At 41.7% G+C, this 1153433-nt stretch overlaps 10 protein-coding genes, 1 long non-coding RNA gene, 3 other non-coding genes and 2 pseudogenes across 50 annotated transcripts; 8 read left to right on the forward strand and 8 right to left on the reverse strand.

The window, feature by feature from the left end:
- Window positions 1-24609: 24609 nt before the first annotated feature.
- On the forward strand, window positions 24610-48287 carry Tspan3 (tetraspanin 3). Its single transcript, XM_020180996.2, has 8 exons — window positions 24610-24784; window positions 36426-36617; window positions 36807-36881; window positions 38305-38406; window positions 39662-39814; window positions 40094-40177; window positions 47492-47621; window positions 47729-48287. The coding sequence occupies exons 1-7, from the start codon at window positions 24722-24724 to the stop codon at window positions 47582-47584; spliced, it is 762 nt and encodes a 253-aa protein (XP_020036585.1). The 5' UTR covers window positions 24610-24721; the 3' UTR covers window positions 47585-47621; window positions 47729-48287.
- A 9018-nt stretch (window positions 48288-57305) lies between these two features.
- Pstpip1 (proline-serine-threonine phosphatase interacting protein 1) lies at window positions 57306-95643 on the reverse strand. Of its 11 annotated transcripts, none has more exons than XM_020180995.2 (16): window positions 95457-95591; window positions 73090-73179; window positions 72868-72968; window positions 72539-72608; window positions 66747-66781; window positions 66409-66515; window positions 64224-64286; window positions 63616-63714; window positions 62773-62818; window positions 61930-62009; window positions 61311-61409; window positions 60311-60407; window positions 59802-59892; window positions 58904-58959; window positions 58554-58687; window positions 57306-57611 (listed from the first exon to the last, which is right to left on the reverse strand). In XM_020180995.2, exons 3-16 carry the CDS (start codon window positions 72938-72940, stop codon window positions 57480-57482), a joined length of 1182 nt encoding a protein of 393 aa, XP_020036584.1. In that variant the 5' UTR covers window positions 72941-72968; window positions 73090-73179; window positions 95457-95591; the 3' UTR covers window positions 57306-57479. The 11 variants fall into 11 exon arrangements, with proteins under 11 accessions (XP_020036584.1, XP_073918119.1, XP_073918116.1 ...); XM_074062018.1 differs by having other exon boundaries at window positions 72534-72608; XM_074062015.1 differs by having other exon boundaries at window positions 73068-73179.
- Window positions 95644-136423: 40780 nt separating this feature from the next.
- Window positions 136424-154458, reverse strand: Rcn2 (reticulocalbin 2). 2 transcript variants are annotated; one of them, XM_074062109.1, is made up of 7 exons: window positions 154119-154458; window positions 153645-153750; window positions 150114-150310; window positions 143580-143681; window positions 140484-140580; window positions 139177-139319; window positions 136424-137268 (listed from the first exon to the last, which is right to left on the reverse strand). In XM_074062109.1, the coding sequence occupies exons 1-7, from the start codon at window positions 154269-154271 to the stop codon at window positions 137116-137118; spliced, it is 951 nt and encodes a 316-aa protein (XP_073918210.1). In that variant the 5' UTR covers window positions 154272-154458; the 3' UTR covers window positions 136424-137115. The 2 variants fall into 2 exon arrangements, with proteins under 2 accessions (XP_073918210.1, XP_073918209.1); XM_074062108.1 differs by having other exon boundaries at window positions 143580-143693; window positions 154119-154456.
- Window positions 154459-164639: 10181 nt separating this feature from the next.
- Window positions 164640-169056, forward strand: LOC109698842 (cytochrome c oxidase subunit 7C, mitochondrial pseudogene; annotated as a pseudogene).
- Window positions 169057-186265: 17209 nt separating this feature from the next.
- On the forward strand, window positions 186266-663910 carry Scaper (S-phase cyclin A associated protein in the ER). 6 transcript variants are annotated; one of them, XM_074061919.1, is made up of 32 exons: window positions 186266-186340; window positions 205834-205897; window positions 239788-239905; window positions 243626-243696; window positions 246698-246892; window positions 278192-278292; window positions 281577-281693; window positions 284200-284360; window positions 302865-303127; window positions 306497-306706; window positions 315506-315676; window positions 316495-316570; window positions 316784-316901; window positions 317164-317275; window positions 333433-333573; window positions 354408-354563; window positions 362198-362340; window positions 377547-377628; window positions 379282-379434; window positions 380302-380409; window positions 406395-406531; window positions 443996-444061; window positions 452892-453018; window positions 523838-523953; window positions 548473-548596; window positions 587865-588097; window positions 615566-615721; window positions 631585-631822; window positions 636544-636693; window positions 658549-658740; window positions 661188-661239; window positions 663481-663910. In XM_074061919.1, the coding sequence occupies exons 2-32, from the start codon at window positions 205892-205894 to the stop codon at window positions 663582-663584; spliced, it is 4197 nt and encodes a 1398-aa protein (XP_073918020.1). In that variant the 5' UTR covers window positions 186266-186340; window positions 205834-205891; the 3' UTR covers window positions 663585-663910. The 6 variants fall into 6 exon arrangements, with proteins under 6 accessions (XP_073918020.1, XP_073918021.1, XP_073918022.1 ...); XM_074061920.1 differs by having other exon boundaries at window positions 306497-306688; XM_074061921.1 differs by lacking the exons at window positions 186266-186340; window positions 205834-205897; window positions 239788-239905; ... (16 more) ...; window positions 380302-380409; window positions 406395-406531 and adding an exon at window positions 442793-443071.
- Window positions 317282-326750, forward strand: LOC141419261 (histone deacetylase complex subunit SAP18 pseudogene; annotated as a pseudogene).
- LOC141419360 (U1 spliceosomal RNA) lies at window positions 563063-563225 on the forward strand. The gene has a single exon (XR_012444138.1). It is a non-coding gene; the product is annotated as a U1 spliceosomal RNA (small nuclear RNA).
- A 5800-nt stretch (window positions 663911-669710) lies between the features above and the next one.
- Window positions 669711-674696, reverse strand: Isl2 (ISL LIM homeobox 2). Its single transcript, XM_020160399.2, has 6 exons — window positions 674639-674696; window positions 673571-673760; window positions 673004-673266; window positions 671015-671298; window positions 670236-670403; window positions 669711-669850 (listed from the first exon to the last, which is right to left on the reverse strand). The coding sequence occupies exons 1-6, from the start codon at window positions 674694-674696 to the stop codon at window positions 669734-669736; spliced, it is 1080 nt and encodes a 359-aa protein (XP_020015988.1). The 3' UTR covers window positions 669711-669733.
- A 14777-nt stretch (window positions 674697-689473) lies between these two features.
- LOC141419193 (uncharacterized) lies at window positions 689474-695861 on the reverse strand. The gene is made up of 3 exons (XR_012443849.1): window positions 695640-695861; window positions 691882-692522; window positions 689474-689784 (listed from the first exon to the last, which is right to left on the reverse strand). It is a non-coding gene; the product is annotated as an uncharacterized lncRNA (long non-coding RNA).
- A 101-nt stretch (window positions 695862-695962) lies between these two features.
- Window positions 695963-760396, forward strand: Etfa (electron transfer flavoprotein subunit alpha). Of its 3 annotated transcripts, XM_074061591.1 has the most exons (12): window positions 695963-696120; window positions 709003-709149; window positions 710776-710857; window positions 710961-711043; window positions 714623-714722; window positions 715938-716048; window positions 716706-716807; window positions 718012-718080; window positions 726102-726184; window positions 751414-751479; window positions 754276-754356; window positions 760130-760396. In XM_074061591.1, the coding sequence occupies exons 1-12, from the start codon at window positions 696082-696084 to the stop codon at window positions 760166-760168; spliced, it is 1002 nt and encodes a 333-aa protein (XP_073917692.1). In that variant the 5' UTR covers window positions 695963-696081; the 3' UTR covers window positions 760169-760396. The 3 variants fall into 3 exon arrangements, with proteins under 3 accessions (XP_073917692.1, XP_073917694.1, XP_073917693.1); XM_074061593.1 differs by lacking the exons at window positions 751414-751479; window positions 754276-754356; window positions 760130-760396 and adding exons at window positions 728734-728826; window positions 729994-743428; XM_074061592.1 differs by lacking the exons at window positions 751414-751479; window positions 754276-754356; window positions 760130-760396 and adding an exon at window positions 728734-743428.
- On the reverse strand, window positions 755704-755835 carry LOC141419337 (small nucleolar RNA SNORA51). Its single transcript, XR_012444121.1, has one exon. It is a non-coding gene; the product is annotated as a small nucleolar RNA SNORA51 (small nucleolar RNA).
- Window positions 760397-772016: 11620 nt separating the features above from the next.
- Window positions 772017-885821, reverse strand: Tmem266 (transmembrane protein 266). 2 transcript variants are annotated; one of them, XM_020161498.2, is made up of 11 exons: window positions 885726-885821; window positions 836320-836449; window positions 833156-833344; window positions 819496-819650; window positions 816778-816851; window positions 803154-803210; window positions 801947-802085; window positions 798128-798243; window positions 783135-783324; window positions 774716-774778; window positions 772017-773252 (listed from the first exon to the last, which is right to left on the reverse strand). In XM_020161498.2, the coding sequence occupies exons 2-11, from the start codon at window positions 836355-836357 to the stop codon at window positions 772660-772662; spliced, it is 1614 nt and encodes a 537-aa protein (XP_020017087.1). In that variant the 5' UTR covers window positions 836358-836449; window positions 885726-885821; the 3' UTR covers window positions 772017-772659. The 2 variants fall into 2 exon arrangements, with proteins under 2 accessions (XP_020017087.1, XP_073917691.1); XM_074061590.1 differs by lacking the exon at window positions 772017-773252 and adding an exon at window positions 773276-773921.
- Window positions 885822-886334: 513 nt separating this feature from the next.
- Nrg4 (neuregulin 4) lies at window positions 886335-1031470 on the forward strand. 8 transcript variants are annotated; one of them, XR_012443995.1, is made up of 11 exons: window positions 886353-888346; window positions 888611-888672; window positions 890293-890408; window positions 893494-893594; window positions 947797-947917; window positions 948607-948670; window positions 950740-950833; window positions 993354-993500; window positions 1010811-1010890; window positions 1016743-1016825; window positions 1030801-1031470. XR_012443995.1 is itself a non-coding variant. In XM_074061772.1 (10 exons), the coding sequence occupies exons 6-10, from the start codon at window positions 948661-948663 to the stop codon at window positions 1030812-1030814; spliced, it is 345 nt and encodes a 114-aa protein (XP_073917873.1). In that variant the 5' UTR covers window positions 886335-888346; window positions 888611-888672; window positions 890293-890408; window positions 893494-893594; window positions 947797-947917; window positions 948607-948660; the 3' UTR covers window positions 1030815-1031470. The 8 variants fall into 8 exon arrangements, 1 of the variants encoding a protein (XP_073917873.1); XM_074061772.1 differs by lacking the exon at window positions 1016743-1016825 and having other exon boundaries at window positions 886335-888346; XR_012443996.1 differs by lacking the exon at window positions 893494-893594.
- Window positions 1009415-1009517, forward strand: LOC141419368 (U6 spliceosomal RNA). Its single transcript, XR_012444143.1, has one exon. It is a non-coding gene; the product is annotated as a U6 spliceosomal RNA (small nuclear RNA).
- Fbxo22 (F-box protein 22) lies at window positions 1025490-1044674 on the reverse strand. 5 transcript variants are annotated; one of them, XM_020178035.2, is made up of 9 exons: window positions 1044456-1044669; window positions 1044124-1044265; window positions 1039812-1039899; window positions 1038239-1038334; window positions 1036473-1036637; window positions 1035562-1035602; window positions 1034425-1034497; window positions 1031101-1031266; window positions 1025490-1026458 (listed from the first exon to the last, which is right to left on the reverse strand). In XM_020178035.2, exons 1-9 carry the CDS (start codon window positions 1044599-1044601, stop codon window positions 1026041-1026043), a joined length of 1335 nt encoding a protein of 444 aa, XP_020033624.1. In that variant the 5' UTR covers window positions 1044602-1044669; the 3' UTR covers window positions 1025490-1026040. The 5 variants fall into 5 exon arrangements, with proteins under 5 accessions (XP_020033624.1, XP_073917870.1, XP_020033626.1 ...); XM_074061770.1 differs by lacking the exon at window positions 1025490-1026458 and adding an exon at window positions 1031502-1031572 and having other exon boundaries at window positions 1031111-1031266; window positions 1044456-1044674; XM_074061769.1 differs by lacking the exon at window positions 1035562-1035602 and having other exon boundaries at window positions 1036477-1036637; window positions 1044456-1044668.
- Window positions 1044675-1047694: 3020 nt separating this feature from the next.
- Ube2q2 (ubiquitin conjugating enzyme E2 Q2) lies at window positions 1047695-1099242 on the reverse strand. 7 transcript variants are annotated; one of them, XM_020178038.2, is made up of 13 exons: window positions 1098767-1099235; window positions 1088413-1088514; window positions 1082956-1083060; window positions 1074796-1074852; window positions 1070773-1070913; window positions 1068917-1069001; window positions 1067329-1067389; window positions 1066170-1066260; window positions 1060292-1060350; window positions 1054963-1055011; window positions 1054441-1054536; window positions 1051136-1051202; window positions 1047695-1049277 (listed from the first exon to the last, which is right to left on the reverse strand). In XM_020178038.2, exons 1-13 carry the CDS (start codon window positions 1098923-1098925, stop codon window positions 1049246-1049248), a joined length of 1104 nt encoding a protein of 367 aa, XP_020033627.1. In that variant the 5' UTR covers window positions 1098926-1099235; the 3' UTR covers window positions 1047695-1049245. The 7 variants fall into 7 exon arrangements, 5 of the variants coding, with proteins under 5 accessions (XP_020033627.1, XP_020033628.1, XP_073917872.1 ...); XM_020178039.2 differs by lacking the exon at window positions 1082956-1083060 and having other exon boundaries at window positions 1098767-1099238; XR_012443994.1 differs by lacking the exons at window positions 1054441-1054536; window positions 1054963-1055011.
- Between the last annotated feature and the right edge of the window lie 54191 nt (window positions 1099243-1153433).

A 1153433-nucleotide genomic window follows, 5' to 3' on the forward strand; every position in this document is an offset into this window, starting at 1 on the left:
GAAACATCTAGGAGGAAGAGTCACCAGTGTTGGCCTCCCAGAAGGCCAGGTGTCCTGAGGACTCCCCTGAGGAAGGGGGTGACTCTGGGCTGCTGGGCAGCTCGTCCCCCTGCAGGGCACTGCCGTGGGTCAGAAGAGCTGCAGTGGTGATGACAGCTCACGCTGGTTATTGACACCAGGTACCGTCATGGGGAGCTGCCTGTCCTGGCATTTGAGCTTCTATATAGCTCTGTGAAGTGAGTCCTCAGCCCCCTAGGTTGGGGACTGTTGCCTCTGTCTGGAAAGTTCTCCAGAACTTGCCCACACGGGAAATTTCTATTCATCCTTCAGAAAGCCAGCACAGGCACTCCTCCTCTCAGAAGCCTTCTCACTCTGCCCTTCCAAAGTAACAGCCCTCCCTCCATGTCTCTGCTGTGCATCGCTGCCACTTTTTTGCAATCTTCTTGGAGATCAGCCTTGGACCTACGCTACCCTCACAATAACCCCAAAAAAGCCTGGGCACCCAGGCTGCCGGTGACTCAAAGTCACTAAGTTTAAGAAATGGGAGGGTAGAAGTTGAGCCAGACACTCTCTGACTGGCCCCAAATAAATGGGTGCTTCACGTTCAGTGGGGCTCACCTGACTCTTTACCCTAATTATCTGCTGTTTTCCTTTGAAAAATAAAAGACCTCCCCAGCACCAAATATTCTACAGAGCATGGGCCCCAGACCTCGCCATCTCGTCCCCTGCCATCCATGCCAGGGCCACTCCTGCGTGGTGGGGGAGCAGGGAGTCCAGGTTTACCTACTCTGCTGAAGACCCACAGTACAGCAAGAAGGGCCTGCTTTGAACACACTCTCCCCCTGTGTGACCCTGGGCAAGCCCCTTCCTTCTCCAGGCCTCAGAACCTGTTGACATCTGCATCAGCCCCTCCCAGAGCCACCATGGGGGACTCCTGGCACACAGTAGTTGGTGGCTACTGCCATTATGGCTGCCTCACCATTGCTCCTGGTTATTTCTGAGCCAAGGGGATTTGGGGACACTATGACAACACAGAGCCACCTCAGAAAAATATCTTTATACTGAGCAGAGCCACTAGCCCAAAAAATTAATCTCAGTACCTGCCACTCAGGAATTGAGCTCATGTGGAATGACTTTCTTCAGTGGGTCCCCTCCCTGTTTGCCAGGACCCCAAGGCACATGCCTTCCTCACCCACATGGCCACCTGGTGGGACCCTGTCCAGCCACCTCTTCCCCAGCTCCTTCGGACTCCTCCAGCTCTCTGGGCACCTCCTGTGTTGTCTGCCCCCACTCTGTCCTCTGCCCCTCATTCTTGGGAGGAGTCCCCAGAGCCAGGTGACACCTCAGACCCCAAGCCTGCCAGAGTTCTTCCCTGGGCAGCTGCTGCTGAGAGCTGTGGATGGAAGACAGAGGAAGGAGGAGGAATTTGACCTCCTTGCTGCACACACGCACACACACGCACGCACGCATGCACGTGATCTGGCCCCTCTCCCTATCTTGTCACCAGAGCTGGCCTTCTGTCTGGCTCTGGGAACTCCCCTCCTCTGCCTTGCCCCTCACTGGGCGGTTCCAGATCCTAACCTACCCTTCTCACTGGGTCATGCCCTGGCTTCAGGGCAGAGAGTGACACTAGACAAGGTGCCATCACACAGCACTGTGGCCATCCTTGGAAAAAAAGAGCTGATGGCTGGCCATGAGCGGGCTCCACTTGACCCCTCCACAATCCAAGGAAGAAGCAGAGCCAGTCCTTCCAAGGACATGAGGAAAGGGCATGCTGAAGCTCTTCGCTCTCTCCTCACTTGCTGAAGAGCAGGGTCACTGGTTCCCAATTGATAGGCTTCCTGTCCCCCTCCTCTTCTCCTGCACAACAGACCAGCTGTTGGTGCCAGATTAATGGCCACGATTACAAGCAAAACGCCCTTGCTGCGGCCCACCGTCCTCCCACACCTGTGAGCTGGGAGGCTGAGCTCGAAGCCCTGGGAACGGGAGATTTGTAATGAAATCAGACAGGCCTCTTAGCCACTGATGGTATCGGGGCCCAGGGGAGATGCAGACTGACTTCCTAATCGACCGCGGAGCATCTGTCAGCCCTACACAGCAATGTCATTCCTGCAGGCCGCAAGGACCTTCCGTGGGGTGGCTTTCAACTGCCTGCCCCCCCACCCTGCCTCCCCAGCACCTCCTCCAGGTCCTTCTCCTTCCTGGGCTCAGGCTGCATGGGCAACTGTCTCTCTCTCTCGCTCGCTCTCTCTCTCTCATAAATCCCGTCATAAATTGCCTGCCCTATCTACCTCACTTGCATTGACAGAAGAAAGAGAAAAACAAGTGTCTCTTCAGCAGTGTCACTAAACAAAGGGACATCGCTGACATAGCAGTCCTTCTGAGGGATTCCTAGGAGCTGAGAAGGAGCAAAAGCAGAAACTCATTGGTGCCACACAGCCTGCCAGCCACCCGGGCAACACTGGCCACCGTTTCCAGCTGGAGCCCTCGTTGCTCCCCTGCTGGGCCGCAGAATTAGCGAAGGGGCTGGAGGAGGAGGTCTTAGGCACGTGCAGCCAGGCCTTGTCCCAGGCGTTACAGGGTTGGGACTGCGAGGGAGCCATGAGCTGCCTACACAGACAGAGGCGTGGGCCACACGGGGAAGCGGCTGCAGTCTCTACCATGCCAGAAACGTGGCCTACTGTCCTGGCTGTCACAGCCCAGCCCCTGCACAGCCACCCTGAGCCCATTAGCAGAGACTGCAGATGACATGCTACCCCCACCCCAGGTCTCTCAGAGCAGACACCTGAGACCCGAGCAAGGAGTCCTATGGCTCCTGTCCCCGTCATGGCCACTGCTCCAAGCTTACGCCCGTGGACGGGAACACTTCCCAACCATATCCATATTTGAGCCGACAAGGCCCGGATGAAGTCAGGGAACCCTGTGTGTTGCGGCCCCTTCTCCACATTGCTAACTGCTCCTAGCTCATTAAAGGCTCTCCGAACTTTCATTTGGCAGTTTTACCAGTAACTTTTGTTGTTTAAGTTCCAATTTCCATCCCACACAGTCACGGACCTCATTTCAGCTCAGTAAATGTTGACAGAAGATTACCCTGCTACAACTCAGATCTGCATCAAGACGGCAGACACTTCCATCACTCCAGAAAGTTCTCTCGTGTCTTTCTTCACCTCCCAGCTCTTCCCCCTCACCCCACCCCAGAGGCAACCACTTTGATTTCTGAACCAACAGATACTAGTTGCACCTGTTCTAAAACCTCAGCTAAATGGCTTCTCACACAACATGTGCTCTTTGTAGCTGGCTCTTTTTCATTCAGCATAAAATCTGGGAAACCCATCCTTGCTACAGGTGTCAGGAATTCATTACTTTTTATTGTTGAGCAGTATGCCACGGCAAGAATAGACTTCTTAGTTCATTTTCCTGCTGGGGCATACTTGAGTCTTCTCAGCTTTTGCCATGAACAAGGCTGTGCACTAGTCTTTTTGTGAACACGTTTCACGTTTCTCGCGGGCAGGAATCGAATTTGCAGGTGTGTGTGACTGTGAAATTGTTTTCCAAAATGGGAGTTTACACTTCCTCCAGCAATTTCCTTTGCTCCTCACCATTAGTTGGTGTTATTTCTACAGGAACTTAAAACAAATTGTCCTAACTTAGCATTTCACAAGAAATGCTAAGTACATGTGTGTGTGTACACGTGTGTATATTTTAACAGTCCACAGGGTCAGTGTGCTACAGAATTTATTTTGGGGAATGAGGAGAGACCAAAACATTAGCTACAGAGCCCCAACTACATTAGCTATTAGCTGTTAGAACCCTAGCTAATACGAAAGGGTGTTCGTTCCTGTGGCCACTGTAACAAATGACCACAGACTGTCAGCTTAAATAACAGAAATCACAAGACAAATGGGAAGAGGCGCAAGAGGACGGCAGTGGAGGAAGCAGAAGCCATGGTCCCCGGGACAAGGAGGGGACTAGCTTTGCAAATTCTGGTTAGCATTTTTGAGGAGGTACAGGAAGATGCTGTACAGCTAAAAGTAGAGGACTCTGGTGAAAGAGAGAAAGAACTTGGAAACTACCCAAAGAAAAACTTGAGAATCAATGGAGAAGCAACTGTGCTCCAAATTCATGATGTGTGGTTAGACACGGAGCTCTCCCTCCACTCGAGAACCAACCCCAAGCCTCAAGAAGAATGAGAGCCAGGAGAGGACGCCCTTTTCGGTGAGGCTAAGACACAACACCAAACTGCAGTGTGTGAACAAAGAAACACGCTGTGAAAATTGGAACCACACAGGAGGGGTTCTGAGCGACCCCACAGCTGCTTAGATGGCATCAGAACCTCTCTGAGTTCTGCCTGAGGGGACCTGGCCAGGCAGGAAGCACTGCACGGGATACACCCGGGCTGTCATCTTTGCAGGAAGCTGTGCTGGTGTGGCAGGAGAGTCCTGGCTACAGCTTCCAGTCTTGCTGAAAAGAAGAAAAGACCAAGCTACCGCACAGAAACAGGTGGGAGACCGACTGTGGGTGTCCTGCTAGTTTGGGGTAAAGTCACACTCCAGGAAGAGTGTGGATTAGAAAGGCCTGTGGTTAATATTGATTGAGAGCTTGACTAGCTTGAGAAACAGCCAAAAAATCGGTAAAGCCCACTTCTGGGAGTGTCTGAGGTGACTGCAGAGACAATTCCCATGAGTCAACAGCTGAGTAGGGAAGACCCACCCTGAATGTGGGTGTCATTGCCCAATAGACTGGGGCCCAATGGAGCCAAAAGTAGCAGAAGGTGGAATCATGGGCCCCCACAAGCTTAATTCTTCTTGAGTGCGTACATTGTCTCAGTGCTATTGTCACCTGTGGTCATCAGACTCCAGATTCTCCAGCCTTTTTTTTTCTTCAGTACTAGGGTTTGAACTCAGGACGTCGTGCTTGCTAGGCAGGTGCTCTACCATTTGAGCCATGCCCTCAGCCCAGATTTTTCAGCCTTTGAATGTGGACTCACAGCAGCTCCCCTCCAGGGGGCTTGGACTGGGGCTGCAGCATTGGTCCCCGTTTTCTGAGGCTTCCAATTTCTTGGACTGAGGAGCTACTGGGTTCCAGCTCTGCAGCCTGCAGATTGTCACTGTGAGACCCCCCCAGCCTCTGATGGTGTGAGCCAATCTAAAAAAGCCCCTCTTATAGTTCTATATACATTCTGTCCCTCAAAGAACCCTAACCAATACAAAAGCGTGTTAGTTCCTCTGGCCACTGTAACAAATTACCACAAATTGTCAGCTTACATAACAGAAATTTGGCTGAGGGTGGAACTCAGTGGTAGGCTGTGTGCTTAGCATGCAGGAGGCCCTGGGTTCGATCCCCAGCACAAAAACAAAATAAAGCGAATTTATTCCTTTATAGTTTGGGAGGCCAGAAATTCTAGATCAGTGTTATTGGGCCAAAATCAAGGTGCTCGTGGTGGGGTGGGGCTCCCTCCAGAACCTAGGGGAAGATCTATACCTGGCCTGTTCCAGCTGCAGGCACTGCCCTCATCCAGTCTCTGCCTCAGTGGTCCCACTGCCACATCTTCTTCTGTCTGTGTGTCAAAGCTCCCCCCCCCACACCTCCTTCTCATTGAAACACGACCACATTCAGGGCCCACCCAGCTGATCCACAGAATTTCTCTATTTCAAGGTCATTAATTTCACTCCAGAAAGACTTTGCCATTGAAGGTAGCACTCACAGGTTCCAGGGATTAGGGCCTGATATCTTTGGGGGCCGTTATCCAGTCTTCTATAGAAAGTGTTACAAAACATAGAAAAAAATGTAAGCTGCCTGCTACCTCAACTCACTTTTCTGGTTCCTCCTCCATGTTATTCTACAAAAATCTAGTTCAGTGCTGAAGCTTTAGCTCAGTGGTTGAGTGTTTCCCTAGCAATCTAGTTCAGAAAGACTACAAAAAGTTAGTCAAAAATAGGCAATAGCACGAGGCATGGTGGCACAAGCCTATAATCCAACCTATTAAGAAGGTAGTTCAAGGCCAGCCTGGGCAAAAAGTTCATGAGCCCCCATCTCAATGAAAAAGCTGAGTGTGGTGGTGCATGCCTGTCATCCTAGCTATGCAGGGAAGCACACAGAAAGATCCTGGTGTAAGCCAACCCTGTCAAAAAAAAACAGCACAAAGAAGGCTGGGGGCGTGGCTCAAGCAGCAAGTGCACCTGCCTAGCAAGCACGAGGTCCTGAGTTCAAACCCCAGTGCCACAAAAACAACATCAAAATTAACAAACTTCATTTGCAGTCTCAAAGAAAATCATTTCCTGTTCAAATGATGATGAAAACTGCCAGGCCACAAAAAGTAGGAATCATTTGGGCCACAGAACATGGTCACCTCCAGAAACTGGCGACAGAGATGACGTCTAGACACTTACACAATTTCCATATTCCTTTAAACAGCTCAAGTTAAATTCAAAAATAAAAATACAAACTGTCTGAAATTATTAACTGTGAGAATATTTCATACAAAACCTCAGGCATTCCCCAGAGCAGTGGTCAGTCTTCCACGCCCATGTGTGAAGTCCAGAACTCGTGTGTTGGTTCCACAGATGTTTCTGGGTGTCTACAACACATCAGCACTGCATTGGGTGCTAGGAATAAGCAGTAATCAAAAGAGAGAAAATTTCTCTTTGTAGTGCTTACATTCAAGGGGATAATTGTAAGAATTTTTGAAAAAACAGTCCTGAATATTCAACTCAAAAAGCTGGGAAAGTACAGTAAAATACAGAAAAAAAAAGAGAGAAATAAAGAAAATGGATAAATTGACAACAGAAAAATCAAGGAGAACTGATTAGATTAGGATGTGATTAGACTCTGATGAATCTAAGAAAAAGGAGAAACACAAAAATGTGTCATTAAAATTGACAAAGCAGGGCCCGGTGTGGTGGTGCATGCCTGCAATCCCAGCTAGGTAAGAGGTGGAGATAGGAGGATCTCAGTCCAAGGCCAGCCCTGGGCCAAAGAATGAAACCCTACCTGAAAAACTAAAGTGAAAAGGGTTGGGGGATGTGGTTCAGGTGGCTTGTGCAAGGCCCTGAGTTCAAACCTCAGTACCAGCAAAACAAAGCAAAACAGAACAGAAAGGAAATGAAAAGGTCATTGCATACCTGCAGAGACAGACAAGATTACATCTCATAAGCAAATAATGTGTATAGCACGATGTCAAAAACTTCCAGAAACAGGTATTCTGGATAAAATGAATGCTTTTCTAGAATTTCGTGAGTGACGACATTGACTCAAAAGGAGGTGGAAAGCCCGAGTGGCCCAGTAACTCCAGAAGAAATTGAGAAGGGTCTTCAGGATCCGCAGACATAAACACCTAGATGATTTAACCGCGAAACCTGACGAACTTTCCAGAGAGGCTCTGGCACGGCAGGGATGCCCACATGCGCTAACACAGAGCAAACAGGAGTTAAAACCACAGGCAGGAGGCTGGGCGCAGGGCCCTGGGGGAGGTGTTGCCCTTGGAGGTACTGCGTGTGTGTTCACTTGGGCACACGGTGGCCTGTCACTCAAACATAGCTGTGGGACATCTCACGTGCTGTGGTCCTGGCCTCCTCTCACACCCACTGCAATCCCCATCCGTGGCTTCCTGGCTGCTCAGTGCAGCCAGGTGCACAGCCAGTGCACAGGGGAGGGACAGACATGGGCAGGGTGCACACGGCTGGCCCACTGGAGGTGCTCTGCTCCCCAGAGGACGGGGGGAGGAGCCTCTCCTCAAGGGCAGAGCTTGGAGAGTGGCTGGCATGACAGTGACTGCCATTAGCAAGATGGCCCCAGGCATGTATCTGTGTTGGATCATGGGTAGTAGCTAGTGGTTTGGCTGATCAGGGGCTCCAGACCAAGACTGGAGAGTGGTGCCCAGGTGGCCTGGGGGTGCCCCTGGAGTGGGGTGGACCTCCCAGCACCAACCCAGAAGCAAACTATCTGTGTCCCGTGTGAGTGTTCTGATGAGCAAGTGACGATGACCCACCCAGTGGGTGAGTAGACGTCTGTTAGCGTCTTCCTGTAGCCACTTTGTGCCCCCACTCAGGAATAAAGTGGCTTTGGAGGTGCGACAGAGGCCACCTAGCCAAGGACAGATTCCTGAACCTGGGACTGAAGCAGCCACTGTCACTGTCAAGGCTCTAGCTTCCAGCAGCAGAGGTCACCTCTGCTAGCACAGGGACCCAGCCCGGTCGCTGATGGCTTCTTCTGGTGTGAAGGGGCTGTGGCTCGTCCTCACTGCGCTAAAGCTGACGCTGGAGTAGAACATAAGCTGTCTCTCAACCACGTGTCCGTCAGCGCCGTCGGTGGCTGAATAAACGTGTCACACCGCCACAGCACCCACACGTCACGTCACGTTCTGCTCACAACTTGCTTTACCGTCAAGGAAGGGCGGAGGCCGTGGGAGTCGCTGTCATGCCATACACGCAGGAGCAGTGGCCCACAGAAGAGGAGGGCGGCTGTGAAGAGTCACGCACAACGCCCTGGTAGTCACCATCTTGTGGGTTCGGGACACCTGTCCTCCAGGATGTGCTTCGCAAGCTCAACCGGAGCCGACTTAGAGCGATCGGCTTGCAGCACCGAGACGTGGGTGTGGGGATGGCCCCCTTCACTTTTTTCCTTTTTTTTTTTTTTTTTTACAGTACTGGGGTTCGAACTCAGGGCCTACACCTTAAGCCACTCCACCAGCCCTTTTCTGTGATGGGTTTTTTTGAGATGGGGGGTCTCACAAATTATTTGCCCTTGCTGGCTTCGAACCTCAATCCTCCTGATCTCTGCCTCCTGCGTAGCTAGGATTACAGGTGTGAGCCACTGGCACCCAGCCACTTTTTTTTTTCTTTAATTTAGTGGTACCGGGGTTTGAACTCAGGGCCTCATGCTTCCTAGAAAGGGACTCTACCACTGAGCCACTCTGCCACACCTTTTTTGTGATGGATATTTTCGAGGTAGGGTCTTAGGAACGGTTTGCCAGTTCTGACTTCGAACCTCAGTCCTCCTGATCTCTGCCTCCTGAGTAGCTAGGATTACAGGCGTGAGCCACCGGTGCCGGGCCACACTTTTTAATTTTTCTCATGCTGGGGATCAAACCCAGGGCCTTGTACATGCTGGGCAATCAGTGTACTTCTGCCCACACCCCAGCCCGTGCCCTTCCCAGTTAACCCAAGCAATGCCCTTTCCAAACATTGGCTTTCGCTTCCTGCAGCTCTGCAGCTGGTTTAGAGGGTTTGCTGTCCGAGGAAGAGAGCTTTCAAACTGAGGGCCTGAGGTTGTCCTGCCGCACAGAGCTTACTACTGCCGGTTGGCCATTCTGCACGTTCCATGCCGCTGGGTGACCAGGCCCAAAGGGAGGGCACGGCGCTGCAGAACCGCTGATTTAAACCCGTGCTGCCCAGCACTACAGCTAGCGTCTCTTGTGGCTATTTGATTAAATTAATTGAAGCAAAACCAAATTAGAAGTTTGGTCACTCAGTTACATTTTAAGCAACTTGTCAGTGTCCACCTGTGGCCTCTGGCTACCATAGCCAGCAGAGCAGACCACAGTGTCTACTTTCAGAGGGTGACAGGGAGGCTTGCCAATGAAGCGTGAAGAATGGCGTTGACCTCAGGGACCCTCTGCCCTGTCTGCTAGTCCAGCTATGCGTACGAACCAATGTGAAAGGAAGATACAGCCAACTGACTCAGGCCAGGCCTCCAGGCACAGCCAGACAAGACCCGCTGCCAGCTGAGGAGCCGGTCACAGGCAAAGCAGATGTGGACAAAAATGGCAGAGGAGGAAAACCACACTTCATAGCCAAGGCACCTGGCCCTGAATCTTCCGCAAGTGTTTTCTTCCTCACTGTGCTACGGACACATTTATGTATTTCAGTGTCTCTCTCTCCCCTTGAGCCCACTAGACAGGATTGGGACACATGTACAGAGGGAACAGGCCTGGCCCCCAAATCCTGGGCAGGAGGTAGAGAACTGAGGAAAGAGGGGAAGATGTTTTCAGTTTGTTAGGCTGCAACTGCTTGGTTTTGTTGGCACCAGGGGCCCAGGAAGCAGGAACCCAAAGCAGGAGGACTTTGTTGGTTGTTTTGGCTGCCAAGGTTGATTCTCCAAACAATCAGCAACTGCTGATTAAGTGGAGTTGGTTTCCCTTGTTTGCAAACAAGGTACACTTCTGGTACAGAAGTATAAATATTGAAAAGGACCAGGCCACAAGGCTATTTGTAGGTGACATGCCTATGCAGTTCTGGAAACCAGAAAATATGCAGCAACTGGCAGTGGTGACCAAATACAAAATTGCTTTCAGATTTATCAACTGGACTCTGAAAAGAAATGTTTTAAATCCCATCTTCAACGTGAAATAAAAACAGACTTGGAAAGGTCTCGAATGCAGGCCACCTGTCCGGAAGTGCTGAGCAGGGGACACATGGGGAAGGTGTGTGAACAGAGGCAGGAATAGGAAGCCTGTGTACAGGCCGGTGTGGGGCCTGGGGCTCCTGGGCAGACTCAGTCCACTGCGATTGCCTGCTGCTGCCACTCTGTGGCCATGTGGCTGCAGGGCTCTAGGGAGGGGTGCAGGGCCTCCCCCAAGTACGGGACAGAGCAGGAGAGATGGGATACCCCAGGGATCTCTTGTGGGGTATGAGTCAGAGCAGCCCCTGGCAACAGAATCTCCACGTGTGCACAATATGAGGCTTTCCTTAAGGAAAACCATAACAATAATAAAAAGTACAGAGTTACTGAGAATGAGAAAAGAAATCAAATAAGACAGGCTGATGTAGTCCCATATAACAAAATCCCCCAAGTCAATTGTATTTTATTAAGTACCTCACACCCCCTTCTAATACTGTCATTCCACCCAGTCCTGGTGATGTCCCCTTTAGTCACCTCTTTATAGGACAGGTCTTTCCTGTGTTGTTATTTCCTACAAAGGGAATAGAAAAATAATCCAGAGTCTTTTTTTTTTTTTTTTTGCAGTACTGGGATTTGAACTCAGGGTCTACACCTTGAGCCACTCCACCAGCCCTTTCTCTTGTTGGGTATTTTCAAGATATGGTCTCTTGAACTCTTTGCGGGGGCTGGCTTTGAACTGTGATCCTCCTGATCTCTGCCTCCTGAGTAGCTAGGATTACAGGCATGAGCCTCCAGCGTCCGACCCCACTTTTTGTTTATTAATGACAGTTTAAGAAAAGTTATAAAGTTTCAGCTTCATAACTTATTGGTAAAGTTGCATACTTTTTTTAGGATTGTCATCAAATTGGGATGACAATTTATCAAATTTCTTTTATAAATGAGCTGTGGGATCTCAGAGTGTTTTAAGTTTTCTTGGGTGAAGCACCAATCTTAAATACTCCAAATGGATGGAGCTCGACCAAAAGCAATTCAGATGCCTTCTTAAATTGCTAGTACATCGCTCAGAGCACATAGCTGTGTAATAAAATGACTCTTATGCTCCACACACCGTACTCATTGATGAGAGGTGGGGGGAGTCTTGTCACTAGAATACTTGTTTCTCCCCATGTCTTGCTGTGTTGGTGGCAATTTTGTGTGCCGTTTCATCCGGAACTACCAGACCTCATCAGGACAAGATGCATCGGCGACACCAAGATGTGGTTCATATATCGGGATGAATAAAACACCCAGCTTCCCCCCACGCACGCAGAAGCACTCGCTCTTTATAGGATCGCTGTAACTCTTGCACTGTAGACCCGGAATTCTGATGGATTTTATTTTGTATGAATCCCATGAAAGAGAATCAACACGAGTTTTGCATTTATGATGGTGTAGACTGCACCACTGCAGATGTGCTCGACAGCAGAGACCTTCCACTCTCACAGGGCATCTGTGAGAAATGAGTCCTGTGTTTGGATGCTGGAAGAATTTTCCACAGACTGGCTTCTGGCTCTGTATATTGAAAATCTTGTTTTTCCTCCACAAACTGCAACACTGGGCACTAATAAATTCCTGTTTCAGTATGGCCTCTGGTCTGCACGGTCACATCATGGTGGGCAGGAGACTTACTCCTGGAGCAGAACAACCAGCCTCTTGTCCTTACTCCCTCCTCACACCCAGGTAGCTTACACTTGGGTTCCTTGCTAAGGAATTAGCACAGGGCCCTCCTTTTCTTTTGCTTAGCAATCCTAGAGATCCTTCCATATCATGAAATGATGCATTTTGTTTATTTATTTGTTCATTCATTCATTCATTCATTCTGGCAGTACTGGGGTTTGAACTCCCGACCTCACGCTTGCTAGGCCGGCGCCCCACCACATGAGCCACTCCAGCAGCTTTGTTGTGTTGGACTTTTTTCAGGATAGGGTCTTTTCAACTATTTGCCACGATCCTCCTGGTCTCTGCCTCCTGAGCAGCTAGGATTACAGGCGTGAGCCACCAGCACCAGGCTGAACTAATGCATTTTAAATTCCACTTAAATTATGCTGTCTGGGCTTCCTGCAATGGAGCGGGTTTGGTTGGGAGATGTCAGTATTTCCTAAATTCCAGAAGCTTCCTTTTCCTCTCAGCTACAGTGCTCAGAGGCATGATGTCCAGCCTGTAGGGAGAGAGAGAGACAAGAGCGAGCCTGTGTCTGGACTAGGGAGAAAGCCAGGTGCACGCCTATAATCCCAGCACCCGGGAGGCTGAGGCAGGAGGATCACAAGTTCAAGGCCAGCCTGGGTTTCATAGTGAAGCCCTGTCCCCTCATCCCCCCAACCCCCCAAAAAAAACTCAGATGCACGAGTCTTACTCCCTCTTGGGGCTGAAACCCTGGGGAAAGAGCAGTGTACAAACCCCATGTAGAGTGGGGCTGGAGCAGACCCCAGGGAACCCTGGATAAAAGGCTCCCAGTCAACTTTCAGTCCACTGGCGGCCAGTGGACCCCAACAATGGGCTCTGTTGGCTGGAAGCGAGGAGGAGGTGACTTTCTGCCAGGCTCTTCAGGAGCCTGGAGCGTCTAACTGGGGCCCAGCCGCTTTGGGAGCGACACCAGCATTGTCACCTTACACAAGGCCTGCGGCCTCTGCCTGCTCCTCCTGTGGCACTGGGAAGTGGAGCCACCTCAAATGGCTCTGCAGATTTTGCTCTCTGCTCTTGCTCAGCCATTGTTCTCCCGCTGAGAGCCATCACCACCTGCCCTGTGCCTGTGTCCTGTTCCCAGGGGCCCTCACTGCCCCTGGCCTAGGCAGGGCAGTCCCCAGCTTGGCCTGGGGCTCCTCTTGGTTCCTGTGTTCTACTGCTTTTGTGACTCAGTTCCTGCTCCAAAACTCGCCTCTGAGAAGCTGCCTCCTGCCTTGCCAGCCAACGCCTCCTCTTTCGGGAACTCTGCAGTGTCTCTGTTCTCTCCCTCCCCGCTTTCTTGTCTTGACACGCTGCCCAGGCTATAGGGTCAGGATGTCTTCTCCAGGTCCGGCAGCTCTGCTGGCCTGGCATCCAGGGTGTCCCCGTGCCTGGGAGGACTGCTGACTTTGTATGAGGACACATGCCCTGTCTCCCACCAGATTCGCCTGGGTGACAGCCCCTTCTCCACTCGTTCCTCCCATCAGGAAACCCTCCCTGCAGCCTCCTGTCTGCGGAGCTGGGCTGGCACAGGACACTTGAAGGATAGGACACCACCTCTGTCCTCAGGAACTCTGAGGGGCTGGGGGGACAGAGCAGGGTCAAGGATCCTGGTTTTGAAACATCGGGTGTATTTCTTGTGAAACTTTATCCCCTTTACAATTGTCAGGCAGTTTTTAAACTTTTTTTTCCTCTTTTGGTGGGACTGGGCTTTGAACTCAGGTCTTCACGCTTGCAAAGCAGCGTGAAGCACTTTACCACTTGAGGCACATTTCCAGTTCATTTTGCTCTGGCTAGTTTTTGGAGATGGGGCCTCAGGACCTATTTGCCCAGCTGACTTCAAACCATGATCCTCCCGACCCCAGCCTCCCAGGTAGATGGGACCACAGGTGTGGAACACTGACACCTGGCAAGAATTTCATGCCATAGAATCAATTTGGGTTTTGAGGGGCAAAGCCAGGGTTTGGATTCAGGGCCTCGCGCTGGCTAAGCAGACATTGTACTACTTGAGCCACACTCCCAGCCCTTAGCCTTGTTTTTAACTGACACATAGACCACAAAATCACCCGTGTGACCGGGGTGCCATGGGAGGTTCTGGCACGTGCAAACCGCGTGCGACGTTCCAACCAGAGTTAACCTAGCTCCTCAAACGTTCAGCGTTTCTTCACGGCCAACGCTCTTGAGAGCCACTCGTCCTGCTCTTAAACGTGCAGCGTTATCTGCAGTCACCCAGCACTGCCTGCTCCTGACTCACTGTAACCTGGGGCCTGTTGATCAACTCCCCTGCCCCTCACAGCCTGACACCAATATTTCCTCTCAATTTGTCTAGATTCCACACGTGAGTAAGACTACACAGGGCCTGTCTTTCCGTGCCTGGCTTATTTCACTAAATGTAATGATCTCCACCCATGTTGTCACAAATGACAGGTCTTCACTCTTTTCATGGCTGAGTAGTATTCCATCGGGTGTGTGTACCTTATTTCCTCTATCCAATCATTAGCTGACAGACACTTGGGTGGTTTCCATTTCTTGGCTATTGCAGGCAGCGCTGCAGTGCACATGGGATGTTGAATCATTTTGTAAACATCTGGTTTGTGTGTGCCACACAATGTCCTGATACTTCTGTTGCCTCTTTTCATTCTCACACCTCCCTTGCAAATTACTTGCTGGTGACCTCATTTTACAGATGAGAAAATTGAGGCCCAGAGAGGTTGAGTAACTTGCTTAGGGTCACACAGTAGGTGCAGAGCCAGGATTCGATTCCAGGATAGGCTGACACCAAGGCCAGGATGCATCCACTGGTGAGCATGGACCTCCCTTGACTCTGAGAACAAAAAGGAGCCTTCACAGTGGCCCCACCATGATGCTCCCCACACACTGGGGGTTTGGGAAAGAGCTGGATCCAGAGGATGGGAGAGAGTAATTGACCTGTTCAAGGTGAGGAGCAGGGAGCAATGTCTGTTTGTCTGCACGTGCACATAAGGGGAAAGCTAGCAGGGGACAGCAGGTCTCATGGGAGTCCATGGGTTGTCCTTGCTTTCACCCATGTAAAGGCCTTAGCACCACTAAATTCATACCCAATAGGTGCTCCTAGCCAGGAAGGAATACAATATTCAATCAACAAACCATTGTGGAGACCCTCCTGTGAACTGGGCACAGCATAAAGCAATGCATGAGAAACTCCTCCAAAGCAGCTCACAGCACAGGCTGTCACACACCAATGTGGCAACTGGTTCAGTTGAGGGATGTATGGGGGCTGTGGGAACCCTGAGCAGAAGCTTTTACATCTGAGGAGGAAATCAGAAGGGCTTCCTGGAGGTGGTGCTGCAGCTGACCCTTGAAAGATTAGTCTTTCAAGGTAAAGGGGATGACAGATGACCTTCCAGGCCAAGGGTGTATGTCACCATGTTCAAGCACTGGAAAAGGAAATTTGTAATTTGTGTACCCTTGGTGGGAATGTAAATTAGTACAGCCATTAAACTAAAAATAGAATTACCATGTGACCCAGTAATTCCACTCCTAGGTATTTGTCCAAAAGATCAGTGCGTTAAAGACACCTGCACCTCCATGTTCACTGCAGCTTTATTTACAATAGCCAAGATTTAAAGTCAACCCAAGTGTCGATTAACAGATGAGCGGATAAAGAAAGGGCAGTCCACACACACAATGGAATACCAGTCAGCTGTAAAGAAGGAAGATATGCTGTCATTTGCAATGGCATGGGTGGAACGGAAGCACATTGTGCAAAGTGAAATAAACCAAACACAGAAAGACAGACTGCGTGTGTTCTCTCTCACACGTGGAACCTAAAACAACTGAGCCCTGGAGAGGGTAGAACAGTGTGGCCAGGGGCTGGGGGAAGGAGGACTGGAAAGCCAGAGTGCAGGGCCTCCGCTGGACACGGAGAACAAGCTGCATTGTTCCGCTTAGATCTGCTGCCCAGCCTGGTGAAAATAGCCAAGAATTGAGAATTACACAACTCAAAGCCATTAAGAATAAATTCCAAACATTCTCATCACAAAAAATATTAAATACTTGGCATGATGGGAAGGTTAAAATTAGCTTATTCAAAAATCGTAACATTTTGTATCCTATAGATACATACAACTATGATTTGCCAAAGTATATAATTTTTTGGCAGCATTAGGAGTTGAACTCGGAGTCTTGTCCTTCCTAGGTAGGACCGATTGAGCCACACCCCCAGCCTTTTGGCTTTGATTATTTTGGGGATAGGGCCTCACATTTATGCCTGAGCTGGCTGGACCAGGATCCTCCTATTTATGCTCCCTGTGTAGCTGGGATGACAGGCATGTGTCACCATACACAGCTTTTTATTGGTTGAGATGGAGTCTCGCTTACTGTTTGCCCAGGCTGGCCTTGAACCACTATCTTCCCAAGTAGCTAGGACTACAGGTATGAGCCGCCAGTACCCAGGTAAATGTGTGATTTTTTTTTTTTAAAGGATCATTTAGCCAAGCTGGAATTTTGGTCCCTATTTGGTAGACAAGAAGTTAGTACAGTCCTTTAAAGTGAGGGAGCGTCATAGTGACAGTTAGACTTTAGAAGGAACATTCCAGGAGGCGTCTTGTTCTAAATGATGTCCAGAGAGCAGCCTTTATCCCTACTTGCTTCTTACAAAGGGAGAAATACATATGCAAAAACACAAACAATTCTGAGAATCAAAATGGGCAATTACCAGAATCTCAAAGGCAAAACATTCACTGATGCAAATAGATAGACATTCCATTCTCCAGCCACCCACAGATCCCACATACCTAAGGACTGGAAAACTGCCCAGCTGCTCCTGTGCTGCGGACACCCGGCTTTGTGTGTTGCCAGAGCAGTGTCCTCTAATTCCTGTCCTGCTTTCATCTGCCTTTCTGCAGTTGAGGAAGGTTGCAACACCAAAGCAACAAGAGGAGAGAAAGCTTATTTCCAAAACCTGACAAGAACTGTACAAGGAAGGAGAATTGCAGGCTAATATTTCCCGTGAATGTAGATGCAAAATCCTGAAAGAAAATATTACTAAACCGAAGCACTGATTTATAAGAAGGATCATATGTCATTGATCATGTTGGATTTACTCAGGAATGAAAAGGTGGTTTAATATTGGAGAATCAATATAATTCCCTGAATTCACGTAATAAGGAGAGAAAGCGTATCACCTCAATAAATTCAGAAAAAGCATTTGATAAAATTCAATACTCATTCATGATCTAGAAACAAAAAATTCTTAGCAAACAAAGAATAGAAAAAAATAACAATGTGATAAAGAGTATCTACAAAACCCTATAGGAAGTACCACATTTGGTTTTGAAATACTGAAAGTTTTCCTCTCAGACTGAAAATAAATCAAGAAGGACTGTGATCACTACTTCACTCTTGTGGTGGGACTTAACCAGTGCAATAGGGCAGGAAAAGGAAATACAGGCATAAGTAGTAGAAAGAAACAAAACTATCATTATGCATAAGCAACATGACTACATGCATAAAAAACCCTCCTCTCCCCTCAAAAGAGCATAAGAACCTTTAGAGTCAACAGAATTTTGTGACATCACCAGAATACACTGTCTATATAAAAAAGAAAGAGTGGTTCTACTAACCAGCTACGATTAGGTAATAAAATTCCAAAACAGAGACCATTTATAATAACAACAAAAAAGCAACAGATTTATAGGAATAAATCTAATGACAGATGTATAAGACTACATGCTACATTACTGAGACATTAAAGAGGACTCAGATAAATGAAGGAGAGAAGGGTGTACCGTGTTTATGGATGGGAGACTCGAGCCTATGCATAGCAGCTCTACTCCAATTAGTCTGCAAACTGGCAACAATCCAAATGTCCCTCATTGTGATACTGTCATACAATTGAATATGAATATTCACGACATGGGGACATGAAGCAGCATGAACCTGCTGTGGAGTGAGAGAAGCTGAACACAGAAGAGTGTGATTCTGAACGACTCCTGGGTGACTTCTTTATAAAAAGCTCGATAACTGGCCTTTACTTTTAAGTAGTCAAGAGAATGGTTACTTTTGCTGGGGAGTAGTGACCAAGGGATCAGAAGGGAAGATTTGTGGGGTTTTGGCCATCCCTTCTTTGTTCATCTAGGTGGTAGTTTTACAACTGTATCACTGTAACAATCAAGCAAAGCACTTAGGATGTGTGCACTTTTTCTGAGTGCATGTTTTCATTTAGCAAAAACTTTAAGGACAAAAAAATTGGAAAGTGTACAACTCAGTGGTTTAGTTGAATTCTGTGTCCTGAGTGTCAACTGCTGCTCGGTAGCGCTGAGCACTTTGTATCTCTATTTATTTTAGTCCTGTCCAATTAATAATACCTTATGAAATAGGTGTTCTTATCATCACTCTCCCCCTTTTTTTAAGTGCTGGGAATTGAACTTGGGACCTCATGCATGATGTTATACCACTGAACTATATCCCCATCCCTTTTTAAAAATTTTATTGTGAGACATTCTTGCAAAATTTTCCAGCTATCCTTGAACTTTTGATCCTCCTGCCTCAGCCTCCTGAGTAGCTGGAATTACAGACCTGTATCACTATGCCTGGCTCTCGTCACTTTGAAGAAAATATTAATAAATGCTATTCCTCATTTTGCAGTTGAAAAACTGAGGTCCAACTTAAAATAACTTAGCCAAGGTCACAAAGCAATCATCTGTAGGGTAAGAACCCAGAGTCAAATCTCAAATGTGGGGGTCTCACATTTTTCACCAGCCCACTGAGTCAGCTTGTCAGCTGTTTCTTCTCTGTTCCACTCCTTTACCAGTTGCTGGAAAAGCGTTTCTCAAGCTACATAATTTATTCCATAGTTCATGTGGCATCTTTGCCGTGTTTGATGACACGAAAGACAATAATGACTTCTACTGTATTTCAGCACTTGCCAATAATGGACAAAAATTTTCAGAGCTTGGAAAACTGTGCCAAGAAAATAACTGAACAATGCCCGCTGTATTTCTGTCAGGCACAGAGCTGGGAAGGGCAGCACAAGGTGGACTTGGCTGCCAAGAAACGTTCACCGTGGTTTTTAGCATCTTTGGATCTTTCACAGCTTTGTAATTGGCAAAGAGTAATACACTGTGCAAGTGGTAGGTATCGCCCTTTCCCTAGTGCCTGTCCATATTGACTTTTTCTAGGAACCATTAGTTTCTCAGTTAAGTGTGCATAAAAGTATGGGATAATGAGCATATTCTCAACTGTGTAGAAATGAAATTTTTAGGATGTGTAACAAACACCAGTTATCTCTGGGTTGTTGCTTTTCTGTAGCCTCACATTTTCTAAAATGAATATATGCCACTGCTGGTGAAATCACTTAACAATTTTAATATCAGTTGAGAGTATATAAACTTTTAAATAACGATATTAAAATATGTATAAAAGAAAAGACAAGAAGAAATCATTAATAGTTCTTTTTTTCTGGATGTAGAGCAATGGATTTTTTTTCCTTCTTTCTGCTTTTTTGGAATTTTCCAAGTTTTCTGAATCAATCATCATGTGAATTGAGTTTTTTTGGTCAACTGGGATTTGAACTCAGGGCTTCGCGCTTGCAAAGCAGACGCTCTGCCACTTGAGCCACACCTCCAGTTCATTTTGCTCTGGTTATGTTTTTGCAGATGGGGTCCTTATGAACTGTTAGCCCAGGCTGGCCTCGAACCATGATCCTCCCAATTTTAGCATCCCAAGTAGCTAGGATTACAGGCATGAGCCACCGGTGCCCACCTTAACTGAGATTCTTGACTGCAAACGTGGAGATGGACTGAGGGTGTCTGGAGCAGAGCATTCACTAAGAACACTAGGTGCTGGTGGAGTGGCTCAAGTGGCAGAGCGTCTGCCCAGCAAATGTGAGGCCCTGAGTTCAAACCCCAGTGCTACAAAAAAAAAAAAAAAAAAAAAAGCACTAACAAGCTTTTTTATTAGCATACAATAGTTGTTCAGGGGGTACATTTGATATTTACATATGTGTTTACGATATATCTTGCTTAGATTTACCCCCTCCATCATGCTCCCTCTTCCCTCTGCCCCTTCTTAAAACAATTTCAACAAGTTTCATTCTTCTATTTTCATATATGAATACAAAACACATCCACCATATTCACCCTCATTCACCCCTTCCTTGTGACCCCCTCCAAGGATACCCACCCCCAGAAAACACTTGTTTTTTTATTCTCTTGTCTTTCATTTTATAAAAGTGTGTATTGATAGTCCAAGGGAGTTTTGCCTTGGCACTCGGCCTGTGTATATCATGCTCACTCTCTATAAACTACTGTCTCTCTGCTTCACCCTTCCTGCTTTTCCTCCTACCCTAAAAGTCTCCTTTGCCTCTCTCCATTCTCATCCCCTCCCCTCCCATGTTCCAGAGGAGGCCTCCATCCATCCATCATTCCCACACCTGCACCTCCATCCTGTCCTTTACCTGGCTTTTTCTTGGGTGGGTCTCAGAACTCCCTGGGTGCAACTCTCCAAGGGGAGATTAGATTCTCTCCAAGGGGAGAATGTAATAAGCCTTGGGGAGTTACTGGTGTTTAGAAGCACCCCAAGTGATTCCCACATGCTGTCAGGCTTGCAAAGCACTGTTCTGAGCTTATAGACATAGACACAGCTCTCCAACCTCTGACTTAACACTGGTTTGCACTCTCCTCTCCTCTCCCCTCCCTTCTCCCTTCCCCTCCCTTTCCTCTCCTTCACCTCTCCTCCCCTCTGCTCCCCTCTCCTCTCTTCTCCCCCTCTCCTCCGCTCCCCTCCCTTCAAGGGAGTTTTGCCTTGGCACTTTTGGTCTGTGTATATTATGCTTTAATTAGATTAATCCGAGCAGGCTTGGCAGGAGAGAGCCAGCCAGGAGAGACTACAGAGGTGGTGCTGCTGCCCAGGCAGGCCCAGCTGGAACTGCTGCTGCTGGGCTCTGGAGGTCCACACTGCCATCATGGACCTTCTCTGGCTGTCCCTTGTCTTTGTGTCACTCTTTCAAGGCTCAGATTTCTGGGTAGGATTACATGACAAACCAGCAGCCCTCACACTCTGGCTGCCTGGGTGCAGGGAGAAAGATCATCAGGGTCTTGTCCGGGTGCCCCCCAAATTCATACAGAGACGATCTTCCGGGCAGGTAAGGTGCTCAAATGTGGGAGCACTCAATAAAAGCAAATGTCCCCTCCAGGTAGGTGGGCTGTGTGTGCATGCGTGCCAGTGTGTGACGTATATTTTTAATGTCCTAAATCAGGCCCCAGACCAGGTCTCATAAAACCATTAACCACCACAGGCAGGCATTGCTTTTACAATGGGAAAAAAAAAAAAAGAGGACAATCCTTCACTTTTTTGGTAAAAGACACTTTGTGTCACACATGTGGATCAGAGTGAATTGTTCTTTACTCTCTGCGGATTCAAGGGCAAGTTATAGCCAAGGGTCAGTAAGAGAAGGCATGAGTGCCCCGGACAGGTGTGCCTCAGTCAGATGCAGACACACAGTGGGTCTGCATTTCTGTTGAGGGGCGCCATCCCCTCAGTTGTTCTCTTACAGGAGCAACTCAGCCAGTGGCACTAAAATCAGACCCTTAGACACCAGGCAGTAGGACATCAGCGTGCCAGGAGTCACCAGGAAGGCGTGTTCTCCAGGAAGGAGTCTCTCAGCCATAGAAGGGGTCAGTGAGAGAGAGCGCAGGTCTTGGCCTGGGTCAGAGGGGGTGGATCTCACTGTGCCAAGGAACAGAGGTAGAGGAGGGGCAGGGGGCAGGGTGGGGAAGTGATGAGTTCGGTTTGGGACACCCTGAGTCTGAGGCATACAAGTCACTCCCATGCAAGGTCATGACCTCTGCTCTCTCACAGCAACCTGTGTGGCTCCGATTGCAATTAAGTCAGTATTTGCACAATTAGCATGGAATCTCTGCTCTGGATCTCATGCTCCCAGAGGCTGTGGCTCAGGCCCAACCACCTCACTGCTATTTCCCCACCACCTGGCTTTGGGTCAGGCAGAGAAGGTAATCAACAAACGTGTGAGTGAGCACATGCACTCACTTGGAGAGATGCAGCAGGTAGACAGGAAAGGCCTATGTGCAGCTCCAGGGGCTGGAAAGTTCTGGAGAGTTTGTGCTTAGGAAACAGCTGACTGGAGAGCCCCAGGGAGAGGCCAAGAGAGTTGCAAATGTCAAGAGACATAAGCCTGGGCCCCAGGAACCTCCCCCAACATTAAGGGGTGCAAGGAAGAGGTGCAGCTACAGAGAGGCAGAAAATTTGGAAAGGACAGTGTTCTGGAAGCCAAGAAGGAGAATCAGAGATAGGGATGGAGAAGCCGGTGGAGTCAAATGGGGGCAGGTGTTGGCAGATGACAGGCACCACTGACTAGGAGCCTGGTGTACAGACGCTCCTTGGACAGCTGAGTGTTATTACTCACTTAGTTCTTCCAACAGCCCTGTGAGGTGGGTGCTCCGCCCCCAGATCAGTGCTCTCAACCGGGACACTTGGGGACACTTGTGTTGCTATACTTGGATACCTGACCTGGGTAATTTATGCAGGAAAGAGGTTTATTTTGACTCAGGTCTGGAAGGTGGGAGTCCAAGATCAAGTGGCTTTATTTAGTGAGGGCTTCATGCTGTTCCAACCCATGGCAGAAAGTGGAAAGGCATGTGAGCCTTTTAGAAGCAAAGCATGCCGGGGAGGCTCCCCTTATGACAACGGGCTCCTGCAAGGTGACCTTAACGACATATCACCTCCTCCAAAAGACCCTAACTCTCAATGCCACCACAGCTGCAATGTAATTCAAGATGGCCTTTGGAGGTGGCAAATCCGCTGCCTCAGAGAAGGCAATTCCCATGGCACCGTGGGGCAAAGCCAAGTTGCAGTGCATAAACTGGGTTGCAAGCACGAGGGTCAAGGTCAAGGCCCAGCCCCTTGCTACTAAGAGTGGTCCGGCTACATAGAAGTCACCTGGGAGTGGTTAGCTATGGAGGGCCTGAATCCTCAGGTGACCCCCTAAAACCCCGAGGCGGGATGATTCTTTCAGGAACTTTGGTGGGGAGGGGAGAAGAGAGGAGAGGTAAGGAGGAGGGGAAGGGGAAGGAAGAGGAGGTGGGAAGGGAAGGGAGAGGAGTGGGAAGGGGAGGAGAGGGCAGGAGAGGTAAAGAAGAGGAAAGGGAGAGGGAGGGAGAGTGGGAGAGGAATGGAGAGGAGGTGGGAGGGGAGGGAAGGTGGAGGGGAGGAGAGGAGAGGGCAAGAGAGGTGAAGGAGAGGAAAGGGAGGGGAGAGGAGAAGAGGGGGGGAGAGGAGAAGAGAGGGGAGGTGAGGAGAAGAGAGGGGAGGTGAGGAGAAGAGAAGGGAGGTGAGGAGGAAGGAGAGGGGAGGGGAAAGGAGAGGGGAGGGGAAAGGAGAGGAGGTGGGAGGGGGAGGAGAGGAGGAGGGGAAGGGAGGAGAGAAGAGGGAGGAGAGGTGAAGGAGAGGAAAAGGAGAGGGAGGGAGAGGGTGAGGAGGTGGGAAGGGGAGGGAAAGGAGGGGGGAGGAGAGCGAGGACACAAGGAGATAGACACTCAAAGGCATCACACCTGATTTTTCTTTTTTAAAAAATTTAGCTAGGACATGCATGGTACACCTAGTACAAGGGTGGTACTTTAAAACCTTACATCAGATGACGTCACTGATAGCTTCTCATCACATGTGACTGCCTAGGTCCTTGGTGACCCCGCCTTTCTGCTCTACACTGACTTTGAACATAGCAGGCTCTCTGGTGTTGCTTTTCTACAGCACAGCGATTATGTTCCTGCCTCAGGGTCTTTGCACTGGCCAATTCCATCTCTGGGCTGGTCTTCCTCCAAAACGTGAACCTCATCAAATGTCTTCTCCTCAAAGAGGCCTTCCCTCATCAGTCTCTAGTCCTTTCCTCCGAGTTGTTTTCTGTCACTACTCGGCCATCATGTCATTTGGTTTCTGCACCAGACCACCTATCTTCTGTGGGGCTCTGGGCAAGTTTCTTAACCTGTCTAAGCCTCAATTTTCCCCTCAGTAAAATGAGTAACTTCCATCTAAGGCTGATGATTCTGTAATTGTCAACTTGGTCCAATATGTATGACCCTGGAGTAGACTTCCTGGGTTATTTTGCCCCACCTCTGTCTTGCCAAACCTATCCCCAGCATTTTCTACTTTCTGATGACCCTTCTGAGAGCTAGCTGAGCACCTGGCACAGTAAATTGTCCATAAATCTGCGCGGATGTTCATTGCACTGTTCCCACACAGAGCTGCCTAGGTATGTGGGGTAGGAAAGAGTTGTGTCTCCGACCTTGCTCGGGGAGAAAGGACTGGGTGGAAAGACAGCGCTCTGTGGGCGCCGAATCATCTCCAAGGCTAGTAATAAAAGTAACTTAACAGGAGGTGAGTGGATCTGTCCATCAGAACTTCCCCCAAAGAGGAATCTGCGCACCAAGGGCGGCCAGAGGCCAAGAATAAGCGCTGAGCTCTTGGCTCCTTTAAGAGGAGAGGCCTCGCAGCCGCGTCCGCAGTAATAATTGGCTGGAGCGGCTGTCAAGCCGCGGGGGGCGGGCCTTGGTTGCTAAGGAACGGCACCTAGGCCTGCGGCGGCTGCGCAGAACGGCGAGGCGCTTGCTGGGGTCGACGGCGCGACGGCGTGGGGGTCCGCGGGGAGGGGCCGCCGCCATTGCCGCCTCGCTCAGTGGCCAGCGCCATGGGCCAGTGCGGCATCACGTCCTCCAAGACCGTGCTGGTCTTCCTGAACCTCATCTTCTGGGTGAGTGGGGCCGGTGGGCGCGGTGCGGGGGAGGCCGTGGCCCTGGGGGGGTCCCCGCGGCCGAGGTCCGGCCCGGAGGCCGTTTCCCGGGTCCGTCGCGGGCCAGCGAGGAGGGCGGCAGAGGGGCCCCGGGGCTGCGTACGGCCTCCGCGCTCGGCCGGACGCCAGACCTCGCTGGCTCGGGGCCGGGCTCGGCGTCCCGAAGCCTGCTGGGCCGGGAGCTCGCCTTGCAGACTGCTTCAACACCAGAGGCCCGGAATGGGGCTCCTCCCCCGCAACTGCTTTCTTTGCCAGCCCCCTCCCCCCAGAGCCAGTGAAGGGCCCGGGCGCACGGTGCAGATGTGCGGGGGGCCTTTTGTGTAAGGGGGGCCGATTGGCTGCCGCCCACCTCGCCAAAAAAAACAACAAAAAACCTGAGCCGTTTCAACTTGGGAAGACAAGAAAATGGGCGTGTTTGCTTTGGTCGCGGGGATGGGTCGCCTGTGGGTATAAACCTGAGTCAAATATGATTCAGATGTCTTCCGATCTTGAAATGATGAATTCACTTCCCTGGGGGTAGATGGCTTTGGACCCGCTCTCAGAGGAAGCAGTGTTTATAACTGTCCCATCTCAGCTCATGGCTGGCCTTACCTCCCCCAGGGACTTTGATAATAACCTGTTCCTATCAGGGTCTCCACCCTTCGCTTCTGGACCTTGCACCCAGATAGCTTTTTTTTTTTTTTTTTAAACCTGCCCTTCGTCTCATTGTTTTGTATTATTGAAAAACAACACAAAAGTGCTTTAGCAGTAGAATAAGAATCAGGCTACTTGAAGTAAAATGTTGCATCTGAAGTCGGATGGTTTGGGACCCAGGATGCCCTCAGTGTGGTCCCAAGTCACCTTTCCTCCTTCACAGCTTTGTCATAAGCAGTTGCTTGGCCTGGACAGTCTATGTCCAGTCCCCAAGACTTTCCTTGAACTTTCCCACTAGCTACACTTCTGTGTAACCATTTCCCCATCCTCACTTTCTCCATTCAGCTCCCGCCTCCCACAAATATGCACACATGTTCTGGAAAGAATCCTTTCCTTAACTCCTCTTGTCTCCTAACAAAGAATTCATTCAAATGAATATGAAGCCTTTCATATTGGGATGGCTGTAGCATGAAAGTGACTCATGCCTGTAATCCTAGCTACTGGGGAGGCAGAGATCAGGGAGATGGCCTTTCCAGGCCAGCCTGAGCAAAAAGCTCTCCAGACCCCATCTCAATGAATAGGTGGATGTGTGGTGGCTCATGCTTATCTTCCCAGCTACAAGGGGAAGCACACATAGTATCACAGTCCAGGCTGCCTGGCCATAAAGGGAGACCCTGTCTCAAAAACAGTCAATGCATAAAGGGCTGGCAGAGTGGCTCAAATGGTAGGGCACCTGTTTAGTAAGTGATAGACCCTGAGTTCAAACCCCAGTACCACCCAAGGGAAAAGAAAAGGAAAAATAATTTTCACTGCTCCCCAGGTGAGAAACACTTTGTTAGATGATAAGGTACTTATGAGATAGTAACTTGGCTTTGTACCCATCACAGTTCTTTGTGAATTTATGAGCATAACTGTTTGGTTTTGAAGACTGTATTAGGTGACTTCTAGGCACTTAAAGGTCAGATACTGGGTGTGTTGTTAATGTGACAAAACATTGGAAATTCAGGAACTATTTTCTTTAATCAAATTTTCCTTTACTCTAATAAACCTTCGGAAATTGTGTGAGTGTATGTCCTAACACCTGAAGAAGGTTATATTATTGAACTTCAGAGCTTCAGAGTGAGGTATTTCCAAGACTGGTCATACTGTTTAGTAAAAATATCCTTTATCTGAGTTAGTAGGATAGTAAAACTTTTGTGGGCTGTGATCAGGAAGTTCAGACATTCAGGGAAAAAAAATTGTGGCATAGAAGTGTTAGGTGTGTCTCCTGACAAATTGTTAGTTTATGGACAAATCAATGAAGTCTGATGGTGCTGGAGATAAATGTTAGCCCTTACTCAACACTAAGTCACTGCCAGAAGAGTTTTACATGGGGAGCAGTCTGGCAGGAGAGGTATCATGCTGTTTTACAGATAAAGGCATCAAGGTTGCCTGAGTTAAAGTAGCACACCCCAGGTTCAAACCCAGGCTCTACCACGAACTCTTGTCCTGTACTCCAGAGCCTATGGTGTTAGAGCAAGGAGTGAGTTCAAAAGATTTGGAGTCTACGGCCATGCCACCCAGATCTTGTCTGATCTCGGAAGCTAAGCAGTGTTGGGCCTGGTTACTACTTGGATGGGAGACTGCCAGGGAATACCGGGTGCTGTAGGGTTCAACAATAATTAAAAAAAAAAATATTTGGAAAGGGAGAGGAACTTGATTGTCTTGGGCACTAAAAACATACTGACTTAACATTGCTGAGAAACTGTACCAGCACTTAAACTGCACCAATCAACTCATCTGTTTAAAAATTAGGCCCTAAAAGAGGAAGTACATTTTTAAAAAATGTCACTTCTTTCTGGGAGTGCGTAATGCACTCCGCATGTCTAACAAGGGTATTCTATAGCGGCCCCTCCTCCTTTTACTGCCTAGAGATGGGTTAAGTGGAAGAGCAAACATCCCAACCTGGGAGCCTAGCAGCATAGCCAAAGTCTGCTATGGGCAGCTTCAGTTACTCCCATTTTACTGGCTCCTTACTACCAGTGCTAGTGACGGATTCTTGATAAAGTTTTAATTGTTTTGGCAAGATCCCTACTTAGACCTTCTAGGATCTTGATAGCCTGGTTCCTTTGGCAGTTTGTTTACTGAGCTGTGATATGGAAACAGATACATACCGGAAAGACTTGGGCTCTAAATAACCTGGCAGCCACAATTGTTAGGGTTGATTTGGTGGACTTTTGGACACCTAAGTGTTTAAGAGATACAGTCATTCCTAAAATTCTGAAAATTGTCTTAATGGTAGAGTTCTTCATCAAACGCTGGAATAGTAAGGCTGTTTCTTGAAAGATGTGCTGCACACATGGGAGGAGGTACAGGGTAGACCTGTTTGTTCTTACATGCAGTGTAGCTTCAAGTATATTAGTGCTAGACTCGTGATCATTTGTTACAGAAGGTTAGGAGTGTTGGAGGTAAGTGACTCAGTTTTGAAGGCTGTCAGCCTTCTCTACAGGCTGCCCTTTGTACGAGGTCAGACAGGAGTCTTAATTTGGTAGGCCATTTGATCTCACCCAGGAGGCCTCATCAGACTCAAGTTGAAATCAGTACTTCCTAAGATGTCTTTATGCTGATAAGTTAATTAGGTACGTGATCACATCCCATGGTTTACAGATCACCTTTACTTTCTCCACGCTATTAGAAAAACCCAGGTGGCCAATACTTACTTTGCATATTTATCTTAGGCAATAGAGCTTTTAGCGAAAACTGGGTTCATGGTTGTAGAGTTTATAATCCCACGTGTCTGTTCAGGCTGTTGTGTTTCATCTGTTATGAGAGGTGATATACCACTAAGACAGCTGTGAGTGGGGCAGTACCATCAGGGCAGTTTTGGAGTGTGAACCTTCACTAATCACACGTATGAGTGTGTACAAATTGGAGTTGGAAGCCATATAAAACTATTAAAGTTTATCCTGCCTTAAAAACTTGTCATATTTTCCTGTGTGAATGTATATCATAAGGAAAATTGTTTTGCTAAACAAATATAACATGAATGTTTGAGCGCCTACTTTTTTCCCAATTCTTGCAGAACTTTCAAGTGGAGCAAGACAGGCAATTAAAAATAAAGAAAAAGCTGGGCAGTATGGTACACATCTGTAATCCCAGCCACTCTGGAGGCTGAGGCTGGGAGATCAAGAGTTCAAGGCCAGCCTGGACAAAGTTAGTAGGGATTATCTCAAGAACAAACAAAGAAGGCTGGGGACATGGCTCAAGTAGTACAGCAAGAGGTTCAGTCTCCAGTACCACAAAAGAAGAAGAAAATAACCCCAAAAGAAACAACCCCAAAACAGGTAGTGATATGTTATGCAGAGAATTAAACCTAGGGGATGTGACAGTGATCTAGTGGCTCTTTAGCTAGCAGAGAAGACGTCTGTGAGGGGTGAAATTTAATGTGGAGTCAAAGAAGAATGCAGCTTGGGGGTGAGTTGTGAGGTGGGGGATGAGGACTGAAGGGACAGACTGTAGCCACTAAGGCAAGGATGTACTTGGTGTATTCACATCACCAAGAGCAAGCGTGTACCTGCATGCTTTTGTGTAAAAACTATCACGGTGAAATAACTTAGTGTTCTTAGCGCGCAAACCTGTCTGTGCATTGGTTGTGTTATCTAAAGCGCACGCTGCGTGTTCGAGTTGCTCGTCTGATGCTTTTCTGTCGTGGAAGTTGTTCTCTACTCGTCTTCTACTTCCTGGGACTGTTCTTATGGAGGCTGTGTCATTGGAACACACCTTCAGCTAACATTCTTCAACAAGTTTCCAGTTCACTACGAGAAAAGCTAACTTTGTCAGGAGGCAAATCACGGCATAAACTGGAAGTACATTTCTTAGTTGGTTTTTCCAGTCTCACTGCGTTCTTGGTCATCTGTCTGCTGACCCAGGGCTCGTGGCTCTGAGTAATCCTGCAGGCCCTGGAAGCATCATGAGGGAGCTCTTTGATGGCAGTTTATTAGCTTTCTGGGATGGTTCTCATTCTTTGAAATAGTTCAGTGAATCTTATGCCATAAAATCCAGTTCTGGTTAGGGGTATTTTTGGTGGTACTGGGGTTTGAACTCGGGGTCTCACACTTGCTAGGTAGGTGTTCTTCCACTTGAGCTACTCTGATCACTTTTTTGTGTTGTGTATTTTCACCTTGCCTGGCTGACCTCAAACTTTGATCCTCCTGATCTATGCCTCCCAAATAGCTAGGATTACAAGTGTGAGCCACAGCACCCTGCTCTGGTTAGGGATTTTTTTTTTTGCAGAGAATTTATTTCATAAAATTTGTACTTGTCACTAAGCAGGAGGTATTCCGTAAGAACCATTCCATCAGCAAATGGCTATACAGTATCTTCTCTGCCTGTTACTAAAAAATAGGTGTAAAAACACATTGTCCCTGCTGTTTGACAGCTAATGGAGGAGGAGCAGACTCATCATTTAATTTTTGGGTATACCACCATCATACTCACAAAGGATCTTAAATCTTCCTTAAGAAGACTTACCATTTCTTCTCTCTTTACCGCCTTCCTTCTGTTCAGTAGTTTGGCAGAGCCAGTAGATAAAAGTTACTTGTATTTGCATCCTGGTTTTAATCTGCTGGAAGGAGTCTGTAGTAAATGTTGACTCACATTGTTGCTGTTACTGATTAAACAACCCAAGCATGAACAGACGCTGATAGGCAAAACTGAAGCACTTCAGGCTCCTGGCTGTTTACTTATAGAAGAATGGGTCAACAGAGGGTCTTAAGAAAGTGCATGCTTAACTTCCATGCGTTTCTCCTGCAGCCCTCCACGTCTGGAAATAGCTGATTTCCATGCAGTTCCAATAATTTGGCTATGGCAATTGGTTGATCTCCAGTTTCCTTGCCACCTGAAATTTTGGGTCTTTCAACTATAAATTGGGTTAAATAGAACAACTTTGTTAAACTGGATAAACAATGGTTATAAAAAGTGAAAATGGAGCAAAACTGAACATCTTGACCTTTGGAATATCATCAAAGTAATAGCAGTTTAAAAGAATTAAAATGCGTCTTCCATAATGACAGTGATATTCATGGCAAAAGTGTTGTACTGTCAAAACTTCACACTTGAGTCTAAGCAGGATTTAAAAAATTTGTCTCTGTTGACATTTATGAAAAAAGACAATGTGTACTGAAAGAATGAGAATTGTGTTAGAGTCAGAATACATCTGAAGAAGGAGTCACAGACAGACCCAAGAAAAGTGACGCGAGGTGGACAGAGGCACCTCTGATTTGGGATGCAGAGATGCTTGTTTTATGGAGGTGCTTACGGACAGAGCTAGGAATTCATTTGTTTGAAAAAACAGTGAAGTCTTAATTTCAAACATTTTAAATATTTACTTTTCCAATTGCATAAGTTTTATATATATGTGCAATTTAGGAAAATATTAAAATGTGTTAAAAATAGCTGAAATCACTCATAATTCCACCTCCCAGAGACAACCACTAGTAACATTTTGTTTTTTGTTTTTTTGGTGTGTGGGGGGGCAGTGCTGTGGTTTGAATTGCTTTGTTCTTGTTAGGCAGGCACTGTATTGCTTGGGCCATGCCTCCAGCTCTTGGTTTGTTTTTAAAATGGCTTTGTGATACATGTGTGTTTTTCCCTTAACACACCACAAAGCATATCTTTAAGTTATATTTTAACAAAATATTTCAGGGCTATAATACAAGTGTACCTTTGTCTCAGACATTTTGTTTTTGCTATTATAATTTTGTTGCGCTGTGATGACCTGCCCTCTATACAACAAGTCTTTGTTTCCTTCTGAGGTTACTTCAGGATAGAGTCCTAGAAGTGGAATTAGTGGGTATAAAAGCATAAAAGCTGAGGCTGATGATACATGTTACCAACTCACTTTCCAATTTTGTACTAACTTATACTCCTTCCAGTCTGAGACCCTTCTGTCTATCCTCACGTGTCTCTGAATACTGCTTGGCTTTATAATTGACCAGTTTGTTAAGTAGAAAATGTTGTCATTATTTTAATGCCTTCAGAATTTTTTGGTAGAGTAGCCTTCGTTTCTGAAAGAGGATTAAAAGTCTTTGGAATAGTCCTTTTTTTCTGGAAAGCTGGTAAGAGTAAATGAAGTGCAGGCAGTGGACTTAGTGAAGAAGTGATTGTGGTTAGTGATCAGTTTTATCAGAGTAAGTCAGATTGAAACAGGGCCTCGGCAGTGTTAAAGTAGAATGCTCAAGGATAGAAGAGACCTGTAATGGCACAAGGGTGAAGTTTTGGGACGCTTTCAGAAATGCACCGTATATAATTACCAACAATTCCTTGTAGGGGAGAAGTAGAGGTGTATAAGGACTGTACAGGAAACTCAGAATGGAATGTTAAATGATGTGTTCACGTGGTAGACTTTTTTATTTCCCTCCTCTTGGAAAATATGCTTTTTATAAAGTCTAGGGTGCATGGCAGTTTTTCCCCAGTCTTTCTCTTTTCCACTATTCTTTCCTTTCCAAATTCATATCACTTCTGCTTTACCAATTGATTCGCTGAGGCAAAAGTCACTCCGAAGGAGTTGATGCAGGCAAGCAGGAGCTGCTCAGACACTGGGTCTTCAGGCAAATGAAGCCCGGGCGGCCCTAGGTCTTTAAGATGTCCTGATTCTGCCCAGTTCTAATCTCCTGTCCCTTTTGTTTTTCTTCCCTTCATCTTCACCCAAATGTCTGTGGGATCATTTCATCCCCCAGTTTGTAACAAGTCTGTTTGGGTTTTAATATTGCCACATTCCAGTTACTGTGTTTGATGAGAGTGAAGGAATTCAGTAGTTGTGGGGGGTTTAGCATTTCATCGGCTCTGTTTTCTTTCATAGAGATCTGATTTACCACCACTTCCCTCACACACACCAAACTAATTTATAAACATCAAAAAAAGCAGTCTTATGTAAGAAGAAAATTTCTTACTTTAAGAGTTTTCATGTTTGCATGTATGAAGAAAAAGGCTAAAATACTTTTGGAACTCATAAAAATAGTCTTATTTTTTAGAGCAACAGCGTGGGCTGGGAAAAATTCCGTGAGTTAATTTGAGCATGGGCGTATTAAAAGGTAAAGAGGAAGATAGTCTATCTGTAGTTTCAGACCTTAGCCCTTCCCCTAAACGCTTTGGTTTCTTTGTGAAAAGGAGGGATATTTTTAGAATACTGTCTTGGCACATATCCTCCTTACCCGCTCAGATTTTCTCAGCTGTTTCAAGTTCTGCATGTCATGCCCTCGCCCGCTGTCCCTCCCCCGCCCCCTTCTCTGCAGCTGCTTTGTTGGCAAAGCTCAGACCCTTTGATGGGTTCCAGTCCCATCATCGCCCTTCCAGCGGAGGGTTTAGCCAAGCTCACTTTCATGTAGCCGTTCTAATCATAGTCAAAGGCCTACATTACAAATCTGAGTGACTGCAAAGGAATTACTTACACCCTCCCCTCCACCGACCATACGAATAGCAGTTTCCCCTGTTCTTTTGGATGCCCTTCATGCTGATGGGCGGATGCTTGTAGCTGTTTTTAAGTCTTCCGCTATTGTTAGGATACCTCTGTATTTTCAAAGTAATGTGTCTACTTGTAAATATTATACAACTGAAGATACAAGCACGGATACAGATTTCACTAAAAAGAAAATCTTGAAGTAGTCTTCAATTTAGAAAATACCGACTCCGTTCACAAGTAATTTGATTTGTGTAGTCTCACATCAGCAATCAGTAGTTTCCGCTTTGGTGTGTTGTACAACTGCTTGTTGCTTCCAACTATATGGTGTCTAATTAGAGTACTGTTCTCTTTTCTGCTGTGTGAATGGAATGTTGACTGGTTTGCAGCCTGGGACAAGAAGCTGCTTAGGGTCTATTAGACGAGGACAGGCAGTTTTACAGGTGGCAGCTCCTGTCCACCTTCGTTTCATTTGTCCTAAGTCTGATTGGATCTGTGGGTCGTTTTCCTATCTTCTTGGCAGTTGTATTTCAGGGGAGTGCCTCAATCAGGGTGGAGGGGCAGCACAGGAAGCATTGCACTTGGCTCATTCCTAAGCAGCCCCAAGTGTGAGTTTATAGGAATCTCTTTAGACTGAAAGCTCATCATTTTACATCTAGAATGCAAGTAATTCTTCAGTGTCCTGTGCTTCAGATGAGTTGTGGAGTAAGCATGTCCTCCACTTTCATCTTACTCAGATTTATGGAGGCTAAAACTCATTTACTTGCTGGCCATTGGCACGTGTCTTTAGTTCCAGGAAAACTCGGGAGGCTGCAGCAGAAGAATCGCTTGAGCCCAGGATTTTGGGGCAGCATGGGCAGCAAGCAAGATCCCACCTCAAAAAACAAAGTACTGGGGATGTAGCTCCAGTGGAGAGCACTTGCCTACCAAGCCTAAAGTCCTGGGTTCAATCCCCAGTACTGCAAAAACAAAAAATGCCAAAATTAACTTCCTTTAGTAGAAGCCTCCAAAATGGAATTCATTTTAATTTAAGACTTTTAAAGAAATACTGCTTTTTGAGTAAGAAAAGAAGCTAATGACCTGAAGAATAGAAAGATGATTAGTGAAACAGACTGGGCACAATTTGACCCATTCTTATTTCATCTTGAGCACTGATTTACTTACTTTAGCAAAGGATGCTAATGTGCGTGAACATACAACACATTTGTAATCAAGAAAAAGCGGTATTTTAGTAAAAGGACTCTTACTGTAGAGGCCACATACTTCTGTAATAAACACACCCAGACTGTTAAACTGATGCTTCTCTTTTCCCTTCGTGTGTGTGTGTGTGTGTGTGTGTGTGTGTGTGCCAGCCCATAATACCACGCCCCCAATTCAAATGCATACGCGAACTCTGAGGACCTGGCAACAGGCAGGGTTGCCATAGTACAGCATTTATTTTTATGACAGAGCACCTCTTACAAGCTAATGCACTCCAGATGTGGTGGCCATCAGAATTCAGTAAATGGGATTAGTTGCCAAGTCATGTTTGTATAGATACGAATTGAAAACTATAAACCTTGAAATGAAGAGAAGGCAGATACAAAGTAAAGCCTGTAGGGATGGGAGGGTGGTTTCAGTACTCAGTAAATGTGGACTGACACCTGCTGTGTGACAAACACTGTTCTTGGTGATGAATGGTGATACAGGGTGAAGGGTAGAGGCCACAATCTGTGCCCAGCAGGCATGTTTATATGTAATATATATAAATCAGTGCTCAGAGTGTGCAGGGTGGATGTGAATGGATCAAGGGCACCCAGTCTGCTAAAATAGTCAAGAATGGCTTCCATGAGGAAGAGGTGACATTTAAGCTGCATCCTAAGGAGTGAGAGCATTCCAGAGAGGAGAGCAGAGGTAAAAAATGAGAGAATGTGGGCTGGAGGTGTAGCTCAGTGGGCAAGCCCTTGTCTTGTATTCTTTAGGCCCTGGGTTTAATCCCAAGCACCACAAACAAACAAGTGAGAGAATACGTGGTACATTTGGGTGTAACAGTCTTGAGTTGTTGAAGGTGGCTGAGGAGTAGTGGACCTGAGGCTGAAAAGCAGGGACAAACAAACTATTTGCTTCATACTCATTTTAAGCATTTCAGAGTCTGGTGAAGAGGACTGGGGTGTGGCTCAAGCTGTAAAACGCCTGCTTTATGAGTACCTGCCTGCTTTGCAAGCATGAATCCCTAAGTTCAAACCCCATTCCCACCAAAACCAAACAACAAAACAGGTCTGGTAAAGAAGAATCCATGAAGAGAATGAGGGAGTGAGCAGCTAGGGAGCTAGGGAAGTCAGAGAAAAACCGCAGTAGGGCCTCTTGGAAGCCAGAGGAGTGGAATTAAGTTTTTAAGGTTGCCTCCCTTGTTTTTCTCATTTTAAAATGCATGTGTGTGTGTGTGTGTGTGTGTGTGTGTGTGTGTGTGTGTGTGTGTTTGTGTTTGAAAACACTCCTTTTCATCCATGGCTGCCAGTGACTCTGATGGCCTACAACAAGAAAACGCCCTGCTCATGCCCACGCTTACCGAGCCCCACCCACAGGTTAAGCAAGCTGAGCTTTAGATTCACAGGAGCGATTGAGAGGTCCACTGTAACTGTGGAGGCTGTTTGTTATTTTGAAGATGATTTCTATGTTAAATTTAAAGGATGGGGAAATAATTGTATTCCTGCAAAAGTTCTACAAATAATAACTCATTAAGCCAAGTGTTTTAACACAGCCTGACAACTTATTTGCTCATTCCTGTATGAGCAAGTGGCATTGAGCTGTCAGCTCATCGCTGGCACCTGACGATGGCAAAACTGACAGTGACAGAGGAGAACGCATGTAAAACTGCACTTGGAGAGGGGGCCTGGAGCGGCAGCTGGAACAAGACTTTGCACTCCCTTTCTCTTAGGCGCTATACCACTTGGTTCCCAGTAGAGTCTCAGGCCCACACCAGGTCGGCTAGGCCAGAACCCTGGGCGATTCCTGTCCACACTGAGGCTTGAGGAGCGCCATGCTGAAGAACACAACCAGACCTACAAGGGCTTGTCGTGTTCTTCAGTGGCTGAGTCCCCTGGCTTTTCTAGACATTTCAAGTCTCTAGGGCAGCAACACTTTTTTGGAAATGGGCGTCATGCTTACTAGTTGTTATGTTATGCAGGGGAGTAGATTGATTAGAAGTGCACATTCTGGATGAGATTGTCTGGGTTCAAATCCTTAGTTAGCTCTGTCACTTTAACCTCAATTCCCCAATTGTAGGCTGCAGCTACAGTGAGCAAAAGTGTACTTAACGCCCCCACCCCTCGCTGATCTGTACTGGACGTGTAGTTGAAGTCTGCATAACCCTTTAGTGTGGCTGTGTGTGTATGCACATGTGTGTTTGCTATCAGTGTTGTCTGTTCGTGGTTTCTCGATCTTACCTGAACCATCAATTACTGAAAAGGAGGTGAAATTTGGAAAACTTTCCAACTTTACTGAAAGCCTACACTAAGCCTCCTGACAGCTGTTTCTCAACCTTGTTTTCTGCAGGGGGCAGCGGGCATCCTCTGTTATGTGGGGGCCTACGTCTTCATCACTTACGATGACTATGACCACTTCTTTGAAGATGTGTACACGCTCATCCCTGCCGTGGTGATCATAGCTGTGGGCGCCCTCCTTTTCATCATTGGGCTCATTGGCTGCTGTGCTACCATCAGGGAGAGTCGGTGTGGACTCGCCACGGTAGGTGCAGTGTGTCCAAATGTCCAGGAACAGTCATCTGTTGAGTTGGAGCGTGAATCTCCTCTGCCCTCAGACCTGGAACTTGCCGTAGACTTCCAGCCGTTGTCTTTGATGATGGCTTTATGTGAAGAGAGCATTTAGAGCTGTTTTTTCCTGCATACTTAATCTTTGACATTTGTTTCCGTACAGTTTGTCATCATCCTGCTCTTGGTTTTCGTCACAGAAGTCGTCGTGGTGGTTTTGGGGTATGTTTACAGAGCGAAGGTATGTTGTCTGCTAGGACTCACGTCACACTTTCAAAGGTGATTCACGCTTTTCGGTGAAGTAGTCGTTCAGTTTATTAGTCACCATTTTCTTTTGCCCATTTCAGTCAAGCTACTGCTTTAACTCCCATCATCTGTTATTTGCCTATTTAGACTTCTCTCATTTAATAGAGCAGAGGGTAAATTCTAATGTTCTTGACTCCAGGTATTTTATTTTCTTTAAATTATCTCAACAAACTTCGAATGGAGAGTTGATCAGCTAAGAAGCTTGCTCAAATTTCATTAGCCCATGGAGTCCCTGTATTATGAAGGGGGTAGAATTACAAATTTTCTGAGGATTTTACTTTCCATTGCTGCTTTAAAAGTACCTTGGTTCTGGGCATAGAAAAAGAAGTTTGGAGTTTAATCCTGCCTTCCTCGAAGAACAGATGCTCCTGCCTACTGAGAACATGAGGCAGCAGTCATGAGCACGTCCTTCCTGCCCTTTCCTCTTCCTTTCCCCTTTCTTTCTTTTCTATCTAGCTTGCTTTTATTTTCTGCAAAAGTATACTACCAGTTAAGGCTAAGCAGCCTCTTTAATTAATTAATTTTGGTATTATTTTAGAGCCCTGATAAAGATACAATAGAATCATTGCCATTGTAGTTTACAGTTATAATTAAGGTGTGATATGCCAAGTTCCATTGAAACAGAAGGAAGGCATGATGGGGAAGTGTACTATGCAACGTGTCCCAAAAAAGTGGGATGGATTGTGTCCCTCTCTACGGTCTGTTTCCAGTTTTACAGTCTTGTCCATCAGGGTGATAGTCACTGAATAGGTCTAATCAGTCTGGAGAGGGGTAGGAGAAGCTGGCCAGCAAACTTAGGGCTCACACGTCACGTTTGTAGTCGGCAGCAGGGAGTCATGGAGAGTGCTCCTGCCTTTCCTTTGACATCCATGGGGCAGCAGCTTTTCATAGAAGTGTCACTTCTAAGGAATAATTACTTCAGCGTATTTGCCAAGACTAAACATTGAGTAAGTAAAACAGAAGAGTGTTGGTCCTAAAAAATGTCTTAGTTGTTTTATTTTTATGTCTCTTATGGAAGGAGAGTCAGTAGGTCTTCTGCGAACACGTTGAAAACTTGAAAAATGAAGACGTCCACATGTAATTTTGGGCCTTTGGCCTGATGCTCACTTGCTCTCTCCCCCTTGAGTACACGCTCAGACTGCTCTCGCGCCCAGCTTCTCATTGAATGCAGTCATGTAATACAACATGACCACACTTTTGTCTGCCAGTCAGTCTGAATCTATGGAGGCAGGAAGGGAGAAAATTCCTGAAGAATTCTGGCAACTTGGAAACGTGCCATTTAGGTATTTTAGCTGGAACCTTGACAGTGTTACTTTTAACAGTATCTTTGAGGGACTAAACTCTTTGATTTAATTCAGGTGGAAAAAGAGGTTGACCGCAGCATTCAGAAAGTGTATAAGACCTACAATGGAACCAATCCTGATGCTGCCAGCCGAGCAATTGATTATGTACAGAGACAGGTGAGTTGGTTTTTTTTGTTTTTTTTTTTTTTTTTTTAGGTACTAGAATTTGAACGCAAGGCCTCTTGCTTTTTAGGCAGGCACTCTACCACTTGAGCCATACTCCTTTAGTCCTTTATTGCTTTAGTTATTTTTCAGTCAGGGTCTTACAAGGCTGGTTTGAACTGCAATCGATCTACCTGTACCTCCCATATAGCTGGGATTACAGAGGTGTACCACCACGCCCAGATTGTTGGTTGAGTTGGAGTCTTGCCAACTTTTTGCCTAGGCTAGTCTTGAACTGTGATCCTCCTGATCTGTGTCTCCTGAGTAGCTGGAGCTATAGTCATGAGTCATTGCACCTGACCCTAGGTAAGCTTTTGTGAGGCTACTCACTATTGGGTCAACATTAAACCAATTCCACTATTACTATGCATTTGGCTATATATCTCCACAGCTATGATTAACCACTTGAAGTGCCCAGACTTTTCCCCCCAGTCTTCAGTCTTGGAAAAGATATTCCACCAGAACCTAGTCAAAGCCAGTAAGAAGCATCTTAAACTCTTTGTTATCAAAAGAATTTAGCTAGAGAGGTGATAAAGGAAGAGAGGTGTGTGTCACAGGAAAGTAGAATTCCAGGTGGTCTCTGACAGTAGGTCTCCACGTGCTTTCAGAAGACAAGATCAGAAAAGACAACAGGCAAAACTGTAAAAGGAAAAAAATCATAAACGTACAGGCAATTTGAAATACACACTAAGGCAGATTTGATACCCATAATTGATTTTTATACCCATGACCCTGCCTCAAAATTTATCAGCATTTTATCTATCTTGTTTCATCTACTAGCTATACATAGTTTTCACTTTATTATCTTCATGCAAATCCCAGACATTTCAAATGAAACATTTTAAGCACTGTCACTGAAAATAATATTAACTCAGATGTTTAGTATGTAAGATACAAAGGTTTTCATTCATGAGAAACTTATCTCTGTGGCAATATGCTTTTCACGTAGAGGTTCTAGAGCCACTAGCCAGTGTGAGTGTTAAAATTAAAAATTCGTTCCTCAGCCACCTGGTAAATGTTCAGTTTGGCCTTGTGTGGCTAGTGCCTACAAGTTAAGGCCATGCAAACATAACATTTCCCTTACTGCAGAAAGTTCTGGACATCAGTAGTCTAGAGTATCTTATTTTAAGCTCTATATTGTGTGGAACTTTGAAGCTCTGCCTGGGTATATGTATTTTGTAAGGACTAATAGTTCTGTTCTCTTTTCTAGTTGCACTGTTGTGGAATCCATAACTACTCAGACTGGGAAAACACAGATTGGTTCAAAGAAACCAAAAACCAGAGTGTCCCTCTTAGCTGCTGCAGAGAGACTGCTAGCAGCTGTAATGGCAGCCTGGCCAACCCTTCTGACCTCTACGCTGAGGTGAGTCTCTTGGCCAAGGCTGGAGTCCAGCCCGATAAACTTTTTCCACTGTCTCATTGCTACCTGGAACTTCTTTACCCCCTTTGCTTGTCTTTAATGCTCTTTTGTTTTTAGTCTACGTCATTTTCTGAATGCATTGCCTTTTGCTCTAATTACATGTCTTTAAGTTGCTCTAATCATGTAATCTTTTTTCCCTCTTTTAGTTTCTTTCATTTTTGTGAGTCTGCAGCTCTTGCCTTTGAAAAGCCCTTGTAACAAAAATTACTGTGTGTGTTACAGGGGTGTGAGGCTCTGGTTGTGAAGAAACTACAGGAGATTATGATGCATGTTATCTGGGCAGCCCTGGCCTTCGCAGCTATTCAGGTGAGCACAGCAGCTGAGGAGCTGAGCTCAGAGGTAGCCACTGTTCTGATGTCAACTCTGAATGGTTTTAGTCACTGAGTGGACCTTTGTATATTCAGATACCATAGAAGCGATAAGTACTAGTCACCAGTGTCCAGCGTCTTCTCTCTAGACCTAGATCAGAATGGTGTAAAAACCCAGAGAACTGGATGGGGACTCTTTGCCTTATTTTCTTGCTTTGATTAGGGAGTGAATGTTCAAAATACAGACAAACTGTTGTTGTAGTGGGTTCTTGGGAGGGATTTTAATAGCACTTAACAGAAGTGTTAAAAACAAAAAGCCATACTACTATATTTCAGTTTGGAAGCAGAAAGCTTTACATTAGTCTTTTTATGTACCCTTTCTCCTTCTAGATCTTGAGTTCCTGTCCTTGAGGGTTTTATTTTTAATTTTTAAAATTTTTACTTTGTGTGGTGCTGAGGATTGAACTCAGGGCCTCATGCATGCCAGGCAAGCACTCTACCACTAAGCTATACCCTGCAGCCTCTTAAATTTTTTGCAGTTGGCCAGGCCGTCTGTCCCTGAACTCCTGGTCTCAAGTGATCCTCTGCCTCAGCCTCCGAGGTTCATGCCACGTATCTAAGTCAAGAACTGCTACTGTGACACTACTCTCTTATTCTAAGAAACAACTTTAAAATACCTCCCAGTAAAAACTAAAGCTCTAGCCTCTTCTGTATTTGTGGATTTCAGTTTTTTAGACTGACAATCATCCAGAAGTCATTGACATTACTTGGCACATATACAGGTGTGCTGTGCTTATGGTTGGTAGCTTAGAGGGCCTGATTTCCCAAGTTGTATAATGAGAGCAGTCTCTTTATTTTCCTAATAACAGCTTGTGCAAAGTAGCGGGTTATGGTTTCATCACCTCTCCCTTTATCTTCTCCCAGCCTCCCTTTCCCCAAAACTCACACACCCTTACCCTCACCCCCACATAAAGATAATTCAGACAGACACTTTCCCACCCAGCACAGCTCTCCACATTTCTTGTTTCTCAGGTGTACACAAAAATAAATGCCTTACGGATTCTGTTAGAGAATGTCATAGCGGAGTCTTATACCTGAGACTAGACAGTAGTTTGAAAATCTTCCTTCCCATCAGATCTAGTTCTCAGAATATGCTTTCAGTTCTTGAAATAGGCTTCGGGCCTAGAGAATGTGTTTTGGAGAAAGTGTAGGTATCTTTTAATTGTTAGATTAAAGCCATTGTAATTGTTAGTTTAAGTATGAGTTGTTTGGATTGACTGCTCTTTGTATATTTGAACAGAAGCTGGCATATTAATGGAAAGTGCCTTTAAAATGGCAAGCGGGTGATTGTTTACTTTGCTGGTATTCAAATAGCCCTGAAATGATTCATTAACGAGCCTAGCTCTGTATTTGCAAAGGTCTCTGGCCTTCTAAGCATTTACTTTGGCTCAACATAGCAGTAATCTGGTGATCAGCAGGGATGTATTTCATATTTTGATTGTCTATGCAAACACATCCATTTCGCTGAAGATAATGAATAGGAGGATGGTCTCCTTTCCCAAGTGGCATCCTGGTCTGTGCCTTCTCTGATTTTATGCTTGATAGTAAAGCTACACACACTAGCATGCAGCAAAACAACTTTGAAAGCACACGGTGCTTGTCTTCACGAAATGTACAGGCTGTGCATGAAAGCCTGATGAAGAGCTGTGCCCCTCGTCTGGTTTCATCACCTCTCCCTTTATCTTCTCCCAGCCTCCCTTTCCCCTAAAACTCACACACCCTTACCCTCACCCCCACATAAAGATAATTCAGACAGACACTTTCCCACCCAGCACAGCTCTCTACATTTCAGTAGGCAGCCAGGCATTTGTTGTTGAGTATCCTCATGGGGGGATAAATACTTTCACTAGTCTCTTAATTTAAGTGTGCACGTCATATATGTTCCAGGCTAACATCACCCTGATGGAGATAAGAAATGGTGAACATTGAATTTTTTTCAGTTGAAGAAAGCTTAGCTGGATTCATAGCTCTCATGAAGCTTCTGCTTGTCAAAACCTAGTGATTTTGAAAATGAAAAAATAGGTTTTTAAGGAAAAAAAATCCATTTGAAATAATAAAAGAATTTTCCCTAATGTTTTAGTTAAGTGTCCATAAATGTTCTAATCTTTGGGTATTCAAAATCTACTTTACGTACATTGGTGCCTTGGGTGTAGAAAACCAGAACAAAGACAAAAATAACTCAAATATCAGTGAGCTTTTGTGCTTGTACACCAGTCCTCATAAGGAAGAGTGCTAGAAGGAATGCTTGGAGATTGCCCAGTCCTTTGTTTCACCACAAAAATTAGGGGGAGAAAATGACTTAAGACTTTCACACAGATAGTGGCAAACTAAAGACTGAACTCTGGCTCCATTTGTGCTCTGACTCCTATTGTAAATCTAAGAACTGAAATTCTAAGATGAAATTTCTAAATTCTTTTATGAGCCCTGGCAGTTGATATCAGCTGGATAAAATACAGATGAACTGCAGGGTAGAGTGGTTACAACAGAGCCTGGCTTTGTCTGGGTTTGAAAGCCTAAAATCTTTACTACATGGTGCTTTAAGACAAGCTTTGCTGACTATAGCTCTAGGTCTGGGTAGAACCAAATGATTAAGAAAGAAAAACCTGAAACATACTAGTGACATTTATAACAGTTTTTGAACATAAGTGACATTTTTACAGTTTGCTACACCCTTGTTAACCTATTAATCAGCAAGATGCTTCGCTTCTTTGCAAGTAGCCATCTTAAATTAAGTGACCAGTTATGAATTTTATATTTGAAGTTTTAATAAGAGACAGTAGATTGTGATTTTTTGAGGTCTTAGGTGTCTACTGTGGACAAGGTTCTCTTCAAAGGCAATATGGGGTCAGTGGTATGGTCTGTCTATTTTGGCGTCTCACAAGTTGGTGTCCTCAAGGTTGGAGTGATAGAGAGCAAACAGGGACCATCCTAGACCTTGATGTTTTTCTCTGGTCTCTCTGCCAAATCTGAAAGGAAATTGTGGCTGCTCTTTCTTGGTCACCAGCTGTTTGTTAAAATGAGTTTAAATACATAAGTAAACAGCGCTTTAGGTCAGTCCCCGCTCCCTCTCAGATAGAGTGAAGATTTAGGTACTTTAATTCTAACACTTTCTTTTTTTTGCAGGGGTGCTCAAATTTGCTAAGCAGGCACTTTACCACTTAAGTCACTCTGCCAGCCCTTTTTATTTTTGTGATAGGGTCTGACTTCATGCCTGGGACATCCTGAACTGCATCTTCCTATTTGCTTCCCTGTGTACCTGGGATGACAGGCGCACAGTACTGCACCCAGCCATTGTTTAAGGTGGGGTCTCATTAACTTTTTGCCCAGGTTGGCCTCCAGCAGTGATCCCAAGATTACAGGCTTGAGCCACTGCATCTGGCCGAATTCTGACACTCTGTTAAAATTTTTAAAAATAGTAATGATAATAATAATCCTTAAAAACTTCAAGCGGAACATGAAAAACCGATTCTTGATTGGCTCTGATTTCTTTCTGTAATTTGAGAAAAGACAATTGTTTTTCTTTTTTTAAAAATCTTATTTCTAGTTGACACATAATTGTACACATTCTGATAATTCAGTGCTTGTGTACATTATATAATGATCAAATCAGAATAATTAGCATTTCTCTGTCCTTAAACATTGATCATTTCTTTGTGTTTGGAGCCTACAGACTCCTGTCTTGTAGTTCTTTACAGAACACAGTAAGTTGTTGTATGCTGCATTCACCCTCCTATGCTGGGAACATAGCACTTGTTCCACCTTGTCGTGTTTCAGCACCCACTGTTCAGCCCCTGTCCTCTTCCCGCATGTCTTTGCCCCTGGTAGCCACTACCATACACCTCCCTTCTGAGATCCATTGTACTTACACATTTACTATACAAGTGTGCTCACAAAGTACTTCTCTGCCTGGTCCTCCAGTTCCATCCATTTTGCCACAAATAACAGGATTTCATTCTCGACTATATATATAACACCAAGGTTAAGTAAGTTTTTGTTTTTTAACTTGAAAATACCATTTGGGTAAAATATTTTCCACATGATGTAAAATGATAAAATTTGGTTAAAGTAATCCTCTCAGCCTTGACCCCAGTTCTTGAGCCTTGCTCTGGAGGTTAGCACTGCTCTGGGTTTCCATGTATCCTTCCAGAAGTAGTCTGTGCTTACACAAACACACGTAGGTTTTTCTAAGCACGTAGCTTGTGGGATGCAGCTTTGTGCCTTGCTTTTGTTTTAATTGAAGTCTTGGTAGACACGTGGACTAGTAAAGTACTGCAGTGAGATTGCTTGGCCTCAGTGCTGTTTTGCATAACCACAGTACAAAACCACAGCCAGGATATCAGCTGGCTGACGTCAGGTTTCTCATTTTCTGTGTGCATGTATTCAGTTCTGCATAGTCTTATGACTGGTGTAGTTTCCAGTGTCTGTCCCCACAGCCGAGATACTTAGTCCCAACCCCACAGGGTAACGTTTGTGCCTGTACTGTCTTCCTTCCTCCGTGCAGCTGATAACTGGATCTCAGTTTGCAAATGTTACATAAATTGAACCATGTAGTTTATTCCTTGCTTTTCTTACCCTACAGTTCTGGGGATGGAGCCCAGGGCCTTGTGCCTGCTAAGCAAGCACTCTACAGCTGAGCTATATCCCCAGCTTGTTTTTTGAGATAGGGTCTCACTCACTATGTAGCCCAGGCTGGCCTTAAACTCATGATCTTCCTGCCTCCACCTCCAGAATGCTGGGATTGAAGGCACTACCATGCCTGGCTTTGTACTTTTCTTCTTAAAAAACAAATTGGTATCTTTTGGATAGAGATCTGCTTTGTTTGTTTTATGGCTGCATAGTATTCCATGTTACAGGCATACTTCAACAGGCACTTACATAAGTCTTGCTAATAGAAAAATGCAAGTAGTAAATATCCTCTGTTCTGTACATTCATAGTCTGTAGGAAAAATTAAAAGCCGTGAAGCTGAGGGGTTGCAATAAATACATGGATGAATCTTGATACACATTTCTAAACTGACCTCAGAAAAGGGTGTTTCCAGAGTGAAAGAATTCTTATTTTTGTATAAGAATACCTATTTTCCCATACCTATATAGCATACCATAGAACAGCTGAAGGTGGTGGGGCTCACCTATAATCCAAGCTACCCAGGAGGTGGAAATAAGATCAGTATGGTTCAAAGCCAGCTCAGGCAAATAATCACCAAGACCCTGTCTCACAAAACAAGCCGGCATGGGCTGCACCTGTAATCTCAGCTATGCGGGAGGCAGAGGGAGGAATATCAAGTCCAAGGCTAGCCTGAGCAAAAGCACAAGATCCTATCTGAAATAAATAACTAAACCAAAAAGGGCTGGGTATGGCTCAGGTAGTAGAGTGCTTGCTAGGAGGCCTTGAGTTCCAACCTCAGCACTGCCAAAAAAAAAAAAAACAATCCCAGAACATTTTGCTTTGGTAGTCAGTTCTTTGAATCCCTACTTTTCTCGTATTTGGTATTAGTTTGTGCAGTGTGTATAGTTGCTGCTGTTACATTTGGGCTTAAGTGAACATTAGTTCCCATGGCTAGAATATTGAAGAGCCCATTCTCATTGCAAGAAATAACATGGAAGCTAAAATATTCATGTGATATTTCCAAGTCATTGTTTCAGACTTTCAGTGATGAATGAAATTTCAGTGGAGGCCAGCCTTGGAAATGAAAACAAAAGTCACTGTGTAGCAGCTGCTGTTCTTAAACGACTGGCTCCCAAGCTCCAGTGGATTTTTATCATGCTTTGTGAAAGTTGTTTTTAAATCAATATAGGGTGACTTAATTGAAGTAAAAGAGTGAGGAAAGAAATGGAGCTTACGCCAGATCTATTTTGGGAATGCTGACTCCTCCAGGAGAAGCTAACTGGCTGAGAGGACTTGCGGCGGTGGCGGTGGGGGTGGGGGTGGGAGACTCTTCCCCTCTAGCAAGTCAGTGATTTCTTGAGTTTAGCGTTTTTATTGCTCAATTTAGCATTGTCTGGGAACGTAATTGTGTTTGACTTTATAGCTGCTGTAAGAATGTTTTGACGTACAGTGAACAGAAATGTATTTCTCTGGGAGTTAGATACTAAACATGTCTGGAATTAGCTTAATATACTTAGAAAATTTTCAACAATATCTACTTTTAAAGTGTCTTTAAGGTGCTTTGTGCTTAATCTGATGGAATGGCTGGATTGAACAGCAAGTTCATACCGTGAACGGGGTATAGGGCCTAATGTGAGGACCGTTGAATGTGCAGGGCGCTCATGCTGAGGGCACCTTTATCCTCAGCATGTGGGCCTCACTAATCTTCCTCTGCAGACTTGAGTCTGTCTGTGGACTGGGAGCATTTGCTGAAATTAGACAGAACCCCCTCTGTACAGAGCCCTCTCTTTTTAAATCAAATACCGTAGACCTCTTACTGTTGGTGAGGAGTTAGAACAGTAAATTAACTTATTTAGCCCTTTGGTTACTGTTTATATTTTCTGAGGAACTGGGTCAAAAATTCTGGAGTCATTTCTCTTTAATCCAGCTTAATCCACTTGCTTATTCATACTAACTCAACAGGCCTTTGTTACTATTCCCGTGTGCTCTCATGGGAGGATTAGGGCTTATTAAAAGAAATGATGAAGGAAGAGTGACCTTTAAAAAGTAACAGACATGTGATACACAGAACCAAACCTGGATTTTAGAAGCAGCAAAGGTGAAAGAAACGAAAACCTCCAAACTACATTTTTTGGCTGTGTGTTTGGTGTCACACTATCCATGTACTGAATTTTGTGGGTTAGTAATAAACTTTTCTCCCTAAATCTAGATGCCTGAGAAGACATTAAACATGCAGTCTTGATCACTCCACTCCTAGACTTACTGCCCAGAACCTGTGTTTTTAAATTATTTTAAGTGAAAATCACTCAGCTCCTTAGCTGCATTGCTGCGTTTCAAGTGTTCAGTGGCCATGTGTGGCTAGGGGCCGCCATATTTGCCAGTACAGACAGACAGTTCTGTGGGAACTGTGTAAAGTTCTCTGGGACAGCACTGGTCTAGATGGATGTGGGGCTGGCGGTAAGAAGAGCCGAGTGCAGCTCCACAGGTTCCTAGGTAAAAGTTTAGTACTCAGTTCCTTTAAAAATGAGAAATTCCTCCTTTGACCTTGTTAGTGCTTTTTGATAATTTGAGATGATTGAAATTTGAAATAGCTCCATTGCCAATCAAGAAAGACACAGTCCATTTTCCTGTTGCTTTGGTCTCCAGCTGCTGGGCATGCTGTGTGCGTGCATCGTGCTGTGCAGAAGGAGTCGAGACCCCGCGTACGAGCTCCTCATCACGGGCGGGACCTACGCGTAGCCGATGTGCCCACGCTCGCCGCTCTTCTCATTGGGAGGTGAGTTGGGCAGGGCAGGTATGCCCGCTACTCCCCCCACTTTCTCACTCTCGCTGACTCTTCACACCCCCGAGTTTTTAAGTTCAATGCCAACATTCTCGTTTCAGAACCATTTGCAAGTTGCATAGTGCGTAGAGATAAAGCAGGACATGGCCTGCTCCTGTTGCCTCCGGGAGGGACGGCAGTGCTGCTGTGGTGTCATCGGCTCCTTGCAGTCCTCACAATGGAGAACTCTTGGCCAAAGGTTCTGGGGGGAGGGGAGGAAGCCGGCTGTCTGGTTAAGGTTGACACCAGGTGGTGCCCCTCAGCAGTGTCCTTTAAAATATATATACTGTAGTCCGATAAGATAGCAGCTGTACAAAATGGCTAAAATAGATTTTAGAACCACACAGTGTGTATCTTTTCATCTTCAAAATCAGAGACTGATCTTTGAAATGAGTGGTTTTTAATCAAAGCTGGCTTTATAGGAGGAGTATAATGTATGCACTACTGTTTTGAAACAATTAGTGTGAGTGTGCGTGCCTTTGTATGATTGAATCCATTCATCAGAAGTCTAAAACTCGTTAGGGATAATGGACCCATGTAGACTAGCAAAAATAGTATGTAGATGTGACCTCAGTTGTAAATAGAAAAATCTAATTCAATAAACTCCATATCAGCCCTCAACGTGAAGTTTTTAATTATTTTGGGGACATTTCTACTCCAGAGTGGCAGTATACTGTTTCACATACTGGCAGTGTCTGCAGTTCACTGTGATTTGCATGTGTTTCATTCTGTCTGGTGCCAAATTCTAAAGATCTTGGTATTCAGAAAACCACAGATGCTTTACAGTCTAGTATATCCTACAAATAATGGGGCATCTGCTATGTGCAAGGCACAGGGGACATAGCGATGTGTCCTTGTCCTGAGGAGTTTAGAGTCCTGATATGGGAAGCAGATATTTTCCATATAGGTGCAGCGGTGGTCATAGTAAAAGAATGGGGGCTCAAAAGAGGTGCCTGGAGAGGTCAAGGGCAACTTTCTGGAGGAGATGCCCAAACCCAGGGCTGGATAGGCTTTGTTGGAGGGTACACAGGGTTTGAAAGGGACTTGAGTATGCAGAGAGCTGCAAGTAGCACCTGTGCCTGGGAAAAGAAGTCGAAGACAGCCCAGATCTCCAAGGTCTCACAGGACATCCTGTGCAGGTCAGACTTGACTTGCAGGCAGAGCAGCGATTAAAGACCCTGAACGTGGTGGCGATGCAGACAGACCTGTCCTAGATGGCCTGTGGCTGCAGTTTGGAGGATGGGTTGGAGGAGTGTGGCTAGGCTTCAGTTAGGTTGATGTGACACGGTTTGGGGGAGAACTTAAGAGCATGAAGTCAGGCACACTGTTGGTAGAGGTTGTGAGGAGTGGACTCAGGGACTATTGGAGGGGGAAGGGCACAGTTCACATTGACTGGGTGTGGCACAGAGAGGAGAGAGGAAGGGAGGAAACTAGGCTGAATTCTAGGTTTTGTCCCCATCACCTGGGGCAACAGTCTCAGAGATAGAGAGCAAGTAGGTGCCATATCCAGGGGCAGAAGCTTAGGTACAGTGTTGGGTCTTTCAATTTTGAGATACCCAATATTGTGCAAGCCTGTCACTCCCGAAGGTGGAGAAGGCATGCGAAGGAGAGGAGTAAAAACAAACTCCTGTTCACAAAGTGGAAGTTGCCAAAAACATTCTTGGTTCCAAAAAGCTACAGGGGATGATGATGCTATCGCCAAATGGTGGGCAAGGATGTTTGTGACTTTCCATGACCACCACTTCCGCCCAGTGCCACCTCAGCTTTTGATATGTGCCATTCTGTGACTCTGCTACCCTGTCACAGATTGGAGCTGAGGTAAGCAGTGTACAACTGTGGCATTGGTTGCCCTCTTTCTGCAGGACAGACAGGCCTCTAGAGCAGGAAATGGCTTTGGGACAATGTGTCAATTAGTGGCCCATTTCTTGCCCTTGCCTGAGAGGCCAGTCCTGCTCACCCTTCCTCTGCTCACTCCTCCCTGCCTGCCTGTAAGAGCAGCTTCCTCCCTGTGTTCCATCAGCTGGACCAGATTGGCATGTTAGCAGTGAAGCCAAAGAGACAGGGATAGGTGGGCAGCTCCAGGCCAGTGAGCTCATTCTCTTCTTGCCAGCTTCAAATGGCACAGTTGTCCTGGAAACTCCTTTTTCCCTTGCTTGGGAACCACTAGAAGGGGAAGCTGTCCATTTGGCCAGCACCATACAAACTCAGTTTCTACCTGCTTAGCCTTTGCAGTCTCTGCTGTGCCACCTGTGGCTGAGACCAGGAGTTCACATGACCATGCAACCTGGTTCTCCAGTGCTGCTTCGTGGGACAGAAGAGAAAGGGCTGCTCCTCATGTCTGAAGGGTAATAAATGAGCTCCTGAGGGCCTTAGCTCTGTCCTCATGTCAGAAGCACCTGGGATCCAGGTCCCAAGCTGCTGAAGAGCCATGGGGGCAGCCATGATTAAGACCACCGCTATATCCTATTACCTTTTTTGAAAACACTCTTTTTATTACTATTTTATTTGTGTATTTATTTATTTTGGTGGAACTGGAATTTGAACAAAAGGGCTTGTACTTGTAAGTATTCTTTCACTTGAGCCATGCCCTGGCCCTTCTTGGTTTTAATTATTTTTCAGATAAAGTCACACTTTTTGTTCTGGGCCAGCCTTGGGCTGTGATCCTCCTACCTATGCTTTCTGCATAGCTAGGATTACAGGTGTATACCACCAGGCCTGGTTTGTTAAGATGGGGATCTCACTAATCCTCCCCCTTCCCCTGCTCCCAGGCTAGTCTGAGATCTCTGCCTCCTGAGTAACTGGGATTACAAGTGATTACCACCACATCCAGCCCCAAATTTTTAATTTTATTTGGAAACTCGTAGAAAATTGTAAGAATAAAAGTTTTATGCATATAAAGCCCAAATATCATTGACCAGACATACCCATTGCTTATTTGGTCATTTGTGTTCTCAGTGGTGCTTTCTCACTTGTGGCCTGTTACCCTAGTACTTCAGTGGGTGTAGCCTAAGATAGGACAGTGCAGTTACCCAGTTCAGTACACTCAGCACTGATAATCTACCATTCAAAGTCATGTCCTTTGCTTGATTTTTCTTCCTACGCAGCTCTGGGGCCAGTCTAGGATCAGGTATTAATGTTTAGTTGTCGTATCTCTGGTCTCTAACCTGGGGCAGTCCCATAGCTTTCGCTTTGTGACTTCGATATTGTCTCTTTTTTAAAGGGTGCTGCTCATTTTGGGCTTATCTGGTGTTTCTTCTTTTTTTGATGGGACTGGACTTTGAACTCAGGACTCTCCTGCTTGAGCCACACCTCCAGTCCATTTTTCTCTGGTTATTTTGAAGATGGAGTCTTGTGGACTATTTGCCCAGACTGGCCTCAAACCAAGATCCTTCAGATCGCAGCCTCTCAAGAAGCTAGGTTTACAGATGTGAGCTCTGCTGGCTCCTGACTGATGTTTCCTCTTAAGTTAGGTGTGTGGAACACTTCCTGTGTCCTGTGTTCTACCAGGACATCACATGGGGAGGCCCGTGATGTCAGTCCGCTCCCTCCTCCCCTGTTGTGATGTTAATTCTGATCACCTGGTCTAGTGAGGCAAAAATGTGAACAGAAATTTTTTGTGTGTGTGGTCCTGGGGTTTGAACTCGGGTCTTTGCTTTGCTAGGCAGATGCTTTACCACTTGAGCTGTACCTCCAGCCTGAAATTTTTCATATAAATTGTTTACTATGTAAAAAGCAGTTAACTACTAAAAGGAACAAAAAGAGAGTTCTGACACAGCAGACAACAGCTGTGACAGAGGGAAGAAAAGGCCAGGAAGGAACTTAGAAGCTCAGATGGTCCCCCAAAGAGTGACCTTGAGAGAGTGGCTGTCACAGGGATACACTTCACTGCATGAAAGAAGAGACTCACTGGAAGTGCCCACCACTGAGCCACGGAGCAGAGGACCACCCCATGGAGAATACTGCCAGGATCCATGATGGACAGGTGATGGTAACAAGTCCTCACTCCTCCAGCCCCTTGGCCCCTCAGAGTCCCCATTAGCTAGCTACAGTGAAAGTGCAGAGTCCTCGCGTCAGTGTGACTGAAGTGAGTTTGGAGCTGAGAGGCAGTGAATTTACTACCTTTAGACCTGGTGGTCAAGGTGATGTCCATGTCCTCCAGGATATAGTTACTGTTCCCTTCTTCCAACTAGCAAGCAGTCTCTGGAGACATAACTAAGATGACACGGATATCCTGCTGCTTACACACTTCCCCAGATTCTGCAGACAGTGCAATTTCTGGCCTGACTTGGTCTTTATCATGTGATAGCCAAAGGGGGTTTTCCAGTCTAGTCCTGCACAGCCAGGGCAACCCACTCACCATTCTCCATTGCTTATTTTTGTAAATCAGCAGACCCACTGAGGACTGATGGGTTCTTGTACCATTCAAAATACATTTGTGGGGTACAGACATATGCATCGTTGTCCTTTTGGAGGGAGGGCGTCCTCAAATACTTCTAGACTTGGCCACAAGGAGCCCTTCAAGTTGTCCAACATCCTCTGAGCCCTTCTGTGATTTCTGAAATGAGGTGTTCCCAGCTGACCTAGTGTCCGTGTGGCTCAGTCCTGGGCTACTGCTTTCCCCAGCACTGAGGGTGCTTCGTGCTGGTGCTGGGGCCTCTGTGTTTCTCAGCCTTTCCATGGACAGAGCTTTTTGTCTTAAGTTTTTAACAAAAGTTATTAGTGCCTTAAAAAAAATGTAAACATAGGGCTTGAAGGTGTGGCTCAAGCAGTAGAGCACCTGCTTTGCAAGTACGAAACCCTGAGTTCAAATCCCAGTCCTACCAAGAAAAGTAAATAATATATCTGTAAAGAACAAAGTGCCCACAGGTCAGCAGGTTCAGAAAGGGTGTCTTTCCAGTCTCTTCTCTGTATACACAGACTTGGTAGTGGGTTTTGCTTTTGCTCTTGCCATTATGTGACTTCTATTCTACAGGGCATTCTTTTCCTCTTCACAGCATTGCATGCTACCCTTTCTAGACCAGATTGTAGGAGTGTGTCAGTGTGACAAAAGTGAGTTTGGTAGGGTTTGGCATTCCTTTTTGTTAGCTACATGGATAGATTACCACTGTGATTAAGCGGTGGGTGGGGGACAGATTTAAGGCCATCATGAATTACTTCACGACAGGAATATGTTCTGAGAAACAGTTATTTGAGTTTGTGGCACAGACAGTTTAGGTCATGCTCACAGATCAGTCACTCAGCGTAGCCCCTTGACTCAGGCACAAGATCCGTGGGCCAGGCTGCTGGTGTAACATGGCGTAGTGTTGCACAGTACACTTTTTTAAATAAGTGAGTAAGTAGTAGAACAGTAATGACCAAGTGTAGTATAGGAATACAGAAACAGTAGCATGGCCACTTTGTCAAGCACTGTATCATGTACGTCCCTCCTCTGTGCTTTTGTGTGACTGGCCGTACAGCAGGTTTGTGTGCACCAGCATCACCACATGGTGAATGTGGGAACACTGTGTCACATCAGAGGGCTGTAACTACTGTGACATCACTAGGCAATGGGGGTTTCAGCTCCATTGTGATCTTGTGGGACCTCTTTGTGCTTTGTGTGAGCTGTTGTTGATGGGAAAAGTCATTGGGTGGTCCAAGACTGTCCTGAGGGGCATTTGAGCTGACAGTCACATGGCATAAAATTAACCATCTTAAATAATCACGTGCTGTTCAGTGCACTCACGGTGTACAACCACTGCTTCTGTCCAGTTCCACAGCCTTTTCCCCACCCCGTGTCAGGTAATTTTGTGTGGGTTCCATCAGGATAGATTTTTAATCGGGAGTTTACCACTAGTCATTTGAATTTTTATAGATCTGTTCAGTTGCTCTCCAGAAAGTTCTGCAGTGCAAGAAAACCTGCCTTTCCCTCACACTGTGTTGACACTTGGGGTATTAGCAGCCTCCCTCTTTTCTTCCAGTCTGGTAGATGAAGACAGGTATTTAGTTGACTGTTAGCCAGGCCCAGGATGTCTTTGAAAGCACTTCTGCCATTTCTATCTCCTGAATTTTTTCAGTTGCTATCTTTTGCCAGTTTCATAGGCTATTGTCTTGTTTTTTCTTACAGGTCTTAACAGAATTTACATAGGAAACTTTTCTGTCAAACTTGAAGTCTTGTGCTGTTGTGAATGGGGTAGTTTCCCTGATACATTTCCTAGTCAGCTATTGTAGGAGGCCCTACTTTTTGAGTGTGTTGATTTTTTTATTGCAGCATCTTTGCGGTCTCTTGAGGGGGTTTTGTAGAAACCTACATTTTCCCATGAAGTCCCCTTTTCAGTAGTATTGGGGGCCTTGATAGTTGTAGGAAATTTGACTCATTCACAGGTCCTGAGTTTATGTGAGGAAGTTAAAAGGCGGTTATTGTAACATAGGGTAGAAAAGAGAATTGTTTATGTTTGCAACCCAGCTTCTGGCGCATAGAGGACACGTAGTCTGAAATAAAGTCACTGTGGTGCCATAGAATCTGGTTTTCAAGCTAAGCATGATGGTGTACACACCTGTAATCCTAGAGGGTGAGGCAGGAGGATCAAGAGTTTAAGGCCACCCTGGGTTACATAGCCAGACCCTGTCTCCAAAAAAAAATGGGTTCCACACTTTAAAATAAGTATTTTTTAGCTGAAGAACTCATTAGCCAGGAGACTCCGCAAATGGGAGTCACCAGGAGGAGGCTGGCGATACTTGCAAAAGCACAGCTTGTGGAGATCTAAATTCGTGTGAGGTGGGACCAAACATCGGCCTTAGTACAGGGCTTCGGAGATTCCGTTGAGCAGTCAGTGTGTAAACCCTGAATGGAGCTGGAAATGGGGAGGGGGCTCTGCTGAGCACACTTAGAAAAAGCCCTATCCCTGTGGTCCTGGTGGGGATGGGAGGGCCCTGTGAGGATGCTGAAGGCAGTGAGCCTGCTTGCCTTGTGGGGACCCTGTTAGTTGCTTGAGCTGCTGCTTCACACACCAGGATGAGGAAACAGGCAAATATCCGGTTCATCTGGACCAAGCGAACAGATAAACATCATTCTAAGGCAGCAGGTCTTGGAGGGTGGTCAGAATTAGGCACTGAACACTGGGGATGCCTGTACCGCCCAAACAGTGGCTTGCTTCTTGTCACCATCACTGCTGGGAAGGGCTCATTGACAACCACAGCTGCACCAGAGGGCATGCTGAGAGTGAGGCAAGTTGTGTGAGGCTCACGGCTGCTGTTGACGGTAGCAGAGGTGGTGGCCTTGCTGTTAACAGTGTCAGTGCCTTGGTTCTACTTAGCATTGAGCACTATCTAGTTGGAAGCACACAGAGTAGCAATTCGCCCTGGGACTTAACTGCACCTTAGTGCTGATGGAACTGAGGCCCAGAGAAACTGACTTGCTTGTATAAGTCTGCCCAGGGAAGGAAGGGCTGGCTTCATACTGTGGTGTCCTGCTGCAAAGCCACTCTGTCCCTCCCGCTCTGTGCTATCTCTGAGTGGCCTGTCATACGCCCTGACACACACACCCCAACCCTCTTTTCATGTCCCCTGCTGGAGGCTGTCCTCCATGCAGTCAGCTTCCAGCCCCTGAGATGGTGCCCTGGAGCACAGGAGAACACAGAGGGCTGCAGAGACAAAGGGTCTGACTTAGGTTCATTTGTGATGTAAATTGTGACCCCACATTTGCTTTAGGTTTTGTTCTCTGGCTGCCTGAATGAAGAGGCTCTGTTACCTAACACTCACTACCTGTCACCCACAGGCCCACAGCCGCTGCGGCACCTGTCAAAAATGATGATAAATGTCTAGGCCAAAGGTTTTTAAACACCCTTCGTGGTGGAATGGGATGCTCAATCAAGATGACAAGGTTTTTCCAAAGAAAAAATAAAGCTCAATACCTGGCACTGCACCCTTTCCCCTGTTTACTGCCCACAGAGGATCTAACCCCAGCGGTCAGTCCGTGTGGCTGCCCCGCCTCCCCTAGCCCCTTGCTCACGCTCTGCCCATGCTTTGCCCGTGCTCCATGTCTGCCTCACCTCGGGTAGACTTGCATGTGTGTAAGGCTTGGCTCTGAATTCAATCTTCATCTCCTCTTTGCACTCCTCCGCCTCCTATCTCACTTTCTGCAAGCCAACCAGTCCCATCCATCTACTTCCTACATCCTTCCAGAATTGTTCTGGAAGTTGTCCCCAGACAAGCCACCATCTACACTGTCTTGGACAGTCTGCTCTGAGGCTCCCAGTCCCCCGTACCCTCTCACTAGTTGTTTTGGACCCAAGGGGTCCCCTCTGGGCATCTGGGCTCTGGTTGGGTAATTCCTCCATCTTAGCAAGAACCTCCCCACCCCAGTTCTACCCAGGAGCCATCAGAGTATCTGGGTTGAGTTACGGGGGCTTTCTGGCAAGGCTGGAGGGGTGTCCTGGGCAGCTCTTGTGACCCTGGCAAGTTTTGTCACAGCCAAATCTTTGTGCACTGAGTGCTGTCTTCCAGAGGAGGAGGTGAGGCACTGACTACATTCTCTCCCAGCATCTCCATCTGCAAACTTCTGACATTGGGATGGATCGATGTGTTTGGTCAGCTCTTGAGGATGTGTTCCATGAGGAAAAATGACATTTGAGGAATTCCCATCTTGTTTGCCACATGCTCAGGCAAGAGGCAGTGATGGGTGACACCCTGCAACAACCAGCCTGGTCCTCAACTCCGGAGCCCTGCTTCCGGCACCTCCACACCTCTGCCTGGCCCCACACTGCAGCCTTCCCTGCACTGAGGCTGGTGAGGTGCCCACATACTCGCGACAGGAGGCCTTCATGCCCCAAAGATAAAAGGCCAGCCCCTTCCTCAGCAGGCACCTGCCTTTTTCTCAGGTGAAGACGAGGGTGTAAAAATGGACAACTGCGTTAAACATGAAACATCTCCACTCCCTCCCACCCCTCTTCCTCAGGCAGAGTGTGGTCTTTTGCCTAGGCACATGGGGTAGTGGTGGTGTGGGAGGCTGGCCAGGCAGAGCCAGAACTAGTGGGGAAGCCACAGGCCAACAGCTGGCTTCATTGGGAGTGATGCAGAGCCCACATGGACTCTGGAACCCTGCTTGGACAGAGTGCGCCATGTTTGTGAGGGAGTGCCATGAGCAGCGGTGGCTTCCAAGGCCCCGAGTGGGTGAGAGAGGCACATCCACAGGCCTCTGAGCCTATCTTCTGGATCCATGCTATCTCCAGACCCATCACCTGTTTCCTATCCCAGGTGGCTTGCTCTTCCCAGAATGTTCCCCAGGTGTGTCCACCTCATGTGTGTTCACCACTGTCCTGTCCACCTGAGGCCCTGCCCCAGCCCTCTGCTCCCAATCCAGCTCTGTGATCTCCCCATCCCAGCCCTCCGAAGGCTCCTCTCTTTCCCTTCCTTCCGTTTGTCCCTGGTGCACATATGTCACTCTGGCAGTCTGGGAGCTGCCAGCAACTGGGGCTAGGCCTTTTCTCTCTCCCCAGCAGAACTTGAGACTGTCCAGGGCTCTCAGTGACTATAACTGAAGGAAGATTTATCTGGAAGGGGCAGGGCGGGGTGGGGGAGGCTGTTCTCCCAGACTCCTCTTTTGCCTCTGAATGGAGCACTTTGACATTGGGGCGAGAGAAAGGGACCCCAGCAGACCAAGGAGAAAAGGACACACCCCTTTATTCCCTGTGGGAGAAACTCCTCGAGGAGTGGCCAGCAGCTGTCCCATCCCCAGGAGGGTCAAGCTCCATTCTGGCCCCACAAGACCTGGCATGGTGGGGTACTTCACTGACCCCATAGGCAGAGCAGGTCCGGGTGGTGACTGCCACCCTTTCCTCAGAGCTTCTCCAGGTAAGACCCAGGGACAAAGCCACGCTGTCCATTCCGTTCCACCGTCCACCAGCCATCCTCCCCTGCCAGGATGACTGCCAAGATGTCCCCTGCAGAAATGTCCAGCTCGTCGGAATTCTGGGCAAGAGATGCAAGTGTGTGAGCCTGCAGGAACCCTGTGGGGAGGACTCTGCTCTGACTCCCCACCCCCATCCCAGCAGTACTTGTCTTCCATGCCGGACAGCCAGCCAAGCTGTGTCCCTGACTCCTGGAGCAGCCCCTTTAGGGAGCTAGGATGCAGGGTACCCCAAGGAGCTTGGCCTCCTGGCCCCCTCCTGCTGTTATCAGAGGCAGCCCTACCCTGGGCTTCTCCCACTCTTCTTGCCACTAAAGCCCATTGGGTCAGGAGTGCCCCCCACACCCCACCAAGCTGAGGAGCACACTCTCCAAGATTGCCACACAGTGCTCTCTGCTGCTGAGCCAGAGCGTCCCCAGCCAGGCAGGTCATCCTGTCAACTCCCCTGGCCTAGTGCTCCAGTGAGGACTGGCCTTTGGAGTCCATCCCCGAGTGCAACCCCTCCGTCAGTGCAGCAGGCACCCAGCCCTCCTTGCCATGTGGGAACATTGGCCTCAGCCCAGGGGTGTCTGGCTTCAGCCCCACGCCCCTTTCCTTGATGTGGGGGTGCAGATTGCACCTGGGATTTCGGCACAGCTGTTCTCTGGCTGCCTTGACCTGTCATCTCTGAGGACTTCATTCTAGCATAGCCATAGGGCTCGTTTTGGCTGTGATGGTTCCCTGCACCGATGGCCACAGAGAACAAAGCCCTGGTCCGAGGCTCTGTCCATTGCACACACATGCACACACTGTCCTGTCTTGCATGCCTCGTGTATGCCAAGGTGTGCAGACACGGGCCCTCAGACCTGTTCGTCATATTCAGTGGGTGTACACTGAGCCCTCGTACATGTGGGGTGTTCTTCCAAGTGTTCATACCACCAGTATGTTCCCAGTGTGCGGCCTATTGTGTACACACACCCAGGCACACTACTCTCCTGAGCAGGAGAGCTGGGTGAGGGTCTCACCTGTGCTGTGTAGTCATAGAGAGCCCGGTAGTCCTGGGTTGGCAGGACAGGATTTCCCTGTGTCCTCTGCACATCGATGGCCGCATAGATCAACTCATTCCGTTCAGGGGTGGGAGCCAGGGTTTCTGTGGAGGCTGAGAGAAGGGTGAGGCCTGAACCCTGCCCTTTTCTAAGGACATTGGTCCCTGGAGGCCTGCTGAGGTGGACTTTCTCTGGGCTTGGCGCTGCCTGTCCTCTTCCCTCCCCCTTCTGTTAGAAGGTACGCCCTTTCCCTTTATGGGCCTCACGTAGGAATCTCCTCTTCCCCCTGAGGTCACAGTGCCTGGGGACCCCCACTTCATCCCAGTTACCAGCAGAAGCCTGCAAGGATGTGTTCTTGGGACTTCCATGGAGCAGCCCAGAAAACCTGGGGGCAGGGAGGAGAGAGAGTGTGTCCCCACCTGACACTCAAAGGCCCGCCGGAAGGGAAGTGACAAGGCTGGGGAACTCCCAGACTCAGACCTCTCTGCCAGGACTGGGGCCAGCTCTAGCCTCCAGACATGGATGTAGTTTAAGGGGTGCTCCTCAAAGGTATTCCTAGCGGCCCTTCCTTCCCCTGCAGCAGCTGTACACACGCTGTAGGTCAGTATGGTACCTGCTGTCTATAGGGCCCCTTTGGGGGTTCTAAGAAAACACTCAGGTCCCTGTTCCCACCAGGCCTCCCCCCAGTCGAGGAAGGAGCCGCCCTTCAAAGTTCAGCCCCAGCCGGAGCCATGATAGCCCTCCTGCCCTTGGTGCCACAGTGACTGGACCTAGGTCACACACAGACCTTGGCGCCTGACCCCAGTCAAGCCAGGGAAGTGACCCTGGAAAAGCCTGGAGGATCTCCAAGTATATAGGCTTTGGGGACTAGTTCTTGTGGCAGGGAGTCACCCCTGCAGCCTGGGGTCCAGGACACCAACCCAGTCTCACAACAAGGCCAAAGGGATAAGAAAGCTGGCTGGGGGCTGCCCAGGGCTCTGTGACAGCTGCTAGTGCGTAATGGGGTATGGTTAGTTGTCTAATGCTTGGGTCCCTGCAGTGCAAGGGCTCCGGAGGGTGGATTGAGCTGGTTCTGACTCCACAGTGCACAGCCCCTGAATAGAGCACCAGACACACAGGCATTCACTATGTGTGGAAGAGCCAGCGGCAGGAGAGGCTGGACACACTCCTGGCCACCACTCTGGTCCCAGCCTGTGTCCCAGCCAGCTGCTGCCATTGGTGCCTCACCTCTTTATCATGCCACAGGACGGTGGTACCCCAGGGCTGCCAGACGATGGGGTGGCCTCCCGGTCGTAGTAGTTCTGGTAGGGCACTGGAGCTGTGAACAGCAAGCCAGTGAGGCCCAGAGCAGTGACAGCAGGGTAGGCAGAGCCTGTGTCCCATGACACCTGCCCTGAGACTCAGGCTGAGGCCCTACTTTCCCATTCTAGCCCTGGATATCCTGGCACTCCCATGATAGACACCCCACACACTGTGGGTGCCCAAGAACAAATGGATGTTACAGACTTGGATTTATTGGGGTGGGGGCTGTGAGGCTGCCCACTCTAGCCCTGGCCTCCCCTCTTCCAGCTTAGCTCTGCACCTCTTTTGCCTCAGGGAAGCAGCAGGCCAAGGACCCACCCAGGACTGCACCATCCCTGGCCCAGCTCCCTGAGCCTGACCTGCCCCCTCCTCCCAGAGGGAGCCGTGGGTCACCCCCCGACCCCTCTTGGCACTGCCTTCTGGCCAGACCTTACCTGGGGGCTCAGTGCCTGTGCTCTTGGCCTGGATGAAGTTGTTGATGTCAGCGTCCACACTACAGCCTTCAAGCGTGAGCCGCACTTCTTCATAGAGCTGGAGGAGGGAGAGCAGAGGCTGGAGGCCAGACTTCACCCCATGCCCACCCTTGTGGAAGTCTGGCCTCTCTGTAGGTTTGAACCCCAACCAGGATCCCCACCATTCAGCTACCGAAATGAGATGCCATGGGGTGTGACTGCTCCAGGCCTGCCTGAGGGGTCAGAGCCCCGGCTGACAACTTTGTTTCCTGAACACCTGGCAGGCCCTATGTGAAGGACCTGACTCACCCCTGATCTTTGAGGCAGACACCGTCCTCCCTATTCTACAGATAAGGGAAGGGACGTGCCCAAAGTCACAAAACAGGAACACAGATCCCCTCCAGGGATCCGGAGCCTATTCGCCTTTCAGTACCACGGGGAGGCCACTGAGGGGCTCATGTCAGAGAGGTGGGGAAAGGCAGGCCTCAGGCTGCCCTGAGAGAGCTCATGGCTCAGGCCATGAGTGGCCAGGGCTCCTGGGAGGATGTAGCAGATCCTCTCTGACAGGGTGGGTACACCCTGTCCCAGCCAGCATGTTGAGCTGAGTAAGATGCAGGATGCCCTGGGGAGGGTTGGAGGAGGGGCTGGACCTGCCTCCTGCAAGCTCCAGGCCTGGGGCAGAGCCGGGTCCTCCAGCCCCTGCAAACCTCAAGGGCTATGTACATCTGCCTTCCCTACCCACAGAGGATGCGGGGACTTTGGCGGGACAGGGGCAGGAGGAGAAGGCAGACGCCAGGTTGACTACAAAAGCATGGCTTCCAGGCAGCAGCCAGGCCCTGGGCGGTACTGAGCTCCCTGTCCTTGGGAGGCTGGGAGATAACTCTGCCAGGATTGCAGAGGATGGGTGTCTGCTGACTGGCTCAGGTAGACGTGGGCCCACTGCCGTTCAGGCCACCCTCTCCTCTCCCACCTCAGTGCCTACCTCATCGTCCTTGACGCACTGCATGGAGAGCTGGTTGCAGTGCACCCACAGGGCATTACGGAGAATGGTCAGCCGGTCAAACTCCTGCAGCTGGAAGGCCTGGCAGAGAGGGCGGGGTGGAAATGAGGAGGGGGCTGCAGGCTGTGGGCCCCTCACAGCTCAGCAGAGGCTGCTGAGCTGTCTAAAGGGAAGTCAGCCCTGTGGTCTCCAGCCCCACCTCCGTGGCAGGGCTGGGGCTGTTGACAGCAGGCTGAGCTACTGAGGACTCCTCCCCAAAACCTCCTCCAGCCCTCCTACCCCACTGGGAGAACCCCTGGGGAGGCTGGCAAGAGGGCACCGGACCCTGATCCTGTCCATCAGCAGGACCCAGAGAAGCCATGGGTTTTGTTTTGAGTTTTTGTCAGTGCAAAAGGGTAAAGAATGCCTGCTCAAGACCGGAGGAGTGCCACAAGTGATAGAACGCGTGCCTAGGAAGCATGAAGTCCTGAGTTCAAACCCCAGTCCCACCAAAAAAAAAAAGAATGACGCCCTCAGCCAAGAGGCCCAGGGCCCAGCAGGGACAGGCCTCTCCCATGTGCAGGTGGGGTAGTTGAGGCTGTGCACTGGGCCCAGCACTCACCTCACAAGTGGTTCCGTGCTCCTGCTCCCACTCTGCCCGCACCTTCTCCAGCTGCTCGATGCTTTGCCTGTACACTCTCTCTGGAAATACAGGTGGCCCTCAGGCAGGCCAGGCAGCCTGATCCTCCCTACATGGCCTCAGCCCCTGTGACAGCCTCTCCTTTGCCCTTTTGTTCCTTTAGGGCCCCTCCTGTGTGGCTGCTCCCCTCAAATCCCAGGGATCCCTCTCCCCAGGGGGTCTGCCTTGCTGCTGTAAGTACTGCCCACCCCAGCACAGCCCATCTCAGGGTAACTCGCAGCTCTAACACCGTCCTCTGAGTCCCAGACACAAGTTCAGAGTCCAGGCCACCTGCCACCCCTCCACCACCCCCAGATGGGAAACAGGCTCAGAGAGGACAGCCATACACTAGAAGGAGAGGGGTGTCAGGAGATGTTGGGTTGGGAGCCCAGGAAGCTTAGGTCATGACCTCCACCCCCAGATCTCTGAGGTCACCTGTCCCCAGCCAAGCAGGGGAGCTGTGGTGCAGAGGGAAAGCAGAAGGGAGGCAGGAGAAGGACAGATGCTGGTGTCAGGTGAAGGACAGAGAGACAGGCCCAGTAGATGGCTAGTTCAAATGCAGTCACCACCGCTCATCGGCTGTGTGAACTTGGACAAGTTAAGCTTTCTGTGCCTCAGTTTCCTCATGTCATGCCCACCCCATAGGATGGATGAAGGTGAAACATGCAGGCAGCCTCTGCCTGGGAGGCACGGGTGTGGGCAGGAGTCAGGGAGAGGGATGAGGCAGTGGGGAGGTGGCTTGCCAGGCCACCACCTCAGCCTGAGGAGGCGCCTGGGACCACGTACCTGCCTCGGTAGCTGAGTCCTTGCACTGCTTGGCTTTGTTCTGGCTCTGAGGAGACAGGGAGAGCAGTGCTGAGCTTGACCCTGGGGACTGGGCCTCTGAATACTCAAAACAAACTGAGCAAATTCCACCACACACTAGCAACCTCACCCCACAAGAATCAGGGAATAACGGAATCCTGGGGCCGCTGAGATACGTCATGTAAAGCAGACGTCGAGACCAAATGGAAGACAGGCACCAGGCTCAGCCCGTGCGGCCTGTGCTCAACCCATTGGCTGGGACTCGGCTCTGGTCCCTGACTTGCTGACCCCAGCTTTCACAAAGGCCCCTACCTTCTCTGGGCTTCAGCTTTCCTGTCTGTGCAATGGGTGACAAGTGTCTGTTCATGGACCATGGTGGCTGACCTCCTCACCCTGCCCAGAGCGGTCAAGAATTTGGGCACTAGATAACCTGGGTTTCGCCTTTCTTGGCAGCTTCCTGGCTCTGAGACCTGGACGATCACTTAGTGTACTGGGCCTCACTTCTCTCTCTGTGACATGGGCCTGCCATGGGTCATGTGAGGGGCAGTATCTGCTCTCATTGCCCTGTGAACTTGGGACCTGCACCCACCCACACCCACAAGCCTGCTCTGAGGAATGGGTCCTTGGGTGCTGCAAGTGACCCCAAGTGTGCATTCCCTGAGATTTGAGGAAACCCATTGCAGACGTGGAGACTGAGCGTCAGAGAGAGGGAGCCGCTCGCGTGTCCCTGATGCAGACTGTGCCTGGGGCGTCTGCAGCCCCTTCCCTGCCTGCCCACCTGGCCCAGCCCTGGTGACATCACATGGCCCCAGTGCCCCCACACACCTTCTCTACTTGCTTCTGGTGGCCGTTGACACTAATGCGCTCGAAGGCTTGTTCAGCATCATCCGCATCCCGGCACCTCTGCTCATACGTTTTCTTAGACTGAGGGTGTGGAGGGAGGTGACTTGGAGGTCACAGTCCTACCCTGTGGCCTCCCAGAGTGAGGATCCCTGAGCCTAGCCTCCCTCCCTGCTATGAGGGAGGGAGGGCTGTGGGCACAGGAGGGCATCGCCAGCAGAAATGGGGACCTGGGGTCAGGAATGGAGACAGAAGTGGGGGCAGCTGGCAGTCTGGCAGGCTCCTTCCCACTGGGCAATGCGGGCCCGGCCTCGGGCTGTGGTCCTGAAGACACTCTGTGGCCTCACCAGGGCAAGCCTTTGCACTACTGTTCTCTTAGGGTCCCTTCCCCCTTCTTGCCCAGGGTCCTGGGACACTGCTCAGAGGTCCTTACCCTGTGGGCCACGTGTGGGACTGTCCCTCTGCCCTCCAGGAAGACCTGGACTGATCCACCCAGGCCAGTGTATTGCTGGATGGAGGTTGGAGGCAAGCCTGTCCCAAATCCCCAGCCCAGGGCTCACACAGAGCGGGTGCAACCCCAACTCTCCCCTCACCTCCATGGCCTTCTTGTAGAGCGACAGCTTGCTCTTCTGCACACGGTCCATGACAGCCTCATACTGCAGGGAATATGAGGCTTTGAGCTGGGGGCTGGGGGCTGAGGCCTCAGGATGCTCCAATAGGCCAAGATTGTGGGGTGCAGCACCCCCTGACAGGATCCCTCTCTCTCCCAGAGCTGCCTCCTCCACAGCTCGGCTCAGAGCAAAAGAGAAGTCCAGGCTGTGGTTATGTGTGGTACAGCGTCACGTACATGTGTGGACCCCAGCCAGGACTGTTTGTCAGCCATTGAATTTACACGCACACACCATAAGCCTCTGCACACATCACACTTGCTCACACCGTGTGCGCACTGTGGCACACACACACTCAGAACTCCACATGCACACAGAGTACACACAGCCCCCACACAGTGTACACCCCCAAGCCACCACACACTCCAGTGCTCACCCATCCACAACCGAAGGCCGGGCTGCACAGATAAGCACCTCTACTTATGGTCACATGGGCACAGAGGTCACCACACCCCACGCTTGCCTACAGGCTTCTTGTTCCAACAGAGATGGTGACATGGCCAGCAGCCAGGGTGGCTGTGCACTGGGAGGACAATTACAAGTGCCCTGGCTTTGGGACAAGAACCAGTTTGTACCTGGGGCCAACTGGGAGACCTTGGCTAGCCACAGGTGCGGGCACACACAGACACACTGCAACACACATGTGCACAAGGCCAGATGAGAACGCAGTGTGTTTCACTGTCCCACACACACGTGTACAGGGCCACACTCATCTGCTGCGAGGCCTGCCTTCTCTGTCCTAAGTAGCGTTTGTAGACATCACACAGCGCCTCTAGCCACAGAGAGCTTAGAATAGCTGGCCAGGCAGGGACTCTGCAAGGACCAGCTCAGAGGTCACCTGCTCAGCGCCTAAAGGCCAGGTGGCTCCTGGGGATAGCTTTGGGGACTTACTGTCTGCTCAAGAAGCCAAATTTAGACTCCTGAAAGCCTGAGATCCCAGCTGGCTGGCTGGGCGGACAGGATGAGTGGTCATCCTGAATTTCTGCCATCAGAACTGCCAATCTGAACCAGAGTGCCCATCTGTGAAGACTGAGAGGGCCTGGTTCCGGGCTGAGTTCCCAAAGCTTGGGAGGTGGACAACAGTGTCCCACGGCACAAGAAAGAAACTGAGGCATGGAGAGGGGAGGTTGTCTGTCCAGGACTCACAGCCCTTCACAGCTTAGCTCAGTCAGGTTATCCATTTTCTGTTCTTCAAACCTTTCTGACGGTCCTTCCTCTCCAAGCAACAAGCGTGGTGTGCTGGTCTCTTACCCTAACCAGGGCACCCCCATCCCTGAGGCCCTGGGAGCTGATCCCCTCCCCCACAGGCCCAGGCCTATCTGCCAGGCCAGACTGTGTCCTGCCAGCTCTCCCCATGGGCCAGGTGCTCAGTCATTCAGAGCCACAGACTTGTGACTCCCTGACAAGTATCCTCCAACCTCTGCTTGCACATGGTCCATGATAGGGGCCTCACTTCTGAGCCATGCAGCCACTCATCCAGGGCCAGCTAGGCCCTGGACATTGGTGAGAAGCACCTTTGGGTGTGGGCTGAGCCTAAAGCCCCACCTCCCACGTGTCTGCCTACTTGGTCTCGGGCAGGTGGACAGCAGAGTGACTGGCCCCCAAGTCTGCCTTTCTTCAGAACAGACAGCCCTGATCCATGGGCTTAGGACCACTTTCCAGGGACCACTCAACTCAGGTTGGCTCCTCTGGATGCCTCCAGTTGTCCCTGGCTCACTATAATCATATGTAGTCAAAAAAACTAGGGCCTGGTGTGATGGTGCACACCTACAATCTCAGCCACTCAGAAGGTAGAGGTGAGAAGAAGAGGTCTTAGGCTGGGCAAAAGTGTGAGACCCCATCTCGAAAACAAAGCAAAAGGACTGGAGGAGTGGCTCAAGTGGTAGAGTGCTTGCCTAGCATGCATGAGGTCCTGAGTTCAAATCCCAGTGCCACAAAAAAAAAAACCACTATCTTTTCTTCCAAGGCATAAAACAGCTTTAAGACAGGACCTCAGTGGGGCTTTCAGCCCAAGAATTGAGGCCTTTGCCACCCCTTCCCTCCCCCTACAAGTTACCCCCAGCCTGGGGTGCCACCTGCACAGAGGCTGATGCTGGCAGCACTGCCTCACCTTCTTCCTCTGCTCCTTCTGCCTCTCCCGGAACTCCTCCAGGCTCCGCAGCTCCTCCCGCAGGGCCAGGGCCAGCTGGATATGTGCACTGCCCACATTCTCTGTTTCTAGGGTCACAGTGTGGCCTCAGCCTGGAGCATCAAGTCAACCCCAAGACTTGCCGTCTCCGCCCCCAGATCCTCCACCAGCCTCACAGCCTGGTGCAAAGCTGGGCACAGCCTGAGCCCACCCCTCCTGGCAAAATCTGCCCCCCCACAATCTCTGCCTGCGAGGAATCTGGGTTTCCTAGGTGACCCCATAACCCTGAAGCCCCCGGGGTGGGGACAGCTTCAACTTACGCTGCTTTAGGGAGTCGAAGGAGGCCCTCAGGGAGCTACAAAAACAAAAAGACCTCAGTCAACAGGGAGACAGCACTGCACCAACCTGGAGTCCTGGCTGGCTGGGGACTTTTATTGTGGAGGGAGGGTTCCAGGTCACTCACATATAATCCTCTGGACCCAAAACACCCTCTAGCCAGATGATAACCATTCACGCACACCCCAAGCTGAGGTTTCTGGAAGGCAAAGCTTTCTTTGGCAATTATAAAGCAATCAACCCTTCCTGCTGTGACAGAAGAGGGAGTTTGGAGTCTGTTTTCAGCTGCTCCCTCCCTCCATCACCAAAACCTCTCCCCTTGCCCCCTGCAGGCACCCAGCGCTCCCAGAATGGTGGCCCTGGCCTCCAGCAGGTGCTCTGCAGGACATGTGGAAGAAGGTGGATGAGAGGCTGGAGCCACCAGGCGAGCAGGGGCACAGACAGGGATAACAGCAGTCACTGCTCCAGGATGGCCACCAGGGAGCAGGAAGGGAAGAAGTGGCCCTAGGCACAGCGGTAAGGCTGTCAGACTGAGCAAATGAAGGCACAGGGCCAGCTCACTGGCGCTCAGATAACCGAGCCCTTCCAGATTGCTGGGGCAATTTTGCCCTGTGTAGCAAAAGGAACATTCTGAAAATTCAGCAAACTGGGTGCCCTGGCAGCCCTCATGCGGGGGCCCCCCCGCCCCCAGAGCGAGGAGAGGAGCTGAGGTCTGAGCCAAGGTGCAGAGCCCCCAGCCCAGGACCCTGTCTTGTCTGCTGGTGGGAAGGGGTCCCAGCAGCCCTCAGCTCAGGACCCCGCAGGGGCGCTGCCTGCTCTGGGCGCCACACGAAGTGGAAGCAGACCCTGCCTTCCATCTAGCTTCTGTCACTTGCTCACTGTGTGACCCTGGACAAGTTACTTTCACCACTATGTGCCTCAGTTTCCTCGTCTGTAAACTGAGGGCAGTAGCACAAACAGGTAGAAGGGATGAAATGAGCTCTTCTGCGTAAAGCACCTCTATCAGGACCTGGTGTCACCCGGAGCTTCATAAAAGTCGTCACTGTTCTGAAACCCTTCCAGCACACATCTGGCAACCCGCCAGCCTGTCCTGGGAGGACCCCCCTGCCAGGCCCCTGCAGCCTGACCTGGGCTGCCCTCCAACCTGCTCCACCTCAGCGCTTTCCAGAGCCCGCTTATCAGAACCCCCACTGGACTTGACCTTGGGGAGGGGTCCCCTGCAGGTGCCCCATGGGCTGGCACAAGGAGCAGATTCATGTCGTGGGCACAAGTGTCCCCCGCCTGGGCCCACGGTGGGTGCAGCTTGGCCCCAAGGATGAAACTGTGTCTATGTCCCCTAACAAGTGCCATGGCTCCCTCACCAGGATGCCTGAGGAGCCAGGCAACAGAGGCAGATGGGGACACTGAGGCAGAATATAGCCAGGCTCACTGGGGTCACACAGAGGCAGCATGAGAAGTCCTGTGGCCACATCCCGCTGTGACCTTGGTGCCCAACGTGGGGGTCGTCTTCCCTGTATCTCTGCAGAGCAGCTCGCCTGCCCCCTGGTGGCCATGTGGCCACAGGGACACTCATCACAGACCTGCCAGGCATGCTCCCTCCTCTCATTGCACAGTTGGGGAAACTGATGCCGAAGGGGGCAGCAACCTGGCAGGACCGGGGGATGCAGGCCTGAGGAGGGCTATGGGGTCTGGGTACTATGGGACCCTTGCCCCGACCAGGCAGGTCCCAGACCAGCAGCAGTCACAGCCCTGGGAGCCTCCCTGACCTGCTAAGCCGAAACTCAGGGTGAGGCCCAGACCGCTGCAATTTCTCCCCTCAGGGGCACCAGTGAGGATGGCTGGCCCAAATGACTTAATCCTCCACTCCACACTGAGTATTAAATACTCAATTTATTATTAGGCTCACTTCACAGATGAGGAAAATGAGTCACAGAGCCAAAAACTGCCCCGTGGCACAAGGTCAAGGCCAGGCCTCTGCTTCCTTCCAGAGGAGAGAGAGGGGTAGTGATGTGGTGACACCGCCTTCCCCAGAAGACTCCTGTCCTGTGCCTGCACGCGGGCCTCTGCCTCCCGTCATCTACCACCAATGCCTTGTACATAATTTAGCCTATTGCTCTTTTTCACTTGGCTTTCTGGAAGCTCAGTCTGAAATTCTATACTTAAACACCACCTAGTTTCCCGCTATAAATGGCTTCTGTTTTCTCCCCACCACATGACCTGGCACCACCTCAAGTCCTGTCTCCTGTGCCCTATCTGCTGCCCACCTGCTGGCCAGGACAGTCATGCCCCCCAACTAGCAGAAGCAGGCCCTATCACCTCCCTGTGCAGGAGGCCCTGTCCACAGTGAGCTAGTATCAAGTGACAGGGCCACCAGCCTCCTCAATAGCATCTTATTCTCTCTGAACTCAGAGGAACAGATCATGAAAAAACAGAATCTCTTCTGACAGAAAAGCCACAGTGTTTTAGGTTTGAGAGGGGTGGAGGGGAGACAGGGAAGGGAGGCAGGGAGGTGGAGGCAGGGAGGTGGAGGCAGGGAGGGGAGGCAGGGAAGGGAGGCAGGGAGGTGGAGGCAGGGAGGTGGAGGCAGGGAGGGGAGGCAGGGAGGTGCAGGCAGGGAAGGGAGGCAGGGAGGTGGAGGCAGAGAGGGGAGGCAGGGAGGTGGAGGCAGGGAGGGGAGGCAGGGAGGTGGAGGCAGGGAGGGGAGGCAGGGAGGTGGAGGCAGGGAGGGGAGGCAGGGAGGTGGGGGCAGGGAGGGGAGGCAGGGAGGGGAGGCAGGGAGGGGAGGCAGGGAGGTGGAGGCAGGGAGGGGAGGCAGGGAGGTGGAGGCAGGGAGGTCGAGGCAGGGAGGGGAGGCAGGGAGGTGGAGACAGGGAGGGGAGGCAGGGAGGCGAGGCAGGGAGGGGAGGCAGGGAAGGGAGGCAGGGAGGTGGAGGCAGAGAGGGGAGGCAGGGAGGTGGAGGCAGGGAAGGGAGGCAGGGAGGTGGAGGCAGGGAGGGGAGGCAGGGAGGTGAGGCAGGGAGGGGAGGCAGGGAGGTGGAGGCAGGGAAGGGAGGCAGGGAGGTGGAGGCAGGGAGGGGAGGCAGGGAGGTGGAGGCAGGGAGGTGGAGGCAGGAGGGGAGGCAGGGAGGTGGAGACAGGGAGGGGAGGCAGGGAGGGGAGGCAGGGAGGGGAGGCAGGGAAGGGAGGCAGGGAGGTGGAGGCAGAGAGGGGAGGCAGGGAGGTGGAGGCAGGGAGGGGAGGCAGGGAGGGGAGGCAGGGAAGGGAGGCAGGCTCAAGCCTATGATTCTTGCTGTCCTTGCTCACCGGTAACCAGAGAGGGGCCCACAGGAAGTTGGCCCACCCACCACCTCCATTCCCCTGTGTCTCCCAAACCCACCCAGCCACCTGGGGCAGGAGAGCAGAGGCAGGAGAGCAGAGGCAGGAGAGCAGCCTGCCCTGTCTCAAAAAGAAAAAGAAAAAGTGACAATCTCCCTTTAACTCCCGAGCCTCGGGCCTGAGTGAGGCCAGCAGTGTGAGGTCAGACATGCTGCGTCCTCAGGGTTCGGGAGAGTTGGGGCCGGGGTTGTGGTGGCAGTGCAGCCTTCTCAGCACAGGTGGGCTACTTATGGGGTAGCTGAGCCCCTAGAGTTTGTCCTCCATGTCATCCCACTCTGCTCCTCACCCCTCCACCTGCCCTCCACAGACCTGGGGGTCACACAGAGGGGAGGGTGGAACACCAGCCTGGCCCCTTTCCTGAGGGCCAACACCTCCCAAATGTCCCTGGCAAGGAACAACACAGGTGGCGTGACCGCCCACTCTTCTCCCTACCAAGAGCTCGCAGGGTTGGTGTGCAAGGGGTGAACTGGCCTAAGGCCAGACCCCAACAGTGCAGCAAAGTGGGGTATCCAGGAGGGCTTCTGGAGGTGGTGCCCTGGAAGGAGACTCTGAGGCAAAGGACTGGAGAGCAGAATGAAGTCATCTCAGTATGCCTGGCTCTGGCTGCAAGATGGTGGGCCCTTTATCTGAGTCCAGGGCAAGGTACACAATAGGTGCTCCATAAAGGCTTACTGAGTGATGGGTGAATGACGGACACTTGGCCCACAGTTAAAGGAAGGGATGACTGAATGTGCCACGCCACACAACAGCAGCACTTACTGAGCACCCACTGAATGCCGTGAGCAGCCAGGAGCCCCAGGGAGCCCTAAGGGAGGCAGCAGGGGAGCTGGGATGGGGTCACTGTGCAACCGCTGAGCCTTCGTCCTTGCAGGTCCTCTGGGGCTGCCCCAGTCTACTGCATCCCACTCTGCCCTGCTCCTCTGGCCTGTCACCTCCCCGCTTCCCAGGCCACACGTGACTGCCACTCACATTGGATTCGGTTGGTGGCATCTCCACTCTGCCCTTGTCCCTGTGACTCACAATCCCCTGAGTGTGCCTCATGCCTGGCTCCCTTCGTGCCCTGCCTGCGTCCTCCCCCTGTGACGTGAGGACACTTCTCTTTCTGGGAAAGTTCTCAATGTCCAGCTGGCCTGGGAGGCCAGGCGGCAGGCAGAGACTGCCCCTGGGTCATGTGCCCCGGCCCCCCACAGCCACACCAACCTCCCTGGCCTTCTTGAAAAAATGGAGTGGGTTCCAAAAGACGTCCGATCGTCCCTTTGCATGTCCTCCCCCGTCTGCATCAGAGCCCACTGGAGTGGCAGATGAGAAAGAACTCAGAGAGGTTAAGCAACTTGCCCAGCTCTCAAAGGCCAAGGGGGGTCGGGAGCTTCTTGTTCCCAGGACCACTTGCACACGTTTCAGTCTAATCTGAGGACCTTCTGGCATTGGGCATTTATCTCCCTGGGCGCACACCACTGTTAAACCTTCCTCTGGCCCTTCCCACAGTTTTGTTTTTGTTGTTTTTCTCTCTGGCTCCCAGGGTGCCCTGTCGTTAGAAGAACAGGAACATGTCACACCTGCAGTTGTTACTCACTCTTGGCCAGAGCCACACACATCACGGACTTGACCCTAGGAAGAGGGGTCACTGTGGCACGGTAGGCTGAGGCCTTGGGGCACCTAGGTAGGTAGAGCCTTCGAGAACTTGGGGTCCAGCACCCTGTCTGACCCTCAGCTGGCCTCTGTTCCCACCCAGGGGACAACGCTGGCACCTTCCTAAGCAGCATCTCCACACCACAATTAAGAAACCCTCCTTTGGCTGCTCTGAGTCAGTTGTCCCCTCTCCTCCTCTCCTGTCCCCGAGCCATCTGCGTGCAGACATCTCCAGGCCTGATCGTGGTGACCCTCCTGATGGCTGTGCCTCTGAGCCTGAAAGGCTTCATCTGCTGAGAAAGTCTATATCTTATCTTGTCACTGTGAGAGGTGGAGACCATGCCAGTGACCAGCTAGAGATCCCACAGCTGGTGGGTGAGGAGCTGGCACTGGGACCTGTGTGTCCCCACCTGGCTTCATCTCCATCCTTAAAGCCCAGGCTGTGACCATGTTTCAGGAGCTGGGACAGGCAGGCAAGGGACCTGTCATTGGGTCCTCATGACCTGTATAGAGGCCACCCCGGCTGGTACAGGCAGGGCTCAAATGCCTGAGGACCAGTGGCTCCTGTGTCCCCTCCTCTGGCCCTTCCCACACATACTCCCCCACCTGGAATGTGACCTCAGCAGGATGCCCGCTCATAGTCACTAAGCCAGGTCCTGACCTTCCACCTGCCCCACCCCATCATCCCCAGCACACACACAGGAAGTGCAAGCCCAGCATAAGGTCCAGAAAGTGGCCCAGAGGTGGCAGGAGTGTCCAGAGCTTACTTGACCTCTGTCTGCCCGCCGGCCTTCCGCGCGATCTGCACCAGCTCCTTCCCGTACCGCTCCTCTGCCTGGGCCCTGTGAGGACAGAGTGGCACTGTGTCCCCTCCATGGCTGCCAGCTGGGGCCCCAAAGTGTCTGCAGGAGAACCTGAGGGGCCCCTCATCAGCTTTAGGGGCGATGGTTGCTTGAAGTTGAGGCCCAGACCTTCCTGGGAACAGCACATGGTTTGCCCCTCGGAGGAGCCCGGGGTCTAGGGAAGCAGGAGAGACGATTCCTGGCATTTGAAGGCCAAGGTCACTGCTGGCTGGGATGGGTGACTCTGGCGAGAGCTCACCTCTGCCGCAGCAGCTCTTCCATGTCCTTGCACATCTTCCGGCCGTCCAGCAGCCGCTGCAGCAGCACCTCATAGCCTGTGTGGGTCGTGAAGTCCCTGCACTGCAAAAGGGACAGACACACGCATGAGTGCCCCTGCTGAGCAGTGGGTTGGGAGCACCCTGTGACCACCGCCAAAAACAGCCTCACTTTAGCCTCTACCTCTCAGTTCAAAGTCAAGCACCTGGGATCCAGGCCTCGGCCTCACACAGGAGGTCCCCTCACATCTGTGGCAGTCACAGGGTCACAGCTGAGTAGGCAGGGATTACTGTGCCTGGCATCAGAAATCAAACCAATGTCAACATGGGACAGCAGAGGAGAGGGCCACCACCAAGGCCCTGTGATGACAGCCAGCCCCAAATCACATCCTCGTGGGGGGCCTGGTGCCGCTCACACCCCTGTTCCTCAAAACCTATTATCTCAGCTAAGGGGTGACCCAGCTTGAAATTGGTGGCCTGGCTGTCTGACTCAGTCATATTCTTCACCTCTGTGCTATGTGGCATCTGTGACAATCGTGGTGACTGTGAGTCCTTGAGCACCAGCTGTGTGCCCAGTGCTGTGCTGGGCTCTGTGTGGGCTCACGCCAACCTGCTGAGGTGGGCACTGAAGGTGGCTTCAGTGGGGACCAGCACAGCCCTAGTGCACCCTAGGTTACTTCCATTTTTTTTTTTTTTCATGCTGGGGACGGAACACAGGCATGCCAAGCATATGCTCTACCACTGAGCCACACTTTCAGCCCAGGGTCACCAGGAGTAAGGGACTCTCAGAGAATTCTGGGTAGCAGCTGCCCCTGCTGCCTGGCCCTTGCCCAGCAGTCCTGGTGCCCTGGCTTTTCCAGTGGATTCTGGGTGTCAGAGCTGCAGCTGCAGGGCTGGGGGACAGAGTACAAGAACTGAGAGGGGACAGGTATTGTAGGCAGTCTCCCCAGGCCTAGGGAGTGGGTCCCAGGGCCGTGCTGCCTACTCGCAGCTCTCTTGGGCTCCCTACCCACGCGGCTGACTCCAGGGAAGGAACTGGATCTGGTGGGAGGCAGGGGCTTCTCTCTCTCCTCTTACTGGGGTCTGACACTCGTTGAGCTCAGGGTCCTCCGCCAGGAATACTGGGCCTGCACATCAGGGTGGGCTCTGAGATTCAGCACCTAGTCTGCCTTCGTTTCTGTCCCCTTGAGCCCTTCCTGTGTCTCAGAGACTGGGGAAAGGAGCCCCTGACTTCCCTGACTACACATATCGTGTCCCCATCCCATGGAGCTCAGGGGTTAATGGGGTTCTCCCAAGGTCACACACACTTAACCTTTCTCCCAGTCAAAACCTGACTCCTTCCCCTGCCCGCACCTCCCCTTAAGTTGTGGGTGTGTGAGGAGAGCATGGGGTGGAGTCAAAGTAAAGGAGAGGTCTGAGAACATGGCTCAGTGGTGGAGGGCTTGCCTGTGTTCAAGGCCCCGGGTTCCATCCCCAATACTGAAAAAAAAAATCAAGACCAGCTTCACGCAGGAGGAGGCATTTGAGCTAAGCTGTGAGAAGACACCATGAGCTGCAAGAACTAAAGAGACATGGATGGGTAGAGATGCCCACGGCTGTCAACTTGGATGAGTCCATTTCTAGATCTGTAGGGATTTGAGACTCCGAGCTCACCCCCTCCTTCTGGAAGGAACTTCCCTCTAGAAATTCCTGCAGAAGGCCTGGCCTCAGCTCAGCTACGCACAGAGTGACAGGGGTTGGGGACTTAGCTCAATGGAAGAGCGCTTGCCTGGCAAGTGCAAGGCCCTGAGTTCGGTCCCCAGCACCTAAAAAAAAAAGGAAAAATAGGGAAAAAAAAAAAAAAAAAAAAACAAGGCAACTGCACCCACAGAGTGACAAATGGGTATCTGGACCTTGCCTGGCCACAAGGACCCCAGCAAGAGAAACTTTTCCCTCCATCCTGCTGAGGCCTGTGCTAGCACCCACATCTGGGGCCAAGCTAGTGTCTCAAGGCCAGGTTTCCGCTGTGTGACTTTCAAGGACAACCCCTCGCCCATTTAGCCACGGCTTCCCAGCCCTCAGCATCTATGCCGTGCCCCCCCACCCCAGAACCCACAGGTCAACAGACTGTGACAGTGGGACAAGACCATCAGCTGTACCCCTCCCTAGCAGGGGTCCTTCTGAGCTGAACGCCAGCGTTCAGGACAGGAAACCACAGAGCCCAGAACTGGGAAGCATCCTGCCCAGTGCCCCTCAGTCCTCGGGCAACTGAGGACTTGACTCAGAGTCAAGACACAAATCCAGACTCCCTCTGGGGGACACAGCCGGGGAGGTCACCAGGAGTCCCGCCCCACAGCAGGCCACTTTACAACTCCCTCCCCACCCAGGCCTAGTCCCGACTCTCTAGGGAGAGCCTTCTTTTGTCCTCTGGGTCCCCAGAGTGGAAAGAGAAGCCAAACCAAACCTACACTGGCCATTCTGAAGAAAGCAGAAAGCAGCAAGGGGCCCTGCAGGCCGGGTCCTCAGGAGCTCAAGTCCCCACAGCGCCAGCCCCTGCGAGGGGCCCGGGGATGGCAGCTGAGTGAGCCACAGTCACAAGTGACTAGACTGTTCTGAGGAAGTGCATGACCCCCTGAGGCTGCCCTCCTTCCTGTGCCTCCTCCTTTCCCCCCACCCCAGTCACCTTGTCAAGGCGATGGGCTCTGACTCATGGCCAGGACTGGAGAGTCAGGCTCAGTGCGCTGTGGAGGAAGGAACGAACCAGTAATGCTACCAAAAATCACGCAGACGGCAGGTCCACCATCTAGGGCCAGAAAAAGTACCTCAGAGGTTGTCCCCTGCTCCCTCACCACCCCTGTTGCCTCCTCCTGTCCACTCAGCCTGCACACGGAATCTTGCTCCTGGTGAAATTAAATTCAAGCTTCATGGGCGTAGACCCCTGCTGGGCGTTTAGCAAAGAAGGGTTTCTGTTCTAAATGCTTGTCTTCTGCAGCTCACAGGCCACCATGGCACCCGAGACCACTCATTCTCAGAAGTGTGACCATCAAAGCATCTGATGACTCCACCTGAGAACAGAACTCTGGCTTCGATCACTACCACCCAAGCCAGCTGATCCTTTACACTAACCAACTGCACTTGTCACTTTGCTGACTCTGAGCTCCCTGCCTCTCCCTCGGTAACTTGCTTTTAGATGGCTTTTAAGTCACTAATTATGGAAGTCGCAGAGCTAGGCTATATGTCAGTGGTCCTCCACTAACTTTGCTATATAGAGGAGACCTCTGAGCTGGGCACAGTGGTATTACTGTGGATTACACTCATAATCCCAGTTATTTCGGAGGCAGCGATCCAGAGGGTTGTGGTTGGAGGCAATCTGGGGCAAATAGTTTGCAAGACTCCACTTCAGCCAGGTGTGGGGGTGCACGCCTGTCATCCCAGCCACACAGGAAGCGTAAATAGGAGGACCACGGTCCAGGTTGGCCCAAGCATGCAAGATCCTATCAGAAAAAGTAACCAAAGTGAAATGAGCTGGTGGAGTGGCTCAAGTGGTAGAGTGCCTGCCTAGCAATCATGAGGCCATGAGTTCAAACCCCAGTACCACCAACAAAAAAAAAAAAAAAAAAAAAAGAAGAGTACCTCTGACATGTGGGTCCTGATAATTAGGGTGGCCCAGATCACTATTTAAATATCTGGAAGTCATTTTATCGAAACCACTGATTCTTCACTTGGGCCTGCTCAGGTGTCCTTTTGACATGGAGGCTGGGACTCCATCCTCGGAGTCATATTCTGAACACGTCCCATGAAGAGCCACAAAGTTTAACTACAGACATGCAGACCACGGAGCATTTCACCTCTGCTTACCTTTCCCCACACCCTAAATCACTGGCCTCTTCACCCCACAAATAGCCCCAGACTCTGTGGGGGGCCATGCTTAGCTGCCTGGGGACCAGGCCCCTTCTGTTTTGCAAAGCTGTCTCTGATTGGCAGACTAGGTGACAGGAAACTGGGCCTGGTGGGTGACAATATTTACATCTGTTGAGTCCATCTGCCACATAGTACACCAAGAACACCCCAAACCCAAGGGTGGCAACAAGGAGGACCAAAAGAGGGGAGGTGACTTCCCATGGCCACTCGACTGGTAAAGGGCAGAGTTTGGGATTTGAAGGCCAAATGGTTGGTCCCAAAGCCATATCCCTATGTCGGCCATTCAGTAGATAGCTCAGTGATGGTTTCCACTTTAAAATATGAAAAGCTAAGGGCTGGCGGAGTGGCTCAATCGATAAGGCACCTGCCTGGCAGGTGTGAGGCCCTGAGTTCAAAACCCAGTGCTACCAAGAAAAGAAAGGGTTTAAAATATGAAAAGCTGATTTTTAAAGACAGCTTTTGAGGTCAGGTGCAGTGGTACACACCTGTAATCCCAGCACTTGGGAGGCTGAGTCAGGAGGATCATGAGTTGGAGGCCAGCCTAGTCTATAGAGTGAGACCCTGTGTCAACAAAACAAAACAAAACAAAAAGCAGAAAAAGATAACTTTTGGAGACGATTTCTCAAATTCTCTCCACCTCAAAGCAAAGCAGTATTTCGGGCTGGAGTTCAGTTACTGAGGACTCACAGGACAGGTGGTGTGCCAGGCTTGTTAGAGCAGCACCGCCAGGAGAAAGGAGCACCCAGCCACATGGTTCTGTGGCCACTAAGCCTAGGTGCCAAGTGGTGAGCAGGCTCTGTTCCTTTCTCTGGGAGGCCTGTTTGAGCCTGCTGTGAAATCGGCCTTGTCTTGTGCGGTGTGTGGCCACTGAGGACTCCAGGAGGACAGGGACCTGCATAGAGAAGGTCTGGATACCCCATTCTGCGTGGCAGCTTCTGGCTCTTCTGGGTGGGCCGGGAGGTGCCTTGTTCAGTTTGCAAGCTGCAAGCTGGCAGGCCCCGCTGTGTCCCCCTGCTTGGGTAGAGAACGGCTTCCATACCCACCACTTCCTCCTTTTCCTCCGTTATCACACTTGGTGGCCACAGGGGCTGGCCACAGAGACTGGAGGCCTCAGCAGGCCACTTCCCCTCTTAGGTCTTGGTTTCTCCATGGGGGAGGTGGAGACAGGAGGCTGATCTGCCTCTCTAGGGCCCACCCCTTTGGGGTGCTCAAGGTCAGAGAGGGTGTCTAGCCCTGTTTGAGAGCCAGGAAGGAGTTCCACAGACCCAATGTGGTCACGCCCCCGCCCCTTGACCCTGGCCCTTCTCAGACTCTCTTCCTTCCCTGTGCAAATGGGTTTAATCACCCTTACCACATACAGTTGATCTCAGGGCACATGAAACAGAGTGGCCAAAGGAGACTAGGGAACAGATCAGAGCTTACCCGGAGCGGATACTGGGGGCAAAGAGCCAGAAGCCACACCCAGCCTCACCCGGACATGTGCCACAGAGGCATCCACCCATTGGAGCCTCTCAAGATCATGATGTCTATTTTCAGTGAGGAAAATGGGGCCCAGAGAGGTCCTGACCTGCCAGGGGTCGTGCACAACACAGCCTGGACTTGAACTCCGACTGCCCAGGACAAGACTTCATTTTTAAGCCCTATAACTTCCCCTGTCTGCAAAGTCCCAAGGTCAAGGTCAACCACTCAGCGGGCTGCTGGCAACCAGCATGTCACACCCTGTCCCCTGCCTGCCACCTCTTCATCAGACAGATTCTTCCCTCAGCCATGACCCCGCTGGGGAAAATGAGTCATCCTGACACCTTTCCCCACCCTGGAATTCATTTAAAGGGGGCCAGAAACTGGGCCCTGGTGCCTCACACCTGTAATTCTAGCCATTCAGGAGGCAGCGATCAGGAGGATCACAGTTCTTAGCAGCCAAAGGAAACAGTTTTCCAGACCCTACCTCAAAAATACCCAGTACAAAAAAGGGCTGTTGCCAAGTGGTGGCTCAAGTGGTAGAGCGCCTGCCTAGCGAGTGTGAGGCCCTGTGTTTAAACTCCAGAATTGCAAAAAAAAAAAAAAAAAACTTTTAAAATAAAGGGATCAGAGCCTCTGTCACATGCTCTCTTGCCTGGAATCCTTGAACCTTGAAGGGAGCGGCCTGGGTTTTGGTCCCAGTTCTCATTTGTCAGGAATAAGCTTGGTGGCTTTGGTCAAGTCACTTGCCCATCCTGGGCAAACTGCCAGGACACAAGACACAAGAAGTGACTTTCAGTTGCCCTTTCTCAGGGGGCTGGTGCATGTCTTCTGGGAGCCATGGGGACAGTGGTTGCATTTTTTACCTGGCAGGTCTGAAGTCAGCAGGAGCCACTGCAGCTGCTTATGGGAAGAGCAGGGCCTAGAGTGGGAGTGCTCGGTGTGTAAGAGTCAGCATTGCAAGGTTACCTGGGAACCAAGTGGAGTTGGGGAAGGCAGCCAGAAGGAGTTGCCTGTTGACTGCCTGGCAGGGACTGGGGAGCCCCAGATAGCAGCTGCATGAAGCAGACTGTTGGGGTGCACTGGGGGTGGGTGTCAGAAGTGCAGCTGCAGGGAATGGAGCAGTGGATGCTGGGGGGAGGTAGGAAAGGACCTGCCAAGGTGCTGAAAGAGCTAGCCTGTGGCATCTGCCACCAGGGGGCACTGCCACCAGATACAACTGCCCCAGAGAAATAGTACCTCTCCCCCTTCAGAGCTACTGCACCCCCTATCCGGTCCATGGGGCCACCAGAAGCCACTGACAGTGTAGCTTGGGGACCACATGGAAAGTGAAGAACAGTTCTCTTGTCATCCCCCATCAGAGGCCTCCATTGTGAATTTGGGGGACCAGAGACTTTAAGTTGAATGAGAGAGGGGGATTTTGGCCTTGTGTAGACTGGACCAGGTTAGACCTGAAAATTATGGGACACTCCCTAGCATGTCTTGGAAGTGGGGGTGGGAGGCCGGAGAAGGGGCGGTAAGAGCTGGAAGATAGTAAAAGGAACTGTTAAGTTTCCTGCTTGGACCATTTGGTAAAAGGTTAACAATTCTTGAAAACCTTACCCATGTCTGACATTCTTTTGAGCTCTTCTTCTTTTTAGGGGGGCAGCTAGGCCTCTGTCTCTCATCCTGAAAGCTGCAGCCAGCTCTCAAGGACACTGGTCCTCAAGGACAGCTGCCTGTGTCTGTCCTCCCTCAACCAGTTACATTAGCGACTCTTGCAGCCAGTGTGCCTGCCATGGCACCTGCCATCGCTCCTTCACTAGGGACTGTTTTCCTGTTGCTTGACTCCTGTAGCCTGAGAAACCAAACCATGAGGATTGTCAGGGAACCTGATGTAAAAGTGCCCTTCTCTGGAGAGGGGAGGCTCCAGGGAGGTGGAGGGTAAGCCTGTCTGACTTCCTGCAGGACCTAGTGCCCAACACTTGAGTACTGTAACACCCAGAAACACGTTGAATGCAGGCTGGACAAGCTCCCCAAGAGCCCGTCAAGAGGATGTGGCTTTGTGACTGCTGCTTCCTGAGGTGTGGCATGAAGGGACTGATCCAGTTGCTGTGGACTTAATGACTCATTATCCAGGACCTTAAAATAAACCAGCCAGATTTGTCCCCTCTACTTCTGACTGCAGTTCATCGTATACATAAGGAAACCGAGGCTCGGGGGGGGAAAGCCCACGGGGAACAGTGGGCTCTCTCTATGGTCCCACAGTTACCACACTGAACGGGACTCTTTCCCACTGCTATAGGCTGGAAAATTGAGGAAAGCTAAGGACCAAACATTTAGGTCTGACTTGGATGGATGGATGGGTGGGTGGATGTGTGGATGGATGGATGGATGGATGGGTAGGTGGATGGGTGGATGGATGGATGGATGGGTGGGTAGATGGGTGGGTGAATGGGTGGATGGATGGGTAGGTGGATGGGTGGATGGATGGATGGATGGGTGGGTAGATGGATGGGTGGGTAGATTGGTGGGTGAATGGGTGGATGGATGGGTAGGTGGATGGGTGGATGGATGGATGGATGGGTGAGTAGATGGGTGGGTGAATGGGTGGATGGATGGGTAGGTGGATGGGTGGATGGGTGGGTGAATGGGTGGATGGGTGGATGGATGGATAGACAGACAGATACATGCCTAGAAGGATGGATGCATGGATGACCAGAAACTTCAGTTAAGCATTTCAGTTGCTGGCCTGGAGTGTCTGGGAGGAGGGACAAGGAAGGAAAGGTCCCAAGCCAAAGCCCTGGTGGAGCACAGTCTCACCAACAGTGACAGTTTGCGAGTTGGGGAACCCAGCCCTTCATCTCTGTGGGGCCGTCAGGAGCACTGGTGGTTGGCTACAGTAGGGGCAGAGCACCTTGTCACTTGCAGTCTGCATGCAGGTCAGGGACTCAAGTCACAAATGACAGGCTGAACTAGGTGTCAAATGACCCAGGGATCAGAAGGGCACCTGCAGAAGCAGATAGACAAGGCTGCTTTTCAGCTTTTCTGACACGGTGCAGGCTTGGCAGAGAGACAGGGCCAGGAAGGAAAGACAGGCCTTTCTTTTTAGAAGACATAGCACATTAACGTGGGTGCACCAGCTACTCTGTCCAGCTGAGCCACTGGGGCTTGAGGTTAGAAAGGAGTTTCCAGAATGCCCCATCCCTGCTCCACCCAGGCAGATGGCCTCCCAGGGCCATGCAGGGCCCCTTCCCTGATCAGTCAGCAGCCCAGCCCCCAGTCCCCTGAGATTCTGGGCCTGTGCTGGCCTCCAACATGTGGGGGGATTGTAGGCCTGTGACTGACAGATCACCTTGAAGTCTCCAGGGCCTATCAGGAGGGCCCTGTGAGCTTTTGGGGGTCCCCAAGAATTCCACTGAGGGGAGCCCTGGAAGACGACCTACTGCGCAGAGCTTGGCTTCTTGTTGTCACACTAAGCACAGGTCACCTCCGTGTGTTCCGAGGGCTGAGGGAGGTAACGCTGTCATGTGGTACACCTACCCTTCCAAGGTCTGTCTGGTTGAACGTTTTTTTCTTTTAAATTGATCATTTCAGTAGTGAGGAAGGAAGGTGCTCGGCACCACACTCCTGGGACCCTGTTCTGTGACATCCTGCCCACGTGCCACCCACTGTCTCAAGTCACAGAGACCAGATCAACCCCTCTTTTTTTCTCCTGCTTTATGAAACCAAAAGGTTCAGAAAAGCTAGAGACAGGATGGTGAGGAAGGAGACAAGTGAACGAGCCCCTGGGGTGGGGGACACTGAGGTCTGACAGCCACTCTCAAGGCAGCAGGGAGCCAGGAGGGAGAGAAAGTAGGTGTCTGAAGAGGTGGCCTGAGGCCAGGCCAGCCAGGCAGAGTTGTGTCAGGCAAGGCAAGGCACAGGACTGCCCAGGTGCTGGTTCTGAGTCCAGGGGAAGGGAGCAGTGGGTGGGGGTGACTGGCAGGGTGCAGAGGCCAGAGCTCTTGCAGTGTCCCCTCTAGTCTCAGAGACTCCTTGCTGCAAAGTCAAGTGCATAGACGGGAGCTGAGGCTCAGCAAGATTAGTGACTCACAGTCCTCTATTGCCCTGGCCAGGCTGGTTTGGCCATGCAGGGCTGGGTCTAGCAGAGGGTGTGAGACCGACACCCGGCAGGAGGGCAGGTGAGGAAGGGAGGCGGTAGGACCCAGGGTGATCGATGCAGGGGACAAGCTGTCCCAGAAACACTGAGGCCTACAGCACGCCAGGAAAGCCCTTGGCTGTCTTCACAGGATGAACAGGCACTGTGTATGGCCTGTCCACAGCTGACCACACAGGACTCCTTCCTGCAGCCTGTGAGTGACCACGGAGGGACAGAAAGCAGGCCCCACTGGTGCACTGCCCTTTCACATCTGGTCCCCGTCCTTCCCACACCACCTAGGCCTGCCAGGAGAGTTCAGGTAGTGGGATGTGGGAAGAGCTCAAGCACTGAGTTCAAGTTCTGGTCGATTCTACCCTCACAGGCTGTGACCTTGGGCAAGTCACTTAACCTACTGAGCACAGATTCCCTCCTCTATGAAATAAGATGAACATACCACCCCCTTCCTGGGGGCTCTGAGGACTTGATGAAATGACTTACAGAGGAGCCAAGCAAAGGGCCTGACCCTGGATGGGCTCCTGAACAGTGACCATGGTGGTTACACACAGTCACTAATGTCAACCAAAAAGGAAAGAAAGGAGAACTGGGGTTGAACCCAACTGTGACACTGTCTGGAAAAGCTGCACCCAATCCCTGGGCCTCCGTTTTTCCATCTGTAAATTGGGTGCATCTTATGCCCTGGCAGGGCTGATGTGGAGCGTCTTGCTTTGTGGCTGTGAATTGCTGTGACTGGCAGTCTGCCCCAGGCTCGGGGGAGATGAAACAGGCCTCTGGAGTTGCAGGGGACTCCACATCTAACCTGTCCCCTTCCCTAGAGACCCTCGCAGCCTCTAAAAGAGGCCATTAAAAGAGGCCTCTAAAAGAGGCTTGTCCTTCCTGTGAAGACAACCAGGGACCCTCTTGGCTTGCTGTAGGTCCTGGACCTCAGAGCTGACCCTGGCTTTGGCTGAGATGCCCTTGGAGCCAGCTGGGCTCCCACACCTGCAGGGGGTGAGACAAGTGTTTCACATCTGTCTCACCACAGAGTCGGTGTAGCCTGTGATGTTCACAGACAAGGGACCAGAGGCTCCCGAAGTTGAGAGGCTCTGCAGGGCCACCTGTAAATGCCGTGAAACCAAAGGGTGGCATTCGTTGGCTTCTAAGGCCAGAGTGACAGACAAGATGGCGGCTTCCAAGCAAAGGACCCCGTGAGAGAGACGAGGAAATTGCTTCACCTCACCCAGCACAGGCAGTGGACACACTGCATACAGCTGCAGGGTGGGAAAATTTCTCCACGCACAGCAGGATGCTGCTCACTGGGCCCTGGGTGGCAGAGGGAGCCCTGTGTTCTCTGGGAATCATCCCCGCCATTTCCCTCACTGTCCACACATTGGGTGACCCAAACAGAACTGCTGGGCCCTGTGTGCGAGCTCCTTCCCTGTAGGGTGGGGACTGATCTGAAGACTGGGCTGAAGTGCCCTTGGGCTCACGGTCACTCCTGCCCTGCCCTGAGGTCCAGCCTCAGCTCCTGGTCTTCTCCTGACCCCCACACCTAGTTCTTTTTCCCAGGCTCAGCTTCCATCCTGTTGTGTCAAAGTGAGACACACTGCAGATGCCAACACAGCACCTGCTTCCTGGGCCACCTTGCACCCTACGCACCCAGGGACTCCAGTCCATGCTGATCCCTGCCCACCGCCACTGCCCTACTTGCCTCCTCCCTGCAGGGCCCACCATGACACATGGAAGAGTTAGTGGCCTGGGTTGCCAGTTGCCCCCCAGACTCTCCTTGAAGAAGGGCGAGAGCTGGTGGAGCCTCAAGGAAACCTGACCCCAGTACTGTCAAGAAAAAAAGAACAAAGTTTGAGGACGCACCCATTTTGTGTGTGTGATACTGGAATTTGAACTCAGGGCTTCATGTAAGCTAGGCAGGTGTTCTATCACTTGAGCAATGACTCCATTCTTTTTCTTTTTTTCTCTTTTTTGGCAGGATAAGGTCTTGTGTTTTTGCCTGGTCTGGCCTAGACCACTAGCCAACTTTTAAAATCCCTTGTAGCTGGGATTATCACAACACCATGCACAGCTTATTGGTTGAGAAGGGGGTCTTGCCTTCGCTCCTGCCTCCTTAGTAGCTGGGATGAGTCATGGGCCTCCACAGTACTGTAGTTTTGATCACAGTGCAGTACTGGCATAAAGGCAGACCTATAGGTCAGTGGAACAGAACAGAACAAAAAGCCCAGAAATAAACTCTCACGTCTATGGCCAATTGATTGACTATTCAATGCAGAAGGCCAGTCTTGTCAATAAATGGTGCTGGGAAAACTGGATGCCCACTTGCAAAGGAATGAAGTTAGACCACATACAAAAATCAACTGAAAATGAGTAACTTAAATACAAGAACTAAAAGCTCTAAAATGCTAAGAAAACATCAGCAGGAAGTTTTATAGCAGTGAATGATTTCTTGAGTATGACATTCAAAACAAAAAAATTTAGCTTGGATTCGAAAATGAGACATTTTGTACATCAAATGACAGGATAAAGAAAGCGAAAAGACAAGCTACGGAGTGGAAGAAAATATTTGCAACTCCTATGCTTAATAAAGGATGAATATCCAGCATATATAAAGAACTTGTGTAAGTGAAAAACAAAAAGACAAAAGGTTCAGTTCAAAAACAGGCTGAGGCCTTGAACAGAGTCTCTTCAAAGATGGCTGATAAAGCCATGATAAGATGCCAGAATTGTTAGTCACAGAGATGGAAAGCAAACCCACAGTGACAATCCACTTCGTGCCACCAGGATGGCTGTGATTTAAAAAGAAAGAAATTAACAGTGTTAAATACAAAGAAACTGAACCTTTTTGTCTTGCTGATGGGAACGTGAAATGAGGCAGCCATTAGGAAAAACAAATTTGGAAGTTATTCAAGAAGTTAAAAATGGGAGCCAGGCGTGGGGCTCATAGATTGCATCCCCAGCTACTTGAGAGGCAGAGATGGAAGGACTGTGGTTCAAGGCTAGCCTGGGCAAAAAGTTAGCAAGACCCCATCTCAACCAACAAGCCAGATGTGGTGGTGCATGCCTGTCATCCTAGCTACACAGGAGGCCGTGGGTGGGAGGATTGGGGTCTGAGGCTAGCCTGGGCAAAAACATGAATGCTTATGTGCAAAAATAAAGCAAAAAGGTCTGGAGGAAGGGGCTCAAGTAGTAGAGCGCCCACCTAGCAAGCATGAGGCCCCGAGTTCAAGCCTGAGTACTACCAAAAAAAAAAAAAAGTACACCACAATTCCACTCCTAGAGCTACACCCCCAAGAACTGAAATCAGATTCAGACAGACAATTGCCCACCAGTGGGCATGGCAGCAGTATTCACATATTCACAACAGCCGTGTTCATTGATGAATGAGTGATAGTCAAGGAATGTGGTGTATGTGTGTCTAGGATGGAATATTACTTTGCCGTAAAAGACAAGAAATTCCTGACGGATAATATAACATGAATGAGTCTTTTTTGGGGGAAGGGGTGACACCCAGGGCTTTGCACTCACGAAAGCAGGCGCTCTACTGCTTGAGCCACACCTCTAGTCCTTTTTGCTCTGATTATTTTGGAGATGGAGTCTCTCAAGCACTATTTCCTCTGGGCTAGCCTCAAACTGCGATCCTCCCGATCTCAGCCTCCCAAGTAGCTAGGATTATAGGTGTGAGCCTCTGGCATCCAGCTATGAATGAGTCTTAAAGATACAAATAAGCCAGACAGAAAAGAGTAAGTATCGTATGGTTGTATTATATGAGATACCCGACTAGGTCAGAGTCAGAGAGAAAGCAGAACAGAGGTCAAACGGGACAGGAAGGGAATGTGACAGTTTGGATCTTAAATGTCCCCTGAAGGTCCATTGTGTTAAAGGCTTGGTGGCCAGCCTGTGGCGCTATTGGAAAGTGATGGAACTGCAGGAGCGGGGGCTGAGGGGAAGAAGGTTGTGTCATTGTGGAAGGCTCCCTAGGAGGACACTGGGCCCAGCTCCTCCTCCTCTCTCTCTCCTGTCCTCTCTCTCTCTCTCTCTCTCTTCTCCATTGGTACCAGGAAGTGCTCTGACTCAACACAGGCCCAAAGCCATAGGGCCAAGGGACCATGGACTGAACTTGTCGAAAACATGAACCAAAATAAAACCGTTCCTCCTTATAAGCCGATTTTCTCAAGTGTTTTGTCACAGCGCTGGAACACTAACAGGGAGGTGAGGAATTATTGTTTGTTGGGGACAGTAACTGTTCAGTATGGTGACCGGTTCTGTACTTAATGCCACTGAATGTCCACTTCAAACTGGTTAAAATGGTCAACTCTATGTCACATGTATTTACTACCAAAAAACAAAACAGAACCACCCAGCCTCCAGTGTCTGCTGGCTCTCAGGTGAGTCAAATGAAGTCACGCCGACAGAAAAGCCAGGTGTGTGCCCACGCCAGCCATGGCGATTCATCCCAGTCACCTACACCAGTAGCTCTTGGGCTGGTCACACATTTAGGCATGGAAGAACTTGCCCTGTCAGCACGACTTAGATGTCAGAGCCTGACTCCAGCACTGGGGATTTTGAAAGCTCTAGCTGCACCTGTCTGGCGCCTGCTCCATCTCTGACCTCATCTCCTGCTGTCTCCTCCGTCCCATGCCTCATCCTCAGCTGCACGGGCCTCCTGCCAACCCTCAGACACATCAAGCACACTTCTGTCCCAGCCTGTCACCCTCTCTTCTTCCCCATCAGGGCTCAGTTTCCTGTTCCTGCCATATTCTGGAAGCCCTGAGTTTTATCTATAGGCCACTGCCTGCCACGCTGGTGGCTAGTTTCTGGGGCTACTTCCCATTGCCTAGTGGTGACTGGCTTGTCAACACCAACGGAAGAAGCTGTCACCACAACCTGCTTTGTCACCCATCATTCAGGGTGCCAGGCCTCAGCCTCCCAGTACCCCAAAGGGCTTCTGGGCCAGACCTGGGAAGAAGCAGCCAGGCCTCACCTGGCCCCAAGACCCATCTGTGCGGCATCCCCAGGTCACATCCCCAACCCCAGCCTCTTTTCTCTCTCTGTAAAGCAGGACTAAGAACACCAACCTCGTGACAGTAACAATACTGCACATTCCAGAAAATTGGAAAAAAAGGGATTTTGGAAGCTTCCACTGTAGAGAAAGGATAGAGGTTTGAGGAGATAGATGTGTTTGGCCTGATCTGAAGATTATACAAAGTATACATGCATTGAAGCATTAAATGCCACCCCATTGATATGTATCATTTTTATGTTTTTATGTATCAGTTGATGTTTGTTTATTTGAGACAGGATCTCACCACATAGCCCAGCTTGGCTTGGAACTCACTGTGTTGCCAATTCTGGCCTCGAACTCCCAATCTTCCTGCCTCAGATTCCTGAGTGCTGGAATTACAGGTGTGGGCCACCATACCCAGCTTAAAAAAATTATTTTTTTTTAAAGAAAACAAAGCTCACAGAACTAGTATTGGAATTAAGGAGGATGGCATAGATTATCTTGTTACTTGAAATTAAAGGGACGACTGTAATGGTAGAATGGAATAGGCAATCATGGAAAGTTAAGGGAGCATTCTAGAGAGATCCACATCTAAGGGCCACCTGTGAGCACACAGCCAATTATAACTCTGGGTCTCTTGAGGCCATTCCTGGTCCAGGTCACTGTGTTCTCTTGGCACTGCCCTGGGCTTCCCCATCCTCAAAGCCCTAGGTGAATAGAACTCAGGTGCCATACCCTATGGATGGGGAAGAGAGATGACTCCATCCAAGGGACCCAGCAAGTGAGGGTAGAGCCAAGGGTGCTTCAAGTCAGCCCGTTTCCTTAGGAACCTGGGGGACTGGGTGGCTGAGCCTGTGGGAGGACCTTAAGGAGTCAGTGCCTGAAGCAGGGCAGTTTCAGTTTCCACCCCAAGTTCCCTCCATCGTGTGGTTTGCAGCGTCAGCCAGGCTGGGTGAAGAGGGAGGGCATCCCAGCTATAGCCTGCAGCCTCCAGGCCCTTTTGCACGAGAGGAAGCAGTGACCGCAGGAGAGGGTAAGAAAGGCAGAAGAAAGTGTCTTTTAGGGCAGGGAACTTTCACAATCCAACCGAGGCCTTCCCTTCCTGTGGTCTCTTTACACGCTGCCTGCTGGGCTCACTCCCCTTCCACTCCCTTGCCCTGCTGGACTTTCCACCTGGAGCATCCTCTGCCTTCCTGCTACCTCCAAAATTCTCCCCCACCCTCTAACTCCCAGGCAAGACCTTCCCATCCCAGGAGCTACCGTTGCTCAGCGCAGGTGACAAGAAAGCCAGGGCACAAAACCAAAGGCACTGCAGCCAGTAAACCCCAGGGGTGGCCATCTGAGGCATCACCAAAGCAGAGCAAGCCTGGCTGCAAGTCCTGTACATTTCTAGCACTTTCAGGTGACTACGTCCATGGAACAGCCACACTGGTCCCCAAAGTGTTCACAGAGCCTGTGGGCCACAAACTTAGCCTGAGATACCATCTGGGCCTCGAAAGCAGGAATTGCTTGGTTTTGCTGCAAAATGTTCTCCTTTAGTGACACATGTAACCTGTATTTATGTGCAAAAAGTAGATATATTCTCTCCGACGGAGGTGGGGGGAAGAGAGAGAAAAATCAGCCCCTTCCAAATGCACAGAAACCAGTGTTAATGTGTGGGGCATCATTTCATCCTTGTTGTAAGCCGGCAACAAGCTGGTTGGCCTCCTTAGAATTTAAGGGCGGGGTCATGGAATCTGACATATCTGGGGCGGGGTCCCTTCTACATCCTGGCCCTTCACCTGCCTGTGCCTTGATTTCCACCGTGGAGACAGGAAGAGGCTGACAATCCTGTCTTGCAGGATGTGTTTGGGGACGTGGGGAGTGGATGTCACAGTTCCTGAAATATCATAAGCAAAACACACAGGCACTATTGCCATTCCTCTGGGGGTAATTTATGTAGTTGGGACTCAGAGAAAAAAAATTGAACTAAATGTTCTCTTTTTTCATTTCATTTAATTTTTGGATAAGTGTTATAGTTACATGATTCAAAAATCAAACAGTATGGTCAGGTGTCAGAGGCTCACACCTGTAATCCTAGCTACTCAGGAGGCAGAGATCAGGAGGATTGAGGTTCAAAGTCAGCCCAGGGCAAATAGTTTGAGAGACCCTATCTCAAAAAAAAAAAAAAAAAAAAAAACCCAACCCAAAACAGCGCTGGTGGAGTGGCTCAATGTGTAGGCCCTGAGTTCAAACCTCAGTACTGCCCCCTCAAAAAAAATCAAGCAGTATAAAAGTGTAAATCATGAAAATGTTCCCAGCCACCTAGCCCCGTTCCTCATCAATCATTTTTTCCTCTCTCTCCCGTTCGTCATTCCCTTGTAGCCATCCACAGCTTCTTGTTGTGTATGTAAGCCTATGCCAGTGTTACCACTTATCCCTGACTTATCACAACAGGTTGCATAGGACACCCAGACATTAGCTATCTGCTTCTTACACGAGACACTATGTCTTACAAACACGTTCAGAAATTGCTGTCATCATTCCTCCTGACAGTCACAGCCAGGGCAGTACAGAAGGCAGCTGGCTTTGTGACAAGGAACCACTGGCCTCCTCAGCCTTTGAGTCCTTGGGGACCTGCCCTGCTGTAAGTCCCCCTCAAAGCTGGTGCAGGCACCAGTTCCCAACCATCAGCCCAGTGCCTTCCAGGTCACTCTGGTGCCCTCGACCTCTGTAGAACAGGCTCCTGCCCAGCCAGAAGACCAAGTGACTTGTTCATGCCAAGAGCTAGAGAACCAGCCCCACCCTTTCACCCAGAAGTGCCTCCTCCCCTGGGAATCAATCCATGGAAGCAATTCTCAAGAGAGAAGCCTTTCTATTCAAAGATTTACCTGTCATCTCACTGCCAGGAATAATAAGTAACTAGCGATAATCTAAATATTATAAATAATAATTATAAATAATCTAAATAAATCTAATATAAACCACAGGGGATTAGATAAAGAAATCATAGCACATCCATCAACTCTAAAGGGTGGAGACTTGGGCAGACTTTACCAATGGTGTTCATGTTAAAAAAAAAAAATGGAGGTTGGCACACGGTGTAAATACACTTGACACTCCTGAGCCAGACATTTAACTGATGGCTAAAATGGTCAGTTTTATAGGTCAGTTGAACAGTTTATCTTTGCCCTGCCAGACAAATTCCCAGACACACACGGGGATTTTGGTATCATACATGCTACCCATCCTCCAGCTACTGGTTAACTGGACATTGTTGGTGCCCGTTCTGCCCAAACGTCACTGCCTATCTTGCAACGCATAGCTCAGCCTGGCTCCACCATTCACTCAGATTCCCAGGCTGCGCAATATTCAGCCTCTCCTTGGTTTCCAGCTCTCTTGGGTTAACTGTCAGTGATTCCAGCTTCTGCTTCATGTCACCTCCTTTTTTGGAGGGTTTTGTTCTTATATTCTTGAGACAGTCTCACTATGCAACTCAAACTCAAGATCCTCAAGATGCCTGAGCCTCCCGAGTGGTGGGATTATAGGCCACCATGCATGTCACTTCTTGGGAAACTACTAGAACGAATGTAGAGCAAAATGCAAAACCACAAGAGAAGTGTATGGTGACATTTCTGATTCATATTTGGCCAAATTCTGTGGTGGAAAGGATTTGGCAAAAAGGCCTTTTTTCAATTCCCTTTTACTGCACATAGAATAATTTCCTGTTAGCTAACCTGCTGCTTTGAATTTAGGTTTCAGTGGTTTTAGGGTAAATATCCAAGGACAAATTCTCCAACTGAATACATCTGAGAGACAAATGATTCAATTGATAACTTTTCTGTGTATTTTACCAGTTTAAAATAAAAATTTAAGTACTAGAAACAAAGGAAGAAAGAATGCAAAACTGTGCACAAAATGCTTGTACCTATCTATGTAGGACGATCTTAGGGAAATAATAAAAAATTCCCACTTGTCTCTGAGTGATGAGACAAGGGGTGTTTCCCCTCTTATTTTTTTTCCATTTTCTCATTTTTTTAGGGTCTTATATTAACTGATTTTGTTTATTTAGAAGGTGTATATATAACTTTAAGAGCCCAGGACAGAACAGGTGCCCAGCAAACATCAACCTTTCTTGATGCCTTGGAGCCATGGTAGACAGACAGGTCCTGGCAACAGGCAGCTTTAAGACAAGGCAGAGTGGGGCCCCTTAGTCCCCTTCTCCATAGCCTCCTAAATGAGGAACCTCAGAGTCTCAGGACTGGGGAAGGGAAGAGGCACCAATGGCTAAGGGGACCCAAAGGGAAGGGGTGGGCCCAGCCCAGCTCTGTCTCACTGTTTACCCATGGTGAGCCCCTCCCACCCAGCCATGGTGCCTCCACCTGCCTGGCAGGCCTAGAGAGGCACAGCTCCCCAGGGGCATGGAGATTTCCAAAGAAGCCAGAGCCCAGCCTTGAAGGGAAAGCGATGACCACGGGTCGGAGGGAAAAGCTCACACCTGTTCTCCCTTGGCCCCTGGTTAGTGCCCATCCCAATAGTGGGTAGAGGAACTCCCAGCAACAGATGTGGCTGGGCCACCTCCTGTCCTTACTTTTCCTTTTAACTAGCCCCAAATGGAGAGGACGTGGATCTCAATAAGACCTGGTCCAGAGCTAGATTTTCTCCCTTAAAAAGATGTCCAATTACACCTGAGCAAGGCCTTTGGCTATGCAGGGGGCAGAGTGTGGCGAAGGGCACTTCTCAGTACATGCCTTGCCTGGCTCAGTTTTTTGGGCCCTCCAGCTCTGGCACTAGGCTGTGGCACCCTTGAGAGCAAGATAACCATCGACTTGGACTTTGGGGGTGAAGCCCAGGCTTAGATCATTTCACAGAGAGCCCTACTCAGAAATCACTTGAAAAATCTAACTAAAATGAAAGGAAGGAGAAAGGGTTCAGGAAGGCAGGTGGACCATGGGGATATCCACCATCCATTCACCTAACCTATAAAGGTACTTGGCACTCACACTGGCCAACGCTGAACTACAGAGACCGCAGTTTGGCTGCAGAACCACTGGTCAGCTGAGGTGGGTGAGGCTGAACCCAGTCATCTCTGGGCTTGCTTGCACTTGTGACCCAGAGCTGGGCCGGGGTGTATGAGATGTGAGACCCTCTCAGCTGAGAAGCCTGGTGCTTGCAGCCTTGACCTCATCTCACTGATGGGTCCTGCTCTGAGGTTCAGCCACAAGCTTCCTGCAGAGCGGTGATGCTTTTTTACCATGTGTGCACAGCAGAAATCAAATTATCCCTTCCCTCCCACTGTGGCCAACCCACCCCACCTCACTCCCACAGCGACCTGCCCCTGAATGCTCTGCCCTAGAGAAAAGCAGACTATAAATAAATGCTGTGTGGCCACAGGACAGAATTGGAAACAGAGGCCTAGTGAGCAGCAGGACTGTGTCTGTTCTCACGCTAAATGTCCCTACCGTTTCTGAGCCGTTGTATCTGCTTTTCATACTTTTTCTGTCTCCTTAGCTACCAAGCTACCAGTAAGTGTGACAGTGCCTCTACCAGCTCACGTTCACCAATGTTTACCTATCCCCAACTGTGTACCAGACAGAGCCCAGGAAGACCTAATTACTACATCTATAGAACTCCATGAACACGCTTGTTCAAACTGTGAATAAAATTGGAGTTTATAGGCCCTGATTAAAAGCTCTGAGGAATCTCCAATGAGTAAAATAGATGCAGTTTAATGAGAACTCTTATAACACCATCTTCGATACCTCAGAAATCACCCTTGCTTTTCCCCTTTCTGTGAGCTCAAGATAGAAACGGGACTGGCCCCCACCTGTGCTCTGAATAGATCAGGTTGCCAGATAACTGAAGTGCTCTGCTATCCGGTTCTGGGATTTTCTTCCACTATTTAAGGCTAGGTTTTCAAACAGTGTGCTGCCAGGCTACAGGGTGTGGGGACAGTGCTGGAGTTAGGGAAGTTAGGAGGGAGTTAGGGAAGTTAGGGAAGTTAGGAGAGGGGCCAAGTGGCTGGGGCTCTGTTCCTCACACACACCCTGGCAGACAGAGCAATATTACAAATTGACCTTCAGAATACTATTCTATCCGTATCGTCCATCTTCGTTCCTTTTTGGGAGGGAAGACAGATTTTACCCTCTATTTTCCCAATGTGGTCCTAAGACCCAAAGATGCAATAATATGCCAGGTGGATAGAGAGAAAGATCAACCCAGGTCCTGAAGCCAGCCTGCCGGGGCTTGTGTACTCCCAGCTCTGTGACCTTAGGCAAGTCCCTTAAATTCTCTGTGACTTATTTCCCTCATCTGAATAATAAGAGTGACAACAGCACCTACTCCATGGATGTCCTAGGGGTTAAACAGTGAATATGCACATAGCCGTGAGGACAGTGCCTGGCACATCTTCTGTGCTCAGTAAAATTTCATATTCTGAGGCTGCTGAGTCCTGGAGAGAGGTGTTAGAACCTACAGCTCGGAGATAGGTAATGCTAAGCGACTGGAGGCATCGACCTGACTTAGGGTGACAGGCTCCCAGAGGCCACGCCCCTGTCTCTGCACTGGCCTTTCCTAGGGAAGCTGCTCCCTCACCCAGGCCCAGGGAGCCAGCCACAGAGGAGAGGAGTAACCTGGAGGCCATGAAGCCTGCAGCAGCACAGAGGCACTGCAAGTGCAGGGCTGTGGGCGGGATGTCACCCAGGAAGCTGCCAAGGGCAAGTGATTGCTGCTGCCACACCTGTCACCTTATCCACCATTCTTCTGCCCTGACCCTTCCCCTAGGGAAGGCCAAGCCCCTAGGGGTAGAATGGTTGGGGTCCCTGGCCAGCCCTGGACTGCAGAGTGGACTGTATTTCCTGGCCCTGCTCCTTTCTCCAACTTCGCATTCCAAGTCAGAGCAGCAGTGTGGTCCCCCTTCCTGGGACTCCGGGTGCCCGCCTGGGTCTTAAGTACCCTGGTCATCTGGATGGGCCAAGCCAGCTCTGCCTCTATCAGCTTCTCTGGGAAGGTCCTACTCCCTCTTTATAAAGATAGGGAAACTGAGGTCTAGAGAGGCCCCAGATGCCCTTCCCCGGTGAGGCCCATTGCCTTCCGTGCAGTGAGAATGGGGGAAGCAGGCCTCAGCACATACGCCAGTCATGGGCCCCAAGCAGAGCTGGCCCAGGAAGAAAGGAAGGCCTCACTTGTTAGCCCTCATCCTCCTGGCTGCAGCCCCAGGAAAGAGCCAGGCTAGGGCTGGGGCAGAGCGGAGGGCCACAGTCCTCAGCCAGGTTGAAAGTGGCACCCTCAGGACAGTCACATTCCCCAGCTCTAACCAGAAAGTTCTCAACTTGTCCCCAAGAGCCACGGGGGACAGTTAAGCTTGAGGAGCAGAGGGAAAGCTGAAGAACAAGTGGAAAAACCAGGGGGGGTGGCAAAAGAGCCCAGGCTGTGTGGCCCGGCCACACCACTGGCCAGATGCCTTTATTTTGTGGGCAAAAGGACTTGATTTCCATGTGTGATGAATTTGAGAAACCAAGGGAGGACCCCTGAGGTCTGTGGGGGGTCAGGGCGGAGGGCAGGGAGGCTTGAGGTTGAGCAAGGGAGAGAGAATTGCCCTGTGGTAAGGCTGCAAGGCTGGGCTACAGTGCATTTCCTTCCATTATCAAGATGGAGAAACTGAGGCTCAAGAAACACAAAGTGACCTCCTCAGCCTGTAAGTAACAAAGCCAAGACCAAAGTTGGTTTGTCCCCAAGATTCTGACCTCTCCCTTATCATGCCTCCTCATCGGTCCTCCTCATTAAACTCTCCTGACAAGCTCCAACCGTGGGGAGGGGTCTCCCAGGGGAGAATTAGCCCTGGGAGTGCAGAGGGGGTCCTTCACCCATGGGGGTAACATCTGCAAGGAGATCAATATCCCAGCCTGGCAACCTCCCTTTGTTTTTCAACTCAGAAGGAACCGTGGCCCAGTCTACCTCCCCGACAATTAAAACCAAAATTCAACCACAATTTTTATGAGAAAACTCCGGTGTGGTGCCCAAGCCTCATAACCAGCTGTCTTGGGACACTTGGAGCCCTGCTGGACCCGGTCCCCCTGCTCCCCACCCCCGGCCATCCCACTCACCCAGAAGGCATCTCGGAACTGCCGTTGAGGTAGCATCCTCGGGTGTCTGCTGTGGCAAAGCTCCCACTCCTGCCTCAGGCAGGGCTGAACATGGGCCAGGAGCCAGGAGCACCGTCCCAGTCCCAGTGGCTCAGCTGGCCTGAGCCGTCTGCAGTGCTCACAAAGCAGCCACAAGCCAGAGACAACTGCCGGAGGAAGAAGGGCCCAACCTGTTTTGTTTGGGACTAGAATCAGCAGTGAAATGAGGAAGGCGCCCTGGCCAGTGATGGGAGGGCCAGCCACTGTGTCCTGCCCGGCCCCTTGCCTGCCCCAGGAATGGACATAGGCTGGGACCCAGAGCAGGGAGTGGGATGCCAGGACAGGAGCCAGGGGAGAGGCAGACACAGGCAGCCTGAGGCCTGCACAGGAAGGTTTGTGCAACCTCCCCCAGGGGCAGGCCCAGGGCCCTGGCCCACAGGAAGTAGAGCTGCTTTGCTCTCCTGTGAGGCCCCGCCTGCCACCTGCCACCCTGCTGCCTGCCTCTGCCTGTCCCCTGCACATGTCCTGGCTCAGTTTATTCTTTGAGCCATTTAGGGAGCTGGTGGCCCAGGAACACCTGGGATAATCGCCCACCAGCCCAGGCCCCAAGAGGTTAGATTTTTGGGGTTCACTGAAGTCTACAGCTACCATTCATCCAACTCTGACTGCTCTGGCCCAGACAGGTCCTGCCATCACAGAGCTCACAGTCTAGGCAGACACGGCTGCCTTTCAGAGGCTGTGGGAGCCCAGAGGTGCTACAGTCTCCACCCACTGAAGATGGTGTCTTCAGACTTCATGAACTTGTTTGGACCTAGAGACAGGAGTTGGGAGATCCAGGCTGAGGCCCAGTTTCTGTTTAGTTTGGGCCTTACTGTTCAGGGGCTGATGGATCCTGAGTGACCTTCGAACTCCTTGAGCCTCAGCCTATTATCTGCCACTTTAAGTCTTTGGAAAAAAGACTGCGTCAAGAATACTTCTGGAATTTCCTGTTCGGTAAGACAGGTGCTGGGGAAGACAGGGGATTCCTACTCAGCAGGAGAGCCCAGGTGAGCTGGTGAAAGGATGAGTCAGGGATTGTTCACAAATCACCACTCTCAGAGATCTCTGCCTTAACAATTGACTGGGCCGATAAGACAGATGAGAAAAAATAGCTAAGCTCCAAAAGTGCCGGTTACGCATGCCAGGGTTGAAGGAGATGAAGCACACCCAGGTTTCTGCAAAAGCCACCCAAGAAAGAGCACATCAGAGAACTTCAGAGCAATGGGAGGGCTTCCGGGAGACCTCCAGGATCCTTGAACTTGAGCCATCTTTGGTATTACAGCACCAAAAGTCAGGCTTTCGTTACTTGTGCGGATGGCTAGTGTAAAGTCATCTGTCCCAAAGGCCACCTGCTGAGGTTGCACCTCTCCTCATGGCTCACCACTTCTAATAGCACTGATGACCTGACCTCCCCCAGTCTCCCCGAGCCCAGTTTCTCCATGAAATAGGGCGAGGACCTCTAGTTCTGTGGGAGACCAGAAACCCTGTTACTAGAAGCCTCCTTTCCATTGGCACGAAGCATCACAGTTTGGCTCCCTTCCCTGCCTCTCCAGCTGTGTTCTAGCTCCTCCCACTTGTGCCCTGTCCCCAGAGGCACCCTTCCCACTCCACTTCCCACACCTTTGCTTCTCTGTCCCCAGCCTCCTTTCTGGCATGTGTTCCTTGATCTTCCTTCCCTGGCAAATGGTCCCACCCTTCCAGCCACCCCCCCCACAGGAGGTCTGCCTTTGCCAATTGCACTGGTGCAGCCAGGGCAGCACCAGCCCACTGGCCATCCTGGTTTGTGGGCTGGAGCAATTGGGGAAGGAAGTAATGGGAGTAACATCTGAAGTTCTCTGCTAAAAAGTTGTCTTCCTCCTTTCTCTCCTCCCCCCCTTATCATTCGCAGCTTTTGGGCCTGGGCAATCAGAACAGCAAAATTGGCTTTGCAGCACTTACCAAGGTGTCTCATTAAGCTTCTTGCTTGACCATCTCACTTTGTCCTCCTCCATCTGGAGCTCATCTTTTATAGATGAGCAAAGTAGTGATTAGTGTATGCAAGCCACCCAAGGTCTCAGGGCTGGTCAACAGGGCTGGTGTGGTCCCAGGCCTCTCTGACGCCAGAACACGTGCTCATAACCTCCACCGTTACCTTTTGCCAACAGGGCTCTATTAGAAGGGTTTCATCCTTCCTTTCTCTGGTTTGGGCTCCAGAACTTCTCACACCAATGGATGGAAAAACTGAACCCTAGGAGGCTGTTGGGGCTGACTGTGCTATTGGCATGAGAGTCCAGCCTTGGCATATGCTCTTCCATATTCCCTGGGTCTGTGCTGAGGATGCCTTTGACTGCAAGGAACATACACCAGTATCCGCCAGGAGGCCGCATATCGTCAGTCACACACGGGGTCTGGAGGCAGTGCCTGCGTTCTCTAGGTGTGGTATGACAGGGCTCCAGTTTCATTTCCCTGAGTTTCTCCTGCACTGACCATCTTCCTCCTTGGAGCTGCAGCAGCCCAAGTCTAGGCCTCCAGATGCAGGAGAGGGCAGGAAAGGGACACCTGTCTCATTTTCTCCAAAGTCCTGCCCCTAAGCCTTGCTGGAGAACTCTCCTGGTGTCTCATTGGCCGTGTGTGGTCCCAGTGTTCACACAGCACCATCATTGCCATGGGAACGGGATCCTTTTGCAGGGCTGGTATGGACCGTGAGAGCCACCACAGTGACTACCACAAATTTCTCCTTAGGTCACAAATGCTGCTGACCCCAATCTCAGCAAAGCCTGGCAGGAATCAGGTCTGGGAGGCAGACCTGATTTCTTCTTCCAGGGGCCCAGAGACTAAAAGACATGTTCTAGAAAGAGCTCTCTGTATGAGGAGTGACTTAGAGGAGCTTGGAGACCAAACAGGGTGTTGTGATCATTCTGAGAGTTGGATGAGGCCTGGATGGGACAACTGAGGTGGATGGGTGGCTTAGTGGGACATCAGAGAGGTGGAGGAGTAAAGGAGGAGGACAGAGACATCCAAGAGCCCCTCAGAAAAAGGCACTGTATGCTACAAGGGCTCTTGTGATACTGGCCACAAGCAGGCCCAGCCCCTGGGGAGGAGAATCTGATTTTGAAAATTACAACATTTTAGTGACTGTTCTGCTACTTCAAACTACAATGTGCTTTGAGGTCCCGGCAGCTGCACCCCAGGCCAGGCTGTGGGGGAGAACCACACCCAGGCGAGCCCTGGCCTGTTTTGCATAGTATTTGAACGTACCTGCTTGAAGAATTCAAGAAGTAGTAGGTCCAGGGATTGAGAATAAATTGCAGAATCAGTGGTTACAGCACCCAGGCTCTTGATGCCATTTGGCCTGATTTTCTGAGCCATGGAAGCAACAAAAAATGAAACTGGCTACTGTTTGGGGAGTGGTAATACCCATGGTGTTTTTTATTTGCTCTTTAATGCCACACTTCCTTGGCCACAGGGACATTTGTGGAGCAAGTCCCATCCCCACCTCTATCAGCAGCTGGGTTTCTCTGCCAGGTATCAGTTTGGCCTGCGTTCTCCAGCTAAGGATGGGAAACTGAGCCAGGCACCCCCACTTCCAGTGGACCTGTCTCCCCCCCGCCCACGGCAGATGGGCCAGGTTGCCAGGGTGTTGCAAACACCATGCCAGGATGCACTGGGTACCAGGCCAAAAGTATACCTGCTGAATGCACCATGTGTTATCAGCCTAGGCTGGGGACAGCACGGCCACACCTCAGGCTAAGAGCTACGGGGACTGTCCTCAGCCCTGGCAGGTGTTGCCACACCTGCACCCAGACCCCTGCTGGAGACAGAAGGGAGCAGGGGTTGCAGGCAGGAGTGGGGAAGGGGAGGCTGAGAGCTAGTCCAGGGGAAGCAGTGGTAGGTGACCACATCGGAGCCAAGCCTTTGGAGCATGTGCATTGTCCCAGGACACTGCACTTAAAAATCACAAGGTCATATACAATGCCATTGGGAACTGTAAGACAGCAATGTCAGGCCGTTAAGTTCCAAGTCAGCTCCCTTTGGAGTGGCAGCAACCTGTCCTCGCTGTGCATCCAGGAGCCCTGGGCATCTACTGTCTGCTCTCCACATAGCATAGTGACATTTTCAAATCCAAATCTGTCGCTTTGTTCTGAGGACATGACCATTGTCTTTACATAGACTGCAGATCTGGCATGACCTGACTCTAGGCTACTCTTCAAAACTTCAACTCGTACTACTACTCTCGCAATTTCTTGTACTTCTTCCTACAGTTCTCCAACTTGTCTCTTTCTCTTCTACCCCAGGCCCCTCGCACATGCTCTGCCCTCTCTCTGCCTGGAGGGTTCTCCTATCCCACCTCACCTCTGTCTTGGCCCAGCTAACTGCTCTTCATCCCTCACCACTTACTCAGTGGCCCCTTCTTCACCTTGGACGATGGACTGATGAACAACATATAGACAAGACTGAAAGCAAACACACACCAATTTGAAGGAAGTTAGCCAAGCTCTCAGAGACTGAAAGAGAAGAGGTCAGGGTAACAACCCTCAGAGGTGGAGCAGATACTAGGCTGGAGAGCTGGGCTAGGGGTCCTGGGGTCCTCACTGAAATCCAAGAAGAATCTGAAGCAAGAGCTTGGAGCCTTTTGGACAAGGGAGGGGCCTGGAGAGGGAGGGGTGGGAGAGGAAGAGGAGGCTGGCAAGATAGAGCATCTGGCATACTGGGGTTTGAACTCAGGGCCTCATGATTGCTAAGCAGACGCTCTACCACTTGAGCCACTCTGCCAGCTTCTTGGTGACATCAGGGAGCAAGGACTTCATTTGGTAGCAGCACTGCCTCTGGCCCCCTTTCAGTGCTAACAACTGCCTTGATGATCTCTGCATCTCTTCAGCAGGCCAGGCCACACACACAGCAGGAGGGAGGCCTGTGTCCTGGGGGAGCAGCTGGACATGCTAGCAGGCTGTGGCCAGAGGGCATTTTTGAATCAGTGTTCAGACACCTGCCATGGCAGAATTAGATGTCCCAGTACCTGGCCAAGTGGTTCACTGCTCCCGAGGGAAATGTTTTGGGGTCTCTCCAGGTGGCCAGAGAGACACGTCCTCTGTGCTGAGCCACCCTCTTTCTGCCCCAGAACGGAGGAAGCCCCGCTGCAGGGAATCCACTAGCATTAACTGAGCCTTCCTGTCTGGGGACACGAGGGGTGGAGTTGTGTGTGACGGTATGCCCAGGACAGACAGGCGTCGCTGAGGAGCCAGGCGGAGTCTTCCTGCGGGAGGAGGCCTGGGTCTTCATTAATGAGAAGGCCTCTCACGGGTAACACCAGGCGGGGAGTAACAGCCTCCCTCAGCCTCACTTCATGAGGCCAGAGCCAAGCACTTCACATCCTCCCAACTCCAGAGGCTTCATGGCCCCATTGGACAGGCTGGAGACAGAGGCTCAGAGAGGTCAGAGGTTAGTTAACTTGTGGGCATCCCATCACCAAACATGGGCTTTGCTCTCAGAGAGTGTGCTGGTAGGTGAGTGGCCAGGCCCTGGTAGAATGAGATGGAAGGGGAAGGAAAGGAAGTTCCCAGATGGGGAGGAAGTGGGAGGTCACTCAGATGACCCAAGGGGCACTCAGATGGAGGTGCTGGTCCTCTAATGCCAGCGAACATCCTTGCCCCAGATTCCTCAGTGGGGCCGAGGGTGCACCCCTCAGTCCTCAGGATGTGATACTGCTTCTGGGTTTCAGTTTGCCCCCGGGAACAGCTGCAAAAACAAGGTTCCTTCCTGCTCACCTACTCTGTCAAACTTTCAGATTTACTCATTTGCAGCCGCCGAAAGCATCCTGGGTTCAGGATTCTTGTAAGACATGAAAGAGGGGCAGAGTGGTCTACTGGTAGCTGGCTGGGTTCTCAAAATAACAGACCAGGTTCCAACATAGGCCTGCTGACTGGGTGGGACCAGGGAGTTGCACAGTTTATAGGTTTCAGACATGCAGTCAATACAGTTAAGGATGAGGACACCAGCTCTTGTCTTACTGCCTCATTTCACAGATGGGGAAACTGAGACCTGGTTTTGAGACTGACTGGGGCCTGACTGGCAGGGAACAGGGCACAACTTCACCTCCCTTTTGCCTATTTCCTCTGTTTTTTTTTTTTTTGGCAACACTGGGATTCGAACTCAGGGCCTCACTCTTGCTAGGCAGGCACTCTTACCGCTTGAGCCACTCTGCCAGCCTGTTTTCTCCATTCCCTTGGCAGCAGTCTCTCAAAAGAGCTCCTGCACGATCACTCAGCATCCTCTTCCCCCCAGACAGTCTGATTTTATTTTAGTTGGAAAATGACTTCACAGTCTGGGGAAGCTTGAGTTCAGCTCAACTAGTGTCTAATTGTCAAGAGAATCTGGGATTCAGAGGGAGGAGACCTTGACTTCAGTTTTGGCCAGGCCAGAGAAATCAATAAGCCAAGACACAAGGAGGGGGCATGGGCGGAAAAGGACAAAGCATGTGGCCAGGTATGGAGCAGAATGTTCTCTCCCCACCAGGAGCTGGAGCTTAGGAGTGACAAGTGCTAGACAGAGCCACAGAGTTCCAGCTGCACCTGGCAGAGACCCAACATCCTCGTGTGGAAAACAGGGATGAGGCAGTCATATATTTAACAGAACTGCCCCAAAGCATACGTGAGAAGCGTCCTCACCAGTCCTGACAACATAAGGCACTGGCCCCAGGCCTGCCCCAGCAGGATAGCCACCCAGGGATGATGGCACCTTACATCTGACAATGGTCTACTGCCCCCACCCCACGTCACTCAGGCTCAGTGGCAAAAGCTCATCCCTAGGGCTGGGCACAGTAGGACCCAACTGGGCAGCGTCTCCCAGCCAGAGCAGCCCCGTGACACCCCAGCTTCTCAGGGTGGAGGTGCCAGTCTCCCTCGCTCCCTCCCAAGTCCGGCCCTCAGGGACCCTCTTGTAAGAGGTGCATTTTCTCAGGTTCTTTTTGTCTGTTCATTTTTATTTTGATGTAATTTTAAATTGAGAGAAAAAAGTACAAAGAGCTCCTATTCCCCCTTACCCAGATCCATTAGGTTGCTGTACGTGGTTTCTCTATTTTTATCTATGCTTATTCATTTTTCATATTGCTCAAGTTGGATCATTTACCCATAAATTCTTCCTGTGTTTCCAAAGACGAAGGACGTTCTCTTATATAACTATGGTAAAAGATTCAAAATTAAGAAATTTGACATTAGGTTAGAGGTGTAGCTCAGTAGTAGAGTGCTTGCCTAGCATGCATAAGGCCCTGGGTTCCAGCTCCAGTGTCTCACACACACACACACACACACACACACACACACACACACACACACACACACACAGAAATTTAAGTACAGTGCTATGTATAAATATTCACATTTATTTTGATCAATTTTAATAGCCTTTAAAGCTATTTTCTCACCTTCAATGTTTGAGACTTCTGTTTCTCTTTCCTTCCTTCCTTCCTTTCTTTCTTCCTTCCTTCCTCTCTCTCCTTTTTTCTCTCTCTTTCTTGTTTTTAGTGGTACTGGGGTTTGAACTCAGGATCTCATGCTTGCTAGGCAGGTGCTCTATCACTTGAGCCACGCTCCCCTAGAGAGCCCCCTCCCCAGAATTTCTTTGACTTTCCTGACCTCAACACTTTGGAATATTGAAGCCACGTATTTTTCAGAATTCCTCTCGATTCGAGTTTGTGTCCAGTCCTTTCCTGATGACTGGATTTATCTAACAGGGCTTGGGGGAGAATACCACATTCCACAATGCTGTGGCCTTCCCAGCACATCGGATCAGGAGGCACAGGAGGCCAGTGTGCCCCATCATGGGGACGTTAACTTTGATCACCTGGTTAAGGTGGTGTTCCCCAGTGTTCTTCCCTTGTGGTTAGTAAGCGTCTCTGGGAAGATCCTGGAAAGAGCAGTTCCTGCTCCTCATCCCTCACACCCTCTGCCACTGGTTTCAGCAGGCATTGATGCTCTTCTAACCGCACCATCCGTCCCCGTGTCACACGGTAAGGAAGAGCGCTTCCTTCTTCCCACTGATTTACTCAGTTTTTGTGTTAGTGCATACTTAGAAATTACTAGTTGGTTCAATGGGTTATAATCTTACAATTATTGTTATGGTGCACAAATTGTTCAGATTTGGCCAGCGTGAGTCCCTCAGGGTAGCTTCTGGTACCTTCTAGGTGGCCCCATTGCTTATTGTGCTTCCTTCCTCTCCAGCACACAGTGGATCAGGCTCACTTTGGGAGGTACCTGCCCAGCTCTGGCATTGACTCTCCTCCTGTCGTGGTGAGCCCAGAGCTTCTGCTCCTGGTGCAGTTCCTCTGGTCTCCCTGACCCTGTGGGGCGTGGACCTGGAGGAGGAGTCAGATAAGCCGAGAAGCTAGGTTCTTGCTGCTACTGAGCCCCTGTGAGCATCGGTGGCTAGCGGGAGTGCTGTTAGGGTTGTTGATAATAACGCATATTGGCATCCCCACTCTGTGTCCGGCTGGATTTGGACACGAAGTTGAGGGCACAAACAGGACCCTGAAGGTGTTGGAGCCAGAGCGTCCCCTCCCTTTTTAATTATTAAAGTTTAATCCTTTATTGATGGCAAAAAGTCACTTAACTACTAAATTCTGCGTTTCCAAATGACAGTGCAAATTTTAAATTAAAAAAAAATTATACTACCGTTGTACTGTGGGTGGGTACATTGTGGCATTTACAAAAGTTTTTGTAATTTATCACAGTCGAATTCACCCCCTCAGGTCCTGTCTCTTTTCAGGGCTGCCTCCCGACTGCTTGACTTCAAGGCCTCGTGGCCAAATCACACAGAAATAAGGAAAGAAGGGAAATTATGTTCTTCGCCTTAAAAAAACTGAAGAGTGATCTGCTGCTTAGACCCAGGAGCTAGCTCGGGGGATGGAGGGAGGAGTGGGACAATATGACAAACCAGACATTTCAAAACTGCCGGCCAGAAAATCAGGAACCAGAGAGAGGATCTGACGCTCCTGACCGGAAGTCCTTCAGTACACAGTGCTCTGTTATTTGATTTTCTTTTCCCTACCTACATTTTTTTTTCTTTTATTATTCATATGTGCATACAAGGCTTGTGCATACAAGGCTTGGGTCATTTCTCCCCCTTGCCCCCACCCCCTCCCTTACCACCCATCCGCCCCCTCCCTCTCTCCCCCAACCCCTCAATACCCAGCAGAAACTATTTTGCCCTTATCTCTAATTTTGTTGATGAAAGAATATAAGCAATAATAGGAAGGAACAAGGGTTTTTGCTGGTTGAGATAAGGATAGCTATACAGGGCATTGACTCACATTGATTTCCTGTGCGTGGGTGTTACCTTCTAGGTTAATTCTTTTTGATCTAACCTTTTCTCTAGTTCCTGGTCCCCTTTTCCTATTGGCCTCAGTTGCTTTTAAGGTATCTGCTTTAGTTTCTCTGCGTTGAAGGCAACAAATGCTAGCTAATTTTTTAGGTGTCTTACCTATCCTCACCCCTCCCTTGTGTGCTCTCGCTTTTATCATGTGATCAAAGTCCAATCCCCTTGTGTTTACCCTTGATCTAATGTCCGCATATGAGGGAGAACATACAATTTTTGGTCTTTTGGGCCAGGCTAACCTCACTCAGAATGATGTTCTCCAATTCCATCCATTTACCAGCGAATGATAACATTTCGTTCTTCTTCATGGCTGCATAAAATTCCATTGTGTATAGATAACACATTTTCTTAATCCATTTGTCTGTGCTGGGGCATCTTGGCTGTTTCCATAACTTGGCTATTGTGAATAGTGCCGCAATAAACATGGATGTGCAGGTGCCTCTGGAGTAACCTGTGTCACAGTCTTTTGGGTATATCCCAAGAGTCCTACCCACATTTTTTTAAAGCGCCTGGGCAAGACACAGTTCTGTACTCTCTAATGTTCCTCTCCCTCAGGGATGCCATGTACAGTTGAGCAGGTGGCTCACTGCTCAAGTTGTGACAGACATGGAGACGCCAGGTCCAGGTCCTCTCAGGAAGGGAGGTCAGCACACAGTCTCAGCTGTCAGTTCCTTCAGAGCCTGATGCCTGACTCAGCTGCAGAGAGCAGCCTCATCCTCGAGGCTGCATCGTTCCTGGGGCAGGCCACATCTGGTGACTGTGCAAGCAGAGGTATAAAGGTGTAGCCATTAAAGTCTCAATGACAGACAACTGCAAAGGGGACTTCTGGCTCCAGAGTGACCTGCTAATGGGTGAGACTTGGCGCCATCATGGAGGCTGTAGCATGGAGACTGCCTTCCCCCTGCTCAAGTCCCCTTCCTTTCACAGGTGGGAATCTCCAATCCCTGACATTGGAGTACAAATATCATGTACTCCAAACTCTGTGACAGCATCACAAAAGCATCCACCCAAGACAACAAGTGAGGCCTAAAACCTGGACTGTCCTCCTCCAGTCAAGTGGAAGGGACACGAGACTCCACTGGCCAAAGTTGGCGCCACTCTCTAGTCTTTACATAGTCTAGTCTAGCCATGGTGTGAGCCTCAGCCCACGACCCTCCTCACCCCTGCCATGGGGGCCTCTCCTGGCACTTCCCATCTCTGCCTTCTTCTGTCCACTCTGCGCTAGCTGTGGTCACTGTCTCTAAGCCAGCCCCTTCCCTCTGAATTTTATTCCAACAATCCCCCAAAAAAGGTTCCCTTGTTCCAAAAGACCCAGAGCAGACATTGTCTCATGTCTGTAGCAGAAGCTATTGGGTAGGTATTTAAACTTATTCAGAGGGCCAGAGAAGGGGTCATTTCTTTTTTTCAGGACGCTGCCAGGACAGAGGATTCTAGGATGGAAGTACAGGCAGCTTCTTCCATAGATGGGTAAACCAGTGCCCAGCAAGGGTGAGGTTCTTATCTAGAGTCACACAGTGAGCTGGTTGTAGAAGCAGTGCTGGGCAGCCTGTTGGAGTCCCCTAGTGCCTCTAGGTGGCCTTTCCTTTTGACTCCCCCAAAAGTTCTCTTCCCTGTCCTCCCCATTCTCCTTCTTTACTTCTCTCCCATGCAGACAACAATCATTTCCTCGTTCTGTTCTGCCCCCAGAGCCTTTTGTTCATGTTCTGTGACCTTGGCCTTCTAGCTCACTATCTGCAGGGCTCCTGTGGGTTTTGCCTGGGCCAATGGAGGCACACATGCTAAGGCCTCACCCTGAAGCATCAGCTTCTAGAAGGCATTAATTTATACCAGAGCCAGCCAGGGAGGTGTCATCCTATAGCACTAAACATTTATTGTGCTCCAACTGTGTGCCAGGCACTGCACTGTGTACTTTACATTCCCTGTCTTTGAGGATAAGACTGAGTGGGGACAGTGCCATTACCCATCACCCAGAGGAGGAAATGGGCCCTAGAGGGGAGGGCTGTTATGGTCACATCTGGGTGATATGGCCAAGGCTTGTGATTCAGCCCATTCCGCCATCTTCCTTCCCCAGTCCTCCACAAATACTTAGCGATGACAGTGCCATGCCGGACATAAGACCAGATGGTTATCTCAGAAAGTCACTTGGACAATAAGAACTGCTGGATTCTTGAGGGATTGTTACATGTTGACATACTGTGTCCAGGAATTCTAAGAGTAGAAATCTATCCCAAAGAAGTAACAAGAAAGATGGGAAATAAGGCAGCACAAAGATATTCACCATAGTAATATTTGTCATTGGGAAGAAACTGAAAATTACCTAAATGTCCAAGCTGAATTAAATTATGGCTTTGCTCTAAAACTACATCCCAGCTATTGAAAGGATTTATGGTTTTATAATAATGCTGTGCAAGTGTTTATGACATGTGGTCAAAGAAAAATAGCAGCTCATAAAATGATACATACAGGTTGGTCTCAGTCATAAAAACATACCCTGCTACTTAAAAAAAAAAGAAAAGAAAAGGAAGCCAGGTGTGATGGTGCATGTCTATAATCCCGGCCTTTGGGAGGCTGAGGCAGGAGGATTGAGAGTTAGAAGCTAGCCTGGACTACACAGTGAGACTTTGTCTTGAACATAAATCAATAAACCAATAAATCATTCAATAAAAAGGAAGTGGGTGTCCTTAGCGGCCACACCTTAAGGCTGCCTCTGTTGGATGCTCGCGGCTCCAGCTGCCATTTTCCCTCTGATGGCATCTTCTTGCTTTGTCTCTCATTGCACTGAACCCTGAGCTGTTAGGGTGGGTCCTCTCTGAGCACCATCCAGGCCAGAATGGGATGCCTCTGTGGTCGCCTTTGTGCAATGAATTAGCAAATGAATGAAGACAAGGAATAAGAAGGGTGGCCCAGTCCCCAGGCCACTCACTTCAGGAATCAGAGCTCCTGACTGGTAGGAACTGGGAGTTTGTCACCTCCTGCCACAGGTCCAGCACCTAGTGGTATCTTCTCCCTGATGGATCCCCATTCTCTCCTAAAGCCTGTCCCCAAACCACAGGAGGGCACTTCCTCTGAGCAGTCCCGCCACCTGGGAGAAGCACCCCGGGCACCCTGTGGTGGAGCACAGTGCTGGATGCCTGGATGGCCACTCAGTAACTGTCACCTCCCAGAATGATGACCTAGGATTTGATCTTCCATTAACATTTGGAAAAACTAAGGCCCTGGTGGTCATTCGCACAAGCTCTTACAGCTAGTTAAGTCACAGAGCTGGGATTCAAACCTCTCTGTCTCCAAAATCCGTGTTTTGTCTCAGAGACAAGACTGCAGAGATGACCTTGGGCAAGGCTCTTCTCCTGATGAGCCTTGGTTTCCCCTTTGGAAAAGAAAACTGCTGGTCCTCAGAGGAACCAGTGACCCCTTATCCATGATGAAAGCAGGATTCCAACTCATAACTCCTCCCATCTTCTTGACTCACTGGAGACAGTGGAGCCTAGGGGCAGGTAAGACTGCAAGCTGCCAAGTGAGGCCATGGTCACCCACCCCTGACAGGTGACCATGGGCTGGAACAGAGCTCCTGTCCCTCCTTGACACCAGCAGAAAGCCTGGGGCATAAGAGTGTCACTCACCCCTCACATACTCATGCCCAGGGTGGCAGGCCATCACCCCCCTCCCCACCCAGGCTGGCATCCAAAGGTTGTGAATGGGCCTTGCATTGGCTTTGCTCATTTCTTACTGCCAAGAGGCTCCAAGAAACGTGATCACCCTCCCTGGCCTGGTCACATCCTGCCTGTGGGACACAGTAACAGCCCACACCTGCAGACTCTCCCAGGTGCCTCAGCCCAGCAAGGTAGTCAGGAAAGGATGAGAATCCGCTTTACAGATGGGGGTCCTGAGGCCCAGAGAAAGACAGTGACATCCTACAACCCATCTCGTGGGTCAGTGGTAGAGCTGGGATGTGGTCCTCCCAAGACAGTGTCCAGCGCTCCCCTTCTAGAGCCTGCGTTTGTCTCATTCATGTGACACATTCATTGACCCTTGTCACAGGTAAGAGGACCCTCAGGCACCATGGGGCTGTGGGGTGGGCAGGATGCAGCCTCTGTCCTTGAAGGGTTAACAGGTCAGTGGAGAAGGGGACAAAGGATAAGTTCTAACACAGACCAGAGTTAAAGAGTTCTCAGTATAAGTGGATGAGGTGTCAGAGTGCTGCCTGAGAGTGGCCTAGAGTGACACCGGGGGGGTCTGCTGAATGGAAGGCTGACTGGAGGAGGGAGCTGTTTAGTAACAAGAGGAAGAGGTGGCACAGAAGTGGACATCAACCATGCTGTGGGGCAAAGATAATCCCCTTACCACCCTTCCTTCCCTGTGTCCACCTGAGACAGGGCCGTCCTGCCCTCTGCTAGGAAGGAGAGCACAGCAAGATGGGATGGTGCCCCGGGGCCAGGCAGGGTGTGGGCAGTGCTCAGTCTCTCTGGAGCTTCATTTGGAAGGGTCTGGAAAGGAAAAGGGACCCCTGAATCCAGAAGGGGAAAGATGGTGCTACTGGAGCAAGGTAGGAACTGGTCAAGCTGTACCCCAAGGAGTTGTCCAAGTTGGGGTTCTTCCTAGACCAGTTTCCCTTTGTTTTTCCAAGCCCTTATCTGACTGACCTTCACCATCCCAGCCAGGGCCAGCCCGAGATGCACCTGTAGCCTGGGAGCTGCCCTTGGTTCAGGCTCAGGCCCTTGGGCGTCAGAAGAACAGCGCCCCCTGCAGGCCAATGGGATAGATGGTAGAAATCACATATTTCCGGGCTTGAAGGGCAGGGTGCCAGAGCCAACTTGGGTGCTTCTGAACTTTATTTAGTGCAAGAAGCTGGAACGTCCTGTGGTGGCTTCAATCCAGCAGTTAGTGAAGCCCTGGGGGCAGAGGCAGGGACCAAGGGGGCGCCATCCAATCCCAGGGGACCCCAGCCCTCCTCAGCCTTGGGAAAAGAGGGTGTTACGCCCCACCCAGAGCTGTGCTGCTCGGCCAACGTGTGTTTGGAAATTTTAAGCAAATTCTTTGGACCCCATGGTGACTTCTCCCAGAGTAAAGCAGTGGGGTTGCTGCCCCTCGGTCCTAACCTTCTTACCCAAATCCAGTCATTTTGAGGGTTCAGCCTGGTGCCTTGGGAGAATGGAGACACTGTGGCTCTTCAGACTTCCAGAATGTACAACTCTTTCAAGCCCAGGGGAGGGTTGCCATGTGAGCAGGTTTCCAGATTAAGATCATATCAGTCTTATGACCCAGAAATCCTGTCCCTGTCTTATGGGAGAGATGAGAGGCAGCTGGGTCCATCAGCCCTAGATGACATGACAGACATGGATACACCCTAGCGAAGAAAGAAGACCGAATGACGTTCTGTAACAACACCGCTTCATACAATAAAAATGCGTGCATCAGCGCTCATTTATCTTTAGCCTAGTATCATTGCCTCTGGTGTTAATAAAATGAACATGTGACTTTGTAAGACTTAAAATATTTTGCTCATTTTTAGACAAGCAGGGGTTTTTGGCGGGGGGTGGGTGGGTAATTGGGGCTTGAACTCAGGGTCTCTATTATTTGAGCTCCATTACCAGCCCTTTTTGCTTTAGTTATTTTTGAGATAGGGTTCCACATTTTCACCTAGATGGACCTGGACATTTATGCTTCCAGAGTAGCTGGGGCGACAGGCACGAACCACCACGGCCAGCTATTGGTTGAGATGAGGTTTCACTAACTCTTTGACTGGGCTGGTCTCGAACCTTGCGATCCTTGCAATCTCTACGTCCTGAGTAGCTGGGATTGTAGAGTGAGTCACTGAGCCCAGACTTGATGAGAGTTTACAGAAGTGCTGATGTTTCTCTTTTCTTCCAAACTCCTGAACAAAGCAGGTCCACAGCATCACACCAAAAGACAAGATCATTAAGTAACCAGCCAATGTTCACATTCCTACCTGCTTTTTAAATGTCACACATTTTAACTTTTATTTTTGGATTGTTTGAATCTTGGTCTAAATAAGGTTCACACATTATAATCGTGGTATCTCTTTTAACACCAGTCCCCTTTATATGGCTCTCTTTTTTCTTTGCACTTTATTTACTTAATGAACTGATCATTTCCCTATAGAGCCCCGCCATGCAGATTTTCCTGGCATCATCCCCTCATTGTCCTTCAATATGCCTTTTGTCGCCTGTATTTCCTGTAAGTTGCCACTTGAATCTAGACTTAGGTTGCACTTCTTGGCGAGAATATCAGCCATTATCCATGAACTAGGGGTGGTCAAATGGTGCTATCCCAGCTCTGTCACTCCTTCCTTTGTGTGTGTGTGTGATTCTGGGGATGGAACCCAGGGTCTCCCAGTGCTACTCACACCTCCCATCACTGGGTCACTTCCCCAGCTTCTGTCACTCCTTGATTTATAGTCTGAATTACTTGCTGTCTCTACTAGTTGGCCATCCAGCAGTACAGTTCATGTAGGAAAGGAAAGGCAGGATAAATGCACAATTATTTCTCTTTATCTGTTTTCAAAACACTGAATACTCCAAAAGGTGACTCACTGGGTTTATGTCAGTATTCTTACAAACTCACGGAGTGAAATGTATTTGATATGTTTCAATTCACTGTGATTTCACTTTTATTGTTTCTTTAAAAAATAGTCCTGCTGGGCACTGGTGGTCACACCTATAATCCTAGCTACTTGGGAGACTGAGATCAGGAAGAACAAGATTCGAGACCAGCCAGGGCAAATAGTTCTGGAAACTATTAATCAAAGCAAAATGGACTGGAGGTGTGGCTCAAGTGGTACAGCACCTGCATTGTAAGCCCAAAGCCCTGAGTTCAAACCCCCTCATTCCACCAAAAAAAAAAAAAAGTCCCATCTTTGTCCAGAGGGAACCTCTTTGAGTTGACTCCGAGTCCTCTGGACACTGTCCCAGGGGTCTTGAAGATGTCCTTGCCATTGGGTGTGAGGGATGCTCCAAATCCCTCGTGTCCACTTTCTATCCCAGACCTGGAGTCAATCATTTTTTTCAAGGAGCTGCTCTTTTCCTGACAAATGGTATTTCAATTCCACAACCAGGGCTGCTCGTTGCTACTGGACTGGTCATCAGAGGTCAGAGCTAGGAAACATGTTTTTGGAAGTTTTAAAGATAAAACATATAATAAATTCATACTGACCTTTTAAATTCCGATTCAGGGCCACCGTAGGATTTTTGGGCAATGTCTCTCTCTCTCTCTCTTTTTTCCTACCTGTATCTCTTTTCTCTCATGTCAAAAATCTCATCTCTCAAAGACACTATGAATTCTAGGACTCGAATTCACATAATTTCACACATTCTTCCCACATCGCACACACAACAGTCTGAGTACACCAGCACCAGTTCTCCCACCAGCTAAACGATTGCTGGGGCTGGTTTAGGACTTTGTGTACTGCACGTTTCATTATTGTGGGAATACAGGGAAGTGACTGTGTTTGTGATAGTTCCTCTGTGTGTTTACACCACCAAGCAAGTGCATATTTTAGTTCATTTGTTTCCTTTTTGCCTTTTAGAGATTCCTTTTTCAATTGGTTTTGTTTTTTTACTTACATGAAATATTTACTTAGATCCAAAGTCAAATGTACAAAACAAGATATCTGACATAAGTCCTGCTTTCTTATCTCTTCTGTTCCCTCCCCTGCTTCTACTATAAAGGCTTCTTATTGGTTTATCCTGCCATTGCTTATCTTTTTTAATACAAGCGGATACAATTTTGTTTATGTATTTGTATCCATGCCTTTTCTTAAACATTACACACATAGTCCTTTTTTCTTTTTTTTGGTGGGACTGAGGTTTGAACTCAGGGCTTCTCAGTTGCAAAGCAGGTGCTCTACTGCTTGAGCCAAACCTCAGTCCATTTTGCTCTGGTTGTTTTGGAGATGGAGTCTCATGAAGTGTTTACATGGGCTCGCCTCGAACTACAACCCCCCCGATCTCAGCTTCCCAAGTAGCTAGGATTACAGACCTGAGCCTCCGGCATCTGGCTACATTTTTCTTTCTTTCTAACCTAACAACACACCATATATAAAAATGTTCTCATTCCTTTTTAGGGCTGCCTAGTATTTTCTTTTCATGGACACACTATGGTTTATCGGACCAGCCTTTTGACAGACATCTGGGTTGCTCCCCATTGCAAATAGTCCTGCAATGTTATTTCAGAGAGGAGTCTTAAGTGTAATGTGGTCTTGACCTCCCTGCTTAAAAGCCATCAAGGTGGCTCACACCTGTAATTCTAGCTACTTGGGAGGCAGAGAGCAGAAGGAAGGCCAGCCTGGGCAAAAGGTTCATGAGACCCCATCTCAACCAATGAAATGTGGGCATGGTGGTGTGTGCCTGCCACCCCAGCTATTTGGGAAAAGTAAATAGGAGGGTCACGGTATGTCAGTCTGTAGTCTGGACATAAGTGTGAGACCATATTTGAAAAATAACAAAAGCAAAAAGGACTGGGAGTGTGGCTCAGGTGGCAGAGCAAGCGAAAGACCCAGAGTTCAAACTCCAGTATTGCCAAAAAACAAACAAACCAAAAACTGCCCTCCTTACCACACCCCCCCCTCAAAAAAAAACCCCATCAGAGAGGTTTCTGGACACTCCTAAGATGAAGTCCAAAGTCACTGGCTCAGAGGCAGCGCCCTTCCTGGTCCACCTTCTGCACCTCTCCCTAGCACCTCCTGTCTTCTCTTCCAGCTCCACATTTCTTCTCCCCCACCCCCACCTCCCACTCTCGGCTGCCCTCTCATGCCTAGGAGACTTTTTTGTCCTTTTCTTCACCAGGTAAACCCACTGTCCTCAACGGAGGGACGTTGGACTGTGTTTTTCTTATGTCCATCTTCCCCTCATCTGCTGGTGCTTTCTGAGCTGTGGCCAGTTGAATATCTTCCATGCTCTATGTGCTGTGTTTGTTGAATGAATGAGTAACTGTCTTTCCTTTTCAGTATAGAAAAACAGCTCCAGGTCACAACTGTGAAGAGAAGCAGCTATGCTGTAAGGAAATCTCTCCTTGGTGTTATTTTTTTTGTTACCCTTCTGAAGGGAAAACATTTTCTGCCTGTTAGATATGTGCATGGGAAGAAAAAAAAAAAGGACTTACTAATTCAGCTGTACTTGTCTAAGGATTTTATGACAAAAACTCTGGTTCTACTGGAAAAAATATAGACTCAGAGCCAGCAAATGTTGGGTGTAGACTGAAGGGTCCTGGCTGGACACTTCTCACATTTGGCCCCTACAGAGTTGGGGTTCTCAGGGTTTGCTTCTAAGACCCCACTAGAACAGGTCAGGCAGCCTCTGGGCTACCATCAAGGTGGGCTTCCTTTGGCATGGCCAAACCAACTCTACTCATGTCTTTCTATTGGCTGGACTTCGGGCCTGCCTGTCTTTTGCCCCATCTGCACCAGAGCTGGCCAGAAGTGGGCACGTTCCAAAATCAAAGGCCTTGCTCTCTGCTGCCTACGATCCTTGACCTCACCACAGAAAGCCCTCACCGAGTTCCATTCCTGCAAGAGCACACAGTCGGGCTCTTCCTACCCACCCCCAAAACATTGCCATCTTGCTGACACAACATCCACAGAAGCTGATGGGGAGCTCAGGAGAAGCCTGGGGAGGAGGGAGAACAGAGGCTCTGATTTGAAAAGTCATCAAAGAACCGCAAGTCACTGAAGTTCACATTGGGAGGGACTGTGGTTCTGGAAGGGACTTGGACCTTGGAGAATCCAAAGAGGTGTTCTGAGGATAAGGGGGAGGCCAGGGTCCTTCCCAGGGTCACCAAGGAGGTTCCTCTAGGATCTCCTTTTGGAAGTTAGGCACTATGGTGTATTACCTCACTAGAAAGAATTCTGCTTAAAAACATTTTTTAAGGTCTGCAAGAGAATGCAGTGTCACACTCGAAGCAAGAAGTGCCTTCACTATGGTGTCCCTGTCACATGGTTATCCAGACTTACGTACTCCCAGTGCCAGGAGGCTCCCTAATCACCCCTGAGATGCCATCCCTTGCTGGGTATCTGTAATTACCACAGGCCTCTTCCGATGTTGGTTCTCTCTGTTGGTCCTGGTCCTGGTCTTCCCCATGACAGGGCTGTGGCCTGTTGAAGGCAGAGTACAGACCCTTCCCCTCTCCCACCTCATTAAATGTCCTCAGGGCCTCCCTCTGCTCTTTGATATTTAACACACCATTACCTGCTCTAAACAGATTCTCTTTGTCAGAAGTTAAGAACATTTTATGACTATCTCTTCAATTTGCTGTGCTATACCTTCAAAATAGTTTTCTCTTGAAAGGGTGTCACAACTGGTTTCTCCAGTTGTGAATTCTCACCCTCTTTAAAGGTGTGAAAATTCAAGGAGGCCCCAGCAGGTTTGAAATTTCCTCTTTAGGCTTCTGCAGCACTCTCCTCCAGTCTCACTGCCTGTCACAAAGCTGTCGCAGACAGGGTCACAGCGGCCTTACAAGGAGGTGACTTCCCAGGCACAGAATTGGGAAGCAAGGGCTAAAGACTGAACTCCAAGTAAGGCGATCTGGAGAACCACACCTATGGGAGGAGGTGTTTAGTGGATGGGTGTACCATGCGTGGGACCCACCTGGACCACTTGTTAAAGCAGAGTTCTGAACTCCCCAAGTCTTCCATTCAGGAGGTCCAGGATGGTGCCTGAGAATCTTCATGTCTACCCCATCCTAGGTGACGCTGACACTGATGCTACTGGTTCCAGGACTACACTTTGAGAACCGGTGGACTAAAAGACCACAAGCAGAGGTCACAGAACACAAGTATTTCAAGTGCCTGGTAGGAAAGGCTGCAGTTGTGAAACTGGCGTTTTAGACCCAAGGCCCAAACTTCTGAGATTCCATATGCCAGGTTCAGCCACCTGTCCCTGAACCCCAAATAAAGAGGCATGGTGAAGGGAGAGAAAGGAGGTTGCCAGGGGAAAAGACAGAGCAAGCACTCAGTTCATCTTCAGCCATCTTCAGGGTACAGACATGAGCTATAGGTTTAAATAAACAAAGAACTAGGGTCAGGAGATAAAAGGTATGCATAGTTAAACAGTCCCAGTCACAGGTGTGGTCTGGTTGACCATTGTCCCAGACCTTGCTCTGGGAGAGGCTCTGGAGTTATCTGGACACTTCCAAAGGAAGTCTACTGTTGGGTGTAGTTTCTGTCCCTTGTCATGAAGATGGTATCATCTGTCTTTCCTGTTTTCTTGATTCCAAGGTGGTTGTAAAGTGACTGCAGAGAGGATGGCTCAGAGTAAGGACAGACACAAAAATGGAGGACAGATGCCATGGTTTCCCCTTGCTATTAGTTAATTCATGGGTACAAGGAGCCAGTGCTTTTCAGCAAAAGCAGCTTGAGAACCTCTTACAGTTGGACCTCCATGCTTCACAACTGCCTGAGCCCACCTGGGCTGCTTCCAGGTACCTACCCACCCCCCACAAACACACTCAGCATGTCCCCAAATGGAGTCTCAGGATGGAAATGGCTCATGGGACACATCTAGCCTGACCCTGCTGACCGTTGCTTGCCAAAGAGCAAAGGAAACTTTTCCTCTGGACCTGATTTTCCTGTCAGAGGTGACAATAATCAGAGAATGAAGCAGTCATGCCTTTAAACACCCATGTGTGTGCTTCAGTGGCCTGCAGACCTGTCCTAGGGACCTTTAAAAGGGACATTACAACATTTAAAAAAATTTTTTTTGCAGTGCCTAGGCTCAAACCCAGAGCATCACACATGCCAGGCAAGTGCTGTACTGCTGAGCTGTATCCCCAGCCCTGTGAATTCAAGGAGCTATGATTCCCTGGAGAAATGGCTTCTAAGTGTTGAGAAAAACTTTAAAATGGCAGTAACAACCACCTGATTTGGCAATCCTGGAGCAGGCTAGTAAGGAAGAGAAGCCAGCAGGGTTCTCTGAGGAGGAGGAGGGAGCTGGGCTGTCATTAGGGCAAAGTGTCAGAATGGGGGGGGGTTCCTTGTTGGTTTTAATATGTTTATGCCCACCACCTGAGCATCAAAGACTGACAACCAGCTGTGAATTTCCTGGACCGGGAGGGAAAGCAATTTAGTTTAAGGGGTGGGAGCTGTCAATTGGTGGTCAATGCTGTAGGAAGGAGCCTTCATCTCTGGCTTCCCAACTCCAGCTGCTGAATCCATCTCGCCTGGCAGCCTTGTCAAAGGCGTGCCCTTTTGTCGCTTGGAAAGTCGCTTTATTGCCATCTGGAAATGCCAAGGTTTTCAAACCATCATCAGCCCCTATGAGAACTCAGATGGGCTCTAATGAGAACTGTGAATTTCCTGTTATAACCTTTAAGAGAAACAGCTATCGTATCTACTGAGGTTTGACGAGAACCATTGTATGTCAGCAGGTTCCAGGACTTTCCTTGGGTTGCATTTTGGCCATGCTTGCTTCATTTCTTTTCTTACCTAGCAAGGGAAGAATTTCCTCTATTTTTTTTTCTAGTCTAAACATTCTCCGATGAGAAAAACAGGCTGCTTCTCGATTGAGCAATAAGTCCCAAAAGCTTGTTAATAAAACTTAAAGTCTATTTAGAAATTAATGGGGTAAGAATCAATGTAATTCATAGGAATCATATTTTTGCTACCTGATAGAGCATAAAAAGTAGATTGCCTGAGCTTGCTTTGAAGGAGCTGATATGGGCTTTTTTTTTTTTTTAATGATATATGTCTGTATTAGTCCCATTGATGATGCTGCCGAAATGTCCCCACCATCTCTTCCTACCACAGTTGCCCAACCAAAAACTCACTACTCCTTTCCAGAAGAGTCCACATCCTCCTAACTGGTCCCCCCATCTCCTCTTCCACTTCTGACCTTGCTAATAATTCACTTCACACACTTCCCAAGAATAATGGACTGGAGGAGTGGCTCAAATGGTAGAGAGCCTGCTTTGCAAGCACAAAGCACTGAACTCAAAACCCAATCCTACCAAAAAACAAACAAACAAACAAAAACCAAGCAAACACACAAAACACTCCCCAAACACACCCAGTTAGGCTCCTGTATCTCATTGGGTCAACTTCAAACTTCTCCTCATGGGGGCATCACAGAGCTTTCACTCTCACCTGATCCCCTGTCCAGCTTCACCTGCCACCTGGCTGCTCTTCCTCCATGTCCCATCCTGCCTCCCAGCTTTTGTGTGTTGGTTAGCCAGGAGTTCACTCCCACCCAGCACCTACTAAGACCCCCCCCCCAACCCCCGCTCCATTCTGGCCCTGGTGATAGGCTAATAACAACAGCTAATATGTACTGAAGACTTTGTGTGTCAGGCACCATCTCCATGTAAGAACTCAATCCACACAGGATCCTAGTAGATAAACACAGTAACTCATCAGCCCCGCTTAACAGTAATAAAACAGAGACTGGAGAAGTTGAGTCACTTGCCCAGGGTCAGGCTTCACAGCTGATGAGAGAGACAGAAGATTCAGTGATGAAGTGCTGTGGTAGAGATGAGAAAATGCTGGGAGCCCAGGAGGCTTCAGCCATTTGTTCATTCATTCACTCATTCATTTGTTCATTTATTCGTTCGTTCATTCACTCATCCCACAAATATTTTTGGTACCCACAGCTCTGTGTGCTTAAAAAACAACTCTGCTCTCCTGGATCTTCTTAGAGGGCGATGGACAAGAGAACAGACATTGTAAGTAAATTATGTGGGGCATTTGAAGGCCATAGTACTATGGAAAAAGTGAGAGCAGGGCAAGTTGTATATTATCTGAGGTGGGCGAGGGTGGCTGCACTGTGAGGTGACCTTCACCTTGAAGGATGAAGAAGAGTTACTCTACCTATGGCTCTGTGGGGAACAGCATCCTGGGGAGAGGGAGCTACTGCCAAAGTCCTGAGTAGGAACACGCCTGGTGTATCTGAGGGACCATACAATGGTGTCCAAGGTGGAGAGAAAGAGGGACATTGTAGGTTTCGCCAGGACTTTGCCTTTTATGCTGAGTGAAAAGGTAAAGAGATGGGGGTGTTCCGTTCTCTAGGGCCCAGTGAAGAAGAGTGACTAGAGAAGGGGGAGGGGAGAGGAGAAGCTAGTACACTCAGGCAGGCAAGAGATGCCCCAGGCTGTAGCTGTGAGGGGATGGACTGGAAGTGGAGTGGAGAAAGAGGTGTCAAGGTGTAACAATACCTGAGACAAATTCACTTAAAAAGAGGAATGTTTTATTTTGGCTCACAGTTTTGGCGGTGTCAACCCATGACTGCTAGGCCCAGTTGCTTTGGGCCTGTACAGCATAGCACATTATGGTTGGAGTGCTTCTTGGTACTTGCTTCTTGGTAAGGGAAGGAAAAGAGAGAGGAGGGGCCAGGATCCTGACGTCCTCTCCAAGGGCACACTCCCATATGACCAGAAGAGCTCCAACTGGGCTCCACCTCTTGAATCTCCTACCACCTTCCAATAGCCCAGACCTGGGACCAAGTTTTTAACACCTGTGCCTTCACAGGACCTTTTTTCAAACCATAGCACAAGATTTTTGGTGGGAGAATAAGAAAAGCTTCACTGAGGTCAAAGTGACTCTCCCTAAGTCCTTCATCGGTAGTTTTATGCAGGTCAGTTCCTTTGATTCCATTGTTAGCTCTTACAGGGCAAGGCATCAGTCTCAGCCATTTTGGATCCCAGTGCAGGGCTGCCATTTGTACAATGGCAAGGCATTCCATTCACATCGCAGGCCATGAGCAATGTGGCTGCTTATGTGTCATAATGGTTCACTCATGAAGAGATCAATGAATGAAGAAGGAAGGAAAGGGAGGGAGAGAGGAAGTTCTTTGGAATACCAGATTCATTTGAATCCAAAGTGGAAATAGTTCATTTAACGCTAGCATTACACTTTTAAAAAAATCTAAGTTTTAAAATGCCTACAGATATTTTTTGTCCTTCAAAGGGAAAATGTTAAATCCATCATCTTCACTGAGGTTCACCTCATAAAAGGCAGCGTTTCCTCCTGTCTGTTTAACTCATATTCCACCCTAAAGTCGGTTATGTAACTTAGGAATGAAAACAATGTCATGCCTCCCTCTTAGCTTGTCCCCTGGGAGGCTGGGGATGGAGGACCATGCACAGGAAAGGTATGGGGGTGGGGGTGGAGAATCGCAAAGTCACAGCCATAGAGCAATCAAATTAATTTTTTCTTAATTAACTAGGAAATATAAATTCTTTTCAGTAACTGTATCAAGTACAAAACACACTTCAATTCTAGCCAGTTGCTAGGGACAGCAGGCAAAGACAAAATGTAAGAGCTGGAAGGAAAATGAAAGACGCTTAGCCCTCTGCTAGGGAGTCAGGTCCAAGAGAGGGCGAGAGGATTTCTATCAGCCCAGTGCTCTTCCCAGACAGTTCTACAGCTTCCTGTGACAGCAGATATAGAAAACAAAGGATTAACTTTTAAAACTAGATGCACAGAGCAACTTAAAGCAACTCAGAGCAACTAGCTAAAAAGATGCTAGGGGCTGGGGTGTAGCTCCATGGTTGTGTGTACGCTTATCATAAGCAAGGCCCTGGGTTCCATCCCCAGCATAAAAAATAAACAGGGCAGGATTTTGCCCCACAGAGGACATTTAGGCCATGTGTGGTGATTTTTTCTTTGTCTACCACAAAGCTGGGCACTGCTGACATCTTGTGATTAGAAGTCAGCAATGTTGCTAAGTGCCCTACTGTGCGCAGAATGGCCATCCTGGCTCCTGACAAAGAATTATTCAGCTCAAAATGTCAACAGTGCCCAAGCTGAGAATTCCTGAACATCAAACTTTCCCACCTAGCTGCATATCAGGTCCACTTGGGTCACCCCAAACCAACTGAATCAGAGTCTGCGGGGACAGGGAGGGGAGAGGCTCCAGTAAGTCTGAGAATCCCTGAGTAAAGCCTCACAAACTGGAAAGAAGCAAGAACCAAAGTTGACACTAAGCCCTACTCTATGCCTGACAGAAACTGAAGCAGACATGGAGATGTGCACATACACAATTCTTTTTTTTGTGCTACTGGGATTTGAACTCAGGGCCTTGTGCTTACTAGGCAGGCACTCTACTACTTGAGCCACTCCCCAGTCCTTTTTTGTTTAACTTATTTTTCAAACAGGTCTCCCTTTTATGCCCAGACCAACCTGGACTACGATCCTTTTATTTATATTTCTTTTGTGGATGGGATGACAGACCTGTGTCACTACGCCCAGCTTTTATTGGTTGAGATGGGGTCTTGCAAACTTTCTGCTCACACTGGCCTCAAACCTCTATCCTCCTGATCTCTGCCTCCCAAGTAGGTAGGATTATAGGCGTGAGCCACCATGCCCAGCTATATACACAATTTTTAAAGGCCAGTATGTACTGACTGCTTTCCCTCAGCATCAGTCCTTGGCCCTCCTGTGGCCTGCTCTGGGCTTAAAGCCTTACCCACACAGGTGGCAGGGACAGGACTCCTGGCTCTCAGCTTCCTGTTGCTTGAGGCCAGTGTCCTGGGAGGAGATGCAGAGGAGGAAAGAGATGAAGACATTTATCCCCATCCCCTGCTTCTCAGAGACACCTGCAGAACCAGCATATCACTATGGTAACAGCTCACGTGGTAGGGGATTTTGTCAACACCATGCCTGTCCCAGGTTCCATCCAGTCAAGGGGCAGTAAGGATTTTCTGCCATTATTTTCTGCTCCAGGGTGCATCACCATCCCCTGCCCGCTGTTTCCCTTCAATCTGCCCTCCTCTCAGCAAATTGTGTACCTCTGATACTTCCAGGGACTGACTAATGCACAGTGCAACCCTTTGACTGTAATAGGAAGGAAACGCCTGTGGAGACTGGATTATGAGAAGCCTATGAGAACTGGACATAAGCAAGGCGAGATGCAGCCTGTTTTGCCTAAGATGTTTCTGTAGGTCAAGATTGGCACAGCCCTCCCCAAGAACTGCTGCTCCACCCTGTTTACCACTGGATATAAAAGACTGGCTGAAGGAGGAGGTCGCAAGGCTTTTGCTTTGAGAATTTTGCTTTTTGGTGGGGAAGGCATTTGGCTTTTTGGATGTGGGAGGCTTTTGAAAGGGAAAAGAGTTGCTGAAGGGAAAAGACTGCTGAAGGGGGAAAAAGAATTGCTGAAGAATTGCTAAAGGGGAATTGCTAGCAAGCCTGAGGGCTGAGTAAAGAAAAGCTAAGAGAAAACATGGGACAGTGCTAGTCTAAGGAAAGAGGTTTTAAAGAACAGAAAAGAAGACTTTAAAAGCAAGGTTTTAAGGAAAGACTTGAGAAGCAAGGTTTAAAGAACTGTAAAGGAAGAAGGCCTTAAAGAATAAAGATAGAGAAAAGAAGCAGAGTAAAGAAAAGAGATTAATAGAGAAAGAAACAATGAGGGTTGTGCATCTCCACCTGAGCTCCCAACACACCTGATCCCATTTTCTGTCTGTCTATCCTGTGTCTTTCCTGCATCTCCAGTCGCCCCCAGTTCAGCCCCAGTTAGGTTCAGTAATAACCAGGAGTGAGAGAAAGCTCGCTCCAAGGGAGAGAGGAAAAGCTTGCTCCAGATGTCATCAAAGATTATTTCAGCATGTAAACACCTGGGCACGACTATAGCAGAAGACATGCTGAGGGAGGGTTCGCCCTGGGAATGAGCTAGGTACAAATGCAGAAGGTGCCACAGTGTCATCTGCAACCTGGTTTTTAATGAAGAACCTTAGGAAAAGCTCTGAACAGAAAGTGATGGTGCTTTCCTCACTTCCCTTTGATTTGACAGCAGCTGGGTTTCCAGAAATCCAGTGTATGTTAAACCTGTATAAAACCAGGTGAAGTGGCTAACACCTGTAATCTTAGCTACACAGGAGACAGAGATCAGGAGGATCTCTGTTCATACCAGGGGACAAAGTTTGCGAGACCCCCGCCATCTCAACTAGTGGCTGGGCATGGTAGTGCAGGCCTGCCATCCTTGCTACTCGGGTAAGCACAAATAAGAGGATTGTGGTCTAGGCCAGACCAGACATAAAGTGAGACCCTCTCTCAAAAACAATCAACATAGAAAGGGTCAGAGGTGTGGCTCAAGTGGTAGAACACCTGCCTAGCAAGCATGAGGTCCTGAGTTCAAACTCCAGTACCACAAAACAACAAAAACTGTGTAAAATATACTCCATTCAGAATAGGCTCAGATGACGATAAGCAGGTCTTCTGCTACATGAATGCCCACTGGAGCGTTCAAATACGCAGGACAAAGGACAATTATTTTTCGTGCAAGACTGTCCCACAGTGGCAGCACACCTAGGATTCCTGGCCCTGCTCATAAGTGCTTTCATTGAGCTCTACACCTCAGGGGGCTGGAGTTGGGGTGGAGTAGTTTGCTCTGCTGGTCATAGCTTTGAGGGGGGGAAATTGTTCTTGGCTCACACTGACAAATTAGTGAAGCCTTCTGTAGAGCAGCTCTCTGTTGGGGAACTCAGAAGTTGGGTTTTAAAAGTGGGTTTATTATGATATAACTCACATACCATAAAATTAGCCCCCTGATGGCACACGATTCATGGTTTTTAGTATATTCCAAGAGCTAGGTAACCATGACCACAATCTAATTTTAGAACACTGTCATCACCCCCTGAAAGAATCAGGTACTCATTCCCCACTCTCTTCACCCCGTCACCCCGAGCCCTCCCCCAGCCCTCAGCAACATCAATCTATTTTCTGTCCTTGTACATTTCACATAAATGGAATTACACACTTTGTATGCAGTCTGTGATCAGAAGATTTCCAAATTCTTTGTGTACCCCAGGGAAGAATGCATGGCAGGACACGGGGGTGTAAATGGAGTTTATTAAAAGTTAGGGAAGGGAAATACAAAAGGGGGCATGGTGGGACTAGGTGAAAGGTGGGAGCAGAGAGAGAGTCTTTTTCTTTTCCAGGTGCTTTTAAAACTTATGCTAACCTATGGGAAGGGAAGAACCTGGTGATTCCCAACCAATAATTGATGTGAGGAGAGGTGCGGGAGTCCTGGGTCAGGTGAGGGTGGATTGAGTTGTCTCTGAGCTAGGGTGTGCATAACCTACACACATTTGCAATTGAAAAGAAGGCTCAGAGAAAGAGGAAAGTTCAATCTGAAATACAATGTTAAGTCACACATTTTCTAAGAGTCCCGAACTTTCCCTAAATCTTTTCCTAAATCGAGCCTGCCTCAAGTGATCTTTAGAGATACAAGGCAAGAACAGACTAAGAAACATTAAAAAAAAAAAAATATATATATATATATATATACAGTCACTGAAATTAACTGTATGTCAGCTCTGTCTTACCCTGTAAGATTTCATTGATAAATTCATTCAACAACTACCTACTACTTGCTAATCACACGCTGGGCCAAGGAGATAAAATGGCGGAGACACAGCTGCAGTCCCCAGCTCACCTGCTGTTTCTTCTTTACCGCTAATGGAGGATGATACATTGACTTCTAGCTAAACTTCCATGTCTTTTCTTCTTGCCACGTGAAATTACATGTTTCTCACATTCTGAAGTTCAGTGAGAGTGGCTTTAATGTAAACCATTCCCATTTCCTTCCTCCCCTAAGCTCTAAGTAATTGCTGTTTTGCTTTGGTGGTTTTTGGGAGTTCAGGAGAGCTTTCCTTGCTGTTTGGAATTATAAAGTACAAGGCTAAAGGAGCAGAGATGAGAGACTAATTGCTACGTGACAATAAAGTAAAATAACTGTTAATAGCTTAGCTTCGCTTCCGTCCCTACTACCATGAAGGCAGAGTCCATAATTAACCTTGAGTTTTTTATTACAGGGTACTCTCACAAAATATTTCATTTGCATGACATCATTTGTTGTAGACAAAAAACAAAGGATGAATTCAGACCAGTAGTTGCACTAGAAAGACCTTAGTAAATGTTTTTAGTGTATTATTGGAATGGGACCATTTCATTACCTGTGTCACCAACCACTGCTAATGGCTCAATCACACAGCAAAACACTGATGCTTCTGCTCACTGGAACCTGATCTCAGAAAAGAAAAATATCTCTGTAGAAAACAGAACAAAAGATTTTTTTTTTTTTTTTTTTTGGTGATACTAGGATTTGAATGCATGGCCCTGGGCTTGGTAGGCAAGAGCTCTACCCCTTGAGTCACATCCCCCAGTCCTTTTTTTGCTTTTGTTCAAACAGAATCTCCTGTTTATGCCCGGGCATGCCTGGACCTCAGTCCTACTATTTATGACTTTTGTGTGGCTGGATGATAGGCAGGCACCATCATGTCCAGTTAGTGGTTGAGACAGGATCTTCTCAACCCCCCCCCCCACAAGCTATCCTTGAACTGCAATCCTCCCCATCACCACCTCACAGTGTGAGACCCTGCCCAGCTAGATTTTTTTTTTAAAAGCATGAAGAAGCAAGATTAAAAGCTATAAAGATTTTTAAAATTCCTTTCTATAGCTCATATACTACTGGTTAATCTGAAATAAGAATTAAGACAAAGTCTAGTTACTTTACAGTACTTGTTTCCCTTATACTTGGATTGGGTCCTTCTTTTTTTCCAAATGCTATACAGACTTCTTTTAGTAGCTGCTCTAAAGGCACAAGTTGAGCTACTCAGTGATACATTTGTTGTAAAAAAACAAAATATGTATACCAACCAGGAAATCTGACCAAATATTTATTCACCAAAAACTCAATGTTGAAATGAAGTAAATTAGCTGTTACATTTCTATAAAAGCCTTGACTCTAAGTGGCTTTTCTAAACTGTTCTTCCAAGTGAAAAAATAAACAAGTTTTTCACTTAAAAGGAGATACTGTCAAACAAAAACCTTCAACATTAACATAAATTTATCCTCACATTTAAAATTGTAAAGGAATGACATTTTGGAAAAGGCGAAACTATAGAGACAGAATCATTAGGGACATGTAAATCTATGAGCCACCACCTCACACCCGTTAGGATGGTGATTGTCAAAAACCCAGAAAATAACGTGTCAGAATATGGAAAAACCAGATCACTTGTGCCCTGTGGATAGGGAAGTAAATGGTGCAGCTGCTGTGGTCAGCAGTCCCCCTTCTGGGTATACACCCAAAAAAACTGGAAGCAGAGACTCAAAAAAGGTGCTTGTATATCCATGTTCATAGCAGCATCGTTCACAAGTTAAAAAGTGGAGTGGTGCATCTGCCTATAATCCCAGCTATTTGGGAGGTAGAAGCAGGACTGTGAGTTCGAGGCCAGCTGAGGCTAAATTGGCAAGACCCCATCTTACAGACAAAATATGAACAAAAGAGCTGGAGGTGTGGCTCAAACAGTACTGTGCTATGCATGACGCCCTTGTTTCAATCCCCCGTATGCAAAAAAGAAAAAACAAAACGCGGAAGCAACCCGAGTCCATCCGTAGAGAAATGGCTAAGCAAAATGTGGTACGTATATACAATGAGATGGTCAGCCTTAGAAAGGGAGAACATTGGGTCAGGCCGGAGAGGCTCTGGCGGGAGCGGGGCGCGCCCAGCAACCAGGAGCGGGGACGCTTGTGAGAGGAGGGAAGACCCACCTCCCATGTGAACTGTAAATAAACACGCAGGCCTGACAATGCGGGGCAGTGTCACCTTTCCCAGTGCTTGGAAAGGGGAAAGCCTGTGGCAGAGGCCCCCGCACAGGAGAACTCTGAGCAAACAAAGCCTGTGGGACCAGGTGAGCGCTAGCTCACCCCAGAGATCTGCATAAATAACGCCGCCAGCTACAGGCTGAGAGCAGCAGGCAGGCGAGCCACAGCCGCAGATACCACTCTCAGAACTGCCTCCAGACGCTTTTTTTTCTTTTTCTCCCTACCTTTGATGAGAGAACAACCGAATTACACCTGCAAGCCGAAAAACTTACTGAAACTGTATTGCATTTGAACTGGGGACACTTGGTGGGGCTGTGTGTGTGTGTGTGTGTGTGAGTGTGTAGTTTTGTTCTACTTTATGCATCCCCTTTGATGAGACAACTACAGAACAACATCTGAGGCACCAACTCCAGGACTGGAGATTGAGACGGACATCCAAATTATTAAGACTGAAATTGCATTGCATATAAACTTGGAAGTTTTTTGGTTTTTTTTTTTTAATTTTCTATTTTCCATTTTATTTTAATTCATTTTTATAAATAGATATTACTTTCATATACTTTTTATTTTTTTATCTTTGATTTTCAATCCTCTCTCTGTCTCTCTATTGTCTGTTCAGCTTACTGTCGATTAGTACACTAACACTCCCTGTTTATACCTTTGAAACTCTCTTGTCTGATACCTTGTTCTGCTTTCTCCCTCTTGTCTGTATATTTGTTTTCCCCTTTTCTTTAACTTCTTGCTTTCCATCTCAGCTCACTCTTCCATTCTCAATATTACCACTGTTATTATTACAAGCTAGAAAATACTTAATTACACACAGTACAGGGACAGTAACAACACCAAGGACAATGACAGGAAGACAGAAAAAACAAGGAAACCAGTTTCCCCACAGCAAAAAATTAGTACAGGAACCAGAGGGGAATGAAGAGAACAGAAACTCAGATCCAGACTCCAACAAAATGAAGATAAACTATGCCAAAGGACCCAATGAAGCCTACAAGAATAATTTAAAAGAAGACATACTACAAGTACTCAATGAGAATTTTATAGAGATGATACTGGATAGGGTCAACCAAAATGTACAGGAGACACTCAAGAAATTCCAAGACAATAAAAATAGAGAATTTGAAAAAGCAAAAGAAGAAATAAAGGAAACCATAGAAGCACTGTATAAACACCAAAGTGAAAGAGAGAACACAATGAATAAATGGATAAATGAACTCAGGACAAAAATAGACAACAATAAAGAAGAAAACAGCCAGGATATGGAAAACCTCAGAAAAAAGAACGAAACAGAACTGCAAAACAAAACAGAAGGCCAATCCAGCAGAACAGAACAAACAGAAGACAGAATCTCAGAACTTGAAGATGAAATGGTAATTAAAGGAAAAACTGAAGAACTATTAATTAAACAACTCAAGACCTGTGAAAAGAAAATGCAAGAACTCACTGACTCCATCAAAAGACCAAACTTGAGAATCATGGGCATCGAAGAAGGAGAAGAGGTGCAAGCGAAAGGAATGCGTAATATATTCAACAAAATAATAACAGAAAATTTCCCAAATCTAGAGAAAGATATTCCCATACAAATGCAAGAGGCCTCCAGGACACCAAACAGACCAGATCAAAATAGAACTACTCCACGACATATCGTCATTAAAACAACAAGTTCAGAAACTAAGGAAAGAATATTGAAGGCTGTAAGAGAGAAAAAACAAGTAACATACAAAGGTAAACCCATCAAAATCACAGCAGACTTCTCAACAGAAACATTAAAAGCAAGAAGAGCATGGGGTGAGATCTTCCGGGCACTGAATGAAAATAACTTCAACCCCAGATACTCTACCCAGCAAAGCTATCATTCAAAATAGATGGAGCAATAAAAGTCTTCCATGATAAGCAGAAACTAAAACAATATGTGACCACAAAGCCACCATTACAAAAGATTCTGCAAGGGATCCTGCACACAGAAAGTGACACCCAACTTAACCATGAAAAGGCAGGCAGCACCAAACCACAGGATAAGAAAAAGCAAGACAGTAGAGAGTAACATCAAGTTAGGTACACACAATCAAACCTCCAAACAACAACTAAGATAACTAAATGGCAGGAATCACCACATACCTATCAGTACTAACACTTAATGTTAATGGACTTAATTCACCCATCAAAAGACACCGTTTGACAAAATGGATTAAAAAAGAAGATCCAACAATTTGTTGCTTACAGGAGACTCATCTCACCGACAGAAATAAGCATATGCTTAGGATGAAAGGCTGGAAGAAGATTTACCAAGCCAATGGCCCCCGAAAACAAGCAGGAGTAGCAATACTTACCTCTGACAAAGTAGACTTCAAACCTACATTGATCAAACGAGATAAAGAAGGACATTCCATACTAATAAAAGGGGAAATAGACCAAAAGGAAATAATAATCATCAATCTGTACGCACCCAATGACAACGCTCCCAATTTCATCAAACATACCCTGAAAGACCTAAAAGCATATATAAACGCCAACACAGTGGTTGTGGGAGACTTTAGCACTCCATTATCATCAAATAGATAGGTCATCCAAACAAAAACTCAATAAAGAAATCCAAGATCTAAAATATGCAATAGATCAAGTGGACCTAGTAGATGTCTACAGAACATTTCATCCAACCTCTACACAATATACATTCTTCTCAGCAGCCCATGGAACCTTCTCCAAAATAGATCATATCCTAGGGCACAAAGCAAGCCTCAGCAAATATAAGAAAATAGAAATAATACCATGCATACTATCTGACCACAATGCAGTAAAAGTAGAACTCAACAACAAAAGTAAAGACAAAAAACATGCAAACAGCTGGAAACTAAATAACTCATTACTTAATGAAGAATGGATCATCGATGCAATAAAAGAGGAAATTAAAAAGTTCCTAGAAGTCAATGAAAATGAAAACACAACCTACCGGAACCTATGGGACACAGCTAAGGCAGTCTTGAGAGGAAAGTTTATAGCCATGAGTGCATATATTAAAAAGATTGAAAGATCCCAAATCAATGACCTAATGATACATCTCAAACTCCTAGAAAAACAAGAACAAGCAAATCCCAAAACAAATAGAAGGAGAGAAATAATAAAAATAAGAGCTGAAATCAACGAAATAGAAACCAAAAAAACCATACAAAGAATTAATGAAACAAAAAGTTGGTTCTTTGAAAAAATAAACAAGATCGATAGACCCCTGGCAAACCTGACTAAAATGAGGAGAGAAAAAACCCAAATTAGTAGAATTAGGAATGCAAAAGGGGAGATAACAACAAACACCATGGAAGTCCAGGAAATCATCAGAGACTACGTCGAGAACCTATATTCAAATAAATTTGAAAATCTAAAAGAAATGGACAGATTTCTAGATACATATGATCATCCAAAACTGAACCAAGAGGAAATTAATCACCTGAATAGACCTATAACACAAAATGAAATTGAAGCAGCAATCAAGAGTCTCCCCAAAAAGAAAAGTCCAGGACCTGATGGATTCTCTGCTGAATTCTATCAGACCTTTAAAGAAGAACTGATACCAACCCTCCTTAAACTGTTCCATGAAATAGAAAGGGAAGGAAAACTGCCAAACACATTTTATGAAGCCAGTATTACACTTATCCCAAAACCAGGCAAAGACACCTCCAAAAAGGAGAACTATAGGCCAATCTCCTTAATGAACATTGATGCAAAAATCCTCAACAAAATAATGGCAAATCGAATTCAGCAACACATCAAAAAGATTATTCACCACGACCAGGTAGGCTTCATCCCAGGGATGCAGGGGTGGTTCAACATACGAAAATCAATAAACGTAATAAACCACATTAACAGAAGCAAAGACAAAAACCACTTGATCATCTCAATAGATGCAGAAAAAGCCTTTGATAAGATCCAACATCATTTCATGATAAAAGCTCTAAGAAAACTAGGAATAGAAGGAAAGTACCTCAACATTATAAAAGCTATATATGACAAACCTACAGCCAGCATTATACTTAACGGAGAAAAATTAAAACCATTCCCTCTAAAATCAGGAACCAGACAAGGATGCCCACTATCTCCACTCCTATTCAACATAGTACTGGAATTCCTAGCCAGAGCAATTAGGCAAGAAGAAGGAATAAAAGGAATACAAATAGGTAAAGAAACTGTCAAAATATCCCTATTTGCAGACGACATGATCCTATACCTTAAAGACCCAAAAAACTCTACTCAGAAGCTTCTAGACATCATCAATAGCTATAGCAAGGTAGCAGGATATAAAATCAACATAGAAAAATCATTAGCATTTCTATACACTAACAATGAGCAAACGGAAAAAGAATGTATGAAAACAATTCCATTTACAATAGCCTCAAAAAAAATCAAATACCTAGGTGTAAACCTAACAAAAGATGTGAAAGACCTCTACAAGGAAAACTATACACTTCTGAAGAAAGAGATTGAGGAAGACTATAGAAAGTGGAGAAATCTCCCATGCTCATGGATTGGTAGAATCAACATAGTAAAAATGTCGATACTCCCCAAAGTAATCTACATGTTTAATGCAATTCCCATCAAAATTCCAATGACATTCATTAAAGAGATTGAAAAATCTACTGTGAAATTTATATGGAAACACAAGAGGCCACGAATAGCCAAGGCAATACTCAGTCAAAAGAACAATGCAGGAGGTATCACAATACCTGACTTCAAACTATATTACAAAGCAATAACAATAAAAACAGCATGGTACTGGCACAAAAACAGACATGAAGACCAGTGGAACAGAATAGAGGACCCAGATATGAAGCCACACAACTATAACCAACTTGTCTTTGACAAAGGAGCTAAAAATATACGATGGAGAAATAGCAGCCTCTTCAACAAAAACTGCTGGGAAAACTGGTTAGCAGTCTGCAAAAAACTGAAACTAGATCCATGTATATCACCCTATACCAAGATTAACTCAAAATGGATCAAGGATCTTAATATCAGACCCCAAACTCTTAAGTTGATACAAGAAAGAGTAGGAAATACTCTGGAGTTAGTAGGTATAGGTAAGAACTTTCTCAATGAAACCCCAGCAGCACAGCAACTAAGAGATAGCATAGATAAATGGGACCTCATAAAACTAAAAAGCTTCTGTTCATCAAAAGAAATGGTCTCTAAACTGAAGAGAACACCCACAGAGTGGGAGAAAATATTTGCCAACTATACATCAGACAAAGGACTGATAACCAGAATATACAGGGAACTTAAAAAACTAAATTCTCCCAAAACTAGTGAACCAAAAAAGAAATGGGCATGTGAACTAAACAGAACTTTCTCAAAAGAAGAAATTCAAATGGCCAGAAAACACATGAAAAAATGCTCACCATCTCTAGCAATAAAGGAAATGCAAATTAAAACCACACTAAGATTCCACCTCACCCCTGTTAGAATAGCCATCATCAGCAACACCACCAACAACAGGTGTTGGCGAGGATGTGGTGGGGAAAAAGGAACCCTCTTACACTGTTGGTGGGAATGTAGACTAGTACAACCACTCTGGAAACAAATTTGGAGGCTACTTAAAAAGCTGGACATCGATCTACCATTTGATCCAGCAATACCACTCTTGGGGATATACCCAAAAGACTGTGACACAGGTTACTCCAGAGGCACCTGCACACCCATGTTTACTGTGGCACTATTCACAATAGCCAAGTTATGGAAACAGCCAAGATGCCCCAGCACTGACGAATGGATTAAGAAAATGTGGTATCTATACACAATGGAATTTTATGCAGCCATGAAGAAAAACGAAATGTTATCATTCGCTGGTAAATGGATGGAATTGGAGAACATCATTCTGAGTGAGGTTAGCCTGGCCCAAAAGACCAAAAATCGTATGTTCTCCCTCATATGTGGACATTAGATCAAGGGCAAACACAACAAGGGGATTGGACTATGAGCACATGATAAAAGCGAGAGCACACAAGGGAGGGGTGAGGATAGGTAAGACACCTAAAAAACTAGCTAGCATTTGTTGCCCTTAATGCAGAGAAACTAAAGCAGATACCTTAAAGCAACTGAGGCCAATAGGAAAAGGGGACCAGGAACTAGAGAAAAGGTTAGTTCAAGAAGAATTAACCTAGAAGGTAACACCCACGCACAGGAAATCAATGTGAGTCAATGCCCTGTATAGCTATCCTTATCTCAACCAGCAAAACCCCTTGTTCCTTCCTATTATTGCTTATACTCTCTCTACAACAAAATTAGAGATAAGGGCAAAATAGTTTCTGCTGGGTATTGAGGGGGTGGGGGGAAGAGGGAGGGGGCAGAGTGGGTGGTAAGGGAGGGGGTGTGGGCAGGGGGGAGAAATGAACCAAGCCTTGTATGCACATATGAATAATAAAAGAAAAATGAAAAAAAAATAATATATAAAAGTTTCCCAGAACTGAAACATGGGAGTTTCCAGACCAGAAAGCATCCACGAATGCCCAGTATAATATGAACAGACTCTCATGACAGCATATCCTTTTGAAATTTCAGAAAATTGGGGACAAAAAGGACTTTCTACTAGCTTACAGTTACATATAAAGGATCATGAATCAGAATGGTTTTGGGCTTTTGACAACAATATTAGAGTAATGAGATAAGCAATGAAGTCTAAAGGAAAATAATTTCCAACTTAGAATCATCAAAGTGACAAAGTAGATCAGGATGGAATGAGATTCAGAAGTGGAAATTCAAAGCAGGTGTGGTAGCGCAAGCCTGTAACCCCAGCATTCTGGAGGCTGAGGCAGGAGGACTATGAGTTTGAGGCCAGTCTGAGCAACATATTTCAAGGCCAGCCTGAACTATATAGAGAGACTGTCTCTCAAAAGAAAGAAGGGAAGGATGGAAAAAAAAAAAAAGGGAGAACATTCTGCAACGTGCTACAACATGGGTGAACCTGGAGACAGATCTACGTGAAGAGGAATGAGCACTAAGTCAGTCACAAAAAACCCCAAGTACAGCTCCATTCTACTTAGAGGAGATGCCTAGAGTGGTCACATTCAGAGAGTAGCATGGTGGTTAGCTGGGTTGCAGGCAGAGGGATGAGATGGGGAGTTACTGCTTAATGTGTACACTGTCAGTTCTACAAAATGAAGCTACGAGATGGAGAGCAATAGTGGTTGCCTAACATCATGAATGTATTTTAATATCATTGAACTGAATACTTAAAAACGGCTACTATGACACATATGTGTATTTTACCATAATAAAATAAATTTTTTAATGGTTGGGGATGTAGCTCAGTGGTAGAGCCCTTGTTTGCCTAGCATGTGCAAGACCCTTGGGTTTGATCTCACAACAAATCACTAGAGAGAGTAAAAAGATCAATGGTTGCCAGGGACTCAAGTGAGAGGGATGAACAGGTATACAATTTTAGGGCAGTGTTAACTCTTCTCTATTCTACACCACAGTAGATATACATGTGGACATTACACACACCCAAACCCATAGAATGTACACCCCCTAAAGTGAATCTCAATGCAAACCTTGCTCTTTGGATGGCGTTAGTGTAGGCCTGCTGTCGCCAATGTGCCACTCTGGCATGTGTGGGGCAAAGGGTGTGTGGGAATGCTCTGTCCTTTCTGCTTAACTCTGCTGTGAACATAAAACTGCTGTTAAAAAAAAAAAACAACAACAAAACTGCAAAAGAACAAACTAAGGCAGTATGACATACAGGTTTTTACTCTGAATGTCCCGGCTTCCTTACAACACAAAGTAGACATTTTCCATTGTGTATATTTGCTCAATCAGAACTACCTAAGAACTGATTTGTGTAAATCTCATTTACTTTTCATTTTGTAGTGAAGTATGGCAGATGGCAGAAATTAAGTCAATAAGAACTGGCTGGGAATTCAGAAAGTCTTATACAATTTTCAGTCTCACGCACAAGGATAAATCCAAATTATTCTGGTTCTATTAAAATTAAAGTTGATTTTTAAAGACTTATTTAAAATTAAAACCCAAATAAAAAATAAAGAATCTTATTCTGTCTTAACAGAAGACACACAAACTCTATTCAAGCAGATTCTTTTCTCTTCATGCTTATAAAAATCAGTTGCTTAAAGCTAAATCTTTAGGCAGGATAGGATGGACTTTGCTATGGTTACAACATAAAACAAGCTGGGTGTGATGGCTCACACCAATATCCCAGCTAGTCAGGAGGTGGAGATCTTGGGAAGATCATGGTTTGGGCAAAAAGGTAGTGAGATTCCATCTGGATCAATAGTTGTGTGTGGTGGCATGGACCTGTCATTCCAGCTACATGGGAGGTCATAGGTAGGTAGATTGTGGTCCAGGCCAAGCCCCCAGGCAAACTCACCAGACCCCATGTAAAAAATAACTGTAGCAACAAGGACTGGGCTAGTGGCTCAAGTGGTAAAGTGCCTGCCTGGCAAGCATGAGGCCCTGAGTTCAAATTCTAGTACTGCCAAAGAAAAAAATAAACAACCCCCCCACCAAATCTCTGGCCTAGCATAATAAAAGTTTATATTTTGATCACATGAAGACCACTGTGGAGCCAGCTGCCCTTCGTGTGGTCACTGAACAATTGTGGCCATTTTGATCTTGTGGCCCCACTGTATTTCAACTGAGCCTCCTCCAGGACACTATGGTGGAGAAAAGGAGTTGTCACTGACCTTGTCCGAGAGTGACAACTACTTCCACCCACATTTAACTGGCCAGAACTAGCCACTAGCCCACCTATGAGTGCTGGGGAGTGCAGTTTCCTTTACACAAGGAAGGAGAGCAGTACAGATATTTGTAAACACTAATAACATCACCAAAAGTCTTGTATCTGCACCATATGTTGGCCAAATGTAGAATTCTAACTCTGAACTCAGCAAGTGCATATCTGCCAAGGATTGACACAAAATCTGTGTCCGATGTGCTAACATTTCTGGCATGGGCTTTGGGGAATCTGGCAAGAGGAACAGTTAACATACTAATCAAACTGGTTATTCCAAGTATCTCAGCTTTTGGAGAGCTGACAAATGACAGATGAATGGTAACAGTAGACTTTAATTCTTAAAACTTCTATAGTCAGGTAGGTGTTGTAGATTAAAATAAAAGCCATGTGCATTAGTTACCAGGGTAGCTAGCTATTGTTAAGGTGTGGTTTACATGGTGCATTCACATCTCCCATCAGCGAAGACGGTACAGTACAGTGTAGGTAGTCAATTCTGACAGGAAAGCACTTCAGACTCAGTCTGAAGAACTTGCTGTAGACTGGAAAACATTAACAAACGTACAGCTGACTTTTTCTCTGTCTTCGGTGGGACTGGGGTTTGAACTCAGGGTTTCACACTTACAAAGCAGGTGCTCTACCACTTGAGCTACACCTCCAGCCCCATATAGCTGACTTTTTAACCCACAAAAAGAACTTTTTCACCCACAAAAAGAACTTTTCTGGATCAGACGAGGAAATAATTAATTTCCCACCTGTGTTTCTCTACTTCCACCAAAGGCAAGCTGATGTCCTGAATGTGATTAAGTGTTTAATTGTACACAATCGCTTCTCAGCAAGCATGATTTTAACCAGTATAACTGAAAGTGAGGGAGGCTGATGGTGACTCCAACCCACGTAACGTTTTCATCATCTCCAGGACTTAGCGGTGTCTACGGACTTAGCGGTGTCTAGCATACACAAGGTCCTTAGATTTGAACCCCAGCATCACACACAAAATTAATAAATAAAAATAAAATTATTTCTAGCCCCCAAACAAAATCATACTTGTCACAAGAGCAAATGAACTATGTCAGGTGTACATTAAATTATAACATGATTCTTTTATTTTAAAAAAAGTAAAGTAAGAATATGCACCAAGAATAACTTAAGAGTTTTGAGATCATTCACTATCCTAATAAAGGAACAGATGAGGCAAAAAAATGTATAACACACAAAACCTGTGCTAAAAATCAAGGTTTATCAGGAAAGCAAAAAACCAAAACAACAATATAAAAGATAGGACAGTTCATTTTTAATCAGTCAAAAACGAAAAGGGTTCTGGACAATGTCAAATTCCACTCACCATAATGCTATAGTTATACATTAAATATAATTACTATCTATACATATGCAAAAATATAAAGTTCTATTTCTTACGACAAAACCTTTTATAGAAACCGTTTTAAAACTAAGAAGAACTTCTCAACATTTACATGTGAAGCTCAAATCCTTTTGAAGGTTCCTTTAAAGGTTTTAAAACAAAATGCTACCCCCAAAAACACTGTCCTTTCTTGGCAGCTCCCAAATTAAATCTACTAAGTACAAAACAAAGTTGATAGTTTCACCACACACTACTTAAATAATAATATAGTTCAGGCATGTCTAAAATCCTCCACTTTTTCAAGTATGGAAACAGAACTCAAATATTCTTCAAGATGCACTTACACAGATGGAGTATCAGGAAAGACTGTGCGGTATGGCACAATATTAATGTTTTATTTTTTCAACGTGTTTTGAAGTAAATATCAAATTTTTGTTTTGTTTTTCTTCTAGAGGCCAAAATTGTAACCTACAGTGAGATAATTGTGACTGTGGTTAAGACTGAAGAATGTAAAATGCAACATCAATACTTTATCACAAAAGTAAAGCCGGTAACAAATTATAAAAGGATCCTGTACGCTACCTATCAGACACTCCGGGAACTATAGCTCATCATGATAGAAATAGTCATCATGGAGCTGCCTGCCGTAATCCGTGGCTTCACTAGTAAGAAACAAGTCCTGATTTTCCAGAATCTCTTCTTCAGAGAGCTTTTTGTCACCATTCAAATCCATTTCATCAATGAGATGAAGAGCCTTTAAAACAAACCAAAACAGAAAGATGTCCAAGGTAGTATTTTCAGCAAGATGGTCACATTTTAGTGATTTGATTTGTCAAAATCATTTAGGTGTGCCAAGAATTTACTAATGTCTAATTATACCATACACTGTAATTGTGTCTATTACTTCTCTTAATTTCTTCTGGGTTCTGCATTTCTGCTCAAATCCAATTCAGGATATCTCAAGATTTTTTTTTTTTATTATTATTCATATGTGCATACAAGGCTTGGGTCATTTCTCCCCCCTGCCCCCACCCCCTCCCTCCCTCTCCCCCCTACCCCCTCAATACCCAGCAGAAACTATTTTGCCCTTATCTCTAATTTTGTTGTAGAGAGAGTATAAGCAATAATAGGAAGGAACAAGGGTTTTTGCTGGTTGAGATAAGGATAGCTATACAGGGAGTTGACTCACATTAATTTCCTGTGCGTGTGTGTTACCTTCTAGGTTAATTCTTTTTGATCTCACCTTTTCTCTAGTTCCTGGTCCCCTTTTCCTATTGGCCTCAGTTGCTTTTAAAGTATCTGCTTTAGTTTCTCTGCGTTAAGGGCAACAAATGCTAGCTAATTTTTTAGGTGTCTTACCTATCCTCACCCCTCCCTTGTGTGCTCTCGCTTTTATCATGTGCTCAAAGTCCAATCCCATTGTTGTGATTGCCCTTGATCTAATGTCCACATATGAGGGAGAACATACGATTTTTGGTCTTTTGGGCCAGGCTAACCTCACTCAGAATGATGTTCTCCAATTCCATCCATTTACCAGCAAATGATAACATTTCGTTCCTCTTCATGGCTGCATAAAATTCCATTGTGTATAGATACCACATTTTCTTAATCCATTCGTCAGTGGTGGGGCATCTTGGCTGTTTCCATAACTTGGCGATTGTGAATAGTGCCGCAATAAACATGGGTGTGCAGGTGCCTCTGGAGTAACCTGTGTCACAGTCTTTTGGGTATATCCCCAAGAGTGGTATTGCTGGATCAAATGGTAGGTTGATGTCTAGCTTTTTAAGTAGCCTCCAAATTTTTTTCCAGAGTGGTTGTACTAGTCTACATTCCCACCAGCAGTGTAAGAGGGTTCCTTTTTTCCCCGCATCCTCGCCAACACCTGTTGTTCGTGGTGTTGCTGATGATGGCTATTCTAACAGGGGTGAGGTGGAATCTTAGCGTGGTTTTAATTTGCATTTCCTTTATTGCTAGAGATGGTGAGCATTTTTTCATGTGTTTTTTGGCCACTTGAATTTCTTCTTTTGAGAAAGTTCTGTTTAGTTCACTTACCCATTTCTTTATTGGTTCATTAGTTTTGGGAGAATTTAGTTTTTTAAGTTTCCTATATATTCTGGTTATCAGTCCTTTGTCTGATGTGTAGCTGGCCAATATTTTCTCCCACTCTGTGGGTGTTCTCTTCAGTTTAGAGACCATTTCTTTTGATGAACAGAAGCTTTTTAGTTTTATGAGGTCCCATTTATCTATGCTATCTCTTAGTTGCTGTGCTGCTGGGGTTTTGTTGAGAAAGTTCTTACCTATACCTACTAACTCCAGAGTATTTCCTACTCTTTCCTGTATCAACTTTAGAGTTTGTGGTCTGATATTAAGATCCTTGATCCATTTTGAGTTAATCTTCTCAAGATTAATCAAAATAATTACAACCCTCTTCGAGTTCCTATAGGTAAATATAAACTATCATTCTACCATTGTACCCTCAAAATAATACATGATACAATCAACTTTCTTTTCTCCCTGATAGTACATGACAGTTTAACGATCTAAATTCAAAACTCGGCGATCTGTCAATAGTACACACTCCCATTACTCCTTTCTTTGGCTTAAAATTTTGAACTTCCTATCAATAACACCATGTGTGAATGACACACACTGCAACACTTACCTCCTCTTGTGCAATGCCCTGATTATTGGGCACTACCCACGATAATAGCTCTTGGGGATCAAGCCTACCATCATTATCTTTGTCATAATCATTCACGAATCTGTCTTTCTCAACAAGTATCCATTCTGGATCTTCACTTGCAGCTTAATATAAAAAAAAAAAAAGCCCATAAATATACATACCCAAGAATATCACATGAATCCAAGAAGATATACACCCCTAGTATAAGGAAGTGATTTTAAAATTTACTATAACAAATAAATAACAAACACAACAAGTTAACTGAAAAGTCCTGAAATAAGTACAAATATATAGTAACTTCCAAAAATGACACATAAGTCAAAACCATTCAGTTTTAAAACTGTTGCATAGTGTCAAGGTCGGCACTTTCATTAAGTGCTGCTACCTGTCCTGACACTTACTTTCCCCAGACTTGAGCTGGGGAATGTTTTTAATGCACATCACGTAACTATACAGCTTCCTGTATATTCTTACAAATTAATCCTTTGTCTAATGTGAAAGGGAAATTCTCAATAAGTAAAACTGGTGACCAATTTTAAATTGTATTTTTGATATTTTCAAGTTTTAAGCAACAACTTTAGGAAAAGACAGCAGCTTATGAAGGAAGTTTCCCAATTTCAGACACTTATGTGGTAAGTCTCTTTCTAATGTCTATGCTGTATGTAGTTTTGTTTCTCTCTTAAGATCTACAAGCAATGGTAAAGGTTTAAACAACCTCACTCTCTTCCACTTTTGAAACTGACAATGGCATTACACTTGCTAGAAAAGGAAGAAAGGTGCTTTAATCTTGATGTGGAAGTGAAAATGAGCAAAGCAGCATTTCAGGTAAGCAGTAAACCCATGCTACAACTTGTATTGAAGCTAGATTAACAGCTATAGCGCCTTGCTACATTTTCCTCTGCCAAAGAGCTCTCAAGCCAGGTGCTAGTGGCTCACACCTGTAATCCTAGCTACTTGGGAGATGGCGATTGCAGTTCAAGGCCAGCCAGGACAAAAAAAAGTTCATGACACTCCATCTCAAGGCAGAGGGGAGGTTCCCAGCTATAGCAGAAAGCCTAAAATAGGATAGTGGTCCAGTAGGCCTGACCCTATCTCTAATGTAACTAGAATAAAAAGGGCTGGAGGGTGACTGAAGCGGTGGAGTACCTGCCTAGCACTTGGTGCAAAGCCCTGAGTTTAGAGCCCAGAAGCAAAAGAGCTTTGAATAAGCAAGGCCATCTTTCAGTTGCTCTGTTCTTCAATCTCCTCTGTTTTTCTCTCCCTCCTCACTACCCCAGACAACTTACTTGGATCCCGCCTGTAATCACCAAGAAATTCTTCTAAGCTAACAAATCCATCACCATTTTTGTCATGCTCTTCTAAAGCCTCTTGAATGACGAATTCCTATTGTATGTTCATTGAAAGAAAAGAAAAATTAGTCAGAAAATGTTCAGTGCCACCACCATTTCAACCTTATTATAGAATATCTTTAGGAATAATCATTTTGATTGTCCACACTTTCGAGACCATCTTTCTAAAGACTAGAATTTAGAAGCAAGAATAAATCCCAAGAACTAAGTCACTTTAAACTCCAGCTCTTTCTGATGGTGACATCTCCTACACAACCTCTGCACTGAAGCCAGTTCCTGTTTTCTGCATTCTCCTCTCTCAAGTATACCATCTCTTACTTCCCTGTTTTCTTCAACTCCATCTGTCCTTTGGTCTAGTAACAGCCCTGAAATAACACTATCTTAGAGCTCTGCACAGAACTGTGTTCTTCCTCCAGATCTGACACATGCCACACTTCCTTCCCCAAACTCCAGCCTCCTTACATTCTCTTCTGAAGCTACCCACCTCACCCAAAATCTGCTCCTCCCTGTTATCAAGGCTTCTTACCAAACAAACACTCCTCCCTGACCAAAGTTTACCTACCTGCTCAATGGCCAGCTGCTTCAATACCTCCCTTGCGACCATCCCATCCCACCTCATGTATCAGACCCACATCCCTTTCTCTCTTCTTCCACAACCACAAAATCTGAGAAGATACAGAAATCTAAGCTTAGTCCTTACCAATGAATTTGTGCCATTTCAGGGGGCCCTACCTGAAGCCTGGAAGCCTGCCTCCGCTTCAGTTTCCTTCCCACCCCCTACAGCAGTTTTTGAAACCTCTACCTCTATTGTCGGTGAGCCCTACTGTAACCCTCCCCGAAATTCTCGTAGCAAGACTCTCCTACTTTTGCAAACATGGCATAAGCCTTCTGAAAGGCTTCTCGTTAACCAGCATTGGGTCCTTGCCTCTGGTCACTCTCCTCTTTGGTCACTTCCTCTCGGCCCTCTCTCCAGGGCAGACCCCCAGCTGTCTCCTTGGTCTCCTACTGCTTTTTCTCACTCTTGGCTCCTGCCTCTCCCAAACTTCTACTTCTTTTCTTCATAGCTTCTCCCTCTATGTCTTCTGTGACATTCAAATACCTGGGACTTTGCTGTACAATTTAATTACCATCCTTGGCTCTCTTCTTCCCGCCTAGTCTCTCACGGGTTACCTTAACTGTTGTTCTTTTTCTCACTACCCACTAGCTCCATAACATCTCCCAATTTCAATTCTAGCATCCCAATTGTAATGCAAATATACTCTCAAGTCTCTTAATTCTAGACAGATCCAGGACCTGAATTTACATCTAAATGAAGCAGCACTTAAATACAAATTCCTGGCTTAAATAAAATCTTACAGATTTTGTATACTGAAGTAGGGGTCTTAATTTAGGAACCCAAATATTAGTTTTAGAGGAAAGATCAGAGATTTCCCTAAAATTATAACCCAGTATCTTGGGTAATGAACATATACAATTTTTCTGAGACAATCAGTCCACAGTTTTTGTGTTTTTAAAGAAGTCTGTGATCCAATAAAAGAACGCTGATCAAAATGATTATTTCTTCATTCAAGTAACGCTCTTGGGAAACAAGCTTATTTCAATAATGCTGCCATGGTTAAAAGAACTTTTGGAGCTGGGAACAGTGGCTCATGCTTGTAATCTCACCTACTTGGGAGACAGAGATCAGGAGGATGGGGAGTTAGTGAGACCCCATCTCAACAATAAACTGGACATGGTAGCACACGCCTGAGATCCCAGTTACAAGGGAGGCATAGGTATAGGAGACTGTAGTCCAGGCCAGCCCATGCAAAAATACAAGACCCAACCTGAAAAATAACTAAAGCAAAGAAGGATGGAGATGTGGCTCAAGTAGCAGAGTACCTGTCTAGGAAGAGCAAGGCCCTGAGTTCAAACTCCAATGCTGCTAAAAGCAAAAAAAAAAAAAAAAAAAACTTCAGGGTCACCTCTGTCTCTTAATACTTATTTAGTAAGTCAACATTCGTGTTTGGGCTTTCTTCAAAAAGCTGACCAAATGTACGTCACCCCCCGTGGCAGGGCCATACCACCTAACACTGGTTACTTCATTGCTTTCACGGGTCCTTCCCCTTTCCAGTTACGTGTTCCTTATTCTGCAAGGAGTCCAAGCCAAGCATCCTCTGCTGCTGTTCTAGAACTCAAATAGCTTGGCCCAACTTGATTTTGGCATTTAAAAATTATGCCTATCACTGCTGTTAAACTAGGTCTTGTCTTTTGTGTCAAGAAGCTTCCCAACAGCTCGAGGAGCAGTACTAATGACAGCAGCTATCTCGCCACTGAGCTACAGAGAACAAGATAGCCTGCTGCTGCCTTGTTAGTCATCCTGACCTTGCTCCATTAAACAAAAGGCTGCATCTTCCCTCCACGAAACACCCAGGTGTCAGCCACAGAGCTGGAGCTAGCGCCATGTAGCACACCTCACGTGAGCTGAGCATTTGATGTTTTTTAAAAAGCTCTTGTTATGTTAGTTACTCCTCACTCCTGGATGGATGGTTTCTCCCCACGAAGCTCAATCGAGACCTGCTGAGCTGAAGCCAGCACTCATGGGATGGCGTGACAGTTGGTATTTGACCGCAATAGTCACTAGCAGCTGCACCCCCACCGTCATTTGCAAGGGATCCAGATGTCATACAGTTTTCCAGACTCAAAGCTTTCACAGTGGGGTTGTAAGCGTCCCAGAAGTTCTGCTGTTACTAACATCTAAATGCCAGAGAAAAACCTGAAAGTTGCAAAAGGATAAGGAAAGCCCTGTGGTAATGCGGTTATGATAGAGAGAAAGGCCAAAGGAAGACTGCTGTCATGTATAGTAAAGAGATGGAAAAAAAATCCCTCTCCTCCCCGGTACCTCACCACCACCAGAAACTCTTCCCACTACTTGTAATATCATGTGGGGAAAATTGTGGAATGTGTGGATCTTCCTGTCTCTTAAAATTCTGGCTGCCACACAATTCATTTTAATGCCTTAGTGAGCACTAATTCTCTCCAAGTTCTCCTTACCGTCATGTAGTCAACTTCTTCAGGGTGCTCAAAAGCAATGAACTCCTCCAGGCTCAGGCCGGGGCCAGAACCCTGGTCAGCCTTTTCAAAACGCTTCTTGTCCTTTAAATGAAGCTTCAAAAATTAAAAAATTGAATATATTTAAAGATTTCAGCTCTGTAACATTATTAAAAATATTTTGAAAAATACAAACTATATGATATTTAAAGTATTGCATTTATTTTCACAGATATGTTTTTATTAAAGACAACACAGACACAGAAACTCTACAGTCTAGATAAACCCAGCAATGGCACTTTGTAGCTGTGGTATTCAGAGGAAATTGCTCAACCTTTTGTTTTCCTCATCTATAAAATTGGGGCAAAAATCTCTACTGAGAAATTAGCATGACAATCTCTACCATGTCATTAGTAAACCTGAAACACTGGGTATTCGATAAATATTAGCTGGGCATGGTGGCACACACCTGTAATCCCAGCACTCAGGGGCTGAAGCAGGAGGATCACAAGTGTGAGTTCAGCTTGGGCTACAGAATGAGTTCCAGGTCAGCCTGGGAAACTTAGCAAGGACTCATCTCAAAAACACCAAAAAGTAATACAAAATAAATGCTATATATTACTATATTATTGCCAGTTCAAATACAGCTAGAGGATATTAAACTTGGATCCTCCTGTTCTTTCTACAGTACTATCTCCTTCAATAATTGATCTCAGTAATTTTGGAATGCCTTCAAAGGAGTTAAGACCATACGTTAATCATGGAATGGCTTTTAAAAATTGTTCCTGTTCTTCCAAATGATTTTTCAAAACTATGTTAACATGTTTCAGAAATGTTCCCTTATATTGAGTCTCGTGTTGTTAGCACAGGTATTTGGAAATGCTAACTGTGTGGTCTTCTCTCTTGGTTAAATAAACACAAGTACTTTTCTACCTTCCTCTCCCACCTTCCTTTTTCTCTTTTTAGAGTATGTGCAAGTAGAAAAACGGTTCCATAGCTATTAGGGGCAAGGCTGCTTTTGATCAGCTTTTCAAAGGTAATTCTATAGCCACCAGTCTTGGAAGCCAGTGGTGCTATATTGTTAATCCTGCCTAAATCATTTTGAGAATTTCTGGGAATACAGCTTCCCTTTCTAAAAGCCAGTAGTTTTAAAAAAAGTGTATTTCAAATATTTTAGAAGCTTTTAATTTATGCGTTTCACTGTTGAAAAGAAAGGCTCTTTCCAGTTTTTTAGAATAATAGGCTAGGCAGCAGTCATTTACCTAAATGCTAGTTCTTTTACAATCACTGACACCCAGGGGAGAAGCTCACCTCTCCCCCTACAGAATTTGTCTTTTTAAACATCTAAACTCCTAACAGTTAGCTGCACTCACTCAGTTATCACAGAAAAGAAAAATAGCTGCTTCCAGGTTTATGTTTCATAATTTTAAATAGTTTAGACTAAATAATTTGCATTTTATGTTGAGGTTTAGTGTGGAGAAAAGTAGACACACAAGGATTTGAGGTTCTCTCTGGAGTCAGTCAAGCTCTTTTTGAATAAGTCACTATTCAAAACAGCAAGGCCTTAGATTTCCTTATGAAAGCAGCCTTTTGGAGCTAAAGGCCCATGTTCAGCACAGCCAGCTACATTTGGCCGCATTGGGTATGGAAAGAAAGGATCTCCTTCAACAAGCTGAAACTTCTAAAAATGAGAAAAAAGAGAAAAGGAGGAGAAAGAAAGAGAAAAAGTAGGTTTTTTGGTTTACATTTTATGGCCATTTGAACATAATTTAAAAGTGCCCCATATTAAAGAAGCCAAAGAATGTTGTTTGAAAGTAACTAATTAAAACAAAAAAAAAAAAAGAAAAAGAAAAAGCTGATCAGTTTCATAAAACTTCAACACTCTTATTTCCTTTTGTATAAAACCCTTGTATTCTAGTACAGGATAAAATGCTACAAAGAAATAAAAAGGAAACTACCACAATCATTTACCTTTCCACTGTAAGAGAAATTTGTAAGGAACAAAACTGCCATCTTTTGGTAGACTAATGATTTTACATGAAGAAATGCATAATCTGTGATCCTAGAACAAAAGTCTAGGTCTAACCATTCAGATCAGCCACAGGCAGGGTAGATCTTACATGAAGAAATACTGCTCACATATGCACATTCACCAGCTGAGTTTCCAAGTATGAGCACTGCAGTTTTGCCAGGTAGGTTTGCACGCTTTAAAAGTGCTGACGTATAACTGTTCATCATATTATAAAGAAGTATTTTTTAGACATTTCATAGCCTGATAGGGTCACTATTCCAAGTTGTTTATATTCTGTACCTGGAAACTTATAAAAAATAAGGTTAGGTTGAGAAAAGTGGTTCACATCTGTAATCCCAGCTACTAAGGAGGCAGAGATTGGGAGGACTGTGGTTCTGAGGCCAGCCTGAGCAAAAAGTTTGTAAGACCCCATCTCAGCTAATAGCTGGGCATAGTAGTATATACCTGTCACCCCAGCTACTCCAGAAGCATGAATGGAGGACTGTGGTCCAGGCCAGCCCAGACATAAACACAAGATCCTAGCCCCAAAATAGCTAAAGCAAAAAGAGCTGGAGGAGTGACTCAACTGGTAGAGTGCCTGCATAGCAAGTACGAAGCCCTAAGTTCAAACTCCAGTACCACTAAAAATAAATAAATAAGGTAAATTTCAGGTAATAAGTTGGTTTTAAGTTTTTAGACTTCCATATAGAAAACATAATTTTATTTAGACATATTTACTTTTTTATGATTACTTTTATTTTTGGTAAAATGTTTAGTTTGTAATGCTGAGACTGATTTATTGTTCATCCTTTATTTTTCATTTTTTTTTGGTGGTACTGGAGTTTGAACTCAGGACCTGGCCCTAGCTAGGCAGAGGCTCTACATTTAAGCCACTCCGATAGCCCTGTTTTTTGTGTTGGGTACTTCTGAGATGGAATCTCATGAACAATTTGCTTGGACTGGCCTCAAACCTGGATCTTTCTGATCTCTGTCTCCCAAGTAGCTAGGACTGCAGGAATGACCCAGTGCCTGGGTCTTTCACTTTTTAATTTGAAGAATACTGCTTACTTGTCCCTGGATTCATTTTTACACTCCTCATAAATTTTTAGGAAGTTACACATTATCAAATTCTAAAAAAAGGTATGACTAGAACTTCAAGAAGATACAGACAAATTCCTAAGCTGCCAAATAATAACCAGCAGACTTTCTATTGGAAAGGATTCACTTGGGGAACACAGTCTCCTCTGGGATATGAAGAGTCATCTAACTCATTCTTAAAAGGTAGAGAGTCTTATAACCCACATCCACTGTGTACCTGGTGGGGAACACTGCATTAGAACCAGACAGCTAAAAGAATTGTTCATAAATTTCATAAAAAGTCTATAATATTAGTGAATAATATATTTTTTCAAAGTGAAAATTTTAACATCGACAATATCAGCTCTTAAATAATCCCCTTTCAAGAATACAGAAATGGAAATAGGACCGGAAGTACGGCTTAAGCAGTAGAGGGCCTGCTTTGCAAGCATCAAGCCCTGAGTTCAAATTCCAGTCCCAGCAAAAAAACAGAATACAGAAACACACACATATTTTGAAGTGACGAAAAAAAAGAAACCAAAAAAAAAAAAAAAAAAAAAAAGACAATTAGAGTGCAATTCTAGTAAGACTTTAAAAAACTGTACTAACTTTTCTGTTGTTCCCTAGTAGGGAGGTCATAAAATATCGTGGTAACTCTAATGATGCTTTTGTTTTGCTTTTTGGTTTTTTTGGTGGTACTGGGGTTTGAACTCAGGGCCTCACACTTGCGAGGCAGATGCTCTACCACTTGAGGCATTCCACCAGCTCTAATAATGCTTTTAAAGATAAGTCAGATTCTACAGTAAAGGAGAACCTTGGTAGACAGATGAATCCCAAATCTCATTAGCACCCTTTGTTTTCTCTTCGGCACTACCAAGCAGTGAAAAGGCTTAAAGAATTCATATTCTTTAGTCTGCTGGAAAAGACTTAAATAAGGAAAATAAAAGACCATTTTCCTCCTATAAATTAAATCCTAATTTACCTAAAGCTGATAGTTAACAAATACCTAAATAATTTTTGAAAGTTCACTGATTAATTATAAACTCATTTGAAATATCTTCCCTTCTTCCTTCCTTCTTTCCTTCCATGAGACAGTCTTATCTTGCAGCTCCCCTCTCCCTCTCTCCCTCTCTCTCTCCCTCTGTCTCTCCTCTTTCATGTAGCCCAGGCTGGCCTGGAACTCGAGATCCTTCTGCCTCCACCTCCCAAGGGCATGTTTCTTTAACAACAACACTCTTGTAAATGAAAATGTAACTACTTACCAGTCCAGCTACTGCTTCTCCTTACTGTCTCTCCTCAGCGTTATTTTCCTCAATTTAAATGGAGACTATCTCCATTTTTAGAAAGGAAGAAACTAAGGCATAAGGGAGGCTTAGTAACTTACTCCAAGCTTCACAACTGCTAACAAATATGAGTGGAAGGCTGGGGTCTTAACCTGCACACTGGTGGCATACACATAGTGTATGAGCAATCAGGAGCAGAAAACCAACTCAGAGGAGCTGGAGGTGTAGCTCAAGTGCCTAGCAAGCATGAAGTCCTGAGTTCAAGCCTCAGTACCGCCCCCCCAAAAAGAAAACCCAACTTAGTTAGTGGTGATCTATGCATTTCAAGTGGCCAAAACATTTTAAAATAAATAGCATGCACAATGACAAATTATGGACACAATAAAAATTAAAGGTATATACTAAAATGAGGTAAGAAACAGTCAGGTGGCTGTTATCCTGGCTACTTGTGAGTTGGAGGCTGGGAGGATCATACTTTGAGGCCTGCCCAGGCAAAAAGTTCAGGATACTTAATCTCAACTAACAAGTTGCGTATAGTGGCATACACTTGTCATTCCAGTTACACAGGCGGCCGTAACTTGTAGGATCAGGGTCCAATGCCAACGCCAGGAAAAAAAGCAAGTCCTTATCTGAAAAATAGCCTTTAGAAAAAAAGAGAAAGAAATAGAAAAGGAGCCATGTACGGAGGTGCACACCTGTAATCCCAGCACTCAGGAAGCTGAGGCAGGAGGATCACAAGCTTGAAGCCAGTCAGGACTACATGCTGAGATCCTGTCTTAAAAAACAAACAAAAGACAGAAGAGATTCAATGTTTCCCAAGCACCTTGGGACATACGCCTCACAATAAGGAGTTTGGCTTTATTTTTATTCTTTTCCATATTTAAAAAATTCTTTAAAATTACCTTTGCAATAGAAATTTCTCAAACTTGTAGTCACTTGTGTTGATATATTTTAGTTTAACAGACTTGTAGAAGTCCTGAAAAGTTCCTAATTCCTAAATAAAAATTGTCTTCCTGATTTCTGCTTGATTAAGAATCCTACATTATAACAAAACGTAAGACACAACAGTACTCAAAATGATACTGAGTCTTCAAAAATGAGTGATTTTTAAATAATGTAGGGTTATGGAAAACAGTATTGAGGTTCCTCAAAAATTAACAGAACTGAACCAATAACCCTGTTTCTGGGTTGGTATCCTAAAAGCGGGATCTAAAGGAGAAACATGCACTGCATTCACTGCAGCACTTTTCACAAGAGCTGAAAGGCTGAAACAGCCCAAGTGTGCAACAGTGAATGGATAAACAAAATAAAATACTATTTGGTCTTTTTAGAATTTTCCTTCTTAGGTAGGAAATTCTGACATGTTACAACATGGATGAACCTTAAGGATTTTCTATGAAGTGTAATAAGCCAGTCACAAAAAGAGTAACATTGTATGATTCTACTCTGATGAGGTACTTGAAGTTGTGGAATTCACAGACAGGGAGAAGAAGATGCTGCCAGGCCTGGGGGCGGGAAGGGGAGGGGGAGTATGATGTAATGGATATAATGGGTACAGAGTTCTGTTTTGCAAGATGAGGAGTTTGAGAGCTTGGTTGTACAATATGTGAACGTACTTAACACCACCGAATTGTGCTGTATCATTTTAACAATGAATAAAATGATAAATCTGCTATGCTTATTTTACCACAATTAAAAAACGTTTATAGCTAAGTTATTTTACATGAAACTTTCAAAAGTGGGAATGGGTCAATACAGCCTTCTTAGTAAATATAAAATTGATTGTTCAATAATATTAAAAATAAAATACTGAGATAAATACCTAAAACATTTTATTTTTTTGGTGGGACTGAGATTTGAACTTAGGACTTCATGCTTGCAAAGCAGGTGCTCTAGTCCTAAACCAGATTTTAAAAAACAACTATGGAGATGAGGACAATTTAGTGATGCAGCTGAGACAAACAGATGTGAGGATAATTTGGGTTCAGAGTAGGAGTCCTAAATCTGGCTAGAAAGGAAACCATCAAAAAGACCACTGAAGTGGAACTGGAGATTGTCGAGAGAACACGGCAATCCAGCCTAGACCTCAGGTCCTAGCGCTCACTCAAGCAGAGGGGCAAAGAGGACTGACGTGAGCTGAGGAACAGCTCGCACACATGCACTCACCTGCCTGAAGGATTCCTCCTCCGCATCATCCAGAGCAGTGTTCTCATCGAAGTCAATGACTCGGTCATACATCTGAATGTTGTACTCATCCCACGTCACAGTGCCGTCACTGTCTTTATCATATTCCACAAACTGCTGCTTCGCCTCTTGCATGGCATAATGCTTGAAGGACATCTGAATCCACTGACTGAGTTCACCTAGGAGAAATTCCCAGAATGTAACAAATGCTGAGAATTCCTCTGATCTGCAGAGTGAGAGCTTCTAAACCTTCTCAAGGAGATAAGATACCTTCAACCTTTGCAAATACTGAGTGAGAACTGGCCTAACAGTACTGAAAGAAATAGATGTAGGAGGGAGGAAGAGCTGTGTGGAGTGTAAGAATATTGTAGCACATGATCTAGACAGAACACGAGCTCCACAAGTGCAGTCTGGGTCTGGTTTTTCCCATGTGATGTAAACTAAATGTCTACACAGTGCCTGGCTGAGTAAGTTTTTTTTTTTTGAATGAATTACCAACTGGCCAAAATTGCACTTTACCAAAAAATTGCAGAGAACTTTTCTTAACTATACAGATCTCTTAGGAAGCACAAATATTTAAATGACCACATATTAATTTAATATGTAGTAGGCAAATTGCTTTTCATTCATGAAAGGAATAAAGTTTTCCTTTAGAATAAATATGTGAGTTGAATCTATCTATCTGTCTATCTAGCTAGCTATCCTTTTTCTTTGTTTGAGCTAAGGTCTCACTGTGTAGTCCAGGCTAACCTCAAATTCAAGATCATCCCTCCACCTCCCAAGACATGTGCCCAGGTAAATCAACACATATTAAGGAAATAATAAATAGAAAGTAGACATGGCCTAAATTGTGACAAGGTTTCAAGCGACTGAAGTTTGAGAAACACTGTTACAGTATATTCACATTAAACGTGTCACAAAACAACTAGGAGAAATTTTCACCAATTTGTAGGTAGCAATCATGACTTAAGCCCTTCTTATAATAGCCATTTGTCTTATCTTAGTACCTGAGGTAACACTGGGGAAAAAAAACTCCTGAGTCTCGAATGTCCTCTTTCAGATCAACTTTTAAAAATCTCTTCATAAAGATTTTTACTGTACTACATTACAAAAGGGGAAGGGGGAGACAGCACAAACTGCATAGAGCGTGAGCCCATGCCCCTTGGTTTAAGGTAATGTGTCAACTGGCCTAGAGACCAGAACTCCTTGGCTGGTTTGGGAGAGGTCAGGTGAACAGAAACACAGAGATAGCGTCTCTCTCCTGAAAGTCTAATCAGGGCAGATTATTAGTTCCCTATGTTGCCTCTGATTTTCAAAACAAAGCAATTATACTCATTCACAGATGAGGAAACAGGTTCGATCTGAGGCCTTGTAGCTAAAAAGGAGCCGAGTCCAGATTCAAATCAATTATTTGGCTTCGAAGCTTTGTTGTATCTTAACAAACCTTATTTCTTTTTTTTAAAGATCAGATCTTTCTCTACTTCCTAGGCTGGTCTCAAACTCCTGGATTCAAGTAATCCTCTTGGGTCAGCCTCCAGGGTAGCTGGGACTACAAGTATGTGTGTACCTATCTGGCTTAAGAACCTCTACTTCTTTCTGGGGGCAGTGGCTCACACCTGTAATCCTAGCTACTCAGAAAGTAAAGAGAGAGAGGATCTCAGTTCCAGACCAGCCTGGGCAAAAAATTCATAAAACCCTTTTGTCTCAACCAATTGAGCTGATGGCTCACGCCTGTAATCCTAGCTACTAGGGAGGCAGAGGTTAGGAGGATCAAGGTTTGAAGCCAGCCTAGGCTTCATGAGACCTTATCTCAAAAACAGCTAACATAAAAACAAGGCTGGTGGATTGGCTCAAGTGGTACAGGGCCTGCTTAGCAAACATGAGGCCCTGAGTTCAAATCCCAGCACTGGAAAAAAAAAAAAAAAGAGCTGGGCATGGCAATACACTGCTGCTATCCCAGCGATGTGGGGAGCATGAATAGGAGGCTCACCGTCCAAATCAGACCCTATTCAAAAAATGACTAAAAGAAAAGGGGCTGGGGGCGTGGCTCAAGTGGCAGAGTACCTGCTTAGCCACTTAGTATAAGGCCCTGTATTCAAATCCCAGTATCAAAACCAAAACAAAACAAAACTCTACTTAAGAACCTGAGACCTGCACTGGCCCTGAAAGTGCAAATGAGTAAAATTCTCTTTAAGGTCCTCAAATAGAAATAGATACTTGGGTCTCCTCAAGTATCCTGAGTCTTTCTCCTAGTTTATTTAAAATACTATCATGACATAGTAGAAAACAGAATGGAACAGGGATGGGAAACATAGATTCACACTTCAGCTTTGCTTTAAGAGGGCAGCTTACTTTCTCAAGTTTTTGTCATTTGTAAGGTGAAGATTTGGACTAAGTTCCTTTTTTACTTTTTTTTGGTGGTACTGGGGTTTGAACTCAGGGCTTCACACCTCACGCTACCACTTGAGCCTTGCCTCCAGCCCCTAAACTCCTTCTTACTATTAAATATTTGAATATATTTGACAGGTAATCTTCCAAATCAACTCATTCTGCCTATTCTAGTATAACCAAAGATGGACTGACTGATTCCTACACTGAATGACAGTTCAGAGGTTCCACTGTTGTTGAAGAAACAGAAGCAAAGCCTTAATATTCCTGAGGGCACCAATGTCAATATTTCATTTCACCAGTTTGTAATTCTCTCTACAGATATTTCATTCCTTGGATGCTACGAAACATTTAAATGAGAGTTGTAGCAAGATAGGTAATTTAAAGTCACAGTGATAATCTGAAATTTTTTTGAAGATCAACTTGGAATGACCGTGGAGTTCGTCACTTGAATTAAACCATGGAGAGAGACAATTGCACAGCAATTTATTTAGAACCTTCTTTTAATAATCTGTGCATTTCATTTCTGACTAGTGAACCCACTTAAGGTAACTTTTTTCTTCAACTGAGGACATTAAAACAGACTTACAGTAGGATACCTAGATTCTAGTCCAGGCTTTGTCATTTACTTGAAAAAAAGCTTGTTCTTGTGGATTTCAGTTTCTTCATCTGTACATAGAGAGGCCAAGATGATCCTATGACTCCTACCAGCTCCAACATTTTGCTATAATGTTAAACGTTATTCACATGCAACAGGTTCTACTTGCTTATAAACAGCAGCAAATTCTTAAAACAATAATGAAGTACATCTCAAAAGAGCAATACATCATTTAATGTCTTACGAAGGTTTTTTTTTGGCATATTTTTCTAAAATGAATCATCCTGTTGAGATTCACAAAGGTGATGGGAGGAAGACGGTGTCAGTGATTTTGATAATGTTACTGAGAAAGCCCTGAGTTTTACTGGTTCCCTGCCTTTCAGGTACAACACCTACTCTTAAGTCCCAGTACCCCTAACCTGTCGGAACACTAACCGTCTTCATTCAACACACACCCTTGCTAAAAACGTTCATTTATCTCCTACGAAGAGATTTTTCCATTGGTGGTGGTGTAGGGCAGTCCTTACTTTCGGTGAGAAAGCCATCCGAATCCGAATCGATTTTCCTTAGGATCGACTGCAGTCTTTTTTGCTGCTCTTCATGGTCAAGTTTAACAAACTCATCGACGTCTTCCTTTGGGGGGGGGGAGAAGGGAGGGCCAAGCATTACTACCGATGGGGCGTGACAGTGGAGGTTAACAGGGAACCTGCATGTCTCCCTTACTCAAGGGTTTCGGGGTGACCCTCACTTGCTCTCCAAGGTCCCCGTCCCCCCACCCCACCCCCCTCAGTGACCCTGCCCCGTGTCCAGATGGTGGAAGGGATCCAGCTGTGGAGCCGCGCTAGCTTTGCAGGCTTTACAGGCCCGGGGATCCCCCCGCAGAGAGCGAGCGGAACCGCGCCCGGCCCCCATTGTCAGGCCGCCCCTGCCAGGCCTCGCATGGCCGCCCCGCTTTGTCCCGGGACAAAAGCCCGCGGCGCTGCGAGGCCCGGCCGGCTCACCTGGACGCCCAGCAGCGCCTCGCGGTCGTAGTCGGCGCGGTGCTCGCCCTGCGGGTAGTGCAGGTCCTCGGCCTTGCCCGCGCCGGCCGCCGCGGCGCCCAGGAGCAGCAGCAGCAGCAGCGCCAGCGCCGCGGGCCTCGGATCCAGCCGCATCGCTCCGGCCCGCCGAGGACGCCGAGAGTCCCGAGGACAAGGCAGGCGGGGCCCAGGCTAAGTGGCGGCGGCGGCGCCCCGCGGGCGGTCGCAGAGAGGCGGCGCTGCGAGCGTAGAAAGCGGCGGGTGCCGCGGCCACGGCCACTACCCCTTCCGAAGGCCCGGACCGTACTGCGTTGCAGAGGCGCGCCAGGCCCCACCTTATATAACCGCGGCTAGGAGGGGCGGGGGGGCGGGAGGGTGGAGCGCCAAGCCGCGCCGCTGATTGGGTCCGCGCGGCGGCTGGGGGCGTGGCCTCTCGAGGCGGCGGTCTACAGCCGCCCACAACCGCCAGGAGGTCAGAGGGTCCATCCGTACTGGGGTCCATCCGCACTGGGGTCCATTCGCACTGGGGTCCATTCGCACCGGGGTCCTCCCTCTAGCGTTCTCCTTCCGCGTGGTGCCATCGAAACACCACGGTCCCCACTTCACACCACCGTCAGCCCCGTCCCCGCAGAAACTCCTTGTCCGCTCCATGTGTCCCTGCTGGCTTCCTTCCATCAGTAAGACAGGCTGGAGGTTTTTGTAAATACGATACAATATTGTATCTTCCAAAAATCTTGTCCCGATACACAGACCTAAGAGTATCCATTTCCCAGTCTTCAATGTATTTTATTTCTTTTACTGCAGCAAGGAAGTACAATCCCAGGAACTGCAGCCAGATGTTCAGTTTTGTGTTTTACAAATTATATGACCTGGCTGAATTATTTGGCCCCTGTTTGAGCATTTATAAGATGGGCATAGTGAAAAGACTTCCTTAAAGAGCTGTGAAGATGAAATTAAACAATGTTATGGCTGGTACATATGGGGAAGTGTTCAATAAATACAAGCTTTCATCCATGTGGACAGAAAAGCAAGAAGCTAGCAAAAGCTGGATGGATGGAATGCATGTACACGGGGCCTCTGTTCCATATCTACTCCCAGGTCGACGTAATTTCTCCACTTAGGCTCAGCCCAGAGATGTGTAGGCTGAAGCCTGAACCCTTTGTTTGCAGAATGCTCCACTTAGAGTCAGGTCTTTTCACAAGGAAGAAAAGGCTTTCTGGGTCTTTTTTTCACTTCTTGCAGTCTCTGGATTGGGAGCAAAAGAATCTTGTTCCAAAATGAAGAACTGAGTGGGCACAAATTACACAATTTTCCTGGGTCAGGTTGGAATTTTAATGTATTTGGTCAGAGACCATTGAAAGGCTTACAGAACTAAGAGTTGAGTTCAACTTTGTAAATTCATGTAGAACCAAGTTTTAAGCATCAGAGTACAAATACAGGCAATATTTCAAAGTTAATTTTCATTAAAACAGACAAACTAAAAAAGGGTAATCTTTATAATTTTGATTTTAACTTCAGTTTTGAGTTTTGGGGTAGTCTGAAAAAAAAAAAAGAGAGCGAGAGAGAGAGAGAGAATAATAACCCCCACTTAATGTAAGGAACTCGACTTCATACTGACTGCTCTCCAGTAAGTAAAAAGCTAAACCTTGACCAGCTTCTGATGTGGCTCCAATTACAAAGGGCAGGATATGAGGTATTGCAGAAGCTTTGTTTTAAACTCAAGGATTCCACAGATGGAGGTTTAGGGCCAGAGAAGCTACTGGTATTTAAGGAGGCTATGGAGTTATAAGCATGCATGATTGTCAGAAGGCCTGCATTCTGACCTCCTTCAGCACCTAACTACTCTGCTTTTCCTCCTGTGAAACCTGCTTAGCATCCCAACTCTCTCTTTTGCTCCCCAGAGGCAGGAACTGTGTGCTTTCTCCTAATGCCCTTACTAATAAGAGGAGTTCAATATATTTTCATGGAATGAATGAATTTAGTTGTTATTCTTCCAAAAGTATCTACAGGCAGGCACAATGGTGCCTGTCTGTAGTCCCAGCTACTCAGGAGGCCGAGGCAGGAGAATCACTTAAGCACTCAAGTTTGAGACCAACCTGGGCAACATAGCGTGACCTTTCTGCAGGGGCAAGGGGAGTATCTACAATCCTGACCTGTTTCATCACAGATATGTTTGCCCGTTTTTCATCTATATGGATGACATCATACGACATTTAAAGCTAGTGGAAGTGTCCTGCCTTGCAGGGATGCAGTACAACTCTAGAATCAAACACAGGAACCTCAGCTGCCTTACTTCTCCCACTACCTAACCTTCAACAAATGACTTCAACTTAAAAAGAAAAATGCTCTGTTAAACATGGGAGCTCACAGTTGTAATCCCAGCTATTCAGCAGAAGGCAGGAGGATCCTGAGTTCAAGGCTACCCTGGGCAAAGTTACGGAGGAGATATTATGTCAAAAACAAAAACAATAATAGCAACAACAGAAAAATAAAAACAAAAAGGCTGAGCATGGCAGCGCACATACCAACAAGTTTGGGGCCCTGGGTTCAGTATGGCAATAAATAAATGATAAGCTATTTTTATTTCTATTTTCATCTAAATGGCATGTGAGCTTCCTACTTCATTCAGAACTCAATATATACTTACGAGCTCAAGTCTCCACAGTAGTTATTGTGCCTTACCTAAATTTATCCCCTAGGATGTAATATATTTTACAAATGGTTTTACAATACAATCCCTTAGCTTGAACTAACCTCTGATAGTAAACAGAAACCGAAATCCTGAAATGTACAGTGTATCACTTTTTTAAGTTTAAATTTGGAAAAATAATTCGGGGTAACAGATATGAAAGACACTGGTGTTATACACAGAGACTTTCTTTTTTTTTTTCCCTCAGTCTTGAGAGTAATGGGTTATGGTCTTGGGTCATGGAAAGGTTTGCTTTATTTCTGCAGCAGATGCAGAAATATATAGCAGATGCTATAATAAAGTTTAGATAATTATAAAAATATTCTGGTAAAATGGAATAAAACCCATATGATAAGTTTGATGCACAGAATATATTAAATGCTCTTTGTAAGGTATCTGACCCATAGAAAGGAGCTAAAAAGGTTTTTCTTTCTTTTTTTCCCTAGAAAATTTCTATTCTACCTTCCAGACCCCATAAGTGTTTTCTGAAGGAGGCCTTTAACTCCCTGGCACCTAAGGGTTGATCGCTTGGGTCTCTTTGTTCTGTCTTTGTATTTATTTTATTAAATACTATGGCATTTAACATGTTTTACTGAACTGCTTGTTGGCATTATAAGGCCTGGGAACTTGAGGTAAGGAACTGTGTGGTTTCTCTTAGTGCCCTTACTAGCAAGAGGAGTTCAATAAATTTCTGTGGAATAAATAAATTCAGCTATCCTGACGGTCTTTTAGAAGTATGTACTATTAGATACTAGAGTCAGCTTCCAGACTTTTCAAAGAAGGAATTTGTAAATTTCTTACTTGAGTTTGGTTAGATGTATGTTACAAGGAACTGTGGCTTTTGAAAAACAATGCAATACTTAACACATATGGTGTGTACACTCATGTTTATAGACCTTTTCCACTGGAATGGAAGAAAAGGAAGTGGAAAACCCAACAAACACAGTGAGTTTGCAGCTTTGCACAGATGGAAAACACTGGGGGAACAGAGGTAGAGCAGGGAGTGGGCAAACACTGAGACTGAATGACCAGGCAATCAGGGGGATTTGTTGCTTGTTTTATCTTTTGTCAGTCTTTTGAGAGGAGATGTGAGAATCCCTGGGTTATGGCGGAGTCTTATAGGATGATCAAAAGTATGTAGGTGGGTATATATTTTCATCTTTAAGAAATATCCAAAAGTGTGTAAGTAGACATAAAATCTTAGTAAGCCACTAGAAGTTCTTCAATGCAACTGTTTTTCAATGAGTGAGATTTCCGTGAATTAAGCATGGATCTGTCCCAGTGATCAAATGCAATGTTAATTCCATCCTCAAATAGACACCATCCTCTACTTCCAGCAATTCACATTTATAGCCCCCTGCCAATTACACTGGCACATCTCTAGTCCTAAAGGCAGTCAGAGTGGGCAGACATTAGCCAGGGTGTCTTTCCTGACTTGCTCCCATACCCAGAGCGTGTCCTTACATCCTGGTTAACCTGACATTAATTATTAATTGGTTCCTTACACACTCAAATGTATCCCAGACGAAGGAAATAAATTATATGGTCACTTTTTGGGTTTCTCACACTCAAGCTCCTCCCTGGGCTCCTCCCCAAGCCCCAGGGTTTATTAAGCCTCATAACCCTTTCCCCCAGGTTTTGCCCCAGGAGTTCAACACTTAGGTCCTTGAAGTCTTAGTTGAACACAGTAGTAAAGCTGAAGAGCACAAAGAAGGTGAAACTTAGCTGCAGATAACAAAGAGAGAAGGAGAAAAATGAGGAGCAAGACTGTGGTTTAAGCAAGAGTTTCTTATGAATTACAACAAAATGAATTTACTTGTGGAGTTACTAAACCAGCTCTGAAGACAGTTTCCTGAGAAATGTGTTCATAGCACAGTGACTCTGAAAGACACTACTCCCTGGAGTTAAAAGTTCTGGAAGGTTCGTAGGAAGAAAACTCAGGCATTGCTTTAAGGCCATGCATTCAAGGCTTGTGTGATCACAGATCCAACTGCCAAAGAGAAAACGCAGTTACTCTGAATGCAACTCCATCACAGGGTGGTACTCAGGAGCCTGTAAATGACTCGGGCCTCAGTGGTTTGGGATTCAGGATTAAATTTAGGCCTTCTGAAGTTACGTTTCAGTTTTAAAATAATTCCAAAAAGATGTGCACTATAACATAGTGCAGAAAAAAAGATGTTACACAAGTAAATCCTGCTTCCATGTTTGCTTTAGGAAAATCAGAATATACAAAAAACAAAAAGAAAAAGAGTTCACGAGTTTCAGCCTCAAAAATAATTACTATTATAATTGATATGTAACTTTCCAGAGTGTTTCTGTATGTAGTAGAGATATATTTAAAGACAGGATCTTAGTCTATTGGAAATGCAGTGGCCAAATACTCAAGGCTGGATAATCCATAAAGAAAAGAGGTTTCTTTCCATTAGTTCTGAAGACTGGAAAGCCCAAAATCAAGGCACCAGCCGATTGCTATCTGGCAGGACTGCTGTCCTCCATGATGACACCTTGTTGCTACATCCTGCAGAGAGGAGGAATGCTGTTTGTTCACATGGTGGAAGGGATGGGAGGGCAAAAGGGGTGAACTCCCTCTGTCAGGCCCTTCTTCTACAAGGGCCCCTAATCCCATTCATGAAGGCTGAATCCCATAACTCAAAGACATCCTCAAGGCCACACCTCTTAAAAACTCAGTTGCATTGGGGTTTAAATTTCAACATAAATTTTGGGGATGGGAGGACAAAAACATTTAAGTAGTAGCAGGCAGATATGCCTTATGCAAAAAACAAAATACAAAGGAAGATATTAACATCAATGAAATAGCTGAAGAAAATAGAGAAACATAGTCCAGAATGAACTAGAAGGCCCAGGAATCCTCTAAAAATCCTCAGCAAATATCCACATTTCATCTCATGGGTGTCTCAGTAGCAATTTGCTTTTGCCCGACAGGTTTTTTCCTTATCTTCTACCTCCTTAGTTGTGTTTCTCTACCTTCCACCACCTGGCCATTGGACCTCTGGGAACACAGGATCTATTTTGGAACTGAGTATAACAAGCTAGACCTTCAGGTCCTCTCCAAAATACAACTCCTGGTCTCCACCCAGCTTATTCACCAAATCCAAAGTGAGAGGTAGAGCAGATACCCTGGCTAAACAAATCCCTACTCAGATCCCACAACCCCACTTAATATGAGAGTGAAATGAGAACATGACTGTACAGTATCTGTTATTTATTCTGCCAGAGAGGCCAGACCTCAGAATCCTGCTGCCCAGGCCTCTTCTTTGTTTTATTTCTTGAATTTCTCTATTTTTATTTTTTTAAAAAAGGGTTTTTTGGCCAAACCAGTGATTGATCTCAGAGCCTCTTGCCTGCAAGGCAGGTACTCTACTGCTTGAGCCATGCTTCGGTATTTCTTATTGTACACATTAATGAAATTTACTGTGATATCTCCATATATGCATGCATTCTTCTACCTTCACATCCCCCTCAGCCCTCTCCCAGTCCCTGCAAATCCTTCTTCTACTTTCAGGACAACTTTTAAATTTCTTTTTTTATTTTGCACATGTAAGAGAGAATGTTATATTTGTCTTTTCATTTCTGGCTTATTTAACTTAACATGATGTAAATGACGTGTGGCTGAATAATACTATGTATATGTACACACACACACACACACACACTCACACCCCACATTTTCTTTATCCATTCACCTGTCAACCGGCACCTAGGCTGATTCCAAAGCTTGGCTGTTGTGAGTACAGCTGCAAAAACACGGGCATGGAGGGGTGTCTTTTTGTATGCTGACATCATTTCCTTTGTATAGTTACCCACACCCAGGAATGGTATAGCTGGATCATATGTAACTCCTTCCTTCCTCCCTCCCTCCCTCCCTTCTTTCTTTCCTTCTTTACTTCCTTCTTCCTTTTCTTTCTTTCCTTCTCTCTCTACTCCCTCCTTCCTTCCTTCCTTCCCTCTCTCCCTCTTTCTTTCTTTCTTCTCTCTCTCTCCCCTTCCTCTTTCCTCCTTCCTTCCCTCCCTTCTTCCTTCCGTCCTTCCCTCTCTCCCTCTTTCTTTCTTTCTTTCTTCTTTCCTTCTCTCTCTCTCTCTCTCTCTTGCTCTCTCTCCTCCCTCTTTCCCTCCTTCCTTCCCTCCCTCCTTCCTTCCTTCCCTCCTTCCTTCCTACGTAGTGCTGGGGATTGAACCCAGGGCTTTGTGCATGCTAGGCAAGTGCTTTTTGAGTTATCATACATTAATAATATGAAGAGATTCATTGTGATAATTCCACACATGCATTTTTTGTTTTTGAGGAAGCTGCATGCCATGCTCCACAGTGGCTATACCAATTTATATTCCTACCAACAGTTCCTTTTTCTCCACATCCTCACTAGTATTTGCTATTTTTTGTTTTTTTGATAATAGTCATCGTGACTGGGTGAGATATCATCTCATTGTAGCTTCGATTTGCATTTCCCTGGTGGCTATTTATCATCGCCCTCTTCTTCCTCCTCCTCCTCCTTCTTCTTTCCTCTTCTTCTTGGCAGTACTGAGGTTTGAACTCAGGACCTCACGCTTGCTTAAGCACTTGAACCACTCCACCAGCCCTGTCTTTCTTCTTTTCAGAAATATTTATTCAGATTATTGGCCCATTTTTAAACTGAATTATTTGTTTTTTCATTGGTAAGTTTTCTGAGTTCTTCATATATTCTGGATCTAACCCTCTGTCAGATGAGTAGCTGGCAAATACTTCCTTCCGTTCTGTGGGCTGTCTCTTCACTCTGATGACTGCTGAGCAGAGCTTTTTCTTTTGATGTGATCACACATGTTTATTTTTGCTTTTGTCTCCTGTGCTTTTGGAATCCCATCTAGAAAATCACTGCTTGTCCCAATATCTTAAAGTTCTTCCCTTATGTCTGCCTCTGATAGTTTCAGAGTCAGATCTTGCATTTAAGGTCTTTGATGCATATTGAGTTGGGTGTTGCATCCATTGAGAGATAGGAGTCGAGTTTCAGTCTTCTGCCTGCTCATGCCTGTAATCCTGGCTACTCAGAAGGCAGAGATCAGGAGGATCGCCATTTGAAGACAACCACTGGCAAATAGGTCACAACCCCATCCCTAAAAAGGGCTGGTAGAGTGGCTCAAGGTGTAGGCCCTGAGTTCAAAAACTCCAGTACCAAAAAAAAAGGTTTCACTCTTCTGCATGTGGTTGCCTACCTTCCCCAGCAGCATTTGTTAGAAGCTGTCCTTTCTCCACTGAATGCTCCTGGTGCCTTTCTGGAGAAGTGGCACGTAGCTGTGTGGAATTGTGGATTCTCTGTTCTGCGCCTCTGGTCATATGTACCACGTTCCCATGATGCTTTTGTTCCTGGTGCTCTGAAGTCTGTCTTTAAATCAGGTATTGTGATGCCTCCTGCTTTGCTCTAGAGTGCTTTGGTTACTGAGGGTCTTTGGCACTCCCAAATGAATTGCAGGATTGCTTTTTGTTTGTTTCATTATGTTTTGTGGAACTTCGGAATTTAACCCAAGACCTTGTTCATAGACCAGCTGGCCATGTGCCCAGCCCTAGTGCTGTTTTTTCTAGATCTGTGAAGGATGTCATTGCTATTTTGATGGGATCGCATTGAATCTATAGGTCACTTTGGATAGTGTGGACATTTTAACAATATTAATTCTCTCTGGATTATTTTTTTTTTCTTCCCCCTCTACAGTACTGGGATTTGAACTCTGACTTCCTGCTTGCGAGGCAGGTGCTCTACAGCTTGAGCCATGCCTCTAGCTCTTTTTACTCTGGTTATTCTGGGGATAGGTTCTCACTTTTTGCAGGAGCTGGCCTGGACTGCAGTGGTCCTATTTTATGCTTCCTACTGTAACTGGGATTAACAGATGCATGACACCACATCCAGCTTTTCTTCTGTTGAGATGTGGTCTCACGAATACTTTTACCTGGGCTGACGTGAAAACGTGATTCTCTAGATCTCAGCCTCCCATGTAGCTTGGATGTCAGGTGTGAACCACTGTGCCTAACTATTGGTTGAGATGGGGTCTTGCAAACTTTTTGCCCAGGGTAACCTGTACTACAATCCTCCTTATTTCAGCCTCCCAAGTAGCTAGGATTACAGGTGTGAACCATAGCACCGGGCTTAGAGTGAACCTCTTATATCTATATTGATATTTTGTTTGCTTGCTGTTATCAGTTACTGAGACATATGTTTCATGATGTCCCACTATGGTTTTGTATTTCTCTACTTCTTTAGCTTTTATTAAATTTTGTCATGGTTGAAGCTATATTATAAGGACTTACAAATTTGTGACTTATATCTTCCTAGTGGGGTAATATTTTATCATTATGAAGTGTTTCCACCATCTTTTTTTAACCGATATGCAAAAACATAAAAGTTGTATGTATTAATCTGGTACCGTGCAGTGTCCAGGCCATGTGTACATTGTGCAATGTTTAAATCAGGTTGAACATGGTTAGCTTCTCAAACATGTATCCTGCATACATCATTTCTTTGTGGTAGAAACTTCTGAACTCCTTCGAGGCTTTTGAAATGCAAGTATACTATGCACTAGCACTCAGAGCTTCTTGTCTTACCTAACCATAACTTGGTATCCGCTGAGCAACCTCCTGCCTCACTTGAAACCAGCTCCGTTTTCTCTATGTTTAGTAGAGCATTTTATCATCAGGTAGGGTTTCTGATCTTAGAATAATTACATTAAGATTCTTTTGGCTATTGTGCAAGTATATCTTTTTCTATTCATTTACTTGAAATCTCACTATATTTATATTTCTATATTTATAGTTCTTGAAATCAAGATAAAAGTAGTTTTAAGTTCAGTATTAAACTTTTTCATTTTTGTTTTATAATTACCTTATTTATATGGGCTTCATGTTTTACATAGATCTCCAAAAAACTTTTTTTTCTTGTATTTTCTTTGATACAGCTTTTTTTTTTATTGTGCTAGGTGGGGGTACATTGTGGTGTTTACAGAGGTCCTTACAATAGATCAAATATATCATACTTGAATTCACCCCCTCCACAATTCTCCTTTATTGTTTGTTTGCTTGAGACAGGTCCTCATCGTGTAGCCAAGGCTGGGCTCCTGCCTCAGCCTCCCAAGTGCTGGCATTAACAGACACACAACACCACACCTAGCCAATCTTTGCCTTTTCCTGCTTTTCTCTTATTGTCTTTTTTTTTTTTTTCAGTACTGGGAATCGAACCCAGGGCCTTACACTTGCTAGGTAGGAGCTCTCCCACTTGAGCCACACCCCCATCTTCACCTCTTAATTGGAATATTTATTCCATTTATACTCAACATAGTCACTGGCAAATTTGGGTTACTACTATTTTGTTCTTTTCGAAATTGTTCTATGTTCCATTTTCTCTTTTTTTTTTTTATCATTTTGCCTTATTTTAATTAATTCATTTTCTTTTTATCATTCTGTTTTCCCTCTATTAGCTTGTCAGTTTTACATTCTTTTGCCATTCTTTTAATGTTACCCAAGAGCTTATAACATGCATTCTGAATTTGTGAAAATGCCTCTAATCTAAATTAGGACTTTTATCACCTCTTGAACAATGCAAGGACCCCAAACCATTTCATTATAGCTACCACCCACAGAGTCCTTCTAATTCTTCCCATAAGCAATTTTAATCCCCACAAGATACTGTCATTAGAATTACTGTATCATGATGTCAGTACTCATATGGAATTTTCCACAGAGGTACACTTTTCATTCTTCTTATTTTTTTTACTTGCATTGATGTCCTTTCACCTAGAATCTTTTCTTCTGCCTGAACAACTCCCATTAGTTGGGCATGGCAGTCATGCCTGCAATCCCAGCATTCAGGAGGCTGATGAGAGAGGAGGAGCACGAGTTCAAGGTCAGCCTGGGTTACATAGTAAGGCCCTGCCTCAAACAAAACAAAACAAAGTACACACAAGACTTGCCTTAGTATTTCCTTTAAAGTAGGCCCACTGCATATTAATTCTCTCCATTTTTGCTTGTTTGAATGTCTTTATACTAACTTCATTTCATAGTGGATTTTCACTGGATATCAAATTTCAGGTTGGAAGTTATTCTTCTCAGTGCTTTGTTTGCCCCAGTCTTGTTTTTTGAGACAGGGTCTTGCTGCATAGCACAGGCTGGTCTCAGACTTGTGATAATCTTTTCTCTACCTTGCAAGTGCTGGGATTGCAGATGTACACCACCACACCTGGACAGTCTCTGCAGTGCTTTTTATTTTTTTTTAGAAGAACTGGGGTTTGATCTTGGGACCTTGTGCTTGCTAGGCAGGCACTCTACCACTTGAGCCATGCACTGCACACCACAATCCCTTTTGCTTTACTTATTTTTCAGATAGACTCTTGCTCTTTTTTGTTCAAGGCCAGGTGCAGACAGTGTTCCTCCTAACTCTGCCTCCCATATAGCTGGGATTATAGGCACATACCACCATGCCTGGCTGATTAACTGAGATGGGTTCTGGCTAACTTTGCCCAGTCTGGTCTTGAACTGTGGTCCTTCTAATCTCTGGTGGTGTGGCTGAAGTGGTAGAACATCTGCCTAGCAAGCACAAGGCCCAATACAACTACTGCCAAGAAAAAAATCAAATATCTAACATGAAGTATAATGAGAGTTATATAAATTGTCTATACAGAAAATATTAAACAACGTGTTCTGGAAAACCCATCTCAGCCAATAAAAAGTTGGCTGTGGTGCATGTGTCTGTCATCCCAGCTATGGTGGGTCAAGGCTGACCAGGCGTAAAGTGAGACCCTCATCTCCAAAATAACCAGAGCAAAAAGGGCTGGAGGTATGGCTCAATGGTAGAATGTCTGTTTAGCAAGTGTGAGGCCATAAGTTCAAACCGCAGGACCACCAAAAGGAAGGAAGGGAGTGGGGGAAGGGAGGAAGGAAGGAAGGAACAAAGGAAGGAAGAAGATATATAAAAAAAAAAAAACCCAAGAATATGCCATTTTTAAGGATAATGAGTCAGTGTTGTAAGGATGTGAATTTTTCCCAACTTGATTTATATATTCAATGTCATTCCTTTCCCCATTCTAACAGCTTCGTTTTGTGGAACCATCAATTCATTCTAAAATACACATGAAGTGATACAGGCAACAAAAATAGCCCACTGAGTGTTAAAGAAGAAGAACAGTGTTCAAGGATGTAAACTGGAGTTATTGCAAAGCTACAGTGATTAAAACAGAGTGGTGCGGGCACAGAACAGTATCTTCAACACACCACACGCAAAGGCACACTTGATTTACACAAAGGTGGCACTCTCAAAGAGCATGACAAAGATAGTCTTTCCAATGGACATTACTGGGTCATTTAGATAACCACATGAGGAAAAATATTTTTGATCCTGCCTACACACAGATAAATTCCAGGGGGGTTGTAGAGCTAAATGTTGTAATATTACAACAATATCTAGAAGTCGTCATAGTACAATATCTGCATAGCCTTAGGTAGCCAAAAACAAGATACAAAAGTCACCAACCACACAGAGAAAGATTCACAAACCTGACGTGATTAAAATGTGTCATTAAGAGTATGAGAAGGGCCAGGTGTGGTGGCTCACGCCTGTAATCCTAGCTACTCATGAGGCACAGATCAGGAGGATCTTGGTTCAAAGCCAGCCCTGGACAAATAGTTCATGAGCCCCTATCTTGAAAATACTCAAAACAAAACAGGACTGGTGGAGTGGCTCAAGTGGTAGAGCACCGGCCTAGCAAGTGTGAGGCCCTGAGCTCAAATCCCAGCACGACCAAAAAAAAAGTGTGAGATGTAGTTAAGGAGTAGTAGACACTTGTCATATGTATAAGTGACAAGAGAGTCCATTAGCAGATATGTTTAACTGCCACAAACTGCTGAGAAAAGATAAAAACAATACCCTCTGAAAAAGAGGATACTGAAATGTCCAATAAATCTACAAAAAGTTTCTATACTAAAAAATAAGATTCTGTTACACACTCATAAGAATGGCCAAGCTTTAAAAGACTACAATATCAATGGATGTGAGCAGCTAGACCTCTCACACTGCTTTGGAAGGAGCAGCAGATAGGACAGTCACTCTGCAAGAATTCAAAGCCTCAGGACTGTCTGTCTGTCTGTGTGTATTGGAGTTTGAACTCTGTATGCGAGGCGGGTGCTCTATCACTTGAGTCATGCCCGCAGCCCCATAGGGTTTCATGTCTATGTTCTGACTGACCTGCACTGTAACTCTCTTCTCTAGGCCTCCTGCAAAGCTTGGGTGGCTGGTATACCCCCCATTTCTTTCTTTTTTTTTTAACAGTACTGGGGCTTGAACTCAGGGCCTAGCTTTTATTGGTTGAGATGGGGGGGTTTCAAGAATTTTTGCCCTGGCTGGCCTTGAACCTTGACCTTCCTCATCTCTACCTTCCAAGTAGCCAGGATTATAGGCTTGAGTTACTGTGCCCAGCTGTGCCTGGCTTATTGATTGAGATGGGTCTTGCTAACTTTTTCCTGGGACTGGGAAACCATGATCCTCCCAATTTCTGCCTCTGCATAGCTGGGATGACAGGTATAAGCCACCATACCCAGCCCCGTACACCCTCAATTTTCTACTCTAAATCCTCCTAAAAGCCAATGGATCTACAATAATCAAGGTAATATGGTAGCATAAGAACAGTCATAAAGATCAATAGACTAGAATTGGAGGGCAGAAAAAAATCCATACATTGATGGTCAATTGTTTTTTACAACATGCCAAGACCATTCAATGAAGAAAGAACAGTTTCTTAACAAATAGTGCTGTGACAACTAGATAGCCACACAAATCAATGTGCCCCAAAGAATGAACCTGGATCTGTAGTTCTTGCCATACACAAAAATTAACTTAAAATGTATCAAAAACCTAAATGTAAAAGCTAAGCATATAAAACTCCAAAAAGAAAACGGGTGAAGCCAGGCACTCTGTGGCTCACACATGTAATCCTAGCTACTCAGCAGGCAGAGATTAAGAGGATTGAAGTTTCAGGTCAACCAGGGCAAAAAGTTTTCAAGACCCCATCTCAACCGATAGCCGGGTGAGGTGGTATGTGCCTGTCATCCCAGCTATGGTGGGAAGCTTATAATAGGAGAATTGAGGTCAGGCTGGCTTGGGCAAAAAGCAAGACCCATCTCCAAAATAACCAGAGCAAAAAGGGCTAGAAGGGTGGCTCAAGTAGTAGAGCACCTGCCTTAAAGTATAAAGCCCTGAGTTCAAATTCAAGTATCAAAACAAACTAATAAATAAAAACAAAACAGGTGAAAACTTCTGTGGGCTGGGCAGCAATTTCTTAGATATGCCCCAAAACACAGACAACAAAAGAAAAAAGTAGATAAAACTGAATTTCATCAAAATTTAAAAACTTTGTGTATCAGAGAACACTGCCTAGAAAGCAAAAAAACAAAAAACAAAAAATCTCACAAAAACCTTCCATAGATCAGCAGAAAAGATTTGCAAATCATGTATTTGTTAAGGGATTAATATCAGAATATATAAAGAACTCTTACAACTCAACAAAAACAAACCCAAAGAAATCAAAACAACCCAATTTAAGATTGATTCAACTAAACATTTCTCTAAACAAAAACCACAATGGCCAAAAACACATGAAAAGATGATTACATCCCTACTAATAATTATGAAAATGCAAACCGAAACCACAGTGAAATATTAGCACATATTCAGTAGAATGGCTATTATAGAAAAAAAAAAATAGAGGTGGGCACTGGTGGCTCACACCTGTAATCTTACCTACTTGGGAGGCTGAGATCAGGAGGATGAAGATTCAAGGCCAGCCTGGGCAAAAATAGTTCAGGAGACCCCCATCTTCAAAATAACCAGAGCAAAGGGACTGGAGGTGTGCTCAAGTGGTAGAGTGCCTGCTTTGAAAAAAAAAAGAAAAATAGAGCCCTTTCGATCTTTGCCCTTGAGGGAGCAAGGTCATGAGGCAAGGAGGACTGGGCATAGTGTGGCCTTTTCTTCTGCCTGTTGTCTCTGTGCCTTTTGCCAGGCTCCCAGTAGTGCCATATCGGGGCAGAATATCCAAAGGTTCACCACCTCTGTGGTCAGTGGGAGCCACTGTGAGGAGGGCGCTGGGAAGGATATTCCATTTTCAGTGGCAAAACAAGTGGCCGTTACTGGTATGATGACCTTGTCCTTTGGATCTGGATTTGCTGCACTTTGCTTTATAGTAAGACACCAGCTGCTTAAGAAATAAGGGTGTCTGGGGCTGGCAGAGTGGCTCAAGTGGTAAAGCACCTGCCTCGCAAATGAGAGGCCCTGAATTCAAATCCTGGTACTGCCAAAAAAAAAAAAAAGTGTGTTGCAACACACTTTTAACAGATTTGAACAATGTTTCAAGAGGGGCAGTCTCTGGAAAATGGATCAAACTCTTGAATTCACAGCATACTAGATAGGTTAGTTCATAAACTCATGGCATAAAAAACAGAATAACAGCTGTAAGGATGAGGAGAAATGGGAATTTTGCTTTACTAATGGGTATGTAAAACCATGCTGTCATTGTAGCAAATCGGTGGCAGGATCTCAGAAAGTTAAACAGACCAAGCAATTCCACTTCTAGGTGTATGCCTGAAAAAACTGAAAGCAAGGGTCCAAACAGAAACCTCCCAATGTCCATCATGGATGCATGGATGCATCATGGATGCATAGGCAAATTGTGGAATACATACATTGTGGAATATTTTTCAGCTTTGAAAGGGAATGAGTTTCTGCCATGTGCTGCAATGTGGATGAGCTGTGAAGACATTGTACAAAGTGAAATGAGCCAGACACCCAACGCCCACCTTGTATGGCTCCACTTAGATGAGGTACCTGGAAAAGTCAAGTGCATAGAGAAGACAGGAGAATAAAGATAGAATAGGGAGAGGTGGAAGGGAGAAAGGTAGCTATTGGGTAATTGGCCCAGAGTTTCTGTTTGGAATGATGAAAAAAACTGGAATTTTTAAAATAAATTCTTTATTAGGATATATTTATTATACGAGGGGATTCATAGTGACAATTCCGTTTACGCTTACATGGTACATTATTTACATCACCCCCATTGTCTCTCCCCCTCAACCCCCTCCCCTGCCCCACTTAAAGCAATTGCAGGAGGTTTCTTAGTTCTGTTTCATACATGATACCATGTATCTTAATCTCCTTCCTTCACCCTCCCCCCACCACATTCACTGTATCTATTTTACAGTCCTGTTTTTTCTGTTTGTTTGTTTTTGCTTTCAGTGCTGGGATTTGAACTCAGGGCCTTCACCTGGAGCCACTCCTCCAGCCCCCCCCAAAAAGGATTTTTTGAGATAAGATCTCAAAAACTAGTTGCCTGGGTTGGCTTTGAACCCCAATCCTCCTGATCTCTGCCTCCGGAGTAGCTAGGATTATAGGTGTGAGCCGCTGGTGCCTGGGCACTGTCCTGTTTTTTGTTACTGATATTTAAATTGATGTTCAACGGGGTGTCTCAATGTCTGCCCACTGTGGGTGTTCTTTCCTTTGGTCCATTCACATTGCTCTCCCCTATCCCTTTACCTCCCCCCCTCCCCTGCCGTTTTTCAACAGCTTTCAATACACATCCTTATATCCTCTACCTTCACATCTTAGGATATGCGGTTTTACTGGCATTATATCATTCTCTTTTCCTTTCCCATTTTCCCCAAGTTAAAATTTGGAAACTGATGGTGGTGATGGGGCCCAGCAGTGTGAACATGTTGAATACCACTAAATTGTACACTTAAAATGGTAAATCATTATGTCTATTTTACCTCAAGAAAAATAAATTTAAAAAATTAAATTTTAAAATTTAAATCATTGAATCATTGGCTGGAGGCATGGCTCAAGTGGTAGAGCAGCTGCCTAGCAAACACAAAAGGCCCTGAGTTCAAACTCTAGTACCAAAAGAAAAAAATGGCGCATCTTATGTTACATGAACTATATCTCATCAAAAATTTTTCAAACCCCTGCGTATCATAGTGAATGGCAGGGGACTGCCATGGCGGCCAACCTGATCACGCAGCGGTCCCGATTGCAGACGGTTTGCTCTATGTGCCATGTTCACCAGAACACATCGATGTGGCATGAAGGTGGGAAGACAGGGAATGCCTTGTTTTAATTCCTCGTCTAGAATTAGCATCGCACAGGATGGAGGACAGTGCACATTCAGTCTTGTCCTAATCTCAAAGGCCCCGTGAATCATATGGTACTCCATCAAGAATCAGACCACTATAATTTTGATATCGTTTTAGCCAGACCTGATGGATGACAAGAAATAGAATCTCCTTTGGATAATGTGGTAGGACACGTGTGGTCCAGAGAGTGGGAGATAAATCCTAAAACAAATACAGAAGCCTGACACATTCCATGAAGTTTTTAGGAGTCTGGTGGCCAAGCTTGACTAAGTCCAAGACTTGTGCAACAGGAAGGAAGAGCATGGGATTTGTAGTCATCTGAGCCTTGAATTGAATCTAGATTCTGTTCTCACTAACCGAACACCGGAAGCAAGTTCCCTGGTCTCTCTGTATCATGCTTTCCTTGTCTCCAAATACACACACACATCTTGCTTTGCTCATGTCCAAATATATATATTATCTATCTATCTATCTATCTATCTATCTATCTATCTATCTATCTATCTATCTTGGTTTGCTTATCTCCAAAATACTTATAGAGCTATGAAGGTTAAGTTAGATAACACATGTAAAGTGCAGATATATAAAATGCATGAAGAAATATTAATTTCTTTATGAGTTTCCTATGGCTATTGTAAGAAATATGACAAATTTAGGTGGGAGGTGTGGCTCAAATGGTAGAGCACCTAGGAAGTGTGAGATCCTGAGATCAAGCCCCAGTACCACCAAAAAGAAAAACAGAAAGAAAAAAGTAACATGACAAATTTAGTGACTTAAAGCACACACTTTTGTGTGTGTGTGTGTGTGTGTGGCAGGTGTCAAGCCCAGGCCTCACACATGTTAGGCAAACACTCTACCATTAAGTTATAACTCCAGTCTCCCCCGTTTTCTTTATAGCTCCAGATGTCAGATGTCTGAATCAGTTTCATTGGGCCGGAATCAATGTTGGCAGAGCCACATTCCTTGCAGAAGCTTTAGGGAAGAATCTGTTTTTGTGCCTTTTCCAGCTTCTAGAACTTATATGTTTCATGCATTGGCTGGGGCTCCCTCCTCCTTATTTGAAGCGTGCAACACAGTTTGTTGCTTCTGCCCTCACACTGACTGTGTCAAATCTCTTTTTCTGCATCAAATTGCCCTCTGTCTCTGCTTATGATTTACAGTTAAGGCCACCTGGATAATCCAGGATAATGTCATCTCAAAATCCTAAATGTTATCACACTGCAAATGTTCCTGTGAAGTAACCTTCACAGGTTCCAGGGACCAGGATATCTTATGGGTCATTATTCAGCATACCAAAATTCCTTTCATCACCAGTGTTTACGACATTTTTAGGACATTTTGTATCTAAAGTAGTGCTGTTCAACAGAAATATAATGGGAACCACGTCTCTAATTTTAATTTTTCTAATAGATGCATTAAAAAAGTAAAAAGAAACAAGTGCAATCAATTTTATTGATAGTTTAGTCAAACCAGTGCATAAAATATCAACATACAATCAATATAAACTTGTTTCTGTGGACTAGGGGTGTGACTCAAGTGGTAGTGTCTGCCTAGCAAGTGTAAGGCCCTGAGTTCAACCCCCAGTGACACACACACACACACGTTATTGGGATATTTTAATTTTTCATATTCAGTTTTTGAAATCTGGTGTGTAATATAGTGAAAATATGAATTAAAACTAACCCACATTTCAATTTCCATACACATTCTAGTGGCACAGTGCAGGCTATAGGATTGTGAAATTAGAAGGGTTAAGGGTTTAGCCGTGTTCTCGCCTGCACCCCCTATTTTAGAGGCTGTATCTCTCACCTCTAGTACCTCATCCTGCCTAGATCCACCAATGAGATGCTCACTGTTGGCTCTGATCCTTCTGAGTGTGTGAAGGCTGCCCCAAGTGGGTTATGAAAACCCTATAGAGCTAGACTGGTTAGCTATCAGCTGAACTCATCAACATAATGTAGAGGGATTTTAATTCATCAACATAATGTAGAGGGATTTTAATTCAAGGTATTACTTCTGCAGTTGATGGAGGAGCTGAGAAGTCAAACAAGAGACAATGGAGACAAACAATTAGTGGCATTATACAGCTGTCACTGCTTCTGGTAAGAGAGGGACAACAAAAGGCAGTATTACCAGAGCCTGAAATCAGCACCACTCAGAAGCTAGGATCATGGCAGGGAATTTGGATCACGAAAAAAGGAACTGTACAGTAAGAACTAAAAACATGGAGGAAATCAGCCACTACTGGATATACTGCCCAAGGAGAGAGTGAGAGAAATACTCTGATGCTTCCTTCCTTCCACAGTCCAATGTCTGTCAGGGCCTCCCATTGGCTAAACTTACCTAGATGCTACTTGGCAAGGGATCTAGGAAGAAATGTAGTTCCTTGAGTTAAAACAGAATGGGAAAATCAGAGAATGGATTTAAGAACAAACAGGCAGCTGGGCACTGGTGGCTCACGCCTGAAACCCTAGCTACTCAGGAGGCAGAAGTCAGGAGGATTGTGGTTAAAAGCCAGCCCGGGGAAATAGTTCTCGAGACCCTGTCTCAAAAAAGCCTTCACAAAAGGGGCTGGTGGAGTGGCCCAAGGTGTAGGCCCTGAATTCAAACCCCAGTATTGCAAAAACAAAAAACAAACAGGCAATTAATTGCCACTAATTGTGATTCAAACTATTTATGTCCTATATTACAAAAACTTCATGCTTCTGTCTGACAGCATATAACTTATGCATCACACAAAGATGCCCATATGGTCTCAACATGGGTGACATTAGTTATCATTACCATCTTAAAGTCTAAGATGTCTAAGGAATTCACAGTCTTCCCCACCAAATCATGGGTTTTCAGGGTTTAGTGACATATTAACTAATTGGTTAAGTACCTTTGAGGTTTTTTTTTTTTTTTTTTTTTACAAAATAATATAAAAGGGGGGAAATGAAATAATTGATTAATAGTACTATAAAAATTACAATATGCAGAGCTATCAGAGTCATTTCTTCAACTGGTCTTCAGGGCATAGTTGATACTGGCTACTTCCTTCTGTCACTGACCATTTCTTGCTCCCATTGTCCTTAGTCAACACTTTGGCTAGTTGTATCACCTGAGTCATGACACAAACCTTTGTTCTTGAAGGATCTGAGTCCTCGGTGGTCTTGCTTTTATTGAATTTTGTGTTTATTGGGTTTTTCTTTTAACCATTTCTAGTTGGAGATAGAAGAACAAAATAGTGCCCTAGTAGTTCCCTGGGTCCTTGGTAAGGTCTTCCATGCCCTCAGTGGGTATCTACAATGCAAATTCCCTTTGTTAACTGGAACTGACCATTCCACCAAGTATGGTAACCCTATAACCCCTCCTCTGGATGTTGATTCTGTTATATGAGGACCCCAAAGTACTCAGGTGGCAGTTTCAATATCTCATTGATGGGACCATTATTAGGTACCTGGATGATAAAATCATACCTTCCTGGGACCTGCAGATGATGTAGATGCCTCTCTCCATGTTCCCTAAGTCTAGCAAGTTCACCTATAGCTGCATGAGAACTCCCTGGACAACAGCTCTCACCTTCTTTGTTCTTCTCTGGTGGACTTTCTCTGGAACTTTGCCAAAGGGAAGTGGGGGCCAGAAATAAAGCAAATGTCCTATGATCAGAGTTGGTGGGTATATGCCTTACCTTTCCATATTCCAAAAGACAACTTTAAAGTTGTCCACACTGTTTCTCAAGAAGTTCTTGGTGAGGTTGTTCTTCAGTTGCCAACAGTGGTCACCTGTTCATCATGATCTATTTTATCTCTGACTTGTTTCCTCTTTTTCTGCTTATACTCACTGGGATCACCTCCCAGACAAGCTACTCCTACCCACGACTTTTTCTTTGGAATTAAGAACTCAAAATAAGACCTCTAAACCTGGGGAATCTAAGAGTGTAAATAAAGGAAACTAAATTTTGATAGTGGACATAAATGTTTTCCAGAATCTGGGTGTTTAGGCAATAAGAGAAAGAGCACCATCTGTTGGTCACTGGTTTAAAGCACCTATTCCATTCTGTGGGACAGCACTTGATCTTGCAGGGCCTCTATACTGCCACTCTATTTAGAGCTTGCTTTGGCCATTCCACTAATTTACCAGGTCATGTGTTCTCAGATGATGGATGTATGATAAGATTAGTCAATTCCAAGAGCGTGAGCCTGTTTCTCTTGCTTCCAAATGAGATTCTTAGTGACAAGAAACCTTGCAAAGGACAAAATGATAACGAACCATAGGATCACGACATTCCATAGATACATAGATGGTGGCAATGCAAAACCACTTTGGATAGGGAAAGAAAAAATAGTGCTTATTCCATTGAGGATGAATGTCTTCCTTGCCATGATGGAGGAGGTCCAATGTAATTAACATGTCCCTAGTGTCCTGAGGGATGGTGTCATATCAGGAGCACAATGATGGCCTCTGCTGTTGGCGAGCTGGGTTTCCTGCCTTGGAGACAGAAGTCCATGTTGTTGATTTCATGACTAACCTTGTTCACAATGCCATGGCTAGTGATAGATGGGCCCACTGACAAGCACCAGTATGGCTGAATAAAGAAGCTAACCCGTGTTCACAGAATGGATCTTGCCTACCCGGTTATTGAGAGGTTCCTATTTAGTGGATGCTCTTTGGTAAGCATTCAAATAAAACATAAAAATTCACATGCTTTGATCATCAATTTAGACCTATCCACCATATAATTTCCCTGTTCCCAATATTTTAACATTATTCTTTCCAAATCTCTGAGCAACAGGTAAAACCATTAGCCACTACCTAGGAGCCAGACTAAATGTGTACCTCAGGCAATGTTTCCTTCCAGGAGGGTGAACGTCCAGATGTCCTGCCCAGAGTTTTCGCACTAAGAGGACTGGCTTCCACCATTTCCTTTCAGAGCCACTTCTGGATGGAATGGCAGTATTGCAGTGGTCCACTCCGGCTGATGTCAACATATGCGGACAGGGCTAAGTTTCTTTTCCTCCAACAAGTGTTACAAAGAATCCCTCAGGAGGGCCCAGAGTCTGAGCTACTTTCCCATGCGCCTCACTTGTGTCCTCCCGACCTGCTCAAGCCATTCTTTTACATTCTGCTTGTAACTGATGAAGGGTTATTGGTGTATGTATGTTCAGTCTTATGGCAGTTCATGAAGGGAGGCCCAGATTATGCCGACCCTGATGCTATTAAGATTCAGTCTCTTCCAGAGTCCTTCAGCTCCTTTGGCAGAGGAAAGGGTTACATCAGGCTTCAACTCTGGGATTCTGCGCTTAGGATCTCAGTTAGGGTTTGCCAGAGGGTCCGAAGAGCATCCTCACCTGCCACGGTGCCTTGGATCTCCTGAATCATTACACTTGAATAAGCAAGGCAGTGCGACTGGATCCTGACTTGCTGTGGAGCCTTTTCATTTTCTGAGAAATGGCTTCTTAGAAAATAGTTCGGTGGAATTCACCCAAATGTGGTATGTGTGCCTTTTGTTAATATCAGGATGTGCAAAATGCAGAGCTTGTTTTTCACTATTAGATTCTTGACTTCAGGCTTGATATTTTGAGCTTGGTAGTATTTGGTTGTGGGAGCCATTCCTGCGTGGCACAGGCTGCTTACACTAACCTTGGTCTTCATCCACTAGTTGCCAATAGTCACTAATCTGTCTACCTTTGGTTGTAACAACTAAAACAAGATTTCTGGACATTTTCAAATGGCCCCTAAGGGACAAAATCTCCTGCAGTTGAAAACCACTGCCATACAGAGATATAGCAGTACTTTCACTAAACATTTGTGTTCTGTACGTGCCATACTAAAGCATCTAGAATATCTGCTCTTTCCTGTTCCTGAAGTCAATCAGCATGATGCTATCATTGTATGGATGAAAGTGATGTCCTATGGATGTTCACATGACCAAGGTCCCTATGGGTTCTATTGTGACACAGTATAAGAGTTGACGTGACCCTGGATTAACCCTGTGACGTTTACTGTAAAGCTATTGCTGTTCCTAATAGGTTAATAAATGTGTTGCTTCTGAATTTCCTTGCTGAGAAGGAAAAATGATTTGCCAGATGAAAACCTGTATGCTAGGTGCCAGGACTAGGTTGATTTGCCCCAGCAAAGATGCTGTATCTATCAGGTGCTGCAAGTGGAGTCACCATCTAGATTTGCCACTAGTCAAAGACAGGAATTAAGTAGAGTTGTGACGAGAACTGTCACTCTTATATCTACCATATAGTGCCACCCTTGGTACTAATCTCTGCCGTGCTCAGGAAGATGAAGTCTTCCTTTTGAAGGGCAGTTCCTGGGGGATTCTACTTGGTTCTAAATGTAATAGTCCTCTCATCATGGATCTGGGAGTCAGTGCAGGATTTCCACACCAGCTGAGAATTATGTCCTGACCAAATTTAGGAGAAATAACCCCAGAATAGATCTACAGAACCCCCTGAGTTTGCTAGACTTGGATATAAATGTCAAATTCTTCAATCTATCCAGGGGTCCCCCAGGATTAGCATAAACTCACAGCAATGTATAACAGTCCCCTCAAAATTCTAGGTATGTTCTTTTTCTCAGTGCACACAAATCCTGCAAATATCCACAGGTCCTTTTGAGAAAAGCTTAGACAAATATTAATAGTGTATAGTTTTGACAATGTCGCAGTGTCCTTCCTTGAGAGGACCCTGTTTCTTCTCTATTCCCTGGGTATGTGAAGTAATTTAGGTCTAAATGAACTAAATGAGAGGCTTTGACTTCCTTTCATGGCAACTCAAGTTGGGTTTCTGCTCACTAGACCTGTAGTTTTCTCAGTTGTATATATCAAGTAGGCTTCCCACTGATTGCATTCCTAGGGACCCTGTCATCAGTTAGCACCCACACAGACCCCGAGGGTCAAAACATCCTGATTGCTACTCTGCTTCCACTGTCCATTATGGTAGTTGTGCCCCCTTGTCTTTGATGGATGAATGTTAACACATGGCTTCTGCTACTCTGCCAGCATTTCCACTGAAATAAGAAAATGCATTTCAACCCTCCATAGTCTAGTGAAGACAGCCAGCGCAGAAGTTTTGAGGATATCTATGCTTCTCTCACTAATGTTTTCTGAATGCCTTGGTGCACTCGGGGCCCTTCTGGGGAGCACAGTCAGGGAGGGAGTAAGTAGGTTACACACCATAAATCCATTCCAACATTCCCATGACCTTGATTGCTCCATATGTGATCCTGTCTCACTCTGTAGCCCAGGCTGGTCTTGAACTTAAGATCTTCTGCCTCAGTCTCCCAAATGCTGGAATCCCTTCTTCTTCTTCTTTCTCTTATTCTTTCTCTTCCTCTTCCTTCTCCTCCTCCTCCTCCTCCTCTTCTTGTTCTTTTTGCTGTTGTTGTTGGTACTGGGATTTGAACTCAGGGCCTAATGCTTGTCACACAGGTGCTCTACCACCTGAGTCACACCCCCAGCCCTTCTTGCTCTAGTTATTTTTTGGATAGGGTCTTGTGCTGGCCTCAAACCAAGATCCTCCTGAGTAGCTGGGATTACAAGTGGGATTACTAGCAAGCATGGTCCTGATCCTTTCTTTTTTTTTTCAAAATAAAATCCTTTGGGTGCTAGTGTCTTATGCCTGTAATCCTAGTGACTCGGGAGGCACAGATCAGAAGGATCAAGGTTCCAGGCAGGCCTGGGCAAATAATTCTCAAGACCCTATCTTGAAAATACCCAACACAAAGAATGGCTGGTGGAGTGGCTCAAGTGGTACAGCACTGCTTAGCAAGTGTGAGGCCCTGAGTTCAAACCCCAGTACCACCAAAAATGAAATAAAATTATTTTTCCACATTGTATGAGGGATGTTCTGACATCTTAGGTTCACTGAATACAAACTACCATTAAATCCTAGATTCAGCCAATAAACCAAGAAAACCATTAGACATGCTTTTAGCTGTTCAATTTAGCAAATTAAAATCAGAATGTCAGATAAAGACATCCATATTATAAATTTAACTTGGCCTGCTTTTTTTTCTTCTTATGGTTGTTTATTTTTAGCAGTAATGGGGGTTGAACTCAAGGCCTCATGCTTTCCAGGCAGGGCACTCTACCACTTGAGCCATGCCACCAGCTAGGCCTATCTTTTCTGATATAACATGCTTAGAATCTACTCCACAAATATCTTCTGGATTACTGCTGATGTAAATATACAGAGAATTCAACAGTTTATAAGTTTGGTGTATAAGTTTTTTATTTTCCCGGAATAGACTTACATTTCTCTCCTGGGTCACTAGATTTGGCTTTAGCAGTGGGTCTGAAGGAAATGAGGGAAATTATCGGTAGGGTTTTGGGGGGATTAGACATTTGTTTGGAAGATAACTCCTGTGTATAAGGTCATTACTGAATCTGTCAACAAGGGAAGGTCAGTTTCCTCAGATAGAATAGGAAGATGGGAAAAAATAGACTGAGGGATATTTAGAGAGCTAGTCTGAAGTCACCGCAAATGTCCACACCCTAAGACTCAAGGTCCCACTACTTTGCAATTGATGTCTTAACTTTAATACAAGGACTTGAAAAGGTCATGAGTTCAAATTTATTTTACTCCAGCCACTTGCACAGGTAAGTTTGGTTCTGATTCTTATTTGTGGTCTACCATTTGGTCATAAGAAATAAGAGATGCTTGGGCCATTGTAGTTTTCTGGTTCCCTGGCCATGCTTTCAGCTGACAGTGTAAAGCCTGTGACTCGCCATTTTCTTTAATCTGTCCAAAGCTTCCTAAGTTGTCAGGCTACTCCAAAGTCCTTGTAATTAACATTACTGGCACTTGGTAGAGTACAGAAGCTCCAAATTTCCAATTTCATTACCTTCATCTAGCTCTTCATTTGAAGCAGCCACAGTTATAGGACCACTGCATGCAATGGATTACTAGAATTCCATTCTCTACTTGCATTAATTTGAAACAGGTGAGCATACTCAGCCTCTAGCAAATAAGAGGTGGTGTTACCAGATCCTCAAAGCCAAGGTTGTCAGGTAGAAGTTAGAAACATGACAAGACCTTCCCAACATGAGATAGAACTATGGAGAAGATGCATTGCCCACTGAAGGTGGTGCCCATAGGAGAGAGGAGAAATTTCCTGAATTTTCCTCTCCTAGTTTCCTCCAGTCTTCTCAGCATCTTTCACTGGCCAAATCTCCCTAGAAGCCAAGTGGAAAAAGAACCTAGGAAATGTATCCCGAAATTCAGAACCAAAATTTAGGACAAGAAATCGATCTTAGAACAGTCAAGTGGCCAGTATAGGATAAACACCTCCTTCTACCCAAACGTCATGTGTTTATTTTTTGTCTCCCAATCACATCCTTTCTTCTCTTGCCTCTGAGTCTTTGTTCAACTTCTACTCATCCTAGACGGGTTTTCACTCTTTTCTTTGCATATCTAAAGCCAGATTTTCAAAATCCAATTGAAATCCCATATGTGCTATTATTTTTAAAAAAATCTATCCACACTAATATCCTCTTTCATCTCCAAACTCCTATAGCATGAATTGAAACAGTAAATGTTGAGCTTGTACTAGTGCCAGGTACTGTGCTTAACCCTGTAGACAGGCACCAGATGCTCTTCGCCCTGAGGTATCCAATAACAGAAAGAGGTGGTGGTGTGAGGAACATGTGTTTAGAACAATTAAAAGTCAGCACAATTATACCAAGCAGGCCAAGTTATGTAGTCAGCCTTGTCTATTACCTCCCATGGGCCGGGTTTCCATGTAGAGGCAGTCTTCTTGTGAGAGATCTTCAGGTGGTCCTCCTCAACCCCTACACATCCAGCCACAGCTCATTGGGCTAGGAGGTGGGCATCGGATCCAAGCCAATCAGTGAACTGGACTATTACCTACAATAAGACTTGGTTGAAAAGGAGAAGCAGGTTCCTTTTTTTGGGGGGGGATATGACAATGGGTATCTGCCTGCCAGTATAAATGTCTGTGGCTCCTTCTAATTCATAAAGTGAAACCCTAAATCCTAATGTGATGGTATTAGGAGGTGGGGCCTTTGGGGGGTTGATCAGGTCAAGAGTGTGGAGCCCTCACAGATGGGATTAGAGTCTTTATAAAAAAGATCAAGAGCTCCTTTATCCCTTTGTGTGAGGACACAACCAGATGACCACCACCTATGAACCAGGAAGTAGGTTCATACCTACTTTACCCCTAGAACTGTGAGAGATAAACCACCAGTGGCTCTTTGCTATAAGCAGAATGAAATAACACTAAGGTGGTAACTCTGGAGCAATGCTGTATAATGGGCCCTCCTGTAATGATGGAACAATTCTGTATCTGTATTGTCCCATACAGTAGGCATCAGCCACATGTACATATTATATGCTGTTGAGTACTTAATATTTAGCTGGTGTAACTGAGGATTTTATTTAACCGTAAATTTAAATAACTGCACAGGTTCAGTGGCTATCTTATTGGACAATGCCATTCTGGAGAAAGAGCCTGAACTGATGGAAAAAGGAAACTGGGGTGGCCGAGGTGTGCAAGGCTGGAAAGTAGATTTTGTTAGTGGGCAGAAGGAACTAGTGGCTGGGAGAGAACAGAGGGTACTCTGTTTCAAAAGCCAAGAGGTGGCATAAGACAGAACAGGCAATTATACAGTAGGCAATTATACTACCTCATATGTTTGTTGTGAGGTTAGATGATGAAATGAACATCATAGCTGGTACAATCTGAGCTCTTTCTAAATGCTAAGTTGTTCTGAGTGCTTTTTAGAATGATTTAATATTCACAAAACCCATTGCTTCATTTTACAGATGAGGACGATGTAGTTTAACTATTTCTAGCTCTTACTATACCATAATGATTCAAAGACTTCGATCCAGGGCCTTTGTTGATCTGTAAAATGGGATATGTTGCTTAATTCTCAGATAAAGTGAGAGCTTTGTCCATAGAAAATGCTTAGACAAAGTTATCTGTTAATATGATTCCAGTAATAAGGAATAATTTGGGCAAGGCCCAGGGTGCAGGGGGAGAGGAAGTGAATTGTAGAGTGTGAATGTATTGTATTTTGTCTGGAGCACCTAGTGAGGCTGTAGAGGTCCACAAACCAGATCTGCAGGGCCTCATAGGCTATGTCCAGGAGCCTGGGGCATAGTGGAGCCAGTCAGATAGTAATCATAGGACAGGCTAAGTGATACCGCAGTAACAAATGTCCCTCAAATACTTGCTACCTATCTATTGGGGATCAGCTGTGGCTCTGCTCCATGTCATCTTTACTCTGGAACCTAGGCTTAAACAGCTTTTCTCTGAAACATATTGCTTGTGGCCAACAGAAAAAGAGACATGGTGAGCCCAATAGCTGGCTCAGAAAGCTTTTGCTTGGAACTGACATTCTTGCTTTCATTTTATTAAGGAAATCACATGGTCAGGTTTGCCATCACTGGGGCCAAGGAAGAGGCACATTATGGAGGGGCACCAGAATATTTGGTCCAACAGTAATAGGAACAGATTTTATGGCAAAAGAAAATGAGTGGTAGCTGGGCACTGCTGACTCACACCTGTAATCTTAGCTTCTTGGAAAGTTGAGATCAGGAGGATAGCAATTTGAGAACAGCCTGGGAAAATAGTTTGTGAGACCCCCCCCTGCCCCGCTCCAACTCCAAAATAACCAGAGCAAAATGGACTGGAGTTGTGACTTAAGCAGTAAAGCACCTGTTTTGCAAAAGTGAAACCCTGAGTGCAAACCCCAGTCCTGCAAAAATAAAGAAAGGAAGAAAGAAAGAACAACAACAAAAACCAAAAACCAAAAAGAAAATATGTGATTACCCAGTGAAAAACTAAGCAAATGATTTGAATAGACATGTCCTCAAAGATGACACACATATGGAGAATAAGCACATGCAAAGATGTTCTCAAGAAAATGCAAATTAAAACTACAATGAGATACCACTTCCTACCCACTAGAATGGCTACAATAAAAAGATCAGACAATAACAAATGTGGAGAGGATGTGTAGTTGGTACAGCAAGCTGTTTGACTGTTCCTCAAAAAGTTAAACTTACAGCTACCATATACCCTAGCAAGCCCACTCCTAGGCATACACTCAAGAGAAATGAAAATATGTGTAGCCACAGAACTGGTACATGAATGTCTACAGAAGCATTATTCATAATAGCAAAAAAGTGCAAATAATTTAAATGGCCTTGAACTGATGAATGGATATATTAGGGCTTTCTAGAGGAAGAGAATTTTATATATGTATGTATATATATATATATATATGTTCTCTCCATATAATTAAATATACATAATTATAAAAATTTATACAAAATTTATATGTGTTATAGCTATACATCCATAATTATAAAAGGGGACTTAATTGATTGATTTACACCACTGGAACTTGGAGAGTCCAACAATTGGAGAGTCTACTAATGACTGTCCGGATGCTGGAGAGGCAGGGATCCTGGTATCTCAGTCCTAGAGGCTGCAAGGCTCAGGACAGGGGGACCAATGATGTGGTCTCTGAGGCTGAAGGTCTAGAAGCTCCCTGGAGAGTCACTGGTATGAGTCCATGTTGAAAGGCTAAAACTGGAGTCTGATGTCCATGGCAATGACAGCAGCAATAGGTCAACTTGCTCAGAAAGAAGGGCGCTTTCATGGCTTGGCTGGGTTTCTCTCTTTCCACTCTTAGTCTGGACCCCCAGCCTGTTGGATGGTGGCATCCACATTCAGGAAAGATCTTCCCTCCTTAGTTCTCTTTGGAAGCATTCACACAGGCACACCAATAGATGTGCTTTCTTAATGTAGATGCTTCTCAATCCAATCAGGTCAACAATCAAGGTCAACCATCACGAAAGGTGGCATGTATTCCACACAATGGGCTACTATTTAGTTGTAAAAAGGAATGAAATAGTCATACATGTTACAGAGCATGTACCTTCAAAATCCTTTCATTTACATTACGTGAAAAAAGCAAACCATATGACATTTCATAATTCCCTTCATAAATGTCTAGAACAGGCAGAAAATAGGCAAGTCTGTGTATACACAAAGAAGAGAAGTAGTTGCCTATGGCTGAGGGGGTTGAGAAGAAATGAGGGAGTAACTTAATGAGTACAGGGTTTCCTTTTGGGGTGATGAAAATTTTCTAAAATTGACTGTAGTGACAACTGCGTAAGTCTGTGAATATACTAAAAACATTGACTTTTATACTTTAATTTTTTGGAGGCACTGACATTTGAACTTAGGGCCTGCTAGGCAGGTGCTCTACCACTTGAGCCACTCCACCAGCCCAAGTTATATACTTTAAATGAATGAATTATATGGTATGTAAATTGTGGCTCAATAAAGCTGTTTTATGTAAGAAAGATGAGTGTTTTATTTTTAGCATATTGATTTTGAGAAGTTCAAGTGGAGATGAGTAGGTAGTTCACTTTGTGAACCTGGTTCTTCACACTGGGGAATCAAGACCACAAAGATGTTAGCAGAACATGACCATGTAGACAGTGTGTCCAGGGGCAAAGAGAGAAGACTTTTGTTTGTCACTGAGGGATGCTGTCAGGGATTGGATCTGAAGTGTCCACCCCCAAAAGGCTCATATATTGAAAGCATGGTTCCCAGCTGCTGGCACGATTTTTGGAGGTTCTGGAAACCTTAGGAGGTGTGGCCTAACAGGAAGAAGTCAGTTACTGGGGACATGTCGTTAGGTGATATGTCTTGCTCTGTTCCCTTCCTGCTTCCCTCTCTCTGCTTCCTGTCTGCTAGGAAGTCAGCAGCCTCCTTCTTCTTATGCTCCTCCTGCCATGATGTTGTGCCCAAATGCATAGGACCAAGAAATCACAGACCGAATCCTCTGAAACCGTGAGCTAAAATAAATCCTCTTCCATTGATTCTGTAAGGTGTTGCATCACAGCATCAAGAAAAGTAACTAATACAGATGCTAACATTTAAGGGATGAGAGAAATAAAGGGAGACTTTAAAAGAGATGGAGGAGTGGTTAGCAGTATAAATGTGAAAATCAAAATGGAAAGAGTGTTTTCAGAAGGAAGGAGTATGATGCAGAGAAATTATGTTAGGCTCTGTGTCAATGTGACAAGATACCTGAGATAATCATCTTACAGGGAGGAAAGGTTTATTTTGACTCACCATTTTGGAGTTTCAGCCCAAGGTTGCTTGGCCCCTGTTGGCTATGATGGGGCAGTAAATGATGGTGGGAGTGCATAGGGAGAAAGCTGTTTACTTCATAGAGGCTGGGAAGCAAAGGTGGGGTGTGGTGTTGGGGAAAAGGAGCCAGATTCCCAGTATTTTCTTCAAGGACACACCCCAATGACTAACATCCTTCTACTAGTCCTCACCTCCTTTGTTCCTCCCAGTAACACCATAACAAGGATTTAGAGGCCGCTTTTGCTAAAAGTACTGACTTCACTGCGGAGGGCTTATGGGTAACTAACAGGAGTTAAAAACCTGGCATCTCTAAGTCCATTTTTTATCTGTCTTCTTTGCTCTCCCCAGGCAACAGCAACAATCTTGTCATGGACAATGCCCTGCCTGATCAACCCTGAGATAATGACAAACCTGACTTCTTGTCACTTAACCTACACCAACACAGGGCCGAGGATGCTGGTCCCCTTGTCTTCTCAGTATAGTTATAATGATTAAAGTTCCTTTTCTGCTTTCACTATTATTTTCCATCTGTTCTTTGGGGCAAGTGACTGACCCTATTGTTGAGACCCCAAGAATCAGGCCTCTGGCCTAGGAGTTGGGACCAAGCCTTCAACACATAGGCCTTTTGGGGGACATTAAAAGATACACGTTGTGTATCTTTTAATATATATAGCACGTTGTGATGATAATGTCCGCAGGAACTACAGTAGGGAAATCTTCAGTGACTCTGGAAAGAATGGTTTCTGTGGAGTGATGGGGGCAGAAATCAAAGTAAAGGAAGTCCAGACACTTGCAGGGAGTCTCGGCCGGCAGTGCTGGGCGAGGTGCAGCGCAGGTCACAAACGCACCGATTTAGGGAGGCCACCTCCAGGTCCCTAATCTGCGGACTGACTGGTGATAAAGCCGGGGGAGGGAGAAGGCCGAATCCTACAGCGAAACCTGGGTAGCCAAAAGTAGCGGGGAGCGCATCCAGGGTGGGAACGTGCCTCGGAGAGGCTGTGACGCCTGAACCACCCCCAAGCCCACCCCCTCCGGTCCCCCGCCTCCCCGCCCCAACGGCGCGAACGTGCTGCGCATGCGCGCTGGCTGCCCCGGAGCGCCAGAACGGCGCGGCCCGGGCTGGAGTCACGTGGTGCGCCGGCCAGTCGCCCCGCCCCACCCTCCGAGCCCGCCCCGCCCCCGCCCCGCCCCTTTCCCGGCGGGACGCTCGGAGGCGCCGCGCACTGCGTAGGCCGGCGGTGGGTGAGTGTCCGCGAGGGGCGCGCGTCGCGCAGACCCGGGCGGGTCCCGGCGGGGGCGCGGGCCGGCTGGATGCGTCGCGGGGGCCAAGGGAACAAAATGGCGGCGGGGTACACCCTTCCTCCACCTCCCACACCTGGGAATGCTGGCGGAGGGCCCGGGATCGTTGCTGGGGGAGGGGAGCTATGGGGGTCGGCGGAGGAGGCCTGGGGGCGCGGCGGCCCGGGTCCGAGCCGGCCGTGCGGGGTGCAGAGGGGCATGGGGCCGTGCACCCCATTGTGGGCCGCGGCCGGGGGCTGTGCGGAGACAGGTCGCTACACGGAGGTCCCTCTGGCTTCTGTAATGTCCGAGCCCGGGGGGTCTCCGCCGCCCTGTCTTGGTTTGACAGCCACAGTCGCTGCCCATTCTCAGCGGGATGGCCACGCGGTCCCTGCACCCCGACACTGGTCCTGGCTGTGCCCCGGGGGAGGCAGGGCCGGAATGGTCTCTCCATCCTAGAAACGTGTGCATGGAGGCCTGGAGAGTGGAGCCCAGGCCTCTCACCTGGAAGAAAGAGGCGGCACCTGCCGCTGTCAAGGGGCTGCAGCTGAGGCCGCCCCGCCTTTCTGCGAGCGGCCAGCTTCCTGTGGCTGTTGGACGGTGGCTCTCGTTTGTGCCAAATTATTGTCCACAAAAATAGCTACTCACTATGGTCATTTTATCGAGTGCATAGTAGTCACTTTATAGATTGATTTTTATCAGCGTCAATCTTTTAATCTGGTCCAAGAATGGGATGGGGCTGTGCAGTTTGTGAATGGGGAAACTGAGTTTTTTTTTTTTCAGTGGATCTGGGGTTTGAACTCAGGGCTTCGTGCTTGCAAAGCCTTCGCTCTACCCCTTGAGCCACACCTCCAGTCCATTTTGCTCTGGTTATTTTGAAGATGTGGGTCTTGCAAACTGTTTCCCAGGGCTGGCTTCAAACCATGATCCTCCTAGTCTCAGCTTCCTAAATAGCTAGGATTACAGGCATGAGCCACCTCTGCTTAACTCAGTCTTACTTGCTCTGGCTCACCCGCTGTAAGCATGGATCTGACCTAAGTGGGTTCCCTAACCACTCTGGCCTTTATTGGCACTCTGCTCCTTGGTTTTTTTTTTTTTTTTTTGTTAACTATAACTTGCCTTAAAATGTGTTGGGTGTAGATTGACTTATACCACATATTGAAATCATTTGAAAAATATCCACTAAAAATATCTTTATTTTTTTATTTTTTATTTTATTGTTTTATTATTCATATGTGCATACAATGCTTGGGTCATTTCTCCCCCCTGCCCCCCACCCCCTCCCTTACCAACCACTCTGTCCCCCCCCCTCCCCCCCACCCCCTCAATACCCGGCAGAAACTATTTTGCCCTTATCTCTAATTTTGTTGAAGAGAGAGTATAAGCCATAATAGGAAGGAACAAGGGTTTTTGCTGGTTGAGATAAGGATAGCTATACAGGGACTTGACTCACATTAATTTCCTGTGCATGTGTGTTACCTTCTAGGTTAATTCTTTTAGATCTAACCTTTTCTCTAGTTCCTGGTCCCCTTTTCCTATTGGCCTCAGTTGCCTAAAACATATCTTAATTCAAGAATCAATTTTAAGCATTTTTCTTTCTTTCTTTGGCTGTGCTGGGGTTTGAACTCAGGGCTTCACACTTGCTAGGCAGGCACTCTACTACTTGAGCCATGCTGCCAGTCCTTGAGAACCAATTTTAATGTGACTTGGAAAATTATCTTTGTGGGAGAAAGTGTGATGCTGTGGCTTTGAAGGCAGATTGATTTGAGCTTGAATCCAAGTTTGCTCCACTTGCCCTTTGGCAATTTTTCTGAGCCTCGTTTTCCTCATCTGTAGAATAAGGATAGCATCCACCTCATAAATTTGGCCATAGCAATAAATGAAGTGTCTGTACAGCCTTTAAAACTGCTTCTTTCTGGTCCATGGTAAGCCCTCAGCAAATGCTTGCTCCTTTTTCCTCCACTCCCTTGAATTGCATTTAAAAAATTCTCGTGTGTTGTCCATTTGGGCTGCTTAATAAAATACATTATGCTTCGTGGCTTATAAACAACAGAAATTGATTTCTCACAGTTCTAGGTGCTGGGAAGTCCAAGGTGAAGATGCTGGCAGATTCCATGTTTGGTGATGGCTTGCTTTCTTCAGACCTGCATCTTCAGACTGTGTCCTCTTGGGATAGGAGGGGGAGAGGGTCTCCAGAGTCTTTTAAAAGGGCTTTAATCCTATTCATGAGCACCTGAGCTTCTTAATTATCTCCCAAATTTCTTACCTCCTAATAGCATTACTTTGGGAACTAGAATTTCAACATACAAATTTTGAGGGAACACAAACATTGAGACCATAGTGCTAGGTCAAATAACCATAGTAGCATAATGTGTTGCCATGCAAATGTGTTTATAAATAATTTTGGTGATTGGGATCACAAGGATATAGTGCTTTAAATAGACTTAAAAGGTGTTTTCCTAGCTACTCGGGAGGTAGAGATCAGGAGTTCGAAGCCAGCCTGGGCAAATAGTTCAAAAGACCCCTTGTTGAAAATACCCAGCACAAAACAGGGCTGGTAGAGTGGCTTAAGTGGTAGAGCGCCTGCGTAGCAAGCATGTGAAGTCCTGAGTTCAAGTTCTAAACCCCAGCACTCCCAAAAAATATAGTTTTCCTTTGTGTTTCATATGTATTTAAGACTCACTAAAGATTGATTTAATAGTAAGACTTTACTAATGCCTTTGTTTAACTGCTTTACAGGAATGTTTTAAAGGTAAAGGGACTCGATTGGTTTTTTCACTTTCATGTCTACTATAACCCAACCTAATTTTAAAGAAAAAGCAAAAATCCTTTGGGACTCACATAGGAGCATTATTAAATTACTAAAAAAGTGGTGGTGCTTTTTAATGGGAAGTTAAACAGACTCTCTCTAATGGTGCCATCTGATATCTTTAGTGGAATTGGCCTTTCTGAGGTTGAAGATGTAGATTTCTGAAAATTGCAAATGGCAATTGTATAACAATTAAAATTAAAGTTACTGATATAATTATGTTTGTAATTTTCTGCTGGATGGTAGCCTTTTCACAAGCATGTTTGGTTTTCACTGCTTGGCAATAAGACTTGTAGAATATAAACAGTGAAAAGATCTACAGTTCAGTAGGAGAGCCTGCCTTAAAAAAGTATTAGAAGGGGGCTGGAGGCATGGCTTATGCAGTAGAGCACTGCCTAGCAAGTGTAGGGTCCTGAGTTCAAACTTCAGTACTGCCAAAAAAAAAAAAAAAGTATTACAAGGAAATAATTTATGAAAAGGCTTTTTTCCTCTGTGACACAAAACACTTAACAATTTCATGAGGTTTTGCTATTTACTACTTTTTAATAATTGCTTAAAGTAGTAAGTTTATTATGTTTTGAAAACATCAGAAGTGAAGAGAACAGTAAAATAACCATCTATGTACCAATCTCTATTTCAACAGTACCTACACATGAACAGTCTTATTCCCAACAAACTGTTTTGCAGCAAATGTCAGATATCATGTTTTATTTGTAAAGATTTCAGGATGTGTTGACTGCTTTTGCTACGGTGTAGGAAAAGGGAGGTGGTTTTGGCATTTTCAGTGGGGCATGCTACATCCCTGGGAGAAATCTCTCTTGGCTGATATATTTGTGGTAATTCACATAGAAGTAATTAAAAACCTCATTGAACAGCATGGGTATATAAAATGTCCATATTCTTCTTCAAAAGACTCATTTTTGCCACAGTGTACTTACTTTCCACTTAGCAAAAATGGTAAAAATTACTGATAGTTTCTGAGTATACCTCAAGCAAGCAACATTATTTAAGTAAGTATCAGACTCCGGCAGATATGCAGGCTTTACTAAACTTCAGAGAAGGCAAACATAGATTATAGATTTTGTGAACATTGGATAAGAATTGTGATTGCAAGCCTCAGTTTTCCTACAGTTTATTGGCAACTATGTGGACAATTTGTAGATGTGCTATCCATGTGTTAGCTAAACGGCCCATAATTTTTTTTAAAGTGGTGCTGCTAGCAGGCTTCCTGTTATTTTGGGTCTGCCATTTCTTTATGGTCTTCTTAGAACCTGTGTACCCAAACTCAGAGGAACAAAAGAAGTATGCCTTCCCTGGCATGTTTCCACATGTAGGAGTTCAGGTGTCTCTGCAGACATTTTGAGACTGCAGGTGGGCTGAGACAGGTGAGACCTCAGATCATCACAGGTATCAATTTCTTCAGAAAATTGGGGCCCATTCAGTCCTAGTGTTTGTCCCTGCCTAATGATTTGCTTTATTTTTCACTTAATTTTGCTCCACTTTCTATTTGGTGGTTGTGCTACAACCTAGAGTTTCTCACATTGTATTCATTGGTGAGCCACTGTCAGTGTTTCCCCATATCCACATTTCTTTTACATTAACGATTCTACATGACAATGTTACAAATTTCCTCTTAAAATGTAAGTAAAATGTTAGGTTAAAGAGAAAAAGCTATGTAAATAATAGTACGGGTGGTATGTAGTTTGGTGAATATCACGAAGTAACTGATTGAAACTTTGGATTAGGACATAGCTTTCTTTTCTAGAAACAGCTTTATTGAGATGTATTTCACATACCATAAAATCTACTCATTTAATGTGCAAACTTTGGTGTATTTTAAAAACTTGAATGGTTTTTAAAGTGCTCATAGAGTTGTACATCCATCATCACAATCGATTTTAAAACATTTTCAATACTCCAATAGGAAACCCCATAAACCATTAGCAGTTACTCCCTATTCTGGCCCCCTTCCCCTTCCCCCACCCTGTGTCCTGCCCTAACCCACCACTAGTGTACTTTCTGTCTCTATGGATCTGCCCATTAGGATGTATCACATTAATGGAATCATACAGTGTCATGTCTGTTGTATCTGGCTGCTTTTGTGTGGCATGTTTTCAAGGTTTGTCCACACTGTAGCACAGTCAGTACTTCACCCCTCCCCGCCATTTTTTGATCAAATACCATACTATCATGTGGGTATACCACATTTTACTTATCCATCCATCAGTTGATAGATGCTTGGGTCATATCTAGTTTTGACTGTTAGGAACAATGCTGCTATGAACATTCTTGCGCTGGTTTTTGTGTAGACTTGTGTTTTCATATGAGTATATATGTGGGACTGGAATTGCTGGGCATTGGTGACCATATTCCATTGCCACTGCAGTGTGTGAGGAGGATTCATTTTTCTACATCTTCTCCGACACCTGTTGTTTCTGCCATTTTGACTGGACATCTTGGTGGACATGAAGTGGTGTTGCATTGTGGTTTTGATTTGTATTTCCCTAATGACTAGTGATTTCAGGATCTTTTCCTGTGCTTTTAGCTATTTGTATATCTCTTTTGGAGAATGAGGGCATGGCCTTTAATCTGACACAGATTCTTTTTTTTTTTGGCAGTGATGGTACTGGGGCTTAAACTCAGGGCCTCATGCTTGCTAGGCTTTGCTAGGCAGGTGCTCTATCACGTGAGCCTTTCCACCAACCCCATTTTTATATTGGGTTTTGTCAAGATAGGGTCTTGTGTACTGTTTGCCTCAGGCTGGCTTTGAACTGTGATCCTCCTGATCTCTGCCCCTCAAAAGCTAGGATTACAAGTGTGAGCCACCAGTACCTGGTTTCTATATTAGCTTTTGTTTATGTCATTAAGTGGATTGCTCCCCAGAAATCTTTTGTAACATTTCATTGTGTTCCTGTGATGCATGCATTCTCTAATTATGTTTATTAATATACACATTGTCCTATAGAACTGTCTTGAATTTTATGAAAAAGAAAATCATGCATTTTTCTTTTTTTTTTTTGGTGGGACTGGGTTTTGAACTCAGCTTTGTGCTTACGAAGCAGGTGCTCTACTGCTTGAGTCAGTTTTTTGCTCTGGTTATTTTTGGAGATGGAGGTCTTGCTATTTACCTAGCTAGCCTTGAACCATGATCCTCCTGATCTCAGCCTTTCAAGTATCTAGGATTACAGGTATGAGCCACTGGCACCTTTGCTTTATTTTCTGTTTTTTTTTTGAGACAGGATCTTGCTATGTATACCAGTCTGGGCCGTGAACTCACAGTCCTTCTGCCTTGGCATCATGACTGACTTTTAATTTAGAGGTAGAAATAAAAATCTGCAAAACACCTAATTGAACAGGAGTACACAAGACACAACAATAAGAAGATCTATAATAAATCAGTGTCTGTTAGGATTCAGGAGATAATGATTTCATTTTGAACCATTCTTTTAACGATAAAAAGATTTGGAGTAAATCAGTGTCTGTTAGGATTCAGGAGATAATAATTTCATTTTGAACCATTCTTTTAACGATAAAAAGATTTGGAATAAATCAGTGTCTGTTAGGATTTAGGAGATAATGATTTCATTTTGAATTATTTTTTCCTCTTAGGGAGAAACATGCTTGCTAACTAAAATTTGTCATCTTTGGGTTAAAAATTTTGAAGTCAAAGCTGAGTTTAATCTGTAATTTGAAAGTATATTTAAGCCTGATGTGGTGGTGCACACTTGTAATGCCAGCACTTGGGAGGCTGAGGTAGGAGGATTGAGAATTTGAGGCCATGCTGGGCTACATAGGGAGAGAACCTGTCTCAAGAAACAAAACGCCCCCTATTCCCTAAAAAACAAACAAACAACAAAAAGAAAGTATATTTATATTAAAATCATAATCTTTTAAGGTTGTAATTGCAGTGCAATTATATTTGAGAAAATCAGGAAAATAGCAAAAAATTACCCACAATCCCTATGCTATACAGTGATTAATTATTGAGTGCTGGGTCTTTGTCATCAAGTTCTTCACATATAATTTCTTTGATTTTGAAAATAACCCTACAAGGTAGATATTTTCACTCCCATTTTATAGCTGTGAACTCTGAGATTAAAAATGTTAAATAATTTGCCTAAGATTGTGCAATTTGTATGTGGCAGTCTTGGGACCTGCATTTTGCTCTGATTTCAGAGTTTAGGCTCTTTTTATTGTTCCCTGTATATTTCTGTTGTGTTTTCCAGTGTGTATGGCATTCTTCCCTCTTCCCTTATAGCTTTACTTGTATGGTCTGTAAAGTTTTATGTCTGCCTTCGAAGTTTTTGGTGTCTAGCTTACAGCTGCCTTTATTGGAAGGGCTAGTAGAGCATTCAGCTTCACTGATTGGCTCTGAAATGACCAAAAGGAGGGACTTCTGTTTAACCAATGAGCCATCCAGTGATTCTTCTCTCCTTTCCTTCAGAATCTTTGAGGACCTACCATTTGTAAGGGACTATCTCGAGTAGGAGGAAGAGGAGATCATTAAGATACTGATTCTGTCCTTCAGGTTCCTAAAATGTAGTTGAGAAGAACCCTCATGTACGGGAAATGGGGATAAGAGGGTAGCATTGTTAGGTTTGTATTATGTGCCTGGTTTCAGGTAATATTTCAGAAATTATTTGGATACCTATTATTTGTCAAACGTTATCTGGTAGAAATTTGCATGCTAGCATTCTGCCATTTAATTTTGTAAAAAAAAAAACCAAATGCTCTTAAAATATTATAGAAGAGAAAACTCAGGTTCTGAGGGAATAACTTGTCTAAAGTTATATAACTAGTAACTGTAATGAACAGTTAAATTAGGAGTTAGTCCATATTAACTTTTTCTCACCGTGTCTTTTTTCAGCATCTGTCTGTTTCATCTAATCCTCCTAATGATCTTGTAAATTAGGATTAGCCTTCATTGTTGTTTTTTCTAAGCAGTGTACCCTTTTCTTTGAATCAATTTTATTGAAGCATAATTTACATAGGAAAAGTATATCTACGTTAAGTGAACAGTTCCAATAGGTATAAATCATGGATAGCTCTGAACCACTACCACAATCTGTGTGGAGAACTTTTCCATCTCCCAGAAAGTTCCCTTGTGCCCCTTCCCAGCTCCTTCTTCTAACCAAGGCAACCTTCTTTGGGTATTTCTCAGCTAAGATTAGTTTTGTATGTTATACAACTTCATGTGAATGCAATCACTGAATATGTATATTTTATTCTTTTTCTGAGCATAATATCTGAGGTGTTTATCTGTTTTGTTATGTGTATTCATTTTTTTATTGGTGAGTAGAATTCTATTCTGAATATACTACAATTAGATTATGTATTCTGTTGATGGCTATATGGGTTAATACAGTTTTAGGATATTGTGAATAAAGTTGCTATAAAAATTTGTGTGTAGGTCTTTGTGTGAAAAATATGTTTTTATTTCTCTGGGTAAATACCTGTACTTCTTTTTTTTTTTTTGGTTTTGGTGATACTGGGATTTGAATTCAGCCCTTTTTGCTCTGGTGTGCTACCACGTCCCGCTTTTTTCCTTTGTGATAGGGTCTCACAAACTTTTTTGCCTGGGCTGGCCTGGAACCATGATCCTCCCGATCTCAGCCCCTCACATAGCTTAGGATGACAGGCTCACAGCATTGCACCCAGCTATTGGTTGAGATGGGGTCTTGCAGAATTTTTGTTCAGGCTGGCAGCCATCCTCCTGATCGCAGCCAAGCAGCTAGGGAGCCTGGCTACACCATTTTTATGGATGAGAGTACTGTTACTCAAAGAGGTCAGATGATGTGGCTGATTCAGTGACTCTTTAGACTGTGTCTACTACATCACATTTTCCCCAACATTTGAGCAAAGGAATACAGAGTAAGGGGTTTGGGTGTTCAGATGAAGATCTCTGCTAACCGAATATAAGCCCAGGCTTATGGGCTGGGGATATAGCTCAGTGGTAAAAGTGCTTGCTTAGCATGTGCAAGGTACTAGGTTCAGTCACCAGCAACACACACCCACCCATACCCACCCCGCCCCCGACACCCACGGTAGAGTTCATGGAGATGACTTTTGAGCTGGCCCTGAACAGTTGATAGGCTTTGAAGATATAAAAGGTGAAAGGAATAGAGCAGGTAAGTAGGGATTCTCTAGCACAGGCTGTATTCGTTAGTAAATAAATATAAATTCCTACTCAATGCCAGGCACTACAATGTGTTCTGGGGCTCTAGTGGTAGCACCACCAACAGACATCATTGAACTTACATTCTTGTGGAGGGATACAGTCAGTACGTCCAGTAAGTACGTAATACAAAGTGATAAGTGTCCTAAAGGGAAGGCCGGATGGGGAGTGGCTGTGCTAGGGAGGATGGACGGGTTGAAGTGTACAACTTGATGTTCCACCATATGTACACTGTGAAATGATTACATCAAGCTACTTAACGCATCAGTCACCTTACCTTACCTTGTTTTTTTGGTGAGAACATTTAAGACTCAATCTCTTAGCAGTTTTCAGGCATTCAGTATATTATCACTAACCATAGTCTTCATGCTGTACAATAGACCTGTAGAATTTATTAAGCCTGTGTAACTGAGACTTTGTGCCATTTAACCAACATCTGCCTATTTCTCCACCCCCATCCCTGCAACCACCATTCTATGTTCTGCTTCTGTGAGTTCTGTTTTATTTATTTCCATATTTAAATGAGATCATACAGTGTGTGTCTTTCTGTATCTCTGGCTCATTTCACTTAGCATTTTGTCTTCTAGATTCACCTATGTCATTGCAGATGACAAGATTTCCTTCTTTTTGATGTAGTATAGTATTCCACACTCCTATACAGAGTACATTTTCTTTATTCATTCATCCACTGATGGGCACTTGGGTTCATTCAAATTGGTGTCTTTGTTGAAAGTCAGTTGGCTGTGGATATGTGGACTTTTCTCTAGGTTATATTCTGTTCCATTGGGCTGTGTCTGCTTTTATGCCACTACCATGCTTTTTTTTTGGTTACCGTATCTTTGTAGTATGTTTCGATGCTAGGTATTTTGTTGCTTCTAGCTTTGTTCTCTTTGCTCAGGATAGCTTTGGATGTTTGGGGGCTTTTGTGGTTCCATACAAATTTTAAGAGTGCATTTCTAATTCTGTAAATTAGACATTGACATTTTAATGGAAATTACACTGAACCTGTAAGTTACTTTTTGGATATTTTAACAACACTGATTCCTCTTATCCATGAATTAATATGGGATGTCTTTCTTTCTTTCGTTCTTTTTTTTTTTTTTTTTTTTTTTTTTTTTAGGTAGCACTGTGGTTTGAACTCAGAGCCTTGAGCTCACTAGGCAAGCACTCTACCACTTGAGCCATGCCCCTCACCCTTTTTGCTTTAGTTTTTGGTTTTAGATAGGGTTTTGTGCCTTTGCCTGGGCTGGTCTCAGACTGTGATCCTCTATCTCTACCTCCTGAGTAACTGGAATTACAGATGTGTACCAGCACGCCCAGCTTGTTTTTGAGATAAAGTCTCACTGACTTTGCCTGTGCTGGCCTAGAATTGTGGTCCTCCTATTTCTGTCCTTCCCCCAATAGCTGAGATTACAGGTGTGTGCTTTCCATTTTTTTGTGTCCTTCAGTTTCTTTCATCAGCGTTTTGTAATTTTCATCATAGAGACCATTTCCTTTCTTGAATAAATTCATTCCTAGATATTTTATTTTCTGTAGTTATTGTAAATGGAATTTTTTCATTTCTTTCTTGGCAGTTTGTTCTCAGTGTATAAAAATTCTATTGATTTTTTGTATTGTGCAACTTTATGGAATTTAATAGTTCTAGCAGGTTTTTTGTGGAGTCTGTAGGTTTTTCTAAATATAAATTGTGTCATCTGCAAACAGAGATAATTTGATTTCTTCCTTTTCTATTTAGACACCTTTTCTTTCTATCTCCTGTCTGTTTGCTCTGCTAAGGACTTCCAGTATGGTGTTGAATAAGAGTATTGAAAGTAGACATCCTTGTCTTGTACCCAATCTTAGAGGAAATGATGTGGCTGTGAATTTGTCACATGTAGCCTTTATTGTGTTGAGGTACATTCCATCTATACCTAATTTATTGGAGTTTTTTTTTTTTTAAATCATGAAAGGATGTTGAATTTTTTTGAAAGTTTTTTCTATATTTAGATGATCATATGGTTTTTGTCCTTTATTCTGTTGATGTGATGTATTACGTTTATTGGTTTGTATATATTGAATAATCCTTGCACCCCTGGGATAAACCCCACTTCATTGTAAGTATAATCTTTTTGAAGTGCTGTTTTGTTGAGAATTTTTGCATCTATGTTCATTAGGGATATTGGCCTGTATTGTGGTATTAGGGTAATGCTGATCTTGGAATGAGTTTGGAAGGGTTCTGTCTCTTTCACTTTTTTGGAATAGTTTGAGAACTGGTATTAGTCTTTAAAAGTTTGGTAAAATTTGCAGTGAAGCCATCTGGTCCTGAGCTTTTCTTTGTTGGGATACTTTTGATTACTGATTCAGTCTCATTACTCCTTGTTAGTCTCTTCAGGCTTTCTGTGTCCTTGTGGTTCCATTTTGGTAGGTTCTTTGTGTCCAGGAATTTGTTTATTGCTTCTAGGTTTTCCAGGTTGTTCATATGGTTCATAATGATTCTTCATGTTTATTGTCATATCCATTGTAATGTCATGTTTGGTTTTATTTATTTGAGTCTTCTCTGTTCTTTTGTTGGTTAGTCTAGCTAAAGTTTTGTCAGTTTTTTTTAGCTCTACAAGAAAGCAACTCTTCATTTTATTGATCTTTTGTGTTTTTTACCTCTATTTTGTTTATTTCTGCTCTGATCTTTGGTTTGCTTTGTTTTTGCTTTTGTGGTTCCTTGATTGCATCTTTAGGTTACTTATTTGAAATTTTTTCTTTTTTGATGTAGGCATTGATTGCTAAAACGTCACTCATTATTGTTTTTGCTGTATCTCATATATATTGGTATGGTGTTTTAATTTTCATTTGTTCCAAGAAATTTTTTATTTTCCCCTTTTTTATTGACTCATTGATTTTTTATTTCCAAATTTTGTGTAATTTCTAAAGTTGCTCTTCCACTTTTTATTCCATTGTGGTTAGAGAAGCTGTGTGATATGATTTCAGCTTTTTGAATTTGTTAAGCCTTATTTTTTGGCCTAATATATTTTCTATACTGGTGAATGTTCTGTGTGCTGATGAGAGGATTGTGTATTATGCAGCATTTGGATGAAATGTTCTGTAAATGATTGTTAGGTCCATCTGCTAGATATTTCTTTGCTGTTTATTTTGTCTAGATGATCTGTCCAATGATGAAGGTGGGTGTTCAAGTCCCTAACCATAATTGTATTAGAGCTTACCTCTCCCTTTGTATCTAATACTGTTTGCTTTATTTAATCAGCATTCAGGGTTGGGTGCATATATATTTTCAATTGTTTTTTCCTGTTGTTGAATGGATTCCTTTGTAATTATTTATAGTGAACTTCCTTCCTCTTTTAAAAGGAGTTTTTGACTTAAAATCTGTTTTATCTGATACATGCTTAGCTATTCCTCACTTTTTAAAAACTTTTGGCAGCACTGGGGTTTGAATTCAGGGCCTCATGCTTGTTAGGCAGGTGCTCATACTGCTCAAGCGACTCCGCCAGCTCTGTTCCTCACTTTTCAATCTATGTTTGTCTTTCCTGGTAGAAGTGAGTTTCTTATAGGCAGCATCTCATTAGGTCTTCAAAAAAAAATCCATTCAACCAGTGTAAATCTTTTAAATGGGGAATTTGATTCACTTACATTCAAAGTTATTATTTGATAAGTAAAGATGCACTCTGGTCATTTAAAAATTTTTTCTAATTGTTTTGTATATGACTAATTTCTCTTGTTCGGTTGTTTTCTGAATTGGTAAGGTTTGATCTTTTCACTTTCTCTTTTGTGTGTCTTCACTTCTAGAGAATTGTACTTCTGCGTGTTTTTATGATGGCAGTTACCATAATTTGCTTCCCATAAGCATTTTTTAGGATGCCATTTGGTTAGTGATGATTTCCCCCAGTTTTTGCTTGTTTGCAAAGACCTTATTTCTCCTTCAGTTCTGAAGAATCACTTTGCTGGGTTTATTACTCTTGGTTGGCAGTTTTTTTTCCCCCCCCTAATTTATAAGGTTTCTGCTGAGAAGTCTGCTGTTAGCATAAGGGAGGTTTCCTTTAATGTGATGATGTTTTTGTCCTGCTGGTTTTAGAATTCTTACTTTGTCTTATACTTTTACAGTTTGGCTAACGTATGTCTCAGAAGGGATCTTTTTTTAGTTGAATCTATTAGGATTTTTTGACCTAGATATTTGTATCTTTCTCAAGATATGGAATGTTAAGTTCTTTTTCTTTTTTTAAATGATTGCTCTTTGCTGAATTTCTCATTCAGATTGTGACACATTTTCCTAATTTTATTGAGTTGTCTGTATTCCCTGGCATCTCATTGAGTTTCCTTTAAATAATTACTTTGAATTCTTTTTCAGGCAACCCATCAGTTTACTTTTCTTTGAACCTGTTGCTAGAGTTTTTGTGTTGCTTTGGACACATCATTTTACCTCGCCCTGAACTGTGATTCTCCCAATCTCAGTCTCCCAGATAGCTAGCATTAGAGGTGTGAACCACTGTGCCTGACTAGCAAAGATCTTTTACTTCATTGGTTAGATTTAGTCCTAAGTATTTTATTGTTTCTAATGCTATTGTAAATGGGAATGTTTTCTCAATTTCTTTCCTTTTTCTTGGCAGCATTGGGATTTGAACTCAGAGCCTTACTATTGCCAGGCAGGTATTCTTACCACTTGAGCCACTCTGCCAGTTCAATTTCTTTCTTTTCTTCTTCTTGTTCTTCTTTTTTTTTTTTTTAATTTTTTTTTGGTGGTACTGAAGTTTGAACTCAGGTCCTCTTACTTGCTAGGCAGGCGTTCTACCAGCCCTCCATTTCTGTTTTTAGAATTCATTGTTAGTGTATAGTAATGGTGTTAGTAAAAATTACTGATTTGGGTTTTGGTTTTTTACCCTGTAACTTTTTGTATCTTGCAACTGTACTGAATTCATTTATTCTAACTTTTTTTCGGTGGGGTCTTGAGGGAATGTGTGTATGTGTGTGTATATGTAATGTTATCTACAAATAAAGACTGCTTTATTTCTTTCTAGTTTGAATGACTTTGACTTTTTTGTTTCCTTGAGTAAATTACTCTGGTCAGGACTTCTAGTACTATATTTAATAGATTTGATGAGAGAGACCATCCTTGTCTTGCTCTTTTTTTGGTGGTACTGGGGTTTGAGTTCAGGGCCTTGTGCTTGCTAGGCAAGAACTCTACCACTTGAGCCACACCTCTAGCCCCTTGTCTTGCTCTTGATCTAAAGGAAATGTTTTTAGTTTTCCATTACTGAGTATGATGTTAGCTGTGGGCTTGTCTTGTATGACCTTTATTATCTTCTATACCTAAGTTTTTGAGAGTTTTTATTCATGAAATTATGTTGAATTTTGTCAAATGCTTTTTTTGTATCTACTGAGAAAATCATATGATTTTAATCCTTCATTCTGTAAATCACATGTATTATATTTGTTGATTTGAGTATGTTGAACCATTCTTCCATCCCAGGGATAAATACCACTCAATCATGGTGTATGACCCTTTTACTATGTTGTTGGATTAGTTTTGCTAGTATTTTTATATCTGTAATCATCAGGGATATTGGCCTGTAATTGTGTTTTTGTGGTAATGCACAAATCTGGCTTTCTTATTATGATGGCCTCATAAAATGAGTTTGGGAGTGTTTTCAATTATTGGGAAAAGTTTGAGAAGGATTAGCATTGTTGTGGTTTGGATATTGAAATGTCCCCTGAGGGTCTCATGTGTTGAAGACTTGCTTCCCAATGTGTTGTTCAGAAGTTGGGCTTTTGTAAAGTGTTTTGATCATGAGGAGTTTGACCTTATAAGTGAATCAATCTGTTGATGGATTTGTAATTTGAAGGCATTATTGGGAGGTGGTAAAAACTAGAAGGTGGGGCCTAGTGGAGGAAGTAGGTCACTGGGCGTGTGCCTTTGAAGGGTGTACTTTGCCCCAGCTCCTTCCTCTCCCACACTGTCCCCTGTCCACCTTGAGGTGAGCACCTTCTTACACCACATGCTCCCTGCCATGGTATTTCAGCTTTGCCTTAGGCCCCCAGCAATGGAACCAAACATGGACTGAAACCCTGAAACTGGGAGCCAAACTCAACCTTTCCTCCTTTTAAACTGTTTCTCTCAAGGTATTTGTCAGTGATGAAGTCTGACTGATATGAACATTAATACTTCTTTAAGTGTTTGGTAGAGTTTACCAGTGAAGCCTTCTGATTTTGGGCACTTCTTTGTTAAGAACTAGTTGTTTTTATTTTTATGTATTTACTTTTTTTGGTGCTAGAGAGAGAACCCAGGGTCTTGTGAATGCTGGGCAAGTGTTTATACCACTGAACTATACCACAGTCCAAATTTTTGATTACTGATTGAGTCTTCGTTGCTTATTATTGGTTGGATTTTCTTACACTAACTTTTAGGACTGGGGTTGGTTGCTTAGCAAGTGTGAGGCCTTAAGTTCTATCCCCAGTATTGCAGGTCCCCCTCCCCCCCAACCCCCCCCAAACAAAAACAAAATAAAAAAACAATAACAAAAACCAAGCAAATACAAAATAGCAAGTTTTAGATTCGTTGACCTTTTCTGTTGTTTTACTAGACTCTTATTCCATTGAACTCTACTCTGAGCTTTATTATTTCCCTTCTACTTATTTTTTTAGTTTGTTCTTTTTCTAGTTCTTAGTTGTAAAGTTAGGTTATATATTTGAGATGCCTTCTTTGTTAATGTAGGTATTTATTGCTTTAAAATTCCCTTTTAGGACTGCTTTCGCTGCAACCCATATGTTTTGGTGTGCTATGTTTCCATTTTCATTTGTCTCAAAATATTTTTTTATTTCTGTGTGATTACTTCTTTGACCCATTGATTGTTGAGGAATGTGATGTTTAATTTCCGCATATTTGTAAATTTTCTAATTTTCTTCCTCTTGCCAAATTCTAGCTTCATACTATTGTGGTGAGAAGAAATTTAATACCATTTACATCTTCTTGGATGTGTTAAGATTTGTTTTGAGGCCTAACATATGACCCATCCTAGAGAATGTAGTGTGTGCTTGAATGTATGTGCATTCTGCTAGTGATGAATGTGATGCTGTGCATGAATCTGTCCCTAATACTGTTCAGGTTCAGGTTCCTTGTTGGCTTCAGGCCTGGGTGATCTTTCCCTATTTAGTTGGGTATCAAAGTCATCTACTATTATCATTATTGGTTTCCGTTTTTCTCTTCAGTTCTGTTAATAGTTGCCCTGTGTCTTGGGTGCTTTGGTTTTGGAGAGACATATGTGCTTAGAATAGTTATATCTTCTTGATGAACTGACTTTTTAATTGTATTATTATATGCTAAATGATTTAGAGTCTATTTTGTCTGGTAAAAGTGTAACTACCTCTGCTTCCTTTGGTTACCATTTTACTGGCATATCTTTTTCCATACCTTCACTTTCAACCTATGTACATCTTGAATGATAAAGTTAGTTTTCTAGACAGCATGTTGTTAGATCTTGTTTTTTTTTGAAATCCACTTAGCTACTCTGTGACTTTTGATTGGGGAATATAATCCATTTACATTTAAAATAATTGTAAGTAAGTAAGGACTTACTACTATCTTGCTAACTATTTTCTGACCATTTTGTACTTCCTCTATTCCATCTTTGGTCTCTTGCTATCTTCCTTTGGGATTTGATGAAGTTTTGTAGTGATGTGCTTTGATTTTTTTGTCTTTATGTATTGTATATGTGCTATAGGTTTTCCTTTGTGGAGTTGTTATAGTCTGTTTCAAAGTGGTGACAACTTAACTTCAACTGCATAGGAAAACTACATGGTGCTATGTGTGATGGCTGCATGCCTGCAATCCCAGCACTCTGGAGGCCTAGGCAGGAAGATTGCAAGTTTGAGACCCACCTAGGGTACATAGCAAGAGCCTGTTTCAAAAAACAAACGGGCCTACTGCAGTGGCTCAGGCCTGTAATCTCAGTTACTTGGGAAGTGGAGATTGGGAGAATTGTGGTTTGAGGCCAGCCCAGATAAAAAAAAGTTAGTGAGACCCTATCTCACCCAATAAACTAGGCCTGGTGGAGCTTGCCTGTCATTCCAGCTATGTGGGCGGCATAAAGAGGATTGCAGTCCAGGCAGGTAAGGGCAAAAATGTGAGACTCTATTGGAAAAATAACTACATTAATGGCTGGATGTGCTGACTCACACCTGTAATCCCAACTATGCAGGAGGCCTTGGGTAGGAGGATTTTGATCTGAGGCTGGCTCTGGGCAAAAGCACTAGACTCTAGCTGAAAAAATAAAGCATAAAAGAACTGAGGGATATGGCTCAAGTGGTAGAGTACCTTCCTAGCAAGCATGAAGTCCTGAGTTTAAACCCCAGTACTGGCAAAACAAACAGACCAGTTAAGTACCCCCAACTCCCCAAATAAAAGAAAAGCTGCAAAAAACTGCATTGTAGTTTTTCCTTGTTCCATATCTTATGTTAATGATGTCACAGATTACATGTCTCATGTGTGTATCCATTACCAAAGTTACAGTTTGTTTATTTATTTATTCGAGACAGAGTCTTGTTATGCTGTTCTGGCTGGCCTTAAACTCCTGGGCTCAAGTTATCTTCTGCCATTGGATCTTGTAGCTATTTTTAATGTTTGTCTTTTAACTTTCTTACTAGAGTTTCTTACTAGTCTACACCACTGTCACAGTATTATAGTGTATTAAATTTGAGCATATTTTTACCATTATAGTATTATTTTTATCATTTTCATATTATTAGCATCCTTTTCACTTCAACTTGAAGAACTCCCTTTAGCATTTCTCATAAGGCTAGTCTAGTGGTGATGAACTCCACAGCTTTTGCTTGTCTGGGAGGGTTGCTAAGGCCTCACTGAGAAAGTGACATTTGAGCAAAGCCAGGGTGAAGGGTTAGTATTCCAGATTGGGGGGAGGGGAAATAAGTGAACACCCTTTGGCTAGAGTGTCTGCACATTGGGGGACATAAAGAGGCCAGTGTGGCTGGATTGAACTTAATACCAGGGAGCAGAGGTACAGGAAGGGAGAAAATTGAGTGTGGCAGGCTGCCATGAGGACTGGCTTTTTACTCCCAGTGAGATGGAGAGTCTTTGAAGGTTTATGAGCAGGGGCACTGCTTTAAAAAGATAACAGCTTTACTGAGATGTAACTCATATGCCACATAATTTTCCCATTACATTTTTTTAGCATATTCACAGAGTTGTGCAACCATCACTGTAATAAAATTTGGAACGTTTTCATCAACATCAAAAGAAATCCCATATCATTAGTGGTCACTGTGCTTTTCCCCCAAACCCTCTTCAATAGTCTTTCTAACTGTGGATTTCACTGTTCTGGACATTTCACATAACTAGAATCATACAATGTATGGTCTTTTGTAACTGATTTTCTTTCACTGAGCATGATGCTTTCAAAGTTCATCCATGTTGAAGCATGCATCAGAACTTTATTTCTTTTTAGGGCCAAGTAAATTTTATGGCTATACCACATTGTATCCGTTTATCAGTTGATGGACATGTGGGTTGCTTCAGTTGTTGGCTATTATGAATAAATCTGCTATGAATATTCGTGTAGAAGTTTTTGTCTTGATATATGTTTACATTTGAGGAGCTACTTTTTTTTTTTTTTTTTTTTTGTGGTGGTGCTGGGGATTGAGCTGAGGGCCTCAAGCATATTAGGCAAGTGCCCTACCACCAGGCTGTCCCTCCAGCCTGGAAGTGCTGTATTCTAGAGGAACAAATTCACTTGATAAAGGACAAATGACCTAGGAGGTTTGGTTCCATTTGGTATTTTTCTTTGTTCATTGGTTCTTGTTACAGGGTTAATCCATTTTTCTAGTAATTTCCCTGTTTCTCTATGTTTTATATAGTTTCTGTGCTTTGGATTTCTTTGAGTAAAAGTTTGACCACTTTAAATAGGTTCCCTGATAGGTAAGCCCTGTTCTTTGTGGAGACTTACGTAATTGGTCATTAAGGTATTCTGATAAAAATCCCAGTTGAGGACCATTTTTAAGGCATGGTTACATATTGTTTTCAAGCTGAGTTGGGGCTCACTAGTGAAAACAGCATTTAATAAATGAAATGGAACAGAGAAGGGAAATATTAGAGTTCACCTCACACAATAGGGAGACATTTCCTTCTGAAATTTTTCTTTCAGTTAAACACGAGTGTGAACTGAGTCAAGATATAAGATGCGTGTGTGCGGGATGTTTGATAAACATGTTCTTCTGGGTTAGGATAGCCTGTGCTACCCAAGTGATTAACACTTTCTGATTTTACTCTGTTTTTGGAGAGTATTAAGGTATTGTTCAATGTGGAATATTTAAAGTCTGCTCTATCATACCCTAGCAGGCAACTAAAAGGAACAATTTTTTTTAGTATTTTTATATTTAATGCAGTGAGAATCTTGTGGGGATGAGCTTTGTATCATTTTATGAATGCATATGATTTTCTATAATGCATGACTAAAGGTATATATATATATTTTATTGTAGGAGTCATACCCCATGGGTTTATGTGGTAAATGACCTTGGCACAGAAGAGAATTAAAGAATGATGGTAAGTAATCAAGCTACCTTAAAGACTAGCCTTAGTTTTTTGTTTGCTTTTTGGTCTTTTTCTCTCCTCTCTTCTGCAATTTATTTTTCATTAAAAAAATTAATACTTGTTTTAGGAACTGTTTCTACTTCCTAGGCTTGCCCCTGACAGACTTGTGGTACCTAGGGCAGGAATACAGATGAAAACCATCTTCTCTTCTATCTTAATTTGAAAAAGTTGCAAATCAATTATGTCAACCCGTGGCCTGCCTTCCTACCCAGAGCCCAGCAGGTCTTAAAGAAGCCAGCTCCTCCTGGGCCAGGCAGGGCAGAGGTGGCTGTGGTAATTCCTGAATCTGATGGGGACTGATGAGGCCGAATTCCCCAGAGAGCTGAGTCAAGAAGGCTCCGTCCCCACACTGTTCTACCTCAAGATTTCCAGCCGGTTCTGCATATCCTCATACACTATTCAGACTGAGAAGGAAGAGAGAAAGCACAGGGAATGCACCTCCTTCGGGAGGTTTCGGGTGGCCCACCTTAACCAGAAGGAGATATTCTTACTCTGGTTTTCCAGCACCCAGGCTGCCATTTGCCGCCTCCTTTTCTTACCTTCATTGGCTGGCTTGCATGGTGTGGGGGTTGGGAGGAAGGAGGACAGTCCAGTTTGTGAGTCCCTTTCTTTTAATTCCTGTTTACACAATTAGTTACTTATTATCTTGGGTTTTAATGTTTCTGGTGGGTGGAACCCTCTACATTGTGTGGCCGAGCATCACCCCCTCTTGTGGTGGAAGGGCAGTAGTGCATTGACCTATGTGTTCCTTTCTCATCTCATCCTGCCCTAATTCACACTCCCTCTCAGGTCTAAGGATTTGATTTTTCGTATCTGTCACTTGGGATGGTTTTACTCCTGCTTGCTCTGTATCCTGAGAATTTCCTACAGTGAGGATATTTTGGTCATAAGCTCTGTTTTTGTTTTTTGAATCATTTGAAGGTTTTTGAAGTTAGCATACTCCCTGATCTCTAACAACTTAAGTGTGTATTTCCTAAGAACAACACAACTCTCTCATGTGACCACAGCCAGTTATCAAGCTCTGGACATTTAATAATTTACATGATACTATTATATAATCCACTACAGATATCCAAAGTTCACCATTGTCTTGGTGTTTTTTAGAGGTATTTTTTTTTTCTTGATCCATTTTGTTGTTGAGTCTCTTTTGTTTCCTTAAATCTGGAACAACTGCACAGGCTTTCTTGTCTTTCTGGACTGTGCTAGTTTTGAAGAGTACAGGGACGTTATCCTGAAGTCTTCCATCAGTTTAGTGTTGTTTCTTTATGATTAGATTCAGTTTTGTGTTTCTGGAGGACATCCCATGAATGATGCTGCACCCTTCTCAGTGTGTCATGTGGGGAGGAAGATGATGTGCACTCATCCTGCTGCTTAACTTCGATCACTTGGTTACCATAGTACCCTGTCAGGCTTTTCTGCTTTGCCTTTGGAAATTAGTAATTTGTGGAGAAATACTTTGAGGCTGTGTAAACCTCCTGTATCTCAGCACATAGTCACTCCCTGGTTATATAACCCATAGGTGACAACATTTATTAAAGATCTGCTGGGAGGAAAAGTTTTATATCCTCCCCAGTTATTACCTATGTAACTGCCGTCTGGAATCGTGGGTTTTTAACTTCAATTAGTGTTTTTATCTATTACTGTGATTATTTTGAAGCTCGGATTGTCCCAGACATTGGATGTTCCTTCCAGCTGGCTCTGGGATCTTTTCAATGTGTTCCTGTTGTTATTTGAGCATTTCTATACTTTCTTAGTATAACAAGCTGCTCCAGTTTTATCTTGTGCTTTCTTGTATAATTCTTTTTCTAAAGAAAAGAAAATGTACAGGCTTGGCTCCGCAGTAGTGTTGAAGGGAAGTGGTGGTTAGTACCTGGCCTCCTAATACACTACTAAATAAATCAGCATTTGCTTGAGTTTGTTAAGAATCTTATCATGATGGATGTGAAATTTTATCATACTTTTTTCATGTTCATAACATTAGGCATTTTCTCTTTTATTCTTTTAATATAAGTTATACTAATTGGAAAATGTTAAACTGACCTTGCATTTCTGAAGTTAACTTGCTGTGGTATATGACCTGGATCCGGTTTGTAAGCACGTGTTGGTATATCTTGTATATCTGTGTGTGTGTGTGTGTGTGTGTGTGTGTGTGTGTGTGGTACTGGGGTTTGAACTCAGGGCCTTCACCTTGAGCCACTCTACTAGCCCTTTATTGTGATGGGTTTTTTTTTTTGAGATAGGGTCTTGCGAACTGTTTGTCCAGGCTGGCTTTGAACTGAGATCCTCCTGATCTCTGCTTCCTGAGTAGCTAGGATGACAGATGTGAGTCACTGGTTCCCAGCACTTCTTTACTCTTGAAAGGCACTGAGGTGTAGTTTATCTTTCTTGAGTTGTCCTGTTAGGTTCTGATAGAGCTATGTAGGCCCCATAAAATGAATTGGGATTTGTTTCTTTATAAGAATTTAATGTAATTTGCTTGAAAGACTAGGAAAATTCAGTAGCGAAACACATCTAGGTTTAAATTTTCTTCTGTAGGATTCCATGTATTCAGATTTTGTGTTTTCATTTATGCCAAGATTTGGCAAGTTGTGTTTTTTAAGGAATTAGACTATTTCAAATAAACTTACAAATTCATTTGTACATTGTTGCTTATAATATTCTTTGTGAGTGCCTTATTCTACCACTTGAGGGTCCCTCCCACCCTTTGTTTTTAGTTTGTTTTTCTGATAGAGTCCACCTGTTTTTGTTTGGGTTGGCCTCAGAAAGCAATTCTCATACCTTCACCTGTAGAGTAGCTGGGATTACAGGCAGGCACCACCATGCCCAGTTGGTTTTTGAGATAGGATCTCATGTACTTTTTGTCTAGGCTGGCCTGGAATCTCAGTCCTATTGTCAAAGCCTCCTGAGTATCTGGGATTACAGATTTGTGCCTCCAGTCCCAGCATCTTTTTAATGTTTGACAGTTCTATAATCTGTGTGACATTCCCCTGTATTCTTGATACTGTGTATTTTTGCTCTCTCCCTTCGTTCATGTAATCATTCCTGCTAAGGGGTATATAAATTTCATTAGGGTTTTCAAATAACGTGCTTCTGGTTTTCTTGATTTTTTTTCTTATCATACTTTGGTCTTATATTTTACTGCTTTTTGCTGTTTACTATTTCTTTCTTTCTTTGGATTTAATATACTCTTTTTATAGTTTCTTGAAATACAGACCTAGTAAGTGATTTTTATCTTCTCGTCTTTCAAATATATCATTTAAGGTTATACAATCTTATATTGTCAGCTTTACAGTACTATACTACAAAATACTTGAGGCAACAAATTTATAGGGATCAAAGGTTTATTTAGATCACAGTTTTATTGTTCTAATCTTCAGTGGGAGGGGAAAGTGGGAGAGAGTGGGAGAGGGAGGGAAGGAGGGGTGTGTGTGTAAGAGAGAGAGACAGAGAGAAATAAACAAATAAACAAGTAAAACCAGAGCTCAACAACAACAGTCCCACCATCCCCTTTTGAGGGCATAACTCCAGTGACCTAAGGACCTTCCACAAGGCCCCACCTCCTGCAAGTTCCACCATCACCTCCAGTTGTGCTAACCCTTTAACATAAGGGCCTTTAACACGTGAGACATACTGCAGCAGGTTCCTTTAAGCCTGGCTTTAGCTGCATCTTGCCATAATTTTATTATCATTCAGTTGAAAAGATTTCATTGTTCTCTTTCTTTTTTTTTCAATCGCAGTACTGGGATTTGAACTCAGTGCTTAACACGTGCAAAGCAGGCACTGTACCACTTGAGCCAGTCTACCACCCTCTGTCATTTTGGCCCATGAGTTAGAAATTTATTGCTAAATTTTCAAACTCAGGGGAATTATTCTGGTTATGTGTCTTTGTACCTTACTTTGAGATTAGTGACCATGATGTTGACTGTTTGGAAAACTCCATATGCTCTAATTAAATAGTATATCTTCTGCACTGGTGAGTGCTGGGTCCTGTAATTCAGATGCCTCAAGTTTGTAATTATGTTGCTCAGATCTTGTAAGTTGCTAATTTTTTGGCCTACTTCACCAACTCCTGAAAAAGATGTGTCATACTCTTCCCTAGCATTGCGTTTTTCTGTTTTGGTTTTTTTTTTTTTTTTTTTAGTAGTTTAAATTGAGTTAGCTTTTATTTTTTTATTTTTTATTTTTATTTATTTATTTTTCTCTTCCATTTTTTTATTGTTTTATTATTCATATGTGCATACAAGGCTTGGGTCATTTCTCCCCCCTGCCCCCACCCCCTCCCTTACGACCCACTCCGCCCCCTCCCTCTCCCCCCCCCAATACCCAGCAGAAACTATTTTGCCCTTATCTCTAATTTTGTTGTAGAGAGAGTATAGGCAATAATAGGAAGGAACAAGGGTTTTTGCTGGTTGAGATAAGTATAGCTATACAGGGAGTTGACTCACATTAATTTCCTGTGCGTGTGTGTTACATTTTATGTTAATTCTTTTTGATCTAACCTTTTCTCTAGTTCCTGGTCCCCTTCTCCTATTGGCCTCAGTTGCTTTTAAGGTATCTGCTTTAGTTTCTCTGCGTTAAGGGCAACAAATGCTAGCTAATTTTTTAGGTGTCTTACCTATCCTCACCCCTTCCTTGTGTGCTCTTGCTTTTATCATGTGCTCAAAGTCCAATCCCATTGTTGTGTTTGCCTTTGATCTAATGTCCACATATGAGGGAGAACATACGATTTTTGGTCTTTTGGGCCAGGCTAACCTCACTCAGAATGATGTTCTCCAATTCCATCCATTTACCAGTGAATGATAACATTTCGTTCTTCTTCATGGCTGCATAAAATTCCATTGTGTATAGATACCACATTTTCTTAATCCGTTCATCAGTGGTGGGGCATCTTGGCTGTTTCCATAACTTGGCTATTGTGAATAGTGCCGCAATAAACGTGTGTGCAGGTGCCTCTGGAGTAACCTGTGTCACAGTCTTTTGGGTATATCCCGAAGAGTGGTATTGCTGGATCAAATGGTAGATCAATGTTTAGCTTTTTAAGTAGCCTTATTTCATCGATGATCCATTGTTCATTAAGTAATGAGTTATTTAGTGTCCAGCTGTTTGCATGTTTTTTGTCTTTACTTTGTTGTTGAGTTCTACTTTTACTGCATTGTGATCAGATAGTATGCACGGTATAATTTCTGTTTTCTTATATTTACTGAGACTTGCTTTGTGCCCTAGGATATGATCTATTTTGGAGAAGGTTTCATGGGCTGCTGAGAAGAATGTATATTGTGTAGAAGTTGGATGAAATGTTCTGTAGACATCAACTAGGTCCATTTGATCTATTGTATATTTTAGATCTTGGATTTCTTTATTAATTTTTTGTTTGGATGACCTATCTATTGATGATAATGGGGTGTTAAAGTCTCCCACAACCACTGTGTTGGCGTTAATATATGTTTTTAGGTCCTTCAGGGTATGGTTGATGAAATTGGGTGCGTTGACATTGGGTGCATACAGGTTGATGATTATTATTTCCTTTTGGTCTATTTCCCCTTTTATTAGTATGGAATGTCCTTCTTTATCTCGTTTGATCAATGTAGGTTTGAAGTCTACTTGTCAGAGATAAGTATTGCTACTCCTGCCTGTTTTCGGGGGCCATCGGCTTGGTAAATCTTCTTCCAGCCTTTCATCCTAAGCCTGTGCTTATTTCTGTCAGGGAGATGGGTGTCCTGTAAGCAACAAATTGTTGGATCTTCCCTTTTAATCCATTTCGTCAAGCGGTGTCTTTTGATGGGTGAATTAAGTCCGTTAACATTAAGTGTTAGTACTGATAGGTATGTGGTGATTGCTGTCATTTAGTTGTCGTAGTTGTTTGAAGGTTTGATTGTGTGTACCTAAGTTGAGGTTACTCTGTACTGTCTTGCTTTTTCTTTTCCTGTGGTTTGGTGCTGCCTGTCTTTTCATGGTTAAGTTGGGTTTCACTTTCTGCGTGTAGAATCCCTTGAAGAATCTTTTATAGTGGTGGCTTTGTGGTCACCTTATCATGGAAGACTTTTATTGCTCCATCTATTTTTTTTTTCATTTTTCTTTTATTATTCATATGTGCATACAAGGCTTGGTTCATTTCTCCCCCCTGCCCCCACCCCCTCCCTTACCACCCACTCCACCCCCTCCCGCTCCCCACCTCAATACCCAGCAGAAACTATTTTGCCCTTATCTCTAATTTTGTTGTAGAGAGAGTATAAGCAATAATAGGAAGGAACAAGGGGTTTTGCTGGTTGAGATAAGGATAGCTATACAGGGCATTGACTCACATTGATTTCCTGTGCGTGGGTGTTACCTTCTAGGTTAATTCTTTTTGATCTAACCTTTTCTCTAGTTCCTGGTCCCCTTTTCCTATTGGCCTCAGTTGCTTTAAGGTATCTGCTTTAGTTTCTCTGCATTAAGGGCAACCAATGCTAGCTAGTTTTTTAGGTGTCTTACCTATCCTCACCCCTCCCTTGTGTGCTCTCGCTTTTATCATGTGCTCATAGTCCAATCCCCTTGTTGTGTTTGCCCTTGATCTAATGTCCACATATGAGGGAGAACATACGATTTTTGGTCTTTTGAGCCAGGCTAACCTCACTCAGAATGATGTTCTCCAATTCCATCCATTTACCAGCGAATGATAACATTTCGTTCTTCTTCATGGCTGCATAAAATTCCATTGTGTATAGATACCACATTTTCTTAATCCATTCGTCAGTGCTGGGGCATCTTGGCTGTTTCCATAACTTGGCTATTGTGAATAGTGCCGCAATAAACATGGATGTGCAGGTGCCTCTGGAGTAACAGTCTTTTGGGTATATCCCCAAGAGTGGTATTGCTGGATCAAATGGTAGATCGATGTCCAGCTTTTTAAGTAGCCTCCAAATTTGTTTCCAGAGTGGTTGTACTAGTCTACATTCCCACCAACAGTGTAAGAGGGTTCCTTTTTCCCCACATCCTCGCCAACACCTGTTGTTGGTGGTGTTGCTGATGATGGCTATTCTAACAGGGGTGAGGTGGAATCTTAGTGTGGTTTTAATTTGCATTTCCTTTATTGCTAGAGATGGTGAGCATTTTTTCATGTGTTTTCTGGCCATTTGAATTTCTTCTTTTGAGAAAGTTCTGTTTAGTTCACATGCCCATTTCTTTATTGGTTCATTAGTTTTGGGAGAATTTAGTTTTTTAAGTTCCCTGTATATTCTGGTTATCAGTCCTTTGTCTGATGTATAATTGGCAAATATTTTCTCCCACTCTGTGGGTGTTCTCTTCAGTTTAGAGACCATTTCTTTTGATGAACAGAAGCTTTTTAGTTTTATGAGGTCCCATTTATCTATGCTATCTTTTAGTTGCTGTGCTGCTGGGGTTTCATTGAGAAAGTTCTTACCTATACCTACTAACTCCAGAGTATTTCCTACTCTTTCTTGTATCAACTTAAGAGTTTGGGGTCTGATATTAAGATCCTTGATCCATTTTGAGTTAATCTTGGTATAGGGTGATATACATGGATCTAGTTTCAGTTTTTTGCAGACTGCTAACCAGTTTTCCCAGCAGTTTTTGTTGAAGAGGCTGCTATTTCTCCATCGTATATTTTTAGCTCCTTTGTCAAAGATAAGTTGCTCATAGTTGTGTGGCTTCATATCTGGATCCTCTATTCTGTTCCACTGGTCTTCATGTCTGTTTTTGTGCCAGTACCATGCTGTTTTTATTGTTATTGCTTTGTAATATAGTTTGAAGTCAGGTATTGTGATACCTCCTGCATTGTTCTTTTGACTGAGTATTGCCTTGGCTATTCGTGGCCTCTTGTGTTTCCATATAAATTTCACAGTAGATTTTTCAATCTCTTTAATGAATGTCATTGGAATTTTGATGGGAATTGCATTAAACATGTAGATTACTTTTGGGAGTATCGACATTTTTACTATGTTGATTCTACCAATCCATGAGCATGGGAGATCTCTCCACTTTCTATAGTCTTCCTCGATCTCTTTCTTCAGAAGTGTATAGTTTTCCTTGTAGAGGTCTTTCACATCTTTTGTTAGGTTTACACCTAGGTATTTGCTTTTTTTTGAGGCTATTGTAAATGGAATTGTTTTCATACATTCTTTTTCCGTTTGCTCATTGTTAGTGTATAGAAATGCTAATGATTTTTCTATGTTGATTTTATATCCTGCTACCTTGCTGTAGCTATTGATGATGTCTAGAAGCTTCTGAGTAGAGTTTTTTGGGTCTTTAAGGTATAGGATAATGTCGTCTGCAAATAGGGATATTTTGACAGTTTCTTTACGTATTTGTATTCCTTTTATTCCTTCTTCTTGCCTAATTGCTCTGGCTAGGAATTCCAGTACTATGTTGAATAGGAGTGGAGATAGTGGGCATCCTTGTCTGATTCCTGATTTTAGAGGGAATGGTTTTAGTTTTTCTCCGTTAAGTATAATGCTGGCTGTAGGTTTGTCATATATAGCTTTCATAATGTTGAGGAACTTTCCTTCTATTCCTAGTTTTCTTAGAGCTTTTATCATGAAATGATGTTGGATCTTATCAAAGGCTTTTTCTGCATCTATTGAGATGATCAAGTGGTTTTTGTCTTTGCTTCTGTTAATGTGGTTTATTACGTTTATTGATTTTCGTATGTTGAACCACCCCTGCATCCCTGGGGTGAAGCCTACTTGGTCGTGGTGAATAATCTTTTTGATGTGTTGCTGAATTCGATTTGCCATTATTTTGTTGAGGATTTTTGCATCAATGTTCATTAAGGAGATTGGCCTATAGTTCTCCTTTTTGGAGGTGTCTTTGCCTGGTTTTGGGATAAGTGTAATAGTGGCTTCATAAAATGTGTTTGGCAGTTTTCCTTCCCTTTCTATTTCATGGAACAGTTTAAGGAGGGTTGGTATCAGTTCTTCTTTAAAGGTCTGATAGAATTCAGCAGAGAATCCATCAGGTCCTGGACTTTTCTTTTTGGGGAGACTCTTGATTGCTGCTTCAATTTCATTTTGTGTTATAGGTCTATTCAGGTGATTAATTTCCTCTTGGTTCAGTTTTGGATGATCATATGTATCTAGAAATCTGTCCATTTCTTTTAGATTTTCAAATTTATTTGAATATAGGTTCTCAAAGTAGTCTCTGATGATTTCCTGGACTTCCATGGTGTTTGTTGTTATCTCCCCTTTTGCATTCCTGATTCTACTAATTTGGGTTTTTTCTCTCCTCATTTTAGTCAGGTTTGCCAGGGGTCTATCGATCTTGTTTATTTTTTCAAAGAACCAACTTTTTGTTTCATTAATTCTTTGTATGGTTTTTTTGGTTTCTATTTCGTTGATTTCAGCTCTTATTTTTATTATTTCTCTCCTTCTATTTGTTTTGGGATTTGCTTGTTCTTGTTTTTCTAGGAGTTTGAGATGTATCATTAGGTCATTGATTTGGGATCTTTCAATCTTTTTAATATATGCACTCATGGCTATAAACTTTCCTCTCAAGACTGCCTTAGCTGTGTCCCATAGGTTCTGGTAGGTTGTGTTTTCATTTTCATTGACTCTAGGAACTTTTTAATTTCCTCTTTTATTTCATCGATGATCCATTCTTCATTAAGTAATGAGTTATTTTTTCCAGCTGTTTGTATGTTTTTTGTCTTTACTTTTGTTGTTGAGTTCTACTTTTACTGCATTGTGGTCAGATAGTATGCATGGTATTATTTCTATTTTCTTATATTTGCTGAGGCTTGCTTTGTGCCCTAGGATATGATCTATTTTGGAGAAGGTTCCATGGGCTGCTGAGAAGTATGTATATTGTGTAGAGGTTGGATGAAATGTTCTGTAGACATCTACTAGGTCCACTTGATCTATTGCATATTTTAGATCTTGGATTTCTTTATTGAGTTTTTGTTTGGATGACCTATCTATTTGATGATAATGGAGTGCTAAAGTCTCCCACAACCACTGTGTTGGCGTTTATATATGCTTTTAGGTCTTTCAGGGTATGTTTGATGAAATTGGGAGCGTTGTCATTGGGTGCATACAGATTGATGATTATTATTTCCTTTTGGTCTATTTCCCCTTTTATTAGTATGGAATGTCCTTCTTTATCTCGTTTGATCAATGTAGGTTTGAAGTCTACTTTGTCAGAGGTAAGTATTGCTACTCCTGCTTGTTTTCGGGGGCCATTGGCTTGGTAAATCTTCTTCCAGCCTTTCATCCTAAGCATATGCTTATTTCTGTCGGTGAGATGAGTCTCCTGTAAGCAACAAATTGTTGGATCTTCTTTTTTAATCCATTTTGTCAAACGGTGTCTTTTGATGGGTGAATTAAGTCCATTAACATTAAGTGTTAGTACTGATAGGTATGTGGTGATTCCTGCCATTTAGTTATCTTAGTTGTTTGAAGGTTTGATTGTGTGTACCTAACTTGATGTTACTCTCTACTGTCTTGCTTTTTCTTATCCTGTGGTTTGGTGCTGCCTGCCTTTTCATGGTTAAGTTGGGTGTCACTTTCTGTGTGCAGGATCCCTTGCAGAATCTTTTGTAATGGTGGCTTTGTGGTCACATATTGTTTTAGTTTCTGCTTATCATGGAAGACTTTTATTGCTCCATCTATTTTGAATGATAGGTTTGCTGGGTAGAGTATCCTGGGGTTGAAGTTATTTTCATTCAGTGCCCAAAAGATCTCACCCCACGCTCTTCTTGCTTTTAATGTTTCTGTTGAGAAGTCTGCTGTGATTTTGGTGGGTTTACCTTTGTATGTTATTTGTTTTTTCTCTCTTACAGCCTTCAATATTCTTTCTCTAGTTTTCTGTACTTCTTTTTTTAATGATGATATGCCGTGGGGTAGTTCTATTTTGATCTGGTCTGTTTGGTGTCCTGGAGGCCTCTTGCATCTGTATGGGAATATCTTTCTCTAGATTTCGGAAATTTTCCGTTATTATTTTGTTGAATAGATCACGCATTCCCTTCGCTTGTACCTCTTCTCCTTCTTCGATGCCCATGATTCTCAAGTTTGATCTTTTGATGGAGTCGGTGAGTTCTTGCATTTTCTTTTCACAGGTCTTGAGTTGTTTAATTAATAGTTCTTCGGTTTTTCCTTTAATTACCATTTCATCTTCAAGTTCTTAGATTCTGTCTTCTGTTTGTTCTATTCTGCTGGATTGGCCTTCCATTTTGTTTTGCAATTCTGTTTCATTCTTTTTTCTGAGGTTTTCCATATCCTAGGTCATTTCCTCTTTAATGTTTTGTATTTTTGTCCTGAGTTCATTTATCTCTTTATTAATCCTGTTCTCTGTTTCACTTTGGTGTTTATACAGTGCTTCTATGGTTTCCTTTATTTCTTCTTGTGCTTTTTCAAATTCTCTATTTTTGTTGTCTTGGAATTTCTTGAGTGTCTCCTGTACATTTTGGTTGACCCTATCCAGTATCATCTCTATAAAATTCTTATTGAGTACCTGTAGTATGTCTTCTTTTAAATTATTTTTATGGGCTTCATTGGGTTCTTTGGCATAGTTTATCTTCATTTTGTTGGGGTCTGGATCTGAGTATCTGTTTTCTTCATTCCCCTCTGGTTCCTGTACTAATTTTTTGCTGTGGGGAAACTGGTTTCTCTGTTTTTTCTGTCTTCCCGTCATTGTCTTTGGTGTTGTTACTGTCCCTGTACTGTGTGCAATTAAGTATTTTCTAGCTTGTAATAATAACAATGGTTATATTTAGAATGGAAGGGTGATTGGAGATGGAAAGGAAGAAGTTAAAGAAAAAGGAAAAACAAATAGACAAGTAGGAGAAAACGAAACAAGGAATCAAACAAGAAAGTTTCAAAGGTATAAACGGAGCGTTATTGTACTAATCAGCAGTAAGCTGAACAGGCATTAGAGAGACACAGGATTGAAAATAAAAAAGAAAAATCATAAAGATAAGAATAAAAATAATAAGTAAATGAAAGAAATATATATATATATAAATAAAATAAAACAAAATGAAAAATAGATAATAAAAAAATAAATAAAAAAAATCCTCCAAGTTCAAATGCAATGAAGTTTCAGTCTTAACAATTTGTGTGTCCGTCTCAGTCTCCAATCTGGAGATGGTGCCTCAGATGTTGTTTTGTAGTTGTCTCATCAAAGGGGACGTATAAAGTAGAACAAAACTGCACAAAAAAGAACAAAAAACAAAAATCAAAAACCCACAAAGTGTCCCAAGTTCAAATGCAATACAGTTTCAGTAAGTTTTTCAGCATGCAGGTGTAGTTCGGTTGTTTTCTCATCAGAGGTAGGGAGAGAGAAAGAGTCTGGAGACAGGTTTGTGAATGGTATCTGTGGCTGCCTGCCTGCTGCTGTCAGCCTGCTGTTGCTGGCGGCGTTGTTTATGCAGATCTCCGGGGTGAGCTTAGCACTCACCTGGCCCCACAGGCTTTGTTTACTCAGTGTTCTCCTGTGCGGGAGCCTCTGCTACAAGCTTTCCCCTTTCCTAGCACACTGGGAAAGGTGACACTGTCCCTGCATTCTCAGGCCTGTGTGTTTATTTACAGTTCATGTGGGAGGTGGGTCTTCCCCCCTCTCCTGTGGAATTTTTCTCCCACTGCCACTTTTACAAGCTTTCCTGCTCCTGATTACTGGGTAGTGCTGCTGCTCCTGCTGGCAGCTGTGTTTGTTTACAGCTCACGTGGGAGGTGGGTCTTCCCCCCTCTCCTGTGGGGGTTTCCTCCCTCTGCCACTGTCAGAAGCTTTCCCGCTCCTGGTTGCTGGTTGTGCGCCCCCACTCCCGCTGGAGCCTCTCCGGCCTGCCTGGCTTGTTTTTTTACAGTCCCAGGAAGGGTTCCCTTCCCCCAAACTTGGTGCTCATTGGGCTTCACCCTCGTTCCTGCGTGTCTTTATTGCTTTTATTGCTTATTACTCAGTTTCTCTTTTCTCCCCGGTGGGTGTCGGTCTGTCTAGGGGGCTATGCTGCTCTGGCCCAGGGGGAGTACTGTGGTACTGCTAAGCTCACCTTGTCCGCATCTTCCCAATCTCTTTGGGCGCGGGCGACTGGCGGCCCCGGGGCCCTCCTGGTTTCTCCGTTTAACGTGAAGTGGAGATCCTCTGCGCCGGCTGGGGGTGTGGAAGGGTCAAAGTTTTGCCTCTTCTTGGTGGTTTTGTCTGCAACGTGTGTCTCCAGCATCTCTCCAAAATTTCACTATAGGAGGAATGCTTTCTGCTTCCTCCCTCTAGCCGCCATCTTGGAATCCCCCTTCTGTTTTGGTTTTTATTTGCCTATTATTAGATGCATGAACATTTAAAGCTGTGTCTTCATGCCTGATGAACCTGTCCCTGTTGTGAAGTGTTCTTTTTATCTGTAGTAGCCTCTCTTACTCTGAAGTGTCCTTCACTTGACATTGGTGTAGCCTCCGTTGTTTTGGTTGAAGTTTGCATGGTATACCCTTTTCACCTATCCTTTTATTTTTAAGGCATATGCTTTTAACAATATATAATTAGGTTTTTGTTAATCAACCCTGATTATTTTTTCTTTTAATTGCCATATTTTTAACTTTGTGTTTAATGCTATCATCGATAAATTTAATTTAGGTGTAAGTCTATGATACTAATATTTGTTTCCTGTTTGACCCAATTTCTGTTTGATCATTTTCTTCTCTCCTGCTTTCTTGTTTTTAATTTAACTTAATTTTTAAAAATTAATTAATTAATTTTTTCTTTTATTTATATGTGCATACATTGTTTGGGTCATTTCTCCCCCTTTCCCCCTGCCCCTCTCCCTTCTCCCTGTCCCTCCCTCTCCCTCCCACCCCCTCTCCTGCTTTCTTCCTTTTTTTTTTTTTAACATGACTCAAATGTTTTTATTCCATTTTCCTTTCCTATTAGCTAGTTACTTCTATATTATGTTACTACTCTTTTGGTGAGTCGAGTGTCCTACATATTACAGTATTCCTTATAGACATAGCACTGAGTCTATTGTTAATTATTGCTTTATCACTTCCTAGATAGTATATTGTCTTAACACACTTTAATTCTGTTTACTTCTTCTTTGTCTTTTATGATATTGTTGTAACCTTTGTTTTAAATAGATTTTGAAGATAGCTTGCCTTTCATATAGCCATGCCATTACTTTCACCCAGTTTTACTCTTTTGGCATTTCTTCATTTCTTTGTTCATGTTCTTTCATCTAGGGTTCTTTCTTCCTAGAGAATTTCCTTTAGTATTTCTTACCTCTCTCCCATTTTTAAGTTTCCTTTTTCTTTTCTTTTTCCTTTAGTATTTCTTTTTTTGTACATCAGTTTGGTAACAAATTTTCTTAGAGTTTGTCTGAAAATATTTTTGTTTTGCTTTCATTTTTGAAGAATATTTTTGCCACCTTAATTAAGTAGATTTGCAGGAAATTTCTTCTGATAGTTTAAGGACATCCCACTATTTATCGGCTGATATTATTTTTTCTGTTGGAAAATCAGCTGAAAGTTTGTCAGTCCTTTAAAAGTAATAAGTTTTTATGCTCTCTGTATGTTTTAAAATTTCTTCCGTTTCAGTTTTCATCAGTTTTTCCATGACACATTTGGGTGCTTAGTCTGCTGGGAGTTTGTAGCACATGGGAAGACTTGGTCTGGTAACATTTGTTGCTCAAAGCCGTTTCCCTTCAAGTGTTTTGTCTGCCCTAGTGTCTTGTTCACTCCTCCACAGTCTCCAGTTGTACCGTGAATTCAGACTTTTTCACATTGTCTCATGCTTCTCTTGTTTTCTCTTTTAGACTTTGTGCTTTCATGTGGATTTTCTTCTACTGCCATATTTCCCATGTCATTGATCCTTTCTCCTCTTGTATCAAATTTGTTAGGAACCCAGTTGAGTTCTCCACTTCAGTAATATTTTACTTCCCTTCTAGAATGTCTACTTCAAAGTGATTTTTTTTTGTTTTTTCTTCTTTTATTTCCAAACTGGGGTTTGAACTCAGGGTCTCACGCTTGCTATGCAGGCACTCTACCATTTGAGCCACTCCACCGGCCCTTTGGTTTTTTGTGTGTGTTGGGTATTTTCAAAACAGGGTCCCTGGAACTGTTTTCCTGCATTGGCCTCAAACCACAATCCCCCTGATCTCTGGCCCCCAGATAGGCCAGATAGTGGCTTTTCTATCCTTTTTTTTTTTAATTTTTAGTTTAAATTTTTTTCTCAAAGTATTTTCATTAGTTGTACAGGGGTTATGTACAACTATGCTTACAATATGTAAGCATATTTGTGAATATGCTTACATTGCACATGGTTAGATTTGTTTCCACCTTCTCTCTCCCTCATCCCTCTCCCCCTCACTTAAAAAAGTTGCAGGTTTCATTGTTCTGTTTCATGTATTTATGTAAAAAACATTGACCATATTCACACTCTTTTATCTCCTCCACTTCCCCTCCCACAAGTGCCCATCCCCTCACAGAACCTATTTTACAATCCTGTCCTTCATTTTTAATTTCAAAATCAGTGTTCAAAGGGGTTCTTAGTGTATCTCAGCTGTGAACATAGTATACTGTGATCACTTCACCCTCCTTTATTGCCCTTTCTTATTCCTTCCCTCCTACCCCCATTATTCAACAGCATTCAGTATGTATCCTTATGTCTTCTGTCTGCACAGATGCTGTGTATTTCAGTATTGGTGACTTTCTGTCATTCTCTTTTCCTTTCTCACCTCCCCTGAATTGCATAAAATAGTTCCGCTGTTATAAACATGTTCTATATGTAAATGTGTATGTGGTCATGTTTGTGTTTTGTGTATACATTTATCTTTTGGCTCTATCTTCCACATGTGAGAGAAAACATGCAGTCTCTGTTTTCCTGAACCTGAGTTACTTAACTTAACATTATGTCCTCCAATCCATCCACTATCTACAAACAACAATATTCCATTCTTTTTTATGGCTGAATAATACTCCATTTTCTGTACACATACCACATTTTCTTAATCCATTCATCAATTGTAGGGCATCAAGGTTGTTTCCTTAGCTTGACTATTATGAATAGTGCTGCAATAAATAGGGGTGTACAAATATCTCTATTGTATCCTGACTTGCATTCTTTCGAGTATACACCCAGGAGTGGTAGATATCACTAGATAGTATGGTAGTTCTATTTTTAGGTTTTTAAGAACTCTCCACACTGCTTTCTATAATGGTTATATTAATTTACATTCCTCCCCTCAACAAAGTATAAGGGTTCCTGTTTTACTGCATCCTCGCCAACATTTGTTACTGTTTTTGCTCTTGAAGATAGCCATTCCAACTGAGGTGAGGTGAAATCTTAGTGTAGTTTTGATTTGCATTTCTTTTTTGGTCAAGGAGGTTGAGCACTTCTTTATGCCATTTATACCTTTTCCTTTGAAAATTGCCTATTCAGTTCATGTTGTTACAGGAGGGCTCAGAGAGAGCACCAAAGCTTTCGGGAATCAAGTTTATTAAGCAAGCCAGCAGTGACTCAGCAGACTCATGTCCAAAGGCTGAGCACCGAGAACAAAGGGGGCTTTCCTTATATACCGTTTAGAGCAGGTTACAGAAATAAGGGGGGTATAGCTTGTGCCACACATAATCACATGTTACTTCATTGGCTGTTTTAACCTCTGGGAAGAGATGACCCTCCTGTGGTCTCCAGGTAACGTTCCCCAACTCTGGTTTTTCTTTGTTTCATTGTAGCACTCATGAATGTGCCTTCCTGCCACATTCCCCCCTTTGATGCTCTGACCCACTTCTGGGTCAAAGATCATCATCTTGATTTAGGTGTCCATATTTTTATGGTGGCATTATATGAGCAGCTGTTTTTTTTTTTTAATAGTGGCTTTTATAATGGTCATGAAAGACCACAGTACCATGGGGATTAGGCAGGGTAATACCAGGCATGCTCCTAAATGAGGACTGTTGCCCCTGTTAAGGTCTTGAACCCACGTATAAGGTTGATAATCAGCCTCTGCATAGGTCATTGGGACTCTATCCCTTCCAGGTCTGCACAAGGACATGGGCATGCTTTTTTATCTTGTTGGTAATCTCTTTAGTTGCCCTTTTTTTTATTATTAATCTCTAAACAGCAGTTACATAGATTGAACTTTTTACATACTCCACCCTCTGAGGCCTTTTTATACATTAAAATGTCAAACTTTTTCTCAGGTTTTTAGCCTGTTTCATTGAGGTTGAAAATAGTGAAATTTACAGGGTTACAGGCACCAATAGTGTAGTCAGGTGTTGCTTCTCCTTTCTGTAAAAGAGCAGTTGTTCCATGTGAGGTATGGACCTGCTGTTCAAGCCATTGCCCACCTTTCACAATCCCAATCAGAGTGGTAGAGTTGTTCATAGTATGTACAATCAGATGTTTTATTGTTATCTTTTGGGCATATATACTTATTATTTAACCTATAGGCCCTTTTCCAGTCTTGCCCCCCACAGTTGCCCTAAGGCCTGGTGTTTTCAGCTGTTGTGGCACACATATCAAAGTATATGGATACATTTGTTTGGGTCATTAACCGGGTGTGGTTAACGAGCTGTGTAGTGCTGATAAAGCTTTAGACCTCTAATCATTGCTCCCGAGGGCAGTAGATGTGGTTAAAACAGATATACTGACCATCGTGAAAACACACTGAGTAGGTGGTATGGGTGTGGGTGCATGACCCAGCAATGCTGCCTGCACAGGAATAACAAATATGGAAAACCAGAGTTTTGGTAACAGCACTCTCTGCTTGGGTAGTGTGTATACATGAGTCACAGTCCACATCCCGGGGGTCGCCAGGTAGAGAGCTGACCAAGATTAGAAAGAAGAATACACGGAAATGGACTCATCCTCAAAGGTGAGATGGGCGACTCCTCAAGCTTCTGCTGTGTGTAAACTAGTCAGCTTCTGGAGTGACTAGAGCAGTGCTTACGTTTTGTTGTCCATGATCTCCTGTTGTCTCCTTGGAAGCAGGGTCCTGTCAGGGAAGGTCAGAGGCATTTTGAAGGGTGATCTTATATGGTGAGGCTAGGTCAGGGATGGACTCCCATTCCAGGGAAGCTGGCTTCACTAGGCTGTGGTAGATCCAGGGAACAGTCTCTGCTACCTTAACTGCCGTGGGGGTGGACAAAACAACAAAAGGGCCAGTGGGGCTTTAGACATTGAACATTTCATTCCTTTACCCAAACAGCATCCTCTGGTTTATAAGGATGCATGGGAATTATCAGGCTAATGGGGAGTCTTTCTCTTACCGTCATTGATTTTTGCGAGAGTCAACCCAAGGGCCTGCATGAGGTCACCTGTTTTCTTAAAGTACCCTCGCAGACCCTTGACTAAAGGGGGTGGATGCCCAAAAAGAATTTCAAAAGGGGGGAGACCTTTCCATTAGGTGGGGCTAGACCAAATCTTGATCAAGGCTGTGGGCAGTAACTGATCCCGTAGTAGGTGGGTCTCCTGGCGTAGTTTTCCTAATTGTAATTTTAGAGTCCTGTTTATACATTTTATTTTCCTTGAACTTTGAGGGAAGTAGGCTGTGTGTAGCTTTTAAGTTATTTTTAATCCCTTAGTCGTCAACTGCACCACCTCAGCCACAAAGGTCAACTCACTGACCTAACAGACACAAGGTATTCCAAATCAAGGGATGATCTTTTTAAACAGGCACCTGGCTAGTTTTTGGGCTTTTTCAGTCCAAGTGGGTAAGGCTTTTACCCATCCTGAGAAGTTATAGACAAATACCAGCAAATATTTACATCTTAGTCCTCATCAGGGATCGTTTCTAGCACACAGATTGCACCTTTTATGTACTGTCTTACTTGTGCTGGAGAGCTTAGGGACATAAAAATGCTGGGCCAAGGTGGCCTTGAGACCTGTCCACCCTGAGTGAGTTCCTTCATGGAACTGCTTGACAAATATGGGAGCCAGTGAGTCAGGTATGGCAGTGCGGCCATCAGTCAACTTTTACCATCTGTCCTGTAGAAAATTTCCTACTTAAGTCTCAAACCAAGCCTGTTCTTATGAAGTATGTCATGGATCCCATTCACATAAGGGACACAAGAACAAGGCAGCTGCCAGTGAGGCTGAGGTTTGTCCTCCTGTGAGGGCTGCTTGCTTAGCTTCCCTGTCAGCCTTTTAATTTCCCCGAATAGCTGTTGTCTCCCCGCTCTGGTGCCCTCAGCAGTGCATGACCTCCACTTGCTTAGGGGTCCATACGGTTTTTAGTAATTTTAGAATTTTTTGTCCATATTTAACAATTTTTCTCCCTAGTTAGATGTCCTGACTAGCAGTAGTTTTGTCTCAATGACAGCGTCCAGAATCACTACTGCATATCTGGCAAAATGTATGCCATCCCAGACAAAACCGTTACCATCTGTAAAATACTCAACTTCTGGATGACTGATGGACTGGTTGGTAAAGTCTGGCCAGCTGAAGAAAACCTCATCCATAATCTCTAAACAGTCATGCTCTGTTGGGCCTGAATAATAGGGTGTCTGGGTTTACATTCTTAATAACCTCTAGCCAGACATGTGGGTTTTCATGTGATATGCTTTGATATTTGACCATTTGGAAGTTTGTTAAACAATAATTTTCTTTATATTCCATGACATTTAAAACAGAGTGGGGAACTCAGACTGTGAGTTCTTGTCCCAAAATAAATTTGTCTGCTTCAGCCTCCAAGATGGCAGTGGCTGCCAGGGTGCGTAGGCAGGGCAGTCTGCTTTGGGAAACTGTATCAAATTGCTTTGATAAATAGGCCACTGGGTGGTGCCAGGAACCTAGCAGCTGGGTCAAGACTCCTGCAGCTCCCAGTCTTTTATGTATATGAAAAGGGCTTCATCACATCTGGCAAGCCCAGAGCAGGGGTGTTTGTGAGGGCCCTCTTAATTTCTTTAAAGGCCTTTTCTTGTTCTTCTCCCCATACATACCATGGGTTTCTGCTCTCCCCACTTTGTGGCTTCATGAAGGCATTTTGCTGAGAGAGTAATTGGGGATCCAGAACCAGCAGAAACCTTCAGTTCCTAGAAATTCTCTAATCTGTGTAGTGGCACATAGCGGGGTGGGGACTCCTTGAGGTCTCACACTAATCTGGGTTTTTACATTTTTCACTGTTCTTGGAAGCTGCTGCTGCCCTGGCTACCATAACCCTGCATGCTTTCTCTAGGTGGGGTTTTAGCCACATGGGCCAACTGAAGACTGCAGTCAATATAAGGAACCATGTGGGTGTTCCAGGTTCCCCTACAACCACTTGAAAAACTAATTGACTATGACCTTATGTAATGACCCCTCTGAGGGCCATCCTACACCAAAAGCAGGGCAGTCTATTTCACAGAAGGTCCTAAGCTTGCCAGGCGTCAGGTTGATCTGTACTCTCCATTAAATCCCCTTTAATTTAAAGTTCTAGGAGTGTGTTCTTATTCTGACCTCCTCCCATTCCTCCCATTTGCCAGACGTCAGGACAGAGACAAAGACAGAGGGATGAGGACTGTGGAGATGAGGTAAGGGGTCCTCCTCTCCAGCACACAGAGGAAAACAAATGACACCACTAGCTTTGTCTCCAGATGCTCCCCTCATGGAGATTTGGGTATCTCTTGGCCATAGTGAGTCCATATGAGCCCTGGACTGGAGGCCCTGTTAAGGCTCACCCTAGGCCATATGAGTTCGCCACCTGTGGATCAGAACTCTGCACTCGCTTTGTAACTAGGCTATGTCTCAGGCTCACACTTTCACACACACTCACACAGCACAGTACTTCCACCCCACTACCTGAACGTGAAAGACACGGTTTTACCCCCATAAAGGCAGTTACTAGGGTGTCTTTGGGAGTTGATCAGACTCCCCTTCTGCCTTCTGAGGCAGGCCTGAATTTGAACCTGGGTTCTTATTGGTCTGAAGAGTGGGACTCCCAGGTTGGTTCCTGAGCCTTTCTGGATTCCTTTGTATAACCAGAACTCACCTCAGCTTGCTGGGAAAGGGGCTCCTTTCCCTTGGATCAACATGGTCTGGTAGCACATGGCAGGGGCAGCCTTCCTGGTGTGTTGGGGACGTTGAGCCAGTGACAGGGAGGTGAAAACACCACCCTCCAAATCCTGGATGGGCCCCCAGAAATGTTGCAGGAGGGCTCAGACAGAGACAGGGCACCAAAGCTTTTGGGAAGCAAATTTATTAAGCATGCTGGCAGTGACTCAGTGGACTTGAGTTCAAAGGTTGAGACCTAAGAACAAAGGGGTCTTTCCTTATATACTGTTTAGAGCAGGTTACAGAAATGGAGGGGGGTACAGCTTGTCCCATACATAATCACATGCTATTTCATTGGCTACTTTAACCTCTGGGGCAAGGTGACCCTGCTCTGGTCTCCAGGCAACATTCCCCAACTCTGGTTTTTCTTTGTTTCACTGTACCACTCATTAATCTCCCTTCCATCTCCTGCCTTCCTGCCACAATGTCCCCTTTCTTCATTGGGTTGTGGACTCTTTGAAAGTTTAGTTTTTTGAACTCCTTATAGATTCTAGTTATTATTGCCTTATCAGATGAATAGTGGCAAAGATTTTTCTCTCATTCTATAAGCTGTCTCTTCAGTCTGGTGACTATTTCCCTTGCTGTGCAGAAACTATAGTTTCATGTAGTCCCATTTGTCAGTCCTTTCTCTTAACTGCTGAACCATTTAGTTCTATTTAGGAAGTCATTGCTTATGCCTGTATGTTCCAATGTCTTTCCTACTCTTTCTTGCAGTAGTTTTAGGCCTTACATTAAGGTTTTTGATCTGCCATTTGATGTTGGTACAGGGTAAAAGACAGGGATGTAGTTTGTCTTCTACATGTGGATATCCAGTTTTCCCAGCACCATTTGCTGAAGAGACTTTATTTTCTCCACTACATGTTTTGGGATCCTTTGTCAAAGATCAGTTGGTTTTTTTTGCTCAGAATTGCTTTGGCTTGTGCTTCCATATGAATTTTAGGATTATTTTTCAGTCTCTGTGATGAATGTCATTGGAATTTTGATGGGGCTTGCACTGAACATGTAGATTACTTTTGGTAGTTTAGCCATTTTCATAATATTGATTTTACTGATCCACAACTCTGGGAGATCTTTCTATCTTATGTTGTCTTCTTCGATTTCTTCTTCAGTGATACATAGTTTTCATTGAAAAGACCTTTCATTTCCTTCATTAAACTTATTCCTAGTTGGGTTTGTTTTTCTTTCTTTTTTTAGGCTGCTGTGAATGGGAACGTTTCTTTGATTTCTTTCTCAATCTGTTCATTGTTGGTATATAGAAAAGCAACTACTGATTTTTGTATACTGATTTCATATCCTGTTACTTTGCCAAAAGTGTTTAAGATTTCTAAAAATTTTTTTGGTGGAGTTTTTAGGGTCTTTTAGATACAAGATCATATCATCTGCAAATAGGGATAATTTGACTTCTTTCTTTCCAGTTTGTGTTCCTTTTATTTATTCTTTCTGTCTTGCTGCTCTGGCTAGGAATCCCAAGCCTTTGTTGAAGAAGAGTGGAGAGAGTGGACACCCTTGTCTTGTTCCTGACTTTAGAGGAAATGGTTTCAGTGTTTCCCCATTTAGTATGATGTTGACTATAAGTTTCTCATATCTAGCATTTATTATGTTGAGGTACATTCCTTCTAGTCCTAGTTTCTTCAGTGCTTTTATCATGAAAGGGTGCTGAATTTTGTCAAAGCCTTTTCTGCATCTATTAAAACAATCATGTGAGTTTTGTCTTCATTTCATGTGCTGTACTACATTTATCAATTTTCATATGTTGAACCATCCCTCAGACCCTGGAATGAAACTGACTTGGTCATGGTGGAGGATCTTTTTGATGTTTTGTTGAATTCAGCTTGCCAGTATTTTATTGAGAAGTTTTGCATCTATATTTATTAAAGATATTTGGCCTGTTGGGTTTTGGAATGAGTATAATACTAGCTTCATGGAATGAGTTTGGTAAAGTTCCTTGCCTTTGTATTTCCTGGAAAAGTTTGAGGAGTACTGGTGTTAGTTCTTTTTTTAAGGTCTGGTGGAGTTCAGCCATGAATCCGTCAGGTCCTGGGCTTTCCTTTGCTGGGAGACTCTTTGTTCTGCATTCTTATTGCTTTGTTATGGATCTATTCAGGAGATTTATATCCTCTTGGTTCAGTTTTGATTGGTTAAATGCACCTAGGAATTTTTCTGTTTCCTTATATTTTCCAGTTTACTTGAATATGTTTTCAAAGTATTCCCTAATGATCTGTATTTCATTGGTTTTTTGGTGGTGATGTCTCTTTTTCATCTTTAATTTTATTAATTTGGGTCTTTTCCCTCCTCCAACTAGTCAGATTGGCTAAGGGTTTATCAGTTTTATTAATGTTCTTGTTTTTTTAAAAGCTTAAGGTGCATCATTAGGTTATTTATTTGAGATCTTTCTGTTTTTTAAATGTAGGCACTTGTACCTATAAACTTTCCCCTTAGCATGGCTTTTGCTGTGTCACACAGGTTCTGGTATGTTGTCTTGCTTTTTTATTTTCTGTTTTTATCCTGGATATTTTAGTCTTATCTAATTCACTTATTTCTGAATTCACTTATTGTTGAACCCCATCCAGTTAGGAATTTTTTTTTTTTTTGGTGGTACTGGTGTTTGAACTCAGAGCCTTGAGCTTGCTAGGCTGGCACTTTACCACTTGAGCCATGTACGCAGCCGCCATCCAATGAGTTCTTAATTTCAGTTTCTTTATTTTTATTCAGTTTTATAATTGCTATTTGATTCTTTTTAGGTTTTTAGTTCACTGTGGAAGATTTTAGTCTTTTAATTTTAGGTTAGTGTGACCTAAATATAATTAGAGTTAACTTAAAGTCTGTCTGATAACTCTGTTATTTCAATCATTTGTAGGTATATTTCTCTTTTCTCTAATTTTGCTTGGTTCTCAGTCATTTGCCTGTTTTCTAGTAATTTTTTCTTTTCTTTTTTTTTTTTTTTTTTGAGATGGCCAAGAACTCCTAAGCTCAAGCAATCCTCCTCCTTTAACTTCCAGGGCAACTGGGGCTACAGGCAAACACCACCATGCCTGGCATGTATGGTAATTTTTGCTTAAGTGTGGGATATTATAGATGCTCCTTGACTCACAATGAAGTATGTTCTAGTAAACTCATAGTTGACTGAAAATATCACAAGTTGAAATGTATTTAATTCACCTGACCTACCAAGTTAGCATAGCTTAGCAATAGAGATTCTGCATAGAATATTGGTGGTTGACCCTTGTAATCATGGGACCAACTGGGAACTACAGACTGTTGTCGCTAGCCTGGAAAAAGATCAACATTCAGAATTCATAGTACGGTTTCTACAAATGTGTATTGTGTTTGTAGAAGCATAAAGTTGAAATACTGTAAATCAAGCCACTGTAATTGAGGGACTGCCTGTGTATGTGGTGATGTATCAAGCAGGTACATTCTTCTTTCCTAGAAGACTTACCTTTGTTGGCATTTGCAGTTTATTCTAATTCATTCAGGAATTGAGGTTATTCAGAACTGGCTCCATTGTTGTCTAGGGCTGCCATAAGTGCTGGTTTGCCCTTGCTTTTGGGTTGACACTCCTCTCAGTATCAACCTAAAGTGTGTGACAAATTTTGTCATCATACTTTGTGTCGGTCCAACTTTGCTTGGTTTCCTTGCTATGCTGCCTCTCTTGAAATTGGCCTTTGGGGGAACAGCACCCCTCATTGCTGGATTCATCTCTGTATTTCTGTTTTCCCCAGTCTTGATCCTGTAATTGCTTACTTCTTCCACTCTTTTTCTGGTGCTTTTAAACAGGTTTTAAAAAAATAGTAGGCTTACATTTTCTGGTTTTTGTCAGCTGGGTAGTTGGTTTGAATTACCTAGCCCTTCATAACCAGAAGCAGAACTACTGTAGTTCAGTGAGGTGCTCAGCATGTGAACTTCCATGTTGTGATTCAGGGACCAAAACCATCTCCTTCTTTTGACACCTTCATTCTTTTGTTTTCCTTTTTTATTACTATACATTAATTCACTATGATAATTCCATAGATGCATGCAGTGTACTTTGAACAAATTCACCCCTCTATTATATTCCTTTAACTCTCTCCCTTCTCCCCACTTTTTAAACAGTGGTTGGTTTCATTATGCTGTTTTCGTGTGTGTGTGTGTGTGTGTACATAAAATACTTTGATTCTTTTCACCCTCCAGTCCTCTCTGCTTTCCCCTTCTATCCTCCCCCTGATCCCTTATAGACAGTCCACCCTTATCATCATCACCATCATCATTTTAGGTCTAGATTCCACATATGAGCAAAAAACATGCAATATTTGTCTTGCTCAATATTATGGTCTCTAGTTCCATCTATTTTCTTATAAACAACATAATTTCATTATTCTTCCTGTAAACAACATAATACTTCATTGTGTATGTATATATCACATTTTCTTTATCTGTTAATCCATGGTTGGGCACAAGGCTGATCCCATAGCTTGGCTATTTGAATAGTGCTGTTGTAAAGGGTGTGCAGCTATCTCTCTTATATATTGATTTATACTTCTTCAAATATATGCCTAAGAGTGGTATAGCAGGGTCATAAGGTCGGTCTATTTTTAGTTTTTTGAGGAACCTCCATACTGATTTCCATAGTGGTTATATTAGTTTACATTCCCACCAACATGTATGAGGGTTCCAGTTTCCCTGCATCCTGGCCAATATTTGTTACTGTTTCCTTGATGATTGCCATCTTGACTGGGGTGAGATGGAATCTCAGTGTAGTGTTGATTTGCATTTCCTTTATGACTAAGGGTGTTGAACAATTTTGATGTATTTATTAGTGATTTGTACTTTGAGAACTGTCCAATTAATTTGCCCATTTATTAATTGGATTATTCTTTCGTTTAATTTTTTGAGCTCTTTGTACATTCCGGATATTAATCCTTAATCTATTGAATAGTTAACAAAGATTTCTCTCCCATTTGATGGGTTGTCTCTTGAATCTGGTAATTGTTTCCTTTGATATGCAGAAGCTTTTTTTTTTTTTTTCCCTCACAGTACTGGGGTTTGAACTCAGGACTTTGCACTTGCTAGGCAGGCATTCTAACTCTTGAGCCACACCTCCAGCCCTTTTTCCTCTGGTTATTTTGGAGATAGGGTCTCATTTTTTCCCAGGCTGGCCTGGACCAGGATGCTCCTATTTATGCTTCCTGCTGTAGCTGGGATGACTGTGCATACCACCATGGCCAGCTTTTTTCTGCTAAGATGTAGTCTTACCAACTTTTTTGCTTGGACTGGCCTGGAGCTGTGAGTCTTCTGACCTCAGCCTTCTGTTGTAGCTAGGGATGACAGGCTTACATCACTGCCAGCTATAGGTTGAGATGGGGGCGGGGGTCTCGCAGACTTTTTTCTGGGCTAGGTTATAGGCATGAGCTACTGGTGCCTGGTTCTGAAGAATCTTTTAAATTTGATGCAATCTCATTTGTCTATTCCAACACTACTTGTTGAAGAGGTTGTCTTTTCTCCAGTGTATGTTTTTGACTCTTTTGTCAAATATCAGATGGCTGCAGCTCTGTGGGTTTATTTCTGGGTCCTCTATTCTGTTCCAGTGGTCTTTGTGTCTGTGTTTGTGCCAGTGCTGTTTTTGTTACTATGGCTCTGTAGTATAATTTGAAGTCTAGTATTGTGATACCTCCAGTGTTGCTCTTTCTGCTCAGGATTACTTTTGCTATTCAGGGTCTTTTATGGTTCCATAAGAATTTTAGGATCAATTTTTCTGTTTCTGTGAAGAATAGCATTGGGATTTTGATGGGAATCTGCTTTCAGTAGTATAACCATTTTCACAATATTAATTCTCATCCCTGAAAATGGAGGTCTTTCCACTTTCTCTTTTCCTCTTCAGTTTCTTCAAGGTTTCATAATTTTCATTGTAGAGGTCTTTCACCTCTAGTTAAGTTTATTACTTGTTAAGTTTATTCCTTGGTAGTTTAGTTTTGTGATGACATTGTTTTCTATATTTCTTTCTCAGCCTGTTCATTGTTGGTATGTGGAAAAGCTACTGATTTTTATAGTAGTTTAATTTTATATCCTGCTACATTGCTGAAATGTTTCTCAGGCTCAGGAATTTTTTTTGGTAGAATCTTTAGGGTCTTAAGTATAGGATTATATCATTGGCAAGTAGGGATAATTTGATTTCTCCCTTCCCTATTTGAATCCTTTTTATTTCTTTTTCTTGGTTTATTGTTCTGGCTAGGAATTTCACTATTATAATGAGTAAGAGTGGGGAGAGTGGACTCCCTTGTCTTGTTCCTGACTTTAGAGGAAATGGTTTCAGTTTTTTTTTCTTTTAGCATGATGTTGGCTGTGGGTTAGTCATATATACTGTTTATCATGTTGAGGTACGTTCCTTCTATTCCTACTTTCTTTAGAGCTTTTATCATGAAAGGTTGTTGAATTTTGTCAAAGGCTTTTTCTGCATCTATTGAGTTGATTATGTGATTTTGTTTTTGATTCTGTTTATGTGCTATATTACATTTATTAATTTGCAATATGTTGAAACAGCCTTGTATCCCTGGCATGAAAACATCTTGATCATGGTATTTGATCTTTTTCATGTGTTTTTAAATTCAGTTTGCAAGCATTTTACTGAGAATTCTTGTGTATATATTTGTCAAGGAAATTGGTCTATAATTTTTCTAAATATGGACTGAAGTCCATATTGGGCTTTAGTATCAGCGTAATATTGGCTTCATTGAATGAATTTGGTAGCATTCCTTTCCTTTCTATTTCATGGGATAGCTTGAGGAGAATTGGTGTTAGTTTTTCTTTAATAATCTGGTAACATTTGGTGGTGAATCCATCCGGTCCTGGGTTCTTCTTTTTTTGGAAGACTCTTCATTACTGCTTCAGCCTCATTGGTTGTTGTAGATCTGTTTAAGTGGTTTATATCTTCTTGGTTCAATATGGGTAGGTCAAAAGCATCTAGAAATGTTTCCATTTCTTCTAGATTTTCCAGTTTTTTGTAATATAACATAATATATAATATAGTATTCCATAATGAGCCTCTGGATTTCATTTGTATTTATCCCTATTTTATCTCTAATTTTATTAATTTCATCTTTTCCCTCCTTCTTCTAGTCAGTTTGGCTCAAGGTTTATCAATTTTATTTATTTTTCAAAGAAGTAACTTTTTGTTTCATTGATTCTTTGTAATTCTTTTTTAGTCTCTGTCTCAGTAATTTCTGCCCTCATCTTGACTATTTCTTTCTGCATACTAATTTTCTGTTTGGATTGTTCTTGCTTTTCTAGGAGTATGAGGTGCAAGGTGCATCATTATTAGGCTTTTTATTTGAGGTCTCTCCTTTTTTTGATATAGGTGCTTATAGCTATAAAGTTTCTTCTTTGTTTTGCCTTTGCTGTGTCCCAAAGGTTCTGGTAAGTTGTGGCTTCATTTTCATTAGAGTCTCGGGATTGTTTGATTTTTCCCCCCTTATTTCTTCAATGACTCACTGGTCATTCAACGATATATTGCTCAGTCTTCATCTGTGTGAATATTTTTGTAGTTTCTTTTATTGTTTTCTTGTTTTATTCTGTTGTGGTCTGGTAGAATACAGGGGATTATTTAACTTTTCTTAAGACTTGCTTATGTTCTAAAATATAGTCTACTTTGGAGAAAGTTCTGAAGACTACTGAGAAGAATGCGTATTTTGCAGCTGCTGGATGAAATACTCTGTATATGTCTCTTAAGTACATTTGGCAGATAGCGTCATTTAATTCTAATGTTTCTTTGTTGATGTTTGGTTGGATGACCTACTTATTTATCCACCAGTCCTTTTTTGTGATGGGTTTTTTCGAGATAGAGTCTTGTGAACTATTTGCCCTGGCTGGCTTCAAACTATAATCCTCTTGATCTCTGTCTCCTGAATAGTTAGGATTATAGGTGTGAGGCATCAGAGCCCAGCCTGTTCTGTGTCTTCTGTTGTAGAATTGAGACTATTAACATTCAGTGCAAATATTGAAACATACATAGTGTTTCTGTCCTTTTGTTGTTTTTGTGATGTTTGCTTCTTTCCTAATCCTCATCTAATGAAAGTTATTCTTTCCTGTATTTTTTCTGGTTGCATTTATCTTCCTCTTCTATGTGCAGGATTCCTTTAAGTTTTTTCCATAGTGGTGGTTTAGATGGGCATGAATTTCTTTAGTTTTTGTTTATTGTGGGTGATTTTTGTTTCTCCTTTGATTATGAAAGATCGCTTTGCTGGGTACATTAATCTAGGTTGATAGTTATTTTCTTTCAGGGCTAAGAATATATCATTCTATGCCCTCCTTGCTTTTAGAGTTTCTGTGGGAAAAAAATCTGCTGTTATCCTGATGGGTTTGCCTTTATATGTGACTTGTCAACTTCTCTTTTGCAGCTTTCAATATTCTTTCAATATTTAGTGTTTTAATTATGTGTCTAGGGGTGTTTCTTTTCTAATCTTGCCTTTTTGGTGTTCTAAAAGCCTTCTGTACCTGGACACCCATCTCTCAAGATTGGAGAAGATTTCTGTTACTACTTTATTGAATATGTTTTGTATGCTTTTAGCTTGTACCTTTTCTCCTTCTAGACCCAGGATTCATAGGTTTGGTATTTTGATGGTGTTCCAGCAGTCTTTCATGTTCTGTTCATATTTCCTTAATATTTTTTTTCTGTCTTTGTCTGATTGATCTAATTCCTCTACTTTATCTTTGATCCCTAATACTGTGTTTTCAACTTGTTCCATTCTATGAGGAAGGCTTTCAAATGAGTTTTTCATTTGGGTTATTGAACTTTTCACTTCCAGGATTTCAATTTGATTTTTTTTTTAGAATTTCCATATTTGTGTTGAATTCCTCTATTATATCCTGCATTGTCTTCCTTATTTCATTGAGCTGTTTATTTGAATTCTTTTTGAATTCATTCAGCTGTTTATTTGTAGCCTCTTTCAATTCATTCAGTGCTTATACATGTCCTTTTTAAATTCATTCAGTGCTTTTATGTGTCCTCTTTCAATTCGTTCAGGTGCTTGTACATGTCCTCTTTTAATTCTTTGACCATTCTTACTATTGTTGGCCATTCTTATTATCCCTTTGAGTTCATTATTTGAAATTTCATCCTCTTTACTACTGTTCATCCTTTATTTTGGAAATGTTGACTTTTGGAGGAGATTGGGTGCCTTGTTTTTTCATATTACTTGTGTTTCTATGTTGGGATTTGCGCATCTGAGGCCAGGTTGTTGGTTGGAGGTTTTAATCAACTAGTCTTTTAGTCAAAATAGTCCCAATGTTTAGGCAGGATAGCTTAGTGGCCAGGTTGAGGTGCTTTTTCTCAGCACTGGGCTGAGAGGTGGCTCAGTAGTCAAGGATTTGCCCATGAGCTCAGGGTACTAGGCCTGATTATTCCCAGCACTAGTCAGATGAAGGTAGACTAGCTAAAGTCTCTTGTTGAGGGGCCAATTGTCTTCTTCTGTGCTGCTTTCACCTTGGAAGCTTCTCTTCTTTGTGTACTGGTGCTGCTGTTGCCTGCAGGGAGCTTTACGGCCTGTGGGCTAGGCAGGTTCCCATTTGCTACATTTACTCCCATGTTTGTGTCCTCAGGGGCAGCAGCATCCATTCCTTGGGGTGACTCCCCAAATGTGTCAGAGAGTACGGGGAAGAACAGAGGACTGAGTTCTGCCCTGGGTGGGAGAGCTGAGGGACTTAGTCTCTTTCTTTGCTGTTCACAATGCTTGCAGACCCTGTCCAGCAATTCACCTTCTTATGATTGTGAGGGACAGGACTGTGGGCCCTCAGTCCTGTCAGGAAACACACACCAGGATGTAGTTTCCAGGGGTGGATCTCAGTGTTCTTAGGCTCTGCCTGACAGTTAGCCTTTTTGTGGTGGGGAGGCAGTAGGTACCATGTGACTTAGAGGGTCTGAGTGCAGGACTCTGACCCACTTAGCAATCAACACATGCAGCCAGGAGTCAGGCCCTGGAGGCCAAATACGAAGCCAGGCACAGGCTTGTTGTTTTGTTTCTGCCTTAGCCTTGGGGCTATGGGACTCCATGTCCTACACCACCTTTTGCTGCTGGTGGAGTTCTTTGTTGCATGAACTCTGTGGGACCATGTTGGACCGTCTCCCTCTCCTTGACCACCTTTTATGGCTGTCTCCCACCCTGACTTTGTCTGGGTGTCCCCAGACTCCTTGATCCATGAGTGTTCCTTTTTTTTTTTTTTGGGTCCCCAGAGTATTTCAATCTCAACTAATAGGCCTTCTTTCAAGATGGTGCCTTGCTATCCCCCTCCAAGATAAAGGGAGCGACAGAATGTCTTTCTTCAGTGAGGCTAGCCTTCCACTCCCTAGCAGTCACTGTCTCACAAATCCCTGACTGGGTTCGAGGCTTGTGGGTGGTGTGGGAATTGCCAGTCTATTATCAAGGCTGCCTATTTTATCTTGTGATGGCGTTTTCAGCTTCCTTTCCTCCTTCCCCCCTGGAAAATTGTAGGCGGTCTTAGAACTGTTTGCTACTTTTCTCTGCTGTCTTGGTTTCCCTGTCCTTTTCTGCCATCCTGCTACCTCTTTCATGGTGCTCTTCCTCTTTTTCTTTCTTCAGAAGATAGTCTCTCCTTTGTTCCCTGACTCTTCTCACTTCTAGAGTCAAGATGGTGGACATTTCTAATCTGCCATTTTTTCCTGCCTCTTTTGAGAGTTCTTTGCTGAATCCTCTGCATCTGTCCAAGAAGCAGGAGACTTTTTTTTTTTTTTAAATAAGTCAGCCTGGAAATAACTTACTTCATTTCCCCTGTTTTCTAGTGTGCAGAAGTAGTCACATGGCACTCTGTCTGCAAGAGTCTTTTGGAAACTTTCATCTATCTTTGTGACAGGTGAAAAAGCAAGTGAGGTCTGTCAGAGGCTGTTTCAGTATTTTCAGCTTGTGACAATGATGGTTCAGATTAGAGTAAGAGTATTGGATTTTTATGTTTTTAAGATATATTTAGGACATAGAATTGATAACATTTGATACGTTATTTAGGTTGCAGGCTAATCTGCTATAACAGAGTAGCTCATACAAGATAGAAGTTAATTTCCCCCCTTGTAGTGGTCCAGGCTGCCTCAGTTCCTGTGGTTTACCTCTAGAATGGTAGGATATATCAATAAAAACTGATAAGATTGTCGTAAATCATTGAAGAAGATTCCGGCTCATCATTCTGTAATGTGAAGGAAATTGTACCAGTTACCTGGTTTGTCAGGAAGGTGTCATGGTTTGTCAAAATATATGTAGGTGCTACCTTTCTCAGAATTTTAATGTACTCCTGGTGTCCACTGACTGGTAACCTTGTCTCCCTACTCCTAGAGAAAGATCCTTACTGAATTATTTGGAAGGCTGAAAAAATATTTAAATAATTTATTTTATGGGTAAGCAATCATAAGGATGGATTTTGAAGACTGTGTGTTAAGTATAAAGCTTTATGGCGGCAAAGACATAAAAATTTAGTACACAGTGATTGTCACCATTGTTAAAGTAGAAGTTACTTAGATTTTTTTAACCTAGGGAGAGAGAAGCTTCTTTTTCCATTCCAGGAGCAAGTCTCAGAAATGCACTCAGAATGGTGAACATTCTCGGTGCTTGCTTTCTTAGCACGTATGCTGTAAGATTTGAACATAAAACTTTTACTCAGGACTGATGATGTTTATTGCTGCTAATTGAAACATTTACTATTTGAACAAGTCTGTGTAAAATCTCCCTGTAGCACTAGGTGGCACACTATGGCTTTGGATAAACACACACACAGTTTGTTGAAGTCTTCTGCAAGCAAAGAGCCTAGGAAAAATGCTGCTTGAAATTGACATCTCTAAGGTTATGAAGTATCTCAGACTTATTTATTGCATTTCAAACCCTGATACTTAGATTAAAATGTTTAAAACTTTAAGTTATTACTAACATTTTAATAACAGTGACTGAAGGAAGTTTGGTCAGCATGTGTTATTGAAAGCATCTGTGCTTTAAAATGAGAAATGGTGTTCAGTCAGCTGTGAGAGGAGTAGGAATGTTTCTGCATGTGACATACTAGAATTATAAATAGAAACAGTTTTGAGTTGGTGGCTTTTTCTTTGAATGTGCCTCTGTGTGTGTTGTGTGTGAGTACTAAGTACAAAAGAGCTCAGCTGTTAAACTCATGTTAGGAAGGAAATGTCTATAGAAGAAAAGGACGTTGGCTCTGAAGTTTTCTGGCCTAGTGTTACTGCAGTGTCCTCAATGAGTCTGTATCAGACCTGGCTCCCGACTGGCCCAGGGGCTCATAGAGCCAGTGTTGCCTTCAGGCTGGGTAGGTCTAGTGCAGGTAATAAGTTACACACACTGGTAGAGTAGTTGAGTTTTAAAGTCTGTCATTTAATTTTATCAGTTACGGGAATTATTGCTTAGATCTCAATAATGTAGAGATAAAATGATGCAGCCAACGCCCGAGTGGAAATTCACTTTAACACTGTCACCAGGGAATTAGAAAATCAAAGGAGTTTCTAAAACATCTCATGCTCAGAGAACTTTCAGGGGACATGTGTGGCGTGTTTGTAAAGACTGGTCTTTCACGTGACCTGCTGATATGTGGGGTGCTGCTACACCTGCAACAGGTGTGGGTATTCTGATACGTATGGGTGCTGCTGATACTGGTGCTCTGTGGTGGCTGTGCTTCCTAGGATACTTTTCAAACCTTAGCTCTATTTATTTTTGAAATAATTTCTTGTTAAAGTTTCAAATTTAGTCTTTTTATACCTAAAAGAAAGACTTGTGATTTAGTTTCTTTTCTGCTTAACCACCTTACAAGTCCCAAATCAGTTTTCAGTGTTTCTTGTCTGAATAAATATGGGAAATGAAGAATCTGTTGAATATATTGTATGCATAGTGACTAAAGCCTAATGATCTGATACATGTTCTCTTTTCCACACACAGGCTTCATTCCAGCGCTCCAACAGTCATGATAAAGTACGGAGGATAGTTGCAGAAGAGGGTCGCACGGCAAGAAACCTCATAGCGTGGAGTGTTCCACTAGAAAGTAAAGATGACGATGGTATGTATTAAACAGTTGGCTTCATCTTTGAGATCATGGCACATGTTTATAATCCCTGCTACTCGGGAGGCTGAATATAGTGAGACCCCACTCAACAAAACAAACCAAAATTAGAAGAATATACGTAGTTCTAAAGAGTAAGTAGATTGAAAACTGAATGCTCGCAACTAGAATTCTTTGGCAAATTAGTATATATAAATAAAAAGTTTTATGCACAAACAGTTTGCTGTTTCAGATAATAATGAAGTAGGGTTTGTTATGACTGGCAGACTATGTAAATTCTAAGATACTTAGATTGTTCTTTTATTAAAATTTTTTACATGAACTTTTACATTAACTTATTGTATATTTTATGAAACCTATGCCAGGCACCGGTGGTGGCTCATGCCTGTAATCCTAGCTACTCGGAGGCAGAAATCAGGAGGATTGTGGTTTGAAGCAAGTCCAGGCAAATAGTTCATGAGCACCTATCTGAAAAAAACCCATCACAAAAAAGGGTTGGCAGAGTGGCTCAAGTGGTACAGCCACCTGCCTCAAACTCCAGCACCGCCAAAAACAAGACCTAGAAGGTATAGTTCATTGGTTGAGTGCTTGCCTAGCAGATGTTAAGCCCAAGGTTTGATTCCTAGCCCTTTGAAAAACCTCAAAAACTGGAAGACAGAAATTCAGAGATTCCCAGCATAAGGAAATGATAAATAATGAGTTAGAAGGGACATAGGGAAAGAAAGAGTGATAGAGGGGCCAATCTGATTAAAGTACAGTCCATGCATGTGTGAGATACGGTGAAGCCACCTGAACAATTAATGTACACTTCAAAAATGAAGTACAGGAAGGTAAAACAGCTCCTGTTGGGAGAGGGCAAACAGAGAGGGGAAGATGGGTGAACGTAGGTGATGTTCTTTATATACTCGTGTGAAAATAGAGTAGTGAAACCAGTTGGAATTGTTCTAGGAAGGGGTGAGGGATGAGGAAGAATGATGGAGGACATGATCCTAACCAAGGCATATTGTAAGCACATGTGGCAAAGTCACAGTGAACCCCATACAACTAATACATGCTGATAAAAATGTGAAAAGCCCAAAGAAATGATAAATGTTTAAGATAATGGTCATGTTGATCATTACACGTTGTATACCTGTGTACATGTATACAAATGGTCACACTATTACTCCATAAAAATGTGCAATTTTATGTGTCAATTAAAATGAAAAGTATTTTTCAAACCTGTTTACTATAATTGCCATGATTAGGCAAATTTAATGATTTAGAAAATAGATATTTCTTTAGTTTTCATTAGTATTTGAACTAGGAAAACATTTCTTACATCCACTCTTTCTGGGAATGGAGGTTAGGATGTGCCAAACATGACCTCACTTTGACATTTTTCTGAGGGCTTGTGTACTGTCTTTCCATAGGTAGATTCAGGTATGTACTTTTGGCAGAAATCAGTGGATCAGCAGAGGCTGGTGTCTGCCTCATTAGTAGTGATGTTAATGTTAATCTGTTGGTTAAGGTAGTGTCTGCCGATTTCTCTGCCTTTAATTTTTTTCCTTTGTTATTAATGTGTCATTTTTAGTGAGTTTGAGACTATGTGAATACCTTTTTTCTCTTAGAGACAGTCCACTCACTACTTTGCACTCCCATTGATACTTACTAGCTTATTAATTCATTACTCTGGTGGTTATGAAATAGTGATTTACTAACTTCATCAATCCTAGTTTCAACAATTAGCTTCTTATTTATTTTATTTTTTGGTGGTGGTACTGGGGTTTGAATTCGTGACCTCACGCTGGCTAGGCAAGCACTCTACCACTTGAGTCATTCTATTTTGCATTGGGTATTTTCAAGATAGTGTCTCAGGAACTGTTTACCCAGGCTGGCTTCAAACCACGATCCTCCTGATCTCTACCTCCTGCGTAGCTGGGATTACAGGTGTGAGCCACCAGTGCCTAGCTAGCCTTTTATTTTTATGTTATACTTATAAATTTAAATTTGCTGGGATTCATGGCAGCATTCTTTTATAAGAATTCACATCAGTTATTTACTACAAAAATAAAAACACAAACCCATAATGATTTGTGGTTACTATGTGTTGTAAATACTGTATAAAATTTAATGTTCTCATTTTCTGTTGGTTAATTATAAAGTAGTCCAAAGGTGTTTTTATTAAAGTTGTTTGTATTCAAATAGCACAAAAGAGAAAGGAATCTATATATATATATATATATAGATCTATATGTATATAGATATATACATCTATATATAACCTGATTTTTCATACATACAAAAATACAAACATTTGCTCAACACAGTCTTTAAACTTCATGTGTACTTGCACAAAACAACACAACTGTGAGCAAGGAGAATTGCACTCTTGAATATCTATACTATTGATGACAAAAGAAGACTGTTAATAGTTATGTATCTACATGCATATACATATATCTCATCTACTTGTATTTGTAGTTCAGGGAATTGAACCTAGGGCATTGTACTTGCTAGGCAAACACTCTACCATTTGAGCTACACCCCCAGCTGTTTTGTTTTTATTTTGTTTTTGAGCTACACCCCCAGCTGTTTTGTTTTTATTTTGTTTTTGAGATAGGGTCTCACTAACTTTGCCTGGGCTGGCCTCAAACTCAGGATCCTCTTGTCTCCACCTCATGAATAGCTGAGATTACAGGGATATACCACCATGCCTGACTAACATTCATAATTTTTGATAAGGAGTATTTTATATTGTTAAAACTTTGCCACTTATAGGAAAGTAATTATCTATTCATTTGAAAATAGTTATTTTTTAAGTAACAACTTGTACTATGGCTAATAAGACATGTTCTGAAGATAATAATTCCATTCTAAACAAGCATTCTTTTCTTCTTGGTATTATTTCATTTTCCCCTGGTGCTTGTTCTGAGCCAGTTTTTCTGCTGGATATTCTAAGAAACCTGTTGATGCATCATCTTATATAATAAACAAACGAACCAAGGACTGTGTAGTGTAGATTTCTCTGCCTTCATTTCTGGTAGAACAGTGAGTCCACGTACATCAGATAAGTTGTTAGTAAGTACCTGTGTGTTAATGGCTCATTTTACTTACTGCTCAAGGGATCTGGCTCCAAAATTACTTTTAGAGAGGAAAATTACTCTGTTACACATTATAAAGTTCTATTGTTTTGAACTGATGTCAAGATAGTCCTTACAAAACAGGGGTTAGCATCTTTCTTGTTAAAAAAAAAAAAAGTGAGGAGGATGTGTCTGACTACAAAAATACAAAGAACTGAAAACCTCTCTTTTCCAAAATGAAAATGCCTATGTCAAAAGTCAGAGATACTAGTCAGAATTAAATATTAAGACTTATATGGTAAAAAATAGTCTTAATTTTGCTGTTGAAATAAAAACTGAATTCAATAACAATTGTCCAGACGTTTATGCAAGTTGAGAAGCAGAAGTAACTTGGCCTTGTTTTTATGATTCTTCATGAAGAAGTTGATCGATTCCTGTTCTGAGAAAGCCATTCAGTAGAAGCAGTCTCTGGGACTTTGGAAATTTTCTTCTTTAAACTTCACCAGTAATTCCTGTTTACCATGAGTAGATTGTACTGATCTGGGGTCTCTGGACAGAAATTATGTGTTAGGAGCCTGAATGATTTGTAGGTTAGTTTTATATTATTTAATTACCTGTAGTTTATTTTTATATTTATTTTTTTCTCACCTTGAAGGAAAACCTAAATGTCAAACAGGTGGAAAATCTAAGAGGACAATTCAAGGTGCTCATAAAACTTCGAAACAGGTACATTTACAACACTTTCCTACTTTTCTTTTCAATTTTAATTCCTGAATATACTCTAAGTTATAAAAATATTTCAGGATTTGAGTTTTGTATATCTTATCTATGTAAAAATTTAAAGTAAATTTTATTTAACAAGTGTAAGTATTGCATTTACTGCCTCATACTAATTACTTTACAAATACTGACTTTTTTGGTTCTCATAATAACCCCTTGGTGTAGGCATTATTATTATTTTCTTACAGAAGGGAAGTTGTGTTACAAAAAGAAGATGATGTAACCTGCTAATAAGTGACACAGCCTAGGTTATGCCCTCAGCCCCTTCTGCTACACATTCCATATTCATGAGTTCCTTTATGATGCTTTTTCTAGATGTAATGATATTTTTAGGTTGTGGGAGAGTAAAGCTGTATAGGCTTTAAAATTTTTGAAATTGCTCTACTACTAAAATTGTGGACAACACAGCACTGCTTTATTTTTTGGAAAGTTTTCAGCATAATTATAGTTGGTTTTAAATTTATAGCTGTTTTATTATATGTGCTATTTCAATTTGATATTATTAAAGATACTATTAAAGATAATAGTATCTATTATGTAAATAAAAGCTTCATAGGATGGAAACATGGACTTCTAATTAAGGTAACATGTTCACAAAGAATCCTCTATCACCTCACTCAGAGGTATCAATGCTAAATTTTTTTTAAATAAAAAAGATAAAGAATATTTTCAAAAATAAGATAAACATCTCTGGATGAGAGGGAAAACAGACAGGTAAGTGGAGTTGGGGACACAAAAAAGTGGATAGCACCTAGGGGATCAGTTCCAATGAGATAAGGGAGGTTGAAATGCTGTTTGTGGTGGGAAACAGATCCAGGCTCGTGGTGTGTGCAGGTCTGTGCACCAGGAGACTGAGAATGCTATAGCCTGCCTGAGGTTGTGACTGATATCAGAAGGCAGTAGGGACACCACTTAGGAGTGAACCTCTGATTGAGGATGGGATCTGTCATATCCTTGAAAAGATCCTCAGTAAAAGATCTCAAGAGGGCTGGGAGTATGGCACAAGTGGTAGAGCTTCTGCCTAGCAAGCTCTAAGCTCTGAGTTCAAACTCAGTCATGGCAAAACAAACAAAGATAACACAAAAAAGACCTCAGGAAGTGGAACCACAGTGGGCCATATTTATGGTAATCATAGATGTGAGGACAGAAGGAAAGTAAAAGACAAGAAACTTGAAGTCAGAGTAAGTTTGCAAAGTAAAATACCAAAGCACGTGAGGAAAAGACTGTCATGAAACATGGATAATCCTTCTACATGAGCTACTGAAATTAAGATACTTTTCTAAAGAGAATTCTCAAATAAATTTATCTTCCTCAAACGAAAAGAATAACTTTAAAGCAAAATGGAGGAATCATGAAACAAAGTAGATGAATATTAATTGTGAACATTTGTAGATAAAAGGGAACCAATTAGAAATCTTGGAAATGAAAGTGTTGTCAATGAAAATTTTGAAAACCTGCAATTAATGGAATAAATAATAATAACAATGATAGTACTAGACACAGATTTTTGTGAAAGAGAGTTTGAATTGGAAAGAGATACATCTGGGGAGATTTTGAATACAGCTCAAGAGATTTAGTTTTCTGATGGAAAATACAAAAGAGAATTTTAAGATCAAGAATTTCTATGACTTCCACAAATAGAGAATGAGTAGTAGGGATGTTGAAAGTTTTCCTTATTTTCTGAGTTCTCAAGAGCTTCAGAGCACAAACTAGAGCTGAGCAGGATAAATAAAAATACATTTATGCTTAGATTTGTTCTAGAGACTATTCATAATAGCAAGGCTAAGGAAAAAATCTTTATCAGAAAGTAAAACCACAGAGGAATGGTAGGTTAACAGCAGTCTTCTTACCCATAAAGGACAGTGGAGCAATATCTCAAAATTATGAGGCAAAATAACTTTTAAAGTCAAATTCTATGCTTAGTCACATTATCATTCAAGTGAAAAAGTGAAATAAAGCCATTTTTCCATATGTAAAGACTGAATGTTTACTGTCATCTTAGTCTGTTTTGTCCTGTTACAACAAATGATCACAGACTAGGTAATTTATCAGCAATAGCAGTTTATTTGGCTCATGGTTCTAGAAGCTGGGAAGTTGAAGATCTCAGGGCCACATCTGTGAGAACCTTTTTACCGAATCATGCAGTGGCATCACATGGTGAAAGAGTGTGCTTACATGTACACACAAGAGAAGAAAGGGGCCATACTCATCCTCTATAAGGACACCATTCCTGTGATAACAAACCTGTGATGCTGGCATTAATCCATTTGTGTATGGATTGGCCTTGTGACTTAATCACATCTTAAAGGTCCCACTCCTCAACACTGCTGCCTCAGGGACTGCATTTCTAACATGTGGAGTTTGGGGAACACATTCAGACCATAGCAGCCATCTGCAGACCCTTCATGGAAGGTTCTGTTGAAGATATACTTCAGCAGGAAGACAGGGAAACCTGGGGGAAGGAGTTTGGTAAAAGGTGTGCACCATGTCGGAAAAAAATCTCATGATCTGCTGAAAGGTTTTTTAAAAAAAATTCACGCAACTAAACTTAGATGATGCTATAGTTGGATATAATTATAGTATGTGGCATTTCTAAATGAAAAGAATATATACAAGCAATTAAAATGATAGCATTGCAATTTATTATTTGTGAATGTTTATAAGTGTGCCATAAATGTGTTCTAATAAATCAGGAACAACTTTGGTGCTTCTTGATAAGGGTTTATTCGCTATTAAAGCCATCTTAATCTTCAGTACAGCTTATCTGAAATATTGACCTCACAGACCTTTGGTTTAAGGTGAGAAACACATGTTGATGGAGTCAAGTGTGATATAAGCTGAGAAGAAAAGTGTCTTATTTTAAACATTTATGTTGAAAAATGTGTTTTGTACAACCTCTGGAAACCTTTTTATTGATCTTTTTTCATGTTTTACTTTACTTCACCAGAATGCTGCAGTAGACTGTAAAATAACATCCACAGCTGGAGATAAACACTTTGATAAAAGCCCTACTAAAGCAAGGCATCCTCGGAAAATTGATCTCAGAGCTCGCTACTGGGCATTCCTTTTTGACAATCTTCGCCGGGCGGTGGATGAAATCTATGTAACATGTGAATCAGATCAGAGTGTGGTGGAATGCAAGGTAGGCTGTGCTCTGAGGCTTGTAATCCATCTCACCTCAGATGCTCCAAGTTTGGCTGCATTTTGTTGGTCATTTACCTCACTTTTTAAAGTTTTAATAAACCTTATATGCTTTTTGTTTCATTACTTCTTATGAGAAATTGATTTTTTTAGCAGTCTAGTTATTTATTAGTCTTCAAATACTTCAAGTATAGGATTGAAATTTACCTTCTTCATGTCCGAGAAGTTAGGTTAAAAAATGCTCATGGAATATCTTGTACAATGCTTCTAGAATATTATAAAGATTTAAAAAAAGTAATTGAGAATTGTTTAGCCATTAGGGTTTTTTGCAGTATTGTTCTGCAGAAAGTCTATACACTAGTACTGCCAACACTATTACAAAATAAAATAATCTCTTTAGACAGAAATGACAAAATAAATGGATTCTTACTGTTTCCACATGACAGAACATGTTATGAGAAATTGGTTTTTATGATCCTTTTGATTTTGAAGAATGCTTTTGTCTTTGGCATGGCTTAATTATATCTTTTCATATTCTGTGAAAGCTTTGAAGAAAGCTGTTTTGTTACATAGTGCTGGGGAAGGAACCAAAGTGTTGGATGGGACAGACAGACAGACAGACACACACACACACACACACACACACACACACACACACATGAATTTAAAATGTCTTACCTGCATTCTCCACTGGTACTGTAGGTGGCATTAGTGAGATTTTCACATTCTTTGGTCCCATGTTTAATGTCTTTAATTGGACCTTGCTCCCTTTCTGTTGAAACACTTATCATTCTCCTGATTACCTCTGGTTAGGGAAAAATGAGATCGATGGCTAACCATAAACAGTTCTGGGTGGGATTGGATGTCATTATAAGGTGTGTTTGTTAATTTTAGATAACCCTGTGTTTGTAATAAGATATTAAACAGACACAGAGCATAGTCTGTCTCAAAAAATTCACTAAAAAGCCTGGCTTTTTACTAAATACAAGCTATATGCTGTATTATATATTTGTTTTATTTTGAGAAAAACCAGAGTGATACATTTTTTAAGAATTATTAAGGAGATAACTTCTGTGCTAATGTTGAACATGGTTGAAAACCTTGGAATTCATTATGGAGCCTTTGAAATATATGAAGGGTATAAGGAAAGTTACATGTTGTGACAGCAGTTGGGTTTCATTTTTGATCGGAAATAGCCCAAATAAATTTCAGACTAGCTTGAAAAAACGATTCATAAAATGAACAGTAGTTGGAATTACCAAATATTTTGTATGTATACAATATATATTGTAATACTGCTCCTATCAGCATGTAAAACCTTTTTATGTTTTAAGAAAAATGTTTTTGAATAAAATCCTATCCTTGGAGTATGGTTAGTCAGCCTGTGGTAAAGAACACTACTAGAGTTGGTTTGTATTAAAGTTTCTTTTGTAAAATGAGTACACAGGCCTAGGTGATCGATCAGTCACATCACAGATTCTTTGATTTTTGTGAAAAAATAAAAGTCAGATTGAAGAAATCAAATTTGTTTGGAAAATAATGCATTGCTTTAGAAAAAAGAGATTGACTGATTGGTCATACCTCTGCAATGAGCAGAAACTCTGGCACCTGCCTCTTGAGGAAGCTAGTGTGGCATTCATAAGAAAGTGTGGCTTTTATTTCTGGTTTGGTCACTCATTTATCTAAAGCTTTGTGAAAGCTTCCTACTAAAGAAATTTGTGTAAGTTGTGGATTGAAAGGATGGAGAAGATTTTAAGAAATGCTTGTACTATGCCCAGATGCTCAAAGGCTTAAGCCAGTGCAATTGGGAGCTTGAAAGTTCTTTTCACTCTCTCTTCTTCTCTTCGTCCTCCCCACGGCTCCCCCAGACTTTCAGGTGGTAATGTAAAAAGATGCAGAGTCTGAGCACATAATGGTTGTATAATAATTAGTGTTCCATTTTTGTTTTGCTCTCTTCTCATTATCAAAGTACAGGCATTTATTTTCTCATTTGGTTAACCTTTGTGAGATACATAACTCAGGGATGTTTTTCTTATTTTGCAGGTAGATTTAATCCTTGTTTTGTTGATGCACTGAAGACTTTATCCCCATTTGTGATTTTTGTGTTTTAACCTTAATTAAATAACCACAGTTCAGTTTTGTGTCTCATATGTAAAATGTAGTTAATGACAGCTATATTATGTAATTAACATGATAAGTATAGCATAATAGTGAAAGGTATGTTTATTTTTTGCCCAGAATTGCTGACCAGACTCACCTCTGTAATTACAAGTGGCAAAATTCCTTGGTTTTTGAGTTTGAAGATGTGTCTGTTATGACATCAGCCATTTGACTAAATGGCTTGCTAAGTACTGACATTCCAGCAAAATCATATTCCGTCACCCCTACATTTTCCTTTGCCACCTTGTAGAGTGGTCTAGAGGGTGTGCTGGGGTGGGGAATTGCCTTTTGGGGTGTGTATAGTCAATGAAGTGGTGGCCATCCCTTCACTTGTTCTCACCAAGGTTTGAGGTGGGGCTTAAAAGAATTGGGTATGAAGTTTGTATGTGTGAGTGCAGGAAGGGGAGACTGGCATCTTTTTCTCTGGCTGGCTGCTTGTTGTGCCTGAATTTCAGTGTGTCTGGAATGTGTTAAGGATTGAGAGGATGGAATTCTGGTAATACATTTTACTTCCTCTTGCTATTTCCCATTTCAGTGTGGGGGGCTAGACAGGTGTTTTTGGAAGTTCAGAGGCATCCCTGAATACAGAGACTAGTGCCTACAAGTGTCTTAGAGATTTTATAGCATGCTGGAGTAGCCCATGTCAGCTTGAAGGAACTTATGCCTCTGAAAGTGTTCTCAAAGAGGACACTGATGAGTCACATGGTATCATGTGAGGAAAAGAACATAGACTTAAATGAAGATACTAGAGTCACTGGTGTTTCCTGTGGGGATCCTTGGCTAGGTGAATGTATGCAAAATTCTGATGGAGTTGGGCAGAGGGAGCTGAGGTGAATCTGCACACTGCCTGAAGGTCATACATGTTACCAGTGCAGAAATCACCATCAGCGTAAAGATAATGGAGAGGCTACTAACCTTAATTGAATCAGAGAAAGACTGTGGACATTTGTCCTAGCACTCGACTACTGGCACTTGAGTTCCTAAGAAAGGACTGGCTGATGACTGGCAGACCCATCCCTGATGTCTATGACCCATCACTAATAGCTGGCAAGCTTAGTAAGTCTAATATTGCTCCAGTCCTACATCTGCCACTTACGGCAGAGTATATAAGCTTGCAAAGGAAGAGGAGGAGGAAAAGGGAGGGACAGGAAGGGAGGAGGAAGCTGGGAAGAAAAGCCGTGCCCTTTACTACCAGCACCTGGTGGCTCTGTAACTCTCCCTGGTGCTAATGAGGAATGTTCTCAATAGATGGGATTTAAAAACTGCATTTTAGTAATTGAATGTGACTGAAAAAATGTGGAATTCCACTGGTCACACTCAGCAGGTTTAGGATTCAACTAGGTAGTTATGGGGAAAACCAAAATTATTTTAAAATTTATTATCTCAATATGTTGAGGCTTCCCAACTCAGCAAGTTAAGTAAGTATCAAAAAGAGATGTGAGAAAATGCTATATGGCATGCAGTAAAAAATAAAACTTTATAATTGGAAAAAAGGAGAGTCAAAGATGGAGAAAGTGGGCAGTGGTCCAGGGACAGAGAGTAAATAGTAGTAGAAGTGGGAAGAAGACCAGAACAGCAATGTTCCTAAAGCTGTGAAAAGAGGACTGCAGCACAGGTCAAGCTTGTCTCAAGTTGAGAGAGCCTTTTCTATTTGGCAGAGAAACAAGAGCATAGGGCTCAGGGTGGAAACTTGTGGTAATAACTTGAACTTCCATTTAAGTTCTTTGTCCTTTTTATTTTTGAAAAATAGGAGATGTGGAGTTGGAAGCTTGAGGAGTGGAGGAGTTACAAAATAATGAATAGAGAGTACCAGACTGACCTACAGAAACCACAGGATTGTCTGTCAGCCTTAATGCCACAGTGGAGAAGTTCTTCTCTGCCTTGCACAGTATCTCATTTTCCTTATTTGCTTCTTTTCTCATCAGCCTTCAACATGTTTCCTTCTCTTCATTCTAAAAGCAGAACAAGACAAACAAGTGTCCACAAACCACAAACCCTCTCTACTTACCCTGTTATCTATCCCCCAAACCCTAATTTTTCTCTCCTTTTTCTTAGCCATGTTTCTTGGAGGAGTTTTCTGTATTTGCTGCCTCCATTTTCTTTTCTCCCTTGTAGTCATTGATGTTGAGCCTGGTTTCATGTCCTATCAGAACTTCTGTAAGCTGTTGTGTGAAGGTCACTTCTGTATTGCTAACTCCAGTGGATCTTTTTAGCCCTTCCATGACCTCTGAGCAGCATTCCACACTGTTGGCCACCCCGCCTCTTCTTGCAGTATTCTCTTTTTTGGCCTTCACGGTACACCCTCTGCTAATTTTCTTCTTATGTTGGCCACTACTTTTGCATCCCACTATTGGATTTTTCTTTTCTACCTGGCTTTTAGCTGATGGGAGATTCATTTTAGATCGTGTTCTTGTCTCACTAATTTATACAGCTTTCTCCAGTCCATGGCTTAATTTACCATTTGTCCCTGGTGATTCTTTTTTTTTTTTTGGGGTGGGGTAGGGATTGGTAGTGGAAGTTGAACTCAGTGCCTCACATTTGCTAGGCAGGCGCTCTACCACTTGAGCCACTACACCAGGCCTCCTGGTGATTCTTAAATTGCTAACTGTAGCCTATACCTATCTTCTGATTTTCAGACCTCTGTGTCTACCTTGGCTAGTTGGCATCTCCATTTGGCTGTCTCACATTTTAAACTGGTATAAAACTATGTTCTTAATCACTTTCTCCCACCCTACACCTGGAGATGTTTCTCTTCCTGGAATGGCAGATCCTACCTCCACCCAAATGTCCATGCTTGAACCTTGGGAGACATCATGAAGCCATTGTCCAATGGCTTGCTTCCCAAATTTTTCCAGTTCACCCACTTCTCTTATTGTCTACTGCTACCATCCTAGTCCAGGCTGCCATGATAGAATGTTTGGATTGCAACAGGACTTCTTACATTCTTCCAGTCCATTTCTCCACACTGTAGTCAGAATAAAAACAGACACTATTTTCTTGTTTCTTTGATGATAGTTCTACCAAAGTTTTTTTTTACTCTTAGCAACAGTATCTTTAACATGACCTTCACGTCTTGAGTGACTTGATTCAATGCATACTTCATTCTACCCCACTTTTTTCTTTTCTCTTTTGCCTCATTTAAATGACCCTTTCAGTTACTCAAAATGCCATGTACTTGCAAGTTCCATGTTCTCATTTTTCTGCCCAGAACTCTAGTCCCTTATCCTTGCCCAATACCTCCTCACTTCTTATCACGCTTATTGGACTCTATTCATGATTTAGGTTGCAGTTTAAGTACTACTTCCTTGGAGAGTCTGTACTGGTGTTTCAAACCGTCTTATGCTCTCACAATGTATACTTCTTTAGAAATATTTGTCACAGTTGAAATTAAGTAATTACATGTTTTGTTTAATATGTGTCCCTTTGCTAGATACTAAATTCCATGAAATCGGAAGGCACACTATCTTTTCACTGCTTAGTACAGGATACTAGAACGTAGTAAATGGTCAATAAACAAGTGTGGAATGGCTGTATGAAGACTGTACGCATTTGCAGTGATGCCAGTCTTCACATCTTCACAGTTACTATTCCTTTCCCACAGTGACCTTAGGAGCCAGCCATATGCCAAAACATGCACAAAGGTGGTGAGTAGATGGGTTATTCTTCAGGCAGACACAGTGGGATTTTAGTGGAGTAAAGGAGTCGAGGAAGGTAAGAGTGGTTAGAGTAATGGATCATGTAACCTAAGCTGATGGGAAAGGAAATGACTGTGGGAGAAGCCTGTTAGAAAGAAAGTAGAGAAAGGCATGCTTACAAGTATTCCCTGAACACGGAAGGAGTGAGCAAGGCAGATTTTGTGTAGATAGAAAGCGATAGGCTTATATTTACATTTTAAAGTTATTATTTAGATTCTTCAAATACTTCTTACTTTTTTATCTCCTTGATTTGTCGGATATGGAGAGATTTTTCAGTCTCCCATTCTATTGCAGTTTCGATATCTTTAACTTTCTTAGAGTTCTTTTTGTCTGCACGTTTTGCTGCCTTGTTTCTAGTTGTATAAAGGATCATATGGGCCTGGGGTGGCTCAATGGTAGGGCGTCTGCCTAGTAAGTGTGAGGCTCGAATTCAAACCCCAGCTCCCACTCAAAACCAGAAAAGGATCCTGTATATTTTTTGTCTTTAATGGTTTTTGTTGTGAAGTCCATTTTGCCTGATAATAGAATTTCATTTTTTTGCTTTGATTTGCCTGTTAACACCTCATCTCAGATATTGAAATTTGTTATGGAGAATATAAGACTCACCACAGGGATCGTAGGCTGAGAGTTCATCTCTGTGTTTGTGGGAGTAGGCTTTGACTACCTTACCATTGTCTTACATTACTAGGTATCGTCTATCTATTTCTGTAGCAAGTATTCCGAGCCTTATTCTAGCTAATTATTCTTTGCTGTGTTTCATGCATTGTGGGTTTATAATAAAAAGCTAATTTCTCTTATGTACATAACATTTTCCAACACATTGTCTTATAAGTGTTTAAGTTATAGAGATAAGCAAGCTGCTGAGTTGGTGCTGGTGGCTCACACCTGTAATCCTGGCTACTTGGGAGGATCACAGTTCAAGGCCAGCCTGGGCAAATAGTTCACAAGACCCCCTCATCTTTAAAATAACCAGAGCAAAATGGACTGGAGGAGTGGCTCAAGTGATATGAGGCAAGTTCTCTACCACTGAGCTAAATCCCTAGTCCTGCATAATTGTGTTTTGGGGACCTCTTTGAATATGCCTGTCTACCTATTTCATTCGTAGATAGGAGTTTTGAATAAAGCATAGAGAGAGAAAGTAATTTGGACATTGTTGTCTTAAACATTGAGATATCTTCACATTGGGATTTGATATTGTGGATCTGAAGAAACTGCTATTTCAGTTTTCCGAGTCATCTCTTTTGACTTCAATTTCCTGCTATGGGACAACTGTTTGGGATTTCTAAGAACTGGTTTTTAGCCATGTGATGACAACTGTTTATAGAGTTTAGCTGTTTTGTCCTATTGATAGGATGTGTTTGAGGGACTGAGAGGCTTCTGAAGAAAGTAGTGAGGGAAGAACTTCATGGGATCTTACTTACTTAGCTGCTAGAGTTGGGATTCTTAGCCAAAGGTATTACAATCACTTTGCTCATGTATGTTATTTTGAGCAGAGGTTCCATAACTTTCCTCATCTTAAAGATGGCTGTGACCTGAGAAAAATAAATTGCAGGTCCTGGTTCAATGTCTATTGCACTAACCCTGCCATCATATCATGGATGAGGACGGATGCGCAGATTGTCCCTCCATTGTGGTCTTGTAGAGCTGCCATCCCAGAAAGGCTGTCACCTGTCTCCTAGCAACATCACGAGGCCTGTCAGAAAGGCCTATGCTTTTGTGTTCTCCCTTGTTTTCACCAGGCTTTCTTCAGTGGTAATCTGTTTACAATTTTTGATGATGCAGCGTCAGGGTTTCTGACCTCAAGTCCTGTGTACCTGTGCTTATAGCTTCTGCCTGCTGGAGATTGTCTTATGTGCGTTTTGTTCTCCTGATTTAACTTTCTATAGGAACGCCGTTAAAGTTTTGCTCAGTCCCTATTCTGATGATGTCTTCCAAAAAGTAGGTCTCAATTCTTGGTAAACCTCACTCCACTGCCACTTACACTTAAGTCCCTTTTTGAGATGACTCCTGTCACAATCGAAATAGACATCTTTTATCTTTCTGTGATTCTTACAAAAATTAAGTACATTGCAGTATATAAGTAGGATGACTGAATAAAGCATGGCAAAAAGATTAAAAGGTCAACATTGAATGTGTGATGTTTGCTGAGTGACAGTCAAGGTCTCTGTTGGTGGTGACCTGAGGACAAATGATGAAGATCATCCCACATTCTTGGGGAACAGTTAGAGGTGGAAGTTCTCAGGAGATGGAACTGGAGAACATCATCCTGAGCGAGGTTATCCAGGCTCAGAAGACTGAAAATCCTATGTTCTCCCTCATATGCAGACTTTAGATCTAGGGAAAATGAAGCAATGCTGTTGGACTTGGGTCACACGCTAAGGGGAGAGAACAAATGGGAAGAATGGGGATAGGTAGGAAACCCAAAACTTGAAAGTGTTTGATGTCCCCACTGCAGAGGAGCTAATATAGTAACCATAAAGCTACAGAAGTCAATATGAGAAGGGAAGTAGTTAAGAGGTCAGATAGAGATGAATCAGTTTGGGTTGTAATACACTTGTGCATGGAAGCAATGCTAGGAATTTCTCTGTAAAGCTATCTTCATCTCAGCTAGCAAAAACACTTTTTCTTATTATTGCTTATGTCTTCTCTTCAACAAAATTGGAGAAGAGGGCAGAACAGGGTCTGCCTGGAAGCGGGGGTAGGAGGGGGGAGGGGAGAGGAAGAGGGTAGGGAGTAGGGCAGAGAATGGCCCAAACAATGTGTGCACATATGAATATATGAATAAAGAAAAAAAAAAAGGACGCCTTCCAGGAACATTCTGGTTAATGTTCTTAGGAGAGAGACTTCTTATTTTCAGCCTTAGGAAAGGATGAGCCAAGCATTTAGGTGAGAGCTGGCTGTAGTGCTGTGCAGTTGCACCACATCCTGTCTTCTACTCACTTGCTTCTTTAGTATTCAGCAGAGGCATAGTGAGTTAAGTGATGCTTTGCAGAGGTGATCCATGAAGAAGTGCTGTTATGAGCCTTATTCCTAAGTGCATTGGTGAGCATAATCATGGCAGAAGCAATAACAACCCACTGCTCGTCTGTGCAGTTCTTGAGTTGTTGTATAAACTGACTTCTCTGGTGAACATTCTCTTAGGCTATCCTTTCAATTTAGTTGGAATGTTGTAAATGTTGTGGGATTAAGTTCTTGATGTTGGTTTGTCATTGATTGCATTAAAGTGATAATGCAGATAGGAATTTAGAAACATAATTTACTTATAAATATCTAGGTTTCCTCCAGTAAAATAACTAATAATTTGGAGGACTTTATAGGCATACAGTTCCTACTCAAGTACAAATTAGACAGTTTAGGTGGTGGAGTGGCTCAAGTGGGAGAGCACCTGCCCAGCAAGCATGAGGCCCTGAGTTCAAGCTCCTGTACTGCCAAATCAGACAACTTTTTAGTGACATATTTGTTTGAAGAGTCATGTTATTTTCTGTGGTTTTCTTCCTTAATGAGATTAGCATTGTAGTTTAATCATGGTCTGGTTGTTACATAGAACTGCCTGGTAGTCTGTGTCCTTAGTAAAACTGGAATTATCTATAGTGTGGAACGTATCATCTGCTATGTTTGTTTCTACCACAATTCTAGGAACATGTAAAAACACAAGAAATGGGTCTTAAATCTAATTTGTGGTTCTCGAATAAAAATTTAAGTGACCCCTAAAATATCTGATACTATTTCTAGAACACTTCCTTCGTGCTTCTCCACATAACTTGAGATGAGAAGTGTGTACCACTGCCTACACCCAGCCATTGGTTGAGATGAGGTAGGGGGTCTCATGAACTTTTTGCCTGGACTGGCTTTGAACTGTGATCTCCTGAGCTTTGCCTCCTGAGAGCTAGGCTAATAGGCTTGAACTAGCTAGCCTGGCTTTTTAAAAATTATTTTGAGATGAGTTCTCACTAGTAGGTCAGGTTGGTGTTGAACTCGCTGTGTAGCCCAAGCTGCCCTCAAACTTGTGATCCTTCTACCACAGTCTCCTAAGTGCTGGGATTATAGGTGTACATCTTCATTATCTATATCATTATTTAGTTCTAGGTACAGTGATCTTTTATTAGTGATGGAGGGCACTATTTGATAGTTATAGGATAAAAAAACTTTTAAAAGTTTTATGGCTAAAATAATCTAATACCACACTATTAATGATCCCATATTTCAGTTCTATTCACAATAGTCTAGCACTCTGAATATGATTTATTATGAAATTATTTCAGGGAGTTGAGTCTTTGAAGTATCAAAAGAATGTGTTGTACAAGAGTCCTGGGAGATAGAGAAGTTCCTAGAAAAGATGCTGTCTTGTTTCTTGTTTGTAATTAGTGTTTCTTTTAAAACTTCACATTAAAAAACTAGAAATAGACATATTACAATTTCATAGTGTTACAAAAAGAATGAAAACATGCATGTGATTGGTAACACAAAGCAAAATGGGAGAAAATGTGAAATAGAATCACAAATCATAAGATGTGAATATCATATAAATCACATAATCCAGTTGTCTGGTTTTACTGATGAGGAACTGTGAAAGTGATAGGTCTGTACACGAAGGTAGCAGCAGAGCTAATGACTGATCTCACGGGGACTTGTCTCACATTTGGTAGTGACTTACTCAATTTTTATTCCATGCACACTTTATGGGTGCTGTTGATACTGTAACACCTTAATGTAGTTGTGTCTGTAGTCTTACGGGATGCTTAGATCAAAACACACCAGGGTGATTTAATACCAGAGTTTTTCTTTTTTATTTATGCATAAAGTTTGTTTAAGGAGAGAATGTCCATGTGGCTACTTCTTTGGATATTATCTTGGGTTGTTTATACTTTTTATTGAAAGATTCTGTATAAGTTTTAAAATTGTATTTTACTGTTAATTTGGAATGATAGAATTTGACCAAATCGTAATGGCAACATAGAAAGAAAGCAAGTCATCTTGCTGTTCACACCACTATACATAGCAGCAAAGGTTGTAATTCTGTCATGTTATTCCCCTGGTTTATTGAAATAATTTGAGATTTGATTTCTGGAGAAAGGATTGTCAATTTTTTTCTTATGAAATAAATTTTCATGCATAGTGCCTCAATGAAAGTAAAAGATTTTAAGAGAAACATGTTATTTTTCTTACAGGCAGTTAGACAGTGATGTGTTACCAGAAATACATATATATGTATATGTATATATGTATATATATGTATATGTATATGGTTTGAAGGAGAAAAGACTTTTGTGTATGACCCTTATGAGTTTTGATTATGAATTATTAGTCATTATACTTGATAATGCTCATAAGAGAACTGACTTCTGCTATAGGGTCATAGACAAGCTGTGCACATGGTACATGTGCTGTGCTTGAGGAGAGAACAGGAAATCTCATGCCAGAGTAATGCTTCCAGTGTTTCTTCTGATCCGATTTTGTGACCTCTGTATTCAACCTCTGTTTTTAGAATAAACAGGTTGTTTGGATAGATACGACTATACAGTTTGGTTGGTATTTGGAGATTATGCTAGGCAAAAGAAATGCTTTAAGCAGTTACTGAGAAGTAATCATATAAGCATCATACAAGAATCTGTGGAGAGTATTGTTGACCTTTGAAGCTTTGTCTGCTTATTCTTGAGTGGCAGCAAGTCCTTGATTTTTCTTAATGGATGTTTTACTCAGGTTTTGTTACTACAATAAAATACCTGATGCAGGCCGAATTTCTAAAGAAAAGAGGTTTATTTAGCTTATAGTTGTGAAGATTCAAGTGTGTGACCCTGGCATCAGCTCAGTTCTGTTGTGGGCTCTAGGCTGTGTCACATCATGACAGGAGTGTGTGTGTAGAACAAATGACATTTTGAAATGGGAAGGCAGAGCCTAGGATCCCATGATCCTTTCTGAGGGCATCCCACCTCTTCAAGTCCCAGTACCACCAGCCTGGGGATCAATCCTGTAACACATGAACCTTTTTTTAGGGGGAGGGGACACTTAAGTCATATTCACACTGTGGCAGTGGGAAATTCCATAAGGGAAAAACACCCAGTAAGCTGACTTGCAGAGGAGTTGAGATGAAAATTATTTGGCAGTTGCAATAAAATATTTGTATTACTGCCTAGGCAACTGCAAATTTTATTTGCCCACAGAGGTGCTGGAGATGATTAAGTTACGGAAGAATTACTTCCATTAGCAGATTTTGATTTCTTGGTTTTTTTATATTACATATCATTTCCCCAGGTAATGTATGTTGAAAGTTAAGGAGAGAGATCTAAAAGAAATGAGCGATTTAGGATTGAAGATGAAATATTCTGACAGCTTTGGAAATGGTTTGTTTGCCATTTTGCTTTTGTGACTTCCCGGTGACTTCCCTTTTGAAGTCTTTGGGTCAGCAGTAGCTTTAAGAAAACTAGGTAAGACGTTTTTAAGAAACAAGTACTTTGACACCTTGTGTCCACTTCGGTCAGATTCCTTTTTCCATAAAGCTTCCCTGTTATCACTGACTTCTCCTATGATGTGTTTCTTCATCACCACAGGGCCTGCTGGTGTGCTCATTCCTGTAGCTGAATTGGAGGCCCCACTGATGCTTGGGTCCAAGGGCCTGCACACCAGTATTGTGTGTCAGAGGACCGAGCCATGGCGCCAACCGTCCTGCTCTCTGCGCCAGTAACTAGAATTAATTACAAACCAATCGAATCTGATGCAGCCAATTGGTAAACTAATTGGTAATTTTAGCTGACAATCTATATGTAGTTATCTGAATGCCTATAACATTGCTTTCAGAGCCACTTTTGTTGCATCCTGCTTGACAAAATGGCCTGCATAGCTTTGGGGAGAAAGCTGTGCGGTGACTGGAAGGTAGCTCCAGCTGCCTGTCTTGTTTGTAAAACATGGCTCCAATTACAGCTGCATGGTACTGCACTGATGATTTTTGATAATGGTGAGCTGCCGTCCTTAAAGCAGGCTGGTTAAAGCACCAAATGTGCTTTCTCTGTGCCAGCTGGTATCAGAAATATAGCTGCTTATATTCTTGCAGAGTTTTTCTGCAAAGGGAAATCAGTTGAAAACGTCCAAAATAAATTACTCCGAATTAAATCTTTCTGTGCCCTAATGTAGGTGGTTTAAGTTGAATGATTTTAATTAGACAATTTGAATTATATTAGTAGAATTGAGAGAAGGAAGCCAACTAAAATTTTTTAATTTGTCCTTTTCCTGGTTGTGGAAGACTTTTATTACCAGTGATTTGGCACCAGGTATTACCTTTGAAAGGAAGTAAACAATACTTCTTTGTTTAGAAGTCAGTTTTAAGGTAAAATATAACTTTTATAACTAGTATTGGTGAATAACTTTACATACATTAATACTTTTGGGTCTGATTTCTAAAGGGTATCTATATCTATGTATCTATAACAAAATCTTTGCTACTTCTACAAAGTTAACACAAGACTTAGCTATGGAAAATGATGGTATTCGTTATACTAATACCACATTTGCAGCTAGTTGTCATTTCCTGATGGCTGTTTTCTGAGCTAGTTGTCATTTCCTGATGGCTGTTTTCCGAGGCTATTGGAAAGTTGTCTTTATAGCCAAGTGAGACTGGTTGGTGTGTGTTTATGGTAAGTTGAGAATGGTATGTGATGGTGATATGCGTGAAGTTTAAAAGTCCTTGTCCTGTGTGTTTAAATGACAGCTTTGGCTGAAGTAGCAATACTGAACACACATTCACACAGTCATATTCTGTATCAGTTTCTTCTTTTGAGCGAAGGAGTAGACCTCAGTGAGCTGTGCTTTTATACTCATTTCTTACATACAGTTTAAATTTCCATTTACATTCATAGCTAATAAGTGCCAAGAAATTATTTTTGTCAGATGTGTAGTAAATGTCACAGTAGTGTAATTTTGGATTATCTAAAAAAGAAAACTAGATACAGTAATGATAATTATCATTTTTTTTTCACTTTTCTTTTCTTATTCATATGTGCATACAAGGCTAGGTTCATTTCTCCCCCCTGCCCCCACCCCCTCCCTTACCACCCACTCGCCCCGTCCCTCTCCCCCCCTCAATACCCAGCAGAAACTATTTTGCCCTTATTTCTAATTTTGTTGTAGAGAGAGTATAAGCAATAATAGGAAGGAACAAGGGTTTTTGCTGGTTGAGATAAGGATAGCTATACAGGGCATTGACTCACATTGATTTCCTGTGCGTGTGGGTTACCTTCTAGGTTAATTCTTTTTGATCTAACCTTTTCTCTAGTTCCTGGTCCCCTTCTCCTATTGGCCTCAGTTGCTTTTAAGGTATCTGCTTTAGTTTCTCTGCGTTAAGGGCAACAAATGCTAGCTAATTTTTTAGGTGTCTTACCTATCCTCACCCCTCCCTTGTGTGCTCTCGCTTTTATCATGTGCTCATAGTCCAGTCCCCTTGTTGTGTTTGCCCTTGATCTAATGTCCACATATGAGGGAGAACATACGATTTTTGGTCTTTTGGGCCAGGCTAACCTCACTCAAAATGATGTTCTCCAATTCCATCCATTTACCAGCGAATGATAACATTTCGTTCTTCTTCATGGCTGCATAAAATTCCATTGTGTATAGATACCACATTTTCTTAATCCATTCGTCAGTGCTGGGGCATCTTGGCTGTTTCCATAACTTGGCTATTGTGAATAGTGCCGCAATAAACATGGATGTGCAGGTGCCTCTGGAGTAACAGTCCTTTGGGTATATCCCCAAGAGTGGTATTGCTGGATCAAATGGTAGATCAATGTCTAGCTTTTTAAGTAGCCTCCAAATTTTTTTCCAGAGTGGTTGTACTAGTCTACATTCCCACCAGCAGTGTAAGATGGTTCCTTTTTCCCCCGCATCCTCGCCAACACCTGTTGTTGGTGGTGTTGCTGATGATGGCTATTCTAACAGGGGTGAGGTGGAATCTTAGCGTGGTTTTAATTTGCATTTCCTTTATTGCTAGAGATGGTGAGCATTTTTTCATGTGTTTTTTGGCCATTTGAATTTCTTCTTTTGAGAAAGTTCTGTTTAGTTCACATGCCCATTTCTTTATTGGTTCATTAGTTTTGGGAGAATTTAGTTTTTTAAGTTCCCTGTATATTCTGGTTATCAGTCCTTTGTCTGATGTATAGTTGGCAAATATTTTCTCCCACTCTGTGGGTGTTCTCTTCAGTTTAGAGACCATTTCTTTTGATGAACAGAAGCTTTTTAGTTTTATGAGGTCCCATTTATCTATGCTATCTCTTAGTTGCTGTGCTGCTGGGGTTTCATTGAGAAAGTTCTTCCCCATACCTACTAACTCCAGAGTATTTCCTACTCTTTCTTGTATCAACTTAAGAGTTTGGGGTCTGATATTAAGATCCTTGATCCATTTTGAGTTAATCTTGGTATAGGGTGATATACATGGATCTAGTTTCAGTTTTTTGCAGACTGCTAACCAGTTTTCCCAGCAGTTTTTGTTGAAGAGGCTGCTATTTCTCCATTGTATATTTTTAGCTCCTTTGTCAAAGATAAGTTGCTTATAGTTGTGTGGCTTCATATCTGGGTCCTCTATTCTGTTCCACTGGTCTTCATGTCTGTTTTTGTGCCAGTACCATGCTGTTTTTATTGTTATTGCTTTGTAATATAGTTTGAAGTCAGGTATTGTGATACCTCCTGCCTTGTTCTTTTGACTGAGTATTGCCTTGGCTATTTATATGTGTTTCCATATAAATTTAACAGTAGATTTTTCAGTCTCTTTAATGAATGTCATTGGAATTTTGATGGGAATTGCATTAAACATGTAGATTACTTTTGGGAGTATCGACATTTTTACTATGTTGATTCTACCAATCCATGAGCATGGGAGATCTCTCCACTTTCTATAGTCTTCCTCAATCTCTTTCTTCAGAAGTGTATAGTTTTCCTTGTAGAGGTCATTCACATCTTTTGTTAGGTTTACACCTAGGTATTTGCTTTTTTTTGAGGCTATTGTAAATGGAATTGTTTTCATACATTCTTTTTCAGTTTGCTCATTGTTAGTGTATAGAAATGCTAATGATTTTTCTATGTTGATTTTATATCCTGCTACCTTGCTATAGCTATTGATGATGTCTAGAAGCTTCTGAGTAGAGTTTTTTGGGTCTTTAAGGTATAGGATCATGTCGTCTGCAAATAGGGATATTTTGACAGTTTCTTTACCTATTTGTATTCCTTTTATTCCTTCTTCTTGCCTAATTGCTCTGGCTAGGAATTCCAGTACTATGTTGAATAGGAGTGGAGATAGTGGGCATCCTTGTCTGGTTCCTGATTTTAGAGGGAATGGTTTTAGTTTTTCTCCATTAAGTGTAATGCTGGCTGTAGGTTTGTCATATATAGCTTTTATAATGTTGAGGAACTTTCCTTATATTCCTAGTTTTCTTAGAGCTTTTATCATGAAATGATGTTGGATCTTATCAAAGGCTTTTTCTGCATCTATTGAGATGATCAAGTGGTTTTTGTCTTTGCTTCTGTTAATGTGGTTTATTACGTTTATTGATTTTCGTATGTTGAATCACCCCTGCATCCCTGGGATGAAGCCTACTTGGTCGTGGTGAATAATCTTTTTGATGTGTTGCTGAATTCGGTTTGCCATTATTTTGTTGAGGATTTTTGCATCAATGTTCATTAAGGAGATTGGCCTATAGTTCTCCTTTTTGGAGGTGTCTTTGCCTGGTTTTGGGATAAGTGTAATACTGGCTTCATAAAATGTGTTTGGCAGTTTTCCTTCCCTTCCTATTTCATGGAACAGTTTAAGGAGGGTTGGTATCAGTTCTTCTTTAAAGGTCTGATAGAATTCAGCAGAGAATCCATCAGGTCCTGGACTTTTCTTTTTGGGGAGACTCTTGATTGCTGCTTCAATTTCATTTTGTGTTATAGGTCTATTCAGGTGATTAATTTCCTCTTGGTTCAGTTTTGGATGATCATATGTATCTAGAAATCTGTCCATTTCTTTTAGATTTTCAAATTTATTTGAATATAGGTTCTCGACGTAGTCTCTGATGATTTCCTGGACTTCCATGGTGTTTGTTGTTATCTCCCCTTTTGCATTCCTAATTCTACTAATTTGGGTTTTTTTCTCTCCTCATTTTAGTCAGGTTTGCCAGGGGTCTATCGATCTTGTTTATTTTTTCAAAGAACCAACTTTTTGTTTCATTAATTGTTTGTATGGTGTTTTTGCTTTCTATTTCGTTGATTTCAGCTCTTATTTTTATTATTTCTCTCCTTCTATTTGTTTTGGGATTTGCTTGTTCTTGTTTTTCTAGGAGTTTGAGATGGATCATTAGGTCATTGATTTGGGATCTTTCAATCTTTTTAATATATGCACTCATGGCTATAAACTTTCCTCTCAGGACTGCCTTAGCTGTGTCCCATAGGTTCCGGTAGGTTGTGTTTTCATTTTCATTGACTCTAGGAACTTTTTAATTTCCTTTTTTATTTCATCGATGATCCATTCTTCATTAAGTAATGAGTTATTTAGTTTCCAGCTGTTTGCATGTTTTTTGTCTTTACTTTTGTTGTTGAGTTCTAGTTTTACTGCATTGTGGTCAGATAGTATGCATGGTATTATTTCTATTTTCTTATATTTGCTGAGACTTGCTTTGTGCCCTAGGATATGATCTATTTTGGAGAAGGTTCCATGGGCTGCTGAGAAGAATGTATATTGTGTAAAGGTTGGATGAAATGTTCTGTAGACATCTACTAGGTCCACTTGATCTATTGCATATTTTAGATCTTGGATTTCTTTATTGATTTTTTGTTTGGATGACCTATCTATTGATGATAATGGGTGTTAAAGTCTCCCACAACCACTGTGTTGGCATTTATATATGCTTTTAGGTCTTTCAGGGTATGTTTGATGAAATTGGGTGCGTTGACATTGGGTGCGTACAGATTGATGATTATTATTTCCTTTTGGTCTATTTCCCCTTTTATTAGTATGGAATGTCCTTCTTTATCTCGTTTGATCAATGTAGGTTTGAAGTCTACTTTGTCAGAGATAAGTATTGCTACTCCTGCCTGTTTTCGGGGGCCATCGGCTTGGTAAAGCTTCTTCCAGCCTTTCATCCTAAGCATATGCTTATTTCTGTCGGTGAGATGAGTCTCCTGTAAGCAACAAATTGTTGGATCTTCTTTTTTAATCCATTTTGTCAAACGGTGTCTTTGATGGGTGAATTAAGTCCATTAACATTATGTGTTAGTACTGATAGGTATGTGGTGATTCCTGCCATTTAGTTGTCTTAGTTATTTGAAGGTTTGATTGTGTGTACCTAACTTGATGTTACTCTCTACTGTCTTGCTTTTTCTTATCCTGTGGTTTGGTGCTGCCTGCCTTTTCATGGTTAAGTTGGGTGTCACTTTCTGTGTGCAGGATCCCTTGCAGAATCTTTTGTAATGGTGGCTTTGTGGTCACATGTTGTTTTAGTTTCTGCTTATCATGGAAGACTTTTATTGCTCCATCTATTTTGAATGATAGGTTTACTGGGTAGAGTATCTGGGGTTGAAGTTATTTTCATTCAGTGTCCGGAAGATCTCACCCCACGCTCTTCTTGCTTTTAATGTTTCTGTTGAGATGTCTGCTGTGATTTTGATGGGTTTACCTTTGTATGTTACTTGTTTTTTCTCTCTTACAGCCTTCAATATTCTTTCCTTAGTTTCTGAACTTGTTGTTTTAATGATGATATGTCGTGGAGTAGTTCTATTTTGATCTGGTCTGTTTGGTGTCCTGGAGGCCTCTTGCATTTGTGTGGGAATATCTTTCTCTAGATTTGGGAAACTTTCTGTTATTATTTTGTTGAATATATTACGCATTCCCTTCACTTGCACCTCTTCTCCTTCTTTGATGCCCATGATTCTCAAGTTTGGTCTTTTGATGGAGTCAGTGAGTTCTTGCATTTTCTTTTCACAGGTCTTGAGTTGTTTAATTAATAGTTCTTCGGTTTTTCCTTTAATTACCATTTCATCTTCAAGTTCTGAGAGTCTGTCTTCTGTTTGTTCTATTCTGCTGGATTGGTCTTCTGTTTTGTTTTGCAGTTCTTTTTCGTTCTTTTTTCTGAGGTTTTCCATATCCTGGCAGTTTTCTTCTTTAATGTTGTCTATTTTTATCCTGAGTTCATTTATCTGTTTAGTCATTGTGTTCTCTCTTTCACTTTGGTGTTTATATAGTGCTTCTATGGTTTCCTTTATTTCTTCTTTTGCTTTTTCAAATTCTGTATTTTTATTGTCTTGGAATTTCTTGAGTGTCTCCTGTACATTTTGGTTGACCCTATCCAGTATCATCTCTATAAAATTCTCATTGAGTACTTGTAGTATGTCTTCTTTTAAATTATTCTTGTGGGCTTCATTGGGTCCTTTGGCATAGTTTATCTTCATTTTGTTGGAGTCTGGATCTGAGTCTGTTCTCTTCATTCCCCTCTGGTTCCCGTACTAATTTTTTGCTGTGGGGAAACTGGTTTCCCTGTTTTTTCTGTCTTCCTGTCATTGTCCTTGGTGTTGTTACTGTCCCTGTACTGAGTGCAATTAAGTATTTTCTAGTTTGTAATAATAAAATGGTAATATTTAGAATGGAAGGGTGAGCTGAGATGGAAAGCAAGAAGTTAAAGAAAAGGGGAAAACAAATATACAGACAAGAGGGAGAGAGCAGAACAAGGTATCAGACAAGAGAGTTTCAAAGATATAAACAGGGAGTGTTAGTGTAGTAATCAACAGTAAGCTGAACAGACATTAGAGAGACAGAGGATTGAAAATCAAAGATAAACAAAATAAAAAGTAAATGAAAGTAATATCTATATATAAAAATGAATTAAAATAAAATGGAAAATAGAAAATTAAAAAAAAAAACCAAAAAACTTCCAAGTTTATATGCAATGCAGTTTCAGTCTTAATAATTTGGGTGTCCGTCTCAATCTCCAATCCTGGAGATGGTGCCTCAGATGTTGTTCTGTAATTGTCTCATCAAAGGGGATGCCTAAAGTAGAACAAAACTACACACTCACACACACACACACACACAGCCCCACCAAGTGTCCCCAGTTCAAATGCAATACAGTTTCAGTAAGTTTTTCAGCTTGCAGGTGTAATTCGGTTGTTCTCTCATCAAAGGTAGGGAGAAAAAGAAAAAAAAGCGTCTGGAGGCAGTTCTGAGAGTGGTATCTGCGGCTGTGGCTCGCCTGCCTGCTGCTCTCAGCCTGTAGCTGGCGGCGTTATTTATGCAGATCTCTGGGGTGAGCTAGCGCTCACATGGTCCCACAGGCTTTGTTTGCTCAGAGTTCTCCTGTGCGGGAGCCTCTGCTACAGGCTTTCCCCTTTCCAAGCACTGGGAAAGGTGCCACTGCCCCGCGTTGTCAGGCCTGCGTGTTTATCTACAGTTCATGTGGGAGGTGGGTCTTCCCCCCTCTCCTGTGCAGTTTTCCCCCCACCACCACTTTTACAAGCTTTCCTGCTCCTGCTTACTGGGCGGTGCTGCTGCTCCTGCCAGCCACCATGTTTGTTTACAGCTCAAGGGGGAAGTGGGTCTTCCCTCCTCTGCTGTGGAGTTTTCCTCCCTCCTCCACTCTTACAAGCTTCCCCACTCCTGGTTGCTGGGCGCGCCCCGCTCCCGCCAGAGCCTCTCCGGCCTGACCGGCTCGTTTATTTACAGTCCCGGGAAGGTTCCCTTCCCCCAGTCTTCAGCGCTCAGGGCGCCCCACCCTCGTTCCTGCGTGTCTTTATTGTTCTTATTGCTTATTATTCAGTTTCTCTTTTTTCCCTGGGTGGAGGTCGGTCTGTCCAGGGGGCTATGCTGCTCTGGCCCAGGCTTGTCTGTGGGAGAACCGCGGTACCGCAAAGCGCACCTGGTCCGCCTCTTCCCAAGCCGTCTGGGCGCGGGTGACTGGCGCCCCGGGGCCCTCCTGGTTTCTCCGTTTAACGTGAAGTGGAGATTCTCTGCACCGGCTGGACTGACCCAGATTCTCATACTTCCCAACAATTGACCTGGACTGTTCTGCGATAATTATCATGAATGTGTACAATGGGTGCAGATAATCTGCTCATCCAAGGTAATTTTTTGTGCTACATGATTTTAACTCAGGGCCTTGAGCTTGCTAGGCATGTGCTCTGCATTTGATCTATGTTTAGTTTTATATAAGCTGCATAAGGCATGGTAAAATTTTAAGCATTTAAAATTCCCAGTATGATCACATTTTTTCCTTCCTTCCTTATTTATTTATTTATTACAAAATAACTTAAAAATAGCAGTTTTGGGTTCACAGTAAAATTGAGAGGAAGGCACAGAGACTTGTCATTTGCTCTCTGCCCCCACTCATGCCCAGCCTCTCCCCCATTGTCTGTGTCCTCCACGAAAGTGTACATTTGTTGCAGTTGATGGGTCTACAATGAAACATCATTGTCACCCAAAGTCACGGGTTTACCCTTGAACTCACATATCCTGTGGATTTGGACAAATGTATAATGACACTTATCCAGGTTACAGTATCTGATGGAATCATGTCACTGCCCTAGAAACCCCCTGTGCACTGCCCTTTCATCCTTTCCTACCTCTTTACCTCCACCCCTTGGCACTGCAGCCCACTGGACTTCTTTCTGTCTCCTAGATTACCATTTCTAGAATGTTACACGGTTAGATTGTATGGTATGCAGCTTTTCAGACTGGGCTTCTTTCACTTAGTATTTTTTGGGAGGGGTACTGAGTTTGAGCTCAGGGCTTTGCAGTTGCTAGGCAGGTGCCTTACCACTTGATTCACACCTCCAGCCCCTCCTTTTTTTTTTTTGTTCTTGATTATTTTTGAGATAGGGTCTCACTTTTTACCTGCACTGGCCTGGATTGTGATCCTCCTATTTTACACTTCCCATCGCAGCTGGGATGAGTGCCACAGCACTCAGCTGTTAGTTGAGATGGGGTGGTCTCAGGTTCTCTTTGCCTGGTCTGGCTTTGAACCTCAGTCCTTCTGATCTTAGCTTCCTGAGCAGTAATCGTATGCTTTTAAGGTTCCTCCATGTTCCTCCATGACTCGGTAGCCCATTTCATTTTAACCTTGAATAATACTCCACTGTCTGGAGGTCCCATGGTTTATCTAGTCATCTACTGAGTAGGTGAATACATTTGGTGACTTTCACATTTTGGCAATTCTGAATAAAGCTGTTACACACATCTATGTGTAGGTCTTTGTGTGGCCATAGCTTTCAAAGGAGGGCCACGCTAGATCAGGTGATAAAGGATGTGCAGTTTCGTAGGAAGCTGTCAGGTCGTCTTCCCAAGTGGCTGTGCTGGTACGCCTTCCCACCAGCAGAGAGCAACCATTATTTGTGCTGCATCCTCCCTCATGTTTGCTGTCATCAATTTTCTAGATTTTTGTCACATGAATAGGTGTGTAGTGGCACCTCTTTTTCAGTTTAGTTTAGTTTTGATTTTTTTTCTGTAACTTGTTTGGGTGTTTCCCAAGGGCTCTATATAAAATACCCTATAATACCATGTTTTAAACTGATAACAACTTGACTTCCCTTGCATGTACAAGATTATATGGTATCAATGTCACAACTTACAGCTATTTACATACATTAAGTGTTCATGAACATAGTTTAGTTGCAGTTGTTTTTAATACTTTTGCCTTTTATCTTGTGGAACTAGAACTTGAACTCAGGGCCTCGTGCTTGCTAGTTAAGTGCTCTACCTCTTGAGTCATGCCTCCAGTCCTTTTTGCTTTTAGTGTTTTTTTGAGATAGGATCTGTATTTTTGCCTGGGGCAAGCCTCAGACCTTGATCCTCCTACCTTCCTGAATATCTGGGATTATAGGCATGCATTACCACATTCAGTTTGTGTTTTATGTTTATAGTAGGTTTATAATTGATTTATCCACTATTGTCATTTTCATATTTTTGTAAATGATAAAAGATTCTTATTGTTACATATTTACCTTTGCCAGCAAATTTCATACTTTTCTTTTTATGTTCTCATGTTGCTTTTTATTGTCCTTTTGTTTCTGTGTAAAGAACTCTCTTGGCTGGAGATGTAGTTCAGTGGTACAGTGCTTGCTTAGTGTGCGTGGAGCCTGGGTTCACATCACACACACACACCTCTTTGTGTACTCCTGTGATGCAGGTTTAGTGGTGAGAAACTCTTAGCTTTTGTTGTCTGGAATAAGGTCTATCACCCCTTCATTTTGAAGGCCATGTTTATTGAGTATAATATTCTTAGTTGATACTTTTTTATTCAGTACTTTGTATCATTCTGCTCCATTATTGACTGTAAGAATTATGGTGAAAAGATCTGACAGTGTTAGGAGGACACCTGTACATAATGAATCACTTTTGTTTTGCTGCTTTCAAAATTTTCATTGTCATTTTGACAATTTAATCACGCATCTGAGTGTTGGTCTCTCTGGAATTGTCTCCTTTGTTGTGATTTGGACTTCCTGGACCTGGATTTCTGTTTCCTTCCTCAGGTCTGAGAAGTTTTCAGCCATTCTTTGGTTTGTAAACAAACTTTTTTGTTCTTTCTCCTTTCATTTCAGCAGTGCGCACATAGTTCCACTTGATGGTGCTGTGTGTGTTCTCTAAACTGTTTTCACCTTTTGGCTTTTTATGGCATTAGACTGTGTAGTAACCTGTCTTTTCGTTTGCTGACTCTTCCTTCCACTTGATGGAGGCTGTGTTCTCAGCTACATCAAAGCCTTCAGCTGGGTTTATTGCACATGATTACTGTCTCCTCGGTGAAGTTCTCAGCTTGGTTGTGCATTACCCTCTTGAACATCACAACTTCAGTGAGCATCTTTACAACCGTTCTTCTTAAATATGTGTTTCCTTTCACTAGTGTCAGTGTCCAGAGGTTCATTTTGTTTTTTTATTTGGAACATGTTTACCTGCTTCTTATTTTCCTTTACTCTCAGTATTGGTTTCTGTATAGTAGATAATTGAACTGCCTTTTCTAGTCTTGTCATATTGGCCTTGTGTAAGAAACGGACCTTACCAACCCAGTCAGACTTTTTAGGTGTTTCTCAAACCTTTGGGTTTATGCAGACTGCAAACTTATCTCATGATGCAGCTGGAAAAGTTGGAGTGTTATCTGTGTTCTGCTTTTCCTTCTAGCCTTAAGGAAGAACTGGGAGCTGGAGTTTATCTCCACCTTGTCTGCACTGTACTGGGGAGAGGGTCAGAGGCAAATGATCTGTCTACTTGTTCAGATTGCACACTCTTCACCTTGTTTCTTTGGTCTTTGTCACCCCAGGAGCCTGGCAGATGCCTGCCTCATCTATTCTCCAGAGATTTGCGGGTTAGTTTTACTTGGCTCTGTCTTCACAGCAGGTCCACAGGAGGAACTATGTGAAGTGTTCACATGACCATTTAAATCTAAGAAGACTAGTGATAGCCTGCTAATTAATAGCCTGATGTACTGGTGGCAGTTGAACAAATGAAGACATTAAGTGTGTAATCAGCCCTTTTCAGGGAAACTGGAAACAAGGAGCCTGGAGGTTTTTTGTTTTTTTTTTCCTATTCTTTCAGTGCTGAGCTTGGAAATATGCTCATTTAAAAGTTGTATTTTTACACTCTGTGATTTGGGGAGATTCCTGGATATATAGAGCATCATCATCTTGCAGTGTGAGGCAATTTGGTGACTAGTCCTTGTGGTGCGAGCTGTTGTTGGGACACTCAGTACATGCACACACTCCTTCCAGGGAGAATCTGCAGACCTAGTTTTGTTGCTGGAGCCTGCCTGGAGGAAGAGGGGCAGGAATTGCCCACATTCCCCATCAGGCTCCCAGAGGGTTTGTTGTTTATTTGCTCCAGTGGCTCTCAGATGCAGACTAGTTAGAAGTTCAACCCTCAGGTGGAGCTGAGGAAAATGGGAATGGAGATTTTAACCCTTTCTCTCTTTGATCCCAAGAGGATAGGTGCTGGAAGAGAGCACATACCCCTTCAAAATCACCTTGTTGATTCTCTGTGGTCTTGGCAGACTCAGGAATACTGAGGCCCATTTGCTCCCAGGGCTGGTGATTGTGGTGTCAAATTCTCTGCTGGGAACAATACAGTTGAGGCACAATGTGTATAAACCCTTCATTCTTCAGGGAGAAGCTGGGAGTTGGGGAGTCCTTCCCAATTGCGAGGTACTATGTCTGGAGTGGTGATTGTGTGCAGGTGGTGTTGGGGTGTTACGTACTTGTTTTTGATGAGGACATTTTCTTGGTTGCTTGGTATGTGGGAATCTCTGAACTAGTTTCTAGCTACCCTTCATTAGGAATTGATCCATGTGTAGTTGTTATTTACACCTCCTGGGAGCAGGGAGAATCAGGAGACTCCAGTTCTGGCATCCACTGTGCTCCCACCCTTCATATTGGATTAGCTTGGACTTCCAGTGCAGTGTTGAAAAGGAGTGATGATAGGGAACACCTTTGCCTTGTTTTCCATCTTACTGGACAAGCTTCTAGTTTCTTAACAGTAAGCATGATGTTAGCTGTAAGCTTTGGGTAGGTATTCTTTATCAAATTGGGGAAGTTCCTTTCTACTTGCAGTTTGAGAGCTTTTATCATGAATGGGTAATGGATTGTACCAAATGCTTTTTCTGTATTGATTGATATGGTCATATAATTTTTCTTTTTTAGCCTGTTTTGATGTTAGCCTTTGCTTTCCAAATATTGACTCAGTTATGCAATAGACCTGACTTGGTTGTGGTGTGAAATTCTTTCTCAGTGTTGTTGGATTGATTTGCTAATATTTCTCATGATTTTTAAGTATATGTTCATGAGAGATACTGCCTTTTGAGTTTGGCATTATGTTAATGTTGTTCTAAAATGAAGTAGGTGATACTCCCTCTGTTCCTGTCTTCCGAAGGATATTGTAGGGAGTTGGTATCACATCTTTCTTAAACGTTTGGTAGAATTCACCACTGAGTCCATCTGGGCTTGGTGCTTTCTGTGTTAGATGGATGTTAATTATTGATTCAGTTTCTTTAATAGGGATGGGTCTATTGAGATTGTTTCTGTGTAAAATTTTACAGATTGTTTCTTCCAAGGAATTGGGCCATTTCCTTAGGTTTATCAAATTTGTGGGTATGGAGTTGTTCATGGTATTCTTTTTTTTTTAAACAGTGCTGGGGTTTGAACTCTGGGCTTTGTGCTTGCCAGGTAGGTCCTCCACCGCTTGAGCCAGGCTCCCAGCCCTTTTTTGCCTTAGGTATTTTTCTAATAGAGTTTTGCTGTACACTATATCTCTTGAACTTCTTCCTACTGTCTGAGATTTTGTATCCTTTGGCCAGCATCTTCCCAGCCCTGCTCCTAGAACTTCAGTTGGTTTTAGAGCCCACATGTGAGAGAGATGTCCTCTTTGTATCCCCATGCCTGGAAGAGCCATGTCTTATTTTGTCTGAGGTTTGAGGTCAGCGCATATACTCATTGGGCAGGCGCTCAAGCACTCCAGCCACACTCCTTGTCCCCTTTACCTATCTATCTTTTAATTGGGTTATTTGTTCTTGTGAGTTGAGTTCCTTAGATATTTTAGATATTAACTCCTTATCATTGTATGGTTTTCAGGTATTATCTCCCATTCTGGAAGTTTTTTCACTGTGTTCATTTTTTTTTCTTTTGCTGTGCAAAAGCTTTTTAGTTTGATGTAATCACATTTGTCTATTTTTGCCAGTGCTTTTGGGATCTTATTCAAAAAGATCATTGCTGAGACCATTGTCATAGAACTTTTCTCCCATGTTTTCTGGTAGCTTTACAGTTTCAGGTATTGTATTGAAGTCTTTAGTCCTTTTTAAGTTGATTTTTGTACATGGTTTGTGCCAGTGTTTAACTGCATTCTTCTGTATGTAAATATCAGTTTTCCCTACACCATTTATTGAAGAGACTGTCTTTTCCTCATTGTGTTATTGACATGTTTACCAAAACCAGTTGTCATGTTCTTGATCTGCTCTAAGCATCGCTGTCTTTTAATTGGTGCATTTAGACCATTGTCATTCCAAATGACACAGTTGATATAGTACCTCTCATGTTTGTTACTCTTTTCCCTGTTTACTTTACTGTTTGTTCCCATTTTTTGTTTTGCTTCTTTTCTGCATTTTTGGCTTTAATTGAGCATTTTATATGATTCTATTTTCTTTCTTGTTTTGATTATGGTTTTTCAATGTTTTTAGTAGTTACCTTTGAATTTACAATACATATTTACAACTACTCCACGTCTACTGGATTAACACTGAGTCAGTTCCTGCCTCTGTTATAGGGCTAGGCAATTGTAATTCCTTCCTTCCTGCCTGTTCATCATTGCTTGTCATTCATTTCAGTTTTATTATACACAAGCATACATACATGCACCCTGCATACTTAATCAAATATATTGCTGCTGTTCTTACTTACCAGTGAAGATCAATTAAGAATAAGATAAGCAGAAGTCTTGAGTTTACTTCATTCCTTTTGTGCTGCTGTTCCTCTCTCTGTGTAGAGCCACATTTTTCACTTGTGTTATTTTCCTCCTCTATAAAGACAAGACCTGTTGGTGGGTCTTTTGGCAACAACTTCTCTCAATTTCTGTCCATCTGAGGAAGTCTTTATTTCCCCTTAACTTTTGAAGTTTATGTCACAGAATTCTGGGTTGGAGGCTCTTTTCTCTATACTTTAAGTATTTCCCTTCATTCTTCTTGCTTGCCTGGTTTCCAAGAAGATGGTTTTAATTCTTACCTGTATTCCTCTGTAGGTGTGATGTGCTTTTTATTGTTCACCTCTTTTTCTGCTAATAGTTTTTCTTTTCTCTTTTTATATTAGTGTATATTAACTGTACAAAGGGGTCTCATTGTGATATTTTCATACATACATACTCTAATAATTTTATTTATTAACTGAGTTCTTTAGCGTAAAATTTTGTAAGACCGGAGAGTATAGAAATTTGATGTAAGAGAGATTATAATTAGTGAGACTCATTATGTCAAAAAGTGTCACTGATAAATGTTACCTTGGGCATTTTGAAGGAGAATCTTCCATTTAATTAACTCCGGAAACCAGCGGCATTTCCAGGCATGGCATGAGTATCTCATGTGAAAGTATGACTGTCTCCTGAGGTTTGAGTTTTCATGGATTCTTTATTTTGACACATATGGGTTCTTAGGAAACATTTGGTAGTCAATTCATATGATGTCAGAACTGTAAATAAAGTTGTCTAATCCACCCATCAATTGCATGACCGGATTCCCTCTGTTATCGATACATGTCACTATATTGTTAGCTATATTGTCTCACTATATTGTTAGAGACATTGTGATGTCTCTGCCAGGTGAAACTCTGACACTTTTACCAAGCCTTCTATGTCTTATACCTTGTACTTATGTAAAAGTAGTATAATCCCATTATGAAAAGCCCTTTGGTCTTTTCCCTACTCATCTAGTCTTGTTATTTCAGCTCTATATATTAGTGTGTTAGTCCTATGATTTCACTTTCTGTTATGACATAGCTTTAAGTTCTTCCTTATGAGACTTGTTCTTTCATATTCTTTATTCATCTAGTTTCCTTAAGTTGTCATGCTTTAGGATGTTTTTTATCAGTCAGGTTCTTGGTAGTCAGCAAGAGAAAAAGAATTCGACTGATTCAAGTAGAACAAATAATTTATTGGGAGGACAGTTTATTTCACAGAATCAACAGTAAGGCTGATGAGTCAGGGTTAGAGAATGGGTAGAAACCAAAGAAAGTTTTGCAGCAGAAATACCTTCCAGGACGAACTGCCTGGTGTTTTTAAAGAAGCACCACTGCTTCTTTGTCTTTGCCTTACTTGCTTGGGGCTCATAGTCCCAAGGGGGTGAGTCTAAGTCTTAGTAATATTTCCATGCTTTGCTGCCAGGGATAAGGGAGGAGGAGAAGGAGGATCTCTTTTTGAGTCTACATAGGAACTCAATCCCTTAAACTAAAAAGAAAGTGGGAATATTGCTTATAAATAAAAAGACAGAAAATAAGAAAATATTACTGGTGTGGTGGCATACATCTATAATCCCAGCCACTTGGGAGGCACAGGCAGGAGTATTGTGGTCCAAGGCTGGCCACAGATATCAACATGAAAGTCTCTGAAAAAATAACTAACAGCTAAAACATGCTAGGGTGTGTGCTCATGTGCTAGAGCATCTGCTTAGCAAATGTGACACCCTCAGTTCAAACCTGGTACCATAAAAAAAAAAATGTGTAATATAAGTGGAATGCCCTTGGGGGACTGCCCCATTTTACCCCAGCTGGTTAGACTCCTAGCCTCCCTCACAGATATTATTATGCAGGTATTCATTATGAAGTCTGACTCTTTTTCCTTTGGCTTAGCAAACTAATTACTTAGCTGGAGTTTAGTGCCAAACAAATTTCCCAGGTAATCTTTTTATATGTGTTCTGTACTATTAAGATCAGCTTTGTCCCAATCTTGTCCTGGTACAATGATTTTCAGGATCAGAGATTGAAACCTGATGTTTTTCATTTTGGAGTATCATCTTTTTAGATGTGCCTAATTACTGTAGAGTGTCTAGAACAGTGATGGGTATGGAAATGCAGTGTGAACCACACATGTACTTTCAAGCTCTCTGCTAGCCACATTAAAAAAGTAAAAGAAACAGTAAGTTTTTTTTTTGGCAGTACTGTGGATTGAATTCAGGGCCTCATGCTTGCACTTTACCACTTGTGTCAAGCACCCAGTTCTTTGGCTTTGGTTTGTTTTCGGGTAGGGTCTCATGCTTTTGCCTGGGCTGGCCTTGGACTGCAATCCTCCTACTTCTGCTTCCTGGGTAGCTGGGGCTAGTGGCATGTACCATCATGCCCACTTTGCTTTTGAGATAGGGTTTCACAAACTGTGGTCCTCCTGTCTCTGTCTCCTAAGTAACTGGGATTGCAGGTGTACACTACCACACCTGGCTCTGAAATTTTAATAGTATATTTCATTTAACCTAATGTATCAAAAATATTTTTTCTAGATGTAATCAGTATGAACATTACTAATAAATGTTTCCCAGCAGGAAATATTTCTGAATAATCCATTTGTTAAAAAAGAATTTGTAGGCCATGTACTTGTGGCTAATGCCTGTAATCCCAGCTACTCAGGAGGCAGAGATCAGAAGGATCCAAGTTCAAGGCCAGCCTGGCCAAAAAAAAAAAAAAAATTGAGACTTACCTCAAAAATATCCAACACAAAAAGGGGCTGGCAGACTGGCTGTAGAGTGCCTTGAGTGCCTTCCCAGCAAGCGTGAGGCTCTGAGTTCAAAACCCCAATACCACCCCCCCAAAAAAAAGTTGCAATAGAAGATTAGAAAAAATTTGAACTGAATGATAATAATGATGAAGACTAAGTCCTCAAGGAGAAGTTTATGGCATTAAAATGCAAATTTTTGAAATGAACAGCAACAGCAAAAAAGCCTGAAAGCCAGTGATCTAAGTACCCATTGGTAATTCTCTCAATAGGGAACTCCCACTGGGGTTGTGGCTTATGCCTGCATTCCTTGCTACTTGGGAGTAGAGATAGGAGGCTTGCTGTGCAAGGCCAGCCTGGCCAAAAATGTTAGCAAGACCCTATCTCAAAGAGAAAGGTGGGCATGGTGGGGCACATCTGAAAGCCCAGCGATGTGGGAGGTGTAGGTAGAAGGATCATGGTCTGAGGCCAGGCCAGGCAGAAAGCACAAGACCCCATCTGAAACATAACCAGAGCAAAAAGATCTGAGGGTGTAGCTGAGGTGGTAGAACTCTAGCTAGTGCAAGGCCTTCAGTTCAAACCCCAGAATTGCCAAAAAAAAAAAAAAAAAAAAAAAAAACAACAACAAAAAAAAATAGGGAACTCTCTTAACCTAATAAAGGGTATGTAGGAGAAATGCACAGCTAATATTATACTTAAAGGTGGAAGACTGAAAACTTACCTTCCAAGATCAGGAACCAGACAATGGTGTGTCCTCTTGCCACTTGTTCTCAACATTACACTGGAGACACTTGCCAGAGCAGTCAGATAAGAGAACCTACGGAAGTGAGGGCAGCAGTGGGTGACTCTGGAGGTGGGTGGGTGAGAGTTAGGTAGGGGTGCAAGGTACTTTTAGATTGGTAGTCTATAGTCTATTTTTTGTAGTAGGTGGCCTTTACAGAAGTCTTTGCTTTGCAGTTATTTATCTGTTTATATTTTCTGCATTTGGGATGTTTACACTAGTTTTTTCTTTGCAATAATTTATCTGTACATTTATGTTTTGCACAGTTTCCTGTGTATTAACTTCACAACTGAAAGATTAAAAGGATTGGTACTTGGTGAGGGCTTGAGAAGACTCCAGTGCCATTTCTTAGTCTCTAAACTCAACGTCATATGTTAGTCTTGCAAACAGAATGAAAACTCGTCATGTAAAAAGTATTCGTTGGTAATTTCTTCACCCTAAGAGTTTTGTCTTGAACTTTTTATTCTCAGAATGGAAGGTAATATTTTTTGCTTCAATTAGGAGGTGTTGATGATGCTGGATTACTATGTGAGAGATTTCAAGGCACTGATCGACTGGATCCAGTTGCAGGAGAAACTAGAGAAGACAGATGCTCAAAGCAGGTAACCGACTGTACTATTAAATGCATGACAGCAGCCAGTGAAAACTTCATACTGACCTGTAACTTGAAAAAAATCTAGAATCTTGGGGCTGCATTTCTTGTTTGGTTTAATAACAAATATTTGTTGGGTACTTACCAGTGTAAAGTTCATCATTCAGTACAGAAATGTAATTGCTATGCCAGGCATGGTGACTCACCCCTATAATCCTAGCTGCTCAGGAAGTAGAGATTGGGAGGATCTCAGTTCAAGGCCAGTTCTGGCAAAAAGTTTGTAAACCCCATCTCAACCAGTAGCCGGGCATGGCGGTGCATGTCTATCATCTACGCAGGAAGCATAAATAGGAGGGTCGCAGTCTAGGCCAGCCTAGAAAGGGTCATCAGTGTGACTCAAGTAGTAGAGCCTAGCAAGGGCGAGGTCCTGAGTGCAGATCCCTGTCCTTCTCCCCCCACCCCCAAATTAATTGCCATATATGACACATGTAGGAATTTGTGGTCTAGAGGTGTGATAAAGTAGATAAACTATTCTGGGTCTTCAGAGAATGATACAGCTCTTTCGGACATTGACGGAAAAGTTCATGAAAAACGCAGAGATGTGTTTAAAGATGTGCTAGCTCTTACCACGGGGCAGCTCTCAGATGAAGGGCCTGCTTGAAGTAAAAGCAGTGTGGGAAGGGTGTGCCTCCCACTGTGGGGGCAGCGAGGAGAACGGAGGACTTTGGATTGAAAGTGTGATGAAAGGTGGAGGTTCCTTTAGAAGGATTCTTTTGGAATATGCACACTCCGTCTTTGTTCTCTGTACCAGGCTGTGACTACTCTGCTGAAGGGGACAGACACAGTCCCGCCTCACAATGTGTGAGTATGACTGGGTGTGACTGTGTCCCTCTTACATTCATGGCTTGAACCTTGCTCACTGATGTGCCATTGCAGAGAGGTGGACCTTTAGGAGGTGATTAAATCAAGGTGGTGCCGTTTCCCCAGAGAAAACAGATCCGGGCTGCCGTCGTTTTGAATTTAGCCGTCGTTTGTGTTAGTGGGAAGAAACATCGCTCAGGGAAGGCATCTCTTGTCTAACCCCAGTCTGTTAGGCCCTCGGGGAGCCGAGAGACAAGCTGGGAGAGCTGCATTCCCAAGAAACCAAAGCCAGGGAAGCTAGGATTTACTGGTCTCTTTAACATTTTTGACTCTCACAGTGACAATTTTAGACACTTTCGTCGCCTGGGTGCATCTGGCCTAGGAGTCTTGGTTTATGCCCAGTAGTTTCCTCTCTGCCCTTGTGATAGGTGATTTGGTTTGAGGTGCATCCTTTACTTAGCTGAACCAAGCTAAGAGATCATTGCACTGATTTGGCACTGGTTTCTGTGTTGTCCTTATAAAGAAAGCAGAGGAAAGCAGGGTGAAAGAAAATGTACTAGATTCACAAAGAAGAGTGGGGAGGAAGGAAGTCATGTATGTGGTCCTAAAGATCTCCAGTTGTCATTCTGAAGCCTACATATCCCAGGCCGCATCCTCAGGACCCTTGATGGAGTTTTTGCCCTCTCCTCCATGTCCTTGATCTCGCTCAGTTTATATTTTTACAGTAAACCTTTATTTCCTTTTTCTTTTCATTTTTTAACTTGAGATTCACATTTTATCAATAAAAATCCAATATATTAAGAAAACTAGGCTTTTTCATGTTTGCTGATTCCAATCAGATAGTGGTAGCTGTGCTGGAGATTGTGCTGACTGAGATTCAGAGCCCAAGCGCAAGCTTCACAGACGGTTACCACCCCTGCCTGGGCCCTGTGGTTCAAAACATGCCTGTGGCATCTCCTTGTACCTTAACCAACTATCAGCGTCTCTTCTCTGCCTCACAAGACACCTCCCAGAGAGGGAAAACAGCTGTACGATTCTGTTTGATGGTAATATCCACCTTGTATACTTCAGATCATGCATCAAAGCTTACTTCAGACAGACTGGAGCTTTAAAGGTTAAAAATTGAAACAGTACAGCTTTAAAGAAAATATTGACAAACATTTGTAGTATGAGTAATCACTTTGTAAGAGAAAGGCAGAAGGTACAAAGGAAAGGATTAATTAACTTGATTTAATAAGAAGAAAATAAGCCCTGCTATATAAAATTAAAATGGTTGAAACACTAACAATAATCAGTATTTTACTGTAATAGTAATACTAGCAGCAGTAGTAAACTATTTCAAATCAATTATGAAAATGATACAAATCCCATAGAAAAAATAAGCCAAAGATATCAATATATGAATCCCAAAAGAAATGTTCAAATGGCATAGCCAGGCATAATCCCCACTACTCAGGAAGCAGAGACAGGAGGATTGTGGTTCCAGGCCAGCTCAGGCCACAGAAAAAGAGTTAGTGAGACCCTATCTCAAAACACAAGCTGGACATGGTGGTCCATATGTATAAACTCAGTGGAGGTGGAAGAATCCAAGTTCTAGGCTGGCCCCAGGCAAAAGTGAGACCCTATCTGAAAAAATAAAGCAAAAAGGGCTGGGGAAGATACCAACCAGTGGGAGTATAATTTGTTACAGTCTGTAGTAAAGGTTATTTGGTAATAACTTGTCCAAAGCTTTAGACTTTTGAATACTATTTTATCCAAATTTTCATATCTTACTATTACTTTGTTAATGAGAGGGGGAAGTCCTCACCACCAGATTGAATGGAGAGTGACTGTAGGGACCGAGGGCAGAGGACTAGAGATGTTGCAGGGGAAACAGCTCATGAATCCTGCCAACTGGTTGGTTTTTGGGCCAGTGAAGGAGACAAAGAAGTTAAAGCAATTCTTAGCTTTTCCAACAGAGCCATGAACTCTGTGCTCCCACTCTGATGGGTGATTAAGTAGAAGAGACCTCATATTTTCCAGTGTATTCTTCATTTAACCCTCACCATTTTTTTAATCTTTTGATTGCTTTTCCACAAGCTAAGTTTTCTAGGACAGCAAACAAAGTAGGCTGACTTAGTAAATTGCCTTGGCAATGTTTTTCTCTGGGTATGTGAGGCTTGTGAGTCAGAAGAAGTGTGTCTCAGGTCTCTGTCACCCCTTGCCGTGTTGAGGTCACAGTGTTCTGGTTTTGTGCTGTATACATAGCATGGAAAATAGCAAGCTGTGTATCACCTGTGACTTCTTACTGTTACTATGGCAGTGTTCTGGTAAGCGGTGCTGTAGGGAAAAATTGTGACTTGGTTACATTTTTAGTCATTAATAACTAAGAAAAAGGTCAGTTTGTTTCCCCTTTCCTCTGTTAATTTAATTTTCTATGTCTGGAACTGTCAGACCTACATCACTGGCATGGGAAGTGAAGAAGATGTCTCCAGGACGTCATGTGATTCCAAGCCCATCAACAGATAGAATAAATGTAACAACAAATGCTCGAAGAAGCTTAAATTTTGGGTAAGATGAACTAAAAACATGCTTGCATTATAGTAAATTATTTTCTGTAGATAATTTGTTTATTGTAGTATAAAAGTGACATATGTCACCATGAAAATATTCATACCTACTTTTGTGAGTGAAACAGAATGCCACACACAGGTACCAACCCCTGGGAGAGGAGCTAGCTGTCCTAGGGGAGGACCCTAAACACCTGCATGGTTCTGTTATGATTCCTAGATCTGGTAGAAGGTTTTGCACAAACCCTGTTACCAGAATATGAGACTGGTAAGACAGCACTGGTACAAAGAGTCAAACCAACAAAAGCCTAGAATCCATGGCAGACGTTTCTCTTGAGACAGGAAAGCTGCCCATGTTGGATGAGTTTTGTCTGCTTATGATTCACTGATGACCACAGCTGACTGATCCCCAAAAGCACTCAGCTCTGAATTTTATACACTGGATGTCATCTGGGCTGCTGAGCTCTAGTGGTGCAGGACTTGCTGCTTGTAGAGGCAAAAGACAGATCCCAGACTGTTCTGAACAGTCTTGCAATGCATTCTTGTTACATTCTTCCACAGTGCAAGCCAGAGGGAAAGAACTGGGTTGGCTAAGGCTATTTGGGGACCTGTCTTACATTGTGTATATGTTTGAAATTGTCTGAATAAAAAGTTACAAAAACAGGAGGGTAATGTTTAGCTTTTTTGGAAATGTAATATATTAAAAAATAATTAGTGATCCAAAGATTAAAACCTGTTAGCATATTTCATGCTAAATTATCGATGTCATGAAATAGTAATTTTTTTGTATAACCAAAGATCTAAATGTATATCATACATTTTTTATTGGCATACAAGTTACATTTTTATATATTATAAGTCTGTCAGCCCAATTTTCTATTTTAGGAAGTCTTCTTTTGAATTAGGAGAAAAGAGTTATAAACAAAAACTGCATTTATAATGTCTTTTATATTTACATATGTTCTTATATATTTTAGCTTTTTACTGGGATTTTTATTTCTTCACATGGATTTGGGTTAGTCCAGTGTCCTCCCAGCTCATCCTGAAGAACTCCTGTCAGTATGTCCTGTTGGGCAGGTCTGCCAGGGACATACTTTCTCAGTTTTGTCTTAATGTATCTTTCAATTTTGGAAGGACAGTTTTGCAGTATGTAGAATTCTTTTTTTTTTTTAGACAGGGGCTAGCTGTGTAGCCAGACTGGTCTCAAACTTGTGATACTTGTTTGTCCATTCCTGACTGCTGGAATTTTAGGCATGTACCATCATGCCTGGTTTTATAATTTTTAAAGTCTATTTTTTTCCACCATGACCATCACTGAGGCAAGATCTTTGTCTTATCTCTGTATGGCACTTAGTAAAACCTAATTAAGTGTTCAATAGAGTTAAACTTTTGCTCTCATTTTCTTTGATGGAGTTATCAGATAGCATTTTGTTTGGTCAGGTTGATGGGCTTTAGAGTCATATAGCAGGGAAAAGTATATAAGCAAATACAAGTAAACAGTATATATTTAAGAACTATCTTGGGGAAACTTGCTTTTCAGTGCATTTTGTTGGTCTGTGACTCAGTACTGTATAGTACATGGTATTGATTTTAGCAATGGAGGCCTTTAATGTATATGATGTGATCATTATCATACTGTTCTCCATGTTACCATGTTTTTGGGTTAACTGGCTTCTTCACTGTCATTATAAAGCTTAGTGTTTATTTCTGGTTGTTGAGCACTTGTGGTTCACAGACTGCCCATGGCACGTCACTCACTTTTGTTCATGCAGGTTGAGTTTTGTTACTGTAAATATGTTGTTAGTTCCTTATCTTATTTTGTGCAAGTTGTCTTCATTATTTTAACTCATAATCTAAATGTTAAGTAGACCAGCGCTCTATGAGTGGCAAAAGAGTTATTGTTTCTGTGAAAACTAAGATAAGGTTCTGGAAGACTTTGATAAAAGTGAACTATGAAAATAAAGCTGTGTGGATAGAACAGACATGAAAGTTAGGAAAAAGTAAGTTGAGAAGAATTGTGTCATTGATTCTGCACTCCCCTTAAAGGAACCAAAATTGGATATTGTCAGTGAGTCATTGTGATTGTGATTCAAGGAAGAGATATACACAAAGAAAAAGCCAGTTTTAGTAATGCCTGTTTCATGACTGGCAAATTAATTCACATTGATAGGTAAAAACACATAAGTAAAAAATGAAAGTTTAAAGTATTTATGCATAATATTTTTTTTGCATTTCCCATTTAGTGAATTATTTTTTCATGACCAAAAAGGCTTTTATGTGATTTCTTTATTCCTATACATTATAGTATATTACACAAAATTAAGTATCACATCAAAGTAAATTAGTGAGTGTCATTAACTTAAATTGCTATGATAGTGTATTATTCTATAAATGTAAATTCCAACACGCATGATTCATTTAAAATTTAATATTTTATGTGAAATATTTAATATTTTTAATATGTGTTTACTTTGATATTTAGTTCATTAAGTGTATTTTTCTCCTAGGGGCTCATCTGGCACAGTGGCTGCTCCACGTTTGGCTCCCACGGGTGTCAGTTGGGCTGACAAGGTAAAGGCTCATCACACAGGCTCAGCCCCTTCCTCAGATGTAGCACCTGCTCAACCCTGCCCACCAATGACAGTATACAAGGCTCCCCGTAAAAATGGCAAGTGGCTTTGAATTAACCTTTCTATATACTGGACAAATGGATATATGTAGAGATTTATATTATTTAAAATTGGTCTTTCATAGAATTATTATGTTCTCTATGTGATATTAATTTACCTTGGTTAAAACCATAAAATCTAGACTAATGATGTAGCTTAGTGGTAGAGTGTTTGCCAATATGTATGAATCCCTGGATTCAAACACCTGTTCCATACCAAAAACAAATAAAAGCTGAGCATAGCTCAGCTGTGACAGCTAGTGGAGATCATTCCAATTTCATGTTTGTCCTATATAAACTTGAAGGAGAACGATGTCTTTTTTTAGTTCACTAATATCCTTTAGAATGAATTTTAATTAAAAGTAGAAAAAGGAAGCTGCTGCATTCTTTAGGCATTACGTACTTTGGAGTAGCATGTTGTAATTTTAGCTGATTAATACTTATTATTTTGTTACTACAAAATAATGTGTGTGTCTTTGCATACATGTTTGTTTTATATGCCATCAAACAATTAAGGAATACAAATAACTAGAAGGTTTATTCTTAGGACCTACCTAGGACAATTTGTCCTTTAAGAATTTCCTTCATAGGATCTTTTCATGTAGAAGTCCATGGATTCCTATTTGTGTAGCAGGCTGGGATGTGAAGAATTGTAAGTGACAGTGAGTTTGTGGGATGAGTGAAGGGGACTCCAGAGCTATCATCTTGTCTAGTGGGAGATCCCTTTGGAGCGTTTGGTTCAGAAAGCTTTATTGCACACAGCAAAAGCATTGCTGTCTTTTATTATGGATGTGCTTGTTTTTGTTTATCTGTTTTAGTCTCAGTAGTGTTGACTTACTTCAAGAATGTTCCTTACTTTGTACTCAATATATTGCCCTTGGTTTCTTCCAACAGGCTGACTAGCAGTAAATTGACAGTAAGCAAGAGCTCTCTATTAGCCTGTAATTAGTTCAGTTGCTATGGCAAAATACTAGACACTTAGTAGATCACAAAGGAAAAAGGTTTATTAGCACATAGTTTGGGAGGCTAAAGTCCAAGACTGGGTGGCTCTATCAGTTTGGCCTCTATTGAGGGCCTCATGGTGGATATGTCACCGTGATGATAGTGAGAATGAGATAGGAAGCCAGAAAATAGTTCAGGTGTCAACTTATGTCTTTTACAATAACTCCCTCTGTGAGAACTACCTTAATTTCTTCAATGGGCAGCACCCCTTAGTGACCCAGCCACCTCCTGTTAGGCCTTACTTCTTAAGGTCCCACTGTCTCAACACCTCCAACACGTGAACCCTTGGGAGACAAACCACATCCAAACCAAAGTAGGTTCTTTCTCTTAGAAAAAGTGGGAAAATGCACAGTCATCACACTTTAACATCTGTATCTTGAAACAGTCTGAGAAAAATTGTGTTAAAAAATCCAAATTATGGAAATCTTAAAGGAATCATAGAATTAGGACATACTGTGGCTTTGCTTAAACCAGTACTTGGAAATTATTCATGAGCAACCCTTTTGGTTGAGTTGACATGATTTGGCATGAGTTGACATGCTTAAATCCTACTTTAAGGTATTGGAAAATTTTGTTGTGGACCACTTTGATTTTTAGTTTTAGGGTTTTAGTGTGCTGTTATTCATAGTGAGTTATGGTATATGCATTAAGTAATTTGTAATATCAGTGGCTATAGTATTAAAGTTTTTAATTATGTGCTATAAAAATAATTCTAGTTACAGATGACTGAGAGACCACATGCATTTAACCTACTCTTCCCCAAATCCAGATAAAATGGTTAAAAGGGTTAAAAAATTTGACTTAAGAAAAATGAGGAGAAATGATCTGAACAAATTTTTGGGAGCTAGAAAGAAAAATGATCCCTGGTAACTGGTAGAATTCTAGTGAACTGGCTGAACCCATGATAAAAAGAGGGGCCAAACTGAAATGCAACCCAGTTTGGTACACAAATCCCCTCAAATTTTAAAAATGGTGCGAGTATCTTTAGAAGTAAGGGGAAGGGTGGTGGTTTGAGAAGCTTAGTTTCCTGGGCCCCTCCCCTTTGCTATGAATGGTAGCATGACTGCCACCTCTACCTCAGAAAAATGCTTGAGGTTTATTCTCTAGAGATAAAAACAGATATCTGATCCAGCTCATTGGAAGGTAGGAGTCACATTAAAAACAGGGAACTGAGAGAAAGACTCTATAATGATTATGTTGAGGTCCCTCATCCTTGCTTCCACCTTCAGCCCTGTTCTTCCAGTAAACATCCAGGTTGTCAGCTCAGCAAAACCCATACCCAAGCCACACATCCAGATCTGATATGGATCATGACTGCGCTTAAAAGTTGAGTCTATGAAATGGCAGGCCATTGAAGTCTTGGGATACTTTGGCACTCTGCAGCAAGATTGTGGATTATGTAAAGATGGGTGCCAGCAATTTCTCCATTTCCTGTGTTCAGTTTCACTCCCACTGCTAAGTGGTAGAGTCTGTTTCCCTTCCTATTGACTCTGGTTGGTCATATCACTTCATGTGGTCACTAGCATATGACAAGAATGATGCTTTCAACTCCTCAGTATCATAGCTTAGAGCTTCTATTTTCTCCTTGTTGGATCCAACTGAAAACAAGCACAGGATAGATTGGGTAATGAGTGACCATAAGAAGAGAAAGAAGCCATAAGAAGGAGAACCTAAGGTCGTAGCCAAAAGCCATTATTAAGGATTCAAATCTGCGACGAAACCATCATGAATAAATGGTCTCATTTGAACTACCCTAGTGGAGAAGAGATGAACCATCTCACTGCTCAGATTTCTAGTTCAAAGAACTGGGTGGAAATAAAATAGTTACTGTTTTTAGTGGCTAAATTTTTGCATTTTATGTAGAAATAGATAATGGGCATATCCAGTGTTTGGATAGCATAAGGGATAAAACAAAGGAGGAAATCATAAAAGTGATAACTTAAGGGAGCTTCCTGTGACACTAAATCATGTTGAGAAATTTATGAATATTACAAATGATGAACATCTATAGATGGTTACAGAGAAAATAATCAGTTTGTATCTAAGTGGTCAAGAATTAGAATGGCATCTGCTTTTGCAAAAGTATTACTAGAAGCCACAGTAAAATGAAGTCTTAAGAATTCTGAAGGAAAATTTCTAGTTTAGAATTTTATGTCTGACCAGATTATCCATTATAATGGAGAATAAAGATTTTTTTAAACATGTATTGTCTCCCTCCCCTTACCTTCCCTGCAGTTATGCACTGCAAGCCTAATCTCTGTTAAGCCCTGTTTAGAATGTTGATTTCATGTTAATTCCTTCATGTGTGTACTGCTTGATTTTTTTTTTTTTAACCCATTGACTAATTTGAGCTATTGGGCTTGAGTTGGCTGCCTCAAGTGGGGAGCTACCAGCCAAGCAGTCCCTAGGCAAACAACTGGCCTACCCACTAAGGCAGCCCATCCTATCACCACTCTGAGGAGATTCCACTCCAACTGTAAAGACCCCTGCAACTGAAGATAAGACTCCTGCTCCAGAAATCCCTGCTCCAGCCACTTCTGCTGGACCACTTGCACTTGCTTCAGCCATCACAAGCCTTGGTGAATTCCAGATGACTGTCTTCACTGTGCAGCTGTTCTCATTCAGGCCAGACAGGGAGTCCTCCCCATGACTTCATAGAAAGGCCTCATGTGAGCGTTGTGATTGGTGGAATGAAAGCTGTGTTGTGATTGTTGCAAAATATAATAATACATTTGCATGCCACCTGATGCCTCACCACCCCCCACCCCCATAAGCAGGCTGTTGGTTTCACTTTTCAAGTCAGCTGGGAGATACCCTCCTGTGCTGCTGCCCCCTGGTTTTACAATATTAGGCCCAACAAAAAGCTTCTCTTTGTGATCTTTATCATGGGTAAAGCAGAGTGAGCTGGTAACATGAAGAGGAGTTGGTGGCTGGCATGGGTGTACACACCTATAATTTCAACTGCTTGGGGGGCAGAAATAGGATTGCAGTTTGAAACTAGACAGGACAAAAGTTAATGAGATCCTATCTCAAAATAAAAGATGCTGGGTGTGGCTGTGCACACCTGGAGATAGGAGGATTTCGGTCTGAGGCTGGCCTTGAGCAAAAAGTGTGAGACCCTATCTGAAAAACAAACTAAAAATGCAAAAGTCCTGGGAATGAGCTCAAGTGGTAGAGCATGTAGAAGCCCCAAGTTTCAATCTTGAATGCTGCCAGGGGAAAAAACCCCCCAAAAAACCAAGAAACAAAATGCACCAAACCAAAGCAGAGGCAGTGGCAGCTACAGTAGTGAAGGTGGCTGAGGAATTCCAGAGAGCGATCAGAGGCAGAGCCAGCTACCAGCACTTGCTGCAGAGGTGATAAGGAAAGTTGGTGGAAGTATGAGAAAGCAGAGAGTCAAGATAGCAAAATTAAAGACAAGGGACTATGGGCCTGGTGACTCGAAGAGTTCTAGGGAGCTGCCAGGCCCTTAGGGCTGAGGGTTCCAAGGCCTGAGAGCTGTTACACTGGCTCGGGCAAGGGTCAAGTGTCCTGATGCCTGAGGCCCAGGAGCTATGGCACCTGCTGGTGCTAAAAGCCAAGGGTGTAGATACCCAAGGCTTGGCGCTGTAACACTAACGGCCGCTGACCACTGCTGCTGCTAAGAGCTGAGGACCTGGAGCTGTGTCTCTGGCTTCTGAAGCTTAGAGCCGTAAGCCTTTAGTTCCCAGGGCTTGGAGCTGTAAGCCTCCGAGTCTGTCAGCTCAGCCTGTAGACCTTGGTGCTTCAGGGCCCACACCGCCAGCACTGGAAGAGCTTCTCCTTGCCTGCTGGTGATTACATCTCATTAGAGCAAAAGAACCCCACTCAGCTGATTGGTAGCTCATTCATCTTGTTTTTGGGGTGCCTTATTGAATTCATTTCTAGTCCCCCTTCTCCATGCCCTTCTTCATCCCTAGCAACCAGTGTTCTGTTCCATTCTTCTTTTTTTTTTTTTTTTCTTTTCAGTTAGTTTTTTTTCTTTTTGAGACAGGGTCTCACTGCATATATCATGCATGTGCCAGCAAGCCTGGTTGCATTCTGTTCTTCTAAGAGGTTGACTGATTGGTTTCCACAAATGAGTGAGAGCATGTGCCATTTGTTTTTCTGTGTGTCTTGTCTTAATGTAGTGATCTCCAGTTCCATCCATGTTGCTGCATTTGACATTTTTTTTATGGCCAAATTGTATTCCGTTTTTTCATACACTTATCTATTGAAGGCTACCTGTGTTGATTCCACATTTTGGCTGTTGGGAATAATGGTGTAAACACAGGAGTGCAGGCATCTTCTCGTAGAAAGAGTTCATCTTCTTTGGATGTATTCCTGGCAATAGAGTTGCTAGATTATATGGTAGCTTTTGTTTTCATTTTTTTGAGGAATCTTCATATTGTTTACCATAATAGCTATACTATGTTACAGTCCCATTAACAGTGTATGAGTTCTTTTCTCTGGGGTCTTACCTGTATTTATTTCTTCTTTTTCATGACAGTGTCATCTAATTGGGTGAGATGGTATCTCACACTGTGCATTAAAACTTACAGAGATAATTCCTAAAAGGTTCTTTTAAAGTTTTTTTTTTTTTTTTTAAACTTCATGTCTGGCAAGATATAGAGTAAGCAGATCGCCCTAATCCTGTCAAGGTGGATTTGAGATTTTATTAAGGCTGATGTGTTTTGGTTGTGTCCTCATTCCTTCTGGGCTCTCCACTGAAAACTTGGGCATTTGAAAGCACATTGCTCCCTGGGCTCTACAGTTGCTCCGTCTCGCTTAGCTTGCTAGCAGTCCAGCTGCTGCTTTCTGCTGGGCTGCTTGGAGTCTTGCCTTGTATACTCAAAGCCCAGCAGTTGTCAGGCATCTTAGGGAGATTGACTGCAGACTTTCTGGCTCACCTCTGTGGAGTACCCCCTCCCTCCCATATTTTTGCCCCTGAAACCCTGGTTGTTTTAGACTGGCTCAATTCAACATCTGTTCAGCCAGTCAGGAATACTGGTTTTGTTAGGACTCTCTTCTCCCCACCTTGAATCCCCAGTGTCCTCAGGCAAAATGCTCAGGTGAATGTGGGTCTGATATCCTCCTCTGTGCAGGAATTGCAGTCCTCAGAACTTGCTACATTGGTTGCTTTCCAGTGCCTTTAAGCAGTTCATTTATATATTTTGTCTAGCTTTTATAGTTGTTTTTGGCAGGAAGAGAGCCAATTTTGAGTCAAGTTACTTTTTCATGGCCTGAACTGTAAGTCCAAGTACAGATTCAAGTACACATGGAACACTTACCAAAATTGAAACCTGCTGGGCCATTGGACAAGTTTCAGCAAATTTCTGGTGACTTAAGTCATCCTGGTTTTCATTGGTCTTATTAGGACTAAATAGAAATCAATTACAAAAGATAGCTGTACAGTTCTAAAATTTGGAATTTTGGAAAAAACTTGTGAATAATGTATTGATCAGGAGAAGACATCACAGTGAAAATTTAGTAGAGTGAATTAAATAAAAATGGACATTTAAGAAGCTGTGTGGTAAAGCCATGCTCTGAGGAAAATTTCTAGCCTCAGTTGAATTAGAAAACAAGAAAAGCCAAAACGTTCTTTTCTTGAAGTTAGAAAAGAAAAAGTTAAACCCAAGGAACTTAAAAAGGAAACACATAGGCGGTAATAGAGAAAGCCAATAAAGTGCAAAAAGTAGTTGTGCACATACACTAGTAAGATGAACAGCCCTCTAGGTGCGCTGGTGAAGGAGAAAAAAGCAAGCATAACCCCAGGAACAAAACAGAGGAAGACGTTAAAAAGACAGGTTTTAAGAAGTTAGTAACAGTGTACTGTATGCAGCATTTTACACTATATTTGGAAACCCAGAAGAAATTGACAAATTCCTTCAAAAAAAAAAAACAGCTTAAAATTTACATTGCAAGAATTAGAAAAACTTAAAGGACCTCTTAAGAATCTTTAAAAAGTGTGAATGTGCAATTTAAAATCTTTTCACAAGGAAAATTCCAGGTCAAGGTGGCTTCATGTGTGCATTCTTCCAAATTGATCCTATGGAAATTAGTTCTGAGGGGAAAAGTCTTTTTTACAAAGTTAGCATAAGCTTAATATCAACATGTAAGTGGAGAATTACAACAAAGGATTGTCTCTTGAACACTTGTATAAATATTCTAACTAAAGTTTTAGCGAGTTAAGTACTGTGGCAAGTAAATGTAATTATTACAGCCAGGTTAGGACTATTTCACACGCTTTTCGATTCTTGACTGTATTGACTTGCATTTAATGCAACTTTATTAATGCACATGTAGCATTAAAAATTGTATAGAGACAAGACATAAAGTGAAACATAAGTTTTAGTTTTGTGTCCTTCTGTCCTAACATTATTCTAAGTTTTTAGAAGTTCTCTGAGTTTTCTGTGCGATTTGCTGTTTTAAACATTCTTTATTATGAGAATAATTTTTCAGTATAGTTCTCACTGTGGGATCATTAAAATGTAATTTGTCCGTCACTATTTTTTCAATTTCTAAGAGACCTAAGTCACAGCTTTTATTGTCATATATTCCTCTTTATTTGTTTCAATTATTATCTCAGATTTTTAATTATATGGTGGTGTTTGTGTTGGCTGTCTTGTTGGGTAATGGATTAGATCCAAGTTTTCAGCATTATGTCTTTCAGGAAATTTTCTTTCTTTTAAAAAGTGAAGTGATTAATCATAGTGCTCTTGAGGGTCAGCCAGTTAAAATAACTGGAAACTAAGATCTCTCTTAAATTTTTAAAATTTAAAATTTTGGATTTTTTTCTCTTGGTATGTGTGGTTTTCTAATCATTTGTTTTGTGGTGTCTCTGATAATATGCATTATATATACTTAAAAGTATTTAATATTATGCACTAAGTTTTGATAAGTTAAACATGAATGAACTTGAACATAAATTTAGGTATTATTATTACCTTCGTAGAGTGCTATAGTAATATCATTTTTTTATTTTTTATTTTTTTGGCAGTACTGAGGTTTGAACTCTCAGCCTTGTGCTTGAGGCAGGGGCTCTCCCACTTGAGCCATAGTCTTAGCCCTTTTTGCTTTGCTTATTTTTGGTATAGGGTCTTGTGTTTATTCCTGGGCCAGCCTGGACAACCATCCTCTTTTTTATGTTTCCTACATAGCTGGGATGACAGGCACGTATCCCCACACACAGCTTTTTATTGGTTGAAATGGGGTCTCGCTAGCTTTCTGCCAAGGCTGGCCTTGAACCATGATATTCCCAATTTTTGCCTTCTGAGTAACTAGGATTATAGATGTAAACCACTGTGCTCAGCCTACCATAATAGCTGTGTTTAAAAAAACAATTTCTATATCTTAAGACACTTATTAAGTATTCATGGAGGAGATGATATATATAGGATTTGATTTAAAATGTTTTATAATAAACAGTGTAGAGCAGGAAATTGATGAAAATGATTGATAGTCTCTCACTGTATCCAAAAAATCAACTCAAAATGGATCAAAGACTTAAATGTAGACCTAAAACTATAAAAGCACTAGAAGACACACATATGGGAAACACTTCAGCTGTTGGTTTGGGCAGAGATTTGGATATGACCCTCAAAGCTTGGGCAACAAAAGCAAAACTTGACAAGCAGGATTACATCAAATGGAAAAACCTTCTGCATAGCAGGGAAGCAGCAGAATGAAGAGAAAACTACAGAATGGGAGAAAATGTATCCAAACTACCCATCTGACAGGAGATTATCCAGAATCTGTAAAGAGCTCCAAACTCAACAGCAAACCCAAATAATCCAATTTGAAAACGGGCACGTGACCTGAATGACATTTCTCAAAAAGAAGATAGACAAAGAGCCAACAAATATACCAAAAAATGCTCAGCACCTCTAATCACCTGTACAGAATGATAGGTCATCTCACCCCAGTTAGAGTCGACTATTATCAATAGGACAAGAAATAACAAATTGTGGAAATGGTATGGAGAAAGGGGAGCTCTCATACACTGTTGGAGTAGTTCCTAGTTTTCCACTAGTCCCTGGCTTGAGTTACTGATTTGGACTTTGCTCTTTAGAGGGCATTGTCAGAGTTGTTGCGTCCATCAAAAGGCCAGATTACAGTACATACAGAATATAGATGACAGTAGTAGAATTCCATAAATTATACTATATTTAACATTTTAGTGCTTCTTAATTTTACCTTCTTATGCTGACAAAGTAGATTCAGAAAGATAAGAGAAATACCTAGATTGTCAACTCCTTGAGCTACTAGCTAGGACCAGAGGGTATTATGTTTTATGTATTTTGTCTTCACATTACCAAGAATGGCTAATGTTTTGGAGAATAATTCAGCCAGTTTAAGTTGGAAAAAGATGTCAAACCAAATCTATATGTAGTGTTTTCTTTATCAGTTTTTTTGGTAGGACAAGGGTTTGAACTCAGGGCTTCGCACTTGCAAAACCACACTCTACTGTTTGAGCCACACCGCCGTCCTATACATAGTGTTTGAACTAAAGAAATTCTTATATGATTGTCCACATTCCATATTTTTCCTCAAGTTTACTTAAAAAACAAAGAAGAGCATCAGCTGTCCAAAGGAATTCGTAAGAAGAAGCCTAGTTTTACAGAATTAGCCTGTTGAAATGGGCTTAAAAGACATAAGAATAGTAAACATCATGCATCAACTATGAATGCATGATAATATAGCAAATTAATCTTCAAAGCTCTACAGATAGAAAAATAAAACTATATCATGCTCCCTCAAAGAATGCATGAGAGATTATTCTAAGACCATGGTAGTAGAGTAAGGGTAAGGAACCTGGAATTTAGCATTTCAGGAGCTTAAAAAGGGACTGCTTCTATTTTACTCTAAAATGGTGTGAGATTGTGAAGAGACATAGTGAGACACAGGTAGGTTATATGCAGGACTGTTATTGTCTAGCTCTTGTGTGTTCTAGAAGTGAAAGTTTATATTTGTATGGTTTTTCCTGCTAAATGATGATGCTCTTTGGAGAAAATTTTATAGCCTGTACTCAAGTGTCTGAAATTGATTTGTGTTTATTTTTAAGTCCATGTAATAAATTAGGCATTTTCTATTGTAAATTTTTGTATGCCAGCTTTATTGAGATAAAATTTACATGTTTTGCAACTAACCCATTTACAGTATACAATTCACTGGAATCACAGGTAGGTACAGTCATTCCCGTAGTCAATTTTGAAACATTTTCTTCACATCAAGAAGAAATCATATCCTTTTAAATGACTCCTTTAAACATACATTTCCTGTAGCCCTTACTTAGTTTAGCCATTCTGTTAAGTGCATTGTGGTTTTAATAGGCATTTCCCTATGACTAATGATGTTGAACATTGCGTTTTTATTTATCGTTTGTATATCCTCTTCAGTGAAATGTTGATCATGTGTTTTGTTCTTTTTCTGTTAGAGTTGTTTCGTAATATTACTGCTGAGTTTTGGAAGTGCTTTATGGATTATAGGCACTAGTCCTTTGTCAGATATCTTATACCCATCCAATGCTTGTCATTTTCTTCACAGTTTCTCATACAGCAAGAGTTTCTAAGACTGGGGCGTAGTTCAAGTGGTAAATTGCTTGCCTAGCGAGAGAGGTCCTGAGTTCAAGTCCTAGTACCACCCAGAGTTTCCAATTTTGATGAGGAATAATTGATTTTTATGTATTGTGCATATGTTATCCAATCTAAAACTCATTGCCTGGCTCTAGTATCTGCAGTTACCTTTTTTCTGTCCTGTGCCTTTGACACTGTGTAAAATTTTCGACACTATGTTGAACACGCATAGTGAGAGGAGACAACCTTGTTATGTTCCAAGTCCACAAGAATGCATACAGTCTTGTATTGTTTTCTTTTTTCTTTCATTATTCATGTGTGCATACAAGGCTTGGGTCATTTCTCCCCCCTGCCCCCACCCCCTCCCTTACCACCCACTCCACCCCCTCCCTCTCCCCTCCCCACATCGATACATGGCAGAAACAATTTTGCCCTTACCTCTAATTTTGTTGAAGAGAGAGTATAAGCAATAACAGGAAGGAACAAGGGTTTTTGCTGGTTGAGATAAGGATAGCTATACAGGGCATTGACTCACATTGATTTCCTGTACGTGGGTGTTACCTTCTAGGTTAATTCTTTTTGATCTAACCTTTTCTCTAGTACCTGTTCCCCTTTTCCTGTTGGCCTCAGTTGCTTTTAAGGTATCTGCTTTAGTTTCTCTGTGTTGAGGGCAACAAATGCTAGCTAATTTTTTAGGTGTCTTACCTATCCTCACCCCTCCCTTGTGTGCTCTAGCTTTTATCATATGATCAAAGTCCAATCCCCTTGTGTTTGCCCTTGATATAATGTCCGCATATGAGGGAGAACATACGATTTTTGGTCTTTTGGGCCAGGCTAACCTCACTCAGAATGATGTTCTCCAATTCCATCCATTTACCAGCGAATGATAACATTTCGTTCTTTTTCATGGCTGCATAAAATTCCATTGTGTATAGATACCACATTTTCTTAATCCATTCGTCAGTGGTGGGGCATCTTGGCTGTTTTCATAACTTGGCTATTGTGAATAGTGCCGCAATAAACATGGGTGTGCAGGTGCCTCTGGAGTAACCTGTGTCACAGTCTTTTGGGTATATCCCCAAGAGTGGTATTGCTGGATCAAATGGTATATCGATGTCTAGCTTTTTAAGTAGCCTCCAAATTTTTTTCCAGAGTGGTTGTACTAGTCTACATTCCCACCAACAGGGTAAGAGGGTTCCTTTTTCCCTGCATCCTCGCCAACACCTGTTGTTGGTGGTGTTGCTGATGATGGCTATTCTAACAGGGGTGAGGTGGAATCTTAGTGTGGTTTTAATTTGCATTTCTTTATTGCTAGAGATGGTGAGCATTTTTTCATGTGTTTTTTGGCCATTTGAATTTCTTCTTTTGAGAAAGTTCTGTTTTGTTCACTTGCCCATTTCTTTATTGGTTCATTAGTTTTGGGAGAATTTAGTTTTTTAAATTCCCTATATATTCTGGTTATCAGTCCTTTGTCTGATGTATAGTTGGCAAATATCTTCTCCCACTCTGTGAGTGTTCTCTTCAGTTTAGAGACCATTTCTTTTGATGAACAGAAGCTTTTTAGCTTTATGAGGTCCCATTTATCTATGCTATCTCTTAGTTGCTGTGCTGCTGGGGTTTCGTTGAGAAAGTTCTTACCTATACCTACTAACTCCAGAGTATTTCCTACTCTTTCCTGTATCAACTTTAGAGTTTGGGGTCTGATATTAAGATCCTTGATCCATTTTGAGTTAATCTTGGTATAGGGTGATATACATGGATCTAGTTTCAGTTTTTTGCAGACTGCTAACCAGTTTTCCCAGCAGTTTTTGTTGAAGAGGCTGTCTTTTCTCCATCGTATATTTTTAGCTCCTTTGTCAAAGACAAGTTGGTTATAGTTGTGTGGCTTCCTATCTGGGTCCTCTATTCTGTTCCACTGGTCTTCATGTCTGTTTTTGTGCCAGTACCATGCTGTTTTTATTGTTATTGCTTTGTAATATAGTTTGAAGTCAGGTATTGTGATACCTCCTGCCTTGTTCTTTTGACTGAGTATTGCCTTGGCTATTCATGGCCTCTTGTGTTTCCATATAAATTTCACAGTAGATTTTTCAATCTCTTTAATGAATGTCATTGGAATTTTGATGGGAATTGCATTAAACATGTAGATTACTTTTGGGAGTATCGACATTTTTACTATGTTGATTCTACCAATCCATGAGCATGGGAGATCTCTCCACTTTCTATAGTCTTCTTTAATCTCTTTCTTCAGAAGTGTATAGTTTTCCTTGTAGAGGTCATTCACATCTTTTGTTAGGTTTACAACTAGGTATTTGATTTTTTTGAGGCTATTGTAAATGGAATTGTTTTCATACATTCTTTTTCAGTTTGCTCATTGTTAGTGTATAGAAATGCTAATGATTTTTCTATGTTGATTTTATATCCTGCTACCTTGCTATAGCTATTGATGATGTCTAGAAGCTTCTGAGTAGAGTTTTTTGGGTCTTTAAGGTATAGGATCATGTCATCTGCAAATAGGGATATTTTGACAGTTTCTTTACCTATTTGTATTCCTTTTATTCCTTCTTGCCTAATTGCTCTGGCTAGGAATTCCAGTACTATGTTGAATAGGAGTGGAGATAGTGGGCATCCTTGTCTGGTTCCTGATTTTAGAGGGAATGGTTTTAGTTTTTCTCCGTTAAGTATAATGCTGGCTGTAGGTTTGTCATATATAGCTTTCATAATGTTGAGGAACTTTCCTTCTATTCCTAGTTTTCTTAGAGCTTTTATCATGAAATGATGTTGGATCTTATCAAAGGCTTTTTCTGCATCTATTGAGATGATCAAGTGGTTTTTGTCTTTGCTTCTGTTAATGTGGTTTATTACGTTTATTGATTTTCGTATGTTGAACCACCCCTGCATCCCTGGGGTGAAGCCTACTTGGTCGTGGTGAATAATCTTTTTGATGTGTTGCTGAATTCGGTTTGCCATTATTTTGTTGAGGATTTTTGCATCAATGTTCATTAAGGAGATTGGCCTATAGTTCTCCTTTTTGGAGGTGTCTTTGCCTGGTTTTGGGATAAGTGTAATACTGGCTTCATAAAATGTGTTTGGCAGTTTTCCTTCCCTTTCTATTTCATGGAACAGTTTAAGGAGGGTTGGTATCAGTTCTTCTTTAAAGGTCTGATAGAATTCAGCAGAGAATCCATCAGGTCCTGGACTTTTCTTTTTGGGGAGACTCTTGATTGCTGCTTCAATTTCATTTTGTGTTATAGGTCTATTCAGGTGATTAATTTCCTCTTGGTTCAGTTTTGGTGATCACGTGTATCTAGAAATCTGTCCATTTCTTTTAGATTTTCAAATTTATTTGAATATAGGTTCTCGACGTAGTCTCTGATGATTTCCTGGACTTCCATGGTGTTTGTTGTTATCTCCCCTTTTGCATTCCTAATTCTACTAATTTGGGTTTTTTCTCTCCTCATTTTAGTCAGGTTTGCCAGGGGTCTATAAATCTTATTTATTTTTTCAAAGAACCAACTTTTTGTTTCATTAATTCTTTGTATGGTTTTTTTGGTTTCTATTTCGTTGATTTCAGCTCTTATTTTTATTATTTCTCTCCTTCTATTTGTTTTGGGATTTGCTTGTTCTTGTTTTTCTAGGAGTTTGAGATGTATCATTAGGTCATTGATTTGGGATCTTTCAATCTTTTTAATATATGCACTCATGGCTATAAACTTTCCTCTCTGGACTGCCTTAGCTGTGTCCTATAGGTTCCAGTAGGTTGTGTTTTCATTTTCATTGACTTCCAGGAACTTTTTAATTTCCTCTTTTATTGCATTGATGATCCATTCTTCATTAAGTAATGAGTTATTTAGTTTCCAGCTGTTTGCATGTTTTTTGTCTTTACTTTTGTTGTTGAGTTCTACTTTTACTGCATTGTGGTCAGATAGTATGCACGGTATTATTTCTATTTTCTTATATTTGCTGAGACTTGCTTTGTGCCCTAGGATATGATCTATTTTGGAGAAGGTTCCATGGGCTGCTGAGAAGAATGTATATTGTGTAGAGGTTGGATGAAATGTTCTGTAGACATCTACTAGGTCCACTTGATCTATTGCATATTTTAGATCTTGGATTTCTGTATTGATTTTTTGTTTGGATGACCTATCTATTGATGATAATGGGTGTTAAAGTCTCCCACAACCACTGTGTTGGCGTTTATATATGCTTTTAGGTCTTTCAGGGTATGTTTGATGAAATTGGGTGCGTTGACATTGGGTGCATACAGGTTGATGATTATTATTTCCTTTTGGTCTATTTCCCCTTTTATTACTATGGAATGTCCTTCTTTATCTCATTTGATCAATGTAGGTTTGAAGTCTACTTTGTCAGAGATAAGTATTGCTACTCCTGCCTGTTTTCGGGGGCCATCGGCTTGGTAAATCTTCTTCCAGCCTCAGTCTTGTATTGTTAAGTTGGATTTTAGCTCTAAGTTTTCTGTACATGTTATTAGGTTGAATAATTTCCCCTCTATTAGTTTAATGACAATTCTTATTATGAGTGGATGTTGAGTTTTGTAAAGCTCTCTTATGCTTCAGTTGATATGGTTGTATGATTTCAGTTGTTTAGATTTTTAACAATGGTGTGGATCACATTGATTGATTCTTGAATATTAAGCCAGGCTTGCATTCTGGAAATACATTTCAGTTGGTGATGATTTAGAATTTTTTATGCACTGCTGTATTTTACTTGCTATTACTTTGCTGAAGAGTTTCGCATCTAAGTTCATGAGTGATTTTAGTAGGCAGTTTAATTTTATAATACTGTCTCATGATTTCTTTTTGGTTAGGGTAATGCCGGATTTCTGACTTGAGAGGTATTTCCTCCTCTTCTATTTTCTAGAATCATTTGCATAAATGTGCATTAATCCTTAAAAATTTAGTAAAATTTTCCAGACAAACCATTTGGGGCTAGAGAGTTCTTTCCTTGGGAGCTTTTAAATGGTACATTCAGTTTCTTTCATAGTTGTAGGACAATTTAGGTTGTGTTTTCATTTTGGCCAAATTTTGTGGTTTTTACGAAATTGGTCAATTTAGTCCGTATTGTGTTTATGAGCATAAAGTTCCCTGAAGTGCTCCTTTCTCATGCTGTAAAGTGTCTGCATAAACCTGTAGTGCTGTTCTTGTTTCGTTGCTGATATGATTTGGGTTTTTTATCTTTGTTAGTACTGCTAAGTGGTTAATTTTTCAAACAATGAGATTTTATTTTATTGATTTTTCTTTATTGTTTACCTGTTTTCAATTTCATTGTGTTCTGCTCTTAAGTGTTTCCTTCTGTAGGAGGGTTTCAGGTTTATCTTGTCCTTCATCTTCTGGTGTTTTTTTTGAGGAGGGTGTAGGAATTCATTGCCTTGAGACTTCCATAAACAGACGAATGTGATAAGTACTTATTTAAGAAGAAAAAGGCATTAAATGTTGTCATAGATATGTATGTAGTATAGAAAAATACTGTTATGCATGCACACACATTATACATGAGTTATAACAGTCTACTGTATTGACATATACCACTTTTTCAAATATGAAAGTCTCAAGTGTTTTCTCCATGGCCACTGAGGGCCACATCAGATGATGGTAGCTGGGACTACAGGCATGTACCACCACACCTGGCTTATTGGTTGAGATATGTCTTGCTAACTTTTTGCCCAGGCTGGACTCAAACCAAGATCCTCCTGATCTCTTATTTTTCCTTTTGTGATAATGCTTTGGTTTCCCTTCTGTCTGAAGGATATTTTCACTGGGTACAAAATTCATTTTTGAGAGTTCTTTAATCCTTTATAAATGTGCCAATTCCTTCTGGCCTTCATTGTGTCAGATGAGAAGTCTGGTGTCATTAGAATTAATGTTTCTTTATATGTAATGTCCTTTTTCTCTGCATGCAGTCAAGATTTTTTTCTTCCAGATTTTTTCTTCATCTTCAGTTTCCAGAAGTTTATCACTTGTCTCACTTCTTAGAGGTTTAATTCTTATATATCTTAGCATGGACTTCTTTTGTTTTACCCTATCTGGGATTCACTTAATTATTGAATCTGTAGTTTTTTCATCACAAAATTTGGGCAGTTTTCATCTATTATTTCTTCAAATACTTTTTCTGTGCAATTTTCTCCTTTTGGGACTCTAATGACACAAATATTAGTTGTTTTATTATTGTCTCACCAGTCCCTGAGAGTGTTCTTGGATTATGTGATACCTTTCTAGGAAAAACAGCACCAACTTGTACCACCTTCTTGGCCTACTTGATACAAGGTTAGGGCTTTGATTGATGCTACACAGTGGAGGAGTAGAAAGAGCACTGACTCATGTCATTGTGTTGCTGTAATGTAACACAATGCTGGGCCTTGCTGAGACTAGGATGAGTGAATGAAGGAAATCCAAATGTCAAGTAAACCTGGTTCCCTCTGCTTTTTCTGCCTTGTTGATACTGATTTGTAGTAAATACTCAGCTTTCTATGGGCCCTGCTGACTTGGATGACAGGGGAACAGAATAATGACTGGTTCTGCTTCACACTGTACTGTCATTGCTGAATGTGAGTGGAGGTTTTGCTCACCATTGGGCCTTGCTGTCACTACCTGGTTAGGGGATTGGAGTGCTACCTCGTTCTCCTACATGGGAGATGGAAATTAATTTCCCACTTAAACTCCACTGAAACTGTGGGGGAACAGAGGTTCTGTTGCTCTTTGAGGCAAAAAAGATTTTCTTAGGTTAGGTTACTCTTTCTCTGTTGTTTGGCCTAAAAATAGACTTTTCTTGAAGCCCATTTTATCTATATGGTTCTGAGTTAGAGGGTTTTGCAATATCCTGTCTGGAATTTGTAGGTGGCAAGAAGAAAACTCAGAGAGTTTATCACTGCTGTTTTCCAAGTCCCAAGACAATCACCTTCTTTCTGGCTCTCAGACTCTGCCTGTATTTGTTCAGTGTGTTTTTTATAGGGTGTTTTTGACAGAGATTCTCCCTACGTGTAGCCCATGTTGGCCTTGAACTCACCATCCTCTTGCCTCTATCTTCCAAGTGCTGGGATTATATGTGCCTCCATGCCTGGCAAGTGTTTAGTCATAAGGACTTGGAAGTTACTGTGGGGTTATTTCAGCTTGGCCAGAGCTGGAAGTCTTTGTATCAGTTTTGAAAGATGGGAAGTAGCCAATTAAAATTTTGGCTATACAGATCACTATACACATATATACTCAAGTTGAGACATTTTCAAATGTTTTAGAGAAAGAGCTTTATTTATTTGAGGATATTTTGTTGTGTGCTTTTGGGTGTAAGCCCTCAGTTTTCATATATGTGTGATGAAATAATGGAATAGAACACCTAGGGTCCCTCCAGTTGATCTGTAATTTGATGATCATTGGGATAGTTTATCTAAGTCTCAAAGTATGTTACTATTGCTGAGATAGAGGGAAGAACTTGGGCTTTGCAGCTAGGCCTATGTTTGGATTCTGAACAGTGGAGAAGCAGCTTTTACATAGCCATTAGAAGCATGGACACCAGGCCCAGTGTGCCTGGACTTCCATTTTGGGCAAATTACTTATCTTCTCTTTGTCGGGGTTCCATTACTGATAAAATGTGGATGATAGAACTGACTGTGCATGGCTGTGAATATTAGAGCACCTATATAAAGTGCTTGGAGCAGTGCTTGCACATAGCACACTTGATGTAAATGCTGACTACTACTTAACCAACTGTGTGGCTTTAGGCTAATCTTAATCTTAGTTTTGCCATTTGTAAGAGAGGGATAATTATGCTTATACACATCTTGCACAATACCTAATGTTATGTTTGTATATTAGTTATATTTAATGGAAATTCAATTGGAAAATGTTTCTGTTTTATAGATTTCCAAATACTTTTATCATGTAAGGAAATCCTGACTTATTGTCTTCCCTTAATTGCATAGAACGGAAAGACGCTGAAGGGTGGGAGACTGTTCAGAGAGGAAGGCCAGTTCGCGCTCGATCAACGGCGGTGATGCCAAAACTTCCATTAGTAACAGAAGCCTTGAAGTCAAAGGATGACAGTGATAAGGAAAATATATGTCTTTTACCTGAGGAAAGCATACAGAAAGGTGACTTTGTTGAAGATGGACCTTCTAATACTGTAGAATCTCGGCCCAAAGACTCACCGCATTCCTCTGACCATCCTCTTGCTGAAAGAACCCAGGTACCATGTTCTGAAAATCCCTTTGCTGCCTTTTCTGAAGATGTCTGTGTAAACTGAAATGTCTTATCTTTCTACTTCACTTTTCAAATTTTATTTTGGAAAATTTGAGATCTGCAAAAAGTTGCAAAGACTAGAATAGTGAACTCCCTCACTTATATTCACACTTATATTCACAAGTTAGTATTTGCCACATTTTATTTCCCTCTTATTTTTGTCAGACATACATGTTATATAGTAAACATTTGACAGTCATGTGCACATCTCATAGCCATTCACCTTTAGATCCTGTAGCATGTATCTCCAAGAACACCATTCTTTTACATACTGTTTTATAATTATAGTCAGGGATTTTGACATTTTTATAATACCATCTAATTTATAGTCAGGAATTTCCTTGTAGGTTTTTTTTTCCCCCTGATTCAGGATCTAATGCAGAATCACATGGCACATTTAGTTTTGTTTCTTTAAAATTGTTCACTGGGGACAGTTCCTCATCCATCTTCATCTTTTATGACATTAAGAGTTGGGAAGAATATATGTTGGATTTTTTTTTTTACCGTGTTCTTTGTTTATTTACTGTACATAATTCAATTTAGTTTATGCTTTTCTGAAAGGAATAAAGTGATTGCACCTAGGGTCACAGCTCAGGGTGTATGATAGCATTGCTTAATCTATTGTTGGCTTTGATTACTTGATGAAGGTGGTGTCCTGTTTCACTTGAGGTATTACTGAAACCAGCAATGAGATTTCAAACTTGTTCCACTTTAATTTCCTGTAAATGGTAATATTTAATGTCATTTTAAAGTTAACATTTCCAACATTATATTTGTTTTGTTTTGGTTTATTTAGCTTATTTTATGAATTTATCTATTCTTAGATAAGTTTATGTAAAGGCACTCATTCACCTAGCATAATATTATTTAAAATGACTCATGACATACAGAAATATTCTTTGATATCATAGGAAATGGTCTAAACAGCTCACGTGTAAAGCAGCTGTAATATTTTTAGTTTAGAATGATGGCTATTGTTTGAGATTAACTTTCACCCCAGGGGTTTTCTCACCAGCCACTCCTGAGCTTCCCTTTCAGTGGTGATGGCAGCCCTTATGCCTGCATCACTCTTGATGCGTTTTGGCTCCTCAAGTGTGGGTTTTACGATTGTGCGGGATTAGCAAGCTCCTTGAGGCAATATTTTATCTTGTTTTTTTTTCTGCTGTGGTTATTTTGGAGATAGGGTCTCACTTTTTGCCCAGGCAGGCCTGGACCACAGTTCTCTGCCATTGCTGGGATAACCATACACCACCATGTCCAGCTTTTATTTATTGACATAGGGTCTGGCAGAGTTTTTTATTTTTTGCCCATGCTGGCCTGTTTGAGCACGATCCTTCTGATCTCAGCCTTCCATGTAGCTTGGGATGACATGTGCGAGAGACGGTGCCCAACTATTGGATGAGATGAGGTCTCTCAGACTTCCTTTGTGGGCTGCCTTGGAACTATGGTCCTCCCAATGTTAGCCTCCCAAATAGCTAGGATTACAGGTGTGAGCTACTGATTTTAATTTCTGACAATATGGAAGAGTCTTAGATACATAAGAAGTAATTAGTATATATTTGTTGGTTGTAACTTTAAGAACCCCGTTTTTTTTGGCAGTACTGTGGTTTGAACTCAGAGCCTTTCATTTGCTAAGCAGGTGCCCTGCCCCTTGAGCCATACCTGTAGCCCTTGTTGCTTTTAAGTTAATTTTTTTTTTTAGATAGAGTCTTTCATTTTTGTCTGGGGCATCTTACACCCTGATCCTCCTTCCTAAGGCCTCTCATGTAGCTGGGACCACAGGCATGCACCACCACACCTGGCTTATTGGTTAAGATGTGTCTTGCTAACTTTTTGTCCAGGCTGGACTCAAACCAAGATCCTCCTGATCTCTTCCTGAGTAGCGTGAATTACAGGTGTGAGCTAAGACACTCAGCCAGAACAAAGAAATAACTTTTTAATTTTACTTAACAAACATCTAGTATTTTTTACTAATGTGCCTTATCTAAAAATACAGTTTAATATAAAATTATCCTAGTTTTGTATAATGAATTAGTTTGTATTATTTTGAATTTCAGGAATAATACACACAGATAATTTTCCAATAATTAAACTATTGCTAAAATGTTTCAGTTAAAATTTCAAGTTAATGGTAATATTTGTTTTCTTCACTGGCATTCTAAAAATGGAATTATCATATTTATATCCTTTTTCAACATGACTTTATAGTTTATCTTTGATTTTGTTACATAAATGATACTGAATTTTTAATAATCAGAGATGACTATATTGTAAACATCAGTAATGCTAATATAAATATTGCCAAGAAGGTTATAAACTGTGGTGACTGACATATAAATAATGCTGGTAGCAATATAAACAACAAGACACAATTTAAATAATGCTTATGCTAAAATCAACACTTCAGAACGCTTTACGTTCTGACCAATGATAGAATTTCTAAAGTAGTTTATAAACGTTGGCCAAGTTTAATATTTGTATAAATAATTAATCAAGCTGGAAGTTTTATGGCCACTGCAATGCTTATCTTGTGTTTGTTTAAGAAGCGATGTAAGTTTTAAATCCCTTTTAGACTTTAATTCTTTGTCTTCGAGTATGATTGGAAAACAAAGCCCCATTCTCTACAGTGCTAGAAAGTGAAAATGAAGTCCTGCTTATATTTACTAAATTAGAAAGTTTTAAAACACTGGATATGCATTTGGTCTAAGCCAGTGCTGCTGTCGTCTTATAACAGAGGAGTGGGGAGGACACCTGTCTAAAGTCTGTGTGTCGCTTAGACCTGTAGTTGTGGCTCACACTTTTCTCTTTGAGATCTGAGAACTGGTGTCATCTACAATATGGGTCATGTTCTGAAGAGAACAAGTTTTAATTTTTGAGTAAAATGCTTCAAAATACATTTTGGTAAGACATGGTTTCAGGATGGTGAGTGTTCTCATTTGATGTCAGGTAGTCTTCACAAATGACCATGTAAATATCTATAGTTGTATGAGTGTAACACAAAGTATACTTGTGAGTAGATTTCTTTGTGAGAGGTATGAAAGGCTCACTAAGAACCACCTTATTAAAAGAAAATATAATTGCAGTTTACATATTCAATTTCTGAGACTACTGAAGACCGTACCTAATACATAGTGGCCGTATGGATAAAATTTGTGCTGCTGACTGGTGTCTGTCCATTTTTTGCACTTCAGACATACAGCCAGTGAAGTACTGCTTCACAGCTGACAGGTTACACAGAACCAGATCCTCTAGTGTGGAGTAGTTGCCAGGTATTGTTTTTATATCTCTGGTTCATTCCATGAATATGTTTTGTTAGTTCACAGTGAGTGCCCTGGGTGATGTCAGGAGCTCTGCCAGCAGTCAGGACAGTGCCGTGCAAGCTTCTGAGACACCTGATATCCGCATGGATCCAGAGTGCCTTTCCATTCCTCATCCAGCTGACATGCCTCCTCTACAAACAGAGGATGCCAGGAGAGAAAGCGAGATGGACCCTTCAGATATTTCAAATGTGAGTGCTGCTAACCTGGTAAGAGCAACTTCTCAGAATTTGGAGTAAATAGGTTAAAAGACATAAACCCCCAAATATTAACTCGTGTTATTTATTACTTTACAAGCTTTTTATGTGTGTTATTTTGTTTAAACATTTTATTCTGTTTTATTAGTATGTAGTGTACAGTGTACAGGGTTTCAACATGAACATTTTATTCTCATAGTGATCTTTAGCTGTAGTTAAGATTCATCTTGTTAAGTGATACTTAAAGAGTTAAAAACTTGTTCAAAATCATTCAGTTATTATGTTATTTAGTCGAATGTATTTTAGCTTGGATACAATGTTTCTTTTTCTTTCTTGGGTGGTACTGGGGTTTGAACTCAGGGCCTCATGCTTGTGAGGCAAGTGCTCTACCACTTGAGCCACTCTACCAGTGCATTTTAGCTTGGGATTAAGAAACTAAACCTAAAATCTACATTTCAATAAAAAAAAAAAAAGAAAATAAAGTAATCCCCCCAAAATAAAGATGTCCCCTCCCCTCCTCTTCTCTCCCCTCCTTCTTTTTCTTTTTTTATTGGTGATACTGGGGTTTGAATTGAACTCAGAGCCTGGCTCTTGCTAGGGCACAAAGTTCTCAGCTCTGATTTGCTTTTTTCAGTTATTTTTTAGATAGGATGTTGTGTTTTTGCCCAGGACTGGCTCAGACTTGAGGCCATCATCCTCTTTCTTACGCTTCCCAAGTAGCTCAGATCACAGTTGCATGCCATCATGCCTGGGTTTTTTGTTTGAGATGGGGTCGTGCTAATGTTTTGCCAGGACTGACCTTGACATATGATTCTCCTGATCTCCATCTCTGTAGTAGCTGGGATTACAGACACGATCCACCTTGCCCACTCAGAACTCTTTTTTTTTTTTTTCCTTTTGCCTCTCAGTATGATATCATTACAGAACTTGCTAAGGTTTGAAAACAAACTGCAGTTTACTTACTTAACAGAAACTTTGCCAAGAAATGACTGTGAGGATCTGTGAAAGATAAATTTTTGGGGGTGTAGGTCAGTGCTAGAGTGCTTGCCTAGCATATATGAGGCTCTGGGTTTGATTCCCAGCTCTGCAAAAATAAATAAATTTAGAAAGTCACTTTTGCCAGTATTATAAAAGTATGCCATTACAAAACCTAGCTTCCGTTGATCTAATTTTTTAAGGGTTGCTAACATATTCAAGTTTTATTGAAAAATTGGCAGCATTTAAAATAATATGTGCAGATGTTTATTTGTATTTCACTATAGGATATAGTTAAAGTTGTATTTGGATAATTGAATCACTATATCATTCAAAAGCTCTAGTACTAGGTTTGAATTTTTTCAGATTTTCAGATAGTAGCAAAATAAAAATGTCATATTTCAGGGAGAGGAAATAAGGAATTTTCAGGTGAAAGTTTATTTTCAGCACTAAAATATCTTCAACTTTAATAATTGGAATTTAAGTATTGTTACAGTGTTTGGTGACATGTTAACAACAGCCAATTTCCATAAGGCTTTCCATCTACAGGGGAGACATTGTCTGTTCTCTACACTTTCTGAGCCTGTTCTATTTGTTGGGACCACCTCTACATGATGGCAATGAGGAGGGCGAGCTTTAGAGAAGTAGCAATGCCCAGGTGCCATCCATCCCAAATTGCACACACATGCCGAGACTGGGGCATGTGTAGTTTTAACACCTTTATTGAGGTATAATTGATTTTAAGAAACTTTACATATGGTCTGTAGTCAAGATGGTGAACATGTTGATTGCTCTTAAAAGTTTTCACATTGCCTTTGTGACTCCTCCTTCCTGCTCCTCCATGTTGCCCTTCTCAGGTATTCTGTTCTGATTTCCTTTAATGCATCTTAGTTTGCATTTGCAAAATTTTACATAAATGAAATTGCATAGTCTTTGCTTGACTTCTTTCAGTATGTAATTATTTTTAGGTTCATCTGTCTAGCTGTGTATTCACAGTTCATTCTCTTCATCTTTAGTAGTATTCTGTTGTATGTGATAGCGAGATATGCTTTTTCATTCATTTACTGAGGACACTTGAGTTACTTTAGTTTTTTGTTATGATTAAAATGGTGTGACCATATATGAAATGGATCTAGCTGATGTCTACAGAATATTTCATTCAATATCTGCACAATATACATTCTTCTCAGCAGCTCATGTAACTATCTCCAAAACTGATTATATCTCAGGACACAAAGCAAGCCTCAGCAAATATAAGGAAATAGAAATAATCCCTTGCATTCTAGCTGATCACAATGCATTAAAACTAGAACTCAACAACAAAAACAACAGCAGAAAATATGCAAACAATTGGAAGCTTAACAACACATTGCTCAATGATCAATGGGTCATCGATGAAATATAAGAGGACGTTAAAAGGTTTTGGAAGTTAATGAAACTGAAAACACGATACAATAATGGCAAACCGAATCCAACAGTTCCAACAGACATAGTAAAGGCAGAACGAAAAGGAAAGTTTATAGCCATGAGTGCATATATTAAAAGGACAGAAAGATCTCAAATCAATGACCTAATGCTACATCTCAAACTCCTAGAAAAACAAGAATAAGCAAAACCCAAAACAAGCAGAAGGAGAGAAATAATAAAAATACGGGCTGAAATTAATGAAATAGAGACTTAAAAAACCATACAAAGAATCAATGAAACAAAAAGCTGGTTCTTTGAAAAAATAAACAAGATTTGACAGGCCTGTGGCAAATCTGAGTAAAATGAGGAGAGAAAAAAAAAAAAAACCAAATCAGTAAAATAAGAAACATAAAAGGGGATATAACAACAAACACCACGGAAATCCAAGGAATGATAAGAGACTACTTTGAGAACCTATATTCCAATAGATTTTCAAATTCTTGCATAAATGGACAAATTTCTAGATACTTATGACCATCCAAAATTGAACCAAGAGCATATTAACCACCTAAATACATCTATAACACGAAATAAAATTGAAGTAGCAATAAACAGTCTCCCAAAAAAGAAAAGCCCAGGACATGATGGATTCTTTGCTGAATCTATCAGACCTTTAAAGAAGAACTAATACCAACCCTCCTTAAACTTTTCCATGAAATAGAAAGGGAAGGAACACTGCCTAACTCATTGTATGAAGCCAGTATTACACTCATCCCCAAATCAGACAAAGACACATCCAAAAAAGGAGAACTGTAGGCCAATCTCATTAATGAACATCGATGCAAAAATCCTCGATAAAATAATGGCAAACCGAATCCAACAACATATCAGAAAGATCATTCACCATGACCAGTTGGCTTCATCCCAGGGATGCAGGAATTGTTCAACATACAAAATCAATAAATGTAATACAGCATATTAATAGAAACAAAGACAAAAACCACTTGATCATCTCAATAGATGCAGAAGAAGCCTTTGATAAGATTTAATACCACTTCATAATAAAAGCTCTAAGAAAAGTAGAAATAGAAGGAATGTACATCAGCATTACAAAGGCTATATATGACAGACCTACAGCCAACATCATACTTAATGGAGAAAAACTGAAACCAAGTCCCCTAAAATCAGGAATGAGACAAGGGTGCCCACTCTCCCCACTCTTATTCAACATAGTCCTGAAATTCCTAGCCAGAGCAATAAGGCAAGAAGAAGAAATAAAAGGAATACAGATAGGTAAAGAAATTGTCAAAATATCCCTATTTTCAGAGGACATGATCCTATATCTTAAAGACCCAAAAAACTACCCCAAAACTAGACACCATAAACAGCTTCAGCAAGGTGGCAGGATACAAAATGAACTTAAAAAATCATTAGCTTTTCTATACACCAACAATGAACAAGTTGAGAAAGAATATATGAAAACAATTCCATTGACAATAGCCTCAAAAAGAATCAAACACCTAGGAGTAAATTTAACAAAGGATGTGAATGACCTCTACAAGAAGAACTACAAACCTCTAAAGAACGAGACTGAGGAAGACTACAGAAGGCGGAAAGATCTCCCGTGCTCATGGATTGGTAGAATGAACATAGTAAAGATGGCTATACTACCAAAAGCAATCTACATGTTTAATGCAATTCCCATCAAAATCCCAATGACATTCATCACAAAGATTGAAAAATGTACCTAAAGTTCACTTGGAAACAAGAGACCGTGAATAGCCAAGGCAGTACTCAGCAAAAAGAGCAATGCTGGAGGTCTTACAATACCCAACTTCAAACTATATTACAAAGCAATAACAATAAAAACAGCATGGTACTGGCACAAAAACAGACATGAAGACCAGTGGAACAGAATAGAGGACCCCGATATGAATCCATACAGCTATGCCCACCTTATTTTTGAAAAAGGCGCCAAAAACGTACAATGGAAAACAGACAACATCTTCAACAAATGTTGCTGGGAAAAGTGGTTATTTGCCTGCAGAAAACAAACTAGATCTATGTTTATCACACATGTTTACTAGTATCAACTCAAAGTGGATCAAGGACATTAATATCAGACATAAAACTCTGAAGCTAGAACAGAAAAGAGCAGGGAATACTCTGGAAGCAATAGGTATAGGCAAGGACTTTCTCAATAGAACCCCAGCAGCTCAGCAACTAAGAGAAAGATAGACCAATGGGACTATATAAAATTAAAAAGCTTCTGTACGACAAAAGAAATGGCCTCTAAACTGAAGAGATCATCCACAGAGTGGGAGAAAATATTCGCTACCTGTACATCAGACAAGGGACTGACAATCAGAATATACAGGGAGCTCAAAAAACTAAACTCCCCCCAAATCAATGAACCAATAAAGAAATGGGCAACTGAACTAAACAGAACTTTTTCAAAGGAAGAAATTTAAATGGCCAAAAAACATAGGAAAAAATGCTCACCATCTCTGGCCATAAAGGAAATGCAAACCAAAACCACACTAAGATTCTACCTCACCCCTGTTAGAATAGCTATCATCAAAAACACCACCAACAACAAATGTTGGTGAGGATGTGGGGAAAATGGAATCCTCATACACTGCTGATGGGAATGTAAGCTAGTACAACCACTCTGGAAAACAATATGGAGGCTTATTAAAAAACTAAACATAGATCTGCCATATGATCCAGCAATCCCACTCCTAGGGATATACCCAAAGGAATGCAGCTCAGGTTGTTCCATAGGCACCTGCACACCTATATTTATTGCAGCGCTATTCACAATAGCCAAGTTATGGAAACAGCCAAGATGCCCCACTACTGACGAATGGATTAAGAAAATGTAACAATAGAATTTTACTCAGCCATGAAAAAGAATGAAATCTTATCATTCACAAGTAAATGGATGGAACTAGAGAACATCATCTTAAGCGAGGTTAGCCAGGCTCAGAAGGCCAAAAGTCATAAGATCTCCCTCAAATGTGGATTTTAGACTAAAACAAATGCAGTTATTATTGAACATGGGTCACATGCTAAGGAGAGAACACACATGGGAGGAATAGGGATAGGTAGGAAACCTAAAACTTGAAAGTGTTTGATGTGCTCACTGTACAGGAGCAAATAAAGTAATCTTAAACTGACAGAGGTCACTATGGGAAGGTGACTGGTAAGTAGTGAAGAGATGAATCAATACGGGTTGTAATACACTTGTACATGGAAGCAATGCTAGGAATCTCTGTATAGCTATCCTTATGTCAAACTAGCAAAAACGCTATGTCTTTATTATTATTGCTTATGTCTTCTCTTCAACAAAATTGCAGAAGAGGGCAGAACAGGTTCTGCCTAGAAGCAAGGGGGATGGGAGAGAGGGAGGGGGCAGGGGGTAGAAATGGCCCAGACAATGTATGTACATATGAATAAATGACTAAATAAAAGAAAAAGAATGGTGTGAGTTAGTTGTGTACACATCTTTATGTGATCACATGTTCTCATTTCTCTTAGGGAGATACCTAAGTCAGTTTCGTTGATAGTATTGCTCAGGTCTCTATGTCCCAACTAACGTTCTGTCTACTTGTTCTGTCAATTTAGAGAAGGGTGTAGAAATATCTGAATGTAACTGGATCTCATTCTTTTTGTTAAAAAGTACTGAATTTTAATTTGCATAGCATGTAATAATTCATTTAAAAGTTACAATGAAGTGTTTTTAGTATATTCATAGTTATATATCCACCATCACAATCTATTTTACAATACTTTTGTCACTCCAAATAGAAACCAAGTCCCCAGTGGTAGCCATTCCCTCCTGCTCCACTCTCCCAACCTTAGGAACCATCAGTTTCCTTTCCATTTCTACAGATTTGCCTGTTTTTAAAGCTTAATATAATGTTTTTAAAGATTTGTCTGTGTTTTAGCCTATCTCAGTACTTTATTTCTTTTCATGACCAAATAGTATTTCATTCCATGGATATACCACATTTTATTTGCACATTCATCAGTTGGAAAGTTAGGTTGTTTCTACTGTTGGGCTATTACTATTACAACAAATGCTACTTTATGTATTTGCATACTAGTTTCTATATAACTGGGAGTAGAACTGCCACAATATATAGACTCTATGTTTGAGCATTTGAGAAATTTTCAGACTCTTTTCCAAAGTGGTTGCATAATTTTACATTCTCATTAGGCTTCTTTTGTCTTTGCAGTTCTGTCCGTTTTAGTCTCATGTACTTTGAAGCTCTAGCTCATGTATTTTTGAAGCTCTGATAAATTCATAAATTTTTAGAATAGTTTGGTCTCCTTTTGTTTTTATAAAATGGCCTCCTTTATCCTGGTGGTATCTTTTAGTCCGAATTCTGTTTTCTGTTTTCCTTTGATTAGTTTGCAGGTTTTTCTTTTTTTTCTTGTACTCTGTCTATATCTTATTTTATTTAGGTGTCTTATGGGAAGTATATGGTTGGGTCTTGCTTTTTACCTGACTTGATAGCCTTTGACTGTTAATTGGGATGTTTAGACTATTTCAATGTATTGTGATTATTGCTGTGATTAGTTTAAATCTGCCTACTTGCTCTTTTCCCTTTGATTTGTGTTATTTGTTCCTCTTTTGCTTCTTATTATGGCATTTTATTTCCTTTGTGGTCTTATAACTCTTTGCTATTTTAGTGTTTGCTTTAGGATTTATAGTATAGATATTTAGCTTTTCTTAGGATTTAGTATTGATTCTCAACTATATTATATGTGTTGTTTCTTTTTTTAATTTAAATTAAAAAAATTTGTTTATATTATTGTACTGGGAGTACATTGTGACATTTACAAAAGTGCTTAGAATATATCTTAGTTAAATTCACCCCCTCCGTCATTCTCCTTTATCTCCCCTCCCCAATTCTTTGAATAGTTTCAACATGTCTCACTTTTCCGTTTTCATCAAGTGTACATAATATTGCCATCATATGCACCTTGTAAGCCCTTGCCATATATCCCTCCCCTCCCAATAGTACCAGCCGCCAGACAGGACCTGGTATACCTTGCTGGCCTCTGTTTTTTAAAAAAAGGTATTTTTGTTTATTTAAGATAGCTATACAGGGAGTTTCATTACAACATTTTCACATATATAAGTATTGTATCCCGAATTTGTTCATCCCCTCCATTTTTCTCCTTTCTGCCCTAGTCCTGTTCTTATGATGATTTCAAGAAGTTTAAATATTCTATATTCTTTCTTGTATAGAAAGTACATCAAGAATATTCACCTTCTTAACTTCCTTCTTTTACCCTCCCCCTCCCTTTGTTGCCCTTTCCTTGGTATGACCTGTTTTTGTTCTTGTCCTTCATTGTTTATGTGTCTGTTCATTGTTCTGTGTGTTTGTGTTATTTTTGTATTGTTGTTACTGGATGGATAGTCTCTGGAAAAGTCTAGTCAGAAGATGCTTAGCCTCTTAAGTTCCATATGGAAAGAATCTAAGCATGATGCCAGTGTGTATGTAGTTTATTAAAAGTGAGAGGAAGTTACCATAGCGAGCACAGTGGTACCCTCCTAGCCCAGGTGGGGCAGAAGTCATTCTAGTCTTCGTTCAAAGGACCATCTATGAATTCAAAGGTCAAGGGAGCATAAATCTGGGTGGTCACTATAGGATGGGCTAGGGTGATTGGCAGGTTTGAGTCACTCTGTGCATGAACCTTAGCTAGCTTGCTGGTATTTTAATCACAGGCATGAGGTGGAAGCAATATTTATGTTTTAAGCAAAGAGCTTTTACCTGAAAGGTAAATGAGGGCAGAGTGGAAGGCCTCAAGGCTTTCTGTCTTACATTCTTTACAACTTCCAACTGCAAAGGATTTGCCATTGAAAAGAAGTTTCCATCTGCAAAGGACAGCATTGGGCTGAGATAGGGGTTTAGCATGAAATGCTGTGGGAACAGCCATGTATCATGGTGCCAGCAAGAGTCCGCAAATCTCTGTTGCTAGCCTCATCATCATCACTATGACAGTGAGCGTTCTATGTTCTCATTAGAGTACATACTGCTTTTGTTTTGTATTCAGTGAGCATATTCATCTATGATTCTTTTGAATTTTTGCATTCAAATGAAATTTGCGTTTTGTTATTAATAATACCTGTTACTTTTATAGCTTTAAGTTTTCATAAACAGCAGTCTAGTAAGGAGGGTAAGCCATGGAGCAGTAATCTTTATGGAAAAACAAACAGGGTGTTCGTTTTAAGAAACCGCGTCATATTGTTAGCAAGTGTTTGAGACGGTTCGACCCAGGCTTTATGATGCTAGATTAATATTTATTATTTTACACATACTTTTATGAGTAGAATAGGAAGAAATGCTTACATAACTTTTCAGTCTAGTGATGATTCTTCTTTTTTTGTTTGTTTGTTTGTTTTTAACTTTGTAGTCCATGGCTGAAGTCCTTGCTAAAAAAGAGGAGCTAGCAGATCGTCTTGAAAAAGCCAATGAAGAAGCCATTGCTAGTGCGATTGCTGAAGAGGAACAGTTAACTAGAGAAATTGAAGCTGAGGAAAATAACGATATTAACATTGAAACTGACAACGACAGTGATTTTTCTGTGAGTCTTTAGAATTTTTAACGTAATTTTCTAGTTATATACAGATATAAGATTCTTAGGACCAGAAAGGCTAGAGTTTATCCTGTGCTATTAAAATTATTTATTTAGAAACATCTTTAATGATAATAATAATGATCATTATTGTGATTTAGACTTGTATAATAAACAACAGAAATCTTTTTTAACGCTTTACAAAAGTATTTTGTATTTGATGCAGTTGACAAGTTGGAAATTATTCTCCTTTTACAATTCAAGAAATTGAGTTTCACAGTAAATAAGAATAAGTTCTTAGTTTTTCTTTACTCAGACTGTAACTTACAGGGATTGAAGAAGAGTTGAAAAGTATTTTACTCTTTATATTCTACTAACAAATAGTGAATGATACATTGCCCTTCTGTCATTAAGTGCTCAGGATATACATGTTGGAGGGGATTTATTGAAGAGTAAAAGTAATCATGAGTTTTATGTTTCATATATTTTTCTATTAAATTTAATGCCCAGCAAATTATCTTGAGTTCTATTAGTGTATGCTTTGTGCGTTATATGCCAGAGTTTGTGTTGGAGTAGTACAAAGCCAGTATGCTTAAATTGGCTAGTAGGCTTTGAAAACGTAGAGGCTATGATATTTTAACTTGCTAACTGTTGTGACTATGTAATGTGTATCGTTTTTTTCTGGTTTTAAGCCAGAAAAATATTTCACTTAAATATTTAAATGAAATATGTCAACAATAGATAGGAAAATCTCATGTATAGTTCATTTTAAGGTTGTAATAATTGTGTTCAAAATTTTGTTTTCCAATTCTCTTGTTACATTTTAGGCCAGCATGGGCAGTGGGGGTGTATCTTTCTGTGGTATGTCTATGGACTGGAATGATGTTCTTGCAGATTATGAAGGTATTATGTGTGTGTGTGTATGTGTGCGTCTATGTCTCTTTGTGTATTTTTGGTGTGTAGGTACAGTGGGAAGTGATAGACCATCTTATATGCAGTTTCTATGTAAAACGAATAATTAGAGGTGGGAATGCATAGACTTTTAAAGGTATGTTCCCAGATGTTAGTTTCATTGAATGGTTAAACAGTAACAGTGGTTTTCTTCCTTCTGAACAGCTCGTGAATCTTGGCGCCAGAATACATCCTGGGGGGACATTGTAGAAGAGGAGCCTGCAAGACTTCCAGGGCATGGAATTCATATGCATGAGAAACTTTCCTCACCATCTCGGAAAAGGTCTGGCCTTTGACAAATTAATTTGAAATGTTGCGCAGAGGGAAAAGCTGCTCTTGGTTATTATGTAGCGTTCCCACATGGCTGTGTTTTGGCACATTACTTCAGGACAGTTCCAGATCCATTGAAAAGTGGCACTGCTTTCCTGAAGTGGTAGGCTGAAATGAGTTTTGTGTACTTGAAGATGTTTGAAATCTAAAGAATACTATTTTGGGCCTTACCATGTAAACATTTGTGTCTCATGTTCATTTGTTTGTATTAATAGGACAATTGCAGAATCTAAGAAGAAGTATGAAGAAAAACACATGAAAGCACAGCAGCTAAGGGAAAAGTTACGTGAAGAGAAAACATTAAAGCTTCAGAAATTGTTAGAAAGGGTGAGTTTTTCATTTCACAAAATCGTGGGAGTCTTATATTTTGGTGGGCTTATTTTCAAGTAGACCTTTCTCTTCTGGTTTGAGAGAAGATAAAAGAATGACAAAATTAAATTTGCTAGGAAATAAAGCCATTTCTATCAAATTCCAGAGGGCTAATTGTTTAAAAAGGAAAGAATTAGTCTTTACTGAACTATCTAGTAATTAATATTTTGCAAATTTGCATGGATTTTTGAAGCCGTACTTTGTCTGTTGCCATTTTCACTGGGAGGTTTCCTTGAGTAGTCTTGTCAAAGTGTGAAAAGACTTGGTAGGACAGTTTAGAGACTGAGCTAGTTAGGTTCTATGTGTTTGTCGCCTGTGGCTAGCCTGTGTTCCTGGTGTGCATTTCTGATTTTGATTTTCACTGTTGTGAGTGTGCCTATGGCCAACCCCTCAACTGCAGGAGTGCAAGTTACCACCCTGGCCTCCAGTTGTTGTCAGTACACCTGTATACCACTGGCCCTGTAGCCATGCATGTGCATGTCCTTACTGTCATACATGTGCCAATACCTAAGGACCAGAGTTGTGATACCGCTGGCCTTGGCCCTTTCCTACCTAGGTATGGTCACTGCTTAATCCAGAAGCATTACGGAGGATCTCAGCAGCCCTCCTAGGTACTGCAAGTACCCAGAAGGTTTTGCACCTGAGGAACAGTTTCTGATGTCACTGTTCTCAGCCCCCATTTGCCATGCTACTGCATACCTCTGGAACCAGAGTTGTTGTTTGTGCCCATATTTGTCACCCACATGTTACTAGCTTTGTGTAACAATGCGCTGCTGTTTGCCCACCTTCCCTCCACTTCTCCCATCAGTGCTTCCATGGTCCCTCCCCAAGGTGATGGCCTTTCCTTACCAAGGTGATGGCCTTTCCTTACCAAAGCCAGTCCATGCCTGGGCAAGGTGACCGTTTCTTTAAATGCCGGGGAGCAATGCAGGGATACCAGGAACATGTAAAATTGGGGAAATATAACACTGCCAAGGGAGCCAATAAATTGCCAGTAGCTGACCCAGTCCCATGGAGATCCACAAATTTCCTGTCAAGTATTCCAAATAGTTGTTGTATGGAAGTTCAGTGAGCTACAAGAGATCACAAGTAAATAGTTTAACAGAATCAGGCAAACAACACAAGAACAACATGATATGTTCAAGAAAGATAGAAACCATAAAAAAGAAGCAAATAGAAATTCTGGAGCTGAAGAATATAATAACTGAATTAAAAACTGATTAGAGTGGTTCAGTAGCAGACTTGATCACACATAAGAAAGAACCTGAGAATTCAAAAGACAGACCTTTGAAATTATCTAGTGGGAGGAGAAAAAAATAAAAAGAATGAAGAAAGACTGTCAGATTTATGGAAATCATTCCAAGCCAATTTATTCTTTAAGAAGCAAAAGACACATAGAAAACTTATTTAACTTAAAAAGAAAAAAAACCTTAAACATCCCAAGCATAGAGAGGGAAAGAGATAGTCAAGTCCATAGAACTCTGAATAAATTTAATTTAATGAAATCTACATCAGGACTCATTATAATTAAACCATCAAAACTCAAAGATAGAGCTAGGCAAGGTGGCATGTACTTATAGTCTTAGCTGCTCAGGAGGCTGAGATGGGAGAATTACTTCAGTTCAGGAGTTCAGATTCATCCTTGGAAACAGAGTGAGACCTTTTGTTAAAAACAGACAGACAAAACTCCCAAAGATAAAGAATTTTGAGGTCAGCAAGAGAAATGCTATGTGTCACAGTAAGTGAATCCCCTTAAAGCCAGTAAAATTCTCAAAAGGAATCTTGTAGGATAGGAGACAATGAGACAATATATTCAAAGTTCTGAAAGAAACTGCCAGCTATGAATACTGTGCACTGCAAAGCTGTCCACTAAAATGTTGGGAGATGAAGTTTTTCTGAGACATACAAAAACTGAGGGAGTTTATCACCCCAGGTTTGCCGGAAGAGAATGCTAGTGACGTTCTTAACATGGAATTGAAACAACTAGTAATGGCATAAAATGTAAAAGGAAGTGTAAAATGTAGAGTAACCATAGTGGCAAAAATTTAGTAATAGATTAACAATGCAAAAAGTAGTTAATTCTGACTTCACAGTGACAAAGTGTGCTTGTGTGTAAGTGTGTAGCTTTTGTATTGCAGTTGAATTTTGTTACCAAGTTAAAATAGATGTTTATGATCATAAGGGCAAACTCTATTGTACATACGTAAAAGCAACCAGTACTAAACCCAGGAAGATGAGATAGCAAAAAAGTAAAAGAAGAAGAGAATTGCAACGCAGGCAGAAAATAAGCAAAAGATGGTGACAGTAAAATTTTACCTGTCAATAGTTATTGCAAATGCAAGTGCATTAAACTACACAATGGGAAGGTATAGAGCACATGTATGAATAAAAATAAAGACCCATTCATATTTTGACCACAAGAGACTTACTTTAAATTTAAAAGAGACACTGTAGGACAAACTTAGAGGCATAGGAAAAGGATATTCCATCAAATTGTATCTAAAACCGAAGTGACTCTTAAGCATATCAGATAAAATAGACTTTAGGTCACAAACTATCCTTCTGGAGAAAAAAGAAAAAGGGTCAACTCCAGGAAGATAATAACAGTTAATTTTATTTGCACCGAGCATCAGAATATCTAAATATGCAAAACAAATATTAACAGATCTAAAATGAGAAATCAGTAGCACTACAGTAACAGTAGAACACTTTTTGCCTCGCTTTCGGCAATAGAACATCTAGGTAGGAAGTCAGTAAGGAGTACATGCTTTTGTTGGCTGTAGGAGTGGGCAGTCAGAGTGAACTTGTGGTAGGCAGAAGGAGGAGGATGTGGTGGAAGCAGGAATGGGAGAAGCCCAACAGTCGTAAGAAGACATCACTGTGGTTCTTCACTTCCCAGAATGTTCTGGCTATCACTACCATTAGGTGGACAAGTTCTCCCATGGAAGAATACCACCCAGCAACTGCAGATCTGCACTTGGATGGGTGCAGCCCTGGAAGAACTGACTAGCTTAGAGAAAGAAGCTTACACAGACTAAAAGAAGGGCACACACTTCAATTTTGCAATTGCTTTTGTGGATCTTGAGACCTGGCCATTGAGTTAAGGAGGTCGGCAGCACTGTGCCTGGCAGAATGGAGACTGATGCCTGCATGACCCTTCAGTCACAGCAGGTTCAAATAGGTGATTATTTGGACATAGCAGTTACCCTTCCAAATCTGGCACCATCTCCTTCTACTTCCTCTTCAGTTTACTTTTCAATCAGTTTCATAAAATAAGCTTACATGCTTTTTTCTGCCATAGTTTTGGCCATTAAGCCTTTAAATTCTAAACAAATTGTAATGCATCTATCAGGAGTTAGATTTGATGTGCTATGAATATTAATAGGAAGTTCATTTTTCAAGTCTTTCTGTAAAATGTGAAGAAAAGTGCTCTAGCATCCTGTGTAAAACAGTATTGCTAAACATATGTGCTATCAAAAAATCTCTAAGGAAACAGCTGAAGTGAGCAACACTAGATTAAGTAGGCTGAACAGACACATAAAGAATTTTCCACCTAAAGCACCTTTTCTTACCCATTCTCTTCAAATGCACATCAGTTTCCAGGACAGATGGCGTGTTAAGTCAGAGAGTAAGTCTATAGAAATTTAAGAAGATTATACCAAGTACTTTCTCATTCCATAGCAGAATCAAACTAGAAATCATAGAAGAAAGAAAGCAGGAAATTAAAAACATGGAAACTAAACACACTATTGAACAGGTAAAAGAGGAACTCAAAAGACGATTTAAATCATGCATGGAAGCAAATGAAAAACCATTACTCCAACCTGTGGTATGTAGCAAAGTTAGTGCTAAGAGAGACATTTATAGTGGTAAATGTTTATAGTAAAAAAGTGGAAAGCTCTCAATAACAGTCTCATCCTGCAAATCAAGTTGCTAAAGATGGAATGAACTAGACCAAAACTTTGCAGATGGAAGGAAACTTAGACCAAGTGAAAACAGATGGGATACATCTGAAAAAGTCAACAGAACGAAGAGCCATTGGTTTTTGAAAGATGAACAGTCAATAAACCCTTAACTAATCTAAGAAAAAGGAGAGAAGACTCAAAATAAGAAATAACAGTGGAGTCATTACAGTGGCTGATGCAGAAATAAAAATAATCAGAAGGGACTATTATGACTAGTTTCATGCCACCTCCAGTGCTGTGAAAATGACTATATTTACTTTATAAATTTCTGTCTCTGGTTCTTGTATAATAGCACAAAAGGCACTAAAACAGCAACATAAGAACACAGCTAACATCATAACGAACTGGGAAAAAATTTAAAAATTCTTACTAATATTTCATAACCACTTCTCTACAATGTACTACTGGAAGTGCTAGCAAGAGCAGGCTTGCAAAAAAAATAAGTAAAATGCATTTAAAGTGGAAGTAAAATTATCCCTGTTCACAGATGACATGCCTAAAAATGTTAAAAAGACTGACAAAAAATGTTAGAGTAACATACAAATTCAGTTAAGTTTCAAAATGTAAAATTATGCAAAATTAGTGGGGTTTCTATATACCTCAAGTAAACTGAAAAGGTAATTAATAAAAATTCTATTTTTACTAGTAACAGAATAAAATGCTTGCAGATTAACTTAAAAAAAGGTTAAAGGCTTGTATGCTAAAAATGGATGACAGAAAACTGAAAAAAGAAATAAATGGAAAGACACCAATGTTCATGGATTGGAAGAATTAATATTGTTTCAGTGTCCACACTACCCTAAGTATAATCTACAGTCAGTAAAATTCCTATCAGAATTCCTGTGACCTTTTCCTTCTCCTTTTAATTTATCATTTTTACATTTATTTATATGTTTGTGTCACCTCCCCCAACCTCCTTTTGTGGCTTTTTAACAGAAATAGAAAATGGAAAAAACAGCCTGAAAATTCAAATGGAATCATAAAGTAACCAAGCTAGTCTTTTTTTTTTTCCTGTGGTACTAGGGTTTGGACTCAAGGCCTCACACTTACTAGATGGGTGCTCTACCACTTGAGCCACTCTGCTAGCCTTTTTTTGTGTTGGGTATTTTCAAGATAGGGTCTCATGAACTACTTGCCCAGATTGGCTTTGAACCTTGTCCTCCTGATCGCTGCCTTCTGAGTAGCATAAATCACCATTGAATGACCCAACCTAACCTTCAGCAAGAAAAACAAAGGCCAGGTCCACAAGATGGTGGCTAGAGGGAGGAAGCAGAAAGCATGCCTCCTAAAGTGGAATTTTGGAGAGATGCTAGAGACACACCTTGAAGGCAAGGCCACTGAGAAGAGGCAAAACTTTGACCCCTCCACACCTCCACCCTGCACAGAGTATCTCCACTTCACGTTGAATGGAGAAACCAGGAGGGCCCAAGGGCCACCAGATGCCCGTGCCCAGATGGCTTGGGGAGACGCCGACAAGGTGAGCTAAGCGGTAGGCGGTACTTCCACAGACAACCCTGGGCCAGATCAGCATAGCCCCCTGGACAGACTGACCCTCAATTGGGGAAAAAAGAGAAATGGAGAAATAAGCAATAAGAACAATAAAGAAATGTAGCAAAGAGGGTGGGGCGCCCTGAGTGCCGAAGAGGAGGGGAGGGGAATCCCTCCCGGAACTGTAAATAAACAAGCCGGGCCTGGCCAGGGAGGAGAGGGCAGGAGCGGAGGTGCGTGCCCAGCAACCAGGAGTGGGAAAGCTTGTGAGAGTGGCAGAGGGAGGAAAACCCCACAGGAGAGGGGGGAAGAACCACCTCCCACGTGAGCTGTAAACAAACATGGCGGCTGGCAGGAGCAGCAGCACTGCCCAGTAATCAGGAGCAGGAAAGCTTGTAAAAGTGATGGTGGGGGGAAAACTGCATAGGAGAAGGGGAAGACCCACCTCCCACATGAACTGTAAATAAAAATGCAGGCCTGAGAAAGCGGGTGGACTGTCACCTCCCCCAGTGTGCTTGGAAAAGGGAAAGCTTTTAGCAGTGGCTTGCGCACAGGAGAACTCTGAGTAAACAAAGACTGCAGGGCCAGGTGAGTGTTAAGCTCACCCCAGAGATCTGCATAAATAACGCCGCCAGCAACAGCAGGCTGACAGCAGCGGGCAGGCAGCCACAGATACCATTCACAAACCTGTCTCCAGACTCTTTTTTCTCTTTCCCTACCTTTGATGAGAAAACAACCAAACTACACCTGCATGCTGAAAAACTTACTGAAACTGTATTGCATTTGAACATGGGACACTTTGTAGGTTTTTTTTTTGTGTGTGGGTGCAGTTTTGTTCTACTTTATGTTTCCCCTTTGATGAGACAACTACAGAACAACACCTGAGGCACCATCTCCAGGATTGGAGGCTGAGGGATGAACAACAAAATTATTAAGACTGAAACTTCATTGCATTTGAACTTGGAGGTTTATTTATTTATTTATTTATTATTTTGTTTTATTTTATTTTATATATATAAAATAAAAATATTTCTTTCATTTATTTATTTTTTATTTTTATTCTTATCTTTATTCTTTTTATTTTTTATTTTCAATCCTTTCTCTGTCTCGCTAATGCCTTTTCAGCTTAAGGTTGATTAGTACACTGTCTCTCCCTGTTTATATCTTTGAAACTTTTTTTGTTTGTTTCTTTGTTTTGTTTTTTTCTACTTGTTTATTTGTTTTTTCCCTTTTCCTTTAACTTCTTTGCTTTCCATCCCCTCTCACTCTTCCATTCTAAATATCGCTAGTGCTACTATTACAAGCCAGAAAATACTTAATTGCACACAGTTCAGGGACAACACCACCAAGGGCAATGATGGAAGACAGAAAAAACAGGGAAACCAGTTTCCCCACAGCAAAAAATTAGTACAGGAACCAGAGGGAAATGAAGAAATCAGATATTCAGATCCAGACCCCAACAAAATGCAGATAAACTATGCCAAACAACCCAATGAAGCCCATGAGAATAATCTAAAAGAAGACATGCTACAGGTACTCAATGAGGATTTTATAGAGATGATACTGGATAGGGTCAACCAAAATGTATAGGAAACACTCAAGAAAGCCCAAGACAACAAAAATACAGAATTTGAAAAAGCAAAAGAAGAAATAAAGGAAACAATAGAAGTACTGTGTAAACACCAAAGTGAAACAGAGAACATGATTAATAAAGAGATAAATGAACTCAGGACAGAAATAGAAAACATTAAAGTGGAAATGACCTACGATATGGAAAACCTCAGAAAAAAGAACGAAACAGAATTATAAAACAAAATGGAAGGCCACTCCAGCAGAATAGAACAAACAGAAGACATGATCTCAGAAATTGAAGATGAAATGATAATTAAAGGAAAAACATAAGAACTATTAATTAAACAACTCAAGACCTGTGAAAAGAAAATGCAAGAACTCACCGACTCCATCAAAAGACCAAACTTGAGAATCATGGGCATCGAAGAAGGAAAAGAGGTGCAAGCAAAGGGAATGCGTAATATATTCAACAAAATAATAACAGAAAGTTTCCCAAATCTAGAGAAAGATATTCCCATACAGATGCAAGAGGCCTCCAAAACACCAAACAGACCAGATTAAAATAGAACTACCTCACGACATATCATCATTAAAACAACAAGTTCAGAAACTAGGAAAAGAATATTGAAGGCTGTAAGAGAGAAAAAACAAATAACATACAAAGGTAAACCCATCAAAATCACAGCAGACTTCTCAACAGAAACATTAAAAGCAAGAAGAGCGTGGGGTGAGATCTTCCGGGCACTGAATGAAAATAACTTCAACCCCAGGATACTCTACTCAGCAAACCTATCATTCAAAATAGATGGAGCAATCAAAGTCTTCCATGATAAGCAGGAACTAAATGTGTGACCACAAAGCCACCACTACAAAAGATTCTTCAAGGGATTCTGCACACAGAAAGTGAAACCCAACATAACCATGAAAGGGCAGGCAACACCAAACCACAGGAAAAGAAAAAGCAAGAAAGTAGAGAGTAACCTCAACTTAGGTACACACAATCAAACCTTCAAACAACTAAGACAACTAAATGACAGGAATCACCACACACCTATCAGTACTAACACTTAATGTTAACGGACTTAATTCACCCATCAAAAGACACCATTTGACGAAATGGATTAACAAGGAAGATCCAACAATTTGTTGCTTTCAGGAGACTCATCTCACTGACAGAAATAAGCATAGGCTTAGGATGAAAGGCTGGAAGATTTACCAAGCCCCAAAAACAAGCAGGAGTAGCAATACTTATCTCTGACAAAGTAGACTTCAAACCTACATGGAACAAACAAGATAAAGAAGGACATTCCATACTAATAAAAGGGGAAATAGACCAAAAGGAAATAATTATCAACCTATATGCACCCAATGTCAAAGCACCCAATTTCATCAAACATACACTGAAAGACCTAAAAGCATATATTAACTCCAACACAGTGGTTGTGGGAGACTTTAACACCCCATTGTCATCAATAGATAGGTCATCCAAACAAAAAATCAATAAAGAAATTCAAGATCTAAAATATACAATAGATCAAATGGACCTACTTCATATCTACAGAACATTTCATCCAACTTCTACACAATATACATTCTTTTCAGCAGCCTGTGGAACCTCTCCAAATAGATCACATCCTAGGGCACAAAGCAAGCTTCAGCAAATATAAGAAAATAGAAAATATACCGTGCATGCTATCTGATCACAATGCAATAAAACTAGAACTCAACAACAAACGTAAAGACAAAAAACATGCAAACAGCTGGACACTAAAGAACTCATTACTTAATGAACAATGGGTCATTGATGAAATAAAAGAGGAAATTAAAAAGTTCCTGGAAGTCAATGAAAATGAAAACACAACCTACTGGAACCTATGGGACACAATAAAGGCAGTCCTGAGAGGAAAGTTTATAGCCATGAGTGCATATATTAAAAAGACTGAAAGATCCCAAGTCAATGACCTAATGATACATCTCAAACTCTTAAAAAAACAAGAACAAGCAAATCTCAAAACAAATAAAGGAGAGAAATAATAAAAATAAGAGCTGAAATCAATGAAATAGAAACCAAAAAAACCATACATAGAGTTAATGAAACAAAATGTTGGTTCTTTGAAAAAATGAACAAGCAAACCTGACTAAAATGAGGAGAGAAAAAACCCAAATTAGTAGAATCAGGAATGCAAAAGGGCAGATAACAACAAACACCATGGAAGTCCAGGAAATCATCAGAGACTACGTCGAGAACCTATATTCAAAAAAAAAATTGAAAATCTTAAAGAAATGGACAGATTTCTAGATACATACGATCATCCAAAACTGAACCAAGAGGAAATTAATCACCTGAATAGATCTATAACATAAAATGAAATTGAAGCAGCAATCAAGAGTCTCCCCAAAAAGAAAAGTCCAGGACCTGATGGATTCTCTGCTGAATTCTATCAGACCTTTAAAGAAGAACTGATACCAACCCTCCTTAAACTGTTCCATGAAATAGAAAGGGAAGGAAAACTGCCTAACACATTTTATGAAGCCAGTATTACACTTATCCCAAAACCAGGCAAAGACACCTCCAAAAAGGAGAACTATAGGCCAATCTCCTTAATGAACATTGACACAAAAATCCTCAACAAAATAATGGCAAACCGAATTCAGCAACACATCAAAAAGATTATTCACCACGACCAAGTAGGCTTCATCCCAGGGATGCAGGGGTGATTCAACATACGAAAATCAATAAACGTAATAAACCACATTAACAGAAGCAAAGACAAAAACCACTTGATCATCTCAATAGATGCAGAAAAAGCCTTTGATAAGATCCAACGCCATTTTGTGATAAAAGCACTAAGAAACTGGGAATAGAAGGAAAGACCTCAACATTGTAAAAGCTATATATGACAGATCTACAGCCAGCATTATTCTTAATGGAGAAAAATTAAAACCATTCCCTCTAAAATCAGGAACCAGACAAGGATGCCCACTATTTCTACTCCTATTCAACATAGTACTGGAATTCCTAGCCAGAGCAATTAGGCAAGAAGAAGGAATAAAAGGAATACAAATAACTAAAGAAGCTGTCAAAATATCCCTCTTTGCAGATGACATGATCCTATACCTTAAAGACCCAAAAAACTACTCAGAAGCTTCTAGACATCATCAGTAGCTACAGCAAGGTAGCAGGATATAAAATCAACATAGAAAAATCATTAGCTTTTGTATACACTAATAATGAAAAAACTGAAAAAGAATGTATGAAAACAATTCCATTTACAATAGCCTCAAAAAAAATCAAGTACCTAGGTGTAAACCAAACAAAAGATGTGAAGACCTCTACAAGGTAAAGTATAAACTTCTGAAGAATGAGATTGAGGAAGACTATAGAAAGTGGAGTGATCTCCCATGCTCATGGATTGGTAGAATCAACATAGTAAAAATGTACTCCCAAAAGTAATCTACATGTTTAATGCAATTCCCATCAAAATCCCAATGACATTCACTAAAGAGATTGAAAAATCTACTGTTAAATTTATATGGAAACAGAAGAGGCCATGAATAGCCAAGGCAATACTCAGTCAAAAGAACAATGCAGGAGGTATCACAATACCTGACTTCAAACTATATTACAAAGCAATAACAATAAAAACAGCATGGTACTGGCACAAAAACAGACATGAAGACCAGTGGAACAGAATAGAGGACCCAGATAGGAAGCCACACAACTATAACCAGCTTGTCTTTGACAAAGGTGCTAAAAACATATGATGGAGAAATAGCAGCCTCTTCAACAAAAACTGCTGGGAAAACTGGTTAGCAGTCTGCAAAAAACTGAAACTAGATCCATGTATATCACCCTATACCAAGATTAACTCAAAATGGATCAAGGATCTTAATATCAGACCCCAAACTCTTAAGTTGATACAGGAAAGAGTAGGAAATACTCTGGAGTTAGTAGGTATAGGGAAGAACTTTCTCAACAAAACCCCAGCAGCACAGCAACTAAGAGATAGCATAGATAAATGGGACCTTATAAAACTAAAAAGCTTCTGCTCAACAAAAGAAATGGTCTCTAAACTGAAAAGAACACCCACAGAGTGGGAGAAAATATTTGCCAACTATACATCAGACAAAGGGCTGATGACCAGAATATATAAGGAAGTTAAAAAACTAAATTCTCCCAAAACTAATGAACCAATAAAGAAATGGGCAAGTGAACAAAACAGAACTTTCTCAAAAGAAGAAATTCAAATGGCCAAAAAACACATGAAAAAATGCTCACCATCCCTAGCAATAAAGGAAATGCAAATTAAAACCACGCTAAGATTCCACCTCACCCCTGTTAGAATAGCCATCATCAGCAACACTACCAAGAACAGGTGTTGGTGAGGATGCGGGGAAAAATGAACCCTTATACACTCTTAGTGGGAATGTAAACTAGTATAACCACTCTGGAAAAAAATTTGGCGGCTACTTAAAAAGCTAGATATTGATCTACCATTTGATTTAGCAATACCACTCTTGGGGATATACCCAAAAGACTGTGACACAGGTTACTCCAGAGGCACCTGCACACCCATGTTTATTGCGGCACTATTCACAATCGCCAAGTTATGGAAACAGCCAAGATGCCCCACCACTGATGAATGGATTAAGAAAATGTGGTATTTATACACAATGGAATTTTATGCAGCCATGAAGAAGAACAAAATGTTATTATTCGCTGGTAAATGGATGGAATTGGAGAACATCATTCTGAGTGAGGTTAGCCTGGCCCAAAAGACCAAAAATCGTATGTTCTCCCTCATATGTGGACATTAGATCAAGGGAAAACACAACAATGAGATTGGACTTTGAGCTCATGATAAAAGTGAGAGCACACAAGGGAGGTATGAGGATAGGTAAGACTCCTAAAAAACTAGCTAGCATTTTTCGCCCTTAACTAGAGAAACTAAAGCAGGTACCTTAAAAGCAACTGAGGCCAATGGAAGAAGGGGACCAAGAAATAGAGAAAAGGTTAGATGAAAAAGAATTAACCTAGTAGGTAACACCCACGCACAGGAAATCAGTGTGAGTCAACTCCCTGTATAGCTATCCTTATCTCAACTAGAAAAACCCTTTTTCCTTCCTATTGTTGCTTATACTCTCTCTTCAACAAAATTAGAGGTAAGGGCAAAATTGTTTCTGCCACGTATCGATGTGGGGAGGGGAGAGGGAGGGGGTGGAGTGGGTGGTAAGGGAGGGGGTGGGGGCAGGGAGTAGAAATGACCCAAGCATTGTATGCACATATGAATAATAAAAAATAAAAATTAAAAAAAAACAAAGGCCGGGGCTTTTGGTTTCCTGACTTCAAATTGCATTACAAAGGTATAATAACTAAATCAGTATGGAACTAGCATAAAAACAGATAGAGACTAATGAAACAATACAGAATCCAGGGATATCATATGCAGTTACAGTCCACTGAGCTGTGGCAAAGATGCCAAGAACATACAGTGGAGAAAATATGGTCTCTTCAACAAGTGGTGTTGGGAAAACTGGATAGCCACATACAGAAGAATCTCACACCACACTCAAAAATCAATGCAAAATATTAAAACACAATACATGAAGAATAAAACACAAAACATGAAACCACAAACTTTTCCTTTATTTATTTTTGTGATCAGGGCTTGTGTTTACATCTCAAGGGCCTGGACCACTACCCTCCTATTGATGCTTTCGACATTGGGATGGCAGGCATATGCCACCATGCACAGCTGTTACTGGTTGAGATGGGGTTCTCTTGAACTTTTTTACCCAGGCTGGCCTTGAATTGTGATCCTCCCAATTTCCACCTCCCAAGTAGTGGATTACAGGTGTGAGCGATCACATCAGGCTCCACAAGATTTTTTAAACAAAACATAGGTAAGAACCTTCTTGATATTTGTCTTGTCAGTTTTTTGGATCTGACATCAAACACACAGACCCAAAGCAAAAATAGGCAAGTGGGATCCCGTCATATTTAAACATTGCTGCACAGTTATGGGGAAAATAACTCCCAAAATTCAAATAATTTACAAAATGGGAAAATATTGGTAAGACCTGTGTTAGCTATGGCATTGAAATCTAAGATATTAAGGAATATGCTCAATTCAATATCGAGAGATCAAGTGACCTGATTCGAGGTGAGCAAAGGACATAAGACATCTCAAAGGAAGCTCAGATGGGTAAAGTGTAGTTGGAAAGGCACTCCACTTCTGTAATGACATGGGAATAGGGCAGCACCTCACACCTGTGGGGGTGGCCGTTGTCAAATGACAATGTTCAGTGTCGGGGAGGATGTTTTGAAGAGGGATCTCTTACATGCATATGGGATGTAGAAACATGGTCAGCTGTGTGGAGTTTTCTCAGAACATTAAAGTGGGAATGCCCTGTCATCCAGCAATCTTTATTCTGGGTATCTAACCGAAGGAGTTGAGGTCAGATTATGAAGAGAGATCTGGACATCCATGGTCACTGTTGCATTATTCGCAGTAGCCAGCACACAGAAGTAAGCTTCCTGTCCTCAGAAGACTAGATAAAGAAAATGTGTAAGTTACATGTTTGTGTATTTACAGTTGGATATGGATATATGAATATTGTTTGGCCTTAGGATAAAATCTTGCCATCTTTGGAAACATAGATTGAGCTAGGGGATGAGGACCTTAAGGGAAGTGAAATAATCGAGACACAGAAAGAGGACTCCTTCATGATACTGAGTTAGTCAGATTCCTGGAAGAAGGGGATGGCACGATGGTTGCTGGAGGCTGGTGGCATGTGGAAGTGGAGTGACACTGTCCAGAGGTACAAAGTTTCAGTTACATGAGGTGTGCATTCCTGGAGCCTCAATGTACAGCATCATGACTATGGCTCATAGGATAAAAAACAAAAGACTCAAAGCACCATAGGAAGAGTTGGGTTTACTTTTGGAATTTAAAGATCTTTTTCTCCTCCACGTACTCACCAGGCCTGACTCTGCTTAGCTTCTGAGATCAGACAAGATCGGTACATTAGGGTGGTATTTCCAGAGACTAAAGATCTTTTTCATTAGAAACTTTGTTAACCCTAATTTTCAGTAGCACAGAAATGATGATCAGGTTGTTTAACATTGTTACTTCTCTGTGTTTATCTGTGAAATGACTTTTGTGATGTTTTCCTGAGGCAAGTATGCAGAATAGTGCCAGTGCTGCTAGGGAGGGGCTGCTCAGTATATCGCTGCTCTCACCTGTGCTTTCTTATGGCTGGCGTAGATGAGGACTTCCTTAGTTATCTGTGCTGCATTACAAATGAGCTCAAAATTTAGTGTCTTAAAACGCTGAGTATTTATTAGCTCACAAGCTCTGTGGACTACCTCGTGATTCTTGCACTGCCTTTCAGTTAAGGGCGACAGTAATTATCTGGGGTGGGAGGTTCCACTTCCAAACTCACTCCTGCAGGTCCTTCAGGCCTCCATTCCTCTAAAAACCTCAGTTCCTTGCCAACTTATCTTTCCACACTTAAAGTGTCTTTGTGACATGACTTGTAGTTTTCCAATGGAAAGAGAGGGGATGAGAAGAGGAGAGGGTGCAAGAGAGTGGATAAAATGGAAGCTGTGCTGTCTTTACATCATTCCTTTCACTGAGTTCTTTTGGTCACAATCCTGATAAAATGGAGAAGAAGGTGGTTATGCAAGGAACTTACTACCAAGAGGCTTAGCTCCTTGGGAGCCATCTCTGAGAGCTGTATACTGCAGGTATCTAACATATGTGGTTAGAGACAGTTCCTGTGCTACCTTTTTCCACTTGAATGGAGAACTGGTGTGCATGGGTTTTGAGCATGTTCTTTGTGTCACTGAGAGGTAATTGCCAAGTAATATGAATATTTATACAAATGAGCTATGTAACATGTTTTCTGTTTAGTATAGTAGTTAAATTGGGAGTAGAAGAAAATTTTGTGATTTTTCTTTTTACCTGAATGATAAGAATTTGCCATTTAAAATGAATAGATCAGATAAGAAAAGCAGTCTATAAGACTTAGTACATTATATAATTTTTAGCTTAAATAAATACTCTAACCTTTATTGCTATTTTTTAATACAAATAAAATTAGATATTTTCATTATATAATATGTTCTTCAGGTATTCATGTACAAATCATGAATTACTGAAATGATACATGATTTTAGAGGTTCTCTGGTTTAATATTCCCATGTGTGTCTGTATCCTTTAATTTCAGTGGTAAATTCCATCTCTCTCTTGTAGGTGGGTTATTGTGTTTCTTTCACACTTTGTGTTTGTGGTTTGATCTGATCCACCACAGTGAGTCTGTGAGATACACGGGGCAGCTTCTGACCCGCAACTGAATCTAAGACTGAGTGAGCGTTTCCAGTGTGACACAACCAGTAATGCACAGAGTGAGGCTTTCACGATGCTCTTTGATCTCCTAGTGTGGTACTGTTTCTGCAGCATACTTTTTTTCTGTGCTTCAACACATAATTGTTTAGAGAAAATTCAGTGGAAATGTTTCTTTTTTGCTCATATTGAGCCAACTTGTGATTTTCTATAGTGAATACTCTTTGGTGCTGAATCTTATTTCCTGGTGCACAGACCAAGTCTTTCACTTCTCCTGTTTGATATGATTTTAAGAAGTTACTCATTTTGTGATTGTGGATTTTATTATAAAGATATTAAAGGTTAATAAATATAAACTGTGTTAATCTTAAGTGTAGTCATGGTGCAGTACAATGATAATAACCACAAATATTTCTATACAGCTCCGTCTAATTACTGTTCTAAAAGTTTTATGTATTTAACTCAATCTCTAAAATAACCGTATGCATTAGATGCTACTTTTATTATTCCATTTTATAGATCAGAAAACAGACATAGCTAAAAACATTGCCCATGGCTGTACAACTAGTAAGCGGCCAAGGTGACTTGTGGACCCCAGTTGTATGGTCCGACTTCACAGTCGGTACCCATAATTGTTTGTCATTCTCCTTAGGACATTCCCAGGTTTAACCTATATAGTCCAGAAGCCTTTACCTGCTGGCACTTCTGTTCAGTTAACCTTGTAATAATTTGTCATACGTAGGAGAAGGATGTGCGGAAATGGAAGGAAGAATTACTAGATCAACGGCGTAGGATGATGGAGGAGAAGTTACTTCATGCTGAATTTAAACGAGAAGTGCAATTACAAGCGATTGTGAAAAAAGCACAAGAGGAAGAAGCCAAGGTATATTATAGGTGCTTCAGCCATTTAATTAATCAATTAAGTACTTCTTGTGTTATGTAATATTAACAGAAGTTAGTATTTATATACTATCAAATGTTGTTTCAGAATGATAGAATATTTTACTGGCTCACTTAAAAGGTACTAGGTACAGTATCTTACTTCATCTTTACAACAGTCCTATGAACCATATATTGTTTTATTGCTCTATTCAGGCATAACTGACAGACAGAAAACAAGCAGTATTCTGTTTGGTGAGTTTGACTTGTAATCTCAATCGTCCAGGCAGTGACCATATCACTCCTCTTTGTAGTTCATTCCACGTCTGTCCCATGCCTTTGCAGGCCTGCTTTTTGTCACTGCAGATGTTGCCTCTTCTAGAACTTTACATGAATAGAACCACACAGAGTTTATGCTTTCCTCTGGTTTCTTTCACTCAGCATACTATTTGAATTTTGTCCATGGTGTGTGTATGGGCAGTTATTTTCATTGTCAAGATGTGTGCCAATGTGTGGAAATAACATAATTTGTTAATCCAGCCCACTCAGTGATGAACATTTTCTATTACAAATAGAACTGCAGTGAACATTCATTTCAGGTCTTTGTGCAGATATGTCTGTTCATTTTTCTTTCTTTTTTGGTGATTTTTTTTTATTGTGCTGGGTGGAGTACATTGTGGCATTTTGAAAAGTACTTATCAAATGCATCATACTTTTCTTTCGTATATCTAGGAGTGGGGTGACAGTCTAATGATATGTTCATGTTTACCTTTTTTGTTAGCATGTATGAATTGTATAAAATAACAGGTTTTTACTGTGTCATTTTCTTAAAAATTTTACTTTTGAATTAGCATACATTAATAATGCAAGGGGATTCCATTGTCATAATTTCATACATGTGTACAGTGTAACTTGAACAAATTCAAATCCTCCATTATATTTCCATTTCCTCTTTTCTACCTCCCCACTTGCCTTTCCAGTGTTTGATGGCTTTCATTATGCTGTCTTCATATGCATATATGTAGAGTACTTTCATCTTCTTGACCCCCCAGTACCCTTTCCTTTCCATTCCCTCCAACTGATTCTCTCCCTCCCTCCCCTCCTTTTCCCTTATCTTGTATATCATATACAAACATTTCTTCCTTCTGTGAGATGTCATCTCAGAGTTGATCAAAAGAGGGGACTTTTGATATACAGAATGCCTTCATCACCATTTGTTGTCTGTGCCTTTGATTCAGACCCAGTGCTGTGAAGCTCCTCTCCTGTGCCTTCCTCTAAGAGGTGTGCAGTGTTACATCTTACATTTATGTTTTCACCCATTTGGAGTGTATGGAGGTTCACCCTCTGCAAAAGATGAGATCAAACCTTCACAGATGGGGCCACATCTATTTTATTGGTCTATTATGTCCACAGTTATGCTAGGACCACATTCTTTTAATCACAATATCAGTATAACATGCTTTGAAATCAGGGAGTATGAGATTTCCAACTTTATTGTTCTTTTTCCAAGATCATTTTGGCTGCTTAGGGTCATTTGAGATTCCATATAAATTTTAAGACAGGTTTTCTATTCCTGCAAAATTGTCATTGGAATTTTGATGAAGGTTGCATTGACTCTTTAGATCACTTTGGGCTATTAATCTTCCAACATTATCCAATCCATGAATGTGGCATCATTTCCCATCTGTTTATGTCTTACTTAATCTTTTACAGCAGTTTTTGGCTTCAGTTGTATGTCTTTCTCCTCCTTGGCTAGTACCTAAGCATTTTATTCTTTTTGATGCTTTATTAATGGAATTATTTTCATATCTCATGTGAAAATGTTTTCCATATTGTTTGCACATTTCTTTTTCAGATTATTCATTGTCCATATTCAGAAAAATACAGTTGATTTTTGTAGGTTGACTTTGTATTGTACTTTGCTCAGTATTTATTAGTTCTAACAAACTTTGTGAGACATCATCTGTTAATAGAGATAATTTTGCTGCTTATATTTCAATTTGAATACCTTTTTTCCTCTCATCCAATCGTTCTGTGTAGACCATTCAGTGCTGTGTTCAATTCGTGGGGAAACTATACTTTTTTACCTTCCTCCTGAGTGCAGAGCAATAGCTTTCAGTCATTTGATTTTCTTTCTTGTCTTCCTAGTTTGTAGAGACTTTTGTTTGTTTTTGGTGTTACTGGGGTATGAACTCAGGTCCTCATACTCTCTTCCACTTGAGACTTGAGCCCTGCTTCCAGACCCTTTTTGCTTGAAAAAAAGTTTTCTTTGTGGTGCTAGGAATCAAACATAGGGATACTAGATGAGCACACTCCACCACTGAGTCACATCACTACTTCCTTTTTGCTTTTCTCAGGTTATTTTTCAGGTAGGGTCTTGTGGTTTGCCTGAGAGCTGGCCTCAGACTGTGATCCTCCTACCTCTGGCCTCCCACATTTCTGGGGTCAGAGGCCTATGCCACCATGCCCAGCTTATTTATTGAGATGATGTCTCACTAACTTTTTGCCTCCATCCATGGTCCTCCTGATCTCTTCCTCCCGAGTAGCTGGGGTTACACAGGTGAGTCACCATGCCTGCCTGTTGCATGTTTTTTAAATCAGGACCTGATGTTGAATTTTTTCTCATGCTTTTTCTGCATCAATTAAAATTGTGTTTTTCTCCCTTCATTCTGGTAATGTGCTCTATCGCTTTGGTCAGCTTTTGAAGTTGAACCAACTTGGGTTCTAGGAATAAAATCCACTTGGTCATGGAGTATAATCTTTTGAATATATTGTCAAGATAGATTTGCTCATATTTTATTTTATCGAGAGTTTTTACATCACAATGTTCGTAAATTATTGATCTCTAGTCTTCTTGTCCTACTTTGGTATTAGAGTAATGCTGACTTCTTAGAATGAGTTTGAAAGTATTTTCTCTTCAATTTTACTGGTAAAGTACAAAGTATTTATTTTTCTTTAAATGTTTGGTAGAATTCACCCTGTATTCAGAGATAATTTGACTTTTTCCTTTCCTGTTTGTATCCCTTTTCTTTTAAAAAATTTTTTTTGGTGGTACTAGAGTTTGAACTCAGGGATTCCTGCTTGCTAGGCAGGCACTCTATTGCTTGAGCCACTCCTCTGGCCCAAACTTTTTTTTTTTTTTTGACTATACTGGTGTTTGAACTCAGGGTGTCACAGTTCTAGGCAAGTGCTCTACCACTTGAGCCACGCCCCAGATTTGGAATCTGGCTAAGATTCCAAATACTACATTAAATAAGAGTAGTAAGAGTGGTCAGTCTATGCTCATTCCTATTTTTATAGTAAATGCTTGCAGTTTTTTACCATATACTACAATGTTGGTTATTGCTCTTACTATATTGAGGTGTGATCCTTCTGTTCCTAGTTTCTTCAGAATTTTTGAAACAGAGGGAGCTTGAATCTTGTCAAATGCTTTTTCTGCATGTATTGAAATGATGAGATTTTTATTAGTATATGTTTAATTATACAAAGTAATGGGCTTCACTGTAGCACGTCCATGATACATATTGTGTACTTTGATCATATTCTCACCCCCCATTTTCCCTTTCAACATCCCTCATAGCCTCCCTTTTATTTTCATAATTACAGGATTTCTGTCCACATTTTAAATTTTATTTGTTGCAGAGTTTGGTATCTATGTACATCAAGAAAATTGGACTGTAGTTTTCATTTTTTGTTGTGTCCTTATCTTGTTTTGTTGTCAGGATAATACTGATCTTATAGAATTAATTTAGAAGTACTCCTTATTTTTTCATTTTATGGAATATTTTCAGAAACATTGATAATAGGTTTCTTTTTGTTTTTGTTTATTTGCAGTGCTGAGGTTTGAGCTAAGGTCTGCACCTCAAGCCACTCCATCAGTCCTATTTTTGAGATGGGTTTTTTCAAGATTGGTCTTGCAAACCATGATCCTCCTGATCTCTGCCTCCTGAGTAGCTAGGATTACACTAGCATCCGACTGGTTTTTTTTTTTTTTTTTTTTTAGGTCTGGCAGAATTGGCATCGTTTTCATTGCTGGGAGATGTTTTTATTATTGCTTCAAACTCATGGCTTGTTACAAATCAGTTTATTTATTTATTTTAATATCTTCATGGTTCAATTTTGGTAAACCACCTCTATGTAGAAATTTATCCATTCCTTTTAGACTTTCCATTATTTCAGATTATAAGTTTTCAAAATATTCCCTAATGGTCTTTTGGATTTTCATGGTATCATTTGTAATAGCTTCTTTTTCACCTCCAATTTATTAATTTTGGCCTTCTTTCTCTTTCTGTTGATTATTTTGGCTAAAAGTTTGCCAGTTTTGTTTATCTTTTTGAAGAACCAATACTTTATTTTACCGATCCTTTACATTTTTCTTTTGGTTTCACTTTCATTCATTTTAGCTCTGACTTTTATCATTTGTTTTCATATAGTAAATTGGGGTTTGGCTTGCTCTTGTTTTTCTAAAACCTTGAGGTGTATTGTTATGCTTTTTACTTGAGATCTCTGATTTTTTAATGTAGGCACTCATAGCTTTAAATTGCCCTCTTATATCTTCCTTCACTGTACACCAAAGGTTCTGTAAATTGTGCTTTACTTTTCATTGGATTGTAGAAATTTTTCAATTTCTCCTTGATTTCTTCAATGACTCACTTATCATTCTAAAGTGTATTGTTCAATCTTCATGATTAGTGTAGTTTTTATAGTTTTTCCCTGTTTCTAGTTTTATTCCATTGCAACTTGGTGAGACACAAGAAATTATATTTGTTAAAATTTGCTTTATGACTTAAAATGAGGATCTGTTTTAGAGAAAGTTCCATGGGATGCTGTGAAGACTGTATTCCGCAGCTGGTGGATGGAACATTCCATTTGTTAAACAATCCATTTCATCTGTGGTGCACTATAGCTTTGAAATATCTTTTTCTTTCTTTCCTTTTTTTGTTTTGAATAAATACTCTATTGATAAGAGTAGGTACAGAAGGCACTCACTGTTATTTTTTCTAAACCTATCTGTCCCTTAATGCCCAGACATGTTTGTTTCATGAAATTGGCTGCAACAACACTCGATGTGTATGTGTTTATCATCATTACGTCTTCTTGATGAATTGTCTTCTTTATTAATATGTAGTGACTTCCTTTATCTCTTCTAATTTTGGCTTGAAATCTGTACGCATAATCTTTGACAGATATGCGTATAGGCACTGTTGCTTGTTTTTTGGGTCTTTTTGCTGGAATATTGTTTTCCATCCTTTTACTTTTAATCTGTATATGTCTTTGTTGGTGAAGTGGGTTTCTTACAGACAACAAATAGTTGGCTCTTGGGTTTTAATTCATCCAGCCATTTCGTATCTTTCAGTTGGAGAGTTAAGACCATTTACATTTAGTGTTATTGAGAGGTGTGTACAAATTCCTATAATTTATTTTTTTCTTGATGGATTTGAGTATTCTTTTATTTCTCCTAGTTGATCTTAGAAATTTACTGGTTTACTAAGTTCAGTAATGTTTGATTCTTTCAAACAAATACTTATTTATCCTTTTACTAATGAGATTTGTTCTTTCCAGATCTGTTGTGATTGTGGGTGTCTCTGTTTTCTGAGTGTAGGATTCCTTTAAGTGTCTTCTGTAGTGCTGTCTCAGTGGTCATAAATTGCTATAGTTTGTACTTAGGACTTTATGTCTCCTCCAATTTTCAGGGATAACTTTGCTAGATGTCATGATCTTTGTTGACAGGTACCTACATTCAGGGCTTGAAATATTTCATGTTTTCCTGACTTTCAAGGTTTCTGTTCTTATTCTGGTATGTTTTCTTTTGCTGTAAGTTGGCACTTCTCTCTTGCAGCTTTCTTTGGTTATATTCTTGGGTATATAGGGTTGTAAATGCATCTTTTTTTGTGGGATTGGGGTTTGAACTCAGGGCTTCTTACTTGCACAGGAGCCATGCTACTGCTTTAGCTATACATCCATTCCATTTTGCTATGGATATTGTAGAGATGGAGGACGCACAAACTGTTTGCCTGAGCTGGTCTCAAACTGTGATCCTTCTGATTTCAGTCCCCTAAGTAGCTGTGGTTATAGGTATGAGCAAATGGTGCCTGGTGTAAATGTCTTGTATTTGGATGTCCAGATCTTTCTCTTAGATTTGGGGCATTTTCTCCTTTAATTTATTGGATAGATTTTCTCTGCCTTTAGTCTGTATCTCAGCTTCCTCCTCTTCATCAAAGAGTTATAGGTTTGGTCTTGTAATCATGTCCCAGAAGTCTTGAAAGTTATCCTAATTGTTTTTTCCCCTTTATGGCTATATGAGTATAATATTTACTGAATCTTATCTTCATCCCTGAAATTCCTTCTTCCTTTTGCTTTAGTCTATTGGTGATGCCTTCCATTGAGGTTTTTTTCTTTTTTTGATTTATTGAGCATTTCATTTAGAAGATTTCCTTTTTTTCTTTAAAGAATCTCTGTTTTCTGAATTTCTCATCTGGGTCTTGAATTCTTCATTCTTCTGTTTATTTGCATCATCTTTGAGGTCATCTATCAGCTTTTAAATTAGGATTTTGAATTCTTCATCCATATGTTTGGATTCAGTTATTGAACAGTTATAAAATCTTAGAGGAGACATGTTGCCTTGTTTTTCCATATTTCTTGTGTTTTTGTGTTGTGATTTGTGCATGTGAGCAGCCTTCTCTTCAGGTCTCAGTACCCACTTGCACTTGGAGGAGATGAAACAGAGTTCCGTAGCAGCAACACAAAAGCAAACCACATATTAAAAAATAATAAAAAAAATTGGAAACATCAATTACATTCCCAGTGAGGATGAAAAGAAATGAGCTAAGATAATACAGTTAAAGGTAGGAAGTTAAAAATTAATAAAGGTAAATTAATTAATAATAAAGCAATAAAAAAGGGAAGTGGGTAAAGGAAAAAGAATAGATGCAAAGAGAGGGAAAGTATATAGAATGAAGGTTTGAAAAACAATGGGGAAAGAAAGATAAAGCAAATACAAAATAATACAGTTTTTTTTAAAAAAAGACTAGTCAGTAGTTGTTTCTTGCTGAGTACATGGATGATTGAAATGCTTTGCTTTTTTCCCCAGCTTTTTTCTTTTCAAGTTCACTAGGTATGGGGATGGGACAGTGAGTTTTCTCTTTCAGGCCCAATTAGGACAGATCAGAAAGCCCCTTATTGAGGATAAGCTTCTCCCTGCCTTGCATGCTGGTGTGTGTGACCTCTGGTCATCTAAGTTTGTGTCAATGATCTTCCTACATGGACCTGACAACACAGTGGGTGCAGGAGCCTGCCAGCTGCTCCTGCCAGCTGAGCCTCTGCATTGCCTTGTTGGAAACCCTTTGCATCAGAGATGCTTTGCCAGTGTGTGCTTGGGCATGGGAAATGGCCAGCTTTGGCTGCATTCCCACCAATGTCTTTGGAGTTTTGAGAGTGGAGAAAGTCACCAAACCAAAGCAATCTGTAGGGGATGGGTGCAGTATGGTGGTCTCTGTCCCAATCTTCCACTTGTATCCACACACATCTGTTTTCCTTCCTCTTGTTTCTTTTACAAATCTAAAGGTCGGTACTTCTGAGTTACACCTGGTCTTTGCCTACTGTTTACTATTGTACTCCCCTGCTCTCTAGCAACCCTCTTCTCCCTGCAACCACACACCTTTGGGTTCATTTCAGTCTATGGAAATGCAGAAATGGGCTGTGTAGCTCTTATCCGCCATCTTCCTTCCTTAGTTTTTTTTCCCTGATTGTTTGTTGCTAGTATATGGAAATACAGTGGAATTTTGTATACTTACTTTCTTATAACTTTTCTAAACTCACTTTTAGCTCTAACTTTGTTTCTTCATTACCAGTCTGTGTGATATTTATTTCTTCATCTCTTTATTGCAATGGCTAGACTAGTGTTGACTGGCTATGAGAAGAGTTGACATCATTGTCCTTTTCTCATTCTTAGGAGAAAACATTCAGTATTTCACCACTAAGTGTGGTATTAGCTGTGGAGTTTTCATTAATATTTGTTATTAGATTGAGGAACTTCTTGTCTATTCTTAGTTTACTCAAAAAATTTTCCCTAAGTTGACTTTGAATTTGGTTACTTGGTTGCTTCACATTTAAAATAATCATTGAAAACATCTTAAGATGGTGACTTTTACGATTTGATTTTCAAATATTAAACATGCCTTTCTGATAAACTTCATCTGATCACAATATATCACCATTTTTATATGTTGATGAATTTGTTTGTTAAAATTTTAGAATTTTTGCATCAGAGTTCATGACATATTATTCTGTAGTTTTCTTCATTAATCTTTTGGTAATAGGATATGCTGGCCTCATAGATCTCCCTTGCTTTCTTCCTCTAGGTTACCTGATTTTATACACTTCTCTACAGATTACCCGTTGTATCTGTTTGTAAATCACCAGGTTCTTTAGAAACAGTGATCTGAGCTCATTTCCACTACCTCATATCTGTGTCTTCCCAATTCCTTATACTGTCACTCTCCCTCTGTGCCACTGTTCTTGTCTTTGAGAGTGATTGTCTCAAGTTTAACTCTGAATCTCCTCATATGAACACCATCAAGAACCTTTTATCTTGAATACTTTCTTCCCTACTCTCTCAATTTTCCTTCTACCTCTGTCTTATCTTCTTTCTTAATTGTAACTGCACTAACTTCACTTACTCTTTTCCTTCAGTATCAGAACAACTACTATTGCTTCAACCATCCTCTGCAGTGATTCCTAAATGGGGGTCTCCAGCCCATGCTCTCTGCTGATCTCCAGACTCTGTGCCCATTGTGCAGTATTTGTGGAACTCATCAGCTTACCATCACCTTTTCTCCAAGTCCTCTGCTTTTCCCAAAATCATATTTTAAATCAGTGCTCCTTTTTTTGGGGGGAGGTACTTTTTGTAGACAAGGCTCAGAGATGAGCTAGCCTTTCTGACTTCCTCTTGGAGGTCCCACTTATATACTTACCCACAACTCTACACTTCGTGGTCACACATGGGCTTCCCTTTGCATTGTGGGTACTGCTAGTGCTGTTGTTTTATGTCCCTCCTATATTTGCTAATACTGTTTTTGCCCCAGCCCCTCCAGTTCATCTTTTTGCAGGGCAGGATTATATGACCTCTCAGGTAAAAAACCGTCAGGGATTTCCCATTGTCTTTAGGTCTGAATGTAAATGCATTACTTTAGCTTTTTAACATGTGATTTGTACTTAGAACTTTAGTAACAATAGCCATTTTATTATTTTAAAAATGATTTTTAGTCTGATTTGAAATAATTTTCAGTAACATGACAAAGGAAACTCAAAATGCCACCCTCAGCCATAGCCATCATTATTATTAGGTGAATACTCTTCCAGATGATTCTTCAGAATTATTTTCATATTGCATAAATTGATAAATTTATGAATAGCATTACACTATACATGACTCTGCTTTTTTTTTTTTTTTCTTTTTAGGTGACAGTACTGGGGTTTGAACTTAGGGCCTTGCACTTGCTAGGCAAGTGCTCTACCCCTTGAGCCACACCTCTAGCCCTTTTTGCTTTAGTTTGTTTTAGATAGCGCCTTACGCTTTCGTCTTCACTGGCCTCAGGCTGCTGTCCCTCTGCCGCTGCCTCCTGAGTAGCTTGGCGTGCAGCACAATGTTCAGCTTGTTTTCTGAGATGGGATTTTGCTAACTTTTTGTTGAGACTGGCCTTGAACTGTGATCCTCCCATCTTCACCTCCCAAGCAGTTGTGATTACAGGTGTGTGCCACCATGTGGAATCCTACATGAAACTTCCTTTTATCTTTTTGGTGGTATTTGGGTTTGAACTCAGGGCCTCATGCTTGCTAGGCAGGCACTCTACGCATGAACCACGCCTCCAGCCCTTTTGTCTTTGCTTTAGTTTATTTTTTCAGGTAGGATCTCATGTTTTGGCCTCTGGCAGGCCTCAGACTGCAATCCTCCTAGCTAAGCCTCCTGAGTTGCTGAGACTGCAGTTGTGTGCCACCATGCCTGGCTTGTTGTTGGGATGGGGTCTTGCAAACTTTTTACCCAGGCTGACATGAAACTTTGATCCTCCCTGTCTCCACCTACAAAGTAGGTGGGCTTATAGGTGTGAGCCACAGCACCCAGCAGCATGAGGCTTCTTCACTTCTTGTTCTTTTTTGATGGTCCTGGGGCTTGAATTCAGGGCCTCATACTTGCTAGGCAGATGCTCTACAGCTTGAGCCACTCTGTCAGCAAAATAACACTTCTTAATAACAAGTATTTACCTCTATTTTAGTATCAAGAGAAGAAGGAGAAATAAAGTCAAGGAGATTGTTGACTTTGTAATAAATACTTCTTTATCATCTGAGGGATTATTTCCTAAGAGTTTTTTAAGATTATAAAAAATTATGAAACATTGAGAGTTTGGGGGATTATATTTGCTAGTTTTCCATTGTTGTAACAAAAGACCTGAAATAATTTGTAAAGAGCAAATGTTTATTTTGGCTCATAACTCTGGAGTTCTCATTCCATGATTGATTGGTCTCATGGCTGTGAGCCTGTGGTGAGGCAGCACATCGTGGTGGGAGGTGCAGAGGAGTTCACCTTATCAGCCAGGAAGCAAGTGAGGAAGGAGGCAGTGGCTGGGCACCCGCAGTTCTGTAGGGGCATGCCCATTACTGGCCTCTTCAAGGGTCTAACCTCCCCCCTAGGAGTACCACTGGAGACCATGCCTTTAAAACAGGAACCTTTTGGGGACACTCAGTATTAAAACTATAGCAAAGTCCATTTAAATTTATGATAATTTTGAGAAAATCCCTGCTCAAATAGGTGAGAAAATTAGCACTCATATTTCTTTCCATTTTCTGGTCTCCCCCAGCAATTTTCCATAGTTGTATTGTTTTTGCATTGTTAAATTTCCAAGTTTCACATTCCTTATGTGTATATGGACTCAATGCTTACCAATTCTCTGTTCATGTGTCTTTGTTTTGATTTCGCTCTTGGTTTGCTGAATTTTATTATGTAATTTTCCCAGGGAAAGCTCATATGTGCTTTGTTGCCTGAGAACTTACATCCTTCGGGACTATGGCATTTGCAACCTGAATTACATCTTGGCTGACACCCAGATTCCGGTTTGTAGTATCCTTCCTTCGAACCCTGTAGAAATTATTTCATTGTCTTCTAGCATTCACTCTTTCTGTGAAGAAGGCCACTAAGGCTACACTGAATTTTTGCTTTCATATATGTGAATTGAATTTAGCACTTGGAAGCTTAACGTTTGATTATTTCTCCTTAATGTTTCATATTTAGTATGGGCATTGTGGTGCAGGTCTCCTGAGTCAGTTTTTCATCACATAACGTAGGTTCTTTCAGTTTATTTCTTCCCTTTCTGTTGGCTTTGGTAACTCCATGAGCCTTATATTCCTATTAGCTTATCTTGTCTCGCTCACTTTATTCAAGGCTTATTTAGCATCTATTCATTTTCAATTGGAAAATCTCCATTTGCAGCATTTGTCACAAGCTTTTCCCTCCATTAGTAATTTGGGTTTTTACCGTCTGTTCTCTGTTCTAGTCTGTGATGTGTTACTTTGTCCCTAATCACCATTTGTTTCACCATTATGTCGTTCATATTCACATTCTTGTTAACGTCAGTGTTACAGAGAGTTCAGGGGGAGTTTTCAGCATTTTCTTGAGTTGTTTTCCTCTAATTTGAATTATTTACCTGACATTTGCATATTCTCTTCCCTCTGAATTTTATTTCGCTTAGGGCATTAGCTCTTAGTCCTCTCTTTCTTTTTTTATTTTTTGTGGTACAAGGGTTCGAACTTGGGGCTTCACACTTAAGAGGCATGTGCTCTACTGCTTGAGTCACACACCTCAACATGAACTTTTGCATGTTTATTTTGGAGATAGGGTCTTGCTTTTTACCCCGGTCAGCCTGGACCACGATCTTCCTATTTTACACTTCTTGCTGTCGATGGGATGACAGGTGTTTGCCACCACACCAGCTTTTTTCCATTATGATGAGTCTCATAAACTTTTTTGCTCACTCTGCTCTACAGCCACAATCCTCCTGATCTCAGCCTTCTGCATAGATGGGATGACAGGTGCACACTACCACATCTAGCTATTAGTTGAGATAGGATCTTGTGATCTTTTTGCCTGGGCTGGCCTCAATCTGCAGTCATCCCAGTCTCAGCCTCCCTTGTAGCTTGAAATGACAGGCTTTAGCTACCAGTGCCTGTCTCATTCTTTTTTTTTTTTTTCTTCTTTCCTCTCTTGATTATGCTTGATATGTGAGCCCTGATGCAGTATTAGTCAAGTTTTTTCATGTACTTGTCTGTCTTGTGCATTCAGTAGCTTTGAAAGGTAGTTACAGGACTGATCTACTTAGAGAAGCACTTAAAGACATGGCTGTGGTGTGAAGCTTGGGAAAGCTCAGTGAGAACCACAGTCAAACTTTCTTGTCTGAGATACAAGATCTAGAGAGCTTTTCTTTATTGAAGAGGGTACACTGTCCTATTTAGGTGCTGTTTTCACTGTAGCATACTCTTCCCCTGGCTTTCAATGGCTAGCTTTATCATTAGCAATACTTTACTCATAAAACATGTACTATATACTGAAACTTGGCTGTTAAGAGTCAATACATGTAACCAGATGTGGTTATGCACATCTATAATCCCAGCTACTCAGGAGGTAGAGATAGGGAGTATTGTCATTTGAGGCTCAGGCAAAAAGTTAGTGATACCACCATCTCAATTAATAAGCTGGGCATGTGGGTGCACAGCTATGCTAGAGGCCTAGGCAGGAGGATCATGGTCAAAGGCTGGTCCCTGGCAAAAAGTGAGATCTTATATGAAAAATAACTTAAAAAAAAAAAAAGGATGGGGGCATGGCTCAAGTGGTAGAGTGCCTGCCTAGCAAGCTCAAGGCCCTGAGTTCAAACCCCAGTGCCACCAAAAAAACCCAAAAAAGCAATATATGTGAAGTTGAAGATGCAGCAAATAGCTCAGTGCCTTGTACTAATTGTCACTTACTCAGAGTTTGTAAAGTAAAAATGATTTCTTAGCTTTATCTTTTGTCCTTCAAACTCATTAGAATAGCATGAACATACCTAATTAAATGTAGTGTGTTGTGTGGAGTTGTAAATTATCATATTAAGCAGAACTTTATAAGATCTCTGTAGGAATCTTAAATTATTTCTCATCTAAAAAATATTTCAATAGGTCTGGAGACATGGGTGGCAGTTGTACCTGCCTAGCAAGCAAAGAACCATGAGTTCTAATCCCAGTACAACATTCCTTTTTTTTTTTAGGAGCAAACTTACATAATATATGACATTTACATGAAAAATAGTAAAACAAGCAAGAGGGAAAATACACATTTAAAATTTTTTTATGGTAAATTTAGATATTGTTGACTATTGTAGAAACACCAATTCTTATTTTTTTCTTTTTTTTATTGTTTTATTATTCATATGTGCATGCAAGGCTTGGGTCATTTCTCCCCCATGCCCCCACCCCCTACCTTACCACCGACTCCGCCCCCTCCCTCTCCCCCCCACCCCCTCAATACCCATCATAAACTATTTTGCCCTTATCTCTAATTTTGTTGAAGAGAGAGTATAGGCAATAATGGTAAGGAACAAGTGTTCCTGGTTGACATAAGGATAGCTATACAGGGAGTTGACTCACATTAATTTCCTGTGCGTGTGTGTTACCTTCTAGATTAATTCTTTTTGATCTAACCTTTTCTGTAGTTCCTGGTCCCGTTTTCCTATTGGCCTCAGTTGCTTTTAAGGTATCTGCTTTAGTTTCTCTGTGTTAAGGGAAAAAAATGCTAGCTAATTTTTTAGGTTTCTTACCTATCCTCACCCCTCCCTTGTGTGCTCTCGCTTTTATCATGTGCTTAAAGTCCAGTCCCATTGTTGTGTTTGCCCTTGATCTAATGTCCGCATATGAGGGAGAACATACGATTTTTGGTCTTTTGGGCCAGGCTAACCTCACTCAGAATGATGTTTGCCAATTCCATCCATTTACCAGCAAATGATAACATTTCGTTCTTCTTCATGGCTACATAAAGTATAGATACCACATTTTCTTAATCCATTCGTCAGTGGTGGGGAAGCTTGGCTGTTTCCATAACTTGGCGATTGTGAATAGTGCCGCAATAAACATGGGTGTGCAGGTGCCTCTGGAGTAACCTGTGTCACAGTCGTTTGGGTATATCCCCAAGAGTGGTATTGCTGAATCACATGGTAGGTCAATGTTTAGCTTTTTAAGTACCCTCCAACTTTTTTTCCAGAGTGGTTGTACTAGTTTACATTCCCACCAACAGTGTAAGAGGGTTCCTTTTGCCCTGCATCCTCGCCAACACCTGTTGTTGTTGATGTTGCTAATGATGGCTATTCTAACAGGGGTGAGGTGGAATCTTAGTGTGGTTTTAATTTGCATTTCATTTATTGCTAGAGATGGTGAGCATTTTTTCATATGTTTTTTGGCCATTTGAATTTCTTCTTTTGAGAAAGTTCTGTTTAGTTCACTTGCCCATTTCTTTATTGGTTCATTAGTTTTGGGAGAATTTAGTTTTTTAAGTTCCCTATATATTCTGGTTATCAGTCCTTTGTCCGATGTATAGTTGGCAAATATTTTCTCCCACTCTGTGGGTGTTCTCTTCAGTTTAGAGACCATTTCTTTTGGTGAACAGAAGCTTTTTAGTTTTATGAGATCCCATTTATCTATGCTATCTCTTAGTTGCTGTGCTGCTGGGGTTTCGTTGAGAAAGTTCTTACTTATACCTACTAATTCCAGAGTATTTCCTACTCTTTCCTGAATCAACTTTAGAGTTTGTGGTCTGATATTAAGATCCTTGATCCATTTTGAGTCAATATTGGTATAGGGTGATATACATGGATCTAGTTTCAGTTTTTTGCAGACTGCTAACCAGTCTTCCCAGCAGTTTTTGTTGAAGAGGCTGCTATTTCTCCATCGTATATTTTTAGCTCCTTTGTCAAAGATAAGTTGGTTATAGTTGTGTGGCTTCTTATCTGGGTCCTCTATTCTGTTCCACTGGTCTTCATGTCTGTTTTTGTGCCAGTACCATGCTGTTTTTATCATTATTGCTTTGTAATATAGTTTGAAGTAAGGTATTGTGATACCTCCAATATTGTTTTTTTGACTGAGTATTGCATTGGCTATTTGTGGCCTCTTGTGTTTCCATATAAATTTCACAGTAGATTTTTCAATCTCTTTAATGAATGTCATTGGAATTTTGATGGGAATTGCATTGAACATGTAGATTACTTTTGGGAGTATCAACATTTTTACTATGTTGATTCTACCAATCCATGAGCATGGGAGATCTCTCCACTTTCTATAGTCTTCCTCACTCTCTTTCTTCAGAAGTTTATAGTTTTCCTTGTAGAGGTCATTCACATCTTTTGTTAGGTTTATACCTAGGTATTTGATTTTTTTTTGAGGCTATTGTAAATGGAATTGTTTTCATACATTCTTTTTCAGTTTGCTCATTGTTAGTGTATAGAAATACTAATGACTTTTCTATGTTGATTTTATATCCTGCTACCTGGCTGTAGCTATTGATGATTTCTAGGAGCTGCTGAGTTGAGTTTTTTGGGTCTTTAAGGTATAGGATCATGGCATCTGCAAATAGGGATATTTTGACAGTTTCTTTACCTATTTGTATTCCTTTTATTCCTTCTTCTTGCCTAATTGCTCTGACAAGGAATTCCAGTACTATGTTGAATAGGAGTGGAGATAGTGGGCATCCTTGTCTGGTTCCTGATTTTGGAGGGAATGGTTTCAGTTTTTCTCCATTAAGTATAATGGTGGCTGTAGGTTTGTCATAGATAGCTTTTATAATGTTGAGGTACTTTCCTTCTATTCCTAGTTTTCTTAGAGCTTTTATCATGAAATAGTGTTGGATCTTACCAAAGGCTTTTTCTGCATCTATTGAGATGATCATGTGGTTTTTGTCTTTGCTACTGTTAATGTGGTTTATTACGTTTACTGATTTTCGTATGTTGAACCACCCCTGCATCCCTGGGATGAAGCCTACTTGGTCGTGGTGAATAATCTTTTTGATGTATTGTTGAATTCGGTTTGCCATTATTTTGTTGAGGATTTTTGCGTCAGTGTTAATTAAGGAGATTGGCCTATAGTTCTCCTTTTTGGAGGTGTCTTTGCCTGGTTTTGGGATAAGTGTAATACTGGCTTCATAAAATGTGTTAGGCAGTTTTCCTTCCCTTTCTATTTCATGGAACAGTTTAAGGAGGGTTGGTATCAGTTCTTCTTTAAAGGTCTGATAGAATTCAGCAGAGAATCCATCAGGTCCTGGACTTTTCTTTTTGGGGAGACTCTTGATTGCTGCTTCAATTTCATTTTGTGTTACAGGTCTATTCAGGTGATTAATTTCCTCTTTGTTCAGTTTTGGTGATCACGTGTATCTAGAAATCTGTCCATTTCTTTTAGATTTTCAAATTTATTTGAATATAGGTTCTCGACGTAGTCTCTGATGATTTCCTGGACTTCCATGGTGTTTGTTGTTATCTCCCCTTTTGCATTCCTGATTCTACTAATTTGGGATTTTACTCTCCGCATTTCAGTCAGGTTTGCCAGGGGTCTATCGATCTTGTTTATTTTTTCAAAGAATCAACTTTTTGTTTCATTAATTCTTTGTATGGTTTTTTTGGTTTCTATTTCGTTGATTTCAGCTCTTATTTTTATTATTTCTCTCCTTCTATTTGTTTTGGGATTGGCTTGTTCTTGTTTTTCTAGGAGTTTGAGATGTATCATTAGGTCATTGACTTAGGATCTTTCAGTCTTTTTAATAAACGCACTCATTGCTAAACTTTCCTCTCAGGACTGCCTTTGCTGTGTCCCATAGGTTCCAGTAGGTTGTGTTTTCATTTTCATTGACTTCCAGGAACTTTTTAATTTCCTCTTTTATTTCATCGATGATCCATTCTTCATTAAGTAATGAGTTATTTAGTTTTCAGCTGTTTGCATGTTTTTTGTCTTTACTTTTGTTGTTGAGTTCTACTTTTACTGCATTGTGGTCAGATAGTATGCACGGTATAATTTCTATTTTCTTATATTTGCTGAAGCTTGCTTTGTGCCCTAGGATGTGATCTATTTTGGAGAAGGTTCCATGAGCTGCTGAGAAGAATGTATATTGTGTAGAGGTTGGATGAAATGTTCTGTAGACATCAACTAGGTCCATTTGATCTATTGCATATTTTAGATCTTGGATTTCTTTATTAATTTTTTGTTTGGATGACCTATCTATTGATGATAATGGGGTGTTAAAGTCTCCCACAACCGCTTTGTTGGCGTTAATATATGTTTTTAGGTTTTCAGGGTATGGTTGATGAAATTGGGTGCGTTGACATTGGGTGAATACAGGTTGATGATTATTATTTCCTTTTGGTCTATTTCCCCTTTTATTAGTATGGAATGTCCTTCTTTATCTCATTTGATCAATGAAGGTTTGAAGTCTACTTTGTCAGAGATAAGTATTGCTATTCCTGCCTGTTTTCGGGGGCCATCGGCTTGGTAAATCTTCTTCCAGCCTTTCATCCTAAGCCTGTGCTTATTTCTGTCAGGGAGATGGGTCTCCTGTAAGCAACAAATTGTTGGATCTTCCCTTTCAGTCCATTTTGTCAAGCGGTGCCTTTTGATGGGTGAATTAAGTCCGTAACGTTAAGCGTTAGTACTGATAGGTATGTGGTGATTCCTGTCATTTAGTTGTTGTAGTTCTTTGAAGGTTTGATTGGGTGTACCTAAGTTGAGGTTACTCTCTACTTTCTTGCTTTTTCTTTTCCTGTGGTTTGGTGCTGCCTGTCTTTTCATGGTTAAGTTGGGTTTCACTTTCTGTGTGCAGAATCCCTTGAAGAATCTATTCTAGTGGTGTCTTTGTGGTCACATATTGTTTTAGTTTCTGCTTATCATGGAAGACTTTTATTGCTCCATCTATTTTGAATGATAGTTTTGCTGAGTAGAGTATCCTGGGGTTGAAGTTATTTTCATTCAGTGCCTGGTAGATCTCATCCCACGCTCTTCTTGCTTTTAATGTTTCTGTGGAGAAGTCTGCTGTGATTTTGATGGGTTTACCTTTGTATGTTATTTTTTTTCTCTCTTACAGCCTTCAATGTTCTTTCCCTAGTTTCTGAACTTGTTGTTTTAATGATGATATGTCGTGGCGTAGTTCTATTTTGATCTGGTCTGTTTGGTGTCCTGGAGGCCTCTTGCATCTGTATGGGAATATCTTTCTCTAGATTTGGGAAATTTTCCATTATTATTTTGTTGAATATATTACGCATTCCCTTTGCTTGCCCCTGTTCTCCTTCTTCTATGCCCATGATTCTCAAGTTTGATCTTTTGATGGAGTCAGTGAGTTCTTGCATTTTCTTTTCACAGGTCTTGAGTTGTTTAATTGATAGTTCTTTGGTTTTTCCTTTAATTACCATTTCATCTTCAAGTTCTTAGATTCTGTCTTCTGTTTGTTCTATTTTGCTGGATTCGCCTTCTGTTTTGTTTTGTAGTTCTGTTTTGTTCTTTTTTCTGAGGTTTTCCATATCCTAGGTCATTTCCTCTGTAATGTTTTGTATTTTTGTCCTGAGTTCATTTATCTCTTTATTATCGTGTTCTCTGTTTCACTTTGGTGTTTATACAGTGCTTCTATTGTTTCCTTTATTTCTTCTTTTCCTTTTTTAAATTCTCTTTTTTTGTTGTCTTAGAATTTCTTGAGTGTCTCCTGTACATTTTGGTTGACCCTATCCAGTATCATCTCTATGAAATTCTCATTGAGTACCTGTAGTATGTCTTCTTTTAAATTATTCTTGTGGACTTCATTGGGTCCTTTGGCATAGTTTATTTGCATTTTATTGGAGTCTGGATCTGAGTATCTGTTTTCTTCATTTCCCTCTGGTTCCTGTACTAATTTTTTGCTGTGTGGATATTGGTTTCCCTGTTTTTCCGTCTTCCCGTCATTGTCTTTGGTGTTGTTACTGTCCCTATACTGTGTGCACTTAAGTATTTTCTAGCTTGTAATAATAACAATGGTGATATTTAGAATGAAAGGATGAGCAGAGATGGAAAGCAAGAAGTTAAAGAAAAGGGAAAAACAAACAGATAAGAAGGAGAAAACAGAACAAGGAATCAGACAAGAAAGTTTCAATGGTATAAACAGGGAGCGTTATTGTACTAATCAGCAGTAAGCTGAACAGGCATTAGAGAGAGTGAGAAAGGATTGACAATAAAAATTAAAAAAAAAATAAACATAAGAATAAAAATAAAAAATGAGTAAATGAAAGAAATATCTATATATAAAAATAAAATAAAATAAAAGGAAAAATAGAAAATTTAAAAAAAACCCAAAAAACCTCTATGTTCAAATGCAGTGAAGTTTCAGTCGTAATAATTTTAGTGTCCATCTCAGTGTCCAATCCTGGAGATGGTGCCTCAGATGTTGTTGTATAGTTGTCTCATCAAAGGGGACGCATAAAGTAGAACAAAACTACACACACACACACACACACACACACACACACACACACAAAACCCCCACCAAGTGTCCCAAGTTCAAATGCAATACAATTTCAGTAAGTTTTTCAGCTTGCAGGTGTAATTCCATTGTTCTCTCATCAAAGGTAGGGAGAAAAAGAGAAAAAAAAAAGTCTGGAGACAGTTCTGAGAATGGTATTTGCAGCTATGGCTTGTCTTTCCCTGCTGTCAGCCTGCTGTAGCTGGCGGCGTTATTCATGCAGATCTCAGGGGTGAGCTTAACCCTCACCTGGTCCTGGAGCCTTTGTTTGCTCAGAGTTCTCCTGTGCGGGAGCCTCTGCTACAGGCTTTCCCCTTTCCAAGCACTGGGAAAGGTGACACTGCCCCGCGTTGTCAGGCCTGTGTGTTTATCTACAGTTCATGTGGGAGGTGGGTCTTCCCCCCTCTCCTGTGCAGTTTTCCCCCCACCATCACTTTTACAAGCTTTCCTGCTCCTGCTTACTGGGCGGTGCTGCTGCTCCTGCCAGCCACCATGTTTGTTTACAGCTCACGGGGGAAGTGGGTCTTCCCTCCTCTGCTGTGGAGTTTTCCTCCCTCCTCCACTCTTACAAGCTTCCCCACTCCTGGTTGCTGGGCGCGCCCCGCTCCCGCCAGAGCCTCTCCGGCCTGACCGGCTCGTTTATTTACAGTCCCGGGAAGGTTCCCTTCCCCCAGTCTTCAGCGCTCAGGGCGCCCCACCCTCGTTCCTGCGTGTCTTTATTGTTCTTATTGCTTATTACTCAGTTTCTCTTTTTTCCCTGGGTGGAGGTCGGTCTGTCCAGGGGGCTATGCTGCTCTGGCCCAGGCTTGTCTGTGGGAGAACCGCGGTACCGCGAAGCTCACCTGGTCCGCGTCTTCCCAAGCCGTCTGGGCGCGGGTGACTGGCGCCCCGGGGCCCTCCTGGTTTCTCCGTTTAACGTGAAGTGGAGATTCTCTGCACCGGCTGGAGGTGTGGAGGGGTCAAAGTTTTGCCTCTTCTCGGTGATTTTCCTGCAAAGTGTGTCTCCAGCATCTCTCCAAGATTTCACTATAGGAGGCTCGCTTTCTGCTTCCTCCCTCTAGCCGCCATCTTGGAATCTCTCTCCAGTACAACATTTCATTGGCAGTTTCCTTAATTCATTCTTACTCACTCCTGTGAGTTCATTAAATACGCTTAGGTAGATATGAAAGGAAGAAAATCCTTGCAGCTGTTTTTTTTCACATGCCTTACCACTGATTTATATAAAACCATTGTTAAATTTCTTAAATTTGTGAGGTTGATAGAATTAATTCGTTCTAACTATACTTTCTTTGTTCTTATTGAAGGTAAATGAAATTGCCTTTATAAATACCCTTGAAGCCCAGAATAAACGCCATGATGTTTTGTCGAAACTGAAGGAATATGAGCAGAGACTTAATGAATTACAAGAGGAACGTCAGAGAAGACAGGAGGAAAAGCAAGCCCGTGATGAGGCCGTGCAGGTAGGAGTTTATTTAGCAGACATTTATTGAACACTTGTCAGATGCTAGGCTCAGAGTCAGGTGCTGAGCATCCAAACAGGGGTAAAACCTTGTCTTTGTTCCCAGTGCTGCAGTAATTATTAATAATTCCTGTTTGGAAATACAGTCTGATTGCCAGCAGGTAGTGTTTACTCCCTCGGAGAAGGAGGTGATCAGAGCTTTTGTCAGTAGGTGGCAGTCCGCGGAGGAGTGTCTCCAATGTCGTGCAGGTGAAGAATTGAACTTAAGCAGCAGATTCTTACCTATTCTTTTCTAATTGGGTTGGGTAGAATATGCTTTTCTCCTCATCAGCCTTCCGGAACTGGATAAAATTTTTGTTTATGACAAGGGGCACATTGTCATTTATTAAGTGGTATCATCAGATATCTGAATCAGCTTTTAATCTCTGTAGCAGACACTAAGTTAGCTGTCATTTTCTGGATGGGAAGAAAGGTAAAAGCATAACCTGTGCTGCTGTTAATCACCTATTTTAGATTTCCTTGGTAAAATCCCTTGCCTGTAGAATCTTCTAGGCCCTGACTTTTGCACTATTCAAATACAAATGCAGACTTATTATTTGTATTGTAGGCTCTTTATTTTTGTTCTTTCATTCAGTGATCATTTTGAGTTACTCTGAGTAATACATTGTTGTGGGTATACACATACCCCATGAGACATAAACATAAGCAGCTCTTAACTCGTTAGGATAAGTGCTGGAGTGAAGGCATTCTATGCAGGAAGGAGAGCTCCTTAGTGATGCAGGGAGTGGAGAGGACAGGAGAGAGTCTGCAGAATACCAGGGGAGATGATTGTAAAGTGACATTTCAGCAGAAGACACGAGCACACGATGCCATGTAGTGTGGAGGCCTTTCGTGCAGAAGGACACACAAGGGAGACTGTGTGTGGAGTTTTGGGACAGATCACAAACAGCTTTGGTGCTAGGTTAAAAACTGAGGGTATTAATATTTCATGCTTCTTCATGGCATGGGGGTGTTTTAGGAATTAAAGTCTTAAAACATTTTAATTTTATTGATTTCCTTTTGCCATTTGTGGATTACCAGGCATTCCTGTATTCATCACTGATCTCTACTAGGTTAGAATCTAGTGTCTTATTTAACTTAGGTTTGAAAGTACAGAATGCTTAAAAACTTCATTTTATCATTTATTAATTCATTCTTTTTGTTAGCATATAATAATTGTAGAGGGGGAGATACATTTTGATATTTACATATATGCTTACAATATCACTTAGTGAGATTCACCCCCTCCATCATTCTCCCTGGTTACCCTTCCCCCGCTTAGAACTCTTTTCATCCTTCTATTTTCATATGTGACTACAAACTACATCCATTATAGTCACCCTCATTTACCCTTTCCTTCTGCCTTCTGCCCTCTGCCTGCCCACTGCTACCCACCCCTGGAAAAGACCTGTTTTACCTTCCTTTTCTTTTTTTAAAAAGTGTATTTGATAGTTCAAGGGGGTTTTGCTCTGGCACTTCATGTATAAATGGTGCTTAAATCAAATTAACTACCCCATTACTTACTCTTTCTCTATTACTCTGCTGCCTATTACTCAACAGCTTACAGTGCATTATATTGTATTATATTCATACCACTAATTCTTTATGCTGTCAAATCAATAAATAAAAACTGATATTTAGATTTTAATTTCAGTCTTTCTTTGCCATGAACAGCTGGCTGTTTTCTTTACAACAGGACCATTTTATACAAATAATTAATTTTCATAAATACTTTTCAGCCACTGTTAGTCTTTTATAATTTGGAGATAAATAAAATATGACCTTGTCTTTATGGCAAATAATAAAGTAAAGTTTCACATGAAAGGGTATAATTAAAGTACTTATAAGGCATAGAGGTACCATGACAGGAGGGACGCTTAGCTTTGTTGGTGAAGGAAGATGTCAGGGAAGGTTCTGGAAAAGTTGATCCCCCTCCGTCACTGAGACCTGTGGATAACTGTGTGGAAGATAGTGCGTCTTCATAGGTGGACATCTTTGGCTCCTTTCTCTGCATTTTGCAGATTCGGAAGAATAATTTTCTTCAGTTTGAAAATGATGACTCTTGCTTAAAATTTAGGAACATCCATTAAAGTGTAAAGGAAAGCAATTCATTAAAAGTGACTCTCCAGAAGTATTTTCCTTTTTAAAAGTGTAGAAATTCCCTATGGGTATAGTTTTCAAAGAAAAACTTGAAAACTGACTGGCAGAGTGGCTCAATGGTAGAGCACCTGCCTAGGTGCTCAGGGTGAAGTCCTGAGTTCAAACCCCCAGTATCTCACACACACACACACACACACACACACACACACACACACACACACACACTCTCTCTCTCTCTCTCTCTCTCTCTCTCTCTCTCTCTCTCTCTCTCACACACACACACGCACAAAAAGAAGTAATGAAAAACTTGAAACCTGTCTACAAGTTTGGGATATACTGACATTGTTGGAAAAATCCACTGGTAGTAAATAACATTAAATTAATATTTCATGCTTCATGTCACTGGTGGTTTTAGGAACTTAAAATGTTAAGACAGTTTAAAATTGTGTCAACTAAAAAATTTAAACTTTTTAGTCTTAAAACATAATAAAAAATTTAGCCCCCACTAGCTGTGTAAGTACTAATGCCAAAATTCTGTAATTATGTTAAGTATAACAAGATCAAGACAGGATTTCAAGGGTCCTTCGTTTATACTCGACCTTCCCCGCCTGAAGGCTCCACAACATCAGATTCAACCCCAAGTGGATGGAAGATATTACAGGAGTGTTCTTGCTGCTCACATGAGCTATGTAGTGAGGCCTCACATAGTGGCATCTGTACTGACAGACACAGACTTTTTTCCTAAACAATGTAGTGTAAGAATTCTTCAAGGTATTTGCATTGCGTTAGGGATCAGAAGGCGTCTGAAGATGATTAAAGCACCTGCGAGGATGTGCAGAGGGAACGCGTAGATGCCAGGCTGTTTTACATAAGGGACCTGAGCATGGGCAGGTTTGGTGTCCATGGGGTCCTGGAGCCTGTCAGTACCCATGGACCAACAGAGGACTGTGCTTTATATCTTCTCTTAGTGAAGAGGCCTTCCAGTGAACTTACAGGCAGTCGTGATCCTTATTTCTTATTTGCCATTACTGTTAGGAATTTTCTTGATTGATTAGATTTAAGCTCAATTTCCTTAAATATTGTGCTTTGTCCTTTTACACTAACTATTTAAGTCAGAAATAAGGAAGGGTTAGAAGAAGCATTGTTTAGACTGCAATAAGAAAGTGAGAGTCTGTGAGGTTCTTTTGTAGGATTAAGGATTAGTTAGATTTCTTCTTGCTTTTTTTTTTTTTTTTTTCTTTTGCAGTGCTGGCATCTGAATGCAGGGCTTCATGTCATGTCTGTTAGGCAGGTGTTCTACCACTTGAACCACGCCTACAACCCTTTTTACTCTGATTGTTTTGGACATAGGGTCTTCCTTTTTTGCTGAGGCTGGCCTGCACTGGTATCCTTCTGTTTTATGCTTCCCACTAGTCACTGCACTATCCACACCCAGCTCTCTTCCCCCATTAGGATGGGGTCTTGCAAACTTTTTTGCCTGGGCTGGCCTGGAACTGTGATCCCCCAAGTTTCAGCCTCCTGTGTAGCTTGGGATGACAGGCATACACTATCATGCCCAGCTATTGGTTGAGATGGGGTCTGTCCAGCTTTTTATATGGACTGGCCTCAAATTACAATCTTCCCAATCTCAGCTTCCCAAGTACCTGGGATTACAGGTATGAGCCACCAGCACCCAGCTAGGATTAGTTATAGTTTCAGTTACTTTACTATTGGTTTAAATTCATTATTTACACATGTATAGGTGTATAATGTTTGTCATTTTATAGAGTTATACCTCATGTATTAAGCAGATATTTGGGAATTCTTGACCTCTGTGGAACTTAAATTTAAGATTGGAAAATGATAGTTGAATTTGCTACTTTTGCTCATTAGTTATACATACTAAAAGAATATGTGTTTATATTTATTTCTGTATTTATTTTTGAGATTCAGGGTCTCCAGGCTGTCCTTGAACTTACAATCCTTAAATCCATGAAAACAATCAGCAATTTGACTTGATACTTATAAGTCTAGAATCTAGCTGCATTGTACGTATGCCGTTATTTTTATATAATAGTATAATATCACAGAGCCAATTCACAGCTTTTAGAATTGTATTTCTCAAGCTCATGGTTTACAAAGTACGAGGTGAAGAGCTCTGTTGCATTTTGATATACTTAGTACCACAGTCATTGCATCTTGTTATGAAGACCGTGTTTTCAGAGAGAATATACGTGTTTTAAACCTTGAGCAAGAGAAAATATTTTTGTGCTCATTTCCTTTAGTGGAGAATGTTTTCTGGACCAGATTTGATAGTTTGCGGTGTTATGAGCTAAGATCTTGAGTAGCTCAACAAGTTCCCACATCCACCTGATTGCTGATGAGAAGAAGCTACAGCCAGCTCACGCAGTATTGTGCCAGATGCTGCAGAGTTAGGTTTACGTGTAACTGCATGCCTCCGTCAGTCTGCAGTGTTCCTCAGTGTCCTGCTGAAGTCAGTGCATTCTAACTCCCAGTGTCAGAGAGAAGGGGGGGGGAGAGAGAGAGAGAGAGAGAGAGGGAGGGAGAGGAGAATGAATGAGAATATCAGGTCAGGTGATCCTTCGGGTTACTTTTTTTCTGCTGTCTTTTACTGAGCCCTTACTATGACCAAATACTACGTCAAGTGCCTACAATTAGTAATTTAGAACCTCACAATAAAATGAGGCAATTAATCATAAAGAAGGAGGGGGGCAGGGAGAGATGGGGTTTGCTACCTGGGAAATGGGATGGGTAACATGGGAAAAATTAGCAAAGTACTGCCACTAGGCAGAAATATACACAGGCACAGTATTTCATGTCGAATTTCCCTGTTTTGTTGAAGATGTATCTTCTGCCTTGATCTTTATGGTGACATAACTAATTATTGAGAACTTGTTCTATGCCAGGCCCTGCAATAAGTGCTTTCCATGTATCATCTCATGTGTTCTTCACAACATTGTAAGAAAGATTCATTGTTGTTATTTATCTTCTAGTAAAGTAAGGTATGAATAATATAATTAAGTAGACCCGAGTCACCCAGCTAGTGAATAATGGGGTCAGGAAATAAAACCAGGGAATCTGACCCAGTGCCCATTCTCACACTCACTCTTCTCTGTTATTTTGCCTTTTTTTGTCCTCCCCACAAGTTTTCTTTTTCTTTTTTCTATTTTGGTGGCACTGAGTTTGAACTCAGGGCTCACGCTTGCTAGACAGATGCTCTGCCACTTGACCCATTCCTGCAACTTCCCACAAGTTTTCTTTTTTTAATTTTTATTTTATTCATATGTACATACAATGTTTGGGTCATTTCTCCCCTCCTTCCCCCCGCCCCCTTCCTTACTTCCCCTTACCCCTTGCTACCCGGCAGAAACTATTCTGCCCTTATCTCTAACTTTGTTGAAGAGAGAGTATAAGCAATAATAGGAAGGACCAAGGGTTTTTGCTAGTTGAGATAAGGATAGCTGTACAGGGAGTTAATGTGCATTGATTTCCTGTGCATGTGTGTTACCTTCTAAGTTAATTCTTCTCGAACTAACCTTTTCTCTAGTTCCTGGTCCCCTTCTCCTATTGGCCTCAGTTGCTTTAAAGTATCTGCTTTAGTTTCTCTGCATTGAGGGCAACAAATGCTTTCTAGTTTTTTGGATGTCTTACCTATCCGAATACCTTCCTTGTGTGCTCTCGCTTTATCATGATATCAAAGTCCAATCCCCTTGTTGTGTTTGCCCTTGATCTAAGGTCCGCATATGAGGGAGAACATATGATTTTTGGTCTTTTGGGCCAGGCTAACCTCACTCAGAATGATGTTCTCCAATTCCATCCATTTACCTGTGAATGATAACATTTCGTTCTCTTTATGGTTGCATAAAATTCCATTGTGTATAAATACCACATTTTCTTAATCCATTCATCAGTGGTGGGGCATCTTGGCAGTTTCCATAACTTGGCTATTGTGAAAAGTACCGCAATAAACATGGGTGTGCAGGTGCCTCTGGAGTAACCTGTGTCACAGTCGTTTGGGTATATCCCCAAGAGTGGTATTGCTGGATCATATGGTAGATCAATGTCTAGCTTTTTAAGTAGCCTCCAAATTTTTTTCCAGAGTGGTTGTACTAGTTTACATTCCCACCAGCAGTGTAAGAGGGTTCCTTTTTCCCCGCATCCTCGCTAACACCTGTTGTTAGTGGTGTTGCTAATGATGGCTATTCTAACAGGGGTGAGGTGGAATCTTAGTGTGGTTTTAATTTGCATATACTTTATTGCTAGGGATGGTGAGCATTTTTTCATGTGTTTTTTGGCTATTTTAATTTCTTCTTTTGAGAAAGTTCTGTTTAGTTCCCTTGCCCATTTCTTTATTGGTTCATTAGTTTTGGGAGAATTTAGTTTTTTGGGTTCCCTGTATATTCTGGTTATCAGTCCTTTGTCTGATGTGTAGCTGGCAAATATTTTCTCCCACTCTGTGGGTGTTCTCTTCAGTTTAGAGACCATTTCTTTTGTTGAGCAGAAGCTTTTTAGTTTTATGAAGTCCCATTTATCTATGCTATCTCTTAATTGCAGAGCTGCTAGGGTTCCATTGAGAAAGTTCTTGCCTGTACCTATTAATTCCAGAGTATTTCCTACTCTTTCCTGTACCAACTTTAGAGTTTGGAGTCTAATATTAAGATCCTTGATCCATTTTGAGTTAATATGGGTATAGGGTGATATACATGGATCTAGTTTCAGTTTTTTGCAGACTGCTAACCAGTTTTCCCAGCAGTTTTTGTTGAAGACACTGTCTTTTCTCCATTGTATATTTTTAGCGCCTTTGTCAAAGACAAGTTGGTTATAGTTGTATGACTTCATATCCGGATCCTCTATTCTGTTCCACTGGTGTTCATGTCTGTTTTTGTGCCAGTACTGTGCTGTTTTTATTGCTGTTGCTTTGTAATATAGTTTGAAGTCAGGTATTGTGATACCTCCTGCATTGTTCTTTTGACTGAGTATTGCCTTGGCTATTCGTGACCTCTTGTGTTTCCATATAAATTTAACGGTAGATTTTTCAATCTCTTTAGTGAATGTCATTGGGATTTTGATGGACCACAAGTTTTCTTGATTACAATATAGAAGCTTGGCTCAGAAATAAAATCTGTTTACTCTGATTTTTTTCATTATGCTTAGGTATTTGTATAATCTGGTGTTGACACAAGGCTTTTGAAGTGATTAACCACAAAATGTATGTTTAGTTCCCACAGAACATGTGGAAAGGTATTTGCTTAAAATAGTATTTATTCTCATAATTATGTATAACACTGGTCAGTGGCCTATGCAAACTGGTCCCTGATCAATGGGGATATCATTGCTATTTGATTTTTGTTTAAATTCTGAGAAGCAGTGTGCTTTGTGGCAAATCGCCAGGTATCTACTTGGCTAGAATATATAAGTTTTTGTCAAAGGTATGTCATCTTCACTCGTTTTCATTTTACACTTAATTCTAACAACTAAAAATATTTCCAACATTAGGAACGCAAGAGAGCTCTGGAAGCAGAACGGCAGGCCCGTGTAGAAGAACTGTTGATGAGGAGAAAAGAACAAGAAGCCCGAATTGAACAGCAGAGGCAAGAGAAGGAGAAAGCTCGTGAGGACGCAGCCCGGGAAAGAGCGAGGTACTTATTTGCTGTCTTGAGTTTGGTCCTGGAAACAGTTAGCATTGAGTAAATACTTATATCAGGTGTTAGAAAACTGTCTGATGTCTTGTGTGTGTGTTATAAATAGTCAGAAGTATAGAAATGTACTAAATTTCGGTTTACAAGAATTGTGACATTACACTGAACGTGGAAACTCTTGAATTTTCTGTTGGGCAGGAAACTTGATTATTTCAAGATTTTTTTTGTTTGAAAAAAATCAAATTTGGTTCTGGCCAGCTTAAGCAAGAAGCGTTTTTTTTTGCAAACTATTGGGGGCATAAATGATACTTTGTAATGCTTACTATGATTTCTTTTTTGACTCATAAGTTTCATAGAAGTCTGTTATTTGGGAATATCACATTTTTTGATGTTGCTGACTTCTGAGGAAATCTTGTAGTTGAGGAATACACTTTGTATAATTGCAGTGCTCCTACATTTATGGAGACTCACTCCATAGCCTAGAGAATGTTTTCTTGCCCTCGGAAAGTGTTTCTGCTGTTGTTGGATGGACCATTCTCTATGGAAAGTTCGTGGAGGGTTTGTCCAGTCTTCTGTGCTTAGGGGTTTTATCAGCTCGAAGAAAGAATAAGTGGAATCTCCAAGTGTAATGGCTGAGTCATGTTTCAGTTTTGGCAGTTTTGTCTTCATGTGCTTTGGTGCTTTGTTACCATCTAGTTGCTAGATCTTAGTGGGAAACTGATCCTTTTATTTGGAAATATTTTTCTTTGGCATCTAAAAATGTTTCTTGATGGAGGTCAGTTTTTTTCTGTTTTTGATATAATTGCAGTCTTTACGTGACACGCCTTCTGTCCCTTTACTTTCATCCTACTGTGTTCTTGTGTCATGAAGTGTCTTTTCTAGTAAGACTTCATGGAGTGGAGGTTTGCTTTTCTGTCATCTACTCATTCTGTCTTTTGATTGGAATGCTTAGTCCATTCTCACTTCATGTGATTATTAATAGCATTAGATTTATGTGTGCCATTTTGGCATTGTTTGTATGTGTCAAGCTTTTTGTTCACCTTTACTGCCTTGTTTTTTTTTAAATTAAACCAGTACTTTTTGTTGAGTCATTGAATTTATTATAGATTTTTTTTTTAAAGTGCATTATTTTAATTATTTGGTTAATGGTTGCTGTCTGGATTACAATGCTAATCTTGGCTTTTTATAATCTATTGAAGATTAAAACTAAATTGATTTTGGTAAAGTAGAGCAACTTCATTCCAATATAGTTCAATGTCCTCTTCCCCTTGTGTTACTGTTGTCAAATACCTTGTATCTACTTATGTCATAAACTGAGTAATTCCATGTCACAATTATTTCCAGTGCCGTCATTTTTAAAAAAGAAACTAGGAGAATGAAATAAAGCATATTAGTACATTTTTATTTACTTACATAGTCATCGTTTGGAAAATACTTCATTTCTGTTATTTGATTTGTGGTCTGTCCTTCTTTTTAGCCAGGTGCATGTCCTTTAGTATTTCCTGTAAGATTTTGGATTCAGTGAGTTATCTTGATATTTGCCTATCTAGGACTATTTAAATTTTGCCCTCAGTTTGAGTGATAGTTGGCTGAATGTAGAGTTCTTGATTTTTCTTTTTACTTTTTTTTTTATTGTTCATATGTGCATACAATGCTTGGGTCATTTCTCACCCCCACCCCCACCCCCTCCCTTACCACCCACCCCGCTCCCTCCCTCTCCCCATCACTCATCACTCCCTCGATACCCGGCAGAAACTATTTTGCCCTTATCTCTAATTTTGTTGAAGAGAGTGTATAAGCAATAATAGGAAGGAAGAAGGGTTTTTGCTAGTTGAGATAAGGATAGCTATACAGGGAGTTGACTCAAATTAATTTCCTGTGCATGTGTGTTACCTTCTAGGTTAATTCTTTTTGATCTAAACTTTTCTCTAGTTCCTGGTCCCCTTCTCCTAATGGCCTCAGTTGCTTTTAAGGTATCTGCTTTAGTTTCTTTGTGTTGAGGGCAACAAATGCTAGCTAATTTTTTAGGTGTCTTACCTATCTTCAAATCTCTCTTGTGGGCTCTCGCTTTTATCTTGTGATCAAAGTTCAAACAGCCCTTGATCTAATGTCTGCATATGAGGGAGAACATACAATTTTTGGTCTTTTGGCCCAGGCTAACCTCACTCAGAATGATGTTCTCCAATTCCATCCATTTACCAGCGAATGATAACATTTCATTCTTCTTCGTGGCTGCATAAAATTCCATTGTGTATAGGTACCAAATTTTCTTGATCCATTCGTCAGTGGTGGGGCATCTTGTCTGTTTCCATAACTTGGCTATTGTGAATAGTGCCGCAATAAACATGGGTGTGCAGGTGCCTCTGGAGTAACCTGTGTCACAGTCGTTTGGGTATATCCCCAAGAGTGGTATTGCTGAATCACATGGTAGGTCAATGTTTAGCTTTTTAAGTACCCTCCAACTTTTTTTCCAGAGTGGTTGTAGTAGTTTACATTTCCACCAACAATGTAAGAGGGTTCCTTTTTCCCTCTGCTACTGATGGCTGTTCTAAAAGGGGTGAGGTGGAATCTTAGTGTGGTTTTAATTTGCATATACTTTATTGCTAGAGATGGTGAGCATTTTTTCATGTGTTTTTTGGCTATTTTAATTTCTTCTTTTGAGAAAGTTCTGTTTAGTTCACTTGCCCATTTCTTTATTGGTTCATTAGTTTTGGGAGAATTTAGTTTTTTAAGTTCCCTATATATTCTGGTTATCAGTCCTTTGTCTGATGTGTAGCTGGCCAATATTTTCTCCCACTCTCTGGGTGTTCTCTTCAGTTTAGAGACCATTTCTTTTGTTGAGCAGAAGCTTTTTAGTTTATGAGGTCCCATTTATCTATGCTATCTCTTAGTTGCTGCGCTGCTCGGGTTCCATTGAGAAAGTTCTTACGTATACCTACTAATTCCAGAGTATTTCCTACTCTTTCCTGTATCAACTTTAGAGCTTGTGGTCTGATATTAAGATCCTTGATCCATTTTGAGTTAATATTGGTATAGGGTGATATACATGAATCTAGTTTGAGTTTTTTGCAGACTGCTAACCAGTTTTCCCAGCAGTTTTTGTTGAAGAGGCTGCTATTTCTCCATCGTATATTTTTAGCGCCTTTGTCAAAGACAAGTTGGTTATAGATGTGTGGCTTCATATCTAGGTCCTCTATTCTGTTCTACTGGTCTTCATGTCTGTTTTTGTGCCAGTACCATGCTGTTTTTATTGGTATTGCTTGTAATATAGTTTGAAGTCAGATATTGTGATACCTCCTGCATTGTTCTTTTGACTGAGTATTGCCTTGGCTATTTGTGGCCTCTTGTGTTTCCATATAAATTTAATGGTAGATTTTTCAATGTCTTTAATTAATGTCATTGGAATTTTGATGGGAATTGCATTAAACTGTAGATTACTTTTGGGAGTATAGACATTTTTGCTATTTTGATTCTACCAATCCATGAGAATGGGAGATCTCTCCACTTTCTATAGTCTTCCTCAATCTCTTTCTTCAGAAGTGTATAGTTTTCCTTGTAGAGGTCATTCACATCTTTTGTTAGGTTTACAACTAGGTATTTGATTTTTTTTGAGGCTATTATAAATGGAATTGTTTTCATATATTCTTTTTCAGTTTGTTCATTATTAGTGTATAGAAATGCTTATGTTTTTTCTATGTTGATTTTATATCCTGCCACCTTGCTGTAGCTGTTGATGGTGTCTAAGAGCTTATGAGTAGAGTTTTTTGGGTCTTTAAGGGATAGAATCATGTTGTCTGCAAATAGGGATATTTTGACAATTTCTTTACCTATTTGTATTCCTTTTACTCCTTCTTCTTGCCTAGTTGCTCTGGCTAGGAATTCCAGTACTATGTTGAATAGGAGTGGAGATAGTGGGCATCCTTGTCTGGTTCCTGATTTTAGAGGGAATGGTTTCAGTTTTTCTCCATTAAGTATAATGCTGGCTGTAGGTTTGTCATATATAGCTTTTATAATGTTGAGGTCTTTCCTTCTATTCCCAGTTTCTTAGTGCTTTTATCACAAAATGGTGTTGGATCTTATCAAAGGCTTTTTCTGCATCTATTGAGACGATGTAGTGGTTTTTGTCTTTGCTTCTGTTAATGTGGTTTATTACGTTTATTGATTTTCGTATGTTGAACCACCCCTGCATCCCTGGGATGAAGCCTACTTGGTAGTGGTGAATAAGCTTTTTGATGTTGTTGAATTCGGTTTGCCATTACTTTGTTAAGGATTTTTGTATCAATATTCATTAAGGAGATTAGCCTATAGTTCTCCTTTTTGGAGGTGTCTTTGCCTGGTTTTGGGATAAGTGTAATACTGGCTTCATAAAATGTGTTAGGCAGTTTTCCTTCTCTTTCTATTTCATGGAACAGTTTAAGGAGGGTTGGTATCAGTTCTTCTTTAAAGGTCTAATAGAATTCAGCAGAGAATCCATCAGGTCCTGGACTTTTCTTTTTGGGGAGACTCTTGATTGCTGCTTCAATTTCATTTTGTGTTATAGGTCTATTCAGTTCATTAATTTCCTCTTGGTTCAGTTTTGGATGATTGTATGTATCTAGAAATCTGTCCAATTCTTTAAGATTTTCAAATTTATTTGAATATAGGTTCTCGACGTAGTCTCTGATGATTTCCTGGACTTCCATGGTGTTTGTTGTTATCTCCCCTTTTGCATTCCTAATTCTACTAATTTGGGTTTTTTCTCTCCTCATTTTAGTCAGGTTTGCCAGGGGTCTGTCCAGCTTGTTCATTTTTTCAAATAACCAACTTTTTGTTTCATTAACTCTATGTATGGTTTTTTTGTTTTCTGTTTCATTGATTTCAGCTCTTATTTTTATTATTTTTCTCCTTATGTTTGTTTTGGTATTTGCTTGTTCTTGTTTTTCTAGGAGTTGAGATGTATCATTAGGTCATTGATTTGGGATCTTTCAGTCTTTTTAATATATGCACTCATGGCTTTTTAATATATGCACTTTCCTGTCAGGACTGCCTGTGCTGTGTCCCATAGGTTCCGGTAAGTTGTGTTTCATTTTCATAGACTTCCAGGAACTTTTTAATTTCCTGTTTTATTTCATCCATGACCCATTGTTCATTAACTAATGAGTTACTCCGTTTCCAGCAGTTTGCATGTTTTTTTGTCTTTACTTTTGTTGTTGAGTTCTAGTTTTATTGCATTGTGATGAGATAGTATGCACGGTATAATTTCTATTTTCTTATATTTGCTGAGGCTTGCTTTGTGTCCTAGGATATGATCTATTTGGAGAGGTTTCATGGGCTGCTGAGAAGAATGTATACTGTGTAAAAGTTGGATGAAATGTTCTGTAGATATGAAGTAGGTCCATTTAATCTATTGTATATTTTAGATCTTGAATTTTTTATTGATTTTTTTGTTTGGATGACCTATCTATTGATGATAATGGGGTGTTAAAGTCTCTCACAACCACTGTGTTGGAGTTAATATATGCTTTCAGGTCTTTCAGGGTATGTTCGATGAAATTGGGTGTATTGACATTGGGTGCCATATAGGTTGATAATTAATACTTCCTTTTGGTCTATTTCCCCTTTTATTAGTATGGAATGTCCTTCTTTATCTCGTTTGATCTATGTAGGTTTGAAGTGTACTTTGTCAGAGATAAGTATTGCTACTCCTGCCTGTTTTGGGGGGCCATCGGCTTGGTAAATCTTCTTCCAGCCTTTCATCCTAAACCTATGCTCATTTCTGTCTGTGAAATGGGTCTCCTGAAAGCAACAAATTGTTGGATCTTCCTTTTTAATCCATTTCGTCAAACAGTGCCTTTTGATGGGTGAATTAAGTCCATTAACATTAAGTGTTAGTACTGATAGGTTGTGGTGATTCCTGTCATTTAGTTGTCTTAGTTGTTTGAAGAGTTGATTGTGTGTACCTAATTGAGGTTACTCTCTACTTTCTTTCTTTTTCTTTACCTGTAGTTTGGTGCTCTCTGTCATTTCCTGGTTATGTTTAATTTCACTTTATGTGTGTAGAATCCCTTGAAGTGTGTTTTGTCGTGGTGGCTTTGTGTTCACATATTGTTTTAGTTTTTGCTTATGATGGAAGACTTTTATTGCTCCATCTATGTTGAATGATAGTTTTGCTGGGTAGAATACCCTGGGGTTGAAGTTATTTTCTTTCAGTGCCTAGAAGATCTCGCCCCACGCTCTTCTTGCTTTTAATGTTTCTTTTGAGAAGTCTGCTGTGATTTTGATGGGTTCCCCTTTGTATGTTATTTGTTTTTTCTCTCTTACAGCCTTCAATATTGTTTCCTAGTTTCTGAACTTGTTGTTTTAATGATGATATGTTGTGGGGTAGTTCTATTTTGATCTGGTCTGTTTGGTGTTCTGGAGGCCTCTTGCATCTGTATGGGAATATCTTTCTCTAGATTTGGGAAATTTTCCGTTATTATTTTGTTGAACATATTACGCATTCCCTTTGCTTGCCCCTCTTCTCCTTCTTCTATGCCCATGATTCTCAAGTTTGATCTTTTGATGGAGTCAGTGAGTTCTTGCATTTTCTTTTCACAGGTCTTGAGTTGTTTAATTAGTAGTTCTTTGGTTTTTCCTTTAATTACTATTTCATCTTTAAGTTCTGAGATTCTGTCTTCTGTTTGTTCTATTCTGCTGGATTGGCCTTCTATTTTGTTTTGTAATTCTGTTTCGTTCTTTTTTCTGAGGTTCCATATCTTGGGTCGTTTCCTCTTTAATGTTGTCTATTTTTGTCCTGAGTTCATTTATCTCTTTATTCATCGTGTTCTCTGTTTCACTTTGGTGTTTATACAGTGCTTCTATTGTTTCCTTTATTTCTTCTTTTGCTTTTTCAAATTCTCTATTTTTGTTGTCTTGGAATTTTTTGAGTGTCTCCTGTACATTTTGGTTGACCCTATCCAGTATCATCTCTATAAAATTCTCATTGAGTACCTGTAGCATGTGTTTTTTTAAATTATTCTTGTGGGCTACGTTGGGTTCTTTGGCATAGTTTATCTTCATTTTGTTGGGGTCTGGATCTGAGTATCTGTTTTCTTCATTTCCCTCTGGTTCCTGTACTAATTTTTTGCTGTGGGGAAACTGGTTTCCCTGTTTTTTCTATCTTCCCGTCATTGCCCTTGATGTTGTTGTTTTTGTACTGTGTGCAACTAAGTATTTTCTGACTTGTAATAATAGCTCTAGTGATATTTAGAATGGAAGGGTGGGAGGAGATGGAAAGCAAAGAAGTTAAAAGAAAAGGGACAAACAAATAAACAAGTAGAAAAAAAACAAAACAAGAAACAAAAAAGTTTCAAAGATAAAAACAGGGAGAGATAGTGGACTAATCAACCGTAAGCTGAAAAGGCATCTGAGCGACAGCCGGAAGATTAGAAATAAAAAACAAAAAGAATAACGTAAGAATGAAAATAAAAAATAAGTAAATGAAAAAAATATATATATATAAAAAATCTGCAAGTTTAAATGCAATAAAGTTTCATTCTTAATAATTTTGGTGTTCGTCCCTCAGCCTCCTATCCTGGAGTTGGTGCCTGAGATGTTGTTCTATAGTTGTCTCATCAAAGGGGATTCATAAAGTAGAACAAAACCGTACGAAGCAAAAAAAAGAAAAAAAAACCAAGAAAGTTCCCCAAGTTCAAATGCAATACAGTTTCAGTAATTTTTTCAGCATGCAGGTGTAGTTCAGTTTTCTCGTTAAGGTAGGGAGAGAAAAAAAAAGATCTGGAGACATTTCTGTGAATGGTATCTGTGGCTGTGTCTCACCTGCCTGCTGCTGTCAGCCTGCTGTTGCTGGAGGCATTATTTATGCAGATGTCAGGAGTGAGCTTAGCATTAACCTAATCTCTCCAACTTTGTTTACTTAGAGTTCTGGGCTTGACCGCCACTGCTACAAGCTTTCCCCTTTCCAAGCATACTGGAGGAGGTGACATTGCACCTGCTTTCTCAGGCCTGCATGTTTATTTACAGTTCATGTGGGAAGTGGGTGTTCCCCCTCTCCTGTGGAGTTTTCCTCCCACCGCCACTTTTACAAGCTTTCTCACTCCTGGTTGCTGGGCCACCACTCCTACCCTCTCCGTCAGGCCCAACTTGTTTATTTACAGTCTGGGAGGGATTCCCCTGTCCCCCCCTTTGGTGCTCAGTGCGCCCAGCCCTCTTTGCAAAGTGCCTTTATTGTTCTTATTGCTTGTTACTCAGTTTCTCTTTTATTCGGGGGTGGGGGTAGGTCTGTCCAGTGGGCTATGCTGATCTGGCCCAGGGTTGTCTCTGGGAGTACAGCGTACCACTTAGCTCACCTTGTCTGCGACTTCCCAAGCCATCTGGGCGTGGGTGTCTCGTGGCCCCGGGGACCCTCCTGGGTTCTCTGTTTAACGTGAAGTGCAGATGCTCCATGCCGGCTGGAGGTGTGTAGGGATCAAAGTTTTGTCTCTTCTCGGTGGCCTTGCCTGCAAGGTGTGTCTCCAGCATCTCTCCAAGATTTCACTTTAGGACTTGATTTTTCTTTTAGTATTCTGTGTCTCCTGACTTGTGATGTTTCTTATGAAAGTCTGCCCTTGGTCCTTACTGTTTTCCCCTGCACATGATGAGTTCCGTTTTCTTCCTGCTTTATCCCTCTCCTGTCTTTATTGCTTTGATTATGATTTGTCTAGGACTCTTTTCTTGTGTACCCTATCTGTACATTAATGTTTTTTATTAAATTGGGGAAGTGTTTGGCCATTATTTCTTCAGATGTTTAATTGTCAGTTCTCTTTAGGTTTCTCAGACTTTGCGTAGCTCTGGTGACCTGGCAGTCTTGTGGAGTCTTGGCTATATAACTGGAGGCCATAATGCTCCTCATTAGGATGTGTCTCCTGCTTTGTCTTGGTTAGATTAAGTTTTGGTTTTATGTGAGGAAGACTAGAGGGGTGAAGGTCATTCCACTTAGTTTTTTCTTTTGCTGGTACCCAGGATGGAACTTGTGCAGGCCTGGCCTTACGCAAGCGCTTTGCTACTTGAGTCAAGCCCTGACCCCTTTTTGCTTTGTTTGTTTTTCATAGATTCTCATGCTTTTGTGTGGGCTGCTTTTGGACAGTGATCTCCTGTGTTCCCCTCTTCAGTAGCTGGGATTACAGTGTGCACCACCATGCCACCTTTGTTTTCAATATGGTCAAACTACTTTTGCTTGGGCTGGACTCAAACTTTGATTCTCCTACCTTTGACACCCAAATATTTGAGGTTATAGGCATGTGCTACCTACCACTCCCAGCCTGTGAAGTGCCATTCTTAATGCAACAGAGATTCATGCTATTGATTGGACTAGCCACTAATGTTAACTTTGATTTACCTAGCTAAGGTGGTGTTTGCCAGTTTCTCCTCTGTATAGGTAGTTTGAAATTTTCTTATTTATTTTAAATTAGCATATAATTATTGTACAGGGGATACATTGTAACATTTACATATGTGCTTACAATATTATCTTAATTAGATTCAAACTGTCCTATCTTTCTTCTTCATCCTTCCTCCCTCCCTTCAACAGGTTTCATTTCACACATGAATACAAAATACATGTTCCATATTCACCCTCCTTCACCTTCAATTATTCACTCTCCCTCCTGTGGGTACACCCCTGGAAAAAACCTGTTTTACCTTTTTGTCCTTCATTTTTTAAAGTATATATATTGATAGGTCCAAGGGGGTTTTGCCTTGGCATTTTAGATACATGTATCATGCTTCATTCAGATTGACCCCTCACCCATAATTTACTTTTTTTTATATCACCAATAGTTCATTTTATTTTTTAAAAATTATTCATTTATTCACATGTGCATATATTGTTTGAGTCATTTCTCCCCCCACCCCACTTCCAAGCAGAACCTGTTCTGCCCTTATCTCTCATTTTGTTGAAGAAAAGACATAAGTATAATAAGGAAGACAAAGCATTTTTGCTAGTTGAGTTCAGGATAGCTATACAGACATATTCCTAGCATTGCTTTTGTGTACACATGTGTTACAACCCAAGTTGATTCATCTCTAACTGATCTTTACACTGGTTCCTGATCCCCTTATCATGTTAACCTCTGTCACTTTAAGGTTTCTGTATTAGTTCATCTAGAGTGGGGACATCGAACACTTTCATGTTTTTGGTTTTCTGTCTAACCCTGTACTTCCTGTTTATGTTCTCTTCTTGTCATGTAACCCAAGTCCTACAACATTGCTGTATTTGCCCTAGATCTAAAGACTGCATATGAGGAAGAACATATAATTTTTGGTCTTCTGAGTCTTGGTAACCTCACTCAGAATGATGTTTTCCAGTTCTACCCACTTAGTTGCAAATGATAAGATTTCATTTTTCTTCATGGCTGAGTAAAATTCTATTGTGTATAAATACCACATTTTCTCAATCCATTCATCAGTAGTGGGGCATCTTGGTTGTTTCCATAACTTGGCTATTGTGAATAGCACTGCAATAAACATGGGTGTGCAGGTGCCTCTGGAGTAACCTGAATCACATTCCTTTGGATATATCCCCAGGAGTGGGATTGCTGGATCATATGGCAGGTCTATGTTTAGATTTTTAAGAAACCTCCACATTTTTTTCCAGAGTGGTTATACCAGCTTGCATTCCCACCAGCAGTGTACCAGGGTTCCTTTTTCCCTGCATCCTTGTCAACACTTGTTGGTGGTGGTGTTTTTGGTCATGGCTATTCTAACAGGGGTGAGGTGGAATCTTAGTGTGGTTTTGATTTGCATTTCCTTAATGGCTAGAGATGGTGAGCATTTTTTGTGTTTTTTGGCCATTTGAATTTCTTCTTTTGAGAAAGTTCTGTTTAGTTCAGCTGCCCATTTCTTAATTGATTCATTGATTTTTAGGAGAGTTTAATTTCTTAAGTTCCCTGTATATTCTGGTTATCAGTCCCTTGTTTGATGTATAGCTGGCAAATATTTTCTCCCACTCTGTGGGTGGTCTCTTCAGTTTAGAGACCATTTCTTTTGTCATGCAGAAGCTTTTTAATTTTATGAAGTCCCATTTATTCATCCTTTCTCTTAGTTACTAGGCTGCTGGGGTTCTTATTGAAGAAGTCTTTGCTTATACCTATTAGTTCCAGAGTGTTTCCTGCTCCTTCCTGTAGTAACTTCAGAGTTTCAGATCTGATATTTAGGTCCTTGATCCATTTTGAATTGATAATGGATCTAGTTTCAGTTTCTTGCAGATGGGTAACCACTTTTCCCAGCAACATTTGTTGAAGAGGCTGTCTTTTTTCCATTGTATATTTTTGGCACCTTTGTCAAAAATGAGGTAGGTTTAGTTGTATGGATTCATATCTTGGTCCTCTATTCTTGTTCCACTGGTCTTCATGTCTGTTTTTGTGCCAGTACCATGCTGTTTTTATTGCTATTGCTTCAGCATCTTTCAATCTGTAACATTCTCTTTTCCTTGAGAATTGAAGCTTGAGCTTTAAGCATATCGGACAAATGCTGTAGCACTGGGCCAGATCCCTAAGTTCTACAATTTCTTGTTATTACCCTCTTTAGAAGCAGGCCACTGAGAACATGTCTTAGACTTAAAGGATGGGAAGTTATTTTCTCTCTTCTTGACAGTGCCTACATTAGGACTCTTCTGTTTATTCTTCCTGTGCTAGTCAGAATTTCATTACATTATAAAACACCTGAGAGTGGATAATGTATAAAAAAGAGTTTTGTTTGGCCCAGTTTTAAAGATGGAAAGTCCAGATAGCCCACTTTGTCTGCATTACAGCACAGTGGTTGGATATCATCAGGGTGGGAAATAAGACAGGAAGCTAGAGTGTGGGGAGCAGCCTATGCTGTACTCTTATAACAGCTCTGTCTCAGGAACTTACCTGGGTCCCAAGGAAGATACATTAATTCCTTCCTAGGGTACAACCCCAATGACCTGAGTACTGCCATCCAGGCCTCAGTTCTTCAAGGCTCCATCATCTCCCACATTGCCACTGCTGGTGCACAAACCACACTGAAATCATAGCAGCTCCCTATTTGTTTGCTAAATTCTTTTTTTTAGTATCAGTTTGGATTGATGTATATTTCTTTCATACTTTGTGTTAAAATCCTATACTGTATAATTTGTTGTTGCTCAAATTGTTCCACCTTTGGATATTGGGAAGTCTTATAGTTGACTATGTCTTCACCTTCTTTCTTTCTTTCTTTCTTTTTTTTTTAAGCACATTCTTACTTTCTGACACTACTAAACACCCCACGCTCATCCTGTGTTTTTCCTAATCTAGTCCTAGGATGACCAGCCATTTATTTAAGAAGTCTGGTTCTTTTTATTGGAATGTTCTTTTTAAGCTATTTTTGTTTCTCCACTGAGATTCTTTTTTTGTCAAATTATTGTCATGTTTTCCTTTAATTGTTTTGGCATACTTTCTTTTAATTCTTTGAACATATTTTTAATGACTGGAGTCATATGGTAGTTTTTGTTTGCTGAAGTCACCTTGAGCCCTCATTGAGAGGCAGTTTCAGTTAACATCTTCCTTTCCTGAGCATGGTTATACTTCTTGTATAGCTCTTCATTTTTTTAAATTAAAAAATGGACGTTTTATGTTAAGTTTTTAGCAGCTCTGCAGCTTTGCACCGTCAGCTCTCCTCAGTTCAATGTCTGCCTTTGCTTGATTTGCAAAGCCTTGAAATGCTTTTAGAAATATTTCCTCTGCTTGGATGTTTTTGTTCTTGCTTCTCTTGAAGAGTAAGTGAGAAGAGTTACTGTTCCATAACTAGAAGGGCTACCCCTAATGTTATTTCTTAGAAAACATTTCTATCAAAATAAACTTTGTGTGACTTCCAAAGTCAGCTAGTTTATTAATTTTATAATGAAGACTTGCATTCCTGGGCTCATGGCTCTCTACCTGAATCTACCATTCCTTTATGGCAAACTGCTTTAGCTTTGTTTAGCATTAAGGACATCTGTCTTTCAGCTGTCTGATACTTAGGTCCAGTTTTCAAAGTACCATACTTACCGCACTGTTATTTCCTGCATCTTCAATTCTAGGAATTGCTCCATTTCTTACTAAGAATGGTGACATTTTAGAATTTCCTCCCATATTCCCCTTCCCTCATCTTTGATTTCATCGAGTCACTTTTCTGCATAACTCTTATTCACACCTGGGCTACTGATTATAATGTGATTACGTTTTCCTTTTGCATGTAGCTTTCTGTTATCTCTAATGAAGAACTGACTTGGGTTTTCGTTTGTTTGACTTTCTGTGCACCAGTCACAGAATCATTCACAAACATTCAAAGAGAACTGAAAATTTCTGAACATATTTAATCATATTAGTGATTGTTTCAGGCCACTTTTCTCCTTGGAGAACTCCCAGTGCATTCTTCAGTCCTGTGTTCTGCTTCCGAATGGAGGTTATTCAGGTCTGTTGGATCACTGTCATCCTAGAACCTGTTTTTACCTCCCTCTTGTATTGAAGTATGTGGCTCTGGTTTTCTTTTTCTTTCCTTTTGTGAGTGAGTGCTCTTATTTTTCTGGAGTGTATTCTTGGGTACCTGGCAGAGAAACCTGTCATGGGAGTAAATGACTTGAAAACGTCTCATTCTACCACCTACTTGACTAGGTGTAGACTTCTTGGCTGGAAATAATTTAGAAGGCATTAATTGACTTCTGGTTTCTAGAAAATTGGCTTTTAGTTTGCTGTTGAAATTTAATTTTTATGGTTCTTATATTTTCAGAAATACCAGTTCCTGGTGTTTTGGATTGCTAGTCATGATGATCGTGGGTCCTTTTAATCTGGAAGCTCATCCCATGAGTTCTGTGAAGTACTTCGGAATTTTTAAACTTTTTATTTCTTCCCCCACATTTTCTTCTCTACACACCGGTATATTTGAATCCTTCCTAGTACATGTCAGACATCTTGAATCTCTTAATTTTCTTCTTTGGCATTTATGAATTTTCATTCTACTTTGTAGAAGACTTGCTTAGTCTTATTTTTCAAATTTTCTAATGATTTGTAAAATTTCTCCCTTATTTTAAATTTATAAACGCCTTTTTTCTCTAATTATTCCATTCTTATAAGTAGCATTTTGTTTTTGTTTCATGGGTACAGCATATTCTTTTCTTTTCAAGATGTTATTTATAGTCTATAGTCCTTTTAAAAGTCTCTTCTATTTTCACGTTTTTCTTTTTCTTTTGCATCAGCTCTCTGTTGAGTTTGGTCTCTGTATTCATATTAGTTATTTTCTTTAATATATGGTGATCACTGGCTTTGTCTTCTTTCTTTGTTTTCCCTTTCTCTTTTTTTCTTGTGTCTATTCTTTTTAAGAATGAAATGCTCAGAAGCTGTTTGAGTGCTCTAACTTGGCGGGCAGGACTTAACTGAAGTAACCAGTCTCATGGGTGAAGTGTGGAAAACCCACCATTTGTTTGGAGCGCCCCCCCCCCCCCCCCCCGCCAAGTATCTTTCAGTTCACCTTTTCTCCTGGGCTTCTCTGAGGGGAGAATGGTGTATAACCCTGGCTGTCAGTGCTGTGTGAGTTGCACGTGGCTCACCATTCAGTATGTAGTGTTCGCTTAAACTCCTCTTTGGAACCAGTAGCTCACCCCCATCATGCCTGCTGTCCTGAAGCAGGGGCTTGCTTGTCCTGCCCCTCAGCCTTTTATCAGATTTGGGAGGAAAGCCATTGTTTCTGTTAAGACTTTACTATTCTGCTTCCTTTTACCTTAAGACTTTATCTCTTGCTTCATAAGTAGTTCCTCTAGTTTCTCAGCTTTTAGGGAATTCTGTTGATAGAACTACCTTCCATATTGTTTCCCCCTTAAAGTTTAGATTTCAGCTTTCTCAGGTTTGCTTTTCAGCTTCTGACATGTGCCATGGCTTATGACTGTTTTCTCTGCCAGCCTCTGAGTTCATGCCTTTTCTTTTCTTGTGGTTTTAATAGGACTTGACAAGGGAACAAACACAAGTGTGTGTTTCTAGCATACTGTATTTAAATGACAGTCCCAAAGCTAATATTTAAATCCATGTTGGGTTGAAAAAACCATTTTCATAGCTCTCTGTTTTCCCAGCACCAAAAACAAGCAAGCAAACAAATACCCTCTGTCACTTTCCAAATATTTAATAAACAATATACCTGAGATATAGTAGGTGCTGATTGTACTTTAACCTTGAGATTGCCACTGCCAGCAGTTTTCAGTTTTGACTGTCTTCTTGCAGAGACAGGGAAGAACGACTGGCAGCACTCACGGCTGCCCAGCAGGAGGCCATGGAGGAGCTGCAGAAGAAAATCCAGCTCAAGGTCGGGATGTCATGTTCAATGTGATACTTTAGAACTTGCAGTGGGGCATGGCATTAACATTTTTATCTGTGCAACAAAAATTTGTATTCTTCATCTTTAAACAGCAAATCTTATGTAATTGGCTATGAATGTTTCAAATCTGGAAACTAAATTTATTTTGATACAGTAGAAGGAACCATTGTGGAAAAAATAAAGGTGTTTAGTATTTTCTGCTTTCTAAGCAGTTCATTAGTGACTTAAGCCATCACTGCTAAGCTTCTGATACTCATAGATTTTAATCATTTAGAGACAAGAGATGTTTCTTATATGCTGTTTTACTTGATCTCAGTGCTTATGAATTGCACAGTTCTAGTATGGGAGATTATGATAAACTGATATTTTCTAGAAAATTTTTATCATTATAACATAAATAGTTTCCAGCGTACAGATATTTCACATTGTATCACAGTTATTTACATATTGGCTCCTTACAGGAATAGTAACCTATTAAGGTAGACCATCATATTTTATTATTTTTATGGTCTTGGGAATTTACCATTTGTTTAATTTTTTTGGCGATACTGGGGTTTTGAACTCCACCATGTGACTCTTGCTCCCAGACACAGCCCCTTTCTTTTGCTTTAGTTACCTTTTTTGGATAAAGTCTCACATTTTTGCTGGGGCTGGCCTTGAATCACGATTCTCCTATCTACAGTCTCCCACACAGATAGAGGTGTTAACCAGTGTGCTCGGCTTACTTGTTAAGATAGGGTCTTGCTATCTTTTTGCCTGGGATGGCCTTTATCTGCAATCCTCCTGATCTCAACCTTCCAAGTAGCTGGGATTATAGATGTGAACCACCACACCCAGTTCACTGTTTAAATTTAATGCACCAAAAATTGATAAGTTAGAAAAGATTCCAATTTTCAGGAAACATGTACTCCAGTGCGAGATACCGATGCTAAGCAGATAACTACCATGTAGACAAGAAGTACACATGGGCTTGCTAAGGAAGCACAGTGGAGCTAATGGAGCGGTGGTGTTCAGAGAGTAATTCTTGTGCTGGCTGTTGAGAGGACAAGTCAAGTGGGTAGGAGAGCATGCAGTTGAGTGGGATGTGGAGTGTGTCCAGCTGGTGAGATGATAGTGTGAGCACAGGGCTTAAGTCTGAAAGAGCTTTACAACATCTTTTCCTGAAAGGGGTGATCACTGGTGGTGAAGAAGGAGTGCAGTGGAGCAGGCACAGGCAGGGGTCTCACAATAAGCCCTGCCCACTGTGTGACTGAGTGTGAGCCTAGCTGTGAGCAGGCAGGCTCTCCCCAGCGGGGTCAGGAGTGGATCTCACCCACACTATGACGATGCCTCCTGTCAAGTAGAGCGCAGTGACATGCTAGGGACTCTATGCTAGAAACCTCTTCAGCTTTGTCTTTGTGTTTTCCAAATCCATTTGACTAGGGAACCACTCCCACACCTTTGTGGTCCACTCTAAGAACCTTATGCATGTGGGGACTATTAAAGGGCTTTAATGTAAACCTCCATCGTCACTGCGCATGCTAACTTTAAAACAAACCATTCTCCTATCACTTTAGAAGCTTTAATGGAAATAGGATTTTCTGAAGTCCTAGTGTAGTTTGAATACCTTCTGAATTTCTTGCCCTTGGACTTTGTCTGCAGCATGATGAGAGCATCCGAAGGCACATGGAACAGATTGAACAAAGGAAAGAAAAGGCTGCAGAGCTAAGCAGTGGGCGACATGCCAGCACTGATTACGCCCCCAGACTCACCCCCTATGAAAGAAAGAAGCAGTGTTCTCTCTGCAATGTGCTGGTAGGTTGTCTGTGGACACTGTGCAGTGGCACTGATTACTAGTTTATGAACCGTGGAAATACATCTTGCAGTCTTTCAAACTCTGCACTAAGCCATCTGATGAGTGCTGTGCAGTTCTTTCAGGGTGTTGAGTGGGAAGCTTCTGCATAGCTGATAGCTTTCAGGAGTGTTAGTGCGCAATGCAAGCATGCAGCTGCTACTAACCTGGACATTACCTGTTTAATGACTGCCCAAATCAGTATAAAGCCAGAAGCAGCACTTTCAGTGCTGAGGCTTGGACCTTCAGACTTTGAGGAAATGATTTCCTGTTGGGTTGGCTATGATGTATAACATGTCTTTTTTTGGTGGGCGGGGGACAAGGTGGTACTGGGTTTTGAACTCAGGGCCTTATGATGGCTAGACCGGTGCTCTGCCACTTGAGCAACACTCCCAAGCCCTTTCTGCTTTTCTGTTTCTCAGATGGGGTTTCATGGTTTTGCCCAACTATCTTCAGACTATGATCCTCCTACCTATGCCTCCCACATAGCTGGGATTATAGGCATGAACCACCACATGTGGCTTATTTGTTGAGATGTGGATCTTGCTAACTTTTCTGCCCAGCCTGGCCTCAAACCATGACAGTCCCAATCTCTGCCTCCTAAGTAGCTGGGGTTACAGGTGTGAGCCATTACACCCAGCCCATGGCATTTTTGATCTTGTGTCTTCTAGAGAATTCTCAGAATTGTGACCTAAGGATAATATTTTAAACCCAATATGTAAATGCTAGAGTGATCTCACTTTGTATATGGTATACTGGATTGAGTGTTTAATGCTTAAAATGAGATACAGCATTTTATTGATTTTATTGCTTTGATTTTGTTCTTTTAGATCTCTTCCGAGGTGTATCTCTTTAGCCACATTAAAGGGAAAAAACATCAGCAAGCTGTGAGAGAGAATAGCTCCATCCAAGGCCGCGAGCTGTCCGATGAGGAAGTGGTGAGCTTTGCTTTTGTTCATTATGTGCCTCAGATGTGCTCTGATAATGTAAAGAATTCTGTGCTCACATGTATTTCTGTGATTAGTTAAAACTATTCTTAGTAATGGCCACAGTATAGTATGTAAGTATGTCATTATCTTAAGAACCATAGAAAGAAAAACTTAATGCTGTTATTTACATAAAATTTTAATAATGCATGGTAAGAATAAATGATGTGCCTAATTTCTTGGAAAACAGACAGTTATATATTTCATACAAATGGATAATTTTGGATTAGTGAACCACTTACAAATTTTTGGAAATACATTGTTTATCTATGATTATTGTTTACATGAAACTTTCAGTTGAATAAAGGTTTATAAATATTTGCCATTCAATTGTTACTGGATTGATAATCTATAAATTATAGAAAATTTCTAAAGCTATTCAAGAATGGCAAATTCATGTTTGTCAAACATCTTCTAAGATGTCCAGAAAAGATTATTGTGGGTTCTTTGAGGGAAGTACCTGTGTGCAGATGAGAATGTGTGTTCACCTTCTGTTTTTAGCTAAGTCATGCATTAGTAGTGTGCACAAATCTCAAGCATAAGGAGGTGTCTTTTGTGCATGTGTGCTTCCAGAGAAAACACCACCTAGATGAAGACATTGATAACTTCCTACACCCCAGGTGCTTCTCTTTTGCCCCCTCCAGTAATGTTCTCAAAGGTAACTATACTGACTTTAGTACCATTAATTAGTCCTGCCTGTTCTTGTACTCCATGTAAGTTATCTCATACAATATGTACTCTTTGGTGTCTGACTTTCACTTATCTTTAAACAGATTTAATCAACACTAATCTTTTTGTTGATGTGAAACTGTAGTTAATTATTTTCTTAGATTTTTGGTGATACCCTTCAGGCAGAGACCATCAGGAACACATCTGTAGTTGGATAAAATTTGGTTTATTGACTTGTTAGAAGAGGGGAAACACACCCTGGGGAGTGTGTGTGGAAGCTGGCTTATGCTAGGTGCCCTGGGAGATTCCAGGAGATGAAACTTCACTCTGGGATGAAAACTGTCAGGACAGAGGTCATTCTGTGGTTGGCTTCTTAAACTTTACCCAGGGTTTCTGGATATGACCAGTGCTTGAGGGGAAATGGTACCCTGTTGTATGGTTCACTTTGAGGACTTGCCCTTCAGGTTCAACTTTGATAGCTCTGAACTCCACATTCTGTCTCAGCCCACTAAGTTTGCCGTCTTCAGCCTGCACTGTCCTTCCAGACCCCAAACTGGCATTAGCCCTCCAGGAAAAGTCCAGGGTAGATGTGGAGCCCATTCTTCACATGCTCTCTGCTGTAGAGATCTTGTCTCTCAAGTTCTGGCCATTCCTTGATACCCTCAGATAGTTGCTTTGTGTATTTCATGCAAGTTTTGGAGCTGGCAGAATAGTCCATCTAAGCCAGCTCTCTGCTGCTGGAGTTAAACGTCCTGTGTTCGTTTTCTCTGTGTACCTGTTTGGCATAGGGTTTGACACATAGCAGGCTAATGCAGTGGCTTGTTGATAGCCCTGGAGTGTGCTGCTGAATTTGTCCTTTGTACATTCTAAATGCTTTTATGAAAAGTAAAATGGAACACGGAACTGATAACCTATTTAGTTAACCTCAAATAATTTTTTTGCCTTTTACTCAAATTCTATGAGTATTTTAAGAGAAAGTGGAGTGGAACTTTTTTTTTACTTAAATCTTTTATGAACTTCTCTGTTCTACCTGATGACTCTTAGAACAAGAGTCATCTGATTTAAAAATATTCCTTCTTTTTTTTGTGTCGGACTGGAGTTTGAACTCCACAATTGCAAAGCAGCCTCTATACCACTTGAGCCACAGCTGTAGTTATTTAGCTCTGATTATTTTGAAGATAGGGTCTTGAGAACTATTTGCCCAGAGCTAGGCTCAAACCATCATCTTCCTGATCTCAACCTCCCAAGTAGTTAGAATTACAGACAGGAGCCACTGGTACCCAAAGTAAAACTTCCATTTTTATAAATGAAAGAATTTATTTTACGGTGAGGATTACCACCTCAGTTATACAATAATAATTTCCATTAAAAAGGAAAGTTTCCCTTTTATGAAAATTATTTGTAATTAGGTTCTCTTAATAACAAAGCTAAGTGTATTATTAACTGATGAAATTTTTTGAAGTTTTCTGGGTTGGAGCTCAGTGGTAAACCACTTAACCTAGCACATACAAGCCTTGGGTTCAATCCCAAGCACTGAAAAAAAATTGTAATTTAAACTGAAGTATGACCTTTATGTATTTTTATTTCAATTAAAAAAATTAAAAGATAATAGATTTATTCACTGAAAGAATACTGTGCAATAGTATCTAATTTTTGTGGCTGTCTTAGTGATCTGTAGTCACTATGGTTTGAAATTTGATGAGTTCATTTTATATACTCTTTCTGTTCAGAGGGACTAAATTTTCTTAAAGTTTTTACTTAACTCATGTAGTTATTCTTAGTGAAATCCCCTTCCTAAAAACAAGTGTGCAACTGAGCGTCTTGAGTTATGTGATAGAGAAAAGCTATTTTATATTACTCACGTGTATGTTTCATTTTTAATCAGTGAAGGTATCTATAGTAAACATACATGTTCTACTTAGAGTTATTACTTGTCATCTGCGATGTCTTTATATTATATACACCTTGTCTGTGACCCTTCTTCTTTGGCATATAAGATTTTATTTATATCACCTCTGACCTAATAAAATTGTACCTTTGACCCTATGCACTTGACATTTCAGATAACTTACTCCTGACCTTTGACACATTTTATTCTAAGCCTGTTAAACATGGTACGTGGCTGCTGAGAAAGAAAGCTTTGTTGTTTTGTATTTTTATTTAACTGGAAATTTTTTCTAGTATTTCTTGACTCCTCACAAAAGAACTGTTATATGTTTGATTTTTTTTTAATCATCTTAGAATTCAAATGATAAAAGTATGAGATTTTTAAAAGTAAAAAATGAGTGCTAGTTATAAATATACTCTAAAATTTATATTTTTACAAACATTGTAAGAGAAACAAGATACTAGTTTTAATGCTTGATTTCTTTGTGGTCCTGTTTTCACACTGTGTAAAGAGGCAGATAGTATTTCGTTGTTGTAAGATGCCAGAATTACATTCAGTCCTGTATGGAGAGAGAAATTAAAAAAGTTTTTTTGTTTTTTTTTTTTTCAATTTTGCATCTGTGTATGTCTGTTGGTAATATCCCTTTGCTTTGCATGCAAATTATACAAGTTCTGTTTGTTTCACTATGTACTTAAATACAATAATGGTTAATTTCATTTGATTTCTGAAAGGTATGAACAGGATTTTGGATGCAGGCATTCAAATGTGATTTTACCAAATTAGTATTTATCCCTGGGATAATTATGCTGATTGGGTGATTGGTAGGAGAAGTTTAAAATTAGTGAAACTATAAACATGACACTGTATTTAATGAAATTTCAGCTGCTCTGTGGTCAACGTGTGCCTGGCATTGCTGTGGAGGAAGTATGACGGGATGGTTCCCAGAAGTGACAACCATTTGGGAAGTGCAGATGACTCCTTCTTATCTTTATTTGTAGAAGCAGAACTATTTACTCCCTTTTTATAATCATATTAGAAAACTTAATGTTTACCTTTCAACACAAAATCAAGTCAAATGAAGTCATTTGACTTAATTTAAAAGAAATCTAAAAAAAATTTTTCACATCATACTTCAGTGAGGGTAGTGAGTTTAGATCAGTTTGAGAAATGTTTTTAAAACATCTCACTCTTTCTTTTAGGCTATAGCTTCCATTGCCTTCACTTTCTCTTTAGTGGTATGGGAGAATGTATATAGGGTGGGTGTGAATATGTACATGTACTTGGTGTCTGATGCAGACGTGTGTAGCTGATTATTAACATAATGTATTTCCTCTAACTTTTAAATTGCTGGCATGGTATAAGCTTACTCACATTACAGCTATGGTTGTACAAAGAATATGTAGCCCTGTATCTATGGCTGCTTTAAGTCGTATGCATTGGTATAAAAATATAGGTAACTGGTTTGTTTTAAACCTTAGTTTGATCTAATAATTAAAATGGTTCCCTTGGTATCCTGCCTCTTTTGAATAAAAATGCTTGGTCCTTGCTGTGGACTGAATGTTTCTGTTCTCTTCTAATTCATGCTAAATCTGCAATCTCAGTATTTGGGAGGTAAGGAGTTTCTTATTTATAAGAAGAGACTTGAGAGAGCTTGCTCTTTTCTTCCTCTCTCCCATATAGGAACTGGGCATCTTGGGAGGCAAAACCACACAATCCCGTCCTGACCACATAGCATGGTTCTGTTGATGAGATCATGATCATGACCTCACGTTGTGCCATGGGCAGCTGAGGAGACAGTTTTTATTGGGAAACGCCACCTTTGGCAGGACCCTCACTTAGCAAGCACACTTACCTTCTTTCCGATGCCTTTATTTTTTTTTTTTTAAACTTGCCTCCTTCCATCTCCACATTTTTTTGGCTAGAAAGGAGCAAGATCTTAACATCCCCTCTTCCTTGCTGTCATGATGTAATCAAGTCTTAACACTGGGAAAGAGAATCCCATTCCACCCCACAAGTTTCTTTTTTTTTTTTTTCAGCCCTCTGTACACTGATGTATATGCTATAATTCGAATCCTCCAAGGTTGATTAGTGACAACCTTAAAAGACAAGATGAATCGATTACATCTCAGGATAACAGCCTGGTATATAAGCCTTTGTACACAGTCTTGCATTTTGCGTATATAAAGTTGATTATTATGGGATGCCTTTTTCATCAATTTCAGAACATTCTAAACGTTTCTGTAATTAGATTTTGTGGGGGAAAAACCATTGTGAGAAGAAAGGCCAAAAAGATAATCACATTAATAATTTTGAAATATTACTTCACTTACACTTGTCTGTCAATGTTATGTGACCTTTCCACTCAATAACTTTTCTGTTATTTTGGCTGACTAATTTGACACGTTACTTATAATAATTAAGACTTTTTAAGGGCAAAATAGTTTCTGCTGGGTATTGAGGGGGTGGGGGGAGAGAGGGGGCGGAGTGGGTGGTAAGGGAGGGGGTGGGGGCAGGGGGGAGAAATGACCCAAGCCTTGTATGCACATATGAATAATAAAATTAAAAAAAAAAGACTTTTTTCCTTTGGGCATCTCTTTTTTTGAGCATTAGAATGAAATATTTCTAGCTAACATTTTAACCATTAAAAATTAGGACCTTATTTTGCAGCTACTTACAGTTTAACCATTGCCTTTGAGAAATTTGCTACATATGTGAACACTATTGTCTTATAAAATACATAAAACCCTTAAGTTCTAGATGCTATTAACTTGGACTAGTTAGGAATGTTGGCTACTTTTACATATCACCAGGATACAAGTTAACACTGTACCCTGACTCTTTTGTGTCCTTTGTGAAAATTTGCAGAATGGTGGCAGGACAGGATTAAAAACCGGAGCAACTGTGTGATTAGTTCACAGAAGCACAGGAAGCAAGGTTCTGATGAGGCATATTTACACAGCTTAGGCTGCTTTTACTTTGAGTTTTTGTAACGTGCTTTTTATGTAGATATTTTATGTGTACATAATCTTGAAAAACAATTTCAGTTGGGGAGAAGTAAAAAAGTGAAAGTTTTTTTTAATAGTTTATGAATAGGAATTTTTCTTCATTTGAAATTCAATTTCTATTTTAGTTCCAAGTTAGGTGAACAGAGAATGTTTATTTCTCACCAGAACTAGTGAATTTCAGTAATAGTTATTTTTTTGTCATTGACTCCCCTTGCCATTGGCAGAGAGGGCATATCTGTTGTATCAGAAAAAATTTTTACAGTAACACAACCTAGTTTTCTCTCTCAAAATACTTTTTGATACAAAGTATTTCAGCATCAGATATTAATGTAGCTAACTCCATATTCCTACCCTAGATAAGATAAGAACCCTGTTTTCTTTTTCATATTTTGGAGGATGGAGTGATACAAAGTATGGGTGGTGGGACCAGGCACAAGAACAGAGCCAAGACTTTATGCTCCGTGGTGCCAACTCAGTCAACTGAACGATTAAGAGATAGCTGCAAAATGTGCATGAAGGAACAGGGAGAAAAAGACAAAGTAATCAGCTGCAGTGGTTTTCTCTGGACTGGGAAGAGATGGGGAAAGATCAGGAAGAAGCTGTTCATTTTGACTATATGTGTGGAGCAAAAGCAAAAACATCTTAAAAATCCCACAGAGTAACACAAAATGGAGATTGTGCCGGGTTGGTCAGCAGACTTCATTAGCCTATCCATTATTTTAAAAATCTAGGTTAAAACTAGATAAACGTAGGGTCTGTGTTACAGTGTCATTTGATACCACAGAGACAAATACTAGGTTCTCTTTAGGGCCACTTTGATCAGATGGTTCAGATAGGTGCTTGCACACTTGGGGTTGTAGACTCAGCCCCAAACAGAATTAAGGCATGGATAGTTGACTCTTCACAGATTTTCACTTGTGCTAATAAGCTGCATTGTTTAGAGTACAAAGTGATACTAGGTGTACAGAGGTAGCTAGTTCAGAAACTTTAGCATTGTAAGCTAGGTAAAATTAAGACTTTTTATTTTACCCTTTTTAAAAATTTGCAGCTTTTATTTAACCAATTTATAGGGTTTTGTAAATCTTTCAAGTTAAGGAAGTTCCCTTTTATCCCTAGTTTTACTAGATTGTTCTCTATCTTAAGAATGCTTTAATCAAAGCAAAATCCATTTTCCAGAAAAATTTTATTGAAAAAGGCTACTATTTATATATTATTTTAATTTTTCTAATTTTAGAGTTATTTGGTCATGATTTGTTTCACAATTATCTTAGGATTTTCCTAATTTCCTTAAGATTGATTAGTTTTATATGTAAATTGGTTAATTTTTCTATTTCTTCTTTTTTTGGTGCTACTGGGATTTGATCTCAAGGTCTCACAAATGTGAAACAAGCCCTTGCACTTCCTAGGCAGATGCTCTACCACTTGAGCCACACCCCAGCCCTTGTTTACTTTAGTTATTTTTCAGGTCAGGTGTTACATTTTTACCTCTTACTGTGCTCAGACAGTGATCATTCTAGCTATTACCATCACATGTAGCTGGGATGGTAGCTGTGTGCCACCATTCCCAACTTATTGATTGTGATACAATCTTGATACCTTCTTGGCTGGACTGGCTTTGAACTGGGATCCTCCTGATCTCTGTCTCCCAAGTAGCTGTGATTACAGATGTGAACCACTGCATCTGGCTATTTCTTTCTTTTCAGTTCTTATAAAATACTTATTATTTCTTCCTTGAAGGTTATACTTAATGCATCAATAAATTTGTAAGTTCTCCACAGTGTTTTTGGGGTAAATTATTTTCTTTGTAGTAAAAGGATACAGAACTTGAAATTGAGTCTTACCATTTTTACCTTTATTGAAGTGTAATTGACAAAATTGTGTATAAAGTTATAATTGAGTACATTTAGCTACATTGTGTAGAGATTACCTAATTAGTTGTGTTTCTATACGTGGTGCTTTACCACGTAATACTCCTTTATGATTTTAAAAGAAATTTTATTTTATCTGTGACTATATTTCCTTTTCATTTCTAACATTGCTTACTTGTATCTATTGTTTTTCTTTATCATCGTTTTCTTTCTTTCAGCTTGTATTTCTATGAATTTGACTTTTGGTTTTGTTTTTCCTTCATTTATATTTTACTAATGTCAGTTTTTTGTTTTTATTATTTCTTTTTTACTTTCTTGGAGTTTATTTGATACTTTTCTAACTCTTGGTCAGGTTTTTTGTTGTTGTTGTTATTGTTGCACACTCGTCCATTTCTACAAGAATTTTGGACACACGTAGTGGTAGTAACTCCCTTTTTCCTTTTTAACCTAAAGTCTGATTCTAACATTTTCTTATTGAATGTGACATTTGCTCTAGATGTGTAATAATCTTTTTTAGTTACAGAAGTTTCAATTTATAATTTCTCAAGAATTTTGACATACTCATGCAATTTAAATCTTTCAGTGGGATTACATTTATTTTTTTCCTTAGTTGAACTGTTGCTGGCAAGCTATGCTCGCTGTCCATCGTACACTATCTTTTCCACACCATTTGCTCGTGTGCTGCTCAGTGTCAAAGCATCTGAGTTCATGGCTGGTACAGTTTCACCTTTCCTTTGCTGTATCCTTCTTGCCTAGTTGCACCGGGATTATGCAAATACAATGAATTAGAAACTATTTTTCCTTTTTACTATTTTCTGAAAGATTTGTACAACATGAGGACTATCTTTTTGTTAAAAAAATTTGGCAGTTCTGGGGATGAAACCCACAGCATCTGACATGCCACGACAAGTGAACTACACCTCAGTTCCTCTTTGACATTTTTAAAGAACCTGCATGTAAAACTCATCTGGTCCTTAATTTTGTCTGTGGGAAGATTTTAAAAAATTTTAGTCTCATTAAGACTATTGAAGCATTTTATTTCTCCTTGATTCTCTTCTGCTTAGTGGAGAGTTTTCTGGAAATTATTTTTTTGCTGTTTTCAAGTAGCTACTGGTAGTATTATAGTTCTGTTTATTTCCTCATTTTTTTTTGTCTTCCTGTCCCGTTTAGTCCTAATATTTTTATTTGTTATTCCTTTACTTTTTATCCTTCCTTTGGTTTTAGCTGTATCAGTTATAGTTTGTGGCTAGATTTTTTTTCTTTTAAACTAGTATCATAGAATCTGTGTTTTGGTTAAAGTTCATAGTGTGTTATGTAACGTCATTGTTCACTACATCTGTCTTACTGTTAATTAGAAATTGAGCTAGGTACTGATGGCTCACACCTGCAATCCTAGCTACTTGGGAGGCTCAGATTGTGGGTTTGCAGTCAAGGCAGCCCAGGCAAAATGCTCATGAGATCTCACCTCAACCAATAGCTGGGTGTGGTGGTGTGCACCTGTCATCCCAAGTGGTGGAGGGGGTGAATTCAAGTATGATATATTTGATACATTGTAAGAATTTTTATAAATGCCACAGTGTACCCCCACGGAGCACAACAGTTAACAAAAACAACCAAAACGCTGGGCATGATGTTCCATGCCTGTCATCCCAGCAGTAACTGGAAGCGTAAAATAGAAGGAAGGAGATGAGTTCAGTCCCCGGTACTGCAAAAATTAAAAAATAAAAATAAGTTGGACAACTTCTTTCACTTGGAAGAATTAGGAACATCTTTTTCTTCTAAAGAACATCAAGGTGTGACTCATACATTAAATGACACTTTTTTCCATTATGATTTGATAAGACATGTGCTCCTGCTCCTGACACCGACACCATGATCAAGATGGCAAGCCTGTCCGCTGCCTCAGAAGTTTTCTCGTTTCTGTGTCCTTGCTGGAGTTCTCATTCCTTGTTCTCACAATTTTTGAGAGGGCTTTTTTTCTGTTATTTAAAAATTTTTTAAAATTTATTTTATTATTGTGCTGGGGGTATGTTGTGACATTTCCAAAAGTTCTTCAATATATCATAGTTGAACTCACCCCCTTCATCGTTCTCCTTTATCTCCCTTTCCCCATTCCCGGAATGGTTTGAACAGGGTTTCGAAGTCTCTGTAATGGCAGATCTGTCCACTTCTGCTGGCAGTTTCATCAGCTTTTGTTTCAGGTAGCTTTAAGCCGTGATGTTAGGTGTTTATATAAATGCTAAGGATTATTAGATCCTTTTGATTAATTGACTCCTCCTTTATTATTATTAAATGACCTTCCTTGTCCTTGGTCATATTCTTTGCTGTGAAAACCTACCTAATGTAATATTAATGCAGCCATTCCCCCCCTTCTTTTCTCTAGTGTTACAATACATGTATCTTTCTATCCTTTTTCTTTTTACCCATGTATTCAGCTTTGCATGTATTTTTTTCTTAAGCGTAAGTTAGTATGTTTGAAGAGAATGCTTACTCTCCTGCTCTGGAATATGATGTACCTTGTCCTCCACGGCTGTGGAAGCCACTCAAAAACTCAGGAGTTCCAGCTCTGACTGTTACCTCTCTTTCATCTTGGATTGAAAGGGTAATGTTATTTGTGGTAGTAGTTTCATCATTAGTTTATTATTGAAATGACTTTTAAGGATGAAGCTGGTAGTGATCCAAGTTGCTGAATTTGAAATCTGACCATTCTGAGAGAACACCTTTATGATATGACTTGGTTCAATGCAGCTGAACCATTCCTAGTTGCGGTTTTGGGCTCAGCCCTTCCTCAATCTGCACAGCATGATAAATTAATAAGCTTGTTGAACTCCGGGTCTTTCTTTGAGTCATCTGTTAAACCTCAGATTAGATCAGAAAGAACATCAGAATCTGAAAAAGAGGCATTGCCTCATTTATCATCTCTACCTATCAGGAAATTGATGGAGTATTTGTAATTGTCGCTGAGTGACAGAGGGACAGATGGTAGACTATCACCCTTTCCAGAAGATGGCCTTTTCTCTTTGGCATGGTATTTGTCTCACAGTGTTTCATTAGCTTCATTTTTCTCATCTGTCACTTCAAACAATATAATAATCATAGATTGTAATTGATAAAGCCATAAGTGGATTCTACATCTGTACAAAGAGTTGAATCTTCTATATCATTAAAATGGCCTATCTAGCTTAAAAAGTTGTCATTGTCTTATATGTTTAATTTTGCAAAATGATGCTGTCACAAAGGACATCATTTGATAAAGGGCATTTTGTTTCAAACTTCCTCAAGTTTACTTTTGACGACATGTTAAAGGGTTTGAGAGTTCCATTATAATTAAGTTTATTTTTTGAAGCATTTCTTTTTTTTTTTCATTTTTCTTTTATTATTCATATGTGCATACAAGGCTTGGTTCATTTCTCTCCCCTGCCCCCACCCCCTCCCTTACCACCCACTCCGCCCCCTCCCTCTCCCGCCCCCTCAATACCCAGCAGAAACTATTTTGCCCTTATTTCTAATTTTGTTGTAGAGAGAGTATAAGCAATAATAGGAAGGAACAAGGGTTTTTGCTGGTTGAGATAAGGATAGCTATACAGGGCATTGACTCACATTGATTTCCTGTGCGTGGGTGTTACCTTCTAGGTTAATTCTTTTTGATCTAACCTTTTCTCTAGTACCTGTTCCCCTTTTCCTATTGGCCTCAGTTGCTTTAAGGTATCTGCTTTAGTTTCTCTGTGTTAAGGGCAACAAATGCTAGCTAGTTTTTTAGGTGTCTTACCTATCCTCACCCCTCTCTTGTGTGCTCTCGCTTTTATCATGTGCTCATAGTCCAATCCCCTTGTTGTGTTTGCCCTTGATCTAATGTCCACATATGAGGGAGAACATACGATTTTTGGTTTTTTGAGCCAGGCTAACCTCACTCAGAATGATGTTCTCCAATTCCATCCATTTACCAGCGAATGATAACATTTCCTTCTTCTTCATGGCTGCATAAAATTCCATTGTGTATAGATACCACATTTTCTTAATCCATTCGTCAGTGGTGGGGCATCTTGGCTGTTTCCATAACTTGGCTATTGTGAATAGTGCCGCAATAAACATGGATGTGCAGGTGCCTCTGGAGTAACAGTCTTTTGGGTATATCCCCAAGAGTGGTATTGCTGGATCAAATGGTAGATCGATGTCCAGCTTTTTAAGTAGCCTCCAAATTTTTTTCCAGAGTGGTTGTACTAGTCTACATTCCCACCAACAGTGTAAGAGGGTTCCTTTTTCCCCGCATCCTCGCCAACACCTGTTGTTGGTGGTGTTGCTGATGATGGCTGTTCTAACAAGGGTGAGGTGGAATCTTAGCGTGGTTTTAATTTGCATTTCCTTTATTGCTAGAGATGGTGAGCATTTTTTCATGTGTTTTCTGGCCATTTGAATTTCTTCTTTTGAGAAAGTTCTGTTTAGTTCCCGTGCCCATTTCTTTATTGGTTCATTAGTTTTGGGAGAATTTAGTTTTTTAAGTTCCCTGTATATTCTGGTTATCAGTCCTTTGTCTGATGTATAGTTGGCAAATATTTTCTCCCACTCTGTGGGTGTTCTCTTCAGTTTAGAGACCATTTCTTTTGATAAACAGAAGCTTTTTAGTTTTATGAGGTCCCATTTATCTATGCTATCTCTTAGTTGCTGTGCTGCTGGGGTTTCATTGAGAAAGTTCTTCCCTATACCTACTAACTCCAGAGTATTTCCTACTCTTTCTTGTATCAACTTAAGAGTTTGTGGTCTGATATTAAGATCCTTGATCCATTTTGAGTTAATCTTGGTATAGGGTGATATACATGGATCTAGTTTCAGTTTTTTGCAGACTGTTGAAGCATTTCTTGAGCACTGTTGCACAGTGCATTCTGCCTGCCATCACCAGGGAAACAATGGTAAATGATGTTATGTGAGCCCACCTCTGATAAATTTCACATTTTCTTGAATATCTGAACATACTCATTTTAATATGAATTAATTTTTTCTATGGTGCTTCCATTTTGAATAGTGAATACTCTGGGATACAGCAAATGCCATCTAAAAAAGTCTGTAATTACAAGTCAGCTTGTATGGATGATGGATGGCAGTTCTGTTGAGCTCTTTCTGGAGGGTCATCTGCCAGAATGATGGTGTAGGTCTGAAGGATAGTTTGCTGTAGATTTGTTGGGTTTGGTTGTATTCTGAGTAAAACTCTGATGTCCAGAGGATCATTCCTCTTTTACTTAAGCAGTTAGCTTAAGCCTTGACAGTTAGTAGGTGTTGAATTAAATCTTAGCGAAAGAGCTAAATCATTGACATTTTCAATATGCTGTGTCTGTGGGGGAAGTATTCAAAATATGTGGTGATAAACTCTACAGATGCCATGAGGTTTTTCCCCTTATTTTTCCCTCTTTCCCTTCCAATTTTCCTTCTTCAACTTCTTCTCTTCTCAGGTGCCTTCATCTCTTTCCTGGTCTCCCAAATCTCCCTCACCTCTTTTTTCACCATCATCATCATCATCACCATTACTACCACCACCATCAGAGAAACAAGAAGTATAGGCTTTGGCCCCTCTGCCTCCACCCTGCCTCTTTTGCTGGAGGCAGGAGGGAGTGTCCCAAGGTGCCTCTGTTTATCTTACTTGTTGTGCCAGGCAAGCTAAAAAGAGTGGGATATCTAATAATTTTAATAATTTAAGAAAAAATATTTTTTGAATAAACTAGTATCTTTGAATTTTTGATTCTAAAGTGGACTCAGAAACTACAGGATGAGATTGACAGAAAAGTGTTTTCCCAAAGAGAAGATGGAAACCTTTGCATTAATTTCTCATCATCCACCCCGGTCTCAAAAAAAAAAAAAAGGCTTTTGGCTCCAGAGAAATGAGCCTCTGAAGCATGGCATTTCTACTAGAAAACACTTTGAGTTTTTAATATAAAATACACTTACTATTGTAACAATGGGAAGCGGATTATTTTCTTTAGCATACTGTACTTTGTGAAATGTGTGTGGTAAGAGGGAGCATTTGAGCGAGCTCTAAACATGGGAATTCAGCAAAATCGTCTGTCACGTCATTTCTGTTTTCCTGTTTTCCCAGTTGTGGAACTTTTGCATTGTTTCCTAAAGATCATGGACCTAAACATAGCTCCTTTTATTTAATATCTTTTTTTTTTAAATAAGGAAATACAGGAGCCTTAAGGAAGAGTCTGCTTGAATGTTAAGGTCATAAACCTCAGTATGAATTATTTCTTTCAATACAGTAAATTATGTTAGAAAGGCCAGAGCTTGGTATAGTATGCCATAAAAGGTAATTAAAAGAATAAAAAGGGTATAAACTTTGATGAGCTCATGTCTGCATAGGTATTAGTTTCCTTGTATATTATTAGTGTATCATATTTTAGCAATGTTTTTAAAATAAGAATTCACAGTTTTGACTTAAAAACCAGACTAAATAAGTGTATGGAATTAGCTATCATTAATCAGCTTTTGTGCTTGCTGCATTTATAGTTAAAATATTACAAAGAGGGGACTTCCTAATTCATTGTGTAATGTTTAAATTTTACTAGTTAGGAGACTGAAGCTCAGAAACGTCACTCAGTCGTGAGTTGCAGACTTTATCTTCGTGTGAATCTCTTCATTCAGAGTTCTGCACTGTTTCTCCTCAACCTGCTTATCTACTCTGAAAAGAAATTAATGCTTATTTAGAATTAAAGTATGAAATATGGCTAACTACGACTTGCATTGAACAAGACTCCACCAGGCTAGAAATTGTATTTTAAATATTATATTAGGAAAAAAGGTGCCAGAGGGACATTTAGGGAAGATTTTTAGTTCTGATTGATGTGTATTTTGAAAATGAGTATGTAAATAAATCTTAGTTACTGTGTCTCAGAGTATATCTTTGCTTTTAATTGTGCCTGGGCATAATGAGTGTAATTGTAGCAGATACAGAAGGTGATTATATTTTTACTCAGTGCTATTTCCTCTTCTCTCCAACAAATAACCCTACAGTAACCATAACATGACATAAATCAATTCTCTTTTCTTTAAAGACCTGGCTTTTCTCTGGATGTCTCTAATAGCATTAATTTTATAATTATTAAAATACCAATATTCATTGTAGAAGATCACCAAAACAGAAAAACAAAGTAATGCCTACTGGTAACGTTTTGATCTGCTCACTTTCTGCCCCTTTGTGTTAGTAAACATAACACACTTATACAAAATGCATTGCATAGGTTTGCATCCTGAGTTTTTATTTATAATTGTACAATGAAAAGTTTAGTATTTTTAATGTTTAAAATTAAGCCAATCTGTGTAGTGTCACCTTCATTATATATCATAATTTCATGTAATTGCCTGCTGCTGATAATTTGTTACAAATCTCATTGCAGTGAATGTCTTTATAGAAGAAACTTTTTGTACCTCTCTATTTCCCTGAGGTAATTTTTCAAGAGCAAAATTATCTAAAGTACCTTTATTATTTCTTTACTGAGCATTTATTAAATCTTAAGTAGAATGAGCTATGAGGCTACTTGGTTGCCTACCCAGGTAGACTGTTAGGAAATGTCACTATCAGGAACAGAGGCAGGGGTGACTGTGTCTGCACAGCTCCATGTTTTTGATGGCTGGAGCTATAGTTGACTCAAAGTCAGCAGCACTTGAGGTAAGAGCCGGTAAGATTGCTGTTTTCCTGGTTTTAGCCAGTGCAGGACAGTGGGGGTGTAAGGTGTTAAGAAAGGCTTTTATCAAGGATTAGAGCAAAAAGTTAGGGTTCAGGACAGAGCTCATATCATAACAGGAGTCTTAGTGGATTGAATAGGGATAAAAAAGCAATTAAGGACCCCAATGTTATAGAGTGGATAACCCCTGCCTGCATTTAGATGCAAGTGAAGAGTTCTACCTTCCCGGGTACACATGTGCCAAGCATTACTCCAGAGTGCTAGAGTCTGGACCTGGACCAGCAAGGTGACATTACAGCCCACCAGTTGGAGGATGGACCATGCTGGTATACCTCCTGTGAGGAGAGATTTGGCTGTGGAATTTGGAAAGGCCATTTGGCTGTTTGCATCAGTTGCATCAGTTGCATCAGTTTAGTTCCACACAGCTGTGCAGGGCAATTTTGGTCAGCACTGGTAACTTAGGAGGTTCTGGTTGTGCTTCCTGTGTGATTGGCAGTTAACTTTTGCCTTGTTCCCTGGCCCAGACAGAGAACCAGGCAGGGAAAGTGACTGGATCTAAACAAGTGTATCACTTCTTCCTTCAGTAAAGCATTTTACTTTTACATTTCTGCAGTAAAGCACCTCCTTCCTGTTTTTACATTTCTGCAGGACATTGTTTTCTCCTCTTTGCAAATTTCGGTCTTGTAGCACAAACCTTCACCAAGTGCACAAAGATGTGTGAATTTTGTGTTCATTTCTTAGATGCTTGAGAAGTACGAATACTATAATTTCATTTAATTGAAATTTTGGCAAGGCAAACATGGAATCTAAAGTTCACATGTATTTATTATTGGTCCTTACTAAATGACTCTCTTTTAACCTGGCGAATTTATAACATACATGAACCCTGCCCCTCCCCCCCATACCCATGGCCCAGCCATGTAGTGACAAACTCAGGGTGAGTCCTGCCTCATGGGCATTTCATTCACTCTTCCCAAGTCCTGTTTTGAAGTCAATTCCAGGCGTCATTTCATGATTACTACTTGTGTAGACTTTTTTCTGTTTCTGAAAGTGATATGTTTTTATTAGAAAAGAGTAACTTAAAGACCTTTCACAGTAATTTAGTGAAAAATTTTAATATTCTGCCTCATTTCTTATCCCTTTGTATATACATTTATACATGTAAATACAAAGATATATACTATATGTTAATTTTTCATAATTGCATTACTTAGGGAAAGACTAGGCTGCTGTGAAGTCACCAAAAATAAGATGGTTAGATGAGCATAGATACTTATTTCTTAAATACCATATGTCCAGAGGTAAGCAGCGAAGGTTGTCAGGGTGGCTTTATGCAGTCAGGTTTCTCAGAATCCTGTCTTTCCCCTAGGATAGGCTCCCCTCATTATCACAGTTACGTGATGGACTCTAGTGCTCCATTTGCAGAAGAGGAGGAGAGTAAACACACCGTGAAACACTGAGCACGTGTCCATTTTCCATTGATGAGTATTCAGTCACATGGCCACCTCTGGCTACAAGGAGGCAGAGAAGTTGAGTCTATAATAAAGGATCCCGTGGCTTGCTAAAGTGCTATTGCTGTGGAGCCTGGTGCAGTTTAATATGTTTATCTCTCCTTTCGATTTCCTGCATAGAGGCTCTGTCAGACTCAGGTTTGATTCATTTAATAAAATTATGATTATCAGGATTAAAATTATATCTGATTGTCTTTATTTTTGTGGTGTTGATGTATTAGCCATTGGTGCTCAGTGCCTAGATCCATTAATTCCTGGATACAGGACTATCTCTATGTTTTATTTTCATTTAATTTATAACACACTTTAAAGGAGATGCTTCCCTCATCTAGTGTTTTTTTTTTTTTAACTGAGTGGTACAGTTTATAGGAAAGGCAAGATGAATCTTTGATTACCTATCAGTTTTCAAGATAATGAATTGATCCCCATGATCTTCCAAAGGTGGCAGATTTGTGTGTGTGTGATTATGAATGAATGTGTGGGGTTGAACACTTTCCATCATTTGCATTTGTAATTTTTTGTGACTCAAATTATGCCATCTATTTGTCAGTGTGAGCTTCTTAAAATTGACATGATTCTAGTCAAATGTGATTTTTTGTTTTCTATCTAGTATGGCAAGATGTTTAGACATAGGCTTATCCATTTTGGTAAGAAACCCTGGTTACTTTCACTGAAAAATGATATTTTAAGATCATTGTCAAGGTGCTCCTTGCTACTGGATCGGTCATTTTAAACAGAACTAGGAAAGAAAGAGATATGATGTGTGTGTTACGCACAACTGTATATTCATATACGGCACACATATACGCATAGATGAATCTGTGCATATGAATTTATTCTTACTTAAAAGTTGCCTCATGGATTCTTATAATTCAGATCCTGGACTGCAGGGGTTTTACCTCCTCTGTATTGCATCCTCTCTTCCATAACCAGTGTTCATGCTCAAAGGACCTGGGAAGGGGTAGAGTTAAAGCACCCATGATCCCCTTGGTGTACCCACGTCACACACATGGGAGAATCCCTGCTATACTGCCAGCAGCAGTGTAACTACTGAGAATAGTTTAAATTTCTAATATATTACCCCATTCTCTCCATCCTTTAAAAAGTGGTAATGCTGTGAAAAATCTGAAATGCAGAATTCATTTTTGCATCCAGCTTAGTCTGAGTTTGTGAGTGTGTGCATAGCACCCTCCCATGTGCTGCACCATGCCTCCCCAGGCATTGTGGTGTTCTCAGGCATTTTCTCTAGTAAATTGCTCAGGAAAGACTTAGGAGAATAAATAAATTTCTGGTGTTTTTTAATATGATTATGTTGATAGCAGTTCACTTGTGCTTTTTATACTTGAAAGTTAGTTTTGCTAGATATAAAATCCTTAGCTTGAACTTCTACTTTTGAAAGTATTAAATGCATAATTTCATTTTCTTCTGGCATAAAATGTTGACTAAAAGGCTGATGATAAACTAATTTTTTCCCTTGCTAGTTAGTTGCTTTTTCCCTCTAATACCCAAAGAATTCTTCCTTTTTCTTTGAGGTTAGAAATTTTAATAGGATATATTTTGGTATTAGTCATTGCTGGTTAGTATTTTCAGGATATGGTAGCATACTCTTTGAATAGATATAATATGTATAAACATATAAATATATACAAATTTTTACATAACTACACATTAATGTGTATATTTGGAGGTACTGGGGATTGCAACAGGGCCTCATGCATCCTCTAATACTTGAGCCACACCCCAGGTCTTTTGTTTTTGAGATGGGGTCTTGCTACCTTTGTCTGGGCTGTCCTGGAACCACAATCCTCCTGATCTCCACCTCCAGAGTAGCTGGGATCACAGGCATGAGCTGCCATACCTGCCCTGTTTTATAAACTTTTCAAGGTTGCAGTTTATGCTGTTCTTTCATGCTTTATGCCTGTTTCTTTATGTGCTTCAGCTTATTTTGAAACAAGGTTATATTTGGATCTGCACATAATTTTTTTTTGTTTTCATTGTAGGGTTACTATTGTATTTAATCCTTTTCTTTTAATTACTTTGCCATTTACCTTGTTATTTTTCTGTTTCTTACTTTTCATCAGATAAGTTTTATGAAACTCTTAGGAGAAGCAATTCAGGATAGCTCATCTTAGCTTCATAGAGGCTCCCATTCTTCTGCTTTATGGAAAATAGAGTGGCTTGCTTTCTGAAATATCCTTCTGCTTCCCAGTTGTGTTTTTATCTGGCCATTTTTCCTTTTCTCTGTTATGCCTTGCTGGCTCACTTCAGATTCCTTTCCAGCAGTTTCTGCCTTGATCTCCTGGAAAGAAGCCCTGGTGGCGGTTTTGAGAGTTCACAGGGATCACAGGGCCCTTCACCTATCTGCAGTGGGTGTGGCCAAAACCCTCTCAGTTTTAAATGCTGTCCTCTGATTGGCCCATCAAACTGTCCCCTGACTAGCTCCTCCTTTTCTGCTCTGATGGGAACCTGTGCTCCCCCTCTTGACTGGCTTAATGGAAATTCCTTTCACCGAGGATTTTTTAAAAATAAATATTGTCCATAGGTTTTGCTTTCCTTTCTAATGGCTCCTTGTGTTTTATGTGGTGATTCGGAGAGAATCTAAAACTCTGCTCCCTCTGTCATCATTTTTTCCCACCTTCCTTGATAAAGATTTTAATGACCAGTACTTCTTTATTGAAATGTACCATTATTTACTCAGCCATGCCTTCAATGTTGAAAAACCTTTTCACACACCTTCCATCATCAAGATCCAGATCAAAACACAGTTTTACTTGTTTATTTTTTGGTGGTATTGGGATTTAAACTCAGGCCTTTGTAGTCCCAGCTGTGTTTTCCTTTAGCTGTTTTTTAGATAGGGTCTCATGCTTTTTTGCCTGGGTTTGCCTCAGATTCCAGTCATCCTGCTTATGATTCCCATGTATCTGGGATTATAGGCATGTACCACCACATCCAGTTTGTTTGTTGAGATGGGGTTTCACTAACTTTTTATTCAGGCTGGCCTCAAACTGTAAATCTTATTATCTCTGCCTCCATAATTACTGGGACTATAAGTGTATGCCACCATGCCCAGTCCCTCCTTCTCCATTTTAATAGGAAAATAACTGTGATTATTCTTTTTTTTTTTCATTTTTCTTTTATTATTCATATGTGCATACAAGGCTTGGTTCATTTCTCCCCCCTGCCCCCACCCCCTCCCCTTACCACCCACTCCGCCCCCTCCCTCTCCCCCCCTCAATACCCAGCAGAAACTATTTTGCCCTTATTTCTAATTTTGTTGTAGAGAGAGTATAAGCAATAATAGGAAGGAACAAGGGTTTTTGCTGGTTGAAATAAGGATAGCTATACAGGGCATTGACTCACATTGATTTCCTGTGCGTGGGTGTTACCTTCTAGGTTCATTCTTTTTGATCTAACCTTTTCTCTAGTTCCTGGTCCCCTTTTCCTATTGGCCTCAGTTGCTTTAAGGTATCTGCTTTAGTTTCTCTGCGTTAAGGGCAACAAATGCTAGCTAGTTTTTTAGGTGTCTTACCTATCCTCACCCCTCCCTTGTGTGCTAAAGCTTTTATCATGTGCTCAAAGTCCAATCCCCTTGTTGTGTTTGCCCTTGATCTAATGTCCGCATATGAGGGAGAACATATGATTTTTGGTCTTTTGGGCCAGGCTAACCTCACTCAGAATGATGCTCTCCAATTCCATCTATTTACCAGCGAATGATAACATTTCGCTCTTCTTCATGGCTGCATAAAATTCCATTGTGTATAGATACCACATTTTCTTAATCCATTCGTCAGTGGTAGGGCATCTTGGCTGTTTCCATAACTTGGCTATTGTGAATAGTGCCGCAATAAACATGGGTGTGCAGGTGCCTCTGGAGTAACCTGTGTCACAGTCTTTTGGGTATATCCCCAAGAGTGGTATTGCTGGATCAAATGGTAGATCGATGTCTAGCTTTTTAAGTAGCCTCCAAATTTTTTTCCAGAGTGGTTGTACTAGTCTACATTCCCACCAACAGTGTAAGAGGGTTCCTTTTTCCCCGCATCCTCGCCAGCACCTGTTGGTGGTGTTGCTGATGATGGCTGTTCTAACAGGGGTGAGGTGGAATCTTAGCGTGGTTTTAATTTGCATTTCCTTTATTGCTAGAGATGGTGAGCATTTTTTCATGTGTTTTCTGGCCATTTGAATTTCTTCTTTTGAGAAAGTTCTGTTTAGTTCACATGCCCATTTCTTTATTGGTTCATTAGTTTTGGGAGAATTTAGTTTTTTAAGTTCCCTGTATATTCTGGTTATCAGTCCTTTGTCTGATGTATAGTTGGCAAATATTTTCTCCCACTCTGTGGGTGTTCTCTTCAGTTTAGAGACCATTTCTTTTGATGTCACACCCAACAATGCATCTCTTTCATCATCCAAAGGTAATCTTGCTTTTCAAAAAAGAAAAACACTTGTAAAACTTTTAAAAGCAAAACCATAAAAACTTGAAATGTGTTTGTAGAAAGCTGGACAGGAGATTCATTCTGAGTTATAGGAGACAAAGTACTCAAATTTCAAATGCTCAAAATTGGCAGATTGATAAACAAAACAGGGGACACTGGTTATGGAGATGTGCATTAATTCCCACCTGGGGTTTCAGTTGGGGAGTACTTTTCAGAATCCCAAATATGTGTGTAATCTTGACCCAGGAACTTCACCTGTGGTGTCATTGTAAAGGAGAGTTCACTTTATGTTCAGGGCTTACCTAGAGGAACATTGTTCACTGCCATTTATTAGTTTGAAAAATTCTGTCTTATTCTTCTTATGTCTGACAATGAGGGATTAGTGAAATGACATGGGTCTATGAAATGGAATCCTGTATAGCCACTAGCTTATGTTTTACAGTATTATTTAGTGGAAGGAACAGAGAGAGAGTAAGTAGTGAGTGAAAAAGCAGGTCATAATGTTAGAAGTGATACATCCCATTCTATTAAAACAGATGCAAAGAAAATATCTCTAGAAGGATGTACTACAAAACACTACTTGTTATTTTTAGGTGTGATAGGAAGTTTCACCTTAATTTTACTTATGCATGTTTTCTATAATTAGCATGTATTAATTTTGTATTAAAATGTCAAACAAAAATGAATCCTTGGATATTTTTAGTTTTGAGATTTAAAGTGTTAACATTCATGTGAGTACATGGAGTGTGACTATGAACACGTGTAAATGCACTGTTTAAAAGGTATGATTCTTGATAGTTCTACACAGAATCCATGATGTTTATATAGTGCCTGCCATCATGCATAGGCTCCGTAGGGGGTTCTGTTAGATGTGTAGATTACATTTATATACAACTGAAAATAGTATAATTGGACTTTTTGCAAAATTGAAGATGTCATTTACTTTTCATTAGTGCAGTGATAGAAAATACATGGCCTTTATGAGCAGTGTAGAGGGAGGGAATGCAGAGTAGTGTGAAAGGTTGGTTTTGTAAAGTCAACCAGTTGTGGTTTTGACCCTCAAGTTGCTGACTATGGGCATAATACCAGACCTCCTTGAGGTTTGCACCTGCAAATGTGTGCATTTGTTAAGCATCTACAAAATATAAACACACAGTAGACCCTTGAGTCCCGTAGGTGTATGCTTCTCAGGAGCACCCCACTGAGGGAAAACCAGGAAGTCTAAGGCTGCCTACAGTTCAGGACTGTATTGCAGATGAGTGATTCATTTTTCCCAAAGCATAGTCCAACTTCCACTAAAGACATGTCACCTTATTTAAAATCTAAAATTTGTATTTTATCACTTAAATTAAGTGCATTCACTTTTTTGTTGCCTTTTGGGCACTGCTTGCTTTTTGGGAGGCATATTTTCACAAAACTTAGGGCATGGAAACACTCAGCAGATCACAGAAGGATTTAGTGATTGCTTTTTATTTTTGGAAGCACTGGAGTTTGAACTCAGGGCCTCATGCTTGCTGCTTGGCCAGCTGTTTCACTGTTTTGAGAATGTGTTTGACTTTGAGACTTTGTAAATTTTCTTAGCATCCTAATTTTTTTTGGTGGGACTGGGTTTTGAACTCAGGGCTTTGTGCTTACAAAGCAGGCGCTCTACCACTTGAGCCACACCTCCAGTCCTCACAGAAGGATTTAAACACAACTGACAATAATGTGGGGTTGACTGAGAGAGCCTTCAAATAAGCTGAGCTGTGTGATGTGCGCACAGGTTTTAAAACTTTGGTTTTGAAAGTTTTTAAAATTTATTATTCTTTTGACTGTACTCTGTCAGAACCACATGTAATAATCCACGAACAAGGTGGACTTGCTTTACTGCCACCTGGTTTATGGGTTTGTGAAGATTGCAGGAAAAAATAATAATTAGCTGTTTGCTAATCACATAGTAAGTATCCAATATTGATAATGTGGTTGGCGTTTTCACATACAACATGCATGTTTCCTTGGGTGATATGCCAAGACAAAAAATAACCAAGTTGCATTCATGTATGCATGTGCGTGCTTACACTTAGCGCACTGGTTTTCGTTAGTGCCGATGCATGTATATTATGCAGCAGACCTAGGGTATCAAAGGAAATGTTTCCTTCTGCTTGTGAAGACTAGTTTCTTCCTTTGATTATGAGTTTTTTTTTTCTTTTTGTGGCAAGTTGATGATTTGAAAAGTGAACATAGTTCTACAGCTAAAAACTCATTTTGACTGCTGTCTCTAAGGTATTAGTCAAGAGTGTAGTCTTCATAATCAAACCATCTGGGTTTGAATTTGGACTCTGTTACTCAGTCATGGTTTTGACCTTCTAACTGAACAAGTTGTTTGACTCTGTACCTCAGTTTTCATATAGTTAAAATGGAAATAATGAAAACATATGCCTACTCATTATACTGTTAAGTATAGGTGGAAGGACTGAGTGATTTTATGTAAAGCACTTTCCTCAATGTATGTCGCATAGTAAGTGCTCATAAAGACTATTATCACATTATATTCTTCCATTCATTCATTTAACACAGACTTACTGAGTCCCTGTCATATGCCAGGCACAGGCCTAGACACAAAAATATTCACAAACAAAACAAGATTATTGTCCTTGTAGGTGAGACTACAAACAAACATATGATGATAAGCAAGTGCTAGAAGAAAAACAGAATAAGGAGATAGCAAATAGTAAAGGGTATTATTTAAGATGGAGTGTTCATTTTAGCAGAGACCATGAAGATTTCCAGAAGAGCAATTCTTGCCTAAGGGAATAAATGTAGATTCCAGAGATCATTACATTTTCAATGAATGTGAGGGAAAAGGTTGTGGATGCAGTTTTAGAGAAGAAGGGAGAGGGTGGTGTATGCTGAGGTCAAAGAGGTCAGTGATTATGGGACTTTGTGAGCCCTGATGAGGAATTTAGATTTCACTCCAAGTGTGATGAGTAAATTCGGATAAGCAGGATGATGTAATTTGATTTGTTTTTTAAAAATGACTGGTTGTTTTTATAGATAAAAGACCTAGAAGTCAAATTAGGAATGGAGAGACCAGTTAAGAGGCTGCTGTTGCATCAGTATAGATGAGAGCCGATGGTGACAGACCAGGCAGTGGTGGTGGGGAGAAGTGGGTACACTGGGGATGAATTGGGGGTGCAATTATGCAAATGCGGGTGACATTTGAGAATATAGAGAACACTTTGAGCAACTTCGTGTACGTGGGAAGTATAAGAGTTTTGGTTGTGGGCATGTTTGTAATTTTGGAAGCGCTGATAATGGAAATTCTCCACCTGGGTGGAGATTTTGAGGAGATATTTTTATGCAGATGAATGATGGTTTAGGAGTGAGGTCAGGACTAGTGATAAAAATGTATTTAATAATAGTTCAAGTCACTGCACTTGATGAGTGAATTTGGATAGAGAACAGTAAACTCTGGTGATGGCTCTTGGATATTCCAGTATTTGGGGGTCAAGAAGAAGAGAAAATCCAGCAAAGAAGACTTCAGAGGAGCAGCCTTTGAGTCAGGAGAACAGTGTGGTATCTGGAGCATGTTGAGGTGTCTTGAGAGGAAGTGATCTCCTGGGCTAAGGCTGCATGGGAGATAAGAGCCAAGAGTTGGCATTGTGTTAGTGACTCTAACAAGGGTTATCTTTAGGATGATAAAAGTTCAGGCAAAGGCTAGTCTGAACTGAGTTACAAGAGAATGAGAGTTAAGGAAGTAAAGATAGCAGATACACTTTTAACACATTTTAGTACACAAGGGTAGTAGCTGGAGGGGAGACATACATGCAAGGATTCTTTTTAGATGATAGAAGGGAAAACAACTGCTGATGCCCTAAATAGGAGCCATAACAACAGAAGTGGGAGAAGGGACAGGACTCATTGTACTCTTGGTGGACTTGACCCTTCACAGAACTGTGCACGGTCGTATAATACAGCTGGGAACAGGCAAAGCATGGGGCAGAACCTCAGGAGGATTAGCAGATGTGGCCGTGGAGTGTAAGGGTCTCTTCTGAGCAATGATGGTTTCCTCAGTGAAGTAAGCATAGAGTTCGTGTGGGAGATGGAGATGGGGAGTAAGTGGTCTTGGAAACTTGAGGAGGGTCCAAAGTAATTTTTAGTGAGATAAAGTACATGGATTAACTAGTATAAGTTTGCTTGACTGCCTGGAAGTGTGTTATGTCTAAAACTTAAAAGTGAGGGTAGTCAGCACAGTTTGTCATTATAGCCATGTTCATCTGCTGTTGACACAGGCACAGAATAGGTGGAGAGCTGGATGGGTCAGGATTTTGCCACATAGGATGAAAGAAGAGAGAGGCAGAGTAATTGAGTACATGAAATATGAGTGATTGTGTGATCAGTCATAAAATCCAACATGGATGTAGAGAGGGCAAAATCCTACATGCTTCAGCCAAAGCAAACCTCTGCTGCCACTGCCTCATTCTTTGCGTCTTGGAGTTGCGTTTTCTGAGATGACCTTTTTTCTCTTTCCTGCCCTCTTACCCCATGGCTGGCCAGACAGACACATACGTGTCTAATATTTGCATATTCAGTTTTTCTCCATCCTTCCAGGGATAGCAGACGTGGCTAATTGCTTGGTATTGCATATATTTTACCTTTCCCTTTATGCATATGTCTGTAGTAGGGATTATGTCCGTGTAGTCTTAGAATTTAGCACACTTGATGTTCATGAAGGTTTGATGAGTCAGTGAAAGTCTCCAGTGAAACAATTTCTTCAACATGTCTCAAAGCACTTGTGGAAACCAGCATTGCATAGATTGCTTTTAGTTTCATTGATATAATCTATTACACTGACTAGTATGTAACCATCCTGTAATACTGAAAAATATTTTATTATTCCATTTATTTATCTTGCAGGAGCATCTTTCCTTGAAGAAGTATGTTGTTGACATTGTGGTTGAAAGTGCAGCTCCACCAGAGCCTTTGAAAGATGGAGAAGAGCGGCAAAAAAATAAAAAAAAAGCCAAAAAGATAAAAGCCCGGATGAACGCCAGGTATTTTAGATATCCTTAAAAACAAAACAAAATAAAAACTCTTAGTAATATACCCTTGAATGCAAATTTAAGGAAGACAAAAAAGTTTAAAGTTGTTTGCTTCAAGAAAGCCTTGAAAATAACACTGATGAGCCTAATTTATAGCCACTTTCTTTGATTGAGAAAGAAAACTGTATATCGATCCAAAGCCCTTGCTTTCACCTGTTAAAAGCTCTTCTTATAATTGGATGCCAGAGCCATGCCAAACTTGTGCCTTCTCCAGCTTACAATAGTATGTTTAAGTATGTGTAAACCAAGCCTATTTTTCTTTCCAACTATTGATTTTTAAATGAAGTATCAAGGAAAATCAATAGCAATCAACAAATAGGAGTCTGCTGGCTGTAGTGTCAAAACCCATGACTGCATTTAATCAATTTGGTTGCCTGTCACAGCAAGGAAAAGTTCAGGAAATATCTTAAAATGGAAAGTGAGTTGTCAGACCTGTAGTTTATCATCGGCCTCCAAAGTGACATCTGAAGACCAGACAGCCATGTAGTACACTACCTCACAAGCTTTGAGTGTCATCTGGTGACTGATGGCCCTGAATCAGGACACAGATATAGTTAGTTCTTCCTTAGCGGATAATCTTTCGATATGCAGGAAGGTATTCTGAACCATCCTTACACTTTTATTCCCAAAGGTCTCCAAAATGGAGGAGCTTGACCCCTGGAATTATAAAAACACCAACCAGAATGATGGGGAACGACACAGTTGTCTCTCAGTGGTTTCTATGTCCAGGTCATGGTCATTCACTGTGTCTATTTCATCTTACAGAGTCACTGATAACTTCAGAGTGTTCATTTGTGCAAAGACTAGAAAAAGCTTTCTTGGGTTTAGTTTTGGAAGTCATTCCTGGCTTCTAAGAATAGTTTCATAGTTCACTTAAGGGTATTTTTGATCTTCATTTTTAGTTTCTGCTGAGAATTTTCTGATCTGATGCTTGAATGCTTTAGAACCCGTTCTTTGGTTCTCCTTTCTTCCGTGGTGAGCTCACCCATACTGTGGTTTAAACACCCTCCACTTGCTAATGACTACCAATTTTACACTTTCAATTTCACTTTGGTTGATTACTTTCAAAACAAACCTCTTTCCTATGCACCTCAAACCTGGCTTCATCCCATGGTCTCTTTGTATCAGCAAGTGAATGTATTCCAGTTGCCTAGACCAAAACCCAGTCAGTTCTCTCAGCCTTTCCCTTTCTGCCATGCCTTGCGTTCAGTCAATTGTGAAGAATACGACGAGGTTTGCTCCAAAATGTCTTCAGAATTTGACTTCCTCTCTCTGTCATCTCTCCCCTGGATCATTGTTACAGTCCTCTGACTGTCCCCTCTCTGCATGTGTATATTCTAAAAACTGCAGCCAGAGTGAGCCTGTGAAGTGTGCACCAGAGCATGTCACTTCTCAAAACCTCCAGGCTTTAAGAGTTCACTTCTTCCTAAAAGGCTCTTCTCCCATCTGTCCACACAGCTGGCTCCCCACTTCCTTCAGGTCTTTGTTCAAATGTCACCTTCTTAATGAGGCTTTCATTGAAAGCTTCATTTGTTTTTATAGAGGTAAGTTGTCTGCTGATGCCTAAAAACACAATCATAGGAAAAATAACTAGTTCTGTGGCTTCCAACATTTGGCATATATATATATATATATGTTTTATGCATAATCACTTATATCTATTGACTTTTTTCACTAAGGTATGATTAATTAATTGAAATGTAGAGATCTTCAGTGTACAATTTGTTGAGTTTTGACAAACCTGGATACCATGTAATATACAAAATTGAGAACATTTCCATTACCCCAAAGAATTTCTTTGGGTCTCTGTGTTAGTCAATTTCCCACCACCACTGGCATTTGAAAGTCACTTATCTGCATTCTATCTTTATGGATTCATATTTCTGTTCTTGAAATTCATCATATGAAGTCACACTCCTTTGTGTCTGGCCTTTGCTGAGTATACTGTTTTCGAGATTGATCATAATTTGTTCCCTTTTTACTCCCAAACAAATGTCTTGCATGGATGATATAACAACTTTTTGTCCGTTCATCTCTTGATAGACATTTGGGTTTCTGACTGGAGCATTTATAAATAAAGCTACTGCCAAGTCATTGGATGAACATGTTTTCCTTTCTGTTGGGTCAGTACCTACAAGGGTGTGGCCTGACTTCTCTTCCACAGTGGGTTGTACATTTTATACTCCTTCCGGCAAGCTGTGGAATTTCACTTGCTCTGCAATTTTTCCAGTATTTGAAATTGTTCACTTAAAACATTGAACGTGATTCTAGTGGAAATGTAGCAGTATCTCAGTGCAGTGCTAGTTGTGATTCCTGGTGACTAATGATCCCTATTGGACATTGTTAATGTGTTTTTTAACCACTCAGTGTCTTCCTTTATGAAGTGTCTGTTGAGGGAAAAGTGGGTTGTCATTTTGTTTTGGAGTTGTTTATATATTCTGGGTATAAATGCTTTGTCACACAAATGTATTGAGAAGTTTTTGTCTTCATTTAGAGCTGACCTACATATTTCCTATATCATAACTTTTGATAATCAAAAGCTTAATTTTAATGTTCATTTTATCAAACTTATTTTTTATGTCTAATGCTCTCTGGATGAGGTCTAGAAGATCTTTACTTAGAGGTTAAAGAGAGCCTCCTGTACCTTCTCTAGAACCTTTATTACTTTATCCTCTGCATTTAGACTTTTGATTCACTTCAAACTAATGGGAATGACAGAAGGTACAGATTCAGGCTTATTTTTTTCCACAGAGTCTATTGTTTAAGCACTATTTGTTGAAAAGGCTTTCCTTTCTCATTATACTGTTTTAGCACCTTGGTTTTTTTAAAAAACTTTTAAGTATGCTAGTTTGCTCTGCATTTTCTATTCCATTGATCACTTATTTACTGTTTTGAAAACTTGATAAAAAATATAAATCAACTCTATTGTGGATCTAATTCTGGATTCTCGGTTCTGTTCTGTCCCATTGATATAGTTCTCTCTCTCTATTTTTTTAGTTTTTGGTGGGACTGGGGTTTGAACTCATAGCTTCATGGTTGCAAAGTAGGTGCTCTACCCCATGAGCTATACTTCCAGTCCTGTTTTTATGACTTTGCACTGTAATGATTATAGAAACCTGCAAGTGAAGTAGTAAAAAATCCTTTAACTTTTTTGAGATTTGTTTGGTTATGCAAAAACTTTGTCATTTTCATTATAAATATTAGAGTCAATTTTTTAGACTCTACGATAAAAATTTCCTGTTGAGATTTTGATTAGGATTGCATCAAATCTGTAGATTAGCTTGGGAAGAACTGATCAGATCTTCCAATCCATGATTATGGGGTATCTCTGCATTTGTCTAGTTTCTTTAATTTCTGTCAGTAATGTTTTGTGATTTTTAGTATAATTTTTTACTATTTCATGAAATTTATCTCTAGTATTTTCTGGGGTTCAATGCTATTGAAAGTGATATTTTCATTTCAACTTTTGGTTTTGCTGGTATGAAAGCACACTTGACTTAGCCTGGGGCATTGTCAAGTGGCTTAAGAGCTCTGGTAGTTGTTTTGTAAATTCATAAGATTTTTATATACATACATATGATGTCTGAGTATAAAAATGTGTATTTCTTGCTTTCCAATGTGTTTCTTTTGAATGTCTCATTGTGCTGCCTCATACCTTCTGGGTAATGTGGAACAGAAGCCTCAGTCTCCCTGGGGATCATTCAGTTTCTACTACTAAGATCTGACGTTAGCTGTAAGCCTTTCATTAATTAGGAAAGCTTTATTTTATTCCTAGTTTCCTGAGAGTTTTCATCATAAGTTGGTGTTCCTTGTTCTCAAATGCTTTTTCTTCATCTGTTGTGATATACTTTTCTATTTGATCAGTGTGGTATATTACAATAATTTTATAACGGTTTTATTGAGATGTAATCTACATCCATGCAGTTCACTTAGCTAAAGTGTACAGTTAGATTTTTTAAACCTTAACTTTGTGTGCTACAATAAATCACTTTTTCATAATGTATTTTCTTTTCTGCATATTGTTGGATTTGGTTTGCTTACATTTTGTAGAGGAATTTTATTTTATGGTCATGGTATATGCTGTTATGTGATTTCCTTATAGTTACATTGTCTAGTTTTGATATCAAGAGAATGAGGCCTCATTAAATGAGTTGAGATCTGATCTTTTTTCTTTTTGTTGTGTTTTCATAGGATTGGGATTTTTTTATTTAAATGACATATATAATTCACCAGTGATGTCCTATTTCATGTTTTTTCTTCAGTTTTGGTCATCTGTCTTTCAGTTTAATTATTCATTTTACCCAAGTTGTTGAATTGACTAGCATTAAAATTACATAAAATATTCCCTTAATTTTCCTTCTTCAGCATGTAAAGACCTTGGAAGAAGCCACTCCATCCTAACAAGTCAAAAGGTGAAAAAAAATCAATAATTTTTATGTCCATAACAGAAGTGACAAACCACTGTCTTGTAATTGGACAGACAGGCATACATAGAGAATCACAACTTACTAGACTAGAAACCCATGAAGAGAAATCTGAGGGACGTGAAGCTTAGGAATCACCAAAGACTTGGGTTGAACAAGTCACAATGAGAAACTCCTGTGAAGGGGACCATGCATAGGGGCCCTTCACTTAGTAGTTTTACTCTACAGGTTTGACTAGTTTCTCATGATGAATTTCAGAGAAAACTGCCCTCCTGCTTTCATCAGGAAGAGGGGAATGAATTTCTATTTAAAATGTGCCACAGCACTCTGTTTTTAAAAAGTTCAGCTGTGAGGCTAGGTGTGGTAGCTCATGCCTGTAATCCCAGAGACTTGGGAGGCAGAGAGATAGGAGGATTGAGGTTCAAGACCAGCCTGGGCAAAAAGTTAGACCATACCTTAACAAACAAGTAGGTGTGGTAGTATACACCTGTAATCCCAACTACTCAGGAGGCAGAGGATTGTGGTCCACGTCTGACCCTGAGTGAAAAAAAGCACAAGACCCATATCCAAAAACCCCAGAGTAAAGCAAAAAAGGCTGAGGGCATGGCTCAAGTGACATACTGCCTAACAAGTGTGAGCCCCTAAGTTCAAACCCAGCACCCCCCTCTAAGAAATAAAGTCCTGTCATAAGGAGGAATTATATAACCAGAGCCTAATTTGCTTGGGTTTTATTAGACCATAACTGACATGAGGAGAAATCCACAACTCCAGCTGGCCCCAGGCTTCCACTTGGAGAGTGGAAAGAAACCAAGGGCCTGGTGCCGGTGGCTCAGGCCTGCAATCCTAGCTACTTGGGAGGCTGAGATTGGGAGGGTTGCAGTTCCAGGCCAGCCTGGAGGGTAAGATGTTCGCAAGACATTGTCTCAATGGAAAGAGCTGGGCATGGTGGTGCATATCCATCACCCCAGAGATGTGATGGGGAAGTGTCTCCTGCATGTGCATGGATGTCCAGATTTGTTAAAGAGCCTGTCTTTTCTCCCATGTATGTTTTCTTTACCTTTGTTGAGAATCAGATGGCTGTAGCTGCATGGGCTTATTTCTGTATCCTCTGTTCCATTCCATTGGTCTACATGTCTGTTTTTTTGCTAGTCCCATGCTGTTTTTGTTACTGTGATTCCGTAGTAGAATCTGAAGTCAGATACTGTGATAACCTCTAGTGTTGCTTTTTTTGCTCAGAATTTTTATGGGTGTTCATTGTCTTTTGTTCTTCCAACTTTAGTCTTGTTTTTTTCTATTACTGAACAGAATGTCATTGGAATTTTTTGTTGGAAGTGCATTAAATCTGTAGATTGCTTTGTAACATAGCCATTTTCATAACAATTCTGCCAGTCCATGAGTATGGCAGGTCTTTCCATCTTCTATTTTGCTCCACTTTCTTCAGAAATTTTTACTTTTTTTTATAGAAGTCTCTGGACCACCTTGCTAGGCTTATTCCTAGGCCTTTCCTGAGACTGTTTTGAATGGTTTGTGTTTCTGATTTCTTAGAGTGTTTGTATTAGTATGCAGAAAAGCTACTGGGTTTTGTGTTGATTTTCAGTCCTCCTGCTTTGCTGAAAGTGTTTACCAGACCTAAGAGTCTTCTGGTGGAGTCTTATTCCCTTCTCTTTCTTGCCTTATTGCTGTGACTGAGAATCCAAGCACTATATGGAAGAAGAATAGAGAGAGAGGGCACACCCTTGTCTCATTTAGAGGAAATGCTTTCATTTTTTCTGCAGTTAATATGATGTTGACTAGTTTTGTCATATACAGACCTTATTATATTGAGGTATGTTCCTTCTGTTCCTAGTTTTTCAGTGCTTTTATTATGAAAGTATGCAGAATTTTGTTGAAGGCCTTTTCTGGGTGTGTTGAGATGATCATGTGACTTTTTGTCCTTGATTCTGCTTATATGCTGTGCTACATTTATTTATTTACATATGCTAAACCATACTTGCATCCCTGGGATGAAACCTCCTATTTACACTTCTCATCATAGTTAGGATGACAGGTGAGCAGCTTTTTAATTGGTTGAGATGGGGTCTTATTAGTGTTTTGCCCAGGTTAGTCTTGAACCATGATCCCCTCCTGATCTCTGCCTCCCAAGGATTACAGGTGTGAGCTGTTGTGCCCAAGTTTTATAAAGTGCCCTATTAAGAAATTTTGCATCTGTGTTCATCAAAGAAATTGGTCTACAGTTTTTTTTCTTTGTTGTATCTTTGTCCAGTTTGGTATCAGGGTAATTCTGGCTTCATAGAAAGAGTTTTCAGGTTGTCTTCCTCCTTCTATTTTAGGGACTAGTTTAAGAGGCATTGGTGTTAGTTCTGTTAGCTCCTCTTTAAAGTGTTAGAATTCAATATATCTAATTTGGCTTTGAGTTTTCTTTGTTGGAAGACTTGCTTCTTTCAATGTCTTTGCTCATTATAGTTCTGTTAATTTGTCTAGATCGTTTTGGGTCAATTTTGGTAAGTCATGTGTCAAGAATTGTAATTATTTTTTCCAGATTTTCTAACTTACTGGAATACAAGTTTTCAAAATATCCCATAATGATCTTCTGATTTTCATTGAATCTCTATTTTTATTAATTTGGGTTCTGCTCTCTCTCTCTTTTGGTTAGTTTAGGTAAGCAAGTGTCTGTCAATCTTATTTATCTTTTCAAAAAACCAAATAATTGATTCTTTTATTCTCCATTTCATTCATTTCTGCCTCTTTTTGTCATTTGTTTCTTTCTAATTTTGGGTTTGACTTCTTGTTTTTCTAAGACTTTGAGGTACCTCATTAGATAAGTTATTAAGATGTCTCTGATTTTCTTTATTGCCAGCACTGATAGCTGTATGCTTTGATGTTAGCATTTTCTTTGCTGCATACCTATGGTTCTGGGTTTCATTTTATTTCATTCTTGGGATGTCTTAATTTCCTCACTGGTTTCTTCAGTGACTCACTGAGCATTCAAAAGTATATTGTTCAATTTCCATGTGTTTGTGTAGGTTAGTAGTTGCTCTTACTTTAATTTCTAATTTTATCCTATTATGATCTGTTACAAAAGAGGAAAGTATTTTGTCGTCTTTTAAAAAAAATTTTAAGACTTGCTTCATGGTCTAAAATGAGACCTATTTTGGAGAAAGTTCCGTAGGCTGCTGAGAAGAATGTGTGTTTCTCATTTGTTGGATTGAATACTTGGTTAACGTCATTTGTCTATTTTATCTATGATATAGTTCAACTCTGAGGTTTCTTTGTTGATTATTTTGCCTGGATGCCCTATAGACTGATGAAATGGGTAGTGAAGTCACTCATTATTGTATCTAGGCCTGTCACTTTATGTCTACTAGTTTTGTGTATATATGTGTGTGTACAGATATTTGGTACATCTATATTTACAACTGTTATATATTCGTCTTGGAGTGTTCCCCTTATTACTATGTAGTGACCTTCTTCATCTCTTCTGCCTAATTTCAAATTAGAATCTGGTTTGTCATATTTGAGCATAACTGCTCCTGCTTGCTTTTGGAATTTCTTTCCTTGGAATATAGTTTTCCATTCTTTTCACTTTCGGCCTCTGTGTGTTGTCTGCCTAGAAGGTGTGTTTCTTATAAATAAGACAAGTGTATCTTAATCCATCCAGCTGGTCTGTGTCTTTTGATTGGAGAATTAAGACTGTTTACATAGGGGATTGTCATTGAGAGGTATTTGTCGGTTCCTGTGGTTTTTGTTGGTTTATTTCCTTGTTCATCTTAGAGATATTCTGGTTAACTGACTGGAACATGTTTGATCCTTTCCTAGTTCTCATGTGTTCATCTGTTCCTCCTGAGAAAGTTATTCTTTCCTGAGATCTCACATTTATGACTGTGCAGGATTGTGTAGGATTCTTTTATGTATCCTCCACAGTGTTAGCTTACTGGTCATGAATTGCTTTAGTTTGTACTTATCTTAAAAGTCTTTATTTGTCCCTTCATTCTAAAGGGTAATTTTGCTGGATCTACTAATCTCGGTTGGTAACTTGAAATATATCGTTCCATGCTTGCCTGCCTTTGGGAGTTTCTGCTAAGGGGTCTGATGCAATTCTGATATTTTTCCCTTTGTGAGTAAGTTGGCATTTTTCCCTTACAGCTTTCAACATCCTTTGTTTTCTAACTTTGGCATGGAGATGTTCTTTTCCAGTCATGTCTGTCTGTGGTTCTAAATTATGCCTATGCTTGGCTGTCCACATCTTTCTCAAAATTTGAGAATTTTTCTGCTGTAATAAGTTTTCTATGCTTTAGTTTGTATCTCAGCTCCTTCTCCCCCATGTAGTCTTAGTTTTGGTCTTCTCTATCATGTCCATATTTATGAAGAGTTGTGCTCATGCTTGCTTACAGTTGTTGCTGTTTATTATTTCCTGGACTTTATAATCCATGCCAGATGTTCTTTAACTTAATGTCATCTGTTGGTGTTGCTGTCTGCTGTGTTTTCTCTTTGAGTTATTGAGCTTTTCATTTTCATCACTTCTGGCTTATCTTCTGCTGTGATACTGGGGATTAAATTTAGGGCCACTCCATTAGTCCTTTATTGTTTGTTTATCTTTTTACATTTGGTTATTTTTTAAATAGTCTATTCATTTATGCCCTGGCTTGCCTTGGTTGTGATCTTCCTTGTGTTTCCCTGTGTAGCTAGAATGACAGGTGCATGCCCTCACACCTACACATTGGTTCAGATGGGTTCTCTTGAACTTTTTGCTGGTGTGGCACCACAGACAATCCTCTCAATCTCTACCTACGTAGTAACTAGGATTATAGGCTAGAGCCATTGTGTCTGACCTTTTTTTCCTCCCAGAATCTCAATTTCCTTGTTGAATTTCTTATCCATGTTGATGACTCTCTTGTTAAGGTTTGATTTCCTTTGTGTTCATCTGATTTGTCCTTGATATTATTGATCATTTTTCAAAATAAACTTTTGAATCCTCTGGCATTTCAGTCATTTCGTCATTTCACTATCTTTAAATACAGTTATTCAGGTGTCATGAGCTTTGGGCAGAGTCATATTGCCTTGCTTTTTCATATCTCTTATGTTTATACTTTGCAGATTGTACATTAGTGTGGATATCTCTTATAAGTCAGGAGAGGAAGTAGAGAGCAATAACAAAACCAACAATTCCAAAACAAGCCAGATATTTAAATGTAGTAAAAAAATTATAAACATCTGCTATACCTCCAATAAACTTAGAAAGGAAAGGAATTAGGATACTTTCAGGATAAGCTCAGAGATGACTTGCTCCGTGTGTGTGTGTGTGTGTGTGTGTGTGTTAGGAAGCACTGTGGACCTCTACTCATATGTCTGCTTTCTTCATAGGATGCAATTCTGTCTAAATTTTATTTTGTTTTGGCACAGTCGAGCTGCTTGTGCCCATCTATTGTGCCTGTGGGGTTTCCCAACGAAATGTACCTTTTTTTTTTTCTCTCCCTGTAGCTCACTGGGACACCTGTTCCCCCTTCCCTACTGCTTTGCTTAGCACTCTTTGTTAGGGTCCTTTGTTTCTCTTATAAATCTACTATTAAGTATTTCTGGATTTTCCTTGTTCTGTGCCTACTGTTTACTGTTGCCTCCTTGCCTTTCCTTACCACCCACCTCTACCTATAGCAACACCCCCAAGATTTTGTTTCAGATTTGTGAAGATGCAGGTAGCTGCTGTGTATCTCTAAAAAAGGATGCAGGCATGACTCAAGTGGTAGAGTGCCTGCCTAGCAAGTGGGAGGCCCTGAGTTCAAACTCCAGCATCACTGAAAAAAGCTTTAAAATTAAAATAAAATACTTTGTAATTTTACTTTTCCTTTCTTTGACCTATTAGTTACTTAAAAGTGTGTTGCTTGATTTTCAAATATTTAGGAATATTTCAGATAGCTTTTTGTCTTTTATTGCTGATTTAATTGCCTATGATCAAAGTAGACACTATATACAATTTCAGTTCTTTTAGATTTATTGAGAATTGTTTTAGTTCCCATCATCTCGTCTATCTTGGACAATATCATCTGTAGTACTTGAGAAAGCACTTCTTTTGGTAGTAGTAGGTATATTTTCCTTCATGTCAATTAGATCTCGATGGTTCATACTGTCAGAAGAGACTTGTGTTGTCTCTAATACTGTCCGTTGAAAATGTTCTGTTAGTTTCTTGAGTATTGACAGTTTTTACTCCAGTAAAACTTCTCCTTCACTTTCCAGTTTTTCTTCAAATTGTTTTTGTTAGCGGAGTACAAACTTAGTGTTAGTATACATCTTGTACATATCATGACATAGTTGATCACATTACCACAAGTGAGTATCCTTCATGTGTAAAATTTGCCTCATGCCCAAGTCTACTTTGTCAAGTACAAATATCACCATTTCTATTTTTCATAGCTCCTGCATAATATCCTTTTCTATCTGTTTGGTTTTAAGCTATTAAGCTCTTTATATTTAGTGTTTACCTTACAGCTAGTATTTCCTCTTTTATGCAGTCTCAACATTTAATTCATTGGAATGATGTTCTTTGTGCTTATTCCACTTTGTGTTCATTTAGCTCTTGAATCTGTGATTTTATATTTTCTCCCAAATTTGAAAAGCTTTGGCCACTGTTCAAAACAATTTTTCTACCCCAGTCCATTTCTCTGCTTTTTCTAAAATTCCAGTTTTACCTGTAATAGAGGAGTTGATATTTACAAGTCAGCCTTTTGTCTCTGTGCTTTGATTTATATTTCTCTTTCCCTAGGTGCTATTTTCTTTTAGTGTTACATCTGCTTTTAAATTTATCCAATGAAATTTTCATTTCATATGTTACAATTTTTAATCAGTAAAAGTTTTGTTGGTTAATTTTTATAGTTTCAATTTGTCTGTTTTATAGTGCTCATTTGTTTTTATTATATCCTATTAATTTCTGTCTACTGATTATACAAACATTCATTCAAATGTGTTGAATGAATTCCTTAAGACCATAAAATAAGTAACCAAAAAGCTATGTCAGATTTAGCATTTTCTCTTCAATGTTTTAAGTTAGGGAGAATAAATTAGTTATGACTGGGATAGTCAGGAAAGAGTACTTACAATAACATTGATAAAAATAAATACAGATAGACAAAAATGGCTGATACGTAGAGAGCACTTACTGTGCCTCAAATACTGTTGTACAAGAGGGAATGTGATTATCAGAAAGGTTAAAACAGTTCATAATTATTCATGTATTTGTGGTCATCAAAGCAAAAACTTAACAACTTAGCCAATAATGAGATGATCAAATAAATTAGGGTACATAGTGGTTTTTTTTGAAGAATGGGTAACATGGGTATTGATATATAAATTGAAAATGGATAAGTTGCATATTTTAGGTGTAGAATAATTAAAGTTAACTGTTAAACATTCATAGTCTACACAGAGAAATTCTAAAAGAAAACACAGAAGTGTGGTACATATTTGGTATGCTGGGCAATGAAACTAGGAAATTTCTTTTCTCCTTTTCATATGTTTGCATATTTCTGCATATTTTGCTCCTGATTGCAATAGAGAGCTCAGATAGATGTGTCCTGAGGCTGTCATGCTTTGGGCTGAGTTCTCTGAGGGAATCCCAGAGAAACTGGTGGATAGTGTGTTCATTCTAAGCCCTTCCAACAGCTACTTGGGCTTTCAAATGGAATGAACCTGTTCTGCTATTAATCATGCTCTCCTGCCCCCTGGTGGCAGGATTCTCACGGTGAAAGTGTCTCAGAAAATTCTTATGGGGAAAACCATCTCAAAATGCCTCCTAACTAGAATCTGCAAATTCAAGCTTGTAAAATATAGATGCTAATGTTGGAGAATGTAAAGTTGAATAAATAGAGCAGGGTCAAGATATGCTGGGGCGTGAGTGGCACTTTGCTAACGACCATATCTCTTGGAAGGGACCCTATAAGAAACCATGGAGATAAATGAGGATATGGAGGATTCAGGAAGGTTTGTCATCTGTGCTTTGCTGGTGAGAACATTAGTGAATAGATGTCATTTTACTAATCTAGGTGTGAAGTGATAAGAGCTTACGTTACAGTGTACTGTATAAGAAATTAAGAGGAAAGAAAGTTCTCCAGACACATTTTAATTATACATGTATGGTGGTGCTGGGGATTGCACTCAGGGCCCCGTGCATGATAGTCAAGTGCTCTACCACTGAGCTACATTCCCAGCCCCAAATATTAATATTTTTGTTAGCATAGTGATTATTCGAAAAGATAAAATGGGGAATCAAAAGTAATTCTATATTATCAATCCAAGGTACAATTTACAAATATAGTGAATTGGATATAGAATGGTAAGAGTGTGTTTGCTTTTAAAGATGCAGAGAACAAAGTGAAAGGGAACTTTCAGGTGAAGCCCTGTAAGACTTTGAAACTTGAAGTGAAAACAAGAGTTATGCATGTAGCACTCATTATTATAATGTTAAAATCACAACGGAGAGACTAGGCCACTGTTACTATACACAAACGAAAGGAGAGCAAGACTTGAAAACCAAAGTGATGACTATACAATATGGTGACAGAAAGATCAAGGACATTGAATACAGGAAAAACGACCTTTGTGTTTGGTGCTAATTGAGATTATCAGTGACTTTCAGTAAAGCATTTTTAATGGAATAGGATGTTTTACATCTTGGTTTCACAGATTCCACTTCATTGTGTGAGGGATGGCATGGAAGAGCAGAGCAATTCATCTCATGGTGACCTGGTAGCAGAGAGAGAATGCCTGCACTGGATGGCTTTCTCTTTTTTTCCCCCTTTATTCAGTTCAGGCTCCATGCCTGTGGAATGGTGTCATGCACATTCAAAGTTGATCTTTCCCCCTTATTCCACTCTGGAAATGCCCTCCCAGAAGTGCTTTACTAATCTCCTACATGCTTCCCAACGCAATCAAGTTGACATTCAAGATTAACGATCATACTCTACTGAATGAATATGCACAACCTTTCCTTGTCACTGTTTTCTAAACAATACAGTTTAACAATTCATATAGTGTTTATATTTTTTAGGTATTATAATTAATTTAGAGATGGTTTAAAGTACACAGGAGGGTTTCTATATATATAATAAATGATTTAGATATTTATATATATATAAATAATAGACAAATACTCTGTCATTTTCTATGACAGATTTGAGCATCCACATATTTTGGTACCAGTCTCCCCTAGATACTGAAGGACAACTGTAATCTGTAATAATAACAACATAAAGGACTGATAGAGATATTTAAGATCAATGTTTTTTATTTATTTACTCATTTATTCATATGTGCATACATTGTTTGGGCCATCTCCCCCCCCTTCTGCCCCCTCTTCCCCCCACTCCCTTGCAGGTAGAACCTGTTCTGCCCTCTTCTCCAGTTTTACTGAAGAGAAGACATGAGCAATAATGAGAAAGGTATAGCGTTTTTGCTGGTTTGACATTAAGGATAGCTATACAGAGAGATTTCTAGCATTGCTTCCATGCACAAGGGTATTACATCCCAAATTCATTCATTTCTACCAGACCTCTCACTACTTCCCAGTCACTGTCCCTTAGTGACCTCTTTTGTTTTAAGGTTACTGTATTAGCTCCTCTGCAGTGGGCACATCAAACATTTTCAAGTTTTGGGTTTCCTGCCTTTCCCTATTCCTCCTGTATGTGTTCTCCCTTAGCATGTGACCCATGTCCAATAATATCACTGCATTTGTTTTAGGTCTACAGTCCACATATGAGGGAGAACATACGATTTTTGGCCTTCTGAGCCTGGCTAACTTTGCTTAAGATGATGTTCTCCAGTTCCATCCATTTACTTGCGAATGACAGGATTTCATTCTTCTTCATGGCTGAGTAAAATTCCATTGTGTATAAATACCACATTTTCTTAATCCATTCGTCAGTAGTGGGGCATCTTGGCTGTTTCCATAACTTGGCTATTGTGAATAGTGCTGCAATAAACATGGGTGTGCAGGTGCCTCTGGAGTAACCTGAATCGCATTCCTTTGGGTATATCCCCGGGAGTGGGATTGCTAGATCATATGGCAGATCTATGTTTAGTTTTTTAATTGTTTTCTAGAGTAGTTGTACTAGCTTGCATTCCCACCAGCAGTGTATGAGGGTTCCTTTTTCCCCACATCTTCGCCAACATTTTTTGTTGGTGGTGTTTCGGATGATAGCTATTTTAACAAGGGTGAGGTGGAATCTGTGTGATTTTGAGTTGCATTTCCTTTATGGCCAGAGATAGCATTTTTTCATGTGTTTTTTGGCTATTTGGATTTCTTCTTTTGAAAAAGTTCTGTTTAGTTCACTTGCCCATTTCTTTATTGGTTTCATTGATTTTGGGAGAGTTTAATTTCTTAAGTTCCCTGTATATTCTGGTTATCAGTCCTTCCATGTATAGCTAGCAAATATTTTCTCCCACTCTGTGGGTGGTCTCTTCAGTTTAGAGACCATTTTTCTTGTTGTGCAGAAGCTTTTTAATTTTATGTAGTCCCATTGGTCTGTCCTTTCTCTTAGTAGCTGAGCTGCTGGGTTGCTATTGAGGAAGTCCTTGCCTATACCTATTGCTTCCAGATATTCCCTGCTCTTTCCTGTACTAGCTTCAGAGTTTTGGGTCTGATATTAAGTTCCTTGAGTTGATACTAGTATAGGGTGACAGGCATGGATCTAGTTTCAGTTTTCTGCAGGCAGATAACCACTTTTCCCAGCAACATTTGTTGAAGATGCTGTCTATTTTCCATTGTATGATTTTGGCGATGGAAAAATAAGGTGGGCATAGCTGTGTGGAGTCATATCTGGGTCCTCTATTCTGTCCCACAGGTCAACATACCTGTTTTGTGCCAGTACCATGCTGGTTTTGTTGCTATTGCTTTGTAATACAGTTTCAAGTCAGGTATTGTGATACCTACCTCCAGCATTGCTCTTTATGCTGAGTATTTCCTTGGCTATTCATGGTTTCTTGTGTTTCTAAACGAACTCTAGGGTAGATTTTGCAATCTCTGTAATGAATGTCATTGGGATTTTGATGGGAATTGCGTTGAACATGTAGATTGCTTTTGGTAGTATAACTATTTTTACTATGTTGATTCTGCCAATCCATGAGCTCGGGAGATCTTTCCGCCTTCTGTGGTCTTCCTCAGTCTCTTTCTTCAGAGGTTTGTAGTTCTTCTTGTGAAGGTCATTCACATCCTTTGTTAAGTTTACTCCTAGGTGTTTGATTGTTTTTGAGGCTATTGTCAATGGAATTGTTTTCATATATTCTTTCTCAATTTGTTCATTGTTGGTGTATAGAAAAGCTAATGATTTTTGTAAATTCATTTTGTATCCTGCCACCTTGTGAAGTTGTTTATGGTGTCTAGGAGTTTTGGGGTAGAGTTTTTTGGGTCTTTAAGATACAGGATCATGTCCTCTGAAAATAGGGATATTTTGACAGTTTCTTTATCTATTTGTATTCCTTTTATTTCTTCTTCTTGCCTTATTGTTCTGGCTAGGAATTTCAGGACTATGTTGAGTAAGAGTGGGGAGAGTGGGCATCCTTGTCTCATTCCTGATTTTAGGGGAAATGGTTTCAGTTTTTCTCCATTAAGTATGATGTTGGCTGTAGGTTTGTCATATATAGCCTTTACAATGTTGATGTATATTCCTTCTATTCCTCCTTTTCTTAGAGCTTTTATCATGAAGTGGTGTTGGATCTTATCAAAGGCTTTTTCTGCGTTTATTGAGAAGATCAAGTGGTTTTTGTCTTTGCTTCTATTAATGTGCTGTATTACATTTATAGATTTGCATATGTTGAACCACCCCTGCATCCCTGGGATAAAGCCGACTTGGTCGTGGTGAATGATCTTTCTGATTTGTTGTTGGATTCAGTTTGCCATTATTTTATTGAGGATTTTTGCATCAATGGTCATTAAGGAGATTGGCCTATAGTTCTCCTTTTTTGGGTGTGTCTTTGTCTAGTTTTGGGAGGAGTGTAATACTGGCTTCATAGAAAGAGGCAGTATTCCTTCCCTTTCTATTTCGTGGAAAAGTTTAAGGAGGGTTGGTATTAGTTCTTCTTTAAAGGTCTGATAGAATTCAGCAGAGAATCCATCATGTCCTGGATTTTTCTTTTTTGGGAGACTTTATTGCTGCTTCAATTTATTTTGTGTTGTAGATCTATTTAGGTGGTTAATATCCTCTTGGTTCAATTTTGGATGGTCATAAGTACGTAGAAATTTGTCCATTGCTTCAAGGTTTTCAAATTTATTGGAATATAGTTTCTCAAAGTAGTCTTTGATGATTCCCTAGATTTCTGTGCTGTTTGTTGTTATCTCCCCTTTTGCATTTCTGATTTTACTGATTTGGGTTTTTTTCTCTCATTTTAGTCAGATTTGCCAGGGGTCTGTCAATCAGACAGCTTTTTGTTTCATTGATTCTTTGTATGGTTTTTTTGGTCTCTATTTCAATAATTTCAGACCTTATTTTTATTATTTCTCTCCTTCTGCTTGTTTTGGGTTTTGCTTGTTCTTGTTTTTCTAGGAGTTTGAGATGTAGCTTTAGGTCATCGATTTGAGATACTTCTGTCCTTTTATTATATGCACTCATGGCTATAAACTTTCCTCTTGGGACTGCCTTTGCTGTGTCCCATAGGTTCTGGTAGGTCGTGTTTTCATTTTCATTAACTTCCAGGAACCTTTTAATTTCTTCTTTTATTTCATCAGTGACCCACTGATCATTGAGCAATGTGTTGTTCAGCTTCCAATAGTTTGTGTATTTTCTGCTGTTGTTTTTGTTGTTGAGTTCTAGTTTTAATGCATTGTTGTCAGATAGAATGCAGGGGGATTATTTCTATTTTCTTATATTTGCTGATGCTTTCTTTGTGTCCTGAGATATAATCAATTTTGGAGAAAGTTCCATGGGCTGCTGAGAATATATATTGTACTGATGTTGGATGAAATATTCTATAGACATCAGCTAGGTCCATATGATCTGTGGTGTGATTTAGTTCTAGAATTTCTTTATTGATTTTTTGTTTGGATTACCTATCTATTGGTGATTGGGGGTTATTAAAGTCTCCCAGTACCACTGTATTGCAGTCTGTATGTGCTTTTAAGTCCTTTAAGGTATGTTTGATGAAATTGGGTGCACTAAGATTGATAATTATTGTTTCCTTTTGGTCTATTTCTCCTTTTATTAGTATGGAGTGTCCTTCTTTATCTTGTTTGATCAATGTAAGTTTGAAGTCTACTTTGTCTGAGATAAGTGTTGCTACTCCTGCCTGTTTTTGAGGGCCATTGGCTTGGTAAATCTTCTTTCAGCCTTTCACCCTAAGCCAGTGTTTGTTTCTGTCAGTGAGGTGGGTCTCCTATAAACAACAGATTGTTGGCTCTTCCTTTTTAATCCAGTTTGCCAAACAGTGTCTTTTGATGGGGGAGTTGAGTCTGTTTACATTCAGTGTTAATATTGATAGGTATGTAGTGATTCCTGTCATTGTTGTTTTTGTTGTTTAAGGGTTTGATTGTGTCCAGCTGAATCAGTGTTACTCTCTGATTCCTTGTCTTTTCTTCTGTGGTTTGATACTGCCTGTCCTCTCGTGGTTTTGTTTGCTCTCATTTTCTGTGTGTAGAATTCCTTGGAGAATCTTTGTAGTGGTAGCTTTGTGGTCATATATTGTTTTAGTTTCTGCTTATTGTGGAAGACATTTATTGCTCCATCTATTTTGAATGATAGTTTTGCTGGGTAGAGCATCCGAGGGTTGAAGTTATTTTCATTTAGTGCCTGGAATACCTTCACTCCATGCCCTTCTTGCTTTTAAGGTTTCTGTTAAGAAATTTGTGCTTTTTATGGGTTTACCTTTATATGTTATTTGTTTTCTCTCTCTTACAGCCTTCAATATTCTTCCTCTGTTCTCTGTGCTTGTTGTTTTAATGATAGTATGTCATGGGGAAGTTCTGTTTTGGTCAAGTCTGTTTGGTGTCCTGGAGGCTTCCTGTACCTGAATGGGTATAACTTTATTTAGAGTTGGAAAATTTTCTGTTATTATTTTATTGAATATATTATGAATCCTTTTGCTTGGACCTCTTCTCCTTCTTCAATGTCCATGATTCTCAGGTTTGGTCTTCTGATAGAGTCACTGAGTTCCTGCATATTCCTTTCACACATCTTGTGTTGTTTGACTACCAGTTTTTCATTTAATTTCTATTTTATCTTTGAGTTCTGAGATTCTGTCTTCCGCTTGCTCTGGTCTGCTGGAGTAGCCTTCTACTGTGTTTTGTTTTTCTATTTCATTCTTTTTTCTGAGGTTTTCCATATCATGGGTCACTTCCTCTTAAATATTTTGTATTTTCATCTTTAATTCATTTACCTCTATTTATAGTGTTCTCTGTTTCACTTTGGTGTTTGTTTAGGGCTCCTATGAGTTCATTTATTTGTTTCTGTGTCTTCTCATATTCTTTATTTTTGGTGTCTTGAAATTTCTTGAGGCCATCTTGTATACTTTGGTTAACCGTGTCTAGTATCATCTCCATGAAATTCTCAGTGATTACTTGCAGGATTTCTTCTTTAAGGTATTTTGGGGGGGCATGGTTGGGTTCCTTGGTGTCATTTATCTTTGTTTTGTTGGATATACTGTGTTGGGTATCCGTTTTCTTCATTTCCCTCTGTATCCTGTATTAAATTATTTTTGGAGGGAGAATGGTTTCCATCCCTTTTTCTTTTTCCTATTGCTCCACTTGGTACTGTGCAACTGTGTTCTTGATAGGCTACTTAGTGGTTTTAGTCACCTGTTTTCTTTCCCTTGATTTAGTTTTTGTTTTGTGTCTGTCTTGGGTTTTTAGCTAGGTTGGTGTGCTATTTCTGTCCCTGGTCTGGGTGTAATTTAGTAATAACTAATTCACAGATTTAATACCTGACCAGTATTTTATATGTTATATAAAAGACCCCTTGGTGGTAATATCTACAAGCAGTGGGAACTGGGGGGTTAATGTTTCTAAGGCTAGCTATAGAGACTTGTGGTGTTGGATAGCACTAAAGGAGGAGGTGGGAAGTGGGGTGGGTGAGTGGGGGAAACAGTGTGGGGGCTGCTGGTTTTTGTGGTCCTTGTATCTTTGGGTGTATTTCTGTTGTTGTAGTAGAAGGTGCTTGTGTAGGATTGCAGGGGTTTGAGGATGTGTAATGTTAGTATAGTAGGTTGGTCAGTGGGTGATGAGTGTGAAGGAGGGAAGGGAAGTCTGGTGACAGGTTGGGGGAGAATGGAAGGGGAAAGTGAGGGCTGGGGGAGAGAGTGGGTGAAAAGGGGCAGAACAAGTTGTTGGGGAGGGGAGCAATGGATTTTAGCACAGGAGAAGGAGGGAGAGTGAAGAGGGTGAGAGTAGGGATGAGAAGATGATGATGGTAAAGTTGATAGAATAGAAAGAAAAAAAGATAATAGGAATAAAAATAAAAATAGAAAACCCACAATAACAATAGAAACAAAAGAAAAACCAAAGAAATCAATGGGAAAAAATGAACAAACAGACAAAAAAACTTCAAAAACAAACAAACCAACAAAAACTAGAAAAAAAACCACAAGGTTCAGGAATAATAGAATTTCAGTCTTAGTTTAAGTTCTGGAGTTACTCCTCCAGCATCCAGTCCTAGTATTGGCATATAAGCAGGAGCTCTGACATGGTCTCACCAGGTGATTGGCCTGTGAGTAGTGTTTTGTTCTTCTGTCTACCAGTTGAATTGAAATTGTGAGGTGAGGTAGCTTTGCCAGATCATGCAAGGTGGTCAGAGATAATGATTTCCTCAGCTGATAGCTGTGTTACCCTTCATCTACAGCTGCTTGGTCAGCTCCTCCCCCAACGAGGTGTGGCAGTTTAAGTTTGAATGCTTCCCTGAGGTTCAGGAGATCAGCTCTGTGGTCCACTAGTTGCCCTGCTTTGGAGATGGTTTTTTGCTGGGCTTGTTTACTGTGATTTCCTTGGTGAGGGCTTATTTATTTGCCCCGCCCTCTTTCTCTGGAGTAGGTTCAGTGTTCTGTCAGGCCCACCCCTTCCCCCACTGTCAGTGTTTTATGGTGGTTTAATGTTTGTTTTTCAGTTTTTCAGGGAAGTTTGACTTTGGGTGCTGCTCACTGGCTTAGGAGATGAGCTCTGTAATGTTACCTGCCCTGCTTCAGGGAGTGGCTTATTACTTTCCCGCTCTCGGCCTTCCTGCCTTTCCAGTATTTCTTTACTAGTAATTCTACTGAGATTAGCTCCTTGCCCCTCCCCCCCCTTTCTCAGGTGCACTTTCAGCTTTCTGCCCCCTCTACTGTTGTGCTAGATTATAGTTCACTGTTTGTTGTTCAATTTCTTTTGCAGGGGGAGGTCAGTCTGCCCAGAGGGTTTATCCCGGGGGTGGCTGGGGAAATTTGGTCTGACGCATGGCAGTCACCTGAATGTCTCGCAGGCAGGTTTGGAGCTGGTGGCAGCAGCTGTGGCCGCAGTGGCAGCCCTCAAGTTTTCTCAGTGTAACGTGTTGTGGGAAAGCTTTCCACGGGCTGGGGGTTCAGGGTGTCAAAGGTGTGATTCTGGTTGATGCTTTATTTCCACCAAGTGTGGCTCCAGCATCTCAGAGAGGTTTTGGAGTCATGGAGCTCAGGCTATCTGCTTGCATATCCTAGTCGCCATCTTAGATATCCAGGATCAATGTTTTTGTATGCTACTGAAATTAAGTTGATATTTATTCTAACTAGATTATTAAAAATTAGGATCTTACTTATTATTCCCTAAACAACTTCTTGAAAAATAAGTAAAAGTGTGTTGACACATGCATGTAATCTCAGGTTTCTCAACCCTTAAATCCAGTAGGGGGAACTTTGGTGTGACAGTGACTGCTCCTGCATAGCAGGCCAACATTGGATTGCAGTGCCTATATTTTGAGTGCTATAAAGGGGCACCAAGGATCACAGTGGCTCTAGGGATCAGAAAACAAGGAGCAATCCCAAGTCAGCCATCCTGGAGATACCCCACTCTGTGGAAGGGGAGAGAGTCAGACAGGGACTCACTGGGAAGTTCAAGCAGGAGGGAGCTTGGGCTATGGAGGACTGATGGCTAATGGTCCTTCTGTAGCAGGAGTGAGCTCCATTACCCGAGGATCACTGTGGAGACTGAGAACTGTGAGCCTGAGGTGGGAAGATTGCTTGACTCAGGAACTACTCCCTGTCAGGTGACATTTGCTTCCAGTCAGCACTGAGAGCTGAGCCTGACTGTTTCCCTAGACTCCTCCCTCCCACAGAGTAATTTATTGCTGGGCAGGGTCTGAAAGTTCTGAGGGTGGCAAGCAGGGTGCGCAGTTCGTTTGGTTCTATGTTTGTGTCCCCCACTCTCTGCTGCACTCAGTGGATACTCCCAGGCCTGCACATTTGCCACCCTAGGTACACAAACTGGAGGCCTCTGGAGCAAGTGGGAGCCCACACAGGCCACAAAGATTGTTGGGGACTGCAAGAGTTCCCATTATGCCAGAAAGAAAGCTACTAAAGTGAATGCAGCTCTAATACTGACAGCATGTCTTTATCCAGCTCAGCCATCTGCACCAGCACCAGCCTGAGCAGTAGGGACTATGTAGACTCCAGCTGCAACTTCATATTCCCCCAGACTGACAGAGCACCTGCAATGAAGCCTCTCCAGTTCTTTATTATTTCTTTAAGCTTTTAATTACTTTTTACTTTTTACTGTGTTTAAAGTACTTTTACTTTATTGAGAAAACTTTTCTGTTTTATTTTTATTTCTTTTAAGTTCCTTTATCTAATTTTATTTACATATATTTTCTTTTCTAATCAAATTTTTTCTCTTGTTCCTGTCTCTTCTGCTTCTCCATACTCTCCTTTTCCATTTGTTTACCCTTCCTTTTTCTCTCTTTTCCCCTTTCCTAACTCTTTCCTTTATTCCATTCATTTATTATTTTTACTTTTACCCTAACTACTTTTTAACTTCACAGTTTATATTATTTTTGCCATTTTCCTTCTATGGTTATTAGTGGTATAATAGTTGGCCTTACAAGATTATAATTGAGCCTGGTGCCATTGGCTCACTCTTATAATCTTAGCTACTTGGGATGCTGAGATTGGGAGTATCATGGTTTGAGGCCAGTTGGTGAGAGCCCCATCTCAACTGAAAAAACTGGGCACAGGGGGGCACTGACTGGCATCTCAGCTACATGGGAGGCTAAGATGAGGAAGATTGTGGAAGATGATGCCATCTTGAGCAAAAAGTGAGACCCTATCTCAAAAGTAAACTAAGAATTTAAAAGTCTGGTTTTAAGATTGATGAATGACTTGAATCAGGATTCTAATAAAAAGATGAATAAAGTTGTCAATTCAAGACCTGGATGACAAATTCAGCAACTTGGATGAGAAATTCAGCAAAGAGAGACTCCGAAAAGTGGACATCTTGGCAATGAAAAGCTCAATAGATGTAATAAAATTCCTCAGTGGAAAGCATCACCAATACACTTGAACAGGTGGGAAAATATGAAAGAGTGAATATTAGGTTGGGGAATTAGTACATTCAGACAACAATAAATAAAAGTATGCTATTATGACCATAGATAAATTAGTCAATTTCAGTAAAATTGAAATTGAAATTAGTCAATTTCAGTAAAATTACAGTAGGGAATTCCCCCAATCCAAGGAAAGATGTGAACAACCAACTACAAGAGGCATTTAGAACCACAAATAGATATGATCAGAAAAGAACCTCCTGACTTCATGTTATAGTTAAAGTGCCAAGTATAGACCAAAGAGAAATACTGAAATATGGAAGACTTCCTTTTCTTTTTTTGCAGGACTGGAGTTTGAACTTAGGGCTTTACACTTGCAAAGCAGGCACTCTACCACTTGAGCTATGCCACTAGTCCTGAAAGCTGCCAGAGAGAAGTGCAAATTACTTACAAAGGTATAGACCAAAGGTGTGACTCAAGTGGTAGAGGGCCTGTCTCATAAGTGCAAAACACCAAGTTCAACCCTAGTACTTACAAAGATGAACCTATCAGCATAACAACAGACCTCCCAGTAGAAAATGTAAATGCCAGGGGAGCAAGGACTGATATATTTCAAGCTGTGAAACAATGTCACTGTCAGCCAGGATGACTCCATCTAGCAAAGTCACCCTGAAAAATTGAAGCATAAGCAGAAATCTCACAATAAACAAAGTAATTTATGACCACTAAGCCAGCATTGCAGAAGATACATAAGAAATACACAGAAGGGATAGAAGTTTATACATAAGCATTACTAAGAGAATATTACTAAGAGAATAACAAATATTACTAACAGAATGAACAAGTAAGAATTGGGAAAGAATAAAATATTATTATCTTAATAAACCTCTAAAATGAAGAAAGAAGTTAGTAATACCTCTCAGTAATAACCCTAAATGTAAATGGTCGTAAAAGACACCCCAGTTAAAACAGACACCCTTACCTAAAAGACATGATCCAACTGTTTACTGTCTACCAGAAACATACCTCACTGACACAGACACATACATACTGAAAGTGAAAGCATTGAAAACAATATTCTAAGGAAACAGAATCTGAAAGAAAGCAGGATTGGCTATGCTCATATCTGAGAAGGAGACATCAAGCTGAAATTAGTCAGAAGAAATAAAGAAGGTCACTACATATTAATAAAGGGGACAATCCATCAAGAAGATACAATGATTATAAATACACATGCATTGAATCTTGGTTCACCCAGTTTCATAAAACAAATACTGCTGGACACAAAGCAGCAAACAGGTATAGACACACTTATAGTGGATGACTTTCATGCCCTACTGTCATCAATAATTAGACCATCCAAATAAAAATCAGTAAAGAAATTTCAGAGTTAAAATATAGCATAGATCAAGTGGATTGATGGACAGACATGTAGAATGTTCCATGCAGCAGCTGCAGAATATATGTTCTTTTCTGCATCCCATGGAAGCACTTTTAGGCCATAATGAAAGTCTCAACACATTAAAATAATTTCCTTTATTGGATCATAATGGAGTAAGATTTCAAATCCATAAGAAGAGAAACTACACCAATACATGCACATTGAACAATACACTTTAAAATGATCCACTATTCCTTAAATAACTCAGGGATCAAATTAAAAAATTATACTCAAATGAAATTGAGAACCTTTGGGTACCATGAAGGCAGTTCCAAGCGAAAAGTTTATAACTATAAGTGCATCCATTTAAAATTTGGGATATCCAAAACAAATAGAAGGAGAGAAATAATAAAAATTAGAGCTGAAATCAACGAAATAGAAACCAAAAAAACCATACAAAGAATTAATGAAACAAAAAGTTGGTTCTTTGAAAAAATAAACAAGATCGATAGACCCCTGGCAAACCTGACTAAAATGAGGAGAGAAAAAACCCAAATTAGTAGAATCAGGAATGCAAAAGGGGAGATAACAACAAACACCATGGAAGTCCAGGAAATCATCAGAGACTACTTTGAGAACCTATATTCAAATAAATTTGAAAATCTAAAAGAAATGGACAGATTTCTAGATACATATGATCATCCAAAACTGAACCAAGAGGAAATTAATCACCTGAATAGACCTATAACACAAAATGAAATTGAAACAGCAATCAAGAGTCTCCCCAAAAAGAAAAGTCCAGGACCTGATGGATTCTCTGCTGAATTCTATCAGACCTTTAAAGAAGAACTGATACCAACCCTCCTTAAACTGTTCCATGAAATAGAAAGGGAAGGAAAACTGCCAAACACATTTTATGAAGCCACTATTACACTTATCCCAAAACCAGGCAAAGACACCTCCAAAAAGGAGAACTATAGGCCAATCTCCTTAATGAACATTGATGCAAAAATCCTCAACAAAATAATGGCAAATCGAATTCAGCAACACATCAAAAAGATTATTCACCACGACCAGGTAGGCTTCATCCCAGGGATGCAGGGGTGGTTCAACATACGAAAATCAATAAACGTAATAAACCACATTAACAGAAGCAAAGACAAAAACCACTACATCGTCTCAATAGATGCAGAAAAAGCCTTTGATAAGATCCAACACCATTTTGTGATAAAAGCACTAAGAAACTGGGAATAGAAGGAAAGACCTCAACATTATAAAAGCTATGTATGACAAACCTACAGCCAGCATTATACTTAATGGAGAAAAATTAAAACCATTCCCTCTAAAATCAGGAACCAGACAAGGATGCCCACTATCTCCACTCCTATTCAACATAGTACTGGAATTCCTAGCCAGAGCAATTAGGCAAGAAGAAGGAATAAAAGGAATACAAATAGGTAAAGAAACTGTCAAAATATCCCTATTTGCAGACGACATGATCCTATACCTTAAAGACCCAAAAAACTCTACTCAGAAGCTTCTAGACATCATCAATAGCTATAGCAAGGTAGCAGGATATAAAATCAACATAGAAAAATCATTAGCATTTCTATACACTAACAATGAGCAAACGGAAAAAGAATGTATGAAAACAATTCCATTTACAATAGCCTCAAACAAAATCAAATACCTAGGTGTAAACCTAACAAAAGATGTGAAAGACCTCTACAAGGAAAACTATACACTTCTGAAGAAAGAGATTGAGGAAGACTATAGAAAGTGGAGAGATCTCCCATGCTCATGGATTGGTAGAATCAACATAGTAAAAATGTCGATACTCCCAAAAGTAATCTACATGTTTAATGCAATTCCCATCAAAATTCCAATGACATTCATCAAAGAGATTGAAAAATCTACTGTTAAATTTATATGGAAACACAAGAGGCCACGAATAGCCAAGGCAATACTCAGTCAAAAGAACAATGCAGGAGGTATCACAATACCTGACTTCAAACTATATTACAAAGCAATAATAATGAAAACAGCATGGTACTGGCACAAAAACAGACATGAAGACCAGTGGAACAGAATAGAGGATCCAGATATGAAGCCACACAACTATAAGCAACTTATCTTTGACAAAGGAGCTAAAAATATACGATGGAGAAATAGCAGCCTCTTCAACAAAAACTGCTGGGAAAACTGGTTAGCAGTCTGCAAAAAACTGAAACTAGATCCATGTATATCACCCTATACCAAGATTAACTCAAAATGGATCAAGGATCTTAATATCAGACCCCAAACTCTTAAGTTGATACAAGAAAGAGTAGGAAATACTCTGGAGTTAGTAGGTATAGGTAAGAACTTTCTCAATGAAACCCCAGCAGCACAGCAACTAAGAGATAGCATAGATAAATGGGACCTCATAAAACTAAAAAGCTCTGTTCATCGAAAGAAATGGTCTCTAAACTGAAGAGAACACCCACAGAGTGGGAGAAAATATTTGCCAACTATACATCAGACAAAGGACTGATAACCAGAATATACAGGGAACTTAAAAAACTAAATTCTCCCAAAACTAATGAACCAATAAAGAAATGGGCAGGTGAACTAAACAGAACTTTCTCAAAAGAAGAAATTCAAATGGCCAGAAAACACATGAAAAAATGCTCACCATCTCTAGCAATAAAGGAAATGCAAATTAAAACCACACTAAGATTCCACCTCACCCCTGTTAGAATAGCCATCATCAGCAACACCACCAACAACAGGTGTTGGTGAGGATGCGGGGAAAAAGGAACCCTCTTACACTGTTGGTGGGAATGTAGACTAGTACAACCACTCTGGAAAAAAATTTGGAGGCTACTTAAAAAGCTGGACATCGATCTACCATTTGATCCAGCAATACCACTCTTGGGGATATACCCAAAAGACTGTTACTCCAGAGGCACCTGCACATCCATGTTTATTGCGGCACTATTCACAATAGCCAAGTTATGGAAACAGCCAAGATGCCCCAGCACTGACGAATGGATTAAGAAAATGTATCTATACACAATGGAATTTTATGCAGCCATGAAGAAGAACGAAATGTTATCATTCGCTGGTAAATGGATGGAATTGGAGAACATCATTCTGAGTGAGGTTAGCCTGGCTCAAAAGACCAAAAATCGTATGTTCTCCCTCATATGTGGACATTAGATCAAGGGCAAACACAACAAGGGGATTGGACTATGAGCACATGATAAAAGCGAGAGCACACAAGGGAGGGGTGAGGATAGGTAAGACACCTAAAAAACTAGCTAGCATTTGTTGCCCTTAATGCAGAGAAACTAAAGCAGATACCTTAAAGCAACTGAGGCCAATAGGAAAAGGGGACCAGGAACTAGAGAAAAGGTTAGATCAAAAAGAATTAACCTAGAAGGTAACACCCACGCACAGGAAATCAATGTGAGTCAATGCCCTGTATAGCTATCCTTATCTCAACCAGCAAAACCCCTTGTTCCTTCCTATTATTGCTTATACTCTCTCTACAACAAAATTAGAGATAAGGGCAAAATAGTTTCTGCTGGGTATTGAGGGGGGGAGCGGGAGGGGGTGGAGTGGGTGGTAAGGGAGGGGGTGGGGGCAGGGGGGAGAAATAAACCAAGCCTTGTATGCACATATGAATAATAAAATAAAATAAAATAAAATAAAATTTGGGATATCTCAAATAACCTGATAATGTACCTCAACTTGTTAGAAAAACATGAGCAAGCCAAACCCAAAATTAGTAGAAGCAAAGATGTAACAACAATGGGAGGGTTAATTAAATGAAGACTGAGGGAACAACACAAAAGATCAATGAAACAAAGAGTTGGTTCTTTGAAACATAAACAAGATTGACAAACTTAAAAAAAAACTAAAAGAAAATATTAAAGTTAGTAAATTAAAGGAAAAATGGGGGGGATAGTAGAATAAATACCAGATTTCTCAATGCATAGGACCTATCAAAATTAAACCAATAGTCTATAAAATGTAAACAAGTAATGTGGTTGAAACTGTAATAAATAATCTCCCAAAAGAGACAGGCCCAGAACTAGATGGATTTGCCTCTGAATTCTACACACCTTTAAAGAACTAACATCAATGCTCCTGGAACTATTTTATAAATAGTTTTATAAAATAGAAAGCAAAGAAACCTTTCATGTTCCTTCTATAAAGTCAGTATTACCCTGATAACAAAACCAGGTAAGAATACAGCCACAGCAACAACAAAAAAGAATCTATAGACAAATTTCCTTGAACATTATTGTGAAAGTCCTCAATAAAACACTTGCAAACTGTATTCAGCAACAAATTAAAAGGATCATACACCATGATCAAGTTGGTGTCATGCCAAGGACACAGGAATGGTTCAGTATACTCAAATCAATTAAGTGTAATACAGCACAAAAATAGACCCAAGAATAAAAATCACATGACCATTTCAATAGATGCAGAAAAAGCCTCTGAAAAATTTCACGTCTCTTTGTTAAAAAAAAGCCCAGAAGGAACTAGGATTAGAAGGATCACACCTCAACATAATAAATGCTATATATGTCAAACCTCTGGCTGATAGTTTAAACTGAATGGGGGAAAGAAAAGTATTTTCTCTAACTTCATGAACCAGACAGTGGTGATTCAGGAACCAGACACTCTTTTTTTTAAAACAGTGTTTGATAAAAGACCACAAATAGCCAAGACAATACTGAGCAAAAAACAACACTGAAGGTATCACAGTACCTGATTTCAAACCATTCTACAGAGCCATAGCAATAAAAACAGCATGGTACTGACACAAAAACAGACATGAAGACCAGTGGAATAAAATACCCAGATATAACTACGTCCACCTAATTTTTGACAAAGACACCAAAAACATACTATGGAGAAAAGATAACCTCTTCAACAAATGTTGCTGGGAAATTGCCTGCAGAAACTGAAATTAGATCCATATTTGTCACCCTGTACAAGTATCAATGCAAAGTGGATTAAGGACCTTAATATAAGAACTGAAATCTTGAAATTTGTACTGGAAAAAGCAGGGAATACACTGGAAGCAATAGGCATAGGCAATGACTACCTTAGTAGAGCTCATTTGGCTTTGCAACTAAGAGAAAGGATTGACAAATGGGACTACATGAAATTAAAAAGCTTCTGTACAACAAAAGAAATGGTTTATAAATTGAAGAAGCCACCCACAGAATGGAAGAAAATCTTTGCCAGCTATATATCAGACAAGATAACCAGAATATACAGGGAGCGCAAAAAACTCAACTCCCAAAAAATCACTGACCCAATGAAGAAATGGGCAAATGAACCAAACAGAGCCTTTTTGAAGGAAGATGTTTAAATGGCTAAAAAAAAAAAAAAAAAGAGAAAAAGAAAAAATGCTCACCATCTCTGGCCATAAAGGAAATGCAAATCAAAACCAAATTAGAATTCCACCTCGCCCGTTAGGATGGCTACAATTGTTGATGAGGATGCAGGGGGAAAAGGAACCCTAATACACTGCTGGTGGGAATGTAAGCTGTTACAACCACTACAGAAAACAGTGTGGAGACTCCTTAAAAAACTAGAAATAGACCTGTCATACAACCCAGAAATATCACTCCTAGGGCCATCTTCAAAGGAATGTGAATCAGCTTACAACAAAGACAGCTGCACATCTATGTTTATTGAAGCACTATTCACAAGAACTAAGCTATGGAAACAGCCAGGATGCCCCACTACTGATGAATCGATTAAGAAAATGTGTTATTTATATACGATGGAATTTTACTCAGCCACAAAGAAGAATGAAATCTTGTCATTTGCAGGTAAATGGATGGAAGTGGAGAACATCACCTTAAGTGAAGTCATCCAAACTCAGAAGGTCAAAAGCTGCATGTATTCCCTCATATGCAGAATATAGACCTAACACAAATGCAGCAATATTATGCAACATGGTCACATTAAGGGAGGTCATACACGGGAGGGATAGGGTAAAAGAAGGAAACAACTTGAATATGGAATATTCTCTACATAAGAATGAATATAAAAATGAAACTGGCTGAAACCACCATAAGAAAGGGGCTAAGGTAGAGAATGTAGATAACTTAGAGGAGATAAACCAATTGGGGGTATAGCACATATGTACATGGAAATATCACAAGGAAACTCCCTGTTTAGCTACCTTTATCTCAAGCAAGCAGAAATGATATGTTTTTCTTTTTATCTTTTTTGCAAGATCAGAGAACAGGAGGGGAGAACAGGTCCTGCCTGCGGGGAGTGGAGTTGGCACCAGTGGGAGGGGGAAGGTGGCAGGAAGGGGGTAAGAGGGTGAATATGGTGTAGAAAATGTGTACACATGCATATAAATGCAATAATGGTACCTGTTGAAACTATTCCATGAATGGGGAAGGGAGGAATAAAGGGGAGCAGTGGAGGGGATGAATTCAAGTATGATACAGTTGATACATTGTAAGAACCTTTGAAAACACCACAACATACCCCCACCCAGCACAACAATAAAGGAAAAAAATAAATCAACACACACACACACACACACACACACACACACAAAATAAAACAGTGCTTGAATTCTTAATCAAAACAATAAGAAAAGAGAGGAACATAAAAGGGCTACAAATAAGAAAGAAAGAAGTCAGATTATCCCTATTTTCAGCTGACATGATGCTATACTTAAAAGGCCCCAGTAAACTTTCTGAGAAAGAGATCAGTAAAACATTCCCATTCACAATAGTCTTAAAACAATAAAATACCTAAGAATAAACTGAACCAAACAGGTGAAATACCTGTATAGTGAAAAGCATAAAAATGCTGAGGAAAGAAACTGAGGAAGCCACTAAAGATGGAAAGACCTCCCGGGTTCATGGATCAACAGAATTAGTATTATGAAAATGTTTATATTACTGAAAGTGATCTATAGGTTCAATGCAATCCCATCAAAATTCCAATGTCATTTTCATAGAAATAGAAAAACAATCCAAAAGTTCATATGGAAGCATCAATAGAGCAATCCTGAGCAAGAGAACATTGTCACAATATCTGATTTCAAATTATACTTCAATCCCATAGTAACAAAACTACCATATAGACCTGGAATAGAATAGGGGCCACAGAAATAGGCCTATGCAGCTACAACTATCTTACTCTCAACAAAGATTCCAGTAACATACATTGGAAATAAGACAGACTTTTTAACAAATGGTGTTGGAAAAAATGGATATCCAAATGAAGAAGAGTGGGCTGGCGAAGTTGTGCAAGCAGTAAAGTGCCTACCTAGCAACCATGAGGCCCTGAGTTCAAACCCCAGTGTTGCCAAAAAAGAAAGAAATGAAGAGTGAAGTTAGTCTCTATCTCTCATTCTGTACAAAAATCAATTGAAAGTGGAGCAAAGATCGTAATGTAAGATGTGAAATTTTGCAACTACTAAAGAAAAACATAGGTAAAACACTTCAAAGTATAGGCATAGACAATGACTTTCTCAATTAGGACTCCAAAATAGCTAAGGAAAAATAACAAGAATTGAGAAATGGGATTACATCAAGTTTAAGAACTTCTGCACAGCAAAGGAAACAATCAACAGAGTGAAGAGTCAGCCTCCACTGGGACTAATGTCCACAATATATAAAGAACTCAAAAACATTAAACACCAAATGAGCAAATAATCCAACAAACACGCAAATGAGTTGATAAGACAGTTCTCAAAAGACATACATTTGTCCAAAGAATACATGAAAAAAGTTCAACATCCTTAGTCATCAGGAAATTACAAATCAACACAACATTGAAATTCCATCTTTCAGCAATAAAATAAACAACAAAAAATGCTGACCGGATGTGGGTGATAAGGAACCCTTATATACTTAAGGTGCAAAAGTAAATTAGTGGATCTTTATGGAAATCAATATGGAACTTCCTCAAAAGACTAAAAATGCCAATACCATATGGGCCAGCTGTACCATTCCTGTACCCCAAAGGCAACCTACAGTATAGATAACCTGCACACCCATTTTTATTGTAGCACTGGACACAATAGCCAAGCTATGGAATCAGCCTAAGTGTCCATCACCTCATGAATGAATTTAAAAAAATATGTACATAATTGAATTTTAATCAGCCTTAGAGAAAGAAATTACATCATTTGTAGGAAAACAAATGGAACTAGAGAACATCATGTTAAGTGAAATAAGCCAGACTCAGAAAGATAGGTATTGCATGTTTTCTCATATATATGGAGTCTAGATTTTAAAAAGACATGACAGTAGAAGGGGAACTATTTGGGAAGAGGAATAGAATCACTGGGAGCAGGAAAGGAGGTGAAGGAAGGTACTGGAGGAGTGAATATAGCCAACATTTATTGTATACATGCATGAAAATGTCATAATGAAACCTATTTTACAATTAATGTATGCTAATAAAATACATAAAAATTATGCAAATTGGGAAGCAAAATACTAAACTATTTTTATCTGAAGATATCATAGTCTTAAAAATAGACCACCCTAAAGATTTCACAGACTGACAGCACATGCAAAATTACTCAGGTAATAACAGAATTCAGCAAAACTGCAAGACGCAAGTTCAACATACAAAGATAGATTGTATTTCTATCTACTAATAATGTATAATCCAAAAAGAAAATTAAATAAGCAATTCCATTTACACCACATCAAAAAGAATAAAATGATTAAGAAATCTAACCAAGGTAGTATAAGACTTGTACACTGAAAACCACAAACATGGATGGTCTAAGAAAATGGAAAGACATCTTGTTAGAGAACCCATTAGAAGACTTAATATTGTTAATATTGTAATACTTCCAAAATTGTGTCTACCGATTCAGTGTAATCCCTATCAAAATTACAGCTACTGCTTTTGCAAGAAAATTTATACGCAGTTGCAAGACCCAGATGAGTCTAACAAGGTCGACAATGAAAAACAAAATTAGAAGCCTAAATTTCTTGATGTCTAAAACTACTAAAGATGCTAGTGATCAAGTGGTATTAACATACAGATAAACACATAAATTAATGAAATAGAATTGAGAGTCCAGGAATAAGCCCAGATATCTATGTCCAAGCTTTAATGTCTATTAATAAAAGATAGATATTCCTTTAAAAAATTTCCATGGAACATGTATGAAAAGTTAATATATGCCAAGACATAAAAGGTCAGAATTTGAATTCCTGATATTCTAAGATATAAATGATACACTGCATATATTTAGAAAGTACATCAATAAAACAAGAAATTTGCCACAAAATCTCAAAGCCCTACTTTACCACCATCCTCTGAAAAAAAAATCTAATTTAATTGAAAATGGGCCAAAAATTTGAATGCACTTCACTGGAGAGGAAGAATAGCAAATAAGCCGAAAGAAATTGTTTAAGTCTCTATTCCCTAGGAAAATGTCAATTAAATCACAGATACTAACACACCTTTGAGAATAGCTGAAATAAGACTGACTGTACTAAGTCCTGGCAAGGACTAAAGCAACTGAACTATAATATTTTGCTGGAAAAACTGCAAATTAGAATGCCCACTTTCACAACTACTTTTGTAACTTAAGCATATGCTCATTGTATGGCCCAACATATCCCACTCCTGGGTATTTATCCAAGAGAAATGAAGACATTTTCCTACACAAGGACTTGTCTAGAAATGTTCATGTTAACTGTATTTCTAATAGTCCTAATCTGAAAAGAAGTGAAGTGTTCAGTTGGTGAATGGGCAACTCAGATTAGAATGTCTACAAATGGTGGAACATTGTTAAGCAGTAAGAATAAACGAATGAGAGATATGTTCAGCAGTATTAAAGGATGTCAAGAACTTTGAGTTAAATGAATTAATCCAGATACAATGCAGTGTGTACAATTATAGTAATTGATGTTCTAGAACACTAATGATAGAAAGCATATGAGTGGTCTCTGGGAGGAAGAGGATGAGGGAAGATATTGACTACAAAGAGACAAGAAAACTTAGTAGAGTCCTGAAAATGTCTTATATCTTGAGTGTGGCTTTGATTATGTTTGAGTTCATAGTTGTGAAAACTTGCTGAATTATACACTTACAACACGAAGTTTTTGTTGTATGAAAATTATACCTCGAAAAATTGCCCCCAAAATGAAAAGAAAAATATATGCAGCAAAAACGTTTAACTCTTTGGAATCAAGGGTGTAAAAATATTATTTTCAGTAAGTTTTTAGGAGTAAATTAAAATGGAAACTACAGGTGATTTTAAATTTGTGACAGGCAGTGTGAAGCTTATGGGGTGTGGTCACAGATTTGCACAGATGAAATTTTAAATGATTTTGTTATCAGTTGAAGTGGAGGTAACCTAAACAATGGAAAGAGCTATAGTAGTTACATCACCCTCATGGAAAGTGTGATCTGTGTTTTCACTTATTTGTATTTAACAAGTATATGTATAGCATTGACAATGTTCTGTACTTTAGAAAGATAAGAAATTAAAGAGATTGGTAAGATCAAGTCTTTGAGAAGATTGATAAAATAGTCTGAAGATTGTAACGAAAAATAAGTTGGAGTAAGTGACACCCCATAATGTGGCCATGATAATTACAGAACTTTAAAAGAAGAAAATGCAGTGTGCAGCACCATGCCAACAAAAATTTAGTCTTAACAGAGTGGATTGTGATCTTTAACATCAGGAAGAATTTGTTGTGATAGAATACCCAAAAGGGTTCCTTCCTCCTTGTTTTACAGGTACCCATATTTTAATCTTTTGCCCTCGCCACATGAGTCTTTGCACAGAACTTGCATTTCCTTACGTTTGCATTGCTTTCTCACTCTTCTCTACTAGAAACACCACGTCCCCCATTTTTCAAGCAAGTACACATTCCCTTTCCTCGGGGAAACTTACCTCCACGTCTTAGTTGGAAATAAACACACCTCAGAACTCATCTGTTACTCTGCTCTGTGCAATTATGTGTCTTTTGATGCTGTTATGTTTTCTTCCTCTTTCTGGAGAGTAAATTCCTTGAAGCTTCTACTGTGTATATATGTCTTCCTATCCCCCACAGTCTAGTTTATACAGATTTGAAACTATGGAAATAAGCATTTCACTGATTGCTGAAAGTGAATCAAGACAAGATTATGAAAAGGTGATAAACTACCATTTCAAGTCAAATTAAGATTTTTGGAAATAAAATTCTAGGTTTATATGCATGAATGAGAGAATGGATTCAGTCATTCCTACCTTAGACCTAGATATATATTTGTTTTAATATAAACAGAGCCTTCTTCAGTCTTAGTGCCTTCTGTGAAAAATGGGATAATGCCCTACTGAGTTTACAGGTGCATATGAGATTGTGAATGTATAAGCCTGGGCTGATGGAACATATTCAAACCTGTAGACTTGCTTTTTCCACCTTTTAGATGAGATTTCAGTTACTTACAAATGTCAGTTATTTCCTCATTTTGATATACCTTAATATTTTTTTCTGATAGTGTTAGCATATCTACGTTGAAACAATGCACAATTTCATGTTTTATTCCATCTTAGACACTTTTTTATTCCCCAAAATAACTTGTGCTATTTTGGTTTTTCTTTATTAGCACTGTTGTAATGTGCATTTTTTATGTTTTTATGAAGCAGAGCTTATTTTTTTTTGTTACTGCTGTGTAGATTTTTATATGCCACTAGATTGTTTAAGATTAGAACCCTTTGGATTGTTACGAGAACCAGTGAGGCTCCAGGGAGGAGAGCTCCAAAAGAGGAAAGCCTCCATCTGCTCTTGGGTACAGAGTTCATGATGTAGTCACATAAAATAATCAGAGTAGTAGAGACCAAGAAAGCTTACTAGTAAAGCAAAGCAAAGAAGAGATAGTGCACCACCTAGACATGGGTGCAGGCACATCCAATCATAGATATATTGAGTGCTCTAACATGTAGGTCTTTATGATGGAATAATTTGCCCTAACATGACTGTTCCTCTTTGTTCTGAACACCTAATAAATTTAATCTTTTTTCTTGTTAGGCTGTTTTATCAGTTGAGCCCAAAGATATCAAGGTTGCTCCCTTTATTAAGTTTGGGTAATTATGACATAGATGTCTGAGCACCTCTTTAAAGAAAGGATGAGTTCTGCCAGATGCTCTCTTTAAGACAAGTGTTCATCCTGGAGATAAATATTTTTAGTAAACACTTTTACACCAGTGGAATAATTTTCTCAACTGATTTTTTCTCTCAGGGTAAGTGTTTTTCTTTAAAATATCCTTGGTTAGGTTTAGAGCACACTAATTATTTGGACAAGTCGGCAGGGTCAAGAGAAAGAGCTGTTCTGTTTTTTCTTTCTATTAAATGTTGCACCTTATGAGGGAGTGTAAGGCTTATAGCACAGAAGGTAGTGCCTGTGTTCTGATCAGGTATTCATTAATGCGGTGTTTACTCTAGCTCTGTTTCCCGTGCCTCATTTTCCTTGCTCTGTCTGCCTCAGGTTGAGTACTTAAGCTTTAAATTAACATTTCCCTCTTTTTTTTCCTCCAAAAAAGAGAAATAAGCAAATCAATATTAATGAATTGCTATAGTGAGACCTGTCTAGTGACTTGTTGGTGACTATCACGTCCTGGTTTAGGCATGTAGAGCCTAATTAGACAGTGGCAAAGAAATGATACCATGGACTTCTCTGGATCTTTGGCATTTAGTCAGTATAAACAACAAAAAGAAAGCATATCTTTGAGGATGTAGCCAAGTTATTTCCGTAGCCTTTTAAATTATTTCTGAAGTTTCTTTACCTGTGTTTTACATTTTGAGATACTTAGGTAGTTAGCTGCCTCAACTAGTTTGTAGAAATGTTGTCGGCTATTTTTAGTTATCAGTATTCCCATTTCTGAAAAATAACCATTCTGAATCAGATCTGTGAATGTGGAGGTCTTTGTATGAGTCTGCTCTAAATTTTATGAGGAAGTGCGTGTTTTTCAGTATTTCACTATAGCATTTGTAATGATTCAAGAAGGAATTTGATAAATCCATGTGTTAAAATTAATGTAACTAATTTGTCACATTAGCAGCACGATTTTATAGCAGGAGAAGAGCATGCAACTAAAGTTTTGGGTTGTTATAAAATTATTAAAAATGGCTGCAAAATAACTGTGGTAAAACTTGTTTCTTTTCAGGGCCAAGGAATATGAGAGTTTAATGGAAACAAGAAACTCTGGCTCTGATTCACCATATAAAGCAAAGTGAGTGTTTTATCCCACATTTTACTTCTACTTTTCTTTGGTCTCTACCTATAACAAGTGTATCTGAACCACCAGACCATGGCTATGATTAGGGGCTTTGTTTCTGACCCATAGAATAGTATTCTCTTAAGACAGTGGTATCCATCTGGAGGTGATTCTGCTAGGAGACATGTGGTCATGTCTGAGCACAGTTCTCATTAGCACAGCCTGGGTAAAAGATGCTCCTGGCATCAAGGGAGAAGAGGTAGGGATTCTGCTGAACATTTTTCAGCATTCCAAACAGCCTCCCACAGCAAAAAATTACCCATTTGAATGTCAATAGTGTAGAGGTTTAAAAACCCTGTTGTAACAGATTGGGTTCTGAAAAGGTAAGTTTCTTCCTCTGAGATCTCTATAAAAATTGTTCCTAGTGCCAATCCTTAATTAGAAGTGTATTCTCTAATTCCAGTGAGATTTTAGATGAGGTTAGTGATTTTAGATGAAATTAGATTTGGACTCTACCACTGTGGTTTAAGTGTAATTACAGAGTAGCTAAATAAAATAATAATTTGCTTCTTTCAAAAGCAGTGCCAGTAAAGGCACAGTGAGAAAGTGCTCACAGACCCTACTGATAGGAGTACAAATTAGTGTAGTCTCTTGAAAGGCAATGTGCATTAGTAGCTTTGGAAAGCCACTTCACACTTGATGCTATTAAGTAAAATAATTCAAAATGTGCCCAGATGTTTATATACAAATATGACTGTTTCATTGTTATTATCAACAGTGAAAAAGTAAAGAAACAACTGAAGTGCACGCAGTTGAGGAATCTCTATAACCAGTTGCTGGTTTAGATACACTACAGACTATTAATGTAACCATTACTTATAATAGAAATACTGCTGCCTGTCAGAAATAAGATACCCATCAGATAACTAGGTATTTCTTGAAAGTATTATCCATTGCAATGCTAAAAGAAAAAACCACAAAAAGTGTTAAAGGAAGAAATAAAATTAACAATATTATGATCATACATGTAACTCAAAGCCTAGAGAAGTGAAAAACTAGTAAGAGAAGAAAAATATCTGCAGTAAGATGGCTGATTATCAAATTAATAATAATGTATAAAATTTACTGAGCCTTTACCTTATTCTAGACTCTATGTGAGCTGAATCATTCTTTACAACTCTTACTAAATTAATTAGGAAAACTAAACTCTAGAGAGGGTAATTTACCTAAGGTTATATAATAGTATATCCAAGACATCAAAATTAACAGATTTTCTTTGTGATAACCTCATGGAAAGTATAAGTACCATTTACAACAGCAATATAAAATCAAAAATTTTAACAATAAACTCAAGAAACATGTAGTGTGACCCTGACTCAATTAAAAAAAAAAAAGATTCTTGGGTCCTTCTCAACCCATTTATGGCTATCTAATTCCTCGTCCCCCATTCCCTTTTGATCTTACTCTAAACAGACTTTCTTTTCTACTGTTTCATCAAAACACCTTGTATTAAGGAGTGTAGTAACCTCCTTATTGCTAAATCCAAAGGTTGATTCTCCACTCTCACTGCATCCAGCCACCATGAACCACATGACGCATTTGATACTCTCCTTATCTTGAAATACTTCTCCCACTTGACCCTTGTGTTACTACTTGTACTCATTATCTGTTGCTATTTTTCACTGGGGCTGGACTATCTAATAGGGTCTCCCTCATGTCTGACAGTTGATGTTCACTGTTGCATGGGCTTCTTCATACTATTAGCAGGCCAGAGCTTCTGTATGTGGCAATGGGAAAATCTCCAGTACATAAGCTGTTATGAACTCTTTGCTTGGGTCACATTTGCTTATGGAGTTAAAAATTACTAGCCAAAGCAAAACTTGGCCAAGTCCCGAGTCTCTGTAGGATAAGAATGTACAAGACATAATTATTTGAGGGTCTTTTGCAGTCTGTTATACAACTCTCTCTGGATTCTTCTCTTGTTGACTGGTTGCTTTTTTTTTTTTTTTAGTATTTTTTGCTTTTTTCCTGTTCATCTTCTTGACCACAAATGTTAAATATGCCTTTGCCTGAGAATTTGGTTAGAGAATTACTTCCTTGGTAATCTTACTCAGTTTCATGGATTTAATCTCTAGGCATTGATGGATTTTAAATTTATATCCACAATCCAGACTCAGACTGCTTTCCCAAACTCCAGACTCATACTTCATAATCAGCATTTTCACTTGGATGTCTGTTTGTTTGCACCCCTCAAGTAAACATGTACAAAGTCAGTCTTCTAAAATTTGGACTTAGACATTATCCCTTGTAATCTTGCTCATTTTGGGAAATGGCAAGCCCATCCTTAAAGCCAAGGCTAAAACCTTTGAAGTCATCCTTTGTCCTTTTCACACGCTAGTTTGAATTCATCACAAATTCTGTTGGCTCTATATTCAAAATATATTCAGAATCTGACCACTGTTCACTCCCTCTAGATTTACCTACTTCATCTCTCATCTAGATTATTGTAGGAGCCTCTTAATTAATCTCACTGCTTCTGTCCTTGTTTACAACAGTCTGTTCCTTGTAGGGTGACTGGGATGTTCTTTTAGAGTATGAAGTCTTTAAAAATGGCAGTAATGACAGAAGCAATAAATTTTCAATATCTCTGATTCTTCACCCAGGAACCAGAGAACTAGTTAAGAAAAAAACAAAAAACAAAGAAAAAGAAAACCCCAAAACCCTCACAGCAGCATTTACAATAAGAACATCAGGTATCTCTGAACTCCAAAGACAAGTGACTGGGAATAAATAGCCACCAGACAAATGTGGCATTACCCGGCGGAAAGCAAAGGCAGGCTCACGGTGTAGGAGTGGAGAGCCTCCAGCTAGCTGGCTTGCTTCTCTGGGGAGTTCACGGCCAACCTGAGAAAGATCTGAGCCTATTCTCCACTCGGCCTTGGGAAAGGCTTTCACTGACATGCTCTCAGTTCCTCCTTTGCATGATTTTCTGTCCTCAAACATCAGTTTTGCCATTTACAAATCCTTGGCCCACATTTCCTTTTCTTGGATCTTACAATACAATTAGAGTATCTTCTTCATTTTTCTGTGAACTTGAAAGTTCTCTTTTTTTTTAAAAAAAAAAAAGGTACTTTAAAAAATGATAATGAACTTCAGATAACCGAAATAACATAAATGACATCAAAATAAAGACTGCAAATGAACATTAAAGTTATAATTTCTTGTATTAACCAATTTCCTAAAGGAACAGAATATGTATAAAATGGTTATCTCTCAGCTAATTTTGTAGTACCACTGTGAGAAAAAGATTAGGAAGAATGGGGAAGATACATGCCATTCTCTTATGATACCATTGATATTTTTACTGTGATGTTTTTTTGAGACTGCAGTGCATGCAGTTCAGGAAAATGTAAAGGAGATCATGGAGACTAGAAACCTCTCATCCCCTGTGACCTGAGAACTGAGGTCTCAGTTTGGAAGAAAGGACGTAAATGTAATGTAGTAGAAACCAGGGAAAACTCACATAGGGCTGACTTTGAATTATATGGTCTTTACAAGTATCTTCTCTTTACAAAGGCATTGCATGTATGATTTTGTGTATGCATGTGTACCTATATTCTTACATGCTTATATATGTATGTATGTGTTTATACATGCATTTATTTATTTCCTTGCTCTGTCCATTGAAAAGGCTGAGAAACAGTGACCAACTTCATAGCAATGAACTTCACTAGTGCTCACTGATTTGGGGGTTGAAATACCATTTCTCATTAAAAGAATCAAGGACTTATTGGGGAAATGACTGATTCCAGATCTGAATGTGTTGTCATATGGGATGATAAGGGAACTCAAAAACTGCTAATGTGTTGTCAGCTGACTAAGGATGCAACTTGAAGAGTCTCCTACTCAGCAAAGATGGGATAATTAGAACTCCAGAGAGGATAATAGTTGTAACTGATTGAAATCTAGCAAGTAAATCAAAAACATGGGTTCATAATATTTAAAATTTTTAATTTGTCACCTTTGGAAGATGATGGGAAATCACTTACTTAATTTGAAAATTAGTAAAGAAAGAATTGAATTCTCTTCTTGCATTTCCTATATGAACTTGGTAACCAAATAGTAGATGAAAAGAAATTTCTCCTTATAAAATTATGCCAGCTAATAAATTAAAGCAATCCTTTCTTTTTCCCTGTAGTTAACTCATCCTCCTTTCAGAAAATTTCAATCTTGAGGCCATTAGGTGAGGCGGCAGTGTCACAGTGGGTGTGTCAGAATCTGAGTAGGGTGAGAAGGGCATGATGGCATGGTGGGGAGGCTCCAAGCCCACAGGGAGAAAGGAGCCTCCATGCAGGATAGGACACTGCACCTAGTGTGGGAGTCAGAGCAGAGTGGGGCCTCTCTATGGAAGGGCACCCTGGCAGCGTCTGTACGAACCCACATGCCTGGGGAGCCTTGCAAAGGATGTCAAAGTCCAAGAAGGTTGAGAACCATGAAAATGACATACATACAGAAAAGAGATTGGTGATACGCTGTCAGAGGGAACTGGACAAATAAGTATGTTGATGATTGTAAAAGGTAGGTTGCTTACTGCTGGAGAAGAGAGTTAGAAATATAGCCAGGCAGAACAGAAAACCTTTGTGATAGTGAATTGGAACTGGAGGTATCAGTATTAACTTGTATTTGTCTGCAGATAAATGTAGGGTGTGTGTGTGTGTGGGGTGTGTGTGTGTGTGTGTGTGTGTGTGTGTGTGTGTGTGTAAGTAACAGCGTGCAGGCATTCCCTAGCTCTTCCCCCTGACAGTGAAGGCCTAGAAGCAAAACAGCTGACAACATTTGGCACATTGAGCATGCCCATCTAAGCATGGGGATTGGATAATTCTTCAGAAGGGAATATATATGTCTTTTTCCACAATAAGGTAGGAAAAATAAACGTGTCTGCATTGTTGGATGCAATGTATGTACACTGCATATATAAGATGGTATACATATATATCATCTTATATAGGGACCATCAAAAGGTACTATTTGATTTTTTACATTCTTATATTTAGAAATACAGGAATATGCATATTATATAGAAGTAGAAAGGGAACAAATAGGCTTAAATATGTACTCTCTACTTTCCAAATAGAGGATATGAAAGAAAAGGCAAGAGTTCCTGTGATTTTGTCTTCCTGTCCATCACACTGAAGAATAGTGTTAGTTCCTGGAGTAGACCCAGTCTCTTTTCAAACTTTCACAGATCTTCCAGACCCCCGAGGAAGGACACCCCAATATCGCTGTAGAGAGACTTTGCATTTCGCATTTACCATTGATGTAGTTGAGCTGGGAACCATTGAATGAATTCCCGTTTCGGGCAGAAATGCCTGACCTCACAGCATTCTCCACAAAGCCACTTACCTGACAGCTACTTCTCATGTTCTAGGCAGCAAGTTATGAAGCCTCCACCTCTCCTTTTCATGCTAGAAAAACGATCTGCCAGACGTAACCCAAACAACAATTTCTGAGTTAAAAACTGCATTCTCTAAGCAGCTCCTGTTCTTGAAGTGTAGGTAAAATACAGCTTTCAGCTTGATTTCTGCAACATTCTATATAATTGTTTATAGCACGCACCAAAACCTGATGTGTTTTTGAAGGGACTGTATCATGTGTGGTGCTTATGTGGAGGCAGGGAACGAGACAGAGCGTTAGCTCATGTTACCAAAGCATCCCCTTTGTTTGGCATTCTCCTTGAAGGCAGGTTCATATGAACCCCAGATTTGATTTACCTCAGGGTGAAATATAAGCCTCTTTTATTCTGTGAATTAAAATGGTCCTTGTGCTTTCCTAAGTATGCCTGGTTTTCAGTGGAATGTGAGCATTCCTGGTAAGAATACTGCTTGCTTCTGTTGCTATGACTGGATATTTAGTTACAGAGTACGCAGACTGTATTCAGCCAAAAGCTGAATTAGCTACTTATCTATCACACAATGAAGTTTTCTGCCAATATATTTCCACATGGTAAGGTCAGTCACTACTATCGGATGGGACTCTAGCCCATATTTGATTAGAATGAAAAGAAATATGTTGCTATTATCTTATTGTACACATTCACCTTTTTCTTTTGTTAGACACCTTCAATAACTGCATTTTAATGATAGTTGACCATTTTTGAATGATCATTTTAGTGTATGCTGTTAAATATTATTACTGATCTTCAAAAGCTCTGAAAGGAGATGATAGATACATACATATATACACATATACATCACTCACATGTATGTATATATACACACACATATATCCCAACTTTTAAGATAAACTGAGATGTAGAGAAATTAAATAACCTGTTTAGGGTTTGCACACATGACAGGTGCTGGAGCCAGAATTCAAACATAGGTACTTTTGGTTTTAGTGTTCATATTCTTTCTTAGACTTACCAAAGTAAATTTCATACAGATAACCTAAGTTTAAACTAGAGTTCACTAGAGGTTTTTTTCAGCTGCATTTGCTGTTATATTCTTGAGAAATTTTTAGATTTTACATAAATAAAATTTTAGATGAAATTGCATTCTAGGAAATACTTTTGTAAATAAAACTTCCTTATTTGAGTTATCTTAAAATGTTATGAAGACAAAACCATGAGGTTTAAAGATCAGAGGCCTAGGTTTGAATCTTTCCCAATTGTGTGACTTGGGAAAGTCATACAACTTCCTTAAGCCTTAGTCTCTTCATTTTTGAAGTAGAGATAATAGTAATTGACAGTGTTACTAAAAAGAGTAAACAAGATCATGTATATGAAGTACTTTGTAACCTATGGTTATAGATATTAAGATTCAAAGAGAAATTGCTTGTCTAGACCATTCATCTACTCAACACCAGCCAAGCGTACTTCTGTACAGGCAGCATGTTAGGTGGTAAGGATAAAGCAGGTAGACAGGATTCTCTCATGAAGTTTATTTATGCTGTACTGCTCCATTGTCCTACACTGTAGCTTTTAGCCACAAGTTACCATTTAGATTATTAAAAGTAAACACAATTGAAAACCCACTTCCTGTATCACAGGAAACTGCAAAAACCATATTCCAAGTGTTCAATATCCCCATATCGCTAGCCCCTACATGTGGGACCATGCAAATAAAGAGCATGTCTATCATTATAGAAAGCTCTGCAAGGGAGAAGTGCTCATTTAACAAGTAGTTAGATAAGTATTGAGAGGACTAGCCAAATTAGAGAAAGTAACCTTTGTGATAAGAACTGCATTTCCTAGGTAATTTGAGGATGGGGGAGCATTTCAGAAGGAGAGAAGGGCATTTGCAGAGACCCTGATTCAGGAGGAAGAAGAACTGAGATCTAGAAAACCCTCCTGTATTGTACAGAGGGCCTGTGTCAAGGCATTAGCCTTACTGAGAAGGAAGGGCCCAGCCTGGGTTGTAATAGAAGAAACAGGGGAGAGCCTGATAGAAATGAAGATAGCAGACAGATTCTGTGACAGACAGTGAGGGTTCTGTTGTTCCAGTAACTCCCACTTTACCTATGAAATGTAAGATCTTCTGAAAGCAAGAGACAGAAAGGAAAGGGTTGGAGTTTTGGAGAGTAGAATTATATGAAGTAAAACTGTGAAGACCGAGAAACCGAGCAGACTAAACAGATTTAGTGAGATCTGCAGTCAGCAGTCATAGTGGTCTTCTGTATGGTATGACTGAGTTATGGGAAAGAATGGCAGATGTTTTTATTAAGTCATGTAACTAAATGATGGAAGGCACTGAGAAAGGTGCCTGGCCCATAGTGAGAGCTAAATAGACCTTGTTACCATGGGAGGAATGGGGAGAAGGATTGTCCAATAGGAATGGGATAATAGCAAGTGAGTGTAGGACATTTGCAAGAGTGTGATTACAATTATGTCCTGTGGAATAGTGAGTAAGGGAAAAGTAGTTTTGATTACTATCTGTAGACATCTGGTCAGTGGATGCTCAAGCAACAAGTAGGAAAAAGGGAATGATTACTCAGTGAGGTGCCTGAAACCAAAGTGAGGGTACAAAGATGCAATACCAGTCCCTCAGTCTAGGTATATGGGGTACTTACTGCTCAGTGAAAATCAAATAGTAAATGATACCAAACTGGCTACAAACTGGAACCCAGGAGGTCGCCACTGTGACCATTTACAATGTTTAGCATATCTAAGTGTACCTGAAAGATTTAAATATGAAAACCTGCTGAAGTTCTTTTCTTTCTTTTTTTTTGTTTTGGTGGTACTTGTGCTTGCTAGGCAACTACTCTGCCGCTTGAGCCATGCCTCCATTCCAGCACTTTTTACTTCAGGTTATTTTTTAGTTAGGGTGTCACATTTTTGCTTGGGCTGGCCTGGATTGTGATCCTCCTACCTATAGCCTCCCATGTTGTAGTCTGGACCACAGTTTGTTGAGATGAGATCTCTCTTAATTTTTTGCTCAGACTAGCCTCAAACCCAGATCCTCCCTAGCTCCACTTCCTATTAGCTGAGATTACAGGCATAATCTCACCATACCCAGCCCTCTGCTGAGGTTTTCATACTCATTTTCTCTGTCATCCTTTCACCTTTCTGTCCTCAATTCTTTTCCAACTTAAGCATCACACAGAAACTTATGGTGCCAATGGCGCTAACTAATCCTGTGAATGGACAATGCTGTCTTCTGGTTCTGAGTTACGCCATGAGGGTACACAGGTGGTCTTGAATATAGAGCACACATCCTGTGAGCTTTCTGTTTTCTTCCCCTAGTGTGCTATGCAGCAGTCTCAAGTAGAATACAAAAACGTTTAGGAAAATGAAGTTCCTCCTGCCTAATTCATTATTGTCATTCTTCCCTTTCATTTTGCACTTAAGGCTTCAGCGATTAGCCAAAGATCTTCTAAAACAACTCCAAGTACAAGACAGTGGCACGTGGGCAAACAATAAGGTCTCAGCGTTGGACCGAACCCTGGGCGAGATCACTAGAATTCTGGAAAAAGAGGTCTGTCATTAACATACTTTTGGTCCTTTCTCACTGTGAAAGGACATATGGGAGACTTTCAAAACCTGTGTTTCTTCTTTGTCTTCAAAAACTGGCCAGTAATTCATGGGAGTTTTTCTACTTTTTTGTTCTTTTCAGTTGTTTTATTCAAAGTTGTTTTCAGTTGTTTTAATTGAAGTCCTGTTTAGGTCATGGTTTTTGCAGTTTCTTTTTTCTCACACAAGTAAGTAAAATTATTTAATCAGGAACCACAATTATAAGGATATATAATTTTATGGCAGAAAATATGAACCCTCAAATAATTCACATCACAAATCACAATCAAGTTTCCACAGAATACCAATTTCCTCCGTTTCCAAGTTTTGACAGTTTAATAACTTAGTTATTAAGTGTCTCAATGACAGACAAAAATCCTGACTGATTTTAAAGGTGTTCATTATTCACAATATAAAAATGTTAAATGTGTAAAGAAGCCAAAGTTTTGTATACAGTAATATCAACTAGTAATATTTCACAGCATTAGCCTTGTTAATCCTTTTATGTGCAGTTTTTCATCATCTGACTAATTTCATCATACATATTTTCTCATGTAACTAAATGGACCTATCACAGCTTTAATAACATATCACATTTAGATGGTTTCTCTCTCTCTTTTTTTTAACTCAGGGCCTTATCCTTTCTGGGCAGGTACTTTACCACTTGAGCCATGACTCCAGCCCTTTTTTGTTTACTTATTTTTTAGAGAGGGTCTTATGAGGTTTCTTGTTTTGTTTTGTTTTGTTTTGCCAGGCCAGCCTGAACCACAATCCTACTTACAACCCCCACGTAGCTGGAATGACAGGCATAAGCCATCATGCCCAGCTTCTTTGTTGAAATGGGGATTTTGCTAACTTTTTGTCCTGGCCAGCCTCGGACTGTGTCCTCCTGTTCTCCACCTCCTCAGAAACTGGGATTACAGGAGTGAGCCACCCCAACAGGCCTCTCATTTTCTATTTAAGGTAATGGCCATCTTTGTTTGTTAGCTGTATTTTTTTGGTTTTAATTTTTTGAGTTAAAATTTATTATGTAATATGTATCATACAAAAGTATAGAGTAAGAAAAATAACATTTGGACATACAGTAGACAGCCATGCACTCGCCGCTCAGCTTCCGAGTGCAGTTGGCAGTGCGCTTACAGTTCTTACGCCATCTTTCCTCACCCATCCTCCTGCCTCCTCTGAGGTAAACTCTGTACAGAACGACAGTTTCATCAGTCCTTAGTTTTCCAAAAATAGCTTTGTTTCTTTTTCATGTAAATGTGTTATTAACAATATATTATTTAGTTCTGCTTGCTTTTGGCCTTTTTAAAATACAGGCTTCTGTGATTGGTCAAAATTATGGCTCTGAATTTTATAACCTTGTAAATATTGCTGGTTTTCCCCATTTCCATTATTGTCTAGTGTGCATGCTGCAGATTTTTTATCCATTCATCTGACCTATTAATCTCAGATTTATGGGCCCCACCCTGGATTTCTGATTGATTAGGTTTTGGGAGGGTCCTGCGTGGTACTCATAATGCTGGTCCAAGGATCAGCTTTGAGGCTTTCTGCTTTAGGGAGAGCACTTGCTTCAGAAGAGCAGCTGCTGGCTTCTCAGGATTATATAATGACCAACTTTATTAGAAAATGCTCAGCTTTAGTTTGGAATAGACTGTACAACCCTCTGTAGAAAGTGAGAGAAGTATATTCAGTGTGGCATTGTGGCAGAGTCATATAGAGTCAGTTCCCCCAGAAAACTCACCTTTTTAGGATATAGTTGTCAAACAAGTCATGGAGTATTTATGTGCCAGGGGAAAAAATTTCTAACATTCTTCAAAATTAGTATTTAATGATTATCTTTATAAAGTATAAAGGATGCTTATATTTTGGATTAAAAGGCATTTGCTTAAAGTTATCTCTGTTGACCTAATATCAAGAATATTGTTTTAGATTAAATTATTCAGAGATTTTTTTTAAGGAAAAAATAAAATGATCTATTTAAGAAAGGTATTCAGTATGAGTATCTAAGTAAGGTTGATTCATTCACAAAGGGGCAATTTAGTGGACTACCTCTGATTGCATATAATTTCAGGGAGTAAAATGTAGTCTGGCTCCCAGTCTAAATGGTCTATGTCAGAGACCTTGCTGTAAAGCTGTCCTACAGTATACACTGTAGGACCACCTAAGAGTTTAAACTTACCCACAGTAAGACCCTTCTGCTACTTTTATAACTAAAATCTTTTTTACCTGGCCAAGACACACTCACCTATGAAGACTTCTGTTTTGTAGAGTTGTACTGACTTTTCAGTATAATTCAGCTGTTGAGATTTATGATTGCAGTTTAGGGATTATATATAGCCATTACTTTTTTGTTTGGAAAACTGCCTTATGACAGATTTGAAGACAGCCTAGAAGTGAGAAGGGTGGGGCTCGTAGAGGTTGGACAAGACTCACTGGGGAATGGCAAGAGATGAATTTTGAGGTCTTTCTCTATTTAGTTAGAACTCAAGACACAGATCCTTTCTAGTATTGCTTTTACAGTTTTTCCTTAGATAATTTTTCTGAAATTCTGAAAACTACTTTACAGCTAACGGGTGATGTTTGTGCTGCACAAAAGCTCTCTTGTAGTGGACAGATCAGGAAAAAGAGGAGACCTGGGTTTGTAGTATTTACCTTGTGTCTCAGGTTCTTTCTGGCTTTTTGAGTTCTCTGATTCCATTCAAAATTAAAAACTTTGTAAGCTTCGTTGCATGTGTTGCACTTTTTAAAATCTCCAACCACTTCTGTTTATAGATGCATATTGTCTCTAGGGTATTTGCATCAACTCTCCCAATAAAAATATCTAAAAGTGCTGGAGGGGGAGGGGTTTTTATTTATTTATTTATTATTATTCAGATGTGCATACAATGCTTGGGTCATTTCTCCCCCCTGCCCCCACTCCCTCCCTTACCACCCACCCCGCCCCCTGGGGGAGGGTTTTCTTAACAGCATCAAAAAGCAAAGAAGTTAAAAAAAAATCACTCCACCAAAGAAAAAGCAAAAATTTAGAAAGTTGGCCCCAGGAACCTTTGTCAGACTTACAAATGTGGTTCATGCTCTACAAACCTCATGGGGCAAAGGGAGGAAAATGAAAGCCTCAGGGTTGTTGAAGTATGACGACTAATAGGAGAGTTTTCCTTCAGCAAAAGACCATGGCAGCCTCCTCCCTCACATAACATGAGCCTTCTCATCTACTCACAAGGCCTATGAAGAAAGCATCTTGACACAGTGCAGAAACTATAACCATAACCCAACCCCAAAGTAGATTTGCAGTTCAAATTCACATCACCGCCATTATTTCAAGTGGAAAATTGAGTTTAAATAGCCCCAGATTTATTAGTGATTTCCCGAGGAAGCTGGTAAAAAGAAATACAAACCCTCATCCTAGACCTCAGATAATTTCTGTTAAATAATTTTAGACGGACAAGCAACCACTGTTTAAAAAAAAGCACAGAGGTAAATAAGTCACAGTAAATAAAAACAAGCAGAAACTAGAACTGTATGCTATTTAATTACTTGTCACAGATTATAAAAGTACTCTTGCTGTCTTTTAAGGAAGTAAGAAAAAGCAAGTTTGAAAATATCCACAGGCATGTACTTTGTGGTGGTGACAGATAATTAAGAACTGTCCTGATGGTGACAATTAATCAAGCTCAACAAACTGGAACTGCATTACTAAGCAAAGCAGTGAATTGCTGGGCAAAGGCTGAATTTGGTGTCCTAGAGATGGGTATGCTTGGTGGCCAAGAGAGGTGGGTGAAAGGCTGATGGTACTTTAGACATTCTGGAGAACTACTGGGGACAAAGAACTATAGTGTAGGACAGTCAATGTAGGAGCTGTAGGAAAACTCAGGTTTTGGCTTAGGATCATAAAGGACTGCTCAAGGAAAGAGGGTAGATGGAAGTACACCAGTCATTACACAGACATTAACTCAGCTTGAACTCATAGGGTGTCTGGAAAACTCCCAGTCAATGAAATAAAAAATCTAAATGATCTTGAATTGCTAGCACCCCAGGTGCCAACAGGAGCAAGGAGAACATTTGTTCTGAAGAACGGTAATAGCAATCTGAGTGTCAAATTATTTCAACAAAATGATTTCATACACAGTTATTTGGCATAGTAAGACCATTAAAAAGAGCAAGGAAACATAAATAAAAATCTATATAAACAGACCCACAGAGTCTCCAGAACCATGCTTACCATACTCAAGGAAGTATCAGTAAGTTTACTAAAAGGTATGTAGCACATTTGAGAGAAAGTGAAAATTCAAGGAATGAACATTTTCATAATCAAAATTAAGAAAAACAGTAGATGAGGTAATAAACTGGCTGAAAAGAGAATGTGTATGCTGAAATAGAACTGATAAGAAGGAATCCAGACTGAGCTTGGAGGGAAAAAAGAGAAAATACAGAGGAGCATATAGAATATATAGCAAAAGTATCTAATTTATGTATAACAACAGCCCCAAAAGAAGAGAAGAGAATGGGGCAGAAATAGTATTTGAAGTGATTATCATTAAAAAATTTATAAAACTTATAAATTAATGTACAGATTCAAGAAACACAATGAAGCCATTAAGCATCATAATAAAACTTTAAAAAAAATCAGGTTACAAACTCATGAACTTGGATTCAGTATTCCTAAATTGAGTGGCAATAAACTGAATTATATAACATATAGTAAGATATAGTATCACAACAATGCTGAATTTATTCAAAATATTCATGTTTGGTGTAACCTTGGAACATCAACCAAAATTTATCATATCAAGTGAAGAAAAATAACACATGAAAGTGGACTCTCCTTAATCTCACAAATTGAAACACACACATGCACACACACACACACACACACACACATTCCCTTTGAAATTGGGAACAACATGCCTGCTATTAATACGTCTCAAAATTATATTGTAACAAGTGTGTGGAGAAGCTATTAGGTTTTGAAAGAAAAAGTGAAGTGAGTGATATAAGTTGTACATAAAAGATTTAAAATAATTTAAAGATAAATTATGAAAACCAACAAGTTTAACAAGGCTACTTGACACGAGGATAGTATGCAAAAATCAATTAAGTTAACATCAGAATTTTAAATGTCTTGGAGTAAACCCATCATGTTTACAGATTGGAAAACTTACTCTAGTATATTTCTCTTTTCTCCTCAAACTGATTTGTAGATTTAGTGAAACCCCAATTAGAATTCAAATACTTTATGTTGTGGTAGTTGAAATACAGATTCTAAAATAAAAATGTGTAAATTTAAAGAGTCAATAAAGACAAAAAACATTGTTGACAAAGAACATTATTGAAGGATTTTCTTACCAGGTACAATGGCATGTTATAAAGATACCGTAGTGAGAAGCTGGTTAACCATGGGTATAGCAATGTGTCTTGGTAGAAGGAATACTTTTCCTTCTATAGTACAGAAATAGTCACTGAATATTTCAAAACAGAATTTTGAATGTTGTAAACTCAATGAAATTACATATGTCTGAAGTGATGCCTTTTACCCTGATATGATCATAACACTTTGCTGTACTGAAATATCACACAGAGCCCTGTAAGTATGTGCAATTACAGTGTAGCAATTAAAAATAAAACAGCCGAGTGCCAGTGGTTCATGTTTGTAATCCTAGCTACCCGGGAGGCAGAGATCAGGAGGACTGCCATTTGAAGGCAACCTGAGCAAATAGTTCACGAGGCCCTATCTCGAAAATACCCAACACCAAAAAGGGCTAGTGAAGTGGCTCAAGTGGTAGAGTGCCTGCCTAGCAAGCAGGAGACCCTGAGTTCAAACCCCCAGTACCACAAATAAGTAAATGAATAATAGACATTTTAGAAAGCTACAGTAATGAAGATAGTTTTCTATTTGAACACAGAGGAAATGGAGAGTGAAACATGACTGAATTCTCTAACAGTCCCGTTCATACATGTATGCTCGATCATGATGAGACTCTCGTCTACACAGGTATGGAAAAAGGAAGATGTGCTTTATTAAAAAATGATACTATAGAGGAGTTCCAGGGTAAAACTGCTTAGAAGTTTCCTCTGTGTCACTCCATGAATGCAAAGAGTCAGGGTAACAAAGGACAGACTGTATTCTGAAGAGAAAGAGCATCAGAAATCAAGAAAGAGATGACAGCACAGCTAAAAAGCAAGGCAAAACAGAAAGGTAGCATGAAGAAAAGTAGAAAACAGTCTGCACCTCTACTCCCAGCTCCTCAGGGGGAGAGGAATCTGAAGCCACAGCCCCAAGGTAACCCTGAAAAGTAAGGCAACCCTGGTGACAACAGACTAGTAGCCCTGGCTGCAGGAACAACCCAGTGGCCTCACAAGTCTTAAATCCAGGACAGGGATTTGATCGGATAGCGATTTCTGCTGTACCCCAGCTATTGTTGGAGACGAAATCCATTGCAGTGCTCCCCAGACCTCAGAGAGCTATAGCCAGGCCCATCTTGAGATGGACCTGTTGTTTGAGACTCCACTACTCTGGGGGGCCTGAAAATGAGGAACAATCACAGATCGGGGAGTCTGGGGACACCAAGCTATAGTGTCTAAGTGGGAGATGCCACTAGAGGCAGCTATAGAGAGGGATATGGTTGAAGATGGAACTGTGAAAAAGGTAAAGCAGCAGGGAGCTCATGCTGTGGGGAGCTTGATGGTGGTGGACCTATCCTCTGTGGCAATCCTTGCAAGTCTCCTTGCATGTGGATCACCGCAGAGCTCAGAGCTTATAACCTGTGACCAGCAATTGCTTACTCTCTGGAATTGCTTCCCTGCTGTGTGTGGTTTGCTGTCAGGTGGGACCTGAGTCCTGGAAGATTTCTTAATTTCTATACTCTCCTCCCTCTCACATGGTAGGTTACTGCTGGGCAGGGTTTGAAAGCCCTGAGACCTGCAGGTAGAGTTCATGTTTGCTTTGGGTCTCCCTGTCCAGAACTTAGTGCAGTGTTGCTTTCCCCACTCTTCAACTCACTCATGGGAAATCCCTCAGCCTGGATGATTGTCACCCCTAGGTATACAAATGGGGAAGTCTAAGGAGTGACTTGGAACCTGCTTGGCCCACAGGCTGCTATTAGCTCCCAGTACAAAAAGAAGGGAATCTTCTAAACTGAATGCTAACAACATATCTGTGGCAGGCCAGGCTCAGCCCACTTGTAGCACCAACACGTGTGATGGGAACAAAGAGGGGCTACACAGATTCCAGCTGCAGATAATACAATCCTCTCTAGCCTGGTAGATTCCAACAGTAGAGGACTCAGAACAAAGCTGCTCCAATTGTGTCTTTTTAAATTTATTTTTACTCTTTTCTTTTTGCTATTATATTTTAGAATTTTTGTGTTATCTTAGAAATCCTTTATAGTTTCATTTTTTAGTCCTCTTGTTACTTTTATCTAATTTTATTTATCTTTTTCTTTACTTTGTAATCATATTTTTTTTATCTCTTGCTTTTTTTTTCTCATCTTCATCATGGTCTTCTTTTTTCTTCTTTTTCTTTTATTTAACATATTGTTTCTTACCCCCCCCCACCTCTCTCCTTTATTTCATTTTTTAATTATTGCTACTTTTACCTTCATCAATTTTAACTTCATAGCTTTTACTACATTACTTTTTCTACTTTCTTTGCTATGGTTATTGGTATTATAGTAGTTGTCTTTCATTGGATTTTCTTGTATTTCTGTATCTGGTTCCTTTTGGTGTTGTTCAGTATGAAAGTTTGTTTTCTCCCCTCTGAGAGGTAATGGGAATTGCATCAAAAAGAGAAGGATGCTCACTGAGAAGGTACTCATATAAAACTGGAAAATATATCCATCCCAACAGATTCACAAATAGAGAAACACAGAAATATAGAAAAGCAAGGCAACATGACTCTCCAAAAGTACATAACCCTCCAACAACTGAATGCAACAAAGTGATTGAAAGACTAGAGAAAAAATTCAAAAGTCTACTTTTAAAAATGATCAGTGACTTCATAGGTCTGATTGGAATTGTCACTTTGAATCCCCCCTCCATATAATAAATATATCCTAATAAAAAGTTTTATAAAAAGCTAAAAAAAGATCAATAACTTCAAAGAGGATTCAAATAAACAGACCAATAAAGAGGTCAATTCAAGAATTAGATAAAAGAGATAGAAATTCAGAAAAAAAAACAAAGGAAATTTTGGAAATGAAAGCAACAAATCAAATAAAAATATCAACGGAAAGCATCCCCCATACATCAGGAAGAAGGAGGATTGAAGACAGGGCTGAGAATTGCCATATGGGATGGCAATAAAGGAAAAGAAAAACAACCATGAACATAACATGCAGTACCTCTGGGGCATGACTAAGAGACCACACCAAGCCAGGCATGGCGGTACTTTCCTGTAGTCTCACCTACTTAGGAGGCAGAGGCAAGAGGGTTGTGAAAGCAAACAAAAGGGCTGAGAGTATGGCCCAAGTAGTAGAGAGCTTGTGAGGCCCTGGGTTCAATCCCCAGTATCACAAAAAAAAGGAGAAACAAAGCTATGAATCTGTGGTGTAGAGGAGGTAACCAAAATTAAAGGCACAGAAAACCTGTTTGATGAAATTATAGCAGAAAATCCACCAAATCAAGAAGAGTACAGAAAAAAAGGAATATTGAAAACTGCAGAAGAGAAGTGCCAAATACCTGACAAATTTATCAGAATAACGGCCATCTCAGCAGAAATCCTACAGTCCAAGAGAGAATGAAATAAAATAACTGGCAACCAAGATTGTTATATCTGTTACAAACTAACCAGTTTGGGTCCTTCATCTTACTCAAATAGAAATTGTAAGTAGGCAAGAAAAAACTTCTTGAAGTAATTCTCGGTCCTTGGCAGGTATTTCCAGGCAGGCACTACTGTACATAAAAGGAGACACAGTCCAGATATCATAACAGGGGGTGACTTCAGTACACCATCATCCAGACAGAAAAATCAACAAAGAAATGTCAGAGTTAAATGGGAATTATCATAGAGTTATCACAGAATAAATGGAGTGATTAACAGACATCTAGACAATATTTCATACTACTGCTATGAAATACACATTCTTCTCAGAAGCCCATGGAACTTTCTCTAAAATGGAGCAACTCTTCACAAATTCATAAAAATTAAAATGATTTCTTATAACTTATTAGATCATAATGGAACAATACTAGACATAAATACCAGGAGAAACTACAGAAAGTATATGAAAACATGGAAATTGAACAATATTTATTTATTTATTTATTTATTTATGGTAGTAGTGGGGCTCAGGGCCTCATGCTTGCTACTCATGTGCTCTTAATACTTCAGTCATGCTTTTTAGTTATTTTTCAGATAGGATCTCACATTTTATTTTTGGATTTTTGGGGCAAGGTGGTGTCAGCCCAGACCACAGTCACCCTACTTACACCCTTCTGTTTGACTGGGATCAGCAACTCTCACCACTATGCCTGGTTTATTGGTTGAGATGGTATCTCGCAAACTTTTTGCCCAGGCTGGCCTCAAACCTCCATCCTTTGGATCTCAACCTCCCAAGTAGACAGGAGACCAATGCACTTTTGAGAGTTCAGTGGGTTATTGAAGAAATTGGGATGGGGTGAATTAACAATTTTCTAGAGCTCAGTGAAAATGAAAGTACAACTTCAGAACCTTTGGGATATGGCAAAAACTATTCTAAGAAGGAAATTTGTAGCTATGAGCGCCTACATTAAAAAATCTAAAGATACCTCAAATAAATAACCTAATAATTTGCTTCAGTGTGTTAAAAAACAAGAGCAAATCAAATTAAAAATTAGTAGATGGAAACAAGTATAAAGATTATGACAGAAATAAATGAAATGGAGAGTAAAAAATATTACAAAGGATAAATGAAACAAAGAGTTTGTTCTTTGACAAAAAAAACAAGATTGAGGAAGCCCTTAGCCAAATTAACCAAATGAAAGAGAAATAAGACCCCAATTAATGAAATTAGAGTTGGAAAAGGGGTTATTACAGCAAACACCACTGAAACCCAAAGGATCATTGTGGAATATTTTGATATGTTTCAATAAATTGGAAAAATGGATACATCCAGTGAACAAATTTTTAGATATACATGAACTTCACAAATTGAACCCAAAAAATGCTAAGGATATAGCTTGGTGGTAGAGTCCCTTTGCCAGCATACATAAGGCCCTGAATTCAGTTTCAGTCATTACAAGAAACAAAATTGAACCAGGAGGATGTACACAACTTAAACAGATCAGTAACAAGTAATGAGATTGAAGCCATAATAAAAAGTCTTCCATCAAATAAAAGCCCTAGACCAGATGGATTCACTACTGAGTTTTATACCACTTTTTAAAAAAGTGCTAACACAGTGTTCCTCAAACTATTCCATAAAATAGAAAGAATGAGCCAGGGACTAATGGCTCACGCCTGAAATCCTAGCTACTTGGGAGGCAGAGATCAGGAGGAATGCCAGTCAAGACCAGTCTGGGCAAAAAGTTCATGAAACCCCCATCTCAAGCAACAAAAAACTGGGTGTAATGTTGTGTGCCTAGAAGATTGTGATCCAGTCCAGCACAGTGGGCATGACTCAAGTTGTAGAGCACCTGCCTAGAAAGTGCAAGGCCCTTAGTTCAAGCCTCACTACTGCCCCCTAAAAAAACATTGAGTTTCCATCTCACCCCAGTCAAAATGACTATCATAAGGAAAACAAACTACAACAAATGCTGGTGAGGATGGGGGACAACAGGAACCCTTACATACTGATGGTGCAGTGTAAATGAATGCATCCAAAAGGGAAACCAATATGGAAGTTCCTCAAAGAACAAAAATAGTTCTACCATATGACGCACCTCTGCCATTCCAGGTTATATATTCAAAGGAATCAACGTTAGCACACAATAGAGATACCTGTCTCCCCCATGTTTATTGCAACACGATTTACAGCAGCCAAGTTACGGTATCAACCTCAGTACCCATGGATAATGAAAATGTGCTGTATATACAAAACAGTGTAATTCATCCATAAAGAAGAATGAAGTCATGTTATTTGCAGGAAAATGGATAAAGTAGAGGTTATCATGTTAAGCAAAATAAACCACTTAAAAAGATAAATATCACAAATTTTCTCTCGTGTGGAATCTAGATTTTTTTTTTTATCTTTTATCCAGATTTACCTCAATTTCTTTTTTTTTTTTTTTCATTTTTCTTTTATTATTCATATGTGCATACAAGGCTTGGTTCATTTCTCCCCCCCTGCCCCCACCCCCTCCCTTACCACCCACTCCACCCCCTCCCGCTCCCCCCCTCAATACCCAGCAGAAACTATTTTGCCCTTATCTCTAATTTTGTTGTAGAGAGAGTATAAGCAATAATAGGAAGGAACAAGGGGTTTTGCTGGTTGAGATAAGGATAGCTATATACAAAACAGTGTAATTCATCCATAAAGAAGAATGAAGTCATGTTATTTGCAGGAAAATGGATAAAGTAGAGGTTATCATGTTAAGCAAAATAAACCACTTAAAAAGATAAATATCACAAATTTTCTCTCGTGTGGAATCTAGATTTTGGAAAAAAGCATTGAAGTACTATTTTGGAAGAGACAAGAGACTGGCAGTAGATAGGACAAGAAAAGATAGTGGGGGAACTGAATATGATCAAAGTACATTACCTGCATGTGTGAAAATGTCATGATGAAACCCATTGTTTTGTACAATTCATATGCTAATAACAATGTTACTTTAATTATTATGAGTATGATTGTGTTTTAGAAATGAAACAACCCTAAACAAAATTTAATTCCAAATACGTAAAAAAACAATCTTTGAAATGACAATGTAGACTAATATTTTTATAAAACAAGCCTACATTTTTTATTACATTACATAGTAGGTTTCATTATGGCATTTTTATACGTGTATATAATGTATCTTTATCATCTCACCTTTCTTAGACCCTGTCTTATCTCACTTCCCTTCTTCTGCTGCTCTCTTTCTTCTTCACAAATATAGACTAACATTTTCTTGACCTTCGATTTTGCCCAGAGAAGAAAAAGATGCTTGGGACTAGAAGTGTGGCTCACTTCCTAGCAAGCACTTGCCTAGCATGTATGCAGCCCTGGGTTCATTTCCTAATACTGCCCAAAAAAGACACAAAAAAAATAACAATAAAGGGAACTGTTGATAAATTTGTCACCACTAAAAGTAGGACATTTTTTCACCCAAAGACCAGGAAAAAGTAAAAATTAAAGTATTGATTTTGAGATTTTTATATATGTAATCAACCAAGGAGTAGCATACAGAATTTGTAAGGAATTCCTACAATTAATGAGAAAAACACGAACAACCCAGTAGGAAAACGGCTGAAAATATGCATTCCAGAAAGAAATTTAAGTTAACCAATAAATACATGCAAAGGTAATCAACCTCTTATTAATAATCAGGGAAATCCAAATTAAAAGTACAGTGTGATAATATGATTCATATACAAGAATGACAGAAAGTGAAACAGCTGTAAATACCAAGTATCGGCAGAGGTCTGTGGCAGTGAGAGCATTTGTGCACAGTGACAGTAGAGGTTGCAACTACCATTTCAGAAAAGTTTGGTATACAGTATTAACTCAAAATGGATCAAGGATCTTAATATCAGACCACAAACTCTAAAGTTGATACAGGAAAGAGTAGGAAATTCTCTGGAATTAATAGGTATAGGCAAGAACTTTCTCAACGAAACCCCAGCAGCACAGCAACTAAGAGACAGCATAGATAAATGGGACCTCATAAAACTAAAAAGCTTCTGTTCATCAAAAGAAATGGTCTCTAAACTGAAAAGAACACCCACAGAGTGGGAGAAAATATTTGCCAGCTATACATCAGACAAAGGACTGATAACCAGAATATATAGGGAACTTAAAAAACTAAATTCTCCCAAAACTAATGAACCGATAAAGAAATGGGCAAGTGAACTAAACAGAACTTTCTCAAAAGAAGAAATTCAAATGGCCAGAAAACACATGAAAAAATGCTCACCATCTCTAGCAATAAAGGAAATGCAAATTAAAACCACACTAAGATTCCACCTCACCCCTGTTAGAGTAGCCATCATCAGCAACACCACCAACAACAGGTGTTGGCGAGGATGCGGGGGAAAAAGGAACCCTCTTACACTGTTGGTGGGAATGTAGACTAGTACAACCCCTCTGGAAAAAAATTTGGAGGCTACTTAAAAAGCTAGACATTGATCTACCATTTGATCCAGCAATAGCACTCTTGAGGATATACCCAAAAGACTGTGACACAGGTTACTCCAGAGGCACCTGCACACCCATGTTTATTGCGGCACTATTCACAATAGCCCAGTTATGGAAACAGCCAAGATGCCCCAGCACTGATGAATGGATTAAGAAAATGTGGTATCTATACACAATGGAATTTTATGCAGCCATGAAGAAGAAGGAAATGTTATCATTCACTGGTAAATGGATGGAATTGGAGGACATCATTCTGAGTGAGGTTAGCCAGGCCCAAAAGACCAAAAATCGTATGTTGTCCCTCATATGCGGACATTAGATCAAGGGCAAACACAACAATGGGATTGGACTTTGAGCACATGATAAAAGGGAGAGCACACAAGGGAGGGGTGAGGATAGGTAAGACACCTAAAAAATTAGCTAGCATTTGTTGCCCTTAACGCAGAGAAACTAAAACAGATAACTTAAAAGCAACTGAGGCCAATAGGAAAAGGGGACCCGGAACTAGAGAAAAGGTTAGATCAAAAAGAATTAACCTAGAAGGTAACACACACGCACAGCAAATTAATGTGGATCAACTCCCTGTATAGCTATCCTTATCTCAACCAGCAAAAACCCTTGTTCCTTCCTATTATGGCTTATACTCTCTCTACAACAAAATTAGTAATAAGGGCAAAATAGTTTCTGCTGGGCATTGAGGGGGTAGGGGGAAGAGGGAGGGAGCAGAGTGGGTGGTAAGGGAGGGGGTGGGGGCAGGGGAGAGAAATGATCCAAGCTTTGTATGCACATATGAATAATAAAATAATTAAAAAAATTAAAAAACAGTTTGGTATAACCAATACCATACTTCACCTAGAGAAACCAACACACCCGTGCACCTAGAGACAGGTACACAGATGTTCAATGCAGCATTGTTGATAATTGCCAAATATGGAAAATAGCCCAAGTATTCATCAATTGCTAAATAAACAAATATGGAATGTTCATATAATGGAATATTAATGAACAATAAAAACAAGTGAACTTAGAAAACCCAAGACATGAAAGCGTTTGATGTCCCCCCCCACACTCCAGAGGAACTAATACAGAATCCTTAAAGCGACAGAGGTTAACATGAGAAGGGGATCAGGAACCAGTGTAAAGATCAGTTAGAGATGAATCAACATGGGTCGTAACACATGGGTACACGAAAGCAATGTTAGGAGTCTCTCTGTATAGCTATCCTTAATTCAACTAGCAAAAATGCTTTGTCTTCCTTATTATGCTTGTGTCTTTTCTTCAACAAAATTAGTGATAAGGCAGAACAGGACCTGCCTGGAACTGAGGGGAGAGGGCAGGGGGAAGAAATGACCCAAACAATGTATGCACATAGGAATAAATGAATAAAAAAATAAAAATAAAACAACTGAGCTATAGCTATGGGTAGTAATATGGATATATGCAGTTTGGGGAGATTAATAATTCACGTGTGTGTGTATGTGTGTGTACACAAACACTGTTAAAATTCCAATTACATAAAATTCAAGAAAAGGAAAAAATACCTGTATCATTTTTCACTGTATACATAGGTACTAAAACTATAAAGAAAATTTTGAAAAATTTCTTACAAAATACAGGGTAGTGATTATTCAGAGAAAAGAATTGGAAGTGTGACCAGGAAGCATCATCCAGTGGCTTTGTTTTGAGATGGAATGTCACTGTGTTGCCAGGGCTGGTCTCCAACTCCTGGGCTCCAACAATTCTCCTCCTCAGCCTCCCCCATGCTGGCACCCCTTGCTCACCTTACTCAGGTGGCTTCCTGACTCCTCATCTGATTGTGTTGGCCAGACAGTGGTTACACAGTGCTCACATTATAGCTGTACTTCACATGGAGCTTATACATTTTCTAAGTTCTCCAGCTCTTCTGTATGCTTATTTTCAGCATAAAATGACTTTAAAAATTTTAAGGTAAATTGCTCCAAACAAAAGACTATTGCTGCGGAAGCATTTAGTTATTTCATATGTTGTATGAGTTTCCACAACATTCTTGTGTACAGAAAGACATTTTCATCATTCTTTCCATTGTATTACATTTGGTACAAGGGAGCATGATTTGTATTTGCATTGACATTTCTCATTACTCTGTGATGACGAACATTGCATTTACTTTGGATGGTGATAACATCCCAGAAGCTTTCTGTGGTGTATCAGTAACATGAGACATTTGTATGCTATTGCCATAAGTAAACAGTTGAAGCAGATGAATTGGACATGGACTTTGTCCAGTTGCCTTTCCTGACTTTTAAGAATCCTGCCAAATTTAAGTAGAGATTCAGCTGTGAATCTCTTGAACCTGAATAAGCAAACCACAGAGCTGGCAGCATTCATTATTTCAGCTGAATTAGGAGAAGACTGAACACAGTTTACTTTCTGATGCCTGTCCCAAACCCTGCCATACTGTGGAGTTTTTAAAATTCATCTTGGAAAATTCCATTAACAGATACCTGTGGAGGGTAGAAAGGTAAAAGCAATGTCTCCACGCCTTTCCCCACCGTTTTGCTAGCTGTTTTTTGCTGTTTGACACATGCCTAAGTTTAGAAAATATGAATCACTAAGTCCTGAGATTTTTTTTAACCTAATAGTTTTCAAAAAATTATGCTCAGTTCTGCTAGACTACTGTCCTCCATGCCCCATGGTTTTGTTTGGTTTTGCTCGTTTTCCTTGTTTTCATCTGGAATTCTTCAGCTGGGCTGGAAAGTATTCAATACCAGGAGTCTTTTCTTTTTATCCCTTCAATGTCCTCAGTTTACGTAATTGTTTCCCCATAGCAGCTGATGGCTAACTGAATATAGCTTTATAGCACCCACATGTTGTCATGTAACCCAAAGTAAAATCAAAATGTTTCTCAGTCTGGAGGTGTAGCAAGTGGTACAGCACCTGCTTTGCAAGCGTGAAGCCCTGAATTCAAACCCCAGTCCCACCAAAAAAGAAAAAAGAAAATGTTTCTCAGATTTTATCTACCTCTAGTTAGCAGACTTGTATAAGGAAAAATGGAGGTATTATTTCTAGAATCTAACAAAAGGTTAATTTACAAAAAATATAATTTGTATTTTTGAAAAAGAATGAATAAAGGCAGGTGCAGTGACTCACACTTGTAATCCTAGCTACACCAGTCGCTGAGATCCAGCGGATTGTGGCTCGGGGCCAGGCTGGGCAAAAAGTTTGAGACCCCCTGTCTCAACTGGTCCAGACAAAAATGTGGGACCACTTTAGAAGAATAACTAAAAGCAAAAAGGACTTGGAGTATAGAGCAAGTGGTAGAGCGCCTGCCCAACAAGTGCAAGGTCCTGAGTTCAAACCCCAGTACTGCCAAAAAAGAAAGGAAAGGAAGTGTTCAGGGGAAGGAGAATTGACTAGGAAGAGGCATAAAGAACTTTCTAGGTGGTAGAAATGTTGTGTATTTTGTTCTGGGTGGAAGTGTGCAGTTGTCAAAATTCATCAAAAAAATGAATACCTAAATCTGCATTTTATTATATGTCAGTTGTACTTCACTTCAAAAACTACAGTTAGTGAATAATGATTGTAAAATACAGATTCATAAAGTAAGGATTGTCTTGATAAAAACACTATCCTTTTCCTCTCATCTAGACTCACTTATTGTGGCTGCTGTATGAAAAGTATTTGTTTAAAAGCAAACACATTTGTTATAAAAACTCAATGATGAATATTGATGGTGCTAATTGAAAGGAACATCTTCACATAATTTTTGGTATTTTCTATCACAGTTGTGTAAGTAAACTCTTTGTGGACTGTTTTAAAAATTATTTTTAAGCCTCTTGCCTTTCATAATAAAATTCACAGAGATTTGATAAGATACACTTGCACAGAGTAATGAATGCTTGCTAGGCAGAACTTGAGCCACTCCTCCAGCCTGAGGAACAGAATTTTGCCAGCATCTCAGACCCTCCTCTCCTGCCCCTTTATTAATCATGCCTCTTTCTCTTAATTTTACAATAAATGTTTGAGATTTTGCAAGTTACTTTCTTTATGGCTTTATCATGAAGAGTCATCTCTAAACAATATACATTAACTTAAGTTTCTTTTGAACTTTGTATGAGTGGAATCCTACCTTTTATATTTATTGTAGATGGGTTTTTTAATTGGTATATAGTATATAGTCTGCTATTGTATAAATTTACCACAATAGTATTTATCCTTTCTACTACTAATGCACATTTGGATTATTTTAATGAAAAATGTGCTTATAACTTGTATCCTGATACTCATGAGCAAAACCTTCTCTAGGAAGCATAATTTCTGAGTCACTGGATATGCGTATTTTAACTTACCTTAATAAAATGCTAAATAGCTTTCCAATGAAACTGTACCCATTTGCATTCCTGCTAGTTATTTCTTCCTTTTGAGCACTTGATATTACAAGACTTTAATTTTTGCTAACTAAAAACTAAAGATATATATTGGTATCTTGCTTTAGTTTTAACATACAGTTCTCTACTGGCAGGTAGGTTCAATCATTTTGGCATACCTGTTCAATTTTTTGTGTATTTTCCTACTGTTTTCTAAGAATTCTGTTAAGTTCTGAGCATCAGTTATAGGTTATTCCAATATACTTTTAAAAATTTGTTCTTCGGCTTTTTACTCTTTGTTTTTTTTAAATAAAATTTCCTAAGATTAATAAGTTTGACACATTAAAATTGTCTTTTTTGGTTAATAGTTTTTGTTTTTCTTATAAAATATTGTCCCACTTCAAAGTCAAGATCTTTTCCTACATTTTTGGGGTTTTGTAATTTTGTCTTTAGTCTAGTGTCCTCCTGGAATTATATTATTTTCTGATGTGTGACAAACATTTTATTTAATTTTTCCTCCATCTGTATGTTAAATTTTTGAGCACCATTTATTTATTATCATAAATCAAAAGTTTGTAAACACATTGCTTTGTTCTACTTCCCCTTTCCTTTACATCTGTACTGTTTCCCTTTTGTCAATTCTTACACACTTTGTGTTCTAAGTATAACATTATACATCCAGTTGTCCTAATACTCTTAAAACAGTCCATTAAATGCCTGATTGTAATCACAGTATTTCATTTTCCATGTCTACAAGACCTAGTTATTCTTTTTAAATCTTCTATTAATTTTTTTAAATAATTTCTTATTCTTTGAAGATATTTTCAAGCTTATCTTTTATTTATGTACAGAAAATACAATTATTTTATGGTCTTTGTAATTCCAGTATCTCATGTGAGTGAGTGTTTGTGCTGTATTATTCTTACAGATTCTCTTCTGTGGTATCTTGTTACTTGATTTGCTTTTTTTGTACTTCATGCTGCTGATGTGTTTGTTGTGAATTTGTGCATCGCGTTCATAAAGCACACTGGTCTGCGGTTTTCTCTTCAGGCTGCAGTGTCAGGGCGATACAGTTCTCATGGAGTAAGTTTGGAATATCCTCCTCCTCTTCTGTTTTTGGGGACAGTTGGGGAAGGATTGGTGTTAACTCTTTGAGTGTTTGGTAGAATTTACTAGTGAAGTCTGGGATTTGATTTCTTGAGGGGTTTTTAATTATTTCTTCAATCCTATGTTGTAGGTCAGTTCAGTCTTTGTATTTCTTAAGTCAGTTTTGGTAGTTTGTATGTTTTTATTAACGGAACTTAATTTGTTGACACAAAACTGATCATAATGTTATCTTATCTTTTTCTCTAAGGTTACTAGTAGCAATTCTACTTTCAGTTCTGAGTTTGGTAATTTGAGCCTTCTTTTTCCCCTTAGTTATTTGTGCTAAAGGTTTGTCTATTTCATTGAGCTTTTCAAAGAACCAACTTTTGTTTATCACTGATTTTTCTCTATTATTTTTCTGTTCTGTATTTTATTTATCCCTACTATAATCTTATTATTTCCTTCCTTCTGCTAGCTTCAGTTTCATTTGCTCTTCTGTTTCTGGTTCCTTAAGGCATAAATCAATCATTGATTTCAGGTCTTCTTTATTGCAGGTGTTGCAGCTATAAATTTCCCTCTGAACATAGATGTTGCTGTATACCATAAGTCTTGTTTTAATGTGTTTTATTGTCATTTATTTCAAAGTATTTTCTAATTTCCCTGGTCCATCGATTGTTTGGGTGTTTGCTAAGTGTTTCTACACAGTTCTAAGTTTTCCAGATTTCTTTTGTTAATTGATTTCTGATTTCATTCTTTCACAGTCAAAGGGGATAGTTTATATGATTTCCACCTTTTTTTTTTTAAATGTATTGAAACTGTGTGATTGTTGTATTTGAGCAAATTTTAAGAGCAGTTTGAAACTTAATGTGATAGTGCCTTCCTTTGGAAATATTTTGAGTAGATATTAAGATTGCTACTGTTTCTAAAATCATTTTAATCCAAGTTCAAAGCCTAAACTTCACTTTACCACTTGGGTATCCAGAATAAGAAATGTTCGTGCTCGTGACAAGGGTGAAACTACTGAGCGTCTGGGCGGGAGTATTTACCACAAATCATTTTTTTGTTTCTCATGGGTTAGCAAAAGCAGCTTGAAGGGCTCTGGGTTTTCCTCTTCTTCTGCATTTCTGACTTGCAATTTTGTACCTGATAACTTAATTCCTTTAAGAGTATTGGGAAAATGTTTTATTCATTTTTTTAGTTGTTTTCAGCAGGTTTGTTTTAATTGTCCAACTGGCCATTTTTGAATGATAAAGCCCTTCTGGTGTCATTTTATATCATATTTAAAAAAATCAAATATACAATAGAATGGGAGAATGATATATAAAGTCAGAATTACTCCAATCAAGTTAGCCATTTGTGTAGCTAAGCAGAACCTTGTTTCATACTCACCATGTTGTAAATCTTGGGAAACAGTGTATACCATCTTCTGCTTAGAAAGATGTCACACGGAGGATTTATTTGAAAAGAGAATGAGATCTGTCTTGGCTAACTGAGCCTAGCTCAGTCTTCATTGACTGGAACTGCAGACCATTAGACTAGAGTTGACACTTTCAGTGATTACTTATTTATTTCTTCCTAAGAGCAGAGAGATTATTGCATGTCTAGAAAGATCTCAGCATGACAAATCAAAACCAACTTCACCAGCCATCTAGCCAGGGGAAGCCTACATGCTGTGATAAATCACCTTTCCTTAAAGTACACTAAGAGAGATTACTCAGAGCTATTAAATAAAAAAGCACACTGCTCTTAAATGCTTTTATTAAAGTATTTCAAGGGGGAAAATTTAAAACAATTTTGACCCATGTGTTTTTATCCATACCTGTGCAAAAGGTCACTTTGATAATATCTCCTGAAGAAAGTTAATTTGTAAAATAATTTATAGAGAAGTTTTCATCAAGGGATGTTATTTGCTACAGTAAAGCAAGAAGTGTCATGAAAATGATGTTTGAGAGTCAGAAGTGGGACCCTGAATTATTTAATCTTTATTTGCATTGCTGAAAATGTAACAACAGTGCTGCTGATAAAATGAAGAACAAATTATCAGTTATTTTTTCATTAATGCCCCTTGAGTTTATCACTGTTATAATTAAAAATAAATAAGTAAACAATACTGACTGTAAGAGACCCTCCATCCCAACGCGTGGCACTGAGTGAGTTCGGCCTGTCCACGTGATTGCTTCCCAAGCTTCTGCGCAGTTATGTCATGCTGCGTTTCCGGCTGCTCTGGGCTCCCTTGGCGACTGTGTCCTGCAGGGAGTGAGCTGCTCAACCTCGCTCTGGGTTCTTGGAAGCCGTGACTCCGGGAACAAGGACTCACTGCACCTGTATGGGGAACTTGGTACCAGCTGTTTTTAGTGTACATTCCTAGGCTTCATGGCCGCTACCTTGTGTATTAACTAAGCACCAGAAACCATTTCCTCCTTAATAATAATATAAAACATATTCTAGTTAAAACAAACCTTTGCAAGCTTCAGTTTCCTTCTTTGTAAAATAAGGCCGGGATTTTATATTTAGCTTACTGAGTTGTGATAATTTAGTAAACATTAAGTAGTACTTACCATAGGTATGAAAGAATGGTAAAACACCAAAGAATAAGTTAATATAAATTCTCATTTTAAATAATTAGAGAAAAACTATTACGATCATAGAAGCAGAAAAGGCATAAATTAAAATTCAACACTCATTCCTAATTTTTAACAATTTTGAAGATTTTAATTTTAAGAAGAGCCTGGTAAGAAGTTATCACCCCAAACCTGCAACAAACATTGTATAAAACATGGATGCACTGTTCCTAGGAGTCCTGGCCAGGTCAGTATAACAAGAAGAATATAATTGGCTGGTAGGTACAGCCATATTGTATTTTCCTCTAATCTGACCTTGAGGTCTCTCTCTGGAGAGTGACTGTAAATACTAGATTCTCCCTGATGGGGCTCCAGTGGAGGTGTTTATAGAAGTTCGTGGGTTGTTTTCACAGGATTCTTCTTTGTTTTGATAGACAGTCCAACGTCTCAGTGTCCAACCCATAACCAGATATTCTTCCCATGAGAAACTTGTTTGTAGTAGCTCTTGTCTAACCCATGTCCAGCTTTTTCCTACCAAGATGGCTGCTTTGCAGAAGAGCGCACACATGTCAGTCAGGTAGGACACAGAAGAGAGGCACAAGACATGTTAAATAACAGAAGTAGTGTATCACTTAAAGATTCCAGAGGTGAGGCAGCAACACTCCCAGGAAAACGGGAGCCATCCAGAGTATTGGGTGGGAACCAAGAGAAAGAGAAGGACTCTGGATCAGAGCTATTTTCCAAGGGGGAATTCTAATGGGTGGGTTTATGAGGAGCATCTGAGTTCCCTGGTGTCATAGTACATCTGAGAGGTGGTCCCTGTGGCATATCTTTACAGTCCATATGAGGTGCTGAGGGGTGTGGAGCAAGTCATGCAGGTTGTATATCTGGGTGTCCCAGGAGGAGCTGGTCTCCAGGAGGGGTTGTATAAGACATATTTCTGGATCAACCACATTGAGGAACTGGGAGGAGGTCAAGAACTGGAAATTGTGTCAAGGGTGAGGAAGGCCTGCTTCCTGTGTGAGAGAGTTTGTGTGTTCAAAATGGATGCCAAGGCAACACAGAATTAGAGGGTTCTTTGTGCTTGTGCAGCAGTTAAACCCAGTGCTCCATCCTAATGGATCTGTGAGGTGCTTTGCTGAGTATTTTAAACAGAATGCTTGAATAAAAAATAAGAAAAATGTTTTTATTTGGTGATAATGTATTTATACATCTACATTGAAAAATCCAAGAAAATTCACAAAGTCTTAAAACCAGAAAGGATAAAGCAAAATTCCTAGAGAACTCACTTACAAAAATAGTGTTCCTGATACCAGTGACCAACAATTAGAAGTGTAAAAAAAGAAAAAAGTCTTTATAATGTTATTCTTAATAACCACAAAAACTATGGAATACCTAGGAATGACTCTTTTAAGGAAAAGAAAAAAAGACTTGTCAGTAAAATTCTAAAACCCTGAAGAAAGAATATTTAAACAAATGATAATATATGACATTAGCGATTGGAAAGACACTACTAGAATGATGTGAAGTCTCCACAAATTAAACTATAAATAAAATTCAGTCAAAACAGCAGTTGACTTTTTCATAAAATAACCCTTCAAGTCACTGAAAAAAATGAAGGTTCAAGAATAATCAAATCAATTTTAGTGCAGAAATAGATGAGACTTTGAAAAAAGCTGTAGTAATTAAAAGTGTGCTGTTGATGTAAATAGCTCACTTTGGAAAACATTAGCTCAGAAGAGACTTCACACACACACACACACATATATCACAAACACGTGTGTATAAACACATATAACTATATTTAAGTAGAGAAAGGCTCTTGATACATAACATAAATTGCATGTTCAATAGTAGAGAAAGGAGGCACCATTCAGTGAGTGATGCTGCAATCATTATTTTTCCCTGTCAGTCAGTGAGTGACTGTGTATCACCACATCATATACAAAAATTAAATCTAATATGAGTTGAAGACCTACAGGTGAAAAGGAGAAGTTGTAGTATTTAGAAGAAGCAGTTTATCTTTATGACATCAGTTAGAAAACAATTTAAGATCCCCAAATTATATATGATTAAAGTTATGTGCTCGAACACATTAAACATTGAGCTGGTAGAGTGGCTCAAGTGGTAAAGTGCCTACCTGGCAAGTGTGAGGCATTGAGTTCAAATTTGAGTACTGAAAAAAAAAATAAAATTCTTCAGGAAGTAAACTCATTAGAAAACTGGGTGAAATTACAGAAAAGAGGTCCAGATGGCTAATGAACGTTTGGGAAGATGCTCAACTTGATTTCCCATCTGAGGTCTGTGAGTGCAAACACTCACTCCCACGTCCATGGCCTACATGGAAAATGTGAGGGAGTGTTGGGAGCATCCTGGCCAGGGAGCCTTCCTATGCTGCTGGAGGGAGAGCAGAGGGAGACACCAGTCTGAAGAGTGCAGCTCAGCAGACTCTAAGCTGGGCAGAAATTCTATTTCTAGGTGTATACTTTAGAGAAACGTGTGTGTCTGCGTGCAGCGAGATTTCTGAAGGGATCTGTGTTGCACAGACTGTAATAGTGGAAACCTGAGAACAGTGTGAGTGTTCGTGGTGGGGGTGGAGGATGACCCATGTGCAGTGCTGTCTTATAACAGAATACTGCACAGCACCTCATTGATTCATCCACTTAAGAAACAGTAATGACCTATCTGCTGTGTGCCAGGTACTTTTCTCAGTACAAGACAAATTCTTTTAAGTCATAGACCATGAGTTTTTACAGTTAAAATGTAAGGAGATAAAAAATGCATACACTTTGTGAAACATCACCAAGCTCTGTACTTAAAATTTATGTGCTTTTCAGTGTATATACTTAAAGATAATATTTACTTTAAAAATTAGTAAACACACTATTAATATATACTGATAAAAAATAGATCAGCTGACAAAGTGGCTCAAGTGATAGAGCACCTACCTAGCAATCCTTGAGTTCAAACCCCAGTACCACAAAAAAAAAGTATAAAAAGCTATAGTAAACAGAACTGTGAATGAAAAGGGAAAATTACAAAAGTCTACGTACAGTATGATGCCAGTAATGCACCATTTTTAAAAATTTATTTATTTTGTGACAGGATCTCACTATATAGCCCAGAATGGCCTTGAACTCACAATCTTCCTGCTTCAGCCTCCCCACGTGCTAGGATTACAGGTATATACTGCCAGCCTGGCTTTATGTAACATTTTAACATATTCAAAGAATTGTTACACTTCTTAAGAGTGAGTGAGTGTGTGTGTTAGGTATAGGAACACTAGTAGAGTCTATGGCCATACCACCCTGAACGTGCCCGATCTCGCCTGATCTTATAAGCTAAGCAGAGTCGGGCCTGGTTAGTACTTGGCCCGACTCTGGATGGGAGAAACATTAGCAGAGAAAACACACACCAATTCAGGGTAGTCATTAGCTCTGAAAATGGATGGCAAAATCCCTGAAATTGCATGGCATGGGATATTAACCCTACTTATTCTGTTTTGATTTTGAAAGAAAAAAAATAGCTAACATGTGTTAAGTGTGGACAGTAGGGACATAGATTTTTATTTGATTGTCTTATGTATTTTTGTGTATAGTTGAAATACTTTGTAATTAATACTTTTAAATTTAGAAATGAGCAGCAGTTGATAACATAAAACACTGGGGTCTTACATTTTCGTCATTTGTGCTGCACACTCCTACTAGTCTAGGATGCCAGTGGATTTTAATGTGGAGACTTTTCTTGGGAAGGTGCCAAGCCTGCTGGCAGGTAGCACAGTGCTGCTTAAGGTAGTTTCTCAAGTTCACCCTGGACCTGTGTTAGCCTTACTACTGAAGTTTAGTCCTTTTCAGATTTCTTCCATATGTCCTGGGTAGTGAGCTTGGACTATATCCCCACTGATCAGAACTCCAGTCTCTCCTTGCCCTGTGTGAGCTCTAGGGATTTTTTTGGTCATTGTTTTACTTCATGGATATTTGTTTCTTTTGATTTGTTTTAGTTTTTTGTTGTTGTTTTTGTTTCATCTTGTGGAGTTTCATCTACATGTGCATGGCTTAATATTTAACAAGAGAGCTCAGGGGAACCCCATAGGAACTTCTGGAATTAATTTCTGCGTTGCTCCTTCTTTCCTGGTGTGGCTGTTGTGCCCCACACATTCTACCCAGCTCCTCCATCCTGAACTCTTATTTCTATGTCCTCAGCTTAGTGAGGTCATCATGCTTTGCTTTGACTCTTCTTGCCTTCACCATAGTCTGCAAAAACCAGACCGTAATGTGATCATAGGGATCACATTATTGTTTCCCTTTTCTAGGCATCACAGTCCCAAGATCCCTAGTGTCTTAAATATTTTTAAGTGATTGTTTTATTTTATTAGCATATGTTAATTATATAAAGTAACAGCTTTCATTATGATATTTTCCTTACCTGTATTTAATGTACTTTAATCATATTCACTCCTTCTACTACCCTTTTCTATCCTCCCTCCCCCTTTTCCTCCTCCACATCCCTAACACCCCTCTTTCACTCTTGTGTCCTTTCCCCACCCCTAGATTGCACGTATGAGAGATAACATGAAATAGGTGTTTTATATCCATTATCCGGTACTCTAGTCATTTGTATCAGGAGACTTAGCTGGATCCCAGGTACTCCATCACTAGCCAGAAATGGAATTGGCTATGCCTTTTTCTCTTTCTAAAAAGCATCTTTCTCTAACCTTGTATATTATAAAGGCACTATAGTGTGCATTAGAATGGCAGTCTAGTAGTGGTAAGCACCAGATTTGAGTCTGTAAATATCATTTCTCCTTAAAGAGAAGCTACGGTCATCGGAGAAGTTGCTGCATCTCCAACACAGTGTGTTCACTGTGAGCCATCCTTGTGCCAGTTACCAAAGAGCCTATCGTACACTTGAGTTCTTGTCAGGACACAAGAGCCACCCTAAAAGTGTTGCCATTGCCCACAATGACCATTAGACCATTAAAAAAATTACTACAGTTGCTGAAACACATTAAATATATAAAACGCATTAATTCATATGGCTAATCTAAGAAGGGAAATTTCACTGGGCACCTTGAAGGTTACTGTAGCACCAACTCAATATTAAATTAAGCGAGGAACTTAACTCTCACCTTTCTTATACAAGTATCTCTGAGAAGTCAAGTAATTAAGGTTAAAAATTTCAAAAAGAATGATAAAGATAGAAAGTACCTACTTTGTTAGTCCTCAAATGAAATAATGGATCTAGGTTACAACCATAGGTGGATGCAACCATTTGTTGTTTAGTTAATTGGGATCATATATACAAAGTGTGTACACACTGACATATATATTTGCATCTATACATACATATGCATATATATGTTTACCTTAAAGAGGTATATAGTAATTAACACACCATGTAAGTCACCTTTAAAATATGCAATTCAATGGTTTTGGTATCTTCACAGATTTGTGCAAGTATTACCGTACTCAATTTTTAAAGACTTTCATCACCCTCCCCTCCCCCCCACAAAAAACCTGTCCCATCAGCAGTTGTTCCCCATGTCCTCCAATAAGCCAGGCAACTGCCAAGCTATGTATGTCTACTATAGATCTACTTGTTCTGGACGTTTCACGTAAGTGGTATCATGCAATATGTGATCTTTTTTGATTAGGTTCTTAACAAAATTCTCAAGGCTCATTCACATTGTAGCATGTATCCATATTGTTTCTTTTTATTACCAAATCACATCCTGCTGTATGTTACAATAATAGTGCATCACATACAACCGTGCTTTATGGATAGACATTTGAGTTGTTTCCTTTTTGGGCTGGTACTAATAGTGGTAGTATAAGCACTCATATAACAAGTGCACAGATGTCTTCTTCCGGGTACATCTCAAGTTATCTGGTACTTCTATGATAAAGTTTTTGAGAAGCTGGTAGACTTTTACAAAGTGACTGTACCATTTTCCCTTCCCACTAGCTGTGCATGAAGATCCAGTTTCTCCATATCCCCAAACACTGTTTTTAAATATAGCCATCTTCATGGGTGTGAAATGGGCTCTCATTGTCATTTTAATTTCCATTTTCCTGGTAGCTGATGATAGTGAGCATCTTTTCATGTGTATTGGCCATTTGTGTATCTTGTGTGGAGAAATATCTATTCAAATCTGTTATCTATCTTTAAACTAGTTATTTTTTTCATAAAACTATTTTAGTTTTTAAATTGAATTGTCAATGTCCTTCATGTGTTCTGAACATAATCCCTTATCCATGGTGAGACCTGAAGATGTTCTCTCCACTATCTGGGTTTTCTTTTCCCTTTCTTTATGGTGTCTCTAAAGGATGTAAGTTCTAACTCAGATGCTTATTTTATTTTGTTTTAATTTTATTGTCTGTAACTTGGGTGTCATATCTAAGAAAACCACTCCTAATCCAAGATTGTAAGATGGAAGTCACAGCATTCAGAGCATTAGGGAATTCCCTACCTTATGAATACAAGGTTTACTGAGGTAGGAAAAACAAAACAGCTTTTATTCTAGCTTTCCTTGCAGGTAAGGCAAAGGCACATGATGTGATTTCTTTTACTTAGAAACTTTCATGCCAGATTTTCAAGCAGAGTTGAAGGAGGTGAGGGAAATTTCCCGTCCAGTAGGAATAGAAGGTGTATCCAGTTTGCAGATTTTATCATTGACAGGAGTGAGAGGCAACCCACAGTTCCTTCTGTCCACAGGCAAACCATAATTGCGAGCACAGTATCTGCCATGAGCAATCCATTCCTGAATGAACCTGCTCTGTGTGAGAATACTAAGCTGGGAACCTCCTTCCTACCAGTTAAATGAGAAGAAATGCCTGATGTGGCAGCCTTGAACCCCCAGCCAATTTCCTATCCTGTTCTCAACCACAGTATAACCCAGATATCACGTATGGTAGACCTATAGATGAGGAGGTAAGATACCAAAATAATATGGATGCAAATATCTTGATTTATATGCTATACTGTATTACACTTCCTCTTTGTTGACACTCATTGCATTTTTCAGAATGTGCGGTTCGGACAGTGTACAAATTATATTTGAAATTAACTCCGCATATGTATCATTATGCTTAAACTATACTGTGTTTCCTGTGTACATATCAACAAAAAACCTGTGTATTGAGATGTAAGTGTGTTCTGTGAAGGTCAGGTATTAAAAACCAGGAGACAAGCTGGGCAGAGTGATGCATACCTGTAGTCCTAGGTACTCAGGAAGTTGAGACAGGAGGTTCATATAAGCTCCCCCCGAAGAAAAAAAGTCAGTTACAGAAAAACATTACGAAGCTTAACCATGGAAATATTCTGAAGAGGCGTGTCTATATTAAGCACCTGTAACATGCCTGGTATCATGCAAGGGTGTACATCTCTGTGTGCCAATATAATTAAATAAAGCAGAGCTGTGTTTTCTAACTATGTCCACAATACCGTAAGAAAGGGTAAAAGAAGTGAAATTCTTCTTTTTCTTTAGACAGCTAAGCTCTCACATTAAGAAACATGGTAAAACTGTCTCATCCTAAAACTTGTGGAACTTCTGGGTTCTACTTTTAGCCCTGTTCATGAAAGTCACTTTCCTGCTCTGGGCTAAATTTATCTACACTGTGAAAAGTGGATTGAATAAGAAGACTGTAGGTTAATGTCCAATTCTAAAAGTATTTGATTTCATGCTTTAAATATAATCATATAACCTAAGCAGAAAATATTCAAATGAGTGAATAGTTTCCAAAACTTCTGTTTCTAGGTGTTCGGGTTTTTCCTAGATAGCTTTTGCCCTATTATCAGTGTCAGAAAAATCCAGGTGTTCCCGTCATTTAGAAATTATACCCTGATCTTATAGGCTAGGAAGAGAATGATCAAGAATTGTTTTCAAATCGATTTATTAACTTAAAAAATGGTACCAGCAGGAGAGTATTAAGCAAAAGCTCGTGAGCCACAGAACTGATGATTAGCTTTGTCTCATACACGTTTCTAGGTGAATGTCTGGGATAGGAAAAGGGCAATGGGAAGATAGATTTGGCAGTGTTAATAGGCAAGCCCTCACTGGAGTATTTTTTTATTCTTTTTCTAAGCATTACTCTGCCACCAGTGAAGTCTCATTATTTCTAAGTGTCCTAATCAATAAGGTCATGAAAGATTGATTTCAGGAGCTGTCACTGTGTTTATGACAAGAAGCACGTAGAGTCATTTATAGACAGAGCAGTAATTCTCCTGTTAACTAGCAAATCAAGGAATCAGTGGGCCCATGTTACATGTCTTAGGGTGGCGAGGAGAGTCTTGGTGGTGTCCATCACTGGTAGAACAGGAGACCAGTATTGCTAATTGAATTTCCCTAAAGAGAACAAAATGTACCATGGTGTTGGGGGAAGAATAGATGGAGCAAATCCACACAAATTATAAAATATATATAAGTTGCATGCATTGATTTGTCTTGCTAATGGCCTGGGATGGATATTGAATTGTTCTTAGAAAACGAGACTGGTTACAGCAACTCCTCGTTACGTAAGACTTTTTAAAATAATTGCAACTGAAAACAGTTCAAATAAAAAATATGCATATATCTTTAAATTTAAAAATAAAATATTCTTGCTTACCCTTTTGAAATAATGTGTGTATAGAACGTGTATCGTGAACATTTCCTCGTTATTCCTCACAAGCATAAGTTAAAAGGCTCTCATGAATAACGGTAGTGTAATTCATTTTACTAGCCCTCAGTTTGTGGGATATTTAGGAATATAAGACCTTTCAAAAGAAAAACAATCTGATTATATGTATTCGTTATTTTAAAATTACATAAGACAGAAATGGATAAGTGGAGTAAGTGAAAGCCCTTTATTTTCCTCTTCTCAGAGACCATAAATGTTAAGTTTAGAATGATTTCTTCCAGATTTTTTTCATACATATTCCTGTGCATATACAAACATACCCAGATGTTTGTCTCATTTAAAAAAATCAAAATATGTGTATATATGTACATGTAGTTCTTTTATTAAGCAGTTGATTAAAACAGGCTCTGTTAACACATGAACATCTACATAATTCTTTTTTAATTAGCTGGATCTATTTTTAATTTTAAAAAGATTGCTATATATGGTTTGAGTAGATAACCATCTGAAAGAGAAACTTTGCCCTGGGAATTATTTTTAAATATTGAATACTATTCTGTGGAATTAGTTGTATCAGTTAACTTATTTAACAGTTTCCATATTGATGGATATTTGTTTCAATTATTTTGAGTTTTCACTTTCTCAGACAATGTCCCAAATATCTCTATATGTATTTCACCATGGACTTGGGCTTATTTTCCAAAATAGATTTAGTGGCTATGAAACTGAAATTTTGATTTTTTTTTTAAAGAGCCAAATTAACCTTTAGACATGTTTAAAAGTAGTAACTTTCTTAGCCAACATAATTGGTAGCAGTAGTTGCTTAGATAAGCCCAAAGGTCAAACCAAGGAAATCATGATATATGATAACTAAATACATTAAATATTTGAACTGAAAACATTTAAGTACATATTTGTTTACCCATCTTCTGACATAGCAGCAAGCCTTTTGTTTGTGAATGGTTCTCTTCTTTGAGCTCCATTTAGTTTTCCTTAAACAACCCATATCTATAATATGTTTTAAACAATTCTACATCCCAAGTTTTTAAGTGAATAAAGCACTAAAACAATCTGAGGGGTTGGGTGTGGTGGCACATACCTGTAATGCCATCTACTCAGAAGGCAAGGATCAGGAGTAGTTCAAGTCCAGCCTGGGCAAAAAGTTAGTGAGACCCCATTTCAACAAACAAGCCAGGCGTGGCAGTGCACTTGTGATCCCAGCTATGTGGGAGGCCTAGGTAGGAGTTCCAGACCACCCCCAGGCAAAATAACTAAAGCATAAAGAGCTGGAGGTGTGGCTCAAGTGGTAGAGCACCTGCCTAGCAGGCACAAGGCGCTGAGGCCAAACCCCAAAACTACAAAAAAATTTTTAAGTAAATAAAACAGTCTGAGTTTATGATCAATCCTCTAGGTTTTCTCCATTTTTCCTCTCAGTCCTTAACTTATCTCTTCTACACCTAATTTGCTGGCAATTTTGTATAGCAATGGCTATTACTAAATCTTTCCAAAGCATTCAGTTAGTTTTCATGCAAACATTTTTTTTACCCACAATATGAATTCCCTTGGCATTTGGTTATTTAGTTAAGCTGCACAATTGCAGTAACAAATCAACTGATATGAACTTGTTTGGGAACAGAAAACCTACCCATGATTAGCATAATGCTCAGAGCCAAGACCATTCACCTGGACGTAGGTGCCCGTGCCTGTGTTTCACAGAGAAAATGGAGTGTCCCAGCATTTTGGCTAGGCTGAGCTCAACTAAAAGAATATTGTACTATATCAGCTTAGGTGCCCTTCCAGGCCCATTCCCACACCTCCTTGCCAAAGTAGGAGTTATTAATGCATAAGGCATTTTTTAAATTTTTAAAACGTCTGTCAGTGAACAACACTAACAAAAACCAGCCTCCCATTCTGGCATTTATTGAGCGTACACTCTTCTGACACCTTCTAATGTTGTCTTATTAACTCATTAACTCATTGCAGTTAACTCTATAATATTATCCCCAGTGTGGACACTGAGATACACAGAGATTAACAGTACATGCCAGAGCTGAGATTCAAAACATATTTTTTAACATTTTCATCTGACATTACATGTTTAACCCAGGAATGAGATGTTCGGTATTTCACTGTCATATATTCACAAGAATTAAAACATTCTTGTAAAATATAGTAGCTTCTGTAATACATTAAGTATATTTTCCTTTCGTGACATACTTTGAAAATGGAATTGTTTGTTTGTTTTTGATGTGGGGGTCTCAGTTTGTTGCCTAGTCTTTCTGAAACCATTGGGCTCAAATGATGCTCTCACTTCAACCTGCCAAATAGCTGGAATCTCAGGTTCATCCCACCACACCTGGCTTAAAATTTCACTCAATAAGTACTTGCAGGGTACTTTGCTACTTTAACAAAGTGCTAGAAGAGAACCAGAGAATGCTAAAAGCTAAGTCACCTTAATGTTATTTAGCCAACTCACCTGTTTAAGCAAGTACAGTAATAAAAGCCAAAAGACTTGAAGTGTCCATCCTAAGAGCCTGTGCCTAAAGACCAAAAGCCAGCTTTCTTGACTCTTCCATTATACTTATCTTGAGATGACTCATAAACTGATGATGAATCTATAGATAACTGGTCTACCCTAAATAGAACAAGACTTCTGCAGAGCCTAGAGCTTGTGTGAAAAAGAGATTCCCTTAGTGAAATCTTGGCTTATTTCAGCAGCTCCACAACTTGTAGGTTAGAGAGCGTCAAGGAAAAATAGTTCTTCATGTTTGTGGACTATGTGAAGAAACTGTGCTGATGTTTCCAATATGTATATTTTATCAGTACAGATTAAAATAGGAATTTCCTATATTCTTAGCAGATGGTGAAAATGTGAGCATGTGTGGCCATGATAAATCAGTCTATAATCATAAACGTTAAATTCATTTCTGCAGCTCCACTGAATGTGCCTGACCCCCGCATATTTTCTTGGCTCAAGTTAAGGTCTGTGTTTTACATTGGGCTATTCATTTTCTTACAGGTAGTGTCCAAATGTAAATGAGAGAGACAAAGACACATAGCAACTTTCAAGGCCACAGTTTATGAAAAAAATGTTTTGCTAAACCTTGGAAGTATGAATCAGTTTGGATTCTCACATACCCCATCCTTAAGACAATATGGAGAATATTGCAATCTCAAAGGAAGAAAAGCTATTCTTGATTTTACCTATGTTCCTACACTTTTTCTAAAAGTAAAAATATTAGCAAATAGGGCATTTGTTGAATGAAATTATCTCCTGTAGATCTTCCTGGGTATTTGCATGTGTATTTCTGTAAGACATGTTTCTAGAAGGGGAATAATGCAGTGTGTAGTGCAGTAATCCTGGCTTTTGTGAGAAGCTTGTATTCTTTCCTTATCTTCTGAGATCCTCAGGTAAAGGTAAAGCCCTAAGGCATGTAAGATGTTGTTTAGCTGAGCAGAGGATAAGAGGCCTGTAGTCCTCTCTCTGCTCAGAGTCTAATTTATTCAAGAAAGTGAAAACTGCAGGAAGAGGCCATGGCCATCTTAATAGTGAGCTTGAATAAAATGATAAACCCTCATTTTTCTGATTGAAAACCTCTGTGGCAAAATAAAAGCTTGGAAATTCATGTCTAAAAATTCAGTATTTTTTTTATTGCTGTGCTGGGGATACATTTGTGGCATTTACAAAAGTTCTTATATCAAATATACAGTAGTTGAATTCACCCCCCTCCATCATTCTCCTTTATCCCCCCCATTCCTGGAGTAGTTTAACAGGTCTCATTTTTCCATTTTCATACATGTGTACACAGTGTCTGCACCGTATTCAAAAGAGAAGTTTGAGAGCCAATGCATAAAACATGCACCATTCGCTTGAAAACATTACACAGTTGGTAAGCATGTAGCTAACTAGTATGTATATCAGTCCTCATATTAAATATCTTTCAGATTTACATTTTAAAAATAAATAAAAATCCATAGTGTGTGTCATATCCTCTGGAAGCCTTCCTCATGGACTACCCCTTCTGCTCACATACTGTCACCCTCGCCCTCCAGAAGAGCCGTCCTTCCTGTGTAGTCCTGTCCATTCATTTTACCTTTCTCATAGCACCTATCATTAATAATTATACTATATTATAGTAGTTTGCAATTCTTCAGAATTACTTTAGAATTTTTAATAAGCAAATAACCTGAGTGGGCGATTCTGTCCTCTCTTTTTTTGTTGTGTGAATTTTTATAAAAATTGAAAAAGATGCTTTGGATCTCCACAGACCAACTAAATATAAACCTCCATTAGTAATTCTGAGGCACAAATAGGGTTAAAAATCATTGCTGTTTCAGAATAGTTCATTTGCTTTTTTTGTCTTCTTATAAAATTGTAAGATCTTTGAGGATTCTTTTGTTTCTGTATCCTTAGAACCTAGCCCAGTGCCTGACATATTACTGGATGCTTCATAAAGACTTATTGAAGAAACCACAAACTGAATGATTAGATAAGATTATTCATTTATCTCAGAAAAGGCAACAAGCTGATGAAGTCTGATGTGCTATTCTAATTTCTTTGAGGGTAGAATGAGAAATAGGCCAAGATGTACAACTTCGTAGACTCTATGTTACTAAGAAGACTTTCTTACCTATAAATATTACTAAGCTGATTAATAATAGATAGTTCAGGAAAGGTGTGAGCTTGTTTTCATAGCATGCTTAGTATTAAGGACTCTGACCTGTGCATTGAGGGAGTAAGCCAAAGCCATCCATGATGTATATTCCTACCCTTCAGAGCCAGGACAGACCTGGTAAAAGAAGGTAGAAAACTTCTGTCTCAGGTGAACCAACTGGGACTTACCTGAGGTCATAGGTGGAGTAATGGGGCTGAGTACCTTGGCAAGTACAAAGATTAAGAAAGGGCAGAAACAAGCAAAAAACAGGAGGAACATAAGAAGATGGAAACCAGCATGCATTTGGTCAAGAAGGTGGAGTGAGGCTGCGAAGAGAGGACGCTATTTATTGTACTTCCTACCTGGTATTGGATATGTTCAGGGATATCTATGACAATTTAGAGGAAACTGGAAGGTCCGATGTATAACTGATATTTTATGAAAAACAAGATTAAACTAACCAGTGGGAAAAACTAGACTAGGTAAGGAAATTCGTCCTTTTGTCTTTGATTTTAGAATTGCGTGTTTTACAAAATAAACCTAGTGGTATGATTTAAAATGTAATGATACTGTATGACTAAAGTTATATCAAATTTAGATTTTTTCATTTTTATTTGTATAGTAGGAATACCTGCCCTCTTCAGTTTTTGTAACAAAAGGAGTCTTTGCAATGTATTTTAAGTATTCACAATCTTGTCAGAATGAGTAAAGATTAGTCATAATAAATCCTTTAGAAAGTGAAGATTTCATTTTATCATATATTGTAATATGAATTATTTTATATAAAATTTAATTGGTACTTATATGCTATCGAAACACATTTTTGTTTTAATTTTATTTCATTATTTTTACATTTACTCACATGTGTATACATTGTTTGGATCACCTCCCCTCCCCCCAACCCAACCCCGCCTCTGGCCAGAACCTGTTCTGCCCTCTATTTCTCTGATTTTGTTGAAAAAATGTATGCGGTAATAAGAAAAACATGGTGTTTGTGCTTGAGGCAAAGATAACTATACAGAGAGATTCCTAGCGTTGCTTCCATGCACTTGTGTATTACAACCCACATTGGTTCATCACTACCAGACCTCTTCACTACTTCCTGGTCCCCTTCCCATAGTGGCCTCTGTCAGTTTAAGATTACTATATTTGCTCCTCTACAGTGGGCACATCAACCACATTCAAATTTTAAGTTTCCTTCCCTTTCCCTATTCCTCCTGTGCACATTTTCCTCTTAGTTTTTGACCCATATCTAATAATATTACTGCATTTGTTTTAGGAAAAGACACATTTTTGTTTTGGGGATCTGACTTTTAACATATTTGTTACTATGTTGAAGTGGCCTCTATTCCCTTTTTAAACACTTTTTTCCGTGATTAGAAGCATAAGTTTTAATACATTTGTCCTTGGTGTTAAAAGCCATCATTAGGCTAAATATATGTAGCCCAGGAATAGAGATGCAGAACTTATAAGCACCTCAGACTAACATAAAACTTCAGTCAGCAATATTCCTACTTTATAATTTATTAATTTATAGATATAATTCAGTGTAACCTTATCATTTATAATTATAAGCAATGGACTTTGATTTGCATTGTCATTAATTTAACACTTAAAGAAAATACAAACTCTTGAAAAACTATTCATCCCATTGGCCTTGCATAATTTTTCAGGAAAACCATATATAAATAACAGTTATCTCTCACAAATTGAGGAAATAAAAGATAGGGAGTCTTTAAATTTTTTTAGAAAATTAGTAACAAATTTCATTCCATGTTCTTCCATTTAAAATCCCTGAAAAACAAGAAATTAAAGTTAACAGACTTTTGAATTCTGCTCCAATTTAAAACTGTCCTTTAAAAAAAAATATTTACCCTTTTCTTGCTGGCTTCTAGTCCTTTTATTTCTCATATTACTTATTCTTGCCTGAACCAAGTTGCGACAATATCTTTGTGCGTATTTTTGAAGACTGATGACAACACTTATGACCTCCCAAAGCTGCTCCCTTGGTGACCACTAATGGTTTATCTAGTGTCAAACAAGATCTTTGTTTTCTTGATTTTAGATAAATTTGCAGCCCACTGCTTCACCAGTCATGATGTCAGCTGTTTACATTTCAGCACAATGTTTGTCGTAACTTTCAAATACAGGGGAACTATAGACAGACGGTGTTTATCACGTTGCAGAGACTGTCAGAAATGGTTGGCCTCAACATAACTGAGTCAAGGCCAGTGTTTACATTTTAATCTGCAAACTGTCGGGCCTCCTCACTGTAGTGACCAGTTACAGCCTGAGAAGACAAATAGCACAGAATTTTTATACTAGTTACTATATCTTGCTCTGAGTTAGTCTTTTCCAAAAACATGTATTTTACAGTGATACTGGCTGAAGGGTGAGAAGAAGCCATTCCAGCAACGCAAGTAGTAATGCTATTATTTTGGTTACTAACCCTCTTCCGAAAGTGAAATGTGGGGCTTCACACATAGGATGCATTTTCTGTGCTGATAGTCTTTCCTGTCATCTCCAGGTTGGTCAGAAAAATGTCCAGACAGATAGACAGAGAAGGAGTTCTTAAAACGGAGGAGTAGTCAGTGCTCACATGTCATATCAACTGTCACAGCTAGTTAAAGACTGTCTCTCTCAGTTTGGGACATTTTTACCTCATCAGTTATTGAGCCCGGGTGAAGGAAATGTATAAATAAATTTAATATCACCTTAGCTATGTCCATACATATCCATATATGTCAGATGTACATATGATTTTTAATTGTGCACTTCCTTCCTCAATGCTGTGTGCTGTTTCCTCTCCCAGAACACCCACTCCTCAAAGGCAATGCCTACTTACTCTTCAAAACAATCTCTGTCTTTAGCAAACCTTTCTGAGTCCACTGTTTGTCTTAGCATATTTATCAGGTTTTGGGATAGCTGCATAATATATCATTTCTGCTACATAATGTTGATGACTGATTTTCATGTGTGTCCCCACTAAACTTTTAAGTTCCTAAAAGGTAAGAACTGTTTTATTTAAGCATGTACCAGTAGCACAATGCAGAGTATTCTACATGTAATAGGGTCAAATAAACTTTGTGTAATTTAATTTAGGACGTCATTCTCCTGCTATAGAACCCTAGTGTTTGTTGCCCTCCTTTAAAAAAATGAATGATATGGAAATGGTGAATGGAAAGTCAGAATTAGCCTGCAGACTTGAAAGAGAAAAAAGTCTGCTATAGAAAGAGGAAAGTGAGTGATGGGGAAAATAATCTTTAACAGAGGTTGAGTATTAGTCAACTGTTTCTCCTTGCTGTCTCTAGTCATCTCTGATGAGACAGCAGTACCACAGAGAGCATAGCCTCAGCTTCTTGCCTTGGTGTGCCATTACCTGCCTGTGTGCCCTGGAGAGTGGCCAAACCTTTCAGCCTCCGTCTTACATGTGAAGCATTGCTTTTGAGGCTCTTTGAACTCACTAATCTTGAACATTTACAGATAGTTAAGAGTAGGAAACTTATTTATTGGTGGAACTGTGTGCAAAGCTGAATTGAATTAACTAGGTTGTGTCTCTGTGGTGATGTCTAGAGCCATGTCTATGGCTATGGAGGTTCCTTCCCTTCTGAAGGAGTTGTGCAGTCACAGCACAAGTAAAGCTTTTACTTGACTGAAGAAGAGCACTGTGGGTTTCAAGGTGGTGTTATGTCATTCAAAGAGAACTTAATGGTTTTTTTCTTTTTCTCCCTCTCACTGCCTCAAAGCATAATTACAGAATATTAGCATGAGTTAGAAGTGTTGAGCAAGTAGAGCCAGAAGTAGGTGGAACCTCAGAATAGATATACCATTTCTCCAACCCCATGGTATTAATAATAATGCTGGTATTTGCAGAATAATTTATAGCTTCCAGTAGTTCTTTCTCATCCCTTCCTCATATGAGCAGATCCTCTGTAGAAGTTAGACAAAAGTACATGGTAGAAAGAGTGAGGGTGAGGATTACGAAACTGAGGGCACCTCAGACTGAGTTTGTATTCTAGTCTACTCCATCAAAGAGGAGACATGCATTGAGCTAGGGGAGGTTTTGATGCTGTGTGTTCTCTGCCATGTCCCAGTGTCAGTGGGACAGGAAGTCTGCTGAGTGAAAGAGTTGGCATACAACCCAGCCATCTAGCTCCTCTTCTCTACTAAAGATTAGTAGATAGGCCACTAGCTCCTGTGGAATGCTGAAGGCCACCTTTACTCAGATACTGGGAAATAAAAGGATTCAACTCTGAGCAATTTCATTAAATAAGTGCAAACTAATAATCATAATTGGTATGTATGTGTTAGGCTGGCAGAGTGGTTCAGGTGGTAGAGTGGCTGTCTGGCAAGTATGAGGGCCTGAGTTCAAACCCCCCAGTACCACCAAAAAAAAATACACATAATTAACATGTATTATATGCCAGGAACAATTTTTAAAAAATTTTTAATACATATTAGCACATCCATTTATTGGTACTAGTGTTTGAACTCAGGGCCTTGTGCTCACTAGACAAACACTGTATCACCTAACCATGCCCCAGCCCTTTTTTGCTTTAGCTTTTCAGGTAAGGGGCTTGTGCTTTGGTTCAGGGCTGGCCTCAGACCAAGATCCCCCTACCTCTGCCTCTCCCATAGCTGGGACTATGGATATGTGGGAATTTAGAGCCAGCCTGAAACACTTTCGCTTTTATTATCCCTACTTTATAGATGAGGTAATTAAGACATTTACCCAAGATCCCACAGCAAATAAGTGGCGAATCACAATTTGAAAACAAATAGCATGCTGCCAGCGTGTGTGCTTTTGATCGCCACAGTGTACTTACTAAATGAGTTACTTATTTTGCTGCCTCTTACTCGGGCATGTATTTGAGTGTGACTGTCCCCAGTCCCCTCAGCAGAGAACATTAAGGCTATCCTCACACATTCTCATAAGCTATAACTGTAAGAGCTCTGAGATTGTGTTTTAGTCTCTGTCCTTGCTTCCTGGTCACCATGAGGTGAACAGCGTTGTTCCACCAGCACTCCTCACCATGATGTTCTGCCTCACCACAGGCCCAAAGTCAGGGAGACAAGCAACCATGAGCCAAAACCATGACCAAAACCATTTCCTCCTTTTAACTTGCTTATCTCCTATATTTTCTCACAACAGTGAAAGCTGACACAATTATTTAAAACATTGAGGAAAATTACTTTAACATTATTGCGTAATGTGTACGTGAAACAAATGCATTTCTTGTTTAGACTTGGGTTCTATCCCCAAGCTATTTCATTATGTATATGCAAATATTCTAAAATCTGGAAAAGTCAGAATTCTGAAACATTTCTGGCACTTAGTCATTTCAGATATGGGATGTTGAACTAGTTCATAATTCATATGGGCTGGTGATGACTTCCAGAGCCCATCCACAGGAAACACATGCTCTTTAGTTACCCTGGTGAAAACTCAGAAACCATGTACAGGTTCCAAACACATCAAACTCAGTTGTTTGGAGAAACCATAGGAGGAACAACAAAGGGGTCAGTGAATTTGCCATGCCACCTTTGAAATAGGTATTTCCCAGCAGTGGAAGTCAGTACCTGAGGCTTTAAACTTTTTTCTCTTTCTCAGACCACATTTAGATGGTTTAGCATGAAAGGTTCAAAATAATGAGTCACAAAGTGTCAATGTCTCCTGCTCTTTCAAAAAGATTCAGTAACTCAAAAGTAAATTGGATGCCTAAGAGCAAAATTCATTTGATTATTGAAACCGAGGAGTCACATGGTCAGTGGGCATGAAGGTTAGCTACAGCCTATAGATAATTTAGCGGATGGATGGAGACTTTTTTGTGATGTACCCCACCTTTTTCTCTGGAAGGATTTTTCATCTCTCCTCTACAAGGCATAGTAATCTCTATTATGTAAGATGTTCGTTTAGCACACGTTTCGCTACCTGAAAACCATGTTCACAGTAGCTCCTTAGGAAGAAAAGCCATTCTTTAAGCAGATAGGAATGTCTAGACTATGTCAGATCCTGCCCATAGGCGCTTTGGTCTAACACATGACTTACGACAAGTAAAAGGGCTGTTATAATGCAATGTTACGAGCTATGCAGTGATGAGCATCCTTGCTTCCATCCTGGTTACGCATCCAGAGTGATGTGTAAGCCAGATCACATTGCTTGCCCACTCAGGACCCTCTAATCCTCAACATACAATATGCAGGTGCTTACTTACAATGTACTTCCAATTGCCTATAAAGCTCTGCTTACACCCACTCTTTCTACCTCTGACACACCTCTTCCTTCTTTTCCTCCTCCTTCACTCTGCTTCAGCCTCATGGGCCTTGCTATTCCTCAGACATGTCAGCCTTCTTCTGCCATTGGTCCATTGCACTTACTCATCTCTCTGCTGGAAAGCTATTTCTCCTCACCTCCGTTAGACCTTTACTCAAATGTCGTCTTCTCAGGAGCTTTTCTCTTACTACTTTGTTTAAAATTGCTCTGTTAATGACTTTCTCCCTCAAGTAGAATATGACTTCCACAAAAGTAGGGATTTTTGTCTGTGCTCAATAAATACTTGTTCAATCAGTCAATGGATAAGAGTTAAATACAAGGTGCTGTAAGAGCATATAATCCAGTAATGAATATCAGAGAAGACATTTAAGTTACATTAAAAATTTCACAAAGACAAGTGGGAAGTTTTTACAGAATGTTTCAGCAAAGGGAATAGCACTGACAAAGACCCAGAGAAACTCAAAATAAAGTGTCATACTTTGGTCATTCATGATGGCTGGAACATAATCAGGGTGGGGAGTGACAAGCAATAATGCTGGAGAGAGAATCAAGGATCTGAAACGAAGGGTCAGATAAAGACAAGGGATCTCTGAAGAGTTTCAAAGAATAATGACATGATTAAGTTTGGTGAGTAGATTGAAAGAGAGCAAGCCTATAGCAGAAAATCCTCTAGGATGGGCTGGTGGAGAGGCTCATGTAGTAGAACTCTTGCCTAGCAAGTGTGAGGCCCTGAGTTCAAACCCCAGTACTACCAAAAAAAAATTCTCTAGTACCTAATTTGGGTAAATGAGGGGGTGGCAAACTGAAGTAAGTGGCAGTGATAGGGATGAAAAATTCATGCATTTGAAAAGTATTTAAGAGAGAAAATCAGTATTGGCTGTGAAGAGTAAGACAGCAGAAGAAGCTAAAAATGGAATATGAATGATGGTGCCATTCAGGATCAGATTTGTAAGAGAGAAAGTTAGCAAATTCCATCTTGAACATGCTGATATGTTTGTGAGACCTATAGACAGTGAGTAGATATCTAGTAAAAAAGTTATCTATAGGGGTTTGGGGACTCAGGACAGTGGTAGAGAGCTTGCCTTGCATGCACAAGGCCCTGGGTTCCATCCCCAGCACTGCAAAAGAAAAAAGTTATCTGTAAAGTAAGGGGTTCTCATGTGCTTTGGACCAGTACTGTTAAGTCAGAGGCAATAAACCTTACCCAAAACAATAGGATCTTTAATGATTGTGAAGTATTTGCCAGTGCTTTGGATTTTAAAAAACCTGTTGAAATTCTCCATTACTTACTCCAACTCTGGTTGGTGCAACGTTTAGCTGTCAAAGAATCAAAGTCAGTTTGTTTTCAGAGCAGCTATCATCTCTGAATTATTTGAGGTGGAGGAAAGTAGGACCTTGTGTATTCAATTTGCATAGTACTGGTTCTTCAGGAGCACACATAGGCTACAGCAGACCTGGATAGTGCACTTAGCAATCTGTATGCAGGAGACTGAAGCAGCTGTTCAGAAACTGCTCTTTAAATACAAAAAAAAGGAAATTAATGGTGTGAATTATGATGACATACCTTCAGAGAAAGAAAAAATGGAGAAGACTCTAGCAAAATGAACAGACCAGAAATAATGATTGACAGCCAATTCCCATGTCCAGGGACTTCACATTTCAAATGTTTTTGACAGTGTGGACAATTGAGTCTACAGTGGATGGAACGTTAATCTCAAAGATCTACAAGAAAGTACTGGTCCTTTGCTTGGCACCTGGAGTATGAGCTCAACAGAAACAAGCCTGGTTTAAGTGGCTGAGACTAGCGGGGTCGTTTGTTCTTAATAATGTCATAATGTTTTAAATCCGTTCTCCTCACATTCTCTTATATGCCTCAGTACATTTAGTTTGTTTTACTCCTGAAACCTTCAGTTAATTTCTAGTAAGTTCATGTGATTTAACTAGAAACACTTCATCAACATTTTGTTAGAAAATTTTTCTTGGACTTTTGGGGATGTTTTTAATAAACCTTGCCAATTCTGTGAAGATGACTTTCTGATGCATTTATAAGGAACTGATCTTCTGTGTCTGGGAGAGTTGTCCCTTGTAGGGGAACACTGCAGCTGCCCAGCCCACTTTGCAGAAGGAATCCCTGTACGGTACAGCACCGCTTGGCCACATTTCATTTGCAATGCAAATGCTGCTATAAGAAAGCCTTTTTATAGGTACAAGTGAAATAGACAAATACTGGTATTTGCCGTATTCACATGCAATAATTATTTAAGCTTATAAAATTAAATATTTTTACAGTCCTGAAATATATATATATATATATATATATATATTAGTAGGCTCAGAGATAAATGAAAGCATCCATTTAAAAACAATAAGAAAGTATTAAAAATGAGGCAGAAATAAAATCAATAAAACTTTAGAAATAGAAATAAAATTTTTGAAGTTTAAACTAAAACAAGATAAAGTCTAGACTTGAAGTAGAGAGACGATTAATGAATAGCTTGGGAGATAGTATCAAGGAATAGATCCAAAACACAACAGAAAAGCAAAAAAAGCATGAAAGAATAGTTAAAAAAAAAATCATGGATCTCCAAAAGTGTTTATTTGAAATCCAGGAAAGAATGGACACAAAAAGTATAGTTAGCAGGATTTGACATGTAACACCTGAGTATTTTCTAGAATTAAGAAAAGCATAGGGCTGGCAGAGTCACTCACAGGTGGTAGACTAGCACCTGCCTACCATTCATGAAGCCTGGAGTTCAAACCCTAGTACTGCCAAAAAGAAAAAAAAAAAAAAAAGAAAAGAAAACCATGAATTCATATCCGTGAAACTCCAAAAAATCGAAGAGAAGAAAATATTTAAAACAACCAGAGTAGAAACAGTTATCTAAAATATACAGGTAGACCTGCAGCAAAGTTCTTTTTTTTTTTTTTTTCATTTTTCTTTTATTATTCATATGTGCATACAAGGCTTGGTTCATTTCTCCCCCCTGCCCCCACCCCCTCCCTTACCACCCACTCCACCCCCTCCCTCTACCCCCCCCAATACCCAGCAGAAACTATTTTGCCCTTAATTCTAATTTTGTTGTAGAGAGAGAATAAGCAATAATAGGAAGGAACAAGGGATTTTGCTTGTTGAGATAAGGATAGCTATACAGGGCATTGACTCACATTGATTTCCTGTGCGTGGGTGTTACCTTCTAGGTTAATTCTTTTTGATCTAACCTTTTCTCTAGTACCTGTTCCCCTTTTCCTATTGGCCTCAGTTGCTTTAAGGTATCTGCTTTAGTTTCTCTGCGTTAAGGGCAACAAATGCTAGCTAGTTTTTTAGGTGTCTTACCTATCCTCACCCCTCCCTTGTGTGCTCTCGCTTTTATCATGTGCTCAAAGTCCAATCCCCTTGTTGTGTTTACCCTTTATCTAATGTCCACATATGAGGGACAACATACGATTTTTGGTCTTTTGGGCCTGGCTAACCTCACTCAGAATGATGTCCTCCAATTCCATCCATTTACCAGCGAATGATAACATTTCGCTCTTCTTCATGGCTGCATAAAATTCCATTGTGTATAGATACCACATTTTCTTAATCCATTCGTCAGTGCTGGGGCATCTTGGCTGTTTCCATAACTTGGCTATTGTGAATAGTACCGCAATAAACATGGATGTGCAGGTGCCTCTGGAGTAACAGTCTTTTGGGTATATCCCCAAGAGTGGTATTGCTGGATCAAATGGTAGATCGATGTCCAGCTTTTTAAGTAGCCTCCAAATTTTTTTCCAGAGGGGTTGTACTAGTCTACATTCCCAGCAACAGTGTAAGAGGGTTCCTTTTTCCCCGCATCCTCGCCAACACCTGTTGGTGGTGTTGCTAATGATGGCTATTCTAACAGGGGTGAGGTGGAATCTTAGCGTGGTTTTAATTTGCATTTCCTTTATTGCTAGAGATGGTGAGCATTTTTTCATGTGTTTTTTGGCCATTTGAATTTCTTCTTTTGAGAAAGTTCTGTTTAGTTCACGTGCCCATTTCTTTATTGGTTCATTAGTTTTGGAAGAATTTAGTTTCTTAAGTTCCCTGTATATTCTGGTTATCAGTCCTTTGTCTGATGTATAGTTGGCAAATATTTTCTCCCACTCTGTGGGTGGTCTCTTCAGTTTAGAGACCATTTCTTTTGATGAACAGAAGCTTTATAGCTTTATGAGGTACCATTTATCTATGCTATCTCTTAGTTGCTGTGCTGCTGGGGTTTCATTGAGAAAGTTCTTACCTATACCTACTAACTCCAGAGTATTTCCTACTCTTTCTTGTATCAACTTAAGAGTTTGGGGTCTGATATTAAGATCCTTGATCCATTTTGAGTTAATCTTGGTATAGGGTGATATACATGGATCTAGTTTCAGTTTTTTGCAGACTGCTAACCAGTTTTCCCAGCAGTTTTTGTTGAAGAGGCTGCTATTTCTCCATCGTATATTTTTAGCTCCTTTGTCAAAGATAAGTTGGTTATAGTTGTGTGGCTTCATATCTGGGTCCTCTATTCTGTTCCACTGGTCTTCATGTCTGTTTTTGTGCCAGTACCATGCTGTTTTTATTGTTATTGCTTTGTAATATAGTTTGAAGTCAGGTATTGTGATACCTCCTGCATTGTTCTTTTGACTAAGTATTGCCTTGGCTATTCGTGGCCTCTTGTGTTTCCATATAAATTTCACAGTAGATTTTTCAATCTCTTTAATGAATGTCATTGGAATTTTGATGGGAATTGCATTAAACATGTAGATTACTTTTGGGAGTACAGACATTTTTACTATGTTGATTCTACCAATCCATGAGCATGGGAGATCTCTCCACTTTCTATAGTCTTCCTCAATCTCTTTCTTCAGAAGTGTATAGTTTTCCTTGTAGAGGTCTTTCACATCTTTTGTTAGGTTTACACCTAGGTATTTGATTTTTTTTGAGGCTATTGTAAATGGAATTGTTTTCATACATTCTTTTTCAGTTTGCTCATTGTTAGTGTATAGAAATGCTAATGATTTTTCTATGTTGATTTTATATCCTGCTACCTTGCTATAGCTATTGATGATGTCTAGAAGCTTCTGAGTAGAGTTTTTTGGGTCTTTAAGGTATAGGATCATGTCGTCTGCAAATAGGGATATTTTGACAGTTTCTTTACCTATTTGTATTCCTTTTATTCCTTCTTCTTGCCTAATTGCTCTGGCTAGGAATTCCACTACTATGTTGAATAGGAGTGGAGATAGTGGGCATCCTTGTCTGGTTCCTGATTTTAGAGGGAATGGTTTTAATTTTTCTCCGTTAAGTATAATGCTGGCTGTAGGTTTGTCATATATAGCTTTTATAATGTTGAGGTACTTTCCTTCTATTCCTAGTTTTCTTAGAGCTTTTATCATGAAATGCTGTTGGATCTTATCAAAGGCTTTTTCTGCATCTATTGAGATGATCAAGTGGTTTTTGTCTTTGCTCCTGTTAATGTGGTTTATTACGTTTATTGATTTTCGTATGCTGAACCACCCCTGCATCCCTGGGATGAAGCCTACTTGGTCGTGGTGAATAATCTTTTTGATGTGTTGCTGAATTCGGTTTGCCATTATTTTGTTGAGGATTTTTGCGTCAGTGTTCATTAAGGAGATTGGCCTATAGTTCTCCTTTTTGGAGGTGTCTTTGCCTGGTTTTGGGATAAGTATAATACTGGCTTCATAAAATGTGTTAGGCAGTTTTCCTTCCCTTTCTATTTCGTGGAACAGTTTAAGGAGGGTTGGTATCAGTTCTTCTTTAAAGGTCTGATAGAGAATATACAGGGAACTTAAAAAACTAAATTCTCCCAAAACTAATGAACCAATAAAGAAATGGGCATGTGAACTAAACAGAACTTTCTCAAAAGAAGAAATTCAAATGGCCAGAAAACACATGAAAAAATGCTCACCATCTCTAGCAATAAAGGAAATGCAAATTAAAACCACACTAAGATTCCACCTCACCCCTGTTAGAATAGCCATCATCAGCAACACCACCAACAACAGGTGTTGGCGAGGATGCGGGGAAAAAGGAACCCTCTTACACTGTTGGTGGGAATGTAGACTAGTACAACCACTCTGGAAAAAAATTTGGAGGCTACTTAAAAAGCTGGACATCGATCTACCATTTGATCCAGCAATACCACTCTTGGGGATATACCCAAAAGACTGTTACTCCAGAGGCACCTGCACATCCATGTTTATTGCGGCACTATTCACAATAGCCAAGTTATGGAAACAGCCAAGATGCCCCAGCACTGACGAATGGATTAAGAAAATGTGGTATCTATACACAATGGAATTTTATGCAGCCATGAAGAAGAACGAAATGTTATCATTCGCTGGTAAATGGATGGAATTGGAGAACATCATTCTGAGTGAGGTTAGCCTGGCTCAAAAGACCAAAAATCGTATGTTCTCCCTCATATGTGGACATTAGATCAAGGGCAAACACAACAAGGGGATTGGACTATGAGCACATGATAAAAGCGAGAGCACACAAGGGAGGGGTGAGGATAGGTAAGACACCTAAAAAACTAGCTAGCATTTGTTGCCCTTAATGCAGAGAAACTAAAGCAGATACCTTAAAGCAACTGAGGCCAATAGGAAAAGGGGACCAGGAACTAGAGAAAAGGTTAGATCAAAAAGAATTAACCTAGAAGGTAACACCCACGCACAGGAAATCAATGTGAGTCAATGCCCTGTATAGCTATCCTTATCTCAACCAGCAAAACCCCTTGTTCCTTCCTATTATTGCTTATACTCTCTCTACAACAAAATTAGAGATAAGGGCAAAATAGTTTCTGCTGGGTATTGAGGGGGGGAGCGGGAGGGGGTGGAGTGGGTGGTAAGGGAGGGGGTGGGGGCAGGGGGGAGAAATAAACCAAGCATTGTATGCACATATGAATAATAAAAGAAAAATGAAAAAAAAAAAATAAAGGTCTGATAGAATTCAGCAGAGAATCCATCAGGTCCTGGACTTTTCTTTTTGGGGAGACTCTTGATTGCTGCTTCAATTTCATTTTGTGTTATAGGTCTATTCAGGTGATTAATTTCCTCTTGGTTCAGTTTTGGATGATCATATGTATCTAGAAATCTGTCCATTTCTTTAAGATTTTCAAATTTATTTGAATATAGGTTCTCAAAGTAGTCTCTGATGATTTCCTGGACTTCCATGGTGTTTGTTGTTATCTCCCCTTTTGCATTCCTAATTCTACTAATTTGGGTTTTTTCTCTCCTCATTTTAGTCCGGTTTGCCAGGGGTCTATCGATCTTGTTTATTTTTTCAAAGAACCAACTTTTTGTTTCATTAATTCTTTGTATGGTTTTTTTGGTTTCTATTTCGTTGATTTCAGCTCTTATTTTTATTATTTCTCTCCTTCTATTTGTTTTGGGATTTGCTTGTTCTTGTTTTTCTAGGAGTTTGAGATGTATCATTAGGTCATTGATTTGGGATCTTTCAATTTTTTTAATATATGCACTCATGGCTATAAACTTTCCTCTCAAGACTGCCTTAGCTGTGTTCCATAGGTTCCGGTAGGTTGTGTTTTCATTTTCATTGACTTCTAGGAACTTTTTAATTTCCTCTTTTATTGCATCGATGATCCATTCTTCATTAAGTAATGAGTTATTTAGTTTCCAGCTGTTTGCATGTTTTTTGTCTTTACTTTTGTTGTTGAGTTCTACTTTTACTGCATTGTGGTCAGATAGTATGCACGGTATTATTTCTATTTTCTTATATTTGCTGAGACTTGCTTTGTGCCCTAGGATATGATCTATTTTGGAGAAGGTTCCATGGGCTGCTGAGAAGAATGTATATTGTGTAGAGGTTGGATGAAATGTTCTGTAGACATCTACTAGGTCCACTTGATCTATTGCATATTTTAGATCTTGGATTTCTTTATTGAGTTTTTGTTTGGATGACCTATCTATTGATGATAATGGAGTGCTAAAGTCTCCCACAACCACTGTGTTGGTGTTTATATATGCTTTTAGGTCTTTCAGGGTATGTTTGATGAAATTGGGTGCGTTGACATTGGGTGCGTACAGATTGATGATTATTATTTCCTTTTGGTCTATTTCCCCTTTTATTAGTATGGAATGTCCTTCTTTATCTCGTTTGATCAATGTAGGTTTGAAGTCTACTCTGTCAGAGATAAGTATTGCTACTCCTGCCTGTTTTCCCGGGCCACTGGCTTGGTAAATCTTCTTCCAGCCTTTCATCCTAAGCATATGCTTATTTCTGTCGGTGAGATGAGTCTCCTGTAAGCAACAAATTGTTGGATCTTCTTTTTTAATCCATTTTGTCAAACGGTGTCTTTTGATGGGTGAATTAAGTCCATTAACATTAAGTGTTAGTACTGATAGGTATGTGGTGATTCCTGCCATTTAGTTGTCTTTTTTGTTTGAAGGTTTGATTGTGTGTACCTAACTTGATGTTACTCTCTACTGTCTTGCTTTTTCTTATCCTGTGGTTTGGTGCTGCCTGCCTTTTCATGGTTAAGTTGGGTGTCACTTTCTGTGTGCAGGATCCCTTGCAGAATCTTTTGTAATGGTGGATTTGTGGTCACATATTGTTTTAGTTTCTGCTTATCATGGAAGACTTTTATTGCTCCATCTATTTTGAATGATAGGTTTGCTGGGTAGAGTATCCTGGGGTTGAAGTTATTTTCATTCAGTGCCCGGAAGATCTCACCCCACGCTCTTCTTGCTTTTAATGTTTCTGTTGAGAAGTCTGCTGTGATTTTGATGGGTTTACCTTTGTATGTTACTTGTTTTTTCTCTCTTACAGCCTTCAATATTCTTTCTTTAGTTTCTGAACTTGTTGTTTTAATGATGATATGTCGTGGGGTAGTTCTATTTTGATCTGGTCTGTTTGGTGTCCTGGAGGCCTCTTGCATCTGTATCGGAATATCTTTCTCTAGATTTGGGAAATTTTCCATTATTATTTTGTTGAATATATTACGCATTCCCTTTGCTTGCACCTCTTCTCCTTCTTCGATGCCCATGATTCTCAAGTTTGGTCTTTTGATGGAGTCAGTGAGTTCTTGCATTTTCTTTTCACAGGTCTTGAGTTGTTTAATTAATAGTTCTTCGGTTTTTCCTTTAATTACCATTTCATCTTCAAGTTCCAAGATTCTGTCTTCTGTTTGTTCTATTCTGCTTGCAGCAAAGTTCTTATCGGCAATAAGAAGTGGCACAAAACAAGAGAGCAGTAGGGTCAGATACATAACTATCACCTAGGATTTTATGTCCAGAGAAGCATGATTTGAGAGCAAAGGCAGGCCAGGTGTGGTGACACATGCTACTCAGGAAGCAGAGGCAAACCTATCTTAAAATAAAAGACCCTGGATTAAATCCCTAGTACCTCCAAAAAAAAAAAAAAAAAAAAACCAAAGGCAAAATAAAGACATGTTTAGACATTGAAAGACAAAGAAATCTGAGTATCACAGGCCCTCACTAAAAGAGCAATTTCCAGATGCACTTTAACAAGAAGAAAATGAGATCAGAGGGAGGGTATGAGATATGTAAAAATGGTGAGCCTAAAAATTATAAAAATATCAGTGTATTTCATTGACCATTGGCAATGTTTAAAAAACTTTATTTGTAAGAAAAATCAACACTTTTGTCCATAATAAGCTAGAAGGAGGAAGTATAAATGCTTTAGAGTTAAAGCATTCTAAAGGCCTTATGGTAGATGTGGTAAAAATAAGAGTTCAGGAGAGTGAATTATTTAATCTGCCCTTGAAAATCACCAACAGGGTAAAAGTCTAATAGTGGTAAACTAACATAGGCACCGGGACAAGGAATTCTTGCATTTTTAAGTACAGATAAGGAAAATCTAACTTTACCCTCCACCTAAAGAATTCTACCTAACAATCATATTGGCTTTGTCAATTATTAATATGGCCAATAATTATGTCTAATGTTTCACAATTTAAGGGGCCTATGATGGCATACTGGAATGTTCCAGGTCACTTAGAAGACCTCCCTCCCTTCCGTGTGAACCTATAGTTAGCATTCATGTTTACTCCTGAGGGCTTTTAAACTTGGGTCTTGGTTCATTTCATACATAACGCTGTTCTGTATTGGTAAGTCTTCACATGAAGGAAAAAGCAATGCAAAACAAAACCCTCCAGAAACTGAAATAGCTGTCTAAACATCCCCAAAGCACAGATGAAGTTTTCTAAGTAGAATGTGGAGCTGTCCTTTCTCTTGGGCAAGAAACATAAAAATACAGAAGCAAAAATAACTGCTGTAAAACATAAGTAAGAGTATTTTAAAATATTCACTTAGATATGCTTTGATCTTGTTTGTAATGGAATAATTGATGAATGCCTAGTAATCCAAATGAATATACCTCCTTAGAAGTAATGACTGCACTCTTTGAACTTTTAAACACTCTGCACCTCTCTTAGGGCAAACACCAACTTTTACCTTTGCTCATAGCTACTTGTTTTGATTTTTATCTTCAGTCTTCTCAAGGTTCACATCATGCCTCTCTGTCCTCCACAAGTTAGGCTAGTCCCATCTGTACACAGCATAGATGTTGCAAGCATGGCTGGCTCATACATTCCAGTTTTTTCTTTTGTTTTTACTGTAACAACAGTAAAAACAGAAAAGCATTTTATGGCATGGTACCCCATGTTGTCTTGCAAAGCTGTTAAATTTACAAATTTGCTCCAAGTAAAGTATTTGAGTAATTGAACTATTAAGGAAGGTTGTACAAAACTGTGCTCCTATTGTGAAGGAATTTCAAATCATAGTTTAACAGAATCCTTTTTCAGTACTGACAGTCATTCAGTCTTACAGGAGTTGGAAATTAATGGCCTCTGTGAGGAAGCTAAGGTAGGAGAGGTTAAGTGAATTCACCAAGGTCGCATACAACAATTTAGAATTTTGATAATTGATTTATGTTCCTCTTTTTTATTGAGACACTGAAATGGAAAGTATATCATCCTCCCCAGCATACACAACAAAAAGCTGCAGTATTTATTTTTCGTACAGTATGTGAGTTCCTTTTTACAAAGCAGTAGTGAGTGGCTCCTATGCTCTCAAGCACAGTGGCTGCTGTGCTTCTGTTTCATTGTTTCTGTAGAATTATGCCAGTTATTTCACTGCCTTCCTCATACAGACCTGTTTTGATGCTCAAAAACGTTGATCGAATTAATGGATGATTCTCTGAGTGCAGTTCAGTTGCCTCTGGAGCTCAGGTCCTTATGTTGTTTATATTATTACACTTTCTGAATCTCTTTGTTGATTGTTACTTCTATCAAATTCCCATAAAGGACAACCAGTGACTGGCTTGGGAATCAGTAGCTCATCATTTTGTGGCCACAGTACTGGAAATACATTGACTGAAAGGAAAAGCATGTCAGTCCATATCCAGACAGTGCCATAGACTTCCATATGACTCCAGGTTTCTCTCATATTATACAGAATTTGTAATTGCAGATCTATTGTGTAAGACTTTATAACTCCAGCAAGGTTGGCTGAGTGTGAATCCTTTTGTTAAGTTGTGTGTATATATATGTGTGTGTATATATATCTTTTTTGGCAGTACTGGGATTTGAACTCAAGGCCTCTTGCTTGCTAGGCAGGTACTCTACCACTTGAGCCATGCCTCCTTGCACTTTTGGTTTGGTTATTTTGGAGATAGGTCTCGCTCTTTGCCCAGGGTGGCCTGGACTGTGATCCTCCTATTTTAGGCTTTCTGCCATAGCTGGATGACAAGATCAAGCCACCACCCCCAGCTTTTTTTGCAACATGGGGTCTTGCAAACTTTTTTTGCCTGGGCTGGCCTGGAACCATGATCCTCACAATTTCAGCCTCCCATATAGCTTGGGATAACAGGTACACATGCCACTGAGCCTAGCTACTTTTATTAAAGACATTAATACTTCACGAGGGTTAATCTAATCAGTTGGTTTTGTAGAAAACCAGTATTTCAGTATTTTCTTTCTTTTTTTTTTTTTTTTTGGCGGTACTGGAGTTTGAACTCAGGGCCTCACACTTGCTAGGCAGATGTTCTACCACTTGAGCCACTTTGCCAGCCCTCAGCATATTGTTTATTAGACCATTTTGTTAACATTTGTGACAGCTTTGTTTGGATATAACTCCAAACCATATGATCCAACCATTTAAAGAGTACAGTTCACCAGGTGTGGCCATGCACACTGTAGTCCCAGCTCCTCCAGAAGCTGAGGAGGAAGATCACTTGAGCCTAAGAGTTCGAGGCCAGCCTATGCAACATAGTAAGACCCCATCCCTTTTAGTATGGTCACAGAGTTGCACAGCACTTTCATCAACCCCCAAGGAAACTATAAACCCTTAGTCATCACTCTCATAATACCACTGTTCCCTGTCCACCCAGCGTTTTGTTACCATTTATACTTACGGTTGAAATTCTTATTTTCTGCTCTTAGTTTAAAAATCTTAGGTTTGTGTTTTGTGTGTGCCATGTGTATGTGTGTTTCAGCAATCTGTCTCTCTGTACATCCAGACCTTCACATATGGCTGTAAGCTGTATGTGCAGATGGGCTTCAGCTTTAGTAGTTTGAATATTATCATCTTACTAATTTTCCTTGAAAACATAAAAATAGTATATTGTTTGAAGAGGAACCCTTGCTTTAGTGACAGAATTGGAATCGGTGAGCTTTAACTGTTTGAATCAACCATTGTATAATGGTTAAAAAGATACCTCCACCAAATTCAAATTGGAATAAATCCATGTAGAGTGAAAATCTCAATCAATCTCTCTCTTTCCCTTCCTCCTCCCCTCTCATATTTTCATTTACTCACTCAAATTTAACTCATACTTCTTGACCTAAACTTTCCATCTGCATACATTCAGACAATTATAAGAAAAGTTACTCACAATGAATTTGGATTTTCAGAATAGAAAACTCCATGTAAATGACAAGTAATGTTATACATTGATTATTTATTTTGATGAATGGAAATGTTATATAAAAGGATGAAGGCATGGCTCAGGCAGTAGAGCAAGCACAGGGGTCTGAATTCAAATGCCAGTACTGCCAAAAACAAAGAAAAAAGCAATGTTATATAAATCACTTGTCAGAAACACATTACATAATTTTTATCTGTGTGATTTATACTAAATTCTGGCACAAATCATTCTCTGAATTAATTTCTCTGCGTACAAAGTAAAATGTAGACTGTGATATGAATAATACAGAAACATCCTTGTAATCAAGAGCAGTCATAAACCAATTGGTAGCCTGTGTCTGGGAAAACATTGCGATCAGACTGCTGAGTCTGTTTGAGAGAGGACTTTTTAGACTTGTCTATCTTTGCATCAAGTTCTGTAGAAACGAATTTAATAGATTTCCTATACAATTCCAAAGGAGCCTTAGGTAACTCTATAATGCGTCTCTATAGCATCTCTGAAATTATCTTGTATACCTCCTGTGTACTCCTGGTATGCCCTTATACACTGGGCATAAGGTGTATTATTTATGCGTTTGTGTGATACCTCATTACAACATTAGGGACACAAATGTATTATCGAGGTAGAGGTATGAAGGGCTGACTCTTCTTATCACTTTGATTTACTAATGAAATACAACTTTTTATAGCTTAAGTTACATTTTAGAGGGCTTCTCTGATAAAAACATTCAAATTGAAGAATTGAGTAATACTTTATTATCTTACTTTTACTAAATTTATAATCCTTACATATATTCATGATTAGAAATGAGTTAGACCAGGTGACAGTGGTAGACTATAAATTCCATGAAGGTGTGGATATGTCTGTTTTCTTTTGTGGTACTGGAGTTTGAACTCAGGACCATGTGCTTGTTAGGTAGCTTGTTAGTGCTCTTACCACTTGAGCCACTCCACCAGCCCTGGCCATGCCTGTTTTATCTGTCTCTAGTACCTAACATAAATACATTGTTGCTTTATAAATGGTGAATAAATGAATGAAAATGTTGATGCAATAGTGGACAGTTAAGACAGTAGGTATTAAAATAAGGACCCAAGGATAATTAGTGTCATAGGCAGTATCTGGTCTAGAAAAGAGTAACTAGGTATTTCAGAAAGGGTATTTAAAACAGGAATTTTATCATAAAAATTATGGGACAGGCGATGGTACCTAGAGATTGGTAACTGGGAATCTGTTTCCACCCATCACCACAACCTCCAGAGCAAGAGGAGAAAAATTGGGAATCTGATGATATCTAAAGTCTTAAGTCCACACTGAACACCCACACTACTAGAGCTCTACTTTGTGTTTTTAAAAGTATCATTTCTGAATAGCGATAATGTATCCATTGTGTGTATCTGTTGCACATTGCAACTTTAAATTCTGGTATCATATTTTGAGCGAAAAATCTGTATAAAATGTGACTCTCCTGAGTAAAATGCATCTTGATAACTAATATATTTAGGAATTGCCGTTTTCTTATTTATTCTTTTTTAGACTGGGAGGTGTTTAGTAGCATAAAGATACTCACTTGTTAATTTAATAAATAAGAACTTCCCCAATCCCAGTATTATGTTTGTATATTATGGTTATAAGGATGAGTTAGCAACAATTTCCTCCCTCGTATCTGTGGTAGTCTAATCAGCTAATACAAATCAGATTTTGTGGATAATTAGTTAATTTAAGGGTGACTTGCATAAGTAAATTTCTCTCTAACTCATGTCTTCATGTAAATTTGTTCAGGCTTTGTATATGAGATATCAAACCCTGTATAGAGAATTATAGTTTACCAGTTTGACCTTCCAGCTTATCTTGAAATATCCCCATCTTTCCCATCAAGTTGGTCCTTTTTTTCTTTTTTTAAGAAAAAAGAAGGCAGGGGGGAGGTTGACATAACTGTCTATCCTCTGTACTATTATGGATTGTGAGGCAGTGCCACACAGAGGCTGTCTGAAATATGATCACTGTATTTCTTGACAGATTAGAAAAAAGAAGACTGGTAAGAAGTAGATTTCATTTTTAAAAATGCACGCTCTAAGGAGGACACAGTCATCTCTGTGTGAATCTAGCAGCTTACAAAGCTTACATATTTATGGATACCAGCTGGGATGTGGGAAACAGAAGCACTCAGTCATACAAAAATCATTAAACTCTATCTTCTTCCTCAAATAGTTCCAGGTACTCTGCACTTTGGTACAGTTGATAGAGGCCTCTGGTGTAGCCCTTGCTTCTCTATTCTGAGGGAAAAAAAAATACCCAACTCATTTCTACAAAATCCTTAGAGAACAATGGCACTTATGTGATAATACCACAGAATCCTTGTAAATTCAAAGCAAGGAGAAATTTTAAGTATGCTTTATGGTTTGGAGGACATAGTAACCAATATATGACACTCACTGGAAGAAATGTTGCCTTTCCTAGTAAAAACAGTGTGTCTTCTGTTTCTTCCTTTCTCCTCTTTAAATATTTGATTCCTTTACGTTTCCATAGAATTAATATTACTAAACTGCATAACTAATTAGGATGGTCTGCCCAAATTTCAGTTCTATGTACAAATACCAGCAACCAGTGTTCTACTTACCAAGATTGCATATTAAAGTTGAAATGGTTTTTAAAGTGTTTTTAAGCATTTCTATACACTAACAATGAGCAAACTGAAAAAGAATGTATGAAAACAATTCCATTTACAATAGCCTCAAAAAAAAATCAAATACCTAGGTGTAAACCTAACAAAAGATGTGAAAGACCTCTACAAGGAAAACTATACACTTCTGAAGAAAGAGATTGAGGAAGACTATAGAAAGTGGAGAGATCTCCCATGCTCATGGATTGGTAGAATCAACATAGTAAAAATGTCTGTACTCCCAAAAGTAATCTACATGTTTAATGCAATTCCCATCAAAATTCCAATGACATTCATTAAAGAGATTGAAAAATCTACTGTTAAATTTATATGGAAACACAAGAGGCCACGAATAGCCAAGGCAATACTCAGTCAAAAGAACAATGCAGGAGGTATCACAATACCTGACTTCAAACTATATTACAAAGCAATAACAATAAAAACAGCATGGTACTGGCACAAAAACAGACATGAAGACCAGTGGAACAGAATAGAGGACCCAGATATGAAGCCACACAACTATAACCAACTTATCTTTGACAAAGGAGCTAAAAATATATGATGGAGAAATAGCAGCCTCTTCAACAAAAACTGCTGGGAAGACTGGTTAGCAGTCTGCAAAAAACTGAAACTAGATCCTTGTATATCACCCTATACCAAGATTAACTCAAAATGGATCAAGGATCTTAATATCAGACCCCAAACTCTTAAGTTGATACAAGAAAGAGTAGGAAATACTCTGGAGTTAGTAGGTATAGGTAAGAACTTTCTCAATGAAACCCCAGCAGCACAGCAACTAAGAGATAGCATAGATAAATGGGACCACATAAAACTAAAAAGCTTCTGTTCATCAAAAGAAATGGTCTCTAAACTGAAAAGAACACCCACAGAGTGGGAGAAAATATTTGCCAGCTACACATCAGACAAAGGACTGATAACCAGAATATATAGGGAACTTAAAAAACTAAATTCTCCCAAAACTAATGAACCAATAAAGAAATGGGCAAGTGAACTAAACAGAACTTTCTCAAAAGAAGAAATGCAAATGGCCAAAAAACACATGAAAAAATGCTCACCTTCTCTAGCAATAAAGGAAATGCAAATTAAAACCATGCTAAGATTCCACCTCACCCCTGTTAGAATAGCCATCATCAGCAACACCACGAACAACAGGTGTTGGCGAGGATGCGGGGGAAAAAGGAACCCTCTTACACTGCTGGTGGGAATGTAAACTAGTACAACCCCTCTGGAAAAAAATTTGGAGGCTACTTAAAAACCTAGACAACGATCTACCATTTGATCCAGCAATACCACTCTTGGGGATATACCCAAAAGACTGTGACACAGGTTACTCCAGAGGCACCTGCACACCCATGTTTATTGCGGCACTATTCACAATAGCCAAGTTATGGAAACAGCCAAGATGCCCTACCACTGACGAATGGATTAAGAAAATGTGGTATCTATACACAATGGAATTTTATGCAGCCATGAAGAAGAGCGAAATGTTATCATTCGCTGGTAAATGGATGGAATTGGAGAACATCATTCTGAGTGAGGTTAGCTTGGCCCAAAAGACCAAAAATCGTATGTTCTCCCTCATATGTGGACATTAGATCAAGGGCAAACACAACAAGAGGATTGGACTATGAGCACATGATAAAAGCGAGAGCACACAAGGGAGGGGTGAGGATAGGTAAGACACCTAAAAAACTAGCTAGCATTTGTTGCTCTTAACGCAGAGAAACTAAAGCAGATACCTTAAAGCAACTGAGGCCAATAGGAAAAGGGGAACAGGTACTAGAGAAAAGGTGAGATCAAAAAGAATTAACCTAGAAGGTAACCCCCACACACAGGAAATCAATGTGAGTCAATGCCCTGTATAGCTATCCTTATCTCAACCAGCAAAACCCCTTGTTCCTTCCTATTATTGCTTATACTCTCTCTACAACAAAATTAGAAATAAGGGCAAAATAGTTTCTGCTGGGTATTGAGGGGGGGTAGAGGGAGGGGGCGGAGTGGGTGGTAAGGGAGGGTGTGGGGGCAGGGGGGAGAAATGAACCAAGCCTTGTATGCACATATAAATAATAAAAGAAAAATGAAAAAAAAAATAAAGTGTTTTTAACTTGGCTTTGCAAAAAGAGTCATTTAGAGTTGTCCCTCTCCTGCCCTGTTTGTGCCTGGATTCTACAGCTGACATGAAACTCACTTAGCACTTAGTCACTCCCTTAAAAATTATTAGATTCTTTTTATACCTGGTTTACCCAACTGAATTTTAAGGTATTTCAAGGAGGATATTCTGATCCTGTACCAGACCACTTTGCTTACATGTAAAAAAAGGCAGCGGTGATTGACAAATCATCTCTTCTTTCTCCCTTCCTCTAGTCAGTAGCAAGCTAGATTCAGTGCTCTGCTTTACTTGAATTTGCTGGTGTTGGGACTTTTATCATTTTTTAGTCGAAATATAATAACCCCCTCTTTGGGTTCTTTGATTATTTTCTTAATCATCTCCTGTCCTCTTTTAAACTACTTTTAAAAGTGAAAAGCTGCATGTGCAAATCCCTGCTTTAAACCCTTTGATGGCTCTGTTGTTTTCCATTTAAATTGGAACTCTTTAATACAAGGTCCCCTGCAAATCTGTTCCTTGTCTATCTGTCTGGCATCATCTCATATGTCATACTCTATTCTCTCTCTCACACACACACACATTCATATTCATTCTCATTCTCTCTCTCTCTCTCTCTCTCTCTCTCTCTCTCTCTCTCTCTCTCACTGTGTGTCTCTGTCTCTCAAGTAATGTTTTTCCCAGGCTGGCCTCAAACAGCAATCCTTCTACATATGTCTCCTGCATAGCTGAGGTCACAGACGTAAGCCACCACACCCAGCTTACTGATTGAGATAGGGTCTTGCTAACTTTTTGCCCACATTGGCCTCAAACCACAATCCTCTTGATCTCTGCCTTCCAAGTATCTGGGATTACAGGAGTGAGTCACCACATCTAGCTGGTTGTCTTTTGAGACTCAACTTTTATGTCTCCTTCCTTTAAGAAGTATTCCCTACCCTTCTCCTGATTTTCATCCAATCAGATTAGGTACCTCCTATGTAAGCTGAAAGTGTGTCCTTACGTCCATCATACATAGAACTTACTATACTAGGTGATACTAATCTGTTTTCAAATCTTTCTTTCTCAGTAGAACACAAGGTCCTTGAGGCAGGTCCTACTCCTGTGTGCTTCTGCGTTTCTGCCCTTTAGCAAGCACAACGTTGAAAGGCAATTAATGCTCATTAAAATAAATTGAATGGGGTTTTTGGCTTGTCTCCTAGTCCATTCCTTGCCTTAAGGGAAGTAAATGCCTAAACATTGAAAGCATGCCTGTTTGGGCCAAATAACTTACTTTACAAAAGTGGCTAACTTGGCATATTTGGTGATATCAGGGAAGAAGGAGTTAGTTCTGGGAATTATATGGCAAAGCCAGTCTATCCAGAGGGAGGAATCAGTGTCATGGTGCAGCACTGCAGTATGACAGTGGCTTACTGTTTCAGTGAGTTTACTTTCACTTATGCATCCCAAGGACCAGAGAAACTGGAAAACAGATGGATTTTTTTAATCTCAGAAAAGTTTGTAAGTTTTTCATTTATTTCTAGAATTCAGAATCCAAAATACAAATTTTAGTTATGTAGGGTTTTTGCTATTTTTAGATTTGGTCTTCAAAAGTATTCCTTATATATTCAGGGTGGTAGATAGTTTGCTGAATTGATGCAGTAACAGGCCTGTTTATACATGAATCCAAGACAGCAAGTTCTAAATACACTGGAAAAAATCTAGCAAGACTACAGAGCACACATCGCCACACTGCCCACTTTACTACATGCTATGGCATGCCCTTCTCTCATCTAATAGTGTTCAACTTTCATAAAGGACTTAGATCACTTCCCAGTTCCTTCTGGAACTCAGATGCTGCAGTTCCTTCTGTCATTTACTATTTATTCTTAGCTAGTTCAGTGATGGGTCTTTGCAAAGTTTCAGTGGACTTGTCTCAGGAATAATGCAGAGCCATCTGGAATCTAGATGTTTGTAGTTTATCGTGTCTGTAGTGCTATCATCTGAGGAAACTTCCCAGCACAAACATTCTGTGTAATTGCACTCATTTACAGATATTCATTCAATTAAACAATTTCATTTTCAGTTCATGCTGTTCAGAGGAAATAAAGCTCAGATTCCGCAATCAGACACATGTGGGTTTGGCTCCCAGCACTTTCTATAGTAAGCGTGTTGTTCTGAGTTTTAGTTTCCCCATGTAAGTAAGACCAATAATAATAATATCAACCTCACATTGCTGTGATATTATATGAGATAGTCCTGGCAAGACATTACTTCAAAGAATGCTGAGAGAGATAGTGTCCATGCATGTTAGAGTGGTGTTTATGAGTTCAACAAATGTGGGTGATTTTCTGTGCCAAACACAAGCGACAGCTGTAGGCTCTGCTCTTGTGGACAATTCACTAAGTAATTACAAAAGAGAGCAGTGGGTTATTACGATTAAGGAAGTACAGAGTTGTTCATGAACATAATCTAGAAGTCAGAAAAGAGAGAAGGCCCCTTTCAGAAAGTAATGCTGAAGGGCAAGTCAGCAGACTCGTGGCCAAAATTCAGGTGTTTATGAGAGAATCATACTGTGTTCCTAAGACATCGCAAGGAGCACAGAATATATCCCTCAAGAACATTACTAAAGGTCTGTTCTGAGTACCTGTCACTTAGCTTGCAATAAACAAGGTGAAATGTGAAGCCTAAAAAGGCAAGAGCCCTCTGGGGTAGGAAGTAATACTTATTTGGTGTCAGTATCTAAGTACTTAGCTGGAGAAGTGAAGGGGCAGTATAAAAAAGATGCTGATTACTAACATTTACACAGATTTGTTTATTTAATCTTCTTAGTGACCACTTGAGGTGGGAATATGAAGCCTGTTTTATGAATAAGAACACCAAAACATCAAGGGGATAAGTAACTGGTCTAATGTTATGTGGCTAATAAGTAGAAGAGCTAGAACTTAAACTGAGGCACAAGTATCCCACAGGCTACTCTTAGTCCTTGTGATAACAGCCTCCCAAGGAACTCGCAGTCCAGAGGCGGTAATTGGTCTGGGCTAAGGTGGTGGAAAGAGACCTGTGTTGCAATCCCTTCTATCAAAAAGTTAGCAACCCTAACTGTCCTTACTATCTGATCCCCTCCATGCATTACATTACTTCTGCTTACCTTTCTCAGATCCCACCTCTCCCTGCTCCTGCTAAAAAGACCTCCTGACATTGTATGCCATCTGATGTTCCCAAACGGCAGTTTCAGAGTTTCAGATTCTTTTTTAGGATATTTACATTTCTTTTTCACATGATAACTTTACTTACCCATGCACTGGGTATATGAACTTGAATGCTGACTTAAAGCAAAAAATCTATTTCGGACTCCACATTAAAAGCTTTGTATAAATATAATTTGTTCATCAAATTTCTCTTCAGATGAACTTCAGAGTGTTCCTGGTAATTAGAAAGGTATTTATATTTGCCTTTTCATAAAGAAATAAGATTCTGTAATGCTTCTGTGTTCTCCAAGCTTAATGACCCCTCTGAGTTCTATCTACTTTACTATGCGCACTCTTGAACATTTTAGTTCACCTTTAGTGAAGGTCTTATTCTCAGGAACAGTAGCACGTTTGCTCGTGCTTGCTTAACAAAACTAAGAACATGTGTGCTCACATCAGAAGGTATTGATTGTAGGTTTTAATGGAGAGCAGAAGTTCAGCATTAATACGAAGCTGCTGTCATCCATGACCCAAGTACAGGTTACCCTGGGGACCTTGAAATCCCCAAACTTCCTTACCACTTTGTATCAGATGGCCTCACAAGTAACATTTTGCCTTTTACCTTTCTCCCATATTCCCTTTCTGATGCTAGAGAAGAGGACGGCCTACCCCAGAAAGAAGGCTCTAGAAAATCCACCCTAGAAAACTCTGCTGTTGCCTACCCTGAGCCGTTTCCTTCCTTTCATTTCCTGCAATCCCATGCTTTCAGCAGGACAATTTCTAAAATCAATCAACTGTGTTTGATTTTGCTTGTGCCCATCACAAGGCTTTTTACCCCAGCTGCTTCTTAGTAGAAAAAAATAGCTTGCAAAAAATATCTTGGGTGTGAGCAGAAGAGAGCAGAGAAGTCTTATTCTATAGAGTTTGAGGAAGTATCTGCTAAAGTTGGAATCAGAGCCTACAGAGATGAGCTTGGTTTCACTGACATCCAGAATGGAAAGGAAAGGGTTTGAAAGCTTGTTCTAGCTAAGAAAAGTGGTGATGGCCTGTGGAGGCTGGAGCTACAAGGAGCCCATTTTGGGCCATCCAGGGTCTTTTCTAACCCTGGTCCCACCTTCCCTCCCACCTCACACCCCAAGGCCTGCTTCCCTCCTGCTGTGTGCACATTTCTTCCCATTTCCTGACAGTCTCAAGAGCTGTACCACCAGTTAAGAGAACTACTCATATTTCATTCCTTAGAATCTAGTTAGCTCTTTCATTTCCTTTTTTATTTACTTGTGATGGTCAAACTTACATTCCTTTACATTCTCTGAGTCTGGATTATTTCAAGAATTTTTTTAACCTGCTGAGGAATGCTAATAGAAGAGAACTCAGGATCCCTCTAATGCTACTTATCTTCAAAGTAGGAATAAGCTAAATGTCATATGGTATTCTAGATTCAATCCTTGAACCAAAAGAGGACAACAGTGGAAAACTGGAAAACTGAAATAAAGGCTATTGCTAGAACACGTTAGTATACGGCCAGTGCATTTTCTCAGTTTTGTAAATCACCATGGGCACATAAAATACTAACAGAGGAAACTGAACAGAGGCATAGCAAAACCCTATTACCTTTGCAATGCTTCTATAAATCCAAAATTATTTCAAAATATCTTTAAATTTTTCCAATAATATGAAGCCAAGATTTTGCAAATTTGAGATATTTAATGATAAGTGTGTCAAAAGTCAAACACATCCCTATAGCTGCACACTATAGATTTTTCCACAACATTCTTGTTATAACCCCATCACACATTCAGAAGTCAGATAAACCTAGATGAACCCCCCAACTCTTTTACTTGTATAAATGTGAGCAATTAACTGATTCATCTAAGAATAGTTTTCTTAGCTGTATAATGGGAATATTGATTTCCTGCCTGGCAGGATTGTGCTGAGGGAAAATAAGAGAATATCCTGGGGCCTCCCATATCATAAGCCACCAAAATACTGCTCTTAGTAGCCCTCCAGTATGGTACTTTGAGAAAGGTAAGATTTGGACTCTTGTTTTCACCTCATATTTGATTTTACTCCTTAAAATTGCTGTTCCCTTCTCTTCCTAAAGGTATAGGAGGGTCGGGGTCACAACTTTTCCTGAGAATAGGACCAAAAAATGATGCCAAAATGAGCAAGGCAGGAAGTTAGAAAAGGTAGTTGACAAAGGGCCTGTAGTTAGTCTCCATCTCTCTGGTCTCACCTTTCTGGGCTCATCCCTTTCAGACAGGCCTAAGACCAAAGTCTTGGTAGCACAGACAAGGGTCAATACCCTCTTCCACAGTTTCTAGCTTACCTTCATGTACCTTTGCCTGGACTTTCCCAAACACATGGGTTTTCTGCACCTTTTCTTGCTAATTGTGGGTTGCTAGGATTTCTCTTCTCTTAAGGGAGTTTCTGATGTCAGAGTGCCAGAAATTAGACTGTACTTTAATTCAGTAAATATTTATTGAATACCTACTTTTTGCTAGCTCTAATATAAACATAATCACAGGGGTTAGAGTGCTCACAGTCTAGTGTACAATTAAGTAATCAGTATGATTAGTTTATAATTAAATAAATAGATCTGTAAAGAAACTCAAGTGTTATAATGGAGAGAAATCAGAGAACTGTAAGAATACTCCTCTTCCTTTCCTTGTTATCTTCCAGAAGAGATTCTGAGCTCAAAGGGCAGTCCCCAGGAGCTGTTGGACCCAGAAGAGTTTGTCTGTGTTACTAGCTCTCATCCATACCATTCCCTAGTTTAAAGCAAACTCTCCTTGATCTTATCCTAGATTTGTTTTGCCTCCAAGTTTTTAAACATTCAGAATACTTAAGAAGCAGGGGCAAAGAAAGAAGGAAGTTGCTGTAAGCCATCAGGTAGACCTGGAAGTTGGGGAGGGTGAGAGTACAGGGAAGTTATGCAGGGAACCTAGCTTGGGTACTTTTGTCTTTTATTTTTATAGCATGATACAGCTCAGAAAACTGTCCACAGTGACACCAGTTGTGTCCTGAAGAACTAATAAAAGGAAACATTTCTTCTGTGTGCCTGGACCTCTTTGTACATCCCTTCATTCTAGCATTTATCTTATTGCATTGCATTTATTTACTTTTAAGTCTGTTTCTTACTAGACTGTGAGTGCCAAGCCTGGTCCAGTGTTGCCACTTGGCAGCTTTGGGCAGCTTGAGGATAAGGAAGATAAAAATAACTTTATTGTGAAACTATGAGTTTCATTGGGTTGTAGTAATGAATTCCATACTGATCTTTGGCCATCTGTCCTTATTATAACTTAAAAAAAGAAAGAGAGAGAAAGAACAGAAATAACACTAGCATCATGTCTTGCTCTATCCTTCAGCTACTATACCGCCCTCTCTCGCTCCACTTCCTGCTGCCTCAGTGCAAATGGGTAAGAAACAGAACAATTCTGACCCTTTGGGAAAGCCATCCAAAGGGTCCGTGTTCTATTTAGCATCACAAAGGGATTGTGTCTCTGATCTTGAGACCCTTTTCCAGCCTTTCTCAGCCCCACTTACCATATTACCTAAGCTTTCAAACCACTTGTGATTTCACTCCTCTAGGCATCACATTCCCACAAGTTTATAATTTCACTCATGTGATATCCTTGCCACCAGAACCTGAATCCTTCCAGTGTTAGTGCCTACAGCTGAAAAACTGAACATAGACACTTACACAGATTATGGGAATACAAAGAAACCAGCGACACTGGCTTAGAAAGTTTGTAAGAGGAAAAAAAGAGAGGAAGGGAGAATATCATTTTGCTTGCTTCTTTTAAACTAACATTAATAGGTAAAGATAGTGAAGGAGTAGAATAATGTCCTTGAAGTGTTAGGGAAGTTTTCTATATGGGGAAAAACAACCATTAAAAATTTCACTCCAGTATCCCCATCTCTATAAATTGGACTACTGAGCTCTAAATTAATGGACTTGCCAAAACCTACTTGTATTTTCTCTAGACAGGTCTTAAGGTGCCACAGATGCTCAAAACAAATCTAGCCTATCCTGCTAATGAACATGCAGACAGTTTTCCCCATCTGCCACCTATGTCTAAAAGGCTAGGAAGGCCTTCCTCCAGATCACAAAGAACATAATTACTGTCTACAGAGAAGTCAAGTACAAAGGCCACCAGCCTTAGCAGGCCACCAAAGATTAACAGCTGCTCCTCCTTTGATTGGGAGAGGTAATAACAGTTACTCTAGTTAATAATTGGATGGATTCCCAGGCCATGTAATTCAGATGGAGGCTGTCATTTTTTTTGCTGGCCTTTAGCTAAGCTGGGTTATTAGAAAAGAGCCACTAATCCTGTTAGTCAGTTGTCAGCCTCACAGTGGGCGAGAGCGGGGAAGGCAGAGCTAGTAAGGTGTTGTGCCAGGTACATAGGAAAGTCACACGTTTCATATTTAGAGGTATTTTTTCTCAGTCAAATCAGAATTATAAAGCTCTTTATGAAAGTGCTTTCCAGTTTCACATTCTGAATGCAGAGTGTTTGGAAAAGGGATAAAAGAGAAGGAAAGGTATTTAGTCCACCTTGAACAGCCTCACTTGTTACCTACAGTGTGTGAATTCTATGCTTGACCGTGGTTGGGAATGAAGAGAGAGGAGAATTTATGCTCTATAGTCTAAAGCGTGGACAAAAGTAACTGGATAAAATAGATAAGGACCACAAAAAATACAGCTAAACATACAGAGGGCTTTGACTTTAGTTGAGGGTTACTGGAAGAAGCAAGGTCTGATCTGTGCCTTAAAGGATTGAGAGGCAGCATTTGAACAGTACATGTTGGGAAGGCGGCAGTTCAGGTGGAGATTATAATTGTAGTTAAGCAATTGTAGTGTAGGTGACTTTCTCTGAATGTTGAGAGGGGTAGGGACAAGTAGAAGGCAGTATATGGGGGGAGCATCCATTCTTACTGTAGTTTCAAAGCTTTCAGAAATGCACTGAGAGCTGTGTTCAGGAAGTGACTGGCATAAGAAGTAGTATTGGACTAGGGAGGAGCAGGAGAGGGGAGGCTTTCTGAACCATCTAAATCTGCCTAGATTGTTGTGTGGAAGTTATTTCCTTTTTATTTACATATAAAATATTTAATGTTACATACTTGAAAAGTTTTGGGGGTTTTTTCCTTAATATTGTGTGTGTGTGTGTGTGTGTGTGTGTGTGTGGTACTGGGGTTTGAAATTAGACCTACACCTTGAGCTGCTCCACCAGCCCTTTTTTTGTGATGAGTTTTTTTGAGATAGGGTCTTGTAAACTATTTGCCCAGGCTGGCTTCACACCGTAATCCTCCTGATCTCTGCCTCCTGAGTAGCTAGGATTACAGGCATAAGCCATCAGTGCCTGGCCCTTTTTTTTTCCCCTTAATTTTAACATTTGAGTAACTCATCATTGAGCTAACTTGATTTCCTCTTACTGTACCCATGAGGTGAAGAAGTCATCTCAGATTTCACAGGATTTTTTCATCTACCTTAAGTGTATATAGAGAGGAAAAAGCTCTTCCATCTGTACTGTGTAGAGGAATGAGATGGGGGAGGGAGGAGGGTTCCTCCTTACTGTACTTATAGGCCTCTATATTTTGTTATCCTATCATCTGTTCATTCTTCTGTTGAGTCACTCATCCATAAGTATTTACTGTTATTGTTCTGTGCCAGGACTAGGCTGAGAAGTGAGTCCGACTGTTCTTAAGGATTTTGCAGACAAGAGAGAATGGAGCTGTGAGGTAGGACAGAGCTGATGGGGTGGACAGGAGTTGGTGGAAGGACAGGAGAAGTTAGGAGGATACTGAGAGAGTCTCCATCCAGCCATTCTCTTCAGAAGAGAGTGTAGCAGAGGCTTGTTGTATCTCTAATTCAGAAGTGTACATACCCAGAACCTTTCTTGACTCCTGGGGAGATTTGTAAGATTTTTTACTTCATAGTTGGTTTTGCTTTTCACTTTGCTTAAAAATTGGCTTTGAATGACCTTTATATCCCTGAAATTGCTGATTTTCGTCCTGCTTAATGTGTGTTGGAGCTTATGGTTTAAGTTCTTCAAGAGGTCACATGCATGCTGTTGGCATGACGTAAAAGGCTTCAGTACGGGGCGTGGTTTAGGCATGGGTGTGTACGTTAGGCTGGTCTGCCTTTACTCAGTCCCCTTCTTCTGCGGCAGTGCCGACAGACCTAGTAGTGGTGCCACTCCTTTCCCTGGGTCCACTGATGCATTTGCTTGGCGTCAGGTATACTATACCTTATTTTTAAGTTGAGAAATGTCTATATGTAAAGGCTTTACACTGAAAGGAAGTCCAAGAAGAGAGTTGAGCTCCTTCCTTGATAGTTTTTAAGAAAATTCAAGGTAAACGTGTTCTTCAACTTGAAAAGTAAGCTTATACTTTGGTCATTAAGCTCAGTCTCACAGAACAATATTCTGTGAGGCAGCAAGTAGACGATCACCCAAAGACGCTCTGCCTGTGTCTCACAGTTAAAATGGTGCCAGAGTATCCTTGCTGGCTTTCCTTCTCAGACTGTCACCCAGCGGTCACTGATAGAGCACTCACTGAGGGCTAGGTGTTGGTGATGTGCTGGTGAAGCAGAGTTATGACGTAGACTCTTCTTCTTTGCATTGGAGAGCATGGGTCCTATGAGGAATTTGGTTGAGAGGCAGAAGCATGACAGAGAGGGCTGTTAGAGGGGTCAGATTCTGAAGAATCATTGAAAGCCATTTGGGCCTCACTATAGACAGTGAGGAAGAAGCCACTAGATAGTTTTAAACCAAGAATGATGTGATCCACATTTATTCTCAAGAACATCTCCTCATTGCATACACAAGCATCCATAGCAGGACTGGTCAAAAAGAGTCCCTAGGCTTGTGTCAGACCCCCTGTTAGCAGAAAATGATGAGACACACACACAAATCAAGAGTAAATTTCATGATACAAGAAAGAGTAGGAAATACTCTGGAGTTAGTAGGTATAGGTAAGAACTTTCTCAATGAAACCCCAGCAGCACAGCAACTAAGAGATAGCATAGATAAATGGGACCTCATAAAACTAAAAAGCTTCTGTTCATCAAAAGAAATGGTCTCTAAACTGAAGAGAACACCCACAGAGTGGGAGAAAATATTTGCCAATTATACATCAGACAAAGGACTGATAACCAGAATATACAGGGAACTTAAAAAACTAAATTCTCCCAAAACTAATGAACCAATAAAGAAATGGGCATGTGAACTAAACAGAACTTTCTCAAAAGAAGAAATTCAAATGGTCAGAAAACACATGAAAAAATGCTCACCATCTCTAGCAATAAAGGAAATGCAAATTAAAACCACACTAAGATTCCACCTCACCCCTGTTAGAATAGCCATCATCAGCAAAACCACCACCAACAGGTGTTGGCGAGGATGCGGAGAAAAAGGAACCCTCTTACACTGTTGGTGGGAATGTAGACTAGTACAACCCCTCTGGAAAAAAATTTGGAGGCTACTTAAAAAGCTGGACATCGATCTACCATTTGATCCAGCAATACCACTCTTGGGGATATACCCAAAGGACTGTTACTCCAGAGGCACCTGCACATCCATGTTTATTGCGGCACTATTCACAATAGCCAAGTTATGGAAACAGCCAAGATGCCCAGCACTGACGAATGGATTAAGAAAATGTGGTATCTATACACAATGGAATTTTATGCAGCCATGAAGAAGAAGGAAATGTTATCATTCACTGGTAAATGGATGGAATTGGAGAACATCATTCTGAGTGAGGTTAGCCTGGCCCCAAAGACTAAAAATCGTATGTTGTCCTTCATATGTGGACATTAGATCAAGGGCAAACACAACAAGGGGATTGGACTATGAGCACATGATAAAAGCGAGAGCACACAAGGGAGGGGTGAGGATAGGTAAGACACCTAAAAAACTAGCTAGCATTTGTTGCCCTTAACACAGAGAAACTAAAGCAGATACCTTAAAAGCAACTGAGGCCAATAGGAAAAGGGGACCAGGTACTAGAGAAAAGGTTAGATCAAAAAGAATGAACCTAGAAGGTAACACACACGCACAGGAAATCAATGTGGGTCAATGCCCTGTATAGCTATCCTTATCTCAACCAGCAAAACCCCTTGTTCCTTCCTATTATTGCTTATACTCTCTCTACAACAAAATTAGAGATAAGGGCAAAATAGTTTCTGCTGGGTATTGAGGAGGGGAGCGGGAGGGGGTGGAGTGGGTGGTAAGGGAGGGGGTGGGGGCAGGGGGGAGAAATGAACCAAGCCTTGTATGCACATATGAATAATAAAAGAAAAATGAAAAAAAAAAAAAAGTAAATTTCAGCAAATTGACCGTCATTTTCTGTCTGTTGCATCTAATATTTGAAGGTGTTGGCTCCTACATGGTATATTTTTCCATTCGTGCAGTATTTCCTTTGTATTATTGTATTTCATAAGAGTATTGCTGTATAATGGAGTAAAAATTTAATAATAGACAAAATACAGTTACTTGAGTACTGAGTAGGACTTCAGCATGTGAATGTTGGGGGCATGTGGCAGTTCAGGCGGTCTCAGCACTTCCCAGTCATTCGTGGTTTTACATTACTAAGGAAGAATGTTCTAATAGAGAAAATCTTTGTAGAAATCATTTATGTTATAGGGTAGTAATTAAGGTTACAAAATGATGTGCTTTTTGTAAATATTGCTAAAATTTTCTGCGTGAAAACATCTTCCTTCTGTTTACAGCAGCTTTTCCCTCTCCTCTTCCCCTTGCCTGTCTTAGAAGCTTAACCTCCTCAGAGAAGCCTATTCTTGCCCTTTCCCCAAAATGCAGTGTCTCCCCATTATTCTCATAGAGGTACTTACCATAATTGAAGTAATCTTAGTTATATCGATGCAAATAACATTGGTCCCATTCACTGAACTTGAAGCCTTATGAGGGACAGTGACCATGTCTTTTATAGCCCCATTCTTCCCCTGCCTTTCCTTGCACTGAGGAAGTTTGCAACATATAATTTGTAGGGTAACTAAGCCAACTGAATGCTTTGTACTAAAACTAAATATTTCATTTGGTTATAATTTTATGCCTGGGAAATTGGGCTAACTTCTATTTGTATTTCTGTCTAGAATGTGGCAGATCAGATTGCATTTCAAGTTGCTGGTGGATTAACAGCCCTTGAACACATCCTTCAAGTAGTGGTCCCAGCCACAAACATGAACACAGTTTCACGAATACCTCCTAAGTAAGTATAGTTTTTCAATCTGTCTTTCACGTTTCATTTGTGAATCATTTCTGCCCTGTAGTTTCCATATGGGGGAACCACAAGAAAATTGTGTGTATATTCAGGCCTGAATAGCAAAAGCTTATACTCCCCATTAAGGAGAAAAACAAAGGTGCTTGACTTCTCTTTCAAAATTCACATTGAGCTTGAAAGGCCTTAAAAGGAGATCTCTTTGGTCTATGACCTGCTCTAATCTTAAATCAAGAAGAACTGATGGAACTCCTGGACAGTTCCGCTTCTAGAAGTTGAGCGGAAATAAATAACTAACATTTCTGTTCAATGTTAACAGGAAAAAGCTAACTTGAACACTTAAAAAGCTAACTTTTTGTGTTGTGTGTCAGAAAGAGGTAAGTTCATTAACAAAGGCCTGAGGTGTGAAATTTGAAGTCCCCACATACAAGAAGAATGTTCTGAGGCCAAAAATGCCATAGTGTGGACTTCCAGCCAGATAGATGGGAACTGAATTGCACTTTGGTTACTAACAGTAAATTGCTCTTTGTCATAAGGATCCTGAGTGACATTTGGACCTAATCTCTGCTTTCCTATTCTCATAAGTCACGCTTTAGTCCCTGGCTACCCCGGGTATAGTAGCAGAGAGTATTATATCAGAAGTACTCTCAGTTGTAGCATGTGTTATTTGTGGGCATTTTGTGGAGACCCTTATTTAGAGAATTTAAATGAGAGGTTTTGATAAAATTTATTTATACCACTTTTTACTATTTAATTAGCACAATAAAGGAAATGTTTCATTTCTCCATGAGTTTATCTTTTTTCCTGGGAGATGTTTTAATAAAATAAAAATAGTATTGGCTGAAGAGTCACACAAACCTAGGTGATCTGGTTTTACCTACAGTTACAAGCTGAGAGAATTCGGTTAAGTGCCTTAAGCTCATTGCATCCATTTGCTCCTTTGGAAAACAGGACGATCACATTTACTTCTCACTGCTGCGGAAAGGGCCAGTTGAATTACTGCTCATGAGGGCTCTTTGTAAACTGTTTTATAAATGCTGAGTGATTTAAGACATGTAGTCCAATGTCTCTATTACATTTTGATTTTGTAACTTACAAACTGGACATTTTTAATCTCATACCATTTCAATTTGACTGTTTCAACCTTTTTTAGGTAACAAATTTGTGTAAAACAGGGGGAAAAAAACCACATGTAGTCTACTTACATGAGATATTTCCAAATACAAACTCTTTGACGCTATCATTAATTTCGGATTCTTTGTTCCACTGACAAAGGAGAGGTAAAGAAGGAAAGGTGGAGGTGTGCTTTAAGTCATGCATGTATGGCAGATATAGAGGCTTTTCTAACTTTGAAGCATTCCTTATCAAAATGGACTTTATTCACAATCTGTTGCTGGCTTGTTCTCATCCTTATTCTGTGTTATTGGCAAGAATGGAGGAAGGAAGGAATGAAACACAAAATAAGTGTTTTGAGATGAGGAAGGAAATGGCATTTGATTCTTTGGTTACAGTGCTTTGATAACTGTTAATAATTCATACTATTCATCTTAAATGTACCTGGAGGTTTTTTAGTTTTGTTTCCTTTTTGTTTTATTTGTCTTCTGGTAGGCATCAAGGCACATGACACTGAGCTCTTGGTTGATAACCTAGGTTAAATCCCTGTTTCTCAAAAGCTGCTTTTATCACCGTGGCACTGTTGTTCTCATGTCTCACCTTTAGGGAACAGAGAGGTTCCCACAGTTCCTAAAAAAGGTGTATGCGAGAATTAGTATGCTCCCTTTGGAAAGGAGCTGGAATACTGAGTCCAGACCAGTGCCCTCTGCCGTCAGCAAGAGCTGACCACAGTGCCAGGATTGTGAACTTGTTTCTTCATTTCACCTTAGGCAATAGGTTTGTGTTTTCAGCAAGGTACTGCCTACTGTGTAAGGCCAGCACCCAGAGCTGTGGACATCTAGCATTAACTCTGGCATTCCCTTGTCCGAGCTCAGCCTCACAATCATACCTCTACTTTCCAAACCAGCTTCACTTGTCAGGGCTAAAGGATTAAAGCTGTGAGAGTGTTGCACTGCTTACTCAGAGAGGGCGAGAGGAATTCCACGTTTTGAGATTTGTATGGAGAAGGAGGAGTGTGCTGTGGGCATGAGCTGGCTGGTTAATTTTTTAAACTCTCTCATTTTCCTCACAAATGTTCTTCCATGGCCTTAAGCTGTCCATAGGTCCTGGACTGCCTTTACATCCCTGATGAAGTCCCACCCCTTACCCCTCAGTTCCATAACCTTCTGTCACCTTAGCTCACATTGTTTCCTGCTTCCTGAGGCATTTCATGGCTGTTACCTAGAGAGTAGAGAGCTGGCTTATTTGACTTTCCTCAGTGTTACACAGCAGAGGAGTTGAGAAGGCTAAGGTGCTGACTAACAACAGTTGGCCATGTTGAAATCTGGAATCCAGTGGCTGTGCGCCTGGTGACTCCTGTCCCTGCAGCCCTGAGCTCCCAGCTTCTCTTGCTCACCTCCTGCCCATTTCTGCTTTCACTTCACACAGTGCCTCAGTCCTTGTGTGTCTTGCAATTATTGCTAGGTTACTTCCTATGAATGAATATTTGCTCCCAGAAGATTTTTGAAAGTAAGAAATTAAGAATTGTACCTGCTTCTGAAAATGTAACTCTTTGAAACCTTTCCAAATCTTCAGTGGATTGTTTTGCCCTTGTCAGAACCAGGGAAAACCCATAAAACTGGCTAATCCTAATTAAGTTATTATTGAAGAGGACTAGGTCAAGATGTAGTAGTCCAAAGTCAACTTTCTCAATAAATGTGCTCCAGTAAATTGCTTTCAGTGCCACGAAAGATGACCCTGAAACAAGACAGTTTTCATTTCATGTTTCATGTACTTTTGGGAAAGCTTATGTTACTTTGCCTTCAAACCTTGATTATAGAAAACAAGTACAAGAGGATGAATAGCATATTCTAGCCTTTTTTTTTTATTTAGGCTAATCACAGTTGTTTATCATTGCTCTCTCAGTATTTGAAAATAAGTGATGGTTTGCTGTTTTCTTCAAGCTTAAAGAATGTTCCATGCTGTGTAAATAAAAAGATGAATTTGCTATGAATAAAAGCTGTGGATGTTTTATAATATATTCACCTAGTAGCAATGGTAAGAAAAGTCAGAGTCAGCATTCACCACACCTCCCCAAGCCCTTCCAGGCAGCAGTAGATGTTCCTAATTCAGAAGGAAGCCAGCAGAAACCATCACAACACCGAGTCTCCCCACACTGCCCTTTTCTTACTTGGTGTTTCTGATTCCCGACAGCCACTCAAGAGCAACAGAAGAGCCAGGTAATTAACTCTGCAGCCCACTGTCGTCTGCTCCACTGTGGAACTAACCAGGCCCTTACTTCTCTTCTGTCAGCCTCACTGTCTCCTTTGTTGTCCCTCTGAACACGTGTTCGTTTGGAAGTAGACACATCAACGTGAAGCAAAGGATCCTGCAGGATCTGGCTTTTCATTATTAGCTACACAACCCTTGGACAAACTGATTGTAATAACAGAGCTTCTATTAAATAATAAGACTAATTCCTACCTTGTAGGACTGCTGCAAGGATTAGAATTGCATGTATTTTATCAACTCTCTGCACAAAGTACTCAGTTATTTTAGTTTTGTTACAGTTGTCGTTTTGACTTCCTGTTACACTGCCTAATCACTGAGCTTTAGATCCCTCGGTCTTTGTCACTTTGGCTTCTCAGAGGCTGCCATCTGTTCATTTTACTTGGGCGTTTGTTTTCAACCCTAAATCTAAACTTCATTCTCATAAACTTTAGCCCTCTTGGTCAGGATCCTCAAGAATCTTGATGTGGTCTTTAATTCAGTTTTGTTTTCTTTAACTTTGTGCCAGCCTTAAAGTTGTTCCATAAAACATACGTGTCTTTATCTGATCATTGAAAAAGATCGACAGATCAGAGAATAGTTTGACTTAGCACTCTATCGTGTACTGTGTCACCAGACCAGAAACATAGGGAATGCACTACTTGTCAGTCATGACATCTTCGTCGTATTGTCTGAGTACAAGAATAAATTGTTTCTCCAAGTGATGAAAGCAAAGCCATGGAAGAGCTTGATGTATCGCAGTGACCACATCTTGGCCTCTTAGACCCTCCTGATTTTGATCACTCTGTTAATTGGGCTGGGCAGTCAATTAGGGTAGTGTAATTCTGTCTTTAAAATTCTGGGAGTTTCCCCAAAGTAATCTACATGTTTAATGCAATTCCCATCAAAATTCAATTCCCATCAAAATTCCAATGACATTCATTAAAGAGATTGAAAAATCTACTGTTAAATTTATATGGAAACACAAGAGGCCACGAATAGCCAAGGCAATACTCAGTCAAAAGAACAATGCAGGAGGTATCATAATACCTGACTTCAAACTATATTACAAAGCAATAACAATAAAAACAGCATGGTACTGGCACAAAAACAGACATGAAGACCAGTGGAACAGAATAGAGGATCCAGATATGAAGCCACACAACTATGAGCAACTTATCTTTGACAAAGGAGCTAAAAATATACGATGGAGAAATAGCAGCCTCTTCAACAAAAACTGCTGGGAAAACTGGTTAGCAGTCTGCAAAAAACTGAAACTAGATCCATGTATATCACCCTATACCAAGATTAACTCAAAATGGATCAAGGATCTTAATATCAGACCCCAAACTCTTAAGTTGATACAAGAAAGAGTCGGAAATACTCTGGAGTTAGTAGGTATAGGTAAGAACTTTCTCAATGAAACCCCAGCAGCACAGCAACTAAGAGATAGCATAGATAAATGGGACCTCATAAAACTAAAAAGCTTCTGTTCATCAAAAGAAATGGTCTCTAAACTGAAGAGAACACCCACAGAGTGGGAGAAAATATTTGCCAACTATACATCAGACAAAGGACTGATAACCAGAATATACAGGGAACTTAAAAAACTAAATTCTCCCAAAACTAATGAACCAATAAAGAAATGGGCATGTGAACTAAACAGAACTTTCTCAAAAGAAGAAATTCAAATGGCCAGAAAACACATGAAAAAATGCTCACCATCTCTAGCAATAAAGGAAATGCAAATTAAAACCACACTAAGATTCCACCTCACCCCTGTTAGAATAGCCATCATCAGCAACACCACCAACAACAGGTGTTGGCGAGGATGCGGGGAAAAAGGAACCCTCTTACACTGTTGGTGGGAATGTAAACTAGTACAACCCTCTGGAAAAAAATTTGGAGGCTACTTAAAAAGCTGGACATCGATCTACCATTTGATCCAGCAATACCACTCTTGGGGATATACCCAAAAGACTGTTACTCCAGAGGCACCTGCACACCCATGTTTATTGCGGCACTATTCACAATAGCCAAGTTATGGAAACAGCCAAGATGCCCCACCACTGACGAATGGATTAAGAAAATGTGGTATCTATACACAATGGAATTCTATGCAGCCATGAAGAAGAACGAAATGTTATCATTCGCTGGTAAATGGATGGAACTGGAGAACATCATTCTGAGTGAGGTTAGCCTGGCCCAAAAGACCAAAAATCGTATGTTCTCCCTCATATGTGGACATTAGATCAAGGGCAAACACAACAAGGGGATTGGACTATGAGCACATGATAAAAGCGAGAGCACACAAGGGAGGGGTGAGGATAGGTAAGACACCTAAAAAACTAGCTAGCATTTGTTGCCCTTAATGCAGAGAAACTAAAGCAGATACCTTAAAAGCAACTGAGGCCAATAGGAAAAGGGGACCAGGAACTAGAGAAAAGGTTAGATCAAAAAGAATTAACCTAGAAGGTAACACCCACGCACAGGAAATCAATGTGAGTCAATGCCCTGTATAGCTATCCTTATCTCAACCAGCAAAACCCCTTGTTCCTTCCTATTAATGCTTATACTGTCTCTACAACAAAATTAGAGATAAGGGGAAAATAGTTTCTGCTGGGTATTGAGGAGGGGGAGTGGGAGGGGGTGGAGTGGGTGGTAAGGGAGGGGGTGGGGGCAGGGGGGAGAAATGAACCAAGTCTTGTATGCACATATGAATAATAAAAGAAAAAAAAAATAAAAAATAAAATAAAAATTCTGGGAGTTTGTAGGTAGTATATCTGTGCTACTTACTCAAAAGACCAAAGACAATGCTAGAACTTGGTCATTGTCCTTATCACAGTTTTAGAATCAGAGCATAGCAGTAGGTATAAGATTGCCCCGTGTTAATGAATGAGGAAAAATAGATCTGCCCTCCCTATTGTAGTTTTATGAAGTATACCTATTTACTCATATGAGACAAATTAGTAAAGGCACTTTTTACTTCTTTGCAGTGTATGCATCTGTCTCCTTACAGTAAACCAGTCCTACTCAGGTAAAGCAATAGTCATTGAATATAATAAAACATAAATTTAGAATGACATGAAGTAGAGATTATTCACTAGGAACATAATTTACAAGATACCACAAATTGATTCTCTAAAGTAACATAAAACAGTTCTTGGGTTTTATGCAGCTTATCCACCTGACAATATTGCAGCTACTTTCTCCTTGAGTCGATGAGATAGAAACTAGTATTTCTTGAGTGTTCTCAGAGGCAAGAGCTGGGGTAGGTGCTCTGCACATGTTATTTAGTTTATTCCCACAATCAACAGCAACTGTGTATGAGGCCCACTGACAGATGAGGGTTGAGAACACTTGTGATTGGGTATACCTGCAACCTGAGAGAGTCATGACATCCCTTCTGGAAGTGTTTCTTCTTTCCAAGTGGTAGAGAGAATTTCAGAACTCCTCTCTCATTACTGTTGAGATTTTGTCCCCAGATCCTTCAGTTTTTTTCCCTTCTCTTGAGCTTTTGTAGAGGCTGATTCAGATCATCTCAGAGTAGAAAAGAGATAGGTCGTTGTGTTCCAGAAGCAGGTAAGTAATCTAGGCCTTCTAGTCCTGACACCCAAGGAAGCTATCTTCTAGAGATTCTCTTCTCAGGATAAGTTGTATGCACACATGGAAATGGGAATAAAATGGAAATAGACCCTATCCCCAAGGAACTTAGCAGTCATGGAAGATGAGCTGTGTTCAACTCTTATGCATCATTTTAGTAGTGGCCTGGTAGTCCACACAGGAGTCTTCACAGTAGGACTGTTTTGCTGCATATCTAATTCCTGTACACTTAGTTTCCTGAGGTGCCTGGCCTCAGGTGCTTGCTGTTATTCCTGTCTCTTGACTCACTTGGCTATTCTCTTTGGGGCTCCTCTGCTATTAGATCTTTGTCTTTATCTTCAACTTACAACACTATCCAAATTTCTTCAATCTTCACATGAACTTCCTTCCCTTTTACCCTATCATCTCTCTCCTTGGCTTGCTAGAATCACCTTAGCTCCCTTCCTTCTGTTGTGCCCTTTTGGCTCCCTACCCCCAGGGTGGTTATGGATACTACTTGTTCTAGGCAGTGCACTGTTCCCTACACAGCTGCATTATATATCATGTGAGGCTTCCTTCAATGGCCATAGCTAACTAAACTCTAAAGAGGACTTTTGACTCAAGAGCAACCAGTCTGTGCAGCAGCCAGCAATACAGGATTTACGGTCCAAGTCAAGTTTAAACTGGGCAAATCAAGTTTCTGTCTCAGGAATTTGCAGTTGGGAAATTGTAAACCTTCACGTCAGTTCTTTTTCTTAGATATTTGACTGGGGTGACCATTACAGGGCTTAAAGGTAGTCCAAGTATAGCAGGACTAAGGGAAATCTATTTAGACTGAAAACACACACACACACACACACACACATACGAAATGAAGCAGGTCCACAGAACTGGCGTTGTTCCTGTTCTCCTGAGGTCTGCTGTTCATTTTCTCCTGGATTCCCAGCAGCCTTACTCTTTTTGCTTGAAATATTATGAATAAATTTCTGTGTTCTCCAATCAAAAGAGCCTGACACTTTTAAATATGGATATTAAATATTCCTTTAACCCTAAGATTTGCTCAAAAATATTTGTGTATAGAACCTTCCTTGAGATCTCATAGTTGTTTTTCTATATCTTTTCATACTAAGAAAGAATGAATGCATGCCCACCATTGAAAGTAGGAGTGAAGAGAAATTCACTCTGCAGGTTCCCTAGATGTAGTTCTTTGTGAGCACTCCATGCTCTCCCAACAAGCTGGAATGACCGAGATTCCCTTTTTTCTAGGTTCCAACCCCAGTTTAGAGAGTCTGTACCAAAAACATGTACATTAAACTTACTGAATCTAAATCCTAAGATAAATACACTTAAAAGTAACATATCTAGCATGAAGAGCTTATCTTCAGACTCAAGTATTAAAAATCCTTTAGCTTTTTAAAAAAATCCTGTAGCTTTTTAAAACAACACGTAAGTTCTATAAAAAAGGATAACAGCACTACTCCTATTCTTTCCACCTCTCAAGGTTGCTTCTTGGCAGCCTTTTGGTCCCAGATTGAGTACCTCATCATTAACATTATAATTAGGACTTAGTTTGAAGCCCTGGAGCGATGTCTTTTAATAACTGAAAAGTTATTTCCTCAGATTTGCTCTCTCAGTCTTTATGATAAAGGACCATATTCTGCCTTCTTAATAAAAAAAGTTTGTTCATGAAGAAGCTTCATTATTTCACCAATGGTTTATCTGAAATTAAAGGATGATGCTGAGATATTTGGAAGATGAGAACACAAGAGCAGTTACCCATATTTGCCTCCCTTCCTTCCTCTTCCCTCCCCCGCCCAAATCCTCACAGCACGGTGCCACTCAAAACTTTAATCCTGCAGCTACAAGATAAAGCTCCGTTATGTTTTAAAATGAATAATATGCCTTTATTTAATTTAACAGTGTTGTTTCAATTGCTGTGGAAAAGATGCAGCATTTGTAAAAGAGAAGTGATCTTTTGTCAAATCATTTTACAGTACTTAGCAGAGGAATAAAGTCATTGGTTTGAGTCCTTTCAGGCAGGCTTCTTTGAAGTTGTAGTTTTGTTCCTCAGAGAAATCAAGAAGTAGTTTGCTCTCCATCATCAAATTAGCTGAGCCAGGACTAAGTGTCCTGTTCTAGGGTTCTCCTTTTTGGGCCTTTTATTGCCTGCTCAGTATCACTAAACAGGTGTATTACCAGTCTGTACATATTCATTGAATTTCTTCTGTGCCGAGATGTTTGATTTTTGTCATCAAAGAGCTTAACATCAAAGCTGGGAAGATAAGTCCAATCAGTAAGGCGTTCTGCACTATACTGCACAACAAAGCAATATTATTCAAGCTATAAATAGAAAAGGACTATTTAGTTCACACCTTGGGTCTGTGAGGGTCCGTGGTTGAATCTCTTGCAAAATTGGGGTTTACAGGGTGGGTGGTGGCTATACTTGTGTTTCTGATTTGTAAACATAAAACTTTCACTATTTTAGTAAAAGGAAGACATTTTATTGATACTATTTTAAAATGTTGTCATTATTCCTATGAATTGCTGAGGGCTTGTTGGGGGAGGTTTTGTTTGGTTGGTTAGTTTGGGGTTTAGTTTTTTGTTTGTTTTTTTTTTGTTGTTGTTTTGTTTTTAAGCACTGGTGTGGGTGTGGAAAATGGTCTGTGAAATCAATCATTCTTTTCACCCAGCAGGCAAGGGACCAAAGAAGAACTAATTGAACAGAATTGGGGAAAGATGCACTAAAATCACTTGTAGCTATTTGTATTCAGGGAAGTCCAAAAAAAGAACTACAACATCTCTGAGTGCCATAAATACACTTTTAAAACTCAGATCTGGTGGTAGATATGACATACCTGTATCAAAGGGTTTCCCGTGGTTACATTGCAAATACTCTTGCAGTGCTGGAACTCGTGTTGCACTCTTGCATCAGCCACTTCGTAGGCCCTCAGTCAACATTAATACCGTAGAATTTGCTGGTGGGGGTGAAATTTACAACACAACCCACTGTTAAAGAACTGCCTATTTGCAGGGAGGATTATATTGATATAATTCTAAATATCTTACTTTCAGATCAAGGTTTGCTAAAAGTTATTCATTAAAAATGAGTAACTTTCCAGAGTAAGCAGTAAAAGTTAAAAAAAATTATTTTGTAAGCTAATTATCCATAGTGATTGATAAATACTCCTCTTTGTGTGACATATTGAGGTATTTTGTTTATGTCTCAAAGGCTTTACAGAAATGGTTACAGTTGACAGCTGTTGTACCACTAATAAGATTAAAGTAAAGAAATTAGTTGTGTCAACTTTAATCTGCTGTTTAACACTGCAAACCACCTGGGGTCTTCTCCAGAGCCGACATGCTTAATTGTGAATTTTAAATTGCATAACCAGATCTACTTAAGAACATATCTAAAATCTTGCTAATCATAGCTGTCTTGTATTAACAAATTTATGTTAGCAGTAAAAATAGTACTTCAGTACTAGAGTTTAAAATTAATGTATTAATTGGATGTATTAAAATGATGTGTATTTTCAAATGTATTATTGTAATCTTTGAAACGTAACACTTTCTCAGTAGGAGGTTAATTTGAGGAAATGCAGAAAGTCTAATTAGGTTGTACTTAAAATATATATGATTTCCCATCTAAAATTAGACTATGTCTCCATGGAATAATTAAATTGCCTATTCTATTTGTACAAATTTACCAATTAAACCAAAACCCTTGAAATCGCACACCTAGTTGAAGATTTCTCATTCCTTGCTTTGAAACACTACATTTAGACAATAGTTTGCGTTTTAAAATTAGTTTTGGCATCATTGAATATTACATTTGATACGGCATGGCATGACTCCGTTTCTGAGGTGGTCCTGTGGCAAAGCTATGGGAATAGACAGATAGGTGACTGCTAAAGATCTGGAGATGCCGACTAGTTGTGGCTGGTGATTGGCTCCATATTTATTGTGGAGGTGGTTTCATGGTTGAATGCACTGGTGAAAACTCCCAAATGCTAACTGAGAATAAAATACACTTCAGTTTTTAAAAGTCACATATTAAAAAAGCAAAAAGACATGATTCACAAGGGAAAGACAATTAATTCAGCATCAGACCTTTCAATTGCAGTGCTTTATTTGTATTATTTTAAACATACTCTAGAAGAGGAGATACGTGCCAGTGACTTCATATTCAACAAAACTGGCCTTGCCTTATAATGAGGTGGCACAGACACTGTTACCAACATACAAGAACTCAGGGATTGTGGTCCCACACGTCCTTCCAGGGAACTCTCTAGAGAACAAGCATCAGATAAGCAAATGACCACAGCTATATTGACATAAGACTGGTAGTGAGCCTTAGATATGTAACTGTAGTAACCAAAGCTGACAGAGATTGAGAGGGGGAGTATAGTATGAGATGACAGTGTGTTCTCCCATCCGTACCTAGTATAGTGATAACAAGAACAGGAATGAGGAGTGGGTGTGGCATATGCCAAAACATTTGTGAGTGGTCTCAGCAGTTCTAAGTTGTGATGCTCTTAATACTGTTACACTGAAACCATTATATCCCGTCGCACAGAACAAATGAGTGATTATAGATACTCTGTCTTAGGTACCCTTGAGAATCAGGATTCTCAGTATGAAAGGAGAGAGAGTCTAGGTGTTGTGGTGCATGTCTGTAATCCCAGCACTTGGGAGGTGGAGGCAGGAGGGTTGTGAATTGGAGGACAGACTGGGCTACATAATGGGTTGGAGGTGACCCTAGGCTATATAGCAAGACTCTGTCTCAAACCAAAGCGGGGAGAGGGGTGGGGGTGGGTGGGAGATGGGGGGGTGGGGGCAGAGGAAAAAGGAAAACAGAGAAGCTGTTATAAAAAGATAATTTTTTAAAATCCCCTTGTCTGGGTTTGATGCAGTTCACGAGGATTTTTATCTTAGGGGTGGAGGAGTGGGTATGGGGGAAGTTCCCAGATCTAATTTTTTTCTAAAGGTACAGAAACAGTGACCACCCTTGGAACACTGAGAATCCCAAGGGGTTTCAAACCCTAGGAATGAGTTTGAAGTATTATTTCCCATTAAAATAAACCAGTGCTGTTTAGATTACTTTGAATCCAGGTTTGGGCCAAGAAATGAGCATGAAACCAGCTCGTGTTATCTCAGATAAAAGGATGTGTCAAAGAACAATAGTTTCTCCTGTTACTAACATCTTGCTTTGGTGTGGTCTAATTTTTCAGCTTAGTAACCAGTACATTGTTACTAACCAAAATCCACAATGTACATTAGGGTTCACTGTTTGCATGATTCAGTGGCTTTGGGCAATTGCATAATTCCATGCACCCACCATTGTAGTATTAGGCTGTTTCACTGTCCCCAGCGCCCTGGCTCCACACTCACCCCTCACCCACCCCGCAACCACTGATTTGTTCCCAGTCTGTATAGTTGCTGACTTTTCCAAGATGTTATGTAGGTAGAGATGTACAGCGCACAGCCCTTTCAGCCTGACTTCTTTCCCTTAACGATGAGCACAGGTGGGCTCCTCCGTGTCTCTTTCTGGCTCCACAGCTCATTTCTTCCTCTTGCTGGGATATTCTGTTTCATGAATGTGCACAGTTACCCATTTTCCTACCTAAGAGCATCTGAGTTACTTCCAAGTTTTGACAGTTGTGAATAAACTGCTCTGAACGTTTGTGTGCAGGATTTTTTGTATACGTAAGTTTTCAACTCAGTTGTGTAAATACTTAGGAGTGCGATTCTGAGTTGTATGATAACGGCCGTGCTTATCATCATAAGAAACATCCAGAATGTCTCCCAAGGTGCCTGTTTTGTTTTGCATTCCACCAGCGATGAGCATGCTCCTTCTGTTCCACGTCTTTGCCAAGTTTATTGATGGCCAGTGCTTTGAATTCTAGCCATTCTAATAAGTATGTCTTGGGTTTCGCTTTGCAATCTCCCACTGGCACTGATACTGAACTTTTCATGCCTTTATTTGCCTCCTCTACATCTTCTTTGAGAATGTGTCTATTACATCATTTGTCTACTTTTAGCTCAGGTTTTTTTCCTTAGTGTTGAGTTATAAGACTTTTGTGTATATTTTAGATAGAAGTCCTTTTCAGATATGTAGTTTACATGTTTTTTATCCTAGTCTGTGACATGTCATTTCACTCACTTAGCAGAGAATTCTAACTTTATAGATCTTTATCAATCTTTATCATGAATTGTGCTTTTGGTATTATATCTAAACCCAAGGTCACCTATATTTTCTTCTTTGTTACCTTCTCAAAGTCTTGTAGTTTTTGCATTTTATATTTATATCTATGATCAATTGAGTTAATTTTGTAAAAGTATAAAGTTAGCATCTAGATTGGCTGGTTTTTTTTTTTTTACATGTGAATGTCCAGTTCCAGCTCAGTTTGTTAAAATGACTATCATTTCTCCATCGAATTGACTATTGCCTCATATTAGTCAGCATTCTATTGCTACAGTGTAATACCTGAGGCAGTTAACTTATAAAGACAAAAGATTTGTTCTGTCTCCTGGGTTTTTGGAGGTTCCCATCCAAGATCGAGTGGCCCTCTTTCTTTGTATGTCTGGAAAGGGTGGCACCTCGTGATGAGAGCATGTGGCAGAGCAAGCTGCTCATCATGAGGCAGGAAACAGAGGGCAAGAGAAAGAGATTATGTCCACAACCCTCTTTGAGAGCACCCCAATGACCTAAGGTCTGCCTACAGGCCCCAGCTCATGAAGGTTCCCCTCCCACCAGTGCCACCCTGGGGACTAACCCTTATAACACATGGGCCTTTCATGTACACTCACTATCCAGACTATAGCACTGCTTTGTCAAAGATCAGTTGACCACACTTGTGTGGGTCTGATTCTGGTCTCTTTAGTTCCATTGATCTGCTTGTCCATTTTGTCACCAGTATCATACTCTGCTCACTGCAGTAGCTTTCTTTATCATGAGACTTGAAGTCAGGTAATGTCAGTCCTCCAACTGTGTTCTTCAGTACTGTGTTGGCTATTCAGGGTATTTGGCCTTTCCCTATAAACTCTATGTTCAGTTTATCAGTGTCCACAGAGGAACTTACTTGGGTTTTGATTGATATTGCACTGAATGTAGAAATCAAGTCAGGAAGAGCTAACACCTCAACATTACTGAGTTTCTTATCCCTAAATACAGAACGTCTTTCCATTTTTTTAGATCTTTGACTTTTTTCCATCACAGTTTTATAGTTTTCCTCACATAGCCCTTACACATATTTTGCTAGATTTACACCTAAGAAGAGTTTTTTGGTGCTAATATAAACAGAATCGTGTTTGTTTTGTTTTGTTTTGAAGTCCAGTTCATCACAACAGGTACCTAGGAAAGCACTGAGTTTTATCAAATGTAAGCCAGCTGTAACCACTTATTAGCTACAGGAGGGTTTTTTAGTTTTTTAAATTTTCAATTCTTTGGCATTTTCTGTGTAGACAGTCATATCATCTCCAAACAAGTACACCATAATCCCTTCCTTTCCAATCTATGAGTGTCTTATTTCTGTTCTCCTCTTGTTGCACTAGGTAGGACTTCCCAAATGGTAAGTAGGAGTGACGAGAGGGGACGTATTTGCCTTTTTCCCAATATTGAAGAGGAAGCATCTAGAAGTATGGTAGTAGATGACATAGCTGTATTTTTTTGTAGATGAACTTGAACATTAGACAAACTTTAACAACCAATGAGTTATAAATATTTAAAATAAACTAATCAATAACTTTTCAAACATGACAAGGAACCAGAAAATTATGTTGAACAATAAATAAATGAAAGGAAAGTCTTAAATATTTATGTGGAACTGTACCAGTATAATCCAATATATGAAAGGAAGTGTCTCCTTATAAATTTATTTCACATAATAAGTGAAAACAAAATACAACTGGAAAATCACAGTTGGGTTTCCTTCAGTGCATTAATGTCTCTGGGCTTGATCATCAGTGCCTGCAATATGAAAAAGAAAAGTGACAATTAGGGCATCGTTTGGCCCTTGAGCAAAGATTTCCATCCCCCCAGTCTTGCCAAAAGTGATCAACCTGAGTGTTTCAAGCCTCTGGACCCAGCTGCCAATTCTTAGGAAATACTGAGAAAAAGAAACACACTGAACTTCACTGTGTGTATCTAACCAGCACAGTTGTTAAGGAAAGCAGAGGGATAGCGTGGAAATCTACAGATGAAAGATACAAAGTCATGTCAAGGCACTGGAGGCATGGCTCAACTGGTAGAGTGCCTGCCTATCAAGCGCAAGCCCTAGTTCAATCCTCAGTACTGCAAAAGAAAGGGGTAAACGTTTTCTAAAAGACACAGTAAAAAGTAGATGAGACAATGTTGTGGGTACACACTTAAGTACTGGAGACAACATGGATGATAAAAGAATAAAATGCAAAGAGGTGATCACTATAAATATCAGAAGAGCAGACTATGTAGGGGAGATGAAGAGCTAAAATTGGGGTGCAGAACAGGGTGTGTAGAGGTTCCTAGTAATAAAATTCTGGACCTGCGTGGTAGTTATAAGGATATTTTCCTTCTAATAATTAACTAAGCTATGCATTTATTTGGGTAGTTTTCTGTACCTGTGTTTTATTTCATGCTAACTACTTCAGCAAATAAGGAATGTGTATGCCAGTACACATCCTGAGGTTAGAACTAGCACTCATTGCCTGCAGCATTAGACAGCGCCCAGACAAAAGCGAATGGCCAGCAAGCAGTAGCTGAGTGAGTGATCGTACATTACCATTGCAGTGAAGCTAACGATGCTCGATGTAAGTATCATCTTGTCTCCAGCAGAACTTCTAAAACAGCTTAGCCACAATTTAATTTCTAAAGTTCAAGAACAAAAATACTTTTCTTGTTTCCTAAATCCACTTCCAACACTTAGATACTTCACCTTTTCTCTGTTGAGTCTGGAAGATACTCCTCCTGGCTGTGAAAAATAAGACAATGTCTTTGGTGCTGAGAATGAAGCAGATTGGCTGGTAGAGAACCAGTGTTAGTAGTCTAGCTCAGATCGGCTTTCAGGTGGCCAAGCCTGCAGGGCCAGGCCTCCAGGGCAGGTCTCCATCAGGGGCCACTCACTGGGGTGCTTTCTAACTGTAATGTGATCTGGTTAGTTGCAGGTGATTCTGTATAATAATACCTAAGGAAGTCATTTTAGAGTGGAGCTCTATGATGACAGTATAATTTGATAATGACTGAGTGCACGTACAGCATGCTGTTTATTAAGCACCTAGTGCACACTGAGGGTGCTCAGCAAGCAACGATGCACACTGGCGCTCTATCTCAACATTTGTCTCCCCTTCCAAGGAACTGGTACGAGTCCAGGTCTGGGCGTCCTGGCTTAGTCAGGTAGTCTTTCCTCAAAGGAACATTATTCTATATGGATTGCACGTCATCTTCCATTGGGACATCTGCCCTGTTGCTGCATTTGTCCACATTAGGCCACTCCCTCTTTTATTAAAGGACTAAAGCAGTAATGAGTGAAAGTCCCAAGTTTGTCTTTGCATCTGTATCTAACTCTAGAACTTGCCGTCCCTACTTGGCACAGAATTTTTCTGTTTAGAAACAAATCTCTGTACATTTTGTGAAACTGCTAGTGGCAGTTTTTAAATGGAGGCCCTCTTGAAACTGGTGTAAAACAATGGATTTCAATGAACTGTGCTTTCTGAAAAGTCAGCATAAGGATATGAACTTTGCACTTTGTAACCTTCCTAGGCTGCAATACCTGGAGCTTTTCTCTTTAGCTTTCTCAGTATTTTAGCTATGTACATGAGCAAGATCCTGCTCTCATGATCCAAATACCCAGTTTTATGATGCTTTGCCTGTCCTCTGTTTTTCAGAGGGAGTATTTTCAGTGAGAAGACTTACTGACACAAAAATTCACTCATGTGTTCATGATTATTAGGGACAAAAAGCCTATGTTTCAAATGCCCCAGCCGTGGAGTACTTTTGAGAGAATGGGCAGTAAGGTTTTAAAGTCTTCTCAAAAGATATTTTCAAATTCTGGGACTTTCTGTTTGATGTTAAAAAGTGCTTCTAGTCGTTTGATTTTAAAATTACAGGGAAAGCTGCCTAGACAGACCACCCAGGCTGGATTCAAAGTGGTGTGCTGTCTAAGACAGGTGCTATTCAAATAGAGGTTGTCTTTCAAACAAGTTTACTGAGTGGACAAGTTTTTCCAGACTCTGAGATTTTTGGTTCCCCCTCCTTTTTCCCTCATCAGAATGTAGTTTCAGTGCGAAGGTTCTAGGGAGATCTTTGTGAGTATAAGATTATAGAGATGCACCTTACAGTCTTGGCCAGTTTTCTTTAATGTAGTGCACACAGGCAATAGGCATGCACCACACTGTGTGGTGTTTGCTTTTTTATGTGTTTGTTTATTTATAACTGATGACGGTTCACCAGACTTGAGACAAGTTGTAGGAATTCTGCTGAGTCAGACAGAAAAACAGAAATCAAAGCCATAAATATAAAGGTGAAAACCAAAGGAAAATAGGACACAATGACAGAGCTATAATGTTCTATACCTTGTTCTAAATGTAACACTCCCCATGTATTTTTAAAAGCCCTTGGGACCTACAGTTTTGTATATTAATTAGCCATACCATAAAGAATGATATTATCACAAAGATAGAGTCATCAGTCACACTAGGAAACCAGGGAATACATTCTGCATACAATTATAATACAGCAGACTAGTGGAGAAAGGACAGTTGCTCAGTCGCCTCAGTGGGAGGAAAATAGTTGGAGGCACCTGACTCATGCTTCAGACCAAACAAATTAAGACAAGTTGATAGAATAAGTTATAAAAGACACAAATGAATAGTTACCTAATCTCATAGTAAGAATATACTTTTAAATCATAAAAAAGGAGAAGAGAAAAAAACACAAAGCTGTTAGACAACATAAAATTGTTTAACCTCAATAGATTAAAAAAAATACCTTAAAAACAGCATAAGCAAAATGAAAGACAAGGTACCTGGAAGAGACACTAACGTGTGCTAGTCCTCTGTTACATTTTTAATGAACGAATCTTTATGAATAATTTTTAAAAGATGAAAATCTTCAATAAAAATTAAAAAATAGAGAACTAGAACAGACAAGAAACAAAGGGTATAAAATGCATCCTTTAAAAATACCATTTTTATTTCTCTATCACATTGGTAAAGATTTGTTTAAATGAGGTTATATTGGCAAAAGGATAGAAAAAGTCTTTCTGGGAGTAAAAATTAGTTTAAATTTTTTTCTGGAAGGCAGTTTGAACTTGGCAGTGCATATCAGAAGCCTTAAAAATGCTTGATTCCTTTGGCTGCATTGTCATGACTGGACATGTCTCCTCGGGCCGTGGTTAACAGTAGCTTGTTGGGCAGCTGTCACAGATGTGCAGTGCTTCTGGCTGCCCAGCATTTCCTCTGCCTGTCTTGGTTTGCAGAGCTCCCAAGCACACCAGGTGCCTGTTGCATATAGAACCTGGGAATGCCAGGTATTTCCTTCTCAGGATTCATTCTCTAGGTGTAGGCAAGTGACTGGGGCTTTAAGACCCCACTCCAGGCTTGTACTCTGAAACTAATGAAGTAAAGCAAAGACATCCCAAACTGGGTTTTTAAGAGTCAGAGGCATCCAAAGTCATGGCGTCAGTTCAGGCTGTGGCATGTGGTCACCAGTGGTTTTTGGCTTTTAGTTTGTTTGTTTAGACCAGCTAAGTACTGTGTGATTTGATAATAGACCTAAAAGAGTAACATCTACTCCTGATTTTCCAAATTCTATGATCTGTCAAACAGTCTGTCATTTTCTTTACTGTTTAAATCATTAGAGCTTTGTCCCCAGTGGATTGCAACTAAGATCTGTGAATGTCACAGTGACCCCGACAATAACATACAACAGTAATAAAATAAACAACAATAATAAAAATGAGATATTAAAAATATAAATAAAGGTCACATTGGAAAATCTATTAAAAAATCATTATTTATAATATTGAAAGTTGTACACAACAGTAGTAACAGATGGGTTGAACTAAATTTTTATGTCCATAAGATGAGACACTATTCAGTCTTTTAAAATTATGTAGCATTTCTCAGTCTTTTAATCAGAAAAGGAATTTAGGACAAGACAGGAGCTACCTAGAAAATCGGTGGAAGACTTCTGGATTGACTGCAGAAACAGTACCAAACAGATCCTCTGGGTCTGCTCCCTGTGAGGCTAACACACGTGAGAAGGAAATAAGCTAGGCTCTCACACCCTCAGAGTGGAGCCCTCAGAGTGGAGCCCTCAGAGTGGGTGTCCAAGGCTGCAGATCACATATCAGGACGCTGAGGTGAGCAGCAACAACTTATCCTGCAATGAGGATGCTGGGAAGTGAACTAGGGAAGTGCCAATCTTGCTTAATAACCACAGCAAGAGCCAAAGCAAACTGTCCTTTACTTCCTTTCAGGCTCCACATCTTGGAGGGTTTCATTTGTGTGGGAAGAAATAAAAGCTTGCATATGGGTACACTTATCTCTGGAGAACATATAAGCCAGTAACCATGGTGATTTCTGAGGCTGGGAACATGGCTGAGAAGATGCTTTTCATCACCACCAGCCCCTTCCTTTTTGTTGTACTGTGGATGTCCTCACCTATTCAGAAGTTGCCAAGTTACCAGCCAGGCACAGTGGCTCATGCCTGTAATCCCAGCTGCTTGGAAGGTAGAGATAGAAGCATCTCAGTTTGACACCAGCCCAGGCAAAAAAGTTAACAATACACAATCTCAAAGAAGTAGTCAGGCGTGGTGGTACAGACCTGTAATACCAGCTTTGCTGGAGGTGTAGGTAGGGGGATCCTGGTCTGAGGCCAGCTCCAAGTAAAAGGCAGGTGAACCTATTTGAAAAATAACTAAAGCATAACAAGGTTGGGAGTATGGGTCAAGTGGTAGAGCACCTGCCTAGCAAGTGTGAAGCTCTGAGTTCAAACTCCAGTACCACAAAAAAAAAAACCTACCATCCCAGTGCCACCAAAAAAAAAAAAAAAAACTACCAAGTAACATTTTATTTTGTACAGTAGACCTTTGGTAACCACAGGTAGGTAAAAAGTACCAAGGAGACCACCACGGAGGAAACCCCGTGAATGATCAGGATGCCTAGAGTTCAGCATTCTAAAATGACTCACATTTAACAGTCCATCCGTACAGGAGGTCTGAGCATCCGTGACTTGAACTCACATGGAGTCACCTACGCTACTGTCACAAAAATGAGTGTTGTACACATAAATACTGCTCACCCAAACTAGATCTTACTTCATGCTCTTCATCTTAAAGACTGCAGATGCTTGATTCATTTTTCTCATAAACATTGCCCTACTTCCACCATGCCACCTTTCAGTAAATCTCAAATTTTCACTTTATTGCTTAAATTAAGAAAATTACAAACTGAAGAGACCACCCACAGAGTGGGAGAAAATATTTGCCAGCTACACATCAGACAAAGGACTGATAACCAGAATATATAGGGAACTTAAAAATCTAAATTCTCCTAAAATTAATGAACCAATAAAGAAATGGGCAAGTGAACTAAACAGAACTTTCTCAAAAGAAATTCAAATGGCCAAAAAACACATGAAAAAATGCTCACCATCCCTAGCAATAAAGGAAATGCAAATTAAAACCACACTAAGATTCCACCTCACCCCTGTTAGAATAGCCATCATCAGCAACACCACCAACAACAGGTGTTGGCGAGGATGCGGATAAAAAGGAACCCTCTTACACTGCTGGTGGGAATGTAAACTAGTACAACCACTCTGGAAAAAAAATGTGGAGGCTCCTTAAAAATCTAAACCTAGATCTACCATTTGATCCAGCAATACCACTCTTGGGGATACACCCAAAAGACTGTGACACAGGTTACTCCAGAGGCACCTGCACACCCATGTTTATTGCAGCACTATTCACAATAGCCCAGTTATGGAAACAGCCAAGATGCCCCACTACTGATGAATGGATTAAGAAAATGTGGTATTTATACACAGTGGAATTTTATGCAGCCATGAAGAAGAATGAAATGTTATCATTCGCTGGTAAATGGATGGAACTGGAGAACATCATTCTGAGTGAAGTTAGCCTGGCCCAAAAGACCAGAAATCGTATATTCTCCCTCATATGCAGGCATTAGATCAAGGGCAAACACAACAAGGGAATTGGACTTTGATCACAAAAAACTGGATATCATTTGTTGCCCTCAACACAGAGAAAATAATGCAGATTCTTTAAAGTGACAGAGGCCAATAGGAGAAGGGGACCAGGAACTAGAGAAAAGGTTAGTTTGAGAAGAATTAATTTAGAAGGTAACGCACATGTACAGGAAAGCAATGCGAGTCAACTCCCTATACAGCTATCCTTATCTCAACTAGCAAAAACCCTTGGTCCTTCCTATTATTGCTTATACGCTCTCTTCAACAAAATTAGAGATAAGGGCAAAATAGTTTCTGCCTGGAAGTGAGGGGGTGGGGGGGGAGAGGGAGGAGGTGGGGTGGTTAAGGGAGGGGGCGGGGGGGAAGGGGGGGAGAAATGACCCATACATTCATTGTATGTACATATGAATAAAATTTTTAAAAAAGAAAATTACATGTTCTTTTTGGCTTGAGAGGACTAACATAACTTTTACCTTACTTTGGAGGTACCCTTTGCTTTCTGGGAGGCATATTTTCACAAAATTAAGGGCAGGGAAACACTCAGAAGATCACACAAGGATTTCAACACAACTGACAGCAATGGGGGACACACTGATAGCTTCTCCGTGTGCCCCTGGCTGTGGGGTGCGCACATGGGAGTTTAAAATTTTTGTTTTTGAAATGTCTTTTGATTGATTTTTTATCATATTTGGTCAAAAGCATGCGTAATAAATCCGTGAACAGAGCAGGCTTACTGTGTGTCAGCTCAGCAGTCTTCTGTGTATTCCAGGCAGCACATAGTGGGCTTCCAAGTTCTTTGAGAGAGCAAGGAGGCCTTCATCCTCCCACTCCTGCTTCATCCAGAGCAGCGCTGATTCTACCTGTTATGTGGTGTAAACCCTAAGTCAGGTTCTGTTTAAAGAAACCTCTGCTGCTCCTTTTAAAAATTGAAAGCTAGTGTAGTAGAAGGATATTAAATGCCACAGAGAGCTGTCCATTAGATCTTTATAACAGTAGGAAAGAACTGGTTGTATGAAAACCAAGGCTTCTCATAATTGTATTCTGCTATTTCTTTGTACTTCTCTTTCCCACATTTTTTTCAATTATTTTTATAATGATAAATGTTATCTTTAAATTGAAATGTTAGGCATGTTATCAAATAAATGAGATGGCGTGATTTACATTTGTGGAGGATTTGCGAGACAGAACGTCCAACTAGTGCAGCCCAAGTGTCTTACATGTGGGCCAAGAATTCTCTCTTCAGGTTTTGGGTAGATAGGTGAGGCCAGGAACTGGCTGAAACACCTCCTGGCTCCAATCAATGTGAAGTCCTTTATGCCTGTACTCCATGAAAAGCATTGTGAACTACTGTGTTTTATTATCCTGGAAATAAGCTCCTGTAGTGTGCTTCAATTTACTTCAATTTAGTAACATTTCATTTGTACCTGATTCTTAAAAATAATAAGATTAGGCCAAGTGTGGTTGCTCATGCCTATAACCCCAGCTACTGAGGAGGCAGAGAGAGAAAGGATTATGATTTGAGGCCAGTTGGGGCAAAAAAGTTAGGAAACCTCCATCTCAATCAATAAGACAGGCATGGTGACATGCACCTGTGATCCCAGCTATGCAGGAGGCCATAGGAAGGAGGATTGTAGTCTGAGGCTGGCTCTAGGCAAAAATGTGAGACCCCACCTGAAAAATAACTAAAGCAAAAAAGGCGGGAGGGCATAGCTGAAGTGGTAGAATGCCTATCTAGTGAGCATGAGGCCCTGAATTCAAACTCAGTAACCATCAAAAAAAGATTAATAACTCTAATAAGATTTGTAGCCCTAATAATGCTACTACTTATTAAGTACTTAGCACGTGCAGGCACGGTCCTGAGGACTTTGCATCTGTTATCTCAATCCTCGTGACATCCATTTGAACCGATATTGTCCCTGTTTCATATATGAGAAAACAGATGCGCTACGGTGTTAAATTAGAAACTCGCTAAAATGTAAAGTGGTAGAAACTGGGGTTCTAACCTGTGGCTGTACTATAGTCAGTTTTCAGAAGCCTCTGATGATGTAAAGCAAGGTACAGCTCCAGGGAGCTCGATTAGATGGGCAGCAGTGGCTCCTTCGCCATCTCCTCCTGCTGAGGCCCATCAGCTCTGCGAGGACAGAACCTGTCTGACTTACCCACACAGCACAGGTCTGGATATCACAGCCCCTTAGATGCTCATTGAATGACTCAGTACTCACGTGATAGTTCCGAGACCTGTGGTTCTCAGCTCTGGCTGTGCATCAGAATCACCCAGAGAGGTTCTGAAACATTCAGATGTTGGAAATCCACCCCGTTCCCCAACTAGCATCACTGGGGGAGGAGCTTAGGCAAGTGTACGGTTTTTAAGATCTACAGGTATTTCTAATGCTCAGTTGAGTACAGAATCCCTCTCCAGAGCTGTGTTTCTAAGTTGAATGCACATTAGAATTACCTGCAGAGCCTGTTAAAACACAAATTGCATGAACGGACTTCCAAGGTCTCTGTTTACTAGTTCTGAAGCAGAACCTGACAATTTGTATCCCTTAGAAATTCCCAGGTAATACTGATGCTGCTCATCCCAGATCACACTTTAAGAAGTACCGTTCTGATTGTGAAGGACTAAGTCAAACACTTTCACATAGGACTTAATCAGGAGATTTAGTCAGACAGGCCAGAACAAACATGAATCACTCAGGCATTGCAGGTTTTAGGCACAGTCTTCAAAACACCATGAAGCTTGTTGCTTTAAACATTTCTTTGAACAATAGCATATCATTTTTAAGCCTCTAGAGAAAATTTTTTCCTTGATCAGTTGGACCTTGAACTGTTTGTGTCCCTGTTTAGTTTATACCCTCTAGAAAAGGTGTTCTCATCTGCCCAGACACCGAGTCCATGCCCACACCTCCTGCAGCCGTACTGGTGTGGTGCTCACTCCCCAGATCCATGCTGGCTTGCCCCATGGGGAAAGCCCCCTGTGTCTCCACACTTGGACTGTCCGTCTTCTGCCCTATCTGGACCAGCAGATCTGGCAACAAGAGTTCTGAAAGTCTTTTTTTCTGAATAATATCTGCAGGACCAAAGATTGGTTGATATCTAGTCTTAGATTGTTAAGAAATTACCAAACAGACAAGAAAATATGTTCCCATTGTCTGCAGATAATTGAAATTAATAGGAGCTGTTAGGTACTAATGAACAATGAGCTTTGGCCCATAGCTAGCCAATGGGCCTTGTGCCTAAACTCCAACTATTAGACTTGGGGTTTTGGAATAACTTCCATCCCACGCCTACTCCTTTTGTGCCAGTGATTTTATGTGTTTTAAATTGTTTGGAGAAGAGCTGCTCAGGTTTTACAGGTGGTGTTTTTCTCCTTCTGTTAGGTCTGTCTGCAGTGCAATCAATGTTTACAACCTCGCCTGTAATAACTGTTCAGAAAACTGCACCGATGTTCTGTTTAGTAACAAGATTACCTTCCTAATGGACCTCCTGATACACCAGCTGACGGTAGGTAATATTATTGCTTTGAGTTAGGAGCAGTGAAGGTTTGAGAAGTATTCCCTGTGGTCAAAACTAAAATGCTTTGGTTTGTTTGCTCTTCAGATTAAAAAAAAAAAAACAAAGATGATTAAGAGTATAAAATAGGGACTGACAGAGAATCCTCTTAATTATTTGAAAATTTTGTATTGGATTATAAGTTCCAAAATCTAATGGATAATAGACATGCAACCCTTCCCAAAACTCAAATTTACATGGTTAGACTTGGCTTTGGAATCAGATGGAGCCGATGGCAAACCTCTGAGCCACAGGAGGAGGTTATAAAGGGAGGAAAACCTCTCACCTCTCCCCAGCACAGGTGAAAAGGCCAGTTTCCAGAGGGCTTCGGGATGGGCATTCACATTTCCTTAAAAAATTAAAACCTACTCTGTCAGAAAAGAACAAACCTGCTGTACTCCCGAGATGGGAACAAGCAGCCGATTGTCAGCTTAAATTTTTCTTCAGTTCACAGATGTTGGAAGAGGTAAGCTCAGTGTAATGACTAGAGGTTCAGGTCTGTCAACCACATTCTTCAGAACAGAGCCCTGGGGCCAGAAGTTTCCTGGTGAAGTTTCTGAGCCCCTGAGGTATTGGCACAAAATCACTCTCAAGGTGCAAGTTTATAACACAGGAGATTTATTTCAGAACCGATTTACTTTTACCCAGTCACAGCTCTTCCCAAACTCTATACCCTCTGCTCCCTTTCTTCCCCTAGCCAGTTAATTTCTTCACGTTTTGCAGACCTTAACTGAGGCACAGCAGCGCCTTTTTCATGAAATCTTCCCCAACCTGACTCCCCAGTCTCAAGTTAAGAGCGCTTCTTACGTGATCCTAGACGTCACATCTCTCATAAAATTGATCACATGGAATTGCAGTTATTTTTTTTCCATTTTCCCCCATTAGCTCCAAAATTGATGAAAATAGCAGATAACTTTCACTTCTCCAGGATCCTAACTCAAGGCCTCCCAGTTGGTAGATTAGTACATCTAATCTGTACTATGAATGCACAAGTGAATAAATTCACTCTATACATCACAAGCTGAAACTCAGAAGGGTGATTATGAAGTCCTTATTGGCAGGCATGCTGCTAGTGAGAGCAGAATTGGAAGAGTGAAGAAAAGTACAGACCAGAACTGCTGGACAGTACGAGAGCTCTTGACAGTGATAACAGTGAGTTCTTAATCAGAGGCTAAATTATACATGGCCTTACTTACAAAAGAAGTCATTAAAATATGAGTAAAGCATTTCAGAAAAAATCTTCAAAAATAGGAAAAAAGGCTTTACGTTTGTTATTTGTCCTTATATCTCAGGTATTTTGACACATGTTGTGTCATTTAATTTTCAAAGCAATGTCATAAAGTCATTATTTCTCAGATAAAGAAACTTGAGTCCCTCTCCTAAGGCTACATCAGTGAAAGTAGATGTAAGTCACAAAGCCAAGAGTCAAGCCTAGATCTATCAAACCTAAATTGAAAGACCTCTGTAAAATACAATAACTGAATGATAACTTTTCAAAAATTACAATATCACGAAAAACAAAAGTAAGAAACTGTCACTGTATGGAGACGAAGGACACATAATAGGTAAATGTAACATGGGATCCTAAACCAAAAAAAAGAACATTGGGAGGAAGACTGAAAACTTAAGTAAGATCTGTAGAATAGTTTTATTGACACAATGTTAATTTATTCCTTTCAGAAACTGCACTGTGCTTTTGTAAGATGGTAGCAGTAGGGGACATGAGGTAAAGGGAACTCTACTACTTTTATAACAGTTGTTGATTTAAAATAAGAATGAAAGACAAAAGATGAAATTCCATGAAACACCATTGTATCCTGCATCATCTGAAAATCTACTCGGTGCAGCTTGTTCTGTCAGTGATGGAGAAGAGGCAGCGCTTTGAACAGAGCAGTGGCAAGGGGACCATGGCATTTGAGCTATGAGGGACCAGCAAGATGACTTTCGGGGTCTTCCTGCCTGGCTCTCCACTCTTTTTTTTTAACCTATTTTTGAGAGAAACCATATGCGATAGTTCATTTATTCTCTCACTTACGGTGATCAAGTGCCTACAATAAGAACAAGCATGTGGGTGATACATGGGGCTACTATATATGAAATACCGTAGACTGTGTAGCTTATAGACAACAGAAAATTTGCATCTCACAGTTCCGAGGCTAGAAGTCCAAGCTCAGGGTGCTCACATGACAAGGTTATTGTGTGTTGCACGCTCCTGGCTCCTTACTATGTTCTTCTGTGGCACAGGACAGCAAGACAGTTCTCTGACCTCTTCTTATAAGGGTACTCATCCACTCACAGGGGCTCCACCGGATGGCCAAGTTGCCTCCCAAAAGTCCCGCCTCCACACATCATCACTTTGGAGATGAAATTTCAACATTTGAATTTTGGAGGGAGACACAAGCATTCAGTCCATAGCATACATGGCAAATGGTGCAGAGTGCTGTGGGAGCACAGAGAAGGTGTTCAGTAATTCTCCCTGGCTCACCACGAAGGAGGGACATTTGAAGCAACTCTTGGCTCCTCATAATAGCTATCATTCATTAAGTGCCCGCTCTGTGCCAGGAGCTTGCTAAGTGCCTTGCCTCCCTCTTCTTTGAAAGCCTGAGTTTCCTTTGAATAATATCCCCTTGCTGTGACCTCAAGGTTTCCTGACATTCACAAAAGATTTTAATCTCTCAGTCAATGGATTTCACCACATTCCATGTTTATTCCGCTCTGTTAATTTCACTCAGTTTGGAGCTAGGATCCAGGGGCATTTGATTGTCAAACACCTTTTATCCCTCCTTTCCGTATACGTGGCACTTTCTGGTTTTCCAGTTCCTTTTAGGCTCTTTATTCTATAGCTGGCAGTCCGATTGTTGCTATGGCTGGATTTTATGGCAGTGAAAAGAAGAGGGTGTGTTCCCTGGCTTGAGGTGGCAGGTGATGGCAATTTTTGTTTCTGGAAATCACTTGAACCCATTTTAATTTTTCTTACTAACTGATTTTAATGTACATGTAACTGTAATATGGATCACTAACTTGTTAGTGCCTTTTAAATAAGGGATAAAAATAGTCCACAACACATCTTTTTTCTGAAGGAATAAAAATGCATAAAAGAAGCTAATTAATTGTGACCTGGTAGAACTTATAAATCACTTGGTCATCAGCCTTTCTGGTTCTTTCACAAACTCAGATGCTTTAGAAGACCTTTTTCTTCCAATACAGTTGCTTGAAATTTGTTTTAGCACTCTTCTGTTTCAATTCAGTTACCTCTTCAGGGTTACAGAGGTGAATTTAGCATGGTTCCTTCACTCTAGAAGCCCACAGTTGCATAGATTGCAGAGATTGCATATATAAAAACCAGACAAGCTGTGAGCATCCGTAACACCATCAGAGCCGCACACTAGACTAGCCCAGGCAACCTAGAAGAGGGCCAGCAGTGAATGAATGAACACATTCTACCTTGGGGAGCTAGGGGGCTTTTGAGAAGTTGGGTTCGATTTTGCCAGAATATGAATGGAACTTCTGCAGTTCTGAGTATATAATTTTCACAAAATCAAAATCAGCATTTATGACACAATGAACATACATGCTTTTTCTTACAGTGTAAATGCAAAGTAGGATTTTTAGAATAAGCTCTTAGGGAACTTATTTAGAGCCCTGCAAAGCCAGTTCATTTCGACATGTTTCCCCTAGGAATGGAAGTAAACATCAGCATATTATCTTCCATGAAGTGGGAAATATTTAAAATACATTCAAGCATATTTCTTCCTTCATAAGTAACTAAGCATCTTCTCAGCTCAGTCATTCCAGGCACACAACAGTGGACCTGGTGCCTCAAGATGACTCCTTAAGGAGACCATACATATACACTGTACATTAATAAACAGACCAAAAGAGCAAAAATGACAGACCAGGAAGCCCCAGACCTCATTCCCCCACAGAGACACTGACTTAACAGTATGCTGGCCAGTGTTTCTTTATGAGAAGTCCAGAAACCAGTTAAGAAGCTGCAGTACTCCAGGCAAGCTCACATCCAAGAACAACTACATTGAAACAGGTAAGAGCGCTTTCATTTTACCTGGGATTACCCCTCCCCAAGCCAGCACAGATTCGTGCCAGGATGAATGCCTCTCCAGATAAGGAGAGAACAGTAGGACGTGTGTCCAATGTTTCAGCTTTTTGGAAGGCTAGGGGCAGTATTTATTTCTGTCTTCCCTAAGCCATAACTCTGGCAGAACCAGCATAGTTTGGATGCCTGGTGGCCACTGAATCCAAACAACAACAGGGACAGCTTCCTGCAGCACCAAAGTCCTACGGTACCATAGAAACCAGTACAACTTGGCACAATTAGGAAAAGCCCTTCAGTTCTCAGCTTCTCCCTCAGGAGGAAGGAAGAAGAGTGGAATCATGTGTTCAGTGTTCTAGCTTTTTAGTGGGCCACCTGATAGATGGCTGTCTATCACAGCTATGCTCCCAGGAGGCCACCTACTTTGGACTGAGAGCAAGAGAGCAGAGAGACTTGCTCCTGTAGAACCAGAGAATGTATAGGACTATACACAGACACCAGAGGGAGTAAAAGATTATGAACTCCTGGAGTCTCTACTCCCTTTCCTGCATGGGGGCAGGAAATGTTTCTCTCTTTTTCTCCCCCCCACCTTATCTATACTTTATCCTGTTATACTAAAATAAATCCTTGCTAAAACTTTAAAAGACAGAGAGAGAGAGAGAGATTATGACCTCCTAAACAGAAAACAGCAGTCCTCTTCCTAAGAAAGGGCACATAAGACCCAGAGAGGTCGCATCCCCAAAAAAAGGTTTCTGAGCCCCCTAGAAACTATCCAGGCTGATTGGTGAGGGTCTTCTCCCATAAGAAGGTAGTCTCTAAAGACTGAGAGAGATGGCTGTTTTCTCAAGGGCACAGATCCTATCAAAAGTTACAAATTGGCTGAAGATGTGGCTCAAGTGGTAGAGCGTCTTCCTAGCAAGTGTGAGACCCTGAGTTCAAGTCCCAACACTTCAAAGGAAGCAAACAAAAAAACTGTAGAATAGCAGAGAAACAAGGAAACATGGCCCAAACAAAGGAACAAACTATATCTCTATTGACCAGTCCTAAAGAATTAGAGGAGCATGAATTACCTGACAAAGAACTTTTTTAAAAACTGTCATAAATATGCTCTATGAGTAAAACCAAAAGCATCACATGAGAAAAACAAGAATATCAGCATTATAGAAAATACTTTAAAAGGACCAAACAAATTTGGGAACTGAAGAGTGTAACAACTGCATTGAAAAATTCAGCAAAGAGGATTCAGCGACAGACTCCCATCAAGCAGAAAAAGACTCGGAGAGTTCAAAGACAGGTCATTTGCAATTATCTACTGAGAAGAATAAAAAGAAAAAAAATAGTTAAAAACCTAAAAGACTTATGGGATATTATCAAGCTGACCAATGTATGTATTATGTAAGTTCCAGAAGAAGAAAAGAAAGGTAGAAAGTTTACTTAATAAGGAAATCATGGCCAAAAAATTCCCAAATGGTGGTAAAGTAGATAGACACCCAGTTTTAAGAAGCTCAAAGGATCCTAAATAAGATAAAAAAAAAAACAACTCGAAGAAATACACACTTTAATGAATTGTCAAATACACAAAGAAAGTTAAAAAGCAGCAAGAAACTTGGTAAGTACAAGGAGCACACATAAAACTGTCAGTTAAAGACTCAGCAGAAACCCAGCCAGAAGTAGATGAAGTGATCATGCAAAGTGCTATTGACTGGTCTTTAACAAGGTTGCCAAGGAGGAAGGATGTAGTCTTCAACAAGTGTTGGGAAAACTGGATAGCCACATGCAACAGAATGAAATCGGACCCTCTTATACCATATGTAAAAATCAACCTGGATTAAATAGTTAAATGTACAAACTATAAAACTTTTAAATGAAAGTGGGGGAAGCCTTCATAGAATTGATTTTGGCAATAACTTCTTGTGTATTATACCCAAAGCCCAGGCCACAAAAGCAAAAATAGATAAAGGAGACTACATTAAACTAAAAAGCTTTTGGACAGCAAGGGATTAGTATCCAGAATACATAAAGAGCTCAAGAAATTAAACAGCAAAAGAACAAACAATCCAAGAACAAATTGTTCACAAAAGAAGAAGTACAAATAGCTGATAAATATATGAAGAAATGTTCAACACCTTTAGCCTTCATGGCTTATGGAAATGAAAGTCAAATGGCATTGAGATTCCAACTCACCCTAGTCAAATCACAACTATTGGTGAGGATGTGGGGAAAGAAGAACCCTGATACACTGCTGGTGGGAATGTAAATTAGTGCAGCCACTGTAGAAATCAGTGTGCAGGTTCCTCAAAAACCAAAAACTAGAATTACCCTGTAATCCTGCTATGCCACTCCTGGACATATATCTAAGGGAATGTAAGTCAACATAAAATAGAGACACCTGCGCACCCATGTTTATTTCAGCAGTATTCACAATAGTCAAGCTATGGAACCAGTCTAGGTGCCCACCAACCAATGAATGGTAAAGAAAATGGTGTATCTACATAATGGAGCATATTATTCAGCAATAAAGACAATGAAATCATGTCATTTGCAGGAAAATGGATGGAACAGGAAATCATGTTGGGTGAAATAAGCAGACTCAGAAAGACAAACATCACATTTCCTCTCATGTGAAATCTTGGCCTTACAAAGAGAGTGACAAGAGTGTAAAACAGGGACTGTTTGGGAGTGTGACAAGAAGGAGCAGGAAGTGTGAAAGGAGAAGGTGAAGGGGGGTAAATGTGATCAAAGTACATTATATGCATGAATGAAAATAGCATTAATTAAGACCATTAAAAATGTACAAATAAAAAGAGGGTAGATATAAGAAGAGAAATAGAGGTGAATATGATCAAAGTACATTATGTGCATTTACATAAATATCACAACAAAACCCCTTTGTACAGTTAACACATAAAAAAGAATTATTATATAGAATAAAATATGTAAAAGTAAATTTTTTAAAAAGAACATAGTTGGGCATGGAGGCTCATTGCTGTAATCCCAGCTACTTGGGAGGCAGATATCAGGAAGATCACACTTCAAGACTAACCCAGGCAAAAAGTGAGAGACCCCCATTTCAACAAACAAGCCAGGCATGATGGTACATGCTTGTAATCCCAACTAAGCAGAAGGCAAAAATTGGAGGAGTGATGTCAAGAGTCCTGCCCACATAAAAATACAAGACTATCTAAGGAAGCTAGTAGCTTACACTTGTAATCCTAGCTACCTGGGAGGCTGAGGCCAGGATAATTGCAGTTTAAGACCACCCCAGGCAAAAAGTTTGCAAGACCTCATTTCAACCAATAGTTGAGTGTAGTGGTGTATGCCTATCATAACAAGCTATCTGGGAGGCTGAGATCTGGAAGATCATGGTTCCAAGCCAACCTGAGGGGGAAGGGACAGAAGGAAAAAGAAAATAATTAACAGAGTGAGAAGACAACCCAGAGAAGAGCAGAAAATATTTGCAAACCATATGTCTGATAAGGAGTGCTGTGCAGTCTGCAAAAAACTGAAACTAGATCCATGTTTATCACCCTATACCAGTATTAACTGAAAATGGATCAAGGACCTTAATATCAGACCCCAAACTCTAAAGTTGGTACAGGAAAGAGTAGGAAATACTCTGGAATTAATAGGTATAGGCAAGAACTTTCTCAGTGGAACCCCAGCAGCACAGCAACTAAGAGATAACACAGATAAATGGGACTTCATAAAACTAAAAAGCTTCTGCTCAACAAAAGAAATGGTCTCTAAACTGAAGAGAACACCCACAGAGTGGGAGAAAATATTTGCCAGCTACACATCAGACAAAGGACTGATAACCAGAATATATAGGGAACTTAAAAAACTAAATTCTCCCAAAATTAATGAACCAATAAAGAAATGGGCAAGTGAACTAAACGGAACTTTCTCAAAAGAAGAAATTCAAATGGCCAAAAAGCACATGAAAAAATGCTCACCATCTCTAGCAGTAAAGGAAATGCAAATTAAAAACACACTAAGATTCCACCTCACCCCTGTTAGAATAGCCATCATCAGCAACACCACCAACAACAGGTGTTGGGGAGGATGCGGGGGGGGGGGGGGGGGAAGGAACCCTCTTACACTGCGGGTGGGAATGTAAACTAGTACAACCACTCTGGAAAAAAATTTGGAGGCTACTTAAAAAGCTAGACATTTGATCCAGCAATACCACTCTTGGGGATATACCCAAAAGACTGTGACACAGGTTACTCCAGAGGCACCTGCACACCCATGTTTATTGCGGTACTATTCACAATAGCCAAGTTATGGAAACAGCCAAGATGCCCCACCACTGATGAATGGATTAAGAAAATGTGGTATTTATGCACAATGGAATTTTATACAGCCATGAAGAAGAATGAAATGTTATCATTCACTGGTAAATGGATGAAACTGGAGAACATTATTCTGAGTGAAGTTAGCCTGGCCCAAAAGACCAAAAATCGTACCAAGGGCAAACACAACAAGGGACTTGGACTTTGATCGCATGATAAAGCGAGAGCACACAAGAAAGGTATGAGGATAGGTAAGACACCCAAAAAACTAGATAGCATTTGTTGCCCTCGATGCAGAGAAACTAAAGCAGATACTTTAAAGCAACTGAGGCCAATAGGAGAAGGGGACCAGGAACTAGAGAAAAGGTTAGTTTGAGAAGAATTAACTTAGAAGGTAACACACATGTACAGGAAATCAATGCACATCAACTCCCTGTATAGTTATCCTTATCTCAACTAGCAAAAACCCTTGGTCCTTCCTATTATTGCTTATATTCTCTCTTCAACAAAATTAGATATAAGGGCAGAATAGTTTCTGCTTGGTAGCGAGGGGTAAGGGGGAGTAAGGGAGGGAGCGGGGGTGGCGTGGGAAGTAAGGGAGGGGGATGGGGGGAGAAATGACCCAAACATTGTATGCACATATGAATAAAATAAACATAAAAATAAATAAAATAAATAAGGAGTGCTGTGGTCTTCCCATAAAACATATGTAGAAATTTAATCATCCAGTATGATAGAATTGGGAGGAGAAGGGACTTATGGAAGTGATTAGATCTTGATGGGGGAGCCCTCATGAGAATGATCCTTTTAAAAGAGGGCCCAGATAGCTGCTTTGTCCCTTCACCATGTGAGGACACAGCTAATTGGAACAATCTATAAGCCATAAAATGAACTCTCACCAGATATGGAGGCTACTGGTACCTTGAGTGTGGATATATCAGCCTCCTGAACTATGAGAAATGAATTTCCACTGTTTATTATTTCCCTGGTTTATAGTATTTTGCTATAGCAGCTCAAACAGACTAAGACAGGAGTAAATATCCAAAATATATAAGGAACTACTACTCAATAGCAAAGTGTACCTAAATGATCAGCTTAAAAGCAGGAGTTGAATAGTCATTTCTCCAAAGAAGGTATACAACTGGACAAGTGGTCTATAAAAAGATAATGAAAATCACTAATCATCAGAGAAATGCAAATCAAAGCCATCATGAAAGATCATGTCACACCATGATCTTTACTTTCAATAACTATTTTAAGATAGTAATCGTTGGTGAAAATGTGAAAAAATCGGAACGCTTCTGCACCATTGGTAGGAATATGTAAAACTGTAGCCACTAGCATGGAAACTAGCATGGAGGTTCAAAAATTAAGAATAGAGCTACCATACAATCAGACAGCCCCACTTGGGGGTATTTATACGAAAGAACTGAAGTTCGGATCTTGAATGGATATCTGCACTACTGTGTTCACTGCAGCATAATCATGATAACTTAGATGTCCATCAGTGGATGAGTGGATTAAAAAAGCATAGTAGATACAAACAAATGCATATAACTAAGCCTTAAAAGTAATGAAATCCTGTTGTGTGTTCCAACATGAGTGAACCTTGACATTATGCTAGGTGAGTAAGCGAATCACAAAAGCAGAAATATTGCATGATTCCACTCATACTAAAGTATCTAATAATTAACAGAAAGTAGAATGATGGGTTTTTAGTCACGAAAGAGGAAACATTTCTGGAGATTTTTCCAAACATTGGGCATGTAGTTAACAATATTGTAACATACACTTAAAATTAGTAAGAAGCTAATTTATGTTATGTGTTTTATACCATTTAAAAGATCAGTGAAAGTACTACTGAATGCCATGAAAATAAATTGTTAGGCTTTTAATATTGGTCAAGACCTAAAAAGCCCAATATTCTGGTGAGCAGATTGAGATGTGGTAGAACAGGACCTGGACACAGCTCCTGAGTCCCTGCTAAGACTTCCCTTTTTGTCAGCTGTGCCTCACTTTATTCGTAAACAAGTGGAACATAGCAAAGTTTCTGTGACTTTGATTTTGTTCATGTTTAATGTTGTCACATGGGTAGGATATAGTGAAGAAGCACTTAATTAAAAGATTTATAATTTCTTGTGTCTTAAAAGGCATTAAATATTTGATTAGCAATCTTATTTTTAATTTATAGTGGCCTGTTCTGTATGAAATATTTAAAGAATATGCTGATAAATCGTACGTATATGTTTTCTGGAGCCACGGAGGTTGTTAATTGAAAAGTGATGTACAAACCTTAAATAATTGATACGATACTGTTGAATCAAAGAGGCTGTTGTTGAGCTCTTCAGAAGGTGACAAGGAAGCCCTAGATGCAAACAAAGGAAATCCAAGTGCAACTACAGAAAGGAGATTGTTTTTCACTTAGCTATATCAGAGGCATCCAGGTGCCTGTTTGATTTTCATTATGGCCGCAAGGCCTGGAACTCTCCATTCACCACATTCTTTTCTTTATATAAGCAGCCAGAACATGGAGTCATGGTTAATTACATGAGAGCAGAGATCCTTCAGCACTGCAGGTGACAGTACTCTTTCTGGCACCAGTCACCTCTTGTTTCCTTCTTTCTTCACTATGTGGCACTTGCTTAGCCTGTCCTTTTCCTTTATCAAAAATATGAACTCTGTTTATTTCACCAAGCCATATGTCTTGTTGGCATAGAGAATTTCAGAACTGGAAAGGAGATCGTAATGGTTTGTGGTGTGTGGTCAGGTTTAGTGTACATGTTTTACAGAGGAGGACTGTGAACCTCAAAAGAGAAGCTAGATGAGAGGTGTGCAGTGGGGTGCTTGCTAAAGTTCCATAGCTCTTTAACAGAATAATTGGGATGCAAATTCAGATCCCTAAATTCATGCCTAGCCTTCTTTCTACTAAATGATTTGCTGCCCAACTAATTTAAATTTGGTGAGAACAGTTAAAAGATGCTGTGACTGGTGTGGAGCCTTACTCTCAACACTGCGTTCAGAATTCAACTAGGAAAGGAATATGGGTGCAGTCATAACTCCAGTGGCCCTTCCAATGCCATCACAAAGTGGCATCCTCATCATTATCATCAGCACCTAAACTCACTGACTGACTATTTGAGAGAGAAACTGACACTGCTATCATAGACTTCATCAACCCTGCTTCCAAATACTGATAGGTAAAGCAAATAAAATTATTAAAGATGTAAAAAGTTTGAAAAAACCTGGTTTAATGCACATAGATAAAAATCCTATGCACCACATTAGAGAATATGCATTCTTTGTAAGCATACACAAAAAATTCAGAAGAACTAGCTATGCAATAGGCCATAAAGCAACTCATACCAAATTTGAAAGGAGCTGTGTCATAGAAGATAATCCAGTTGTACCTCAGGTATGGCTGAATAAGTTCCTACTGGACTGCTGCTTCTGCAGGTAACGAATAGAAATGCATGGTAGAGTGTATAAAAACAAATAGCCAGAGACACCAGGAGCCAGGAAAACACAGATTCTGATATCTTCCAGGTAGACTCTTGGAAGGATGGAATAATTTTGAGTGAGATTCCTGGTTTTGTGACTTTTAGCCTGAGGATAAGCTAGTTAGTGCCACCTGGAGTTACTAGAACTCTAATAAAAGATCCCTAATCTTCCTGAAGAACAGACAGATTTCAAGGCAGAAATAGCTGCAAGAATGTGAGGAGGATATTGACAAGGAGAGAGCTAGCTAAGGGGGATCCCCTAATTATTTATAAATACCTGAATGACCCTACAAAAATGGAGTGAGATTTGAGCTGCTATCCATGAATAGGTTAGCAGCTATCTTGAGTCCAAAGTCGGTTGCCTGCTTTTATAAAAGAAAGCAACAGTTGCCAGAGAAATATAACATAATCCAAATTCTCTACAGTATAACATCCTCAGTGACCAGGAATGTTCAATGTACGATGAAAGAGAAAATGAGACCTGTTCATGAGAGTCAAGACGTGAAAAAAAAGAAAAAAAGAGTCAAGACAATTGGACTGGAGGGAGTGGCTCATGAGGTAGAGTACCTTCCTAGCAAGCGCGAGGCCCTTGGCTACCCTGTACCACAAAAAAAGAAACTTTGAAAGAGTTAAAGACCATGAATGGAGACCAATTGTCATCTTAGGGTTGACATAGGTGTTAGAATTAGCAAGCAAGGATTTTAAACAACTATTGTGACTGAGATTAATGACATGACGGAAAATTTGCTGGTAATGGTAGATAAGAAAAAGAAGAAACAAAGAACCAAAAGGAAATTCTAGCACTGGAAAGTACAATAACTGAAATAGAAAATTCCCTGTATGAATTAATGAGAAAGATTGGGGAAAAACAGAAAAGTCACCATGAGATAAATACCAATATTGTAGGAGAGAGTTCACCAAGTTATCAGTGCTGGCATCCCAGGGACAGGACCAGCACCTATGCTCTCTGGCATTACACACATAGAAATTCACAATAACACTTCATAATAGTCTACCAAAAATGAATAATCCTCACCTAAATATGAGAAATCATGAGACAAATCCAAACTGAGGAACATTCTACAAAATGACCAAAACTATTCAAAATACAAAGACTGAACAACTCACAGAGGGGACCACGGGGTGTGACAACTAAATACAGTGTGGAGTGCTGGATTGGATCCTGGGGGTGGGGGGGGGCGGCACAGAGAGAGATAAATTAATTATTTTAAAGTCTGTAGCATAGTTAATTTAATGTTAATTTTAATGTTAATTTTCTGGGATTGGTAATGGTGCTGTAGTCACGTAGGCTGTTAACATGATGAAACCTGGGAGAAGTCTAGAATTATTTCCCCAAAAAAAGGATAAATTTTAAAACAACTAATTCACAAGATGAGTTTAATAGAGTGGAGATGACAGAGGAAAGGGCCACTGAAGTTAATCAGTAGGCATCTCGTCTGCAGAACAGAAAGAATTTTTTTTTAAGGAACAGGGCCACGGGAAATTGTGAGACATCATCAAACAGTGTAACATATGCATCACAGAATATCCAAATGGGAAACAAAGACAAAGTGAGGCACAAGGTTTGTTTTTTGTTGCTGTTGTTGTTGTTGTTTTGAAAAGGTAATCCCTAAGGGGATAAATGTATATATATATATATATATATGTACACACACACACATTTAAATACACATATTGATCAAGGGTAGAGCACTTGCCTCGCATTCATGATGTCCTAGGTTCAATCCCCTCTACTTAAAAAACTAATTTTTTTTCAGATTTGACAAGACATCAGACTCAAGAAATTCAGCAAACCCCAATAAGATTAGATGCAAAAGAAATTCATGCCTAGGCAAATCATTGTGAAACTGCTAAAAGTCATATATAAAGAGAAAATCTTGAAAGTAGCAGTGTTGCTCACAGGCAAATAGTGATTCAAATAATGGCTCACTTCTCATCTGAGTCCAGAAAACAGGGAGCATCTTTTAAATACTAAAAATAGAAATTACTTCTGCCTGGAATTCCATATCTAGCAAAGACAGTCTTCAAAAATAAATATGAAATAAATATTTTCATATTAAATATTTATAATCGTATTTAATATCTTTATATATTCAATATTTAATATAAATTATATTAAATATATCAAGATTTGTTGACAACAGTCTTGCATTACTAGAAATGCTAAAGGAAGGTCTTCAGGGAGAATGAAGAGCAATGGAAATTTTTTTCCTCAAGTACCCACTTAAGATAGACTGTGAAAAGTTACGGTCATGTATTGCAATCTTGTAGAGCAACCACTTGCGAAATAGCTTAGAAACCAAAAGATAAAATAGGCTTCTAAAGTAATACCCAAATATTCTAACAGAAGGAAGGAGAGGAAGAACTCAAGAATAAAATAGGAAATAAGCAAACAATAAATAGATAAAACAGTGATCTAAACCCAGTGTATCAATAATTACATCAAATGAAAATGTGCAAAATCCTTGTTACCTGACAGAAATTATTGAAATGAATAAAAAGAAAGACCTAAGCATTATGCTGCCTACATGAGATATATTTAATTATGAAGATACAGATACTCACCTGGCAGAGGAGATCCCGTGATCACAAAAGTGGTTTTCCAGTGAGGCCATCCATTGCACTCCAGATGTTCAGACCCCTGTGATGTCCCCAGATGCAGGGACTTGACTGCATAGTTTGTGGCCGTGGGGGATGGACTGCATTTGTGCTTTCCCCTGGTTTTAGACTGTAAGGATAGAATTTTTTTCTCTGCTACAATCCGCAATGGGGTGTATATAAGGACCTTTGGGGTACTGTGGAATGAGCTCAGGGTCTCACATGTTCTTTGTAAGGGAAACTCCACTGAGTTGGTGTTTTGAAACAGGGTCTTACTGTGGACCCAGCCTCCTGCCATAGTAGAGGCATGTGCTCCTTAAGATTTGTCTTGATGCAAGATCTTTCTTTGTAACACGTGTGGCACCATGCTCGGTGCTGCCACAGCTTTTAGTGTAGAGCCCTGTAGCTGAGATGTGCAGGGCCAGGAGTGAATGTGTTCGGTGTCCAGAGAGTGGCCGTACAGTTACTCATGCTGTGCAGCATTACACACTTAGATTTAGTTTGTTGCATTATCACTTCCTAGTAAGTCACAGGTACTTCATGAACTTGCATTAACAACACTCAGCTTTTAAAAGTCACAGAATTGGGCTGGGGTGTGACTGAGTAGTAGAGTGCTGGCCTCCTGTTCCTGAGACCCTGGGTTTCACCCCAGCACTGGAAGAAAATTTTACTGCGTGTACATGCCGCTGTCATATTTCTGAGCATCCACCCTTCCCTGCCCCTGTGAGACTAGTGAGAAGCAGACATTCAGAGATGAAGGTAGACCCTCAGGCTGAGGGGTCTGTTAATTGAGGTAGAACACTTGAACTGGCGGGGCAGCTGTGTTCTGAGAGAGATTGGAGGTGTTACCAGTGATCCCTTCCCAGGTGTGTGGGGTCAAGGGAATGCCAAGTAAGATTGTCTTAAGGAACTGTGCTCCTGCATCTTCCCTGATTTGGGGCATTTTTTTTAAGTTATCACATTACACACATGGACATGTTCACTATAATTATTACTAATACAGTAAGCCCACCTTATTCCTGGATTTATTACACATGGTTCTGACCAAGTGTGTCAAAATATTAATAAATTTTAAAAAGAAAAAGAAATTTCAAAGGCTGACAGAGTGCCTCAAGTAATAGAGCACCTGCCTAGTATGTACTAGGCCCTGAGTTCAGCCCCAGTGCCACCAAAGCAAAACAAGATACAGAGCCTATGTAAATGTAAGTTTAAAAGCCAATGAATGAAAGAGACATATATAGTAAGCACAGCGAGGGCTGGAGGTATGGCTCAAGCAGTAGGTTGCCTGCTCTGCAAGCATGAGATCCTGAGTTCAAAACCCATCCCACCATTAAAAAAAGACTAGAATAACTGTGTTATATTAAATGAACGGTGTTTACTGTCACAGTGTAGCAGCTGTATAGATACTGCATATTGATAAAAGGTCAAATCAATAGGAAAATGTAACAATCATAAATGTGTATTACCTAATAATAACACTGCAAAATACATGAAACACAAGTTAACAGGATTGAAGGGGAAATAAAAAATTCCATTCTCACAGATGGGCATTTTAAGGTCTATCCGTCAGCAACAGATAAAGCAATTAGACCAAAAAATTCAGTAAAGACATAGATGTTATGTCCAGTAATGCTGTCACCTTTACCTAATGAATGTTTATAGAGTACGTTTTCTAGTGCATAGAATATGCTTAGGGTAGACTATGTACTGAGTCATAAAACAATTACAGCAAATTTAAAGAGCTTGAAATCATGCAAAGTATATTCTCTGATCATAGAGGAGTAAAATTAGAACTCAATAATAACTACAAAATCACAAGAGAAATAAAAATATTTTGCATTGTATGATAAAGAAAATGCAACATTTTTCAAAGCTTGCTTAAAGGAAAATTTATAGGTTTAAATACAATTATGAACCATCCATTTGCTCTGAATATAATTTGGTTAAGGTAGAAATCAGTAACAGAAAAGTAAGTTAAAAATGCACATGTAGAAATCAAGAGATACAGATACAGTCAAGAAAAATAGAGGGAGGGTAGATAGAGGAAAATGATGGAGGGGTGAGTCTAATTAAAATACATTGTACGCACTTATGTAAATGTCACAGTGTGCCCTCAGTGCAATATAATAGCTTATAATAAAAAAATAGGAAATATTATATACTCATGTATGAAAATGGAAAAATGAGACCTGTTGAAACTATTACAGGAATGGGGGGAGGGGAAATAAAGGAGAATGTTAGAGGGGTGAATTCAACTATGATATATTGCAAGAAGTTTCGTAAATGTCGCAACATACCCCCAGTACAACAATAATGAAAAAATTTAAAAGTACTTGTAGAAAAAAATTTAAAATGCCTACAATGAAAAAAGTAAAACTAAAAAAGAATAATAGTTCAAATCACAAATTTTAGCCTTTAAATTGAACAATAATGAAATCAAAATATCAAGTTGTACACCTTAAATATACTAATTTTATTTGTCAATTAAATCCCCAGCAAAGCTGGGAGAATAAAGAAAAATAACAAAAATACAACTATAACAATGTCTGAGATGCAACTGAAGCAAAACTGTAAAAAAAAAAAAAAAAGGTGCAGCCTTACGTGCTTATGTATGTTGGAAAAGAATATAATATATATATATGCGCATATATATATATATATATATATATGCTTCTTCAGATATAATTTTGCCACTGTTACCAGTAAAGACCGATATTTCTTTTGTTTATGAAATATTTGTGGTACATATTTCTCCAGAAAAATGTGCATTTCATGCAGAACAGGATATTTACATACTTTCAAAATATATCCCTATGAAATTTTTATTAATTGCAAAGTGAAAGAATAACTCTCTAGTGGAGAAATCTGGCACCACCACCTTTGAAGTTACCAAGGTTGACGCCCCCATGGCACACTTGATAGGCTGCAGTGAGACAACCCAGCATCACGTGTATGGTGTTCCTGCCAAAGGAGCATAATCTGAATTTAATCAGGACACACCCAAGTGGAGCTTTTTTCAAAACAGCCTGTAATTTTAAAAGTTTAAAAATCATGAAGGTTCAAAGAGTCATTGAGGAATTTCCTAGACTAATAGGAGCTAGCTGCATGCAGCGTGATTCTAAACTGGATCCTTTTGCCATAAATGGCACTAATGGGACAACAGGTAAATTTTGAATGGGGTCTGAGGTTTAGAGAGTTCTGGTCAATGAGCATTAATTTCCTGATTTTGGCACTCACAGTACTTGGAAATCCCCCAAAGTATTCAGTGGTGATGGGATGAATATGTCAGCAGCGTATTCTCACAAGGTTCAGGAAAAAACTTTTTGAACAACACTGTGGCTTATCTAAAATCTGTGACCATACACACACAACACACACACTTATTTTAAAGAACTACAGGATAGGAGCTCTAGAAACCTTGAAGAAGGTGATAAACATTGTAGTTTTCATCAGCTATGTACATAGATGCCAAAGGCTGAAACACTTGGAATAATGCAAGTACCAGGCCTTATTTCCTAAGACTAAACACAGCCTTCAACTTAAAAAGCTTGCCTTGTTGGAGAAATGAAAGTGGACCTTTCATAGCAGACTATGTATCTGCAACCATCTAATTGAAACATGTTTAAAATCCTTGCTGAAGAATTTTTAAAACAGCTGATTAAAAACTGTCGTGAACACGCCTCAAAGGAAATGACAGCTGTTCAACATTTTGTGCTGATTTGAACACGGCTTTGGGAACATGAGTAATCCCAGTACCCAGGTGGAAGATCTGTGGTGCCCCAGTGTCTTGTGGTGAGCCGCTGGGCAACTACTGCAACTGACAGTCACAAAGGCTATCACCAATAATGCAGGGGAATGGTTCAGTTCCTTTCTGTAAAGCAAGTCTGGGGATACAAGACTTGGAAGCCCCTGCTGGGGAGAAGCCTGAGCTAAGAAAGCCTAGCAAGGGTTAGAGTTAGATGTGCCTGTGTGTACACAGACTCAGAAAGCAGAGGTAAGAGAAAATGGAACGGTGAGACCCACGACAAGAATGACACAAGAGGGGAACTGAGGAAGGAGACAGAGTGGACAGCAAAAGGATACAGGTGCATCTGGTGTGGAGGATGAGGAGGAACTGGGAAGGTAAATGCACCCTTTGGGGGCCTCCCAGCACCCTGCTCCGCCTGCCCTCCTGAAGCTAGCTTCCCAGCATCGCTGTGTTGGATGTAGACAGAGGAGCGCATAAAGCTGTAGGCCTCTGGGTTTCCAGTAAATGAAAGAGAATAGTAACACCAGGCATTAAAATGGTCACACGCCACAGCTAAGTTCCTGTTTCCATGCCCTTCCCGCTCCTCTTGGGCCTTTATGAGATGTGGGAAATGGACTAAAAGCATTCTTTATGGCTGGCCTGTGCTTGAGCTCAGTTCATTGTCACCTGGGAAAGCAGTCTGCTCAGAGAGGAAAAGGCAGCAATATTAGGTCTCATTAACACCTCTGACTGCGGCTCAAGAAAGCCATGGCGCAGACCGCGCTCCAGCGTGTAGGTACGCCCTGGAAAGATGGCGCACTCCCCCTGAGCCTTGACAGTGTAGCTTAACAAATTCCTGTGTTTTAAAAAGTGGGCTTAAATCTTGGCAGTTTCTTATGAATATACACTTACCTAACATCTCAGCAACCCTACTCTTATCTGTTTATCCAAGAAAAATGAAAACATTAACACAAAAAAATCTTGCACATGAATGATCTTAGCAGGCTTATTCATAAATCTCCAAAAACCCTAAGCACACATGTTCATCAACAGAACTGATAAACAGATACCAAGCATTAAAAAGGAGCGAAAGATTCACATACTCAACTAAATGGAACTATTCTAAATTCATGAAAACATTGTTCACAGTGAAAAAAGCCCAGATTCAAAAGTCTACCTACTGGGTGAATTTGCTTATTTAATTTCTGGGAAAAGTGAAATCATCTGTAATGATACAGAGCAGATCAGTGATTGCCTAGGGCCCAAGAAGGAAAAACATTGACTTCAAAGGGGCATAAGGAAACTTTTTGGGCAATGAAATTGTTCTGTATCTTGCTTATGATCTTGATTAGATGTATACGGTTCTCAAAATTCATTAGCATGAGGTGCTGAGTTCAAATCTCAGTACCACTAAAACAAAAGTCATCAAAGTATACACTATAAAAGGATGCATTTTAGCCAGGCACTGTGGCTCACACCTGTCATCCCAGCTGTGCAGGAGGCCATAGGTTGTAGGATCACCCTTGGAGGCTAGCCCCTCCAATGAGCAGTACCCTATCTGAAAAATAACCTAAAGCAAAAGGGCTGGTGGAATGGCTCAAGTGGTAGAGTGCCTACCTAGCAAGCATGAGGCCCTGAGTTCAAACTCCAGAACCACCAAAAAAAAAAAAAAAGGGAAAACTCCACATTTTTGTGATGAACTAGTTCTGTCTCTTGTTGTAGTGGTGGTAAGGCCAATTTATATTTTGATGCTATATAAAATGGAACCATTGGAAAAAGAACTGGATGAAGTATATATGCGATTACTCTGTAGGTTTGTTTATTTGTTGCCATTTCCTATTAGTCTGTAATTATTTTTAAATAGAGCAAAAGATTCAGGATAGAGTGCAGTGAGTGCTTGCCTAGCATGTACTTGATCCTGAGTGTGAGCCCCAACACCACAAAGTAAAGAATAAAAAGAAGAAACTTGAGCAAGAACTCTTCTCTCCTTGCTTCATGATCCAGTGTTCGTTAGCATCCTTCCTTGCCACCTGCACAGTCTTAGAAGCTGGCATGGGTCCCGTATGCACATTGGACACACATACACCTTCCTGTTGCACCTCACTCCTTTCTCCTGACACTTCATCACAGCAAATGAAGTGTGCTTTTCTGTTGTGCATGACTTTTATTTAAACCGAATTCTAGACAGCCCTTTAAATGCCAACTAGAAATTAATGACTTGAAGATTCTGGATTCTTAGAAATGCATCAGGAGGGAAGATGTTTCCTGAAAAATTTCTCAACATAACTTGTATCCTTGGGAGGTAATATAATGGAGGCTCTGGGATCAAAACTGCCTGGGTTCATGTTCTAACTTCACAATTAACTACCTTCTAATTTTGAACAAACTACTTTACTTTGCTGAAACACGCTTTCCTACCTGCAGGGTGGGGACAGGTGACTGTACTGTTTTCATAGGATCCTTACTCTTTCAAAAATATTTATTAAGCACCTATATTTACAAGATACTCTACACTAGGAATTGGGATGGGAGCAGTCAGTAAAATGTATTTTTGCTAAACGTGATAAAGCTTATATTTTACTAAGTAAGAGAAATGGTCATGCAGTTAGTTGTATAATTACTATTGTGATATGTGCTACAAAGAAGAAATGCAAGGTACTAGGAGATGATAAACAGAACCTGAGCAAATCAGGAGCCTCAAGAAAGGCCTTCTTGAAGAAGTACTGTTTAAACTGAATTCTGAAAGATGAATATTAGCCAAGCAAAAATGTGGAAGTGCAAGGCTGATGCAAGCAAAGGGAAAAGCTCCTGAGAAAGTGGAGATGGAAGAGAGCTTGTGGAGTTCAGTGTACCAAAGGAAGGCCTTTGTGGCTGGACACTGAGCCAGAGGTGAAGGGGTCAGGCGAGTGAGGTAGATGGAAACCAGAGCATGCTGTAGGCTTCATTAAGAATCTGAACTTTAATCCAGAACACAGTAAGACGCTACTGAAGAATGTCACATGGCACCAGCTGTACATACCAAGGTGACTGGAGGATGCAAAGAGACCAACTAGAAGAGTATGCACGTAGTCTGGGTGAACAGTAATGGTCACTGGGACTGTGGAGGCAGCAGAAGGGTCAAGAAGTATTTAGGATGTAAAGTTGACAGGACTCGGTAATTATAGGACAAGGAGGGTGAGGCCAAAGTTTTTGGAGTTTGCACCTGGAGGGTGGTACCTTTTTTTTTTTCCTGTACTAGAATTTGAACTCAGGGTCTTGCGCTTGCTAGGCCAGTGTTCTACCATTTGAGTCATCCCTCCATCCCTTTTCATTTTTGTTATTTTCTGAATAAGGTCTCATGTTTATGCTTGGCTGACTGCACCATATTCCTGTTTATGCTTCCCACATAACGTGGGTAACAGGACTGTGCCACCATGCCCAGCTATTTTTTTGGTTAAAATGGGGTCTCACTCTTTACCCAGGTTGGCTTCCAACTGTGATCTTCCCAATCTCCACCTCCCAAGTAACTGGAATTACAGGCTTTAGCCACCGCATCTACCTTTATTTTTTAAAACAAGAAAAAATGGAAGAGGACCTGGCTTTTAAGGGAAGAGCCCCCTTGTAGTTAAGGATCATTTTTCTGCTCTTGGGACCTTCTGTGGCATTGCTGAACACAATATTATTTGCTGTAAAATGCTAAATAATTGATTTAGAAATTCCCAACTGATGTGCTAGGAAGCCAGGTGTCTCACTTTCACAGTGTTGACTGTCTGCCCTCCCTTCACGTATAGGTACACACATACTCTCTTTTTTCACACCTGCCTACCCCTAGTCTGTTAACCCCAGTGACTTCCAGTTTACAAATGACATGGTGTGAGTTTCTGAAAGACAGCAAAAGCTGTCTTGGTCAAATGTGCCCTCTTGAGGGTTTAGTAGTTGTGTGTATTCAGAACATTTGTGCTTAAGCCTTGTGGTCATAGAGATCTTGTCATGAGAAGCATAGATGGCAGGCATATTAAATTTACATAAAACTAGAATGATAGGCAATCAGAACAGATGAAGACCCCAGTGGGTTAGTATTGAAGTTTAAAAAAATCAGCTATTAGGTGCAGGATGTGATGACTGGTTTTTCTGTTATATCAGTGGAAAAAAAACTCAGGGCTGAGAAGTTTTTCCCTAGAGGTTTTAGATGATTGTCAAGCCAGAGTGTGACAAGACTTCTTAAAACTAACATCCTATAGTTGAATGGTGTTCAGAAAAGAGGATAAGTCCCACTGCAGAAGAGAGGGTAATATGGAGGCTAAAGGGATTGGAAACCCTGCCATGTAAGAGACAGTTAATGAAACTGGTACTCTGTATACACGAAAGGTGTTTTGAAATTCTCAAAGGAAAAAGGGACGAATCCTGTTCTGACTGTCACAGCAGAAAGAAAAAAACAATGACATCTGGTCAGCAGAATGACTGCAGGGTAGAGGCAAGGGTAAACATTGACTTAGACACGACAGATCATTAAAACTTTCTAAAGTTGGAAAGGCCTGCCTTGTGGAGTAGTTAGTGAGCACCATGCAGTGGAGGATATCAGACTGGACACTAAGGAATGGCTGGGCTGTTTGGGAGGATAGATAAATCATGACCATGAGACTACCTAACCTGAGACTCTAGTTTTCTCAGCTCGTCAAGGTCTTCCTTTACCAGTATTATTGTTCAATGGTAATGTCATTTTTACCTTGGCTTTCCTACTTATTTATGTTTGCACTGGCATCAGTATATCTCCTTTTACCTTCTTTTTCATTGGTTTTTGTTATTTCCTGATTCTTGCCTATATTTCTAGATAGGTGAAGTTACTTCATGATCATAAAAACTTACAGAATCACAGAATCTGAGAACTCTATAAGGGCCTTAGAGATCAAGCTGTCCTACAGTGGTATTAGAGTAAATCACTGAATATGGAGTTTGAGAAGCTGCCTCACCTTTCACTAATTTCATTGTCTTCTGTAATTTGTTTTACCTTTCTGTACCTCTGTTTTCTCACTTGCATAATAGATATAATAGTAGATATATTAGAAGTTTGCTGTGAACATTTAGTGAGATAAATATATGTAAAAGCACCGAGCTTACCGTATCAGTCAGAGAAGACCATCAATGAATATCAGCAGAGCTGAACGCCCTCACTTGAGATGAGAAGGTGGAGACAGAGGTCATTCCATACAAGTGGCTGGGCTGGGATAAAGCCTGCCTGTCCTAGCTGTAGGACAGTGTCCTCAGCACACAACCTGCTCTGTGAATGCCCGGTGCCTTCTCATTCTTTCATCGCACAGAGGTTTAGGAACCACTGTCTCTGAGGTCTACAGAGACAGTCATAGCTGGCAGTCCAGTGGAGAAGACAGGCCAGATATTTAAAATGTGCTGTGAGAAATGCCCTGCATGTGTGTGGGGTTTGGGGACCACAGCACAGCATGTCACTTAGGCTGGGGATGAGGAGCACAGAAGGCACATCCCATAGACTGTGACAACGGAAAGGAGAATGAGGTGAAGAAGAGGTGGGATATTTCATGGGCCTGAGTTTAGCTTGCAAAATTCCTTTTGTCCTTTTGTTCACTTCACACATTTATTCTGAGTAACTACACGGTATACATTTTTTAAAAGTACTATATGGACATTGTGGCCACACACTTAAAACCCCAGCTACTCAGGAAAAGGAGGGAGGAGCATGGTGGTCCAGAGCCAGCCTGGGTAAAAGGTTGAGACCTTGTTTGGAAAAGCAAAATAAAAACAAAAAAAAAAAAGATGGGGGGCATGGCTCAAGTGGTCTGGTAAGCATGAGGCCCTGAGTTCTATCCCCAGTACTGTCAAAAAAACAAACAGCTGATTTTTATCTTTAACTTGGATTTTCTGATGAAAATCGATTTCTAGGTACCTTTAACAAATACTATTGAATACCTATACCTAGTTTGTTTTATGCATTAGGATTATAGCAGTGAACAAAACAAAGTCTTGCCCTCCTCGAGCTTACATTCTTTTTATGATTTTATTAGCATATAATAGTTGTACAGGAGGATACATTATGATATTTACATGTGTGCTTACAATGTATCTTAGATTTACCCCTCAATCATTCTGCTTCTTCTTCCTCCTCCCCCTTAGAAGAATTTCAACAAGCTTCATTCTTCTGTTTTCAAAACAAATCCACCCTCATCCCCCTTTCCTTGTGCTCACCCCCTCCCACTGGTACCCATCTCCAGAAAAAATTTATTTTTCCCTCCTGCTCTTTATTTTTTTAAATTAAATGGATATTGGTAGTCTAAGGGAGCTATACCTTGGTACTTCAGGTCTGTATATATCGTACTTTACTCACATTAACCCTATTCCCTCCATTACTTACTCATTCTCTATCACCAGGCTCCCCTGATATTCAGCAGCTCACTGTTCAGTGTGTGATACTCATGTATAGATGGGTTGTTTCAATATTTTTCATTCTAACATTTTCTTTCTCTCTCCCACCTCCTGTAGCCCCCTCAGACAGACTCACTAAAATACAATTTTGTTCTGTTACTATATGTGTGTGTCTATATACATATGTGTGTGTATATATGCATGTGTGTGATCATATATGTTTCTATATATACATTCAACTTACAGGTCTAGCTTCCACATATGAGAGAAAACTTGTGAACTTTGATTTTTTTTTTTTGAGCTTGGCTTACTTCACTTAACATGAAGTTCTCCAGTTCCAGCCATTTACCTGCAAATAACATGACTTCATTCTTCTGTATGGCTGAATAAAATGGACCTTATATTCTCATTAGGAGAGAGAAGAAATAAATGTATAATATGTCAGCAAGTGACTATCAAAAGAGAAGAAAAACATAGCCAAGTAATCAGGAAAGAAAGAGTAGGCTTAGGCGAGAGCATCACTTTCAATAAAGTAGGGCAAAGCTTATGGATAAGGTGGTATTTGATTAGCGACCTAGAGAAAGTGGGGTAATGAGTTATGAGAGTACCTGGAGGAGGATAAACAGACTAAGGGTAGTAAAGAACTTGGGTAATGGGGTAAAAAAACAGATCAGGAAGGGTCTCGCTGAGCATTGTGAGGTTTGGACTTTTAGTTCTCAGGACATACAAGGATCCAGAGAATGCTCCAAGCATAGAAGATGATTCAATATTTATAACAAACGGTTTTCCAGGCATCATATCCACTAAAGCATGCTCTATAAAGTTTATTGACATTTTATTTTGTTAGAATTTTGGTGGCAAAAAAATAGAGACTCAAAAGCATAAATATTTTAGGAAAGGAAATGATGTGTAGGATAATTCATAATGTCTTCTTTAGGGTGAACAGTATATGGATTTGAACTGAGGGCCTCACCATTGCTAGGCAGGTGCTCTACCATGTGAGCCACTCCACCGGTCCTTTTGCTTCAGTTGTTTTTAAGATAGGGTCTGCTTTTATGCCTGGATGAGCCTAGACTGCAGTCCTCCTATTTGTGCTTCCCTGCATAGCTGGGGTGACAGGCACATGCCACTGCAAGTTATTAGCTGAAGGCCATTAGCAGAGATAGTGTCTTAGGAACTGCTTGCCTAGGCTCACCTCGAATTTTGATCCCCTTGATCTCTGCTTCCCAAGTAGGTAGGATAATAGGCTTGAACCCCTGTGCCCAACATAGAATATCTTCTTTACTATTGTCATAATATTGTCAATGGGATAAAAAGAAGGGGAAAATTTTTAAGGCATATTCTCAAGCCAAGTACATAATGAAGACAATTATCTTTCATCAGGTCTGCTTTTTTGTTTGGTTGGTTGGGTTTGTTTTGGGGTTTTTTTGTTTGTTTTTGTTTTGTTTTGAAGTATTGGGGTTTGAACTCAGGACCTTGTACTTGCTAGGCACATGCTCTACCACTTGAGCCATGCCCCCATTTCTTTTTGCTTTAGTTCTTTTTCAGATAGAGTCTCACATTTTTGCTCAGGCTGATCTGGACCATGATACTCCTATTTCTGTCTCCCGTGTAAATGAGATGACAAGTACATGCCCCCATGCTCAGTGAATCAGTTGAGGCACAGTCTCACTAACTTTTTGCCCAGGCTGGCCTTGAATCGTGATCCTCCTAATCTCTACCGCCCAAGTAGCTGTAATTATAGGTGTAAACCCAGATTATCACATCTATTTTCATGCTTGATATCACATGAGCATAAATATTGTCTAATACATCAATGACAGAAAGACTAGTGTATGTCTACTGACTATAGGAAATGAAATGGTGCCACAATGCAAGGCACCTGTGTCTGCTGCTGGAGCTCTTCTCCATTTTCTGCCTTCTTTTTCTCCATACTCTGTCTTGACAGAAGTGTTCTAAACAATTTCCTATTGGTTCCACTGGTTGCCAGTTTAACTTTCTTACAGAATCATGTTACAGATCAATGGCTTTACATTGCTAATAAAAGCATCTTTCTGTATTAGAAACAAGAATGTAGAAAATATTTGAACCCACTTTGGTGATGGGAGGTAGTGGGGGAGAAAAGAATATGCTCTTGGCTCTTAAAAGTGGTAATGACTTTTATTTTATTTTTCTAAAAACACTTTGCCTCCAGGCTTGGCCCCATAGAGTGGGTGTAGAGAATTCATGGCAGTACCTACTCCAGTCCTGATGGTTTCTATATCCTTAGGAAAGTCTCTTTCTCCTCTGGACCTTGGTTTCCCCAAAGATAAAATGAAAAGATTTTATCTAAGTCTCCTTCTATTTCCAAAACTATGTGAAATATCTATAGATTTTAAGAAGGTCAAATAGGTATTGAGAAAGATGAAAAATTACAGTAAGAAATCATGAAATCATCTTACAATTTGCTGCCACTGTAACAGTAAGATCATGACCACATTAGAGTCATCTGAAGAAATCACTAAAGAGGAAGGGTTGTAGGTAGAACTCAACCCCTCCTCATTTCAACCCCCAGCACAAAAAGGGGAGGAGGTGGAGAAATATATTAAAGGATAAGCCTTTCATCCATTTGAAGAAAAAGTATGGTCTTAGATTTCCACCTCAGGGATGACAGATTCAAAAGGGCCAAAGCTACTTTGCTCTGTCTTCTCCCAGGCCCAGCCTGTTACACACTAGCAGGTGACACTGAGCAGATAACCTTTCCCTGCCCTCCACAGACCACCCACCCCAGGAAGGAATGTGTTTTAGACAGAGCAGAGCAGCGGGGAGGGGAATATGTCACTTGCCCACCTTTCCTAAAGCACAGGCTCCTTGACTTGCACTGTGTCCTTGGCTTAGCAGCTGTGCAGGAAGTAAGTTCAAAGTCAAGTGTTGGTCTATAAGCTAACTCCAGTACATGTACATTTCATATATTAATGGTGTCCCAAAAGAACAGGCTGCTCACGAGTCATTTTACCTGTGGCAAGTCTAAAATCATACTTTCTCTTCAAATGGATGAAAGGCTTATCCTTTAATATATTTATCACACACACACCCCTGCCTTTTTTTAATGCTAGGGATTGAAACAAGGGTCTTACACACCTAGACGAAGGACAGCCATGCTGCTTTGAATAGAATACCCTTCACAGTGTACATACCTTCCCCTTAGAGTTTCTTTTTATCAAATGTCATTTTTGAAGACTGGAAGGAGCCTTTTTGTGTCACTGAAGATATGCTCCTCCTTACCTTAATTCTGGCAATTTCAATATTCTTGCCTAGATGAAACATTGGTTTTCTATTAAAACATTACTGTAAAATAATTTGAAACCAATAAAGATCAAGCTATGTAGGGGGAGAAGGAGAAATTCTGAACTGTCTGAATAAGATGATGTCCTGGTGAGACTTCACCGAAGGTTATAGGCAAAGAACCTATCTCAGCAGGGAAAGGGCCAATACTAAATAAAGAAATTAGAGAGAAAAAGCAAAACTGTATGCAGAAATTTGGGTGGATTGAATAGAAAACATGAGGCTTGTTGAGCCTGTTGGAAAATAGGAGACTGTGTTGGGAAGCTAGTTCAGTGTGGTAAAGGCCTGCGGTCCAGGCGTCAGGTCCAGCTTCATCCCAGCAAACTTGGCAAGGGATTGCTGCCTAACTGCAGCCTAAATGCTACATTGTGAGAAGTTTTTCAGGTTTTGTTCACTTTATGAGGTATGGCAAAGTGCTTTTATGAAACTAAGCACAAAATTCCAATAAAATTTAAAATCAAAAGTTGTTAGCTACAGGCAGGAAATACAGGAATGATGAGAAATATATCTGGTTTACTTTACATTGAGCTGACTTTCTTAGGGGCAGAAGTCACATTTGGTCCCCAAACCACATTTGCAGTTTCTGATTAATGAGATTAGTATATTTTACTGAGTATTATTCCAAAAAAAAAAAAAGCCTAAATATTTCCCTAGACTTTGGGCCAAGAATAAAATTCTTGTGGAATCCATAGGTTTTTTTTTTTTTTTTTTTAATGGAAGAGACATCAGTGAGGTGATGTTTGGCCCATTGACCAATTTTCACCTTCATCCACAAGAGATGATGTTCCTCCAGAATCCTCAATTAAAGAGATGCCACATGTCCTTCAGAGTCCAGTCCACCAGGCTTGAAGACCAGCTCTTCCATTAAATAGTTTGGCATGTTGCTTAACTTTAGTTTCTTCATCTATAGAAATGAAGAGATAAGGGTATAAGGAAAATGCTCAGTACCAGGCACTTGAAACACCACCCCTGTGAGCGTGGCTCATAATTTAACCTTAGCCTTTTCAGGTTGTCATTTTGAGCAGTGACATTTGGGTGATGAATGATACATAATGGCTTCAGAGGAAGTAAAAATGTGAGCCTAACTATCCCTACACTGCATGTCCTTTGCCTTCTTTTTCTTCATCTGTTACTGGCATATTGTAACTTTGTATGAGCATTTATTAAATAGGTGTTTTACTGTAAACATTTCATACATTCTTTTGCATTCTTATGTCTTGTGCTTTCAGAATTAGTGTCACATTTTGATACTGCCTTCTAAAGTGGTCACTACTTTTTTACTATTTATTATTTTATTATTGTTCCTTCTATTTTATAAATCAAGAAACCACAGCTTGTTACAGTTTTGTAAGATCAGGACTCCTTAGGGTCTGAATGAAAGCCCATAGGGGAACAGAGCATCACTGTGTTCCCTTGGTCATGTATGTGACAGGTATTCAAATGTTGGATGAACAAGTGATTAAATAAGTGACATTAATTCAGTTATCCCAGAGTCATTTTAATTTCCTCTGATTCTCAAATGTGTTCTTTTTTTTTTAATTTTATTATTCATATGTGCATACAAGGCTTGGGTCATTTCTCCCCCCTGCCCCCACCCCCTCCCTTACCACCCACTCCGCCCCCTCCCTCTCCCCCCCACCCCCTCAATACCCAGCACAAACTATTTGGCCCTTATCTCTAATTTTGTTGTAGAGAGAGTATAAGCAATAATAGGAAGGAACAAGGGGTTTTGCTGGTTGAAATAAGGATAGCTATACAGGGAGTTGACTCACATTGATTTCCTGTGCGTGGGTGTTACCTTCTAGGTTCATTCTTTTTGATGTAACATTTTCTCTAGTTCCTGGTCCCCTTTTCCTATTGGCCTCAGTTGTATTTAAGGTATCTGCTTTAGTTTCTCTGCGTTAAGGGCAACAAATGCTAGCTAGTTTTTTAGGTGTCTTACCTATCCTCACCCCTCCCTTGTGTGCTCTCGCTTTTATCATGTGCTCAAGGTCCAATCCCATTGTTGTGTTTGCCCTTGATCTAATGTTTGCATATGAGGGAGAACATAAGATTTTTGGTCTTTTGGGCCAGGCTAACCTCACTCAGAATGATGTCCTCCAATTCCATCCATTTACCAGTGAATGATAACATTTCGTTCTTCTTCATGGCTGCATAAAATTCCATTGTGTATAGATACCACATTTTCATAATCCATTCGTCAGTGGTGGGGTATCTTGGCTGTTTCCATAACTTGGCTATTGTGAATAGTACCGCAATAAACATGGGTGTGCAGGTGCCTCTGGAGTAACCTGTGTCACAGTCTTTTGGGTATATCCTCAAGAGTGGTATTGCTGGATCAAATGGTAGATCAATGTCTAGCTTTTTAAGTAGCCTCCAAATTTTTTTCCAGAGTGGTTGTACTAGTCTACATTCCCACCAACAGTGTAAGAGGGTTCCTTTTTCCCCCGCATCCTCACCAACACCTGTAGTTGGTGGTGTTGCTAATGATGGCTGTTCTAACAGGGGTGAGGTGGAATCTTAGCGTGGTTTTAATTTGCATTTCCTTTATTGCTAGAGATGGTGAGCATTTTTTCATGTGTTTTTTGGCCATTTGAATTTCTTCTTTTGAGAAAGTTCTGTTTAGTTCACATGCCCATTTCTTTATTGGTTCATTAGTTTTGGGAGAATTTAGTTTTTTAAGTTCCCTATGTATTCTGGTTATCAGTCCTTTGTCTGATGTATAGTTGGCAAATATTTTCTCCCACTCTGTGGGTGTTCTCTTCAGTTTAGAGACCATTTCTTTTGATGAACAGAAGCTTTTTAGTTTTATGAGGTCCCATTTATCTATGCTATCTCTTAGTTGCTGTGCTGCTGGGGTTTCATTGAGAAAGTTCTTACCTATACCTACTAACTCCAGAGTATTTCCTACTCTTTCCTGTATCAACTTTAGAGTTTGTGGTCTGATATTAAGATCCTTGATCCATTTTGAGTTAATCTTGGTATAGGGTGATATACATGGCTGTAGTTTCAGTTTTTTGCAGACTGCTAACCAGTTTTCCCAGCAGTTTTTGTTGAAGAGGCTGCTATTTCTCCATCGTATATTTTTAGCTCCTTTGTCAAAGATAAGTTGGTTATAGTTGTGTGGCTTCATATCTGGGTCCTCTATTCTGTTCCACTGGTCTTCATGTCTGTTTTTGTGCCAGTACCATGCTGTTTTTATTGCTACTGCTTTGTAATATAGTTTGAAGACAGGTATTGTGATACCTCCAGCATTGTTCTTTTCACTGAGTATTGCTTTGGCTATTTGTGGCTTCCTGTGTTTCCATACAAATTTCACGGGAGATTTTTCAATCTCTTTAATGAATGTCATTGGAATTTTGATGGGAATTGCATTAAACATGTAGATTACTTTTGGGAATATCGACATTTTTACTATGTTGATTCTAGCAATGCATGAGCATGGGAGATTTCTCCACTTTCTATAGTCTTCCTCAATCTCTTTCTTCAGAAGTGTATAGTTTTCCTTGTAGAGGTCGTTCACATCTTTTGTTAGGTTTACACCTAGGTATTTGATTTTTTTTTTTGAGGTTATTGTAAATGGAATTATTTTCATGTATTCTTTTTCAGTTGCTCATTATTAGTGTATAGAAATGCTAATGATTTTTCTATGTTGATTTTATATCCTGCTACCTTGCTATAGCTATTGATGATGTCTAGAAGCTTCTGAGTAGAGTGTTTTGGGTCTTTAAGGTATAGGATCATGTCATCTGCAAATAGGGATATTTTGACAGCTTCTTTAGCTATTTGTATTCCTTTTATTCCTTCTTCTTGCCTAATTGCTCTGGCTAGGAATTCCACTACTATGTTGAATAGGAGTGGAGATAGTGGGCATCCTTGTCTGATTCCTGATTTTAGAGGGAATGGTTTCAGTTTTTCTCCGTTAAGTATAATGCTGGCTGTAGGTTTGTCATATATAGCTTTTATAATGTTGAGGTACTTTCCTTCTATTCCTAGTTTTCTTAGAGCTTTTATCATGAAATGCTGTTGGATCTTATCAAAGGCTTTTTCTGCATCTATTGACATGATCAAGTGGTTTTTGTCTTTGCTTCTGTTAATGTGGTTTATTACGTTTATTGATTTTCGTATGCTGAACCACCCCTGCATCCCTGGGATGAAGCCTACTTGGTCATGGTGAATAATCTTTTTGATGTGTTGCTGAATTTGGTTTGCCATTATTTTGTTGAGGATTTTTGTGTCAATGTTCATTAAGGAGATTGGCCTATAGTTCTCCTTTTTGGAGGTGTCTTTGCCTGGTTTTGGGATAAGTGTAATACTGGCTTCATAAAATGTGTTTGGCAGTTTTCCTTCCTTTCTATTTTGTGGAACAGTTTAAGGAGGGTTGGTATCAGTTCTTCTTTAAAGGTCTGATAGAATTCAGCAGAGAATCCATCAGGTCCTGGACTTTTCTTTTTGGGGAGACTCTTGATTGCTGCTTCAATTTCATTTTGTGTTATAGATCTATTCAGGTGATTAATTTCCTCTTGGTTCAGTTTTGGATGATCATATGTATCTAGAAATCTGTCCATTTCTTTAAGATTTTCAAATTTATTTGAATATAGGTTCTCAAAGTAGTCTCTGATGATTTCCTGGACTTCCATGGTGTTTGTTGTTATCTCCCCTTTTGCATTCCTAATTCTACTAATTTGGGTTTTTTCTCTCCTCATTTTAGTCAGGTTTGCCAGGGGTCTATCGATCTTGTTTATTCTTTCAAAGAACCAACTTTTTGTTTCATTAATTCTTTGTATGGTTTTTTTGGTTTCTATTTTGTTGATTTCAGCTCTTATTTTTATTATTTCTCTCCTTCTATTTGTTTTGGGATTTGCTTGTTCTTGTTTTTCTAGGAGTTTGAGATGTATCATTAGGTCATTGATTTGGGATCTTTCAGTCTTTTTAATATATGCACTCATGGCTATAAATTTTCCTCTCAGGACTGCCTTAGCTGTGTCCCATAGGTTCTGGTAGGTTGTGTTTTCATTTTCATTGACTTCCAGGAACTTTTTAATTTCCTCTTTTATTTCATCGATGATCCATTCTTCATTAAGTAATGAGCTATTTAGTTTCCAGCTGTTTGCATGTTTTTTGTCTTTACTTTTGTTGTTGAGTTCTACTTTTACTGCATTGTGATCAGATAGAATGCACGGTATAATTTCTGTTTTCTTGTATTTGCTGAGACTTGCTTTGTGCCCTAGAATATGATCTATTTTGGAGAAGGTTCCATGGGCTGCTGAGAAGAATGTATATTGTGTAGAAGTTGGATGAAATGTTCTGTAGACATCTACTAGGTCCATTTGATCTATTGTATATTTTAGATCTTGGATTTCTTTATTAATTTTTTGTTTGGATGACCTATCTATTGATGATAATGGGGTGTTAAAGTCTCCCACAACCACTGTGTTGGCGTTTATATATGCTTTTAGGTCTTTCAGGGTTATGTTTGATGAAATTGGGTGCGTTGACATTGGGTGCATACAGGTTGATAATTATTATTTCCTTTTGGTCTATTTCCCCTTTTATTAGTATGGAATGTCCTTCTTTATCTCATTTGATCAATGTAGGTTTGAAGTCTACTTTGTCAGAGATAAGTATTGCTACTCCTGCCTGTTTTCGGGGGCCATTGGCTTGGTAAATCTTCTTCCAGCCTTTCATCCTTAGCCTATGCTTATTTCTGTCAGTGAGATGGGTGTCCTGTAAGCAACAAATTGTTGGATCTTCCTTTTTAATCCATTTCATTAAGCGGTGCCTTTTGATGGGTGAATTATGTCCGTTAACATTAAGTGTTAGTACTGATAGGTATGTGGTGATTCCTGTCATTTAGTTATCTTAGTTGTTTGAAGGTTTGATTATGTGTATCTAAGTTGAGGTTACTCTCTACTTTCTTGCTTTTTCTTTTCCTGTGGGTTTGGTGCTGCCTGTCTTTTCATGGTTAAGTTGGGTTTCACTTTCTGTGTGCAGAATCCCTTGAAGAATCCTTTGTAGTTGTGGCTTTGTGGTCACATATTGTTTTAGTTTCTGCTTATCATGGAAGACTTTTATTGCTCCATCTATTTTGAATGATAGTTTTGCTGGGTAGAGTATCCTGGAGTTGAAATTATTTTCATTCAGTGCCCGGAAGATCTCACCCCACGCTCTTCTTGCTTTTAATGTTTCTGTTAAGAAGTCTGCTGTGATTTTGATGGGCCTTCCGTTTTGTTTTGCATTTCTGTTTCGTTCTTTTTTCTGAGGTTTTCCATATCCTGGCAGTTTTCCTCTTTTATGTTGTCTATTTTTGTCCTGAGTTCATTTATCTGTTTATTCATCGTGTTCTCTGTTTCACTTTGGTGTTTATACAGTGTTTGTATGGTTTCCTTTATTTCTTCTTTTGTTTTTTCAAATTCTCTATTTTTGTTGTCTTGGAATTTCTTGAGTGTCTCCTGTACATTTTGGTTGACCCTATCCAGTATCATCTCTATAAAATTCTCATTGAGTACCTGTAGTATGTCTTCTTTTAAATTATTCTTGTGGGCTTCATTGGGTCCTTTGGCATAGTTTATCTTCATTTTGTTGGAGTCTGGATCTGAGTACCTGTTTTCTTCATGTCCCTCTGGTTCCTGTACTAATTTTTTGCTGTGGGGAAACTGGTTTCCCTGTTTTTTCTGTCTTCCCATCATTGTCTTTGGTGTTGTTACTGTCCCTGTACTGTGTGCAATTAAGTATTTTCTAGCTTGTAATAATAACAATGGTAATATTTAGAATGGAAGGATGAGCTGAGATGGAAAGCAAGAAGTTAAAGAAATGGGAAAAACAAATACACAGACTGGAGGGAGAAAACAGAACAAGATATCAGACAAGAAGATTTCAAAGGTATAAACAGGGAGCTTTAGTGTACTAAATCAACAGTAAGCTGAACAGACATTAGAGAGACAGAGGATTGAAAATCAAAAATAAAAAAAAGGTAAGAATAAAAATAAAAAATAAGTAAATGAAAGAAAAATCTATTTATAAAAATGTATTAAAATAAAATGAAAAAAATAGAAAATTTAAAAGAAACAAAAAACCTCCCAAGTTCAAATGCAGTGAAGTCACAGTCTCCAATTCTGGAGATGGTCCCTCAGATGTTGTTCTGTAGTTGTCTCATCAAAGGGGACGCATAAAGAAGAACAAAACTACACACACACGCACAAAAATAACCCCACTAAGTGTCCCAAGTTCAAATGCAATACAGTTTCAGTAAGTTTTTCAGCTTGCCTGTGTAATTCCATTGTTCTCTCATCAAAGGTCAGGAGACAAAGAAAAAAAACAAGAGTCTGGAGACAGTTCTGAGAATGGTTTCTGCAACTGTGGCTGCCTGCCCACTGCTGTCAGCCTGCTGTTGCTGGAGGCGTTGTTTATGCAGATCTCGGTGGTGAGCTTAGCACTCACCTGGACCCGCAGGCTTTGTTGCTCAGAGTTCTCCCGTGCGGGAGCCTCTGCTACAGGCTTTCCGCTTTCCAAGCACTGGGAAAGGTGACACTGCCCCTACATTCTCAGGCCTGCGTGTTTATTTACAGTTCATGTGGGAGGTGGGTCTTCCCCCCTCTCCTGTGCAGTTCTCCTCCCACTTCCGCTTTCACAAGCTTTCCTGCCTCTGATTACTGGGCGGTGCTGCTTCTCCTGCTGGCCGCCATGTTTGTTTATATTCACGTGGGAGGTGGGTCTTCCCTCCTCTGCTGTGGAGTTTTCCTCCCTCCTCCACTCTCACAAGCTTTCCCGCTCCTGGTTGCTGGGCGCGCCCCGCTCCCGCCAGAGCCTCTCCCGCCACCCGGCTCGTTTATTTACAGTCCCGGGAAGGTTCCCTTCCCCCAGTCTTCAGCGCTCAGGGCGCCCCACCCTCATTCCTGCGTGTCTTATTTATTCTTGTTGCTTATTACTCAGTTTCTCTTTTTTCCTGGGGTGTCGGTCTGTCCAGGGGGCTATGCTGCTCTGGCCCAGGCTTGTCTGTGGAAGTACCGCGGTACCGCGAAGCTCACCTGGTCCGCGTCTTCCCAAGCCATCTGGGTGCCGGCGACTGGCGGCCCGGGGGCCTCCTTGTTTCTCCGTTTAACGTGAAGTGGAGATTCTCTGCGCCGGCTGGAAGTGTGGAGGTGTGGAGGAGTCAAAGTTATGCCTTTTCTCAGTGATTATGCCTGCAAAGTGTGTCTCCGGAGTCTCTCCAAGATTTCACTATAGGAGGCTCGCTTTCTGCTTCCTCCCTCTAGCCGCCATCTTGGAATTCCTCAAATGTGTTCTTAAAAGATGCAGTCACTGGATAAAATGCTTCTAGCTAAACAAAAGATTGCTAAAAGCACCTCCATATATGCAAGGTGTTTGAAATATTTCATTATAAAAAATAGTACAGAGTTACTGAAAAAAGGGACTATGAAAATTGGTGATGAAGAGCCCTGACATTACCCAGAGCCATATTACTCACATTTTTCTGTAGTCTGTAAAACAACAAAATTTTCTTCTTAGAGGAGTTATTGAATTAATTTTAAAATACAGCTGAGTGAATACATAAATTACATTCTCTCTGTCTGTAGGCCCCACTAATTTTACAGTAAATAGGTAAAGTCATAATCCTTCAAAGAAAGAGCACAGTAAGGAAAGCAAAGCAAATATTTTTTTAGTCTGAAAGCACATGATGAAAATACACCTAAAAGCTAAAACCTAAACTAGCAGGAAGAATGTCAGAAGAAAATTTGTGTCACAGAACCTCAAAAGGCTTAAGAACTAGGGTTACTAGCAGTCTCAGAAAATGAGGGTACAAACCAAGCATAGTGGTACTTGCCTATAACCCCTGTACTTGGGAAACTGAGACAGAAGGATTGCCAATTCCAGGTTAGCCTGTCTCAAGAAAAGAAAGTAAGGGTACACATGGGGCTCAAAAGAGAGGCTTAGTTGGGAGACAGCTTAGATACTATGTGCCCTATGTGTCACCTGCTACATGTACAGCCAGATAGCTATCCCTCTCTAACCCTCACAGAACACCAGAACCTGAACCAGAGTTACTCAGGATTTGGAACACCAGGCACAGCCATGCAAAACCAGAATGGTTCATTAGAAGTCTAATCCCAAAACAGCAATATTAAGCTTCCTTCTATAAACCTCTGAGAAAATGGGCACCATGTTATACACTCCAGGTTTGGGGAATACAGAATTCTTTTCTGTACAGTGAAACTAACTGACCCAGAAGAACAAACCTGTTTGGATCCCCCGGTGAAAAAACTGAGCTCTGCCTAATCACTCAAATTGAAGCTTTTCACACAGTTGTAGTCACACAGCTTGTGACTGTAGCTCACTGACTGATATATCTGTGCATGAATCTTAAATAGGAACAAAACCCTCAAGATTGCCACATGTTTGAGGAAAATCTCCAAACTGAAATTCAGAGAAAGAACTTGAAACAGATCATGGAAGAAACAACAAAAAAATCTTTTTAAAACATATATCACAAAGATGAGAAGATACTATATCCATGAAATAAAAACAAAACCTACAGAGACCAAAATGAGCTCTTAAAATTAAAAATATAATTGATGAAATGAATATCTCTATAGAAGGACTGATTGGAAACCAAGGAGATCTTCAAATAAGTAGAATAAAACACAAAGAGATGAAAAGTAAGAGAAAGAACATAAGAAAATTAGAGTTTCAGTTTGGAATGAAAACCCAACACAGAAAGTGAATGGGAGGAAAATAGCAAAGAAATAATGCATGCAAGAAAGTTTCCCAGAAATGACACACAATAAATGAAGGAATACTTATACCAAGGGACAAGGATAAGAAAATCCTGTGTTTCCACAGAAGAATGTGCAGGCCATGTGCAAAAATATTAGGAAGCAGAGAAGACTTCCCAACAGTAGAAGTGCTTGGAGAGGAAAGCAAGGGAAGTCCTTCAAAACTAGATTGAGTTCTAGTCAGGAATCCCATACCCAGCCAGACCATCCATCCAGCGTTAGGACAGAATGAAGAGATTTTCAGACCCACAAGATCTCACAGTGTTTCTTCCCATGCACCTTTCTCAGAAAAGTCTCTTGAATAAGTTCTACGACATACAAGAAATGAGGGAATCTGTCCGAGGGAGAGGGGAAGGAGTTTTTAAGATGAAGGTGAAAAAGTCAGTCTCACAATGAGAGCTATCTAGTAGGTGTGGAGTGCAACCAGACCTGATTAGAGCAGGAGGATGGCACACTTCAGGAAGATTGTCTCCACTGGGGGAGGAAAAAAAAAATCAACAAATCCTAAGGTGTTTGAACTTGAGAGGAAATTTCATTTCAACCAGGAAGACTGAGAATGAATTAATGATTCATAAATAGAAAGTCAAACATATGAGAAAGTAATCTCAGTGAAACCAAAAATTTAGAGAAGAAAGTAACTATAGTTTATTAAATAGATTAGCTCTGAATACTTGCACAGTCATAGTGGGAAAAAACAATGATATTACTAGCAGTCACAGTGCTGCGTGCCAAATGTTCTTATTCTTGCCCTCTTTCCAAATACATAATGGGAGGACATTTCCAGACTCCCTTGTGATTGGGTTGGACTCCATGACTGGTTCTGGCCAATAAACTGCTTGTGGTTATCAAGAACCTCCTTTTGGAACCAAGTGATCACTTATTCCTCTATCTGTGACAGAACGAGGCAAAGGCTGATTGCCACTAAGTACATTGTGGAGTGTAATAGTTTGCCACATTTATTCCCATTCTTTTCCTTACTTGAACTTCATAATAGTCCTAGGAGATAGGAACATGTAGACGTCAAGGAACTTGACGAGCCAGAACTCAAAGCCCAGAACCCTGGCTCCAAACTCAGCTTCTAGCAACCACAGGACTTCATGTAAATGATACACAAAGAGAGCAGAATGTGACTCTGTGCTAGGAAAAGAACTATTTTGCCATTTTTATAAGAAATGCAAATATTATCCTAATAAAGCAGTTTAGGTATCTTAAAAATTCACTCAAACAAACAGTGTTGTCAGTTTAAATTGCTTTATTTTTGTTGTTTAATACTCTGCCTATGCATATGTTAGAAATTTTATGTGCATTAAGCATCTCACAGCCCTCACAAGAACCTGTGATGTAAGAACCATCACTGTCCCTGTTAGATAGATGAGAAAATTGGAGTCACCTGGCTGGCGAAGGCAAAGCCAAGGTTTAAACTGCCATTCTGACTTCCTAAACATTTCAGCTTATCCCTAATAGAATTTCAAAAGTATTAACGATTCTAGAAATGTTCAAAATCGTCTCTATTTTTGGTCATTTTATTGAAGCACAATTTACTTCTTTTTTTTTTTTTCTTCTAGGTTTATGTTCCAGACGAAAATAATGCTATTTTGGGAAGAAATACAAATAAGCAACTTTTCGAAGGCTTGACAACTGGACTTCTCAAAGTCAGTGCTGTGGTTTTGGGCTGCCTGATTGCCAGTCGACCAGATGGAAATAGCCGGCCAGCTACACCAAAAATGTCAACACAGGAAATGAAAAACAAACCCTTACAAGGTGATGCTTTTAACAGCCGGGTTCAGGACCTTATCAGGTAAAATTGCTAAATTTCTTAAAACTTTATTCTTTGTTTAAAAAATATATATATTAAAATAAACTATAGGGTCCACAAGATGGCAGTGGCTCTTGCAACGCTACCCACAAATGCCTGGTAGAGAACACACGACATTTTGAATAGAGAAAAATGCCCTTGATGAAAGCAACATAGTTAGAGCTCAGCTGCCACTCCTGATGTTCAGATATGTGATGCTAGGATATATAATGTTGGAGCCTTTACAGCATTCTCGATACCAACTCTTCCCACCTCAAGGAATGTCTAAGAATTCCCCTCAGGTCATCTCTGGCTTAAAACAACAGTAATAGCTACCCTTCTTTGAAGCACCCATTATGTGTAGGTTTTGTAGTAGAGTCTTTGCAGCCCTGTAGGTTATAGGGTTTCTAATGTAGACTTTGTAATGAGGAAATTGCTCAGAGAGGTTAAGTGCTTTGGCCAAGATATATAATAAATAAGTTGAAAGGAAAGTGGGCAAGTTGAGACTGGAACTCACATCTAGCTGGACTCTCAACATATGTACGCTTTCCACTACGCAGATGTGGCTGTATGTGACACCTGTTCAAGGTCAGCCCTGCTCCTTCCAAGGTCTCCTTTTCTCCAGGGAAATTTACTTCTACTTTGGCACCTGAACTCTTGTTCCCTTGTGAATCTTGAATCAGGTAGAATATTTAATTTCCCAGCAGGGCTTCATCTGGTGTTAATCAGTTGCCTGTTCCACCAGTCAGCACCTCTTCTGTGGTCTGCACCGACCTCTGCCTCCCCAAATCCATGCAGTTTGTTGCTGTGTGAAATGTCTGGTCAGTTAGTAGTAGAACGAGAAGCCCTCCCCTGCATTCACTTCTTTCACAGTTCATAAATCTCCTCTGACTTCTGTTGCTTTCTTAGGAACCATGGTTTCATTCAGTGTCTTCCTTACCCTTGATTACTTTGTTCACTTATTCCTTCCATCTGCTTTCCCTGTTTCCCTAAGCATATTTATTGCTGGTGAGCACCAGGCCCTTTGGGTCCACAACCATTTATCTTACAGCACTTGACTTTTACCCTCCGTGCCCTTTTCTCTCAGTTGCTTGATCCCATTCAATTTCCCCATGTCCTTTTGGTCATTGTAGAACTTAGCCTCCTCTGCTGATAAATGTCATTGTGTTCCAGCCTTCTCCCTTGGGCTGTCCTGTGATGCTGCAACCCTGCATTCTTGTTCCAACAGCTTAGCCACATGTCTCGACTGTGATGAGATGGGAGGTCCAGCTTAATGCTTCAGTGCAATTCCAGCAGGCCTTCCAGGAGGAAATACATACGTTTCACACATATTATTATAGCTACCAAAACCTTCTTAAAGGAGGAAGGCACTGTGGAGAAAAACAGCAGTGACATTCTGCCAAACAAAATAACTCATGTGGCCTAACGAACCATCACTAGAAACACAGCACTTCAGAACCAACCTATGCCAGTCCTTCTCTGAATTGAAACACTTCGGTGACTTTTGTTTGCTTATAGACAATGCATTGTAACGGCTCGATGGTGCTATATCTTGAGCCTGCCTAGTACAACACACAACATGCTAGTCCCTTCCATGTTTGTCTTACCTTGCCAAATGTGAACGCTCAAAGAATCTTCACTGCACTCTTTGCTATGACATGAGCATTTTGGTGAGTTGTGAAATTGAGTGGAAAGGGTTCCAGCCCAGTCTTTGAAGTTGTCCAAAGGTAAAGCTGGAACAGACGGGAGGAGACCCTGGCATGTGTCCCTTTACCTCACATGGCATAGAAGAAGCATGAATGTATCTCTCTGTCAATGTTTAAATGGTTTTTTATGAAACATATCAACACACACAAAACCAAAATCACCTAGAATCGATACCTATGTTCTAACTGTTGGTAACAAATAGCATTCTTCCATATTTATCTTAGACTTTTTATCCTTTTCTTATTGTTAAGAAACCAAGTGTTACAGATACAACTTTGTCCCCTTTTCTCTATCCCCAGCTCCATCCCCTTGCCCTTCCTCTGTCCTGAAAACTTCACCACTTTGTTGGAGTTTTGTGTACATCATTTCTATGACTGTTTTATGTATGTGTGCATAGCCATAGACAACATAGTCTACTTTCTAGTTTTATGAGTTTTTAAATTTTATATAAATGCTTTGATACTCTTTTGCCAGTTATTGATTTCATGCAGTTAAATTTGACATGTTTTGCCAGGCATGATGGCATACATCTGTAATCCCAGCTACTTGGGAGGCAGTTATCAGGAAAATCTCAGCTCAAGGCCAGCCCAGGCAAAAAGTTAGCAAGACCCCAAGTCAACCAATAAGTTGAGGTCTGATAGCTCACACCTATAATCTTACCTATGTGGGAGGCATAGATAGGATGGTTGTAGTCCAAGACCAGATCCAGGTAAAAACTGGAGACCCTATCCAAAAAAATAACTAAAGCAAAAAGTGCTGGGAGCATGGCTTAAGTGTTAGAGCACCTGCCTAGCAAATGTGAGGCCCTGAGTTCACATGCCAGTATTGCTTTAAAAAAACTTAACATGTTTTAATATTTTTTCAGATTTATATTATTTCATATAGATACAGCTAATTCATTTTAACCATTCTATAAATTCTGTCTTATAAATTCCTAACTTGTTTATCCATTTTCCATGAAGACAATAATTCCTTTCCTTTCACATCTTCAAGCAGTGATGTGGTAAACGTTTTTGTGGAAATCTCATTGTGCATTTGTATGAGAGTTTCTCAAGGTTATATACTAAAGGAGGAATGTATGGCTATGCCACATGCATATTCAGCTTTACCTGGAAACGCCAAATCATTCTCCAAAGTAATTATACAATTTTACTTTTCATCATAAAAAATGAGGAACTCTCTTTTGTCCATTGGCTTCCCAGTGCTTTTGTCAGTCTGGTAGGTGTGAAATAGTAATTTGATTATTGTCTTCATTTACATTGTATTTATCACTAGTGAAGTTGAACATTGCCTAATAACTATTGTATAAATCATAATTTAGCTGTAGAAAAGAGAAAATGTCATAGTAAATTTAAATAAAGGGATTTAAAACAGGAAATTAGATGCTTACAAAATTATCTAGGCTCAGTCTGCAGTAATGACTCTCAGAACAATCCTACAAAACTGAAGGGCTACCATAATGTCACAATCAAGAAGTACTGTATCATTAACTCAAGAATTGTGCTAAACCAGTGCACTGTCCAGCTCAGTGGCTTGCTTTCTCAGCTTGGCAAGAAGCTACCACTACACAGGTACTAAGATAGATCCAGAACCACACCACACCAGATAGAGCTATGCCCTTTCCCCAAAAGAGATGCCCCAACTTCTGTCTCTCAACCTCCAAAATATTCCCATAAGCAAACAGAAATGGCTTTATGACAACTCTTTGCAAATGGAAAAACATAGCAATGGCCACAAGTTCATTTTTACCATATAAATTAAACATTTTAATTTAAAGTTTAAATGAACACATACAAGCTAATGGCTACTACACTGGACATGATATTCAAAATTCTTAATTTTTTCTAGTTCTAACAATTACTAAGACTTTTAACATTAAAAGTCTTAAAAAGTCACCAACTGTGCTGAGCCTGTGGTGTGTGCCTGTAATCCCAGCTGTCAGGAGGCTGAGGCAGGAGGATCAGGAGTTGGACCAGCCTGTGCTATGAAGGGAGACCCTGTCTAAAAAGAAAATTTTTAAAAATCAACTGTGATTATAGATTTTTCCCAGCTTAATCATGTTTGCTTCATTTTGAACCTGCTATTCAGATGAAACAGCCTTTTTAGTATTCCTCTTTGTGTTAAATATTTCTTATTTTTGGAGTCTAGTATATTTAATATTAATATTCCATAGACAATTCCTTGCATTTATTGTTTAAATGCTCTATTTGTTCCATCCTTGACGCATTTTTTTCTTTAAACACATTAAAGATACTATTCCAATTTATTTTGCCTTCTATCATGGCTTTATGAGGAGTCAGCTATCATTCATATCATTCCCCTATAGTGCTGTGTCTTTTCTTCATCTGCCTTCAAGGTTTTCTGTTTACCTTTGAGTTCGAGCAGTTTGACAGCGATGTAGATCCATTTGTGTTTATTCTGCTTGAGGTTGGTTAAGCTGTAAGATGATGTTTCTCCCCAAAAACTCAAATCTATCTAAAAAAATTCATGTCTACAAAGGAAACTTCAGGTACAGGTGGCTTTACGTGCAAGTTCCAGCCACACAGTCTGTTCACAGAAAAAGAAGGAATGTTTACATTTTGTTTTACAATGCCAGAATATCCTTAACACCAAAATCTGATAAGAATATTCCAAAAAAGAAAATTAACATGTCAATATCCCTTGTGAACATGAGTGTAGCAATCCTTGACAAAATGTTAACAGTTAAATCCATCAGTATATCAGAGGACCGCACATCATAACTAAGTGAGGTTTATTCTAGAAATTTAAGGCTAATTTTAACATTTAGAAATTACTGTATTAACTGATTAAGAACCGTAAATGGTCAGAGATTTTATTCTTGCAAGCTAGCAAGTTAGCCTGCCACCATTTCATGGATGATAGCAAAAGACAGAAGACTCCCAGGTCAGAGACAAAGAACTTTATCACTCTTAGACAGTAAGCAGTTTGAGCTTCTCTTACCCACAAGTCCCACAGGAACAGCAGAGTGGACCCACAGCTGTACATGCTGTGGCTTTGCATTACAGTGAAGGAAATCTCACAAGCTTAGAAAATCCCCAGGGGGGATTCCAAGATGGTGGCTAGAGGGAGGAAGCAGAAAGTGTGCCTCCTAAAGTGAATCTTGGAGAGACGCTGGAAACACATCTTGCAGGCAAGGCCACGGAGAAGAGGCAAAACTTAGACCCCTCCACACCTCCAGCCTGCACAGAGCATCTACACTTCACGTTAAACGAAGAAACCAGGAGGGCCCCCAGGCCACCGCCACACGCCTGCGCCCAGATGGCTTGGGAAGACGTGGACAAGATGAGCTAAGCAGTACGCGGTACTCCCACAGACAACCCTGGACCAGATCAGCATAGCCCCCTGGACAGACCGACCGCCACCCAGGGAAAAAAAAAGAAACTGAGTTAATAAGCAATAACAACAATAAAGATACATAGCAAAGAGGGTGGGGCGCCCTGAGCACCAAAGAGGGGGGAGGGGAATCCCTCCCAGACTGTAAATAAACAAGCTGGGCCTGGCCAGAGAAGGCGGGAGCAGGGGCGCGTGCCCAGCAACCAGGAACAGGAAAGCTTGTGAGAGTGGCGGAGGGAGGAAACCCCCACAGGAGAGGGGAGAAGACCCACTTCCCACGTGAGCTGTAAACAAACACACCGGCTGGCAGGAGCAGCAGCACCGCCCAGTAATCAGGAGCAGGAAAGCTTGTAAAAGTGGGGTGGGAGGAAAACTCCACAGGAGAGGGGGGAAGACCCACCTCCCACGTGAACTGTAAATAAACACACAGGCCTGAAAAAGCAGGTGCAGTGTCACCTCCCCCAGTGTGCTTGGAAAGGGGAAAGCCTGTAGCAGAGGCTCCCGCACAGGAGAACTCTGAGTAAACAAAGCCTGCGGGTCCAGGTGAGTGCTAAGCTCACCCCAGAGATCTGCATAAACAACGCCGCCAGCAACAGCAGGCTGACAGCAGCGGGCAGGTGAGCCACAGTTGCAGAAACCATTCTCAGAACTGTCTCCAGACTCTTGTTTTTCTCTCCCTACCTCTGATGAGAAAACAATCAAACTACACCTGCATGCTGAAAAACTTACTGAAACTGAATTGCATTTGAACTTGGGACACTTTGTCAGTTGTTTTGTATTGTTTTGTATGGTTTTTTTCTATTTTATTTTTCCCCTTTCATGAGACAACTACAGAACAACATCTGAGGCACCATCTCCAGGATTGGAGGCTGAGGGACAAACACCAAAATTATTAAGACTGAAACTTCATTGCATTCGAGCTTGAGGATTTTTTTTATATTATTTATTTTTATTTTATTTTATTTTATATATACTTTTTCTTTCATTTACTTATTTTTTATTTTTATTCTTATCTTTATTCTTTTTATTTTTTATTTCCCATTCTCTCTCTGTCTCTCTAATGCCTTTTCAGCTTAAGGTTGATTAGTACACTGTCTCTCCCTGTTTATATCTTTGAAATTTTTTTGTTTGTTTCTTTGTTTTGTTTTTTTTTCTACCTGTTTATTTGTTTTTCCCTTTTCCTTTAACTTCTTTGCTTTCCATCCCCTCTCACCCTTCCATTCTAAATATCACTAGAGCTATTATTACAAGTCAGAAAATACTTAATTGCACACAGTACAGGGACAACAACACCACCAAGGGCAATGACGGGAAGACAGAAAAAAACAGGGAAACCAGTTTCCCCACAGCAAAAAATTAGTACAGGAACCAGAGGGGAATGAAGAAAACAGATACTCAGATCCAGACCCCAACAAAATGCAGATAAACTATGCCAAAGGACCCAATGAAGCCCACAAGAATATTCTAAAAGAAGACATGCTACAGGTACTCAATGAGAATTTTATAGAGATGATACTGGATAGGGTCAACCAAAATGTACAGGAGACACTCAAGAAATTCCAAGACAACAAAAATAGAGAATTTGAAAAAGCAAAAGAAGAAATAAAGGAAACCATAGAAGCACTGTATAAACACCAAAGTGAAACAGAGAACACGATGAATAAACAGATAAATGAACTCAGGACAAAAATAGACAACATAAAAGAGGAAACAACACAGGATATGGAAAACCTCAGAAAAAAGAATGAAACAGAATTACAAAACAAAACAGAAGGCCAATCCAGCAGAATAGATCAAACAGAAGACAGAATCTCAGAACTCGAAGATGAACTGGTCATTAAAGGAAAAACTGAAGAACTATTAATTAAACAACTCAAGACCTGTGAAAAGAAAATGCAAGAACTCACCGACTCCATCAAAAGACTAAACTTGAGAATCATGGGCATCGAAGAAGGAGAAGAGGTACAAGCAAAGGGAATGTGTAATATATTCAACAAAATAATAACAGAAAATTTACAAATCTAGAGAAAGATATTCCGATACAGATGCAAGAGGCCTCCAGTACACCAAACAGAGAGATCAAAATAGAACTACCCCATGACATATCATCATTAAAACAACAAGTTCAGAAACTAGGGAAAGGATATTGAAGGCTGTAAGAGAGAAAAAAACAAGTAACATACAAAGGTAAACCCATCAAAATCACAGCAGACTTCTCAACAGAAACATTAAAAGCATGAAGAGAGTGGGGTGAGATCTTCCGGGCACTGAATGAAAATAACTTCAACCCCAGGATACTCTACCCAGCAAAACTGTCATTCAAAACAGATGGAGCAATAAAAGTCTTCCATGATAAGCAGAAACTAAAACAATATGTGACCACAAAGCCACCACTACAAAAGATTCTTCAAGGGATTCTGCACACAGAAAGTGAAACTCAACATAACCATGAAAGGGCAGGCAACACCAAACCCACAGGAAAAGAAAAAGCAAGAAAGTAGAGAGTAACCTCTACTTAGGTACACACAATCAAACCTTCAAACAACTAAGAGGCTACTTAAAAATCTAAACATTGATCTACCATTTGATCCAGCAATACCACTCTTGGGGATATACCCAAAAGACTGTGACACAGGTTACTCCAGAGGCACCTGCACACCCATGTTTATTGCGGCACTATTCACAATAGCCAAGTTATGGAAACAGCCAAGATGCCCCACCATTGACGAATGGATTAAGAAAATGTGGTATCTATACACAATGGAATTCTATGCAGCCATGAAGAAGAACGAAATGTTATCATTCGCTGGTAAATGGATGGAATTGAAGAGCATCATTCTGAGTGAGGTTAGCCTGGCCCAAAAGACCAAAAATCGTATGTTCTCCCTCATATGCGGACATTAGAGCAAGGACAAACACAACAAGGGGATTGAACTTTGATCACAAGATAAACGTGAGAGCACACAAGGGAGGGGTGAGGATAAGACACCTAAAAAATTAGCTAGCATTTGTTGCCCTTAACGCAGAGAAACTAAAGCAGATACTTTAAAAGCAACTGAGGCCAATAGGAAAAGGGGACCAGGAACTAGAGAAAATGTTACATCAAAAAGAATTAACCTAGAAGGTAACACCCACGCACAGGAAATCAATGTGAGTCAATGCCCTGTATAGTTATCCTTATCTCAACCAGCAAAACCCCTTGTTCCTTCCTATTATTGCTTATACTCTCTCTACAACAAAATTAGAAATAAGGGCAAAATAGTTTCTGTCCAGTATCAAGGGGTTGGGGGGGGGAGATAGAGGGAGCGGGGTGAGTGGTAAGGGAGGGGGTGGGGGCAGGGGGGAGAAATGACCCAAGCTTTGTATGCACATATTAATAATAAAAAAAAATTTAAAAAAAGGTAAAGGAAAAAAGAAAATCCCAGAATTTTGTACTGGGCTGAAAATAGACCTGCTCAAACTTGTTTGGGAGAGGGACATTGTCTTTATTACCCTGGCATCACACAAGCCTGCAATTTGCTCTAAAGAAAGACACCATCTCTTATCTTTCAAGGTCAAGATAGTGTAGAACAAAAAATGTTATTTTCTCATAAGATGTGCAAAAATCTGAGACCCGTGGACAATTATCTCCTGACATTGACCCCCCCTCCCAAAAAAAAACAGATTCAGAAAAATATTGTACAAAATGTAACTCATTTGTGGGATTGGGAGACTTAAATGTTGTTAAAGTGGCCATACTATACAAACTGATCTACAGATTCAGTGCTATTTTATCAAAATGCCTGTGACAGTCTTCACAACTAGAAAAAGAATCCTAAAATTCATAAGGAAACACAAAGACCCCAAATAGATAAAACAATTCTGAAAAAAAAGAGTAAGCTGGAGGCATCACAGTGCCTGATTGCAAGACGTACTACAGAGGAATAGTAACAAAAATAGCATGGTATTGTCATAAACACAGACACATAGACCAAAGGAACAGAATAGAGGACCCAGAAATCAGTCCAGTCATCTTAGCCAACTAATTTTTTACAGAGATGCTAAAAATACATATACATTGGAGGAAGGACAGCCTCTTCAATAATTAGTGCTGAGAAAAGTGGATATCCAGAAGGTTATCTCTATCCCTGCACTGTATCCTCTCACCCATCAACTCAAAATGGATCAAATACCTTCATAGAAGACTTGAAACTACTGGAGGAAAACACAAGGAAAAGATACTGGCTCAGCAATAATTGCCTTGACAGGCCTCAAAAACACAAAACAAAAGCAAGGGTTTACAAATGGAATTGTGTCTAATTAAAAAGCTCTGCCAGGAAAGGAGACAATCCAGAGAGGGGAGAGACACCTACAAAATGAGTCTTTCCCATCTATTCATCTGATAGAGAACTCAAAAAACTTTACAAAAAACCCCAAGTAATCCAATGTAAAAATAGGTTAATTATCTCTAGAGATGCTTCTCAAAAAGAAGAAACACAAATGGCAGATAAATACATGAAAAAATCCTCTATATCTTTAGCCATTAGAGACATGCAAATAAGACTGCGAGATTCCAGTCAGAATGGCTGTTATTAAAAAAAATGCCTATAAATATACTGAGAAAGGGGAACCCTTATAAATATTTAGTGTGAACGTGAGTTAATACAACCACTACTAAAAACAGTATAGAAGTTTCTCCATAAACAAAATAGAACTATTGTATGATCCAACCATGCCACTCCTAGGTGTATATCCAAAAGAAAGGAAGTCAGCAGACATTAGACATGCCTGCATAGTCAGGTTTATCATGGCACTTTTCACAGTAGCCAAGACACAGAATCCACCTAGGTGCCCATCAACAAATGAATGGATAAAGAAAATACCGTATGTAGACACAAAGGAGTATTATTCAGTCATAAAGAACAATGAAATCCTTTCATTTGCAGGAAAATGGATAGAACTGGGGGGTGTCATGCTAACTGATAAGTCACACACAGAAGAACAAGTATCACATGTTTTCTTTCATGTGGAACTAAAAAAGAAAAAAGATGAACAGAAGTAGAAGGTGGCATGTTAGGGAGGAACTGGGAAGAAGGTGGGGACCAACGGGGAGGAAGAAGAAATAACTGGTACGAGATACATGTATGTGAAAATACCACAGTGAATCCCATCTTACAGTTAATATACATGAGCGATTTCAACTCTTATCAGCGTGTATTAGTTGTTTGGGGGTTTCATCGTGACATTTCCACACATACTTACAATGTACCTTGGTTAGGTTCACACCCACAGTCATTCTCCCTAATCCCCACACACACTTAAAACAATTGTGACAGGTTTCACTGTTCTGTTTTCATACAAGTACATAAAGTACACTGACCATATTCACCCTCCTTCACCCTCTCCATCACCCTCTCCTCTCCCATAGTGCCCAGCCCCCGAGTACCTGTTTTACATTCCTGTCCTTCATTTTTTAAGTATATATTCATTCTTCAAAGGGGATTTGCCATGGTATTTCACCTGTGAATGTGCTGTACTTTAATCAGATTAACCCCTCTGTTCCTCTCCCTCACCTTCCCTCCTGTCCTCTAGTGTTCAGCAGCTTTCAGTGCCTTTCATTGTGTCCTCTTCTACGCACATGTAAGGTATTTTTATCATTCTCTTTTCTTCTCCCTCCTCACCCTAGTCCCCTCACAGTCTCACTATTACAGAAATGTTTAGATGTATATACACACATATATATGGTCATATTTGTATTTGTGTATAAGTTTATCTTTTGAATCTGTCTTCCACATATGAGAGAAAATATGTGACCTTTGTCTGTCTAAACCAGTCTTAACTTTGCTTAACATGATCTCTAGTTCCATCCATTTACCTGCAGACAATATAATTTCATTCTTCTTTATGACTGAATAATACTCTATTTTATATATATGTATATGTATATGTATATTACATTTTCTTAATCCATTCATAAGTTGTAGGCATCTCTCGGCTGTTTTCGTAGCTTGGTTATTATGAATACTGCTGCAATAAGCATGTGGGCTTTTTCAGACTTGTCAAAAATTTATTATGAAGCATATTTCTTACTATTTGCAATTTTATTGTAATTGTATTTCATAATATTAAAATGTGTTTTAAGTAAGTAAGGATTCTGTAAATTTATATGTAAACTTCTCTCTCATTTTTCTTTTGGCAATACTGGAACTTAAATTCAGGGCTTACAAAGAAGAATGAAATTTTGTCATTCACAGGTAAATGGATAGAACTAGAGGACATCATCTTAAGCAAAGTTAGCCAGGCTCAGAAGGCCAAAAATCACGTGTTCTCCCTCATATGCAGATTATAGACCCAAAACAAATGCAGTGATATTACTGCACATGGGTCACACTAAGGGGAGAATGCGCACAGGAGAAATAAGGAAAAGGTAGGAAACCTAAAACTTGAATGTGGTTGATGTGCCCACTGTAGAGGAGCAAATATAGTAATCTTAAACTGACAGAGGCCACTATGGGAAGGTGACCGGGGAGAGGTAAAGAGGTCTGGTAGAGATGAGTCAATGTGGGATGCAATACACAAGTGCGTGGAAGCAACACTGGGAATCTCTGTATATAGCTATCTTTATCTCAATCTACCAAAAACAATATGTCTTTCTTATTGTCTCCTGTGTGTTCTCGTCAACAAAATCGAAGAACAAGAGGATGGAACAGGTTCTGCCTCTGGGCATCCGCTCTACTGCTTGAGCCACACCCCAGTCCTGAATCTTTGCTTAATCCTGTTATTGCTCTACTGCAGGCACTTTGGGAATTTACAAAGGTGGTTACAATGTATCTTAGTTAAGTTCACCCCCACCCTCTCTTTCACCTCTCCTACCCCCATTCTTAATATGGTTCCAACAGGTCTCATTTTTCTAATTTCAGACACACACACACACACACACACACACACACTTTCCTTATATCTTCCTATTTTACCTTCCTGTCCTGTTTTTTGTTTTTTTTTAAGACACTTTTGTTTAAGATAGCTATATAGGGAGCTTCATTTTGACATTTCCATGTATGTATGTATTGTATGCCAAATTCACTCATCCCTCCACTTCTCTCCCTTCTATCCTAGTCCCTTCTTATGGTGATTTCAGAAAGTTTAAAAAGTCTACATTCATTCTTGTATAGAAAGTACATCAACCTTATTCATGTTCTTCCTTGTTTTACTCTCCCTCTCCCGTTAGCGCCTCCCCTTAGTGTGACCTGTTTTTCATTCTTGTTCTTCATTGTTGAGGTGTCTGTTCATTGTTCACTGGAATTTTTGTCTTGGTATTATACCTGCACATGCATTATACTTAAATCAGTGTAACCCCCCTCCACTGCACTTCCTCGCCCTTCCCCCATCCTGTGGTGTTCAACAGTTTTCAGTGGTTTCTTTGTGTCTTGTTCCTATACAGATGTGATATATTTCATAATTATTTGCTATCATTCTTTTCTTCTTTTCTTCCTACCTTGATCTTCTCTACCAGTCCCATTTTTGGACACATGTTATGTGTATATTTCTATGTGTGTGTGTGTATATATATATATATATATATAAAATACTTATGGATTTATGAAATGGAGGCTTTCCTCCATTTGTACCAAACAAGAGCGAGAGGTGTTTGAAGAGCATTAGTAACAGTCTGAAGTTCAGTGAGAGGAGACATTTAAAGAGTGGCAGAAGTAATTTCTGCTACTGCAAATCGACACAATTGCTCTCTCTCTCTTCTGTCTCTGGTTCTTGTGAGCCTTGTGACGTGGTAGGAGCATGCTTCTGGGTAGCTGTCTTTTCTGAGTCATTTTTTCTCCATTTGTATTGGGCCTGTATTCCACATATGAGAGAAAACATGGAGCCTTTGGCCGTCTGAACCTGGATAACTTCACTTCAGATGATGTTCTCCAGTTCTGTCCATTTACCTACAAATAACAAAATTTCATTCTTCTTTATGGTTGAGTAAAATTCCATTGTATGTAAATACCACATTTTCTCAGTCCATTCATCAGTAGTGGGGCATCTTGGCTGTTTCCATAACTTAGCTGTTGCAAGCAGTACTGCAGTAAACATGGGAATGCAGTTGTCTTTATTGTATCCTGACTTATATTCCTTCAGCTGTATGCCCTGTTGTAAAATTGCTGGGTCATATGATGATTCTAGTTTTGGTTTTTTGAGGAACCTGCATACTACTTTCCCTAGTGGTTGTACTAACTTACATTCCCACCAGCAGTGTATGAGGGTTCCTTTTTCCCCCATCCTCTCCAACAGCTGTATTTGTTTGTGTTCTTGATAACAGCCATTCTAACAGGAGTGAGGTGGAATTTTAATATAGCTTTGATTTGCATTTCCTTTATGGCCAGGAATTTGGGGCATTTCTTCATGTATTTATTGGCCAGTTGTACTTCTTCCTTTGAAAAATGTCTATTCAGTTCATTTGGCCATTTCTTCATTGGGCCATTGATTCTTTGGGAGTTTAGTTTTTTGAGCTCCCTGTAAATTCAGGTTAGATATATAGCTGGCAAAGATTTCCCATTCTGTGGACTGTCTCTTCATTCTAGTGCCTATTTTCTTTGCTGTGCAGAAGCTTTTTACTTTGATGCATCCCCATTTGTCAATCCTTTCTCTTAGCTATTGGAGTTCTAATCAGGAAGTTACTGTCTATGTCTGTATGTTCCAGTGCTTTCCCTATTCTTTCCTGGAGACCTTACATTAAGGTCTTTGATCACTTTGAATTGATATTACTACAGGATCAAAGACAGGAATTTATTTTCAGTCTTCTACATGTGGATATCCAGTTTTCCCCGCACCATTTGTTGAAGACACTGTCTTTTCTCCAATGTTTGTTTTGGGCTCCTTTGGCTCTTTTGTCAAAAATCTGATGACTGTAGGTGCATGAATTTATGTCTGGGTCTTCTATTTTGGCCCACTTTTTTAATGTCTGTACCATGCTGTTTTTATTGTTATGGCTCTGTAGTATAATTTGTAGTCAAGTATACCTCCAGCATTGGGTTTTTTGTTCAGTATTTCCAGGGCAGTTTGAGGTCTTCTATACTTCCATGTGAACTTTAGGGTTGATTTTTTCAATCTCTGTAAAGAATGTCTTTCGAATTTTGATGGGGGTTGCATTGAACATGGAGATTGCTTTTGGTAGTATAGCCATCTTCACAATATTGATTCTGCTGATGCATGAGCATAGGTGACCTTTCCATCTTCTGATGCCTTCTTCAATTTCTTTCTTCAGTGAGTAATAGTTTTCATTGTACAGGACTTTCACTTCCTTCATTAAATTTATTACTAGGTATTTTTTTAGATAATTGTGAATAGAATTATTTTTCTGATTTGTTTCTCAGTCCATTCATTGTTGGTATATAGAAAAGCTACTGGGTTTTGTATGTTTATTTTTGTATCCAGATATTTTACTGAAAGTGTTCATGATGTCTAAGAGGTTTTTGGTGTTTTTAGGGTCTTTGAAGTATAAGATATCATCTGCAAATACAGATAGTTTCACGTCTTCCTTCCCTATTCCATTTCAATCCCTTTATGTTTTTCTCCTATCTTATTGTTCTGACAGGGAATTCCAATTCTGTATTAAATAAAAGTAGAGAAAGTGGACACCCTTGTCTCTTTCCTAACTTTAAAGGAAATAGTTTCAGTTTTTCCCCATTTAGTGTGATGTTGGCTATAGGTTTGTCATATACAGTCTTTATTATGTTGAGGTATATTCCTTCTAGTCCTAGTTAATTCATAGCTTTTGCCATGAAAGGATGTTTAATTTTGTCAAAGGCTTTTCTGCATCGAGATGACAGAAAATTGATTTTTGTCATCAATTAGGTTTATATGCTGTACTCATTTATCAGTTTATATATATTAAGCCTGGAATAAAACAAACTTGATCATGGTATATGATTTTTTGATGTTTGTTGAATTTGGTTTGCAAGTATTTTATTTGCAAGTATTTAAATAAAAGTCTTATGTTCGTTAACAAGATTGGCCTATAATTTTCTTTTTTTGTTGTGTCTTTGTCCACTTTTAGAATAAGTATAATACTTACTTCATAGAATGAATTTAGTAGTGTTCCTTCCCTTTCTGTTTGATGGAAACGTTTGAGGAGTCTTATTAGTTCTTTAAAGGTCTGATAGAATTCAGCATTGAATCCGTTAGGTCTTGGGCTTTCTTTCTTAGGATACTCTTACTATCTCAGTCTCATTGCTTGTTATAGATATATTTGGTGGTTTATATCCTCTTAGTTCAATTCTGGTTGGTCAGATACGTAGAAATTTTTCAATTCTAGATTTTCCAGTCTATTTGAATATAGGTTTCCGAAGTATTCCTTCTTGATTCTTTGGATATCATTTATATTTGTTGTGATATACCCATTTTCATCTCCAATTTTATTAATTTGGGTCTTTTCCCTCTTTCTCAGATTGACTAGGGGCTTATTAATCTTATTTATCTTTTCAAAGAGCCAACTTTCTGTTTCATTGATTCTTTGTATAGGTTTTTGGTCTGTATTTCATTAATTCCTGCCCTAATTTTTATCATTTCTTTCTGCCTGCCAGTTTTGGATTTAGCTTGGTAATGTTTTTCTAGTAGCTTGAAATGCATCATCAGTTATTTATTTGAGATCTCACTGGTTTTTTTGCAATGTGTGCACTCATAGCTATAAACTTTCCCCTTTGCCCTGTCTTTCCTGTGTCACATAGGTTCTGGTAGGTTGTGTTTTCATTTTTATTAGAGTTTAGAAACTTTTTGATTTCACACACACACACACACACACACACACACACACACACACACACACCTTGTTTCCTCAATGACCCACTGGTCATTCAACAATGCATTGTTCACTCTCCCTATATTTGAGTATTTCCTGTAGTTTGTTTTGTCGTTGAGTTCTAGTTTTATTTCACTATGGTCTGGTAAAATAAAGGGAGTTATTTCAACTTTCTTATATTTGGTAAGACTTGTTTTCTGTCCTAAAATATATCTATTTTGAAAAATGTTTCATGGGATGCTTGAGAAGAATGTGTATGGTGCTGCTGTTAGATGAAATACTTTATAGAGATCTGTTAAGTCCATTTGGTCTATAATGTTATTTGTGAGGTCCTTTGTTTATTCTTTGTCTGTCTGACCCATCTATGGTGGGGTATTAAAATCTCCCACTATCATTGTGTTGGAGTCTATCTGTACTTTTTAAGTCCAGTAGTGTTTCTTTCATGTAATTGGTTGCACCTACTTTAGGCCCTTGTTTGTTAACAATTGTTATTATTGTTCCTTTTATTAATATGAAGTGACCTAACTGGTGAGCACTGATGGCTCACATCTGTAATCCTAGCTATTTGGGAGGCTGAGACCAGAAGGATCACAGTTCAAGGCCAGCCCAGGCAAATAGTTCAGGAGATTCCCATCTCCAACAAAAAACTAGAACAAAATGTACTGAAGGTATGGCTCAAGAGGTAGAATGAAGGGAGCCCTGAGTTCAAGCCCCAGTCCCATCAAAAACTGAGGTGATCTTTGTCTCTTCTGAGTAATTTTGAAGTCTACTTTATCAGGTATAAGAATAGTTATTTCTTCCTATTTTCAGGGTCCATTTGCTTGGAAAATCTTTTTTCTACTCTTTCACCATAAGCCAATGTTTGTTTTGTGAGATGTGTTTCTTGTAGGCAACACATCATTGACTTTTGCTTTTTAACTCATTTTGCCATTCTATGTCTTTTGATTGGGGAATTGAGACATTTAACATTCAGTGTTAATATTGAAAGGTATGTGGTAATTCCTGCCATTTTGATGCATGTGTGTGTTTGATTCTTTCCTATTCGTCATTTGTTTCTGTACTCACTGGGTGATATTGTCTTCCCATTATTTCATGGCTATGTTTATGTTCATCTGCTGCGTGTTGGATTCCTTTGAGTATCTTATGGAGTACTGGTTTAGTGCTCATAAATTGGTTTAGTTTTTGTTTATCATGGAAGGTTTTTATTTCTTCTTCAATTATGAATGATAAGTTTGCTGGGTAAAGTAATCTAGGTTTACAGTTATTTTCTTTCAACATTTAAAATACTTCATTTCATGCCTTCCTTGTTTTTTAAGGTTTCTGTTAAGAAATCTGTTATTCTGATGGGTTTACCTTAATAGGTGACTTGATGTTTCTCCCTTGCAGATTTAAATATTCTTTCCTTGTTCTCTGTACTTAATGTTTTAACTATAATATAAAGTGGAGACATTCTATTTTGGTCACATTGGTTTGGAGTACTAGATGCTTCTTATACCTGGATGGGCATTTCTTTCTCAAGATTTGGGAAGTGTTCTGCTGTTATTCTGTTGAATATGTTTCCTATGCCTTTAGTTTTCTCCTCTTCTCCTCCAATGCCCACAATTCATAGGTTTGGACTTTCAATGGAGTTGCAGGGTCCTTGCGTTATCTATTCCTGTTGCTTCATTATTTTTCTGTATAGTCATGGGATATTTCTTTTTTATCTGCTTTGTCTTTAAGCACCTATATTATATTGTCTTCTACATGTTTCAGTCTGATGGAGAGGCTTTCAACTGAATTTTTTTATTTCACTTAAAGAGCTTTTCATTTCCAAAGCTTCAGTTTTTTCAGGCTTTCTATATCTTTGATTCCCCTTTCAAGTCTTGTATTGTATTCCTAATTCCATTGAGGTGTGTGTTTGTATACTCCTTCAGTTCATTCATCTGTTTGTATCTTTGAGTTTGTTTCTTTGTATTATCATTGAACTCATCTAGCTGTTTATTCATATTCTCTTTGAGTTCATCAAGTTGTCTCTGCATGCTTTCTTTCATCTCATTAACAGTTCTTGTCATTTTTTTGAGCCCAGAAATTGAGATTCCACACCCTTTGCTATTAGTGAGATCCTTTGTTGTGTGATTGTTGAGTAGTCATATTCCCTTCCTTTTTCATGTTTCTTGTGCCTCTATTTTGAGATTTGGTCATCTGTATCCAGTTGGTTGGGGGATTTAGCCACCTAAAGGTCTTTCCTTCTAATTATTTTCTGTGTTCTGACAGAACGGATTAGGTTGATGTGTCATTTCTGCCCACTGGCCTGAAGATATAACTCAGCAACAACGAATTCACCAACTCAATACCAAATCAGACATTTTATGAAACAGAATACTATTGGCAGCATTATCTACACCCATACTGCCGGGGTGTAAGGCAAATAGTGCAGCTCTTAGGTTAAAGGAGCTGCTGAAGTAGGTGGAGCAGTTCCAGACTTGTGAGGTAGCAGTTGTGGGTGGGTGGGCAGATAACTCCTGTCACTTGTGTATATGCATACACTGCAGGATTGGGCATGGTTAAGGGCTCTATCTAGCTGGCCTGCTCACTGTGTCACCCTTCTTGTCTTGGGATAGAGACCCAGATGTTGAACTCTAGCCAGTTAGCCTACTTGCTTCCTGCCCTTCCTTTGGATAGAGACACAGGGCTAAGCAGTGCACCTCCTCCCCTGCCAGTCTACAGCCTGGTCTGAGAGCTTTTACTTGCCTACATACACACCACACACACTTAGCCAAAAGTTTTCTCAGGGGTCTGATATTTTTGCTTCCACATGCTGAACTAGCCTGTGAAGTGACCCTCAAGACTGAGACCACATTGCCCATCTGGTTGGTTTCTGTGCCAGTCTTTCTGGGCAGCGTGGTAATTCACAGATACTGGTTGGCTTCTGTCTGGTGACCCAGACAAGGCTTGCTGATCTTCTTTTAGCTCTAGCCCTCCATGAAGTTGTTTTGTTTCAAGGGTGGCCCCCATGAGTGGCTCTTATTGGAGGCAATTCATATCCAGACAAGGAAAAAAAAAAAAAACGAAGGTTGAAAAGGGCATGTGATGGAACAGGTCCAGGCCCACGCCCTCACATGCTCATGGATTTGTAGTTTTAGCAGTTTAGTTAGAGTATAAATAGTATGTCTAGCTAGTACCTCTCCTTATACCGACACCCTCTTTTTTAGCATACTTATTTGCCACCTCTCCTTGTAGTCATGTACTGCATGTTTATGTCATGTTTGTGGAGAAAAGAGAAAGTGGTACCTACCAGCAATCCTCCATCTTCCAAAAATATTCTTTAAAGAATCAATTCATTTTGGAGGGGGAAATTAGATTCATGAGTAAAATGCAGAATTAGTAACTAATAGATCTGTTGTTTACCTGACAAAAGCCATTCCCTACCTTCTTGCTGATAAAACACTAATTTGCTCTGGTATCAGCAGTCCTGGGCTTTGCTGGCTTCTACAGACCGAGGATAGGGATGGGTTTAGAAAGACCTGCAGAAGAATAATTATCTTTTTAAAACTCACCACAAATCTGTAAATGATGGTGAAAACCTAAAGTTAAATCATTCGTAATGATAAAACATCAAGTGCTTTTCCTGTAAGTTTCATTCTTACCACTTGTATTCAGCATTATACCAAGTTTTTGCTAGCTTAATAAGGAAGGGAAAAAAGAATAAAAGGCATAAAGTTTGTAAAGGAAAAAATAAAACTGTTGTTACTTGCAGTGTCGTAATTGCATATGTAGAAAATGCTGTAATCTACCAAGAAAAAAAAATAGGAGAACTAAAGGTTTTAGCAAGGTTGTAATATACAAGTTATACAAAAATCAGTTTTATTGCTATGCATACCAACAAATAGTTAGAAATTGAAATTTTTTAAATGTCATTTACAAAAACATCTGAAAATATCAAATACCTCCAAGTAAACCTGATGAAAGAGATGCAACACCTCTACAAAGTATTGCTGAAATTAAAGACCTAGTAAATAGAGATATGTATCATATCTGTGGGTTAGAAGATTCAATATTATTAAAATACTGTTTTTCCTCATATTGATTTATAGATTTAATGCAGTCCTAATCAGAATCCCCAGTCGAAAGAAACTTACAGGTCAGTTCTAAAATGTATATGTAAATGCCAAAGGTCTAGAGCATCCAAAACAATCTTGAAAAAGAATAATAAAGTCAGAGAACTTACCTGATTTTGAGACCTACTACAGAATTATAATAGTTAAGACAGTATAGTATTGGAGTAAGGATAGACCCAGTAGGTCAAAAAAAGTTGAGAACCCAGAAATAGACCCCATATACATTATCACTGATTTTTTTTGTCTGATTCTTTTTTAAGAGAGATTTTATTTTTTCAAGCAATTTTTAAAGTTCACAAGAAAATTGAGTGAAAAATAGAATTCTCATAAACCTCTGGCTCCAAAACACACATAGCCTCCCTCATCAGTGTATGGCATCAGAGTTTTGCATTTGTTGCACTCAGTGAACCTGCACTGATGTCATGACCATTTCAGAGTCAATAGTTTACATTAGGGTTCACTCTTCATGTACAGTCTATAGACTTTTGAGAACTTAAATAATTGCATATATGTAATTACATGGATCCATCATTATCATACAAGTCCACGGTGCTCCACCTACTCATACTTTCCGCCTTGCCTAGCCACTGGCAATTGTTTTTTAGTTTTTATATTTTTGAAACAGGGTCTGGTTGCTGCCCAAGATGGCCTCAAATTTGCAGTCCCCCCCAACACCTCAGCCTGCAGAGTGTCTGGGACCTTAGGCAAGTCCCACTGCACTCAGCTTCATCAATTGATTTTTGATCAAGGGATCAATTTAGTTCAATGGGGAAAAGAAAGCTTTGTGATTATGCTGAAACAACTAGATATTGACATGGAAGAAAGTTAATTTCTCACTTTAGTCAAAATTCATTTGAGGTGCATCATAGATCTAAACGCAAAAGCCTTAACTATAAGACTTCTGGCAGAAATACAGGAGTATATCTTTGCACGTATGGATTAGGGAAAGATTTCTTTGGATACAAATGCTTCACAAAAGTAGATATGTAAATAGCCAACGAACACATGGAAAGGTGTTCAATGTTTTTAATTGTCAGGAAATGCAAAACAAAATGACAGGGCTGGCAGAGTGGCTCAAGTGGTAGGTACCTGCCTAGCAAGCATGCAGCCCTGAATTCAAACCCCCAGCACCTCCAAAAAAAAAAAAAAACAGTATGATACTATTTCAAAATCAGTAAAGTAACTGAAAAAAAGGATAATGCCAAGTGTTGGCAAGGATGTGGATGTGGAACAGCTGGAGCCCATGGTTCTTGGCTCCTGGGAGTACAAAAGGGTGACACTGCTTTGGAGACCTGATAGTAATTTGTAAAGTTAAATATATCTGTCTTCTGACTCCACAATTACATGTCTAGGTATTTACCAAATAGAAATGAAAACACATGTCCACACAAGGACTTGCCTATGAATTTTTGTAGCAGTCTTATTTATAATAATCAAAACCTTTAAATAACACATACATCCATCAACAAGACAAGGCGTAAACTGGTGCTATAGTCATACAGTGGAATACTAAACAATAGCAAAAAGGAGGGAATCACTGTCACACACCAACACAAACAACTCTCTAAAACATTGTGCTTAGCAGGATACAGACACAGAAGAAACATTCTGAGTGATTTTGTGTATACAGAAGTAGGAGGGAATAGAACAGAAATGAGAGAACTTTCTGTGATATAAGAATGTGTACTGCATCCTGTTTTGATTGACAATTACCTGACTTTATATAGTTTTCAAAACTTGTCACACCAAATACTTAAAATATGTACATTTATAACTTATATCTCAATTGCAAGCAACTTATTGTTAAAAAAAATCACAAAAATAGCAGTGAGAAAGGACAAAGATTATCATCAATGTGATTAGCAAGAAGATAAATAGGTGTGGAGGGCAGATGACAGAATTATAATGCTGAATAATTGGTCTGTCCAGGTCAGAAACAGAGAAAATACAAAGAATAAAACTTCTATAGGGAAGAAAGCTATGAACTATCAATATACCAAGGGACCATGCTCACCGTGTGTGACAGGTATTGTTATCCCTGGCTCACGGGTAAGGAGGCGGAGACTCAGACAGAGCAGGCTACTTTCCTAATATTACATAGTAACTACCTTTATAAGACCTGAACTGAACCAAGCCACAGCAGGAACAACTGGAGTGGAAGTGAGCAAGATTATGGTATAGAAGTTATGTGTCAGTGTCTACTTTAAAAGGCCCTTAAGGTTAGCATAGCTTCTGACATCCTTAGAAATAATTGAAGAGATGAATACATGACTACCAGTAGCAAACCCAAATTGCTTGTACCACTATGAGATCAGGTGACATTTATCTAGACAAGAATATGAACAGGAGAAGATTGCAGAAGAGATAATGAAATTTTGTCTGAACATGCTAAGGTAGTAGTCCCTTGGGACCCCTAAGAGGAAATACTGAAACTAAAAGATCAGAAAAGAAGTAGAGTTGGGAGTTACTAGCATAGTAAGGTAGTTGAAACCAGGGAACTGCATGAGTTTACTAACCCAAGTTCAAGGACAGAACCCTGGTAAGCAGTAACTCAAAAAGGGTAAGAGTAGAAACCTAGACAGGGTAGACAGAAAAGAAGCAATAACTGTTTAAATATATTCACATATCTAGAGATCAATAGATATCCCAATTTCTCCTTCCAGTTTGTAAATTGCAGTGGCAGAAAGCTGCAGAGGGGCTCGTTGTAACTCTCAAATGGCCAAGGCATTCACAGTGACATGTTCCAAGAAGACCAGGAGGTTCTCTCCACGGACACATGTCCCTGCATGTGGTCACATCTCAGTGTTCTAATTTCAGCCTAACAGTTGCAATGCAAAAATATGTTGTCCTTGATACCAATAGCCACAAGAAGACTCCACATTCTTCCCGTAAAACTGCAGGTGGCAAAGTAAATTTCTGTGCACTGGACTTTTAGAGCCACTTGGTTTAAGCATGTTGTTAGCTGTTCATCTAAAGACTGCACCTGCAGCTATCCATGGTCCAAACAGTTAAAAAATATTAGTCTGGCTTCTTAGTAGGCTCCATCGATGACCCCAGTAACCAAATAAGATCACACTCAGGAATAAGCACCCACTCAGCAGTCGGTATTTTGATTTGGCCTGTTTTTTCTGGTTTTTCTCATCTCTTCACTCATTTTGGGGTCCTTTTTTCTTTCTGGCTACTTCCAAGCCAGTACAAGAAACCCATTTAAGCTGTTTTCATCTTGACATTGGGGTGGTTTTGAGGCTTTGTGTGGTCACTATTAGTCTCCAAATTCCTGTTTAAAATTCCAGACCCACACTGGGTTTTTTATTTTATCAGACCCTGCTTTGGGACTATAAATTATTCAAAATTTTTAGAATGTCACGTAGTTCTCCATATCAAGTAGAATATTATTTAACCATTAAAATGATGTTTAGGGCCAGGTGTGGTGACTCACACCTATAATCCCAGCTACTCAGGAGGCAGAGGTCAGGAGGATCATAGTTTGAGGCCAGCCTGGGAAAAAAGTTAGTGAGACCCCCATTCAATCAATAAGGTAGGTGTGGTGGTTCATGCCTATAATCCCAGTTACTCGGAAGGATTGCAGTCCAAGGCCAACCCTAGGCAAAAATGTGAGACCATACCTCCTAAAGCACAAAAGGGCTGGCGGTGTGGCTCAAGTGTTAGGGCCCCTGCCTAGAAAGTGTGAGGGTCTGAGTTTAATCTCCAGTACCCATCCCCCAAAAATGTAAAACCTCTAGAGTCTAGATCGTTTTATAAGAAATACATAGTTCAAAAAACAGATCATATGACACTACAGAAATATAATCAGCAAATTTGAATTTGTGGCAAAGTGTCTAGAATAAACAACCCGGCTTCATAAACAAATAAGTTTGCAAAAGAGATTGAGAAGAGAAAGCAAGAGGGAAAGGAGCTACAGACTAAACGAGAGCTAACACATTGCCCAGTCACAACGTGTGGTTTTCTCTTTGATCCTCATTTCTTAAGAGACTACTTAAAATGTTAAGACATTTATAATATATTTGGAAATTTGCAGACTAGTTATTTGATGATATTAAGGAATTAATGTGGTTTTTCAGATGTAACAATGGTATTGTAGTTTGGATTTTTTGTGGAACTGGGGTTTGAACTCAAGGCTTGCAAAGCAGGCACACTACTGATCGAGCCATGCTTCCTGTCCATTTTGCTCTGGTTATTTTGGAGATAGGGTCTCACAAACTGTTTCTCTGGGCTGGCCTCAAACTGTGATCCTTCTGATCTCACACTCCTGGCAGCTGGGATTATAGGTGTGAGCCACCACTCCTGGCTTTCACTCCTGAAAGATCGGATTCTCTAGAGACACTGAAGCATTTGCTGATGTTACAGTGCAATGTCTTGGATTTACACAGATATGTGCGTAAGTGTTGTGAGTGGGTGAGCATACCATGAAGCGATGGTGGTCAAGCTGGTGATGAATGCTTGGGGTCTTGTTATCCTCCTCTATATTTGGTTTATGTTAAACTTTTTCAATTTTTTAATAATAAACTTTAAAGATATGAAATACAATGTTTATGGAGATATTTGCATGACATTGAAGGGGCCTTACATGGTTGAATAAACTTCAGTATTTTCAATCATGTGGGGAAATAATCAAAAAGAGAACTTGACAGGAGCTTGTTGAACTGTGGCTGTCTTTAAAAGATGAAATTCTGACCAACTTTTTCTACTTCTGCTTTTCCTTACAAGTAAATTTCTGCAATGAGCTTATTTTACTTTTTTTGTGGTACTGGGATTTGAACTCAGGGCCTACACCCTGAGCCACTCCACCAGCCCCTTTTTTTGTGATGGGTTTTTTCAAAATAGAGTCTTGCAAACTATTTGCCTGAGCTGCCTTCGAACCAAGATCCTCCTGATCTCTGCCTCATGAGTAGCTAGTTTTACAGGAATGAGCCACAGGTACCCAGCTCTGTTTTACTTTTATAGTCAGGAAAAATATTTTCCTGCTTTCTATGATTAGGATAATTTTAGAAACCTAACTTGAAATAATGTAAGCAAAAGAGGGCAGTGAAATGGCTTGTGTACCTGGGCAGGTCAAGATTTGGAACTAGCATTTCCTATCAATATACCAATGACATACTTCAAAAGAACTAGAAAGCATAATCCTAAAATTCATAGAGAACTGCTCAAAAAAAAAAAAAAAAAAACAAGAACAAGACAAAATAGTCAAAGCAGTCTTAAACCAAAAGAACAAAGCAGGAGGAATTTGTCCACCTGACTTCAAAATATACTACAAAGGTGTAGTGGTCAGAGCAGCATGGTGTTAGCATAAAAGCAGACACATGGATCAATGCAACAGAAGAGAGTCTAGAAGTAAATTTAGGCATCTGCAGCCAGCTGATCTTCACAGAGGTGCTCAGAGCATGCATTGGTGAAGGGCAGTCTCTTCAACAAATAGTACTGGGAAAACTGGATGTTCACATATAGAAGGATGAAGCTAGACCCCTCTCTCAACATGTGCAAAACTCAACTCAAAATACATAAAGACTTACATGTTTAAGACCTGAAAGCTCTAGAAGAAATGCTTCAGGAACTGGAATGGATGAAGGACTATTTGAACAACATTCCAAAAACACATGCAACAAAGCAAAATAGGCAAATGGGATTCCATTCACACAGCACAGGTAGCCAAATGAAGGGACAGCCTACAGAAGAGGTGAAGCCAGGGATGGTGGTGTACACTATAATCCCAGGAGACTGAGGCAGGAGGATCATGAGTTTAAAGTCAGCCTCAGCTAAATAGTGAGTGAAAGTCCAATCTGGACTACACAGTACCCTGTGTCAAAAAAAAGAATGGAAAAAATATTTGGAAACTGTACATCTGACAAGGGGTTGATACTCGAAGTTATAAGGAGTGCAGACATAATAGCACATTTTAAAATGGACAGTACACCCAAATAGACATTCCTTAAAAGCAGACAAACATGACAGCAGGTACAGGAAAAAATGCTCAAAATCATTAATCATCAGAGAAATGCAAATAACACACACAAGATACCACATTACTTCCATTAGAACAGCTGTTACCCAAAAGACAGAAGATACATGCTGACAAGGACAACAGTGTTGGTGGGGATATAAATTAGTACAGCCAGTATGGAAAACAGTATAGAGGTTCCTCAAAAAATTAAAAATAAAGCTACCACATGATCCAGCAGGCCACTACTTGGTATATAAACCAGGGAATGAAGCGAATATGTCCTAGAGACATTAGCACCTCTGTGAACATTGCAGCAGTGCGCACAGCAGCAAGAGAGGGAAACAGTGCAAGGCCCACCAACTGATGAATGGGTAATGACAGTGTGCTGTGCAACATTACGGAACACTGTAATAGTCACAAAGCGTGAGATCCTATTACGTGCAAAACTGGATGGAAATGGAGATCATAATGTTGAGTGAAATAAGTCAGGCCCTGGCATCTAGATCCAGTCTCTTCCCCTCCATCATCACAGTGTAGTGTTAAATTCAGGAAACTCAGTATGGGAAAAATAATCTCTAGTCAATATCCCATCTTACCAATTGCTGAAGTTGTGTCCTCCATAGATTCTTTTCCTTGTTTGCAGTCCTATTTGTACAGGATGTACTTGCTAGATCTTTTTAACCTTCTTTAATTTGAAACAGCTTTCATTCTGTCTCTGTTTCTCATGATACTGACATTTTGGAAGAGCACTAGCCAGTTAGTTTTGTGGAATGTGCTTAGTTTGGGTTTGTCTGGGTTTTCCTCACAATTAGATTAAGGTGATTAAGATTATTTTTTGTCAGTTCTTTTTTTTTTTTTTCCTTTTGCAGGTAAAATTCTCATTTGTTGTACTTTTAATGATAATTGGGCTTTAAAACTGGAGAATCTACAGTTGGCAATAGAGTTTAAGTTGGAATGAGGGTGTCTGGGTAGCATCATTGTGTCTTCTAAACCCCTGCATTATTATGAATTTGGCTACCTGGTACTTGAAAATGTACTATTCTTGAGAGTGCAGAGGTCATTATAGATTATTTCACCTATTGTCAAGCTCTTTAGCCCAGGAAGAATGATTGATAATGGTGTTTTCCTTTTCTTTTCTTTTTTTTTTTGCGGTACTGGGGTTTGAACTCAGGGCCTTCACCTTGAGCCACTCCACCCGCCCTATTCTGGTGAAGGGTTTTTTCAAGATAGGATCTCACTGACCTATTTGCTTGGGCTGGCTTTAATCCACAATCCTCCTGATCTCTTCCTCCTAAATTGCTAGGATTACAGGCATGAGCCACCAACACCCAGCTTTGTTTTTTTTTGAAAGATAACACTAGAATAACCAAAAGAGAGAAGAGAGGGAAAAAATATAGACATAGTGACTTATTCATGACCAAATCTAAGGAAATGGGTACTTAGGATGCTTCATTCAAACCTGTGCCCTCTGCCTGTTGGATGGCCCCATGCCTGTGTACTGTAAGAGCTGTCATGAAGATGAAGATGTCGCTGGCCTGTGTGGCAGACTGATGGTATTCCTTTCTCTCTCCCACCCCCAGCTATGTGGTGAACATGGGTCTGATCGACACGCTGCATGCCTGCTTCCTGTCGGTGCAAGGCCCAGTGGACGAGAATCCCAAGATGGCCACTTTTCTGCAGCATGCCGCAGGACTCTTGCATGGGATGTGTACGCTGTGCTTTGCTGTCACTGGAAGGTAGGACTCAACTTTCGGAGCATCTCTTGAATTTTTTCCATCTTTGGTCATTTCAGTGGGGTGCAGCTACTCACTTGACTCCCTTTCTTCTTTGTCATTGGTTTTCCATATTGAGACATTTTTCATGTTGGGGTGACCACATGCTCCTGCCAAAATCTGGTTTTCTTATTGATGTCATAAACTTGACTATCAAGAGACTTAAGAGTTCATCCAGCCCCTCTTCCACTGAGATCTGGAGAGTCAGGTGATTTTCCATGAGTCAGTGACAAAGCCTCAACCAAATCACACGAGGCCCTCAGCACAACACAGCACCTGTCCTGGTGGTTGTGTTTGTCACTCACCTGCTTTCCACCACAGTCTCTAGATTTCTTCATTTTCCCTTCTGTTCCTTTTTCCGGAATATCTCCCTGAAGAAAGGAAGGGAGCCATCCTACAACAGCAGATCTCTGAAGTCACCATAACCCATGGGCATGGTTAAAGCCAGAATGCCAGGGACTACTGCTGTCCTGATGGTCTGTTTATACTTCCCCACCCAGTCCCAACCCTGTACACTGTCCTCAAAACAGTACTTCTCTAGAAAGGACAGGGCAAACTCTGAGTATTCTTTATTCTCTCCAGAGAGGATTGCAAATTACTGTAAGAATCACTTAAAACTGTGACTCAGTATTTCTGATAGGTGCATGACATATTCCTCAAGCATAGTGAAGGTGTTCAGTAAATAATTTCCTTACCATTAAATTCTAAATAGCATTTATTTGTACCATGAATTTTCTGTCGTTATGCATTATGCATTTTAAGGGTTTGTCAGGAAGAAAACTAATATTTGAAACTTATAAAATCTACCTTCTTAAAGAAATATCCAAAACACAACAAGAGGATTGATTGGACTTTGAGCACATGATAAAAGTGAGAGCACACAAAGGAGGGGTGAGGATAGGTAAGACACCTAAAAAATTAGCTAGCATTTGTTGCCCTTAACGCAGAGAAACTAAAGCAGATACCTTAAAAGCAACTGAGGCCAATAGGAAAAGGGGACCAGGAACTAGAGAAAAGGTTAGATCAAAAAGAATTAACCTAGAAGGTAACACACATGCACAGGAAATCAATGTGAGTCAATGCCCTGTATAGCTATCCTTATCTCAACCAGCAGAAACCCTTGTTCCTTCCTATTATTGCTTATACTCTCTCTACAACAAAATTAGAAATAAGGGCAAAATAGTTTGTGCTGGGTATTGTGGGGGTGGGGGTGGAGTGGGTGGTAAGGGAGGGGGTGGGGACAGGGGGGAGAAATGACCCAAGCCTTGTATGTACATATGAATAATAAAACAATAAAAAAAAAGAAATATCCATCTGTATCCAGTGACTACGTGCAGGGTATTTTATGAGGAGGAATTTATCTTCGAAAGTGAACGTCATCGACATTTTTAGTCTGCTATGCATACGATCCCTAAGCCCACCTACTCTTCCTTACTCTTACCTAATCCCTCGCCACAAATCACATTTCCAGGGAGATTAAAACTGCTTGAGATGTCAAGGAAGCCAAGCATGACCTGTATTCAGTGTTCCAAATTAGTCTCTTCCCTTCTGGAAATGTGGACAAAGCCCACCTTCCTCAGGGCAGAAGAGAACTCTGGGAGTGATATTTGTAGGCCCACTACTAAGTGGGGTCAGGTAGTATCTTACCACAGAGACTAGCAGCAGTACAGGGCTCTGTGTGGGGCATTGACACCTGCCAGCTCAGAGGTCACCAACTGCCTAGCTAATCCTTCCCTCCCTGGCAGTGTCCTCTCATGCAAGAGACCCTTTCCAGTCCTGGCTGTTCCTCTGTATTCCTCTGCATCTCAACTCTGTGTCACCTGTACTCTTCTTGAACCCAGATGCATATCACAAACATGAGCATTTCCAGATGTGGTTGTGCATAGCTTGTGATCTTCAGCTTTTGCTGACAGATTCAGTCACTTGAAATCTGTGGGACTTGAAAGAAATCTAAAGGTCGCCACAATCTCACTTTTTTCAGGGGAGTAGAGGGGAGGGGACTGGAGTTTGAACCTGAGTTCATCGGGGCTTTGTGCTTATAAACCAGGTGCTCTACTACTTGAACCACATCTACAGTCCATTTTACTCTGGTTACTTTGGAGATAGAATCTCACACACGATTTGCCCAGGCTGGCCTGGAACCTCAGTCCTCTGAGCCACCAGTGCCCAGCCACAATGTCATTTTTATACAGAAAGCAACTGAGCCAAACTGACCTGAATTAGGATTCAAGATTCTTGGTTTGATGCTCCTGCCTATACATTTGACTTCATACTGTTCAGAATGTGGGAGGTGTGTTGCATGTCTTTCAAATTCTCTCCATTGCACATGTAGAGAACAAAGATCCTCTTGTTAATGTGCAGTCATGCTCTTGTCCTAAAGACTAACCGAGCATCTGCCCTGTGCCAGATCCCAAGCTAGGAACAAATACGGCCCTTGGGGAACCCACGCTAGTGAGATCAGACTTGTAAACAAATAGCTATTACAAAGTAGCTGCAAAAGTAGAGAATGTGCACTGAAGAGGAAGGAAAGCATTCCCTGCTTAGGTCAAAAAAGGCTTCAGCAGGCTGAATCTTAAAGCACCCAGGACAAGTGGAGGGAAAATGCAATTAAGAACACTGCACAGAAGGATGTAGCAGATGCTGTTGGTGTCTTCCAGCAACTTCCTATGTTTCTCTGTCTGAGGTTGTTCTCTGGACAAGGGGCTGTTTGCCCAAGGACAGGGTTGTTGACACCTCCAGAGTGACCCTTAATAAATTGGTGGATAATATCCCAGGTTCCTTAACCCTCAGTGGGACAGTTCTGAAGTATGTTCTATTCAGTCTTTCAGAGGGTCCCCAGCAATAAGCTGTTCATTAATACATCTGTGCTACTTCCTCATAAATGATCTACTTGTGCCCATATCCTTGTTTCGGGATCTGCCAAGCGACAGTGATATGTAAAACTGCAGCATGCTCAGTCTGACACAGTCCAGGTCAGGCCTGTGCTGGAGCACAGCGGGACACAAAGCATTATGTTTGTTTTTTTGTTTTGTTTTGTTTGTTTTTTCATATGTGCATACAATGTTTGGGTCATTTCTCCCCCTTTCCCCCACTCCCTCCCTAACACCCCCACCACCACCGCCACCTCCCTCTCCCCCCCACCCCCTTGATACCTGGCAGAAAATTATCTTTAATTTTGCTGGAGTGTATAAGCAATAATAGGAAGGACCAAGGGTTTTTGCTAGTTGAGATAAGGATAGCTATACAGGGAGTTGACTCACATTGATTTCCTGTGCGTGGGTGTTACCTTCTAGGTTAATTCTTTTTGATCTCACCTTTTCTCTAGTTCCTGGTCCCCTTTTCCTATTGGCCTCAGTTGCTTTAAGGTATCAGCTTTAGTTTCTCTGCGTTGAGGGCAACAAATGCTATCTAGTTTTTTAGGTGTCTTACCTATCCTCACCCCTCCCTTGTGTGCTCTTGCTTTTATCATGTGCTCAAAGTCCAATCCCCTTGTTGTGTTTGCCCTTGATCTAATGTCCGCATGTGAGGGAGAACATATGATTTTTGGTCTTTTGGGCCAGGCTAACCTCACTCAGAATGATGTTCTCCAATTCCATCCATTTACCAGCGAATGATAACATTTCGTTCTTCTTCATGGCTGCATAAAATTCCATTGTGTATAGATACCACATTTTCTTAATCCATTCGTCAGTGGTGGGGCATCTTGGCTGTTTCCATAACTTGACTATTGTGAGTAGTGCCGTAATAAACATGGGTGTGCAGGTGACGAGGCGTTATGTTAAATGAGCTCCAAGAGTGTTAGGTCTTTGGTGGCTCAGGGGAAGACAGTAGCTAGACTAGAGCCAGTTGGTCAAGTAGGATCAAATTTCTGTTATAGAAAGAGTACTCATTCAAGTGGAAGAGTGTGTGCCCACTAATCAGAATGCCCTGAGTTTAAGCTTAGTGCTGGCAAAAAAAAAGTGAAAAGAAAACAGACACCTAGACCTGGGCTTAGCACAGAGTTGGTAGTCAGTGTTTCACATGGAGACGGAATGAGCGCTCCTGAAAAATGTGGAGATGACTAGAATTGCCTGGAGACAGGATTAGCATAGAGGCTCCTTTTTGATCCACGTGAGAAATGTTGAGTAGGTCAGAAAAATGGAGAGGAGGTAGAATGTAATGAAGAGAGAAGGCAGAGGGCAGAGGGGAGGAGGGAAAAATCCAGACTGACTCTCAGGTTTCTGACTTGGACATTTTAAGTACTAGATGATAGTCTCCCAAGTAGGAAGGTGAGCAGTTTTTCACAGAGGAAATATGACCAAAGCCCATATATGTATGGGTATGTATGTAGACATAAGTAGGATTATACAATTACTTCTATGTACGTGTGCAACTGGATTTTCAATAAATGAGGGATTTACTCCTGGTAATTTTTAAGAATCCTTAATCTGTTTTTTCCCCAAGTATAATTTCCTTCTCCACCCTCAATTGCTTAGCAAATTTCTATTAATAGGACTTAATACAAAAGCAGATTATTCTAGGAAGAAAAAATGTCCAGGTGATTTCCTGGAGTAATTTACCTAGGAAATTCTAGCAGTGTCAGTGTAAGCTGCTCCTCCGAAAGGGGTGAGAAAAATGACCCCTAATTGTTCTTCCTCTCACTCCGCAGTCTCCCTACATTTCCTGACCACCAGACCACATGGGTACAGAGAGGTTGTTTCTACCTCTTCAGACTTGTTTGCCTCTAATATTTATAGATCATTTGGTACTGCTTACCATTTCTTCGTGGTAATTACATTTCTAAGCTACACAGTAACCTGTTCCATGCATTTTGTTACATGCATTAGAGTTTCTGTGCTAGGTCACAGCCACATCTAAAAGGAAGGTCTGTGGTTTTTACTTTATTGCAATAATTCATATAATGCCTGTTTTGGCTAACAGAAACTAGGCAGAGCCAGAGTATCCAGGAAGGCTTGTCCTCAAAGCCCTTTTGTGCCTAGCAGAAATAAAAGACACAGAGGAGGCCTACAGGCCTTCAGAAATTGCCTTTTGAACTGGCAGAACCTGAGATAATTAAGCAGACTAATTGATAGCACGGCTTTGAGTAAACACTCTGCAGTCTGCCGGTGGCCAGGCCTTTGTGATGGAGATTAAACTGGTCTCCCTTTGCCCCCCTCTCCCATTGTGCCCTTAATCTTCTCATTTTTACCTCGGTGCTCTGAAAGACAATTTGGGTGTCAGAATTTGTGCTGGTAATCCCTGCTGCAAGGTGGGGAGCAAAGCTTTGGCCCGAGGCTTCTGAGCCAGACTCGGTTTTAAACAATAAACTTGCATTTCTTTAAGTAAAAAGTGAGGTTGTGCTCCCCTGGTGAAAGGACTGAGTTTATTTCAGGATTACTACAGAATTATTCAATGGGAATCGCTCGCAGACTGTAATTGCTGATCACTTGAACAAAACTGGGCAGTGTGTAAAAGGACTTTCACAAATGCTTATTTATTTGTCCTTTATTATTAGTTTTAAAAGAATAGTTTTTAAATCTCAGGGCAGCACCTCACCTCCATAATTATGGAGGCTCAGAGAGCCTCCTTCAGGTGCTAACTCCTTAGCAGAACTAATAGGATCAGAAAAGTAATGAGTGATTATAAATTGCAACCAACTCAGACTTTTCACCTGCTCAGCAGTCATGGAGTGTGCTCATCCTGTGCAGAGCACTGGCAAGAGAGCCAGGAGGCCGTGACCCATGGTAAGACAGAGAAGGTTGGCAGACCTGCCTAGTTCTAATTGGATGGAGAAGACGCTTCTGAATTCTAGAGTATTTTTACACAAAGGGAAGTTTGCTGTTATGTGTATTTATGTTTTTCATTTTCATATCCACAAACTACACTGACAAAATATGTCTTAGCCAAGGTGTGGAAACCAGTGCGGTAAAAAGATAAGAATGATTTATAATGCAGCCCATTCATTATGTGGATATAAACGAGTGCTTCTCAAGTGTTTAAGGATGCCTCCAAACCATTTGCACAAACAAAGGTAAACTTTAATTCTGCCTGCCTGCCTATTCATTCATTCATTGAACAAATATTTATGTAGCACTTGCTCTGTGCCAGGCCCTGTGCTAGGCTGGGAAGTAGGAGAAAGAAGATACATATGCAGATATCCATGGTACATGAGAATGATCAAGAAGACAAAATGTAACACACAAAACTTAGCTCACTGTATGGTGCGTGTAAATGCTTAATAGATGTTGGCTGCCAGCATCGTCCTCCAACTCTGATGGAGTTCAGAGAAAGAGAGAACACTCTTGGCTGTTTATAAGGATTGGCTGTTTTCTAGAGCAGCTAAAATTTAACCTGGGCCTTGAAAGATAGGAAAGATGAGAACATTTAGATTTGAGAAAAAGTTGGACATCAAAGCAGAAGAATATGAGTAATGAATGGCATATTTGAGCTGGACCTTGAGATGGATGTGGTGGTGATTTTAATGCTGTTAGGTTCAAATAAGATAAGTGTAAAAAGACTTTGTCAAGTATATAAAATGATTTGCTGAGGTGTGGTGGCAATAGTGTCATTAAAAGCCTTTGATCCGGGAAGTGACCTGCTAAAACAACAGATTTTCAGAGCATTAGTCGGCATCATATGAAGAACGTACGGGAAAGGAGGTAGAAGTGAGCTGGACCATTAGCAGTTGTCTGGACAAGAGACAAAGGGGATGGAAAGAGGGAAACTTTGAAACCTTCTGGAGTCTCTCTTTTTCACTGTGGTATCATGCATCTCCTGGTCATCAGACTGCAGACCTCATCATCTCTGCTCATTTTTCCTCATGCCCCAGATCCAATTTGCTGCCACATTGCCAAAGTCACCTATCTGACCTTCCATTCAGGTTTGAATCTTTCCAGCAGTCCTGCAAGTCACTATTTGAGTATCTCCAATGACAGGGAGCTCATTACTTAATAAGGAGCCTGTTCTGTCATTAATGAATTTCTTGATGCTTAGAAAGTCTCCCCTTATACCAACCTGAAATCTGTCTGTGGACTGCTACCTGTCAGTACTATTGCTGTTTGCTCCTTGGAGACACACAGATTAATCTAACCCTGCTCTTCTCCCTGAACTCCCTTGGTCTCACCATACTTCCTATTTTCCTTTGCTTTTCTTCCCTATTCCAGTTACTATGGCTGTGTAACAAATTACCCCAAGGTTTAGAGGCATGAAGTAACCATCTGTTGCTCTCACAGCTGGCCTATTGGTCAGGAATTCTCTCGAGGTACAGAGAGGATGCAATATCTTTGTTCCACAGTGTCTGAGGCTTCAACAGACTTGGGAGCTGGAGGTTGGGATTATCTGAGTGCTCCTTCACACATGCCTGCAATTGATGCTGCCGTCAGCTGAGGGAGGATCCGTGCGGAGTCACTGCATGGTGAATTCAGGCTTCTTCATGGTGGTGGCTGGGTTGGGAGAATGAGTCTCCTGGCAGTGAGAGAGCAGTTGGGAGCCATCTCACTTTTAGGACCTCACCTTAGGAGTCCTCACTTCCACTGCATTCTATTCACTTATGCAGTTATGAAATCCCACCCAGCCTCAAAGAGAGGAGAAGTAAACCTGGCTCCTTGATGGGGAGCATCCTAGAGGAGTATATGAAACCAGAAATAGTGCGGTGGTTGTATTTGGAAAACAGCCTGCCACATTCCAACCTACCCCCAGAATAAATGAGTTGCCGATGTCCTGTTCTCATCTGTCTTCTGCAGTCTCTGTACTCTTCTGTACTATCTCGTTTGGTACTGTCACCCTATCTCTTGGCATGGTCTCTATTAACTCCTCATTTTTTTGTTGTCTGAAGGCTTGGAAAGAAGTCTTACCATGAGCATTGGGCAATAAAGGGAGTAGAATAGGATGAGGAAAGTGCAACTAAGGGAAGTAGCATTTGTTGACCACCTTTAATGTGCCCTGGGCTAAGTGCTGTATGTGAGTTATCTCCCTGGAAGCATTTAGAGTCCTGCTCACACTGTCCAGGGAAACCATAGCGCCTCTAGACTGACAAGCAGGAAGGCTATTCATATCCTAAGTATGTGGAAAGTGAGCAGAGTACAGAAGCAGGAACTTGTCGGCATCTCTGTACTCCTGGCTAGGCAGTGCTGAAAATTCCATCCCAATTGCTAGAAAGCCCTAGTTGACTCACGGGCAGAAAGATGACCACTTAACTGGTGTAAATGAAGTTGAATGCCCACTCCATGCTAGGCATGCCAGAGAAACAGGGACAAATCTAGGTTCAGTCCCCACTGGCTTGCCATACCCACAGTTGACAGGGAAGATAAAGGACAACCCTCACCAGGTTTAGTGCAGCAGCTTCTGTCCAAGATACATTTGTAGCAGGACTCCTGCTGGTGTGAAGAGTCTGAGGGGCAGGATCTCAAGGGGAAAACCTGTTGTGTGGTATGTGTTGAGAAGCTCAGGTTGGGGTATCAGTTCCTGGTTCCCCAGTTCTGTGGCCTATGACAAGTTCTTTAGCTTTGCAAAGCCTGTTTGGTCACATAGAAAAGTGAACTGATGTAGGGCACTGGTGGCTCATGCCTGTAATCCTAGCTTCTGATCAGGAGGATTGTCAGGGCAATCAGGGCAAATAGTTTATGAGACCATATCTCAAAAAAAACATCACAAAAAAGTGGCTTAAGGTGTGGGCCCTGAGTTCAAACTGCAGTACCACAAAAAAAAAAAAGTAAACTGATCATGTTTCGCTTATTGGGTTGGACAAGGTGAGGGCAAAGGGCTAACATATCTGTCACTCCTGCCTCTTACCTAAGATGTATGTACTTACACATACACACACACACACACACGATACCCACGTTGTTTGAGAAAGATACAAGATATTTCACAGAAGTATATACATTTTTTTAGTTAGGGAAAAAAAAGATAGAAATAAGAATAAAAGAAAATGGGTAGGAAAAAGGAAATCAAGCCAGAGCAAGTTAAGATGAAGGCAGAAGCCACGCTCATAGCAAGGCACTGACGGACATAGGCACTGACTGATGGACATGGCCTCCTGGAACTCCTACCAGCAGTTTCTAACAGGAACTTACATTTACTGTGTCAGATCCTGAGCTCACTGGCTTCTTCTCCTGACTACCCCATTCTGCTCACAAGTCCACACACCTGACCAGATTTTAAGATCCTGACTTCTCTCTCCCAGAATCCAGTCTAGTCCTATCTGATTCAAAGGAATGCTTGCCTCAGAAATATGAGATGGGACATACTACTTCTATCTCTTACCTGGTATTTGTCTACCTCTAGTTCATTAGTATATGCTTTATATTTTCAATTAAAAGATTTCCCCAGGGAAGGAAATTAAATATGCTGGCAGCTCCCCTTCAGACCCCTAGTACCAGGCTACCAACAAAGCAAGATCCCAGAAAATAGCTATTTACCGGCAGAGCCAGCATGCAGCAATGTGTACCACTGCCCTGTTCCAGGGCCCCATTTCCTGGGCCTACTCTTGACATAGGAAGAAGGGCCACCCATATCTCATGTCCTTGTTCCTTTAAGGTAAGAAAGAGACATCCAAGGCCCTCATTCCTTGCTAAGGTCATCTCTCTGTTACTTCCTTCCATTTCCTCAGCAAATATTTTCTTATTACTATCTATTGAGCATTTGCTGCTTGCCAGACTCTTCTCAAGGTATTGGGGATCCACTGGTGAGTAAGTTACTCTGCTCTCATAGGGCTGGACATGGTGGCTCATGCCTGTAATCCCAACTACTTAGGAGGTAGTTGGGAGGATCGCAGTTCAAAGCCAGCCCAGGAAAATGGTTATTGAGACTTCCATCTCAACCAACAAGCCTATAATCCTAGCTATTGGGAAGTATAGATAAGAGGATCGTGGTTTGAGGCTGGCCCTGGACAAAAACATGACACCTTATCCAAAAAATAACTAAAGTGAAGAAGGCTGGGAGTGTGGTTCAAGTGATAGAGCACCTGCCTAGAAAGCATGAGCCCTGAGTTCAGGCCCCAGTGCTTCCAAGTCTAATGGGGTGGGGAGGGTCACAATAAACAAATAGGAATTTTAGTTAGTGGTGTCATGAGAAAATAAAGCAGATTGAAATAGAGTGACTTGGTCAGGGGCTTCTGTGGCTGAAGACCCCTCTGAGCAGATAACACTGAGGCTGAGAAGGGGCCAACCATGTAAAGATCCAGTGGAAGCATATTCTATATGAGAAGAATGCTAAGGCTCTGAGGTGGGTGTGTTCCAGAAACAAAGACAGTAGATTCTGGAATGTGATGAACAAGATGAAGTCAGAAAAGGAAGGGCCAGGAGATAAGGACAGACATTAGAAATTTGGTGTCACTCTAAGTATGATGGGAAGCCATTTGAAGGATTTTAAACAGGAAAGGGGGTTAAAAAGTAAAACAGAGCATTGTCTACTGTGTGAAGAAAGGATTAGAGGAGCAAGCATAGAAACCAGAAAGATCAGTTAGGAGAATACTGTGGTCACCATGCAGACTCTAATAGGGCAAGTTTTTTCCTCCCAGTTGCTTACCTATCAGAAGCAATTCCCTTTACTGGCTCTGCCGACTGCCAAGTCCTAAAGATGAGAGAGGCCCAAAGTATCAGTTAAACTAGCCAAAACTCATGCGTCAGTACAGGGCTCCTTGCTGCTCACAGCGTGAGAAAACTGAAACTAGAGTGGCCAGACTGTTCCAGCTGAGAGGCATGGACAACAGCCCTGGCCTGCAGTTCCAAGAGCTAGAGGCAGATCCTGTTGTCATTCACCCAGGACTGCTTGCCTTCTCACCTCTGAGGCTCCTCCGTGCCCTTTCTTCCGATCACCTTAGTTTTCCCAAAACTATCCACTTCCTGGAGTCTCCATTCAGACATTTACCATAGTACCAAGTTGTTTCTAGCCTCTCCCTCTACTCTCCATTCCCATGGATGTCCTATTGGGCTGGCCTTCCCCAGTCTCTTCCAGGTTGTTGATCCCAAGCAGCTGTTTTCATCATCTATTGCTGTTCTCAGATAGGCTCCCTTTTCACAAGTTCCTTTTTGAGTTCAACTGAAACTAATAATAATGTGCTCTGGAAATTCTCCCAGGTATCTGAGTCTCTTCCCTGACTAATGTTCTCACTTATTAATTGTCCCAAATGTGTCATGCACACTCCTGGCTCCAGCTTTAGGATTTGCTACCCCTCTGCTTGAAAAACAGTTCCCCAATACCCATCTGAGTCCCTTTCTCACTTCCTGTAGGATTCTGCTTATACAAGTGCCTTGGAAGGGGCTTCCCAATCGCCATGAAGTGTCTTCACTCACACTCCTACTGCTCCTCTATAACACTTACATACCAGACATACTCATTCTCTCTCAGATGATAGATAGATAGATAGATAGATAGATAGATAGATGATAGATAGATAGATAGATGATAGATAGATAATTACGTTATATATTTTGTTTTTGTCTTCCTACACTGAAATGCGAGCTTCATGAGGTAAAGAGTATAAATTTAGTGCTGAATCCCGTGCCTACAGTGAACGCCCCCTGTGGTAGGCGGGGTAATGCTTCTCCAGTGGAAGCTGTGTCCTAATCCCTGAACCGTGGCTATTACCTTGCATGGAAAAAGGGGCTCTGCGGATATGATTAAGGATCTTGAGATGAGGAGAGGATCCTGGGTTACATAAGTCTGCCCATGTCATCACAAAGGCCCTTATAAACAAAAGAGGAAGGCAGGAAAGCCAGTGTTAAAGAGAGATTTGAAGAGGCTTTGAAGATGGGCTACAAGCAAAGGAGTGCATGCACTCTAGAAGCTGGAAGTGGCCAGGAAATGTGTTTTTCTTTCAGCCTCCAGAGGGAACATGGTTTTGAGATACTTCGATTTTAGCCCAGTGAGATCTATTTTGATTTCTGACCTCCAGAACTATAAGATACTTATATTGTTTAGAGCTACTAGCTTGTGGTAATTTGTTTTAGCAGCGATAGGAAACTGATACCCCTGCCATCACTAGACTGTAGCCTCCTCTAGAACAGGGACTGGGTCTTCTTGACCTTTCATTTCTCAGATGCTCTTCACTCCTGGAGCACAGGTACTTTGTGTTTTTTAACACCATTCTTTTTCACACTCACTGCAAAACCTGGTGAACAGTGATGTCACTGGACGTAGGTTGGCTTTCTTGGAATATCCCAAGATACAAGGGCCAAGAGCTGGAATATTGCTAAGAGATAACTCACCTGTCCCTGCACACTGAAGTCCTATCCGTCACTGGGTGAGATGGTCACTTAATCCCACCTACTCCAACAACGTGCAGACTTTTTGACTGCAGTTCTACAGCTTCAGGGGCTAAAATGGGACGTTCCTACAAAATGCCTCAGGGATTCCAGGACTAAAGGTGTGAACAAAGCCAAAATCCAAGAAGCTAGGATTGCAGCCCCGAAGACCACCAGCCCTGAAAGAGATCAGAGTGTTTCCAAGCCAGAAATCGCGATTTTTTTGGAGGTGGGAAGTAGGGGGAGAACAAACAAGCCAGAAACAAACAGGGACCCAATTACAGAGTCTGGAACTGCCCCCACTTATTTAAGCCAACCAAGGCCTGGTGTAGAGGTGGTTTATAATGCCAAAGATGGAGTGGATGGCCCTTGACTCATGCCCACACAAACCACTGGTTTTTTTTGTTTTGTTTTGTTTTGGCAGGGGGGCTAACTGTACTCTTCTATAAGGCACAGAAGTGTTTTCAGGCACTGGACAGGTGGCACTGTTGAAGTTTTCCCTAATTGAATCTAGCCTCACTGAATAGAAATGAATATCCCACTAAAATCTCTAGTTTTGGAATCCAAACAAAACATCTTAAAAATCTGGGAATATTAAAAGGATCTCAGAGTGTGGGTACAAAATTTCTGATGTAATTTTTTTCTTATCTTCCATGTACTTTTTACAGAAAACTTCATAACTCATGCCTGATATGAATAAGGCCTTTTAGTTTTTTATTATAAACATTTAGGCTTAAAGTGATTATAACTGACAGTCAACACCAACAGAGCCAGCAGCCTGTTCATGGACAAATTATCTGTATTTCAGACTAAATCAAAAGTAAATGTTCTCCAGAGTCCCTTCAGGTCTGTAGAAGTCAAGCCCCACCCCCCAGCACCGGAATGTTCAGACTCTTTTTGAGATGGATATCCCTTTCCATGAAGCAGTATCATATGCATTCTGAACCATTTTCACATCTGAGTTCTTGAATGCTTAGTTGATTTTCCTCACTCAACACTTTTGTTTCACAAGGAGAATATTTGCATAAGACTGAGGCTATGTGTTTTTATGATCTGTCTGATTAGTGTTTTCCTAAATAATGGTGCAAGGGAGGAGCTGTTCTGATGCCTTTGCTTATTTTATTTATTTAGTTTTTTTTGTATTTATTCCTTGAAAGGAGAAGTAGTGAGCTCATGTCATTTAATAAATACTCAGAAAGATTAAGTACTACAAAGGCCTTAATAATAAAGCTATACTCCTGAATACCCGCATAGAGCAAGGTAATGAGCTATTTAAAAGCAGCACAGCAATAAAGGAAAATCAGTATTCTGAATCACAGAACAGGAAAACTGTTGTCACCAGAAGTGGTGTCACTCATCCCTGAGGTTCTGCAAGCCTATTAGAAATGAGCTTTAGGGAGCTGTGTCTCCCAGCTTGTCATTGTTCTGAAAGGCAGGCAGTTTTAAACAAACACAGGCCCCTTTTTGGAACCTATATAATAAACTCAGACACATTAATCTCTACTCATGTCTCTAGTTAGGTTCTGACCCCTCACTCTTTCTGCTCTAATGGAAGGAAGTGAAGGCCAACTGACATTAGCTAACAGAAGTTTGTGTAAAGGTTCACATATGCCTATAATCAAATAAACATCCTTTCTTAAACTTGTCTTTTTATTGAGTCCCATAAGACAAAGATTTCTCCTATGATGATACAGGATTGCATAATAGTCTGTATGTACTTTAACAATGTTCAGTTAATTGCAAAATTTGAAGAGAAGGCAGAGAGAAAATAAGAAATTACCTCCTGATTGACCTGCATGTTTTGGTCCTAGATGTTTTGGTCTTTAAGGACAACTCACCGTCCTTTAAGAGTGAAAAGTCCCATGCCATGCGTGCGCCTGCCTCTGCCACTGACAAATCTGCATGGCCTAAAACATCTCACCTGGTCTGCCTAAGTGTTAGTTGCTTTGTGTATAGAAGAGAAGAATGAAACTTCCCTACCAACCATGGAAGACTGAAATAGGAGCGAGCTGAGACAAAAGAGGGAAAACTCTTAGAAGATCCTGCCGTATGCATGAAGTGACAGTAGTTCATAAGGGCTTCTTTCTTGAGAAGAGAACAAGGTGTACAAAGATGTCACATACTATGTGGCTGTATGCTTAGCACTATGACAAACAACACATTGAGGATATAAAGCTTGACCATGGTTATGAATAAAACTATTTTGATGCAACTACCAAATCGAAATGAGTAAAATTATCTCTTTGGGAAAAATAACTTATGAATTGAGAAAGGTAGATAAGATATTAGAAACTCACACCCAGACCTCCTAATTCTTATTTAGTTAGTAGTGTCTCTCGAGCTCTTCTGGACAAGATAATGAGGTAAACAGGTCTCTCTCCTTTCCCAGGTTCCAGCCAAAGGAATGACAAGCAAGTAGTAGAGGAAGAGCTGTGTTAGTGTTAAAAGCTGGGGAAGGGTCTCATCCCATGACAGTAGCATCGGCACTTTTGCTGAGTATTGTACAGGACATACCAGATTAAAGGAAGACTTTGGGTGGAGGCTTACAACTTTCCTTCCTGAGCAAAGGCCGAGTCCCACATGGAGGAGCACAGGGACCCCAGGGTCTGTGCAGTCGTTAGAGCATGTGTCCTGTCAATTGCAGCTCCAGACCTTGCATCTTCTCAGATTCAAACTCAGGAGAGGAAAAAGTGAAAATTTCCTTCCAAGCATGGATGGAAAGTGTCCCTCTCCGTGCTGCTAGCTCTGAGTGTGACATGTGCCAGAGAAACAAAATGTGCAGCTTCGCTTCAGGCCTAGACACCCTGAGCCCAAGCCAGAGTAAATAGGGAGGGAGCAGGGAGAAGTGGTTCCTCGCAGAGGAATCTCTGTCATTTCTATGAGGAGAAAAGGTGAATGAATTCTTGGAGCCATGTGTGCTTTGACTGCTCTCTTGGGCCTGGGTATTTCATGCATACCTGAATTCAAGGATGTGGGAGCAACTGAATTGCCTCAGTTGCTAAGCTGGCTTCACAATGGTTTGTATAGACCCAGCTCAGCACTGGCTTCTTCTTGGGACTCTGGCCTCTACAACCGGTTCCAGATGTCTCTGATGTTGGAACAGTGCCTGCAAAAGCAGCTGAAGGGTCTCCCTACCACAGTGTGCCAACACTCTGAAGGACTTTGGCACCTTGTGCTTTCTTGGTAGCTGCCTCTCCTGAAAAGAATCCCTTTGTATATCCAGAAAAGGAAACTGCAGTGTTTTGGGTCTGAATCCCCAAAGCTCTTACAGACGCTGTACAGTTTGGCCAAACCTAGGCACTAAACAGAGTGGAGCTACCTCGGCTACACAGTATGGGGAGGAGGGTGGTGGCAGCCTGAGCACTGGCTGCAGATTGCTCACTTGCCACCGCAACAGCAGCCTGGGCTCCCGGGGGAGGAAAGGGAAGTCACAGCACACTTGATGTGGAAGGCTGCATTTGTTCCTTGAGGTTTCTTGTTCCCTCATTACACTACTCAGATGGTTTGCTTTTAATGTCTGCTTGTCTTGTTCCATTTGACCTATAAAAATGCTAACATCCTTTAACTAGATTTCCCTCAAAGAGTTGAATGTTTCTTTGTCAGGTCATACAGCATATTCGACAATAATCGCCAGGATCCCACGGGGCTGACAGCTGCTCTTCAAGCCACAGACCTGGCTGGAGTTCTGCACATGCTCTACTGTGTCCTCTTCCATGGCACCATCTCGGACCCCAGCACTGCCAGTCCCAAGGAGAGCTACACTCAGAACACCACCCAAGTAGCCATTCAGAGTCTGCGTTTCTTCAACAGTTTTGCAGCTCTTGATCTGCCTGCTTTCCAGGTACCAACCCTTGGTCTGTGTTGGCATTAACCCACAAAAAGTGAGCATCTTAATGTAGGTATAATGTGAGGTTCTTCTGAATTGGAATCATATACCATCTATTAAGCTGCTGTTTTCTAGGAACTGCACTGGATGCTTTATGTGTGTTTCTTCTTTATTCTCCTAACTACCATACAAAATATTATTGTACCCATTTTACAGATGGAGAGTTGGCAGATTGGTCATTTGCCTAAGGTAACACATGGCTGAGTCAAGACTATTTACCCATGATTCTTCACTCCCAAAGCTGGCCCTGTGACACTCTGCCACTTAGAAACTTTCTGTCTTGAATTCTCTAGGTAAAGGTATTATCCTCCCATCAACTTTTAAATATTAAGAAAACTAATGGTCTCTTATGTAAACAGAACCCAAATTAGATAAATTATTTTGATTGGTATAACTTTCTATGGATAATTTAACTAATTTGTGTTCAACATAAAGTGCGTGTATACTTAGATGTGCAAACCCCTATAAATTAAGATTTTATAGCTAAAGAAAAAAAATCGCCTTATGCTATAACCCCAGACTGTAGGCTTAGACCAGGCTTTTCTTTTTCATGTAGGGTATTTAATTTTTACAAATATGAACCTTGGAACAGAACAACCCCCAAGAAGTACACTTACTCTTTCAGTTTATTAACTACCAAGCGATTTCATTAAAAAGGAAAAAACTTGGCAGATGATGAACCCATAATTTAGATGAATTACTTTGCTAAGAGGGAAAAAGGTTATAGAGATGCAAGTGTGTGAAAACTGTGGTCTTTGCCATTCTGTTTTGTAGCTGATGACAAATGTGCAATTCTTTAATGTCTTCCTGTCATTCTGTTCAAAAAAGGAACTTAGTAAGCTGTGCCATTGGCTCTCGTATCTTTTAACTTTGTAGTTAGTTTATCTGTCACAAGAACAGAGACTCCTCCCGTAGGTTAGGGCATTCTGTTTCCAAAGCAGCTTCACTAGTGAAGCCTCACATGGAAACTGCATGATAACGTAGAATCGGAGGACTTCGCAGCCACACAGAAAATGGGAGATGTCATTCCAAAAAAATGTGATGACTTTTGCCTCTGGGTTGAGCATAACATTTGAGCTTTGTGAAGACCCAAGCCTGTGTGTTCTATCTAGAAACAACTTGGAAAACAGGGAACCCTGATTTTGTCCTCAGGATATGGAGTCCAGCAGTCTCTGTCAGCTGTGTCTAAACAGAGTGATTTCCTTTGTTACCAGAGATTATGAAAAAGCGAGTAAACTAAAGGCTTGTGGCTTCCTGGGCCTCTGACTAGGATTAGTACTGCCCCAGGGTCTTCCACATCATAAACCAGCACCTAGATTAAGTCAGCCATCCCACCCATCCCTGAGCATCAGAGAGCCCCAGACCCCTGCCTTGTTCCTCCTAGGCTACCTCACACACTGATCTCCAGCCAGCCTGCTCCCTGGTGGCCTTTAGGCACAATGGCCAATAATGCTTAAAAAAAAAAAAAAAGCCTATTTTTGAAACTTTTCATAGATCCAATATAAACCTAATATTTCTCCTCTCCAGATCTTTGTCATATCCAGCCCAGTCTATATCTCCAACTTGAGGCACATTTGCCAAACACACCAGGAAAAGATACCAGGGTGACTCAAGAGTATTTGATTCTCAGAATCAAATGCTCTGCCTTCCTGATAGTGTCCTTTCTTGGCTGGTTCTCACAGCTATCCAGTGCCTTTGCTTCTTTATTGCTCATGCAACTCTGTGGTTTTTCTTAATTCTTCCGTTCCCATTTTTTCTTCCTTTTTGTCTGTTTTGCCTCTGCTGTCTTCTTTTATTTTAGCCAGTTTTGTCATTACTCTCTCTCTCATTCTCTCCCCAGTCATAGTTTCCAGGGACTCCTTACCCTAAACCAGAGGATGGGCCACAAACTCCTACAAGGACCTTCCTCTTCTCTTGTTCCTTTGACTTAGCCATGTCCTTTCAGTGCCCAAGACCAGCACCTGTTTCTCCTGACCCCTCACCAGCATGTGAGGGGCCAGAACACCCAGAATTTCTAGCATCAGACCCTTTAATACATTTACCTTACCTTGTTACTCTCAGCACTTTCAAGCATTTAAAAGCAAACACATAAACTTAGTGGAATAAATATACAACAGTATAATCAATTTTATTATGATCACAGATTCTGTGAGTCTAGAATTCAGATAGGGCTCATCCCAGTGGGGATGACTCTGTGATGACAGGTCTTCAGGTGAGAGGATCCCAAGGTGAGGAGAGGGGAAGTGGGGAGGGCAGGGTTGCCTCAACACAGCTGGGAGCTGAAATAATCTGGAGGCTCCTTGCCTTTGTTTTTTAATGCCTGGGATGGTTCAAAGATACCTTTGGGTCGCCTATGACTATTGGTAGATGCTCTACGTACTGCTTCTCTCTGTGTGACTCGAGCATCTCAAAACACCATGATGTCTGGGTCCTGAGTGGGAGTATCCTAATAGGAAGCTTCTGGAAAGCAGTGTTCCAAAAGAACCAGACAGCAGCTGCATGGCTTTTATGAAGTCATATAGCTGCATATCAACCAATGCCATCAGTAGTAAGCCTTCCAGGTAGAAAGAGGAAGACATAAGCCCTACTTTTGATGGGAGAACTGTCACTGATTTGTGGTCATTTGTGAACTGCCACACACTCTGCTTAGCAAACTAAAATGACACATCTGACTATATGGATACCATTGATGATGAGTATATAATGCTTAAATAAATATAAAGTGTTCACACTATATATTTTGGGGAGAAAAGTACTACTTTTATGATGAATGTGGTCAGAGAAACACCCATGTTCTAGCTCATCAAAACAGCTGCATATCAAAAGTGAGATTTCAGAACTATGGGAAGGGAAGGAAAAGAGGTTTTAGGTAGAAAGAAGGAAGGCATACATCTCAGCCTGGTCTAGCCTTAGAAAAATCTGAGACAACCCGGGGAGGCTCAAAGGAAATGAAGAAGGAACCTGAAGTAAAATAGATGGCCTGAACCACTGAAGAAGAGTGAGGCAAGATGAATGAGACAGGTGAGGGGTTTGGGCCCAAGTTGCAGGAATGCAGAGCTGAATAGTAAGGCAAGCTCATCAGGTGTGCTTGCTGGACCTGGAGTTAGACTGAGGTGCTGTGTCACCTTGGACAGGTCATCTGCACATTTGAAACTCAGTATCTCCATCTGTAAAGCACCCCAAGACTGTTTAAAGACTAAACAAGAGTACACAAAGGTGTTGTGCCAGCCAGCACGCAGTTGGCACTCAGGACACTTGAAGTGGCTCAGCTTGTAAGGTGTAGACGACCAGACCATCGGCAGGTGTCGAGTCTGCAGTCGGGCAGAACGCCCAATGCTTCTCTGCCCTTCTTTGAAGCCACAGCCCGTCGTGTGACGGTAACAGAACGTTATCCATTAGAATATTTGTGTAGCTGGTTACATTTCATTGTATGCTAATAAGGTTGTCAAACTATTTCCCCCCTTCAGCAAAAAGTCAGATTTCACTCTGAAATCATCGCCGGCAGGATGGTCTTGAGATGGGGGCCATTGTATATTGCATTCCCTTTGACAGTTTTTACAATTGAACGTGGTCTCAAAAAACAAATCAGTGTACTGACTCAGCAATTAATTCTGGCTAAAAAGGAAATATAGTTTCCTTGAGAAATTGGTTTAATTTTTATATTCAAATGTACATGCCCCTTGACCTGCTCTTATCCGGAAAGGTCAAATGGAGGGCACTGGGTCACAGCATGCTGGACAAGACTAATTAAATAAGAGCTAAACTGAAAAGGTGTCACTACTTGATTTAAAGGAGAAAAGCCCTCCTGATGTCTCTTTGGGGCTTGAAAACCATTTTTTGTCTTGAGGCAATGAAACAGACTGAAGGCACTCTCAAAATTTAGCAGTCAATTTGTTTCACCAACGCCCACTTGAACGGCTGTGTTTTACCCACTGTTAGGCAAAGTGAATTCACTGAAACTTCCAAGCTGCAGTGCATCTGACCTGTTTCAAAGCCACCAAGACCTCAAATGAGGAGATGAGTTTAAAATGCAGCCTTGCCTTTCCCACAGGCTGGCGGTGGTGCTTCATTCCAGTGTGGGCTGCAAGTGTGTTCTGTGGGCTTCGCCTCTCCCCTTTGCCCTCCTGTCGCTCTGTCTGTTTGACATGTTTATTAAATAGAAGCTTCAGGCTGCACAGGCAGACTCAGACTCTCCTCCTGAGTCGCCCACCACCGACAGCCCTTGGCCTGTCTAGAGAAAAGATCCCAGAAGCCTCAGAACTGAGGGGCTTACTGGTTTGGAGTGGGGGATTGGATTTTTTGGCTTGGTTTTGTACATTCTTTTGGGAGCCTTTAGTTTATAGAGTATTTAAATATTAATTAGTTCTTTTTTGTATTTCTTTTCTATTTGAACACGAGTAATTAAAAATGTATGTTTATCTCTGTGTATAAGAAGATCTTTTCTCTAGGACAAAAGTATTGGAAGTTAGCAAAGTGCACATGTACAGGTGGATTTTAGTATTTTTATACTTTTCTAAATTTTGTACAATGAGAATATTTATGTAAGAAAATGTAAGTTTTACACACAGAACTGTAGAAATGTCACACTTTTCCAGCCCCGGGGCCCAGTCTTGCTGTGTGATTTGCAGCCGGTCTGTCTCTGGGCTGGGGTTCTAACTGCTCCTCATTTTTGTCAGTCTATTGTAGGGGCAGAGGGCTTGTCCCTTGCATTCCGACATATGGCTAGCTCCCTGCTAGGCCACTGCAGCCAAGTCTCTTGTGAAAGCCTCCTTCATGAAGTCATCGTCTGTGTGGGCTACTTCACTGTCAACCATCCAGATAACCAGGTAAGAGGCCCTGGAAGGTACCTTAGACTGCTCCCCTAGCACTGAAGTGTGAGGAATTGGAGTGAGAAAAGGCAGGCTACCTTGCTAGAACCCATCTGTCCTGTGAGAACCCCTTAACCAGGCTCTCCAGATGTGTCACTGGCTTTGTCACTCCAAGGAGATTTAATCAGCACTAGATAGAACTAGGGCTTTCCCTTACAGCTATAAAAATACAGTGTCTAATATTCTTAAGGCACACAGAAGCTTTTACTCCCTTGATGTGTATATTCTGGCGCACCCTCCCTCTCCACATAGATTCTTGATGCTGTCTTGCTTTGATAAGACAGCACCTACATTTTTTTAACTTGGCTCACTTTGCAGAACATATTAGAGTCTGATACTTCATGAAACTGTTCTTGGCTCTTGGCTACTACTAGGTACCAAGAGGCTTCCAAATGGTGTTGGACGGTAGACTAGGAGGGCAGGAGCTGGGCCTCTCCCTGAGCTGCCAGAGTAGTTTTGCCTTTAGTTACTTTACTTGATTTCTGAGTAAGATTTTATGTCTAAATAGGGTTCTGCTTCTTTATGAAGTTGAATTATTTCTCTTTATTTTTGAAATCAGAATTGTGGCACAGCTAACATATCAATAGAAATTTCTGATGCCTTCCTTTATGTAAAGCACCTCCTACTCAGCAACCTTGACATGTAGATTACAGCTGAGAGAAGGAGTTCTGAACAACTCGTTACTTGCACTCTACCCTTACAGCAAATGTCAAACAAGAGTGCCTACCGGATTTATGCCCACAGCCAACCAGAGCAGGGAAGGAGCAAAGGAGATGGCTGTGCCATCAGAGCCAAGTACAGGGCATGAGGCTATACACTGAGAGCTGACATTGCCTGCCTAGAGAAAATGGCAGAAGAACTCAAACTCACAGCCCATGAGCTTGAAGGATGGATGACTGTTGGTGCTGACCCTGAGTTAAGCACGCGGACAGCACGTGTAGTGGTATACGTATACCACTACACATGCTTTAAGAAGGTGGAAAAAGATGCTGTCCATTCTGAAAGCTGTTTCTATGGTTAAAATATAGGAAAATCTAGGCCCTTCCCAGAATAGCATACACAGAAATTTCCCTTTTCTCAGACTCTGTGGCCAGGAGAGCAGATGGCAACTCTTTCTCAATTCCCACCATGGGAACCACAAGCAGGATCTTTCTCTTGCAAACACCTCCAGGTGGAAGCATTTGTCCTTTCTGGGGTCTAGGCCCAGCAAGTTTGGTCTCTTAAAAGCTGCTCACCTGTGTGGATTTCTTTCCTTTGTGTGCATTCATTCAGTCTACTAAATGGCTTTATTTTTCTTTAAAGTTTGTTTTTATTTTTCTGATTACAAAAGTGTTTCCTATTTATTGTGAAAAGACAGGGCAAGCATAGCAAATAAAATGGAATCCAGGTTATTCCTGCTCTCACCACCTGAGAGAGCCACTGGCAGGTTCCCTTCTAGTCCTGTTTCTGTGACTGATCTTGCAGAGCTAAAGTGGCATTGCACATGTGCCCTTCTGCACTTCACGAATGTGAATATCATTTTAACAGCTACACGGCTTTATCTTCTGTGGACATTCACAGTTTATGTAACAGTTTCCTGTTCTATATGTAAGTGGTTTACGCTATATATCATGACACTCTACTGCACTTGTAAAGAGCTGAGTAATTTGTGTGATAATATTTTGCTGTGTGCAGTTCTGCAGCAAAAAGTTCAGCTGCTTCAGCACTTTTCATGCTAGAGATGGTCTGAAATTTTTTGCATAAACTGTTGTGATAAGCTTACAGGACTCAGAATTATGTGGGATTTCAGTTTTTCTGCTGATGCTGGGTCATAGACATTACCTCTCCTTTCAATAAAATACATATTTTCCGTGTCTCTGGTATCAGCAGAGTGAACAGGGACTGGGGAGGGACTCATATTTGAAGGTGGCATATTAGACCTGATGTGGACAGGGTGAAAAGTGCTTACTGGATGTATTGGGATGAGAAGAAAGCTGATGAAATGGACAGAGTGATGCCTAGGCAATAGCAGGAGGAGGATAGGACTGAGACCCCATCACTTGTCAGTTAGGGAAGAAGAGGATGCAGTGAGGGTTGGAGCTCACAGCTGAGATGTGAGCTCACTCTGAGGAAGAAATGAGAACAGTGGGAAAAGCCAGAGCTGTGTCTCAGCACCTCGCCTCCCAGAAGCACTGAATGCTAAACTAGTCATCAAGAAGTCCAGCTCTGGGACAATTGCTGAAATGCAACAATCTTCAGAAGAAATACGAAACTGATAGAAAAGCTACTAATGGCAAAACATGGAGGCACTGCGCCTTGTAGAAATGCCATTTCTAAGCATAACCCTTTGTATCTGTACAGTTCTTTGTGCTGTTGTCCCCATCTTGTCTCGTATGGCTCACTAGCATTCCAGTGAGAGCATAAATACAGGATTATTCCTACCTCAGACAGGTGAGGAATCGAGGCTCTAGGAGAGGAATTAAGCCCCCAAAATGTCATAGAGAAGCCATCCCTAGAAGACCAGTTCTGGAATCCCAGGTCTTGTACTTTCCATTTCATCTCACATGGCTCAGGAAGGCCCCTCCACCGGTGATCACCTAAGCATGTCTTAGACAGAGGCAGGAGGTAGATGATGCCCAGGCACCTGCCAGTGCTGACATGGAAGTTTCTGGGCACAGATGTGTGCCTCACTCAGGAGACTCTCAAGATTCTGGGAAGGTATAAACAAACATGTTTCCTAAGTATGAATGGACCAGCTCAACAAATAGAAGGCCTGACCTCCAGCTGCAGCTCTGCATCAGCCTTAGGACCTTAGATAAAGCCTTGCCCTCTGACTGTGCCGGGGAGAGTGCATGGTTTTGGAGAAGGATGGCCACACAATACTGAATGTTAATGCCACTGAGCTGAGGGCTAAAAATGCTCAACTGGTCAATTACATTACACATATTTTATACAATAAAACAAACAGAAAATGAAGGGGAGGAGAAAGAGGAAGATTGCATGTAGGTGATCTCCCTTGCAACTCTGGGAGTCTGTGATGTTTTAAAGGCTGAGACTGGAAGCATAGACCGACCGGCATTCTGATCTTACAGGGACTCCACACTCTTTTGTGGTTTTCAGATTCTCTTTCTCTACTACAGATCCTGTCAGCACCGGACACTTACTGAGCTGCCTGTCCACTTTGTGCCAACTCATCACTGAAAGCTCAGTGTGCCTTGGCTCCCCACCCCCCAGTATGAACAGAGGGGAGCCACAACAAATACTCACAAGTGCAGTCTTCTGCAGGTGGGTTGTCAGGTGCCTTGCCATGTTGCCATCTCAGCTGCAGTTGCTCCACCTGCACTATAAGGCTGTGCTCCCCAGCTCAGGCTGAATCTTGTGCCATGCTCCACACAGGTCACGATGCCTGCAGAGGACAGGGTGTGGAAGTAGCCAGAGGTTGCTGAAGTAGTGATTGCTTGTATCCAGTAGAGTTGAGAAGGAAGTTTTCTACAGCTAAAAAGTCAATTGTTTGCTATAATTTAAAAAAATAGATTTTATTAAATTCCTTTTCTAACATCCCCCTCCCAGTAATTTGCTAGCTAAGCATTTGCTGAGGGGATACCCCAGCTCCCATCACAGATTTGTGGCGCCTTCATCCTAGAATGGCTGTCTGGCACAGCCCAGCCTCACCACTGGTAGGCCAGTTTGTACCCCCTCTGTGCCCCACTCTGTGCCTCCGAAAATGAATTTTCTTAGCCTGATAGCACTTCCTCTAAATGAGGGATACTCAGTCATGTCACATTTCTGTACCATTCCTCTGAGGTCATGTTATTTGCGGGGCCTTTTTGTCCACAGGGGATCCATCTCGTGTCATCACAAGACAAGATCCTGAAATCTTGCTGCAGCCCAAGTCTGTTTGATTAGGTAACTAGTTTGCATAAAGGATTGGCATTTTTTATTTACCACCACTTAGTCTATTAACTGGAGGGGCTGAGCCCCATGACCCCAAGGATGAGAAAGAGAAAAGCTGGATAATAAAGTAATGCCCATCCTTGATGCAACCAATCATCTCTTTCCTACAGAGTTGCAATTTCTAATTAAAATGTTTTAATCAAAAGCCTCCCTATATTTTATGACGCTTTCATGACTCTTTCTAAATTCCTTCCCATTTAATTATTATAATGAACATAATTAGTGTGTGCTGTCAGCCTTTCACTTTATTTACATTTTGTATTGGATAATTAAATGTGGTCTGATAATTAAATTAACTCAAATGACGGATTATTTGGCTGCTTGCATATTCCTGTATTGGGAATAAGCACCTTTGCGTATTCATTTTGGGTTGGAAAGGCCCGATAGAGTCCAGCTGTGCCAGCTGTGCTGCTGCAGTCTGGGGTTGTTGAAGGCTCCCTTTGGCCCACCCTGCCCCATCCATCTTCTCTGGAGTGGCATGCATGCAGACCAGGTAATGTGTTCCCAATGCTTCCTGGAGGATCAGGACTGGTAGGCAAGCAGACAATGAGGCTGTGCCTGAGGCTGTGTGACATGCGTTTTGCAGGTCTTTCCAGGTAATTGGATGATTTAGTAAGGAAAAAAAAAAAGTGTGAATTTGATGAAGAGTTCCTAAAATGAATCTGTTATCCTTACCTCTATAGGGTGTTTCCCTGCACCAGAAACAGGAGCTGTTTCACAGTGTAATCCCATCAGCAGCTAAAGGAGACACAGTTGTGGTTTGTTGTTACCATTGTCATTTTCAGTATGGGGTATTGAGCTTGGTTTCCAGCCCTTCAGTTGTATCTTGACAGAGGCATTAGGGTTGGGGGTGTAGTTCAGTGGTAAAGCACTTCCCTAGCATGTGGGAGGCCTGTATTCCATCCACAGCACTGGACAAAAAAGTGGCAGTGTTCCAGAATCCTATTCCAACATTTAGAACTTGCAGAGGTAGCCTGAGTCCTGCTTCCTGCTCAAACATTCTTGCTTTACTCTGTGTCTTTGTCAGAGGCTAATCTGTGCCAGGTCACACCCAGTTGGTAAACCCTAGCCCCATCCAGTCCACACACCAACCAGCGGCTGCTACTGGGAAGCCTTGGTTCTCCCTGTGTCTGCAGCTTTCTTCACAAGCATTCAGCTTTGTGTATTTTCTTTCTTGTGTGACAGATAGAAGTTCCTTTCCTTTTTTTAAGCTACTTTAGTTTGTTTGTTTTTTGACACAAAGTCTCACTAGCCTAGGCTAGTCTTGAACTCATAATGCCTCAGCCTGCTGAGTGCTAGAATTATAGGTATATACCACCATACCTGGTCTACAGTTCCTTTCATGTGATAGAAATTCATCTTATCTAAGGAAGATCCTAAGAATTTCAACAATAGAATCATTTTAGAGCCAACTTTTAACTCTCAATATTATAGCACCAAAGAAAAATGTGGGACTTGGGGGCCAAAAGCAGACAAAAAGTTCCTAATTAAAAATGACTTCTGCCCAAACATTTATTTTAAGACTTCTAGTCACTGACATAACTGGTGTTAGAATGGAGAAATTTGTCAGCTAGCAATTTTACCAGTTATATTAAAAGTCACCACCGTCACAGGATCCAAATGAAAAATACCTTTTATGTGTCTTATCATTTTATGAGTTATCCTACACAAAGTTAGTGCAAAGTGACACTTATACTAGGTACATTTTGTTTTTATTCCACAAACCACCTAGAGATCATAAGGAGCTTCTGACTTACAGAGGAGCAACTGGAGTAGACTGCCCCCAAGCCTGAGTCCTTACACCAAGGACTTCAGACTGTAGCACTTCATCCGGCAAGGACCGCCATTCAGCTTTGCCAGGATTGCTTCCTGATGTGTGTGTAACGTAGTGTCATTCCCCCAGACCCTCCTGCAGGGGACTCCTTCATTCAGTCTAGAGTTGCAATTTTGAACCTGAACTCTGATCATTCTACAAAAAGTCAAATGTCAAGATGATTAAGAACACAGACCTGAAGTCTGCTAGCTTTGAAATCCCAGTGCCGCTCTTTCCTAGCACCAGGACGCCGGGCAGGTGACTAAAGGCTGAGCCTCAGTCTCCTACATGTGAATTGGAGGTCACCATACTACTACTTGCTAAGGTGTTGTGTGAATTACAAAAGACAACATAGGCCCTGACTCACAGTAATGCTTAAGAAAGGCAACTGTTGTCCCTTGCTTGTCCTATTACTGCACGGGACAATACATCCGATTGCCCAGGAATCTTAACCTCAGGCTGATCGTGACTGGCCCAGTAATCTGGAAAGAAACAGAGTTACATAGATAAACTGCTCTTCCCTACCAGTTGTCTCCGTTTCTTGTTTTCAGGGAACTTGGGTTTAGGACACTCCAATAAAATAACTGTCATGAAACCTCCCATCACAGTGTAGGAGTTGAGAGTTAGCCATAGCTTCATCTCAGGTAGACCATGAAAAACTGGGAATTCACTTAGTTCCTGCAGCAGTGGCCATGAGACTGGCTGCACAAACTAGGGTCACTGTGAGGACTGAGGTTAGCTGCAAGGTGACATAAGGTTAATATCCCCTCTGAGCTCCATCTTAAGAGCAGCCTCTGCTTCAGAGCAGCAGAAGATGGACAATAAAAGCAATAAGCCCTCAGCAGGCTCCTCCCAGGATGCCTAGCAGGTCCCTCGCACAAGGGTCAGTCAGGTGTGCACACAGGTGTCCTCTGCTCACTTGAAAATCTTCTATTGGGGTGTCAGATATACACCAGGAAATGAGGTTAGAGGAGTCTCATGACAACTCATGATCAATGAGAAATCTCATTTTTCAGAATCTGCTTAAGTCCTCAGTTACGGAGAAACTTTTTAAAGAAATCACTTCTGTATTAGATTGTAAAGACCTAGTCTGTAATCACAAATAAAACATGTCTCCTGAAATGGAAATTTTATATGATCCTCGCTAGCCACAGAAAACCCAGCATTGAAATAAATACTGTTGCAGCTGTCAGTACAGCTGGATCCTTTTACAACCACGTGACCTTGGGCAAGGAGGGAGAGAGGTTAAGAAAAAGTAATATAGATGGGGTGAATTTGATCAAAGTCTATTATATCATGTATGTAAATATCACGATGAAACCCCTTTGTACAGTTATATATTAATGTATGCTAATACAAATGTTTAAATGGTTAAGCTAGATACTCTGAAAGACGCTTCCAGCTCTGAGATGAATTTATACTTCTAAGATGAATTAGGAAGTCCTGGCCCAACCAGCAGTGAGAAACATTTAATCGTTTTCAGTTCTAAGTACAGAAATCACAGATACTCCACACTGGCTCCACCTGGAACTTTTCCCTCAGAAATCAGCATGGTTTGAGGGGCTCACCTCCCAAGGTTCTACCCAACCACAGGAACTAAAACACTGTCTCAGCCTAGACGTCTCTCTTTTACCATTGCCCCACTTTATTTTTCTTCACTAATTTATTACCTCTGACATTTATTTATTTGGTCTGTTTTATTTATTTTGTTTGTCTCTCTAAATTTCTTAAGTACCTTAAGATCAGGGTCTTTGTTGCCAGTGCCTATAACACATAGAAGTTACCCAATAAATAACGTGTTGAATGACCATTGGATGTTAGGACGATCCAAGTCTCCCCTGTGTCTGATACTACAGAAAAGGTTAAAACAATGCAGGTTTTGAAAGACCTATCACTTTTGCTCTTCTGTCCAAATCTCCTGAGCTGATTTTTGAGCTAAAAACTGATTTTAGCCATTTCTTTGGTGCTATAATTTATCTTTGAACACATTCTAAAACAAATGGATTCGTTTTGTTTTTGCTGCAGCCAGTAGCTTTGAGATCCAAAGGAATTTGCCCTGCTTAAGGTTTGGCCAATCCTATATTTGAGAAAGCATCAATGTGTAAGGGAAGCTTTGGAGGCCCAGGGGTTCACATCCTAGCAAATCCTCTCCCACAGAGAGAATTTGTCCTGGGACAGGCCATCCTGACTGTCACTCTCCCAGCTATTACAGAGACGAGCCATCATCACAGGGTTGTTGTTAAGAACAAATGTCATCCTTGTTACTCAGGTCCTAAGTTTATTTGCCTCATGCAATGAAACTGGATGCCTCTGAGGTCTTTTCTTCCCATCTTGGTGGCATTTTCATAGCAAATCTACTCTGACTTTATGAGTTGACTTGAGAGTCAGACAGGTATGTCCACTTCTAAGAAATTGTACAGTGGGAAAATTTACACTTAAAGTTGTAAAATCACCAGATAACAAGTTTCTTGAGGGCACTGTAAAACATTTTCCTTAAATGTCTTCACATATAGTTCCTTTGGGTACATGCAGCTTTACGTTAGTCAGTTTTTCTTTGCTGTGACAAATACCTGAGATGACAACTTAAAAGGTTCATGGTTTCAGAGGTTTCAGTCCATGGTCATCTCACTCCTTTGCTGTGGTCCTGTGGTGAGGCAGAACATTATGGTGGGAGGGCATAGTGAAGTAAAGTTGCTCCCTTCATGTCAGCCAGGAAGGAGACAGGATTCATCCTTCAAACACAGGCCCCATTGACCTATTCCCTTCAGCTTAGTCGTGTCTCCTAACATTTCTACCCCCTCATAACAACACCAAATTATGACTCCACCAGTGAACTGATCCATGGTCTCCCTCTTGGTGGCTCCCTCTGCTGCCTGCACCTTTCCTGAGCAGACATTCTACATTTCTGGGATCTCTCTTGCATCTTCAGCTTTACACATTACTCTCAGGGGCCACCCACAGGTTTTCTGCCCTTGCTACTCATCACCTTGCCTCCCAGGCTTTCCTTTGAAATCTGGACGGAAGCCTCTGGGACCCCACATCTTTTGCATATTGCATGCCCACAGGCCAGCATAATGTGGGCGACACCAAGGTCTGCCTCAAGCTCAAGCAGTGGTCATTCCCCCTTGGTCTGTGTCTGCCTGTGAGTGCCCGTATGGCTGAACACAGGGACGCCTTTCCCTAGGCAGCCCTGTGTGAACAGGGCACACTGGAGCTCTTTTCTCAACGCAGTCTTTCAAACAAATGTACACTTTTACTCCTCGGTCCTTGGGATAGGTGGAGTTTCACTGACTCCGGAGGCCCTCAGTCCTTTTCTATTTTCCTGGTGCAAAGTACTTGGCTTCTTTTTAGTGGTGCTAATCTCTTTAACAGCCACACCTTCCTTGTCCACGACTTTAAAAAGCACTCTATTTTTGGCCAAACTACAAACTTGTCAAATCTTTCTGCTCTGCTTTTTGCTCACAATTCTCACTATAAACTTGGCTAAAAGCAGATAGTAACGTCCATGCCATATCCTGAATGGCTGGGCTGCCTTGAAATTGCCTCCACCAGATTACTAAGCCCATCACCTTTAAACTAGCCTCTCAGGGACAAAATGGAGATAAGTTCTTTGCCAAAACATCACATGAGTGGCCTACAGACTAATTGCCAATGGAGTCCTGTTCCATCTGAAACCTCGTGAGTCCAGTCTTTACTCTCCACCTCCTGTTAACACTTGGGTCTTCTGAGCTCCCACCAGAATCGCCCATTAAGCTGTGCTTGTAGCATTCTGGGCATCTCTATCCCACATCTCCACACTCCTCCAATCCCCACACACACAACGTAGTTCCAGAGGCTTCTGAACTGCATAATTACATAGTCGCAACACTGACCCTGCTTCTCAGTGCCGATTTTCTGTGTTATTCAGACTTTTCATCACTGTGACAAAATGTCTGAGAAAAAAACCTAAGGAAGGAAGGATTTATCTTGGCTCAAGGTTTCAGAGATGCAGTCCATTGTTTCTGGGCCTGTGATGAAGTAGAGCATCATGGTGGAAGAGCATGGTGGAATGGTGGAACACAGCTGCTACCTCATGGCAGCCAGGAAACAGAGAGAGCCAGTCCACTCAGCTTCCACTTTATCCTTTTATTCCATCCTATTGGATGGCACTGCCCACATTCAGGACAGATCTTTCCCCTTAGTTAGTCAGTTCTGGAAATACCTTCACAGACACACCGGTGTCTAAGTGTGCTTCTGTAAGTTGATAGGAGGGGCGTGGGCTGGAGCCAGGCCACTGAAGCTAGTCCCAGCTGTACCACTTACTGACTTTGTGATCCTGAGCAACCAGGTGCCTTTCATCATCTATAAAATAGGGATTACATGAATAACATCTCATGGGGGGGGTTGTACAAAGTAAATTAGATCAGTCACCTAGTGAATAGCACATCCCCCATCCCAGAACAAGTGGTAACCCATGATGGAGAAATGGCCATCATCTGCCTCCAGGTTCCCTACTCCTAATGAGAAAAGGCCTTGAGGATACACTTTAGTCAGCTCTGACCTTTAACACCACCTTAGCTAGGCCATCTCTGTGTCAGCATGTTTTCACCTGTCAAGAAACTGGAGAAAGGCCTGTGTGTCCCCTGCCTACAGGTTTCCTCTGTGGACCCATCACTGGGCCTCTGGGCTGCCACTCAACACATTACTACAACACAGCCACCAAGGGGCCCTGGGACAGTGAGTCTGGCTCTGCCAGTTGCCAGCTTCCTTCTCAGGGGGCATGCCTGGTTCATATGGACACAACTGACAGATGACAAGCACATGCTTGTCTGGAAGGCAGTGAAGAAGTATTTCCACTCACCACCTTGGGTGCTGAAGTGGGAGGGGGGCGACCTCACACCCAACAATGGCTATCCTGAAAACATCAAGATAACTCAAGGTGCACAGAGATTGTGTTAGGAAGAGAAACTGGAAAAGGCTCACATGAATCATTGTGAGCATTTAATGGGCCTTAATTGGAACCTTATCCTACTATACTTAGAGCAGAGAGATGAAAGCAGAAGAAATCTGAGAGACCATTTATTTCACTTGAGAAAGCAGTAAACTGAAACTACAAAAAGATTTCACTACTATTATATTTTTATGATTAAATAAAATTGTCATAGACTTGTGCTGGCGAGCCCATAAATGCTCCATGGAATGCATCCATGGTCTCTGGCAGCTGTTAGGTTGTGACCAGAAAACCTATCAGCCTGTGCTCTGTGTTTGCTAACCCTGCAGCTCTGGTGCCACCCAGGAGTTCCTTGATGAGGAAGGGTTACCCCAGTTCTACAGGCAAGGTCTGAAAGCCACTGGAATATTTGCTTTAAGCCATTATTAAATACTGTTCATCCACTTAACTTCCCTTGGCCCCCACAACACACACATCGCATCCTGCTATTCTGTAATGGACAGCATCTTTCCAGTGCAGTGTTATGTGCATGTGTGTGGATGGAAGTGATCAGTTCTCTTTTCTTCAAAAAGCTGGATTAGAAAATCAGAGTAAGTACCAGTTGGGAATTTGAATAGGCATATCTTTTGTAAGGACTTTTCCATTCCTTCTCAAGGAAAAATACATTCTAAGATCCTCCCCTTTGTACCATACCTAAATGTAGTGTCTGTGGAGGTCTGAGCTGCATGGGTTACATCTGAATGAATGCTCATAGCACAGGATTGTGACATCTAAAAACTCACAGGACTTCAGAGATCATCTCCCCGTGGCCAGATGAGGACAAGCATTTTCTCCGGGTCACTGGAACTGGATCTCTCAATACATTACTCTGAGCTTCCTGGACCAACCTTCCCTCTCACCCCACTCACAGTGGCAAATGGGACACAGATAATGCATATACATAGAAAACTGAAACAGAGCCAGGTGCAATGGCTCACAACTGTAATCCCAGCTACTCAGGAGGTGGAGATCAGGAGGTTCATAGTTTGAGCCCGGCCCATGCAAAAGTTAGCAAACCCTCCCATTTCAACAAATAAGCTGGGTGTGGTAGCACATGCCTGTCATCCCAGCTATGCAGGAAGCATAGGTAGAAAGATCTTGATCTGAAGCCGGCCAGGACAAAAAGCAACATATGGTGTCTGAAAAATAACTAAAGCAAAAAGGGCTGGGTGTACGTCTTAAATGGTGGAGTGCTTGCATAGCAAGTGCACAGCCCTGAGTTCAAACCATAGAACAACATAAAAAAGAAAAAAGGAAGAAGGATGGGAGGATGGAAGGAAGGATTTATGATTATATGGTGAGTCTGTAAAATTTCCAAGGCCAATGCTTTCTGACCAGGGCTCTTTCCTCAAATGTAAATTAAAACAGAAGCAGAACTTGTGGGTATAGACCATGAGAAATTACAGAACCCATGACTTGTAGGTTTGGCCAAGTGTTTGGGATAATCTAGCACAGCCTTGTGCTGCAGGATGCATTTGAAGGAAAGTTAGAACATTATTATTTTACATTGTATCTCTTTTCCTCACAGAATAGACAACATAAAAGCAGGAAAAAGGCCTGAGGTATAAAGCAGATGGCTGGAGAGTGACTTACTCTGGGGGAAATGCCAGTATCACAAGCTGTGCCCATACACACATTCATCACTCATTCCTCCTCTGGTTTACCGGCTTTTACTACATGCCCACTGCGTCACACCATGTTCAGAGAGATGCAGAAGTCACTACACCCCAGACCCTGTGCTTCTGGAGTCCACTGCCCAGAGGCAGTGTCATCAGTGCTGAGACTCTTTCTTTCCCTAAGCAAGCATTTGATGAAAGCAAAGTAAGTCAGAATCCCTGCCCTCAAGCTGCTGGTTCTCTAGGAGATAACTGTGGAACAGACCATAAACAAACCTGGGTCTGTGCTACGGGTTCCTCTTGAAAAAATTTCACAGCAGAGGTGGTGACCTCAAAGTGAAATACAGACTTACTGGGTAAGCAGGAACAGCATTGTAAGCATATGAGCACATGAGCAAAGATAGATGTAAAATAGCGTGGCAAGTGCAGAGAACTGCTAGCTATTCATTCTGACTGCAGTTCAGCATGTGGGGAGCCAAACACTAAGAGGCAGGCAGGTGGAGGGAGGTAATAATCAGCAGAGGATCATAGTTCGAGGCCAGCTTATGCCATCATGAGGGACCTATGTGCTAATCCAAGGACCTGCGGATGGTCCTCTAGGAGATGAGGGCCTCTAAATGTTACTAGCAGGAGGGTGACATGCTGAGACGCGTCTCCAGTCCACTCTGCTGTGTGGACAATGGGTGGTGGCCATTGGACTTCTGCACCGGAGGCCCAGCTCTGTGAGCAGGTGCCGCTGGTTCTGAAGCAGGGGTAGAATGAAAGTTCCTGCCCAGGGCCTCTTTCACATCCCTCTGCCAGTGGCACCCAGCACACAGCCCATTTCCTCCAGGCAGCTGGCCTTCTCACTCAGCTTCCCTGGAGAGACACAGCAGGACAGCCACCCATCCTCCCCACATGAGGAGAGCCCTGTTTCTCTGGGATCACCTGGTTTCCAAAGCCTCAGAAAGGCCAATCCCCCAACTACTGGTTTAGCGTCTCCTGATGTCCCTGGCTGCTGTCCACCCTCCTTCCCTTCTTCCCTTCCCTCATCCTTCCTCCTTGATGCTCGGCTGCAGCTAGACAGCAATGAATCCTGGGACCACCAGGAAGAAGGCTACTGCTCAAGGGTTACTACCTCCCTCATGGTCTGCCAAGATCTGCATTTAATCTCAGCCTAGAAATCATCCTGTGGGAGAAGTTTGAGAGGAATTTGTTTGCAGTGCTAGCCAAGGAAATATCTCTGTTTCTTTCCTCTGATTTTGATTTGATTATATTTATGGACAGACTCCTGAGATTTTTCTCCTGAGATGTTAAAATAAAGCCACCACTCCCACCCTTCCCCTCAAGGCATCAAATTAAAGCAACAAGGTGTGTGTGTTTGGGTCATGCCATTTTCTTTATAGGATAGGTAGAGATCACTGGCCTCAAGAACCTTCTTGTCCTTTTGCTCTTATCCTGGGCCTGGGCTCCAGGTGTGACACACTTGGAAGAGCAATGGAGAACAGACCCTCAGCTGTTCCCCTGGTGAGCCTGGCCACCATGGCTGCTGCCTCTTTGCTCCAGCATTGTAGCAGGGCCAGTTTTGTGGACAGGAATGCAGCACCTACTTTGTTTCTGCTCTGCTAGAAAAATATTCTTTGTTCCAATGATTTACAGACTCTCTTAGCTGTCTGTTTTAATGAATTTAGATGTCTAGACACCTATTTTTGCCCCTCTATTGAGGACATCTTGTCTCTGACAAGAAAAGGGGAAAAAACACATCAAGAATTCTTAGGCATAAAGAATTTGCCCTGATGAGATTTAACTGTTTGTATTCTGTCTAGCTCCACACCCCGTTCACCCTACGACACTGATCCACAGAACTGGTTTGGCCTTAGGTTTGGCAGAGCACCTCTGCACGGCTGCTAAAAGAGATGGCCCCCCTTCCACTCTCCTACCACATCATGCCAAGAGGCCAATGGATGAGGTGGAGTGCTGGCCAAAGTGTCCACTCATCTGTTCTTACAAACTAAAAAGGGTAGACCGACATCAAATGGTCCCAAGCAACTTTTTGAATTCTCACTTCTACTTGGAATAATTTTAATTCCTTCACATATTCATGTCAGATGATGTTTCTTCTTCCTGTCAGTTTGCCAGCTTGTTTCCAGTAGTCTCTCTCCTCTAATTTGCTGATTCCAGTCTAGTGGAGGCCAGAACACCCACTTTTATTAGACTGCCTCTGAAATGAGAGTTGGTAGACTGAGTTGGAGCTCTCAGAACTGTCCTGGCCTGGATTCTGTGGAAAGACGGCACTCGGTGAGAGCAGGGATGTTTGATGCCCCAGTGCCTTAGCCATACTTGGCCAGAGTAGATGGTCAGGATGCCCCGGATGAATGGACTGAGCTCTCTGCTCATAGACCTGCCTGCACCCTTCCTTCCTGGCTCTCTGCTGCATTTCAGGTGTGCACAGTTAGAGGAAAGGGGCGCTCCACAGGGAGGGAGATTATGCTGCTTAACATTTGTGTTCTGCAGTGACTCTCCAGGACCCTCTGCAGTGAATGACCCTGTGTCATTTCACAGACTTCATGTGAAGCCTGCGAACTCTCCCAGGCCTGTTGCATTTCTTGCTGTCACTCAGAGCCCAACCTCCACTTTCCCTTTTTTCTGGTTTTTTTTTTTTTTTCACTTTTGGGTAAAACTAGACCAAGGCCTTATTAATATGATTAATAATGATTAATATGATTAACGGATCAATAAGTCCATTTTACATGACAGCATTTGTTTCAAAACTGTAAGAGCAGAGGCTGGACATTTAGCGAGCACTACCTCTAAAGAGAATGGTCACTACTCTTACAGCAGGGATTTTTCACTCTGTGGTTGAGAGGACCCCAGGCAGACTACAGATCCACAAAAGGTACAGAGTCTTTCATTTGTACGGATGGATTCATCACAAATTTACCAAATCAATTCCAGGTAAAATGTTTCGGCCTGAAGGTAAATTAGAAATACGGTGAGAGGTCTTGGAGGGTGGCTCAGTGGCAGGGTACTTGCCTAGCATGCATGAGATCTGGGGTTTGATCCCCAGCACCACGAAAAAAGAAAAAAAGAAAAGATGGATGGAGAGATAGACCTATCTATCTAAATAATAAACTGCCTATTGCTTCCAGAATAAAATGTACAAAAAGTTGTGCACATTTAAAAAAAAGATGTGCTAAAGAAGCTTGGATTAGAAGAAGCCTCAAGCTCAATGAGCACTTGCTAAGAGTCAAGCCCTGGAGTTGCCACAAGGATGCCAACAGAGGAGAATGTCTGACACATACCTGAAGAGCACTGGGAAATTAGCACAGTGGCATTGAAAATCTGTGGAGCAGGAAGCAATTAGTCCCGACGCTATCACAGCTTCAGATTAAAAAGTGCAAATATGTGAAAATATGTCTTCATTAAAATATATTCTAAGTTCCCCAAATATGTACATAAAGCCGAGTTTGCAGGCACTCAGAACCTATCACACCTGTTCGGGAAGGCAGCCAACTACACAGTCATTGCATGACAGAGCTCACGTGTTCCGGTGGCTCACTCCCCAGAGTCCTGCCCCATCACCAACCACTCCTCCCTCTCATGGTCTTACATGTGACAATCTGAACAAAACCCTAAGACATAGCCAAAAACTGGCTACTGGAATACACACCAAGAAGAGGATGTGTTTTTGAAGAGAGGCCCTTTTTGTTCATTTAACCCATGTCTGTCAGTGGCTAGTCTGCCGAGAACGGACGTGTGTATGCTCATCTTCCTCGGGGCTGGCACGGTCGTGCAAGAAGCTAGCTGACAGCCAGCCATGGAGTGAGCTCAGGCCTGGTGACGGAGCCTCGGTACCCAGGCAGGAGCATCCTTGTGAGTCCAGTGAGCCTGGGAGGAGAGAAGAAGCCAGCACTCAGTCCTGAGAGTTTCTAGCCCCAGATCCACCACAGACTGGCTGTGGGGCCTGAGATAAATCTCTTGAGCCTCCTGAGGATCGGTTTCCTTCTTGTAAGCCCAGACATAGTGGTATACATCTGTAAAACCAGCACTCAGGAGACAGAGGCAGGAGGAGCTGAGTTTGAGGCCAGCCCAGGCTATATAGTGAGACCCTGTCACAAATAAATAAATAAATAGAGTGTGGTCATCCCTGTCTATCCAGCTCAGAGTTTAGTGATACAGGTGACATAGATAGCAGGGCTTCAAACCTGCTGAGTGCTGTGGCCGGCTATGACTGAAGTTCTGACAGTACAATGTCCTAGAAGACCTTGAGTTCCTTCATACCGTGTGAGACACAGTGTCACCCATATCCACCAAAGGGGGAGATCTTTACAGCCCTCTCCTTATAACCAGGCCAGGAATCCCTGAGTTGAGGTCCAGGGTCTGAGGATTCCAATTCCAGCTTCCTTTCAGAGAAGTAGACACCTTATCAGAATATCTGTTCCTTTTTGGAGGGAGGAGGTTTTTTAAGACAGGGTCTCAATATGTAGCCCAAGCTGGCCTTGAATTCTCGATCATCTTACTTCAGCCCGAGTGCTGGGATTATAGTTGTACACCACTACACCCAGCTGAACTGATTTTTTTTGTTCTAGTAGTGTTAGTGGTGGGGACCAAACCCAGGGCCTCTTGCCTGTTAGGTCTGCCATTGAGCTACACCCCCAACACCCACAAAGTTCATTCTTTAGGAACTAGCTTTATAGGCCTAAGGCAACAGGAGATAGATACCACTATGGCCTCCATGTTAGACAGTGACACCTGTGCCTCATAAGAAAGAGGTGGTGCGATTTGACTAGTGCTCTCTGTCACTTTGCTTTATTCATTTTAGTAACTTAGAGGACCTCCTCTGTGCTTAGGTGCAACAGTCATGGTTTCTGCCCTCCTGAAACTGAAAAGCGTGCTGCTGCCATGTCTGGGAGCTGTAAAAGGACTGTCTCTGGCTGTGCTTTCTGGGAAGTTTCTGTGCTCAAGGATTTTGTTAAGTGCTTCAAAGAAGACTCATCTTGGGCATGAGTCAGGAGCCCACAGCACCGGCCTGGTAGCTTTAGCTGTTCCTGCTCTGTTTTCAGATTCATAAGTCAGCCCAACAGTCAGCATGGCCTCTGTTTCTCTGTGTGCTTACCTCTACTTCTTGGATTGTGCTTATGTAGGGATTTTCTTTTCAAAGCTGTCAGATGCATTTCCTACTTTGCTACCACAAGATCCTGGCTGACGTCCCCAGCAGTGTTTGCATAGCTACCTCCTGTGCAGGTAGGGCCAGAGAGGCCTCAGCAATGGCTTGAAGCTTGGGTGGCATGAAGCTTGGTGGTGAGTCTCAACCAGAGAGCAGGGTCTGCAGCTGCCAGCCCCTCTGATCTAAAAAGAGATGGGGTAGGTCGGTGGAAAGCGCTTGTAAGCCCTCACACTGAGAGGAGGCTTCTGGTCCCAATCCAGCAGAAGACAGAGAGGCAGAACTGGCGAGCTCACCAAATACTCCTAACAAAGTTCCATGCTTTGTGGTCTCAGACATCCTCCACGTCTCATTGGGTCCTCATCTGAATCTTTGAAGCATGCCATACACCCTCTGTTATAGAAAGGACTATGAGGCTCACATTAACCAAGTGACCATAGCAGTTCAGGGACAGAGCCAGACCTAGAGGCCCGGCTACCTAAGACTCGCACTCTTGAGCCTGTGGCTTCATGCCTTATGGCAACTGAGAGACACTGGCCCAGAAAAGGCACTCCCCTCTGCAGTACACCTTGTCAGTGCCGTGGCGGCCCTTCTAATGGAACAACATTGAGGGGGTGATGAGTGAGTTAGGGCTGTGCTGCAGACTGAACTGTGTTCTCTCCAAATCCATACATTAAAGCCCCAAATCCTGGTGTGACTGCATTTGGAGATAAGGCTTTTAGGAGTAAATTCAGTTATGTGAAGTCATAAGGGTGTGGTCTTAATCCAATAAGATGGTCTTATTATAAGAAGAGAGCTGTCTCTCTCTCTCCACATGCACTAAACCAAGTAAAGATCACATGACAATAATGCAGCCATCTGCAAGCCACAGAGAGGGTCTTCACCACAGCCTGACCTCAGACTGCCAGCCTGCAGAGGCATAGGAAGTAAATGTCTGTTGTTTCAGCCCCCAACCTGTGGTATCATCCCTCTCTCAACCCTCACCAATGACATAAAGAAAGAAGTGGTAAGTCACCCAGGCACTTGGATAACAGATACATTTCCTTGTGATTGTGGCCTCTGAGCCACAAAAAGAGTACCAAAAGAGGAGCCTGTGCTGCCCATGGTCCTCACTCCAGAGCAGGATGGAGAATGGTCCCAAAAAAGCCTTCGGGTACTGTTGTGTTCCAGTATAGCCAAATGGTTTCCATATGACTTTTCTCAGATTCAAAATGTAGGAATCTTATCTCCAGTGAGAAGGAATGTATTTAACGATCCAGCATTCCTAGTCATGTTGTCTTTCTTTATCGGGGTACATGGTGGCACTTGTATGTTCACTTTGTGAAAAATTGAGCTGTCCACTATTGTGCGCACGCATGCACGTGTGTGTGTGTGCATTATACAGCAACAAAAAAATTTTACTTTTTAAAGACATTGACCACCTTAACACCCAGAGCAAATTGAGCAATTTGCTAAGAGTCAGTCTTTTAGCTAATTGGAGAGTGAAGGCAGTCACCCGGACCTCCTAGCTCCTTGGTTAGCCTCTATTTAGAACTGTACCTGAGGTCAAGGTCACTTTGGCCTCTTTTGATCTGAATGTTGCTGTAAATTCCCTTGGTTTTCTTGGAGCCCTGCTTTGCCTCAGAAAGTGGGCAATGTATTTGAAAGGCGGTTTCCCATTGTTATTGAGGACACACCTGTTCCCTACTTGCTGTCTCTGGGTGATGACTGGCCACCAAAGAAATAGACAGTCAGGCTAGGCCCTCTCCCTGGTACAGTGCTTTGGAAGGAGGCTCTGTGGGAAGCCCCTTTATTCTTGTGTTGGCCTGTGTGCCCTGGCAGATGAGACAGGTGGTCTGGCCAGTCTCGGGGTTGTGCCCACCTTTAGGACTTCCCTGCTTTGTCTGGACAAAGGTGACAAACTAACAGCTACTGACTTAGTTGCAGCTCCCTCAGGAAGGCACAGGGAAGGCCATGTTGTAAGTCTGAGATGACTGATCACCCACATTACATTTATTCAGCAAGATTCTTGTGTCCCATGATGACTCTGGTAACTTCCTACTGACTTTGGAAAGCTTGAAGGGCCATCTAGGACGACATTTGACAATCTAAGGCCTAGGAGTGAGTAACCAGATGAAATAAAACTGAGTCTTGCCTCATTCCCCATCTGTCAGGTGTTTCTAGGCCATTCTGTCCTGGTGCTTGAAGTCCTAAGCAGCAGAGTCAAGAGATTTTCCTTCCAGCTGGGCTTCCCTGCCCTGAGGAGTGTGCTCAGCCTAATTCAGCTGACATGTTTGTGTAATCCACCTGCCCCTGCTCTGTGCACAAACCCACCTGAATTAGCCCGCCAGCTGTCAGTGCTATATAGGTTGGCCCCTTCGTGGACCTCATGATCACCTCCCCCCACAGTGTCTGAAATGTAGTCCAAAGGACATTAACCTGTCAGATATCCCACTGTGGCTCACAGTCATGTGCCAGTCGTGAGCCAGGTCTCACCAGCCCTCACAGACTCCTTACCTATAACCTGGTTAGGTCATAGTCGGTCCTGTGATTAGAAGTCTAGCCCAAGGTAACCAAGCTGCCTATACCCATTGCATCTTCTGAAGTCCACAGACCTAAAAGTAGTAGCCTCTGATAGGTCATCTCTCTACACTGCTGGTGATCTCTGTAAATTCACTCTGTTAACAGACAATGGATCAACTCTGTTCCTTGAGGGACCTCAAATCCCTACGGGGCTCTGCTTCAGGAGACTGGGTGCAGTAAGCCCTGGTGAAGCTCTTGTGCTTGTACTAATTTACCAGGAACAAGGAGTCGAAATCTTTGAGTTAACATTGTGCCTGTGCCAGCCAGATTAGCCAGTTTAATATTTTTTCAATTAGCAAATCTTCCAATAATAGCATTTTAACAATGAAGTTTCAAAGAAAAAACTTGTTCTTAATTTTTTTTTTTTTTTTTTTTGTCTAAAGAGGGAAAGAAAGACTTCTGTAATGGTCTCATTATAAATTCTGAAGAGGTGAGCAGTTGGCTGTGTTACAAAATATCTAGCTAATAATTAAAATAAAGATTTAAGCAAATGTTTTATCAGCGATAAGGTACATTTTTCTCAGCCAGTGTCAGAAATGACAGCAGAGAGCCATGTGTGGAATTGTCACAGTGCAAGTCTTTAAAATTCCTTTTGGATTTGAAGGTATTAACAAGTCCCTATCAACATTCTCTTAAGGTTTTTGATGTCATTTTAGCTATTGAACGAAAATATGTGAACTATTACTTTGTTGATTTTGTTCTTAAACCAAACTGCATTATCATCTGAGAATGTGTTCTTAAAGTATTGTTAAAAGTACTTTGAAAACTTGTAAATCCCTGTAATTTATGTTTCTCCTGCCTCTGCTGTTTCATTCCATCCTTCTGGTTTTAATTTGAATGCAGTCCTGTCTGGGTGTGTACCTGTAAAATTGTGTTTTTCCAAGTACAATTTACAGTCCTGACCTTAGGTTTTACAGTGCTCCTAACCTTCTCAGAGCTTCCTCCTGTACTGTGAAGTGGGCTCTGGGTCACCCAGCTCTTTCATATTAGAACTGTCTATAATCAAAGTTACTTGAAACAGATCTGATTTTGACATTTCTTAGTTTATCATCAGGCCTGGGGAGTAAATTAGGAGGCCTTCCCTGCAAGCCCATTAATTGTGTTGCCCTATTTCTTAAAATGTACACAGTTGTAAACCTAGACTGCTTCAAGACTACAGTCTGGTTTATCTAAACAATTCTCCTTTTAGATTCAATGCCACTGATGGAAACAAAGATAAGTATAGATGGAGGAAGGATCTTTTGGAGTGTGTGTGTGCTGGCTGAAACCATTCCATTCCCTCACAGGCCGTCCTTCTCTTTCTAGGACTGGCCTACATACGGAATCCATCTAGCTGCACACAGGGTGTCCAGTGAGCGAGGCTAGGGAGGCTGAGTGGGCAGGGCCAGCGCGCAGAGAGGATCTTACTTTCTTGAGAGTGACTGCAGGTTTTAAGGACAGGGCCACTGTGCTCCCCGGGGGTGGGGGAGCTTTGTTAAAGCGGTGTGAAATCCGAATCTGTTCCATAGACACCCCTGTCTATGGAAGCCACTCTCCATCCTGGACTCTAATAATTTTGAAATGGCTGCGGGACTTTTGAGATCTTTTCTTTAAGTTGGAAAATGAGTTTTGGGTTTGTTTTTTTTTTTTTCCTGCTCTTTTTTAAACCACTTAAATTAAGCTTTGTGAAGGAGCCAGAAGCCTTTGTCTTTCTTCACACTCCTCGGCATGTTCCCTGTGGCTCTGCCCAATACTGGGCCTTGGGCAGCTAGCTGACCGTGCTCCTCCTCGGTTGCAGGTGATCGTGCAGTCAGGCCGCCACCCTACTGTGCTGCAGAAGCTGTGCCAGCTGCCCTTCCAGTATTTCAGCGACCCACGGCTCATCAAAGTGCTGTTCCCTTCGCTGATCGCCGCCTGTTACAACAACCGTCAGAACAAGGTCATCCTAGAACAGGAGATGAGCTGCGTCTTACTGGCCACCTTCATTCAGGTACCTCCCTCCATCAGGCCTTATTCTCTGCCTAACCCTGAACCCTAACCCTGTCTTAAGAACTTTACACTCTGTGCTTACAAATTAATTTCAGAAGTGTCAGGATAGTTTCTAAAATCTCATTAATAGAATTGGAGTTGAGTATTACATAAATTCTACCTGGAGGTTTTCAAGGAAAGGATGTTTTTGCCGTTGATGAGATGGAAACTCACACTCAAGAAATGTGTTTAAAAACCACGGGACTTCTGTAAGGCTTTGGCGGTCATGCTTATCTTGCTTTTAGTCTAGCAGGGGACTGGATAATGACGATGAAGAAAGATCAATTAAAACTTCAATTTATTTAGCTGAATTTAAGTTTTAAATAAATATGATTCTCGCATGTACACAGATAGGGGATAAAAACCTGACTTTTTAAATCTCCAGCTTTTAAATGCAGCCTCATATTTGTCTGATATGGTTAAATTTGGTAGGGCCGGAATCAGAATTAGTAACAACTAAGTGAACTCAGTCAGCTGACAATAGAAAAATCAAGTTGACTGTTCTAAAGTTATGAGTTTTTTGTTATTGTAGATCTTTATTTTCTGAAAAATCCTCACTTTCTTTCTAATGTTGCTGTATAACATCTGTCCTTGGCACACGTGAGATTGGGAACAGTGCTTTCTATCCATCGTAGTGAAAGAGAAAGCAGAATTCTGTGCCGGGTGGGTCCTCATTCCAGCTAATGCAGACACCAGTCCACATGGTAGGATTGTGCCCAGCTGGGTGGGAGCCATGGGAACAGTTAGAGTTCTCCCAGCCTTCTGTACCTTACACAATTTCTAAGCCCCTCTCTACGAAACGCAACCAGGTCAATTATACTTAGAAGTGTTTTAGTCTCAGGTTAGTTGTTGCATTCAAGTCTGAGTTCCCGTTTCTGAAAATGTTGTCAAGTTGGATATTCAGATCTATAAGTATGGACTTTCAAACTGTCTTCTGTTAAATTAAAATCTTAATAAAAGTACATAACCACCATATCAACACAAGGTTCTTCACGTAATCTTAGAGCCTTAGAATTAAATTAAATAGAAAATACATTATAGAGAATCTTAAGACTGTGCTCCTTTTCATTCAGGTTTCTACGTGTTTGCAGTCAGCAGGTAATTTTTGAGTGTGTACCATGTGCCAGGCACTGGGAATATAGCAATGAATAAAACAGATTAAAATCCATGCCTCCGAGACCTGTCATTAAACAAGAACAACAAAACATAAAACAAACATCGGGTCAGGTGGTGTAAGTGCTGTGGAGAGAAGTGAGGCAGGAGCGAGAGGGCCTTGGGGCAGTGACTGCAGCTTTCTGTCACAAGAGCAGAGGCCTCAGCTGAGACAGGGACAGGGAGCATGGAAGTTTGTATTTGCCAGCTTAGTTCCTTACATTTCCAAATGCTTGAAAAACAACTTATAAAAAATACAAATGATAGCACTCAGGAGGCGGGGGCGGGAGGACCTGGCAGTAGTCTAGGCTACGTAGCCAGACCCTGTCTCAAAAAAACAAGCAAGCAAAATTGCAAATAAGAATCTCAAGTAAAGATCGTGTACATTTCCTATTTTCATCCATTACTGACCACAGAATACTTCTAATTCTCCCTTTCTCTATTCCAAAAAAACCAAAAAACTATATTTAACATACAGATTTTGTAAATGCTACAGAAATTTCTTAGATTGCTTATTTGGGATAGTATATTAGGCTAGGGAGGTAGAATCAGGTTTTCCTTTTCTATAAATAACTGTGCTCAAGGGGATAGAGCTACACATTAAATTTTAGTTTATAAAGTGGTTGTTAAGGCCTTCATGAATAAGATTGTTGACAGTCACTAGAAAATGGTAGAAGATGGGAACTGATCGTTTTCATAGATTTCTAAATGTTATATATGGTTGTCTGCGTTTTTCAGTTACTATCTACAGGTAAAATGATCAGACTTTGAGGTGTAGCTGTAGAAATTCCTGTAAGACCTGTTATATTGGTACTTTTTAAAAATCTTGCCAGGCATGGTGGTATACATCTGTAATCCCAGCAGCACTCCAGAGACTGAAGAAGGAGGATCTTTAGTTCAAGGCTTGACTGGACTATATAGTTAAATCCTATCTCAAAACAAACAAAAAAATCTGTCGATATTGTGAGAGAGTAAGTTTGGCTTAAGATTTAGGTTTATTAGGTATAAAATAAAGTGGTAGTTTCCAAAGTAGGCAGCAACATAGCTCTGGCAATATTAGGAAGATTTAAGTCACCACTATTTGGTTTAAATTTATGAGAACATGAACTACAAAACATCACTTTCTTTAGATTTTATATTTGGGCTCCAGATCATTCCTGCAAAAGTGGGTGCATGAATGAGAGGCATATGTAAAGCTGCTCATAGCGAGGCTGCCTGTGCAGAGCACGGTATAAACACACTTCTCTCCTCACGCAGGATTTTGCACAGACTCCAGGTCAGCCAGATAACCAGTCTTACCAGCCCAAAGGTATGTCTCTATTGAACCTGAAATATATGTGTTTGTTAGCCAGATGTTCAGGTTTCACCCCCTTTTCTGGAACTGTTAGAGAAACTTAGTCACCTAAAATATTTGAGGTTCAGATACCACCTACATCAGTGAATAAAGAAATCTATGATGTCAGGAAGCCCAAGTGTGTCAGTAGGCCGAGAAGGCCATGGATGCAATGAAAGCACAAAGCAATTTTGTGTTCTTACCTCATGCAAGGTATAGCAAATGGTGATAAGGAAGACCTATCACAAAGGCCTTACCCACATAAATGCTAAGGTGGAGTCTGGTCCCTGCTCATGTCCAGAATGAAGTAGTCCATATTTCCCCCTTAAATTCAAGTATTTGAACTTTTTGTTGAAAATAATTGTTTTACATGGAGAAAAAAGACATCAAATTTGAAGAGATTGGCAAGTGATTTACAAGCTCTTTTTCCAGTCATTCCTACTGAGGTGTCTCCTATGATAAGAACTGGAGATATAGAAGGTAGACTGTTCCTTTCCATTTTTAAATATTCTACTCAGATTGTCACTGAGAAATGCAGTTTGGCTTTGGCTGTCATGGTGGCATCTCTGATTGAGACTCTGGTCCAGATTTTCCCCAGTTCTTCCATTGTTCCATAGTCTTTCAGTCATACTTACTCAGACTCATTCCCAACAGGACCCTCTGGGGTTCCTGCCAAGAAGCCCTTACTTCTTGGTTCTGTCACACACACACGCACACAAGTCATCTACAGTGGGCAGGTGTTGGAAAGTATATAGAAGAAAATACAACTAAACTGTTCCGGAACTATGAAGATATGCATGTTTTATTGACTCAGACACTCAGGAAAGTAAACAGAAAGCTATGCATCTGTTCAGAAATCCGAGTCAACAGCACAGTTGGTGCCACTCGCCTGAGCCAGATTAGCGTGCAAGTTCAGGTCCGCCCTGACTCACTTGCAGCCTTTTTTTTTTTTTAAAGTTTTAAAGGACACTTGGGAGAAAGCAACATAATTTGTTAGTATTTCTTGCAAAACAATTGTTTAAATTTTGAATATATGAAAATACTTTGAAAAAAATCTTCTAATGTAATTATTTTTAATTGAGCAGCAGTATTGTTGCCAGTGAGATGTGTAGACATGCCTTCTTCCTCTTTCTCCTGCCCAAAAAAAGATGAGTGGCCCCTTGCTGCATTTCTGGAAGGCACAGTTCCAGGAGCTCCTCCATCTGCTTGTGGGCTGAGGCCTGTGGAGTCTCCGCCTTCTTTCTTTCTCAAGGGACCATTCTCTCGGCTGTCCATGCTTTCCTGGGTTATAGCAGGCTTCCCCACAGAGCAGTAACTGGGCAGTTCGTCTCTGTTTTGCTCCAAAAGAGTCAAGGCCATGTCAGTGACAGCCCATAATGCCTGCTTGATTTAAAGAAAGATGCTGCCTTACCCACTAGGCACTTTGCACCTTGCTCCCTTTTTGATGAGGTTAAGTCCCATCAAACATCTCGAGATGTTTGTGGTTCATCACCCAGGTAAACCGCCTAGGAGTGGAAGCCGCTCCTGCGAGCACCACAATGGCTTCAGTTACCCACTGCAGATGGCTGCTTAGGGTGGAGACCGACCAAACACCAGATTTAAGCAATTTTAAATTTATACTTAAACTGAATTCATGTTTTAAATTAAATAGACTATTTTAGAAAACAAGTGTCACCATTTGGGCTGGGTCTAAGAGGCAGAGCTCACCCTTAGCGTGTACCAGGCCCTGGGCTCCATTCCCAGCGTCCAAAAAAGTCACTATTTACAAACAGATTACCCTCTCAAGACTAACTTAAAGGTAGAATGTGTGGACATTTTATTTTGTGTTTTATATACATATCATATACATAAATGTATACATACACACATTTATATGTATTATATACATACATACATATGTACATACATATATATATATTACTGTATTACTCACTATATGTAATATATACACATGTGTTGTGTGTGTTATTTCCTTATTCTGTAGTCCAGAAACATTGTTTCATAATATTTTACATGCAGTCTGAATGTGGCAGAAGCACACACTGAACTGTGGTAAAAATATTTATTGTCTATTTATGCTACAGGTAAATTTATGTAAAATGTATCATGGTTTATTTGAAGTGTATGACTCCATTTTGTGCTCAGATATCAAAATAAGTTTAATTTCTTACACTTCAAAGAATTGAACTCTTTAATTATCTGTTTTGTTCCTGTCAGGAAAGTACCCTGATCCTCAAGACTACCTTGAGCTGGCTAACAGATTTCCTCAGCAGGCCTGGGAAGAAGCTCGACAGTTTTTCTTGAAAAAAGAGAAAAAATGAATTTTGTAACTGGTTCTGTATTTGAGTGCCCTTGTTGCTATTTTGAGTCCTTCAGACACTACTAGCTGTCCCCTCAGGACATCTGATGTGTCCATCCTCTCTGCAGTAGATAGTGTATACTGTCACTATTTATAATGACTGCAGATGTCGTCATGCTCTTCCTAACTCTGCAAGTTGAGTTTATTTCGTGTATGCACAATATTTTGGACTTTGTTAACTTACATCCTATGATAATATATAATTTTCATTTGTAATATGTGTGAAGTTAGATATAAAATTAGCAAGTCTGTTTTGTTCTTGTAATAAAATAACTTATTCTGTTTTCAGTGTTGACTTTTCGTGTTAAGGCAACATAGATTTCAGAGACAGATATTAATCCCAACTCCTGAAGCGTCTTAATTAAAGGGTGATTAAAGCTTGCTGCTGTGGATCTCTAAGGCTTGGGTGTAGCGACAGCGCTTGCGCGCGAATTCGGGGCACTGTGCACCGAAGGCCCCCTCGTTAGCACCGCTGGACTGAAATTATTCCCCAGCGTAAAAACGAGTGCTGCAAAGCCATCGGGCACCCCGGAGCATTTTCTCAAATAATCGTGAAATGAAGCAACGTGGAAGTAAAACTAAAACTAAGGGTCACAGTGGCTCCGAGCGCATATGAAAGCACTGTGCCCGCGTCTGTTGGAGATGTTGACCTTTCCATGTCGCCTCTCCACCTTAAGCCGACGGCAGCGCTAAGCCCTTCCCTGAGTGACACTGGTAATAACTGCGGTCCGACAAGGATCAGCATTACCTGGAAAAGCGTCGGAAATTCCCAAGACTACCGAGGGGATCTGGGAAAACAAACTTACCCAGAACTCCAGGCGCTGCTTTTCGGAACCCCGCGGCGTTGAGGGGTTCGGTGGGTGCCCTTCGCTTCTTTCCAAATGGAGATGAACAGAAGGTCCCGGCCGCAGGGCGGGGACCGCGGCCGGGGGCTCCGAGGCGGGGGCTCGGCTCGGTCCCGAGCTGGCGCGGGTGACCGGTCCGGGCCCGGGCAGGTGGCGGCGGGCGGGTGGCCCGGAGACGACTCCCATCCCGCGCTCGGGCGTGGCGCAGGATCCCTGGCTGAAGGGAATCATCAGATATTTACAAGATTTCCTGCAAGGCGCTTCGCAAGAGAGTAGGCTTCTTATCTGGTCGGAAATTTGCCAAAAAGCCATAAATAATTGGGACAGCTGTGATTAACCTCCCAGAAACCTGTCCAGAATTCGCAATTAAACGTTGCACTGAACGTCGCGTTGTCCCTCTGTCCCGGCGGTGACGGGGCTTGAGAGAGGCAATCCTCTCCCTCCCCACACCCCAGCGGGGACTGCGAGGGTGGCCCGGGGAGCCTCGGTGTCCCCGAGCTGGCGGCCTGGCTTCTGAGGTCGCCCACGGCAGGGACAGCGCGACGCCCAGGTGAGCGCGGGCGCGGCTTCTTCCAAGTTGCGGGGCGCAGAGCCAGGGGTCCCCGCAGGTTTCCGCCCCGCCCCCCCGCACCCGGCCAGGGACCACACGCATCCCGGCGGTCCCCAGGGAGGCGCTGGGCCAAGGCCAGGGTCGAGGCCTCCGCTGGGTCGGGTCAGTGAAGTCGCCGGTGTGACTGAGCCCGGAAGGAACAGCGCTGAGCTTTGGAGCCCAGAATCCGAGCCAAACTGGGAGAGGCCGCCCACGGCCCTGGGAGCAGCGACATTCGAACCCCAACGCGGTGACCCAGCCCAGGCTTCCCTGAGCTGGCAGGGCTATCACCCCGGAGCCCCAGGACGTTGGGCTCTCCCGGACATCCCACCCAGTGTAACCCAGGTCCCGACCTTGGCCTCCTCTAGACACCCTGGCCTCCCTCCCCCTAGCGTAGGTGGCAAAAGCCACCTGGGTCACTTTTTTCCAGGACTCCTAGCATCACACTCGGGAAGTCTGGGGTCTCCATAATCAGAGAGGAAATTTCTCCTTGCCATCCCTCTTTTCCCCTTTGTTCCCAGCCTCCAGCCTCTCCTCTTGCACTGGGGTCTCAGGTCTTCTACATTCAGTCCACCTTCACTTGTCTATCTTGTGCTCTTGCCCACCCCTCTGCTCACCCCGACCCACCAGCCCCTGACCTTCCTGACCAGGAGGAGGAACTGTGGCCTGGCCCTAGGCTGGACCTACCTAGTACTCCCCCACCCTCTGGTAGGATGACTGCAGGGCCCCCAAAGTGCTGCTCAGCGCCCTCAGTCCACAGTTGCTCTCAATGGAGTATTTATTTCTTTGTGTCCTTTCTTGCTGCCATGACCACTCCAATCCAGCTCTATTTATCTGCATTTTCCAGGCACAGTCTCCATCAACAAGGTGCTAGCCTGTAATTGGTCACACAATCCTCCTTACAGCACTGAACCTCAGTATTTTCAAGAAAGTTTACTTTTACATCAATCAGACTCACATTTAAAAGCCTCTAATCTTCCCTGCATCAGCTTAATAAACTCTGAATTTCCTGCTTTTATCACCACTCCATTGGGAACTTACTTCTCTGCAAATACTTATTCTTCCATTGTTTTCTCTGCCCAGTGTGCTCTTCAGGTAATGCTCTTGATCGCTTTGGTGACCGCTCACACGGGAAAACACAGCTAACTAAACGTGGCGGTTTGAGCCTCGCCTGGGTAGCAGAATCTCCAAGTTTCTGGAGAACAACCTTAGACAATGTCTCGCTTAAACCCAGCCTTTGCCAGGCAAAACTGAGCTTAAAGTCACTCCATATGGAGACTTACAATATGTGCAGTATGATAGCCCAAAACTTTTCTGTCTCTGGGAATTCCTTTTCTGCCTCAGTTTCACAGAGCTATGCAAATTATTAGATAACGCTCCTGAGAAAATCTCATTTTGCAATGAATCTAGCTAAATAACTCCAATTTTCCACCTATGGCCTCATTTTAGAATTGAGTTTTTACCACACAACTAGGTAGCTCCTGTTAAAAGTTCAGTTAGCATAAAATACAACACTTATAATTGTTACAGGTAATTTAATTTACAGGGAAATCCCTACCGTATTACAGAAGCTGTTTAAAGATGACCAAAAACCAGTAAAACTGATATTAACGTAACTAACCAACCGTGTATCCGACACCTCACCAGGGACACTGTAATAAGACTACAGAGCTAAGCCCTTTCCCTGGAAACCAACAGAAAAAAACAGTGCACCCCTTTGGGTGACTAGCAACTTCAGGGGAGGAAAAGCATATGTGATACAGAAATTCAGAGAAATACAGGCGTCTTGATACACAGTAACTATTTCCATCTGGGTAATTTCCCAATATTAAAAAGACACTCATAAATATGGACAAGAGGAGTTAGGTTTTTGACCTATGAATGATGAGGGAAAAGATCATTGTCATTAGGTAGGGAGATGTTTCCATTTGTAAAATACTTCAGTCTGTCAGAAGCAAACTTTCAGAGCTAAGTAATGACAAAATTATTTATTCCAAGAACCTGTTCCTTCCTAATTTTAAAAAGTGAACACCCAATATTCTGGGTAAGTCATTTTCAAAAGTAAGAAGTGTTGGAAGTCTAGTCCCCTTATTCAATAGCCAGCCAGAAGGTAAAAGAAGTGTGTGCTTCTGTTTGGGAGGGGCTGGTCTAAGTTAAGGGAACCAAACCTCTAAGAACCCAGCCCTGATTATTGAAACCGGTTCTGGGCACTTGAGAGGTAAAGCAGCCCCTCATTAACCCTGCAAATCTCTTCCCTTATCTCTTAAGTTTGCTGCACCATTTCCTAAATCCCCAAGAAGGTGAATGTTCCCTTTCTTATTTATGCTAGCGTCACCTTGGCTTTCAGGAAGTAAAACATAAACGTGACAGACATTCCCACCTCTTCCCATTTTCTTTCAATAATTGCCAGCAAGTCTTCCTTCCATCCCTAATTGAGGGTGGGGGGCGAGTGGGTAGGTGAGGGATCCTGCCAGGCTCTGCTGAAGAAACCCTCAGATTCCTCTCTTTGGAAGGCACCTTGTCCTCGAGATATCAGCTACCCCGCTGGGCACATTTTTCCTTACCAGCCTCCACCTAAACTGGGATGGCAGCGATCCCTTTCCCAGTTAGGGCGTTGTCCTCTTTCAAAACAAACTCTGTATAAGGAAGGATGTACGGTGTGGCCCTTAACTCTAGGGACAAGGAAATGGGAACTCAAAGTCACAGATGCTTGCAGGAGTGGTGGATCGGCGGATAGCCAAGCAACCTCCAGAGGCCGCCACGTGAGGCCTGGTCTTGGGAAAGAACTGTCCCAGGTTGCCAAAGGGTTAAATATTTGTCGAGGGTAAAACCTGAGCCTCCTGGTTTTTTTTTTTTTTTTTTTTTTTGTGCTTGCCCGGGGGCCTGTTGGAGATTCAGTATCTCTTGGTTATTTCCTGCGATCACTAAAGCCAGTTTTCAAGAAAACAAGTCGCAGGGGTTTGAAATGTCACACCAAGTGACCTGGGCACTGCATATCCAGGGGCCATTCCCAGCCCCCTCGCACCCGAGCTGCCCCCGCCCCCTCTATTTCGGGTCTGGAAAGAAAATAAACCAAGGACACGCCAGACTGGTTCTGGGTGGACTTATTTTCCCCAGCAGCCTCGATCCTAGCGGGGCTTGTTGTGGCTCCTTCAGTGTATCGCTTGCAGGTGATGCCAAACGCAGATAAGGAGCCGCCGCCCGGCCTTCTCCTCTGTCTAGACGGGACAATTAATAAATGCAGCGAGATTGATCACGTTGCGCGTCCACTCTGGGGACAGTGGCCGAGGACGAGCTGTCACGGCCGCCGATCTGGCCGGGGTCAGCGCCCCTGTTCGCCCAGGAAGCCTCGGCTTGCAGAGCCAGGGCTGCAGGGAGGCACCCGGGCCTTCCAGCCTTCGCGAGGGGAGACGCGCGGGCCTAAAATGCGGCGGGAAGTCGAGGCCCCATCCTCGGGGAGCGCCAGGCCGCGGCCAGCTCCAGGAGAGGGGCGCGCAGGCTGGAGACGAGGCTGAGCGAACCACACGCGCCCCCGCGAGCCTCACGGTAGACAGGAGTCCGTCGCGGAGCAGCCGTCAGAGCGTTGCTCGTTTCCCGCCCAAACACCGAGGCCCCACCCGCCAGCTGGCCGCGGCCTCCGCAGAGTCCCTGCGGCCGCAGGCTGGGAGCGCGCGCTGGTTTCCGGAATCGTCTGGGAGCTCACGCGCCGCGCAGGGCGCGCGACTCGGCCCCGCCCCCGCCCACCGCGACGTCCAATCCCTGCGGGCCCCGCCCCTTTCCACGCCCCCTTCGCCGCGGGAGCACGCGGGCCAGCGGCGCGCAAGGCGCGGGCGCGAGCCGCGGGGCCCTGCGCCCACCCGGGCTCCCGATTCCGACTCTGCGGTGACTTACTTAGGTGGGACAAGACAAATGTGAAGTTGCGTTCGTCCAGCATCCCGCTGCGCCAACAGCACACAGGTGCAGCCTGGCATCGGGTTATTATTTTTTTATTAAGATCAAAATATTCGTCCCACTTCTGAACTGGCTGTTCTCACAATAAATAACAATAACTTACGTTCGTTTGTTCGGCAAAGGCTCACACACTCTGTCCTCCGTCGACTGATAATTTAAGACATTTTAAAGGAAAGTCTCGCTTCTACTTTTTCCCAGCAATCATGCGCTTCGAGGGGGTTGAGTGTCTGTTCCTTGGGATTATTGTCCCCGGGCCCTTCCCTGCTAGAGCCCCGGGCAGCGCGGGGCCGGTGGCGGGGACAGGAGACCGCCCCGGCTGGCCCCGCGCGGGAACGTCCTGCGGGTTCTCCACGCCCACGGGGTGCGGGGACGGGTGGGGGCGCGCAGAGGCGGGGTGGCGGCCGCCACGCGAGCGCGGAGAGGAGAGGGCAGAGCTAACCCTAGTAAAGGCCAAATTCTGGTTTTGAAAAAGAAAAAAATACAAGTCCTCGGAGCAGGGGTCTCCAGTCTTGGTGGAAGCAGGTTGCGCCCTGGCGCTTTGGCTGTCCTGACCGTTTGTGTTGTTTTTTTGGTTTTTTTGGGTTTTGTTTTTTTTTCTCGATCTCTCTCTTTAAATAATAATAATTACAAAGGCGAGAGAGTTTTCGGAGCTGGAATGCCTGAGCATGGGAGAGTCTCATGCAGGGAGCATGCGAGGTCCGCGGGCTGGCAGGGCGGGGGTCCCCCTCACGTCTCCACGGGACTCGGCACCATACTGTTGGGGGTGTCCGGGAGCTGCGAGGACAGGGAGGTCACGTCGCTGCCAGAGGAGTTGCCTAGGGAGCCGGACTCGGAGAAGGAGACCTAGGGCGCCGGAGACATGAGAAAGGAGCGGGTGACGGCTCGCTCGAGCTGCTGCTCCCGGGTCACCTGCCCCGAGTGGGGGAGTGTCCCTTAGGGGATCAGCTGCCAGCTGAGAGGGAACCTGGCGCAGGGGGAGGTCAGGTCCCCAGGTGCCCGCAGGAGGAGTAGGGCGGTGGCCGCTGCCTCTCCAGTGGCGCTTTAATCCCAGTAGTCCTGATTTAGGGGCGTTGTGAGCTGGGGTGAGGTGCAGGCCCTGCACTGCACGCGCCCCCGGTGACCCAGGACTGGCCGGCAGCTCTGCCTCCCACGGGAAGCCCCCCCCTCCTTCCCGCCTCGGCTAAGAGGCTCAAGTCCCCCCCTCCGAGTCCCGAGTTCTGGGCCTCACCAGCTGCTGGAAGGCGGGTTGGTCCAGGTCGCTCTGGAGCGCGAAGTCGCTGAGCGCTTTCCACGGCGGCTGGTACGTCTGCACCTCCACTGCGCTGCCCTGCACCGCGCTCTCGTGGCGGATGGGGCTGCCCGCCACCAGGGGCGTCCCGGTCAGTCCCTGGAGGCTCTGCGGGCCAAGCCGAAGGCGCAGGGCAATCGAGTTAGGTCATGCCTTTTCCACCACTTTGGAGTGGGGCCCCAGGCTTTGGGGAGTGATTTGGTACCTGTATTATTTGGGAGGGAGGCGCCCGCCCTACTGTACACGGAAATCAGCGCCCCTTGCCCACAGGTCCTGCAAACCCGCCACCAGGGCGGGCAGCCAATCACAGGGCAAGAGAAGGGGACGCCTGAGCTCCCATCCCAACCCACGTATGCAAGGAAAAGTGTTCAAACTGAGTCATGCCGGGGAGGAAAACGACAACACCCGCCGGCTCGAAAATCGGGCGCGACACCCAACCATGCCACCTGGGTTCCTCTCTGCACCCACGACCCCCAACTCCATTGCCACGGGACGAAGAAGACCTCCCACTTCCGACACCATAATTAGGAAGCCTTGAACTCCAAGGCAAGCCTGGCTCTGGGTTTGCGTTGCTCTGCAGGCACAAATACATGCTTTTTGGAAAACCCAGTCGCCCCCCCCCACCCGCTCCCCAAGTCCTCCCAGAAAAGGGCACGCGATGCCGGGGTGGTGCCCCGAAGCCCCATCCGTCCCGCTCCCGCGGCCGCGCAGCCCCTCACCGTCTTGTCGTTGTGCTGCTGCTGCTGCAGCTGCTTCATGAGGATGGATTTCTTCTTGTCCTTGCAGCGCTTGTTCTGGAACCAGACGCGGATGACCCGCGGGCTCAGGCCGGTCATCTCCACCAGCTGCTCCTTCATGAGCGCGTCGGGCCGGGGGTTGGCGGCGTAGCAGGTCCGCAGAGTGTGCAGCTGCTTCTCGTTGAGCACAGTCCGCACGCGGGTCGTCTTCTCCGTCTGCTTGTGCACGTGCGGGCGCAGCGAGGGCTGTCGGCCCGACCCGGGGTCTGCGAGGACAGCGGAGGGCGAGAGGTGACCCAAGGGCCGCCACTCACTCTCCCGGAGACCAGTCTTGGGGCGGCCGACTCCCCCGGGGCCCGATTTCGTTTCTCTTTTATTCTGTGTATTTCGCTATTGTTCGGCTCGCTCCCCATCCTTTCGCCCCACCCGGAGGGAGCCACGCGTTTTCCCCTTCCCCGGGATCCCAGGCGGGGCTGACCCCGCAGCGATCGCCCCGGAGCGCGAGCGAGGCTCGGGAGCTCGGCTCTAGGCCGCTGCGGGACGGGAGTGGCTGCTCGGGGCTCTAACTCCTGCAATCCCCCGACCCCAGGAGGGCCTGGCAGGACGAGCAAAGCCCTCCGGAAGAAGTGGAGTCTCAGAGCAAGAGGTAGGAGGCACGCCCAGGACTCTGGAGGAGGAAAGGGGCCCACGCGGATCCGAGCCGCGGCGCCACTCGAGGAGTAAGAGACTTGTCTCCCGCCCCGGGGGGCCTGCGAGGGCCCTGCCGGCTGACTAGGTGTCCGCTGCAACAGGGTCGTGCCTGTGTCTGCGAGATCCCGACTAGGGAATGCACGGGCCTCTGGGGCCCAGACAGTGTCTTCCCTGCCTGCCCTGGGCTTTAGCCCGGTCTCCTCCCTCTAGGCTCCAGGTTCCCCCGGTCCAGCGGCTGGGGCCGCTCACTTTCCCCTTGCTTGGCCTCGGGTTCCCTGCAGCCCGGCAAACTGCCCGATTCCTGCAACCCGCAGGGGAGCCCCTCCAGGATCCTATATAGGATCCCTAACCTGCTTCGTTCTGATCCACATCCAACCTGGTTTGTACACCACGTATACATACATGCTGCACGGTTTACGTTCACGCACTCCTGAAGACACTGGTGGGTCTGTATAAACATTTACAAATAGCCCAGCCAGCCCAATTTCCTCACTCGATAGGGAGGAAACGGAGATCTCGAGAGCGGAGGAGCACTGCAAGGCTGCACAGCACTGAAAGGCTCAGATCTGTGCTGCAGGCCTCGGCTCCTGCGGCTGAGGTTCAACTGTTCTCGCCCTCTCCACCTGCCTGTGGTTTACACTCAGACCCCAATCTTTGGACAGCTCGTGGATGGGACTCTGTACACCCTGGGGAGGGTTTTCTTGATACGGGGTCCACTGTGCCTTTATAGTCCTTCCCCACCCAAGAAGTGCTTGACTAAATTGGTCATCAGACTGCACCTCAAAACACAGACACAGACGCGCCTCTTTGTTGGGTGGCCGGCCTTCTTCGGTGGGCTCCTGGCTGCCTGCGCGCTGCCCAGTTCCCAGTGGGAAGCTGTATTACGTACATACATACCCAGGCAAACCTAGATTTCCCCTCCAAGAAAGATACAAGAATTCCCAACTCAAGTACCCCAGACATGCACCACTCAAGAGTCCCTGTCGTCACTCATTCTCCTGCTCCTTGCATAGAGAATTTGTGTCCCACACATTCGGGGTCAGTGAGAACACAGTTCCCCATAATTTCCAAGCTCCCTCAGTCGTACGCATGCAGCATCTCTCTGGGGCAAGCGAACACACAACCGGGGCCCCAGCACACAGTTCTGCGTTCAAACAGAAAACCACGATCCGGGCAGACGGAACTGCATACAAGCGACAGCTTCTGGCCGGGAGCACTGCACCCCGCTACCCTCACGGCTGACCCCGGCGTGGTGGCACAAGACCGGAGCGCGCGGCTTACCTGGCAGATGCAGGCCGCGGGCGCCGGGGAGCGGGCCGGGGCTGCGCGGGCTGCCGGCCGCCGCACGCTCGAGCAGGAGGCCGTGGTCAGCCCGGCACAGCAGCTCGTGTTCCCTCAGCGAGAACTCGTCTCCCGGCAGCAGCTGGCGGCTGCACACGGAGCAGCGGAAGCACTCGATGTGGTACACGCTGTCCCGCGCCCGCATCACCAGGTCGCTGCTGCTGAAACCCACCTGGCACTTGGCGCACTTGATGCCGAACAGCCTGCGGGCCCAAGGCGCGGGAGGTGTCAGCGCGGGGCCGGCAGCCGCCCTCGCCCCCCAAGCTGCCACCGCCTGCGGGTGCGCCCAGAACGCTTTGTTGCCCAGTGCGAGGCTGCGGGGACATGCTTGCGGGGGGTTCGGGGCCCGGAGACGCGCCACCGCAAGCGGTTGGGGTGAAGATGGCTTTCTCTTTCCCCATCCCCGCGGGAGCGCGCCGCTGAGCAGCCATCCCCCGAGCGCTGGCCCCGGTCACGGCCATGGTCACGGAGGGCGGTGGCCGAATCCCTTGCTCCCGGCGGCCTCACCTGACGTAGTCCCGCTTGCAGTAGGTCTTCCCGTCTCTCACGAAGCACGTGCACGTCTCATCTAGGTACTGGCTGCACTCGGCGCACTTGAGGCAGGCGGCGTGCCACTCGAGATCAGGAGACACCCGGAGGATAAACTGGTCGTGGATCTGACTCCCGCAGCCCACGCACATGGCCGTCCCGAGCTTCTCTGCAGGGGAAGAGCGCAGGGCCCGCGTCAGGCCTGGCTGCCCGGATCCGGATCCGGGCCGACCTCGGCCACTCCTGCCCCAACCCGAAACCCACTTGCTCTCTCTGTCTTTCAAGAAGTGCGACCACAGGAAAAGAGGAGCATTCTAAACGTCCAGAAAATTGGGAACGAAAAAAACCAAAATCTTCTGGTTGTGTGAAGGCTTTTCGTCTCCCCTTCCAAATATTTTCGTTATCACATTCGTTGAACACAATTGTGCCCGGTACATCTTGTAACAGCGACAACGGGAAGATGACACGAAAAGGTAAAAAATACACAGTTAAGCACCGGGGACGCCTGAGCATCAGCACTGCTGGGTGATGTCCCGAGCATTTCCGCCCGCACCCTCCCACCCACGGCGACCCCCTCCCGTCCCATCACCGACACATCAGCTTTCAGCCGAGTCGGCGCTCATCTTCTCTGACACTGCTTAATTCAAATATCTCCGATCAAGCGAGAGAAATCTTTCTAGCTTTGGAAGACTTGAAAGACAAGCAAAGAAACCAAAACAAAACAACAAAAAACCCACTCCCTAAATCAAACCTAATTATCTTAGCGCAAAACAGAAGCAGAATTCACAGCCTGAGGTCAGCCTAACGGACTTGGGGAAAAAAATGTCTAATTATAAAAATAAAACAACAGGATTCCGAAGCATAAGCAGCCCTGCAGGAGAAATGCATTCAGTTTATATTCTCGCCTCAAGTATTCTGCCAAATAGAAGCCACTTGTAGAATCCGCTAAAACATTCTTCTGCATTAGAAATATTGCATATTAAGCACAAGCAAACACACCCACACTGAGAGAGAGAGAGAGAGAGAGAGAGAGAGAGAAGGACTTACTCTTGGAATGATCCCCCATAGCACCCAGAAAAGGATAATGGAAAATAATATCCACCATGCAGAAACTGATGTGCGCAAAGTATGCGACCCGGGGCAGGAGGACGAGGGTCTCGCGCCCAGCCTCGGCTCTTTGCTAACTAACTCCTCCTGCCCCGCGGAGTTGGAGGAGCGATTTCGCACCGGCCCGCACGCAGCATGACGTCAGTACGCACTCGCCCCGGGCTGGAGCTGGGGGCGGGACCCGCGGCGTCACCAAGCTTCCCCAGAACCGCTGGGGATGCGGGGGAGGTGATGGAGACCAGGAGGCTGATGGGCGGGGTGCATTAGGGAGGAAAGCGGGAGTGAAGGCAGATTGGCTGGAAGGAGAGGGGTAAATCCTGATTGGCTGCGAGTGAACAATGGAGCGCAGCCCCCTCCCCCGAAATCTACAAGGATCCTCTCTCCAACCTCGGGTCGGGCAATCCCGGCTGGACCCTGCGTCACCGCCAAGCTGGCTCCGCGGCCGCTGCAGCGCGGAGCTTCCTCTGGACTTGCCGGGCGGTTTCCCTAGTGGAGCCATAACAGGGTGATGGATACCTGGGGATGGATGGGAGGCGCTCCCTTTAAAAGCGCTTTCTTTTACAAATTAAAAAAAAATTTAATCCATTCTCGGGACGAAAGGGATATGGGAAAGGCGGATCATTTTTAAACGAGACCATCATCGTCCAGTCGCTCACCTTTCTCCTCTCGTGAGCCTTTTTTTTCAGGGTCCAAGCAGGAGAGAGAGGTTAGGGAATGGCCACCTAGATTTGGATAAACTGTTTGCAGACGCCCCCACCCGCGCAGCCCGAACAAAACTTCGAGTTGGAGGTGGGCAGCGCCAGAACGCAGAATCCAGGGGCTCTCACGGGGGCAGGTTCTGATTCGATCCTGTGGCAGCAGCTACTGCTGCTGCTTCTCCTCCTCCTTCTCCTTTTTCTCCTCCTCCCCTCCTCCTCCTGCCTCATCTTTTTGTTGCTTTTTAGTTGCTTTTTAGTTTGTTTTTTAATTTGACCCCGACTCCCTCCATCCTTTCTCCATTCAATTGCGTACCTCCTTCTAGGAACGCTGCTGAAATCGAATAAATTATTTTTACGAATAATTTATTCGTAAATAAATTATTTTTACGAACTCTGTTGTTCCATTTCACAAACCAACTGAAATAATCAGAAACAAAAGTGGCGCGCAGGGTAACTATCTGTGCAGTGGCTTCTCAGTCCTTAGAAAACCAGAGACTTCTAAGGAGAGTCTAGGCATTTTGTTTCCTTCACAAAAATCGCTGTGGATTTTGTTTGAAAGGGTTCAAAGACCGGCCCGTAAATTATAAAAACTATTCATTTACCGTGGTGTCCCTTGTGGGATTCCCATAAAAAGGCGTACTTGAGGCGCACCTGGGTGGGGCGCGGGTGGGGGCAAAGTGTCTCCACCGAGTCCCAGATCTTCGCCCAGATCTCCGCGGGCCAGCAAATAACTTGGGGCTGTGGGTCCAAGCTCCGGGCTGCTCCCCGGAAATGAGTGCAGCCGAGGCCGCAGGAAGAGGCTTTGCAAGAAGCAGGGCTGGGCCCTGCGTGCGCACTGAAATGACTACTTGGAGATGCTTCCCCGCACAATTCACCCCGCCTCCACCTTTTGCCCATCAGGTTTTTTGTTGTTGTTGTTGTCGTTGTTGTTTGTCACAACCTACAACAGGCTAGTTGGTCACTAGAGCCCCAACTAGTGACTAGAGCCCTTGAGCACATGTAGGGCGTTTACATAAATGTGTCTGTGCAAATAAATGGAGAAGAGGGCTCAATGTCAACACCAGGCCACTCGTTTTAATGCTACTTTCCTCATCTGAAAAATGTGGTACAGTTATAATAGCTATCTCTGCTTAGTAAAAATTAAGTAGGTGTCTTCTGAAAATGCCTTAGAATAATACCTTGCACATGATAAGTGTTCAGTGCATGTAAACTGTGACAGTTGTCATTATAGTTGTGTCTGAGTTGGAAGCTTATACTACACGTTCCTTTCCTGTGTGTTGTGCCCCGGGTGGGTCTGGGCGTGGAGGAGAAATCAAACATATAGCTGCAGGTCATGATTTCTTTGTGTATTTGATGTGTGCCCATTCTGTGTGTCTGCTGTATGGATGGGGGTGTCTCTGGGCCAGTGTGCTCTGGGCCTGGGCTCTGTTTACAGGTGATGCCTGTAAATGTGGGTGTGCAGACTCTGGATTGGGAAGGGTGTGTGTGGCTCATGCCTGCATATGGAATCAGGAGGTACTCCAAGCCAGTTGGCTTCCCCCTCGGGTGATCCTGGGTCAGGCTTGGCTCCTGCCACCCCTCAGGTCCTGCAAACCCTGCCAGGAGCAAGTGAATCAATAATTCAGGGGGGCCAGTGGCCAGAAGGGGCAGCTCCGAGCAGAATCCAAGGTGCAATATTTAACCCTCTCCTACCCAGAAAGATTCCTCCTTCCTGACCAGGAACTCTGATCCTTTGAGACCCTCCTGGGATGCCTGGAAGTGAGGTCAGGAGCTCTGCATTCATTGTGCAAAGCCTCTGCTGTCAGCTTCTTCGCTTTTCCAGCAATCTCAGAAGGTGGATGGTATTCAATCCATTCCATCCCTCAGGATACAGACTAAGTCAGAGCTGACTTGAGCCCAGGTCTGGCTGGCTGGCTGCCTCTACTTTGCTTTTCTCACTGTGCCATTGAAGACTGACGTGGGTGTGACTCCATCTCTCACTCCTTCACTTCACTGGAGCTGTTAAACTACTTCCAAGTTCCCTCCACATGGGCTCCCGGCTCACAGCCACCCTGGGAGCCCTGCACTGAGGACAAAGCTGCTGCACACAGCCACAGGGTACTTTGGTCTGGCCCTGCCCAGAGTTCTCTGTGGCTCCCAAGGTCCCCTTATGGGGAGGAAGGACCTACCTGACCTCCACAACCCAGACTGAAGCTCCCAGGAGACCTTGCAGCCACTTCCCTGGGCACAGGAGCGCTCTATCCTCAGGAGTGACAGCTGGAACTCCATAGCGCTGTATTATTCCATACATCTAGCCCCAGCTAGGATCCTCCTCCTGGAAGATTTCAGGAGGAACAGAGAAGTCTCCCTCCCTGTATTCTTTCTCCCCACCCCTTCGCTGCTACCTAACACTTCACAATCCCCCCAAATCACAGGCGATCTGTGTTCTGATCTTGAGAGAGAACAGAAAGGCAGGTGGCCCATCATACTGTATGTTCTACTCTGAGGACCAGATCAGGTGCTGAGAGGGAGTCACCAAAACAGGCCAAGCCACCAAACTGTGTTTTATTATTTTATCCTTCTACTTAGTCATTCCTCCCATCCTTCTTTCCCCTCCCCTATTCTCTCCTTCTAGAATTCTAGAACCAGGAAGCTGGAAGGGCCTTTGGAGACTCTTTTCCAGGCCCTTGTTGAACAGAGAAGAAGCTGTAGCCAAGAGCGCCCAGGAGCACACGCATGCGCAGATCTCAACTTGGCGGACCCAGCCGCTTCTGCCAGTTCACACATGAACACTGGTGCGGGCACACGATCACCTTCCTTCTCTACCATCTGCCTGTTCTTACGCACTGGAGACCTTTTCTCCCATTTTTGTGGACTCACCTATGTGGAGAGGAAGTCTGGGCCTAACTACCCTCACAGGCTCACCACACAATGGCCGACATGCTGGCCTCTCCGTCAGGACCACTCCTTAACCTCACAGCAATCCTAGGACGAGTTACTGTGCTAACATTATCCCTACTTAGCAGAGGAACCTGTGGCTTGGAGAGGTCAGGCAGTTGGCCCCACGTTACATAGATGGTGGAGGTAGGATTTGAACCAGGCTCTCTGAATCCAGGACTCACTTATGCAATCATCACCCCATATCACCTCCCACTCACTCACGAAGGGGGAGCCACAGATCATCATCTTTACTCAACCCAGAGGAAGCTGTTGCTAGTGGTGGGAGCATTGATTCTCACTGGGATTTAACTTTTCATTGCTGGGACAAAATATCTACAAAGTAATTTTTTTTAAATACCTAATAAATAAATGACTTAAAGAAGAAAAGACCCATTCTGGTTCAGTGACAGAGGTTTCAGTCCATCGTTGGCTGGCTCCGTTGATTTGGGCCTCAGGTGAGGCAGAACTCCTGGAAGACAGGGTGTGAAGGAGCAGCAGGAGGGAGCCCAGGACAAGAGATACTCTTCAAAGCAAACTACTTCCGGCACAGAAACTCCACCTTCAATAGTCAATGATCCTTGAGCCTGTCAATGGGTTCACCCATTGATGAAGGAGGAAAGCACACTCTTGACTCAATCACCTCTCAATAGCGCCACCAGCTGGGGACCAAGCCTTCAACACAGCAGTCTTTAGGGGACACTTCATATTCAAGCCATAGTACCAGAAAGGAAACTGCGGCTTAGTGACCTGTTACCCAGCATGTAAGTGACAGAGATGGAGCTGGAAGCCAGGTTCTCTAATCCAGTCCAGGGTGCTTCCTGCTGGAGCCCCTGTGGCTGAGATTCTGCAATTGTTCAGGGCTGAGGCACCATGTTTCAAAGAAGCAACTGGGGAAAGGAAGAAGTTCAGCAAGTCAGGATCAGACTCCAGGCTCCCGGTACCTGAGCCCGGTTCCCTTTTCTCCACCTTGCCTGCTTCTCCCACCCCAACTCCCACTAGCAAACAGGTGTCCAATGGCACTGGCTGGGCCCCGTTCTCCTCCCTAGCATTTCCTGAGCACTGGGTTAAGCAACCAGATAGAGTCTCGTTTCAAGTGCCCAGCCACCTCGTGAATAGGATCGGTCACTTAATTTACAGATCCCAGTGCAGGGTCTCCTGCCCAAAAATTAAGGATTTCAGGACAGCCACGGCAAAGCATTAAGTCTAAAGGACAGGACCATGTGACACCACAGGCCCTGCCTCAGAGGCACTGAGGAAGGTCCTGTCATCATCTGTCAGCAGCTCAGGAATCAAGAACCCAATGGCCTTCATAAGTCAATACGATCAGTAAGAGCAGGGACCAAGAGTCACACCCACACTCCACATGGGTCCATAAGATGAGTCATGGCCTTGTACTTGAGTCTATCTAAATGGAAATGTTTTGTTATTTGCTACTTTGTTTATAGTGGATATAGGCCAAGATCATTCTGTATTCAAACAAACAAACCCAGAGTCCATTGTACCTCATCTTTGGGGAAGCCAATGATGAGGGGACAACTCTGAGAGGTGGGTAAATTGACCATATGGGATCATTAGAGAAGGAGGAGACAAGTAAACCCTTAAAAAAATATATCTGAGAGTCTTTGTGTGGCACCACCCATGCCAAGCCCAGCTCTTGGGAGAGGAGTGGACAATGGCAAAGGAGGAGCTGAGCCTGTTGGCTTTGGGGAAGTTGCGTTTTCCCCATCTTTCCAGAAGGGGGAACCCAGCTGGCTCCATGGGGCCAGGGAGTGGCTCTGAGCAGTTTGGCTCAGGGTGCTGGCATTCCTGGCTGGTTCCTGGCTCTCTGCAGCCTCTGGGGCCTGCCCTCCCATGTTCACTTTCCTTCTAGAAGTACTTTTCTTTTGCCAAGGTACAGGTACAGGGAAAAATGAGAAAGAAAGGGAGAGAAGAAAGACTGAGCTCCAGAAGGAAGAAAGTCACTAAACCAGGATTTATTTTGCAAAATAAACCAGGATTTATTTTGTGTCTGGGCACATGGGCCTGGTTGGGAGCTAAGCCCTTGGCGACCCCTTTCACAGCATCTTTACATTCAAATTAGAGAAAGTATCTGGGTTATACTCTCTCTACAACAAAATTAGAAATAAGGGCAAAATAGTTTCTGCTGGGTATTGAGGGGGTGGGGAGGAGAGGGAGGGGGTGGAGTGGGTGGTAAGGGAGGGGGTGGGGGCAGGGAGAAGAAATGACCCAAGCCTTGTATGCACATATGAATAATAAAAAAAAAAAAAAGAAAGTATCAGGGTTTGGTTTCACTTGAGTATTAATGATACCTTTTTATTTTCCCAGAAGGAAAACCAAATATTGTACTAAGCTCCTCCATCCTGCACAGATGTGTGTGTGTGTGTGTTCCCATTACCAATCATGGATTTATGACACTAAATGGGAAGTGATTTATCAGATAGTCTCAAACATTAGACTGTCTCTTCATAAAGATATTTTATTCCTTTTTTTTTTTCTTTTCTTGGCAATACTGAGGTTTGAACTCAGGGCCTCATGCTTGTTAGGCAGGTGTTCCACTGGAGCCACTCAACCAGCTCCTTTCATGAAGGTCTTACGGATGTCTTTTACCTTCACAACACACATTCACAAAAAGCCAAACACGCGTTGGGTTTTTATTTAATTATAACAAGGACCACAGATTCTTGTCCCATTTTGCCAATTCATCACCAGGCAACAAGATAGGAAATATAAAATGACACCGAGTATTTGGCTCTAGTCAAAGCCCATCAAAGCAGCAAGTTCTCAAAAGAACTTACAGCCGATCCTCTTTCACTGGAAAACATCTTCTGGAGGTTCGAGTTACCGGTAAACTCCAAAAATAGATAATACATGAGATAATAGAATCCGGGTTGTCACCGCCTGTCTGATGGGATTATCTGGTGTCTGGTAGATTGTGATTAATGTCATTGGAGATGGGGCGTTGGTCCACTTTGAGACAGAACCCAGCAGACTGTCCTCTTCTTCCAATGTGTGATTGTTTTGAAGGCGGCAGAAAAGTAGCTTATACCAGCAATTGCCACCTCACCAAGATGGGTCTATTTTGATCAGTTTGAATTATGGACAATATAAATTATTTATAGCTGCTTTAGACATGCCTTATGCTTGTAAAGACCTTCAGAACAAAATGATAAAGCTGCCCTGGTTGTTGTAGGAATCTCATTCAGCTAATGCTGGCGCCACAGCTCGGGGAGCGCAGGAGGGAGAGGAGACTGATGGCGGAGGGATCATCACCACATACCCACGAACGTGACAAGTGACAAGTGCCAAGGGGATCCACTAGGCTGGTTGGAGAAGGCCCGCTGATGTAGACAGACTGGTCCTGGCCCTCTTAGGCCTTCACTCTGGTTGGGAAGGTGAGACCCAGATCCAGATTTGGTGACTCTTTTTTTTTTTTTTTTTTTGGGGGGGGAGAGGTTTTCTTTTTTTTGTCTTTTCTTTTTTGGTGCTGGGATCGAACCCAGGGCCTCACGCATGCTAGGCAAGCGCTGTACCACCGAGCTACATCCCAGCCCCCAGATCCAGATTTGGGACAGCACAGGCAGCCGCAGAAGGTCACACGTGGTGAGGTTCAGACAGTGAGCTGGGAATTCCTTGAGAGCTGGGTGGACTTCTGGAAGCTTCCAAGATGGACTGAATGAGGAGGGACATTGTGGGATGCAGGGTCAGGTGCAATCATGTCCTGCATATCACCAGGATGGACTGCCAGAGTGAGGGGGAAGGAGGTGCTGTCACCTTGAGGGTGAGTATTGTGTGTGGAACTGGCCAGAACCACGTGAATCTCCTTCAGTTGCTGTAGCAGCAGGTTGGGTAGGGTAGGAGAGAACCCAGCTGAAGCTGGTGTAAACAGGATGAATGGCCAACAGGGACAAGGCAGACCCCAGAATCACAGTGGCTTAACTGTGTCATCAACAGGCTCTTTTTGCCTCTCTGCTCTACCCCACACACTGAGCTTCATTCTAAGGACTCTTCTTATTTATGGTCACAAAATGGCTATCAAAATACCTAGGACCATCTGCCTCCTTGCCTGTGACGAGTGGGACAAGCTGACTTCTTTTCAGAACACCCCAGAAAATCTGTTTTCTGCTATAGTGGCTCAAATTGGCTTAGATCTGCCCATTTCTGAGCCAATCACCAGCAAGGAGTTGGGGATTCCCTATTGGCTTAGACTCATCATCACAGAAGCATGCATGGCACAAGTGAGTGCATATAAATGTTTAAGAACTAGTTCTCAGCTGAGTGTGCTGTCATACGCCTGTAATCCTACATACTAGCTAGGCAGAAATCAGGAGGATTGCAGGTTGAGACCAACTTGGTGAAAAAGTTATCAAGACCCCCATCTCAACAAATAAACTGGGCATTGTGGTGCATACCTGGGATACCAGGTATGGGGGATGGAAGAATGGAAGTCTGAGGGTGGCCCCAAGCAAAAAAAAAAAGGAGTGCGGGAGCCCAGGGATGTGGCTAGCCCTGAGTTCAAACCCAGTACTGCCAAAAACAAACAAAACAAACTGGATCTAATTTTTGTTTTTCAGTGCTGGGGACTGAACCTAGGTACTCAGTCATGCTAGGCAAGCACTCCACCAATGAGCAAGTCTTCACTGATTTTTTGCCTAATTTTGACAACTTACTGTTGTAGAAGTAAATAAAAAAAATAAATATTTTTCCTGTAATCTAGCAAGTATAAAAATATAGTAGAGTTACTATATTTTGAATGAAAATTTTAAAACCCCTGTCATTAATTCAATAGAAGTGTACAGTAAGATATAGTCTAGCCAGGTGCTGGTGGCTCACTCCTGTAATCCTACCTACTTAGGAGACAGAGAACTATTTGCCTAGGCAAATAGTTCACAAGACCCTGTCTTGAAAAAACCCATCACAAAGAAGGGATGGTGGGGTGAATCAAGTGGTACAGTGCCTGCCTAGCAAGTGCAGCCAAAAAAAATCCCAAAAGATATACACTAAGCACATATGTAAATGTCACAATGTATCCCCTCCCTTTACAACTGTGAGGTCCATATGAAGAATGTCACCTTGGCCAGGACCATGTAAAAGAAAACTGATGTATGGGAGGGTCAAAACATGTTCTACTATGAGTTATGGAATGTAATTTCTCCCCCAATTACTCAAAAACTGTGTAAATCTATAAATGCAAATCAGTATATGGCACAAATATAATCAAATTGCCAGCTGACAAAATAATTGTAAAGATAAGAAAGAGGGGAAGTGTGTGTGGATAACAATCCAAATTTATGAAAGTAGATAAAGGAAGGGGGATTTTCCCCACTGGGTATATGAATGTATTCTAAATCTCTAACCATGAAAGCAGTTTGAGCTAAAGCAGAACTCAGTAGGTTTACTGTAACATATTAAGAAGGTCAAGTTAGACTTTTAACTCGATGATTGCATGGAAAGGTAAATGACTGCGTGCATATTTTCTCCCGGTGCTGGGCATCGCACCCAGGACTCCACACACGCTGAGCCTCACTCCAACACTGGGCCACATCCCCAGCCTGGTAAATGTTGTTGATGTAGTTGAAGACAATTAAAGTTGTATTCTCTGCACCACACCACTTACCAAAAATCTTCACATCGATTAAAGATTCAAAGTAATGGCAAAACCTCAAAGGTACTAGATGGAAAATGTGTGCCTCTCCCTGTAACCTCGGATGAGACTGGGCCTTCTGAGTGATGCCATGAAGAACTCTGGATGGGAAGACAAGGATTCAACCACACACAAATGCAATAGCTGCTTGTTGTTTTGACACACATTAAGAATTCAGATATTCATTAAGAAAAAGAATGAAGGCTAACAGAGGAACAGGCTGGAAAGAAGAACAAATCTAAACCAGGCTCCAGAGGCTCACGCCTGTAATCCTAGCTACCCAGGAGGATCTCGGTTCAAAGCCAGCCCCAAGCAAACAGTTTGTAAGACTCTATCTCAAAAATACCCAACAGGAAATAGGGCTGGAGGAGTGGCTCAAGTAGTAGAATGTCTGCCTAGCAAGTATGAGACCCAGAGTTCAAACCCCAGTACCACTAAAAAAAAAAATAAATAAAATACAAAGAACAAATCTGATCAACAATGAATGGAAAATTGAGGTCTTGGTAGTAGTCAGAATTATCTGTCTATGTGGGGTATAACAAGTCACTGCAAATCCAGCAGCTTAGAACAACACACATTTGCCATCCTCATGATTTCTGTAAGGTGGAATGCCATGTCTGGCCTACCTACTAAGGTCTAGGTGTTGACTGAGCTCATTATCAAATATAGTCATGACTAAGGAAGGATCTGCCTCCAAGTTCCAGTAGATTGGTGGAAGAACTCATATTCTTGCAGCCTTATTTCATGACAGCTGACTGCCTGCTTCTTCAGAGAGAGAGAGAGAGAGAGAAGGAGAGAGAGAGAGAGAGAGAGATTCCACTGTTTGAACCTCTTTTTTTTTTTTTCTTTTTGAGGTACTGGGGCTTGAACTCAGGGCCTTCACCTTGAGCGACTCCACCAGCCCTATTTTTGTGTAGGATTTTTTGAGATAGGGTCTCGTGAACTATTTGCCCAGGTTGACTTTGAACTGTGATCCTCCTGATCTCTGCCTCCTGAGAAGCTAGGATTATAGGTGTGAGCCACCAGTGCCCAGATATGTTTTCTATTTTCTAAAGAAAAGTGAGCTTGGCTGGATGCTGGTGGCTCACACCTGTAATCCTAGCTACTCAGGTGGCAGAGATCAGGAGGATTGCAGTTTGAGGCCAGCCGGGGCAAATAGTTCTCAAGACCCCATCTCCAAAATACCCAACACAATAAAGGACTAGTGGAGTGGCTTCAGAGGTAGAATGCCTGCCTAGCAAGTGTGAGGCCCTGAGTTCAAACCCCAGTTACTCCACCCCACAAAAAAAAGAAAGAAAGAAAGAAAAGAAAATTGAGTCTTGAATGGTTGGGGAAGGCCTAGAGAGTGAGGTGGGCAGTGCTTCTTAGACTTTTGGTATTCAAGAATCAAGAAAATAACCAATGGGGATATCACACAGGACAGCCCCTATTCTGTGAAGCCAAGTGAGACATTAGAAAGACAATCTATTTGCTGTTTCATCATTTTACACCAGAATGCACATGCTAACACCAGGCAGGAAAGGCCTAGTTCAGAAAAAATTGTCTTTTCCACTGAACTTTGTGAAAAACTCTTATCTCTTTTCTTTCTCATTGAGCTACACAATGGTACAAACTTCACCCTGGGCTGAAGCGTGGGAACCACTGGGTAGAATATGGGAGTGAGGAGAGCACCCCAAGCAGCAGGCTCTGGCGCGCAAGTGGGGGGAGGGCAGGAGTGAGCACAGTCTGGGGTGACCGAGGAAAGTCTGGCCATCTCACTAGGCCTGAGGCTCTCCTTGCAGCTCCAAGGCAGATAAGTGTGGAGACATCTGCGGGTCGACTGGTGATGATATAGGTCCTAACAGATTCCTGGAAACCTCTTTTCTGAGCACTGAGAAAAAAGCCACAAATAAGACAGACATAATTCCTGCCCTGACTCAGGGAGGAGGGGCCTCTGGGACAAGTGACTTTCATTAAATCTGTGAGGCCAGAAATTGGTATCAGCTCTGTTCCTGTGTCCTCCACAGCACTAGCAGGGGACAAGTAGATTCAGAGAAGTCTTCCAGTGCCCTGAAAAGACCAGCTGAAAGCATTAGAGGGACTGACAGAGGTCAGTTAACTTCAGTTGGTAGCTCTCAGGTACCTCAGGCTCTTCAGCATCAGAGAACATTCTGGGGTCCATTTCTGTCCCCGTGCCTATTGGAAAGATATGCATGTTTTATTAGGCTCAGAATAAGACTTTGATATTTATATCTAAATCTCAAGCTTCACTTCAGCATTATGAAGGCTAGCAAGACGAAAGGCTAAGATGATAATGTAAGGCCAATTCCTTTTGCCATTAATCCCATGAATCATACATGTTTCCTCTGAGAGCCTGAAACATGAATATTTTAGCACAAGTATCAGGAAAGTAAAATCTCACTAATTGGGACAAACAGGGAGAAGTCAAAGAACATTCTAGAAGATTTTAAACTCAAGGGTACCTTTTTTATACAGCATATACACACTCACATGAACATCAGCCAAATTAACAAAGTGAGTGAGTCCTTGCCAGACAGAGGCCTCAGTTTAGCTGCTTTCACAGAGACAAGGAGCTGAGAATTTGCAGACATCCTTGTTATTGGTCTCCAGACACCAATGGCAGAAAGAACAGTTTAGGAAAATGGGTCAGACCACCTTTGCACAACTGTGGACATCATCAGTCTACTTGGCACATCTTTTTGTTACAGACAATTGTAATGGCTGCTGTTATTACAGCTGAGATTGTGAGTGTAAGTTCTCAGCTTCCACCCTAAAAACTCCAGTCCTATATCTTGTAATTCTCACATCTGAGTGTGTAAGTGTGTGTGTGTGTGTGTCTGTGTGAGTGTGTGTGTGGGGGGGTCCCTATCTTTCCAAGCACTCAGATCACAGCTGTACCATTTTATGAGTTTTTTTTTTCTTTCTCATGGGGAGAAAATTTCTACTTCCGGAACACTTATTATGTCCCTCTAGAATGTAAGCCCTAAAGGGCAAGGACTCTGTCTGTATTCCTGGGCCTTGAAGAAGGCCTACATACAACAAGTGCTTAATAAATGGCTATTGAGTTAATGGTCTTCAATACATAAGTGGTAGCCACTTTCCAAGATGGCGCCCAGTAAACTATGCTTCCTACTATTTTCCCTGGGGTAGTCATCTCATACCTTGTGCCAGCATTGATTAATATCTCCAGTAGAACTTGGCAAACATGGTGGCATATCACTACTGAGTTACCCCTCCTATCTCTCTTCCTCTCCTTCTCTCATTACTCCCACCGAGAGAAGCCATATGGAGATGTACTTGTGATAAGTAAATGCCACCCAAATGAACTTGGAAGCAAATTCTCCAATCCCACTGGAGCCATCAAAGACTGCAGCCCTGACCACTGCTTTGAATGCTACCTCACAAGAGACTGGGGCCAGAACCACCCAGTTAATTTATCCCATGATTCCTGATCCTCAAAAACAGGGTAAGGTAATAAATGTCTAAAGCTGGAGGAAGGGAAAGATTTGTTATACAGGGATGGATAGCTAACACACATATAATCCTGTACCCAACTGCCCCTAAAGAAGGCATGAGTCTCCCTCATCCAACAATGAATGCTCAGCAGCAGTGAGATTAAGGCACTTGTATAAAACATCGCAGCTAAACACAGAAAAAATAAATTGAAAACCCAGGGCAGGCACCTGCTATCTCTCAGAGAACAAAATCATCACATTTTTCTTGCTCAAATAATCTTACCATTAAGTCTGTCACTCTGTTATCATTTGGGATTTCAACATCTGGTAATAATAAGAGTAGCTATTATTAAAAATATACCAAGGAAAGCTGTTTGTATAACCCATAAAAGTTCGAGGTTTCACGGTCATGATTTTCAAATAGAGAAATGACAATACAAGAGGGAAGGGTGGATAAGTTGAAAACTGACTCTGAAAGTGGCACAGTAAAAATCATCTCTGGGTATTTTTAGCACAAAGACAGAAGTCCTGTTGGCAGTCATTGCTGAAAAGGTATGTCCATTTTCCTGTGCTGTTTTTAGAAAGGGAAATGTTTTGCAAAATAATTGCTTGTTGAAAGCACAGACGAGGAGGGGAACTCTGCAGCCAGTTTTAGGAACAGGGGCCCATTTCTCTGTAGTCCACATTGGAGTGGAAGAGAGACCACCCAGAAGTAGGACCCCGGGGTCCAATCTCCATCCACTTCCAAATATTCAGTAAAAACAGTGGGTCTCCTGTGCAAATACAGCTTCCAGACATCCCCCAAGTCTCCCTCCTGTTCAGAAGCTCTGGAGCAGTTGCAGGAAGCAGTGGGTTGGAGCCACACAGATGGATGGCATAGAGGTGAGGGAGCTGAGCGCGTTAAATGAGGTGTTAAGTAGTGGCTTTCATTCATGGAGACCTGAAATGTGTTACAAGAGCCTTGTAATTCCCACACTCAAATTATTGACTTTTCAAGTGATTTTAGTTTATTTTCAAAGAAAATAAATGAGAAAGCTTAAGAACTTTCCTCATTCTTGCAGGGTGTGACTGTGTTGTATATTGGTTTCAGTGAGCTAATCACATACTCTGAAGTTTACCCATTTAAAATTTTTTTTTGTTTATTCTCAGAATTGTTCCACTATACCCACACTCAATCTTGGAACATTTTCATCACCTTCAGAAGGTGTCACTCCCATGCCCCTCTCCATCTTCCCAGCCCTACTGTCCTACTTTCTAGCTCATGCATTTGCCTATTCTGGACATCTCATAAAAATGGATCATACAACAGCCAGGCTCCAGTGGCTCATGCCTGTATTCCTAGCTACTCAAGAGGCAGAGATCAGGAGGATCATGGTTCGAAGCCAGCCCAGGCAAATAGTTTGAGAGACCCTATCTTGAAAATAATTCATCATAAAAAAGGGCTGGGAGTGGCTGAAGGTGTAGGCCCTGAGTTCAAACCTTAGTACCATAAAAAAAAAAAAGAGGATCATATCCAGTCTTTGTGACTGGTTTCTTTTACCTAGAATAATGTTTTCAGGGTTCATCTATGATGCAGTGAGTATTAGCACTTTACTCCTTGTTATTGAATAATATTATATTGTATGGATATACCACATTTTGTTTTTTTTATCAGAACAAACCTTTTTTGTGTGTGTTTTGGTACTGGGATTTGAACTCAGGGCCTTGTGCTTGCTAGGCAGGTGCTCTATCACTTGAACCATGCTCGCAGCCATTATTTTACCTTTTGGGCTATTATGAGTAATGCTGCTATGAATAGTCATGTACAAGTTTTAGTGGGACATACATTTTCATTTCTCTTGGGCAAATCCCTAGGCATGGAATTGTGGGTAACCTAGTAACTCAGTGTTTAATGTTTTGAGGGTCTGCACCATTTATGAGGGCTCCTGGTAGCATGAATGAGGGTGTCAGTTCTCTACAACCTCATCAGTGCTTCGCTGGGAAGGGATGGGGTGATAGGAATGTGAGGTCTTTTTTAGAAGTGATGAAAATGCTCTAAAATAGACCATGAATATGCTAAAAATCATTGATTTGTATTTATTAAATGGGCGAATTGTACAGTATGTGCATTGTAGTTCAATAATGCTGGTGTTAAAAGCAATCACGAAGCAAACAAACCAAAACAGAAAAAGAGAGAAGGAAAGGGAGAGATAAATGTAATTCAGTCCACCTGAGAAGGCTTCATAGGTAAAAATGCTCCTTAGTTCATTAATTCCTTGGTTCATTGGTTCCTTAATTCATTTGTCCATTCACGAAGTGTGCATTGAGTACTTCCATGTGCCACACATTGTTGTAGGTGCCAGGTCTACAGTGGTGAGTAAAACAGCCTTTGCTCTGAAAAATAAAGCATGGTACAGAAGTCGGGGAGGCTAGCTCTGGTGGTCAGGGTAAGTCTATCCCAGGAGGCCTGAGTGAAGAGTGGGAGCAAACCATGTAGAAGACCTGGCGGCAAAAGCACACATGTTTTAAGAAGAGTGAGGGAAGGAGATAGGTTGGAGAGCCAGGCAAAGACCACACAACTTGGGAGTTGAAGCTATGGCAAGAGATTTGAGTTTTTCCCCCAGGATGATGAGCGGTTTTTAAGCAGAGATGATGCAAGGTGATTGATGTTTTAAGAGGATCTCTGTTCTGAATAATGTATACTGAGAAGATAAGAGCAGAGGCTCAGGGCCCAGTCAGGAGAGAACTGCAATAATCCCAGTAGTAGGTGACAATGACTTAGACTTGGGTGACAGTGGAGAGCTGCAGCCAAAAGGATTTGCTGGTGGACTGAGTGCAGGCTTGGGTCATATCTCAGAATGAAATGTTTCTGTTTATGCTTCACCAACATCCTGGTTGTAAATTGTATAAGCAGAGATCTCCAGCTGGTGACCTGATATGTGTGCTTGTGTCATTGTGTGTTTTAGTCAGTCCTATTGAGGTGAATTTTACTTAGAATAAAACTCACCAACTGTAAAGGTATAGTTCATTAAACGTGACAAATGCAGTTACTGTGTTTACCACTTATATGAGAGCCATGTAAGTGGAGTTGTATGTCTTTGGGGTGTGGCTTCTTAGCACAGGGCTTTTTGTTATTATTATCATTTTTGCAGTACGGGATTTGAACTCAGGACCTCAGGCATGCTAGGCAGGTGCTCAACCACTTGAGCCACTCTGCCACCCCAATGTTACACTTCTGGAACAGAACACACTATTCATTTGAGAAACAGGGAATAGTAACTACAAGGAAAATGGTTTTGGGGCCAATTACTAGTATTCACTAGGATGCCCCAGAAAAATATAAAAGACCAGGGATAATTAACAGGCAAGTGAGAGCAAATGTTTAAAGGCTGGATTAGAAAAATCATTAAAAAAAATAAAAAAGCTGGAGGACCTCCCCGACAGCATACAATGAGGCAAGCTTCAAGCCTTTGACCCGTAAAGATCACTTCCCACTTAATTTACCAGTATTGTGCCTGCAGAAACCAGACTGACCTGGAGGCTGATAAGTACCCTAACTTATGCAAGTAGGAGATATATGGCAGCTACCACACCAATTCTGGTATCTTTATTAGGGTAGCTGCACAGATTCAAATACATTTTATATGGGCATTGGTTTGGTGAATGGATTCTTTTCTATCCCTATGAGAAAAGCAGATTTGAACTGTATGCACTCATATGGAACAAACACAATATATGTTTACAATTTTGCCCCAGGGCTATGTTAACTTTCAGCATCTGTCATAACACAGCCCAAAGAGATTTGGGCCATCTGGACATACGGCAGAGCATCAAATATCTGATCTATTGCATCATGCTAATTCAGCAGGATAGGCAAAAGGTGGCTAGCAAGTTAGGGGCCTTTGTCTGACACTTGCTCTTCAGAGGGTGGAAGATAAATCTTACTAAGATTCAGGGGCTTGTCGCATCAGTTAAAATGATCAGTTAAAATGTTTAGGGGTCCAGAGTTGGGGACTTGCCAGGATAGCCCATCCAAGGGAAAATACAAGTGATAATATTTTGAACTTCCCACCATGAAGAAGGTCTGATAGGTCTTTTTGGGTTTTGTACACAGTATGTACTGAAGATACTGCTCCCAGCCCACATACAAGGTGACACAAAAGATTGCCAACTGTGAGTGGAGCTCAGAGTGAAAGATTTACAGCAGAACAGGCTGTAGTGCAGGCAGTCCTGGTACTTGGCCATTTTTGTTTCTAGAGATGGCATTAGTGTGATTAGGGGTGGAAAGGTTGCTGGGTAGAGTTTATTGCAAGCTCCCCTGGGGGATCTCGGCACAGCCCCTGTGGCAGCAGAGTAAGACCATGACATCTGAAGTAGAGATTTGTGTGCCTTTTGGGAAAAAATCTCCTGGTGAGCTATGGAGGCCTGACCCTAGAACACCACGTGACCCTCATGCGTTTATCAGCATGAGCTGCATTTTGTAAAACTCACCACATCCTATTAGCAGGCAGGCAGCAACGGTTCATCCTAGATGAGATCAGGCATGCTCAGGGTGTCTGAGTGTAGGCAACAACCCATTCTAGGATGGAACCCATACGTCTTGGGTAGAGCACAGGAAGGACCAGAGGACACAAGGACATTGCAAAGCTGACAGCCTAGGTACCATGACCACTGCTACACCAGTCCCTCTAGAAGAGGAGAAATCCTTTATGTGGTTTTTGGAGGATCTGCTCTGTTGTGAGCTGAAGGTGAAACTGAAGAGCAGGTGCATTATACTCTCATGTAGGGATAGTTTTGAAAGGCAATGGTGAAGGAAAACTTTTTTTTTTTTTTGGTGGTGGTTCTGGGCTTTGAACTCAGGGCCTCACACTTGCTGGCAAGTGCTCTACCACTTGAGCCACTCCACCAGTCCTGTTTTGTGTTAGGCATTTTTAAGATAGAGTCTTGAGAACTATTTGCAAGGGCTGGCTTCGAACCACCATCCTCTTGATGTCTGCCTCCTGAGTAGCTAGGATTATAGGCGTGAGTCACGGTGTCCAGCTGAAGGAATACATTTAATGGCCAGATCTTCAGGGGCAGAGAAGTGCCCCAAGTTTATTATCTGTATGAACTCAGGGGCAGTGATGAATGACCTGGAAGAAGAAAGAACAGAACACTGGGGATAAGGAGGTCTTGAATAGAAGCATGAGGATGGACGTATGGAGTGAGTGCAAACTATGAAGATCTTTGTCAAATGTTAATTTCCATCCATTGTGGAAGAGGCACCCACTAATGAAGAAAACAAAAATGTCTGAGTCAGTTGGCTTGACCACCCTTTGTTATTAGGCACTCAGTGCTGGCACAAAGGGCTCCTGTACAGCATGACCTGTGGCAGAGGCAGTAGGAGCTTCACAACATGAGTCCTTGCTTACAAGGCTGCAAATGCTGAGTGAGCCCCTGGCATGGCGCCATTCCTCCAGAGGCAACTGGCTCTGTGGTCCAGGTTGACTGTATTGAGGCCCCTCTGCTCTGGAAGAGCCATGACTCATCCTGACCAGGATCAACGATATTCTGGGTGCTGTTTGCCTTTCCTGCCTGCACTTAGTCAGCTCCACTGCCCAGGATCTGATTCACCAATACTGGATCTCTCGTAGCATCAAGTCAAAACATGGTCCTGATTACAGCAATGGAGGTGCAGAAATGAGTGGATGATCACAAGTTCCCGCAAGTCACATACCACATGGTCCAGATCCTGCTGGCCTGAATGGCCTGCTAAGTGCCCCGCTTGAAGCAGGACTTTACAAGGGTGGGGCTCACCTCCCAGGATGCCATATATGTCTTTTTTTATTTTTTGGTGGGAGTGGGGTTTGAATTCAGGGCTTTGTGCTTGCAAAGCAGTTGCTCTACTGCTTAAGCCACACACCTCCAGTCAATTTTGCTCTGGCAATTTTGGAGATAGGGTCTCTTGAACTATTTGCCCAGGCTGGCCTCGAACTGAGATCCTTTCAGTTTCAGCTTCCCAAGTAGCTAGGATTACAGAAGTGAGCCACAGCACCAGGCTGCCACATATATCTTGAATTGAAGAACTTTATTTGTTACCACGACTCTGGGCCCTACAGGGTTGGAGGTCTTTGTCTCCAAAGGAGAGTCCTATTGGCTGTACCTGCTGCCTGGGTGCTTTGGACACCCTATGTACAAGGACCAGAAAGCAAGAAGAGAAGGCATCATCTTGGCCAGGACTGATTTAAGAGACACTCAGGTGCCTCTTAGCATGCCCTTGATGGGTTATGACAATAAACAGACAAGCACAGGGCAGAAGCCCTGGTTTGAGGAAGGCCTGGTGGTCAGGGGCTCAGGTTCTCAGGGGATGAGTAAGGCACCAGGCTGAGTCATGAAACTAGCAGAGATGCTAGCAGAGGAAGAATTTAGGAGGGATAGCAGGGAAAGAGACAATGAGTACCAGGGAAGGCATCCTAATAGTTTCAGCAGCCAGGGCTATAGGCAGTCCTAGTAACCTTCCTCTTCTGTCTCCACCAGCTATCTGCAAAAGCTGTTCCTAAAGCTGGCCTGGAGTCAGTCTTCAAGGTTGACTGTGGCAACTCCTCTGTTTTTCATCCCCTTCTCTTTCTTCCTTTCCTTTTTGCACAAACATTTCTACAAACTGAACAGCCACAGATACAAGCCAACTAATGGAAACTGTGTATCCTACCACCAAAACAGCTCATAACTGAGTGGGAGAGACACAGGGAAAATCCTTTAATATCAGGCAAGCACACATTTTTCTGGCATTTGACCTACATGCTAATGTAGAACCTCTATCAATAGCCTTCCCTCCCAAAGTTCCCAGGGAGTGTGCCCACAGCCAGTTTAGTCAGTTGACACAGAATTTGGTGTTTTTCTGCAGCTTCCTCTGCACTGGCCCTTCTCTGCCGGGAACCATCATGTCCCATGGGCAATTTTGCCTCTGCCAGGCAGGGATGCTGCTGATTCATTGGAGCCTGGTTGGTGCCAAAGCTGCCCCATGGGAGGGGAGGCGGGGGTGGGGAAGCTTCTTTCCTTTGATTTGCTTTGTCATGGATGGGGACGTAAGAAAGAGGTTAATTCAGAACCGAATTTTAAAATATATTTTAGTAAAATACTCCTTTTGGTTTTTACTTAAACTCTTTCCTCTTCTTTCCACTGCCACAAGACTCTGATTTAAGCCCAGGGTGGGGGGCTGGGTTGGAAGGCAAACACAGTGATAAGTGGTTCACAGATCCAGGAGAGGGAAGAAGAGGAAGGGAAATGCCTCACAGAAGAAATGCTACGTGAGCAGGCTTTTGAAGGTGGAATAAACACCTGCAAGATGGGGATGGATTTGAAGTTTTGAGGGACATGGCGGGGGGTGGGGGTGGGGGGGGAGATCCCCTGAAGGCAAATAGCAACGTACATCCAAAGTCAGGATGTTGAAGTCACCGATGATTGTGGTCAGAAGATTATGGTCCTTGCGCTCTGACGAAGAAGAGTCCAAGCAAAACAGGTGGATGCAGTGATGGAAATAATAGTTATTACGGGAAGGGGGGAAGAGGATTACAGGTGTGGTCTCTGCCAGGTGGAATGGAGGCGCCGCTTACAGGAAAAAAGGAAGAATTTTAATTTTTAGGTTGTTTCTATATCATCCTTAACTTAGAGGTGAGAACTCCGTGTCATTCCCGCCTCCAGTGTCCTTCCAGTTGGGGGCAGAATCTGGGCGGACTCAAGCATACATATATTCTCGGTACCCTAAATCCCGTGCAGGAGGAAATGCCCACCCTCTCTAACTTAACAAAGGATTTGCAGTTGAAACGGAGCTTTGTAGGCTCATAGGAATTGGCTGAGGGAGGGGTGACTGGGGGGCTCTAAATCAGGCTGTGCAGTTTTTAAAAAGTCCCCAACTTTCTCTAATGTCTAGTCTGCCTTGACATTTAAGGGCAATGAAGCCAGTGGGAGGGACTGCCTAAGTTATAGGTACAGACGAGAGAAGAGGGCCAGGTGGGGCCTCAAGTTACACTTAAAGCGTTTGCCAACCTGTGGCTGTGGCCCCGTCGCCAGCCATTCTGCCTCCTCCTGGAGGCAGCACCCAGAACCCTGCCCTTGTACTTGGATCTCTTTCTCCTCTGTTGTCCACTTACGTATCACCAATTCGGCGAACCCCTCTCTCATAATAACAACGATACGTTTGTTTTCTCCAGAGTCTGGCAAGGTCTCCCAGGGCAGGACACCTCGCGCATTTTTCATTATATTCTCCTCACCTGGGGAAAGTGACACATCACAGATGCAGCACTGATTCTGTGAATGAGTGAGCAAGCACGGGGATGAATGGCGTGAGGGAGTGGACTTCACCGATTGAAAGTTCCGCGCAGCTGGCTAGTGCACCCAAACAGCCTTGCCCGTCGTCCTGCCCCGGAACATCTCCGCGCCCGCAGCTCGCCGCCCCGCTTCGCCCAGGACCTGGCAGCCAGCAGCCTCACCTTTGCCCCAGTTCCAAGTCCCGCCCCTAATTTTCCGCCGTCCTCATTGGCTGCGCATCCGTCCAATGAGCAAGCGTGAATCCTGAGCTCGCATTTCCCAGCCTGGGTGTCTCGTTCGCGGGTCTCGCGAGCGTTTGGGGTGATTCTGGCGGAGGCCGTGCCGCTCTGGTGGGCTCGGGGTTACTGAGGCTAGGGCATAGCCGGGCGGTCTAAAGCTGACACTATGTTCCGAGTGGCGGCTCCTGGGCATCTGCGGCGGGCGGTGAGTCCGGATAGGGAGGACCAAATCTCGCTGCTGTCCTCGTGAAGGTCCTGGCTAAGGTCACCACCTCCCACAGTTCCCATTAGACCCCGCCTAGTCAGGCCTAGTCCGGCCTTGGGACGCGGGGCCAAAGGCCTGAGTCTGCTCTTGACTTCTTCCGGGGGGCTAGTTCGGGGTAGAGGTCCGGGGTCTGGGTGACCGAGTAAAGAAGCTGCGTTTCTGCAGCCCGAACCCCCTTCCCCAGACCCTTCGGGTTCCCTTTGGGTCCCGTGGGTTTTCCACGCTGGGTGGGAAGCAGGCAGCCGCGTCCGGGGGGTCGGTGTGATCTTGACCCCAGGGGAGCGAATCTCGCCGCGGGGAGGCCCTCGTGGGGAGAGGCTGACACCTGGGTCCGCCCGGAACCCGACCTTTCTGAAAGAATGTTGGGCGATTGCCTATGTCCATCCCGACCCGGTCACGGTCAGGGGCGGGGGCGCGGGAGCGCGGCGCGGTCCGCGCACCTGCTGCTTTCCTGCTAGTGGGCCAGGGCTGCGGTGACAAGTAGATGTCCTACTGTGTTGCAGACCATGTGCGCTTGAACCAGCAGATCGAGGTTAAACAGCCAGGGCACTAACTGTTGGTAAGGGTGAGTTGCTGCTTTCAGTAATGACAGGTTATGAGTTTACCACATTTCTGTCCCCGATGGTAAGAAGGACGGATAGGAAATGTACTTATGTCCTGATGGTGTGGGACAGTAGTAGTTGGAGAGTGACCAAGTCTATACATTTCCTAATTTACGTTTAAATTAAGTTAGCCTTGGGTTAAAAACTTTCCTGAGGTTTTGCAACTGTTACAACTTTTTTTTTTCTTCTTTCTTTTGGTGGGTGTGTATTTATCCATTTACTATTGGGATTTTTCTCCCCGGGACACAACTGGTGGTCTTTCTGGAAGTTTGTAGACATTTTTTCTTGTGCTTAATCCTAGTTCCATAAAAGATTCAGTCCTCCTTCCCCTACAAAGTTTAGATTTACGTATTTCAGTTCAGTGTCCTATCTTTCCCCTGTTAGATTATTTCCCCCCCCCCCCCACCTTAGAGGATCTAGAAATAAAAACAAGTTAAAGTTGTGTTTTTCCGGGGAAAATTCGAAGAATCAGAATCAGGCTTGTAGAATACCTACCCGTGCAATAATTGGAAGACAGTTTTGTGGACAGGTTATATGTCAGGCATAATTTGTGGTGGTTGAATTTAGGACCGTAATTCAAAATGGAATGATCACTTTGAATGATTCTTAGTGTCCACACAATTAGCAAATATACATGGACAGTATTTACAAACTGGAAGAAAATGAATGATCACTTTGATTCTTAGTGTCCACACAATTAGCAAATATACGTGGACAGTATTTACAAACCTTTATTGTGCTTTTTCCAAGGACTTCGACCTTGACTTATTTTTTAAATTTGAAGTCAAGCTTAGTAGAATAGCTGTTCTAAGTCAAGCATAAAAAATGGTGGAACACTTATAAAATGGACATATAGATACACAGAACACATATTTAGCTTTTTAAATTTGGAAATAATTTCAAACTTAGAGAAAAGCTGCAAGAATAGTACAAAGAACTCTTGGGACCTTTCCCTGAATTTCACCACCAACAGTTGACACATTTGCACTATATCTCTTCATGTGTACACAGTAGTTTTTTTCTGAATAATTTGAGAGTACGTTGTAGATGTGCTCTTTACTCCTAAATGATTCAGTGAGTACTTTAAAACAAGGATGAGGCTGGGGTTGAAGATAGAGCATTTGGCCTAGCATGGGCTGAGGCCTTAGGTTCAATCCCCAGTACTGCAAAAACAAACAAATACAAACAAAACAAAAACAAGGAGGTCTGCTTTCCCAGCCACAGTATAACTGACAGCATCAGGAAGTTTAATAGTGACTCATGCCAGTTTCAAATCTACATCTGTCCATTTAAATTTTGCCAGTTGTCCTGTTAATACTATTTATAGCAATGTTTCTCCTTCTGGTCTAAGTCCAGACACTTTGCATGTAGTTTTCATGACTTTAGTCTTTGTTACAAAAGCTCCTCAGCCTTTCTTTGGCTCAACATCAGCCTTTTTTTGACAATGGTATTTTTGAAGAGCACAGGCCTTCTGTTTTGTAGACTGTTACCATTTTAGGTTTCTCTGGTACTTTCTTCATGATTAGACTAATTCTTGGCAGGAATGTCACAGAAGTGCTATAGTGTTCTCAGGGCATTGGTTTATCCCATTATTGGTTTTGCTAATTTTGGTTTTTAGGCAAGCTACTTAGGTAATGAGTTGGTGGTTTGTCCACTGTCGGTAATTACTTCTTCCATTGTCATTTTTAAATTAATCAGTGGGGAGAGACATTGAGACTTTGTAACTGTGTGCATCCTTGTTTAGTAGATCATCATCACTTATTACTTTTAAATGTTCAAGTTGTCCCATATTTATAAAGTGGGAACCCATTTAATCTGGTTACTGTTTATATCTCTTATATCATAGTGAAAGTGGTTTATCTCAAAGCCACACTCTTGAAAATTTAAAAAGTAGTTCTACAGCTAGTTATGATTTCATTTAGGCAAAAGATACATTTTAAAAAAGCCAAAGACATGTTTTTAATCATAAATTGTTGGAACTGTCTTTAAAAGATTACCTTAAGGTTAATAAAAGAATGTGCATATAGCTAACACTAGTAAACTGTACACTTAAAATGGATATGGTAAATTTTGCTATATATTTTTACTATAATTTAAAAAATTAAAAAAGAAAAAATGATTACCTTAAACTGTTTAAATGTCCTGGGTGCCAGTGGCTTGCACCTGTAATCCTAGCTACTCAGGAGGCAGAGATCAGGAGGATTGAGGTTTGAAGCCAGCCTGGGCAAATAGTTTGAGAGCCCCTATCTCAAAAAAACCTTCATAAAAATGGGGCTGGTGGAGTGCTCCAGGTGAAGGCCCTGAGTTCAAGCCCCACTACTGCAAAAAAAAAAACAAAAACAAAAACAAAAACAAAACCTGTTTGAATGCATCTAAGTCCCATTTCCAGTTTTGACTGATTTGTGCCCCTGAGCAAATATCCTTCATGTTTGGGAGAGGTCTCAAAGTCATGTGGATTTTTACATCTACAATATGGATCAGAAAAACACAGTTAAAAGGAAAATAGGTATTTGCAACTAGTTAACATTTTTTGTAGGGTTACTAGTCTGAATTGTTATTTTCTTAATTTATTTTTAAATTGATTTCTTGACTAATAAGAAGATGTCAACAAATATTTTATGTGGAGAGTGAAGCAACATTTTGAGGTCATTGAGTGCTCTTGTCCTGTGTTCACTGGCAGAGGGAAGGAGTGAGTATTCGTCACGACCAAGAAGGGAGGAAGTGTATGAAAGAACAGGAAATTTTTCAGAGTCTCCTGTCCAGTATTGACAATGAGATTGAACTCTAATTCATATGTGAATTTCAATTTCTTTTGAAAGAAGAAAGAGCCAGTTTTGATGTGGTTCTAAAAGAAAATTTATTGCACAAGGCAAATTCAGTAAAATTATGCTGTCTGCCAATGTGTCTTTGAAGACTGTCTGTTTTTTAAAGTGAAGTAAAGTGACTGTTTTTAATATTATAATCAATGTCTTATGACATTTGTAGTCATGATTAAAAGCTGCTATATTTTATTACTAAAGGGGTCAAAGTAGTTTGAGTATAGCAATGTAATATATATTTCATTATTCCAAAATATATTTTAAAATAGGAATAGGTGACTTTAATTATCTATTACTTATCCTTTTGAGTAAGATTTGGAAAGATTTTATAGCTTATTCCTGCTGTTTTATTTATTTATATTTTTCTGAGCTAAGAGGGAAAAAAACAAAACAAAACCTTTCCCTAAGGTCCCCATTCCACTTAGTTTCCAAAGGTTACTGGGAGAAGTAGGTTAAAATTATTCTTACCACTGTAGGTTATGAACAGCTTTGTCAGGGTTAAGTAGGGAGGGATTCCAGCTGTTCTTTCTTCTAACATCTGTGGTAGTTTACAGCATGAACATGCAGTTGATGTCACAGGAAGACTGTAAGAAACTGAAAGGCAAAATTACTGTCAAGAACTGTTGAGGTTGAGTAAGACAAGAATCAAAATGTGTTCACACTGGATTTAACTGTAATTAGGTTGTTGGTAACTTTGAAGAGGTTGGCTGCAGTGTTGGTAGAAGTGAAAGCCAGTTTGCTTTGTAAAGGAGAAAAAAAAAGAGAGGTGATACAGTAGAGCTGGTGTGTATGGATGTTATTTTCAAGAAGTTTAGCTAAAAGGGTGCAGAGAGGATGGTAACTAACCTCTATAATTCTGCCCTTTGGAAGTATGCTGTCTCATGCAGACCAGTCAGCTTTATGAGGGTGTGCGGCTGGTATGCAGAACAGTTTTTACATTTTACTGTTTGAAACTACATCTAGTTTGTAGTCAGATAAATTCTCTAAAAGCATGCTGGGATGTACATGTTAGATATCCTTATATGTGCTCAGATAAGTAAGTTATCAATGATACCCAAACTGTTGCTTTTTAGGTTTTGATTATTTTGAGAAAACTTTCATTTAGTCACTGAGCATTCATTGAGTGCCAGCTGTGTGCCAGGCCACTAAGTTTACAGTGGAAAGCAAGACAGACCTCACATCTACCCTCCTGGTACAAATAGACTGGAAAAGACAGACATTGAGCACATTGTCTTAAGTGTGGTCAGTGTTCTAGGAAGGATGACTAGGGTTTTGGGGACGCATACAGTAAGGGGGAGGGTTAATCTTGTTGGGGTCTGGAGAAAAGTCTAAAAAAGGGAACTTTGTAAACTAAGGTCCTTTAAGCCATCCTTATTGCCTGGTAAGTTAATGGTAAGGGTCAAGGATTTTTTCGTTTCTTTTTCTTTCAGTACTGGGGATGAATCCAGGACTTCGTGCATCAAGCGCTCGGCCACTTGAGCTATGCTCACAGCGCTCTTTCCCCTCCACCTCCCGCTTTTTTTTGTAATGGGGCTTAAACTCAGGGCTCATGCCTACTAGGCATGTGCTCTACCACTTGAGTCCCAGCATTGGCCTAGTCCTTTTTGCTTTCATTACCTTTGAGGTAGGGTCTAGAGTTTATGTCTGGCTGGCCTGGACTGGAATTCTATTTATGTTTCCCACATAGCCGGGATGACAGGCTTGTACCATTGTGCCTGCTTTTTTTCGGTTGAGGTGGGGGTCTCTCCAGCTGTTTGCCTGGGCTAGCCTCTCTGCCTCCTGAATAGCCAGGATTATTGCCATAAGCCACTGTGCCTGTTCTTTGCCATCTTCCTGCCTCCTCCAGAGTAGCTGGAATTAAAAATGTCATTTCCAGGCTGGCAGAGTGGCTCAAATTATAAGAGCACCTGTCTAGCAAGTTTGAGGCCCTGAGTTCAAACCCCAGTGCCGCCAAAAAAAAAAGTCATTTCATTTTTTGAGTTTTGTCTCTCTTAAATCGATTTATCATGGTTTTGATTTTGTTCATGTCATATGTGGATTTTGTTTTGTTTTTGTTGCTTTGAGACTGGCTGGCCTCAAATTTGTGATCCTCTTGCCTCAGCCTTCCAAAGTGCTATATATGTTTCTATTAGGTACGTATTTTGCTTTTTAATATGGTATTATTCTGGGGTTGAAGTAGAAAAGAAATGACAACATCAGTCACATTAGTTCGATTGTTCAAAATTAACAAGTTAAAAGTCCATGTGGGTTCTGCCTAAGGTAATGTGGAACACATCGACGGAGCCCTGCAAAGCGGGACACAACACACACAATGTTGTCTTAGGAGTAACTGGGCACAGTATAAGAAGTAAAATCTGCAGCCCCCTGGCTTCAGTTCCCAGCACTGACCAGCTTCGGGGCTCCCCCAGGATCAGCTTTGATCTTCCACAGAACTCTGACTCAGCTTCTCCCATAGCCCTTGATCCCTGAATTCCCAGGATCACTGCCCCCAGTAAGCTTCCTGCACGCACCCAGACACAAAAGATTTAAATGTAAGGTGCAACAAGTGTTCCTAAGCACCCACTATATGCTGTGAGTTAATTTCTTACCTTTGCGTCTATGTTTGTACTCGTTGTGCCCGTTGTTGGGAAAATTGAAAAAATTAAGAAACTGTTAATTCCAGTTATTTTCTGTGCTTCTGATGAGCAGTGAATGAGAATAGCTGACTTAGGCTCTTAAGATTATTTTTTATAGTCCAATTATGAATAAAATTGTTTAAAGGATATTTTAAAGGAACAGGAAGTTTGATTCTTCCCCATCACTGGGGCTTGAACCCAGGGACTTTTGGTGCTAAACAGGCACTCTACCACTTGAGTCATGGCCCCTAGCCCTTTTGTTTCTATTTTGTTTCTGAGATAGGGTCTCACCAACTTTGCCCTGTGCTGGCCTTGAACTTGTGATCCTCCTGCTTCTGCCTCCTGAGTACCTGGGATTATAGGCGTGTACCACCATGCCTGGTTTAACAAAGTTTTTTAAAAGTAGACTGTATTTCTTAGAGCAGTTTTAGATTCATAGCAAAATCTAACCAAAGTACACAGAGAGAGTTCACATAGAGTCCCTGCTCTACACGCCCACTAACTGCCCCCACTGTCAACAAACAGCACCAGATTTGTACATTTGTTACAATTGGTGAACCTAATTGATTTCAGTATTGCTCAAAGTTTGCATTAGGGTTCATTCTTAGTGTTTTGCCTTCTGTGGATTTGGACAAATGTATAATGACATGTGTCTCCCATTATAGTATCATACAAAATAGTTTCACTGTCCTAAAAATCCTCTGTGCTCTTCCTTTTCATCCCTCTGTCCCCCAATCCCTTACAATCACAAATCTTTTTACCATTTTCATAACTTTGCCTTTTCTGAATGTCATATAGTTGAAATCAAATAGTATGTAGTCTTTTCATACTGATTTCTTTCACTTAGTAATATGCACTAAAGGTTCTTCTGTGTCTTTTCATGGCTTCATAGCTCATTTCTTTTTACTGCTGAATGATATTGTTGAATGTATCGCAGTTTACTTTTCACCTACGGGATATCTTAGTTGCTTCTAAGTTTTGGCAATTATAAATAAAGCTGCAGTGGATACCTGGGTTTAGATTTTTATGTGGACATGTAGTCCGCATTTTCAGTTCATGGGGACAAATCCTGAGGAGTGTATTTGCTGGATTGTGTGACAAGAGTGTATCTAGTTTTCCAAAGTGGCTGTGCCACTTCACACTCCCTCCAATAGTGAGCAAGAGTCCTATTGTTCCTCTTACTTAGCAGCAGTCGGTATTGTCAGTGTTTTGGATTTTTTTTCCCCAGTCCTGAGGGCTTGAACTCATAGTTTAGAGTTTTACTATTCTAATAGGCGTGTAGAAGTGTCTTCTCATTGTTTCCACCTACAATTCCTAACGAGCATCTTTTCCTATGATTATTGGCCAACTGTGTGTCTTCCTCTTTGAGGTGTCTGTTCAGCTGCACCATTACCACCACCACCCAGTTTATGAATCACTCTCACATAGTTGGGAAATTAAGCCATGGAAGTCAGAAGGGAATAGGGAATATGTTCAAACATTGCTGAAAACAAGTAAAGCTTAAAAAATGCTGCTGATATTAGTGAGAGCAAAAGCCAGATGCAAGTAATTGGGATGTGAATGAGAGCAGAGGAATTAGGGCAGTAGTGGAGTGGAGTGTGAAATGGCGGCTTTTTAATATTGGGGTTCTTTGAAACCAGGAGAACCTCGAGCATGTTGACGTGTTGATGGGAAGAAACCAGGGGTAAGGGAGAGACTGGAGACATGATAGCACTGAGTGAGGATTGCAGAAAAGCCTCTGGGAAGATCTGAGAGAATGGCACTTGGAGTCTGGATGAAGAGGTCAGACCCGGGAGGAAGGAAGGGCCTATGGCAGCTTCTATTGTGACAGCTCAGGGCTAGGAGTTTCCATGCTGAGGGTCAGGATGGAAGAAGTAGGAAGTGAAGCTCTCTTTTGTGGGGGTGTTGGCAGTTTGGGTAACATCAGGAGAGGATATTTGAAATGGTTGCTATGTCAGGTGAAAGTGTCAGCAAGGAAGTCACAGTAGCATTGCTAGGCAGTTTTGAGGGCTCATGTAAGGCTGGTGACCAAGAATCTGTGATTTGCATTGGCCTGTATTAATTTTAAGTAGCAAGAGTTTTGAAGAGATTGAGATTCTTTTCTGAGCAATTACCTTATGGAGTATTTCTGTATTTATCTACAAAGTTTAAGAATATTTGTTAGGCATCTGTGGCTCGTGGCTGTAATCCTAGCATTTGGTAGGCTAAGATCAGGAAGATAGAGGTTCAGGAGGATTGAGGTTCGAGGCCAACCCTAGGCAAATAGTTTGCGAGACCCCATCTTCAAAATAGCCAAAGCAAAATGGACTGGAGATGGCTGAAGCAGTAAAGTAAAAGTGCCTGTTTTGCAAGCACAGTGTCCTGAGTTCAAAACCTGTCCTACCAAAAAACCCAACACAAAACAAAAACCAAAAAAACGTATTTTCTTCCAATAATTGTAGTTAAAAGAGTGTTTTAAAATATGGGTAGGTCATAAGATTTTTTTTTTTTTTGGTTTAAAAAGCCTTTGTGGTAATGGACTTGGTACTTTTTTTTTTTTTTTTTGGTAGTACTGAGGAATTGGGTCTTGATTTTTGCAGACCTACTTGGACCTTGATCCTCCTATTTATACTTGCTGACAGAGGCACACCACTATGCCCAGCTTTTTTCCATTGAGATGGGGTCTTGCAAACTTTTTTGCCTGGGCTGTCCTGGAACTGCAGTGCTCCTAATCTGTCTTTCAAATAACCAGGGTTACAGACTTGAGCCATTTGGGTCTGGACTTGGTACTTTTTGACTCCATATCAGTCTGTACTACTTTTCTTCTTAACATGGAATTCTGAAACTTTTAGAGCTGGAAAAGAGGTCTATGAGAGCATGTTTTTCCTTTCTTTTTCACCAGTGATTTTTTTTTATTTTAATTTTAATTTTTTGAGGAACATACTTGCCAAGTGAAATCTGACAAGGTTCTTTATTTATAGCTATAAACTGTGGTACTTTGAAGTGAGCTGGAAGAACCCAAACTGTGGAGTCAGACTGCCTGAACTTAGAGTAACCTAACTTCAGTTTCTCATCTTAAAGTTGGGGTAATAGTGCGTACTTCCCAGGGCTTTTATGACTTAAATAAGATACTACCTATAAAATAAAACAGCATAGTACAGTGCTCTATAAATGTTAGTTTGTTTAAGCTAGTTAAAGCAAAATCGAGGGTTACGTTGCAGCAGCCCTGTTTGCCGGGTCCCCACCTTATTCATTCAGTGTGGTGGCTCTTGTGTATGCCTTCCTGGAGCCTCTATCCAGGGTAGTTTGAAAACTTAGGATCTAGTTCATCCTCCGCAATTTGCATGTGAGGAAACTAAGCTCCAGAATGAGGAATAACATTCTAAAGCTTGCTCGGGCCCCACACTACCATTCCTGCTGCGTTAAGCCACACATCCACGCTTAGACCTGTAGCTTCTCTGTAGGCGAGATCTGAGAAATAGAAAGAGCCCTGAATTTGAAGGAAGCTGGGTATTTTAATAATGATAAGGAGTCAGCTGATAAAATAATGTGCCCTTATAATTTACGTAGTGCATAGTGAAAATTGATCAGATAGATGAACTGAGTGGGTTTTTAAATATTTTTTGTTGTTGTTAATTACTGCTATAAATCTAAACGATCTCTTAAGTTTACACAATCTCCCCTGGAAGTTCTAAAAGAACTTGACAGTTTTTTAGGAGAACTATCCAATTTATTTTATAATAGAACTATAATTTTCAGCAAATGTGGGCCTTCTGCCACCAAATCTTAGATTTGTTCTTCAAATGCTGATGGAAATCTCATAATTTTTATGGTAAATGATATGTGAAACATCAAAGATATAGTGTCTGATACACTTTAGCAATAATTGTTACTGGCAATTCTTAGGAAATATTTAAATAATAAATTATGCCTTGGTTCTTTTTTTAAAAAATTCATTAGCATATATTAGTTGTAGGGGATTCATTGTGGCATTTACATACGTGCTTACAATGTGTCTTAATTAGATTCACTCCCTCCATCAGCCTCCCTCATCGCCCCTCCTCCCTATGCCTTTCTTAATTACAAAGCCCTTTACATGACAGTGTGTTCTTCTGATTAAAAAACAGAACACATCATATAGTTAATTCTACACGTAGATATTGGAAAAGTAGCATTGTATTAGATTCTGGGGATGTAAAAATGAACAGGAATGGTTTTTGCTTTCTGAGAGCTTTCATTCTCTCCAAGGAATTTGAATTCTGAATTACTGCAGGTTTTCGAAGAACAGTTTGTATAGGTCGTTATCAAAAGCCTTAAATGTATTCCTACTTCTGGATATGGCATTTCTAGGAATTTGTCATACGAAAAGAATCTTAAGATGTATATAAAGATTTCTAACTTTAACTTGAACTACTTTCTAACTGGAAATTTTTAATTTTTTCCCCCGTTTTTGGGTGTTTTCTTTTTTGTCTTTGTTTTATTGTGGGAATTTTTTATTCGTAAAATAGAAAAATATTATGTAGCCAGGTACTTGATTTAACTACAGCAAAAATCTCATTTTCTGCTGGGCATGGTAATCCCAGCACTTGAGGGCCTAAGGCAGGAGATTGCTGGTTGGAGGCCAGCTGGGCTACATAGTGGGACCCTGTTACCAAAAAAAAAAAAAAAAAAGTCTCATTTTCTCCTCTTTACTTGCTCCCTTTGAATTTAAACAACAGGGAGGGAAAAGAAGTGTCATCCACTGATACCACAGTGCAGTGATTGCTTCCTCCAGCACAACCTGCTGTGTTTTCCTCTTCCCCTCTCCCACCTTAAGAGCAGTGTGGCCCTGGAAGGTTCCTGTGTCTGGAAGGCAAGCCCTGGGGTTGTTGGTCCGCACCCCCCAGCCTGCCTCCCCTTTCTGGTCTTTCCTCACCAGGAGGAATTCTTACTGTTAAGGTTTTAGTGCAAAGATTTAGTTTTAAGAGCATTGTCTTCTCTGTATTATTTTTTAAAAATAAAAAATTGGAACTAGCCCAAATGTCTAAAGAAATTGGTTGAAAGTATACTGTACTAATAAAAGTAAACAGTAGAGATCTTTTTTTCGGGGGGAGAAGTACTGGAGTTTGAGCTCAGGGCCTCACTTGCTAGGCAGGCACTCTTACTGCTTGAGCCACTCCTCCAGTTCTAAAAGTAAAGAATATTACAATTTAGCAGCTGATATTTATAATATAGTAAATGAGAAAAAAAAGCATGATTTGTAAAAACTGCATATTAGTTTCCATACCTGGCTTCCCTTCATTCATACTCTCCTTATAAGTTCATTCATTACTGTCCTTGTATGTTTCTAGCTGGGGGTAAATTTCATTTCTTCATTCCAATTCCAGAGCTGAAAAGTTTTGCCACATTAAACCTTACAATCATGCCATTTGATCCTCCGTGCCTCTGTTTCTCACTTTCAGTGCCATTTTCCACAGAGATGGTTCCAGATTTTTCTTCTTTCTGTAGCTGTGGTGGAGCTTTTCATGCGGCAGGAACACCTACTCTCCCTTTCCTTCACTTGACTGTACATCGTGAAAACACATTCTATCCTCCAGTTGTTTATACCTGAACAAGTCTTTGAGCACAGGGACTATTCTTTTTGTTTGTTTGTTTTTTGCGGCACTGGGGCTTGAACTCAGGACCTACACCTTGAACTACTACACCAGCTCCCCACCCCCCCTTTTTGTGATGGGTCACCGGAACTATTTGCCTGGGCTGGCTTCAAACCGCCATCCTCCTGATCTCTGCCTCCTGAGTAGCTAGGCTTACAGGCGTGAGTCACTGGTGCCCAGCAGGGACCATTCTTGTTTATCTTTGTGTTCCTGGTGTTTGAAATTATTCCAGGTGGTGTCTTGATAGTCAGCACTACGTAGGGCTAGATATTGGTTGGCTCCAAATACTGTCTACAAGCTTCTTTTTTTTTAATTCACAAGCATATTTGAGCAACTGAAACTCTGGCAGAATTACTGTTTAGTGTTACACTTAAAAAGAGACTTCCACTGTTAGTTATTTTGGCATTGAATACTTTTTGCTCAAAGTAATAGGAATCGACTTTAGTAAATGATTTCAATCCCATCATTTCTGAATATATTTACACTTAAAAAGAGATTTCCATTGTTAGTTATTTTGGCATTGAATACTTTTTGCTCAAAGTAATAGGAATCGACTTTAGTAAATGATTTCAATCCCATCATTTCTGGATATACTGTACTCCTCAGTAAGTCCAGTTTGTCACTGAACATATTGGTAGAATTTGACCAGTTTATAGTTTGGTACTTAATAAATTATGTCTAAGAATTTTAAATTTAGGTATGTATAAAAGTTACTCATTGGACATAGTGGAAAAATTGTTTTGAAATAAAGTTTTTTCTTCAAACAGCATAGAACTAATTTGCATTTCATTTTTTATTATGTAAGAATATTAATATAATGAATGACACAAATAGCCTGATTTGCTTTTGCACAAGTATTTTATAATAGAACTGAGTATAATAGTACTGAGATTTGAACTCAGGCCTCACACTTGGTAGGCAGGCGCTCTACCACTTGAGCCAGGCGTTCAGCTCTTTTATGTATTGTGTATTTTCAAGATAGGCTCTGTAAAGGCTAGCTTTAAACTGCGATTCTCCTATTCTCTGCTTCCCAAGTAGCTAGGATTACAGGCGTGAGTCACCAGCGCCTGGCTAGGACAGTTTTCTTTAAAGCACATAAACTTAACAATTAGTGTAAAAAAGCCCTGTGATAATAGTCTTTTCATTTTCCTTAAATTTTTCTTTCTCTTTGTAGGCCTCATTACTCCGGTTTCAGAGTACTCTGGTCATAGCTGAGCATGCAAATGATTCCCTAACGCCCATCACTCTAAATACCATCACTGCAGCGAAACGTCTTGGAGGTGAAGTGTCCTGCTTAGTAGCTGGAACCAAATGTGACAAGGTGAGAAATTTTTAAGGTCAACCATAGCAAATATAATCTTCATCAAGAGACAGGGAAAGATGGCAACAGAGAATTATGCTGAGTGCTGTAACCCAAACTGGGTTGTAATCCTCATTAGATGGCCAGCATCACAACCATTACTATGTGTGAGAAAGGAACTAAAAGAGTTGCTCACTAAGCATTTTGTCTTTTGAGATGAGGTAGAATACTTGATTTAGTTCTCCTGGCACTATGACGTGCCATCAGGTACCAAGGAGAGTGATAATGCTTGAGTCCCCTTCGAGGTTAATAGCTGATCTCTTTTTGTATTGATGAATATACTTGCTAATTGCTTCTAATTCCTGCAAGTGGTAAATATGCACAAAGTATCATGGATGTTGCTTTTTAATTGGTAGAAGAATTAAAATGTAAGTACTATTCTTTCCAAATTGTTTTTGTCATTGTTGTTAAGGAAGATAGTGACAGCTTTGGAAACTAACCCCTGTGACAGGTGCTATAGCGTGGTTTGCAGGGTCTGTGCACTAGGCTCCCTGTATATGAGTACTTCAGTTATACCTGCACAGGTCAAGCCACCAGTTCCCCCTCATACCCTGTGGCAGTTGCTAACTGTAAGCTGGGCTTGAGCCTCACAGAGGAATAAACCTAGAGAGAGTTATGTTTCTTTTTAGAGGATTTTCCTTCTTACTAAATTATTATTGCAGGTTGAGAATGCTAGTGTAACTTCTCTCTAATTCCTTACACAAAATTGGCATTAAAAAATATTCTAGCAGGTTTAAGGTTAATTATGTGGATTTCTTTACCTAAATTATACAGTTGATATTAACCACGATATCTGATGATGTGGTTAAACTATCTTTTTTGTTTTCTCAGTTTTCAGATATATGTAAATTTTGGATTTTTTTGTTTGCTGTGATTTTATTTATTTTATTTATTTAGTCATACTGGTACTTGAACTCAGGGCCTTCACCTTGAGCCACTCCACCAGCCCTATTTTTGTGAAGGGTTTTTCGAGATAGGGTCTCGTGAACTCTTTGCCCAGGCTGGCTTGGGACCTCAGTCCTCCTGATCTCTGCCTCCTGAGTAGCTAGGGTTATAGGCGTGAGCCACAAGCACCCGGCCTTGCTGGGATTTTAAGTAATTCTCATATTACTTTAAAATACTTGAAATGATGTCTATTCATTTACAGTCGTTTTCCTTCATGTTTTTATCTTCAAGAAAAGCAGTATCTGCTAAAGCTCTAGGTAGAGTTCAGCTTTATGGTCTTTTCTTTAGCTATTCATCATAAACGGAAAGGGATTCTTCTGGGTAGTGCTCCAAGCTTTTGTCAGTAAAAGAAAGTTTCAGTGGGGGAAACTTCTGTCCTGTTCCATATCTTAGGTCGATATACAACTACTTTGGAATTAACTGGGCTGACCAAGTTTCTTAATTGGAATTTCTTTTTAAAGTTAGAAAAGCTAAAGACAGATTCATCCATAATAAAGGGCTTCTGTGCGCAAAGTGTGCTCGTGAACACTTGGCTCATCAGAGTATTTGCCTAAATTCAGTACCCAATACCAATAAAAAAAATATGCTTGATTGACATCTTTCTGATAGATGGCTAATTGGAAACTTGTCTTTCAATCACAGGTGGCAGAAGATCTCTGTAAAGTAGCGGGTGTAGCAAAAGTTCTGGTTGCTCAGCATGATGTGTACAAAGGCCTCCTTCCAGGTGAGGCTTTCCAGTGGAAAAAAATGTAGTGTCTAAGTTCCCATGAATATGTAAATATGAAAATATTATGAAATGTGCCTTATCAGATGTGTTTAATTCTCAGAGGAACTGACACCATTGGTTTTGGAAACTCAGAAGCAGTTCAATTACACACACATCTGCGTTGGAGCATCTGCCTTTGGAAAGGTGAGAAGATTGAGAATGTGGAATCTGACCTCACTACTCAAAAGGGCTAGAGTTCATCGGGCTGAAAATGAACAGCAGGCTTTTGTTTCGATGGCCAATCCTGATTTATCTGTTAATGGGGTATTTTTGCTAAAATTTATGTTAAAATTCCATTTCCAGATTTTCAGATTTTGTCACATGATAAGTCTTTGTTCTTTCAAGATTTTTGTCATAATTTATTAAAATGCCACTTTCAGTTTTTCAAACTTTGCCTTGGAAAAAACTACTTACTGTTAAATCAGATTCTAGGTTTGCAGTTTACTTGGAGGCAGATAGATATATAGAAAGGCCAGTTCTGTCTGTGTGGGAGATTTAGGAAGGGCTGTGTGGTGGTCAGAGTGTCCTTAGAATGAAGACAGCTGCAGTCTGATCCCATGCATTGTGACATGTCTGAAGAAACAATGTGCTGTCAGATGGGTAATGGTCTGCATAAAGTTAACACAGATGGAGGAAAGGAGGGACTGGGAGTGTAGCTCAATGCTAGAGTGTTTGTTTGCCTAGCATGCGTGAGGCCAGGGGTTCAATCTCCAGTACTGCCAAACAAACAAACGAACAAACAAACAAAACAAACAATCAAAGGCAGAGAGTCCAGAGTGGGCCCAAGAAAATGAATTTGTCAGTGGATCTTTTTTATTCTCTCTGGCATTGCTCTCTCTTTTATTCCATTCTTATTAAGCTGTAGTTTTTGGTCTTTATTTTTACTTTAAAGAAACAGTAAGTGTGCACAAAATTCATTCTTATTAGAAAGGATGCGTATAGTACAGCAGTATGAAGAGCAGGGTGTGAAAGTCCCACCTGATTCCCAACTCACCCTTCCTTATTCAGGAGAACAGCTTTTAGCGATCGTACTTTCTTTTTTAGACCTGTTTCTATGGATTTTAAAATTATACATGTACAAATACATTTTTCTTCAAAAATGGTATAGTAGAGCACATTGTTTTGTGATTAGCAGTGCATTAAGAGTATGTCTTCAAAATATTAGTTCATAATGTATCTGTCTCTTTTGTATTACTGTATCACAATCCATAGTAGCCAAGGACAGTTAAGTTGTTTCTAATTGTTTGCATTTATAACAAGGAAGGACAGGAATGTGAAACAGGTCATGTTAAGGGAAGGGCACCAGTGGAGGGGAGGGTAAATGAGGAGAGTGAAGGAGGGTGAATACATGTGAATATGGAACACTGAAAACTTGTCAAAGTCACCTTAAGAAGGGGAATAGGGTAGGAGGAAGAATAATAGAGGGGATGAACCAAACTGGGGTATAATACATATATATGAAAATGTCACAATGAAACCCTCTAATATAGCTATCATATACTAATAAAAATGTTTTTTAAAAAATTAAGGACAGGAAGGCAAAACAGTTCCTGACTGGGGGTGAGTATCAGAGGGAGGAAGGAAGGCATAAGGAAAGGATGAGGGAGGGAGAATATGGTGGATGTATTTTGTATTCATGTATGAAAATACAAGATTGAAACCTGTTGGAATTGTTCTAAGATGGGAGAAAGGGAGCCGAGGGAGAAGGATGGAAGGGGTGAATCAACTTAAGATATATTGTAAACACGTATGTGAACGTTAGAGTGTATCCCCCCATGCAACTATTGTATGCTAATACAAATTTTTGAAAGGGAAAAATTATAGCAGTAGATGTTTGTAAAACCTTTTGTTTACCATGTTAGGATTGTATTTAATGGCATTTTCCCCAAATCTTTTCTTTTCTATGAGATCTTAAATTCTTCTAATTTGTTGTGGTTTTCTTTTTCTGTAGTAGTAGGTATTGAACCCAGGGCTTCATGATTTCAAGACAAGCATTCTACCACCACTGTGGATAGCAAAACTAAACTACCAGCCAGTAGCTCTTTCTCATGGCTGATAGAGGATTACTGTTAAAGTAGGTAATGATAAACTAAACATTAGAAAACCTTTCCTTTTGGAACTGTAGTAGGAAGGAAATTGAATTAGGCTGTCAATACCTGTTAACATCAGTTTATAGGGAACCACTTAGTAGATACGGGACAGGAACGCGAGAAATAAAAGAAACAAACCCCTCAACCCTCAGGAGTATTAGTGTGAGCTAATCTGTGTAATTATACATGCATGTGGGAGGATGCAGAACAAAGGAGTAATTACAGAATAATTCTGGGAGAATTTTCAGAGAACAGAGAGGGTTGAGGTGGAACAGGAGAGGAGCCTTAGTAATGTTCTATTGGAGCAAACTTGCTAGACGAGATATCATGTACCAAGTTCAGGAGGTGCCATGGAGTGAACTTTTCGTAGAAATCGGTGTAGAACTCAGCTTTTCTATTAGTGAAGAAAAAAGCAGCACTTCACTTTTTAAATTAGAGTACATTATCTAAAGGAACTTTAGTCCAGAAGGAATGGAAATTCAGTCTTCGGTTATGGAGCCCTAGAGTCATAGAGCTTTAACCACGGTGTGGAGGTTCTTTCCCCCTCTTTATGTGATGTAGAAGAGACTTGGGGAAAGTGTGGCTTTCCCAAGGATCCTGGCTAGTGAGAACAGAGTTGCAGAGTTGTGTCTGTTCCAGAGATGTTGTGTGCATATGCAGGTTAAACTTGTATTTTTGTTGCTCTTTTTATACATAATACATAGGTTAGTTTTTTTTTGTTGTTTTTTTTTTATGGTACTGGGGTTTTGAATTGAGGGCCTCATGCTTGCTAGGTGAGCACTCTTCCACTTGAGCCATGTCCACAGTCCTTTTGCTTTTAGTTTTTTTTTTTTTCAGATAGGGTCTTATGCTTTTCACTGGAAAATTGATAGCAATTTTCCTACCTCCACCTCCTAAGTAGCTGGTATTACAGGCATGTACCACAATGCTGGGCATAGTTTTGATCTTTTTAATGCAATGTCAACATTAACAGAAGGTGAAAGGTCTGCTGAAATTTTTTTTCATATCCATTTATATATGTATCTATATATCTGTCTATATATGTCTGTATATATGTGTATGTATGTATGTATTTCAGAATTTTACTACTCTAATAAATTTTTTCTTTTTTTTGCATTTTGGCACTAGAGTTTGAATTCATGGCCTCATTCTTGCTAGACAGGCACTCTTATCACTTGAACCACTCTGCCAGCCCTGTTTTGTGAAGGGTTTTTCGAGATAGGGTCTCAAACTAGTTGCCTAGGGCTGGCTTTGTACCTCGATCCTCTTGATCTCTGCCTCCTGAGTAGCTAGGATTATAGGCATGAGCCACTGGCACCTGGCCTTTTCTTATCTAAATTCAGTGATCCATAATTGTCACACTTTGTAACTGATATTTATTAAAGCAACATATGGAATTAAGATGCCGCCTTATTACTGTAAAGTTCATAAAACTCTAATGTAGTTAAAGTAATGGTAGGCATTCACTTTCAGAGACTGCCCAGAAAGTTGTATGTCCAAGGATGCATGTGAAATATAAAATATTTGAATTAAAATTTCTACAGAATATGCATTTAGAAGATGCCAATGCTGATAGTTTATGGCCATCCATCAATATGCCCATGTGTAAACTCAGTGCTCATTTTGCCTTCAGAACCTTTTGCCCAGAATAGCAGCCAAACTTGATGTTGCCCCAATTTCTGACATCATTGCGATCAAGTCATCTGACACATTTGTGAGAACTATTTATGCAGGTGAGTTCCCAAGGAAGATAATTAATCAACATGTTACATTTTAGTAAGGAGTACAAATAAATCTTGAAGATTGGGTTTTAAAACATGCCATAGAATTGCTTTCAATAGATCATCTTAAAGGTTTCTAAGAAAAACCTTGATGTAGCTACTGGACCATGATATGACTTTCTCTCTGATACATCCTGAGCTTTCCTTCCTGGGCTTTCAGTTTGTGGAGTGAAATTTTTCCAGTGGTCAATAAGAATTAGATTCACTATTCAGTATTTTTTTTTGTAAGTGGCACCTGGAAAAGCAAGAAGTTTTGTTTTTTTTTTTTTTTAAATAGTATTTTCAATGTTCTTTGCTTCTCCTCCACTTCTATGTGCATTAAAAAAATTCATTTCAGTGTCTCTTTAGCTGATTGATCTTTTCTAAGCACACTGGTCCCTGGTGGGGTCGGAGAAGGCAGTGAACTCTTTGTTCTTTCTGATTAAAGTTGTATGTTTCAGTGTAAGTGGTCGATTTTCAAATCAGAACTTTCATCTTCAGAACGTTTGAGAGGAAATATTTGGTCATAGTTTAGGACACTCCTAATGGGATTGTTAATCTATAAACAATGTCTCAAATCCTTTTAAAATCTTGGCACATCTAAACTTGTTCTTTATGTCGTGCTGAGTTTTCATGTATATCCTCCTTTATTATGTGGAGTAGCTGTAGTCTTACTAAGGTGTTGCAGTTCATAGTTCTAAGTTACCAGTTGCATTGTTTTTGGAGAAAAAGCTTTAAGGGGAGTGGCTATCTCTTCCAGCTTCTCATTTCCAGGCATGTCAGCACCTGTTGTTTTTTCTTTCTTTTTGAACTCAAGGCCTACACCTTGAGCCACTCCACCAACCCTTTTTGTATTAGGTATTTTTAAAATAGGGTTTCAAGGTCTATTTGCCCAGGCTGGCTTTGAACTGTGATCCTGCTGATCTCTGTCTCCTGAGTAACAAGGATTACAGACGTGAGCCGCTGGCACCCAGCACCTGTCTTGTTTTTAAAGATATTCAGAGTTGTACAATATCCACTGATACATCTTCACTGTATGGTCCTCTTTTTCCTGTACTTAGTACAGGTAGAAAACAACTGGTCTATAGTTATTCTTGCCTGGTCTTTGTTAAGTAATTCTGAGCCGGGGGAAAAATACTTGTGTCATTGCCTTTCATTGTTGCTTTTAAAAAATAAATTGTGTTTCAGGAAATGCTTTATGTACAGTGAAATGTGATGAGAAAGTGAAGGTGTTTTCTGTCCGAGGAACATCTTTTGAAGCTGCAGCAACAAGTGGAGGTAGTGCCAGTTCAGAAAAGGGTGAGTGTTCACTTGGAGCTTTTTGATTGGTTGTTGTTGCTTCTTACTTTTTAGTTCATGGATATATTAAATAAGAGATGATTTTTGGTTGAACTTGTAGTGCAGAGTGTTTGAAAGTTCAATCTGGATGATATTCTCAAGGTTATTACAAAATTAAGAGATAACCTTTGGTACTAGGATAGTTGCTTCGGATAGGATAGTCTACTCAAGAGAGCAGAAGAGCAGATCAGATTATGATTCATCTGTTAGGTTGATGTTAGGACTTTTTACCCTCATCACTATTTTCCACTATAATAAATATTTGAGTCATTCAATATAATGGAAAAATGTAACCATGATAAATATACAGAGGGGTTGTATTTTTGCATATGTAGCATCTTATTTGAATCCTGAAGAGAGAGGGTTGTCCTGGCTTTTTAGATTCCAAGAGAATTAAATTACTTTTCAAAAGTCATATAGCTAATGAGGCAAAGGGTAGAATCTTGTCTCCCTAGTCTTTCCATACTCAAAGAAAATGAAATTAGAGCACAGAAATGTCACATAGCTAATAAACTTACATTTCTTGAAATTATGTATTTGTGTTTCTCTTAAAAATAATTACCATTATGGAACTTGAAATTGTAGTCATTGCTTTATTACATGTATCAATGTACACAGCATCAAGTACTTCACCAGTGGGAATATCAGAGTGGCTGGACCAGAAATTAACAAAAAGTGATCGACCAGAGCTAACTGGTGCCAAAGTGGTGGTATCTGGTGGTAAGCAGAATGTTATTAAAAGATGATATAAACTGTGTAGTACTTTGATTTCTTTAAAGGACCATAGATTTTCGTGTTTGTTTATTTGTTTTTTGTTTTGGTGGGGCTGAGGATTAAACCCAGGACCTTGTACATAGTAGAAAAGCACTCTGTCAGAGCATGTCCAGCCTGGAGCACAGACTTGTTATTCTTTCCAAATAGAAGAAGTCGGGAAATTACAAGTACTGTTCTCATTTATGAGTACAATACACAATTTGGGCTTTCTGGTGCACACCTGTGTGACGGGCACCAGGGGGAGCATGTGCCGACCTCACCACCATTGCCTTGCCAGTGTCTATGTGCAGTGTGATTGGCTCTTACCATAGGGAAAACTGGTTGGCGTCTCATGCCATCTAGTGTATAATACTCCCCAAACCCTTCTTTATTTCAAAGACTTCAAGGATTGTCTAGATCTCTGTGGACAACTGAATGTTTCTTCACAATTAATACCAAAGCTGTTAATATGGTATAAGACTTGCTTTTTTTCGTGTATTGTACTCCTTATTTTGAAAGAAAACCTTTTTATAGTTTGCTAGTGACTTTTTGAAAAAATAAAGACTGCTATGATTTAAAAATATTTCCAGACTAAACATGAAACAAAGTAGTTAAATCTTCCAGACAGCCTTCTATTGCAAGTGGTGTGGAGAAGAAGTAATTTAATATTTTGAAATGTATTTGACTCATTTGTTCACTTATTTTTACAGGAATGCATATTGAATGTCTATTCTATGATAGGCCTGTTGCAAAGTCCTGGAGAAACAAGAGAAAAGGCAGAATGCTCTTGCTTTCAAGGAGTTGAAAGTCTAGTAGGATGACTTCCGTTCAGAGAATAGTTGTCAAGCACTATATATCAGACTTTGCTAAACACTGCTGATAGAGCAGTGACCCGATAGCTATGGATCTGCAATTAAAGAGTTTTCATTCTAGTGGGAAAAACTGATATTAACGACTACACTATTGCTTAACTAGTTAATTAATTACAGTAGCATTGATTTCTTTGAAGACTATTGAATGTCATAGGAGAAGTCTGAAAAAGTTTTATACAGGAGGTAGTATATGTAATATGGCAGTTGTGTAATAGGAAAATCCACTCAGGTGCACAAAATGGCAAAATTTTTATAGAATGGAGTTGATATTTACTTTTTTCCCTTTTTTTAAAAATAAGGTCGGGGTTTGAAGAGTGGAGATAATTTTAAGTTGTTATACGACCTGGCAGATGAACTGCACGCTGCAGGTAAAGTTATTTTCATCAGTAGGGAGGAAATAGTTTTCATTATTTCATTTATGCATAAGTCATTCCCAGCTGCAAGTTACTTTGCTTTCTGTACTTCTCAGTTTTTCTTTTATTTATTGTTTAACTTTTTATTAATGTGTATGAATTGTACAAAATAATGTGTTTCCTTATGACATTGTCATACATGTGTATAACATGCTTAGATCACATGCACCCCCACCATTACCATGTCTTAATACTCCTTCTACCCTTCCTTTCTTCTTCCTTATCTGCAATACTCCCCCTCCTATTTTCGTATCTTTATTATTTTTTAAATCTGGATTTTTACATATGAGAGAAAACGTAATATTTTTCTTTCTGAGTCTGGCTTACAAATTTTAATATATATGTGACATGGTTACATTTATTTATTTTTCATTTTTGAAATACTGAAATGTCAGACTAATTGCCTACTTCAGAGTCAGGAATAACTGTTTTCCCTTTTTTTGTGGTCTGGTATAAATCTCTCATACAAGAAATACATTTAAAGTTATAATTATTTATGGGAAAGATAGAACCTATTATTAAAAGTGCATCAATAAGAATGGAATGTTTTTTTGAAAAATAAAAAAAAACTAAAATATTTGATTAGCTTTTAATTACACCATTACTACACTGAGATATCTGTTTTTACCAAAAACGAGAAAACCCCAAAACCAAAAACAATCCTGTCCCCTTTCATTTAAAAAATTTTGTATATAAGCCAGGTGCTGACTCACATCTGTAATCCTAGGTACTTTGGAAGCTGAGATCAAGGCCTCACTGCTTGAGGCCAGCTAGGCAAAAACACTAATGAAACCCCATCTCAACCCACATCTGTGTACCACACCATGTACCTATCATCCCAAGCTCTGTGGAGGCTGAGATTGGTAGGATCATAGTTTTAGACAGCCTGGGCAAAAAAAGTTTTTGAGACCCTATCTCAATGGAAAAAAACCTGAGTATAGTGGCTCATGCCTGTCATCCCAATGGCTGCAAGAAGCTTAAAATAGGTGGATCTAGGTCAAGGCTGGCCTGGAAAAAACAGTGAGATCCTGTTTTCAAAATAATCAGAGCAAAAAGACTGGAGACGTGGCTCAAGTGGTAACGTGCCTGACTAGACAGCAGGAAATGAGTTTAAACCCTATTATTGTCAAAAACCCCTAAGAATTTTGTGTTTAACTTTTCTAGGGCTTTCTTGTGCTTTCCATTAGATGACATATACACCCATAGAAGTAATAGTTGTTTTTTCTGAGTAGAGGCTTAGTGTTCACTCTATAATCAGTTTGGTGCTTGAGGAAATTTATTTCATTCATTCATGTTTTTTGTTTTGTTTTGTTTGGTGGCAGTACTGGGGTTTGAACTCTGGGCATCATGTTTGCTAGGCAGGCACTCTAACACTTGAGCCATTCTGCCAGCCCACATTCATTCTTTAATTGAACAATATTTATCAAGTGTTTTCCATATGGCAGGCATTAGTAGGTACTAAGAAAATAACAGTGAACAAATAAATAAAAAATGTCTCCCCATTTGTTTGCATAAAACAGACCTTGGGTCAGTTTTTTTTCTGGCTGTTATAATGAATTACCACAACATAGTGACTAAGACAGTAGTTATTCTTTCATAGTTCTGAAGGCTAGATGCTTGTTGAAATTGAGATGTTGGCAGGGCCTTGCTGCCTCACAGGCTCTGTTACTTTTTCTGGGGGAGATAATCTGCTTTTTTCCAGCTCCTGGTGGCTGCCATTCTGTTTCTTTTCTTGTGGCCCCATCACTCCAGTCTCTGCCTCTGTAGTCACATCACCTTCTCTGTGCATCTGCATCAAATTTCCCTCCTCATCCCTTGTATAAGTATGCATGTAATGATATTTTGGACCCGCGTAGATAATGCAGGGTCAGCTCCCTAGCCCAAAGTCCTTAATTTACCATCATATCTGTTGATACATAGTATTAACAGGTTCTGGGGATTAGAAAGTGATTGTCTTTGGAGTGGCCATCTTTCTGTCTGCCACAGGTACTAAACACAACAAATTAATAAATAGTATAGAATGTTAGAGGGTGACAAATGTCCTGGACACTAATAGAACAAAGAAAGGAGGAGAAGGATGTGTACTGGAGAGGGAGGATTGCAGTGTAACATAACATGGTCAGAGTAATTCTCCGAGAAGGAGACATCTGAACAGAGGCCTGAAGTAAGTGAGGAAACAAGCCATGAGGAGATCTGAGAGAGAATGGTTAGACAAAGGGACGATTACTGTGCAGAGAGCCTGCCTGAGGTAGAAAACATGTCTGGCCTGTTTGGTGAATAGCAGGAGACCAGGTTGAGATGGAAAGTGCAAAAGCAGAAAGTAGTAGGAGATAAGATTGGGAGGTGACAGTAGGACCAGATCACACGAGGCTTCACAGTCCATTATAAGCGAGTTGTTTTTCTCTGAGTGAAATGGGGAACTACAGGAAGGTTTGTGCAGAGGAGTGACACGATCTGATAGACTTTAAAAGCATCACATTGGCTACAGTTTTGAGAGTAAGGTTGTTGGCAGGTAAGTGTAGTATCAGGGAGATGTACCTAGAAAGTGAGAGATGCTAGAAGTTTGGACCAGAATAGTAGCAGTGAATGTGAGGAGAGACATGAGGCTAGCTTGGGGATACATATTTGGAGGTAGAACCTTCAGGATTTCCTGACAGGCAAGATTTGGATTATGAGAGAACAGGTTTGTCCTGGAAACTGGTAAGATGCAGTTACAGTTAGCTGAGCTGGGCAAGACCATGAGTGGAGCAGTTTCCAGGGAGAGCTCAGGAGTTCAGTTTTGGGCATATTGAGTTTGAGATGTCAACAAGACATGCATGCAGAGATGTAGTTAATGACTTGTTGTACGAACATGGAGCTCATTGGAGAAGCCCAGCTGGCCTCAGCTTGTCTAGTATAGGGATTACAGGAGTGCACCACCACATCCAGTTTTATTATTTTTATTTTATTTTACTTTTTTGGTGGTACTAGGGTCTCATGCTTTGCAGGCATGTGCTCCACCACTTGAGTTACTCTGCCAGCTACACCCAGTTTTAGATGGTATTTAAAGCCACGAGACTGCATGAAATCATCAACGGAGTGAGTTCAGATAAAAAAGAGATTCCAGGACTAAGCCACAGGCCCTACAAGATTAAAAGTTAAGAGACAAGAAGAGAAAGAGGACCAAAAGTGGAATGGTAAGAAAGATAGGAAAATCAGAATAGTGACTATGTAACTATGTTTTGAAACCCAAGTGAAGTGTTTCACTGGAGAAAGAGTGATCAGCTATATCAAATGCTGCTTAGGAATGAAAATGGACTATTGGATTTAAAAGTCATTGGTGACTCTGAGCAGTTTCAGTGGAATATTGGAGGCAAAGCCTGATTAGAATGGGTGTAAAAGGATGATCTCAGGTAGTGGCTACCTGGCTGCGTTCACTTTATGACAAGCCATTGAGTAACAGAAATAGACTGAGAGGACTGGAATTAGAGACAATGGATGTAGACAGCTCTTCCGAGGAAGTTTGCTCTATAGAGGAGCAGAGATAAGAACTGTAACTAGAAGGAAGTGTGGCGAACAGCAAGACTTTAAAAGATGTGACAGATGTTAGCATGCTTGTATGCAGATGGGAATGCTCAAGTAGCCAGGGCGGAGAATTGTGAGCAGTATCCTTGAGTGGATGAGAGAGAATGTAGACACAGCTCTCTGTGTGGTGGGTAGATGTGTTAGTTGAAGCATGTGAAAATTCTCTTTTGATTGTTTCAATTTTCAGTGAATAGGAAATGAAGTCCTTAGCAGAGTGAGGATGTTAGAGAGGCACAGGAAGTTGGAAGTGAGAAGAAAAGGTATGAAATTATTTATTTTTATATAAATTTAGGGAAGAGTGGGATAATGAACAAACTAGGGAAATTTAACTTGAATGCCAGGAAGCATCAAGGCCTGTTTATTTAAAATGATACTTGGTTAACACAACTAGGTATTTTGTTTGTCTTCAGTCATGCTGAACTATAGGAGGAGAGGTAAGTAAAAAGCTGAGATTGCTTAATTATACATGGAGGTTTTCCCAAGTGTGATGATGTAAGAAGGGGGCAAGAATTTGAAAGCATATGTAAAAGAGAGAGTAGAATGATCAGTCTTTGACTTTCAGGTGGGCACAGAAAGAAGAGAAGACTCAGGGGAGAGAGACAGTGAATAGACTTGAAGATTACAGTGGGGTTAAGGGGTGGTTGCAGTTGGGCACTGTCAGGAGTTAGCTGAGAATAGGAGGCTGGATGTTGGAAATCAGAGAAGTAATGGTAAAATAAAAATCTATTTTTTCTTATTCTTAATTGATCTAACAAGTAACAGTTCGAAACAGTAGTAACAACATGTAGGCAATTACTTATGGTTCTGTGTGTGTACTGTATGCTTATATAGTTTATGTATAAGTGAAGTGAATGACAGAAATGACAATAAGGAACAAAATGGAAGAATTAGAATTCTTGGATTATTACCTGGTACATGCACCACCTGAAGTGATCTAGTGTTGTTTGAAAGTGGACTTAGGAAGAAAACATTAATAAGTATGGTAGATATTTATCCAGATTTGTCAGCACTCGTTTTGAAAGTCAGTGGTCTAGATGCACCAATTAAAAAAGATAGAGATCGTCAGAGTGGATAAAGAAAACAAGACCCAATTATTTGTAGTCTCCAAGAAACTCTCTTTAAATATATCAGTACATATCTATTAAAAGTAAACAGGTCAGATATGTCATGTTAATACTAATCAAAAGAAGTTTCAGACAGAAACAACTTAACAGCAAGAAAAGTTTTCAGGGATAAGGGAGAGCATTACATACCTGGGTGCCAGTGGCTCACACCTGACATCCTAGCTACTTAGCTGAGATCAGGAGGATTGCAGTTCTAGGCCAGCCTGGGCAAATAGTTTGTGAGATCTCATCTCCAAAATAGCCAGAGCAGAATGGACTGGAGGTGTTGGCAGAAGTGGTAGACCTCCTGCTTTGCAGGCACCAAAGTCCTGAGTTCAAAACCCCAGTTCCATCAAAAAAAAAAAAAATAGGGGCATTAGTAGAGGAGTCATTTTTCAAAGAAGACAAAATAAACCTTAATGTGTATGCTCTTTAAAACAGAGTATCAAGATATATGAAGCAAAACTGGTAACTTGGTGTGGTGGCATGTGCCTTAGCTCTTCAGAGGCTGAGCAACGAGGATCACTTGCACTTAAGAGTTTGAGACCAGCTTGGACAACATAGGGTGACCATATCTCAAAAACAAACACAAAATACAAAAATATACAGTTGAAAAAATTGAAGGTAAAATAGATGAATCCAATATTATAGTTGGAGACTTCTATAGCTCTATCAGAAATGGTCAGAATGAACAGGGAAAATTAGTAAGAACTCAACAATACAAACACTCAACAGTGTATAATTGACATCTATAGACTTCATCCAACAACAGGAAACACACATTCTTCTCAAGCTCACATGGATCATTCCCCAAGGTAGATTACATTCTGGCTATACAATACACCTTAACACATTTAAAGGAACAGAAATAGCATAGTGTCTGCTCTCAGACATAACTGGATTTAAACTAGAGATCAATAACTGACATGGCTGGAAGATTCCAAAATACTTGGAGATTAAACTCTACACTTCTAATTAACATGAATAAATGAGATCTAAAGAGAGATTTTAAAATATTTTGAACATCAAAATAAAACATCAGAATTTGTATGATGCAGTGAAAGCAGTGTTTAGAGGGAAATTTATAGCAATTGAAGCATATATTAGAAGAAAGAATTACCTAAAATCATCTTAGCTTCTGCCTTAGGAAACTAGAGAAAGAAAAAAAAAAATTAAAGCAGAAAAAAAGAAACTGTAAATATTACAGCATAAGTCAGTGAAATTGAAAATAGGAAACCAATAAAGTCAGTCAGTGAAACCAAGACAAACTAGTGACCCAGAAGTCATTGAGAAATGCAGGTTGACCCCGGGGCTGGTAGGTGGCACAGCAGTAAGTGGGCAACATGACCCGATGACACAAGCTTCAAAGCTGAAGGATTTTAGGGTGGGAAGAGGAACTTTCCAAGAGTGGCAATGAGGAGCCCCACCTCAAGGCCCAGTGGTATGAAGACAGCCTCTGCTGGAGAGGGCTGTCAGGGGAGCTGGCATCGTCAGGGAACATGCAGGTTTTAGATAGGACAAAAAGAGATGGGGAATTTTGGTTTGCCAGTATTGGGCTCTGAGTTTGGAAACCACAATGTAAGTTGCAGAATGAGGAGGAATGGGAGATGGGTGCAGAAAGGGGAGCACACAGAGCATTAATGGAAGTAGTGTAGGGATGTGAAGGATAGCCTTGCAGTCAGGGTTCTTGTAGTCGTTGCTATAGGTGAAAGGCAGGAGTGCTCCTGGCTGACTCAAGTCGGTAGTGGTGGTGAGATTGTTTGTTGTGTTGTCTGCCTGCCTCTGTCCTCTCTAACTGGTGATGAAGAGGTCTCAGGCTCATTCTTTTTTTTTTTTCTTTTATTATTCATATGTGCATACAAGGCTTGGGTCATTTCTCCCACCTGCCCACCCCCTCCCTTACCACCCACTCTGCCCCCCCCGCCCCCCCCTGCCTCAATACCCAGCAGAAACTATTTTGCCCTTATTTCTAATTTTGTTGTAGAGAGAGTATAAGCAATAATAGGAAGGAACAAGGGGTTTTGCTGGTTGAGATAAGGATAGCTATACAGGGCATTGACTCACATTGATTTCCTGTGCGTGGGTGTTACCTTCTAGGTTAATTCTTTTTGATCTCACCTTTTCTCTAGTACCTGTTCCCCTTTTCCTGTTGGCCTCAGTTGCTTTAAGGTATCTGCTTTAGTTTCTCTGCATTAAGGGCAACAAATGCTAGCTAGTTTTTTAGGTGTCTTACCTATCCTCACCCCTCCCTTGTGTGCTCTCGCTTTTATCACGTGCTCATAGTCCAATCCCCTTGTTGTGTTTGCCCTTGATCTAATGTCCACATATGAGGGAGAACATACGATTTTTGGTCTTTTGGGCCAGGCTAACCTCACTCAGAATGATGTTCTCCAATTCCATCCATTTACCAGCGAATGATAACATTTCGTTCTTCTTCATGGCTGCATAAAATTCCATTGTGTATAGATACCACATTTTCTTAATCCATTCGTCAGTGGTGGGGCATCTTGGCTGTTTCCATAACTTGGCTATTGTGAATAGTGCCGCAATAAACATGGGTGTGCAGGTGCCTCTGGAGTAACAGTCTTTTGGGTATATCCCCAAGAGTGGTATTACTGGATCAAATGGTAGATCGATGTCTAGCTTTTTAAGTAGCCTCCAAATTTTTTTTTCCAGAGTGGTTGTACTAGTCTACATTCCCACCAACAGTGTAAGAGGGTTCCTTTTTCCCCACATCCTCGCCAACACCTGTTGTTGGTGGTGTTTCAGGCTCATTCTTGACTCTTTCTGGGGAAGGAATTGTTTTACTTCAAGAACAGGGCTCCTTATTGACACCTGATGAATAAGGATAGAAAATCAGTTAAATTTTTATTTATTGATTGACAGCAAATATTGATTAAACCTTTATCTTGTATTATATGTAACTTTCTTTATCTGGTCACAGAGCTAATAATATTACAGCACTTTTCCTCAAAAGTTACAAAGTTACTACATAAAGAACAAGCATTGTGTATGACAAGGTACATAGATTATTATGTGGGTTTTATGAATGTCTTTTTGATAAAACAAGCAGCATAATTCAGCCAATTTTAAAATTGTGGTTATAAATAGAAGGTATTTTCTTCAAAAATGCACAAATACCTAGTACTTAGAACTCTTAATCAGTGACAGACTTTTTTCAAAAGTAAGTCCTTTATACAATAAGTTTCTAGCTGTACTATATTAATGTCTTTGTTTATAATTATTAGTAAATATCTCACTTGCTGAATAATAGCGCTTGAAAAAAAATAACAATTTTTTTCCCCTTAGTTGGTGCTTCCCGTGCTGCTGTTGATGCTGGCTTTGTTCCCAATGACATGCAAGTTGGTCAGACAGGAAAAATAGTGGCCCCAGTAAGTATCGCAATAAAATATGCCATGCAGAATTCTAGGGGGACAAGCACCATGTGTATTTGTTGAACAATAATCTCAGTGATTTATATCTTACTCAGTGTTCCTAAGCAGTTAGCCTTTACAATGGTGAATGTGTCCTTCTTACAAGGTCTGTGGATTTCTTGGTCTCAATAAAATGCTTAGCAGTTCTTTAATTCAGAATTATTTCAAATTTTTGAAAGCAGTAGAACACTTCATCAAATGAAGTCATATCACAGTATCAAATATAAAACTTGTAAAATTAACACTTTGTGTGTGTGTATGTGAGCGTGTTTGAGTGTGTGTGTGTGTGTGTGTGTGTGTGTGTGTGTGTGTGTGTGTGTGGTGTTAGAAATTAATTCCAGGGCTTTGTGCATGCTAGGCAAGCTCTCTACCACTGAACTACATCTCTAGCTCATTATTTTATTATTAAGTTGATTTTGCAAATTCACACTGATAACATTTATTTGTTAATAAGTAAGAACAGCGAACCTATTTTTAATGAACACAGAATTTTGTGATGGGGAACTCTGAATGACAACTTTAGTCTTAAATCTTCTGAACACCAGTTTATTTCTGCATTTAGACAAAATGCAGAGTTTCAGAAAATTCTGATCTATATAGATAAGTAATACTGGCATATCCTTTTTAAATAATTTTTTTATTATATTATTGTTGTACAGGGGTACATCGTGACATTTACAAAAGTGCTTGCAATATATCTTACTTAAATTTATCTCTTCTGTCATTCTCTTACATTAAATTTCTGCAAACCTTAAAAAGGAAAAGTAGGAGCCAGGCACCAGTGGCTCACGCCTGTAAGCCTAGCTACTCAGAAGGCAGAGATCATGAAGATTGCAGTTCAAGGCCAGCCCAGGAAAAAGTGAGACCCTATGTCAAAAATACCCAACAGACAAAAGGGTTGGTGGAGTGGCAACTGGGAGGCCCTGAATTCAACCCCCAGTACCCACCTCCCAAGTGCTTCAAATCCAAGTCCCACCAAAAAAAAAAAAAAAAAAGGAAATTCTCGTTTCAAATCAAATCACTTAAAACATCTAATGGCTGTTCACATTTCTTAGGTAATAGAAGCTTTCAGTGAATGTTACTTTTAACCAGTTTAAACCTGTATTATAAGAGGAAACTATGTTTTTGTGTAATTCAGAACAAATGTGTTTGTCACTTTAGCAAAACTAGAATTAGTCATATCCATAAAAAAATTGTATCTTAGTGCCCAAATTTTTTAAGGCTTATCTTTGAAGTTTGTTTTGAAGTACCTGTTTGAGGCTTTTTCCCTTTTAAGATTGGATGGTCTTTTTTATCATCTCTTCTAGCAGTTATTTATAAAACCTGCATGCAAATTCTTTGTTGGGTGTGTACTATGAATATTTTTGCCAGGCTAGGGCTTCTCTGTTCATTTTTTTTTTTCTGATGAGCAGAAATGTTTAATATTGACAAAGTCCAGTGAAGCAATCTTTCTTCTTTTTGGGTTTTTCAGCTTATTTAAAGTCAGCTAAGATCTCAAACCTGAATTTAGGCTCTAAAACTATTCATAAATTAAGTCAGAACACCGTGTGACTGGCTTGTCACTACACCATGGTCTGATGACTGTAAAAGTGGATTTATGGAGCAGATGAGTTTGGGCTGTCTGTGGCACTTAATTAGGTGTGGCACACGTCATATTTTTTTTTTTGTGGAACTCTTGCTTGCCCAGTTTTACGTGTGTAGACATCTTCAGTCCTGAATTCATAAAAGGCCAATAACCTTTCTAATAAAAACTTGAACAAGAAATTCAGAGGTACACACTTAGGTAGCAGACAAACTTACTTATTTTGACAGAAAGGGAACATTTGTAGTTATTAAGTAGAATAGCAGAGTGGCAGGGAGTGGTTCTGTCATCCTTATATTGCAAATAAATTTCATAGTTAGCTTTATTCCACATTACTCTTATGGATATGGATGGAACTGTGGGGTTTTTTTTCATAAGGAAATTAAACATATTGAATGCTTTGAAGACTTTACCATAAATCATACAACACCTCAGAGAATTCTAATTTATTAACTCGGGCTGGGCATGGATGTGTATGTATTTGTGTTATGTATGTGTTTGTGTGTGTGTGTTTATTTTTGTTTTTTAAGGCTCTATAACTTTTTTGGAAGCAATCTCAAATTTACAAAAAATTTGCAATTACAAACTGCAAAATTTTATGGTCCATTTGAGAATAAGTTGCTGAGATGGTGGCCTGTCACCTCCAAGTGTATTAGTTATGACACTCTACATAAGCACCAAGCAGCCTTAACTACCCAGAGTTTGCCTCATTTCAGTAATGTCCTTTAGCGTAAAAGGGTCTTGTTTAGAATCTTTTGACCCATATATTTGTCTTGTGTGCCTCAATCTTAGTTCCCTAATTTGACTTTCACTTCCTGAGGGATTTTTTATTTTTGTGGCATTGGGGTTTGAACTTGGGGCTTTGTATTTGCTAGGCAGGCACCCTGCCACTTTAACCATGGCCCCAGCCCTTATTTACTTTTAGTTATTTTTCAGATGGGGTCTTGCACTTTTTGCTTGGGGTGGCCTCAGACTACAATCCTCCTACCTATGGCCTCTTGTATAGCTGGAATTACAGGTATGAAGCACCACCCCTGGCTTGTTGGTTAAGATGAAATCATGCTAACTTTTTGCTTAGGCTGACCTTGAACCGAAATCTTCACCATCTCTGTCTCCAGAGTAGCTGGGATTATAGGTATGAGCCAATGTTCCTGGCTTCATGAGGGAATTGTGGAGATTATAGAACAGCTGTTGTATTACTGGCCATTTAGAGTTCTGTTTATGAAGAATGTATTCAAATCTTTGTCTTTATTAATTGAATTACTTGTTAAGTATTTTTTATATATTTTGGCGGTGAGTTTCTTGTGTGTTTTACATCTGTTTTCTCCCAGTGTATGCCTTATCTGTTTCTTAATGATACCCAATCAAGGAACTGCTGCTTTTCTATTCCTAACTTACTAGAAGAGTTTTTATCATGAATGCCTTTGTTGAATTTTGTCAGATTTTTTTCTGCATCTATTGAAATTATTGTTTTTTAAAATTCTGTTAATATATTGCTTGAATTTTGAATGTTAGGCCACTTTGAATTACTGTGATAAGCCCTGGTTGATCATGGTATGTTCTCCTTCTAATATATTGCTGGTTTTGATTGACTGATTTTGTTAAGAATATTTGGGTCTGTAGTAGAATATCTGATAATTTTCTTTTTTAAAACAACTTCGTGATTTCACAAAACAGGTTGAAGATGTCTTTCCTACTCTTATTTTCTGAATGAGTTTGTGTAAGCTTGATTTTTTTGTTTTTTGTTTTTTCCTTAAATGTTGGATAGAATTCATTCGTGCAGACATTTGAGCCTAGAATTTTCTTTATTGGAGTATTTACAACACACTTAGTATATCTTGGGCTTTTCAGGTTTTATTTTATTTTGAGTCAGTTTTGGTAAGGGGTATGTTTCTGGGAATTGACCCATTTGTTCCACATTGTCCAATGTATTAGGGGATGTTTATAATGTCTCCTTATCTAACTTTTGTCCATAAGGTCTGGTATGGTAGTCTCCCTTTCATTTCTGATATTGGTAGCTTCTCTTCTCTTGTTTTGTTCTCTCCTTATTAGACTGTGTTTATAAAACTTTTAAAAATAATTTTAGTGATCAGCTTCTAAAAATAATAATTTTATTGAAGTATAATTCACATACCAAGCAATTTACCCTTTTACAGTGCAATTCATTGACTTTGTGTATTTACAGAGTTGTACAGCAATCACTTTGGTCAGTTTCAGAATACTTTCATTGTCCCAAAAGGAACTCCATACATCTGTTTTTCCGGACTCCCCTGTCAGCACTGTGCGACTATAGGGACGCGTCTGTTGTGGGCATCTTGTTTATGATGCACAGACCATCTGATGTTTGGTCCTTTGGCTAACTGCCATCTGAATACACTGCATTTCATTTACGGATTCATCAATGATGGACATTTGGGTTGTTTTCACTTCTTAACTGTTGTAAATAAAGCTGGAATTAACATTCATGTACAAGTTTTTGTGTGGACGTATTTTCATTTCTTTCATGTAGATACCTCAGAGTGGAGTTGTTGGATCACATGATAACTCTGTGTTTCACCTTTTGAGAAATTGCCAGACCATCTTTTCAGAGCACTAAACAGGGAGCCAGCTTTTGTCCTTGTTAATTTTTTGCATCGTTTGTCTGTTTTCCATTTTATTGATTTATGCTCTTTATTTTCTTCCTTCTAAGTCATTTGGGCTCACTGTGCTTATAAGTAGAACTTTACTTCATCAATTCTGTAGTTTTCTGTTTTTAAATGTAAATATTAAAGCTAAATGTTTTCCTCCAAGCACTCTTTTAGCTGTCCCACAAATTTGGATGTTTTTATTGTTCATCTCAAAGTAATTTCTAATTTAAAGATGTAGAAGTGTGCAGTTTTCTTAGATAAGCTTCTGTTATTGATTTCACTGTGCTCAGAGAACATCTCATAATAGTTTAGTCTTAAATTTTGTTGAGACTTATTTTATGCCCCATATATGTGCTGTTTTAGTGAACCTACCATGTGCACCTGAGAAAAATGTATGTTCTGCAGTCTTTGGGTGTAAAGTTGTGAAATGTTACGTCAACAGGTCAAACTGGGCTGCCTCCTTTTTTTCTTTGCATCAGGGTTTAGTGGAAAATGTAGCACACTCATTCACATACTTACTTGTCTGCAGATGCTTTTGCTGTACAGCAGAAGAGTTCCGTGGTCCATAACCCCAAACACGGATTAGATAACCCTTTACAGATAAAGTTTGCTGACCTTTACTCTGAATCTTTTATGCCCTTACCAAATTGTTTGGGTCTAGCTGTTCTCTGGTTTCTAGCAGAAGATTAAAACTCCAACCAGATTTGTGATTTTTAAATTTTTCACCAGTTTTGTCAGTCTTTGCTTGGTATAATTTGGAACTCTTATTATTGGACACATGTATATTTATAATTGTTCTGTCTTCCTGACAAATTGATCCTTTAAACATTATGTTTATTAAACAGTATCTTCACCTTTGGTAGTACTCTTTGTCTTGAAGTCTACTTCTGGTAATAAACTGTGGTGTCACCTTTTTAAATCCCTTCCCTTTCAGTGTATCTTTTTCTATATATTTAAACTGTATGTCTTTTAGATAACAGATGGTTGAGTCTTGCTTCTTTGCATATTTTGACAATCTCTGCTTTATGCTAGACCCTTGGTTCATTTATTTTTCTCTGATTGCTTTAAGAATCTACCACTCTTCTGGCAGATGGACCATGATGTGCTGTGTTGAAATTTTCTTCTCATTTCTTACTTTTGGAACTTGTCAAGCTTAGTGCTGTACATTTATAATTCTTGTCAAATTTGGCATTTTTGATTATTATTTTTCAAATAGTTTTTATACTCTAATTATGTATATTTAGCTAAGTCTCCTAAAATTATCCTCAGCTCACCAGTGCTCTGTCCACTTTTATCCCATTTCAGTTCTGTGTTCCATGTTGGATAATTTCTTTTGCCATATCTCCAAGTCATTAATCTTATTTTTTTTTTTTGCAATGTCTAATCTGTTAATTCCATCTAATTATTTTTTATCTCAGACCTTATAGTTTTTATCTCTAGAAGTTTGACTTGACTTGGGTCTTTTTATATCTTTTGTGTCTCTACATCTAATTTTCATCTTTTTCTCTTCCTTCTTGAACATCTGGGATCTAGTTGTAATAACTTTATATACCCCTTCACCAGTTCTTTCATCTTTTTCAGTTTGAGGTTGATGTCAGCTGAATTTTCTTCTCATTATGGTTCATATTTTGCTCCATCTTTTCTGTATTTTGTCTTGGCGTGCTGGCCATTGCGAATTTTACTTTGGTAGATGTTGAATATTTTTGCATTTCTGTAAATATTCTTGGGCTTTGTTTTGGGATGCACTTGAAGTTTCTTGCAACAGTTTGATTCTTTAGAATTTTGCCTTTAAGATTTATTATGTAGGAACAGGACAATAGCCTTTAAACTAGGGTTAACTTTTCCCTTCTATTGAGGCAGCACCTGCTTGATGTCCTGTGAATTATAAGGTTTCCCACTCTGTTTGGTATGAATGTGCACTGATGGGCCTGTGTGAGCCTGGTGGACTGTTCCTTCCATTCTTTTGTGGTGGTTCCTTCTCTGATTGATACTAGTTTTTACATTAAACATTCATGTGTGTTTTTAAGGCAATTTGAGGCTATTATGAATGGAATTGTTTTCCTGATTTCTTTCTCAGCCTATTCATGGTTAGTATATAAGAGTTACTGATTTTTGTGTACTGATTTTTAACCTGCTGCATTGCTGAAAGCGGTTACCGATTTGGAAATTTTTTGGTGGAATTTTTAGGGCCTTGTAAGTATAGGATCATATCATTTGAGAATAGGGATAATTTGACTCCCTCTTTGAATCCCTTTTATTTCTTACAGCTCTGGCTAGGAATTCTAGTACTGTATTGAATAAGAGTGGGGAGAGTGGACACATAGAGGAAATGGTTTCAGTTTTGTCCATTTAGTGTGATGTTGGCTCTAGTTTTGTCATACACGGCTTTTATTATGTTGTGGTACCTTCCTTCTGCTCCTAGTTTCTTCAAAGCTTTTATCATGAAGGGTGTTAATTTTGTCAAAGGCCTTTTCTGTATCTAGTGAGGGGATCATGGGCTTTTATCCTGATTCTGTTTATGTGTTATATTACATTTACAGATTTGCATATGTTGAACCATCTTTGCATCCCTTCAGTGAAACCAACTTGATCATAATGTATGATCTTTTTAATGTGTTTTTGAATTTGGTTTACAAGAATTTTATTAAGTATTTTTGCATTTATGTTCATCAAAATAATTACTCTATAATTTTCTCTTTTTTTGTTGTCATGTCCTTGTCTGGTTTTGGTATCAGGGTAATACTGGCTTTATAAAGAATGAATTTGGTAATGTTCCTTACATTTGGGAAGTTTTATGTTATTTTTCTGCCATTTTTTTTCTTCTACTTTCATTCTTGCATTCCAGTTTCATATACTTTAGGTATTTTGACGTTTTTTTCAAAAGTTACTGTCCATTTCTTCATCATTTTTCTCTCTGTTCTTCAGATTTGATGACTTCTATAGGTCTATATTCAAACTTGCTGACTCTTCTGTGGTGTCTAATATGTTATTAAATCCTTTCAGAGACTTTCTTATCTCAGGTCTTGTGTTTTTAAGTCCTAGATTTGCACTGGTTTTTTGTTTTATTAATTTTATTTCTCTACTGAGATTTCTTATCTGTTCAATCATTACTGATGTCTTTCTTTTACATCCTTGACCATCGATATAATAACTGCTTTTAAATTCTTGTGTACTAATTATAGCTCATTTCCGGACTGGTCTTCCTTTGATTGTATTTTACATCTTCTTGATTCATTACGTGTGTGTTATAATGGTTCTCAAATTTTTTATCTTATGGTCCCTTTTACTTTTAAAAATCATTGGGGCTTCCCATAGAGCTTTTGTTTATATGGGTCATATCTATTGATATTTATTGTATTAGAAATTAAAACTGAGGAAGATTTAAATATTTGCTTAATTCATTTCAAAATAAAACCAGTTGTTACATAAATAACATCTTAATAAGAATAAGTGTCTTCCAGAAAAAAAGAAACCTAATGAGAACAGTAATACCGTTTTTATTTTTAGCTTGATATCTGCTTAATAGAAGACTGCTAGGTTCTTATTTCTGTTCCAGCATGTTTCAATTGGTTAGACTGAAGGGTATGAAGACAACACAGCATCACACAGATAGATAGCTGGGAAGGAAGGGGTCTTTAGTAGCCCACTGACATAACTGTGAGCACTCTTCTCCTTCTACGTTCAAACCTGACACGCAGTACTAACTAAAGGTTATTTGCAGCACAAAATCTGAAACCATATCAATGAACTTTCATACTCTTCTATTAAAATCCGCGGGTCTATATTACACTTTGAATAGATCTTTTATTATTTTTGTTTGTTTGTTTGTTTTGGTGGGTTGGGGTTTGAACCCAGGGCTTCACACTTGCAAAGCAGGTGCTCTAGCACTTGAGACACATCTCCAGTCCATTTTGCTCTGGTTATTTTGGAAATGGGGTCTCACAAGCTATTTGCCTGGGGCTGACTGCAAACTGTGTTCTCAGCCTCCCAAGTAGCTACTGTTTTGTGACATCTTGTTCATTTAGAAAATGATAATTTACTGAGTTTCAGATTCAGATACCTCTGTCATTATCAGAGAGCCACTCTCATTAACATCGGCGCTCATTTCATTAGGAGAGTCTTTGTAGCTCATCATCATGGATGCAAGCATTTGAGATTCTTCTGTTTTGTTTTTGAGACAGAATCTTACCATGTAGCTGAAGCTGGTGTCGAAATCACTGTCCCTTAGTCTCCCTAGTGCTGGGATTACAGGTGTGTGCCACTATGCCCAGCTGGATATTAGAGTTCTAATTCTTAGTTAAGAGCTCAGATTTTGTCCTGACAGTGTATACTTTTAGTTGTTTTCTCAGAATTGGCAGGCTCACTTTATTTTCAATAAAATGTCTGCCAAAACAAAAATGTCTGTCAGTTGTTCTTGGGAGAAAGATGGTGTTTCATGAAAAAAGTGGTTGCTTCAGTGTGTAGAGCAAACCATCACGGGAGTGCTTTCCTCAAGACAGACATCATGCTTTGGTATACAGTAGAAGTACTTGCCGAAACCTCACAAAAATTGTCACACAGTATATTCAAGACAAGGAATTTGTAATTCTTGCTTCTTCATGAAGATGTTCTTGAGTGAAGGGGTGTGCTTGTTGTTAACTGAGCATGTGGCTAGGAAGAGCACAACGTGGCTAGTCCAGTTTGGTGCTGTGGTCTTGGTGTGTGCCACAGCAGCAGTTGTACACCCCATCGTACAACTGTGTGCTGCCAAGCAGTAAGTAGAGCTCCTCAGGGTGGGGGGGCTGGGAAGCTCAGTGGTGAAGCGCTTGCCCAGCATATGCAAAGCCCTGGTTTGCTCTCCAGCACCACCACTGCCAAAAGAAGAGGATCCTTCAGTGATTAGTTTGTGCTAACACCGGATAAATGGAAGCCCTTAACAGTCACGCTGACAGCTGAGTCTTTTGTTTGACAAGCTTCTGGATGTGGGCTATGCTACGGCCATCATTTCACTAGTATTTTCTTCAGCAGGCCTTCCACAGTGTCGTCTTTTCAACCTTCACCTTTATCATAGTAGCACTCACCTTTATTAATCTCTGCACACTAAGGTGTGATAACTTAGGGTGCTTCAGTGGCCTGCTCTAGCTTGAAAAGCTAACTGAACTGCTTTTGAACTCATCACGTCCATGCTTAAAATTTTCTCTAAATTCTGAATGATTGTATTCAAAATGACTCTCACTGCCCTTCCCTAAGAATATTGAGGTAAATTATTAGCAGCCATGAAACCAAGAGAAAGATCTCTTTTATCAGTTTTCATTCCTTCTTCATGCTTTCACAAAGTGCTAGCTAGAGTAGATTCCTCTTTTCAAAATTAGAGAACTCGTAGCAGTTACATCTTTTTCACCATCTTTAGACATAGGTATTACAGCTGTAGGTTGAAAACATGAGTCACCTTTGTTTTAAAATAAAAATCATTTTAGAGAAGTTTTAAAATGTATAACAGTTTTCAAAGTTTTTTCAAATGTTGTCACCAATAAGACCACAAAGGGTACTTGTGTTTCCTTGCAGGCATAAGGAAATCTTTGGGGTTTCAAACTCTACTTTATTGGACAATAATAAATGTAATATTTATTACAGCATTTGTATGTATAAGAACACAAACTACTGTACTATACCGAGAACAAACTGAGCACACCTATGTTTATACCTACCTAAAGTTTTTAGGAACGATAGCAATAAAAAATATATATATATATATATTCTGTTGTCCATCAGAATGGTGAGTTCCTCAAAAACTCCATTACACACTCATGGGAAAATGAGAGAACGATGGGCAAGCACTGTCTAAATGCTGCTGTGAAAATAACTCTTTTCCTGGGGCTCTCAGGGATGTCTGGACCATGTTTTGAGAACCACCAGTCTAGTACTTGTTGATGATACTGTAGAGACATTGAAGAATACATTCTAGAAATTGTGGGTTATATTCCTATTAAGAACATTTAAGTTTTTGTTTTAGCAGGCAGTTAATGTGGCTAAGCCCATATTCCCAACTCTGCCTCCTCTGTTTAGTTCTTTTATCCTAATAGGTGACTTAGAGTCCCCTCATATGTGCCTAATGCAGGGCTCTGCCATTTTCAAGTGGAGTTTATATGCAGAGTTTGCCATTCTCCCTCTGTGGTTCTCTCTTCTCTGGAACTGTTTAGTTCCACAAATAGTGTTTTCTTCAACCAATAAAACTGCAGGTTTTTACTTATAGTGCCAGCTTTTCAATTGGCTTTTATCCTCATGGGGAATCTGCAAATGCTCCAGGTGAAAAGGGGAGCTGTGTGCTGGACTCATTTCCATGTGTGTCCCTCCCTTACAGATGGCTCCTCAAGTGCTACCTGTTTGGGTGAATCTCCGATGTATTTAAACAGTTGCTGTCTATATTTTAACCAGGTTTATCGTTTTAGCAGGAGGATAAGTCTGATACACGCTGTTCCCTCAGGGCCATAAGCAGGAATCCTGAGACCCAGAATTGAATGTATTACTTCATATGTGCTCTGACTAGTACAAAGTTGGGTTATTATCTCCCTAAATAATGTCTTAATTAATGCTACTTAATATTGCATTAGATTTTTGGCAGTCATATCCACTGCTGGCAAGAATTACACTTGGAAACATCCAAAGTCTCCCCTGCCTCCGCCATTTGGATTGCCTGCTTTTAAACCTCATCTCTTTCATCTGGTACTAATGCAGTATGTCTTTGTTTTTAAAGTAGAACACAGTACCTCATTTATCCTTATTTAAATGAGGTACTAATGCAGTATTTCTTTGTTTTTAAAGCAGAACACTGTACCTCATTTATGCTTATTTAATTTGAGTCTGTTTTCCCTACCACTGAAGCCTCCTGAATCTTTTAAGTCTTTTTCTGTTCACTTTTCTTTCAACTTTATATTATTAGAGGACCCTGTGTTGTGTTGCTATTTTGTAATAGCATCACCACTGCTCTTCCTGATAGTAAGTAGTAAAAAGTTAGGGGGTCACTTAAAGTTAGGTTTTATTATCCTCACCAAATAATAATTTTACCTTTATTATCAGTTACTTGAGAAAATACGTAAAACCCAAAAGATACTGTGAGCTTAGTTATACTTTTAAATGCTTTTTCATCATTCACAGTAATTTACACATATGAAAGATTATTGAATTCATATATCTGGAACAATTCCTCATATTCTTATGGATTCATGCTCCTTGCAAGAATTCAGACCCAGTGGTCAGAAACCACTAGTCACTCCACAGCATACTATTATAACAATGACTTCTTTTTGTTTTTATATTTTGGCAGCATTGGGGTTTCGTGCTTATGCTCTTTCCTCTTGAGCCACCCCACCAGCCCTTATTTTTTAATTAACTTTTTATTTGGAAATAATTTCAACCTTACAAAAATGAATTTAAAAAATAGAATACAGTGAGTGTGTACATAAATACATACAGTTTTCTCTGACCTGTTTCATGGTAAATAACATTGTGGGCCTTTACCCCTAAATACTTCTGTGTGTGTTTTACTAAGAGTGGAAATATTCTCTTATGCAATCAAAGTACAGCTATATTTTATATCCTAATTTTGTCATTCAAATCCTAACTTCAATTTCTATATTTAATATACCAATTTTATTAGTTAGCCTAATATTAATTATAATATAGAATCCCCTTAGGCTCAAATATTGCTTGTAGTTGTCATGTCTCTTTAGCCTTAGTGTCTTGGCTGTGGTAAGGGGGTGGCTTTGGCTCTTTGTTCTTATTTGGCCTCAGTCTAGGCAGTCCTTTCTGGACCTCAGAGTGCTCCTCCTCTATTCCCACCCTCCATCTAGGGCAGTCAGACTTTACCTTTCTGTCTTGGTGATGGGTGGAAGTTTGATGGCTTAAAAAAAAAATGAGGTGGAAGGTAAACAAAGACTAGAAATATATGTTGCAACTAGGGGAGGGATTTTAAGTAAAATAAATTCTGTGTGGTTCTCTCCATTTGTAAATTTGGCTTTAGGTTTTTTTTAGAATCAATTCGTATTGGAAAACAAGATCAGTGCCATGATTTAGTGTCCCGAAGGTAAAACAAACTAATTGCACATGGGAAGCATCATTTGGAGTGGTATCAAGATCAGAGAGATATGTGTCCCTTGAGTCCTTATAAAGAGGACACTATTGATTGACTTCCTCAACAATACCTTTGCTATAAATAGGACTGTAGCTCCATAGGCCTGTCCTTAGAGTGCTCCTCAATGTGGGCCAGTTGCCTAATATTAAGAGCATTTCCACAATGGTCAGAAATTAATTTTTTTTGTCTGCAGACTGGCCATTTAGTTATGGAACACTTCTTCCAACAGTTTTTATCAGAAGAGGAAGGAGTGGAGTTGAAGCGGGTGGTGTATGTGGAATGCTCTCAGTCTTCTGAGTCTCTGCAAGATAACTAGAGCCTAGGATAAAGACTACTTGTCCAGAATATAGTTGGTGGATTGTGTGGTCTCAGGAGCTTCTCAACTGCACATCTACAAGAACTGAATTTTGGTTTGTTTTCTGTTAGTATTTCAACTACATTATTTTAAATGTCACAAATTTTTTAAACCCCTTACTCTCAGACCTTGACCTTTCCTTCTACTTCTAAACTTGCTGTATTCTTTCTTACTCTACAAAAGCAAAAACAAACAACCCAACTTACCTACATGTTAAAGAGAACTGCAATCCTTTCCTTGTCTAATGGTGATCTCTCCACCTGTTCTCTGGAGCCTGCCATCCCCTGCTTCCTTTTCTGTAACCTTTAAAAGAACTCTTCATCTTCCTGGCATCCTTTTTTCCTCCCTAGCTATCACCCTTTTGTCCTCCCTTGCTAGGCTAAGTTTGAAAAAGTAGCTTACATTTTCTATTTTTGCTTTATTTCCTATTCTTTCATTTAAAAATTATATATCAATTTATGTAAATATATGTAACATTATGTAGAAATAAAACAGAAGACACATTCTTACCACCAACTGTAAGAGTAATATTAAATACAGTGGAAAGCACTGAGGTGCTCTGCCTTGAATGCCTTTTCTTCCCTCTCATCAGCCGGGTGTGATGGTACACTGCTGTAATCTCAGTGACTGGGAGGCGGGAGGAGCCCAAGTTCAGAGCCAGCTCCAGAGACACTATCTCAAAAACAAAATACAAAACAAAAGGGCCAAGGGTGTGGCTCAAATGGTAGGGAGCTTGCCTAATGTGCACAGGCTCTGGATTCAGTCATTAGTACTGCAAAAAAGAAAAGGAACCATTACCCTAAATTTGATGGCTGTCATTCCATTTTCCCTTTCACTGTGTTCCTACAGATCCCTAAACAGTGTGCAGTGAGCTTTTCCACTTGAATAGTAGTCGAGTTTATAGGTGTGCCGGATGTCGGTCCTTGCAGCCTTTGAACAGCAGGCTTTGTGACCGACCGGCCCGGTGCATCTCCTGCCGCAAACCACACAAATGTTAGCATTTGTAAGTGTTTGTGGAACACTAATGTGGATTTTTATTTTCTATGTATTTTAAAACTTCACATCAGTAGCATACTATTTGTGTTGTTAGTTCTGCGTTTGTGAGATTCATCTGTATTAATGCAGGTAACTTTTATCATTTGTGTTTTATTGATGTGCAGTATTCGATTATATGAATAGACCACACGTTACCCATTTTCCTAAGAGTGGATGGTTATGTAGGTGGTCTATAATTTCTTGCTTACAAATAATGTTGCCATGATTATATATGTCTCCCTGTAGGTTAGTGATTCACTAGAGAAATAGCCTTCGTTGAAATCACTCAGTTATAGGTCTCTTCAGCTTCCCAGTACCTGGCAAACTGTTTTCCCAGAGGTTACACCTTTTATGTTTCCCAGCAGACTTAAACACCTTTAAGTGACTTCTGTTGTGTTCTGGAGGTGGATGGTGAGGATGGTTGCTCAAGTGGTATCTGTCTGATGGCAGGGAATTATGTTCTTTTACCTAGTGTGCCCTCTTAGTGGGTACAGCTTATTTTGTCTCCATTTTGGCATTTTATTAGCAGATCAGCTATGCATTTATAATTCTGCAATTAAGATCAGGGTTGCCAAATGAATATCAGTTTAGGAAAATTTATGAAGATACTACATTTTGTTTCTGATTTTTCTTTTGAAAATTCAGTAGTGTAGAAAAGTCAAACAAACTTTATGGAGTTACTTGTATACAACTGGGACTGAATTTATGGGCTGCCCTCTAACTTGCTGAAAAGCTGAAGATTGACAACCTCTTTCATACTGCATTATCTAGCTTGGCTTTTAACTCCAAGAGAACTGTGTTCACAAATTGATGCTCTTTTCCTTGGGGGTTGGTATAGAAGCATTAAATTGTACTAAAATATTCATATGTGAGTGCATTTAGCTGAAAGCAATTGATGTGCTATCCCCAAGAGGATGGAGGGAAATGCTGCGTGGATCTACAGTCCAGAAAGACCCTAAGCATGCTTCTTAGGGTAATTACATGGCCTGGGTCGTCAGAGTCCACCGTGAGCTTAAAGTGACAAGAAGAAGTTGCAGAACTTAGCAACTACGGTTTGGACATAAATTATTCCATGGTATAATTTAATTGCCAAAAATTAGGTGTTCTAATTATATCTCGTTTGTTTTCTTAGCTAATTTTTAACAGACTGATTTTGCTAAATGTATTCCAGAGGCTTGATGTCAATGACATTTTATCCATTATCGTTTTTGTTATATAAAATTAAATTTTTTTAAAGTTTTTAAAACTTTTTAAATTTTTAAGAATTCTTTTCTGCATATGTATTATAGCTGTTTAAAAGCGTGCCCCCGATATGATAAATTGACATGTCTTGTAGGAAGTCAGTGTAAATTAACAGCTGCCATGAAAATCAATGAGAGTAGACCGCTGTAGCTGTCATGGTAGGCCAGCTTGAAAGGCATAAAACTGCTAAATCCCTATTCTGAAAAACCAACCCTGCATTGTTTTGGGTTGTTTGTATAAAAACAAGTTATTTTGTCATGTTTTTTCAGGTATGATAAATATGCATACGAGTCTCAAAAGAACATGAGACTCTGTGCAAGGTGGAAATGTGTGTCCCACAGATAATGAGTCTTTTACATGTGTAATTCAATCCATGTATTCACTTCAGGACCAAAGATGTACAAAAGACATATGAACAACACAGTTTAACTCTTAAGTTAATATTAACCCAGCTTAGTCTGAGAGGGAACTTGGGAAATGGGTCAGAACAGGAGGTGGCTTTGTCCGGTTTCCTTGAAAGAAGCTGGATTACTTTAGAGGTAATGCATAGTAAAGTTATTATTTTCCACTGGCATTACCATTTTACACAGTAGTAGCTCTAACCCAGTTCTTCTAACTTTAGATGGTGCTTAAAGGAGGTTATGAGTAAAGTGGACTGAGCGTCACAACCCAGGTTGCTTTTTAAAAATATGTAAACTTTTTAAGGACAGTTTTAGATTTACAGGAAAACTGTGAAGATAATGCAGAGAATTCCTATAACTATTACACTCACTTCTCTGTTGTTATTATTGCATATGAACTATTTATTTTTGACCATTATCAAAACCATAAGATCCTAGAATTAAGTTTTTTGAAAATGGAAAATTCTGTGAAGGTTTCTGTCAAGTTGATAATTTTCTAATGGCTTTTTATTGTGGGGAACCATAGCATAAAATTGGCTGTTTTAACCTTGTTTAAATGTACAATTCAGTAACGTTAATTATATCCACAGTGTTGTGCAACAACCACCGCTATTTCTGCAACTTTTTGTCACCGCAGACAAAAACTCTGCACTTACCAGGCAATAAGTAACTCCTTATTTTCTGAACCACTGCTAATCACTGACCTACTGTTGTCTCGTCAGTTGGCCTGTTCTAGATATTTTATATAGGTGGAATCATGCAGTGCTTGTGTTTTTATGACAGGCCTATTTCACTTAGCTTAGTTTCAGATTTCATCCATATTATACTTTGTGTCAGAACTTCATTTCTTCTTATGGCTGAGTAATATTCCAGTTCATAGATATTTGGTTTATCCATTTGTCTGTTGACTGACACTGGAGTTGTTTACTTTGACCTTTTGGCCATCAAGAACAATGCTGTCATGAACATTCACATACAAGTATCTGTTTGTGTCTCTGTTGTAAGTTCTTCTAGGTATAAGCTCAGGAGTCCAATTGCTGGGTCATACAGGAATTCCATGTGTCACTTGTGGGAAATCTCTAGAATCTTTTCCTCTGGTTGCTTTGTTGCTCTAATGGGTTTCTCTCCATAGGAGTTATCTCAGTAATGTCAGTTAAACATCAAGAAAGACTGTGTAAGCAGTGGCCGAGCTCAGTAATTCTGGGCAAGAGGAAGCTTGGTAAGCAGGAAGAATTCTACTTGGGAGACCTGGGCTCTAGTGCCACCTGCTTCCTGTGGCTGAGATTTTTTTCCATTCACTAAAATAAAAAGATTACATAGATGATCACAGAGTTTCCCTACAGCTACAAAATTCCACATAGATTTATGTTATTTAGCATATTTTGACTTGGATCAATTAAGAAAGTCACCGATAAAAATTTTGATAGTCAAAATAAGCTTTGCTAAGGTGCAAAGCTTTGTAATAGACTTGATTACATGTGAAGTCTGTTATGCACATATCCAAATATGTCGGTGTGAGTCAACCATGTGAAACAGTGGCCAATATGCAGCACTTGTACTTGCCTTTCCATAATTTCAGGTGTACTTGAAGTATATTTTCCCAAAATGGAAACTGTGATCTAATTAGGTAAATGAAAACCATGTAATCTTAAATATTAAGATTACATTTTGGCGTGAAAATATTCTCTGAAGAAGACCTGTTTCCAGTGCTATTTATCCTATATAAATGAAATCTGCAATTAAAAAACAGTACTAAAAGAACCAGGGCTGAAGTTTCACTTTTTCTGATTTATACTTAAACTTTTGAGTTGTATATCACAATAAAATTAGTATTGTTTTTATAAAAATGTTATCTATGAGCGGGCCATGGTGGCTCATGTCATAATCCTAGCTACTTTGGGAGGCAGAGGTCAGGCTGGTTCAAGGACAGCTCAGGCAAAAAGTTCATGAGATCCCATCTCAACCAATAAAAAGCAAAGCTGGGCTTGGTGGTACATGCCTATCATCCCAGCCAAGCAGGAAGTATAAATAGAAGGATCGCAGTCCAGGCCAGCTCCAACATAAACATGAGACCCTGTCCCAAAAATAACTAAACCAGAAAGAGCTGAAAGTGTGGCTCGAGGGGCAGAGTGCCTGCTTAGCAAGCCATGAAGAGTCCACTGATGTGGAAAGTCTTCAGGGCGAGAGGAGGACTGCTGCTTTTTCTTCTAGTAGATCTTCTGGCTTTGCTTCTAGACATTTACTTTTAACAGTTATTTGGAAGCAGATGTTGACTTCATTGAAAGCCAGGTCAAAATCTTTAAGGAGTATTAGCTAGTTTCCAGTATAGGTTTCATAAATTGAAACAAGCATCATCAACAAAAAAGGACAAAAAATAACTTGAGAGTCTTGCCTCTTCAAAGTCAGTCTCCATGATGGCCTTGCAGCTGCTGATGTCAGCATTAGAGGCGTTCTGACTGACATGCGTGCAGTTGAAGAGGGCAGGTGAGCCCAAGGGTGTGGCTTTGGCCTTTATGATAAGGCTATTTCCAGTAACGTAGGATAAAAGCTAACTGACAGTATTTAAAATATATATACATATACATATGTGTGTACAAATAAGCTGGCCCATATCTGATCTTATTTTTTGAGGGTTTTTCTCTAAGATGAATGTATTTTCTGGAATTTAGTAGACTGTGGACTGAAGTTAAAGCACATTGCCAGTACTGTAGTGATACTGAAAAGTGGTCTCGTAGACAGAGTGCTGAGTTTAGAGTCAGAGAACTCGGGAGAAGAAGCCTGCCTTTTGCCAGGTGTGATGATGCATGTCCATGATCACAGCAACTCTGGTGGCAGAAGCAGGAAGATCAAAGTCTGAGGCTGGCCAAGCAAAAAATACAGGACGCTATATGAAAAGTAAAACTAAACAAAAACAAGCACAAAGGGCTGGGGTGTGTTCAAGGGACAGAGTGCCTGCCCAGCAAGCATGAGGGCCTGAGTTCAAGTCCCAGTACCACAAGAAAAAGCCTGATTTTTAAGAGGTAGAATGGAGTTGCCAAGGGGTCAGGAATTGGAGAGAGGTTGGTAAGAGGGCACAGAGTTTCAGTGCACAGGGTTAATAAAATTTGGGGAGTCTAATGTATAGAATGATAATGCTCTCTGAGGTTTGGAGCCTCTTCCAAAAAGAAGAGTCTTAAACACAATTTGGAAAATAGAGGAAATGGTTTGGCCTTTGAAATGAGCAGCAGGATGAAATACAGCGATATTAATGCACAGGAGGCTCACGATAATTAGAAAATATAGTTCAGTTAATCTACTCCTCGGAGTCATTCATTATTCGCAGTGATAGATTCCTAACTGGGCATTCGTCCTCCACATGCGTGGCCACTGCTGTCCAAGGCCATTCTCTAGTCCACAAGTAAAGGAGTCCGAGGAAGTACTTGACATTCTCTAAACTCTTGTCTTGTGCCAGGCAGCTTAGGGTATTGTTTCTGAACACACTCAGCTGGCTGTGTGCACTCCAGTTTAGTAAAGAACTACTTATATCATGTGCTTTAAATTTTTTTTCTTTGAAGAAATGCAGTTTTTCATGTCCCTTCCCCAACTCTCTCAGAAAGGGAGACCATTGTTAGAAAGGAAATTCAAAACCTAATTTTTTTTTTTAGAGTAGAAACAATATTGACTTGGTGCTTGTGCTTTGAATGCTCTAAATTTAAACACCCTGCTCCTGTCTGTATTTCATGTAAGCAGAAAGTAAATGTTTAATTCTTTCCATTCTGCATTGTTTAAAGTAAAGCAGATCTGAAGTTGTTGCAGGGAGAATCCTGTTCTAATTCTAGAAAAAAATGAGTGTATGAATTTGTATTATAAACTCATATAATTATCTTCTATCCATTTATCTTTTAATATGGCTAACTTGATGTGTCTTGGTTCCTGCATCTGGGGTGTATATTCCTATGCAAAAATTGTGTTAGAGATTTGTGAAGATATTCACCCAGCCTTACAGCAGCACTGTTTAGTAATTTGGACAGAAATTCTAACTTAGCTCACTAACTTTCTATCATCCTTTCTCATATGCATCTAAGGTTGTAACTATTTTCTTGTCATTTTAGCCACATCCTACACATTGTGATAGGCTCTGCCTTTTTTATTGCTTTCTTTCCAGTATTTTTAAATTTCCATTTTCATTTTTTGAGTCAGATTCTTTAGGTAGTTGTTTTGATAATTGTGTGTGTGTGTTCTTTTTTTTTTCTCTCTTTTGCAGTACTGGGGATAGAGCTGAGGGCTCCTCTCCCACTTGAGCCATGCCCCCAGCCCTTTGGTTTGTATTTTGTTTTTGAGATAGGGTCTCACCAATTTTGTCTGGATCGCAAAGGAACTCATGATCCTCCTGCCTCTGCCTGCTGTGTAGTTGGGATTACAGACGTGCACCACCATGCCCTCCCTGAGAACTAAAGGGTTTTGAGGATAGATATTTCAGGCCTTTCTAGAGTGTTAAGAAAAAATATAACTTACTAAAGAACAAATTTGATAGCTGGAGAATTGCTGTTCAGAGTGGAAAGTTACTGTGTTAAGCCATTGAAGCTTTCACCTGTTTTTGGTTTTCCCACAGTGGTCTACATTACTGCACCTGATGGCTTTTCACTGTCTATTTGTCAGTCTCTGCTGGCTGCGCTTGTCTCAGCTGCTGCCTCTGATGCTCGGCAGTGATGTCATGCTGTTGACTGTCATTTTTGGTTCCCTCTCCCTGAGTTTATAACCAGCCTTCTTCTGAGCTAATCCGAGACTTCCCTGCTGTGTCTCGATCTGAGGGCAGTGCTGTGGGAGAGCAGGTGAGAGGCTCCTCTTTAGTTTGTTCTGTGATTCAGGGCCGTATGTAGCTGTGTTGAGGTTTTAGTATTAAAATTAGTCGCCTGTTTCCTTTAGCTTAATTGACTACTAAAACATTTCAATTCAGTATGTTGCTTACACCCTGGCGATGTTTATGCTGAGTATCTCTGACTTAGACTGCTATGTGAAGCTAAAATCGCAGTGTGCAAACGGGAGCAGCTTTCCCCTGAGCCTCTCAAGCAGCTTCCTGGGAGAATTCCAGATCTCCTGCACAAGTTTTGGGTAGTGCAGGAGTGGTATCAGTGCACACTTTCTGAAGAAAGGAGCCAAATCCTGGCCATCTTCAGAGAGGGCTCCAACCCTGCTGAGCCCTCCCTCCGGTTGGTTAGATTTCTGTAAAAGTTGTAAGATTCATCCCGGTAGTCCTTACGTTTCTCAGACTACAGTTTTGTCCTCATGTTAGAACCATTAAAAAGCCTGCCTTGTCTGAAGGACTGAGGAACAAAGGGATAGAATGCAAAAGTAGGCTCCTGTTTCCCAGAGGATAAAGATAACCATCTCTGCTGGGCACGGTGGCTTACACCTGTAATTCCAGCTAGTTGGGAAGCAGAGATCAGGAGGATTGCAGTTCCAGGCCAGATCAGGCAAAAAGTTACTGAGACCCCCATCTTAACCAACAAGGCAGGTATGGTGGTTCAGATCTTTAATCTTGGCTAGCTGTGTATGTGTGGGGGTGGGCACAGATAGGATGATTGCAGTCCAAGGCCAGTCCTGGGTGAAAAATGACTGAAGCAAAAGGGCTGGAGGCATGTAGTAACAGGTACAAGGCCCTGAGTTTAAACTCCAGTACCTCTAAAAAAGAGAAAAGATACTACCCCTGAGCTGCTTCCTGCCACCAAAGCCCTTTTCACCTCCTGGTGGCAGGTATAGGAAGCAAGGGGGCACAAGAGACCTTGGCTGTCTCACACAGGTATCCCGTTTCCTTTCTTATGACCCTGCTTACCCTGTGTTGTTGGGAGCTTCTTGAGGACAGGGCATAGAGAAGTAGTCATCTTCATGTTACCTGTAAGGCGCAGCAACAGTCAGACCACTAACACCGTGTTGTTCCTGTGTGGTACACTTACAGAATTATGCTCTTTGCACCATGGGGTGGGGGGGTCTGGTTGCCGAACACTTGTACTTCACACGACTCCACACACTTCACGGGACTCCTGCATGGAAATTATAAAGTTCCCCTCTCTCCAGGCCCTGCGCTCCCATCTGTTAGAATATTATTGTAATTAAAATGTGGGTTAGTTATGACCAATATGAGTGGTCCCTTCGCCCAGAGGTCCTCAGCTGTACATGGTGGTCCTGAGATCACCTTAGGACCCTGCTGGCCATGCAGTGGAATGAGGGAATCACTATCTGAACAACCCATGGGACGTGCATCGTGTGTCTTGGGAAACCAGGTCTTCTGAGGGCTGAAGCAACAGTTACCCTATGAAGTAAGAATAATTATAACCCCAGTTTTCCAGAAGAGCAGTGAGGCACAGAGAGATTACATGACTGGTTATTAGCTGGCAGAGCCAAGCAGCGAGGCTCAGGAACCTGGGCTCTTCCCCATGGCAAGGCTGTCAGGCAGCGGCAGATAGCCATCTGCAAGGTCATTGCTGTGTCCATCACAGTCCTGAGCTCTTTGGATGAGTCAAGCAATAGTGTGGCTTTGTGCTGTACCCCAGTACCCCTGGTCCTCGTCCCTTTCCTGTGACTTGACTTCTTCCCAACAGCTCCCATTCTTGCTTCAGACTGACCAACCCATCCTGCTCCCAGCCATGGGGTGGGTTCTCTCTCCCCTAGATTTCCTACCTTGCAAAAGCTACCAGGACCAGCTCCAGCCTACCCCACCTTCTTTTGGCGTCTGGTCTTTTCTTTCATCTCACCTCTTTTTGAACCCTTAATTGCCGTTCTGACCTCCAACATCTTCTCTCATTTTCTCCCCTGCTTACTCTACTGATTTAGAAGGAGAGTGCCTTGGGGCAGGGATTGCCTTGTTAGTTGCGAAGCTCCATAAATTAGCATCTGTAGAGAGCTTTGTACATAGTAATTATTATTGCTGAAATACAGAAAGGCTTTCTGAACCATGAGGGGATGCATCCTAGGATGTTGGCCTAATTGTCTGCACATGTTTTTATAAATGGAAGAAGAGAACCTCTCTTCCTGCCCGAGAGCCGGGGCCTCAGCTCAGCAAATCCCAGACTCCTGGGTTCTTAACTTCACACTTTTACTTTTATCAGAGAACCATGTGTGTGCACAACAGCCAAAGTCCCTTGGTCAGAAAGGTGGGCATGCTCCTGGAGCACCTGCTTTGGTCAGCTTTGGCCCAGAGTCTGCTTTTGATTAAGCTCAGTGGAATTTATTTAGAGAGGCAGGAAGTTTCAAGTAGACTTATTTATGTTATGTTTATATTTACTGCCAGAGCAAACCCACGTTTTTATTAGCAGTTCGTGATGCAAATGGAGCTTTTAAGACTTGCTGAATTTTAATGTAGCCATGTATGTCAGAAAGACTCATTTATAGGACTATTGATCTTTTCCAGTCTTGCTTTGAGAACATACCTCTGGAAGAGTAGGCAGGCAGAGTGGTTAGCGAGGTGCTCTATTTGTCTGTCTAAATAGCTTGCTTTACAATCCTTAGATTGGAATTGTTGGCCTTGTTTTCCTGAGTATGAGCTTTATTAAGTATATTTTGACTGACAATTTAATGATTGTCCCTTTATGAACGAATTGCTACTCAGAATAAATTGAAATGATTTAAAAGTTATTAATTGAAGTTCCCTATAAATCTTAAACAGAAAATAGTGGTATTTATTTAAAGAAAAAACTTGTTTGCCTCTCTCATGAGTATCCCTGTCTGAGATGATATAGTGACAGGGCTGTTACATTGTCCAGCTTTGCATGGTCACGGTGCGGTGGATACATTCAGAATAGAACCACGGAGCATTAGCCCGGTTGTAGGTGGAGCCCACTTGGGGGTCTAGGTTGTTTCACTTCCCTAGGTCACGTAAAGGTGTCCTGCTGCTTTGAAGCAGTTGTCACTGTACCTTTAAAGACCATGCTGGACATAGTCCCAGGACTCAGGATGCAGAAGAGCTGCGGTGGGGGGAGGGGGGTCTCTTCTCCTGCTGTTCCTCAGCTGTGGCTGCTCTTAGAGTATCTGACTATTCTTCTGTTTGGGGGAAACTGAGACCCCTCAAGAGGAAAATTGACTTGTATGTGGCCATATGCACTGAGGTGCTATGAAAAAATCCTAACATGAAGAGGCAAGAACGTTATTCCTAGAGAGATCCTAATTGAAATACTATCTTGTGGAGTGAGCAGTTATCCAATTAGATCATAAGCAGTGCAGGAAGCAAGGAGGGACCACCTGACGTGGTCATTGGCTTTGAAGTCTCTGCCCTGTAATAAAACTAAGTGTGACAGAGCTATCTTCAGTGCTTTCTCCATCCTATTCATGTTGAAGAAAGACGTTATTGCCAGTTGTGACAAAACTGTAGTGTCACTATGGTCACATGGAGGGCACACCTCCTACCCAAGCCAGGACATGCCAGTTCAGTTTATGTGTGGGAAAGGATTTCAGTGAAAGCTTTAATTATACCTACTAGACAGAATGGAGCATCTGAGCTCTTTTAATTAAGCACTTGTTAAGTCAGTCTTCCATGATGATAGCAAGTTTTAATTTTCAAACATAGGCACTTTAAATTTTAGATAAGAAGACAAAACAGTAGACAGCCAGTTGTTGGAGGAGGCAGAGGGACAGGAGGAGGTACAAATATTATCATAAACATTACCAAGAAACTACAGAGTGGGAGCCCTTTTGTTAGGAGCTGGAAATTCTCAGCCAGTGCTTTTGAGAAGTTATTGTTTTTATTTAGGGAGATTTTGTGTGTGTGTGTGTGTGTGTGTGTGTGTGTGTGTGTGTGTGTGTGTAGAACCTTGTGACACTAATTTGTGTTTATGGTTTTTGTAAATATGAAGTTAAATAAAAATATCCTTGTTACCATTTTTATAAATGTCCTTTCATGAAAAGGCAAATAACTAGGTGAAAATCTACTTGAAGATGTTGTAATGTATGTGTTACATGTTAATATACAATGTGTGCATATTGTAAATGGTTGATATCCAAGTGAGTGCCACTGACTGACAAAAAGGCTAGCTCTCTGGAAATTGGGAGATTAGTTGTGGGATGCAGACAGCTGCTGTAGGATGCTTGGCACCGTGTTTGGTACACAGTCGTCCCCGTTATGCACATGTGTGTGGTCATCCCACCACCTCCACAGGAAGTCACTGGAAAAAGACAACTTGGTTAAGAAGACTGGGGGAGAAGGAAAGCATAATTTAAGTAATACTTATTGCATCTGTTTCATTTCACACTTCTTTTGCCTAAGACTTAAATTGCTAGTAGCAAACACTTTGGAAGGTGTTACAGAATATAAATATGCATTGGACATTAGATCAAGGGCAAACACAACAAGGGGATTGGACTATGATCACATGATAAAGCAAGAGCACACTTGGGAGGTATGAGGATAGGTAAGACACCCAAAAAACTAGATAGCATTTGTTGCCCTCAACGCAGAGAAACTAATGTAGATATTTTAAAGCGACAGACACCAATAGGAGAAGGGGACCAGGAACCAGAGAAAAGGTTAGTTCGAGAAGAATTAATTTAGAAGGTAACACACATGCACAGGAAAGCAATGCAAGTCAACGCCCAGTACAGCTATCCTTATCTCAACTAGCAGAAACCCTTGGTCCTTCCTATTATTGCTTATACTCTCTCTTCAACAAAATTAGATAAAGGGGCAAAATAGTTTTTGCCTGGTAGCAAGGGGGTGAGGGGGAGAGGGAGAGGGCAGGGGTGAGGTAAAGGAGGGGATGGGGGTGGGGGGGGAGAGGGAAATGACCCAAACATTGTATGCACATATGAATAAAAGAAAAAAAAAGAATATAAATATGCATTAATAATGTAGTCTCTCTTGTTTTAGGAACTTTATATTGCTATTGGAATATCTGGAGCCATCCAACATTTAGCTGGGATGAAAGACAGCAAGGTAATTGTACGCAGTGATCGTGGCGATAAGAGAAAGTTTTCACCTTTTACGTTGGGTCTCACTGAATGTTTCCATGTAGTTAGGGTGGACAGTCAAATCTTTCACATTAGCACAGACGTGGGACTGAACAAATGGAAGCTGCTGTGTCCTGCCTAAAGACGTTCTGTTGGTAGCAGGGGCATTGTGGGTCAGGGTGCCTGGACCTAAGCTGCAGCTCTACCACTCACTTACTGCAGGGTGGGCCCTGTCTGTAACTCAGGGTTTTTTGTCTGCCAAGCGCTCTTGCTCTGACAATCTATGGGTAGAAAATGTGAGGCTTAAGTGACTCGGTGAGGTTCTGGTCATCTAACTGGTTTCTGAGGTGTCAAATTCTCTGTTCACTCTGATTCCCTAAAGCCCCACCTTCATGTATCAGCAGGACCCCTGTCTGCATCGTTACCAAGGTGTGGCTGACGTATCAGGCCATCTTAATACCTTGGTAATGAAAAGCAATGGATAGACAAAGCGCTTGGTTTTAACTCACTACTTGGACCACATCTGGAAGCCCTGTGTAATGACTCCATGAACATATATTCAGGATATGACACATTAATTCATGCATAACAGGGTACAGTTCGAATTATGAACTTACCTTTCACGAAGTCAGAGATGCCTTTGACACGCCTGTGTTTATCCATTCAGATGGAAGCTTGATAAAAAAGATAATAAAACTTTTAACAGGCTTAACTTCTAACTTGAAGAAATGCATGCACTACTTCTTTGTAGCTTTGAAATGAATTGGTTCAAAACCAGTCAGATTTCACAGTTGGATGGCAGGTTTCTTTCCTGAGCTCTGAAAACAGCAGTGCCAATGGGGAAAATGTGATTTATGCATTAAGGGAAAAAAAACTCCAATACCATCAGCCTTAAAATATGTTTTCAGCTAGACCAGTTCAGACATATCTAGAATTCTGCTTCTCTAAAATAAAAGATTTTGCATGCCAAAGAAGATCCTGGTGAAAATTCTCCTCCCTTGACAACAGGACTTAGATGGGTTGTGAAGGAGATGAAACCAACTTGGTAATGAATGTCAAAGCAAGACCAGTGTTGGGAGACAGTCCATGAGAATAAACTTCAAGCCAAGACTGTCTCTCTATCCAGTTGATAAGTATTTATTAAGTATACTTCTTACACTAGATGCTGGGATGCTTAAGTAAAAACAACATAGCCTTTGTCATCACTGTCTTGTGTGGCAGAGAGGCAATTTCTAGTTGTAATTTCAGTTGAATTCTAAAATGGATAGTAGAATGGCTTAAGTCTGACAGGTGCATTGCCTACAAGCTGCAGTTTTAACTAGCATCATAGTATAGTTGAAAGAATGCAAGATTTGATTGTTTATATCAAATGAGTCAATAGAATGAAAGCACTTTTTGAACTACATACATAATAATATGGTTGGATACAATTTGCTCATTTAAAAAACTCTGTTAAGGAGGAAGAGCTTGAATTTATAAGGAGTTGTTGAGAGCCCTGAGTGCAAACAAGACTTTACCACAGTTTCTTATAGTGGATAATTCAGGAATGTTATTTTAGTAATACAAAAAACTATAACTAGCTCACATCTTTTTTCTTAAGTACCATAGTTGTCCTTACCCAGAGTTATGCGCACTTTCTTTTTAAATAACTTTTATGGAGTGGGATGCAAAAGCTTTCAGATGATTAAACTGTCAAATGTTTGACTAGGTGGCCTCCAGGAGAATCGCTAACTATCATTAATTAAATAAATCTTTTGTTATAGCTGTAAAGCAGCCTACACATTCCCAGAAGAGAAACACCTCAACGCCTAGGATTTAGTGTTTGTCTTTGTGATTTTGGACTTGAGGCTCATATTTGAAACTCATTTGATTGTCTCTGGACTGGGCATTGCCTGGACGATACCAAGCTGCAGTCTCAGACTTTCTGGCATATTCTGCCCAGATATATAGAGGACTTTTGAGAAGTCCTCTAAGGGGATCGCACATGTGCCTTGTAGCCTGTATTTTAGGTTAAACTACATCAAAATGCTTAATATATTAACATCAGTGGTCTTCTCAAGATATAGGGAGAGGCAGATAGAAACTGAACTTACTTCTCAAGATTTGAATTGTTATATAATCTATTCATTCCAATTACGCCACATCTGAGTCATAACTCTAGGTTTACTTTAATTGCAGTGGTGGTACAAGGTTCTTTGGGGAATACCAAATCATTCTGTTAACAATCTATCATAACCTTGCATAGTTAAGAACATTTTTAAAGGAGGTAAGAGAAATGTTTGCTAGTTTTTATAAGAGATACCGAACTAGCTGCATTCAAAGGAGTTCAAATTGGTTTAAGCTTCCTTTTAATAACAGGCTGATGAGATAGCATTTATTTCATATTCTCAGAAGAAACCCAGGACAGCAATTTAAAAGTCATAAATGTAATGGAGGATACCATGGACAAAATCATTTGAGCTACAAAGGCTGTAAATTTGGGTAGAGATTTGTTCCTTTTTTTAATCTAAAATCAAACATTTTTTCATAAGTTAAGAAAGAACTTTGAAAATATGATTTTTAAATCTTGGTTTTGTTTTTTTTTCCCCAGTACTGGGGATTGAAATCAGGGCTTTTCAACCCAGAAATGTCCAACAAGTTTATAATATTCGTATAGATGCAGTAGATTAATCTTACTTGTTAGACATCTGAAGAATATTAATATGTTCTGAGAGAGTTAAAATAGAACCATCTGTCTATATGGTGTATTTTCTAGATAAAAGCCAAGCTTTTTATTTCACAGACAATTGTGGCTATTAACAAAGACCCAGAAGCTCCAATTTTCCAAGTGGCAGATTATGGAATAGTTGCAGATTTATTTAAGGTAAGTAGGCCTGGAGAGGGATTGCTGTTATCTCAGACTATCATTTAAGAACCTCTTCAAGTGAGTCAGGGATGAGATATTAAACAAAAACATGTGTTTGTGTGTCTCTGTGCATACTGTTAACATACAAGGCAGTTTTGTCTTAAGTTGCTCCAACTTAACTTGTGTGTTTACTATTGAGCAGAATCACTTTCCTCTTGAGAATGAATCCCGACTGTCTCTGAGATGCCCACATGCATCAGATATAAGAAGTTGGTTCACACAAAGTAATCTAAGTAACTGTAGCCCACAATCATATTTGGCAGTTACCCCAAAGAAATGAACTCAGGCCCCTTGCTCAGGGTTGCTGAGGATGCTAGAGCTCCCAGGGGAAAAGCTTATTTGTCTCTGCCTGCTGTATTTGAAGGGTGAAGGCCTTCCCCACATGGCGGTGTTAAGGAGAGCGCTGACCCACTCCTTACACGCTTCACTTTTGAGTATTCTTACCCTGCCAACACCACCACATCTGCCCTCCCCACAAGAAAAGTTTCTTCAGTCATATTGGTTAATTTAGTGAATTATAGGTGACGAGCACTGATACTCACTTGGCCACATTTAAAGGTTCTAACTCATGGCCTTCTCTTGTCACCCTAGCCTGCTTCTAGGACACATTGTACAGAAATCACTCATGCAGGAATTGACTCTGAATGTAGTGTAGCAGCCATCACTAGGAGAGTGGTTTTGCTGCAGTTAAGAGCCCCTCTCACAGAACCACTTCAAGGGACTATGAGCCTTTATGTCCCCCCAACAAGAGGGTCAGCCAGTGCCTTGAAGGACAAAGGAGAGCCTTTGGCTGCTCAGTAATGGCCAGGTTACATGCAGAAACCCAGATGCAACTTACTGTCCTACTCAGGTGGCCCCAGTGAGCCTGGATCTTGTCTTAGGAAGAACACTCCCCTCCAGTGACCCTGAACGTTTGGGATCCAGGTAGGTCAGCGGCTCCCGTTGCCTGACCCAGTTGTAACAGTAATGGCAGTTTTGTGGCCACTGAAATGCCCCAATGGGAGAGACTGCTTGGCAGTCTACCACTGGGCTATATCTCTATACAAGTTCACCCTCAACAGTCATGAATTAGGGTGAGTTTTTTCCCCTCATATAACAGAAACAATATGGTAGGATTAAAATCTGTATTAACCACATACTAATTAAATTACCTTGACCAAAGCAGTTAATCTCTCTGATTGTCAGATTCAGAGAGAACCTTGAAGAGTATAAAGAGGTTAAGTGAGATTGTACTGCACCTGGTACAGTCTGATAAATATCAGCCTATCTCTTTGCATTTTCTTTTCTTTCTTTTTTTTCCCTACTCTGTGTCCTCTGAGTCACAATACAGACCAGGCACAGGGCCTGTGCTGAGGTGTATATGGGCTAGGTTTACTCTTCCTCCTCTTTCTATACAGTCAGTGTAAGAACATAGCCTGTGGTAAGCACCAGGAGGCCTTGTATTTTCTTCCATTCAAATACATAGCAGGTATTCAAAATAAATGGTAAATATTATAAAAGGAGTTAGAGGAGCAAGGCAAGGGTATCACCTGACTTTTTTGTTTTTAAATTATAACAGTTTACTAAGATATAATTCACGTACCACAAAATTCACCCTTTTAACATGTACAACTCATTGGTTTTTGGTATATTCCTAATTATACAACCATTATTTTCATAAATCTCATCCTTGTCTAAACCCTTCCTAGCTCTACTTTCTGTTTACAGATTTGCCAGTCCTAGACATTTCACATGAATGGAATCATAGAATATGTAGTCTTTTATGGCTGACTTTCACTTAGCTTAAGGTTTTCAAAATTCATCCCTGTTGTAGCATGTGTCAGTACTTTGTTTCTCTGTCTTACCAAATAATACCCATCTTGTGGATTGCTGCATTCTGTGCATTCATCATTTGATGGGCATCTCAGTTGTCTCCACTTTTTGGCTACTATGAATAGTGCTGCTATGAAGATTCATTTGTAAGATTTTGTGTTGGGTGTATATCTAGGAATGGAATTGCTGGATTCTGTGGTTGCTGTGTGTGTAGAGCTCTGTGGTACACATTTTGAAGAACTGTTGGACTGTTTTCAGAGAGGCTGTACCATTTCAGAGTCCTACCAACTTCTCCATAGATTTGCTAGCGTGTGTTACCGTCGGTCCTTTTTTATTCTAGCCATCCTTATGGGTGTGAAGCATGCCTCATGTCTTCTATTTGCATTTTCCTGGTGGCTAATTATGAGCATCTTTTCATGAGCTTATTGAGCATTGTGTATTTTCTTTGTAGAAATGTGTATTCAGATTCCTTTTTCTTTTTTGCTTTCATTCTTTTTTTGGCAGTACAGGGAGTTTCAGCCCGGGGCCTGGCACTTGCTAGGCAGATGCTCTGCCAGTTGAGCCTTTGTCCCCATTCCTTTTTGCGTTAGTCACTTTTGAGATAGGAACTTGTTTTTATGTCCAGGTCAGCCTGGACCGAGATCTTCCTGTCTGCTTCTACATGTAGCTAGAGATGACAGGAGTGCCCCACCATGCCCAGCCAGTGGTTGAGATGGACTGTCGCAAACTTTTTGTCTGGACTGGCCTTGAACTGCTATACTTGCAAACTCCACCTCCCAAGAGGCTAGGATTACAGGTGTGAGCCACCATGCCCAGCCATTTTGTATTCAGATTCTTTGCCCATTTTTGAATTGCATTGTCTTTTTGTTCTTGGGTTATTAGAATTCTTTATATATGCTGGAAAGAAGTTTCTTATCTGATATATGACTTCCAAATATTTTCTCCCCTTATGTCTTTTCATTTCTTTATAGGACAAGTATTTTAATTTTGGTGAAGTCTGACTTATCTGTGTTTTTCTTTTGTTGCCTACACATCGGGCGATATATCTAGAAGCCTTTGCCTAATTCATTATAGTGAACATGGCCTTCAAGACATTCCTTTCAGTTTCTTTGGGTGTATAACTAGGGGCAGAACTCCTGGGTCAGGCCTTCTCGCTTGCTAAGCAGGTGCTCTACGACGTGAGCCCTTTTTCTCTGGTTATTTTGAGATAGGATCTCATTTATGCACAAGCTGTCTTGGACTGTGATTCTCCTATTTTGCACTTCCCACCATACTAGGATGGCAGGTGCATACCACTAAACCCAACTTTTTTTCATTGAGAGAGGGGTCTCGTGAACTTTTTTTTCCTGTGCCTGAGCTGGCCTGGAAACTTTGATCCTCCTGATCGCAGCCTCCCAAATAGCTAGGATTATAGGTGACATCTCCCTTGTGGTTTTGATTTACATTTCCCTAGTGACGAAGGATATTAGTCACTAGCACATGAGAAGGTGCTCAGTGGCAATTCGCATGCCTTCTTTGGAGAAATGTCTGTTCACGTCCTGTGCCTTATTACTGTTTTTTCCAGTGATGGAGATTAAGCCCAAGGCCTTGTCCATGCTAGGCAATCGCTCTGCCACTTGAGTTACATCCCCAGTTCTTCGCCCACTTTTTAGTTCATTTTTTTGGTTGAACTGTAGGCAATTCTTGTCAATACATGACTTCCAAGTATTTCCTCCCGTTCACTGGGTTTCTTTTTTTACTTTTTGATAATGTCATTTGATATATAAATATTTTAATTTTGATGAAGTCCAGTTTATTTTTTATCTTTTCTCATTTGTGCTTTGGGTGTTATATCTAAGAATCCATTGCCAAATCGATGGTCGTAAAGATTCACCCTGTGTTTTCTCATAAGAGTTTTATGGTTTTTGCCATATATTTAGGTTGCGATCTCTTTTGAGTTAGTTGTTGTGTATGGTGTGATGTGTGCTCCACTTTGTTCTTTTGCGTATGGATATCCATTTTTCTCAGCATCAGCTATTCTGCCCTGAGGTGATGTGTCCTACTACCTGTCTTTCTAAACCTTCTTTTTCTCTTCTACCAGCACACCTAGTCATTGAAGTCATTACAGTCTCAGAACCTGCAGTGTTTACCTTCATCACTTCCTCACTCTTTTGCCTAATATCATTTTCTCTAGGTTGATGCTTTGGATTTTCCCGATCCATACTGATCTTTTCTTCCTGAGTCTGGAGCATTTAATGCTGTCTTTATCCTCCCATGTTCTAGTAGAGATGAGTACATGTTTGGTCCAGTGGTTTGTAGGCTCTGACTATTCTCCCTGACTAGAGGTGGGCAGCTCTGAGAGTGACAGAGGTCACCTCTGTCCCCCTTAGCATTACCCGAGGAAGTGCTAAGTAATCAAGTGGAGCATGTTCATACCGCGCTTTACATCAGGGCTGCCTTCTCTTTAACTGAAGCCTCCTCCTGTTTGCTTTTACTGCGTATGCAGCTGCTTGTGCACTATCTAAAAGACATAGAAGCACAAAGACACATGTCAGGGTGCCCAGGCCATCAGACACGCAGGAGACCTCACTTAGCATTTTTCTTTTCCCAAGATAAGGCCTGTATGGTATCCTTGGAAAGTCTGAGACTGGTCTAATAAAAATGGTATATGATGGAGAGAAAGTTCTCTCAACCCTTTTTGGGGGCCATTCTGTATGGAGGTTTTTACATATATATATTTTGTATTCTAAACCAAGTTAATGTTGCACCTCCTGGAAAAGAAACTAGGCTATCGTCTATTTTTCACGAAGAACACAGGTCCCACGTGAGGTTCAGTTAGCACGTCATCCATGTGACTAGCACGAGCTCGTGGTCCCTCCACTGAGGAAAGCCAGAGGTGGCGCCAGCACTTAATGCCGCCCCTGAGCAAATGCCTGCCGGCTCCATGGTAAACACGGGCCTTTTAATAGGCTACAGACAAAGTGACATTCAGAAGAAACAACATGTCGACAATTTCCTTAATAAATTTTGTACGAACACATTATTTCCACCTAATGGAAATGTAGCTCTCTTAAATAATTGAGAGGCACACTCATCAGTGGTGAGTTCAGCTGGGCTCTGTGTGAGCTCAGCTGTCGGCACCCCCTTGCAAGACTGGGTAATTGATATTTCACACAAGTGACTGGACTAGTGCTCAGAGCACCTGTGTGGCATTCCCCTGCTATCCCCACATCCAGCTCTCCTCTGTTGTCCAAGCAGCCGCAGAGCTGCTCACACGGAGCTCCAGTTGCATCTATGGAACTGCCAAGACTAAGGGTTAGTAATTAATCCCTTTCAAGATGAGCGTCAGCCAGTCGTTTCCCTTCGTGTGGTTTCTTACTGCTGACCAGCACCGCGTGAGCACAAGGTCTGGATTCGAATAAAGTTGATGATCGGGAATGCCCAGCTCATGACAGTCACATGTGCTGAGAGCAGCCAACATGTGTGTGTAATGCGTGATGAGCAAATGAGCAAGCAGTGAGAAAACGTGCTGGAGGAGGCTGATGGGGGTCCTGACTGAGCTCCTGGTTTGCCATGCACTTTGAGGGAAGCGAGCAACGCAGCAAGGGTAGAGGAAGAACGAGAGGGGGAACATGAAGGTCAAGTACATGCTGCTCAGCCCAGCCAGAATCTGAGCTTTGTAGCTATTGTCAGTGGCGTTTCCTTACGTCTGTGGTTGTGTCCACAAGGTGCCTGAGTGGCCTTTGCACCCTGCCAGCCCTGACCCCTGGTGAGAGCTCTCCCCAGAGTGTGCTCTCCCTGTGGAGAGAGAATAGATGCAGGGGGCCTGGGGTGCCCACCGGGGCCTGCACTGTTCCTCCTGCCTTGGAGCTTGGCCCTATCACAGTGAAGGCTCAAGTTGCTTAATTACCATTTAATTTTTGCTGTTTTTGTTTTGCAGGTCGTTCCTGAAATGACTGAGCTACTGAAGAAAAAGTGAAAGAAAAAAATCAGTCGTGATCATGTCTTAAGAAGGAAAACTGTCAAAGTATTCAGGTGAAATCATAAAAATTCATAATTTGAGGAAAAAGTGCTAACAGCAGCCAGAATGCGCTCTATGAGACTATTATTATATTTCTTTTTTAATTATTTGTGGTTCCAAACAAGTTTTTTTTTAATTTTCTAATTCTGTAATAAAATCTGTAATAAAGCTTTGCCACAGTTTCAACACCACTGTCAGAAACATGCTTCACTCCTTCAAGAAAGAGAGCCAAGTGAAGAAAGGGAGAGGGAGTGACAGTTCACTTCAGATTTCTTCCTCACCTGTGTGCTCACAAGTGAGATTGTGAGCGTGAATGTCTCACCAGCCTCATGGAGCTACTGTAATTGTGGAAGGGCATTTAGAAGAAAGGAACTAGATGGGCAAATTCAGAGTTAACAAAGCCTGGCTACAAATCATGAATATTACCTTCAGTATACTCAGTCTTCACAAAACCATAGCTAATGTGACAAAAACAGATCTGACTTAAACCTGACCTTCCTGACTTAGTTGCTTAAGTTAAATTTAATTTTCCACTTCATTTTAAGGCTTTGTCAATTTATAGGACTTTGTGTTTTACAAAGGAGGGGCAGTGGAGAAAATGGCTGCTTCAAGATAGTACAGACTTTGATGCAAATAAATAGTTTGATATTATTGTGTTGAAAATCTTGCTCAGAGAATGTTCGGGCCTTTCCTTTGCTTTCTGATGGCTTCTCTGAAAAAAGAAGCCAGGCCAATGAGTCATGTGCAGTTACCTCTAGCACTCAGCTTCCCTGGGGCACAGCCAGGGACTGGTGTGACACCAGAGGTGCTAGTGTGAAAGCAGGTCAGGTGAAGCTTTGGCCGGGCCTGCAGGAAGACATGGGCAGGTATCTGAGGTCATAGGCAGGCTGGTGAGTAAAATGAAGAGAACTGCCCTTCTGACATAGATCTGCAGAAAGGTCGAGCAGAGGCAAGGAAGAGTTGGGAAGTAACCCGTACATGAGGAGAAGAGCAGAGGGGCAGCCAGTCCCTTTGTGCAGCCAGCCTGGCCCTTTCTGGCTGACCAGTGAGAACTTTTTGTTGGCAGTCACTTGCTGGAAGCACTTTTAGAAGTTAAGGGTCTGGCATTTCAGCCTTTTAATGAGGTGAGAGGAGAGCAGTGTAGTGATGACTGCTGGGTTAGTCTCTGAGAACCCTAGAGTGATCACCTGCTGTGGCCCCTTGTACAGACACAGAAGTGAGATGGTAAAGTGACACCCAAGTCCACGTGGCCTCAGCCACCCTGTGAAAGCAATTTCTGTGCCCGTCTTTGAGGCTTTTGTTAAGGAGCTAGCCTGCCTCAGGGCCTTCTCCATCTGCCCCTCATCATTGTTGGATGCTCTCATTGGAGGGAGGAGGGGCAGGAGAGATGGCAAACATGGTGGCCGCACAGGCAGGCCCAGTAGGAGGTATGCTGGCACCTTGCATGGCTCCTTGCCTTTGAGTGGACCTGACTGGCCTTTCTGCTCCCTGCTGCCATGGCTGCCCCATCCATGTAGCTCTAAGCACGTGCTCACTTAACTAACCAGTATTTACTGGGTACCATTCATCATTACCATAGCAGCACTAAGCACAGTCACATGTCACTTAAAGTTGGGCTAAATTCTGAGATATGTAACTGATTTCCTCATGGGAGCATCATAGTATGCTTACACAAACCTAGATGGCCTAGCCTACTGCACACCTAGGGTGCATAACCGAATGACTGCACGGTAGATTTGTCTACACCAGTATGCCACACACATGGGAGTGATGGGTTGCCCTTCGACATCACCACCTCGTAGGACTTTTTTAACTCCCTCATATCTCTGGGTCTGCAGTCCATCATTGACCACGGGACTGTCTGTGTAGTGCTTGCTGTGTGCCAGGCATCTGCGTGTTATACAAGTCAGACCCATTCTGTCCTCACCACGCTCTGGAAGCTAGATGCTGTTCTTAATGCCTCCTTTACAGACAAGGAAGCTGAGAGCTTCTGTAAGTCGCCCAAATTCAGCTTGTAAATGAGAGCCAGGGTTTAGGATCAGGTAGTCTGGCTTCAGAGGGTGACTTCACTAGAATGTGATAGTCCCTCACCTCAGGACAGGGTACTGGCCTCACAGCGACCAACCTCAGGTAAAGAGCAACAGGTGATTACGGCTGTGGGAGCAGGGCACATTTAGGATGCAGGAGGACAGGACAGGCAGAGCTCTGGGACAGTCTGCCCAGCAGTACATGCAACTCAGAAGGCCTCTGAGGGCCACTGTGTACTTCCCAAGCAGTCATGGGAGGTGGGCAGTGTAGAGATTCACATATCAGAATGTGCGATTTGAAGTGCCCTTATATCAGGTTTCCCACCCCCCCCCTTTGGAAACCAAACTGTCGGTTCCTGTTGACCCTGTCCCTACATCTAACCCTAGGACTCCAGAAGCCATGTGGGAAAGGGGTGAGGAGTAACTTGCTTTACTGTGTGTGTGTGTTTCCTTTCTCCTTCCTAGTGTTGTAAGGTCTTTGGTTAACCTCGGCCTCTGGGAGTTGAGTGGCCTGGTTACCCTGGCTGGACAGGGCCCTCAGAGGGCCAAGAGGCTGTTGAAAGGCAGCCTGAGGGCAGAGCTGAAGAGGTCCTTGAGCCCCTGGGTCAAGGCATTTGCTCCTTCACTCACAGATGGCCTGAGGCCAATGAGGACCTTGCTCCCAGGTTTACAGTAGTTGAGAGGAAACAGCTTGCTTTCCCCCAGGCCTCACGTGCCCTAGGAGGTGTTGCAGGGACTGCTCCTTGCTGGGCTCTCTGCTTACCAGCTGTGCTGTGTGGGGCTCTGCATCAAATACCCAGAAGTAGCTTTGGTCTTGACAGAGAGGACCATATTGTGGATGGAGGCACACCCCTGCCTAAAGTCTTTGCATCTCTCCTCATTCTGGGAAGACAGATGAGCACAAACAAAAGCAGAGAGCAGGCATTTGGCATGGACTGCGCACAGAGAGGCTCCCTTTGTGGGCCAGCTGTGGCTGGTCCTCAGCGAGTGGAGGCTTAGAGAAGTGGAAACCAAGCTCAGGGTTCACATGGAGCAGCCAGAGGCAGGAACACAAGGGCCGAGTGGGGTTGAGGGTGGTAGTGGGGTTGAGGGTGTAGTGGGGTTGAGTTTGGCAGTAGTGGGGTTGAGGGTGTAGTGCCTTTGAGTTTGTTGGTAGTGGGGTTGAGTTTGGTGATAGTGGGGTTGAGTTGGTGATAGTGGGGTTGAGTTGGTGTTAGTGGAGTTGAGGGTCTAGTAGGGTTGAGTTTGGTGGTAGTGGGGTTGAGTTTTGTTGTAGGGTTGAGGGTGTAGTGGGGTTGACTTTGGTAGTAGTGGTGTTGAGTTTGGCAGTAGTGGGGTTGAGTTGGTGTTAGTGGGGTTGAGGGTCTAGTAGGGTTGAGTTTGGTGGTAGTGGGGTTGAGGGTGTAGTGGGGTTGAGGGTGTAGTAGGGTTCAGTTTGGTGGTAGTAGGTTGAGTTTGGTGATAATGGGTTTGAGGGTGTAATGGGTTTGAGTTTGGTGGTAGTGGGGTTGAGGGTGTAGTGGAGTTGAGTTTGGTGGTAGTGGGTGTGAGGGTATATTGGGGTTGAGTTTGGTGGTAGGGTTGAGTTTGTTGGCAGTGGGGTTGAGGGTGTAGTGGGGTTGATTTGGCAGTAGTCAGGTTGAGTTGGTGGTCTGGGGTTGAGTTTGGTGGTAGTAAGGTTGAGTTTGGTGGTAGTGGGGTTGATTTGGTGGTAGTGAGGTTGAGTTTGGTGGAAGTAGGGTTGAGTTTGGTGGTAGTAAGGTTGAGTTTGGTGGTAGTAGGGTTGAGTTTGGTGGTAGTGGGGTTGATTTGGTGGTAGTGAGGTTGAGTTTGGTGGAAGTAGGGTTGAGTTTGGTGGTAATGGGGTTGATTTGGTGGTAGTGTGGTTGAGGGTGTAGTGGAGTTGAGTTTGGCGGCAGTGGGGTTGAGGGTGTAGTGCCTTTGAGTTTGTTGGTAGTGGGGTTGAGTTTGGTGATAGTGGGGTTGAGTTGGTGTTAATGGGGTTGAGGGTCTAGTAGGGTTGAGTTTGGTGGTAGTGGGATTGAGTTTGGTGGTAGTGGGGTTAAGGGTGTAGTGGAGTTGAGTTTGGTGGTGGGGTTGAGGGTATAGTAAGGTTGAGTTTGGTGGTAGTGGTGTTGAGTTTGGTGGTAGGGTTGAGTTTGTTGGCAGTGGGGTTGAGGGTGTAGTGGGGTTGATTTGGCAGTAGTCAGGTTGAGTTGGTGGTTTGGGGTTGAGGGTGTAGTAAGGTTGAGTTTGGTGGTAGTGGGGTTGATTTGGTGGTAGTGAGGTTGAGTTTGGTGGAAGTAGGGTTGAGTTTGGTGGTAGTGGGGTTGATTTTGTGGTAGTGCGGTTGAGTTTGGCGGTAGTGTGTGGTTGAGGGTGTAGTGGGTATGAGTTTGGTGGTAATGGGATTGAGTTTTGTGGTCGTGGGATTGAGGGTGTATTAAGATTGAATTTGGTGGTAGTAAGTTTGAGTTTGGTGGTAGTGGGGTTGAGGGTGTAATGGGTTCGAGTTTTGTGGTAGTGGGGCTGAGGGTGTAGTGGGTGATAACTGAGGCATTGACTAACAGGTAGAGGAGGATTTTCTCTTCAAACTTGGCCCTCAAGGAACAGTGCCACTTCAGGAGCTAGCCCAGTTCTGTCCATGAGCGTATACCACAAAGGTCTTCTCCTGATTTGCAGTGAGCACTAATCAATAGACGTACCAGTGTTAAGTTTTTCTTGGATACTCTTTTCAAAAACTTTGGTGACTGCTACCTCTCGTTGTCTTGGAAATGTGAGCAGATTCCCAAGTGAACAGACAGGGAACGTGGAGATTGACACAGGATGTCAGCAGCTACTCACCCGCCGCAGCTTTTATTTTGTCCTACGGACATACAGGGAGATTTTGTTGAATACTTAAAAACACATATTTTCTGCTAGTTGCTAGTTGTCCCTTGTTTGTGTGTTAGAATGAAATCCATCAGTATATTGAGTGTTCCACAGAGCTGCCTGATGTCCTGAGGCCCTGGCACCTGAACAAGTCAAGAAGCCCCCTGGTGGTGGGGGGCCATTGGCAGTTCTTGAGGAAGGCCCATAATCATAATAGCCTAATGTGGTATAGTCAAGGACAGTGGGGGCAGGAGATAGAAGCTATTAGGAGTCCTCTGGCCCTGTGCCCTGGATGGGTTTGGCTGAAAGCGCTTTGCTATGGAACAGGCCCTGGGGGGACTGTGGAAATGGGTCCAGTGCTGTGGGTGAGGCTGGCAGAGAGCCGGGTTCTTCCTCCTGGGATGGTGGGGGAGCCATGCTGCCGCCAGAGCCTGGGTGTGTCTGCGCTGGGCTGGAGGGCTGGGAACCCCAGCTGGAAGTGTATCCCAGGCTCTCCTGAAAGGGATGCTCGCCTGGCCTGGCTGCATTGCACTCTGTCTCTTACTAGGGTTTTGTCTTAATTTACATAAAACTGGGCTGAAGACACCGGGACACTCAGGAGCTCCATGGATACTAACAGAGGCTCAACTGGAGACCTTGCTGCCACAATTTCAGTAGCCCAGGATGCTTTGTAATCTTTGTGGTGCTCACAGGAAGAGGAGTTGCTGTCAATCCTTGGCTTAGAAAGCACATCTTCCCTCCAGTGGGGAAGAGAGGAAAATATTAAAGAAGTCAGATGCCAGGAATTTGCCTCAGGTCACAAGTGATAGAACTGGAACATGAACCAGAATTTTTGATAAATATTACTTATTTAAGAACTTACTAGGTACCAGAGGTATTATAGATCCCCTAATATAACCACCTCTAAAATGGGTATGCCTACCTCCCTTTTTTTCCGTTTTTATTTTGGGGTGGGGTGTGCAGTATTGGGAATTGGACCCAGGGCCTTGGGCCACACTCCCTTTTGTTTTTGGTTTTTTTTTTTTTTCAGCTATGATATTCAGCTTTTGCCTGGCCAACCTTGAACCTCTATCCTACCTCCACCTCCTAAGTAGCTGGGATTATAGGCATGAGCTACTGTGCCCAGCTTTACCCTGCTTTCTGAATATAGAAGTGGGCTGAGAACTAGTGACCTCAGTGTGCATTACCTCAGAGCAGCCATCTTGTCGTTAGGAGCAAGGATCTCCTGTGAAGGAGGCTGGCACTTACTGTCCATAGCATCCATATTGGTGAGAAGGAGACCCTGGGAGGCTCCACATGGGTCAGGGCAGGTTGCTGCTGCCCTTTCGTGAGTTCTCCAGGAGCTCATGCTTCTTCCCCAGTGTGGGGCTGCCAGGCCATCAGGATGCTTCTGTAACACGGCGACTTGAACTAGGTAATGTTTGATCTGTGGGTGCGTAGACAGACCTCATATAGTCTGGGTAGACAGGGAAATAACCATTTTTGAGAGCTTTTTATGCCCTAGATGCTGAGCTGAGCCTTTACAGGCACGATCTTACCATGTCTCATGGCTTTCCTATGTGCAGTGCTAATCCCACTCTACAAATGAGAAAACCAAACCCTGCAGTTCTACAGCACTTGCCTGAGGACACACAGCTTGTAAGCAGTGGTGACCTCAAGCCAATCTCATTGCCAACCACGAGCTGTATCCTGAGCCCCGATATGGGAGCACAGAAGACTTCCTGCTGATGTGGAGGGGAGCAAGATGAGGCAGCCCAGGCCAGGGCAGAAATTGCTGCTGACGTCCTCCCCGCCAAGAAGAAGTGCAGCCAAGGCAGAAGTTCTCAAGAATTGTGACACACTTAGTTTTCTTCTGGAAAATGCAAGAGTTGGACCCCAGTTTCTCAGTCCTCTTCCGCTCTGGCATTCCTCCACTGTTCAGGAAGTGGGGGGCGGGCTGCAGCGTGGTCCAGTCTGCACATTGGCTCTCTTCTGCGGCTCTGCTGTGGCCCCTTCTTTAAGCAGTGGGGTGGGGGTGAGTGCCCCAGTTATGGGATTTAATTGATGTAGAAGAGGCTCCTGGAGCGCTCGGTGCAAGGTGCCCTGTAAATCTCAGGCCTGAAGGATTCTGGTACATTCATCACTGTGTCTAATGTCTGGATTGATCTGCAGGGTAGTCAATTTCATTTACTTGTTTCAGAATGAACAGACAGCTTGCCCCCTAAAGCTGCTGCCTGGGGCTCTGTAGAAAATCATGTCAGCACTGTCTCTCTGATCGCTTGCAATAAATTGGCAGCAGATTCCATCACTTTCTTTGGATAATAAAGTCAACTATTCACCAGGAGACAACATCAAACTTTGCAGCAAGAGAGTCAAAAATTCCAAGTAGTTATTATTTCCTCACTTAAGATTATGGAGAAATGTAGCTTTTAGTACTGGACTAAGGAAATGACAGCAGGTAAGCTGCTTCCTGTCTGGGAAACTGGTTTAGCTTTGTTTGGTTTGGTTTTGTAGCACCTGGATTTGCACTCAGAACCTTGGGCTTGCTCGGCAGGGGTATACTCTTGAGCTACAGCAGCAGCTCTGTACGGTAGTGTCCTTTTGTCTAATTCTGGGTGATTCCAAGGCTTTGGAGGAGAACAAATGGGGATGTGCCAGCAGGATGAGCTCCAGAGCCAGCTGTTGGGGCTGGAGCAGGGCACTCACCTGTCCCACTACCATCCATCCCACACCAAACTCTCAGAGGCAACAACTCAAAGAACCACTCATCTCCTGGGTATCAGGAAGTGCCGGGCACTTGCTGGCAGTAACGCACCCGTGGCATCTATTATTAATAAGGATGCCTTGCGTTCGTGTCTCCCTTGAAACATTCTCGAAGGGCTTTCCCTTCCATTACGTCTTTAGTTATCCCAGCCACCCTCGGGGTGGGGCACACACAGTTATTATTCCTGTTGTGCAGTGGGGAGGGAGGAGGAAGCAGCTCCAAGGATTTGCTTGGAGTCACAGAGAAAGCCAGCAACGGGGCTGGGCTTGGATATCCAGGTGCCCAGACTCTGAGACGCACCCTGGGAAAAGTACAGCAGCACCCAAGGTGAGGGTGGTGGTGACCAGACTTCTGTCCAGTCTGGAGATGTCCATTCAAAACCCAGGTTTGGCTGGCTCAGCCCCCAGAGTTGTGGGGGGGTCAGTAAGCAACCCCTACACAACTGTACACAGTGTGCTGTGGGTTTGGACCGCTCTCATCTGGGGCTTTCATCTGAGGGCCAGCTCTGTGGTCTCTCTTTAGAGACAAGCAAGTAGCACCAGGAGAGGTGCCTTGGTCTCTTGGCTCTGGTTCCAGGCAAGAGCAATCTTGGCATAAGAAAGGAGCTCCTCAGTTGAGGGTCATATGGATGGCCAGCCCCTCACCACATAGGGTCTGCAGACAACACCCTGCCTCTGTGTGACTTGACCTGAAAGGTCTCGCCCAGGCTGGGAGGGACCAGTTAAGCAGGATGGCTGGACCTGTAAGTTAGCTCAGGACTGCACAGCCCGAGGGGACCACAGTCCTGATCTCTACCTTTGGCTTACCTTGTGGCACCTGATTCACCATTTCCAGTGTGGCTTCTCATCCAGGCAGACCTGGGTTTGAATACTGCCACTACAGTTTACTAGTGAACTGTGTGCCCTTGGCCAAGTGACTTCATTCAAGAATGAAGAAGAAAATTTCTTGTTTTCTCCCCTGAAAAACAGGGGAAAGAGGGTCCACTTTGCAGGGCTGTGACAAAGAAGGGACACTATAAAGAGCACCTGCCATCACAGGAAATGATTAAGTGGGGAGCCATGGCTGGCCCCCTCCAGTTCCTGCAGCAGATAGCAACTGTTTCCCAGACCTTCCTCCCTTCTCGGACATCCCCTATGACTCCCCTGGGCCCCCAGAGTGGGCTTTCTGGAAGGGGGGATGGGAAGGGAGCCGCTTCCCAGAGTGCAAACCTCTCAGGAGTGCTGGCTCCATCACCACCAGCCCCCAGCTGCCCACTGGCTGTAACTCTGGGCAATGGCACTCTGGGGAGTTGTGAAAGTCAGAGCTTTTACCTCCATCTCCTGCATGCCTTAGGTGCAGTGTGGGATGGGCATGACTGAGGCCCGGACCCACCCTCCACCCGAGGAAGGGCAGGGAGTCCACAGAGCTGCCTGGCATTCCTCTGTGGACACTCACGGAGTCGCACACAGCCACCCCAATGTCCCACTATTTCAGACATCACAGACTGGACTTGGCTCCTTCTCCCTCTGCTGCTCCCTTCCTCCCCATTGCACACCAGGGCTGCCTTCTTGGCAGCCTCTCCAGTGCCTCAGTCCTCATCATCTTCATCCTGCCTGCCCAAGTGCAGCGGGTCCCCTCTCCTCTGGACACCCGGTGCTGCTCTGGTCACTCAGCTGCTGCCCACCTCTGCTGAAAGCCTGTCCATGGTGTGTTCTCTCTCGATGAATGGCCAGCTCAGCCTGGCATTCAAGGCCCAGTGACCTGCTCCACCTGTCCTTTTCCAAGTTGTCCCCCACGTGGCTTCTTCCCTTCCTCTTCTTAACGCCAGCTTCTCCCTGACCCAAGCAGTCTCCTGCACCTCTGGTTGACCTGTGCCCCCCATCAGCTGCTTCCCTTTTGTTCTCATGGTTTAGCTACTAATTTTTAGTGAGTCAGTTTTGCAGTTCAGAATTGCAACTGCTCCATACAAATTACTCTCATAAACCACAAAAAAGAGAAGAGCTGCTTCTGGTATTCTGGGATTTTTTAAAATCCTTCTTTAAAAGTTTTCTCCACTAAGAGGCCCTCAGATGTCCACAGTAAGTCACTTCTCTGTGTCCACTTCTTATGCTGGACTCAGGCAGGGGCCACTTGCTCAGTCTGGTATTCTGGGATTTTTTAAAATCCTTCTTTAAAAGTTTTCTCCACTAAGAGGCCCTCAGATGTCCACAGTAAGTCACTTCTCTGTGTCCACTTCTTATGCTGGACTCAGGCAGGGGCCACTTGCCCAGTCTCCATCTATTCGTGTGGCAGTTGCAATGCCACCTGAAGTCAACAGCGATTGCTCAGGCAGGATTTTGCTCCCACCAACTTGTAAACACCCCAAGAAATCAACTTCTAAAAGTAAAGCTGTTATAAAACAAAATACAGCCAAAACAAACAAGGAAGACTAAAAATACAGCTCATCTGTAGACCCATTTTCTAGATGGGGAAAGTGAGGCAGAGGGCAGGAGCCCCTTGCTTAGCATCTTGCCCCACTGCCTTCCCCCTTTCCTGTGGCCTTCCCCTAGAGTAGGCGTCCATGGCAGAGGTGGGTTTGCACACCATCTGACCCCATCCCTGCTCACTGACATGATCCACGAGGTGTCACCACTCAGCAAGCTGGGCCTGGCTAAGGATGGTGGCTGCTTCTAGTTGACAGGGTGCAGGTTTAGTGATACTGCTGGCTCCAGTTCTGCAGATGACAAATCACGCAGTGCCCTCCAGGCCCGTCATGTGGTGAGAGCAGAGTGACCACTTTATTTCTAAGAGCTGTAAATGCTGGGGTGCCGGAGCTAGCACAGTGCCAGGCAGACATGTGCACTAGTTTTGGTGCCTGTCTTGCTAGTGTTGACCCCAGGAAGTTTTCTCAAACTCTCTGAACCTCAGGTGCTTCACCTGTAAGACAGGGCTGGTGAGACCTGCCTCATGGGATCATCCCTTACTCAAGAAGGGAAGCCGTAACTATGCTGCTGGTGACCTAGGCCACCTGAGGATGGCTTGCATTTCCCAATGGCCTCCTCACAGCAGTCTTCTGGCTACATCCCAAATCCCCCATATAGGTACTGCCACTTTTAACATTTTTTTTTTTGTAGGTACTGGGTTTGAACTCAGGGCCTCATGCTTGCTAGGCAGGCACTCTACCACTTGAGCCACTCAATCAGTCCTTTTTTATGTTGGGTATTTTTGAGATAGGGTCTTGTGAACTGTTTGCCCAGGCTGGCTTCGAACTACAATCCTCCTGATCTCTGCCTTCTAAGTAGCCAGGATTATAGGCCTGAGCCTGGTTAAACCTTTTTTTTTTGGACAATTGTTGAGCTCCCCATGAATGCCGGTGGGATGGGGTGCATTTTGCCTGGGCGTGGCTCTGTACTCAGGCTTGTGCTCTGTACAGAGTTCTGGGCTTCTACCAGGATGCAGGTCTCATTCTTGCTCTCAAGGACAGGCAGGGAAGCAGCTGCTGACCATACCATGGGATTCCTGCCCTATCATGGTGAATCCATTAGGGCCACCAGAGCCAAAAAACATTTGGCCAACTAGTGAGGAAGCAGGCAGGACACATGCACAGTGAGAACAACCCAGAGTGGAGAGGAGAAAGAAAAGACTTGGAAAGAACCCATGAGCCAGCTCACAAAAGACCCACCATCCATACAGAAGAGAAACACGGTGGTCACAGACACAAAAGCCCTACCTTCTAAGCTGGGGAGATGAGGCTCAGCAGACTGCGATGGAAGCAAGGGTTAGGCCAGTGAGGAGACTGCTGTAGTCCAGCCCTTCCAGGACTGGGCCATAACGACGCTGTGACAGGACTGAGTGTAGGTGATTTGGAGAGCAGAACGGCCAGGGTTCTAGAGTGTTTGTAGGGCAGATGGTGGGGGGAATGGAAGAGGAAGAGCTGGCTGTGGCCAGGATGCTGGACTCGGCTTTGGACCTGCTAAGGTCCCTGAGGGGTGGAGCCTGGGGTCAGTGAGCAGGTCTGGCTGTTGTCAGTGAGGATATGGCGAGGGAGGGGAAGAGACTGGCCCAGGGTCACAGGGCCAGGAAGGGCCTAGTTCGTTCTACTCTGTAAAGGCCTCAGGACTGCAAAGAGAGGCTGGGGCTACTGGGGTGGGCTGGCACCAGGCCAAGCCTGGCCACCAACCGAAGGAAAACCTCTGCCAACTAGAAGTCTCACTACAGCTGGTTTTTATTATTAAAGCCAAGGTGGGAAAATGGCAGTCCCCATGACCCTCCCTCTCCCTCCAGAGCCGCTGTTTCATGTTATGTGAAGGTGAAAACTAGATTTGTCTTGAAAAGAGATGCTCACACCGAAATGAGATGAAACAGGCTCAGATGGCAGTCTCTGTGTGACAGTGTCTGCTCCGCACAGGACTCCTGGAAAAGACGGCTGGGGTGGGGCTGGACAGCCCCTGTTCACAGTGCTGTGCCCAAGGGGCCGGGGTGGTGTTGGGAGCGAAGGCAACGGAAGAGGCTGAGCTGGCCCCCACTCTCTACCCTGCTGAAGCTGGGCCACAGGCTGGGTTTTATAAAAATGGTTAAAAAAAAGAAAAGAAAAGAAGAAAAAACCAGCCTAGCCATGAGCACCACCCTCCCCTGAGCAGGGTGAGAGGAGGCACCAGCTCTGGGCTTTGAGGTCTGAGGCGTGTGGCCTCCTGGCCTGGCATCACCTCCCTGGAGGCAAGCAGCACCCTGAGGGAGGCCAGGCGGGATCCTGGGCCCCAAGTGTGGCCTTTGGTGGCCTCTGGGGTCCCGAGAGAGCTTCGAGATGGCTGTCTCCCCTTCTCCCACCCAATGAAAGGAACCTGCAGGCTCTAGGCCTCAGGAACCCGGTGCAACTTTTGTTCTTTGGATTCCAAAGATCTGAATTTCTCCTCCAGCCCTGGTGCTGCAGGCTGGAAGTGGATGACAGGCTTGATCTGAAAGACAGTGAGGCCCTCTTGGTTCTTCTGGTTGAACAGACTTACCCTGTGCGCCAGCTCAGGGCTGGTCTGAGCCAAACCTGCTGGACTGGGCCGGGCAAGGGCTGGGTCCAAGGCCCTCTGGGATGGGCAGGGATCCCCTGACAGGGAGGACAGTAGGTCCTGGACTGTGGCCTCTGCCGTCTGCTGCTTGGGAGGTGGTAGCAGTGGCAGGGGAGAGGGGCCAGGCTCAGAGGACGGCTCCTCTCGGGCGGTGCTGCAGTCTGTGGAGGAGCCCAGTGTCTGGCTGCTGTCACTCTGGGCCCGGGTGACTGAGCTTCGTGTGGAGCGAGAGGTGTTCTCTGAGGTGGCACTGGCACAGGTACCGTTGCCACTGAGTTTCAGGGGCACGTCGACTGAGAAGAGGTCTGAGGAGATGTTGGGCTGGTGGACGTCTATGGCAGCCGTGGTAACCACACACACAGCTGGTTCTGGGACCCCACTGTCTGCAAGAAAGGAGCCAATGTTGGTCACACTTTGCCTTTGGCCACACCTGGCTGGACCCTGGTGAGATCGTGACTGAGTGGAGCCAGGGGTGGGGCTGGGCAGCAGGTGTGGGTAGCTGATGTGGACAGCCTCACCTGCTGATCTAAAGTGCAGACACCTGACATTCTTTGGCTGGTCACCCATGAGGACTGACCTGTGGAAGTGTTTTGAGTCAGTCAGTTCTTTGTCCTGGTGGCCAGCAGTGTACTAGAATGGGTAGTGGATGCTCTCTCCCTGGGCACTGGAGTGAGATGACCTGACAGCAAAGCTCCAGACAACTGCTGTTGACTTCATTACTTTAAGCCACTGAGAGGCTGGGTTACTTGCTACAACAACCTAACCTGGCCATCCCAGCTAACTCAGAAAGCATGGTGTGCCAGGACAAGGGGCATTCCAAGTTTTAAATGGGCCTGAATGGAACGTGGTCTGATCCAATTTGAATTTGGAAGGATGGATTAGTCAATTAGTCTCTTAGGCAAATCTCAGGAGCTGACAGAGCCCTCAGCAGCTCTTTTCTTGAGGAGCTGGATGACAGTGGGCGTAGGGTTGGGATGTGTGTCCCCAAAGTTGTAGGAGAGTAAACTGGGAAAGGTGTCTTGGCTGAGAAGATGATCCTTGGAGCCAGCAGACTAGGTGAGGTTTAGAGAAAGGAGAAAAAGGGGATGAGGTCTTAGTGGGCTAAACACTGGGGGGAAATTCAAATTTGATGCAATAGGCAGACATTTTGAAGGATTATGAAATTCAAACTCAAGGTTTAAGACATTGGCTACAAAGAAACAAGATGCTGATGGATAAGGTTTTTTTTGTTTTGTTTTTTTTGTGGTTCTGGGTTTGAACTCAAGGCCTACACCTTGAGCCACTCTACCAGCCTTTTGTGATGGGTTTTTTTCAAGATAGGGTCTCATGAACTATTTATCCAGGCTGGCTTTGAACCGCGATCCTCCTGATCTCTGTCTACTGAGTAGCAAGGATTACAGGTGTGAGCCACCAGCACAGGGTAGTAGTTTTAACATAAGCCAAGCCAGGAGTGCTAGGCCTGCTGCCTCTCAAGCCAGTCATGCTGTGTGAGCTCAGCATCTCTCAGGCTCACCTGAGGGAGTCTGAGGGCGGAGGTGGTGGTCACTCAGGTTTTAGTCCTCTTTCCATTCAGGGTTCCACACATAGCTCTCCCTGGTCACTGATCACATTGCACCCCATCCCAGCCCCACGGGCTCACCCCTGGGGCACCTCAGTTCAGCTCTGGAGTTTACTGGAGGCTGAAGCTGCAGGTATTTTAACCTTGATCTGTGCCTGCAATAATGGTCCATAGGCACCAGACGGGCAGGCCTTGGTCTCTGAAGCCAGGCTGTCCTTGGGTGTGTGGGGTCACAGGCAGTCTGGGGCTGCATGGGGGTCCTGGTACAGGTAGATCATCCCGACTTACCACTGCTGGGCCCGTTGTAGTACTGACTGATGTAGCTGTTCATGTCGTCTTTCACGGTGGCTTCTATGGAGGTGGGTACAGACAAGGGTCATGTGATAGCTTGTCAGAGAGTCCAAGAGGCAGGGACTGTGGCAAAGTTCCTGCTCTATTCCAATGTTCCTGACCCCTTTGGCCACGAGAAGAGGCACCTATCTTTCAGAAGCAACTTTTGTCATTGCTGTGACCAAACACCCGAGAAAGTCAACTTCAAGGAGGACATTTTATTTTTATTTTGGCTCAATTTCAGAGGTTTCAGACCACAGTCCTTGACTCTGTTTATTCTGGGCCCATGGTGAGACAGACCATTTTAGCAGCAGTAGTGTGTGACAGAGGCTGCCCACCTCAGGTGGACAGGAAGCACAGAGAGAAAGGGACCAAGGACCAGGTATAATCTTCAAAGGCACACCCCCAGTGACCCACTTCCTCTAAGCCCCACCTTCTAAAATCTCTACCACCTACCACAGTAGCACCACCATCTGTCCCAGGGCTGGGCTGCACTGGGAACCAGGGACCCAGCATGTGCCTTGATACCTGGCCTGGACAAGCCCTCCCCTTCTCGGTCCCCAGTTTCCCCACTGCTGAGATGAGCAGTGTAGAAACAGCTCCTCAGATAGGTGTTTACCTGTTTACATGGCCTGAGTCTCTGCATCCACCTGAGGTTCTTAGGGTCACTGAAGTGCTGTCCTCAGTACAGAGCTACAAAATCCTGCCAGCCACAGGGGCTGATGCCCTTAGGGACAGTCCCCATGGTCCATCTGAGGACTCCAGTCTTTCATGCCATAGGGGAGTAGACCCATGGGGCAGTCTGGAGACTCCCTCACATGCTCAGTTCCTACACACAGTTGGTGCTCTGTAAATAGTTATTGAGCAAGCAATGGATGGGAAGGTGAAAAGCTGCTCATGTCATAGGAGATGACATGGGAACAGAGACGTCTTCTGAGAAGGATGAGGAAGGAGTGGGAAAGAGAAGTGAGACTTCAGAGTGGCTGAGGGCAGGAGGAAAAGCAGGTGAGAGAGACGACCGGGACCCAAAGGCTGTGAGGAGTCACAGGAAGGTCTGACACCACCAGTGTGATTTGGAGGGGTCACTCCAAAATTGTGGGGAGAATGGTTTGGAAGAGCCAGACTCTAGGCCAGGGACCAGAAGGACAAAGTTCCAGAGGGTGACAGGCCCTGAGGGCACGGGTAGTGCCTGAAGACACAGAGGGATAGGCTCCTTAGATTGTCACCTTGTCAGACTGAGCTGTGGAGCTGTTCCCTCCTCTCCAGGTGAGGCTGGGGTGTGAAAGGGCATCGGACTGTCCCATGTCTTAGCTAGTGGCCCTCTCTGAGCCTCTGTCCCTAGTGAAACTTACTCTCCTGAGTTGTCACTAAGATTAAAGGGGTTAAGGAGCACGTCAGATTCCTAGACCGGAGCCAGGCAGCCCGAAGGCCTTCGACACACTCTGTGAAAGGCTGGGGAGGTGCTCCAGGCCTGAGTTCACACCCTCAAGCTTCTCTGTGGGCCGAGGTCTGCAGGTGACAGACCAAAAGCTTTCCTGAGGCCACCTTCCCTAAAACAGCTGCAACAGTCACCCTACCCTCATGCCACCTTCGGAGGCTGAGTGGCTGCACACGCAGAGGCCTGGCTTTTAAAAGCTTTTCTGGCCTCTTTTGATCTTTAAATGCCGGTGGTCAGAGGTGTGTTTGGCACTAATGCTAGAGCTGAGGGAGGGCCCGGAGGCTCCAGGCCCTGCCCCTACATTAGCTGGCAGCACACTTCTCTGGGGCCTTCCCTAATGGGGTTGCAGGTGCCATCCAGCCCCGCCCAGAAGCAGGAGGTGGCTGCTCTCAGCAGGCAGTGGAGGTGCAGAAGCTCCTGTCCACAGGCCAGGAGGCTCTGTTCACTTGTTCAGGGTGTCTTGATGCCACCACTGGCCCACTGTGGGAGCTTGAGGTCACACCCCCTCTCTGGGCCTCGGTTTCTTCATTTACACTACGAAGGCCCTGGCGAGGCTCTTACACAGTGTGATGCAGTGGGCTAGATGGCTTTGAAGGACCAAGAGGTGACACAGAAGAGAGGGATGGGCCAGAGGCACCTGACCATCCTACAACCTCAGAGCAGGAATCACCTCCTTGGTACCTGCCTGCTGGGCCCTCTCACTGGCTGATGACCAGCTGTTGGGCAACTTCCATTCCTTTGTCCTCAACAAGGCCACAGTTTGCCAGGTATTGAGGTCAGGGGTCCTGGCCTCTGAGAACACAGTTGGGGACCCTGTGCTCCCAAAGCACACTTTTTTTTTTTTTAGTAGTATTGGGGGTTGAACTCAGGGCCTCACGCTTGCTAGGCAAGCGCTCTACCACTTGAGCCACTCTGCCGGCCTTTTGTGTTGGGTATTTTGGAGATAGGGTCTTGAGTACTATTTGCCCAGGCTGGCCTTGAACCGTGATCCTACTGATTTTTACCTCCTGAGTAGCTAGGATTACAGGCATGAGCCACCAGCACCCCTCCAAACACTTATGTTTAATCCTCACCACTGCCCTGCAAGGCCGTGATTATTTAACAGAATGATCCTTCTGGGATCTGGCATATTCAGCTCCCTAACACAACCTAATGTCCTCCAAGTGTGTTTAGCAACCATCCTCCCTGCTGGCTCACGTGGAGCTTTGGGCCAGCGCAGTCTCTAGCGTGGGGAGCAGGGCGGCCTTCACCACATTGCACTCGTAACCTTCACCAGGATTTTTCTTCATCATCCCAGGCAAATGTGGGCCCATGGGTGTCAGTCCAGAGCGCAGCCTGAGAACACATTCTTGGGTCTGCCTGCCAAGGTACCTATTCCCCCTCCTGTCCTGGTGTTGCCTGAGTATTTGAAAATGCTCATGTCTTCACCCCAGCTGGTGAAGTCACCCCAGCCAGGTGACTTCAGCCCACACCTCTCTTCTGAGCTCAGACTGGTCTGCCTAACCATCCCTGGACAATTCCTGGATGACCTCCAGCTCCCTCTGACTCAACAAGTCCAAAATAGAACTCAGTTTCTCCCTCTCCCTCCTGCAACCTCCACCTTGGTCACTAGTTGTCCTGTCCCCAGCCCAGGCTGAGACCCTGGTCACTTTTCAGTGTCTCCTGGCTTCCCTTACTAACACTCTGATTCCTACCAAGTCTGTGGCCAGTCAACAGACCCCTGATGCCACCCCCACTTCATGGTTTCCCCTCGGGGCTCCTGTCCTGCCTGTTGGTTTAATGAAGGCATCCCTCACTCCCTGTATGTCTGGTATCAGCTTGGGTCCCCAGGCAGCCAAGGGAGTTCTGCCCACGGTACTCTACTCCCACACCTGTACTGGCTCTGAGTCTGAGCCAGGCCTGCCCAGTCTTCTCTGGTGTAGCTCTGTCTGCCCTCTGTGTCACCTGGCCACCTGGATCATCTCCCAGAACTGACCCCTTGGGCTGGGACTCTGTTCCCACCCACGCTGGAGCTGCAGTTCACTCACTCAGCCTCCCCAGCATTTAGCGTGGGGCTTGGCATCTGCCAGGCCCATGAGGGTGGCCTGGAAGAAGACTGGGGCCAGGTCAGAGCCTGTAGGACCTCCCAGCTCCCCACCACAGAAGCCATAGGGCTACCAGGGGATGCTCTCTGCCCTGGCCAGCTTTCCCTTGGGAGCTTGGGGGTGTGAAGGGGTGGGGACCGGCACAGATACACACATCACTGCCATCTTTCACCTAAGAATGAGCCCCTGAGCCTGGGGTTCATTTTGAATCAGCACTGAGGAGCCTTAGGGACACAAAACCTTTGTGTCCCTTGCAGACCCTTGAGGGACAGTAAGAAGAGGTACAAACACAGGCTTCAGAACAAAACTGACCTGATTGCCAACCCTAGTTCAGCACAGCACCTGCTATGTGGCCTTAGGCAAAGCCCTCAGCTGCTCTGGGCTTCAGCTTCCTTACCCCCCCATAAAATGGAGATACCAAACCCCTAGCTCCACTAGGCACTTCCTCACCTTCCTGAGCTGGGCCCACAGCACTGGCCCCAAAGTCTCAGGTGACATCAGCAACAACCAATTTCTGCTGTCAGGGCCTTTCTTCTCAGAGTGTGAGCACCCTGCAAAGGCAACCTGACTCATCCTCCCAGAGTCCTTTGTGTGCAGAGGGGGCAATGCTCTTTATATAGGGTTTCCCCTTGGGTGGAGCCCCTGACCTGCTCATTGAGGCAGAGGAGAAAGGGTGGTGAGTAGAGTGGGCCAGATGTCCTGTAGGTAGTAGGACACTGGATGCTCTCTGTGGCCAAGTGTCAAATGGGCAGGGATGCCCAACCACCTATCCTGCAAAGACCTACACCCCAAAGCCCAGGGGGACACTCTGAATCCTGATTTGAGGTTCTTGCTCCCAAACCCCCACTTGCTGATCCATGGCTTGGAAGCCCTCACTGAGAGAATACATTACTGTTCCCTGAGCGCCTACTGTATACCAGGTGGAAGAACTGAGCACACACCTGGATACTGAGCCCTCCTCAGTGAAGAACTGATGCTATTCTCACCCTGGAAACACCTGGGCTCAGAGACAGAACCAGCTACACAACTTATAAGCCTCTGATTTAAAAAGTATTAAGAATTTCAGGGCTGGTGGAGTGGCTCAAGTGGTAAGAGCACCTGCCTAGCAAGTGTGAGGCCCTGAGTTCAGACTCTAGTGCAGCCAAAATAAGTAAATAAATGATAAAAATAAAAGTATTAAGTATTTCCAAAGGGTGAGAGCAGTACACTGAACCTTCCCTGGGGCCCTATGTGACCACAGAGGTCACATGTACACAAGTTAAGTAATATGTTCAAGGCTAAGTTGAGATTCAAACTCAGACCTGAGTCCTTAACCCATGTCACTCAGGTTGCTTCAAAAGCTATTCTGTGTGAGACTTTCCCAGGTCTACGCCTATAAACTCTGGGGCTCCTAGGGTCCTCCGTGTCCCCATCAGGCCCACAGCCTTGGGTCCTCCAGGAGCACATGGGCCCTGTCCTTTCCAAAAGTGCATCCTGGGGCCAAGGCAGCTCCCTACCCTCTGCTGGTTGGCAGAGGGAAGGTTCAGGGTGGAATGGTTGGAGGCACCTCTGTGGTGGTTTCTCTGGACGCTGGTGCAGTGTGAAGGGACGCCAAGGCTGGCTGTGATATATGGTGACATCCATGGCACTCCTACCAGAGGCTGTAATTCATAAGTTATGGGCGAGCTTCAAGACTAATAAATTTGGGATAGAAGTATTAATGACTACACAGGGGTATTGTGAACTTGGCAGGGCCCAAAGCCTGGAACTTTGCAGCCTAGGTTTTAAAAATGATTTGTGCTAGAGCAAGTCTAAACAGAAGCAGGTCGGCCTTGTCTGACTGTGACCAGCTGGCAACTGTTGAGACTGCAGAGTCGCTTCCTCTTTGTAGAGCTGGGGCTGGCACTCCTGCCCTCCCCCACCCAGGGAGGGCCACCATGCAGGGGTGACGCTGGCCCCCTCCCAAGGTTCCCATGACTCACTGCTGTGTCTGCAGGTTAATGCCCGGATTGTCTGTGTCCTATTGTGCATACAGAGGCCTCAGAGCCCTGCTGGCCTGAAGGTCAGAGCTAGCAACAAATACTGCCCTTTCTTAATCTCCAGAGTGGCTCAGAGTGCTCCTAGCTTGTCCGACCATAATTTCCACCATCATGGAAATCCCTCCCTGGACACAACTCCCGGTCAGAGTGAGGTCAGCTGGGGGATGCCCTTGTGTCCCTGGACCACTCGAGGCTGTGAATCATGATGGTCTCTCATGGCCCCTGCCATCTGCCCTCTGCCTCAAGGCTGTGGCTGTGCCATGGAGGGCTCTGAAGGTTGGCTATGACACGGCAGATGGAGGATGAACAGTGAATGGGTAGTACAGGGCAGGTGCGCATCCAGAGTGGGAAGTGCCCAGGGATGTCGCAAGGGAGGTGACAGGGAGCAGGCGTGAGGTTCCAGGGCTGGGGGGGAGAGGCATCTGCAGTTGCTGCCAGGGGTGCATGTGTGGCACCCCTATGGGAGGCTTTATTTAGGATTCTACCCTCTTACCTCCTAGTTGCTAGGATGGTGAGAGGGGTCAGCACAGATCCCAAGACACCTGGCTAGTGACACAAAGCCAAAGTTTCCCCTAAGTGGACTTTGACCCAGATCCAGCTTTCTCCCTCTGTGCAGCCTCCCTCCTTTTCCTCCTGGAAGTTTTCCATTGTGGGGGCTTCTTAGAGAGGAGTTCCCAGGGAGAAAAAACAGAGGCTCAAAACTCCATCGCTTTTCTAGAATGTGAGAGATTATTCAAAAGGCTTCCTTGCTTTATGGACCCTCCAAGCCCAGGTCTTGGCTCTCTGTGGGAACAAATGCAGCATCCAGTGCCAGGGCTTGTAGGTCACTGGCTAAGGTACAACACCACTGGTGCTGTTATTCTGTTGTCTGCAGAGGCAAGGACCCTGATGAGGGAGGCAGGGAGGCTCTGAAGAGGGGCTGGACTGGAAGTGCTCAGAGCCTGGAAAGCAGATCCAGGTGAGTGACAGCAGAGCTCTCTCTGCTCCCAGAAGGTCCAATGGGCCATACTGTAAATGAGCTCTTCCCATCCTTGAGAAGCCAGGTGAAGAGGACAAGACCAGACTAAGGGAGCAAAATCAGAAGAACTTTCAGGAAGAGTAAGATGGTGGCTTCCACAAGCCACCACAAGCCTGGAGAGCTGAAAGCCAGCAGCAGAATAGATAACTGCCACCTGGCACACCCAGAAATGCCCAGGACACCATGCTGCAGGGTCCCATATGAGATCAGGCAATGTCCCAGGGCCTGACTTTGCTCTTTCATCCATTTTGGACTTAATGCACATCAGGCAGGAAAACACTTAAAAGCTCACTGTCTAGTGAGCTCCCACAGGGCCTAGTGGCTGGTGGGAGTTCCTGTGAGGTCCTGCAGGAAGGATGTGCACATCCGCTGAAGGGCTGGACTCAGCAGTCCCTTCTGTTTCCCAATGCTATGTTTCTAAGATCTGAAGATACCTCAAAACATCCTAACCACACCTCCTGCTCTCTGTGGCTTACAATCTGTTTTGGTTTGGATTTAAATGTTCCCTGAAAGCTCATGTGCTGAAGGTTTGGTGCTGATGCAGCAGTGTTCAGAGGTGGGTCCTTTGGGAGGTGACTGGATCATGAAGGCTCTGATCTTGCCAGTGGGTTAATCAAATTTTGGATTCACAGCATAATGACCTTTGGGAGGTAGTGGAAATTTTAGGAGGTGAGGCCTAGGCGAAGGAAGGTCACTCCAGCATGCCCTGGCTTGTCTCTCTCTATTTTCCTCCTTCCCTCTCTCCTTCTGGACTGCCACGAGGTGGACAGCTCTGCTCCATGATGCTCTGCCCTGTCACAGGCTCAGAAACAACAGGACCAAGTGGCACAGATGAACTGCCATGAACCGAAGTCAATCAGGTATTTGTCAGTGAAGGCACGCTGACTGACACACAGCCCACATAGCTTTCTCATGCCTTCTGTGAGGCAGCTGGAGCTGGAGTTGAATCCACTTACAGAAGGAACCCTGAAGCCTTAAGTCATGGGCTGGGGAGTGGCCCAACCTGCTCAGCCTACCTGGCTCCGTCTTTGCTGCCCTGGCAATGGGGACATAGTTCACCAAGGTGAAGTCGACCTGGATCAAGAGTTCCAAGCAGCCAGCACTACTGTTCTCTGGCTGTGTGGCCCTGTATACTTTTTTTTTAATGCTCTTTTGACAGCTAGCAAAACCAAGGCCCAGAAAAGTAACATCCCTTCCAAAGCCACACAGCTGGCTGACTGCAGAATTAGGATTTGGATCTAGAAAGTGCTCCTTCTCTGTGATACCCTGCCCTCAGTCATGGACCCTGTTCCCATCTCTACTCACATCACAGCCACCAATTTGCTCCCATTTGCAAAGCTTAGGTTCTGGGCTATTTGGGCGGCAGGCCTGGATTTCTTATCTGGGCCTCTGTAGGTGTCAGCCCAGTAGGAAAGTCCCAAACTCCTGGGTCTCCCCAGGAGTAAATGGCTCTACCAGTTATCTGTACTGTGCCTCTGGATCGCTTTCCTGGGTTTCAGGCTCTTCCATAAAATAACAAAGTCATAGCTCCTGCACCAGCTGCTTTGAAGGCAGGAAATGGAGAACACAAAGCAAGCCTGCAACCATGTGCTCAAAGTAAGTACAAGTCATGAAGGTTGTTTTTAGTTTGGGTCACAGCGGCCTGACTAATGCTCGCTCCTGTACTGTGAAAGGTACTTCTGAGGGCACTGATCTGAGGGTGCCCTTCCCCTGCCCCCATCATGGACAGGGCACAGTCCTGCAAGGTGCCTTGAACCCCCAGCACTGCGCGCAGAGCCCTGGAGTGCAGATGGGGATGCCCTGGTGCCTGCAGACTCACCTTGCGAGGGCCTCAGCTCCTCCACGACGCTCTCTGCCGCGGTCTCCTCATCCCACGGTCGGGCCTCCACCACCTTGTAGCGGCTGCGGGGCTGGCTGAGCACGTGCGGGACCTGCAGCGCCGCCTCCCGCTCTGCAGCCAGGTCCAGGTCCTGCTGCGCCAGGTGCGCGCGCAGCTGGCGGATCTCAAACTGCAGAAGGCAGAAGGGCGGGGTGGGTGTGCTTGCGGGGCACACCTGGATGGACCAGGGACCCGAAGCCTGATGTCGGGGCACTTTGCTCCTGAATGGGGGTGAGGGTGGGCACACTCAAAGGCTGGATGCTGCACCCCTTAGAAATCTCTCAACAAGCTGGGCCCTGCTGGCTCACATCTGTAATCCTAGCTACTTGGGAGGCAGAGATCAGGAGGGTCATGGTTCAAGGCCAGTCCGGGCAAAAAAAAAAAAAAAAAGCAAGACCCTATCTTATACCCAACACAAAAAATGAAAAGATGTCTGGTGGAGTGGCTCAAGTGGTAGACCACCTGCCTAGCAAGCGTGAGGTTCTGAGTTCAAACCCCACTACCACACACGCACACAATCTCCCAACAAAACTAATCACAAGAGCTTCTTATGTTATAACAGAACCTTTCCTAAGTAATCAGGTGTGGTCCTGTGTCTCAGATATCCTGTCGTCTGGCCCCCTCAGGAAACCTGCATTTGAATCTGGCTCTAGCTGTTCATGCACCCCCAAGAGGTGCTTGACAAAATCAAAGCCTCATTCCAGTGTCCTATACTGGTGCTTCATGGAAGCCAGGATCTCAGAACACCTAGGGCGCATGTCCATAGGAGCCCATCCTGGATGATATGCCAGCTGGTCTGGACACTGGCTCATTTGTCTTCCAGGGACACCCACTTCCCTCTCCCACAAGGAGTTGGGGGCAGCTCTCAGCCAGACAATCCCTGTGGCTTCTGGGCATGTGGCTTGGGCAAGTCCCTTCACAATGCCTGGGGTCTCGGTTTCCTTGGCTGTAAAATGGGACTCTCACCTCTTTGAGGATTTGGGATTCTTCCTGAGAATTTGGTAAAAAGACAGCATGCATTTTTATTTTAGTTTACTTTTTGTTGGGGAAAGCTTCTTAGAAAGGCTTCCAAATAGCTCTTGGGTTTGTGACTGGGATGGCTGTTCACACTCCAAACCTTCCCCTGACCATCTGGGTGTATGCCAAGTTTGAGTCAGACATTGAAGGACCAAAGGCTCCCGGCTAGGCAGGAAGGAGAGCTTTTACTGCCACCTAGTGTTCATGGCATACATTGTGGTGCCTTTGGGCCAGAGTGTCAACAGTCGCTGAAGGTGGAGGCTCCCTTCCTAAGGTGGTTACCAACTTGCCCATGAGCCTAAAAGCATATCCCAGCTCTGATTGCTCCCTGGAAAGGCAGGTGAAGGCAGTCAGCTACCTTAGCGGGTTCACCGAAGTTACAAATTCAACCTGATCAAAACAGACCTCCACTGTCTCCCCAGACTTATTCAGATGTTATCCTCTCATCTTAGCTGAAGCCAAAAAATGTAAACACTTCCCTTGTTCCAACATCTGATCAGTTCTCCTAGTCCAGCTCCTCCTGGAGGAGGTCCCCTCCTGTGGCCAGTTCCACCGCCAGCTCTCACCAGGCCAGCACAGCATCTGTGTTCCTCTACTGCAGTTCTCCCACAGGACTCATGGGATTCTGGAAACCCTAAACCAGATCATAACACCCCTGTCCCCAAGCCTCACTTGGGAGAAAGCCCAAACAAAGCAGGTGCACAGTCTGGTCCTGCCCACTTGGCCAACTTCATCTCCCTCTCTTTCATTTTCTGTCTGCATAATGCAAGCCTATGGCTGTCCCATAAAGGCACCAAGCACGTGTGGTCTTAGGGCCACTTCCCCAGTCACTCCTCTGTCCCAGTGATGTGGCCAGCCTCCCCCCGCCGGAGGGGCTCCCCCAGAGCCCCACTCAGGCCCTCAGTCACAGCCTCTTTGAAGCCTCTGCATGATGTTTACCATGTTCTGACACCGTTACCTATTTATTTTAATTTTATAAAAGCAGGACACGCACACAACTGAAAGCATTCACTGACACCGGGGTGGCCAGGCAGCAAATTGACAATGGACAACTTCCCAGTGTCCGTATTTGCCTGTTTTGTGTCTGGGATGGCTAAGGTGTCCAGAGAGTTCTTTATCTTCCTGCTGGAGGACATACCTCTCTAGTTGCTTCTGGGCTGGGACAGGCGAATGGGGCAGAGGTCCTACCGTTGGGGGAAGGACTTTCACTTATTTAGCCCTTGTTTTCAGGCCTATGTCTCTTCCCTGATCAACCCAGTGCCAGAACATCTAGTTAGATTTTTCCATAGGACAAACCTCTGGCCTCTTGTAGGGTAGGGCATGGTCTCCTGGCTGTGCGGGACTTGGAAAGGTGCCTAAGGATTTCAAATATTATTTTAGCCAGTCCCCCTTCTCCCATCAATGACAGCTTCACACCACCTCCCACCTCCTCCACTCCCCCCTCCCTGATTCTCAGAGGTCCTGGGGGGAGATTTTCCTTTTCTCTTCACTGTCCTCCTCTGCACGCATGTAAATTATAAATTCTCCATTCTGCTGGATTTTTTGCTACTTTCTTGTCTATTCTCCATTTCTCCCTAATCCCCTGAAATCTTTTTCCTCTTTGTCCTAAACTACAAGACTTAAAGAGACAGTTTCTTAATTCTTACGCATTTGTTTTTCTTCCTTTACTGTCATTTTAGCAGGAAGGAGATCAGATAAATATAAAGACTTCACCACTTTACCTCTCTTTCACTCCCCTCCTCACAGTGTGGCAATAAAAGAGAAAAGCAAAAACAAAACCACCTGCTTCATAGTGAACAGTAGTCTTTGTACACAGTATATGTACACAGCGCATACACTCCTACTGTGGCTGATTTCAAGCTGCCAATGCAATGTCCTGGGGAATTGAGAAAAAATGGGCACAAGTTGTCACAAGCCATTGAGATCCCAGCATGCCACCAATGTCTATCACCCCTAATAGGATATAATCCACATCACAGTGGGGACTTTCTGCTGCTTCCTGTACATAGGAGGCACTCCTATGATGGATAGATGAGTAAATGAAACTAGCTTGCTTGTCAATTCTGTAGTTTCTGACCAAGCCTAATTCCAGCCACAGTCTGAGCCCTAACTTTACCCCAAAGCAAAAAAAAAAAGACCTCGAGCCCTGACCTGAGTCAGAAACTGAGCCCTTACTTAAAAAGCTAGACATTGATCTACCATTTGATCCAGTAATACCACTCTTGGGGATATACCCAAGAGACTGTGACACAGGTTACTCCAGAGGCACCTGCACACCCATGTTTATTACGGCACTACTCACAATAGCCAAGTTATGGAAACAGCCAAGATGCCCCACCACTGACGAATGGATTAAGAAAATGTGGTATCTATACACAATGGAATTTTATGCAGCCATGAAGAAGAACAAAATGTTATCATTCGCTGGTAAATGGATGGAATTGGAAAACATCATTCTGAGTGAGGTTAGCTTGGCCCAAAAGACCAAATATTGTATGTTCTCCTTCATATGCGGACATTAGATCAAGGGCAAACACAACAATGGGATTAGACTTTGAGCACATGATAAAAGTGAGAGCACACAAGGGAGGGGTGAGGATAGGTAAGGCACCTAAAAAATTAGCTAGCATTTGTTGCCTTAATGCAGAGAAACTAAAGCAGATACCTTAAAAGCAACTGAGGCCAATAGGAGAAGGGGACCAGGAACTAGAGAAAAGGTTAGATCAAAAGAATTAACCTAGAAGGTAACACACACGCACAGGAAATTAATGTGAGTCAACTCCCTGTATAGCTATCCTTATCTCAACCAGCAAAACCCCTTGTTCCTTCCTATTATGGCTTATACTCTCTCTACAACAAAATTAGAAATAAGGGCAAAATAGTTTCTGCTGGGTATTGAGGGGGTGGAGGGGGAGGGAGGGGTGGAGTGGGTGGTAAGGGAGGGGGTGGGGGCAGGTGGGAGAAATGACCCAAGCCTTGCATGCACATATGAATAATAAAATAAAAGAAAAGAAACTGAGCCCTAACTCTGGTCAGACTGGGCTCAGGCTGAAGCCTTCAACAACCCAGCCCTCAAATGGGGCTGAGAAAAGCATGGCTAGCTCATTAACATGGCAGCTCTCTGTGCAGGGGGAAAGGGTGTGAGTCACCCCTCTGGCAGCGAGATATCACGGTCATGGAGGGCCCCATGAGGCAACCCTCCCACGCTCTGCGGGGGGGGAGGGGGCGCCCTCCTGTCCAGGCCGAGCAGAGTCCCCCTGGGCACACCCAGCCCGCTTTCTCAAGGCCACGCATCTGGGCCTGTAGGCCCCACTAATGGCTTCCTTGGCCACTCTGAAGGGATACATTATTGATGGCTTGTAATTGATATGGAGCTGCCCTATGGTGTCCCACTGGAATTCGGGCCAGACAGCTGGAGGCCAGGGCCTGCCCAGCTTCAAGCCCATGTGTGCAGGCACAGACATACACAGAAAGAAGTTTTGAGCTAAAGATGCGAACCCCAAGCGTGTGGCAGTTTTCCCATTCAGAACTCAGGTAAAGCCTGGTGGGGGCCGTGTTAAAATTCCATTCTGTTTTGAGGTAAGAATGCCTGCCCCAACTTAGAGGTTGAGTCCTGTGTAGCCCCAGGGAGGGGGGTGATCTGTGGCACCAAGGAAATGTGTCCTTTGAGAGTCACAAGGGCTGGGCCCGGGTTAGTATTTGTGGCAGAGGAGGCACAGTGTATACAAGAGACTGGGGATCAGTAGGTGAGGGGGTCTGGGGGCCACACCAGGCAGAGCCATGTTTGAAGGACTTTGGCTTTTTTTTTAAAGAGTGACCTGGTGGAGTGGCTCAAATGGTAAGAGCACTTGCCTAGCAAGTGTGAAGCCCCAAGTTAAAACCCAAAGGCTGCCAAAAAATAAAAAATTTTAAAGAGCAACAAGAAATCACGGAACTCTTCACACTGAAGGGTGGAGTGGGGGAGGTGAAGAAGTTTGAGAGGACCGCGCTGACTGCCAAAAGGGCTTGGACGGGGCAGGGTGGGCATAGGAAACCCGCTGGGAGGCTGCAGTGGTCCAGCCAGAGATGCCAGATACAGACCCAGATGGAGCCAGTGGAGAAGGAGAGAAGAAGAAGGATCTGAGAGTTACTTAGGAGGTGAGTGTCAGCACATGACATGGGTTGGAATGGAGGTGAGAGAGCAGGGACCTTAGATTTTCACAAGCTTCATGCTAGGAGGGTGTTGCTGGCTAAATGTTCTCAGGTCTCATGCTGAGAAGAAGGACTGGCGCCTTAGATGGGAATGCAGATAGGCCAAGTGGCTGTCACTCTGGCCATTGGCTGAGATAGCCCAGGTCATTCTTGGGATGTCCCATTGAGACCCTCAGACCCTAGCTTCTGACTCCCTTATATTTAACATGGTCACAAGTACATTCAGTTGACAGAAGGTTCCCTCAAGGGGGCCTAGGATTTCAGAGCCTAATTAGTCAGCTGAGTGAACTGAGGTCTGGTGGGGGAGGGGAGCCTCTTCACTGGGGGTGGGGGTGGGGAATGCCAGGACTAGATGTTGCATGAGAAGCACAGCCCATGCCTCTGGCTTCCAGGCCCTTGTGCCCTGTGTCAGGGAACTTGTAGTCTTGTAGGCAAGATGGAAGTGACTCAGCCTAAGAGAGTACAGCGCGCAGGAAAGAGCAGGAGGTCCCCACTGGAGAAAAAGCAAAGGAGGGAGGCAGGAACTTGAGCTCTTGGTCCATCACCCCTCCCTTGCTCTGACTTAGGCTAAGTCCCTTTTCTTCTCTGGCTTTGTTTCACGTTATGTCCAAAAAGCAAAGTGACTAGCTGAATTCTGAGTCTACAAGGAGCTCTGGTTGTGGGATCCTAGTGGTGGGGGGGAATAAAGTGCCAGTTAATCCTTGGTGTTGTCATGAGGGCCACCCCCTGCTGCTCCTGCTGAAATGGGCCCTTCCCAGAGAACTGACTCTAGAGAAGAATATAATCCAGAACCTCTAAAATGTGTCCTCAATGGTGTGTGGCATGCAGTAAGAATCACTAGCCATGCAAATGAGCAGGGAAATGGTTAATTATCAAGCTATAACACAGTAAATAGAAGCTGCCATATGTAAATATTAGAGTTGCCAGATAAGGACCTCAAAATAACTATGAGTAATATGTTAAAGAAAATGGTGGCACAGGTCTGTTCTCAGCACTCGGGAGACTGAGGCAGAAAGATCTTGAGTTTGAGAGTTTGAGGTTAGCCTGGGCTAGCCTACATAGCAAGACCCTGTCTCAAAAGAAAAGAAAGAGAGTAAAAGAAAAGAAAAATGAATGCTGCATTCTAGCAGAGAATTAGAACATACATTTGGTTGAATGGTTGCAACAACAGACTGTTTTAAGATAGGTCTATAAAAATATCAAAATTTAACAGCTAGGAAAAAATAGAGAGGGGGATGGGGGAACAGCTAGAATATAAGAGAGACATGAGATATACTCTGTCTACCACACACAATTAGAGCCCCAGAGGGAGAAGAATGAAAAAATGGGTCTGAAACACTAAATAAAGAAGTCACTGGCGCTGGGGGTGTAGCTCAATGGCAGAGCATGTGTTTAGCATGTGTGAGGCCCTAGGTTCAATCCCCAGTATACCTGCCCCTCCCAAAAAAAAAAAAGAAAAACAAATCATGGCTTCAAACTTTGCAAACATAATAAAACAGAAGTCCAACATATTCAAGAAATGCACACACTCCTAAGTAGAATAAACACAACCCCACCCACCAACCACACACCCAGATACCTTGTAGTCAACCTGTGGAAAACAGAGGAAGAAACATCACCACATGCAGGCTCCCCAGGACTCACATGGGCCTGGCCTCTGACAAAACAAAGTGACTCTTCCATTGGCAAACTGGCCTGTTGCAAAAAAAAAAAAGACCATCCCGAGAGTAGGAAAGAACTAGAGTGCAGACACAGCCCCACTTATGGCATGTCATTAGCTAAGCATTTGTAATCAGATAACCCAGCAAGATCAGCTGGGATCCACAGGGAAACCTGAAGCATGCATTACTGGAGTGAATTGGATCCTTCCATGGGCTGGGTTTTTAATGCATGCCCAGGTGTGGCCAGAACCACTGGGGCACTGGAGTGGCCACGCTCAGTGCTCCTCTGCCTTTAACAGGCTGGTTGCAGAGTTCACTTGACACTGGCCTTGGCCTGATCAATGAACACTTTGGCCAGAAGCTTGATAGTATCTAACGCAATAACAATAATTTTGCTCCATCCTATTAGTGCTGTCTGCACGGGTTGCCCTGCTTTCAAACCCATCTGCCATTGGGATGCCAGCCAATGTTTATTTCCATTAGTTTCACCATTGTTGGTAACAATAAAAATCAGGAGACAGTTGCAAACTAATGATTTAGGAGCAGGGTGAAGCTGAGATCGACCTTGGCCCCTTTCCATCCACTGTGACGATGACTGGGAGATGGTCATAAATTTAAATTATGGCAAAAGGATAACATAAGTTATTCCTCTGATGGCTAATTTTATCAGCTAAATAGGCTTGTCATTACAGTTATCGGCTGTTTTACAAATCACTTCTCATGTTTAAAAAAATAACTTCACTTCCACAGAGGAGATCTTGAATAATCCTTGTGCTAAGTGGTCCTCTGCAGGAAAAGAAAGAAGTCTTCAGAATGGGCCAGTGTCAGGCCCATCCCCAGAGCCAGCACAGAAGCCTTTCCTAGGGGTTTTTCTTGTTATATCTGCCCTTTGGCCCCTTCTCCCAGTTGTGGGTCCCAGCCTCAGAAGTGACCAATTTGTGCAAAGCACTGGGTCTGGATGGAGGCCAGAATGGGGAGGGTGACCCCAGTTCTCAGTCAGGCCTTCCTGCACCTACCAAGGCTGCTCCAGCTCAGTACAAGAGCCTGAAGGGAGGGCATGATGTCGTTCTCTTCACCCTTCCTCCACCAGAAATGCCTAGAGCCTGGATCAAGAGTCTCACCTCGTGTCTTCAGGAGACAGGCCAGGGAAACACGCTCAGGGACACCTTTAGTGAGTTTCACTGTGCTTCCTGCTGGATGGGAATGTTGTGAGCCTGCTGGCCTTGTTTCATAGGTGACTTTTTCTCTTCTGGGACACACAGTCTACTCCTGTCAGCAACTGGTCTCTTTATGTGGGACCATGTCTGTTTGTTTTTACAATACTGGAGTTTGAACTCAGGGCTTCTGCTTACCAGGCAAGCATTCTAATGCTTGAGATTTACCTCCAGCCAGAAGTGGAACCGTGTAATTGAGTCCTGCTAATGAAACAGGGACAGAAGCAAGGTCATCACTTCTAGCCCTGACCAATAAAGACCTGTGGTGGCCAACTGTCCTCTCTCCTCCCTCATGTACTGTCTGGAGAAGAACCAGAGAAGTCGGAGCAGGAAGAAGCCCATGAAATGGAAGGGGCCTGGGAGCCAGAGTGACAGTGGAACAAGAGGGTCTCAACACCCTGCTCATTGGAGCAATAGACACATTTTGAAATTTCTGTTGCAGCAGTAATCAATACTCATCTTAACTAGCAATGTCTTGAGCAGATACCCTATTTCAGCTCAGCGAAATGACACTGAATCCTGGGTTTCACTCCCAGCCCTTCCATTACAAACTACGCTCAGACAAGGAATGGAACCTCATACACAGTTCATTGGTACATGACCACCATCAACTCAAACTGACTCAGTAGTGTTCGTATTCCCTTTCACACATGCTTCCTACCAGCCTCCATATATTATTGATGTACTGTGAAATTCACATCACCCATTTGTTGGGAGGCTTGTTGCCTCTATTTTTCCAATGGGGAACCTGGGGCTGAAGGACTCAGGGATTAAGAGAGAGACAGCTAGTCTCTGGTAGAGCGGAGGTTGGAATCCAGCTTGCCTGCTCCCCATGTAAGTGAGTTTTCTCTGCCCTCCAGTCTCTCCCACCCGGGACTCTCTCTCTCTTGGGCACCGATGCACTCAAGGTCTAGGGTGATTCTAACAGGCTCACAGGTTCCACTGGTCTCCTTGGAGGTTGGGCACCAAGCCACCCTAGATTGAACCTCAGGCCCCTTGGTGTTTTTCCAATTGTCTCAGGGTGAATAAGATGAGGAAGGAGAACTCAGTTTCCCTCTGCTTCCTGTGGGACCCAGCAGAGTAAAGAAACTCACTTCCTCAGTGGGTCAGGTCAGATCTCACCAAAAAGTTGTTGTTGCAAGGTATAAAGGGCAAAGAGCAGATAGGATGGGGACTTCAGAACACATTTCAGAATTAGAGCAAGACCTGGCATGGACTTGCATTAAACCTCAGAAGTGGTTTAATGTAACCAATTCTGGTTTATAGAAGTAAGACAAGTCAGAAGAATGTAAGGTTGCATTGATTTAACCATTGTATCTAAAATACCTTTGATTTCTGAAGCAATAAGTGCAAAGAGAGGGACAAAAGTTCCCACCATCTCCCTGAAGGACAGCCACTAGCATCTTGTCTTTGGAATACATCTGTATACCAGTGAGATTAGGAATATTCTGGCTGGGATCCAGACAGAGAGCAAGACAAAAGTGAGTGGAAGGTCCTTGTAGCCAAAGGAGTGTTGGATTCGGGGGCTGAAATTACAGGGCTTCATCACAGCAGTAGGCAGTCTGGAAGCAAACTGCACAGGGTCAAGGCTTAGGAAAGGTAGCACTGACCTATGGAGTGTCCTCTGGGCTCCCCTTTCCAGGTAGCAAACCTAGGGATGAGGTGTGCCCAGTGTTCGGAAGGGATTATAAGAACCAAGATTTATATACAATGGAATTTTACTCAGCCACTAAGAATGACATTTTGTCGTTTGCAGGTAAATGGATGGAACTGGAGAACATCATCTTAAGTGATGTTAGGTTCAGAAGGCCAAAAGTGGAATGCTTTCTCTCATATGTGGAATATCGACCTAATGCAAATACAGCAATATTATGAAAAACAGGTCATGCTAAGAAGAGGTCACATACGAGAGAGGGAGGGTAAAAGAAGGAAGTTAAGAAGGTGAATATGGTTGATGTACTTCCTATACAAGATAAATACAGAATTTTTAAACTTGTTGAAATCACCATAAGAAGAAGACTAAAGTAGAAAGGAGAAAAATAGAGAAGATGAACCAATTCAGGTTATAATACATATATACAATAGAAATGTCACAAGGAAACTTCCTGTACAGCTCTTTTAAGCAAACGAAAATCATTTTTTTTCTTTTACAAAATCAGAGAACAGGAAGGCAGAACAAGTCCTGTGGGGGGGGGGAGGTTGGTGCCAGTGGGAGAGGAGAGGATGTGGGGAAAGTGTGGGAGGGTGAATATGGTGCAAATACTGTGCGCACATGTATGTAAATGGAAAAATGAGACCTGTTGAAACTACTCCAGGAATGGGGGATGTGGGGGATGAAGGAGATTGATGGAGGGGGTGAATTCAAGTATGATATATTTGATACACTGTAAGAACTTTTATAAATATCACAGTGTACCCATAGCACAACAATAAAAAAAAAGAGAAGACATAAGCACCCTCCAAAACTAAACTAAAAAATAAAAAAGAGTGAAGAAAGCAGGGAATCCCTGTGCAGACCAGGAGACCAGTGTGGTCCAGAGGAAAAAGCACTAGATGAACCACGAGAGACCTCTGTTTCTGTCCTAATCACCAAACTGCTGTGCATTGTTGGGCATTCCTTTCCCCTTCTCCAGGCCTCAGACCTCCCAGCTGCCAAATCCTGGATTGGGTCAGATGCCCTGCAACGGGCCTGACATCTAAGGTAGAGACATCTAAGGTAGCAGGCATTTTGGGATGGCCTCTGGTAAGAAAGGAGCTGCCAGGTGGCATGAAGATGAAATGTGTAAGTTATTCATGCAACTGACAAACCATGTCACCAGGCAGTCTCCATGGGGTCACAGTAATGAGTGGTTTAATCTTCCCAAAATGGTAAGCAGGGGAGAGAGAGAGAGAGAGAGAGAGAGAGAGAGAGAGAGAGAGAGAGAGAGAGCGAGCTTTACAGTGTAGAAACCTGACACATGGCCTCAGTCAGGGGCTGAAGGTCAACATCACAGCAATAACTCACCCTGACAGGATGTGATGAGAACACACTTTACCTCTGTAGTCTTTCTCCCAACAACTCGTGGCCCTGGTAGTATGAGAAAAACACCAGACAAATCCAAACAGAAATTCTACAAAACACCTGACCAGTGCTCCTGAAAAACATCAAGGTCATCACAAGCAAGGGAAGACCGAAACTGTCACAGCCAAGAGGAGTCCAAGGAGATGCACATAATTAATTGTAACCTGGGGTCCTGGAACTGATAAGGGACCTAAAAACCAAGGAAAACTGAATCATGCATCAATATTGGTTTATTCATCGTGACAAATGACGATATTGACGCAAGATGTTAACAAGGACCACCTGCCCCAGAGTCTGTGGCTCTTCCCTCCCAATTTCCCTTCCTCTCTTTTCTCCAGCGCTTTTCTCTTCCCTCCCTTCCCGCCCTCCCTCTTTCCCTCCCTCCCTTCCCTCCTTCCTCCCTCCCTCCCTTCTTTTCTCTTCCCTCCTTCCTCCCTCCCTTCCCTCCCTTCCTCCATTCCTTCTCTTCCTCCCTTCCTCCCTTCCTCCCTCCCTTCCTTCCTTCCTCCCTTCCTTCCTCCCTCCCTCTCTTCCTCCATTCCTTCCTTCTTTTCTCTTCCCTCCTTCCTCCCTCCCTTCCCTCCCTTCCTCCCTTCCTTCCTTCTTTTCTCTTCCCTCCTTCCTCCCTCCCTTCCCTCTTCCTTCCCTCCCTCCCTTCCTTCCTTCCTCCCTTCCCTCTCTTCCTCCCTTCCTTCCTTCTTTTCTCTTCCCTCCTTCCTCCCTCCCTTCCCTCCCTTCCTCCATTCCTTCTCTTCCTCCCTTCCCTCCTTCCTCTCTTCCCTTCTTCCCTTCCCCCTTCCCTCCCTTCTGTCCTTCCTCCTTCCCTTCCCTTCTTCCTCCCTTCCTTCCCTTTCTGCCTTCCTTCTCCTTCCTCCTTCCCTCCTTCCTCCCTCCCTTCCCTCCCTTCCTCCTTCCTCCCTCCCTTTCCTTCTCCCTCCCTTCCCTCCACTCTTCTTCCTTCCTCCTTTCTCCCTCCCTTCCCTCCCTCCCTCCTTTCTCCTCCCTTCCTCACTTCCCTCCCTTCCTGTCTTGAGTCTTGCTACGTAGCCCAGGCCGGACTTAAACTCTGATATTCCTCAGTGCTGGGATTACAGATATTTGTCAACATGCCCAGCCTCACAATTTTTTTTAACAAATCTAAAACTATTCTAAAAATAGCTCATTATTTTTTAAAAGGAGCTAACACGAGTGAAGGGTGAAGTCATGGCAAATATTTCTACAAATATATTCTAGGAAGAGAGCCAAGTGGGCTCTGTATTTAAACTGGGACCCTACACCTTTCACTGGAATGCTGGTACATGTCAGGCTTTCTGTCTGAGTGCCATATATGCATTCAGTTTGGAATGACTGCATGAAGTAAGTTCTGAGAACAAGAGTGTGTGATAGACTGGGATGACCGGGAATAGGGGAGCTGGATGGGCAGCAGGAGACTCTGGAAACACTGTGGAGATGGCCAAGTGGGTCAGCCTGCCCCTGCGAGGGGGCTGCTCTGCGGTTGTCACAGACTGGTCTGCCTCCGTGCCCAGTGTGCCTAGTCTGAGCCATGTTTTCACTGAGAGGAGACTTGAATAAAAAAAAAAATAAGGTAGAAAACCACCTTCAGCAAGGTGGGCTGGGAGAGGCAAGCGTCAAAGGCAGGACCCCTCCTCAGTTTTAAATGAGTGGGCATGGTGGGCTGTTTGGGTGAGTCCCATTAGTAATGGTTGAAATCTCACAACCATCAAGGATTTTATTACTAACCCTATTTTTCAGATTGGCAAAACCAAGGCCCACAGAGTTATATCAGTACCCAAAGCCACAAAGGCTCCTGGGGACTCCAGGTGTCAGGGCTGGCTTTGAACCCAAGTCTGTACCAAAGTCTATTCTTAACCATTCCACACACTGCTCCTGGGAACTTATCCTTGACATTCTGTGGTGCAACACGTTCATTTCTTTAAGGGTATCTGAGGCCCAGCCAATCTCAAACTTGGCTCAGAATACTGCTGAAAAGGCAGGGTTTCTCTCTGTCCCCCTGCAGTGTGGGCACTGAGTTCTGGACAGCAGCTTTTTTGGTTTCTCTGCAGAAGGCGAGGGTACGTCCCTGGTCAGGCCACCTTCCCACCCTCCCCTGCGGCTGCTGGGATTCCAGCTGTCTGGCCCTTCTTGCTGTCTTAACTAAGATGACAGGCTTCAGGTGTTTTTTAAATTAAAATGGTTTGTCTCTCTGTTCATCTCTTTTCCAGATGTTTCTCCTAGAGGGAATCTGTCTTTATTTATTGGCTCTTTCCTGTGCAGAATCCAAGGGAGACTCCCTCTGACTGAGACCCCGGGGAAGACAGCCATATGTGGGGAGTGACTGAACCAGCACATCAGGAGCCTGGGGTCCCTGGGGGCTCAGGACAGGGCCATGGCAGAAGCTGTGGGAGGTGAGTTTGCCATTAGGGTTTTCTCCCGGCCAAGTGGAACATGTATGGTGTGTGGCAGGGTTGGCATGTTCTTTGCTGGGCTGGGTGGCTGGAATTTATGAGAGGCTAATGAGGCCCTGTGCCCATGTCTTTCAGGTTGCCAGCTGTGGCCCAGTGGAGTGTGTTCCTATTAGACAGTGGACTGAGAACTACCTGTGAACTGCAGGCCAATTTCTGGTTATCACCCATGACTGTCCTCTCCCCCCTCTGCCTAAACTCAGCCATTACAAATCAGTGTCTGCTATGACCTCCGGTCCATCTTCCTCTTCCACTCCAGCCCTCTCCTACCCATCCTCCAGTAGCGGCCAGAAGAGCCATCAAAAACTCAGGGGCCTGGCAGGGTGGCACAGGTCTGTCACCGCAGCTAGGTGGGAGGTGTAGTTACGAGGACCATGGTCAGAGGCTGGCCCTGGGCCGAAAGTACAAGACCCTAACTAAAGCGAAAAGGGCTGGAAGCATGGATCAAGCAGTATAGCTCCTGTCTAGCAAGCGCAAGGCCCTGAGTTCATAACTCAGTATCAACTGACGCGGGAGCAGTTGCCTCCCACCCCTGCTTCTGGCACCCCAGGCCTCGTCTCTCCCAAAATGAAGCCCAAATGCTCCAGCCAGCCTGGAGCCCTTTCCAACCATTCCTCCTAGCTCTCTAGCTGCCTGTCCTTGCTCACACTGAGCACAGCTTCGTGTTGCCCAGCACAACACTCACTCTAAGCCGCACACCAGGCCCTCTGCCTGCTCCCTTCCCAGTGGCCCTGCCCAAGGTCAGCTATTCTGCAAATACTTCTGCACCCTGGCCTGCAGAGTCTGGACAAGTTCCCTGGGAGGCATGTATGGCACCATACTGCCACTTCCTGTGCACTCACTGAACCTCATGAGGGTGGGGGCACATCCAGTCCAGTGCCCTGCATAAGTGCAGCACAGAGCAGGGGCTGGAACAGTTGTCTTCCCAGGCTAGGACCTGTATAGATTATCCTGCTCCCAGGGGTACTTGACTCTGCTGGGCATGTCCTCGCAGGGCTTCGGTGGGCAGACAGTATTGCTAACATCTCTTTGGGGTGTCTGAGGGTCCTGGTGGTGCCCAGTATTTCTCACGAGATAGAACTAGTCCCCTCTTGAGGGACTGTTCCTCTGAAATCAGCTTGGTGGATTGAGTTGGCAATATGGCAAGGTCAGGACCCTGGCCTAGGAGTTAGTGCTGAATCCAGGACTGGCTGGGCCTCAAGTTCCCCATGAATCAAACAAGGGGCCGAAGGAGTCCCTGCCCTCTGGCCTCCTGTGCCTTTAGGTGCTTGTGTGCCCAGCAAGGCCTGGATAGAAATGAGCAGAACTGAAAGTGGTGGTGTGTTACCCCTTGCTCCTGACAGATCTGCGTCAGTCTCTCCAGCTGCTCTTCTTGGATGACCTTGGCCTTCTCGTACTGCTGGATGACCATCTCCATCTCCACCTTCACTGGCAGGACATATGCTGGAAGACAGAGGAAGCCCTGTGAAGAATGGGGCAGTGGCAGGGTTCAGGCTGGGGTGGGGTTGGCTCAGCATTCAGTGAGAAGAAGCTTGAAGGCCCAGGCTCAGTTCCCTGGGGACCAGAAGGAGGGCATCCAGGTATCCAACAGAGTCCAGAGAGCACAAGAGGGCAAAACCCAACTTATTGTGCCCAAGAGGTCAGTTTCCTCCTTCTCCATAATGACAGAGCCCTTAATTTTTGGCTGTGTGCACAGATGCCTGGAATAATGACTGTTCTTCAGCCCTCCTGGCAGCTACGGGTGGCCATAAGACACATTCTGGATAATGGGGTGCCAGTGGACGCAGCAGAAGCTTCCAGGAGCCTTTGATAACTCTTAGATGTTCAAAAAGAAAAGACAAGCTAGACATGCTACTGTATACCTATAATCCTAGGTACTTGGGAGGCAGAGATAAGAGGATCTGGGCTTGAGGCCAGCCTGGGTAAAAGTTAGCAAGACCTTATCTCAAAATACAAAAACAAAAACAAAAAAACAAGCTGGGTGTGGTGGCATATACTTGCAATCCCACCTACACAGGAGGCAGAGGTAGAAGGATCACAGTCTGAGCCTGGGCAGTGCAAAAGCACGAGACCTTATCAAAAAATAAACTCAAGCAAAAAAGGGCTGAAGGAAGGTTCAAGTGGTAGAGCACTTGCCTAGCAAGTACAAGGCTCTGAGTTAAAAAAAAAAAAATAGATAACTTGCATCCTGGTCTAAGGTGGCAGGTGAGGCCACTTGGTGTGTGGTGTATGTGACTATGCCCATGCTGGGCCCTGGGATCAGGAGTTGTGGGTACAGTGGCCGAAGAAGAAATATCAGTCCCTTCTTGGGTATGTTAGAACAAGCGTGCACACAATGAATGAATTGGTCCTGACTGGAGTCCAACAGGTAAGGGACTCTGGTTTGGAGGTTGCTGGTACATCCATAGCCTCTTAAAATTTGAGCTTGACATTGAGGATGACACTTCTACCACAGAGCCCAGTACTGCTCTAGAAAGCACAGGATGGAAAGGCATCACAGGTCATGTCAGGGCTCCAAGCTGGGCCTATGGCTGGCAGTTGGAAATCCCTGATCTGATTCAGAAGGAGGGCTCAAGCCACTGAGGCAGGACAGAGGGACTTTCTGCAGGCTCCATTCCTTTTCCTGTTCACCCTTTCCATTCATCTAGCTTTTCCCTGCCCTCACACCTCTCCCCCAAGTACTGCCAGTGAGTTTCTAGATTAGGCTGCATGGGAAGGGGACTTGGACCTTGCAAAACCAAGAGGTAATTTATGTCCCCTCCCCAGGCAGAGCAGTATGAGGTCCTGCAAGCATAGGGGCAACTGAAAATTAGGACATGGTGCTTTCAGCTTCTGGAGATAACTCATCAACAAAAGTTACTTCCATAGACAGGTAGCTAAGTAGTTAGATTAGATAGATAGATGATAGGTAGATGATAGAAAGATAGAAAGATGGATGATCGATAGATAGACAAACAGACAGCAGGCAGGCAGATAGATGGGGCTTTCCTTTGTTTCTTTATCTTCTTTCTTCCTCATCTTCCCTCCTGGCTATGAGGATGCAATGGTTGGCACTGGTGCAGCCATCCTAGACTATTTGTAGCAGAGCAACAAAATGGGACTCCAGGACCTTGACTACAGACAGCAAGTGTCATATCATCCCCTGTAGGTAGTGGTACCTGTGGGCAGTGATACCTGCCACCTAGCTGTGGACTTTCATATGAGAGAACGAGGCTTCTGCTTTGTTAAAGTCACTGCTATCCTGGGTCTCTTATAGATGACCTCCCCCTTTTTTTAAGCAACTGATGCACATGGACTCTGATATGAAAGCCCCAGAATTTCTCAGCTGAGAGCAGCCCTGTGAGCCCTTCCCTAGTGACGTCTCTGATCTTAGCAGCCTTGGGCAACTTGGGAGTCTCAGTATTAACTCCTGATCTTGACCTGGCCTCTGCCGTGGGCACCATTCTCACACCTCTCAGAAACCCTTCCTGTTTCTTCAGGAACCTTGGTCACATGTTCTTGCCACTGCATTCTAGAACCCTCCATATCTCTACTCTCCAAGTTCCCTTTCCACACACAGCTCTCCCATCTCTAGGCCTAGAGCTGCCCTGAGTTGCTGCCACCTCCTGGGCTCCTGCTGAAGCCGTGGAGTATCAAATTCACACCCACCACTCACAAGCAGCACATCCCCACACGTCCCCATCTGGGGCTCCCAGTGCTTGAGGTGTCAGGAAAGGGGAGGGGGTGAAACATCTGGGAAGAGTGTTCCCAACCAGGACTGTCAGAACCCATTAGCGTGAGGATGCACATCAGTCCACAGCTGGCAGAAGGAGCCAGAAGGCACTGTTCCTGCCTTGCGGGGGGCAGATGTTCTCATGGACAGAGCCAAGAAAAGGACCGAGCAGACGAGGTGAAGCCAATGGCCAGAAGAGCAAAGGGAGTGTCCTGGGCCGTGGGCTCCACTTGTGGTTCTGAGCCTGATTTGCAATGTTACCCTCATTGTTCTTGGACTCAGTTTCCCCTCTATCAATGAGGGGAATACCTGAGTCATCTTCCAGAGCCTTTCCAGCCTTCCGAAGTTAGCAGCACATTTCAGCTTGATGAAGATGCTGAATTAGGGCACCTGATGAGACATCTTTTCAGAACCCAGGCTCAAGGCCACAGCATGGGGACAGGGAGAAGCTGTTCTCTTCAGAACGAGAGACCCTGGAGGCCATCCTGCCTGACTTGTACCTACTAGGCAAATGCTGTTGGTCACAGCCTCTATCAGTGACAGTCATATATCAGGGCTGGAAATGACATTAATGTGTATTGCAGTGGTTCTAAACTCTGTTCCAGCAGCTCCTGCAAGTTGCCTGTGAGGACACAGAGGGTGAGAACATCTGGGCACAGCTCTCTAGTCACTAGGAGCTGAGTGAGAGGGCAGCCTCTGCCTCCGATGGCAGCAAAAGCAACGACATAGCAGGAAGCAGATTGGACAGGCATACATGTCAGTGCAGATGAGTGAAGAAGGGGCTGGAACCTGCCCAAGCTAGCAGCTCCCATGGAGAAGTTCTCTGGTTGTTTTCAGGTTGACAAGTTTGGAGACACCAAGCCTGTCCTTGGTGGATACAGGTGGGGCAGAACCTGCAGGACTAAGGCTTTGTCCAAATGACCTGGACAGAGCCAGTGATGCGTCTGTGGGCCACTGGGAGGCCTGCTGCCTCTTTTTATTTACTTACTTTGGTGGTACTGGGGTTTGAACTCAAGGCCTTACACTTGCTAGGCTGTCACTCTACCACTTGAACCATCCCTCAGATAGGATCTTGTGTTTTTATGCCCAGGCTGGCCTCAGACCTCAATCCTATAGCCTCCCCTATATCTGGGACTAGAGGCACCTGACATCATGCCCAGCTCACATGTTCTTTCCAGAAAGAAAACTCCTGTGTGAGAGCTGGGCACGCAGGCACACAGCAGGCAGGTGCACGACGATGAACATGTGACCTCCAATGGGTAGCTGGAAGCTCTGGTGTTTGCGTGTGACACCTGAGTGGCGTGCGAGTGGATCCTGAATGCGATGTTGAGTGGTCAGGACAGGCTTGGTCCTCCCATGCTGGGAGTCTCACCCTCCCTGCGTGGGTCACTCTTCTCCCCGCACCCATGGCCTCTCCCTTCTCAGGCCACTCACCATCAATGACCCGCTTCACCCGCCAGATCCGGAGCACGATCATAAGGCTGACGGCGTCCCAAGGACTCCTGGGCCCATTGGCCACGGTGGATGCCACCATCGGGGCTAAGGACAGGATGATTACAGCCCCATCAAACACCTGGCAGAGGAGGCAGATTTCAGTGCTGTATGGGGGGCCGGAGGGCAGCCGGGTAGGAAGTTAGGGCTGGTCAGGTTCTGCAGGGGGCTATATCCCATCAGAAGGTCATCCTATCTCTGGTTGCCTACCCCAACCCTCCTCAGTCCTGAGAGGCCTTCCCACTCCTGGACACGCTCTCTCTGTCCTCCCCATGACCTCAGCCCATCCCTGTCCCTTAGCTCAGATGGCTTTGGGCTGTCCTGTCCCTCAGGGTGGGGCCTGTATCCTATGTCCTGGATTCAGGGCAGAGGCTGGGTAGAATCCCCCACAGTGTGTGTGTGTGGGGGGGGGCTCTTTCCCTGCGAGTAGCAGAAGTCTAGAGCCTACATGTAATTTCTAATGGGACACGGAGTCCCTAACCTCTCAGGGAGGCAGGGCAAAGAGAGGAGGGGTCAGCCCACAGGATTAAGTCTTGGGTCCTGACCCTCCACCTGTCTGCCCCAGCCTGGCCTTTTCTGAGCCTTTTCAGGGACCATGCCCTCTGTGTTGGTTCCCAGCATTGAGGCTGAAATGTAGGCAGACCAGTGAGAAAGGAGAGGGCAACCAGCAATGGACACCTTGCCTTGGCCTCTGTACACAAAGCCAGGCTTCCCACACCACATGTCCCCACACCACATCCCTGACCCTTTTACCTGGAGCACAAGGAGACCCCAGGCTGAGCAGTGTTTTTAGAACTTCCCTGCTCAGGGCCCCAAGCACTGGGCCATTTTAGAATGGATTTATTTGTTTTAAAACACATTACAAAAGCTTTTCAAATTGATTCAGTCACAACTTTTTAATTTTGCAGGATTTCAAGAAGACTGTATTAGAAAGTTCCTTTGTTGGAAATGGTCTCAGTTCACCCCTTCCCAGACTCTGCCTCCTCCCCACCCGACCCAGCACTCACAGCAGAAGAGACTCCTGTGGGCAAGTGCAGAAAGCAGCCAGGCTTTCTCGTTGGCTCCCACCCCAGGACGGATGGGACAGGGACATTTTCCAGCTCCCAGGATGTCTGGGTTGGGGGGTGGGTGGGTGAACACTGGTCTTTACCTCAATTTTGTTTTCAATGTAATCCCAGATGCCCAGCACCACAATCCGCAGAACAGTCTGCAGAGAGGGAGAAAAGTGATTATTTTTCTCCAGTGCCTGCCCCCTCCCCCCAGCAGAGAAGATTCCAGAATCTGGAGCTCTGCTTCTGCGTTCAGTAGCAGGGAAAGGGAGGTTTTTGCCACGCGTCCTCCCCACCCCCACTCCAGTCCTCACAGCATCTCCTGTGGCCCCTCTGGCTGCAGGCTCCGCCCCCTCCCACCTACCTTCCTGCCATCCCCTGGGACCACCTGTGCCAGCACTCACTCAAAAGCCTTCAGTACTCACAGCGCATGCAGAATCCACCTCAATTCCTCAATTCCCTTGGAGTGATACTGGGGACCCTGCCCCCTCTCCAGCATCCTCTCTCATCACAATACAAAACTATTTACAATCTTCAAGTGCTCAAACTCTCTCCCTATTGCCTGGTCTTTGTATGTTGTGAAGGCTGACAGTTGTCGTCCTCCACATCACTCCTGTAAATGAGCTTCAGTATGGTTGAAGGTAGCTGAAGACTACATTTCCCAGGCTTCCTTGTGGCCAAAGGGGGTCATGTGACTAAGTTCTGGCCAATGGCTGATGAGCAGAAGCACCATGTACAACTTCTAGGTTGTATCCTTAAATAACTAGTCTCTGCTCTTCCTCCTCTTTCCCTCTTCTAGAATGTACCTATGTAGATGTGGTAGTGAGCTATTTTCAACTAGGGAGGGTTGGGCAATGAGATGGAAGCCTGCCAGGTCTCCACCAGCCCCAAGCTACCACATTAGCCTTAAGTGCCTATCAAACAACCTGTCCTTCCAGGGTAGAAATTAATTTGGTCTTGTTTAAGTCTCTTTTTCTTGTTATAGTGGCTTGGCCTGTGTCCTAACCAGCAGCTTGCATTCCCTCTTGTTCCAGCCTTGGCTTAAATGTCACTTCTGTGAAGTTCCTTCCTGTCCCCAGGCTCAGTGAGTGCTTCCCAATGTTTATGCAATTCTTGTGTTGTCACTCTCCCACAGATCTGCATTGTAGCTTGTGGTAGTTAAGGCTCAAGAGACACTGTCTGAAACTAGGCATGGTAGTGCAAGCCTATAATCCAGGCCACCTGGGAGGCGGAGGCAGGGGGATCTTGAGTTTGAGGCTATAGGCAAAATTAGAGAGATACTATTTCAAAAGCAAAATAAAAGCAAAAGGGCCAGAGAAGTAGCTCAAGTGGGTAGAGCAAAGTGTGAGGCCCTGGGTTCCATCCCAGTAATACACACACACATACACTGTCTGATCTCTCCCTTTCACCCCTAATGCTAGGCATTAGGGGGTGACAAGTCACTGTAAAGGTGTGAACAAATGAATTTGTGACCCCTCCATGTCACAGCCTCCAGGAACAATTACTTCACCAAGAGTACATCTTTCTCCAGAAAAGATGCTTAAAAGCTGGTCTTGTATGATCCTGGTACATTTGTGTTAGGTCCTTCCTTGAGCTGACATGCCTTTAATTCACACCAGATGGTGGTCCCAGTGCTGCCTGCCTGGAGTACAAGGCCAGCCTCAGGAAGTCAGGGAAGGAGCTGAGAGTCCATGGGTTACCACCCACACTTGTTATACTTGAGAAAAGACTGGCGAAATCCACCTCTCCCCCTTTAAGGACCAGGCTGATTTCAATGAAGGGATGAGAAAGAGGGATGAGGTGGTAGTCAGTAATGTTACCTTAGGAACATATGACAGTCTGGTGTCCAGTCTTTTATGGCCCCCATCTCTCAGGATTGGTACACTCATGCTTAACTATAGGATAGCACCCAGGATGGGTGGGAGTTCAAGATATCTTCAGGCCATAGCTCAGTAATAGTCCTCCAGGAAGTCAAATCCTCTCTTTGAGACCTCAGTTTCCCCTTCTGCCAGAGAGGTGGGTTAGATGAAAGGATTCTCCCAGTTATTTATGAGAATAACACCTGTCATCTAGTATCGGCCAAAAAGAGCCAGACACTGAGCTGGCCATCCTCACATGGGATTCTCACTTTACAGAGACAGAGAGGTCATATAGGCAGTTGGGTTTGACTCAGAGGTTTGTGACTTTGCATGGCCCACCTAGGCTGGGTAGGAATGATACATCCAGTCTTGTTTTCTTTTCTTGCTGTCCAATGCCTGTCATCGTGCTAAACTTCAGTCTTGGTGCTTGTCTTCTTTGAAATACAGCTACCCTCAGCCCCCAGATTCCCAATTCTGGGGCTCACAAAGCAAAACACCCAGACTAGGGGAGATGGAAATGGTTTGATCCAAATATAATGACTGCCCTTGGTCCTCCTTCTTCCTCTTTTAGAATCGTGGTAAAAACACACATGACATGGAACTTACCATTTTATCCACGCACAATTCTGTTGCGTTAACTATGCTTACATTGTATGAGTGTCACCTCCACCTATCTCCAGATCATTTCAACTGTCCCAAACTGAAACCCTGTGCTCATGAAAAAACCACTCCATTCTCCCCTCCCCCAGTCCCGGCGGCCTCCATTCTACTTTCTGTCTCTGAATTTGATACTGTAGGAGCCTCTCAGGAAGAATTACTGTGCTTATTCAAAAATGAGGCCTGTCTTAGCTGAAAGGCCCAGGGTGGTGGGGTGAGGGAATGGGGAGGGGAGGACAGCAGCTGTCCACACAGGATGGAGGTATCCTGGCTTTGTGGGCCACAGAGGTGCCCTACCAAAGGAAGTGAGCAGAGCAGCTGGAGCACCAGTTGCCTGCCTGACATCTCTGTCCACATGATCCTTGCTCTGAGCCTGTCCACTAACTCTGGGAGCCTTGCCCTCCTAGTCTAGCCCGCAGAAACAGCCACAGGGAGGAGGGCTCCGGACACACCTTGAAAGCTGTGGCTGGCTGCTCCAAGTCAGGGTGAAAGCCAGAGTGAGCCCAGCTGTGCAACACCCCACCCACTGGCTTATCCCCAACAGCATTCTTCCTCTCCCTGGACACCTTTGCTGAGCCCCTCTGCCCGTGGATGAAGAGACCTGCCCCAGCACCCCCAGGCCTGGCATGTCCTACACCTCCGACAACTGGCTGATGCTGTCATTGACAGCCATGCAGGCCAGGTTCTCCTGCATCAGCAACATCCGGGTCTTTTGTTTAAAACACAGCTTCCTGGACTCCCGTGGAGACCCAGGCTATCAGACCCTCTGGGTTTAAGGCTGGAATATGCTTTTTAACAACCCCCAGACACCCGCCAGAACCCCAGGGATGTGTAAGGTGACACTGCTCTGGGTTTTGACAGGAGACAGGATGGCCAGGTACAATAAGGAGTCAAGAGTCCTGGACTCGTGGCTCAGACTGCCATTATTAATCATGTGACATTGGCCGGTGCCCTCAGTCCATCTGACTGAGAGTAGATCTGTGGCACCTCCCACGGCCTGCTCACCAGGCTGCTCTGAGGCTCCAGTGCTGGGCAGTGAGCAGAAATTCCTTCATCAGCCACAACCTCCCACAGTCCTAGACCCTGAGAGTGGAGGGGGCAGCTCCAGCTGCCTTTTTCCCATGGGGGTCAAGGGCTTTCAGCCTCTACTCTTGTTTTGCCTTCAGGAGGCTGCTCTGATGATGGAGGCGGGCCAGCGTCTTGGCAAAACCTCAAGGGCACGCCATTTATTGAGTGTTTACTATGAGCCAAACTCTTGTGCCATCTGACAGATGCAAAGACTGAGGCTCAGGTGGCAGGTAGTCCTTCTGGTCCTCAGACCTGCTCTCAGGAAGTGACTCCCCTCATCTTTCCCAAGGAAATACAAGCTGACTTTCTCGACTAGAGGGGTGCAGCTTGCAGGCAGGAGGGGACTTGCGTCTGGTTCAGACCCTGCAGTACTCCACTGGCAGAAGAGTCTGCTGCCCCTTGCCTGTGGTCTAAGTCCCATCCCTCAGATGCATCAGGCTCTTTCCCCTGGGAAGGGCCGATGAGGCTCCTAGAGTTTGAGATCTTGGGGGATGTAAGCAGAAGCACCTGCTAGTCTACAAGTTGGCTTTGTGCAAATTTTCAAAAAGGCACCCCTTCTCTCACAAAGAGTCATCCTCTGCCTCAAGGCTTCATAAGCAGAATGGAAACTGAACCCTCCAGTGCCCTGCAGAGCCATCTCCAAAGTGGGGGTCCCAGTCAGGGAGAAGGGGAGCACCTTCTCAGGTCTAGCCCTGAACCCGCAGTACTGCAGCCTGGTAGAGTGGGGAGTGGCTGGTATGTGCCTCCGGACCAGGATCTGAACCCCTGAGGGAGCAGATTTGCTGTTGGGCAAGTTTTCCCAGAGGTTAGACTAACAGTGAGGGGAAGATGTGCATCCCTGGTATACCTACCAGTCAATAAGGAAAGTGAGAAACCTCTGTGCAGGCTGAAACTTACCAGTCTTTCACTGGGGAGTACTTAAAAGAAGTCAGCCAGGTGACACATGTTTGGGAGGGCTCTTGGGGCAGCCCAAGAGCGCCCCCTTGGGGTCGGGTGTGGATAAAACAGGAGCGCAAGGAAGGGACCAGCATCCTCCTTCACTGTCACTTGTTCTGCTCCAAACCTCTGGGGATGGAGCTGGTGACCTGGAAGGCTGTCTCCTCCCAGAATGCTGTCTTCTCTGGGGGCCTAAAGGACACAGTAGTTGACACCTGCAGGGGCCATGGGCCCACAGGCAAATGGACCTCCTTGTCTCCTCCTACTGCGCTCATTTTGGTACCAGATTCCCAGCTACTTTAAAGCAAGGGGTTCAAGGTTGGTAGGGAAGAGCATGGTGGCAGATATGGGATTAAGTGTTTGCCAATTATGTGATTAACATCGACGGTGGGTGGAGACTGTCCTAGACTGTGTTTGAGGAGGAGACAGACTGAAATACACAAGATAGCAAAGATTAGTTCCAGAACTTCCTCTCAGCACCGGAACATTCTCAAGTCTCTTTCTAAAAGCTCTCTCACGACCCATGTCTTCCTTAAGCTACTGTCCCCTTCCTAGCTCCCCAAAGGACAAAGGTGTCTCCAGTTAACCCTGCCACAATCTGACTCTAGTCGTTGGGGCTGCACAGAACTGGTCCCTCTGGGTGATCAATGAGTCCTCACTGCCAAGCCCAGATGACAGCGTCCTGTTGTTTGCCTCACCTAGGTCAGCAGCAAGTGGCACCAACTTTTCCTTGTAGGAAAAGCACCCCTCCCCTTTTGTTTCCAGGATCCTCTAGCCCTAGTTTTCCTCCACCTACCCAGCTACACCTTTGCAGGCTTCTTGTCCTCTGTCCACACCGAAACTGCTTTCCAGGCTCAATATCCCCCTCCATGGACATCCTTGGCTTTGATGACCATCAGTGCTCTGAAGCCACCAGCTCGGTCTCTGGCCCAGACTTGTCTCCCTAGCAACAGTTCCCAGCTCTCTGTCCCCTACACTAGCCCTGCCTGCCCTCTCCATCAGTTGCTAAATCCTGCTGGGTTAGTTCTTTTCTCTCTCTCCATTCACCCCGATATCTGGTTCAAAGCATTAACAATTCTCAGCTGTGCTAAGCCTCCTACCTGGCCCCAACTCCAACACCTGCTATAACCTGGATGCCAGGGTGATTTCTCTAAAATGCCAACTTCCTCATCCCCTCCCACTCCGTCTAGAACGCCCAGGGACTCCCACCAGCTTGCCAAAGTCACCATTCCAGAACCCCTGACTGCATTAAGGAGTCCTTTGCATTAAAGAGTATACCTAGCCTTGTAACTCAAGTGTCCTCTTATGTATCCTGCAGTCTAATGTCTCATGTGTAAATCTGGTCTCTGTTCACTAATAGCATGAGAATAATTTTGTTCCTAATAGCCTGACAAATACTCATTAAATCATAATTTCAGATAAAAAAAGTCATAGTGAATTCATAAAATGTTCCTTGACTCTGAGTCTAGTCTCTATTTTAAGGTTCACAGCCTTGTTTGTGTTACTGGTGCATTCTAAAATTCATTAACAAAGTGCTTGGATTTATTTAAAAACATTCTAAGGAAACAGCATTGAGTTCAACTCTTCTATAAGCCTGCAGGCCAAAGTTGACATTAGCTATTATGATTGGTTCACCCCGATACCATGACTCACTGGTGGCTATCTGACAACTACAAACACCTGTACTATTCGCTGGAGAGAGGAAGGAACCCAAACTGTGTTTTGCCTATTGGAATAAAAATATTTCCCCAAGAATAAAAAAGGTTTTTAAAAAAACACCAATACAGGTGACAAACCTGTATTCCTGGCTGTGTGTGAGGTAGAGATGGAAGTAACACAGCTTGAGGACAGCTGTGTTAAAAAACCGAGCTGGGTGTGATACAGTGCCCAAATTCCCAGCTACTTGGCAAGTGGAGGTAGGAGAACTGAGGTCCAAGGTTGGCCTTTGGGCAAAAGTAGGAGACCCTATCTGAAAAATAAACTAAAGCAAAAAGAGCTGGGGACATAGCTCAAGTGATGGAGCACCGGCCTAGCAAGTGTGAGGCCCAGAGTTCAAGCCCCAGCACAGCAAAAATAAATAAGTAAGCAATAAAAATAAGCAAAGTATGTCAATATACATGAATTCATGATAAAAAGAGACAGAATGTGATAAGTATTGGCAAAGCCATTTCTATTTGGGTTTCATATTATTACAGAATATATTGATGCTCTAGGGTTCAAGTTTTAAAAAGTTCATTTAAACAATCAACTAGCAAGGCAGTGAAGTCAAAACTACCTCTCTGTGCTCCTGAAAATCCCTCCAAAGCAGCAAAGAAAATACAGAGAAAGGTCCACTCTCTCTTGGATAGAGCCACAAGGTGTCTTCCCCTGAGCCTCGACATGCAAGGACAGAAAGTGGATGGAGTTCTCCACCCTGGAGAAAAACCTGGCTGGGAGGAAGAAATGCCTTTGAGAAAGGCATTGACCGGCCCAGCACTGCCCTGGACTGCATGGGAGGTGGGGGGCAGAAGGGGAGGCTGAGAGCAGGGGCTGATGCTCGGGGCTTATCTTCGAACCTAGAAAGAGCAGACAGGTGTCACTGGGACCTCTCAGTCCCCACAATTGGGTGCATCAATTCCACATGTGTGTCCATTTCTCTTACTGGAGAACCCAGATTAATACAGGAACTTTATAAATCTTATTTTGTTCATCACACACACAAAAAAATCCCTCCTCATGGATGCTCAGAGAAGTGAAATTACTTCCTCTAAAACACACAGCTGGCGAGAGCCTGAGCCAGGATACTCAAGGCCTGGCTTGAATTTCCCACCATACCACTGGCTCACATCAATGAACTGGCCGCTTGGGTGAGGTGTCACAACAACTGGTGACACTGGAAGTGGTGCTAGGTGAGTTGGGAGTCAGGATACCCACTCAGAAGGTGTAGGGTGGGAATGCTGGAGGATGGTAGAAGGTGTGGGCCTTTGGGTCCAGTGACATTTACAACAGCAGAAATGTGGAGAGGGAGTCCAAAGGGAGGGCTAAACTCAGGGACATGCCCACAATGGAGGCAGCCATGGAGGATGGGGAGGAGACTGCCAAGATGTCAGGATCTGACAATGTGGGGTGGTGGGGACACAGGTGCACATTAAATGATTCACTGTTTTTGGGGTGCTTGAACTATTTCCTTACGAAAACTAGGTAGAACAGTCCAAATATGTTGTAGAAGGTATAACATGGAAAGACATTTGCAAGATACAATTAGACAAAAAAGAAAACAAGTTCTAGAATATCAGGTAGGTCCAGTCCGAGTCCATTTTTCTTAAAGGAAAAGTGTGTATTCACACAGGCCTGGCAAAAGGACCACGGGACATGAATGAAACGAACAGTGCTTATCTGTGATGGTGAGACTGTAGGGGATTTTCATTTGCTTATTTTGGCTTGTCCATACTATATTACTTTTCTAGAATGGGCAGAATCATTCTTATAAACATGAAGACCAGGTTTTTTTCCACATCAGAGTAATCAGACGGCATCTTGGGGCTCGTGCTCATTTGGGCAAGGCATGAGCAGTCCTCAAGATGTCTGCTTGGTGGACTCCAAGTCTCTCTGAGCAAAAGCCTCAGGGCCCGACATCAGGTTCAGTGTCCTTCTGTGGCCCAGGCCTGGCAGGGATGGGCCTTCCCTAGAGAATACTGTGCTAGATGGAAGACTCCAGGTCTGCGTTATTTCTAGAAACCCAGAGCTGGAGGAGGGACTTTGAGAGCACTACACTGCACCGTCTGAGTCCTAACCATGTTTTACTCCTAGTTCATAAACCCACTGACCCAACTGTCCACCCCGAGTTTGCAGACTTCTGCTGAAGGCTAACGTAGCATGTTCTAGCAGAAAAGTCATCTATCTCACCTTCCAGCTCCCTAAGATCACTGTTAAGTCATAACAAATGAGAAAGTAGAAATGAAATTTTGAAGAATAATTTTTCACACATGTATTTAACTTATTCATTCCTACAGTGGTGGACACCTATGGCCCAGCGCTATGTCAGGTGATAAGGGGGACAGAAGGATGTAATAAGGCTCGGTGTCCCTGTTAACAGCCAACCTGGAGACAAAAACCTGTGCCCAGAAGTGAATTAACAATGGGTTATAAGAACAAACTGAGAGCAGGGCGGGTCCCCGTGGGCTTGTGGGAGGACAGGCTGTCTGAGAGAGGAGACAGAGGGAAGCCTCGCTGAACTCCCTGGAGGGAAGGAGTCAGAGGCTGCAGCAGTGGGACAGTCCTTCCTGGCAGGAAGCATAAACCCAGGCCTTCCCAAAATATGAAGCTGGAATTTGACAAGGCTCATGTGGTCCCTTTGTGCAAATGAAAAAAAGATGCCCATCCCAGGATATATCTATCTACTGAAACTGTTATAATACACTGGCTTTTGAAAACAAAGCATTTGGCTGCCAGCTTCCAGGAAACTGGAATAAATGATAAATAAAGTGACAATGTGAGTTGAACACCCTTTTACTGTTTATGTGACCTCACAGAGTGGCACTGTTTTTTAAAAATCTTTATTCAAGCACCAAGGAGGCTTGGCTGAGGAGTTGGGGAAAAGGCTCAAGGCAGGCTTGCTCTAATGCCAATCCACACTGGGCAGGGCACAGCATGGGGTGAAGAGGGAGGACCGAACCTTCTAGAATCAAGCTGACCTGCTGGAGGGTCTGACCTGCTTCTTCCTCCTGCAGAGCCTTTTCCTGACACTCCACTAATCTACCGGCTGAGCCTGTGAGGTGGGGCTGTTCCCTTTGGGGTACGTGGAGTCAGAAGTGAATGAGGTGCAGGTAGAGGAGGGTAGGTCTGATTTCTCCACACTGCTGGTAAACGTGGGAGAGGAAGAAAGAGAAGACAATCTGTACCCTGAAGGCTCAACAGTAGCCCCTCCTCAGGTAGGTCAAGATGGCAGCCCATGGCTCTGGTCCAATTTCCCCACGTTGATGCTGGGGAAGCAAGGCACACAGAGGGGCAGTGACTTGCCCAAGGTCATACAGTGACTTAGTGGCCAAACTGACTCCCTCACTCCAATGCTAAGGGGAAGCAAATTCATCCTTCGTCTCTCAGGGCACAAAGCACAGCACCCCTCTCTTGCCTCCCCTCTGGTGACTGAGGTAAACCTCCTGGGAGGAAGTCTGTAGAGAGACCCCTCATGGATCTCGGAGTGGCTGCTCAAGTGGGAACACGAGGTCCTGGCTAGTTCGGTTTGGCAATGAACTTCACGCGGGAAATGTCTTTGGTAGCCCATGGGCCAGGCTCCCTTTTGACCCAGCACAACCAAAGCCCAACTCTGGGAGGCTGCTGCAGGGAAGAGGGTCTCCAGTAATTGACTTTAAAAGAAACCTTGATCACTTGATGACTGAATAAATGAGATGTGTTTTACCCACATCATGGAGCATTCAGACATGAAAAGGACAGGAATTCTGACCCATGCTACAACATGGACCAGCTTTGAAAACTTCATGCCAGGTGACAGAAATCAGACACAAAAGGCTCATTTATAAGAAACATCAAAAATAGAGAAAAAGCAGAATAGTGGCTGGTGTAGAGTGACTGCTGATAAGCATGGGGTCTCCTTTAGGGGTGAGGAACTGCTTTGGAACTGGGTGGAGGTGCCAGTGTACATTTTATTATTTATTTTTGACACAAGGTCTCGCTATGTAGTCCAAGCTGATCTCAAACTTGTGATCCTCCTACCTCAGCCTTCTGAGTACTGGGGTTACAGGTGTGTGCACCGCCACGCCCAGCCTTTTTGAACTGTGCACTCGGAAAGGGTTATATTACAAGAATTTCACACTGGGAGGAGGAGGAGAGGGGTGGAGTGAGGGCCAGGAAGGGGAGGAAAGCTGGCAGCCACAGCGGCTGCCCCACAGCCACTGCCTTGAGGCACCTATCTGGAAGGCCAACCATGGGTCAGCTCTCTCTTCTTCCAGGGAAAGAGCTGGGGCTGCCTGTGTCTTTCCATGCCCCAGGGAAGGGGTCAATACCCTGTGGCCTGTACTGGGTCCTGTGCACAGTGGCTTGGCCTCAGCCCTGAGAACTGATGCAGTTTCAGGAAAAGGAGTAGTGTACTTCGTGGCTCCAATTGACCAGTGGGACAGGTCTCAGCCAGGGGACAGGCTGTTTGCACAACCTTCCATCTGATTCCACAGGCTCTGCTTGCTCTTGAGGCACAGGGCCACACAAACGCATGGTAACCCTACCTGACCCAGCACAGCAATGCCCAGAGGGCCTCATGGGTACCTACTGTCACCTTGGGCCCCAGCTGGAACCTGCCACCCCCAGCCTGGTGACCCAAATGCCCTCTCTCAACACTTTCAGAAGGACCTGTCTAGATGTCTGCCAGTGTGGCCTATACGAATAGATGTCCTGAACTGACCCCAAACCAACTTCACTCTTCCTCTCCAGGCCTACCCTGTCTTCTGGGGCCTACTCAGGACAAACTGGCCCATCTTTCTGGAGTAGTCCTCAGAGCTCTGAGATGGGGCAGGTAGATGGCACGCCCAACCAGAGGCCTGTGCCTGGCCTCACATGTCACTCCTGCAGTGGTTTCCAGGCCTCAATTTTCCAATCTATGTCTTCCCCTCCTGCCAAGGCTATCCTAAGGCTCTGCTGAAATGAAGCGTAGAGTATAGCTCAGAACCAGGCAAGGGACTCCAGGGCAGCAGAAGCCCTTGGAGTCTGACCTTCCTGGAATTTGCCTGTGAACTATGGTCCACTTGCTAAGCTGGAGCAGACTTCTAGCGACCCCTCACTCTTGGCTCTCAGTCTTACCCATGAGTATACCACAGAAAGATGGAGCCTGACCGGTGACATTCATTTCTGCCAGATGGGGAGGTAAGGCTGGTCATCCTGGGTCTGTGCTCAGAGGTCTTGCTGGGTCAGATGTTTTCTTTCTCAATTCCTGCCCATAGCTTTGGTCTTTATCCCAGATTCCTGATCCCCTCTTAACCTGCCAGCACCAGGCCCACAGAGGGAAGCAGTGGCCAAAGACCAGGTCAGGAGCCCAGAGCCCTGTGTCTGGTCTTGGACATAACTGACCATGTACCCCTAGGATGCTTTCCACATCCCTGCAGCGTTTTCATAAGGGCACTGCAGGCAAACATGTAAGCCTGATCTGTTGCTGAGGGATGCTGGGCTCCAAGCCCTTCCTGTTAGAGGAAAAGCCAAGGAGGAACAGGTCCTCACTTTTGCTGGGTGGGTTCAACAACTATGCCAAGATCCAAGGCAAGGGACCAGCCCTTCTCCCCAGCCCTGCTGGCTGGGTTTCCCCTGCTGAGCCTGAGGGAAGCCCCAGGCTCTTCCCCGCTTTGGGGGAGGGGGTGCCGAGGGGGTGCCCGGGGGGAGGGACCTTTGAGACTGCCATTCCTGCATACAGGGCCTTGTCTGTTTCAGGTGGTTTGTCTCTGGCAGTGACAGGAAGGGAATGCCAAATTAACACTGGGTAATAAATTCTGCAAAAGCCAATAAAACCAAAGCAGGAGGATAGAGGGGAAGATCTGCAGCAACTGATTAAACATTTTTGTTGGCAGTCACAGACACATGGCACATTTGCCAAGGTTTGCATCAAGGAGACATCTGGCCGTGGCCCATGTGTTTGCGGGAGGGAATCCCAGCAAGCAGAGACGAGGGGCCAGGGAGTGCAGGACCCCCATGGGGGCACCAAGCTGGGAACAATCTGCTGTGAGGGCCCAAGCACCCCCAGGACAATGGTCTCAGTGAGCTGGCCAGGAAACTTCCCAGGAGGACAGGGTTGGGACTTGCTCCCACAGACAAGAGCTACAGGCCAGGCACACCGGCCAACTCCATGGGTTGCAGGAGCTGAGGTCTGGGAAGAGTGGCCTGTGCTTGGAATGCCTGTTGCCCAGTCTAGCCCAGCCTACACCCAGGATTCTGGACTCAAGGCCTGACTCTGGCTAACAGCATAGCTATTAGCTAGGCCAGAGGTGGCCTACAAGAGGGCCCTGGAATCTTTGGAATCTTTTGAGTTTCTTGGTCAACGCCATAGAATATTCTCCTGCTCATAATGCTTACCCATAATGCTTATTTCTCCAGGGCCATACCAAGTTTGGGGGCTAGAGACCTGGGTCTCCAGTATACCAGCAGTTGTGTGTGCGTGTGCGTGTGTATGTGTGTGTGTGTTTTCCCAGCAGGCTCTGGGCCTTATTCATGCCAAAAGACCCTACAGAGTGTCTGTGTGGGCTGATGTATACCTGTGTTGGGAGGTAGGGACACATGGGTATAGAATGGACATTGGTCAGCTGACATGGCCAGTCCTCATCTTTGTTAGGAGGAACTGGTTACCTGGTTACCCACATGGTATTCTCCCATCTTTCAGTGATTCCACTGTCCATGAAGTCCAGCCCTTCAATCCAGCCAGAAAGCCCTTCCTACAGCAGCTCCAAGCCAGCACCCCTGAATGCAGGCCAAAGTATCATTGTGATGGCCTGGAAACTTCTCAAAAGAATGTCAACCAAGGAAGGTACCTGAATCCAACTTCTCAGACATTTTGCTCTCCACACAGTGCTATCCTCCTCCTGTATTTACCCAGGGCCTAGGGACCTCCAGCTAGCTTTCCAGACATGGAACTTAGCCACTGACTTCAGCAACACTTGGGGGGGTCCAAGCTCCTGGCCCACCACTTCAGAAACATAGTCATTTGCTCATCCTGTGGGGCATACTTCTCAGCCTGGAGACACCATGTCCCCTGCAGGACCTGGTCAAGTCCACTGCCCAGCCATGTGACCATATCATCAGCCCCGACGCTCAGTTCACAGCATCCTAACTGCTCCTACCTCCAGCTCCCTGGGTGTTAGCCTTGCCTCCTGCTTGTTCCTCACTGGCCATACTAACCACTTCTGTCCCTCAGCTCTGTCCCTCAGTCCTACATTCACAAATGCCATAGGCTGCCCTCACCTGGACAGCATCTACTCGTCCTCTAAGATTACACAATTCCACTCAGGGGACACCCACTCGGGCCAAACATCCTTGGCTGGGTTGGCCGCTGTCCTCTGGATGTCTGTGGTTCCTCCCCAAGCCACCTATGGCAGCACTGGGGTCCCTGTATTGTGGTTCCCTCTTTGCAGCCTCAGGGCTAGCAGGGGACCTGAGGCTAGAAAATGTTTCAGAGCTCCCCCAAGGGTGGAGTCGCCCCCAAGTGGGGAGGCTACAGGTCTGAGTCTTTACCTACCTCTGAGAAGAACACAGAGAGAATCACCAGACTGATCCAGTGAATGATGCCGGCGAACTGGACTGCACTGGAAACTGCAAGGAACACAGTGAGGGTGAATTTTAGGAGAAGGATTTCGGTGCATCAGCAGAGGCAGCCCTCTGCGACCCTGGGGTACTTGTGTGAACAGTTAGATCTGATCAGAGAGCAGGGCAGCTTTAACCAGTGGGAGGTGGCGGGTGGCCAATGGTGCTATGCTTCTCTCCAGGTCCAGGGGCCGTCTCCTCCTCCTCGTTCTCCTCCTCCCTTTGTGTCACAGCTAGACTCCAGGAAAGGAGGCTTCTGGAGGGGGTTATGACGGCTTTGGAAGTCCATGGCACAGTCACTCAAAGCACTGCACACTATTTGTGGGGCTCCAGGCAAGCTTATTTGATTTCCCACTCTGAAAACTGAGTGGCAGGGAAGGTGGTGTTGGCAGGGTGTTTTGGAGGGGTTTCTGGAGCGAGGCCTGGCAGGAGAAGCTGGACATCGGGAGAAAGAGGCAGAGTCTGAGAGCTGAGGAGGCCAAAAGTATCCTCGCCTTCTAAGGAGGGAGCTGAGGGCCACTGAGAGCTCCCACTTCCCTTTAGCCAGCCAGTCCTGGGAGTTCAGCATCATCTCTGGAAGGCCCTTCTAAAATACAGGATGCCACAATTAGCCTCTGAACCCTAGCAGGGCAAAAGCAGGGTGCTGGGGACCAGGACAAGGGTCAGGTGAGCCTTGCTGGAGAGAAGGCAGAAGGGATGCTGCTTAAAAGGGATACTGGGGACATCCTGGGGTAGGGGACAGGGTGAAGAGGGTGCAGGGGACAGGGATGCTACAACAGACAGTCTTGAACCTGCTTGCCACGATGCTCAGAACCCCACAGGAAGTTACTGCTGTGGGGAGGGCTAGCCCGAAAGAGGAACCCGCAGCCTGGGGTTGAGTAAAAACCAGGTCATCGAGCAGATCCAAGGGGAAGAAGGCTGCAGTACCAGGCCACAGGTGGGAGGCTCTGGGGTCCCCTGGCTTTGGGCCAATCTGGCCCTCAGAAGATGAGCCCTAGAGATGCTGGATTCCTTCCTGTCCTGAGTCACATGAATACCAGTGGGAATTGAGAGGCTGAGGCCTGTGTGACTCTGAAAAGACCTCCAGATGATTCTGAAAACATAAAATCTCTCCCTATTATTATCGCAAATGAATTCCTGTGCCTTTTTTTACGGTTTGCTTTAGAAGAGCCATAAATCTCTGACCGTGCATTTTATGGAATTTAAGATGCCTTTTATGAGCTGCTATTGGATCTCCCACCAAAATCAATCTCCTGGATACTTAATTTGAAGCCAAATTCCAGTGTCGGCTAGGTTCTCAGTTCTACTCAATGCCTCGTCACAACTGAGAAGCCTGGGGCCCCGAAGACAATTCACCACAGAGAAAGAAAGACCCCGTTATGGTTGGATCTCATAAAAAGCAGACAGTATGGATGAGTGGGAGGGAAAGTCTACAACATGGTTTAACTGAAGACAGGTTGAGTGTAAAACTAGCATGGGTCACTTATGCTGGAACCAAAGGGCCACCAGCCACATAAAACCCAACTAGACTTATCTGACAGAAGCAATTCTGGGCTCACTACCATCCTGTGTCCGAGAGCAGACGAGGCTATTGTGACTTGGATGGAATTCTGACACCCTGAGTATAAAGGATCCAGTAAAGGAATTGAGAAAACAAGCCTAAAACTTGACTGGATGGGTTTGGGATCAGCCAAATCCACAGTAGCTCCTGGGTTTTGTCAATGGCGGAAAAGGTAATCTCTCTGGGGCCAATAATTTCCTTCATTTTTTATTTGCACTTTTATGATCCACTTTCTGAATCAGTGGGACGAAGGGGAGAACTCTACCAGAAGCCACCTGCTCATCCAAGGGCCTAGTGGTGAACCAAGTCGGGGGTGGGGTGGAGATAAGACACAGCCTCCACAGGACACAGTTACCACAGGACACCTAGGACAAAAGAGGTAATGGACAGCCTCCTTGCTGCCATGTGCTGGGGGTGGCCCTGAGAAAACCTAGGGTAGGTGAAGAACCAGCAGGTAAACAGCCTGGTGGCTGGAAGTCCAGCTCAATGCCTCTGACTCAGGGCAAGTCTCTAATTCCTCCAAACCTTAATCCACTGTTGGTAAAATGGAATCCTATGAGTGTCATCCTCTCATAGGGTTGCTGGAAGGATCACATGTGTGGAAAAGTGCTTTTTGTCATCACATATGTAAATGACACTGGCCACTTACAGTTGGGTAAATAACCAAGCACTGTGGTTGCTGTCATTAGTAAGTACTGCAAGGTGACATATCTCCATCAGTGGGGACTCTCTTTAAGCTAAATTCCAACCTAGAAAATTCCAAATGGGAAAATAAAAAAAAAAATGCACACAGGGGTCCCCAACATTTTTGGTCTCATCACTTTCTGACCGTGGAATGCTGGAGAGGGGGCTGAAGAAGTCACATTGGGCAAAGAGGGGCAAAGTGATGCTGGGGATGACAGAGAGAAGCTGCCAGATGTGTTCCCGCCCCAGCAGTGAGCCCCATGAACCATGGGACCAGTGGAGTGGCAGTGGCGTGAGGCCAGGTGGGGGCAGATCACAGACTGCCGGTTGGGGACCCCTGATGGATGCAGACGCACAGTGAATACTGACAGCATACGTATTTGCATTTGTATCTCTCTTGCTACTCACACTGGAGAAGCTTTATATCTATTAGCAGTTCCAGAGTCAGGAGAATCACCACCAATATTACACAGGCTACCAGGAAACTGTTGAGACTCGCACTGAGCAATAATACCTGCCACAGGGCTGCTCTCTTCCCACAGCACGGCTTCAGCCAGTTAGACCTGTGGGGACAAAAGTGGGAGAGGAGGGGCTGAGAGTGGGAGGGGACAAGGGGGTAGATCCCAGCCACCGCCCTGCCTCAAACCAACCAGCCTCACTTCTTCTGGGTGCTACTTGACTCTAGACTTCATGATGAAACCCAATCTTATTTAAGCAGGCCACTGGGTAGAATCCTAAGGAGCAAAACCATCTCATCAAGGGATGGAGCTGGGTTGATGACACTGATCGTGGCAACTCACAGCACATCTCTGGACTTCAGTCACTTCATCTTTATTATGGGTATGAAGCCACACCCCGCAGGTTAGCAGAGCCTGTCTATGTGTCAAGAGCTATATGAAGATAAGCTGTCATCACAGTTCTGCATATCTCAGAACCTAGCTCCAGCGTTTAGAACCTCAGTTTACCTTTAGTAAATGCTCAAGGAATTGGTGAATGAATTTTCTATTTTTCAGCTACAGAAAGATTCAGTTTGAATTGGATCCATTTTTCAAAACAGGTTCTATGGAACCCTACTTCTACAGAATGTGGATTGTTATTGCTTGATTAAAAAAAATTTTTCATGGGCAGGGTGCTGGTGGCTCACGCCTGTAATCTTAGCTACTCAGGAGGCAGAGATCAGGTGGGTCACAGTTCAGAGCAAACCTGGGCAAATAGTTTTTGAGATCCTATCTCAAAACTACCTAGCACAAAAAAAAAAAAAAAAAAGCTGGTGGAGTGGCTCAAGTGGTAGAGTGCCTGTCAAGCAAGTGTGAGGCCATGAGTTCAAACCCCAGTACTGCCAAAAAAAAGCTTCCGTGGTTTGGTAAGTCTTGGAAATTTGAATCGAGGTTATTTTTCTTTGTGGCTCCACAAGGGATGACAGTACCTGTTTCTCTAACTTGTTGGACCATGGCACCCTTTCATCACAGAGCACCTATGATGCTCACATACCATGGACTGCCTTCGGAAGATCTCTGAGTAAATGACTTTGAACATTCACAGACAGAGATGAGGCCACTGAGGACAGACTCTTCCCTAAGTAGGCTTAGAAGTGTGTGAGTGTGTGGGGCGGGGTGGTGTTCACAGAAACTCAGAGCTGGGTGGGTTCCTCAGGACACGTGGTCATTTCTCCTCAGGAACATAGTGGGGAGGAGAATGGGACTGTGGTGCTGTGCTAAAGCCTCAATGACTGCTGTTTTAGTTACAATCTGGACCTGCCTGCCATCCCTTGTGAGAAGGACTGTCCCAAAGGGGCAGGGACAAGTGCCAGCCAGGGAGCCTTACTTCTGGCTCTGCCATCAGCTGCCCCAGGGCCATATGCAAGGGTTACCTGCCCACTGTGGTCCTCTACCTCCCTCCCCATTTGTAAAGTGAGGGTAATACTCCTTAACTTACAGGGTTATTGAAAGTTAACTGAAAAAACATCTGACCTGCTGAGCACAGTGTGGCTGAAATAGGATGATGACATGGTGACCATGGCGATCATGGCGGTGATGATGGCGATGGTGGTGATGGATGGTGACAAAATATCTAATGCCCAAAACAGTTGGCTGTCACCCCCATCTTTCCCAATCACAGGGAGCCTACTATAAGGAGGATCAGTGGCCACCTCCTAAAGGCCCCAGGGCCTTTAGGGCATCCCTGCTTTGACATGCTCCCGTCTCTCTCTGACGTAGTGTTGTGAATGTTTCCAGGTGGAGAGTTCTTCACAGCTCATCCAGGGAAAGCTTGAAAGGCAGAGCTCAAAGCCCAAGAAACCTGGTGGGAAATTGGGCTTGCTCAAGTCTTTCTGGATATTTTCTAACACCGATGAGAATGTGAGGCCCTGTCCTTGGCTCAGTGGGGACCAAAGACGGGGTGCATGGGTGTGACATGTAGTCCCCAGACTCAGGATGCTGGTCCAGAAAGAGAAGCAGGAGAAAGTCAACAGGTGATGAAGGAAGGTGAGGAGGTCAGTTTGGATAGGAAGCAGGTGGCATGAACCCACATGACCCAGCAGTGTGGGGTAAAGGATGGAGAGACTGGCCAGGTCAGAGGACAGAGCTTCTCATTAAGGGACAAATGGAAAGGGAGGTTGGCGGGGAGGGAAGTTCAGAGGGAGCCACATCACCAGGGCCATCCTTAGGGCCTTCACCGCCCCCTTTCGGGTGCATTTGGAAGTGCGTCACAGAGACCACTCCTTTCTCATGGGTCAACCCATTAGCAGGAGGCTGCTGGGTAAACCCAGACAGAACCATGTGGAGCCCAGGAGGAATACCAGATAAAATACAAGCCAACCAGCTGAATTAAAATGTAAAAAAACCACCAAATAACTTTCTAGTATGAGCACGTCCCAAACATTGCATAGGATGTACTTATACTAAAAAATTGTTATCTGAAATTCAAATTTAACTAGGCATCCTGAAGTCTTTCTTTGGGAAGGGGGATAGTGGGGTTTGGACTCAGGACTTCACATAGCTAGGCAGGCACGCTACCACTTGAGCTATACCTGCAGCCCTTAAAACTTTAGTTTATTTCTGAGATATGTGCACCACCATACCTGACTTATTTTTGAGATGGAGTCTTGCTAACTTTATGCCCAGTTGGCCTTGAACCTTGATCCCCTGTCTCTGCCTCCCAAGTAGTTGGGATTACAGGCCTGTAAGACTGTTTCCAATCCAGCATCCTGAATTCTTAGCTGCTGCATCTGGCAGTTCTACATCAGAGCCTAGGATGTAAGAAAGCCTGATAAGGGTGGCTGTGATTTGGTCAGAGAAATGGATTAGAATTCTGGGATTTCATGAGGAGCCAGGGCAAGCTGAAGGAAAGCCCACAAGAAGGCCACCTGTCCTGGAGGTGAAGCCTCCACATCGTTACGGATGGACAGCCTTGAACCCACCTCCTTGGAGGCCCATCAAAGACTAATCCTGCTCACCAGAGCTATTGGCTGCACAGTGTTTTTGTATCAATGATCCTTTGACTGTTCAGATGTCTGTGGCGATCATTACTGCCCTCCTTACTCCTGGTCTAACCTGTCTGTCTCCCCAGCTCCTCTGCTTCCTTTCCCACAATGGGATATTCCTGCCTCCCTATCTTGGCCTTCTTTGCATCTCTCATACCTCTCAGCTTGTGCCTGGCCTCTGAGCTGTCTCATCACTTCTGGAAGTCATGTTCTCCCTCCTGTCCTGTGGACTCCTTCCAACTGTACACATCACCTTCTTCCAGGGGCCAAAGAGACTTGGTTTTGATCTCACATCCTCCCCCAAACCTAGGCCCATGTCTGTGGCCCCTAAGTCCAATGCCACTGGACTTTGAATGCCATTGTCATTTGAAATTGGAACCAAGCACATTCTGGCAGCTATAAATAAAAAAAGGCAGCTGTGCTGGATGCTGCTGGCTCATGCTATAATCCTAGCTACTTGAGAAGCTGAGATTCCAAGCCAATCTGAGCAAATAGTTCAAGAGACCCCCCATCTCCAAACTAACCAGAGCAAAATGAACTGGAGGTGTGGCTCAAGTGGTAGAGTGCCTGTTTTGCTAGCATGAAGCTGAGCTCAAATCCCAGTCCTATCAAAAAAAAAAAAAAAATGGGGGGGCACCTGTGACAGTTGTTTGCCCAGGTGGTGTCACATCTGGGCAGCAGTGAGCAGGAATTTTCTCCATTATGTTCAATGGAAGCATCTCGGCATTAGTCCACTTCCCTAAGTCGTACATTTGATGAGTGTGGGCTGTGGCCCTTAGACACTGCTCCATCTACCCTAGGCCAGAGACCCACTGGGAGGAGTGAGCAGAGCAAAGCATTCCTCCCTGAACCAGTGTTTTGTATGTCGGTTTCCCACAGACAGGAGACTCTTGATCTGCCACCACAGGAGGAGAAGCCCACTTTATACTGCTGTTTAAATGCTAAAATATTGAGTTTCCTTTTGAAAGAGATGCAGGCAGGTGTCTGGAGTCACCTGGGGTCCAACATTAGCTGAGAGCTAGGCTGGCCCTGAAACTCAGGCTAGGTAGAGGACCAGGCAGTGGGCAGGGTTCAGAAAGGAGGCAGAGGCAGGTCTGGGAGTCAGATGACTACTGCACATCCAGCTCGTGCTTGGCAGACACTGTAACAAAATCGGCCCAACCCCGCTTTTGGGCAGTTTGCATTCTAGTGGAAGAGAGTCAAGCAATAAATGTCACGAGTTATGGCATGAAACAAGGGCATGCGCACATAGGAAAAAGCCAGTTGGTAGAGAAATTAGGATAGTGAAGGGGGAGTTTCCATTTTAGGGCTCGCTGAATAAGAGTCATTTGAGAGAGTTGAAGGGACTAAGGCCTGTGGGTACCCGGAAGAGAGCTGTCCAGGCCTGGTTAACCTGTTGGTGGTGGGATCTATTTTGTCACAACCAACAACAGGACAGGAGCCAGGAGGTAGGCCTGGGGAGAGGCCAGCTTGCCCTCCAGTGATGGCTGTAGCTTGCCAACCACTTACCACCCATGGCGGATGCTGCTGGGATGGCCACTGCCTGTGGCACAAACACCACATGTCCCAAGAACCCCAAGGTAGGTGGCAAAATTGAGTGTCACCACCCTGGTCCTGTTCTTCTGTGTCCACTCACTCATGCTCCCACCCAAGCTTGGTTTTCAGCTATTAGTCCCTCAAACCTGGCAGTGTGGGAGTGAGTCATGCAGAGCCCCTTGTTGTGCAACGTCAAGGGGGCACCATTTGTGTCACACCCTGTGTGAGCCCCTTTCCTCCCAGTGTCTCAGGAAGGTGACTTAAATGAAAAAGCATAAGAAAGACCACCTGGCAAGGACACAGTATCCATAGGATACTGCAGTTAGTGAGAGTGGCAGGGAGGCAGGTAGGCATGGGGTAGGCCTGGGACTGCATCTTGGTCAGTGCTTCTCAGCCCAGGCTGCAACTAGAACCACCAAGAACTTTAAAAATGCTGGTGCACAGGCCTCACACCAGAGCCCTTAAATCACTACCTCTGGGGCAGGAGATGGGCACCGGTGTTCAGTAACTCCTCATGTTATTGCAGTGTGCAGTCTAGATGGAGAACCACTGGCCTGGGTCTTGATACTCAGTGGGCCCAAGCACCACCTGGGAACTTCGAGTTAATGATAGCTCAGCCCTTCCCTCTACCCACTGAACAAGAGTCTGCCATTCAGTGAGTCCCCAGGCAGTGTGGATCTCCCTTCTCTCCTCCCAATCCAGCCTTCAGAGCCCCTGCTGTAGGCGGTGCAAGAGATACCAGTATCTTAGAAGGCGAATGGGAGTTTGGGAACAGGAGAGATAAGACAGGGAAAGGAGGCGAGCAGGAACCCAGACAGCCAAGGGGGTGCACTGGCTGGCACTGAGGGGCTGATGAAGCAAGCAGGTGTACGTGTACCAAGTAGGTTCTGAGTTTGAGCTCTGTTTGAACAAGAGAGATGGGGGCAGGGCTGGGGGCTGCTATAGGGACACTGACCCTGGGCTCACAGACAGTGCCCTCAAGGGTGGAAGGGGACTTGAGTGGTGGGCCTCTGAGGCTACAAGCTTTCTGGCTGACTCAGTGTTTGGACATCTTAAGCTGCTGATAAATTTTCCTCTGAAATTCAAATGATGCAGATGTTCCTGGGAGACTGTTTTATCAGCAAAAGAGAATGTGTTCAGTTTCCAAAGATCCCTGAGTAGCTAACTAATGACACACTGGTCTTATGGGCCAGAGGGGAAATCAGCAGTGACTGTTAATTAGAAGAGGTAGTCTCGTTTCAACTCCAGCATCCAAGCCCACCAAAGCCATGGGATTGCTCTCAGGGTGGTGTTATCCCTGGAATTGCCACCAGAGGGCAGCTGTTCCCTATTTCCCAGCCTTGGTGGTGCCACAGGGAGGGGACAGCTCTGGGGGTGGTTTGGGCTGCCAAAGTCTGCAAATACCAAGGACCAGATGGCATTCCCTGGCAAGTGGTGAGTACTGTACCGTGAGGTTCTGCCACTCAGGTGGGCAGGAGGTGAGTTACCCTTGCTGCTTCTGCTCAGTTTCTGAGGTGTTTGGATGAAATTTTAAGAGAATAAATTCTAGACTATGAAAATAAACTTTGGCTTCTTTGTGGGAGGTAAGGCCATGGCAGTGACCAGGAAGGAGGTGTCTTAGGTCACTGCTCTCTCTGGTGGTGTTCCCAAGCTTGGCACACAAAGAGCCCTACTCTGAAAGGAAAAGTAAACCAGGTGGCACAGGTTGGCAAGGGCTGGCCTTGCTCCTACGGGGGCCAGCCTGCTCCACCCTACAATCCACTGTGCTCTCCGGCTGCTGTGGTCACAGAGGGGAGAATGCATGGTGAGGATGGGGACTGCAGTCCTAATTTCCTAGTGTGGAGTTTGGGGAGCAGCTGGAGTAAGATGGGGGTGGAGAAGACCTTGAAGTTGTCCTAAAAGGTGTTCATGGGGCAGAGGAGAATCTTGGGGGTCCCCAAAGGAGATGCAGACTACAGCAGAGCCTATTTCCTTGGAGGTGGCCAGGCCAGAAGACCCTGAGATTGTCATCTATCAAGTCTCCAAAGAAAGGAGCCAAGGGGAGGTTGGAACGAGTCTAGAACTTTGTGGCAGAAGCAGCTAGAATGAAGCCAGGAGCTCTGGGCTTCCCCGGCCAGCCTCTTAACACTGACCTCAGGGAGGCCCTGGCAGAGCAGTGGCTCGGGCAGCTTTCTGGGTATAGCACTATCCAGCAAGTGAGGAAATCAATGGCCTGTGGCCACAACATGATAAAATTTCAAGAGGTGTGTGGACTCACTGAATCTCTTAAGTGGATCATTTCAGGGCTGGGTGGTCCCAGGTCCCCTGTCCACATACTTCAATTCTATGATTCTGACTACCTGTGTACTGGACATGCCACTTGGACTTGGTGGTGGCTCTGATCGTAGCAGCACAGCCTGGAACCTACCTTACTGTATTTATTCCAAATGCCTAAAATACTGTCAGGAAGTCATGGGGTGAGTGAAATCCAGCTTCTCTCGATGAGTGGCCTCAGGTTTGTTGATGTAACAGACACATGTTACACGGTATGCTCCAGGAGCTGCGCTGGGCACTTACAAATGCCAACACAGTTAGTTGTTTAGAAGCAGCTCCTTCAGTGTTCTCTGCCGGCGCAGCTTGGAAAGCCAGACTTTACCATCTGTTTGTCTTTGTTGGCAACTAGTTTCTCCAAATCACAGCCGCATGTTGACCTACCACTGATTACAATCCTTTAAGCCTCAGTTTCTTAATCCTTGAAATGGGGTCTCTAATTTGCAGGAATTAAAACTATAAACTATAAAACAGGGTTGGGCATGGTGGCTCATGCCTGTGATCCCAGCTATTCAGGAATGGAGATTGGGAGGATCGTGATTCAAGGGCAGAGTGTTAGCAAGACCTCTTCTCAATTAATAAGCTTGGGGATAAGAGTGTGCACCTGTCGTTCAGCTACGAGGAGGAGAATGGTCCAGGATGGCCTGCACAAAAACATGAGACTCTATTTGAAAAACAAAAAGGGATCTGAGTATAGTTCAAGTGGCAGAGGCCTGCTTAGCAAGCATAAAGCCCTGAGTTTGAACCCCAGTACCACCAAAAATCAATCAACCAATCAATCAGCAAGCAAATGTAAGAACAACAACAAAGGAACAGCATATGTAAAGCGTAACATTGTCCATAAGTCACGTGGGTATTGGAAAGAGGACCTGTCTTCTAACTCTGGGCAGTTTCTACGTCCATTGCATCCACATTTAGTCACTATGTGCCCACTAAATTCTGGGCACCATACTGGGTGTTGGGCACGTGGGGTGGAGGGGAGTCCCCATGGAGACTGCAGCCTTTTAACTGAACTTGACTTGCCATGGCCCCTTAGCCCTAGACCACTCCAGAAAGCAAAACAAAGAGAAAGAAATGCAGGAGAGGGGAATGAGCCCACAGGAGTCTGACTTCCCCAGACAGATGCATAAATCCAGCCATGGGAACCACCAACTCAATGGGAACCACCAACTCAATGCCCACGGCACTTTTTATGACTGTCTGAAATGTTTAGTGGGGTTTCCTTCTCACTCTCCCAGAGACAACTAGCAAATCAGGAAAAGCACATCAAGCTTCTACTTTGTCCCCTATCCCCAACTCCGAGAGGCAAGCCACAGTAAACATGAGCACCTAAGCATGCTTCACGAAGAAGCAGCTGTCAGGTTGGAGGTGAAAGGTGATGCTCAGCCCCTTGGGGGGACTAAATAAACTGCATTTTTCCAGGCTGGAAACTTCAGTTCTGCATTGGAGCTAAAGGTTAGCACCACCGCTCTGGGGAGGGGAGGAGGGCTGTGTGTAGGTGAGGTCACCAGAGTCTGACATTTGCTTGTCATAGAATCTCGTATTTCTTGCATCCTCAGAAATGTCACCTCTGGGAAAGACAACAGCAGGGTGTGGTGGCAAGAGCTCAGGGCAGGGAGGTAAGGAGCTATCAGTCCACTTGGCAAGCCACTAACCCTCTCACCCCCACCCTGGGTAGTACAACACACAGCATGGACCAGCTGTCCCTGCTTAGGGGGCCATGGGCACTATCCACACATCTCTGAAGGGCTGCTGTAGGACGTAGTCAAAGGAGTGGCTTCCTAGCTCCTTGGCACGGGGTTCAAGGTTGACTCAGGGGAAGCAGTGGAGTCCCTGAGATGCCCCAATTTTGGGAATTGGCTACGAGTCTGAGGCCTTTATGCTGCAGTTTGTAAGCAGGGCTGCCAGGGTGAGGTCGGCCCCTAATCAGGTGGGAAAAAGCTGGCTACGGTGTCAGGCTCACCCTTCCTCTCCCCTTCAGCTCTTGGCTGGAGTTTCACAAATCCCAGGCTGGCCATGCTCCGCCTCCTTCTTTTTGGTTCAAGTCTGGATTCCAAATGCACCAGATGACTGGGGCCACCATCCCATCCCAGACACCATAAAGTCAGCTCACTTTTTTGGGGGACCTGGCCTTACATGCTTCCAGCCAGCACTCAGGTACCTGGCTCCACCCCTGGCAGTCAGAGGTGCTCTGTCACCATCTAGTGGTGTCCCAAGGCTGTACACCCTGTGCATTGTGGGTAGGAGGGATGGGTGCTAAGAAATACTGTACCTGTGAATTTATTGCTTTCTTAATCAAAGATAGTGTTTTTGTGGGAGGTTTCCTGGACTACAGGAAGACAATTTTAATCTGAATTAAAGCTTTATTCTCTGCTTGGGGCTTTGAGAACTCTGGTGGAAGCCTGAGCCTTCTACAAATATAAAGGACGTCATGGACAGGGACAGCTGGCACACCAACAGGAGGGTGGTGTTTTATTATAGGAAATCTTACGGCATCGAGAAAGCGGATTACTGAAGTCCCCCACCCCCACCCTGCTCTGACCTTCAGGGAAAAATGAAGCAAAAGCCTTGATGTGGCTTCACATTTGCATTTGCTTGGTCATGGCTGGGGGCCCTTCAAAGACTTTCCTTCTTCTAACAGGGCACTAAACGCTTGCCAAGGGAAGCTGGCATGCTGTGAGGCAAATTTGATTTCTTTCTTCTAGACTGGCTTTGTGGAGGGGGCATGGAGTTAGCGAGGATGCCCAGAGGTGGGCCAAACACAGACCAGCCTTGACTTCTGGGCATGAGAGCCTTGTTCTTCCCACGTGGCTCTTCCTCAGCAACACACAGACCAGCGTCCCTCACTCTCCAAGGGCACTGGGCTTCTTTATCTCTTCTAATTCTCGTCTTAACATAGCCCTGCTCAGTCACTCACACATTCATTCAGGTCATCCCTTCATTCAGTCAGCACTCCCTCTTTCCAGGCTCAAACCATCTGATCCTTGTCAGCAGGAACACCTGGCCCAGGATTGGAGACAGGCTGGAAAAGAGAGGGGTAGAGACCACTGTGGTTCCTGGGTGCAAAAGGCTATCAAAGCTCTCTGGGGTGGGGGGCAAAAGACTTTCCAGAGAACTTCATCAGTAAGTTAGTCTAGGAAATGAAGAGAGTGTTTGGGGCTATGACTTAGCAGGCCCCTACCCCCCTTTCTCCTCACCCCCAGTCATTGCTTGCTGTCATACCTAAAATTATTTCTTCAGTCCTTATTTACAAGTGTTTGCTATATTGGGTCTGTCTTATTTTTCTAACCTGACATCTTAAAAAATATCCCTGTGCTGCCATTATGTTGCTTTCTCTGTTTTGGCACAAATGTACTGCTGGTCTCATCCCTAGGTGATAATGTTCCTTTCTGTCTACCTGAGACCCACACTTCCTCCAAGCTTCTCCTGTTTAGGGTTCCATCCCTGAACCCTTAGACAGAAATTATTATCTTACTAAATGCTGAATGTCTTTCATTTCTCACTTTTTATTTTTGACAAAGATATCCCACCTACCTTTCCATGACTGTCTCTGAAACTCTTACTCAAAATAAGAGCACTTTCCCTCCATGTGACTAGAGTCTCATTTGTACAACGGGGATGATGGCCCTTTGACTTGTGCCACCTTCTACATATATACTCTTGCCATCATCTCTCCTGTTAGGGTGCAGGTCTCTCTAGGGTGGCAACTCTGGGCTTCTCTGAATTTTTTGTCTTTGGTGTCCTCTTGTCTTGCCTAGGCTCTGCAAATCAACCAGGTCTTTCATGTATTGTAGTTGGTTGAGAGAGAGCAGAAGTTCCAGCCTCTGCCATGAGTTAGCCACTTGAAAATGCAGTGTCTCCCTTCCAAAAGTAGACAGTTGGTTCCCTGAGACACAGTTCTGTACCTCACTTCCCCACCATTAATGAAGTGATGGCCAACACCAAGGAATGAGACCAAGGAATAAGGGCTCTGGTTACATCAGACACAGAGCTGCAGCTTGTCCACTAGAACAGTGACACAGATTGAAAGAATCTGCATCAGAATGAAAGAATCAAGGTGACAGAGTATTGAAGAAAAAGTCTTAAGAGGGCAGATCTTTCCTAAATCAAACGATGACTAGAAAGGCTGAATGAAATTAAGTTCTAATTATGGACTGAAGGCTGTACATGGAGAGAGAATTGGCTCTCTTCAAGCAGTGGTGTATTGTGGGTGATTTTCCAATATCCATACTACTCCTGTCCCACTGGGTAATAGTAATGCATTTTGGGGACTGACACTAAGGGGTAGTCCTGATTGACCTATGAACTTTCCTATATCCCTTGCCATCTGACTCAATTATAGCCAATGAGACATGAAGGAAGAGCAGCTAGAAGCTTCTGGAAGGTTCTTTGTTGCTCTCAAAAGAATAATGGCAGCCATTCTCACTTGCCAGCCATGAATGAGGAAAAATGTGCCTGATTACCAAAGCCTAACAAACTTTAAAGGCACCTTTCAATTTCAGAAGTGAAATTGAAAGGCATCACCTTTGGTGACACTAGTGTGTCTGAACTCCACATTACATGGGCTGGTGAATTTGAGATGTGTTTTCTGTTACCTTGTGGATAGTTTCCCTGTCCTGAGGGCCCCTCAGTTCCTACAGAAGAGAGCCATTCATGTCTACTTCTCTTAGTAGGAAGAGGTGATACTGACAAGACCTAAGTAATTTCCGTTTACACTGCTTCAAAGAGAGAGACAGGCTGGCTATGCTGGGAAGCACCAGGAAATGTAGCAAGAGCCAAGCAGGTGGCTTTGCCCCTCACAGTGTGCTTTTGTTTGCTCCAAATCCCAGGCTTCTGTCACATGCCTGCTCTTCATTCTTCCAGGAAGCCCTCTGGCTGCCAATCGAGCCCCAGCTGAGAACTCCAGCAGCGAGGCAAATCCCTTCCCCCCCCTACTTGCTATTCACCAGGCGGGAGCAGCGTTTCTGGGCACACCTGCAGAGTCCAATCAAATCAAGGGCACTTCATTTGTATTCTGCTGATTGGAAGGAATCTTGGCCAAAGCCAGAAGCAAACTTCAAGCCTTTTGCTTGGAGTTCAGGCTGGGGAGTGGTGTGTGCACATCAGGGTATGCCTGGAAGGTGGTACACACATGGCGTAGTAACACCGACAGGGGCAGATATGGACACTGCTCCCAACTGGAATCCTTGGTTGTTTTCAAGTCTCTCTGTGCTATTTTATTGTGAACCTGAACAGGGTCTAATGCAGGATCAGGCCAGTGTACCAAGAGTCCTTAGGAACAGGCAGTGCACTGTAGGAGACTGCACTACTGCTGTTGACCACTAGAGAGCAGTAACACAGTGACTCCTTGGGTGCTCAAAGGACCCACCAACTACCAGATTCATACAGCCCAGTGAACAGACTTTCAAGAGCCAGCTGCAGAGCATCAGCCAAGCTTTGCAGTCCTCTGAGCACAGGCTTGCATTACTGCACAAGCTACAAGGACATGAAGCTGGCCCTGGCTCCGAGGCCTCCAGGACTCCCTGTGGTCAGGCAGGTGTTAACAGTGTTCAGGACAGTACAGTCACCTCCAGGCAGCTCAACTATCTACTGCCTGCTTGTCGGTCCTTTCCTTCCAGTGCCCTGCTGACTCGGTGCACAATACTTGGAAGAAATTATGTTTTCAAAGAAAGCCAGTGCAGTATCACTTCCACAAAAGAAGGTGTACAGTTTCCCAACTGCTAGCAATTTATCTCAGGAAGGGGGAGACCCTTCAGAAACCAAACACAGGGAATCTGAATGCTGCAAATTTAGTTTTAGCTAAGGCTCCTCTTTGCTTCTAAAATACCAGTCAACCCTTCATTTTTGTATTCAAAGCAGCCAGCATTTTCCAGAATGTTTACAGGCACCTGGGAGAGCTGTGCAGAGTTGGCTCTAAGGTCCTGGCCAATGTTTACAATCCCGTGTCTAAGTGCTACAGGTGGGGCTGGGGAAAGCCCTGGTGAGAGTCAGAAGTCTAAGCTACAGTGGGACCCTTCTCTGGCCTTCATCCCTCCCACTGTAAAATGGCATCTCCCCTGCCCTGGCCTGTCCAGCTGGAACACCCTACCCTTCACTTGCAGAGAGTGTGTAGCTGAGACAGACCAGGCTAATGAGAAGTTAATTGGGAAACAAAGGTGACTTAGCTGATTGACAAGCTAAGTAGGAGGAGGTAAGGAGCACTCTTTTGAGTTAGGGAGGACCATATCTGCTGGTCCTCACTGGATGGGGAAGAAGCTAATGTTTACAAAGCATAACTCCAGTACACACTAAGCATATGATGAGTGCCAAGCACTTTGCTTGAAAAAGGCAAGTGAAGTCGAAGTTCACCCCGTATGGGCTCTGTGACCTTGGGCACATCCCCTAATTCCTGTGGGTCTCTTGTTTCCCAGGTATACAGAGAAGAAATTGGATAGAGAATTGGATAGAAGAAATGATCCTTTTATTAAAGGATCATTCTAAAACAAGTTTTAGGATTCACTGAGGTCCAATCAAATGTCACATAAGACATAAGAGGTTATCTAGCAGTGACAGGTATTTTCTGTGCCCAAAGCCTTTTTTCTGAGGAAATAATGTCTGAGCAGAATGAGGGCATGAGTGGCCCCATGTGAACTTCTGCTCTCTCACCGCTCGGCAACTCCTCTCTCCACTGCTGCCTCTTGGGAGGCACCCATGGAAACTCAGGGAGTTATGCAAGAGGCTCTGAGCCATGCCAGCACCTACCCTTCTCTTTGGTACTCTTCATCCAGATTTGACAGGAGCTGTGAGCCCGCCGTGGAGAGGTCGACAGCAGCCAGGGGCAAGTCTCGATAGGCAAAATTCACCAGCTGCACGGGAGGAATGCTCTTGGTGTCTTCATCTATGTGCTGAGAAATGATCTCCACTTCGGAAATTCCTCCTTCAGTGGCGGGCCTGAGATGGAGAAGAGGAATGACAGAACGTATTTCTTCTGTTCCTCCTTCAGGAGGGGAGGACAAATCTGTGCTGTGCTGTGGAGGCTGGAAAAGCACAAGGTTGCCATTCTTCCCCATGGCCAGCCAAGAATTGGACCAACGCCCCAACCAGACCCCTCTTCTTTACCAGTTGGGTGAATGGAAGAATGGGAATTGTTCAGATCTGAATGTACAAGCATTGGGGCCAGGTCCTTTATCAAGGGAGGCAAAGACCCAGAGGATAACTGCCAACCAAAAGCGTGGCATAGATTTCCAGGACCCTCGGTCACTGTGCTTTAACTTGGAGTAATATATTTAAAATTGTCTCATGGGGTTCTTTGTAAAGGTTCTTTGCAATGGTCCCATCATTTGTACAATAGAGAAGAGATGTTTTTGTTCACAACTGGACATACTATCAATGGCTGGGCACCTCCCTGGGGACTTGGAGACTGTGTGGGTCTTCGGGGAAGGAGAGCACAGGAGAGCCAGGGTGCCACCCCCTTCCCACTTGACTGCTCCTACCACATCTCCCTTTCTATGGCTGGGAGTAGGAAATGAGAGTCACCTGATCAAAGGTCTGAAGAGTCACGGACCCCTACTACGTCACTGTCAGGCTTGTCTTGGGCACTGCAAATGATCCACAGCTCTGCTGGCATCACAGGAGGCCCCAGCCAGGAGCAGTACTGCCTCCCAACCCCCCAGGGGATATTTGTGGATGCACTTTTGGCTCTCATTTTTGACATGAGAGTAGGGGTGCGGACATTACACATCCTGCAAGGTGTTTAACAATTATTTATTGTCCTGACAACACTAACAGAAACCCTCTTGAGAGGTGCTGGGCTGGGTAATTTTGCTTTTCCTTTCTAAGGCACCATCTTTATTCCCTCCAACACACCCTCGGCCCCATCTTGTCCCATAGAAACTGAGGGGCTGAGTTTTGTGCCTCTGATCAAACCATGAGGGTTAGAAAGGAAAACAGTATGAATGGAGAGGAATATTTGCAGGAACAATGAGGGTCAGTGCCAATACTGAGGTGACAGCCCAGTCTACTATAAACTGTTCTTGGCTCTGGTGGCAAATCTAATGCCACCTTTTGTGGGGTTCAGTTTCTCCAACTGAAACATCTTCTTGCTCTGTGGTTTGACATGATATAGGAAACATGGAGTGGGTGGGAGGAGATCTGGAGTGGCAAACCTTGCTACTTGGTTGGGGAACTCTAAATTCTAAAGCCTCCTTCGGCCTTCAAAACCTGACAAAGTAGCAGTTATCCAGGCAGTTCAGAGCTGTGTCTGTCTACCTCTTTTTCTTGGATCATCCAGAAAACTGAGGAAAGGTGGGATCTTTATTTGAGTGGCACAGGTTGGGCTATCTAGACGACCTGAATTCACCAAGTAATTCCCAATGCCCCAGTTCTCTTTCGTAGGCTTTCTTTAAACCTTTGCTTTCTGCTACCTGTCAAGTACAGATAATAATACTCATCACTGTGTGACATTTACAAAATGACTCAAGATCTTGAGACAGAACAGTCATACGATGTGCGGCTTCTGTGTTTTTCAACAATTGATATAAAAGTGTGGGTGTTTATGGGGGAATCCCAGTGCCTCCAAATGTTTCCCAAAAAGTACATGCTGGGTTGAATTTGTTCTTTTCTTTTCAAGGGACTATTCAAGGAAACTATGGATTTTTGAAATGAACAAATAGAATTTTCTGATCAATGGGTGTTCACCGAGAAGTGGAGTGAATTTCTGGTATTAATAGGACACATCTCTGAAAAGCATGGGGCAAATTACTTCTATCTTCCTAAATTTCTCATCCTCCAGTCCTGTTCTGCCAATGGTCATGGTGGCCAGCTACATCTGTGACCACATGGAGACAAGATGTCCTTGGTGGGAATCTTCTGAAGGTTCCCACAGTTCATGGCCTAAGTACTGAGACTACACCCTGGTCTTGATATGAAGAGAATGATAGGCAAAATGTGTGCATGGCTGCATTCTTTGCTCCTCCTCGGAGGGTAAAAATGCCCCTCTTCGCCCCCTTTTTCATGTGACTTTGCACCTCCTCCCATCAAAAGGAAGAACATGTTTCCCCAACCCTTGATTCTGCATTCAGTCATGCGACTTGCTTTGGCCAGGCATGACATTTATGGGGCATGGAAGAGCACCTGTGAACTTCTGTGTTGCTTTTGTTTCGGTGGTACTGGGGATTTGAACTCAGGGTCTTGCACTTGCAAGGCAAGCACTCTACCACTTGAGTCACACCCCTGGTCCTCGCATTTGTGATTTTGTGCTTGTGCTTGACACCTCCGTCAGCATTAGCGTGAAGAGCTTAGGAGACACACTGAACAGGGTCCAGTCTTACCTAGACCAGCTGTTGGCTGCCCAGCACCACACTGAAGGATGACCTAGAGCCATCTAGCTGATCACCCCAACATATGAGCGATAAACATTGTTGTGTTCTGGTCAGGCTGGTTGTCATACATCCCTACTATCCTGTATCTTGTGCTCCAGATGACAGAGTAGCCAGGCCTACAGCTAGAAAGGCTAGGATAGTGTGGTGTAATAAATAGAAGAAGTATTATTCTTATTTTAGAAATCTTACCAGTGAGCTGCAGAACACAGAATAAATTCTCACCTGGTCACTTACCAAGCTGGTGCTGAGTAAGATGCAGTGGCCCATCCACACAGTGTCTTGGGTTTGACAACTAAAAGCCATTCTCCCTTAAGAGTCCTGTCTCTGGTCTTGTGAAGCTGACTTTTCTTGTAATTTCCATTTTTTAAAATATGTCCTAAGCACTTCCTAATCTTGTTTTGAGTTTTGCTTTGGAAATGTTCCCCCCTTTTATGAGGCCTCCTGCTAAAGGAAGTGTGTACTGCGGTTGCCTGAATTAGAAAATCCCTGTCTCTGGGTTGCTGACAGCAGAATTCTGGTTCCAGATTGCAGGCCAGTGGTACTTACTGTGGATTGGTCATGTTGAAAGAAGCCTCCAGAGCCATGAGTTTGCTGTCTAGTGGGGCTCAGCTGTCCTGATGCCTGCTGTCAGCATTTCCAAGCGTGGGTTCTACAAGCCACATGTAAATGTAGTGCCCTGAAAACATAAGCAGGAATTTATCACCTAAAATGGGATTACTCAGCACTTTCTCCCACATACACTCTTCTTCACAGTAATGTTGAATAGATTCTTCTAGTAACCTTACAGAGGGGTAACAATAGGCATAATTTTCTTCCTTTCTTTCTTTGTGTGTCTCTCTCCCTGTCTCTTTCTTTGAGATGAGAATATAGGACCAGAGTGACAAAGTGACTTTTCTATGTTCCATAGAGATAGTGGCACAGCCAGGTTAAACCCCAAGTTTTCTGACTTCTTTTTCATAGCTCTTTCCACTAAGCTGCTGTGTCCTCCAAACCCAGCATAAAGTATAGTTGTGTCTCTCTATTCTTCTTGGCTTTTCTCTCCTCTTAATTGTGTTTTCAATGAGAGCCAGCTGAGAAGATAAGAGGACAGGTCCTGTGGCCAGATTGCCTATGGTCAGAGCCTCATTGCTGCTTACTCCCTGGCCTCAGTTTTCTCCACCTACAAAATGGGGATAAAAATAGAACTATGCATAATAAGCACTGCATAAGTGTTGGCTTTGTATTATTACCATTTTCTATAAATTAAAATTGTACAATTTGTTGAACCTGAGCACATTCCAGAAAACATTTGGATGGTTGGACACATTTTTCCTCCTGACATTTAGTTAAGGTAAACAGAATATACTTTCCATCAAACAATGTGACAGTACCACCTAGAAGTCTTCTGGGAGACTGTACAACTCAGCAGAAAGTACTCAGACAAGAGACAGACCTGTTTCTGGGTAATTTTGAACAAGTCATTGGGGAGGTGACTCAAAGGGCCAATCCTTTTGCAAGTGGCATTTTACTCAAGTAGCTGTTCCTACAAGATACCAATAAAGGATCAAATCCACACTCCCCATCTGAAGCTCAGACCCACTATGGAGACAAATGCGGAAGCTAGGTACACCACACAGGAGGAAAACTGCTCCCAGGGCCCAGTACCAGGGGATCATGACCACTGGGCAAGGGGAGAAGGTCCCAGGAGCTCTGTGAAACTAAGAAAAGAGAGTGCCCCAGCTCAGGACGCCCAAGTATCCCTGAGAAAGTCTGAATTACAGCAGCCGGAAGCAGAACATGGCACTCTCTAAAATTGGAAGGAACTCAAGATAGGAAGTCATCAACCATGTCTACATCAAGGTTTGTAAAGGGGAAAGGAGAATTTGGACAGACATTTTGTGGACATACCTCACTAAGGATTCACCTTGGCTCAGGAGAGCAAACCACTATACCCAAACTCTCCTCTGTAGCATCTGGGATTGTGCATTAATTGTACAGAAAACATTATAAATTTCTCCATTTCATAGCACAGATTTGATCAGTTTTGATTTTTTGTTTGTTCTCTTTATAAGGTAGCAAAGTCTTTCAAGTATTAACATTGACCACATGGATTGGCTAACCTCAGTTGACAGGGAAGTCAGGCTGGGAGTGACCACAACTGGGAGGCAGGAGACAAATACCCCTTTTGAAAATGGTGTCTTAACAAGCTGTGTTCCCAAACCAGCATCTGATATACTATAAAGGTACTTCCCTGTGTGGGATGTAATAGGAAGACCCTCCAGTGTGGCTGGGTAGGCAAGTTTAATGAACAGAGCTCAAAACTTTCACGTAACCTAACTAGTGAAGAACAGGTAAAAACAGACAAATCTAGATTTATAAATAATAAATATGAGCAACTGAACCAATATATTATAACTAATATATATCTTTTTTTGGGGGGGAGAGTGACAGAGGGGTTTGAACTCAGGGCCTCACACTTGCTAGGCAGGTGCTCTACCACTTGAGCCACTCTACCAGCCCTATTATGACCAATATAAAACACACACAAAAAGTTGAGAAGTGATGAATTGAACTCAGGACCTCACACTCAATCCACGCCCCTAGTCCTTTTGCTTGCGTTTTTCAGATAGGCTCGCTAGATAACTTTTCCTGGGTTGGCCTTAGACCACAATTCTCCTACCTCCACCTCCCATGTAACTGAGATTACAGGTGTGTACCAACGTGCCCAGCCCTTCAAATATATACACCTCAGAGAACTGTACAGTGGATCTCCAGTTCCTCTAACCAATCTGAAGAGTGGTCATCTCATCATAGTCTTGTTTTCTTTATATCCCTGCCCAACCTCTGCCCCTCACGATTATTTTGAAATAAATCCTAGACATTATCCTATTCATCTATAAATATTTCAATATGTACCTCTAAGGAGGAGGAGGAAGTCCTCAACACTATACCACAAAACTATCGTCACCCCAAGTCAACAATATTGACTTGTTACTATCATCAAATATCTCCACATTATTCACTTTTCCCTGTTTGTCCTGGAATTTTTAGAGATTTGTTAGGCCAGGACCAAAATGAGAATCATACATGATGGCTGGCTAATGATTCTTGAATTTAATTTAGTCTGTACGTTTTCCCTTGATCAAATTGATCCTGTGGAATGTACTGGAAAAACTGATTGTTTGTTTCACACGGTTATCCATGGCCTGGACTGAGATGATTGTCTCCTTTTATTGGTGTCTAACATGTACCTCTGTTCCCTATGTTTCCTATAAATTTTAATTAATCTACAGACTTTAAACGGATTCAAATTCACTTTTTGTAAGACCTTATGGGTGGTGTCCTAACTTCCAATATGATATATGACATCTTCTTGTCCCTCTGTTTACATTAAAGTCAGTGATGATTTCTTCCTAGATCCATTAATTCACCAGGATTTGCCAAATGGTATAAACTTAATGTTACCATTCTTCATTAATCAACTTCTATTAAGACAAATTTTCATCTGTGATTTAATTAGCCTAGGGTACAGTTCATACAGAGAAAGAAGGACAAATGCTTAATTCTCCCCCTTTATTGGTTTTCAAAACTTGGGCTCTCATCAACTGGTGGGCGAGGATTCTGCATTTTTAGCACCTCATGGTTGTTCACTGAGCAGGGGCTGCGTGGGGCCTGGGGGCCCTGAAAAGGAGATGGGGACTGGGGAAGGCAGGGGAGAAGGGAGAAGCCACTTCAGCTGGCTTAGTGATCTGCACATTCTAGAAGGCAAACTGCCCTAAGATAAGTTTAGCCTGGATGTTATTTAAAAATAATGTTTTCCAAACAAAACCACCTTCCAAGCACACATGAGCACGAAGCAGGTGTAGTCTAGCACTCTATAAATGAACACCTCAAGTGCAAAGCTGCTGCCTGCTAAACCTGGTGAAAGGAGAGAAAACCTGTTTTGGGTTTACTGTGTGACTTGGGGTGGGGGTGGTGAGGCTGCCTTCTCTACTTTAGTACAATGCCAGTCTGATGCTCATGGGTCTGTCTGTGTATTTAGCAATGTGGTGTTTGCTTCTTGTAGCCAGACCTGAAAAGTGTAACCTCCCCAAAGCGGAAGTCCTCGGGATTCTAGGGCTGACAAAGTCTATGAAGACCAAACTCCTGGGCTGTTTCTTATCTATCAGCTCCCCTGTACCTAGAGGCTTGTCCCTTACTCCAGTGACAGCCTCTTGGTGTACGTGACCTGCTTTCATACCCATTGGTTCCCATGCCTGGTTTCGCTCAGACCTTTTGGGAAATATAAATTCACAGTCTACGTGCAAAAGTGCTCAGACTCCGCAGTCAGTGCCCTGACTCCGCAGGGGGAGCCTGAGAGGTTTGACCCCTAGGTCAGTGGTTATTAAAACTAGTCTTGTATCAGACTCACCTGAGGGGCTTATTAAAGCCCAGATTGCTGGGGCCACCTGTGAGGTGGCTGATTTAGCATGACTGGGGCGGGGGCCTGAAAGTTCACTTTCCTAACACATTTCTGGAGGATTCTAATCTGCTGATGCATGGACCACACTCAGATCTCCTGAGCCGGGAAGTTTGCTGGAGGTAAGGGAGGTATTTTTGTCCCACTTTTGCAGATGGAGTTACCTGAATGCAATTATCAGCAGAGCCGACACTGGCCAGGCTGTGGAACCAGAGAGGTGGTGTCAACTAGGGATGCTTTTGTTTGCAAGTAAGGGGTGCCTCCCAGTGAGTGAGGCAACACAGGCTGCACTTCTTCCTAATGGAGGACTGGAGGAAGATGATCGCAGCACAGGATCAGTGGCAAAGTGATACCCCACAACGACCCACACTCTTTTGCTTGGCTTTCTTGAGGTCTGATTAACAAAAATTATATATATTTAGGATAGAAAATACAAAATTTTGAGATGGGTGTGGTGGTGTCACACACCTGTAATACCAGCTACTTGGGAGGAGGCTTAGTCAGGAGGCTCACTTGAACCCAGGAGTTTGAGGCTAGTTTGGGCAACACAGTGAGACCCTGTCTCAAAAAACCTTTTTAGGGGATGTGACTCAAGTGGTAGATACCTGCCTAACAAGAAAAGTCCCTGAGATCAAACTCCATTACCACCAAAAACTAAATTTAAAAAATATATTTTGGCTGAAGCTATGGCTCAGGCAGTAAGAGTGCCTGCCTAGCAAGCACAAAGCCCTGAGTTCAAGTCCCAGTACTGCAAAAAAAAAGAAAAATAAACATGTTTTGATATGTGAAATGCATTGTGAAATGATTACTATAACTAAGCCAATTCTCATCTCTATTCCCTCACATGATTCTTCTTTATTTTTATTTTTGGTGGTGGTGAGAACCCTTGAGATCTACTCTTAGCAGATTTCCAGTAGATAAAACCTTGTCATTAACCATGCTATACACTAGGTCTCCAGCATTTATTCATCATGTAACTGAAGGTTTCTGCCCTTTTACCAATCTCTCCTTTTCCCTCGTCCCCCAGTCTCCAGTAACCGCCATTCATGTCTCTGTTGCTCTGAGTTCAACTATTTTTTAGATTCCACGTGTAAATGAGATCATGCATTTGCCTTTCTGCAAATGGTTTATTTCACTTAGTACAATGTCTTCAAGGTTCACCTATGTTGTTGTAAATAGCAGGCTTTTCTTTTTTAAAGGTCAGATAATATTCTGGGGTGTGTGTGTGTGTGTGTGTGTGTCTTCCATTTTTCTGATGATGGAGACTACTCTAACTTGGGTCTCTGGTATCCTATAAAGGCTCATGGGTAAAAGGCTCAATCTCCAAGACTGCACTGTTGGAGAATGTGGCGCCTTTAAGAGGTAGGACCTGCTGGGTGCAGTGGCTCATGCCTATAATCCCAGCTACTCAGGAAGCAAAGGTCAGAAGGATCAAAGATCAAGGCCAGATTAGAGAAAGAGTTTGTGAGTCCCCATCTCAATAACACTGAGTAGTGAAGAGGAAGGACGTGCACTGCATATGTACATATGAAGACAGCACAATGACAGCCCCAAATGCTGTTGAAGGAGTGGGGAAGAGGGAGGGGGATGGGAATATAAGAGGGTTCACTCGTTTAAGGGACACTGCATGCACGTGTGAATGAATCACCACAATGAACTCCGCTATTATTAGTGTGCAGTAAGTCAAAATGAATAAAAAAGCTGGGCATGGTGGCGCACATCTGTCACCCAGCTACATGGGAAGCGCAGACGGGAGGACTGTGGTCCAGGCCAGCCTGGGCACAGATGTGAGGCACTATTTGAAAAACCTCTAAAAGCAAAAAGGGCTGGGGGAATGCGAGGCCCTGAGTTCAACTGCAGTACCACAAAAAAAAAAAAGAAGAAAAAGAAAAAAGAAGGAAGAAGGAAGGGAGGGAAGAGGAGGAAGGAAGGGATAGTGGGAGGAAGGAAAGGAAAGGGGAAGGAAAGAAAGAGGAAGGAAGGAGAAAGAGGAAGGAAGGAAAGAGAGGAAGGAAGGGAGGGAGGGAGGGAGGGAGGGAGGAAGGAAGGAAGGAAGGAAGGAAGGAAGGAAGGAAGGAAGGAACGAACAGAGGTAGGACCTAGTGGAAGGTCTTTAGGTCACCGGGGGTGGGATCCTGAACCCTTGTCTTCTTCCTCTTTTGCACCCTGCCGGTGAGGTGAGCAGTTCTACACTGTGGTCCTCACCATAGCCAGAAGCCTAAAGTTAAGGGGTCTTTGTGATTATGAACTGGAACCACTGAAACCATGACCCAAAATAAGCCTTTTTTTCTTTATAAGTCAACCAGTTCAGATATTTGTTACAGTGACAGGAAACTGAGTAAGCCAGAGACTTTAGGTTGGTTCCGTATCTTGGCTGCTGTGAATTAATGCTGCAATGAACATAGAAGTGCAGATGTCTCTTTGGGACAATGATTTTATTTCCTTGGGATCTATATTCAAAAACAGGATCACTGGATCATATGGTAATTTTATTCTTAATGTTTTGCAGCACCCCACACTATTTTCCTTACCAGTGTACTATGCACTTTCCCATAGGGCGTACAAGGCCCCCTTTCTCCCGATCTCTGGCCAGTACTTCTATCTCTTGCCTCTTTGGTGATGGCCATCCTGACAGGTGAGAGGCGATACTCTGTGGTCTTGATTCATATTTCCCTGTGATGGTGAGTGGTTGAGCACATTTTCATATACCTGTTGGCCATCTGTGTGTCTTCTTTGGAGAGATATCTGTTTGGGGCCTTTGACCATTTTTTCTTTTTTTTTTTTTTTTTTGGTGGCATTGGGGTTTGAACTTGGGGCCTCATGCTTGCTAGGCAGGCACTCTGTCACTTGAACCACTCCACCAGCCCTTTTCTTGTGATGGGCTTTTTCAAGATAGGGTCTCACCAACTATTTTCCCAGCCTGGCTGTGACCCATGATCCTCCTGATCTCTGCCTCCTGAGCAGCTAAGATTATAGACGTGAGCCACCAGTGTCTGGCCCTTTGACCATTCTTATTTGGGTCACTTTGGTGCTATCAGGTTGTATAACTTCCTTATCCATTTTGGACATCAACCCCTTATCAGATACCATGGTTTACAAATATTTTCTCCAACTCTGCAGATTACCACCCGCCTTCTTTTTATCGTTTCTTTTGAGGTGAGGATACTTTTGAGTTTGGTGTAGTTCTGCTTGCATATTTTTGCTCTTGATGTCTATGTTTTTAATGTCCATCTAAAACAAAACCATTACTGAGACTGATGTCAAGAGGCTCTCCCGCCTTGTTCCTCTTGGCGCTTGATGGTTCCGGGTCACAGGTCTAACTCTTGACTCCATTCTGACTTGGTTTTTTATGGATGATGCAAGGTAAGGGCCCAACTTCATGTGCTTTGCGTGTGAATATCCAGCTTTCAAAACATCATTTATTTGAGAGTCTATCATTGTTTTGGGTACTTTTGTCAAAACCTAGTTTCTTCCTGGGCTCTGTGTTCTGTTTCATTTGTTGTGTCAGTTTCTGTGCTGCTTTTATACTGGTTTTTTTTTTTTTTTTGGTTGTTCTTTATATTACTGTAGCTTTGTCATAGAATTTGAAGTCATGGGTGAGATGCCTTTGACTTTGTTTTTTGTTCTCATGACTGGAGTCTTGTGGTTCCACATGAAGTTCAGATTTTTTTCTATTTTTATGAAAAATACCAATGGAATTTTCATTAATATTATGGCTTTTGATAGTATGGACATTTTGACAATATTAATTCTTCCAATCTATAAACACAGGGCATCTTTCCATTAGTCTCCATCTTCTACCACCTCTTTTATCTTTTTTGGTGTACTAAGCTTTGCTCATCCTTCCATTCCTCCATTGTGCATGTGATGCATTCCTCATGCTCATTGCCCTACAACTGCAGAATGGCTGCTGCAGCTCCAGCCTGCACATCCTCTTACCAGCTCCCAAACACAAAGAATCAAAGGCTTTCTCCTCACAAAACTCTGATCTTTAATTCAGAAGGCCTTATCTTTCTAAACCTTCCAGCTAACACCTCTTCATGTTTCCCTAGACACATCTGGGTCACATGGCTGCAAAGATCAGGACCATCAGGCAGCAGGCTTGGGGGTTAGTCCTATGATCCATCTTTTGGGGATGGATACATCATTTTCATAAACATAATCTCAGTTCTTTTGGCAAGGAAGAAGCAGGAAGGGGCTGTTGCCTAGGTAACAAGTGTCTGCCAGACGAGGTTCAGACATTCCTAGGATGGTTCTGGGCCTCCAAAGAAGACTGGCCCAACACTGGTGAGCAGGAAACTTGAAGGCTGTGCTCTCACAAGACCTTAGGGTTCTTCTACTAGGAGAGGGCACTGTGTGCATGTGAGGTTCGGTTATGATGTCATAAAGCCCACTGCAGAATTTGGCTCTAGAAGCATCCTCTGAGTTCTGGCATCTCCCCTAGACATGATGTGCCTGCCCCAGGAGAAGAAGGCCATCGTCTGGTGCTGGATGAGAGGGTTCTGTGCACAGCATGAGGTCATCCTTGTTATTCCCTTGCTTCATTAACATGCAGCTAAAGTGAAGGAAATCAGCCAGATACACAGTGTCTGCTGCTACGGTCTCTTGTGCGGTTCTTAGCTGCACTTTCCTTCACTTACACAGAAATGCAGTCTATCAATTACTGCTGAGCACACGAAGGATGGGAGATGCAAAACAAGATCACACAAAACTAGATCACGTCATCGCAAGTGAGTCAGAGATTCTGAGACGAGACTCAAGAGGACCACTGTCATCATTCTTCCCTTCCCTCAATATCTTTTTTCCAATTTTGAACTCCCCTAAACTCCCTAATGAACACTTCCCTACATTGGAAGTACTGTGTACATTTAGGCGTGGTGGTGCCTACCTGTAATCCCAGCACTTGGAAGGCTGAGGCAGGAGGATTGCCAAGTTTGAGGCCAGTCTGGGCAATACAGTGAGACTGTTTCAAAACAAACAAAAACCAAAGTCTGAGGCAAACCTGCTAGGACAAAGAATTCATAGGTTCTTTGCCCCTGGCTGGCCTAGGCAGAAATGAGTGCCATCTGGAGTCATTTATCGTCCCCAGTCTGATGTCATTGACCTTTTGGAATTCTGCAGGGAACTGGGGAACCCCAACAGCTGTGATTTGGGGAACCACCAATAATGAGGTGGGGCTGTAATGCATGCCCTGTCACCTCTAACTTCCACCCCTGACCCAGCAAATCCTAAATATAAACGCCACCTTTCAAGTAACACCGCAAATCTCTAAAGCTATCTTTCACTGTACGTGACATCACTAAAATGTGCAAAGAACCCAGACATATTAACTTTGCCACTGAATTCTACACAGCACTCAGAAAATGACTGTGCATCAGTAAAAGAAGAAAAGTGCTCATTGTCAGTACTTTCCCACTGCATATGACAGGACTGTTAAAATGATCCCATTTCTGACTGGGATTGTATCAACGTCCCCTGTGTCCTGCAACTTCTTGTGGCCCTCTTTCTCTGTCACTGGGCTCAGCCCTGGGATTTGCTTTGTCCATCCACTCAACAACATGTTAGGCTGGCCCCAGGTACCCCTCAGTCAACGCAGTTCTACAGCCCACTGCCCCTATGCATGGAGGCGAGCTCAGCCCAAGCCAGAAGAACCACCCTGCTGCGCCCAGCCCAGATCCCTGACCCACAGACTCTTAAGCTAAGTCAAGTTTATGCTTGTGTGTGAATTCATTTTCTAGTCATTTGTTCACACTTTCTGTGTTCTAGGGGCTAAACATAGAGATTATCAAGATAAGTGAGACATGGCCACAGTCCTCACACAACTCACAGGCGAGAGGTGGAGAAAGATGCAGAGATGCAAACGTAAATCAGAGAAGTGAGAATAATGAAACAGTACAAGGGAGAGTTCTGAAAGCTGACAGCCCTACAGATACTAAGCACGGAATGACTCCACACACTGGCAGGCTCAATGCCTTCCTTCCTTCAGCTATCTGCTAAGGAAAGACTTGGTTTTGTTGCTGTTTTTTTTTTTTTTTTTTTTTTTGATACTGGAGGTTGAACTCAGGACCCTGTGCTTGCAGGTGCTCTACCACTGGAGCCACGCTACCAGTCCTTTTTTGCATTGGTTATTTTTGACATAAGGTTCTGCTTTAAATCTGGAGGCCTGTGATCTCCTATTTGTGCTTCTCCGCAGAGCTGGGATGACAGGAGCACAATATCATACCCAACCACTGGTTGAGATGGGGTCTTGTGAACTTTTTGCTGAGGCTGGCCCCGAACCACAGTCCTCCCAATCTCCATCTCAAGAGTAGCTAGGATCACAGGCTTGAGCCACTACATCTGGCCCCAAGACTACGGTTTTTAAAGCCCACTGAGTTTTGAGGTGGTTTGCTATGCAGTATTATTGTAGCAAGAGATTACTGATACATTATAGACAAATGTCTACTGCAATGACACAAAGTTGTATTTTTAAAAACCTAAACCTCTCTCCACCCTCCAGTTTCACCCTTCCCCTTCTATGCCCTTCTCTCTTGAGGTTCCTTTGTGGACACCTAGGTATAGAAATCCTCACTCAGAATTACGCAAGCACTGGGCACTGGTGGCTCACACCTGTGATCCTAGCTACTCAGGAGGAAGAGATCAGGAGGATCGCGGGAGGATCGAGGGAGGATTGAGGGAGGATCAGGACGCCAGCCCGGGCAAACAGTTCTCAAGACCTTATCTCGAAAAAACCCATCACAAAAAAGGGCTGGTGAAGTGACTTAACTGGTAGAGCGCCTGCCTAGTGCCTGTGAGGCCCTGAGTTCAAACCCCAGTGCTGCCAAAAACCGCCCCCCCCCCCAAAAAAAAAGAGAATTATGCAAGCATGTGCTCTTCTATAGGTTAGTTTTTGAAAGTCTGGGTTTAACAAATAAATCAACCTTACAATTTTTCATCACTTAGCAATATATAATGGACACCCTTCCAAGATAAACTATATCTTTCTAATTTCTCAAATCATATATATATATACACATTTGTACAAACAAACTTTATATAAATTGTTGTCATAAAACTCATGCTTTTAGCAGACTCTGTTTTTTCTCTTGGGCACACTTTCCATTACTGTTGTTCTGATGTGATAATACATGAGTGTGCACATGTACTGATGTAAGCAACCTGGGCATAGCTGTCTTTTTCTTGTGCTCATAAGAACATGTTTAAATATTTCATTGTTTTATCTTAAACATATATTATTCATATTTACCTGCTTTTGGCTTTTCCAATTCAACAGTATCTTGTAGAAATCCCCCTCTCCCAAGTAGGAAAAACTATAATTTAGTTTTTTTGAACTCAGGGTCTCATGATTGCTAGGCAGGTGCTCTACTTCTTGAGGCACACCCCCAGCCATTTTTGCTTTAGTTAATTTGAATATCTTTTTTTTTTTTTCCTGGCCTGGTCCTGCCTGGACCTCAATCCTCCAATTTACACCTCCTGAGTATCTGGGATGACAGGCACGCGCCACCATGCCCAGCTATTGGTTGAGATGGGGTCTTGCTAACTTTTTTTTTTTTTTTGGCCTGGATTGTCTCACATCATGAATTTCCCAAGTAGCTGGAATTACAGGATGAGCCATGGCACTCAGCTAATTCATTTTTATTAATGACTGCATAACATTCCATGATGTAGATGTTACACAATTTAGTTCACAACTTTCTTGTTCCAACCTAGGTTATTTTTAGATTTCTTGGGGCCACTGTGAAAATGCTTGGATACATTTTATTGTGTACTAATATTTTTACTTCTGTGGGATAGATTCCCAGTGGTGTCATAACTGGGCTAAAGAATGTGTATTTAAAACTTTAGTAGTTAAAACAAAATTGCTTTATAATCCACACCCCACAGCAAAATATGAAAGTTCCCCTTTGAGGGGAAACTTAATCAGCTGCAAGCTGTGGACAAGATAAGCCCGAATACTTGCTTAATTGTACCTTTTCCCCATGAGCACTGGAGTGAAAATTAGAAAAACAGAAGGCAGAAAAAAACCAAAAGAATACATTAACTGGCTCAGGAACCACTCCCAGCACAGTATTTCTGTAATTGTTTCAGCAACAACCAATCCCTTAAGATCCTATTTTCTTTCTTGAGCCATAAACCATAACCCCTCAAACTAAACCAATCCCATAACCAGCTCTTGGGGTTTCTCAAGTGCCTTTTCTCTTCCCACACAAGCGGGAAGAGGATGAGTGGAAATATGGCAGGCTTTCATGTGATAGAGTTCTGACCAACTAGATAAAATTCATTACCAAAGGAAAAGAATTTTAGGAAGAGTCATTCTCTTTTAACAGTTAACATATCAATATGCAGGCTAGTGCCCAAAATATCCTTAGAAATCCTTTGAAGTTAGCACCAGGATTTCCTGGATTCACTCCCCCCACACACACCGAAGTCAATCTCCTCATACAGCATCCTGGTATGGTGACAAGGATCAAAGAGGGTGGGGGGCACAATTCCATCGTAACATCAGTGGCACTGTGCACGTCAGTATCAGGCAGAGCCTGTCTTAAGTGGGGATGTTTTGCTCCTCAGCATCTCTGTTTAAGAATTGGGTCTTTGTGCCTCTACAAGGAAAACTATAAACTTCTGAAGAAAGAGATTGAGGAAGACTATAGAAAGTGGAGAGATCTCCCATGCTCATGGATTGGTAGAATCAACATAGTAAAAATGTCTATACTCCCAAAAGTAATCTACATGTTTAATGCAATTCCCATCAAAATTCCAATGACATTCATCAAAGAGATTGAAAAATCTACTGTTAAATTTATATGGAAACACAAGAGGCCACGAATAGCCAAGGCAATACTCAGTCAAAAGAACAATGCAGGAGGTATCACAATACCTGACTTCAAACTATGTTACAAAGCAATAACAATAAAAACAGCATGGTACTGGCACAAAAACAGACATGAAGACCAGTGGAACAGAATAGAGGACCCAGATATGAAGCCACACAACTATGAGCAACTTATCTTTGACAAAGGAGCTAAAAATATACGATGGAGAAATAGCAGCCTCTTCAATAAAAACTGCTGGGAAAACTGGTTAGCAGTCTGCAAAAAACTGAAACTAGATCCATGTATATCACCCTATACCAAGATTAACTCAAAATGGATCAAGGATCTTAATATCAGACCCCAAACTCTTAAGTTGATACAAGAAAGAGTAGGAAATACTCTGGAGTTAGTAGGTATAGGTAAGAACTTTCTCAATGAAACCCCAGCAGCACAGCAACTAAGAGATAGCATAGATAAATGGGACCTCATAAAACTAAAAAGCTTCTGTTCATCAAAAGAAATGGTCTCTAAACTGAAGAGAACACCCACAGAGTGGGAGAAAATATTTGCCAATTATACATCAGACAAAGGACTGATAACCAGAATATACAGGGAACTTAAAAAACTAAATTCTCCCAAAACTAATGAACCAATAAAGAAATGGGCATGTGAACTAAACAGAACTTTCTCAAAAGAAGAAATTCAAATGGCCAGAAAACACATGAAAAAATGCTCACCATCTCTAGCAATAAAGGAAATGCAAATTAAAACCACACTAAGATTCCACCTCACCCCTGTTAGAATAGCCATCATCAGCAACACCACCAACAACAGGTGTTGGCGAGGATGCGGGGAAAAAGGAACCCTCTTACACTGTTGGTGGGAATGTAGACTAGTACAACCACTCTGGAAAAAAATTTGGAGGCTACTTAAAAAGCTGGACATCGATCTACCATTTGATCCAGCAATACCACTCTTGGGGATATACCCAAAAGACTGTTACTCCAGAGGCACCTGCACATCCATGTTTATTGCGGCACTATTCACAATAGCCAAGTTATGGAAACAGCCAAGATGCCCCAGCACAGACGAATGGATTAAGAAAATGTGGTATCTATACACAATGGAATTTTATGCAGCCATGAAGAAGAACGAAATGTTATCATTCGCTGGTAAATGGATGGAATTGGAGAACATCATTCTGAGTGAGGTTAGCCTGGCTCAAAAGACCAAAAATCGTATGTTCTCCCTCATATGTGGACATTAGATCAAGGGCAAACACAACAAGGGGATTGGACTATGAGCACATGATAAAAGCGAGAGCACACAAGGGAGGGGTGAGGATAGGTAAGACACCTAAAAAACTAGCTAGCATTTGTTGCCCTTAATGCAGAGAAACTAAAGCAGATACCTTAAAGCAACTGAGGCCAATAGGAAAAGGGGACCAGGAACTAGAGAAAAGATTAGATTAAAAAGAATTAACCTAGAAGGTAACACCCACGCACAGGAAATCAATGTGAGTCAATGCCCTGTATAGCTATCCTTACCTCAACCAGCAAAACCCCTTGTTCCTTCCTATTATTGCTTATACTCTCTCTACAACAAAATTAGAGATAAGGGCAAAATAGTTTCTGCTGGGTATTGAGGGGGGGAGCGGGAGGGGGTGGAGTGGGTGGTAAGGGAGGGGGTGGGGGCAGGGGGGAGAAATAAACCAAGCCTTGTATGCACATATGAATAATAAAAGAAAAATGAAAAAAAAAAAAAAAAAGAATTGGGTCTTTGTGGAAACTCCCAACTCAGAGCGGCTGTGTGATGACGTGCTACCTAAATCTCATGGGATCCTGGGAGGATCTCACTTCCTTCTAAACAACATCACTTCTTCCTACAGGGCGGAAACTGGAGAGGACGGAGACCGTGGCTCCATGTCATCAGCCAGGGCTCCTCAGGTGCCAGGCATCTGCAGAGCAAGTAGGAAGTGCAGAGTTCTGTGCTGGGCACTGGGTGCGAGTGGTCCAAGGCAGGCCCTGCCCTCAGGTTTCCAGTCTCATCAGAACAGAGGCCCCAAGACAGGAAGAGATGAATGATGATAAAAGGGGGGCATGGGCTGGAAGCTACCTGAGTGGTACAGAGGAAGATGTGACAAGATTGGCAGGAGGAGGTCAGTGCAGGCTGCATTCCCATGTGTGCCATGAGCTGGTCCTACCCAGGTCTGTTTATCCAGGACAGCTCGGCCCTCTGGCTTGAGAGCAGTGGTGTTCCCATTTGCACTAGCAGCAGCGTGCCTGAGAGCCACCTGGAGAGCTGTTTAGAATGCAGACTCCTGGGCCACCCTGGTGAGTCCCAGCACAGAGGCCAGGAACCAAGTTTCCTTAAAAAGCCCAGGTGACTGCCAGAGAAACATTGGCTTGGCTGTCCCATCCTGTACCTCTGTATTCATGTCCCCTTCTCAGAAGCCATCATCAGGGTCTCTTTTATTTCAGAAACACTTCCAGGCCTCAGTCCATCCCTGTCCCTCCTCCTCCATTCTCCTCCTGAGAATGGACCCCTTGCTATTCTTAGCTTGTCACCTCAGGGAATCCTTCTTCACCCCCAGAAGTCCTCAGCCTGAGTGGACTTCTGTGGCATCCATGGGCCTTTTTCACCAGCCCTCAATCCAAACAAACTGCAGGTGTAGTCTCACCAGGGTTTGCACTCAGCTCTGAAAACACAGCAAAACCATCCAAGAGTCGACCTGGTCCAAAACCCAGACTTATGGGAGGCAGGGGTAGAAGTGACTAGAGACCAGGCAGATGAGAAGCTGGGAAATCCCAGTCTGAGCCCAGTTTGCCACAAGCAAATGAATAACCCACCTCAGGCACTTCATCACATTTCACTTGATCCTGCTGTGGGACCGAGTAGTGCCACCTGTGAGGAATTGTTACTGCTACCACTGCATTTCCTTGTCTCTGAGAAGCCATCAATATAAGAGATACAGTCAATTTAATAACAGCCTGTCAATGAAAAAGACATACACACGGTCGTATTAAATTTACGCATCTGGTGTAAGCCCAATGGTGTTCATTGATGGGAAATAGGGGAAGAGGCTCTTAAATCCAACATCTTCTAACACAGTACCATTGCTTCCTCCTGGGGACCATGGGGGGCCAGCGTTCCTTTTCTCCTGCCCACTTCGACTGTACCTGTACCTGTCACAGGGTGTAGATCACTTTTCTGCCTCATGGTAGAGAGGCTCATGTTCCTGTACCAGCTACTCTAGACTACATGCCCTTTAGGTCAGGGTTCACAATCGGCAAATTTCAGAAGCGCTGTCTCAGTTTCTATCTGCCAGATTTAATCCAGTGGGTTTTGGTAGATGATCCCAGGAGAGCACTTCTTGCCTTCCAAAAGTATTCCTCAGTAATCCACCAAACTGGAAGGACATTCTCAACTTGTCAGGGCTTGGCGGGGATGGCTGTGGGAGGAGCTGTCAGCAGTAAATTTGTGAGGTCATGTTTGTGCCTAAGATGAGCATCTTCCCTTGGAATTCAGTAACACATTTACAAAAATAACAGGCTTTATTTATCTTGGCAGGACTGGGGATAGAACTCGGGGCCTTGCTCCTTCTAGGCAAGTGCTCTACTGGTTAAGCCATGGACTCTTTTTTAAAATAAAGGTTTTAGGTTTACAGAAAAATTGACTAGAAAGTAAATAGCATTCTTGCATGCCCCTGTCTCTGCTACAGTTTCCTCTGTTATTACTATGTTACAATAGTGTGGGACATCTGTTAAAACTGATGAATCAATATTGAAACATTAATATTTACATTAGGCTAAGCTCTGTGCATTGTGATAGATGTATAATGTCATCTGTACATCATCACATCCTACAGAGAAGTACAAACTATTAGCTCAGAAAACCCCTGTACTCCATGTAGTCATCCTTCTTTCACTCCCCCAAAATGTGTGCAATCCCTATCTATCTTGTCTCTGGACCTTTGCCTTTCCCAGAATATCATATAGATGGACTCATATAGTAGGTAGGCTTTTCTGACTGGCTTCCATCACTTGCTAGCCTGCCTTAGAGTTCCTTTCATATGTCTTCGTAGATCGATAGCTCATGTCTTCTCGCTGATCAATATTGCACTGAATGGATGTATTCCAGTGATCCATTCACCAATGGAAGGATGTTCTTGTGGTTCCCCGTTTTTGGCATTTATGAGTAAAGCTTCTCTAAATGCCCATGTGAAGGTCTGTGTGTAGACATAGTTTTCAACTCATTTGGGCAAATTCTAAGGAGTGTGGCTGTTGATCATATGGTAAGATTATGTTTAGCCTTGCAAGAAATTGCCAAACTGTCTACCAAAGTGGCTGTACCATTTTGCATTCCCACCAGCAATGAATGAGGGTTTGTCACTCCACATCCTCACCAGCATCTGGGTTGTCTTAACTATTTCAGTAAGTGTGTCGCTGTGTCTCACAGTTGTCTTAATTTGCATGTCCCTGGTGATAAATGATGAACATTTTTTCATATGCTTACCATCCATATATTAATTTGGTGAAGTATCTATTCAGATTTCCCCCACTTTTTAATTAGACTGTTTGTTCTTATTGTTTTCTTGTGGACACAAATCCTTCACCAATTCTGTGTTTCTTATTTTCTCCAGGTTGTGGTTGTCTTCATTACATTATTTTTTAACTTTGGGGAAATAACTACTACAGCAGACAGACAGACTTGGGCTGTCTTTCTTTGGCCTCCAGCATTTACTGGGCAACCCCCTCTGGCAGGTCTGTTGGCTCGTGCCTGGCTCTGTGTGTACCCTGAACAGAGCCCAATTCACTAGCATTAGAAGAAAAACTGACTTTTCTCTTTTCCCTCCTAGTTCTGTGGATTGAATCCAGGGCCTCAAACATGCTAGGTGAGTGCTCCTGATTTTAAAACTCAAGTTTAAGACCTCCTATTACCAATTCTGAAGGGTGCCAGAAAAAAGTCATTGCTGAGCTCATGGAGTCTTTGACAGGTACTAGAGCCCCTGGAAGTACTTCGGACTGGGTCTGGCTTCTTGCTTAAAAAGCAGCCATACTCCCTCTCTCATGTGCCCTGGGCACACAGTAATCAGGTGAGCTAGTCACCTCTCTCTCACTTGGGACATTTTGCTAACTCCTGTACTATAGGGTTTTCACTTCCATTCCTACCTTGTCCTTCAGGTCTCGTACCTGGTTCTGACTTGGGGTTCACCCCCCATTCTGCCTCTGATACCAGGAGCACCTGGCATGGAGATACTCCCAGGTGTCCTAGTCCTAGGTAATGTGCTTTGCAAAGCTTAGGTGGCCCCTCTGGTGGGATGGAGGGAGAGCCACAGAAGAACATCATGCACCTTGCTTCCAACAGTGTAGCTGGAAGAAGAGGACATGGGTGTGAGTTATCTGGGGTAAGTGTGAAGAATCCTACAGGTAGTAAATGTAGTTAGTATCATAGGGGCCTTGTGTGCTGTGACCACCACACCTCAGTGAGGGAACTGACAAAAGGCTGACAGGGTTGCATTAGAGCCTTGCTTTCCAAAGCCTGGTCCCTAGACCAATAATGAGCAGCATTGGTACACCTGGAAACTTGTTAGGACTATAGACTCAGACCCATCCCAACCCAAGTGAATATGAAATCTGTGCCTTAACAAGATTCCCGAGAGATCTGTGAGATGTCACAGTTTAGAAAGCTCTGGAATGCATGGTCTTTAAATTCATTTTCAGTTCTAAACTTTGACTATCTGTGACATTTGCCGTGACCCTGCCAGGAGGAGATTGCTTGGAGGTTGGTCCCTAGGAGGATGCTGGCTGCCTGGGCCCTGAACAAGCCTGAGGGAGGCCCAGCAGCCTGGCTGTGGTGCTAGGCATCCAGGTGTGGCAGACAGCCACTGGCTGCTGGTCAGTGTGACCCTCTTGGAGAGTCGTGCTGCCCTCCTGCTGGGGAAACAGCTCCAGTCATCATGACGACGCTGAGATGGAAGCTGGGGGTGGTGCTCACGTGATGTGAGCTTTGCTGGTTTATGTAGGCTTCATCTGGAGACCAGGACTCTGCATTGTGTAGCCAGGCTCAGCTGCTTGGTCCACCCTTTAGGTGCTAACAGAGTAAGGGGGAAGGGAAGGAATTAACAAGGGAGATTTATGGCAGTCCTGATGTTGTGGACACAAGAAAGAGTGTGCCGGCTAAGATCTATCCCCTTAAATACAAAGACAGCTTCAGGTGTCAACTGCCTAAGGTTTCTTGGGGCTGATCAATTGTCTGACACAAGGACATCAAGTAAGAGCAGTGCGGGAGAAGCAGCAGCACGGGTTGTGATCTAAACGAGTCTTCTTCCCTTTCTGGATCTCACTGCTGACAGGAATAAGGCGAGACCAGATTCATTCACATATTCGACCCCCTAGGACATGCCTGACGTGTGAGGAGGTGCGAGAAACAAGTGATATTTGTGGAGCTGACAGTTTGGATGATTTTTTTTTTTTTTTTTACAATCTCAAACATTCTATTTTAAGGACAGGCTTTGGACTCACGTGGGTTACAAATCTGAGCTTTGCAACTTATCAGTAGGGTGCAAATAGCTCAAATTTCTAGAAAATGGGGATAAAGGTTTCTTTTTCATAAGGTGCTGTGAGGATCGGAAAGTAAGTATAAAACACCCTACAAGAAGAGCTCAATGCAATGCCATCACTTATTAGACATTGATCTCGTGCCCTGTGTGAACTACACACTGGGCTGTGGCAGCCATGAGTCACATATGGCTACTGATCACTTGAAAAGTAGCTCATGCGACTGAAATGTGTTGTGTATGCAAAATACACATGGGATTTCAAAGACTTAGTATGAATGAGGAAGCCAAGAGATCTCATTCATAATTTTATCTTGACTACATGTTGAAATTATACTGCTCTGGATATAGTCGTGAAGTAAAATATGTTAAAATTAATTCCATCTGTTTCTTTTTACTTTGGTAGTGTGTTACTAGAAAAATTTAAATTGCCTCTGTGGCTCATGTTGCATTTCTATTGGACACTGTTGGCATACAAGAAATGAAAGCAGAGTCCACTTCTGCTGTCCTTGTGCTCTGGTGATGTACAATGGGAAGATAATACTCACACCTGAACTCCTACCAAGAGAATTCCCTGGAGAGCAGGACTGGGAAGAAGGAGAAAGCGAGGCAACATGGGGACCATAGTTATTAGGGATGTACTGGATATATGAAATTGCTGAGAGTAGATTTTAAGTGTTCTCATCACAAAAAGATTAAGGACATGAGGTAATGCATACGTTAATTGGGTTGACTGAGTCATTTCAAAACATCACATTATGGGGCTAGAGGCATGGTTCAAGTGGTAGAACTCCTGCCTAACAAGAGCAAAGCCCTGAATTCAAACCCCAGTACTGGAAAAAAAAAAAAGTGTGGAGTCAAAGCATCACATTTTATACCATAAATCTATTGCAGAAGTAGAAAGGAAGGGGGAAGTCAGGTGGAGGGGATGGGAATGGGTGGGGGGATGGTAAGTCTTAAGGAGGAGGTCATGGGTAAGCAAGGCTCATTTCCTGGTGGGAGTAATGAGACTACGGGCTCCTCAAGGGATGGGTCTATGATTCTTCCATCACACCTTGCAGATGGTGGGTACCTGACAACTATTTGTTCTTTGCAGGGGATGGAGTTGGGGGCCAGAAGGGAAACACAGGAACAATGCGAAGGGAGGACAGACACAGAGTGCTTGTTTGGGAAGAGCCCGATCCCACTGAACTGGGGGTTTGTGTATTTGGGACTCAGCAGGAGTGATGTTGGCTGGACAAGGTAGCAGCTCTGCATTGGTACAAGAGACAGCAAGGCCATCTTTGATCTTTCCATGACTTGTGTTCCACATGTAGACCTTTCCAATATGAGTGTCCATTGACAAATATACCAGAACTTGCACATATGAAGGAACATTGTCTGTGATGTGCGCACCATGGCAGGCCAAAACACTTAGCACCTTCACTGATGTCTCATCTATTCAAACATCATTTCCACCCTCTTACCAGGGGTGGGCAAACCATGGCTGACCTGCAGGCCATTCAGCCACTGCCTGTTTTTGTAAACAGGGTTCTTTTGGAAGGCAGACATCCAAGCTTTTACATATTGTCTGGCTGTTCTTATGCCATGATGGCAGACTGAATAGTGTGGCAGAGACTGAAGGCCTACAAAACTTAAAGGACCACTTTCTGGTCCTTTACGGGAAATGTTTGCTGAGTCCTACCTTAGAGCAATTGGCATATGAACAAAGAATGATGCGACACCATTAGGACTCCCAGAGGGACAGGCAAAGTATGGAGAAGAAAGGGAGCAAGGTGCTGGGGAAACTTCAAAGGGAGAACCTCAAGCTGTGTGCTGGAGGGGCATGGGTTGCCTGGGCAACAAGGGGGCTAGGAAAGAGCAAAGGACCTTCCAATAAGAAAAAAGTGCATATGAGAATACACAGAGGAAAATGGTAAATTCTGGAAGCTGGGTCTAGTTCAGCCCAACAATCCTGCTTTCAACCCTAATTCTATCAACACCCTCCCTTTGATCCACATGGCTACATTGCACCTTCTCCTGTCTCCTCACACCTACAACACCTTTGTTCACACTCTCAGCTGATGACCTCCTTCTTTTTTTCCCTAGGGAAGTCGAGGCAATCACAAGCAGATTTTCACATGTTCCCCCCCTCACAGGCACTCTCCTATTTGCAGCTCTGTTGTTGACCCTGCCTCCCCTCCATACTGTGGGTGACTGCCTGTATTCTAGCCAAGGACCACCCTACTGTGTGGGGATTAGGACCCACCACCTTTCCTACTCAAGACATTGTTCTCCTTTACTCCTGCACTATCAATTTCTCCCTCTCCATTGGACTAATCCCATATGCTTAAAACATGCTGTATTTCTCCCCCTACCCTAAAAATATCCCTTAATGTCACTTGCCCCTGCAGCATCACCTCCTTTGCTCCTTCACAGAATACTCATTTAAAAAGGTATGCACACATACTGCCTCCGATTCCTTTAGAACTGGAGCTTGAATTCAGGGCCTACACCGTAAGCCACTCCATCAGCCTTTCTGTTGTGTGTATGTGATGGGTTTTTTTCAGATTGGGTCTCTTGAACTATTTGCCCAGATTGGCTTTGAACCGTGATCCTCCTAAGGTCTGCTGAGTTGCTAGGATTACAGGCAAGAGCCACTAGCACCCGGATCATTCTCTCTTGAATTTACTACTTCACTCAAGCTTTGCCCCACTTCCCCAAAACCAATCTTGTCAAGGTCACCAATTGTTAAATCTTGACTGCTCTTGCCCAACAGTAGTCTCCTGAGCCAGGAAGCCCCTCCCTCCCCATTAACACACATTTTTACTGGTGTGTAAGAATCTACCAACTCCTGGATTTTTCTTTATCTTCACAGGCCACTGCTCCACGTATCCCTAACTTCTAAATGCTCGGTTTTTTCCATTCCTCCTTTGGAAATGTCACTCAGTCTCAAAACACATCAGCACTGTCCAATAGAATGTTCAAGGGTGATGGAAATGCCCTCTATTGTGCTGCCCCTAGTCACACGTGGCTATTGAGCTCTAGAAATGTGGTAAGTATAACCATGGGACTTTAAAAATTTATTTAATTTTAATTCATTTTGAATATAAAGAGCTGCACATGGCTGGTGACTGACTACTCCACTGAACAATGCAAGTGTACACGTCGATGTCTCTCAAATATACATCTCTGCCCTCAGCCGCTGCCCTTAGCTACAGTGTGGATCCAACTGCCTATTATACATCTCCACTCAGATGTCTAATCTGCCCCACCACAGCTGATCCCATCTAACTCAATGTCAACCACATCTTTCCCATTGCTCAGGCACAAAGGCCTTGGAGTCATCCTTGACTCCTCCCTTTCTTGTCCCACGTCCAGTCTGTTGGCAAGTCTGTCATTTCACCTTCACAAAACATCCAAAATTTCATCATCTCTCAGCTGAATTGTTCCAATAGGCTCCTAACCTGTCCCCTTATTTCTACAGGAGAAATGTCTTCTTTGTCCTCCGAAAAAGTCCTTTGAACACTTAAGTCAGATAAGCCCACTTCTGCTTACCACTTTCCAATGGCATGCATCTACCCTGGTCAGTCAGTGTACTGCACTTGGCCCCTGCCACCTCTTCAATTTCTCCCACAACTCTCCTCTGGATCTCCTTCTTTAGCCTCAGTGACTCTGTTCTTCAAACATACTGAGCACAGCCTCCTCTGGGCCCCTTGTCTTGCATTCTCTTCCCTCCTTCAGCTCTTTGTTTAAACATCACTCTAACTAAAACAGTCCTGCCCACATTTCCTATCCCCTTTATCTGCTTTATTTTTCTTCACAGCAGCTCTCACCATCTGCATAAATATGATAATTATTCATTTACTAAGCATCCCCCTACTAGAACACAAGTTCCTGGAGAGAAGGGCTTTGTCTTCAGATCTCTACTCACCACCCAGAGCAATAGGTGCTCAGGAAATATTTGTTGAATGAATGAAGTATGGAGAAGAGTACAGGAGAGTGGAGAGGCTAGAGTGGTAGATGGTTCTTGAAAAGTCTAAGGGACATAACCTAGGGGCTTGGATGTGGATGGACAGTCACTGAAAGTTACCCAATCACTCAGCCCAGCCAGGTGTCATCTCCCGCAGCCTCCATCTCTCTGCAGTAGAAGGAAGACTCATTGCTGCTTCCAGGTAGAGAAACTATTCTTTACCTTTCAAGTAGCACAAGTGACCCATCCAGTGGAAGTTAGTCCCTTCTCCTGAGCCTCCATTTCTGTCCCCAACTTCAGTGTGCAGCTGGCCAAGGTTAGAATTGATCTGTCCTCAGGGAGCCTTCTCTCTGCTATGAGGGGCAGACTGTGTGGTTGACGGAGAGAGAAGGGCATCTCTCCATGTGGATCTAGCCTGCAGTCCCAGAAGCACCAGAATTAGCCTTTTCTGGATGCTGATGAGACATCCCTTAGTTGTGGAAGAGTCTTTGGATATCATCTAGGACTGGCCCAACCACCTCGCTTCATGGGTAAAGAAACAAAGGTCCAGGGTCCTGGCAACTTCCCCTAAGCCAGGACAGAAATCTGAGTCTGCTTCCTCTCTCTCCTCATAACATGTTGCTGCCTGAGGACAGTGTTCTTTGGATCTCTGAGCACATCTTTCAGATCAGGCCATCTTTTGGTTTTGTCCAACTGCTGAGAACTAGCCTAAGCTGCATTATCACAGGAGGAGCCTTAATTAACCTTATGCCTGTAAATAAGGTTCTGATCCTGATCCTGATACAGAGGATGGAAACTAGAAGACTACCATAGTTGTCATGACAACCCTGAAACTCTTTTGCACCAGGTACTCTAGCTGCTTGACATTCTTCAGCAATGATTGACAAGTCTCAGCTCTGTTGCTGACCAGCCATGTGATCCTCGGAAAGTCATTAACTCCATCCATTCATCCATTCATCCATCCATCCACCCACTCACCCACCCACCCACTGACACCAAAAAAGAATTTGTGCCATCTTACAATATTACATTGTTAAAAAAAGATCATTAAAAAAAACCCAAAGGAAAAAAACTCAAGATAAGCATTGAATATATATTGCTTTGATCAAACAAACAAACAAATAAAAAACCCTATTTAAAAACCTACTTAAATATAGCTATTATCTGACATTAAATTTAGTTATGGGCTTTTGAGCTCTTTCTACTACCTAGCCTTGGTTTCCTTCTCTGTATTAGAAAATGATGGAATTGACTCTAACAGTGTTGAGATTCTATGATTCTGTCTTAACACATGGATGGGCAGTGTCTACTTTGCACTCCTGTCTTTGTCCATCTCCTTCTCCAGTGGCACAAAATGAACACGCATGGCCAAGTCCCCTGAATTAAAGGAAACAGATATAGTCCAGCATTAGCAAAACCCTCTCATCCAGGTCACTCAGCTTTGACTAAGACAGACAGGGCATGGTACTAAGGCCACGGAGATAAACTGGGGGAAATCTGACAGGAGTTTGTCCTCAAGGCCTTTTCAAGGACAACTGTTGGGAGCTGTGGGTCCTAGAGAGGGAGGAACAAAGTGTCATGGGAACCCAGAAGATGGAAAGAGATTTGGGGAAGGAGCTTAAGGAGGAAACTTTCTAACAGGGCTTTGAAGGAAGAATAGGAGTTTGAAATTATGAAAGTAATCCATGTAGATGAACAATTCAAATGGCCCGAAGAACATAAAATGAAAGAAAGCAGTTTTCCTCTTAGTCTCCCTCTTGTTGTCTACCCATATAGCCAACCACCTCAGTACTTTCTAAAATTTACTTTAGTGTATAGTCTTGCTGTACCAGTTTGGGTCAGTACCTCCTGCGTCTTCAGGATGGAGGATGTGGTACCGATATCTGTGCCCCTTTCTGTCTGTCCTGGGGAAGCAAGACAGCAGGAAGTACATGTAGGACCTGGAACCGGATACTCAGGGTGCCAATCTTAATGCTTCCATTTTCTAGCTGCATAACACTGGACACACCTTGCCTTTCCACACCTCAGTTTGCTTATCTGGAAAATGGTGTTAAAACAGCACCTAACTTCGCAGTGTCATGAAAGCCTGTCACGAGCTTAGAATAGTGACTAAAACATAATACAGATTCATTGAAGCCTAACCATTATTCTAACAATATTATTTCCAACATTCCAACTTTAATTAGTTGTACTGATACTTTTTTTACATGTCAAGGTTTATATAATTAAGACTGTTCTTAAACTAGGTGGAGTTTTGCAAATTGTTCATAAATTTAATTTAAAACTTGAAGATCGATGAACAGCATTTGTATCACGATTATATGTGATTAAATCAGGACAGAAATGCAGTGCTGTTTTGCAAAACCCTTATTACTGGACGGAGAAAGTTCAACTGTATTATTTCCTTTTTTCTTATCTTCTATCATACCGTTCAAAATCACACTACATTTTAATTTGCTTTGTCCACTTCTTCCACGGTATTTTTTTAAATCCCTTTGAAGTTTCTCATTGTCTTTCTTCTTACAGAAGTTAAAAATATGTGTCTTCAAAAATTATAGTAAGGTCGTGGAGATCCCGAATTTTCCTGTTCAAAGGTCAATTTTGGACACACGGCTCTACCGATCTGCTGCTCAACTGTCATCCTGGCCTGGCTCCACATTTCCCTCAGCTCCCTTGTGTTTTTCTGTGTTGTATTCATCTCCTCTTTGTTGGAGTACAACCTCAAGTCATTTTCTCAGCAAATTATGGGCAAAGGAAAATTTCCGAGTCTTTGCGTATGTCAAAGAGGTTTTATTTGGCATTATGTCTCCCTGAATTTTTCTCCTTCAAGTTCAACACTATGGCTTCCACTGTCCTCCAACAAAAGTGGCAAATGCTAGCTTGTTCATGTCCGTACAATTCGACACTTGCTAACCCTGCAACTCTTAAAACCCTCTACTCCCTTAGTTCTTGGGACACTATGCATTCTTTGTTCCTTTTTTCTCTCCCCTTTTGTTTCCTTTGGACTTTTGCCTGCTCTGCACAACCCTTCAATGTTGATATTCCTTAATGTCCCACCTCCACCCAGGTCTTTCTCTACCTGGGCCTTCTCAAACAGCACTGTGTTTTCAGCCACCATCTAGGTATTGAAACAGAGAGCTTACTAAACATCACATAAGAACGTAGTCTATCCAAATCTGAATTCACCATTTTACCTCCATCCAAAGGCTATTGCCACTCCCGTGGCAGTGGTTGTGGTTCACAAAGTCACCATCTGCCCAAATCTCCCACGTAAGAACAGCAGCACAAAGCTCAACCTTTCTCTCTTTCTTGTCCCTCAACCAGCTGCCAGATCCTCCCAAATGTCTCACAGAAATGCCTCTAGAATTCCATCAGCTTCTCCATTCTTGTTATGCCCTTAATTTGGATCCTCCTTATTTCTCACTGGATCACTGAAACATCCTCCTAACTGGGCCCTGTATCCCAGCCTTTCCTGTCCATCTGCCCTTCCTGCTGCTAGTTATCTTCCCTTCCAAAACTATGCCCGTACCTTGCTTCTATTCAAGGCCTGCTTGCTTCCTTCCACACCCAGAATAACTCCTAAGTTTCTTAGTGTTACACACAACACTTTGCAGGACCCCTTCCCTATTTACATTCCCAGCCCTCCCTCCCACCTTTGACCCCGCACATTCTACAACTTCAGACACAAAGATTTCTGAGGATTCCCGCCCCCAATATACGAATCTCTTCTTCCCAGCCCTATGTTTTCAGGTTTGCTGGGTTTTTTTCCAACTCTGTCAGGCCCAGTGGCTCCCTCCATACTCCCAGAGTACCTTGTTAATAATCTTTGATCACACTACATTGTCTACATTGTCACTGCAAGTCTTTTCATCTTCCTCTATGACTATGCTGTCAACTCTAGAAAGCCAGGTCCTTGTTTCACTTATTGGTATCCTCAGCCCCTAGCACAGCTCTCACCACTAGAAGACACTTCAGTGAACACTGAGGGAATAAAAGAGAACAGAACCTTGAGGAATTACTGTGTTTAGGTGGGAGGAAGAGCCAACCTGATGAGAGCGTTGTGAGCATAACAGGACCCGGTAGAGATGCAAAGGCCCAAGGGAGAACATTTTAGGGAAAAGGTTGAATACTGCAGGGAAGTTGTAGAAGATGGGGCTGTGAATAGTTCATCTATCTGGAGACTTAGAGGTCTCTGGCCAACGTCAACACAAACATTAAAAGAGGATGAGGGAGCCAATGAGTTTGGAGGGTCTTGGGATGGTGGGGAAGCAGTTCCTGCTGCCTGACTCCTACCACATTTGACATCAGTCGCTCCATATTTATTGAATCATTTCCCCCTTCTTTGGCTTCTATGACACGACATTTTAACATCTCAGATTCCTTCAAGGGCTCCTTGTTCTCTCCTGCCCTTTAAATGTCAAGGTTTCCAGGAGTCTGTTTTTAGCTCCTGTCTCAACTTAAATCCATTCATGATGAGTTTAGCACACTTCCTCCTGGTGACCCTGTAGTATCTTCAGCCGAGGGTCCTCCTGAGTCTCAGAGCCATACTTAGTTCTGCCCACTGGACATATAGATTCTCCAACAGTATACTCATGTCAGCATCTCTGGGGCTGGCCGAGTGGCTGAAGTGATAAGAGTACCTGGTAGAGCACCTGTCTAGCAAGCATGAATATGTGAGTTCAAACCCCAGTACAAAAAAACCAAAAAAACTCTGAAACTCAACTCATCTCCCACCACCAAAAATCTCCCCCCACAAAAAAACCTTCCTTCTCATCAACTATACCCACACACCAAAGTTTTCTCTACTCTCTCCTCTTCTCTAATCAATTTTTAAGTCTTGTCAATTCTATCACCTCAATAATCCAGAAATTCATTCCCTCTTTTTCCAACCTCACTGACACTGCCTAGATTCTGGCCCTAAAAATATCTCAGTTGCCTTATTATAAACTGCCCAAGTAGCTTTTCAGTCCTTTCTTTCATCATTCTCCATGGTGATGCCAAAGAAGGCTTTTATCTGTAGGACTTTCTAAAAGTTGAGGTCTACTTTTCATGTAATAATACACACATGATCAATGTACAGTTTGAAGGGTATGAACAGAGCCACCAGCCCCAGGAAGAGTTAAAACATTTCCATCACCCTACAAAGTTCCTTTGTAACTCTGACACCCAGAGGCAAATGCTGTCTGATTTCTATCACTGTAAAGTAACTTTGCCTGTTCTTGAACTGTAGGTAAGTGGGATCAGATGGAATGGACTATCTGTTGTCTGAATTCTTTAGCTCAACATGTCTGTGAGATATAGCTAGGCTATTGCACTTATCAGTAGTCTGTTCCTTTATATTGCTAATTAATATCCAATTGTATGGGTCTATAGTACTACCTTACCCATTGATGGAAAACACAATTATTTATAGTTTGGGGCCTTTATGAAATAGTTGTTATGAAAAATTCTTGCATATGTCTAAGTGGAATTGCCAGGCTCTCAGACAAGCTTATGTTTCACTTTGTAAGAAACTGCCAAACAGCTTCCCAAAGTGATTATACCATTTTATAACACTACCAGGCATGTATGAGAGCTCTAGTTACCCAAAGAAGTCCTTTAAAAATACAAATCTGATCATATCACTTCTCCACCTAAAAGTCATCTTTCTGGCTCTTTCTAGATATGAAAGAATTCCATAGGAAATTGGCCAGGTCCTCCATTATCGTATCCCAATGTCTGGCTTCACCTTTGCCTTTTGTTCACAAGCTCCCTTTTCTCCAGTCATGTCAACCTCATCCAGTTCTCTAACTCATCTTTGTATAAGTCTTTTCCTCTGCCAGAATGCCACTTTCCTCCTCATTTGCATAGTCAATGCCTACTCATCTTTTCAGAGGTGTTTGCTGATTGTTTCACATCTGCACCCCCACTCCACTCCTATGTGTTAATTGCTTCTATTCTGTGCTCCCAAAACATACAGGAACTCCACTATACTACTGTATTCGAAGCATTATAATACATTATTTCCTCCTCTCTACCTGATCAGCTCTTAAGAAGACACCTCTCTCCCTCTTCTCACCTTTCTTCTACCACTGCTTGAGGATAGCCCACCACCAGACAGATGCTGTGCTAGGAGATGTGCACAGAATGGTGAGTTAAAACAGTTATGGTCCCTGCTCCCACAGAGCTTAGGGTGGAGTGAGAACAACAGTTAAGCAACTGCATTCGTAAATGGAGAATTAGAAACCAAGTTAAATGTTCTGAACAAAGAGGGTAGTGAGTGTACCAGCCTTAAGATCTAAGCGGAGTAGAGATGAGGACACAGGCTCCCCTGAGGAAAGAATGCTTGAACTGGGATCTAAAGCTGACAAGGGAGTTAATCAGGTGACATGTGCTCCCTCCCTGTGGTGGGTGTGATCAGGGACTGTTCAAGAATCTGAAATTCAGCTGGGAAGGCTTGAGAAGGGAGTGTGAGGGGCCTCTCGTGAGGAAGTCGGCTAGGTAAGGGTTAGGCCAGAAGTGGCTGAGGATTTGGTCACTGCCTTAGCAGGACTGGAGGTGCCGTCCTCCATTCACAACCCTGATGGCTCCCTGGCCTGTCACTGCACCTAACTGCTGGTCACACATAGTATATGGTTGTGAAGTTGGTGAGTTTTAGAAGTGTTGGACGTTTGATGGCTAAAGGAAAGAAAGACACATGTATCTTGAGTGGGCTGCAGAGAAGAAGGAAGAGTGCTAAAGCAAAGACATGACTTGGGTTTGCTGGATCTTCTATCAACATAGAAGATCCAGCCACACCTTCACTGACATAGCTGGGGAAGGACAGAATCAAGGATGCAAAGATGACTGTTACGAGAAGGAAGAATGATTCTTGCTCTGAGGTGGAGAAAAGTGTGGACAATGGGGAAAACACTAGAGAAAAAGCACTCCCTGTTGGGCAGATGTCATGACAGTCAGGTGGTGCAGAAAGCATCTTCCTGAATCCACATGGTGCTATCAGTCACTCTCCCTCAGTTGTGCCATGGGTTGTGCCTGTGATCATAGAGGGGTGACCATATGACTTGACCACATCCGAAGCTTTCACATACATTTACCGACTCACTAAATTTTCACAGTAACTCTTCAAAGTGTGTGGTTTTACCCCAAATACAGATAAGGACTCAGGTTCAGGGAAGTTAAGAAACTTGCCCAGGTTCAACCGTCAGTGAACGCTGGCCAAGATCCTCAGTGGATGCCTGAAACCATGGGTCATACCAAACCTGTAGCTACTGTTGTTCTAAATATACATACTTATGATAAACTTTCACTTTTTCTCTTAAAGGAAGCACTTGTGGCTTCTCTTTGGCATATTAAGATTGCCAGCATCACCACTCTTGTGCTTTGGAACCACTATTAAGTAAAATAAGGGTTACTTGAACACAAGCACTGTGATTCTGGGAAATTGATCTGATAACCTAGATTACTACTAAGTAACTAATGGGTGGGTAGCATACACAGTGTGGACACACTGGACAAAGGGATGATTCACATCCCGGGTGGACTAGAGCAGGATGCAAGAGCTCTTTCACTATGCTACTCATGACAGCATGCTATTTAAAACTTACAAATTGGTATTTTCTGGAATTTTTCATTTAATATTTTTGGTTGACCACAAGTAACTGAAACTGTGAAAAATGAAACCAAGAGATAAGGGGAGACAATTGTCCAGTAAAAGGTTACTAGAAAGGGAAGGGATAGAAAGAAACAAATCATGGAATGCACGACAGGTTAACTAAAGATGATTTGCCCATGGCCAGCCAATGACATGGCAAGAGGAGTGATAGGGAGACCTGCCTTCCTAGAAACTTGAGCTCAATACACAAATGCTTAGAGGGGGGTAGACTGACTAAAGTACAATATATTTATAGGTAAAATACCAAGGCAAAAACCACACTGAACAGTGGACACTTAAACAATGAAAGACAAGAATGTGGAAGAGGTCATGCCTTTTAAGAGGGTACTCATGGAAGGGGGAGGGTAAATAAAGAGGGTAAATGTATGAATATGGAACACTGAAACCTGTCAATGTCATTTTAAGAAAGGAGAAGAGGCAGAGGGAAAACAATGGAGGGGATGAACCAAAGAGCAGTACATTATAGGTATGCACGGAAATGTCACAGGAAACCCCTTGTCCAACTATTATAAACCAATAAAAATGTTTAAAAAATTACACAAGATGAAAATAACCTGGGTCGTAACCAGAGTGATTACAGGTGGGGCAACCTTTAACAGAAAACTCCATCCCAATAGGAGAAAAAGTGCTGTTGGAATAATCCCCAGAGTGTCACAGAGCTGTGAAGACTCTGGGCCAGGAGACAGGTGGCCACACCAGCAGAGAACAGCAGGTGACACAGGAACTGGCTCCAGTTTGTAGAGTAATCTCAATCAGAGGAGGGCAAGAGAGCTGGGGCCGGGGGGGGGGGGGTGTCAGATAGTTCCCAGCGTGGAGCATGGTACCGTTAGTGACCTAAAAGGAGACATATCATGCCTCACTGCTCACACTGGATAGGGTGGCCTCTCAATTCTTGCTGAGTTCCCTTATTTTGTTTTATAGCTTGTGACCTTATAAATTAAGGACTATGTAGTCGGTACTATAATTGACTTCATATTTATTCTTCCATAATAGCTGCATCCATGCCATCTTAGGACCTGTAGTATGTTGAATTGTGTCCTCCCAACATCTCTCTCTCTCTCTCTCTCTCTCTCTCTCTCTCTATATATATATATATATATATATATATATATATATATAGGCCCCAAAATGACTATGTGGAGAGGAGTGATCTGGCCAAGAGATTCTTTATTGCTGGGTGGGAAAGGGAGAGAGCAGAGAGCCAAGAGAGAAAGGGAGAGAGGGGCAGGGGCTTAAATACCCCTCAGTGAGACTCAGCATGATCTGATTGGTTAGGATCTTATGGTTCATGCTGATTGGAGGTTGGGGCAGAAGGAGGATTCAAGCTAGACTTGAGGCAGGACTGTGACCCTGGAAAACAGAAGCTTAAGGGTGCAGTAAGAACTGAAACCTTTCGGCGCCATTATTGCCAACAACACTCAGAGCCTCAGAATGTGACCTTATTTAGACGTATTGTCTTTGGAGAGATAATTAGTTAGGATGTGGTCATACTGGATCAGGATGGGTCCTAAACCTAATGACAAGTATCCTTGGAAGAAACAAGAGAAGACAGAGAAGCCACCTGAAGACAGAGGCAAAGACTGGACTTTCTGCTGTCACAAACTTTACTGTAAAGGGCAAGGAAGGGTTTTCCCCAGAAAGAGTGGGGTGGCGGGGGGAGGGAGAAGGAGTGTGGCCCTGCTGACACAGTTTGGACTTCTGCTTCTAGAACCATGAGAGAACAAATTTCTGTTTAAGTTATTGAGTTTTGCCAACTAGTGTGTGATGCACTGAACTTTGTCACAGTGGCCACAGGCAGAGGGGCTGAGGTCATTCTGAAAGGGCCCATGAAGAGGTCTCCAGCCCTCTGCACTTCTCGCTTCACCCCTAAACATAAGTGCCAAAAAAAAAAAAAATCCTAAGTAAATCTATATCCTAGAGTTTGGAGGGGATGGGAGAAAGATTTTGAGGGAGAATCATATTATCCCCTGAGGTAGCAGAGAGATCAACGGTGACATTAAATTTTATCTGGAAGACCCAAAGGCTGTGCCTCAAAGTTTCATTGTGTGGCTTTAGCCTCGTAAATTTACTGTCAGGATGTTTTGTCAATCTCAAGGTTGAGTTACCTTTAGCACGACTAGGTAAGTCATGCTAATACAACTCACAGGATGAGAAAATTAGGCTGCACATTTTTCCCATCTGTGTGTGTGTGAGAAAGCAAGCAAGCTTCTCTTCCAGTATCCAAATCACTCCTGTTCACTAGCAGGAGCCCAGGGCCACCAGACACCTGCAGGCCAACCAGTGGTGTGGGCAATGTGGAATCAAAGCAGAGAGGCAGGGCCTTGAGGGGCCTCAACCCAGCCATGAAGATGCCAGGGATGCCCTCCCTTGCCCACCCGGTACCACAGCAAAGTACTTGCCTCAAAGCTCTGCAGCATTAACTGCAAATTCTGAGTTCTCTGGCTTCTCTTCTCTAGGTTCTGGGACCAAATGCCCTGTTCCGCCCACGTAGCTTTTCTCTCAATAGGGCGTTAAGTCACTGCTGCTAGATTACAATTATGTTCAGATTGAATTTGCTTTCCGAGTATGACAAAGCAGGTCACCTTGACTAAGGTGCTGGGTTCCTCCAATTCCATGTTTACAATATTTATCCCTGTAGGAACTAATACCACCTATATTTGCTTCCTATGGCTGCTACAAAAATCACTGCAAACTTGTTGGGTTAAAACAACAGAAATGTGTTCTCTTCTTACTCTGGAGGCTGGAAGTTTAACATCAAGGTGGCAGTAGGATTTGGATCCCTCCAAAGGCTGTAGGGGAGAGTCCATTCCTTGCCTCTTCCAGCTTCTGGTCGCTCCAGATGTTCTTAGTTCGTGGCTGTGTCTGCCAATCTCTGTCTCCCTGGTCACACTGCCACCTCTTCTTCTGTGTCAAGTCTTTCTCTGCCTCTCTCCTAAAAGGACACTTTGTGATGGTATTCATGGACCTCTGATAATCCAAAGTTATCTCAATTAATTCTTAATTAACTCACATTTGCAAATAAGGTAACATTCACAAGTTCTAAGGATGTGATGAGGATACCTTTTTTGGGGGGAAGGGGTTTCTTTTTTTTAGACTTATCACATCACTCTTTGTGGATTTTTGAGGATCAGGACCTTTTCTATTTTGGTATATCCTATCTCACACATGAATGAGAATGAATTGATAAGTAGATTATTTCCAAATTCTAAATTACCTTACCACCACTGCGCAATATAAACATTCCTCTGATAGATAATTTAGAACTTTCCCACCACAGGCCCCTCAATCACCTAAAGGGGTTTCATGTGTTTGTGGTTCAAAGTGAGCTACCTCTGACTTTGAATTTGTCAGGCCTGACAGTATCAGTTGCAATCACACTTGGCATTATCTTTAAATATGATATCAAATATCTCACATGATTATCTTTTGCCTTACCTGCTTGAATCCCTTCTCCCTTTTGAGGCCTACCCAATGCCCCACCTTCCCAGGACCCTTTCATGACCCTTCAACCCTTCTCAAGATCTTGCTTTCCTTAGAGGTCTTTTGGGCCTGCCCGTGGGTACCATTTCTGCCTGAGACTTGGTAAAAGTCCTGAAGGGGATCTTCTTTCTCAAATAAGACTCGATGTGTACAATGTACTATGTTGTTAGAATTTTGTTAAGTGGGCTGATAAATGCCAGGGGAACTAGTGATTGTTACCACCGATCAGAGATCACATGCAAACAAGTCTGTTCTTTATTTTGAGGCAAGACAACACAACCCATTTCCTTGGAGGATCCAAAGAAGGGAGTATTTTGGGTCAACTGATTTAGAAAATTGGATGACTATCTCCTGAAGGATGAGGTGTTTAACATTCAGTTAGAAGGAAGAGTTCTCTTCTGTAGCTGGTAACTGGTAAGATAGTTGGAAAATGGGAGAGGTGGTTTTCCATCAAGAAATAAGGCTTTGATCTCCAAGAAGGAAAGTTAGAGAGAGGGGAGCCATCTTCTCACTGACAGAATTTGTAAGGAATCTGTGTAGACAAAATATAGCTCCAATTTCAAAATGGATGTGACTATAGGAGAACAGAATCCTAGGAGTCAGAGGCTCAGGTCCTACATTCACAAAGAGCTAAGTCTTGGGTTCCTAACCAGTTTGAGGGACAGAGAAAGTGTCTGGTAAGTGTCAGCCAAATTGTTGAAGCAATAAAATAAATGCTTGATTCAGGAAATGCAATGATCCCATGATACCATCAGGCGGACACACACCCTAGTGCCTGAAGCTTCATCTCAAACCCAAGCTGTGGTTCACAACACCCAATCTCTTAGCCATCTGAGACCCAATGGGTCCCTTTTGAAACATTTCATTTGTTTGCCTTTCAGGAGTCTACATCATCTGACTTTTCTCCCCCGTCACTGGACACTCCTCCCCAGTTTCCTTCCCTGGGTTTTTTTTTCCTGGACCTCTCCGTGTTGGAAGCCCCCTGGGCTCATTACTCTGAGCTCTGTTCTCCATCTCCCCTTTCTTCTGGGGCTTACAGGGGCTCATTCAGTCTCAGGGCTTAAATGTCACCACACATGTGCCTGGAATTTCCTTCTCCATCTTCTCCCCTGAACTGCAGATTCACACATCCAACCGCTGACTTGACATCTTCAATTAGATCGCTAACAAACTGGAAAATGTAACCTGATTGAGACAGAGCTCTTCCTTTCCTCTGCTACAATCTGCTCCTCCTCCATCCCCACCTCAGTTAATGGCAATTTCATCTTTCTAGTTGTTCAGATCAAAGGCCCTGAACTCAGTCTTGACTCCTCTCTTTCTCTCCCACCCCACATCCAACCAACCCCTCAGCAAAGCCCATGGCTCTACCTTCAAAACATAGAGAGAATCTAACACTTTCCCCATTTCCGCTGGCAGCACCCTCACCATGCCACCCTCCCTTTCACCTGGGCTCTCCCAACGGCTCTCCTATTTCCTTCCTAGCCCTGTGGTCTGTCTCCACACCACAGCCATGTCACTCCTTGGCCCTCAACACTCCAAAGGTGTCCCATGAAATTTTATGAGATCCAAATCGTCACTCTGGTCTCTGATGCCCTGTCCTCTTATTTTCAGCATTCTCATTACACTGACCTTCTTGCTGTCCTCAGTACCTTATTAAACTGAATAAATAAGATGAACCTATTATAAAATATGGTATAGACTGGGTGTGGTGGTACATACCTATAATCTCAGCTATGCAAGAATTGGAGATCAGGAGGATCATGGTTCCAGACCAGCCAGTCAAAAAGTTAGCAAGAGCCCATCTCAAGAAACAAGCAAGTTGTGGTGGCACACACATCAAATTCCAGATACACGAGAGGCCATAGATAGGAGGATCATGGTCTGAGGCTGGTCCCCAGCAAAAATGCAAGACCCTATCTGAAAAATAAGCAAAAAAAGGGTGGGGGACATGGCTCCAGTTGTCTGCCTGGCAAGAGGCCCCCGAGTTCAAACCCCAGTACAGCAAAGACAAAACAAAACAAAAACTAAAAAGAGGTAATTTGAAACATATAAATAACATAAGATCTGTATGTGGTTCAAATCTATAAAGGAGTAGCTTTTTCTTGGCAGTACTAGGGTTTGAACTCAGAGCCTCATGCTTGCTAGTCAGGTGCTCTACCACTTGAGCCACTCCACCAGCCCTGTTTTGTATTGGATTTTTTTTGAGATAGGGTCTTGTGAACTATTTTGCCCTGGCTGGCTTCAAACCATGATCCTCCTGATCTCAGCCTCCTGAGTAGCTAGGATTACAGTTGTGAGCTGCCGGTGCCCAGCAGGAGTAGAATTCTTATGCTTACAGAATTTCAGTTTTGTAAGATGCACTGAATTCTGGACGTGGATGGTGGTGATGGTTGCACGACAACATGAATGCTTGTAACACCACTGCGCTGGATATTTAATTGTTAAAATGGTAACATTTATGCTGTATGTATTTTACCACAATTAGAAGTAATTTAAAAATCACATATATAGGTATATATGTGATTTTTAAAAATCACTTATTATAGGTATATATGTGATTTTTAAAAATCACTTATTATAGGTATATAATAAGTCTGAAAGAATAGGTACAAAGCAATAATAAGCATATATATTCTATATACACTATATATCTTACACTATTCTATAATCTATACATTCATTATAATTATACATAAGTGGATATCATGTATTAGGATTACAGACAATATTTTCTTATTGTAAAAATGTATTTTTAATTTATCCATCAGTTATGTGTGAACCGTATGTATTACGTGCATAATAAAAACACACAAGCAGCTGTGTATAAAACTTACACCTGGCGTGGCAGTAATACCTGACTACAAATGACAACTGGAAGGAAACTTCCCATTGAGTGAGCTCAATGTCAGTGGACTGCCCTCCATGGGAATTGGACAAGAGGCCTTTAATCTAAATAGATGAGAGTTCAGCTCTTCAAAGCAGACTTGGGAGAAAATCTGGAGGCCACCTGTCTGACACAGGCCAATTGTGCCACAGACGCACAAGCTGTTGCAAAATTCTGCCTATCTCTATGATGTGTCACTTGATAACGTGGTGTCTCTTGACACAGACCACGCTACAGTGCTGCCTACAGTGTATAATTAAGGGTTTCAGACAGACTAAGGCTTTCTCTTGCCAAATCCACTCATCTATGTTCGACTGTCCCAACAAACGCAACTGAAGTACAATTCGTAAAGTCAGCTCACTGTGGGAATTATTTTTGTTCTGCTGTTTTAAGGCTGGTTTAGAGGAGTAGAGGACTTATTCTGGGACACCAAAGCCACAAAGTCCAGTCCCATCATTGGATGGGAAAGGTGCCAGGACCCAGGAAAGTGAAGTGGCTTATCCGAAGTTACATGCTTGGCTTGTGGAAGAGCTAAGACTAGACTCCAGAAATCCCGATGGCTTAGTCTGGTGGTTATTTTATAAAGCATGGATTACAGCACACCTTGGAGATGTGACGGGTCCAGTTCCAGATGACAGCAAGAAACCGAATTTCACAATAAAGCAAGTCGTGTGAATTGTTTTGGCCTCCCCCAAAAAAGTTATTTAATCTATACTATTATTTATTGGTGTGAAGAGCATTACAGCTTAAAAAAAATATACAAACCTTAATGTGAGATACTTTATTGCTAAAAACAAAACAAAACAAAAAAACACTAACGATCACCTGAGCTGTTGGAAAAACAGCCCACATGATTTGCTCCACATGGGATCCCACAAACCTTCATTCTGTAAAACAGTATCTATGAGATGCAATAAAACGAAGTGCAGTGACACAGGTGTGCTCACATCATCGTTGGAAAAGGAGTTAGTGACAGTCTGAGCATGTAGAAATGGCTTAATTTTACTCCAAACTTTGTCTTCAACTGGCCCTGCTTGGCCCTTTGTTCCTGCCCCCTGATAACAATCTGTGTGTCCCCACGGCTTTCTAGACACTCACAACCCCAAGAACCACCTCACTTAAGGCTGGTTTTCAGGTGTTTAAAAACCTCGTCTGTTCTAAATCAAATTTTCAGTCTCAAATCAGTTCAGAGTCCCTCCCCTTGTCCTGGCTTAGACTGACCCACAACCTGAGGTCTTGAAGTGGGGAAGGGGTAAGTTGGCCTTCTGTCCCCCTCCTCCTCCTCCCTGCTTCTGGCTTTCCAGGGCCAGTGGTGGGCAGGGAGTGGAGGAAGGGGGAAGTCACCACACTGATTCTCCCGAGCTCTCCCTTGGCTGCTGACACTCTGGACTGCAGGTGTCCAAATGCTGAATGTTCCCTGGGTTGCAGCTAGGAGTTCTCAAGAGGCCACCTGGACATCTCCAGAGGTTCAGAGTCTGGGTCCCGAACTGGGGTGCTCTCGGACCTCACTTCCCTCACTGGGAGGAAGCAGTTCTCTCCCGAGCCCTACTGGAAACATAAGGGCTATCCTACTCACCTTCACACTCTGCTCTGGATCTAACTCTCCTCGAATGGCTACAGTGCAACCGCTTTTCATAAATTTTGAGAGGTTCTGTCTCACTGTTCCTCTTTAGAAGGTGGTCATGTGATATAATTCAGATTAATGAAATAAAAGAATATGAAAATATTTGCTTTCTCAACATGAAGGCAAAACCTAATGAGGACAAGACTTTGATACATTGCATTCATCCTTCCTAACTGGAACACAGATGAAACACCTGGAGATGAAGTAGCCATCTATTTCCATGAGGAACAAAAGTGCTGGAAGCCGAGTCTCTGAGGACAACCCTGGGAAGCAGGACCATCCCAGGACCACTGCCTCAGTTATGGACTGATGGAAGTGAGTTCTCTGCCTGTTTAAGCCACTGCTTTTCAGATGTCCTTTACTCTCAGATAAACATTTCTTCCCTACATTACTTTTCAATAAGCTCAATGAAAGTTGAGTTCAGAAGGATATTTACATTCAGAAAATATTTTGTAGTTTGCAAACTGCTGTAACTGTAAGCCATCAGTCTTTGTTGCTAACTCTGAGACTGGCTGGTACCACAGGCTCAGGTCTCCAGCTTGGATATTCTGTCTGTATAAGAGGGATTTATACTCTTCCTACTGTGCAAACTCACATCAGCCACAGCTTTTATAGCTCACAAAAAAAGAAAAGCAATCATCTTACTCTCAGTTTTACCCTGACATGGTTTGTCATGGAACCAGGTCCCATCCCTTCTCCTGCCCTTGTCCTCTGATCCATTCCCTAAGGCCAAGGGTCAATCCTCCCACCTGAGACCACCTAGCCCGATACTCCCTCACAGATATCCTTATGTTACAATATAGCTGACTTTCAATTTTCAGAGGCAGATTCCTGCTAACAAGGCAAAACTGGGGTTGAGTATGATATGTTTAAAAAATATTTCATAATTAAAAAACTTAAACTTTTCTGCATTGTCTCTGATCTTTATAACAATGCTGGATAAACAGGGAAAGGATAAGATCCCAGATATTCACAGAAGTGATGTACCACAGGGTCTAAAGATAGAAAGACTTCTGTATGACCCAAGAGCATTTGGACATGGGACTGTGCAGTGGATGAGTGGTCTAGAAGTCCAAGTTCTATGTTTTTGTTCTGCCACCAACTAGGACCTTGACCATGGACAAGTCACTCCTCTAGGTCTAACACCCCCATGTGAACAATGAGGATGCTGGATTTGTTAGTTGGCTTGGGTTGCCATAAACAAATATCATAGACTGAGTGCCAAGTTTGTTTTCTCACAGTTATGGAAGGTAGAAAACCAAGTGCCAACATGGTTGAGTTCTGGTGAGGCTCTCCTCCTGACTTGCAGAAGGCCTCCTTCTCCTTGTCCTCATATGAGAGAGCTCTCTCTTCCACTTACAAGGCCACAGTCCAATTCAATTAGGGCCCTGCCCTTATGATCTCATTACCTCCTAAAGACCCTATCTCCAGGTATAGTCACATCAGGGTTACAGAACACATGAATTTTTTTTTTGGGGGGGTACACAAATAGTCCATAGCACTGGACATAATCTTAGGAGTTTTTTTCACCTGTTAGCTCAAGTCTAGAACATTGAAGATGCCCACAATTATCTGTGAAATGCGATATTCAAGAAACTGCACAAGGCTGTTTCAGACTATGGGGTAGGGACCACCTTGAAGGTCTTCTATGCATACATTTCTTTCCCAAAGGCAAGTAATAATCCGAAGATCATCTTTGGCCAAAGAAGGTCTCTTCCAAGGTTGGAGCCTTCAGATTATGTAAAGCATGTATTTAGCCGGGGTACTCAGGAGGCAGAAATCAGGAGGATGGAAGTTCGAAGCCAGCCGGGGCAAATAGTTCACAGGACCCTATCTCAAAAATACCCATCACAAAAAGGGCTGGTGGAGTGGCTCAAGGTGTAGGCCCTGAGTTCAAACCCCAGTAGTGCAAAAAATTTTTTTAAAACATAAAGCACGTATTAAACTGCCACTTCCAGGATGGAATTCTGCACTCAGAATGGATATAATGGTGACTGTCATTTGGAGATAGGTTTTACATCACAAGTCCACAGCTAAATTTTCTAACAGCTATACAGATGACTGAGCAACTGTGGCCTTTCACCAATGCACAAAGCATCTTGCCATTCCTTTTTCACCCCTGAAGTGCTGTCTTAGCAGCCTTCTGGTCAGAAGCGAATTGAGGGAGAGCTGATATTCCTCAGGTCAGACAGAATTTCTTCCAGTTTTAATCAACTAAGATTTCTCCACAAAGATTAATGATTTTTGGTTTAATAAGCTTATTGTCAAAGGCCTAATGTTATTTTGAGTACTTCAATACCATGCCAAATAAAAGCCCTAAGGATGACTGGTAACAGTCCCTGACTATGTTGTTGGGTCCAGACTGCTGACCTTTTGGAGTTCAGATGATCTGAATTCGTGTAGTTACTTTTTTCCGTCTCTTAATTTAGAATATAATCTGTGACTGTTTAGGCGACACTAAATTTTTCCTCTCTGTTAACTAATTTCTAACCCAAATTTATCTTTTGTGTTAATTATAATCTTCATCTGATTCAAACTATCCAAGTTCTGTGTTTACAAACTGGGAAGATGCTGAGTTTTCTGAGCCTATAAAGCAGCGGTTCTCATTGGGGGGTGACATGGCACCCCAGGGGACATCTGGCAATTTCAGAAGACATGTTCAGTTATCTCACTGGGGAAGGGCTTAGTGATAGTTACTGGCACCTAGAGGCTAGGAACCAGAGAGGCTGCTGAATTCCCTACAACACACAGGATGGCCCTATACAAAGAACGACCTGTCCCCGAGGCCAATATTGCTATGGTTGAAAAAGCCTGCTATAGAACCTCACGGCACAGAGTATGGTCCTTAGTGGCTGCCAAGGTTAGAGAGTGAAACTTCTGACTCTTCATGACCCCAGGAGCACAGTGGATACTGATGAAAACATATGACGTCTTTGCCAGGCCAAGCCAGAAAGTCAGTGCCAGGGATGATTGCTTTTTAAAGTGGGCATTCCCTCCTTTGATTCCCCTTCAGCTTCAGTGTCCTCTGTACCAGGTACAAGGGGAAAGAATGCAAGATTAGAACAGAGTGGCTCAGGAGGAGGCCTGCAACAAGATCTGAAGGGTTTATGCTATCTGAGCTCATTTTACTCTGAGGGTAGAGAGGATGTGGACAGAAAAAGAAAAAAGAAATGAACTCCACACATTTTTTTAAAAAATCAGCTTCATAGGTTGGCAGGAGGTCAAGCTACTTTTAAAAGCATTAAATAACTCCCCATACTCTATTTTAGCTATTTCTGTATATCTCTCCTCATCAGAAAAGGTTCTGAGGGGTTCACAGGGATGCTGACTCAGTTTCCCCACATGTATGGGCCCCACAACTGATCAATTAAGGTTCCAATTTAGCAGGAAAATGGACTTGGGAAGGACCAATTAAAACTATCATGTCTTGGCAGATAAAAGATATGAGTTAAACTCCTATGTGTATAGTATAGTACTAAATGTGGAGGAAGGTATTTTTAAAGTGTATAAATCACAGCTGGTGTCTTTGAGTAATTCATGTTCTGCCAGAGAGAGCCAGGTTCCATGCTCAAAGGAGGATGCTTATGTTACAAGGCTGGCTGCACTCTGTGACCATGGGTAGGTGCAGCCCTCAGCCTCTGGCAGGGAAGGTGGGCAGAACAGGTAGGGATAAAGGCAGTGGTCCAGAGAGGACCACATGCAGGGAGCATCAGAAATGAGCACAGGCTGGCACAGGACAGGATGAACACAAACTGGGAACTAGGTCTTAGGGACATTGATCAGCAGAGGGAGGATTAGGGTTATATTGTGAAGATATACGAATATAGGAACAGGAAGTTATAATGATCAAAGGTGACATTTACTGAATGCTTAGTCTTTTTTTTTAATTTATTTTTTTATTGGAGACAGAGTCTTGCTGTATAGCCCAGGCTGACTTCAAACTCAAGATCCTCCTGTCTTAGCCTTCCCAGTGCTGAGATTACAGGTGCCCTACCATGCCTGGCAGGTGCTTAGTCTCTACTAGGCACACTCCTTTCATCCTCTTGCTGACAACATCATGACCCATGATATTAGCAAATCTTCTCCCCATCCATTTTACTAATGAGGAAACAGAGGCAGGTTAAATAACTAACTTAAAGTCACACCGTTAGCAAGCGTGAAGCCCAGGAGTCATTCTTCTTTTTTTTTGACGGTACTGGGGTTTGAACTTAGGGCTTCATGCTTGGTAGGCAGGTACTCTACCACTTGAGCCACTCTGTCAGCCTGAAAGGCTAGGATTCAAATCACAGGCAGAGCCCATGTGCCTGTGAGCACGTCCCCAGACTGCTTGCCATAGCAGAGGAAGGATGAGAGAGCAGAGGAGAGGCGCACAGACACAGGTGCCTCAGGATGGAGCTGGCAGCAGAGAGCAGTGCAAGAAGTCAGAAGGGTCAGATGCTGCTGAGCCGTCAGGAGTGAAAGCTAAGAAACAGCCTTGGGATCTATGATTAAGCAATCACAGTGACCTTTACAAGTCATGTTTCAGGAGAGGGGTAGGGACAGGAGTTCCTTGTTGGGCGTCAGTGGAAGTGACAGCAGACAGAGCCCTGGATAGAAACCGGTAGTGAAAAGACGGGGAGAAATGCGCACTTTGGTTTACAGACTCTGTCCCAAAACGATGGAACTTTTATTTGAGGCGTTGCAATATATTTTACCCTCTTCTTTTTGCTTTGATGGGCAAAAATAACAACTTTTAGTAATCATTGTAAAAGAATTAGCAGGTGTCATCAAGGTTGTTTTTAAAATTCTGCTTCAACATGCTTGTAAGATGCAAAGATTTAACTATTTCAAGAGAAACTTACAGAAGAAAGTGACCAGAGTGTACTGGTTACACTGGCTGGACACAATGCAGTGCTGTCGCTAGGGTGGGGTGGTGTGAGGAAATCCTGGATGAGATAACATGCTTTGGACCTGTTTTGAGTTAAGGGAGAGAATCCGAAGGCATTGTACAAATTATGCCTTTGACCCTAAATCTGACTGATCTCAGGCTGGATATCTAAATACCCAGGCTGCCCAACACAAAAATTGTTACAAAAATTCTGTTTTAATGAGCAGTGGGAGCTGGAGTTATCAGACCATGTCCTGGGTACTAGGTGGCTCCAATTACAAATCAAAAGCACTTTTAGGGAAGCTGTGGTTTTGGAAGAGGAACTCCACTTGGCAGATAATTCAGACCCCTGACAGCAGCAGTTAGGGCCAGGAAGACAGGAGGAGGCAGAAAGGAGGAGTCACTTTGTGACCAAGGAGCAATTCTGCAGACTTCTTCCCTTGACCATAGCTTGACCAGGACATTCAGCATCCCAGTGTAGTCCGTTCTAAAATGTTCTGAGGTTGACTTGGTCCCCAAAGTGCTTATGATTTTTGCTGTGGCCCAAATACCACTACTGCAAACTCTAGAAGGAAGGAGTATGGGTAAGAGTCTGGAACTGCTGGTGCACTGTCCTACTGAAATTCCTCAGACACACCAGGTAAGCACTTTGGTAGTGACCTCTAACTCCCTGGCTTAAATGGGAAGACACCAACAGGTATTTAATGTTCAAATAATGCCACAGGCTACTGTAGGTAGGCAGTGATTAATCTGCCTGGTGAAAAGCTGGTATGGTCACAGACTGCTTTTTCTTTCTGGGAAAGGTCGTGGCTGGAGAAGGAGTCTCCTTCTTTGGAAGTCTTCAAAACCATCGTGTACCCCAAGTGGAGAGGAAGCCATGCAGGGCTCTTCTCCATCATGGGCCATCTCCCCTCCCCGTGTGCGTTTGCTGCCCCGTTAGCCCCTAAACAGTGAGACCACTGTCTTCCCGCCTCTATGGGACTGACTTTAACCGGGAGGTTCCTCTGTCCTCAGCACCGGCGCAAGAGTAAGACAGGGTTTTCCTGATTCTTTTCCACTTCCCTTGCTGTTCTCCCCGACAATGTACAAAGCCTTTGTATCTCAGAGTCTCACTGCAGGTTACAGTGAGGGCTAACAAAAACAAGACATGTGGGAAGCTGGAAAGATTCAAGGATACCACAGCGACTTGTCAGTTTGTTTGTTTGCTTTTTTTCCATAGCAGTGGGAGTAGGAGAGTGAACAAAACCTCCGTCTTCTGGAGCATTCATGGCATGGGGAGAGGGGCAGTGAACTGGAGCAGATTTAAGGTAGTTGTGCTAGGAGGTGCTATGAATACCAGAAGACAGGGAGGAAGGACAGGAGTGCCTGTGTGTGTGTGTGGGGGGGTAGTTTTGAAAGACTGGTTAGGTCTGCAGGAATAACGTTCCAGGAGAGCGACTCACTATTGCCAAGGCTATGAGGCAGGGGACCAGCAAGGAGGCCAGTGTGGGTGGAGCAGAACAGAAGGGTGAGGCAGAGAAACTCCATCTTGCAATCAGAGCAGTAAAAGGGAAAGACTGCAGAGTCTGAGCCACACTGATCTGGCCTTGAATCTCGGCTCAGCTCCAGTGTCATGTACCTTGGGCTCTCCCTCTCCTCATCTGCACACAGTTGACCACAAAGGGTCACTGCAAAAGGTTATGGCACGTGAAACGCTATGATACAGAACATGCCAGGTTCCTATCACCTCTTCCTCTGGTTACATGGTTTCTCCCATACTAATCCCATTGTGGCTGAATAAAAAGTGTCTAGAAGCAGGTTATCCAAGGGTCTCCCAGAGGTCCAGGATGTGCCACCAAGTGCAAGAAAACAAATGAATACTACAAAACAGTATTCATCTAGGCACAGTACGGTATTGTTGGCAAACAGTAACATTCTAGTTTCCACATTCAAAATGGAATAACTGTGGAGGAATAACCACCACAGTGCTACTGGTGGTCATGACCAAGGGCTAAGATTACCAAAGATTTTGACCACTTATCTTTAACCTTCTATTTTCCTGAGATGTTTGAATGAGCTCCGATGAGCGTGTGTAATATTTGCATTCAGAAATCACAACACGGACTGTGTTGATCAGGTGAGCTGATTCCCTGGCTGTGCCTTGTACCCGCACTAAGTAGCCTTCATCCCGCCCCACACCCAAGGCAGCCAGGTATGACCCAACTTTAGGAATTTTTTTTTTTTTTGTAGCACTGGGGTTTGAACTCAGGGCCTCACACTTGCTAGGCAGGCACTCTTACTGCTTGAGCCACTCTGCCAGCCCTTTTTGTGTATGATGGATTTCTTTGAGATAAGGTCTGGTGAACCTATTGCCCAGCCTGGCTTCCATCTGTGATCCTCCTGATCTCTGCCTCCTGAGTAGCTAGGATTACAGACGTGAGCCACTAACACCTGGGAACTCTTGCAGCTTCCTTATGGAGAAACTGAGCACAGAAATGGAGCTATAGGATTCTCTGATGAGACCTGAACCACAGGAAAAGATCCAGGGATGAAGGAAACCTGAGATGGTCCTAGCCAGCATCTTCAAACTCCAACTAGTTCTGTTTGAAAGGCTATGGAAAACGAGCCACTTTCTAAAAAAAATGAAAACCCTTGCTATGGCTGCCACCACAGGTAGAGACAGAAATTGCTGAAAGTTAAGTCCCTCAAAATAAGCTAACTGTCAACTTCTATGATTTAAGATCACTGACACTGAAAAAATACTAAATTAGGGATACTATAAGAAAAATGACATCTCATAACTAAGTTGCATACAAGGTCAGTCAAGGAAAGAGAAATATTCCAGTTTCCAGGGTCTTACACGGCAATGTATTAAAATGTACATTATAACCAGTCACAACAAGATGGGTGAATCCCACAACTTGGAAATTTTAGTTCTTTCCCCACTCCAAAATATACACTCTTAGTGAGGGCAACAAAAATAATGTTTAAGCATCCATAATTGTCCATATGGTTTTTCCCAGTTCAAATATCTGTTTCAATAAAAAATGTAACCCAGAAACATTTTTACCTTCCCTGAATTGGCCTTTGCACCAACAAGGGTGCTCAGTTCTGTACCATGTGAACTTTGCTTGAATGAAATGTGGTGGACTAACCATCTCTCTCCTTGCATTTATGAGATTCCTGACTGGAGAAGAGACGGATGTTTCTCATAGGAGCCCAAATCTTCCCCAGAAGTCAAGCAACACCTCTCTCCAAGTTCTGCTTCTGCTCCAGTACCATCAGGACTCATCCTGAGTTTACCTGATCATAGGCTAGAAATCCCCCAGGCAGGGAACATTCCCTTGCAGCATTTTCATAAGAGCTGGGAAATGCACTGTTTCAAAACTGAACATTTTCCATGAGGCAAAACTGCTATTCAAATTGCCTTACTGTCAACACGACACCGTATGTATATGAAAAAGGTAACATTCTGCTGCTATCAAACCAGTCATCGTGCCCAAGGAAGAAAATGAAACTGGCAGAGAAAATCTTATATTGCCTACTTAATGTTATTTATCAATTTATATTTAAAAGCCGTAAATCTCCATGGGGTACACTTTTAAAAAATTCCTTAGATTCACCTATATGTTTTTCATCACAGTCTTCAACTATATGACCTGAGTATAAATGCGAGTAGCCCCACCAGGTGAATTTTTCATTTATTGAACTACAGCAATTTTTAAGTCCATGAAAACTACTAGGAATGTGTAACAAAATCCAATACCTGAATTATAAAAATGCACTTGCAAAAAAAATAGATAATGCATGCTCATAGCTGAAAGCACAAATTTCAAGAACTTTAAATGAATAGTCACTACAATCACAGAGAGACTAGATTATGACCCACAGCGAGGATGGATTCTTTCACTCTGTGATAACACTCACACTTGTGCAAGTATGACAGACAATGTCCTTGTGATGACTGGCAGACCAGATGATAAAAGAATGAAAAAGTATGAGTGGTTCATTCTACCTGAATTGTATACACTTTACAGGAATATTGGGAGTGAAACAACTTTTTGAACTTAACTGATTGTGTGAAAGAATTTGACAAAAGGGTGTGTGGACCCCATTTTTAATAAACTCAGTATCACCTCAAAAAAAATCCATACGGACCCATTCTGTAACAATAGGTTAGAAAGCCACAAAGTTGGTGGCGTGGGATCTATGAAATGGAAAAGCCTGGTCTTAAGAAAAAGTAGCTGTAGAAGCAGTACCAGAGGTGAGGGCTACCCCAACCTCTCACCCCCACCCCGGTAATCAGATGCAGTGCAGTTGAGCTCATCTTTACCCTGCCTCTGACTGGGTGACCTTGGGCAAGTCAGTTAACCTTTAAAGTTCAGGCTTCCTCATCTTCGACATGGAATAACTGGCTTGTGGTGGGGATTCAAGGCGCTCAAGACAGAGACCTTTGAGCTCCCAGTACCCAGTAAATCCCAGCATTCTTCCCAAGATCAGATGTGGCCCCACAGTCCAGCTGTCATAGTCCAACATCTTGTGATAACCATTTTCACCCTGTGCCTCTCACTCTTACTGTTCTTTTCACTAGTTTATTTTGGGAGGGGAAGGGCAAGCAGGTGCATTCCACTTTTCCTTAAAGCAGGGTAAAAGACAGGAAAAGGTAACATACACTGAAGACAAATTCAGTGCAGAGGCAATGATGTTACAGATATATAGAATATACACAAATCACAACATTTCAACCTACAACATAAGAGGCATCAAATCATAGGTAGGTTTTATTTTAAAAGAAACAAAAGCTAAGCAACATTAAAGACAACAAAAGGAACCCACATGGGCCTATCAGTATATCTCAATATTGGTGACCATGAAACAGAGACTGGGGGCTAAAGGCAGGGGGCTGACTTCTAACAGGTGGCTTGTCTCAGCCATCTTCAGGTGCAAAATCTTAATGTGTTTGAGCAGGCAAGCCTCGGAAATTTTGTTCAGGGCCTCCTCTTGGCAGTCAAGGGAGTCACTTTTCTGGGTTTAAGCCTCCCTGGCAAGTTAGCAAGCAGAGAACTGTCTGCGGTGTCTTGCCCCTGTCCCCTGAAGGGGATTCTGGCCAGACAGTAAAAAACCCCACCATCCCTTCCATCCTGCCGTTGGGGCGCTTCCGGACAAGCCGGGGAAGCCCACTAGGAAGTGGTCACGACCAACCAAGCCACAGATCTACAGGGTGTGGGATTTCCACCCCTCTGCCTCGTCTGAAAACCGAAAATAGGCACCCGCTTGTCCTACTGCAATGGGATTCCCCCTAGAAGAACCCCCGCTACCTCCACTGCATGTTTTATTAATAAATGCAAGATGGCATACGGAGGCAAAGAATGGGTAGTAAAGCATCTGCAGCTGGACCCGAACCAGCGCAGTTTGCAAAAATAAATAAGAAGCATGTGACAAGAAGCAGCTCCCCAGGCTGGAGTTGAAGACCTGGGGCTGCCCCATGCACTCTCCCCTGGCTCCCCCAGCCTGGGACCACGATGCGGGGTGGGGTGGGATGAAGGTCAGCAGCAAGATGCCAGTCCTCCCCCCCCGCCACCCCCGGCATGCACTCTGCAAACCTTGCTCGGCCCCTTCCTTCCCCTCCCCCTCCCCCACTCCATCCCCAGCTCCGGCCCCAGGACGGGGCGGTGAGGCAAGGCTTGGAAGTCCCGGCTACATACCTGCTACCCGGGCTCGGGGTTCGCTCCGCCGTGCGGCGGCGGCGGGAGCCTAGCTCTAGCTCCCGGGGCTCCCCTCTCCGCCCCCCTGCCCCCTCGCGGCCCCGCGACTCCCTCCTTCCCTCCGCCCCTCCGCCCACCGCGCTCGGGGGCGCGCGCGCGCGGCCTCGCGCCAGCGGCTCTGCCGGGCCCGCGCCTGCGCGCTCGCCCTCGCCGCCCCCCTCCCGCGCGCGCTCACGTTCCCGAGGCTGCGGAGCTGCGGCGCGGCTGTCTAGGAAACGGTGGCCTGTGGTGGGGGCGGGGAACGCTGTCCAGCCCGCGTGCGTCGGGGGGAGAGGGCAGCGAAGGAGGGGATTTGAGGGTGGGGGTGGGGGTGGGGGGCAACAGGTGCGCGACGCGCGGGGACTCGAACCGCCCAGCTGCGGCGCGTCGCCGTTCCCAGAGCTCTTTCCCCGCCTGGAGTGTGGAGGCCACCGGGGTGGGGGTGGGGGTGGGGGTGAGGGTGGGGCGGGGGCGCCGCTTCCTGGCCGGGATCCCCGGCTGTCACTCTACTATCTGGGAGAGAAACACATGGCAGTCCCTTACTCTGATGTCCTGGCTGGGACTCCATGCAGGACAGTTTCTCACCCCCCCCACATCTTTCTATTATTATTATTATTACTATTATTGCACTCTTAAGAAGCTTCTGAAGACATTCTTCTCTCGGTGCCTGTGAAACTAGAATATCCTGTAGGTTTTCAGTGTTTTCTATGTGAAAAGTTTTTTTGCCCTTCGAGCCGATATCGCCCGCCCCTTTGGGAATGTTGGTTCTAGGGCTGTGGTTCTCAGTTAGCATGTGGGGTAAGTGGAGTCACTGACCATCAGAGATGGTCTTTGTGGGTTTAAAAAAGAAAGAAAGAAAGGCACTCGCGCATAAATGCACATTTCTAAGGTCTGCAAGGAGCTCCTGTGAGCACAGTTAATTTACGCAGCTTCTGGATTCATAGTAGCTTTTGTCGTTGGTAGTCTCAAGTTGATGTTAAAAAATATAACCATTTTCCTATAGGGTCCTGGCCTTTTTTATGTTAAAATACCTGTAAAGTTTGGAAATCTCGTTTCTAGGACAGTAAATTCCAGGGTGGCCTTTGGCTCAGCTGACAGCCTTCTTTTCTAGTTCTAATGCCTTTTCTTAAGTGTCTTTATTTACATTTTAATACATGAATTGTACACATCAATGTGGTTCATCGATATTTCCATCCATGTTCACATTGTGCTTTGACGATATCCCATCTACTCAGGACTCCTCTCTCCTTGTCCCTCATCATCCAGCATCTTTCCCTAAAAGTCCCCTTACTGTTTTTCTGTTCCCACTCCTCCAGCCCCCATCCTTCCCAGTCTCTGGTGGCCCCTATTTGGTTAGGCCCAGTTGGCCTCCAGGGAATTCTCTTTGTCTCTCTTGCCCCCTTCTACCTCAGTCAGCCTTTCTAGTGAGATGTGGAAATGAAGAGTTGAATACTTCAAAACCCTGGCCATAGGATTGCCCCAGAGTCTGGGCTTGGATGAAACTCTTCTTACCACAGGAGTATCTACATAGAGAATGAGTACCTAACTTTGGCAAACTGGGAGGGGGAGTGGGGAGAGTAAAATTTCTTCCTTAGGTTCCCTCTCCCCCCCTTCCAACATTTCTTACACAACTGTAATATCTGATGTTGGGATTTCAGAGGGGAAAAAAGCCCCTGTAGGAGCTACCTGGCTTAATAGAGGATTTTTCTTCTACAGTTCTAGAAGAAAGAAATATGGGCTGGAAAGGAGAAAGCAGGGGGTGGGTAAGGAAATTTAATAGAGAATGCTAGGCGGGAGGTACACCTTTCTGACAGGTAGGTGGGGACATGTAGGTACACTTGATATAGAAAAGGCCACACATAGCATTTGACCAAGTTGCTATCTACTGCATTTCTCACTCCCCCTCCAAACTCTGCCTAAGATTTGATTAAAACTGTTAAAAAGCATTCAATTAACATGCTAATTATATATTAGAGCAGGACAAGCATTTTGAAACTTGCAGAGAGATAAGCTAGACCACTTTGGATTAACTGGAATCTTTGCTTTTGGCAGAACTGGGGTTTGAACTCAGAGCTGCATGCTTACTAGGCTCTTAGGGCTTGAGCCACTCTGCCAGCCCTGCAATCTTTGTTTGAATACAATTTTAGAAATTTATGTTTATGCCACTTTAGGGGAAATTTTTTTCCTACAACGGCTGCCTATGAAGACCTTGAGAGAGGAATCTATATGAAAATTACATGTCTCTAATATGAAATCATTGAGATTTCATAGTTGTGCAGTCATTTTATGTTATAGTGTGAAGTCAAAATATCCCAAAGCATGTATAATTTGTCAGCTTTGTGACTCCCCCTGGTGGTGGCCTACTTTCACTGCACAACTCAAACTAAAACTAAAACTTAAATCCGAAGTGTAGACACAATGCCATTCTGCTTTTGCCAAACTTGGCCTGCTCTTCTTTTCAAAGACCTGAGGCCTAACACTCACAGGAGGATTAGCTCTTGAGACTGCTTCATCAGAAGGAACTGGGAAGATCTCTGGAGGGTTCCCTTGTTGTCTGGAGCATTCTTCAACTTGCCTGGCCTGTAAGTCAATGCTGAGCACTTGCTTAAAATCAGATTCTGGAGCCTCGTCTCAAACCCAGTGAAACCTAATTTCCAGGAGATCGACTTGTGAGTTTTATTTTTCACAGCACAGGTGATTCTGATCGATGGGAAAGGTTGGGGAACTCCTACAGCTATAAATAGTTTAAGTGCTGCCTTGGAGACTGTAGGTGCCTGGGGCATTGTGAGCGATGGGAAATGGGGTTATAAAACAAACCTAAGCTTGGTGTGCCAATTTCTTTCCAGATATTCCTGTTTCTAAGGCCGCTGTAATTGATGTGATATCCCATATCAACATGCCTTTTGAGGTGAGTCAGATTTTCTTTTTGCTAAAAAGACTATCTTTTTGCCAGGTATGGTAGTGTGCATCTGTAATCTCAGCACTTGGTAGTGTGAGGCAGGAGGATTGTGAATTTGAGACCAGCCTGGGATACATAGCAAGATCCTGTACTCCCCCACCTCCAAAAAAAAAAGACTGTCTTTTTAAGAGAACCTTGTTCACATAAACAGAAAAAATGTGTGCATGTACATATGTGTAAGATTATGGGAGGCAGATTGGAGATTATGATCTGTCAGTGTCTGAAAAAGATTGATAGCAGAGTTAAAGTTTTTGTTCTTTTGAGATAGCTGCTTGGAAAAAAAAAATAGAACAAGCCATGCATGGTGGTACATGGCTGTAATCACAGCTATTTGGGAGGCAGAGGTGAGGGTGGGGAATCACAGTTTTAGACCACCCTGGGCAAACAGTTATCAAGACCCCATCTCAACACAGAAGCCAGGCTTGGTAGTGCATCTGTGATCCCAGCTACTCAGGAGGCATAGATAGGAGGATCACAGCCGTAAGCTGGCCCCAGGCAAAAATATGAGACCCTATCCAGAAAAATAACCAAAGCAAAAAAGGGATTGGGGTGTGGCTCAAGTGGTAATAGTGCTGCCCTAGTAAGAGAGAGGCCCTGAGTTCGAACGCCAGTGCTGCCAATATATACATATAAAACATATGAATTTAGTGCCCCATGATTTGTGAAATTTAAATGAAACCCGAAGTTTGAAAATTGTTAGTGTTTATATAAATGCTAATATTTTGAAAACTTTTTAGAAATTATTTACAGAATATGTGGGTTTGATTACAGAAACCAATAGATAAGAATTTACCTATTTAATACAGTGTGTTATCCCTGTACAAATGGAAAACATTTAATTTTTCTAGACCAGTATGGCTATTCATTTCTGTACAATGCCAACTCAACATGGTAAGCTGAGCTACTTTTTTCCAAGTTGACAGCACAGCTAAAATTTCCCAAAATTCAAATTATATATGTATATGTATTTATATTTATATAAATATGTAAGTAGACCAATAATAGCAGTATTTGTGCCTAAATGAGCATCAGCTTTTCCAGGTTCTGCAGTCATCTGAACAAAATTGTAGAGACATCCAGCACACTCCATTAAAAAAAAAAAAAAGTGAAAAACAAAACCCCAGAAAACAGCAAAGTTCTGTTACTGTCATGGTACCTGGCACCATATTTTTTTATAAGTTTCTCGGTCATCATCTGGAAAGTAGGCAGCTGTGATGAAGCCCATGTCATGCCGCAGGTATAAGACACTTGACATTCACAGAGGTGTTCTCATATGTAGATTTACCAAGCAGCTTCACTTACTTGGACTATACAGGGAGAAAGCCAACCCAAGTTACTGAAAAGCTTGAAAAGTGGAATATATGTAATTTTGTGGGATATTTATTTTGAAATTTATATGCTGTAACTGCTAACAGGGCAGGGTTTTAATCTGTTAAAATCCTGCTGAGGTAGCTTTACTGAGCAAATACGATTGACTTGTGTGTAGCAACATTTACGTGAATACACGGATACAAGGTGCACTTCCCAGGCCTTTGATAAACATGAATTGTAAAAGAGATTTTCCCACAGGGAGGTTTAATACACCTAATGCAGCCAGCCCGTCTTAAAGAATAAAACCTTAAGGGCAGATTTCTCCTGGAGCAGTGACAGACCAACAGCAGGGCAGTAAGAGAAGCCTCTTTGGGGTAAGCAGTAATTCTTACCTTCTGCAGACAATTAAACGATAATAAAGCCACTCAAATCTACCTGCTTTTTATTGCCAGTAATCTTTGCATATTAACAGTTCTCTATGGTGCTGGTGATACAATACTCCTCCCTGAAACTTTTCTTCTTTATTTTATTTTTTTGAAACATTTCCTCTTGTTTTAGGTTATAAACAATTTCTGTAGTTTCCAGAAGCTTCAAATTAGCACATTTTGCATGTGCGAGGCCCTAGGTTCGATCCCCAGCACCTCCCATTGGCACATTTTATTTATCCTTTCATATACTCTACATTCCACATGGGAATTAGTATAGCAAACTACCCGAAATTCACTTGGCCTTAAGTGAACATGGATTCTGCTATTGGATTTGTTCCCAAATAAATTCATAAAAATCCAGGAGAAGTGAACCAGCAGGTGATCTTGTCTGCAACCTCCTTGGTCCGTGTGCCTACATTAACTGTAGATTCTTTCTTCCTTCTTCCTTTTCTCCTTCTCTTCTTTTTTCTTCTTGGCTGTACTGTGGCTTGAACTCAGGGCCTATACTTGCAAGTGCTCTACCCCTGAAGCCATGGCTACAACCCTTTTTGTTTTTATTTTTCAGCTAGGTTCTTACTTTTGCCTGGGGCTGGTCTCATCTTTCTACTTCCATCTCCCACATACCAGGGATTACAGACGTGTATTACCCACTTTGCTTTTTGCTTTTGGGTCTAGCTGCTTTTTTTTTTTTCCCCCTTGTCTGAGCTGGCCTTGACCTCCTCAGCCTTACCTCTCTCCTGGGATTACAGGTGTGTGCCATCCCCAGGAAACAGTGAGTCATTAATAAACACTATGGGTACACTGATTGTAAAGCTGAAGAAACACAACTTGGTTATTTTAATGTTCTATGTGACCACTTGGGAGCTTTTGTTTGTGTGTGAGATTTAAGAGTGAGAAAAGCACAAGCTTATAGGTGTAATGTTTTTGGTTGGCAAATGCAAATTTTAGCTCATACATGAAGTTATTTTTTTTGAATAATTCAAATATGTTTAACTTTGGTTAGTGGTGTGGTTCAAGTGGTAGAGCACCTGCCTAGCAATCTCAAGGCCCTGAGTTCAATTCCCCAGTACTGCCAAAAAAAGCTTAACTTTGAAATGTGTTCTTTTTTAAGTTGTTTGTATTTGCTTCAAAATTAAAGACTGTTATGTAGTACTTCAAAAGCACAATATGTAGGCATAATTTTTTTCCTTTTTTCAAAAACATTAGTAAATTTCATTACATTTTTGCTACATAATGTTTTATTTTATATTGGCATATAAGTGGAGTTGAATAAAATACTTTTCATCATCTCCTTCCTGGCTATTATTTTATTTCATGATTATTCCTGAAAATAATTTTGTGCATGAAAAAAAGGGAACTTTAAAAAGATCCTTTTGGATGTCAGACACTCTGAGAACACCACTGGACCCAAAGGATCACCAAGTGATTATCATTCTGTTTTTAAGTGAGTTTTATTATGTGCTTGGTACTTGAAATTTTGCATGGACTTCATGAGGAAACTTCCTTTGGCCACACAATTCCTGTACTAGAATGGAATATCAACAAATGTAATATTTGAAAGAAAAAGACCCAATGTTCCAGTATCAGTGTACTGTAATTAGGCTAGGCTGAAACCTGGAAAAACAGCTCAGTATGTTAATAGTTCTAATAATTACACTTACTGAAAGCTAAAGTGTGTCAGACACCATTCTTGGCTTTATATGTAGTAATTTTTCATAACAACCATATTGGGAAGAAATAGTTACTATGAATTTCGTTTTACAGATGAGAAAACTGCAGCACAGAGGCACTAAAAAACTTGCTCAGGGTCACACGGTGAGTGAGTGAAGGGACAGACCTGCATCTGGGTGCAGAGACCTCAGGTTCAGCCCTGGGGCCTAGCTGCCTTGCACTTGGACTCAGAGTTGTGCCTAAGGAAGTTTGAGCAATTCTTATGTAGTAGGAAAAGCATTCTGGATTCCAGGGTCTCACCTCTTCACTCGTTCGTTCTGTAACCGTCACAGTAAGACTGACTTAGGGAAGATTGAACTCCCTTCATCTAGAAGCTCTCTTAATTTTTTTCTAGTTCTAACTCTTCATGATTATAATTGCTTTTATGTAAAGAGGAAAATTTGAGTTTTCACTTATCTAACAGACTAAAAGGGAACCAGAAAAATAAAGAATCAGCATGAACAAATTTGAAGGTAGATAAATTTCTGATGTCTTTTACTTGTAAAAATACACTTTTTTTTTATTTTATTTTGTCTTTTTTGGTGCTGAGGATTGAACCCAGGGCCTCATGCATGCTAGGCAAGTACTCTACCACTGAGCCACTTCCCAGTCCCCAAAATACATTTTTCTTAAACCTATTGTATTCATCATTTGTGTGGCTATGGAAAGAACTTCTGAGGGATTGATTGCTGCATTCCAACAATTGACTTGATAATAAAAATGTATACTATTCTGGTACATAACTTTTATATAATTAATGTATTCTTAATCCTCTCCCTTAGTGCCATGCCTTTTGGGAAAAATGTACTTTGTAAGTTCAAAGTAGGTCATATTATATTCCATTTTCCCCTTCTTTCCCACAAAGGCTACCTACTACCTTCTTGAAATGACAATCTATGAAGTCTGTAGCTATGGTAATACAGAGATTAGCTTTCATAATAAAAATATATAATTTCTTGCCCTTTCCCCAAAGTCCCTGTTTGTATGTTTTAAAGAGTTCCTTCTATCCAATAATCTTCTAATAAAATTCAACTTCCCTTTTAACCCAGCTTCTAGCCCTGTGCTTGCAAATAACAACATATAGCTTTTCTGGTATTAAAAAAAATAAGATTAAGGAAGGAGAAGAAATTAAACATACCAAGAGTAAGAATAACAAGAACCATAAGAATAATAGCTTCTGCCTCTGATTGTGAAATCCTTTGCAATATCACTGAGGAAAAGTGCATATGAAATTTGTAAATAGATTATACTTTCCTTCTCTTCTTATATTGCAAAATGTTATGTAAATATTTTGTTTATTTTTCCTTCATGGTGGTTGCAGTTCTTAAAGCAGAAGAAGTAAAGGGGAGCCTCAAAAAGAAAGTCAGTTCCCTCTCTACTCTGCCATCTAGAAGGAAGAACTTCCATAAAAAGACAAAGCCAGTAATTATTTATTCATTCTTTTTTGAATGTCTTAGAAACTATATGTGCAGCTTGTACTTTATTAACCATAATCCTAGATTATGGGTTTAATTTCACTAATAGACAGTAAGTGTAGTCTCTCCAATATGAAAAGTCTGCAATTTTTAAATTTGCAAATTTCGGTTCTAATATTTGAGATATCTGTATGTATTGAAGTCTATGTTCAATTAAATGTTAATAATTTAGAAAACATGACATGTCAAGAATATCCTGTAAGCTGGTTAACTCTAAGCCTGGTCTTTGCAATGCAATTTAAAAATATCAGTAGAATTAAGTATGAGTAGAATCGAAGTTTTGTGTAAGAGTGGAGAAAAGCCCAAGTTGTTGTGCTCAGAGGATTGAAGGCTCAAGGGCGACCATGTCACTTTTCAGGTAGGTGACATGCTGCCTTTCCTCAAGTTGTACAGGGGAAAGGCAGGGTACTTGGGTAGAAAAGTCAAAGATTTTGAAGTGAGGAATGCCTTAAGATAGGAGGTAATGACCACCTGCTGAGAACAGCTTACATGTACACTTAAATACCCATCACAATGCCTGCTAGCCTCATGCTGCTAAGGCTGATTTTGAAAAGTAGGCGGTGATGTATTTTTCAGTACTGGAGTTTGAACTCAGGGCCTTGCAAACACTCTACCACTTGAGCCCTGCCCTCAGCTCTTTTTTGCTTTGGTTATTTTTCAGATAGAGTCTTGCACTTTTGCCTGGACTGGCGTCTGACTTGGATCCTCCTACCTATGCTTCCAGGCATCATCCACCATGCCTGGCTTGTTCTTTGTGATGGGGTCTCACTAACTTTTGTCTGGGCTAACTTCAAACCACGATTCTCCCATCATGGCTTCCCAAGAAGCTGGGATTATAGATATGAGCCACCATGCCTGGCAGTGATATATTTCTAATAATAGAATATATAAACTTACAGAACTTGACTTTAAGAACATTATGGAACAAATACAAAATTATAACCACAGAAAATCATGTGTTTTTTTCAGTTAATTCCATTTTTGGCCATCTGACTATCATTAACAAGCTTAATTTTTCTGGTTCATATAATACTAAGTACCTTTATATTAATGTTATAGAATTTGAATTGTCACTCTTAATGAATCACCTCTGTGAAGAGTAGTGTGAAGGAGGATGGTTCTCTGAAATGTGAGATAAAGTGGAGGTTTCGGATGGTGAGAAGTAGACCACAAGGTGGTGATCTGAAAATGGTGCTGGAGAACCAGAAAGAGGCTGTGCCTCACTCCTTTCCATTGAGTCAGAGAAAGAAGAAAGTAAGGACATGATGATGACACCGGAAAAGGCACCTGTGATCTGTTGGCAAACCAGACTTTCATTAGTGAAGTGTAGAGAGTGAAAAATATTAAGATAAAAGAGTTTGTCCTCAGAGGAGGATGACTGAGAAGCTGAAAAACTGTGTGTGGAGTAAGTGTGGTTGGGAGTGTTTGACAGTGAGGATGTGAAGGTGAGCCAATAAAATGGAAATGAAGGAAGCATTTGTGTAGGAGAGAGAATAGGCCTGCTAGAAGAAAATTGGGACCCTTAAGATAATATTTCCTGTAAGCAAGGAAGTATTAAGTTGTATACACTGAGGAATATGGAGGCGTGGAATTATTCAGGCCTGAGAAGGGCTCACATATGAGAAAAGTCAGTAGGCTGATTGACTATTTCGAAAGTCTTCCAAGGACAGATGCATCCTATATGAGTATTGATTGGAGACTGAGTTTCTAGATTCAAGGACACAGGAAACCTCTAGGAAGACCAGGTATAAGAGCAGCCCTGAGGAGGTAGCACTCTGGTTTTTCCCTCCTTGACATCTCTATACAGAGGTATACCATTTCGTAGGAAGCATACATAATTCAAGACTTCTTTCTGGCAGCAAAGAGTGGAAAGTTTGTTTTTGTCATGTGGCAGTAGCATAAAAGAGTTTATAAATCACTCACCAGCCAGCTTTGACACTGGGATTCTTGATGAATTATTACGGTGGGGGAAATTGAATTTCATACGTTCTTATAATGTTAATAGTTATAATCAAATAACTTTTATATTGCATAAATGCAGCTAAACACAGCTTAAGTTTTCTAATTAGGAATAATAATGATAATTAACATGTTTTGAGTCCTTACGTTCCAGGCATTCTACATGTATAAATCTATTTATACCCATATGTCCCTTTGAAGCAGGTCAGACTGAATTATCCCTTATCTGGAATACTTGGGACCAGAAGTATTTCAGACTTTGGAATATCTGTGTAGATTTTATTGGTAGAGCAACTGTAATCTGAAAATTCAAAATCTGAAATGCTCTAAGATCTGACATCCAAAATTGGAGTGCTGACATGATGCAGACCTTCAGACGAGGGCTACTCAGCCTGTCCTATTATTCTGTCCCTTGCCCTCTCTAGCTCAGGTAAAGATAAACTGAGCATAGTGATTTTGCCCAATGTCACACATCCAATGTTGGGTGGAACTAGGATTTGCTCTCTAGCCTTCTGGCTCCAGAGTCTAAGTTCTGAATGCTGTACCTACACTTCATACCTTTCTATGTATTAAAAGTATTCATTGAGGACGGTTGCTTGGAAAGGATTATACTTTGAATAGTGGTGACTTGAGCATGTTTACAGGTGGCACAATTGATATGAAAGAAAGTGATTTTGTGAGTTGCTACATGGAATGAAAATTATTTTATTGATTCTGCAAACATTTTGAAGATGCCAAGACTCTCAGTGATGAGAAGAGCTATCACCTGGAGCAGGCTGGCTGTTACTCAGAAGGTCACATGGAGTGGTATAACCTTAGCAAGTTCACCAAGATCTCAGCCTCTGGGCAGTAGTGCCCCAGAGTGGATTAATTCAGTCCTACAATCTGATGTACTTAATATGGAATACCAGAGTACAAATATATTAATTTGCAGTGAGATAAAACTGTTCCATGAACCACTGGTACTTAGAGGATCAGTGTATTTTCTTTTAGTTGGTAGAACAAATGGAAAACCAAATTACAATGCAAGATGTTCATTGGTGAACACCAGGAACTTTGAATATGCTTTTTTTGGTTTTATTTCACAATATTTATTTTCTACTTGAGACATTTCTCAAGGATTTCATCAATAATAGCTGCTATTGGCATACACTGTCAGTCTTTGACTTATAAATAGCCTCCCCTGCCCCCCCCACCTCACCAGGGGCTCTGCTGCCATAGGAACAGTTGTTAATAAACATGGGTATTTTAGAGACTATGTGGGTTCAGAACAAGAGAAGGGAAGAGCATGAAAAGCAGAAATGGCAAAGGGCACCCATTTCAGGGATAGAGCCTAAGTAGGAGTGGTTTGCTTGAGCGGGATCTCTTTACCTCCAGTGTATCTCTGGAACACTGCCTGAGCACACCCTCTCCACACACTTTTATTACAGAGTCTGAAATGTCACCAGGTAGAGATTGGTTTATAAGCTATACATATCTCTGTGTGCTGGATTTTTTTTTTTTTTTTGGCAGTACTGGAGTTGGAACTCAGGGCCTCACACTTGCTAGGCAGACACTTTACCACTTGAGCCTCCTGCTAGCCCTGTTTTGTGTTGGGTATTTTTGAGATAGGGTCTTGCAAACTATTTGCCCAGGCTGTCTTTGAACTGTGATAGTGTGGAGGATGTTTTTACTGGCTGCCTAATACTGTTCCCTATTGCTTACCCTCAAAAGCACCAGGGTATCCAGCAAAAAAATACCATGATTAGTTGGAGCCAGTCACAATGGTCCCATTGCCCTCTGCTGAGATTGCAAAGGGCAGGCTGCTGAATGCAGGGAGGTCTTTTGCTATTCTGATAAAGAGGAAGGTAGCCAGGTTTTGTGGCGCATGTCTGTAATTACAGCACTTGGGAGACTGAGGCAGGAGGATCAAGAGTTAGAGGTCAGATTAGACAGTATAGCACTTTCAAGACCAGCCTGGGCTACATGCGTAGAGCACTATCTCAAAACAAACAAAAAAAGAGGACAATAGGTGGCTAGTACTTTCCTTTTTCCTCCTTTCTTTGTGCTTTAAATGTAAATGTGAAGCCTGGAGCTGTGGTAGCAATCTTGCAACCATGAGGTGACAGATACAAGGCTGAAAATGTGATTCCAGCAAACTGAAGGCTTTGGAGGAGAAGGATCAAGAGAGTCTGGGACGTTGTTGATCCTCCAGACTTATGGAAAGAGATGAGGAGAAAGTATAGCCCTATTGTACGCTGGCAAAGCATTTGGTTAACCTGTGCCTGCTGTTCCATGGAAGGCTGACTGTGTGCAGACTGAGGCTGCAGTGTTAGGAGAAATGAAGAAATGACAGGAAAAAGTTGGAATATTGTCATGTGTTGATTACTGCTTTTCAGTAGAATCTTACAAAAAGGAGTGGGCTCAAATTACTGCTCCTGGACGTGAAAGCAGGATCTAGTCTTGCTTTAGATGTACTCTGCTTTAACTCCCAAGCCGATTGACAAAGAGCTCCACAATTTGGAATTTTTCAGGGTCAGTGGTAGGCCCTCCCACCTAATGTTAGGGTTAGGATAGCCCCAAGAATAGATTCAGAGGTCAGCAGCTAAGAATCTGGAAGTTCTTTCTTCTTAAATTCTAAAGATTATTCGGATTTATTTATTTTGCAGCTGTGGTTCTTTATACAAGGAATTGAGCTGAAGCAATAGAACAGAGCTTGCTATGCTTTTGAGGGAACTGTATTACAAAGGTAGCAATTAGATGTGACTTTTTTTTCTTTTTCAGTGAGTACCAGGGACTGAACCCAGAGCCTCATGCATGCTAGGCAAGTGCTCTACCAATGAGCCACCCACCCCCCAGCCCAGCTGGGATTTATATTTAAATCTCCAAGCAATTCTTATCCCCACCTCCCTAAGTTAACACCATATGAAGTAGGAAACAAAAGCCATGGAGCTGATGGGAAGCCAAAAGCTGCCTTAGATGGCGCCATACAGGTCAATGACAGATTCTCCTGAGACTTAAACCAGGAACAACCACATTGTCTAACGCGGAAACTTATGGAAATCTGCCGATTTCTGTCTAGTAAGGTGTGATGCGGAGTGTGGAGTGCAGAGCACAGTGTGCCTCTCATTATGCCCTTTCCTGAATGGGAATTTTATTGAGGTTGACTGTTCTTTTTCTCATCATTTTTTACATGGAAGGGGAGTGGTTTAGAGACAGATAGCTTATTTTTGTCTTTTTTATCTGTATAGATGGGCAGACAAAAGTTGTCCTATTCAGACTTGAATAGAGTGGATAGGAAGTCACCCAACGCTAGGTGTAGTACTTGGATGAGACAGTGGGTTGTCTTCCTTGGAGAATGAGCTCTGGTCAATGCATATGTGTAGGAGGGAGTACATGGGCGTATTGTGTTGAGGACTGTGGCAGACACTGTCATATGGTCAGTCTAATATCCACTCTTTACATCCACCATAAAATTTAGAAAAGTTAAATACTTGATTTTCTGTTATTTCTTACTGAAACAGTCATATAATTCAATTCTTGCCCATAAGTCTGCTAGGAGACTTAATGGAAGGCTTTCCCCCTTTTTTTTTTGTGTTACTGAGGATTGAACTCAGGGCCTCATCCATGCAAGACAACCACTAAACCACTGAGCCATATCCTCAGAACCCCTTTTCTAATAAAAGGAACAGAAAGGGCTTGGGAAACCTCTTTTTCTTGCTTTGACCCGAGATGTGATGCTTGAAGCTACAGTGACCATCTTGGAATCAATAGGCAATAAAAAGGAGTACAGCAAGATGCTGGTGGCTCACGCCTGTAACCCTACCTACTTAGGAGGATCACAGTTCAAAGCCACCCTGGGAAATAGTTCATGAGACTGTATCTCACAAATATCCATCACAACGAAGGTATTGGCCTGAGTTCAAACCCCAGTACGACAATAAATAAATAAGCAAACAAACCTGAGTACAAAAAGTTAAATATGTTGGCAAGAAAGTATTGGAAATGTTGTTAGCATCACTGGTTCATAAACCAACCTTAGTAAGTCACTCAATTCAAGATTTCTTACCCTGTGAACTGGATTCTGATACTTATAACCCAAAGTATTTTAAACTTTTTACAACAGGCTGGTTCACATGGAAAATTGCATTATTGAATATTTACTATGAAGAAGTGTAATGTCTATTTTAAGCAAAGAGGTTTATTTAGGTCATAATTCTGGAGATTCAAAGTCCAAGATTAGGTGGTCCCAACTGGTCAGCCCCTGGTGAGGGCTGAATGGCAACCTTCATGGCAAAGGCTGGAGCCCATGTGGGAGGAAGAGCTCACATCTTTTTTTTTTTTTTTTTTTTCAGTACTGGGGTTTGAACTCAGGGCCTACACCTTCAGCTCCTCGCCAGCCCTTTTGTTATGTTTTTTTTTTTTTTTTCCAAGATAGGGTCTCACGAACTGTTTGCCCAGGTTGGCTTCAAACCTCAATCCTCCTGATCTCTGCCTTCTGAGTAGTTAGGATTATAGGCGTGAGCTACCAGCACCCGGCTAAGAGCTCACGTCTTGAAATAGTAAGCCAGAGGCCGGTTTAGGGTCAGCTCACTCTTCTAACAACTCACTCTCATAAGCGCTCAGGGATCCCAGGGTGACTTTACTCCCTCCAAGGCCAAAATCTAAGGCCCTTCACTAGCCCTCACTTCTTCAAGGTTCCACACCATCTCCCAATACTGCCAACCTGGGACCAAGCTTCCAACACCTGAACCCTGGGGGACAAGCAACAACAACAGGCATTTTCTCAGTCTATGGCCCAGTGGACAGTTTTACTTTTTGGAATAGAATATTGACATAGCTCAGTCTTGCACCTTTATCACAATTAGAGAACATTTAAAAAATGGTGAATTATACAGTAAGAGATGCTGAAAATGTTCATGACCAAATAAAAATCTTCAGAAAAAAGTTGTTCAGTTCAATGGACTAAGTTCAATGTGAAGTCATGGCTTTTTATAGAATGTTTTATGTCACTGACAGAAGTAAATGGTTACTACTTCCAAAGTGACAGCTTACCCTAAATGCTTTCTGTAAGAATATGGACTTCTCCTTCCAGTTGTCCTTGTAAATATTTTCACCATTTCAGGTGAAAAAAATTATTCCAATTATTGACTGACTATATCAGATTCAAGATTTTGATTTTTCTAAATCCTTTCTAAAAATCAGTGGTGAGGGCTAGAGGTGTGGCTCAAGTAGTAAAGTGCTTGCCTAGCAAGCATGACGCCTTGAGTTCAAACCCCCAGTACCTCCAAAAAGAAAATAAATAAATAAATAAAAATCAGTGGTGAGAGCCACGCATACCAGCTTTCCATATCATAAGAAGGTACTTGAATAGCAGCCAAAGGAAAGCAGGCTAAGAAGTAGACATATTTCTATGGATACAGCTTGTAGACAAATTCTATTTGACCTTCAAGGAAAGGTAGCATTTACAATTTTATGTCACTTTTCACATATGGAAAACGTATGATCTAAATAATTTTCCTAGAAAAGTAGTCTACAGTTTTGTTTCTTTACATTAAATTCAATAACCTGAAAGGGTGTGGTGCTGCAGATTCTCTGGTTCCTGAATCACTTCAAAGTCACAAAGAAGTCACTTTGGGGCATTGACCATAGGTCTTGATGTCATTTTCTTTTTGTCATCACACATAATAGTTTTTTGTCCTTTTCTGTACACTTGAGTCAAGTTGACTGAAAAAAAAAATTAACATTGTAAGACTAGTGAAGTTATCCTCTAAGTGGGAGATTCTTAAATGTAGAATAAGGGTGTTTGTAACCAAGTCACTAAGAAAATTTTTTGGTCTCTTTTCTACTGAGATTTGAGCACTTAAAGGAAGAAGTTTGAAACAAAGTTTAAACTTGGAGATTTTCTTGATTAAAATTACTCTCTTCAAGAAAGTATTGTGATTGAATGACCCATGCCTGGCTGGTTCACCTATCTACTTTTTATGGTTCCCTTATTTTCTGGCTTTTCTCAAATCTCATGTGATGACACATGCCCATTTGTTTTCATCGTGGGAGGACCATGGCACCTCCCACAATGCTTTGCACCGCTCAAACTGCACTGGTCTTCTTTAGTACAGGTATCCTCGTTATCTGAGTTTTATCTAAGTGCCTGCAATTATGAGACTGTAAACTGAAGACAAAGCTACGACAAGTATGTACTGATACAGTAGAAGTAGTTGTCCCTCATCCATGTCCACCTGTCTATCTTAGGGACATCGTTGGCCAGGGGTTTTCTGGTTACTGAGCACTCCTGCAGAACACAGAGTATGAGTGGATTTCAGGGTGAAATCACCAGTCCATTTTTGTTGTTGTTTTGGTTTTTTCTGCTTTATATTTTATTTATGATTTTATTGGCATATAATAGTTTTTTGGGGGTACATTTGATATTTACATGTGTGCTTACAATGTATCTTAGATTTACCCCCTCCATCTTTCTCCCTCTTACCCCCTTCTTAGAATAATTTCAACAAGTTTCATTCTTCTGTTTTCATACATGGATACGAAACACATTCACCTTATTCACCCTCATTTCCCCTTTCCTTTTGCCCACTCCCTCCCACTGGTACCTACCCCGAGGAATGATTTAGTTTTCCTTCCTGCCCGTCATTTCTTTTTGATTAAGTGAATATTGATAGTCCAAGGGGGTTTTGCCTTGGTACTTAAGGTCTGTATATATCATGCTTTAATCATATTAACCTCCACCCCCAATTACTTACTCATTCTTTATCACCATGCTTCCCTGATATTCAACAGCTCACTGTACAGTGCATTGTATTATATTAACGTATAGATGGTGGGTTGTTTCAATGTTTTTCATTCTCAAACATTTTCTTTCCCTCTCCCACCTCCCATAGCCCCCTCAGATGGACTCACTAATACAATTTTGTACTATACATGTATACATATACATATATATGTATATATGTGTGTGTGTATATATGTATATATATATATATATATAGTATGATCATATATATATCTACATATGTGTTTCACTTATAGGTCTAGCTTCCACATATGAGGGAAAACACACAACCTTTGACCTTTTGAGCCTGGCTTACTTCACTTAACATGAAGTTCTTCAGTTCTATCCATTTACCTGCAAATGATATGACTTCATTCTTTATGGCTGAATAAAACTTTACTGTGTATGGATACCACATTTTCTTAATCTATTCATCAGTTGTGGGGCATCCAGGTTGTTGCTGCAATAAGCATAGGTATGCGAGTGGCTCTATCATATCCTGGGTGCATTCCTTTGGGCATATGCCCGGGGTGGTATCAATGGATCATATGGCAGTTCTAATTTTATTTTTTTGAGGAAACTCATACTGTTTTCCAAAGTGGTTGCGCTAATTTACATTCCTACCAACAGTGTAGAAGTGTTCCTTTTTCCCCACATCCTCACCAACACTTGTTGTTTGTGTTCTTGATGATAACCATTTTGAATGGAGTGGCGTGGAATCTCAGTGTCATTTTGATTTGCATTTCCTTTATGGCAAAGGATGGTGAGCATTTCTTCATATGTTTATTGGCCATTTGTCCTTCTTTTGAGAATTGCCTGTTTGCTCAGTGGCTTGTTGATTCTTTGGGGTTAGTTTTTTGAGTTCCCTGTATGTTCTGGTTATTAATCCCTATCAGATGTATAGCTGGCAAAGATTTTCTCTCATTCTGTAGACTGTTTCTTCAGTCTGATGACCATTTCCTTTGCTGTGAAGAAGCTTTTTAGTTCCATGTAGTCCCATCTGTCAATCCTTTCTCCTAATTACTGAGCTATTAGAGTGCCATTCATAAAGTTAGTACCTAGGCCTATGTGGTCTGGTGTGCTCCCTATTTTTTCCTGGAGTAATTTCACCATTTCAGATCTTACGTTAAGTTCTTTAATCCAGTTCGAATTGATGCCAGTACACGGAGAGAGACTGGGAGCTAGTTTCATTCTTCTGCAAGTGGAAATCCAGTTTTCCCAGCACCATTTATTAAGAAGGTCTTTTCTCCAATACATATTTTGGGCACATTTGCTGAAAGGCAGATGACTGTAGATGCATGGGTTTATGTCTGGGTCTTCTGTTCTATTCCATTGATCTTCATGTCTATTTTTGTGCCAGAACCATGCTGTTTTTATTACCATGCCTCTGTAGAATAGTTTGAAGTCAGGTATTATGATACCTCCAGCGTTGCTCTTTGGCTCAGGATTGCTTTGGCTTGGAGGTCTTTTGTGCTTCCATATGAACTTGAACACTGACTTTTCTATCTCAGTAAAGAATGTCACTGGAATTTTCATAGAGATTGTGTTGAACATATAGATTGCTTTCGGTAGTACAGACATTTGAAATTGCCAATCTTGAAAAGATGTAGGAGAGATGATGAAAATGATGATGGAGAACTCAAATCACAGATTAAACCAATGACATAAGATCTGCAGAAGTGACAAAGATGATGATGACTCAGTTCTTAAAAAATGGAATATCAGGATTAAAAGTGGACTATGGGAACATTGTCAACAATCTCAAATTTCTTACAAAATAAAAATTATGATCTTGACATGGAAACCAGACAAGTCTGTTTATATATAACATGATTTTGTAAGAAAATTATGCCCAGCTCCCCACCTGATTAATTTCTAAGTATTAACACATAATTGCAGTTATAATCAGTTACTAGTGTAAGATGAAATAAGCATCAAATTCTCATCACTATAAATGAAATTTTGGTTTCTGTTTGAAGTAGACAATCTTTAAATGGCTTTTTTCTATTATCTTCAGGAAAAAAAGGATCTGAGGTACATTCTAGATGTGTGATCTTTCATATGTTTCATAGATGCTGTCCCTGGGGTTTGGAGAGTACTTACATTGCATCTGTAAGAATGAATGTGTACTATGCCTTCTGTGGCATGTTCCTTACACCTTGGCTTCCTCAGGAAAGCATCCCCTGAGTTGGTCATGGTTGCAGTTTCATGTCTTTAATGCGTAATTACTGGACTGATGTCTGTCTCTTCCATAGCCTGTTCGTAGCAGGAATCTTTTAAGATTTCTTCATTATTTTACATTTTCTATGCCCAGCACAATACCTTGTATACAGTAGGCACTAAAAATAGGTTTTGAACCAATGAGGGATGGATAGACTGTGTCATTGGGTGCAAGGCAGATCTAAGTTTGAATCTTAGTTCTGCCAGTTGAGAGAACTTGGACTTGGACCTCGGTTCCTTCTCTGTACAATGAAGACATTCCCTGCACTTCAAGGTTGCTGCTCAGGTCTGCATGAGGTACATGAAGCTTTCATTACTTTTCCTGGCCTACTGTAAGTGTGCAATAAATGCTAGCCATAATTATTAACTTACATGGATATTAACGTTGATTTTTTGTTGTTGTTGAACAACAGGGCCTGAACTCAGGGCCTTGTGCTTGCAAAGCAGGTGTTCTACTGCTTGAGTCACACCTCCAGTTCCTAATGTTGATTTTATATATCTTATCTACAATTTTTTTAATAAAATATCGAGAAGGTAGAGCAATCCTGTGAATGGCTAAAACCATGGCCTGTTGCAGCAAGGTACCTGAGCAGCATGTGTTAATACTTACAAGCTATGTGAGCTAGAGCAAGTTCACCATTTTGTGTTTTTAGTTTCCTCATCTGTGAAATAGTGTTGTTATTCATATCTCAAAATGTTGTTTGCTTTAAACAAATTAACCTATCCATATAAAGTGCTTAGGACAGTTTCAGTCACATAGTAAGCATTCAGTAAGTTAGAAATTTTTCTTACATTATTCCCTTAGGAAGATGGATGGACAAGGTGGACATAATGCAAAGTCATACATCATTATTTCCTGAAGCTTTGGCTTTATTTATTTATTATTTTGGCAGTAATGGGTTTTGAATTCAGGACCTTATGCTTGCTAGGTAGGCACTCTACCACTTGAACCACGTGTCCAGCCCTTTTTGCTTTAGTTGTTTTTCAGATAGGATCTTACATTTTTGCTCCAGGCTGCCCTCAGACCACAATCCACCTACCTATACCTCCTTTGTAGCTGGCATTACAGTTGTGAACCACCATGTCTGGCTTATTGGTTGAGATGAGGTCTGGCTGACTTTTTGCATAGGCTGGCCTCGAATGGTGATCCTCTCATTCTTCACCTCCAGAATAGTTGGGGCCACTGTGCCTGTAATCAAACAATTTTGATTAGATAATTTGGACAGGGGCAAGGAAACAGTATAATACAAAAAGCAGACTGGCTAACTTCAGATCACTTTTCTTGTAAAGGTTAAATCAGAGGTTCTTCCTGGGATTTAACTGTCATCTCTCTCCTGATTTCTTGGAAGGTCAGATAAAACAACTTGGCTTCATGTTGACTTGGTTTGTTGCAGGGTCAATGCAGGAACTGAATCCAAAACAATGACCCCTGTAAGTTTTACTTCACAATCTGAAAGTGTGGTCAATATAGACATATTTTAACTCTTACCTGTTTTAATTATCTCAGTCATAACTTAGCATTGGACTTAGTTTTAGACCTCCAAAAAGCCCAAGAGGGGTACAGACTATTAAAGGTCAAGCCTTTAAAGGATGTAGAGTGAGCTTTGACTAATCACCTTCCTCTACCAAAAATAATAGCATTTTTTATACAACCTGACATTATTTTAAAATCCAAGTATCAGTTAATCATTGCTTTTATAAAACAACCAAGAGAACACAGAAGAAACAGCTCCTGAATTTCTAAAGCAAACCCCAATCAACTATAGCAACAGTGTAAACAAGAGAAAATTGTAGGCAGGCTACATTAAAATTTAATTCTCTGCTTCTGTGTGACTTTGTGTTGCATGACAGTGGTTTCATAAAACAATGAGAAACATAAGAAAGGTAGGTATGGTAATTAACTTTGAAGGAGAAAATTTAAGACCCATTACCTCTTTGTAGCAATTTTTTGTAAGATGTCTTCCTCTGACTCAGCAAAGAATTTTTAAGACCTTGGTGAAATGACTTCTTAATATTTTTATCTTTATGGAAAAAGTATGTGACCCTTCTGCTGCTCATTCCATTTTTACTTTAATATAATAATGTAATTCAAAACATGGGTCCTTGAACTATAGAAGTTATCTGGGAGCCTAATAACGTATAGGATTATAGAGAATATATTTTACTACTTATTCCTAGATCCTATGGAAATGAGTTTTGAGAGAAATTTAAGCCATACCAAGTTGGTAAAACTAGTTAATATGTCTGACTTAGAAGTGTTTCCTGCATTTTTATATTACAAAAGTTAAATTAAGAGTCTTGTTTTTAGAAAACTCTTCCTGGAGGTTGAGTACAGGAAGGGCCACACAATCAGCATTTAAAAGAATGCACTCATCTCTGATCCCCTTTGCATGAAGTTGAGGCCAGGGTGGCCTTACTGTTCCATTTGCTGGCCCCTTGCAGCTACAGCGATGGGGTGGAGTTGTAAGAGGCCAGAATCCAGTCCAGACTCTGGGCTCTGCTGCTACTGTAGTGGGTGGTCATAACCAGCTGTTCCTTAATAATGTGCTGGATTTTAAATTCATCAATTGGGAATTTCTTGACGAACCTATCCCCCGCCTTCTTAATCCCAACAGATGTTTTTAAATTGAAGAATAATTTACATACTGTAAAGTATACAGATTTTTAAAATATTGAAATTCATTTTTAATAAGCCATTGTACTCTAGTAAGAAGTTCTGTTTGTTGAGAAGCAAAGAAACAAAGTTGGTTTGCAGGATAGAAATTCCTGGGAGACAATCCTGCACCTACTGTCTAATTTATGTTTGCAGAATTCACATGTAGCATATACAGGAAGAGGTTGAATTATCTCTGTAAGATGTCTAATTTAGGGTATTTTTCTTATTACATTTATTTATACACTCCAAGGAATTGAGCATTTTCTCCAGTCTTTCCATAATATTTGGACTGCCTGCACATAAGTTTCCCTTGGGGTGCTGGGGAGAGAACCCAGGGTCTCACACATGCTGGGTAAGTGTTCTGTGACTGCAGCACCTCCTTGGCCCTCTTAAAATTATTTACAAAGAAAGCTGTTTTTCCAAATTAATAATAGGTATTTTTTTTTTTTAGAATGAGTCTTTGGTATATAAGAAAATGAACCTTCTCATTGAGACTTTACCTCATTTGATAGTTCATACATCTTTGTTCCTACATTATTTTTTTTACTAGAAATTTGTCATTTCTAAGTGAAGAATACCTCTAGCTCATAGCAGCAGTTCTCCAAGAGAAGAGCTCTTGACACCTAGAATGTTTGTTATTTTGATAATTCTGCCATTCATTGGTTCTATATTTTTTCTCATAAAGTCCTAAAGTTTAATAAACTATGAATATTAGAGGAATCCCTTCTATATTCATTTCCTTTCTGGAGTTTCCTCTATAAATTTTGCAGAAAAATTGATAAAACGATTTGCTGGCAGTCACTTCATTCAGGTGACTCCTCACAAGACTGCAGTGAAGGGAAATTTGGCTTCAGCCCCTGCCTTGCATTCACTCGTATTTAAGCTCAATATGAGTTTCCTGCTGTATGGGGGATGATTGCATTAGTTTTTCTGTATGATCTTGTTGGTATCTCCTATGGCCTGAAAGTTTCTTACAGGTATGTATTTGTCACGTGGAATGAGCTGTGACTTCCAACCAAAGGTGTTCCCACTTACAGTGCATTTACAGGGTGTCTCTCCTGTGTGCATCTCTGATGTATGATATTGACTTCTGAGAGAAGGCTTTTCCCCACTCATTGCATCCGTAGGGTTGCTCACCTGTAAAGTATACCAATATTAAGAATATAAGACTACAAGAAGTGAAAGAAAAAGTCATGTTTTCTCTGTGCTCACAGTACTTCTCACACCAGATCTGTGGGTTTCCCTTGTCAAATAATTTCCTGATTTTCTGTGGATACCAATTGAGTCATACAATTTAATCCTCTGATGCCATAGACTGAGGGTTTAGCCTTGCAGGACTGTCACCCTCATTCAGGTGACAATCAAAAGTCTGGTCTCCTGCACTTCTGACTGACTGTAAATTGGAGGTTGCTACGACCTCCTCTTTGAGTTTGGCAGTTTGCTAGTCTGGCTCTCAGAACTTAGGAAAAGAGTTTACTTATGATTGTCAGTTTGTTATAAAAGTGATAAAACTCAGAAACAGCCAAATGGAAGATATGCACGGGTAAGTTATGGGGGGAGGAACACAGGCCCTCTCCGGGCACTCTCCCAGCACCTTCAGGTGTTCACTAACTCAGAAGTTCTTTGAACTCCACTGCTTACATTTATTTTGAAGTTCTGTTTCAAAGCTGTCATCAGTTAAATCAATGACTCTTGGTGATTGAACAATCTCCCACACCCTGTCCCCTCCATGGAAGTCTGGCGATGGTACTAAAAGTGCCAAACCTCTAATAACAAGTTCCTGCCCTAATCCTAAGGCTATCTAGAGCCACCAGTTACCTCATTAACGTAGGAGAGAGTTCAAGGATATTAGAAGATCTTGTGTTAGGAATCATGGATAAAGACAAAATATGGCAAAAGATGCTCCTAACACCCAGGACGTTACTAGGGTTTTAGGAAACCTGTGTCAAGAACCAGAGGTAGACACACGCACACACACACATTCTCTCTCTCTCTCTCTCTCTCTCTCTCTTTCTCTCAGTAGACCAGAGGTAAAGACTATACATATGTGTGTCTGTGTGTCTGTGTGTCTGTGTCTGTGTCTGTATATGTAACTTCCACAACCCCCAAAAGTTCCATCCTGTCAAGCCTCTGTTCCTAAAAGCAAGCACTATCCCATTTCTGTTGCTGTTATTAACTTGAACGTCAATAAATGGAAACATTCAGTCTGTGTTATTCCGTGTGTGGCTTCTTTAGCTCAGCATTAAAGATTCATCCATGTTATTATTTGGATTTTTGTAAGTTGCTGAATACTATTCCACAATTCATCCACACCAATTTCTATGTCCATACTCCTGGTGACACTGTTGGTGTATGTCCACACACATTGATGTATCACAGGAGTCTTCCAGTTTGTGACTATTACATAAACTGTTGTGAATGTTCTTGGAAGTGTTTTTGTGGACATAGGCTTTCATTTTCCTTGGACATACCTAGAGGCGAATCATAGGATAGGTGAATGTTTGACATGATCAGAAATTGCACAAGTGGTTTTACCATTTAACAGCCTTACCAAAAATATATGGCAGCTCCAATCCCTTTGCAATTTAACACTTGCTGTTATCAGTCTTTTTAATTTTGGCCATTCTGAGTGGGGTTAGTGGTATCTCATTGTGGTTTTCATTTGCATTTGTCTGGCTACTGATGACACTGAGTACCTGTTCAGATGTCTGTTGGCTTTGGAGATTTCTTTTTGTGAAGTGATATCTTTTTTTGGTGAACCTTTTGCTCCTTTTAAAAGCTGGGTTGAGAACTGGGAGCTTGGCTCAAGTGGTAGAGTCCTTGCCTAGCAAGTACAAAGCCCTGTGTTGAAACCCCTATTGCCAAAAGTATATAAATAAATGACAGTTGGATTGATTGTCTTTTCATTATTGACTTATAAGAATTTTTTTTTGGTAGTACTAGGGTTTGAACTCAGGGCCTTCACCTTGAGCCACTCCACCACCCCTTTTCTGTGATGGGTTTTTTTGAGATAGGATCTTGTGAACTATTTGCTCAGGCGGGCTTCAAACTGTGATCCTCCTGATCTCTGCCTCCTGAGTACCTAGGATTATAAGCGTGAACCACTGTGACTTGTAAGAATTCTTCATGTATTTTCTGTATGAGTTGTCAGATATATGTACTATGAATATTTTGTCTTCATCTGTGATTAGCCCTTTCTCTCTCTTCCTTTCCCTTCCCTTCTCTTTCCTTCCTTTTTATAGACAGGGTCTCATTATGTAACCCAGCCTGGCCTGAAACTCAAGATCTTCCTAACTCTGCCTCCTGAATGCTGAGATTATAGGTGTGTATGACACCCCTCTTAGTCCTTTCATTTTTGAAAGGAGAAATTTTTAATTTTGCTGATATCCAAATGATAATTTTTCTTTAATAGTTAATGCTGTTTATATTCCAAGAAATGTTTATCCAAAGTTGTAAGGATAGTTTCTAACATGTTCTCTTAGAAGTTTTATAAATTTAGCTTTCACATTTATGTCTGTAATTCAGCATAAATTAATTTTTGTATAAGGTGTGAGGTAAACACCTATCTGGAACTGGCATAGACCCACTTCTACTGTATTTGTTAGTGAGTGTCGTCATAGACATCTAGTTAGACTCTAGAATAGACTCCACATATTGATGGCGTGACATGCATTGATGGAAGGAACCGGTGTTGGCTGTCTTTGGAGACAAGCTACTGGTTCAGTTGATTTTCATATACCAGTCTTGTGTCTTGTGAGCCTACTCAGTTCATTTATTAGTTCTAGTACTTTGTAGGTTCTTTGGGCTATTATGTACCACCTCTCTTTATCTGTGAATAATTATAGCTTCTTCTTTTCCTGCTTTATTTATTCTTATTGTCCTAATGTACTGGTGAAGACCTCTAGTGTATTTTTGAATAGAAGTAGTGAAATTGAACACCTCTCCTGTTTCTAATCTTAGGGGAAAAGCTTTCAGTATTTCAACATTAAATATGATGTCAATTGGAGGTTTTCAGTAGATACTCTACTGAACTAATTTCTTTGATTTTTTTGTTTTTCATTCTCTAACATTTTTTTACCTCTCTTGCTTCCCGTAGCCTCCTCAAACAGACTCACTAATACAATTTTGTTCTCTCTCTCACTATATATATGTGTGTGTGTGTATGTACATATATATGACTATATATGTTTCTATATATACATTTAACTTATAGGTCTAGCTTCCACATATAAGGGAAAACATGCTAGACTTTTTGAGCCTGGCTTACTTCACTTAACATGAAGTTCTCCAGTTCTATCCAGTTTACCTGAACACAACATGATTTCATTCTTTATGGCTGAATAAAACTCCATTGTGCATATATACCTCATTTTCTTAATTCATCCATCAGTCATGGAGCATCTGGGCTATTTCCAAAGCTTGGCTACTGTAAATAATGTGGCAGTAAACATGAGAGTGCAAGTGACTCTGTCATGTCCTGGAGCACATTCCTTTGGATAAATGCCCAGGGGTGGTATCTCTGGATCATGTGGCAGTTCTATTTTTAGTGTTTTGAGAGACCTCCATACTGTTTTCCAAAGTGATTGTATTAATTTACATTCCCATCAACAGTGTATAGGGATCCTTTTTGCCCTCATCCTCGCCAACATTTGTTGTTGTGTTCTTGATGATGCCATTCTGACTGGAGTGAGATAAAATCTCAATGTTGCTTTGATGTGCATTTCCTTTATGGCCGAGGATACATTTATTTATGTATTTATTGGCCATTTGAATGCTACTTTTAAGAATTGTCTGTTCAGTTCATTTGTCTATTTATTCAGTGGCTTGTTGATTCTTTGGGAGTTTAGTTCTTTGGGTTAGTAATCTCTTGTCAGATGCATAACTAGCAAAGATTTTCTCCCATTCTGTAGGCTGTCTCTGTTTCCTTTGCTGTGAAGAAGCTTTTTAGTTTCATGAAGTCCTGTTTGTCAATCCTTTCTCTTAGTTACTGAGCTGTTAGAGTTCTATTCATAAAGTTAGTACCTATGTGGTCCAGTGTATTCCCTGTTTTCTCCTGGAGTGATTTCACCATTTAGATCTTACATTAAGATCTTAATCCACCTTGAATTGAGACTGGTACAAGGGGAAAGACTGGGTTCAGTCTTCTGCAGGTAGAAATCCAGCTTTCTTAGCACCATTTGTTGATGAGACTGTCTTTTCTCCAATGAATATTTTGGGCTCCTTTGTTGAAAATCAAGTGACTGTATCTGTGTGGATTTGTCTTTGGGTCTTCTGTTCTACTCCATCGATCAGCATGTCTGTTTTTGTGCCAGTGCCCTGCTGTTTTATAGTGTGGTTCCATAGTATAGTTTGAAGCTGGGTATCACGATAGCTCGCAGCATTGCTCTTTTTGCTCAGGATTTCTTTGACTATTCAAGGTCTTTTGTGCTTCCATATGAATGTTAGGATTGACTTTTCTATCTCCGTGAAGAATGTTATTGGAATTTTGAGAGGGATTGCATTGAACCATTAACTTGCTTTTAGTAGTATAGTCATTTTCACAATATCGATTCTTCCGATCCATGATCATGGGATGTTCTTCTATCTTTAATGTCTTCATTAATTTCTTTCTTTAGTAATTTATAATTTTCATTGTAAGATCATAATTTTAATATCTTTTCAGATAATTAATAAATTTCCACTTTTTTGGGGGGTGTCAATTACTGGAGAATTACTGTGTTCTAATCATGTAGTGTCATGTTCCTTGCTTTTTTTTTTTTGTGGCACTGGGGTTTGAACTCAGGGCCTCATGCTTGTAGCCAGGCACTCTTTCACTTGAGCCTTGCTCCAGCCCTCTTTGCCTTTTTATGATTGTGTTCTGCATTGGTATTGGTGCATCTTGTGGTATAGTCACTTTTTCCAGAGTGACTTTAAGGGAATATTTTTCCCTGCAGATGGACCTGGGGGTGCTGGTTGGCAGGGCATGGGGGCTCTGGTTCCATGTGAGTGCACTGGAGTAGTCTCCATGCAGCCTTTTCAGTCATGATCAATGTTAGCCATGACTACAATTGCCTCAGTGGTCTAGGATGTAAGAGTTGGTAGCACTGATAGTGGCTCCATCGGTTATTAGGGAAGCTTAGGGGTCTTCCTGTTTTTGTCCTCCTCATGGTGGGCAGTCTTTGCTAAAGGGATATCTCTTGGTTTTGGTCTGACACAGCTTTGGAGTCCAGGACACAGGTGCTTGGAGTGACCGTAGAGTTAGGTTACTAGGCTCAGGGTCTTGCAGAACTACTGTAGCAGGAGTTTTGGTACTTGAGGTGTAGTGTCATTCTCCAAGGCACAAGTAAGTGCAGTTCTCCCGCTAAGCCAGAATCTGTTGCTCTGCGGCACACCCCAGAAGCTCAGGCCCAGGGAGATGGGATGTAGCAGCCATTCTGATCCTAGCTGGCTCTGGAGAGGAAGGAGTACTTCAGAGTGTCCAGTCTCAGGGAACAGGACACAGTTGCAATTCAAGACCCAGAACCAACAGAGCACAGTGGCACTCCAGCTTCATCAGGGGTGAGGCACTATGCACCCGTGACTCCAGATCCTGGGTGGTGAGACGCAGGGGTAGCCCAGGCTCTGTGTAACTGGGTGCAGCAGCAGCAAGGCCCAAGGAATAGCAATATGCAGCTCTGGCCTGGGCCAGATGGTGCAGGGGACATCACAGCTGTGACTTCATTTTCCAGAGAGGCAGGCGCCTCAGCAGCTTGGACCATGAGGGACTAGTCCAGGTCCAGGTGAGGGGAGCGCTCTGGCTGCCTGGCCTGTAGAGATGGATACTAGTTCAGCCAGGGTTCTGGGGCACGAGGCACCGCATCTCCTTGGCTCCACAGTGCGGACTGCATGGGTCAGTGAAGCCTCTGGATCCCTGAGGGTAGAAATTGCATTGGCACTACAGGCACAGTGCTCCTGTGCCAGAGCCCACGGGCGAGCCGTGCTGCCTCACTTATGGCGAGGGAGATGGCTGCGGGAGGCTTGAGACCTTTCTGTGACTGCTTTACCTGGGGCACTGGGGATGCAACCGCTCTGGTAATCTGAGGCTCTGGGTTCCCAGGGGTGGGGAACCACTTCAGCTCAGCCCTAAAAGAAGGGTGCACCAATGACTGGGACTGGGGTGTGTGTGTGGGGAGAAGCTCTGCTGTAGCTTGGCCCTTAGAGATGAAGAGCTACTTGGGCGTGGTGCAGGGGAACCTCAGGGATGGAGAGATGCAGTGACTACTCCCACCTGCAGCAGGACTCACCTGGAGCAGTTTCCAGATAGCACAGCTCAGATGCAAACCAGGACAAGGTACAGTATTAGTTCAGGTAACTCAGCACAAGAACTCTAGGCAGCTCCCTTGGCTGGGCTCAAAACCTGTATGGACTGCAGGGGTCTCCAGTAGCAAAGACTGCAGGCATCTGTGGTGATGTTGGGCGTTGCGGGTGGGGAAAAGGGTCTTCTTCCTGACCTCTTTCCCTGCAGGCAAAAGTTCTTTCTGGTTTGAGGTTGACACAGACTGGGGGGTCAAGTGGCATTTCCTTCCCTTCTCTATATGGTCATTCTGGGTTTCTGTGCTCTACAAGATTTTTGCTAGTCTACACTGCTCTCCTTTAGTTATTTTGGTTGAAATGTAGTTGTTTGGGGGGCAATGTTGGGGGTAAGAATGGCAGGAGTATCTAGTGAGCCATCTTGCTGGCATCACCGCTCAATATGGAGTCTTAACTTATCAAAATTTAATCAGTACTTGTCCTCTCATTTCAGAAAACAGAGGGCCTTTAGACACATTTAAATTATCCGTCCTGGCTGCAACTATGATGGCTCAAGTCGTAGAGCCCCTGCCAAGCAAGTGCAAGACCCTGGGTGCAAACCCCATGCTGCCAAACAAACAGAATTTCCCCCCTAACTTTTTGAGTTTCTTTTTTTCAGGTAATTAATGCCATATATATATTTCTTCTTCTTTTTTTTTTTTTGCAGTGCTGGAGTTTGAACTCAGGGCCTCACATTTGCTAGGCAGGCACTCTACCACTTGAGCACTCAGCCAGCCCTTATATGTATATTAATTAAACCCAAAAGATGTTGTCATTTTTATATGGTAATTATTTAGACTTACTGCCACATTTATTGCTTTCTTTGCCTCTATTTGTTTTTACACCTCAGACTTGTTAGACAGGATCATTTTCCTTTCTTTCAGTCATCCTTTAGAATTTACTGTTTTTGTTTTGGGTTTCTTTCTTTCTTTTTGGTGGCACTGGAGTTTGAACTCAGAGTTTCATGCTTGCTAGGCAGGCACTCTACCTTTTGAGCCATGCCTCCAGGCTTTTTTTGCTTTACTTATTTTTCAGGTAGGATCTTGCATTTTTTTGCCTGGGACTGGCCTCACACCACAGTACCCCTTCCTATGGTTTCCTACGCAGCTGGGATACAGACACACAACTCTGTACTGGTCCTAGAATTATTTTAATGCAACACTTTTAGCTCAACCTTTTTTCTCAGTTTTGGTTTATCTAAAACCCTTTTTAAATTTTAAAAAGTTCAATCTGCTATGAACAAATTGTGTGCCAGTTTTTGAGTGTACATATATTTTCGTTTTTTTCTAGGTAGCTTCCTAGCAGGAGAATTGCTGCATTGTATGATAATTGTGGTTTTAAAATTTTAAGAACCTGTCATACTTTTCCAAAGTGGTTGCACTATCTTACATTTCTCCCAGGAGTATATAAACTTCTAGTTTCTACAAATCTCTGTCATCTTTGCCAAAAAATAATATAAGGGTTTATTTTCAGTATGTATGTCTTTATCTATAGATTCAACACATTTCTTGCTGTTTTTATCAGTAATTTTTGGTGTTTTGAGACAAGGTCCCACTTTGTAGCCCAGGTTGGCTTTGAGCTCACAGTCCTCCCTCAGACTCATGAATGCTGGGATTACAGACCTGACCCACCTGCCTGGTAGTGTTTGTTGCTGTAGATGTGCTAATGGGTATGTAGTCATGTCTCACTGTAGTTTTCAGTGTTTCTAATGGCAAATGTTGAGCATCTTTTCCTGTGCTTATTAGTCATTTATATATCTTTGGTAAAATGGATATTCAATTTTTTTGCCAGTTCTTTAATTGTGTTTTTCACTGATGTGAAAGACTTCTTTATATATTCTAGTTACAACTCTTTTATTACATTTAGCAAACATTTTTGTTCCCCTTTGAGGCCTTGCCTTTTTACTTTCTTAATGGTATTTTTAATAAAAAAGTTTTAGATTTTGATGAAATGTAATTTGTCAATTTTTTTCATAAATTATATTTTGGTATTGTAGCTAAAAAATATTTGCCTAAACCCAAACCACATATATTTTTCTCCTCTATGCCCTTCTAGAAGTTTCAAAGTTTTAGCTCTTACATTTGTCTGTGATCTGTTTTCAGTACATTTTTGTGTGGTATAAGGTAATTAGTTCATTTTCACACATAGCTATTCAAATATCCCAGTGTCATTTGTTGAATGACTGTCTTTTTCTAATTAAATTACTTTGGCATCTTTTTTTGTTTGTTTTTTGGTGGTACAGGGTTTGAACTCAGGGCTTCATGCTTGCTAGGCAGGCATTCTCCCACTTGAGCCACTGCACCAGCCACTTTGGCATCGTTGTCAAAAATAATATAAGGATTTATTTTCAGTATATATGTCTTACTCTGTAGGTTAACACATTCCTTGTCACTACCCCAGAGGGATTTTTTTAAAGTAATTGACTAGTTGATCGTAGAATTTATGTGGAAAAGGGAAAGGACCAAGAGAAGCAAAAGACAGTTTTGAAAAAGATGAATGAAGTTGGAGGACTTACACTACCTATTTGAAAAATTTATTATAAAGCCACAGTAATGAAGACAGTGTTTTGTTTTGTTTTTTTTCCAGCAAGAAAAGAGAGAAATACCAATGTGGGTCATTTATTAGTCATTTTTATTACTATAATGAAATATGTCTGATTAGGTAACCTTATAAAGAAACTGGCTTATTTAATCCATAGTTCTGGAGATTTGAGGGCATGGGGCTGACATCAGATGTGTCCTGTCATCTACCATGACATCACAATGGCAGGAGCACATGTGAGAGCCAGTTGGCACATGGCAAGACAGGAAATCAGAGAGACTAGAGAGTACTCAGGCTTGTTCTATATAATCACCCTCTCATAAGAACCAACTCAAAGGCCCCACACAAACTACACAATCCCTTCTGAGGACATACCTGCAGTGACCTAAGCACTTCTCGACCTCACCTCTAAAAGGTTCCATACCACCTCCAGCATCACACTAAAGACCATGCCTTCAACACATGTACCCCCAGGGCACAAACCACATTCAGACCACAGCAGGTCACTATCTTTAAACGTGAAGTTTTTCTGTTTAAATTCTTCTTATTGTAACTATAATCTATTTGGGATGTTGCAAAAAGTATACCAATCACAAGCAGGGAAACACCTCAGAAAGTTTTCCAAGTGATGAATATTTATCTTTTTGAGGTGAGACTAGTGCAGCTGACATTCATTTCTTGTGTTTGGAGGATGAACAAGAAGAACTTGAAGAACATGTAAAAACAGGAATTAAAGGTGTGGCGCTGGCTGGTACACTCTTTTGGACAATTGTAAATCATTCCACACATATTTAGTTTTTAGAGTTTACAAAACATTCCTACTTACCTTATGTTTATGAAGATTGAGGTGATAATAACTATTTTGCCTTGTTCAGGTAAATTAAAATAAGATATACAAAGACTGATAAGTTCTTTCAAAGGTAACCCCTAATAATTCATCAAACCTTATAGCTTTTAAAAATAAAACATAAGAAGCTATATAATTATAGCAGCCTACTGCCAAGAGTAAGTTCATAAACACTATTAAAAAGGCATTGCATTAAATCTACCCTGGTGGGATACAAAGAGGAATAAGACGCAGTTCCCTTTCCAAGAAATCTGTAGCCTAAATTAAGGAAATCATGTTGATATAAAGACTAAAGAAAAACCCAGAGTAATAAATAAAGTAATTCAGTTTCTCCTTTTTATCTTTTCCCTAGATAATTCAGTTTCCATTTTTCTCAGTGAATTCCTTGCAAGACTTTTACTTTCATCCTTGATCTGAAAGTGAAGGATCTGAAAGTCTTTAGATCTGCTCTGTCTCTGTTTTCAATCCCAAATGACCTCTATAGCATAGAATACCATAAACATTCAAACTGCAGTTTAAGCTAGTGGCTGTCAACATGTGAACCAGGACCAAGTGGTTTTAGCATCCCCTGGGAATTTTTCACAAATGTAGATTCTCAGGCCCCACCCAGACCTACATAACTAGAAGCTCTGGGAGGCCCATCATCCACTATGGAGCAGCCCTCCAGGTAATTCTGATGCAAGCTTAAGTTTGAGAACTGATATCTAAACATAGCAGCATTAGAAAGGAATTATTATCTCCTTGTCCTGGAAAATTTCTTTCCTTTCTTAAAAAGTAATGTTATTAGATATAATTTATGTACAATAAAGCACATTCATTTTAAGTGTATAGTTCAATGAATTTTGACATATATTTTTGTCTACATATACATTTCTTTAATAAGATACAGAACAGTTTTACCTCCCCAAAAAGTTTACTGGTGCCTTTTTCAGTCATTCCCAACCTCTGTTTCTAAGCCCAGGTAACCAGTGATCTGCTATCCATTAGTGTAGATTAGTTTGCATTTCCTAGAACTTCATAAAAATGGAATCAAACCATATGTATTAGTTTGTTTCTGGCTGCTTTCACGTACACTGTTTTTGAGACTCAACTGTGCTGTGTGTTTCAGTTTTTCTTTTTATTGGTGGTAGTCATGTAAAGATACACCACAGTTTATGCACTACCAAGGACATTTGGGTTTTTTCCAGTTTGGGGCTATTGTGAGTAATGCTACTGTGATTATTCATGTATGTATCTTTGTGCAGACGTCATTTTTATTTCTCAGGTGGTTACATGTAGTGAAACTGCTGGTCATGTGGTAGGTTTATTAGTTAACTGTTGCTGCATAACAACTACTCCGAGGCTGGAGCTAGCAAAAATTATCATCTCACAGTTTCTTTAGGTCTGGAATCTGGGAATGACTCAGCCAGATGGATCTGGCGTAGGGCCAGTCTAGGTGTCAGTAGAGGCTGTGCTCATCTGAAGGCTCGCCTGAGTGAATATCCACTAACGCGGTCACACCCTCCTGCACGGCCTCTGGCTTCCCCCAGCATAAAACAGGCTAACAGAAGGAAAAGACAGTGCCCAGAAAAGGAGCTGTCACCTTTAAAACCTAGTGACCGAAGTGGCACCCCATCATGTTTGCCGTTTTCTGTTCTGTAGAAGTAAGTCCATAAGTCCAGTCCACACGGGAAATTACACAGGGGTTCAAGTACCATGAAGTGTAGTTCAAAAGGCTCTACCCTGAAGGTTTCCTGCCAGAGTAGTTGTTGGCTTAAACTTATAAGAAGCCATCACACTGTTTCCCTAATGCACAACACTTCACTCTTCCATTAAAAATGACAAAACGTAGTCACTCCTTTCCTAGCATTTGGTAAGGTCAGTCTTTTAAATTAAAGGTATTCTGATGAAAGTGTGGATTTCACTGTGGTTATGACTTTGACCATCTTTGATACAATGTACCTTAGTTAGACTCACTCCCCTCCTCCATCATTCTTCCTCATCCTTTTCCCTGATTCTTAAAACAATTTCAACAAGTTTCATTGTTCTATTTTCATACAAGTATATAAAATACATCAACAATATCCACCCCCCCCTGCACACTTTCCATTTACCTTCCCTCCTCCCACTGGTACCCACGTCCCTGTCCTTCACTTTTATGTGTGTATTCATTGTCCAAAGAAGTTTTCTGTGGTCTATTGTGTTTCAATCTAGTTAGCCCCCTCCATTACGCTCTTTATCCCCTATACCCTATTATTTAATAACTTTCAGTGTTTCATTATGCCATATTTATTCAAAGATGTGTGTATTTTGGTATTATTCACTAGCATTCTTTCCTCACCTCCCACTAGTCCTCTCAAACACGCCCACTGTTACAAAATGTTATACATAACATACATATGTATGTGTGTGATCATGTATGTATTTATGTACACATTTTATCTTTCAGGTAGAGCTTCCTCATGTAAAGAAAAACATGCAACTTTTTCCTTCTGAACCTGGCTAACCTCACTTAACATGATGTTCTCAAGTTCCATCCATTTACCTGCAGATGACGTCAATTCCTTCTTTATGGCTGATCATGCTCCATTGTGTGTATATACCACAGTTTCTTAATCTGTTCATCAGTTGAAGGGCATCTGGGATGAGTTGGTGGCTTAGCTATTGTGAATAGTCCTGCAAGAGTTCTCATTGTCTACTGACTTACATTCCTTCAGGTGTGTGTTGAACATTTATTCTTATATTTATTGGCCACTTGTACTTTTTAAAAGAATTGTTCAGTTCTTTTGTCCATTTATTCATTGAGTTGTTGATTCTTTGGGAGATTAGCCTTTTGAACTCCCTGTATATTCTGGTTATTAATCCCTTGTCAGATGTATAGCTGGCAAAGATTTTCTTCCATTTGGTAAACTGTCTCTTCAGTCCTAATGACTACTTCCTTTGCTGTGCAAAAGATTTTAGTTTCATGCAGTCCCATTTGTGAATCCTTTCTCTTAATTGCTGAGCTATTGGAGTTCTCTTCAGGAAGTTATTACCTATGCCTGTATGTTCCAGTGTTTTCTCTATTCTTTCCTGAAGTAGTTTCACAGTTTTAGGTCTTACATTAAGGTCTTTGATCCACTTTGAGTTGATTCTAGAATAGGGTGAGAGACTGGGATCTAGTGTCAGTCATCTACATGTGGATATTCAGTTTTCCCAGCACCATTTGTTAAGAGGCTGACTTTTCTCCAACATAGGTTTTGGGCTCCTTTTTTGAAAATCAAATGACTGTAACTGTGTGGATTTGTCTCTGGGCCTTCTATTCCATTACGTTGATATTTATGTCTGTTTTTGTGTCAGTCTGTCCATTGTTGGGGTATAAAAAAGCTAATGTCTTTTGCATATTGATTTTTGTGTCCTGATACTTTGCTAACAGTGTTTCTGAGGTATAAGAATTTTGTGTAATTTTTAGGGTCTTTTAGATACAGGGTCATATCTGCTAATAAGAATAATTTGATTCTTCCTTCCCTAATTGTGTCTCTTGTATTTCTTTCTCCTGTGTTATTGCTCTGGCTAGGAATTCCAGTAGTATATTGAATATGATAGGGATAGTAGACACCCTTGTCTTGTTCCCTGATTTTAGAGGAAATGGTTTCAGTTTTTCCCTGTTTAGTATAATACTGGGTGTAAGTTTGTCATATATAGGGTTTATAATATTGAGGTATGTTCTTCTATTCCTAGTTTCTTCAGAGCTTTTGTCATGAAAGGATGTTGAATTTTGTCAAAGGCTTCTTCTGCAACCAATAAGATGATCATATGATTTTTTTTGTCCTGGATTCTGATTATGCGCTGTATTACATTTACTAATTTACCTATGTTGTACCATCCTTGCACCCCTGGAAGGAAACTAACTTGATCATAGCATATGATCTTTTTAATGTGTTGTTGGATTTGGTTTGCAACTATTTTTTGAGTATTTCTGTGTCTATTTTCATCAGGGAAACTGGCCTATAACTTTCTTTTTTTGATACATCTTTACCTGGTTTTTGGTATTAGGGTAATACTGGCTTCATAGAATGAATTTGGCAGTATTTCTTCCCTTTGTATTTTTTTGAATAGTTTCAGGAGCATTGGCATTAGTTCTTCTTTAAAGGTCTGAAAGAACTCAGCAGTGAATCCATCTGGGCTTGGGCTTTTCTCTGTTAGGGGGTTCTTTATTACTATTTCAATCTCATTACTCATTATCGATCTGTTTAAGTTGTTTATGTTTTCTTGGTTAAGTTTTGATGGGTCATATGTGTTGAGAAATTTATTAGCTTCTTCTTGATTTTCCAGTTTACTGGAGAATCTTCTGAATTTCATTAATATCTGTTGTATTATCCCTTTTTCATCTCTGATTTTATTAGTTGGTCTTCTCTTCTTTATTTTTTTTAAAAAATTTTATTTTATTCATATGTGCATACAATGTTTGAGCCATTTCTCCCACCTTCCCCCACCCCTCCCTTACTCCCCCACCCCCTCCCTTAGCACCCACCCCGCCCCTTCACTCTCCCTCCCCACCCCCTCGATACCTGGCAGAAACTATTTTGCCCTTATCTCTAATTTTGTTGAAGAAAGAGTATAAGCAATAATAGGAAGGAACAAGGGGTTTTGCTGGTTGAGATAAGGATAGCTATACAGGGCATTGACTCACATTGATTTCCTGTGCGTATGTGTTACCTTCTAGGTTAATTCTTTTTGATCTCACCTTTTCTCTAGTTCCTGGTCCCCTTCTCCTATTGGCCTCAGTTGTTTTTAAGGTATCTGCTTTAGTTTCTCTGAGTTAAGGGCAACAAATGCTAGCTAATTTTTTAGGTGTCTTACCTATCCCCACCCCTCCCTTGTGTGCTCTCGCTTTTATCATGTGCTCAAAGTCCAATCCCCTTGTTGTGTTTGCCCTTGATCTAATGTCCACATATGAGGGAGAACATACGATTTTTGGTCTTTTGGGCCAGGCAAACCTCACTCAGAATGGTGTTCTCCAATTCCATCCATTTACCAGCGAATGATAACATTTCGTTCTTCATGGCTGCATAAAATTCCATTGTGTATAGATACCACATTTTCTTAATCCATTCATCAGTGGTGGGGCATTTTGGCTGTTTCCATAACTTGGCTATTGTGAATAGTGCCGCAATAAACATGGGTGTGCAGGTGCCTCTGGAGTAACCTGTGTCACAGTCTTTTGGGTATATCCCCAAGAGTGGTATTGCTGGATCATATGGTAGATCAATGTTTAGCTTTTTAAGTAGCCTCCAAATTTTTTTCCAGAGTGGTTGTACTAGTTTACATTCCCATCAACAGTGTAAGAGGGTTCCTTTTTCCCCGCATCCTCGCCAACACCTGTTGTTGGTGGTGTTGCTGATGATGGCTATTCTAACAGGGGTGAGGTGGAATCTTAGTGTGGTTTTAATTTGCATTTCCTTTTTTACTAGAGATGGTGAGCATTTTTTCATGTGTTTTTTGGCCATTTGAATTTCTTCTTTTGAGAAAATTCTGTTTGGTTCACTTGCCCATTTCTTTATTGGTTCATTAATTTTGGGAGAATTTAGTTTTTTTCAGTTCCATATATATTCTGTTTATCAGTCCTTTGTCTGATGTGTAGCTGGCAAATATTTTCTCCCACTCTGTGGGTGTTCTCTTCAGTTTAGAGACCATTTCTTTTGTTGAGCAGAAGCTTTTTAGTTTTATGAGGTCCCATTTATCTATGCTATCTCTTAGTTGCTGAGCTGCTGGAGTTCATTGAGAAAGTCCTTGCCTATACCTATTAGTTCCAAAGTATTTCCTACTCTTTCCTGTACCAACTTTAGAGTTTGTGGTCTGATATTAAGATCCTTGATCCATTTTGAGTTAATATGGGTATAGGGTGATATACATGGATCTAGTTTCAGTTTTTTGCAGACTGCTAACCAGTTTTCCCAGCAGTTTTTGTTGAGGAGGCTGTCTTTTCTCCATCATATATTTTAGCGCCTTTGTCAAAGATAAGTTGGTTATAGTTGTGTGGCTTCATATCTGGGTCCTCTATTCTGTTCCACTGGTCTTCATGTCTGTTTTTGTGCCAGTACCATGCTGTTTTTATTGTTATTGCTTTGTAATATAGTTTGAAGTCAGGTATTGTGATACCTCCAGCATTGTTCTTTTGACTGAGTATTGCCTTGGCTATTCGTGGCCTCTTGTGTTTCCATATAAATTTAACAGTAGATTTTTCAATCTCTTTGAATGTCACTGGGATTTTGATGGGAATCGAATTAAACATGTAGATTGCTTGTGGGAGTATAGACATTTTTACTATGTTGATTCTACCAATCCTTGAGCATGGAAGGACTCTCTACTTTCTATAGTCTTCCTCAGTCTCTTTCTATAGAAGTTTATAGTTTTCCTTGTAGAGGTCATTCACATCCTTGTTTAGTTTACACTTAGGTATTTGATTTTTTTTTTGAGGCTATCGTAAATGGAATTGTTTTCATATATTCTTTCATTATTAGTATATAGAAATGCTAATGATTTTTCTTTGTTGATTTTATATCCTGCTACCTTGTTATAGCTGTTGATGGTGTCTAGGAGCTTTTGAGTCAAGTTTTTTGGGTCTTTAAGGTATAGGATCATATCGTCTGCAAATAGGGATATTTTGACAGCTTCTTTACCTATTTGTATTCCTTTTATTCCTTCTTCTTGCCTAATTGCTCTGGCTAGGAATTCCAGTACTATGTTGAATAGGAGTGGAGATAGTGGGCATCCTTGTCTCATTCCTGATTTTAGAGGGAATGGTTTCAGTTTTTCTCCATTAAGTATAATGCTGGCTGTAGGTTTATCATATATACCTTTTATAATGTTGAGGTACTTTCCTTCTATTCCTAGATTTCTTAGCACTTTTATCATGAAATGGTGTTGGAGCTTATCAAAGGCTTTTTCTGCATCTATTGAGATGATCAAATGTTTTTTGTCTTTGCTTCTGATAATGTGGTTTATTACGTTTATTGATTTTCCTATGTTGAACCACCCCTGCATCCCTGGGATGAAGCCTACTTTGAGGTGGTGAATGATCTTTTTGATGTGTTGTTGAGTTCGGTTTGCCATTACTTTGTTAAGGATTTTTGCATCAATGTTCATTAAGGAGATTGGCCTATAGTTCTCCTTTTTGGAGGTGTCTTTGCCTGGTTTTGGGATAAGTGTAATACTGGCTTCATAAAATGTATTAGGCAGTTTTCCTTCCCTTTCTATTTCGTGGAACAGTTTAAGGAGGGTTGGTATCAGTTCTTCTTTAAAGGTCTGATAGAATTCAGCAGAGAATCCATCAGGTCCTAGACTTTTCTTTTTGGGGAGCTCTAGATTGCTGCTTCAATTTCATTTTGTGTTATAGATCTATTCAGGTGATTAATATTCTCTTGGTTCAGTTTTGGATGCTCATATGTATCTAGAAATCTGTCCATTTCGTTAAGATTTTCGAATTTATTTGAATATAGGTTCTTGAAGTAGTCTCTGATGATTTCCTGGACTTCCATGGTGTTTGTTGTTATCTCCCCTTTTGCATTCCTGATTCTACTAATTTGGGTTTTTTTCTCTCCTCATTTTAGTCAGGTTTGCCAGGGATCTGTTGATCTTGTTTATTTTTTCAAAGAACCAACTTTTTGTTTCATTAACTCTGTATTTTTTTTGTTTGTTTCTATTTCATTAATTTCAGCTCTTATTTTTATTATTTCTCTCCTATTTGTTTTGGGATTTGCTTGTTCTTGTTCTTCTAGGAGTTTGAGATGTATCATTAGGTCATTGATTTGGGATCTTTCAGTCTTTTTAATATATGCACTCATGGCTATAAACTTTCCTCTCAGGACTGCCTTTGCTGTGTCCCATAGGTTCTGGTTGGTTGTGTTTTCATTTTCATTGACTTCCAGGGACTTTTTAATTTCCTCTTTTATTTCATCAATGACCCATTGTTCATTAAGCAATGAGTTATTCAGTTTCCAGCTGTTTGCATGTTTTTTGTCTTTACTTTTGTTGAGTTCTAGTTTTATTGCATTGTGATCAGATAGAATGCATGGTCTAATTTCTGTTTTTTTATATTTGCTGAGGCTAGCTTTGTGCCCTAGGATATGATCTGTTTTTGAGAAGGTTCCATGGGCTGCTGAGAAGAATGTTTGTTGTGTAGAAGTTGGATGAAATGTTCTGTAGACATCAACTAGGTCCATTTGATCTATGGTATGTTTTAGATCTAGGATTTCTTTATTGATTTTTTTTGGATGACCTATCTATTGATGATAATAAGGTGTTAAAGTCTCCCACGACCACTCTGTTGGAGTTGATACATGCTTTTAGGTCCTTCAGGGTATGTTTGATGAAATTGGGTACGTTGACATTGGGTGCATATATGTTGATAATTATTATTTCCTTTTGGTCTATTTCCCCTTTTATTAGTATGAACGTCCTTCTTTATCTAATTTGATCAATGTAGGTTTGAAGTCTACTTTGTCAGAGATAAGTATTGCTATTCCTGCCTGTTTTCGGGGGCTATTGGCTTGGTAAATCTTCTTCCAGCCTTTCATCTTAAGCCTGTGCTTATTTCTGTCAGTGAGATGGGTCCTGTAAGCAACAAATTATTGGATCTTCCTTTTTAATCCATTTCGTCAAGCGGTGCCCTTTGATGGGTGAATTAAGTCCGTTAACATTAAGTGTTAGTACTGATAGGTATGTGGTGATTCCTGTCATTTAGTTGTCTTGGTTGTTTGAAGGTTTGATTGTGTGTACTTAAATCAAGGTTACTCTCTACTTTCTTGCTTTTTCTCTTCCTGTAGTTTGGTGCTGCCTGCCCTTTCATGGTTATGTTGGGTTTCCCTTTCTGTGTGCAGAATCCCTTGAAGAATCTTTTGTAGTGGTGGCTTTGTGGTCACATATTGTTTTAGTTTCTGCTTATCATGGAAGACTTTTATTGCTCCATCTATTTTGAATGATAATTTTGCTGTGTAGAGTATCCTAGGGTTGAAGTTATTTTCATTCAGTGCCCAGAAGACCTCACCCCAAGCACTTCTTGCTTTTAATGTTTCTGTTGAGAAGTCTGCTGTGATTTTGGTGGGTTTACCTTTGTATGTTATTTGTTTTTTTCTCTTTTATAGCCTTCAGTATTCTTTCTTGGGTCTCTGTACTTGTTTTAATGATAATACGCCATGGGGTAGTTCTATTTTGGTCAGATCTGTTTGGAGTTCTGGAGGCTTCCTGTATCTGTATGGGCATAGTTTTCTCTAGATTTGGGAAATTTTCTGTAATTATTTTGTTGACTGTATTACACATTCCTTTGGCTTGTACCTCTTCTTCTTCTTCAGTGCCCACGATTCTCAGATTTGGTCTTTTGATGGAGTCAGTAAGTTCTTGCATTTTCTTTTCACAGGTCTTGAGTTGTTTAACTAATAGTTCTTTTGTTTTTCCTTTAGTTACTATTTCATCTTTGAGTTCTGAGATTCTGTCTTCTGCTTATTCTAGTCTGCTGGATTGGCCTTCCATTTTGTTTTGCATTTCTCTTTCGTTCTTTTTTCTGAGGTTTTCCATATCCTGAGTCCCTTCCTCTTTAATATTGTCTATTTTTTCCTGAGTTCATTTATCTCATTATTTATCATATTCTTTTTTTTCACTTTGGTGTTGATACAGAGCTTCTCTAGTTTCTTTTATTTGTTCTTGGGCTTTCTCAAATTCTCTATTTTTGTTGTCTTGGAATTTCTTGAGTGTTTCCTGTACATTTTGGTTGACCATATCATCTCTATAAAGCTCTCATTGATTACTTGCAGGATTTCTTCTTTCAGAATGTTCTTATGGGCTTCGTTGGGTTCTTTGGCATAGTTTATCTTTGTTTTGTTGGAGTCTGGATCTGGGTATCTATTTTCTTCATTTCCCTCTGGTTCCTGTTAATTTATTATTGGGGGAAACTGGTTTCCCTGTTTTTTCTGTCTTCCCATCATTTCCCTTCTATTGTTACTGTCCTTGTACTGTGTATAATTCAGTATTTGTAGGTTGTAATAATAACAATGGTGATATCTAGAATGGAAGGGTGATCGGAGAGGGAAAGCAAAGAAGGTAAAGAAAAAGGGAAAACAAATCAAAACAGACAAAGGAACAAAACAAACAAACAAACAAAACCAGAGCCAAAGAAATAAACAGGGAGAGATAGTATACTAATCAACGGTAAGTTAAACAGGCATTAGAGAGACAGAGAGAGGATAAAAAAAAATCCCCAAGTTCAAATGAAATTATTAAGTTCAGTCTTAATAATTTTGATGTAGTCCTTCAGCCTCCAGTCCTGGTGTTGGTGTCTGAGAAGTAGTTTTGTCGTTGTCTCATCAAAGGGGAAAAAACAAAAAACAAAAACCCAGAAACCAGCCAACAAAGAAACAAACAAAAATCCCAAGTTCAAATGCAATACAGTTTCAATTAGTTTTTCAGCATCCAGTCTTAGTTCTGTTGTTGTCCCATCAAAGGAAGAGGGACAAAAGAGTCTGGAAACATCTTTGTGAATGTCTATCTGAGGCTGCAGCTCACCTGCCACCTACTGTCAGCCAGCTGCTGTTGCAGGCTTTATTTATTGTAGATCTCAGGAATGAGCTTTACACTCACCTGGCCCCACAGGCTTTGGTTTTTTAGAGTTCTCCTGGGTGCATGCCCCTTTTGTTTTCTCCAGTATACACCCCTACCCACCTGTTGCAGTTGCAGTCCTTTTTAATTTAGAGTTCACGTGGGGAGTTGCCCCTTCCCCACTCTCTGGTGGAGCATGCTACACTTTAGCCCCTGTTGGAAGACTTCCCCTCTCCTAGCACACTGGGGGAGATGGCGCTACACCCACCTTCTCTGACCAGCTTGTTTATTTATAGTTCGTGTGGAGTGCCTCCCCCCCCACAGTGGAGCATGACACACTTTAGCTGCTGTTACAAGCCTTCCCCTCTCCTAGCACACCAGGGGAGGTGGTGCCACTCCTGCCTTCTCTGGCTGGCTTGTTTATTTACAATTCCATGAGGGAGTGCCTGTCCCCCACTCTCTGGAGCTCAGGGTGCCCCGACTTCTTTGCTACATGTCTTTTTTTTTTCTTTTTCAGATGCTTGTTTATTATTCAGTTTGGTTTTTTCTCTTTTTTCCCTGGGTGGGGGTCAGTCTGTCCAGGGGGCTATGCTGATGTAGCCCAGGGTTGTTTGTGGGAGTACCTTGTGCTGTTTAGCTCACCTGGTGGTCTGCTTCTCCCAAGCCAGTTAGGAGCTTTTGTCTGGTGGTGCAGGAGCCCTCCTGGTTTCTCTGGTTAACATGGAGTGGGGATGCTATGTGCGGGCTGGGGGTGTGGAGGTGTCAGAGTTTTGCCTCTTCTTGATGGTTTTTCCTGCAAGGTGTATCTCCAGCATCTCTCCAAGATTTTACTTTAGGAAGCATGCTTTCTGCTTCCTCCCTCTAGACGCCATCTTGGAATCTCCTGAATGTACGTATTTAATAGGAACAAACAAACATGCCAGTGGTCAAAAGTGACAACACATTTCCCGAGAGACCCAGCATCATCCTTAAGTTCCCACAGTCAGGGGGACACAGAGCAGCCAAGGCCCTCTTTTCTTCTTTTGGTTAATTTGGCTAAAGGTTGATGATCTTGTTTATCATTTCAAGGAACCAACTTTTTGTTTCATTACTTCATTGTATTGTTCTTTTGGTCTCAATTTCATTAATTTCTGGCCTAATTTTTATAATTTCTTTCCATCTGCTACTTTGGGGATTATCTTATTTTTGTTTTCCTGTGACTTTGAGGTTCATATTAAGGTTGTTTATTTCGGACTCATTTTCTGACATAGTGCTCATGGCTATAAATGTTCCTCTTAACAATGCCTGTTGTTGTGTCCCATAGGTTTTGGTAAGTTGTGTTTTCATTTTCATTTGAATCTAGGAATCATTTAATTTCTTTCCTAATTTCTTCAGTGAGCTGTTGATTGTCCAAGGATGTGTTGTTCAATCTCTGTGCATTGTAATGGTTTTTGTAGTTTTCCTTGACATTGATTTTTAACTTTATTTCATTATGGTCTGTTAGGATCCAGGGGATTATTTCAGTTTTTTGTATCTGTTGAGATTTGTTTATGACCTAAGTTGTGATCCATTTTGGAGAAAGTTTAGTGGTCTACTGAGATTTTTGCTTAAAATCAGCTTTGTCCAATACAAGAATAGCTACTCTTGCTTGCTTTTGAATTCTGTATGCTTGGTATATCTTTTTCCAACCCTTCACTTGTATTTTTTGTGTATCTTTGGTTGTGAGGTATGTTTTTTGTAGGCAACAGTTTATTGGCTCTTGCTTTTTGGTCCAATCAGAATCTGTGTCTTTTGATTGCAGAGTTAAGTCCTTTTACATTTAGGGTTATGATTGAGAGGTGTTTACTGATGACTGCATTTCTATTGATTTTTTTACTCCTCAGTGAGTCTAGTGTTGTTTGTTCTTTCCCTTTGCCATTGTTCATGTTTGAGTTTTGCTGGTTTACTGAACTGATCATGCTTGATGCTTTCCTAACTCTCACAGTTTCATCAATCCCCTTTTGAATTTTATTCTTTTCTGGCCTCTCATGTTTGTGACTGTTTTTCTTCCTTTTCTGTGTGAAATATTCCTGTAAGTATATTCTGCAATGAAAGTTTGGTAGACAAAAACCACTTCAGTTTATTCCTATTCTGGATGGTCTTATTTCTTCATCGAAGTTGAGGGACAGCTTTGCTGGACAAAATATTCTTGGTTGGCAGTTACTTTCTCTCTGAACTTGAATTACATTGCTCAATGCTTTCTTGGCTTTTAGGGTTTGTGCTGAGAGGTCTGAGGTGATTCTTATGTGCTGACCTTTGCATGTAAGCTAGCATTTTTCTCTTACTGCTTCCAGTATCCTGTGTGCTCTAATCTTGACATTTGAGTTGTTCTTTTCTGGTCATGTTTGTTTGAAGTGCAAAATGCCTCCCGTGTATGGGTGTCTATATCATTATCTAGATTTGGGAGATTTTGTTCTGTGATTTCATTGAGTAGGTTTGTATTTCAGCTCCTGTTCCACCCTGTGAATTCTTAGGTTTGGTCTTTTGATTGTGTCTTAGATTTCTTGTGTGTAATCATAGGCATTCATATTTTTAATTTGTGATTGTCTGAGTACAATATCCCCTTGATTTTGTCCTCTGTCTCTGACATTCTTTCTTCTGCTTGATCTTGTCTGCTGATAATACTATCCACTGTGGTTTTTATTTGATTTATTGAGGCTTTCGTTTCAAATATTTCTACTTTTTTTTAAATATAATTTCCATTTCCTTGCTGAATTTCTCATCTGTATTGCTGACTTTCTTGTCTAGCTCTTGAATTGATTTCCTAAATTCATTTATCTGTTAATTTGAATCCTCTTTGAGAATTTTGATCATTTTTAAATGATCTGAATTTTTTTTTTTCAGGAAAACGTTTTCTTATTTTAATTTCATCTCAGTAAATATTCTCATTTGGCACCTAACTGGCATCAAGCCAAAGACCTCGGGTCAACAAGCCTGGTTATTCAAAACCTCCTTTTGTAGGTCTCCATGCCCATGAACATCAGAGCACCTGTTCCTATTTTTGGTCCCTTACAGAGGCCTTAATCTGTCTCAGGTGCACTAATGGTGCCTGTCACAAGGTGGTAAAAGAGCCAGATGTCAAGCAATGCCTTAACACCAGATTCTCAGATGGCATATATAAAGATAGGGTCTAATCATGCTCTTATTCAACATTCATCTGTCTCTGCCTGGCTGTAGTAAAGGGGATCTGAATTCTTTATTGGACATTTCAGCTGATTTGTTGTCTTTGGATTCAGTGATTGTGTTGTTGTGAGATTTTGGAGGCATGATATCCCCTTGCTTGTTCATATTTTTGTTTCTAAGTTGTGATTTGTTCATTTGTTGGGATGTTTTTCTTTTACTTCCTTTCTGATGGGAGGGAGCACACTGAAGGATCTTGGTCAATAATTGAATAATAAACCAAATAGTTAAAGTAACAATTGAGGAGAAACCTCAGCTACCTCTCCAATAAGATTGTCTATGCAACTCTGGTTGTTAGGGGATAGGCAGGGAGCTTAAAAATAGTTAAGAGTATAGGCATTAAAAGTGAAGTAATATAAAGGATAGTGTTGAGAAAAAGAAGGAAATAGGAAGATAAGGAGGAAGGGGAGAAGGTATAGGAAATAAAAGTATGACAGAGCGCGAATAGAGGGAAAAAAAGGAAAAAGCAAACAAAAACAATGAAACAAAAAAACTACATGTCGACAGGCAAACCAAAGTAGACAGAACAAAACAAAGCAAACCAGCCTGTGTTTCTTGCTGAGGATACAGGCTGGGCCATGTTGGAGTGTCTCCTCTATCTTTGGCCCTCAGGGATCTGTCTGTGTCATTCTAATGTTTGGATACTGTGGCCCTGTGGACCACGACCTACAGCAGCTCATCTGGGGGATGCAGCCTTCTGTTGTTATGGCAACACTTCAGTGGGGCAGGCTTCCAAGTAGGCGGTTCCTTGAAGCTCCTTCAGGTGCCCAGAACCAAACAAGTGGTATTTCTCAGTTGCATGATTCTTCTGGAGGTGGGATCCTGGTTCTGCTGAGGAGGTTATTGTGTTGCTTCCCAGCCCAATACAGCTGGCAGGTTTCTCAGAATGGGATTTCCAGTGGGTGGGGACTCCTTGCTCGGCAGGCCAGGCTGCTTGGGAATGGGCTGTGCAGCCTCAGTAGATGGGCAGGTGAACTTCTATCTCCATCTTCTCTTCTGGCTGGGCTGCTTCCTTGTAGTCACCTCACCCTCCGGAGATGTGTGGTTGGTTTGGGAGTACTTGCTGATTTTCTTTTATGCCTTTGCCTCTCTGTGCTCAGTTGCTGTTCTCATATCTATTTTGTGGTTCCTGGAGCGCTTCCTCCCTCTCTGTCTTCATGATACAGATTCTCAGAGGCTGGGAGCATGGCTCAAGTGGTAGAGCACCTGCCTAGCAAGTGTGAGGCCCTGTGTTCAGACCCCAGTACTGCCACCCCCCCCCAAAAAAAAGGATATATATATATATATACTCTTTTCGGTTAACTGGCTTCTCTCATTCAGAGTCAAAACAATGGATGCTTCTTATCCTCCATCTTTCCTAACTGCCAGAAACTTTCATCCCACTTTTAAAATTGAATTATTATAGCATTGTAAGGGCTTGTTATATATGTATGTTGGAAACAAGTTATTTATCAGACATATGTTATAGGAAATGCTATTCTCTCCCAGTCTGTCGTTTGACCACTCATTGTCTTAATATTGTGCAAAGAGCAAAAATTTTTATTTTAATCAAATTTGATTTATTATTTTCCCATTTGTTCAGGGTTTTGAATGCCATTGTTTCTTTGTTAATTTTCTGGTTGGATGATCTGTTCATTGTTGAAAGTGGGGCAAGTTCCCAGATATTAGTTCAGTGGAGTTTCTCTTTTACATCTCCTGTGTTACGTGTTTGCTCTGGTTTGAACTATATGTACATTTGTAATTATTTGCCCTTTTGGTTAATTGATCCCTTTGAACTATATAATGTCCTTCTTTGCTTCTTTTCACAGATTTTGACTTAGGTCAGTTTTATCTGATACAGGTGTAGCTACTACTGCTGGCTTTTGGTTTTCATGTGTGTAGACATCTTTTTCCAGACATTCACTTTCAGAATATATGTATCCACACCAGTACAGTCAGAACGTAGATGGGTCCTCTTTTTAGTAAAAGGCAAAAGAGTTGTAAGATCTGAAAGAAAAATCAGAGTATAGATGGGTCTTCTTTTTGTATCCATTCAGCCAGTCTGTATCTTTATTTGGGGAATTTCATTCCTTTATACTCAAGGTTATTATTATAAGTAAGAACTTAACTCCTGTCATTTTGTTAGTTGTTTTCTGGTTGTTTTATATATCCTTTGTTCCTTCCTCTCTTATTATTTTTGTAATTTGGTGGTTTTCTATAGTAATAATGTCTTATTCCTTTCTCACTTGCATATCTGTGCTAGCAGTGAGTTTTATTTTTTCCTGTGCTCATGAGGGTAGTTATCTTTTTGCTTCCAAATATAGGAATCTTTTAAACATTTTTTTATAAGGCTTATCTAGTGGTGATGAATTCCCTCAGTTTTTGCTTGTCTGGACATTGTTGCTTTAAGTATTCTAAGTAGTCTTTACATTCTATAAGGTGCAAAGATTCTTGAGAATGTTATTTTTATTAATATAAATGTTCAAGGATTGGGACTATATCAACAGAGTTACAGCAAAATCCTGTACCAATGAGTATAGCAATTTGTGCAATTTGCATGAGTATGTTCACACATAACAGTCAATTATCCCCTCCCTCCCCTCTCATCCCCTCTCTCTTTTCTTTGTCTGAAGCAGGGTCTCTATGTAGCTCAACCCGGCTTTGAGCTCATAGCAATCCTGCCTTAGCCTCCCAAGTGCTGTGCTGGGCTTACAGGCGTACATCGCCATGCCCAGCATGTCTCCTCTGTTGTGCTGCTTTGGAAACATTGGTGGACTATTTTTACATTGTATTTCTGGGCTTTCTGCTGATCTAGTTGTGCATTGGTCAATACCACACTATCTTGATTACCTAGTTGTATAGTAAATTTTGAAGCTGGGTAGTGTACCTTTAAATATACTGTATTTTCTTTTTGCTTTTTACTTCCCTTTCTAGATTGGCTAATTCTCTATCTCTTTGTTTCTTTGTCTCTCTGTGTCTCTGTCTGTCTGTCTCTCTCATGTTTTCATCTTTAATTCTTGCTGGCTTATATTTTCAGGCAGAAATAACTGAGAATTAACTCAGATTATGGTGTATGATAAGATCATATTTCACAAGTGCTGAGGAAGAAGGCTACTTTTCATTTTTAGAGTTGGGACAGTTGTGCTCATGCTCTGATTCTAGACTCCTCAACTCATTGCATCCATGAGCAAGTTACTTAATTTCTCTAATTCAAGAGATTCTTTATATAAAGTGACAACATGGAGAGAAAGGGAAGCAAAAATGTTCTGTGGAAGTATTAAGCCTTGATCTCTAAGACATTAAGTAGACTTCATACTTTGTATTATTTGTTTTAGAAAGTAGGGTTTGTCTGTCTCTGTATCTCAAATGAGAAAAGGTGTAATTGCACATCACAACTGAAAACTCCATTGTAAGCAAGGAGTTCATGTCACTTTGCCCCTTTAGGAACCAGTTCAGGTCATATCTACAGGGCTGAAGTGAGTGGGGTGGGGTGGGGTGGGGTAGAGGGAGGGGGCAGGGGAGCAGGGGGGGAGAAATGGCCCAAACAATGTATACACGTATGAATAAATGAATAAAGGAAAAAAAAACAAGGAAGAAAATTACTGGCTGACAAGTTAAAAAAACAAATCTACAGGGCTTCATTATGGACAAGAATTTTGCCCCCATCTCTTCAAGTACTTGCTCTCAGAGAGTAGAGTGTCTCACTGCTCAGGCACTGAAAACCTCCCCAGTAGAATGATTACAACTGTAGGAGGCAATGCCTGATGAAAAAATAATGTTAACCTGAGTAGAAATAAAGGAGTCTTATAGCAAAATGCATGTTGATTGATTTCTGTTCCTGGGAGTTTTGAATCTTCACTCTGAATTTTTGTTTGTGAAATAGAGCCAATTAGTTAATTAGGAGCTCACAAAAAAAAAGTGAATTCTTTCTGATCTTCAGCAAGGATTCCTAAAAAAATAAACTTGGAATTCTTGTGAAGATTATAGGAGGTTAGCTTTGTGGAAACCTAAAAGTCACCTATATATCTCTATTACTGCAGTAGTTTTGTGTATTTCTCTTAATATCTCATAGTTTCATTCATATATCTTAATGTAGAAGATACATAGTTTTATTAAATGAAATTTTATTAAAGTTACCAAATTAAATTCTGATTTAATTTTAATGTTATTTAGGTTTTTTGTTTTTTGTTTTTTTTTTTTTGGCAGTACTTGAATTTGAACTAAGGCTCTTGCATTTCCTAGCCAGGTGCTCTACCACTTGAGTCACATCTCCAGCCCCTTAATGTTATTTGGTACATAGTGGTGTATGATGTTCTCATTATAAATTATACCTTTTGTTAATGTTAAGTAAACTCTCATTATGCTTCTATTTATTTTTGTCTTTAGCTGTTTTGTTTAATATTTGTGTCACAACTCAGGCCCTATTGTTCATTGTCTGTAATCTTAATATTTGGGTTTGGGTGTTTTTCTTGGGAAAACATAGAGTTGTCTCTTAGCAGTCTTAAGAAGGGTTTTTCCTTTTATGGTCAGTGACAATAATTGTAAATTAATGAATAATGTCTCTATCTTCCTTAGTCATCTTTGTAACTTTTAAATTGTTTCTTATTATGTAACATTTTCTGTATGACTTATTTCTTTTAATCTTTCCTGGTGCTTCAAAATTATTATTTTTAATTGTACTAGTGGCTATGTTGCCAGTCTAATAGGCTGATATCTCTATTATCTATAATTCTCTATTTATCAGAAGCAAGAAGAGAACAGTGAGAACTGGTTATCTGGTTCAAGTTAGTAGACTAGTATATTAGTTTTGACTTTGTCTCAACTTAAACCCCATTAAAACAGATTAGGGGAATATGCAAAACAGTAAACTTAAAATGACAAGAAAAAGAAAGTGAAAAGGAGGAGTGGAAGGTTAGCAGTAGACATGTGTTTTGACCAGTCTTATGGAAGACGGAAAGTAATGTTGGAATGCTGAAGCCATAGTCCAGAATGTGCTGTAAGGAGACTGTAATGTCACAGGAATCTTTTCCCTGATCAGAATCCCAAAGAGACTTCAATCTTAGTCTTACTAGGCAAGAGCAGGGGGTAGGGGGGGATGTAAAGGACGTTAAAAACTTTTGGGAGTGTGATAATTGGTTAGTATACAAAATGGCTATGATAATGGCCCACTTCAGGCCTTCAAACAAGCAGAATGGGCTGAGAGGAGGGCAGCTCAAGAGAGGGGGATCTCTTTTCCTAAAGAAATTTAATGAAGTCAGGATTTTCAACATAACTGTTAACTAAATCAAAGTCCAGCACTTTTGGTAAAATGTCAGATAGTAAACATTTTAATTTTTGCAGGCCACATGAAGTTTTGATTTCTGTTGGCTTATACAAAATCCCACCAACTGGGAAATTTATGAACAATAAAAATTTGTAATCACATTGCACAAAATGACATTCTGGTTAGCATACCACATACACAGTGATGCTGTGCTGTATGGCCCAGGTGTGTACTAGACTATATGTTATAGACATTTATGTTTCCACAAGGACAAGATGCCAATGACACATTTCTCAAATGCCAATGACACATTTCTCAGAATGTGTGCCTGTTAATAAGAGTACGGAATTGAGTTCCTTACAGCGCTGGAGACTGGGAAGTTCAGAATCAAGCATAGGCTCCGTGTCTGGTGAGAGCTGCTCTCTCCTTCCAAGATGCACCTGTTGTTGTGTCCTCCATAGGAAGGAGCACTGTGTCCTCACATGACACAAGGGATGGAAGTGCCAAAAGGCTGAGCACTTTATACAGATAGGCCTTAGTCCTGTTCATGAGGGAGGAGCTCTGGAGACCTGATTGTCACCTAAAGGTCCCGCCTCTTTATACTACTACAGGTTACATTTCAACATGAGTTTTAGAGTGGACACGGGCATTCAAACCATAGCAGTTTGTGTGACATATTCCTGACTGCTGTGTGCTTTTTTCTTTTCTTTTTTGATAGTGGGGTTTAAACTCAGGACCTTGCTACCACTTGAGCCATACCTATGGCCCTTTTCTGTTTAGTTATTTTTCAGGTAGGGTCTCATGTATTTTGCTGGGGGCCAGCCTCCTGCTTAGCTGGGTATGAGCTGTGTGCTTTTTAATGTTCATTTGTTTGTAACCCTTTAATAATTTAAAAAATCTTGTTAGCTCAAGGAGACTGGGGTCTGTAATCTGCTGATGCCCTGCCATAGAAGAAGGGCCTTTGTGTTCTGTCACTTAGTAGCTCTGCAGTCTGACAGCTGGGTCCCTAGGAGTTCTTCCTGAAAATAAACCTGCCAGTCAGATGTTCTCCCCAGGTACACAGAGTACATGATCCTACTCCCACGCAGAGTGTGAGGTCTACTGGGAAACAGATACATTTTCTTAGACAACATCAGAGGAATTCATGCTTCTTATCTGCAATAGTCAACCAAGAATAAGCAACCAAGAAATATGAACAGACAACCAGAGCTTAGCAGATATTTGAGAAAGCAGCTTTGATTAGAGAAGACCAAGATAAGAATCACACACTGGTCCTGGTGAGGTGTAGTCAGGAAATAGAAAAATCATTGGGACTCAGGACCCATATGACCTTTCCTAGTGGCCATTCTCTTTTCAATTGCAAATCCTCTGCTAGCTGCAAACAAACAAACAAAAACCTATGAAATTTCCATCCACACGAAGTTAGGGAGCCTGAGAATTATGTGAGTGTATGCATAGAATAACTGTCAATCACCGTAGCCCAACCCACCAGAACCACCCAAATCTTTCCCCACTCACAGGTCAAAATGCCTTCCTGTTTCTCCATTCCACTTGCCCCCTAATCAGGTGGGACCACCATTGCTTTTTGTGATGCCTTCCTCTTACTTCTAGTAAACTCTACTACCTCCCTTACTTGCCTGGATTCTTCCACACGGAACTGAAAGAATCTGGGAATGTCCTGATCAGAGATGACACGAGCCTACAACCCTGAAAGTAACATTGTGCAGGGGAACAAACAGAACCTAGAGGTGGTTTCTCCTTGCTGTATTATGAGATATTTGAGATGCTCTCGCGTCCCTTAAACAAGAAGAGCTGTGAAAAATGAATAGCAAGACAATGAAAAGCTCTTATAGATTAACACCATTACAAATGTTTTATAAAAATCAGTGGCAGGGGTTGGCGGAGTGGCTCAAGCAGTAGAGGGCCTGCCTAGCAAGCGTGAGAACCTGAGTTCAAACTCCAGTGCTGGCCCCCCACCCAAAAAAAAGTAAATGGTGGGAATACCAGGTACAGTTGCAAAAACTTCCCAGAACATTGATTAATTTCAAATGGAACAAAAATATGACAAAATACAGGCATAAAGGAGATTAAATCTAGAGTGCCCCAAATCTAAGTTATAGGAGTTTTATGATATAGGGAAATAAATTAGTAAACAAATATGAGGTGAATTTTCCCGTACTTAAGGAGTATAAGCCCTCAGACAGGAAAGGCCCAATGTCTGTCTGGTATTATTTGACAAAAAAATTTTGAGGATAAGACTAAGTAACATCCACATAAAATTTTAGAACCCTGACTGTGTCCCCAGACCTGATTTTTTTTAACACAAAAAGTCTTGTAAAATATTTGCCATTCTTTGATTATATATATTGTTCATTGATTCATAGTTATGAGTATAAAATGTCATCGAAATATATTTCATTTCATTTTTAAAGGACTCTACTTACATATTTACAAATTATTTAACTCTACAATTATCTTCTGTAGAAAGCTCTGAATATTAATTAAACTGAAATGTTATTGCTAAATTAAATCATAATACCACTCATTAAAAAATTTTAGAACCCTGAGCAAAAATTTTAGAACCCTGAAAATCTTAAATACTACAGGGGAGTATTAACCTACAACATTTTCGTGATTTCACTGGCATCAGACTTCTCATCTGCAAGGCTAGGTACTGAAAGAAAGTAGTGCAATATACAAGTTTGAGAGGACATTGTCTTCAGTGTAAATTAATATGACCAGCCAAATACTATCAACCAGATGCAAAGACAGAGATGTCTTCAGTCATAGAGGAACTCCCAAATTCCTACTGTATCCTGTTTAAGGAAGTAGTTGATGATGGAGTCCAGCAAAATGAAAGAGTCAACCAAGCCAAAGAGGCAGGATCTGGGAAATTGGAATCAACCCAGAAGGTCATTGAAAGGAAGTTTGGAATGATGGATGGTGGCTCTTTCAGTAGCAGCTCAAGAGAACATTCAGTCCTGGTATGAGCAGGAAGAAGGAGGAGTTTAGGAAGTTATATCTTAGGAGACAAATGGGAAATGCTTGTGAAATGAATAGTTTGATGAAGAAACGACTATTTGTGATGTTATAATAAAGCACAGTATTCCTTAGCCTCCCCCCCAAAAGACAATACAGGGAAAAGCTGTGCAAGAAAAACATGATATCCCATGCTTATGGATTGGTAGAATCAACATAGTAAAAATGTCTATACTCCCAAAAGTAATCTACATGTTTAATACAATTCCCATCAAAATTCCAATGACATTCATTAAAGAGATTGAAAAAATCTATCATGAAATTTATATGGAAACACAAAAGGCCACGAATAGCCAAGGCAATACTCAGTCAAAAGAACAATGCTGGAGGTATCACAATACCTGACTTCAAACTATATTACAAAGCAGTAACAATAAAAACAGCATGGTACTGGCACAAAAACAGACATGAACACCAGTGGAACAGAATAGAGGACCCAGATATGAAGCCACACAACTATGAGCAACTTATCTTTGACAAAGGCACTAAAAATATACGATGGAGAAATAGCAGCCTCTTCAACAAAAACTGCTGGGAAAACTGGTTAGCAGGCTGCAAAAAACTGAAACTAGTTCCATGTATATCACTCTATACCAATATTAACTCAAAATGGATCAAGGATCTTAATATCAGACCACAAACTCTAAAGTTGATACAGGAAAGAGTAGGAAATACTCTGGAGTTAGTAGGTATAGGTAAGAACTTTCTCAATGAAACCCCAGCAGCACAGCAACTAAGAGATAGCATAGATAAATGGGACCTCATAAAACTAAAAAGCTTCTGCTCAACAAAAGAAATGGTCTCTAAACTGAAGAGAACACCCACAGAGTGGGAGAAAATATTTGCCAGCTATACATCAGACAAAGGACTGATAACCAGAATATATAGGGAACTTAAAAAACTAAATTCTCCCAAAACTAATGAACCAATAAAGAAATGGGCAAGTGAACTAAACAGAATTTTCTCAAAAGAAGAAATTCAAATGGCCAAAAAACACATGAAAAAATGCTCACCATCTCTAGCAATAAAGGAAATGCAAATTAAAACCACACTAAGATTCCACCTCACCCCTGTTAGAATAGCCATCATCAGCAACACCACCAACAACAGGTGTTGGCGAGGATGCGGGGGGAAAAGGAACCCTCTTATACTGTTGGTGGGAATGTAAACTAGTACAACCACTCTGGAAAAAAATTTGGAGGTTACTTAAAAAGCTAAACCTTGATCTACCATTTGATCCAGCAATACCACTCCTGGGGATACACCCAAAAGACTGTGACACAGGTTACTCCAGAGGCACCTGCACACCCATGTTTATTGCGGCACTATTCATAATAGCCAAGTTATGGAAACAGCCAAGATGCCCCAGCACTGACGAATGGATTAAGAAAATGTGGTATCTATACACAATGGAATTTTATGCAGCCATGAAGAAGAACGAAATGTTATCATTCGCTGGTAAATGGATGGAATTGGAGAACACCATTCTGAGTGAGGTTTGCCTGGCCCAAAAGACCAAAAATCGTATGTTCTCCCTCATATGTGGACATTAGATCAAGGGCAAACACAACAAGGGGATTGGACTTTGAGCACATGATAAAAGCGAGAGCACACAAGGGAGGGGTGAGGATAGGTAAGACACCTAAAAAATTAGCTAGCATTTGTTGCCCTTAACTCAGAGAAACTAAAGCAGATACCTTAAAAACAACTGAGGCCAATAGGAGAAGGGGACCAGGAACTAGAGAAAAGGTGAGATCAAAAAGAATTAACCTAGAAGGTAACACATACGCACAGGAAATCAATGTGAGTCAATGCCCTGTATAGCTATCCTTATCTCAACCAGCAAAACCCCTTGTTCCTTCCTATTATTGCTTATACTCTTTCTTCAACAAAATTAGAGATAAGGGCAAAATAGTTTCTGCTGAGTATTGAGGGGGTGGGGGGTAGGGGGAGGGGCAGAGTGGGTGGTAAGGGAGGGCGTGGGGGCAGGGGGGAGAAATAACCCAAGCCTTGTATGCACATATGAATAATAAAATAATTTAAAAAAAGGAAAAAAAAGAAAAACGTGATACATCTGGGTGCCAGTGGCTCATGTCTGTAATCCCAGCTACTCAGGAAGCAGCAATCAGGAAGCTCACGGTTTGAAGCCAGCCTGGGTAAGTAGTTCAAGAGACCCTATCTTGAAAAAACCCTTCACAAAAATAGGACTGGTGAAGTGGCTCAAGGTGTAGGCCCTGAGTTCAAACCCCAGTACTGAAAAAAAAATGAAAAACATGATATAAAGAAGATGCAAATTAAAATGTGGCATGATTTTTAATTATTTTACAGAGTATAAGAAAAGAATCCATTTTATTTTTATTTTACTGCTGTGAATATTATCAATAAGTAGCCCAGGTATTGGGACACTGAAATCAGAGAAGATGTTATTCTTTTTTTTGTTTTTTGTTTTAGGATATCAGGAAAGACTCCTTCTAAATATTTCTTCATTCATATGATTAGTGGTTTGAATCTTCTGTTGAGATTGCTTTTTTGACTCTTACAGAATTTACTGTCTTCATAAATATTCCTGGCCCAGATTTTCTGGCTGTCTGTCTATCCTGTGTCCTTTCTGCATCTCCTTGTGGCTACCCAGTTTGCCCCAGTTAGGTTCAGTAGTAACAAGGGAGTGAGAGAAAAAGCTTGCTTCAGGTATTGTAAGGAGATGTTATTCTTATAAACATCATTGATCTGTCACAAATAACAATTACATAGTCATAATCATACAAGTACTTTGGATTGATTCTCAGTACTTAAATTTAGAGATAGACTATTAAAGACTTCATTCAGGTTGTGTACCAGAATGAAAATATTGAAAGTCCTCATGATGCAGGGGTCAAAATATAGCTAACAATGAAAAAGGAAGGAGAGGAAATATGGAAGGAAATCTAATGGTACAGTTCCTTATTTCACATGACAAGGAGTCAGTATGTGAACTGCCCACGCTCAGTAAGACACAGGTGCAGTTGGCCTTCCATACCTAGTGTCTCAAGCAGCTGTAGATCTGAACTATTTGAAAGAAAGCTGAGTATATACAAACACATGCAGAGTTTTCTTGTCATTATTCCCTAACCAATGCAATATGCCACCATCTTCAGGGCATTTCCATTGTGTTAGGTGTGAGAAATCTAGAAATGACTAAAGCATACAGGAGACTGTGCATGGCCATTTTATATAGGGAAGTGAGCAGCCATAGATTTTGATATTCGCAAGGGGTCCTGAAACCAATTCCTAACAGATGCTGAGGAGAAATTTTTTTTTAAATACTGTTAATTTATTAACATTGAAATGAAGAAAGGTTAGAGGTAGAGAGTACTCATAAAGGAGCCCAAACCTCATTTTTCGTAGCTGGAACATATATGGTATCTAGAGTGACAGATCTAGAAATAACACAAGCATGTTAAATTATGGACGTAAACAGCAAAAGATTGGAAAGGAAAACTCTGAACAGCTTGCTTCCAGGGAGAGGATCTGTGACTTTCCCTTTGTTCTTCTGTTTCCCTATTTCTTAACAGGCACCTTCTCTTCCAACCACCCGTGCTTACGAATTGGTGTTTTACACACAGGTGTGTAATCTATGACTTGAACAATCACCTGTAGACTGTTGAGTTTCTTTCTCTAATCTGATTGTTTCCTTGAGAGCACGATCTGCATTTTCAAACATTTCCTTCACCTGTGCCAGGGTGCTTAAAACTGAACACGTCCAAAGTGGAAATCATTGTCTTACTCATAAAATCTGTTCCTGTATTCCTTTGTTTTTAACAGCCTCATTGAAATACAGATGTCATATTATAAAATTCTGGTTTCAAGTGTAGAATTCTTTACAGTTAGCAAGTTTACAGTTGTACATCCATTTCCACAATTCAATTTTAGAACAATTCTGTTCTGTCTCTCAAAAGATCCTCCTGCTTGTCTGCAGTTACTTTGCACCCCCAGCCCTGGAAACGACCAGCTTACTCTCTATAGACCTGCCTTTTCTAGACTCTTCATACAAGTGGGATCGCGTAGTAAGTGACTTATGACTGGCATCTTTCACTCAGCATGGTTTTGAAGTTCATCAAAATCAAACATCAAAACCATGTTTTCACATGTACTCGTACTCAATTCCCTGTTAAGTGTTAGTGGGACTGTATCGTTGCAAATACTGCTCCATTGGGTGTTATCACATTATGTTGATCCATTCATCAATTGAGGGACGTTTGGATTGTTCCCACTCTGGGACCGTTATCAATACAGCTGTTCTAAACCCTTGTATGCGGGTTTATGTGTCGACTTGTGTTTCCATTTCTTTTGGATACATTGATATAAATTTGTGTTTAACTTTTTAAAGAAATATCAAATTGTTTTCCAAAGTGGCTGTACCATATTTATAGTCCCACCAGAAAGGTGTGAGTGTTCCAATCTGTCCATTTCCTTGCCAGAATTGACTACCATTTTGATCATAGCCATTCTAGAGGATGGGAAGTGGCATCTCACTGTGGTTTTGTTTTAAGTTTTAGCAAGGATTTATTTTAAAATAGCGGGATAAAATAGTGAGAAATGTGGAGGGTAGAGGAGGAGAAACCTGTCCTCCCCATGTAGGAAATGGAACAGAGATTCCCATTGTAGTTTTAATATACATTTCCCTAATAGTTATTCTTTTTACTTATTTAATGTTAGCAACAGGTATAAAATTCTCCTTGATCTTCCCTTCTGTCTTATCTTGGCTGTCTATACTGTGGGTGTGCCTCCTAAGGATACTTGAGTTACCCCTCTTTTATCCTAATTCCTACTGCTTTATTTCTTCACTATTGGTTATTAAAATAGCCTCCGGGGTCTGGGGACACATCACATCTCAGTGGTTGAGTGTTTGCCTAGCATGCATGAGGTCCAGGGTTCAATTCCCAGTACCACACAAAAAAATAGCCTTTAAACTACTTATTCTAATACCATTTTCTCTGCAGATTCTGATCTGTTTTTCCCCTGTCATCAAAATGAATTTTATAAAATGCAGGAGTTCCCATGCCACTCCTTTGCTAATGAAAAACCCTTCAAAGATTTTCCATCACCTCTAAAATAAAGAGTGCAATCTGGACTCTGCTCACTTCACGCTATCTATCCTTGGCACCTTCCCCTATCCCACCCTCCTACAAACCTACATGCCCTCCACACACATCCTGCATGTGTCCTGGCCTGTGGTCTACCCGCAATTTATCTGACCACCTTGGGTCTTCTTTCTTCTGTGACTCTGGATGTCTGTATTTTTATCTTATTTACAAACATGTTCATTCTTCAAAGGTTAAGCACAAATTACACTACCTCTTGGAATCTTTCTCTGATTTTCCTTAACAGTTAAGCATTATTTTTTGTGTGCTTATGTGTATTAATGTAGTGCTTGTGAGAATATAAGATCGAATCATGCAATTAACCTTGTTCTAAGTAAAAGTGTGGTCTGCATAAAAGTTACTGTCAGTCAGTCTCCCGTCACTATGGCAAAATACCTGAGAAAATCAACTTAAAGGAGGAAAGGCTTATTTCAGCTCACAGTTTAAGTCCATGGTCAATTGGTTCCATTGTTTTTGGGCCTGTGGCAAGGCAGAACATCATATCAGGCTGTGTGTAGGGGACCAAAACTGTTCATCTCATGGTGGCCAGGAAGCTGAGAGAGAGAGAGAGAGAGAGAGAGAGAGAGAGAGAGAGAGAGAGGAAGGGGCTGGGGTCCCAATATCCCCTTCAAGAGCATACCCCTAATAGACTAACATCCTTCCCTTAGGCCCCACCTCTTAAAGGTTCCATTATTTCACAACAGTGCCATCTGGGGACCAAGCCTTTCAACACATGAATCTTTGGGGTATATTTAAGACCCAAACAATAACAGAGTCAGACTAAAATATTTTTATAATTACTTCTTTTTAAGTCTGTCTTTTCCCAATCCAGCAAGAGATTGTCATTTGTTTAAGAGTATTAGGCCACTTAATACATGTTTGTTGATAGGTGAATGTAGAAATTGTTCTTAAATACCAAGAGTGAAATGTTACCTTGAAAATCTCTATATTTTCTACTTTGGAATCTCACGCAGCTGGGCATGGTAGCACATGCCTGTAATACCAACACTTGTGAGACTGAGGAAGGAGAACTATAAATTTGACATTCTGGGCTACATAGAAAGTTTGAAGCCAGCCTGGACTACATAGCAAGACCCTATCTCAAAAAAAAAAAAAAAAGTAGACTCATATGGCTCCAAACATTTTTTATTTGCATTGTGCAAAAGATACTCCATTCAAAACTGTCATATGTCTCCATAAATGCTTTTGAGTGTCATGGCTAAAATCACAGAGTATTTCCCACATACAGTTTAGTAGTCATTTCTGTATTAGTGCACAGCATAAGAGTTCAAAGTAAAGGATACCAATTTTTCATGAAAGCCTTTTAAAATTCAAATATTATGCATGCATGTATGAAAACAGGCTAATAAAACTCATTAAATTGTTTAAAAAGGGGGAGTAGGATGAGGAGGAGCAATGGAGGGGCAGATTTGATCAAAGTACATTACACACGTGTACAGAAACCCATGTTAAAATATGCTAATAAAAATCTGAGCACTGTAAGCTAAAATGATTTGTGTGTGTGGACATATGTAATGATTACAGCTGTGTAAAATTTGCATTTGCTTGTGGATGATAACGTATGGTCATGAAAAGAATTACTGAGTTTATTTTAATATCTTTTAAAAGAACAAGCATATTAGTTTCTGTGTTTTACGTCGATCAAGCAGTATCATCTGATTGTGGTTTTGGAAAAGAGAGCCATCCAAATGCTGGCATAATTTAGACGATTGGATAATGAAAACCCTCTACTTCATTTATACAAGATTTTAGAGCTAGCCAATATTAAAAAATATGGGTTCTACAGCTTACTTTCCTTAGTGTGTACATAAAGGCTTTGGCCATTCGTTTTCAGGTAGTTTTACTGCCATCAGTAATTGTCATTTCAAGATGGACATGGTGTTCTAAGTTCTGTTAGAGTTATTCTTTTCCTTTAATTTTGTAAGTTCTTCAGGCCATTATATATAAATTTTATGTGGTTTATCAGGAGATTATTTTTTTAAATACCTCGTGGAGCATTTGTCCATTAGTTCCACATTAAAATGCCTGTTCTCCACGAACTTACGCAACACTCTACAATTATCCAAACATGCACAGATAAGTAAGGAGCCTCAAGAATGTGGCTTGTTTCATAACTAAAACTTGGACAGTGATTTGAGAGTGCAGCTTAGTCAACTCCTTTCTAAGTAAAATTCTCCATTTGCAACTCTGAACTTGCAGACCGAAGGGGTGGTTCCCTGGCCGGTGCCTGACCTCTATGCACACCTTGGTCTGCCTTGATCTCGCTACACTGCAGCCATGTAAATCAGATTTTTTGACACGTTATAAAATGCAGGTCACAGCTGCTGTAGTCTGCAGTATTCAAAAACTTTTGAAAAGCTGTGTGTCTAACAAAATTTATTTTGTGTGAGTATAGTTTTTATTGAGGTAAGCCCTGTTTATTTGGCGGGGGGGGGGGGGAGGCGGGGGAGGAAGAACTCAGAACAAGCCAGTGATTACTTCAAATCAAAACATTTTGATTGTGTATGTGTTCTCTCTCTCTCTCTCCCCTCCCCTGTCCCTCCACCTCCCTCTCAAACTCCCTCACCCTCCCTCCCAAACTCCCTCCCTCCCTCCCTCCCAAACTCCCTCCCTCCCTCCCTCCCTCTCTCCCTCCCTCTCTCCCTCCCTCTCTCTGCCTGTCTGGTTGACTTTGGGAAAAGACCTTGCCGTTACACCTGTGTTAATAGGAAGTTGTAGATTGAGGTTTCTGCTACCATTTTTGTGCTTGAGTCAGGAGTACATTGCCTTTACAAAACGGAATTGAGAGCTTGTAATCACAACGTAAGTATAAATGCTTCTCCTCTTCAAATATTTATTTTTTAATTCTTTGTTTTTGCTGTAGTAGAAACTTCACACATAAGCATGTCTCATTGGCTACTCTGCCTCACCAGCTGCCAGACATTCTGAAAAAGAATGGCTTGTGTAGATTGGTACGGGTGATGTGCAATCTGCATTTATCAAAGTTCTGAAGGTTCTATCCAAATGTAAAATTTGTAAATGCTGTTGGAGATTTTTCTATAGTATGTTTGAACATTTTCAACAAATTGAAAAGTTGGAAGCTATGGATTCTTCAAAAAAGATTATTGACAAACTTTGTGAAAAGAGCAAAAAGTCAAATCAGGTCACTCAATTTCATTTATTGCCTGATATATTTCATATATAATCTTATATGGTATATTACTGCATTAAAATGTTTTATTAAAAGCAAAATTTATCAGGTTTTTCTGCAGCAATTTAAGATTCTTATTTAGGCAATGTTTATATTTAGTACATTTCTGCTTAATATTGATCTTCTAGTTTTATCTATTCATATTTTTATTAGCACATAATTATCTAAAAATACATGCTCTGGTTTTGTCACTCACATGTCTGAGTTTTAATATTTAAGAGTGTCATATTAGATTTGACATTTTATAATACCCCCAAAAGAAGATAATTTTCCCTAAATTATTAATTTTAAACTATTTTAGGTGCTGTTTTTCAACTTAATCTTTGACCAAGAATGAAACTATTTAAAAATTAAGATGACAACAGGTAATTTCTTGTAAGTTCATACTTTTGTCATTGTGTGTGATTTAGCAAAAGAACCATAAATGTACATTGATACAAAGCTATATTGTTCTCTATCTAAAATTGTGCAATAGTTTGGTTTTGAAAGGCCTTCCTTTATAACACAAAACTATTTTATTTTCAACTTGACATGTTTTACTGGTGTTTACACTCTGACAAATTCTGGTTTACTTTGTATCTGATATCAACTTCTTAAATAATAAGTCAATAAAAATGAGAGCAAGAATAAAAATAGATTTCAGGTTAGATGAGTTTCTTTATTGATCAAATATCAGGCTTTGAGCTACATCTGGTTAAAAACAAGGACATTAATTTCCTGTGAGAGCAGCACATCCCACCCTTCACGGAAGACCACATTCCGTGACTTCCATGGTACTGGCGTAAGGTTAATTGGGATTTTATTTGTTAGCCAAATTGATCTTGAATATTATAAAATATTTGAAAGTAATTTGATTATAAAGAAACACAGCATCATGTAATAAAGGAAAACAAAAAGAATTAGTTTGGGCTGGTTTATTTTCTTTTCACTGCTTAAATTCTTTGTAGTTCTATTTTCCTCCCTAAATTCTTACATTACATTATTATGTTTTTTTAAAGTTATAATGTTGAAACAGGTTTTTCTCAATTCCAAAGTAAAAAGAAAGTTTCAAAATATCAAATTCTGATTGTGGAGACATTTGACCCATAACAATTATGTCCCTAACAGATACTGATATCTTAATAGCAAAAACATTAGAAAGTTTTTAAAGTTAGAATACTCATTTTTAACACCAAATCAGATGGCAAATGGGAGTAATGCCATTTTCTTCTTCACATTAGATGATTCTAGGTCATTTTTAAAAGTCAGAACCAATCAGGAACTAATAACATACTATTTTAAAGCATATAATTTTCCCTTTAAGGCCAAAAGATAAAGTTTTCAGCAGTTTTCTAATCATAAAGTATATAATGACTCAATGAATTTGATTATACTTCTAATTTTTTTTCTATACAATGGCTTTGGTGACCAGAAGTGAAAAGTGTTTTGTTTTGGGCACCAGTGACTCACACCTGTAATCCTAGCTACTTGGGAGGCAGTGATCAGGAGAATCACAGTTTGAGGCCAGACTGGGCAAATAGTTTGCTAGACCCTCTCTCGAAAATACCCAACACAAAACCAGGCTGGTGGAATGGTTGAAGTGGTAGAGCGCCTGCCTAGCAAGTGTGAGGCCCTGAGTTCAAACCCCAGTACTGCCAAAAGTTAATAAATAAATAAAGATGGAGGTTGTGAGTGAGCCTGGAAGGAAGGAGAGTTACCAAGGGAGAAAGAGAAGGGGAATAGATGAAGAAAGATAAAGGAAAGCTCAAAGGCAAAGAAGAAAGTAAAGACATAGAAAGAGGAGGGAGAGAAAGGAAGCAACAAAGAAATGGAGGTTTATTTCCTTAATATGCTGAAAGTTCTTGTTGTATATTAACCAACAACTTAGGTTTTAAGTTTTACTGTAGACAGTCTTACAAATTACTAGATGTCACCTATAATCCTTGTGCAAATCAAAACTTTATGAGATTATATTATCTTTGACTTTTCAGAGTGATATGTATAGTAATATTTAAAGATAATTTTGGAAAATGTATTTCAATTATTTAAATATTTTTCCCAACACAATTTCAGATTTTAATATATTTGAGTCCTAAAAGTCAAAATAAGTAGAGTCTTAAGATAGCAAAGTTCTAAGTAGTACTGCAGAATCTCTGTATTAAATGAGAAAGGCCCTATTTATGCTAAGATCCTAATCAACCAGTATAAAGATTTCTTATTTCTGTAACAAGCTTCTAAACCCATTATACTTAAACCCATATTCTTAGGATGGATTAATTGTTTTCTCAAAGGGAGAGACCCTTGCCATGAAACAAGGAGTAAGGTTCATTTTGAGAAAAAAAGTCTTCATTCTAATTTTTATAATTGCCATTTCATTCTAAGATTAGTTACTCCTATTCCTGGCTGCATTAGAAAAACCTTAGTGTTCCTTTTTCTATATGCATATGTGTTTCAGATCACGAAGAGCCTTGTGGTCCCAGTCACAGGTCGTTTTGCCTGAATGGGGGGATTTGTTATGTGATACCCACGATTCCCAGCCCATTTTGTAGGTGAGTGAAACGGACTGGGGAGAGGGCAGTTCCATTTTTAATCACTTATTAACAAAAAGTATAAAAAGAAAGCAAAAGTATACAAAGTAAAAAAAAGTATACAAACTAAAACTATACGAGGTCTACAGAATTTTAAAAGTTTACAAAGTAAAGTGTACAAGGTAAAAAATGATACAAAGTATACAAGGTAAACCTATACAGAGTATATAAAATTTTAAAAGTATACAAAGTTTTAAAAAAAGGGTACAAAGTAAAAAATCAACAAAAAGTATAAACTGAAAGTGTGGGGAGTAATCTTCATTCCCTTTTTATATAGGGCAAAATTATGCTTTTAAAAGAAAACAAAGTAGCAAATAAAAATCTCATTCATCAAGATGCTTATTTTTAAAATTGGTATTGATAGTTTCTAGCCTACACAGATTTTTTTTTTAAATCCATTTTAGTGAGCAATTTAGGGAAGGCAGTCTGCAGTCAATTATTTCTGGCAATACAGCTGGAGAATTCACTATTGAAAAAGCTCAACACAAGACACTTGATTTTGGGATACATAAATACAGAATTACTGAGTTGGTACCAAAACTTATACTTGATATAAAACAAAGAGTAAGTTCTTCTAATGTTGGTAGCAAATAAGGAAGAAGGGTGTCTTAGCTACTTTTGTTTTTAAATAGTAGGATTCACATTGTGAACGTAGATCTGGAAAGAAATTTTTTAGAAAGTCTTTGAAATAGTCCTTGGATAGCTGGCTCCCTGGAAGTGTCATGACCCAGCTTTAAAGGGACTTGAGAAACCTCTTCCAGTAAATGAGATAGCAGCAGTACTGCCAGCGAGGCCCTAGACTTTGTGGAGTTGCCACCTAGTGACCCCAAGATACTTTGTAAGATGTGTGTGAAATTACTTGTTCTTTAACTGCAATGAGAGGTAGAGAATCTAAATTTAAGATTCCAGATCTTGTTAAGTAAAAGGATAGAAAAGTGTGATTTATGGGAAAAGTTAAAGATAGTGGGATAGGAAGAAAGGAGATAGATATGTAACCTTGTACTGACCTTAAGAAGTTTTGTGTGGAGTTTTCTTCTCCATGAACATATATTTGAAAAGATGTATGAAGGGAAGGGGATGGAAGAACATACTGACATTACTTAACACTCACCCTTGCTTCTATGTTTTGTGTTTTTGAATCTATTTACTGAGATATAATTACTGCACGGTAAAGTGTATTATCAATTTAATTTATCACTTGATGAACTTCAGCAAATGTTTATCCCTGTGGATACATTGCCATCTCCACATCAAGATATAGAACATTTACACTTCCCATCCCTCAATTTTGCTGCTGACTCTGTTCTTTAATTGCATTTTACCATTTCATTCTCACCAAAACCTGGCAGGGGAACCTTAAGAAATAGAAAAATACTGAGAAATTAAGTGTTTGCCAAAGTTATGCCACTAGGAAAAAGAAATAAATAGCCCTTAGATGTGATCCAAGAACTTGGGAGGCTGAGTTCAAGGTCAACCTCGAGCAAGACCTTGTCTCAGAACACCAACAAAACAAAGAAAGAAAAGGAAATGGTCCTTGATACAACTCTCAAAGTCTGCTTAAACTCTATGGTGTATTCATTCTGAATTCTTTCAAAGGGATGTACCACATGGCATTTGTAAAACGAAGCAAAAATGCTTATCAGAAGATGCACATTTAACAATTACCAGGTGCTAACATTTTATGTCTTGATCTTGGTGATGACTACCTGGGGGAAGACTGTCCTTTCTCCATTGAAAGGACACCTTTCAATTCACCTTTATCAAAAATTGATTAACCAAATATGTGTGAGTCTATTCTGGACTATTCTATTCCATTGATATGTTTCTATCTTTTCACCAATACTGAACAGTTTGATCTTTGTAACTTTGTCATGAGTAAAATTGGGAGGAAAAATGAAACCTTAACTTTATTATTCTTTGTCTCACTGGTCTTTAGCCTTCTTTTCTTACACATGTATTTATTGTTTTAAAAGATCTCAAATACATTCTAGCTTCATCCTAACATTCTAGTTTGTTGTTCAGTTCTAAGTTTAAACTTTTTCCTAATGTGATTTTTTTTCTTTAACCTATTGGGGGGGGTTATCATTTATGTCTAATATAAATGCAGTGTGGTCAGAGTACTTGGTCCATCAAGCTCTCTGCCTTGAGTAAGTTGGAAGAGAGAACTAGCAGTACTGGAATTTGGAGATTCATTAAAATGGGAAGAAACCTGGACTGTCACCCTGCTTTTCATATCTCAGATAAATGTATTTTTAATATATTTTTTAAAAGTCCCCAAGGAAAGAGAATGGGGAATTTTGCTGGTAACCCACACTGTGTTAAAGAGTGTATCTGGTTTCTTCCTAATTTCCAATTTTGAGTGGTAGTTTAGGAGTATCTGACACCATGCCCATAGGTTTCTGATGGATAGAGCATGAAGCCAGGTTACCATATTGCATGGTCTCTAGCTGGTGGGCTTGCTCATGCAATGAGTGGTGAGTCCTAGAGCTGTTAGACACCTGGGAGGAGGAAAGGGCCAGGGTTGAGTAAGATAGAGGACCAAGGAGACCAAGAGAAAACTGAGGGGTATAGTGGCTGAAGATTCATGGGAGTTGAATACAGATATATTTTACATCATGTATTATTATATAAAAAACAAATGCTTTCTAATGATCTTAGGACTGTGTTTCTAAGATACCATTCTAGGCTGTGGTGGCAATATTGGAGGGTAATTAACTCATCTTCCAACCCAACTCACACTATTCCTTGCATTTCCTGTTCCTATAGATGATATGCCCACTGTCAAGTCACTGAGAAACCCAGACTCATCATGGTGACTCTTATTGTTCCCTTGTCCAGTTGTCAACCATGTTTCTACCTTGTCCTTCCTGTTCTTACAATGGCTATCCTAGCTCAGGTCTTCTTGACCCATTTTTTTTACAGAAATAATCCACCCCCCCCCAATTTTTCCGACAGCCTAATTCTTGTCACTGCCCTGCTAAAACAAAACAAAACACTACTGTGACAGCCCTCACACCCATGCACCTACTACCTGTGAAATAAAATCTCACCTCTTAGTCTAACTCTTAGAGCCTTTTATAATTTGGTTCCAAACCACCTTTTTAGTATCCTCCTTTTCCTTGGTCTGTGTTCCATTCAGAATCGTTGGCTGTATACTTCACATTTTGTTGTCTGCCTTGAATTTGTAACTGCTCCTCCTGCTTTTTCTCTGTATTTATGCTTACTCAAAACCTGCTTACATCTCAGGGCTGAGCTCTTCTCCAACCCTCACCCCATTGAATCAGAACCATGAATTCTCCCTCCTCTCCCTCCTGTGAACTTCTGCAGAAATAAGTGAATGTATTACTTTGTATTTTGAGTCATTTGTGTACTCAGCACTCTTGTTCCAATATAAATACTCCCCAGTCCATCCCATCACTTAGAATAGTGCCTTGTCCACAGTGAACTTTTAGAAATAATTTCATGTCTGAATCAGTGGTCAGTATTGTTCTCCTGAGTGGCTGAGTAAGTTAATAAAATAATGAAAAATACTACAGTGAAATATACAAGTAAGCTTTATAAATCTGATGTGGTGCTACCTGCATATGTTAGTAGGGTTTTTTTCCCTCTTGATTTTTTTTTTCTTCATTGAACTTTCTTTGAACATACTCTGGTTTTCCTTATTTAATTTCTTTAGTTGGGCATTTGAACTCAAGACCTCATACTTGCTAGGCAGGTGCTCTTCTGCTGGACCACACTCCCACCCTTTTTGCTTTAGTTTTTTGGCTAGAATCTCTGCTTTTGCCTGGCCAGCCTCAGACCACGATTCTCTTACTTAAGCCTCCCTGCATAGCTGGGATTACAGATTGCTCATTGACATGCTCAGTTTATGTGTTGAGATGGAGTCTCACTAAGTTTTTGCCCAAGATGGCCTTAAACCACAATCCTTCTAGCTCTTCCTCCTGAGTAGCTGGAATCACAGTAAGCTAATGTTTTTAAGATGAGTGTTCAGTATTAACTGCTTGGTGTTTGATGAGATTTGCTTTGAAGCCTGGTTCCTAGGGTTTAAAATGGTCTCATTGTACTAAAGAGTGTGTATTCTTTAGTGATGGGTGTAGGGCTGCAAAAGGTCCTATTAAATTAGGCTTGGCATAATCTTTTATATCCTTACTCGTTTTTACCTATTTGTCAGTAACTACAGAAGTATATCATATTTTCTTGCCATGATTTTGGACCTTCAATATATGGTTTCTGTTAATTTTCACTTAAAATAATTTGAAGCCATGTTTGTAAGCCCATGTGGTTTAGAGTTGGTTGTTTGCTGTTGAAGTTTCCCTTTTATCATTAGGACAGTGACCTTTCTGCCTTGAAATCTACTTCCTTGGTATTAACTAAACAAGCTTCCATTTGGTGAATATTTGATGAGTGGGATTTTTTCCTTTAACTTTTTGTTAAGTATGTCTGTAAATGTATGAAGTGGACCTTTTTAAGATCTTCAAGCTAATAACTTCTTTTAATCAGAAAGTTAAATCAAATTATGTTTATTGTGGTTGTTCCTGACTTTTTTCCACCTTATTTTATGATTTCTACTTACCATGCTTTAAAATTCCTGTTCTACTTTTCTGTCTTCTATTGGAATAATTGTTTCCTTTTCTTTCTACTCAACATTCTGTTTTAATTTTTATAAGCATGCTTTGAAATCAATTTATTTATATCTTTTTGTAATAAAAGAGAGAATATTAAATAGTGCACAGGATGTATAAGTATTGATTGTGCGACTGTATTTCAGGCGTGGCAGGTGCATGTGTGTCACATTTAGTGGGCACCTACTCCCACCTGGATTTCCTCTGGAAGTTATACTCCTTCCCTATCTTTTCCCCCCTTCTTTAGTACAGTTTTCCCGCTAAAGGGAGATTTCTCTTCCTTCTTCTAACCTAATCTCATTCACAGTACCATTGGAGTGCTCTTATTTGGACGGGTGGGGGAACACTGGGATTTGAACTCAGGAGCTCATGCTTGCTAGGCAGACACTCTACCACTTGAGCCACTCCACCAGCCCACAGACCTCTTTCTAAAAGCTAGGTCTCATTCTCTTTTCTCCTCACAAAATCTCTCAAGGGGGTCCTATGCCCACGGTGTAACTGACTTTCTTAGCCTAGCATTCAAGTTTCCTCATCAGAGTTCTGTTCTATTTGGTGCCCTCTCCAGAAACTTCTTCATGCATGTTTTTGTTTATTTGTTTGAGGCAGGGTTTCACTAAGCCCAGGCTGGCCTCAGACTTGGGATCCTTCTACCTCAGCCTCCTGAGTGCTGGGGTTACAGGTGTGTGCTACTTCATCCAACCTCATACATCTCTTGAGTTCTAATGTCCTGAGCTCTGTGTGTTTTCTCAAACACGATGAGCCTGACTGTGCTTCGGTTCCTCTGCCTGAGGTGCCTGTCCTGCTTTGTCCATGAAGTAAACTAGGTTGTCCCACTTCTGGGAAGCCTTCCATCTCCCAACCTAGCACATTTGGAGCAAGGGGTTCTTTCCTTTGTGCCACTGTCATACCAGTGTCACGTTGACATAGGGTAGACATAGGACTAGTGACATACAAATGCTTTGATTTTGATGAAGTCTCGTTTGTCAGGTTTTTTGTTGTCATACCCAATAAATCATTTGCCAGATCCTATGTCATGAAGCTTTCCCCTTGTTTTCTTCTAAAATTTTTCTTTCTTATGTTTAGGGCCTTTGATCTATTTTGAGTTAATTTTTGTATACTGTGTAAAGTAAGATCTTTTGACTGTGACTGTCCAGGTTTCCCAGCACCATTTGTTGACAAACTGTCATTTCTTCATGGAGTGGTCTTGTGGTCTTGGCAACTTGACCGTTATGTGATTTATTTATTTATTTCTGCAGTCCTGGGGTTTGAACTCAGGGCTTCATGCTTGCTAGGCAGGCACTCTATCACTGTGGAACCACATCTCCAGCCTTTTTTGCTCTGCTTACTTTTGAGATAGGGTCTTGCTCTTTGCCTAATCTGGCTGGGACCACAATCCTATTTATGCTTCCCATAATAGCTGGAATGACAGACATGCACTATGGCACCCAGCTTTTTTTTTTGTCGAGATGGGGGAGGGTCTCATGAACTATTTGTCCAAACTGGACAAACAGTAATCCTTCCTCCCAATTTTAGCCTCCCAAGTAGCTTGGATTACAGGTGTGAGCCACCATGCCTGACTTGAAGGTTTATTTCTATTCTACTTCACTTGTCTCAGTTTCTGCTCTTGGGCCAGCATCACACTGTTTAAACACTGTGAATCCTCTGATTTTTTTTTTTTCAAGAATGTTCTAGCTGTTTGGTGTCCTTTAAAAGTCCATATGAATTTTAAGGTTTTTTTTCCCTGCTTTTGTAAAAAGAGACCTATTTGGCTTTGATCAGATTGCTGTGAGTATTCACATAGCTGTTTTTTCTTGTATGTCAGATGTTAGGCATGAAAACTACAGAGGTAAACTAAGGCTCTTGGTGTTATCTTCCTTTAGGGAGGATTTACTTATGCTTCTGGCAGATGATCTGATAATCACAGATCATCTGGTCTAGCCAGTGAGTGAGAGTGTTCAAAGCTTGGGTTTCAGCAGCATCATGGACTAAGTTACCTCTTTTACCATTTTGTCCAAGGAAAACTGTGGAATCAGCTTGTCAAGTTCCACAATATCCTGTAAGGATTTTGGTTGGGATTGACTCTTAGACATCTTAATAAAATCACCGGCTTCGCATCCCTGGACAGGTCTTATATCTTAATGAGGCTTCTTTTCTGCAGTAGCTGTGTTGTGTGTTAGGGAGGTGGTTTTTTGCAGATCTTTCATTTGTCTTTAAAAATAGACACTTTAATAGTTTGGGGTGATATTTTAAATGTCATTCAAAATTTCATTTTCCAAAAACTAACTGCTAGTTGTATATAGAAAGAAAATTGCTTTCATGCCAGTCTTAGCATAGCAGTCTTGCTGTATTCATTTGAGTTATGGCTGATGGTACTGGAGAATTGACAGTCCCATTGTCAGCAGCTTTTGCTGCTTCAACCCAGGCTTTAGACGTTTTTCCTAAATTGTGTTGCTGGGGCTGGAGGCTGTAGCAGAAGTGAGAATGTGCATCCTTGTCTTGTTTCTGGCCTCAAGGAACACGAACTCAACACATCATTATGTCCTTTGGGATTAGGGAGTTCCCTTCTATTCATTTGTTTATCATAAATGAGTTTTATACTTTATTACATGATTTTTTGTTCCTATCAACAGGGTTACATGGCTTTCTTTTATCTGATGAATGTAAATTATATTAATCTTTTACAGCATTTTCAAGGTGTATTTCATCCCTGCATTGAGATGTATTTAAAGTGAATAAGTTTAAGGTGTATCATTTGACATAAACATGGTGCCACCCACACAGCAGACCACTTTCACCATCAAGATAATGAACCTTTTTATTGCCCCAGAAAGTTCCCTTACACCTCTTTGTAGTTCCTCCATCCGACCATCGCTTCTTCTAGAGCAGACACTGATCTGCTGCCTGTCATTACTGATTGGCTTGTAATTGCTGGAACACCACATACTACATTTGTGCCCCTTCATAAGGTATTCTAAACTCATAGAATGAGTTGTGAGATGTTCCCATTATGGGAAGATTTTCACATATATGTCCTATGTCTTTACTAGATGTGAGGTTACTCAGATGACTGGTGTCTTCATGAATAAGCTTTGATAGTTCACCTTCCTGGAATAATTCCAGCTAAGCAGTCAAGTTTATCAGCATAAAATCATTTGTACTATTCCATTATCTCATTTAAAATTTAAGATTGGTCAAAAGGGATTAACTATTAAGAGCAGAGAGGAGAACTCTAAAGAATATGAGAGTAGGAGATATAGGAAGCAGCCACCAACTCTAAGCTGAAGGGAAAAGTCTGGAGAGGCCCCACCTTGATGGAGAAGGTGTGGCTGTGGCCCCAAGCATGGGGAGAAATTCTCAGAGCAGGGCTGAGAAGCCTCCACTGTGCTGCTGGTGAGTCTGGCCTGGCATCAACTTACTGGTGTGTGAGTATGGCCCACTGGAGCGCTGCCAGAGCTTCCAGTTCTACCACGAGCAAACCTCCAACTAGCCACCATACCCTAGGAGCAAGAAGAAAAGCCCTATTAGAGTGTTTTCCCAGTGTCCTGATTTACTCACAAGGCCTAACATTGTGCAAGCTGGCAAAGGAGACAGGTATGTTCAAGCCCAAGTTTCACAAAGATAGAACAAAGAAGGGTGGATTTAGAAGTAAAGGCAATAATTTGATAATGACACAACGCACCCTATTGGTTACTCAGCTTCTGTATGTACTTTCTACACCTTTGAACTTTTACATAAGAAATTCTCTTACTCTCTCTAACTGAAAAGGCATCTGATTCCAGCAGTCATTATTTTCAAGCTGGCAATATTAACTATTCCTCAAATTTAGTCATAGTACAACTGAATGTACTGTGACATAAAGCTAATTGGTAAGGTTAGCCTCCAATGATATCAAGAAAGAGAAGATGAAGAAATAACAAATGCAAAGCAAGCAGAGAAAATGTGTCCTACATCCTCTTTTAAAATTACTGGTCATGAGATCATAGATGACATCCATGGCTTTCTTTTTCCACTACTCATTCTTTATTTCCCTTGTCTTTGGCCTTAACCTTGGTAAGTTTCTCACCTAATAGTGTCCCAACCATCTTTCCTGGCAGGTCTGAGTCCTCAATACTTGTGTCTTTTTGGTTGCTGTAGTTTGCCATGAATCTGTATAATTTACAGTTGACATGTTAACAGTATGAAGAGGCACCCTGTTAGGGGCCACTGATCCACCCATATTAGCTCATTAGTGAGCCAAGTGGTTTTAGCAGCTGTATGAAGTGGGGGGGAGTTATTAATCAGGGCCCATTCTAAAAATGTGTAGGAGATGTCTTGTATCCTAATTCCATATGAGGAGGACAGGGCATAGAAGAGATGGGTTCCTTTTTACCCTGTTGACTCTTTCCTAGGCCTTTACGAGGGTCAAAACCCTGTTGTAATGTCCTATGTGAAACCTTAGCACTGAGGCTATATAAAATAACTCCCATTTCCTGTAAAACATCTCTTCCCCATAAATTTACTGGAAAATCTTTTAGCACATATGGTATAAAGGTGCCAGAATGTCCTTCCTCATCATGCCAAGAGACAGCACAAGCACATTGTAAAGGAGCTGTGGCAGAGCCCACAACTTTTAAATCTGCAGTAGCCTGAACACAAGGCCATGTGGATGGCCAGCATGGCTCTGCAATTACAGAAACATCTGCTCCAGTATCTAGCAATCCCATAAACCACTTGCCATTTAAAAATAGAGCCATCTCGGGGCGGTCAGAAGTGACTCGCTGTACCCAGTAAGCATGATTGGAATGACCAAACACTTTTTCTCCCTGTGGGGTGTCCGTGGCACTTTTCCTGCCCTTACATTGGGAAAGATTATCAACTGTGCAATCTTATCTGTGGGAGCAATAGCCACAAAAGTCTGAGGAGCTTGAGTAAGAATTTTAAGTTCTCCCATATAATCTTAATCAATAACTCCAGGATGTATTTGAAGACCTTTTAACGTCAAACTATTTTTTCCCAAAATTAATCCTATTGTTCCTTCTGGTAATGGCCCATAGACTCCTGTAGGGATTGTCTGAGTTCCAATCTCAGGAGTTAATGCGTATTGGGTGGAGGCACTGAAATCTAGTCCCGCACTTCCAGGGGTGGCACAAAGGAGGCCTGTAATGGTGACCCGATTAGTCCTTCCTGGAGAGTGGTGAGTGCCCCTACTGTTTGATGGGGCAGGGGCTGGCCCCATGAGGAGTTTCCCTGCTGCCTTTGCAATGATCGCCCTTCTGTATCTGATTGTGAGTGACACTCATTAGCCCAGTGACAGCCACATTTGTAATGAGGACATATTCCCGGGGCTTTTGTCCTTGACCAAAAGATCCAGCAGGTGGTTAATTTGCCTTTGTGACTTTATGATATTCTTTGGCAAAATGACTTGGTTTTTTACAATTATAGCAGACACCTGCTTTTGAAGGGCGTAAGGTTTCCTTCAGGGCAGCGGCTAATGCCGTTCCCTGAACATAGCCTCCCCTATATCTGAACAGAGTCGAATCACATCTTGTAAGGAAGCCTTTTTTCTATAAGGTCTGAGAGCTTCCTCACAATGTTTGTTAGCATTTTCAAAGGCTAACTGTTTTACAAGGAGAGTACCCAGTTCAGGGTCCCCAACAGTTCTACACATATGGTGTAATAAGTGAGCCACAAAGTCTTGAAAAGGCTCTCCAGGACCCTGAAGAATTTTAGTAATTTCTTGGGTCTTTTCTCCTTTAGTGGGTAGCTCTTGCCACACTCTAGTGGCAGCAATAACTGTTTGGTCATATGTTAAAGGGGGACAATTCAATTGATTTTGCAAGCCTGTATGGCCCCCTTGAACTAGGAGCATATCTGCAGTAATTCGTATGCCATGAGCAGCACTGTGGGTGGCTTGTTCTTTACATATTTCAGTATGGCTAGTTTTGCATAGTAAATAATTGCTTTAGCAATAGCCATCCAATCATCAGGAGGGAGAGCAGAGCCAGCAGCGATGCTACTTGACGGTTGCTGTGTGAATGGAGCTGTAGCCCCGTATGTGGTACAAGCTTCCTTGAGCTCTTTTAAGGTTTTAAAAGGAATAGGTTCATAATGCCTGAGGCTGCCCTGCAGCTGGATCGGTTTGTTCAAAGACTGGGCATCTATTAAGATCTATTAAGTCCTCCCCTGACTTTCCTGCCAGAGACAACATATGTGTAATGGACTCTCTTTAGAGGCTAGAGTGGAAAGTGATTTTTGAGAGGTTGAGGCAGAGCATTCCTGAGACTCTTCCTCATTATCATTGTCTTTTGACTCAGGTCCGTTCTCAGAATCCGTGTCAGTGAGGAGTGGATTAAGTTTGGAAAAAGGCGGCGGGGGTTCCACTGGAGCCATAGGGGCTGAAGGCAGTGACAGCTGAACTGGTTAAAGCTGTAGTGACTGCCATTTCCCGATTTTTTATAGCCTCCCAGTTCGGATTCAGAGGGCCTAATTTTTATTTTATGAATTGGAGTTGGGTCTAAACTGTCCTGAATTTGACTCCACATACCAAAGGTAAAAACTGGCTTGTCCTTAGTTCCTTCCTCCGTGTAGCAGTTCTTAAACGCTCTCCTACCTTTCGCCAGGTTTCTAAATTAACTGTCCCTTCTCTAGGAAACCAAGGACAAGTATCCAGAACAAAATCTAAAAACTGTGCAAGTTGACGAGACTTAACTTTACTACCTCTAGTTTTAAGCATAGCTTTAAGCAACTGTACATCTCTTTAGATCTGGTTTGTCCCATATCTATTACTCCCAACTATATTCAGAATGGCGCTCTCCCCTTACCTTATTTTCCCTGTGGAGGCGTCCTCCGGAGAGCGTTCCCTCGCCTCGTGCAATGCGTTCTCCTGTAGTCAGTCCCCAAGGTTGGGTGCCACTTGTCCCGGCCTGTGTGGGTTTGCTGTGTGAGCCTAAGAGTGACGGGGGACAAGAAATAAAACACACACAAACATACAGACATAAAACATAAAACAACACTGGTATCGGGAGGACTGCACGTTCCTGATGGGAAACGTGGGCACCTACCTGAGCCAGAGTGTTTATTTTATTAGGTCAGTACAAGGAAAAGACTCAGGTAAAAACCAAGCTTCAACAATTCTTGATGCAAGCTGAAAGGAATGGGGTTTGGTGGGCTAATTGTCCTAAGGCTAATGAAGCTTAATTACAACACATCAGTTCTGGAACCATCAAGGCACACAGGACCCCTTATGTAAGGCAATGGCATCAGGGAGTCTCCTAGGAGTGCTGGTCCTTTATCTAGTTTTGCATCGGGGGCTGGTCTGCAGACACAGCAGGTTGTATTCTTCAAGGAGATGTGAGAACAAAGGTCAAGACACCAGGTATTGGGGAAATTATGGTAGAAGAGGCTGTGCAAACTTCTACATGGAGAGGCTGTGCAAACTCCATTATTCCCAGTCCAGGGTCATGCCTGGTCCCCAACAGCACCCTGAGGAATTCTCTTTTTTCCCTACTATGTAAGACTAACCTGATTTCCTCTTGTCACCTGGGCCCACCACTCAAGCCAATAGAGTAACTTTTTCCTTTTGGCTTAGTGATATGAGGAGCCCAAAATGACCAGATGGGAGTCTTGTTCTTTGTGTGTGTGTGTGTGTGTGTGTGTGAGAGAGAGAGACTGAAGTTTGAACTCAGGGCCTTCATCTTGAGCCACTCCACTGGCCCTATTTTTGTGAAGGGTTTTTTGAGATGGAGTCTCGCAGAACTATTTGCCTGGGCTGGCTTTGAACGGTGATCCTACTGATTTCTGCCTCCTGAGTAGCTAGGATTACAGGCATGAGCCACCAGTGTCCAGTGGAGCCATGTTCTCTTAGAACAGCTCATTCTCACAAAAACTCTTGCCACAAGACTAGAACTAATTCTTTCTGGGAGCAGCCTACTCACTTCCCACTGGGCCACACCAGTGAAAGGCCATCACTCAACATCAGAACACCAAGGACCAGGCTCTCAACACACTCAGACCATATCCAAACCAAAGCAAGGGTCTGTCTCCTGGCATCTCAGGAACAATTCTGTTTCAGTCATTTCTTGTTATGAGGAACAATCCAAAGTAGAAATTTGAACAGGGAGTATTTAATAGGAAAAATGCTTGATTTATAAAAGGGAATTAACTACTTTTTAGGACATAGTGAACCTAAAGGATACAGGAGTGACAGATGAAGAGAACTTAAAGAATTCCTTACTTCCTCTTTCTGGCACTTCAGACCTTGTTGGAGAGGTGAGGCTGTGGCTTCCTGGATGAGGAAGTAGTTTGCAGAGGTGCCTTTCACCAGAGCTGATGAGCAGGAAACACCTCTGTGGGTTGCCAGAAAAACTTGTTGGGGTCCTCCCTGATATGAGGGCTCTGAGACTCACCTGGGGTTTGTGCCACTTGGTTTCCTGTATGAAGCCACTCACTGGCTGCCACATAGTAGGAGCCAAATAAACGCACTAGAGCCAGGTAACTAAACCCTTTCCTTTCCCAGTAAATTCTGCATGAGATTTTCAACATCAATGAAAATCTCCAGTGCTGCCTCCTGAAAGCACCTGAGGTTGTACCATCTCGTGAGGTAGCAATATCTTAAAGCAGGGCAAAGAATGGTGTCCCTTCTGTCTTTGCTATAGGTTTAGCACGTCATCTTCTCAAAGGGCCAGCTTTTGATTTCATTGATCGCTCTTTTTTTTAATTTCATTGATTAATGATCTTTATTCCATTTCTTCTGTGTAACAGAAATTTAATCTACCCTTCTTTTCAAGTTTTCTTTTTTGGGGGGGAGGGGTGGGACTGGGATTTGAACTTAGAGCTTTGGGTGCTCTACAACTTGGGCCACATCTCCAGTCCATTTTGCTCTGGTTATTTTGGACATGGGGCCTTGTGGGCTATTTGACGGGACTGGTCTCGAATGGCAATCATCCTGATCTCAGCCTCTCAAACAGCTAGGATTGCAGGCATGAGGCACCAGCACCCAGCTTGGTCAAGTTTCTTCAGGTAAAAACATACATCATTGATTTGAGACCTTCTTTCCCAAATAAGCCTTAGGTGCTATAATCTTCTCCTAAAAGCACTGTTTATTTGCATCCCATAATTTTTTGATATATTGTGATTCCATTTTCATGTGGCTCCAGTTACTTTCTAACTTTCCTTTTCATTTTGAATTTGACTCCAAGATTATTCTGAAGTGTGTTCTTTAGTTTCCAGAGATTTGGGTATTTTTCTAAGTATTATTGATTTTTTCCCCCAAATTTTGTATTGTGTTAAAATACACTTACATCCAATGTATCCTTTAAACCATTTTTGATGTGCAGTTGAGTGCTATTACATACATTTGTAATGTGTGTCATCACCTCCACCCCCATCTCTATAACTCTTTTCATCTTACGCCACTGAAACTCTGTACTGTACTAATAAAACAGTAACTCCCCTGTTCACCCTCCACCCTCCCGGTCCCTCCACCCCCCACACACAAGCAGCATTCTGCTTTCTGCCTCTATGATTCTGGCCATTCTAAGTCCTCATGTAAGTGGAATCACATAGTATGTTTTCGTGACCAGCTTACTTAACCTAGCATAATATCCTCCAGAAGCATTCATGTTAAGCCAGGCGCTGGTGGCTCAGGCCTGTAATCCTAGCTACTTGGGAGACTGAGATTGGGAGGACCACAGTTCAAGGCCAGCCCCAGCAAAAAAGTTTGAAAGACTCCCATCTTAACGGGAAAAAATTTGGGTTTGGTGGCATGTGCCTGTCATCCAAGCAATTGGCGGGAAACCTAAAACAGGAGGATAGTGATCCAGGCCTGCCTGGCAAAACCTGAGACCCCCATCTCCAAAGTAACCAGAGCAAAGGGACTGGAGGTGTGGATCAAGAGGTATAACCTGCTTTGCAAGTGCAAAGCCCTGAGTTAAAGCCAGTCACACCAAAAAATACATACATATATATATATATACGTATATATATATGTATATATATATATGTATATATATATGTATGTATATATATATATATATATATATATATATGTATATATATATATACGTATATATGTATATAGTGTGGTACTTGCCAGAATTTCCTTCTTTTTAAAGGGTAAACAATATTTCATTGCATGTATGTGCCACACTTTCCTTATCCATTCATCTATAGATGGACATAGGAGTAGAAATATTTCATTGAGATCTTGCTTTCAGGTCTTTTGGCATATACCCAGAAGGGGAATTTCTGAACCAAAAAGACAATTCTGCATTAAATTTTTTGAGGAGGGACCATACTGGTTTTCATAGAGGAGCCATTTCTTTCCCACCAACAGTATACAAGAGTTCCAGTTTCTTGGCAACCTTGCCAACACTCTATTTTCTGTTTTAAATAACTATTGGTAACTCACTGTGGTTTTGAGTAGAATTTTCCTGACAATTAACGATGTCAAGTGACTTTTCCTGTGCATGTTGGCCATTTCTTTGGAGAAATTTCTGTTAAACTGCTCTGCTCATTTGAGGGGGATGGTCCTTATCAGATATACGGTCTGCAAATGTTCTCTCCCATTCTTTGGGTTTTCATAGTGTCTTCTGATGCACAAAACTTTCCAATTTTGATGAAATGCACTTGCAGACAAAATTTTTATTTTAGTGTACCTGCCTTTGGTGTCATGTTCAAGACACATTATCAAATCCAGTACTATAAAGCTTTTATGTGTGTTTTCTTTTAAGCATGTGTGTGGGGGGAAGTACCCACTTGGTCTTGTAATATGGAGCCAGTCAGTGAATTTGGCTGTCTGTCAGAATTTAGCATCTTTTGTGTTCCTCTCAAGATGTTTTCAGACAAGCAACTGCTTTCTTAATTAAATGGTAGGGATCCTGGGGAAAATTAAGAGCAAGTCCTTTGGACTTACGGATTCTCAAGATTTTATTGCCCATCACAAAACTTGTATGACACCATGTGAGTCCCTCGGAATCATACTGATTTGTGAGAGAGTAAGCCCCTTGTCCAGTTTGTAAATCTGCTCCTTCACGTCACCAGAAGTCAGCTTCAGCCAGGTGGGACGCTCTTGTCATAGGGCAAAGCTGACCAGGACAGGCCCTCCCTCCATGGTGGCTCTGGCTACTTTGCTGAATTCTCATTTGTTGAAGTAACGTGTTAATTCTGTTGTGTTACTCATCATGTAGGATTGAAATGGATAAAGTAGAGTGATCTGAAACTCAACCACAGCGTTCTCTTCTCCAGGAATCTTTCCAAGGTAGAATTTGCTGCTGTTTTATGCCTGTGGCAGAGGCTTTAGTGTCTAGGAAATGTCCATTGGGTCCTCTTCATTTCCCAGCAGTTAAGAAGGCCTTTGTGGCAGGGTTCTAGACAGTGGGGCATCAAAAAAAGTCACCTCCAAGTCTGGCCCTGAAAAAACATCTCCTGAAGGACTCCACCCCTCATTTCTCCTGCCTCTGTGACTGTGGAGGCCACATTTTCCAGGAAGCAAAGCCAAGAGATTGAGAAAGCACTGGGCATTAGGCTGTGAGGTGACCTTGCTAATCCACCAGCGCTTGAGTTTCCTGTAATGGTAGCCAATATCATCTTAGTGACTATGATACGGTCACATTGTGCCTTGTGCCCAGGCATATTTCTGTCCTAGGTCCACACTTGCGTGAAAGCCGCTCCCTGACAGCACCTTGGGACAGAGACACTCTCTTAATTTATCTTTGAATTTGTTCCTTCTAGCATCAGCCATGGAATTTAATTAGCACTAAAAAAGTTATGAATAAATTGCTAAGAAGAAAAGCCAAGACAGAAAAGGATTTGGAAATCTTATTAAAAAATAGAAGCGGGCGTGGGAATGTAGCTCAGTGGAAGAGGGCATGTTCAGGGTCCTGGGTTCGATCCCTAGAATTAAAAAAAAGAAAACAAAGCTGAGAGAATATAGTAAAAAAGAAATTCTGTGAAGATTATAATAGATTTTTTAAAATACGCATTGAGTTGAATTAGTACCGAAAATTACATTTTCTTACATTAAGAGAACATGGGGATATATTAGCTCATAAAGTTATTTGTAATTTTGTACAAGAATGCTGCTGAACTGGTTTCTGCTCTTCTTACTTGACTTGGTATTTTCCTTTTTCAGTTCAGTTGCTAACAAATCAGCTCTTCTGAAAATCTCAAACTTTTTTAGTCTTAATAAGATAGTCAAGAGAGAAAAGACTCAAATGGAGGGGAGGTCATGAAAAAAAAACCCTTAAAAATACCATTAAAATAATTTCACCAGTTTTACACCTGCCTCATCCTTTTTACAAAGTATCTCAACCAATAAGTGTTAATTGACAATTCCAAATATAGAGACGATCCTGACCATCAAATAGAAATGTGTGATGCAGATATTTATGGATCCCTATTAAGCAATTCCCATAATGCATTTCACCGGAAATTTTGGGTTGCGGGGGTTGAACTAGAGTCTACTTATTTTTACATTCTGATAAAACCATTTCATCTGATTCCCATCAAGGCTACAAGCAGACATAATCATAATTAATGTAAAACTGAGATCTAGGACTATCATTGTATAGATAAATGATCTAAGCAAGTCATTAGCCACTGTAAAAATAAATGATTAGGGAGGATTTGGGCACTTTTTTTCTAGTTTAGTGAATGAATCTCTTCTTTGCCATATCTAAGGGGGACGTCCTGCAGGGCACCATCACTGGTCTTCTGACTTCTGTAACATGCTCTCTCGCCAGCATTGTCTCTATGCCTCTGTGTCTTAACTACTTAAGCACACATGCAAAATCACAGCTAGCTTGTTCAATAATATGAAGAATTGAATCTCAACCTCTTATAGTTAAAGCAAAAGTTTTCAGCACTCAGTGAGGCTAGAATATGTAGGGGATAATAGCCTTGTAGAATATTGGGTGACCATGGTATTACCCCATAAGGCCTCTCCTCACCTTGTATGAATAGGAATCTAATTACATAGGGGATCTCATCTCTCATGAGCAGGTACATACTGACTAGGCTTATAGAGACCAGGGTCTAAAATAAGATGCCAGTTTATATACTGAAACAGACTTGGGTTAATGTGAGCCAGGCCTTCTCTCACTGTAGACTAACATAGATAAGAAGCTAAAGTTGTAATCAGAACGTTGTCAAGTGGATATGAAGAGAAGAAAAGTATATAATTTTAAGTGTATCTCTTCCTAGCCTGGTGCATTTATTTCCATGACAGAAGTAGTCTTGTACAGGACTGTAGTAGAAGGAAGGCCTCTGGCTATAGTGGCCCCTCTTCTTGACAGTGCTTAGATGGGTGTTGTTGGTGTTTGCCTCTGTGCCCTTCTGTCCCCGGGTTTCCTTGTGGATCAGCAACTTCTGAGGGCAACAGGCTCTTTATTCACGCTACAGTACGTGTTCCCCCAGTCTTCATTACTTAAAGGAACTTTACTTTGTTCAGCTCTGGTGTATAACTTTATAATTCAGTTTGAATTAAATCTTGTTTCCTTTAGTGCTAAGTATTAAATGCACACTTAGTATATAATTTCAACATAGCTGAGGTGTATTAAATATATATTCTTATGTTGCTGACTTTCTTTAAGTGTCCTGGCTTTCAGGAATAATATTTTATGGCTAACTCCCCGTTCAACTTCAGTCTTAGAGAAAAGTACATATATTGTAAATCCTGTTGGGGCCTTTCAAGCTTGAACGTCACGAGTGTAAGTGCTGGTTAAAACCACTGGCTTATGAAGCTGGAAGGGTCACATCAGACGCACTTCCTCCCTTCTCAGATAACAATGATAAACTGTGCAAACACAAGCAACATATCTGAAGGTACCAGAAAATGACTAAAAGTAGGCAGAAACAGAAAAGGAGTTCGCACTTGGAAGAAGGGAGTATCATTGGGTGAATCTCCTATTTTCTTGGCTTTTTGCCTTTGGACACTAGCACAGAGAATGGGTAGTGTTATGTTGGAGGTGTGTGTGACAATATTCTAAAATTAGATTGTGGTCGTAATGACCCTGTGATTGTACTAAAATCATTGATGAATACTTTGAGTAAATCATATGGTACGTGAAGTGTATCTCACTAAGGCTATGTAAAATGGAAGCAATAAGAAGACATTTTCAGATAAGAGAAATGAAGATAATCCATTACCAGCAAGCCTGAGGTGGAAGAAATGCAAAAGGAAAATCTCTAGGTGGATGGGATGATGCCATGCAGACGTGAGTCTACAGAGAGGAATGAAGAACACTGGAGATAGTGAGGACTATGTAACTAGAAGAACATCTCTTACATCTGAACTTAGATAAGATACCTATGACTGTTTAAACCAAACGTAATGGCTTTGTATTGTGGAGCACGCAGACTTATGCATGCACCGTGCATGACCAGTGTGACATAAATAAACGAGAAGTAGGTGCGTTTGATGTGAAGTGATGCGATTACCCTAGGTCAACTGTGAAGGTAAAAGTGTATGCTGCAATCCAGGAATAACCACTAAAAACGAATTCAAAATTAGATAAAAAGGTTTCTGGATGAATTATGAGATTCTAAACACAATGTTTAGTTAATCCAAGAAGTAGGAACAGAGAGACCTAAATACAGAAAATAGATGGTCCACGAGAGATAGTCCAATGGTAGACCAATATCCTATCAGTTTTGTTAAGTGTAAATGGACTGAACATGCCAGCTAAAAGGACAGATTGAAAGAGAGACAGACATAATCTCACACACACACACACACACGCAACTATGCACAGGGAGGGAAGGGTGGGGACAGAGGCAGTAGAGAGACGAGAGGGAGAAAGCCTTTAATAAGTCAGAAGAGAGGATGAAAGAAGAAAGGAAGGACAGAAAAAGATGTGCCATGCAAACAGGAAACAGAAGAAGGCTGGAGTGCATGTATTAAAACCAAATGAAGTAAATGTCAAGGCAAAGTGAGATGAAAAGCATGTTTCCAAATAAAAGGAAGATAGAATAATCTTAAAGTGTATGTACTTTGTAACAGTTTCAAAATGCACAAAATATTTGAGAAAGGGGAGAAACAGATAAATCCACAATTGGAGATTTTTTGAAATTATATTTTATCTTCACAGAGCTGAGGATCAAACCCAGTGCCTGCTGCACACTAAGCAAGCACTAGCTCTACCACTGAGCTACATCTGAGCCCACTGTTTCTCACTAAGTAGCTCAGGATGGCTTCCCAAGTGCTGGGATTACAGGTGTATGTCACTATAGCTGACCCAGTTGGGGATCTAACACTCCACTTTCAGTAGTTAATAGGACAGGGGTACATGGAGAACCACTATCAACCACCTTGACCTAACCAATAACTTATACTTCAAAACTACAGACTACCCATTCTATTAAATATGCATGTTATACTCAAGATACAGTTTATGCTTGGCCAAAAAAAGCCTCACCAAACTTTTTGATTGAATTTTTATAGAGCAAAGATTAGAAGCTATAGACCAAAACTAGCCCATCTTCTATTTCTGTAGTATGTAAGATGATTGTGGCTTTTAAATTCATAAATGTTTTTTAAAACAATATTATCTGAAGGACTGGTGGAGTGGCTTAAGCGGTGGAATGTCTGCCTAGCAAGCTTAAGGATCTGAGTTCAAACCCCAGTGCTGCCAAATACATATATAATAGAAATAGTTTTGTTGGAACACAACCCTTACTCCCCCATTTACCTATTGTTGCATCGGCTTTCACTATAGGTTTGAATAGTTGTAACAGAGATTGTATGATCCACAAAACCTAATTTTTATTCTTTGGTCCTCTCCTTTTACAGAAAACATTTTCTAATCCCTGCCATAGACTATGCTCTTCTACCATACTAAGATTATGTCAGAAATAAATAGCCAGGTGCCTAGAAAGAATTTGTAAATCAGATAAACAAAATCAACAGTCCTCTAGCAAGACTAACAGAACATATAAAAATTACAACATTGGGCTGAGGTGTGACTGATTTGCAAGCATAAAGCCTTGATCTCAAACCCCAGACCCACCAAAAAATTACCAATATCAGGAATGAAAGAATGTAGACATCCTTTAGACATTAAGAGGATCTTAGAGGCAGTTTCTGCTTCCTGCCTTGACTGGGTAACTGGACTACACTTGCTCTGCTACTTGTCAGCAGGCAGTGACCCCTGAGAATAGGAAACAAAATGATCTCAACAGTCCATGGCTTTGTCCTGAAGCTGTGTTCTGGACTGTGGTCCAGGGGGGTGAGCCCCATGCAGAGCACTCTGGACGTTCATGTGTGACCAGGAAGAGTCCCTCATATGTATTACAGCTAAGTAGACCTAACCGTTATTCCAGTCCTATCCTCGCAAAGCTTACAAACAAGCTTAAGAGAATCAAAATGATTCTGACTGCCTCCCAAAGCGAACTCCAACACTCTTCAAAGGAAGACAACAAATTCCAACACTCAAAAACATGAGTCCCAATTTCAGCAAGTAATAAAACAGATACTCAAAGAATCAGGAACATGTGACTAGGAGAAAAAAAAGTCAATAGAAATAGACCAAGAAATGTCAGCAATGATGGAATCAGCAAATAAGAAATTTGTTAATTTTTAAGGCAAAAATATTTTTTATTAATTTAGTATAGCCTATGTGTACAGTGTTTATAAAATCTAAATTAGTGTCAAGAATATTCACTTACTGATATCCCCATGGCAACTTCCAGTCCTGAAAGCCCCATTCACTGTAAGTGCCCTACAAATGTACTCTATCTTTTACACCTCTTTACTGTTCCTTTTCATGTTCTTAGATGTGGTGATATACACGAATATTGGCCATTCTGTCCTAACTGCCTAGAGTATTCATTCTAGTAGCATAGCATACATATTCGTAGCACAGCAACGCTAGGCTTCACTCTGTACTGCAGGCTTTACTATCTAGTTTTGAGTAGCTGCATACTGACACATGCGTATGTATGTATGCATATACGCTCCTAGTTAGGGCGTGTCTGAAAAGCTCCACATGCCTACATGCTCAATAAGGGACAGGTGCTCCTAAAAGTAGGAGCACCAGCAGCATTTGTAAACTTCTTTGTTCACCTGTAAATCAGGAAGACTAGAACTTGATTTATAGGTTTGGCATTGGCAAATAAGAAATTATAAGTACAAGAATTAAAAGAAATCTGAACTTAATGAGAAGTAGAAGTTTTTTTTGGAGCTTAAAATTATGAAAAATTGCTAGGTACTGGTGACTCACGCCTGTAATCCTAGCTACTCAGAAGGCAGAGATCAGGAGGATCACAGTTCAAAGCCAGCCTGGGCAAATAGTTCATGAGACCCTATCTCAAAATTATTCAACAATAAAAAGGGCTGGTGGAGTGGCTCAAGTGGTAAGAGCACCTGCCTGGCAAGCATAAGGTCCTGAGTTCAAACTCCAGTGCTGCCAAAAAAAAAAAAGGAAAACAAAACAAAGAATTCACTGGGTAAGTTTGACTTCAAATTAGACACTGCAAATCAAATGGTGAACTGAAGACATAGTAATAGACACTTACCAAAATAAAATGCAAATATTCTGAACTTATGGCGAGGTTACAGTGTGACAAACCCTTTGGAACACCGTAAATTGGAACACCTGCAACATGATGCAGGTGGAACTCATCGGCTCTTTTGCCTTTGTGACCATGTGGCCAACATGGAACTGTGACTCACTGATGCCCAGCATCACAAGACAGCATTGTAGTACATGTCATCAGCCTGGGAACAAAAGGTACGATTTCCAGGGAAGGCAGACTACTTTCACAGCATGAGAAAGGTGAAGCGCTTACAAGCCAATCCATTGTCAGTCGGGGACTGTTCTGAGAGAAAAAATAGTACGGAACAGAGTCCCAGTGACCCAAGGAGTGACATCAGGGGTCTAACATCTATGTAATAAGGAATCTCAGAGAAGAAAGGGAAAAGAAAATATATTTGAAGAAGTAATGGTCAAAAAAGTCCATAGAGCCGGGACACTTTGCATCCTGACTTTTACCCAAAGGCTGTAGCTGAGCACATTCACCATCATTCTGTGAGCTACACTGAAGGAAGTTTGCCAGGAGAAAGAAACTGAAATCAGTGGAAAACATCATCTCCATGAAGATCATCCCACATCTCAAAATGCTTCGAGCTGCAGAAACTGCTGCAAGATTGTTTGCTGCCTCCCGAGTTAGAGTCATGTCTTTGGTCTCTTTCTTCCTCAGGGTCTGTGTGGTCCCATCTGTAGACTGATCTCATTGTCTCTTTCCAATTAACTTTTTCTGATACATGGAAAAAAATGTAGATTTTTTTTTTTGCTAGACATAAGAGGTAATATCACTGGTTTGTCTCTTGCATTTTGAACCACTTGCACAGAGTTCATGTCTAGTGTGACATATACAGGACGTAAATAGTTCTCTTCCAACTAAGACCCATGTATGTCTGTCAGGAGATCTAGGTACGTCACATCTTAACTTCGATGCCTGTGAAATGTGACAACACAAAAGTGAGACCGTTAGGAGTTGTGTAAGTCTAAGGCTACCTCTGGAACATGCTGCAGTGATACAGCTTCTCCCACCTGTCTCCTCAGTCTTCACAGATTGTTAGAAAGTTCGGCAGACATTCCAAACTGCCTTGATAGCCACGGTAGTATCAAGGTAATGGAAACACTGTTTGGGGACTTTAGACACCTGTCTGTATTGTGATGGTTGTGTGGACATCAAATTCGCATGTGTCATCTTGCTTGCGTATTGAAGTATCTAGCTAGCGTTTGAATGCCATGGATGCCTTGATAACGTGAGCCAGAGGAACCTGAACCTGAGGCTCCTGGCAGGCAACAGTTCTTACAGAGCTCTCTGGAGAACTCTTGCAGCCTGCAAAAGGTGGTCTGCACCTCAGACCCTGCAGTGCTGTATGCTCTTAGCTGTGGGGAGTAGCATTTTCAGTGGGTTCCAGTGCTTAGTAGAAAGGGGAAATGGCTTCTGGAAACCAAAATTGTGTTCTCACCCACAGGCCATCGAAGTATATATTCAAACACTTTTCACTTGAACTCCCATCCAATTTGAAGTCCAGAATCTGTGGTTAAATTTAACTTTTATCCAGAAGATTCAGATTTGGGTCCTCCTGCTACAATAACCAATAAATATGAAGCTATTAGCCACCACCACCCCGTATATCAGGATGCTGGGTGGCCTGACTGACTTTTCAGGTAGTTTAAAGGAGGACAAGGAGACACTGTCTCTTTTCCTCCTCACACCCTATTTGCTGGAACCTGGTCACATGACTGCCTCACTGACAAGTGGGGCTGAGAGGCGCGGTCTTTGTTTCATACAACCCTAACTATGGATTTGATAACTGGATGAGATGATGAAAAGGATGACAAGCACGGAGGTGACATATTCCTATTCTGTTAGTAAACAAAAGCAGCGTTATTGTCTAAAATAATGCATATTTAAATGCAGAAGGATAACATGGTTAACACTGGTAAGGATGGAAAGATGGATGTGAACTTTTCAAGCTAGAATATGAAATATTCATTTTTTTAACAATGGCCTGTATTGAGAAGAGCCTTAGTTATTTATAAAATTTTTCCTGGGGCTAAATTCTTTCTATAATTTCTGTTTCTCTCTGGTGGGGTAAACATAGCCATTGGTTGTTACCCAAGTGTGGTAATATCTAAGAGAAGCAACTACAAGTGTGGCTCCCAGTTTCAGAGGGTCCAGTCCATTGTGATGATGGGGACTGTGTGGTGGAGCAGAGCAGCTTACATCATGGTGACCAAGAAGCAGAGACAAAGAATGTCTGTCTGGTGGACTTCCTCTTTCTTCCCGTTTACTACATCTGGGCCCCCAGCCTGAGGGGTGTGGGTCCTACTCCCCAAATTTGTGCTGTCTGGAAACACCTCACAGACATCCCCAGTAGTGTGCTTTACTAATCTCCACGACCTCTCACAATCCAATAAGTTGACAATCAAGATTATTACAGAAAGTTTATCTGAATGTATAAGGACCTTGACTCACGTAACTTGGGCATTTTCTGTAAATTGTGAGGTTCTCTCTCATATGCTGATGGCCTTTGGGGATTAATACTCTAGTTATTAATAAGTACTAGTAATAGAGAGGGATTTTATTAGAACTGAGTGAAGTCTCTGGAGAGTGTGGAAGACAAGAGAGTCACCTGCAACATGGGGCCTTGCCAGGTCGTCTCTGCACTGGACATTCTAAGTTCCTTTGATGGATCTGGGCTTCATGTGACAACACAAACTGAATGATGCCAAAGAAAAAGCCTTGAAGCACTTTTCTCTTTTGCCCGGAAATACTCTGACATTCACACAGGGTACACCCAGTCTTGCACTTGCTATGTTTAATTATACCAAATAACTGAAGTGGAAAGAAAAGATTTACCTATTTTGAACTGATCTAGTGTTTTTTAGTCAACTCCCACGAATCTCTCTTTCACTGTCCTCAAGAGGCTAGACATTTTGGAAATGACTGACCATATCTTGTTTGCTTTGTAAAAACTCCTTATTTGCTCTTTCAGTTCATTTTTGTTTCAAAACTACTTGTTTTACCACTGAACACCTGGTTCTTGTTCAATTCTAGACTGTACACCTTTTTGCCTTACTTTCTTTTTTGGTGGATGGGGCGGGGGATGGCATGGAGTTTGAACTCAAAACCTCACACTTGTTAGGCAGGCGCTCTACCTCTTGAGCCACTCTTTTTTTTTTTCATTTTTCTTTTATTATTCATATGTGCATACAAGGCTTGGTTCATTTCTCCCCCCTGCCCCCAACCCCTCCCTTACCACCCACTCCGCCCCCTCCCTCTCCCCCCCCCCAATACCCAGCAGAAACTATTTTGCCCTTATTTCTAATTTTGTTGTAGAGAGAGTATAAGCAATAATAGGAAGGAACAAGGGTTTTTGCTGGTTGAGATAAGGATAGCTATACAGGGCATTGACTCACATTGATTTCCTGTGTGTGGGTGTTACTAGGTTAATTCTTTTTGATCTAACCTTTTCTCTAGTACCTGTTCCCCTTTTCCTATTGGCCTCAGTTGCTTTAAGGTATCTGCTTTAGTTTCTCTGCGTTAAGGGCAACAAATGCTAGCTAGTTTTTTAGGTGTCTTACCTATCCTCACCCCTCCCTTGTGTGCTCTCGCTTTTATCATGTTTGAGCCACTCTTAACATCCCTGTAGACCTTTTTAAAGCAAAATCAATTCTCATATATGTATTAACGTGTTATAAGATTATCCAGTGAAAAATAGTAAAAATGATCAATGAAAGTCCTATAATGTTTTAGGTATTTTATGAATACCCACAAACATTTTTGAGGAAAAATTATGAATGAGCTGACTTAACAATAAAATAATCCTGCAGGTTTTCCACATGGTAACTGTAAGGTTTATAAGCTAGCACTAAGAAGAAATCCAAATGGCTATTTGCATTGAAATTTTGATTGAACTGTCTGTTGTCTTGTTTCAACAAGTTAGTTAAGGACAGATGTGGTGGTACACACCTATAATTCCAGCATTTAAGAGGCTAAGGCAGGAGCATTCCAAGTTCAAGGTCAGCCTGGGTTGCATACTAAAACCCTGTGTCTAAAAATAAACAAACAAAAGAGAATTAGTTACAACTATTGAGGATGGTGTATATAGAAGACATGAAGTATACCTGATAGAGTCGTGTGTGTGTGTGTGTTACTGAGACTGAACCCAGGGCCTTGGACTTGCCAGGCAAGTGCTTTACCACTTGAGCTACTCCTCCAGCACTTTTGCTTTTGCTTTTGTTTTTGTGTTTGAGAAAGTGTCTTGCTAACTTTGCTAATTTAGCTCAAGTTGGCCTGGAACTCATGATCCTCCTTCCTTTGCTTCCTGAAGAAGGGAGTTTGCATGTGTGTTTCTCCATGCCTGGTTTGATAAAATAATTTAACAAATTTGACAGGCAAAGCCCTAAATATTAAAATGCAATATATTAAGTTTTATTGACCCCTTATTAATAAGTCTAAATATAATACCTAGAAAATGTGATGTATCACATTTTTGTGGGGGCTTGGGTTTTTTTTTTTTTTTTTGATCTGTACTGGTTTGAACTCAGGGCCTCATACTTCCCAGGGAGGTGCTCTACCACTTGAGCCCTTTCTACTCTAGTTAATTTTCAGGTAGGGTCTTGCATTCTTTTGCCTGGCCATTCTAGGCCTGATTCTCCTTTTTACACTTCCTATGTAGCTAGAATGATAGTTAGACACCACCATGTCCACCATATTTGTTGAGATGGGGTTTCACTAACTTTTTGTTTGGGTTGGGTCCAATCTCCATCTCCTGATAAACATCTCCTGGGATTACAGGCATAAGCCACTGTACCCAGCCCTTGAGGTTTGTTTTTTGGTCAAGATTTTACTGGTCTAATTTATTATAGTCATGATTGAAACAGGAGATGTAACATTTTACTAAAATGTAGCCTTTTAAAACATTTTAACTTTAGCTCTTGATCTTGACAAATAATATCTCGAAGTAGCACCAAGATAAAGTTGTTTCTTTGTGGTTCCCCTCTAAATCCAATAAATATCATTAAAATAGCCAAGTACCAAAAGAAGGGTCCAAATCCACTGAATTTAGAGATGAGAAAAGAAACAGAACAATATGAAAAGTTTTGCTGATATCAGCACAGGCCTAACGTGGTTATGCTGAGCTGTTCAGCCTTTGTTCAGGTGTCAGCATTTTTGTCACGGATTATGCCATACTTGTGAGAATTTTCTGTGATTTACAGTTGGAATAAAAGCATGCTATTGTTTCTGAACTTCAGATGAGGACATTCACATGACAGGAAGAAAACGCAGCACAAGTTTTTAACATCCAGTCATATTATTTAGCTTTTTACTCAATTGAAAAAATACATAGAACTATCTAAAACTATTTAAAAAAATAAAATAAAATAAAACCATTTTAAAGAAATTTCAGAAGATTGAGTTTTATGTCTTCATAGATTTTTAGGTCTATAGTATATATAATGCTGTATGCATATGTAATTTATTCCAGTTTTACAAATAAATTTCAGAAATCTGAAAACTGGACTTTAGTTTAGTGTGTCAAAATATGCATTAATGGATCAGTAGAGCTGTGGTTGGCATGCACAGGTCCTGGGTACAAGCTGAAATCTTTTGCATTACTTCTTTATTCATTTCTTTCTCAGGCTTTCCCTACTAACACCATTCATAAAATTAGGAAAGCAACAAGCAGTCAGGCCATCACTCATATTCAAGAGCTCACTGGATCATTTATTTGTTCATCAGCATGACTGAGCATGTTGAAATGCCAGGTGTTTTGAAACACGTGACCACATTGGGTCACCCCAAGGTCCCTGTTAGGCTGGTGTGAGATGCCAAGCGTAAGGAACTATTTTAGCTCCTTGCACTTTCTGTACCTAACACCTGCTTCTTCTGTGTGCTCAAGACTTCACTTGAGAACAGGTGTTCCGAGGACTGCCCAGGGAGAAGGTGGTGATTATCAGGAGTCAACAGCAAAGTGGCAGAAATTTTATCTTTTTAGGTCATGATTCTTCTCCTTATACTGTGGGCTCTTTCTGAAAACCTCCATTCATGTTGAGGTATAAAGGTCGGTGTGGCTTAATGTCTTAATTTTCCTAAAGATGTTGGCATTTTAACTTTTTCTGCAGGAAGAGAAGTGGGAAGAGAAGCAGAACCTGGTGGCTCTGTGGGTCTGGTCACCCACGCTGCCATTGAGTTTGTTAGCCCTGATCCAAATGGGTTTTGTAAGATAAAAGGATCTTCAGTTGACTTATTGCTTGCATCCTGTTTTAAAATTATTTTTGAGATTGTCTTCCTGTTCCAACACAGGATATGTGGCAGAGATTATCCCATGAAATACTGTGATTCTGAAAGAAATTGCATTTAAATTTTTATATTCTTAGTCACTAAAGGTAGGACAATAAATAGAAGAAACATCAAAAGTATAATTCTTTTTTTCCTCAATACTTGAGTTTGAATTCAAGGGCTCTTGCTTGCTAGGCAGGTGCTCTACCAGTTGAACTATGCCCCCCTGCCCAAAAGAATAATTTTTTACTGGTAAAAAAATAATAAAGCTAGATCTGGGGGAGAACTTATTTTATCATGAGTTTTGTCCTACCTTCATTTCTCCTGCATAGTGTGTTTGAGGGTAATTTTCTGAAAGTCAATGGTAAGATGGCATAAAGTGCCCTAAAGACCTGTAAGATACCATGAAATTCCCAAATATGACATGAGCTTCTGTGTCCCTCTATCCTGACAACTCAACTGGGAGATAAGAATCTTTTGAGGTTCTGGACTCTGGGGCCAGTCTTCCTGGTGTTAAAAAGTAATTTAAAAAGGGAAGAAAGCATAACCATACAAATACATATTAACCCATCAGTGATTTTGTTAACTCATTAATTAGGGAACCAGAAAGATGTTCATGGAAGAATTCAACCAACAGACATATATACCAGAAAGGTGAAAAGAATTTGCAAATACGCTGGCGGCTCACGCCTGTCATCCTAACTACTTGAGAGGCTGAGATTGGGATAGTAGTTGGAGGGCAGCCCAGACAAATAGTTCTCAAGACCTCATCTCCAAAATAACCAGAGCAAAATGAACTGGAGGTGTGGCTCAAGCAGTAGAGCATCTGCTTTGTGAACACTAAGCCTGAGTTCAAACCCCAGACTCACCAAAAAAAAAAAAAAATCCATATAGTTGCAAGACTGATCAATGTCTACAGATCAGTAATCACTTGTGTTCCACCAGATAAAATTTATTTGTATTTCTATAGAAAGGATTCATTTGCATTACTCTGTTCCCTACAGTTTACAGAGTTGAAACTAGCTCACTGACAGGGAAAGATGCAGGCTCCCCCTGAACCCCATCAGAGAGTCCAGAAGGTGCACTGGGAAAGGCACCAGTAATCCTTTCTAGAAAGTTTGTGCATTTCATGATCTTTTGTACTCCTCATGACAATCTTCCTGTGGTGATCAGACTCATCTCAAAGGTCATTATCAATCCTAAGAGTGCCGCCTCAGGCTTACGTGAGTGCAGGAAGAGTGCTAAGTAAGTATACATTCACCTTGAGTTTGTTTTTTGCAAATTTCAACCATTCAATATTCAACATCCACGAAGGTAACAAAATTAACTTCTTCCTGGAAGTTTTCATAGGGATGGAGTTTTAAAAGTCTCTTGTTACTGAGGCCAGGAAACCACACCTGAAGGAACTCTCCACCAGATTTCACCTGTGGTAGCTAAATTTGGGTAAATGTCTCTTGTCTTGAAATCCCCTGGATTTAATAAGGTTCCTGGCCTGCCAACAAGTAACTTCCCTACCTCTGGAACCTAGAAGCCAGAAACCAAGCCAGTCTTAGTGGGTGGGCTTTGTAGGTACTATAAGTAGTGTCACTGTAATTGTGTAAAAATGTTCCATCTTACCTAATTCCATGAGACTCATTCTCACAACAGTACAGGCTAGGCCATGATTAGCTGTGTGATTTCCCCAATTGCATCTTTTTGGTTTTTTGAGACAGGGTCTTCCATGTAGCCCAGGCTGGCCTCTAACTCATTAACCTCCTGCCTGGGCCTCCTAAGTACTGGGATTACAGATTTGTACTACCACACCTAGCCCAGTTTTATCTTAATAAAAAGGAAAACAGCTCCTTTCTTGAAAATATGCTAATAATTACATTGACAAAGAAAGTGAGGAGTTTCAGTTTCTGAATTTGGGGGTTAAGGGATTTTCAATGAAAATTAGATAATTCGAGATATTTTGTTTCAGTTTATAAAAGCAGTGATAAATAAATTTTTTGTCAGCTTTATAAGAAAAAGAAAGGTTTTTTTTCTTTTATTCATTTATGCATACAATATTTGGGTCATTTCTCCTCTCTTCCCCCACCCCTTCCCTTACCAAGAAAGGGGTTTTTAATATCAGAAAAACAGAGCATTAAAGTATTAATAGCAGTTTAGACAAATATCCATGACACAATTCCCTCATCCGTGTGTTCAGTCCCGGGCTCCTGAGGATCTTGGGTTAGCAGGCTGCTGTCCTCAGCTGTCTACTTCTGAGCTGCAGAGACCTCTGGAAAGCCTGACTCAGTCCATTGGCTTTCTATAAACAATGTCAGCTCAGAACCTCATACCCCAGGATCCATTCTTTGAAGAATTAAAAGAGCACAATACCTTTCTCTTCCTTTCTCATGAGGCTCTGGGGCCAACTTTTTGGTGGAAAATAGAATCTGTGGCCTACAGTCTGGAGCAGAGCCTTTGCCCTGTGTCAGATGGAAAGAACCTCTATTGTGATAGGGAGCTCTGACAAAAGAACTATGTATATGTCAGGTAATGGCTGTGATCACTTTATTTCTATAACTAAAAGTATCAGGATGAAGGGTAAAATTCCCTATTGGAATACATCACATAACCATTTCCCATGAGTTTTGATCTGTCTTTGCTCTGAGATTAGAAACTTAGAATGGGATCTGGGCACAGTGGTGTACACCTGCGCTCCCAGCTACTCAGGAGGCTAAGGCAGGAGGATCACATTAGCCCAGGAGTTCAAGATCAGCCTGGGCAACACAGAAAGACACTGTCTCAAAACAAACCAACCACATAAAACTTACCATAGAGGCAGCGGCACTGAGAAATCTCCGGGAACTTTTGGAGACTTTTGTGTTACTATTGTAGTTCTTAGTATTATTCTAATTATTATTGTTACTATCTTTATTTTTGATTTGTATTTATTTTTTGGTGGAATGGATTTGAACTCAGGGCTTCACACTTGCAAAGCAGGTGCTCTATCCCTTGAGCCACACCACCAGTATATATTGCTCTGGTTATTTTGGAGATAGACAAACTATTTGCTCCAGTGGCCTCAAACCTCAATCTTCCAACTCTCACTCTCCCAAGTAGTTAGGATTACAGGCACGAGCTACTAGTGCCTGGCTCTGATGTTTATTTTTATAAGGTAAAAGGACAAAATTGTGATTTTTTTCCCCAGGGGTCCTCTTATCTCACTGTTTCTATATTCAAAATTCAATTTTGAGAAAGCAAAAAAAAAGGCCAAACTATCAGAGGCTTGGGTACTTGGTTAAGACAGTATGACAGGCCCCTGGGTTGCCCCTGACTCAGGGACAGCAAGCATTTAGAGTAAGCATGGAAGGTAGCATGACTGAGAGGAACATTAGTTGTCCTCATCTCCTCCTCCTCTTCCTCCTCCCCCTCCATCTTGTTTTTCTCTCCTCTTCATCCTCATTTTTGCTTTAGCTTTTTCTTCACTAACAATCTAGGCTATAAGAAAGTCAATGTTAAACACAGCAAAATTCTGAGACAGTGAACCGCTGCTTTCTGAGCAGATCTCACAGGGGACAAAGAACAGTCTTTCTTATTGCACCTGAAAGCATTACCAGCAAGCCAAGAAAGTCAGTCCATCAGAACTGAGACGATCTTGCTGAAGTTTTTAACTCATTGCAAAGCTTCTTTTTCAACCCAAATGTTATAAGACAAAGAAAATGAAGTTTACTTAACAAGTCCTCAATAGGCCTTATCACATTCTGAAACAAACCCTTTAGTTATCCCTGGTTCTCTCTGGGGGGTTCCACTAGGCCAAAATAATCCTTGATGCTAAGATGTTATTGATAACATGGTATGCATTAGCATTACCATTCTTATTTTCGAATTAATCAGCAGTATTCTTAATCATTTCAGTCTCAGTGTGGTAACACCACTAGTTCTAACCCATGTAACAAGAACACTCTGGAGGCCTCAGTAAATCCTGGAGTCCCTTGGATTGGAGGCCAAAAAGCCTGAGAATTGCTGCTTTCAAAGCTACCCTTTTGGTAAATGGATGGAATTGGAGAACATCATTCTGAGTGAGGTTAGCCTGGCCCAAAAGACCAAAAATCATATGTTCTCCCTCATATGAGGACCTTAGATCAAGGGCAAACACGACAAGGGGACTGGACTTTGAGCACATGATAAAAGCGAGAGCACACAAGGGAGGGGTGAGGATAGGTAAGACACCTAAAAAATTAGCTAGCATTTGTTGCCCTTAACGCAGAGAAACTAAAGCAGGTACCTTAAAAGCAACTGAGGCCAATAGGAAAAGGGGACCAGGAACCAGAGAAAAGGTTAGATCAAAAAGAATTAACCTAGAAGGTAACACCCACGCACAGGAAATCAATGTGAGTCAATGCCCTGTATAGCTATCCTTATCTCAACCAGCAAAAACCCTTGTTCCTTCCTATTATTGCTTATACTCTCTCTACAACAAAATTAGAGATAAGGGCAAAATAGTTTCTGCCGGGTATTGAGTGGGGGGGAGAGGGAGGGGGTGGAGGGGGTGGGGGCAGGGAGGAGAAATGACCCAAGCCTTGTATGCACATATGAATAATAAAACAATAAATAAAAAGCTACCCTTTTCCTTGAAAAACAAAAGTATGCCCATAGTTGTATTTCTGTGTCACAATTGCTCCTCTTCTAGTTTCGTTACTCATACCAACTATTACCCAATACTGCTTTCTATTTCAGACAGAAAACTGGGCAGGTAGTGGGCATGATTTAGAACTGTGTCACATACACAAGGAATTAAATAGACGTGAATATACACATTCTACCTTTCACCGTGGCATGCACTGTTTTACTCTTTTGTTGTTGTTTTTAGAGATGAGGTGTCACTCTAACTTTGCTGTTTTTAATAGTACCAGGGATCAAACCCAGGGCCTTCCACATGCCTTACTATGGAGCTGCACCCACAGCTCAGCAACTCCTTTATCCAGCCGCTTAAAATGGCCAAATGAACATCTCCACTAACATGATGTAAATCTCTAACATTTAGGCCAGGTGCCAATGGCTCACACCTGTAATCCAAGCTTCTCAGGTGGCAGAGATCAGGAGGATACTGGTTCGAAGCCAGCCTTGGCAAACAGAAAAAAAAAAAAATACAAAGTAGGGCTGGCAGAGTGGCTGAAGTGGTAGAGCGCCTGCCTAATAAGCGTGAGGCTGAGTTTAAATCCCAGTACCGCCAAAAAGAAAAAAAAAAAAACCTATAACCTTTATATAAGGAAAATATAAGCATAAAATTAACATAGTGATCAATTTTTCAGTATCGTCCTTAGAAAATATTTGTCTAATGATATCCATTAATTAATTCAACTTAATATCAGTCCAAAGTTTTAAATTTCCTTGGAAATTATCTACTATAAGACATAAATACTATAAAATAGAAAATGCCAGGATAATGATTTAATTTAGTTGAACACAATTTAGATAACTGTTATTAAACTAAAATTATTAAGCTAGTCTTGTTTACCAAAGATATGCTACTACTAACAGGAACTTGATTCTTCAAATGTTTCTTGGTTTGGTGAAAAGAATTTTACTTAAGTTCAACATATTTAAAACACTGTAATTTCAATTTCCTTACTCTGGGAATTTTAGGGCTATTCAATTAATAAATATTTTTGTCTGTGTCAGTCAGAACAGAGATCCTTTGAGAGGCCTCCTTCTATAATTCATTAACCTCCTCTGTAGATGGAAACTTCACCATTGCATGGCGACAGGTGAGAGCCTCTCCAGGTCCCAGACACAGAGCCAGACGAGGCTCAAAGCTCAAAGCTTCAGGTCTGCAGAGACCTGGTGAAAGTCAAGAGTCAACACAGAAATACAACACCTCTGGCCTAAGTGTCAAAGAGGTGCTCTCCTTCCCAGTGGGCGTAACCTTTTAATCAACTAGAAGTTAAAAAAAAAAAGGACAGCCAGGCACCAGTGGCTCACACCTGTAAACTCAGAAAGCAGAGATCAGGAGGATCAAGGTTTGAAGCCAGCCCAGGCAAATAGTTCATGTGACCCTATCTCAAAAATACCTATCACAAAAAAGGGCTGGTGGAGTCACTCAAGTGAAGGTCCTGAGTTCAAACCCTGGTACCAACCCTACCACCAACAACAAAAAGACAGATAAATGGTTTTCTTCAACTGTAACTAACCAGGTTATCTGTTGTTATTTCTCACCCAACAGAGAATCGGTCTCTATCATTACCAACATACTGAAATCTTTAGATGGTAAAATTATAAAACCAAAGCCCTGACCAGGTACAGTGGCTCTCACCTGTATTCCTAGCTACTAGGGAGACATACCGAGGCCAGCCCCTGGCAAAAACACGAAACCCTATCTGAAAAATAACCTAAAACCAGAAAGAGCTGGAGGCATGGCTCAAGTGGGAAAGCACCTGCCTAGCAAGTACAAAATCCTGAGTTTAAACCCCATTGTGGCAAAAGAAACAACAACAAAAGTCCATATCTCTTATTATAGTGGGGAGTGAGCCAACAGCAAACCCTAAAATAAATTTGTAGAAGGAAAAAAATCTAGAGGAATAGAACCGGCACATTTGAGTTCAGCTCCATCGAACTCACTTCTGACAACCAGGAAACGACACCGCCTTCTCCTTTCTGCTAGCTCTGCCAGGTGAATCCACTGGGCATCTCAGTGAATGACCTTTAAAAGTGTTAAAAAAAAATTACAAGTGGGAAATTTTATTTTCATGCAATAAAATGAACTTGCTTCAGAGGCATATTTGAAGATGAAGTGCTTATTTAATGAGGAAACCTTTCACTAGCCACATCTGACTCAAAGAATTCACTAATACTAATACATACGTCGGTTATCAGACACATTGAAATGAATTTACAAATAGGTATGAAACTGATCACTTCCCCTAGGGCAATCTGTGATCTTATACCAAAGGAAATTTTTAAGTTTTCTGCAGTTTACAGAGTTATAAGACAGTTCATAGATGAAAGTGCAGGCCCCTATAGAATCACGTAACCCAGAAGGGTACATTTGACAGGACACCTGGTGATCTTTTCTGATGTTCACATCAGTCTTGCATTACAGAGCAATCTAGGCAGCAGCCTGGCAGTCCTGGGTGTCTTGGTCAATGCAGACACAGGGTCAACTAGCCTTCCAACTTCCAGCCTTCCAGCTAGAGCTCACTAGGTTCTTGGAGCGAGGGTGGGGAACAATGTGTGTACCTGTGCCTGTATCACTGGTTTCCTCCACGTATCTTGTGACCCATCCTGATCACCTCAGAGTCAACACTGCACAGTGGATGTGGACCTTTGTGAAGGGAGAAGGTTGAACTTGGCAAAGCATTATCTGTTGGAATAATTACCCACGGTGACCCTGTAAGCTCTGGTTTCATCAAGACAATCCCAAGCTGTACCTGCTCACAGGCCTCTTGACCTTGGCTGAGTGAGACCAAGCTCTGGCCCCTATTTGGACATTAGCAGTCCCACTCTTGAGTAGGTACAAACTGTCATTTGTCAGGTGATAAAGACAGATCTATTTAAGAGGTGCAGTTTAGAAGTACAAATGTAATCCATGAAAGGCTGGGAATTGGAAAACGCAGGAAAACCAGCACTTACCATGTGCTGGGTTTTGCACGCAGCCTCGTTCTGTTGCATACTGTATTTGTGTCTGTCAGCAGCCTTGCTGGACCTCGCTGTATGTTTTGCTGAACTCAGTTTTCAAAAAACAATGGTCAGGGGGTTGTAGGTTGTTTTATTAGCCACAGAAAATTGTAAAGAGTTTCTTAAGTTTCGTTGGTTAAGCTCGCTGGTTCTTGGCATTGCTTTTAGATAAGACTTTGGGCTTCTTACCTCTGAATTCAGTAGTAAGTTATAGATCAAAGAAAAAGCTCAAAATGCCTGTGTGCTAGTAATGAAAGCAAAGTTCTTTTCACTTCCATTTGTGGCACTGAGCCACATGCTTTATTAAACATCAGCGGTGAGAATGGTCTTTGGAACACATTTACAGAATGGTAGTAACCTCGAGCTTGTGATAGAGGGACAGATGCAAACGCATAAGACAACTGCTCTATTTAGTTATGTGTTTTGTTAACGCTTTTCATTGTCATAACCTTTCTTCTGATTAAAGACTCTTCATTACTGTTCTCAGCAGGCACAACTGATAGATCTTTCTTGACCTGACCATGTTTAGAACAAAACTTAAAAGAGGCTGACCCTCCTGTTGTCTCTCTTTCTGGGAGGATGTCCTGAAACTTAGCTGCTCTTCCATCTTCCTGTCTACCCACTTGCCTTGCTGACTTAATGAACTTTGGTTATCCTTTCGGTAATTGTCTTTCCCGTCCTCTACATCTTTCAGAAAGCAGCTGCAAACACTCCATTTCCTTTGCTACACAGGAATACGGTGCAGAGTGACAACTGACTTTTGCCCAGCTCTAATACTCAGCTTCTTTTGTCAGGAAGTGAGCTGACGCTGGCTTCTCTTTGTCTTATTCCAAGTTGGGGCATGCCATGTTCCCTGCAGCCTGGGCAGGTAAGATGCCATGAACACTGTGCACTTAGGACTGTGCTTTAATTACATAAGTCTTCTCACAGATTCCTGCTCTATGGCCTTGAAAAACCCTTAACATTTTACCAAACATAAACAGGGAAAAGTCTCTATAGTTGGAAGACCACTGACATATTTTTTATGATACTTAAGTATAATTTTATATTTACTGAAAATATGACTTAAAAGAAGGGAAAAAGTGATCTATACCAATTTTATAAAATACTTTGAATATACAAATATATATGTATATTTTATACCCAAGATGATAGACTCTGAAAAATATATATGTATTTTTTGTTATTTTTTTGTTATTTTACTTTTCCTTCTGATCTATTTTAAAACCATAAACTTTATTTTTTAAATCGATTTGAGATTTTTCTCCCTTATATTTTTGAAGCAACAAAACAGGAAGGACAGAGCCTTGGGTCAATTATTTAGCTAACATGGAGAAAGTACACAATTCTAAAAAAATTATCAAATCATAGAATTTTTTTCTTGGTATTCTGGCTAACATAGCATTCTGTGTGTTTCTTCCCAGAAGTGTTCACTGGAAGAGTGCTCACAATCACGGTGAAGGTCATGTTTTGTACTATTGTGACTTACTCATGTCTTGCCTTCAATCACTGGGCTTTAGCCAGTTCCAATAAATGTTTCAAAATTTCAGTGATTTACGTAAGCTAAAAGCTTGTAATCCTTCACTGTGAAACTATAAACAACACCCTATCTAATGACAAATGTGATTATTCTCTATGTAGACTTCTCATTTCCATTCAGATACAACCTATAATCCATTTCAGCATAGTAAGCATCTGAAACCTAAGGTTTTGCTTTTTAAACTAAAATTAGACTAATAAATTTGAAGTACTCATAGTTATCTGGTTTTCAGATGCTAATATCATGTATATGAGGTTAAATAAGACTTTTACAAGTCTGAATATTAGCTAAATATCTCTAGATGCAACATTACCTAGAGTCTAATTTCCTAACAAAGAAACTAATAAGGGCTGGGATGTAGCTCGGTCGTTCAGCACTTGCCTAGCACGCGTGAGGCCCTGGGTTTGATCCCAGCACCAAAAAAGAAAAGACAAAAAAAAAAAAAAAAAGAAACTAATAAATGCCTGGTGGGCTCCACCAGCTAATGGAAGAAGCAAAGGCTGTGAGCCAGTCTTTCCTAACGGAGCTCTTGGCCTATAAAAAAGCTAGGAGGCGTTTCACAGGATTTGGGCCGTGTATGTGTTGTATTGTTCTTACTGTTAAAAGGCCTTCAAGCCCACATTGCCAGTTTATTTTTTTAAACACTTCTTTTAAAAGTTTTCTATTACTTTGGTTTTGTTTTTTCCATTTTTCATGAGTTTCAGAGCAGACTTTGATTGCCACAGAATATGGGTCAAGTGGATTAACTGTTAGGTATGCTAGAACTTTTCTTTCCAGGGTAGATCAGCCCCGATGAAGTAAGTGGCACTGACATTGAGTCTCCCTTTGGCAAGTGAACTCTGATACACAATTATAAGCTTTGTTTCTTGTTTCTGATAAATATTTAATATACTGATGGCGCCTTTGTTGAGCACCGCTATGATCTTAGCTGGCTATCATTTTTCATGGGCATTTTATTCCCTGCAGTCCAACATGACTTGTAATTGTGGCTTTGTAAAGTGACTACTCTCGTTTAATTTTAACTTGTACAGTGTGATTAAAATTCATGGCACTTTTAGACATTGTCTTATTTGATTCTGGTAATAGCCTTGTGAGATATTTAAGGCAAGTATTGTTATTTTGATTTTATGATCTTCACAATGTTTGAGTGACTTATCCAAGGTCACATAGCCAACAAGTAGAAGAGTGGGGTCAGGAAACTGGTTTTCTCTGACTCATAGTCCAGTGTTCTTGATGCTGCACAGCTCTGTTCACACGATTGAATAGCTGGTTCTTCTATTCCTGCTAAAGGTCTTTGATGTTGAAACAGCTTTCCTCAATCAGTATCTGCAGGATTCAGTCTGACTGTCATATAGTGACCAGTGTGCTAAACACACCCTCGGTGTTTAGGATCACATTGCTGCCAGTAGTCAGCCAGAAAACCAAAGTATAGCCTGCCTTTTGAGGTCTGAGAGAATTCAGAAGCATTTGTCTTGTTCCAGCATTAATCTTCAATCCCAGGAAAGTGTACATGCTAGCTCTTGGTATTCACTTCACGAGGTGGCACAACCATTTAGTACTTGGCAGTCTGTGCAGATAGGATGCCCAGAAGTAATTTAGCAAGAGTTACTTAATAAAGACAAAAGCCACTTAGTTCTGTGAAAATGCTGGTGCAATGCTTGGCTTGTGCTGTGCTCAGCTCATACTGCCAGCTGTCCATCTCTGTTCCTCTCCCCCTTCCTTACCTGCAGAGACGATGACTATGTTTGCCTGAAATTTGAGATTTATATTGTGACCAAGGTCATAAAATCTTAAGTGAACTAGAGCTTTGAAAGTGGTCTCCTTGCACACAGTCATTGGTATGCAATGTTTACTTTTCATATGATAAATATCTGAGTATTTGAAAGCTTTTAAAATTCACTTTTAGGAGACTGAAGGTGTGGCTCAAGTGTTAGCACACTTGCCTAGCAAGCATGAAGCCCTGAGTTCAATCCCCAGTACCACCAAAAAAATTCATTTTTAGGTTAGCCAATCTTTCTTTCTTTTTCTTGTTTTTGTGGCAGCAATGAGGTTTGAACTCAGGGCCTAGCTTGCAAGCTAGTGCTCTACCACTTGTGCCATGCCTCCAGCCCTTTTGCTTTAGATCTTTTGCCTGGAGCCACCTCAGATCTTGATCCTCCTACCCATGGCCTCCCTCGTAGGTGGGATTATAGATATGAACCATCACACCTGCCTGCGTCTTGGGTAGCATAATATTTAAAGGTGTCTTTGCCTTTCTCTAAGCTCTGATTTGACTAAACAATAATGAGGTTTTTTTCCCCTTGACTGGTTTTGCTTACAGTTACCATTAGGATTGTACTTTTACCACAAGAGCATGTGTTTGCTCTGCCCTACCTGTAAAACAGTAGAAAACTCTCATGTCGATTGGTTTCCTTTGTGTGCTTTTTTCTGTTTGCTTAAATCCTGATCTGACCACTTGGTTTCTTTATGTACCATTCCCTGGACTCCTTCCAATATTTGTCACCCATGTGGAATTTATGATCATTACATAAGCTAGTTTATCTTTTTCTCTTTGAAATTTAATCTTACCTAAACTTGAATAGCCTTAAAAAATCTAAGTAGTGAGTTTATAGCTTTTTTTTTAAAAAAATAAATCTTCCTTATCAAAAAGAATCACACCCTCATTTCAAAACTTTAGAATTCTAGAAATTAACTTATTTAGAATGGAAACAACGTTATTTAAAACATTATTTCAAAACTTGAGAGTTATATTATAACTATTACAGGAACTCCTTTCAGTGGTTAAAACTTTTCTTAAAAAAACAACAACAAAACTTTGGGTTGAACATGGTGGTTCACACCTATGATCCCAGCTACAAAGGAGGCAGAGATTAGGAGGATCACAGTTCTAGGCCAGCCTGGGCAAAGACTTGAGTCTATCCAAAAAAGAACTAAAGCAGAAAAGGGTAGGGTTGGTGGCTAAAGTGGTAGAGTGGCTGCCTAGCAGGTACAAAGCCCTTAGTTAAAATGCTAGGTCTGCCAAAAAAAAAAAAAAAAAGGAAAAAAGTAAATAAATAAATAATCTTTGGGAGGAACAAATAATTATTACTTAATTATTACTGCATTCTATTTAAAAACAAAGATAATTCCAAAGAAACTGTGAAGCAACATTTCTCTTATTGTCTGGTGACTCTAGAGCTTATTTGGAAACCAGATTTAGACCTGGTTTTACAATGTGGAAATTTGCCCCTTTCCTCTGAGTTTATTTTGTGATGGTGTGTGGATTGAGTGTGACGACAGCCCCTGTGCTGTCTAGGGGAGTGTGTGAGTGTGTATGTGTGTAGGTGAGTGTGTGTTCACTTTTTGGGAAGCAGGAGGTGGAATTCAAGGAGAAAGAAACAAATTATTTTCATTTGATCCTTTTTCTCTTCATGCTTGTTTAACTGACCTTATGGGAAAATGGTACTTTATGTTTAGACTTTAGGCTATTGTGATTTTCCCTAAAATATTTTCACTTGCCATATGCTGTGCTAGGATAGGACACTGACTACCACTTTGCTTGAGGTGACATCACAGTAGAAGCAGCAGTGACCACTGCCTCTCGTGGGACACAGCTTGAGCTCAGTCAGCCAGTCGACCCTCTGTGCCTGTCTTGATGTGCTTAAGTGTCAACTGCCGACTCCTGTCTCACAGCATTGTCAAAGCTAGTAATCATCTGCATGTAACTTTTTGGGCCTGTATCTTTCTTAGTCCATGGGGGGAGAAATGTAAATAACATTTCTAAATACCTAAGCTGGAAAGAGAAGAGGGGAAAATTAATTTGTAGAATCAACCTTTCTATTTTTGGTAAAACAACAACAGAACAGCTTGGAAATGTGTGTGAATGTGAGAGATAGAAACAGGGAATTATTGCTAAGTCTAGTTTACTACAAGTTTATAATTTCTCAAGTTGCTTTATAAGTAAATATTAGTTTATATGAAAACAGTCTTTAAAAGAAGCTACAAAAGAATGGAATCAGTCTAACAGTGGCATTCTTGTTCATGTGGATCAATGTTTGTGAAAGGTCTTTGAGAATGTTAGCAGGGAACAAGGAGCTGTTTGGTCATAACAAAAATTGTACTTCTTTGTGGGCTTGGCTTTGTGTTTTGGGGCAAATGCTCTGCCACAGAGCTGCACCCCCAGCCCTGTAATAGAGTTCTAGAAAGCTAAAAGTAATGCCTTAAAAATATGAAATTGGAATTAGAATATTAAAAAAAAACTACATAAGGAAAGGCTAGTAATAAGGTAGGAAATAGAACTACTGGACATGAAAACATCCTATAAAGTCACAATACTGAAGTGGTGTGGTTGGGTTAGATGGGTAGATCATTGGGAAAAAATAAAAACCAACAGAAATGTTGTTACTCACACAAACTTCACCTGTGTTCAAGAAGGTACTGTTAAACAATGGGTAGGAATAACCAGTGAGTAATTCTGAGGAAATTTGCATTTAGATTCACATCTCTGCCAAATATAACCAAATTAACTTTATATGAACTTGAGCTACATATGCACAATTACATCACTGATAATCTAGAAGACAGACCTGGTGCTGTGATGGCAGTGCCTGCAGTCCCAGCTATTTGGAGGCTGAGGCAGGAGGCTTATGTGAGTCCAGGAGCTGGAGGTCAGCCTGGGCAGCCTAAGGAAATCCTGTCTCAAAGAAAGAAAAGAAAATGTAGAAGTCTGAGTACTTTATAATTTCTCTTGAATCTCTAAGAAACTAGAAAAGGAAGACACAAAGAATTTTTTATTGAAACTGAGCCCCATTCACAAGAGTGAGTTAGTCCCCTTTTCCTTTCAGAGCAGCTGGAAACCTCTTGTTGTCCAGATTAGTAATGGAACACACATGGGTTCTTTACCTGAAATTTCATCTTACAGGTGCATCGAGAATTACACGGGGGCTCGCTGTGAAGAAGTTTTCCTCCCACGCTCCAGCATCCACAGCAAGAACAACCTGTCTGCAGCTTTCCTAGCCTTGGCTGTTCTAGTAACACTCACCATTGCAGCCCTCTACTTCCTGTGCAGGTAACCCCATGGAAACAAGAGCAATGCAAAACATAGTGTTTCTGCAATAATTACCATGCTCTTTGCTTCTAGATGTTTGTTTAGACACTGTTTTGTGTTTAGCATTCTCACTCTGATGTGGTTTTTGTAAGGTACTGTGGAATAAAGACCAAAGAAAGATTTATTGGAACCAGACTGCAGGTCTGTCACTCTTTTTGGGTTCAGAGTGGAGCAGCTTGGCTGAAATGGGTAGTGGGCTTTATAGGAGGGGCCAAGCCATGGGGGAGGGAGAGAGTCTCTGGTCTCTGATTATCTGTGATCACCAGATGGAACAGGTTGACATGCCTGGCTAGTTGAGAAACTGGAAATTCCTGAGGTTTTGTAAGCAGAGAAACAAGCAGGGAAGTTTGGCAAGCGGTCATAAATCAGGGGGTCCGGTTTCGTTGTTAGCCTCGGGACCTTCCACCTGCTCGAAGAATGCCAGTGACCTAACAGTTTTGTTATTAAACTACTAAGTCCTTTTCAAAGTATCTTCATAAGCAGTCTCAATTTGTTGTTTGTTACTGTCATCCTTATTTAGCTAGATGTCTTTAGACTACCAAGGCAGATTCATATTCACTGCAGTAATCATGCCAAAACAACCAAATATCTGGATGAGGCCTATGAGTGTGAAAGAAAATACCGTAAATAAGTTTAAGACCATGGTTATATACTCTGTTGAGTGCCTATTATTGCTACACAGTGTGCAAACAGAGATACTTTGACTATTTCTTTACCTATTTGTATTCCTTTTATTTCTTCTTCTTGCCTTATTGCTCTGGCTAGGAATTCCAGTACTATGTTGAATAGGAGTGGGGAGAGTGGGCATCTTTGTCTCATTGCTGACTTTAGGGGAATTAGTTTCAGTTTTTCCCCATTAAATATGATGTTGGCTATAGGTTTGTCATATACAGGCTTTACAATGTAGCAGTACATTCCTTCTATTCTAGTTTTTTTTAGAGTTTTTATTATGAACTGGTGCTGAATCTTATCAAAGGCTTTTTCTGCATCTATTCAGATGATCAAGTCATTTTTGTCTTTGCTTCTATTAATGTGCTGTATTACATTTATAGATTTGTGTATGTTGAACCACCCCTGCATCCCTGGTATACAGCTGACTTGGTCGTGGTGAATGATCTTTCTGATAGGTTGTTGGATTCGGTTTGCCATTATTTTATTGAGTATTTTTGCATTAATGTTCATTAAGGAGATTGGCCTGTAGTTCTCCTTTTTGGATGTGTCCTTGTCTGGTTTTGGGATGAGTTAGATGAGTTAGTTACTGGCTTCATAGAATGAGTTAGGCAGTGTTCCTCCCCTTTTTATTTTGTGGAAAAGTTTAAGGAGAGTTGGTATTAGTTCTTCTTTAAAGGTCTGGTAGAATTCAGCTGAGAATCCATCAGGTCCTGGACTTTTCTTTTTTGGGAGACTCTTTATTGCTGCTTCAATTTCATTACATGTTATAGATCTGTTTAGGTGGTTAATATCCTCTTGTTTCAGTTTTGGATGGTCATACATAACTAGAAATTTGTTCATTTCTTTAAGATTTTCAAGTTTATTGGAATATAGGTTCTCAAAGTAATCTCTGATGATTTCCTGGATTCCTTAGTGTTTGTTGTTATCTCTACTTTTTTATTTCTGATTTTACTCATTTGGGTATTTTCCTTCCTCATTTTGGTTAGATTTACCAGGGGCTTGTCAATTTTGTTTATTTTTTTCAAAGACCCAGCTCTTCATTTTGTTGATTCTTTTATGGTTTTTTTGGTCTCTGTTTCATTAATTTTGGCCCTTATTTTTATTATTTCTCTCCTTCTGCTTGTTTGGGGTTTTGCTTATTCTTGTTTTTCTAGAAGTTTGAGATGTAACATTAGGTTGTTTATTTGAGATCTTTCTGTCACTTTAATATATGCACTCATGGCTATAAACTTTCATCTTAGGACTGCCTTTGCTGTGTCCCATATGTTCTGGTAGGTGATATTTTCATTTTCATTCCTTCCAGGAACCTTTTGATTTCATTTTTTCCTATGACCCACTGATCACTGAGCAATGTGTTATTCAGCCTCTAATTGTTTGTGTATTTTCGGCTGTTGCTTTTGTTGTTGAATTCTAGTTTCATTGCCTTTTGAGCAGATATAATGCAAGGGGCTATTTCATTTTTTTTTTATATTTGCTGAGACTTGCTTTGTGCCCTAAGATGTGATCTATTTTAGGGAAAGTTCCAGGGGCTGCTGAGAAGAATTTATATTGTGCTGTTGTTGGATGAAATAATCTGTAGACATCAGTTAGATCCATTTGGTTTATGGTGTCATTTAGTACTGCAATTTCTTTGTTGATTTTTTGTTTGGATGACCTATCTACTGGTGATACAGGGGTATAAGTCTCCTACTACCACTGTGTTGTAATCTATGTGTGGTTTTATGTCCTTTAGTGTATGTTTGATGAAATTGGGTACACTGATGTTGGGTGCATATAGGTTATAATTGTTATTTCCTTTTTGGTGTATTTCCCCTTTTATTAGTATGAAGTGTCCTTCTTTATCTCATTTGATCAATGTAAGTTTGAAGTCTACTTTATCTGAGATAAGTATTGCTACTCCTGCCTGTTTTCAGGGGCCATTGGCTTGGTAAATCTTCTTCCAGCCTTTCACCCTAAGCCAGTGCTTGTTTCTGTCAATGAGATGGGTCTCCTGTAAGCAACAAATTGTTGGCTCTTCCTTTTTAATCCAGTTTGCCAAATGGTGTCTTTTGATGAGGGAGTTAAGTCTGTTGACATTCAGTGTTAATATTGATAGCTATGTGGTGATTTCTGCCATTTAGTTGTTTTTGTTGTTTAAGAATTTGATTGTGTGTAATTGAATCAATACTACACTCTGATTGTGGTTTGTTCTACTGTGGTTTGATACTTCCCATCCTCTTGTGGTTTTGTTTGTTTTGTGTGTAGAATTCCTTGTAGAATCCTCTGTAGTGGTGGCTTGGTGGTCATATATTGTTTTAGTTTCTGTTTATCATGAAAGATTTTTATTGATCCATCAGTTTTGAGTGATAGTTTTGCTGGATAGAGTATCTAGGGTTGAAATTATATTCATTTAGTGCCTAAAATACCTCACTCCATGCCCTTCTTGCTTTTAATGTTTCAGTTGAGAAATCTGCTGTTATTTTGATGGGTTTACCTTTATACATTATTGTTTTTTCTCTCTGACAGCCTTCAATATTCTTTCTCTGTTCTCTGTGTTTGTTGTTTTAATGATAATATGCTGTCAAGTCTATTTGGTGTCCTGGAGGCTTCCTGTATCTGAGTGGGCAAAACTTTCTCAAGATTCTGGAAATTTTCTGTTATTATTTTATTGAATATATTGCATATCCTTTTGATTTGCATCTCTTCTCCTTCTTTAATGCCCTTGATTCTCAGGTGTGGTCTTTTGATGGAGTCACTGAGTTCTTGAATGTTCCTTTCACAGCTCTTGAGTTGTTTGACTAAGATTTCTTCTGTTTTTTTCTTTAATTTCTGTTTTATCTTCAAGCTCTGAGATTCTGTCTTGCCCTTGTTGTAGTCTGCTGGAGTGGCCTTCCACTGTATTTTTTGTTTGACTAAAGGGACTTTTTATTTCCAGGATTTCTGTTTGACTCTTTTTTTCTGAGGTTTTTCCATATCTTTGTTCAACTCCTCTTTTATATTTTGTGTTGTCACCTTTAATTTATAGATCCCTTTTTAGCGCATCCTTTGTTTCACTTTGGTGTTTGTTAGAGTCCTCTCTGAGTTCTTTTGTTTCTGTGTCTTCTCATGCTCTTTATTTTTGGTGTCTTAAATTTCTTGAGAGCATCTTGTACATTCTTGTTAACCATGTCTAGTATCTTGTCCATGAATTTCTTGGTGATATCTTCCAAAATTTCTTCCTGGAGGGTTTTTATGTGGGTGTCACTGGGCTCATTAGTGGCATTTATCATTGTTTTGTTGAGGTCTGGAACTGGGTATCCATTTTCTTCATTTCCCATTGAATCCTGCATTGAATTGTTTTTTTGAGGAGAGTGTTTTCCATCCCTTCTTGTTCCCATTGCTCCACTTGGTGCTGTGCAACTATGTTTTTAATAGGCTAGATGGTGGTTTGATTGCCTGATTTCTTTCACTGATTTAATTTTTGTGTTGTGACTCTCTTGGTTGTTAGCTAGGTTGATGTGCTCATTCTGTCCCTAGCCTGGAGGTGTAATTTAGCAATAACAAATTTACCAGTTCAATGCCAGACCAGTTGTTTACATATTATATAGAAAACCTCTTGATGATAATATCTATAAACTATGGGAGTTGGGGCGGGTAATAGTTATTAGGCTAGTTATAGATTTTGGGGAATTGGCAAAGGTGGCATTAAAAAGGGGAAGGGGGATTAGGGAAAGAGGTATGGGGGGCTGCTGGGTTTTGTGGCCCTTGTGTGTGTTTGGGTGTATTTCTGTTGTTGTAGTGGAGGGTGCTTGTGTCAGGGATTGCAGGTGGCTGGGGTTGTGTACATTTGCTACAGTAGGCTAGTCAGTGGGTGGTGAATGTCTAGGAGGAGGTGTAGTGTGGTGATAGGCTGGAGGAGGACAGGAGGGAGAGGTGAAGACAGGAGAAAGAGTGGATAAGAAGGGGCAGAAAGAGTAGTTGGGAGGGAAAACAATGGATTATAGCACAGGAAAAGGAGGGAAAATGAATGGGGTAAGTATAGGGATAAGAGAATAGTGATGGAGAAGTTAATAATACAGGAATAATAAAAAGAAAAAGAAAAAACCATAAAAAACACCAAGTTCAGGAACCACAGAAAGTTCAGTCTTTTGGTAAAAGTTCTGGAGTTATTCTTTAGGTGTCCAATCCTGGTATTGGCATACAAGTGGAAGCTCTGATGTAGTCTCACCAGGTGACTGGCTTGCAAATAGTATTTGGTTCCCTCTGTCCACAAGATTAGCTGGAATTGTGAGGTGAGGTAAGATCACCAGCTCATGCAAGGTGGTCAGAGCTGTTGTTTTCAACAGGCTGCAGCTGCATTGTCCTTCAGCTGCATCTCTGTTTGGTCAGCTCTTCCCCCAGCAAGGTGGGGCAACTCAGTTTTGAATGCTGCCCTCTGTCCCAGAGATCAGCTCTGAAATCCACTACCTGCCTTGCTTTGGGAGGTTGGTGTGTCACCCACCTCTGCCCTCAGACTTTGTGCTTTTCCTAATCTCTGCTGGGTGCTAGTGGCTCCTTTGGGAGGTTGGCTTGTCACCCTCCTCCTGCTATCAGCTTTTTTGGCTTTATGCACCAGTTAGTTTGCTGGGAGTTTGGCTCCTTGCCTCACCTCCGTTCTCTGGGGCAGGTTCGGTGTTCCACCCTCACCTCCACTGTTGGTGTTAGATCACATTGCTGTTTATGCTTTTCAGTTTTGTCAGGGGGCAGGTGGTTCAGTCTTCCAAAGGGCTGTGTGGGATTATTTTCCTGGGGGGTGTGTAGGGGAGTTGTGCATGGCTTGTGAACTTCACCTGTTCTGCAGTTTCATGCAAGTAACTTTGGAGCCAACTGGCGGTGAGAATGGGCTGCTTTTTTCAGGGCAGTGTGCCATAGGGAGGCTTTCCACAGGCTAGGGGTCCAAGATGTCAGTGTTTGATTCTGATTGATGCTCGGTCTTCTGCTTGTTGGGAAAAAGAAGTGTCTTCTTCAGCTTCTATCATCAATGTTTTATAGTTTCCATTATAAAGGTCTACCACTTCCTTAAATTTTTCATATAGGTTTTTTTGAGGCTATTATGAATGGGATTCTTTTACTGATTTCTTTCTCAGCCTGTTATTGTTGGTGTATAGACAAGCAACTGACTTTTGTGTCAGTTTTGTATCCTGCTACTTTGATGAAAGTGTTTATCAGATCTAAGGTTTTTTTTTTTTGATGGGATTTTTTAGGGTGTTTTAGGTATAGGATCATATCATCTGCAAATAGGGATAATTTTATTTCTTCCTTACTTACTTGAATTCCTTTTATTTCTTTCTCTTGCCTTATTTAACTGCCTAGGAATTCCAGTACTGTACTGAAAAAGAGTAGGGAGAGTGGATACCCTTGATTCCTGACTTCAGAGGAAATGATTTTAGTTTTTCTGATTTTGGTTTTTAGTTTTTCTGATGTTGGGTATGGTGTTGTCATTTGTAGCCTTTATAATGTTGACCTTTGTTCCTTCTATTCAAAAAGCATTTTTCTGCATCTGTTGAGATGATCACGTGATTGTTTCCTTGATTCCATTTATGCACTGTGTTCCAGTTATTGATGTACCTATGTTGAAGTGTCCTTGTATCCTGGAATAAAGTTAACTTGATCATTATGTATAATCTTTAATGTGTTGAATTCAGTTTTCAAATTTTTATTGAGAAATTCTGAATCTATGTTCATCAGGGAAGTTGGCTTATAAGTTTTTGTTGTTGCAGCCTTACTTGGTTTTGATATTAGGGTAATACTGGCTCCACTCGATGAGTTTGTTGTAATCTCTAGCAATCTCTTGTCTTCTAACCACAGACACATAGATGTAATAGAGGAAATGGAATTTATTATAGCTGAGGGTTACAGCATGGTTCCTGCTAGGTGGGGCAGAAAAGGACAGGGCCACGACAGAAGAGTGAGAGAGTTCTTTTGTTTTAAGTATCTCATTTTAGGTCTATGTTCCACAAATGAGTGAGAACATGTGATATTTAGCCTTTTGAGCTTGGCTTATCTCATTCAGCAAAATGAACTCCAGTTTTATGCATTTTCCTGAAACGAAATAATTTCATTTTTCTTCATGGCTCATAATATTCATGTATATTATACATATTTATATGTTATCTTTATCCATTCATCAGTTGTTGGACACCTCAACTGTTCCAAGTTTGGCTATTGTGAAGAGAGCTGCAATAAACATGGGTGTGCAACTATCTCTCTTGTATATTGATTTGTACTCCTTCAGATATATGCCCAATAATGGTATGGTAGGGTCATAAGGAAGGTCTGTTTAAATTTTTGATGAACCTCCATACTGATTTCCAGTGGTTGCACTAGTTTTACATTCCCACAGTGGGTGAGGGTTCCTTTTTCCCTAATCCTCACCAGCATTTGTTTTCCTGATGATGGCCAATCTGACTAGGGTGACATGGAACTTTAGCATAGTGTTGATTTGCATTTCCTTTATGAGTAAGGATGTTGCACATTTCTTCATGTATTTGCTAGTCATTTTGTATTTGATCTGAGAACTGTCTGTTCACTTCACTTGCCCATTTATTAATTGTTCTTTTGCTGTTTAGTGTTTTTTTTTTTTATTCTGGATATCAATCCCTTATCTGTTGAATAGCTGGCAAAGATTTTCTCCCATTTTTCTGGGGAGTCTCTTGGCTCTGGTAACTGTCTCTTTTGATGTGCAGAAACTTTTAATTTGATGAAGTCCCATTTGTCAATTCTTGTTCTTCTTTCCTGAGCAATTAGCTCTGTTCAGAAAATAATTCCCTATGCCTGTATCTTCCAGAATTTTCTGTATTTTTTCCTGAGTAGTTTTGTCTTACATTAAGATCATTGTCCCATTTTGAGTTGATTTTTGTACAAGGTGAGAAATCTAGTTTCAGTTTTCTCCATGTGGAAAACCAGTTTTCTGGACACCATTTATAGAAGAGTCTTTCTTTTCTCCAGGGTATATTTTTGCTCCTTTGTCAAATATCAGATGGCTGTAGCTATGTAATTTTATTTCTGGGTCTCCTATTCTGCTCCATTGGCCTTCATACCTATTTTTTCATGTAAGTACCACGCTGTTTTTTTACTGTGGGTTTCTACTATAATTTGAAGTCTGATATTGTGATACCTCCAGCATCACTCTTTTTGCTCAGGGTTATTTTACTATTCAGGACTTTTATTTCCATATGAATTTTACAATTGATTTTTCTATTTCTTTGAAGAATGTCATTGGAATTTTGATGAGCATAACATTGAATCTGTAGAATGCTTTTGATAGTATATACGTTCTCATGATATTACATCTGCCAATCCATCTTCTGGTGTCTTCTATTTCTTTCTTCAAGATTTGATATTATGAAAAACAGGTCATACTAAAGGGAGGCCACATATGAGAGAAGGTAAAAGAAGGAAGTTAAAAAGGTGAATATGGTTGATGTACTCTCTATACAAGAATGAATATAGAATTTTTCAATCTGTTGAAATCACCATAAGGGGATTAAGACAGAAGAAAAATGGAGATGAACCAGTTTGGATTATAATACATACATATACACACGGACACACACACGTGTGTGTGTGTGTGTGTGTGTGTATGGAAATGTCACAAGGATACTTCTGCCATAGCCATCTTAAACAAACAAAAATGTCATTTTTTTTTCTTTTACAAAATTGGAGAACAGGAGGGCAGAACAGGTCCTGTCTGGAGGGATTGGTACCAATGGGAAGGGGGAGGAAGTGGGGAAAGAGTGTGGGAGGGTGAATTTAGTGCAGACTGTGCACACATAAATGGAAAAATTATACCTGTTGAAACTATTTCAGGAATGGGTGGAAGGGGGATAAAAGAGAATTGTAGAGGAGGTAAATGCAAGCATATTTGATATATTGTAAGTAAGAACTCTGTAAATGCCACAATGTACCCCTACCCAGCATAATAAAAATCATGCCACTGAAGAAAAAAAAAAGGATTTTATAGTTTTCATTATAGAGAGCTTTCACCTTCTTGGTTAAGTTTATACCTAGATATTTTATTTATTTTTTTGAGGCTATTGTGAATGGGATTGTTTTACTGACTTCTTTTTTCCTTTAAGTTTTAGCAGGATTTATTTTTGTACAACAGGATAAAGTGGGGGGAAATGAGGGGTGGTTGATTTTATATCCTGCTATGTCACTGAAAGTGTTTATCAAGTCTAGGAGATTTTTTTGGTGGAATCTTTGGAGTTTTTAAGTATAGAATATCATATATAAATAGGGATAATGTGACTTCTTCCTCTCATATTGAAACGCTTTTATTGCTTTCTCTTGCCTTAATTGCTCTGGGTAGAAATTCCAGTACTATCTTGAATAAGAATGGGAAGAGTGAACACTCTTGTCTCATTCCTGAATTTCAAAAAACCAATTTTTTGTTTCATTGACTCATCATACTGTTCTTTTAGTGCCCACTTTGTTAATTTCTGCCCTAATTTTTGTTATTTCTTTCCATCAACTGATTTTTGGTTTGGCTTGTTCTTGTTTTCTAAGAACTTGAGGTGCATCATTATGTTGTTTCTTTATCACTCTGATTGGCTAATATAGGCACTCATGGTTATAAACTTTTCTCTTAGCGCTGCCTTGGCTCTGTCCCATAGGTTGTGGTAGATTTTATTTTCATTTGAATCTAGGATTTTTCAATTTCTCTAATTTCTTGAAGGATCATTTAAACCGTGTTGCTCAATCTCCATGTGTTTGAATTGTTTTTGTAGTTTTCTTTGGTATTCATTTCCAACTTTATTCCATTAGGGTCTATTAGGATACAGGAGATTATTTATTTTGTATTTGTTAAGACTTGCTTTATGGATTGAGAAGAGCATGCAACCTGCTGCTGTTGAGTGGAGTACTCTGCAGATGTCCATTTTATCAGTGGTGCTGTTCAGTTCTGAGATTTCTTTGTTGATTTTTTTCCCCTGGATGTTCTACATATTGATAAGAGTAAGGTGTTGTATCTGGACCTATTTGTCCCTTTATGTTGAGCAATTTTTTTTTCATGAATGAGAGTACCAATGTTCAGTGCATATATATTTAGAATTGTTTCATCATTGTTTTTTGGCAGTACTGGGATTTGAACTCAAGGCTTTGTGCTTACTAGATAGGGACTCTACTACTTGAGTAGGCCTCCAGGTTTTTTGGCTCTGGTTATTTTGGAGCTGGGGTCTCACTTTTTACCCATGCTAGCCTGGGCTGTCATCTGTTTTATGCTTCCTGCTGTAGCTAGGATGATAGGCACACACCACCAAAGGTTTTTTTCCATTTAGAGTGTATCTTGAAATGTTTTTTTTTTTTTTTTTGGCCTGGGCTGCCCTGAAACTGTGATCCTCCTGATCTCAGCCTCCTGTGTAGCTTGGGATGACAGGTACACACCACCGCACCCAAACCCCAGATGGAGTCTCACGAACATTTTTCTCAGGCTGGCCTCAATTTATAATCCTCCCAATCTCAGCCTCTCAAGTATTTAGGATTACAGGCATGATCCATTGGTACCTGGCTTTATTATATCTTCTTGATGAATTATTCCCGTCACTAAGATGTAGTGAGGTTCTCTCTTCCCATTCTTGCTTGAAATCTGCCTTGTCTGATGTAAGTATAACTACTTTTCTTTCCAACTTCCACTTGTTCCATCTTTTTATTTTCAGTCTCTGTGTGTTTGCTTTATGAGGTGTGTTTCTTGTAGACAACAAATTATAGGATCCTGCCTTTTAATACAATCAGCCAGTATATGTCTTTTGATTGGAGAATTAAGACAATTTACATTTAGGGTTATGATTAAAGGCAGTTATTATTTTCTGTGGTTCTATTGTTTTTTCCAGGTTGATTCAAGTGTAGCTTATTCTTCCTCAGGTGTTGCTGATTTGCTGAGTTGAACGTGTGTTTGATTCTTTTCTAATTCTCATGTGTTTATCCATTCCTCTCTTGAAATGTATTCTTTCCCAGGCTCTCATATTTATGACTTTCTTCTTCTGTGTAGTATTCCCTTAAGTATCTTCTCAATGCAGGCCTGGTGAACACAAAACTCCTTTAGCTTACCCTTATTCTGAAGGGGTTTTCTTTCTCCATTGGAATCAAAGGATAACCTTGCTAGGTATAGTATTATTGGTTAACAGTTATTTTCTTTCAGAGCTTGAAATATATTATTGGTCTATGCTTTCCTGGCTTTTAGGGTTTGTGCTGAGAGGTCTGAGGTGATTCTTATGTGCTTACCTTTATATATAAATTAACATTTTTTAACTAAGTATCCTTTTATCTAGTTTTGGCATTTTAATTCTTATATATCGTAGTAAAGTTCTTCTCTGGTCATTTATATTTGGGGTCCAAAATGCTTCCTGTATATGGGTGTCTATATATTTCCCAAGATTTGGAAAAATTTCTACTATAATTTCATTGACTAGGTTTTCTATGCCTTTAATTTGTGTATCAGCTCCTTCTACCCCATGGATTCTTAGGTTTCATCTTTTGATCATGTCCCAGAGTTGTTGAAGGTTGTGATTTTTTTTTCCTTTACTGCTATCTAGGTGAAATATTTCCAAAATTTTATCCTTCACCCCTGAAGGATAAAAATTTTATCCTTCACCCCTGAAGACTTTTTCTTCTACTTGGTCTTATCTACTAATGATGCTGCCTACTGTGTTTTTTATTTGCTTTATTGAGATTGTCATTTCCAACATTTGTTTGTGTCTTTTCATAATTTCAATTTCCTTACTGAATTTCTCATCCATGTTGCTCACTTTCTTGTCTAGGTCTTCATTTATCTACTTGTTTAAATCCTCTTAGAGGTCCTTGGTCATTTTTCAAAGTTGGCTTTTGAATTCTTTATCTGACATTTTAGTCACTTCAGTATCTTTCAATTCAGTTATTGAGTTATTATGAGGTTTTAGAGGAATGATACTGCCTTGCTTTTTAAATATTCTTTGTATTTCTACATTGCAATTAATGCATCTGTTGGGTGGGTTTTTCTTTTATTTCCACTCAGATGAGAAAAAGACATCAACAGTAATAAGGTCAACAACTCCACAATAAATCAAATATTTAAATGTAGTTAAGAACAACTGGAAACCTCAACTACCTCCCCAATAAGGTTATAGAGAAAGGAACTCAGGGTTCTTACGGGATACAATGGGAGGTTAACAATGGTTAAAGGTACAGGTATTAAAAAATTAAGTAATACAAGGTAGGGAAAGGAAGTAGGAAGATAAGGAAAGAGGAGAGAAGGTATAGGAAACAATAATGTCAGAGATCACAGTGTAACTATTTCAAAAATACAGAATGGTTGGGGAAAGAGGGAACAAAATACACCACAAAAATAAAAGTCTATACTTCTTGCTGAGAAGTGTGGATACAGATACCCTGTTTGGGTGTCTGGCATTGTCCTTCAGTCTTTGACCCTTACAGAACCATCTGTGGCTCCCTGATGTGTTTGGTACTGATTTCCTGCAGCTATTCCCCTCCAGGTACAGCCTGGGCATGATGGTCGGCTGCAGGTGCTGCTCCCTTAGGCAGGCAGAGTTCCTTAGGGACTGCAGGTAGAAGCAGGCCATGCTTCCCAGCTCTGTGACAGGTAGGTAGGGACTCCTAACTGCAGGCAAGGTGCTTCTCAGGACTTGGCTTGTTTCCATGGTTTGGGCTGCTTAGGGGAGATTGTTTTGGGCACAGGCAGGGCTTCTTCCTGTGAGTGGCAGCCAAGCAGCTCAGAACAGATGGGTTACTCACTCCATCCAAGCTTCACTGGAAAGCCTGTCCTCTTCTCCCAAGCGCTACATTCGGGCCCTCCAGTCACAAGCAGCACACATCCCTCACTCTCCAGTCAAGCATTTCCATGTCTATGAAAGAGTCTGAAACTCCACCAACATGCTAGGTCCACACTGAGTCTCAGTTGGACCTTTGCTTGGTTAGGAGTTGGGGAGGTTTTGGGGGTTTAGGATAGGAAAGGGGAAACAAAACAAAACAAAGGCAGGGTCTTATGCTCTTCCCAGCTAGAAGGCTTGTCTTTAAGACCTTACCTAAGTAGATTCCTCCCTACAGCACCCAGCAGTGAGTAAGTGAGTAGCTCTTGCTGTGTAGATCCACCATCTTAAACTTGGTTTATTTAGAGTACTCTGTCTCATCAAATCCCTGCACTGGAATTGTCACTCTGTCACTAGAGCTGTTTGATTTACTTCGTGATCTTGGGGGAGCCAGGGATGGGCTGCTTTTCTCTGTTGCCTCCAGTTCTCCATGCTTTTCTGCTGTCCTGCTACCTCTTTCGTGATTCCTAATGCTCTTCCTTCCTTTCTACAGAATCTGACCTTTTTCATTCACAGAGTCAATACAGTGGAGGCTTCTAATCCACCATCTCGCCCCCTCTGAAAGAATTATAATTAAAATGTGCTAAGGTATTTGTAGGGGGAAGGATAAATATATAGGTTAATTTAACCTTCATATGTTGAGTATTAAAATGTCTAGGGTGACAAAAGAATAAAAAATCCAAGTGTATAATTTTGAAATTAGCAGGACAAAAATGGTCAATTGATTAAAAAAAAAAGCAAAATAAGTTAAAAAAAAAAGGATAAACAGGAAGCATGACATAGATGATTTATTTAAATCCTAATATGTCACTAATTATACTAAATATAACTGAACTAAAGATTCCAGGTTAAAAAATATGGATTTCCATAATATAAATACTTTAAAATCTAAAGTCCAAAATATAAGGATACAAAAATATTACAGGTAAAGGTTCGCTAAAGGTATACCAGGCAAATACCAAGAGAAAGCTGGCACAGCTACATAAATATCAGACAAAATAAATCTTAAGATAAAAGGTTTAATCCACCAGGGAGACTTAGCAATTTAAAAAACATATAGGCACTTTTCTGTCATAGTTCAGGTTTCTACACAAAATAGCAGAAATTAATTTCTCATAGTTCTGGAAGCTAGAAGGCTCAGGTGAAGGTACCAGTATGTTCAGGCCCTGTGGGGAGGGCCCTGTTCCTGGTTTACAGACAGCCATCTTGTTTGTGTGTTCACATGGTGGGGAGAGCTCATCCTACGATAAAGGCAACAAAAACTGATGTTCCTGTGCTGTCACATCACAACCAACTCAGTGAGGCACCTGAGGCCTCAAGAGGTGTGAGAATTTCTCCATACCAGCAGACAAGCTACCAGAAACTCAGTTCTGTTCTGACATGTCTACCTGGAGGTAGTGTAAGATCCCACAGGTTGAAGGCTCAGTTTCCAAGACTGGCCCCATTCCTTCTGGTGCCAACAGTAAGCCCCAGGTTGTTTTACCTGTGTTGGTCACTGACTGACTGTACATCAGGTGTCCCACAGCCCTCTCCTTGGTTCAGTTAATTTGCTAGAACAGCTCACAGAACCCAGGAAAACAAGTTTACAATATACTATAAAGGATATAGATGAAGAGTGCATAAGGCAAGACATGCGGAAAGGGGAGCAAAGCATCCACCACCTCCAGGCATGTCCCCTCCAGGAACCTCACATGTTCAACGTGTCAGAAGCTCTCCAAAGCCTGTCATTTTGGATTCTTGTGGAGGCTAAATTACTTAGGCATGCTTGCCTAAATCACTGACCATTGGTGATACTGTTAATTCCCTTTTCTCTCCCTGAGGATGGGGGACAGCATGTGCAAGTCCCCTTCCAATCCTGTCTTGGTCTTCGGTGACTAGCCTCCATCTTGAAGCTACCCAGGGGCTGCCAGTTATGAGCCCACTCATTAGCATACAAAAAGACACATCATTTTGAAGACTTCAAAGATTTTAGGAGTTGTGTGCCAGGAAACAGGAACTAAGATCACATATGCATTTCAAAATATCACAGGCACTAACCTCATTCATGAGGGCTCCACTTTCATGACCTAATTACCTCCCCAAAATCCCACTTCCAAATATCATCTCATCAGGGAGGGAGGCACAAACATGCAGTCTATAACTATAACTTATAGTTCAATTTTTAAAAAATTGAACTATAAGTTTAAAACTGAAATACGCAAGAGAAACAGACAAGACCACCATAATAAAATTTTACTAATGTTATTACTAGTATGATACTCTATGCCTAATGTCTTTTAACAATGTATGACTCAGAAATTTATAGAGATAAAAACCAATAGCATAAGATTTAAAAAATATAATTAATGAGTTTAATCTCCTAGACAGATTAGTCTACAACGCAGCAGCCAAAATTCTTGCTGGCCACCCATGGCTCTCACCTGCAATTCTAGCTACTTCGGAGGCTGAAATCAGGAGGATTGTGGTTCTAGGCCAGCCCTGGCAAAAAGTTTGCGAGGCCTCCATCTCAAACAGTTCCCAGCTACTCAGGGAAACACAAATAAGAGGATTATGATCCAGGTATGCCTGTGCATAAAACAGGACTCTCAAAAGTAACCACACCAAAAGGACTGGTGGAGTGGCTTAAGTGAGCAAGCATGAGGCCGAGTTCAAATCCCAGTACCACACACAAAAAAAAGAAAAGCTATCAATGACTATAAGAAAAAAAAGCTCTTAGGAATGTAAAAAGCGTATATAGCAGGTGCCACAAACATTAAAAAGATGAAAGAGACCGGGGATGTGACTCAGTGGTAAAGTGCTAGGCTAGCATGCATGAGGCCCTGGCTTCCATACCTAGCGCCGGAAAGAAAGAAAAAGAAATCGAAAATTGTGTGAACACAGAAGTTCACACCATAGAATAATATATGAGCAGAAATGAACTCCACCTACATACATCAACCTGAGTTGAATCTGGGAAATTTTTTTAAAATGTGGGGGTAAGGGTGGGACTGGGGTTTAAACTCAGGGCCTGTGTTTGCTAGGCAGGTGTTTTACCACTTGCACCACACTCCCAGTTCCAGCCCTGAGAAAGACAATTTTAAGTGAAAGAATCAAGTGACAGAAGATACACTACATGATTCCACGCATACACAGTTTAAAGTGAGGCAAAGCTAAGCGGTGATGCAAGCCTGGGGTCCTGGCACTCAAGCCTGATGCAGGAAGAACACTTGGGTCCAGGAGTTTGAAACCAGCCTGGGCAATATAATGAAACCACATGGCAGAAAATCCAACCCTAACCAAAACAAACAAACTCCAAAACAACAACAGAAACTCAGGCAAAACTAAACATATTGTTTAGAGTGATACGTGTAAGTGGTATACAGTAAAGGAAAATGCTGATTAGCAGAAACATAAGATAGTAGTTACGTGCTTGCTTCAGCACATACACTAAAATTGGAACCATACAGAGAAGATTAGCATGGCCCTGCGCAAGGATGACACGCAAATTCGTGAAGCGTTCCATAAAAAAAAAAGAAAAAAAGATAGCAGTTACTTCTGGTGTGGGGGGGAGAAGAGCAGTTAGAGGTAGAAAGAGGCTTTCTGAGAGATGGTAATGGCCTATTTCTCATCTTGTGCTGGCTGAAGTATTTATTTTGCTGATTTTTAAACTGTACATAAATATTTTATTCACCCATTTGTATATATATATATTTTGCAAAAATTTTCTTGCTATCATAAAAGTTTAGCATTTTCATTTTAGAATATTTTTAAATGAATATAAATTTAATCAGTGAGAAAAAACAGCATCTTTAACATTCTCACAAAAATGGCATTCTTGTATAATTTTCAGATAGGGTTACAGTGTGATTGAAATAATACATTCTCCATTTTTAATGATAACATAAGCAGAGAACATTTTATGTACTGTCTGGCTGGAGACCTGCATCTTCATGCCACGAGCAGGATTATTGTGAAACATCACGAGTACCTGTTGCTCGTTGAGTATAGGCACAAGGTCTGGGTTGTTGTGTAATGACTATGTGGAGTGTATTTGTCTCTGGAAATGTGCTGTCAAGAACGAAACCAAGTCATTGTTTACTGTAACGTTTTTGGATACATTAGTATCCAAAATTGGAAATTGCTTTAAGCTGAAGGTGTGTGAACTGTCACTATGGAATGCCATCCAAAATCATGTCCTGGTAATGCTAAAATGGGGGCTAGACTCAACAGTGTTTCAGAAGTAGGAGACAGGTTGCATTTGGAAAACACATGGCATTTTGCTATGGCAAAAATGGTTTGAATTCATTATCATTAATGCAAATTAGTTTTCTGATCCTGATGTACAAAAAAAATTAAGGCAACTTTACTCTCTGAATTTTATTTAATATTTAAAGTAGTTTTTCTGACAAGATCACATAAACTATAATCTATGTTGGATTATAATCAAATGACAAAACTTAATGAACAGTAACCTTAAAAAGGTCCAAAATGATTTTAGTGACATTAATAAAATAGTTCATTAAAGCTACCCTATGTCACATAAGAGTCCAACTATTTGTGAAAACTAACCTCTTAAGGAGCACAAAATTATTGCCCTTAGAGATAGCAGTTGTGCTGTCTTAATGGAAAAGGCTAAGTGGCTTCACGAATCCCTTGGTTCCTCAGGAGACCTCCCTGCACTGTAGGTTTATTAAACAAGAGGACAGTTAGTTGTGGTAAGGAAACAAGCAACCAAAAGTTCAAGGTTGACTTACTTTCTAGTTCTTCTGACTTGCTTTCTAACCACCCACACTCCATTTTTGTGTTTCCTCTTAATTGTCAGGAAGGGCCACCTTCAGAGGGACGCTTCAGTCCAGTGTGAGATGAACCTGGTAGAAGCAGGCAGCACCAGTGCCCAGCACAGTGAGTAAATGAAAAATGAAATGTTTTAAAGTCCCAGGTGAGATTTCTGTTGTCCCATATAGGGATTTGGGTTTGGGTCTGTTCAGAAAAGGTGGACCCTGAGAATTTTTCTATTTTTGTGCTATTGTTTTTTATTTTTAAATATCTTTAATTTTTTAATTCAAATGAAATACAATCGTACATTTATCAGGCTGGAAAAAATGAAAGCAGTTGACATCATCTACAGTGGTCCTACTTCTCAATACCTCACAACGGGGATTAATTTTATCACTTTGGTGTGGACATTCAGACCACAGCAATATGTGTTTTAAAATATGTATGTGGACCCATAGCTATACACACATAGTTTATACAGATGTGGTATTTGTGTAACACCTGCATGAGATGTGTGTAGATTTCACCTTTTCCTCCTGGAAAGCCCCATCATGAGGACTGGAAAGGAAAATTTCTAAGGCATTGGTGCTCTGGATTGGCTGCCTGCCTGCCTTCTTTCCAGCCTCAGTCTTCGGTTGGGATTTTTCTTTTTAAGCTGACTTGATGATTAGATGACTAAAAACTGTTAAGAATGATTATGTTCCCAATGTCTTTGATCCTACTTTTCTTTTTTTTTTAATTTTATTATTCATATGTGCATACAAGGCTTAGGTCATTTCTCCCCCCTGCCCCCACCCCCTCCGCCCCCTCCCTCTCCCCCCACCCCCTCAATACCCAGCAGAAACTATTTTGCCCTTATCTCTAATTTTGTTGTAGAGAGAGTATAAGCAATAATAGGAAGGAAGAAGGGTTTTTGCTGGTTGAGATAAGAATAGCTATACAGGGCATTGACTCACATTGATTTCCTGTGCGTGGGTGTTACCTTCTAGGTTAATTCTTTTTGATCTCACCTTTTCTCTAGTTCCTGGTCCCCTTTTCCTATTGGCCTCAGTTGCTTTAAGGTATCTGCTTTAGTTTCTCTGTGTTGAGGGCAACAGCTAACTATTGTTTTGCACACGAGGATAAATTTACTAGCAGAATGATTTATCTCATATGTGGAAACGCGTTGTTGGTTATGTTGTGCTGCGCAGACGTGGGACTGGTTTGCAGGTGGATTCCGAAGCTCGTACACAGGAAGCGTCCACTTGTAAGGAAAAGTCAGTCTCCGGGAAACCTTTAGACAAATTTATGATTTTAAACCATGTTGAGATTCCTGCTTCTGACTAAAACGCATTAGCAGTATATCCTAAGGAAATGAAATGTATCCACATAAAAACTTACACATGAAGATTTGCAGCAGCATTATTTGTAATAGCTCTAAAGGAGAAATTACTCAGCGTCTATGCCGATGAATGCATAAACAGATGTGCAATGTTGCTACCAGGGAAAATTCTTTGTCAGGAAGCAGAAATGAAAGAGTAACCCTCCCTGCAATGTAAATGCACACTGAGGACATTACTATGAAGTGAAAGAAGGCAGTCACATGGAAACATGTATCTTAGATTCTATTCATATGAAATGTCCAAAATAAGCAAATGCACTAGAAAGACAGGAAGTAGACTAATGGCTGCCTAGGGATGTGGGAGATGGGAGAATCAGAAGGTGATGGCTAGGGGTAAAGGCTTGCTTCTGGGGAACCAAATATCCTAAATTCGATTATGCACAACTCCGTAAATACTAAAGGCCATTGAACTATACACTTTAGCTGAGTGAACTATCTGGTATATGAATTACATTCAATGAAACTATAAATAAGTAACTGGGAAAAACTGAAGGCACACAGATTTTTCAGACACACAAAAGTTGAAGACTGAAAGAATTTATCATCACTACATACAAACTACATAAATGTCAAAGGAAGTCCTTCAGGCAAAAGGCCAATGATATCAAATTGGAAATACAAATTTGTGTAAAGGAACAAAGAGCACCAGAGATGGTAACCACCTGGGTAAATACATGAGATTTTCCCCTATTATTTACATCTCTGTAAGAGAAAATTGACCATTTCATCAGAACTTACAATGTAGTACAGGATTTATAACATATAAAATCAAAATACATACCAAAACACAAAGGTTGAGCGGGAAGTAGTAGTGTCCTATTGTAAGGTTCTCGTGCCACAAGTGAAACAGTGTAATACAGTTGAAAGGACACTGGTAAGTCAAACATGTATGCTTCAAACTCTAATGAAACCGCTAAATGGTCTAAATTCCCCAATTAAAAGGCATAGATTATAAAACTGGATTAAAACTATTATATGCTACCTATAAGAAAGGCACACAAGAGGTGAATAAAAACCTGCCACATGGTCATCTCCAGATTAGACACCTGGAGTGGTACCAAGTGTGGTGATGCATGCCTGTAGTCCCAGGACTGAATAAAGAGGATCAAGGTCCAAGCTAGCCATGGCTATGTAGTGAGACCCCGTCTCAATTTAATAAAAAAAAGAAAACTAGAGTGACTATAGAGTTGCTGTACTAATACAGATCTCATACTTAGGACTATTAGAAGGATAAACATTGTTGCTTCATAAATGGGTCAATTTGTCACGAAGACATTACCACATTCAATATTTATGCACTGTCATAGTTGACTTTATGTGTCACTTGACAGTGCCCAGATGTTGAGTGACATCTAGATATTTCTGTGAGGGTGTGTTTTGGATGAGGCTTGCATTTGAGTTGGACTCAGAGGAAAGCAGTAGATTCAAGAAGCCTCATTCAGTCAGTTAACACCTGGATATAAGAAAGGCTGACCTGCCCCAAGAAAAGGGCAAATGGCTTGTGGGACCCCCTCTCCAAAATAACCAGAACAAAATGGACTGTAGGTGTGTCTCAAGTGGTAGAACACCTGCTTTGCAAGCACAAAGTCCAGAGTTCAAACTCCAGTCTCACCAAAAAATAAAACAAAACAAAAAGCCAGCTTTTCAATAAATGGTGTTAGGAATACTTAATATCCTCAATAAAGAATGAAGTTGGACTAATACTTAATAGCACATAAAAATTAACTCAAAATGGATCAGAGATCTATACATAAAGCCTAAAATTAGCAAAAAAAAAAAAAAAAACCCCACAGGGAAAATATTTTTATGAAACTGGGCTTGGCAATGATTTCTTTTATATAACACCAAAAGCATATTCAACCAAGGGAAAAATAGACAAACTGGATTTCATCAAAATTAAAAGATACGATGCAATTAAAGGATACTGTCAACTAAGTAAAAGGAAAAAATATTTGCAAGTCATATATCTAGTAAGCAGTTAATATTCAGAATATATAATGAACTCTCAAAACTCAACAAGAAAGCCACTCAGTTCAAAAATCACCCAACAATTTCAATACACATTTTTCTGAAGATACACAAATGGCCATAAGCACATGAAAAGATGCCCAACGTCACTTATCAGGGAAAAGCAGATGAAAACTATGATGACATACCACACCACACCCATTAGGATAGAGGCTATTATTTAAGAAACAAAACAAAACCAGAGACCACGTGTTGGGCAAGGATATGGAGAAACTGCTTGCTGGTAGGAATGTAAAATGACACAGGCACCTTAAGAAAACAGTATGACATGTCTCCAAGAAAATAAATGTAGAACTGCCACCTTATCCAACAATTCCACTCCTGGTGATATACACAAATGAGCAGGTATTTGTTACACAAATATGCAGCAGCATTCATAATAGCCACAAGGTGGAAACAACCCAGCCTTAGAAAGGAATGAAATTCTGACAGTACACATGGATGAATCCTGAAGACTTGAGTGAAATTAAGTCAGCCACAAAAGATATATATATATATACACACACTGTGGGGTTCTCCTTATATGAGCTAAACCTAGCATAGTCAAGTACATAGAGACAGAAGGTAGAACAGTGGTTGCCAGGGACTGCAAGAGTAAAAGGGAGTTGCTGTTTAATGGGGAGTTTCAGTTTGGGATGATGAAAAAGTTCTGCAGATGGTGGTGATGGTAGCATAGTGTGACTGCACTAATACCACTGAACTTAAAAGTGGTTAAAAAGGTAAATTTTTTTACATGTATCTCACTGCAATAAAGTCAATGAAATGGAGATTCCATTAGTATATGATGCTATGAGTGATGCACTGGGTTTTAGTGTGCTCAAATGACCACTGGTTATAGAACCTGAGATGCTGTTACCGTGTAATTGAGTGAAAGCATGTATTTTAATGATTTGATGTGTTAATCTTTAATATATTTGATCATGCCTGAAGCCACACTAATTTATAAAGTGCTTGATTGTAAAAATAACTAGTGAAAAAGTTCTAAGAACTTTTTAGTGATTGTGATGTCAATTGCAAAGGTTAGGACTGAATTTGCTTGGGAGATGTGTGGAAGCGGTCTCCTGGCATGGAGCCTTGAATGCACAAAACCCCATGCGTGTAGTTCACTGACAGCATTTCTCCTCAGGTTTGCTCCTTGGTTTCCCCCCCAGGATGTTTGAGGAAATGGCAAAAAAAAAAAAAAAATTGAGAAGCCATGTACATTAAAAACAAGTTTGACTCCTGTTCACAAAGACACATTTTGTAAAAAGAGAAAGAAAAAAGAAAAGTGACCTGGCAGCCTTTCCCTACGTATGATAAACTGTAGTTATCTAGAGTTTTGTAACTCAGCTGGTGGAGCAGCTCAAGTAGTTGTGTGCCTGCCTGGAGTTTCATAACCTAAATATTAAATTGCTATTTTTTAATGGAAGAAGATAACAAGACAACCATTACAAACCAGGATAAATTGAGTATTGGGCATAGCTCACAAAATTACCTGTCAGCTGACCAGACATTTCTTTCAAGGTCAGACAATCAGTCATTTGCCTCCTACCCAGTGGCAAGACTTGCATCACAAAAATCTTGGAGTGTCACTGGAGAATAGCTGATTATAGAGGATGTGCTTGTGACTCACACTTACACTGCAAAAATCACAGCATACAGGTAGAATGACCTTTCTTCACTGAGAATAGTCCTCCTGATACCACACTCTAAAGCCTGATGCAGTTTCTCAGCTACCCTGACAGGTCTGATCATGTCACCTGTGTGCTCCTGGAATAGAAACCTCCAGGCAACTTTCCCAACTTGTTCATGAAGAAAGTTCATAGCATCCATCTACACTGTTACTTGTCTCCCTACTGCAACACCCTCATGCCAAAAATATGATTTTTTTAACGGAAAGAAAGCAGAATAATGATGTATCGTAGCACCACTGCCTGTGTGTGCCAGGCATTGTGGTTGGTATGTCAAAAATGTCACCTGGTATGAGTCTTAACAACTGTGTGAGGAAGGTGGGCCTCTTCTCTCTTAGGCAGGTTAAGATCAAGGTTACACAACAGAAACATGGTAGAACAAGATGAATCTGGCTCCCAAATGTTTTTCTTAGCCTGCTCTTAGGTATGGATGAGGAGCTCAGGGCTCATTGGCTACAGGAGTTTGTGTGCATGTTTCATAGACCTGGTTAGCCCTCGCAGTTTTTAGTCCTTGTGTTTGACATTTTGTTTTGTTGCCATCTGTTACTGTCTTTGCTGTAGTGATTCAGTACAGCACTCTTTTCTTCTCAAGCAGCCTTTTGTAATTTGCATCTCTTAGAAGTTTGGGTGTCAAGAGACAGGCAGAGAGGAAAGGCAGGGGTGGGGAACTTGAGTAAGACCAAGTTGGGGATGCTGATGCGACTGTGTTGAAGAATGTTATAGAGCAGGCTGCTGGAAATGTTAGGTGTTCTAGGTAAGTTCACCTCAACTCTTCATAACACAGGCAGAGGCTATGGGCTTATGGATGTGACTGAGGTAAGAGACAAATGTAGGTAGGTATCCATATGAAGAAAAATGGAGATGGACAAAACATCTCATTTCTTAATTGTTTTCTATAGGTCATGGAGGACACTGAAGAAACGTCAAAGTGAACCACATTACTGTTTTCAATTCACAAAGGCAGAAAATGAAATGCCCTAAGGTAACAGAAATTAAAATTTTAATCCCTTCCTCCTTCCTTAAATATAAGACTTGGTGAACTGCTATTCCACAGTAGCAGCCCATTCTGCTCTGTCTGTGCATCAGCTTACAGGCCACCCATCAGCAAGGCAGGGATAACAATACACTGTGCAAGTTGCACTGGGTCCAACATGCTTGCTCCAGGCAAGCTACTGTGCTGGAGTGGTCAAGGGCAAGCTTTCTCATAACTAGAGAAATCTAAGGAATATACAGAGGTCTTAGGAAAGAAGATGAAAATCATTTTAGTGTAAGGAATGCCTAATTTAAGGTTTCAAAATCCACCTCATTCTTTGCTATGTTCAGCTCCAAGTTCAGATGGAAATGCTTTGAAGACCCTCACCTGGTGCTTAGAAAAAAAGCACCGATTGATGGCTACTTCTGTATCACAGTATTGATATGGACGAAAATGTTTCTATTAGAAGTGATTGATTTCAAGGATCTGTATCTCAAAGGAAGAAACAAAGCCAAAAGCAGAGGCTAAAAAAGATGAGCTAATTCTCAGTGCAAACACCAGTGAAAATTCAGGACTGCTGTTCTTACTACACAGGTTACTAAGTTCCAAACCCATTTTCCTCACAAGGGCTGTGAGTCTGTGCAGTTTTCATCTTACTAGGGATAACATCAAGAATTGGTTTGGTCAATGAACAATCTGAGAAAGAAATCAGGAAAATAACACCACTCACAGTAGCTTCAAAAAATTTAAATACCTGGGAATAAATTTAATGAAGGAGGTGACCAACCTATATAATAAAAATTATAAATAACTAAAGAAAGAAATCAGTGAAGACATTAGAAGATGGAAATACATCCCGTGCTCATGGATCAGCAGAATCATTATTGTGAAAAATGGCTATACAACCTAAAGCAATCTATATGGTTCAACGCAATCCCTATCAAAATTCCGATGACATTTTGCACCAAGACAGAAAAGTCAGTCCTAAAGTTCATATCGACGCAGATAAGACCTTTGAACAGCCAAAGCAATCCTGAGCCAAAAGAGCAATACTGACTTCAAACTATACTACAGAATCAAAATACCTGAGTTCGAACTATACTACAGAGCCACAGTAATGAAAACAGCATGGTACTGGCACAAAAACAGACACGAAGAGCAATGGAATAGAAGACCTTGACGCAAACCCACACAGCAACAGCCATTTAATTTTCAACAAAGGAGCTCAAAATATGCATTGGAGAAAAGATAGCCTCTTCAACAAATGGTGCTGGGAAAACTTGCTATCAATCCATCTGCACAAGACTGAACCTAGATCCCAGTCTCTCACCTTGTACTAGTATCAACTCAAATTGTTTTAAAGATCTTAATATAAGATCTGAAATGCTGAAATTATTTCAGGAAAAAATAGGGAGCATAATGGACCACATAGGCCTAGGTAATAACTTTATGAATAAAACTCTTTAATAGCTCAGCAATTAAGAGAAAGGATTAACAAATGGGACTACATGAAACTAAAAAGCATCTGCACAGCAAAGGAAACAGTCACAGGACTGAAGAGACAGCCTACAGAATGGGATTAATAACCAGAATATACAAAGAGCTCAAAAACTAACCCCTCAAAGAATCAAGAAGCCACTGAATAAATGGGCAAATGAACTGAACAGACAATTCTCAAAAGGAGGACAAATGGCCAATACATGAACATCCTTTGCCATAAAGGAAATGCAAATCAAGATGACACTGAGATTCCACGCCACTCCAGTCAAAATGGCAATCATTTATAACACAAACAAATGGCTGGTGAGAATGTGGGGAAAAAGGAACACTTCTACACTTGGCGGGAATGTTAATTAGTGCAACCACTTTGGGAAGCAGTATGAGGTCCCTCAAAATACTAAAAAACAGAACCACCATATGATCCAGCAATATTATTCCTGGTCATATACCCTAAGAAATGTGCTCCAGGATACAAGAGTCACTTGCACACCCATGTTTATTGCAGCTCTCTTTTCAACAGACAGACTTTGGAAATAGCCCAGATGCCCCACAACTAATGAACTGATTAAGAAAATGTGAGACTTCATATATATATATATATATATATATATTTTTTTTTTTTTTTTACAATGGAGTTTTAGTTAGCCATAAAGAATGAAATTATGTTGTTGCAGGTAAATGAATGGAACTGTAGATTATGTGAAGCAAAGTAAACCAGGCTCAAAAAAGTCAAAGGCTACATGTTCTCCCTCATAGATGGAAGCTAGATGTAAAAGTTAAATGTACACAGAAATACATTTGATTATATATACATTGAGAGAAAACAAGATTGTATTAGTGGGTCTGTCTGAGGGGACTATAGGTAGGCAAGGTGTTAGAAAATGAAAAATATTGAAATAGCCCATGTATATATAACATAATGAGCGGTAAGCTGTGGAATAATAGGGGAGCATGGTGATAAAGTAATGGGAGGGGGAGTAAATCTGATTAAAGCCTGGTATCTACATGTATGAAATACCAAGGCAAACCCCCTTTGGATTATCAATACACATTAAAAAAAGGACAGGAGGGTAAAACAGGTCTGTTTCAAGAGTAGATACCAGTGGAAGGGTAGAAGGCATAAGGGTGAATGAGAGTGAATATGATGGATTTATTTTTTTTCCTTATATGAAAAAAAAAATGAAATCTGTTTAAATATTCTAAGAAGGGGGAAGAGAAAAAGAAGAATCAATTTGGTCAGGACAATTTCTCCAGTTTTTTTTTTTCCCACCTATTACATTACAATAACGCAACAGGAAAAGTAAGCATTAGCGAAAGTTTTCCACCATTTTCTTCTAAGAGTTTTATCATTTTCACCTCCGATATTTAGGCCTCTAATCCATCAGGTTAATTTTTATACATGGTATAAGTTAGCTCCCAACTTCCACTTGTTAGCACATGGCTATCTTATTCTTCCTGCACTGTTTTTTGAAAAGACTATCCTTCTCTCATTGAAAATGGTCTCTTTACTCTTGTCAAAAATCATTTCACTGTAAAGAGGTTACTTTTCTGGGCTCTCGATTCCATTCTATATGTCTTTCTTTATGCCAGAATCACACTGCTTTGAAACCAGGAGGTGTGACTCCTCCAGTTTGTTACTGAATACTGAAACCAGGAGGTGTGACTCCTCCAGTTTGTTACTGAATACTGATTCAAGGTCCCTGACGTTACATTTTAAGGTGTACTTTTCTGTCTGCAAAACTCAACTAAACACAACATGGGGTTTTGTCTGGGATTGCACTGAATCTGCAGATCACTTTGAGTAGTACTGACATCTTAACAATATTAAATTTTCCAGTTCACAAACATGGATGTTCCATTTATGTTTTTAATTTCTTTCAGCAACGTTTTGTAGTTTTCATTGTACAAATCTTTAATCTGCTTAGATAAGTTCTTAAGCATTGCAGTAAATTGAAAATAATTTCCTTTTTAGGTTTATTATTAGTGTATAGAAATACTGATTTTTTTCCCCTGCTAAAGTCATACTGTGCTACTTTCTAAATTCACTTATTAGTTTCTAACAGTCTTGTGGAATCTTTAGGGTTTTCTGCTTATAAGATCTTATCATTCACAAATAAACAGAATTTTGCTTCTTCCTTTACAATTCAGATGTCTCTTATCTTTTACTTGCTTCATTGCTGTGGCTTTCACTCCAGTACATGCTGAATAGAAGTGGTGACAGTAAGCATTCTTGTTCCTTATCTTAGTTTTTCAGGGTAAGATGTTCATTGTGGAATTTTCGTATATGGCTTTTGACTGTTAGTTTCCTTCTACTGCTAGTTTAAGTTAGAAAAGGGTCCTGAATTTTATCAAATGTCTTTCCTGCATCAGTTGAGATGATTACTCATCAATCATTCTGTTAATGTGATGTGTCATACTGGTCAATCTTCCTATAGTGAATCACCCTTGCATCCCAGAAATCAACCCTACTTGGTCCTTCCAGTATGCGGCCAAATTCAGTTTGCTTGTTACTGAGGATTTCTGAGTCAACGTGCTGAAGGATATTGGTCTGAACAGTAATCCCTGCATCTGAGGGGGACATATTCCAAGTCCCTTGGGGGATGCCTGAGACTGTGGATAGCAGCACACCCTAGAAATACTATGCTTTTCCCGATCAGTCATACACCACACAATGTTCCAGCCAATGGCAGATCACATACCCAGTGGTGGCCCCATAAGATTACAGTGCCTGGTAACGTACCAGTCTTAGTTTAAGACTACTTGTAGAACAATGACGAAACTACTTAAGGAGACATTTTTCAGAATGCAACCCTTTCATATGCAACACAGGACTACACACACACACACACACACACCTGTGGTAAAGGTTAATTTATAAGGTAGGCACAGTAAGAGAGTAACAGTATCAGGGCTGGGGGCACAGCTGACAGCTAGTGTTTACCTGGCATCTATTAGGTTCTGAACTCAATCCTCAAGTGTGGTGGTAGTAGGAGATGACAAATCTGTAACTCAAGTGATTTTAACAATATGCTGTAGTGAGGTTGTCATGTTGCTCTTATATCTTGGGTGAAAACGAGGGCTGCTTGAACACAGCCCTGGTGCGCTGAGCTGCTCTGTTATCAGTGGTGTCCCAGAAACCCTGGAGGCCATTTTCACTCTTCTTAGTGCTGCCACCCCTGCCCTCAATCCACTGCCGAACTCTGCTAGTGAAAATTTCACTAATTGTACTTTCCTCTTCTAAAATTTTTTGTTTTCTTGGAAGTCCTTTTTCTTTGTTGATTTTGTTCATTTATCATCTTGCTGATTGTTTTTCAAACAGAGGTTAATTCCTTTGCATGTGTGATTGTTAGCCTTTGTTCTTTCTCACACTCAGCTATTTTGACAGAAATTTCCTTTTATGCAACTCTGTTTTGCACATTGCGAGGGTGATCCAACATGCAGCTAGGTTTGCACTGAGTTTATGGTCTTGGATTTTTTCTGAGCAAGCATGTCTGTAGCATTCTGGCCCCGCCCTCCCTCATCTCTGGGCCTTAACTGGTCTGCTTTACATCTCCACTGATAATCTCTTACCAGGCACCTTTGGATCCTTGTGGCTTTGACTGCAAAATCAAAATGTTTCTCAGGTTACAAATGTGTACAATAACTTGCAAATAAGGTCTGTTCTACTTCTACTTTGCAGATGGAAACTGAGCTTCTGCCGCTTAAAGAATGAGACTGTCACTGTGGGGGTAGTAGAAATGTCACAAAAATCTTTTTGAAGATGACTTTTTAATTGGGTATTCTTTTGATTGCTGTAAACTGTTTTACAGATCTCCGGCTATATGTTTTCCTTGTTTGTTGAGGAATGAGAGCTTGGAGCTTCCTAATTCATCATTTTGTTGATGTCACTCAGGTCAATAAGTATTCTCATCTAGAATTATAGAATCACAAGACTTTAAACAGAATTTTTTCTTTTTTTTTTTTTTTGGCAGTACTGAGGTTTGAACTCAGGGCTTTGTGGTTGCTTGGCAGGCATTAGACCACTACAGCCACTCTCCCAGTCCTTTTTTACTGTAGTTATTTTTTAGATGCAGTGTTGTGCTTTTTTCCCAAGGCCAGTCTTGGACTGTGAGCCTCTTACCTATACCTCCCATGTAGCTGGGATTATAGCAGTATACCACGATAATCAGCCTGCTTGTGGAGATGGGGATCTCACTAACTTTTTTGCCCAGGGTGGCTTCAAACTGCAATCTTCCTGATCTCTTTACCTCCCAAGATTGCAGGCCTCACATCCAGCCACAGAATGTTTATTATATATATGGTAACTGAATTTTGATTAGTCAAAATTAGAAAAATGGTAAGACAATGATCTGAAAATTATACTCAGTTTTATCATTTGCACTTAAAACCAACAACCAATCTTGTTTTTTTTTGGCTGGCTATGAGCTAAAGAGAACAAAAACTTTTTATAAATACAAGTACAAGAAATACATACATACTTGGCACCAAAACACCGAATGACATTTATTGGTTCCTGCCAATGTTTTCTACTTGATAGTGGCATTATGTTCTGTTATAGAAGTTATAGAACAGTGCAGAACTGAAGTATATAAAACAGCTGGGTATGATGGCACACACCTGCAATTCCAGCAGAGGCGGGATGATCAAGGTCCAAGACTGGTCCTGGGCTAAAGAGTGAAACCTTATCTAAAAAATAACTAAAGCAAAAAAGGGCTGAGGTATGATTCAAGTGGTAGAGTACTTGACCAGTAAGTGCAAACCCAGAGTTCAAACCAAAGTATTGCCAAGAGTATACAACAAAAATAACATCTTGCCAGCATTTGACTACTCATACGAAGTAGGGTCAATATTAAAATAGCTTTCTAATAACATTCCTTACGAAGTAGAGGTATTTACTATTTAACAAGGATCTCATCGTGCAAATACTATATTACCTCAGCATGTAAGCCAGCTAATATCCAGCTTCTATGGCTAAAAATTCAAGTCAATCATTTGCAATCTCAAGATTTCCCATCAAAAGGGTTGAGAGCCTTCGTTAAAACTGCATTTATGGTAGTGCTAATCTGAGCCAGATTGTGTGGGTTTAAAACAACAAAAGCACACTTTAAAACCTGAAATCCAGACTGTACAGGAAGCTCTCAGATTTATGAGTTCATTCCTATTGTAATTCTCTCATGTTCATCTTGTTAAATATGCAGTATAAATCAGTGATAAATCTTTTGCTATCCAGACTCCCAGTATGAGATAGTCCAGGTTTGAGCAAAACTGAGAAATCTGCAGTGGGAAAGGCACGCACTGGCCCTCCCCTGCATGGATCACTGTGAATGTGCATCCATCCACAGGTCTCTATTCCAAGGTTTGCTGCCTTCCCTCATCCTTTAATTTTAACTTGGATCAAAGGGGATGGAAAATGTGTTACTTGACACAGCCTGTTCCAAAGTAAACTACAGCCCCACAAATGATTTTGCTTTGAGAGTACATAGAGAAACCAGGGTTTAAAAATGACTTGTTTATATAAGCCACTGTATCATCTGCTTCACTTGAGACAGGTCAGTATGTGAACACACTAAGGGTTCACCTCCACTTCTTTTGTGCTCACCTCAATTTTGTTCATGTGATCACTTTTGTACTTTCACAAGAGACTACAAAGGTTTCCATCTCTACGCAATTAGTTTGGTTTTAGCTGAACCAGTAATTATTCTTTTATTACCTGCCTTTGTATAAGATAATTGTAGCAAATTAATTACTCAGCTTTAACTGAGTAATTAACCTGGAGGCCTCCAGGAGGCAGCTAAGATGACTACTGTTCTTATCAGCACTACTGTTTGAGTCAACTTCTCCACTTTCTACTTTGCACTAAGGTTCCAACTATGTGACTGATTTTATCAAAATCCCCAAAGTCCTTACTAAAAGTAACTTCCACAAAAGTGCCAAACATGGTGGGAAGGCACCCTGCAGCAGACTGTCCTTTGAGAACAAAATACTTTATGTAACTATTAATTTGAAAAAGAAAACAATACACCTAATTCTCAGGCTCATTGTTCATATTTTCACTTTTAAAAACCCATTTTCCACTATTATTCAACCACGTCTGGTGAATATCAGGGACAAAAAAATTGTATTATTTGCCTACATGCTCTAAAGCATATTCAAGGACTAGAATTAAGGCACTACGTAACTGAGAACATGAACCAATGTCAAATGATGGAGAAGTTAATAGTGAAAGAGAAGAGAAATACAGATTAAAAGTTCTCACAAACTTTTGACTTTGCTCAGGAACTAAGAGTCAGAATAACCATGACATGAACTATTTAAGTATTTATCATATATAAACAAATAAGAGAAAAATCTGTTGAGGAAAAACTGGGAGAAAATTGATAAAAACAGGAATAATGCTAAGATATTTGATTTTACTTACCTTGCAAATTTTCTGTTTTGTTATAACAAACCCCCGATCATTACAAAAGTGCCACATACCTGTTACCTCTTAAGGATATCCTGCAACAAAGACCTGGAAAAGAACACAGCTTAAGCAAGCTGAGGTTAATTTCAAATGTCCTGTAAAACAGGTGGTCTAGGTCCATCATGGAAGTGCTTCAACAGAGGTGTACAGGGACCCAGGAGTCCTCTGGTTCTCTTCTACAATGTGATGTTGCCTTCTCTGCAGTATCCAAGATGGCTCATGACCAGATCCATATAGGATAGCAGTAGGATAGAGAAGGGGGGAAAACAATGGTCATGCCACTTTTAACGACACAAAAGGACTTCCCTCACACTCCATCAGCCAGAACACAGACATATCTGGCAAGGGATGCCGAGAAATGCAGTTTTTGTTCTGGAAGGCATGTGCCTAACTGAAAACCAAAGGTTCCTTCACTACGTGAAAAGAATAGAAGCTGAGGAAAACTTGTTCTCCGTACACATTTGTGTAATTAAAAATTCAAACTTGAAACTCATTGGGACTATCATGGAATTAACTAGCTGAGAGCTGCTGTTCTAGGTTTTCATTTATAGCAGATTAGCTTATATCCTTCATTCACTCACCAAAAGCAATGGAATGTAAAATACTTCTGAGTTTCCAAGATACGTTTCATTGGTATAAAACCAAAACTAGGTCATGTAATTTTCTGGTCTGCCAATTAACTAACTATATAGAACTACATGAAAATATGATTCTCTTGAAATTTCTTTATTGAAGAGGAAAATGGTTTACTTGTAAAATACTGATAGAACACTTTAGTGTACCAAAGCAAAAATATTCTTTAATTTTTATCAAGTAAGTAAAAGCTGGTAAAACTGAGAAAGAGTTCTTGAGTCATCTATATATTTTTCTCTTTTTTAATAAGGGAGAAAAAAATGTCTTCATGATTCTGGAATGTCTCAGATCTCCATCTCATTGGTGAATCACTTTTGATTGTCCTATGCAGGAAAGCTACTTAACGTCACCTTACGTAGCTGCTGCATACTCTGGTGCAATATGGCCAGAACTGGTTTGCTTGTGGCTGATGCATAGCTCTCAAATCTTGGTCTGTGTTATGTTGTATACAAAGTTGTCTTTCACCTAATATATTAAAAACTACCCCAACATGATCGTACAGCATCAGTCAAAGATAAAAAAAAACAAACAAAAAAACCCACCCAGATTATTTTTGTTTGAGTTTCCATTTTCTGGAAAAGGCAGAACCCAAAAGTTACATCTTGTGAAAGCCACTTTAAAGATGGGTTTATTTAGAAGACCCCAGGTGAATGAGTGCCATTATTGTTGTATAGCTATGAAACAGATCATCATCCTTTACCTCATTACATTTCCTCAGTATAAAGTTCCCAGTGACTATCCGGTCACATCCAATTTCTCCATTTCCAAAGAAGCCAAACAAGGGAACACTAGGAAAAAACTTTCTAAACGTATCCGCCTCCACATTTGCTTTGTCTCTGTAATGCTGAAAGCCCCTGCCAACGCACGCAAACATGAATCCGATGGTGTTCTGCTCAGGGATGTTGGCTGCTTTGAGGCGCTGCATGGCTGCCTCTGCTGTCTTCTCATCATTGACCTCCTCATTAAGGAGAACGGTGGCACTCTGGATTCTGTGCCCACTAAATGACAGTCCCACCACACCTATGGCATCAATATCCACAGGGTTCCTAGAAAATAAAATTAGAAAAGCAGCAATATACCACGAAACAAAATAAAAACCTACCCCTTTTGATACACTGTCGGGTTAGGGAGGGACTGCTGCTTTAGCAGCCCATCTTTGGTCTAAGACTCACTCTCCCAGGAAAAGTACATGAAAAGGGCTAAGTATTAAACTGGTAAAATTAATATACTGAAAGAATGCAGATGTCAGACCAAATGAATCAAGCAACAGTCCTTTTCAGGCACAAATACAAAGGAGACATGCATATTCACAATGATTTCTGAAATTCATCCCGAGTTATTAGGAGGAATAGAACATCTTGCCTAAATATCTTAATAGGAATCATGACTTTATTCATGTACACAAAGACACATACCTTCATTTGGGTTGTTACTGCCGTGCTGGGGATAAAACCCCAGGGCCTTGAGCATGCTAGGCAAATGTGCCGCTGAGCTACTTCCCAACCCAAACATCTATTTAATCATGCTTCTTGGTATGATTTACATTGTGGTATTGCCTCTTAACCCCTCCAGCTGTCAAATTCTGAAGTATACTAAAAATACAATCACAGAGGATAATTTTAAAATCTATTAACACCAGAAGTTTTAGCTTTATGTTGGTTGGCTCATAAAGACGTATTACATCGCTTTTTCTCTTAATTCTTTGAGCCCAGAATGTGGCTTAATCTAATGGTAAGAACTCATGTTTTCCTTTTGTTTGTATGACCTGCTTTTTTCAAAATGAGGTATTTTATCCTTACAAAAGAAATTATGTCAATAAAAACTATAAAACATATATAGTGAACACCCACTGGGGAGAGAAACAAGTAAATGCCTTACATCGCTATCATGTTTATCAACATCTGAATCCATACAATGGGCAAGACTCACTGTGTTGGCAAGAAACAAGACTCAAAAAGGTTAACTAATATAGTAAGACTAGCCAGTGATGAAACTGGGTTGGGAGGGCCTCCCTCATTTCCTTTAACTATTGCATTCCTCTTTGGTATAGAACTGTAATGCATGTTATCAATCTCTTGCCCCAAAAATCATTTACTATCTTTTTTTTTGGGGGTCAGAGTAGGCTGGGTTACCTTTGACAGCATTAAAATGGAGTACTGATTGACTCAACAGCTTCTCTTAGCCACTGACACAGTATAATGACTACATTAAAATTAATGTGTCAGGGCTGGGGGTGTGGCTCAAGGGGCAGAGCACCTGCCTGGCAAGGGCAGGGCCCTGAGTTAAAAAACTCAAGTACCACCAAAAAAGCAAAACTAATGTGTCATATAAGGTGGAAGGACTGTAGGATATTTTCTATATTAGGTATAAAAAGCAAATGATAAAAATAAAGACAAATGATACACTGAGCTATACAGATAGGCCAGCATCTCAGATTTATAAGCTTGAGTAAGGTATTTGCATTTTACAGGTTAACTATGTTAAATCACTCTCGTGACCCACGTAAGCTCCTTGTCCTACTGGCAACTGGAGATGCAGAAAGGACAAAAGATAGAAGACAAACATGCAGGAAGTTGGGGTCAGGTGTGCTGGGCACTAAGATGGAGATGCACAACAGCTGCTTTTACTTCTCTAGTAGTCTTTAAAACCTTACTTCTTTTCTATTATATAAAGTCTTTCCTCCTTTCTATTCTTTAAAGTCTTGGTCCTCAGACTCGCACTGTCCCATGTTTCCTCTAATCTCTAGCATAACTCCTAAAGTCTCAGTCCTTAGACTCACAGACACACAACAGCCAGCAGCAGCAGTAGCAGCCTGCAGCAGCCACCCTTCGCAAGCAGCCAACAGCCAGCAGCCAACCAATCAACACCCTCCTTCAGTGAGTCTTTTATATCTAGTGATAAACAAGGAGGTGGAACAACAGTTCTCAGGGAGGGGCATGACACTGTAACAAGAGAAACCTGCAACCACTACTTGAACTTAAACAACTTAGGAAAAGCAGCCGTGCTGCATTTTGCCCTTGCCCCCTTCTGCAGCTGGGACTGTGCCAAACTCAGCCCGCAGATTATTTGACATTGTTGTGCTTATGTCAAGTTCTCAATAGGCTTTTCATATTTTGCTCCCCACAAATCACCATTGCTCTATCTGTGTACAACTTAAAGGTCAATTGTACAAATGGATGAAGAAAATGTGGTATCTATACACAATGGAATTTTATGCAGCCATGAAGAAGAACGAAATGTTATCATTCACTGGTAAATGGATGGAATTGGAGAACATCATTCTGAGTGAGGTTAGCCTGGCCCAAAAGACCAAAAATCATATGTTCTCCCTCATATGTGGACATTAGATCAAGGGCAAACACAACAAAGGGATTGGACTTTGATCACATGATAAAAGCAAAAGCACACAAGGGAGGTGTAAGGATAGGTAAGACACCTAAAAAATTAGCTAGCATTTGTTGCCCTTAATGCAGAGAAACTAAAGCAGATACCTTAAAAGCAACTGAGGCCAATTGGAAAAGGGGACCAGGAACTAGAGAAAAGGTTAGATCAAAAAGAATTAACCTAGAAGGTAACACACATGCACAGGAAATTAATGTGAGTCAACTCCCTGTACAGCTATCCTTACCTCAACTAGCAAAAACCCTTGTTCCTTCCTATTATTGCTTATACTCTCTCTACAACAAAATCAGAGATAAGGGCAAAATAGTTTCTGCCAGGTATTGAGGGGGTGCGGGGGAGAGGGAGGGGGCGGAGTGGGTGGTAAGGGAGGGGGTGGGGGCAGAGGGGAGAAATGACCCAAGCCTTGTATGCACATATGAATAATAAAACAATTTAAAAAAAAAAAACAAAACACCCTAATCTTTCTGTGGTGCCAGTGACTGCTAGGATGTGGAGATGTTTTATTTCTTTCCTCTCTGTCCTTCCCTCACCCTCTGTTGTTGCCATAGTCACAATGGAGCAATAGTGCTCGCGGGGCGGCTTCTGTACTGTACGGCCCTGAGTTTATTGTTTAAATCTGTATTATTCCACTGTTCTGAAGATTTACATTTTTAATGGCTCATTTATGTAATCCCATAAAGTAGTGAAAAAAGCAAAAAATAAATAAATAAAATTAAAAAAAAATAAAGGTCAATTGTAAAGACAGGGAAGATTATGCAAGAAGAAAAATCTTAACCACCAAGAATTAGTGAAGAAATCCAGGACTTGATATACTACTGTCTGGAATTCAGTGTACTTGGCTCTCCTCCCTTCTACCTTGACTTAGCTGTTTACTTTCCCTGGTAATTAACAGAGACCCTTAGGATGATTTACATTGCTCTTACAAATAATAAACTGTCCTTGTATCACCACTCTAGGATCCAAATACTAAGTACAAATACAGGGACAAACAGTATTTACAGGTAGTAGTACTGGGGGTGGGGGGAGTTTAATTTTCCTGCTTTGAAAACAAATGATCATGATACCCATCTAATTAATTCAAACTCAAAATGCTAGATACTTTCATTCAAAAAGTGGAAAGGGACCCAGCACCACAAATTGCAAAATAAACCAAAGAAACAAAACAAAAAGAGATGGCAAGATGCAATCTTATTTTCACGATCCGTGAAAATAAAAAAAGCCTTAGTAACAAAAAAGTAAAAAGCTACAATTTTTTAGCTTGACAAAAACTTTTCAAAAGATCTAGTACAGAATTTCCAAAAATATATGCCAAGAAGTACCAGTGAGATACCTCCAAGATGCTCCATTGATAAGTTTTGTGAAAATAAGACTTGAGAACTGCCACAGGTAATATTATTCTTATTCCTTACCTCCACCCCACCCCAGAGATGATTTCCAAAGCACCGAACCTATTACAGGCTCTGAGAGGTTGTGCCATAAAGATACACTTTAAACTTCCTTTAAAGAAGGAAGCAGAAACTGTGGAAATAAAATTAAGGAAAAGAATTTCTCTGTCTCAGAACACGTATATCAGGCTGCAGATTGCTTCACAGACACACATCTCTCAATCCTCAACCTCTAATTAATGCTATTTTGAAAGAATATGTTTTTAAGACCACAGATTGCAAATTAAAGATTTACTGCTTACTGATGATCTCCTCGCAATAGGCCCTTATCATGTACAGTAGAACATACAAACGGACCCCAGCATCAATCTAAATTCATTCAAAGCAACTGTGTAACTAATAGGGCCATACAAAAATTGTTCAGAACAAGTTCACCTTATCCCATTGTCCCCCCCCTCCTTTAGAAACCCAGTTCTCCTTCCCCTTGATGGAACTCGTTTGGTTTTTAACCCAATCTGTGTCTCTTGACTAACACATAAATTCTGTACAAAAGTACTGTCTGCTTTTATTTTAACCTCATTTGTGATTTCTTGCTTTGCAGAAGTGACATCTTGAGGTCACAAAGAGTACCAGAGCTGTCAAAGCAAAGATCAATAGGCCAACACTGAAAATCGATTTCAACAATATGAGTTCAACTAAGAAGTCCTTAAAGGATGATATGTATAAGCTGAATTCTTCAACTACAAGCAGAATTGTATTGAGTAAGCCCCTGTCTATAGAAAAGTGGAACGAACTGGTACATTTGCAATTCCTTAAAAATATTTTTTAAAAACTCAAGTAATAAGAACCTGAGACCATTTCCCTTCACTCAGAGAAGAAATCCAATGCACAGCAGACATACTTCTCAGAAGTCAGTGACAACAGCTTGTCCACCTGGCCTCCTGCCACGATGATGTTTGTATCACTGAAAGTGCTGAGTACTCTCTGCAGATAATTCCCAGCTCCCACCTTATGGCAGTTATAGCCAAAGACAAGGACCACACGAAGGTCAGGGTTATCGAGAAGACCTAAGGGAAAAGAAAGCAACAATTAAAGACAGCTGTAAAACAGGAATTATTTTATACATCTGGCAAAATGAAATGTTACCTTAATAACTGGCATTTCTAATGAAGTATTACTTAGCACTTAACCTGTCAAGTTTTCCATTTCATACAAACTAATACTATTCAAACTCTTAGCTGCAATTAAATTCTTTCTATTGAAAAACCTCACTGGCTATTTGAAAATAACATAACACCTCACACAGGCAGCTATGTCCCGAGCAGCAGCCCTTGGTGGACCATGGTGCAAGCAGATTCCACACAGGCCACCACCTGAAATGAAAGGGACACTGGTTTACATAGAACAACAGGGTTAACAGCATTGGGAATTAACGATCCAAAGAGAATGGAAAGAAAGGGCACTAACTAGCTATAGTGGGGTGAATGGTAGCTCCCCCACCCCAATCCCTTCAATTTATGAATGTGAGTGACCCTATATGGAAGAAAGATCTTTACAGGTGTCAATAAGGACCTTGTCCAATGACAAGTGTCCTTAAAAGACAAAGGTGAAAGAAGAGGCGGCAGTGTGACCACAGAAGCAGAAAGTAGAATGATGTGACACTGAGAAATGTCAGCAGCCACTAGAAGGAGGAAGGGACAACAGATTCTCTGCTAGTCTCCAGAGGGAGTATAGTCCTACTGCATTGATTTCCAACTTCTAAACTGGGAACAGGATAAATGTGTGGTGGTTAAGCCACCATTCTGTGGTAATCTATTACAGCAGTTTCCAGAAACTACTGCACCACAGAAACAGACTTCGTCCTCCTCCTCAGGACCAGGTGGGAGTGAAGGCAGATTAGCGAATAAAGCAATCCCCAAAGTGGAAACAGGGTCAATCCTGTTGCATACAGACTGAAAGCAGCTACCACTAGGGGGTGACACAGCAGTCCAGGGGACCCAGCTTGCACCCCCAGTTCCTCCCCTTTCACTTGAGCCTCTGGCACATTATAGAACATCAGTTTGAAATTCACCAGCATAACCAAACAGAGGTGGCTTCTGAGACAAGAAGAAAATCCAACATCCAATTACACCTGTGTTTCCCTCCATTTGACTTGGCCACATGACTTTCCATCTTGTCTTGTTCTTGTCAGTACTGTGGTTTGAACTCAGGGTCTTGTGCTTTCCAGGCAGGTGCTCTTCCACTTGAGCCATGTGCTCGGCCCTTTTTACTTTGGTTATTTTCCAATTAGGGTCTTGTATTTTTGTCTGGGCCATGATCCTCATACCTATGCCTCTGGCATAGCTGAGATCATAGGCAGCAGGCCACCACACCCAGCTTATTGGCTGAAATGGAGGTTTTGCTAATTTTTTGCCCAGGCTGGCCTTGAACTGAGATCCTCTTGTTCTCTGCCTCCTGAACAGCTGGGGTTACAGATGTGAGCCACTGCACCCAAGCCATAACTTCCATCTTGATAGACCAAAGGTGAGAAACAAAGCTCACTCAACCAAATGGGGTGGGTGTGAGATGACCAAATGCTAACACAAATGATTTATCCTAGGAATCTACCTCTGGGCTATTTCTAATTCTCTACACAGTAAGTCACTGATTTGGACAGTGAAAAGGTATTAGTATTTCATAACACCAAGTACCCCAAACCATCACTTTTTTTCCTTCTCTTATGGACTAGCCTAGCAAATTTTAAGAGAATATTTTCTTTTGTACAACAAATTTCCAGAGTTGTAAGAGGCCTGTGGGATCAACCGATCTTATTTTATAAACAAGATTACCAATCCCACAGAAGTGAGTAGATCAGGACAATGTCACAGATATTCAAAAGAAAAGGTAGGAACCTCCTTCCTGAGTAGCGTCAATAAAGTCTTCAATGTAAGCACGGGAAGGGATGTGGCAGTCACATTACCTCAGTACCAGCCCAGAACAACCAATATATATACCACGCCTCGCCCCTCTGCCACAGCTGATCACTGACCCAGCCCCTTGTGTCTCATTTACCATCATTACCTGAGGATTCTCGAATTTGGATCTTGGGACCTTATCTAATCACTATCCCTATCTCAAAGTCAACATGTCCAAAACACAAATGATAAAATGGCAATGGCAATGTGCAGCTGCCCCAACCCAAAACCTGGGTGGCATCACTGTTACTTCCCTCATTCTCAACATTCAACATGGAATTGAAAAGCAGTACTGGGTTTTGAACTCAGGGCCTCACAATTTGCTAGAAAGGTGCTCAACCACTTGAGGCCATGCCTGCAGCCCCTTTTACTTTTAGTTATTTTTCAGATAGGGTCTCATGTTTTTCTGTCTGGGTGGGCTGGCTGGCTGGCTGGCTGGCTGGGACCACGATCCTAGATCATACTTACACTTCCTGTGTAGCAAGGAGGACAGACGCACACCATCATGGCCCAGCTTACTGAAGTGGCTGGGAGTGGCGTGGGGTCTAACTTTTTGCCAGGGCTGGCCTCAAACGAAATCCTCATGATCTCTGCCTCCTGCGTAGCTAGGATTATAGATGTGAGCCATTGAGCCTGGCCCTAAACTTTATCCTGAGTCCACTCACTTCTCAACAATTCTTACCACTATGCAGCCCAGGCTGCTACTTCTTGCCTTAACTACTACAACAGCCTCTTGTTTTTCCTTGTATCTACTTTTTAAAAAATTAATTTTAATTGGCAAAAATGACAAGAAGTTTTGAAATATGCATATGCTATCTAGCTAAATTGAGCTGTCCTGCATCTACTCTTGTATTCCTCTACACTGACCAACACACAGCAGTGAGAGTGGTATTTTCTAAAGACCCATTTGATTATGGGACGCCTGTGTTGAGACTCCTGGTTTCCCATCGCTCCTCCTTTGTATGGCCTACCAGGCCTGACAGAATCCCCTTCAGCTTCTTAACCTCCCACTACCCAACACACTCTTACTGCTCCCCAACTGTGCTGTGGGAACCCACATTTATATAGCCCTGAAGAAGAGTTATCAGATTTCTCTATTTCTTTTGATCTCCTGGCTACCTTGTGGGGGGTTTTGTAGCAACCTGGAAAGAAGGTTAAGACCACCTATAAAACTCCCTACCCAATCCTCATTCACACCATCTTAGGGCTGTCACTCTCCCGACACCCCAGACTACGTATGTGTTTCCCTAGTTATGTGTTTTCTAGCACACCTGTGATTGTTTCTTCAGTCAGACTGCTCTGCTGGCTCGGAGGTCCAGGCACAGTGTCATCACATACAGCAACCTGTACACAGCATACCCACAAACAGTTTTTCAGTAATAAACAATGGTTTTTTATGAAACTTCACTGAGGTATTTTTGCATGTTCTCCTTGAGAATTAAAACTGCTTGCCAAATGCACTCTTTTTTTTTCATTCCAGACAGATCTGGCCCCTTCTTTGCTTATTGTGAGCTTCTCTTACAAGATATTAGAGTCACTACAGCTAACCTAAGCAGTATGGAGACAAACTACAGTCCATGGGCCGAATCCAGGCCATCTCCCATGCCCCTGTCTAAACTAAGCTTCGCTGGAGCACAGCCATTCCTCTATATATTTGTCTATGGCTGTTTCTGCTCTCCAACAGCAGAACCAAATGGATGCAACCAAGTCCATCTGGCTGGCAGAACCTAAAATATTTACTATCTGGCCCTTTACAGAAAATGCTTCCATTGATACAGAACAGATATCTGGCCCCAGTATCTGGTTCAGAAATGCAGACAGGGACTTGGTAGAAGGCATGTCCCATAGCACAGCCTCCAACCACTCACTCCTTGCCCACTTCAGATGGTCCTAATTTAAAAATATGTAAAAATTAGGATACAGAGGCAGGCACATTGGTACACACCTATAATCCCAGCCTTTAGAAAGTAAAGGCAGCAAAAGACTGTGACACAGGTTACTCCACAGGCACCTGCACACCCATGTTTATTGCAGCACTATTCACAACAGCCAAGTTATGGAAACAGCCAAGATGCCCCAGCACTGACAAATGGATTAAGAAAATGTGGTATCTATACACAATGGAATTCTATGCAGCCATGAAGAAGAACGAAATGTTATCATTCGCTGGTAAATGGATGGAATTGGAGAACATCATTCTGAGTGAGGTTAGCCTGGCCCAAAAGACCAAAAATCGTATGTTCTCCCTCATATGTGGACATTAGATCAAGGGCAAACACAACAAGGGGACTGGACTTTGATCACATGATAAAAGTGAGAGCACACAAGGGAGGTGTGAGGATAGGTAAGACACCTAAAAAATTAGCTAGCATTTGTTGCCCTCAACACAGAGAAACTAAAGCAGATACCTTAAAAGCAACTGAGGCCAACAGGAGAAGGGGACCAGGAACTAGAGAAAAGGTGAGATCAAAAAGAATTAACCTAGAAGGTAACACCCATGCACAGGAAATCAATGTGAGTCAACTCCCTGTACAGCTATCCTTATCTCAACCAGCAAAAACCCTTGTTCCTTCCTATTATTGCTTATACTCTCTCTACAACAAAATTAGAAATAATTACCACCTCACCTGTGCAGAGAACCGATTAGAAACAAGTCCAATCCGTTCATTGGCAGATACAGAAAAAAGGCTGTAATACTGCTCTGTTTGCATAGTTAGTTTGCTGTGTACTGTGTTAAGCTTTATCACAATCTGAACCCAAATTCACCTCTTGTGACTTGCTCTGCCAGCACACTTTTTACCTCATGGGTCCAAGTCCACCCTGGCTTCACAGACTCTGCCCTAAACCACCCCTCACCTTCCTAATTAGTCACCTAGAACCAACTGGTTTCTTCTAAAACCTTTTTATAAAAAATGCTTATAACTAGGGGGAAAAAAGTTTACAAAAACTTTGGAGCTTCAAAAAACAAAAACAAGACAAAATGACAAGAAGTTATTCAAAGAGCAAGAATTTCTTCAAAATTCAGTATTGAATACAAACAAGTTTATTATCAACAGCGTATTCATCGAATTTTTTTCATCTATGGGCCTCTAGGGCATTAAGTAAAATAAAATAATTTTAAAAAGCAAATCAATCCTACCAAAAATGTACTGGACTAGCCTCTATTAATCACTAGCTTGAGTTACCAACACTGACAGTAACTGGTATACTTAATTTATATTCTCTCAATGGAACCTAATATCCACCAACTAGCCATAGTTAAAATAGAATAAAGTTAATCAGCAAAACCAGTAGTTAATGATAAGTAACAGTAACTTACCTACTTTAGTAAGTTGATGTCTTTCTAGTGTTAAATTCTTTGGATCCTTGACAAAATGAAAGGGCTGTATTTTTATTCCTTCAATTTGAGGGAATAATAGGGCAAAACCAGATTCTCCAAATTCTATTTCCTGAGGCTGATTGCTACCTGATCCCATTGGAGTCACTAGGAAAAAACAAAAAGAACACATTCAGAATAAATTGAATTCAGTTTGGAATAATGTAAATCAACCACTCCTACCCAGACAACTTCAGCCTAGGTCACTAGACAGGCACCAGGAGAAAAGGCCTTGATTGGCATAACAGCTTCTCAACCTTGGCAGTTTCAGGCACCATGTCATGATGTGTGCCACGCGCTTCCAAATGGCTCAGAAAGAAATGCTTTTCCAGTCAAAGAAGGGGAAGTGCAAATGTGGCAGATCTCTCAGTGAGGAGCTTAGATGAAGAGTGCAGGGCATCTGCTCTACCGTTACTCTTTCAACTTCTCCAGACAGCAAGTTTTTCAAAACAAATTAAATATGCACCAACACTAGGGCCCAACAACTTTACTTCTCCATGATTGCCTAGGAGAATTTAAGAAGACTTACATAAAATTTCTTTCCTTTTTTTTGGTGCTATTTGAAGTCAGGGCCTTTCCCTAAGCATTCTACTTCTTGAGCCATGCCTCTGGCCCAAGTGAATGTTTTTAACAGCTTGTCACAATACTTAGGAACTGGAAATAACAGTGTCCCTCAAAAAGAGAGTGGGAAAACAAATGACCGCCTACTAAAATAACAGAATCTACTCAAGAATTTCTAAGTAAATTACTGATATATGTAAGAGAATTGCCAAAAACATGTTTCTAAAATACTGACCTTGAGTAAAAGGGTCAAAATACAAGGAGTTCATGTCTATTTATATGTCATTCAACAAGAGGCAAAACTAACCTGACGGTCACAGAAAGGAGAACAGAGGTTTCAAAGGGAGGGATTAGTAGGAATAAGGCAAAGGGGAAGTCTCCAGTCCATGTCTCCATGAGTATGGTGGTGACATGAGGAGTGAAGGTTGTAGGACTCATTACGTTTATACTGACAGTGCTATAGCTGACCATCAGTAAAATTAGCTCAACTAAGAAAAGTGCTGCTTGCATCTGTAAAGACAAACAATGCAATTTCTCAAACATGAAAATTTTCAAACTAAAAAAGGAATAGTGACTAATACCTAGCCACATGGATGTCAGGTCACTTGCCCAAAGTCACAGAGATACTGAATGGTCCAGCTGGGATCCTGATGCAGGTATCTTAATGCTTCCTCAACAGAATCTCTATCCCATGTACCGTACAGAAACCAAAATAGTAGTAACAATAAAAACAGTGGAAATTCACCGCCAGCAGTCAAAATGCAAAAGGACACAAGCTCAGTGGTAGCAAGCAGAGAAACAGGAGTGTCCTATAATCTCAGCCAACATCACCCTACACGTCAGAAACACGACAGTGAACTGAATGAGCCTCTGAAAATGCCCACAGATTCTACCTCTTTCTGATATGGAAAGAGGGAGAATGAGTTTTTTCCCTCTTACAAATGACTATGGGAAATACATGCATAACATTTGGCTTTTTAGGCAGATAGGAAATAACAAACCACAGCAAACATTAAGTGGCAAATATGACCAGCTTTAACAGTTTTGGATGACCAACAATATGAATATGCTTTTCAGACATAAATAATCCACCAATCTATAGGACCCAACATTAAAGCAAGGAGGAAATCAAGTTGTACTTGTCTCACCTACAATTCCTGGGGTCACAATCCCAAGGACTTGGCATTGTTTTGGAAATAACTTCTCAAGGGCAAATGCTGCTTCCATGCTAGTTCTTTTCCTTGCTGTAATAACACAATAGCACAATTAAATACCATCCCCTTAAGATCAAATATACAAACGTATACACACACACACACACACACACGTGCGCGCGCGCACAACGTAACAGTACAAAGCTTTACAAGAAAGTGTAAACACTAATTAAATAAGCAGTTTTGCCTACCTATCAAGGGTGAGGTGCTGAGTTCAAACTCCAGCATCACCTAAATAAATAAATAAATGCCATCTCTCCATTTTGGCTCCTACGTTTGAAATTCTAAATCTAACCTTTGGCATAATTAGACTGCTTTTGACCTGGTGACATCAAATTTGGCAGCAGCAGCTATATTTGAGACATGCTACTTATTTAACTCTCTGCTTAGCCATTATCACTGCGTAACTACTACTGAACCACAGTCGGCTGGATTCTAATCAGACAATGACAAGGCTCCATCCACGTGACTCTGGGCCTCAGTGTACCCATCTTGGACACTTAGTCTGCTTTTTCCCTCAGCAAGCCAAGAATGCAGTGTCTGTAGGCAACTTTAGTAAACAGGATCCTGTAATACAATACACTATAAAAGCTTGACTAACCCAAGTCTTTCTTCTTAATAACAAAAATTTATGCCTGGAAGATTAAAGTGTTTCGAAATGAGAACACTCTTTTAATTTAGTGTACATTAGTTGTATGAAGTAGAGTTTCACTGTGGCGTTTCCATACGTGTATATAATGTCCTCTGATCATATTCACCCCATAATCATCCTTACCCCCTTTTTTTTTTCACAATTTTTCCTCTGCATACTTTTTCACAATTTTTCCTCTGCATGCCCTCTCCTGCTCCTCCCTTCTGCTGGCTCTCCTCCCAACTAGTCCTCCTTTTACATTTATACCCTTTTTTTCCCCTTAATATACAGATTCCACAGGTGAGAGAAAACACTGGTATTTATCTGAATCTGACTTATTTTGCTTAACATTATGAGCTCCAATTCCATTCACTTTCCTGCAAGTAGTAAATTTGTTCTTCTTCATGGCTGAGCAATATTTCTCTGTGTGTACACACACTTTCTTTATTCATCTGTTGATGGGCACCTAGACTGATTCCTTAACTTGGCTACTGTGACTATTGCTGCAATACAGGGGTATGCAGTGTCTGTACTGTATACTGACTTTGATTCCTCTGCGGATACACCAAGGAGGGGTGTAACTGGATCATAAGGTAACTTTTTTTTTGAGGCACTTCCATACTGGCTTCCATAGTGGCTGCACTAATTTACATTGCCACCAACAGTGTATAGGGTTCCTTAGAAAACTACCTTTTTAAAAGCTTGTTTCAATTGTACTGCATGGGCTAGAAATCAATCTGAGGCACAGAGCGCTCTTCAAGTTCAAAAACTTTCTGAGAGTCTCAAAAAAGCAGCAGAGCCAGTTCAATGTCAGACTCCAAAGGAAAGTGCAAGAGAAATGGCGTGGGGGGACTTTTTCTTTCTTTTGATATTTACCTCTCTTATGGCCACGACATTCTTCCAGACTAACAAAACTATCAGAGTCAGCCATGTAGAGAGCAGTCTGTGGCAAGACTTGAACATTCTGCGAAGAAAAGAAGTCAGAATGGATCCCGTACCAAACATCTGTTATTTCTCCAAGTCGAATTTATCCCAAGCCTCAAGTTCATTTTCATGATGGGAACTCAAGATCTTAGAACAAAAGCACTAAGAAAGGGCAAGACACCACTTGATGGACTGGGCATCACAGTAACAAAGCATCACTCAGAGGGAAGGGGTATACACAGGCTGTACCACTCCTCTTCCCACCGCCTATCACATCAAATATTCCAGGCTTTCATTCATTCCCACCCTCACCACTAGTTTCCCAGGGAACCTCAGCTCACTATTATCAGATATGCCCACTTCCGCAAGTGTTCCCATCTACCTTAAGACTGTTCTCTTTGAGACACCTCAGTGCCACTTCCTCCACAAAGCCTGCTCCTCAACTCCATCAGTACTTGAGACCTTTACAGCTGGATTTGTGCCCAGTCTCTGCTATGGGTGGGGTTTATTCAGATTCACAGCTCTTCCACCAAACCTCACATCAGAAAAATGCCAAAGTGGCTAAATGAGATTTTCCCTTCAATTGTTTTTTTTCTGTTGGAATGGAATGAAGTACTTAATATGTAGCAAAGCTTCATTGTTGGTTAGACTGGGAAAAATACTGATCCACTGTAATTGGGGAATGTAGTTTCGACATAGCATCACAGAAGACACCGACACACAAGATGGCTTAAGGTGCCTCCAGGCTAGATAAGACCTAAGGATTCAGTTTACTGGATCCACATGACATTTTTTAAAAGAGTAAACTGGCTGCCAAAATTGAAAACTCCACAATTGTTTACATAAAATATGGATTTTCTCATTTGTCTGAAAACCAACATTCTGGCAACATTTAAGACTGCATGCCTCATGATGGGGGCTAACAGAGAACTGCCAGGGCCCTGCACTCTGCTGAGCCACTGGACCCACTTCAGCTCCCTACCTGACCTTGGAGTGACATCAATCTGCAATGCTTGGCAAGTGAAGCAGAGAACCAAGAGGGTTAATAAGCCAGAAGAATCCTTATAAAGCTCTTAGACCTCAGGCTTCCTATTCTTAAACAAATACTAGAAGTCTAGCACTGAGATTGTATGATTCTGTCTCTTTTTTGGCATCCACTGAAAAGCAACTGCTGAATTTCCCTTTCTAATTCTCACTAGCAGTGGCAACAATTCTCAAAATGAAATATTCTCAATGTACAACAAAAGACTACTAAGATCTCATTCCATTATTCAAAGCAGCCACAAATGGCAAGCTGCCTTATCAAACTTGCAGTGATCTTTAAAATATTTCTAATAAAAAAGTTAAAATCATCATTCCCTATGGCTATGAAAGTAGCCTGTCCAAAAGATCATCTGGAAAACACAAAGAAAATTATGATTTAGACAGTTTCCATGGTTTTATTTTACCATAGCTTACTACAATATATAAACTTCTACAAGGCTATTACTATATGAATTTTACAGTATTATTTTAAGATAGTATTTAACATCTATTGGAAATGCATATTGGTACTGTAATGTGTTGTGTGCACTGCCTTTATAGTAATCCTTACAATAACTCTGTAAGAATATAGAGTATAGGGGAATTATTGTTTTTATTTTATGGAAACAGAATCTGAGGCTCAGAGAGGTTAAGGAACTTTTTCAAGGTCATACTGGTAGCATGTGTCAAGGGTGGGGTTCACACTTAAGACTGCCTGGCTATAATGGCTACTACACTGTATAAACTTTAAAGCTACAGAAAAAATGTTTATTGTGGTAAGAAAATTAAAACAACCATACAAATTAAAAAAAATTTTTTTTTAAAACTATACTACACTTGGCTTATTTCTTATGATTCTCCTTTTCTATTAATCCTGAGCATACTAAACATATAATTTCATAATCTGCATTTTTCACTTTTATCAACATTTTCTCATTAAATGCGCCTTGCAGTTTATCATTTAATGATAAACATTGGATTGTTTTCAATTTCCCTTATAACAAATGATGCTCCAAAGAACACTGTTGTGGCAAAGTCTTTGCTTACATTTTGAATTTTGCCAAATAACAAACTTTTGGAAATAGGAGGATTTGGGTCAAAGTTCCAGAGAAGAAAGTTTTCCAACAAGCCTGACTTTGGATGCTGGACAGCTCCCTGTGTCTGAGTCCCAAAGCCCAAAAGGAGTAAGAAGGAAACCCACATAAGGCTATTTGGGAAGCAGAGATAAGATGGCAGCTGGTGACCAGTCTTGGCAAAAAGTTAGTGAGACCCCATTTGAATCAAGCCAGGAGTGGTGGTGGGTGTCTGTGGCCCAGCTATGGAGGGGGGAGGGTGGGGAGGCAGAGAGAGGACTGAAGTCTGAAGCCAGTGCAGGCAAAAAGCTCAAGACCCTATCTGAAAAAATAACTAAAGCGAAAATGTGGCTCAAGTGTAGAGCCTTTGTCCAAGTCTAAAGCAGAGTTCAAACCTCAGCAAGGCCAAAAACAGAACAGGTATCACATATGAAGCAGTTCTACTATCTAAACATATTAAGAGTAAGAGCCAGACGTCTTAAGTGTCCAAAAGGGAGGCACATATGTGACTAGAGAGAAAGCTAGGAAGAATCCTATGTGGTATTTGTGAGGTTCCAGATAGACAGATAGCTGTAAATCTGTATGGATGTGTGAATACATGTATGCACACACTTATGCATGCAAAACTCACATCTGTATTCAGTATAATACAGACATTTTTCCTTGTTTTCCCTAAACAATGCAATATAAACTATTTACAAAACATTTACACTGTATTAAGTATTATAAGTCATCTAGAGAAGATTTAGATTTAAAATAAATGGTTGAATGTGCATAGGTTAAATGCAAATACTGCACCATTTACTGTAAGGGGCGTAGCATCTGTGGATTTTTGTATGGGATGGGAGGTCCTGGAACCAACACTCTGAAGACATTAAAGGAAGACTGTACATGCATGTACACATTCCACTGACTGAGCTTAAGAGCAGCACACTCCCCAGCAGCAATGTACATGCTTGAGAGTCCAAGTCTCAAGCCTTTGTATACCGTTCTCCACTGAAAGAAACCAGGGCTTCCTGGATAAATGGTCAATCCAGAACTGAAGCAGGCAAAATACAACAAAGGCTTAAAACATCTTGTGCCAGAAAGCAAGATGCTCCAAGATAATGGGAGTCATCTCCAAAAAGGCAATGAAGGCAGCCTGACACTAGTACATCTGGAGACAATTTGAACACTAAAATAAATACTACTAGTAACAGATACACTCTTGAGTAAGAGACCAAGTGCATATAGAAATGCAAATAACTGAGTAAGTTGAGAGAGGATGCGTAAACACTTTCAAAGTTTCTCTCCACAAAACACTTATAAATTACTGCAAGAGAGTAATTTCAGAGTACAGACACATGACACCACCTGAATGGAGTAAGGTAACCACACCATATGCCTCCTCAATATATGCCATGAGAAGAGCACAGCATCACTCCTGCTATTCCTGCCAAGGATACCTAATCTGAGCCAAATAAACCTCAGTCATCCAATTTGTGGATGGTCTACACAATAACTGCCCTATTAATTTTCTCAAGTGTCAAGACTTGGAATCTTGAATGGAGTTTGAGGATAAGGTGGTACCAACATATCAACAATTCCTGATTTTGATCGTTGTACGGTGGTGATGAAGAACATTCTTGTTTGTACGTTATACTAAAGAATAGCGGAATAGATCAAGTTGGTAATTTAAAGAGCTCCCTCCTACACCCCAGTAAGCAAGCACAGCCTCAATGCCCAACTCGTCCATGTCTTTACCTCCCCACATACTACCCCCACTTTTGAAACGGAGGGGGTCCCAGAAATGCAAGAGTACAGGACCACGACTGAAAGATTTGGGTATAAGTTTTGGTTCTTGGTTTTCTAGTGTGTGACACCAAATGGCCTTCCCTGCAAAAGAGACATAACACTTGTGCCCAAGGAAGGAAGAGAAGGGAAGGGGGCGGCATGATTGTAATAAATGAACGGCTGGACACTTAAAATGCATGCCAGTCATCTGGAATAAAGCACGCAGCATCTCTTAGAATAAAGTCACAAATCTGACGTTTATCACGCGATCTTGGCATGGCACCTGTTCCGGAAGTTCACAGGCGTAAGGGCACATAATACTGGAATTAAACAGCGGCTGTGCCAGCCGGCCCACCAACCCTGCCAGCGACTGCGCGACCGCCCGTCTTACGTGCCTCGAGCTCCTCGGCCAGCACGCGGACCAGGCAGTGGCCGTCCAGGTGGCGCGCGCCCGGGCGGCCGGCAGCGGAGATCCAGGTCACGCGGCGCTGGGTCCGCAGCACTCTGCGCACGCACTCCCTCCACAGGCGGCACACGCTGCGGACGCAAACGCACACAGCTGGCGAACCGCGCTCGCTCGGGCGCCACCGCCCTCGGGTCGGGGTCCCCTCAGGCACGACAGGGGAACCTCCGACACCCGTGGTCCCGAAGGGTTTCTTCCCGCCCCGCCGGCCCCGGCATGCCCGCGGCACGTCTCAAGGGGAGCCTCCCTCCTCCCGCCTCTCACCTGGCCACCCGCAGCAACGCCTTGGCGGGCAAGAAGCCGAGCACACGCTCTACCACCTCCGCGAGGTTACTCAACACGTAGGTGCTCCGTGGGTCTGCGGAGCAGGGGCGGCGGCAATCGCCGCCACCGCCGCCCACCGGCTCCATGCCTCACCAACTCGCCTGAGCGAGCACTACGGCGGCTCGAAGGGCCCGGCCCGGGAGGTGCCCGCCCACTCGGTCCGGCGCACTGCGCGTGCGCGCGTCACTTCCGGGGACGGCGGGGCGCGCGTCACTTCCGGCGCAAGACGGTGCCGGCCTTGCCTGGGTAGGGCGGCCGTCCTCCTTACGGTCGCCCCAGAGCACCCTCTCCTGTGCGAGGGAAATACGTCCGCTTCCTCCCGAGCCTCTCGCTGCACATGCACCACTGTCCTTTGCCAGTTCACATCTTTCTCTGGTTCATGAGTTCTTTGAAGACAGGGACTGAGACATCTCAGGGTTTATTAAACAGTTTGATCCTAGTTTTTGAGCTAATAGTCGTTTACAGAAGAATCACCGCCTTTTTTCAGCACCCGACCATCTGGTTAATGTAACCGGGGCTTAAAACTGGTTTTGCTGGGGAGCACTGACTCCTTAGTCCGTCTCACGAATTAAAGACAGAAAGCAGATGATAGAAATGTAAGAAATAAATTGACAGTGGGGAAAATGTAACCAGCACTACAAAAGAGTTGTAGTCAGCCTGCATGTTAGCCAGGCTGCTGCACTTGTTATCCAAACTGACATTTTCCTTCCTTTATCTGTCTCCATGTTAAAGAGGCCAAGGTAAACACTTCACTCTCCAATTAAACCAGGCAGTCTTCCCCACACACACCTCTGACCATCGGGAAGTAAACCTGTCAACCAAGACATACCGCTTCAGACGTGTGGCACCAGTAAACTGGAAGAACCAAGGCCAGCACCTGCTGTCAACCACGTGTTTAGTGCAAACTCAAACTGAGCCCCTGAACTCCCATTTAAAAAGCAGAGGTGGGACGAGAGCTTTGAGAGGTTGACCTCTGTCCTCTATCTGATGAACTATAAACCTTACTTCCGTTTCCTCAAAACCCTGCTCTCATTTGTGAATTGGCATTGAGAACAGGGGACCAGCTTTCTGGTAAATGTGTGGGATGTCCTAAGCCAGCTGCCACTCTAATATGAAATTGCTGTGAAAGCATGCCCTAAACCTCTTAACAGGTGCTAAGGAAATGCTTTTGTTAAAAAGCACTGACTTCTTACTCTGGCCAAGTTAACTAAAAGCAGGAGAAAAACTGCATCTCTGCCTCCATTTTACAGCTGTCTCCTTTTCTCTGAGCCATTCTCTCCTGCAGTCACCTTGGATTCTGGTACTAAAATAACAGGGATGGACCAATTCTTCCTGCATTTAAACCTAAAATTCTTACTTGTACCACAAAGATAGCGTCCTCTTTCAGGTTGTACATTAATTTACTTATCTCTTTGATTGGAGTATTAGGTCGGAAGCCGGTGGCTCATGCCTGTAATCCTAGCTACTTGGAAGGCTGAGATTGGGGAGGATTGAGGTTCAAAGCTAGCCTGGGCAAATGGTTTGCAAGAATCCCATCTCCAAAATAACCAGAACAAAATGGACTAGAGGTGTGGCTCAAATGTTAAGAGCATGAGCTTTGCAAATGCAAAGCCCTGAGTTCAAACCCCAGTCCTACTCCACTCCCCCCAAAAAAGGCATGGGGCAAGTGGTCAAACCTGCCAAGTTGTAACCTCAAAAGTTGGGTCTCTGGTCTAGGACTTTTGGTCACAAACCCTGCACCAGCTTCCAACCAATATCATCACATCCACCTAGGAACCATTAAGTTTTGCCATAGGTTTCACCTTTATTCTGGGCTTAATGAATCAGAGTGGGGGAGACCCAGCAGTCTGTTTTCACAAACTTCCCCCATAGTTCTGGTGCACGCTCAAGTCGAGCACAAATATACAGGAACGGGAGCACAGTAGATGCACCACCACCCCGTACCCTTTATTCCAGCCGATTCCTGGCTAAGGGGCCCCTGATTTCATCCCCAGCTCTCCAGAGTAATCTTGGTCTAAACTGGTAGTTTTCGTTTTGGCTTCACAATCCTTAACACTCTTACATATTGACACCAGAGTTTGTGGTGTCGTAATATTTACCATGTTAAAACATTTTAAGCCAGGTGTGGTGGCACGTTTGCAATCTCAGCTGAGAAGGACTGTAAGCTCTAGACCAGCCTGGTCTATGCTGCAAGAACTTGTCTCAAATTTTTGTTTGGGGTGTGGCTCAATGGTAGAGTGCCTGTCTAGCAAACAAAAGGCCATGAATTCAAACCCTAGTACCAATAAAAATTTTTTTACTTTAAAATAATTCCATGTACATTAACAAATTAGCACTTAAGTAACTCCCCAAATCTACCTTCCTCTAATAATAAAGTGTGATATCATTTTACACTTTGAAAATCTAATTTACGGTTTAACGAGAAACAGCTGGATTCTTAGAGCTATTTCTAAATTCAGTCTGTTGCTGTATCAAATGTCATGTCATGGCTGGAAAACTCCACTTTACACTAAGAACACTATGAAAATGGTGAACACTTCAGTGTTATGAACACAGTTTTGACATTAAAAACTTCCTGGAAGGGCCTCGGGGGGTCTCCAGTATTCCCAAATCATACTTCGAGGGCGGGGGGCACTAGGAAAACCGAGGGCAGCACCATTTTCTTGTAAGGAGACTCCAGAGACAGGACCATCATCTGCTACTGGACCAAGGAAGCTGGTCACACAGGTCTAGACACAACATTTAATCCAAAGATGACACTGCCATGGAAGAATTGCAAAGAAGCAGAGTATTACCCAGAGGTATTGGGCCTGGAGTTGTACCACCTCTGAACGTCTTGTGAGATCACCTGACAACTGTACACAGGGAGACCATGAATATACAAAAGAGGGAGACTGTTGTAATTGGGGAAAAGTTAGGGACAGCCATGAAGAAATGGCACTTGGATTCATACTAGAGAATGAGTGTGGATGAGAGAAAAGGTTGGGGAAAAGCTAAGTATACGAGGCATATACACACGATTTCTTGATTCTCTAATTTTTTCTTATTTAATAAATCTGCCTCTCTTCCTCTCAAGCCTTCCAACATCCCACCCTTCTTTAAATAACCTACTCCAGAAATTCAACAGAGCCTACAGACATCTGAAGCATAGTATCTCTTGTGAGGGAAAGGTAACAAAGTAATTTTTAAATGGTTCTTTATTCATAAACTTGATGCAAGTTTACAAAATTTACTATACATTGCCAAACAAATCTGCAATGAAAAATAAAATCCAAAAAACAAAGCATGCCAAATGTGTAGCTATCAATTTGCTAGCCACCAGGATAAAGAATTCAGTAATATATTCAAGATTTAGCCTTAGGCTTAAGGAATTTTAATGCTTTAAAAAAATTCTGCCTTGTCACATGTTGTCAGAGAAATGGCAAAATCAGAACTCTAGCTAAATGTGACCAAATGAGCAAGAATGCCAGAAAATCTCTATCTACTGTCCTTTTAACCAAAACAAAAGAAACGAAGCGCACAGTAATGGGGAGGTGCCAAGTCTCTTGGGTATGTTTTACAAAGTTGAGCAAGTCTTACAGCAACTGCAGAAGAAACACTTTGGAACTCTGTAAGAGGTTTGTGCAGGAAAATGTGCTTCTGGGTTTTTTTTTTTGAAAAGTGCTTAATAATTACACTTCATTTTTAAATCAAACAGGTTTATAAAAGAAAATCTATTACCAACCAAAGAGGAGTGATTCAGATAAGGCAATAAAATTGGAAATACATTGATTTGTGTCATGTTTTATAAAAAAATTAACATATTAGAGTTCCTATTAGTCTCTGCCTGTAAAACCACTGTTAGGACTATAGCAAAATAAAAGTATCCAAACTGGGTATTCTTGTTGTACTTAACCATGTAGGTTTTGCTCAAGAAATCTGTCTTCAGGCCAATCACTTTATAAGTTTATTAGTTTACAAATAATTGCAACCTCCCGTTAATAAAATGTAAAGGTAAAATGACTTAGTATTTTAAATAACTTCAAGTTCTTCTTCAAAGGAAATACTGAACCAACAAGAAGCTGATTCAGCCCAGCAAGATTCTGCTGCCCAGTAGAAATCACAACTCACAAGCCATAAGTGGCAGTGCCTTGCCTTGCTTTGCCTACGAACAGTACAACTCAATTAAGAGCATGTTTTCAAGATACAGTTCACATCTTTACACAGTCAAAAAAACAGTTTAACAATTTAATGAATAGGTTCCTGTCATTATTTGGCAATAAAACGTTTTTAGACCTGAAAAGGCTGTGGTTTAGAAGATCTAAAATTTTCTAAACCAGTACTGAACATCATTTAAACTTTTATTGGCTCTAAATGGAACAATATTTTGCAAACTTTCAGAACCCATAAATTCAATATAGGAAAGTCACTGTAAAGTCACACAGTAACAACCTGACGCTGACTTGCTTGCTTAAAAGATTTCACTTTTCAAGAAAGAGATGATAAGGAGTGGCCAGTATGTGTATTTATCAGAAAAAATACAATAAAGGCCTCACTGCTCAGTCCAGGATACCTAAAGAGAGCAAAATGAGAAGACTGTAAGTTATACTGGATGTCAGTTGGCACAGTATCCACTAAATGTATGAGCTAGCATCTTCGGTACTGCTGTCATAGGGCACTCAAGGCTTGTGTCTGCATGTTGAAAGATTTTCTTTAAAGCAACATTGGTCCAAATATTACAGTCAACACGTTTAGCCGTCTTCCTTTGGAGGAGTGTACCAGCCTGTAACAGAATGGAAAGAAGTTAAAATACTGCAATCCCTAAACCAGTGAGGAGAGCTGGCACTTATTAACATCAGGTACAGTCTCTACTAGAAAATTTTCTGTTCAATTCTATGAAAAATTAAACTTATACTTAGATTGCTAGCACAGCATCTGGGTATGTTCACAATATAAAGTTTCTTTCTATGAACAAACTGCATTTGAGTTTTCAACATAAGACCTCTGTATTAATGGCACTCCTAGTTAAAGATGACAGTGTGAAATTAGAGATAAGGGCAAAATAGTTTCTGCTGGGTATTGAGGGGGTGGGGAGGAGAGGGAGGGGGCGGAGTGGGTGGTAAGGGAGGGGGTGGGGACAGGGGGGAGAAATGACCCAAGCCTTGTATGCACATATGAATAAAACAATAATAAATAAATAAATACATAAATAAATAAAAATAAAGATGACAGTGTGGAATATTAGGTTATGTGTTAGATTTCTATTTCAGTTTTGCATTTGAAACCACATTTCAAACAATATCCTAGCATTTTAGAGGAGGAGGACCTTGGATTTTTGGAGGAGATAAAGTGTCCTCACCATGAAAATGATAGCTCTGTGAGGTAGTACATGTTAATTAGATTTAATTACTCTATAACATACACGTAGGTCAAAACAAGCTACACATGATAGTGCATACAGTTTTCTCTGTTAATGTAAACCTTTTAATGAAGAACACAAATTAAAAAAAAAAACTAGAATCCATCTCTTCTGATTCTGAATTGATTGTTCATTTATCACTGCTAAGCTTATGCATACCCCCACTCTCTCAAAGGAAGCATCTTCTGTAAACATTTTTTTTTGAGGGTGGGGGGACTCAGGTTATTTTGGAGATGAGGTCTCACAAACTATTTGACTGAGCTGGCCTCGAACCACAATCCTCCCAATCTCAGCCTTCCAAGTAGGTAGGATTACAGGCAAGAACCACCCATGCCCAGCTTTTCTGTAAACACTTTTGAATGCCAGTTGTAATGTTTAAGATAAAAGTAGGAGAAAGAGGCCAGGTGCTGGTGGCTCATGCCTGTAATCCTAGCTACTCAGGAGGAAGAGATCAGGAGGACAATAGTTCAAGGACAGCCCGGACAAAAAGCGAGACCCTACCTGAAAAATAAAAATTATACAAATAAAACAAACATACAACACACCAAAGAGCTGATAGAGTGGCTCAACTGGTAGAGCACTTGCCTAGCAAATGTGAGGACCTAGGTTCAAACCCCAGTGTCGCAGGGAAAAGATGCACTTGTAAGTAATACTGAAATGAGAACTATCCTTTCTTACATACATATCATAAAACTGTCAAAAGCACTTGGTAATCTGAAGACAATTCAGACATAACTGGTCGTGAGCATACTGCATTTACTCAATTCAAATAAGAACTCAAATTTGTAAAGAGTTGTCTTTATAGCCAGGTATGGTGGGGCATGTCTGTAGTTCCAGCACTCAGAAAGCTGAAGCAGGAGGATCATGAAATCAAGGTCAGCCTGGGGTATACTGTTTCAAAAACAAACAAAAGACAAAAAAGCCTACAACACTAGAAAGAATTGTCTTTAACGCAATTCTTATTCTAACAGAAAATATTTCAAGTGAGCAAAACCTTGACTCTGAATCAAGGTACCCAGGCCAAGAGTTCAGAGCACAAAGATTTGAAAGCAGCACAGAGTTACAGATTCATTCCAAGATTCTGAATACAGCACGCGTTCAAGTTTCTTTCACTGTGGTAACAGTACCTGATAACAAATTAAAGCAATGAAAAAGAAACCAGGATAAATATCAGTATGTAAACATCAAACTTCATAAGTGACAAATAGTGAATTAGACATACCATTTTTTTCATGTATCTGTACAATGGAATTATAGGACTGCTGGGCTCTTGCTAGATTATATTGATTCTGAAAGAGAATTACACACTTTGAAAAAAACTGTAAGTAGATAAAAATTGTTACTATAAATTTATGGATGCATCACAGCTGTGCTTAAAAGAACACAGAAAACGATTTCCACTTCTGAAACAGTTCTAATCTAATACCCTCATTTCTCATTTCATTTTTCTCCCCAATTTTATAAGAATAACAAAAGCAAGAGTGTACTTCAATAAAAATCTACATGCTTCATCGTTCATCTTTACAAGTCTTCCTACCATTGGACAAGTACAAACTTTATAGTTCCCGAGCCATCTTCTTACAGATGGAGCAAGTTAAAGTGTACTTATTTAGACATGAGTTAAACCCAACTCTTCCTCATTAGCGTATATTCAAGAAGATGTACTAAAAAATATTAACTTTCAGATAAGAAAACACTAAACTTCAAGCACGATAGTATGTGAATGGTATTTGAGTTAGAAATCTAAAGAATACCCACAAATGGCATCAAGCCATCACTAAAGGATAACCCTCTTTTGGTAAAAAAACACAGAATCTTCTGTTTTCCAGTACTTATGTTCACTTACATCATTATATTCAGATTTTCAGGAGGCAAACTCATTCACTTACTTTGAACCAATAGTGGACAGTGTCCAGCAAAATGAAATTCAAAGAGCACAAAACAATTTGAAGTCCTCTCTAGTATTTCAAAAGCGCTTATATCAGGCTCAAATACATACCTCAAACCTAAAGTGATACGTATTTAAGAGAAAATAAGAACCTTAAAAAGCAAATTGGAAATCATTATCTCCAGTTTTATCAATCATTCCAAAAGAAAACGGAACTAGATTAAGATGCATTTTGGTTCCTTGGAGGACTGTAACTAGTGAGGAAATTAGGAGCACTTCCTTTAACAACCTCACAGCCAAAGGAAGTGGTCATTCTAGCTTGGTGTGTGGCGGGGCGGGGAGGGAAGGGGCTGAAGCAGCTAAACAATTCATGACTTCTTGAATACGCTTCCAGAGATATTCTATGCTTATATAACTAAGCATATAATAATATGCTATATAATATACCCCCATCTCCCTCCCTCCCTCTCCCTCCTTCTCTCTTTCTCTCTCTCTCTCACATACACACACACCCTTTAACACCATTTAGTTTTTTAGGTTTTGTTTTTTTTGGTTTGGTTGAGGTTTTTTTTGTTTTGTTTTGTTTTGGCAGTACTGGGGTTTGAACTCAGGGCCTCACACTTGCTAGGCAGGCGCTCTACCACTTCAGCCACTCCACCAGCCCTGTTTTGTGTTGGGTGTTTGAGATAGGGTTTTGTGTTGAGATAGGGTCTTGTGAATTTTTGCTTGGGCTGGCCTTGATCCACTGCCCCATGAGTAGGATTTAGGGGTGTAAGCTGCTAGTGCCAGGAGCTCTTTGGGTTTTTCTGAGCATTCCTAAAGTTAACATTGAGACCATATTCCCTGCAGTTTAGAATCCAATAAGGCGAGGCTCAGATGCAACATATCTACTTTCCTGGCTGACAAAATATTTCTTAATACAGAGAAAAAAAAGGGAAGAGTGAGGTGCCATGCTAATGAGTCACTATATTCACCGTCTAAGACATACAGTCATGTACCCCCATCACAATACTGCAGTCAGCACACAGGATGGTGTCCCAAAAGATTCCATCGATTAGAGTCATCACAGCCGTCTTAGTTAACTGTAAGCACACTCTATGTTTGCTAACAACAAAACTTTCTAACTATGTGCATTTACAGAAAGCACTCCATCTGTAAGCAGTGCATGAACTATTTGCGTGAAGTATGTTAACAACAATGTCTAACTGTATTTCAGATACACATTTAGAAGCCCAGAAAGTAAGTTTGCACAATGTCCTGGCAAAATTTCAATTATTTAAAAAGCTCACTGGTCTAAGTCCTTCATATTTTCTCTCTTAAAAGAAAAGAATGCTGTTTTTTAATAGTTAAAAATTAACATCAAGTTTTATATATAAGTAGATATTAGGAAGAAGATATTGGAAAGACTAGAAATACTATTAGCAATGGGGTGTATTCCTAGATACTCAAATTATAAACACCTTTGTTTACCTACTTTAGAAGCTCTGCATTTAGGAAACATATATTTTATAATAAAAAAATTAAAAATAGCTGGTTGTGGTGATGCACGCCTATAATCTCAGCACTCAGGAAGTGGAGGCAGAGGATATTGAGTTTGAGGCCAGCCTTGGCTACAGAGCAAGATCCTGTCTCAAGAAATCTTTTTAAGAAAGGCCAGATACAGTAGTTTATACCTGTAATCCCAGATACTTGGGAGGTAGAGATTGGGAGGATCACAGTTTGGGCCAGCCTTGGCAAAAAACTAGCAAGACCCCATTTCAACCAACAAGTTGGGTGTGGTGGTACATGCCTGTTGATTCCAGCTAGGCGGGAGGCCCAAAATAAGAGGATGGTGGTCTGAGGCCAGCCAGGGCAAATCTAGAAGACTATCTGAAAAATAACTAAGGCAAACAAGGATGGGTGGCCATGACTCAAGTAGTTAGAGCTCTTGCCTATGAAGCACCAGAGCCCTAAGTTCAAACCCCAATACCATCAAAAAAAAAAAGAAAGAAAAAAAAAAACCAACTTTAGGTTCTGCTACTTAAGTTGTTCTCTAGTCACACTTGAACAGTAACAATGTAAGTGCATCTACCATCAGGACATGCTAGTTAAACATGATTAGTGAACACTAGTGGGAGTTTCCCTTGAGTTTTATACAAACTAGTAACCTGTTCCAGTGTAAAGCACAACTCTAGAACAGTTAAAAGTATTATCCCAAAACATAACAGATTAAAAGAACAGATACTAAATAACTGATTATTGAATATCTTAATTTTCTTAAGCTTCTGTGTTTTCTATAGCTTACTTTTCTAATAGGGAAACAAACCTAACCCCATGGTCAGTGGCTCACACCTATAATCCCAGCTACTCAGGAGGCAAAGATCAGGAGACTCACAGTTCAAAGCCAGCCTGAGCAAACAGTTCATGAGATGCTATCTCAAGAACACCCAACACAAAAGAGGACTGGTGGACTGGCTCAAGTAATAAAGCAGCTGCCAAGCAAGCATGAGGTCCAGAGTTCAAACCCCAATACAAAAAAAAAATTCAAATGAAAAAGAAATAAATTGTATCAAAAAGAATTAAGACAGGAAGAAGCTTTGTATACACAATGCAATGTGGAATGTGTCTTGGAATTTATGTCAAATGCTTCACAAAAGTACCTTATTTGCTCCAAACTGCACTCTGGCTTTGCCTTTGACTAGGGTGGCATTTATTTGCATGATGACTGACTCTATTGAGTAGGCACTGCTCCAGCCCTACAGAAAGAAGAAAATGTCTCTGAAACACAGTGGTATTCTCACATCCCCACTCAGAAGCACTAACAAAATGGTGTGTGGGACACAACAGCCAATTGGTGTCAACAAGTTCATGGTGGAAGGGTAAACACACCACATCCAGAATCCCACAAAACCAAAACACTCCTCTGTCCACGTGCATATAGAGCAAATTGTAGCCTTAAATGAACACCATTCTCAGTGTTACTCTAGCATGGATTCAGCACCTCATACAATGTTATTTTACTGGTTTACTTTAAGTAGCTTTTTCATTATGAAAAGTAGGTGCTATTAAAACAAAAAAAGTAAGGCATAAGCTGCTACACATAAGAACTTTTCTACTTAGAACCTAATTTACATATTAAAATATTTGCGGCTGAGAATCGAGTACCACAAGAAAATAGTTACCTGTTTTGTGAGAAGTTCCATACATAATGCTCCTCCACCCAACACATACCTTAAAAAAAGGAATCACAGAATTCTCTACATCTCAAAATTCCTTCTGAATCGATTTAAAGTATCATCACTAAGAAAGTATGCACACGACATTAAAAGATAACACAAATGAAGACAGTTGTTGAGAACACAACACTGTGGATGATTTAAAAAATAATGGTTCTGACTAACAGAATACTTTCAGCCTTCATCATTCCACAATGGGAGAATCAGTTTCCTTAACTGATGTCTGAGTGTTCTTGCACCTAGAACTCCTCCATCACTTAAGTCACAAGGCAGAGAGTTGTGCCTCTCACAAAGGCACTGACTTTACCCAGCCCTAAAGGGGACAGCTGCATGGCATCTCATGGCTTATGTGGTTTTAGTGATTCTGTTGTGAGACTCAAATGGTTCTGACCATGGAGCCCATCTCCACAACAGGCTTGCTTCCTAGGCCTGAGAACCATTCTCTGAACCAAAGAATTTCTGGGACTCTCTGAAATCTATTTCCCTGTAAGAAATTATTAAGATCAAGATTCAACCTTTTCACCCTTTCTCAAACAAAATAACTTCTTTCCTCCCTTAATGTTACATTAAACTTCAAAATATATTAAACATCATGCCTAAAAACAATAATCAAGGGAATTGTAATTTTGGTCTTGAAAATACCCAAGACCACTGACCCAGTCTTTGAACTGCGCCTACCACAAACCACTTTGTCCTCTGGCAGGGCTTCCCCTGTGTCTTTTGCCTTTCCTTTGCCGGTGCCTTCTTCCACTGCCATGTTTCCCAACTCACCTGAAATCTGCCATCTTGACTAACCACCTGACTGTGGAGAAGTAGGTAGGGAGACTAGAAAGTTCTATTGCCGACCATGAACATTGCCAGCAGCTGTTCATTTAATAATAAGATGGGGAAAAGTATCTGCAGCTCTCCTATGCTAAAGAATTCAGGCAGGTATTTCTCCTATTCTTCCAAGCCTGGGACCTTTCAAGGTTAAAGTTTAATGGGAGGAAAAGAGTATCTGAAAGAAAAGTACTCCAAAAAATTAAATTCGGGCCTGGTGCTGGTGGCTCACACCTGTAATCCTAGCTTCTCAGGAAGTAGGGATCAGGAGGATCATAGTTTGAGGCCAGTCTGGGCAAATACTTCACCAGATCCTACCTTAAAAATACCCAACACAAAACAGGGGTGGTGGAGTGGCTCAAGTGGTAGAGTGCCTGCCTAGCAAGCATAAGACCTTGAGTTTCAAATCCTAATACTGCAATAAAAAAAATTAAAATTAAAACTTGGGCGGAGAATCATAGGATTCAAAAAAAAATACTGTCTATTCTTGTTTTCCTAAAACATAAACTCCCCAATTCTCTGTATTTCCCACTGAGCTAAGACGGCATGTAGCTCACGGCTATAATCCCAGCTACTCAGGAGGCAGAGGTCAGGAGAACCGTGTTTCCAGGCCAGCCTAAACAAAACAGTTAATGAGACACCATCTCCACCAACAAGCCCAGGCATGGCGGGTCATGTCAGTTATCCCACCTTTGTGGGCAGCCATCCCATCTCTGTGGGTAGGAGATCAGTACAAGACAGACCCCAGGCAAAAGTGCAAGACGCTACCCAATAAATAACTAAAGCAAGAAGAGGTTGGGGGCAGGACTCAAGTGGTAGAGACTCTGCCTAGTAAAAAGGAGGCCCTGAATTCAAACCCAGTACGGCCAAAAGAAAAGAGAATAAAAAAGTAAAGATCTTGTACATAATGCACACTTGCTGATTTAGAAGAATTTGAAAACCTCAGTTCATCTGCTAATGAGCTCACATCATCTTTGATGTCTACATTAGAAATGCACAGATAGAAACCTGTTTTAGGGCAAGGAGGTATGGGTGCCATTAGCCAACCTCCACCTTTCCTCTTAGTGCCCACTCTTCCTTTGAGGGGTACAGAGTCACGTCATGTGACCCATCTGTAGACCACAAAGAGTGCTTTTGTACAAGTGCACGACAGCAACACAAAGGTTTGCTGGATGCCTAAGCACAGGACAGAAGTGACAGAAGGAAAAGTTTCCTTACTGGACATTACCAGCTATATTTATACCTACGAGAACTGGTAAATTCTATTTTTGTATTTGATTATATTTTATCATTATGTGTTCCAAACTCTTACTGTCCTGAGCAAACAAGGGGTCCTGCTTAATACTGAGATAGTTTAAGGACATCTGAAAAAAGGCACATACTTGGGCAAAATAGTATTTTCAGTTGCTCAAGTTTTGTAGCAAATACTATCCTAAGCTAACCTCTTCAGGCATTCAACTTCTAATTATTTTCAAAGAATCCAGTCACAAGAGGCCACATTTTGTATGATTCTATTTAATGAAATGTCCAGGACAAACATACCTACAGAAACAATGTAGATCATCGGTTACCAGGGTCAGTGGTGGAAAGAGAGGGCATGGGAGTGACCGCTAATGGGTACAGGTTTCTTTTTCGGTTGATGAAAATGATCTGAAGTTAGATGGTATACTTGTTGTACAACTCGAATATACAAAAACCACTGAATTGCATACTTGCAGAGAATGAGTTTTCAGATATGTGAATTGCATTCACAATGAAACCATTATTTTATTAAAAAGTCTGACTATGACAGGAACTAGAGAAATAGGGTAGTAGACAGAGGATGCAAGATATAAACATATGGAATAAAAACTGTTCAGTAATCTACCCAGAATCACACAGTGTTTAGGCTTTACCCTGACTTTGACTGCAAATTCTGTGTTTTCTCAATATTTCAAATTTTTAGCTTGGCTTCAATCAGCCAGGAATTCCTCCTCTTTGCTTACAAGTTGCCTATGAAAACTGAGTGGTTTCGATTCTGCCTCTTTCCATTGCCTTATTACTGTGCCATTTAAGCTCTGATCACTTCTCTCTGACACAGCAGCCTGGGCTTTCAACTAGTGTCACATCCTCCCACCAGCCTTTGTACACACAGTTTGTCTTGGGGCCTCATCCACTGTCAGGAGATTCAACTTTCAAAAGCATTTTCTTTACTATTATTCCTTCCCTCTTCCTGAAGCAGTTAACAATAGAGGAATCCAGTAGCCATAGTCAAGTTTGTTCACCAGAGGAAAGAAAACCCAACCCATGATGCCGCGCAAGTACAGCTTGCTATGTCAGCACTATCTGAGCTCTGAAAAACAACATCTTGGCTAGAAAAGGGTTGGAGGTGTGAGCATGGACACAAAAGTGGAAATTCATCATTTTTCTATCCTATGTTCATCTTGTATATGTAAATAACTGGCTGGGTTACCTAATATTCTGCTTCTAAAATCGATTGTAAGGCTTTATGGCAGGAAAAACACTTTTATTTCCTAATCCAAAACAATCTAGGGGAGCTTTAAAGTAACAAAATGCAACTTTACACAATCCTAAGCATCTTTGTTCAATTAACCTGTGACCTCCACACATCATAACAGTGGAGCAGCTTGTCAAAAAGAACCAGCCTCCCAAGCTGGCAGAGTAACACCTACCTAGCAAGTTCGAGGCCCTGAGTTCAAACCCTAGTACTGCCAAAAACAGAAAGAACCGACCTCCCTGTGGTTCTTCAGCTTTTCTTGGTCTGTGGCAGGAAACACCTGGAAGTCACTTGGAACTGTGAATTTCTAACAGAGCTGCATTTCCCAAAGGGCAAAGAGGACACCATCCTTAGGTGCCATAGAGGAAAAGAATTATTAAGTAGATTTGGGAAAAGCCATTTAGTTTCTTCTAGGAAAGTCACATTAAGGTGTCAAGAAGTCCCTTGGGAAAGAATATTGTGAGCCTGGTCTCCCCGAACCCTTTCCAAACAAATACCTATTAATACACCATGTACGAGTGCTCACAGAACATTCTGGGAGATATGACAAAGGATTAGACTGCAGGTATTGGCTCCTTTTTTTTTTTTTTTTTGGCCGTACTGGGGTTCAAACTCAGGGCCTCACACTTTCTAGGCAGGTGCTTTACCACTTGAAGCACTCCACCAGTCCTTTTTTTGTGTTGTGTATTTTCAAAATAGGGTCTCTCACCAACTGTTTGCCCAGGCTGGCTTTGAACCTTGATCCTCCTGATCTCTGCCTCCTGAGTAGCTAGGATTAAAAGTGTGAGCCACTGGCACCTGCCTAAATGAACTCTTATTTGACTGCTGTAGATATCAGAATGAGCTGAGTGAATCCATAAACACGGACTTATAAAGAAGAGCCACACACTTTTGTTTACCTGAGCATTACAGACACATCTAGTGACTGTTCTACACTATCCACACCAATTAACACATATTCTGACTACACTGAGAAACAGTTCTTAACAGAATTTGACCCTCCAAAACACAGAAGCACGCATGAAAAGCAAAGAACTAAAAACTAAGCAGACCACTTCTGAGAAAGATCTGAAGTCTTTTAACCTAAATGTAACTGTTACTATCTCAAACACAGAAATGATCTAATTTAAGGACTGGCTATGTTTAGATTTTTAATCACTATAATATAGATTATCTCACAAGGTAGACTCAAATCATTTTTATTGCTCCTATTTTGGAGTCTACATAACATTTTCTAACTAACATGATCTTTCCACATCCTCCATAATACTTCTATCACAAAAAAGCAGCAGCAATACAAAATTCAGTACAGGGCTGGTGGAGTGGCTCAAGTGGTAGAGCGCCTGGATAGCAAGCACGAGGCCCTGAGTTCAAACCCCAGTACCAAAAAACAAACAAGAAAAAAATTAGTGGAGCTATATGGCACTTGATTTACCAAACTACAATTACTACTTCAGAACGAACAGCCAGCTCCACAGGCTCATGGGACTTCCTGTGACTACTAACACCACCGGCATGTGGGAGTCCCTTTTGAAATACTCAATCACAATTCATATTTGAAAAACTTTTCTTTGTTTTTGGAGACAGAATTTTGCTACATATATAACCCAGGCTGGTCTCCAACTCACGATCCTCAATGCCTCTGTCTCCCAAGTGCTGGGATTACAGTTGTGCACCAACACTCCCTACTAAACACTCAGGTTTTTAAAGACAAATATATATAAATAGGAACCATTAAAAACTACCTATCAACAACTTAACGATTTGTGCCAAGGGTTCTGAATATGGGCCCCAAACCAGCAGCACCAGCTTCCTTTGAGAACACCTTAGGCCCACCTGGACCTGGGGTAGAAATCTGGGATAGAGTTCTAGCAATCAGCCCTTTTAGCATTAACTAGCTCTCCAAATGATTCTGAGGCACAGTATCAAAAAAACCAAAAGTAGTCATTTTAAACTTACCCTCCTGAGAGAACAGGTAACACCACTCGAACAAATGGAGGATCAAATGGAAAGTTATCCTAAAAAATCATACGTTTAATTAATTGTAAGAACATCTTAATATTACATTATTTAGAGTATTTTAAAATAATCTATGAGGACTGTATTATTATTTATTATCTGATAATGAGGGATCATGAAAGTAAAATTAGTACCAAAAAATAAGATGAAACAAAAACCAAAGCAAATACAAATGAGGATCAGGCCCAAACAGAACAATGTTTTGGTAAACTTGTGAATATATTCCAGTGGCTTTACTTGTAATGAAACTATGTAAGCAATCCTTCAATAATTATTCCCTAGGTAATTTAACATCAATCTTCTGGCAAATAAAATGTAACAATTACAGAGCTAAAAGCCACTGGACGACTGGGCCTTGTTTCCCTTGGATTTTCCTCTAATATAGAAGAGAATGGTAAGAGCCTACCAGACTGAATAGAACTCAGACTCAGGGTTAGGGAGACAAAAACTGGAGTTCAGAGTCCACAGGAGAGGCAACCTTAAGTTGGGACCTGCAGGACAGACTGCAAAGTATCGGGAGTGACAGGGAACCCAGTCCAAACTTCCAATGACCTCAACCCCTGATGCAATTAGGCCAGCCTGGGTTGCTGCTGGCCAGGTCCCTGACGGGCAAATGGAAACCCCTGTGGAGAGGAATGTCATCCAAGGCTTTAAATTTTCTCTGCGATTTTTCATACATGATATCTGTACTAAAAATAACCAGTGACACAATCAGAAAGAGGCAAACAATAGACAAAAGCACCAAGAGACCAAGTGAGGAGCTAGCAGACACATTTTAAAACAACTGCTGAGTTTTGCAAGGAAAGAAAAGATGAGAAAACCTGGCAGAGAACTACAGATTATAAAAGTGAACCATATGGAAATTCTGAGATTTAGAGATAACTGAAATTAACAAGTTAAATGGATGAAACTTAGGAGAAAAGACTCAGTAAACTGGAAAGTAGATCAGAAACATCTGGAATGAAGCTAGGAGACAAAAAGGTAGAAGAGGTAGAAAAGGCAGAAGAGGGTTAGGTGTCTCCCTAACCCCTGTTACAGAAAGTAACAAGTTGCAAGGTAATGTACTGAAAAAGGTACTCTACTCATTTACGCACACACACTGAGTCCTAGAAGAGAGAATGGGACAAAGACCTAGATGGGAATTTTTCAAAGACTTTGAGAGATTTAGCTCTTACAAAAGCACGTCAGCCTAGGAGCTATAATAAAGACGATGTAATCTTCAATGTCTGAGAAAGGAACTGTCTGTGTAGAAATCTACACTCAATGCAACATTCTTCAAAATTGCAAACAAAGGCAGGCCAGGTGGTTCAGACCTGTAATCCCAGAACTCGGGAGGTAGAGGCAGGAGGAGCATGAGTTTCTGTAGCTAGTCTGGCCTACAGAACTGGACCCTGTATCAAAGAGAAAAGGGGGACGGTGGCAATAAAATAAGACACTTTCCTTTCTGCAGACCCACACTAAAAACAATACTCAGGAAGATTTTTGGGCTGGTGCTGCAGCTCATCTTGTAGAGTACGCACAAGGCCCTGAATTCAAACCCCAGTACTGAGGGGGATGGGGGGGGAGTATTTTCAGATAAGACAAAGACAATCCAACACAAAAGCAAGGAAGAAGAAACATGAAAATAGAGAATACTAAGGTAGGTCATAGTGAGTACTGATCACTTAAGAAGTATTGAGCTAAGTGCAGAACATAAACACGTGACAACAGCAGCACACCTGGGAGGGAGAACACAAACTCAGAGTACTGAGGTCCTAAACTGACAAGGTAGGGCTGGTGGAGTGGCTCAAGTGATAGAGCAGCTGCCTACCAATTGTGAGGTCCTGAGTTCAAAGCCCAGTACTGCAATAAATAAATAAATAAATAAATTTCTGTTGTGTGTAAGTATTAAAAAAAAAAAACTGACAAGGTAAACTAAACTGATGAGTTTATATTGATTTTGACAAGTCAAGGATATATACTGTAATTGTAGGGTAGGATGGAAAAGTAAGAGAACAAGAATACCACGCTAACAGAGGTGGGAAAGGGAATAAAAGAAAAAAAAAAAAAACCCAAAAAACAGAAAAAGGAGCATAGAGCAAGAAATATAAATAGAAAATCACCTATAATGTGGATACATCGAAACCCAAATATCAGCAGTAACATGAACTATAATGGGCTAATTGCTCTAATTGAAAGTCAAAGATGACAGCTACTCCGCAGTGGAAACAAGAGGACTGCAGTTTGAGGCGAGCCTGGGCAAAAGTTAGCGAGACCCTACCTCAAAAACAAGCAAGTATGGACTATTATTCAATCATAAAGAATAAAATTGTGTCATTTACAGGAAAACAGATGTAAATGAAGATCATCCTGCTAAATTACACCAGACTCAGGAAGACAGACATTGCTAGATCTAAAGAAAAATGCGGACATGAGCACAAATGGAGGACTATTGGGGGAGAGGAACCAGAGGGAGGTGGGAGGAAACAGAGTGAATAAGGACCTGAAAGTCATAATGAAACCTATTAAATTCCAAGAAAGATTTTTTTAAAGGGGTGGGGTGGGAGAGGGGGGATGAAAGAGTAATAGAAAGGGTGACAAGGATCAAAATATATACAAGTGTAGCAATATCACAATGAAAGCCCTCACACTGTACAAGCAATATGCACTAACAAGTGAAAAGAAAAAAACCAAGGCAGGTGTGGAGGCATACACCTGTGGTCCCAGCAACACAGGAGGCAGAGATAAGAGGACTACAAAGTGAAAGAACTGGGGCCCATGGCCCAAGTGGCAAAGCTCTTGCCTAGCGAAACAGGCACCACCACCTTTCCAGTTCAATCCCCATGAACCAGGGGAAGGTCAAGATCATCAGACAATAAATGCAGGAAGAGAGGAAGATGAGGAAAACTTGAGCTGGTGGAGTGGCTCAAGTGGTAGAGCACCTGTCGAGCAGGCTAAAATGGATCTCCACTTTTCTACTCCAAGGCAGAAAAAGGAATCCACCCACACAGTGAAGACACCCACTTAATGACAGTATAATCTAAAGCAGTTTGCCCTCTATAATTTAAGAGCATAATGAAAGGCATGGATGAAAAGCAGAACTTCATTGACTCTTCTATTATTTATATCCTTAAATCTGTGATTCCCAAATGAGTGACTACAAACCTTCTTAATTGAGAACTATTATCATTTTTAAGAAGTTCTTTAGAATAATTTTCTGTATCAGGGTCTGGGGGACCGGACCCTGCTCTATAAATGCTATACTGTAGACTCGACTAATCAAGATGTTGCAGAAACACACAGGAATTTTTCAGCTGGTGGAGTGGCTCAAGTGGTAGAGCACCTGCCTAGCAAGCACAAGGCCCTGAGTTCAAACCTTACTGCAACCAACAAAATAATAAATAAATAAATAAATAAATAAATAAAAGCATTTTCCAGCCAAAACACAGAAAGGTTTTGTTTCTTCAAACAAAAAAGGTTGAGATGATTATTAAGTGGAAGCTTGAGTTTAAACCTTAGTTAGTACATAAACTCAGAAATAGACTCTCGGCTTTACTAGGACCTTATAAAGTTACCTGATTTCCAATTTGAGATCCTGGCCTTCTAGTTTTGGGTTTTTTTTTTTAACTATTGAGAATTGAACTTGGAGACTTGCTCTACCACTTGAACCATGCCTCAGTCTTTTTTGCTTTTAGTCTGCTTTTCAGATAGGGTCTCATTACGAGGATCCCCCTGTCTCTGCTTCCTGAGTAGCAGGAATTACAGGTGTGAACCACCATACACACCTTAAGCTATTCTTAAGGTGGAAAACATTCTACTTTTGAAAGACTGTATCACCAGATGGCACAAAACAGTTATAAATCACTTACAATTTTGTCTCACTATTCTAGGTGTATGCCCCTTGTTCATCAAAAACAAATAAAACTATTGCTCCCAATACCTAGCACTTCAAATAGTTACCACAAACCACCAATCTTCCTTCTCCTCTCCAAATGCACAATTTGACTGGCTATCCCAGGATCTCCGGACATGGAACAGAATCTCTTCTCCAAATGAATCTAAGTTTGTCTACATAAAGCTCTGCACTCAACTCAGATGTGTGCTCAATGTCAGAAAGCACTTCCCTAGAACTCAGCACACAGGTTCGCCAAGCTGCTGACAGGTCACCTCACTCCGTTGTGTTCTACTCAAGGTCTTATCACTCCTGACTCTCGAGCCCTCACTGTGGACATCAGAGGCCACACGTGCACAGAAGGGCCCCTTCCTTCCTGTGGCTCCTTCTGAGTCATGCCTACTATGCTGCAAAGGCTGCAAATCCCAACACTAACAACTTGGCAATACAGTTTACAGTCAGTTACCACAGGACAGTCACATACTTCCCAGGCCTCTTAAGAAATATACAACCCTACAAAATGCCCTTCTTTCTGGTGTCAGAAACACAAATCCAGTAGAATCTCAGCCAGGTCGTCTCCTCCCCAAAGTTCTCAGGAAAAAAACAACGAAAACACAATCTGCAGTCACAAATCCTCCCAGCCAAGGTTTTGCATTTCTTTAAAAACCCAAGGAGGAAGTGACAGGGAGGGGCCCCAGGGGGTTTCAAGGCACTGATGAGGCTCTACTTAAGCTTGGCATTGGGCATATGAGCATACACTTCAACAGTTTTTTTCAATATTTTGTTTATTGGTTTTTCAGTTTGTTTTGCCACAGCGCCCCCATATAAATCAGTAAAATTGAGAAGTTCTTAGCAACTTGAATAAATCCATACCAGATTCATGTTCTAGGAAGAAATCTCAGTAACTATAATATAGTGTCAACAATAACAAAACTAAAAGAAAATACTGACTTTTGGGCTATTTCAAGAAAGTAATATCCAGGTATGGTAGCTCAGGGCTGTAATCTCAGCTACTGCAGGAGGTGATTATAGGAGGATTATAGTTGGAGGCCAATCCAGGCAAAATGTTATGGAGACGCTATCTCAAAAAACAAGCTGGGCACGGTGGTGCAAGTCTATAATCTCAGCTCCACTGGAGACTAAGGAGGAGGATCATTGTCCAAGAGGCCAGCCCTGGGCAAAAAATGCAAGACCCCTATCTGGAAAATAAACCAAAGCAAGAATAGCTTTGGGGGGGAGGTCCTGAGTTCAAACTCCTTTACTATTAAATTAAAAAAAAAAAAGTTTGCAGCCATAGCCACGAAGCATACAGATGGCTGTCTCAGCTCCCAGCTCCCAGCTCCCAGATGGACTCCCGGATGGACTCCTTCCTCTAACTTGTGCGGTAAGCATGGCTTTGTCTTGATAGTTTTGCTGCCCAGGTATGAATTCTTACTTCAGTGTTTCTTAGCTTTCTTTTCATTGTTCCACATCTAAGAAGCCTTTTTTCTTAATTTCACCTCCTCTGCCTCAAACCATGGTAGTACCTAAGAACTTTACACTCCTGGGCTGATTTTACCCCATGTCCACTAAGAATGGACGCCTGGCACAGCGCTCACTTTGCCTATCTGTGAACTGCAGTAAGTGGAGTTGTAGAAAACAGGTTTGGGTCTGGTTTCTTTTGTTCGACATTGTATGTAAGAGTCACCCATGCTCTTGCACACAGCTGAATTCCATTTTATAGATGCAACAGTTCTCCATTTTATTGGGATTTGAGGTATTTTCTCGCTGGAGCTGTCAGACAATGCTGCCGGGAACACTGCCGGGAACCCGTCTCCTGGTGTGTCTAAGTGCTTTTTTCTTAGCACGCCTAGAGAATGCCTGAGCTGTAGGGTATGAGTATCGGCTTTACCAAGTTGTTTTCCAAAGCAACTGGCACAAACAGTAATTCCATTACTATTTTCTTACCTTAAAAGAGAAGTTAAGCAAAATATATTCTATGCCTTCTTTTTCTTTTAGGATCTGAAGATCACTGTGCAAAGGACTATCAGGGTCAACCCTAAGAATAACAAAACAAAGTTAGAGAGTTTTTCTCACTAAACTCAAAAATTAACCAGTCCAAAAGCTACAACAGATCCCACAGGCTGCATTTCAGACAGAGAAGCTCTAAAGCTGTTCTCTATACCGTGCCAGGAAAAACAGGTCAGTAAAGCCTCTCACTCCTTGGAAACAGATACGCAGAAAGGAATCACACCACTCTAAACCTGTTCTTAAGGGGATTTGAAGTTAGCAGTCATTTGAAAGAAACTCAATCATATATATGTACACAATTTTCTTAGCTCAAAAGCACGTAATATGCTTTCCTAAAGTTACAATTATTAGCCAAGGGGTTCAGAGGTTCAAGGGGTTATTTGCCACTGACAAAACCATGAAAAAGCAAATCACTATAAAAATCTACATTTGGAACTGGGTGCAGTGGCTCACGTCTGCAATCCTCACTACTCAAGAGGCAGAGATCAGGAGGATCACGGCTCAAGGCCAGCTCAGGCAAAGAGTTCAAGAGACCCCCCCAACCAATAAAAGCTGTGCATGATGGCACATGTCTGTCACCCCAGCTATGCAGGAAACATGAAAAGCATGGTCTTAGTCCAGGCCAGCTGGGCATAAATACAGACCTTATACAAAAAAACTCTAAAGCACAAAGGGCTGGGGTGCGGTTCAAGTGGTAGAGCACCTGCCTAGGAAGAGCAAGGTCCCAAATTCAGACCCCAGGACTGCCAAAAATGTCTTTTTAAAAACCTAAACTTGTCAACAACTGTTCTATAAATACAGATTCTGCCCAAATCCAGTATTTCAAACATAAACTGACTGTCTGAGATTATTAAATACACTTTTGTTTCTAAGTTGTCATTGTCTCACCAACTCCCTGGAACACTTTGTCCTGCTGTGTTTCTTCTTTCTCACTTTGGCTATTAAGCCTCAGAAACAGCTCCTTTTAACAGTCAGAGAACTCTTTGTATAGAAATAAGGTCTAAAGGTCTAAGTAAACACCGCAGTATAAATTAAGAGGAAAGCCCACTTCATTGACTAACATTGCAGAGTAGGTCATTATCAAAAAGCCACTTACTTCTGTAGTTTAACGTGCCAGTCGTATAAACTGTCATTTATGAGTTCCACTGAATAAATCCCTGTAAAGATGCAGGGCATGTTGGTTACTCTTCATTTGGTCTGAGAACTGTTACTCTGATGTAATTACATATACTAGCCAACAAAAGGTAGAAATTTTGCTATTAATAAAATGAAACATCTAAGCTACATTATAGATAACTTACCACTAGAGCTGAGTATCTTACAACCTTAACAGATAATTAAAGCCATCAAGGGCTGGTGGAGTGGCTCAAGTGGCACAGTGCCAAGGCTTAGCAAGTGTGAGGTCCTGATTCAAACTCCAGTACCAATAACAACAAAAACAAAACTCATCGAGTTTTTTTTTTTGGGGGGGGGAGGTTAAGCTATTCATTGACAAAATGTAAATGGCGAATATGAGAATTCACATAATACAAACTTACAACTTTCTCATTATTTATTATTTTTTATCATTTTTATTTACTCACATGTGTATACATTGTTTGTGCCCCCCTCCCCAAGAGAATTCTTTAATGAATTTAGAAACTGCTTACTATTAACTTTGAGAGAAAAAAACAAATTATGCAAATCATTTGTACCTAAGACTTTTCTTCTAAAAACATAGAAATATTTCTGAAAAATGGAATCCTTCTACATACATTGTTTTATATCTTAAGCTTTCTGGAGCATCTGTTGTCTTTTGTTATTCTCTTTATAGTATATATGAATCTATTGTCCATCTTTTAAATAACCCCATAGAAATTTATTTTATGGATATGCATAATTTATTGAATTCTGCCTGAAACACAGTTATTAATCTTTTGCCAATGTAAATAATACTGGAACAATTAAATGATTACTTAACATTTAAAATTTTTAAAACTATTCAAATATTTAACTGTTTAGGTTTTTACAGATAAACTTTTAGACTTCTTACATGAAAAACTGTTGGGACACCCAAACTTGTAATAATAAAGAAACAAGTTTGGTTTCTCCTACACAGTATGAAGCAGGATTCTTGTTTGTCTGTTTTTTGTTTTTATGCAATTCTAGTAATTTTTATTTGACCACTCAGAATTCATGACTGTATCATAATGCTATCTTTTTCAGGTAAGGCTTATTCTTTTCCTTTATTTAATACTCTAATACAAGAAAAGTTTACCTCTAGCTAGAGGTTCCACAATATTCCAAAGTGAAAACACTACTAAGTCAAACTATGAAATAGCAAAAAAGGAAAAAAGTCCATCTATTTTAATAGTAACCACATAACTACCCCTACTGTAAGAGCTGATTGTGCTGTTTCTAAAAAAAAGCTCACAAAGCAATTCGGCTCATACTTTTGCCAGGAGATAAAATCAGAAGTTAAATCTCTATCAGGAAAAAGTAAAAAAATAAGTGAATAAATAATTAATTATGTCAACAATTTCCTGTTTAAAACCAAAAGAAACTTCTCATTTTACTGCCTACGTTTTTTGGAACTTGCTTAAACTGGAGTTTTACATACTAACATAAAGTTAACAAACACTTCCACTTTTCTACTGAGAGCGGACTCTGTGAGGGAGGAGAGCAGCGGTGACCAGAGTCCTTACCTGTCTTGTAGCTCTGCGATCTGTAGATGTCCCTGAGCTCTTTCATAAGCCTATCTGATGCTTGCACTGACCCAGACACGGCACCCTGAAACACAAAGCTTGCTGTTTACACAGTCCACTGAGGACAGAAGTTGAAGATTTAAGTGTCTGAACCTGATATAGAAGTTTACGATGAGACTATACAAACACATCAGCGCTCAACACTAACAAGTTGAAGAAGTTCAGTTACAAGAAGGATTATGAAGTTTCAAGTGAATATAACACTGGGACAAAGTCTGGTTCATTCGCTATTTCTTATCATTGGATTCAACATGTCCAGACCGTAATGGACCTTGCAATAGTGTAGAATTCAGTATGCATATAGTCCAAGCTCCAATTTCTTTAAAAACTACACGGTCCTCACTATGAAACACTACTAACTGAAACAGTATTCTATCAGTAAGACTTCCAGCATGAATATTACAATGAAGATCCAGTTTACATTTGAAGAAACTAAATGACATTATTTGCCTGCATGCCACTGGTTTCAATTCTGTGTTAAGGATGAAAACACACCAATACCTCATTCTAAAGCTGAAGATATGAACTATTTTTTATATGAAATTTTGATCAAATATAATTATAGATACTAAAGGTCACAACACTCTGAGGGAAAAACAGTTTACCAAGATTAGTTCCTAGCTTGAACTGTTTTAAGCCTCAGTTTTTACATTTATAAAATGTGAAAAGCACCTGTTTCATACAATGACTGTGAAGATTAACACAAAGGCAAGTAAAGATAAAGTATTCAGCATGTGTGTATCGTGTGGAAGTGTTCCATGACTTGTAGCTGTTGGTAACTACAAATCTGCAGCTGTTTGTACAAACTAGAGTTAATCTTAAGATAAAGTAAAAAGAAAGTGCCATTGGTTCAGACACCTCAAACTCATTTCGATACTCAATATATGGGATTGGCTAAGTTTCTTCGCTGTATTAAGAAAAAAATTTGTGAATTAAATTATTACATTAAATAAGATCCGAAGAGTAAGAGTAAACTACCCTTTTATGGTATCGACATTAACTTGCGTAACAATTCCTTCCCTGTGTTTGCTCAAGACAAAGCACCTGTTACTCAGATCTCATCAAGTTGACTGATGGTTCTAATACAAGGCAAGAAGTGGTGAGTCAGACAGCCAGACCATCACTTGGCATTTCCCTTCTCTGGCATACACACGTGCACACACACATGCACATGCACATATTTCTATATGCACACATATTACACACAATTCTCATTTTCCACAGTAGTCATCCTTTATTATCTGTTCACATTTTAGAGTTGAGGAGCTGGTGGAATGGCTCAAGTGGTACAGTGCCTACCTAGCAAGCATGAGGCTCTGAGTTCAAACACCAGTACCACCAAACAAAAGTGAATACACAGATCCCACAGTAGGAGAGTAAGCAAACAAAGCAGCAACAGGCTGGAGAGAGTGTGACACAGGATCAGCAGATGGCCCCAGGATGTGAGGAGATGAACAGCATAAGAAGTGGCTGCCAGCAGACAGGAGAGGTACACTAGGACAATAAAACAGGCCTTAGTCCACCAACAAGACAGGGGTGGAGGATGGCTGATATTGGTATTTTTTGCTGGTTTTTGTTTTTTTGGATTTCTGAGGTGAGGTCTCACTCTGTAGACAAGGTTGGTCTCCAACTCGTTATATAGCCCAGATAGTCCTTGAACTCAAGATTTTCCTGCCTGAGCCTCACAGGTGCTGGGATTGCAGGCATGTGCCTGAGATTGGTACCTAGTGAACTGTTCATTGTTCCCTATAATTACTTAGACAAAAGTCGAGGTTCTAGCTATTTCACACACTTACATTGAGGTGGTCTTGCCTTTGAGTCTTTCTAATTTTCTCCAAGATTGCCAAATTTTCTTTTTCGATTCCTTCATCCTCTGACTTTTTCCCATTAATAGGCTCTTCTTCCTTCATCTCATAGTGGTCCAAGTCTTCTATATCCTACAAAAAGAAAAATATTAGCTTATTCTGTAGTTTCTTATGCCAAAAGATAAATTATTCTTGGCTATAATAAAAAGAGAACAGGAAAGAGAGGATACATCCGTTCTATGAGAAAGAATTAACCACCACCCTCCGATTTCCCTTCCTACGCTTGTTTTCTTCAGAGTTCTCATGAATGCTCTTAGCCTGTATCCCCTCCTTATTATCTTTCTAGAATATGCTCAGCACACTATTCCCTGCTATGGCCTATCTACCAACAGTCACATCAAGCAGAAATGTTTATCTCTAATTCAAACTTTTAACCCTCTAACTTTTCTAGGCAATCTTGCTTTCCATGACCCTAACACATTAACTCTCCTCTCCCCAAAGGGAGGGTGCCCAAGGCTGCTTCAGGCCTGGAATGTCCTCTTTTTACCTGTCCTAATGTGACATCTCCAAAGTCCAGTCTTATACCTTTCTAGATTTCCCTAATGGTACTGTCCCTTGCTTATCTTGTGTGGAAAAAAGAAAAGAGTACATGAACTCTGAGCACAGTCTCAATTTCACTATCCAATGGACCCACGGTAAAGGTTAAAGTTTTCATGTGACTCATCCCACCTATGTTAAACTGCATGAAAACACTCAAACAAATGCTCTGCCCCAGCAAAGTCATTCTAATTGGACAATTTTAAGAATCATTTTACTCCCAAACCTACAACTACTTTAGCTGACACATCCTAAAAAGTATTTCATATTAAAAATTTTTTCAAATGAAGGTAAAACCTGAATAAATTGTAAGTTCCAAAAAGTTTTAAGATCAAGACCATGGAATATACCTTTAAACTAGTCAAAGCAGAGAGCTTCATTCCAAAATTTGAATTTAAATTTTAAATGAGAAGCTTCAGAGTCTAAAAACCTCTCAAATTCTATCAGTGGCAACTCAATGTCTGTGGAACCTGCTCTACTAAGTTTACTCTGGCTTGAATGTGTGCCCTCCAAGATGCAGGTGTAGCCTTTAAGAGGCGACAGGGCCATGAGCCCTCTTCCTTACTAAAGGAGCGAGGGCCCTTTTAAAAGGCCTCACAATGCACTTGGCTGGTTTACTGCCCTTCCGCTTTCTACCCTGCGAGGATTCAGCAAGAAGGCCCTCAACAAGTACCAAATGCTTGTACTGTGATTTTGGACTCCCCAGCCTTCAGAATTGGAAGAAAATACATTTCTGATTTTTTTTTCCCTTGCAAATGAGTTGGTTTAATTTGAGATAATACAGAATTTAGAACAGAACAAAGACCAAAAAAAGCAGACTTGGCAGGATTCTAGCTGGGCTTACTTTAGATTCACAGCTGAGGTACAGTGGCTGACAAAATAGACAACAAGCCACTGCATTATGATTTCTCTTTTTTTTTCCCCAATACTGAGGCTTAAACTCAGGGCCTATACCTTGAGCCTCTCCACCAGACCTTCTTTTGGTGATGGGTTTTTTGAGATAGGATCTTGTGAACTATTTGCCCAGGTTGGCTTCGAACCTCGATCCTCCTGATCTCTGCTTCCTGAGTAGCTAGGATTACAGGCATGAGCCACTGAAGCCCAGCTTATGATTTTTTTTTAAATAGAAGTTCATCCTGAAATGCACCACAGACACCAAGACAACACTTCAATCCAGCTATAGGTGGCTAAGTTCTGGCCTAGAATCCAGACATTGAAACAGGCAGGGAGTCTGGGTCACCATGATCTCAGCCACAGGAACAGCTGACTTCCTGCCAGATTTCTTAACTCCACCTGTGGCCAGGCCTCTTCCTTCCCTCACAGACTTCACTTTTAAGCTCCTTGTTGGTTACTGCTTGGAAGTCTCATCCATCTCCCCGGCCTGTTAACTGGGCTGTTTCAGGGGCTTCTTCTCTCCTCCCTCAGGGCAGGACATGGCGCCTGCCTCAGACCCTCAATTTCTGTTCTTTATGAATTACCCAGTCTGAGGTATTCTATTAATACAAAAGATTAGCACAAAACAAACCAAACTTAAGTTCTTAAATAGTTTTCAAAAGCAGGCAGTGTCATCCTTTCTGGTGAGGTGTACCTGGGATTATCTCAAGTTCTCCTTTCACACAGAATTTTGGTAGTACTGGGGTCTGAACTCAGGGCCTTGGGCTTTACTAGGCAAACACCTGAGTCACTCCTCCAGCCCTCCCAGGGCCATGTGTTAAAGAGGCTGTCTGTTCTCCAACATATGTTTTTGCCACCTTTGTGAAGGATCAGATGGCTGTAACTGTGTGCGATAGTTTCTGGGTCCTCTGTTCTACTGATCTACGTGTCTGCTTTTGTACCGTGCTGTTTTTGTACTACGGCTCTATAGTAGAATTTGAAGTTGGGTATTGTGATACCTCTGCTTTGCTCAGGATTGCTTTGACAATTTGGGGTCTTTTGTGCTTATATATAAATTCTAGGGATGTTTTTCTTATTTCCATAAAGAATGACATTGGAATTTTGATGGGAGTTGCACTGAACTATACATGGCTTTCAAAACATAGTCATTTCCTTCCAACAGATGAATCTGGGAGGTCCTTCCATGTTCTGGGAGAGATTTTTCACCTCCCTGCTTAGGTTTATTCCTGGATGGGTTTTGTTTGTTTTATTTTGTCTTTAGAGGCTATTGTAAATGGGACTGTCTTCCTGATTACTTTTCTCAGCATGTACTTTACTAGTATATAGAAAACCTACTAGTAAAGCACATTGGTACATGCCTGTAATCCCAGCACTCAGGAGGCTTAAGCAGGAGGATTGAGAGTTCAAGAGCAAGCTAGGCTACATAGTAAGTTAAAAGGTCAGCCTAGGCTATAAAATGAGTTGAAGTCCCCCAAAAAACGACAACAAGGCTACGGAGTTTTGTATATTGATTTAGTTCATGTTACTTTGCAGAAAGTGTTTCAGATGTAACAGTCTTCTAGTAGAGTCTTAAAAAGTCTTTTTGTGGGGGACTGGGTTTGAACTCAGGGCTTTTGTGCTTGCAAAGCAGATACTGTACCACTTGAGCCACACACCCCTCCCCCAGTCCATTTTTGCTCTAGTTGGGGGTTTCTTGAATTATTTGCTGGGGCTGACCTTGAACCACAATCCTCCTGATCTCAGCCTCGGAAGCAGTTAGGATTACACGCATGAGCCACCAGGGCCTAGTTTTAGGGTCTTTTAAATATAAGTTCCTACCATCTGCTACAGAGATAATTAGACTTTATCCTTTTCTACTTGAATCCCTTTCTTTCTTTCTCCTGCTGTATTGCTTTGGGTAAGAATGCAAGCACCATGTTGGGCAAGACTGATGAGCATGAGCACCTGGTCTCATTCCTGGTTTTAGAGGAAATGCTTTCTGTTTTTCCCCATTTAAGGCAATGCTGGCTACAGAGTTCTTCTATGTAGCTTTCATTATGCTGAGGTATGTTCCTGCTATTCCTAGTCTCTTCAGGCCTTTTATCATGATGGGATGTTGAATTTACTTATGTACTATATTACATTTATTGATTTACATATGTTGAACCATCCTTGCATTCTTAGAATGAAATCAGCTTATCATGGTATAAACCCCTTTAAAAATACCTGTTTGCAAGTCAAATACAGAACTTCCTAAAAATAAACAAATACAAGCTAAATACCAATTGCTGTTAAATGCAAATACTACTTTGGTGGTAAGTCTTAAGCACTCTTATTTTCTGGGAAATCAAAGTCAAGGAAGGAAGATAAAACAATTTGTCCACAGGCATATCATTAGAGGTAAACCCAGAGCTTAGAAATGATATTCTCTCCCAAACACAATGTGCTCTCGCCAACCATAGTTTGAAAGGAGATCAGAGAATTACTACAATGTACAAGACTGAAGATAGTTATGAAAATGTTATTCTTACTTAAAATACTTACTTCAGCCATCTCTTCCTCTTCCTCCTCTTCTGAAGTAATTTCTTCAGCTGTCCCATTCTGAAATAGAGAAGGAATTTGCCAGAGCCCCACAGCACACATAGGGTGCATCAGAAAACTGGTGATAGCTTCCAGGCAAACTATCAATCATTTTACTCGGGTTCTACTAACAGAGCTTATTAAAGTTTAAACATTTATTTTTAAATGTACCTTTGATTTGACAAATACCATTTATCAGCTTTTTAAAAAGAAACCATTCTGGACAATACAATGCAACAGATGCTTTAGGAATATCAAAGGCAGCTGGTCAAATATGAAGAAAACTGAAAAAAATCTTACAACATAATTTAAAATAAGAAAAAACTACTGACATGGCTATATATCCCAGATCAATGGCTGCTATTCATAATGAATATTCCAAGCTATCAAATCCTTAAAACATCTTCCTTCTTACCTTGGAAAGGCTGAATCTTTACATATACCCACTACCTGACATTTTTAAAGATCAGACTGTTATAAAAGAATGCTTTATAAAAATGATAAAAATAATCATCACATAGCCAAAGAACCAATTTTATTTTTCAAAACATGTTATTTACTACAGAATATGTCTCTAAGATACAATTTACTGCTCATTTAAAAAAAATCTAGTGTGCTTTTAGGACAGGACTTCATACCCAGTTTAGGCAGAGTTAGAAAGAAAGAAAAAAAAAAAAAAAGGGTTCTGGACCAGAGCAAAGCTCTTGGGACACCATCTAAGACCCATACATGTGGGCTCAGGTTAGGACCCAGGGTGTCTCAAAGGTCAAGAAAGCAGAATCCAGAGGTAAACTCAGACCAAACAAGCGCTCAGCAGTATCTGAGCACCTGTACTTAGATACTCTGATGACATAATTATCAAGAAACCATTATCTAAGAGAGTAGAACTCTTGTGAAAACCAGAGAATGGAAAGTGTCACATGGGCATACACCATGCAGAACAGACTTCTTTAGACATTTATTATTTGTCTCCTAAAAATTAGTGAGAAAAGCAGCAGCAGACCCCAAAACACCATACTTTACCCTTTTCTTCATTTCTCTTTTCCAACCAAACTATTTTGGGTATCTGAAGAATAATCTAGCCTGAAAGTCCCAAACATGAGTTTGGGTACCTCAATGACTGACAGGGCACTTTTGAAACACTACCTTCAGAACCTAGCCCACAGAAGCCATTTTTAAAATGTGCTTTACGGTGATTTTTATAGCCCATGTCTGTGACCAGACTAGTCCCTGACCTCCACTTTACTAATGAAAAGGCTGAGCAAAGCCTACCCCCAAAGATAAGTAATTTAACAAAAATGAAAAGCTAATAGGGTTGTGAAGTCCCAAGATGAATTCCATTTTAAGATACAGCCTGCCCTTCTCAGAACCCAACTGAAATGACAGAAGACTGTTAGAAGCAAGAGAAAATTCATTGCTGCACCAGAAAACAAAACAGAAGGGAACCAGCAGTATGAAGATGCTTGGAAGACACAAGCACGGAAGGCGGGATCAGACTGCTGCAGAAAGCCTCTCCCATCCAGATGATAGAGAGGACATTAGAGACGTTAGTGAATCACAATTGCTGTTCTCATCCCAATGGCAGTTGGGAAGAATCATTCTTGTACAGGAAACCCACCTTGATGACCTCTTACTGGTGTCAGAACCAGAGAGAAAAGACAAAATGCTTTTACTTTTAATACAACAGTCTCTTCCTGTCACTAATGAGGTACAAGTTCTACCTGCCAGCACTTTCAAAAGTTCATGCCACAGGAAGAACACAAGTCTACAAAGCAGAAGGGGGAGACCACAACATAGAAGAGCCACACTCTTATGGTATCCATAGCAACAGTTCATATGATCAATAGCATCGCTCATCTAGAGTGAGAGTTGAAGAAAACTGAAAATCTGAAAGGTACCACATGGGCTGGCCAAGTGGTTCAAATGGTAGAGTACTGCCTAGCAAGTGTGAGGCCTTGAGTTCAAAGCCCAAGTATTGCAAAATAAATAAATAAAATATTTAAAAAAAAAAAAAAGGTACCACGTCAAACTAAACAAATGACCTGGAGAACTACTAGCAAAGAAAATAAAACAGGACTAAAAGATTTAACCTTCAGCAGTAACTGAGAAGCCACCACGTCCACAAAATAAAGGTTACTGTGTAAAAGAGAAGACAGTAAGCAGAAGATAGTAAAGACTGTAAGCAGACGAAAGGAGGAGGCAAACTCAGTAAGGGGCCCACAGACTTTACTGAACAAAAGCATTTATGATGAAGATGACCAACCTGACACTTAGAATATAGAGAGAGGGACCAGAAGAGTTAGAACTAAAAGAGCAGTTAAGGGACAAGAAAGACAGAAATACAGAGATCTAATATTCATCCAGAAGATGCAGAGAAAGAAAGAAAAAGGAGTAAGAGATTTGAGTTTTGACAAGCTAAAGAAAGACTGTAGAATATTAAAGTGGCTCTGAATATTCCAAAGGAATACAGAAAAGTAAATCCCCAGACTTCATGGTTATAGAGAAAACAAAACCAACTTCCAGAAAGGAAAAGTAAAAAGTACAGGAAGAAGCAAGAATCAGACAGGCAGCAGAGTTTTCAAGTGTGACAATAAATACCAGAGATAAAGGTGTGAAGAGCTGGGAAGCCACTTTGGAACACAGAGGCCATGTGTGCAAGTGCTCTGCAGAGTCCCACACTCTGAACAAATGCTAACAAGGACCACAGCAAGGATCCCAGGAGCAGTTTCCATGCACAACGGGCACAGCCCTACAAATACAGCCGTTCCAGGAAAACAACAAGATGCACCATTCAGGGATATTCTTGAAGGATCACAGGGGCTATGTAACATGACAAACAGAAGTAAAAGCAAACGATATAATAGCAATGGCCAAGTCTAAGCAGTGCTGATAAAGTGGCTGAGAAGTCAGGGGCCACGTTGACCATCATGACACACTGACAGCCCAAAGTTCTCCTGGAAACGTTTTAAAGGTCCTTGTCTAGATAATCCAGGTTAAAGAAACTGACTGTCACGCTCCAGTAGAACCAGGGCATGCCCCAGAGAAATGTTTGCACAGGGGCACCAAGAAATACCGACAGGAAGGTTTATGGTAGCGCTCTTCCTGACAGCAAAAATATGGCAACAATCCAATTGTGCACACATGAATGGTAACTACTTGCTGTATTCAGACAACGAATAAACACAGCAGTGAGAAACCACTGCAGCGACACATGGTGTACGTGAATGTCTCATGGGCTGAGTGAAGGGAACACAACAGTACTCATGATTTGTTTTGATGGTACTAAGGATCGATCTCAGGGCCTCGCACGTGCTTAGCAGGCGCTTTTATTCAAGCCATACGCCCAGCTCTTTTTGTTTTAGTTATTTTTCAGATTTTTTTCCCTGGCCAGCTTGCCCTGGGATCTTTTTATTTGTGCCTCCTGTGTAGCTGGGATTAAAAACGTGCACCACCACACCCAACTTATTGGTTGAGAAAGGATCTTGCTTTTTGCCTAGACTGGTCTTAACCATGATCCTCCCAATCTCCCCGCTTTGAGTAGCTGCAATTACAGGCATGCACCACAACACCCAGCCGACTAGGACTCAGAAAGCTCCAAAGCAGACACCACTAAACTATACTGTACAAGGATGCACTCAAGTTACAAAACTAGAGAAAAGTAAGGAAGGAATGGCTAAATAGGAAATGCTGATCTGGAAGGAGCCTACTAACGATATTCTGGGTGATGGCTAGGAAGCAGTCCCCAGGTGTTCACTGTAACCATGTGTTATACTAAGCCTCCAGTTTATTTACTTTGAATGCATGTTGTATTTCACAATAAACTTTTAATGGTAAAAACAAAGTGAACAAAAGATGGAAAAGAACTACTTAGGAAATATAAGCTATTCAGAAATACACTAAAAGCTTAACCTTGTGCAATGAAGTCAAGTAGCCCTCAGTAAAAATGTATATCTTTACATGTTTGTTTAGAAAATAAAATGAAGAGCTGTCTTAAAAGAATATATCAGAACAAGTAAGTCTCTCATAAAACAAGACATAAAGCTTCCCAAGTTAGAGCCCTGGCTCTAACTTGTAAAATGAAACAAGAGCCTAAAAGGGAACAAAACCATGTTACAGTCTCACATAGAGTAAAAATCCAAAAATCAGTATTACCATTCTGATTCTCACAATGTTTATTATGGGAACGCATAGATGATTCAAAATTAGGGCACTCTGTCACATAACTCAGGTTCCGGTACACGGCTCATAGGAGAGTAAGCACAACCACGGAAAACAAGGTGGACCTCCTTGTGGTATGTCCATGATCCACTGTTAGCTACAGACATCCCAGAGAAGGAGAGTCCAACACGACATATACTTCTCTCATTAATTTGGCTCCACTAAAATTACAATGAACATACAGTGAAAAAAGGGAGGCACAGATGATGGCACAGGCCTGCAATCCCAATATTTAGAGGCTAAGGCAGGAGAACAGCAAATTTTCGACCAGCCTGGACTATAAAACAAAAACAAAAACAAAAAATGGAGCGCGGGGTGGGGTGGGGGGACTGGGGAAGTGCCTCAAGCAGTAGAGCACCTTCCTTGCAAGCACAAAGCCCTGAGTTCACACACAGTACTGCCACAAAGAAAGAAACCTAGGAATGGGGATGAGGCTCCCAGCAGAGAGTAGAATTCGCCCACACTAGATGACAGGAACAGAAGAATGATGATCAATGCAGCAGAGCAGGCAAAGGTGTGAGTCAGGAGACAGGGACAATGACAAGGCCTGAGACCCAGAGACCCAGGCACTAAGAGCAGGATTAACAGCTGGGACTGAAAGCCAGACAGAGGCCAACCCAAAGCCTACGCATAGACCCACCATCCAGCCTGAAGCCTGCTGCTCTCCCTAGCTCCTTAAACACAACCCAGGCAGTTTATCTACCTTGGACAAGAGGTCGTAAGACTTTCAACTCCAGTGATGGAGAAGGGTTTCAGCTGTCACTTACTCCCATGCCAGGAAGAATAGGACTAGGAGTCAGCACAAATCACCCTTAAAAGCCATCAATTGACAAGTCTCAACCACAAGGAACTCCAAATCAGTCACTGAGTACTTCTCTATGAATGAACAGAAGAGGAACAGTATATAAAAAGAGGAAAATATGAATATGAAGATATTTCAGGAAAGTCTTTGAAGAAGAAAACAAGACAAGAAAAAGTAAAACGATTATTTAAAAGAAAATGAGGGTGCTAAAGAGAGGGCAAAGAGTGAACATCAAAGCAACTTCTTAAAGACACCTACGAAGATGTCACACCTGCAAATGCACTAAAGAACTCCACGATAAGGAATGATCAAGAACAAAAGTTCCTCCAGCTGTAGTTCGTCCTGAGCTGCCCCACAAGTCACCTTCCCAGCATCAGACTCCTGAGGTCCCAGTGAGTCTGGGTTGGCCCACAACTGGAGCTGGTAGAACTGATACTGCATCTGCTCCAGTCTAAAGAATCTGTTCTTGGATTTGTATTTCAGATTTTTCTGTTTTCTACATTATTAATTTCTACTGTTATCTTTGTGAATCCACTCTTCCACATGCCTTAGTTTCTTAATTTTATACTTCGTTTTTCATTCCTTATCATGTAGACTTGTGTTTCTTCTGCTGCTCTATAGTGTTTTCTTAGACTACTTTTTCTATGTAGTCTGTAGTTTCCACTTTGACTGTTCTTAACTGAAAATTTGTTTAAAGGAAAGCCAGTTTTTAGTGCTTGACAGTTCCCTTTACCTAAAGAATATTGTAAATATCCTAAATTTTATATATTTTTTGTAATTTTCATTATATATTTTCTGTTATCAGGGCAGCTTCATCTTTGGGTTCTTAGAAACCACAGGTAAGAACTCCACCTATCCTCCTGGAGGAGGAGCCCCAAGGACAACATACCACGCAGAGACAAGGAAGGCCATGTGAAGAACTGGGAAGGCGCCAGACGTGAGAGTTGTGAAGTCATACTGGATATTCATGTGCAGTTCCAGCCACTATCTGACTGAACTGTGAGTCCCCAAGGGAGACCAGGAGAAAGACTATCCAACTAACCTTTGACACATCGAATAGTGAGAATTGTTGTTTTAAGCCATTAAAGTTTGAAGCAACCAAATAAAAAGTCATATATAATCAAAACAAAATTTAAGGGCTGAGCACACGCTCAAGCCTGTAATCCCACTACTCAGGAGGCAGGGATTAGGAGAATCATAACTCAAGGCTAGCCAGGGCTAAAAGGTAGTAAAACCCCATCTCAATAATCAAGCTGGGCACAGTGGGTCTTGTGTAATCCCAGCTATGCAAGGGACACAAGTAGGAGGATAGGGGTCGGAGGCTGAAAAACTGCTAGGTCCTATCTGAAAAATGACCTAAAGCTGTAGATGTGGCTTAAGTGGTACGGCATTTGCCTCACAAACACAAAACCCTGAGTTCAAATCCTAGTATCACCAAAAAAAAAAAAACCTTAGTTATGACCATGCATGTAAAACTTCCAAAAGTTGAAGGATAAGGAAAATATTCTAGAATTCAGCCAGGTGCAGTGGCTCAGGTCTGTAAACCTGGCTAACTGGGAGGAGAAGAGTGGGAGGACTGCTGTTGGAGGTCAGCTCAGGGCAAAAGTTCACGTGACCCCATGTCAACCATGGCTGGGAATGGCGGCCGGCACCCCTCCACAGGAATGCACAGGTGGGAGGATCACAGTCCAGGCACAGCATTAAATGAGACCCTAGCACAACGCCCTGAGTTCAAACTCCAATGCCACAATAAAAAAAAAAATTCTAGAATTCAAAATTAGTAAGAGTACAACAAAAATAAAATACCAGATACAAAGACTCGTGCCACGAAGGAAAGTTAACGTCAGCACGCACGCGTATATGATCCAAGAAATTCGAGGCTCTAAGCCGGCAAAGGCCCATCCCTGCAGAGACCCCAACCAGGAGCGGCTCCAGATCCCTCTGGAGAGAAAGTGGGCGTGATGAGCGAGCTCAGAAGGGCATGGGGCTCCCCCACTGGCTACAAGACAACAGTCGTCAGCCAACCGAGCCATCAAGTGTGGGATCGGAACACACAGCTAACGTCTGCTAAGGATTTACTGCGCTCAGCCAACACTTAACACAACTCCCCTTCACCACTCATCTAATCCTCACAGCTCCCCAACAACAGTTACTCCTACCACTGGTGGGTTGGAAATGAGAAATGGGTTAGGTGACAAGCCCAGGGGTATAAGCTAGTAAGTCAGCAGAACCAAGATTCAAAACCCAAACTCTGGACTCTATTTTTTGAGAACTCATAAAATGTGCCACTCCTTCCTGCTTTCTTAGGCTGTTACTTTAGGACATAATCAGACAAAATGAGAGAGGGATGATGTGAGATCCAGGAAACAACACACATCCCCTAGAAAGGCAGAAAGAAAAACCTCAAAGTGGCAGCTGTCCAGCTGCCTGGTCCACAGCCCCCCACCCCAAACTGGTGTGGACGACAGCTCACAGAAAGGGACAGAGCACAAGGCTTCCAAAACTAAGAGATGCTGTGGAAGACCTGGCAGAACAAGAGGCAGTATAGGAAAGGAACTGTGATGATAGAAAACCTGGCTCTACACCACAAAGTCCTAATGATAAACAGGGATGATCCAGATGGCTAAACACAGCAAGTTAGAACAGGCAAGTGGGTGAGCAGCTGATGTAAGAGCTAGGTCCTCATTTATTTCAGTACAAGTCAGTGGCATGCCTACACAGGCAAGGCTAGCAGTCAGAGGTGGTGGGGCGCTCACAGAAATCCCTATTGCTGGGAGGGGATAACATTTGGGTTAGCTTAAGAAGCAGAGATGGACTTTAGGAGACTGACTAGGCAAAGGCAAAGAAGCAAGGAGCATTTATGGAAATCAGGGACAGGAACAAACACCAGCACAGTGGCGGGGGAGCAGGTGTCTGCCTATCACAGTAAGAGCAGCTCCAAAGAATGGAAAAGGTATTTTTAGCACCAAAAAACACAAAGCAATTCAAAAGGAATAAAAAACTAACTTCTAAGTAATTTGTATAATAAAAAAGGAAAACCATCCTGTGTACTTTTGACTCAGACAATGTATCTCAGCTCTTGAACACTAGAGTTTTTACGTTACCTGGCCCGTGGGTAGTGGCTGATCTAGCATCTCAACATCCGGGTGCTGAGGAAGGTTATATAATCTGCAGAGCTCACATATCAACCACTTCAACTGCTGACGAAGCTACAAAACACATTTCAGTAAGTAAGCACACGTTAAAGAGCCCTCAAAGACATTGACAGTGCTACAACTACTGTAACCAATCCAGAGGGAATGGAACTTTGCTGCTGCTCAACCACAGACTTAGCCTATGGATAGACTAAGTCTTTAAAATATTTTTAAGGACTGCTAGTATAAGAAAATTACTATTAAAAAAGTAACAGGAAGTTGCTCTGGCTTGGGTATACTTCCTACAACTGACACCCAGCAGGATGACGTCGAGGAGAGACATGCAGACATTGCCCACTTCCTAGTTAACAACTTCTTTTCTTAGAGCCTTACAGCTTCAGACAAGAGAACATTAATGAGCTACAAAAAATAGGAGCAGTTTTTTGGCATGTGAACTGTAAAACAGTATAGGCCACAGTCACATTCATTGACAAGTATAGAGGTAAGTGTGGTCTAGCAGACTGAGCCTTGGAAAATAGATGGCCTTGGGTATAGTATCTAATTCCCTGAGTTCATGTCTCCCCATCTGTAAAACAAAGATATTAAAACCTCAGAATGGTAAAGATTCAATGAAACCTGTGAAAACACTTCATGCTTAGTAGGCCCTGAAGTGCCTATCCCTTTTCCCTCCCCCGCCCCAAAAAATCCACTAGGAAAACTGTCAAATTCAGATTATTTTGTAAGTGCATTTACTTTAAGCAAGTAAGCAAGGAAAATCACATGCACAAATGTATTTCATTGCTTAAGATACTTTCCAATCTGTACGTTTAGCAGTTGCAGATTAAGAATGGTCAATATTTAACAGACTCAACTGGGATCCAACATTACTTCACTTGTTAGGAAGTTTCCTGGGTGTCTCTGACCAAGAAAAGAAAAGAAGAAGGTTTATGAGAGGCTAAGAAAGCAGACACAGGATAAGAATGGGTTAAACCAAGCAAAGAACAGGCCTTCCAAAGTACACAAAGGAACAAGAGGAAATGCAGAAGGCTGAACAGTAAATCAGGATCAAATAAAAATCCTCATGCTTAAAAGGAAGCAAAGCCCCACTGAAGAACCGCTGGCCACCCAATAAGCTCTGTTTTGTCCTAAATGCATAACACAGATGAGGCCTGGTGATCAGGATTCAGCCCGGGACACTCAGACTCCTAGTACAGGAGGTGCAGGAGTCCTGTAGGAGGCAGCCAGGCAACAAGAAAAGCAGGGAGTACATCTTCGAGGAAGTTCAATTTTATGCCCCAATCTCTTCCCCCTCCAAAAAAAGTATTTGAGGGATGGGACAAGAATCTAAAATCATAGGGAAGAATTTCAGCATATGAAGGTAGATGGGCAGGTCTTAAATTGAGATAGTATGGGGGTTGGAACAGAGGAGTGGGGAGAACTCTAAGATAGTTCTCAGGTTCAGGCACAGGCACAATTTCATTATTTCATTTTGTCCCACTCACAATCACAAAAAGAATTAAGGGAAAACATGATGGAGTGAGGGAGTGCTAGGACACAGATGAGTATAAATTGAGATATAATTGTTTTAAACACCCATGGTATATCCAAGAGAAATTTCCTGGACATACATGACGTACAGATACGGGTTTGAAACTCTGGAGATAGATTGTAACTAGAAATACAGATTTAGGAATTCCTGGACTGGATAGATATGTAGGTCATAACATAAGTAACAAAAATAAATTATTCAGAGAATGCACAGAATGAGAAGAGAAAAAGGTGTAACAGGGAAGAAGAGCTCAGAGGAGACCAAGGCAAGGTAATAAAAGCAAAACAAGGAAGAAGACATTGGTTTCATGGGAGTCCCCACTAGTTATCAGTTCCCAGGAACTTGCCTGTCTATACCCATATCACAGAGCTTCACAGAGAAGCCAGTCAATGGTTTAAAAACATTTTTTGTGTGTGTGTGTTCTAGTAACTGTTTCTGAATCCACCCAGGAAAAAAATTAGACAAAGCAGCATAGATATACATCTTTTTTCCAACACTGCCTATGAAAGGGTCCAGATTACATACACTATTCTATGCCTTGCTTCTTACTTAGAAAATCTTGGAACTTTATGTGTGTTTGTATGGAAAGATGGCCTGTATTTTTTTTTAATTACAATGAAACACTCATTATACAACTACACAGTTATTTTTATTTAACCAACTCTGCACTGGTGGACACTAAGCAGTAAGTGTTTTGTAACGGAAGACATTTCAACAAGGGAACAATCCACAATACCAAAATGATGCAGAGGGGTCATGGTAGGCTAAAAAGGAAACTTCTGGACTGGAAGAGTAGGAGATACATTTTACAGTAATTAAGGCAGAATCCAGATTACACTGAGTTAAATGGATAAAAACGAAAAACATAGCTTATTCTCTCTAGAAACTAGATTATGAGACACTGGCAGAGGCTATAAAATAGAAAGGTGAGCTATTTTTTTTCCTTTCATGTAAATATATTTTTTTAAAATTATGTCCCTTTTTTTTTTTTTTTTTTTTCTTTTTTGGCAGTACTGGGGCTTGAACTCAAGGCTTTGCAATTGCTAGTCAGGTGCTCTATGGCCTGAGCACTCTACCAGCCCTTTTCTGAGCATTTTAGACACTGAAAATTCACTCCACTCCTTTCTGCACTTGTAGCAGTGGCACAGGGGCTCTTCAGAGGCACTGCCTGCTAGTCATGCCTCTCACTCCTGCTCACCAGTCCCTGCTGAAAATAGGAACAGTATCTGCCTAGCTTTTGATTTTTACCTCTTACCTTTATGGATCTCCATATCAAGCTTAACTCTTAAGTATCTTCAAACTCATGTTTTGTTCTTAATTTTAAGGACAAATGTGTTTAAACCACCTATAATGTATCTTGACAAAAATCTGAGCTGAAGACTTTAACTCCCCCAATTGGTCAATTCTCCCAAAACCATGCTTTGCTGAGTTAAAATGCCACTTCTAGGGGAGATACAGGGAGAGGGTGAAGAAGGGTGAATATCGTGGAAATAGTATGTGCTCATGTATGAAATGGAAAAAGGAGCCCTGCTGAAACTATTCCAGGAATGGGGGTGGAAGGGATAAAGGAGAATGATAGAGGAGGTGAATTTAAGTCTGATACATTGTAAGAACTTTTATAAATGTCACAATGCACCCCAGTACAATAACATGATTAAAAATATATATATATACCACCTTTGGTTGGCATCAATAGCTCACACCTATAATCCTAGCTACTCAGGGCACAGATCAAGAGGATCTGGATTCAAAGCCAGCCCAGGCAAACAGTTCCTGAGACCCTATCTTGAAAAAGCCTTTACAAAAATAGGGCTGGTGGAGGGGCTCAAGATGAAGGCCCCGAGTTCAAGCCCCAGTACCACAAAAAACAAAACAAAAAAAAACCCCACCTTTACCTTATTCTAAATTCTCATTTGCATGACTTTAAAAAATTCTGTTGCCTTTATCAGTCTGGTCCAGTGAGGGAATACAGTATTTTATTTAATATCTGGTTGAACAATTCTCATTACCTTTTTAAATTTGTATTATTTGCTGTTCTAAACAAACATTAAAGGAGCGGGACGGAGCTCAGTGGCAGAGCACTTGCCTAGCACACACAGGGCCCTGGGTTCAATCCCCAGTACTGCAAGGGAGAAAAAACTAGAACTACAGAACCATTCTTTCAAGTTCCAAAAATAAATCTGTTGGGATTTAGAGACACTGCACTGTATCTGTAAGTTAACATGAAAATAAAAAGAGAACTGACGAGTCCATAACATGGAGTCTGCCCATCCAGGAACACAGTATCCAAGTCTTTCACTCCACTCGGCATACAAACCCTGTACATCAAGTTTATTCCAAGGGCTCAAGTGGTAGAGCACCTGCCTAGCAACCGTGAGGCCCTGAGTTCACACCCCGGTACTGCCAAAAAAAGTTTATTCCTAAATATTTAATTTTTGCTGTAATTACCAAAAATACCACTATATTTTCTATCTAGTAATAGCTGAAAATTGGGAACACTACTGATTTTTATAAAACAGATTTTAACAAGTCATCATAAAAATTGTTTTATTAGGGGGACATGATTCAAATGGTAGAGCACTTGCCCAGCATGTGCGGGGCTCTGGGTTCAAGCCCCAGTAACTAACACACACACACACACACACACACACACACACACACACACGCAGTTCCTTAAGTATTGTTTGCTAAACAATCAGACCACCAGCAAATAAAATAATGATTATTTTTTCTGTAAGGACTTTACAACATCATTGGAAAGTACAGTGACAATGTTTAGAAGGATGTATGACCTCAACTATTTAAACATACGTATAAGGGTGTATGTATTTTACTAGCAAAAAAAACCTGGCAGAAGATAGCAATCAATCAATAGTGGTCACATTAGGTTGAAAAATGATGAAGATTTAAACTTCCTCTTTGTGTGTCTCATTTGCTAGTTTTCTCGAAATGAAGTTTACAATCAAGTTTTCATTTACCCTGGGTCAATTAGGGTCCAAAAATGTTGAAAGAAAATACAAAAATAAGCAATTCTATAATTCTTTACTGTTAGAGTTTACTATTATAATTGACTTTTTGAAGGGAGTCGTGCTGGGGTGTGAACTCGGGGCCTCAAACTTGCTAGGAAGCGCTTTATCACTTGAGCCACACCAAGTCCCGATTTTAGTATCTGCTGTTGATGTCTTACTGTACTGAGTTTTATTACTGTCGTTCTGGGGTACATTGTGACTTTGCCAGAGGTCTTACAATGTATCTTAGTTGAACTCACCCCTCCTACAGACTTAGGTCCCTCTGGGGGTCTGGGAACACCTCCCCATGGGTAAGTGAGTGCAGCTATGCACTAAACAGAACTCTCTCACTGCCTTTGGTCTGCAGACTCACAGATCCAACACCTAACACTACACTGGGTTGTTCTGTCATTACCTCCCTTTACATCTGCACTGGTCTTTTCCCCATTTTGTGCCTCCCACCTTGGTTAATGGTCTCTACCAAAAATGCTTCTTGGTTTAATGGTTAGAAGGCAGGGGGAAAAGAGACCCTTAATTCCTAATCTTAAACATGCCTATGGGAAATGAGGTAGGGGAGGCGTGAGAGGGAGGGAGAGAGAGAGAGAGAGAGAGAGAGAGAGAGAGGGAGGGAGAGAGAGAGAGAGAGAGAAACCAGGTAGTAAACAGAACTTCAAGAACTTTTTATTTATTTTAAATTTAAGTTTTTGAATAACTTTAAAAACGAGTCTAGTTTTTAATCACTCTTAAGATCATAAATAATCATTAATCATGCTTTTAAATCATTATCATGCTTTTAAATCATTACCTCAACAATTTCTACATCCAACATTCATGTGAAGGGAAAAAACGTGATTTGGCTTATTTTCTCACCGAATCATTGTTCTTGATATCTTCTAGATGTTCCAGAACTGATGTCAGATTTGGGTCATCAGAGTCCACAAACCATATTGGAGAAGAAGATGGGTAGGATTCCTGTTACAGACATAGGAATGTTAAACACATTTACATACAGGTCAACCCTAATATGCAATTAAACCATACCACAAAGATGATCATGGGTCCAAGTAAAATGTATCAGAGATGGAAATGACACACTTAAAATCCATGGGGAAGGGGAACCAAATTCCATTTTATGAAAATTTTAAAAATAAAGTTACAAAAATAGCTTAATCTTGGCTGTTTCATATTACATTGTAAAAGCAAGAAAAGGGGGGAGGTAACCCAAGCACCAACAGAGACAGTTCTTCCTTTGTGAAGAAACGCCTATCATTGGCCTGGATACTGCAGGAATATGTGTCTCTAAATCCTTACAAGTGCTGAAAATGACTTCTCAAGATCTGCTCCTGCCTCCTGAGCAGTGGAATTACATAAGTTATTTAGAAATTTTTTCCTCCCACTAGAAATTGATCTAAAAATTTTTATTTCATTTAACCAGATGGGGAAGCACAGGCCTGAAATCAGCACTCAGGAGGCTGAGACAGGAGGATCTGTGAGTTCGAGGCCAGCCTAGATCACATAAGGAGCCCCTGTCTCAAAAAAGAAAAAAAAAAATTAGCTTTCTTCTATCCCTTGATTGCAGCACAGATTTTTTTTTTTTTGGCGGGGGGAGGGGTACCTTGAATTGGAGCTCAGTGCTTGACCTTACTAGGCAGGTGCTCTACAGTTTGAGCCATGCCCTCCAACACTCTTTTTTCTTTTTCATTTCATTTTGCTCTATGTCTTAAGGCAGGGTCTCACTATGTAGCCCAGGCCTCCCACTCTCAATCCTCCTGCCTCAGCCTCCTGAGTGCTAGGATCACAAGGGTACATCACCACACTTGACTTCTGAATGTAACTTCTAAAGGAACAGATTTAGTAACTGAAGTTAAGATTGCTTCCTAAATACAGCAGGGCAACAACACAAGTGTCAGTCTACATTCAGCTTTCAATTGCCATAGAGTTGGGCTTTTGAGACCCCCCTGTATAGTCGCTGTCTGTTCATGGACATCCATGATGCTCTTGTACAGTAGACAGCCTCTAAAATGGACCCAATGATCCTCACCTCCTCATATTCACACCTGTGTAGATTCCCCTTCCTTGGACTAAGTGACACTTCTATCAATCAGAGTACAACAAAACTAATGAGATTAAGACTTCTGAAAGTAGGTTACAAAAAAGATGCCTGTTTTGTCCATCTTCTGCTCATTCAACTGACCCCACTGATGGACGCCGGCTGCCATGCAGTGAGCTGCCCTGTGGAGGCCCCCGTGGCAAGGAGTGGAAAAAGGCCTCTAAGCAGTAACCAACTAAATCAAGTCCTCAGATTAGTCCAACACCCTGTAAGGAGATGAACTCTAACAACCACAGGAGAGTGACCCGGGAGGCATAGCCTCTCCTGGTCCAGCCTCCAGATGACTACCACCTCCACCAACACCTTCACTCCCCCAGGAAAGACCCTGAGCCAGTGAACCCAAAGTAAGCCATGCACAGAGGCCTGACCCACAGAAACTGGAGTAACATTTGTTGTTTTAAGCTGCTAAACTTATTTGTTACAGGGCAATACATCTATTGCTAATTCAAACACCATAAAATTCTAACATCTTGTTTTATCAAACTGAGTATTACCAAGAAATGATATTACTAGATGTTTTAAAAACAATTAAAATTTTTACGTTAATAAACTAGGCATTACTCTTATCCACTACTGTACATTTACTTTGCTCATTTGTACTGTTTTCTATTAGAAATTAGGGGAACGTCATTAGTAAATATGAGCTGCCGAACAACTAGACTCATGTCAAGGGAAAAAATTCTGCACAAACACAATTCTTAAGAACCATGGCTTTAGCCAGGTGCCAGTGGCTCACACTTGCAATCACAGCTACTGGGGAGGCAGAGATCAGGAGGATCACCGTCAAAGCCAGCCCCGGGGCAAATAGTTCTTGAGACTCTACCTCAGGAAAAAAAAAAAAAAGCATCACAAAAAAGGGCTAGCAAAAAATAAAGAAAGAAAGAAAGAAAGAAAGAACCATTGCTTTGAGAATAAGGATCTTTTTTTTTTCTTTTATTATTTATATGTGCATACAAGGCTTGGGTCATTTCTCCCCTCTGCCCCCACTCCCTCCCTTACCCCCCACTCTGCCCCCTCCTTCTCCTCCCCACCCCCTCAATACCCAGCAGAAACTATTTTGCCCTTATCTCTAATTTTGTAGAAGAGAGAGTATAAGCAATAATAGGAAGGAACAAGGGTTTTTGCTGGTTTAGATAAGGATAGCTATACAAAGAGTTGACTCACATTAATTTCCTGTACGTGTGTTACCTTCTAGGTTAATTCTTTTTGATCTCACCTTTTCTCTAGTTCCTGGTCCCCTTCTCCTATTGGCCTCAGTTGCTTTTAAGGTATCTGCTTTAGTTTCTCTGTGTTAAGGGCAACAAATGCTAGCTAATTTTTTAGGTGTCTTACCTATCTTTACCCCTCCCTTGTGTGCTCTCGCTTTTATCATGTGCTCAAAGTCCAATCCCATTGTTGTGTTTGCCCTTGATCTAAGGTCCACATATGAGGGAGAACATATGATTTTTGGTCTTTTGGGCCAGGCTAACCTCACTCAGAATGATGGAGAACAAGGATCTTGATTATGGGTGGCTGACGCCAAGAAACGGAATTTTTAAGACGCATTTTAACAAACATTCTTTTAAGAAAAAGAAACTCCACTGGAACAGGACAATACTAATAGTGTTAGTACACCTGTTTTGCAATGGTTTATGTTTGTATTCTCTACAGGCTGAAAGGTAAACTGTCTTCAGAATTAATCCTGTTGGTAAAGAAAACCACTTCACTGTTTTCTCCTTCCAACTCTTCAACCTAGCTTGATAACATGCCATGCAGACCATTTTTACTGTTTTGGTTTTATCTTCTTTAGCCTTTAAAGAACAAAACCTGATTGAGGACTTAACTAGTGTCTGTCTAGTAAACATCTGTATGAAGAAATAAATGTGGGCTGTTGGTGTGGATTAAAACTCCTCACAGCAATATTAAAAGAACTGCAAATTTCCTAATAATAAAGCTGAATAAAACAGAAACTGATACTTTCTAAACATGATAAATAATATATTTCTTAAAGCCAGCACCTTAGTAGGAGAACCCTGGAGAAGAGAAACAGTAAATGTCACCTATTTCCACTGCTATCAACAGTGTACTGGCAATATCACACAAACAGATGAGTGGACTGAGCCACACAAATAAACATTATCACTCAAGGGGACTGAAAAATGAACTCGATAAACATTTGAACCCAATATATGGATGATCTGATTCACAATAAAGGCAAAAAGATCTCTAAACACATTGAACTTTCATAGACCTTTTTAAGCCAAGAAACATAGGCCAATTATTCTGAAACTACTTTTTATCTATTCTAAGAACTGGACAAATACATATATTGTTAAAAAATAAAAATAAATAAAAGAACTACAAAAAAAAAAAACCAAAAAACAAGTGAAATCAGTTACTATCAAAAGCACATTTGAGCTTTTTTTTGTTTTTGTGGGCCTGAAGTTTGAACTCAGGCACTCTACTGTGTGAGCCACTCCTCCAGCCCGTTTTTCTCTGGTTATTTTGGATACAGTCTTGCTTTCTGCCCAGGCCAGCCTGGACCCTGATCTTCCCCATCTCAGCCTCCCATGTAGCTTGGGATGACTAGCTTGTACCACCATGCCCAGTTACTGGTTGAAATGCGGTCTCTCAAACTATTTGCCCAAGCTGGCGTAGAACCACGATCCTCCCAATCTGAGTTTTTCAAAGTAGCTGAGATTATAGGCATGAGCCACCAGCACCTTGCTTAGTTTCAAACAGGGTCTTGTGTTTCTGCCTGAGCCAGCCTGGACTTGGATCTTCCTATTTATGTGTCCAGCTTAGCGGGAATCACAAAGCAGGCACCTCCTCGTCCAGTTTTTGTTTTCGCTGAGATAGGGTCTTATGAACTTTTGGTCCAGACTGACCTTGAACTACCATCCTCCCCATCTCCACCTCTCTATTAACTAGGATTACAGGCACGAGTCACTGTGCCCTTCCTCCTAAGCATATTATTTTAATCCTCTACATGAAAAGATAAGATATATAGCAAGTCTAAGCACCTATTTCTGTGTTTGGGGGTTCGAGGAAGCAGTACTAGAATTTTGAATTTAGGGTCTTATACTTGTTAAGCAGGTATTTTACCACTTGAGCCTCACACCCAGGCTCTTTTTTGTTTTTTCATTAGTTATTTTTCAGATAGGGTCTCACATTGTTTTCCCCGTGTGGCTCTGGACCATGTTCCTTGTAGCTGAGATCACTCGTACCACCATGTTGAGATGTGTTTCGCCTGGAGCCTCAATCCTCCTGATCACCTCCCAAGTAGGCAGGAGTACAGGAGTGAGCCCCTAAGCATGTATTTCAATGGTTCTCTAGGTGGGTGCCTCAGACCCTCTGCCTGAACTATTTCTGCAAGAATCCTAAGGCGTTGCAATGACATCTGCAGTGATTCCACAAACACAATGTCCGGCACCTCCGCGCAACAAAGGCAGCAACACCAGACTACTAGTCGCCGTGTATCCGAGGAAGAAGGGAAAAGGAAGAATGTCTCTGGTGAAACACTAAGTTATTTCAATGAAATCTTGACCCTTACTACATCTCTTTAACACTGCAAGTGAGGAGATGGGAAGCACACATGAACACTTGTCAGGAGGACTTGAGGAAAACCGCCGTGTGACTGAGTCATGAGCTTAACTAACCACGTCAATGGACAGCATTTTTACTTGAAACAATGGTTGACAACAGTTATTCCAACTTGGGTTTTGGGCAGACATTTTCTCAAAAATGAATGGAGAGCCTATCGTTTAGAGGAAAAATAAAAGGCAGTGTATCTTGGTAGATGAGCTCTACCACTGAGCCACACCACACCGAAGTTCTGGATTTATTTTTATAAGGCTTAGATGTTTTGTTTTTTTAACATACTTTGTAACTATCTTGGAAAGATAATTTTCCTGCTATTCCTCTTTAAAATGACCTGTGATGTGCTGGTTTTTAACATTAGATGTTGCACAAAACTCTTCAGAAAGCACTGGCAGATGGCTCAAGTGGTAGAAAGCCTGCCTAGCAAGCCTAGCAAGCGAGAGGTCCTGAGTTCAAACCCCAGTACTGCCAAAAAATAAATAAAAACTCTTCAGGAGTTCTCCTACTGACAATGTTTAAGTTATTCTAACAGCTTTTCCACAAAAAAGAAAAAATAAAGGCAAACAGATATGACAATTACCTACGTCCACCTAATTGTCTCTCCTCCATTCTACTATTCCTTTTACAGTGACTTGTAGAATGAAATTGTAACTGTTACCATAAAGCTACCATGACTACAAATCTCAAACAAGCTCTTCACTACTTGTCTTTATCTGGGACAACATACTCAAGATTAATCAAGCCAACCTCTTTACCTGTCATTGCTTAAGGAGTTTTTTTGTCATGTTCATAAATAACATTTTTTACACAAATCCACTAAAAGACCAACATGCGGCTCAATCCCAAAATGAGCCAGCAAAACTGGCCAATGGAACACTCAGGTTTTAGGGTCTTCCCAAATGCTAGGCACAGCCACATCCAGGGATTTCACAAAATTTTAAAAAACTTGACACACATACTTCTTGTTGAAAGCCTAAACAGTTGTAAGTCTTCTAGAGACCAGGGACAGACCACATCACTTTCACACTTTGCTGTTCAATGAACGTGCTGTAAGTGCTCTGACAACAAAAGACATCAAATTATGCATGCATATATAGCTCCCTATTAATCATTTCACAAGTAAACTACTAAATTGTTAACCCAGAGTCCCCTAAAGCAGAGTGAAATTACTAACACTTGGTAAAAGGAAAATGTATACATGCCTCTGTGATTTAAAAAATATTAAATATAGGGCTGGTGGGGGGGGGGGGATGGCTAAGTGGTAGAGCGCCTGCCTAGCAAGCACAAGGCCCTGAGTTCAAAATCTGGTGCAGTCAAAAATCAGAAAATTTTAAATGCTTAAATATTCAAAGACAGGCAGCAAATTACAGCTACTCAGAGCATCACTAAGTGAAATAAGGCACAGAACAATGGTGCTGAAGAGGAAGCGAACCACCAAGCTGCAGAAACCACTGGATGGTTTGGTGTCTGGTGGGCATTCTTTCAAGGATAATCTTTAGACAACATCACAGAACACTGTTAAAGGCCTTGGGGAGGGAAGCTCTGTTTCATTGCTCTCCAGTACACTCTACACTTAGTAGTGACTATTTCAATTCAATTTCCCCACTGTTCAACTCACTGGTATTTCTCTAACACTACCCTTTTCTAGATCAGAGTTTAACAACAACAAAAACAACAACAACAAAAAACTTAAAAGGGAAACCTAAGTCTCTTTTTTCTCATCAAAGGGCATAAAAATGATGAGGGGAGAGCTAGCCATATTATAAACTGGACTTTGACCCTATTTCATTAACTGGCCAGGTAAGTGAAAGTGATTCCTCTGGCCTCAAAGCATCACTCTGGAGTATAACATGACAGTTCTGGTATTTCCAACAGCTTCTCTACAAGTCCAATTTGGAAAGGCAATCAATCTATCCCAGGAGGATAAACTAAAAAACAGGTCTCAGGCAACTCAGTCTAGATTTGCCCATGATTTCCTCTGTACAACTCTGGCTGGACTACTTTTTATCAGTGTAAAGACCAGGAAAACAAAAAATGAAGTTAACAGGTTGCGCCTTATTTCTCATAAAAAGATGTTACACAGCATTTTCAAAGTAAAGTGTTATCCAGCCACAAATGACACCATTTGTGGTGTCATACACACACACATATTTGGTATTTTATTTGTAGAGTTAAGTATTTTTGTTGAAGAGCTTTCCGACACCTACCCTCTTCCAGGACAAGAAATATTATCTATGTTATGATGAAACACAATTTAAAAAAAGTGATTTGCTTAACGTCCTAACTACTAAGAAGAGACTAAACCTCTCTCTCCCTCTTAGATTCCAGGCTAATATTTCTAATTTAGTACCTTGCTGTTGGGGGAGAGGCTTTTTGACAATAATTAATAGAAAAAAGCTAATCAGAGTGTTTCACCAAAAGCAGCGTGGCAAATAGCCACTTATGTAGAAATAAAATAATGATTTATGCTACACAAATAGAAAAATTTTGGTGGTTTACCAGCTAATCTACTTGCGGGGAGAGATTTTTTACTCCAAAACAGCAATTCTCTACTAGGAGTTCCTAGATGCCAACAACTCCATAAATGTAGTAATGGAGTTGCCAGGTTATGTTAAGTACTTCAAAATGACTGAAAAAAGCCATATGCTAGCTCCTGTGAGGCTGTACAGGTTGTTAAAGCAAGCTGCTTTACCTTTAGGTGTGACCATAACCACTGTTAGCACTGGCTGGCAATTAGGTCTGTTTACTGAAAATGGAAAGATACTTAAGTTTATATAACAGATAATCTTTCATATCACGAGTTTACAGGAAACAAGTAATACAAAAGACTCCTTGAGGTTGAAAAAGAGCCCTTCATATTCAAAATCAGGACAAATTTATAAAACGGAGAAAAAATAGCTCAATTCCCTTGGCCTGGAAAATAAAACATCTTGTGTTTCGTTTTTGACCTGTGATGCTTTATATGTAGTAAATTACAGGTTTCCTATCAAACCCTCTGTGACCTTTAAAGTCATTCTTGAATTTTTGGCAGCCAACTTTCAAGGTAGTTAAAGACTTTTGTTAAAGAAGAGTGCTAAAATGGTGGCCAGTCAATAAAACATTTACTGAATGGAAGATAAAAAGCATAGAGTGTCCTTAGACACCTTTAAAAATTTTTTTAAAAGTAACAGGATGTAAGAAAGCATAACTAAAGCAGAAATAGTAAGAACTAAAGAAAGGAGGAAACGGAAATATTGTCATGAACTAATCATGACTCAGAAAAGCCTGGAGGGGCAGTCAACAGCATATGGACAGAGGTAGGGGTCAGGGGCACCTTCCACATAAGGAAAACAGCTGAAATAGAAAGCTGAGAGAAAAAATGGGCAGTGTCTTTAGAGGATTACTTATTCTTTATTTAGAGGACTACTCAAACAGTATGCACGTGTGCAGAACAACCTTCCACAACAGTGAGACCACAGCTCAATCATGATGGAAGGCACCAAGATGCTTCCTGGTAAGCATGGAGAAGAGCACCTGGCAAGGAGAAGAGCAAAAATTATTGAAGCTGTCTAAACAGGAGAAGTTAAAGAAGAGATCAAGCTCAGTAGTTTTTTTTGTTGTTGTTTTTTAATAAGCTACAGCTTTTCACAGAACAAATCACAAACCCAGTGGAGAGATCCTAACATCTGAAATACAGCCCCTTTCTTCCTTGCTCTGTCCTTCGTGCAGGGCGTCAACAGAACACGCCCATGTTTACCGTTTAGAGACATATACTGAAATACTGACATGCGTGGAGCCCAGTTTCAAATAATCCAAAGATGGGGCATAGACAAAGTAAGATGGGCCAAAAGTTTATCTTCGTTGAGGCTGGGTACAGAATTTCTCTACATGGTTCAGTTGGTGAATGTTTGATGTTTTTCCTTAGAACAGATGTCATGAAGACTATCTTCTGATAATGTCTGTCAGAATTCTCCAGCAGCTTAACAGCTTCCAGTAGTCCCTTTACACTACCCACATCAGATCGTCCTTTTGTGAAGTGTTCTATTTCACTTCTTGCTTCATTTCCACTGCCACTGTGTAATTCACTCTTCACAATCTTTGCGGCAGACTCCTATCTGCTCCACCATGGTTCTCAATGGGGCACTGCCGGCATTTTAGATAGGATAATTCTTGGGTGTGACAGACTACATAAACATTACAGAACATTTGGCATCCCTGTCCCCCAGTAGTAAATGCCAGCACAGCAACAATGCCACCCCACCCCCACTAAAATAACCCAAACTCACATCTCTAAAGAAACAATTCTAGTTCTGGACGGCAGACACATTTTCCCCAATTTACTTGAGTAGCTGCGTGGCCCCAGAGAGCCTACAACTATCACCTACCTCATGCTCACTACTTCCGGTTTCCCTCCCCAGCCTAAATCCTGGGCTTCAAGTCTGAGCACTATACTTGTCCACTCCAAGAAGCCATCCTTTCTCAAGCTTTGCGGCCCTGTTTGGGTGGAGTTTCCTCTGCCTGAATTGTCCCTCGTGCTGTCTTCACCTGTATTGGCTCAGCCCCTCTCCTCAAAGCTTTCCGAGGTGCACCAATTAGTTGGTCCCTTTGGTTTTCCTAAAAACATCGTGGCAGCTGTCCCACTGTGTTAAGTGTCCCAACAAGTCTGAGTTCTCGGCTTTGCAGCAGCAGTGCCCACAACAGAAGGCTCAGGTGTTCAGTAAGTCAGTTCTCTCCGCACTACCGCATCGGGTTGTACTGTCTTGTTGGAGACACACTCCGCACACTCCATTTTAAGGTCATCACTACTTGAAGGCCTCTGCAAACTCCTTCCACACTGTGCGCACTTGGGCACCAAGTGACGTTAGCCAAGGGGAAGTTAAAACCCACAAACTTAAACTTCCACCTTGACTCCTATTCCAAGCCCTTAAAAATCGGCCTCCCGCTGCACATGGCCGGGCGATGCACTTGCCGTGCACAAAGTTGTTCGGTACCCGGCACGATCATCTCAGCAGGCTGGGGGGGAGGGGTTGTCACAGAGGGGTCTTGGGCTTTGTCATCTAATGGCCTTTCTGGGTGCAGACCCGGAACAGGGTCATGTCCCCTTATGGACCTCTGCGGGCTTGGCGGCGGCCATCCCACCTGCACGCGACACATCTAGGTCCGCTGCGCCTTCCGGGACCCGACGCGCCCTAAACTTTGTTCTAGAACGGTGTCCGTGCCGGTGTCAACTTTTAAAAAAGACGAGTTGCTCAAACTCAACGGGCGCGAACCCCACACAGCCTCGCCGCGTCCCCGGCGATGGGCGGCCATGGCGACCCCGCGAGCGCTCGGGCGGCCGCGGCGACGGGGGCCGCGAGGGGCCAAACGCCGGGAACGCGCGCTCCGCCCCGTCACCTTCCCTGCCCCGCCCCCCCCCCCCCCGCCCCGCGCCCAGCCGCGCCGTCCCGGGGCGGGGCTCCGGGGCGCCGGCCGCTCGGCTCGGCTCGGCTCGGCTCGGTTCGGGTCGCCTGGGCTCGGCTCGGCTCAGCGCCCCCCTTTGTCCCCGCCGCGCCTCACCGTGATGTTGCAGTGCAGCGTGAGCGGCGGGGCCGGTGGCACCAGGAACTGGCAGTGCAGCTCGTCCAGCTTCCAGTTGACGATCCGGAATCGCTCGTGATTCTTGTCGAAAATGGACGCCAAGAACTTCAGCTCGGCCTTGAGCCCTGACACGGACATCTTCCCTTCATCTCCGGTGGGAGGAATGTGGAAAGGGAGCCCGGCCCGGAGCCGCCGCCGTCACGGCCGCCACCGCCCCGCGGGGCTGGCCGGGGCCGCGCTCCCGCGGCTCCTCCTCCTCCTTCTCTTCCCGCTGCTGCGAACCCGCGTCCGAGCGCGACTGGAAAATGGCGAGGGGCGCGAGGCCTCGGCGAGCAACTGGGTGGGGAACACCGAGCGGCTGCTGCCTTTTGTAACCGACTCTGCCGGCAGGAGGCGGCGGCCCCGCGGCTTAAAAGGGCAACAGCGACGCCGCCCCCGCTCCCGCCGCCTGGGAAAGGGCTGCCCCCTCCCCGCCCCGGCGCGCCCCCGCCCCGGCGCGTGCCCGCGGCCGCTGCTGCTGCTGCTGCTGCGCGCGCCCGCGCGCCCGGCAGCCCCTCCTCGCCATGACCCAGCCCCCTTCCGCCAAGCCCGTCCGCGGCGCTTCTCGTACCCGCCGGCCCGCGGCTGGTGGCTCGGGACATGCGGCGAGGAGCCCGAGACCCCTGCGCGCCCCCGGCCCGAGGCCAGACACGTGCGCGGCCCATTGCGCCAGCCACGTCGGCGCCACCCCTGCGGAAGCGCGCGGGCCCCTGAGGGCGGCTCCTCGGCGTGGCCCCTGGTGGCCACCCGCTCACCTGAGTCGGACGCCGGTCCCCGCTCCTCTCGCTGTGCGCGGGTTCCTCAAAAGACCTCCCCTGCCTCACGCTCCCCGCTGCCTTCAAAGAGCCCTTGTACCCGACTGTAGAGGAGGACTGGGACCCTGTGGGCTGCTCCTTCCCATCCCCCAGGATTTCATCCTTTTCCTTTGGTCCCCAACCTGTGCTCGCTCTACATTTGTATATTCTCTCCCTCCAGTCCTCCCCCCCCCACTCCTCCTCTCTATCTCTTCACCCCCCGCACACACCCTCGCTTCCTCTCTCCCTCTCACTCTGCTTCCCCTGGGCTATCCCCCTTCCTCTTTCTTTACCTCTCTCCCTCTGTCTACTCTCTCCACTCTGCCCTCCTTTTCTCTCGCTCTCTTCGCTTCCCCCTTCCTCTCTCTTCCGCCAAAGGAGAGCCCTTGCTGGTCTCAGCTCATGTGTTTCCTCAACTCTTTCCTGGCCACCCACTCTAAACTCAAAAGCACCCTGTAGGCTCAGCACCTATCACTGTCTAGTATTGTCCCTGATTGGTTGTTCCTTTTCTCTGCCCAGCAAGGATGTCTTCACAGCTGTATCCCCAGGATCCAGAAGAAGACATTGTATAGAGGAAACCCAGTGTTATTCAGTGAGTGCTCATTCTTATCTGAAATGCCCAGCACTTAACACAATCCTAGGTGCTCCAACAATGGATGGAGGACTGCATTGCTGACCCAAGGAAGAGAACATAGGTGTAGTAAGGTGTGCTACAGACAGGACCAGCTTCCTGGGCTTGCAACCTATATAGGCACACAGGGCTACCTTGAAACAGCCCAGTGCCCTATTTAATGTTCTGCTGTCACCATCTCAGAATTCTGAATGATTTTTCAACACGGGTCCCTGCATTTTCCTTTTACCCTGGTCTTGAGGAATGGCACTTACCCCTGATACCTAAATGTCTTTGGCTTCAGGATCTACTCATCTTAGATGACAATATACAAAACATTTTTAAAGTTTATCGTCATTTACTTCTGAGGTACTGTTCCATGCTATAGTGTTTCTTAGCCTTTAGGTGGGCCATAGACCCCTCTGAGAGTCTAATAAAAGCAATAATCCATATTTCCAGGAAAATACCTCTGCTTACAAAATTTGTGCTTAAGGCTCCAGCCTGATACACTGGGACTTAAAAGAGATGGGGTTCCAGTCTTCTCCGAGAGCTCTGAGCCAGAAATAACTAACATACTGCGTTGGCATTATTGTGGGGTGAAACCCAGGTGTGGCTTGTCATTTTATTTTTCCTTCAGTCCCCAGTTCTCAGGACCTTAACAGACATTGCAGTGACAGAAAGGATTTAAGGGTAAGGGGAACAACCTAGTCAGAGCTAGGCGTGACTGAGAAGTAAAATGCTCTAAACAAGTTATTTCACCTAACCTTTATTTTGTTATAAAACAATAGCTCTTGCCTGGTGCTGGTGGCTCACATCTGTAATCCTAGATACTCAGGAGGCAGAGATCAGGAAGATCACAGTTCAGAGCCACCCCTGGCAATATTCACTAGACCCTATCTCAAAAAAAACCCACTACTAAAAGGGCTGGTGGAGTAGCTCAAGTAGTAGAGTACCTGCCCAGCAAGTGTAAGGCCCTGAGTTCAAACCCCAGTACCACTAAAAATAAGAGACAATAGCGTTCTAGACTTCTGTTGGTTTTACCTGTTATGACGCAGAAACAAAATATGTAGAAATATTAACTTCACAATTATTTTAGGGCATTGCAGTGTGTCAAGCCCTAAGGGGGATAAAATGTTAAGTATAATCCCTAAACCCAAAAAACTTAACATCAAAAGCAAAACATTTTTTCTGGTATGTTAGGCTACAAATAACAAAAAAGGACTTGAAAGTGCCTTGGGCAGCGTGATTGCTACTCTTTCTTTTTTTGTGCTGTTTGGTTTGATTTGGAGGTACTGGGGATTGAATTTGGGGCCTGGTGTGCTCTACCACTTGAGCCATGCCCCCAGTCCTTTTGCTTTTAGTTGTTTTTGTTTTTGTTTTTTAGGGTAGGTTCTGGCCTTTGCCCGGAAGGGTTCCAATTTCTATCCTCCCACTGCTGCCTCCTGCCTGGCTTATGATGGTGAATCTTAATTGACCGCCTGATTGGATTAAGAAACACCTACGAGATTAGCAAAACACACCTGTGGGTGTGTCTGTGATGCATTTCCAAAGATGATTTGATCTTGAAGTTTCTGACATAATGAATGGATGAATCCCTTTGGATTCATAATATGCAGCATTTTTGGGAGGTAGTGAAAGGTAGGAGGTGGGGCCTGTTGGAGGAAGGAGGTCCCTATGGGTGTGTCCTTAGGAGCTGTATCTGCCCTGCCTTCTTCCTGTATCCCCCCCTTCCTCTCCTTCCTGTGCATCTAGAGGTGTGTAGGTGCTACCATGCGCCCCACCCCATCACAGACCCAGAAACAATTGAGCTGGAAACCATAGCCAAAATAATTCCTTCCTTTCTTAAGTTGCTGTCAGGTATCTTGGTCACAGCAATGCAAAATTAACTAATACAGAAAATAAGGAAATGTATTACTGCACGTAATAGGAAGTCCAAAGGGCGAATGGCCTCCAGGATTGGTTGATTTGACATCATCAAGAGCCCGGATTCTTTGTAGCTCCTTTGTCAGACTTGAAGGCAAGCAGGTCCTATCCAGAGGTAAGGTGCAGAGGTAGAAAGGACTTGTTCCTCCACGTCTCCTTCCCAAAGACGGGAACCGTTCCACGAACCCTCCCAGCAGACTTCCCTTGTGTATAGTGCAGCAAGGGGACAAGAAAAAGAAAAGGCAGAGAGGCCATATGTGACCAGATTTTGGAGCCCTGGGCACATGGTGCTGGGATTATAGTTTCATTTGGTGAGAGTGGTCACTTTCAAGATTGGTCTAGCAACAGTATACAAAAAACATTACAGCGAGTTTAAAGGAGTGAAATAGCCTCCAAGAAGCAGAACGTCGATTCTAGAGCCACTAATTCAATGGGGCAATTTATACCCAGTTAATACCCGCCCCAAACAAGAGCCTTTAGATCTGTGCAAGTCAATAGAAAAGCGAAGCAGGGGAGAAGGATGGGCCACACTGATGTTAGGCAGGTGCTCTACACTAGAGCCACCCTAAGTCTGGACAAGTGATGTGTAGTCCTAGGTCAGCTGCATGGGGGAGGGGAGGCCTTCATTGAGTCAGAGGAGAGAAGACAGTCTGGGGGGCAGGTGAGGGGACCCACCTCTGGGAAATGAGTCGTTAAAAGAAGTCCAGGTATGACTTACGGGACAAGTTATTCATAGAAAGGACTGGAAATTTTAAGACGAAGAAAAGGGATTGGGAGGTCAGTGGTTGAGAGGAACTGTTGCTGTAGAATGACGGGCATGGGCTCAGGTTATTGTGCAAGTGAAGACAGTGTATATAGACTTACCCTTTTTTGTATATGCAGTAGTAGGGTTTGAATTCAGGCTTCATGCTTGCTAGGCAGGCGCTCTACCACGTGAATCATGCCTCCCAGCCCTTTTGCTTTGTTTATTTTTCCCATGGAGTCTCATGTTTTTGCCTGGGGCCAGCCTCAGACTTTGATCCTCCTACCTACACCTCCCGCGTAGCTGAGATTACAGGTGTGTGCCACCAGGCCTGGCATGTTTGCTGAGATAAGATTTTGCTAATTTTTTGGTCAGTCTGGCTTCAAACCATGATTCTTTTGATCTCTGCCTCCTGAGTAGCTGGGATTATAGACGTGCCACCATGCCCAGCCCACATAAACTATATCCTTGAAATGTTTCAGGATGATGAGAAAAGAGATGGACATGAACAGTTGTTTACAATAGCAAAGTACAGGGAAGCTTTTGGGTTTGATGCAGTTTTTTTTATAGAACAGACAGAGGTGGATGTGCTGTGAAGTAAGCTTCAGGACCTCTTGCTCCTAGGAGCCCCTTGGGCTCCTAGGCCCCTTCTTAACAAATATTAACTTTTTTTTTTTTGGTGGTACTGGGGTTTGAAATCAGGATCTCACACTTGTTAGGAAGGGACTCTACCACTTGAGCCACTCTGCCATCCCTTTTTTGTGTTGGGTATTTTAGAGACAAGGTCTTGCAAACCATCTGCCTGGGCTGACCTCAAACTGAGATCCTCCTGATCTCTGCCTCCCAAGTTCCTAGGATTACAGGCGAGAGCCATTGGTGCCCAGCTCATTAACATGCTCTTTAAGGCTTTTCTTTCCAGAATTTCCCAGTGCCTGGCCTGTAATAGCATTTAATTCATTCTGCCTTGGTTATAACTAGCTGGTTTCATGTTTATCTCCTCTGTTCCATTCTAAACTTCTGTCTTAATCCTCTTCACATCTGTACCACCTAGCCCAGTCTCCAGGACATAGAAATACCCAGTAAGTCTTAGATAAGTGAATTTAGCCTGCTAGAAAACAAAGCCAAGTGACATCCTTAGTTAGAGGTGGGAGAAGTGGTGTAGTTCCATGAAAACCATGGAGAGGCTATAAGAGTCTCCCTGTCTAATGCAGGCACACATCAGCCTGTGGCCACAGAGGCCAGGACAGCCACAGAGCCACTCAGAAGGCACAGGAAACTCAGCCCATCCCTGCTGAAACCAATGAGTGACTCACTGTTCTCCTCCAGCCAACTCAGCCAGAAAGCTTTCTGAGCTAAAATTTTCACAAGTTTGGACTATGACTTATAAGATTCCTCACAATGCTTTTAGTTTTAGTTAGCAATGCCTATAAACATCTCTCCTGCCCATGTCATAAGCAAATTCCAGACTGTATGACTTTAATACACATCTGCATATGACAGTTATCTGGGGAGAAGTTCTATATAGCGCTGTCCAACAGAACTTCGAGCAATGATGGGAAAGTTCTATGCCTGCCACTGAAAGGGAGTCACCAGCCATTATATACAGGTCAGCACGGCCTCGAATAATTGTGATATCACATAGCAATCGGTATAGGGCTTTTTAAAACATGTCTATCGTTTACTCGAGAGCAGTGAATGTATGTTACTAATTATTACATAGTCAATGCCTAACACTTGGTGCTCAATAAATGTTTGTAAAATGAGTGACCAAAAACATCAAGTTTCACAACTTCTCTAAACTTAGATTTTTAAAGAGGGTATACTGTAAGGTTTCTTGGGGTTTTGTTGTTGTTGTTTTGGATGTTTTTCTGGGCACACTGGGGTTTGAACTCAGGACTTCAGACTGTTACGAAGCCACTCCAACAGCCCTGTTTAGTGTTGGGTATTTTCAAGATTGGTTCTCTCAAACTATTTTCCTAGGCTGGCTTTGAACCATGATCCTCCTAATCGCTGCCTCCTGAGTAGCTAGGATCATAGACATGAGCCACCGGTGTCTGGCTTGTTAGATTTCTTCTAGCTCAAGAAAAAAATTTCCTAAGAGTCTATATAGCAAAATTAACTCATGCAGCACATATTTATTAAGCACCTACTGCATACCAAACTACTTCATTTTTGCAGCACTCTTGTGAAATTCTCACTATGTACCTAAATAACTGAGTTTCAAAACCAGGAAACAACTTTCCCAAGATCATGCAACAAATAACTGACAAAGTCAGAATTTACACCCAGAGCTCCCTAATTGTTTCTACTGCACTACTGCTTCTATATAAACTATACTACATAAATGCAAGTATTATAGATATTCTAGATATGTGTATAAATATAAAATAGCAAATAAATTAGCATTGAGCAGACGGGGCATAGGATTTCCCTGGATTGGAATGTATACCTTCTTTCTAGAAAGATCTGTGTTTCTACAGACTCGTAGTTGCTGAGCAAGAAATACTAGTTTCTGCTAGGTATGGTGGTGCATGCCTGCAACACCAGCTACTTGGGAGGTGGAGGTCGGAGGATTGTGGTTCAAGGCCAGCCCAGGCAAAAGTTAGCATGAGATCCTATCTGAAAAAACAAACTAAGAACAAAAGGAATTGGAGGCATGGCTTGCCTAGCAAGCACGAGGCCCTGAGTTCAAATCCCAGAACTGCCAAATACATAGTAATATAAAATAAAACAAGAGATACCAGCTCCTTCAGGAAGACTGCTCAAGCTATTGAGAGAGGCTGAGTATCACAGGTTGGCTTCCTGACCCCAAAGATGCTGATGAAGGCAGAAAAGAAAAGTGACTTACTATAGTAAGTCACTAGGAAACCTTCCAGAATATGATCTCCCCTCTGCTCCCAACATATGAAAGCCTCAAACAGATTTTTTTGTCACATGCAGTGATGTACACCTGTAATCCCAGTTCTCAGGAGGCTGAGTTAGGACGATCAAGAGTTCAAGGTCATCCTGGGCTACCTAAGCAAGAATTTGTCTCAAAACAACAAACAGAAAGATTCCTTCCTCATTCCTTCTACAGTCACATTCATATAAAATTTTCTTTTGAAATGTGTAAGGCTGATGAATGAAAACATCTCAATCTCTCTAGATCTAGGTGCAACATACCATGTTACATACTGGGCCCAGTAATTTCAAATCCTAAAAAACTAAGTCTGTACATCAAAATATAGCTATCAGTAGGGTGCTGGTGGCTCATGCCTGTAATCCTAGCTACTCAGGCAGCAGAGATCAGGAGGATCAATGTTTGAAGCCACCCCAGGCAAATAGTTCACAAAACACTATCTTGAAAAAAACCAACACAACAAAAGTCTGGCAGAGTGGCTCAAGTGGTAGAATGCTTGCATGGCAAGTGTGAGGCCCTGAGTTCAAATCCCACAAAAAAAATGCAGTTATCAAAACTGAGGGCAAAGAGTTAGGACAATTAGGGAAATTTAAACATTAAATAGTTGATAATATGGAATTACTGTTTAATTTTTAGGTATGACAATTATGTTGTTTGTACTATTATATTTTAAAATGAGAGTACTTAGTTAGCCATGTATGGTGGTTCATACGTGCAATCTCAGCACTCAGTTTTAAAACCAGCCTGGCCTACATAGTGAGACCCTGTCTCAAAAAAGTAAGAAAGAATGTGAGAAAGGGAGATAAAGGAAGAAAGGAAAAGAGAGAAAGGGAGAGCGGAAAGAAGGAAGGAAAGGAGGGAGGGAAGGAGAAAAAGAAGGGAGGGAAGGAGGAAGGAAAGGAAGGAAAAAATGAAGGAGAAAGGGAGGGAGGGAATGAGAGAGGGGAAAAAGGAGAAAAGGAAGGAAGGAAAAGAGAAAAGAGTCCTTATCTTTTGGAGATACTTATGGATGAAATTTGAAATAAATATTTGGTTAAAATATTTGTTCCAACTCTTTTAATAATCCTAAAAGACAAGAGGGGATCCAGAGTCTTAGAACTGGATGTACAGTACATTTTGGTCAGTCTATACATTGGGAGAACATGGAGCTATTAAATGAGGCTGTGTGTGTTATCTGGAAAGATGCAACAAAATGTTAGCAGTGAACAATTCTTGGTAGTGACTTTTCAGGCAATTTCAGTTTTCTATCTGCTTATTTATATTTTCTGAAGATTGGTATTGAACATACAATACCATCAACATAAATACCTAATTTAAAATTGGTTTATAAACTGGGCACTGATGGCTCCCATCTATAGCCCTAGTATTCAGGAGGCAGAGATCAGGAAGACTGTGGTTCAAAGCCAGTCCCGGACAATAGTTCGTGAGACCCTATCTTGACAAATCCCATCACAAAAAGGGGCTAGTGGAGTGACTCAAGGTATAGGCCCTGAGTTCAAACCCCAGTACCAAAAAAATAATAATAATTGGTTTTTAGGTGTTTAAGGTAAAGAAAGATAAGTCATGGAGGACTTTTATAAAGAAATTTTAATGGGCCAGTACATATTTGGCTATTGTGTTTTGATTTTTTTAACCACAAAAAGACATCTGAAATAGATGTGGCTCAGAGGCTGAATTACAAATACATGAACTTCACGCGCCCAGACAAACAGCCAATTTCGACCAACACTTTGGGGGTTTTGTGTATTGAAAAAAAAAATTCTTCTCCCCAGACCAAGATGAGTAAGGGCCTTTGATGCTTTCGGTTTAAGTTAAGGGGTCTTGGATAGGCATTCCCTTCTCTGGCTTGCTTGTTATAGGGTCCTTCATTTAGCCTGAGAGCCTTCCCTGCAAAGTACCTCCAGCATAAGTCAAGACTCCCTGTTTGGTGGAGAGTGGCTCAAGTGGTAGAGAGCCTCTCTTGCAAGCGTGAGGCCCTGAGTTCAAACCCCAGGATCACAAAAAAAATAAATAAATAGTTTAAGACTCCTTGTCTGTACCTCGGGCTTTCAGGAGGTGCTATTTCCAGGAAGAATTTATGAAAACAAGGACTTAATTCTGGGTTTGGGGTTTGCTGTAATCAATTAGTGCATGATTGAATTTTGAATAGCCTGGAATCTATAGTTCATTTCCCTGGTTACATTTAGGTCTCATCAAGGTATGAAAAATTAAACGCTAACAAGCACAATCCTTCAGGCCTAATGGCCAAGGGAAGACAGCCTGGCTTGCTCAGGACAGGCCTATTTTTATTGTTTACAAACATGCTTCTTTGGCTATTAGCCTTGGACCCCACGTAGAAAGGATGGAAATGAAACCTGACGGGAGACTGACTGCATGGTAGAAAAAACCAGAGGAGTGGTCGGGGTCTGGGGGCTCATCTTGTTCCCTTGATCACTCTCCAGGGAACATGTGGCCAGTCACGTCTTCTAACTAAGCCTTAGTTTCTTTGTGTGTCAAGAGGTGTTGGACAGAGTTCATATTTTCCATCATTCAGATACTTGCTTATGCTACATCTAAAGGGAGCTCACAGGCCTGAGGCCAGAAAAACATGAAGACCACAAAAGACCAGGCAGTGGGAAAGTAAGGAGGTAAGTAGTGCTTGTTAGAATGAATGAAAAAGAGCAGGAGAGGAACTGACTTGTCTTCTACTTTCTAAATATAACAGTTATGTTATTTAGTTTCCCTCTAGATTTCCAGGAATCCCAGATCTGCTCTTAGTCTGGGCTCTCCTAGAAGTAAACTCTGAAACAAGCATTCCCATGCAAGTACATAAATTGGAGCTGATCCCAATTTCCTAGTCCCAAGAGAGGACTAGGGAAATGAGACAGGGAAGGAAAACAGGTTACCACACAGGTGACTGCAGCTTGGTCCCTCCGGGAACATTCTAGAATGTCTCAAAGTCATCCAGCCATGGGGAAGAAAACTGATACTTTTATTCACCAAGTCCCCATCCATTACTGGTTATAGGCTGCTTCTGGGGGCATTCACTCTCTGGCATGTCCACCTTGCATTGTGCATGGCTGACACACCCCCATGATAGAGGGCTATAAATGCTGACAGTCACATCTTTGACTTTTACTTTTGCGTATTCACGTTTTCTCTGTTCTTCCCCTAATTCAATCCACTGCCCCTTTTCATAGTAAGATTTTCATTGGACATGTGACCACCTACCCAGACCACCTTTCCAACTCCCCTTGCCAGTAAGTATGGCCAAGTAGCTAAGTGGGGACCATGGAGTACACCTGAAGAGATGTACAACACTTCCGAGTCTTGCTTTTAAAAGGATGGGATCTGCTCTTGACTATGTTCTCCCCAGTCCTCATTCCCTGCCTCCTCCTGGTGGAGAGCTTGGACCAGAGCAGCCAACCTGGCCCAATGATGGTAGCCGTGTGTTGACGAAGGAGCTATCCTTTCGCTCTTGAGCCATTTGCCTGGGCTGGCTTCAAACTGCAATCCTCCTGACCTCTTCCTCCTGAGTAGCTAGGATTACAGGTGTGAGCCACTAGTGCCTGGCTACTCGTATTGAATTTTCTTTTAACATGATTTCCTCCCTCCTTCTCTTCTTCCCTTCTTCTCTGCCTCTATCTCCCTCCCTTCTTCCCTTCCTTCCTCCCTCCCTCCCTTCCTCCCTTCCTAGAGAGGCAAGACATCAGAAAAATAATAAAGAACAACTAATCCCTGATATCAATATGCTGAATCATCTCTTCATTTGGGGGAAGTTCTGTCAGAGCTAAAGCCAGATATCAGTTAAATTGATGGAAACAGGATTTACTCAGTAGCTACTGGCAGTAGAAGGAAGAGCTGAGCTCCATCCCCACTTGTGCAGGGGTCACTGGGCACTTCCAAAGCAGAATGAGGAGTCATGGGAAGGGGACTGCACCTAGGGTTATGGAGATGTAGTTAATCCAGTCACATCTGCCAGCTGTTAGTTACCAAAGTCAGGACTATCCTGCCACCGAGACTGAGAGACAGAGGTCCTACCCTTCCTGATGATTACATTTCACAGGAATGACTTCCAGGTCTTTGAGCAAAATGCTCCTGCGTTGTAGGAGATAATATATGTCTCAAAGAGACAGAAAGCCTTCACAATTTGAAGTCCTTTTCAGTAAGTGCTCTAAGAAGGGGAGGTCAGGGTCCTGTCTGTGCTGGCTAGAACAAATAGCACAGTTGTTTTTTTTTTTTGATAGCCCTGTGCTGTTCCAGACAGGAACTGAAAAGGGAATGGATTGTCCCAGTGGGGCCACCGTAGGTTGCCAGAAGCCATGTTCAGCTTTGGTCAAGTTCCTTAGTGCAGAGCCTTGAATGGAGTGTTGGTGCTAAGAGTTCTTGTGTTCTCAGCTCCCATACTGTGAATCCCACCTCCCCAGTGTAGGCGAGCTCACATCTCAGGCTCCCTGTGGCTGAGGGTCAAGTTTCTACTCTACTCCTGGAGGCATGAGAAAGATGAGGAGGCCAGGCTCATGGAAAACGACTTCCATGAAAGCATGGTGGTGAAGGTAGTGGTATTGGTATTTGGGGGCAGCAAGACTGATGTTTCTGTGGGGACACGGTAAGCCTGGTCTGAGTGTCTAAATACTGCAAATGGAGTACTTGCTGCTCCTGGAACCAACTGTAGCCACCAAGATGAAGGCCTCCTGTTGGGCAATGCCGACAGGAAGAGAAGTCAAAAATAGAAAAAAGAACAATCTCTTCTCCTTTCTCTGGCCTTCAGTCTCCTTCAAGCATCCCCTACTGCCCTGTGAGCAAAGGAGAAATGTGGTCTACAACCCAAAACCCCATGCTAAGTATAGAGAGATGAGTTTGAAACTGAAAAAACAATAATGTAATAGCCAACCAGTTCCTAAAAATAAATGTTATGTGTTCTTAGGTGTACGTCACTTTTCATAATGGAACCAACTTGGTTATTTCTTTCACCTACCCCTTTCTTCTTGGCCTAATCTCTCTCTGAATAAGCTCCTCCATTTCTCATGGCTTCAGTTATGTTTACACAACATGATCCCCAAATTTCTATTTTCCAAGAAGCAGGTCTTTTCTACACAACAGTGCTGCATATCCAGTTGTCTTCCCTGGAGCTTCTCCCCTCTTTCTTCCAGGCCCAACTCTGACCTCTCCCCTGAGCCTGCTCTTCCAGCAGCTTCCCCTAGAATCCTCTGCCCTTCCCCTATTTCATTACAACACTGAGAGCGTTGAGATGTCCTCTCTTCCCCACTATCCATATTGAGTTCCAAGTTATCTTCTGTCTGTCTGTGATGTCTCCTTCCTTTCTTCCCATCTCTACCAGTCCTGCCCTGGCCCAAGCTCCTCTCTTCTCACCTGAGCTGTTGGGATCACCTGTGTAACTCCCTGCATCCTCTTCTACCTGGTACCAGTGCAGTCTTCTCAATGAGTTTTAAAATTCTAGTCAGAGTACTTCCGGGTTAAACCCTCTGGTGGTTTCCTGCTGCTCTCCTCAAATAAAGTCCAGGAGCCTAAATGGCCTGATTTGGACCACCCTCCAAACCCGTTTTAGAGTCCAACATCATTTGCTAGGCCACAGTCTATTTTCAGTTGTGTCAAAACTCCATCTCTTTCCTGCCTCAGAACCTTTGTGCATATCTTTCCTTCTGCCTCAATTTCTCTTCCCATCTCCCAGGCCCTTCACCTCACTATCTTCTACTCATCCCTTAAGTCTCAGCTTACATGTCACTTAAAGGGGAAGCCTTCCTGGATCTTACCATTATTACTGCCACCTGGGTTAGGTAAGGCCTGCTCCTATGTATTCTGATACCATTAGCATCCTCTAATTCTTCTAACTCATCACATTTGTCATTGTTTATCGTATAATTATCCATTTAATATGTCTTATATACTTAAGCTATTTAAGTACATAAGGTATCTATCTTGTTCACTGCTGTAGAGCTACCACATATCACAAGGCCAAGCAGTAACAGTGTTCAATAAGTGTTTGACGAATGAAAAAGTGAGTGAGTGAAGCAAGAACTTCTTTGAGCAGTAGACTAGCATAGCAGAAACCATTCTGGACTAGTAGCCACAAAACTTGGACTCTAACTCTGGTTTCATCATTGCTTGGGTAATCTTTAGTAATAATATGTTTCATCAAGCTTTGGTCTTTAAAATGATCTCAGGGATTTCTTCAGTTTCCAAAATGCAGTGAATATCCCTGTCCAGTGATGACCCTAGGGGCAACATGAAAAGGTGTCTCTCTGTAGACTGCAGTTCTGGAAGGCTTCCTGATTCACCTTTTCCCATGTCCTCCTGGTCTCACAACTTTGGGTTTGTTTACAGAGTAAGTATTGTCATCGCCATCAAATCACCAGTTGACTGGTGGGTTTGAGAGATTAAGAAGCAATAGACGTTAAGGTATGTCAAGCTTCCAGCAAAATCAGGGGGCCGAGTCCCCCGTAACAGCTTCCGCTCTTGGACTTGAGAGTTCTGGGGTCATGTTCATGCAGATTAGTCTCAGACTGATCTCCATAGCTATCAGGTCCCTCCTGATCCTTGCATGGGGACTGGCTGTTCAGGTGGAGCAGGGAATGGTGCTGAGGTAGAAGCCACACCAAACCTCAGCTGGTTTACAGCAGGTTCTGGGATGGGTTGGGACCCGCTTGCCAGTGGGTGTGTCGGGCATTCTGGGAATTCATGTCAAACAAAATCACTCTTCTATAGCAGGAAGGTCTGAATCACAAGGCACTAACAAGTTGTCCGGTTTTCCCACCCTGCTTCCCTAACTCTTCCTGTTCCCCAGTCCTCTCCCAAGATCAGTGCATCCCCTATGGAAGTGATGCCCCGTCTAGCTGGAAAGAACTAGTTCACAGTACCTACTTTCTCCATCTTGCTGTCAGTCACCAGGCAGCTCAGGGTCTTTTAGGACAGCACAATGACGTCCAGAAGAACTGAAGCATTTGCCCCAGAGACCCTGTGGCTCCACTGAACGACACCACTACCTACTTGCACTATGCTAGAGGGACTCTCCTCTTGTGTTCAGGAAGCCAAGAAAGAAATGTGTGAACAAGAACACCCTGCAAACAAAAATATCCCATTCCCACAAAATATGACCTGTGATAGCTTCCGTAGAGAATCAGACTTAATTGGTGACTTTTCTAAGATGGGATGACTTGCTAGCTTGTACAGCCTAGGGCAGACCAGCTGCTTAAAATTGTCTGCATTGTTCAAGCAAAGAGTACCTGGTTTGAGCCAGACATGGAGGCAGACACCTGTAATCCCAGATACTCAGGAGGCAGTGATTGAGAGGATGGCAGTTCAAGGCAAGCCTGGGCAAAAAGGTTAGTGAGATCCTATCTCAACTAACAGGCAACGCATAATGGCCCAAGCCTATCATCCCAGCTATGCAGGAGGCCATAGCTAGGAGGACTGTGGTCAGAGGACAACCCATAAGACACTATCCAAAAAATAACTAAAGCAAAAATGGCTGGAGCATGGCTCATGTGGTAGAGCTCCTTCATAACAAGTGTGAGGCCCTGAGTTCAAACCAAACTAAACACACACACACACATCCCTGGCCCAGGGAGGCTAAAGGCCCGCCCATACTCTGTGCTCTAAGCCACGTATTTGGAGGGCTGCCTTCTTCCCGAGTCTATGCCTTCTTCCAAGTTCCACAAAGGCATTGTTGGAGCTAGTGGTAGCTCTGTCCTAGGACCCCAGCTCCACAGGAAATAAGGATCACCTCAAGAAGAAACACAAATTCATGCTGTGTCATTGATCTTCCTTTCTGAACCTCCTGCAAAATATTATATCATTTATACAAAACAATATCTGAACCCAGGCGCTAGTGGCTCATGCCTGTAATCCTAGCAACTCACGCAGGAGGCAGAGATCAGGAGGATCATGGTTCAAAGCCAGTGAGGGCAAACAGTTTGCCAGACTCTATCTCAAAAATACCCAGCACAAAACATGGCTGGTGGAGTGGCTCAAGTTGTAGACCCTGAATTCAAACCTCAGTACTGCAAAAAAGGAGAAAAAAAAACCCAATTTCTGATTGTTTATCCAGTAAATACATATCATCCATCTTTTCTGTGCTGGATGGGATGCTACATTAGGAGTTTGGATCAGAAAACACTTCCCAGGAGAAAACAGATGGTAATCTTAGATTAGAATACTTCAAGAAGGAGATACTGGTGACTCATGCCTGTAATCCTAGCTACTCAGGAGGCACGGGAGGATTGTGGTTCAAAGTTAACCCTGAGCAAATAGTTCACAAGACCCTATCTTGAAAAAAACTGACACAACAAAAATCTGGCAGAGTGGCTCAAGTGGTAGAATGCCTGTCTAGCAAGTGGAGGCCCTGAGTTCAAACCTCCGTACCACCAAAAAACAAAAAACGTTTATTAAAAATACAAAATAACAATTTATAAGGTGTGGCTGTGAGGCTACCATAAGAAAAAGGGCAGTGACCTAGAGCTAGGTACACCAAGCTCTTACCATTCGTACACTTGAAGAAAGGATAGGAGAAAGACAGTGCTGGAGGTTGGAATAAGAGACTTAGGTAGAGCAATGGCACTCAAAGTACAGGTATGCCACCTGTCACCAGTCCATGATGGCATGGGGACAGCAATTGAAAATAACTGCTTAAGGTCTGGCATGGTGGCACAAGCCTGTAATCTCAGCACTTGGGATGTTGAGGCAGGAGGATTGTGAGTTTGAGGCCAGCCTGAGCTACATAGCGAGACTCCCCCACATCAAGTCAAAAAATACGTATTTAGAAAACTTGTCGGTAATTTGTCATTATTGTAACATCAAAATATATGTCCATGTCTGCAAATATTTGAATTTAAGTTTTGTGCATGGTACTGGAGTTTGAATTCAGGGCCTGGTGCTCTACCACTTGAGCCACTGAGCTAGCCTGTGTGTAGGAATAGAGTCTGACAATGCAGTAGGAATGACAGGCAAGTGTTCTAGTGTCCTTATTAAGAAGTTTGCAGCAGAATGTAATCAATATGCAGCTTCCTTCATGGAGAAAGTCATGCTCCCCATGCCACCCTCCATAAAGAAGCAAACAGTGAGAGATGCAGCCAGTGTGGGGACACCTCCTAGGCAGGGAACCAGAGGAGCAGACCTTGGCTGCAGCCCTTCCTCTAGAACCCCCTGGGAGCCCTACCTCCCCTATCCCAAACCAGAGGGCCTAGCAAACCCATAGAAACAGTGCGTGCACATCAGCCTTCAAGACAGAGGGCAGGATGGAGGGCAGAGGACGGAAGGCACATCTGAGAGGACAGAGATCAGAGAGAAGCCACAGCTGGTGTCCTGGCATGCTGACTGTTTTGTGGGGTAATAAATCAGGAGAGAAGGACGATGAAGGTACGATGGAACTACATCTCTAACCCAGGACACATGGAACGTATTCAAGGCCCTGGGTGGTCAGGGACAAAGTAGCTTCCTCAGGAATGTGATGTCTGCTGCAGAATGAAGAAAGAACAGTGAGCCAGGAGCCAGGCCTGCAGGGAACTGGGTAAAGTGTTAGCACAGGGAACAGCCCGCACAGAGGCACAGGAGCTGGGAGACATAAACATAGAAAGCAGGCAGGTGAGGTAGGGTAGGAGGACATGGTACCTTTTACTCTCGGGCTTGGAGTTTGACTTCATCCTGAAATAACCAGGTGAAAGACTATCTACAGAAGAATAGCTGAGAAAGTCTTGATAAGTCACAAAGCCAGAGGGAAAAGCAGGAAACTACAGAGCCTGGATTCAAGAAGGAACAGAGATGATTGGAGCTACTCACCATCCTAAATTTGTAATATGCATTAATCCATTTAATTATCACAGAGAAACTCCAAAAGAGATGCTGTCACTGTTCCACTTTATAGATGAACAAACTGAGGCCTGAGAGTTTGACAATAGCTTGAGTTTTCATGACTAATAAGTAAAAACTATAAGGACTTGAACCAAGGCAGCCAGGCTCCAGCACCTGTGCTCTGGGGCAGGGGAGCAAGGCAGAACATAGAGGTTAGTGATGATCATTACCATTCCTCTGTGCAGAGCCAAAGAGCCCCTAAACCATGGTTGCTCCCCTCGTCTGTGCTGGCCGTTCCTTAATGCTCTATTTGTCTTTGCCCCACTCCTAAATGCTACATCTACCATCTGTGCATCCATCTGTGCTGGATGAACTTTTCTTTTTTGGTGGTGGTACTGGGGTTTGAACTCAGGGCCTCACACTCGCTAGGCAGGCACTCTTACTGCTTGAATCACTCTGAGTCCTGTTTTGTGAAGGGTTTTTTTCAAGATAGGGCCTTGAGAACTATTTTCCCAGGCTGGCTTTGAACGGTGATCCTCCTGATCTCTGCCTCCTGAGTGGCTAGGATTATAGGGGTGAGCCATCGGTGCCCGGCTTAGGTGAATTTTTCTTGTCCTCGCTTTTTGTCTTGGGTTAGGCTATAAGGACAGTATCACAAGAGTCAAACGAGAGACCTAGAGTCAAGTGACAGCCTCAGCCTATGGCCCTGTTCAAGGCACCGAAATGAAAAGTCCCCTGCATGGGCAAGTTTCCTTCTTCCTGTGGTTTCTTTTATATATCTTTTGTTATAACCTGATTCAGACTTGCTATCTTTGCACATTCTAGACATTTCGGTGATCAATAACTGCATTATTTTGTTCTTGGACTCTGACTCTGGGTGCTTGCTTTTACAGTTGATCTGTGTGGCTTATGTCATCTATTAAATCCACGACAGTTACTGAGTTCCTGTAGATGGCACAAACAAGCAACGTGGTGTGTGTGTGTGTGTGTGTGTGTGTGTGTGTGTGTGTGTGTGCAGGGGACAGGGCACTGCTGCTGAGTTCTGGCTGATTATTAGCCCATGGTTGGCCAGCAAAATACTTTCACAAGAAGGCAACGATGTGCTGTTTTGTGTCCAGCAGTGACTTCACGCTGCTGAAGGTTTTGTGTTTCTCAGAGTTCATTAGTTTTTATTTGTTCTCAATTAATAGCCAGCTCAATAGATTACAGTAGAATACCCCCACACTCAGAGTCACCCACTTAAGATAAGTGCACATTAACTTCACACAGCTGACTTTAGATCGTGTGATGGCTATCTAAAGGTCACAGGATGGTGGAGTTCAAATCTGCACTCACCAATATGCTAGCTTGAACGATTTGTCAGTTCAAAGCCTCAGTTTCTTGATCTGAAAAATGGAAATTATTAAATGAAGTAGGTAGTCAGTGAAAACTTTCAGTCTGCCTTAGGGAAGTACTCAACCCATTATTAGCTGTGATTAGGGCGACAGCTAAGTTCCGTCATTTTCGCATCGGGAGAGGTGCACCATGTGCCTCCTTGTGCTTCAGCTCAGAGCTCTCAGTCTAGCAAGGTTCTTGAACTCAGAGGCCCAAGAGTTAAAGTAAAGCTATCATTTCTGCTGATCGTTGAACTTGACGTAATATCTTTTTTTTTTTTTCTTTTGAGCACCAACCAAGTGCCTAAAGCTGTCTGCGTCAAGAGAAGCATGCTTCTGTTGACTGAAGTGAGTAATCCAACCTGGAGAAGATGAGGAATGACAGTGTTGAGATAAAAAATAAACACCCGGGGAGGGGGGTGGTCACCAAAAGTCAGGGAAAGGATTTGGAGTTTAGTATGGAGTTAGGATGAATCTAGCCAACCTCTGGGCCTACAGAAGGCTCTTTGGAGAGAAAGCTAAGCCAGGCTCCAGGCTGCACATCCCCAGGGACTACTGGCAGCTCTAGGCACCCACAGAAAAGGAGCAAAGGGGGGCATCTGGCTGGAAATAGGAGGCCTGGGGACATGAGTTGGGCCTGTGTTTATAGAAGGAGTCTCTGATATCAGAGGCTGATAGACCAGGAATGCTTAGATCTTGGGACATTTGGATTTTCTACAATCAGAATTCTGGCCACCCACAACCCCTGCTACTCAGGCCTTCTTTGACTAAAAACAATGGATAAGTCAGTTAGGAAGCCAAGCAGATTTTCACAATGGCAGCAACCGGGCCAGAGTTTGCTGCCCTTGACCTGTGGCTGAGGATGCCCGCTGCCACCCCGAAACACTCCCTGGGAAATCTTCACATCCACGGGCAGACTGTGCCCCTCAGGGACAGAATTCAGGGTTCTTTTGAGTTGGAGCACTGGTCTAGCATTTGCCTCATAAGTAAGCAGAACTGAAAAAGAACACCAAGAGAGCTTTGGATTTTTTTCCCCTTCTAACATGAAAGGGCTGCTAGTTTTGTTGGCTTTGTGAAAGATTCGTTGTTATCTTTAGAACATTTAGAGAAAGATTTGTTGGGAGGAAACTAGCTTGAGCCTTAGGAGAGTTCTCTCTTACTGGTGCACCAGCTTTGGAGTCCTCTGGTTTTAATCATGGCTCAGCCACTCTCCTGCTGCGTGGCCTTTGAGAAGTTGCTTGACTGTGCTGAGTCTTGGTTGCCTTGTCTATGAATGGAAGTGACAACATTGCTAATGTGTAGAGCACCTCCCAACAGGCACTCTTGCAGGGTGACGATGAAGAGTAAATGAAATAGTTCTTGTGAAGTGCTTAGCACATGATCAACACCTGCGAGGTCCTTGATAAATGGTAACCCTGATATATTTTGCAGTGTTTAGAGGAAGAGTGTCTCTTGGATTCACCCCAATGACAGAGGCATTTGCAAAGACTGATGGGTAGGATGGCTATTTCCTACAGGTGCAAATCTCTCCATATCTATGTTCCCAGAGACCCTGGGAGCTAGCTCAGTGAAGCTCTCCTCCCCCATCCTCTCTGCTCATATTTTGGGTTGCAACAATTGCCCTAGGGTTGAACAGGACTGCCACCACAGCCTTGATTGCTTCAAAAATCTCCCCTAAGCTAACCCCAGGCAGGCCACTTGCATCATAGGACCACAGGAAACCAAAGGGAATGAAAAACGTTAACATTGAGCCACAATTCAGTCAACTACTCTCAAATTGGTGGGCAGTAGGTTTTTGTTACTGCTAACAATGCCGTTAGGAAGATTCCCTGGACACATCTCCACTGTCACAATGGCAAGAATTTCACTGGATCACAGAGTGGAATTGGTGGGTCATGAGGCATGTGAATTTTCAACTTCCTGCCATAGAGTCAAACTATTTTCCAAAGCTGCCAACCAGGGTCTCTATCCTTTGGTGGTGTCACACAGCAGTTAAAAGAATGAACCCAGGCTATAAACAATAATCAGTATGAATCTTAGCAATGTAGTATTAAGCCAAAAAAAGCCAACTTCACAAGGATGCACATAGCATACTTTATATAACTTAGAAAATAGCTGAAAAAAATAGGCACATATACTTTGGGGATTGTATAAGACAGAATTAAATAAAACTATACCAAAAAGAGCTCAAGGGAGAATAAGAGTTGCCCATCCATGTTCATAGCAGCAGCCAATTGTGGTTCAGTGTTATCATTTTTCATTCCCTTTGATTTCTTGTAATCAAAAGGTGGGAGCAACCTAAGTGCCCACCAATGGATGAACTAAATGGGTTGTGTACACCATGGAATACCATTCAGCTGTAAAAAGGAAAGAAATACTGGCACATGGCACAACACGGATGGACCTTGAGGATATTATGCTAAGTAAAATAAGCCAGGCACAAGGTATCTTCTGTATTCCCCTTATCTGAGGTATCTAGAGTAGTTAAATTCAGAGAAACAGAAAGTAAAATGAGGATTGTCAGCAGTCAAGGGAAAGGGAAACAAGGAGTCATTTAGTGGTTCAGAGTTTCGGTTTTGCAAGATGAAAAGAGTTCTGGAGACTGGTTGCACAACAATGGGAAGATATTTAACACTCCTGAATTGCACCCTTGAAAACAGTAATGATGGTGTGGTAGTCAGCTCTCCATTATTATAGTAAAATACCCGAGGTAACCAACTTAAAAAGACAAAATGTTTTCTTTGGTTCACAGTTTTGGAGATTCCAGTTAACAATCAGTTGGCCTTGCTGCTTTTAGCCTGTGGTTAGGTTGTATACCACAGAGGAAGCTGCTCACCTCATGGCACCCAGGAAATGAAAAAGAAAGGAGGAGGAAGGCCAGGTCCCAATATCTCCTTCCAGGGCACAGCCTGATGACCTAACTTCCTCCCACTAGGCCCCACCTCCTAAAGGTTCCACCACCTTCCAGTATAGCACCATAGGCTGGGGACCCAGCCTTTGAGGACATCCAAGGTCTAAGTTATAGCAGATGGCAGGTTTTATGTCATATGTATTTTATCACAATTAAAAACAACAAAAAAAGACTAGTCCAGGCACCAATGTCTCACCAGTGTAATCCTATCTATTCAGGAAGCAGAGATCAGGAGGATTGGAGCTCCAGGCCAGCCCAGGCAAAAAGCGAGACCCTATCTCAAAAATATCCAACACACTAAATAAAAAAAGGCTAGGAGAGTGACTCAAGTGGTAGAACACCTGCCTAGCAAGCGTGAGGCCACGAGTTCAAATCCCAGTGCCACCAAAAAAAACCTACAAAAAATAGTGATTGTTGTGCCTTGAAAAGAAATAAATATATTTAAACTGTTCCTACATTACTGATAATGAGATTCTGCCACGAAACAGGCAGTTAGATCAATCCATTGCTCTATGAGGGAAAGAGAGAAATGTTCAATCTTAACATTCTCACTAGGAAATTATAAACTATTTAAAAATTTGCAGTAAAGCTATAAACATCACAGTTAACACCTTCCTTTTGTCATCCTCCTAAAGTTGTGATTTAAAGAAACTTCCAGGGTCTAGGGTTTTAGCTTGATGGTAGAGGTCATGCATAACATGTGCAAAGCCCTGCGTTAGACACCCCCCCAAGGACCAAATGAATGAATAAATAATGCTTACAAGGTTGTTGCTGATAGAAACTTGATCCAGGAAGATCCTCCCATCTACAATTTTAGTGAGCTTTCTGGTACCCAGGAGAAAGCTATAGCTAATGCCATGTGTGGTGGCTCAAGCCCATAATCTTAGCTACATGGGAGGCAGTGATTGGGAAGATCACAGTTTGAGACCAACCCAGGCAAAAAGCTCAGGAGACCCCATCTCAACCAATGGCTGAGCACAGTGGTACATATCTATCATTCCAGCTATATGGGGAAGCACAAGCAGGAGGATCACAGTCCAGGCTGGCCACAGCATAAAGCGAGATTCTAGCTCAAAAATAACTAACACAAGAAAGGGGTTGGTGGAGTGGCTCAAGTGGTAGAGTGATTGCCTAGGAAGTGTGAGGTCTTGAGTTCAATCCTCAGTACCACTAAAAAAAAAAAAAAACCAAAACTATAGTTTACAACAATTCAGTTTATTAATTAGCCCAAGTGAGAATTTGTTTGCTAGGTGGCAACCCAACATTTCTAATTTTTCTATGAAATAATTTCACGATAAATTTGATAATTGACTTTTTGACCCCAGTATATTATAGGCTGCTGATTTAACAAGGCTTTGTTGAGGTCTATTTACATTGTAGGGTCATGAAATATATTTTAGAACTGAAAGTCACCATAGAGATCACCTTATCCCGAGATGGCAAAGCCATGCTTAAGGCTGACATTGCAAATCAATTTTGGCACGCTTCCCAGTAAGCCAGGTCTGCCTCAGAATCCCTTCTACCACCACTCTGCACACAGCCACTTGATCAGAGCATAAGGTGAAAACTAGGTGACATCCTCTGCTTATACAGATGGGGACACAGAGTAAAGGAGGTGACTTTGTTCAAGGGGAGCCGAGCGCACCTTCCTATCTTCTGAGCTCCGATCCAGTGCCTTTTCCATTCCCTTTGTGTGATCCTTTGGGGTTCAATCAGAGACCAGACACTCTTGTTATCCTAGGAACCTCAGCCTTGCTGGCCAGTGAACTGAATCCACCCTCCACTGTCCACACCGACCCACTGAGGCTTCACTCCAGGCCTTGCAGCCCTCTCTCTCCCTCTCGGTCCTTCCAGCTGCTATGACTATGGTCATGAGGTCTTCCCCAGAGGTGAGAACATCCTGCTCATCTTCCATGAAGTCCCTTTGGCACCCAGCCCTTTCCAGAGTGCACAACACTGCCAGATCTGTGATGTCACCGAGCAGGAACATCTCCCTCTCTGGTCACCTTGTCAACCTGAAGCAGATTCCATCTTATTGTTTGAGATGATTCCCCTCCGTAACACACACACACACACACACACACACACACACACACACAAATAACCAGAGTATTATTTCTCTAAGAAAATCTACAATTCCAAATTGTTGGACAAACAAAATGCAGATGAAGGTGCAAGAATGGGCAAGTTGGCCATGTCCCATGTGAAAGAGCGGTGGAAACAGAGCTAAAGGAAATCTGGTGTCTTCTGAAATTGACCTTAACTAGGATGTTTTTCCAGAGCTGGAGAAAGGCAGGCAGCAGCCAAGGATCTTCAGTGCCACAAAGCAACAGAAAGGCCTTGAACCTCTGAAAGGGGCAGCAGGGCATCATCTTCTTCCTTAAATCATATGAAGACATTTTACAGCCTTTGCCAAGTCACCCAGATTCGAATTAAATGTCAAGTGACTTTGCCAGCTGCTCTTCCAACTGAAAAGAGCATACCTTACCTTATAGCTTTGGCTATGACTGCCCCAACCTTGTGAGATACATGGATGTGGGATACAGGTCACAGGGGCCACAGGTCACAGGGGCCACAGGTCGCACCTAGGTAGTCAAAGCTTAAAGTCAGAATCTATGATTTCTGCCTTGACCCAAAACTCTTCCTTGGCACCTGGATCAGAGCCAGTGGCACTTGTTCAGGTACCAAATGGTGGAAAGAAATACACAACTGAAGACTGAAGACTGGCCTCCTGGGATGTACAGCTGCTGCTGATTAAATAAAGTCTGGGGCCTCACCATTGGAGGATGAGAGGGGACAGACAAGGGTCTGAAGTTGATAAGCCAACTGTGTGCTGGCGCTATCACCTTGCAGGTATTTTTGCTTTTAATCCTCTCAACAAATCTGGAAGTTGTACCCATTTCATGGATGACAACATAGAGACTCAGAAACAGTTAAAACTTGTCTAAGATGGCCTCCTTAGGATTTGGCTGTGCTATTTCACCTTAGGTCAGTCCACATGGCCAGGGTGTCCTGCCTGACACACACCCAGGCCACAAGAGTCAAGCCACACCCTCCAAGTCAGGCAGAAATATATTTTATTTTGGCACTTCAGAAAAACCTTGGGTACACACATAAGATTTGTGGAGACTACTTAATCCTCTTAGGAGAATACAGTGCTCTCAAGTCACCTGGCAGTGGCTATTTTTACAAAATTATTCTATAATATGGCAGTACTTCTAGCTCACTGGCCTACATCTTTCAGAAAAGAAAGCTTTGCATTTTATATTTAAAATTAACTACTTATTTTGTAAGGTACACTGTTCTGTTGCAGTTTTTTTCTACACTCAGTGCTTCATGCTTGCAAAGTAGACACTACCGCTTGAGTCACACCTCCAGTCTATTTTGTTGTGGTTATTTTGGAGATGGGGTCTTGAAAACGATTTGCCAGGGCTGGCCTCGAACTGTGATCCTCTGGACCTCAGCCTCCCAAGTAGCTAGGATTGTAGACATGAGCCACTGGTGCCCTGGCATCTTATTATAAATTTGAGGAATATAGGAAATTGGGGGAGCGCTGTGAGTTCTGTACAAGCGGGAAGACTCTATAACTTCAAGCTGGGCTTCTCCCACATAGTCTCTCGTAGTGGGAATGTTGCTTAATACATTCAACTTCACTTTACTTGTGACATTTATAGTTTCAATTTTTAGAGTATTATCAACCACATTCTAACAAATATACCATATCTGCTCTGCAATATCATTTCCTTATAATAAACTGCTAGCAATTACTGGTTGGATTTAAGACATTTGATATACATTACTAGATTACTGTCCAAAAACTGCTACAACTTCCAACAGAATGTGCACGTTTGTTTTTCAAACCCTCCTGAACATGTTAATTGATCATTTATACAAATTTCTTCTTTTCTGAATTGTCAGTTCATTTCCTTGAGTCATTTTATTACTATGTTTAGCTTTTCCTCATTAGCTGATAAATACTTTCATACACTGGGAATACCCAAACTGACGTATTCATTACATAGAAACAGAAACATCAGGAAATCAAGTTAAAAGACAGAAGAGAAGTTGAGAAAAAAAACCCATTGTCAGTGGATAGTATAACTTTCTTTATAGTTTAAAGTCCTAAGACAATCTAAATATACTTTTTGCTTTCCGTTAGCTACTCATATGTTTACAGTGTCATTTATTAACATTTAAACTTTTATGACAACTGGAATTCATTTTTGGTATGAGGTTTAAAGCAGTAGTGATTCCAACTTGACTTTTTTCCAGGTAATTGATCAATTGCTCTGGCACAACTTACTGACGAATACTTCTTTTCTCAAGAATCTTTTTTTATTATTATTTTATGTTATTGTTGTGCTGGGTGGGAGTACATTGTGGCATTTACAACGGTTCTTACAATATATCAAATATATCATACTTGAAGTCACCCCTTCCACCACTCTCCTTTATCTCCTCCTCCCCCCATTCAAGATCTCAAGAGTCTTAATGCTATCTTTATCACAGGCCTGTAAATGTTATAAAAATTCAGGTTTGTTTCTGGATTTCCTACTGTGTCTTGTGATCTGTGACTTCTTCTAAAGTCTAAAGTTGCCGCTATTCAACAAGGGTCCCCAGAGTCTCAGAAATAAGAGTTTGTATGGCTTTGAAGCTCTCTGTTATGTTCTTACACCAGACTGTGAGTTCCATGATGACAAGTCCTGGGTATCCATGCAGCCCGGCATGGAGGTTAGGCACAATGGCACCATGGGAAAGAGGACAAGCCCCAGGATTGGGGCTGCCACATTTAACAAAGTATAGAATGTCCAGTTAAATTAAAATATCAGATAAACACCAAATAACGTTTTGTATAAATTTATCCCAGGCAATACTTGGAACACACCGATCCTTAAAAGTTAACCAGACATCTCCGCTGGAGGTGGTCTGGGAAGGTCCTCCTTGCACCTCACCCCTCCCCTTGCCGTGGATCCAAGCTAGCAAGGAAGGAATTTCTCTCTTACATGTCAAATGCCACAACTGACATGGGCTTGAGTTAGCAGTGCCAGCTCAGTATAGGGGTGTGAAATGTGGCCTTTCCCACCTGCAGAGCAGTGTCTGGTGCCAGAGAGGGGCTGACTCATGGCCAGTCCTCTGCAGGGCCATCCCGCTCCCTGGGCCCCAGGTGCCTTGACGTGATTGGGGGCAGGGCAGACATTCTGTGATCCTGGAGATGAGTATTCCTGTTCTTTAACCAAGGTGCTGCTTCTCTGATGCCACCAGCTCGTGAGACGAGACTGGACAGGCCCACAAAGCAATGGTGTTGAAGCAGACATTCTGTTTCTTCTTTTCTTTTTCTATTTAAAAAAAATTGTTTTTAAGACAAGGTCTCACTATCTAGCCTAGGCTGTCCTCAAACTCACAATCCTCCTGCCTCCTCCTTCCCAGTGCTGAGATTACAGGTGTGCACTGCCACACCAGGTTTGTTCCTCCTTTATTCTACATTTCCTCCTCCATGGCAGCAAACCTTTTAGTCACATTTGCACAAGTGACACAAACCCACAGTCTCTGCCCTGGTCCAAATGGCTTCTGGTTTGTGCCAGACACATCTCTAAGTGATGGGGCTACAAGGGTGAGCAAAAGCCAGGCTGGCCCTTTTGCTCTCTAGGTCAAGGTGGACAGGGTCTCAGGGTCTGACTATTGGGCTTCCAGCACACTCAGCTCTGCACAGTCCAATTTCAAGCAGCAGTGCCTTGTGGGTAGATTGTGAATTCAAGTGCAGGAAACTGGTAGTTCTCAGTAAGCAATCTATAGACAAGTCCCTGCCTGGAACTCTGGAGCTTGCTTGGCAGAGGGATCAGCTTTGGCTGGAGGCTGGGTCAAGAGGGCTCCCCCTCAGTGGCACAACTCGGTCCCATCCAGAGAGGTCACTCAGCAGGAGGCATGAGATAGGCTAAGTAGACCTGTCCATTAGGAACGCTGAAGGGTGAAGAGTCCCAGGAGGTGATGGGTGGAGAATGGTGTGCATGTCAAGACTGTCCAGGCTGGCCTCCTTGGACCACCCTTGGTCCTACCCTAGGGAACTGTGGGCAGGAAGACAGGGAACTTTCCATGGGGTCTAGGCTTCTAACTAGCACGCCCATAGCTTCCTAGTACCCCAGTGGGAAGTCTGGTTTGTAGACACTGAAAGAAGAACAGCAACTCTTGAAGACAACCCAAGATGTGAGTAAAACTGCCTCGAATGCAAAGCCCTTTGATGACAGAGGCCTGCCATGGAATTGACTAACACACCTCCCACACTACTGCAACCATAGGGTACTAAAAGGCCTGGTAGTAACGGTGTCCCAGCTCTCCAACCATGCGCTGGGGCCAATCCATGCCAAAACAAGCAGAAATTTTCCTCTAGATTTTTCTGAATATAAACTAAGGGGGGAGGGGAAGCCCCATCTTTTCTTGGGTCAGAGCCAACAAGATGAGATCCTAATGGTGCCAGCAGTCTGATTCCAACCTCATGGAAAAGGTTGGAAGAGGTCAGAAAAGGATCCTGAGTGTGGTACCTCTGACCAAATCCCTCTCTTGGACCCCTGAGTTTGTGTACCTTGCTTTGCTCTTTGTTAGGGCTGGAGGAAGCCCCCACGGCAGCCAAGCAGTATCAGCACCTCCCCTGTCCTTGTCACAGCTGATTCTGCCCACACCAGCCCAGACCTGTCAGGCACTATCACTGCAGTCACCACTCTTTTGTGTGAGTGACAGATAACTCATTCGAGTTAGGTTAGGTGAGAAAGGAAGTTCATTGGCTCAGTAGGTAAACAGGGCAGGGAATAACCAGGCCTCAAGAATACTTGGACCCAAAGTCACCAATGCAGTAACAATTTGCAAGCTTCTTCCCTTGTCTCTGTCTCTGCTTCAGTGTGCCTATTAGTTTTGTGTTCTTTGGGCAACTTTTCTTATCAGACTGGAAGCAGGCTGCTGGCAGCACAAGGATCCCTTCCATCTTCCTGCTTTTGTACCCGAGGAAGGGTGGTGCTTCTTTTTATTACTTCCTGTACAGAAAATCCAGAGGAAAGTTTCTTGTTGGTCTGGTCTGGGTTGGCTATCCAAGCTGAGGATCTGGGTACTTCTACTGCCAAGCTTTCTCTTATCACATGGTTGGAGTAGGGTCGGGAGGTGTGTTAAACAGTTTGGGCTGTCATAACAAAATACCACAGGTGGGATGGCTTCAAAAACAGACCTTTATTTCTCACAGTTCTAGAGGATGGAAGCCCAAGTTCAAGGTGCAAGGCAGGTGGGTTTTATAATGAGCCTATCTCCCTTGGATTGTTGGTGGACACCATATGTTGTATGTTCATATGACCTCTTCTTTGCAGGTGTGTAGAGAGAGGGAGTGAGCTCTGTGGTGTGTTTTCTTGTAAGAACACTAATTCTATTGGATCAGGGCCCTACCCTTATGAATGCTTTTTTTTTACTTTTCTCTGTTCTTTTTTTTTTATTGTTTTTTTATTCATATGTGCATACAATGCTTGGGTCATTTCTCGCCCCTGCCCCCACCCCCTCCCTTACCACCCACTCCCCTCCATCCCCGCCCACCCCACTGCTACCCCGCAGAAACTATTTTGCCCTTATTTCTAATTTTGTTGTAGAGAGAGTATAAGCAATAATTGGAAAGAACAAGGGTTTTTTGGTTGAGATAAAGATAGCTATACAGGGAGTTGACTCACATTAATTTCCTGTGCGTGTGGGTTACCTTCTAGGTTAATTCTTTTTGATCTCACCTTTTCTCTAGTTCCTGGTCCCCTTTTCCTATTGGCCTCAGTTGCTTTAAGGTATCTGCTTTAGTTTCTCTGCGTTAAGGGCAACAAATGCTATCTAGATTTTAGGTGTTTTACCTATCCTCACCCCTCCCTTGTGTGCTCTCACTTTTATCATGTGCTCACAGTCCAATCCCCTTGTTGTGTTTGCCCTTGATCTAATGTCCACATATGAGGGAGAACATACGATTTTTGGTCTTTTGAGCCAGGCTAACCTCACTCAGAATGATGTTCTCCAGTTCCATCCATTTACCAGCAAATGATAACATTTCGTTCTTCTTCATGGCTGCATAAAATTCCATTGTGTATAGATACCACATTTTCTTAATCCATTCGTCAGTGGTGGGGCATCTTGGCTGTTTCCATAACTTGGCTATTGTGAATAGTGCCGCAAGAAACATGGGTGTGCAGGTGCCTCTGGAGTAACCTGTGTCACAGTCTTTTGGTTATATCCCCAAGAGTGGTATTGCTGGATCAAATGGTAGATCAATATCTAGCTTTTTAAGTAGCCTCCAAATTTTTTTCCAGAGTGGTTGTACTAGTCTACATTCCCACCAACAGTGTAAGAGGGTTCCTTTTTCCCCGAATCCTTGCCAACACCTGTTGTTGGTGGTGTTGCTAATGATGGCTATTCTAACAGGGGTGAGGTGGAATCTTAGCGTGGTTTTAATTTGCATTTCCTTTATTGCCAGAGATGGTGAGCATTTTTTCATGTGTTTTTTGGCCATTTGAATTTCTTCTTTTGAGAAAGTTCTGTTTAGTTCACTTGCCCATTCCTTTATCGGTTCATTAGTTTTTGGAGAATTTAGTTTTTTAAGTTCTCTATATATTCTTGGTTATCAGTCCTTTGTCTGATGTATAGTTGGCAAATATTTTCTCCCACTCTGTGGGTGTTCTCTTCAGTTTAGAGCCCACTTCTTTTGATGAACAGAAGCTTTTTAGCTTTATGAGGTCCCATTTATCTATGCTATCTCTTAGTTGCTGTGCTGCTGGGGTTTCGTTGAGAAAGTTCTTACCTATACGTACTAACTCCAGAGTATTTCCTACTCTTTCCTGTATCAACTTTAGAATTTGTGGTCTGATATTAAGATCCTTGATCCATTTTGAGTTAATCTTGGTATAGGGTGATATACATGGAACTAGTTTCAGTTTTTTGCAGACTGCTAACCAGTTTTCCCAGCAGTTTTTGTTGAAGAGGCTGCTATTTCTCCATCATATATTTTTAGTGCCTTTGGTTATAGTTGTGTGGCTTCATATCTGGGTCCTCTATTCTGTTCCACTGGTGTTCATGTCTGTTTTTGTGCCAGTACCATGCTGTTTTTATTGTTATTGCTTTGTAATATAGTTTGAAGTCAGGTATTGTGATACCTCCAGCATTGTTCTTTTTGACTGAGTATAACCTTGGCTATTCGTGGCCTCTTGTGCTTCCATATAAATTTAACGGTAGATTTTTCAATCTCTTTAATGAATGTCATTGGAATTTTGATGGGAATTGCATTAAACATGCAGATTACTTTTGGGAGTACAGACATTTTTACTATATTGATTCTACCAATCCATGAGCATGGGAGATCTCTCCACTTTCTATAGTCTTCCTCAATCTCTTTCTTCAGAAGTTTATAGTTTTCCTTGTAGAGGTCGTTCACATCTTTTGTTAGGTTTACACCTAGGTATTTGGTTTTTTTTGAGGCTATTGTAAATGGAATTGTTTTCATATATTCTTTTTCAGTTTGCTCATTATTAGTGTATAGAAATGCTTATGATTTTTCTATGTTGATTTTTTATCCTGCTACCTTGCTGTAGCTATTGATGATGTCTAGAAGTTTCTGAGTAGCTGGCGGAGTGGTTCAAGTGGTAGAATGCCTGCCTAGCAAGCATGAGGCCTTGAGTTCAAACTCCAATACAGCCAAAAAGAAAAAAAAATTGTAATAGAAGTTTCTGAGTAGAGTTTTTTGGGTCTTTAAGGTATAGGATCATGTCGTCTGCAAATAGGGATATTTTGACAGTTTCTTTACCTATTTGTATTCCTTTTATTCCTTCTTCTTGCCTAATTGCTCTGGCTAGGAATTCCAGTACTATGTTGAATAGGAGTGGAGATAGTGGGCATCCTTGTCTGATTCCTGATTTTAGAGGGAATGGTTTCAGTTTTTCTCCATTAAGTATAATGCTGGCTGTAGGTTCGTCATACATAGCTTTTATAATGTTGAGATACTTTCCTTCTATTTCTAGTTTTCTTAGAGATTTTATCATGAAATAGTGTTGGATCTTATCAAAGGCTTTTTCTGCATCTGTTGAGATGATCGAATGGTTTTTGTCTTTGCTTCTGTTACTGTGGTTTATTACATTTATTGATTTTTGTATGTTAAACCACCCCTGCATTCGTGGGATGAAGCCTACTTGGTCATGGTGAATGATGATCTTTTTGATGTGTTGATGAATTCTGTTTGCCATTATTTTCTTGAGTATTTTTCCATCAATGTTCATTAAGGAGATTGGCCTATAGTTCTCCTTTTTGGAGGTGTCTTTGCCTGGTTTTGGGATAAGTGTAATACTGGCTTCATAAAATGTGTTAGGTAGTTTTCCTTCCCTTTCTATTTTGTGGAACAGTTTAAGGAGGGTTGGTATTAGTTCTTCTTTAAAGGTCTGATAGAATTCAGCAAAGAATCCATCAGGTCCTGGACTTTTATTTTTCGGGAGACTCTTGCTTGCTGCTTCAATTTCATTTTGTGTTATAGATCTATTCGGGTGATTAATTTCCTCTTGGTTCAGTTTTGGATGATCATATGTATCTAGAAATCTGTCCATTTCTTTAAGATTTTCAAATTTTTTTGAATATAGATTCTCGAAGTAGTCTCTGATGATTTCCTGGACTTCCATGGTGTTTGTTGTTATCTCCCCTTTTGCATTCCTGATTCTACTAATTTGGGATTTTTCTCTCCTCATTTTAGTCAGGTTTGCCAGGGGTCTATAGATCTTGTTTATTTTTTCAAAGAACCAACTTTTTGTTTCATTAATTCTTTGTATTTTTTTTTGTTTCTATTTCGTTGATTTCAGTTCTTATTTTTATTATTTCTCTCCTTCTATTTGCTTTGGGATTTGCTTGTTCTTGTTTTTCTAGGAGTTTGAGATGTATCATTAGGTCATTGATTTGGGATCTTTCAGTCTTTTTAATATATGCACTCGTAGCTATAAACTTTCCTCTCAGGACTGCTTTAGCTGTGTCCCATAGGTTCTGGTAGGTTGTGTTTTCATTTTCATTGACTTCCAGGAACTTTTTAATTTCCTCTTTTATTTCATCAATGACCTGTTGTTCATTAAATAATGAGTTATTTAGTTTCCAGCTGTTGGCATGTTTTTTCTCTTTACTTTTGTTGTTGAGTTCTCCTTTTACTGCATTGTGATCAGATAGTATGCACAGTATAATTTCTATTTTCTTATATTTGCTGAGACTTGCTTTGTGCCCTAGGATATGATCTATTTTGGAAAAGGTTCCATGGGCTGCTGAGAAGAATGTATATTGTGTAGAGGTTGGATGACATGTTCTGTAGACATCAACTAGGTCCATTTGATCTATTGTATATTTTAGATCTTGGATTTCTTTATTGACTTTTTGTTTGGATGACCTATGTATTGATGATAATGGGGTGTTAAAGTCTCCCACAATCACTGTGTTGGAGTTAATATATGCTTTTAGGTCTTTCAGGGTATGTTTGATGAAATTGGGTGCATTGACATTAGGTATATACAGGTTGATGATTATTATTTCCCTTTGGTCTATTTCCCCTTTTATTAGTATGGAATATCCTTCTTTATCTCATTTGATCAATGTAGGTTTGAAGTCTACTTTGTCAGAGATAAGTATTGCTACTCCTGCCTGTTTTCGGGAGCCATTGGCTTGGTAAATCTTCTTCCAGCCTTTCATTCTAAGCCTATGCTTATTTCTGTTGGTGAGATGGGTCTCCTGTAAGCAACAAATTGTTGGATCTTCCTTTTTAATCCATTTCGTCAAGCGGTGCCTTTTGATGAGTGAATTAAGTCCGTTAACATTAAGTGTTAGTACTGATAGGTTGTGGTGATTCCTGTCATTTAGTTGCCGTAGTTGTTTGAAGGTTTGATTGTGTGTACCTAAGTTGAAGTTACTCTCTACTTTCTTGCTTTTTCTTTCCTGTAGTTTGGTGCTGCCTGTCCTTTCATGGTTATGTTGGGTTTCACTTTCTGTGTGCAGAATCCCTTGAAGAATCTTTTGTAGTGGTGGCTTTGTGTTCACATATTGTTTTAGTTTCTGCTTATCATGGAAGACTTTTATTGCTCTATCTATGTTGAATGATAGTTTTGCTGGGTAGAGTATCCTGGGGTTGAAGTTATTTTCCTTCAGTGCCCGGAAGAGCTCACCCCATGCTCTTCTTGCTCTTAATGTTTCTGTTGAGAAGTCTGCTGTTATTTTGATGGGTTTACCTTTGTATGTTATTTGTTTTTTCTGTCTTATAGCCTTCAATATTCTTTCTCTAGTTTCTGAACTTGTTGTTTTAATGATGATATGTCATGGGGTAGTTCTATTTTGATCTGGTCTGTTTGGTGTCCTGGAGGCCTCTTGCCTCTGTATGGGAATATCTTTCTCTAGATTTGTAAATTTTCTGTTATTATTTTGTTGAATATATTACGCATTCCCTTTGCTTGCACCTCTTCTCCTTCTTCGATGCCCATGATTCTCAAGTTTGGTCTTTTGATGGAGTTGGTGAGTTCTTGCATTTTCTTTTCACAGGTCTTGAGTTGTTTAATTAATAGTTCTTTGGTTTTTCCTTTAATTACCATTTCATCTTCAAGTTCTGAGATTCTGTCTTCTGTTTGTTCTATTCTGCTGGATTGGCCTTCCATTTTGTTTTGCAGTTCTGTTTTGTTCTTTTTCCTGAGGTTTTCCATATCCTTGGTGGTTTCCTCTTTAATGTTGTCTCTTTTTGTCCTGAGTTCATTTATCTGTTTATTAATCGTGTTCTCTGTTTCACTTTGGAGTTTATACAGTGCTTCTATGGTTTCCTTTATTTCTTCTTTTGCTTTTTCAAATTCTCTATTTTTGTTGTCTTGGAATTTCTTGAGTGTCTCCTGTACATTTTGGTTGACCATATCTAGTATCATCTCTATAAAATTCTCATTGAGTACCTGTAGTATGTCTTCTTTTAAATTATTCTTGTGGGCTTCATCGGGTCCTTTGGCATAGTTTATCTTCATTTTGTTGGAGTCTGGATCTGAGTATCTGTTTTCTTCATTCCCCTCTGGTTCCTGTACTAATTTTTTGCTGTGGGGAAACTGGTTTCCCTGTTTTTTCTGTCTTCCCGTCATTGTCTTTGGTATTGTTACTGTCCCTGTACTGTGTGTAGTTAAGTATTTTCTAGCTTGTAATAATACAATGGTAATATTTAGAATGGAAGGGTGAGAGGAGATGGAAAGCAAAGAAGTTAAAGAAAAAGGGGAAAACAAATAAACAGACAAGTAGGAAAAAACAAACCAAAGAATCAAACAAAAAAGTTTCAAAGGTATAAACAGGGAGCTTAGTGTACTAATTGACAGTAAGCTGAACAGACATTAGCGGGACAGAGAGAGGATTGAAAATAAAAAATGAAAAGAATAAAGATACTAATAAAAATTAAAAATAAGTAAATGAAAGAAAAAAATTATATATATATAAAAATAAAACAAAATGAAAAATAGAAAATTAAAAAAAAAACCCTCCAGGTTCAAATGCAATGAAGTTTCAGTCTTAATAATTTTGGTGTCCGTCTCAGCCTCCAATCCTGGAGATGGTGCCTCAGATGTTGTTGTATAGTTGTCTCATTAAAGGGGACGCATAAAGTAGAACAAAACTACACACACCCACACAAAAAAAACCCCCACCAAGTGTCCCAAGTTCAAATGCAATACAGTTTCAGTAAGTTTTTCAGCATGCAGGTGTAGTTTGATTGTTTTCTCATCAGAGGTAGGGAGAGAAAAAAAAAAAGAGTCTGGAGACAGTTCTGAGAATGGTTTCTGCAACTGTGGCTCACCTGCCTGCTGCTGTCAGCCTGCTGTTGCTGGCGGCGTTGTTTATGCAGATCTCTGGGGTGAGCTTAGCACTCACCTGGCCCAGCAGTTTTTGTTTACTCAGAGTTCTGTGCGCGATGTCACTGCTACAAGCTTTCCCCTTTCCAAGCACACTGGGGGAGGTGACACTGCACCTGCTTTCCCAGGCCTGCGTGTTTATTTACAGTTCATGTGGGAGGTGGGTCTTCCCCCCTCTCCTGTGGAGTTTTCCTCCCTCCGCCACTCTCACAAGCTTTCCCGCTCCTGGTTGCTGGGTGCACACCCCCACTCCCAACAGAGCCTCTCTGGTCAGGCTGGCTTGTTTATTTACAGTTCCAGGAAGGGTTCCCTTCCCCCGCTCTTCAGAGCTCAGTGCGCCCCACCCTCTTTGCAATGTATCTTTATTGTTCTTATTGCTTATTATTCAGTTTCTCTTTTTTCCCCAGGTAGAGGTCGGTTTGTCCAGGGGGCTATGCTGATCTGGCCCAGGGTTGTCTGTGGAAGTACCGCGTACCGCAAAGCTCACCTGGTCCGCATCTTCCCAAGCCGTCTGGGTGCAGGTGACTGGCGGCCTGGGGGCCCTCCTGGTTTCTCCATTTAACGTGAAGTGGAGATGCTCTGCGCGGGCTGGAGGTGTGGAGGGGTCAAAGTTTTGCCTCTTCTCGGTGGTTTTGCCTGCAAGGTGTATCTCCAGCATCTCTCCAAGATTTTACTTTAGGAGGCATGCTTTCTGCTTCCTCCCTCTAGCCACCATCTTGGAATTCTCCTTATGAACCCTTTTAACCTTAATTATTTCCTAAGAGGCCTCATCTCTAAATACAGCCACATGGAGGGTTGGAGATTCAATATATGAATTTGAGGGAAACACAAAATTCAGTCCAGCTGGGCACTGGTGACTCTCATCTGTAATCCAACCTACTCAGGAGGCAGAGATCAGGAGGATCACAGTTCAAAGCCAGCCTGAGACCCTATCTCAAAAATATCCAACACAAAAAAGGGCTGGTGAAGTGGCTCAAGTGGCAGAGTGCCTGCCCAGCAAGTGTGAGGTCCTGAGTTCAAACCCCAGTACCACCACCACCAAAAAAAAAAAAAAAAAAAAAATCAACCCACAGCAAGAGGAAAACACTATTCACCCAAAGAAGGGGGTGTAGTGACCAGATAAAGATGGCAGACAAACCTACAAATGTTCCGCCCATTACCTCCAATGTACACCCAGTATGCATCCTTGCCTTTCCCCCAAGGCCAATCTCCACCCCATTATTATTTGCCTCCCTCCTACCCCACCCCCTGCAGTTGCACTTCCCCCTAAGTTGGTGCTCACTGATTTCTGGGAGCATGAAACTGTAGCCTGGCCTGGGCCTAGGGGACCTCCTGGACCATGTGGGTGCTGAGTCCCACCCATAAAGCTAGGCAGGAACTAACTGGGTCTCACCCATGAATGTTGTCCCTATGGCAGAGCTTAGCCCTGGGACATGAACCCAGTGGGTGCTGGGGATTTCAATTAACCTCAGGCCTCTTTCTTTCCCATCTACTTCCATGGTTCCCAGGTCCTCGAAACCTCTGTTCTTAGAGAAAGGGATGGAGAACCCAGCTCACACCAGCTTGCTGTGGCTTCCCACAGGAGAAGGACTTAATTTCCTAGGTCAAAAGAATCCACCATGTGACCAGTGACTGAGGAAAGATCTATGATGAGGCAGATAATGGAAAATTCCAGAAAACCCAGGATAATGAACAAATCCTAAAATCTTTCAGAGAGAAAAAAACAGGTCATACACAAAGAATCAAGACTCGGCATAACACAGACTTCCGCTCAACAATGTGAGTCAAAAAACAATAGAGCAATATTTCTAAATGTGAGAAGTGAGTTACATTATAGCATTATATTCACCTTACCTGTTAAGAGTTGGGGTAGAACAATATTTTTAAATATTTGAGAACTCAGAAAACTTGGGTTCTATGGTATTTTTCTCAGGAAAGCCACTGAAAGATGTATTTCAACCAGATAAGAGGAAAAAGGATATATGGATCCAAGCAACAGGATGTCCACACGAAAGAGGCAGGAAGTGCACGTGGTGGTACAGAGAAATCCCAAGATGGCAGCCATGCCACAGGTGGAGAGAGAAACCATCCAGTTTGGAGCAGAAGGATGGAGAGTTAAGGAAGGAGGCTTCCAGGAAAATTATAGGGCTGGTGGATTATCTGCTGTATCTTAAGCATTTGATAGATCAGTTGGAGCATTTGAAAATAAGAGTGTAATAGGTTCAAAGAAAGCTAAGCAAATAAATGAAGAAAAACAAAAAATGCCTGAGGCAATTATTAACCCCAGGGGGAAAAGAAAGTAATTAAAGAAAGAAAGAAAGGAAACAATTTCAGTGCAGTGCTTGGGCTAGGTGGGAATAAACAATGTTTAGATAGTCACAAGAATGTGAATGCTATTGATTTCACAAGATTGTGATCCAACCAAATTGGTAGGATGGAGGCAAGGAAAGTGAAAAGATCATGCAAGGGAGGTAGGTCCCTCACTGGTATGCCAGCAAGTCAAAAGATACTGAAGAAAACAACTTGAGAAATAGCAGCATAAATGTGTGATTTAGGAATGTGGTTATAAATACTAGAGAAAACAGCAAGATGAGTTTAACACAATGATCTCTGAATGTTTGAACTTGAAGTTGAGAAAGGGAGGGGCAGAGGAAGGGCTTTGTGGTGTAAGCTTTTCATTACCATTTTGTGTTTTGTTTTTGTGTGGTAGTAGTGGAGATTGAACTCAGGGTCCCACACTTGCTAGGCATGCACTCTACCACTTGAACCACATCTCAGTTCTCATTACCATTTTATTTTCAAACAGTGCCTCTGCGTTACTTTGATCAGAATTAAATATATAGTTCTGGAGATCTATTAGACAGCATATGATTACTATAGTTAATAAAGTATTGTATACTTTAAAACTGCTGAAAGAGAGGAATCTTAAGTGCTCTTACCACAAACACATAAATATGAGAGGCGAGTCATATGTTAATTAGCTTGATTCAATCACTTCACAATGTATACATACAGCAAAATATCATGTTTTACCCTGTAAATATATAGTTTGTTAATTATACCTTAATAAAGCTGGAGGGTGCTAAACAATGTTAAAACAATGAGCAATTGCAAAAACTAAACAAAATCACCAATCTAGCCCAGACCAGTCTTTTACAGATGAGGTCACTGATGTTCAGAGAGGTAAATTGACTTGCCCAAGTTTATACTCAAGACACTGGCAGAAGTTGTCCTAAATCCAAAGCCAGGCTGTTTTCTATTACCTTTGTGTCCTTCTGAAGTTCTGCCTTGGGACTGGGAGTTGACAGCAAAGGGAATTCAAGGGCACAAGCCCAGGGGTCTTCATTTAGACACACTGTACCAGGAAGGTGGAAAGAGAACAGGCCTCCTCTTTACTTTTTCCCTGCCCCGTCCTCTCCCATAACAACCTCAGCTGAAAGGACTCAGAAGGAAAGGGAACCGGGGATAATTCTCAATAATGTATGAATGACTTTCACCATGGTTTTTATTTTATCAAGGCATAAATCCAAACACAGTTTGATGGGCAAGTTTCCAGGCAAGAGGGTGAAGGAAGACAATAAAACTTCCTGGAGCTAATTCCACTCATTTTATAAAGAAACATCTTAAAAACTACTCAGCACAATGGTTCCTCGTTTCCCCTATCTGGGATCCACATGGCCTCTAGAACCTGTTCTGACAGATTTTGTTTACCAGACAAACTGGGGGTATTGCCATGATCCCTCCATTTTCTTAGGAGATTTTCTCTGTCACACAGAGCGAAGACAATTCCAACCCAAAGGAAAGGCACGCTATGGTTTTGTTTGCAATCCAGTTTTATATTGCAAACAAGTAGATTTTCACGGGTCTCTTTGCATTTTGCAAGTGTGGCTCAAGTCGGAGATCTGAAAAGAGCACCACTGTCATAGTCAAAGTTGTGTTCAAATCCCAGGCAGAACTGTGTCACTAGCCCACCATTTGCAAGGCTGGAGATTCTTTGTGAGTGCAAAGTGCTCCCTCTGATAAGTTCTCTTGCTTCCCCTCTGTCCTAGGGCGCGTGTTAGGATGGGGAAAGACAGATTGGTAGGGAATGTCAACTGGGAAGCTCCAACTGTAGCTTCACAATACTACACATTCTCTGAAGTCGACTTCCTGCTTCCCTTCTGAAAGATTAGGCAGGGTAGAAAGAGAAGGAACTTGGTTTTGTTGAACTCAGCTGGGTTGGTCTGATTCCATAACTTGGGCTTCACTGCCCATCGCTCAGCCAGAGTTTCCCAGGCTTTGTGTTCAAGGCTATGGAAGTGGCAGGAAGAGGCATTTCCCCGAGATGTCCTGCAGGTGGCACCAGAGCAGCGTGGAAGCTGAGCGCAGCGCAGGCTCGGCTGCCTTCCTAGAGACCAGGCAGGGTGTGCCGGGGCCTGGCACTATTGATGATTATGCCAGGACAACAGGTGTGACTTTATCTGCACCTATATGGTCACCCTACCCTCTGGTCACTGTTTCTTCCGTTTCCATTCTTTCATTTTTCTTTTGCGTGCGTGTGGGGGTTTCCTGGGGTTTGAACTCAGGCCCTGATAATTACTTTTCAGATAAGGCTCCCCCTCACCCCCTCCAATCAGCCTCCACCTGTGCTCCTACTTAGTTGGGATCACACGTGCACACCACTACACCAAGCTTTTTTGTTGAGATGCAGGTCTCCCCAACTCTTTGTCGGTGCTAGTCTTGAACTGAGATCCTCCTTCTTCTGAGTAGCTGGGATTACAGATATGAGCCACTGCACATGGTCCCTGATTTTTAAAAATTCTTTTTAAGCATACAACATTCTCTTTTCCACGGTGCAATTGTCTTTGACCATGCAGCACCTGCTTCAGCTTTTTGAGTCTGAGCCTGGGGGCTGGTTTTAACTTCTGGTCAGAAGGCTGTTCCTGGGTTACCATCCTGTGACTGAAGAATTAGAGATGTCAGAAGTGGAACAGCAACCCTTATCTCAGCCTCTGTGCTTCTTCTAGTCCTCTTCACTAAATTTATTTCTGTAATTTTGTTCTGAGTGTGCATCCTTTATCTCTTTGAATTTAAGTATATTGGTTTACTGAATCGCAAATAGACAAGTTCCATTAAGCAAAACTCTTATATTTCTGAGATCATCCCATTACTGCATTCAACCTCAAATCAGCATGCCATCCATCCTTTCATTCTGAACCCTCTTCAGTTAATAGCCTCATACACATCCACCCCGAGCAAGAAGAGCTCTGACTTCTCATTTCCATTTTTAGTTGATTCATTGATGTCCATCCATTGATGGATTTGTCTGGGACAGTCATTAGTAGAGAACTGTGCCCTTAAGTTTATTTTTATAGTTGAATTCTGCTAATGAGTGTATCTCTGTCGTTCACACACTGCTACAAATGGGTATGGGTGTCAGTTCTAATCTAAAATCCAAGTTAGAAATTCGGTTTCATCAGAATTAAATAGAAATTTTAAATAGTGCTAAAACTTTTCTCAGCTAAGAATGACTCTCCAGGTTACAAGGATGTCTATAAGCAAGGAATTTAGCTCTAAATATATAAAATCTGAAAAGGTCATATTTAGAGACAAGAGTTTCCATTTTTTAAATTTTTTTATTTATTCATTTATTCATATGGCAATCTGTTTTTTTTAAGTAAAATGTGTCTGCTGTGATTTAAATGCTTACGTCTCTTCCATAATTCATGTTGGAACTTAAAACCTCATGTGATATTAGAGGCCTTTAGGAGATGATTAAGTTGTGAGGGTGAAGCTGTCTTATTAAAGGGTCAGAGGGAACCACCTAGCTCCCTTTTGCCCTTCTGCCCTTCTGCCCTTTTGTCCCTTCTGCCATGGAGGACACAGCAGTGGTGTGGCCCCTCCCATCCCCGCAGCCAGAGGGTTCAAGGCACCATCCTGGAAGAGGCTGGGCCTTCACAGACACCAAATCTGCCAGTTCCTTGATCTTGGATTTTCCAGCCTCCAGAACCATGAGAAATAAATGTCTGTTCTTTATAAATCACCCAGTCTTAACTATTTTGCACAAATAGACTAAGACAGTGTCTTACATACAATAAGGTGCATGTACCTTAAGAATACACTTTCATACTTTTTACATCTGCACACACCCAGGTAACCACCACCAGCTTGAGGTACAAAGTGTTTCATGTCCCTGTCAGTCGTTATCTTTCTGGAAGTTAACCAGCATACTGAGCTCTAATCCATAGACTAGTGTTTCCTGTTCTTGAATTTCGTATAAATAGAATTGAACAGTATGTGTTCTTGTGTGGGGGGGGGGGCGTGGGTGGTGGGTGTGGGTGGTCCTGGGGTTTGAACTCAGGGCCTTGTGCATCCTAGGCAGGTGCTCCACCACTTGAGACACAGCTCCTGCCCTGCTATGTGTTCTTATGTGGCTGCCTCTCCATTCAACATGATCCTCTGACATTTAGCCAAATTGTTGGTACTCATAGTTGCTTATTTTTCAGGCTGCATATATTCTTTTACATATTTATTTTATATATTTTATTTATATATTTATATATATTTATTTACTACAATCCTATTTTTACATTTAAATCCATATCGTATGGGGTCTTTTGGGCCTTTTTGGATAAATTGATATTAAACATCTTCAGATCAACAGACCTTAGGAAGTCTTTAGAAAACAGAAGTCCAAACCACCCAATCTTAAGCCAAGTCTCCCCACCACTCTTCTCAGGTGGTTGACAGAAATTAAGGAACTCAGCTTTGGGATCCTTGTCATCGGGATACCAGCGTAGACATTTACAGCCTGAAATACAGCACTTACTGGCATCTGTAATGCTTTACATGTTATTTAATCCTCAAAACAACTTGATTAAATAAATACTACTATTGTCAGCCCCACTTTTCAGATGGGGAAACTGAGGCACAGAGAGGCCAAGTCATCTGCCCAAGGTGGTAGAGCCAGGATTTGAACCAATGTGATCTGATTTCAGAGCCGGCACAGTTTACCACCGCACCATGTTGTATTGCGGGATACTTCACATACTTCAAGTGGCCTGGGAGCGTTTTGTGAATAATTCAGATCTTATAAATTTGCTTCAAAGAAGGCAACAGAATTGAAATGGAAGCTCTGATGTGTGGCATTCATGAATAAATTATAGGGCTCTCTGGTTTTAAATAAAAATAATTTGCTCGTCTTGTGACTTTCTCAGGCAGGGGTGTAGTGTGCCAGGCTTCATTCTCCCTCCCCTCCATAAGAGGAGCTGGAATCTGCAAGGCATACCGTTCATCCTGAATCTCAGGACACCTTCCCTCTGCTCTGGAGGGCCGGGGTGGGATTGTGGAATCCTAGCTGGATGAGGAAGAGAGAACGCCATGGGTTTTTTTTGTTTGTTTGTTTGTTTGTTTTTGGTGGGACTGGGGTTTGAAATCAGGACTTCACACTTACAAAGCAGGTGCCGTACCACTTGAACCACACCTCCAGTCAAAAAGATGGTTTTCCTTACCAATTCTGTTGTAGGTCATGTGAGCTGTTAGCACTAGTATATATATTTTTTGTCACAAAAAAATGATCATGGTTCTAGGTGAAATTATCTTCAAGTTTCATTCAGCTGCTTCAGTTCAATATTTCTCAATTAATCCTTGGTTACTTGTTTTTAATTAGCTATTTCACTGCCTCCTATGCTGTACTGTAAGTCCCTTTATGCCCATCCCCAGGTGTTTTCTTCCATTTGCAAGATCCCTGAGATTCTCTCTCTGTTTCTGTCTCTGTCTTTCTCTCTCTCAATTTTAGTGGGTCTGGGTTTTGAACTCAGGGCTTCATACTTCCGTAGCAGACACTTGCAAAGTAGGTACTCTACTGCTTGAGCCACACCTCTAGTCCATTTTTGCTCTGGTTATTTTGGAAATGTAGTCTCAGGAATTATTTGCCCAGGCTGCCTTGAGCTGTGATCCTCCTGATCTCAATCTCCCAAGTAGCTAAGATTACAGGTGTGAGCCACTGCACCTGTCTTGTCTCTATTAAACCTTCCTTCTGAGCATGCACTCACACACACACACACACACACACACACACTCTCTGTGACACACACACTAGCCCACACACATACACATACCTCACCTCCTCCCTGCTAGAACTCAGGGCTCCCAAAGAGTTTTAAATGTTGCCCACGAGTCAAGGATCAACTGTACAACCTTGCCAACTATCTTTTCTCGTCTACAAAATGAGAGTAACACAGGGTGTCTGTGAGGATGACACAGAAAGGATAACAGAATGAGTCCATGATGCATAATAAAAAACGTAACCTTGCTTCTGAAAAAGCTCTGGCCTTTGTTCTCAGCCCCTGGAGGCAGTCTCCAACATGTGATGACCAGTAGTAGTATTTGTGTTTCTTGAAGGGCGTCGGGTCATGATCAATAACCCAATAATGTGGTTTAGACTGGGGGCTTTGAGTCGCTTTATGCCTATGTGATGGAGTGCTAATAAAAACTGTGGCTACTGAGGCTGAGAATCACACACTGATCCAGGAGAGTAGAGCATCTGGCTGCCTGGCGAGATGATGAGGGAAGTTCCAGGACCTGCCCAATGTGCTTCTTCTTCTGGTTGATTTTAATCTACATCCCCCTCAATAAACTGCAACTGAGGATCTAAGAGCTTTCAGTGGGCTTTGGGCATCCTTCAAGCCAGTTCTGGGAAACCCTCAGCAATGTTCTGGTCCAACTCCATCTTCTTTTCTGGCAGTACTGGGGTTTGAACTCAAGGCTTCCTGCTTGCTAAGCAGACACGTGAACAGCTCTGCCAGCCCCAACTCCATCTTGTACAGATCTTGAACCCAAGATGAATGGCACTTGCCCCAGGCCAGGGAAGACAAGTCTTCTGAAGGGGCAGGTGCAGACCTGCTCAGGCCTTACCCTAAAGTGCCCCTCCGGCTTGAGCTGGATTGGGGCTTACTCCGAATCACTGCTTCTAGGGACTACGGACTTGGGCAGCCCACTCTTGTACTTCTAGGACTCTGGTTATGAGTTCAGTTTGGTAACATCAAGATAATGGGCAGTGAGTGTCCTTGATTTTACAAATCATCCCTTCCCCATGCCATGGTCTACCTTGGAGCTAAGTGTGGGATTGATCCCTTTGAACAGCTTAAGACTGAGCTCTGGGCCATATACCCAGCTTCCTGGCTTGTTTCCCAGCTTTCAGCCATGGTTGTGCCTTACTCGCACCCATCACTGATGCCAGATCTATCCCCCCAAATATGGTCTGAGACCATCCTAAGCAAAAGCATGAGGTCATATCTGAAAAACAAACTAAAGCAAAAAGGGCTGGGGGCATGGCCCAAGTGGTAGAGCACTTGCCTAGCAAACAGAAGGCCATGAGTTCAAACCCCAGTAAGAAAGAAAGAAAGAAAGAAAGAAAGAAAGAAAGAAAGAAAGAAAGAAAGAAAGAAAGAAAATGAAGAAAGAAAAAGAAACCCTCCCAGCATGAGGTGGTGGAGAAGAAATGGCTGGAAGGTGGTGATGTCCACATGGCTGAATAAGTTATCTGGATTCAATTGCAAGCAGCATTTTACCGCTAAAGCTCCATTTGGAAGGAGTGGGAGCAACACTGGTTTTAAGAAAGGATTTAGTCTCACAATGGGACTCTCCAGGGCAGAAGTAAATGTGAATGGCTGATCCAAATTCAGTCCTCTCACAAAAGTCCAGCTCTTGGAAAGCTGTTTTTTAGGTGTTTTCCCCTCCACCCCAACTCAGAATCTGCCCCAGAAAACCCCAACCTGTAAGAGGTGAGGTGCCTGGCCCTCTAGGAAGGGGAACAGCTTTGACTGCTGCCAGACCCTACAAGCTAGTTCTACTGCTTAACTTTATTCTGTCATCTTTGTCACCCTACCACTTTCAAAAGCTGTGGTCCTTCTGGGTCATAGTGTAGCATCAAGAAAGTAGGCACTTGCTTGGCTTGCCAGATCTTGGAGACATTGCTGTCATCCTGGAACTTGGACCCTTTTCACCAAGAGCTACAGTGGGCATTTCAGCTGCACTTCACAATCCTGATTTCAGTCCTCACCATGGAGACAACTGGGGGTTTCACAACCTGATACTGGGATCTTTGCCCCACATTGAGTGGTGCTTCTCCTGAGAGGCTCCTCCACATAGAGTGTGACATGCACCCTGGCAGGTGAGTGCCAAGTTCTTCATTCATGATGTTTGGCTTCAACAGATCAGAAGAATGCAAAAAAAATTTTTTTTTAAATCCTATAAGCCATAGAAGGGAAAGGTGAAGATGGGCCCTCAAAGACAAAGGGGATAGACTATCTTCTCTTTGTGGTTCAGGTTAGTTAAACTAAGGAAATGTAGGCTAATAAAGAAACCAAATATGGCCTGATCTAGAAGTAAGGAAAAGTATCTAAACACATTTGAAAAACACAGACAGATCTCTTTTAGAGCCAAAGATGATGAAGACTGCCAGACACTTGCACAGGGCAGAGCCTGTATCCACACCTCTACTCGTCAAGAAACACATGCTGGTTTGGTTTGGTTTATTCTTTCTGTTTTAGTTTATTTGTTATATTGTGGTTTTGTTTCTGTGCTTTATTTCCCCCTATATTTCCTAAAGCATTTTGTATTTCTTTTCACTAATTACACAGTGCTGTATCATACTACTGTACGTACCTTCTCCCTTTCCTCCCTATCCTTCTACTTCCTCTTTTCCTCAGCACCATCCTTTATATGACTTGATTTTTAGTACCTATGCTCTTTAAAAAATTTTAAATCCATTCTCAGTTTATTTTTTAATTATTGTTGTGCTGGTGTGGGTACGTTGTAACATTTACAAAAGTTCTTACAGTGTATCAAATATATCATAGTTGAATTCACCCCTCCATCATTCTCCTTTATCCTCCCTCACCTCATAATACCTGTACTCTTAGCCATTGTTAAGCTCCCAGTTTATCCCCTAACAAACCAAGTCACTCCTCTACAACCTTATTGGGTAATAGCTGAGGTTTCTAATCACTTCTTGCTTCATTAAAATATTTGGTTCATGTTCAATTATTAACCTTGTTACTGCAGTCTGCTCTCTCTCATCAGAGAGGAAGTAAAGGAGAAACTAACCCCAAGGGATGCAAGAATCACAGCATAGAAACACAAATATGAATAAACAAGGCAACATAATCCCTTCAAAGCTCACAGCAACTCAATAACCTAACTGAAAGACAATGAATTGGCTGGAGTGTCATATAAGGAATTCAGAATCCTACTTTAAAAGTGACCAATAACCTCAAAGAGGATTCAAATAAACAGATAAATGAACTTAGGAAATCAATTCAAGATCCAGACAAGGTCAGTCTTGAGAAATTCAGAAAAGAAAATTGAAATTGTGAAAAAAAATCCAGAATTTTTAGAAATGAAAAGTTCAATAAGCCAAATAAAAAACACAGTGGATATTATCATAGAGCAAACAAGATTAAGTATAAGAAGGAATTTCAGGGATAGAAGATAAGATCAAGGAAATATTAAACTCAGACCAAAACAAAGAAAAAATGAGTAACTATGGCCACAATATTCAAGACCTCTGGAACATGATCAAAAGATGAAACCTAAGAATCCATGGGGTAGAAGAAAGAGCTGAAATAACAAAAGACATAGGAAATATATACAATGAAATTATAGAAAAAAATTTCCCAAATCTTGGGAAAGATATAGACACCCATATACAGGAGGCATTTTGAACTCCAAGTAGACATAACCACACAGAAGATTATCTCCACATCACATCATAATTAAAATGCTAAGATTAGAGAACAAAGAAATAATACTGAAAGCTATAAGAGAAAAAGGCCAGCTTTCATACAAAGGTAAACACATAAGAGTCACCTCAGACTTCTTGGCACAAACCCTATAAGCTAGGAATACATGGAAAATTTATTTCAAGCCCTGAAAGAAAATAACTGCTAACTGATAATATATTATCCAGCAAAGTTATCATTCAGTTTTGATGGAGAAATAAAAATCTTTCAGGATAAGAATTAGCTAAAGCAGTTCTTGTTCACCAAGCCTGCATTACAGAACATACTTAACTACACACAGAAAAGGAAGACAGCCACAAACACAAGAGTCCAGGAAAGAATAAAATTCAAAAGGAGAATGGATGAACACAAACAACTAGGCAATTATCGAACATGCCCAACTCAGGAAACCAGCAAAACCTAAAGATGAACAATGGTGAAAGCAAAGAACAAACAACATTGGAATCAATGTGGGAAAAAACCAATACAATCATAAGAAAAAGTAAATACCTGTCAATCATAAGCCTAAATGTAAATGGGCTTAACTCTCTAATCAAAAGACACAGATTGTTTGATTGGATAAAAAAGCAGGATCCAATGATTTGTTCATTGTCTTTGGTTCACAGTTCACAACCAAAGACACACACAGACTGAAAGTGAAAGGTTGGGAAAAGATATACCAAGCAAGCAGAAATTGAAAGCAAGCAGGAGTAGCTGTACACACATCAGAGAAAGCAAACTTCAACCAAAAACTAGTCAGAAGAGATAAACAATGCCAGGACATATCAATAAAGGGAACAACCCATCAAGAAGATAAAATGATTCTAAACAGATGACCAAATACCAGTGCCACCAATTTCATATGACAAATTCATAAAGATAAAGGGGCAGACAGTAGTGGGTGACCTCAATACCCTATTTTCATCTTTAGCTAGAATATCCAGATTAAAAACTCGACAAAGATGACTCAGAATTAAACAATATCATTGATGAAAAGGACTTAAGAGACATCTATAGAATATTTCATCCCACAGCAGATCACATACTCTTCTTAGCAGTCCATGAAATTTTTTCCAAAATAGAACATATCTTAGACTGTAAAACAAGTCTCACCAAATATCAAAAATTGCAAATAATTTCCTGTATCTTAACAGACCATCAATGGAATAAAACTAGAAATCAATAGCAAGGGAAACTATAAAAACTACACAAACACATGGAGATTGAATTAAACATTTTTGAATGACTGGTGGGTCATTGAAGAAATTAGGAAAGAAAATTTACAAGTTCCTAAATTCAAATGAAAATGAAAACACAGATTACCTGAACCTGAGGGACACAGCAAAGGCAGTGTTGACTGTAGTTTTTGAGTACATACGTGTGAAAATCACTGTGATCACAAATAAATGAGCTAAGGATGTACCTCAAGCTATTAGAAAAATAAGGGCAAGCCAATCACAAATATAGTAGGCAGAAAAGATAATAAAAATTAGAGTGGAAATTCATGAAACAGAGACCAAAAGGACAACACAGCAAACCAGTGAAACAAAGAGTTGGTTCTTTGAAAAAAATAAATAAACAAGGTTGACAAATCTTCAGCCAAACTAACCAAAAGAAAACAGGAGAAGGCCCAAATTAGTAAAATCATAGAAGGAAAAGGGGGATATCGCAATAGATAAATGAAATTCAGATCATTGGGGAGTATTTTGAAAACTTAAACTCCAACAAATGGGAAAATAAATAAGAAATGGATAAATTCTTTGATATGTATGATCCACAAAATTGAACCAAGAAGATATAAACAACTTGAACATACCTATAAGAGTGAAACAGTACAAAGAATCTTCCAACAAAGGAAAGCTCAGGACTGGATAGATTTATAGCTGAATTCTACCAGACATTTAAAGAAGAACTAATATCAATACTTCTCAAACGGTTCCACAACATATAAAGTGAAGAAATGCTTCCAAATTCAATTCATTCTATGAAGCCAGCATTACCCTAATACCAAAACTGGGTAAAGACACAACAAAAAACAAAGTTATAGACCAATTTCCTTAATGAATATAAGTGCAAAAATTCTTTTTATTAATTTTTATTAGGATATATTTGTCGTATGGGGGGATTCATTGTGACAATTCCAAATAGGCTTATATTGTTGATTGGTTAGATCACTCCCACTGTCTCTCTCCCTCTACCCCTTACCTGCCCCACTTAAAGCAATTGCAAGAGTTTTCTTTGTCCTATTTCATGTAAGTATATTAAGTCCATTTACTATATACTCTTGCCTTAATCTTCTTCATGCAACCTCCCCTCTCCCATAAGTACCTCCCCCACCATGGTACCTACTTTACAGTCCTGTCTTTCCTTATTTATATTTAAGTCAATGGTCCAAGGAGTTTCTTAATGTGTCCCCCTGTGAGTATACTTTACTTGGGTCCTTTTAACCCCTTCCATTGCTCTCCCTTACCCTTTTACTTCCCACCTCCATTTTTTAAGAGCTTTCAATACACATCCTTATATTCTCAACCTTCACATGTTATGTTTTATGATATTACTGATACTCTATCATTCTCTTTTCTTTTCCCTCCTTCCCCAAGTTCCATAGAGTGTTTCCACCATTACAGACATGTTCTACATGTGAATTTGTACACAATCATGCTTGTTTTTGTGTATATGTTTATCTTTTGGATCTGTCTTCCACATATGAGAAAAAACATGTGGCTTTTGTCTTTCTGAGCCTGGCTTATTTCACTTAACAGGATGTCCTCCAATAGCATCCATTTACTTTCAAACCACAAGTCATTATTCCTTATGGTTGAGTAAAACTCCATTGTGTATATACCACATTTTCTTGATCCATTCATCAATTTTGGAATTTCTAACCAGAGCAATAAGACAAGAGTGAGAAATAAAAGGGATTCAAATAAGGAAGAAAGAAGTCAAATTATCCCTATTTGCAGATGACATGATCCTATACCAAAAATACCCAAAAAACTCTACCAAAAACTATTAGAAATCATAAACTCCTTTGGCAAAGTAGCAGGATATAGCAGAATATAAAATAAACATACAGAAATCAGTAGCTTTCCTATTAAACCAATAATAAACAGACTGAGAAACTAATCAGGGAAACAATCCCATTTGCAATAATCTCAAAAAAACAATAAGGCACCTTGGAATAAATTTAATGAAAGAAACCAAAGACCTTTTCAATGAAAACTATAAATCAACGAAGAGAGAAATCAAAGAAAACAGCAGACAACAGAAAGCTCTCCCATGCTCATGGATTGACAGAATCAACACGTGAAAATGACCACACTACCAAAAGCAATCTACATGTTCAATGCAATCCCTATCAAAATTCCAATGGCATTCTTCACAGAAATAGAAAAGCCAATCCTAAAACATATATGGAAACACAAAAGACCTCAAATAGCCAAAACAATTCTGAGCAAAAAGTCCAATTCTGGAGGTATCACAATACTTGACTTCAAACTATACTACAGAGTCATAACAATAAAAACAGCATGGGATTAGCACAAAAACAGGAAGAGCAATGGATTAGAAGACCCAGACATAAACCCACACAGCTATAGCCAACTGATTTTTGACAAAGAAGCCCAAAACACATGATGGAGAAAAGACAATTTCTTCAACAAATGTTGCTGGGAAAACTGGATACCCACATGTAAAAGACTTAAATTAGACCCCTGCCTCTCATCCTGTACCAAAATCAACTCAAAGTGGATCAAAGATCTTAATATAAGGCCTGAAACTTTGAGACAACTACAGGAAGCAGTAGGAAATACACCAGAACAGATAGGTATAGGGAACGACTTCCTAAGCAGAACTTAAAAGGCTCCACGTCTAAGAGAAAGAATGAACAAATGGGACTGCATCAAACTAAAGAGCTTCTGCACAGCAAAGAAACAGTCTCTAATCTCAAGAGATTGCCCACAGAATAGGAGAAAATCTTTGCCAGCTACTCATCCAATAAGGTACTAATATACCAAATCTACATGGAACTCAAAAAACCAACCCCAAAAGAATCAACATCCTAATGAAGAAATGGACACATGAATTAAACAGGGAATTGAACAGGAAGAGGAAATGCCCAGTAAACACATGAAGAAGTGTTCAACTTCCCTGGTTATAAAATAAATGCAAATCAAAACTACATTAAAAAGCAAAAATTCTTAATATAATACTTGCAAACAGAATCCCATAACACATTAAAAAGATCATATACCACAATCAAGTCAGTTTCATTCCAGGGATGCAAGGATGGTTCAACATATACAAAACAATAAATGTTTTACAATACATAAAAAGAATTAAGGACAATGGCTCAAATAATGTATGCACATATGAATAAATGAATAAAAAAAAGTTTTTCAAAAAGTGAAAAAAAAAAAAAAAAAAAAAGAATTAAGGACAAAAACCATATGATTATCTCAACAGATGCAGAAAAGTCCTTTCACAAAATTCAACATTCTTTCATGATAAAAGCAGTAGGAATAGAAGGAACGTACCTCAACAGTTGTCAGCGTATATATGACAAACTTTTACCCAACACCATACTAAACGGAAATGCTGAAGCCATTTCCTCTAAAGTCAGGAATGAGACAAGGGTGTCCATTATTCCCATTCTTATTCAATATACTAGTAGAATTCCCAGCCAGAGCAGTAAGACAAGAGAAAGAAATTAAAGGGATTCAATAGGGAAGGAAGAAATCAAATTATCCCTACTTGAAGATTATATGATCTTATATCTAAAAGATCCTTAAAAATCCATAAGAAAACTCTTAGCTCTGATAAGCACTTTCAGCAAAGCAGCAGGATACAAACTCAACACACAAAACCCCATAACCTTTCTATACACTACCAATAAAAAGGCAGAGAAAGAAATAGGGAAAACAATTTCATTCATAATGGCCTCTGAAAAATAAATTATCTATAAATGAATTTAATTAAGGAGGTAAAAGACCTCTACAATGAAAACTATAAAAAGATTGGAGAAAGAAATCAAAGAAGACACCAGAAGACGGAAAGATCTCTCATGATCATAGATTGGCAGAATCAACACTGTGAAAATGACTACACCGCTGAAGTCAGTCTACATGTTCAATGCAACCCTCATCAAAATTCCAATGACATTCTTCAAAGAGGTAAAAAATCAACACTAAAGTTCATAGGGAAGCACAAAAGACCTTGAATACCCAAAGCAATCCTGGGCAAAAAGAGAAACACTGGAGATACTACAAGAGCCATAGTAACCTAAACAGCACAGTATTGGCACAAAAGCAGACACAAAGGTATAGAATAGAAGACCCAAAAATTAGCCCTTACAGTTATAGCCAGCTGATTTTTTTTTTTTTGGTGAACTGGGATTTGAATTCAGGGCTTTACGCTGTAAAGCAGGCACTCTACTGCTTGAGCCACACCTCCAGTCCATTTTGCTCTGGTTATTTTGGAGATGGGAGTCTCAAGAACTATTTGTCTGGGCTGGCTTTGAGCCTTAATCCTCCTGGTCTCAACCTCCCAAGCAGCTAGGTAGGATTATGGGCAAGAGTCGCCAGCACCCGGTTCAGCCAGCTGAAAGTTGATAAAAGTGCCAAGACATACTTTGGAGAAAAAAACAGCTTCTTTAACAAATGGTGCTGGGAAAACTGGATATCCACGTGTAGAAGACAAACTAGATTCCTATCTCTCACCCTGCACTAAAATCAATTCAGAGTGGATCAAAGACCTTTGATCTTTGAAACCACTGCAGGAAAACACTGGAAGACATAGTCATAGGAAACAGCTTCTGAGCTCCAGTAGCTCAGCAAAGGGCTGACGGAATGGCCCAAGTGGTAAAGCGCCTGCCTAGCAAACGTGAGGCCCTGAGTTCAAACCCCAGTTCTACACACACACACATACACACACACAAATCAATAACTCAGCACATAAGAGCAAGGACTGACAAATGAGATTGCATTAAGCTAAAAAGTTTCTGCACAGCAAAGAAAACAGTCACTAGAATAAACAGACAGCCCACAGAATAGGAGAAAATCTTCGCCAGCAATGTATGTGACAAGGGATTAATAACTAGAATATGAGGAGCTCAAAAAGCTAAACTTCAAAAGAACCAACAACCCAATGAATAAACCGGCAGGTGAACCGAACAGACAATTCTTGAAAGAAGTACAAATGGCCAAAACACATAAAGAAATGGTCAACTTCCCTGGCCATCAGGGAAATAACAGATGCAAACAACATTGAGATTTCATCTCACTGCAGTCAGATGGCATCATCAAGAATTCAAACAACAGATGCTGATGAAAATGCATGGGAAAAGGAGCCCTTATACACAGCCAGTGGCAATGTAAATTAGTACAACCACTATGGAAAACAGTATGGAGGAGCCTCAAAAAACTAAAACTAGAACTGCTGTATGATCCAGAAATGCCACTACTCTCGGGCATAGATTTGAAGGCATGTAAGTCAGGATACAACAGAGACATCTACACACCCATGTTTATTGCAGCACTATTCACAATAACCACACTATCAAATCGGCCTAGATGCCCTTCAACTGATGAATTTATAAAGAAAATATGGCATATATAGACAATGGATTATTTTATTGAAGAAGATGAAATTACGGTGTTTGCAGGAGAATGGATGGAACTGGAGAACATCATGTTAAATTAGGCTCAGAAGGACAAAGGTCACATATTATTCTCATATCTAGACCTAATAGATAGATAAATACATACGCATATATCTAATCCCAAATCTATACACATACGTCTATCTATACCTCCATACCACGTTTAGATAGCTAGAGACATATGTGTAGATCTAGATATACATATAAGAAAGAGATTTCTCTCTCTATCGTCTATTTATCTAAACATGACTATAACCAGGGACTGTGTGGAGGGAGAGGGGGAAGTGGAAAGAGGACGATGGGGGGCAATGCTGAAATACATTGTGTCTCTGTTGAAGGCGGCACAAGGCAGCCACTGAAAGCTATTGAACATAGGAGGAAGGAGGACAGGAAAAAGAGAGGGAAAATGAGGGGCTGATCCAGTCAATGTGCAATATATGCGTGTTTGAACTACCATGGTTCAATTAATATACTCTATAAGCATAAATTAAAATGAGGCAGTGGGTTCTTCATTCCTGTGAATATTCAGCAATGGACTAAAGTCTTAGTAAAGAGGAAACAGGAGAGACATTTTGTAGATGTTGGCTTGGCGTAGGATGACAGAAATCGTCCATCAGCATTCGTCTTTATCATGACTGGTGTCAAACACTCCTTCCTGTGTCTCCAACAACTAGGAAAACATCCCAGCATGCCAGCTAGGCAGTGAAGTATTCTGATCAAGGCCCTGGACTCAGAGTGGAAGGAATCTAATCCTGGCTCTGTTACTCACCAGCTGTGTGACATTAGGCAAGTCACATAACCAACCACTCTGAGCCTCTATTTCTTCAACTGAAAAATGAAGAATCTAGTACCTAGTTCCACTAGGGCGATTGTGAGGATCGAATGCAATAGTGCATAGAAAGATCTGGAACGTAGAAGTGAGTTGTCATTGCCAAGGTTAATACATACTACCCCAGAGGCCTCTCACACAGCATCTCCTTAAACCTTCAGTAATGCTGCAAGTCCATCAAGCCAGCTCACACTCTCAGGCTCACCAGTGCTGACTCCATAGCCCCCTAATCTCCCGTCCTTCCTGTCACACCGGCACATTACATCTCTGTGACTTAGTGACTTTCATTTTCCCAAAGGCCAGCCCAAGGATGCTGAGTGGTGGTGGGCAAATGGCAAGGCATCCAGGAGGCCAGGAACCTTTCCTCTCTATCTCATCAAGAGTGGCCCTGACCAAGGTCCCCGGGGATCCACAAAGGTCCAGAAACCCTGAAAGGGTTG

The sequence above is a fragment of the Castor canadensis genome, chromosome 19 (assembly GCF_047511655.1).
Source record: "Castor canadensis chromosome 19, mCasCan1.hap1v2, whole genome shotgun sequence".
NCBI lineage: Eukaryota > Metazoa > Chordata > Mammalia > Rodentia > Castoridae > Castor > Castor canadensis.

What these genes read in the sequence shown, in the direction of transcription:
- Nrg4 (XM_074061772.1), top strand. An exon ending in ATTCCCAGCCCATTTTGTAG is followed by an intron (nt 950,834 to 993,353) that starts GTGAGTGAAACG and finishes TTCATCTTACAG; the next exon opens with GTGCATCGAGAATTACACGG. An exon ending in GCCCTCTACTTCCTGTGCAG is followed by an intron (nt 993,501 to 1,010,810) that starts GTAACCCCATGG and finishes CTTAATTGTCAG; the next exon opens with GAAGGGCCACCTTCAGAGGG.
- Ube2q2 (XM_020178038.2), bottom strand. Translation starts at nt 1,098,925, where the DNA reads ATGTCCGTGTCAGGGCTCAAGGCCGAGCTGAAGTTCTTGGCGTCCATT. An exon ending in ATATCAAGAACAATGATTCG is followed by an intron (nt 1,083,061 to 1,088,412) that starts GTGAGAAAATAA and finishes TGTGTTTTGTAG; the next exon opens with CTTCGTCAGCAGTTGAAGTG. An exon ending in TTACCTGTTCTCTCAGGAGG is followed by an intron (nt 1,055,012 to 1,060,291) that starts GTAAGTTTAAAA and finishes CCTTTTTTTAAG; the next exon opens with GTATGTGTTGGGTGGAGGAG.
- Tspan3 (XM_020180996.2), top strand. Translation starts at nt 24,722, where the DNA reads ATGGGCCAGTGCGGCATCACGTCCTCCAAGACCGTGCTGGTCTTCCTG. An exon ending in GTCGGTGTGGACTCGCCACG is followed by an intron (nt 36,618 to 36,806) that starts GTAGGTGCAGTG and finishes GTTTCCGTACAG; the next exon opens with TTTGTCATCATCCTGCTCTT. An exon ending in TGGCCTTCGCAGCTATTCAG is followed by an intron (nt 40,178 to 47,491) that starts GTGAGCACAGCA and finishes TTTGGTCTCCAG; the next exon opens with CTGCTGGGCATGCTGTGTGC.
- Tmem266 (XM_020161498.2), bottom strand. Translation starts at nt 836,357, where the DNA reads ATGGCTCTGGAGGCTTCTTTCAACATGACCAATCCACA. An exon ending in TTCAACATGACCAATCCACA is followed by an intron (nt 833,345 to 836,319) that starts GTAAGTACCACT and finishes TCTCCATCTCAG; the next exon opens with GCCCGCCACTGAAGGAGGAA. An exon ending in GGTGAAGCGGGTCATTGATG is followed by an intron (nt 798,244 to 801,946) that starts GTGAGTGGCCTG and finishes TCTGTCTTCCAG; the next exon opens with CATATGTCCTGCCAGTGAAG.
- Scaper (XM_074061919.1), top strand. An exon ending in AGAGTGTGGTGGAATGCAAG is followed by an intron (nt 246,893 to 278,191) that starts GTAGGCTGTGCT and finishes TGCTTCAATTAG; the next exon opens with GAGGTGTTGATGATGCTGGA. An exon ending in GCAGCCCGGGAAAGAGCGAG is followed by an intron (nt 362,341 to 377,546) that starts GTACTTATTTGC and finishes GTCTTCTTGCAG; the next exon opens with AGACAGGGAAGAACGACTGG.
- Pstpip1 (XM_020180991.2), bottom strand. Translation starts at nt 95,492, where the DNA reads ATGCTACCTCAACGGCAGTTCCGAGATGCCTTCTGG. An exon ending in GAAGAGCTGCTGCGGCAGAG is followed by an intron (nt 72,609 to 72,867) that starts GTGAGCTCTCGC and finishes CTGTCCTCACAG; the next exon opens with GGCCCAGGCAGAGGAGCGGT. An exon ending in CTTCGACTCCCTAAAGCAGC is followed by an intron (nt 66,516 to 66,746) that starts GTAAGTTGAAGC and finishes CTGTGACCCTAG; the next exon opens with AAACAGAGAATGTGGGCAGT.
- Rcn2 (XM_074062108.1), bottom strand. Translation starts at nt 154,271, where the DNA reads ATGCGGCTGGATCCGAGGCCCGCGGCGCTGGCGCTGCTGCTGCTGCTG. An exon ending in GGATGGCTTTCTCACCGAAA is followed by an intron (nt 150,311 to 153,644) that starts GTAAGGACTGCC and finishes AATTTCTCCTAG; the next exon opens with GTGAACTCAGTCAGTGGATT. An exon ending in AGGGCATTGCACAAGAGGAG is followed by an intron (nt 137,269 to 139,176) that starts GTAAGTGTTGCA and finishes TTTGTTTTAAAG; the next exon opens with GCTCTTCATCTCATTGATGA.
- Etfa (XM_074061591.1), top strand. Translation starts at nt 696,082, where the DNA reads ATGTTCCGAGTGGCGGCTCCTGGGCATCTGCGGCGGGCG. An exon ending in TGTGAGAACTATTTATGCAG is followed by an intron (nt 714,723 to 715,937) that starts GTGAGTTCCCAA and finishes ATTGTGTTTCAG; the next exon opens with GAAATGCTTTATGTACAGTG. An exon ending in TAGTTGCAGATTTATTTAAG is followed by an intron (nt 754,357 to 760,129) that starts GTAAGTAGGCCT and finishes TTTGTTTTGCAG; the next exon opens with GTCGTTCCTGAAATGACTGA.
- Isl2 (XM_020160399.2), bottom strand. Translation starts at nt 674,696, where the DNA reads ATGGTGGATATTATTTTCCATTATCCTTTTCTGGGTGCTATGGGGGAT. An exon ending in TATGGGGGATCATTCCAAGA is followed by an intron (nt 673,761 to 674,638) that starts GTAAGTCCTTCT and finishes CTTCCCCTGCAG; the next exon opens with AGAAGCTCGGGACGGCCATG. An exon ending in AGCAGCACAACGACAAGACG is followed by an intron (nt 670,404 to 671,014) that starts GTGAGGGGCTGC and finishes CTTGGCCCGCAG; the next exon opens with AGCCTCCAGGGACTGACCGG.
- Fbxo22 (XM_020178035.2), bottom strand. Translation starts at nt 1,044,601, where the DNA reads ATGGAGCCGGTGGGCGGCGGTGGCGGCGATTGCCGCCGCCCCTGCTCC. An exon ending in GCGTTGCTGCGGGTGGCCAG is followed by an intron (nt 1,044,266 to 1,044,455) that starts GTGAGAGGCGGG and finishes TTGCGTCCGCAG; the next exon opens with CGTGTGCCGCCTGTGGAGGG. An exon ending in TTGTCACTGACTTCTGAGAA is followed by an intron (nt 1,026,459 to 1,031,100) that starts GTATGTCTGCTG and finishes TTTATTTTCTAG; the next exon opens with GAACCCTGTGGATATTGATG.